General features: G+C 38.1%; 46 protein-coding genes, 3 long non-coding RNA genes and 8 other non-coding genes across 87 annotated transcripts; 29 read left to right on the top strand and 28 right to left on the bottom strand.

Annotated features, from left to right (window-relative positions):
* Window positions 1–43,460: 43,460 nt before the first annotated feature.
* LOC114248881 (uncharacterized) lies at window positions 43,461–102,686 on the bottom strand. Its single transcript, XM_028182310.2, has 9 exons — window positions 102,562–102,686; window positions 55,111–55,193; window positions 51,866–52,376; window positions 49,462–49,570; window positions 48,398–48,480; window positions 46,053–46,189; window positions 45,156–45,336; window positions 44,280–44,431; window positions 43,461–43,589 (listed from the first exon to the last, which is right to left on the bottom strand). Exons 2-9 carry the CDS (start codon window positions 55,169–55,171, stop codon window positions 43,495–43,497), a joined length of 1,329 nt encoding a protein of 442 aa, XP_028038111.2. The 5' UTR covers window positions 55,172–55,193; window positions 102,562–102,686; the 3' UTR covers window positions 43,461–43,494.
* A 27,108-nt stretch (window positions 102,687–129,794) lies between these two features.
* LOC114248890 (uncharacterized) lies at window positions 129,795–132,429 on the bottom strand. Its single transcript, XM_028182317.2, has 3 exons — window positions 132,076–132,429; window positions 131,530–131,698; window positions 129,795–131,015 (listed from the first exon to the last, which is right to left on the bottom strand). The coding sequence occupies exons 1-3, from the start codon at window positions 132,094–132,096 to the stop codon at window positions 130,840–130,842; spliced, it is 366 nt and encodes a 121-aa protein (XP_028038118.1). The 5' UTR covers window positions 132,097–132,429; the 3' UTR covers window positions 129,795–130,839.
* Window positions 132,430–302,429: 170,000 nt separating this feature from the next.
* Window positions 302,430–322,094, bottom strand: cta (Guanine nucleotide-binding protein subunit alpha cta). The gene is made up of 3 exons (XM_028182281.2): window positions 321,396–322,094; window positions 310,347–310,615; window positions 302,430–307,174 (listed from the first exon to the last, which is right to left on the bottom strand). Exons 1-3 carry the CDS (start codon window positions 321,894–321,896, stop codon window positions 306,817–306,819), a joined length of 1,128 nt encoding a protein of 375 aa, XP_028038082.2. The 5' UTR covers window positions 321,897–322,094; the 3' UTR covers window positions 302,430–306,816.
* Window positions 322,095–322,757: 663 nt separating this feature from the next.
* Tif-IA (RNA polymerase I-specific transcription initiation factor RRN3 homolog Tif-IA) lies at window positions 322,758–330,753 on the top strand. Its single transcript, XM_028182262.2, has 7 exons — window positions 322,758–323,845; window positions 324,809–324,908; window positions 326,612–326,764; window positions 327,503–327,721; window positions 328,756–329,120; window positions 329,518–329,746; window positions 330,284–330,753. Exons 1-7 carry the CDS (start codon window positions 323,437–323,439, stop codon window positions 330,492–330,494), a joined length of 1,686 nt encoding a protein of 561 aa, XP_028038063.1. The 5' UTR covers window positions 322,758–323,436; the 3' UTR covers window positions 330,495–330,753.
* A 26-nt stretch (window positions 330,754–330,779) lies between these two features.
* Window positions 330,780–335,333, bottom strand: LOC114248850 (putative RNA-binding protein 18). 2 transcript variants are annotated; one of them, XM_089730162.1, is made up of 4 exons: window positions 335,100–335,333; window positions 333,864–333,949; window positions 333,173–333,383; window positions 330,780–331,906 (listed from the first exon to the last, which is right to left on the bottom strand). In XM_089730162.1, exons 1-4 carry the CDS (start codon window positions 335,109–335,111, stop codon window positions 331,634–331,636), a joined length of 582 nt encoding a protein of 193 aa, XP_089586288.1. In that variant the 5' UTR covers window positions 335,112–335,333; the 3' UTR covers window positions 330,780–331,633. The 2 variants fall into 2 exon arrangements, with proteins under 2 accessions (XP_089586288.1, XP_089586287.1); XM_089730161.1 differs by lacking the exon at window positions 335,100–335,333 and adding an exon at window positions 334,148–334,745.
* A 767-nt stretch (window positions 335,334–336,100) lies between these two features.
* On the top strand, window positions 336,101–337,883 carry Polr2M (RNA polymerase II subunit M). Its single transcript, XM_028182263.2, has one exon. The coding sequence runs from the start codon at window positions 336,760–336,762 to the stop codon at window positions 337,693–337,695; it is 936 nt and encodes a 311-aa protein (XP_028038064.2). The 5' UTR covers window positions 336,101–336,759; the 3' UTR covers window positions 337,696–337,883.
* An 856-nt stretch (window positions 337,884–338,739) lies between these two features.
* LOC114247414 (SEC14-like protein 2) lies at window positions 338,740–371,610 on the top strand. The gene is made up of 10 exons (XM_089730160.1): window positions 338,740–338,920; window positions 357,037–357,106; window positions 359,410–359,453; window positions 361,635–361,755; window positions 362,207–362,358; window positions 362,856–362,994; window positions 365,423–365,622; window positions 365,935–366,077; window positions 367,959–368,107; window positions 369,433–371,610. The coding sequence occupies exons 1-10, from the start codon at window positions 338,858–338,860 to the stop codon at window positions 369,576–369,578; spliced, it is 1,227 nt and encodes a 408-aa protein (XP_089586286.1). The 5' UTR covers window positions 338,740–338,857; the 3' UTR covers window positions 369,579–371,610.
* On the bottom strand, window positions 350,540–356,821 carry gudu (Armadillo repeat-containing protein gudu). The gene is made up of 6 exons (XM_028180371.2): window positions 355,712–356,821; window positions 355,337–355,643; window positions 354,091–354,436; window positions 353,173–353,556; window positions 351,752–351,966; window positions 350,540–350,739 (listed from the first exon to the last, which is right to left on the bottom strand). Exons 1-6 carry the CDS (start codon window positions 356,308–356,310, stop codon window positions 350,608–350,610), a joined length of 1,983 nt encoding a protein of 660 aa, XP_028036172.1. The 5' UTR covers window positions 356,311–356,821; the 3' UTR covers window positions 350,540–350,607.
* On the bottom strand, window positions 358,002–360,162 carry LOC149502131 (uncharacterized). The gene is made up of 2 exons (XR_016323624.1): window positions 360,044–360,162; window positions 358,002–359,511 (listed from the first exon to the last, which is right to left on the bottom strand). It is a non-coding gene; the product is annotated as an uncharacterized LOC149502131 (long non-coding RNA).
* Window positions 371,611–371,613: 3 nt separating the features above from the next.
* Window positions 371,614–376,392, bottom strand: LOC114247422 (thioredoxin domain-containing protein 17). Of its 2 annotated transcripts, none has more exons than XM_028180390.2 (3): window positions 375,983–376,392; window positions 374,746–374,827; window positions 371,614–373,136 (listed from the first exon to the last, which is right to left on the bottom strand). In XM_028180390.2, the coding sequence occupies exons 1-3, from the start codon at window positions 376,125–376,127 to the stop codon at window positions 372,983–372,985; spliced, it is 381 nt and encodes a 126-aa protein (XP_028036191.2). In that variant the 5' UTR covers window positions 376,128–376,392; the 3' UTR covers window positions 371,614–372,982. The 2 variants fall into 2 exon arrangements, with proteins under 2 accessions (XP_028036191.2, XP_089586289.1); XM_089730163.1 differs by lacking the exon at window positions 375,983–376,392 and adding an exon at window positions 375,612–375,905.
* A 631-nt stretch (window positions 376,393–377,023) lies between these two features.
* On the top strand, window positions 377,024–380,003 carry LOC114247423 (uncharacterized). The gene is made up of 5 exons (XM_028180391.2): window positions 377,024–377,504; window positions 377,665–377,793; window positions 377,866–378,035; window positions 378,114–378,195; window positions 378,271–380,003. Exons 1-5 carry the CDS (start codon window positions 377,444–377,446, stop codon window positions 379,365–379,367), a joined length of 1,539 nt encoding a protein of 512 aa, XP_028036192.2. The 5' UTR covers window positions 377,024–377,443; the 3' UTR covers window positions 379,368–380,003.
* A 5,425-nt stretch (window positions 380,004–385,428) lies between these two features.
* Window positions 385,429–387,851, top strand: LOC114247416 (peroxisomal membrane protein 2). 2 transcript variants are annotated; one of them, XM_028180384.2, is made up of 4 exons: window positions 385,429–385,808; window positions 385,959–386,051; window positions 386,652–386,937; window positions 387,338–387,851. In XM_028180384.2, exons 1-4 carry the CDS (start codon window positions 385,720–385,722, stop codon window positions 387,428–387,430), a joined length of 561 nt encoding a protein of 186 aa, XP_028036185.1. In that variant the 5' UTR covers window positions 385,429–385,719; the 3' UTR covers window positions 387,431–387,851. The 2 variants fall into 2 exon arrangements, with proteins under 2 accessions (XP_028036185.1, XP_028036186.1); XM_028180385.2 differs by having other exon boundaries at window positions 385,489–385,667.
* An 802-nt stretch (window positions 387,852–388,653) lies between these two features.
* Srrm234 (Serine-arginine repetitive matrix 2/3/4) lies at window positions 388,654–416,131 on the bottom strand. 10 transcript variants are annotated; one of them, XM_028180361.2, is made up of 12 exons: window positions 415,986–416,131; window positions 415,580–415,835; window positions 412,534–412,641; window positions 402,687–402,893; window positions 402,080–402,139; window positions 401,944–401,970; window positions 398,630–398,756; window positions 396,530–396,579; window positions 394,034–396,271; window positions 393,208–393,300; window positions 392,136–392,252; window positions 388,654–389,058 (listed from the first exon to the last, which is right to left on the bottom strand). In XM_028180361.2, exons 2-12 carry the CDS (start codon window positions 415,816–415,818, stop codon window positions 388,944–388,946), a joined length of 3,381 nt encoding a protein of 1,126 aa, XP_028036162.2. In that variant the 5' UTR covers window positions 415,819–415,835; window positions 415,986–416,131; the 3' UTR covers window positions 388,654–388,943. The 10 variants fall into 10 exon arrangements, with proteins under 10 accessions (XP_028036162.2, XP_089586278.1, XP_089586279.1 ...); XM_089730152.1 differs by lacking the exon at window positions 401,944–401,970; XM_089730153.1 differs by lacking the exons at window positions 412,534–412,641; window positions 415,580–415,835; window positions 415,986–416,131 and adding exons at window positions 389,258–389,306; window positions 403,433–403,971.
* A 533-nt stretch (window positions 416,132–416,664) lies between these two features.
* Window positions 416,665–419,075, top strand: thoc6 (THO complex subunit 6). The gene is made up of 4 exons (XM_089730151.1): window positions 416,665–416,938; window positions 417,020–417,409; window positions 417,973–418,135; window positions 418,712–419,075. The coding sequence occupies exons 1-4, from the start codon at window positions 416,835–416,837 to the stop codon at window positions 419,030–419,032; spliced, it is 978 nt and encodes a 325-aa protein (XP_089586277.1). The 5' UTR covers window positions 416,665–416,834; the 3' UTR covers window positions 419,033–419,075.
* Window positions 419,076–420,475: 1,400 nt separating this feature from the next.
* On the bottom strand, window positions 420,476–437,739 carry LOC114247407 (uncharacterized). Its single transcript, XM_028180374.2, has 5 exons — window positions 437,617–437,739; window positions 425,476–425,567; window positions 424,848–425,396; window positions 422,025–422,245; window positions 420,476–421,200 (listed from the first exon to the last, which is right to left on the bottom strand). Exons 1-5 carry the CDS (start codon window positions 437,717–437,719, stop codon window positions 420,753–420,755), a joined length of 1,413 nt encoding a protein of 470 aa, XP_028036175.2. The 5' UTR covers window positions 437,720–437,739; the 3' UTR covers window positions 420,476–420,752.
* Window positions 437,740–439,672: 1,933 nt separating this feature from the next.
* Window positions 439,673–442,282, top strand: LOC114247403 (dynein axonemal intermediate chain 4). Its single transcript, XM_028180369.2, has one exon. The coding sequence runs from the start codon at window positions 439,713–439,715 to the stop codon at window positions 441,909–441,911; it is 2,199 nt and encodes a 732-aa protein (XP_028036170.2). The 5' UTR covers window positions 439,673–439,712; the 3' UTR covers window positions 441,912–442,282.
* An 831-nt stretch (window positions 442,283–443,113) lies between these two features.
* On the bottom strand, window positions 443,114–446,914 carry Rbsn-5 (Rabenosyn-5). Its single transcript, XM_028180376.2, has 6 exons — window positions 446,319–446,914; window positions 446,051–446,198; window positions 445,596–445,816; window positions 444,922–445,116; window positions 444,169–444,447; window positions 443,114–443,348 (listed from the first exon to the last, which is right to left on the bottom strand). Exons 1-6 carry the CDS (start codon window positions 446,733–446,735, stop codon window positions 443,274–443,276), a joined length of 1,335 nt encoding a protein of 444 aa, XP_028036177.2. The 5' UTR covers window positions 446,736–446,914; the 3' UTR covers window positions 443,114–443,273.
* A 1,403-nt stretch (window positions 446,915–448,317) lies between these two features.
* LOC114247402 (tetratricopeptide repeat protein 27) lies at window positions 448,318–459,114 on the bottom strand. The gene is made up of 12 exons (XM_028180368.2): window positions 458,413–459,114; window positions 457,952–458,334; window positions 456,434–456,695; window positions 455,567–455,801; window positions 454,679–454,903; window positions 454,029–454,200; window positions 452,925–453,000; window positions 452,547–452,721; window positions 450,878–451,064; window positions 450,149–450,324; window positions 449,173–449,320; window positions 448,318–448,585 (listed from the first exon to the last, which is right to left on the bottom strand). Exons 1-12 carry the CDS (start codon window positions 458,465–458,467, stop codon window positions 448,319–448,321), a joined length of 2,361 nt encoding a protein of 786 aa, XP_028036169.2. The 5' UTR covers window positions 458,468–459,114; the 3' UTR covers window position 448,318.
* A 442-nt stretch (window positions 459,115–459,556) lies between these two features.
* On the top strand, window positions 459,557–463,188 carry LOC114247404 (uncharacterized). The gene is given in 6 exon segments (XM_028180370.2): window positions 459,557–459,739; window positions 459,820–459,937; window positions 460,386–460,579; window positions 461,327–461,942; window positions 462,026–462,845; window positions 462,848–463,188. Coding segments are annotated over 6 exon segments (2,031 nt in total). The 5' UTR covers window positions 459,557–459,656; the 3' UTR covers window positions 463,048–463,188.
* Window positions 463,189–463,758: 570 nt separating this feature from the next.
* Window positions 463,759–467,247, bottom strand: LOC114247417 (uncharacterized). The gene is made up of 4 exons (XM_028180386.2): window positions 467,062–467,247; window positions 466,253–466,392; window positions 464,876–465,049; window positions 463,759–463,993 (listed from the first exon to the last, which is right to left on the bottom strand). Exons 1-4 carry the CDS (start codon window positions 467,159–467,161, stop codon window positions 463,829–463,831), a joined length of 579 nt encoding a protein of 192 aa, XP_028036187.2. The 5' UTR covers window positions 467,162–467,247; the 3' UTR covers window positions 463,759–463,828.
* A 1,070-nt stretch (window positions 467,248–468,317) lies between these two features.
* On the bottom strand, window positions 468,318–470,091 carry LOC149502130 (uncharacterized). The gene is made up of 2 exons (XM_089730150.1): window positions 469,857–470,091; window positions 468,318–469,564 (listed from the first exon to the last, which is right to left on the bottom strand). Exons 1-2 carry the CDS (start codon window positions 469,953–469,955, stop codon window positions 469,415–469,417), a joined length of 249 nt encoding a protein of 82 aa, XP_089586276.1. The 5' UTR covers window positions 469,956–470,091; the 3' UTR covers window positions 468,318–469,414.
* Window positions 470,092–470,574: 483 nt separating this feature from the next.
* On the top strand, window positions 470,575–580,920 carry Hecw (Hecw ubiquitin protein ligase). 5 transcript variants are annotated; one of them, XM_028180355.2, is made up of 16 exons: window positions 470,575–470,709; window positions 472,817–473,176; window positions 508,265–508,366; window positions 508,739–510,871; window positions 510,950–511,094; window positions 511,753–511,936; window positions 512,980–513,165; window positions 514,319–514,441; window positions 515,949–516,038; window positions 517,126–517,286; window positions 568,482–568,706; window positions 569,012–569,278; window positions 574,270–574,435; window positions 574,968–575,180; window positions 577,382–577,548; window positions 579,254–580,920. In XM_028180355.2, exons 2-16 carry the CDS (start codon window positions 472,864–472,866, stop codon window positions 579,510–579,512), a joined length of 4,734 nt encoding a protein of 1,577 aa, XP_028036156.2. In that variant the 5' UTR covers window positions 470,575–470,709; window positions 472,817–472,863; the 3' UTR covers window positions 579,513–580,920. The 5 variants fall into 5 exon arrangements, with proteins under 5 accessions (XP_028036156.2, XP_028036157.2, XP_089586267.1 ...); XM_089730141.1 differs by having other exon boundaries at window positions 470,684–470,709; window positions 472,920–473,176; XM_028180356.2 differs by lacking the exon at window positions 514,319–514,441.
* Window positions 580,921–581,097: 177 nt separating this feature from the next.
* On the bottom strand, window positions 581,098–583,096 carry VIG (plasminogen activator inhibitor 1 RNA-binding protein-like). Its single transcript, XM_028180379.2, has one exon. The coding sequence runs from the start codon at window positions 582,867–582,869 to the stop codon at window positions 581,700–581,702; it is 1,170 nt and encodes a 389-aa protein (XP_028036180.1). The 5' UTR covers window positions 582,870–583,096; the 3' UTR covers window positions 581,098–581,699.
* Window positions 583,097–585,662: 2,566 nt separating this feature from the next.
* Window positions 585,663–586,877, bottom strand: LOC114247410 (glutamine synthetase 1, mitochondrial). Its single transcript, XM_028180377.2, has one exon. The coding sequence runs from the start codon at window positions 586,875–586,877 to the stop codon at window positions 585,663–585,665; it is 1,215 nt and encodes a 404-aa protein (XP_028036178.2).
* A 1,783-nt stretch (window positions 586,878–588,660) lies between these two features.
* LOC114247411 (glutamine synthetase 1, mitochondrial) lies at window positions 588,661–589,848 on the bottom strand. The gene has a single exon (XM_089730091.1). The coding sequence runs from the start codon at window positions 589,846–589,848 to the stop codon at window positions 588,661–588,663; it is 1,188 nt and encodes a 395-aa protein (XP_089586217.1).
* A 1,407-nt stretch (window positions 589,849–591,255) lies between these two features.
* On the top strand, window positions 591,256–595,359 carry LOC114247421 (DNA-directed RNA polymerase III subunit RPC9). 5 transcript variants are annotated; one of them, XM_089730149.1, is made up of 5 exons: window positions 591,256–591,277; window positions 591,622–591,718; window positions 592,346–592,466; window positions 593,149–593,301; window positions 594,523–595,359. In XM_089730149.1, exons 2-5 carry the CDS (start codon window positions 591,711–591,713, stop codon window positions 594,550–594,552), a joined length of 312 nt encoding a protein of 103 aa, XP_089586275.1. In that variant the 5' UTR covers window positions 591,256–591,277; window positions 591,622–591,710; the 3' UTR covers window positions 594,553–595,359. The 5 variants fall into 5 exon arrangements, with proteins under 5 accessions (XP_089586275.1, XP_089586271.1, XP_089586274.1 ...); XM_089730145.1 differs by having other exon boundaries at window positions 591,258–591,497; window positions 594,939–595,359; XM_089730148.1 differs by having other exon boundaries at window positions 591,259–591,497.
* Window positions 595,360–598,953: 3,594 nt separating this feature from the next.
* Window positions 598,954–609,438, top strand: LOC114247413 (glutathione S-transferase 1). The gene is made up of 8 exons (XM_089730144.1): window positions 598,954–599,040; window positions 599,351–599,563; window positions 601,277–601,390; window positions 604,061–604,209; window positions 604,691–604,749; window positions 605,093–605,240; window positions 606,711–606,904; window positions 607,439–609,438. Exons 1-8 carry the CDS (start codon window positions 598,992–598,994, stop codon window positions 607,605–607,607), a joined length of 1,095 nt encoding a protein of 364 aa, XP_089586270.1. The 5' UTR covers window positions 598,954–598,991; the 3' UTR covers window positions 607,608–609,438.
* A 793-nt stretch (window positions 609,439–610,231) lies between these two features.
* Window positions 610,232–837,018, top strand: Drak (Death-associated protein kinase related). Of its 3 annotated transcripts, none has more exons than XM_028180372.2 (7): window positions 610,232–610,844; window positions 827,256–827,427; window positions 828,149–828,449; window positions 830,628–830,856; window positions 831,106–831,362; window positions 832,095–832,186; window positions 834,918–837,018. In XM_028180372.2, exons 1-7 carry the CDS (start codon window positions 610,699–610,701, stop codon window positions 835,080–835,082), a joined length of 1,362 nt encoding a protein of 453 aa, XP_028036173.2. In that variant the 5' UTR covers window positions 610,232–610,698; the 3' UTR covers window positions 835,083–837,018. The 3 variants fall into 3 exon arrangements, with proteins under 3 accessions (XP_028036173.2, XP_028036174.2, XP_089586269.1); XM_028180373.2 differs by having other exon boundaries at window positions 610,247–610,844; window positions 832,095–832,216; XM_089730143.1 differs by lacking the exon at window positions 610,232–610,844 and adding an exon at window positions 715,865–715,932.
* On the bottom strand, window positions 805,718–807,079 carry LOC149502129 (uncharacterized). The gene has a single exon (XM_089730135.1). The coding sequence runs from the start codon at window positions 807,077–807,079 to the stop codon at window positions 805,943–805,945; it is 1,137 nt and encodes a 378-aa protein (XP_089586261.1). The 3' UTR covers window positions 805,718–805,942.
* A 3,332-nt stretch (window positions 837,019–840,350) lies between the features above and the next one.
* Window positions 840,351–859,955, bottom strand: Hira (histone cell cycle regulator-like protein). Its single transcript, XM_028180366.2, has 20 exons — window positions 859,797–859,955; window positions 859,550–859,723; window positions 859,005–859,166; window positions 858,459–858,616; window positions 857,654–857,762; window positions 856,888–857,048; window positions 855,315–855,483; window positions 853,242–853,336; window positions 852,561–852,740; window positions 851,971–852,116; window positions 850,155–850,319; window positions 848,655–848,841; window positions 847,761–847,863; window positions 847,036–847,155; window positions 845,835–845,981; window positions 844,385–844,481; window positions 843,457–843,585; window positions 842,083–842,207; window positions 841,915–842,006; window positions 840,351–841,227 (listed from the first exon to the last, which is right to left on the bottom strand). The coding sequence occupies exons 1-20, from the start codon at window positions 859,831–859,833 to the stop codon at window positions 841,090–841,092; spliced, it is 2,694 nt and encodes an 897-aa protein (XP_028036167.2). The 5' UTR covers window positions 859,834–859,955; the 3' UTR covers window positions 840,351–841,089.
* A 974-nt stretch (window positions 859,956–860,929) lies between these two features.
* Window positions 860,930–893,081, top strand: LOC114249023 (solute carrier family 2, facilitated glucose transporter member 1). 2 transcript variants are annotated; one of them, XM_089730132.1, is made up of 11 exons: window positions 860,930–861,302; window positions 879,332–879,481; window positions 880,288–880,448; window positions 880,998–881,122; window positions 882,092–882,232; window positions 883,304–883,441; window positions 884,022–884,215; window positions 886,594–886,806; window positions 887,155–887,257; window positions 888,247–888,415; window positions 889,175–893,081. In XM_089730132.1, the coding sequence occupies exons 1-11, from the start codon at window positions 861,225–861,227 to the stop codon at window positions 889,287–889,289; spliced, it is 1,587 nt and encodes a 528-aa protein (XP_089586258.1). In that variant the 5' UTR covers window positions 860,930–861,224; the 3' UTR covers window positions 889,290–893,081. The 2 variants fall into 2 exon arrangements, with proteins under 2 accessions (XP_089586258.1, XP_089586259.1); XM_089730133.1 differs by lacking the exon at window positions 860,930–861,302 and adding an exon at window positions 864,128–864,327.
* Window positions 893,082–894,179: 1,098 nt separating this feature from the next.
* On the bottom strand, window positions 894,180–909,836 carry LOC114249000 (solute carrier family 25 member 35). The gene is made up of 5 exons (XM_028182456.2): window positions 909,698–909,836; window positions 902,071–902,360; window positions 896,305–896,555; window positions 895,347–895,565; window positions 894,180–894,533 (listed from the first exon to the last, which is right to left on the bottom strand). Exons 2-5 carry the CDS (start codon window positions 902,343–902,345, stop codon window positions 894,340–894,342), a joined length of 939 nt encoding a protein of 312 aa, XP_028038257.2. The 5' UTR covers window positions 902,346–902,360; window positions 909,698–909,836; the 3' UTR covers window positions 894,180–894,339.
* On the bottom strand, window positions 903,170–909,835 carry LOC149502128 (solute carrier family 25 member 35-like). Its single transcript, XM_028182455.2, has 5 exons — window positions 909,698–909,835; window positions 909,054–909,296; window positions 908,636–908,962; window positions 907,498–907,640; window positions 903,170–906,405 (listed from the first exon to the last, which is right to left on the bottom strand). Exons 2-5 carry the CDS (start codon window positions 909,290–909,292, stop codon window positions 906,170–906,172), a joined length of 945 nt encoding a protein of 314 aa, XP_028038256.2. The 5' UTR covers window positions 909,293–909,296; window positions 909,698–909,835; the 3' UTR covers window positions 903,170–906,169.
* A 2,315-nt stretch (window positions 909,837–912,151) lies between the features above and the next one.
* On the top strand, window positions 912,152–917,201 carry LOC114249012 (uncharacterized). Its single transcript, XM_089730123.1, has 3 exons — window positions 912,152–914,465; window positions 915,287–915,390; window positions 915,700–917,201. Exons 1-3 carry the CDS (start codon window positions 912,158–912,160, stop codon window positions 917,179–917,181), a joined length of 3,894 nt encoding a protein of 1,297 aa, XP_089586249.1. The 5' UTR covers window positions 912,152–912,157; the 3' UTR covers window positions 917,182–917,201.
* A 1,949-nt stretch (window positions 917,202–919,150) lies between these two features.
* On the top strand, window positions 919,151–923,284 carry LOC149502127 (uncharacterized). The gene is made up of 2 exons (XM_089730121.1): window positions 919,151–920,648; window positions 920,731–923,284. Exons 1-2 carry the CDS (start codon window positions 919,178–919,180, stop codon window positions 920,910–920,912), a joined length of 1,653 nt encoding a protein of 550 aa, XP_089586247.1. The 5' UTR covers window positions 919,151–919,177; the 3' UTR covers window positions 920,913–923,284.
* LOC114249003 (uncharacterized) lies at window positions 920,922–923,284 on the top strand. Its single transcript, XM_089730122.1, has one exon. It carries the CDS (start codon window positions 920,922–920,924, stop codon window positions 922,449–922,451), a length of 1,530 nt encoding a protein of 509 aa, XP_089586248.1. The 3' UTR covers window positions 922,452–923,284.
* Window positions 923,285–924,051: 767 nt separating this feature from the next.
* Window positions 924,052–933,190, bottom strand: LOC114249005 (solute carrier family 25 member 35). Of its 3 annotated transcripts, none has more exons than XM_028182466.2 (6): window positions 932,813–933,190; window positions 931,018–931,261; window positions 929,643–929,845; window positions 928,953–929,076; window positions 926,922–927,064; window positions 924,052–924,246 (listed from the first exon to the last, which is right to left on the bottom strand). In XM_028182466.2, the coding sequence occupies exons 2-6, from the start codon at window positions 931,254–931,256 to the stop codon at window positions 924,056–924,058; spliced, it is 900 nt and encodes a 299-aa protein (XP_028038267.1). In that variant the 5' UTR covers window positions 931,257–931,261; window positions 932,813–933,190; the 3' UTR covers window positions 924,052–924,055. The 3 variants fall into 3 exon arrangements, with proteins under 3 accessions (XP_028038267.1, XP_028038266.1, XP_028038265.1); XM_028182465.2 differs by lacking the exon at window positions 926,922–927,064 and adding an exon at window positions 926,409–926,551 and having other exon boundaries at window positions 931,018–931,288; window positions 932,813–933,189; XM_028182464.2 differs by lacking the exon at window positions 926,922–927,064 and adding an exon at window positions 926,409–926,551 and having other exon boundaries at window positions 932,813–933,189.
* Window positions 933,191–940,503: 7,313 nt separating this feature from the next.
* LOC149502126 (uncharacterized) lies at window positions 940,504–941,715 on the top strand. The gene has a single exon (XM_089730120.1). The coding sequence runs from the start codon at window positions 940,603–940,605 to the stop codon at window positions 941,335–941,337; it is 735 nt and encodes a 244-aa protein (XP_089586246.1). The 5' UTR covers window positions 940,504–940,602; the 3' UTR covers window positions 941,338–941,715.
* Window positions 941,716–948,456: 6,741 nt separating this feature from the next.
* Gas41 (YEATS domain-containing protein 4 Gas41) lies at window positions 948,457–952,146 on the bottom strand. The gene is made up of 4 exons (XM_028182476.2): window positions 951,922–952,146; window positions 951,478–951,759; window positions 950,966–951,155; window positions 948,457–950,351 (listed from the first exon to the last, which is right to left on the bottom strand). Exons 1-4 carry the CDS (start codon window positions 951,967–951,969, stop codon window positions 950,179–950,181), a joined length of 693 nt encoding a protein of 230 aa, XP_028038277.2. The 5' UTR covers window positions 951,970–952,146; the 3' UTR covers window positions 948,457–950,178.
* Window positions 952,147–952,882: 736 nt separating this feature from the next.
* On the bottom strand, window positions 952,883–964,671 carry LOC114249007 (uncharacterized). Its single transcript, XM_028182469.2, has 7 exons — window positions 964,431–964,671; window positions 961,678–961,808; window positions 957,441–957,657; window positions 956,330–956,447; window positions 955,377–955,444; window positions 954,046–954,276; window positions 952,883–953,739 (listed from the first exon to the last, which is right to left on the bottom strand). The coding sequence occupies exons 1-7, from the start codon at window positions 964,524–964,526 to the stop codon at window positions 953,194–953,196; spliced, it is 1,407 nt and encodes a 468-aa protein (XP_028038270.2). The 5' UTR covers window positions 964,527–964,671; the 3' UTR covers window positions 952,883–953,193.
* LOC149502125 (uncharacterized) lies at window positions 958,069–961,582 on the bottom strand. Its single transcript, XR_016323621.1, has 2 exons — window positions 961,435–961,582; window positions 958,069–960,822 (listed from the first exon to the last, which is right to left on the bottom strand). It is a non-coding gene; the product is annotated as an uncharacterized LOC149502125 (long non-coding RNA).
* Window positions 964,672–969,440: 4,769 nt separating the features above from the next.
* Window positions 969,441–975,761, top strand: LOC114249013 (uncharacterized protein F54F2.9). The gene is made up of 8 exons (XM_028182478.2): window positions 969,441–969,716; window positions 970,059–970,207; window positions 970,774–970,945; window positions 972,493–972,716; window positions 973,114–973,285; window positions 973,810–974,040; window positions 975,010–975,159; window positions 975,281–975,761. The coding sequence occupies exons 1-8, from the start codon at window positions 969,585–969,587 to the stop codon at window positions 975,449–975,451; spliced, it is 1,401 nt and encodes a 466-aa protein (XP_028038279.2). The 5' UTR covers window positions 969,441–969,584; the 3' UTR covers window positions 975,452–975,761.
* Window positions 975,706–1,077,526, bottom strand: Hml (hemolectin). The gene is given in 78 exon segments (XM_089730134.1): window positions 975,706–976,037; window positions 976,410–976,580; window positions 977,894–978,046; window positions 978,855–979,028; window positions 979,439–979,643; window positions 985,010–985,156; window positions 985,864–986,013; window positions 986,909–987,028; window positions 987,713–987,859; window positions 988,200–988,358; window positions 989,737–989,856; window positions 990,473–990,676; window positions 992,235–992,332; window positions 992,613–992,831; window positions 993,438–993,545; window positions 994,031–994,190; window positions 994,793–994,876; window positions 995,405–995,534; window positions 996,217–996,377; window positions 997,258–997,416; window positions 998,369–998,518; window positions 999,029–999,148; window positions 1,000,145–1,000,261; window positions 1,000,757–1,000,884; window positions 1,002,368–1,002,559; window positions 1,003,087–1,003,304; window positions 1,004,525–1,004,742; window positions 1,005,624–1,005,874; window positions 1,006,490–1,006,638; window positions 1,008,439–1,008,670; window positions 1,009,087–1,009,320; window positions 1,010,211–1,010,466; window positions 1,010,933–1,011,041; window positions 1,026,369–1,026,585; window positions 1,027,190–1,027,478; window positions 1,028,515–1,028,670; window positions 1,031,016–1,031,195; window positions 1,031,648–1,031,841; window positions 1,032,656–1,032,780; window positions 1,033,603–1,033,898; window positions 1,034,979–1,035,110; window positions 1,035,546–1,035,664; window positions 1,036,011–1,036,067; window positions 1,036,622–1,036,819; window positions 1,036,984–1,037,170; window positions 1,037,570–1,037,740; window positions 1,039,338–1,039,555; window positions 1,040,071–1,040,199; window positions 1,040,499–1,040,748; window positions 1,042,807–1,042,953; window positions 1,043,024–1,043,144; window positions 1,044,255–1,044,385; window positions 1,045,078–1,045,258; window positions 1,049,937–1,050,115; window positions 1,050,914–1,051,061; window positions 1,051,945–1,052,063; window positions 1,052,772–1,052,908; window positions 1,053,498–1,053,668; window positions 1,055,198–1,055,417; window positions 1,056,082–1,056,170; window positions 1,056,523–1,056,715; window positions 1,057,891–1,058,086; window positions 1,058,693–1,058,936; window positions 1,059,507–1,059,608; window positions 1,060,187–1,060,253; window positions 1,061,568–1,061,692; window positions 1,062,506–1,062,668; window positions 1,063,535–1,063,677; window positions 1,064,815–1,064,969; window positions 1,065,988–1,066,217; window positions 1,067,289–1,067,329; window positions 1,067,973–1,068,164; window positions 1,068,690–1,068,913; window positions 1,070,859–1,071,018; window positions 1,072,492–1,072,538; window positions 1,075,393–1,075,594; window positions 1,075,597–1,075,715; window positions 1,077,365–1,077,526. Coding segments are annotated over 78 exon segments (12,615 nt in total). The 5' UTR covers window positions 1,077,457–1,077,526; the 3' UTR covers window positions 975,706–975,921.
* Window positions 1,011,066–1,013,233, bottom strand: LOC114249009 (cytochrome P450 6B2). The gene is made up of 2 exons (XM_028182471.2): window positions 1,011,786–1,013,233; window positions 1,011,066–1,011,707 (listed from the first exon to the last, which is right to left on the bottom strand). The coding sequence occupies exons 1-2, from the start codon at window positions 1,013,113–1,013,115 to the stop codon at window positions 1,011,532–1,011,534; spliced, it is 1,506 nt and encodes a 501-aa protein (XP_028038272.2). The 5' UTR covers window positions 1,013,116–1,013,233; the 3' UTR covers window positions 1,011,066–1,011,531.
* LOC149502124 (uncharacterized) lies at window positions 1,040,122–1,040,936 on the top strand. The gene is made up of 2 exons (XR_016323622.1): window positions 1,040,122–1,040,218; window positions 1,040,461–1,040,936. It is a non-coding gene; the product is annotated as an uncharacterized LOC149502124 (long non-coding RNA).
* TRNAA-AGC (transfer RNA alanine (anticodon AGC)) lies at window positions 1,048,120–1,048,192 on the top strand. The gene has a single exon. It is a non-coding gene; the product is annotated as a tRNA-Ala (tRNA).
* TRNAA-AGC (transfer RNA alanine (anticodon AGC)) lies at window positions 1,048,271–1,048,343 on the top strand. The gene has a single exon. It is a non-coding gene; the product is annotated as a tRNA-Ala (tRNA).
* On the top strand, window positions 1,048,573–1,048,645 carry TRNAA-AGC (transfer RNA alanine (anticodon AGC)). Its single transcript has one exon. It is a non-coding gene; the product is annotated as a tRNA-Ala (tRNA).
* On the top strand, window positions 1,048,724–1,048,796 carry TRNAA-AGC (transfer RNA alanine (anticodon AGC)). The gene has a single exon. It is a non-coding gene; the product is annotated as a tRNA-Ala (tRNA).
* On the top strand, window positions 1,048,875–1,048,947 carry TRNAA-AGC (transfer RNA alanine (anticodon AGC)). The gene has a single exon. It is a non-coding gene; the product is annotated as a tRNA-Ala (tRNA).
* TRNAA-AGC (transfer RNA alanine (anticodon AGC)) lies at window positions 1,049,026–1,049,098 on the top strand. Its single transcript has one exon. It is a non-coding gene; the product is annotated as a tRNA-Ala (tRNA).
* TRNAA-AGC (transfer RNA alanine (anticodon AGC)) lies at window positions 1,049,177–1,049,249 on the top strand. The gene has a single exon. It is a non-coding gene; the product is annotated as a tRNA-Ala (tRNA).
* On the top strand, window positions 1,049,479–1,049,551 carry TRNAA-AGC (transfer RNA alanine (anticodon AGC)). The gene has a single exon. It is a non-coding gene; the product is annotated as a tRNA-Ala (tRNA).
* A 1,830-nt stretch (window positions 1,077,527–1,079,356) lies between the features above and the next one.
* LOC149502117 (uncharacterized) lies at window positions 1,079,357–1,086,173 on the top strand. Its single transcript, XM_089730731.1, has 3 exons — window positions 1,079,357–1,079,486; window positions 1,079,773–1,079,931; window positions 1,085,048–1,086,173. Exons 1-3 carry the CDS (start codon window positions 1,079,454–1,079,456, stop codon window positions 1,086,167–1,086,169), a joined length of 1,314 nt encoding a protein of 437 aa, XP_089586857.1. The 5' UTR covers window positions 1,079,357–1,079,453; the 3' UTR covers window positions 1,086,170–1,086,173.
* Window positions 1,086,174–1,087,192: 1,019 nt separating this feature from the next.
* On the bottom strand, window positions 1,087,193–1,094,032 carry LOC114249010 (tumor protein p63-regulated gene 1-like protein). Of its 4 annotated transcripts, none has more exons than XM_028182473.2 (6): window positions 1,093,722–1,094,032; window positions 1,093,330–1,093,543; window positions 1,092,838–1,093,014; window positions 1,092,457–1,092,585; window positions 1,091,452–1,091,585; window positions 1,087,193–1,091,368 (listed from the first exon to the last, which is right to left on the bottom strand). In XM_028182473.2, exons 1-6 carry the CDS (start codon window positions 1,093,918–1,093,920, stop codon window positions 1,091,166–1,091,168), a joined length of 1,056 nt encoding a protein of 351 aa, XP_028038274.2. In that variant the 5' UTR covers window positions 1,093,921–1,094,032; the 3' UTR covers window positions 1,087,193–1,091,165. The 4 variants fall into 4 exon arrangements, with proteins under 4 accessions (XP_028038274.2, XP_028038275.2, XP_028038273.2 ...); XM_028182474.2 differs by having other exon boundaries at window positions 1,092,469–1,092,585; XM_028182472.2 differs by having other exon boundaries at window positions 1,092,442–1,092,585; window positions 1,093,722–1,094,031.
* A 2,016-nt stretch (window positions 1,094,033–1,096,048) lies between these two features.
* Window positions 1,096,049–1,151,921, bottom strand: LOC114249006 (uncharacterized). 3 transcript variants are annotated; one of them, XM_089730129.1, is made up of 11 exons: window positions 1,151,530–1,151,921; window positions 1,106,567–1,106,632; window positions 1,106,243–1,106,381; window positions 1,103,279–1,103,409; window positions 1,102,467–1,102,576; window positions 1,101,176–1,101,321; window positions 1,100,134–1,100,341; window positions 1,099,790–1,099,828; window positions 1,099,651–1,099,704; window positions 1,098,257–1,098,373; window positions 1,096,049–1,096,866 (listed from the first exon to the last, which is right to left on the bottom strand). In XM_089730129.1, exons 2-11 carry the CDS (start codon window positions 1,106,630–1,106,632, stop codon window positions 1,096,749–1,096,751), a joined length of 1,128 nt encoding a protein of 375 aa, XP_089586255.1. In that variant the 5' UTR covers window positions 1,151,530–1,151,921; the 3' UTR covers window positions 1,096,049–1,096,748. The 3 variants fall into 3 exon arrangements, with proteins under 3 accessions (XP_089586255.1, XP_089586256.1, XP_089586257.1); XM_089730130.1 differs by lacking the exon at window positions 1,099,790–1,099,828 and having other exon boundaries at window positions 1,096,607–1,096,866; window positions 1,151,530–1,151,920; XM_089730131.1 differs by lacking the exons at window positions 1,099,651–1,099,704; window positions 1,099,790–1,099,828 and having other exon boundaries at window positions 1,096,607–1,096,866; window positions 1,151,530–1,151,920.
* On the top strand, window positions 1,135,456–1,136,990 carry LOC114252760 (uncharacterized). Its single transcript, XM_028187384.2, has one exon. It carries the CDS (start codon window positions 1,135,471–1,135,473, stop codon window positions 1,136,653–1,136,655), a length of 1,185 nt encoding a protein of 394 aa, XP_028043185.2. The 5' UTR covers window positions 1,135,456–1,135,470; the 3' UTR covers window positions 1,136,656–1,136,990.
* Window positions 1,151,922–1,153,433: the final 1,512 nt, after the last annotated feature.

The following is a 1,153,433-nucleotide window of genomic DNA, read 5'->3' as shown; positions in this document are numbered from 1 at the left end:
ATATCGAAAAGAGCGGTTCGACAAGAAGTCCCGTATGATGAGCACGAGACTATCCGGCCCGCCCATGTTGAATAGTTTGAAAATCAAACCGTTGTGCCAGACTTTGTCGAACGCTTTTGCGACGTCGAAGAAGAGAGCTCCCGTGTATAACGGTTTTGGTCGATTAAGCCCCACAAGAATGTGCTCCGTGAGGCGGTGCACCTGTTGAACGCATGAGTGATTTGTACGGAATCCGAATTGTTCATCGATGAGAATGCCCTTGGATGAGACGAAGTCTCTGAGGCGTTTGTAGAGCAGACGCTCATACAGTTTGCCTAAAGACATGAGGAGGCTAATCGGGCGGTAGCTCGTCGGATGATTTTTTGGTTTACCGGGTTTATGTATGCCGATAACGTCCGCTTCTTTCCACACCGCGGGAAAGATACAGTTCGCCATAGCGGCATTGAAAATAGATGCCAACATCACGATGAGTTGGACGGGTAGAAGTTTAATAACGCGGTTGGATATACCGTCGGAACCGGGAGCCTTGCGAGGACGTAGGTCTTTGATCAAGTCTTTAACTTCCATCGGGGTGACGGGTGGTAACGCGTCCGAGGGTGGCAAGGAGACTCTGCGTTCTACCTCACTGTCTACTAATTCTACATGAACAGGGTCCACGGATTGAGTGCTGGGCGTGCACTGGGTTTGCAATGTATCGGCCAGCAGCTCTGCTTTTTCATCATCATCGAACGCCGCGAGTCGGCCTGAGGGGCCTACGAGTGGGGGCATAGTTACTACCGTATCCGATTTGAGAGTACGAGCTAAGCGGTAGTAAGACCTTTGAGAGGGCGCGAGTCTTTCTAAGAAATCAGACCATCTGGCATCTCGGACTTCGGCGATGCGAGACTTTACGTCGCGTTGTAGGGCACGCATTCGAATTCGATTTTCCGCGGTAGGATACCTGTCGTAGGCGCGTATCGAGGCGTTCTTAGCTCTAAGGAGTTCCCTAATATCGTCGGACAATTTGAAGCGGTGAAGGAAGTCCTCCGCTACAACTTGTTTCGATGACCTATCTAATGTCGAGGTGATGTGTGACGTTAAGATGTCTATGGCTTCAGCGGTATCCTGAGGAGACGGGGTAGAGTCCGGGCTAAACGGGAGCGATGGTGGATCAGATTCAGCCAGGCTGATGCCCAGCGTGTGCCAATCCACCACAGTCCTCGTGACGGGAACGGAATCGGGAGCGCGGCCGAGCTTCATAACGACGGGACGGTGGTCTGAATCTAACTCTGAAACTACTTCGATCGAGTGTAAGCGCAGAGTTACGTTTTTTAATAACGCTATGTCGAGTATATCCGGGCGATGCGCGATATTTAGCGGGTAGTGAGTCGGAGTTAGCGGAGCGACGATATCGAAGGCGAGATCATCGACTAACGCGTCAAGCCGTCTGCCATTCGGGGTTGTAGTGTGTGAGTTCCACCTGATGTGTTTACAATTTAGGTCGCCCGCCAGAATGACAGAGCTCCCCATGCCGAGCAGCGCCTCGATATCACTGCTTAGAACGATCTTATCCGGTGGAAGATAAACGGACGCGATAACGATCGGCGCGTGTCCCGTCAGTGAGATTCGGCACACTGATGCTTCGATATTAGCGAGCGCGGGAGGATCGAGCGGAACGCAATGCAGGGCTCTTCTATAGTAAATGACGGTACCACCACCACGAGCAGAGAGCCTGTCGTTCCTGACCATGTTATAGTTTGCGATTTTAGGGTCACGGCGCGCGGGCTTAAGTAGGGTCTCCTGCACTAAAAAGATATCAATTTGATGGTCACGCAAAAAGTCAGAAACCTGATCACGTTGATTTGCGAGACCGTAAGCGTTAAAAAATCCTATCGTTACGGATAGGGGCTTTATTCTACTTATATACGCCATTGATTACCGGCGGAGTGAGGGGAGGACGTACGTATTTAATGACGCGTATACGTCGGCGTATTCTTGCACAACGGCGATAAAGTGTTGTGCAGTGGAGGCAGCGCGAATGGCGTCGCCCAAAGCGTTAACGCGCTCAAAGTTGATCGACTGAAAGAAGTCGATCGCTAAAGCGAGATTGTCGGACGCGGTCGGAGGGCAAATCGCGGGAGAGGGACGAGTCGCGGGGGCGGGACGAATTGCGGAGGAGGGAGTTGTAGCCGTGTTCGTGTACGGCAGCGGTTTCGCCCAGGCCGAGACACTGGGCACCGGCGCCGGAACGAACGCTGGCTTAGCCTGCGACACAGAGGGTGCCGAGGCTTTGATGTCTGGGCCGGAAGCTCGGAGGCGGTTTTGGCGGGCGACGCGTCGATTTATTTTAGGGGCTCGGGGGCATCCGCGGTAATTTGCGGGGTGACCCTGTGTTTGACACAGGACGCAGCTAGGCGGTTCCGTCGCGGTTTTTTGATCGCGAGTGCATAGGGCCGTGGCGTGATCGCCTAAGCACTTGACGCATCGGGGGCGCGCGTGACAGTTACGGGAAGAATGCCCGTATAATTGGCAGTTATGGCACTGGCTAGGTGTGCCTTTCTTGTGTGGGGTTTCGACTGCGATTCCGGAAAGGCTACAGACCGTTCGGATGTTGAATATTCGCTTACCCTCGGGGTAGGCTGGAGGGCGACGAGAACCATATTATATGGCTCCCTTCCGCGGCCTGTATGCATGCGGTGTACGGAGTTAACCGGTAGGCCTTGTTCGAGAAGGTCGGCCTTAACGAGCTCGGCATCCAACTCTTTAGGGATGCCACGTATAACGGCACGGAGTTCGCGCTCCTCCTGGAGCGTATACGTGTGGAAACTTATACGCTCCTTACGGAGGTAAGAAGAGAGGGCCCTATGGTCGTCGGGTGTTCGAACCTTAATTTGAATGCCGTTCGCGAGGTTACGGGCATTCGTGAAATTGATATTTTTGGCCTTAAGGGCTAGAGAAACTCGTTCCCAAGCTGCCTTCTCTTGAAGGATTACCGGGGGAGGGGTCTGGGTTTTATTTTGTGCCACCGGACGCGGCGACGGAGTGGCACGGGCTGGAGGCGCAACGGGAGTCTGAGGGCGGGGGCGCGACGCGTTCGCGGCTTTGCTAATTTTAGCGGCCGCGGGAGCTCAAGACTCCGCGGCACGCTTCTTACCCTTTTGCACCAGGGTGAATCCATCCGTCGATGAGGCGGGGGCGAGGTCGACCTCCATCTCCGAGTCAGAGTCGGAGGACGAGGAGGCGGGCGCAGGTGACCTACGAGTAGGTGTTTTGGAGGGTGCGACGGAGGCCGCGGATGATCGCGCTGCTGGAACGGTGACCACGGCGGACGACGCAGCAGTTTTACTCGCCAGTATAGGCGACGCGGGAACGGTAGGCACGACGGAGGCTGCGGTGCTCGATGCAGAAGCTTTGCACGCAGGTACAGGCGACGCAGGAGCAGCGAGCTCGGCGGAGTCCACGAGAGGGCTCGCGGTGTGATCGGCCTTGAAGGCCTGAAACTCGGAAGTGAGCTTTGGGTAGCGAAGCCGGAGAAATTCCGCAAATACAGCGTCCATGATGGCTACGTGCCCAGGGGGGGCTACCCTGGGTCTTAGAAAACACTCGCCTTGCGGCGAGGCCCCAACTTCTCGGACCTGAGCGGTTCTATTGAACACAGGTGGCGATGCGGCACGATTACTACAGGACAAAGAAAAAAACACAACAAAACGGAAATAACAAAAAGAAACAAAACAATTAAACACTTCCAGGAAGACAGTTTGTCGGCAGATGTACCACGAACACAGAAATAACAAAAGGAAACAAAACAATTAAAAACTTCCAGAAAAAAAACACTTGGTCGGCAGATGTACCACGAACACAGGCCGCGCGAACAATGGCCGGGCTAACAAAAGCCGGGCGAACAAAGGCCGGGCAATCGAGTGGTCGATGAGCACGTCCGCACGTGACGGGTGCCTCTATCGGAATGTTTCTACTTAAGTATGTATGTATTGTACTTAGAAATCTTTGGTGAAGTGATATGAGCTACTTGCGAGCTACGTATTTACTAAGAATAATCTATATATATAAAAATGAATTGCTGTTCGTTAGTCTCGCTAAAACTCGAGAACGGCTGGACCGATTTGGCTAATTTTGGTCTTGAATTATTTGTGGAGGTCCAGAGAAGGTTTAAAATGATAAATATGGAAATGTTCGGAATTAAATAAAAATAACAATTTTGTTTTTCCTTTGATGTATCCCCCGTCGGACAGATTCCTTTTGTTTATTTTAGGTTTATTTTATACCTTATCGATTGAGGCACTACGAAGTCTGCCGGGTCAGCTAGTTGGTAATAGATCCAAAATAACCGTTAATTACACTGTTAACTACATTGTTAATGTTAACCATCTGAAGTTGTTGTGGCCTAAAGGATAAGACGTCCAGTGAATTCGTATTTTGCACCGGTGTTCGAATCGTGTGAAAAGTACCATACCAACTTTTTTAATGAAATACCTAAGTACATACTTAATACAAATACAAATGTTCACGATTGACTTCCACGGTGAAGGAATAGCAAATCCGTGTAATAATAAACAAAACCGCAAAATTATAATTTGCGTGATTATTTGGTGGTAGGGCGTTTTGTGAGTCCGCACGGGTAGGAACCACCACCCTGCCTATGTCTGCCGTGAGGTAGTAATGCGTTTCGGTTTGAAAATGGAGCAGCCGTTGTACTGTAAAAACTGTGATGTTAGAACTCATATCTCAAGGTAGGTGACGGCATTTACGTTGTAGATGTGTATGGGCTCCGGTAATCGCTTAACATCAGGTGGGTCGTGAGCTCGTTCATACATCTAAGCAATAAATAAATAAAAATGGGAAGATTTTAGAAGAGCTTGAATAACGTGGCTTTATAAAATGCATCTAACCCAAATTTGAGTTATGGCAATAGTGATTACTGATCAACTCTAAGTCGACTTAAGTCGGCTGCGAGAGAAAAGCATCAAGAATCATTGAAGTGCTTTTATGATCAAAAGAATCGTCTTGATCATTCCAGATTTATCCATAGTTAGTAGAAGTAGCTATAAGTCGGGATCGCACACAAATTGACAATAGACACATTTTCATTGCTTCAATAATTACCTGTACATTGTATGTCTTTTCAACAAAGACTAATACGTTAGAATTATCGCAAGAGGCCATCACTGGGTCGTCTCAAACTGACGCAAGCTCATAAATAAAAGATAACGCCGCGAAACTAGCGAATGTTAAAGGACGTGGTTTTGACGTACAAAGAGAAACCCTCTTTGTTATTCTGTGGAGGCCTGGATACCTTTATTTTGCATTTGCTTTGTATTTTATTATCTGTCGAATACGGGGTGTTGTTACGAATTGACTCTTGATGGAATAATGTTGAATATTTTTATATTGGTGAATTTTTTTGTAACGATTCTGCCTATTTCTGCCGTGAAGTAGTAATGCGTTTCGGTTTGAAGGGTGGGGCAGCCGTTGTAACTATACAGAGACCTTAGAAATTATATCTCAAGGTGGGTGGCGCATTTACGTCATAGATATCTATGGGCTTTCGGCGTGCACTGTGCGGTACCGTGGATTTCGCGGAGTCGGCGTGGTGGGGCTCGATGGGGTTAGGCGGTAGTTGGTTTTGCGGGGTAGCTCTTGCGTGGCTAACGCCATGCAGTGCCTCGCGCGCCTTTCTCAAGGCGTAGTCTTCCGGCAGGAATTGGGAGAAGAGGAGGACCCCGGTCTTCCTCATCTCCCTGTCCTTCTCTGGAGGAGCAGGAGTCCGACATAACCCGGTCTCTTACCTCCCTCGACCGGATATCCGTAAATGGATTCCCCAGCGTTAAAAAAAAAATATCTATGGGCTCTAGTAAAACGAATTAAGAAAATACTCGAATATAAGATAAATTTGAATGCATTTTGTCGGCTAACAAATTTGCAAAAAAAAGAAACTTAAATAATCATTCGGAATCCGCTTAATTTGAACTGGTTCTTTTTAAAATTCCAAATTTGCTAACTATGGACATGCTTAAGTAATTAATTATTCATTTGAAACCAGATGATGACCGGGCTTTGCTCAGCGTTTTTTTTTATAACGCCATCTTGTTGTGTCTTTAAAGCAGTAAAAATAGTATTATTATTCGCCAATAGATGTCGGGAAGAGTCATAATGTTGATTATCGATAAAGTTGATTATTGAAAACACGAATAAAACAACATTTTCTGAAAATAAATCGTAGCTAGATTTATGAAAATCGTTGGAGCCGTTTCCGAGATTCAGATTATATATATAGGTATATATACAAGAATTGCTCGTTTAAAGGTATAATAAGATAATTATAGAACACAGAAGTTCATAATCACATTACCTACAAACATAATTATGTTAAAGTCGTTTCTTCATATACGTAATATCCAGATTCATACAAATATTAGTTTCGAGTTAGACCAAGAACTAATTAAGATTCGTAGCCGACGACATCGAGTACAAGAACAAGTATAAAAGGGGTGTTCGAAATGTTCTAACTTTGCGGTAACACTGAACTAGTTTCTGCGCCCTGATTACAAACTTTAAACGTTTAAAATACTATTTAAGTTGAATCCAATCAATTTTCTGACCCCAAATCGGGCTAAATATAATAGTAAATATTTATTTAACCTTAGTTGCTAATGAATCAAAATTATTATCTATATATTAAGTAATACGTGAAGCAAAAACTTTGTACCCCTTTTTACGAAAATTGCGCGGACGGAGGAGTATGAAATTTTACACACTTATAGAGAATATAGAGAAGGAGTGCACAATAATAATATATTTTAAAAAAAAATATGTATAATTATGTACTCTTTATTTATTGTCAAACTTTAGTTAATGCTGAATATCTGTGGTCAAATTGAAAATAAGTTAATATTGTTTATCTTTAATATTATTTGTCTATAGTGTCGTTTGGCGAAATCTGTGATTATAGAGGTATAAAATAGTCTTTGACAACTTGATAGTGTTCAAACTTATAATTTCAATTAATTATAGTCGAATTTCGACTACTGCGGGACCACTAGTACAATTAATAATCTCATTTGTGGATACTACTCGCGCGACACCTATATGAACTAGTATTTATTTTTTGAATTAAGTTTATGGTCTACTAGATATTAGGTTAAAAACATTTCGCTAGTTCGCAGCCGGAAAGGTTAGAATGGTGGTATCTAATTTATAACGCCACAGTATTTGAACCCGCGAAAGTAGCATCAATTAAATCACCTAGCGCCTTACTACCTACTAGTACTTAATGGTCATACCCGCTAGGCCGTGATCACTTCACCTTTTGATTACCATCCAACCTTTGGATTCAATAAAATTTAAAATAAGAGTATGGTTTCAAAACAACAACAAAAAGAAAATTCAATAGAACACCGAACTGTTATAAAAGTTGAAATATACATTTTTTTAACAGGATATTTAATCAGGATATTAAGTTCAAACAAAGTAATGAAATTGATGTATTTTCAACGAACCTCATACAAGTCCAAATCTTTGTGTGAATCAGAGGTTTTGAAGTAGGAAAGATTCCGTTACGTCGGTGTATAAGTAAATATAGGAGAAGCCAATAATAGCGTTTACGGAACACGTCTCTTTTGTGTAGTCTCGTGCATTTAAAGCACCTTTTTGGTAAAATACAACAGAAGTACTGGCCATTCATTTTCATATCGCACTCCCGTGTGCATCGTTTTTTACTGTGGACAGACGTAGCGTTTGTTTCCATACAATATGGCTGACTGGCGACATATGTCGAGTTCATTTATTCCCGCGAAATTTTTATAGAAGGTCTGCGTTCTGTTTTATTAAATCACATTCTTCTCCTTTTGGTCTGATGAAACTTAACTAATCTTCCATGACCACCGAGAATTCGAGTAATACAAACGTTGTAATAATAGATACTAATAGATTTACGTACTATCAGATATCAGTCATAGTGAACTGTTTGGAACCACAGCGCATTTTCAGAGATAATTTTAAATTAATAGATGACAGATATCATATTCGTCACATACTATCAGACTCTGGATTGAAGACCTCATGACGGTAATCCCAGAGTAATAACACATGCTTCAATCATTAGAACCAAACCTTCTCGATAAGCAATAGCTTAGTTGTACCACTGACAGTGACCACTAATATTCTGCTGGATCGTATGTCTATACACTATTACGTTGGCAAGAAAACAAAACAGGCAAAATAAACATAAAGTACAATTAAAACTGTTTTTAATTTTGTTTGCGTAACCTGTGCATTACTGCACTATGTTGACTCACTTTCTATGATAGCACCTTTAAATTGTTTTGTTATTATTACTAGTGGTCCCCGGTCGTCGAAATTCGACTATAATTAATTGAAATTATAAGTTTGTACATTAATATGATTCTATTGTTAAAGACTAATAAATTTCTTTAATCACGGATTTCGCCAAGACTACTTATACTTTAGACAAATATTAATAAAGACAAAACAATATTTTATCTATTCTCAATTTGACCACAGACTATAACTGACAGACTGCAATAAGAAAAGTTTGACAATAAACAGATAGTATGCATGCGTGTGTGGTCAAATACATGGTAGTGTGTGTAATGTTTTTTTTATTGATATAATGATTTTTTTATGCATTATTTAAAAAAAATAGCATTCTGCATCCCTTCTCTATATTCTCTATAAATGTGGTAAACTTCATACTCCTCGGTCCGCACAATTTTCGTAAAAAGGGGTACGAAGTTTTTGCTTCACGTATTAATATATAGATTAATTAGTTAAAAATTATTTTAAACGCAACAAAGATGGACTTGTCTTCTTTTACTTATCAACGTCCGCAGAGGTTTTATAGGTTATTAAAAAAAACTCATTTAATTATATTAAAAATAGGACTATCGTGACGTTTTGCACTGGTATTTTTTGGGTCAAGGGGAATTCATCTGCATTACGCTTAGGGCGGTAAGCGAGGCATTTCAAATTAAAATTTAAGTAATTGTATTTCTAGAGACAGACTATTGTAGCATATACCAAAGAATAGTTAAAAAAAGAAAATATAATAAAATAAAGTACATTTACTTTTGAAAAACTATTTTTTTTTTTTTTTCCCTACCTATGCTGATAGCCTTGAGAGGCTATTTCAGCTTCACCCTAACGTTAGTAGGTGAGCTCGCGGGGCTCAACCGGAGAGTTGCTAACACTGACCCTAGCAAGAGCAGTGCTTCGCAGAATCTACCACCGGATCGGAAACGCGACCCACTGAGAAGATCCGGCGAGAAACTCAGTGGGCTGTGTCTATGGGTTAGTTCGCTCGTCGAGCCCTTCGTCGCAAGCGACGGGTTCGACGAGGACGGTGACCGGTGCTTGTGGTGCCTAAAAGCACCGTTAATGGATCAGGAGGATCCGTAATGACGTGCTTTGGGCGACGTCGACGGTTTACCATTCGGTCTACTGGGTCGGGTATGTAATTTCCAGAGGCTACGATGAGAGGGTTCTCATGTCGTGCCGCCTTCTCAAAATGGCGCAGCGATGCCGACTGTAGATACTTACTAAATGAGTCGAGCTCCAGGTCATCGTGGAGATCCACGTTCCTAAGGAACCAAGGCGCTCCGACGGCTATCCTGCAGAATCGTGATTGAATAACCTGAAGGGATTTCAAGTGGGTGCGGGCTGCGTGAGCGAACACTACGCTTGCATACGTCATGACGGAAAAAAACTAGATAGAGTATTTTAAATATATACCTATTATTTCTGTTAAATGTCAGAAACAATAATGAACAATTTTTTTATTTTTATTTTTCTTGAATTTGACAACAGAGTCACAGAATGAGTGTGTCTATACTTTATTAAATGTAAATAACATAGCCTCGACGATTACTAATACATATATATTGGGTGTAAATAAAATGATTTTTTTATTTACGTGATGACATATCTAATATCTAAGATAGTTGTAGAACCTACGTGCTCACATAAAAATATTTTTATGTCAATTTCAAAAGATGACACTTTTTTTCTTGTTTCTAAAAACCAATACCGTTTTTGTTACTTGCATTAAATTTTCGAGAAACTAATAAAATCATATTATTGAGAGACACGAATTAAATACACCTAGACAGTATCTAGAAATTGTACAATAGTCGAGCTAATTGAATATTTAAATCTGACCTTAATTATCGTTACGTTATTAAAACAACTTAACCATTCTCACATTTACTGGTAGTGCGCAGTGTAAGCCTCTAGGGATAATTAGGTGTGCGTTCTATTTACATTACGCTCGCACTGCGTGATCCAGCTTGGTGGTAAATATGTATATATACCACCGTATATGTCTGTAAATCTGGTATAGGACGCCAAGTAACAAAATGGAGAGACGATATATGTAGGTATGTAGAATAGTGGGCAGTGGATGGAAACGAAACGCCCAGTCCAAAGGATAGGGTCGAGTGGCGTGCCTTAAGAGAAGCCTATATCCATAGTGGACTAAAATAGGCTGTTAATGATGATGACGCACACTATCATTCTGCATAAGATTTTTCGCTGGATGAGAAACAGCGTGGGAGTCGGACCCCTGTGCCGAGCGCTTCTCCTAAGTGCTCAGGCTCCACGCCTACCGTAGTACATGACATTGTCAAGCCAGTTTCGATCTACGAGTATAATCACGCAAAGAGTAGTAAGAAATGTATTCCTAACGACATCAATCAGTTTTGTGTGATACAGCGATAGAACAAAACCGGTTGTACCTACGTCCCGAGTCTATGAATAGAGAAATCGCCATTTCCACGTTGCAGCATTCAAGTTTTGATGTCTATGAGCTCTTAACAAGGTGAGCTTGCTCATCCCTCTACGAAAAATAAATGTAATAATAATAATAAGCCTTTCTAACTCCGCTATCCTTAGCTAACGGGAATTGGAAGAGGCTGAAGGTAGAGAGTATTTCAGATCGCATAACCGTATGGAGGAGCAAGGAGTTACACGGTAGGTTCTACCGGGCTCACACAGGGCCTGATGTAGACCAATTAGCTTCCGTGGCCTGGTTACGGTTCAGTAACCTCTTTGGGGAAACTGAAGGTTTTATCTTTGCAATTATGGACGAAGTTATCATGACGAACAACTACCGGAAATATATACTAAAGGATGGGACGGTCGATATTTGTCGGGCATGCCACCGTCCGGGAGAGTCTATTAGACATATTGTTTCTGGCTGTTCTCGGTTTGCTAACGGCGAGTACTTGCATAGACATAACCAAGTGGCTAGGATTATCCATCAACAACTTGCTCTGAAATATGGTTTTCTTGATTCTGCTGTACCTTATTACCAATACCAACCTCAACCAGTTCTTGATAATGGTCATGTTACGCTCTACTGGGACCGATCTATTATCACGGATAGGTATATTGTTGCCAATAAACCTGATATTGTGATAATAGATCGATCCGCGCGTCGAGCAGTGTTGGTTGATGTCACCATTCCTCATGACGAGAACCTCGTGAAGGCAGAAAAGGACAAATTAATAAAATATTTAGACCTGGCCCACGAGACTACCGCCATGTGGCATGTTGATTCAACCATCATTGTTCCAATAGTTGTATCGGTACACGGCTTGATAGCGAAAAGTTTCGATCAACATCTTAAGAAACTTTCGTTATCCAGCTGGGTTAAGGGCCTAATACAGAAAGCAGTTATCCTCGATACTGCACGCATTGTGAGGAGGTTTCTCACTCTAGAGTCCTAACCACTGGTGGCTTGTGTCGTAGACACCGCCATCAGCGGCAATCTATTTTTATATAGTGTTTTTTAAAAATTGTATTTTTAATATCTTTTTTAAAAAATATTATGTAATTAATAAGATTTTAAATAAATATAAATAAATAATAAGCCTTTTATTCCATGCAAATAGTAGGTTACATACATATTTTAAATATAAATTGAAAAATAAAAGTGAAATACGTGTAAAAAATAAATATACAAAAACTATTATATCTCATTATTTTGCTGGATAAATCATATAAGGAGGTATGTTATGTTTTTTTATTGCTTGGGTAAAAGAGCCTTTTAATGACGGTTTCAAAGTGTAATTTCCTGGTTCATCGAGTTCACAATCGCAACAGGTCAAAGATGAAGATTAAAAATATAAGATAATAATATACTAGAACGTAGTAGATCAGTTCATACAAATCTACGTTTTTGTGGTCTAAGCCTTCTGTTTGTTATCTTAACTGGTGCTTAAATGCAATCACGGGTGAAAGCGCGCCAATATGCTTAATCAACACAAAATGGCTGCCGAGTTACTTCCGCGAGTTTTACCCGGATCAATGAATTACCTTCATTTTTCATAGTTGAGGAAAATCGTGCATGTTTGAAGGTTAGTATAATCGTTAGGTATCAATGTAATGTCAGCCTAACTTCACATAGAACTCTGTAAATTATAATAGAAATTTGGCCTGCCTTGGAGTAGTAATCTCCCGTTAATTATATTAATTTTATTGTTTAAGTATTTCAGAATACTTTAATATTTACGTAGTCATGAGTTTCTTAGAATTTATCCGTCGATTTTCATTAAAATTGTAAATTGACATTTACGTTTGTTTGTACAGATATTTAACGGACTATACCTTGATATCAGGAAACTCGTTTATCTTGGGTTTTCATTTTTGTTTGTTTGAAATTTTCATGATATTTGGTCATCTATGAAAATACTCTGACATAATATGATTCCCGAAAAAAAATTCCGAAAATAATTTTGAGCATACCTACTTATCCTATATCTTGGTTTGGTGTTTAATAAAATAATTTCGGTAGAAATTTCCAGAAATCTTCATATTGGAATCGGAAGTCATATGAAAGATTCGTTATTAAGCCGGGCTGGGTTTGACTATTTTGAATAAATCACTCAACCACCCTGCCGGCTCACTTAGCGATCAACAATTCGTGTTCTATTTATTAATAGAATTCACTATTGCGAATAAGTGAAGTAATAGTGAATTAAGTGACAACACATCGCATGGTCTTAAAGTCATATAATAGGATCGTTTAGCGTCAACAAGATCTGAAATTATTCGCTATGCTAATTACTTATTTATCAATTCATATCGGGCTCCCTTGTAAAGTTTGCTCGTTTGTGGTCCTCCCGGATCACTTTGTAATATCTTGTTCGTGACATGCTTTCAGATTTCGCGGTAATAAGCAAAGTTATTTTAGTTATAAAATTCGCAATAATTCCCGTGTATTTTTTTACGCGCTTGGTATGTGTGGTATAGTATGTTATGTAACGGAATTTTAAATGTGATTTTCACCCGCTTTGAAGCTATAATACCACGCTAAGATCAATCGGTTTTTTTTTTCATTTTGAGAGCTTCCGCTGCGTGCCCTGCGGAAACGGTTAAATTTTCGCTAAAATAATGTCTGACAAAATCGTTCCCCTTTAAAGCTATAAAAAAAAGTCCGCGACAGCATATGTCTATATTTTAAGGTTAGCTCACTTTTTTAGGCTAACTAAATTGGTACCAAAATAGGCATTATTTGTGAAGGTGTCTTTATAAAGATGACATTAATCCTTATCCAAATAAATATGTTATTCATTACAAGTATTTAATTTAAAAGAAATTTGCCCTTTACGTAATTTGACTTCAATGAGTATCTTAGAAGATATCGCAGTTTTAAAATAACATCGCAGCGCGATAATGAACAAGCGCGTAATAATGATGTACAAGGCGCTGTTCGGCCGGTGCGCGCTGGCACAGAATAAGAAGATTAACAAGAAACACCCAAATGACTTCAAAATAGGCCCTGAAAATTATTTTTTCTCGATTACTCCAGAATCCCATCATCAGATCCTGATTCCGATGATTACAGGACAATTCGGGAAGTCTACCTTTTCAAACAAAAAAAAATATATTATCAGAATCGGGCAAAAAAATATATATTATCGGATAGATAAAAAATGGTGGTCGAACTGAGAACTTCTTGTTTTGAAGTCGGTTAAAAAGCGTGATTTTGGTACCTTAAATAGCGCCTTAAGATTCTATTATTCAAAAATATTTTCATTTTCTACGTAAATGAAGTCGCGGGTACAATTTAGTATTATCTCAAAGTAAATATTTCTCGCGGACGAAGTCGCGGGCATAATCTCGTAATTTAATAAAATTGTCTTATTATCCTGATAAGGATCTTCAGGATTAAGGCCGATACGTACAATGAAAACCCGGTAGTATATTATTTTTTTGCTTAGTTGGTTGGACGATCTCACGGCTCAGAATTGGTACCCGCCACCGGGATTCGAATACAAGTTACGAATGCACCGAACGTCTTATCCTTTAGGCCGTTTTAAAGAAAAGAAGAACATAACAAATATGATGCAAAAAGGCTCATGGACGACGAAGCAAGGTGGTTTGGTTTTAATACAATAAAGCGATTGCGTTTAATAACGGAGAGACACTTAAAGTAATCTGAATGTCATATTTAAGCCGTGTATGCGATTGCTGCCTTCCTTAGATGCACTATCTTAAGCTCCTTCTCCAGAATCGAAACCTAATTCCTAACCGTTAAGTCTTGCCACGTACCATCCGGGTTTGGAATGAACTCCCCTCCACGGTGTTTTCCGAGCGCTATGACATGTCCTTCTTCAAACGAGGCTTGCAGAGAGTACTTAATGGTAGGTAGGCAGCGGCTTGGCTCTGCCCCTGGCATTGCTGAAGTCAATGAGCGACGGTGACCACTTACCATCAGGTGGGCCGTATGCTCGTAGGCCTACAAAGGCAATAAAAAAAGGCCCCGTTAGTCACATTACCGATTACTATTAATCACAGTCCGATACACAGATTTGACTGTTTAAAGTTGACAGCGAGAGTCTCACGTAACAGTAATTGCCTTGGATGAAACGGTTAGTTTACGAATTAAATCATACTCGTAGAACCATCGCAAAAGTTGTTTTCGCAGGTGATGCATACCGGTAATGCCGATTTTTATTAACTGTGTTAAGATTTAAAAAAAAGGGTGCGTGTACTTATTTTTTTTAATTTAAATTTTAATCAATTTGAAAAAAAAAACGATTAAACAACATCCTCAAACACGCATATTGGACATCCGTTTTTTTGACATCGTATTAATTTGGTAATTCTCGGTACGGTTCGGAAAGTTCACCTGCGGCTATATTCAGACTCGCCAAGTTACGTCGGTCGTATTGTAATGAGCGATTTAGTGGGCAACTTCATTCTGTTAATTTTGTGTCACGGTGCGCGCGCATCGTAAAATTTCACTCCTATCAATTTTTCATAACGCGCCTAAAGAAGTATAACTTCAAAAGCAAACATTCCTCTTCTGGTTGTCCTTATACCGCATTATATGAGGTCAGACGTGGGGTACGTCTTCCTATCGTGAAATAAACAAGTGTATTACTTAAAGATTTTCGGAAACTCATTGAACAATGCTTCCACAGAAAATATTTTTTCCAACACTTAAAATCGTCTTCGCCCAGAATTACGTCAAAATGTTCACAAAGTATATTTTGATTAACCGAAAAACAGTCGAAATTATAATTTGGATTTTGTTTCATACATTTCGTTCGCTGAATGACAGCGTTGAGTCGCAACGGGGTAACCAAACAGTTTGCTTTTCCATCGAAATTTTCGAATACACAGTACAAACCAGGTACGGTAAGTCAAAGTTTCTACACGGTAATTGATTCTGTAATAGAAATTTAACAGACATATTTGTTCAACCGTTGTTTAAATTTGTTCCGTTGCTTAAACAAGGTTTAGGGGGAAACAAGTTTTAATATAGTTCGGAAGTCTTAGCAAAGTTTTGGGCCTCTAAATTTGTATCGAATATTCAATCGAAACACTATCTGTTTTTTTAAAGTCCTGCTAAATTTTAGCTAGACTATCATAAAAATAATAGTGATCGCTTAGTAAGTCAACTACACTTGTTAATTTTTTTTTTCTGTTCAGTAATAAAATTGACTACTACCTTTTTTCGCAAATTAAATATCGCTGTCCTATAAAACAATTAAGATATGTACTTTGTTTTTTTTTTAATAAGGGATTACTTGTTTCCCGGGGGCCTTTCCAGTTTCACCAGAGCAAGTGGGCAAGCAATGGCTCAGGCACGAGGGATTAGCTATCAGCTACCCGAGCGCCTTCAAAGGAGACCTAATAGCTCAAGAGCAGCTGCTTCGCAAATGAATCTACTACCGGATCGGGTCGCTGTGTGTGGCGGGTAGCCATAGTAGGCACGACAGGTGACGCCATCTTGACGTGTCGACGTGGTCGCGTGGTTACCTGCTAACGCGCCGTGTCCGAGTCGCTGGATTCTGACATCTGTTTATCCGGGGTGTACGTAGTCGTGGGCACCAGCTTAGGGTCGTTGGTTGTAGGGTCACCAGTGCTGGGTGGCACAATAACGAGTCCTTAATAATAATAATAATAATAATAATAATAATAAGCCCCCCGAAGTTCCAACCATACGTCCGAATCGACCATCAGATTCACGTGGGGGGCGGACACGTGATATGAAACTACTGGCACGGCTAACATGGCTCTGGCAACCCATTAAATATGGAGACGCGCTTAAAAAGTAAACGTATAGGGCCGCTACCCGGGGGTGATCGCCGGGGCGCACCTGGAGCTGACGCTGGGTGTGGCAGCATACGAACCGTCAGCGGAGAGGAGCTGAATAGGCGGGCTCCCTCCGGGTCACTCGAAAATGCTACAGCCAACCTGAATTCCGACCAACAAACTGCACCTATAGCCACCACCCATAATGTTGTTCTTCGAAACTTGTATATATGCAAGCTTATCTTGAAAATGTCGTAAGCGTGATACAGGCATCTGTCAAATGTTTTGTTTTCTGGGATGGCTACCCGCCACACTGAGAAGTTCCGGCGAGAAGCTCAGCGGGCCAGGCATGGGGTAGGTTGCACGTCGAACTAGGCAAATCGAGTTCGACTAGTACGAGTACCGGGATTACTAAGCCTGCTCCTAGCTGAAGGCGTCTAATGCAACAGTTGTTGGATCTGATGGATCAATAAGGACATGTCTAGAGCGTCGACGGTGACTGGCTCCTTCGTGTGCAGGATTCGGGGAGTAGTCAGAGGCGGTAACAATAAGGATTATGACGCATTGCCTTATCAAAGTAACGTTCCGACGCGGGCTTCATGTGCTTACGGATCGATTCGAGGCCCAGATCGTCATGTAAGTCGACGTTCCTCACGAACCACAGAGCCGTGATAGCTAACAAGCAAAAACGTGATTCTATAATCGCCCTATATATGATTGAAATATGATTCCTATAAATTGGGGGGTGTCTATGCGTGTGCGGGCTAGGTGAGCGAACACCACACTCGCGTAAGTTATTCGGGACATTTTGCAAGTAATAGGTCGGCTGATGAAGGTTATTGGGAGTGTGATATCTGTAATATTGACATTTATATCACGACACAATTTAGAGTAACAATAATTCTTTAAAAAAATTCAGAATATCATAAAAGTATATTTGTGACAATCGTATTTACTACACAATGTACATAGTAAAAAAGCTGTAACGAACCGAATACTTTGAAGCGCGTAAAAATCTAAAGGAATTTCGGAACAGGAAACTCTTTTGTAACGTCACGACTTTGTGTGTTTGTGTCGTTTTGAGTCGCTTTTTACAATTCCATTTCGATTGTGTTATTTATCTTTTAAAACATTTTTGTTTTTGTTATCCACAGGCCTTATGTTGTACCTGCTGCATGTAGTTCCACAACCAAAGGCTCCAAGATTGTTTATTCTCCTGTGTAACGCCCAGCAGAAACATATACGAAGACTACCCACGACAATATAATCATAGGGAATATTCCGTAGTACAGTGATCAGGGTTACTAACTCAAGACCGCGAAGGTCATAAATTAATACGTATTATGTAATAATCAAATGAAAATGAATAATTCTTTGTTTTTTTGTGGAGGCAAACTCATCCTTAACTCGTACAGATAGGAATCATAATTTTATATGTGAATGAGAGGAAACAGTCAGGTATTCGGGTTTTAGAGCGACTCAGCCATTTCGAGGTATGAATTCACGTTGAAGTTTCTGTATTGGCTTCGTTAACTAATGACAATTTTTGAAACGGAATCCTCTCTTCAGTAGCTGCCAGAAGTTTTTTTTATGTTTGAAAGATTAATGGGGTGGGATTTGCTAACAACTGGCCGAGCGCCTCCGAAGGAGACCTAACAACTCAAGAGCAATTGCTTCGCGAATGAATCTATTACAGGATCGGAGTCGCGACCCCCTGAGAAGATCCGGCGAGAAACTCAGCGGGCTGATGCATGGGTTAGGTTGCACGTCGACCTCTTTGTCGAGTCGACGAGTACGGTTACCGGAGTCCCTAAGCCTGTTCCTAGTGTTAGAGCAGAAGGCGTCTAATGCAAAGGTTATTGGATCTGGTGGATCCGTAAGGACGTATACACGTTACATGATTTTTTATTTGTCTTTTCACTCTTGTCATGGCGGTCGTGGTGCCGTGAGAGAAAATGGCAAAAGTCACGAACGCACCTTCGCAAAGTGCATAACAAACTCATAACATACGGCCGTCTGGTGTAGTGGTAAGTGACATGGTCACTACACAAGGGGGTCGCGGGTTCGAATCCCGCCAAGGGAAGATATTTGTATGATAAATATAAATGTCTTTTCCAGGGTTATAGAAGTATATTAAATATATGTATGTGTATAATAAAAATCTTACATTTATTTCCGTTATCTGGTACCTGTAACACAAGTTCTTTACGAACTTATCACGGGACCAGTTAACGTGGCGTGATTGTTAGTAAATATTTATATTTATATTATATTTATATGTAATTTAAAATCTGAAAGCAATTTAAATTGAATGTGCACTAAATTGAAATACAGTATATCTAAGTTTTCACGATTCTAAAATCGAGTTGAGATAACTTAGAAACTAACTGCTCAAACGATTTAGGGTTTGGAAAGCAGGAGAGCTTCGGTGAACTAATCTAACTTTTGTTTGTCGAACGCCACTCTCTCACCCTCGCAACCGCGCTCCCGTTTTATGAAGCGAATTCAATTAAAATTGCCAAGAGTGCACAGTTAAATTATTCTTCGGCTGGTATAACCAGAGTGTTCTGAAGCTGTTTCCGTAATTTATTTATTGCTTAGATGGGTGGACGAGCTCACAGCCCACCTGGTGTTAAGTGGTTACTGGAGCCCATAGACATCTGCAACGTAAATGCGCCACCCACCTTGAGATATATGTTCTAAGTCTTAGTATAACTACTGTAAACGGTTGCCAGTGAGAGACGTCCATTATTTTTAAACGATAGCATCAAAAGACTAAGTTTTTGAAATACGCAATGGAACACAAAAAATCAAATGCCTTTCGAGGTCAAAGGATTGGATGAATCGCGGGGGTTGATACCAGCTGCTTTTACGTTATGTTATCCCGATGAAACTGGTTTTAAATACGTTACTTATCGTATAGTAAAGTCACTTCTAGGAGCTATTTAATTCTTAGATTAACCTTTTTTTATTGCTTAGATGGGTGGACGAGCTCACAGCCCACCTGGTGTTAAGTGGTTACTGGAGTCCATAGACATTTACAACGTAAATGCGCCAACCACCTTGAGACATAAGATTCTAATGTCTCAGTATAGTTAAAACGGCTGCCCCGACCTTCAAACCCAAATAAGCAGGGTAGTGGTACTTACCTATGCCGACTCACAGAGATCCTACCACCAGTAAACCTACCAGTTACTTTGACAGCACAGATACAAAAATAAAACATAAAAATATTAAGATTGGTCTGTAAGGTAGACTTATGGACAATAGTTTTACGTGATAACGTCAGAAATACTTTTTCGTGCGTACAGCCGGTGTTCATCGATCCATAAGACGTTATCACGTCAAAAACTTCAGTATTAAAGATAACTGACATTGAGAATTTAATGCGAAATTAATTAGCCATCGGAAACATTTATCAGAACGTGGATGTGGAACCCACAACTAATTCCCTACAAAAACAGGCAGTAATCGACTGTTATCTTAAAAAAATACAAAACCTTCTACAATCCTGTTGACCTTCAAAATTAATTAATATCTAAAATTTATTGCCAAAACACGATTTGTAAAGTTAAGTAATTGTGTATTTTCCAAGCCTTGAACCCAACGAAAAATACTCGTTTACAAGTTAAGCTAGTTCAATTTGAATTCGATTAATTACGTGTGATTCAATCAGTCCGTCTATAAAACTCGCTTCTGCATTCCATAGCTATTGTTCTTGACGTTAAGACGAATTTGTGAGGCTTCACTTTTTGCGAACATAATTTCATTTTACATATTTATTTGTACATGTCTCTATATCGAATATACATTTTTTTTTATTGCCCTTGTAGGCAGACGAGCATACTGCCCACCTGATGGTGAGTGGTTACCGTCGCCCATGGACTTCAGCAATGCCAGGGGCAGAGCCAAGCCGCTGCCAATACATATATTATATGGTGATATAATTCAAAACGTATGATCTTAATCGAGTATAATATCGTTTATTTTAAATATGTATTATAGAATAACAATATGTTGTAGATGGGATTGGAATTGGAATATGCGTTTTAAATTTTAAACCTTCTTAAATACTACTTCGCGATACTAAACAGTTAATAAACCACCGTTATTACACAATTAAACCTTTTTTTTTTAACGCTGGGAAATCCATTTACGGATACCCGGTCGAGGGGGGTAAGAGACCGGGTTATGTCGGACTCCGGCGCCTCCAGAGAAGAACAGGGAGAAGAAGAAGACAGGGGTCCTCCTCTTCTTCCAATTCCTGCCGGGAGACTACGCCTTGAGAAAGGCGCGCGAGGCATTGCACGGCGTCTGCCACGCAAGAGCTACCCCGCAAAACCGACTACCGACTAAACCCCATCGAGCCCCACCACTCCGACTCCACGACACCCACAGTACCGCAAAGTGCGCGCCGAACATAATTAAACCTGAAGAAACACTAAATAGACAAAATAAAACAAATCACACACTTCACTCCTCGCGTTCCCGCCAAAAAGTTTTACCATAGACAACAAGCAAACCTAAATTCCAAGCTCGAAATACAACGTATACGTAAACTACTGATACTTTGTGGTTTCCTTGTTTATCATAATTTTTAGATGTCGCCTCGGTTATTTCCCTTCTGCGCGTAAAAACTTTATTAAGTCTATTCAATCTTCATAATAACTGACTGTGAACTGTGTTTATTACGCGACAGAGGCACACTCAGGCCCTGTAGGACTACAGAACACAAAACTAATAGACACTGCGAGACAACTGTATACCTCAATGAAAATTGGGATATTCGTAAAATTGAGGCCCAAATTGAAGTCTCAAGGTCGGCCTTTCCGTTGTACTGTCTATGGAGGCTTGAGGGAGGCCTATGCCCAGCAGTGGACGTCTGTGGGCTGATAGAATACAAAAAAAAATTAGAATAATCTATGGACTCTGATACTTAACACTGGGTGTACCGTGAGCTCGTCTCACTATCCAGTGAACTAAGATGTGTATGTTAAAATATGTATGTGAATGTAAAATATCTTTATATAGTTTTGAATCGAGTAAGACCTATAGGTGAGTTTATATGGTGCCTACCACACACAGCCTTAATTGTCTTTGTGGCATTTAGTGCTGGAATCTCTAAGCTTGTTTGTGACCGATAATAAACAAATAAATAGATATGGCCTAGTAATTTATGCAAAGAGTTTAAATGTTAAAAATATAAGAATATTTCTTGTAATTGTAGCAATATATTTGAGATGTATGTATTTATGTGTGTTGTCACATTGTGTCACATGTCATATTGTGTGTTGAATTTTAAAAATATGGCTGTTTTTTTTGGAGATAAAGATAAAGAGGCAGAAAATTCTGATTGCTTGTATGTCGTATTGCTGAAATGATACACAATGCTGTAGCGTTAAATCTTAATTAACTAAATCGTCTAGTTGTCGTATCCGCTTTTTTCTATGTTCAATGCGAAAGTCTCCAAAATTACGGGATGAAAAAAAAACAAAATTGCCGCACATTTTATTATCAAGGCATTATTACCGCTTTGCATACATTAACCGAGCCTCAATTCGAGGTTGAGAACTTCGAATTTAAATTTTAGACTAGAGTCGGCCTTATTTCGAGTTCACTGTTCGCAAATAACATTGTAAGAGCACAAAGTATACATTTTGTGTATTTTCCTCTTTTTCTTGTCAATATGATCGTCTCTATTTTTATTTTTGTCAAATATTTCGGAATTGAAAGTTATAAAATTTTACTCTATAGCAGGGGCTATTAGTTCAGTTGATCGTGGCAAGACAAAAAATATAAATGCATAGAACAGACTGCGCAACGTAATCACCAATTGCTGTTTTTTTTTTTTTTTTTTTTTTTTTCCTACCTATGCTGATAGCCTTGAGAGGCTATTTCAGCTTCGCCCTAACGTTAGTAGGTGAGCTCGCGGGGCTCAACCGGAGAGTTGCTAACACTGACCCTAGCAAGAGCAGTGCTTCGCAGAATCTACCACCGGATCGGAAACGCGACCCACTGAGAAGATCCGGCGAGAAACTCAGTGGGCTGTGTCTATGGGTTAGTTCGCTCGTCGAACCCTTCGTCGCCAGCGACGGGTTCGACGAGGACGGTGACCGGTGCTTGTGGTGCCTAAAAGCACCGTTAATGGATCAGGAGGATCCGTAATGACGTGCTTTGGGCGACGTCGACGGTTTACCATTCGGTCTACTGGGTCGGGTATGTAATTTCCAGCGGCTACGATGAGAGGGTTCTCATGTCGTGCCGCATTCTCAAAATGGCGCAGCGATGCCGACTGTAGATACTTACTAAGGGAGTCGAGCTCCAGGTCGTCGTGGAGATCCACATTCCTAAGGAACCAAGGCGCTCCGACGGCTATCCTGCAGAATCGTGATTGAATAACCTGAAGGGATTTCAAGTTGGTGCGGGCTGCGTGAGCGAACACTACGCTTGCATACGTCATGACGGGGCGTATACAAGTTTTGTAGAGAGTTACCTTATTTCGGAGGGACAGTTTGCTTCGACTACAAAGCATTGGATAGAGTCGTCCTAGAATAAACGCGGCGCGGTCGCGTACCGTTTTTATATGGGGACGGAATGTCATCCCTCTGTCGAGGGTGACGCCTAGATATTTGACCTTCGAGACCCACGGAATGGGCTGGCCAAAGAGAGTGATGGGACTAACGGCGGAGGTGTTTGCGCGCCTACTACGGAGTGGGATGCTCGAAGTGATGTTCGGAGGGCGACCCCTTTTGAAGAGCACCGCTGCGCTTTTCGTGGGGTTGATGTCTATTCGCCACTTCCGGAACCACTGTCCCAGGGTGGCTACTGCGATCTGGAGTCGCCGATGAAGCAGCGACATCTTCCTACACGAGTAGTAGATAGCCGTGTCGTCGGCGAAGAGCGCTAGATGGGTCTCCGGAGACCGGGGTATATCATTGATATACAAACTAAATAATAACGGGGAGAGCGCGGAGCCTTGCGGGACTCCGGCGGTCAGTTGACGGGGACGAGAACGAGTTCCCTCTACTCGATATCGAAACGAACGGTTCGACAAGAAGTCTCGTATGATGAGCACGAGTCTGTCTGGCACTCCCATGTTGTACAGTTTATAAATTAAACCGTTGTGCCAGACTTTGTCGAACGCCTTCGCGATGTCGAAGAAGAGGGCGCCGGTCGGGATTTGTTTACGCCTATTTAGTCCTATCAGAATGTGCTCCGTGAGGCGGTGCACTTGTTGTACGCACGAGTGTTTAGAGCGGAATCCGAACTGTTCGTCAATGAGAATTTTGTTCGCGGTAACAAAATCCCAGAGGCGTTTCCTAAGGAGCCGTTCGTAAATTTTTCCTATCGTCGAGAGGAGACTAATCGGACGGTAACTAGAAGTTTCGTTTGTCGGTTTGCCCGGCTTATGTATACCGATAACGTCCGCTTCTTTCCACACCGCGGGAAAGATGCAGTGCGTCATAGCGGCATTTAAAATTGTAGCCAACATTGCTATCAGTTGGACTGGCAAAAATTTTAGCGCGCGGTTGTGGATGCCGTCGGAGCCGGGTGCCTTCCTAGGTTGGAGGTTGTGGATCGCGTCTCTAACTTTGTCAGTGGTAATGGGGGGTAACGCGTCCGAGGGCGGCAGGGAAGCTCTGCGCTCGACCTCCCTGTCGACTAACTCGGTGTGTTCGGGGTCCGCGTGTTGAGTGCTGGTGGTGCACTGCTCTTGCAGTGCATCGGCCAGCAGCTCAGCCTTGTCATCGTCATCGAATGCCGGTGGTTGGCCTGAAGGGCGTATGAGGGGAGGCATAGTAGCGGTAGTTTCGGATTTGAGAGTCCTAGCTAGTCGCCAGTATGCTTGGTGGGAGGGCGCGAGTTGTTCTAGATAACTATGCCAATTATCGTTACGCGCGTCGCTTAAGCGGGAGTGGACTTCGCGTTGTAGACGACGCATCCGAATCCGGTTTGAATGCGTGGGAAGACGATCGTAGGCCCGGATTGCCGCGTTCCTAACTCTTAAGAGATTCCTAAGATCGGGGGACAGTCTGATGCGGTGGAAGCTGTCCTCCACATCGACTTCTTTAGAAGATCTAATGATCGCGGAAGATATGTGATCGGTAATGATGTTTATGGATTCGACGGTGTCCTCGGGGGATAGATTCGAATCCGGGCCGTAAGGGAGGATTGGCGGAGCGGTGTCGGCTAGGCACGTGCCCAGCTTATTCCAATCCACCATGGTCCTCGTAACAGTGACTGGGTTGTGGGGGCGACCGAGCTGCATAACGACAGGTCGGTGGTCTGAGTCGAGCTCTGACATTGCTTCGATGGAACGCAAGCGCAGAGTTACGTTCCTAAGCAATGCCAGGTCTATAGTGCTCGGACGGAGCGCGATGTTATACGGATAACATGTTGGAGTTGGGGGACCGACTATTTCAAAGGTGAGGTCGTCTATAAACGCGTCGAGACGCCTACCGTTAACGTTAGTACGATGGCAGTTCCACCTAGTGTGGTGGCAATTTAAATCGCCTGCCAGGATGACGGAGTCTCCCATGCCGAACAGTGACTCGATGTCACTGCTCAGAAGGGGCTTGTCCGGGGGGAGATAAACGGATGCGATGACGATCGGCTGGTGTCCCGTCAGCGAGATACGGCACACTGACGCCTCGATATGTGAGAGCGAGGGAGTATCGAGAGGGACAACGTGCAGGGCCCGCCTATAGTAAATGGCAGTCCCGCCTTTGGAGGCGGTGAGTCTGTCATTCCTAACCATGACGTAATTCGCGACTTTCGGGTCGCGACGCGAGGGCTTCAGACAGGTTTCCTGCACTAATAGAATATCTACAAGATTATCGCGGAGGAATTCGAAAATTTGATCGCGTTGCCGCGCGAGTCCGTTAGCATTGTAGAATGCTAACGTAAGGGAATACGGTTTTTCTCTACCTTTTTGCGCCATTGGTTACCGGTAAAGATTTTATAACGTACGCGACACGGACTCGTATACGTCCATGTGATCGAACGCGGCCGCGAGTCTCTGTTCGGGGGTTACCGACCTACGTATCGCGTCTGCGAACGATCGCAGACGGTCGAAGTTAACAGCGGTGACGAAGTCGCGCACGAGCGCGAAGTCGTTGACGGCAGAGGGTTGCGGGGGGCGGAACGCGGGCGCGGGGCGAGGTGCGAGCAGGGGCTGGGGCGCGGGGCGTGTCGCGAGCGGGGGCGGGGGTGCGGTTTCCGTTCCCGCCTTCGTATACGGCAGCGGCTTTTTCCACGCCGAGACCGTGGGAACTGCAGCCGGCACGAAGGCGGGTTTCGGCACTGAAGGTGCCGAAGTCTTTGGGCCGACGGTTCGCGGAGCTGGGTGGGTTGGGCGTTTTCGCGGAGCCCTGGGACATCCACGGTAGTTCGCGGGGTGCCCTTGCTTAAGGCATAGGACACAGCTGGGAGGTTCGGTCGCGGTTTCCCTATCTCTAACGCAGTCTAACGTAGCGTGATCGCCGAGGCATTTCACGCAGCGGGGGCGCGCGTGGCAATTACGCGCCGAGTGGCCATAGAGTTGGCACCTGTAGCACTGCCCGGGAGTGCCACGCTTGTGGGGGGCTTCGATCGAGATCCCGGATAGGCCGCAAATTGTCGTGAGACATGCGATCTTCTTTTTGGCCTCCGGGGTGGGTTCTAACGCCACGAGTATCATATTATAGGGCTGTTTGCCCCGCCCGCCGTGCATCCGGTGCACACTAACTATCGGGAGGGCCTGAGCGGTCAGATCCTCCTTAATGTAGTCTATTTCTAGCTCCTTAGGGACTCCGCGTATTACTACGCGGAGCTCGCGGTCCTCCTGAAGAGCATAGGTGTGGAAACCTATGTTCTCCTTTCGGAGGTATGCTGAGAGGGCCCTATGGTCGCCCGGCGTTGCGACCTTGATCTGAATCCCATGCGCGACGTTACGCGCATGGGTGTAGTTAATTTTATTTGCCTGAAGGGCCTGGGACACGCGATTCCACGCTGTCTTCTCTTGAAGTATCAGCGGGGGCGGGGCAGCTACTTTGGGAGCGGGCGCGGGCTTGGGACGCGGCGGTGGGGTTACGCGGCGCGCGGAGTCCGACTCCGGTGTAACTACTACTTTCGGTCGAGAGGCGGACGCGGATTTCGTCTGTTTTGTCGTGGAGTTCCGGGACTCCACGGCGCGAGTACGCTTTTTACCGCGCGTTACGGTTTGGAACCCATCCGAAGTTCCAGGCTGAGGGCTTGACGCGGATTCGAAATCCATCTCCGATTCGGTATCGGAGCCTGAACTTGAAACGATCGAGGTCGCGGCGGACGTAGCGCGTGATGACGTAACCGACGCGGGCGCGGGGGTGGGGGTAGCGCTAGGCGCTTCGTGAGTCGCATCGTCGGAACGTGCGCTCGAACTTAACGTGGCGGCGGGGGGCGCGCGGCGTGCCTCCGAGGCACGGTTGAAATACGCGGCGACGGACGCGGGGGGGGAGGGATTGCCACGGGAGGCCCTATACGCTAAGTACTCGGCCCTAATTGACGGGTACCTATCCCGGAGGAACCCGACAATGTCACTAGCACTTCCACTGACACTTTCTTCTTGCTGCATTTTCGGTCTTCTTGCCCGGGGGGGGCGGCCCCGGGACTTTTGTTGAACTCGCCGAAAGGCGAGGCCCCGGATAGGATTTGTAACCCCCCTGTGCTGCAGGACAGCAAGGAGCAGGGGGGGGGAATGCCTATGCCGTGAAAACGGCAATCGGCGGGGAAAAGGAAAGGAACCCGCTCGGGCTGTATAGTGCTACAGCAGGCAGAATCGCGAGCGGGGGTCTAGTCTTGAAAAAGACTGTTGTTTTGGGAAAGGTTAGGAAATCGCTAGCCTGTGAGTGCCACAGGAAGCCTGATCGTAGCGATTGGTTTTGCCTTGAAAAAGGCAGTTGGTAAAGGGTGGGTTCGCGGTTACAAAACTTTAGCGCACAAAAATGGACTCCGAGACGCAAATCGCAAGCGACCAACGGATCGGCACGTCCGCACTACCGAATTGTAAGCACGATGTATTCACGGTCACTACACTGTCGAGCACAACTGTGAGTTCAGAGACGCAGCTCGCAAGCGGGCCACGGATCGGAAAGCACGTCCGCGCACGACCGAGTCGTGAGCGGGAATGCCAATTGCTGCACGCATCATCTTCGTCTTGTATCATTTGTTAATGACCATTACGTCACATTATTTATCCTTTCTTCAACACAATAGTTCTCTTTTATTATATAATTTCAATTTTATTTTAATATTTTTAATAAAAGAAAGTATGCTACTTATTTCTATACTAATCTATATGCACATGGCACATGGCACGTTGCAATAGATAAAACTCAAGGAGGATTGACGTCAGACAGGTGACCGGTGGTAAATCTCGTGCCAAATCTTTTACCACAACATAATAAAAGGAAAATATCCTTAGGAATGTGGGATAAGTGCAAAAAGCAGAAGGTATCTTAAGTATCGATTATGATTGTCCTGCAAAATTGAAGGTTTGGCGTAAGGAATTAGATGCTCGGTGTACTCATATCGAGCGAAGTCACTTGACCGGTGTTCGAATCTAGCAGACACGTGCCGATTTAGTCTACAGTAAATAACACAAAACCTAAAAAAAAACTAAAAACTTTTTATTTTTATTTATTATTTATAGCATAGATAGGTGGTTGAGCTCACAGCCCACCTGTTAAGTGATTACCGGAGCCCATATCCATCTACAGCCTAAATGCCGCCACCCACATTGAGATATGAGTTCTAAGGTCTCAGTATAGTTACAACGGCTGTCCCACCCTTCAAACCGAAACGCATTACTGCTTCACGGCTGAATTAGGCAGGGTGGTGGTAGTGCGGACTCACAAGAGGTCCTACCACTAGTAATTACACAAATTATAATTTCCTTCACCGTGGAAGTCAATTGAGAACAATTGTTAAGTATGTATTTCGCCTGCGGGATTCAAATACCGTTGCATCGCTGGATACGAATGCACCGGAGATCTTATATCATTTAGGCCACGGCAACTTCAATTAACGACGAGTTAAAAATATTTATTAATTTCCACCTTTACTTTTTTATGGAGTTTCATCAAGTAAGAAATACGATAATTATATAATTAGTTGATGAACAGGGAAACTTTTTGTCTTCTTTTGTTTGTTATAACTTCATTTTGTTTGAGGTTACCTGATCGCTCTCGCGCCACGTCGCTTCCAACGGACGCCGCAAGCTCGGCGTGGGTCTAGAATTTTAAGTATCTCACAGAGAATGCGGTCAGCCTTGCATGTTGTACGTTGCGCAATTGAAATTTTCAAACGAAACTTAATTTTTTATGAAACCCGGTCACACTCCACTAGGACTATCGCTAAGAGCATAAAAATGCCGATTTCATGAAGCTACTCGTGCGCCCTCTCTCGTACATGTACTATATATTACTAAAAATGTAATAAAAAGAATAGCAATAAAGCCATTTATTGCCTTACACACAGAAAATGCTTTTGTTTTAATCAGTAAGGTAAAAATAACAAATAAATGAATGAAAATGCAAAAGGACGGTATTTCAATTGATGCTATGTTAAGTGGATGCGCTGATTTTCAGTCACCACGAGTTCCCTTTTCCACCTTTTCCTGAAATTACCAACAACAGGTTTCGTCACAATCGAATGAATGGCTAGGAGAAACATAAATACAAATATTGATTTTTTATAGAATATGTAGGTAGATAGAAAAGCAGTACCTACCTAACCATATTTTTAACACGTCTTTGTATTTTTATACACGGCATTTCGGATCCTTCCGATCCACTATCGATGCTTTTAGGTACCTCGAGCACCGGTCATCGATCTCGTTGAACCCGTCGCTTGCGACGAAGGGTTCGGCGAGCAAATTAACTCTTAGACACAGCCCACTGAGCTTCTCGCCGGATCCGTCACCTTTCCAGTGGATCGTATTATCGATCCGGTGCTAGATTCTGCGAAGCAATCCTCTTGCTAGACCTAGTGTTTTATTTTATTTTATTTTATTTATTGGGTACCAACATGTTATACATCATCACAGAACATTACAGGTATCATATACATTGATTTCACACTAAATGCTAACACAATTACAGGTACCGACGGCATGCATAAGAAAAAGCGGTTCATTATATAAAAAACAAAGAAAAACTATATATAACATTACATGAAGACCTTACATTATTACACATTTACTACCAAATATGCTATTACTTAATTGAAAAAACTCATTGAGCAAGGCTATAGACTTCTCGTTTAAAACTGTCAACAGTGCCAGCAAAAACGTCCAGAGAATACTTGTTAAATCTTTAGATCTATCTTAAAATAGGATTGTAAAATTTGGGAATTATTTTCTCTATGTTCAATTAAGCATTTGTACAATTAATACTACTTTTGCGGATTAATTTCGCCTTTACTATTACCATTAGCTATCTTATGTCTGAGGTTCCTATGACTCGCCCATCTTATGCATCTTATGCCTAAAACAGAAAAAAATCATTGGTAGTTCATATTTTCCGGATTTTCAAATCCGGTACTGTATTAACGCTTGAAGGGCTAGCCGGGGACAGTTTATGCTTCCAGCCACTGTACTATCTAACCTTTCTAGTTACAGCCTCACTTTACAACATTTCATACAAAATAGAGGGTTTAGTAATATTCAAATTAACTCCCTCGTGTTTAGGACTTGGGTTAGTTAAAGTCATGAAAGTCAAAGTAAATTTTGTCGTCGTTGTGGCCTAAAGGATAAGACGTCCGGTGCATTCGTATCTAGCGATGCAACGGTGTTCGAATCCCGCAGGCGGGTACCAAATTTTTCTAATGAAATACGTACTTATCAAAATGTTCACGATTGATTTCCACGGGAAGGAATAACATCGTGTAATAAAAATCAAGCCCGCAAAATTTTAATTTGCGCAATTACTGGTGGTAGGACCTCTGGTGAATCCGCGCGGGTAGGTACCACCACCCTGCCTATTTCTGCCGTGAAGCAGTAATGCGTTTCGATTTGAAGGGTGGGGCAGCCGTTGTAACTAAACTAAATAATGAAACCTTAGAAGTTATATCTCAAGGTCGTTGGCGCATTTACGTTGTAGATGTCTATGGGCTCCAGTAACCACTTAACACCAGGTGGGCTGTGAGCTCGTCCACCAATCTAAGCAATAAATAAAAAATAATAATAATAATATCAGAGTCCTTAATTTATTATTGATTTCATTAGATAATAAAAGCGAGTACCGTTGCTCCTTGGCGAGACATGAGATCAGTCGGTCGAGTCACGATTTCATCGGACTTTTTTTAATGTTCTACTATAAAGAATAACTTTTTTTTATTGCTGAGACGTGTGAAAGAGTTCACGGTCTACCTAATTTTTAATGGTTACGGGGGCCTATCCACATCCACCTTGACATATGAGTTCTAAGTCCCAGTTTTATATTGCAACGGTTGTTTCACTCTTCAAACCAAAACGTCACTACTGCTTTACAGCGGAGATAGGCAGACCACACCTACCACAATTTTATAATGTTTGTTGGCTTCGTTTTATTACACTATGCTTTATTCCTCCATCGTAATAATCACGCATGGGCAATCAGAATGTTTCTGAGTGACCTAAACTTTAATTAAATAACTTTGCAAAATTAATTTTAGGGTTTACGCAGATAGTATCTAAAACTATTAATACTTTTAGTTTGAGCACGCTACCCGTAAAGCGTGTTCGCATCGTCAAAGATAGCCACTGTTTGTTTGCGTGAAATCAAAATTACAGTACCAGGCAATAAATATTGCACATCGATATTTAGAAACAGACAGTCGTCTAATTTTGTTTTTGTTGTAGAGCGTTACCTGTGTGCCACGAAACACTAACGATATCTATGGACATTGAATGTCAATCAGGTAATGTGCGACAGATATAGCGCTCTACGAAGCAAAAATTAACCGTCTCTTACCCAGGGTCGAAGTCTTTTTTTTTTTTAATTGCCTGGATGTTTGGACGAGCTCACAGCCCACCTGGTGTTAAGTGGTTACTGGAACCCATAGACATCTACAACTTATATGAGATATAAGTTCTAAGGTCTCAGTATAGTTACAACGGCTGCCCCACCCTTCAAACCGAAACGCATTACTGCTTCATGGCAGAAATAGGCGGGGCGGTGGTACCTACCCGTGCGGACTCACAAGAGGTCCTACCACCAGTAAAAAGTGTGCAATATTTATATGTGAAGTGTGAAGTGCAATATTTATCGCCGGGTACTGTATGTGGAGTCGAATCCGAAGGGATTAATTCATTTTGAGTGTTTTCCAATGTTTTATATCCATAAAACCTTTTAACCTTTTAATTTAACAATTTTTCTAATGTAATTTGTGTACATGCAACGAATAAAATCATACACATTTTCTTTGACAATAAAACGTACTTACTGCGGTACAGTTCCTTCGTAAAGAGTTGGTTCCCGTAAAACTGTCCACCCACATCAAACTCGAGTGTACGAGCTCTCGAAGCTGTCACAAGCAGTTCGTTTAGCTTTCGTAATCATTAAGAGATTAATTTTTTATCTACAGAAAATGCCATACAAAAATTTAAGGTTTGTTATCAATACGTTAATAAGACACGTTTTTATCGTATTATCTCCACAACGAAGCGATAATATCTTGTGAGATAAATGAAACCCGTAAAATATAATTAGACAAAATTACTGGTAGGTAGAAGCAGTCATGCTTTTCGGGTAGGATACCTATCATACAACATAATTGAGACATCGAGCTCATGAACGAAGCTGGGTACTGTGTTCACGATGCAGTCTCTGTAGGCTCCGGTAACCAGTTAATACTGGTTTTATATGGGTGGTAGGACCTCTTGTGGTCCGCACGGGTAGGTTTTTTTTTTTTTTTATATTGCTTAGATGGGTGGACGAGCTCACAGCCCACCTGGTGTTAAGTGGTTACTGGAGCCCATAGACATCCACAACGTAAATGCGCCACCCACCTTGAGATATAAGTTCTAAGGTCTCAGGTATAGTTACAACGGCTGCCCCACCTTTCAAACCGAAACGCATTACTGCTTCACGGCAGAAATAGGCAGGGTGGTGGTACCTACCCGTGCGGACTCACAAGAGGTCCTGCCACCAGTAATTACGCAAATTATAATTTTGCGGGTTTCATTTTTATTACACGATGTTATTCCTTCACCGTGGAAATCAATCGTGAACATTTGTTGAGTACGTATTTCATTAGAAATAACTGGTACCCGCCTGAGATTCGAACACCGGTACATCGCTCAACACGAATGCACCGGACGTCTTATCCGTTAGGCCACGACGACTTCAAACCACCCTCCCAATTTCTGCCGTGAAGCAGTAATGCGTTTCGGTTTGAAGGGTGGGGCAGCCGTTGTAACTATACTTATTATATCTTAGAACTCTTAGAACCCATATCTCGAGGTGGGTGGCGGCATTTACGTTGTAGATGTCTATGGACTCCGGTAACCACTTAACACCAGGTGGGCCGTGAACTCGTCCACCCAGCTAAACAATAAAAAAAATATCTAGTATTTGTTTGCTGGATTTGAATCTTAAAAATAATTAAAAATTTGTTGCCCCAAAACTTTATAACGGTGTCCAAATTATACGGCCCTGTATGACTAGAACATAATGGAATGATAATTTGGTTAATTTTAGATATTTATTTATTATCGGCAAGAATTACTTAAGTTGCCATTAATTCTTAATTAAGGTCTTAAATGTTTCCAGACGATGCTATCAAAGCGATACAGACAATCTAAAATGGAAAGGAAATATCCCAGAGACATTACTAATTACACTAAAGTCCTTTCAATTTAGCAGGTGTAGAAGTAATTTCACAAGGTTTGATTAATTTAAAAAAATTAGGGGTGCCATTGAAACGAAATACGTTTTTGTGACGCGGCTATTACGCTTCCGGTGGTTATAAAAAATGTTAAAGTATTTTTATTTTACTAATTTTCGAATTTTCTTACTTTGTTTTCTTTCTTATCGTAAACGAGTTGTGAATGTTAATTTGTAATTTTCTTAAATGAGATACTTATGGTTATGTTTTCATGGGTTAATAAGGAATTTTTATGCGTTTAAAATTGGTATACCAGACTGATTGCTTAAGTTGAACGGCTGCGTTCTTCCAAAGTGCGATGACAGAGACCATTGGGCTTCCCACCGCTTAGATTTAGGATTAACTCCCCTCCACGGTGTTTTCTGGCAAGACTATCAACTTTCAATCGATCTCAATACGTAATTCATCATCACTCAATCCAATTGCAAGCCGTAAAATCGACTCTAAGCATAAAAAGCAACATTCGAGGGATCTCGTTGGAAATTCAGTGTTTACCTATCTGCTGGAACTCCCAAAGGTGCTTTAAAAGCTCAATTCTAGTTTGATTTACGGTTTTGAAAGTTTGTGACTAATTGTGAAAGCCAGGGCAGCTCCCAGCTGGGACAGCTTATCCTGAAGTTAAATAGCAATTCAGATTAATCATATTTTAACATTTGACTCATAAATAAATTATTTGATGCTTTCAAATTCGTTTTTTACATTACTTGTTCTAATAGCACATCTATACTAATATATAAATCTACAGTGGTTTTTACGGATGTTCCGTTATAACTACTGAACCATGCATGAGATTGAATCGAAACTTGGTATCCATGTAGAAAATACATGTACTTAATGGATAGACTAATGTTTATAAGAGTGTTGGACTCCCTACACCAGTTGCGGGGACGTTAATGATGAGAATCTTTGTAGGGGTTAGAAATAATAATTATAATGTTAATTTTAAATGCCCAGCGAAGCGGACGGGTACAGCTAGTCATTTACAATGCCATGGATTTTTGTTTTATTTCTCTCTTACTTTTAATGTTTAAACTTCCTACATAGTTTGTCTACTGTTTAAACATCAGATGAAAACATCAACTTTTTTCCCCATCGAATATATTGAATCAAGATCGAAGTTATATTCGTTAGATTTCTTGATGATAAAACGCTTCTTGATTTCTTTCATGAATTGCAATTTTTGATTTTCAAAATCAATGTGACTTAGCGACACTAAATGCGTGAAAAATTGATTGGTGGTAAATCATATTTTACTGCTGGGAGAAGGGATAAAATCCTGGTAGGTCCGATATAGTCGTGGACGGTATTACCATCTTGCCGAGGAGCGGTTATGTGAGTTTGAAGGGTTGGCCGTCATATAATAATGCAGAGCTAGTAACAGCCGTCATATAATAATGACCTCGTATTTATTCTTCACGTAAAGCATGAATAGGCGAGCAGAGCGAAATTGGTTAAACGGTGTAGGCAGCGGCTTGGCTGTGCCCCTGGCATTGCTGACGTCTATGGGCGACAGTAATTACTGGTGGTAGGACGTCTTGCGAGTCTGCACCGGTAGGTACCACCATCCTGCCTATTTCTGCCGTGGAGCAGTAATGCGTTTCGGTTTGAAGGGTGGGGCAGCGGTTGTAACTATACTTGAGACCTCAGAACTCATATTTCAAGGTAGATGGCGGCATTTACGTTGTAGATGTCTATGGGCTCCGGTAATCGCTTAACATCAGGTGGGCCGTGAGCTCGTCCACTCATCTATTTAATGAAAAAAATTAAACCGAAACTACGAACAAAAATTCTTGAACTCCGTTTCAAAGTCAATCATTACTATCATAACAGCACTTACATAATTATGTGTGGCCTATAGAATATATTCCGTAGGCGACAAATTTGAGACAGACATTTTTTGTAGATCAGCATCACAAATTACAATGTCTATGAAAAATATATAATATATAAGGAATATGATTTTAATCGCCCTAACAATTCTCACTCGCCAACAGGTGGGTGGGCGGTGGATTGGTCTAAAAGAAATTTGGTAGCACCACTGTACTTACTTCTATCACGATTCACTCTTGCATCCCACAATGCAATCGATGTATAGCGTTCGAAGATAACAAAGCAAATGTTGCGATCGATTTAACAATACTAATACTGATCATTCAATATTCATGGATTGAGATTTAATCAAAGACATGTTAATTGATGTAAATGGGACGGGCCGCCCAATATAATATAGGTAGGTAGCGAATGTCATTAGAATTGCGGTCTTCTCGAGGACTTGAACTGACTATCGAATAACGGTTAATACAGTTGTAGTTTTATGCAGGATTGTATTAAGGATTAAAATAATATCTTGGGAACCTACGTCTAATGAAATAGATATGAATTTTTCAGTTCGTTGTTCTTTGTTTTGTATTTATGTACACACAGAAAGACTGGACACAGGAATAATGGAAAAGTGAAGTAGACTTGTGGAGTACAATAACAGGGTTGTCGCCTTGCAGCTAGAGGTCAGCGTAGAAATTAACTGGGATAATTTTTGAAACTGTCGCGATGCATCCTGCTCCTTCGCTGTATTTGTATCGTCACTTGCCCAATGCCCAATACCTCCCAATACCGTTGCCGCATTAGAATGAATAAAGTAATCAGTTAAAATAAAATTCTAATGATCTTTCCAGCTCCTTTTTACCAAACCCTTTTTATTGTAACTTCAGCGCATTTTCAAAGTAGTTTTTTTGGCACGTTCTATTCGAGTCTGGAATGAAGTCCTCTCCACGGCGTTTCCTGAGCGTTATAACATTTCTTTCGTCAAACCTTCAAATGAGCTTTACGTTAAGTAACAACTCGGCTGTGCCATTAGCGTTGCTGATGTTCATAAGCGATGGTAATCACTGATGGATACGCCCCGCATTTTAGGCTTATCTGTCTACAAATAAATAAATAAATGAAGTTGGTTATTATGGGCACTTATTGTTACAAAGGAGGGCTTCTGTCATAGTACCATGTAGACGTAGGTTCATTCTACAGATGTTTCAATAGCATGGCTTCACATAATACTTTCTACCACCAGTTAATGTCAGTTGGCGATAGCGGTATGCTGCACATTTTTCGGGGAATCCCTTAGTCACCTTTAGTTCTGTTCTAGGTTAACATACAAGCAAATAATGTAAAAATGGTAATAACATCACTTTCAGTACCTATATAATTGATTTATTGTCCATAATCTCCAAATGTCTTCTGTATGCAACATCCGTTAGAATAAATTCGAAGATACATTACATATTGGATGATTATTCAATCGTATAATACAATACACTAATATATTATAATAATACACTTTATTATATCAATTCACTGTAATCTACAAACTGAAAACGGCACTTAACCAGTCATTAAAACAAATTAAAACCATTGAGACGTATTTGGGTTAGCTTCTAAATGCCGCCCTGGAAAAGGTCTAACCTCCTCATAAATATGTAAATCTAACAGAATTCATTTATTTACTTTAACTCCATTCCACAGAAACTTTTCACAGTCCATCCGACCGTGCGTGAATTTTTATTTACGTAGTGTCGATTTCTTTATTAAAAAAAAACATTTTAAAACCTACAATACATTATAAAAAGGCTCTAATACAACATTTGTTTTAAACAATTTAAGCTAAATAGGCCATTTTGGTCCAATAGTTCTAAGCAATTCTGTTCCTAACGACTTCACGAAGGCGTAAAATAATCTAATAAAAAATCGAAATTGAAAATTTTTTTAGAATTTGCGTAATTAATCATAGATGTCATCCTGTTAATTTCCTTCGTGAAACAGCTATTTGTTCCCGTAAGAAGGTTGAGACAGCTGTCATTTGATAAATTTGAGACTTCGACCTCATGTTTTGAGGTGAATGTAATGTCTATGGATCTTAGTAACCAAGTTAACACCAAGTGGACACTAAGCTCATTCAGAAGATATTGTATCCATCCATGCGAACTTGCATTTCGTCCACTTCCGATTCCTCCAAAATTTTTATAAAACAGCTTCTCTTAATAATTGTCATTTATTGTAAATTAAATAAAAATACTTAAAACGCTTTTGCTCTTTTTATTATTACCAAAGCCCACCTTCATCATCACCATCATCAACCCATAATCGTCCACTGCAAGGACTTTTTTTATTGCCTTTGTAGGCAGACGAGCATACGGCCCACCTGATGGTGAGTGGTTACCTTCGCCCATGGACTGCAGCAATGCCAGGGGTAGAGCAAAGCCGCTGCTTACCGCTTAATACTCTCCACAAGCCTCGTTTGAAGAAGGTCATGTCATAGCGCGTCATAGGACTCTCGGGATTTACACCACTGAGTCCGGTCTTCGGCTTTTCTCATACAAATCTTGCTGGCAACGCTTTACAGGTCATGGCACCATTTTGCAAGATAAGAGCTCTTCGAACCGAAATGCATGACTGCCTGTATTACTACCGAAATAGACACACGCCAATAATATAAGGGTGTATCAAAGCAGCTGAGAGTTCAATATCATTTTTCGTAGGCACAATCACGTTGCGTTGTCAAATAACTCCGAAACCGTTTAAGCCAACGGGCCATCCCGTGAGGTCATTTACTCTACTGTAAAAAAGTACGGGTATGATAAAATTTAAGTGCTTGCCTTTCCAACATGTGCGACAATCGAGGGATTTAAAACGAATGTGTCTCCAGCATAACGTTTTGTAATAAAAATGATCATAAAGCAAGTTTTTATTTAAATTTCCATGAAAATGGAGGTTCATTCGTGAAAATGGAACACCACACCGGTTTCCATTATTATTATTATTATTTTGTAATTGTATTTTTTGACTTGTTTTTTAGTTTATTGCATATATTGTTACTTATTAAAAAAAAAAAATTTTTTGAGAAAAAACAAAAAAAAAAGCCCGCTGAGTTTGTTTCGCCGGTTCTTCTCAGGACTGTGGCTTTTTTTGGAACCGGTGGTAAAGTTAACATTGTCTATACTAATATTATAAAGAGGAAAGATTTGTTTGTTTGTTTGTTTCGAATAGGCTCCGAAACTACCGGACCGATTTGAAAAATTCTTTTTCCATTAGAAGCCGACATTGTCCCTGATGAACATAGGCTACTTTTTTTAATATTTTTTTTTTTGGTTTCATGTGTGTTTTAATGTTTCCGAAGCGAAGCGAGGGCGGGTCGCTATTATTTATATTTTGACATTCAACAAGTGTGTTATACTGACATCTAAGTATTATAATGTGTTGGTGTAGTGGTCATTGTGTTTATTTCGGGTTTAAAAATAAAAAATAAAAAAAAAACTTTTTGAGGCCTCGGGAGACCAGAAGGCCGGTACGTATTTTGAACAAAGAATTAGCATTGCTATCCAGCGTGGAAATGCTGCCAGCCTTCTGGGAACTTTGCCAACCGGCGGTGAGCTAACGCAGATTTTCTATTTATAAGTAGCTTTACCTCAATCTTAAACCCGAAATAAACACAATGACCACTACATCTAAGTTGAAATAAATGATTTTCAATTTTGAATTTTGTTAGTAGAGAAGGCTAGGATTTAATGTCATGCTAAGATTGCTAAGTGAATTTGCGGTGACATGCCTAAAATATTAGAACATGAAATTATCGATATGTTCTATACAACCATAGTTGATCGATCCATCGCATGATTAGGCATCCATCAAATCAATCAATCAATTCTTGTACCTCAAGTGTCAGCCTTTAATCCATTTCTACCGTGTATAACAGATTAAGTATTTGAGTGCGTTTACAGAAAGTCTTAGGTATATGTATTATATTTCCTATTTCTGCCCTAAAACAATAACATGTCACTTTGAAGATAATTAATCATTATTTTTAAAGCAGATAAGACTGAGAAGCTAGAAAAACCCCCGATTTTACCATTTTTGGGTCCAAGTTGAAGCCGGTGAACGGAATTAAAACTCTTTTCATAGCACGATTTGATCGTGCCAACCCATAGATTCAATTTTATGACGATACACTTTTTTTCCTACCTATGCTGATAGCCTTGAGAGGCTATTTCAGCTTCTCCTTTTCGTGTAGGTGTGTTTCCGGGTGCTCCGGGCCAATGTTAGCAGCCGGGTGTGTTGCTGACATTGGCCCTGGCAAGAGCAGTGCTTTGCAGAATCTACGACCCACTGAGAAGATCCGGCGAAAAGCTCAGTGGGCTGTGTCTATGGGTAAATTCACTCGTCGAGCCCTTCGTTGTTAGCGACGGGTTCGATGAAGACGGCGACCGGTGCTTGTGGTACCCAAAAACGATACTCAGGGCACTGCCAATTCTATCAAAACCTCGAAGCCCAAACAAAACACTGAGGTAATACATCGTCAATACAGGAGCCCGAACAACGAAACCCCAATCAACTCATAAATATGGAAATCCTGTAGAATCCATCTATTATTCTAACGCAGTTCTAGTGTGAAATTTCCGAAATTTCCCCTCCGAGTTAGCGAATAGATTAATGGTCTCTCCGCCTCGCATTTAGAATAATAACAGGGTGCTTGCTATTGAACCTTATTTTAACGGTGTTGACTTCAAAGAGGAAGAAAAAACGTGTGTTTCTCGATTGGTGACACCGTCATAAGTTCTGGTATTTATTTATTTTGGCAAATTCGTGAGAACGGTACCGTTTGTGTTCGGTGTTTATTTGAACGTGTATACGTAACTCATTTTCACTAGTATGTTTTCATCGCAACACGTGTTACGCAAGCACACTTTCGATTTGTAAGTGCGATTTTTTTTTTCTAACTTCGTGATGAAATTGTAATTTTATTTGATGAATTGAAAACAAATATGAACTGTTCAGCCCGTGTTTTATTATTCATATCACTTTTTTTTGCTCTCATTCGTATCACGTGTCTAAATTTTAGAAGTAAAAATTCTTTCTACACGTGTCTACATTGCTAAGTAGAAAAAAATATTTTTACTGTCTCTCCTGCTGTCATATATAAACAACTAATTTAGAAACGTATCTCTAGCTCTTTATATTAGCTAACTTTGTAAAACAGACTACTTAAAGTTTTATTTACCCTGTGTTTGTTATTAAGAAATTTGAATAAAGTTTTCTCTATTTCAGCAATTTTCTTAACATAAAATGCACTCTGTAGTCGAATCTATAGTCGACATCGAATTCTTTCAGTTTACATATGTCCATAATTATTAAATTCAATAAATTATAATCTGTCGCACCGGAAATCGCCATTGCTCTGTTTTAAGGCCATGATAAATCTATAATAGGTCTTGTAAAAGTAATAATTGCGCATATTTTGTCAGTATTTTTTTAACGGATTTTTTGACCTGGTAACTAAGACCTTTAAGTCATATCTTATTTTAATTTATATTCTTATTTTTATGAAAAATGATAATATGGAGTGAAATGAAACGAAACGAAATGAAGATGATTAATTTGAGATCAACTGGGATGAAATGAAATGAAATGAGATGAGATTATGATGATAGGATGAAATATAATCTCAATAAAATGGTCATTTACTGAGATTTTTTCAGTGGACTTTTTGGAGGATCCCGAGAAGCTACGTCCAGCCGCTTTGTTTCATTTTCCCACATTTGTGCATTTTCATAGATATTAAACAGTTTATTAACCACCGTTATTACACATTTAAGCACATTTAAACCTAAAGAAACACGAAATGGACAAAATAAAACAAATCATACAACTTCACTCCTCGCGTTCCCGCCAAAAAGTCCTTTGTCAGTACGTACATTGTTTGCACACGGATTACTCTATTCAAATCAAGTAGTGCTATAGTAACGTCAGCTGTTCACAATCATGTTACTAAGTACCACTCGGCACAACATCCACAAACAGATAAATTAGGCGTTAATTTGAAATGACCGCTGTGTGGTGCCAAATGACTGAAGCACCGATAAATGCCAGTTATGGGCGTTATGTTGGTACGTTTGCTAAATTCCATTGTCATGGCTGCCAATACTATCGTATACTACCAATACTAGCGTATACTACAGCATTTGGAAACACCTGTCCTGGTGAAACTGGAAAGGCTTCAGGGCCAGAACGAATCATAGAAAAAAAATTGGAAATGTTTTAATGTCTCTGTGTTCTTTTCAAAAGAGACAAAAAGATGTACTATCTTACTTCAGATTTGAATCACCTCCTATTTTACCATGTCTTATTATACCAGAGTTAGAAAAGTATAGACCACGAGTGAGGTGAGCAAGACATTTTTAGATAGTGCTTAAGCATAGTTGTTTCGATTTTTTGAAGCGGACTCTCTTACAGTAAAAAATGACGCAACAAGCCTTAGACGGATTGTTCGGAATATATCTCAAGGAAAAGGAAAAGAAGTATCCGTGGGAGAGAGAAATGGAAAAAATGTGAAAGAGGCCAAAATCCATAAGAAAAAGCCCATAAGAAAGAAAAAGAAATACATTAAATACGAATACGAATTTTATATGGACACAATAAGTTAAGTTGGAATGTAATTATCATCAACTAATGCATTAAGGACAATATTTTTTTCAATTTACAGTTTAGCAAGAGTACTAATTACTGTGTACAATTAATATGACTTAATCTAAATATCTCAACTAGCTTAATTTTTTACTTTTTATGTAATGTTGTATAGTATAATATTGTAATGTAATATTCAATTTACTGTAAAATAAATTCCCTCAAAAAACTTTGATAAAAGAAATAACTCTCGCACGTGTGGAAAATATAAAAGAGGAACTTTCAAAGACATTCCAGACATCATTGTTGCACCGCATTATTTAAGTCGGTAAAGAAGTGAATAATGGGAAGGAAATCGACCCGGATTGAACTTGTTATGGTTATAAATCGACATCCATAAGTTATGGGAATGTTAAGGAGTTTTCCCATATGCTTCAGCAATACGGCCTAAGAGAATATTTTATAAGAAGGCTTGAATTTTTACCCTATCTGCAACGTATGTATCATTTTCAAATCTTTACAGTTAATAATATGTTAAAGTTGATGATAATCCTGTTCCTTTCCCTCGTGTATCAATATCTATTGTAAATTTTCTATATCTGTCTCATCGGATATTGACTGAAAGCACTATAATATAAATAATATAATTATTATGGTTGACATTTGAAACGAGTGGACCAAATTTTTGTTATATATTATATAAAAAAACAATTGTGAAGAAAATTAATAATATATATTGGATATTGGACTTCAACGTTCTTATCGAGGTGTTTTAGAAGTGAGAAAAGACCGACTACTCAAAGAAGAGTAGTGTTAGCTTAAAATAAACCAAGGTCAGACAGGCTAACGGGGATTTGCTACAAAATATTCAGTTCTTGAAAAATAATGTTATTCGCTGTTCTGTATGCTGGTATTATGCAACTCGAAGTATTTGCAAGTATCTGGTTAATATTATTAAGTAATAGGTGATTCTCGTTGATCTCTTTGGGCCCCTGAGTCACACAAAACTTTTTTTTATGGCTTACTTGGGTGGACGAGCTCACATCCCTCCCTGGTGTTAAGTGGTTACTGGAACCCATAGACATCTACAACATAAATGCGCCACCCACCTTGAAATATAAGTTCTAAGGTCTCAAGTATAGTTACAACGGCTGCCCTACCCTTCAAACCGAAACGCATTACTGCTTCACGGCAGAAATAGGCATGGTGGTGGTACCTACCCGTGCGGACTCACAAAAGGTCCTACCACCAGTAATTACGCAAATTATACTTTTGCGGGTTTGATTTTTATTACACGATGCTATTCCTTCACCTTGGAAGTCAATCGTGAACATTTGTTAAATACGTATTATATTTCATTAGAAAAATTGGTACCTGCCTGCAAGACTGGAACACCGTTGCATCGCTAGATACTAATGTATCGGACGTCTTATCCTTTAGGCCACGACGAATACTATGCTAAAGAAATGTAAGAAAAGGATTTCATTTGTATAATCGATTTCTCCAATTACGTTTTGCTTGATCAAAACTTATATCCTATTAAATACCTTTTGGAATTAATTAAACAACAGTAAAAATATGAACAAGTTTTATTTTATTAAATTACTATAATACTTCTAAAAGAACGCATAGCGTCGTAATGATTAGCTTGGATGCGGCACACGAGTTTCCACTTTGATGCAGCTCTGCTAGACTCTCACCTACAGAAGAGGAACTCATTTAATATTCTGGATTCGAAGTTTGTTATATAGTTGTAATAAATAAAAAAATAAACAGTCACTATGTATATACATACATATTATTTGACACACTGTTACGTTTTCATCGTGAGTATTCGTAAAAATTATAAAAAAATTAAGTTTTTATTTACTGAGCCGATCTCTATAAGTTCAACAAACTCAGTATATATAATTGTTTTGAAATTCTTTTGTTCACAAGCAACACGAGCAAGTTCATCTTGAAATGCTCGCTAAAGGATACCGGCGGTGAAGATGATTTCTTTTTATTGCTTAGATGTGTGGACGAGCTCACAGCCTATATGGTGTTAAGTGGTTACTAGAGCCCATAGACATCTACAACGTAAATGCGCTACCCTCCTTGAGATATAAGTTCTAGGGTCTCAGTATAGTTACAACGGCACTTTTCAAACCGAAACACTTTACTACTTCACGGCAGAAATAGGCAGGGCGGTGGTACCTACCCGTGCGAACTCACAAGAGGTCCTACCACCAGTAATTACCGTCGCCCATGGACGTCAGCAATGCCGGGGGCACAGCCAAGCCGCTGCCTATACTGTTTAACCAATTTCGCTCTGCTCGCCTATTCATTATGCGCCTTTACTTACTACCTTACTTGTTCGAACCGTATTACCTGAGTGGGTACGTAGGTACCTTTAATGACATGTAATATGACATGTGCCGGTAATGGTGCCGGTGGCGGCGCCCTGGCCACTGTACACGTGTACCGACCAGCGTCGTCAGCTCGCACGCGGGCCACACGGAGCACGGAACTGGCACCATTTGCACCGAATTCCGTGCGGACACTAGGAAAACAAACCATTTATGTAGCCACAATTAGAGCATTCACAAAGCGGAGAAGAAGAAAAAGGGCAGGTTTGTCTTCTGAGAGTATATAGAACAGCTTCACTACTGCCTAGACTCTAAAGTATATTGACAATGTGAAAACTTGTTCACGTTTTCTGCCTTTGTTCTAAGCTTAATGTTTTTTCTTCGCGTGTTAGATATCGACGCTTGAAAGGCAAACGTGACTAAGCGACAATAACTGCTTTATACATAAATGATAGGCAATAACCATATTCGATGCGCAAACAAAATATATTTCTAGGTCTATTAAAATCATTTCAATCCTACTAGATAGATTCGTTAAAATAGATTTTTTTTCAGGTATTTCAACTTTAAATTAGTCTACTGTAAAGTTCACGCATTGTCGCTTAGTCACGTTTGCCTTTCAAGCGTCGATATGTACCTATATAGGTATATGATAGTAGTTACAGTAAAAGTCAATTTTATAGACACCAGAAATCACTAACGAAGCGTTAAGATCAATAGCTAGTAGTAGTAAGTAGTACTAGTAATAATATCATTATCGTCATCAGGAAAACTACAAAATATTCAGAGCTTTGCAAAAGAATTTAATGAAAACTTAATACACGAGGTTCAACAGTGAAGTTTCATTGATGCCATTATCAGTAAGTAGATATTTAAAATCTTTTTCGTTTAGTGTTTACTTAAAACTGAAGTTCTCACCTGATACCCCCTCTGGTAGTGTCATCATTTAATAAGTCATTTTTGCGGTACCATAGCAACGAGGGGCCACCTTCCATTTTCAAGCCCTTAACCTCGCAGCGTAAAGCCACAGTACTGCCAACTTCACAGACTTGTTCCGATACGGCCGCACCAGCGCCATCGACGATCGTCACTGATACTTCTGTAGAAAATTGCAGATATGTATATCTTGGTATTAGATCAGCGTTCAAGTTGCTATCGCGCGAGGTCAATCTCCATAGCGATGGAATTATGGCTACCCTACCTAACCAACCGAAATAAGTGACTTCGCCCAGACAGAAAAAAATAATTTATTAACCCAAAAAAAATCACAAGAGCCATCGATTCGATTTGGTCTTTTGTAATCAATAAAGTATAAGCAATGGTTACTTAAAAAGAAAAAAACGGTTGTCTGTAAAGTCGGTTTACTGACGATAATTGAACATGACAACGTCAACGTGAAAATACTGATGGAATGGTTTCATTTTTCAAAAGAAAATTTTAATTTTATTTGTTTGATAGATATTTTGTATGGACAATAATAATTGACACCACATTCAATTTTCACTGAACTTCATACTTGACGAAAACATGTAATTAATGTATCATTGTATAGCAGCTGTCCACGCGGATGCATCGCTCACTCAAGTAGGAGAGAAACAAATGTCGAACGCTGCCGAACGCGGAGGCCGATTGTGCCTCTTTGTCGCTCGTTGTGCGCTCTCGCTTGCACTTCAAGCCTTGAATGGAACGCCTCAATGAGTCATATTTTTTCGTGCGTACAGCCGGCTCCATCGAATTATAAGACGTTGTCACGTCAAAAATGATTTCAACTAAGCAGCTATTTTTTAATACAATAAAATAGTTTAACGTACTTACCGGGAACCTTTAATGTTACCCTCGCGGTTCTAGGAGGGTGGGCAGACAACTGGCAGTCGTAGTGGGCTGCATCAGTGGGACGGACTTCCCTCACTTCAAGACGCCATATATCTGGTGGGATGAAGCGGGCCGAGTACCTAAGGGAAGTATTTTTGGGATGTAGCTGTTCAAAACATTGTCTTATCTAATCAAATAACGATTTTAACGTCATTGGAACACAAAAAATGGATTTACGCATCAAAAGAAAACCCGCAAATAGATTTCACATATAAAACTATTTATTTCTTTAATTATAGGCGTCTGAACTTTTTATAACGGAAAAAGTCGTTACCATCAAGAATACAGGTAAGAATAATAATGAAAACAAATATTCACATTACAAATTTAAAATTAGAAAATAATCATAGTTTCCATTTTAGATTTTATTGGATCACAATTGCACACCAATAAATGCATGCAATAAAAAATATAAAAAATCAAAATAATGATAAAAAAAAATACATTTTGTTGGACTCTGTCCCAGACCAATTTTTTCCTGTTCGTGACATGATAATAAGAAAAACAGTTATTGTTATATTATAGTACAATTGATATTGTGAAATCCGATAATTATAAGGGAATCTGTTTCATTCTACTAACTCGACGAGAACGGTGACCGGTCGGATAAAATTGTAAACAAAATGTTAAAATTGTTATTATATTTTTCATGTTAGTAACAATGTGCTAGTAACATATTCTAAATTTCTTGTATCAATTATCAACAATGTAACCTGAATTGAAATTGAAAACAATCTTTGTTGAAAGGACATGTATTTTATTTTTATTGCTTACATGGATGTACGAGCTCACAGCCCACCTGGTGTTAAGTGGTTACTGGAGCCCATAGACATCTACAACGTAAATGCGCCACCCGCCTTGAGATATAAGTTCTAAGGTCTCAAGTATAGTTAATTACGAAGTCTTAAAGAATTTGTTTCAAACATCTACTCTTTTTACTTATTAATTAATACGGAATCTGTTTATAACATAACGGTTGTGACTGATGTTTTTTGGGATACGCTTATACCGCGCGTTGTAATTTAAAATCTATGTCAGTAAACTTCAAACTCTTTAAATATTTATCTTTTAATTATTTTGGTAACCCTTGTTGGAATTGAACAAGGACACAGTCGTATTGTTTGAGAGAAGTACACCAAGATTCTTATCCTTTAGACCGGAGGCCCTATGCACAGATATCATACGATATTTTTAATATAATAAATCATAAATATTAAAAGTATAATCATGATTAGAGCCATAAATATCGTAAAACCATTACGAACGTTAAGATTAAGCTTTTAGAAGGAATAAGAGAAATGAAACGGAATGAAATGCTGATAAAGAAAATGGAATTCGAAAACTTTTGTTTTTTCAAAATTTATTAACAATTCGATCGGATTAGATTAAAATGTTGATAAAATGAGAACTCAAAATGTAGACTATTTGAAAGTCCTTTGCTACTAAAATTTCACGATAGATTTTTTAGTACAGAGTTTTTTAAAGTCCGACCAATAAAAAAATTCTAAGCTTCATGTGCGTTCAACGTTTGCCTTAAATTTCCCGTATTAGAAAATTGCTCTAAAAACGTTTTCTATCGAAACCGGTTGGGTGTCATATTATAAGCCCGCTCAGTACCGCCATCCTACATATATTATATTCCAGCGTCTTAATAAAAAATCATCGTGGTCAAAAACCTTAGGCCACAAAATAGGCAACAAATAGGCAAGTCATTGTGGCCTAAAGGATAAGGCTTCCGGTGCATTCGATGCAACAGTGTTTGAATCCCGCACACGGGTATCAATTTTTCTAATGAAATACATGCTTAACAAATGTTCACGATTGACTTCCACGGTGAAGGAATAAATAAAATCGTGTAATAAAAATCAAACCCGCAAAATTATTATTTGCGTAATTACTGGTGGTAGGATCTCTTGTGAATCCGCTCGAGTAGGTACCACCACTCTGCCTATTTCTGCCGTGAAGCAGTAATGCGTTTCGGTTTGAAGGGTGGGGCAGCCGTTGTAACTATACTGAGACCTTAAAACTTATATCTCAAGGTGGGTGGCGCATTTATGTTGTAGATGTCTATGGGCTCCAGTAACCGCTTAACACCAGGTGGGCTGTGAGCTCGTCCACCCATCTAAGCAATAAAAAAAGGGCAGAGTAGGCGGTAGATGAACTATTATGAAGTACAGGTGAATCTTCGATGTCTAAAAGTAGTTGACAACATTCACACTGAGGATGTCTACGGGCTGCGTTCAGTACTAGATTATCCTAATTTGTTAAAAATATATGACCATGTGTACCTGTCATCCGTTGTATATTGTTGGGTGCCGGTAGTGAGGAGTTCCATTGGGTCCTCGTCGCTTTTCCGGCGGACCCATGATACCTGAAAAATATCCAAATCTCTAACCATGTTACTGAGAAAACAGACGCTGTTTTCTAAATCGGATCAACAAAAGGTATAAAAGCGTCTACCCAAATTTAAATAGATAGTTATTATTGAAATCTGTTTGGGGTCTACACGGACGTTTTTAAGCCATCATGAACTTCCCGCCGATTTGGAATGTAGCATCACCACTCAAAAAATCGGCAAGAAAATGAAGGCTTGCTCTTTTCCGAATATGCGTTCATTAAATGCAAAATTTTATTAACCCAGGATTATTGTCATTAGTATAATAAGTACTCAATGGCATAATAAGGACGTCTTGAACATAAAAGGAATCAACATGATTGTACATTTGAAGCTCACCTGTTCTTTCAAATAAATAGCAACAGCCTATTTTATTCAAAAATAAATTAACACAATCATACGTCTTCTTCGCAAATAACAACGTAGACTTTAGAAACAATTATTAATATTTGATATTTCAATTGGTAATTGGTACTTGATGTACAGCAATAAAATCCACTCGAATTCGCAATATTATAATTAGAATCATGACAGTCATCATAATTAGAATCACGGCAGTCACTAAGCAAATAATTGAATTAACAAAATTTAATTTAATTGGGAGCTCGGATTGGATTTTGCGAAAGGCAACTAACTGTTAATTTTAAATTTGGCAATTACGAACATTTGTAATAAGAATTATAAATGTTCGTAATACTTACGTGTGGACCTTTTAATTATCTGAAGTAGTTTAATTTTAATAAAACACAAACTGATTGAAATTACTGTCCAAAAATTATTTCTTATTTTTTCTACCAAATATGTAAAAAGAAATTAATTTGAAGAAAGAATATTTAATTGGTTAGTAACAAGAGATAAAATAGTTCGATGTTATTTAGATTTATGATCATTAAATTTTGTAAAAGGACACAGAGTACAAAAGGTCCTATTTCATGAACAATGAAACATATTTATTACCAGTTTATCGTGTAGCGCGTCTACTTTGCAGTCGAGATGAGCTGTAGAGCCAACTAAAGCTTCAATCTCGGGTGCTGCAGCAGCATATATGCTGTTTCCATCACCAGTTCTGTGTAAAATCAGCAGTTACATACATAAATTGTTATATGCATTTTTTCTATTGAAACTTGCGATTTCTGTTGCAAGTGAATTTTTGTGTTTTTGTATTTTTATTTAACTCATGCATTATTATTTTTTTGGGTTATATATGTATTGTAGGTTTCACATTTCGGTGTCGATTGACTCCAGATGAGCCGTGGATTTGTTTGCTCATTGTTGTCTGCTAAATGTTATATGAGGTAGCGGGAGTTATGCCTTAAGTCATGGTCACACACCCCATGCTAGATTGCACCCAGATTGTTTTTATTATTTTAGTTTGCTTTCATGCTTAGATCTAACTATGAACTATAAAACCTCTCAGATAGGCTGTTAATAATACTCAATTTTATTCAGAGTACAGCTGGTCACTTCTATCAATCAATTGGATTTCTTAGCAAGTGAAGAACTACCTATCTATTAAAAAAAAATATGCTTTTATATTTGCATGGCGTCAAAAAAATGTCATTAGAAGTGAAAAGATTAAGAAAAATTTCGAAAAAGTATAATCAAACAAATCCTTTTGCATTTTAATCGTCATGAAAAGACTTAAGAGACCAAACACCCTATGTACTAGTATCAAGTGAAATGAAAATGCTAGAGTTCAAATCCCACAGGCATGTATTAATTTTTATAAGAAAAACATTTTTAACACGTGTTTACGAGCGAATTCTATGTTAAGGGATAATAGCATTGTGTAATAAAAAACAAAAATAATATAATTCTTCAAAATTTGTAAATTTCGTAATTACTGCGGGTATGGTAAAAATATTTGAGATACTTAAGCCGCACAACTAGGAAAATCCAAGTTGGGTTCTAAAATGTTGAGAGATTTCAACAAAGCTCAGTACCAGACCGTTTTTATTCTGGTTCTATTTTAGAAAAAACGGACCGACCTTGTGTGGAAAACTGCTCTCACCTGGCCGGGGGTCCTAAATAAGAGCTACATCCATTTGATTCCACACAGAAGGGGTCCATTGCATTTATCGATAATGCCGTATGCTCACGCGTAGTTTGAGGCAATAAAAAAACCTATTCTCTCTGTTTCTGCCGCAAATCATGCTTTCTGAATTGATAGGATAGTCACTGTACAAAAGTTGAGACTTCGACCTCAAGCCTTAAGGTGGCTCGCGGCATTTTCGTTGGGATACTTATGAGCTCCGATTATCATTTCACACTAGGTGAACCACAAGCTCATTGTCTTGTCTAAGCAATGAAAATAAAACCATAATTCTAAGTACTCTTTAGACTATGAAATGATGAAACTTCACTTGTAATCAAAGTGTAAGATAAGACTATTTCTGAAACTCAACGAAAAATTAATTACTAAATAGCGTGGAAAAACTCCCAGAAAGCCACAGATATGATTGGTATAATAATCATAAGCCGAAATAGGAAAATATTTACTGGAAAACGAACATTTCTGTGCGCAACAATCCGAAAAGTGGTTTAAACTTTATCGAGCTCGCCTCATTCTGTTGATGTTGAACGAGTTCTTGAAATATTCTGAATGCGGCTAAAATTTCTAACCATAAATCAATATTGTTTTAAGTATTACTTGATGTAAAGGCTAAGGAGGCTTTTCTGTTCTGAACTCTGTCTACTTGTTGAGTTGTGACTTTAAAAAAACTTTACCCTGTATTTCATGACCATGTAGATTATTCAGAAAAATATTTTGTTGATCGTGACCTTTTTGGTTTAAAACCATTGCAATAATTTTAAGTTTTGATAGGCTTGTTTAAGTGTATGCTTTATTTGTTGATGTAATATTGTGTCTAATTGCTTATCCAAATTGTGGGTATTTGCATGGCAGATGTGAAGAATATAATACAACGATAGCCTATTAGGTATTAATCACAATTTTAACAAGAACGGCTAATTCATTCCTATAAAAGTTAATAGGCAGTTAGCCCCATAAGGTAAACTATTTTATTTCCACGACATCCTTCTTGCCCAAACCCGGCAATGTTTCGTTGGTCGACCAAGCCATGTACCATAACCGCCACAGTCTTTATTCATGCGTTTCATACAATCATCCCATCAAGGGCTTACACAAAAATTTAAACTTAATAATTTAAACTTCCCCTAAAATCTGATCACTAATTGGTAAAATGATTTTAAAAAGTTAAACCTCAGTAAAATTGCTCCAAATGTATAGCAAGCCGGCGTGATATATTCTTTCGGTAAATATATGCTATGCAGGATTTGTAAACCAAGAAAAAAGGAAAACATTACATAAATAAAATTAATACAAAAAATATATACGCACTTCTCATTCCTATGGTAATGTGTATTTGAATAAGCGTCGAATATGTAATTCAATAATGGAGCGCTTGATCCAATTTCTCCAGGCTTCTTCTTTCGTTCCATAGCAACAGGTGAAGGTGACACGCGGGCCATAGTTGTAGTTTCAATACTGATAGCGCTGGTTACCTCATCAATCCGAATTATGTTCACTATCCGCCTCTTTCTATTTCTCTTGCCCATACCATCATTATTAGTTAGGTGGGTACCCTCAAAGCTGACATTGTTAGCTTTGGGCTTAAAGTCATCAATATTCAAGTCAACTTGACTCTTAACTGTCCCAAGATTGCTGTACGAGTTAAAACTGTGTATTAGATTAAGTCTAGAGTAATTTGAATTGTCGTATAGCTGGCTTTGATTGTGTGAGTCTGGTTCGGCGTGGAGCATTTGGTACAGTCTGTTTATAGTCGGCTGGGAGTCGGCCTGCTGTAAGTTATTAGCCTCGTTCAGTACAGTCGAACCATTGGCGTCGGTTCCTGAAAATTGTATGTAAATTTTAGCTTCAATAAACAATAGTTTCGATTTCATTTTCTAAGAAAATTGAATCTGGCGAAGGTTCGTTGTGGGTTGCGAATGAAATTCATTTAATGAGATAGAAATGCTTTCAATTTTATTGTTTTGTCTTATGGTTTCACTAAAGTAAATTTGTATTTGGTTCTATTAATAATTAGTACACTGGTCATATCAACTAATGTGGGAACCTAGAAAGGTACCTACCTATACGGTGAGGTTAAGGAGATTACGCTACGAATCGAGTACCACCTCATAAGCTTCTAGGGTTGTAGAGAGAATTGTAAGTCCGCATGTTGCGATCTTTTAAATAATTGTGTAAGAAAAACATTTGTGCATTTCTAGAGACAAACAAGAAAAACTGTAGAATATTTTAAGCAATTTTTTCATACCGTAAATACGAAATTTATATGGCGTCAATAGTAATGGATGGAATGCAAATGTAAATAAAGAAATCGACAAAAATAGCATCCTCTATTGATTTAGACGAAAAATATTTCGACTGAAAGTAATATTTGGAAGGGTTCGTTTAGAATACACTTCGCTTTTGATTACGCAAAAGAAGCACCCGGAAAGACTAATTAAAAATGTTTGAGTATCTTTCAAGAATTAAAATATAATAAGGGCACTTTAGAAATACAAGTCCGGAGCCCAAAGGAATTTGAAATTTAATTTTCTGGAAGCGCGTTATGAAAATATTTTGAAACGTTCGAACGTTCTCAAGGACCCTTTGGTACAAAACAATTCTGTAAATTCGCATCTAGACGAGACTAACAATCAAGATGTTATTTTAACTAAAATACTTTATTTATTGTATAACAATTAATCGACGTTACACTGAATAGCTAAGTTTTGTAATAGCAAAATGTAATTAATTTATAGACGCGAATTGTTGGTCTCCCGTATGGATGTGGATGAGTATGTATGCGTCGTCCGGACGCGTAGTGTAATGTGTTAAAGGTAAGTAAGTACCTGAGTAGGCGTCGACGGTGTTCGGTTAATAAATTAAGTACGACACCTTGCACACCAATTAAATGTTTATTCAATTATACTTAGTCCACACGAAAATACAACACAGTCTATATTATTAAAATTATGAAGGATTGAAGGTTACGAGCACAGATAGTATAGTATAGTATAGACGCGAATTGTGGGATAAGCCCACAAATTGAATACTACTACTAGAAATATTTAAAATCCTGACTTTAAATTTTCGTTTTTTTTTATTGCTTAGATGGGTGGATGAGCTCACGGCCCACATGGTGTTAAGTGGTTACCAGAGCTTATAGACATCTACAACGTAAATGCCGTTACCCGCTTTAAGATATGAGTTCTAAGGTCTCACTTTTAACAGTACAACAGTTGCCCCGCCCTTCAAACCGAAACGCATTACTGCAAAAATAGGCAGGGTGGTGGTACCCACTCGTGCGGACTCACAAGACGCCCTAACACCTTACCACTCTCACACCACTCGTTTCCTTAACAATATAATAATTATATGTATAATTAAATTATTTGGGACAAATAACCCACTATGATTTGGCTCCAACCTCGGATTCCGTGTACCGTGATACAGAACTGAACTGATATACCCATGTATAGTATAACAGTCCCAATGGAATTGATATACTATAGGGTTTTTCAACAGGGACGCTCGAACTTTGACAGCTCATAGCGACCTTGGTAAAGCGATAGCTATTAAATTTGGCATGAACACATATTTAGTCGTGACATTTCACCATGGAACGATACACACTTGAAATTGATCGACTTGATATAGTAATTCAATGGGTTGAAACTGAATGAAACGAGATATGACGAAATGTAATGAAATTACGTCCAATCAAATGACTTCAGTGAGGTTTTTGGAAGACTCTCTTTCATTTCCTATACTTGTACACTATAACAGATTGTAAGCGATTAATAGGCCAACAGTATTATACGTTTAAACCTAAAAAAAATTAAGCTATTGCATAGATTTTATCGCGGGCCTTGGGCGCAGCTTGAGAGCGCAATCGTGAAATTCCGTAACGAAAAAAACCTTCCACCCCTCACTACGCCTACTATGTAGCTCGCGTTCAACACATTCACACGTTGCGCTTGTGTAGTGTTTAAAGTAAGAAGTCTAAACACCGATTTATGTGCTATCAAAATATGTGATATAATTTCGTGGGTAACACAACGATAGCGCGATTCAGCTTTTGCATCAAGCGCCATCTATCGGCGACAAACGGAATTGTAAAATAGAAAAATATATCACATTACAATGCGTTGGGCGTGCCATTTTCTATCGCTTAGTCGAAGAATTTTATTACTACTCCTACTACTAATTCAGTGATTGGAGTGGCATTAAAAATAAACTAGCTAAGCCGTTGATTCTGGGCGAATGAGAGTTAGAACTAGCATCCAAAGGCGTGTCTCTATCCCATGTAGCGCCCTCTAGTGAGTGCGCAGTCAAAATGGAGTACTCACAATGTAGCAGATTCATTGAAAGTTAGCCCACTGAGTTTCTCGCCGGATCTTATTTTATTGTTGTTTTAATATTAAATTATTATTGTCGATTTATAATTGCATAAGTTGATAAAAAATGCTATGCAATAGCTTTACCGCAGCAGTCTCCGAGTGCCACACGTCTTTTTTTTTACATTATTTTGCTCCTCGCGCTCCCACCAAAAATTCCGCTACGACTTTAATTATTACCTCGACAGGGCAAGGCAGCGAGTGCGGCGATCAAAAGAGCCGCCGTTGCCGGCGCACACATCTCTTCTACATCCTCACAGGCACTGTAAAAGAAATCAAAAAGTTGAATTTACTCGTGGTAGGACCTCTTGTGCGTCCGCACGGGTAGGTACCACCACCACACTGCCTATTTCTGCCGTGAAGCAGTAATGCGTTTCGGTTTAAAGAGCGGGGCAGCCGTTGGAACTATACAGAGACTTTAGAACTTATATCTCAAGCTGGGTGGCGCATTTACGTTGTAGAGTCTATGGGCTCCGGTAACCACTTAACACCAGTGTGAGCTCATGCACCCATCTAAGGTATAAAGAAAAAAAAATTAAATGTGAAAACGAATATTCTTTACTTGTACAGACGGAAGTAGGATCGCTGTTTCTAGCAATTGGCCTTGCTACGCTAGTGATGACCAGCGTCATATCTCAAGATGCACATAATATTAAGTGGCTCATTAATACAATAGCGTGAATGTTTCATTCTTTAGACATGAGGGTTAGCCTACATTTCTTTGTCAAAGTTGGTAGCATTTAATTACAATTCATCTTTGACCAAATTCACGACCAAATGGACCACAAAGCTATGAAAATAAATATAAAACATGATTTCAAAGTCACAATTGCTTTAAACTTCCCCTTTACTCTTCAAATTGAATACACCGTCACTAAACGTTTAGTCCCCTGTTAGAACTATCCGATTTGAAAGACGTTGATTGACAATCATTAAAATGAACATTCCAACCGAGTTTCAATTCTAAAACTATTCCCGGGAGAAATCTAAAACGACAAGCTTACTATTGAATAGGTATCTTATTATTGTTTATTAAAATTTTGGACATTCCCACCGGAACTAGGTGATTTAAGTTCTAAATTGTAATGGAAAATATGTAATTCAATACAAATGTAATATGATTACATATTATCATTCATATTTTTTTTTTTTTTTTTTTATTGCCTTTGTAGGCAGTCGAGCATACGGCCCACCTGATGGTGAGTGGTTACCGTCGCCCATGGACTTCAGCAATGCCAAGGGCAGAGCCAAGCCGCTGCCTACCGCTTAATACTCTCCACAAGCCTCGTTTGAAGTAGGACATGTGATAGCGCTCGGGAAACACCGTGGAGGGGAGCTCATTCCATAGCCGGATGGTACGTGGCAAAAAAGATCTCTGGAAACGCACTGTGGATGACCGCAGTGGCTCCAGGTAGTATGGATGAACTCTACTCCGGTGGCGGGCGGTGCGATGGTAAAAACGAGACGTTGGTATCATCTCGAACAATTCCTCAGAGCACTCCCCATGGAACATGCGGTACAAAATACAGAGGGAACCGAAGTCCCTCCGCAGACCCAGAGGCTCCAAACGATCCGTGAATAAGATAAACGTTATTGATTTTGAGGAATACGACAAAGGGAAGATCTGCCACCAAGCGGCTGAAATTGTTCAGTAGACAGTTTGAACGTTGTTGTTTGGAAATTGTAGTTAGCGATATTTAAGCATTTATCATATATCTTGTGTTCTATCATGACTATCGCTACAATGACAGATCTATTATTCGCTGTTTTTGGACGTAAATGTATGAAAGCAATTCATTTGCAGTTCGTCCATAGTGACGGTTTTCAAATACCAATTAGTGTTTAAGTGCCATAGACGCAACCCACTGAGTTTCTCACCGGATCTTCTCAGTGGATCACGATTCCGATCAGGTGGTAGATTAGGTGAAGCACTACTCTTGCTAGGGCCAATGTTAGCAAACCCTCTCAGGTTGAGCCGCGTGAGCTCACCTACTAGCCGTAGCGTAGGAGGAATAGTCCCTTAGACTGCCAGAGAATAGATAGGGATTAAAAAATACAGTATAAGTTAAAACTTAATAACTAAAACCGCTTGCAAAATTGAGACTTTGTTTTCAACTTAACGTTTTTTTTTAAATGATCTATTTCTTTCAGGATAAAAGTTTTGAATCAAGTTAAAATTGCGTGAAGTTTTGTATTGTAATCAAAGAAGGCGATAGTCCAGTGAATTTATAGTACGTTATTCAAATGATTCGCACACTTATGAGTTCACGCTCGATTAGTTATGCTTATTTGAGCATACAGTAACGACTATTAAACTGCTAAGTGCTTGAACAATAATACAACGATCGATTAAGTGTCCTGTGCTTAATTATGCATGTGTCTCGTATTTAACCTCAATTTCTGACGAAATCAAAGTAGGAAATGTTAATTAATGCCGATTTTCTTTTTTGTTTGGATCGGATAAGGTTATCTTTGTTATTGAATCTGAAAAAATTTTTTTTTTGCTTATTGATATGGAAAACACTACATTAAAAAATTTATATGCTAATACAATGTTTCAACGCCACCCGATTTTTATACCTTTTCTTAGTCATATTGTTTCTAAACTCTTCATTGAGGTATGTAAAATGCAATTTACATATATCTTTAATTCTAAATCAACTATATTTTCGTCTTTTATTTGTTCAAACACCCAGCGAAGCTATTAGAGCCGAAGAGAAAATTTCAATGACTAAATTAAATTACGAATGAAATGAGAAAACAGAGAAAAAGTAATTAAACATTTTATTGAAACATAGCTTGTAGTGGTGGCATCTTAACTTTAGAATAACCGTAGTTCGAGAACCAGAGAACGATAGAAGTTTGTTTTATTCGAGTCAAAAACAACTTTACCGTGCATAGTTGCTGAAAAATAATTAAATCGGTGAACCTTCATTACACAGGCAATGAATTATGAAATGCTGCCTGTGTCTGCATTGCAGTTAGAATATTAATAAACATTTTTAATAGTACTCGAATGTTCCTTCAGAACACTTAAATAGATTTAACAGTTTAAGTGGAATTAAACTTGTACCTAGTTCAAATTGAACAGTGTTTTGTCAAATCAATCTTGGATCCAGTCGGGTCTGTGTCCTTAGTGCGAGTTATTTAACGTTCTCGATAGCGTAAAAGTTAACTCATATTTGTATGGAATGGGATTGTTTGCCTACGCTTGCCGCTAGGGGCGCTGTTCCAACTGCATACAAAATTGGGCTAACTTTTACGCTATCGGAAACGTTAAAAAACTTGCACTAAGCACACTGGTTTTCGGATTCTGAGCGCAAGTTGAAGCAATTGTAGAAAAAAATGTTTATCCGACTATTAATTAAAATATGACTTGACTAGACTAGAAGTTTGACAAGACTTGTGATTGTAAATATAACTATAAATTTCTTTGTGATGTTTAATGAATTTTAAATGAATTTGTTGAAGAGACCTAACTACAGCTTTTAAAAGAGTCCTTAGCATGAGCATGTGGTTTAAGTGGTTAAGCTGTATAACCTTGCTAAAGTTATTGAACTTTAGCAAGGTTATACACATGATATACACACATATATGATAGTCACAACTAGATGGAGCATAATCATATCTGATATGCAATTAATGCAATAATGCAATTGATAATTATATTACAGCTGCTAAAGATTGTAAGCCCTAGTTAAGTATAAGTATTCTTTCTATTTGGGCTGCGATGTATTGATGAATTCCGTTTTTTTTTATTGCTTAGATGGGTGGACGAGCTCACAGCCCACCTGGTGTTAAGTTGTTACTGGAGCCCATGGACATCTACAACGTAAATGCGCCACCCACCTTGAGATATCAGTTCTAAGGTCTCAGTATAGTTACAACGGCTACCCCGCCCTTCAAACCGAAACGCATTACTGCTTCACGGCAGAAATAGGCAGGGAGGTAGTACCTATCCGTGCGGACTCAAGAGGTCCTACCACCAGTAATAAGGACCGTTTTAAAAGGAACAGAAGTTCCAATTGAGAGTTCGATCTCGGTGGATAAAATATTCAGGTGACACCAGATTTCTACCCTCTAAATGCTATACTTACAGGTGGAAAATCTGTATGGTACGTTAGTAGCTCCCTACGTCTATTTCTCTCGAGTTCATGCCTTCTTTGTCAATAATACTCCTGGGCATAAAACTTTTAGGAGGGCAGGGAGGGCATCCTTATGATGCGAAATCATCCATAGTATCACAAGTACGTTCGTATTGACGGCATAAAATGGCATTTAATAGTATGTATAATGGCAAATTAAAATACATTACTATATTACGTTACGTCGGTGTTTATTTTTTTGTTTAAATTTTCATAATAAAATTTAATTTTAAACAACTTTAAAACAACTTATTATATTATATATTATGTACAATATGTAAATAGAGCGCATTTCTAATGGTTTCGTTAAAAACAAGCCGACTCTATTTCTTTGAAACTCTAAACAGAAGCAAGATGGCGTTAAAACGAAATTTTCATTCTATTCGAAAGCATTAAGATCGGTATCGTGATTCGGAAGGTAACACGAAAGCCTCAGAACTTCGAGCTTAATATCATGCTAGCATCCGAAGGTGAATTAACCGGCATTTCTATGCGATATCGACGCAAAATAAGCACTTAAATTTACTTTAATAGCTATAACAAAATAAAACGTTATTTTGTTTTCGCAAACCTTTATATATAATAGCATCGTAATTTTTAAGCGTTTGCTTGTATTTCTGTAGTAGGTTTATTTAATTATTTATTTAAAAAAATACTGCCACATCACAAACATCTAACATTGAAAAGAAACTTAAACTATTTAATTTATGGCCTGATACATGTGACAACAATGGCGTACATAGCATTGGCAATTCATCGGCTCGAAAATGGAATACAATAATAATTAAAAAAAAACAGCACTATTCGTTGAAATATTAATAAAAATGTCTAAAAATGTCATGTCATATCGAAAAGAAGAAAAAAAAGAAATGTCAATACAATGTCAATATTTAGTAGGTTATACTGGACATTGGTCATTTTCAACTGCTCGTTTTCTAAAAATACAATTTGTATAGTGATATTGAATACGTTTTGATTCGGTAAATGCAATAAATAGACTTTTAACACACCAATCCCATGCTTCTTTAATAAAAATAACGCTATACACAACGCTTGTTTATGTTTATTGCATACAGGGTGAACTTTCTCACAGCGTATCCGATGTTAAGTGGTCACCAAAATCCATGGACATGATAGGAATGCCGCAACAACTCTATTTTGGCACCTACCCGTGCGGGATTTTAATACACACTGCAAACCAGTGGCATTTGTTATGCAGACGGTAACTTGCTCATAAATTAGAAAGTGCTACCCTAATTTACTCTTCCATTTCATCGTCTCATCGCTTGGAAAATAATTGGCTTTCCATAAATTCTCTCAGCTATTTCAACTATTTACGTTTTTAAATAACAATAAGACTTTTGGTATCGTTATAATATTTTTAGTACCTTGTCCTCGCCATATTCTGCACTGGCATGGTTCATATTATTGCAATAACGTCTGCATTATTGCAGTTCCTGCTGCAAAGGCTTTTGAAAGTAAGATGGAGCTTGTACTCATTCTACTGGATCTTCAAACTTATGTCTCAAGGATAGCATCATTGCTTGAGATACTTTTCGTAACCAAATAACAAAAATATCAAAATCGAATAAATCAGTAGGTTTGAGACGCATTGCGTTCTCTGCGTTATTCCATAGTTCTCAAAGTGCTTTGTTAAGGTCATGGCATATTCGTATTGTTATCATACAGTCCCAGTCTTTAGTAAGTTCCTCAAATTGTCGCCATACAATTTACTTAGCACTCGCTAAGCCCATGATAACATCATGACTGTAAATTTCAATCGCAGTCTTAAGTCTATGCAAATTAAGAGCTAAAACTAAATCCGCTCTTAAAATCTCGTCCCGAGTCTCAATTGTGATAAAATAAGGGACGCGCTGTCCTTTAATCTCGAACGAATGACAGCTTTGCGGCAGATACAGCCGCACTTAACACAGTGACTATTTTGAACCTGCGTATCAACTTGTCCATTGTTGTTATGTTTAATGTGTTCTGTTTATGAAGTTCATAATCGGCTTACTAAAAAAAAAAACACAACATTAAGCTTGTTTACGTTCTCTTAAGAATACTCGTATTAAGAATAAAATAGTTTGTTGACAATAGTCAATTCTACCCTGTGAAAACAAAAAGAGATTTGATAAAAAAGGCTGAAGGTTTTGAAAAATATATTAAATATGAACAAAAATAATTATCTAGTATTAATTGTAAAAGCGTTCCTGGTAGGACCTATAATAGTTCATTTGGATAATTATACATACCTGTGTATTTCAATCAAAAAAATTCAAAATAAAAGGAGAATCAGGGAAATTACTAAAAAAAATCATCGAAGCACTTCAAAGAAATCAATTTACGAACTCAATCAACACTCAGCAAAATGAAATAGCCATTTTTTTATATATAAATAAAACGTTTTTATTTCTGGTTCGAAATAAATCATACGCTTAAGGTCCCTCGTCTCCGCCGTCTCATAAATGTCTGCCAATAATAGTCAGCGGCCAACAAAGTGCTTACGTTTACAAATTAACCTTTGAACGACGCGAACTGTTTGTCGAAAGAAAATATTTATTTTTATTTTCCCAGAGACTCGTCACGTTTCTTATTTTTATTATATACTAGCTGACCCGGCAGACTTCGTAGTGCCTCAATCGATAAATAAGAGACCTAAACTTTTGTATAAAATAAACTTAAAACAAACAAAAGGAATCCGTCCGACGGTGGACACATCAAGGGAAAATCAAAATTGTTATTTTTATTTAATTCCGAGCATTTTCAAGCAAATAATTCAAGACCAAAATTAGCCAAATCGGTCCAGCCGTTCTCGAGTTTTAGCGAGACTAACGAACAGCAATTCATTTTTATATATATAGATTCCGATATTGCAGAGTGAGTTCTTTTCAACAGTATGTTAGTACATACATAACAAAAATTCCACGGATTCTGACACTGATTAAAACTAAATACTGAAGCTTTGTAAAATTTTATTTCATTATTATCAAACAAAAGAAAAAAACGCGTGTCTACGTGCAAGAGGATCACTTCCGAAGTCAAGATGGAAAATAAATATTTAATATACGAAATATCAAAATTATTTTATTTCTCGTAACTCCTTTTACCCGCACGGATAGATATCACGCTGTTCTCTGTTGCGAAGTTGTAATTAGTTCCGGTTTGAACTATGGGAAAGCCGTTATGTACAATTGAAACTTAGATAGACCACACGGGTGATGACATTTACGTCTATAGCTCTAATTGACACCAGGTAGTCCGAGAGATCGTTCTCCTTTCTTGTTTAGCCAAAAAAAAAACAATATTTTCTCGTTATAAAATTAAACCCGGAATGATGACGTAACTCTTAACGTTAACTTCATTTAACAACCGCATTCAGTGAACCTGAAATGGCATTTGACAGAAGCTTGCGTTGACGTGGGAAGGGAAAATCAGTCAGCTGGTTTTTAATAATTCTATTACTGTGCTCTTTAGCTTAAAAATACATAAAATTATTTATTTCGAAAAATTACGAGAATTGTTGTCTTTGTAAGACTCTGTATTTTTTGTATACTTTTGAAATTTTCTTTAATCTTAGGTTTTTATGTTCATTATATCCTGTTTTTTTGTATTGATTGGGTGAACGAGACCACGGCCCATCTGTTTTTAAGTAGTTAGTCAACAACGCAAATGGCACCACATACCTTGAGACAATTCAAGTCTGCTCAATATTACACGATGTTTTCCTTCATTGTGGAAGCTATTCGCGAACATTTATTAAACATGTATTTCATTAGAAAAAATTATAACTGCATGTGGGATACGAACGCCGGCACAGTTGCATCGCACGATACGAGTATACCGGGCGTCTTAACCTTTAGGCCATGACTACTTCGACGATATGTTTATTTATTCATTATTTCTCCACCTTGCTGCTTGTTGATGTTTGAACGTCATGTGCAGGAAGTGCTATACACGACCCATAGATCACAAGAATTTTTTATTTCTGATAAATAACTTACACTGAAACGTTCTCCTTGTGCGTCTTATGCTAAACGTCTCCCGATAATAACAAGGAGAGGGTGACAAATTGTTTACGGTGGAGCTTATTTACTTGCTTTTATATTAACGAGAAAATGATAAAATATTTTTTTCGTGAATCGTCAAGAGCGCCTCTTTATGCGGGCATGGGAACGTGGATGTTTTGTATTTTAAATATGTTTTATTTTGAAATGTGGTTTATTGTTCTAAAATTTAGATGTGATTTTTTTTGAGTTTTTGAATAAAGATCTGAAATTAATTGTGCTACTAATTTTTTGGTAGTAAAGGTCTCCCAGACATTCGCTATGGCTGCACATTTTTTAATAGTCGTCGCCTTCGTGACGAGTGCAGTTATTGTATATGGATATTGGGATATTTTTTTCTTACTTGATTTCTTTTTTATTTGATATTCAGAGCTAATGTTAAACAGAAAATGTTTTTTTTTAATTTTCAAATAAATAAAAAAAGAACTGGGCTTCATCTAGACGCGTATTTGGCACGTAAAGAAATTGTCTTAATTACTACATATAACATGGAATTTAGGTAAAATCTGTCCAAAGTCACCCACAGCCATCTAGCCCCAAACTAAAATTTCCTATTTGAAATACAAATTATACAAAATATTCCTAGTCAAATATTGTCAGATAGGACACAAAATTCTTTTTGAGTCCTATCTAAAAAAATTACGTTATTTTGAAGTAATTTAGAAACCGTCGTTTAAAAATCTTGAAAAAAATATTTGCAGCACTTCGAATAATAAATACTCCGAACCAAACAATTTAGAAAATTTTAATGCGATGGAAAAGACATTTTATACCTCACCGAAAAAATCATCTTATAAATAATGCATCAAAGACACGCTCCTATCTGGTGGGGTCGAGCGAATTCTCTCTTTTTCCATTAATTTAGCAGAATTTTTAAACTTGTCTCATAATAAAATAAATGTCATTTTCTATGACATGATGAATTAAAAAAAAACTCTTGTATTTCACGAAAACATTTTTATTTCAACGTCCGTGACTTTGATCCAATCGTAACGGTCTGGTGGGACTACATCTATCGAAATATTTGTGATGTTTTGTCGACCTGTAAATCTATACTTAGGTATATATAAAAATGAGTTGCTGTTCGTTAGTCTCGCTAAAACTCGAGAACGGCTGGACCGATTTGGCTAATTTTGGTCTTGAATTATTTGTGGAAGTCCAGAGAAGGTTTAAAAGGGAGATAAATATGCAAATTCTCGGAATTAAATAAAAATAACAATATTGTGTTCCCTTTGATCTGTCCCCCGTCGGACGGATTCCTTTTGTTTGTTTTAAGTTTATTTTATACAAAAGTTTAGGTCTTTTATTTATCGATTGAGACATTACGAAGTCTGCCGGGTCAGCTAGTCCGATATAAAAACGATTTCAAAATATACGGAACTTAAATATATTATGTATCATAAGCTCATTTATTTCGGTATAAAAAACAATTTAAAGTCGATTAATATTTATGGCTTATTTGTATTTTATAAGGTTGTTTGCGTTGACGCCTCGTTAATTAATCTCTTCGGGTTTAAACTTTTACGTACAGCTGTTGAAGGAAGTTCTATGAGAGTTTTCGCTATACTGTAATAAAGAATAAGTTCTGATTTATTGCCATTGTATGCAGACGAGCACATAACCCAACAGATGCCAAGTAGATCCAGTGACTACTGGTAGTCATGGACATCAGCAATACATACAAAATAGCCAGGCCGTCTACGGTAAAGTACTCACCTCCAAAGGAGACGCGCTTCTGGCTATCAAGTCCAGTGCAGTTTAAATAAAAACCAAAACTTATCATGTAAGCAATAAAGATGTTTTATTTTAATTATATAGGCTAATAAGGTTTGAAAGGTGGGGTAGCCGTTGTAACTATATTTGAGACCTTAGAACTTATATCTCAAGGTGAATGGCGCATTTACGTTGTAGATGTCTATGGGCTCCAGTAACCACTTAACACCAGGTGGGCTGTGAGCTCGTCCACATGGGTGGATTATGATTGGGTGCTTGCATGGGTTCTTATATGGATAAGCAATAAAAAAAAAGATCGACGTGTGCATGGTCCACTTAACTTTAAGCTATAACGCAGCGTTATCGCAATTTTGATATGTCAGCTTTAAGTTTCAGTTTCTTCACTACATAGTATAAAACAAAGTCGCTTTCTCTGTCCCTATATCCCTACGTATGCATAAATCTTTAAAACTACCCAACGGATTTTGATGCGGTTTTTTTAATAGATAGAGTGATTGAAAATAAAGGAAAATTTATGAATTTTAAAAAATTGAAAATATATGTAATACCATCCATTAAATAGTGGAGAAATCAATAATAAATTACAGTTTCCGAAGGGAAGCGAGGGCGGGTCACTAGTTTTCTTATATACGTAATCAAGTCGTTTTTCTTATATCCCTAGGCTTGCCATAAATACTGAGACAAACGAAAAAAAAATTTCTATTGCAAATAACATTTATTACTTTTACAGTGTGTTAGTTTAATACATAAATATAAAACAATTTAAAGTATAAAAAGCTTATTCGAAGTGGTCTCCATTGGCTGCAATACAGTCCTTTAAACGTTGAGGCCAGTTATCAATAGAAGCACGCACTCTTTCCATGGGAAATTTTTTCACTGCCAATCGTACGGATTGTTTTAGGGACCCGAAATTATCATGGCGTTTAGAGCAAGCCGTACTCTCTAAAACTGACCATCAATCATAATCCAGCGGATTAAGATCGGGACTAGACGACGGCCAGTCTTCAGCTCTGATGAAGTCCGAAACGTTCGTTTCCAACCAAGACTGCGTAGACCGGCTTTATGACCTGGCGGAGTCTTGCTGGAAGGACCATTCTTTATTATTGAATATGGTGTTGTTAAGGGGCTTCAGTACCTTCTCAAGAATGGTATCTTGATACACTTGTGCCGATGTTTTGATACCTTTTTCACAAAAGTATGGCTCAGTCACTCCTTCATAGCTAATATCCCACCAAACCATCACTGAAGTCGGATAGTGCCCACGTTGCACTCTGTCGACTAATAGGAAGAGTGCGTGCTTCTATTGATAACTGGCCTCAACCTTTCAAGGACTGCATTGCAGCCAATGGAGACCACTTCGAGTAAGCTTTTTATACTTTAAATTGTTTTATATTTATGTATTAAACTAACACATTGTAAAAGTAATAAATGTTATTTACAATAGATTTTTTTTCCATTGTAACAGTATTTTTGGCCAGACTAAGTATATGTTAATAAGATCCGAGCTAAGACATTGTAGCAACATTTTAACGGGATATGATTTTTTGTCTACTCCTATTTTGTATCAGGAAGAAACGACTCGATGTTCCGGGATTGGCGTCAAGCCAAAACTCTTCTTACAATGTCACGGGAAATCATTAATAATCATCATTTCTTGTTACAAAAAAAATGTGTTCTGTTTCAAAAGGCACTTTGGTACTTACTCTAATCTATTAAACAAAATGACATAAAAAAATACCCTGTCTCTTTTTTATTTATTGCTTAGATGGTTGGACGAGCTCACAGCCCACCTGGTGTTAAGTGGCTACTGGAGCCCATACACATCTACAACGTAAATGCGCCACCCACCTTGAGATATAAGTTCTAAGGTCTCAGTATAGTTACAACGGCTGCCCTACCCTTCAAACCGAAACGCATTACTGCTTCACGGGAGAAATAGGCAGGGTGGTGGTACCCTCCCGCGCGGACTCACAAGAGGTCCTACCACCAGTAATTCTGTAAAATTTCTGCGGCGGTGGAACTATATGTTCTATTCTCAAGTGTGGAAAACTGCTATTTACATACAGTTGGGACATAGAGCACCCATGGTAATTACGTGGTCTATGATTTCGGAACCTAAAGCTTACGTACATAAAAAAAAATCCTAACCTCAAATTTCAGTTATTGTTATCAATAATGCTGTAATTGAGGCACTTGCGCCACATAAATGAGACCTTTAAGCGATGTTAGAGGCGAATATAATTTCTTATCACGTATAAATACGTTCAGGATGATATCGACATGTGTACGTGCCTCTACAGCAGACTGTAATTACTGATTCTGTATTCAAGAAGCGGTACGTATGCTCACACATTGGCGTTCATAAACGCGAAATTTCTGCTTAATCTGTTAAGGGTAGTTTAAATGTAGGCAATACGACTCCTCATTAAGTGTATTCTCGGCTATTCTCAGAATGTTATAGTCGGTATGCTTAACGTTTTAATCTAGTATTTATTCAATCAGAGCTTTTACTGTTTGTCGAGAATCGTAAGTCAGACGGATAAGTATAATCACTTTGTTTCTGTGTTTATTTGTGGGTTTTGCATTTTATCTACCTTTTTTTTATTGCTCAGATGGGTGAACGAGCTCACAGCCCACCTGGTGTTAAGTGGTTACTGGAACCCATAGACATCTACAACGTAAATGCGCCACCCACCTTGAGATATTTTTCAAAATTTACAAGGGATGATGGGTAAAGAGCTAGAAATTGAAATGTTTTTAAATATGCATAATATTAATGTATTCTATGTCACTGAGCACTGGTTTAGAAACTATGAATTATTGTTTAATTTTAATGATCACCAGCTGTCAAGTTCCTTCGGCAGAGAGAACGCTATTCGCGGTGGCTCACTGATTCTCGTTAGTAAATGTTTGAAATGTAAGGAACGAAAGGATGTAGTGGCCCTCTCTGTTGAGAGAATTATTGAAATTTCCTGTGTTGAGCTTGAGCACCTCATCGTTGTCTGCGTCTACAGACCTCCTGATGCGTTATATGATTCTTTTGAAAATATTTTGTAAAATGTATTGCTAAAGCTTTCTGTCTCTAATAAACAAATTTTTGTATGTGGTGATTTTAATATTAATCTTTTAGAAAACACAAATACCACAATTAGATTCAGAACACTGTTAAAGTCATATAACCTCCCAAACTTATTTTTAGAGCCTACTAGGACAACGACCACATCGGCAACATGTTTAGATAACATATTTACAAATGTAACACCGATTAACAAAAAAATTATTAATCTTTTGAATCTAATATGAATTCTGAAGATAAAAATACTCTTGTGATTGTTCCTATTAATAAAAAACGAATTGAGAAGTTTAGAAATAATATTAAGCAAGAACATTCAGAAATTATTAAGGGGCTTCACTACCTTCTGAAGAATGGGATCTTGATACACTTGTGCCGATGTTTTGATACCTTTTTTACAAAAGTATGGCTCAGTCACTCCTTCATAGCTAATAAATACCCCACCAAACCATCACTGAAGTCGGATAGTGCCCACGTTGCACTCTGTTGACTAATTGGGAAGCTTCCTTAGAGCTTTGAGCATAAATACGGTCATTTTGTTTGTTAAAATGTTGCTCAATCGTAAAAAAATTCTCATCCGTAAACAAACATTTTCTATGACCTACCTCCCTTTGCGTACCGCTTCAGTAGATGTTTCGATTTTACCACCCTAATCTCTTTTAAGTTATCAGTTAAGAAATGGCCAGTACGTCTCTTATAGGCTGCAAGTCCTAAGTCATCTTTTAAAATACGCGACATGGTTCTAGGTGCTATCTTCATCTCCCGAGATAAAATCTCTTGCTTTCGGACAGGGTTTCTTCGAATTCTTTCCCTTACTGCTTTGACCACCTTTTTCATACGAACACTACGTGGACGGCCAGATCTTGTTTTGTCACAAACAGAGGAGGTCTCATTGCACCTATTAATAGCCCGGTACATAAACATTTTACTAATACCAAGCGTATGGAGAGTTTTAAAAATTGCATTTGGATCCATACCTACTTTGTGTAATGCAATCACAGCGATTCGGTTCTCTTTATCACCCCACTCCATTTTAATATCGCAAAATATTGTACAATGTATTGGCGCCAAAATGAGAAAACTCAATGAGCAATCATATAAAAATGACAGATTCCAAATTCAAATGTAATATTTTGATTATTTTTAATTGTAACAGTATTTATGGCCAGACTAAGTAGTTACAACGGCTGCCCCACCCTTCAAACCAAAATGTATTACTGCTTCACGGCAGAAATAGGCAGGGTGATGGTACCCACCCGCGCGAACACACAAGAGGTCCATCAATCAAATAATATATTCCATTGTTTTCTTAAAATAGACTAAAAAATACGTATAGGCATTCTAGGTATGCTATTCAGTTAGATCTAGCACTTGAAGTTAACTACAGTAGCTTTAAATAAATAATCTATATCTGTAAAAATATAAATTAAATACAAGGTTTCATTTGTCTTTCTAAAGTAAAAGGTTTATTTTCAAGATTATATCTTAAATCTGCCCGATAAAGATAATTATGGCTAGGGCTGCCTCATATTCCAAAGATTTTATTTCATGATTTTAGATTATCGAAAACTTAATTTTTGGATAATAGATAGGATAAATTCAGAAGCTATTAGAATTAAAATAAATTAAAAAACAATATTTAAAAACGTGTTTAGTATTAAAAAGTTATTAAAAATAATCAATTTTATGGTTTTTGTATTTGAATGCTTTTTTTAATGGGTATTTGTTTATTCTACGTCCATTTTTTAGGAGTGGGAGTGGTGCGTGATGTAAGCCATCACGTTAACCTGTAAATATTACCTGCTTTTTAAGTTGTTTTTTTTTTGCTTAGGTCGGTAGACGATCTCACGGCCCACCTGGTGTTAACTGGTTAACGGAGCGCATAGACATCTACAACGTAAATTCCGCGACCCGCCTTGAGACATGAGTTCTAAGGTCTCAGTATAATTACAACGGCTGCCCCACCATTCAAACTGAAACACATTACTCATGGCAGAAATAGGCAGGGTGGTGATTCCGATAGAGGCACCCGTCACGTGCGGACGTGCTCATCGACCACTCGATTGCCCGGCCTTTGTTCGCCCGGCTTTTGTTAGCCCGGCCATTGTTCGCGCGGCCTGTGTTCGTGGTACATCTGCCGACAAACTGTCTTCCTGGAAGTGTTTAATTGTTTTTGTTTCATTTGTTATTTCCGTTTTGTTGTGTTTTTTTCGTTGTCCTGTAGTAATCGTGCCGCATCGCCACCTGTGTTCAATAGAACCGCTCAGGTCCGAGAAGTTGGGGTCTCGCCGCAAGGCGAGTGTTTTCTAAGACCCAGGGTAGCCCCACCTGGGCACGTAGCCATCATGGACGCTGTATTTGCGGAATTTCTCCGGCTTCGCTACCCAAAGCTCACTTCCGAGTTTCAGGCCTTCAAGGCCGATCACACCGCGAGCCCTCTCGTGGACTCCGCCGAGCTCGCTGCTCCTGCGTCGCCTGTACCTGCGTGCAAAGCTTCTGCATCGAGCACCGCAGCCTCCGTCGTGCCTGCCGTTCCCGCGTCGCCTATACTGGCGAGTAAAACTGCTGCGTCGTCCGCCGTGGTCACCGTTCCAGCAGCGCGATCATCCGCGGCCTCCGTCGCACCCTCCAAAACACCTACTCGTAGGTCACCTACGCCCGCCTCCTCGTCCTCCGACTCTGACTCGGAGATGGAGGTCGACCTCGCCCCCGCCTCATCGACGGATGGATTCACCCTGGTGCAAAAGGGTAAGAAGCGTGCCGCGGAGTCTCGAGCTCCCGCGGCCGCTAAAATTAGCAAAGCCGCGAACGCGTCGCGCCCCCGCCCTCAGACTCCCGTTGCGCCTCCAGCCCGTGCCACTCCGTCGCCGCGTCCGGTGGCACAAAATAAAACCCAGACCCCTCCCCCGGTAATCCTTCAAGAGAAGGCAGCTTGGGAACGAGTTTCTCTGGCCCTTAAGGCCAAAAATATCAATTTCACGAATGCCCGTAACCTCGCGAACGGCATTCAAATTAAGGTTCGAACACCCGACGACCATAGGGCCCTCTCTTCTTACCTCCGTAAGGAGCGTATAAGTTTCCACACGTATACGCTCCAGGAGGAGCGCGAACTCCGTGCCGTTATACGTGGCATCCCTAAAGAGTTGGATGCCGAGCTCGTTAAGGCCGACCTTCTCGAACAAGGCCTACCGGTTAACTCCGTACACCGCATGCATACAGGCCGCGGAAGGGAGCCATATAATATGGTTCTCGTCGCCCTCCAGCCTACCCCCGAGGGTAAGCAAATATTCAACATCCGAACGGTCTGTAGCCTTTCCGGAATCGCAGTCGAAACCCCACACAAGAAAGGCACACCTAGCCAGTGCCATAACTGCCAATTATACGGGCATTCTTCCCGTAACTGTCACGCGCGCCCCCGATGCGTCAAGTGCTTAGGCGATCACGCCACGGCCCTATGCACTCGCGATCAAAAAACCGCGATGGAACCGCCTAGCTGCGTCCTGTGTCGAACACAGGGTCACCCCGCAAATTACCGCGGATGCCCCCGAGCCCCTAAAATAAATCGACGCGTCGCCCGCCAAAACCGCCTCCGAGCTTCCGGCCCAGACATCAAAGCCTCGGCACCCTCTGTGTCGCAGGCTAAGCCAGCGTTCGTTCCGGCGCCGGTGCCCAGTGTCTCGGCCTGGGCGAAACCGCTGCCGTACACGAACACGGCTACAACTCCCTCCTCCGCAATTCGTCCCGCCCCTGCGACTCGTCCCTCTCCCGCGACTTGCCCTCCGACCGCGTCCGACAATCTCGCTTTAGCGATCGACTTCTTTCAGTCGATCAACTTTGAGCGCGTTAACGCTTTGGGCGACGCCATTCGCGCTGCCTCCACTGCACAACACTTTATCGCCGTTGTGCAAGAATACGCCGACGTATACGCGTCATTAAATACGTACGTCCTCCCCTCACTCCGCCGGTAATCAATGGCGTATATAAGTAGAATAAAGCCCCTATCCGTAACGATAGGATTTTTTAACGCTTACGGTCTCGCAAATCAACGTGATCAGGTTTCTGACTTTTTGCGTGACCATCAAATTGATATCTTTTTAGTGCAGGAGACCCTACTTAAGCCCGCGCGCCGTGACCCTAAAATCGCGAACTATAACATGGTCAGGAACGACAGGCTCTCTGCTCGTGGTGGTGGTACCGTCATTTACTATAGAAGAGCCCTGCATTGCGTTCCGCTCGATCCTCCCGCGCTCGCTAATATCGAAGCATCAGTGTGCCGAATCTCACTGACGGGACACGCGCCGATCGTTATCGCGTCCGTTTATCTTCCACCGGATAAGATCGTTCTAAGCAGTGATATCGAGGCGCTGCTCGGCATGGGGAGCTCTGTCATTCTGGCGGGCGACCTAAATTGTAAACACATCAGGTGGAACTCACACACTACAACCCCGAATGGCAGGCGGCTTGACGCGTTAGTCGATGATCTCGCCTTCGATATCGTCGCTCCGCTAACCCCGACTCACTACCCGCTAAATATCGCGCATCGCCCGGATATACTCGACATAGCGTTATTAAAAAACGTAACTCTACGCTTACACTCGATCGAAGTAGTTTCAGAGTTAGATTCAGACCACCGTCCCGTCGTTATGAAGCTCGGTCGCGCTCCCGATTCCGTTCCCGTCACGAGGACTGTGGTGGATTGGCACACGCTGGGCATCAGCCTGGCTGAATCTGATCCACCATCGCTCCCGTTTAGCCCGGACTCTACCCCGTCTCCTCAGGATACCGCTGAAGCCATAGACATCTTAACGTCACACATCACCTCGACATTAGATAGGTCATCGAAACAAGTTGTAGCGGAGGACTTCCTTCACCGCTTCAAATTGTCCGATGATATTAGGGAACTCCTTAGAGCTAAGAACGCCTCGATACGCGCCTACGACAGGTATCCTACCGCGGAAAATCGAATTCGAATGCGTGCCCTACAACGCGACGTAAAGTCTCGCATCGCCGAAGTCCGAGATGCCAGATGGTCTGATTTCTTAGAAAGACTCGCGCCCTCTCAAAGGTCTTACTACCGCTTAGCTCGTACTCTCAAATCGGATACGGTAGTAACTATGCCCCCCCTCGTAGGCCCCTCAGGCCGACTCGCGGCGTTCGATGATGATGAAAAAGCAGAGCTGCTGGCCGATACATTGCAAACCCAGTGCACGCCCAGCACTCAATCCGTGGACCCTGTTCATGTAGAATTAGTAGACAGTGAGGTAGAACGCAGAGTCTCCTTGCCACCCTCGGACGCGTTACCACCCGTCACCCCGATGGAAGTTAAAGACTTGATCAAAGACCTACGTCCTCGCAAGGCTCCCGGTTCCGACGGTATATCTAACCGCGTTATTAAACTTCTACCCGTCCAACTCATCGTGATGTTGGCATCTATTTTCAATGCCGCTATGGCGAACTGTATCTTTCCCGCGGTGTGGAAAGAAGCGGACGTTATCGGCATACATAAACCCGGTAAACCAAAAAATCATCCGACGAGCTACCGCCCGATTAGCCTCCTCATGTCTCTAGGCAAACTGTATGAGCGTCTGCTCTACAAACGCCTCAGAGACTTCGTCTCATCCAAGGGCATTCTCATCGATGAACAATTCGGATTCCGTACAAATCACTCATGCGTTCAACAGGTGCACCGCCTCACGGAGCACATTCTTGTGGGGCTTAATCGACCAAAACCGTTATACACGGGAGCTCTCTTCTTCGACGTCGCAAAAGCGTTCGACAAAGTCTGGCACAATGGTTTGATTTTCAAACTATTCAACATGGGCGTGCCGGATAGTCTCGTGCTCATCATACGGGACTTCTTGTCGAACCGCTCTTTTCGATATCGAGTCGAGGGAACCCGCTCCTCCCCACGACCTCTCACAGCTGGAGTCCCGCAAGGCTCTGTCCTCTCACCCCTCCTATTTAGCTTATTCGTTAACGATATTCCCCGGTCGCCGCCGACCCATTTAGCTTTATTCGCCGACGACACGACTGTTTACTATTCCAGTAGAAACAAGTCCCTAATCGCGAAGAAGCTTCAGAGCGCAGCCCTAGCCCTAGGACAGTGGTTCCGAAAATGGCGCATAGACATCAACCCATTGAAAAGTACTGCGGTGCTATTTCAGAGGGGAAGCTCCACACGGATTTCCTCCCGTCTTAGGAGGAGGAATCTCACACCCCCGATTACTCTCTTTAGTCAATCCATACCCTGGGCCAGGAAGGTCAAGTACCTGGGCGTTACCCTGGATGCATCGATGACATTCCGCCCGCATATAAAATCAGTCCGTGACCGTGCCGCGTTTATTCTCGGTAGACTCTACCCCATGATCTGTAAGCGGAGTAAAATGTCCCTTCGGAACAAGGTGACACTTTACAAAACTTGCATAAGGCCCGTCATGACTTACGCGAGTGTGGTGTTCGCTCACGCGGCCCGCACACACATAGACACCCTTCAATCTCTACAATCCCGCTTTTGCAGGTTAGCCGTCGGAGCTCCGTGGTTCGTGAGGAACGTTGACCTACACGACGACCTGGGCCTCGAATCTATCCAGAAATACATGAAGTCAGCGTCGGAACGGTACTTCGATAAGGCTATGCGTCATGATAATCGCCTTATCGTAGCCGCCGCTGACTACTCCCCGAATCCTGATCATGTAGGAGCCAGTCACCGTCGACGCCCTAGACACGTCCTTACGGATCCCTCAGATCCAATAACCTTTGCACTAGACGCCTTCAGCTCTAGGAGCAGGCTTAGGGACCTCGGTAACCGTACTCGTCGAACTCGACAAAGAGTTCGCCGTGCAACCTAACCCATGAATCAGCTCGCTGAGTTTCTCGCCGGATCTTCTCAGCGGGTCGCGATTCCGATCCGGTAGTAGATTCATTCGCGAAGCAGCTACTCTTGAGTTGTTAGGTCTCCTTCGGAGGCGCTCGGGTAGCTGTTAGCAAATCCCACCCCTCCTGGCTGAGCCTTTGCTCGCCCACTTGTCCTGGTGAAACTGGAAAGGCCTCCGGGCCACCAGTAATCCTTCAATCATAAAAAAAAAATAAAAATAAAAAAAAAAAAAAAAAAAGGCAGGGTGGTGGTACCTACCCGTGCGGACTGACTAGAGGTCCTACCACCAGTAATACGCAAATCATAATGTTTGCGGGTTTGATTTTTATTACACGATGTTGTCCCTTCATCGTGGAAATTAACCGTAAACATTTGTTAAGTACGTATTACTTTAGAAAAATTAGTACTTGTCAGCGGGATTCGAACACCGGTGCATCGCATTCTTATCCTTTAAGCCACGACTTTCGGCTCCAAAGTTTGGGCAGTCATTATGTTAAAACTAATTGAGACCTCAATCTTAAGATCCAAGTGCCACTCGTCCCGAGATCTGATGGAGCGTGAGCTCATTTGCCACCACTTGTCCGATTTCGATGAAACCTGGATAATTAACATTGACCTTTCCTGGAAGGTTTCGTGCTTAATAAACCTAAAGGTATGGGTGAAAGACTTATCAACGCGTATGTGTTAAATGGAAATTGAGTGTTTCGTAAATGATCATCAGGGATTCGAAATTCGATTATATCGTGTTAATACCTCAACAGTTATTTTAAGTGTGGAATTTTCTTTTGTGTCTGGTCATTTAAATTTGAAAAATAAACTACTTATTTCTGATTTATAAATAGACTATAGTTTTACTCGTGTCTTGACTCGTGTTATTGTAGAAATTTATTAAATCTATCACTCGAGTATTATCCATTTTTCTGGAAGTAAAGTACCTTGTATACTTTTCTATATCCCTGACAATGTTGCAATAATTCCTGATCGATTAATTTACGACAGCTTATCAGACAAACTTCGTATTTATAAAATTAATTTAATGTTATGCTTATGCTATGTGTTATGCTTCAACAAAGTTGCATCGCCAGGTCTTTAATTTCTTAGTCACGACTCTGATTTTCACTTCTTACTCTCACATTGAAGATCGACTCCAGGATTTTTATTCTGAATTCATTGGCTCGCAAGAATTGTATGTTGAACAACTTTGAACGCCAATTAAGATATCCACATAGCTCTTACGCTCGTGTAACTTGGAAATTTCGAGGAATAACATTAACGCAGCCGTGTAACGAGGCTACGAATTCTAACACAGCGTAATAGCAACCAGCCCTCGGGCTTGCTTAGTAAACTGCTAGATAAAATAGATACCAATTCATTAAGCAATTTAGCTATGTCAAATATATGTAACATATGCTTTATGACATAAAGAGGTTAATAGGTTATACAGGTGACATAAATGTTAATTTCAATATTGAAACATTAGAAGAACGAACATAAGAAATATAAAAACATTTTTGATTTTTTTTTTATTGCTTAGATGGGTGGACGAGCTCACAGCCCACCTGGTGTTAAGTGGCTACTGGAGCCCATGGACATCTACAACGTAAATGCGCCACCCACCTTGAGATATAAGTTCTAAGGTCTCAGTATAGTTACAACGGCTGCCCCACCCTTCAAACCGAAACGCATTACTGCTTCACGCCAGAAATAGGCGGGGCGGTGGTACCTACCCGTGCGGACTCACAAGAGGTCCTACCACCAGTAACACCACCAGTAATTGTAAAATAGCTTTAAATGTTGTTTCTCTTTATAGAACAACTCAGTTTGTGCTATAGTTTTATTAGGCTAAACTTTATTTTTATGTGAAATAAACATTATATATATTTAACTATAGTAATTCAGCATTATAAAGGGTTTTTTTTTGTGAAAGCTTAGATGGATTTTTTTGTTCTATTATACAAGCCGTATATTTGTTTGTTCATCGTAGTTTAAAACGAAGAAACAATCCAAACAAAAGCATCAAAAACTCGAGGCTCACGGAACACGGCGATATTTCTTTACCTTACCTTTTAGACCTTACCTTACTTACCTTACTTATTACCTTAAAGGCATAAAAACGCGTGCTGGTTATAAAGGAACTAGTAAAAGAGAAATTGTCAAGAAACGTTTTAGTAGTAGAACTATAAACTTTACGTTTACCGGTGTGGGAAACAGATGCACGGTATAGGAATGATGTGTTCGCTCCATTTTATTTTATCAAACGGTTTCATTGATAATAGGCATAAAAAAGGTATACCTAAATATTACTAAGAAATATAGGGCCACTGTGGTTTATTTGGTTGATTAATCTGAACATTGCAGGTATTTTTGCCTTGTGCTTTTGAGCCTTTGCTCGCCCACCTGCCCTGATGAAACTGGAAAGGCCTCCGGGCCACCAGTAATCCCTTAAACATAAAAAAAACAAATATTTTATTTCAAACTAGCGATCCGCACTCGCTTCGCTTCAGAACTTCGATCAATAGTATTGATCGAAGCTTCGAAAACATGAAATTTTATTATTGATAGCGGAGTCCCGTATGGTACCCGCGGTTATTGTCGTACCGCGGGTGACGTTGCGGGGCGAAGCTAGTCTAAAAAAAGTAGCTTAAGTTACTCCTTATATCATCAGCTACCTATCAGTGAAAGTTTCATCAAAATCGGTCCAGCCGTTCCAGAGATTAGCCGAAACAAACAGACAGACAAAAATTGTAAAAAATGCTATTTTGGTCTATGTACCGTATATATATTCATATGCATGTAGTAAAAAGCGGTTATTTCAATATTACAAACTGACACTCCAATTTTATTTATATGTATAGATGAGATAATCTTTTGTCAGTCCAATTTATCATTACATAAATTTTCGACCAGCTAGCTTGATTGAGTACCCGATTCAAACTTTGTATAGTTAGCAAGCTTACGCAAGGTTCTTGGCAGTACATCGTCATATCGTGATATGTGGAGAGAGCACACTGCTTCAGCGTAAAGCTTGTCTTTTTTAATAGATTAAACAGAAATATTTCAAATGACACAATCTATTGTCAGTCCAACTTATCATTGCATGAAATCTTCGACCAGCTAGCTCGATTGAGTACCCGATTGGAACTTTGTATAGTTAGCAGCTTAGGCAAGGTTCTTGGCAGTACGTCGTCATATCGCGATAGGTAGGATAGGAGTGCGCGCAGCCTCAGCATAAAAAATGTTTTTTTTTCTAGATTAGACTGTGTTTTATTGGCATTTACACGGCTGTTCTCTGATCTCACACTACCGCTAAACTATTTACTTGTTTGATGAATAAGACGTTAATATACTGTCTATAGAATTGTTGTATATATATCGTTATTTATACTAATATTATAAAGCTAAAGAGTTTGTTTGTTTGAACGCGCTAATCTCAGGAACTATTGGTTTGATTTGAAAAATTCTTTCAGTGTTAGATAGCTCATTTCTTGAGGAAGGCTATAGGCTATATAACATCACACTAAGATAAGAGCACCAATAAAGAATGCTTCGAAATCGGAGCTTAAACAGCTCCTTAGCATTCTATAATTCAAAAATATTTTCTTTCTACGTAAATGAAGTGGGGGGTAAAATTTAGCGTTATGCCAAAATAACTATTGAACGCGGATGGAGTCGCGGGCAAAAGCTAGTAACAAATATACGTATTATTGTAACATTTTATTTTTTTTCGACTACATTATGCAATACATGTTTTCTTGGTTTATTTTCGGACGTAACTATCGGTCTATATATTTACGGTCGGTTTTGACTAACTTGTTATTTACGCTTCCACGAGCATATGATACGTTGTACGCTTCGATAATACAAATCCAAATTACAATTCTAGGCTCGTTAATGCATGATTTAGCAAAGGAATATTAAATAGCTTACGCGAAAACATTAGGCAATCCTGGATATGTTTTTTTTTTATTGCTTAGATGGGTGGAAGAGCTCACAGTCCACCTGGTGTTAAATGGTTACTGGAGCCCATAGACATCTACGACGTAAACGCGCCACCCACCTTGAGATATAAGTTCTAAGGTCTCAGTATAGTTACAACGGTTTCTCCACCCTTCAAACCGAAACGCATTACTCCTTTACGGCAGAAATAGGCAGGGTGGTGGTACCTACCCGTGCGGACTCACAAGAGGTCCTACCACCAGTAAAAAAGTTTTATCAATTTATTTATTTATTAGGCTCACAATACATATCACGAGCTAAAGATACATAAAAAATACAAATAACAAGAAACAAAATCTGGCTTGCAACATAAGTTATGTGCGCACGACAAAACAAGACATATAGTGTTGAATTTGTACAACAACGTTCCTTACAATTACGACAAAACAACACGATAACGAAAACTAATCTAACGTATAACGTAAGGAAAAAAAATATATATTCACAATATAACACATTAATCAATTGCAGATAAGTAGCGTTCAAATCAATACTTTTGAAATAAACTTGAAGTAAATCGCTTAAGTTTCCGTAATAGCTGCGAATAATTTTATCTGTTTGATTAACAGCTTCCAAACAGTTAATCGGGCTTCGGATGATTTATTGATTCACCGATTTTGCTCTAATATAAATCGTTGTATTTAAATTATTGTACATAATTTGAATGCAATTTATATATAATTTGAAAATAAATATAATTTGCGGTAGGCAGCGGCTCGATTCTGTCCCTGGCATTGCCGAAGTCCATGGGCGACGGTAGCCATTCACCATCAGGTGGGCCGTATGCTCGTCTGCCTACAAGGGCAATAAAAAAAACCGCCTTGAGACATGTGTTCTAAGGTCTCACTTTTAGCAGTACAACGGTTGCCCCGCCCCTCAAACTACCGATTTTTATTACACAATGTAGTTCCTTAACCGTGGAAGTAAATCGTGAACATTTGTTAAGTACGTATTTCATTAGAAAAATTGGTACCCACCTGCGGGATTCCAATACCGGTGCCTCTTTACTGCTTCGCGAGTGAAATAGGAAGGGTGATGGTACCCACCAGTGTAAGCTCAGAAGATGCCTACAATCAGTTGTTACGTAAATTTAGATTTTTATTACGTCGAGTTGTCCCTTCCACGTGAAAGTAATTCCTGAGGATGTATTAAGTAAATATGTATAGTTATTCTTCTAGAATATTATATTACTTACCTCAAGAAATTTAAAAGAATTAAAATATGTACATTACATCTATAGAGTGTAATGAAGAAACATTTTCTTTATCAAAAATTTGCTGATTTCATTATTTTTAGTACTTTCTCCGAAATTATCGTTTCTTTCTCATTCAGTACGTTCAAACATGTCTAATGTTGACAGTACTAAGAATTTTACGATCGATTTATCCGAGGCATTAGAAAGAATCAACAAGAAAACGCCTTAAAGAATCGGCGAAAAGACTCAGCGGGATTGTGCGTAATGTATTTTTTATTTATTTACTTTGCCTTACTTAGACAGCTCTTTTACAACCCGCCTACTCTTAGGTGCACCTGACGTCTCTGTTACCAAGAGTTTCAATATACCCCTAGCTGACTAAAAGAACTGTGAGTATGTTTGAACAAATTTCACGTTATGTACCATTCTTTTTGAGCGAATAAAATTTGTTGCTGGAGAATATTTTTTGGATATAATTTTAAAGTGGATTTTTGCACCACCAGTATCCACCTCAGATTAATTAGATAGCTTAATTAAATTTGTTGTTCGATTTGCCAGAGACGCCATCCTTAAGGCTTTAAAATTAAGATGATTTCGGTTAAATATTCTCCACTTCAGAGCGAAGACACCAACCAACCCCACAATGTGTCGTTCGCCTACTCAGATTGTTATTTAGGGAAAGTCAACGGAAGCATTGCGACTATGCCGGCATTTAAATCATGCAGCGGATTCCAAAATTTCGAAAAATATATACTTAAACATGTTCACGGTGACCTTATCAAACAACAATCGCAAAATTTTATTGTAAATATTATTATAGAAGTCCGAAGTAATTTTTCTTCTTATCTATATATTAATACGTGAAGCAAAAACTTTGTATCCTTTTTTACGAAAATTGCGCGGACGGAGGAGTATGAAATTTTCCACACTTATAGAGAATATAGAGAAGGAAGTGCACAATGTTAATATTTTTTTTAAATAACTTAAAGTAATTAAATCAATAAAGAAAACATTACACACACTACATTCCATGTATTTGACGCACACACGCATGCATACTATTTATTCTCAAACTTTTGTTCTTGACGTCTATTGTCAAATTGAGAATAGATTAAATATTGTTTGTCTTTCTTAATACTTTTTATAGTGTAGTCTCGGCGAAATTTGTGATTATAGAAGTATAAAATACAGTCATAATAGTGTACAAACTTACAAATTACAATTCCAATTAATTATAGTCGAATTTCGACTACTGCGGGACCTCTAGTCTGTTTAATTGCGTCAATAAACTTTTTTTTATTTAAAATCTCATGTTACTTACCCAACTACAATTACCAAACCACCAATAATTATCGTAAACAAAAACAGTCGGTCGACATTTGTTACCTACTGTAATTAGTGAACAAAATTACTCAAATTATACATAATTTGAGTGCGATTATGTATATTTTAACTAATGGCTTTTCGGTGATAAATTATATAATGTGGTAAGTGACGAAAGCGTACTTCAAAACTGAGACTTGTGAATACTGCTAAATACTAAAGTACAAAAAAAAATACCAAAGAAACATCTAAATTTCCTGGTGCTTCTTACACTGCAAGAAACTTAACATTTATAATCAGTTGATGCGCGTCGTTAAAGGCAAAAGTACAGGCGTTTACAATTCAATTGCTTTTGCTTTAGATTGGATGTCCTTAAAGTATGAACTAAATAAATCTATTTCTATTCAAATGGAGGTAGTAAGTACACTGGCGTTTCAGTTTCGTGAACGGTTCTCGGAATACTCTTATCGAATCATATTTAAAGAAGAATAAGAGAAGACAACAAACAACCTGCGTTCATTCCAGACATCACGGACAAAACGTGACAATCCTAATGTTTAGAAACGCAATTTGGACCCACGTTGTTGTTCCAAGGTTGAATTTTGCCAATTGCACGTGCAAGTTAGAGCCATCGAATATGGGAATAAATTTTGCGTCTCCCTGCATGTTCTCCTTCCGGGAACGAAGATGATACTTAATGTTCCTGTTTTATAGACACAATTGTTATTGCTTGTTCATTGCGATTGAACGCTAGTTCAGCGAGTAAGGAAAACTTTACATCAAAATAATTAAGACTTTAATTGCTTATGTCAAGATAAGGAACGACATTGTTGACAAGTAGATCATCCTCAGATGCCAGAAAACGTCTAACTCCAATTAAGCTGTGACCACTTCACTCAGAGTTAATCTATAAAACTATCTGTACTATTAAAGAATCCTCAGGGTGGCGACGACAATTGAGATACTTTACATCCACACGAAGTAATATATTCTCTTTAATATACGCTACGGCGGATAGAATACGAATGCAACCGAGATATACTAACCGCCGGTATTTATACAATCATCTTGACTTATTTTAATACAAACTTAGTAGGTAATATTAAGTATTGTGTATCTTAATTATTCTGCTGATGATTTACGTATAATTATTATTTAATAATTTTTTTTATTGCTTAGATGGATGGACGAGCTCACAGCCCACCTGGTGTTAAGTGGTTACTGGAGCATAGACATCTACAACGTAGATGCGCCACCCACCTCGAGATTTAAGTTCTAAGATCTCAGTATAGTTACAACGGCTACCCCACCCTTCGAACCGAAACGCATTACTGCTTCACGGCGGAAATAGTCGGGGTGGTGGTACCTACCCGTGCGGACTCCCAAGAGGTCCTACCACCAGTGAAATAATATTGAATTATGTAACATAAATAACATTAAGTTTTATTGCGCCGGAAGCTGTCAAGCGGAAGGCGCCAATAAAATATTATAAGTATAAAGAAATATGAATGAACTTCATTATGAAATTACTAATTAAAAGACAATAATAAGTTCTATATATTTTCTAATCGTTTGGGTGTACCTTAACTATAGTTCGTAAATAATTTATTATGTGAGACCGGAAGTGTTGCTCGATAACAGTACATTACATCATATACGTCATGCAATGCCAACTTCGATTAGAATCGAAACCAGAAACTGAATAGCAATTTAGTAACAGCAGTGAATAAACGTGTTTCGAGGAATAACCCAGAACGAAGTTGTTAGCTTTAATTATACTAAAATAACTCATAACTTGCTATCGAAGTTTCGGCGGTCGGCTAATACTCCGGTTTCGTCGTTATAGATGACTTTGGCAGCTAATTACAGCGTAGGAAATGCCACTGAACATCAAAGATGAAATGTTTTGAAATTGTTTATTTGCTATTGATTGATCTGGATAGATATTTAGAATCATGAGTTACCACGGTGAAGGAATAACATCGTGTAATAAAAACCAAACCCGCAAAATTATAATTTGCGTAATCACTGGTGGTAGGACCTCTTGTGAGTCCGCGCGGTTAGGTACCACCACCCTGCCTATTTCTGCCATGAAGCAGTAATGCGCCTCGGTTTGAAGGGTAGGGCAGCCGTTGTAACTATACTTGAGACCCTAGAACTTTATCTCAGGATGGGTAGCGCATTTACGTTGTAGATGTGTATGGGCTCCAGTAACCACTTAACACCAAGTGGGCAGTGAGCTCATCCATTCATTTAAGCAATAAAAATAAAAATACTAATCACCAAACAGAAAAAAAAATTGAAAACTTCGGTCACGTACATATACGATACATATCACATATGTCATATCATATCATACATATTAGCTGCCTTTATTGATGATGATACGTAAATTTAAAGAGACGATCTGAATGAAGACAGAGAGCGTGGTGAGGAACATCTGAGAACGGCCTAAAAATACATAAATCGACTTTAAGCCTAATGAAATAATGAAATGAAAATAATAAATAAACTCAACATTAAACTGGAAAAGTAATTTTAATTACTTGATTAATTGAGAATAGTTTATCCGCAGAGCTAATGCCCAAATATGCGACAGTACAATCCAATAAGCCGTCTCACATTTAAGATGTGGCATATTTAATAAAATCGAATATCATAATATTCGAGTATCATAGAGTCGGGAAACAATCAAGATCCAAATAATAATGTATACAATGATATGGAATACTCCAGAATGAATGAGTACTTAATTGCGTTTTCTTTAATATAATAAGAAAACAACATTAAAAGCCCTAAATCTCTTTTAAAATTAATAAAAACATTAATTAATATATTGTACAAAACTGAACTCTCATTTTACTCAATGACAGACAGGTGAATAATCCCGTCTAAGAAAAATCTTTTTTTTTTTTAAACTAAAGAGTTTTTAAAGGTTTTAAATTGTGAAGGTTTTTCTTTACATGTATATACATATATATAATAATACATTATACAGAGAATAGTAATCAAAATATATTTAATAGTATAGAAATATACAACTTCCTTTTATTTTAATTGTTTCTTACTATTAACTAGTTTAAGGAATCAATTTTAACAACAAAAAGCTCGTAGTGTATATAGTTTCAAGATAAATTTTAGAGGAGTTGAGTATATAATATTGGGCCAAAAATTAAATAGTGTTTACCCACTCACTGATTTCAGTTACTATGAATTGGTGACTAATACAGAGAATAATGCAAAATGACGATGATTGATTGATGTTACACCAACGTAAGAGATTATCTTCTTCAGCTTCCGTCCTATACTTGAAACAAAGCAATATCTCGTTCCGGCGTATCCGTTTTGAGACTGTTCCGGCTTACGTTAGAGATTTGATATCTGACGGGACTCCATTGATGTTAAAATATAATTCAAACTTGACAGGACTTAAGTTTACATTGTCGTTCACAAATACATTTGGTAAAGGACCATAAATCTATAAGAAAGTGCTACTGTATTCATTTTTTATCACAAGGTACTTAACGCATTTACGGTCTCTTCCATTTTACTAATGGCGATTGGACAATCGGTCGTGAAAATGATCTAACTGTACGAACTAAAAATTAGTTTTGAATCGTCTCCACAAAATGAGACTGTACAAATTACAAACAACGAGTAAATTATCTTATTTACATACATACATAATTTACAAAAATTATAATTTGCGTAATTACTGGTGGTAGGACCTCTTGTGAGTCCGCACGGGTAGGTACCACCGCCCCGCCTATTTCTGCCGTGAAGCAGTAATGCGTTTCGGTTTGAAGGGTGGGGCAGCCGTTGTGACTATACTGAGACCTTAGAACTATATCTCAAGGTGTGTGGCGCATTTACGTTGTAGATGTCTATGGGCTCCAGTAACCACTTAACATCAGGTGGGCTGTGAGCTCGTCCACACAGCTAAGCAATAAAAAAAAAAAAAAACATACATACGTGTGGAGCTTCTAAAAACCTATGTTTTTACTTATAAATAACACGAAATCAGGTTTACACTTCAAGTAAACAGCGGCTTAGCGTAAACACTCAACGGGCCCTTGGGGCAGGGCTGTCCCATCGCTGTGTTGAAACGACTACACACATAAAGAGGACGCTATGTCGAGACGTAATAATGTTATACCTAAATTTGAAACGCGGACGGAAAAAAATGTAACATATTTTTTTTACAATTTCCGAGAATTTATTTTATGAAAGCTCGGGGAAATGATATTCCTTAATCCGATATGACACCGGAAGTTTGCAACATCTGTAACAGCCTGGCCACGGGACATTCGCCGATACGAATATTCGCGCGGTGCGAACGGCGAAGCGTCTAGCGACTAAAATAAGAGCATAGAAATGTACCTAACAAGCCACGCGCACGGGCGACCGGCGAAGCGACCGGCGAAATGTACCGAGCGAATCGCGCGATGCGGCGGGCGAGCAAAACAAATGCATGAATACGGACGGCGCGAGCCACGGAGTCGAGCGGTAGTCGCGGCGAATAGTACAGTGATTAAATGAGTTTAGTTGTTTTCGCCGCGAAAAATTAAAACCGAAATTTTTATATTTTTTATTTATTTTTTATTTTATATTTTTAAAGTCGTCGTGGCCTAACGGACGTCCGGTGCAATCGTGTTGAGCGATGCACCGGTGTTCGAATATCAGGCGGGTACCAATTTTTGTAATGAAATACGTACTCAACAAATGTTCACGATTGATTTCCACGGTGAAGGAATAACATCGTGTAATAAAAATGAAATCCTCAAAATTATAATTTGCGTAATTACTGGTGGTAGGACCTCTTGTGAGTCCACACGGGTGGGTACTACCACCCTGCCTATTTCTGCCGTGAAGTAGTAATGCGTTTCGGTTTGAAGGGTGAGGCAGCCATTATAACTATACTTGAGACCTTAGAACTTATATCTCAAGGTGGGTGGCGCATTTACGTTGTGGATGTCTATGTGCCAGTAACCACTTAACACAAGGTGGGCTGTGAGCTCGTCCACCCATCTAAGCAATAAAAAAAAAATAGCTGAAATACTAGCTAGACCAGCTATTTGGAAGTCTAGCCACCCAAAGTATTTCTCGTACTTCTTGTGGAATTCTCCATCTATAGGTACACTCCGATTCTTATTCAAATCATGTACTTCACAATCTTTTCCAAATAATAGGTCCTGAACCAAAAAACTATTAATTTGTAAGCAATATCGAGATAATTTCGATATAGACATTTCGCTGTCGGACTTCCTTACTAGTCGCGGCGGCGAACGTGAGTACCCGTGGCCTGCAAACGGTGCTGCGCGAATGGTCGCCTCGTCCACCGCTTCGCTGTTCGCACCGCCGATCCCCGTGGCCAGGCCGTAAGTGTGGTCTAGAAGCTACACCGCTTTATCTCGTTTTTGGCAAAGTGCCATGTGACTCAAGTTTAATTACACAGTGCTTAAATAACACAGACAGGACTTGTTTAATTTAAAATTAACAAGACAGCACACTGATAAATTATTTTTAACTTAGGTACCAATGGACTTTCATTAAATTACTGAATTTAAGTACTAATTTTAAACACACACCGGTATGTATAACCGATGCGTTCTGGTTCGAAGGTGAATAATACAAGTGATTGTATTCACATTAAGATGTCCCAATCACACTTGCCATTTAATGATACCCCCAGACACTTAAGAACACGTCAAAATATTTCAACTCCGTAGTGACACGAAGTAATGTTTCACTTGTAACTTCAAATTAAGTTTATACTCTGAGTCGTGTTTGCCTCAGCGTAAACAGGCTTGCGGTAATCACTCAGCAGGCCCTTGGGGCAGGTTCGTGTTATCCTGGCTTCATACGGATACACTGGGAAGACGCTATGCTATGATGACTAACGGCAAGCTATATTTCTTTCCGTATTTTTAGCATGTACTCTTCGAGCATGTAGACCGTTTACAGTTGAGTGAAAATTAAATTTATATTGTCAAAAACTGAAAAGAATGGAACGAAAAATGCGTCGATATTTTGTGATCAGCAGGCGAGCTTATGGTTTCCCTTTACGGTACTATCGGAACCCTCAAAACTCAAATTTGTTTGCCTGTTTTAGTACTAGTGGTAGAACCTCTTGGAAGTCCGCACGGGTAGGTAGGTACCACCACCCTGCCTATTTCTGCCGTGAAGCAGTAATGCGTTTCGGTTTGAAGGGTGGCGCAGCCGTTGTAACTATACTTGAGACCTAAGAACTTATATCTCAAGGTGGGTGGCGCATTTACGTTGTAGATGTCTATGGGCTCCAATAACCACTTAACACCAGGTGGGCTGTGAGCTCGTCCACCCATCTATTCAATAAAAACAAAAACCAGTAGCTCGGGGGCGTTATTTGACTTCACCCTGACTGGTGGACGAGATCAAGAAGTTCAACCTGAAAGAATTTACTAACACTGGCCCTAGTAAGAAGAGCAGTGCTTCACAGAATCTACCAACGGATCAGAATAGCGATCCACTGAGAAGATTCGACAAAAAACTCAGTGGATTATTTTAGTTCCGCTATTATACAGAAATAAGTAAGAAAATGGTACCTGGCCGGGCCAAATACACCCTAGTGTTGTAACAATTGACACGGCTACGGACGAATTAAGGAAACATGCAACAATAATTTCAACCTCCGATAAATTACAAGACAGACGGTAATCGGTGTAGAAAGCTCGTAACTGCGAGACGAAAGGTGAGGCCCAAATGACACTTGCTAAAATTTGCTCTAGGGGCGACTACTCTGTGGTCGGCCCCGACGAACCCACGCACATTCCGACCGCCGCGCAACTCCAGCCCGACGTGTTGGATGTGTGCGTTCACAAGGGGTTACGGTGCCCCTTAACTATTGAAGCACTGTACGACCTGGGTACCCCCCATCTCCCTATCCTGGTCACAGTGGGAATGGGGCTGACCCGGGTTGCGACCTCGCCCCTACGACCGAAGGTCGACTGGGAGCTCTTTAAGAGACGCCTAGTCGACCTTCCCGTAATTCAGGACCCCAACACCCCTGAGGGGGTCGACGACGCGGCAGTCCGCCTTGTCGACTCCATCAGGGGAGCGATCGACCAGGCGACGACTCTTGTGCCCAGCGGCGGGCCCAGAGGTATACTCCCGGCCCATCTGAAAGCGATTATTCGCCGGAAGAGGGGCCTGAGGAGGCTCTGGGCGACAACTCGTTGTCCCAGGATCAAGCGCGAGCTTAATGAGCTGGAAGCGGAGTTGGCGGCGAAGATTAGCTCCTATCGGGGCTATGCGTGGGAGGAACGGATCGAGGAGGCCCGTGAGGACCCCTCGTCCGTGTCCCTCCACCGACTTTGCCGCCAGCTCTCAAATCGGCCTGCCCCGACTTGTCCACTCGTGGACGAGAGGGGCAACCGATGCTTCTTGGCTCAGGCCCGCGCCGATGTCCTGGCCGTAATGCTGGAGTGGCAGTTCGCTCCAAATAACTCTGCACCCTCAGAGGCCGCATTCCACCAATCGGTGGAAGAGAGCGTAGCACGCCTACTCTCCTCCCCGGTACCACCGTTGGGAGATGGTGATTTCATCACTCCCAGTGAATTGCGCCTCTCCATCAAGCGGATGAAGAGGCGCAAGGCGCCGGGCGAGGACGGTATTCCCTCCCTCGCATTTTTCCACTTCCCCGAAACGGTCGTGTCATTCATGACACGACTGTTCAATTCCATTCTGTCCACAGGACACTTCCCGGGAATTTGGAAATTGGGCAAGGTTATTGCCCTGCCCAAACCCGGCAAGGATAGGAGAAATCCCTCCAGTTATCGTCCGATCACTCTGCTGTCGCATATGGGCAAGTTGTTCGAGCGGCTGCTGCTGAGAAGGGTGTCGCCGCACATCCTTCTCAGACCCGAGCAATTCGGGTTTCGCAGCGGTCACTCGACAACGCTGCAATTGGTCCGCGTTATGCACCACTTGGCGGATCGGTCCAACGCGCGCCAGTACACGGCCGCAGTCTTTCTCGATATCGAGAAGGCCTTCGACCGTGTCTGGCATGCGGGACTGATCCACAAGCTGTTGCAGAACACGGACCTCCAGCACGCCTATGTGCGACTGCTGGGGTCGTACCTGGAGGGAAGATCCTTCCTTGTCGCGGTCGAGGGCGCAAAGTCGTCGGTGCGCCCAGTCACGGCCGGAGTTCCCCAGGGAAGCGTCCTGGCACCAGTCCTCTACGCTCTCTACACCAACGACATTCCCACGCTTGAGGGCAACCTCCAAGCGTGGGAAGCCGACGTGAAGTTGGCGCTGTTTGCCGACGACAGCGCCTACTTCTCGTCCTCTAATTTCCCCTCTGCGGCCATTTCGAGGATGCAGAGGCTGTTGGACCTACTGCCCCAGTGGCTGGACCGATGGAGGGTCGCGGTCAACGTGGGGAAGACCGCGGCGATCCTCTTCGGTCCGGTCCGCACAAGAGTCGTCCCAGGACAGCTCAGTCTTCGTGGAGTCAATGTCGAGTTTGGGCCCAGTGTCCGATACCTGGGAGTCAGTATCGACCGGAGTTTGAGGATGACCGCCCACGCCAAGTCGGCGTTGGCGGCCGCCCGCTATGCGAGGTTTCTCCTCCGGCCGGTGTTGGCCTCCAGGTTGCCGACCAGGACTAGACTCGGCATTTACAAGACGTATGTTCGTTCCCGTATCACGTACGCAGCTGCGGCCTGGTATCACCTCATCCCGCAGATCATGCGGGTGAAGTTACAGGCCCAGCAGAATCTGGCTCTTCGCACGATAGTCGGAGCAGGGCGTTACGTCAGAAATGACGTAATCGCCCGGGATCGGGCGATTAGATGTGGAGTCGCTCGAGGAGTTCATTCGGAGGCTAGCTCGTAATATGTACGAGCGGGCTGACGGTGGACCCCACGAGCATCTCCACAATATAGCTCCCTTGCACGCCAGACCACCTGATGGTAGGGCGCTACCAAGGGAGCTACTGGAACCCCCGGCTATGGTAAGATAGTCGGCTTAACCGGAGTGATATGGGAGTGCTCATAATGAGTGCCCCCATGGGACTGAGCTGTCCACACTCTTCATTTCCCCCCACACTGTTGGGGTGCCCCCCTATGGGGACCCATTTCTATCACCCGTTAGGGTGAACCACTCCCCCTTAAGGGGAGTGATTTACGTCGGTCCCTCCCCGCGACGGTCTTCCCCTTCTGGGGAGCCCCTAGCGGGTGAGCGCCAAACCAGTGCCGCGGCTCCCCCTCTTACTTGTAGAGGTGGGGCCGCGGCATGGGGCCGGTGGCGGGCCCCAGCAGCCGGCGCCGGGGCGACTCCTCCGCGGGCATCACTCCACCCAGGAAAACAACAAGCCCATCGTATTATATTTAAGTATTTATTTATTTTGTCGATGTGAGTGTGCCGAGCACGCTGCGAACAGTCCCCTCCCATCTCGTCCTGCGTCCATATCACCCCTGCCCTATGTGGCAGGGAGCTTCGTCCCGGGCAGTGGGGATTGCCCCGAGGCCCGTTCCGTGCCCCCGAAAGGGGGTACGACGACCCTTCTTCTTCTTCTAAAATTTGCTCTTCAAAAAAGAAACGAACATTTTATTGTTTTATGACATAGCGTCGCTTAATATAACGCAATTTTCACGAATGAGTGTCATTAACTAATTACATAGCGATTATAAGTCTTTCCATCGGTATTTAATTATTGTACTCTCTGTGTCTCTAGCGACGATTATTTATTTAAAATGACGGTGGATAGTTTTCGCTATATTATTACTACGGGGTAGTGTCTATGATTGTGCGTGTGGTATAATGGGAGGGAGACCGAAAGGAGAGGTACCTAATCTGCCGCGAAGTTGTCATGCATTCCAATGTAAAGAGTAGGAAAGCTAGGCAGTGGCTTGTCTCTGTCCCTGGCATTGCTGAAGTCCATGGGCGACGGTAACCACCATCAGGTGGGCCGTGTGCTCGTCTGCCTACAAGTACAATAAAAACATTTATACATATATACTGTGTTATATGTGTGTTGCTGCAGCAGAGATGCGAATGTTGCGATGGATGTGTGGAGTAACGAGAATGGATAGAATACGGAATGAATATGTTAGAGGAAGTCTGAAAGTGGCACCTGTGACAGAGAAGCTGAGAAGTGTGCGTTTGGGATGGTATGGACATGTGATGAGACGAAATGAAAATAAGGTTAGTAAGAAAATGTTAACTATGAATGTGGAAGGATATAGAGGAAGAGGTAGACCTAAGAAGAAATGGATGGATTGCGTGAAAGACGATATGGGTAAGAGGGAAGTGAGCGAAGAAATGGTATATGATAGAAAAGTATGGAAGGAGAAAACATGTTGCGCCGACCCCAGGTAACTGGGAGAAGGGCAGGATAATGATGAGTGATATAAAATAAATATAATTATAGTATATAATAGATCTAGTTTCAAGGCTACTAACGACTTTTACGTTGTCATATTTATGGTTTGTGAAACATTTAACATCAGATGGTTTCTAATCACATATCTTTACCAGCAAAATAAGGTTAAACTCGAGATTAACGATTTTATTCACGTCATGTTTGTGGGCTTCATAAAAAATTAAACCTTAAAGTATTTTGCTGTGTATAATATTGAAGTAATTATGAATTTCAACTTTATACAAATCGATCTTTCGCCTCGTAACTTTACTCGCGAGCGTGACGACAACTTGCTAAATGAGATCATAAACAGGCACAGAATGACGTCACGAATTTGTTAATGTCACCACGCACACGAGGGGAAGACACACGGCCGCATCAGCTTGTTTTAAAACACAATTTGTATCGGCACTTCGGGTAGTTGTGTCTTTGTTTAAACGAAAATATGTTTCTGTTACAGATAGAACAATCCAGAAATATCGTAATTCAGGAAAAATCGACTCAATTGTAATGCAATTTGTAAAATCCCTCTGTATTTTGTACCGTATGTTCCATGGGGAGAGCTCTGAGGAATTGTTTGAGATGATCCCCTCATCTTCTTTTTACCATCGCAACTCCCGCCATCGGAACAGAGTTCATCCATATTATCTGGAACCGCTGCGTTCATCGACAGTGCGTTTCCAGAGGTCTTTTTTGCCACGTACAATCCGGCTATGGAATGAGCTCCCCTCCACGGTGTTTCCCGAGCGCTATGACATGTCCTTATTTAAAAGAGGCTTGTGGAGAGTATTAAGCGGTAGGCAGCGACTTGGCTTTGCCCCTGGCATTGCTGAAGTCCTTGGGCGACGGTAACCACTCACAATCAAGTGGGCCGTATGCTCGTCTGTCCACAAGGGCAATAATAAAAAAAAGAAAAAAAAAACTGCTTTCTTATAAATCATTTACTAATAATAAAAACTACTGCATATTTGTTCTTTTTTACGTGAACTTAATAGAGCTACTGTGAATTTAATAAAGTTGCCAGTTTTACTCTAAGATTATATAGCTGGAGTATAATTTAAATTGGCAACTGTATTTGATACACTATTAAATTAAGAAACGCATCGTACTCTATTGGATCTCGAAGCGAATATACGAAATATTCGTGCTCGTTTCCATGTGTCGCAATGAGAGATGTCCCCAGAAGACTGTGGCTGTGCAGACGTCATGACGAACGAGTCCTATTTATCTTTCGCGAAATGTAATTTCGGTATTATGCTAAAACCGTTATGCGGAACCACCGTCTTTTGTGTTTGAATAATTTATATGACGTTAAAGTTTACTCAAGTACAAAATGCGTGTTGACATTGTATGAAACAATTTGAATTCCATTCATAAGAAAATAACTTAAACAATCGAATTAGAACAGAATTATTGAGTCGATTCCTTAGATCGATCATCAGGTATTCTGATGATACCGTTAATTATAGTCTGTGTATATGCTTGAATGGTGAATCCCATTATCACCAGGGTCTATTATCTGCCTTTGTAGCCAAGGGCTCAAGACATTTGTGCCACTCGACACCTTCAGATAAATTACAGACGTAAACGACATTTTAAGGGAGAACAGCTTAAAGTTTCAAATCATCGTTACATCAAACCAAAACCATATTGCAACGGGGTCCAGTATTCCAGTCGTAAATCAAGGGAGTCCCTGACACATTGCCAACATATTTAGGCGTGCGTCTAAAAAATTATTTTATGGACGATACAATATACCGAACCGGTACCCAAGACCTGTAAAGTGTAACCTAATACACTAAACTGTGGCTATGGTCTCTCATACACAGGACAAAGGGATGCATATCGGTCAGGCTTAAGACGCACAGTGCGAACGTCAAGAATAACCAACATTTACAAGTCTGCAGTTTTGCAGCGCAGTGTTGCATTTTTATTTATTGCTAAGATGGGTGGACTAGTTAACGGCCCACCCAGTGTTGAGGGATTACCGGAGCCTATAGATATCTATAACGTAAATGCCGCTACCCACCTTGGGACATGAGTTCTAAGGTCTCACTTTTAACAGTACAACGGCTGCCCCGCCCTTCAAACTGAAACGCATTCACGGCAGAAATAGACAGGGTGGTGGTACCTACGCGTACGGACTCACAAGACGTTCTACCCCAGTAAAATACTCAAATAATCGATAAAGAAATTAAGTTAAATCCATGTCTACTAGGCGAAACTCATCTAAAATTACGCACCAAAGTGTTATACACATTCTCACAACGTGAACCTTAAAGGAGTCTTCGCAGCCTAAAGGTGTTACTGTCCAAGACACGCAGACAAAAAGTATTTTTTCTATGGTAACCCACGTATTCAACACGACTTTTACTCTGAATTTCGGTTTGAAGGGTGGGTCAGCCATTGTGTTGCACAAACTGAGACCTTAGAACTCATATCTCAAGGTGGGTAGCGGCATTTACGCTGTAGATGTCTATGGGGTCTGGTAAACATCAGGTGGGCCGTGAGACCGTCCAGCAACCTAAGAAAAAAAAAAAAAAAACATCATGTAATAAAAATCTGAGCCACAAAAATTATATTATTTCCGTGATTGTTGGTGGCAGAGCCCTTTACAAGTCCGCAATCCTGGTAACTAACTCATGCCTGCTGGTTTGAAGGGCGGAGCAGCCGTTCCACTATACAATTGAGTTTTCTAACTCGTGTCTCGATGTGAGTGGCCTGCAGATTGTAATATCTGAGCCCCGGTAAGCACTTAACATCAGATGGAAAACGGTCCGTCTAAGCAATAAAAAACGCATTAAGTCGCCTAATCAAATTTGTCATTCATACAGGAACATATGATAAAATTGGTATAATAGCAATACCCATCAATGTGGGCCCACCGTTACACACCCTACAACCGACCGATGTAAGTACACCTATAAAACACGCAATGCACGAATTATGTAAGAATAAATATTATATCAATTGATAGGCCTATTGGCATTCAAAAGGTCTCCAGTCTACTGACATACATACACATCTACACGAACTAACGAGATGGAGCGCACTGCACGTGCGTGACAAGGCCCCTGTATAGCTTTTTATAAATTCATATCACGAAAAACAGGCCTTTGTTGTGAGTCATCTATTTCATAGATAATACACATAAATTACTTATAGATAAGCAACTCAAGCACTTGTAGCGGTAGGCAGCGGCTTGGCTCTGCCCCTGGCATTGCTGAAGTCCATGGGCGACGGTAACCACTCACCATCAGGTGGGTCGTATGCTCGTGTGCCTACAAGGGCAATAAATAAAAAAACTCAACACAAATGTTTACGGGCGTCGGCCACTAGATGGCTTTGCTTTGCTTAGTTTTCTCATTGCTCCTGTTGATGGTAGTAATATATTACCTATCCTATATTTTATTATTAATGAAGGATTTTGAAAATTTTTAGAAACCACAAATTGATAAAATTTAATCAATTTGTCTATAACAAATAAAGACTTGTATGATTTTTTTTTATGTGTTTAGTTAAACTATAATGAAATGCTTTATCTTTAACAGCATATATGTTAGGGCATCCGCTACAAGATGTCGCTAGTTTCCATACAAAAAAAAATATTTGTCTTAAAGTATCACAGTTTCGGGCCCTGATCTGTTTACACAAATTTGCCGATGGCAGGTTATATCGTGAGTGCGAGCGTACGTACCACTGCCCTACGTAAATCGATCGCGATGCAATCTTGCGTTCTAGCTTCAGGGACCGCTTATGTCTCAAGATACCCCGTCTAATGCTATAAAATAACTACTGAAATCGAGCCATGTGCCACTTTGGATATACTGCGAAATGTTGCGGACCTAGCCATTTGTTAAAACCACTATCGCTCCACAATGATGTCACTGCAAATATCCTTCCCTGAAATCCTAATGTAATAGGTAATATGCAAAGGTGTAAATTTCGGTCGTTTCTGATGCAATAGTGCTCTCAAAACAGATTTGAAACATTAATGTATACGCTTGTACGCAATGTATGCAATTAAAGTCAATTGACGAGTGGAACGAACGACCTGAAATGAATACGGGGGGCGATCCCAGCTGTCTTCTTTGCATTGTGATTTCACGAAACCAGTACTTACAAAATAAACAATATTTGCTTAGTATATTAAATATGAACAGTTTTCTGTTCACTTAACCGTTTATTCAGGTAATTGCCATTCATCACTCATACTGTAAAAAAGGTGTAACCAAGAATCACAGAAGTGACCACAGAAAAGTCTTTGCACTGAGGCTCTAGTAAGTCCCAAGGAAATTAATTTATTTGATCCCGAGTAATTTTATCAGACGACAAGAGCTCAGGAATTTAAACTTCTCTTTCTCTCCACGCAAAGTGAGAGATAATAAAAGCTAAAATCGCGCTTAGAAAGAGATTGAGAAGAGTTGCAGTCGAAAGCTTAACTACTATGCACCACTTTCCATCTGCGAAAAGAACGGGATTAGCGTTATAAGGAGCCATTCTTTAAACGGTGCCAATTTTGTTCAATTTAGAATTGTACTTCATTCTTGTTTCGACGCCAGAAATCTTCTTTATACTATAAGCTGAAGTTTTTTTATGATTGACGTTTTACTGGTGGCCCTGAGGCCTTTCCAGTTTCACAAGGACGGATGGACGAGCAAGGGCTGAGCCAGAAAGGACGCGATTTGCTAACAGCTACCCGAGCCACCCTCCAAGGGAGACCTAACTCCTAAGGGAGACTGGCGGTAGAACCTCTTGTGAGTCCGCATGGGTAGGTACCGCTACCCTTCCATTTCTGCCGTGAAACAGTAATGCGTTTCGGTTTGAAGGGTGGGGCAGCCGTTGTAACTATACTGAGATCTTAGAACTTATATCTCAAGGTGGATTGCGCATTTACGTTGTAGATGTCTATGGGCTCCAGTATCCACTTAATACCAGGTGGGCTGTGAGCTCGTCCACCCATCTAAGCAATAAAGAAACAACTCAAAAGTATCTGCTTCGCAAGCTGAAGTTCAGCCTATGTCTATTCAAACTTAAAACCAGCCTAAATACAGTGCGCTCTGAAGTAGGGCTTTCTAAAGCGGTAAGTGTCTACATTAGCTTACTAACATAAACAAGTAGGTAAGCCGTATTTGCGTTTGCGTGACCGGAGCCACGTTATTGTGATACGGCTGTAATTTATGTATTGTTAAGTAATAAACGCTTTTTACTTCTAAACCGACATGAGAATTGTCAGTGTAGGTACAAGAATGGATGCCCATTTTTTTCAATATTATAAATTGAATAGTATAGTGTATCTCACAACAAGAACATTTTTGGATAATTACATATATGCATTTGGATATTAATTTAAAAATGTACAGTGGCTCATCAGATCGTACAGATTTCATGACGTGAGTGATTTTATGAAGCTTTTTTTTAATTATGATTGAAAAATTACTGGTGGCCCGAAGGCCTTTCCAGTTTCACAAAGACAGGTGGGCGAGCAAATGCTCAGCCAGGAGGGGTGGGATTTGCTAACAATTGCCCGAGCGCCTCCGAAGGAGACCTAACAACTCAAGAGCAATTGCTTCGCGAATGAATCTACTACCGGATCGAAATCGCGACCCGCTGAGAAGGTCCGGCGAGAAACTCAGCGGGCTGATGCATGGGTTAGGTTGCACGTCGACCTCTTTGTCGAGTTCGACAAGTACGGTTACCGGGGCCCCTAAGCCTGCTCCTAGTGTTAGAGCTGAAGGCGTCCAATGCAAAGGTTATTGGATCTGATGGATCCGTAAGGACGTGTCTAGGGCATTTTATGAAGCCTCGATCGGATGGACAACGACTGTATCTATCTTCCAAACTAGCTAGGATGGTGGTATCTCTGTAGAATTCTGATACCATCAGGTGATACCACTGTACACTGTTCTTTACACCACAATTTCAGCTACAAAACGTCAACCCCGAACTTGGGCTTCTATGTATATAGACATCGTTTGGCTCAAAACTAAAATATACCGACGACCTCAACTAGTTAGTTCGTAATGCGATCTGTCATTTAAAAATTCCCCTTCAATATCAGCAGCTCAATACAAAGCTACGCGTTAGCAGCAACTCCTCAAAATTCTTACCTAAATTAAATTCATTAATTATCGCCAAAGAAATCCGTCTGCAGCCACAATCGCCTGAGGCTTTTGTATAACGCACCCGAATTAGTTAAACGGATTAAGACGCCATAGCCACCAAAGGGTCAGTGAAATTAATTTCAGAGTTGGTCACTTTTAGCCGGTTACTTTGGAAATTTGATGTGAACATCTAGCACGTAAGATTTTCTATATCTGTAATGATAGTGCTTATATTAGTCTGTATTCAATATCATTACATCCCTAAACTTACAATCTAACATCAATCGAGCTTCGAAGTAAAGATTTTGCTGCTAAATATTAAAATGCACAATTCCACTCCTAAATATGTAATTATGAAAGTAGTAAAAACACAGTAACTATTGTCAACAACAAAAACAATGAAATGATACGTCCACGTGGATGGTGTCTTCGTTCGGCTCGTCTGATCATCAATTGTTTTAAATAGTTATAATATGGTACAGTAATGTATATAATATATATTGTCTAGACTGCGAAGATCTATTAAGTAGACTAATAAATATTATACATATACATTCTAGACTATAAGGGATATTGCTGAAATGCAATACATTACAACATTACACAAAGTCAATTATTAGTAAAATTCTACATCATTTGTTTACTCTTAATACCAGTAAAATTCGTCAGAGTTTGTTAAACATATCGTTCGCGATTTCATTACCATCTAGCTTTGATATTTGCTTGCTGACTAGTCTCAAGATAAGAACTTAATGAAAATATACTTCCTGTTGATTCCATACCTGGATAGCCACACGTGCATTACTACGAAATGTAGATCAAGAGAATTAAAGTCTCTCCGTATACCCAGGTCCCAAGCGATCTCTCACTACAATACAATTGATCTTACCTTAAGGTCGTCCAACCGTCTAATGCCGTGAGTTAATCGAGGTCTAAGCTATTTATTACTTTTCAAAATATGAATCTTGAAACGTTGTATCTATTCTACCCAAAAAAAAATATGGTTGACAATCATTCTAGTTAAAAAAAAAATTATTGTCAGAGCAGGCAGACGAGCATACGGACCACCTGATGGTAAGTGGTTACCGTCACTCACGGTCGTCAACAATGCCGGGGACAGAGCCAAGTCACTGCCTACCTTCAAATACTCTCCACAGGCCTCGTGTGAAGAAAGCTTTTTTTTTATTGCTTAGTTGGGTGGACGAGCTCACAGCCCACCTGGTGTTAAGTGGTTACTGGAGCCCATAGACATCTACAACGTAAATGCGACACCCAGCTTGAGATATAAGTTCTAAGGTCTCAAGTATAGATACAACAGCTGCCCTACCCTTCAAACCGAAACGCATTACTGCCTTACGACAGGAATAGGCAGGATGATGGTACCTACCCGCGCGGACTCACAGGAGATCCTACCACCAGTAATTAAGTTCTATTTAAAGTCTTATTCACTTGTGACACTTTCTAATTTTCGGTACCACCCGCTGCAATTGTACACGATTTTCCTTTATGCTTTTGGATTCAGGTCATTACATGTATACTTTCAGTTGATTAGTTAATGGAAAATTGTCGTTAAATTTAATGTATAGGAGTCGGTTGTTAGTAAACGAATATTTCTTTATTAATATCTGTTCGATTAAGGTGAAAGCATTTTTACGTTTGACTGATAATTTATTTAGATGTTTTTTTTTTAATTCATGATCAGAGGTTTCTACTGTTTGTGGGACGTCGTTAAAAAGAAATCGCTTCATGGAACAATATAAAATCGGTCCAGCCCGATTTCAATAATGTTGTTTTTTTTTTCTACGAAATACAACCGTTACGATCGTTAATAAAGACTTTTATCAAACAAACGTTTTATTAAGAACACAATAAATTATCACAGCTGTGTCAATGTTTATTTTTAATATACTTTAATAATAAACATAAAAGGATCCTAAATTCTCTTTGCTCCTGAAAAAAAAAAAAACGAATCGATATTACTACCTTATAAAACCAACAGAGCGTACTTAAGGGCGGAAATTCTGTTTCTCCTTGTGTTGGCGTCATCGCAGATTAAAACCACGCGATGATTGATTGAACCGAATAGAATAGAATATAGAATGGATTTTAAAATAAAAATATTCTGTTTTGTTCATTACGTGGTTCCGCTACATCATGCTTGAAGATTCATGTCGGACTGTCGTTGCGAAAACTCGAATGTAACAGTGAAATTCTTATCAAAACTTACGTCTAAATAAATCCGTCTAAATAATGTGGAAGGAATCTGCCGAGACGAAGGAGTCAGTGTAAAATTTTTAGTGTCTTAGTTTTTTTTAACTTCTAATTATGTTACTAGTTGTTGAGGTGATAAGGTTGTGTTTTGAGTGGCTTGATATTTGAAATACGTGTGTTTTGTGTAGCACTTTCTATGACACTGATTAATATATTTATAGTGATAAATAGAACTTTAAATACAAGTAGTATTAATATAATATTATACAAAGAAATCGAATACTAATATAAATTTACTAACAATAATTAATACAAAGAAAATAAACAGGAGAAGATGCCCACATCTGTCTGTTAAGTGCAATTTCCAGCGCTACTAAAATCTTAAGCGTAGTTTGAAGTCAGTTTGCTGTCAAATTTTAGTTTTAGACACTCTGTGTCTAAATACACAATGTTGGTGAGACTTTATTTTAAAATTTATTTTAGCTGCTTCAAAATAGGAAAGATACAAATTTATTTTCAATACACCATTGTAGATTTCTTCAAATACGTGTGCTACATTAAAACAATTCTGCGGATGATGATCTTACTGATAAGCAAGTGCTTTATTTACAAAGCAAAATTTTGCTCTTAAGATATTTGTTTAAAATATCCCCGATCTATTTACATTATTTATATTTTTTTTACTAGCTAGAATTGTTTATACATTAAGCACGTTACAACTTATTTTTAGGTATTTTTATATGTTCACTCATGTTTATATGTTCACTGTTTTATTACTTTTTATATTACTGGTGGTAGGACCTCTTGTGAGTCCACACGGGTACCACCACCCTGCCTATTTCTGCCGTGAAGCAGTAATGCGTTTCGGTTTCAAGTGTGGGGCAGCCGTTGTGACCATACTTGAGACCTTAGAACTTACATCTCAAGGTGGGTGGCGCATTTACGTTGTGGATGTCTATGCGGTATTTACGTTCTAACTGTCTATGGGCTCCGGTAACCACTTTACACAAAATGACCCGTGAGCTTCAACGACTTATACATCAAAAAATTACACTATGTGAGCAACAATGTATTTAATAAGAAATCTTTTTACTACGCATAATAAGGCTCTGAAATCATTTGGCTGGTGTTTTCTAGACGATTTGACAAACTTCCTTCTAACTTGGATTGTAAAGGAACTCTAGTCTTGAATAGCAGTTCGGCAAAAGATGAGGAATTTGACTAGAGTATCACCTTTGGTAGATTCGCCTAGCACCAATATAGGTATGAAATTACTAACTACGTAATTACGTACGTGACTCATTTCACCAAGGAATTAATAAATAATGTAAAAGTCTCCTGTCGTAATACACCACTATGAATATAGAAAATATCAGACTTTGCGCAATTTATTTGCGTTGGTCTGTGAACCCTGATATCTAACAAAAGGTTTAGATTTTCCGGTCTTTGCTAATGAATGTTTCGTATTCGACATCCGGGTATATTAAATCTATTTTTGTAGAGGAGAATTGTTAAGACGATTAAAGTGATGTGCCTATATGTATTTCTCACAGACATTTTAATTTGTGATGCTAATCTACAAAAATTGTCTGTCTCAAATTTATCGCCTACGAAATATATTCTATAGGCCACACATATGTAAGTGCTGTTTGTATTATAGTATTGATTATCTTGTTAAAAAATGTCTTCTTTGAGACGGGGCTCAAGAATATTTGTTCGTATTTTCGGCTTACTAATATTTTTACTTTTTTTTATTGCTTATATTGTGAGTGGACGAGCTCATGGCCCACCTGGTGTTAAGTAGTTACCGGAGCCAAATCTACAATGTAAATGCCGCCACCCGCCTTGAGATGAGTTCTAAGGTCTCAGTTTTTAAAATACAGAAGCTGCCCCACCCTTCGAACCGAAACGCATTTCTGCTTCACGGCAGAAATAGGCAGGGTGGTGATACCTACCCGCACGGACTCACAAGAGGTCCTACCACCAGTAAAGTTAAGTTTATGTTCTTATACAATAAATAAAACAATACATTATATACATTTATTCACTGCATACTCATTGTATTCATTTAGTTATAGTATAATATATTATTATAATAGAAGTGACGACTTTTTCTAAAAACTCGTGTTAGTGGGAAACCACCATAAGTTAGAAAGACATTGCGGTCTCTTGAACTCTCACTTGTCCCGGTTCGACTATTTACTCATTATTAAGTCAAAAAAGAGAAGAGATTTTATAAAATTACTTTCAAAAATGTACCTTAGATAAAAAAGATAAGTATAATCTAGAAGTTTATTTTAAAATGAAAGAATGTGACACTAACATTAATTTTCCTTCCTCTACGGACTCAAATTGGTTGACACTGGCCTTAATTTACGCGTACACATTGAAACTGTTTATGAACATTTCCACATTTGACCAAATCAACTTGTGAACTTTGACTTATTTATTAAAAATAATAAATTTTCAAAGATCGATCTTTTTCTTATAATTAAAAAACTTACCTTTAAATAAATCGCGTGAGAACACTTATGACACTTTGTTAAAAAACACCAACCTAACTTCGTAGCACGAGCTCTACGGGTGCTACGTGTCTACGTGTGGCCCGCTACGAAACCGAACAAGGACTAAACGAGGCTGGCGTATTCGCGCTGTGAACGAGTCATAATGCCAACATTAATAAAACTACAGTGCACTCTTAACTCTTTCTTAACAGATTTTGAAATGTGAACAAACTTGGGAGTTGGTGAGGTGAAAATCCTACACAAGCGTGACTTCGTACTTACTTTTTACTGGTGGTAGGACCTTTTGTGAGTCCGCGCGGGTAGGTGCCACCACCCTGCCTATTTCTGCCGTGAAGCAGTAATGCGTTTCGGTTTGAAGGGTGGGGCAGCCGTTATAACTATACTTGAGACTTTAGAACTTATATCTCAAGGTGTGTGGCGCATTTACGTCGTAGATGTCTATGGGCTCCAGTAACTACTTAACACCAGGTGAGTTGTGAGCTCGTCCACCCATCTAAGCAATAAAAAAATAAAAAAATCGTTCATAAATTCTTAGAGCTTTCCTTACTGAGCTTTGTAATTGAGTCGTTCATTCGTAGTATAATATTAAACTATTTGATGTTCAAAAAAGAAAAAAATTGAATAAAAAATTGTATACGATATTTTTAATATGCTAACAAAAAAAAATGATTTTGGTATTTTTTTATTTTTTTTATTGCTTAGATAGGTGGACGAGCCCACCTGATGTTAAGTGGTTACTGGAGCCCATAGACATCCACAGAGTAAATGCGCCACCCACCTTGAGTTAGAAGTTCTAAGGTCTCGAGTATAGTTATCGAGTATAGTTCAGTCGTTATTCATTAATCTCGAAAAGGCTTTAAATTAATAAATATTTAAATAATAAATATAATTTAAAGTGTATAGCTCCAAAATTTTGTAAGCTCTTATTTCCTTTTAAGAAAGGTGTTATTGAATCTTTCAATTAGAAATACGGCTAACGCCAAGCAACTTGTATCAGTCGAATTAATTTCGAAACTTTGTATTTGGGTGGTGTTTAGCCAAACAACCTAAACGAACTCGAAGCAAAATAGATGGAATATAGCACAACCCAAGAAAATTAAATTACAAGTTATTTTCTTAGCAGAATGTGTTGAGAGCCCCTTGAACAATTGAATGAGCGCCATAACCTATGGGAAAATATTTCCCTTGTTTTATCTCCGTGCTTACAAAGCATTTTGAACCTAATCTAAAAATGATATGACTCAATTTTTTTATTTCGTTTGGGATTACTGACCCGAATTCTGAGTGCATGTCAAATTTGACAAATCATGTGCAAGCTAAGAGGATAAACAATATAAAGGTTATCGGAAGATATTTGAAGAAAATTGCCGATAATATTATAATATTTGTTCTTGTAATCCAAATTCTATTTCCTAAAGTTCACCTTCGACATTTTTCTATTGAAATCAACCTTAATGCAGAAATTATTAAAAAAATGCTTCATATATCAAATAGTTTAAGCCTTTTCAAGCTACAAAAAGATACATAAACCTTGCACCTCCGATTAGGAACAAGCAGTGATTATGTGCTTAGCGATATTTATATAATACATCATAAAACTGATCACATATATTTAATAAACAATCTACACACAAAGACAACAGAACAAATCACTAAATAGCAGAATGTGTAACATGATTTATCATTCGTAAAAGGCGTTATCCGAAATGTATGTACTTATAACTTATCACTATCACGTTACGTGAATAAATTACTTATATCACGTACGCTTCATGTTATTACGTACGTTTGGGAATATGAAAAATTATTTAATGTCAAATCACTGTTGAGCTTGCAAATTGCTACGCGAAAACATTACGGGGCTAATAGACGTGTGCGCGTACGTATATTTGAGAGCTTTTTTTTTTAATATAAAAGTGATTGCTTAGCTTTCGGAAATCCATGATTATTTATTAGGGGCTTTTTTGTGGATAACGTTTTGATTTAAGGCATCGTTTTGACAAATATATATATTTTGTCATCTCATTGGAATTACAATTAACAATTTTTTTTGTTTAATATCATCACCTCTAGATAAAAATATTATGTTAAGTGATTACAAAAACAGAAATGTAATTTACTGGTGGTAGAACCTCTTGTGAGTCCGCGCGGGTAGGTTTACTGGTGGTAGGACCTCTTGTGAGTCCGCGCGGGTGGGTGTCACCACCCTGCCTATTTCTGCCGTGAAGCAGTAATGCGTTTCGGTTTGAAGGGTGGGGCAGCCGTTGTAACTATACGTGAGACCTTAGAACTTATATCTCAAGGTGGGTGGCGCATTTACGTCGTAGATGTCTATGGGCTTCAGTAACAACTTAACAGCAGGTGGGCTGTGAGCTCGTCCACACCCACCTAGCAATAAAAAAAAAACTTTTTCTTTTCTTTTTATTGCTTAGATACCTACCCGCGCGGACTCACAATAAGTCCTACCACCAGTAAAAAGTTATCCAACCAACTTGAATTGCGTTAATAAAGAGCTCCGAACAGCATTGGGACTGTAGGTCTGCTTAGCAAAAATCGGCTTACTAGTCTTACCTTTATCATTCCAAACACGAGCTAGTTACGTATTTCCTTTTTTTGCCACATACCTTCGAGATTTTAACGCCGATATAGACGCATTGCTCAATACGATTACGCCAGGCCTCTTATCCTTTAAGCCGCCGATGCTTCGAGCTGTAAGCCCTTCAAAAGACATCAAAACTTTAGATGTCTTTTTTTTATTACGACTAAGTTTTGACGAACTCCATACGTACTGAATTCCTAACACGTAATAATTTTTTTCCTTACCTAATCGTTAGTAGTCTATTAGGCTATTCTAATAACGCACTGACGGGTATTTTTAAGCTATTGCATAGCTTTTATCGCGAGCCTTGAGCGGATGACCGAATCATGAAATTCCGTAACGAAAAAAACTTTACACCCCTCACTCCGCCTACCATGTAGCTTGCGTTCAACACATTCACACGTTGGGCTTGTGTAGTGTTTGTGAATAAGCGCGTGACGTGACGTCACACTGCATGCGCATCATGAAAAGTCTGCTCATCTCTCTCTCGCGCGGTCTAACTTATGAGTGTGAAGGAGACAGTTAAGGTTTTGCTTTCATTAATGTTTAATATAGCGTGGTCTTGTTTTATTATTGTTTTAATATTAAATTAGCATCGTCTAATTATAATTGCATAAGTTGATAAAAAATGCTATGCAATAGCTTTACCGCGGCAGTTCCCGAGTGCCACACGTTTTTTTTTAACGTCAGCCTACAAAGGCTTGTAGGCTGACGAGCATACGGCGCACCTAATGGTAAGTGGTCACCGTCGCTTATGGACGTCAGTAATACCAGGGGCAGAGCCAAACCGCTGCCTACCATAGCCAAGCCGCTGCCTACCAGCTGCTGCCTATTTGAAGGCATACGCTCAACTTAAGAGAGCTTACTAACACTAGCCCAAGCAAGAGCAGTACTATTCTGAATCACACGTAATGAATTCCCAATACGTAATCAAAGAACGAAATTTCGAACAAGCGAACTGACCGCCAAAGGCTGCAGTGGTCACGAAACTTTTCGACTTTTCCGCATTACTTACTACGCTACCCTTTGTCCGGTTGATATATCGCCTCTAAATTTTCTCTTAACAATAAATGCTGTCGAGCCTGACTGAACTTGGCAATCTTATTCTGCGGCATCCACTAACCTTTGAGTTGTGTTTAACTAAATGTTAGTGAAATTGTAATTCGTTTTACCTCTTGTTATTCTGCTATTACTTAAACCTCTACTATTTATCTACTGGGGCCAGAATTGAAACCGGATCTCGTGGTACACTAGTTACCGACCACTAGACTAACGTAGCGCTTATGAAAAGTATATATGTAAATAAAAAGATACATAAATAGGCAATCTATGTATATACATAGAACAAAACTCTATAGCCCCTTTTATGAAAATTTCGCGGGCGAAGGACTATAAAATTTCCCACATTTATAGAAAAAGAGTATAGGAACTTTTTAAATTTTAATTATGCATAATTACACAAACATTACGCAAACTATGTGTTTATTGTTCAGTTCTGTAGTCAATTTGAGAGTAAATTAATAAAGTATGTGTTCTAATTGAGGACAGACTAATGTTGTTTATCTTTAATATTATTTGTCTACAGTTTAACCTTAGCGAAATCTGTGATTATAGAAGTATAGTATTGGACCATAATAATGCTCAAACTTATAATTTAAATTAGTTATGGTCATATTTCGACCACTGGGCGACCACTTGATATATAAACAGGCAATGACAAAACAGTTAAGTACACTCCTCTGTTTGTTTTTTTTTATTAGCTATTGACTAGCTAATATTATTGATCTAATCAATGTTATTTTCATAATTACAATACAATAGAGAACAATATAATATGTAAAATAAATCTTGAGGTATCTTGAGGCCCGTATTGTACAATCCAGATTTAATCTGCCGTGAAGATGTATAATGCTTTAATATTTTGAGGACTGTACAGTGGTCGTGCCATACTTAAAAAGTGTGTTTCAAATTGGACATTAATATCCACATTAGGTATCTAACTCTAATAGCCGCCTAACCATTTGTGAATTCGTACGATTATATTTATAAAATTTAATATAATTTCCAAGTAATTACTTCGGGTGTCCAATAAATATATAAGCTATGTACTTCCAACAGTCCTCATTATTGAAGTATGAAATGATTCGTAATCATATTTACTAAACTATTTAAGACAGAGCCTTGAGATATTTATTGAATAGACTAAAGCAGTGATTCTCAACCACTGTGCTGCGGCACTTTTGTGTGCCGCCAAATTTCAAAAGTGCGCCGCCAAATTTTGCAAATATATAATAATGTTAATATTATTATTAAATTATATCATTTAAAAAGAAAAATATTTTTAACATGAATATATATTGAAATCCACAAAAAAAAAAAAAAATTATTATTTGCTTTGCAACGCGGTTTTTCTTAGTGCCAAATTATGATGAAGCGGCGTGCATAGCAATAGGAATATGTCTCAAGTCGGCGCACACTTGCCACTTCTGCGTACAAAACGTGCTGTTTTAGTGATAGTTGGGATTCACAAGGTGTTGCATAGTAGTCACTGCACCTTTTCTTTCGTTAAAATTGGCAAATGTATGTGATTCGGTAGTAAGTAAATAATTTTTATCTTTTTTTTTTGTGTGCCGCCAAATTTTTAAATCGTTAAATATGTGCCGCAACAAAAAAAAAGGATCAGAATCACTGGACTAAAGTCTCGCCGGAGACGATGGTGTCGAAGAACTTCAGTCTTAATTGGTTTTCTGTAGTTCAAAATTTACTGTTCGCTGTGAGTAAATTTAAATACAGGATTAAAGAATTAGCATTTATTTGCTTAATTAATAGCTCGTATTGTTCTCCGCTTGGCTACTATTGTTCGTGTTTATTCGTTCGTACTTTTCGCGTTTATTTTTACATAGATTCAGTGCATAATTGATATGTAAATTGTTTAAGCTCTCGGGTTTACCATTGTCAATTCAATCTAAAATTAATTTTCTTTCAATTAAGAAAAACATTTTTTTTTTAATTGGTGAACGAGCTCTCAGCCCACCTGGTGTTAAGTGATTACTGGAGCCCATAGACATCTACAACGTAAATGCGCCACCCATCTTGAGATATAAGTTCTAAGGTCTCAGTATAATTACAACGGCTGCCCCACCCTTTAAACCATAATGCATTACTGTTTCACGGCAGAAATAGGCAGGGTGGTGGTACCTACCCATGCGGATTCACAAAGAGGTCCTACCAACCGCCGGCACACATTCTTCTTTGAAAGGGTGGTTGAAATTCGCCTTCGCGTCTTAAGGTGGCTCCGATTAACAGCAAACAAAACAAAATTAAAAATGTTTTTAACAAGCTTTTACTAATTAGCTCGGCCTGTATCTTTCTGTGTTACCTTTCAGCGTAATTTTCACTAACTTCAAGACGTTGGATTTACTTAATTTACACATGTAATGAGGACCGATGATAATTTAATACAAGTATTTTATTACTCGAGACTATTATTCTAAGTAGAGTCAATAGGATGAATAAAATTCTTTTTTTTTTTTAGAATTTTCGATTTATTCTTTAATGGTGTTTTATATAATCGAAATGCTTTTTATTTAATTATATGGTGTTTTTAATATTTAAACGGTAGACGACATAAATGCCGTCACAAACCTTAAGACATGAGTTCTAAGGTCTCAGTTTTTACAGTAAAACGACTGCCCAACACTTCAGACCAAAATGCGTTACCGCTTCACGGCAGTAATAGGCAGGGCGGTGGTTTGGGCTCACAAGACACCCTGTTACTGGTAAATGTCGACAATATTGGCATGCTCGTCGCCATTGATTGTGGGATCAATGCACGAATCCTGACTAGGAGGTAATATTCTTTCTTAATAATTAGAGTTTTATAATAGATCACGACAGACAATACAGGTTTTTTCTTTTTTATTTACAGGGTGGCCGAGCTCATCGCCTACCTGATGTTAAGTGGTTACCGGAGTCCATAAACAAGACATAGCTCGTAGTTTAACTACGATTATTGCAATATTAATGCAGAGCAGTGTCCGCTGGCCAGTTATATATCTTTATATTTGTCTCGTTGAATAATATAATTTAACTCATTAGCACTCATATTACTAAAAGACCCAATGGATCGAACTGTAATATGCTTAGTCTCTTTGTCTCGCCACGCTTGAACGCGCTGAAGAGGAAAATAAATACATTACTCACACACCGTCCCTGCGAATCGAGTTATCAGCTGTAAAACAAACAAGACGTAAGTTTTGGCTTGTTCCATGACTTCTAGAGACCTTTGACATCACGTGACATTGTCGTAAATAAGACGTTATTCCATTAAGCAAATATGTTGACGTAGTCTTTACTTGGTTACATACGAGAAGCGTGTATTTATTTATACGTCATTATTTTGGCACGCTCTAGAAGTCTAATGGCTTGATGGAGTTTAACGCGTGAATTGCTACGATCGACATAATGCGACTCTCAATGAAAAGTAATATATGAAAATTTTAGCTGTCACTCGCTCCTTCGCTTGCTTGGTTGGCATGAAAAATCTATCCCTCGGGAAAATCACGTTTTTTGTTGAATGATGCGAAATCAATTCAGTAATTAAGAATCGAAAGCGTTAACTTTCTAATGTATAAATGTAAATAATAAGTAAGTAGATAAACAAAAATGATATTTAATGAAATATCCCATCACATATTGATGATTGTATTCAAAACTGTAGTGGTAGAGTTATGGCCGAATACAAGACATTTGACAGATGCCCGTATTGCCGTACGCATTTTTTTATTGCGTCTTTCGTATTTCTGTCGTGAAACAGTAATGCCTTTCGGTTTGAAGGGTGGCGCAGCCGTTGTAACTATACTGAGACCTTAGAACCCATATCTCAAGGTGGGTGGCGGCCTTTAAGTTGTAGATGTCTATGGGCTCCGGTAACCACCTAACACCAGGTGGACCGTAAGCTTATTCACCCAGTTAAGCAATATTAAATCTTAACTAAAAGACAATCACGTTGTCTGGACTGACTTGTGCCGAGGGTCGTGAGTTCGATTCCCACATCGGGCAAACATTCGTGTGATGAACAGTTTTGTTTACTCTCTGTCCCGATATTTATTATCTATATATGTATATACTTAAACGTATATAAGAATGTGTGTCAGTCAAATTAGGGAATACTAATTCGGGATCGGATGTCCGTGCGTGATTTATTCCCAGCTAGTTATCATAGTTATATATTGTACATACGATACATATTTTGGAAATAAGAAAGGTTTTTACTGGTGGTAGGACCTCTTGTGAGTCCGCGCGGGTGGGTACCACCGCCCGGCCTATTTCTGCCGTGAAGCAGTAATGCGTTTCGGTTTGAAGGGTGGGGCAGCCGTTGTAACTATACTTGAGACCTTAGAACTTATATCTCAAGATGGGTGGCGCATTTACGTTGTGGATGTCTATGGGCCCCAGTAACCACTTAACACCAGGCGGGCTGTGGGCTCGTCCACCCATCAAAGCAATAAAATAAAAAAAAGGTTTTATGTAATAAATGATAATTCGAATTCACATTGCGTCACACATTCATGGCACGCTTACGGCCAGGAGAATTACGCGGTCATTAGTGTTACACGGATTTGAAACGTGACGAGGTTTTAATATAAAAAAAAATTCAATTTTCAATAGAACCGCTTCGCTAATCTAGAAACCTTTGTTATTACTTTATAATATATACTATTTTTATTATATTTTATAATACACATACGTTTTATACAAATATAGAAATAAACAGGTTATATAAAACACATTCAGTTATCGAAATCGTCGTGGCCTAACGGATAAGACGTCCGGTGCATTCGTGTTGAAGCGATGCACTGGTGTTCGAATCTCAGGCGGGTACCAATTTTTCTAATGAAATACGTACTTAACAAATGTTCACGATTGACTTCCACGGTGAAGGAATAACATCGTGTAATTAAAATGAAACTCACAAAATTATAATTTGCGTAATTACTAGTGGTAGGACCTCTTGTGAGTCCGCGCGGGTGGTTACCACCGCCCTGCCTGTTTCTGCCGTGAAGCAGTAATGTAGTAGGTAGTATACTTGAGACCTTAGAACTTATATCTCAAGGTGGGTGGCGCATTTACATTGTGGATGTCTATGGGCTCCAGTAACCACTTAACTCCAGGTGGGCAGTGATCTCGTCCACCCATCTAAGCAATATTTAAAAAAAAAAACCTGATACCAATCTACATTTTACTGCTGCGTTTTCATCTGTATTCTACTAAAAATAATGAGAACTCATTCTTTTTTTTGAAGGAAGGATTGTTCCCAAGCTAAGCGGTGAATCTATGATGTTTATGAGATTGATAACCTACTAAAGCCCAGAGCCAATTATTTAAATAAAAGTTTATTTTTTCATTCGCCTATTATAATATCATCTCAGTAACATACCACAATCAAGTATCACATAACATTTTATTGTCTTCATAACTGTCATCACGAATACACGGGAGTGGATGGTAAGCGTATTCTTTAAAATTTGACTTGAAATAAAATCTTTTTTCGTCATACATTCGCTCACGTAACAACATGCATTAAACAGAAAGCAAAACTTAAGTTGAAAGTACACTGAGAGCTTGTGTATTTTTCATTTTTACTTTTTGACGCTCAGGAACAAGCTAAACCTAATCTTCTGATGTTAAACGTATGTGAAGCCCATAGAGAGAGACTTTGTTTATGGAGGAGAAAAAACATGGTTCTGCCTTCACTACTTTTCAATTTCGTTCTTGATTACTGAAGGGGACGAATTAGGCTGTGTTTGTATTTTAAGTCATTGGCTGCATCTAATATATAACCTAGCCGAAGGCCCTGAAACTGCGATACTTTAAGACAAATATTTTTTCTGTATGGAAACTAGCGTCATCTTGTAGTGGCTGCCGCTAAACTTATATGTCGTTAAAGTTAAGTCATTTAATTATGGTATAACTAAACACGGAAAAAAAAACATACAAGCCTTTATTTGTTAAAGACAAATTGATTAAATTTTATCAATTTGTGGTTTCTGAAAATTTACAAAAACCGTCATTAAAGATAAAATATAAGATGCGTAGGTTGTTACTGTCATCTACAGGAGCAATGAGAAACTAGTCAAGGTGAATCCATCTAGTGGCCGCCGCCCGTAAACATTTTTGTTGAGTGCTTGAGTTGCTTATCTATAACTAATTTATGTGTATTATCTATGAAGCTAGCGACACTTGCAACAACTAAGGTAGGAATCATTGCTGCTATGCACACGTAACATCACTTTGATCGTGGTGTTGGAGTGGGTCTCAACAGATAGGATTCTTCGTATACTCGAATTAATCGAACTCAGTATGTACATTAATTTACTTTAGAAATAAATAAGCCTGGCGTTAAGGATCGCGCTATTTTTTTTTTGTCACAATTAACTTAAATTAAAAACGTCGACATTTCGGCCATCTTCGAATACGATCGGCGATGGTCCGTGCACATGAGCTAGGAAGGAAAAAGGAGATTGTTTTTTCAGGTGTTTTTAGCTGAACCAAATACCATTAACAATATCCATCAATGGACAACCCTACCATGCCGTTGCGACGTATAGAGGCAATGATCTTATAACATGAAATATCCGTCTTTTCGGTTACCGTCTATAGCAAAGTTCAACCTGCAGAAAAAGAACAATAAATTTAATTATTAAAAGATCATTACAAAATAACAACCAAATTAATTGACCAAGAATGACAATACAAAAACACCAGACACAGCCCATTGAGTTTCTCGCCGGATTTTCTCAGTAGGTCGCGTTTCCGATTCGATGGTAGATCCTGCGAAGCACTGCTCTTGCTAGGGTTAGTGTTAGTAAATTCGCCAAATAAAAGCCCCTTGAGCTAATCTACTCGCCCGGTGAATTTACTAACTAGAATAGGTACGAAAAAAGTGAGATTAAACCTTTTTTTTTTATGTTTGAAGGATTACTGGTGGCCCGGAGGCCTTTCCAGTTTCACCAGGACATTAAAAGTAGCTTTAATTATGTCTACGACTCGCGTAATCCGAAGACAATACTCGTTTGTAACAACTGATATTTGAACCCGCACAAGTTGGTACTAATGTTTTTTTCTATATCCATTGTAATTCGATCAAAACTTTGTCCTCGTTTTACAAAAATAAACGCTCTCATTGTACCATAAACTTGCTACCGGGACGTATAGCTTAATGGCGTCGACAGGCTAGACAAAATCTACCATTAAAGTACAATGTGTTCCTAGTGTTTGCACTCGGCACACAATTATTTGAAACTTAGATTTTAGGAAAGTTTTTTTTTTACTTAAAAAGCGTGGTGTTTTAAGTGAATCACGAAATGGATTTTATCACGAGATTTGACGGAAAGTTCAGCAGATTCACAGTTGGTTGGGGACATACAATTTCAATCCCATTCAACTTTACTATGAGAGAGTAAGTATTACCCGGTTATACACAGAACTGGTGGTAGGACCTCTTGTGAGTCCGCACGGGTAGGTACCACCACCCCGCCTATTTCTGTCGAGAAGCAGTAATGCCTTTCGGTTTGAAGGGTGGGATAGCCGTTGTAACTATACTGAGACCTTAGAACTTACATCTCAAGGTGGGTGGCGCATTTACGTTGTAGATGTCTATGGGCTTCAGTGACCAGTTAACATCAGGTGGACTGTGAGCTCATCCCCACATCTAAGCAATAAATAAAAATGTCCTAGATGACTGTGAAAGACTCCATATTTCAATCGAACGATAAAAATTACTGTAATACTTTCCAGCCGGAACGCATAAGCTCCTAATTGGTAGTAGAAATAGATAAGGTCTTGTATAGGCTTACTGAAGATCAAAACCAAGCGATTTATAAGCCTTAAATCGATGATTGAAATTTTCGTTAGCGGGATTCCAGTTTTTGTCGGATTTCTTACGAGTATTATACTATTAAATTCTGTCTGACTATTACGTACATAACAAACTGAAGTACGTCACTTATCTACATAGGCCATACCCACTACTTTGTGGTCTGTGAAATTCTCACCTTATTTCATCTACTCATCTCCAGAATTCGTATTTTGAATAATGAGTCTTCATTCTTATCACCCAAGCTGAATAACTATATTTACTATATGAAAGCAATGGTCTGAGAATAATCAATAGCCCAGCAAGAAATGAATATATGGGCTGATGTGTGCGAAAAACAATATCATCTAAATTGATACATATTTTCAACATTAAATAAAGCTATCATTAATTTAGTGAGTAAAGACTGTCTATGAAATTATCATTTAGTATTATATAGAAAGTAATTTTAGTATAAATGTTTTACTAAAGTATTTTTTTAAAAGTCCTTCCCTGAATTTCGTGAAACAGTTCGTTTGCAGTATCACTCCGAACAGGTAATTAATGTATTGCGCCATTTGTGCGGTATTGCTACCGCGACGGAATTCGTATTCCATAATTGCCAGTATTTTTATCGTGTCCATATTGAATCAACAAACAATTAATAACAATATTCAAATAAAAGTTCTTTTGAATTTAGAATTTATTGCCAGCCATACGTAATTTGCGTTTCAATAGGCTAGTATTGTAAAATGGCTTCATTGATACAGACCTTATAAATGTTATATGATATAAATTAATTTACTTTAGTACTCTCTTTGCGTATTGAGCAAAATTATCTTCAATCGAGGCTTGTGGAAAGTATTAAGCGGTAGGCAGCGGCTTGGCTCTGCCCCTGGCACTGCTGAAGTCCATGGGCGACGGTAACCACTCACCATCAGGTGGGCCGTATGCTCGTCTGCCTACAAGAGGCATAAAAAAAACATTTTAAATTCCTAAAGAAGGATGAGTACATATACGCAATACAAAACTATCCGTTTTATATATTCCCAAAAAAATAATGATCATTTGTATGTAAACACAATAAAAACTAGTAACAAATTTCGATTTACATAACACGAAATATAAAGAGCTTTAATAACAATCAATCATTTCTATCATTCGATCAACAATAATCCAATTACGTTAAGGAGATCGTTAACATCCATTTTCATTTATAAAAAAATACAATTAGGGCGTGATGATATTTGTGTTCATTCTTTGTCGCCGTGAACTCACAGAATATAGTCGTGAAAAATACAAGCACAGTCGCTATGGAAGAAATTAAAGCCATAAAACTCGTAACGTTTATAGAAAACTGCATCTGCGTGTACCGTAACTACGCAATGTGCACGGAACGGAACAAGAAAATCATATCGCTACGTATAATAGTCGAAATAATTATTGTTTTTTTCGTAAATATAAGCAATATATTATTACTGCACAACTATTACAACGGTTCGGGACTGCTGTATATTATTTACTTATTTTTAGTTGTATATTACATTAATTATATGTTCTGTATTTTTTACGGAGCATTGCAAGGTAAAGCATACAGACAGTTAATTTTTTGTTTCAACAAAATCAACGCTATCGCAAAGAGAGATAAGTCCTACAAAAAATCTCTGGCGCGCCTCAAAGACATGTGCATAGTAATTTCGATAGCATTGCTTATTATTTCTGCGCTTTCAGTCTTCATTGACCGAAAAAACTCATGGAATATCTACGAAGTTTCTCTGAGAGATTCCTTGCTGGTTCTGAGTAAGATACACATGGATTTTTTTTACCACTTTGAATATGTCGTTTATTTTACGCACATAAAAATATTTCATCTGACTTTGAAATACTTGAATAGTCGTGTAAGAATGGCGCAGTGTGAAATGAAGATGACAAGAAGAGACGTTCACGACGAAGGCGAAAGAAACACAAGAATGTTGTTAACAAAAGAATTGACGACGGAATGGGCCGTTCTGTATAAATGTTTAGTTTTCGGAACAAAAACAATGAAGTCACTATTCGGTTTGCAGGTAAGTTTTTTCACATTACTTTGATACTGGGTACCTGGGTTTACTGGTGGTAGGACCTCTTGTGAGTCCGCGCGGGTGGGTACCACCACCCTGCCTATTTCTGCCGTGAAGCAATAATGCGTTTCGGTTTGAAGGGTGGGGCAGCCGTTGTAACTTAATTGAGACCTTATCTTATATTTCAAGGTGGGTGGTGCATTTACGTTGTGGATGCCATGGGCTCCAGTAACCACTTAACACCAGGTGGGCTGTGAGCTCGTCCACCCATCTAAGCAATAAAAAAAAACCAGAGACTGATATACATACTCATATACTGTTTTATGTATATGTGTATCATCATTTTCCTGCCCTTCTCCCATATAAATATAAAAAATTTATAAAACTAGCAGACCCGGCCACACGTTGCTGTGGCTAAGGTTTTTGTTTCTTAACACGCGGCCGGCTATGCTAATACCAAAAATTGAAAAAGTAAGAACAATTGGATTTCACTCTATTGCGTTTACTACGAAATAAATTTCGCTTATACTTTAGCCTTAGCAACATGTGGTGCTTATACCATTAAATTGTAGCTTATGTGAAACGTTGGTACTTTTAGCACAGCGCCATATATGAGATATTAATGTCAGACAGTATTAAAATTGTCTGTAAAAACTGATTTAAGGCGCCATCTGTTTTAGATTTATGAAACATGCAATAGCAAAAATCAACATAAGAAATCATTTTATTGTTAATTAATAAATATTGCGACCATTAATCGAAATAAAAGCCATCCTATCTTTCAAGTTGGACCAAACTGCACACGGTGTGCAAATTTAATTTAAAATCGGTTAAGTAGTTTAGGAGTCCATCGCGGACAAACAACGTGACACGTGATTTGTATATATTAAGAAGATTAAATATTAAAATAATAATCAAAGATTAAAAGAATTATAAAGCTAACTCAAAAGTGTCAAAACAATTATTATATATCAAATGCAGACAATAAATCGAAAGCTACGTGGAGAATAATTAATGCAAGTAAGGCAAATTTTCCAAAATAATATATAACACGAATAAAAGTAAATGACCGTATAATAACAGACCCCATTAGCATTGCCAACGAATTTAATACCTTTCTTATTAATGCTACTAATACTGATAATGATATTGATAAAATAAACTCTCCGGTAAATTTAAATGAAACACCAGGAATTTTGAAAATAGATACAAGTAATAGTCACAGTACACCTCACTCTTTATTCATGAATCCTGTTATTCCGTACGACATCTTTTTGTTAATGAAATCCCTTAAAAACACTCATAGTTCTGGTTATGATAATATTACTACATCGGCAATTAAATCGGTAGCACTTATTATTATTATTATTTATTAATTATTAATTATATATTAAGCCCAGTACTTAGTCATATCATAAACTTATGTATAGAACATGGCGTTTTTCCAAGCAAACTAAAAAGATCTATCATTAAGCCACTCTTTAAGAAAGACGATAAAGAAAACATTGCTTGTTATAGACCGGTATCTTTACTTCCCATTTTTTCCAAAATTATAGAGAAAATTATTTACGAAGCTATTAACTCCTACTTTGAAAAACATAATTTATTTACACAAGAGCAAAAAGGTTTCAGAAGAAATAAATCAATTAATATGGCTATACATGACCTATTAAAACCTATATATTACAACTTAGATAATCGAACTCCTACTGCTACACTGTACATGGACATGACTAAAGCGTTTGATTATGTAGATCATAAAACCCTTCTAGATAAATTAAATGCTTACGGAATTAGAGGCAATGTCCATAAATTATTAAAATCATATTTAACTGACAGATATCAAAGGGTTGAAATAGACAGCATATGTCCACTGAGTAGGACAGTACAAAGCTATCACTCAAATTGGATGAAAATGAAATTCGGTGTACCTCAAGGCAGCGTACTAGGGCCGCTCCTTTTTCTAATTTATATTAATGACTTCCCTAAAGCCATAGAACATCCGATGATTCTCTTTGCCGATGATAGCACCGTCATCTTTACAGAAAAAGAATTAAATTCCTTAGAGTCCGCTATTAACACTACTCTTAAGCTAGTTATAGAATGGTTATTAAGAAACAATTTAGTAATTAACCTAAATAAAACAAAAATTGTCACATACCCACAAGAAATACAACACTCTTTGAAAATAGAATATGATGGGACACATATTGAAGAAGTGAATAGTACTAAATTTCTGGGTATTTGGATTGATAATGATATGAAATGGCAAACACACATTGATACAATATGTAAAAAATTAAACCAATATACGTATGCCTTGTATAAGTTAGCGAAAGTAGTAGACCAATCAGCTGTACTCACAGCTTACCATGCATATGTGGCGTCAACCCTTAGATATGCTTTAATATTCTGGGGAAACGCCACTAATACAGATTACGTATTTAAAGCACAAAAGAAATGTGTGCGTGCTATAGCAAACATTCATGTACCAGACTCATGTAAGCCTTTCTTTCAAAAGTTTAAAATCATGACTTTTACATCGTTATATATTTATGAGGTAGCGATTTTTGTCAAAACGAACAAACATCTGTTTGCAAAACCGCAATCTGTTAGGAATACGTCTTTAAAGATTTCTTCGCTACCTCATAGAACTGCCCTTTATGACAAGAGTTTTTTTAGTATGTCATCAAGAATATTTAATAAACTACCTATAAAAATTTTGAAGACAGTAGATTTACAAGATTTTAAGCAAAAATTGCAAGTATTTTTAATAGATAAGGCTTACTATAGTATGTCAGAATATTTAGACGATAACTTTAGATAATTAAGATGATAAAGTAGAATAATTTAAGTTTTATTTTTTATTTTTATGTAGATTATACTTACACCTAATATTTGTACGCTTTACTAGCAGGACATAGTGATACATTTATTAATATAAGCTTATTAATCTTTGTTAAACTATGACCACAAATAATAATAACAAAAAAATTAAAAAAAAAAAAAAAGGGCAAATCTGGTCAATCGTTACAGCAATATCTCCCCAATGCTGTAGTCGAGTCCATGACTTTATTACTACTGCGCCACCGACTGACTGACCACCGCCACAAGAGTCCGCGCGGGTAGGTACCACCGCCCTGCCTATTTCTGCCGTGAAGCAGTAGTGCGTTTCGGTTTGAAGGGTGGGGCAGCCGTTGTATCAATCTTAGAACTTATATCTCAAGTTGGGTGGCGCATTTACGTTGTGGATGTCCATGGGCTCCAGTAACCACTTAACACCAGCTCGTCCACCCATCTAAGCAATAAAAAAAGTCTCTCGTCGAGTTGAATATACCTTCACCCTTCAATTCCTATAAAATTGTAAATAATTTCGTTATAATTTTGTTTTGCAGATGTTAATAGCGATGGTGATGTCATTCGTGAACTTTACCTTATCACTGTACGGCATCATTCTGATATGTTCCATTGTAAGTTTCTATTCAATACTATTCAAAGCAACAAATCTACGAAGACCGTACCTTAAAAATAAACAGTTTTACTTTTTAAAGCTTACATTGATTTCGATACCTCGTCGAATGTAACAAAAATTAAATAAGAAACAATAAATTTATAAGAAAAAGTGCCTTAACAGAAAGCAATTTAGTTTATTAGTGCTCCTCATCGGGTTAGTCAAGCGAAAGTAATAAACTTATTGTATACTCAAAATTTTCAAGTCACCTTGAAGAGATAATATATACATAATGACTTCCACGGTGAAGGAATAACGTCGTGTAATAAAAATGAAACCCGCAAAGTTATAATTTGCGTAATTACTGATGGTAGGGCCTCTTGTGAGTCCCCACGATTAGGTACCATCACCCTGCCTATTTCTGCCGTAAAGCAGTAATGCGTTTCGGTTTGAAGGGTGGGACAGCCCTTGTAACTATACTTGCGACCTAAGAAGTTTAATCTCAAGGTGGGTGGCGCATTTACGTCGTAGATGTCTATGGGCTCCAGTAACCACTTAACACCAGGTGGGCTGTGAGCTCGTCCACCCATGTAAATAATTTAAAAAAGAGATGAAGCTAATAGAGGCAGTTTAAATCAGCTGTCAAATACAGCAACAAAGGTCTTCTTACACGTTTGGTGGAAAACAATTAGTGAGATTCACGTACAAACAAAGTTGCAAAAACGAAAAGTACTACACACGGTATAGTAAACAATGTGTGATTGCACTATTAAATGTTAAGCCAGCAATCCGAATTCGACCATAATTACCACTACCTCAAGATTGCATTTTCTCTTTTATTTCGTTTTATGAGTTGTACTAGCGATCCAGGTGCTTGCAACAGTAATATCGGTAGTAGTAATAAACAGTGTTTAAAACATAAGTCTTGTAAATGTATTTTCTTCCAATTTACATATAAATATAATATTAGTTTATATTTCAAATAGGCTTATATATTTAAGGCAGTATGAAAATTGAAATTTTGTTTTCGGGAACGGCCGCCTTGCTTGTTAAATAGAAAAATATCACTAGAAAAGATATTTAAAGTTTTACTAGCTGACCCGGCAGACTTCGTAGTGCTTCAATCGATAAATAATAGACCTAAACTTTTGTATAAAATAAAGTTAAAACAAACAAAAGGAATAGGTCCGACGGGGGACACATCAAAAGAAAAACAAAATTGTTATTTTTATTTATATCCGAGCATTTTCATATTTATTTACCTTTTAAACCTTCTCTGGACTTCCACAAATAATTCAAGACCAAAATTAGCCAAATCGGTTCAGCCGTTCTCGAGTTTTAGCGAGACTAACGAAGAGCAATTCGTTTTTATATATAGAGATGATTCAATCTGTGCTTAACATTATGTCCACGACTCGTGAAAATCTTTTAAAAGATTTAGTCGTTAGCGCTGTATTCAAATTTCCATCTATAATATTATATATCTAGGTTGCACGTAGCCTCAAATACTGCAAGATATTGGTGACGTCATAAAACAAGAAATTTCTTCTGTTTTTTTCTTCTTCAACCCGTGTCCACTCACTGCTGAGTATAGGTCTTTTTTTTTATTGCCCTTGTAGGCAAACGAGCATACGGCCCACCTCATGGTGAGTGGTTACCGTCACCCATGGACTTCAGCAATGCCAGGGGCAGAGCCAAGCCGCTGCCTACTGTCAAGTACTCTCCACAAGCCTAGTTTGAAGAAGGATATGTCATAATGCTTGATAACACCGTGAAGGGGAGCTCATTCCAAAGCCGGATGGTACGTGGTCTCTTCATATGCACTCCATTCTTTTCGGTCTCTTTCCTTTCGCATCCAGTCAATACCAAACAATTAACAATAAGCCGAAAAAGCAGCCTAAGTTATATCACAACTATTTTTAACTTTGACAATATTCTAGTATATTTTTAAGTTGCACTCGATTTTAACTTTAATTTTCTCATTAACAGGGTATTATTTTTAAGGAGCAAAGTCAAACGGCATCACAACACAACTTACTATTGATACTGACTTATTACACGGCGACCATGCTACTGATATTCATTGTAGCCCAAAGTGTATATAATGAGGTAGAGATATTAAAGCGAAACTTGGCGAGAATGTATAATATTCTGGCCGCGGGTAAGTGAGCCTTTTCTATTTCAGATAAACTTATGGCAAATATTTTCACAATCACTCAAGATCATTATTATCATTAAGTAAAAATAGACCTTTTGTCTATTTTTTTTACTTAATGACATTAAACGAAACTTATTAATTCAAAATAAGAAATATTAACAGCTCATCAGAATACAGTCAATAGCTACAAAATAAATTAAAAAAAACCGCTGTCAAACTGCTTAGAAAGCGGTACTTAAATGTTTAATATATTCCATGTATAGGCAGAGGATGGAGACTACAGTAATTTTTTCCAAAAGGTGTTTATTTATATCACAAAACACTTTCTACAATGTACTAGAGTCACTCCCAAAAACAATGTTCTAAAGATGTTCCGTAACGCCATAAAGGAGATTAAGATTAATTAGGAAAATACTTTTTTTGCAATACACACGGAATCACGGAAATGCGTGGTCTGCTGCCTTGAAAGATTGCGAAGGTACTGCCGTCGACTTCAAAATTCTGTCGAATTCAGTCAATTAGATACATCAAAAATAAGACCCTGTATAAAATAGTTACAAGATCAGTCCTATTGTAGCATATTACGTCAACACCGTGTTGCTTAGAAACAAATTTGTCGTTGCAGATTCGGACGAGACTCAACAAAAGCTGGTGAAGGACTTTCTGCGCATGGTCAACAAAAATAAGGTCGAAATTAAAATGCTGTCAATATTTCCTGTAGGGATGCCGATGTTAACGTTTTTTTTATCACTGAGTGCTAGTTACGTTGTAGTGATGGTGCAATTTAGTAATGTCTTTTGATTTTACAAATAAAGATTTTCGTTAGAATCAATTGAACTAGTTTTTCTGTTTTTAATGGAAAAGTCGTCCGAGAAGAGATCTATCTACCAGTTTATTTTCTTAATATTGTCTTTGAACGCACAAATCATTATTAGGCAACGCAATTTGGTGGTAGGATATCAATCTATACTTAATACTTAATATTATAAAGAGGAAAGATTTGTTTGTTTGTTTCTTTGTTTCGAATAGGCTCCGAAACTACTGGACCGATTTGAAAAATTCTTTTTCCATTAGACATTGTCCCTGATGAACATAGGCTACTTTTTTTTATATATTTTTTATTTATTATTTTTGGTTTCATGTGTGTTTTAATGTTTCCGAAGCGAAGCGAGGGCGGGTCGCTAGTATTAGATATTTTAGGAGTGAAGAATTACGGAAATTAAGCAGCGGCTTGGCTCTGCCCCTGGCATTGCTGAAGTCCATGGGCGACGGTAACCACTTACCATCAGGTGGGCCGTATGCTCGTCTGCCTATACGGGCAATAAAAAAAAAGTTAAATTTGACACAAATACTCTGCGGAAGGCAATAGCTTAACTGTTATACTCCTGAAATTCGCCATGAGCGACGATGGCTACAAAAAGTCTTTTTTTTTTTTTTATTGCTTAGATGGGTGGACGAGCTCACAGCCCACCTGGTGTTAAATGGTTACTGGAGCCCATAGACATCTACAACGTAAAAGCGCCACCCACCTTGAGATGTAAGTTCTAAAACCTCAGTAGAGTTACAACGGCTGCCCCACCCTTCAAGCCGAAACGCATTACTGCTTCACGGCAGAAATAGGCGGGGTGGTGGTACCTACCCGCGCGGACTCATAAGAGTTCCTACCACCAGTAAATATATAATATATATTTGCATATAAAAATTTTAATCGTATAATTGATCAGTTATTTCGCAGACGAATATTAGGCTTGGTTAGTGTATCGGAGATTGGGCAAAATTTTCTGTAGTAGTCTAATAGTCTAGTGTATTTTGGTTTCGTTATTTAACATATTATTATCGTCGAGTGAAGAGACTATTTGGTTTAAGCAATATTTTTATAGAAATATGCGTTTATATGGAGAGCTACATTTCTGAAATAATGGTTCTATTCAAATTTAAATATTCAAGCAGCACGCTCTCGGTCATATAAAAGAAAGTAAATCTTTACGGTTAAGATTTTTCATCCAAGTCGCAATCTACATTAGTATGGAAATGGCAATACGTGAATTTTTAACATCTTCACTTATTTTCTTTATTGAGAGCGTAGACACACTTCAAATTTAAGATATATATATGTCGTGGATAACGACTTTTAGTTGTCGTGGATAACTACTTTTAGTAATATTAAGACGGTGGTTTTGATTATTATTTTAAATGATGAAATGTTGTTTTGATAAATATCACAAAACGAAGGGTAGACTCCGTAACGCCACAGTATAAAATGGCGGTACGTGGACAGAGTCGTGGCATTCCGTGTCAGACAGTAATTCCGTCCGTCTCAGTCAGTGAGTCTCTGTCAGTCAGTCAGTCGTATATGCAACGAAACTGTCGGTTTACCCTGTCATTGTGAAAGTTGTGTGTGTTGAGTTTCAATAATTATTATTGAAAAGTTTTATTGACTAAACTGAGTTCAATCGAATACAAGCGATGACGGAACCTACCGCTCAGCCATCCCTGACGTGTGCTGACATATATATAAACGAATACACTGTGTATTTAATATTTATTTATATATTTAATATATTTTGTACACACAGCTATTAGAAAAAACACGACAATAAGGATACAGAGTACAAGGGCACTACTTATTTCATGTTGAAATATCTTCCAGTAGGCCCGCAAAAAGAAAGAAGAATTAGGAACACAAACCTAGTACATACATAAACATTACATATAATATATATATTACAAGATACAAAACAATATATATACATATAAATACATACACACTATATTATGTATTATATTATATACTATGAGATGTTTTTCGTTAACAAAGAAGAATATGTTTCAGTTCCGGTAAGTAAGCTCAGCAATCTTTTTAGGTGACGATATAATTTTATTACTTTACCGGTGAATTTTATTATGCAGTAGCTCGTCAAATATGTTATTTAGCATTTTATTAGGCAGGCGGAACGTGTGAATAGGCATTTATATTGTTTTATAACGTACCAAGAATATTCAAATGAACGCTTACGCTTTCATGCTATATAATATTATATATTTCCGCTTATTTCCTAACACGATCCACTTTTTTTTAATTTTTTTATTGCTTAGATGGGGGGACGAGCTCACAGCCCACCTGGTGTTAAGTGTTTACTGGAGCCCATAGACATCTACAACGTAAATGCGCCACCCACCTCGAGATACAAGTTCTAAGGTCTCAGTATAGTTACAACGGCTGGCCCACCCTTCGAACCGAAACGCATTACTGCTTCACGGCGGAAATAGGCGGGGTGGTGGTACCTACCCGCGCGGACTCCCGAGAGGTCCTACCACCAGTGTTTACGCAAATTATAATTTTGCGGGTTTGGTTTTTATTACACGATGTTATTCCTTCACAGTGGAAGTCAATCGTGAACATTTGTTGAGTACGTATTTCATTAGAAAAATTGGTACCCGCCTGCGGGATTCGAACATCGGTGCAAGCGACATACGAATGCACCGGACGTCTTATCCTTTAGTCCACGATGACTACAACTTTTTCCAAGTCTTTTAATCATCAATTTTGTTATGCGTTTTGTAGACACGAGTACCTATCACCATGCTGCCTATTTCTTCCTAGAAGCTGTCATATGTTTTGTTTCAATTATTCTAGCATCTGATAAAATAAAATTGAGACTTGGACATAATTTCCGAGGTAATTACGGTATTCTCCTGCCACGTCTGTGAGATTCTGTAGCCAAAACCATAGTATCTAGTGCGTCACGATGACTATCTCAATTTCTTTTTTTATTTTTTTTATTACTTATATGGGTGGACGAGCTCACAGCCCACCTGGTGTTAAGTGGTTACTGGAGCCCATAGACATCCACAACGTAAATGCGCCACCCACCTTGAGATATAAGTTCTAAGGTCTCAAGTATAGTTACAACGGCTGCCCCACCCTTCAAACCGAAACGCATTACTGCTTCACGGCAGAATTAGGCAGGGTGGTGGTACCCACCCGCGCGGACTAACAAGATATCCTACCACCAGTAATTACGCAAATTATAATTTTGCGGGTTTCATTTTTCTATATTGGAAAAGTTCTAAAAAGGTTCCTATCGGTCGAAATCACGTTGTATTCCCAGTCATACCATCTATTTCATTCTCATAGTAACTCATAGAATAACTTACGCATAATCTTAATCATATTTTATTGAAAATCAATTTATTTCGTCAATGTCATTTTGGAAATTTGCCTTTGCTCTGAATGTGATCGTTTCGAAGGAAATAAGGTCTGAAAGCTATTTCCGCTCCTATTTTTCGTAACAGACATTTAGCTCCGGATAGATCGCCGAGCGTTTGACAGTTTTTTTTGCTCTTTTTTATTTTAATTATTTAATCCTGAATCTGTCAATTTCTTACACGACAAAAACACGTAAATATTTAATTATTTTGCAAAAATATTTAATCTAATCTAATATCTAACTTTGTAGTCTAGCACGGCTTGGTATACTACAGATCAATACCTTCTTTATTTCTATATTCCATCTCGCTTTAAAGGTAAGAGAGCAGTGGTACTGCACTACGGAGATACCACCGCCCAAGCTATTTTTTCCCTGAAACAAATTACGCATTCTGAAGTGACAGCAGAGGTCACCTCATGTATTATCGAAGCGGATTGCAATTGACGTGTGACGTCATTTGAGACCAAAGCTAATGATAAACTAACCATTTATCATACTCTAATACACAACGATTACACACATGACAAAATGTGATAGTAGTACTTGGTTTATTTAGTTATTTGAAGCGATCATTAATCAGATCACTGTTATTTCGAAACGCAGTGATTTAATGATAATTTGAATTTTATTAATGACTTGTTGAGAATTTGAACTCGTTCCTAAAGGATGGCGGTTATCCATTATCTTCAACTTAATAAAAAAAAAGGATTAACAATCTGTGCTTGAACAAAGTTGCAATTAAGTTACGCTTGTCTCTTGCAATTTTGTATGTTCCATGGAGAGTGCTCTGAGAAATTGTTTCAGATGATACCGCCATCTCGTTTTTGCCATCGTACCACTCGCCAGTAGTAGAATAGAGCTCGGAGTAGAGTTCATCCATACTATTTACCTACTGCGATCATCCACAATGCGTTTCCGGATATCTTTTTTGCTACGTGCCATCCGTCTTTGCAATGACCTCTACAATGTTTCGCGACCGCTATACCATGTCCTTCTTCAAACGAATCTTTCGGACAGCACATAACAGTAGGCAGCAGTTTGACTCTGCCCCTGGCGATTCTGACGCCCATCAGCCACCAGTCAGCATCAGGTGTGCCGTCGCCAACAAACAAAAAACAAAAAATTTGACTGTTATTTATACAATACTGTTTAATTTCAAAGCCTACCTTACTCGCGGAAGCCCCCGATGTTACTAAGCCATAATTGGTATTTCTGATTCAAATTCGCGTGGGCCTCTCATAAAGTTGTTCCTCTCATAAAGAATGTTCTCGAAGCGCTTCGAACCGCCAGACCTGGAAGCGCATTGCCTGGAGGGCGGTCGTTGGGAGCATGGCCGACCTATAGGGTCCTTCTGCACATACAGCGTCAGCGCAACCACGACCACTCTGACGCGAGCGTCCGACTGAGAAGAAAAAGAGCCCGATACTTTGATCGTCTAGAGCTGGACGCGGAAGTAGCATTGGATTGGTCACATATTGAGAAAACCCGTTACCCACCTATCAAAGAGAGCACTGACCTGGAAAGTGTCTGGCAAAAGGAAGAGAGGCCGCTCCAGAACAACTTACGGGTGGTAGGAGCTCTTGTGAGTCCGCGCGGATGGATACCACCACCCTGCCTATTTCTGCCGTGAAGCAGTAATGCGTTTCGGTTTAAAAGGTGGGGTAGCCGTTGTAAATATACTTGAGACCTTATAATCACCTTATATCTCAAGGTGGGTGGCGCATTTACGTTGTGCATGTCTATGGGCTCCAGTAACCACTTAACACCAGGTGGGCTGTGAGCTCGTCCACCCAACTTGGCGTCGCTCGGTGGAACAGGAGCTAGGTGTCTTGGGCATGACGTGGGAGGAGCTAGAACAGATTGTAAATGGAAAGATTTGATTCGAGCCCTACACCCCAGCAGAGGGTAATAGGAAAGGATGATGAGAGCTGTTCAGCTTCTATTTTCCTAATACATACTCGTATATTTACAAAACCTAATATTGTGCTCGAAGGTGATTTTCGATCCAAAGTCAAGGTAATTTTGAGGCGTTAACCTCGTTGCAGGAGCGTGAAATTGAGACTTCAATCTAATGTCACAAGGGTGACATTCCAGTGTACTGAACCAAACGCGTTCTCGAATTACCGTAATGCGTAAGATAGCGATTGTTTTGTTCTTAATAATGATATCAATGGATCAAAGGCTGTTTGGCTTAAGTGACATTTTTGGGACATTACAGGAGAGCCATTTAAAGTTTCAAATTTGGAAAAAATATCATTTAAAAAAAACTTCTGCAACTATTTGAAAACATCATTTTTTTTATACTAATCTATATCTTTATCTATACTAATATTATAAAGAGGAAAGATTTGTTTGTTTGTTTCGAATAGGCTCCGAAACTACTGGACCGATTTGAAAAATTATTTTTCCATTAGAAGCCGACATTGTCCCTGATGAACATAGGCTACTTTTTTTATTTTTTTTTGATATTTTTTTTTGGTTTCATGTGTGTTTTAATGTTTCCGAAGCGAAGCGAGGGCGGGTCGCTAGTGTATATATAAAAGTGAATTGCTGTTCGTTAGTCTCGCTAAAACTCGAGAACGGCTGATCCGATTTGGCTAATTTTGGTCTTGAATTATTTGTGGAAGTCCAGAGAAGGTTTAAAAGGTAGATAAATATGAAAATGCTCGGAATTAAATAAAAATAACAATTTTGTTTTTCCTTTGGTGTGTCTGTTTTAAGTTTATTTCATACAAAAGTTTAGGTCTTTTATTTATCGATTGAGGCACTACGAAGTCTGCCGGGTCACCTAGTACCATATAAAATGGACCTTTAGTCGCGTATTGACGGGAACGTCGTTTAAACCAAATAGCCTTGCACCCCTCGATATAAAATAGTTTTTTTAATAAAATTTCCACAAACAATCAAGACAAAATGTGAATTATACGTGGAAATTAAATTAATGCGTTAGCGTACTTCAGAGGTCGATTTGGAAAATTCATATATTGAATTTCTGTGTCGTCAGCCCATCAATGTGGGCTCAGCTGCAGTTCAGTGCCCTCGTATCAATAGGTAACAGTCGGTCAGATGCATTCAACAATCCTATAAACAATATTTTTTTCTTCGCAAAGCCTTAAATAAAACGGTCTTTTTTTTTTCTTTTTTTTTATTGCTTAAATGGGTGGACGAGCTCACAGCCCACCTGGTTACGTGGTGGTTACTGGAGCCCATAGACATTTACGACGTAAATACGCCATCACCTTGAGATATAAGTTCTAAGGTCTCAGTATAGTTACAACGGCTGCCCCACCCTTCAAACCGAAACGCATTACTGCTCCAGAAATAGGCAAGGCGGTGGTACCCACTCGCGCGGACTCACAAAAGGTCCTACCACTAGTAATTACGGAAATTATAATTTTGCGGGTTTCATTTTTATTACACGGTGTTATTCATTCACCGTGGAAGTCAATCGTGAACATTTGTTGAGTACGTATTTCATTAGAAAAATTGATACCCGCCTGAGATTCGAACACCGGGCATCGCTCAACACGAATACATCGGACGTCTTATCTGTTAGGCCACGACGACTTCTAGACTTATACAAGCTGTTTTCCTTTAGTTCTGTTAATAATTATTAATCATGAGTGATGTGTCGTGTAAATGGCTTCACTATATGTGAAAATGGTTCAAAATTATGCAATGCAATACGCACGCGGTGGGACTAAAGGAATGCTTACCAAACACTATGATACCTGGTGTATGATTTCATTCAATCCTACAGTAACAGCAAAACGCGAATAAGTTTCACTAGTTTATAAATCAACAATTACATTGTAATGCATTAAAACTCATATCTCAAACTGAAATCATTTATTATCTAAATTTACATCCAATTTTTTTTATTATCAAAACATAGCATATTATGACTTATCGACTGGACATCGCCAGCTTCAAGCATAGACATAGTTAAAACCATATTAATGTGTTTTATTTATTTAAGGATAAGTTATTATAGACGGATTTTTTACTTATCAGCCTAACTAAAAAAAAAGGTCATTATTTTATTCAAGTTTTAGGTCCAGTTTGGTCATTTTATTAAAGTTTCTGGCATGTTTTCGAAGCTATTGAAGGAGCGTCATGTAATAGATAAGGACAGCTTCCCGATAGAGATGATCATAACCTCACTTAAAATATTTAACACAAACTGAAAGGTTTTTTTTTTGGAACGATTTTCCTTATGGGACGATGCGGAGGGGTACCCTAACGTCCGTAACGTAAGATTTTTATTAGTAATGCACACAGTGTACGACTTAAGTTTGTAAAAACTTACAAATTAGTAATGCACACAGTGTACGACTTAACTTTACAATAACGTATAAAAAATAACATATTTTTTTATCATTCATTGACCACGATCTCAGAGCGTTCATTTGCACGATACACTCTTATGCAAACAACCGTGAATGAAGTGGACCACAATAAGTTCGCACGTTACCGAATGACCGTGGGTTGTTACGAAACCTCCAGTTTTATTTTCTTTATACCTCGAATAGAACTTTAAATTAATATTTTTATAATAAGGAACTTCGTTCCTATCCGGTGTCCCACGGTGTCCACCACACAGCTTATTTTTAATTCCCGAAGAGTGTTTAGGAATGATCGTAGATAAAAATATGTTAGTATTTTGTGGTTGATACTCAAACCGCCGAACCACACACGAGAGATGAGTTGGAAGTATTAATTTTATTGTGTTATCCCGCTATACCTATCCCGCTCTTCATATTAAAACGCACGAGTATTTTAAGCAGAAACACACATAAGCTTGCGGGATCCAAAGCTTTGAATGACTTAGCACGAGTGATTCATTGGTTTGGTTTTAAAAAGTCTCTCGATCAACGTGTAACAAGCTACTCAATGTAGGCAATACAGCATTCTCCCTAATTTAAACTACGTGACCAAACTGAAGCATTACAATTATGTAACTAACTGACAACGTCATGAACATTGGCAACATATACGAGCCGACGGGCAGGACTGACAGCATCTTGATTTGCACTGGATTCTTGACGACCATGCGTTGTAGGTTTTTTAGCGTCCGTAACGTATCTCGGCAAGGCTCTGAAAGGTAAATAAAACTAGTCAGTAAGGAATCCTAATGGGCATTTTTCTGATTAAAAGAAAATCACTAATCTAGGCATTAAGTTTTTTACAATATACAAAATATTTGTTGATTATTGTAGTGGCACAATATAAAGACTTTTATCCAATTTCAAATTTTAACATGAACGAGGAACGAACATGAATGAGGAAAAGTTTATCAAAGTTCAATAACCGACTATGTATAATTAGATGTAAAGGGACCTTAAGTGGTCGGGGCTTGATGACGTCATGTCAGCCAGGAAAATAGAGAGGTATGCAGAGGCTTGCAAAGGCGAAGGTAGCAGTGACGGGCTCTAACGCCTCACTTCTTTCACGACGTCAGAGACAGTTCGACGTTGTTACGTTGAGGTCGGTTTTAGCTCTTAATATGATTGTAAATTTGTTTAAGAGCTATTTTTGTAGTCATTCATGTTGACTTCCTTCTTTTTGTTTAAATTAGTTTTAAAACTAATTACATGTTGATATTACTCACGAATTAAAATCCCATTGTACAATCTTGCCAACAGCACGTTTAGCAATAATATCTGATTCCATACCCTTTGGCCCGTCACGATTATGAGAACTAATCCGATATTTTGGTACAGTAAGGTAAAGATTAAATTGACAATAATGATTTCGTTCATATCCGTTGCTATTGATCCCTGAAATGATGTTTTAGTGCAGTAGATTGCCAGAGGAGCTCACGAAAACTGTAGCTACCAGATACCATAGGCACCTCAATGTTAACGCCCAAATTGTGACATGAAATTGAAGAACGAATCGTGCTAAAGGAACAACTGTAATCCATTTCAAATCAAAATACACAAACACTTCTCGGAAACTGGTTCATGAGACTCAAAATACGGTCTTCAGTAAGCAAGCAAATGTATAAAATTGGTATAACAGAGTGGGAAGCGATATTTAAAATTTGCAGACAAAAAATGATGGTTATTTCGGCTATTGTCGAGTTAAGCCGTGTTACTAGATTTAAAAATTTATTTATCTAATATTTTTTTCTTTTCTTTATGAATTTACTTACGAGGACTGACACTTTAACCATCCGAAAGGCGGTGGTTATAAAATTTATGACTGCCGATACGAATACGCATATAATCTGAAAAAAAAAGTAAAAATATATATTTTATTTCATTAATTGGTACACTAATAGTTTAACATCATATCGTATTGGACGCTGGACTAGGTGGGTAGTTTGCTGGTACACATTATGACGCCCTGTATCGTTCAGCACCTTGGCAAGCCCGATCTGTATGGCCCTCAACCGTAGACGCGTTTTTTTTTTATTACACTTGTAGGCAGACGAGTATACGGCCCATCTCATGGTGAGTGGTTACCGTCGCCCATGGACTTCAGCAATGCCAGGAGCAGAGCCAGGCCGCTGCCGACCGACCATGCTGCTGTCTACTTATGTGGAGTCCTCGATATAAAAATGCACGGAATCTATTCCGTGTAAAAATGCACTCCGCGCCAAATGTGACCACTTGTAGCCAGGCCACTGCCTCCGTTGAGTCTGACTCATCTGTTCTGACGCGGACTGTTGAGCAATAACGGTTTTAGTAGATTCAACTCGAACATACCAACGTGTAGACAGAATTCCTTTGCGTTGGGGCCGTTTTTGCGGCCTTATAACTGCCGGTAAGGCGTCCTATATGTATCTTAAGTAATGGAGAGGTTAGTGTTCGTAGGTTCAACTTCCACATACAGTCCTCATCATCATTATCCTGCTCTTCTCCCAGTCACCTGGGGTCGGCGCAAAATGCTTTCCCCTTCCATACTCTTCTATCATATACCATTTCTTCGCTCACTCCCCTGTTACCCATATCGTATTTCACGCAATCCATCCATTTCTTCTTAGGTCTACTTCTTCCTCTATATCCTTCCACATTCATAGTTAAGATTTTCTTACCAACCTCATTTTCATTTTGTCTTATCACATGTTCATACCATCCCAAACGCGCACTTCTCAGCTTCTCTGTCACAGGTGCCACTTTCAGACTCCCTCTAACATATAGTATTATAATAATTAAAAAAAGTACCTGCAAACTGAAGCACGTTTGTAGCAATTTCGAACTCAACATCAGTTGCCTGTAAATTGTGGCCCAACGCTTGACTTCATTTTTCGTGACAGCATCCGAACTGATTGGTACATCTTTAACTGTACCTTTATTATCAAGGCTAACTTTCTTAATAGCCTCCTTGACTAACAAATTTAAGTGCTTGGTAAATATAAGAAAAAGGTATTCTAGACCAAAATAAACAACACACTCTGTTTGATAACGCAATTCTAATAACGTCGAACTCACTGTCCAAATCACATCACTAGAAGTAAATTCGTAAAAGTCGTTCAAAGTAATTTTATCGACAGCTATTCCAATACAAGTAACGCAATATAGTATTAGCGTGATTGCAATTACCAATATATTCGATCTACCCAAGGATTTCAAATAGGTCTTATTGTTCGTGAAAAACTTATTGATGAGCTCAAAGGATGTGACAAGATCTTTGAACTCTTCAGAGCGGAGAATTCCCATAACAATGGAAACAAAGGTAACGACGTAAAAGCAACAAATAGTGCTGAAAACAATAAACATTGATCTATTATCTGAATGAAAATATGAATAAATTATAAAACTATTGTTGACGATTGACAAAACATATAGGACCAACTCAATTGTGATGTGAATTAATATTATCGCTCTAGCCTTTTTGTTAAAAAACAAAAAGTTTCGATAAATGCACAACAAATTTTCCAAAAATACAATGGATCTCAACAAACGGATCTTTTTCATTTCAATAATATTGTTGCCTATGATACAACCGTGAAATCACTCGGTCAACTTAGAACTACGTAGTTGAAAAAAAAAATGGGTAAAGTTTCAACATTCGTCACTCCTTTATCTGTCTAATCAATCAAGTCCAAATTCGTGTTGTAAAACTGATGTTATCAGAATGTAGACTCTGTTATTGAGCAGTTCAATATTTAATGAAAATTCTTTTTTCATCCACTTTACTATGAAGTGTCATTAAAAACTACTGTGAAGTGTCGTTAAATGAAATCATTGTTTTAGGACGGACGATTTGAAAAATATGTATGTGTATACACATTGATATGACACTGATCACTGATATGCGATGATATGACATCGATATGCGGTCCTTTTTTTTAAAAATCTTATATCGTCAATCCGAACCATTCTGGCAATTTTCCGAACGTCACCGTGAAGCTCCCTACACATTTTAACCCTACAATCATTTAAGCTCTCGGAAATGTAGATAGCTGTTCATCCTTGTTCTCATTTGCATTTTTCGCATTGCATCGTATCAGACACAAAGAGGGTCGCATGACTCATGGCGAAAAATAGGCTAGACGCCATCTGTGTGGTATCACCAAATGCCCTACCACCAACAAAGACTTTAGATTTATAAATTTAGCGAGTTTTTCATTAATTTTTATTACACAGTATTGCTTCCTTTAGAATAAGTAATTCTTTGGAATATTTGATACTTATACGATCGATACAAGTACATAAGGCGTTCTTCAAGCTGTAATGACTTCCATTCGACCAAACATAGGTGTTAGATAGATATTATTTTAAGGATTCTGCTAATAGAAAATTAGCGGCAGTACTTTGCCAGACTACTACGTTGGGTTCCTTTACGCGTTTATTTTACATAATAATTAAACAATATAAAAAAGTTATTCCAAAAACAAAAAAACCCAAATTCGAAACGTTTTATTCACTTTATTAATAAACAGAAATCCGATTTATACGACAAGCCGATTTTCTAGAATGCCCGTTACAAAAATGGCGGGGTCAAGCAATGTAGTAAGTAGTAAAGTAAAGTAAAAATGTAAATGTCTATCCCGTGCATACAGGAGGCAACAATGTCATATGAAGTTGAGACCACACAACGCAGCAAATTACTGCTATGGAGGTTTTACCTCAGTACCCCTGCTAGCTGGGTCCGATGATCGGATCCGAAAGATAGAGTGTGGTTTTTGTAATGAAAACTTCTCTAGGTGCGTTAAGCGCTTTTTGATAGGGGAAAATATTATGGTCTCGCATCACCAACATGCATAATAACAGTATCTATATATTAATACGTGAAGCAAAAACTTTGTACACCTTTGTACGAAAATTGCGCGGACGGAGGAATATGAACTTTCCCACACTTAGAGAATTTAAAGAAGGAGTGCAATCCGCTATTTTTTTTTTAAATAAGGCATATAAGATACATTAAATCGATAAAGAATACATTACACACACTACCATGTATTAGACGCGGACTTGTCGCTGCCTGGCGTCGTAGCATCGATGCTTGGCGGCGACGAGTCCTGGAAGGCTATGCTCGACTTCTGCGAGTGCATCGTCTTGCAGAAGAAGGCCGCCTAAGAGCTTTGGGCTCGACCCGCTTTATGCATGGAGAGACCCAGCCGTGGGGCGAGGTGATTAAGGCCACGCCCGTAATAGGAAGCCGGGTGATGGTAGACCGCCTTCCCTTGACCGTTCTGGGGAAAGGTGCAGCGTGGCGCCATCAAGGTGGGCCCCAGCCCGTCAATAGTGGGAGCCGGCGGTCATGTCTCCGGCGGCCGCCGGTCCGACGTCTGGGGGACAGCGGGATGAATGTAATATGCTCTGCGTAAACCCTGTCCCGCCGTCTCAAAAACTGGAAAGGCAGAGGCATCATACCATACCGTCTAATATTTTATAATAAAAATTTAAATGAAAAATGGTAATATAAAGTGAAATGAAATGAAGTTGATTAATTTGAAACATTAAAAAAATTGGCATGAAATTAAATGAAACTAGTATCTAAAAAGAGGCCTAAAAAGGTGACGTATTGTGCAACACTAACACTATATATCTTAACAAGTACAATTTAATAGATTCAGTGAAAAGTTTTATATATTAATTCTTATTTTAATTAAATTGTATTAATATTATATGATAATCTTGTACAGTCGAAATATATTTGAACAATAAATAAACCACACAAACATGTATGTAATTGTTGCTCGGAGTGTCAATAGACGTGAAAACCAGATTGATTATTTTAAACATTATGAAATTCCAAATTTTGATACTAAAATTCTAAGTTATGAGTTTTCACCTCTCTTGGCAGTCAAAATGATAGCGAAAAATTTTTGATTCCAAAAATTTTTTTTTACCTAATATAATATAATGAATATTAAAATTGCTTATCCGTTATCATCATAGATATCAAAATCATTTTTTTATGTGTAACAATAGTTATGCCATTGGATAAATTATTCGACATTCGTTTAATTAAACCTACACTACATGGTTCAACTGCAGTAAAATAATTATGTGATTAATTAACAATGTCATGAACAGCGGCAACATATAGGCACCTACAGGTAAAACTGACATGACATAGATTTTCACCGGATTTTTCACGATCATACGATGAAAATCTGACAGTGCGGAAAACGTCTCTCGGTGAGGATCTAGAACAAAAATTGGATTCAAAGTCTGTACTAGGTAAACTATCAAAATTAGTGGACGCATTTTTAAATGAGACGTAACTAAATTCCTTAAATTTTTGTAGAGACTTTTTCTTTGGGATTTTCGGTATTCATGGGCAGCGGTAACAATTAACTACAGGTGAGTCAGGTGATCCCTAGAAAACTTTGCAGGTCAGGCGTCCTTGGGGTGAGCCGTACGTCTGGTCGCAATGTTGATCGCGGAAGCCCCCACCCGGGTTCGGCCACTTGAGCGAGCGCGCATGGGAGGCGTTTAGTGGGTAGGACCCTAAATTTCTCGCTCCCAACATCTATGGACCGTCCAGTGTCGCTAACCTCGCGTGCCCCCTATGTGCGGGGACTTCGTAGGAAGTTCGGTCCCCGTAAAGGTTAATTGGTTATCTAAACGACAGCAATAAGTGGTCAAATCAAGTTTCTGCCGTGAAGCAGTAATGCGTTTCGGCTTGAAGGGTGGGGCAGCCGTTGTAACTATACTGAGACCTTAGAACTTATATCTCAAGGTGGGTGGCGCAGTTACGTTGTAGATGTCTATGGGCTCCAGTTACCACATAACATCAGGTTGGCTGTGAGCTCTTCCACCCATCTAAGCAATAAAAAATAAAAAACTTTCATATCTCCTAATTATCACCTTTATACTTCTTTATAAACATAGTCGCCCTCTCGTTAAAAAAAGCACAAACGTGAAATGTTCTTAAAATTTATATCTTTATTTAAATTATGACCCTTTAAACTTAATAAGAGTATAAACGTGTGATCTTTGGATAGATTTGAAATATATCACCATCTCTCTCACACGCTTACATGCTAGTTACGACGAAACATCATAGATCCCGTTTTTATTCGGTAAACATTGAGTTCTTGGTCTAAAATTTCTTCAAATATTGTTTATGGCACCCACAACACAGACGAAAAACCTTCAGTTGTGCCGTTTTAATATACGACACTAAAGTGTTGTGTACAGATCTGCCGTTTTCTACATTCAACCGGCTTATAATTTATTTATTTTTAATTAATTATTTTACCAGAAATAAAAAGGCTTTATTATTAATTAATTATACGAAACAATTTTCAAAAATTATCTAAAATTTTATACTTACTGTTTGAAATAATATTATTCAGTCTAGCCAAAGACCTCCTTAGCATATCTGTCTGGTTTTGCACCATTTGTCCACCTACAATTATCATAAGTAACCCAGGAAGACGGTATAGCAGGGTAAAGAAAAAATTCGCAATAATAGAATGTTCAGCACCCCTATTCGCAAGCGATCCCTAGAAGAAAAATTTCGTTACTTATACTTTATAGTCCATTACAATTATAGAAAATAATTTAAGTACTCTCTCAAAATTTTTTTACGCAATGGTATTTATTACAGCTTAAACAAAACAGAAATTTCCATAACTTACATAAATGAATACCGCAATCACTCGAAAAACTGTTATAATTTGGTTTACAATAGCCGTCACAAATATAAACGCAGTCTGGAAAGATAATTGAATAAGAAAGATTGATTGATAAGAAAATTGAAAGAAAGCAAAAAAGAAATTAAAGGCAAGTAAGTAATATCGTACCTGCATTCCAAAGCACTTCTGCAACAGTTCAGTGGTAAACCCTAGTTGTCTGTATATAAAAACCCAATATCTCACTTCTTCTAAATCAACAACATTGTTAACATCAACACCAGTATCTGTTTCATCCTTTAGCTCTGTACGACCAATGATGTACTTTGGAATCCTTTTAACAGCCATATCGCTTCGAGCAATTTTTATTATAGTATTCGTTACACGGATATTCAAATACTTTATGATTGCATGAATGAAAAGTATGAAACCAAAATAAACTACACATTCTGTTTGGTATCGACACTCTAACAATATTGTTGTTAGCATCCAAATGACACTTCGAGCGTTAATACCACTAAGCTGCCCATAGTTTGATCCATCAATAGCTGTTCGAATTACGGCCACAACAAACAGAATAATAATGGTCGCAGTGCAGAAAATGCTTGTACATTTCAAACGCTTCAAATAGCCTGTGTCATTCCCAATGTAATCATGAATTTTATTAATGGAAAATATGAAAGTTTTGTACTCTCGTGACTTCAGGATACCGTTGACCATGGTAAAGAACGTGATAACATAGAAAGAAGATTTGGAAATAATTTCAATAAAAAAAAGTGAAAAATTTTGTGAAAACCAATCTGTATACACCAAAAGAAAGCCATTATAGGCTGAAAATATATAAAAAACCAACTCCGCAACAATACGTCCAATGATAATAAAACGTGCCCTTTGATTATAAAACATGAAATTTCTATAAATGCACATGACGTTTTCGAGAAAAGCAAAAGATGTTAACAAATTTATTCTCTCCATGTTACGAAGAGTACCATTCAAAACCTGACCATCGAATTGTTGAGGTCACTCTGAACTACTTGAAATTCATTCGAGTTAATATAGTTTTTTCATGACAGATCAATGTGATCAAATGCTTTTAAGTATTGTTTTCTTTTAATTAATATAATGAAATTTATTTTAAATGTCATTTTGGTTGGTTTGCCAACATTTCTAATTCAATTACAAATCTACTTACGTTCGTTAGTGTTTATTCATTAAAGCTAATGTAGATTTGTTGTCACTACCTGTCAGTTCCATAATTTCAATATTTATTGAACATGTGAATACTTGGAATCCCTATAATTTTTTTCGATGTGTATTCTCGTACATCAGTAGCCATATTTCCAAAGTTTATTAGTTAATATTTCATTAAAGATAATTTCAAAGGCGACCGGAAAGCACTGTGGATGAAGATAGCGGTTCGAAATAATATGGTTGACCGGTAGCCGCCGATGCGATGATAAATAGAAGATAAATGATGGGATCGTCTCGAGCAATTGCTTAGAGCACTTTTCATGGAACATACAGTACAATAAACAAAAATAACCGAAGCCACACAAGGTTCCTTAGGGATTCTGTTAACATTTGATTAACTTCGATACAAGTGCCTTAGGTCAGACCTTGTCGAAGACCTTGGCTATATCAAGATTTACAGCAAAGGCCTCACCCTTACTCTTTAGGCACTGAACCCAACGGTGATGAGCATGCGGCCCACCTGATGGTAAGTGGTTATCGCCGCTCATGGACATCAGCAATTCCAGGGGCAGAGCAAAGCCGCTGCCTACTGCTTAATACGGTAAGTATTTACAATACAAGCATTTATTACAAGCCTCGTTTTAAAAGTCTTAATCCAGGCGTGAAATACCGCTTCGCTCTGTAGAGGACTCCCAGCATTTTTGACTCCAACTTGGCTTTGCTCTCCAAGTGACTCCGAAATTGGCCATCGCTCGAAATGTCGACCCCAAGTATCCCAATAATCTAAGAAGATTGCAGGAATACTCCTTGGAATTACGGCACCATGATAAGGGGACCTTCTTCGCAGTGAATGCGCAAACTTGAGTCTTCAACGAGTTGAATTGAACTTGGTTCAATTTACTCCACTCGGAGACTTATCCCAGAAAGTTCTCCACTTCAGACACAAGCTTAGATCGTCTCTCCTGCACCACCCTCCGAGAGAGACTCTGATGGCCGATATATCCCCGCATCCCCCACACTGTCATCCGCATAGCAATGCATGCCATCAATGTATATAGCATGTCATTAATGTACAGGATGAAAGGCGTGGGGCAGAGCACCGAACCTTGTGGAACGCCTGCGTTAATGGTCAAGGTATCGGAGCAGCAACCGTCTACAACGACAGTGATGCTCCGCCTACCCAAAAAGTTAGCGATCCACTTGCAAAGTCCATTAAAGATTCCGTAAGATGGTAAGTTCGATAGAAGTGCCCTATGCCAGACCCTGTCGAAGGCCTTCGCGATATCCAGGCTTATAGAAAGAGCCTCGCCCTTGCTCTCCAAGGCTTCAGCCCACCTGTGAGTAAGGTATACAAGAAGATCGCCAGCTGAGCGACCATGACCGAAACCTTACTGTCGGTCACTGATCAGCTGACGGTCCTCAAGATACTTCAGGAGTTGTGTATTTATTATACGCTCCATCATCTTGGAAAACAAAGAAGTCATCACGATAGGCCTATAGCTCGATGGGTCCGACTGGTTACCCTTCTTGGGGATAGGGTGGACATGGGCAGTCTTTCATGAAGACTGAACCTTGTTAGTACTATACGAGAGGCGATACAAACGCTTTAGCGCAACAGTACCTCAGAGGAGGGAATAAACAACTCCATCCCTTGTACATATACACAACTGTACACAACAAGTATATTATGGAAGAGTGTTTGTTTGAAGACTTTTTTTATTACTCAAACGGATGGACGAAGTGACGCCCATATAGTGCAAAGTAAATTACTGGAGTTCACACTATAAAGTGAATGCAGCAACTCACTTTGAGACATGTGGTTAAAATCACAATGAAATTTAGAAAAGTTGTTCTTAATAACATAAGAAAGTCCGCAGCGACTAGCACTAGCATTGCTAATGTCCATGAGCGATAGTAACTATAAACTCCAGTAAGTAAAACACAGTAAAACGATATACGAATCCTTAAAAAAAAAATACCCAAACCATACTCGTGGTCAACATATTCCGCCCGATTGACTTCCACGCTCCATTGGATATGAAAATTTTAATCTCATTAATTTATTACATGAATTATTTCAACAGTATAAAGTATGAATTAAACATTTGCAATAATTTAACAAGTGATTGAATTAATACTTTTTTTTTATTGCTTAGATGAGTGGACGAGCTCACAGCCCACCTGGTGTTAAGTGGTTACTGGAGCCCATAGACATCTACAATGTAAATGCGCCACGCACCTTGAGATATAAGTTCCAAGGTCTCAGTATAGTTACAACGGCTGCCCCACCCTTCAAACCGAAACGCATTACTGCTTCACAGCTGAAATAGACAGGGTAAATAGGAGGTGGTACCTACCCGTGCGGACTCGGACTCACAAGAGGTCCTACCACCAGTAATACTAAATCTTATTTGAGCAATCGATTTGCTGAAATTCTCAAAAAGCTTACGTTACTGTATTCAATGGTTTGCTTGAATGAATGATGAGATTATGATGCTCAATTATGGAAATCTATAAACATAATTGATTGGTAACTTTTAAATCTTGTATTCATTTTATTCGAGTTTAAGAGCTATAAGACATCAGAGTTGTCCATATCAATGCTCTCTTAAACCCTGCCTTATAGATTGAAGGACGTTGAGAGAAATAAAAAAAATATGGGATACCTTTTTCTTAATATATCCTTACATTTTGCCTCCCACAGTTTGAAAAACGTTATCTACAGCGTTGTAGAATCTGTCGCTACATTTAAATTAATATCAAATAGAATCGAGTAACTGCCTTCAAACCATTATAGGAAATCAAATTTGAATTTAATGCAAATCCTATCTGACTGTTGTGTAGGTAACATGTTAAATTTGGGTATTACTCGTAGAGGCTTACATTCTGCCTGTCGCTTGCCATTACTGAAGCAATATTAAATGGCTTTCACTAACGCATATATTGCGCTGGGAGGGAACGTTTGTAACCATTTGCATAAATTTGTTGGGCTACGTTTGCTTAAGTAGTACTCGAAAAGTTTCAACTATGTTGAAATCAAGTTTAGGGTTTAATCGGATGGGAAATTATGACGGTCTAAAAATAGTTTATTTTTAAACCTAATCAAAGACATGATACCTCTGTGCCATGAGTAATTTTAGTAATTCCTAGTATGACTCACTGAAGGAAAAAGTAAAATCAAATACTAAGAATTGGGATCAAATCACCCGCGGCCGCCTAACCCCAAACTAGGATTCCTATACAATAGAAACCAGAAACTTAAATTCATACTTATATACAATCAATAAGTTTATTATAGATTTTAAACTCTCAAAGAAAGAGAAAACAAAATGTTCATAGCGGTAATGTTTGACTGAAATTGTAATCAAGCCTACGACTCTTGACCTAGAAGTTAGAAGCGCTAATTACTGCCCAAAACACATTCTGAAACAAAACAATATTTTATAAAATCTTTTCGAAGAGATTCCGTTCTCTTCAACTTTGATTATTAAAATATTCGTTTGCATCGTTTTTATTCAAAGTAACGATTTCCTGAACAAATACTCTTCAATATCTATAAAAGATCAACATTACTTTGGCTATGACGTGAAAAAGGAGAACTGACGCAAGGATGAGCAGGATAAAAATTCAAAACGCACATTCTTGATACCCAAGAATTACCATAAATAATTTGCAAGCAGCGATTCCTCAGTCGCCAAATCCCTTGATATAGTACTCGAGGTTCTGAAGAAAAATCGTCATTATTCATTCAGACTGAGGATTTAGAGGATTCTCTTTGTATATGCTGTTATTATACATTACTCCCTTTACTTGAACAGAAGTAGGTACGTGTGTAGTTTGCTAAGTACCTATCTGTTTGTAGAAGCGTGCCGACTATTCTGTAGTGCTTTTAATTGATTGAGCACTTCATTGACTTGAATTCTATAAGAGTTATCTGAAAAGCTATATGACACATTCGATTTTCTGGGATTTTTAATACGCTTTTATTAGCTTCAGACGTATGTATGTTTGTAACGGAATCTTTGAACATGATTTTGACCCCCTTCAAAACGTCGGATTAACCTTTTTAAAACCTTTTTAAAATAAAATATTTTTTTCTTATACTATTTTTAATTCAAATTTATTAAAATTTATTTTCTATTTTTTAGTTGGATTTTCTATAAAAGATTATTTTGTTAGTTTTTTTAAACTATTATTTATTTTTTTATCTTTAATTCGTTATAAGTGAAAGCGTGGAAGATTTATAACTCTGACACTTTCTTAGTGCAATATGCACCTTTATTTATTGTGTGGAGTGACAAGAATGGACAAGATGAGTATATCAGAGGAAGTATGAAAGTAGCCCCGGTGATTGGGAAATTATAGAGCGTTAGCGTGGTATGGACGGAGAGAAGATGCATGTAACTAGAAGATGTATGAAAATGGTAGTGCAAGGTAGAGGGGGAAGAGGTCGACCGAAGAAGACATGGATGGAGTGTGTGAATGACGATATGAGAGAGAGAGAGAAGTAAGTGTTGAGATGACGGCTGATAGAAGAGAATGGAATAGAAAAATTCGCTGTGCCGACCCCACCTAGTGGGATAAGATGGAGAAAAAGAAGAAGAAGGTAAACTATTTACATTATTACAAAGACGCCCTATACCTCATCACATAATGTGGTCGAACACACAAATGAACAGCACTCTACGTAATTCAAAGTACTTTTGCAGTTTTAATTTCGTGTTTTTAATTGATATTATGCTATTTCTTTATTTTCAGTTTTCATGGTCACTGTGGACAGAGATTAAACAGTAAAAGTAGTTTTAATTATGTCTATAACTCAAGAAAACCGAAGAAATCACTGTGGGTACTCACACAATGGCTTAGTAAAAAAATTACAAATATGTTGGTATACAGCCAAACATGACATTTTTCTTCTCCGCTGCACTTCACAAAGTCGGATTGTTTTCAATTTTAGTTTTACGAGCGACATCCACAGTAGTCATTAATTATTATTTAAAGGGGTTACCGCGAAGTCTACACACAAATTAATGAATAGCAATAATTTTACTTTTGTTATATAGCATAACAAGAATTAGGATCGATAACTTGTGATTATAATTAATTTTAAAATAAATAAAACACATAATTTTTTCTACATTTCAGGGGGATACAAACTTGAAGTTATGCCAGTTGACGTAATAAGAAAAAAAAAGGAAACGAAGATTTTTTTGAACTTACCTACATGCCTAAGGTAAAATAAGGGTTCAACGGTTGTGTGGAAGCTTGTCATTTTTTTAAGTAACAGCACCAAATTCCATGTTTCTGCTTCCAGTTAAAAATAATGTATACAAATACAAGCGGTGTAATTTCTTTTTTTTTTTCAAAATTTTACCCTAATTCTGAAGTTCCATGCTTTCAAAGAAAAACATTTAAAAGTAAATATTAAAGTTAAATATTAGGAAAAGTCATTATAAATAATTACTTATTTAACAATATCTACTAATTCATAAAACACAACACTAAATGCACAAAAGGGTTATAAATATATAGCATAATACAATAAAGAACCTATCATAGAGTTATTTATTCATCATCGCTCACCTTTTTGACCGCAATACGATTGAGTTGAAATTATTTACCTGTTCTTAAAGGATAAGCCGGAATGGTCGGAGTTTCGTAAATCTGAGCGGTGCGGTAACTTGATAAAATATACCTAAGGATTTTGTGTTAGAGGGAGAGAAAAAAATAATACAAATTTCACGGATACCTTCCGGATTCCGGTGACGCATTTTCACTTATTTTGTCTGTTGAGAAACTGTTTATTTTTTTGTGTTTAACAGGAAATCAACTTGAGAGTAAAATAGAACATAGCGCCAATTCTAGCGTCAAATTCTAGCTGTGAACTGTTAGCGACACAACATCCGCTTCCGGCGATCGAATTAGATTCAATTCCACAACGTAACGGTGTGGACCAAGGCCTGTGACCGCAATAAATCCTTAGATAGTACAGTCCCTGTTTTGAAGTTTTATATTAAGTAGAACAAATTATTTCCCGCAAGTCTAACAACGCCTGATAACCCAAGTCGAACAATTACCACTTAGAAAGAATAAGCAGAAAGGAAAAGTTTCGTAAAATCTTAATACAAGAAAAGTACATTAGCTAAAACCTAACAACAGCTAGACTATTGGATGTTTTATTTACTGACATCGAATGTAAATACGAATAATTTCCTTCTGTATTCCCTTATTTTCCCTCCCTAAATTATTTTCTCTGACACTAAATCATGAATGAGCTAACGTCCTCGAATATTTTTCTGACAACAATATAACGACTTTCCTCAAACAAGATCATTTTAGAATATACAAAAAAAAACCGAAAAAAAATCTTTTCTCGCGTATTTTCTGCTAATTCGCTTATAAGCGAGTAAGCAGCTAAAACGTATTACGGTTTGTTTAAATAGTAGCCTACAAGTCAAGAAATAGACGTGTGACATTCAGATGATCAAAAAGTATTAAAAATTATTATAAGTGTCATGTTTTATGTTCCTGTTGCAAGAAATTTTGTACCAGAACTGTACGAGTCTTATCAGAGAATATAAGACTTGGAGTTTGTGGATATGCTCGGTTGCAGAGACAACCAGATAATTTCTCGGCCCAGCATACCACCACCAATTTACAACTCCGTCGATACCACTTTAATCTCCATCCATCTTGAGACATGAGGTCGAAGTCTCAATATTATTTAAATAAAACATAAACGACAATTTTACTAGTTATTACTGGTGATAGTCTGGTCTTGTGAGGAGAAGTTGCTCACAGGGGTAGGTACCACCACCCTGCCTATTTTTGTCCATATGATGCTTAAAGGGTCGGGTAGCGGTGGTATTGTAAAACTGAGATTTAGAACTCGTCTCAAGGTAGGTGGCGGCTCTTACGTTATTTATATCTAAGGGCTCCGGTAACCACTTAACACCAGATGGGCCGTAAGCTCGTCCATCGATCTGAGCCCAAAAAAAATGTTTTCGCTACTGATGATTTCAAATGAAAAAGCAGCCAACTTTGGAATTTCTCATTTTATATTAAAACTATATACCACCAACTATATTCCACCTGGTGAGCTATGTTTTTTTTAAAAAAGCTATGACACTTCGATTTTGTGTATCAATGTGGCTGGTACTACGTTTTAGCGTCTGTTTTAATATCCGCTTGATATCTGCTAGTTTCTAGTTAGATAGTGTTATCGAGCAACACTTCCGGCCTCACATAATAAATTATTTACGAACTTGGGAAATATAAACATTACCTACTAAGTTTGTATTAAAATAGGTCAAGATGATTGTATAAATACCGGCGGTTAGCATATCTCTGTTGCATTCGTTTTCTACCCCCCGTAACGTGTACAAAAGAGACTATACTGTTTCGTGTGAATGTAAAGTGTCTCAATTGTCGCCGCCACCCTGAGGATCCGTTTATAATAGCTAGTTTCACATATCACTACTAACAATTCGTTTAAGGCAAATTAACTTATAAAGTATACAAAAGATGCTTATGAATTAAAGCTAGATTCTGTATGCTTCTATGTACAGTTTTATTGCTTTTATGAACATAATATCCGGGTCGAGTAGTTTATTTTGTATCTCGCTTAAACATTAGAATCTCCGTACGAGCGAAATGTTGGCAACAACATGCCGGCACGAATTATGCTCGAGTAATATTCATTCATCTTTTTCGTTCTTTGCATTATCATAAAAAAGTCAAGTTATGTAAAACGCAAGACATGTAAGACTTCCTTAATTTTCAAGGAGCTCCATTCAAAGAAGGAGCTCCTGAAGTCACTTTGTATATCCAAGGAAATACTCTAGCGAAGAATATGTCTGTAAGAATACTTATTACAATCTTAGAGCTATTTCGGTTTTGAGCTTATTATTTAAATGACTTTATATCATACTAGCGGCCCGCTCCGGCTCCGCTCCGGTCTTTAACAAATATATCAACGACGTTTTTTATTTTTTTTAATAAAAGAGCACTTATGGCGGCAAACCATAATAGTTAGACATATGCTGTCGTAACACTTTTTGTAAATAATAATGGGTTCTACAAAGACGTAGTACATTATTTTATTCTATCATCAATAGTTTTTGCAGGGCACGCGATGTAAAGAATATTTTAGGTGATTTTTTTTTTCAAAAAAGATTATAGCCTATGTCACTCGGGAATAGTGTAGCTTCCAAACAGTGAAAGAATTTTTCAAATCAGTTCAGTAGTTTCGGAGCCTATTCAATACAAACAAACAAACAAATCTTACCTCTATATAATATTATTATTATTATAAGTAATAAGTATAAGTATAGATAATGTGATGCGAAGTTACGAATATTCCCGTGGTATTTTAGCAGCTAGCATAATTTCTTATTCACATTTAAATGCCTTTTGAAATTTAATATGGACTTTAGTCCCAAAGCTACGCCATCTTTGTTATAATACTTAATAAACTACAATACAAAGCTGTTTGTTCTCTTTTTTATTGTCTCATGCAGCAATGATGCAATGAATCGACATAATTTATTGACAAGAACTATTTTTAATAACAGATTAATTGTGAATTCAACGCAAGTAAAACCACGGGCTATTCCTAATATTCTATTATTAAGTTTCCCCGTAACGGTATTGTTACGCCGGTAAGAGTAACGCCATCTGTCGCCAAATAGTCGAACGAATATCGAAAGATCTAGAGCATCTAGAACGCTCGAGAAGTACAACGCCATCTATTCTCAGATAGCGGAAACACAATACTCGACTTGTGTGAAATATTCTCGATAATTCTAGGGATGTGGTATCGGCTATAAAAGCGTTGCAGAGATGGCACGCAGCTAGTAATCGGAACTACTCGAAGCGAAACAGCGAACGGATCACTTAAAGCGAAGCGGAAGAAGCGTATTAAGAATTTTAAAGTATTGGTGAAGTGTTTTAAGTGATCTAAGTGCTAATACAGTATTGATTTGTACTTTGGTGGTACTTTTTATTTATCCCGAACCCCAGCGCGTAACAGTATTGATCTACTTAAGAACATCATCTTATTTTTTTTGCTCTGAGCAGACGATCGGTTTATCTGGTGTAGTCAGATTACCGGCGCTCATAGAACATAAGAACGTACTGCTTAGACTTTGGGAACGGGTTTTCTTACACCCCGTATACTCGACATTAACTTTACAATTTACAGCCAACATAACAAAAACCCGTTTTAAAGTACTACGGAATACCTTTCTTAATTGTTTTTTTATGGTCCAGTATGATGACTAAATTTGTAAATTTCATAATCAATTTAAATGTCTTCCCCTCTTTATATTCTTGTGTCGCTATTATGAAAGTGCAGTGTACTTTTTTTTTATTGCTTAGTTGGGTGGACGAGCTCACAGCTCACCTGGTGTTAAGTGGTTACGGGAGTCCATAGACATCTACGACGTAAATGCACCACCCACCTTGAGATATAAGTTCTAAAGTCTCAAGTATACAACGGCTGCCCCACCATTCAAACCGAAACGCATTACTGCTTCACGGTAGAAATAGGCAGGGCGGTGGTACCTACCCGCGCGGACTCACAAGAGGTCCTACCACCAGTTAATACAATCAATAAATGTATTATTGCCAAATATTATATTTAATATATTGCGTAACTAGTTTTGAGAGATGTACGTTACATATACTTCGCGATAGAACAGCAGAGCGTGGCCATTATAATTTCGAAACTATCTACAGACTTTTCCAAGTCTCTATCGCTTGTCATATAAAGTATCAGGCAAATCAAATATCTAAACGGTCCAATAAAAGTGTGAACTACCCTAGATTTACGCGCGTACTGAAGGGTTTTAGCAAATTAATTAAGTCTCAAGTTATCCCCGCCCGCCGTAAAGGAAGAAGACGAATTCCTTTTCAGCCCTTTAAGGGTAACTGTGCCAGTTAAATCCACAATCGAGTTGTGAATTTTATAATTTTCATAATGAAATGACACAAGATCTAACATCGTGTTGTGTTTCTTTGAATATGCTTTGCATCAGGAAGCAAATTTCAAACGAGTACATAAAGTAACTTGAAATACTCGTATCCAATGTAAAAGTGTTTATTCTTTAAATGAAATATTTCTTTAAACTGCTAAGTTTATAAAATGCAATAAAATCCAGACCTCTTCACTAAATAAAATACACATATTTATCTTCTTAAATCTATATATATTAATACGTGAAGCAAAAACTTTGTATCCCTTTTTACGAAAATTGCGCGAACGGAGGAGTATGAAATTTTCCACACTTATAGAGAATATAGAGAAAAAGTGGACAATGCTAATATATTTTTTAAATAATACATAAAAGATACATTAAATCAATAAAGAAAACGTTACACACACTACATACCATGTATTTGACGCACACACGCATGCATACTATTTATTGTCAAACTTTTGTTCTTGACGTCTATTGTCAAATTGAGAATAGATTTACACATTAAATATTGTTTGTCTTTGTTAATATTTTTTATAGTGTAGTCTTAGCGAAATTTGTAATTATAGAAGTATAAAATACAATCATAATAGTGTACAAACTTACAATTCCAATTAATTATAGTCGAATTTCGACTACTGCGGGACCTCTAATTCATATTAAAATTAACAAATTAGACTGACTCGGTGGTGCAGTGTTTAGCGACGCAGCGCTGGCTGTTGGGCCGAGGGTTGAGAATTTGATCCCCACATTGGGCAAACATTCGTATGATGAACAGGTTTATTTGCTCTTTGTCTGGATGCTCATTATGTCAGACTCTGGTACCCATAACACCGGGAATCCTAATTTGGGGATGTATGATCGCGTGTGATCTGTTCCCAGTCATGTAAAACAAATTTATAAAGCTTACGACATGTAGGAATTAAAATAAAAACCTATTTACACACTACTGCAAATTTACCGGTTTTAATTTCTGATACATTTTAATAATCTAATTTAAATTTAATTTACCTATTCCTATTGGTGGCTGTGAAATGTCCAGTCAGGACTAAAAAAGTATTGGCTATAATGCTTCAAAATGATACAGTAAAAATCCCAATAAAAATAGATATATTATAAAATGGGGGAATGAAGACGATAGATACTACCAATAAGAAGAGGATAAAGGACAAAGGAAGAAAAACATCGAAAACTGAAAAAAGAAATAAAGAAAAAACAAACAACGTCGGAAACGGACTCCGCACTATTCGGCGGTTGCCATTAACTTACATTCCAGTCTAACACCAACACCAAACCCAAAATCTTCAGCCATACCAACTCAAGACACCATTACCTGCAAAAATAACACCCCTGCCGAACTCAATTAGGGAGAAAAGCGCGGGCAGAGACGGTTGGCCCGAGGCCCGATCCGTGCCCCCGTAACAGGGCACGACAACCCTGGCGAGAAAACAGCACAGACGAATTTAATCGACAGTACGCGACGTATAAATTCTACTCATAGTAGGGGAGCCCACGATGCTAAATGGGTATTTACTCGAGCGTCATAGAGACCTATTGGTATGCAAAGCTTAGATGATAAGAAGAAAAAAATGTTATATAATGTATACGTTTTCATTGGTGGGGGGAGCGGCTATAGATTTTCAAAAATGTAAAAAAATACTGTTGCATGGACATAATCGAGCGCGTCAGATATTGATAGCATCAATGTCCTACGTATTTTTAATAATGTATGTATGTTAATCTGATCGTTTGCATGGTGGGGGTGACGCGCTCGAGATTTTCTGATGATCGATTTTTTTTTACTAATCTGATCCTTTATCCTTAACGCGCGGCCTTATATATGGGGCTCATATTTGGTGGAGGTACTCAAACGGGTACAAAGTATATTAATCTGCCGCGCTTTAGTAAATCCCGAAATCCCCGCTTGGGCTCTCCTACTATCATTTGAAGGAACATCAAATTACGCTCATTCTACTTCGCTATTAATAACAAACTTATCTTACTTTACATTAGTCAATTGTCACGCGCTTTTGTGACATAATGTGGCATTTACATTATTATATCACATGCAAGCTAAATCTACAATATTAAAACATTTCCGGGAAATATTCCATTAAGAAAAATTCGATATTGTCAGTATGTTTGAAACTGATGAAATTTGGCCAATACCCTACTGAGTCCTTCATTCTTCTAAGAGCGTTAAGTCAACAGTGTACATTTTGGATCGTTCTTGTGAGACTCAACTAATGGTGTACACATATGTACCTGTTCCTATTTCTAGCGGTCTGAAACTTTTCAAGGTGGACAATAGTATGTGTAATATTGGCAATATTACACATACCATTGACACACACCATATTATACTGATGACGTTGGTCTACGAGTCAGCAACCTTCTAGACGTACCTACCCTTAATCTGGCTCTAGAGAACAATCCTCTCCGGGCAGATCTTATTTTGAGATATTTTGTGACCAAAACTTGAGATGTACAATTACCGTAATAAGAAAATCAAATGAAAATGGAGACATCTCCAGCGTCTTGTGAATTTACGTAAATTCAACTATAGTTAAATCATGTCGCTAATCTCTCTCATTAGGTGAGTTACATTGTGACAAAAAGTAACAAACAAACATTAGTAAGCAAAATATGTTACGCGCTATTCTTTCTTACACATCTTAGACATTCTTTCTTATTTTTCTTTGTTTCCAAGATGATTTCGGTTTTGTCGGTAGGCAGCGACTTGGCTCTGCCCCTGGCATTGCTGAAGTCCATGGGCGACGGTAACCACTTACCAGCGGGTGGGCCGTGTGCTCGTCTGCCTACAAGGGCAATAAAAAAAATAAAAAAATTAACAAAACATTGATATCTTTATTTCTTTTATGGGCAAATGGACGATGCATGTTCTAAACAATTTGTAGATAGGTTCGATTATTTTATATAGATCATATTATTCGAATCAATACCTACGCGGTATCCAATATCTAATTCGATTTGGGTTTAAACTTCACACATTAACAAATTCCATAAATTATTAACAGAGTCCATGAACTTGAATATGTTTCAAAATGGCTATCTATATAGTTTAAATGACATACGCAGTACCTGATCCAGGAGAAATCTGGTGAAATAAAAGATATACAGTTAACTGTATTAGAACGAAATCAATCTTGGGGACACACTAACTAAACTAGACCAAGTAAAATTACTTTGAGGATATACTATCCGTGGCAACAATGAATAATGGATCTACACAATTAAAAACCGTGAGTCTAGACTAGTAAGAGAAACAGGGTTTCCAAGCCAAACTGTGGGAGAACAAACTGCAAAACAATCCGAAAAGCCGCTCTAATGACAATCCATTAGAAGCAATATTTGCTGATAGACACTCCAGTAGTAATGCGTTTCGGTTTGAAGGGTGGGGCAGCCGTTGTAACTAAACAGAGACCTATGGCGTATTTACATTGTAGATGTCTATGGGCTCCAGTAACCACTTAACACCAGGTGGGCTGAGAGCTCGTTCGTCGTCGTAAAAAAAATTAGGATTTTTAGTGAGTACATTTTGAACATTTTGCTTTAATTAACTTGGCCTGTATTTATCTACTTTGTAACAAACTCTCTTAGTGTAATTTTCAACAACTTCAAAACATCCTTTTTTTTAATATTTACACAATGACATATACTAATGTCCGAAAACAATACTGGTATAACATATTTTTTCTTTGATCCTGATCATTTAAAAAAACCATTTCCATTTACTACTCAAGCGTGTTACGTTCTATATTAAACTACATAAATGGATTTATTTAGATTGTAAATGAGCAGAACAGATGACCTACCTGGTTAATTATTAGAGTCACGTTTAACTGAAAACTGTTATTGTTTCAAGGCAAGGATTCATTTTTATTAATTTAAATATAAAAAGGCAAGTCGGCTTTGTTTATTTCACCCGTTTTTCTCTTATGCCCTGATTTAAGAGAACAGTATCTAAAACGCTAAATAGTATTAAGCGAAATTTATGTCGGTCGCTGTCTATTTCTTCGCTTACTTCTTCAAAATCACGCAACAGATATATATATATGTCGTGGTAAACGACTTTTAGTAATATTAAGACGTTGTTTTGACTATTATTTTAAATAATGAAATGTTGTTTTGATAAATATCACAAAATGTAGGGTAGACTCCGTAACGCCACAGTATAAAATGGCGGTACAGAGTCGTGGCATTCCGTGTCAGACAGTCATTCAGTCCGTATCGGACGGTCTGTCCGTCTCAGTCTCTCGCAGTCAGTCTGTCGGTATGTGGAACGAAACTGTCGGTTTACCCTGTCATTGTGAAAGTTGTGTGTGTTGAGTTTCAATAATTATTATTCAAAAGCTTTTATTGACTTTTTATAAACTGAGTTTTCAACCAAATACGAGTGATGGCGGAAACTACCGCTTAGCCATCCCTGGCGCGCGCCGACATATATTTATACGATTTTTTAATAAAAGGAGCAATAAACGTGGAAATATTATAAAATATGGAAACATTTTAAATAAAATGGCTGAACCACCAAAAGTTATTTTCACACTGCATAGCTAATTGATCGCCAAATCTTAAGAGAAAGCGTAGTCTCCGCGGATGAAGTCGTGCGATGAAAGTTATTTTAATCACAATTAACATTTTGATATTCAACAAACATGGTACGATATGAATCTCTTAATAAATTAATTTTTTTGTATTTTCCTATGAAATCCTTGGAAATTTAACCTCCTTAAGATAAATTATAATTCATTAAATGCACAACTGTGACTAGATCTACTGAGTGACTGTGAAACAGAAAAAGCAAAAAATTTTAATTTCAGCATCCATAAATCAAGTCTGTCTCGATTTTTTTTTGCGTCTTGAAATCCACTGGCGTTTTAATTTCAGTCTTAATTTTAGTTGAAGACTTTTTAATACGGTCCTGGATAGATGTCTAGATTTTTAAAAGTTAAGCTTTAAGAGATTTGTTTAACGTTGATGGAATAAGAAAATAATTTTTAAGCTTCCATAAATTTTGGTTTCCAGAATAATATTCTGTTCGTTAGATAAAGGATTTCTTAGATGATCTTTATCTCTACTACACATAAATAGGTGATGACAACACCCTATTTTTTCTTAATCGGATTTTGTCTCTTTTGATCGTGTCTTAAGCTTTCTATAAAGGATAAGAGACACAACGGTATATTTAGTGTTGCCACTAAATTATTGATACCAGTGTTTAATACTAAGTGGACTTTTAGCTCATTTTACAAATGCTGATAAATAAATAAATTAGGTGTGTATTTAATGCTCTTGCTCTAAGAAGGCCATAGATCTTATCATATAATATCACTATCTTATTAAGTTATAGGTATTTACCTACGAAATTCCCGTTTGTATTTAGAAAGCTAAAGTATATTGTTTATTTCTATAGTATAAATCAAAATATGCACTCATGGTAACCATTCACCTTGGCCAGCGCAGTGGTAACTCAAAGCTTTTTTTGAAGAAATCAGGTCTTCGAGAGCCCAGAGACTTCAAAGGCATTTTGTACTGGCGTATTGTTTTTTCCTGCCAAAAATTTGTCTTATACTTTGTCTTTTTTTTTTATTGCTTAGATGGGTGGGCGAACTCACAACCCAACTGGTGTTAAGTGGTTACTGGAGCCCATAGACATCTAGAATATAAATGCACCACTCACCTTGAGATATAAGTTCTAAGGTCTCAGTATAGGTACAACGGCTACCCCACCCTTCAAACCGAAACATATTACTGCTTCACGGCAGAAATAGGCGGGGTGGTGGTACCTGCCCGTGCGGACTCACAAGTGGTCCTACCACCAGTGTCTTGTAAGCTTTATAATAAGTAGACGACGTCTGTTGGCGAAAGGTCTGTCGCAAAACTTCCAACCTAGCTTTTGTTGGTGTGGTATGAAGTAAGTAACGAGTCTGAAGCAATCATGCAATCTGAAGGACGGGTAAACCTTTACTTAAGGCAATTGAAACTTCTATCTCATATTTTAAGCAGGTGGTGGCATTTATGTTGTGCTGCTTATCGATCAGCCAACTATGCAAAAAAAATAAAATGAACATTCAATGTCGTTTTTTTTAAACCCTATTATTATTAAAAACCCTACAAAATAAAAGCGAATTTATTCGGCTCACAAGATCTGAGACCAAATTCTTTGTCTAATGCCACATAACCGGAGTAATCACAGCAATAAAAATATCTAAAAAGGCCAATGCGTCTTCCCTAATGATTCCCTCGTTTCCACGTCCTCGTAAATCTTTGCGCAGATGCTCGTTCACGCGAAATTCCAGATAATCTAACCTCTGGGTAACGCAAAAAATTGTACTACGTTCAAAACACCTTACGAAAACAAGGATTATGCTCGGAACTTTTAGGGCACCGAGTTTTTCGGCAATTCCAAATTACGTGAACTTTCATAGAACGTCTCCAAAAAGAATGTCTATTGTTGTTTTTCGTCTCGCTAAACGAAAAGCACAATTTATCGTAATCTAGTGCTGTAGAACTTTTTAAATTCTAAAATATATATTTTTTATTCTTATTATATCATCATCATTATCCTGCCCTTCTCCCAGTCACCTGGGGTCGGCGCAACATGTTTTCTCCTTCCATCCTCTTCTATAATATACAATTTCTTCACTCACTCCATTGTTACCCATATCGTCTGTCACGCAATTCATCCGTTTCTTCTTAGGTCTACCTCAAGAGCTTATACCTCAATGTAGGTGGCGCATTTACGTTGTAGATGTCTATGGGCTCCAGTAACCACTGTTACTGTGTTAACCAGGTGGGCTGTGATCTCGTCCACCCATCTAAGCAATCTAAGCAAATATTTAAAAAAATATATATCTTCCTCTATATCCTCTATCTCTTCCACATTCATAGTTAACATTCTCTTACCAACCTCATTTTCATTTCGTCTCATCACATGTCCATACCATCCCAAACGCGCACTTCTCAGCTTCTCTGTCACAGGTGCCACTTTTAGACTTCCTCTAACATATTTCTTACGTATTCTATCCATTCTCGTTACTCCACACATCCATCGCAACATTCGCATCTCTACTGCACGCAATCGCCTTCCATCATTGTTCTTATTATATATAATATATTATGTAGTTAAACGCGAATTTTGCTTAGAGATTCTAAGCATTACTAAAAGGTTATGACAAGTAATCACTTGACGCAACATAAACCACTCTCCTACTCATTTCTACAATGTGATGTTTTTCGGTTTTAAAGGGCACACATTATTTTCACGCACCACTTTCTCTCACATGGAGCGTTTTTTTTATTTTTTTATTGCTTAGTTGGGTGGACGAGCTCACTGCCCACCTGGTGTTGAGTGGATACCAAAGTCCATAGACATCTACAACGTAAATGCCGTCACCCACCTTGAGACATGAGTTTTGAATTATGTGTTAAGGAGCTATTTAAACCCCTATTTTGAAACATTCTTTATTGGTGCTCCACTTGTATTGATCTTACCGTGATGTTATATATAGTGTATAGCCTTCCTCAATAAATAGGCTATCTAACACTGAAATAATTTTTCAAATCGGACCAGTAGTTCCTGAGATTAGCGCGTTCAATCAAACAAACTCTTCAGCTTTATAATATTACGAGTGGAACAGAGCGCGACAAAATTTTTAAATATTCTCTCAGATTTCAATAAAGAATCTCAATATTCTCAATACAATCTCTCAGATATTAAGAATACATGAAAATAAAAATAATAAATATTCTAATAACAAAGAACACAAAAGCTCTTACGACCAAATGAATCCAAGCAACGATTCTTCGTTACAGTCAGCCTGTTGCTCGAACTATTCACTAAAATCTCAATTGTAAGTCTAAGTTAAATTACAACAAGTAAATACTTTAAGATAAACAAATAATACATAAATCATTGGGGAGCGGCGCCGTGCGGCGGTGTGATTGATGTCTCAAACCTTTGTGCGCGGTAGCAATTACATAGATGCAGGGGAGTATTTGGGGTGCATAATTAATTTAATATTCACGAATCGTGATGACTTTATAATCGAAACGAACGCTATGTAAGAAGACTGTGACGTAAATGAACTATGAATAAATTCTCGAAGTCATCATGACGGTAAGTAAGTAAGTAGTATCATGACGGTAAGTCATCAAGGTAAACTGAATTTTATTCATTCTGTTTTTAAAATAGTTAATTCCACAAATCTAGCGCTTTCTTCGATTTTGGCGATTGGTCGATATTGTCAATACCATTTTTACGGTTTTATCTCGCCTTTTCTTTTTTTTACCTTTTTGTCTTATTTTATGACAGACATTTGAACTTAAATATCACAATGACATTACCCTTTATATCTTACTCTAAAGATCGAAACCTTTACGCTCTTCCATTAGTAATCAATTTTAATACTTAGTACATAATTAATTTTTAGCCCTTGACACGTCCTTACGGATGCATTAGATCCAATAACCCTTGTATTAGACGCCTTCAGCTCTAACACTAAGAGCAGACTTAGGGACCTCAGTAACCGTACTCGTCAAACTCGGCAAAGAGTTCCACGTGCCACCTAACCTAAACATCAGTCCGCTGAGTTTCTCGCTGAATATTCTCAGCGGAACCGGATCCCGATCCGGTAGTAGATTCATTCGCGAAGCAGCTGCTCTTGAGTTGTTAGGTCTCCTTTAGAAGCGCTCGGGCAGCTGTTAGCAAATCCCACCCATTCTGGTTGAGCTTTTGTTCACCCACCTGTCTTGATGAAACTGGAAAGGCCTCCAGGACACCAGTAATTCCTCAATCATAAAATAAATAAATAATATTCTCATTAAATAATGTAGTAATACTGATTACAGAAACATTAGTACGTGTAATAAAATTAAAGCACCAGCATATCCACGTCCCTTGATACGAGCTCATAGGGCGTCTTACTCATTAGGCCCTTCACGCCTTGTCAAGTAAACCCATACGCCTAATTACCTCTCTGCATAGCCTCTATTGTACTGGAAACCAATTATTTCCTACACAATGTGACTGAAATTACTGATGTTAGCATTGTTAGCATTTGTTCGAGTGAACAATATTAAATTCAGGGTGTCGCCTACAACAATATCGTGGAGCGCCAAAGGAAAAACAATATTAATTAACGTAAATTCACTCACTGCTAACGAAAATTCATATTGTAACGTTTTGTATCATTAATCATTATTTGTCCAACAATCAAATTTCTGTTTAATGCTGTAAAACTAAAAAGATAACTTCTTCGTCACCACACTCTTGGCTTGGTGTTTTTAGTGAGTTAATGAGTTAAGTATTGAGTTTTATTGATAGGCATGACTCCTCTCTGGAAAAAAAATACGATTACAAAATATATGTACACATTCCTTGTCACTAAATTGTCTGGACTACGCGAAAATCTATAAACGGTTGAGACTAAATCTGGCTAGTGTGAAAGATAAAGTTTCTAAACATATCTTTCCTTGCAATTTTTTGAAATTAATTGGATTTTTCAAGTAATTATGTTTTCCTTTGCCCCGGAGTCGAGGCGCTTGTGTTTTTCTGTGAGTTCCGCCATCATTGTTCGAAATACTTCACAATAGATATCTGCTATTGTTCATGCAGCGTATCTAAAGAACCAAGATATGGAGCATTTGCTAGACGTTACACTATAGGATAATCACCGAACAGCTATCATAATATTTGTCTTTGTTAGTTACAAATTTAGCAAAAAACTGCGGTATTTGACTTTCTTTTTTTACCTTTTTTACCTGCAGAGGCCAACCCTTCAGAGATTTTTACAAACATGATTTTTACCTTCAATGTGTTCCAGATATTTCGGCGTTCAAAAAATCTCCAAACAAATCCTTGCATTTTAAACTTTTATTTACCAATACAAGACGGACTGAATGTCATATTGGAACGAATAAAAAGATTAATCCCTCCCCCTGTTACAGCCCTCGCGCTAGGGGAAGGAAATCGACAAAATAAAAAAGTTTACTACAAACACGTACGAACTGCGCGATTAGAATTCCGTAGGTCGGAATTTTGTATTGAGCTTTAATTTGTTCACGATTATTTAGATTAATCGCTTGAAAAACAATCAAAGCTGTGAGTAAGTACTATATTAATAAGACAAAAAACTACTATTATTCTTAAAATTGTTTCAATTTTGGAATCTCCCGTGGTATCAATGCGATTATATCATAATTCCTGTATGTATTTGTTCTGCTTATTAACTATTAACCTAGAGGGCTATTCCAGCTACGTCCGAACGGTTGGTTAGGTGAACTCACGGCCTCAACTTGAGAGAATTTGCTAACACTAGTTCTAGCGATCTCGCAGAAGGAGGCGGCGGGGCGAGTGAGGGAAAGCTCTCCTCACTACGCAGAAACCCGCCGCCGCCGAGCAGGGGGTCGGGACCGGGGTCGTATCCGTGACCTGGCCCCCTAAGAGCTAGGGGTCCCACCCGTTTTGTGCGGGGAGGGACCCAGACGTGGGGTGGCGTGCTCTGCACGCTCACCCGCAATAGGAAGCCGGGTGATGGTAGACCGCGTTCCCCCGACCGCTCTGGGGGAAGGTGTAACGCGGCGCCATCAAAGCGGGCTCTCGGCCCGCTGAACGAGGGAACCGGTGGTCGTGTCGCTGGCGGCCACCGGTCCGGCGTCCGTGGGACGGTGGGATGGATGTAATGTGCTCTGCGTCAACCCTGTCCCGCCGTTTCAATAGCCCCGACTGGGCTCCGGCCCGGTCCGAGGTAGGGCGCCGGTTGTGAGCGGCAGGAGTTTTTAGTGAGGTTCAACTCCCACATACCCCACCTGCCGCGCGGGTGGGGATCCGGCGATTTTCTCCTGTGGGAAAAAAAAAAAAAAAAAAACACTAGTTCTAGCAAGAGCTTCGCTGAATTTAGTACCGGATCTGAATCGCGGCCCATTGAGAAAATCTGTCAAGAAATTCAGTAAGCTGTCTTTGGGTTAGTTCACTCGTCGAGCTCTTCATCGTAATGGAGATCATCGAACTCGTCAGCTCATCGAGGACGGTGACCGGTCCTTGAGGGGCCTAAAATCACTGAGAGAGGATCCGAGGGATCCGATAAGATATGTTTCTGCGATGGCGGCTTTGCGTTGCCCCGTCACTTAGGGTCGGATAGGTAATTAGCAACGGCCACAATAAGAGGATTATCGTGTCGCGCCGCTTTATCAAAGTAGCACTCTAACACTACCTTAGGATACTTACGTATCGGTTCTAAATGTAGATCGTGAAGGTTAAAATTTCTCACGTACCACGGTGCTCCAATGGCTACACGGACCTAGAGGTAGTTTATATGCATACTAGCCGTATGAGCGAACACTACACTTGCATAGGTCATGACGGAACGTATGCAAGTTTTGTTGAGTGTCACCTTGTTACGAGGGGACAATTTACTTCGCATGCGATAAAGTCGACCGAATAGGAATGCGGTTCGATCGCGTACTGATGTAATTTGAGGACCGAATGTCATATCTCTGTCGAGTATGGGCTGGCCGAATATTTTGATGGGAATGGAGCTACCGCGCGTAAATCGTGACGTGGTACTTACTAGCAGTGGTATCGGGAGGGAATTCGTGTCCTAGACAGATATCAACTTTCGAACACAGGGCATTCGCACAAGAAACATCGTTATGCTTTTTTTTATTGCTTAGATGGGTGGACGAGCTCACAGCCCACCTGGTGTTAAGTGGTTACTGAAGACCATAGATATCTAAATGCGCCACCCACCTTGAGCTATAAGTTCTAAGGTCTCAAGTATAGTTACAACGGCTGCCCCACCCTTCAAACCGAAACGCATTACTGCTTCACGGCAGAAATAGGCAGGGTGGTGGTACTTACCCGTGCCGACTCACAAGAGGTTCTACCACCGGTAAAAATGCATTATAGATATCGATTTATCCATTTGGGTGCCCGTATTCACGTTCCCAAATCTATGGGCTTCGCTATCCTTATACACGAGATAGATCAAAAACTCGCCTCGACCTGAAAGACCAGGACGTGAAAAAAATTGAAAACCTGAAGCTTAACCCTAAAAATAGAAATGAGATGAGATATTCAAATAGTAAAGAAGTCTCTGGAACAGCATTAGGGAAATAGTTCCCAAAGGAGGCACAGGATACGACTCTCCTTACTGGAGTTACACATAGTTGAATCGCTTTTATTTGCATTCAAATAAGTGCCATATTTCTATATTTATGCGTGTTACATTCTTTGGTGCTTCAAGATTTTTTACATAAAGCTTGTATGTGAAATTTGATGCTCAAGTTAAAATGCCCTTAACTTTACAGCTGTTCATAATATTATTAAGCTACGATGATTACTTCGAAGTTGAATGTATTTAAATTGGCATGTTCTTCTTGAAAACTAGCAACAATTCTTCAAAATTTATCGATAAATGTAATTGTGTTAGAACTTAGTGTGAGTTTAATAACGTACATAATATGTGCTACTTGGTAATGGTAGCGCAAGGTAGAGGGGGTAGAGGGGAAGAGGTCGACCGAAGAAGACATGGATGGAGTGTGTGAATGACAATACGAGAGAGAGAGGAGTGAGTGTTGAGACGACGGCTGATAGAAGAGAATGAAAGAGAAAAATTAGCTGTGCCGACCCCACCTAGTGGGATAAGGTGGAGAAAAAGAAGAAGAATATGTGCTACTTGTTTTGTTTTATTAAATGACATAAAATAAACAAAGTATTGAAATAGCGGATATCCTACGGGTACAGACGATCGCTTTTTCGAGCAAAAACCTGTCTAAATAAAACAACTGCTACAGAAAATTAATTTTATGTTTATCGTAACTACACTAGAACATCCAAAAATATCAAATTGCAGTACCATCCTTTTTTGGAATAATACATCTGATTTTTTGGATCATAATTTCATTCCAGAAACAGAACATGGATTTTTATGGCCATCGTTAACAAATATACAGCTAACAATCAATATTAAAAACTGTGCAATTTAGACGCGTTCCATTTCAATATATAGGTATGTTTTTTTTATATATATATTATATACTTTAGCTACATTTTATAGATACATATTGAAGGAGAGCATGCGCTGAATTTCTTGTCAATTCTTCTCAGTAATGAAAATATGTGTATGAGCTCGTTCGACAAAACAAAGAAAAAGAAAACTTTGATTTAAAAGATGTGATTGGATTTGTAGACGTAACGTCGAGGTAAACGAGCATAAATACATATATATGCCTCTATGGTCTGCGCAACGCCTTGGCTTAAGTATGCTCTTGTTACGCCTGATGTGCTCTGAGCAGCGACGACCACTTACAATTAAGTGAGCCATATGCTCATCTGCCTACAAAGGCAATAAAGAAAGTTACATGTAGAATCCAAATCAAAACCGAAAGCCACGCCAATGCTATTTTTGGGACACGATCACATCAGCAACTGAAACACGTAGGGAACAGACTTTCTTGTCCCTTTACGCATCCATGCTAATGTATCAACTGCGACAGTTTTGGGATAGCACAAAAATATAACAGCTTTAAGTGAAATTGTTTTTTTTTTGCGGTTTTTGTGTCTTTTCAATATTTTTCACATTAACTTGAGACGAAATTCCTTGATTGGTCCTTCGTTTAACGATTTATCTGAGGATAAGTCGGTCGCTTCGTCGGTCGAATGACATTGACTACAATACAATAGCCCAGACGGTCTGATTCACAATTCATGTATTGATCAAAGAAATTTAATATTTTGTCAACTTTCTACTCTCGTATGTATGTTTTTAACACAGAATAATCACAACAGACAGCCAAGCTTTGTATTCTGTACCGTATGTTCCATGGGGAGTGCTCTGAGGAATTGTTCGAGACGATACCAACGTCTCGTTTTTACCATCGCACCGCCCGCCACCTGAGTAGAGTTCATCCATACTACCTGGAGCCACTACGTTCATCCACAGTGCGCTTCCAGAGGTCTTTTTGCCACGTACACTCCGGCTATGGAATGAGCTCCCCTCCGCGGTGTTTCCCGAGCGCTATGACATGTCCTTTTTCAAACGAGGCTTGTGGAGAGTATTAAACGGTAGGCAGCGGCTTGGCTCTTCCCCTGGCATTGCTGGCGTCCATGAGCGACGGTAACCACTCACCATCAGGTGGGCCGTATGCTAGTCTGCCTATACAGCAATAAAAAAATAGCTTCAAGTCTTTTAATATAAAGAGCCATTGAAGTAAAATAAAAACTAACTAGTTAACTTGCTTTTAGGAAATTCATTCCTTAATCCGGTTTCTCCCTAAGGACTTCTATCTTATATTCTATCGTTTAAAAAGCGAACACAGCTTTCGATCCAAATACATTCTCAACTAAGCCTCACCTAAATCTATTTGTTTTTAGTTTAATTAAATTTCTGCCCAGGGATATCGTTTCAGTGAATCCCACCATTCGGATTAATCGAGAAGGTCGTTTGGTTAATGTTGAAGTCATGTCATTGGACGAAACGGAAACGAGCTGTATTTTTAATATTAATGACCTTCCTTATTCAAGAGGTTAATATTTCAGTCGGAATAGGGGCTAAATAATTATAATTGGCGTAGCTAATTTGATTAGTGACCGGACTACTTTTGATTAAAGGTTTGAATTATTAAGTTCATGTCGCTAATAAGAAATTGTTCAGGTGGGGGCGTTTTTCTATAAAGAAAACTGTTATATGATTTTTTTGTGAAAGACATCTCTATATATAAAAATGAATTGCTGTTCGTTAGTCTCGCTAAAACTCGAGAACGGCTGAACCGATTTGGCTAATTTTGGTCTTGAATTATTTGTGGAAGTCCAGAGAAGGTTTAAAAGGTAGATAAATACGAAAATGCTCGGAATATAAATAAAAATAACAATTTTGTTTTCCCTTTGATGTGTCCCCCGTCGTACGGATTCCTTTTGTTTGTTTTAAGTTTATTTGACACAAAAGTGGGTCTTTTATTTATCGATTGAGGCACTTCGAAGTCTGCCCGGTCAGCTAGTTGATCATAATAACGTTAATGTGGTAAAAGTATGTTCTCAACAAAAACATTAGTCGATTTATTGTGAAAATACTGTTTATGTGAAAGATCTTCTTAGTGTAGACATTTATGTGCTAAGAAAAGACAAGCTTATTCAAATGGACTTAGTGGCCTTCCCCGCGAGATCCTAATTTAATTTTGAGTGATGTATGTATACTCTTTCTTCTCTGTCCTTGTTTCCAGCATCCATTATATGTTTTAGGCAAAGTCCTAACATTTCGTTAAATTTTCATTAAACACACAAGTTGCGTTGCCTGTTGACAAATTGGATAAATAAACGATTATTTTGTATTACCAAAAGTTCTCAAGAATAATATATTACATAATTCGTTGTACGAGTCGTATTTTACACGCGGAGATTCAGCATAACCAGCAGATACTGGTGGTAGGACCTCTTGTGTGTCCGCGCGGGTAGGTACCACCACCCCGCCTATTTCTGCCGAGAAGCAGTAATGCGTTTCGGTTTGAAGGGTGGGGCAGCCGTTGTAACTATACTGAGACCTTAGAACTTATATCTCGAGGTGTGTGGCACATTTACGTTGTAGATGTCTATGGGTTCCAGTAACCACTTAACACCAGGTGGGCTGTGAACTCGTCCGCACATATAGGCAATAAAAAAAAAATTAAAAAAAATTAGATAAACCAAAATGTGGTTTTGTGGGACTTGTGCTTGTGTTAGTAAAAAAGAAACATTGTACCAAATAAAATATCTTAGTAAACTAATCCAATATGTAGCAACTTGGCTATGCGCCTGACATCACCAATGTCCATAAGTGACGGTGATTTCAGGTAGGCTTACTTAGCTTACTTGGTCCTACCTTTAGGTAGGCTGCGTGCTCCCATACTTTATTGTTACATATTTTTTAGAAGTATATTTGCAGCATAACATACATTGCTTGTTTTCTTTTGTCGAATAATAAATATAATTAATCACTATTACCATCCCGGCGACGCTGACATGGCCCGGCGACGCTGACATGGTCTCTCTAAACCATCAGCTTAGGTAGGAGAAATAAAAATTACCATTGAATATCGTGTAAGCTATTACACCGAGCTTGATCCTTTGCTATAGAAAATCCTACTGCCTCTTTAAATACAATTATACGTACAGACCCTTAATCGCGCTTTAGAATAGACCATTAAATATTTTGTCACTACGTATTGAAGTCCAAAATTCTTTGAGTGCTAACGAACATCGCAATTGTGATTTTTTTTTTAATATCAGCGTCCGAAGTTCGCTACAATGAGACAGACAAAGCGGGGGTCGCATCAATCTCTCGGTATACATCGTAGCTTCGGAGTCTAAAATGTTTATACTTACTCAATATTTTTGAAGTGAAACTTCTTTAGGCGTATGAGGGTAAAATTTTTACAGAACGTCACGCAGGTATGCAACGGAAGTAACATCAAACTACTATTCAAATTAAGTACGTGTCAAATGTCAGTAGTAGTAGTTGTTGTATTTTTCCAACTGGAAAGGCAAATGTATCATACCATACAGCCTAATACACTCGCGAGCAAAAGTTTGGAATCACTTACTTGAAATTGGTTCCGCGCGATCTTGTGTACTAAATATTTTTTTGATAATCATAAAAATGAGATCATTTTAAAGGTTGAGCTCTTAACTTTAAACTGATATCAAATTCATTAAAATCAAGCCAGTATTTAAGAAGCTATCTTGGATTAAGTAAAGGAATAACGAAAAATACGTGTTTTAATTATTTGATACGTCGCGAGTTGCGGCCTATTGACCCCTAAAAAAGAACCTGTTATCACCATTTTCCAAAACCAATGTCAGTAACAAGGAACAATGCTTGAACTCAATTCGAGAAATGATACGCGAACCCCCAGATCGAGCATAAGGCCGCAAACTTCAAGGGAAAGGATTAAAGAATTAAATTAACAAATAAACAAGAAAAAATCCCTCGCTTAATCAAATACCCCATTATTTCTGTATTACTGGTGGTAGGAACTCTTGTGAGTACGGACGGGTAGGTACCACCACCCTGCCTATTTCTGTCGTGAAGCAGCAACGCGTTTCGGTTTGAAGGGCGGGGCAGCCGTTGTAACTATACTGAGACCTTAGAACTTATATCTCAAGTTGGGTGTCGCATTTACGTTGTAGATGTCTATGGGCTCCAGTAACCACTTAACACCAGGTGGGCTGTGAGCTCGTTCACACATCTAAGCAATAAAAAAAAATATATATTGTACATTTTATGATATATTGTTCCGAAGAAATTTAATCAATTTGTACATCATCTTGAAATAACGTTTGGAACATCATGGTGAGCTCTACGACAACAATGTCGCCTTGTATAAGCGACGTTGACTGATGGTGCTTACACTCAGCCAATATTAATACCGAGCCATCATTTAATTACGTTGTTGTACTATCAAATACTGACGGTAGCTTTAGATGATTAAACTTTACAGGACCATCAAGATGTATTTATTAACAATTCAAAAGGGAGAATTAGTATATTGGACCATCATAATTTCAGCCATTCACTTTAAGGTCACTGTTTCAATTGCGTGATCGTCCCACCTCTCAGCCTAGAACGCGTGACATTTCATTAAATAAACACAAAACTAGCTTCTATCCACTGAAACTCACAATACAACCTAGATGAACTAATAAGCCTTCAACATCATATAGGTATTCTTTCCATAGTAAAAAAATTATCTATATATTAATACGTGAAGCAAAAACTTTGTATCCCTTTTTACGAAAATTGCGCGGACGGAGGAGCATGAATTTTTCCACACTTATAAAGAATATAGAGAAGAAGTGCACAATGCTAATATTTTTTTTAAATAATGCATAAAAGATACATTAAATCAATAAAGAAAACATTACACACACTACATACCATATACTTTATTTGACGCACACACGCATGCATACTATTTATTGTCAAGCTTTTGTTCTTCACGTCTGTGGTCAAATTGAGAATAGATTAAATATTGTTTGTCTTTATTAATTTTTTTTTTATAGTGTAGCCTTGGCGAAGTTTGTGATTATAGAAGTATAAAATACAATCATAATAGTGTACAAACTTACAATTCCAATTAATTATAGTCGAATTTCGACTACTGCGGGACTTCTAGTTCTTATAAATTAACAAGCAATGGATTGGAATTTTTATGTTATTAGCTGCATTCACAACTTCATCTCATGTAACTGAGTTCTAATAACCGTAACGCGCTTCGGAAAATAAATGATTCCATATGCCGAGTACTGAAGTAAACAGGTTTAAAAATTTTAGACGTTAAAAACTTTGAATTAAGATTATAAACAAAGATGAAGAAGAATTGACTTCTTCAGACCACTATCATTTTTATTTTTTTTATTTTTTTATTGCTTAGATGGAAGTACGAGCTCACAGCCCACCTGGTGTTAAGTGGTTACTGGAGCCCATAGACATCTACAACGTAAATGCGCCACCCACCTCGAGATATAAGTTCTAAGATCTCAGTATAGTTACAACGGCTACCCCACTCTTCGAACCGAAACGCATTACTGCTTCACGGCGGACATGGGCGGGGTGGTGGTACCTACCCGTGTGGACTCCCAAGAGGTCCTACCACCAGTGATTACGCAAATTATAATTTTGCGGGTTTGATTTTTATTACACTATGTTATTCCTTCACCGTGGAAGTCAATCGTGAACATTTGTTGAGTACGTATTTCATTAGAAAAATTGGTACCCGCCTGCGGGATTCGAACACCGGTGCATCGTTACATACGAATGCACCGGACGTCTTATCCTTTAGGCCACAACGACTTATATTTCTATAAAATTTGATCCAAAAACTTTCTGATCGCCCACGTATTCTGTTATTTGTTTTTTTTTTCCTACCTATGCTGATTGCCTTGAGAGGCTATTTCAGCTTCGCCCTAACGTTTGTAGTTGAGCTCGTGGGGCTCAAACCGGACAGTTGCTAACACTGACCCTTGCAAGAGCAATGCTTCGCAGAATCTACCACCGGATCGGAAACGCGACCGACTGAGAAGATCCGGCGAGAAACTCAGTGGGCTGTTATTTGTGATTACTGATAGGACAATGCCAAAAGACACGCTTCCAAAATACAGCAATCTAATAACAAATCCTCTGAAATATAGGGATCAGTGTCGTGGCAGTTAAAGCTCATATTTCTGATTCACGGACCTAATTTTAATGTAACAACAAGCTTTGAGACGTAGCTTAAAGAGTAAGCGAGAGCTTTGAGGAATAGTTTGAGCTGATCCCATCATAATATTTTGACCACTAGTGATATCTTACTACCTGAAACGCATTAATATGTAGATAGTGCTTTAAAAAATATAATTTTAGCCACGTATCATTTTTTTCTGGGTTAGAATACACGGCAAGCATGCTGTGGGCTATGTATGACACAAAATTCTTTAGAGATTTTAGTCAATCAATCTATTAACGATTTGAAAGCTGTTTCAGGGGATGACATGACGGCCGCCTACCACTAAACATTAGATCGAAATCTCAGTTGCATCTGAATTGAAAAATAACAATCTCGTTCATTAGACTGGAAAGGCGATATCGGCGATACGCTGTTTATAGATTCCTGTAGACGTAGTGTGTTATTTGTGTTTTTGTCTAAAAAATTCAAGTTCATTCAGCTCAGGTCAATTCTTTCAATTGTGAATTCTCTTTCTAGCCTTAATTAATACACTGACAGCTTACGTATTGCTGATTCTGGTGATCCTGTGCTTGTCCAATATTTGTATGTATAAAATTGGTTGAATTGACTTTACTTTATACTTACTTAAGTAAAAGGTTTCAATATATTGTTACGCTGGTAGGAACAACGCCATCTATCGTCGAAAAGCAGAAACGAATATTAAAATAACTAGTAAAAACGAGAACACTCGAGAAGTGCAATGCCATCTCTTATCAAATAACGGAAATACATATCGAAACTACTCGACTTGTCAGGAATGTTCTCGATAATTCTAGGGATGTCGTATCGACGATAAAAGCGTTGCAGAGATGACACGAAGGCAGTTAGTTAGTAATCGGATCTACTCGAAGCGAAACAGCGAACGAATCACCTAAAGCGAAGCGGAAGAAGTGAACTACAAGTCATAAAGTGTTTTAAGTGTTAAATAGAATTTTAATTTGAATTTCGGTGTAAGTTTTATTTATTCCGAACCTTGGGAACTCTCTTCAGGATCTTTAAATTACCGTCAGTCAGGTCTCAAACAGTCATTGAAATGAAAACGTTGCAGAACAAAAAAACATGAACGTAAGCTTCGTAAGTATTCTTTCAGACAAATTCACGTCACGACTTTGTACGTTTCATAATTTTAAAGTATGCACGCATTTCTAGTAGAGTTGGCATGTTTTAGATTAAATTCATTAAGTTTGAAGAAGATTTATATACACGGTGTGAGAAGTTTAATATGAAATAAATATTTGTTATTTCTATTACGTTAAAGGTAAACGCTCCTGCTGTGAATGCTATTAACAAAGTCCAAAGATTTTTATAACATCAATGTTGAATGCGTGTTTGACTAACCCATGTCACGCCCTTCAAAGTGGACTATTTTTTCTATTATTTCGATGTGTGGACGGACTTACGACCCATCCGATAACTGGTTATCGAACCCAATAGACATATACAACATAAATAACGCCACTAAACTTGAAACATGAGTCCTAAGACTCGATTTTATAGTACAACGGCTGCCCTACCCTTCACACCGAAACGCATTACTACTTCACGGCAGAAAAAAGGCTGGGTGGTGGTATCTATCCGTGCGGGCTCATAATACGCCCTACCACCAGCAAACTGCCTGTATACTGTATAAAGACTGCATATATATTGCGCATGTGTAGAACATATTTGATAGTTGATCCCGTTTATAAGGTAAAATTGTGAGATAAAAGATTTGCCAATATGTGAAGCGTAATAGCGCTGATGAAATACGGTCGCCCAAAAGCTATATTAAAGGATTTGTGCATATTGCCAGGACCCCGAGGCAGGCCTCTCGTAAATCCTATAACTGTGAAGAAAGACAATGTCACTAAAGGCGAGCTTAGCTTTTTCGATTCAAATTTTGTAACTGACACTAAATATTTAGCACATATGAAAACGAACATCATTTGTTTGTTCGTTTTTTTTGAGTTTGCAATCGTTCTTAGCTATTAGAATTGCAGTATTTACACAATCTTACATTTCAATCGTCATATCAAAAAACCACGCATGTTATCACTGTCTTGTTGAAATTTAACCACTGACGGCCTTCATTATTCTGTCATAAGTTCGAAGCTGGAGTTACACATAATGGTATATCATAATTATATATACCACATATAGGTATTTACCAGAAGACCCTGGCACTTGACTCTGAATTTTCTGAGCTATTATCACTTCCTCGTGATCCTTTCGAAATACTAAAATCCTCGGTTTTAATTCTCTAGATAGGCAGAAAATTTTACCCGGTATCGAGTGGTTATTTAAGCCCAGAAACTTGAAACAGTGAATCCTCTGACTTTGTAAAAGCTGCACTTATATTCAAAAGGGGCTGACCTATCTGCCTAAAAAATAGAAATAGAATAAATAGGTAAGTGGTACTTAGATAACCACCTAATATTTATCATGACTGCTCATGTTGAAGTATGGGTCAGTACGTACTAGTATCATTTTACTTGTTTCTACCAGAAATAGGTCAGAACTCACATTTTAAGGCTGACTGTGGCATTTACTTCATAGTATCTTTGGAGTTTGGTAAATACTTGAGAGCTGCTGTGTTGTAAGCTTATTTGTTCGTCTGCGCCGATAGATTTGCATAGACAGGTGAACCAGATCACAGCACACCTGGTGTTAAGAAGTCACCGAAGCCCTTAAGCATCAATATACGAATGCCACTTTGAGACTAGACCTCTAAGCCTCAATTGAATTGGACTTGTTCGAGATAATCCCGTCATCCCCTTTTTCCCCGCATCTCTCGATATGGGAACAGAGTTCATCTATACTATCTGGAACTGCTGCTATCGAGAGTGAGTTTCCAGAAATCTTTTCAGCTACGCATCATGCGGCTCTGGAACGCACTCCCTTCCACTGTGTTTCCCGAGCGCCGCGAAGTGCTCTCCTTAAAAAAAGGGTTGAGGAGAGATCACAGCAGTAGGCAGCTGCCTGAATCTGCACCTGTCATCTGCGATATCCGTGGCGACTACGTACTATATACCTAGTCAGGTCATAAATTCTGTCACATGTTTAATGTAAAATAATTGAAACAAGTTTATTCATTATGTAACCATTCATATACCAAAATGAACTTAACAAAACATAGATTCTTATGACACTAAAGTTTATTCAAAATGACTTCCGTGATTTTGAATACAGGCCTTCAATCTGCGCGGCCAGTCGTCTATCGCAGCACGAACGAGGTCTATGTCAATATCGGCGGCTGCCTTACTCAAGGATGTCTTGAGTGACTCCAAATTGGGATGAGGCTTTGAGCACGCCTTTTCCTCCAAGTGTTGCCATATCTTGTAATCTAACGGATGCAAATCTGGACTGAGGAGGGCCAGTCTTCGTGCCGGATGAAGTCGATTTCAAGCGCCGCCAGCCAGTCTTGTGTGCTCTTCGCTCTATGAGCTGGCGCCGAATCTTGTTGGAATACCCAGTGCCTGTTATTGAACATGGTATGAGAAACAGGTTCCACAAGGTTCGTCAGGACTGTATTTTGATACACAACTGCATTCGTTTTTACACCTTTCTCACAAAAATGTACCTCTGTTAAGCCCCAATAAGAAACTCCCAACCATACCATGAGCGAGGATGGAAAATGACCTCGTTGGACACGCGGAATACGGTTGCTCGCTTCTTCACTACTGTGTGCGTACACCTTATCATTTTGTTTGTTGTAGCTCTCTTCTACGGTAAAATTTTTTTCATCCGAAAAAAGAATTTCCCGATATTTTTTTCCCTCGTACCGCTTCAACAAAGCGCGGCATCTCTTCAGTCTCAGGTCCATTAGACGAGCATTCAAACGATGTCCTGTTTTTCTTCGATATGCCCGAAGCCCTAAGTCTTCATTTAACACCCTTTTCACCGTGGTTCTGCTTAACCCCATCTGAAGGGCCAACAGTTTCTGCTTACGTTTGGGATTTCTTTGAATTCGCGCCTTCACAGCTTTTATCACTGCTGGAGTCCTAACAGACCGAGGGCGACCACTTTTTGACCTGTCATCTACACTAGAGTCTTCATTGTATCGTTTGATGGTACGATAAACGAATCTTTTGGTTATATTCAAATTTTTCAGTATGTTAAAAATTTGAATTGGCGCGTAACCGCAACGATGCAACGCAATAACTACAACACGGTCTTCTTTAAGCGTCCACTCCATATTTAAAAATGAGTGAAATTCTAAAAGTATACATTTTTATTTTCATGAACAATTCGAAATTCGAATTCAATAAACTTTTTTGTGGCCAGCATTCTAAACGGAAAGTTTTTACTGTGTGATAATACTTATGACCTGACTAGTTATATATACGATAATCTAGAGGCGTCCCACCCTCCACAACAGAGAGCATTGTTACTTAGCGGCGGAAATAGTGGCGTTAGTAAGGTTAGTGGTTAGTACCTACCAGTGCGGTCTTACAAGAGGGCTTAAAGAGACAATAGATAAGATAATCGGGGGCACTCCCGAATATGCGTTCGCTCAACATATTCATTACTAGCGACCCGCCCTCGCTTCGCTTCGGAAACTGTAATTTATTATAAATTTCTCCACTATTTAATGGATGTTATTATCTATATATTAATACGTGAAGCAAAAACTTTGTATCCCTTTTTACGTAAATTGCGCCGACGGAGGAGTATGAAATTTTCCACACTTATAGAGAATATAGAGAAGAAGTGCACAATGCTAATATTTTCTTTAAATAATGCATAAAAGATACATTAAATCAATAAAGAAAACATTACACACACTACATACCATGTATTTGACGCACACACGCATGCATACTATTTATTGTTAAACTTTTGTTCTTGACGTCTGTTGTCAAATTGAGAATAGATGAAATATTGTTTGTCTTTGTTAATATTTTTTATAGTGTAGTCTTGGAGAAATTTGTGATTATCTATACTAATATTATAAAGAGGAAAGATTTGTTTGTTTGTTTGTTTCGAATAGGCTCCGAAACTACTGGACCGATTTGAAAAAATCTTTTTCCATTAGAAGCCGACATTGTCCCTGATGAACATAGGCTACTTTTTTAATTTTTTTTTTATTTTTTATTTTTTTTGTTTCATGTGTATTTTAATGTTTCCGAAGCGAAGCGAGGGCGGGTTGCTAGTAGAAGTATAAAATAACTAGTCAGGTCATAAGTATTGTCACACAGTAAAAACTTTTCTTTTAGAATGCTGGCCACAAAAAAGTTTATTGAATTCGAATTTCGAATTGATCATGAAAATAAAAATGTATACTTTTAGAATTTTACTTATTTTTAAATATGGAGTGGACGCTTAAAGAAGACCGTGTTGAAGTTATTGCGTTGCATCGTTGCGGTTACGCGCCAATCCAAATTTTTAACATACTGAAAAATTTGAAAATAACCAAAAGATTCGTTTATCGTACCATCAAACGATACAATGAAGACTCTAGTGTAGATGACAGGTCAAGAAGTGGTCGCCCTCGGTCTGTTAGGACTCCAGCAGTGATAAAAGCTGTGAAGGCGCGAATTCAAAGAAATCCCAAACGTAAGCAGAAACTGTTGGCCCTTCAGATGGGGTTAAGCAGAACCACGGTGAAAAGGGTGTTAAATGAAGACTTAGGGCTTCGGGCATATCGAAGAAAAACAGGACATCGTTTGAATGCTCGTCTAATGGACCTGAGACTGAAGAGATGCCGCGCTTTGTTGAAGCGGTACGCGGGAAAAAAATATCGGGAAATTCTTTTTTCTGATGAAAAAATTTTTACCGTAGAAGAGAGCTACAACAAACAAAATTATAAGGTGTACGCACACAGTAGTGAAGAAGCGAGCAACCGTATTCCGCGTGTCCAACGAGGTCATTTTCCATCCTCGCTCATGGTATGGTTGGGAGTTTCTTATTGGGGCTTAACAGAGGTACATTTTTGTGAGAAAGGTGTAAAAACGAATGCAGTTGTGTATCAAAATACAGTCCTGACGAACCTTGTGGAACCTGTTTCTCATACCATGTTCAATAACAGGCACTGGGTATTCCAACAAGATTCGGCGCCAGCTCATAGAGCGAAGAGCACACAAGACTGGCTGGCGGCGCGTGAAATCGACTTCATCCGGCACGAAGACTGGCCTTCCTCCAGTCCAGATTTGAATCCGTTAGATTACAAGATATGGCAACACTTGGAGGAAAAGGCGTGCTCAAAGCCTCATCCCAATTTGGAGTCACTCAAGACATCCTTGATTAAGGCAGCCGCCGATATTGACATGGACCTCGTTCGTGCTGCGATAGACGACTGGCCGCGCAGATTGAAGGCCTGTATTCAAAATCACGGAGGTCATTTTGAATAAACTTTAGTGTCATAAGAATCTATGTTTTATTAAGTTCATTTTGGTATATGAATGGTTACATAATGAATAAACTTGTTTCAATTATTTTACATTAAACATGTGACAGAATTTATGACCTGACAAGGTACAATCATAATAGTGTACAAGCTTACAATTCCAATTAATTATAGTCGAATTTCGACTACTGCGGAATCTCTAGTACATATAAACCTTCCTCTTCAATCACTCTATTTATTAAAAAAAACCGCATCAAAATCCGTTACGTAGTTTTAAAGATTTAAGCATACATATGGAATTATGGACAGACAGATATAGGGACAGAGAAAGCGACTTTGTTTTATACTATGTAGTGATTACACACAGCTAGGCTAAGATAAGGCCCTAATTATAATGTATGTACACACATATAAAATTATTCACATCATTACACCTTGTACGAGAGCCGGCATGTCTAAATTGCACTTTTATATCTTACGACGTTACCCGAGAACTTTGGAAGAGCTTGTAAGTTTACGGGAACTTGAACAAGCTTATTAAGCCTTCCTAATGTCTGGAACGTAAAGTGGGGCGTCGTGATGAGCATATTTTTCTTCGTTCAAACACTCGACCCGTAGCATCTTTGAAACATTGTTGAAAGCAGTGTGTAAGTAGAATAATTTTTTATTATTTTTTATTGCTAGATGGTTGGACGAGCTCACAGCCCACCTGATGTTAAGTGGTTGCTGGAGCCCATAGACATCTACGACGTAAATGGGCCACCCACCTTGAGATATAAGTTCTAAGGTATCAAGTATAGTTACAACGGCTGCCCCACCCTTCAAACCGAAACGCATTACTGCTTCACGGCAGAAATAGGCAGGGCGGTGGTACCTACCCGCGCGGACTCACAAGAGGTCCTACCACCAGTAATTACGCAAATTATAATTTTGCGGATTTCATTTTTATTACACGATGTTAATACCTTCGCCGTGGAAGTCAATCGTGAACATTTGTCGAGTACGTATTTCATTAGAAAAATTGGTACCCACCTGAGATTCGAACACCGGTGCATCGCTCAACACGAATGCACCGGACGTCTTATCCCTTAGGCCGCGACGACTTCAAATTTCAACTACATTTTAATCTCGCATTTTTATTATTATTGTATTATTTACGACATTTCTGGTGGTAGGACCTCTACTGGCAATAGGACCTCTTGTGAGCCCACACAGGTACCAACACCCTGTCTATTTCTGCCGTGAAGCAGTAATGCGTTTCGGTTTGAAGGGTGGGGCAGCCGTTGTAACTATACTGACACTTTAGAGCTCATATCTCAAGGTGGGTGGTGGTATTTACATTGTAGATGTCAATGGGCTCCGGTAACCACTTAACACCAGGTGGGCTGTGAGCTCGTTCACCGATCTAAGCACCTCCTCCTTTTTTGAAGTCGGTAAAAAAGCAATTGCTATGAATGATGATATTACATAAAATTACAACGGCCATTATACAACCGCCTGAACCGAACCCGACAACTTTAGTAGAACTTATTCGCTTCCAACTTCAACAAGCTCATTACGTTATAATTATATCAATTACGCGAACTATTGTCGTTCGAAACGATCTAATGTCGCTTAGATTGGGGTCTCAGTTGTTTGCTGTCCAATTATTTTTGAATGTTAAAAGAAATTTATTAGACAAGTTACGCCGTATAACGTTCGTTTAAAATGTCTCTGAAGATTTAATTGCAATTAATTCTCCGAATGCGGCAACTTCGAATTTGCTGGATTCGTTTTTGATTGTTATAATTACTACTTGACGTTTTCGTTTTCAAATTTTTTTTTTTTTATTGCTTATATGGGTGGCCGAGCTCACAGCCCACTTGGTGTTAAGTGGTTACTGGAGCCCATAGACGTTTACAACGTAAATGCACCAGCCACCTTGAGATATAAGTTCTAAGGTCTCAGTATAGTTACAACGGCTGCCCCGGCCTTCAAACCGAAACGCATTATTGCTTCACGGCAGAAATAGGCAGGATGGTGGTACCTACCCGCGCGGACACTCAGATGTCCTACAACCAGTAAAATTAGGCGAAATAGGAACAAAAATGTGGCCTCGTACATGTCTGATAAGTTTTGAATGTCAAAATAAATCGACCGAATGATCATTGTTCTATACTCTTCGTATACACCGTGTTACTTATAATATTTTGTATTCAAGATTAACAATATTTGCTATATGTATGTGCATTACTATAGTTCTCATATTGTATTTGTTATTTAGCTGTTCTACACACACTCATCACTTTTAATTATTATTCTCATAATCCTCTCGCCGGTCTGCTGGAAGAGATTTCTTAACGAAATAAGTAGTGCCTTTGTACGTAATTTTCCTATTACTCTGTACTATATATTCTTTTTTGTGTGTACATAAATAAATAAATAAAAAATCGCTGAATTTATATCGTATTTCTATTTTTTAACGTACTAGATATCGTAGGACAATTGTGAGTTTTCTAAATTACGCACGGTCTGTTCGTGGTTCCACGAAAAACGATTTGACTACGTCATTCTTAGGCAACATTCCCAAATCTCAATATATGTATAAAAATTAATTGCTGTTCGCTAGTCTCGCTAAAACTCGAGAACGGCTGGACCGATTTGGCTAATTTTGGTCTTAAATTATTTGTGGAAGTCCAGAAAAAGATAAATATGAAAATGCTCGGAATTAAATAAAAATAACAATTTTCTTTTTCCTTTGATGTGTCCCCCGTCAGACGGATTCCTTTTGTTTGTTTTAAGTTTATTTTATACAAAAGCTTAGGTCTTTTTTTTATCGATTGAGGCACTACGAAGTCTGCCAGGTCAGCTAGTTTAAAATAAATGTTAATGTCATTTAAAACCTTAACAAATCGTTATTAAATCCATATTAGTTCCTATTTGAATTACTAAGGCGTGCTGTGAGATGGCGTTGACTTGAAAATTTATTTTAAACTCATCACACAAGTTCTTTCATCAGACGAAAGCGACCTACGCGACTTTCAATGAAAGTGTCGTTATATGAAAACACAGCGGGAGGTCGGTTCATAAATGTGCTAATCCCCATTCTATTCATCAAGGCGTAATTAAATGAAGACTTCGCATTATTAATATTAGCTGTATGTAGCATCATCCGTCATTGTCGCTCATATTGTGTTGCTCGCGATATTAGTTACATAACATAAAGCAGTGACTTTGATAATTCTGGTTACGTGTGTGCAGTTGATCAATATCACAGTAATACAATAATACAGTATATCGTGGATAAGGTTACTTACTACTTACTTATTGCAATTGTAATTTGCATACCAATATTTAAATCAAGCTTCGAAAGATTTAGATTGCTAAATGATACATTTGTCTTCATTCTGCACAATTCATTTTTACAGTGTAGCTGTTATATTTAGATATATGAAATCTTTATAGCACATGGTATTTGGCTCAGGAACGAATAATCGAAATAATCTCCGCTATGATACCGCCTGTTTAAAAAAAAACTCGTTTTCTATTGTACGGAATGGCTTGACAGTACTCTTAACATTGCTATCAGTGAGCAGCTATAACCATCACATGTGAGCCTCTCATCTGGCTTAGAAAGAGAATATTAAGTCTGTCTCAGCGCAACGCAAACATAGCCCTAATCCGGAAACTTTTCTAGTACTAATGTGGGTATTTACTGGTGGTAGGACCTCTTGTGAGTCCGCACGGGTAGGTACCACGCCCCGCCTATTTCTGCCGTGAAGCAGTAATGCGTTTCGGCTTGAAGGGTGGGGCAGTCGTTGTAACTATACTGAGACCTTAGAAGTTATATCTCAAGGTGTGTGGCGCATTTACGTTGTAGTTGTCTATGGGTTCCAGTAACCACTTAACACCAGGTGATCTGTGAGCGCGTCCACAAATGTAGGCAATAAAAAAAAATATAAAAAAAAATACTAAGAATACAGATGCAACAACAACTATTATTAAAATGGTAAGCAAACTTTGACGGGAACTTGAAACTGGCGTTCGTGAAGATTTCATTTGATAATAAGAGAGAAAATTAAATGAGACCTGGGACTAATAAAATTGAACTCCACAACTCAGACGTTGTAAGTTTGAAGATGCAGCAACTTGTCTGCATTTAATGCAAGCGTTCCGTAATGTTACCGTTAACATTCAAAGTTCTCGGTTTTATTACGAATGGAACTCCGTTCGAAACTTACGGACTAATTTCAAAATGATTTCCTTAAGGATTGCAATTCGAAATTTATTTTGCGTTAGCTGTCTTTTGTTTTAATTGTTTGTGGAACATTCTAGATTTTTTATACTTCGTTCTGATTTGATCGTGGAGACTATATTTCATTATTCCGTTTCCAAGTCTACAGAACTGAATCAAATTATTTTAAAATCTGTGTATTATTGTTATTCTTTAATTAGCTTGTGCAATTTTAAAACTGTCAGTGAAAATACTGGGCAATTTCGACTAGAAACAAATTCAATGAGCATTCACAAAAGAAAACTAGTGTTCAATATATCCTGATATTACTGGTGGTAGCTGGTAGGGTCATGTGAGCCAGACAGATAGGTACCGAACGTCATTAAGCCCATTTTTGCCGTGAATCAGAAATACGTTTCGGTTCGAAGTGCGGGGCAGCTGTTGTACTTATAGAAATTTAGGGGCTTAGAACTCCTACAAATAAACGAAACAAACAAAAATAACTTTTTTTATAGCTTTGATGGGTTGACGAGCTCACGGCCCACCTGGTGCTAAGTAACCGCAACCGCAGACCATAGACATCTACAACGTAAGTGCTGCCACCCACCTCGAGAAATGAATTGTAAGATCTCAGTTTTAACACTACAACGGCTGCCCCACCCTTCAAACCGAAACGCATTACTGCTTCACGGCATAAATAGTCGCGGTGGTGGTACCTACCCGTGCGAACCCATAAGACATTCTACCACCAGTAATTACGCAAATTATAATTTTCCGGGTATGATTTTTATTACACGCTTTTAGTTCTTCAGTGTGGCAGTCAATCGTGAATATTTGTTAAGTGCGTATTTAATTAGAAAAATTGGTACCCGCCTGCGGAATTCGAACACCGTTGCATCGCTAGATACGAATGCATCGGACGTCTTATCCTATAGACCGCAACGACTTCAAAACTATAATCAGACTTCGTGAATTCTCTAGAAAAATTAGACAAAAAAGCTTTGTTACCTCGAATGAAAAAATTAAGATCTCGTTAATTAATAATTCTCAACCCTCAACCTCGATCTTAATGAAGAAAATATCTAAATTCTAGAATTTTTCACCTCTTTTGCGTGCTTTTCTAATTATCGGGCGAAATTTTAGGCGGTTTCACTGAAATTTGTGTAGCCAATTTGGATTTTTAAATCAACAATACGAAATTTGATGAAAATTATCTACCTAACTTATGTACGTATGTATGTACATAGATCGCCTAACTATGGATATATCTATATAAATCACAGATTAAAATACCGTAACAGTTCTGGCGTTCTGGCATGGCGCCTGCAAGAGGCGTGAAATCAAAATCTAAAACAAAACGGTATAGAAAGGTAGAAAAATCAGGGTTTTTCAAATATTTCGGTCTAAAGAACTGAAACATGGTAAGTTATTTGTAATATCATGTTTACAAGTTGCGATAATGCTACTTTATCAAATATCCTATTATTAGCATACCAGGTATAAATTTCTGTGTTCGTCTCTGAAGTTCCTTGCAAAATCGTCCGTTTGCTACATATTTTACATAAAAAATTTAAGTCGCTTGATCATCAAGAAGATCATCAAAAAACAAAATTTCACCCGTAGAGACATACAACAAAACAGATTCGTATTACTTAGTAAGTTCGCACTAGTTCTGTTATTTATTTAAAATTAAATTACCTTCAAAATGCGAATAAAACCAGAACATGTCTATGTCCGTGAACACAATCGCAATATCTCGAAACATTTACTCGGGTACGACGATTTACAAGCTAGATCACAGGCTCGATATCCGGTTCTAGACCGAACAGGAAATAGGCTTATCTAAATCGTTCTTAGTTGTAACGTCTCCAGAAATGTTTCCAGACTATGAAGCAGGACCTAACGGAATCTCGATTTGAATTAAATCATACGAAGCGATTGTGTCACGTGTCCTTTGAAAATTGGAAACTAGAATATAAAAATATATTGGAACTGATTTTGCTTTAGGACGGATGCTTGTTACAGTTAAGAATAAAGCAGATATTTGTACATAAAATCCAAGGATGCCTTTCACTTGGTCTACTTGCTACTCTGGTTTAAAATCATGTCTTTATTTTCCTAAAGTCCCTAGTAAGTGTTAAGTAGATGCTTAAAGTGGTGATCGTGAGGCGTATAGAAGAACTATAACTTGCCCATTTTTACTTGCGAAGCAACTATCCGTGTTAAAACTACGGCAGGCGATACGGTAGATAGTGACTTAAGTGAGCTTAAGGGATTAGGTGTCCCGATATCAAACGATAGAACTATGCCAGGACTAGAAATCCCGTATACAAGAACTAATATTTTCTAAGGACCTGCATAATTGACATACGTTCACGAACGGCTTTCACGATGAAAGAATAACAATAGGCTGTGAATGGTACTCATGATTCTTAATCCAATCTTATAATTAATGTAGCAAGCAATTAGAATTTAGAATAAGAAAACGAACATTTCATATCTGATTATGTAGGATTAATCAGTAGGATTAATCATAATATACCTATGATGAATTTGAATAATATGCATATAAAATTTATAATACCGAAAAGTTTTTTTCATTATCCGTGGAACAACAACACACAATAACAATAACGCTACCGTTTTCGTTATGAAAAGCTGTAAAATAAACAAAAACTTCAGGTTTTTTTTCCGCTTTTCGCTTTTATAAATTTATATTTCGAAGCTGAAACAATGTATTTCAAGCATTTATTAATTTCGTTGGTAATGATTTCCAGCGAATAAAATTCTATGCTTGTGTTCATAATTCGACAGCACTGATCAGTATAAAAAATTGTAGTTTGACTATTTCTCTTGCTTTTTAAATGGTTTACTTTTACTATCAACTACAATTGAGGCAGCTCTACAATAATAGAATTAATCTCTTGCGAAGTGCGAAACTTCACACTTTATATATTCACACTTTTAACAATTGTTTGAAATTATCTCTATACCCTTTTTTGACCGTCACACCACAAGCCCCCGGGGCATTTAGCTACAGTGAACCATAGCGTTCATTAGAGTGCGTTTCGAACATTGAAATCAATTTCCTTACAAGGCATTTCATACTAAGCACCGAAAAGAGGTTCCAGCGTTACTGCAGTTTCGTGCTAGATCCATTGGCCATAAAATCTTCCAATCTTCCATTGCAAAAGATGACCATTTCTCGTTTCATCCAAAACAGACCAAAGGCCAAAATGTCCGATTTCTTAAAATGCAAAAAAAAAAAACAACTCTAAATAAAGTTTATTTGCAGCAATGTGACCTTATTCCCGGCTGCAGTCCAACACGCTGTCAATCAATGTCGAGATTGCAGCAAAATATCGGACTAAAACCAAACCGGTTTTCGCTATTTTCTACAAACATTTGTTTCAACTGGAAATTCGAAATCAATGCCTTCAGTCGACGTGCTAGATTGCTTTCATTCGTGACGGTATTATAAAAAGTCATTGTATAAAGCATGGATATTTGTTTATTGTTACTAATGGCATTAAATTGAAAATTTATTTGTGGAAAATTAATTAATGGTTTTAGAAACCTAGCAGTGATTACCGGTTTAAAATGAATTAAACCCCGTTCGGAAAGATAACGTTACGCGTTGTCCGGGTCGATGTGTAGTCGGTAGCTAACAAAACATCCAACGCATGGCCCTCGCGACTACACCGAGGACTTCCACAATCATCCGGAATCATACAGAGCAAGATCACTAAGAGACATAGCACAACAAACTTCGACTGAGGCGTTCCATGGCCCCTATACTTTATGGGGACATAGAAGTAAAGATAAATCTAACGTTTTGCTTCCTGGCAAAACAGGAGCTTATATCGTTTTTAACCACCAGTAACGCTTATGTTTTCAAAGAAGCAACTGTTGTATTATACTAGAACATATTACGTAGATAACGAAATGAAGAATATTGCAGTTGATGAAAACTACTACATGATATTTATCTTTTTTATATGTATAAATTATTATTCTTGTTATTTAACTAATAATAAAATAACGCATCCCGTAATTTCAATTTTAGAATAATAAAGGTAAATTTTAAGACATTAATACCCATGTTAATACTTATTTAAAAGTAATAATATATAAATAATAAGAGTGCATGCAACATTGGAGGAAGCTGGTACAAAAACTAGACCAAGGTGGTCACGACCCTCAGTGATGAGGAAGCGACGAAGAAGAAGAAAAGAAGAATACTTAATGCTTATGAATCATGTTTTGGAGTAATCAAAACTTACCTAATATTGATGCTACGTCGAAAACAAATTTTGAGTATTACTCCGGTTACAAGCTCTCCGTTTCGAGCCGGTATCGAGTTTGAAGGAAAAAATTATGAACCGTCCTTTATCAAATTATATCAAATTATTTTACGACTGTTGAGAAATTATTTAGCGGAATAATGTTGGGTCTTTTTGTGAGATATACTATTACTGTTTCCGGCTTTGCATTTGAATGAGTTCTGTACAATGCTTTTTTAATGGCGTACTGAGAAATTGAGAAATTGTTTATCATTCTGTGTTTTTTTCTCTTCATTGGATTGGATTGGAAAATAATTTATCGCATACCTTGAACTGTGAGATCTCAGTCTTAAAACGATTATCCGATCCTTTGAATTGTTATTGCAGGCTAACAGTACGTCTTGCTTGCAGTTACGCAAATGTAATAATTTTTCTATTGAATTATATACTGGGAGTTAGGAGACCGCTTCCAAAAATGAAAATTTTGTACCTTGTATGTAGGTGAATAGTTGTAAATTTTGGGGAGCGCGGTATCAGTGCCGCGCCCTCGCCGCGCCGCGCCGCGCCGGTTGCGTGTAAAAGAAACGCCGCGCTCAGGCGTTCGTTGATCCGAGCATCAGCTGTTTTTGATTTTGTGTTTCATTGCTGGGTGGTTTTTTATTAATGTATTTTTAATGAAACTTTTGTTTCATTTTGCTTTACTAACATGATGGAGCGTAAATAATGCTAATAAAACGTTTTAAAAATATGATTGTTAATACACTTTTATTAGCTTCAGACGTATGTATGTTAGTATGTACGTTTGTAACGGAATCCTAGAACATGATTTTGACCCCCTTCAAAACGTCGGATTAACTCGAAATTTAGTATACTTATTAAGGACCGATGACAATTCAAAATTAAAAAAAAATTGAAAAAAAATATGAAAAAATTTAAATTCAACTACAAAATGAAAAATAAATATTTTGGCTTTTATAGAAAATCCAACTAAAAAATAGAAAATAATTTTTCATAAATTTCAATTAAAAATAGTGTAAGAAAAAAAGATTTTATTATAAAAAAAGCGTTTTTTTAAACTATTATTAATTTACGATTTTTTTCCGTCCAACATCAAAAGTTAGTGCTATTGTCTGTCTTCGTTTTCGGAAGCGGTCTAACACCCAGTACTTATAACAGAATGTTATTCCTTAGTAGTGAACATAGTTCATGAATATGACTCAGGTATTTTTATTTCTCTGTAGCGGCAATGTAAAGCGAAGCCCAGATTTCTTCGCGTTAAATCTAAATCTCTGTAAGGAACACGTCAGCCGACATTGTCTTAGATTACGTGCAGACAAAAAAAACATATAATTTTAAATGTAGTTGCTAACATAATCGTTTCACAAACAAAACACCAGTTCTAACAACTGCTCGATTCATTTAGCGACTCCATTTCACTAGTGTAACAAACTAATCACTATGCAACTATACTAGAAGATCCTACGTTAAAAGACCTTACTACATCAGGACAGAAAATAATTTACAAGCTTTCGTGTAAGAACAACGATAAAGACACATAATAAACAGTTAATTCCCAACTAACAAGAAACGTGATCGCCACTAATCCTGATTCGACGTGATGTTACACGCATGACCTACTAACCGTATTTGCATTTACCGGACAACAATACCCGGATATGCCGATAAACAAACGTAACTGGCATACCCGGGTTGATAACGCTATCTATGAATATGTTATTTCCATACGTAATGCGCGTGTGTTGACTTTGATTTTTTAAAGAGATATTGTTTTTTTATTACATACTGGGCTGCACTAAAAGTATCGGGAATGGAATATTTCCACTGTTCCTGTCATATTAAAATCTTTTTAATTGAAAACTCCTTGGTTTTAAAAATCGAATACCATTTATTTATTTAAAAAAAGATTCTCGGTCTTGTCACGAGGTTTTGTCAAACTTATTTTGTCGTTGAGAAAATGGAATTGACTCGAGAAAATTCAAGAGCGATGATTTATTATGACTTTCGAAGTGGTTTAACACAAAAACAGTGTGTTGACCGGATGATTTCTGCATTTGGTGATGAAGCCCCATCCAAAACCACAATTTATCGCTGGTTTGCTGAGTTTCAACGTGGACGTGTCAAGCTCAGTGATGATCCCCGTCAAGGTCGTCCAAAAACTGCAGTCACCCAAGAAAACGTTGATGCTGTGCGTAAGCTGATTGAGGAAGATCGACATGTGACATACCGCGAAATTCAGGCAACTTTAGACATTGGCATGAGTCAAATACAAATAATCTTGCATGAACAATTAGGTGTAAAAAAGTTGTTTTCCCGATGGATACCGCATTCGCTCTGTGAAGAGCAAAAAGCGGCTCGCGTTACTTGGTGCGTCAGAACTCTCGAAAGATTCCACGCAGGATCCTCAAATGCTGTATACAACATTGTATCAGGTGACGAATCCTGGATATACGCGTACGAACCCGAAACAAAAAACCAGTCACGAGTTTGGGTGTTCGAAAATGAGTTAAAGCCAACAAAAAATGTTCGTTCACGGAGTGTTGCAAAAAAAATTGTGGACACGTTTGTCTCCAAAACCGGCCATGTTACGACTATTCATCTTGAGGGACAAAGAACGGTTAATGCAGAATGGTATGCTAGCATTTGTTTGCCACAGGTCGTTTCTGAACTCCGTAAAGAGAACTGCAACCGCCGGCCGCATCATCCTCCATCACGACGACTCACACCGCGCACAGAACAAAAGAGTTTTTAGAGCAAGAAAACATAGAATTATTAGACCATCCGCCGTACAGCCCCGACCTAAGCCCTAATGATTTCTATACTTTCCCTAAAATAAAGAATAAATTGCGTGGACAGAGATTTTCATCACCTGAAGAAGCTGTGGACGCCTACAAAACGGCCATTTTGGAGACCCCAACTTCCGAATGCAATGGTTGCTTCAATGATTGGTTCCATCGTATGGAAAAATGTGTCAAATTTCGCGGAGAATACTTCGAAAAGCAATAAATACATTTTTAAATAGTAATGTTGTGTCACTTCGTTAATTCCCGAAATTTTCAGTGTCGCCCTCGTACTAGTATCGTAGTAGTATGTATACCGTTATTAGCTCAGAAATATTTTATAAATCTTTACTTTGGCCCAAAATAGGACTTTCCCTGGATGTCATAAAATATGCCTTAGTGATTTATCACCGCATTATTACTAGTAGTAGGTCATGTGGTAGGAATATGTATAACCAGCCTATTTCCTCGGCGCCGTTATCATAGTTTCTGATTTGAAGGGTAGAATACAATTGATATAGTTTAATGTCTCAAAAATGTTTACGGACTGCGGTAGCCACGTAACAACAGCTGGACTTCGATTCAGTTATGCAAAAAAAAATGTTCATCTGGCCTGTATCTTTATTATTATTTGTACGTTACGACACCTTAAACTTATATTGAATAATGTCATGTCAGATAACCTTACACCCTGATCTTGAGTAATTACCGTCTCTTATGAACAACTGACAATACCAGAGGCAAAACTGCTGCTCAAAGTTCTTTAAATATTGTAAAGCTTCAGATTATTTGGTGCTTTATGTATTAATATTTAAAGACAGGAAGGGATACCGTCGATGTAATTGTCAATGCCAATCTGGGTGTACTCAAAGATATAGCACTAAAATACAATTTGAACACATGCTCTGTTCAAATCAGATTGTATCGAGCATCGCTGTCTCCTCGTAAATGTCGAATTACACCCGATAATTTATAGTGTAACAGCTTTAATTTGAAAAAATAATAATGTAATATTTGACAAATCAATAACAAATTGTGCGATATTTACCATATTTACAAACGGCCGTCTGGTGTAGTGGTAAGTGACATGGTCACTACACAAGGGGTTCGCGGGTTCGAATCCCGCCAAGGGAAGATATTGTATGATAAATATAAATGTTTTTTCCAGGGTTATGGATGTATATTAAATATATGTATGTGTATAATAAAATCTTATACATATATTTATTTCCGTTATCTGATACCTGTAACACAAGTTCTTTACGAACTTATCACGGGACCAGTTAATGTGGCGTGACTGTTAATAAATTATATATACATTAATTAATGATGAAAATAATTCTTAATAGCAAACAGCAGTGTCTAGTTTTTTAAAATATAATAATAATAAAATTTACGTTGAAATAAATAAATAAATATTATCACAACCGCTCTGACAAGAATGATATGATAAAGAAAAAAGTATAAATTAATAAAATTCTAAATATATTTTAATTTACAGAATATTATAGATTATAAAACCTATGCGTAGTAGCTTTAAAATTCTGCCAATTACTATCACAAAGCGAGTACCGAAATGAAACTGACATTTCAATCTTATGTCTGAAAATAGTTCAATTCATTCATTTCAATCATAAATATTGCTTCATTGCGGCTTAGACAAGCACGAAATGGCCCGTAAACTCATCTACGAATCTAACTCGATAAAATAATATAGACTACGTTAATTGATATTGTGTTTTAAAAGGAGAGAGAGAGAGAGAGAGAGAGAGAGAATACACTTGATTGCACACCAAAACACTATTTACATTTAAAAAACAGTCAAAAAGCAGATACATTTGTACAATAGGCGGTCTTATCGCTAAAAGCGAACTCTTCCAGACAGGACTTTAATTTACAGAAATTCTGGAAAATATATTTTTTATTTTTTTTTGTTTTTTATTTCTAAGATGGGTGGACGAGCTCACAGCCCACCTGGTGTTAAGTGGTTCCTAAGCCCATAGACATCTACAACGTAAATGCGCCACCCACCTTGAGATATAAGTTCTAAGGGTCTCAGCATAGTTACAACGGCTGCCCCACCCTTCAAACCGAAACGCATTACTGCTTCACGGCAGATATAGGCAGGGTGGTGTTACCTACCCGCGCGGACTCACAATAGGTCCTACCACCGGTAAAAAATAGCGGTAAAATATAGCAGGTATATTGCGGTGTACTAAAGACAATACCATAGTATAGAAAATATATACATATAATAAACAGATATATACCGTTTGCATATAATATGAAATATATAGCTAACTGATTTATATACCAATATTACACTTACATACAATACATACTAATATGTGTACTGTTTTAGACGCTTGTAAATCTAAAAACGTAACAACTACAAACAAAAAAAATTAATTCGTTTCCAAAGGACACGTTTGGCTTCTCCGTAATTCCATCACAAAATATGTCACGAAAATAAACTCGACAAACCAATTGTGTTGAATTGAACCAATAAATTATTCTTTATCGGAATTTACATGAAAAATTGACTACATTTCAGTATTCATAAATTTTTACGTTGCCCGGGTAAATTGTTCCCGGAAACGAAATTGAGTGTTTTGCCATGTGAGCTAAGGGTGAGCGGAGCGAAATGAGAAGCTAATCAAATGGAACCGATGACTTGAAGTCAGATCTGTTGGCATGGCAGTCGATTACTCAGAGATTACTTTGATATTTTTAATTTTGATAGACATTTACTAGGACCCGTTTACTAAAACCATCCATCTGATATAATAAAAGTGATTGTAACAAAATTTATTAATCTGAATAATTATTCTTGATATTTTAAGCTTGATTATTTGATTATAATTATAAGCTTGATTTGATTATTTTAAGCTCGTATGAAGCGAGCTATGTTTTCCGGATTGAACGGTGAGATATCCGTAACACAATTTAACCTCATACGTCAAGGTGACAATATTCACGCTGTGATGGATCCATTAACCACTTAGCATCAGGTGGGCGGTGAACTCGTTCACCCGTTACGGCAATAAAATTATATGTTAACAATATGATTGATCGCCGATAGCTTGTGATATATACTCTGGTGTTCGGATTCTGATTGATTTGCTCATGTCTTGATTGTTTACGCCTTTTGGTTCGGGCAGGGGGTCCAACGCCATACGAGGTTTCCGCACCTAGAGGACACACTGGATATGTGAGACTTGATAGTTTGCAGATATCGGATGCAGACCGCGAGTCCCAGGACGTTTAAGGGCCCTACCCACCAAACGACTCCTCTTTTGTTTGGCAACCGCCTCCGATAACCTTGCCATGGTTGTGTTCGACTAAGGATTATCCAAGCCCGTGCAAAAGGAAAATAGTTGGAAATGATTTCCATAAAGTAATTTGATTGCGTTTAATTTGAACTAGGCTATGCAACAACACTCTGCGCATATCACGGTTAGTTCATTGCAAAGGTTGAAGGTAGAAGGAAAGATTGAAACTTGTTAATACCCTATACAATAGTTTAAGGCTTTTTGGGTAGGACAGTAGTGTAATTTCTAAAGCTTTACCGTAACTAAAATAATTTTGCTAAAAACTTAGCATTTAGTAATTTATCCAAATTAATGCAAATATCAAATTATTCCTTTCAAATTCGTCGTTTCGCTTTGCTTGGTTTATCAAATTGGTAAATACGATTCTGGTGAGTTTGGAAGCATTTCGTAGCTTTCCACAGTTTATAGGAAGCTAGTTATCGCTTCAAATACCATTGAGCCAATAAACGAACGATCAAGCTTCAAGCTTTACGATCAGTTCGCGATCTCACGACATTCAACGAGTTTTTCTATTGTTATAAAGGTATCGTAAAATCAAAATTGTTTCTTTGATCGGGTTTGGAAATGCTTTTCGAGAGAAACTGGTTTTAATGGTCACGCAATCAGTGTTAATATACTGCGTTAAAAGGAAAAAAATATGTTAGAAATGAAAACTTATAGCCGATATCAGATGGCTTTTAAGACAATTGGTATTTGTGAAATGAAGAAATGGAGGTGAAGTTGGTAAGAGAGTGTTAACTATGAATGTGGAAGGATATAGAGGAAGAGGTAGACCTAAAAAGAAATGGATGGATTGTGTGAAAGACGATATGGGTAAGAAGAGGGGAGTGAGCGAAGAAATGGTATATGATAGAAGAGTATGGAAGGAGAAAACATGTTGCGCCGACCCCAGGTGACTGGGAGAAGGGCAGGATAATTATAATGATGATGATGATGATGATGGTATTTGTGATCTGGGCGTATGTATAGTCTCTGGACTCGTTTCTTCGTTTTTAAGGTCAATTGCACTTGATAAAGACTTTCTTCGAGATCATTAAATTGAGTATTTTATTATCTTTCCTGACAGACGAGCATACGGCCCACCTGATGAGTGATTATACTATACAGAGGTCAGTAATGCCAAGAAACATAGTCAAGTCATTGCTTACCGCAATTCGTTCCAATACATCGATATTTCGATTAATTGGAAATACAATTATTATTTACTTACATTTATTTAATGTAATCCTACTAAGCAAGACTATCTGGTTCTATGAAATAATAAAACACAAAGAGAATCTTGTTTATAGTTTCGTAAATGTAGAAAACATTTAACTTCGGACCCAATATTCCAGAGTGACCTTCACAAACTCGTCGTCCATAAACTGCGAGCGCGCTGGAAATGTGTCGCATTTTATTCCCGATCTCCGGATGAAGCCATCAGAAAGGTCAAGGGTCTAATGAAATAGCCGACCACGGCTGACCCTCGCCTGCATTCCGTATTCGCTACAACATGTCAATTTATAGCCGCTGTTCCTTTGAATTGTTCCTCACAAAGTATTAGTAGAAACATGGATGAAAAGACTTCGGGTAGCTCCAACTTTGGTATACGGTATGGTTTCTTTAACCTCACATCTTAACCGGTATCATTATTTTCTATGTAAAAAATTAAAAACCGTGTACCCTTGAAAACGAAACGCATAAATATTTTTATTGTTTGCACCTATCTATATCAACCGATTGCTGGAGTAAGTAGTTAAAGTGAAGTGTTCACAATTGCTCACAGTCATAAAAACTGCTGAAGGTATAAGAGTAACGGTAACGTTTTAATAGATGCAAGAGTGTCAGATCATAACCAAGCAATACGCTATGTCTTAAGCAGCTTTTGAAGTCCATCGACAATACGAGTACCCACCCACCAGGACTTAAAGTCGAACTTTCTGTTCCTATTAGAATAATATGTATGCACACTCATGAAAAAAACTTCCACACTTGGGTCATGGTACATTCCCACCCTAATATACTAATTTATCGGAAAGACACGTTTCTTACATACTACAAAATTTACATGGGTGACCATCATTTACTGCTAAATAAAACAAATGTATCGCCCAAATCCTGGACCCAACACCATTGTACTGGTTAAATAATAAATTCACTTAACACGATATTCCTTGTGATTGACGCTGATCAATAAACGTGATAAAATTACATTAAATTAGCTGTATTATTTTTTCTAATGAATAATCTAATGATTATACCGAATCGTTACAGTCCAATATTCTGCACCAACCACTATTCGTCTAAAATAATTACCAAATTTTTATCAGCTATTCCATTAGTAGACGCGAATAAACCAATAAATCTAAAAAGGTCGTCTGTTGGAACCGATTCAATAAGATAAGTCTTCTATAGGCCAGTCTCGATGCGAAGGAGCTTAAGTTTAATGCCTAATGAGATATGGAAACTCTCGAGGGATGAATGTTGGACCTAACTGGATTCATGGGCTGAGGAAAATTTAGGGTTGGCGCCTGGTCTGGATAGAAATTAGTCCACGTATTTAATGGAGCTAATAGCCCTTGTCTTCGGTGTTAAGTGCGTGCTTATTTCAGCGTTTTGGTAATTACGAGAGTATTAAATTTAGCAAATTAAATTTTAGAGCACATAAAAACCAAAAGTTTGGATTTTACAAAAACCGCCCTTGATTAAGCTTCGATGTGCATAGCCTTCGTTGAGCTCTTACTCATACCAATGGCCAAATTCAATCATTCAAATACTACAATAGTTTTTTTTTTAATATTCAAATTGATACGAGCATTACTTTGAATAATTTCTTAACATAAACTTATTCCTAAAACTTCTTCGGTCCATAAATTTCTTCGCTAAATTTATTCACTACTTTAGGTAGGTACAAACGTGGATAAGATCTAACCAAACTTTAATGATGATCATCAATAAGACCGCTATAGTCCATCCCATCCGTTATTAGGATTTTCATTTCCAACCATAAGGGATGAAGGAATGGGTATTATAACGGGCCCCCACGTGTCTGATACAAAACAGATGTTGTACTCAAAGTTAAGCCTTCTTGATGCATTGTTTGATTACTGAAGAACTACTAAAGAACTAATTTGAGAAAACGAATGAACATAGTGTTCACTGAGTCATTTACCATTTTATAAAACAAATCATTGACATAAAATAATTTCATATTCATATGTCATATTTGTTCTTTTTAACAATGCAGTGTTTTATAATCTGCAACGAATTACATTTGGAGAACTTTGTTATTGAAAGAAAAAAGCAATTGTTTCGGATTTAAGATACATTAACTAAATATTTTATAAAATTAGACTCGTTTGAAGATTAGAGTAGCACTTGATTCTGTCCTAAACTATAAACTACAAATATCATAGCAAATAAACGTACAGCGCAGCGGTGCAAAAAACTAATAAAATCAATATAAAATATGATAATAATTAAAATTAATTTTACGGTTTGATCTCACTTTTTATTTTTTGCTATCCTCGTCTTTTCCCGCATGATCGAGAAAAAATTTAATTGTAGTTTCCCATGGGAATAGATGTTTTTTCGGGACAAAAGCACGAGCTACTACTGCGTCAATCCGTTGCTTCGTTTCGACATGAAAAAAGGATTATCAAGCACACTTTCATATAATATTAATATTATGATATTACATTATATTAATTTATATTAATTTTAATATCAAATTTAATTAGTGTCGGTTAGAATGTTGTTTTTTTTCGACATTTCCAATACTTTGCCACGTATCATTCGGCTATGGAATGAGCCCCCTCCACGGTGTTTCCCGAGCGCTATGACATGTCCTTCTTTAAATGAGGCTTGTGGGGAGTATTGAGCGGTAGGCAGCGGCTTGACACTGCTCCTGGCATTGTTGAAGTCCATGAGCGACGGTAACCACTCACCATCAGGTGGGCTGTATGCTCGTTTGCCTACAAGGGCAATAAAAAAAAATACAGTTTTCGTGGTAACTACTGACTAAGGTTTTAATCCATTCAAATTTGAATACTGTACGAAACCACCGTCTATTTTTTATAGTTCATGTGTTCGCTACTATCGATCTTGATCGCCAAATCAGTCTCACAACAGTAGAGTCGCGGTCGAATACCCAAACCCTATTTTATGAAACCGTTTTTTTTTAGAATCATTAACCAGAAGCACAAAGCGTGCATGCTCGTATATTGGAAACGTTACGCCAGCGTTACATACCACCGTGAAATTGGGTTAACTTCAAACAAAATAAATGGGATCGACGCGTATCTGTTCGTATGCTATTTAATGCAAATTAAAGGAGCATTTGTGCCGTTAGACACGTACTATATACCGGCCGACTGTCCCACTTACGGATCGTGAAGTGGTTAGAATAACTCCGTTGCTCTGAATGTATTTTATGACCTTGAATCCAGCATTACGGTATGATTCGGATTGCTTTATTTAAAATCTTTTTTAAAACGAAATACTGATTTTCATGTTACTTTTCCAAAGAATTAAATTTTTGGACGTGATAATAACCTCTTATAAATCGATGAACACTGACTGCACGCACAAAAAAGTGTCACGTTCCGCCTGAGCCTGTGCGTGCGAGCGAGAGCGCGGAACAAGCGACAGATAAGCACGATCAGCCCAAACGTGAATTTATTGAAATAATTGTTATTTTCAATTAACTTCTTCTTTGTATTATACAATTCAAATCATAAAAGTATTAAATTTTTTATTAATGTTTCTTTAGGACGGTATCACGTAAAACTATCATGCGTACACCAACTTTACAAACAACCGTTTTTTTTCCTTCAACGGCAGATGTGCAAATGGGCCAAACTTATGCTGAGATGGTAATTAACAATAACAGGGGCAGAGGAAATCGTTCCCAATCGCTGAATACTCCCTTCAAGCCTCGTTAGAAGGAAGACATGTCATGGTACTCTACATATTGTAGTTTTAACTCATTTTTTGTAATCCACTAAATTTAGCATCGTACTCGCTACCGCTCTAAAGTGAAATTTTATCTTAAGCTAATTACTAGAGTAGAGAGCAGGGGGTCTATTATAATTACGATCTAATCAAATTAACCTAACAGTAGATTTATTAGGTTTTTTCTTTTGGCTTAAATTCTCATTTATTCGCCCATATACACCCAAATAACCTGATCGAGTTTTCAATCCACCTCATACAAAGTAGTAACCAAATCTCATAGAATCACAAGGTGAATGACGCCACCACCCTTTAGAATCCCAATTGTATTATTTAGCAGCTGTCTCACTTTTCAAAAGACTCAGAAAGATCAAGTCCGAGGGTGCTATCTACTAGAGAACTCCTCATAATCTGTTACATCATATTAACATTCCCCTAGCCTGAAGTTTCTAACAACATTTTTCGATAAATACATTCGTGTCGTTTTAATAGATACTAGATGATGACCGGTTTTTTTTTTTTTTATAACGCCATCTTGTTGTATCTTTAAAACGGCTAGTTGCCCTGAATTAAGAAAAATAGTATTATTATACGCCAATAGATGTCGGGAAGAGTTGATTATTGAAAACACGAATAAAACAACATTTTCTGAAAATAAATCGTAGCTAGATCGATGTATCGCCCCCGAAATCCCCTGTATACTAAATTTTATGAAAATCGTGGGATTCGTTACCGAGATTCAGATTATATAAATATATATTAATATACAAGAATTGCTCGTTTAAAGGTATAAGATAATCTGATAGTCGACTCTCTGAATCTGTTGCTATGTACGAACCTTTTTAATGGTTCGTTTACTAATGTCTTGTCTTATCTAACATTATCTCGCGCAACGTCTATTAATCAAATCGAGAGTGATCAAGCTTAGTTCATTGAGAAACTTAGCTTAGAGACATCATTATGTTAGGCGAACCTGTCCATCCTTGAATCTTGGATTGTTTTTTTTCATACAAATCGATTTTGGTATCACAATGAACGTGTCAAGACTATTTTAAATTTTATTCGATTTGATTTTAAAGATTTTTTGTAAAGATACTAATTGATACACAGAAATGAAGTAGAATTAAATTAAAATAAAAAATAATTAATTGCTAAGGAGACAGTATACAGATATATATCACCGTAAATTCTTGACCAAATAAGTGAATTACCTGTAAAAATTCGACAACTTGTTTCCCTTGCTACTCATTACCAATCAATCACTTAATCTATTCTTCTACTAAGTCAATCAAAATTAACTTTTATTCTACTAAAATCTTACATGAAAGCGTCTGGTAAGTCTTGTAGTAATTCAATTTCAATTACAAGAATTCAAAGACGCGAACGTTGAGTTGAACTCAATTTTTTTTTCTATATTTTCGTATTTACACTAAAAGTCCTTCAACGCATTCAGTATTTAAGCATTCCCATCTTCAGTAATAGTTTGCTCTAGCTCCTGAAACTCAAAGTTAATTTAATTAAGACGCCACAAACGAGGTCTTACGGAAAAACTTTTCAAAGAATCCAAATTAATGAGGTTCTCAAAATTCAGACGCTGTAAAATTTGAGTATGGCCTGTTTTTGGGTGCGCGGCGCGGCCTCTCGCTTCCTCAAATTCGACTTCCTTCTAGGCTAAAAGAATATGCTAAGTCGAAGTATATAATATAGTCGACTGTTTTAAAGATATTGGATGTATTGAATTGGGAATTTTTATTACAATCAGCGATATTCGCTCCGATTAATCCTCCCAAACCCAAAACATTAATTGGATTCTAATGAAACTTAGTACAGTTGGAATTCCAGGGGTATATGTTCCCGTTTTACTACCTCCTTAGCACAATAGATGACGCGTGAATGGTTTAAATCAATGCTTTTCATACAACTAGCGGTGCGTAATCAGGTTTCACTGGTATCTATTTCCTGTACAGATTTTATCAAGTAAACTTCTCGACGATTCTCAATACCAATCAATTCCACAGGACACTATGGGACGGCAGTTCAAATAATAAAAGTACATATTAAAAAGGAACAATGACCTATTAAAAACAAAAAACAAATCCAAAATAACAGATTCCAACTTTAATAACGAAAATGTAACATATGGAATTCTAGATTCCGTAATGAGGAAACCCAAAACCATTAATTACTTCCCGAAATGAGTATAATACTAACCCAAGACTCAATTAAAGGTTGCCTACAAGTTTTTTAAGAAGGCGACACAATACACGTGTTCCGAATATGGATGTCGGTGAGTACGTGCTTCGCGTATGATGCTCCGTGTAAATGTATAGTTGCTATTAAATATTTACTGCGTCTCGACTAATAATTGGTTATTGAATTAAACAAGATTTTAATGTCAGTATCACCTTAAATAAAAACGAGTCTTTATTACTTAAAATTTACAATATTCAAAAGAAACATTCTAACAAGGTAATTTAAGTACAACAATGTTGTGTGAATACAATAATAACACTTACTTTCTTATTTTTAAGATTGTCTACAGAATGACAAAGATACGTACATACTTTTTTAGATATAGGACGTTCTAACCGACATCATGCATAAAATCATGATCTCCAAAATAGGATGTTCTCTCTAAGCTATGTACATACAGAACTACTGAGTAGATAATAAAAACACATTTAAGTGTTTTGACTTTGTGTTGAATAATTCAATCACATCGAAAAATTGTTTTAATGATTTATAATTTTTTATTTTTATTTATTGAATTATATTGATATTGTAATACGTAAAATGAAATCATGAGGGCTCAATGATTTTGGTCCTACTTCAATCATAGAGCGAACGCTAATTATAATTAATTGTAAAAACAAGTCTAGTAAAGTCTATAAATCTGGCTCATGTGTAGTTTCTAGGCTTTGCTTTTACTAGCACGTACGAGGCAGTAAATAACTAAAGTTTTTGATTGAAGTTTCGTATGTGAGGTACTTGTTTTTCGATTTCTTCTACATACAATATACGTACTAAGCGATATATTTATTGCTACATATTGGAACGTGACCATTAATTAGCTTGTTTGATATATGGTACAAATATTTAAGCATTAGATTGTTTTTGTTGATGGAGTTTATTCTATAATAAAAAATGACCTTTGCTTGTCACCTAATGGTTCCTGATGTGGTTATCAGACCGTAGAGACCGTAAGCTCTATATTAGGCGACGTTAAAATTTTCTCGTAGTCACTGTATGACAATATAGACAATAAGTGGTAATCGGAGAACATACACAATGGATACCATGGCGGTAGGACCTCTTGAGAGTCCGCGCCGGCAGGTACCATCATCCTGCCTATTTCTGCCGTGAACCAGTAATGCGTTTCGGTTTGAAGGGTGGGGCAGTCGTTGTAACTATACTTGAGACCTTAGAACTTATATTTCAAGGTGGGTGTGGCGCATTTACGTTGTAGATATCTATGGGGTCCAGTAACCAGGTGGGCTGTGCGCTCGTCCACCAACCTAAACAATAAAAAAAAAACGGAGCACTACAATATGGATGACATCATCGAAGTCTCAAATTTATTTTGATGAAGGCTGCCCTATCCTCACATGAAGAGAAAGCAACGTCACTATTACGCGGAAAAATGGAATGGTGGTCCAAATTCATGCCCACAATACGCCCTACTACATAAAATTTTAAATGCCAACCCGGTTGCGGTTTCGTCGTCACAATAATGCTATACATACTAAATACTACATAAAAATAAATGCATACTAAACACTAATCAATTTTGGGCTGGCGAAGAAATAATGAAAAATCGGAGAGAACTTTTTATAATATCTTAATTCAAATTATAAATTTACATTTTTTTTTATTGCTTAGATGATTGGACGAGCTCACAGCCCACCTGGTGTTAAGTGGTTACTGGAGCCCATAGACATCTACAATGTAAATGCGCCACCCACCTTGAAAAATACTTTAATAGTCATGACATTGGCAGAGATTCGTCATTGCATTATTTTCTGAAAATCCATTATTTTCAGCATTAAGATGACAAACTTAAGGAAACACAGAAACTTTAATTTTTTTTTAAAAGCAGTATGTATAATCAGCATTTCTAGAACTGATGATAGAGTGTCTATTGGTGGTAGAGTATCGTCTGTGATCGCGCGGGTAAGTACCACCATTCTGCCTATTTCTGCTGTGAAGCAGTAATGCGTTTCGGTTTGAAGGGCAGGGCAGTCGTTATACTGCAAAACCGAGACATAACTTTTGCCTCAAGGTCGATAACAGCCTTTACGTTGTTGATTTATCTATGACTCTAAAAACAGCGGACCGTGAACTCGTCCTCCGATCTAAGCAAAAAACCCACAAATAACAAGCTTGCAATTAACTTTTTTAAATAACCAACATTCTAAAATACTGCTCCAATAAATCCTAGCTTAATGTAAAAAAAAACAAAACAAACTCATACATTCCAACTCGTAAAAATACAGTGCTATTTGGTTCTCGTAAAAATAAGCAAAACCGACGGTGTGACGTTTGACCCTTGTCAGATCGATGGATTAAAACAAAACTCGGAGATTGAAATTTGGTTATTCAAGCGAAAAGGCGACACAGTCTAACGAGATTTCCAGTAACACTTCTGAAATATAAAAAAGCTGCATGGAAAAAATGTTTGTGGATAGTTTGAAAGCTCCATTGCTCTCTTAAAATAAACTATTGCTCTCTTTCTCTGATACGACTGAGATAAATTGTAAAAACTAAACATTATAAATGACTAGGTGTTCATTGTAGATGCATTTGCGTTAAATCATTTTTTCTCATAATAGTAACCTCGAATGAACCTGACCGTGATGATTCGCTCCAGCTGCAGCAGCACCTTCATCTGTTGCAATAGCTTTGTTACTGACATGAAAAGGGACTAGCCCTGTTCGGGCCATCGACCTTAATCACCCTCGTGTAGAGGCAGTGCGTTGTCCAGGCCTTGTCGGAGAAACTTTCTTTACTTACATCGTCTCAAACTTTTTCGTCTGCGTGTTGCATGTCGCGTGACGGTCGGCCGCGGAGTAGGGATTAAGTGAAAGGCGCTCGTCAGAGCAGTCAACGCCAATATGGTGGCGCCTATAGTTCGCAGCAGCTAACCATGTAGTGTATAGACTATTACACATTTGTGCCAGTGCTCCACGCTATTTTGTTTGTTTTTGTCGGTGTTTAATGTAAATGTTGTTTGTCAGAGTATAATGTGAAAAAAAGTTTCACTTCTGTCATAATCCTTTTTTTATTGCCCTTGTTGGCAGAGGAGCAAACGGCCCACCTGATAGTGAGTAGTTGCCGTCGCCCATGGACTTCAGCAATGTCAGGGGCAAAGCCAAACCGCTGCCTACCGTTGAGTACTCTCCACAAGCCTCGTTAAATGCACCAACTATTCCAACAGCCAATGGACTGGGTAAACGAATTGAGTAGTAAAGATGCAACGAAAGTCTCGAATTAAGCCAAGATAGTATTGTACCCGACCTCAGTACTGACGCTTCACATATTAATTGTTATATAGTATACTTGTGATAGGAATTTTAGTGTCGTTTTTTCGTTTTATAATTTTTGTTTTGAATTTAGATGTTTGGGACTGAGAAAAGGATAAGATTTAGGACTCACTCTGTATTTCATTGATGCACTATTCAATTTTCTCACTGGCGAGAACTATATGTGCTGATTGATCAACAAATCACAATTTTATTGTTTTTGCACCGGCACCATGTTTTAGTTTTTTTTACACACTTCGCGCCATTTTCATACGCGCGTAGTTTTTCTTGTAGTGTCAACAGATGGCGTGGATAGGGGATTGAGGAAGGAATAAGGAAAAGGAAGCCCCAACAATTTTTATTTAAAATTTTCTGAATACAAACCAAAATGAAAGTACTGGACAATCCCGGAACCGATGAGGTGAATTCAGAAATCGAATTTGCCACTTCCTAATTGACTTTCGACGTCGTTTCAGTTCCAATAAAATTACAGATACCCCACAAATAAAACATTCTGACAGTTGCTAAAGAAACTCAACTCCGCCATTAGTAGCGGTTTGTTTGATTCGTATTTAAAATAAAACTTGATCGTAACGAATTTGGTTCCTTAAAACAATTCTCAAACTTCAAAATCAATTCTACAATAAGATTAATTGAGGATTTCGCAACCCACATGGTTCCGTTATGATGAAATTTATTTTGATCAGGTAGTTAGTGTATGACTGACTGTACCAGTTGGATTAATGGTCAGTCAGTATTTATGTCGATCATATTTGGTATTGGACCGGATCTGGGTATATTTGTTACTGTCTCGTTTGTGACAATGATGTTGAGGTTTGTATTTCAGTAAATTCTATGACTAACTAACCTTGTATTGGATAAACCATATATTGAGAGATGGCGGAACATCATGAGCATGTCAAAACTGCATTCTCCAACACTATATGACGGTCACGACCACTCACTCTGTCAAGATTGAGAAGAACCTTGTATTAGCGATGCAAGTATGAGCTATATTTTTGGGCAGTATTATAAGATAGTAAAAACAGCGTTTACATGTCACATGAACACAGATACATATTCCGGAAACAAACATCGCATGCTCATAAATTACTGAGCAGCTTTCTCTCGTTGCAAATTTTTGCTAATGAAACAGTAATAAAATATTCCTCCTGATGGACGAAAAACGTAGTACGTACCAACGGAACTCCTTTACAAAGTATAATGTCATTTCATATTTTTTCATGCATTGCAGCTTATCTGTTGTATTTTTCATAGTGACAAAGTTTGTTTTGTAACTGAAGAAAGCGATTTTAGTGCGACCCTCCTTTATTCTCGATGCTCACCAAAATATTAGAGTACCTGACAGACAACACACCAATTCTACCATGTCCTGCGAATTTGTTACCTCCTGAGTTTCACGTTTGACCTTCTCAGTGGGGCACGATTTCAATCCGGTGGTAGATTCAGCAAAACACTACTCTTGCTGGGACAGATGTTAGTAAATTCATTTAATCTGAGTCCTGTGAGCTCGACAACCAGTCATGGTGAAACCAGAATAATCTCTCGAATCTACTAATCTAGGCAGTCAAATATAGCGAATTGGTTAAAACCACAAAATTACCGAACCGACGCCAGTGTGAGATATTGTATAAATGAACACATTCACTCTCGCATGGCAGAGGATGAAGAGGCCTATCTGTGTGCTTAGTGCGAGTTTTTTAACGTTCTCGTTACCGTAAAAGTTAACTCAAAATTGTATGCAGTTGGAACAACGCCCCTAGCGGCAAACGTAAGCAAACGCTCCAACTCCATACAAATTTGTGTTAACTTTTACGCTATCGAAAACGTTAAAAAACTCGCACTAAGCACACTGCTCGTATACCATTTGCACATAGAGCACTAGAGCTTTGAGCAGATGTGTGAAACGAGAGTTTTGTTAATGTAACTGTGAAAGGTAGAGAATACGGGTATCTATGCGTTCAGATCAGTACCATGATAAATCATGTTTTAAAGGAACAGTCATTAGGTCTTTAGTGATATTACTTAACCAGGCTATGTTTTGCTATGTGACTTTGGCTGGACCAACACATAAATTTTCGTAAATAAAAAAAACTACTTTAGTGAAAGCTCTGTAAAATCGTTTCGGAGATCAGTCGAAACAAAAGAAAAAAAAAAGGATTTTTTGTCCTTTATCTTGTTGTTTATTATCTATATATGTATTTAAATATGTAAAAAAAGAGACAAACAATATTCAATATATTCTCAATTTGACCACGGACTTTAAGCAATAACAAAAGTTTGACAATAAACAAAGAGTATATGTGTGTTTGTGTGTGTGTGTGTCAAATATGTGGTAGTGTGTGTAATGTTTTTGTTTATCGATTTAATGTATTTTTAATGCATAATTTACAAAAAATATTAGCATTCTGCACTCCTTCTCTATATTCTCTTTAAGTGTGTGAAATTTCATATTCCTCCGTCGACACAAACGGGTACAAATTATTTGCTTCACGTGTTAATATCTTATACCTTTAAACGAGCAATTCTTGTATATTAATATATATATATATGTATATAATCTGAATCTCGGAAACGGCTCCAACGATTTTCATAAAATTTAGTATACAGGGGATTTCGGGGGCGATAAATCGATCTAGCTACGATTTATTTTCAGAAAATGTTGTTTTATTCGTGTTTTCAATAATCAACTCTTCCTGACATCTATTGGCGAATAATAATACTATTTTTCTTAATTGCGGGCAACTAACCGCTTTAAAGACACAGCAAGATGGCGTTGTCAAAAAAATCATAGTCAATCATAGTCATCATCTAGTATAGATAATATATGTAAGTATGCTTGACAGTCTCTGGTACCTATAACAGCAAATCCTAAATTGGGGCCGAATCATCATTCATGATCTGTTTTCAATTATGATTAATTATTACTATTAATAATACATCCATAATAAATACACAATTGAAATTCTGAAATTCTTAGTACTCGTATGTAAATATCTGAAGCAAATAGTAAGGGTGCTGACAAAGTCGAATCACAGATAAATAAAGAATATTGTGAGTGATTACTGAAATGTGAGGCACGCCTGGAAGCGACGTTCGCATTATTTATTTTGGTTAATGTGATTTATTTGTTCGCTCCAAAACTTGGTTCCATGGTCCTGGGAGACAGACGTCTGTTTTATCGAAAAAATTTTGGAATATTTTGTAATACTTTTTTATCAACGACGATAATGCTATTTGTTAATGTATTTACTTAGAGATCAAGTTTTTTTCTCTCTTAAAAAAGTAATTACTTACTTTACTTTTTCTTGTCTCATATGTGTTTATTAATATTATTTTAAATCTTTAATAGGCAAACTGACCGCCTTATGATGACCGGAGCCCATAGACATCAACAGCATAAATGCTGTCGCCAACCTTGAGACATATGATCTAAATCTCAGTTTTATAGTACAACGACTGCCCCACCCTTAAAAGCGAAACGCATTACTGCTTCGCGGCAGAAATTGGCAATGTGGTGGTATCTACCCGTAAGGGCTCACAATACAACCTACCAACAGTCATTAAGCAAAAAATGTTTTTGGGGGTTTGATTTATACTATACGATGTTATTCCTTCATCGTCAAGTTCGTTAAGTACGTATTTCATTTTTATTTTTATTTAGTATTTGCCTGTGGGATTCGAACACTGGCACAGTTGCATCATTCAAAACAAATGCACCAGGCCGTCTTGTGCTTTACGCCACGGCGACTTTATCTTACTTATGAATAGTACTAGAATCACAGCTGAGCTGCTGTTTACGGCATAAGACTTTTCCAGCCTCGTTTGAAGAACAACTTGTAATAGAGCTCATGAAAACAGCGTCGAGGAAAGTCAATTCCAGAAGCGAATGGTATTTAACAAAAGATCAGTGGACGAGGACTGTATATGAGCGCAATATTTCCAATAGGTATCGATGCACTCAATGAGCGCAAATGGTGCAACGGTAAAATGGAAGTGACAGATAATTTCTTACAGCACTTCTGACGGACACTCTGATCATAGTAATACAGAGAAAACCAAATTCCGTTAGACAAGAAAATTTCTATATTTAGGCCGTGAAACTAGAAATTCGACTAAAACAAAAGGTTACTGTTTGTATGATAAGCTATCCGAAGGCATTTGAATTTACTTAATAATATACTCCATCCCATTTTTTGGAATGCTAAATTTAGGTAGATAGATGGGTCACGCCACTTGGTATTAACTGTTTGTCAACTCCCATAGACGTCGAAATCGGGATCAAAAAGGTTCGTTTCATGAAGTATACCATCATAAAACTTTACCGACTTTAACGCCACCATTTTGAAATTTAAAACATTAATAGCTTAAATAAATAGCAGTCCTGCGGCTTTTGCTGTAGTAAATTATGCCATAGCCAAAGAATGAGGCTTTTTTTAGGTTTTGTAGAAGGTCACTTTTATTTCTAATCCGGTCCATTAAACAAGAACTCGCGTATGCCTTGTCGTGCAAATATATGAAATTGTAGAGCATTCCTGAATGATTGCTCCACGCCCTTTATAGAGAGCCAATTTCTGAACTATCTACAAAGTTCTACATCTGTCACTCCACTAAAATTGAGTGCCAATAAAACGTAACGTTTCTCGAATTCATAACACAATATACCACTAGACGTAAATCAAATTCCGAACGGCAAATACTCAACAAACCAAGAAACATGTGTAATCGGCAGTCGCAGGCAACCAATAAATAAACCTCACGGGTTTATCGGCTTATTCCGGCCGACCGATCCAGAACGAAACGGACCAAATATCATGCAGTTACTGAATGTACTAACTATGGAAACTTCTATTTGAGCCAATATATACCAATATATAAATCTACAGTGGTTTTTACGGATGTTCCGCTATAATTACTGAACCGTGCATCCGATTGACTTGAAACTATTATTTATATGAGTGTTGGACTCCCTACACCAGTTGCGGGGGTGTTAATGATGAGAATCTTTGTGAGGATAAAAATAATAATGTTAACTAGTGGTCCCGCAGTAGTCGAAAATCGACTATAATTAATTGAAATTATAACACATATATACATATATGTGTGTGTCAAATACATGGCAGTGTGTGTAATGTTTTCTTTATTGATTTAATGTATCTTTTGTGCATTATTTTAAAAAATATTTATCATTGTGCACTTCTTCCCTATATTCTTTATAAGTGTTGGAAATTTCATACTCCTCCGTCCGCGCAATTTTCGTAAAAAGGGGCACAAAGTTTTTGCTTCACGTATTAATATATAGATTTTAAATGCTCAGTGAAGCGGACGAGTACAGCTAGTCTCTTAATTATTCAATAACAAATGTAACGATAATCTAAACCATGTGTTTTTGTAAGTATTATGAAAGTACTTAAGCTTCGAAATTTTGCTAATATGATTTGGGATTTGCTGGATTGATGATTTTTTAATGTCTGAGTTAAACTCGCATTTGTGCAAACTTTTATACGTATATGTTTTGTGAAGTATTTTTCAGTGAGCATTAACGTAGGCATAAAATAGATTGTCAGATGAACTTTTAATTAACAGAGTCAATCAGTTGTAATATCCACTGCAAACGAACACAAGCATCTTTTTCTTATATCATCGATCGGTGAACGAGCTCAGAGTCCATCTGGTGTAAAACCTTGACATACGAGATCGAAATCTAGATTTTGTTCCAATTTAATAAACATTAGAGAAGCAGTAATTTATTTTCTAAGAAATTTTATCGTCTCGGCGGCTTCTGCACTAAAGACGGTTGGTACGGACGGACGGACGTTGGTATGGACGGTTGGCGAAAATCCTACTAAAAAATCTTTTAAAATTTACTTATATGCTATTTAATTATGTAAATGTATATAAATATTATGCATATTATATATAGTAATATGTATATTATATTCGAAATATACCATATTCGATGCGCAAAAAAATATATTTTTAGGTCTATTAAAATCATTTCAATCCTACAGCTAGATTCGTCAAAATAGATTTTTTTCAGGTATTTCAACTTCAAATTAATCTACTGTAAAGTTCACGCATTGTCGCTTAGTAACGTTTGCCTTTCAAGCGTCGATATGTTAGTTACCTAATATTACTATAACACTACACCTACCAACGTTCATCTCTGCATTCCCCTAAGGTAGACTGTCAGAGAATACCTATGGCATTAAGTCTGCCTTTATACTGTCAAGTATATAAAGTTATAAATAAATAAATAAATTATGGATATTTGTTTGTTTATACAAAAAAAATCCTGAAGTCTTGATAAATATGGAAACCCATTCGTATATTGCCATCCGCCTGTTTCGCCCGAGCAGTCGTGTTGTACGAACTAATTCATCAATAAGTGTACTCATATTTCTAGCGAAAATACTGTTACGCTCTTACCATTAATATTCACTTAATATTCTACGACACAATTCATAAGTATCTTTAGAGTACTGAACATTTTATCCTTTTTCCCTTATCTTACTTAGGTGGGCACAAAATGAGTATTTTCTTCACAACACCCAAGATCATTTTCCAGCCTCGTTTTAAAAGCGGTATAGGTGATAGCACTCAGAAAACTATCTCGGGGGATTTCATTAAATTCATGCGGAATATCTAATATTTTCAATAGCTTGAGGGTAAGAAAATTTCAACTTTAACAGTACCTTTGTCCAACAATTCTTCGTCCAAGTCAATAGTCCAACTTCAAGAAACAAACCAAGAAAATTAAATCATAACTCAAACAAAGCCCCTGCTCGACTAATCAATTAGGCAAAAGGAAGTTGAATGAAATCAAATTTTATTATAACATCAGTCCATTAAGTTTGAAACGAATCAACGGCCAACAAGAACCAAACGGAGAGGTATTTTGTTCTCAAACCACGTATCGAGATAAGAAAAGGCATTATTCTTAAAGAATAGACACCTTCAATCGCGTTAACCTGATTGCCCCAAGTGGAATTGTAAAAAAAAAAACTGGATCAGTCAATGTCGAACCCCGATGCAATCGACTATCGACTAACTTGAACGTATTCTGAAAGTTTCGAAATAAAGTCGAAAAGAAAAAAGGTTTTCAAAAATTTTAAAAAGGCTGTCTTCAGATCGCTTGGTAATAATTTCATTAAATTATACAGATCGTGAAGTGGCAATGGGCCGGTCACATCTGTCGAGCCAGCGACGCCAGGTGGGGGAGGAAAGTCCTCGAATGGAGGCCACGGATGGCTACAAGGAGCGTGGGGCGTCCTCTAACCAGGTGGACTGACGACTTAGTGCGCACGGCGGGAATTCGTTGGATGCGGAAGGCGGAGGACCGCATTATGTGGAAGGCATTGGGGAAGGCCTATGTCCAGCAGTGGGCAGATAAAGGCTGATGATGATGATGATGATGATACAGATCAGTATCATCTGTAGAGAAAATCCATGAAAATGCATATGCAGAAATAACACTTAATTTTTTTGTTTTTATGGTTGTAGATCATTGTAAATAATGAAATGAGTATACTAAATTTTTAACTTATACTTTTTTTTATTATTAACCTGTTCCTTGTATTAAAATTCATAATTTTGTTTGAAATCTATGTTTAGTTATGAGATTATCATCACTTAAATAGGATGGTAGTAATGTAAAATTATATTCTGGAAGTCACTTAGATTTTGCTTTACCATTTTTCTGTTAAATTTAAACTACGATATTTAAAAATTTCGAAGCGTTAGCAATCGCATACCTACTTGATTCCCGCGGTGATTGATGTCCCTAGGTGACAATCTGATTTGTTCCCGGTAATGAAACAAAAAACAAAGAAATACTGTTTCAATCTTATTAACTAGAAATTTTGTAGAAACCAAGTGTTTCAAGAACTTGCAGAATTTACGTTGTGTTACCTGTATCTCAAGAGCCGCTTAATTCGTCAACTATTCGATCTAAACTTCAATTAATTTTATCTCCTTCGTGTCAAAATTTTTATTTTATTTTACCAATCCCAAATAATTACATCACGTACGTCTGTGCTAGGACGCTCAACGAATTAATTTTCTATTGATTTACTTCAGGTATTTCGGGCATACGACACAAAGTAAATTAGGGATTACATTGAACATATAACAAATGTCTGCTTGAAATTCGTAAAATAATAAGTGATAATGTTTATTCGTAACGATACAATGAACGCCCGCGGCGTCGCAACGTTATTATTTGCGAAATATGGCCATCTGTCACACCGTATTGTAAAAATGCTTGGCGAACCGTGAAATTAACAAGTCATAGTTTAGTTTATGTAGCTCAAATTCAGCGCTTGTTTTATAAAATAACAACTGGATTTGAGCCAGCATAACATTATTTTCCAGACTGTTTAGTACTCATGCTGGTATCCAACTATGTTATTTACATTTATAGAATGAGTCTAATAAAGGAAATATAAAGACAGACGTGGAAGATCTTTTATCGGGTAAGTTATTTTGCTTTTTAAACCGCCGGTCCAAATGTTTTGTTCGGAACTTGCATTAGACTACCTTTAAAATATCGTCTGCCAAAACTTTCTGATTCTTCTGTTAATGTTTAAAAATACGTACTATAACTTATTGTGTTAAAAAAATTGGTAAAAATTTTTTTTTTTGTGTAAGTTTACTAACTATATTTTATTTTTTTGTGTAAATTTAAAAAAAAAATATGTTTATATGTATACATACAAATTTAAACATGAAGCCATAGCTCAATATAGTAAAATGGCTTTGACTACCCTCTAGTAAAATAACCTTGAATTGCCGACAGTGACCTAAAATTGCTTAACATGACCCAATAATGTCAGGAAAAACGACCCTAATAAATGAGAGCAGCGATCAACAAGAAATAAGTATTTAATGCTTACATTTGCTTTCATTGACCATCACGTCAATCTTTAAATTAATTAATATACAAAATGTAATTTCTAAAATAAGTTTAAATTTACTACCTGTTAATTTTCACAACGGTGTACCAAACGGCCGCGTTAATCAAGTCGAAATCGGTGGGCGTATTAACGAACAATGAAACCGAAACGTGTCGCCATTGTTGAATAGGACTCGGGATTCTGACTGAGTGGAACTCTTAACAACGATAATTAGAACGACAAACCGCTCGCCTGCCCATTGTCTCGAGGAAATCATTATACCCTTTCCACTCGAACGTGAACTATCATCAGCACGTAATAACTCATGTTCACCCGTTGACGGGAGGTCTCCAGGAATTGGCTGCTGTAACACGGTAAATATCTCGAGGGCTTCCTTATTAGAACATTATATTATGACGTTATCTGCTTGTACTACTTCATGTGTGTGTGCTAATGGCGTAAAAGATTCAGATGTTAATTCAAACATTCACATTCCAAACAAAACATACTTCTTCTATTCATCTGACAAAATAATTGTTGTCATATAAAATAAGATTAGTTGCGGTTTACAATTATAAGTGTCAAGATTTTTGTTCCATAGATCAAAATGGACCTCTACGCTGTAGTGTCTATTGAATCTATTCACCTTTCAACACCAGATCAGTTGCGAACGGGTTTAGATAACAAAAAAAAAATGCATTTAAAAACGAAACTAAAGTATGTGCCGCTATCAAATCCATTATGTATTTAGAACACATTTTTCCTGTAGCTAAATGAAAAAACCATGTTAACAACATCACTTCACTCTCACAATAAAAAGCTACATCGTTCACTATGTCTCGAAGTCAGAGGCGTCTTGATTTATTACCCGACAAGAAACTCGGAGACAAAATACATTAGGGAACAACACAGAGTGGCACATGACGGCCGATTTACCTCATGACAAGCTGACATCTTGGGGTCACTTAGACGACATAATGAAAGCCCCTGATTTCTCGCTTCACCGCTCCGAACAAGGTTGCCGTCAGGCCGCAAAAACAACGATAACAACACACGAGTATCAAAGGGAAATTGCCTTCGCAAAATGAGATCGGCCGGCTGAAGGAGGATAGTAATAAGCTATAGCCTATTACGTACACAGCTGCTGTTTTACAGACTAATAGTAAAACAAGGCAAACTAGTAAACAATACGTATAAAATCTTATAGGAGAAGACTACTTAAGCGATACGACGATACCAAAGTTCAAAGTACCACAATGCTAACTATGTTTGCCGCCAAGCAGCCTTGCTCATCGATGGGTTGGTTAGACAACGTATAGTAAAAATTAGACTAAGACCACGTGTCTTAAGGTAAGTAGCTACATTCACTGTATGGTATGACATAATTCTTATTCAAAATGATGAATAACTAGTGCAACAATGTCTATCGGTGACGCCGGACTTAACGGAAGGCGAGTCGTTGAGTTCGAATATCTGGCTAGAGCAACAAAAACAAACATTTCGTTCTAATAGTTGACCTAACTTACCCACCAAAGACTTGAACAATGAGAAAAAAGTCAAGTAATAAAATCAAACTAACAAAGCCCAATAATCACTCTACCTTTATATGCCGTTAAATAGCCAAAGGTTTGTATTTAGGTTTGAACGACATGATATGCATCATTCTGAAGCATTTGAGTGCATTACATACAAAAGTGCATACATCATAAGCCGACCTGACAAAAATAATATATTTCAATACATTATCCCGAAAGTAATTTTATAATACCTCACAGTGTCCAAAGAATTTATAGCAAAAAACTTCCTAGTTCATGACGACTATATTTACGCGCTCTAAGGGATGAATCTCACCGTGATTAGGTTACCGAACTTCTCAAAATACCTCTTCTACAACCCTAGCAAGAAAACAAGATTATGGAACACATCCGTTGTACTTCGTATCCCATACCCAAATTACTGCAAGGGTCAAAGAAAATTCGAATGTTGTTTAGTCCACACGAGGAAGATTATCTATATGGATCATATAATTACGGAGGAACCTTCGTTACAATTACCTCGAACGAGAGACAAGGCTCTGATGGATATTCACTGTATTAGGACACATAACATGCCCTCTAGTTTGTTCCGTAAGAGAGTTGTGAAATTGTTCGTGATTGTTCTGGTCCCTAATGAAATTCAACTTCTATAGCGTAGAAAGTTTTCCAATGTGTTCGGTATTTACCGCCTAACGCAATTGTCACCGGTCAGCTTGATACATGAGGTCTTGATTTGATTAGCATTAAGGGTTTCGTCTAGTGTGAAGACCATTTTTAATGCTTTTTTGGGGAATTTCTTTTTGAGCAACTATTAAAATAAAATAATTTGTATATTGTATATCATTTTCATCAATAGTTCAACAAACTTTTTGATTTTTTTAAATCATTATAGTTGTAGTTATATAATGTTATATTATAATAGTAGTTATGCATAAATGTACTGAAAATGCTGTATAAATTTGAACTAATAGTTTTTGAGATATCATGGCAGCAGTTTGGAAAATGCTCTTTCCGTAAACCGCATATGTGCTCTGTCTTACGATTGTAACTTTTCGACGGCTTCAAATTCGAAAATCCTTTCGCTGTGCATGTTTCAGACGTAATATATAAAAAAGCGATATTTTTTTCAAACAGACGAGACGACCCCTTTAAGCTTTCGGCTATTCGATTATTGATTATTATTGCATTTATATATTTACTACGAAATACAACTATGACTTCAAGCTCAATTAACTAGATCGCGGCATTCATCTTAGGGTGAGCGTGAGCTTCGGTTACCTCTTAACATCAGGCGGACCGTGAGCATATCTGCCCATGTAATAAGCCTTCCGCCATTCAAACTATATTCGTACCTTATCCTGCCACAGGCTTTATTGCACTACTTTGAACTTAAAGTTTATAGCTTGCCTCACTATGACAATTCGCGTAAATGCTGATTTATTTTAAAGCACCATTGGGTCGCATTGCGGAAAGAAAACGAGTCAACATTCACTGAAACTCCTATTTTTCTTGGTATCCCTTATAAAAGCCAGCGATGTTAGTAGCGGCTTATACTTTACTTTGTAAGTAAACAGTAATATTTCACAAAAACGGACTTCAACAATGGCCAGTCTGGACTGAACATTCGGCAAAGGGAAAGGCTCAACGACTTTATGAAGAGGTCATTATTTACAAGTAGCATTGTTAGTAAATCCACGGGACCTTGAAAGATTGTGAATGGACGCGATACTTAAAAAGAAAATATAAAAGATGCGATTTACTAAAGCAGAACATTTATCTTCAAATATATCAGAGTAGGTAGGTAAAATAATAGAGAATTTTCTTCGGTTTTCGCGAATTGCAAACCTAATAAAACTACTTTTACGGTTTAATTTTGCTTTTATTATATTCGTTATGTTATTTTCGATGCTCCAAATACTTTACAGTTTTCGCGGTTAAACAAATTAAATAAATAGAAGTTGAGAAATAAAGAGATTGCGACCCATTTCGTAGTAATTAATTTTCGAGTATCATAACTTGTTTTTATTTTAGGTTAATGATTAAGGCACACGTGTCTTTCGTTGACATATTTTGTATCCGTGCGGCCTTTGCATAATATTACAAAAAAAAAACTGTATTTTTGTTAACAATAAATTAGTAGTACCTACCACGCTCGCCGTCAATTATTTAAAATGCTTTAAGCCATTGCCATTGCTATTATCCTCGCCGAAACAGTCGCTTGCAACGAAGGGCTTGGCTATGAAATTAACCCATAGACACAGCCCACTGAGGTTTTCGCAAGATCTTCTTAATGGGGTGAGTTTCCGATCCCGTGGTAGATTCTGCGAAGCACTGCTCTTGCTAGGGCCAATGTTAGCAAACTCTGTTTGAGTGAGCCCCGATTGAGCTCAGCTAACTTATCAATCGTATTGAATAAAAGTCTTTTTTTATTTATTTATTGCATTAATGGATGAACGAGCTCACAGCCCAACTGGTGTTAAGTGGTTATCGGAGCCCATAGACATCTATAACGTAAACGCCACCACCCACCTTGAGATATGAGTTCTAAGGTCTCAGTATAGTTACAACGGCTGCTCCGCCCGTCAAGCCAAAACGCATTACTGCTTCACGTCTGAAATAGATAGGCCGGTGGTACCTACCCGCGCGGACTCACAAGAAGTTCTACCACCAGTAATTACGCAAATTATAATTTTTGAAGCGCTCAGCCATCTTTAAAGCGCTAAGCCATCCGAAGCGCTAAGCCATCTTTAAAGACATACTAGATAATAGATGTACTCTAAGCGCTCTTAAACCGCACCGCAGCCATCTGAATAGGCACTTATTACATAATAACGAACGCTTTAATCGTAAACACAATAGGCTCATCGCCTCTCGATTAATGATGTAACTTCGAACCGGAACTAAGCGATTTTGTGTTTCATTGTTTTTGGCGGGTACACCGAAACTATGTGGTGTAATCACTTTCAGCTTTGAAACATAATTGTTTAAGGAGGGTAGAAAAGCCGTTATATGACGTCATGACTCAAGATGGACGCCATTTTGTGATGGCCATTGTTAACTTCTGTTGATAGTAACAAAAATGAATTCATTAATTACAAAATACAACTTACAGAATAATAAAATTGAAATTGCATTGTTACCCCATTTATTGCAACGTTAATAAGACGGAAATGGCAAAACAATAAAAATAAAAAATATTAGGATCTTAATTATGTCCTAGTAGCAAATTCGCTATATCTTGTAAGCCCGTAATTGTTCTTCGTCTATTTCTACAATGAATACTACATGCATTCCAGTTTCAACAAATAAGATTTGAACCATGATCATGCTCCAACGTCAAAGCACCTCCTCACCACCAACCTCGTAGGCTCTCAACTCCAGCTCACCTACAGAAATGAAGAACTAATTTATGCAATAAGTCCATTCTTCAAATTGGCTTTAAAATTGATGGCTGCTCTAATAGAAACGCATTTGGCAACAGTAATGCCTAAGGGGCAGCGTTTTTACTTTTTGTTTATTGCGCTGATGGGTGAAGCTCACATCCTCTTGGTGCTAAGAGGGTGCCAGCTCCATAGTACTCATAACACTAATGCCGCTACACATCACGAAAACCTACGTCACTTTTATGCTACCTTAAACCTTTATATCTACTAAATAGCGACTCCTTCAGTGTGTAGGAACTTAGACTTATTAACGTTCATTTATATTATTTACCAGACCACACGGTCGCACATGCGGTGCATCAATCAGATCAAGACTATAGTGAGAGATCTCTTAAATGAGGGCAGCTGAATGGCCTTGAGTAGGGAGCGACGGTGGGACATCGTCAGGCAATCAAATCCGCCCCCTCCAATGCCACATGCCGATCACGAGCACCCTGCCAAGACTGTAACGGCCAAGAAGAGTGTAAAAGTGAAACCCATGTATCAAGGTGGGTGGCAGCATTTACGTTGTAGATGTCTATGGACTCCGGTAACCATCTAACACCAGGTAGGTTATGAGCTCGTCCATCCATCTAAGCAATAAAAAAAAGAAACTTCATTCGGTAAACGAGGTCACAAACATATAAAACGCTGTCCACCTGAAGAACGACTCTTATTTCCGTATCTGCTTTACGATTGAACATCAAACTGTGGACAAACATAAAACACGACTAAAACAAATGTAAACTACAGAACGAAATTTGATGTTTTGACCTAAATCGTTTGAATGTATCTTTAGTGTCCTTAATAAAACTGCACCTGAGTTTCTACTCAATTACGTGGAAATTGAAAAATACCCTGAAACAGTTTTGTCTTTAGTTGGTTATTAATTCTGCGCTCGGTAATTAAGCTCATCGTAGCCATATCTTGAAAGATGATCAAAGATGAAGATCAAAGATGACACTGACTTGGAACTTCAATACTATTCTGAAACTTTGTTCTTCTTTCAGAAAAAAAATAATGTTGGGTACATTTGAAGTAAGCCTTTTCATAAGATACAATCTTCTCCTTAACTTTTTCAAAGTTTCCTGCAGCCCGTCATAGACACGGGAAACCCGCATTTAAGTTTTCCCTTCATAAAACCATTTGCAATGTTGAAAATCCATTTTCTTATTATGGAGGTGGGAGAATTATCACTGAAATACACAAAGTCCTGCTACCTCCAGACCACTACCCACCTAAAATTCACGGCGACCCTTCTGTGCCATCATGTCATATCTTTGGTAGTTTTCCAATATAATCTACAAACGACTTGAAGGGGCACTGATATGTAAAATATAGGCCTTATGGAAATAACACTGCGCCCACAATTTTTGCCGACATCAACATTGCTAATATAATTATTTTCATTGCACGCGATCATACTTAGTACTCATCGACTGATTGACTGAGAAGTTGTATTGAAATTTACTGGTGGTAGGACCTCTTGTGAGTCCGCACGGGTAGGTACCACCACTCTGCCTATTTCGTGAACTGTAATGCGTTTCGGTTTGAAGGGTGGGACAGCCTATGTAACTATACTGAGACCTTAGAACTTATATCTCAAGGTGTGTGGCGCATTTACGTTGTAGATGTCTATGGGCTCCAGTAACCACTTAAAACCAGGTGGGCTGTGGGCTTGTCCACCAATCAATAAATAATAAAATTTTGTACTTAAATTTGTTGCTGAACCAATTCGAATTCAGACATTGTGCTGATATTATATTTTGTCTCGAACACCACGTAACAGGCGGATTATTTAATCACTGTCTTCGCTCACAAATCCCTCAATTATATTAATACAATACGGTGTAGTCGAATTACATTTTCATTTCAACGCTCATTGTGTAATCTGGGAATTATCTGTGGCGCTTAGTATCGTCGATCTGAAATACGATATTTCAACAGGAATTTCATGATTCCAGCTGTAAATTATCGTATATTATGATATTTTAACGGTAGGCAGCGGCTTAGCTCTGCCCCCTGGCATTACTGACGTCCATGGGCTACGTGAACCACCCACCACTAGGCGGGCCGTATGATAATCTGCCAAAAAAAGGCATAAAAAAAATGGAACTAGCTCTTATTCTAGGCGTTTTGATGCGTATGGACGTCGACAACACTTGATGGGCCGTGAGTCCATACTTTTACACAATAAATAAAGGACAATTAAATAAATTCCGAATTCCGTAAATATTTTTAATATTCACATGATTCTTCTACATATATGTATGCTTGCTTGAGCATTTCCAGTATATTATTCTCAGGCTGAGCCCCGTGAGCGCGCTTAACAACCTTACTACCTAACAGGTAAAAGTTAGGTATTAAATATAAAATTAATTTCTTTTATATCGTTGCTAAACTAATTTAAACTCTAAATACAAGTACATAGAAAAATTTAAACGCTATTTGATCTACTAGCATCTAGATAGTGAAGAGACAAAGTACTCAATCGACGTGGAGTGGCTTAGTAATTTGTCGTCTGTCGCTCGCTCATGAGAGCTCACTTATTGAACGGATCGAAATGAGATTCTGTCTATTCGACCCTCCCCTGAATTGTAATTTAATTAAGGATTTTTTTTATTACGAAGTCAAGGTAGTTTATTGTCCTTTATAATATTGTTCATCAGCTTTTTATCGAGGAAATGTTCGTAAATGAATTCGTAATTTAATTTTTTATAATTTCCTTACGGCCTTTGGTTTCGGGACATTTTAGCCAATATTATTGTTGTATCTTCTCAGTAAAATGAAAATTGCATTGTTCTAGACACAACTTACTTAGTTTTCCAATAACAGGCAATGTATGTTACGAGACTTTATTGATAGTTCGAGTATTCTGTGTGATTTCAAATCGGTTTTCCAAACAATCCAAAACACAACAAGAATCCATAAGAGTCAGTGAATATTCTTCAACTTGCTCATGAGGAAATAACAAAAATAAACGAACCGATAAACACATTTTGATAAGTATATTTTAATGAAGATAATCACTAGTTTTCATTGACAAAATATGGCCATCTATACCTAATCAAATATCTCAAAATATTCTTCGCTTTTTCTACTCTTAGAGACCAGTGAAAAACTGTATTTATACCACAAGTTTGCTGGATATCAATTATTCTTATCCTTATTATTTATTTTGCCGATTGCCATTCTTTTGTTTCGTCATTAATACCAGTTACGTAGTGTGTAAATGTTTTTTTTTTATTGAGAAAAATAAATAGTCTTTTCTCTACGAAGCACCGAAAAACCGTTACTCAAATACTAAATTACTCTAAAGAAAAACTCAACTAATTATAGAAACAAATTTCAACTGGCGTTATCCATTTTTGAACTCAGTGTGTCGATGCAACACCAGTACCTATATTATAAGCCGCATTAACGCGATTTGAACGCAACTCAAATACTTTCAGAAAAACAATAACAAAGACTTTCATTGTGGTAGGCAACGGCTTGGCTCTGCCCCTGGCATTGCTGAAGTCCATGGGCGACGGTAACCACTCACCATAAGGTGGGCCGTATGCTCGTCTCTCTACAAACAACAAAAAATTAATAAAAACAATAATAAAAAACTAGCTTTCCATGAACACAATAGTGTACAAAAATATAATCTTCGGAAGCCCGAAAAATGGTGGCCAGAAATTGCGTAACAATGTCCTGCTAGATAACAAAGGACAAAAGGAAAACTAAGTTAAGTAAGTCTGTTATATAACGTCGTGAGAGTCTAGTTTCTACTATTGACTGTATTTATATTCTGCGAAAACATTCTAGAATTCGTTTCTAGAAATATTAGAAAATGTTATTTCGATGAACTTTGACATTACATAATAGTCGAGATCACTACTAAGTATTTATAATATTAATTTTTCATAATAATAATATTAAGTATATTTGAATAGATAAAGATAAATCAATTGATCGCGATTTTCTCGTCTTTTTGTCAAGCGATTTTCTTTATTTTCTTTCTTAATAGTTGCCATTGACGAGTAAAGCCGTTACCAATAAGCAATTTTGGAACAGTTTTTTTTATCTTTTCTCATTTGTCAATAACTTAATAACTCCAGTCGGCTCAAAAAAATTAGAGTGTATGTAATGAAATTAATCTTAAATTTGCGATATCCGTGAATGTGGTCGAATTTTTGGAATATTAGACAAAATAGTAGCTATCTCAAATATTCAGTGTTAATTCGTTAAGGACCTCGGGTATTTGTCTCCCGCTCACTTCCTGCATAGCTGCTCGTGACCAATGTGCTTAGTGCGAGCTTTTTAACGTTCTCGATAGCGTATTAAAGTTAACTCAAATTTGTATGCAGTTGGAACAGCTTTGATATAAGTACATTGCCACCAATCTGTATAGACTCAAACCAAAAAGTCCCCATGGTACCAAATTCGCATCGCCTACCCCACTCAAGATTACCCCGGCTTATCAAGAGTTCACTGCCCTTCGGCGCTCGAGTCCGCCGATAGCTTAAAGTATGCCTTTCTGACTAAGACATGCTTCCTTGCTTCCCTGAGTAGGAACGGACTCCCATGCAGTTGGAACAGCGCCAACGTAGGAAAACGTTCCAATTACATAGAAATTTGCGCTATCGAGAACTTTTTAACGTTCGCACTAACCACACAGGAACCGCAGTAGCGACCACAAAAAGAGACCGAACAATGAGATCAGATAACACGAAGAAAAAGTATTTTAAATTAACACTGACACATCGACATTTCAATAACTGAAATCACGTTCTGGCACCTCAAGCCTCATGATAAATACCAGTTTAACCATGTCTACATATATCTTCTACAAAACTAACAAAAGTAGCATACATTACCAATGTTCACTCACTAACTTTTGCGTGTAAATTAACGGACGAGGCTTTCCGCGGCATCGTTATAAAATAAAGTCTCCGTTATAAATGCGGACATATTTCAAGAGCAGCAGCCAGCCGTAGTGTATTTTGGCTGGAGAGGGGCATAATAATTACATTGACAAATACGATGCGCTCGACGCCGCGGCCCCACAGTCTATATAACAAACAGTGGAACTATTAAATAACAAACATCAGATGTTTCAAATTTTATAATAAAACTAGCTGACCCGGCAAACGTTGTGTTGCCTTAAATAAGATTTCTAGGGAAATTCTACTGTAGAAATAAAAACCTCATTTAACCACATAATACCTCATTATAAACAAAAAAATATATCCAAAAAATTAAAATAAAAAATAAATGTTTGGAGTGGACAACCCTTATCACTTAGGGGTATGAAAAATAGATAGTAGCCGATTCTCAGACCTACTGAACATACTATTGATACACAAATAAAACCAACAAAACATGGCTGAAAAATGTATAGTATTGTACAGCTCTCAAATATATTAAGTGTATAATCTATGATGTACAGTGAGTAAGTAAGACAGGAGACCGGCTTCGTCCCCATCCCTACTACGTGATGTTTGCTGGATCAGTGGTGACACCTGGTGGGGATAGCTGATCGATTGATAGTTGATCAGTAGTCGACCGGCGAGCGCGGGAGATCAAATTCAATTTAAAAAAATTCATAATTAAAGGAACTTGAAGTTATAAACTCTGAATAAGAATTTATCGTACTACAATTATAATATTTGATTGCCATCATGCAACCTTATTGCGGATGGAAAAATAGGGGTTGATCGTATAAGAGTGAAAATTGAGAGTAATATGATTTTTTTATTTTAAGTCATGATAAAACTAAATAAAAAACTTGCCAAAAAAATTAAAGTTTATAATTAACAAATAAAAAATAGGGGTTGATCGTAGAGGGGTGAAAATTTCAGAGTAATATGATTTTTTTTTTCTACGTCACGACAAAATAAAAACAAAATTCTCGCAAAAAAATTTAAAGTTTTAATTAGCAAATAAAAAATAAGGGTTGATCGTAGAAGGGTGAAAATTGAGGATTGTATGTATTTTTGTATGTTGTATCATAAAAAATAGAAATAAAAATTTTGTCTAAAAAATAAATAAATAAATTTAGGGGTGGACTACCCCTAACATTTAGGGGGATGAAAAATAGATGTTGGCCGATTCTCATAGATACCGGATAAGCACAAAAAATTTCATCAAAATCGGTAAAGCCGTTTCGGAGGAGTATGGCAACGAAACTGTGACACGAGAATTTTATATATTAGATTGATAGCTGATTGGCAAATAAATGGACGGCCTAATGCTAATTTGTTATTAACTGAACATTTAGTTTGTAGAAGGGATAATCGCTGGAGCTGGATTCTTGAATGAAGACCGTGCATCGGGAAACATGATGTGGGAAGGCCAGGTGAAGCGATTGCTTGCGAAGGGTGGCCGGCAACAAATGAATGAACAGAGCTGAAAACCGGACTTAGTAATTTAAAATATATGGAGGGAATCGAAATACTTCTTTTTAGTCGCATACTACATTGCTGAAAGTCGTGTCCTTGAATGGCCTTCGTGGCTCTTTGTACAATCATCTCCCATTTCGTTCGGTTTTCGGCTTCCACCAGGGCGGATTATTGAAATGCTATTTCAACATATATTTTTATTGCTATCTATGCTAATATCTTTGAGAGGCTATTTCAGCTTCTCCTTGACATGTATGTGAGCTCACGGGGCTCAAACCGGAGTGTTGCTAACACTGGCCCTAGCAAGAGCAGTGCTTCGCAGATTCTACCACCGGATCGGAAACGCGACCCACTGAGAAGATCCGGCGAGATACTCAGTGAGCTGTGTCTATAGGTTAAAATTCACAGTAAATAATTAAAACTTAGAAAAACAAAACATTGAACGTAGTAATACAATTTAAAGTACTAGCAAGAGTGTGTGCTTGTATTTAAAAGAAAATTTCTCCAGCAGTTCCTTCAGTGTAATTGTAAAAGCAACGAATACCTTTTTCGTAAAATTGTTAACTTACTATTTGACCCTATACTACAGCAGCTCACTAAGAAACGAGTTTGTCTTTCGAGCGCGCCTGACGACAAAGAAAAAGCCTACTTAGGTTTATCAGCTTACACCTTCCACGAAAACTTCCGCGAGAACTCATCTTTGCAACCTCGATGAGCAATTAGCAGGGATATGCCCTTTAACTTTCTGATGGTCTTCACGTACAGCCAGTCTTAGAAGAAACAATATATAGTATTATACATTAACCAAAAGTATTTTAATGCTATGCAAAGAAAGCGACATCATTTTTTTTTTTTTTTTCGGGTATAGGGCCGAACCTCCTACGAGGTCTCCGCGCAAAAGGGGCGCGCGGGGTATGTGAGACTCTACGATCTGCATGGTGTTGTGAGCAGACCGCGGGCCCAAGGATTTTAGGGCCCACCCACTAAACGACTCCCCTGCACTCTTACACCCGACGTCCGATCCCCTCCGAGGTCAGAACCCGGATGAGGTAGGGGGGCTACCGCGGTCAACACTACAACCAGACGGCGCGGCTCACCCCAAGGACGCCCAGCCGACTGAGCCTTCGAGGCGAATCGAAGGCTCTGAAACGTCGGCCGTCTCGGTACGGCAGCCCGTCGGGCCGCCCGGACGGTGCCGCTGGTGTCCCGGAATACCCCGCTGGACCAGAACCAGCCTGCCGGGTCGGGACGCCATACACCGTCGCTCTATGTACTCCACGGCAGCGCGCTAGAGTGCTGGTAGCGCGCCGCGTGGCCTCACCCCCTCAGGTCGCCCCTTGACCTTCACCGGGGGGAGGCCGCTACATACAGGGGCCGGGACGTACGGGCGTATTCCCGCCTCCGGCCCCCGGCTCGACGGCGACGGATCGGTGCGGAAAGGGAAGAGCTCTCCCTCTCTTGCTCCGCCGCCTCCTTCTGCGAGATGGTGGACTCGCAGAAGTCGAGCATCGCCTTCCAGGACGCGTCGCTGCCGAGCATCATAGCCACGACGCGCGGCAGCGAGAGGTCCTCTCCTATGACCGCGACGAGGGCGGCGCGTTGCTCGTCGAATCCAGAGCAACGCGCCAATGTATGTTCCGCTGTGTCTTCCTCGTCGCGGTCCGCGCAGTGGTGGCACTGCGCCGTCGGTTCCCTTCCGGCTATCTTGAAGAGGTACCGGCCAAAACACCCATGGCCGGTCAACATCTGCGTCAGCCGGAAGGTGAGGCATCCGCGGTCGCGGCCCACCCAGTCCACGAGAACCGGGCGGACCGCCTCGACGGTACGGATGCCGGCCGACGGGTCCGCCAAGCGGCGAGACCACGCCTCCAGCACGGATCGCCGAGATTAGAGCCTCCGCGCTCGAACTACACCTTCGCCGGGGCGCCCTTCCCCCCTAGAGCGGAGGTCGCTACGCCACCTGTAATCAGCAGCGAGCGCCTCCGCCTCCAGGTCCCAGGGTGGCGCCCCGGCGAGCAAGCACGCCGCCTCGAAGGAGACGGTGCGGTACCCTCGGATGGCCCTGACCGCGATCGCGCGCTGCGGACGTCGCAGCGCGGCGACGTTCTTGCGGGTCAGGGCCTGGCACCATACCGGAGCACCGTATAGTGCCATCGACCGCACCACCCCCATGTATAGGCGGCGCGCCACCTCATCGGGACCCCCGACGTTTGGAAGGAGCCGGCTCAAAGAGCCGGCCGTCGCCATCAGCCGAGGGCCCAATTTCTTAAAGTGAGCGCGGAAGCTCCAACGACCATCCAGTTCGAGGCCGAGGTACCTGAGACCGGTCACCCCGACCCCGATGCGAACGCCTCCGATCACGAGGTGGGCATCCGCAGGTGGCGCCCGTCCCGGCCCGTGAAATAAGAGGGCCTGGGTTTTTTCGAGCGCCACCTCGAGCCCCAACCGTCGGATCCTTGCGACGACGTTTGCTACACCTGCGCAAGCCAGACGGGCAGACTCCCGGTAGTCCCTCCCCGGGGCTACGACCAGCGTGTCGTCAGCATAGCAGACGACACTTAGCCCGGGGAGGGAACCCCATAGGGCGCCCCGCAGGACCCAGTCGCAGCCGATGTTCCACAGCAGGGGGCCCAGGACAGACCCCTGCGGAACACCGCGCTCGACGGGGAAGCGGTAGACCGCCCCACCGTGTCCGACACATACGATCGACCTGTCCTCGAGATAGGAGCCGATCAACCGGCGGAGGTACGCGGGGACGCCGTGATACTCCAGCGCCCCAGGGCAGGGTGTTGAATGCGTTCCTTATGTCCAAGGACACCGCCATTACCACCCCGCCTCGGGTTACGGCCTCATCAGAGAGGGCACGCACGCGCAAAATCGCGTCGATCGTTGAGCGGCCCTCTCTGAAACCGTACTGCTCCGCCGAAAGATCGGGACCCGTCCCGGTCAGGTGCCGGACGATGCGGGCAGCCACGATCCTTTCCAACATTTTGCCCGCCTCGTCCAGCAACACGATGGGGCGATAGTCCGCGGGTGAGTCCGCGGGGCGCCCGTCCTTCCTCAACAGGACCAGTCTGCCCGTCTTCCATTTCGACGGGAACCGTCCCGACTCGAGGCACGCTTCAAAAAGCCCCCCGAGCCAGTCCCCTAGGGCCTCGAAGGCCAAGTTCCAGACCTGGCCGTGAACGCCGTCAGGGCCAGGGGCCGCGTCCTTCGCTCTCATTTTGGACACGGCCGCATGGATCTCTGCCCCCGTGATAGGAGGAGGGGGCACCTCAGCAGCGGGAACGCTTGGGCGACGCAGCAGCGTGCCGCACATTGCGTCCATCTGGGGGGGTTCAAAGCTCCCCCCGCTGCCGGCGGGAAAAGTGCGGAAACGATTTCCCGCAGCTGCCGACGCTGAAGCCGCTCGGTGACCGGGAGCGCCCACGGTTGCAGTTTCCTGCGCACCGTATTATATGGACGCCCCCAGGGATCATCGTCGAGCGACTCCAGGAGAGTCTTCATGCTCTGTCTCTTGGCCTCGACGATGGCCAGCTGCAACGCCGCCTGCTTTTGGCGACATTCAGCGTGCAGCCGGGCCGCTGTCTCCGCGAATGTAGCGTCGCGTCGACGGCGGCGGCGGTGGCGTGCGCTCCGGCGGCGCGCCCTCACGCACTCCTCGCGGAGTCTCGCGATCTCGGGCGACCACCAGAACGCACCCCCACGTGGTGCACGGGGGCCGACCCGGGGCATGACGGCATCACAAACTCTAGCCATAGTGCCCCAGAACCAATCGACCTCCGCATCCACGTCCGCAAGCCGCGCGGGTTTTGGCTCCCACGCAGCAACAGCGGCCGCCTCCATCAGCAACTCCTTATCCATCCGTTTCAAGGCCCATCTGGGGAACGAACGGGCTGCACCTTGCGGGAGCTCCTCCTCACCGCGGGCGCCCGCAGCTGACGCCGACGACAACGACGACAAGGAGGAGGCGGAGAGCTCGAATCGGACGTATCTATGATCCGAGAGCGTCTCCGCCCCCTCGAGTACGCGCCAGCCGCGGGTTCGGCATGCGACGGACGGGGACGCGAACGTCACGTCCACATGAGACTGCCCGTTCCACCGCACGCAAGTTGCGACCGAGCCTCTGTTTATGAGAAAGAGGCTGGTCGCGATCGCCCACTCCGAAAGGGCCTCGCCTCGCGCATCCGTGCGGGGGGAGCCCCAAGCCGTACATTTGGCATTGAAGTCCCCCGCGACGATGACAGGGCGGGACCCGAAGCGGTGTAAAAGCGCTTCGAGCCCGCCCAAGAACTGTTCGAATTCGGCGAGGCTCCTGTTCGGAGAAAAGTACGCCCCGATCACGACGATCCCGTCGATCCTAGCCGCGACGTACCCGGATCCCCTGGCCACCATATCCAAGGGGGGTAACGCCGCGGATTGTCTTATTAGTATGGCCACGGAGCCGTCGACGTCCCCGATCCAGCAGTCCTGGTCGGTGGGGACGAAGTACGGCTCCGCGGCGACAACAACGTCGATTGACCACTCCTCCATGGTGTGGACGAGGAGATCTTGTGCCCTGGCGGAGTGGTTCAAATTACACTGGAGGAAGCGATGGACGCAATCCATTATGGGGCTACGTCCATCACTCCCTCGTCTGTCCCGCCCTCCGGCTCGATAACTGCCGCGGCGGGAACTGACTCGCTGGCTGCCCTTATTGCAGCCTGCTCTTTCCTCTTCTTGTTTTTCTTACCGCCCCTCCTCGTTTTGGTAGAGGAGGGAGCGGACTTACACGCCGGGCCCCCGGCCCGGTGGTCGGCCTTCCGCTTGGCCGCGTCGCACAAGACGCAGTGCGGCGCCCGTCTCTATACGGGGGTGGTGCGATCAATGGCCCTATACGGGGCGCCTGTGTGGGGCCAGTCCCTGGCCGCGAGGGTGGCGAAGCTGCTGCAACGGCCGCAACGCACCATCGCGGTCAGGGTCATCCGTGGTTATCGCACCATCTCCTTTGAGGCGGCGTGTGTACAGGCTGGGACGCCGCCTTGGGTTCTGGAAACGGAGGCGCTCGCCGCTGACTATCAGTGGCGGGCTGACCTTCGTGCCCGGGGCGTGGCGCGTCCCAGCCCCAGTGTGGTCAGAGCGCGGAGGGCCCAATCTCGGCGGTCCGTGCTGGAGTCATGGTCCAGACGACTGGCTGATCCTTCGGCTGGTCGTAGGAACGTCGAGGCCACTTCGCCCGGTCCTTGTGGATTGGGTGAATCGTGATAGAGGACGCCTCACTTTCCGGCTCACGCAGGTGCTCACTAGGCATGGTTGCTTCGGTGAGTTCCTGCACCGGATCAGAGCCGAGCCGACGGCAGAGTGCCACCATTGTGATTGCGACTTGGACACGGCAGAGCATACACTCGTCGCCTGCCCCGCATGGGACGGGTGGCGCCGTGTCCTCGTCGCAAAAATAGGAAACGACTGAGTGTTGTGGCATCGATGCTCGGCGACGACGAGTCGTGGAAGGCGATGCTCGACTTCTGCGAGTGCACCATCTCGCAGAAGGAGGCGTCGGGGCGCGTGAGAGACGCACAATCCCGACGCCGTCGAGCGGGGGCCAGGGAGACGGATCTCGCCCTGGCCCTCTAAGTGTTTCGGGTCCCCCCTCACATGTCGGTCTGGGGACCGGCGAGGGGGGCCTAAGAAGACGACGTGCAAGCTGCTCTGCACGCGTTTTACGCAAGAGCATCCGGGTGATGGAAGGCCGGCTATCCTCGACCCACGCTGGTTCTGGTCCAGCGGGGTATTCCGTAGGATAGCTCACTCTAACCGGCGCCATCAAGGCGGGCTTCGGATAGCCTGCCGACCGAGAGGACTGGTGGTCGTGGCGCCGACGACCGCCGGTCCGGCGTCCCGAGGGGGAGGGTGATGGGAGAGATGTGCTCCGCACTAAACGCTTAACTTTCCCCCCTTTGCCTCTTCATGAGTTCTGTCTCATGCGAGGTTTGGACGTTGGTTGTTGAGCGACAGGAGGTTTTAGTCAGTTCGACTCTGACATGCTCCGCCCTCTATCCCCAGTGGAGGGCGGAAGTCTGGCGATTTCCTCCTGACCAAAAAAAAAAAAAACATTTTGAAGTTAACAGTGGTGGAGACGCGGATCTAAATTCGCTCGCAGTACTTTGCGGTCTTGCCATTTTCAAATTAAGAGCAGTCTACAATAAAACCCAGGGTGATAATAATGTGACGCCATGGAACGTATTCAGGTGTCAAATAAATTAATTTTATAAATCTACATTAAAATTTGTGTGTTTTAAAATTACATTTTTATGTAGTCCATTAATTTCTTTATCAAGGATGCACGGTTTGTAAAATTTAAACATGAAAATATTCAAATTCTTACTTAAATTAAGACCACACTAAACTGATATTGTAACTAAGCCAAAACGTTGCTAAGCATCTTGTTAAGAAATTTATTGTTAACCGATTGTGCCCGGTGGATTCGCATACGTCATATTTTGAGTTAAATAATCTAATTGATGTTAAAACAGGAGCTCGCCCTATATTAATAGTTCATAATTGTGCAAATGTGTATAATATCATTACATCTCAAAATCTTATCTGTGTAGTAATATAAAATCTATGCTTATCCCAAAGTATAAATAAATCTATGCTTATTCTAATTATAGCTTTAAACAAACAAAACTCAATTAAAATCTTTTGACTAGTACTCTCTTGATACTCGAATACAAATAGACATTTAGCCACGAAAAATGTAACCTCAAATTATATTTCTACTTGCATATTTGTTATATTTAATAATCATTATAAAATGAGGGTATCGGAAAATATATAATATCATTGTTAAGTCTAACCACTAGATACTTAAAAAAAAAAAGCCATATATTCTCCATTATAATATTAAAGCTTAGGATTGTTCATTTTCTAATAACTAAAATGTCAATCTGCTGCTGAAATGAATTTTTGTTTGGCACTATTCAATAAATTGCTATATTTTATACTTATTCGACGTGCAAAACATGGATATAAATTTCTTTATTTAAAGCGTCTTCTAACGCCATCTGATTCACAGGTAAAAAAATCTCCGAGAACAATATTCCGGAAGGATTTATTTCTATACAACCAGCCGATTGCGTCTGACTGCATATCTGAATACAAACAAAGTTGAACTCACGACGACACCGGCTGTTCATATTACGTGAGGGGAGCGCCTTAAAATGGTCACGTTTTGCTTGTAGCCTGACCGACTGGGGCGCACTTTAAGATTTTCGTGATTCCTCCGCCCATAAAACGACACTTCCTAATTTGTTTTTTATGTTGTGGCCCCGGTTGCGGCAGCCTCTACGTGTTACCGTCCGGCGTACGTGCCACGATACAGCCGACTACGAGGATTTAAATTATTTTTAGATGATAAATTATGGTTTTCGAATGATGACACAGAATCGATGCTATTAGTAAGGATTTGACGGAATTACGCAACTTTTACCGGTGGTAGGACCTCTTGTGAGTCCGCACGGGTAGGTACCACCATCTTGCCTATTTCTGCCGTGAAGCAGTAATGCGTTTCGGTTTAAAGGGCGGGGAAGCGGTTGTAACTATACTGAGACCTTAGAACTTATATCTTAAGGTGGGTGGCGCATTTACGTTGTAGATGTCTATGGGCTCCAGTAACCACTTAACACCAGATAGGCTGTGAGCTCGTCCAACCATCTAAGCAATAAAAAAACTCAACGAAAAAAAGACCACTATATCAGTAAGGCGACTTGGAATAGCACCTCAAGCATTCCCTGGGTGCTGCTCACCCTTATTTACTAGTGGTAGGGTTGCCCATCTTAAGAGGTAAGCTACTCCGTCCCTTTATGTGATGAAAAACAAACAGGGGCTCAAATTTTAATAGCTGGACAGCCGATATATCGGGGCTCCAGTCTCATGTCGTAAGGTATTTGGTGGCTATTGACCTTGGAATGTACATGAAATCCGATAACTAAATAATTCCAGGTAAATAAAAACACTAAAGCAATGCTCACTAATATGACATATGACACCACTATCTATCAACTATGGGTGGAAACTACTGGAAACTAAATATTCATATCTTCCTCACAATTTTAATGCGTGGTTGCCCGTATAAAGGTTACATTGGGAATTCTATGAGACACGTGTCAAGTTATTTGTTTTCAGAATTTTTGTAAGATGTTAGAGGATTATCTGGCAAAGTGATACGTTTTCTTCATACAAACTTTACCGCCCTATTGCTCCTCCCTAGGGGATGATATTGAAACATTGTATTTTTTACATTTCATTGATATACATTGATGTTTTTCATCGAATACATTAAGGAACAAGTTTGCTCTTTATCCTTTTACAACTCTCGCGCGGAATATCAACAAAATTTTAAATTTATAAGTGAATTGTCACATGTATTTTTTTGCCACGTACCATCCGGCTTTGGAATGAGATCCCTTCCACGGTGTTTCCGGCGCGCTATGAATTATCGTTCATCAAACAAGGCTTGTGGAGAGTCCTTAACGGTAGGCAGCGGCTTGGCTCTGCCCCTGGCATTCCTGAAGTCTATGGGCGACAGTAACCACTCACCATCAGGTGGGCCGTATACTCGTCTGCCTAAAAAAGCAGTATTCAGAGTATTCTTGACAATGACTCTACAGTTTTGAGTTATTTATTTCACTGTGTTCCTAATTGTCAGAACAAGGTTTGCACTAACATAAAAGAGGTATTTTTTTTATTCATATAAAAATATTGATACGTCATACGAGTGATTCTCACAACGGAGCTCAAACGGTTCTTACTAGTACAAAAATAAACTATACAATTTACATTTCTATACCAACTTTATTTTACAAAAACCCTTTATAGCTAGCTATAGTCCACAAAAAAAGAGAAAATTAAATTAGTTCAAAATAATACAAAAACTATTATACTGTGAACATTAGAAAGAACATTAATTGAACCGTTAACATTAATACTTATTGTTGGTTATATAATTTGGTTTCGGTAACAATAGTTACAACGAAAGACGGGTCCGGACACAGAGTAAATGAAACGCAGATGTACCATTGCGAAAAACTATTAACCCTCTAGTTATGAGTAAGCAATATCCGCCTAATAATAAGCTCTAATGTGTAACACTAGCAATAAAGCGTGTCTGTTTCAAATACGGGACAATCGTTACACATTAGAATTGAGATTTAAACCATAGGTAGAAAATACCAGGGCGGATGTGTGCTCAGTCAAGATTTTTTTTTATTGCCCTTGTAGGCAAACGAGCATACGGCCCACCTGATGGTGAGTGGTTACCGTCGCCCATGGACTTCAGCAATGCCAGGGGCAGAGCCAAGCCGCTGCCTACAAAATTAAAATCAATAAAATTAATTAATAAATATCCGCACCATTTGCTACCACCTAATCGATCCAATCGAACCGTGCACGCTGGTTTCATGGAAGGCATTCTCCATAATCGTCGAAGTGGCTATCCCAAATTAGCATTTCAAGCCGATATATATGATGATGTGGAACAGTATTTTAACACAAATATTATACGTATGTAGTCTGAAAACTTAAGAAAAATACGCTTAAATAGCAAACCGACCCGACCGATTTATTATCAATCGTCATCATCATCAGCCTGTATCTCTCCACTGTTGGATAGGCCTCTCCCATAGTCCGCCACAATGAACAACCTTGCGCCCTCCGCATCCAATCCTCTCCAGCATATCGCCGCAAGTCATCTGTCCACCGGGCAGGGGGACGCCCAACGCTGCGCTTACTGGTACGTGGTCTTCAGTCCAGAACGCATCTGTTCCATCGGCCATTGGTTCTGCGATACATATGTCCGGCCCATTGCCACTTCAGCTTGCTAATCTTTAGGACTATGCTTTATTATCAATACCGATATAAAATTTTTTGTATTGTCATCAGTCCTTGTTGAGTGTGCAAAATTTCAAGAATCTAATCGGGAGCCGTGAAATATGTTAAAACGATTATCGAAAATTCCATTACATATGTATAAACAAACATGCATATACATATCGAAGGCTATTTGGTTTAAGAGTTCGCTTAATACGCGACATTTATCTTTGTAATTAAACGCCCGTTTTATTTGGTATTAGTATCAACAATTCAAGGTTGTTAATTGAATTTCAATTAAGTTTACACCATACAGATAGCTGAAGAAGTTTTCTGTTACAATATTTTTTCAAATTTTAAACTTAAAATGGCTCTCCTGTAAAGTTGCAGAAAAATGTATTAAAAATAAAATTAAAAAAAAAGTCAGCACAAAAATGTCTACGGTAACAAATGCAACAACACCCAGTCCTAAAAGTATATGGCGATATCCTGCTAATGTGTTTAATTTAAGTGTTTCATCTGAACTCTTACATTCTATGTCAATTACTATCAGCAATGCACGCGCCGTTGCTTCGGGGTTCGGGAAATTAGAAGCTCACTTCCATTAGTTCCTTCGATTTAACGTTAATGTTGGTTTTCAATGACCACTGGTCAACCTTGATAATGTTTGCATTCGGGCAGTGATTGTGTGAAGTAATTGAGGCTTAAATTGAATTTAATGATGTTCGAGATAAATGGAATCTATCTAATCTTACATACGAAATAAACGGAAATAAGGATTCATTTTATTTATTTTACTAGAGTTAGATTTTAACGTATGATTCATGTAGGTATTGCTTTCATTGAGCAATCGTTTTTGTAACCATGGAAGTAATATAATAATTTTATAACTTTTTTTAGAGATTCAATTTCAAAAGTTTTTTATTTATTTATATATTTATATTCTTTATTAGAGCCATACACCTATTATTAGATTATCGGCTATCAAAGTATCGTAGTCGGCTATCAAAATAAAAAACCAATTCTGACGTAATAGCAGTTTCTGTTTGCATTTTTAAAAATACGTTACAAATGCAAGCTTTATTTAACATGTCCCATAATTTATTTTTTCAGCTTAAGACGGGCTCTCATGATTGAACGTGAAGTGCTGTGAAAATATCTACATACAATATTAAAAAACCATTTAAACTAGAAGGCAGAAATATATTAATCTGATTAATATATTTTCATAGGCAAAGATGAATCAGTCAAATCTGTATCCTCTATTTTTCAGATAATTTTATTGTATAATCATATTATTGACGACTAGCTGACCTGGCAGACTTCGCAGTGCCTCAATCGATAAATAAAAAACCTAAACTTTTGTATAAAATAAACTTAAAACAAACAAATGGAATCCGTCCGACGGGGGACACATCAAAGGAAAAACAAAATTGTTATTTTTATTTAATTCCGAGCATTTAAGCCTTCTCTGGACTTCCACAAATAATTCAAGACCAAAACTAGCCAAATCGGTCCAGCCGTTCTCGAGTTTTAGCGAGACTAACGAACAACAATTCATTTTTATATAAAATCATCCATGTAATCAGTAGATTTTTTTTTCAAAAAGTTTGAAATAAAATCTATATCATACAATAAATGAATGTCATTCTTAGAATGTCAGACTTTAGGATCGAATTTATATTATTAAGCTAACTAGTGTTGTCAAAAACCACTAATCTATCAACTGATTATTCAAATTGAAACTTCATTGTGTGACATAACGCCCTTTGCACATAGCACTGGGGTACTCGAAGCCGCTAACCTTCGTTGTAACATAAACAGTACATCATCAAACATAACCTGATTAAACTGTCACCGCACGAATCTATAGCGAACACGTTAATGAACGAAAGGGTCTGAAATGTCATTTAATTCGATTCCTTGAACAAGGGTGTAAGCCCTTTGTTGGTAAGACGCAGCGGCCTTTGTTTCAGGGGAATACGAAGGTAAAATTATTATATTATAGTGTATCATTTGATTATGTGACTAGCTTATACGAGTATTAGATGGTTTTGATGCGATAGAATCTCCTTAATAAATATATTATTATTGTACGCGGTTTTATTGTCATTGCAGGCAAACGACCAGCAACTGATGGTGAGCGATCACCGTCACTTATGAACCTCAGTAATACCAGGGGCACAACCAAGCACATAATAGTTAAACTAAATTACTTCTAATTCTAAAAATGCTGCTAATCTCAAGATGGGTGGCGCATTTACGTTGTAGATGTCTATGGGATCCAGTAACCACTTAACACCAGGTGAGCTTTGAGCTCGTCCACCCACCTAAGCAATAAAAAAAAGAAACATACTCAAAATAAATAAGTTTTATTAACAGCAAGTACGTAAGATAGATTGACGCTATTAAGTATTTGCTCGAAACAAGCAAAGCATACTGCTAAGTCACTCGATAACCGGTACATAAATCTGTATATTAATTAGTCTGCTTCGGAAATACTGAAAAGCCCTGAAACTGTCTAATATTTGAGAGACAAGTTTGTCGACCACAAACAGATAAAGTTACTACGAAATAGCTTAGATTTCTAAACTACAAGTCGAAACTATTGCATTTTTTGTTTTTTTTTTTATGGAGACTCAATTGGTTTTTTTTTTATCATAATAAATTGAATATTGCTTTTGTAACTAAATGCTTTAGTAGCTCTAGTAGCTTTAGTTAACTTTAGTAAAAATAGCTACAGACTAGACATAATGACAAATGGTGACTCCATTATTTATTTTACTTTAGTTGAACCTCTGCAGCCACCAATGGGCCATTTAAAAAAGTTTAGACAGCGTCTTTGATTATCCTTACCACAGTCCTGGCTGTCCTCGCCTGCTTTGTATCAAAAGAACCGAAATTAGGATTCAACTTTATTTATTACTGTAAACACGCGAACAAGCACTTGGTCTACGTCGTTTTATGTGTTTACCATCTTAAGATAAAAAACATATTGAGCTCCGAATCTAAATAAATTAGTAACAATAAAAACACGTGAGTTCTTTTTTCGTTTCGATTTAGAGTTCCGTGGTAGAGCTCTGGCATTAAGCCAATGCTCTTATTAGGTGAGACTAGACTATCAACATTGCTAGGACGTGACCACAAAGCGTAATCGTGAAAACGCTGTTTCCGACACGCTTAACATTTAAATAGATAAAAACGCTTTTGTTTACGTAGATCTTTGCTAATGTATTTTCTGGCACGTTTTTGCTTTTACCTTTCGAAGCACAGTAGAGATGTAAAATTGTAGACTGTAAAACATTTTTTTTAAAATAGGGTTTCTGAAACATGTAGCGTGGCAGAAATGGTGGTCGTTGACAGGAGTTCTGTGTGATAACCATATGCCCATAAAAACAAAGAGTAAAGTATACAATACAGCCGTCAGGCCAGCCTTACTGTACGGTTCCAAATGCTGGACAGTCAAGAAAGCCCATAAACAAATGGCACATGTAAACGAAATGAAGATGTTGCACTGGGCGGGTGGGGTGACCAAGATGAACAGAGCTCGGAATGAATACATACGGGGGAGCTTTAAAGTCACATCAATCACAGACAAAATGACGGAAAATCGCCTTAGATGTTATAGTCATATCATGAGACGGGACGAAGATGATGTGGTAAAGGTCGCATTGGGCTTGCCAGAACAAAAGAAAGGTAGAGGCCGCCCGCCATCGACCTGGTGGTCAAACATCGAAAGAGACCTTAAGAAAGCCCAATTGCCAAAACTGACAACCCAGGACAGATCAGCCTGGCGCCGTAGAGTGAGGAGACCCGACCCCAGATAACGGGAACAGGGACGGATACAAAAAACAAAAGGGGGTTTCTGAAACTTGGTTTGTTCGCAAGGACTTGATAAAGCTTCAAGTGTTTGTGAATAAGTGCCTGCATCAAATTTTGAAAATCTTTTGGCCTGACACGATCACTAACAAAGAGCTGTGGGGGGGGAGATGAAGCAGTAATGCGTTTCGGTTTGAAGGGTGGGGCAGCCGTTGTATGTATACTGAAACCTTAGAACTTATATCTCAAGGTGGGTGGTGGCATTTACTTTGTGGATGTCTATGGGCTCCGGTAACTACTTAGCACCACGTGGGCTTTGAGCGCATCTACCCATCTATGCAATAAAAAATAAAAAAGGGCGGGTAACTGCTAAAAATAAACAATTTGCACCATTCAGCGATATAGTTTGTAAGTTCCATAGATTTTGTGTGTTCGCGGGTTAATGGATAGTAAGTACTATGCTGAGCTTGAAATTATAAAGACAGCTTTTTTCTGAATATATGTGTACCTAATGACATTCCACGAGTATTTGGTTAACTTCAAAGGCGTATTTAAAGCTATCATTAATTTCGGTTTGAAAAATGGAACAGCCGTTATAAAATAAAATCTTAATTTAGAATTTAATGTATCGACGTGGTTGCCGGTAACCGCTTTACGCCAGAGTCGTGAGGTCGTCAAGCTATCTATTTTTTTCTATATATATAAATATGAATTTCTGTTTGTTAGTCTCGCTAAAACTCGAGAACGGCTGGACCGATTTGGCTAATTTTGGTCTTGAATTATTTGTGTGAAAGCCAGAGAAGGCTTAAAAGGTAGATAATTATGAAAATGCTCGGAAAGAAATAAAAATAACAATTATATTTTTCCTTTGATGTGTCCCCCGTCGCAGGTATTCCTTTTGTTTGTTTTAAGTTTATTTCATACAAAAATTTTGGTGTTTTATTTAGCGATTGAGGCACTACGAAGTCTGCCCGGTCAGCTAGTTCATAATAAAAACATAAAATATAGCATTTATGACCGCCATGACGGCTCCTAGGATCCATTCTCTCGGATCGGGTTCGTCAATCTGCATTAAAGCAGTAAATTGTGTTAAACCTTCGCTGTTCCGAGCCGATAGTAGCTCACCAATTGAAAATGCATCGACCGACAGCACCATAAAAGGTTCCTTTGACACAATATGAAAAAGCACCTGTGATTTACTCAGCGGTTTTTGAAAATGGTGCGCTGTCAAAATTCAAAAGGCTGTATGTAATTTTGTTACACTTTTTTATATAAAATCAAAAGTGCGTAGATACAACATTTTTACAAATTTATTTGGGTGAGAATCGTAATTCGTTTATTTATTTATTTATCATCCCTTTGAAGCCATATAGTGTGTATAGGTCTTTCATTTTTATGCGATAATGTTCGATCCCCTACCATTCTCATCTACGACTTTTCCGCCGTAATGACTAGGTCATTGGTCAACACTCCTTCCGGCACCTCTGCGACCTAATCGTGGTAACCATTACTGCATCGACTATCATTTCGCCTTGCTAAATGTCTAGCCCAACTCTATTTCAGATCCACTACTTTGTATTCTCTATTGTACTTCTCACAAATTTTCAAATTAACAATTATTACCAAGTCATGTCGTATTTAGCTTTGTCATTAATTGCCGTGTAAAATTTAAAAGATTACAATAAGAGGCCTTTAAAGATAAGGTCGTTAAAGCGAAACATTCAAAAGCGAAAATTTCGTAAAGATAAAGGCTATTTACAAAAGAAACAAACGTTAGTGATACAGAAACAGCTTAGATACTCGAATGAGATTAAGTTGAGTCAGTGTAGACAATAGGAACAGTGCAAGCCGTTTGTGTTTTCAGCTGTTGAAATCCAGTTCGCACCTTCTCTTTGTTTCCAATGTTTACACCTATTCGGGCTACGGTTCCGGGCATTCAATTGCTAAAGGTTTGCTGTGTTGCGCAAAATTTTATTAATAAAGGTGTTATTGTTTATTTTAAGACACGTTTCGATTACGATGTTATTTATTTTATTTTTAAATTTTAATGTCCGTTGATTGCTCGTCTTTGTTGCGTATCTTAGTTGCTCTAATAGAAACTTCTATGGACTTTTTAGAATAACCCGAAAGACCTAAATTGGAATAGCAATCGATTGGCAATCAATTGGCAGCTAAGCAGCTGCGACCGAAGGAGTTTTAGCAATAAACGTGATGACTGGCGATAATGTTCCACTCCTCGAAGAGTACGACCTGAAACCAATCACATAGCATCAGCCCGCTTAGTTTCCCGCTAAATCTTCTTGAATCTTACAGTCAATCGCGATACTGATCCGGTAATAGATGCATTCGCGAACCAGCTGCTCTCGAAATCCCACCCCTCTGAGTCATCTGTCCTGGTAAGATTGTCTTTTTGTCTTGTTTCAGTACCAATAGAATCCTAGCTTAGGCATCTAAGTGTAGAACTTTGATACAACTTTCAAACCTGAAGCAACACGGCAATATTCATTCTTGTGAGTTCTTTGATCTTCTGCTACATCTTATCAACCGTGATCAAGAGGGCGGTAAGCTCATCGTCCTATTCGATTTTAGCTTTACCAGTTTTAAAATAAAAATAGCAAGTATATATTGTGAGGTTCGACTCCCTCATACCCCACCTGCCGTGCGGGTGGGAATCCGGCGATTTTCTCCTGTGGAAAAAAAAAAAGGTACTGGAATTTTTATTGGCTCCACTGTCATATGTCATACGTCACTATGTGAGTAACAAAAGCGTGCGATTTTGAAAACTGTTCCCAACACACCAACAGTACTGAACAAATCTTTGGTCATTACTTATTAATGTAGACCAGTCTTAGTTCTGTTTCTAGTTAGGCCTATTTTAAATAGTTCAATAATTTTAGTATTTTTTTGTGTATTCATGTACATACCCATATTCCAAAATAGCAAACTCTTATAGACTCTCCTAGTGGTGAAACTGCATTCCGAATCTGTGTTAAGCTACGGTATTTCTCAGAGATTGATTTTATTTGATCTATGATTTCGCATATTTCCATGTCTAACAGTCTCTTCCATTAAAATATAATCTTTGAAAAATCACATCGCGGAAGAAACCCCTACAAAACGGTTACACGTGCGATGCCTAATATGTAAACAACCCCTCATTACTCTCCAATGTTAATGACCTTCTGAGAATCAAGGGGCCGAAAACTGATTAATTTGCAAAGGATTGTTTTCAACATACTATCTCTGTGTGTTTCGAGGGCTATAATAAGGATAATATGATAAAACATGTAGCGTTTTTTCTTTCAGTTAAAGCAACCAAATTTTCAAATTTTAAATATTTAATAATGCTACGATAACATATGTTTATTGCTTTCCCAGGTAAGAAAAACAGCTGACCTGATGATTGGTGGTCACCGTCGCTCTTGGACATCAGCAATGCTATGAACACAGCCAAGCTTTTTTTTTCTACCTAAGCTGATAGCCTTAAGAGGCTATATCAGCGTCGCCTTAACTAGTAGGTGAGCTCACGGGACTCACACCTGATGACGTTGCTAACACGAACCCTAGCAAGAGCCGTGCTTCGCAGAATCTACCGCCGGATCGGAAACGCAACCCACTCAGAAGATCCGACGAGAAACTCAGTGGGCTGTGTCTGAGAGTTAATTTACTCATCGAGCCCTTCGTCGCAAGCGACGGGTTCGACGAGAACGATGACCGGTGCTTGAGGTACCTAAAAGCACCGTTAGTGGATCGGGAGGATCCGAAATGACGTGTTGGGGCGACGTCGACTGCTTTCCATTCTTTCCGCAGGATCGGGAATAGCAGCCAAGCACATGTCGCTTAGTACTCCACTAATTATCATTTGACGTTTTTTTTTTTTTTTTTTTTTTTTCCACAGGAGAAAATCGCCGGATCCCCACCCGCACGGCAGGTGGGGTATGTGGGAGTCGAACCTCACTAAAAACTCCTGCCGCTCACAGCCGGCGCCCTACCCCGGACCGGGTGGGAACCCAGTCGGAGTTATTGAGACGGCGGGACAGGGTTTACGCAGAGCACATTACATCCATCCCGCCGTCCCCCAGACGCCGGACCGGCGGCCGCCAGCAACATGACCGCCGGTTCCCTCGGTCGACGGGCCAAGAGCCCGATTGATAGCGCCGCGCTACACCTTCCCCCGGAGCGGTCGGGGGAACGCGACCTACCACGCTGCCCCACGCCTAAGCTCCTCCCCGCACAAAGCGGGTGGAGCCCGAAGCTCTTAGGGGGCCGGGTTACGGACGGGACCCCGGTCCCGACCCCCCTGCTCGGCGGCGGCGGGTTTCTGCGTAGTGAGGAGAGCTTTGCCTCACTCGCCCCGCCGCCTCCTTCTGCGAGATGGTGCACTCGCAGAAGTCGAGCATAGCCTTCCAAGACTCGTCGCCGCCAAGCATCGACGCCACGACGCCAGGCAGCGACAAGTCCGGTCCTATCTTTGCGACAAGGACACGGCGCTGCACCTCCCAAGCGGGGCAGACAGCGAGCGTATGCTCCGCCGTGTCCAGGTCGTGTCCACAATGGTGGCACCTCGTCGTCGGCTCAGCTCCTATCCGGTGCAGGTACTTTCCAAAGCATCCGTGCCCAGTCAGCACCTGCACCAGACGGAAGGTGAGGCGTCCTTGGCCACGATTCACCCAGTCATAAAAGACCGGGCAAACCGCCTCGACGGTCCGTAGACCCCACGTGGGGTTGGCCAACCGCCTCGACCACGATTCGAGGACGGACCGCCGAGAATGGGCCTTCCGCGCCCGCAGCTCACTTTTGGAGGGACGCGCCACGCCCAGAGCACGAAGTTCACTGCGCCACCGATAGTCGGCAGCGAGCGACTCCGCCTCCAGCTCCCATGGCGGCGTCCCCGCCAACACACACGCCGCCTCGAATGAGACGGTGCGATATCCACGGATGACCCTGATAGCAACGGTGCGCTGCGGCCGGCGCAGGAACCGAGCCATAGTAGCCCGATTGCGCGGCTCAGCCCATACAGGCACACCGTACAGGGCCATCGATCGCACCACCCCAGCGTAGAGGCGGCGTACAACCTGATCCGGCCCCCCGATATTCGGGAGCAGTCGGTTCAAAGAACCGGCTGTCCTCATTAATCGAGGGACCAGCTCCGCAAAGTGAGCACGAAAAGCCCACCGGCCGTCCAACACGAGGCCGAGGTACCTTAACTGCACCCCGACCCCTATCCGGACGCCCCCAACCACGATGTGGGCGTCGACAGGTGGCGCTCTCCGCGGCCCGTGAAACCACAAGGCCTCGGATTTACTGAGCGCCACGTCGAGGCCCAGTCTCTTGATCCTCCCGACGACGAGGGCCACTCCCGCTGTGGCGAGACGGGCAGACTCTCTATAATCATCCCCCCGGGCCACGACCAACGTGTCGTCCGCGTAACAAATAACGCGGAGACCCGGGAGGAGGGCACCCCTCAGCACCCAGTCGTACCCGATGTTCCACAAGAGGGGTCCGAGAACCGACCCCTGCGGAACACCACGCACGACCGGAAAACGGTGAAGGGTCCCACCGTACCCGGTACATTCGACCGACCTGGCCTCCAAATAGGAGCCAACCAGCCGGCGGAGGTAGAGGGGCACCCCATGCCTCTCCAGTGCCCCCCTATCACAGACCAGGGCAGGGTGTTAAATGCGTTGGCGATGTCAAGAGACACCGCCAGTGCCACCCCACCCCGTGAGACAGCCTCGTCCGAGAGGGCCCGCACGCGAAGAATTGCATCCACGGTCGAACGGCCCTCCCGGAAGCCGAACTGCTCCGCCGACAGGTCAGGTCCAACCCCGACCAGGTGCTGAGCGATGCGGGCAGCCAGAATACGCTCCAGCAATTTTCCCGCCTCGTCCAGCAGTACGATAGGACGATACCCGGCGGCTGTATCCACCGGGCGCCCCTCCTTTTTCAACAGCACAAGTCTGCCCGTCCGCCAGAGCAACGGAAACCGTCCCGACTCCAGGCAACCATTATATAGCTCCAGGAGCCGGTCCCCTAGGGCATCGAGGGCCAAGGCCAGCACCCGACCATGGACTCCGTCCGGGCCGGGGGCCGTGTCCTTTGCAGTCATCCTGACAACGGCCACACGGAGCTCTGCCCCAGTAATATGGGGCACCTCAGCAGGGGCTTCGCCGTCGATGGCGTCCGACGGCTCACCCATAGCGGGGGGAACAAAACCCTCCCGCTCCTGCGGGAACAACGCCGAAACGATGTCCCGCAGCTGTTGAGGCTGAAGTCGCTCAGTCAAAGGGGGGGCCCACGGGCGCAGTTTACCGCGCACCAGCCTGTACGGGCTCCCCCATGGATCCGCTTCGAGCGCCTCCAAGAGTCTCTCCATGTTCTGCTCCTTGGCCCGCCTGATGGCCAGCCGCAGGGCGTCCTTCGCAGCGCGATATTCGCCGTGCAGCCGGGTCTCCTCCTCTGCGAACGCGACGGGGTCGTCGCGCCGCAGGTGACGGCGACGGCGGTGTCTAGCACACTGGCGGCTCGCCCGAATGGAGACTGCACGCAATCTCGCAATTTCAGGCGACCACCAGGGCGACTGCCGCCGTCCGCAATGCCGAGGGCCGACCCGGGGCATCGAGGCATCGCATATGCGGTGCATCGCGCCGCGGAACCATTCGGCCTCAGCCTCCACATCGAAAGGGTGTGGGCGCATGGGCGTCCACGCCGCCACCATAGAGGCCTCCACCAGGAGCTCCTTCTTCAGGAGCTTCAATGCCCACCTAGGGAATGATCGGAACGCACTCCGCGGGGGTTAACCCCGCGAGCGCCTGCGGCCGGCGTCGGCGCGGGAGCGGAAAGATCGAACCGGATATATCGGTGATCCGACAACGATTCCGCCCCCACCACCACGCCCCAGCCGAGGATGCGCTGTGCGATGGACGAGCTCGCGAACGTCAAGTCCACGATAGACTCTCCCGTCCACCGCACGCATGTCGCGACCGAGCCCCTGTTAACGATACAGAGATCGGCCGCGACCGCCCACTCCTCCAACAGCCTACCACGAGCGTCCGTGGATGGGGAACCCCAAGCGACAGACTTCGCATTGAAGTCCCCCGCCAGTATTACCGAACGGGGAGAGAGGTGACGAGCGATCACCTCTAGCCCGTCCAGAAACCGCTCGAACTCGACGGTAGGCCGATTTGGAGAGAAGTACACCCCGATCACAACGGTATTTTCTAATTGTACCGCGACGATCCCGGGGCCCCTGGTCACCATCGCCAGGGGAGGAATCATCGCGGATCTTCTTATATGTATGGCCGCCAAGCCATGAACGTCCCCAAACCAGCAGTCGTCCGCTGGGGGAACGAAGTACGGCTCGGCGACCACAGCCACGTCAATTGACCACTCCGCCATAGTCTGGAGCAGCATGTCCTGAGCTCCGGCGGAGTGGTTCAAATTTCCTTGGAGGAAGCGATAGGTGTGATCCATTAAACCTGGACCACATCCATCGCCCCCTCCCCTACTCTATTGTCCCCGCTATCGGGCTCGAACGCCTCAGCGGGGGCCAAAGTGCCAGACGGTGCTCCCCCGGCCGACCGCTTCTTTTGGCGACGCTTAGCTTGGCGGCGCCAATTTCTAATTGCATTTTTGCCGGCCGGGGGGCATGCCTTGCCCCCGGTCCGGTGGTCAGCCTTGCGTCCGGCCGCCGCACATAACGAACAATGCGGCGCAGCCAAGCACACGGCCGCCTTGTGTCCAGGCTGACCACAGCGGAAGCACAGTCCGCTGCGGTCAACCGCACTCACGCACCTGGCGAGGCAGTGCCCAGTGCTGAAGCACCTTAGGCACCGCCAGGCACGCGGTTCTAGCAGGCGCACGTGGGCTGCTATCCAGCCCACGCGCAACCTGCCCGGATCCTCCGACGGTCTCCCGGGCGGAGGAGCAGCCAGGGCAACGGCCGCCTCCACCGGGCAACGTACCCACACGGAACCAGCCCCGGTATAACCGGAGCGCAGCTCGCCTACTGTTATGTTCTGCAGGGCACAGTTGCCCTGGGCAGCGACGGCCGCCGCCACCTCCTCCCTGGTGGTGCAGTCGTCCAGGCCGGTCACTTTCAATTCGGCCATCTTGACCGGCCTATGCACCCGCACCTCCGCTTCAGGCAGGACCATACGGAGCCTTGCCGCCAGACGCTCCGCGATGCCGGGACTATCGGCAACGGGACATTCTAGCAGTTTGGCCCCATTGGCTGTCTGCCTACAGCGGAGGCCCTCCCCCGCCCCGATCTCATCCAGGTCAACTGCCGCGCGCGCCCGAGCAATGACATCTCCGTATGTCATGCCCTTGGCTTTGGCAGCCGGCAGCAGCGTTAGGACTACTGCCGCCGACCGCGGCGCGCGCGTTTGCTTCTTCGTCGTTTTTTTTTTGTTTTTGTTTTTAGCGGCTACAGGCGCCCGACCCTGATGGGGAGCAACCTGAGCCGCTGTAGCCGCTGGCGCTCTACCAACTTGTGCAGCTGCTAGTGGAGCCTTCTTGGCACCCCGCCGGGCCACCACGTTCCACCCTTCGTCCATGTTAGACGGGGGCGGAGGCAGCGGACGAGGCTGGGGTGCTTGCGATGGGCACTTCGCGTTGGTGCCCCCCCCCGCTTGGTTCTATCCCGTCCCGGGCCCAACCTAGTGGCTGGAGCCCGTACGGGGGCGGGGCGAGCGGCTGGAGTACCCGACACCGCGGCATATGCCGGTCGCCGAGCGTCAGCCGGAGCAATGAGCTGCGCCTCGAGGGCCGCCAGCCTGCCGTCCAGCCTTTCTAATACAACCTGGACGGTGCGACTGATGACCTCGTCCAGGCTGAATTTTCCAGCCAGCTCCCGTGGCCCTACGAGTGCTTGCTGCCGCTTGGTAGCGGTCATCTCCCTAGTGCGCGGCGACGGGAGACGTGGCCGCTGCTCAGCCGCGCGCGGTGGCGGCAGCACAGGCCACCCATCGCCAGTCAGCGCCGGGGAACGGCACTTCTGAGGCGCCCCGGCGATACATGACGTCGCTGCCGGTACATGGGCCGGTGGAGTTCGCAACCCAGTGGCCCGGGGCAACGCGGGCGACGGCGTCGACGCCGCTGCCTTACTCGAAGCAGAAGCCTCATCATCAGGCTGCTGTTGGGCTTGAAGTAGTGCTCGAAGCCTCAAATTCTCCGCTATCAGCTGTACCACCTGGTCATTGGCGGAAGCAACCGAAGGCAGAACCTTCGAGACCTGCGAGACTACCTCTCGCAGCTTACGGCCAGCGGCTTTGGTCTTAGTGCCGTTGGCCGCATATGACTTGACGGTCCTCATGGCCCTGTCTATGACCAAGGCAGGGTCTTGAAGGCCGCCTTCTTCCTCCTCTGTCGTTCGCCCGTCCAGTGAGGCGACAGACATCGACGCCGATGACTGCGCCGGTGACGGCGCGCCCCTCCTCCGGGCGGGTCTTCCTTTTGGGGGCGGCATCTCCTCCGCAGCAGAGGCCGCATCGGAGACTACCAGAACCTTCTCCGGCGGGGCATCTGCGCCAGAGGATGACGTTGGCTCCCCTCCCCCCTCGCGTGAGGAAACTCGCTGGGTCTTCCTTTTCCGCCTTATCTTTTTGGCGGTTGTCTCTTTCGAGCCAGCCGCCTCGCTGTCACTGACGTGCGCAGAGTGCGTCAAGTCAGCGCTGGCGTGTCTCTGTTCGACGGGTTTTCCGCTGCCCGTCACACAGCCCCCTTCGTCATGGCAAGCTTTGCCCCCCCCAGAATACGCGGGGCAGCGTGCTCCCACCGAGGTGGAAGCACGGAGGGATTCTCCACCTAAGGTGGTACCCTCCTGGGGTAAATTTTTTAAAAACTTTGCCATCATTTGTTTTTTCCTTTGATGTTTAACCAGGGGTCGGTCCCCTGGGACGGCCCTCACGACTGGACTCCCTCCAGCCACTCATCCCATCACCGGGCACGTCACAAGCTTAGGATTAGGGCATTTTTTATAGAGGTTCGCATCCTCGCGGCCCCTGCCAATCAGCGGCCCCCGTCCCCTACTCGGTAGGGATTACGGTATGCTTCTACGAAGCCACGCCGGTAAACCGGTACCCCCCTCTGGAGGGCCTTCCCCTGTAGCTGCCAAGAGGCAACCGGGGACATGGCAACCAGCGACCGGAAGGGAGTGCCCTCCGGTTCACTTCTCATCCTCTTGGGGTCTGCCATTACTGACAGACCCACACGTCTGACCATGATGTGGCCACGCCGGCGTACCGGTACCCCCCTCTGGAAGGCCTTCCCCTTTAGCAACCAGAGAGCTGCCGGGGACATGGCCTAGCATCCAAGAGGGCTCCAGAAGGGAGCCCTCGCCCCCTTCACGCACCCTTTGTCCAGCAAAGGTGGGAAAAAGGGAACACGGTATGCAGTCTACTTAGTTCGCGGCACCCCTGTGCAGACAACGCTGCTCCACGGTGTCGGGGTGCACGCTTAAGCCCCACCGCCACGACAAGGCGAGACCACGCTTAGTGGGGATCATTTGACGTAGGGACATTTTGTATTTGCATAGCTAAGACGAACCGTTGCGAAAGCTTGGAGTTTCCCTGCTAGATCGTATTAGGAATGAGGAGATTCGCAAAAGTACCAAGATCACCAACATAACCCGAAAGATTGCTAGTTTGAAAGGACAGTGGGCAGGGGTTTGCTCGAAGAACTGATGACCGCTGGAGATGAAAATTTCTCGGATGATATCGGCGATGGGCGGATTCCGGTACGAATAGCTTGTTCTTTCTCTTCGTAGCATCAAATAGTAAACTTTCAATAACATTTGGGCAATAAAAAAAACAATTTCGAAATATTCAAATCTATTGTTTTTTTTTTGCAAACCTTACCCTACATGTTACAACGTAGCAGTAACACCCTATATTTTTTTTTTATCGTAGTAACACAGAAATCAAACATATATAAGTAAAAACGTTGTTTGTGTTTGAACACATTAATGTTTATCGCTCATATCCAGAACAATAGCCGACGTTTTAATCCACGATATAAGGCCAATGAAATTAATTGTCTGCAAATGAATTATATTGTACAGAGAATGTGTGATCTAAAGTTAAATAAGCCAATTAATACAATTACGATATTACTTTATTGGCATCATTAAGTTGGCGAGCTTAGGCTCAACCTGACGCTAAGCTATCACGAATTAATGCCATTTATTTCAAACAGATCAATTTTAAACTATATATGGGAATAATATTTAGAGTTAGAATTGTGCAGTTGTGTAATACCCGGTCAGGAAAAAGGCCCTTATTACCAAAAAGGTCAAAATACACTTTGACATATTGAAAGAGAGATAGTAGTGCCTCTTAAATGTAAAAGAAACAATTTTTTTTTTATGGATTGGATGTATTTACGAGCTCACAGCCCACCTGGTGTTAAGTGGTTACTGGAGCCCATAGACATCTACAACGTAAATGCGCCACCCACCTTGAGATATAAGTTCTAAGGTCTCAGTATAGTTACAACAGCTGCACCCTTCAAACCGAAACGCATTGCTGCATCACGGCAGAAATAGGCAGGGTGGTGGTACCTCACGTGCGGACTCACAAGAGGTCCTACCACCAGTAACCTTATCGAAAGCCCGCCGCTTAAACTGATACATATCGTCAAACAGTTATTTACATAGCGATTATCTCGGTCTTTAGCCGTTAAAACACGGTAACTGCTAATCGTGAACACCTCTTTCACAGCGGTAGCTAAAAATATTGATGTCCAAAACTCAATGGCTATACGAACAGCCCCAATATTTCTGCAAACAATAAATTAAACGAAATTCTACTACCGTGGTATTTAGGTTTAATATTAATTAATATACGAAGATAAATTTTCGAGAGAACAGTTAACTTCGTGATATTGGAATAGTTTCACAGAAATTCAGCTGCCCTTAACAATAACATAATACGTACTGTCGCGTCCTACCTCATTATTAGAATTACCTACAGGCTTATTCATACATCTTTTGTGTAAATAAAATAATAGCGGACTCACAAGAGGTCCTACCACCAGTAATTACGCAAATTATAATTTTGCGGGTTTCATTTTTATTACACGATGTTATTCCTTCACCGTGGAAGTCAATCGTGAACATTTGTTGAGTACGTATTTCATTAGAAAAATTGGTACCCGCCTGAGGTTCGAACATCGGTGCATCGCTCAACACGAATGCACCGGACGTCTTATCCGTTAGGCCGCGACGACTTCCAAAATCCGATCTTCATTTAAAATAATGTTATTAAAGTTTAAAGATTATAAGTGCGACTTTAATAGTACTCAATAGATAGCGCTATGCTTGAGTTACATGGTTTATTTATTTAAGAAAATGTTATATATATTAATGTATCCATTCTCAAAGAGCTCCGAATCAAACAAAGGCTTTCGTCGATTGTGCAATTGCGAATCCTTAATATGTCTGGACATATCATTCGTAATGAAAGCTCACTGGAACGTTTAGTAGTTCAAGATAGAGTAGACGGTCAACGCTCTCGCGGCCGATCACCCGCAAGGTGGACAGACTTGATTAAGTCATCTACGAAGTGTTCCCTTACTGAACGTACCGCCACAAATAAAGAGAGATGGAGAAGTCTCTCAAAAGCCGCAACCAAGCATTAATACATACGTAGCCACGACCACTCCGCCAGGAGTGTACGACTGAGAAGAAGCAGAATATATATTACTAGCGACCCGCCCTCGCTTCGCCTCGGAAACTGTAATTTATTATTGATTTCTCCACTATTTAATGGATGTTATTATATATATAAACCTTCCTCTTCAATCTTTCTATCTATTAAAAAAAACCGCATCAAAATCCGTTGCGTAGTTTTAAAGATTTATGCATACATAGTGATATAGGGACAGAGAAAGCGACTTTGTGTGTGTTTAATATAATTCTTCTATATACTGGGGTAGGCAGCGGATTGGGCAATGCATAGGGACAAGGTCAATAAAAAAAAACTTTTTAATTTTAATTATATCCCTCGTTGGGCCTTTTGAATTTTGAAAAAAAACATTTTCAATAGACTACCCAATTAGGCAGCCTCTGGTTCAACGATCAACTTATGCGTTTAATAAACGATTACTGATCGCCATCTTTCCAGGTGAATGGCTTTCTTTGATACTTTCTTCCAAAACGGTCAAAGTAAAACAAGAAGTCGTTCGCAACGGTTTTTTTTTCTAAATGGGTCGGAACCAAAGTTTTTCCGAAGGTTCATCTTTTTTTAAACGGAAAATAAAGTTGTTTGTTACACTTGTTTCGGATATAGCACGCTTTATGCTGAACTTTGTCAACTACGTTAATAAATCATATCGCCATAATAATATAGTAGAATATAATAATTTGTATACAATTTATTAATTTTGAGTTTCAAAGTAAACCGGCTTACTAACGGTTTTTTTTCTTTAGTAATAAAATATATTAATTATTATATAATGAACTGTGTGATAATAATAATTGGATTGTGAAACAATGAAGGAGAATAACCTCGTCTAGAAGGATGTCGAAAACCGGGCAAAGCTGCCTTTCTTTGAAGAAAACTTTGCCACTTGTGGAGCAGTTTAAATAGGAAAGCGAACCCTGGTACTAGACCCGGAAAACGCTCGGAAGAAGGAGAAGAATCGTGAAAGTTGATCGATAACACGCCTTATATACCTATTTGCGTATTTATACCTAGTCAGGTCATAAGTATTGTCACACAGTAAAAACTTTTCTTTTAGAATGCTGGTCATAAAAAAGTTTATTGAATTCGAATTTCGAATTGTTCATGAAAATGAAAAAGGTATACTTCTAGAATTTTACTCATTTTTAAATATGGAGTGGACGCTTAAAGAAGACCGTGTTGCAGTTATTGCGTTGCATCGTTGCGGTTACGCGTCAATTCAAATTTTTAACATACTGAAAAATTTGAATATAACCAAAAGATTCGTTTATCGTTCCATCAAACGATACAATGAAGACTCTAGTGTAGATGACAGGTCAAGAAGTGGTCGCCCTCGGTCTGTTAGGACTCCAGCAGTGATAAAAGCTGTTAAGGCGCGAATTCAAAGAAATCCCAAACGTAAGCAGAAACTGTTGGCCCTTCGGATGGGGTTAAGCAGAACCACGGTGAAAAGGGTGTTAAATGAAGACTTAGGGCTTCGGGCATATCGAAGAAAAACAGGACATCGTTTGAATGCTCGTCTAATGGACCTGAGACTGAAGAGATGCCGCGCTTTGTTGAAGCGGTACGCCGGAAAAAAATATCGGTAAATTCTTTTTTCGGATGAAAAAAATTTTACCGTAGAAGAGAGCTACAACAAACAAAATGATAAGGTGTACGCTAACAGTAGTGAAGAAGCGAGCAACCGTATTCCGCGTGTCCAACGAGGTCATTTTCCATCCTCGCTCATGGTATGGTTGGGAGTTTCTTATTGGGGCTTAACAGAGGTACATTTTTGTGAGAAAGGTGTAAAAACGAATGCAGTTGTGTATCAAAATACAGTCCTGACGAACCTTGTGGAACCTGTTTCTCATACTATGTTCAATAACAGGCACTGGGTATTCCAACAAGATTCGGCGCCAGCTCATAGAGCGAAGAGCACACAAGACTGGCTGGCGGCGCGTGAAATCGACTTCATCCGGCACGAAGACTGACCCTCCTCCAGTCCAGCTTTGAATCCGTTAGATTACAAGATATGGCAACACTTGGAGGAAAAGGCGTGCTCAAAGCCTCATCCCAATTTGGAGTCACTCAAGACATCCTTGATTAAGGCAGCCGCCGATATTGACATGGACCGCGTTCGTGCTGCGATAGACGACTGGCCGCGCAGATTGAGGCCTGTATTCAAAATCACGGAGGTCATTTTGAATAAACTTTAGTGTCATAAGAATCTATGTTTTGTTAAGTTCATTCTGGTATATGAATGGTTACATAATAAATAAACTTGTTTCAATTATTTTACATTAAACATGTGACAGAATTTATGACCTGACTAGGTATATATCCGACTTTATTTTATGATTAGTTTTACTTACAGCACGATACTTATCAATGAATAGAAAACAAATTCGACCAAAGTTTTTATTTATTGCTTAGGTGGTTTGACGAACTCACAGCCCCCCTGGTGTTAAGTGGTTACTGGAGCCCATAGACATCTACAACGTAAATGCGCCACCCACCTTGAGATATAAGTTCTAAGGTCTCAGTATAGTTACAACGGCTGCCCCTCCCCTTCAAACCGAAACGCATTACTACTTCACGGCAGGAATAAGCAGGGTGGTGGTACCTACCCGCGCGAACTCACAAGAGGTCCTACCACTAGTCAAATCAGTCACCAGTCAGTTGTGTTATCAACAACAACACGGTACTCTATCGAGAAACGATACTCGCTCGACAGCGCTCCGCGATTCGATCTAGACAGCGAAAAAGGAATAAAATAATATGGACTGTTTGTTGTTTGAAGAAACAACGAAAAATAATCTTTGAATATATATTTTTTGCGTATTTAAATTTTACTAGCTGACCCGGCAGACTTCGTAGTGCCTCAATCGATAAATAAAAGACACATCAAGGGGACACATCAAAGGAAAAACAAAATTGCTTGTTTTTATATAATTTCAAGCTTTTTTTATATTTTCTCACCTTTTCAACCTTCCCTGGACTTCCACGAATAATTCAAGACCAAAATTAACCAAATCGGTCCAGCCGTTCTCGAGTTTTAGCGAGACTAACGAACAGCAATTTATTTTTATATATAATTTTCCTATTACTCTGTACTGTGTCTTGTTTTCTGTGTGTACATAAATAAATAAATAAATAAATAAATAAAATAAAGATTACACGATGCGATTCGTTCATCGTGAAAGTCGTTCAAGAGAAAACGTAATAAGTTCGTTCATTTCTTAAAAGAGTTGGTACATGCCTACGGGATTTGAATACAGATATGGTCACATCCCCCGAAACGGTGTACGGTACTATCGTTTAGATCACACCCACTATAACTAGCTTAGGAGCTAGTTAACAATTAACATCGGTCACTTGCACACCAAAGCATTACGTTCAACTATAACAAACTTAGGAGCTAGTTAAAAATTAACACCGGTCACTTCAAAACCATAGATAGCATTATGTTCAGAGTCGAAAACTTTATGCTGCTCAACTAGAAAATCTTGCTTGATGGAACACGATGAAGAGACGAGGGTCAACTGAAATCAATAGTAAAGTATCATGTACGGACGTTTACCCAAATCGTTCTTGATGTGAATCTTCTTTATTGAAATGACCGATAGACCTATATTCAAAGGACCTATTCTTAGGTAGAGTACATTGCAAAGAAATCATGTGTGTTGGTTTTAAAGGTGTGTTGGTTTTAGGCAATACAAATAAATCTTCGACTTTTTATTTTAAGGTAGTGATTTTGACATTTAGATGGTGGACGATGCGACAGTAAAAACGAGATGATAATATAACATATCATCACGGTGCTTACGACGCGGGATTGCTTGTGAGCTCTACGGTTGTGCAAACTGTATTTTGTTTTTAACAAAAAAATATTTTCTATTTTTTCATTACGCAAAAATCACTGAAAACATTTGTTTTGAACTTAGGTATTAACCTGGACACCAATTATCAACGTAAATGAAATGCAACGTGGCTTATTACTGAATTATAAAATTTACCCCATCCAAGCCGCGGGACACGTCTAGTTATCAAACAAAATTTTAAAATGTTTATCGAACAAATGTGCTGCCTAAAGTTTTTACATTATTCCCCAAATAATTATAAAAAAGAATATTACATACGTACACATTTTTTTAAATTAATTTTGTGTGTTTAAGAATTTATGCTGTATTAATAATATTTAAATAATTAACTAAAATCCAATGCGCATCTCCCTCGTATTCGTCTGCTCTTGGTTCTTAATATATCATATTTTTTTATACCCATTCCCCTTCCTGCTATTAAAGAAAGCTGCGTAACTTAGCTTGCCTGAACTGACCCCTTCGATCGTGTTAACTGTCAATCGAATATAAATAACAAAAGATAAATGAGACTCCTAACATTTCTTGACTGTCGCAACGCCATCTTGCAAATAAAATCGCAAGTCAACCTTAGTGCCTAGTGCAGAGACAGACTGACCTCGTTATCAACCCGTCAATACCGTTTTCCGAATGTTCCGTGTGATCAGTTCCATAAGCGTGCGGCTCTCCAGCAGCCTCACATCCGATGTCTCGTCCACTAAACGTCAGCCGGACGAGGGTCGTACCATGAGTGACAGCAACGACGCGTTCGCTCGAACCATGCAACGAAGCATGATGTTTTAGTGAAATCGACCTTTAAATTACGGGAGAATTGACGGCTAATGTTTTTGGAGATCTTTGAAATAGGAAAATAAGTAACTGCTTGGAACTTTGAATGAAATCGGTGATATAATAGTAGCGGAGGCGGCGATTAAATGAGGGTAGGCCTTTTTCTAGCTGAGTTTCGTTTATTCTTGTAGACTGAGATTGAACCGAAGGGTATCTGTGCGTTATGAAATACTAAATGTGAAATATTTACAAGGCTTTCGTGATAAGCAAACATGAAATTTAATAGACAAGTCATTAAGTCAAACTGTCATCAAACGGTTATTTTTACTGGTGGCAGGACCTCCTGTGAGTCTGCACGGGTAGGTACTACCACGGGCAGCCATTGTAACTATACTTAGACCTTAGAACTCATATTATCTCAAAGTGGGTGGCGGCATTTACGTTGTAGATGTCTATGGGCTCCGGTAACCACATAACACTAGGTGAACAGTGAGCTCGTCCACCTAACAATGCATTAAAAAAAAGAAAATCTCATAACCAAAACATCAAACACAAATATTTTCTTTAAGTCTCACAAAAAAATATTTTGTAACGTGTAGTAGCATAGTAATTTCTTTCTGAATTAAAAAATTATAGTACTGCATAGATAGTTGCAAGAGCACCGCCTTCTGAAGACTTACCATAATCGCGACTGAGGACGATTCAACTTCCGGGCGACACAGGTGCTCAACCGGAACCGGCCCCTTTAACCGCTACCGGCACCTAGTCGCCCGGAGAGAGCTGACGCCCGAGTGCCATCACTTTAATGGCTGCGACGAGGACACGGCGGAGCACACGCTTGCGTACTCGGTCGCCTCGCTTTTACGGAGCAGTGCAGTGTCGTCGACGATTGTCTCGACAACCCGTCGTTTAGGCGTTCCCGTGGTGGCACCTCAAGTCTGGTTATAGTTATGAGGTTTTTATGGAGAAGACGGAGGAGGTTTGTGTGAGTTGGTGGTATGTTGCGTGTTGTCCTCAATAAACTTCATCGGAGCGGTCAATAAAACATTACTTATAATTACATGTTTATTCGCGTCAGCGACCGCGGTGGATCCCTGCACGTTAACCACTGACTGACTAACGTATGTTGCTCATTACTATAAATGCATAGTAAGCAGCTAAGCGGGGCGGTGTATCATTCCCCTACATAGTGTTGACCACAGGATCCCCCTACTCTGTCTGTTCTGAGTCGTTTGGCAGCCGATGGCTCTCAACATCTGCAGCCCGTCAAAACTCACATAACCCACGCGCTCCCTAGGCGCGGAAACCTCATGTATGAAGTTCGGTCCCCTGCCCGGAAAAAAAGGTTATGTGAACAACGTTTAGACATCTAATCACCCATCGCGGTCAGGATCATCCGTGGTTATCGCACCATCTCTTTTGAGGCGGCGTGTGTACTGGCTGGGACGCCGCCTTGGGTCCTGGAGGCGGAGGCGCTCGCCGCTGACTATCAGTGGCGGGCTAACCTTCGTGCCCGGGGCGTGGCGCATCCCAGCCCCAGTGTGGTCAGAGCGCGGAGGGCCCAATCTCGGCGGTCCGTGCTGGAGTCATGGTCCAGGCGGCTGACCGATCCTTCGGCTGGTCGTAGGACCGTCGAGGCGATTCGCCCGATTCTTGTGGATTGGGTGAATCGTGACAGAGGACGCCTCACTTTCCGGCTCACGCAGGTGCTCACTGGGCATGGTTGCTTCGGTGAGTTCCTGCACCGGATCGGAGCCGAGCCGACGGCAGAGTGTTACCATTGTGGTTGCGACTTGGACACGGCGGAGCACACGTTCGTTGCCTGCCCCGCATGGGAGGGGTGGCGCCGTGTCCTCGTCGCAAAAATAGGAAACGACTTGTCGTTGCCGAGTGTTGTGGCATCAATGCTCGGCAACGACGAGTCGTGGAAGGCGATGCTCGACTTCTGCGAGTGCACCATCTCGCAGAAGGAGGCGGCGGGGCGCGTGAGAGACGCACAAGCCCGCCGCCGTCGAGCGGGGGCCAGGGAGGCGGATCTCGCCCTAGCCCTGGCCCTCTAAGTGTTTCGGGTCCCCCTCATATGTCGGTCTGGGGCCCGGCGAAGGGGGCCTAAGAAGACGACGTGCAAGCTGCTCTGCACGCGTTTTACGCAAGAGCATCCGGGTGATGGAAGGCCGGATATCCTCGACCCACGCTGGTTCTGACCCAGCGGGGTATTTCGTAGGATAACCTATTCAAACCGGCGCCATCTAGGCGGGCTTCGGACAGCCTGCCGACCGAGAGGGCTGGTGGTCGTGGCGCCGACGATCGCTGGCCCGGCGTCCCGAGGGGGAGGGTGATGGGAGAGATGTGCTCCGCACTAAACGCTTCCCTCTCCTCCCCTTGCCTTTTCATGAGTTCTGTCTCATGCAATGGTTGGACGTTGGTTGTTGAGCGACAGGAGGTTTTAGTCGGTTCGACTCCGACATGCCCCACCCTCCATCCCCAGTGGAGGGTGGGAGTCCGGCGATTTCCTCCTGACAAAAAAAAAAAAAAAGACATCTAATCACGCTCTCAGTTGTATACAACAGCTGTGAATGTTAAATTAAATTAATTAAATCTTCAAACTGAAACGATTTAGTTTGTCGAAACAGAAATATACAAGATGATGGTACCTACCGGTATGAGTATCTAGTAACTTACATCTAGTAATTAAAAGTTATCGATATTTAAATTCAATGACCGAGTTTTTGTTCAAAACTCCAAAACTCCCCGATGACTAAGAACAACAAATAACACATGGAAGTTATTCTTTACGCTATTGCTGCATATGTCGACAACAATTCGCTGATGTTAGATTGTATTTAGACCATTATCGTTTATCGATAAATGGATAACGGCTTGGACCTAGTGAAACTATTTTAAGGAAGTACACAATCGACAAATTCGATATCGGGACATTGTAGTTCTGTACAATACTTTACTACAATACTTTTAAAATACTTGAAGTTCTGGAATATTTTACAGTTTTAGTAAATGTTTTTTTGAATTCCGATGTCAACAACATTTACAGAAACTTTTGACTAGGTAGATAGTTATAAGTATTTGATGTAAATTATTAATATTAAAGCCAGTTTATTAAAATTGAAATAATTATTTTAAATGGTAAAATATTTATATTTAGATGATGTGTGAATGACCTCACGGCCCACTTAATCTATACTGATTAATATGAAGGCGTCAGCTGGAAGTCTCAATTGTCTTATATAACGTTTATCCCACCTTTCTAACCAGAGTGGGCGACTGTATCGCAGCAAAAATCGACAGGATAGTCATACATTCCCGTGCGGGTTTACAATATGTACTACGAAAAGTTAATGCTAGTTGGTGATCGCGTTTCACTAGTACTAGCCTATCATTATGGCCTATTATTATGGCCCATTATGATGGCCTATTATTATGGCCTATTATTATGGCCTACTATTAGGGCCTGTTATAATGGCTTAGCACTGTAGGCAGTGCTAAGCCATTATAACTTATATCTTAGGAGATAACAATGCTGCTCATTTTTCCTTCCATTAGCTGTCTTTAGGGCACCGACGGGAAGAGGTAACAAAATGGATAAACGAAGATAAATCCCTACTTAATGAATTTACTTAATGAACGTTGAGATCTATTAAAGCTTACATACAATCTGAAACGAAAAATAACAATAATTAGTGTTGAGATTCTATGCAACGAAGTCTGCGGACTCGCATTTGAATTGCAAGCAAGCTAATTAACATTTACACTAACCTAATAACAACGACACGATCCTTCGGGAATCGGAATCGAGTTCGTTAGAGACAGATGCAGTTTATATGTTAATGAAATGGAGAATTCAATTAGCAATCACTCGTTGGAATATTTCAAAGGGTTGAGAAGTCTGTCCAAATGTTTTTACGGCTAAATGCGAGTCGTTCATGAAGATTTCCCTATTTTGATACGATTTTAGTAGCTTCATACGTATTTTAGTCTGTACATGTATATCGACGCTTGAAAGGCAAACGTGACTAAGCGACAATGCGTGAATTTTACAGTGGACTAATCTAAGTTGAAATACCTGAAAACAAAATTTATTTTAACGAATCTAGCTGTAGTAGAATCTAGCTAGTAGCTGTAGGATTGAAATTATTTTAATAGACCTAGAAATATATATTTTTTGCGCATCGAATATAGTTATGGCCTATCATTTATGTACAAAGCAGTTATTGTCGCTTAGTCACGTTTGCCTTTCAAGCGTCGATATGTATAAGCAGATATGTATATATATGTAAGTATGTTCGTATGTACATATACATGTATGTATACATGTTTATCAGAAACTTTGAACATGATTTTAACCCCCTACAAAAACGTAGGATTTACTCGAAATTTGGCATAGTTATCAAGAACCGATGACAGTTCAATGTAATAAACAGACCCGTTATCTTTACTAAGATAATCAGGATTAGCGATTTTTTGTTGTTTGCTTCCAATTTTAACAGCTTTTCCACAATATTGACAAAGCGTAATTCAACCGCTGTACAAATTAATTAGATTATTATTGACATGTTGATGTTTAATTATAATAACATGTTTAATAAATATAATGATATGGAGTACTTCAGAAGAAATTAACAAGAAAAGACTTAATTTTTTGTGATTTAATAAGAAAACAATATTTAAAGCTCTTAATCTCTTTTAAAATTAATACTAAAAATTAAACAGTAAACAGTATAAATAAACTATTAAAAACTTAAGTCTCTTTTTACTGAATGGCAGACTTTACTGAATGACACTGAAGAAAAATCCTTTCTAAAAACTGAAGAGCTTTAAATAATAAAGGTTTTTCTTTACATAAATATTAGTCTAAAAAATTAAAAAACACGCCTTTATAGAAAAGCAAACTAAAAAATGGAAAATTGATAATCCCACTCAAATCTATTAATAAAATATTTAAAAATATTAAAATCACGTAGGACGTTTTTTATGATAAATTTTTCTATTTTTAGTTGGATTTTCTATAATAGCGCGTTTTTTAGTTTTCAAACTCTTACTTTTTGTTAATATTTGTACTAAGAATATTAAGTTGGCTTTCATTGGTTTTTTATTTATTTATTATATTTCATAGTTGATAATGATTAATTTCGTAGGAATATTCTTCGTGTTGCCTGATTTGCACAGTAATCTATGTGAAATATTGAATAGGTAAAAGTGAATAAGGTGGCAAAATCAATATAAGTTCAAAGCAAAGTCACAGAAAAAATAATTATCGACGATATTTTTGTATTCAATGACATTTAAATAACGAGAAAGATCAATTTAATTCACAAAACTCCATAGAAGCTTCCCTTTTATTCAGTTGGATACAATATGAGCATTAAATATGATTTGGTAGGGTTTTAGACATCTAAGAATCGCTAGGCCGTATTTCGTGAAAAAAGTAGCAAAACATTCACACAAAGTGTCATAATACGATACTTGAGGAGATAGTTAAGCCTTTTAACAACACCAAGATCCATAACCAGGAACTGTCCTCTCTGCAGTACTTAGTACTAATGTAGTGTTCGAATCCCGCTAAGAGAAGATATTTGTATGATAAATATAAAAATGTCTTTTCCAGGACTATGGATGTATATTAAATATATGTATGTGTATAATAAAAATATTACATTTATTTCCGTTATCTGGTACCTGTAACATAAGTTCTTTACGAACTTACCACGGGACCAGTTAACGTGGCGTGATTGTATTTAAAAAAAATATGTAGTACATGTACAGGGTGTAGTACCAACTGTCTTGTCCAAGTGTTGGTTTAATACTCCTCTCTTATTACAAATTACACGACTTATATGTGCTACACTACATCAAGTCATAAAGCGATACACAAAAGTGTGGCTGGAAAAAATATTTTTCTGACTAAAGCTAATGCTCTATGGTCTATTTTAAAGACGATGCTACACTCTAAACGTCCATAATAATTTAAGTCTCTAAAATATTCTATTACATCGGCAGTGAAAAAATTTCCAGCGTTTAAAAGATTTATAAAAACAATGGAGATTTGAATGATTTTCATATTTTAAACAGCATTCATGTCTAATATAACCGACACCGCAGTTAGCAATGTTTTATGTAAGAGCTAAAAAAAGAATGGTTCCCGTGTAATTATCTTGATTTATAATAAAATACAATAATAATTTTCTCTGAATCCAAGGATCAAACACGTGCTAATCAAGTTTTCCACGAAAATAATAATTCGGATTACACGTCGAAAGCTCAATCATAAATCTCATTATTTACATGCGCCGTAGAACAAAGAGAAATATTCAAAAACAAAAGATTACAAGCGTTGAGAATACATTCAGTTTGTTGCAAAGCCGTGAAATTAGGCTAATTCAAAGCCGCGTAGGGCCCTCGGAAAGCCTTTGATATCCTTCTGAGAGCAGTTTCAGATGGGATTCGTATTTAATAGTGAAATTTGGTTTTAGATATCAAAATGTTTATTCAACTTAAAGCTGTAGCTCTAAGCAAGGAAACACAACTCGGGTTGTGATTTTTTTGACAATGTCGACAATTAGAACAGCTCGCCTGACATTACGCTTCATAATTGACCCCACACAAACGGAAACGTTATTGCAGGATAGCCGCCGGAGCCCCATGGCTCATTCAGTCCATCAGTAAGTATCTACAGTCGGCATCAGTGCGCCATTTCGAGAAAGCGGCACGACACGAGAACCCTCATCGTGGCCGCCAGTAACTAACTACATTCCAGATCCTGCGGACCGAATGGTAAACAGTCAACTTTGCCCAAATCACGTCATTTCGGATCCTCCCGATCTACTAACGGTGCTTTTAGGTACCCCAAGCAGTAGCCATCGTTCTCGTCGAACCCGTCGCTTGCGACGAAGGGCTTAGCGAGTAAATTAACCCACAGACCCAGCCCCCTGAGTTTCTCACCGGATCTTTGCAGTGGGTCGCGTTTCCGATCCGGTGGTAGATTCTGCGAAGCACTGCTTTTGCTAGGGTTAGTGTTAGCAACGTCGTCAGGTTTGAGCCCCGTGAGCTTCACCTACTTGTTAAGGCTACGCTGAAATGGTCTCTCAAGAACATCAGCTTAGGTAGAAAAAAAAACAGAACTTTGTGTACGCCTCCGACATACCTGAGAAATGTTTGTAGTCTCAATTGAAACAAATCTATTCTACTCCTCAAATTGTATATCATACTATTCACGATTTTGCCTACCACCAGTATTTAATTTAGAAGCTGGGTAATAAATTAGGAAGTTTATAATGAATATTGAAATTATAATGAATTTTTTTTAACTGGTGTTAGGACCTCTTGTGAGCCGGCACGGGTAGGTACCACCGCCCTGCCTATTTCTGCCGTGAAGCAGTAATGCGTTTCAGTTTGAAGGGTGGGGCAGCCGTTGTAACTATACTGAGACCTTAGAACTTATATCTCAAGGTGGGTGGCGCATTTACGTTGTAGATGTCTATGGGCTCCAGTAACCACTTAACACCAGGTGGGCTGTGAGCTCGTCCAAACATGTAAGCAACAAAAAAAAATACAGATTAAAACACTGCTTAGCTACGATTGGATAAGTACCTCAAAGAAGCCAGGGTCCCTGATGCGTATATTGCGATAACAACAAGAAGGCAAAATATTATCAATAAATTAAATAAATAAGGAACAAATCTCACACAATTATCTCACCCCGATTTAGTTTTCTGTATACTAGGGCAACCAGAGTCTAGGTTTAAATTTGTTTATATACATACCTATAGATATTAATTACCCTTCCAGGAGACACAGAGCAAACAAAGCTATTGCCAATTATGAAAAAAAAGTAAGGAACACATCAATTGAGAATTTTTAATTCAGTATATAAATTAACAAACGAAAAACAATTAAAAACTCAACAATAAAATTACAACACAAAAGCACTGTTGTAAGTAAATTAATCAACCACAAAAAACTTGACAAACATCATTTTTCACAGAAACCACTTCCAAATCCAACAAGCCGTGTAGATCTTAAATCTAAAGTTGAAAGCGTACTCAATACCTTAATCCCGAGGCTTCGGGAGCTATCCTCATCCATCGTTCATCACCATTGCGTATATTGATGGACATTTGTTCGGTAAGGGATGATAGCGTGTAATGCTACCAGCAGCACCGGATCCCGCGAACAATGTTGTTATTACGACACCAAATATCATTTTCCACTGGTTAAAGTATCGGATGTGGGGAACATGACCCAATAAAAAAGGTATGCTCTTGTGAGAGAGTTCGATTGAGGGTGGGGTCCACTTAAACTGGCAGTTATATTTTGGCGTAAGGTTACTGGGGCAAGTTCGGCCTCGTATGGAATTAAATTGCGTTCTTTTGATACAAAATTGTGGTCATCATTCAAGGAGCCTTAGAAATAAATACAATAACTTACTGCCATTAATCGACAATGCCGAAATTTAATACTCTTTATGGATAACAAACTCATCCACAACTGAAACATTTTTGTCAAATACTTGGTTCAAATTAGAGTCAATCAGTGTTTTCCTTTTTGATCAATAAATACCTCATTATCAGAATAGGCCCAAATAAAGTACCTAAAAGAAAAGCATAATGATATGTTCAAATCGTCGTCGTTGTATGGGTAGGATATTATCGAATTTTCACGATCACCATATAAAAAATGGTTCAAGGCTAGGTGGAAGGTAAGAAATTACACTGAAAATCATTGACCCGTTGGACTGATCTGATAAAGAAAGCAACTGAGTCCACAAGGGCCTGGAACAGCCAATTCTGAAACATGGCGATATGCTTCCAAGAAGAAGGAAAGGAAAGGAATGCTAGAAGGAAAATCCTTGAAAACATTGAGGAACCTAACAAATAGCTCTGCGTGTATATTATCAACGCAACCACGACCACTTCAACAAGAATGCTTTATTAAGAAAAAGGAAAGAGCCCCACTCAGTTACAAATATTGCAAAAAGGTTATGTACCTATAAATTCTTTTTTGATTGCTTTAATATTATAATCTGTGATAATATATAAGTAAAGATTATCGCGGACTTTTTGGCGGGAACGCGAGGAGTGAAGTTGTGTGATTTGTTTTATTTTGTCTATTTAGTGTTTCTTCAGGTTTAAATGTGTAATAATGGTGGTTTATTAACTGTTTAATATCTGTGAAAGTGCACAAATGTGGGAAAATGAAACAAAGCTGCTGGACGTAACTTCTCGGGTTCCTCCAAAAAGTCCACTGAAAAAATCTCAGTAAATGACCACCATTTTACTGCGATTATATTTCATCTCATATCATTTCATTTCATTAAATTTCATCCCAGTTGATTAATGTCTCAAATTAATCATCTTCATTTCATTTCACTCCATATTATCATTTTTCATAAAATTAAGAATATAAAGTAAAATAAAACATGACTTAAAGGTCTTAGTTACCAGGTCATAAAATCTCTTAAAAAAAAAATATATATATTATCGCAAAACAAAAGTAGTTAAACAATTATAACCGCGTAAAACTGCATAAATAAATTGTTTCGCAAATTATTTGAAAAAAGTCTGGTGTGTTAAAACACAAGCGTGCTCTACATCACCACGGACGAGTGTTATACCATCGCCTCCGACTCCGAGAATTGTCGAGTGGTAAAGATGGCGGCCGTCTACAAAAACTAAAGCCGAAGGAAACTGCTGAGCAAGTTAGTGCTCGATGTCTTCCATCCCTAATTTCTCAGTTCTCCTAGTTTTCATACAATCGACTTTAAAACCAAACGACGGGGACTTAAACTAGCTTAATCAACATAACCAGCCGATGGAAACTTGGACAAGCTAATTATAAAACCGTCGACAAAACCGAAAGATGTAGCTAAATTCGGAAACTTCCTGACTAGTTACCTTATAAAATATTCCAGGCACGACCCGGCTACTTGCACCGGTTTCTAAAATTGAGAACGCTTACTAGACTTGCTTTTGTGTGAACTAAACGGATATCCGAAAAGCTCGTACAAACATTTAAAATTTCTGGAAATTTGAGTTGATTCCAGCCGTACTCGCCCGCTTCGCTGGACATTTCAAATTAACATTATTATTAGGTAATTATTTAATAATTTATTATCATTATTATTAGGTAGTCCAACACTCATATAAATATTAGCTTATCCATTAAGTACATATATTTTCTACATGGATACCAAGTTTCAAGTCAATCGGATGCATGGTTCAGTAGTTATAACGAAACATCCGTAAAAACCACTGTAGATTTATATATTAATATAGATTACAATGTTTGTTCTAGCTTTTTTTTGGAAACAGCTGCTTTTTTATTGCTTAGACGGATGAATGGGCTCACTGCTGATCTGGGGCTAAGTGACTTGAGTTCTAAATCTCAGTTCCATTATACAAGGACTGCCCCACTCTTCAAACTGGACAGCCTTACTACTTCGCGGCATATATTGGAAGGATGCTGATACCTACCAGCGCTTGTTTACTTAACGCCTTTTCACCAATAAATGCTTTCGTTAATTCAAAATCAGATGAATTCTGAACCTTGTTCAGCCAATAGCCGTTTGTTTGAAACGCTCTTCAAAAGAATCAGTGGTTGGCATTCTTATTTCAATGAACAAAATACACCATAAGCTGTTTTTTTTTATTTAAGAAAATCTCTTAACACATCTATATAGTATCTAAATCTATTAGGACACTTGATTAATTCATAAATTTTAATTCCTTGAGCTATTATTATACTCGTAATGTCAAGCCTTCTTCAGTTGTCAAATTATTGGTAGATAAAATTATTATAACACGGGTTCTGGATTTGATTCATTGTCGAAATCAGTATATTTGAGATATACCTCCAATACCATATACATGTATATACATAATCTACGTCTATAATACATCTTTTATTATAGGTATAAGGGAAATCCTAATTTCAGAAGTCGTCGTGGCCTAAAGGATAAGACGTCCAGTTTGAAGGGTGAAAAAGGGTTAAAAACTGAGACCTTAGAATTTATGACTGAAGATAGATGGTAATATTTACGTTGTAGGTGCCTGTGGGCTCCGTTAACCACTTAACACCAGGTGGGCCGTGAGCTCACGAGTTTAGTACGTAACATTGAAGCGTAAAAAAAATACGAATATTTATTGCAATGCAGTAATGAACATAACAAACACTATCTAAATACAGGTTTGCAGTCTGACCGTACACGTCGTTCCGGGAAAAAGCTTCCGCAATTATATTTGCGTTGAATTGAAAAAGCAATGGCGAACAACTTGGATGGTCTATTCCTGCATTTTGATTAGTTTATTTAAATACGATGCACAAAAGAGCTTAAATACCGTAATTTTCGTAGCACTGTCACTGTCAATACAATAGAGCGATAGAACAGTGATTAATCTAACGAATTATACTAGCAATTACCTTAAAATGGTAAGATTAAGATAGTTTTGCAGGTCAAATATTTTTGTGAATATAATAAGCCAACAATGACGTGATTGTAAATACCGCTTGATCAACCCCTATCCTGAATTATTGCCATGATGGACTTATAACTTAAGGTACATAGGAAGGAATAATAATGTTTTATACCTCAAATGCCTCAAAATCAAAGCATACATTTGACTGATGCAAATTAAAGTGTACCACCTTTATCAGTCACTCTAAGATACGAACAAATTAGAAGAAATCGGAAGCCGACGATTTGAAGGTATGGTGGTGTAAGGTATGTCTCGTAAGCTGTTGTATCGAGCAGACTATTAAAAAAGTTATAGTTCTGTAGATTTGCCGTATAAAGGTGATTGTACTCACGTCCAGGTCGGTGTTGAGTGATTACCACAGCACAAAGAATTCCGAATCGTTTTTGAATCAGATATAGAATCGCAAAGGAATAATTTGAAGTTCAATCAAGCAACGAATATGAAATCTTCTTCTTTTTCTCCACCATATCCCACTAGGTGGGGGTCGGCACAGCCAATTTTTCTCTTCCATTCTCTTCTATCAGTCGTCGTCTCAACAATCACTCCTCTCTCTCTCATATCGTCATTCACACACTCCATCCATGTCTTCTTCGGTGGACCTCTTCCTTCTCTACCTTGCACAACCATTTCCATACATCTCCTAGTCACATGCATCTTCTCTCTACACATCACATGTCCATACCACGTCAACCGTCCGCTCTTTCCGCAATCAATATGAAATACAAGAAACTAACACTACTAGTGGTCCCGCAGTAGTCGAAATTCGACTTTAATCAATTGAAATTTTGTGTTTAAACATTATTATGGTTCTATTGTCAAATACCATTATACTTATAATCACAGATTTCGCCAAAACTACACTTTACATAAATAATAATAAAGATAAACAATATTCATCTATTCTCAATTTGACCACAGACTTTAAACACTAACAAAAGGTTGACAACTGACAATAAACAAAGAGTATATATGTGTGTGTGTCAAATACATGATAGTGTGTGTAATGTTTTCTTTATTGATTTAAAGTATCTTTTATGCATTATTTAAAAAAAAATATTAGCATTGTGCACTTCTTCTCTGTATTCTCTATAAGTGTGGAAAATTTCATACTCCTCCGTTCGCGCAACTTAAAAAGGGATACAAAGTTTTTCCATCACGTATTAATATATAGATATCAACGTGTCAGTAATTTTAAAACGTGATTAAGGTTCGATTGCGATGCGCCGTAGTGTATTAACGTTAAAACGAGAATTTCACGATTCGTACGCAAAAGAAAAAAAAAAAAAAAAAAGAATAGGTAGAGGCTTCTGTTCCGATAACAGGTGTCGCGTGTCTCATTCGACGACACGTCTGAATGACAAAAAAAACGGGTCAGAGAGGTCACACTAAAATATACGAGTATTCGTGTAGTAAAAATGTTTTTTTATTTTTTTTTCTTAGATGGGTGGACGAGCTCACAGCCCACCTCATGTTAAGTGGTTACTGGAGCCCATGGACATCTACAATGTAAATGCGCAACCTTTTTTTTTTTTTTCGGGTAGAGGGCCGAACCTCCTACGAGGTCCCCGCGCAAAAGGGGCGCGCGGGGTATGTGAGACTCAACGATCTGCATGGTGTTGTGAGCAGACCGCGGGCCCAAGGATTTTAGAGCCCACCCACTAAACGACTCCCCTGCACTCTTACACCCGACGTCCGATCCCCTCCGAGGTCAGAACCCGGATGAGGTAGGGGGGCTACCGCGGTCAACACTACAACCAGACGGCGCGGCTCACCCCAAGGACGCCCAGCCGACGGAGCCTTCGAGGCGAATCGAAGGCTCTGAAACGTCGGCCGTCTCGGTACGGCAGCCCGTCGGGCCGCCCAGACGGTGCCGCTGGTGTCCCGGAATACCCCGCTGGACCAGAACCAGCCTGCCGGGTCGGGACGCGATACACCGTCGACCGGTCGCTCTAATCACTCCACGGCAGCGCGCTAGAGTGCTGGTAGCGCGCCGCGCGGCCTCACCCCCTCAGGTCGCCCCTTGACCTTCACCGGGGGGAGGCCGCCACCGCGCAACCTAACTTGAGATATCATTTCTAAAGTCTCATAAGTAGTTACTACAACAAGTATAGTTACGCCTTGTTCTTACACAAAACTTCTGAATCTGTTTTTTTCTTACACAATTGATGCATGCTTTAATATTAATAATACTCTCCTTAAGCGTAGTTTTAACAAAGACACAAAATATTCAATATCTGTGAATTGGAAATGTCAAATTATCTCAAACTGTATCGTACAAATACTTAGTTGATTTTGAACTTCACTTCAATATTATGTTTTAATGAATTTCAGTGTAATTTCAAAGTTATTGAACTAAAGTCGGGAGCTGTGTCAAACTTCTGAAGATTTCATGAAATAATTTTGATTGTATTTCATACCGACGCTCTGGATTACATAGAAATTAGTTTTGCTTAATTATGGAAATGAAATCTTCTGAAGCACCGTTTGGTTTGAGAAAATTATAAAAAAATCTGTAGGATTTAAGCTTGCGAGAGAATGAGATAATCAAAGTTACAAGTCATCGTGACGTAAAGGTTTTTAACTTTTGACTTAGACCCTCATTGAAATCACGCAGGAGTGTACTAATTGTTCTAATGAAATAAGTGCGTACCTTAATATTTATAAATGTGTGATTTTCGTTAGGCATTGCTGAAGTCCATGGGCGACGGTAACCACTCACCATCAGGTGGACCGTATGCTCGTCTCTGCCTATAAGGGCAATAAAAAATTATCACTATTTCAAACCATGAATGCGGCTATCTTGAGTTACGAATTCTAAGTATCAGCTGTAGTCTCATTAAACTGATACGATAATGATATTTACCCAAAATGTGTTAATGCTGGTAATATTTTGACATTCAACAAGTGTGTCATACTGACATCTAAGTTGAAATAAATGATTTTGAATTTGAATTTGGCTGTTACTGTTTATTTTATCAGAAATATGCACAAGCTCAACATTCAGTTCATTCTGTTACCTTGAGTTCAAAGTTTATTTATTTATTGCTTAGATGGATGGACGAGCTCACGGCTCACCTGGTGTTAAGTGGTTATCGGAGCCTATAGACATCTACAACGTAAATGCCGCCACCCACCTTGAGATATGTGTTCTGAAGTCTCAGTATAGTTACAACGGCTGCCCCGCCCTTCAAACCGAAACGCATTACTGCTTCACGACAGAAATAGGCAGGGTGGTGGTACCTACCCGTGCGGACTCACAAGACGTCCTGCGAGTTATGCCTTCACCGTGGAAGTCAATCGTGAACATTTGCTAAGTACGTATTTCTTTAGAAAAATTAGTAGTTACCTGCGGAATGCGAACACCGGTGCTTCGCTCGATACGAATGCACCGGACGTCTTATCCTTTAGGCCACGACGACTTCAAAGTCATCGATCAGGACTCTAACAACCGTATTAAAAAGCGAGTCGTTGATACACAATTCAAATACTTGTTACATCAAAGCGAGAAACAATATAAGTTCACTCAGAAGCCACTCACATCAGCACTTTTGCCGACAAATTGAAGTTCAAAGTGAGGCATCGCATACGGGAGTACGTAAGCTACACGCCTGAGGCGATTTCGTGAATTTCAATGAAATCTACGTTAATATTGCGTTTTGGAACATCGTACAGTACAAATAGGACTTTTTTTTTTTTAATAATCCCTATTAATTGTTCGTATCGGCTTGAAGCAGCATAGTATATATTATTGCGACGTAATTGAAACCTTCAGATCACAAATTTATGTAACTACTTTGGAATTTAGTGGGCACTTGATACTACACTACGCAGTGAGTGTGGTGAAAATAAAGAAAAGTACCGGAGTCGCAATTGCAAAGTAACAGTTTTCAAATTTAAATCATGTATGGGCATAAAATACTTACAAAAAGGTTTCCTTTTCATTCCTCCAAAGGATAGGTAATGAAGGCAAACCTAGCGTTACTACTACATTACAACGCTTATCGGCGGGACATTCCTTAAGACACGAATTAAAAATATCGACTGTACTGAATTATAACTATCCCACTCTAGCAGCAACACATCAATGTCAATATTCCTCGTATTTTTTAAATATTCGACATCTTTTTATCACAAACTTACGACCCATTTTACCGAATCCCAAAAATAACAGCCTGTTCCCTTTTCACGAGTAAATAAAAATAATTAATTCAAAGAGTCTCGTGCAGAAACAGTGCGAGGACCGCATCCCTGTGTTCCCTATTGATAAATAAGTTAGTTTCGTGCTTGGCTCAAACTTTGCTAGCAGTTTCGGTATTCCACGTTATAAGAGTAGACTCGAAAGTGCCACTTAATTATTTGCGAAACACGGACTTACAAAAAACATGAAGGAATATTCTGTGTTTATTTTTTTGCCCTACCTATTCGTCGGTAGCCTAAGGGGCTACCCCAGCTTCGCGCGAATGGGGAATTCTTTTATTTATTCTTTTCCTACCTACGCCGATAGCCTTGAGAGAATATTTCAGCTTCTCCTTGACGTGCAGGTGAGCTCACGGGGCTCAAGCCAGGAGTGTTGCTAACACTGGCCCTAGCAAGAGCAGTGCTTTGCGGAATCTACCACCGCATCGGAAACGCGACCCACTGAGAAGATCTGGTGAGAAACTCAGTGGGCTGTACCTATGGGTTAATTCGCTCGTCGAGCCCTTCGTTCTCGCAAGCGACGGGTTCGACGATGACGGTGACCAGTGCTTGTGGTACCTAAAAGCACCGTTAATGGATTGGGAGGATCCGTAATGACGTGCTTAGGGCGACGTCGACTGTTTACCATTCGGTCTACAGGATCGTGTATGTCGGGGAATTCCGTGAGTTCTCGTAATATGGCACCTTCGATCCATAATAGTACTATGGCACATTGTAAGTCCGCGCAGGTAAGTACCACCATCCTGTCTGTTTATGTGCCAAGCGTCATGCTTTCCGGTTTGACGGTAAGTAGGTTATTATAAAAACAATTGAAACTTCAGCCTTATGTCTTTAGAATTAGCGGCTTTTTTGTAACCACTTTTAGTCTGTGACCAATTGTGTGTGAACTTCGATTTTATGTTGCGTAAACAATCAAAAATGACGAAAGCTAGTTACGGACTATTCAGTGCTTCAAGTACAACACTCACATACTCTATACACTTGACATTAGATGGACCGTAACGTAAAAAAATATCTAAAAACACTCACTAACATGCTTTGTCTCGATCTCATCTTAAACACTTATGAACACACACGCCCGAATAAGTCTTAAATTGCATTAAGAGAAGGTGTTTACGTTTGGTAGAATGGTCCGGGACTGCCTTCACTAAATCGAATTATTACGTGCTCGAGTTCGGCCGAACAATTTGATGTACACTCTTAGCAAATTGGTTTACTCTGTACTTGGCTGTTTCGGGACAGAGGCTTGTTTATATCATTTTATTTTCGTACTAGCCGTACTCGCCCGCTTCGCTGGGTATTTAAAATGAACATTATTATTTATTGTCATTATTATTAGGGAGTCCAACACTCATATAGATATTAACCTATCCATTAAGTACTTTTTTTTTACATGGCTACCAAGTTTCAAGTCAATCGGATGCATGGTTATATTATAACGGAACATCCATAAAAACCACTGTAGATTTATAAATATTAGTATAGATTAAGAGGGAGATATACTTCTATTTTCTTTTTTGCAAATATGTACCATGGAGTTACGAAACAAGAGTCGTAATATTTTCTTAGAAGGGAAGCATGTTCTCTCGTAATGAATATGCGATTTTCGGGTTTGAATTTTATCACACAATGTTGTTACTTCACTCATTAGAAAACTCTTGTTAGCTACATTATATTATTCTATGTTATTGACTTATGAAACTCTCAAATAATAATAATTTCGTACTTAACAGATATGAAGTACAATGGTTAACAAAATGCTTCTTTGTAGAATATTGTTACGCCGGTAAGAGTAACGCCATCTATCACCGAATAGTCGAACGAATATCGAAGGACCTAGTAGCACCTAGAATGCTCGAGAAGTACAGTGCCATCTATTGTCAGATAGCAGAAACACAATACTAGAGATGTGTGGAATATTCTCGATAATTCTAGGGATGTGGTATCGACTATAAAAGCGTTGCAGAGATGACACGCAGGCAGACAGTAATCGGAACTACTCGAAGCGAAACAGCGAACGGATCATCTGAAGCGAAGCGGAAGAAGCGAATTGAGAATTTTAAAGTATTTGTGAAGTGTTTTAAGTGTCTTAGGTGCTAATAAAGTGTTAACTTTTAATTCGGTAGATTTTTTTATTTATCCCGAACCCCAGTAACAATATTTCTCAAACGTATTCCACGTATCATGACAATAAAATCGTACTCGAAGTACTTGTGCTGCCTCTTCAATAAATATTTATAGCAATACCAGATCATTAAGCAATTTTTATATGTTCCATATCTATGTTATTGACCGAAACAAATATATTTTTATTGAGTAATTATTTATCTTGCGATTAGAGCGATTTTGTGGAAAAGAATGTTTACTTGTTGAAGCATATTTATTTGTTATTTAAATAATAATACATTATTATTATTGAATTTTATTATTTTATAAAAATGCTTCTAATGTAGAGATATAATTATGTAGATGTTTTAATATGCTACTCTGAGAGATTACACAAATAACAGAATATGGTAAACTCTTTTTTGTTGATTAATTATTTATCTTGTGATTGGAGCAGTCCTGTGGAAAATAATATTTACTTGTTGAAGAATATTTATTTTATACTAAACTAATATTTATTTTAGTTTATATTTATAATTGAAGCGTATTTTTAATTTTTATTTTTATTCTTATTATATTATATTATATTATATTTTGGAAAAAACTTTGTATGTCTTTTTTATGGACTAGTTCAGCAAACGAACTCTCGGCATTCACTGGGTTATCGGAGTCCTAAGACATCACAATGTGGATACCGCCACCACCCACCTTATAACATTAGGTCGAACTCTTGTCTTATATTGTATTGGTGTAATAACTGTTACACCCTTCAAATTCGAATGCTTAAATGCTTCACAGCAAAAATAAGTGGTACGTTGATATAGGCTGGATGAGATCCCTAGATCCCTAGATCTCAAGGTGGCATTTACGCTGTAGATATCTATTGGCTCAGGTAACCGCTTAACACTAGGTGGACTCGAACACCCATCTAAGAAAAATAAAATAATATAAAAAGCTCATCACTTTATATGTATTTACACGGCATTTACATAGTGTTCACAGATAAACATGGTGTTGTCTTATCATAGCATAGCCGCGTACTTAAATAGGAAAAGATGACGGTCACAGTGGCGACGACGAAGACAGTTTTTATAAGTTTTAATCCCGGGACCCGAATAACGAACGAAACTGTAAATGATACGAATAAAACTTTTAAAATTAGGAAATACCCGCCCCTTTACTAAAAATGCCTCACAACACAGCACGTAGATAATACACATAAATTAGTTAAAGATAAGCAACTCAAGCACTCAACAAAAATGTTTACAGGCGTCGGCCACTAGATGGCTTCGCTTCGATTAGTTTCTCATTGCTCCTGTAGATGGCAGTAAAATATTACCTATCCTAAATTTTACTTTTATTAATGAAGAATTTAGTCAATTTTCTGAATTGATTTAATCTATTTGTCTAATAAAGACTTGTTTCATTTATTCATTTTTTTTATTTTCTGGTTTTAGTTATGCAATAATTAAATGCGTTAACTTTAACAACGTATATTTTTAGAGGCATCCACTACAAGATGTCGCTAGTTTCCGTACAGAAAAAATATTTGTCTTAAAGTATGACACGCCACACAACACGAGAGACGTTGAGATCACGCGCGGCGCATACATCCCGGGTAGGTTCCGACGCTGGCGACCGCAACAGAACGCCGTGGTAGGACGTGATGAGACTCCTGAATCGCGATCTTTGTAAGCTTTCTTCAGCGCGCTACGTTGCTCATAATTGAATTTCGTATTATTTATGTTGTTTTTCTTTAATATCAAAGTAATGTAACTACACTGAGACCTTAGAACTTATATCTCAAGGTGGGTGGCGTATTTTACCTTGTAGATGTCTATGGGCTCCAGTAACCACTTAACACCAGATGGGCTGTGAGCTCGTCCACCCATCTAAGCAATAAAAAAATTAAAATGAATTCCTATTATTTAGGTTGTTTTACTTTAATATCAAAGCTGTATAGTTCTTAGTGTTAGACATTTGAGAAACTTTTAATTAAGCCCTATAGCTTATGATGGTGAAACAAAAATTCACCAATTGTAGTGTATTATGTAAAGACCCACCTAAACATAATAGTTTTCTTTTAATTTGAGCCCAGGCGGACAGATGATTCGGTATGCAATAGATACAAAAAATAATTGACATAAGAAAATCGACGAAGTTCAATAACCTATTCCTGTCTCGATCTCAAAGGCTGTATCAATTCGCATTATATTCTCGGTTTTTGTTTTATGAAAGTTTATCGGTGGCCGTAAACGCGCCTCATACGGGTGGGTCACGATCGGAACGTCGTATGCAACATCTGGGGCTGTCATACGGCCCGCCCTCCATTACTTGGATTGGCATTTATCATTTGTGCAATTTTTCAAGTCAATGTTCGGTGATGTACTCTGGTGCCACGCACTTATTCGAGCTAATGTGCAAAATGGAACTGCTCTAAGTAAGACTAATAATATACTTTTTTATGTAAATAAACTCTATCGAAATGCATAGGTTAGTTTTTACAAAACTGTGGATCTCCCTCGTAAGGGAGTTAATTAAAAGTTAGGCGATGAAAAACATACCGTTCAAACTATCTATGATGAGTACTCAAAATTAGAACCATTTACATTTCGAAATGTCGGTTATCTAATAAGTGTTCTCTTAGTATTTGGAGAATTTTTCAACGTTTTTATTAACTTAGCCTATCTCTTTATCTCTGTTAATATTCATAAAATAGAATGAAAAAAGGAGAAAATAAGAAAATTAGAATTTTATTTATAATTTACTAAATATGACCAACTTCAAAGCATCCGATTACTTTGAAAAATTACACAAGTGTCATAGACCGATGGCAATCCGATGCTAATTCTATTACTCAAGATTATTCAAGAGCGTTTTTGTGATTTTTAAACTAGTATTACTTATTTTATCTGAATAAGTTGTTGTAATTAAATTATAAAATCCGAATCATAACTGTGTGACCCATCAGATTAGGATTATGTGACCCGTCTGCGAATAAATTACACCATACTGTATATTGATAAAATTCAAGACAGCAGTTAGATTAGGTAAGAAAAGGGCAGAAAAAGACACTATCTCTGTGGAAGGATAATATTATTCAATTTGTAGTAACTCTAATAACCCCATCCTGCAAGCCGGTACGCATGATTGACTCACTGTTACAGTGTGTTATTCGTTCATTGTGAAACTCGTTCGTGAAGGCGTGTTTGCTAAGAGAGATTGGCACACTCGAAATAAACACATCCTACGTTTTACTCATTAAACTACGGACGCTCAACTTTATCTTAAGCCTTCGTCAAACAGAACGCGTACTTAGCGCCGCGTACTTAACGTCGCGCTCTTTCCATGTCACACAAATTGACTAGATGAGTCCAACGCTCCTTGACGCAACGCATTCGCCAAATCATAGTGCCTTTCGATAGCAGTGTGAAATTTTAAAAGTATTAAGATGTCGAGTGATTCAGATGTGGCATTGTATAAGCATGGGTATTTTCTAACTATTTCTATCAATTTTTGGGCATTATCTAGTATTTTAATACACATTACCTCGGACGCTAAAATAAAATTTGTAAAAAATTACAACGCCTGACGTCAAAGCGTCCTAACGCAGCAACAGAGCGTTGCGTACTTATAGCGCTGGGGCCCTGTTTGACGGTATGATACCATAGTAAAGTGTATATCTATGGTAGTACAACATATCTTGGCGTCATAGCGCGCCGTTAGTTTAGCGCTCTGACGTGCGCTAATTACGCGTTCTGTTTGACGAAGCCTTTATACCGTGGCAAGCTCAGAAATTCTGCATTTCGTATTACTATAGTCATTAACTTATATTATAATAGTTGTTTCTGAAACAGTTTTAAGATTGGACATTACGCGATCTAATTTCCAAAAGGATAGAAGCAAATGAAAACATACATATAGTTTAAAGAAACACTAGAGGATAACCGAGGTTTGCTCGGTTTTTTTTTTTGTTTGATAAATTGTGTTTTTTAGAAATTATATTTATAAACGAATTACATATATATACGAATATTATATTATATGTTATTTCCTTCAATAAAAAAAAAAGTTTATGTTTAAGTTGATTATCGATAAAGTTGATTATTGAAAACACGAATAAAACAACATTTTCTGAAAATAAATCGTAGCTAGATCGATTTATCGCCCCCGAAATCTCCTGTATACTAAATTTTATGAAAAATTTTGGAGCCGTTTCCGAGATTCAGATTATAATTATATATTAATTTCTAAACAAGGATTGCTCGTTTAAATATATAAGATATATTATAATCACGATCGTCATTAGTGACGGAACCACAGATAGAAGAATAATATCAAAATAAAACTTAACTACAGGAAAATATTGTACATTATCATAATTCTAACGGACCATGCAGTAACCGTAATACAGAAGACAGAGTCGCATCTGTGTTCCGCTGACATATGAATATTATGAGCCATCTTCCGCGAGGTCGTAAACTCTGAAGGAGCCCTAAGCCATTAACGTTATACCACAAACTGTGTCATCCATATGGACTAGTAGAGATATGTGGATATGAACGTAATATTTAACCGACTTCAAATAAGTAGGATCTATGTTCGACTGTCTGTTTATTTTATGAATATGCGCCGATTTTTTGTAGACTAATTTTGAAATCGTTTTATTCTGCTTCTATCGTCAAATTTAATGGATATGTAGGTAGGCAGCGGCTTGGCTCTGCCCCTGGCATTGCTGAAGTCCATGAGCGACGGTAATCACTCACCATCAGGTGGGCCGTATGCTCGTCTGCCTACAAGGGCAATAAAAAATATGTATATACTCGTATATTTATAATTGTGACTAAGTATGCACTTTTCTTATTCTATATAATAATCTTCTATAATTATATTCTTTTTTTATGATTGAAGGGTTACTTGTGGCCCGGAGGCCTTTCCAGTTTCACAAGAACAAGTGGGCGAGCAAAGGCTCAGCCAGAAGGGGTGTGATTTGCTAAGAGCTGCCTGAGCGCCTCCGAAGGAGACCTAACAACTCAAGAGCAGCTGCTTCGCGAATGAATCTACTACCGGATCGTGACTCGCTGAGAAGATGCGGCGAGAAACTCAGCGAGCTGATGGATGAATTAAGATCTATATTTTAAATAGTAATGTTAAAAAACTTTTTTTTGTTTTATTCAATTGCGTACATAGTTACATAGTTGTACATAGTTTTTATCACCCGTCCATCATTCTCGCTCACGACTCGGTCGTGCGCGGACGTGCTTTGCGAGCTGCGTCTCTGAACTCACAGTTGTGCTCGACAGTGTAGTGACCGTGAATACATCGTGCTTACAATTCGGTAGTGCGGACGTTCCGATCCGTTGGTTGCTTGCGATCTGCGTCTCGGAGTCCATTTTTGTGCGCTAAAGTGTTGTAACCGCGAACCCACCCTTTACCAACTGTCTTTTTCAAGGCAAAACCAATCGCTACGATCAGGCTTCCTGTGGCACTATCACAGGCTAGCGATTTCCTAACCCTTCCCAAAACAACAGTCTTTTTCAAGACTAGACCCCCGCTCGCGATTCTGCCTGCTGTAGCACTATACAGCCCGAGCGGGTTCCTTTCCTTTTCCCCGCCGATTGCCGTTTTCACGGCATAGGCATTCCTCCCCCTGCTCCTTGCTGTCCTGCAGCACAGGGGGTTACAAATCCTATCCGGGGCCTCGCCTTTCGGCGAGTTCAACAAAAGTCCCGGGGCCGCCCCCCCGGGCAAGAAGACCGAAGAATGGAGCAAGAAGACGTTAGTGATATTGTCGGGTTCCTCCGGGATAGGTACCCGTCAATTAGGGCCGAGTACCTAGAGTTTAGGGCCGCCCGTGGCAATCCCTCCCCCCCAGCGTCCGTCGCCGCGTACTTTAAACGTGCCTCGGAGGCACGTGCCGCGCCCCCCGCCGCCGCGTCAAGTTCGAGCGCACGTTCCGACGTAGCGACTCACGAAGCGCCTAGCGCTACCCCCACCCCCGCACCCGCGTCGATCGCGTCATCGCTCGTCTCGTCCGTCGCGACCTCGATCGTTTCAAATAGTTCAGGCTCCGATACCGAATCGGAGATGGACTTTGAATCCGCGTCCAGCCCTCAGCCCGGAACCTCGGATGGTTTCCAAACGGTTACCCGCGGTAAGAAACGTACCCGCGTCGTGGAGTCCCGGAGCTCCTCGACAAAACAGACGAAATCCGCGTCCGCCTCTCGACCGAAGGTAGTAATCACACCGGAGTCGGACTCCGCGCGCCGCGTAACCCCACCGCCGCGTCCCAAGCCCGCGCCCGCTCCTAAAGTAGCTGCCCCGCCCCCGCTGATACTTCAAGAGAAGACAGCGTGGAATCGAGTGTCCCAGGCCCTTCAGGCAAATAAAATTAACTACACCCATGCGCGTAACGTCGCATGGGATTCAGATCAAGGTCGCAACGCCGGGCGACCATAGGGCCCTCTCAGCATACCTCCGAAAGGAGAACATAGGTTTCCACACCTATGCTCTTCAGGAGGACCGCGAGCTCCGCGTAGTAATACGCGGAGTACCGAAAGAACTAGACATAGACTATGTTAAGGAGGATCTGATCGCTCAGTCACTCCCTATAGTTAATGTGCATCGGATGCACAGTGGGCGGGGCAAGCAGCCCTATAATATGATTCTCGTCGCGTTGGAGCCAACCCCCGAGGCAAAAAAGAAAATCTCATCTCTCGACAGTTTGCGGCCTATCCGGGGTCTCCATCGAAGCCCCCCATAAACGTGGCACTCCCGGGCAGTGCTACAGGTGCCAACTCTATGGCCACTCGGCGCGTAATTGCCACGCGCGTCCCCGCTGCGTGAAGTGCCTCGGCGATCACGCTACGTTAGATTGCTCGCGAGTTAGGGAAACCGCGACCGAACCCCCAAGTTGTGTCCTATGCCTTAAGCAAGGGCACCCCGCGAACTACCGCGGATGTCCTAGGGCTCCGCGAAAACGTCCAACCCACCCAGCTCCGCGAACCATCGGCCCAAAGACTTCGGCACATTCAGTGCCGAAGCCCGCCTTCGTGCCGGCTGCAGTTCCCACGGTCTCGGCGTGGAAAAAGCCGCTGCCGTATACGAAGGCGGGAACGGAAACCGCACCCCCGCCCCCGCTCGCGACACGCCCCGCGCCCCAGCCCCTGCTCGCACCTCGCCCCGCGCCCGCGTTCCTTCCCCCGCAACCCTCTGCCGTCAACGACTTCGCGCTCGTGCGCGACTTCGTCACCGCGGTGAACTTCGACCGTCTGCGATCATTCGCAGACGCTATCCGTAGGTCGGTAACCCCCGAACAGCGGCTCGCGGCCGCCTTCGATCACATGGACGTTTACGAGTCCGTGTCGCGTACGTTATAAAATCTTTACCGGTAATCAATGGCGCAAAAAGGTAGAGAAAAACCGTATTCCCTTACGTTAGCATTCTACAATGCTAACGGACTCGCGCGGCAACGCGATCAAATTTTCGAATTCCTCCGCGACAATCTTGTAGATATCTTGTTAGTGCAGGAGACCTGCCTGAAGCCCTCGCGTCGTGACCCGAAAGTCGCGAATTACGTCATGGTTAGGAATGACAGACTCACCGCCTCCAAAGGCGGGACTGCCATTTACTATAGGCGGGCCCTGCACGTTGTCCCTCTCGATACTCCCTCGCTCTCACATATCGAGGCGTCAGTGTGCCGTATCTCGCTGACGGGACACCAGCCGATCGTCATCGCATCCGTTTATCTTCCCCCGGACAAGCCCCTTCTGAGCAGTGACATCGAGTCACTGTTCGGCATGGGAGACTCTGTCATCCTGGCAGGCGATTTCAATTGCCACCACACTAGGTGGAACTGCCATCGTACAAACGTTAACGGTAGGCGTCTCGACGCGTTTATAGACGACCTCACCTTTGAAGTAATCGGTCCCCCAACTCCAACATGTTATCCGTATAACATCGCGCTCCGTCCGAGCACTATAGACCTGGCATTGCTTAGGAACGTAACTCTGCGCTTGCGTTCCATCGAAGCACTGTCAGAGCTCGACTCAGACCACCGACCTGTCGTTATGCAGTTCGGTCGCCCTCACAACCCAGTCACTGTTACGAGGACCATGGTGGATTGGAATAAGCTGGGCACGTGCCTAGCCGAAGCCGCTCCGCCAATCCTCCCTTACGGCCCGGATTCGAATCTATCCCCCGAGGACACCGTCGAATCCATAAACATCATTACCGATCACATCTCTTCCGCGATCATTAGATCTTTAAAAGAAGTCGATGTGGAGGACTGCTTCCACCGCATCAGACTGTCCCCCGATCTTAGGAATCTCTTAAGAGTTAGGAACGCGGCAATCCGGGCCTACGATCGTCTTCCCACGCATTCAAACCGGATTCGGATGCGTCGTCTACAACGCGAAGTCCACTCCCGCTTAAGCGACGCGCGTAACGATAATTGGCATAGTTATTTAGAACAACTCGCGCCCTCCCACCAAGCATACTGGCGACTAGCTAGGACTCTCAAATCCGAAACTACCGCTATTATGCCTCCCCTCGTACGCCCTTCAGGCCAACCACCGGCATTCGATGACGATGACAAGGCTGAGCTGCTGGCCGATGCACTGCAAGAGCAGTGCACCACCAGCACTCAACACGCGGACCCCAAACACTCCGAGTTAGTCGACGGGGAGGTCGAGCGCAGAGCTTCCCTGCCGCCCTCGGACGCGTTACCCCCCATTACCCCTGACGAAGTTAGAGACGCGATCCACAACCTACAACCTAGGAAGGCACCCGGCTCCGACGGCATCCGCAACCGCGCGCTAAAACTTTTGCCAGTCCAACTGATAGCAATGTTGGCTACAATTTTAAATGCCGCTATGACGCACTGCATCTTTCCCGCGGTGTGGAAAGAAGCGGACGTTATCGGTATACATAAGCCGGGCAAACCGAGAAACGAAAGTTCTAGTTACCGTCCGATTAGTCTCCTCCCGACGATAGGAAAAATTTACGAACATCTCCTTAGGAAACGCCTCTGGGATTTTGTTACCGCGAACAAAATTCTCATAGACGAACAGTTCGGATTCCGCTCAAAACACTCGTGCGTACAACAAGTGCACCGCCTCACGGAGCACATCCTGATAGGACTAAATAGGCGTAAACAAATCCCGACCGGTGCCCTCTTCTTCGACATCGCGAAGGCGTTCGACAAAGTCTGGCACAACGGCTTAATTTATAAACTGTACAACATGGGAGTGCCAGACAGACTCGTGCTCATCATACGAGACTTCTTGTCGAACCGTTCGTTTCGATATCGAGTAGAGGGAACTCGTTCTCGTCCCCGTCAACTGACCGCCGGAGTCCCGCAAGGCTCCGCGCTCTCCCCGTTATTATTTAGTTTGTATATCAATGATATACCCCGGTCTCCGGAGACCCATCTAGCGCTCTTCGCCGATGACACGGCTATCTACTACTCGTGTAGGAAGATGTCGCTGCTTCATCGGCGACTTCAGATCGCAGTAGCCACCATGGGACAGTGGTTCCGGAAGTGGCGAATTGACATCAACCCCACGAAAAGCGCAGCGGTGCTCTTCAAAAGGGGTCGCCCTCCGAACATCACTTCGAGCATCCCACTCCGTAGTAGGCGCGCAAACACCTCCGCCGTTAGTCCCATCACTCTCTTTGGCCAGCCCATACCGTGGGTCTCGAAGGTCAAATATCTAGGCGTCACCCTCGACAGAGGGATGACATTCCGTCCCCATATAAAAACGGTACGCGACCGCGCCGCGTTTATTCTAGGACGACTCTATCCAATGCTTTGTAGCGCCTTGGTTCCTTAGGAATGTGGATCTCCACGACGACCTGGAGCTCGACTCTTTTAGTAAGTATCTACAGTCGGCATCGCTGCGCCATTTTGAGAAGGCGGCACGACATGAGAACCCTCTCATCGTAGCCGCTGGAAATTACATACCCGACCCAGTAGACCGAATGGTAAACCGTCGACGTCGCCCAAAGCACGTCATTACGGATCCTCCCGATCCATTAACGGTGCTTTTAGGCACCACAAGCACCGGTCACCGTCCTCGTCGAACCCGTCGCTTGCGACGAAGGGCTCGACGAGCGAACTAACCCATAGACACAGCCCACTGAGTTTCTCGCCGGATCTTCTCAGTGGGTCGCGTTTCCGATCCGGTGGTAGATTCTGCGAAGCACTACTCTTGCTAGGGTCAGTGTTAGCAACTCTGCGGTTGAGCCCCGCGAGCTCACCTACAAACGTTAGGGCGAAGCTGAAATAGCCTCTCAAGGCTATCAGCATAGGTAGGAAAAAAAAAAAAAAAAAAAAAAAAAAAAAAAAAAAAAAAAAAAAAAAAAAAAAAAAAAAAAAAAAAAAAAAAAAAAAAACACCCGTCTCTTTCTATGACTACAAAGCCAATCAACAAATGCTTGTTGCATCACCCTCCAATCTTTTTGCAACGACACACAAATGTTACAAGAATGTGAAAATGAGATATAACCGTCAGTAACCGACTCTTAAGAATCATGCTACAAGAACACGGTGCGAAATTGAGCATTTTCACATTTTACTCATGTTCACTTGGTTTTCGATATTCGACCATGAACCCCGACACCTCAAGGCTTAGATTCGTTTGCTATTGTATTTTATTTTGGAGTTTAATTTTTTTTGCAAAGGTGCAAATTTGTATGGACTTGTTTCCAAAAAAAAAATTGATCACACTAAGGTTCGTCACTGGCGACTTGTGTTCTGTCTTCGAACTTGGCCCCAAGACTGGGTTCATACTGTTTTCGTGCCACTGCATAAAAAAGGTTCGACAAAAAGCTGCAGTAATTACCGTCTCATAGCGTTGATTCCACACGCATGCAAGATATTGCTGCATATCGTTAACGAGCGCCTTAAATCGTACCTCTATAAAGAAATTGCTCCTGAACAGGCCGGCTTTGTGAAGGGTAAAGGTACACGAGAACAAATATTAACCGTTCGACAGATCATCGAGAAATCCCGGGAATTCAACAAGCCTACGTACTTATGCTTTGTGGATTTCTCTAAGGCGTTTGATTCTGTCAAATGGCCAAAACTTTGGGAAACTCTTTTGGCCATGGGTACCCCCAAACACTTGGTCCATCTGCTGAGGCGACTCTATGAGGAAGGAACAGCTTCAGTTAGAATAGATGACATTCTATCGCGTCACTTCCACCCTAGCGCAGGAGTTCGCCAAGGGTGTATTATATCACCGCTCCTGTTCAATATATATACGGAGCTTATAATGAGAATCGCCCTCGAGAACTGGTCGGATGGAATGACTATCGGAGGTCGGAAGATTTCAAATCTTCGTTATGCAGACGACACACTTTAGTCGCGTCAGGTGTTAGCCAGATGGAAGAGCTACTCGGTAGAGTGGAACGCGTCAGTCTTGATTTCGGACTTAAAATTAACCGCAACAAAACAAGTGTCATGATTGTCGACCGTGCTAATAATAACTCGCCAGAGGTCACAAAAATTGCGAACTGCGATGTCGTACAGTCATACATTTACTTAGGTGCACTGATATCGAACACTGGCGGGTGCGTTGATGAAATCAAGCGGCGTATGGCTGTTTCGAGGTCAGCCATGGACAGGCTGAAGAAAATATGGGGGAATCGAAATATCACTAAAGCCACTAAAATCAGACTTGTAAGAGCGCTGGTCTTCCCCATTTTTCTTTATGCTGCTGAGACCTGGACATTGAGAGAAAGTGAGAAAAAGAGGATAGATGCTCTCGAAATGTGGTGCTGGAGAAGAATGTTGCAAATATCGTGGACAGAGTTCAGAACGAATCAATAAATTCTACAGGAACTCGGCATCAAGCAGCGACTATCCTCCATCGTTCAGGGTCGCATTCTCACTTTCTTCGGGCATGTGTCGCGGCGAGGTGACGACTCAGTTGAGCGCCTTGTGGTGCAGGGCATGATAGAGGGTACAAGACCGCGCGGCAGATCACCGTTACGATGGACCGACCAAATAAAGGCAGCTCTAAACGGTCCCGTTAACGAGTGCACAAGAAGGGCCGCGGTACGCGAGGAATGGCGACGTCTGGTGAAGCGCACCACCAACCGAAGTGATGACCACGACCACTCTGCCAAGAGTGCATACGACTGAGAAGAAGAAGGTTCGTCAATAACTACTAAATAAATATATATCGTTTAAGGAATACATGAGAAAAAGGAAGTGAACTGTTTTATCTTTATCTATTTATGGATTTATATTACGATGTTTTTCTTTTCGCGTGAACTCATTAAGAAAGTGTTTACTCAGAAAAAAAATTATATGAGTCCTCCGAACCATATAATTGCTTGATGAATCGATGCGTCTATTAAAACTAGGTTTACCTGATAAGCCACTTTCACACAAACGACTGCTTATATCTAAAACCATATTCTTAATTTAACGGCGTCTCGGCTCAAAACGGTTTCGCTTATACGACCATAGGTGTAGTTAGCCGTGTTGACTTTAATTAATTAGTTTCATTAATAACGTGTAGCATGAAATTACGTGATTACGTTAACAACTACGACGGGATAACAGCTAACTAAAGCTAAATCTCTAAAATGAATTTTCGGGTTCGAAATGACCTGCTTTGTTGTTTAAAAAAATCATTATTTTAGAGCTTTTTTTTTTTCATACTAGCGGTCCCCCAGTAGTCGAAATTCGACTATACTTAATGGAAATTATAAGTTTGTACACTATTAATTATGATTATTCTATTGTCAAAGATTTACAGATTTCGCCAAGACTACACTTTAGACAGATATTAATAAAGACAAACAATATTTAATCTATTCTCAATTTGACCACAGACTATAAGCAATAAGAAAAGTTTGACAATAAACAAATAGTATGCATGCGTGTGTGTGTGTGTGTCAAATACATGGTAGTGTGTGTAATGTTTTTTATTGATTTAATGTATATGACGGCGTTAACGATATTTATGTTATATAGCACGTGCAATAGGAGTGACTCACACAAGCCAGGTGCGCCGGCCGTGTCGTTCCACTCGTAAACAACAGCTGCAACAGAAGTGACTCATAAGCCAGCTGCGCCGGCTAGTATAAAAAGGCGGAACGTGCCTTGAAATGAACATTCGTTCGACTGCGTTTGCCCGGTGCACTTACTATATCGTTGTTACGTTGTGTGATTCAGTGACTGTTGTACGTACTGGTTAAAGTTGGACAAGTGTTAAAGTGAATTGTCAAGTTAACATATTGTTGATTAAATCAGAAACCAAAGGTGACTTCGTTTTACTTGGTGTTCAACAAGATAATATCTACCCTCAAGCTTACATCAGAAGTGGGATCAGGACTCTACTCTCACTGGCGTGACGTGTTTGAACATGTTCGAAGTACAGCAAAAAAAACATGATGCAGATCAGAATACTAGTAGTGGTACGCCACAAGAGCGTGAATGCAGCATACGTAAGTCGTGTAATAACGTCTCTGTTACCTCGATGGAAGATCTGAGCCACGAAGAAATCGTCACATCTTACGTTCTGGCTCATGTTGCCCAGTTTGACTGTCGACTTCATCACATGGCATTTACTAACGGAAATACAACACGTAACAAGCTATTGCAAGAAATTAAGGCAAGTGCAAATCTCAAGTGAAACTTCGATCGCAATAATGGATCTGTCATGACGAGTGGATAGTTCCGACAATAATTATTTTAAGCGGCTGACTTCTGCTAGAGTTACATGGCACTAGTGCAGTAAACCAGGACATGAGACTGTGAATTGTCGCTGAAATTTTAGAATCTACTAGATTCAATACCAATAACATTACACGTTCGATGACTTCGGGCTCCAGCAAGCAAGCAAGCAAGCAAACAAGAAAGCAAGCAAGTTTCCGTGGGGAAGAAAAATTGACACATCTGAAGTCGTCGTGACCTGTAAGATAAGACGTCCGGTGCGTTCGTGTCTGGCGATGCGGCGGTGTTCGGGTTCCGCTGGCGGATGCAGGTTTTTCCGCTGAAGTGCGTCCTTGTGCGTGCTTGACAAATGTTCGCGGTTGGCTTCCTCAGTGTGGGAGTAACATCGTGGAAGAGAGGTGGAACCCGTAAAATTGTAGTTTGCGTGGTGGCTGGTAAGATTTGTTGCGGTAAGAAGTTTGCATGGTGGTAAAATGTCTTGTGAGTCTGCACAGGTAGCCGGAGGTGAGACTTCCGCGGTCGCGGCCCACCCAGTCCGCGAGAACCGGGCAGATCGCCTCGACGGTACGGAGGCCGGCCGACGGGTCCGCCAAACGACGAGACCACGCCTCCAGCACGGACTGCCGATATTGGAGCCCCCGCGCTCCGGCTGCACTTGCGCTAGGGCGCGCCGCCTCGTGGGAGACTGTGAGCAAAACCTGAACAACCTCCTCATCCGTGGGCGCCCGGCTCTCGCCTGCAAGTCAGCTGTTACGTGTGCGGTGATGCGAGTCATGTAGCTTCTGGGTGTTCCATGCGCTACAAGAAGAAAAACGACACTGCTCCAGGTGCTGTGGCAGGTGCAACCAGAGACGTCAACGTGTGTTCCAGAGCTTCAGTGTGTTACAGATAAGTGGTTTTGGCTTCCCCTTTATGTTCCATTCAGGGTCAGAATGTAGTCTTATAAAACAAAGTCATAGTAATTTATTCAATGGTAAGCGGTTTCATGAACAAGTCACTCTTTGATCTGAAAGTAACTTAGATCCAATCATGATGGTAAGAGCACTTAGGGGATATTCAACTCGCCCTTAATAGTGCACGTTGTCGAGTAACAGGGTTTACTCCAATAGAATAGACGTTTGCCGTTCAGGGTAGTTCACTTGAAATATCTTAAAGTTTCAACAGAGTGATAATCCCTCTAGATTAGATCTTGATTTAGCACGGTCGAAGACCGGCGAAAACATAATAAAAAAGGGCACAAACTGAAGCTTGGTTTAGTCGGGGCAAAGCTAAAGTCAACCTCTTTTCCGCTGGGGATTTTGTTTTCGTAAGTTGACCGAAAATGTAAAGGTCCCTTCAACATTACTGCAGTTTTGGGAAACGATAGGTATAAATTGAGACATGTAAATAGTTCTAATAGAGTGTACAAATTTCCCCATGAAAACTTACGTGAGGCTTACTTACCTCGAGGCCCGTCAGGCCTACTAGAAATTTCTGAAAATTATAGTGACGATGACGTGACGGCGTACACAGATGGGTTAATTAATCTTGTTCATGAAACTGATCTTAATGATGACGACTCTATCACTGACAATAGAAGCGACATTTTTGTCCGCAAATAGCGATACAGCAAACATAGTCTGTGGGTAGTGATACAATGTCTGTAAGCTCAGGCACCTCAGGTGCAGGTGTTGGAAATGTAGAAAACGATGGTCGGTCTCGCACTATTTCTGAAGAAATTCCGTATAAATGTTCTGGTTTAAGAAATGTTTTAACAAACGCTACCGTACACGCAGATTAAAAAAAAAAAAAAAAGAGAATTGTATGTGGCTAGAGAGATGTTAATCCGGACTAGCAAAAAAAAAGAGAAAAAAAAAAAAAAAAAAAGTGTGAAGTCATTGAAGGGTCTGTCCGGTCCAATGGCTTGGCTATAGGGATTTTCATCCAGATTAGCCACAACAATTAGCTGCAGGGATTGCGATTCGGTCTAGCATTATCCGGTCCAGTTCGAAAAACTGAAGGGATAACAATTCCGGTCTAAGTTAAAAGGGACATACTTACATACCTGAAGAGTTTCAAATGAACTGGCCCAGGTATGTAAGCAGTCTGAAGGTTATTTATAGCCAGTATAGGATTTTCTGAAGAATTATGCGAACCGAACCGTACTAGATTGTTAATATCATAGACCACGTTTTAAGTTGCATCCGTTAATGTCAGGATGAACGAACACGTTTGTTGTTCACAGACATACCATAAGAATGCGCGCACGAGGACGAGCGCACGTCAGTATGGCCGTGACGGCGTTAACGATATTTATGTTATATAGCACGTGCAATAGGAGTGACTCACACAAGCCAGGTGCGCCGGCCGTGTCGTTCCACTCGTAAACAACAGCTGCAACAGAAGTGACTCATAAGCCAGCTGCGCCGGCTAGTATAAAAAGGCGGAACGTGCCTTGAAATGAACATTCGTTCGACTGCGTTTGCCCGGTGCACTTACTATATCGTTGTTACGTTGTGTGATTCAGTGACTCTTGTACGTACTGGTTAAAGTTGGACAAGTGTTAAAGTGAATTGTCAAGTTAACATATTGTTGATTAAATCAGAAACCAAAGGTGACTTCGTTTTACTTGGTGTTCAACAAGATAATATCTACCCTCAAGCTTACATATATTTTACGTACAATTTTAAAAAAAATTAGCTTTTTGCACTTCTTCTTTATACTATATTCTCTATAAGTTTGAGAAATTTCATACTCCTCGGTCCACGCATTTTTTTTTTTTTTTTATGATTGAAAGATTACTGGTGGCCCGGAGGCCTTTCCAGTTTCACCAGGACAGGTGGGCGAGCAAAGGCTCAGCCAGGAGGGGTGGGATTTGCTAACAGCTACCCGAGCGCCTCCGAAGGAGACCTAACAGCTCAAGAGTAGCTGCTTCGCGAATGAATCTACTACCGGATCGGAATCGCGACCCGCTGAGAAGATCCGGCGAGAAACTCAGCGAGCTGATTCATGGGTTAGGTTGCACGGCGAACTCTTTGTCGAGTTCGACGAGTACGGTTACCGAGGTCCCTAAGCCTGCTCCTAGTGTTAGAGCTGAAGGCGTCTAATGCAAAGGTTATTGGATCTGATGGATCCGTAAGGACGTGCGCAATTTTCGTAAAAAGGGATACAAAGTTTTTGCTTCACGTATTAATATATAGATGATTGACATAGCTGTTTGAACGTCATAACTAAATAAATGAACCACGCATCGCTTTGAAATGTTTCAAAAAAATAGCACAGTCCTCTAAGATTGAATTAAACATATTAAATATCTATTGAATTAAACATCAAAATTCTAATATCACAAGATCGTGGAGTATCAAAGGCAGTCTCGTCATTTAGCCTTGTAGTTTAATTAAATAGCTCAGGGGCGGGTGCAGTGGACAATGGCGGACATCACGAGCGATCGTTGCGCATTATAGCCTCTTTATTAAACAAGAAACTGCGTGCTGCAATCCACCTATAGCCAGCGCGGGACACACGTTCGATTGAAACACATGACTTACTGTCTGACTTATTGGCCGACTTCAAACAAAAACAGGGAACTGCAAATGCGGCATTTGCTTTTCAAATATGTATAACTATAATAATGTTTTACTGGTGGTAGGACCTCTTGTGAGTCCGCACGGGTAGGTACCACCACCCCGCCTATTTCTGCGGTGAAAAACAAAATAGAAAATCGAACTAACAATTAATTTCAACATTTTTTATCCTGTTAATACTTGTTACAGTTTTAGAGCAACATTATAAAAGTTATATATACACATAACATATACACAAGAGGTCCTACCATCAGTAATTACGCAATTTATAATTTTTCAGGTTTGATTCTTATTACACGATGCTATTCTTTCAACGTGGAAGTCAATCGTGAACATAAGTTAAGTACGTATTTCATTAGAAAAATTAGTACCCGCCTGCGGGATTCGAACACCGTTGCATCGCTACATACGAATGCACCGGACGTCTTATCCTTTAGGCCACGACGACTTCAGAATATTTATGCGTGCATTTTTAGTTTTTAAACTAAATGTATTACTATTATGATTGAAGAGTTAATAATAAGACTATTTTCAAAAAATAATGTTGTTAGTACTAAGGTTATAAATAGGCAATTGCTAATAAATAAAGAGACCAACAAACCAAAAACCAAGGAGAAAATGGTATTTAATTATTTTAAGTTTGCCTACCTTCGTTTTGTAATTCTTATTAATACATATATTTATAAATAATTTCGAAAATAGGCTGAATATTATAATAATACGAAAATTTAAAAAATCAACATATTTTAAATTTAAATTTATTCATCGTTTGTAAGTGCACTGTGTTTAGTTGAAGGACGGTCAAAGGAATTCAATTTGAGTCCCTTTAAGTTCAAACATTAAGATTGTCACCCAACTGACAAACTTGGAAACATTCCTTAAGAATGAAGAAGCAGTATGTACAAAATTAAAGTTAAAATTTGTGATCTTTCAATTTAATACTTGCATTACTTACTGGGTATTCACTTAAAACTGCTTAGGTAAGGCAAAAGTTTCGAATACTATTGAAGACGACCGTTTCAGTTATTGAAATTTTGGAAAAGATAGAGAAAGCTACGATGCAATTAGGTTAGACGCACAAGAAAGAGCCTATAGATACAACATGAATGCTTTATTTTTTGTTAGTTATAAGTTTTACTAATTACAGGCACAGTGTTACCTCCTATGCGAAAACATATATATTTCTATCGTATATAAGACAGGTTTTAGAGAGTTATCAATCAGAATTTACATTAAATAATATGAAAGTGGAATAATGATTCGAAGACACCAGGATCGTATATATTCTGATATATAATAAGACTGTTAAGATCCAAGGACCTAGTTCTCAATATGGAAATTAACCATTATTAAGATTTAAATTCTTAATGTTCACTCTTATTAATGTAATGATATAAAATTAAATTTAAGTTTATCAGATAAACCTTGACCTGATGACATTTCTTTTGTAGCGCCAAAAGTATGATGAATATAGATCAAACTGAAGAGCATTTCGATATAGGGATAATGCTACCATATTTACCAATATAGAATAACTTTCCACTATCCTACGTTATGGAGGCACTGATACTTATGACAAAAAGCCTACGTCCGAATCGCGCCTTACATCATATTTCATCCATCCATTATTACCAAAGCACCCAAGTAACTCATACAACCTTTTGGTACATTAAATTATCGATAACCTAGTCTAAAAAATTCTCACGAATACAGTAGGTGTCTTTCTCATAATTCCTTCAATGTCCCAAAAGAAGCTAGGCATAGAAATATGAGATGAGGGACAAAGTGAAATGTTTATTTTTATTCTTTCCCTTATCCCACTTGACCTGGATAGCGTTGTTTTAAGATTTCCCTAAAGATTCGGGTATTGTTATTTGCTATCATACGCTGTCTTATATCGATACGGGAAAGGGATATTCTGTAAAACTCGTTACAACGTTGACGGTAAAATTTGAAGGGCCAATTCAGATATGGCCGGTAGGAACATTAACTTTTAAAAAGCAACGTTATTTATTAATTTGGTAAAAATAGTTTAATGATGAACAATCCAGTAGTCTTCAATACACTTCACTTCATCAAGATACCCTATAAATTCAGTTTATCGAACTAGAGGTTTTATAATCCTGAAAATAAAACACAAAGTCAAATAAACTGCCAGATCTCAAAATACTGTTAGAAGGGTGAAAAGCTAACCAACTTACAAAATAAAACTCGAACAATTGCTCCAAATTGTACAATTCATAACAGAATCTAGAATAACATTTCGTCTTGATGTTTAGGACGTAACTACATTATGATTTGTGTCGAGAACTCTTCACCTATACAGACGTATGCTCTCGACCTATTTATTATTTAACTTCTACATAATTATATTATAAGTCTGTAGACTTTAAGGGATTCAATTTTCGAGTTATGGTCCCCTAAGACTTCGTTGAATATTGTATATTCTATTATTAATCTTGTTTATATTATCTAATTATAAATTTAGCTCAAGCAAGAAATCTTTTGATATTTTTACAGCGAATTAATTAGGAGATATTTCTATATTTATATTTATATAGATTAGATATTTATATATTTCCTTTTGCTATTCTTGTCCATCTTAATGACAGTCGGAAAGAGATCGCTTTGAATTATGAAACTGTTCTATTGTATCCATTTTCTACTGTATTCTATCACTTTATTTCTTCGGGAAGTACCTGCGCCGGATAGGGGCTGAGCCGACGACGAGGTGTCACCATTGTGGACACGACCTGGACACGGCGGAGCATACGCTCGCTGTCTGCCCCGCTTGGGAGGTGCAGCGCCGTGTCCTGGTCGCAAAAATAGAACCTGTCTTGTCGCTTGTCGCTGCCTGGCGTCGTGGCGTCGATGCTTGGCGGCGATGAGTCCTGGAAGGCTATGCTCGACTTCTGCGAGTGCACCATCTCGCAGAAGGAGGCGGCGCCGCATCGGGGCGAGTGAGGCAAAGCTCTCCTCACTACGCAGAAACCCGCCGCCGCCGAGCAGGGGGTCGGGACCGGGGTCGTATCCGTGACCTGGCCCCCTAAGAGCTAGGGGTCCCACCCGTTTTGTGCGGGGAGAGACCCAGACGTGGGGTGGCGTGCTTTGCACGCTCACCCGCAGTAGGAAGCCGGGTGATGGTAGACCGCGTTCCCCCGACCGCTCTGGGGGAAGGTGTAACGCGGCGCCATCAAGGCGGGCTCTCGGCCCGCTGAACGAGGGAGCCGTTGGTCGTGTCGCTGGCGGCCGCCGGTCCGGCGTCCGTGGGACGGTGGGATGGATGTAATGTGCTCTGCGTCAACCCTGTCCCGCCGTCTCAATAGCCCCGACTGGGCTCCGGCCCGGTCTGAGGTAGGGTGCCGGTTGTGAGCGGCAGGAGTTTTTAGTGAGGTTCAACTCCCACATACCCCACCTGCCGCGCGGGTGAGGATCCGGCGATTTTCTCCTGTGGAAAAAAAAAATCACTTTATTTCTACGTATTTATTGTACATAAATATTATTATAAATTCGCGGATTTAACGACTTATAAATATTACTTATAAGCTATGTTAAGCGATTTCCTTGACGGAGCTTAGTCCTCTGTTCTTAATAACTGTAGCTACTGAAAGTATCATGAAGGCCAAATACGATTTCCGATCGGAATCAATCGGTTAAGATATTTGACATTCGGCCATTGTGATGACAGGTATTCATTTTATGTCCCATGGCGAGTGCTCTGAAAAACTGTTTGAAGAACTGTTTTTTTTTTCAAAGATGCGGGAAGAACCTCTCATTTAGTTATGTCTGAGTAATAAAAGAGTTGAAAATAAATTAACTGGTGGTAGGAACTCTTGTGAGTCCGCGCGGGTAGGTACCACAGCTCAGCCTATTTCTGCCGTGAAGCAATAATGCGTTTCGGTTTGAAGGGTAGGGCAGCCGTTGTAATTACACTTGAGACCTTAGAACTTATATCTCAAGGTGGGTGGCGCATTTACGTTGTATATGTCTATAGGCTCCAGTAACCACTTAACAACAGGCGGGCTGTGAGCTCGTCCACCCATCTAAGCAATAAAAAAAAACACCTATTAGATATTTTTCTAAATTTACTGCAATCGAGTTTTGTTTCTGTTTCATTTATTAATATATTTAAAAATTAAAAGTTTCGTAAATATAAACCGGAAGAGGCTCGCGCCAACTGTCTGAATCATCCATTTGGCCCGACTATTGATCGTCCTTCACTTAAAACTTCACCAAAGCTAACGTTGCTTTTGCATTAACGTGTCTAATTACTGCAAAACGTTGCATCGTAACTAATAACCGCAGGACAAGCGCGGCACTAGCGGCGCGGACACCGGTCATCAATCGCAAAACATGTGATCATTAGTATCTGCCAACCGCAGCAACGACCTCGAACTGCCACATACATTATTTACGCAGTGTACCTACGTATTACATATACTCATATAATATAAGTAAGAAGTGAGGGTTTTTTTGCCTTTGTAATCAGGAGAGCATACATGTCATCTGTGTGCTTAATGCGAGTTATTTAACGTTCTCCATAGCGTTAAAGTGAACTAAAATTTGTATGCAGTTGGAATGTTTGCCTACGTTTACCGCTAGGGGCGCTGTTCCAACTGCAAACAAACCACTTCGATAAAGCGGCACGACACGAGAACCCTCTCATCGTGGCCGCCGGTAACTACATTCCCGATCCTGCGGACAGAATGGAAAGCAGTCGAAGTCGCCCCAAAACACGTTATTTCGGATCCTCCCGATCCACTAACGGTGCTTTAAGGTACCTCAAGCACCGGTCATCGTTCTCGTCGAACCCGTCGCTTGCGACGTAGGGCTCGACGAGTAAATTAACCCTCAGACACAGCCCACTGAGTTTCTCGCCAGATCTTCTCAGTGGGTCGCGTTTCCGATCCGATGGTAGATTCTGTGAAGCACGGCTCTTGCTAGGGCTCGTGTTAGCAACGTCGTCAAGTTTGAACCCCGTGAGCTTACCTACTAGTTAAGGTTACGCTCTCTCAGCTAGGTAGGGCAAAAAAAATGCAAACAAATTTGAGCTAACTTTTACGCTATCGAGAACGTTAAAAAACTCACACTAAACATGCTGATGGTGCGTGGTCATAGTCGCTCATGGACGTCAGCAACGCCAATGGTACCACCAAAACCCTGCCTAACGTTGAGTACTCAGCGAGGCAGCATTTGCAGTCAGAAATGTCATAAAAAAATACGTTACATCGTTAAAGAGCTACATAACACAATGAACAATGATTCAATTTCAGGTAAGAAAAAGTATTATATTCATATTTTTTTATTGCTTAGACAGTTGGACGAGATCACTGCCAACCTGGTGTTAAGTGGTCACCGGATCCTATAAACATCTACAACGTAACTGTGCCACCCACCTTGAGATATAAGTTCCAAGTTCTCAGTATAGTTACAACGACTGCCCTTCAAACCGAAGCACATTACTGCTTCACGGCAGAAATAGGCAGGGTGGAGGGGAGTCGCTTAGTGGGTAGGGCCCTAAAATTCCTTGGGCCCGCAGTCTGCTCCCAACACCTTGCAGATCGTCAAGCCCCACATGCCCCGCGCTCCCCCAAGGCGCGGGGACCTCGTAGGAGGTTCGGCCCCGGCCCGAGAAAAAAAAAAGGGTGCTGGTACCTACCCGTGCGGACTCACAAGAGGTCCTACAACACATCCATCAAAAACCTTTTAAGCATAGCGAAAATGCTTTTTTTAATTTTAATTATAATGTTATTCATAGAGCTTAGAAATGTCGAATATTGTGTATGTCCATATTTAATAGCCTTAATAAAGCTACCGAACAACGGGCAATTCGGAAATCCAGTTGTCTTCATGAAGCAGTTAATGACTCAGTTAACAGAACAATAAAACGGGGCGCGGAACAAACGTTCGGATAAATCTCATTTGACCTCAATCTCGTTAAACTTATTCAGGGGGATCAATTGCATCAGAATTGGGTTTAAATTTGAATCGCGTAGCTGATTTCATTATGGATTCATTCGCAGAGACCGTTGCATGTCACGATAATTACGTTTGGAATAAAATTCATGATTCTAAAAGATTAAAAATATATGTTAAAATCTTTTTTAATTCTAACATCACAAACATCAGTGGTTGATCCTATTACGTAAACTGCGTAAAATAATGACATTCTATGCTTTATAACTATACTAGCGACCCGTCCTCGCTTCGCTTCGGAAACTGTAATATATTATTGGTTTCTCCACTATTTAATGGATGTTATTATGCATATAAACCTTCCTCTTCAATCACTCTATCTATTAAAAAAAACCGCACCAAAATCCGTTGCGTAGTTTTAAAGATTTAAGCATACATAGGGACAGAGAAAGCGACTTTGTTTTATACTATGTAGTGATACAATGAAACTGAACTGAATTACAATGAAAATGAACTAAACACAACTAAATACAATATTTAATGCTAGGGTCAGAAACACACAATGTAGAATATAGAATATTTCTCATATTTCGCCGTACATAAGAAGCTCCGGTAACGAGCTCTTTGCTGTTACCTACTAGTGTCCAGATGTCCAAAAGGAATCTGCCGTAAATATGTATAGGGCTGCTCATTAACACTTTCTATTATATACTCTTGTTTTTTCCTGCTCTTTCATGGGTTTGTCTCAAAAACATTCGTTATAGCAACGAGGATGGCGACATTATGATGATGATGATGATTCTGTTCTAGAAAGTTCAAAATTAACTTCGAATAAATTCTTTAATGTTAACGAAATAAAAAAAGATTTCAAAACCAAAATTAATAATGCCCTTTTTACTAACAAATTAATATATTTCAATTCAGAGTGAATCTAAATTTCTTTGATATATACAAAACAAGGTGTCTCTAGGGAAGAAACTCCAATTCCAGAAATATTTAGTACCATTTTTTTTTTTTTTTTTTTTATTGCCTTTGTAGGCAGACGGGCATACGGCCCACCTGATGGTGAGTGGTTACCGCCGCCCATGGACTTCAGCAATGCCAGGGGCAGAGCCAAGCCGCTGCCTACCGCATACCAGGCTCCTAAATTAGATTACTAAAATCACTAATTATCTAAATGCAATATTTGAAACAGATGATTTCTGGTTCGAACTAGAACAGCCGTCCCGCTAATAAATGGCAATTGATATTTTAACTTTCCATCTTACTGTGGACTGTACACCAGTATCAATTGTAGTAGGTAATATTAAATCTAAGCCTCGCACGCCTTTCTCAAGGCGTAGTCTCCCAGAAGTAACTGGCAGAAGAGACGAACTTCAGTCCCCCTCTTCTCCCTCTTGTCTGGACGCACCGGAGTCCGACACAGCCCGGTCTGTAAAATTAAAACCCTCTCAACCAGGTATCCGTAAACGGATTCCCCAGCGTTAAAAAAAAATACTATTAAATCTTAAAGCATATCATAAATCCGTTAAAACTTTTATGAAAATACGTAGTTCAATTATTGACCTGACAACGTCTTATAATTCGATGGAGCCGGCTGCACGCACGAAAAAACATGACTCATGCGGCGTTACCTCGCTCTGAGGCGTTCCATTTAAGGCTTGAAGTGCAAGTGAGAGCGCGCAACGAGCGACAAAGAGGCACAATCGGCCTCCGCGTTCGGCAGCGTTCGACATCTATCTCTCTCCTACTTGAGTGAGCGATGTATCCGCGTGGACAGCTGCTATACAAAAATACATTTACATGTTTTCGTCAAGTATGAAGTTCAGTGAAAAGTGAATGTGGTGTCAATTGTCCATACAAAATATGTATCAAACAAATAAAATTAAAATTTTCTTTTGAAAAATGAAACCATTCCATCAGTATCTATACTCTATACTAATATTATAAAGAGGAAAGATTTGTTTGTTTGTTTGTTTCGAATAGGCTCCGAAACTACTGGACCGATTTGAAAAATTCTTTTTCCATTAGAAGCCGACATTGTCCCTGATGAACATAGGCTACTTTTTTATATATTTTTTTTATTTATTTTTTTTGGTTTCATGGGTGTTTTAATGTTTCCGAAGCGAAGCGAGGGCGGGTCGCTAGTTTTCTTATAACGTTGTCACGTTCAACTATCGTCAGTAAACCGACTTTACAGACAACCCATTTTTTTTTCCTTTTTGTTATAGGAGTGATTATGCTATGGTGGAAAGTCATCTCGTATCTCGAGACGTCAGATCGAAATCTTAATTGGCTTGAATTAGCGGACATTTTTAACTACAAAGCCAATGCTTAAATCAAAGATATTGCGGCGGCTTAACTGTGTCTTTAGTATTGTTGATGTCTATAAACGAGGATGAACGCTTAGCACCTGCTGGAATGCTCAATTGTGTTCTAAGACAACAAATAAAAGAAAAACAATATAAAAAAATTGTTTATTACCAACAGTGAGCAATCGTAAAGCAAGAAAATTTACAATGACGCATTGGCATAAATAATGTCATAATATCAAAAAGTACTCAAGAGCCTTCGACTCTTGGTTATACAATATTTATGTGCGATATTACAATTACAATAACTTTGTAACTTCGTGCCAACCCTCTAGGGTTAGAAAGATCTCAAACGACCGTTGGGAAATTCTACTCCCTGCATACAAAGCTCACGGGAATAGGATAGGATATTGTGAAATAGATTTTAACTGTAGCTATGTACTTATACGGATAGAAATATATTATTTGTGTAATTACTAATTTCACAAATATTAAGAAGGCTCCAATATAGTTATATGTATTTATTATTTTTCTATCTACATATTTATTATACACTGGTACCGTAAAGAGATGTTCCAGCTACGCTCGGATGGGAAATAATAAGACATTACTTTGTACTTCTCTTTACATGCTATTAGTACGGTTGTGTCTATATCTTGGTAGTATATAAAAAAAACTTTGTTTTTGTATTAATTGTTATAGTATTATATTATATGTGTTTTTAAGTTTTCAAAACTAATACTAAGGTGAATGCTTACTGAATATATGTGTAAATAAATAATGAACAACCCAAATAAAATACTAAGTATTTTTAAGTAGGTTTTCTGTTCAAATTAGATACACTTTAGCTTAAGGTAACGATTTTTACTAGCCCAAATTAAATTAGGGACACAGCAGCATTTGTTTTTCTTTTCCCATATCTTTGAATAATAAACCGATATGTCACCCCTCCGCGGAATGACTAGACTAAACCATCTATTGATATTTATATATATATATATTTGATACCCTGGGAAATATTTAATTTCGATCTGTGACAAACCTATTTTAGGAAAATTTGAATAAACTAAAATGTATCGTATAATAACACGTCGTATTAAAAATATATCTCCCGGCCTCGACTATTTTTTGTTATTCGTTGGACCGGATTGGGACTAAGTCCTATTTGAATGAATAATCTTTCATGTTTGGATAGGTAAGGCGTAATTATTGCTCTAAATCAACAGATGACTTTACAGCAACCTGACATTAAATGTACCAGTGCCATATAACCCGCATGTTTGACGTAACAAATGTTTAGATACGAGGCCAAAGACTCAATTTTATTGGACAAGGATAGGTAGGAAGCGGCTTTGCCCCTGGCATTGTTGACGTCCATGGGCCACTTTTATCACTGACCATCAGTTGGGCCATATGCTCGACGGCCTACAAGGGCAATAACAAAGATAAAAAAATACATGTGTGCAATTCACATGTGGTAGAAGTGAAACCTTCCAAAATTAAAATACAATTATCCTAAACCTCTTAAGTATATGTAAAATTTTGTCATTAGTAAATAATTGTAAGGTAGCGCCCTCTGTGAATTGATATTTTAATTTCACGTTTAATCCTAAATTAAAATTCACTACAAGAGCTTTCATACACACGTTAGTATTAAAAAATCTCACAGATGGCGCTGTATTAAATAGTATGTATATTTCTGTCTCATTCTTTGCTGGCTTCATCCTACACATTTTTGTATTTGTGTCTCTTACCTGTCGTTTTTTCCGTTGCATCCGGTTTGAAATCACAAAGATTCTAAAGAAGTTTTCACTTCAAAAATAAAAAAAATACTTATATTCCATTCTAAATACCGCAACGCACGAGCACCTACTACACCAAAGACTTGGGCAAATTATTAGTACCTTCTTTATTAGTACGTACCCGTGAAAATTCACAATGCACTCTAACATGAACTTTGTTTTAATACGTTTATGTTTGAAACGTATATAATTACTGGCTGAATTAATAAAAGATCGATCCTGTTTACTTCATAACTCGTCCAATATAGAGTTTAATGTAGCTTTGCTATGGAGAAATCAAAATTGGTTTACATTCATGTTTTTAAATGACTACCTAAATAAAATAGAAATAAAAGTATTGTTATTATGGAATTTGCTAAATATTATAAACTTATTATAAGCTCCAAGAACACACAAGAATCGTTAAGAAAAGTAATAAAACCCTATCTGAATCAAAACAGCATTTTTAATCAAAACACCTAACGGATAGCTGTCGGCAATCAACAAATACCTTAGCCGAATCGCAATGCAGACCTATTCCGATCCGACATTTAATTCCGGATTTCGTGTAAGGAATGATTTATACCCACAATCACAATCACAATCAATGTGTCAACGGTGTCCGTGATGACTCGCGAACGAAATACGATGTAGCGGGAAATTAAACTGACTACAAATCAATCTACAGAATATTCTCGAATTGATTTTACGGTGTCATAAGGCTCTGTTATTATTGTACATATATTATTAACTAGCGACCCGCCCTCGCTTCGCTTCGGAAACATTAAAACACACATGAAACCAAAAAAAAATAAAAAAAAAAATAAAAAAAAAGTAGCCTATGTTCATCAGGGACAATGTCGGCTTCTAATGGAAAAAGAATTTTTCGAATCGGTCCAGTAGTTTCGGAGCCTATTCGAAACAAACAAACAAACAAATCTTTCCTCTTTATAATATTAGTATAGATATACAAGAGGTCCTACCACCAGTAAAAGTTTGACAATAAATAGTATGCATGCGTGTGTGCTTCAAATACATGATATGTAGTGTGTGTAATGTTTTCTCTATTGATTTAATGTATCTTCTATGTATTATTTAAAAAAAATATTAGCACTGTGCACTTCTTCTCTATATTCTCTATAAGTGTGGAAAATTTCATACTCCTCCGTCCTTGCAATTTTCGTACAAAGGGATACAAAGTTTTTGCTTCACGTATTAATATATAGATATCGTTATGAGAGATGCAAATTAGTTGTTTTTATAAGGGCCGTAAAAATATAAGCCGAGCAACGGGCGGCGGTTAACTAACCCGAACTAGGGCTTCAGTAGCCCAGAGAAACTAAATCACCTCTGAATTTCTGCTGTGAAAGGACGCGGCAACCCACCACTAGCAATTTTCCCAAGAAAACCTTTACGTATGTATTCCGTAAAGGTCACGATCCTCAGCACTGAGGAACACGACGCACATAGGATAAGGGCATTTTTAATTATATAATTAATTTTTTTATATCTTGACGTAATGGATATCGGAAGTTCATATACAAAAACAAAAAGTAAGTGCTATAGTTATTATATAAAATGTTTCAAACGGATTGTTTTTATAATTTCATTACTTTTTTTGTTGTTTCTTTTAATTTACTCAACGTCAACATTTACTCAAGGATTATGTTTCAAAAGACAAAAACTTAAAAGGAAAAATATCTAAAGTTACGATCCAATACTACCAGAGTTTTATTAAAAATTCTAGACAAGTAAGAAAGCAAGCTTGGAAACATCATGTTGCATGCAAATGGGGAACATACATTAAATTTATTACACCTAAAAGCCAATTTAAAAACAGTATCTTTACAAAAAGAATACCACAATGATTACGATACATTTTATACGAAAACAAATAAACAAAGTGTTTTAAAAGAAAATTCCAAAAAACCGTGTAATAGAACGTAAAACTTGAAACATAAAACGGGGTAATTTCGTGAAACTACCACAATGCACCACATTGTGGATAAAATGGCTGAAAATAGCCGAGCTGCGAAGATTGCGCCAATTCACCCGCCTAAAGGAAAACTAATTTAGCTTAACATGATGCGCTTTGGAAAATAGCATTTTTTCTTCATCTAGTGATCAAACAAGCTCAAAGCCCACTGGTGTTAATTAATAACCGCAGTGCTAACAAAATTCGCACTTAACAAATGTTCGCGATTGACTTCCACGGTGAAGGAATGACATCGTGCAATAAAAATTATAATTTACGTCATTACTGATGGTAGGACCTCTTGTGAGTCCGCACGGTTAAGTACCACCACCCCGCCTATTCCTGCCATGAAGCAGTAATGCGTTTCGGTTTGAAAAGTGTGCAGCCGTTGTAACTATACTGAGACCTTAGAACTCATATCTCAAGGTGGGTGGCGGCATTTACGTTGTAGATGTCTATGGGCTCCAGTAACCAATTAACACAAGAGCGGCCGCTCCATCCAGCTCGAGTTCGTCCGCCCATCTAAGCCTTAAAAAAAAAGTACCCATAAGTATAGTACCCATAAGCACTTTTCATTTTGATAACTTTTCTATTTCGCAAACGTTTTTACGAAAAAGTTTTTAAATGCGAATTTATTGTGATTGTGATTATCAAGAATCATCTGGACCTTTCGAGAAAGATTCAAATAGAGAAAATACATTTAACAACACGACAACTTGCTTCGAATCGTTTCCTTTTTTTGATTTCCTGGTATTCAGTGGTTATCGACATCCCAATTGGGGCCTCAATTGTTTTGTATCCTGGCTCTCACTTCAAACCTGAACGCGGGATTACTTCGCAGCAGAATTGGTAAGAATGAAATTCAGAACATAATTCACAATATACTCTAGCATTATTAAATGCTGATTTTTAATTACAGTATTCCGTAATAAACTAACGCTACACATTTTCCGATGAGTATAAAATTATTTTTCAAAACACCGCGAGAAGAGATAAAGTGTATTCTAGGCCAACCAACATCAGGCTATGATAAAACTACTATAAAAATCTGTGTACTGCAAATAATAAAATTTATTATACGGTAGGTACAGTATAATTTTATATAGTAAAATATAATAAAAGTTTAGGACAGAATAATAATAATAATAAATAAGTCAAATGCCTTCCTGAATTATTTGAGACACAATTTAAGGCCGACTTTTTATATCGTATTCGGGGATAGAATAGCAAAATCTAGGTCCCATCCGGGATACAGAAGCATCACGATCCCTTCCTGTTATTGATGCTCGTCGTAAAAAAAATAACTCGCAAAATGTCTGAGAGTCCTTCTCCTTACTGTATTTAAAGTGTTATTAGATTTTTTTCGAAACTTAACTATATTTGAATATCCTTTTCCGTGACGTCTTGATTAATGATGAGGTCGTCGTGGCCTAAATTATAAGACGTACTGTGTTGTACAGTGTACAGTACCGCGACTGCTGTTTGAATCCAGAGAGGTATAATATATTCCAAATTTGCAAGCGTAGGGCCACTAACCTTACATCCATGACATTCCACCCCCATATAAAATCTGTCCGCGACCGTGCCGCGTTTGCTTCTCGGCGGACTCTACGCCATGATATGTAAGCGGAGTAAAATGTCCCTTGGGAGCAAGGTGAGACTTTACAAAACTCGCATAAGGCACACACATAGACACCCTCCAATCCCTACAATCCCGCTTTTGCAGGCTAGCCTTCGGAGCTCCGTGGTTCGTGAGGAATGTTAACCTACACGACGACCTGGGCTTCGAATCAATCAGGAAACACATGAAATCAGCGTCGGAACAGTACTTCGATAAGGCTATTATGTATCATGATAATCGCCTTATCGTTGCCGCCGCTGACTACTCCCCGAATCCTGATCACGCAGGAGCCAGTCACCGTCGCCGCCCTAGACACGTCCTTACGGATCCATCAGATCCAATAATCCTTGCATTAGACACCTTTAGCTCTAACACTAGGAGTAGGGACCCCGGTAACCGTACTCGTCGAACTCTGCAAAGAGTTCGACGTGCAACCGTACCTAAACATCAGCCCGCTGTGTTTCTCGCCGGATCTTCTCAGCGAATCGCGATTCCGATCCGGTAGTAGATTCATTCGCGAAGCAGCTATTTTTGAGTTGTTAGGTCTCCTTTGGAGACGCTCTGATAGCCGTTTAGCAAATCCCACCCCTCCTGGCTGAGCCCCTGCTCGCCCACCTGCCCTAGTAAAACTGGAAAGGCCTCGGGGCACCAGTAATCTCTCAAATATAAAAAAAGGCCACTATCCTGCAATTGATCCAAATTCTACCCACCTCGAGAGTTTCAGGTCCGTCTATATATCGATTCGGAGACTGACAAATGAAACCCAAGAAGACAACGCCTACTATACTTCTTCTTACCAGAACAAATATCCTGGAACGAAACCATACCTATAAAATTTATGAATTTAAGTAATTACTGGTAGCAGAACTTATCGTGATGCCCGCACGGCCACCCCATCTTTACAGCGAAACAGACATGCGCTCTGGTTTGGTTGGTGAGACATCCATTATTGCCAATTAAGCCAACCACCTCAAATCTCAAGCTATGATGACTGAGATTCCAAACTACAAAACATCAGGGGCGGATTCCCATCTATATCTATGTCATCTATATAGTCCTATAAAAATATATCCGGCTAACTATGACTTAATTTAACTGAATGCTTAAATAAGTAATTTATTATTCTAGCTATAAATCTGTGCCGACTGAAGCGCTGAAAGTTTTTACCAAAAACAATATTGTTGGCCAGAAACTGAATGTTAAAGCTCAACTCAATTCAAACAAACCTCAAACCCCACGCATGAGTTACGGCTTAGACTACATTAAGTCCTTTGTTTTTGCACTCCTCTGTCTTTTCCTAATGAATATAACATTATTTAAATTAGTTCCTAAACATTTATTTTATTATTAAAATAAGAGGACTCCTTTGCACGATCTTTATTACAAGTCCTTTATTGAATATTTTATGGTAGTTTATTAATAATTCATTGGACAATATTTTTGACAATTTTGGATTTTTACACAAAATAGGTACTTAGGTAGTTTATTTAAACAAGTGCAGGTAATTAGTTTTTTCTTCTAAGTATTTTTATATTACTCTTGAAGTCGTCATGGCCTAAAGGATAAGACGCCCGGTGCATTCGTGGGTGGGTAAGTACCACCACCCTGCCTATTTCTGTAGTGAAGCAGTAATGCGTTTCGATTTGTAGGGTGGGGCAAGGTGTCTCAAGGTGGGTGGCGGCATTTACTTTGTAGAAGTCTATGGGCTCTGGTAACCACTCAACACCAGGTGGGCCGTGAGCTCATCCAGACGCCTAAGCAAAAATAAAAAAGACGGGCATTCGGCTCACTTGATGGTAAGTGGTTACCGTCACCCATGGACTTCAGCAATGCCAGGAGCAGAGCCAAACCGCGGCCTACCGTTAATCTTTAATATTGAATCAGCGCAGGACCGATCTATGTGGCGAGGCTTGGGAAGGCCTATGTCCAGCAGTGGCTGCTAGAATAGAATAGAAAAAAAAAGTTTTTTTTTAAATAAATCAATAAGTAAGTACGGAACTATTTAAAAGTTTTTTTAAGCATTTCCAGTGGCCTCCAGCAATTACTGTGAAACGAATAGAAAAAATAAAACCAGGGCACTGAAACTGCGATACTTTAACACAAATATTTTTGGATATATTGTATGGAAATTAGTGACATCTTTTAGCAGATGCCCCTAAACTTATATGTTGTTAAAATTAACGCTTTTTATTATTGTATAACTACACTAAACAGAAATAAAAAATTAATAAATCATACAAGTCTTTGTTTGTTATAAACAAATTGATTAAATTTTATAAATTTGTGTTTCCTGAAAATTTACAAAATCCTTCATTAAAAATAAAATATAGGATAGGTAATATGTTGCTGCCATCTACAGGAGCAATGAGAAACGAATCAAAGCCAAGCCATCTAGTGGCCGACCTCCGTAAGCATTTTTGTTGAGCGCTTGAGTTGCTTAAAGTAATTTATGTGTATTATTTATATAATATATAAAAATGAATTGCTGTTTGTTATTCTCGTTAAAACTCGAGAACGGCTGGACCGATTTGGGTAATTTTGGTCTTGAATTATTTGTGGAAGTCAAAAGGCAGATAAATATGAAAATGCTCGGAATTAAATAAAAATAACAATTTTGTTTTTGATTTGTCCCCTGTCGGACGGATTCCTTTTGTTTGTTTTAAGTTTATTTTATACAAAAGTTTAGGTCTTTTATTTATCGATTGAGGCACTACGAAGTCTGCCGGGTCAGCTAGTCTATGAATAAAACAAAAGAAATTATACATGCATGGTTTTTATTACACTGTACAATAAATATTGGGCTGTATACAAAATGTAGAGGAATTCCAAAAGATATTGTCAACTCTCTTGCGTACAACAACAGCATCGTAAAAAATATTAACTAACGATACAAAGAACTCGTAAAGTCGTACAACGATTCAACTTTTCGTCGAGAAACAATTCTTGATACTTTAAAGAAGATGACGAATTCTTTAAAACTATACAATAAATATAAACGCAACTTATACTGAAACACCGAAAACCTCCATCAATCATAATCTTAAACTTTTTGTTTGATAATGACTGGTTGACACAGCATTCCATTAAAACCCATTACTCCTGGTAAAATATCGAAATACATATAACTCGACTTGATGCTAAAACATAAAAAAAAAACATTTAAATCGGCTAACCAAAATAGAGAAACGCACTATTTAATTTTAGAAGTGTCTTCTATGTTTTTCTCACAGTTATTATCAGTACAGAATTTTCAAGATTTATCGATTCTTTATAAAAAACGTAGTCATGTGTCATGGTGTGTCATGTGTCACAGAATAACGTGTACAAATCCCGAATTACTAATTGAGCTGTTTCGTTTAAAGACTATAAAAAAACAAATACAAACTGCACCACTCAAGTTTTTACTTAAAAAAACTGTATATTTGAAAATCAAAAAATAGCTCAACTGCCTCTATGTGCTTTGTGAGTTTTTTAACGTTCTCGATAACGTAAAAGTTAACTCAAATTTGTATGCATTTGGAACAGCGCCCCTAGCGGCAAACGTCGGCAAAAGTCAACTTTTACGCTATCGAGAACGTTAAAAAACTCGGACTAAACACACAGATGTGAGACTTATTCAGTGAAATGAAACAAGCTAGTCATACAAGATGTCAAAGTTCGACATCGTCCGCGAACCTTATGAATACGAGATGACCCAGTCATCTACCATTTAGAATCCCACCCGCTCCCGACTCATCCCTACTATCTGGGATCACTACGCTTATCCACTCCACATCAGATCTCTCACTTGATATTTGATACATAATCACTGTTTTTTTTTAAAACCAGTTCACTTATTTCCACATCACTACAAAACTTCAGTTCAACATCAATCAATTGGCATAATGTCGAACGGTGAGCAAGAATTATAAAGCATTGGTTATCGATAAAGTATGCTAGAAATGAATAAATAGTACATCTCAATATTCCCGTGTAATATTTATTATTTGAGGATACGAATATATTTTAATTATGATTTAATCGAATAACTTATTTTCTTCAGTGAGTATTGAATGTGAATTGAACGTGAAAACACTGAAATCAAACTTAAACAACTTAAATTCGAATAAAATCAGGTTACAGCAAAATTGTACTTATTTTTTTTTAAATATGAATAATTCTAAGCAGAATTTTTTAACATTGATTTTCTACGTTTTAACATGAAAACAAGAACAAATTTACAAAAACCATAAAAATCGATATCGTTGATAAAATTAATCGATATCTATTACTCTGCCATTATTATAACACCATGATTCAGGCTTCGGACAACAAATTGAAGACATCTTCAAAAATATCAGAATAATCGCTCGACGACAACATAGAAATTGGAAACAAATATTAATCCACACTTTGGTATCAAGTTGTTAGTATGTTTTTTTTTTAATAAAAAGGAATCATTATGAGACAAATTAAATTATTTTAATCAACTGAAGATATATTCTAAACATTCGAAAAGTCAATGGCAATCACAATAATCGATTAAAACTGTTGTTGATTTTGTGGCAACACCGCCCGCACCACTCAATGGCACTAAACTAAATGCATCAATCACTGTTTTGACGGAAATTTATACACTGAATAACGAATCAGAGTTGATGATAGATGCGAACTAATAATAGTCCGGTCAAACAAACATTTGAGTTGGAATCTGAGCTATCTTTACTGAATCTTTTATAAAATTTGTAAGTACTATAAAAGAACCTCTGTAGTAATTGACCCCCTAACAATAATTAAAAGGAATTTTATAAAGGCAGTAAATTAATAAATGTAAGAGAATTTCTTAAATTTAAATATCTCATTTTCTTTTCTTACTATTGTTCGGTAAATTCAAAGAATGGCGTAGAAAAAATTTCAATTTGAATAACAATTAAAATTCAAAAATTTTTACAATTTGCTTTTGTCTGAATCCTTAGTTTATGGCCCTTTAACGATATAGAAAAAATTCTGGATTCGTATTATTTTTTTCTGGTAGTCTCGATTTCTATAATTTTCAGATAACTTACTATGTACAAAAAAAATGTATGCTAAAAACGTGTCCTGGGTTATTTAGAACCAAATACAAAAGTTTAAAATATGGGAATTCCACCCTACAACTATATTGTTATTATTGTGTGACATAGTAGTCAGGTGGTTGCTGCAAAGATGAAGTTAACTTTTTAAATTTAAGTAGCTCAGATTCCAGTACAAATGCCAGTTTCACTGAACGATTGATATACGACAAACGAACTGCAAATTATTTACACATAGCCTCGAAGTAACCACATAAAAAAATATCTCCACGTAATAAATAGATACCCATTTTCTTCTCAACTTAAAAAAAAACTCGTAAATAAAAATCTAAAATAAATATACTAAACACTTACGAAGCTTATCAGTACTAAATGAGTATAATTATTATGATCGAACGTTTTGGGTATTCGATTGTACACGAAGTAAAACATCGATAATTTGTGTATCGATTTTCGAAAAATCATGTAATGGTTTCAAGAAAACACCCGATTAGCTTCTCGATTGAGATAATATGTAACTATGATGTAATAAATCTAATTCATCAAGATCACCAAACAAGAAAAGGAATGAAAAAGTATTTTTAAACAACTGCCCTATTCGCTATACATTTTAAAGATACATATTTCGAAATTCTGGAAAATCGATAAGACATGTTTAGCGATTTTTTTTTTAAAACAACATTGCTCAACACATCCGCGCTCGCAATATTCAAACCGCTCAAAAATATACAGTTAAATAATAATAAGAACTATTCATAAAAGTCGCCTAAGAATTTGTGCCCGTTCAAAAGAAAAAAAAAAGATTAAAAAATTTGTACAAAAATATTATACGAGATAGACGCTAGTGAGATTACACGTTTGCGATTCGTGCCAAAGGACGGAATACTTCGTGAACGTAGAAAAATGTAATAAAAATCATCAAATGAAACACACAAAAAAATGTATCAAGCTTCATGTATTTTAGAGCTGACGAGGTAAATCCGCGATGATCCAACGAAATAAAACGGGAATTCGTTGCTGTTTACAGCCTAATACTTTACACAATTCGATCACAGTGTTTTAAAAAACAAAACATTATTATTCAATGTTTCATTTATATGTACATATTTTATTCCCCACGGGGATCAATAGTATCAAAAAAGTCTTCCGATACAAAGGTACAAATTAGACCTTCGTGGCACCCTATAGAGCAATCTCATTTGTGACTACGACTAAACGAATACAACATTTCAAGCCAAATGTACTAACAACACTAACATCTCCATGTCTTGGCACAGCGTTACTGTGAGCCAATAAATATTGTACAAAAGGAGACTTTATAGCAATGCACATAAGGTATATTTTTAACTAAAAAATAATTTACATATACAATGGCGATCAATATTAAAAGAATTCAGATACAGTCGTGTATAAATCACATCGAATTCACCGATATATATATTTATATAATAGGTACCGTCGCGTGCAGCGTTTTATAACAAACCTCTATCGGTGTGTGTGTGTATACGAGTATATATTAATTACATACGTAAAATTGTCCAAAACGTGTGTCCATAATAATACAGTTACAGTGTGCAAAGTCTACATTTTTGGTCATAAATATTATGATATACAATTATTCCATTATCAATAATTCTTATAACATAGTTCACCAAATCATACATTTGGTCGATAAATACTTGCCGAGCCACGTACATCCGTCACTAGTAGGCCTTCGTGGAGGCCCCGCGTTTCTAAAACATCACATTCTTTGTCTTTTGCTACAAATCCAACTATTATGCTTTTAATTTTCTTACACCAAAATTGAAATATTATCGATAAAACACTATCGATATAACCCGATATCGATATTTGCGTTATTGTACTTTCGACATCTCACTAAACAATCATTTAATTGTTTTAGAGAGACTAAACGCACCAATCTAACGTACACTTTTTGTGAATCGATAATCTTGAATATTCATTAATCGATATCGAATCACAGAAAAATCGATATGACAATAAACTTCGACGAAGACGTTCCGTTCACAAGCCCGATAGCCAGCGGTCCGAGTGCCACAATCCAACGCTACAACAGATAGTGCGAAACGCGATCACTGCAACATCAGAGATTCGAGATTACGATTTAGGATCGTGTCTTTGACAGAATTGAATACGACCTCGATGTTGTGGGTGTCGATGGCGGTCGTGAAGTGGTGGTACAGCGTTGTTTTCGGTTCGCGCCGAACGTTCGCGAACATGTTGAGCAGGTACATTTGGACGTCGTGCAGGTTGTGCGGGTCGCCCGCGAACTGAGGATAGTACCAGCGGATGTCGGTCTCCTTGCTGGCGACCTTGCGCGCCAACAGATCGGACTTGTTCAAGAAAAGTATTATCGATATCCCCTTGAAGTTAACGTTGTTCACGATCGTGTCGAAGATGTTTAAGGCCTCCTCGAGCCGATTCGTTTTCCTGAAACGATCAAACAAAATCTTACTTAATGGTCGTCAGGTCTGAGCCCAGTGAGCTCACCTACTAGTTAAGGTTACGCTGAAATAGCCTCTCAAGGCTATCAGCTTAGGTAGGAAAAAAATAATTACTTAATGATTACTGTGATTAAAAAGTGAGTACGTAAATACAGCTATTCGGGCGGACCGAGTTAAAGGAATAAACTAATTAACATGATGCCTCCGCCATTGGAGTACGCCATTGGAGAGAAGCGCGATTGACAGCGAAATGCATCTACTACGCGTTCACTCTCCCTAGTCGTTTATAGACTGTTACGCCGGTAAGAGTAACGCCATCTATCGCCGAACAGTCGAACGAATATCGAAGTATCTAGTAGCATCTAGAACGCTCGAGAAGTACAACGCCATCTATTGTCAGATAGCGGAAAAACACAATACTATACTTTTGTGGAATATTCTCGACGATTCTAGGAATTTCGTTTCGACTATAAAAGCGTTGCAGGGATGGCACGCAGTCAGTTAGTAATCGGAACTACTCGAAGCGAAACAGCGAACGGATCACCTGAAGCGAAGCGGAAGAAGCGAATTAAGAATTTTAAAGTGTTTGTGAAGTGTTCTAAGTGCTAATACAGCGTTAACTTGTAATTCGGTAGAATATTTATTTATCCCGAACCCCGGCGCCGTACAGACCGTAACTCCACGTCGCGCTCTTCGATCGTCGAAGAGTTAGTAGTTAGAGTTAGGGGTTTTTCCCCCTACCTATTCATTGTTAGCCAAGGGGCTATTCCAGCTACCCTCATACGAGGAAGCTAGTGTTAAACGGTCCCCAGTAACGCGAACCACATTTATATATATTTATATTTTTTTTATTTATTGATGCGCAAATCAAATTACAATCGTTACAGTAGATATTAGCTAAATCGTACAAGTAGTACCTAGATCTAATCTGGATTGCAATCTAAATAGTATGTGCACTCAACAAAACCATATTAATGTGCATAGCTTTGGCTATTGAAAACACAATTGAAATTACAAATATTGATAGCTAGCCATTGTTAAATAGGATATCCTTCACACATTTGACAAATCCCCTGAGTCTAGGTTCACAGATATTAAAGTTATCGTGACATTTAGTCAAATCATTATACTGCCTGACCACTCTTACCATAGGGTTATAGTATGATATATGATATATTGTAAACATTACATTTAAACGTTGTTTCTATTAAGTGATAATTTACAATAAACTATTATGTACTTCTGTATTCAATAATTACATTTTACGCAGCTAAAAAATACGAGTAGTAAGCGCTTGCCCGTTTGTACCCGGAGATGTATACATTAATGATAGATTAGCTAATCGACTGAGTTATCGCTGGACGAATTCATATTAATTTTATTACACTAGATAATGATGATGAAGTAAGTATAGTAAGTACCTTATATTAGGTGATTACGGAAGTCGATAGAAATTGAAAAAAGACTTGAATGAATTTTGTACGAGAGGATATGCGTGATAAGAATGCGAGTGCAGAGATGATGTATGATAGATTTGAATGGAGAAAGAGGAGATGCTGCACCGACCATACATAGAGGGATACGGGCAAGAAGAAGGAAGCCCGGAGGGACGAAGAAAGAAAGAGAGAGTGGGATACAAAAAGGGAGAGTGAATGCTTCATTGTACAAAAAATTAAAATATGCGAAACATTAAATACAAAAAAGTACAATTGGCGGTCTTATCGCTAAGACGATCTCTTCTAAACAACCATCAGGTGGCCAAGAATCATTAGGAAACAAATTAAACTTTAATTAAAAGTATGTTTCACATGTGATTACTTTTAGGTAAAGGTACATTTGGTACGTTATGATGAAGCACGCCGCGAGCTATGGCCGTTAATATATCTACATTGATAGGTAAGTCCTTGCTTGCCCGCTACAAGTGAACTCATAAAATCATTTTAAATAGACAACATTCAACTGAACCCCAATATTACCGAATAACCAAACAATTTCACCATCGAACTTTACGATTAATGATAGTCGATACATTCATTCGTCAAACCGCTAACCGAATCACGGACACATCAATGAATCAAGACTTATAATTAGCGAACGTTAACGCCATAAATATATTAACGACATCATAAAAAAAAACGTTTTTGAGGGAGCTCATAAAATTGTGATATCGGTGTATTTTTTTAGTGGCGCTTGCTTCCCGGCTTTGCCATTTCCCGTACACAGTCTTAACCGCTTTTTAACCTCCTCTGTTGTTTGGGATGAATGAACGATCTTACGGTGCACCTGTGTGCTTAGTGCGAGTTTTTTAACGGTCTCGATAGCGTAAAGGTTAACGCAATTTTGTATGCAGTTGGAACGTCTGCCTACCTTTGCCGTTAGGGGCGCTGTTTCGACTGCATACAAATTTGAATTAACTTCTACGCGATCGAGAACGTTAAAAAACTGGCACTAAGCACACTGGTCTTAAATCGTTATTGAACCCTATCAACGTAATAGACTTAAACGCCGCAACCCACATTGGTAGAAGAGTTCCAAGTCCTAATTTCGTTTTATGTTACAACTTGTGCGGAGTAACGAGTGAGTGAGTCTAAAAGGCAAGTCGTATCACGATCATTTATTGTGTATGTGTCCAAATGCCGTGCCAGACTCCGATGGACTGAGTTGACGTTGTCATGAGCCGGCACAAGCTAAAATATATCTCCAATGCAAAACGTTTCGGATAGGTACCCCCGCCCTGACTATTTCTGCCGTGAAGCAGTAATGCGTTTCTGTTTGAAGGGTGGGGTAGCCGTTGTAACTATACTGAGACCTTACAACTTATATCTCAAGGTACCCACCCACTCTACTCTCTCTCATATCGTCATTCACACACTCTGTCTTCTTCGGTCGACCTCTTCCCCCTCTACCTTGCACTACCATTTCCATACATCTAGTCACATGCATCTACTCTCTACGCATCACATGTCCATACCGTCCGTCGCTAACCGTCCGCTCTTTAATTTGTAACTATACTTCAGACCTTAGAACTTATACGAGTATCTCAAGGTGGGTGGCGCATTTACGCGGTAGATGTCTATGGGCTCCAGTAACCACTTAACACCAGGTGGGCTGTGAGCTCGTCCACCCATCTAGGCAATAAAAATAAAAATGTTACTCACCTGTCTTCAGATAAGACCTGATCGAATTCGGACGACGAGACAAGGAACAGTATCGACGTAACCGAATCGAAACACTGAGTCCACTTCTGCCTCTGGGTCCGCTGGCCCCCCACGTCGACGAACACGAAAGGAACGTTGTTTATGATTATCGTGCACTCCGTTATGCCTTTCGTTGCCTTCCGACAGTGCAAGATGTCCTGGTGGGACGGCACGTAGTCCGGCCGAGCGATCCTCTCCAGTTCATCGAAGAAGTAACTCACCGAATCACTCTGGAATCCGAGAAGATTTTCATTAATTACTAACGAGACAAAACACGAGATATAACACGCCCTTTACATACATTATTTCACACCTTTTAGAATGACAGAGACACATTTAGATTTTTTGATTTCGTCTCTAATTCAAAAATGGACCTAGAACGACAGTTTTCAGCGACACTTATTTTTTTTTATTGCTTAAATGGGTGGACGAGCCCACCTGGTGTTAAGTGGTTACTGGAGCCCATAGACATCTACAACGTAAATGCGCCACACACCTTGAGATACAAGTTCTAAGGTCTCAGTAAAGTTACAACGGCTGCCCCACCCTTCAAACCGAAACGCATTACTGCTTCACGGCAGAATTAGGCAGGGTGGTGTACCTATCCGCGCGGACTCACAAGAGGTCCTACCACCAGTAATTATCTTAGTAATCAAATGACCAGAAGTAACTTATAAAGGGACAAAGCTATCAATCGGTCTCTTTCACTCAGTCCCCTTCCTCTACGTTGTTTTCGGTTTGAGAACTTTAATCGATGTTTTCAAAAAAACACATTTTTTGAGTTGGGTCTTTATCATTGTAAAGGTGCGAATTTTGATCAGTCCGGTAACTGTAGCAAGTACTTTCGAGTACACAGAGTCGCCGTGCTTTTGGAAAAATAACCAAATTAAAATTATACAGACGTAGAACGTAGCTCCCATATGTGAACTCCCCTTACAAACGTTACATTATCGCATTTTAATACGCTTTTATTAGCTTCAGACGTATGTCTGTTTGTAACGGAATGTATATGTATGTTTATAACGGAATCTTTGAACATGATTTTGACCCCCTTCAAAACGTCGGATTAACTCGAAATTTGGTATACTTATTAAGGACCGATGACAATTCAATATGAAAAACAAAAATTAGAAAAAAATATTGAAAAAATTAAATTCAACTAAAAAATGGCAAATAAATAATAGTTAAAAAAACTAACAAAATACGCTTTTATAGAAAATCCAACTAAAAATTAGAAAATAAAATTTAATAATTTTTAAAAAAAATAGTGTAACAAAAAATGATTTTATTGTAAAAAAAGCGTGGGGTGCTTTTCAGGATTTTATCGAAATAACCCTTCTACTCATATCTGTTCATAAAATATTTATAACTACCGATACCATGCACCCCACGTTTTTTTACAATAAAATCACTTTTTCTTACACGATTTTTAATTCAAATTTATTAAAATTTATTTTCTATTCTTAAGTTGGATTTTCTATACGAGCGTATTTTGTTAGTTGTTTTTAAACTATATTTTTTTATACTGCACAATAACGATGTAAAAAATCCAAATGTGTGAACTATTTCCCTCCGTATAAATTGATCGTAGAGCGCGTTTACTTACACGCATATCTTGGTTCACGAAACAAAATTTATCAATCGCTCCTCCGTAAAGTAAAATAGCTTTTATAAACATTGTTCACGCTAAAACAAACGTCCTTATTCGACGTCGAGAACAGCGAAACGAATTATTAAGTTGATCTATAAATAGAACGTTATTATTGATCAGACTCCAGATTGTTCAGACACCAGCCGATACTCTAGACCAGCCTTTCCCAAAGTGGGCGATAACGCCCCCTTGTGGGCGCTGCAGGCTTAAAAGGGGGCGTTGTGTAGAGGCTTGGGAGGCGATTTGCAATTTCATTTAGGAGGACTCCTAGACTCGATTGAGCTCTCGCTATAGTGGTTTTTAAGTAGGTGAAAAAATGGGGGCGCTAAAAAATGATTTATTCTCAAAGTGGGCAGCAGACAAAATAAGTTTGGGTGCCCCTGCTCTAGACGAAGACGACGAAAAAAACAAAAATATCGTATAGACTCTGTACTATAGAGAAAACGGGTCCTTTCGCGTGGCACAAAAGACGATAGAGAGGCCGGTAATCGTATTATTCCTAGATAAGGTCCGTCAATAATGAGGTCAATCCAATTGGTCCGGTTTCTGACCTAATAATGCGATCTGAGAATTGGCTTCCTGAACGAGCGACGACATTTGAGAACGTAACATAAAAGCAAGTTAGTAAAAGCATACATTTACCGTCATTGTATAACAGAGTATTATATTTCATATTCTGTCTTGTACGTAAAATGTGGGTCGTTACGGTTTTGTAATCGGTTTTCGTACAGCTCCGTATCACGCATAGCACGTACATAGCAACGAGATTATATATATATGTGGTCTCTTTGGCGAAATGCGACTCCTTTACTTTAAAACGAGGTCTAGGGAGTGGCGGTCACGGCAGTGCATTGGTAATTCAACAGAACATTAATGGACAACTTTAAATTATTTAATTTTAATGAGACCATAAACTGCACAATAACTTTTTTTTTATTGCTTAGATGTGTGGACGAGCTCACAGCCCACCTGGTGTGAAGTGGTTACTGAAGCCCATAGACATCATACAACGTAAATACGCCACCCACCTTGAAATATAAGTTCTAAGGTCTCAATATAGTTACAACGGCTGCCCCACCCTTCAAACCGAAACGCTTTACTGCTTCACGGCAGAAATAGGCAGGATGGTGGTACCTAGCCGTGCGAACTCACAAGAGGTCCTACCACCAGTAATTACGCAAATTATAATTTTGCGGGTTTGATTTTTATTACACGATGTTATTGCTTCACCGTGGAAGTCAATCGTGAACATTTGTTAAGTACGTATTTCATTAGAAAAATTGGTACCCGCCTGCGGGGTTCGAACACCGTTGCATCGCTACATAAGTACAAATGCACCGGACGTCTTATCCTTTAGGCCACGATGACTAACTGTACGTACATATTATTATCATTTCATTTACAAATTTTAAACCTTATTCGTTAGAGGTCAAAGTTGATTATATACACAAATATACATACGCTAAATCAGTTAACAGGTGAATCACCATGCAATTACAAATTCGATCTTTAAATAAATAAACACAATGGACATTGGAGACACTTTTGAATTCGTCTTAGTACATATGCGAAAACATTTCGGCGCATTGTCCTGCATTATATGTATGGTATCTATGACTATGTATTTATAAATTTGCATCAAGAAATAATTTATCCAATATATTATGTAAATCTTTTTTTTTATTGCCTGAGCAGGCAGGGGAGTATACGGCCCACCCGATGGTAAATGGTTACAGTCACTCGTTGACGTCAGCAATGCCAGGGGCAGAGCCAAGCCGCTGCCTACCGCTTAATCTCCAGAAGCCTCGTTTGAAGAAAGATATATTGTCATAGCACTCAGGAAACACCGCGGAGGGGAGCTCATTCCAAAGCCTATGCGTTTGGTTTGAAGCTTAAAACCGTCCGCCCTCGCTTCGCTTCGGAACCGGTAATTTATGATTGATTTCTCCACTATTTAATGGATGTTATTATACATGTAAACCTTCCTCTTCAATCACTCTATCTATTAAAAAAAACCGCATCAAAATCCGTTGCGTAGTTTTAAAGATTTAAGCATACATAGGGACAAACAGATATAGGGACAGAGAAAGCGACTTTGTTTTATACTATGTAGTGATTTAGCGCCTCTGATCATTACAGACAAAGAATACAGATTCACTAATTTAATTTTATAAATTCAATTACAATATTTACGTATATCTAAAATGTGATGCAATTATTCTCGTAATTATAGATAGCAGTGATTGATCACAACAAGATAGAGCTTCTATTCAGTGAAACTTATGAAACACCACGTCACGTCAACACGTGAATGACGCAATACAATAATGCGAGCGAACACGTAAACTACATACTAGTAGTTATTCTGTGAGTTATGCAAATTGCGATCACTCGAGGCCAAATGAAAAAAAAAAAAACACAACGTTCTTAGTCTCATTTTAAAAGATAGCCAAGGGCGCAGTGTCGGATTAAGAAAGAGCAGAAACCAAAACAAAACCAGACGTGTTATTAGGCCCGAGCGGAACTAGGTATTTAGCCGTATTAAAATTTTTACTCCGCGATAAGACGGCTCAGGTCAATTCGGCGGTTTCTCAATGAATGAGTCGGCTTTTTACGGTCAAACGCGGAACAAAGGCTCGTTGCATTCGCGAGGCATGCATACGGTTTTCCCGACGGTAAAATGTCGTTTTAGTTTAATAGTTTTTGACCTAAAACGCAATTATCAATACAACATAAGAAAAAAATTGATCTAAAATAATTTTACATGTATATGAATATACAATCCACGCAGAATCGTTATTACATGGAAAAATATTAACTATGTTTTTTTGTATTACGCAGAATTTTCTCTTACAGATACCTGCCTCGGTGTACTGTTTATTTATTATATCTAGCTGGCGGCGAGGTAATGGATTAGAGGAAATACGAAGTTTGAACGCCTAAGTATAGACTATAGAAAACCTAGATGTTTCATTGAAAAACATTGAATGCAGGTAAGTGCCGGTTTAAAAAAAAAAAAACGTCATTAACGAAATGAGAACGGTTTACTTAGAGTGTATTTATTACCAGCGAGGCTATTGCGTATGAATCGATACCGGTAATTAAACCCTTTGCACTACAAAGGTTTTACTATTTCACACTCAGCGTGAAGATAATGAGATCGACAGGGAGCATCGTTCAAAATCATTCACGAGCCGTGCGTAAAACATGATAAACAAAACTATATCTGTTCTTTTAATGAAATCAATTTATCGCGTACGATTGTGTGAAGCGCTTTTGTGTTGGCAAATCACATACTTAAGGTATTGCGTCGATCAATGATTCACGGCGGAACACAGGTGTTTATAAAAACAAAAAAATTAAATTAAAAAAAAGATATGACGTGCATACGCTTCACAGTTCGTCAGTCGGCTGTCAGCATTCACGATCGCGGTTTTAGTGTCCATATACATTACATAGTAATAATGACGAATTACACAAAACGAAAAATAATAGGCAAGCCATTTTGCGGTAGGCAGCGGCTTCGCTCCACTCACCATCAGGTGGTCAGTACGCTCGTCTGCCTACAAGGGCAATAAAAAAAAATATATAGCCGGAAATATAGAAAAGTCAACGTCGGTCTACCCAAACACGAGACATTGACGTGTCTGCAACAATGATCATTAAAACGTCCCACTGACAATCTACGGACCATTTACTAATTAAACCTCAAGATGGAAATCGCGGAATTTACCGGCGGTGTACGTTCTCGCAATCTTCGACAGGCTCCTGGGTGGATTATGGTACTTGCAGGAATGTGGACCGACAGCACTTGTGTTAATATGCAGCGTGACATGACGTCGCCGATAGGGAAAGCCCGACATGGCAAACGTTGAGTATTACGCATGCAAATACATTGTTTGTCAATAGCAAATATACGGCATGTCTACAGACCCTGGCCGTGTAAACGATTTTTATCTTTATTTTCATTGATCTAACGACTAAAATCACTACAGTTTCTCGTCTGATTTGTGACAAAGGTGGCCGAAGCGTTTTATTTTCCTGTCATTGTTAAGAGAGAATTAACTCGCACACTTTTGTAAAAAAAAAAATACCTCGTCTAAATTACTAAAACTATACTTAAGTATGTATCTGATCAATTAGCAATATATTCGATTATTTCCTGATTTTGCAAAAAAAAAAAGCAACAAAGATTTTTATAGTTATTAAACATGACTAAACTACATTTGCAGACACTAAAGGTATGTAGGACATTTTTAAGATTCATTAATTCACAATAAGCAATATAACTCGATAATATTGAATTGAAGTAATAATCTTTATTATCTCTTTGCTATCGTGATTTCAATGGAAGTTTATAATCAACGTAATATCGGTTTTCAATAGTCCCATGTACTTTGGTGGCATCAACCAGTTTGTTTGTGACTCATGACGCAACAAATATGTGACTAATCGTAGAAGATACGGAATGCAATTACAATACTGAGGAGTTTTATTTATTCATCGTGCGTTCGCGCCACTGCGATAAATTAAATTCACTTTGCCGTTGAATTTAATTGTTTTTATTACATTAGTTCCGGTTTAAATGTAAACGTGAACTAGATGAAGGTTACGATCTACAGAAAAGAATTTTTTTAAGAAATATACCTCAACGATTCTTTCAAGCGTCTTTGGTTGCTGTTTTTTTTTTTAATTATAATTTAATTAAGTTATTAGGTTATTCAATAGTGGTAAAGTCAGTAGTCCATTTATATAGATTATTAAATGACCAATAACATACGTAATCAAAAATCTAAATATTTGCCAGATACGTTGCTCTTGCTAGTACTAATTTTATTTTATCGTAAATGGACTTTCAATGATTGGCTAGTTGTGTGTTCAGTAACTAGGGAACCGGTTTTTTTTTATGAGAAAACAATTGCTATATCGGCTTGTATAAATAAAGGTTTAGTTAAAATCCAGAGTTCTTTGAATGATAGCTTGAGTCACGTGCGACCTTAACGCGTGTTTCCGATATTTTCGACGCACCATCCAACTCCGGAATTTCTTCGTGTTTCCGCAACGCTACGATTTATATCCCTATTATTCGAACAATGTTTGAAAAGAATCCTTATAGATAGATGCTTTCTATTCTCGGCTGTGGCTTTGTCTGTCTAATGGTATGTTCATGCGCGCATGCGCATAAATTCACGTGAACTCAATCTGTCTTCGATTACAAAAATCGAGAATTCCTTTAATAATGGTTCACACGTGTGGTTCGTATTTACGCTGGGAAGTTTATGTAATATTCTCTAATGTGCGAATATTGGAAGATGAACGATCCGTACGGCTTCCGGCAGTGTGCGTGGGGTCTAATACGAAAATATATTTTTCATTATGTAGTTTACAGAGCGGGTCGGAGCCTTGCAGGACCGGATGCTATGAAAGATGTACAATATGCGCCCAAAATAAGTCTCGTTTTTGTATAAAATCCTACCTACCCTTCAACCAAGCACAGTCGTGACTCGCCGTGCTTCTCAATCAAGAAAACGCAGATTCGAAATTGAACACGTACCACGATATTTTCAATTTATTTGAAGACATGAAGTCAATTTCATAATTTCGGAGCGAGGGTTTGCCATCATCCAACATCAACAATGTGAACATTTAAACAACATAGTTTCCTGTTAGCACTGTTTTACTGGTGGTGGTGGTAGGGCGTCTAAGACCCCGCACCGGTAAGTACCACGCTTATTTGTCGCGAATAAATAATGCGTTCAATTTTCAAGGATGGGGCAGCCGTTATAGTATTGAGAGTTAGAACTCATTTCTCAGGGTGCCGTCGCATAAGTTGTTAATGTCTATCCACCCATCTAAGCAATAAATAAATAAAATCCTATATGAGACAGGATTGTGGTGGCCAGCTAATTAATTACCAGCAAAGTGTGCCCGTGGTAGATATTTCCGGGAATCCGATTTGATTTCTTAATTAGACCTCGCAACCGCATTACATGAACGAGACCCGAATTAACTTCCGCTAATGTAAATTACATCATATGTCATGCTTATTATGTCGTATTCTCTTCTTTAGCCCACTGAGTTTCACGCCGGATCTTCTCAGTGGGTCGCGTTTCCGATCCGGTGGTAGATTCTGCGAAGCGGGTTCGTGTTAGCAACGTCATCAGCTTTGAGCCCCGTGAGCTAACCTACTAGCCCGGTGAGCTTAGGTAGGAAAAAAAAGTATGTATGCTCTTCGATTTTCGCGAATCGTGAACGTAATTAGAACTAGGTTTTTACAGTTTGATCTCAGTTCACTATAATACTTTACACCTTTCATACAGAAGACTATAGTGATAACCACCGCAAAATGTTTCATATCTTTTTTTTTTTTTTTTTTTTTCTTTGCACACTAACACACACCGTCAGAAGTAACAGCATCTTAAATTCTAGAATATTGTTCATCTAGGAGTTTCATCTTCCTGATGTGACGATCCCAGGCCTATCAATACGTTCTGGGTATCAGTGGAAATTGTGTAAATTAATATGTTGAAATCCATGTACTCAGTAAAGAAAACAAGTCAATTTCATATATGATAAACATTCACCATTCACCATTCAAATAAAAAATATCTGTAGCTTTGACAAAGTTGGTTCATAACTGTATAATAATATCCTCTTCTTCATCATCATCATCATCATCAACAGCCCACAGTCGTCCACTGCTGGACATAGGCCTCTCCCGATCTACACCACTGAGCCCGGTCTGCGGCTCTCCTCATCCACTTCTTGCCGGCCACCGTGCGGAGGTCATCGCACCATCTAGCCAGGGGGCGTCCCACGTTACGTCTCCTCTTCTTACTAAATATCAATTCAAAGTTAACAAAAAGATATTATAATTTAACCATCTTAACATTTACAAAAAAATATATTTCAGGTTTATTTACATTATGGAGAAAATTATAGAGAAGTATTTATTGAAGCAGCTAAAAAATAAAATGAATTACCACAACAAATGCATCAAACAATTAAATTTGAAAACAAAATATTGTACGTAATCTATTCTGTATTAATGTGACTTTTAATTTAGATAAGCCATTAACTACAACAATGGTGGTTATAACATTAATAGGTGAGGTTGATATGAAAAACCCTTAGTTTGGCAGAAATGTTTTAAATTATAATTTAGATTTAATAATAATTAGTAGTATGCTAATCTAGAAAAAAATGTAGTTTATGGTCACAATAGCCCTACTATTTGCTGTGATAAGGTATACATTTTCAATAAATACAAGTCAATTCTTATTATTGTTCATTTTTAGTGTGTTTAAATATACCAGGTCTCAAAAGAAGGTGAAGATTCAAAATGACTCTTAAGTTTAATAAGCTCCATCTGGTGTTAAGTGGTTACTAGAGTCCATAGATATCAACAACATAAATGCCGACACCCACCTCGGGACATGAGTTCTATGTCTTCGTTTTACAGTAGAACAGCTGTCCCAACTGTCAAATCGAAATACATTATTGCTTCACAACATTAAAATAGGCAAGGTGGTGGTTTCTAACTGTGTGGGCTCACAACATGCCCTACCAGATAAAAGTAAGTTCGTGAAAGACATGCTTGTAAAGTCATCAGCATAAGCCAACAAGTTTTCTTGCAGCAGAATATGTACCAATTTATTATGGTGTCAAAGTAACGAAGATGAAAACATTTTCAACTCATATTTGGCTTTAGGCCAATTGGATAATTTTTTAACTTCAACATTAACAAGATCTAGGAAGAGATTAATATTAGCATATTCACATTAAATATAAAACCTTTTCAAACAGCAACTCTTACTGTTATTGGTACAATAATTGGTCTATTGATAAACCCAGAATACTTTTACACAAACCAGTTTTCTTAATGATGAAGATAATATTTATCAAAGACCTTGTTTTTAAATGAAAAAGGAGCTGACTAACAATAAGAAAACAATGGCATTTTTATCAAGTTAATGTAATAAAGGTCAATAAACTTTATTGAATGTGAAATATGCTAAGCAAATGTTTTACTGTAACAATTGACATAAGTAGGTTTGAATTCCAAACAAAATGGCTTTATAAAGGTTTTAGATTTTTAGTTGTGCCTTTCTCGTATTGGAGACAGGTTCATTTATATTTACTATCTCTCTTAAAATCTTTTGATCACACTTTTTTTCACATGCTTAAATTACCTTTTTCTATCTATGTAACGAAATCTTCCAATACAATTTTTGTCAACTGTAAGGTAAAAAAAAACAAGCATTGATAACAATAAAATGCTATTTCTGACCGGAAACACAAGTTTTTTTGTACCTATGCTGATACCCTTCAGAGGGTATTTCAGCTTTACATGCCTAACATTACCTAACATGCAGGCGAGCTGTCTGGGCTCAAATCGGAAGTGTTGCTAACACTGGCCCTAACTAAAGCAGTGCTTTGCAGAATCTACCACCGGATCTGAAACGTGACCCACTGAGAAGATCCTGGGAGAAACACAGTGGGCTGTCTTTATGGGTTAATTTACTCGTTGAGTCCTTTGTCGACGGGTTTGGTGAGGACAGTGACTGGTGCTTGAGGTACCTAAGAGCACCGTTAATGGATCAGGAGTATAACAGTTTATGACACAAGGATGAAAATATTACAATTGAGTAGACTATTATCAAAGCCGGCAATCTGACTTTTGGACAATGATTGGTAAATCAGAAAAACGAATTATTGACTTTGTATTCCATTGGCAGTCACAAAACTCTTCGGAACGACATCTTAGATAAATAACAGGTTAACTATTAACCTTTATTTAATGCAGGTTTTGAACGGTATTCTTTGAAGGAGACGATTATATTCAAATCTATCTGTATTGACATATCAATAAAAATATTTTGTCCAAATGCACAGATTGCCACCTTTGATAATAGACGACTCAATTAAAGCATATTTCCTTTGTTTATAAACTATATTGTCTATAACATTTATGAACCCTTGTGCATACATACAATACATACATCAACATCATACATCTAGACACCTAGACATCATACAACTAGATATTTACCAGAGTAGACATCACAATGTGATAGCCACCACTAACCTTGAAGACAAGTAACATTTCTATTTATGGCTGTACTATAAAATAGTTTATTCCAATTAAGCATTGCCTTTCTTGTTATATTTAGCTATAATTAAAACTTTTAATAATAAATATCTGGCAAAAGGAATTTATTTGAAAGCCAGAGTGTCACATAAAAACCAATTGTAATAAATAAGTTTATATTATAATGCAAACCCACCAAATTTTGCATTATAATATATACTTAGGTAGGAATACATTGCAATTGCTTTGTTTATTGTATATAACTTACCAATTGAAATTCTCTTCGCCTGTCATATGCCCTTTTTATGGCTCTGTCTAACCACAATGAGTGTATGTGCGGCGCGTAGTGCATGAAGAGTCGGCTGTCGAGCGACGCCGTGCTGTTGAAGTGCAGTGCTTGCTGGCCGATATCCAAATTCCGCGGATTCTCCCATGGTATCGCGAGTTTGTCTCTTGCGTCCACTAACACCTGTATGCCTTTGACAATGTTCTGATATATCACATGCTGGTACTCCCGCACGAGTTCCGGTTCGAATTTCACTTTGTGTATGATTCTCATCTGTTTGAGGAATGTTGACTTTCCGCTTTCACCCGCGCCGAGTAACAACAGCTTCACCTGCCGCCGCAAAGTTTGCTTGTCTTTCTCGAGTATTCTGTCGATCTCTTTACTCCTATATCGTTGCTCTATCTCCTCCGGCGATAGCTTCAGACGCAGCCAACAAGTCAGAGCCTCTGTACAGCAGGTACATGACCACAAATCGTTGGCCATTTTGCATGATTATCAAGACAATTAAAAAAGGAAACAAATCAAATCACACTTTATTTGTACAGTTCATTATTTTAAAGTTTTCCAACACAACACACACACTGATAATGATAATACAAAATGAAGATTAAATCCGGAATTCCGAAATACACACGCATTCCACCCCTCCCAATTTCATTGAGAAATGAAAAGTCACAGATAAACGACAAACGTCAAAAATTCAAGTAGGTAGGTACCGTACATGCAGTCTAACATCAAATCACATTCGTAATCTGTAATGCAGACACAACATTCATCTCTACTGTATTCTCTTGTATTCTTATTTATATATGTTGTATCTCTATTGAATTCAATAAGTATTGACAGACAAAATAAAGCGGAGTTTATATGAATAATCTAATATTTATAATACTATCAAAAAAATTCGATTGTTCGTACGTTCAATAGATATGTAACTTTTTAACTCAGTGTTTCTACTTAGGGGAAAATAATAGACAAAGTTTAATTAATCTAAAATAGGAGTCGATTGGCCAGATCGGAGTAATTTTTTACCATGTGTATTATCTACGGAGTTTTTATACGAGTTTCATTCCTAAATTGGGAAAATAAAACTTTTCATTGCAATAATACAATCTTTTTAAAAACATTAAATCGATTAATCAGCTCAAGCTCAAACTGATGACATGAATAAGTTAGTTCTGACTTATTGAAGTCAGAACTAACTTATTTATAACATTAAAACTACACACAGAAAATAAGTGCTGTCGATAGTTTAATGACAAAACGCAAAAGCGCTCTCATCGAAATAGACAATAAATCTAAAAATAAAAAGTTTTAATAGAGACCAATACCTCACTAATATGTGCAGTATTTAGACACTAACATGGTGGCAGCGCTTAATACGATTTTATTAGGCGTCTAATTCTTCAAGACACAAAATTAATTATGCTTTCTTTCGAAAAAGACTTGGTTCGAGTCTTTCAAAAGAAAGTAACTAACGTATAGTCATTTTATTCTTTGCCTTTGAAGATAGAAAAATCAAACCAAAATGACAAATTTCGGCGTGTCAAATAGAAAGTCAAAAAGTTCCGCGCACGTTGCGCACGTGTTCATAAAACGAACTGAGGTGAAGAATTAGGTTTAGGTGGTTTAATTTGAACGTACGTGTACATTTTCCGTTAATTCATCATAAATATTAATCAATAAAACATCAGCAACATTGTACACAATGTAAAACTTAGAGTTACCGTTAAGCTATGTCGAGAGAAGGTTATAGCCCAGAAAAGAAAGAAAGTGACAACAAGGCTGTTTTAGAGCGATTACAGTCTTATTTGAAAGACAAGAAAAACACTGACGTTTCCGACACGAGCGCCGGGTACAGCAAACCAAGTACGAGCTACGATCCGAACACAAATACTGTCCCGAACATAGAAGATAGTAGTAATATTTTACGCGAAGTACTGAACTACAAAAAAGCAGAATTGCTTCGGCAACCAGACGTAACAGAGTTTTTAAAGGCAATCACGAAAGACTTGAAGAAGTAATGGCGGTAGCGGCTAGGAAAAGCGTCGCGTCCTTGATGCAAAAAACTCTGGATCGCCAAGCGGCTTTAGCTCGTACTAGATTGAAGTTCTCCGAAAAACAAATAGAACAGATACTTCTTAATTATGCTAAAACAGGAAACATTGGCCCTTACTCGGAGTTGGTCAGAGTTTTGAGAGATTACCCATTAAATGATGAGAATTTTCGCATTATTCTCGAAGATTGTCTCTCTTGCGTTCTTATTATGGGACAGGATTTCAAGCAGTTTGTAGAAGCAGTGTGCAATGTTGAGTGGGCTAGTAGGTGTGAAAAGTTAGTCAACCTTTTCAGCACCTTCATCATTAGCCTAGTAACTGCACATATTTACCATTGTCCGCAAGTGATGAGCTGTCTGGTTAAGGTTTTTAAAGGTAAGTTAGCAACACACAGTGGTAGTTCTAGTATACCTGGACAATGATAGCCACTTACGATTCATTGGTTTGTAGGAATTACGAAGATGTCATCAATTATGCTATTACATTATATTATTCTATAATTGTAATATTAAATATAAAATTGTTAAAAGACAAAGAAAACATAAAAATATAAAAATACATATAAAAACATATATATGAACAATGAACATATAAAAATATATATTTATATGAACGAATAATGAGTAAATACTAATAAAAACATTGTGAAATATTGTGAAAGAATTTAACACATAAAAGTCAATACAAGTACTCTTTCAGAAATCAAGTAACATTTAAGATTTGAGATTTTCTTTTATTTCATATTCTTACTAATATAACTACTGAAATATTGTATTGTATAAAACTGAATTATAGTATTACCATGCTATTAGTCCGTTACTTTTATTATAATGCTTAGATAGGTGGATGAGCTCACAGCCCACCTGGTGTTGAGTGTTCACTGAAGCTCATAGACATACAGAATGTGAATGCTACCACCCACCCTGAAACCTGAGTTCTAAGATTTAGTTTTTACAGTACATTGACTACCCCACCCTTCAATCAAAATACATTACTGCTTTACGACAGGAATAGGCAGGCAAGTGGTGGTACCTACCCACGCATGCTTACAAGTTTCCCTACTGATAGTAATTAAAAATTAAAACTTTTACGGGTTTGATTTTTATTACACAACTTCACTGTGGAAGTCATTCGTGAACATTTGTTAAGTAAGTAGTATTCCTTCAGAAAAATTGTTACCAGCCTGCAGGATTCGAAACCAGCAGTCACAAGTTGAAGTATTCCAAGATGGTATTTAAAAAAAAAATGCCTTTTTAGGCAGACTTACTTATTTAATCTAATAATAATTTTCATAACATTAGTTAGAGATATATTTGATGATGACTATGATATTTTTAGCTAATGAAGAAAACTGGGATGACACTCCACCAACAGAGAAATTGAATAGCTGGTCTAACATTCATACAATAATAGCACAAATTATCGCAATAATGCCGATGTAAGTATTTTACGTAACTTTCTTTAAGGTTATGCTTCATATTACATGTTTGTGGATGTTTAAATCTATCTAACAATTTAAGTAATGTCAGGACTATTTTCTAATGAAGCACCCTATATATATGTGTCACGATACATCAAAAATTATAAAATATTTACAAAAATCTTCAACAATTTGAATTAGAGTTGTTTGGGAATTTAATTATTTAAGTATGTGTATTGATTTAGCCAGTATTTACTCTTAAGTGAGTGGATATAGGCTAATATATCAAAATGCTTCATGAAGCATATTGATGATATATTTGACAACCTACAAAGGTTGGATGAGACATTTAATTGGTCAGATCTCATTATACTGAAACAGTTCCCTTTTTGGGAACTGTCTTCTGCAGCTAACTAAAAATGATTGAATACCACAAGATCATCACATAGATGTTTAAAAAGTTTATGGGACCCACCATACTACTTACAAAACATTTAGCTGATGAGATCATATTTGAGCCTTCTGTTAAACACTCAAAAATATGTAAATAAAGCTTACCAAGCTACTGTTTGCTAATAGAATAATGTAAAGAATCCGTTAGTTACATTCAAATCCAATACTTAATAATAAATGGGTCAAGGAGAGACTGAATTTGTTTCTCTTAAAATAACCAGGTGCACAGAGTTCTATTTGGCTTTATAAATGACTCTGGAAACTATGTTGTGTGATTTTGCACTTACATCAATCAATACCATTGATTGAGTATTTACCAAAACTTTTCTAGAGAATCAGTGAAGAGCACTTTTGGGAAAGAGTTCTTTGGAAATGAAATTTCTAAACATATTCTATTTCAGTAACACTGAAATTCGGGCAATTATTACTGAGTGGGAGCATGAAATGCGGCTACCTAAATACAAAAGCTGAACAGCGGTGATGGATGCTATTATGATCACTGAGCAGCTCAGTCTGTATTGCATTGGTGCAGAATGCAAATGGTCACATGTAAGTGGACCAAAAATAGCACATACCAAAGTTGTAAACTGGTATGAAATCAAAGAAATGAATGGTGACCTTCTGAATAGAACCAGAAGGTCTATTCATTTCATAAAAAAATTATTGGATGTCGCCACATTTTTAAGAAGATACAGAAGGACAATATGAAATGTTGGTATTCCCTAATATATAATAAAGGCTACATAATCTAATGTAAGAAGTATATCCTTACTAAAAATGTTGAAAAATATACAAAAAAGCATTGTTTGGAATGATGGTGTTACTGGGATTCTCACTATTAAAATTTTAACAGATACATTGCATTTGACTATGCAATATAATGCATGAAACCATATCGACGCTTGAAAGGCAAACGTGACTAAGGACAATAACTGCTTTGTACATAAATGATAGGCAATAATAATATTCGATGCGCAAAAAAAATATGTTTCTAGGTCTATTAAAATCATTTCAATCCTACAGCTAGATTCGTTAAAAAATTTTTTTTTTTTTCAGGTATTTCAACTTTAAATTAGTCTACTGTAAAGTTCACTCATTGTCGCTTAGTCACATTTGCCTTTCAAGGGTCGATATATTAGTGTGGCATCAAGAGAATAAAAATGTAGGCTATGTAAATCTATGTAATGTATCTATGTAAATATTACCTGAATTGAGAAAAATTCAGGTAATGTTTACATTAATAATATTTTAACAAATAATTGTTTTAGGACAAATGAACTTTTAATGGAGACTGTAATAGATCAATTTCCATATCACAAAGCTGGTTGTAGTTCAAATAGATCTTTCATATATAACCTTATATGGATTAGCAAATACCTACCTTCACTTACAGAGGAAATTATGATGATTATTATTAATAGGTGAGTAAACAAAACCTTGTACATACATATTGAGACATGTCATGCAGTCAGTCTAAATAACTAAGCTTTATGAATAAGGTGTATGTAAGAGGCAGCCATTTTTTAAATTCAATCTGAAAACAAACTGTAAACTGATTATTTTAAGTTATAAATTTTTGTTAAAATCAATTACGTACTAGAAATAAAAATAGTCCTTAAACTTGTTTGGCCAGGACATAATTTATTACAGCTCTCATTTTAGATTTAATCTTTAAAAGGTTAAAGATGAAAAATCAAAGTATTTTGAACAGCTACTTTAATGTTAGACGGGACCTTATGAATTTGTGATCCACAATCCTACAAACAGATTTTTGCCCAGCATTGAATAAGGCAGACCAGTGTTCTTAGTGTGAGTTTTTTACTGCTAGGAGCATTGTTATAACTGCATACAAATTTGAGCTAGCTTATGCTATTGAGAGCGTAAAAACTCCAACGAAGCACACTGTTTTGTTTAAGTTATCTTTATATGTACTTATTTAATAATATATTGTAAACAGATACATTAGAAAAAGAGGAAGCTCCAAGTTTCTTACTGATTCCCTTGTGATGCAGCTGTTTTCCAACTTAGCCATAATGTCATGACGATTTAAAAACACCTATGAAGGCCTACTTGAAATAAAAACCTTTATTGTGGTTTAATTTTATTTGACATGCCACTTAGTAAAGCTCACATATTTACCTTATTTTTTTAAAATTCAGAATGATAGTAATGGACGGCAATATAGTGGAAAGTGACAATAAAATGAAACAGAATGACACACTATTTGACATGGATGTGGAACAACATGATGACATCTCTGAAACCCTAGACTATAGCATGCTAGAAGTATTGCACTGGTTACAGGAAGAAAGAGACCCTATTTTGAACCACATGTGCACAGCTTTTGAAAAAATAATACTACCCACTTACGGAATCAGGTAAGAAAATATAATAAACATTCTTACTCATTTTGTGTTTTTAAAATTCAAAAGTATAAATGAAAAACATGTAAACTCTCACATGCATACAATGATGAGGCTAGATCAGAAAAATAACATGCTTCTTATAATGTGATGAGGAAGTCCATATACTGAAGCTAATTTTATTGGTATTAGGTAGTGTGTATAGCATGATGTGTTCGTGCGATAAATGTCTTATCTAGGAAGAATTTTGGAGGTTTATTTTATTTTTATCATAATAAGTAATGATATGATATAAAATATAATATAACTTCCATAAAGCGGTCCTGTTGTGATGTATCTACATTGTTCTAGCAGCTTCAATTAATAGAATAAAATGAGGTATATTCACAAACACAGGATCTCATCAAATTTATGATCTTTTGTGTTCACAAAAATTTGTAATTTTATAAATTTTAATGTCATAAAAAATGTTTATCTCAATAAACTGATACTAGTGATTATTCCTTGACCTATATCTTTGTGAATATAAATCTTATACCTACTTTAAATTCACTCAAACTACTTACTCTATTATAATCACTGACATGGTATGATTTATACTAATTATAATTTTTAAAATATAAAAGATTAAGGCAATTAGCTAAACAATTCCAAATAATTCATTAAGCCAAATACCAAACTATATTTAAATAAGCTTGTCAATAGATTATACTGGAGAAAACAAAAAAAAGCGAGAATTGGTTGAAAAAAGAGGAGAGTATTTAACTGTCATATTTTTATTTATTTATATAGATTTTAAAAAATTGTTGAAATGCTAGTATTAATTGTGGTTCTTTTTTTTTAACCTGTCTCAAGGATAGTCAAGGAAGTCAATGCACTGACAAGGAACATTTACACTTAAGTGAAATATGTAATGAAATTCACTATTTAAAAAAATAGATAGCATAGATACAGCAATCAACTATTTTAATTTGACACTTTTTTTAAACATAATATACATAACATTTAGTTTGAAAATATGCTAATCACATATTGTATTTATTTTTCAGGCATGTTCAATTTTTACTGCTGTATACAATATCAATAAACCAACATTGCGCTGATCGAGTTCTCAACAATCTGTGGACGGTAGCGGCAGGGCTTCAAGGTCTAGGTCCCGGTGCATTGGCAACAAGACGAACAGCTGCCAGTCATCTTGCAGGTCTGCTGGCTCGTTGTGTTCGAGTTCCTAACTCAAGATTAGTACAATTCTTGAAGACAATGACAGATTGGTGTCATTCCTACATCTCTGCAGCTCAAGAGTCCACCACTGTTACTGATAACATTAAAGCTCATGGAGCCTTCCATGCTATATGTCATGCTGTGTTTTACCTAATTGCATTCAAACACCAGCATCTGTTTATGAGTAAAGAAAGTGAGTATAATTTAGCATTCTATATATTAAAAAGATTTATTTGGAATGTTTATTTATTGTTGAGTATTTTCGTTGTTGACCTTTAAAAAGCTTTTACTAAAGACAGTCTTGTATTTGATGGTTCATTATGTCATAACATTTACAGCTCATGAAATAGGGTTTTAATTTTCTGTTTATGGTTAAAAGGCTATTTTCAAGCTTAGTTCTAAGAAATCTACGCAGAATAAAATCATATTTGTGAAGTATAACTGACACATTTACAAAAAGGTTATCTTTAAAAAAAATTTTTATTTTGGTCACTTCTTTCAGTAATCGAAAAAGTATAACTAATTTATTAACAATTACAGATTTGTATAATTTATCTCTATTTAATATGACATTTATTTTAATATTTCAGGCTTAAACTTTGTGGAGTCTCTTAATCTTCCTCGGCTAGTGGCTTGCACACTGAATCCTCTCCGCACCTGCCCACCACAAGTGACACGAGCATTTTCATCGGTAACTCGATCTCACCAAATTGTGTATTGTCAAGCTATTATTGAGAACAATGCGCGACACACGTTACAGTCTGCAGATATTTTGCAGTATGATGAATGGTTTCCATACGACCCTTATCAATTACCTAGGTAAATATACCCTCTTCTTATAACTCAAATGTATGGAAATTTGTCAAATAACATACGACAGGTGGAGTGCCAGTAGTTTCTCAAAATGTAAAAGCAGCTTAGCCTGCTTCCACTAGCGTTACAAATTTTTAGTTAACGTATATCCGAGATTAATTGCATTTTGCTATAATGTACATATTAAAACACATAACTCAATTTAACTGAAACTATCAGAAAACTAATATAATGTAATAAAATAAAACATACGCGAGAGAAACCTGTAAAAGTAGTAAATGTGACTCACGAAAATCTACCATTATAATCAAATCGCTTTTATTACGTATTGTTATTAATTATTGATAATAAGGTAAAGTTCTGTGAGCAACTTCTTGATTGTCTGTGCAAACTAATATGTCGCGAGTCCTTATTTACGCTGTCAAGGTATAATGTTAATATAATATTATAAAATATATAGGCTAAACTGTTTCTAATTATGCACCTCCTAACAATTATACTATAAACTACTGGCAGAAAACAATAATTCTTTGAATGTTTCAGAAGCGGTAAAATAATATGGCCGCTGTGCATCGATTACAAAGACTGGTTAAAAGAAGGCGATGACGAAACTCAATACTCAAACATGAAAAAGAAAATGGAGGCAGACGATGATGACTTTTTAATGTCTGTTAGTCCATGTTCTAAACTAGCAAGCTCACTGTCCAATGGAGTATTACCTGGATTTAGAACAAGTGAAAGCATACCATACTAAAATTTCTTTATTTATTTTTAAGGAGAAAAGTAAAAATTTACTCTATAAAACTTTAGAAATAAATGAAACTGTCTAATTTACTTTGAATAACTTATTGTGATAAACAATGAAGTTTTAGATGCTGCTATCCTGCATCTATTTATGCTTAAAACATGTTATTAGTCAATGTGCATACTTTACATTCGTTGATTACTCTGCCTTTTTATTCTATTTAATTGCGTATTGACTGTAAAAAATATAATAAAGTATATTTATGGAATAAGGATTTTCATTTTGAAACAACACTTGTTCATCAATGTAATTTTATTGAGATCATACTACATTCACATCACATAAGCTGCAGGTTCATTGTTTGTGAAATAATATACTGAATTTAACTTAATTCCTATAAATTATGACAAAAAATATTACAGTTGAGTCTGTTTTTTGAGAAATATATAATAACAAAATTAAAATCGTTAGTTTGTAAAGGATTACAACTGCTGATTAATAAATAATATGGTATTTTTTGATATTCTAATTTTAGGGGTTAGTAAATGAAGTGGCTGTTTTAACGTAGTATCTGCCTTGAATGAAAATATTTTGTATCTTTACAAAAAAAAAAAATCTTTATAAAAAAAAAATGCATATATCAAAAATTCTAAACCGAAATCAAGTTAGCTTACAACCAAACAGAATAACTTACTAAATATTCAGACCATAAACAGCTACAGTAATGATTACTACATATAATTTACATGAAAAAAAAAAACATTTCATTAACTAACTGAAATTTTGTGAAACATTATTTTTAGATATCATTATGTAAAAACAACTTTACTATTCAGCATACTAATAAAAAAGGTAGAATTTTCAACATATTTTTTTCTATTAAAATTGCAAGATGTACTCAATCTCAAACATCACAACGTAAATATCACCCACCGCCCTTGTCATTAGATCAGATCAGGGTAGTTTAAAGCAGATTTTCAAGATTATAATTACATAGTTACAAATCAAGCTAATAATAATAAGAGAATTATTAAAAATAACAGTTTTTAACCTGAAAATGTGTTACTTTAACAAAAATCTTAATGAAATCCTTAAAATATGAAATACTGATAAATTAAACAAGTAGTTTTATTACTATTCCTAATGGATTATCTCTTCTTATGATATGGGTGTCGTCTTCGAAATGAGCTGACCGTTTTATTTGGAGGTTGCAGGGCTTTATTCTGATATTGTGTTATTATTGGAGTCTCATTAGCGGCTAATTTATTGATCACAAAGTCATCACCGGGGTTCATATTCTCCATCATCTTCAGTTTAGCCTCTATGGATTGGATGGCTGTCTTTTTGCTGAGTTTAAACTCTGGTTTTGCACCAGCCAATGCCGGTATACCTAGTTCTGGTTTTGGTTTATCTTGATCATCCTGTCAATATTTTTTTAACTTAATTATTTTCTAAATCCTCATGTCAGAAGCTGTAAGTGCTGATAGTAAATTGTGTGAATGTTTATTCTTTGAGGGCGAGATACAGGTTTAAAGGAACCATTATTAAAGCGAAAACGGCAATTTGTTGCTAATTTGTATCACACTGTGTCTGCAGTCTATTAGTAGCAACACCATCCTACCCATTTTTTCAGCAAAGTAGTTCAGAATTCGGATTTGACTAGTTTAACAGATATTTTATAATTTATTAAAGATTTTGTCTTGAACCATTTATTATACTTGTTTGCCAAGCATTTTATTACTTTGTTATTAGTTTATTTATTTATTAGGCACACAATACACATTACAAGCTAAAAAGAAAAGATACACAATAAATAACAAGTAAAAAAATTGGCTTGTAACAAAAGGCATGCGCGCACAACTAATCAGGACAAATGTGCTAAGTAAACATTGTTCATTACAACTATAGGACAAGACAGCATGATAACAAAAATCAATAATTTTTTTGTAAAGTAACTATTGATTTCATCTTTCATCTCATTAAAAGAGTCATCAAAATAATCTAAATATTAAGCGATTTGAAAATCAAATTTACCAAATTTTGACTAGGTAGTACTTTTAAATACCCATTTCTAAGTATGTCAAATTTCGCGATGCCTCTGTCCATTCCCGATCCTGCGGACAGAATGGAAAGCAGTCGACGTCGCCCAAAACACGTCATCTCGGATCCTCCCGATCCACTAACGGTGCTTTTAGGTACTTCAAGCACCGGTCACCGTTCTCGTCGAACTCGTCGCTTGCGACGAAGGGATCGACGAGTAAATTAACTCTCAGACACAGCCCACTGAGTTTCTCGCCGGATCTTCTCAGTGGGTCGCGTTTCCGATCCGGTGGTAGATTCTGCGAAGCACGGCTCTTGCTAGGGTCCGTGTGAGCATCGTCACCAGGTTTGAGCCCCGTGAGCTCACCTACTAGCCACGCTTACGCTGAGATAGCCTCTCAAGGCTATCAGCTTGAGTAGAAAAAAAAAAAAAGCCTCTGGCGCATTACAAATTCGTTTATAGATCCACCCATCATTGTTGCAAATACAAAATTTGTTATCTGCAATTTTTCAGGATTGAATCGAGTAGTTCACCAACCAGGTTAGGGCATAAAATAACTACAAAGTATATGCACTACACATAAAACTAAAACAACTTTACAGCATTAATATAATATGTAAAATTGTTATAGTTCATTGATACTTACAGCAGTGTGTTTAGCAAATTTGACACATATCCTTTTGCAGCCTAGTAACTGTCCATTCAATGAGTTCATTGCCTTAACAGCATCTTGTTTCAATTTGTATGTAACAAACGCAAACCCTCTTGGCTGCCCGGCTGCAGGTCCACTACGATGGAACAGCATGTCGAACTTCTCAATATTCCCATAGACGCGGACCAGTTTCAGTAATTGATACCGGTAATGAAAAAAAAATGATGTTTTATTATATTGGCTTTTATTGGTACGATAATGAAATGGAATAGAATGAGTATATCAGAGGAAGTGTGAAAGTAGCCCCAGTAAGCAACAAATTAAAGAGCGGACGGTTAGCGTGGTATGGATATGTGATGCGTAGAGAGAAGATGCATGTGACTAGGAGATGTATGGAAATGGTAGTGCAAGGTAGAGGGAGGGAGAAGAGGCCGACCGAAGAAGACATGGATGTGTGTGAATAACGATATGAAAGAGAGAGGAGTGAGTGTTGAGATGACAACTGATAGAGGAGAATGGAAGAGAAAAATTAGCTGTGCCGTCCCCACCTAGTGGGATAAGGTGGAGAAAAAGAAGAAAATAAAACAATGTAACCCTTTTATTATTTTATGTTATGAAATTATAGAGACATTTATTCTCTTTTTTATTGCTATCTTTAAAAATTACTTTAATATTTTAAACATACTCATTGACTCTCAGGTCTAGATTCCCGATCCATAATCTTCTGTCACAGACTTCGTTCTGGTGGACTGGGTCCAAATGTAATGGAACCTGAAAATAAAATACATAGGGTATTGTACAGCATATTTAAATTTGGTCAAACATTATTGTAATGTTTTAATAGGGGGTTTTAAGTCACCATGATAAATAATCTTTTTTTATGAGTTTGTTATTAGAGTAGCATCAGAGTTGTGTGAATTCAAGCTTTTATTTACTTTTTATTTTATTTTAATGGGTAAACACACTCACTTCACACTTTGTCTCTGCTTCTGTGTTGGGAGCATTAACATTGCCTTCTGAGACATTCATTCTCATTCAGGTATCTGTGCCTTATTTAGCAAGACAGTGGTTTAGCTGGCTTTGCTGATATCTATGAGTGTCTTTGACCATTCAACATCAGGTCTCCAGTATGTTTACAGATAAAACAACAAAGTTGGCGAAGCAGCTAGTGACCATGTATTCAATGAAATGACTATAAAGGATTTTAATACAAATTTTTCTCAGTTCATAGATGTTCAAGAATGATTTCCACAATGAATGATTAACAAGTTTTCTGATACTGAACTGATAGCTCATAAGTAAAGAGATGAATGAGCTCACAGCCAACCTGGTATTAAGTGGTGACCAGAGCTCATAGATACAACATGACACCCTTCAAACTGAAAAGCATTACTTCTTGATAAAAAAATCTACTGCTACACTACTAATTCAAGTATATTTTTTAAATATGTATTTTAAAGTTCTGCTACTGGCATTTTCACATGTTGGCCATTGAAAAAATTGTTTACTATGATTCTTTGTTGATACAGCTTAGGGATTCGACTGTCCCTTTCAAAATGCGAAACATGAAAATGTTAGATATTCTACCCATCAAACTGGATTTCCCGACTTAATTGAAAGAGTCACCATAGTACAACCAACCAGTGTATGCTCCCAGCATCCTGTACCTCAAAAAAGGATAAAGTAAGAAAAAATGTGCTATTTATGTTCATTTGGTCATTGTTTTCATTTCAATGATAATTCAATTTTCAATCATCAATCAGATTTCAATCATCTATATAGGTATAATTAATTTGAGTCAAATTATTATCATTGAAATGATCTTTGATACTTTTAGTTTGTAATACTTGGGGTACTTGTTAGATGAAAATCACGTGATAAATGAAAATTTAAGCAAAGTATGATTATTTATTCAGAATACCGTTCCTTCCATGTCTCTTGAGTGTTGAATCTGTTCCTTTAAATTACTTTACTCTTAGATCTCTTGGTGTTCAAGAATTCTTGGATCACATAACTTATACACTAATTATTCCTACATAATATTTTAACTAAGCATTGGACTTGCGCATTGTTTATAATTTGTATAATTTTACTCGTGTACATAATATTTTTCTAGATAATTATTAACTAAATTCTATGACTTAATTAACCACAGATCAGTAAAACGTTTTTTTATTAAAGGGATTTAATGACCTGGTAACTAAGACCTTTAGGTCATATCTTATTTTAATTTATATTCTTATTTTTATGAAAAATGATATTATGGAGTGAAATGAAATGAAATGAAGATGATTAATTTGGGACATTAATCAACTGGGATAAAATTAAATGAAATGATATGAGATGAGATATAATCTATGATATATAATATTGGTGGTCATTTACTGAGATTTTTTCAATGAACTTTTTGGAGGATCCCGAGAAGTTACGTCCAGCGGCTTTGTTTCATTTTCCCACATCTGTGCACTTTCACAGATATTAAACAGTTAATAAACCACCGTTATCTTATACCTTCAAACGAGCAATTCTTGAATATATATATATATATAAACTGAAGCTCGGAAACGGCTCCAACGATATTCATAAAGATATTTTAAATGCGGAAGGTCATTTTGGAGATCAAACTCAATAAATGCAAATTTCAAAGCAGCAAAGAAGTATTCCGTGTATAAGCTCTATTTCCTTTCATTGTCATAGAGGACGAAGTCGAGGCACAACCTAATGAGTTTCTCGCCGGATCTTATCAGTGGGTCGCGATTCCGAGATCCGGTAGTCGATTCTGTGAAGCACTGTTTTTGCTAGGGTCATTGATAGCAAACTCTCTTAGTTTAATACCCGTAAGCTCACCTACCCGCCATAGCGTAATTGGAATAGCTCCTTAGCGAATAGGTAGGGCCCGCAGAGTCTATCGAGAAACTTGTTGTTCAGGGTAGGGTAAATCGTAAGAGATCTCGTGGACAAATCTCCATGCGCTGGACTGATCAGGTGAAAGACTTTACTAAAACCCCACTTAACGAGTGCGTGCGCCAAGCCTCAGTTTGCAAATTATGGAAAACATCTGTCAAGGCTTTAATAAACAAGAATTTCACATGACCACGACTGCTCTGCCAAGAGCAACCGACTATGATGATAATGAGGGCAAAAAGGATTTAATTTAAGTTCATGGCTTTTCGAACTCTTACACAAATTTCACGAAATATACTTTCTCTCCATTTTACCAACGATATATCTATTTAATTTTGTTGCATTCTACTATACTTCATTTCACTTCACTTCTTGTTTAAATCACAATATGAGTTCGAATTCACAATTTAAGGTTGAATAGGCTGTTTCCTTTGTCCTAGTTGACAAAATAACAAAGAAGGGCAAAAGTGACAAACAAACAGCTGATGTTTTCTATTTCCAGAAAAAAATTACCAAATCCAGTATTTTTACCTATATAAATCTTTTAGATTCCATGTGAATGTAGTTTGTTGCAAATGTAAGTACAAAAAAAGAATTAGTCAATGTTACAGTAATAACAGGAATTAAGATCGTTAAAAAATGTGAATGCGTTAAAACTAGTTGAAAATATATAAATAATGAACAAGATAAATAAAAGGATACCTGGTATCTTGCCGCCGCCGCCAAAAACAGAAATCGATGGAAAAATCACCGATCTATCGTTAAAAACTATTCCAGAGTTGCTCGAACTACGAGATAGACAAATTAAGTTATTAAACAATAAAAGTTTTATATCTAAACTAAGTGATAAAGGTGCTAAAATACAGATTTTGTACGATAAAATCTTATCTGAATTAAAAGCGAAGCAAGAGGAAGAAGATGCGTGTCGGATGTTCGAAAATATGAAACTGAATGGAATTGACAAACAATCCGTACAAGAATTAGAATGGACAGGTACAATTAAACAATCCACAGATTTAGATTCAGATGACGACAGTGACCCTGAAGATGTCCTAAAAATCTTGACTCAGAACTCATTCCATGAGAAAAAAATTAAGATTTTAGAACCTGAAAAACTTTCGATAACCCCTGAAGATCTAATCAAGATAGATGAGATCCCCCACATAAGATATATAGTTAACAAAACAGAACATAACACCAAAGCCAAAGTAACGAGACAGTTTAAGCCACATAAGACCACAAACACAGATGTCCACAACCCAGAAAAGGAAATACAAAGAGGAAAGAACAAATGTAAAAAATGGGAGGTGACTGCTGCCACACCTCCTCCTACAATACATGGTCCAGCAAAAATATTATCAATAGAAGACTCATTAAAACTCCAACAAGAACATAACTTACGTCTTAAAGAGGTGAATGCATTACATGCAGCTGAAAGGCTGGCTTCAATGGCTGGAGTCAAAATGAGTCAGTTGCCATTGGATTTATCCAGGTTTGGTTCATACCGAGACACCAATAGTGATGATTATGAGTCTGATGCTGAGGGCAGTGACAAAGAAGTTCATGATGAGGAGCCTGAGAAAGGAGGTGTCATTTTTACCATAATGAAATAATATACATACTAAGTTCTAGAACCAAGTTCTCTCATGAGAGCTTAGTTAGACTTAGACTTTCATGGCTCATGCCAGTCCTCATTTTTAAGGGATCAAAATAGCATGAAAACGACTGGGTTGTAATTTAACTGTGTACTTACTGATTTAATGTATAATAATAACAATAATAATAAATGTCTGTCTATTTATGTATACTTGATTATTATCCCTTACAATTCATTACTCTGAATCCGATATAAGCTTAAAGCGTAAAGTAATTAATTGATAAAGCTTATCAGATTGTTGTAAATGCAAGTTGCTCCCTAACTTATACACTTATGGTATTAGATATACACTCCACCAGAGCTTGATATACCCAATATGAGGAAAAAATGTGTATAAAGACAACAATCACGATATATATAAAATAAACTTTAAGACTTGTATTGTTAAATTTCAAAAAGGAGCCCTTAAATTACATTTAATTGAACATGTAAAAGGGTAGATGATAAGTACATCAAGTTACTTATTTATTTATTTCATTAACTACATGCTCATTTCTGTCTATAAATTATGTTAATGAATTAATTCCTTCATTCGTTCACTTCATACACGATTTAGGGCACAGCTTAGAGTGAAGAGATCTCTCCGTGTTGACTTCTATTAAGTACGTAATATGCATTTTAATTAACAATGCTTAGCCGTGCGACTAGCGGTTGCTCGGTTATTTTGTGTATAATCTATGGTTATTTTTATAAACTTCAGATATGTACGCTTTACATAAAACGTAGAGTTCACATTAATTCATAGCAAGATACACTATACAGTATACTGTATACCTAACTTTATATTGATACCTACTATTACCTACATATTTCGTGTGGGTCGCCATTACAAAATATAATTATAACTATGCATAACTATATAATATAATTATTATACAAGTACGCTACCATTCGATCAAAGGCCACCCACTTACTTGCCAGTACGACACTTGCCTACCGCAGTGTATTATCTATGACTTGCTGTACGAGTGTACAAGGGTTCTACGTACGCGTAATTGACAGCCACAGATTAGCACTAAACACAAATATACAACAGCGGCTGAGCTCGCGGCAAACGCACGTTGCGCGTGTTACGTTAATTGGAAACATCACAAAATAAAAATAAACAGTTAGTGAATATGGCTCCTATGTCGAACGCGGTCGTAGGAATTGATGACGATCAACGGTTTGCTCTAATGAAGGTACGACTACACTTAATTCTAAATTAATTATTTCATTTTTATTTTATGTTTGTCGATTTTGAATTAGACAAAAATTTCTTACGAAGCACTAACTAGTGAACGTTCCGGAAAAAAAAAGAGGTATTGTCATGATTTATTTTTCATTCTTTTGGACAGGCTAGTTCACCGCTCACCTGATGTTAAGCGGTTGCAAAAGTCCATCGCCACCTCAACGTTAGACCTAAGACTTAAGTCTACATTTCATTGAAAAACGGCAAAATCGCTGTTTGCTTGTACTAACAGAAGCTCCATTCCGTACAGGCCACAGTCACAACCTCACATTTTACGGCGTTCTAAAGTTGACACTCTTAAATCTGCGGCACAAATAATTAGGAAATTAAGGTATACATACAAATGATTGCGCCCGCGGCTTCGTTCGCAGTTAGCATCGCGTGAGCGGAGACCCGTGCTAAGCAGTGGGGTGATAAGTAAGTTAAATTTTTTCCTAGAGCTCAAATTATTTCAATATCGAATTTCATGAAAATCTGTTCAGTTTTTTCGTTATGATAACGCAACAGACAGACAGCTACTTCCGTCTGAATAATAATAAGGAACTTCTACATCATCTAACAGCATAAAATTAAATTCCAAAAGAAAGTTCATAAAAACAATTCGTTAAATACAAAAATATTTAAATGACAATAACTTTTTGCAAAATCCAATTTCAATAGAACTATGAATTTTGCTCCAATTTAATCTTTGTTTAGCTATAAAACTTAATGATAATTCGTTCAGTATTTAAACAGACAGACAAAAAATATATACCTAGCTCTTTAATATACAGACACACTGGATTCTATTGTTTTATTAAAAGTACTAGCCTGACCCGGCAGACTTCGTAGTGCCTTAATCGATAAATAAAAGACCTAAACTTTTGTATAAAATAAACTTAAAACAAACAAAAGGAATGCGTCCGACGGGGGACATGTCAAAGGAAAAACAAAATTGTTATTTTTATTTAATTCCGAGCATTTTCATATTTATCTAACCTTTTAAACATTCTCTGGACTTCCACAAATAATTCAAGACCAAAATTAGCCAAATCGGTCCAGCCGTTCTCGAGTTTTAGCGAGACTAACGAACAGCAATTCATTTTTATATATTATATAGATAGAATTATGTTGATTATAATTCTAATAGCGCGGTGATGATGGAGAATTATTAAGAACATAACGAAACCGGGAACTCACATCCGTATTAGAACCTTATTACACAGGTGCCACTGCTCATATTCCCTTTATCACTTTTATAACAATGAAATAGGTACGTAATTTAAAGTTAATTAGCCTTACGATGCTTCGTATCGTACATTAGTGTACCTAAATACTGCAATAAAATACGTGACCGATTGAATTGACCGAATACAATTTTAGTATTAAAGAGGACCATAAAGATAATATATTAAGTCCTGCGTCCCTAAATATAAATACTAGTTTTGTTTTTATTAAATATTTATAGATTATAATTTATAATTAATCGTGATTTTCATTTTATCTCACATTAAAATAACGATTAGCGATAAAACAAGATAAATGAAACTAAACAAAGCGACTTGATATAAGTACTGATTGGTAAGTCGTATTGCGGGCTCGCACTGGTTGATGTCGCCATCCTACCTATTATCGCCGCCCAGCAATCGGATGTTCCAGTTTGACGGGTTAGACATACTTACGTATTGTTCTAATGACCTCGAGGGGTCATACTAGATTCACCGAGCGAGTAGGTGAGCTCACGGGGCTCTAACCAGAGGACGTTGCTAACACTAGCCCTAGCAAGAGCAGTGTTGCGCAGAATCTACCACCGCATCGAAATCGCGACCCACTGAGAAGATCCTTCGAGAAACTCAGTGGGCTGTGTCTATGGGCTAGTTCGCTCGTCGTAATCGACGAGTTCGATGGGGCCAGGTGACCGGTTCTTGAGGGGCCTAAAAGAGCCGAGAGTGAATCCGGGGGATCCGACAAGACATGTTTTGGGTGACGCCGCGACGGCGGCTTTGCATTGCCCCGTCGCAATCGGATAAGCGAAAACGTACTAGGGTATTGCTGTTATTAACATTTCTAGCTCTAAGTTTAGGCTTCTAAAGGCAAAGCTTGCTGCCACGCATATATTGTGATGAAGAGAGTAATTATGCTTCTGGGACTAAAGTTATACATATTAATTTCTTCGGATTTTGAGAGTCGTAGTTTTAATTAAAGCTATTTATAGTTTTTAATTTATCTCGAATTTTTATTGTCATTATATCGAAGGGTGAATGGTTTATGCTACATTTTTACTACTTTATAGGAAAGCCATTTAAAGATTAAAATTTGGAAAATATCACAACAATAAAACTTCTTCAGCTATTTCAGGAGAGTAAAATTTTATCTCAATTAAAAGCATCGTACTGTCGATGCTAATACCAAATAAAATGCAACTTTCATTACAAAGATAAATGTCGCGTACCTATTAAGCGAAACGTAGCTTAAACCAAATAACATATCACTCCTCGATATAATTTCCAAACGAAAAATCGTCAAAATCGGTTCATCTAGAAAAAAGTTCTGAGGTAACGCACACACGAATTTTTAAGTACCTCATTTTTTTAAATCTATTAATAAACCGAATTAAATCCTCAGCGTTTTATTCGATGACGCGATTAGAGCTGTTTCGTTGCGTAGAACAAGTTCGCGACATAATACCTGGTGTACACACAAGGTTAAAGAATCAACTGCATTGCTTAACGGCTGTCCCACCCAGCAAACCGGAGTGAGTGACTGTTTCGCGGTTCAAATTGGTACGAAGGTCACAACCCGGCGGGCCTTTTTTATGATTGATAGATTACTGGTGGCCCGGAGGCCTTTCCAGTTTTACCAAGACAGGTGGGCGAGCAAAGGCTCAGCCAGGAGGGGTGGGATTTGCTTACAACTGCCCGAGCGCCTCCGAAGGAAACCTAACAACTCAAGAGCAATTGCTTCGCGAATGAATCTACTACCGGATCGGAATCGCGACCCACTGAGAAGATCCGGCGAGAAACTCAGCGGGCTGATGCATGGGTTAGGTTTCACGTCGACCTCGTTGTCGAGTTCGACGAGTACGGTTACCGGGGTTCCTCAGCCTGCTCCTAGTGTTAGAGCTGAAAGTATCTAATGTAAGAGTTATTGGATCTGATGAATCCGTAAGGACGTGCCTTACAATATGCTCTAGCATCTTTAAATCTTTATTGCCGGTTCCAGTACGCTGGTTCAATACTCAAAGAACTTCGTTGCTCATTTTCCATTGTAAAAGACGACAACACTTATTCGTCTTTACCTTTTCCCACCAGAAGAAATGCCACTCACTTAAAAGTCATTACGTCACGACGAATGCAAAATTAGCTAATACAAGTAGAAAAAATCTTATGAATGTTTTATTGCCTTAATAGTATAACAGCAATTTCAAATGAATATTAAATGAGTGAATTTGATGATATTATGAATAAATTTAATTAAAAATATAATTAACTTGATTTCTGAATGTGAGTGAAAGTATCCGCGGATTATACTACATATAGCTACACGTACACATGTTAAATAAACGCAGCAAATAATATTTTAAGACCCGTATAATTTTTTTATGTATAACATCACATTCCTCTTGCGCTCTTGTGCCGCAATGTTTTAGATTGCGACCTAATTTGTTATTTTACAATTACTCTAACAACTAGATTAAAAAAAAAAACAATTGTTATTCTTGCCATTTTAAATATCTGATAAAAATATTTTGATTACAATTCAAGAATTAATTAACTGTATTGCAAGCAACAAGACCAAGTTTATAAAATTTAAAATGAGATACGTTTTTAACAGATTGACAGTATCTCTTCGAATTTATAATTTTAAGTTTATTTTTGCTAGATTTGTGCGGTACAGTCAATTAAATATATATCCCCGAATTATTACTTTACAACTTCGAAGTGTGGTCTCATGTTTTTCGTCTAAGTCTTATGAATAAAAACAAAATATCGCAGTTTAATCCAATTAGTGTCCAAAAAAAATTGTAATGCAAGTGTGAATAAGCAATGTATTTATAGGTTTTTTTTTTCTTCTTTAATTTAGGCCAAGAAAACTGAAACAATTGCTTGACGTCCGCAAGTGATGTAACCTGTCTATACATTCAATATGCTAATGGGCACTGTGTGTAGCATGATTAGTCCAAAGCAGTATGTATGCCACGCATTAATAGTTGACGTTTTAGCAAAAATATAGGAGTGTTTGATAATAATGAAAATTCGAAGAAAAAAGCGATTACATCTACAATTTCATACTTCACCTATACTAACTAGCATAGGAAATTAGTAGAAGAGTTTATAATCGTATAGCAAACAAACAGGTTTCGAAATAAAAGAGTACCTAATGGGTTATGTTCACTGACATAACTGTATAAGCAACATACTGAAATTGTTTATCAAGATTTTTTTCCAACAATTAAATTTATAATACATTTTTTTTAAACTTATGTTGTCGTAGATAACTCGTTTATGCCCAATTTATTTTGTTATTAACAATCTTAATTCCGTAAACAGTTAGTATGACCACGAATGCCAAATGTACCTACCCTTCTCCCGAACATGGGAGAATGGATTCGATTTGCCTCATGCGAATACAACAACAAAAAAAACCGAAAGAAAAAGTTTACGAAAAACAAGCGTATTACTGTTGCTGGTATTTTTCGGTTTACGATGAAATCATAAATAATAACTGCGCGGGTAATACAAAAAATTTGATGAACTTAAATAATGACTGTATAACGTGAACGGACAAAAAGTTTGTATGGATGAATTGAATTGATTATTTTGTTGTAGTAGAATCGAATTCACCGCCTCGATGTTGAAGGGTTAGCGATGCTCAAAGATATATCAAGACGTGAACCTACCGAGATACATTAGGCCGAATTCTCAGTTGTATTGCAACAACTATCATATCCGGAACCTACAAGTGCGGGCTTACAATACGCCCTTCCGTTTTTTTGCATCTGCAATTATGCAAATTAAAATTTTTAAGTCGGTAAGGCGTCTTCTGTGCCCACACGGCTATGTACCACCACCTTGGTCATTTATGCCGTGAAGCAATAATGCGTTTCGTTTTGAAGGGTCAGGCAACCATATACTATGAAACCTGATAGTGGGTGCCGGCATTTACGTTGTTGATGTCTGTGGGCTCCAGTAACCACAACACCAGATGGGCCCAGAGCTCGCCCACCCTTCTAAACAATAATGAAACAAAAGGTTTGGTATTTACACAATGGTACAAGTCGTTGATGACCATGTTATATTCATGTCATAGGCACGTATAGTAAGCGGCACGTAAGTTGGCAAGGTTTTGGTGTAGTGGGGGTAATGTCGCGCATAGTGCACATTGCAACAAAAAAATGGTCACTTTTATTGCCCGCATATAATTTAATTTAATTTTATTAATTTTTTTATTTGCCGTAATTTATTTTTAAGCCTGTGTGTTTAGAAGAAAGTTAAAGAAAAGAGAGGAATTCGTGAAGTGTATTAGGTGTTATAAATAAAATACAATTAAAAGTTAAGAAGTTTATTTAAAAAATATACTTCATATTAAAAATCGACATAACGAAGAATCGCTGTCGTCACTGGCGTAAATAGTAAAACGCTCAGTGACTGAATCGACTATATGGTCATTGGTATTTGGTCCTGGCATTGCAAACAAACTTAAAACAATAAAACTTGTAACAAAAACTAAATTAAAAAAAATAATAACAACTTGTAACAAAAACTCAATATAAACAAAGGGTTCCTACAACTATAGTAGGCGCATGTGTAACCGGGAGCGAACGGAACGTTGACGCGGTGCGGGAGGGGAGGGTCGACTGACTCACCAATCGCGCGCTCGGAACGGCGCTACGTCTTTCCCCGCGTCCCGCTTGACAACCAAAGAGACCTAAAAAACGACTTCTGCGCATCTAGCGACTCTTGCCAAGTTACGTGCCGGGGACTATACCTATTAGCTTAGAAACATCGGATCCCGCAATAGGCGTATCATTTCATACGATAATGTACACTAGAAATATACATGAAACCACGGATGAATCAAAGCTTAGTTGTTGGAACAGTAATTTGCTTACAAAACTTGTCGTAAGATTGTATGTATTTAGAGCAACCAACGCAGCGACCTAATGTTATTAGATGCATTGAGATTGACCATTTTGTTACATAAACGTTTTCTATTTTTAGCCAACTATATTAATTATACGACTTTCGCACTTTTGTAAGAATATAATCGGTATCTTTGGATGAATGAATATTTTATATTTGGAAACATTAAATAATCACAATGTAAAAATTAATAAGTTTTGGTAGTTAAACGAATTGAATATTAAAATTGTTATTTTCTCAGTATAAGCATTATAGGTTTAATCAAAAATAGAAATTCACATAGAATTTCCATTATAATGTACATAATCCATTATTTCTATTACGATTTAATGTCACGTTTTTTATTATCATTAAATTATTTCCGACGTTTTCGAATAATTTTATAGTTTTCATGGTCACCTTAACCGTACTGTCTACGACTCGCAAAGAGCAAGGACAATACAATTTAATCCACTGTCGGTCAGTATGTATCTATGTTAATATTAGTATGGGTATATTATAGTTATGTAGTCGGGAAAAGCTAAAGTAATAGTCTTGTTCTACTGAATTCCAGAGAACGTCTGCCAGGCAGCCGGGTGTACATTAAAAGCGAAATCAAACTACGAAAATATAAACAAAATCTGTTTACCGACCTTTTCGTAACAAATTCGTAACAAATTGCAAGTTCAAAAAGACTGTTCCGTAATCTAGAGCAAGTACATTAAAATAAAGCAGTAGGTAGAAGGTAAAGCAGTAGAAAAGTAACTGAAGCAGAAAAGAAAAAAGGGTGATATTAGTTTGATAGCTAAATGTACATAATAATATTAGGTTCTTTTAATAACTTAATATTTTTGTAAAAAAACCTGCGATTTCAAAAGAACGCAGTTGTCCAACGCTCACTTGTCTCACGACCTCGTGTCGGTTAACTGGTAACTGGTATGTTAATGTTAACACATTGACTGCCTGATTTCTGTTGATTTCTCTTATCGATCTTTATATTAAGGAACACCTAGTTGACCCTGGGAAAGACGAATACGAAGATACTGAAAATTACCGAATCTATTTCTAAGATACTGCTAAAAGGCATTACACTCGGCGGGGCGAGTGAGGGAAAGCTCTCCTCACTACGCAGAAACCCGCCGCCGCCGAGCAGGGGGTCGGGACCGGGGTCGTATCCGTGACCTGGCCCCCTAAGAGCTAAGGGTCCCACCCGTTTTGTGCGGGGAGAGACCCAGACGTGGGGTGGCGTGCTTTGCACGCCCACCCGCAATAGGAAGCCGGGTGATGGTAGACCGCGTTCCCCCGACCGCTCTGGGGGAAGGTGTAACGCGGCGCCATCAAAGCGGGCTCTCGGCCCGCTGAACGAGGGAACCGGTGGTCGTGTCGCTGGCGGCCACCGGTCCGGCGTCCGTGGGACGGTGGGATGGATGTAATGTGCTCTGCGTCAACCCTGTCCCGCCGTTTCAATAGCCCCGACTGGGCTCCGGCCCGGTCCGAGGTAGGGCGCCGGTTGTGAGCGGCAGGAGTTTTTAGGGAGGTTCAACTCCCACATACCCCACCTGCCGCGCGGGTGGGGATCCGGCGATTTTCTCTTGTGGAAAAAAAAAAAAAAAAAAGGCATTACACTAAGAAACAGTAACATAAATCGACATTATTACTTTAGTGCGTCGCGTGGGGCAGCCTTAATCTACGTGGCTGTCAACGTGTTAACGTGTCATGATTCACCAGCGCCCCTACTTATCATCGTCCCCAAACACCTGACATCTTCGATCAATAATACTATTATTGATCGAAGCCTGGCATGTAAGGGTATCTTCATGGGATTATGAAATGTCAATAGATACCTATAAAAAATATTTATGTATTTTTCGCTTAGAACGTTTAAAATGGAAAATCTACGAAAATCTCAATAACATGGCTGCAAAGCGGAAACAATTTACCGACAGCAAACATAAAAGTCACATCAATGCTTAAAATGTACTTTTGGTGTGATTACAGAATAATTTGTCGACACTGGAATGTCAGTGAGCAAAGTTCACATCGTATCAACTTTATTTAAATTTTTTAGAATAAGTTTGTTTTTTCTTTTTTCTTTGTGGATTTAACGGTGACCTATATCTGTGGATACTATATTGATTTTGATGCCACCTTGAGATTTGAGTTTGGAGTTTAATTGAATTGTGGAAAAAGCCCCTCTAAACTTGAAATAAAACACATTACTGCCTGGCAGATATTATCAAGACGGTGTTACCAAACCAGGGTCGCGCCGTCCCCATATGCGGAGGGTGAGGTGCACACAGGAGCCAAGACAATAAGGGCGCCGCCACCGAAATTATTAATGTTACACTTGCACAACAAAATATTCTTTGTAGTGGAATTTCGTTATGTAAAGAGTTACAATAGGTGTAACATATGTCTTGTAAATAACAAAGCAGTACAAGTTTTCCCAAAATTTACGTCAAAGCAATAAGTCAAAATTAACAAATAATAAAAAAAATACATTGAAACATGAAGATTCGTAAAAATAGAGGGCGCTTCATGGGTTTCGCACACTGGCGTTGCCGGGGGTCTGCGCGAGTCTACCAAACGGCAACGGGTCAAAACATACACCACCGGACAGATATGCACTCAAATTTCTAAGATTACGTGAATGTCCATCATTAAAATTTATGAGCGAAAATTAAAAACAGCCACATTTTGGCAATGCTTACTTTCGCTTCTTGTGTTTTTAGTCTCTCGTTTGCGAAACTACATCCAAGGTCAGGGAACCGCAACGAACACGTTACTATCTTTGATGACTACGATATTGTGCTACTTAGGTCTCAATTTGTGTGCAGAAACTAAAGAATTCGCGTCCACAGAGCGTATCCGGTTAGACTGCGTCTTTCAAAAAAAAGAAATGCCTTGACTTACGCGGCTTAATAAGACGAAAGTTTGTTTAAATGCTGTAGGTACGTAATTAAAAAAAACCTTACAGCTTAAAATGCGATTTGCTTTAAAGGCTTCTTAGTCAAACATGATTTTTACTGGTGGTAGGACCTCTTGTGAATCCGCGTGGGTAGGTACCACCACCCTGCCTATTTCTGCCGTGAAGCAGTAATGCGTTTCGGTTTGAAGGGTGGGGCAGCCGTTGTAACTATACTTGAGGCCTTAGAACTTATATCTCAAGGTGGGTGGCGCATTTACGTTGTAGATGTTTATGGACTCCAGTAACCACTTAACACCAGGTGGGCTGTGAGCTCGTACACCCATCTGAGCAATACGAAAAAAAAAGAGAACACATTAAACATACATTACTGTCGACACTCGACTAATCTAAGACCATTGCGAGTGCTGGTTTTCGGAGAATCATGTCGGTCAAGGGCATCCACGGTCATGACTATTAGAATGTTGATGTTACCAACAAAGTAGGTAATAATAAAATATTGCTAAAGTTACGAAAATTCATTCTGACGATAATGGCCATGACGTATAAACATGAATGGTGAATCCACTAATATAAATGGAGGTGACAGTGACAGTAAGTATATCAGGGCTTAGGAATTTGAATCTACTTAGGTTCTTCTATCATTCTTTTTTTAGTTAGTACCACCATCGTGCTTCTGGCTGCCGCGGAGTAGTAATGCGGTCCGGTTTGAATGGTGGAGCAGCAACTACACTACATAATTAAGACTTAGATCTTATATCACAAGGCGCTATTGCGGTTGTGATGTCTATGGGCATATCAGGGCCATAGCTCGTTTAACCATCTAAGCAAAAAAAAGTTGTACCATAACTTATATTCAATGAGAAGAATAGATATTTGAAAAAAATACGACTGGTTCCCAGCCCGGCAGTATTCAAAATAATATTAACAGTGTTTTTGCCTTGACCTTCAGTGCATAATCAGCACATTATAAGCTACTTTATTTACGGTCTAGTAATAAGCTACTGTAAGTACGCTTTAGCCAGTGAGTGGGTCGTGTGATCATCTGGCTGTTAACGCAATAAAAGTATACATATTAAAATAATATACTCGTGACCAAGTCTCCTATGCGTTGTCTATGGGAAAACTCCCCTCGACGTAGACAGAGTTGTTTCTCGAGCCGCTGCTTTCATAGTAAACTTTCTCTGCTCTTCTTAGTAATGTTGGTAGATCGTGTTTTGAGTCTGGACCCCCACTCCCTTATTCCGGAGCGAAACAATCCTACGTGACTAAAATCTTTAAAAACATTAAATACTAGCTGACCCGGCAGACTTCGTAGTGCCTCAATCGATAAATAAAAGACCTAAACTTTTATATAGAATAAACTTAAAACAAACAAAAGGAATCCGTCCGACGGGGGACACGTCAAAGGGAAAACAAAATTGTTATTTTTATTTAATTCCGAGAATTTTCATATTTTTGTACCTTTTAAACCTTCTCTGGACTTCCACAAATAATTCAAGACCAAAATTAGCCAAATCGGTCAAGCCGTTTTCATGTTATGTCGTGACAACGGAAAACGGGTTTCATTTTTATATATATAGATATAATAGTGGGTTTTTGAAACGATAACAAAAACCGAATCATTAATTATTTATGCGGCGCCCGTGACTGCGTTTGTTGAGTTCGTTGTGTTTCTTAAATACAAAACTAGAATTTTAACAGCCAACGAAACCATTACGTCCGTTCACATTCAAAAGTTATTTTACAATTATATTTTATTGCGAAATATCAGTGTAGGTACCATTGCTGTTACGAAAAGGTCGTCAATTAATTCTTTCAATTATACTACAGATATTGCAACTGTATAATATTGCTGTAATGTAACATAAAAAGTATATAACTCTCAACAGTTGCCTAAAATGTGGGCCCGCAATTTATGTTAAGTAAAATAAAAAAATCGATTCTTCGAACGTCGGGGTTAATGAAAGGCAGTCGACAAATACGTGGGACTTTTTGAAGTGAAAACTGTTTGAGACCGTTGTGTGAATTTCGCACATTTTTAATGGCACTAGATATACGAATCAGCTCACCGCGGTTAGTGTGTGAAAATGATGTTGTACATATATAGTTACAGATTTATTCGTAAATGTATACTGATAACTATTTTTGATAGTAAATATAGATCTGATAATACACTCAATATTGTAGTAAACGTTACCGGTAAACTTACCGGTTATTAAATACGTATCAACGTCACGAGCCCTTATGAGTTTCATCGACACACTCATTCATTATTTCTATAATATTGCCTTATTCAACATCCAAGGGTCCAAAGTTAAATCTGCGTTAGTTTTTGGGCGTAAACTACTCGGCAACAGCTAACACTAGCTCTTAGTTCTTATACAGTTTATATAAGCATTACGAAGACAGAGAATCTAAAAACCGGTACTATGCATCTACATAGGCCAGTCGTCAAACCATGATTCCGCTACATGCAATTATTTTACTATTCGTCTGTTTATTCGCTAACTTCTTTAACTGATATAAATACATATTAACATAAAAACAGGTCAATATATATACTTTATTGCTAACAAAAAAACATGGGCAAGCTACATATTTTAAAATCTACTGTTTCAACTTGATTTTTTCTGTTGCAAGTGCAAGTTTTCGTATATTGCAGAGACATCCAGCAGAGGCCTCTTGCAGTATAGGATCCTTCGATCCTATTGTCTCCAACAAGAATTGTACAACTCCCGCCTAGAAATAAAACATTCAGGTTAATTTTCAATTGATATCACAGATTTGATTTACGAGTGGCAGTTAATTTATCGATTAAATGGTACCTAGTCAATTCATCAGAATCGACATTCTGATGGATTTGTTTAATTTTAAGTAGTCCTGGAGTGCGGCCTTTGATCCGCCATTAATAATATTTCACTGTCCGCCGTATACCTGAAATAGCCTCTTTAGGCTTCCAGCGAAAAGGTAGAGGAAAAATCCACAGACGGTATAATGCACTCATCAAAGATAAAAGATATGACGGCGTGAATGCAACCTTGAGACAAGAGGTCAAATTCTCCATTAGATCAGAAAAACACTATCCTACCCTGCGGACGGGGACACATAATTGCTTTGCGGCAGAAAAAAGCAAGACAGAGGTAATGATCACGACACGGACTGTCACAAGAAAGTAATGGAGAGATCAAGGCATTTAGTAGTGACATGTGGACCGATGCCCGGGAAGGAATAATTAAGCTATTGATAAATTTTAAGCTATAAGACTTATCATTATTATGTCGTAATTGTATAAGATTCTCGGGGCAATTTAAAATTTTAGCCGTTAAAGCAAACTACATATTTTCTAATTTAAAAATATATCAAAAAGGTTAATTTTAAAACGATTACAAAACAAAACTCTTAAAAAAAAACGTCCGTCATGGAATGTCAGACATTTTTATTCGACCTTCATATTCATGTTTTGCATTCACACAAAGTTGTTTTTATATTCAACGTCAAGTAAACCGACATGAAATGTTTTTTTTTCTACGCTTTAAAGAAATTTGGCCGAGGGCGTCTAAAATTTGCCCTAAAGGCACGCAAGCCTAGCACGTGAAGCACAACACTTCTGGCTTCTTACCGTCAAGCACAAAACGGTACTAGTTACGCAAAACCAATTTACGATTCTAACGACGGATACCGTAATGTCGACGGTGAAAGCGGATAACTTCATATTGTGAAAGTGCTAATTTTCAACTCAGATCAGACTTACTGCGTGCATTGTAACGCAATTGATGGAGTAGAATGACAGGTGATATAGAGCGAGGGCTGTGGCTCGGTGGACGTTCGGATCTCTTGACGTCATGTAATTGACGAGAGGTGTGATGGCTCCACGTTTGCCAAACTCCTGCCTGTTCTGGGCCCAGTCGCAGCAATACGCAATGGCCACGCCCAAGTTCGCACGGAGATGATCGTCTGTTGTACTCACTGAAAAATCAGCAATGATGTTTATTACTTCACAATTTCATAAGTTTAATATTATTAGGTATCGATAACGAAAAGCTCAATAAACATCAACAAAGTAATCATACTCCTTTATCATATACCATTTCTTCGTTCACTCCCCTCTTACACATATCGTCATTCACGCAATCCATCTATTTGTTCTTAGGTCTACCTCTTCCTCTAAAACCTAGCCTTCCTCTAAAGCCTACATTCATAGTTAAAATTCTCTTAACAACCTCATTGTCATTTCGTCTGATCACATGCCCATACCATCCCAAACGCGCACTTCTCAACTTCTCTGTCACAGGTACCACTTTCAGACTTCCTCTAACATCAAAGTCCAAAATCATTTTCATGTAAAAGTAGGAAATATAAAAATTAAAACGTGATAAGTTTTGTCTAGTATACCCAAAAACAAAATATAATAGAGTTAAATGAATATTTTCGTTAAATGACAAAAAAGGCTATTGTGACGTCGCAACTTTGTAAATTTAATCGGTTCTAAAGAGTCAAACTACGTTCACACCATAGTTAGCAGGCTAAACGGATTATGATTAGTATGTAGGATAATAGTATGTATGCTGATACTACAATGACTCATCCCAACGAATCGACACATGAAAGCGGTGTCACTTTTAATACCGACCACACCTCAGCCCCGCTACCAGCCAGTCGGCTGTTCAAATAAATACGCGTGCTTATTTACCAATTTGGGCAAGTTAGTTAGTTAGCTTAGCTATTAACTATTTTGCTATTTTGGAATTGGAACATTTGCTATTGCTCAATAAACACGTTTTATTATAAGATCACATCAAATCAGCTACAACGTAAATTTTTGTCTTTACCCTATCACTTAGTCTCATATGTTCAAAGTCGATGTAGCATAGACAAAACAATGTGTGTGATGTCTATAGCCTTAACACCAGGTGGGCCGTGAGCTCATTCAACAATCTCAGAAATAAATACTTAAAACAAAAACGAGCATATCATAGCATAGTATGCATCTAAGTAAGCCGGCTGTGTAGTGTGAACGCACTAAAGACATCTCAGTTGCGTCACTCAAAAGTGCATTAGACTGCAACGGTACGTCATAGGAAGAACTTGGCGAACAGAGAAAAATTAGAGAAACAAAAAACCCCAAATTGAAGGAAGTTTACAAGAAAGTGGGCGTATTAATTAGTTCCATACCAAGCTTTGAAAGTTTCGCCACCACACCATGATCAGATATCACTGCTAGATTCTCGTGGTCTCTAGCTATTGTAGCAATGGCGGCACATATGGCTGACAACACATTGTTGTCATCCGAATCCAGTAGATCGACGGTTAGGTCTAGTGCGCCTACAAACGACCGCACCATTTCTCCAGAATCAGCAGCGTTCTGTACGCACGGACTCAGCGCTAACGCTGCATTCGTTTGAACTTTCTTAGAGTCGTTCTTCAACAGGGACCAAATTAGCCTGACTCCATCCAACTCGTCGATCTCGGCCATACAATTTTGCTCCTTAGCACATTCCATTAAAACTAAAGGAACGTTTTCCAATAGTGGCTTGTACGTATTGTTGAGATGATGAACTGTAATTTCAGTTGTTTTAATATGACTCAGCCTTCATTTGACAAATTTTCTTTGATTAATAACTTATTGAAAACCAGACAGACAAAATTAAATATTAACTTGAAGATTTATTGTAATGAGAATGGTTTCGACAAGTGTTTTAAAAAAAATTAAAACTACACAATTTCAAGTCGAAAATTTAGGACCATTAAATTATTTTCTTACATTTTGGTATTGGTATTATTAAAAGTAAGGTATAACATGAGCCGGTACCATTGTCATGTTTAAGTCTGCTGCAAAGCAGAATACGTTCCGTTTTGATCGGCGGGGTAGCTGTAATGCAATACCATTGAAACTACGATCTTATGTTTCAAGGTGTATGGTGGCATTTGCCTTGGGGTGTCTGAGCCTCGGTAACTACTTAATGAGAATTAGGCCGTGAGTTTGTTGTGTTGTCGAGCCAAGTATCCCAAAAAAATATGATTACAAGCTCCAAAATCAATAAAGTAGTATTTTTATTTTATTGCTTTAGTTAATTAAAATTATCATCGTACTTAATAATGGTATACCGCCAGCACTTCTAATTTTATCCCTATTCTGAGGAAATTTCGCGCATTCCGCTAAAGCTCCAGCCACATTAGTCAATACTCCATCATTCTCGTCGTCCAATAATCGAACAAGGATCGGTACCGCGCCCAAATGATCTAGTTTTTTCACGCTCGCGTCACTATTAGCGCATTTCCACAGTGCACCAGTTACTGCTGCCAATAATGGCTTGTTGGGTCGGTTGGTGGAGTCCTGTGCAGCTTCTACCAAGAGCTCCAAGCCTCCGGCTTCGCGGATCATGTCTCGTGTTATCGCATCACTGGCACATTTATAAATCGCTAAACTACAGTATGTCTGAAAAATATGTTAAATGATGTACTGTTTGCTAACTGTAGTGTCCGTCAACAAAAAGACAAGCTTATTGCCAAGATGCAAGCAAAGTTGACCACAAGAGGCTTCATACTACTTTCTATGAAACGTTTTCGAAACGTGGACATAATTGGAATGGATGGAATTTAGCATTGATTCTTGTATTTTATTTTAACTTAAAGTTTTTTGTAAGGTGCTTTTGGTACCCAAGTAGGTTTCCCAAAATAATTTAGCAATTTCTTCAAAATATGTGAAAATAAGCTCAGCACTAAAAACCTAATATCGTGTTTTTAATCTATTTATTTTCAACGTTTCCAATACTGTACAGTTTTCGTTGTCACGAACAACTAAAGGTTTTATTCGTCGACATTTGAACAATCTTGTAACTATCGTTTATCTTTCTAAAACAAAAATCCTAACGTTACTACTTTTTGTTTCACGCAGGACAAACTAACAGAGACTTTGGTTTTGAAAGTAATCCGCGATACGGCTTAAGTTACCTAATAAATGGTTACACATGTTGTTCATAGACATATAAGCTAAATTACAATACGCAATAAATTATTATAATTTTTTTACCAGAATAATCTCTCAAATAGTTTTACTGATTAATGTACTTACGTTGTTTTAATCTACAAAATTACTTATGAATTAAATGCAGCGTGGTTAGGCCTCCCACGTGGTGTACCGACAACTGTATAACAGGCCTATGTCAGACAGAGCCGCAGACCGGGCTCAGTGGTGTAGATTGGGAGAGGCCTATGTCCAGCAGTGGACGACTGTGGGCTGTTGATGATGATGATGATGATGATGATGTCAGACAGTGGACGTCTGTTTGCTGATGATGACGATGATGATAGAAAGCCTTAATTTTTTTAACCAAACCTTTAAATCTTTATCCTCATTTGCCAAGTGTTTGATCAAGTCGTTGACCATTCTTTCCGTCTGTATGGCCAGTTGAAAAGAGGTTTCATTGGCACACATTTGTAATAAGCCAACTGTTGGAACCGCGACATCAAGGTGTATGGTTTTTAGCATTTTTGCTATAAGAGGTATCATCCCGTATTTTCTCATTGCCTCGCGGTTACGTTGAGATGCTGACATTGACCATAAAGCTTTAGCTCCGGCTCTGGCAATATCGAGGTATTGTAGTTCATCTTGGTTCAACTCTTCACGTGATGTAATAATACATCTAAGATAAAAGTAAAACATTTTACTGAGATACTTTTTAAACTTTGAAAACTTGAAAAAGAGTCTCACCGTTCCTTAATATCGAGAAGATCGATAAGCTTCGGTATTCCACCGAATTTCCGACAGAACTTTCTGCTTTTGCGTATACGACCTAAATTAGCTATTGTTTCAGCTGCCAGTATTTGTACATCCCTTGCAGGATCCGACAGTAATCCAACTAATAATGGAATCGCACCTAGATCGGTCACTTTCTTCCTTATCTCTATATTAGGGGTTATATCTTTTAAAACAGCCAAGCCACCTAATATACAACACAAATCTCTTGTCTCCAGCAAGTTCACAAGAAGCTCTAAGCCTCCAATTTCTTGAATAGCTCGTTGATTAACTTCCACAGTCAAGTCGTGGTCTTTCAGACAAGATAGCGCCACCGTTGTTGCCGTTTGATTACCGGCTTTCATATATTTCACCAGTTTCTGTATATGCCAGTACTCCGGCGGTATTTCTGACGACTTGATAAGGTCCGCCCAGTTGTCTTCGCTAGGAGATGTTGATGAAGCCGAAGACGCCGAAGTGTCAGATCCTTCGGTAACCATTACTATTCTAGGAAGCCCCACGGTATCTTGACCTCCATCAGCACTAAACGTTGATATATTATCCCCTTCAGCCATGATTTTAGATTATTTCGTTATTAAAAACTACGAGTAAATGGATTTGATAGGTATTGAACTAATTTTGTCAATACGGTTGCCAAGAGACGTATTGATAAAATTGGTTCTGTATTTTCCATACTTCAGTGGTATTTTCATAATAATAATGACATTTTAACGAATATAATAAGATTCCCTCTCATCTTTTGGTAATTATTCTTGTCCACCTGATGGTTGTCTGGAAGAGATCGCTCTTAGCGATAAGACCACCAATTGTACTTTTTTGTGTTTAATGTATCGCACTGTTTATTTGTTTTTTGGTGTACAATAAAGAATACTCTCTCTCTCTCTCTAAATTAAAATCTAAATTTTAGTGTAAAATTATAAAGTAATAAAATGCAAATCAAAAACGATTGAAGTCGAAGGCACTAAATTTAAAAGAAGGAACAGAAAAGTCTCTTCCTATGGCACGTTGCGATGAATATATGGAGATATAACCCAAGGGGTATTGACTACACCTGTAGTCGGTAGACCGGTCGCTTAGGTAAGCGACCGGTCTTAAATTCACGCCAAATCCCTACGCAGTATGATTAGAGGTCATACATCACCGATCCCACACAATATGGGATAAGGACAAGAAAAAGACTGTTGTCAAAAAATCGATAGTGACTTTGTCGCATAGTTATTACGTTATACCTATACTTAAATATTATGTTAAGGTTACAATTTTTCTTTTCTTTGTTACAGTTTCGTAGGAGCGTCAAAGACGTGTTGAGACCCGAACACAATGACCATTTTTTATTAAGATGGTTAAGAGGTATGACAGCTATTCTTAAATAACCCAATTTTCTATATATAAATCATCCGATGCTTCTAAAACTGCGAAGCTATTACTTCGGTTGTAACTTTGATTATATTATAATAAACGAGAAGGTCACAGGTTCCCAAAGCTGTAAGAGATCCGCAGCGATATTGCGAAACTATAACTCAATAGCTAATGGCTGTTGAGAATCTTAAGCGTTTATTGGCATTGATTTTATAAGCACATCTATTATACCGTGTAATCTATGATTGTTGTATTTTAAAAAGACGAACAGGCCAAACATAATAATATGTAGTCAATTTACTCGAAGGTAAATAATGAAATTATTAGCGATGAGATTGTGGAAACTTTATATTAAATTAGCTTTTAGCCGCCGTTTCATTCATTTTAATATAGAAAATAAAGTATTTCTCCGGAATAGTACTTTTTTTTCTGAATAAAAGGTATACTCATCTTTATGCATGACAACATATATAGGTATAAATTGTATGTTAATTTAAGAGGACAAAAAATAAGATTATTTGAAGGCTGTTATCAAATACGATGAGTAATTTAATTATAAAGCGCATTAAGATATTTTACAGAATCATACTTAAATAAAACATTTAGATAAATATGAAATATTAACTTCAAAATGGATTGTGTATATGAGCTCCTAATAACTTTTAATGAATAGCTCGGATAACTAACTAGTTCATTAAGAAACTGATAAGTGTATATTCTTGGTTGTCATCATAAAACTTTTGATATGTACTATTGTTTGGAAGTGGTCGTGGCCCAAAGAATTAGACGCCCGATGCATTCGTACCAAGCGATGCGATAGTGCTATGAATTCCGCATGCAGGTACCTACCAAATTTTCTAAAGAAATACGTACATAGATTATACACTTAATATATAATACGTATTTAACTCATGTTTACGAACGACTTCCAAGCTGAAGGATTAACATCTATACTAATATATAATACTAGAGTGGTTTTTACGGATGTTCCGTTATAACTATGGAACCATGCATCCGATTGACTTGAAACTTGGTATCCATGTAGAAAATACATGTACATAATGGATAGGATAATATTTATATGAGTGTTGGACTCCCTACACCAGTTCCGGGGGCGTTGATGATGAGAATCTTTGTGGGGGTGAGAAATAGATATGTGTCGTTCGCGAACGAACGAATCAAACGACCCGGGTCTCAAAATCCGCGCGAACGATAGGGTCACTTCAAAAAATATGAGTCGTTCACTAGATCGACTCGTTTAACAAAACCTACGAATCAGAAGAAGAGAACTATACGACAGTCATTCGGGTCATTTCGGGTTGCCGGGTCTCGACCCGCGCCCGTCTCGGTTAGTCGTTCGTTGTCGCATAATGACGCATAACGCATTTGAATTGTTTTGATCTCACGTAAACAATCGAACTATAACAGTTCCTTTAAACTGTTATTCAATACTAAACTTTAAATTAATATTAATTACGTCATAAATTGATGCGATAAACGGTAATCCAAACGTTCGACTGAACGGGTCGTACGAACCGGATCATTTTGTCAACAGGTCAGTATTGATCTGAATCTCTAAAATTGAACGAACGACACATATCTAGTGAGAAATAATAATGTTAATTTTAAATGCCAAGCGAAGCGGACGGGTATAACTAGTCGTATAATAAAACCAAATCCGTAAAATTATATTTTGCCTAATTACTATAATTACCGGTGGTAAGACATCTTATAAGCACGCACGGGTGGATACCACTGATCTTACCTATTTCTGTAGTAATGAGTTCAGGCTTAAAGCGTGGGGCAGCCGTTATGGGCCGCGAGCTCGTTAACTCTAAGCAATAAAAAAAGTTGCATCGTGTGCATTTTAATGGTACATCTACTATGACCCATGTCGTTCCTTTGCACCGCCTGTTTTCTTGGGAAACTCTAGTTCTATCTAAATGTTAACAAACGATGCCTGAAATAGCATTTAAAGTGGAAACGAGTTCTGGCAAATTATTTTTAAATTATAATTAATTACTTTATAGTAACAAAAAAAATTCAGCGCTAGTAAAATTAGACGTCCAAGGTAAGGCAGAACAACAAATTTTTTTTTTGAAAGCACCTCTGAATAAAACCTGTCGGCGTGTCAAAAAAAATTGCACCGAAAACCAGATTGACGTCGTAGTCCCGTTGGGATTCGTCCATCCAACCAAAAAATATTTAAGTGAAAGTCACAGCGGAAGGAAACTGTTTAGTTATTTATAACGGATGAAAAAAAAAATCATTAACATATTCATTTTCTATTCCAGCTCGACAATGGGACCCAGAAGCCGCAGAGAAGATGTTAAGAGATGTTAGTAAAAAAAATTGTACCTCACCCTCTCAGATTATACTAACCAAAAAAAGTTAACCTTTTTTTTTTTTTTTTTTTTTTTTTTTTCGGGTAGAGGGCCGAACCTCCTACGAGGTCCCCGCGCAAAAGGGGCGCGCGGGGTATGTGAGACTCAACGATCTGCATGGTGTTGTGAGCAGACCGCGGGCCCAAGGATTTTAGAGCCTAACCCACTAAACGACTCCTCTGCACTCTTACACCCGACGTCCGATCCCCTCCGAGGTCAGAACCCGGATGAGGTAGGGGGGCTACCGCGGTCAACACTACAACCAGACGGCGCGGCTCACCCCAAGGACGCCCAGCCGACGGAGCCTTCGAGGCGAATCGAAGGCTCTGAAACGTCGGCCGTCTCGGTACGGCAGCCCGTCGGGCCGCCCAGACGGTGCCGCTGGTGTCCCGGAATACCCCGCTGGACCAGAACCAGCCTGCCGGGTCGGGACGCGATACACCGTCGACCGGTCGCTCTATTCACTCCACGGCAGCGCGCTAGAGTGCTGGTAGCGCGCCGCGCGGCCTCACCCCCTCAGGTCGCCCCTAAAAAAAAAGTTAACCTACCTTTTTGGACAATTTAGTTTATTAAGTGTATTATCTATGGTAATCTAAACGTAAATTAAAAAGTGTATTATCTATGATATATCCGTCGAGTAAATAAAGAGATGCCTAGAGTTTTTTAACTTGACTCCATAATCAGTTTCATTTAAAGCCGAAATAAATGGACGAGTTATAGCTAGTGACATAGTATAACTGATTCATAGATTAATAAAAGCATATATGTATCTACATACTTACAGTATTAAAACATTTATAATAGATTTTATTTAACATCTTTGATATGTCAAAATTACAAGGTTATTATGGGTGTAAATAAAAAGGAAAGTGTGATTTCAGTGTATGTAATTTACATGAAATACAAATGAGTAAACCGTAGCTTAGAAGGAAAGTATGCAGAGGAATTTTACTTCATGAGAAATAAGTCATAATAATTATTTTACAACTTTTAATTATGAACACAAGAATTTACCTAGTTGAACATTTTTAAAAACAGACATAGATTGTACTCACAATGTTTCCTTTCCGAGAGCTGGAGCAAAAGTGTCGGTGTGACGCAGGTCACTCCCTTTTTATATCATTTGTTCAACACCATAACATTTAGAGTTACCCACAATATTTTTACAAAATAATTATTAAGGTAATCGATGCAGTTTTACTTTGTTAAATTGATTTGATTTTATTACGATTGATTTTAAAATATTAGCACTAAAATAATCTATCAGCGAAAGTAATTCATGTCTAGAATTGACCAATCACAATAAATGTGACTACCACCATTTTAACAAAAATGGAAGTAGTTAAAGGAATTCGGCCTCGTAGTAAAACAACGCCTAATTATTAACGACATTGACATTGCGACATCAACAAATCGTCATTAAATAATTTAAACAATAATTTTATAATGAATAAACTTAAAATCAAGTTTCTAAAAATCGCTGCGGCGACAGATACAATGATAATCATGCACAAAAAGTATAATTAAGACGCGTCTCACAGCGTTGGAGGTGAAAAGCACTTTTTTTTTTACCTACTTAACTATTATTATTTATGTAGATTTTAATTTTCTATAATCTATCTGTCCCTTCCGTTGATTACGAACTTTTTTTTCAACAACACTCGAAAAATGTTTCTCTTTATTTGATACAAGCGGTCCGCTCCGGTTCCGCTCGGGTCTAACAAAAATTTCAATAATATTTGCCTTTTTTTTTTAAAAAGCACCTATTGCGGCATAACTACATATAATAGTTAGACAAATGCTGTCGCAACCCTTTTTGTAAATAATAATGTGTTCTATAAAGTGGTAGTACATTATTTTATTCTATCATCAATAGTTTTCGCAGCGCACGCGATGTAAAGAATATTTTATGTAATTTTTTACACCTTGGATTACATTATTGGAGTTTTAGTAAGGATCCCTAATTTTTTCAAAAAAGATTATAGCCTATGTCACCAGGGAATAGTGTAGCTTCCAAACAGTGAATGAATTTTTCAAATCGGTTCAGTAGTTTCGGAGCCTAGTCAATACAAACAAACAAACAAATATTTCCTCTTTATAATATTAGTATAGATGAAATAGGAATTATGTTTTAGTCCTTGAAATGGCGAGAGAAATGGGAAGTAGACACAACTCTGCCGAGTTGGCAGGCACCCGAAGTTCTAGAAAAACACTTTCCCAGCGGCAGCACGGGCTTCGACAAGGAAGGCTCACCAGGTAAAAAAAAACCTTTTATCGCAAACGGGTATTTTTAATACGCTTTTATTAGCTTCAGACGTATGTATGTTTGTAACGGAATCTTTGAACATGATTTTGACCCCTTCAAAACGTCGGATTAACTCGAAATTTGGTATACTTATTAAGGAATGATGACAATTCAATATTTAAAAAAATTAAAAAAGTTAAAATTCAACTATAAAAGGAAAAATAAATAATAGTTTAAAAAAACTAACAAAATACGCTTTCATAGAAAATCCAACTAAAAAATAGAAACTAAATTTAAATTTTTTTACAATAAAATAATTTTTTCTTATACTATTTTCAATACAAATTTATTAAAATTTATTTTAAAACTATTTTATAAACTATTATTTATTTAAGTAGGGAGGATTGCTTGTTTCTCATTGTACTCAGACTATCGTCTTCCAACGCAATACTTTCATTCCAGTGATAATTGTTCCATTCGTTGGTCTGGATGTATGGGGTCTACTGCACTCCTTCACCAGGACTGAAGTCATTCGAATGATTTTGAAACATTTGGAGAACTACCTCGCTATAGCAAGAAAACAAGCGCTCACTCACGGACCAGACGCTTTGAAGGTAGACACAGAGTAGAACATTCAATCTATATCTATATATATAAAAATGAATTGCTGTTCGTTAGTCTCGCTAAAACTCGAGAACGACTGGACCGATTTGGCTAATTTTGGTCTTGAATTATTTGTGGAAGTCCAGAGAAGGTTTAAAGGGTAGATAAATATGGAAATGCTCCGAATTAAATAAAAATAACAATTTTGTTTTTCCTTTGATGTGTCCCCCGTCGGACGGATTCCTTTTGTTTGTTTTAATTTTATTTTATACAAAAGCTTAGGTCTTTTATTTATCGATTGAGGCACTACGAAGTCTGCCGGGTCAGCTAGTAACCGATGTAATTACGCTTAACTTATTACCAGTTAAATCCAGTTTAGATTCGTATCAATAGTAAAATAATTTTCATTTTCACTATACTCTTCATAATTTATTATCAAATGTATGGCGTTGATACCGATTTTTCCGTTTGATCGTTCGGTTGCTGACTTATTTGATTTTATAACCAGGTAACAGTGATCTTTGACTTGGAGGGTTTCAACATAAGACAGTACGCGTGGAAACCAGCCGCGGAAATGGTATTCACCCTTCTAAAACTTTACGAAGCCAATTACCCTGAGATATTGAAGAGTTGCTTCATTGTTAATGGTAAATGACAAAATATAAATACATATACAGGGTGTTAGGAGACCGCTTTCGAAAACGTGGACAAACGATAGTAGGTACTAATGACATCTTTGACGCCATTAGTACTATCGTCTGTCTTCGTTATGATGGGACGGAAAAAAAAATCCTGATTAAAAAATTATCATATTTATAAAACATTTTATTAGCATTATTTACGCTCCATCATGTTAGTACAGCTAAATGAAACGATAGTTTCATAAAAAATACATTACTTTAAAAAAAAAACCACAGTTAGTGGATCGGGAGGATCCGAAATGACCTGTTTGGGGCGACGTCGACTGCTTTCCATTCTTTCCGCAGGATCGGGAATGTAGTTACCGGCGGCCACGATGAGAGGGTTCTCGTGTCGTGCCGCTTTATCGAAGTGGGAAACAACGCCCGGGCACGGCATTTCTTATAAATGCATACCGCGCTCCCCAAAATTTGCAACTTTGTAGATACAAAATTTTCGTTTTTGGAAGCGGTCTCATAACACCCCGTATATAGGTATATCGATGGATGAAAGCCTATTTAAGTTTAAGCAACATTTTTCCAGCTTTACAGGAGAGTCATTTAAAGTTTAAAAATTGAAAAAAATATGATGACAAAAAACCTTCTTCAGCTATTTGAATGGGGTAAATTTAATTAAAGATCAATTAAAAACATCGCATTCAATTCAAATTCAAATTCAAAATCATTTATTAACTTAAATGTCAGCATAACACACTTGTTGAATGTCAAAATATAAATAAAAATGTTAACTCTACCACCGGTTCCAAAAAAAGCCACAGTCCTGAGAAGAACCGGCGAAACAAACTCAGCGGCATTGTTGATACTAACACCAAATAAAACGGATCTTTAATTACAAAGATAAATGTCGCGTATACGCGTAAACGTAATGACGCTTAAACTAAAAAGCCTTTCATCAATCGATATATAAAGGCTGAGCAAATTTAAGGTTAGGAAGTAAATTGGCTGTTAAACGAGACTTTTTGGCGGGAACGCGAGGAGTGAAGTTGTGTGATTTGTTTTATTTTGTCTATTTAGTGTTTCTTCGGGTTTCAATGTGTAATAATGGTGGTTTATTAACCGTTTAATATCTGTGAAAGTGCACAAATGTGGGAAAATGAAATAAAGCCGCTGGACGTAACTTCTTGGGATCCTCCAAAAAGTCCACTGAAAAAATCTTAGTAAATGACCACCATTTTACTGAGATTAGATTTCATCTCAAATCATCTCATTTAATTTCATCCCAGTTGATTAATGTCTCAAATTAATCATTTTCATTTCATTTCACTCCATAATATTAATTTTTAATAAAATTAAGAATATACATTAAAATAAGACATGACTTAAAGGTCTCAGTTACCAGGTCATAAAATCTCTTTTAAAAAAAGCTGTTAAACGATGAAACGTCAAGAATTGAGCTGTCATTCTTTAACATTTTTATAGTTATAATTTAGGAAATTTTAACCATGGAACGTTACACTTTTGAACGTTACGTTACTGAACGAAAACAACGCATTTTTTTTATAAAAATCATGTTTAGTGATGAAGCTCATTTTCAATTAGGCGGTTATGTAAACAAACAAAGTTGTCGCATACGAGTCTCACAAAATCCACAAACACTCTTCGAAAAATCATTACATCCAAAGAAAGTGACCGTATGGTGCGGTTTGTGGTAAGGCGGAATCATCAACCCGTATTTTTTCGAAAATGAGCAACGAAACGCCGTCACCGTGAATTCTCTGCGCTACCAAACCATGACAACCGATTTTTTGTGGCCATAATTGGCTAATGTTGACATCAGTGACCCTTGGTTCCAACAAGACGGCGCCATAAGCCACACAGTCGGCCAAACAAATCAGTTATTGCGTGAGAAATTTCCCGGTCGCGTAATTTCTCGATTTGGCGATGTCAGTTGGCCACCTCGCTCATGTGATTTTTCGCCGCTGGATTATTTTCTCTGGGACCATAAAAGAGTGGGCTTACGTGAACAAACCACAAAAAACTGGCGCTCTGAAAGATGAAATTCGGCGCTCCATTGACGAGATAAGCGAAGTTTTGTTGCAAAATGTGGCTCAAAATTTTGGTGGCAAAAAAGAACGTACGTGTGCCGAGATGCTAGATGTGGACATTTGCCAGAAATCATATTCCATCATTAATTCCCATAATTTTAGTTTACATTGGTATCAATAAAACTGAATTTGTCAAAAAAAGTGTGTTTTTATGTCAATTTACTTCCTAACCTTAAATTTGCCTTAATATTTCCAAAGTTTTGAATACTTTACAGCACAGATTATACACTTAATATGCTTTACAGTTTTCATGGTCCCAAACGAATAAGGTGTTATAATATGTTGTTTGTAAGGTGGCGTTACTCTTACCCGTGTAACATTATCATTTGCAGCGCCCAAAGTCTTCTCTCTAGCATTCTCCGTGATCAAAAAATTTATGCACGAATACACCATATCGAAGATCAAGATATTCGGTACGGATACAAAGAAATGGCAGGCGCAAGTATTGAACCTGATCGATAAGGACCAGCTGCCGGTTCACTACGGCGGGACTATGGTCGATGAAAATGGCGACCCGAGGTGTAGTTTAATTGTGAGTTTTCATTCGTTTCTTTATTAGATCTATTCTATATTCCTATAGTTTCTATATTACTGGTGATAGGACGTCTTACGAGTCCGCGCGGGTAGGTACCACCACCCTGCCTATTTCTGCCGTGAAGCAGTAATGCAATCCGATTTGAAGGGCCTAATACAGCCTTGATACCAAAACAATTAACAAGCTAACATCGTCTATGCAGTTATAAAAAGAACTAATTTTTTTGGTTATTACCCAATATTTCCGATACGAAAATCATACATATTCCTTGTAGGGTTTGTTGTTAATGTAATGTTTCATATGTTACAGGTGAAGCCAGGTGGGAAAGTACCTAAATGTTACTACTCGAAGAATACCAGCGAAAAACAGAAGGATTACAACAAAGTCACCATAAAGACCGGAGAGAAGCACGTCCTTGATTTGCTGTGTGCGGACAACGACAGCGTTTTGAAGTAATCCATTCATTTTCATAGTATACATTCGTCATAATAAAACATTTTCAACATTTAATTTTGTTGCGGGTAGCTATAGTAGAACACGAGATATTTATTTACAGATGCTTGAATCTCGCCAACGACATTTTGAAGATAAGTTTGAACACATACGTGTTCCGAATAATAACATTTTGACTACCGTCACATACTGAACAATGTCACCCAATCGGTTGAAGATCTTCCCTTTATCGATTTCTCCAAGCATTAAGTTATTCGATTATGTCTTTATCGCCCATCGTCCACCTGGCGAAGATGCCAAACGCACATCCCAAAATATTACTCTAAGGTATTGTTACGCGCTGGGGTTCGGGATAATTAAAAAGTCTACCGGATTACAAGTTAACACTGTATTCAACACTTAAAACACTCAACAAACACTTTAAAACTCTCAATTCGCTTCAGGTGATCCGTTCGCTGTTTCGCTTCGAGTAGTTCCGATTACTGGCTGACTGCGTGCCATCTCTACAATGCTTTTATAGTTGATACCTCATCCCTAGAATTATTGAGAATTTTCCACACATCTCTAGTAGTAGTTCCCGCTATCTGACAATAGATGGCGTTGTACTTCTCGAGCGTTCTAGGTCTTTCGATAATCGTTCGACTATTCGGCGACAGATGGCGTTACTCTTACCGGTGTAACAGTATCATGCGACCCGTATTGTGAGGTGTTAATAAACAAGTCAATAAACAAATCACGGCAAGGAGAAGCAGAACAGTAATACTTTACCCCTATGTCCACTTCTTCTACACTTAGTGTCGTGCGCAGTTATGCAATTAATTGTTAATTAGCATACTACAATTAGTTAATTAGAAAACTCGTTTACTAATCAACTCATAATGCTTGTTGACAGTCGTTTTACGATTGTTCTGGTCACGTGTTTTAAGTCAACTCGATTTAAAAAATACAATTAGTATGTAAATGAATCATAATTAACTAGTCAGAACTATGTGGTTTTTGCCACAGCTCCTGCTTAGTACATGTTCTTTTACTAAACTTTGAAGACATTTCAAATCGCAAGGGCAAATACACGTTCGCGTAAAACTGAGAGTTAAGCTGCAATTGTGCATTCAGACATTACAGCGTACATTGGGAGAGGCCTGTGTCGAGCAGTGGACTCCTGTGGCCGATGATGATGACGTGCGTTCGGTTTGGAAGGATATTATTTTCCCTAGCTGCTATTTCATTGCTATTGAGTCTTTGACCTTGTCTCAAAAGGCTAAGGCTAAATAGCAGGCAGGCCGTGAAATAGTCTGGTTATTGCAATATAAATACTCTTGTACTTATTACTTGGGGAGCTAGACGAACATACAGCCCGACCGTAGGCGACTTACTCAATAATATCAGCAATGCCGAACCCCTGCCTACGACTACGGAGTCCCTTCAAATCTCGCTTGCAGAATGATGTGGCATAGCTCTTTGAAAACATTGTTGAGGAAAATTCATTTAGGGGGTGTTCGCAGTGGTTCCATATAGTGGAAATGAAATATGTTTTAATGACGACGGTTGGAAAAGGGAGGCGACGGAACCATCATATTTATTTGAGAAATCTATACGATCTACAGTGGTTTTTACGGATGTTTCGCTATAACTACTGAACCATGCATCCGATTGACTTGAAACTTGGTATCCATGTAGAAAATACATGTACTTAATGGATAGGCTAAATATTTATATCAGTGTTGGACTCCCTACACCAGTTACGGGGGCTTTAATGATGAGAATTTTTGTGGGGGTGAGAAATAATAATGTTCATTTTGAATGCCCAGCGAAGCAGACGGGTACAGCTAGTCATTTATAAAAATAAGACAAGTGTCATTCAATGACGTATACGTTTATAGATGGGAAATCGGAGTGGAACATCACGAAATAAAATTTCAAATAAAACGAAGGGACGAGGAAGGCAACGAGGAAGTGGTCCACGGGCCGAGGAAGATCGCCGAGGGTCCGATGGACGTCGGCGTGCTCTCCGTCACCGGACCGGCCACGTGTAAGTCATGGCTCATAGCGCGTTCTCGTGCGGTACGATCGTATTCGCTTAGTGGGCGCTAATACAAGCTGTGAATTGATCGTCTTTTTTTTTTCCTACCTAAGCTGAGAGCCTCGGAGGCTCGGAGGCTTAACTAGTAGGTGAGCTCTCACGGGGCTCAAACCTGACGACTTGTCGAGTGATTGTCAAGTGGCGACAATAATAGGTGATGGCCTAAAACCACAAGCGATAGCGATTTTGTCGAATTATAAGGCGGTGGCGGATAAGTGAGTCGCCACATTATCATAACGAACAGGTCGAGGAATGAACTTGGTGCTGTTTCTTCATGCAATTGTTTGTCGTGACTTAACGAAGTTCGCATTGTTATTGTATTAAGCTAATTGTATTAAGATATTTAAAAGAATCGTTTAATTCATAAGGGCGATATTTTCGCAATTTTGCAATAAAACTTTAATTTTGTGTAACTGAATGTGTGACATATCGGAAACCACTGCGTGGCGGGGCTTCCCACGAGTTGGACCGGCGATCTGCTAAGGGTCACGGGAATCCGCTGGATGCTCATTGTGACGAACTTGGGGGAGGCCTATGTCCAGTTATACGTATGTGTGACCCCTCCTGGCTGAGCCTTTGCTCGCCCACCTGTCCTGATGAAGCTGGAAAGGTCTCCGGGTCACCAGTAATGATTTAATGATTAAAAAAAACGCATTTGTGACGATTGCGTATTTAAATTTTGATTTACATATACAATTTTAAATCCCTGTTTGTTTGTTATCTGCTATGAAAATTAAATCACTCAATAAATAGTGTGAAACTCATTTGCGGCATGAAATCAAATTCTCAATTGGATAGTCTGCGCTGTGTCCTCGTTAATTATTAAAATTATTTAGAATAAATGACTCGATTGCGGGTGAAACAGGACGGTGGTCGGCACGTATCCGTTTAGACTTAAATTTTAGACATCGCCAATAAAATAAAGTGTATATTTGAAACGACAATAAACATATTTTTGTATAGCAATATACACTGGTGGTAGGACTTCTTGGGAGTCCGCACGGGTAGGTACCACCACCCCGCCTATTTCCGCCGTGAAGCAGTAATGCGTTTCGGTTCGAAGGGTGGGGTAGCCGTTGTAACTATACTGAGACCTTAGAGCTTATATCTCAAGGTGGGTGGCGCATTTACGTTGCAGATGTCTATGGGCTCCAGTAACCACTTAACACCAGGTGGGCTGTGAGCTCGTCCACCCACCTAAGCAATAAAAAAAAAAAAAAAGCAAAGTTGAAAACTAGAGCTATTATTTGTTAATTATATTTTATTCGTTACAGATTCAGTGATATTCGATAACAAAAACGCGTTCCTGAAGAACAAGAAGATATTCTATGACATTTTGATAACGGTGCCGACCAGGGACCTCAACATTAACGACGAGCCCGACGACCACAACGAACCTGTCGCTGCTGCGTATGAATAAACAGTATTCTTAGAGAGATAACTAATAAGTTATAGTAGAGCGGATGAGCTAAACTAGGTCATTTATCGCAAACAATCCAAAAAAAAAAATTATCTAGCAAAGATTTACTTAAATTCACGTCCAACAAATAACAGTTCTCTTTGATTAAAGGATATCAGGCACTTGTAAACTTGACAATTTTGACGGCAACCTGACAGTTTTGTAGGTTTGCTAAGAAAGTATGTAATGGCCGCACAAACTGAGAAATAGCGTTCGTGTTGTGTCAATAGAAAATCTAGATTTTAAAATCAAAACGACTTTCACCAACGATAACTGTCATTCTGAATTAACATTCTTCACGCCTCAGCGATGCGTTGCTTCATACAAAATATGGACCGTGGTGTATATTTGAATATATGATTATTACTAGCGAACCTCGAACACGCGCTTACTGCCTCTAATTATAATCTATGGTGTAACGGTATCCCGAAAACGTTAAAATGTCACGTTCGAAAAGTTTTCTTTACATTAATATTTTTGCACGTGTACGCAATGTAAATGAAACAAATAAACATCTGTTGGTCGAAGTTCGCTAACTGCCTTTACGTTACATTGCGGGTTGCCGAAATTATTAATTCATTAAAAATAAGTTAGCGCTTAATTAAGCTTGCTTTTGTTTCAGTATTAACTTTACAATTTATATCATTGCACCATGCGGTACATGCAGGCATGGGTCTTATTAGAGCATATTAGAGTTTCGGTTAGGGCGATAATGTCACATTACACAATTTTAATAAGATCTTGGCTAAAGTTCCGCCAGTATTGTCGTATTTAAAACACTAGATAATAAAAATACAAAATTTAGATGCAACTATTTATTTCCCTATAACAAATTTAAGCGCTTGAAAAAAACGTGTATACATTCTTTGTTGATAAATATCAATATTTTTTGCTGGCCGTTTATGTCAAACTTAATCCAAAAAGGTATAAAGGTTTTCTCTTTTATTCTCATGCTAATAATGAGCATTTTTTAAGTTTCAAGTCTAGCTCTTTTAGTCAGGAAGCTAGTTTAAAATCATTTACCTGAACAGGGCAACCGTTCATAGGTAGATATATAAAATATATTAAAATCTGATAATGTAACCTACACAGCATTGATAAATTTAATTATTGTTAGATTAAAATTAAGTAATTTTGCGTGTTTGTATATTATGTAAAAACTGTGATGAAATAGTTACTTTTAAATAGTACAACATCAGTATAGTCGGATTTTTAATTAGACGAAGCCAGCTGACAGTAGCTAATGTCACTTTGTGAAATAATGTTGCTATATTTAAAGTAATAGTGATGCGTTCAGTTCTCGTTCAATCACATAAATGAACAATGAGTGTGAAGAGTTACTCATTAATTTCAAACTATAAAAGAATATTATTTATATTTTACAATAAAATTGTATTAAAGTGATCCAATATAATAATATGTTACTAGTAGTATGTAACTACAATCAGTTTTTTTTATTTTCATTACCTATGTACCTATAATTGTTATATTTTATACATCTATAGTTTCAACTATATGATGCATTGGAAATAGGACAGTCTTACAAGCTTCCTCGCAATGTTTTTCTTAATGTTTAAAACACTCGGTATTCAGTACAGGTAGATACCATAGGAACATAATGTTTCGTCGAAAACTCGTTGGTATGTACAAAGCACGGCTAAAATTCGAACCCCGTGCCCGATATCGGCAGTTCGGCACACTAACTATTCACTAGACAATCGAGGCAATTTCATTAATTCAGGAGTTTTTTCAATCGTTCACTTTGTCACAACACTATTTTTATTTCATCAAAAACTGACAACACAGTAAACGTCAGTTTACTTCGTCTAATAAAAAATCCGACTATAGTTAATAAACGGATTATGGGATTATATTTTTTATCTTAATGTTTATAGTGGGTGATTAAGGACTGATGATAAGTATTGATGATATTAATTTATGTTTTTTTTTATTATTATTTTGTATTAAAGGAATAATGGAAGAATCAATAAAATACTTTTTTATTTACTTAAAACCTTTATTTGTTCACTTGTTTTGCAAAAATGCGTCATATGCACGGTCTTTACTGGGTGTGGGCTTCATGTTGTGATGTATTTATATGCCTCAACTACGGTAATAATTGCTCAGCAGATCAAAAATACATCAGTATCTAGTTCAATAGATAAAATTTTATATTCCTATATTTATAACTAAGAATAAATGTGTTGCCAGAACTGGTAAACTTATGATCACCCCGATATTATATCGATGGTACCTATGTTAATACCACTGATTCTATTTCCAACATGACCAATTCGTTCAATGTTTATAATATACCACCCTTTTACAATGAATTGAATAATATGCTATTCTTTGTTTCTTGCACTGACATTTAGTATAGGAACGCATTTCTACCTAAATACTTTCTAGTATAAGAAGTTATAAATAAATAAATAAATAAAAATAGACAAAGACATGTAAGTACCTGTGCGGGCTTATAATACTCGTTTCACCAGTAATTAATTACAAGTATGAGTTTACACAGAATTTCCATTTGAAGTATTCCAGATGGTCTGTGTCACAATTACGGCACAATCGTATTTATAGTAAAAACGAAAACTATAAGTATAACTTGTAGTCAATAATAATTTGCGCAGGAGTTGCCGCCCCTTTCCTCCGCCTGAAGAACAATAGATGAAAGCGTGGCCATCTTGTGTCTTTACCACTTCGACAAATAAGATGCGCCGGCGACATGTTGCAGGGGGCGTGGTTTAAGTCTTTGCACACGGCACTCGGATCACCTGATGTGACGTAAAATCGTATGATTTCGGTTCTGCGTTGAGATGTGCGAGTTGACTTGCTCACTCACCACACATTAAATTATTAAAAGTCACCTCTGCCCAGTGTTTTATTTATTTATTTTGTCACCAAGAAGACATTATAACATGTAGAACATGCAATAAAAATGTCAATTTATGTTGATATAACATTTAATTAAAAGACCACCTTACTGATGCGTTATATTCAGTACATTGTTTAATGAAAGATTTCAAATTTTTTTTTAGAACATCAATTGCAATTTTATGACAGGAGCATGGCAACATTTCTTTCGTAGCGAAGTTACTTCTAGTCTCTACTTTAGTGGGATAGGCATTTATTTAACTCCCTGTATTTTCTGTATCAATTGATATTGATTTACCCTTATGTCCAGATAGCTATGATCTAAAATTTAATTAATTAATAATTGTCCAATATCCTTTATTATTTATTGATGGTTATTATAAGAATTAAAATATTTTATGGTTGATAATATAATCTACTCATACGTTATAGTTGGTAATCTTAGTATTAGAATCTGCCTTAAAAGAATTGGTGATTTTTCTTATTTAATCGTCTTCTTCGAACAACATCTGCAGAAGTTCCCGATTGCTGCACTGGCTTCCCTCAAGCCTCTGTACTCCCTTCCATTTTATTAAAGTCGGTATGACCATCAACTTAGAGCGACTGTCCGTTCTGAACGGGCACTCTTTGTCCTTCCAACTGTGGACCAAATTTAATATTTGTTAAACAAATTGTATCGAAGGACAATGCCCATTTTCTTAGGGCGTTTGGGCCCCTAAAAAAGTTGTCGGGTCATGATGGTTTTAACTTAATTTGATAGACAAATAAATATCGTTTCATATTCAGAAAACGATTTTTATATTCTCAACCAGGCATAAGAGAAAGCTGTTTTTATCTGCCGCTAAAATTAAGTTGTTAATTGTTTTCTTCGAAATCAATTATCGCTCACATAATTATTTACAGTATTAAATAAGTAAATTGTGGTTAATGTTGCTAGAAATAAGCCCTTACGTAGATTTTATTTTATTATATCCTTATATTAATAATAAAATGAAATGAAAACCCGGAAGCCGGCAACGATATTGTTGTTGTTGTTTTTAAATTCGTCAATAAGCAAGCAAAGAGCGTAGCCTATACAGCCTAGTCTGTCGTAGTTATATATATTTTTTTTTTCAATAAAAAGCTGGTGTCTCCCTTTTTATTGCTTTTTGGGAGTTTTGACGTCAACTCGATGAATAGCACATTGAGTGAGCGTGAATTTCCGCAGACCTTTGATCTTGAAAACAAAAACAGTCACTGCTATGTTAGCCACAGTTTTATTCCAATGCCTCAATAATCGTGAACAACGATTATTGACGTTTAATACACAAAACAACACTCAATTTATATATTATACATTACAATAAACTATTAAAAAAACATTAAAATAAAACTTCAAGTGACGCTTCACTCGGGTTGCTGCCAAAACTCTCTGATCATATTATTATATAATAAGAATAGAGTAATGGTAGGCCATTGAGATTTTTACTAATGGAATCAACAATATCTAAAAATATTAAATAATTCATGGTTTTAAGTAATAATTATTATTACAATATATAAATATTGAATTGAACAAAAATAAACTAAAAAGTCTGAATTATAACCATTAGCTACTTTTTTTTATTTGTTGTTCAAGTCACAGACAACTCTTTCGTTTGGCAGCTTAAAGGTTTACTATAAGGCTTTATGGGCTAAGCCCTTTGCCTATTGGCGAATTTAAAAACTATGGCACTCAGTTTTGGGATGTTATCAAATAAGTAATTTATTTTTATGTAAAACAATACCAGATTGAAAGAAATGTTGATACATAAACTAAACAACGTGAAAAAATAAGGCATAGTTTTACAAATAGTTTAGACATGAACTTGGCCCACTTTTGGGCATTGTCCTTTAATGATCAAAATATTGATTACATAGTTTTTGTGTTAGGTACATCTTTTCTTAGAAAACTTGGTACCTACCTGCCGTTAATCAAATACGGCATAGTCACATCTCTCAATCAGAGTACAGCAGGTGTTCTTTATCCTGTGATATGTTCAATGTCTACACCTTTTTGTTTTTTCAATATTATTTTATTTCTTTGTTAAGTACGTATTTCTTTGCAGCAGTATTTATGGCGAGACAAACTAGTACAGGGTCGCAAATTCAAGTCTGTTTGTGTTAAAACTTAGTGATGTAGCAGGAAATGCACTATTAAAACTCGAATAAACTATTATATATTCTACTATATTATTCTATGGCTACTTTTGTTAATTTCAATACTTACTATTCTCTATCTCCAACATCGACATAGACAAAAATGATACTTTTGTCGAGCTCACTAAGGTAATGCCTGACGACTGGTTCAGCTGAAATATTAATTTAAAAATTACATAATGCTTCAAATTTTTTTAACTTAGTTTTCCTTAATCAGACAAATTATGTAATAAAGGTGTACCTTGTTTTAAATTGGGAAATATACCCAAACCTAGCCTTGTCAATTACTATTTAAATTTGTTATTTTTAGGCTGTAATAGTAGTATACCACCTTATATTCCTACCTAAGTTTCCCCTAGACATTTTAATAACTTTGGAGTGTTGGTAGACCTACTTAGGTTGGTCCGCTCAGTTTTCTTATTTTGTCACAAAGCATTCTGCTTTAGGTTTCATATTGAACTCTTTGATGAGTGTGATTATCATGGTCTCTATGTTTCCAGAGTTAGAGCTGCAGGTATCCAATGTGTTAGTGCACCTGGTGAATCCTTAAGGACACCTCTAGGGTATTAATTGGTGACTGGCCCCTAAGTAAAATAGATTTGGGGAGTCATTCACAGCAACCACAATAAGGTAGTTTTCATGACCCATTCAAGGTACCAAAGTATCTTCAAAGTACCTTTCCTACTCAGAGTTCAAGTATCACAATGATTGAGTAAATGCTGGTACCCAAGCATTGTTTATAGTATCTGTGTGGATCATATATAACCATGACATTAGGCAATAGTAGTGCTTTTATTATAAAGTACTCATTTGTTACAGGTGTTAATATAACACATAATTAATTAAAAAGATTCACAGTGTAGAATTAGATAGATAGAATAACTGATTGAAGTTTTTTATCACTTTTAATAACAAATTGATTTTGAATGTACTAACCAATTTGGCAATAAATACACCAACTTCTACCATTCTCTTTCTTTTTTCCAGTAAAGAATAAATACACATTTGGTCCCTTTTGTGGCAGTTCAGAGACAAACTTATTGAATTCGTCATAATTACTTAAATTAATTATTTTAACAGCTTTTCTAGACATTTCTATTGACATTGATAGAAAGAGACTGAGGTTTTATTTTCGCATAAAAACTTAAAAAATACTATTCAGAAGTCTAGATTTTTTTATGAACACAGCACTGTGTATATTTAAGGTTATAAATACATAGTTATTATGATGGTTTGCTTACATTTACGTAGTCATTTTATTTCTAGTTTTTCTAATGTGTCTGGCTTTTTAAATAGAATGAACTTACCTTCCACGCAGTCGGGGCACCAGCTATTGCCATCAGGTAGCTTTGAACCGCTAAAGTAAAAAAATACAGGGGGACCACGAGAATCAATTGCACGAGTATATTTCGAAAATTCTTCAAAACCTTTTAGATCCACGTTAATAACCATTTTGGGAAGTGCAGTCCTTGATTAGTTTAATAAATTTTTATATATTTTTTAAATACATACAAGTGACCGACAGTTAAGTTATGTATTGAACAGTTTATGAAAATTCTGTACAGAGCATTAGGTAAAATTATCATTAAATACATATAATGATAATCATAGATTATGGTGGTCGTCTACGTAAACGAAATTATCAAAGGATATCAGTTTATCAAAATCATCCACTCACTTTATTTTCTTACACTTCAAAACTTTATATTCTTAATTTTTTTAGGAATTTTATGACCTAGTAGCTAAGACCTTTAGGTCATGTCTTATTTTCATTTATATTCTTATTTTTTACGAAAAATGATATTTATGGAGTGAAATGAAATGAAGATGATTAATTTGAGACATTAATCAACTGAGATGAAACTAAATGAAATGAGATGAGATGATATGGTATGAAATATAATCTCAATAAAATGGTGGTATTTACAGAGACTTTTTCAGTGGACTTTTTGTAGGATCTCGAGAAGTTAGGTACGTCCAGCAGTTTTGTTTTATTTTCCCACATTTGTACACATTCATTGATACTAAACAGATGACAAACCTTATACAAACCTTATTACATACTAGCGACCCGCCCTCGCTTCGCTTCGGAAACATTAAAACACACATGAAACCAAAAAAAAAAATTAAAAAAAGTAGCCTATGTTCATCAGGGACAATGTCGGCTTCTAATGGAAAAAGAATTTTTCAAATCGGTAAAGTAGTTTCGGAGCCTATTCGAAACAAACAAACAAACAAATCTTTCCTCTTTATAATATTAGTATAGAATAGTATAGATAAACTTGAAGAAACACCAAATAGACAAATCAAAACAAATTACCCAACTTCACTCCTCGCGTTCCCGCCGTATCTACGTCGCGGCGTCGTACCTACTCGTGCGGACTAACAAGACTTCCAGTAATTACACAAGTTATAATTTTGCGGGTTTGATTTTTATTACAGGATGTTATTCCTTCACCACGGTGGTACTTGCCTTCGGGATTCGAGCGCCGTTGCTCGCTACATACGAATACACTGGACGTCTTAATCCAATTCTCTTTTGTATAAAGAAATGTATTCCAACTAAACATTTCTAAAGATTTGGCCAAAAAACCAGAACCCAGGACAGTATAAAGTTGAAAAACATCTATGACATTTTCTTCAGTTGACAAAACAATAGTTTGAATTTTGAATGTTATGACCGAATTTGCACTGTGAATTATTGATATTAAGACGACACATAAGTACACACCTGCTATATTTATTTCATAATTTATGAATTTATCACAATGGAGACCACCACATCAATTAAACCAAAGACTTTAGCCGAATTATTGCCAGGACTTAGTGGTGAGTTCAAAACATCATTCCATATTATATTATTCAGATCATACTAAGACAAAACTGACTGTTTAAAATAATAATTGAATATATAATATGTGTTTTTATCTTAGTACGAACATATTTACACTACCAATAGAAAATTAATCCAAATTTCCATTTATTTAAGGTATAATAACGAAGGATGCAATGCAGACCTTAACCGCTAGAAAGAAACCCCGCTCTATGGCACAAACAAGTACTGCTGAGAAGGTTATGAAACCGCTCACTATTGCTGAAATGAGAACGGAAATACTAGGCAAGTACCATAAAAACACGAAATATATATTAATGTAACAATAATGAATGATTTCTTAGTATTTTGTTTTAGCATTGAAGGTGAGGTCTCCAAAAAGGCCTGTTCAGGCTATGACTTCAGCAAAGAAACGGAACTGGAACTCATCAGTAAAAGTTGATAAGAAGAAAATAAGTCATACAGCCAATGGTCAGATGAAACATGATTCTGTACGAAAAGTACTTAATTTTCAACCAAAACCAAAAGTATGAAAAAAGATTAATATTGTTCAATGTTACTCAATAATCCACAAGCTAAACATAGATAATTTAATTTGTTTATAGGCAGTATCAAATCCAACACCAGTGGAAACCCCAAAGTTCCCCAAACCAGAATTTAAACAGAAAAAATCTACTCTTTTACAAGGTTAGTGTTACTACTTTTTTCACACAGTTGTTCTTAGCTTTCCCTGTTACAGTTATGTATTTTTTCCAATTGCAGCAAATGACAATTTAAGAATAAGCGGTATTTGTAAAATACCAGAAACACCCCTAATCTCCACAGAACCAATAAGACAAATGAAGAGTATTGCTAACAAAGAGAACATACTAAACCCTCAAAGATTAACAAATATTAACAAGAAGCTAAACAATCCCACAATAGTTAATCACAAATTTGTTGTACCTGAAGCGATGGACACTCCAAAGTCCAACGAGTCTTGGAAATCCAGTTGTGATGCAAGTTTCCTAATGAAAGAGAAAGAAATACATGATGTTGAGGAAATAACGAAGGCTTTTTGTCAAGAACAGATATTGGAAAACATTGCTGAAGTATCACCTCCTGTTTCGACCCCTTTCAAAGAATACAGAAATGTCAAAGAATACTTCAATAATTCAAATGAACAGGCGGAAAATTCAGCTTCCTTCAATGATACTATCATGTGTTTTGAGAAGCCATGTCTTAAAAATGAGAATAATGAAAGAGAGGAGAGTGTGATAGTGTCATTATGCAACATGCTCAACAAGGCTACAGCCATCGAACCAGAAAATACCAGTACAGAACTTCAACGTCTGTTGGAAGTAAAGAAACAGACTGAACTAAATATACGAATGATCGAAAATGGTATTCAAACTCTGGATAATATAAAAAAGTCACATTTAAAATCTTTGGAATATATTACGAAATTGTTAAAAGAAAAACAGAATGGTCATACTATAACTGATTCTCACTGTAATAACACTTTAACAGAATTAACAAAAAAAACAGCCAAATTGACTATAGAACAAAGTCCTGGAAACAGTGTGATAGTAAAGTCGGGATCCACTAAATCACCTATATATAAGATACCTAAAAAAAACCAGTGTTTGAGGAAAAAGGTGTTCTACAAATCAATGCCCAATGTCTCAAATTCATTTGCTTTAACACCAGATAAAAAATTAAAGGACAAAGCATTAAGTGTCTATATGGAAATGAAAGAGCACATGAATTTTTTGAACACACCTGTTACAAAAAAAAATAACCCTGAAGTCCTAGACACCCCTATGGTTACTTCACATAACTTACAGAGACAATTAGACAAATTATACACTGAAAATTGATAGGAATATTTAAAAAAATAAATTAATAGTTAAATTATGAAAGAAATGATATAGAATCAGAACTAATGTATTTAAGCGCAGTTTATGGTAATTTATGTAGAAAATAATGAGTTCAGTCTACAAATTTAGCTTTCTTAGTAATAATGTTGAGGATAATATAAAAATATTGCTACAGGTTGGCATATATAGGGTTGTATATGAATACTTATAGTATAGCTAATTTAGCATTAATCTGTGGTAGTTGTGTCAGGGCCATACATTAGAAATAAATTACTCGCTTTTTACTAATTGTAATTGGTATAGACAATGCAATAAGTTACTACTAACGGCAGTTTAAACACCAATCAATAAGGAAAAAAACACTTTGTTTGACACAAATGATTCCAAGACAGGAAGAGGGTAGAAATATTACGATAGGTTTTTCTAACAATACCTTTTGCCAAGTGGCTAGCGACATTATAGGAACTTATCATTAAGTAAATTACGACAATAATAATAATAATACAGTAATAAAAATGAACATGTAAAAGTTTTCAATCAATTCCCCAAAACAATTCGCAATAAAGCATTGTACGTGTATGGATTGGTCATTAAAATTCAGGTTCATTTAAAGATGAGCACTACTTCGCTTATTCTGGCCAATTACTATCTCTAATAAAGACCTCTGGACAAAATGTGACCAAAGTCCCATCGCGCAAGACATTGCCGATCGGAAATGGCGTTGGATAAGACATACTCTACGACGCAGCGGAGTCAACGCAGTATCAATCGCGTTTGACTGGCAACCACGTGCGAGGACAAGACCTAGTCGTCCTCTACACAAACCGTGGAGAGCGAAATTTCGTCTGCCGGTATGACCTGTAGTGATTTCAAGGAGCAAGCGCAAAACAGGATAAAGTGGAGACAACTTGTAAGGGTCCTATGTACCAACCAAACAAACCAATCTACCTAACCAAACCTATGTACCTTTTTTTTCGGGCCGGGTCAAACCTCCTACGAGATCCTCGCGCCTAGGGGCGCGCGTTTGTGGGACTTGACGATCTGCTGATGCTGGAAGCAGACCGCGGGAACAAGGATGTTTTAGGGCCCTACCGCACTAAACGGCTCCCCTGCACTCTTACACCCGACGTCCGATTTCCGCGCGGGGTCAGAACCCGGTCAGAGTAAGAGGTTTCCCGCGGTGAACACTACAACCAGGCTCGCGGCGCCACCCTAAGGACGCCCGACTGACGGGTCGTCGAGGCGATAGTCGACGACCAACGACGTCGCCATCTCATCCCCACCAATTCAACAGACAACATTCATATCGACCATAATATGGATCCTTCACATACGACTAAACTGACACCTTAGAACTTACATCTCAAGGTGGGTGGCGCATTTACGTTGTAGGTGTCTATGGGTTCCAGTAACCACTTAACACCAGTTGGGCTGTGAGGTCGTCCACCCATCAAAAAAGGCAATAAAAATAAAAAATACGAGAGGAGGAATTTGGTCGTTGGAAAATCGTGCTATCTCCGAGAGTGTCCATGCGGCGTTCCTTAATCTCACTGATTTTAGCGGTGTGATTGTAGAAATTCTTGCACCTTGCCTCATTAAACACAAGGCAATGTCTTATTAGACACAATCATGGCCTGCAGAAAAGCAGGGGAACTATATTCTCTGGCGGGGTTGTCGGCTTCTGCCGAAGAAAAGAATCCGGGCCCTGGCAAAATGTGGGCATGAGGGTTATCTTACACTTGTGGAGAGGGGGCTTATTTCACACCAGAAAATGCTAATAAGCTCTATTACAGGCTAGTTAGATTGATGTTGAGAGTGATGGGAGAACCAATGCCACCTCCTAGTGTCAAAACTTATTCAAACTATCTTGAATATGTACAAGGACTGCCCTGTGTTGTCTCTCGGCATATGCCTCATCGAGTGGTTTATATAGAGGAAGAGTCTGTAAGTTACATACAAGCCATATCCAGCACCCAGTCCAGGTATTGTGCTTTTCTCATCTTCTTCAGATTCACAGTCGACTACCTTGGGAGCAAACACCTCAGTGTACACCATACAGATGGCACGTCCCTACCGGCTACACAGTTGGAATGCTTTAATGCAACTATGCACCCTGCAGAGTTGGTGTATAGGTGAGCATCTGAAGATTTCAAGACTTGTCACATTGGGTGATTATCTTTAATGCTATTCAGCATATCATCAACAAAACTGCTTTTCCCCACAGAGAGAGCAGATGTCTCCACCAAGATTTGGGAAAGAGGTTCCCTAGCCTATGCCACAGATCTATGCCCCAACAATGTGAATCTGGAAAGTTTCCTTGCTAATATATCGCGTTCGGGAGAAAAATTGATAGAGGGAGTCTTGATGGAGTTGGCTCCGGACCTACTTTGTATTTGTACGCTTACATGCCATCGTTGGAAGTCAGAACCAGGCTCCTTGGATGGAGTCATCTGTGACGTCTTCCTCACGCCCTGCAACTTCAACAACATGCCCTCTGATCATAGCAGTCACTGACTGGCCTGCTCATGCGTTATACCACTTTTGCCTATCGACCAACACCCGGAGGGATCACAATTGATGCTCTTTGCAAAGAATCCACGTAATCTGGTGAACAAGACTTTCGACTAGTGAAGAAACCTATATATCTAATCTAACCTATCTAAGAACACATCAAAGATTGTTTGAACGTACCTATTATTCCAGAGTTGTCGGTTTGTTCGAAAATTCTTATGGGCAATCGAGAAGTTTTGGGCCATTTCGACCTAATAAGGTGTAGTTTATCGTAACGAATTCTCAAAAAAGAATGGCAGTTTAACGATAATTTTGCATTATTCTGATATGAATATTTCATCAGTGATTGTATGTATGGACTAATGACAAATTAGAGCCTCTGTACATATAGATATCAATTAAATTAAATTATTATTATAGGCACGTAAAATATTTAAAGAGAAAATATATCATACTTTTGTTAATAATCTAATGGTTTCTAAAACATTTTAAGAAAATTAATAAATATATTCTAATTTATTTGATGTTTTTTGTGACCTAAGAATAATTTATGCAACAAATCATTTCCTTTTTAATACGCTTTTATTAGCTTCAGACGTTAGTAAGTAGTATGTAACAATGTTAGTATGTAACGGAATCTTTGAACATGATTTTGAAATTTGGTATACTTATCAAAGACCGATGACAATTCAATATTTAAAAAAAAAACTGAAAAAAATTAAATTCAACTAAAAAATTAAAAATAAATAGTTGTTTAAAAAAACTAACAAAATACGCTTTTATAGAAAATCCAACTAGTAAATCGAAAATAAATTTTAATAAATTTGAATTAAAAATAGTGTAAGAAAAAATGTTTTTATTGTAAAAAAAGCGTGGGGTGCATGGTATCAGTAGTTATAAATATTTTATGAACAGATATGAGTAGAAGGGTTATTTTGATAATATCCTGAAAAGTACCACAAAATTTATTTTCAATTTTTTAGTTGGATTTTCTATAAAAGCGTATTTTGTTAGTTTTTTTAAACTACTATTTTTTTGTCTTTGTCCGATAATGGTCCTCGATTATTGAATTTGTGCAGGGTAGGCACAAATTTATAATTAACTATAATAATTTCATCATTTAAACCCACCAGAAATTTCATTCAAACTTACAGGTTTGATGTATCACTATTATAGTTGAGGTTAGTAGGCAGCGGCTTGGCTCTGCTCCTGGCATTGCTGAAGTCCATGGGCGACGGTAACCACTTACCATCAGGTGGGCCGTACGCTCGTCTGCCTACAAAGGAAAAAAAAAAAGGTAAGGCCCGTCGGGCGACAATTAGTTTAATATAAATTAAGCTAAAATAAATTATAAATTAAATACATATACTTACTTAGTGGGAGTCTTTTAATATTCTCGATAGGTAGCGTAAAAATTAAGTCAAATTTGTATGTATGCAGTTCATAGCCCTATATAGTAGGGACCATAGACCTATATCTATACTTCAGTGATGCAGTTGGAACAGGGCAGCACCTAGCGGCAAAAGTTCAAACTCCATACAAATTTGAGTTAACTTTTACGCTGTCGAGAACGTTAAAAACTCGCACTGATTCACAAAAGAATTGGTAAATGTCTGTTGAAGTTGAACCCTTGCCTATTTCTGCCGTGAAGCAAGAATGCGTTTCGGTTTGTGGGGCAGCCGTTGTACTGAGATCTTAGAACTCATATCTCAAGATGGGTGGTGGCATTTACTCTGTAGATGTCTATGGGCACCGGTAACCACTTAACACCAGGTGGGCCGTCAGCTCGTCCACCCATCCAAGCAATAACAAAAAAAATAACTGCATTATTACGACTACGAACTACTTCAGACTACGAACATGTATGAAGCTTTCATTTTAAAATACAAAGCACATTAGTATTACAGTATATTGTATCGACACGAGATGTACCGTAAAATGGGGCGATTAGGGATTGAGAGGCGAATGGGGAAAAAAACAGGAAGATCTTTCGACGCTCAATATTAGTATTAAATTCGTTGCAAAATCTTCCATTTTTTGTGGTTTAATAGTAGAATGTTGAAAGTTCACAAAAAAACTCTGAATATGCATGATAATAGCTGCCAACTTATAAAAAATCGCGCTTCAAATTAACTTCCTGTGGTGGTAATTATTTTATTGCTAGAAACTTTGCTCTCTTTTATTTATTTGATAATAATAAAAGACGACTGTGATTTATAAACGTTATTTAGTGTTTGAACCATCATATATATTAAAGATATAATTTGCGTAATTACTGGTGGTAGGACCTCTTGTGAGTCCGCGCGGGTAGGTACCACCGCCCTGCCTATTTCTGCCGTGAAGCAGTAATGCGTTTTCGTTTGAAGGGTATAGGGCAACCGTTCTAACTATACTGAGACATTAGAACTAATATCTCTAGGTGGGTGGCGCATTTACGTTGTAGATGTCTATGGGCTCCAGTAACCACTTAACACCAGGTGGGCTGTGAGCTCGTCCACCTAAGCAATAAAAAAATAAAAAACTTAAGTCACAATTATGACTGATTGCTTCTTCGCTCATAATTCAAAAATTCGCAATTGAAATGGCCCTCTCAAGGCAGCCAGTGACATTAAATCTAATGGCTCACTCTGGTTTAGAAGGGTGGATGAGCTCATGACCCACTTGGTATTAACTGGTTATTGGAGCCCATAGACATCAACAACGTAAATACCACCACCCATCTTGCGACGCAAATCCCAAGTCTCAGCTTTAACCTGTAATAGTTGTCCCGCTCTTCAAACCAAAACGCATTATGGCTTCTTGTCAGAAATAAACAGGGCGTCTACCCGCGCGGGCTCACAAGACACCCTATCACGCAAATAATTTCGCGGGTTTGATTTTTATTGCACAATGACCTTCCTTCACCGTGGAAGGCATTGATGAACTTTACCTAAGCACGTATTTCATTAGAAACATTTGTACTATTTTGTACCTTTCGGCTAACACCGGTATTACTCGATATGAATCAGCTTCAACAAACTTGACTTGCGCTTTTTTCGCAAAATAATTTGGCTGTAAAGTTTTATTTCCTTTGCTTTTCATACAGACGAAAAAAAACAATTTTTTTTAAGAGTTTTTATGACCTGGTAACTAAGACCTTTAAGTCATGTCTTATTTTAATTTCTATTCTTCTTTTTATGAAAAATGATAATATGGAGTGAAATGAAATGATATTAAATGAAATGACGATGATTAATTTGAGGCCTTAATTAACTGGGATGAAATTAAATGAGATGAGATGAAATGATATGGGATGAAATATACCTAATCTCAGTAAAATGGTGGTCATTTACTGAGATTTTTTCAGTGGACTTTTTGGAGGATCCCGAGAAGTTACGTCCAGCGGCTTTGTTTTGTTTTCCCACATTTGTGCACTTTCACAGATATTAAACAGTTAATAAACCACCTTTATTACACATTTAAACCTGAAGAAACACTAAATAGACAAAATAAAACAAATCACACAACTTCACTCATCGCGTTCCGGCCAAAAAGTCAAAAAAAACGATTTTAAATAATATTCATAGATTATACAGTAGGTACATATTACTACATATACAAACACCTATATAATATTTGAGATAATATACTTAGGTACATAATTACATACTTAGCTATCAGAAAAAAATAAAAAATAAGATACTACGTATATACATACATACACACTGATATGTACGATAATTTTATTGTACATTACGTACGTTCCGACAGACTACTTAAGTTTTTGTCAGTGCCTACTTATTTCTTTGGGTAAATGTAATTTTAATTGTTTTTTTTTATTGAAAATTAATAATTAATAACAATGTCTCTGTCAAAACCGATAATGAATCTAGTAGCTTCATATCTACAGAATTTATATTTACATCCGATTAAAACGAAAGCTATTACAAGGTAAGTTTGAATTTTTTTATCTCTATTCATAAATCAGAGTTCAAAGTTGGTTCCAAAGTTCAGTGATCCCTATCGATATCGTAAGAATATAGTTTCATAAATTTATGCATAATATTAGTAAATTGTTGATTTATGGAATTTTGTTTTAAGTTGCGTAGTGGGTACAGCTGGCAGTCTAGCATCACAGATCGTGGCTGGAGAATCAATCAGACTTGATCCTATTCTCGCATTTGGTTTTTACGGGTAAGTTAAATATTACTTTAGTTACTTTTTTTATTTACATTTTTAATGGAACAACAGAAACAGTTTTTAACCTTTTAACTTTTAATTGTATCAATCTATGCATTTCAAATTTAGTGCATGGTCTGATCATTCTTTTAATATCGATTGATAAGTGAATTGATAAAAAATATAAATCAAAATTATGGAAAAATAGTGAAGAACTCTATATATAATATAACTATTTAAACACATGCATAGATATTAAAACACTTGCAACATTAAGGAAATGGTGGCTAGAAAGTGCTAATTTAAATTGAAGTAACTTTTACGTTAATATTTGCTTGATCTCTCAATATTTATATCATCCCACTGACTAGAGAAGTGCTATCCCAAAGTAATGCTACATGAGCAAGCAAGCAACTTGCATAGTTCATTTAACATGAGAACTTTTTAATTTAGTAATATTTTAATTTATAGTAATTTAAAGTTATACTTTACATTTGAATCCAATCAATCCAATACAATTGAATGCAATCTGGCAGTACAGTTTATAAAATTGTTTCCTAAAATCACAACAGACAATAAATAAAATGCATTTCTAAAATGAAACCAAATTTTCAGATTATTATTTGGTGGTACAGTTCCTCACTATTTCTATGAAACAGTTGAAAGGCTGTTTCCTGAAGAATCTGCATCATTTCCACTTGCAAAAAAGTTATTATTGGAACGTTTGATCTTTGCACCATTAATGCAAGCATTTTCTCTATATTCTTTGGCTCGATTTGAAGGAAAAACTCATAGAGCTGCTCTGAAGCAACTTTTTGCATTGTACTTACCAGTCTTAGAAGCCAATTGGAAATGGCTTACATTGTTCCAAGTCATAAATTTAGCATTTATACCTCCAATGGTGAGTAATTGATTTAACTTATAGGTTACTTATGGTTCATATTAAATACAGAATAGATAAAATTAATCTCCATCAGTAACATAGTATAGCACGAAGGGTGCGGCAGCTGTTCTGTATTGCAATTAAGATTTACCTCATGTCTCAAGGTGGTGGTGGTGGGTGATGTGATGTCAATGAGCTCTGAAAGCCACATAAAAACAGGAAGACCATTAACTTCTTCACCCACGTTTTTTTATTTTTTTATTTTTTTTATTGCCCTTTTAGGCAGACGAGCATACGGCCCACCTGATGGTGAGTGGTTACCGTCGCTCATGGACTTCAGCAATGCCAGGGGCAGAGCCAAGCCGCTGCCTACCACGTAAAATAATATTATGAAAATTCAGTGTATTTATTTTTTCAGTTGAGAGTTCTGTTCATGAACATTGTTGGGTTTGGCTGGGCAATGTTCTTAGCAAGCAAAAGACGCAAGCAGAGTCAGAGGAAAGGAGATTGAACTTTAATATCAACTTTGTTTTTCATGGTGGTGGATGATGTTTTAAACCTTACTGTGATTATAATAAGTCAAAAGACATTTTTATATCAGGACCAACTAATTGTATGTAGTATTTAGCCAATTTCGCTTTATTGAATGAAATATGTATTTCTAAGTGAATTGTGTAATATGTTGTTGAATGTAAAAATAAGTAACTTGTATTCATCAAGAACTGGATGTTTATAACGAAACAAGGTTGTTTAGAACAAATTGTTTGAATAATTTATTTTCACAACAGAATTTCTTCATTTTCAGGTTTGTGGTATTTTACAATCAGCCTGTATTTTTTTAAAAGCCTACTTCAATAACATGACTTTGTCAATTCATGCTCTGTGCATTTAATTATGTAAATTATATTATAAAATAAACATTTTAATAATTATATTATGAGTATTATTGAATGCATATGTATTGCTCATTTTGTTTCTATTGCCTAAATACCTTATAACTAATAATAAATTATTGTTCTTATAATGTAACCGACTAGATCTTACTGACTAAACAATTTTAAATTAGGTATGTATAGCTGTCAATAAATATATTGCACTAAAACAGACTAGATTAGAGTATATTTTTGGTAAATACTTAAAAATAAAAATGTATAATATTACCAACAAAGATCACAACAAATTAAAAAGCATGAATTTGAGAGATCATAAAATAGGGAATGTTATTAAGTATTTGACTAAAATTATTTCCAACAAAATAATAATATAATATCAAGATGGTGCTTAAAAACTCTTAAATTAATTATATATTTGAAGCTCACGCTTTTCTCAACCAGGTGATCCCTAAGTTTCTTCAAATTATTTCCAATTTATCATCTTCGACTTTATATAAAGTAAATAGGGATGCGGACTTCATCTTGTCATATCAATCAAAGAGTTGTTATTTGGTAATCAATATGTAGGTAGGTAGCTACAAAGACATTTAAAATCCGTACAGAAATGAGTAAGTCAATATTTCAAATCTTTTGGAACGGGTAGTTGTCAAATATCAAAATGATGCAGATTCATTATTAACCGATATTAGTGCTATTGTCTGAGTTAAAGGTATATTTACACTATGAACCCTCTCTTCCTAGTATTAATTCATGAAGTATTAATTGCTACATTGCTACTAATTTCGATGCAATTTTCACACAGTTATTTACTGTTAGGTACTTTTAAAAAAAGTATTAGATAGCATTGTAATATTTTCAGTAAACGTAGATAGCAGTTAAAATGCGTCTTTGCATTTGTGACTAGATATTTTTACCAAAATTTCATAAACATATTATTATACTTTTTATATTCACCTCTCATACTTGCCCTTACTGTGTTTCAACTTTTGGTGTAACAATATAAATTAATTAATTTAAATTTAAAATAACCATTTGGGAATGTTTCGTATTTTCAGACTAGCATTCTCTAAAATACCTATAGGGCCGCTTGTCTATTTTTATTGAAAGTTTTCTTTTTAAAACGTATCGTAATTATTCTGGCACCGGGGATTGAGACCAACTCCTCTGCGAAGACCTGCTGCTGTGGCTGGTGGTGGAAGGCGTCGAAGGCGTCGGCCTCCGGTACGGGATTGGACGTTTTCTAGCGCTGTTAGTGGTTAGTAAAGTTAGTATGTAATTAAACATGAAATGTTAACAGTGAATGTAACATATCTAATATGATACTAAAGGCAAGTTAAGCTAAATGAAGGTCTAATTAAAAGTATTTTCAGTTGCATTCAAATGTAAAGTTAAGTGATTACGTCAAATGAAATGGTGTTTGATAAGTTAAAATTAATAAGACTTACCTTCGCAAAACTAATCTTTATTCACATATCTACAGGGGCATCAGCTTTTCTACCATGCAGCGGAAAACAAATTAAAAATGAAAAACAAAATAAAATTTACAATCTTTAATAATGTGAAAACAAACACGCCAGTAGTGTCCTCTACATAAGACGTTTTCCATTCGGCGTTTTCTCTATTTATGTATCACCTTCTCCTGTATTTATATTTGTTGGACGAGTAAGTTAGGTCTACAACGGGTGCGCTACGGAGGAAAAAAATAAATCAATATTTAATCATCAATATCGCGCTCGCAACGACACGTGCTCCTTTTAATAATCCCAAATAAACTACCCGCGTAATGAAAACGTTAAATCTTATACTACGTGAATTTGAGCACGCTAATCTAGACAACAACAAAACCAATATGGATTTTTTTTATTAATTTTGTTTAAATAATTATTAGCGAGTCTGTGTATGGATCCATTCAGAGTTAATGTTAAAAAAATCAATATGTACGAAATAACAGACACACGCTGTATATTTTGAATTAAATACTATATATCGTTTTCATTCTCGTGTTAATTTTTGTTTCGTCCGCTTAAAATACTTAGTAGCACACCCTTGTTAGTAAAAATCCACACATCGTTATGAAAAACAAACCTCAGCTAGAGAGTGAGATTCCTCTACGGTTAATTAATTCAGGCATAGAACCATTTTGTGACAGAAACAATATTTTTCAAACTATAATATTATATTACACGAAAATAGACCTTATGTTGAGAACAATACATGTAAATCTTAAATACTAGATACACTTCACACTAGCACAGTTCACTTCACTAATCGGAGCTACTACTCGTGTCTTCTGAGCTCGTGCTATACTTTCGTGATTTTTTTCTATAAAGAAAGAAAATAAAAAGAAAAAAATATATATTTATGTAAAGAAACAAAAAAAAAAACATGATAATAAATTATAGTGATAAGAGTGCCATATAAAGATCACGGGATTAATCGATAAATAAATCGATTTTCAAAAAATGGTCACACCAGTTTAGATTCTATTTACATTTTAATGATCAATATATGGCATGATGCTGCAAAATAAATTACAAGGCACACGTATTAAAAACACAAGCGACACACGAAAAATATGAAAAAAAAAAGTTAATCATTTAGCACACGGTGCGAGATTGGAGTAACATTCGCTTGCATGACATCAATCAATCAATCAGTTTAATTTACTACAACACTTTTGTAAGCGAACCAGGTGAATGTGTATGAGCAAACAAATGTCACCAATTAAATACGCAAACAAGCTCTTCAACAAACATTTAGTAATGTGCAAGGAGGAAACCCAATTCCTCGTTACGCAAATACAATGTTACTCCGAGAGCTTGGTTTATGCAACGCTTTTCACACTTATCGAATAGGCAAATTTCCCAAATTCTACAGAAATTTAGTTAACGGCCTAGCTAGAGGTGGAAGTTTCCACGAGCTTCCAAGTTCTAAATAATAATCTTTATATTTTATAGTAATTAATTTATATCAACGTTAGATTGATACTCAATGTTCCGAATATAGAGTATGTACCACACTATTATGCTAATGAATTTGTAAACTATAAAATGTAGACTATTTCTGAAGACTCTTCTATTTTTATAAATTAACAATTTATAATCTGAAGTTATAAAAGATTTTTTATATCCACGTAATAAGTTATTTTGAAATAGTTGTCATTTAACAAATTTAGTGGAAAATTGCTTTCACTTTTCTACATATATATGTATGTATGTATATATTCTGATTTCTAGTACATTACTATCGCTTTTTTTTTTTGTAGCTCCTTAAATTTATTAGTCTCCGATACTGTTAATACACTTTGCTTGTCTCTTAACTTGCGAAGCTCAAAAGTATCGAACAATGATTAATTTTAAAATCGAAAGATTATTAATATACCAAACTGTTCTCAATAGAGCGCGTATTAGAAGGTTAAATCGGTTTATAATGAATGTCTTTGTTTTTTTAACAGTCGGCGGCTACATTCGAAGACCATAAAAAAGTTATATAATATAAGATTTGTTCTAATAATTAATAAAAAAATTGAAATGTATCTGTGAAAGGTTATCTTAGACCTCTATAAGTCACGGGCGGAGAATCTATACTTCTATACTAATATTATAAAGAGGAAAGATTTGTTTGTTTGTTTATATTCAATAGGCTCCGAAACTACTGAACCGATTTGAAAAATTCTTTCACTGTTTGGAAGCTACACTATTTCCGAGTGACATGGGCTATAATCTTTTTTGAAAAAAATTTGGGATCCTTAGTAAAACTCCAATAATGTAACCCAAGGTGTAAAAAAATTATCTAAAATATTCTTTACACCGCGTGTCCTGCGAAAACTATGGATGATATAATAAAATAATGTACTACGACTTTGTAGAACACATCATTATTTACAAAAATTGTCGCGACAGTATATGTCTAACTATTATAGTTATGCCGCAATAAGTGTTCTTTTATTTAAAAAAATAAAACAACGTCAAATATCGTTGAAATTATTGTTAAAGACCCGAGCGGAGCCGGGGTGGGTCGCTTGTCTATATATATAAAAATGAATTGCTGTTTGTTAGTCTCGCTAAAATTCGAAATGAAAAATGCTCGGAATGAAATAAAAATAACAATTTTGTTTTTCCTTTGATGTGTCCCTCCGTCGGACGGATTCCTTTTGTTTGTTTTAAGTTTATTTTATACTTTTAGGTCTTTTATATATCGATTGGGACACTACGAAGTCTGCCGGGTCAGCTAGTTACTGTACAATAAAGACATTCAGTATAAAGCGATTGCAGGGAGTGGCACAGTGTGAAGAGCGTCGCGTTGTATCTCGGGCCCGTGTACCTGGTGATGCGGCGCCGGTCGAGGAACGAGGGCGAGCCGGCGCGGCGCGGGATCGACAGCGACCGCGAGCGGGACGCGCTCCATCGACGGTAATCCGCGTACACGCCCGTCAGCGTCCTGACGCGCCGCGCAATACGTACGCAAACAAAACGACGTCAACGTCATGCGTTCCGGCCTCGAGGCCTTGATACACGAATGAGAATTCGAAAGAAAAAAAAACATACAGTGTGCTCAGTGCTAGAGTTTTTAACGTTCTCGATCGCGTAAAAGTTAACTCAAATTTTGTATGCTTTTTTCTATGATTGAGGATTACCGTAGGTAGGCCTTTCCAGTTTCACCAAGACAGGAGGGCAAGCAAAGGCTCAGCCAGAAATGGTGGGATTTGCTAACAGCTACCCGAGCGCCTCCGAAGGAAACCTAACAACTCAAGAGCAGCTGCTTCACGAATGAATCTACTATAGGATCGGAATCGCGACCCGCTGAGAAGATTCGGCGAGGAAATCAGCGAGCTTATGCATCGGTTAGATGTATGGACTTGGAACAGCCTCACGATGTGAAGCACAGATAATCTCAAGCACTAAGCACACAGATAATCTCAACTTTCACGCGTCTCGGTATCTGCCGGCGCTGGGCCGTGCGACCGACCAATTACCAAAGCTAGATTTCAATTACCAAAACATTTGTCAACATAAAAATTGGTTGGATTCAAACATATTATTATGTGGGTATTCAGAGTTTACTGTCTCTATACAATCAAAATGTGTGGGTAGTCAGAAATTACTATCTCTATACAATGACAAATGCTATTACAGGTACATAATTTCTACATAAAATAGTAGTGTATAGAAATAAGTGTTTTTGAACGATTTATGGAGACGAAACTAACGATCTACTTTTATGTAGGTACCTAATTGTCTTTTTCTATTATTTTCACGATTCGAATGTCATTTTATTATCATTCAGATCGAGAGCTGACAAATATTTTTTTGGTAATAAAAAAATAGATGGTTTTTTTTTCTTCCAAGAGTTGTATCCGTCACGGCGCGTTCCGGCGAAGGTGTACTAGACTCACCTGGACGAGCGCGTGGACCTGGAGGAACTACGCGACGACCTGGACGAGGACCTGCTGCTGCTGTACGAGCTCGAACCGCTCGAGCGAGAACGTCTGGAATGAATTGTTGCACTCGTTTTACATAATGTTTAATAAAAAAATATCAGGAATATGTTCATATTAACTGGTAACATTAAAATAATCGTTATTATATTATATTAAACACATTTTTGGCATAGGTATATTAAGTGGTTATCGAAGCCTATATTCCGGTCATCGTTCGAGTAAATTAACCCTCAGACACAGCCCACTGAGTTTCTCGCAGGATCTTCTCAGTGGGTCGCGTTTCCGATCCGGTGGTAGATTCTGCGAAGCACGGCTCTTGCTAGGGTTCGTGTTAGCAACGTCGTCTAGTTTGAGCCCCCTGAGCTCACCTACTAATTAAGGCTATGCTGATATAGCCTCTCAAGGCTCTCAGCTTAGGTAGGGGAAAAAAAGAAGCCTATAGACATTACTACGTAAACGTCGCCACTCGTTTTGAGTCATGAGATTTTAGGCTCAATTGGCTGACTCTCCCTTCAAACGGGATTGCGTGACTGTTTCGCTGTAGAAATGAGCACGACAGTGGTATCTACTCGTGCGGGCTCAGAAAACTATGTAAATTACAATTTGTGCCGGTATAATTGTTTTTATACGATGTTATTCTACATTTACTTATGAATCATATTTTCTAATGATTGTGGAATTAATAATAAATGTGAAGGAATGAAACGTGTTGCGTCGACCCCAAGTGACAGGGAGAAGGGAAGGAGAATGATGATGAAGTTCTAATGATTTATGAACTCACCCTGAAGACGAGTATGACCGGGAGCGGGAACGCGACGAGCGCGAGCGGGAGCGGGAGCGCGAGCGAGAGCGGGTGGAGCGCGACCAACTCCGCTTACTCTTGTTGAGATCGGGCGAGCTTTCGTGTTTCTTGACGGCCGGTGAACTCTCACTCTTCTTCAGAGCCGATGGTCCTTCAATTTTCTTTACGCGCGGAGAGCTCTCGACTTTTCTTACGGTCGACGAAATTTCATGTTTCTTTCTAGGCGGTGAGCTTTCAGCTTTTCGTGGACTTTTTGGAGAAACGTTTCCGCTAGTTGGACTCTTGTTTGATCTCGATGTCGGCGATTTTTCTTTCTTGTCTCGAGCATTTCTTTCAGCAGTGTTTTTGGATTTGTCTTTCACTTCTCTCTCCTTTTCAGCTTTATCTCTCATTTCCTTATCTTTTTCGGATTTCTTTTTCATTTCCCTTTCTTTTTCATTTCTATCTCTCGTTTCTTTCTCCCTTTTGCTTTGGTCTCTGTCTCGTTCGATCTGATCCCTGATTTCTCGTTCTTTTTCAATGTTATCCCTGATCTCACCTTCTCTCTCGTCTCTGTTCCTCCTGCCCTCGTGCGGCGCTGAGTCTGAGCGCGAGGTTTGTGACGTGGAAGGTCCGTTTAAGTCCTCGTTCTTCCTTCGCATTATCGTCTCGCGCGTCATCTGCGCTAATTTCGCTTTCAGCCTGTTGAGGTCCATGCATTCGATTTCCTCTTGCCGCGACCTCTCGTCCAAAGTTAGGAAATGTTCTACGGTATCGTCCAGTTCGTCGCTCGACGAATCTCTCATGCAAGACACCTTCGGCTTGTAATTTTGAACTTTTTTCGTTTTCCCTGGATGTAGATCTGAAGGTGATTTAATATATTTCCGTTTATCCTTCTCTGGTAACTTTTCTATAATGTCGCGATATCGTTCTGGGCTGCGACGCGCGGGCGAGTAGCTAAGACTGGATGAACTCTTGCTTCTCTGTCGGGATCGAGAGCTGTCGTCGCGAGACGTCCTGGTCTCGTTCCTGCTTCGGTCTCGCCTACTTTCGTTTTTCGAAGGGGAAAGATCACGTTTCTCAATAGATTTTCTGTTATTTTTCTTGGGGGTGTCACTCTTTCGCCTGTCCCTTCCATAGTTTTTGCGGAGAGGAGATTCAGATCTGTTGGCGGACCTTCGATGCCGCGACCTTCGTTCTGCTGAGGGAGATTTTTGTCTCGATCGACTCTTTGGTCTCTCTGGTGATTTCAGATATTTGTATCTGTCTGTTTTCGCAGGAGGTGACTGTGTTCTCTTATCCGGAGACGGGGAGTCCTGTTTCCTTTCGTTTCTTGCGGGTGACATGGTACGTTCTTTATAATAGCGTTCGTAGCCTTTTGTTTTTCTATCAGAATTACGTTTAGCAGAACGATCGGATTCAGATCCGGACGATACAGATCGTCTGCTCGGTTTAGATTTTTTGTACGTCTTCTCCGCTTCTTTACGTTTTTCTTTTTGTTTAGCAGACTTCGGCGACTTGTCCCTGGTCTCAGGGGACGTCTCCCGGCGTTCTCTGGACGGGCTCTTGTTTTTCTTACGTCTAGGCTGGTCGCGAACTTCCTTTTCCCTGCGTTTCTGTTGATTGTCGTCGGTCCGGTCTTCGCTTTTGTTTCTTTGTCTCGCGTCTTCTTTGTTTCTCTTTGAATGAGGCTCTTCGCGTCTCGGCTTCTGGTAGTCTGGCGAGTTAGTTCTTCTGGTCTCGCGTTTGTGTTCTCTTAGTGGAGTGTCTCTGCGAGTCTTGTTGCTGTCCCTGTCTGTTCGCTCGGTGCTCCTGTGGTCGGGGCTGGTGCGTCGCCTCTTGTCGGGCGGTGGCGACGCGCTACTGTCCCTAAGCGACTTGTTAGTTTTCGCGTCCCTATTTCTGTGCGGCGCTTGTTCCGCGTCGGAGCCCGAAGTGTGTCTACGATCTCGTTCGCGGCGCGATCGTTTCTCGTCCCTCGGTTTAGTTGATTTCTCTCTGGACCTCTCCCTGGACGGTTGCCGCTTTCTGTTGTCCACTTTAGTGATGTAGGAGCGCTGTTTGGGCTCGTGCGTGGAGTCTCTGGAGGGGCTGCGTTGGACACGCCTGAAGTTCCTGCCGTCCCGGGCGTCGTCCCTCCTGTGTTGGTCGTCGCCTCGTCGGTCCTCAGTCGAACGTTCCCGCCGCGCCTCGATCGATCGATCGCGATTTTTATCCTTTGACTTCTTCACTGGCGAGCTGAAATTAATAATGCTTATATTTAAATTCTACTATTGAATCAAAACAAACACTATTTGTTCAGGTGCGATTCGAATTAAATTTGACCTTCGAAAATATTACTTGAGTTAATTTTCAGGTAATAATAGTTTTTATCGAATTGATGCCACTAAAGTGACTGTCAAGTTAATTAAAATTACGTATTTTGTTCGATGAAAACAAAAGGGATTATTAGTTACAAATTTATGTAAAAATGAAAAAAATAAAAAAAAATCTCACACATCACGGGAGGTCGGTTGAGTGCTGGTGCGACGTTTGCTGGTTTTTTTCTGTCAAACATAATATTATACATTAAAAAAAACATGGAAAGATAACGAACAACTTATAAACACCGGTGCCAGTACAAATATTACTAATGTGACGTTTGCAAAAAAAAAAAAAACAAACAATAAACAAATTAACGATAATCTCATAATTACAAATTAATTTATTAATTAATTTCAAACATTTCTCATATGTTTGAATCAAAAAAAAGTATATATTTTACATAACATGCACATTACGATGGAATAAAAAAATAAAAACTAGCTTAAAAAAATCAAGAAGCTTCATAAGCTAATAAGTACATTTATAGTTCTTCCTTATAATTATATAAATTTATATTTCATTAGAATGTTAATTAAATGCACCCATAACATTCTCTTTTCGAAACTATACAATATCATTTACATTCATTTATATGGCACCAGTGAATTTAAAAAATTGACAATATCGACATCGCAGTTCCATTGATTCTTTATTTAAAAAAAAAAAACAAATATACATAACGCACATTATTAAAAAAAAAAAAATGAATAGAACACGCTGTGAACGTACCTGTGCAGTAACGTGGCTGTATCGAGTACCGTTTAAAGTCGGTCATCCTTTAATTAGTTTTGGACAAACGAGAGAGACAGAGGGAGAATGTTATGGATTAGTTTACATTGAACAACAAATCAACATTTTTATAAATAAATTTTAATTTTTTCTTTGTTCTCGCGTGCGATCTGTAGCAGTAAAATATATGATTTTGCAAAATGTTCTATTTTTAAATTGACGTCGCGTCGATTATTTTTTTTTTTTTTTATCACAGACTATTCAACTGGAACAGGTCGCAACGGATCGCTTTAACACAGCCACGTAAGACAACCATATTAGATATGTATTAGATAAAACGCATGCACAGAGCGCGGGAGGCGCCCCGCCCGCCCATGGTCCAACTGAACTCGGCAACCTAACATAGTGTATTACAGAGTGTTTACTGCATTTGATATACTTACAGTATATATTATTTCTTCAGATAAAGATGGCTATCCTATGAAATGATGCACAGTTAAACAGATAATTTTTACTGTCCATTCGGTTGGTTGTTTATGTATTTACAGAAGAGAAACAAAAAGAAGAAAAACAAAAACGAGTGTAGAATAATACACATATGTACTTATAATGATTTAATGAGAAACGACATATACCGTATATGATATCAAAAAGTGATCGCCAAATACCCTTGTATTAAAGAGAAAAAGAAAAAAGAACTAAGATTGTGGATTTCAGCTATAAAATTAAAGCACGGAAGACAGCTAATACTGTGATAAGTGTGCTTAGTGCGAGTTTTTTAACGTTCTCGATAGCGTAAAAGTTAGCCAGCCCAATTTTGTATGCAGTTGGAACAGCGTCCCTAGCGGCAAACGTAGGCAAACGATCCCATTCCATACAAATATGAGCTAACTTTTACGCTATCGAGAACGTTAAAAAACTCGCACTGAGCACACAAGAGACAAATGGAAGTAACTAATACTAAATGCAGCCAAAATTCTATTTTTAATGAAGTCATATAACCTGTGTGATCGGAACGGCGGTTCGGTACAGAGGGAAGGCTCGCTGAGAACTGTGCCAACAGTCGGCCGCGAGTCAAAACATATTATTGGGATTCTTTCGAAAGCTCAAGGGTGCGTTGCGGTGCGGCGCTAGCGGAGCCCCGGGCGCCGGACGCGTGCTAGGGGTCGTGTCGCGGGAGGCGATAACATTTGTACCGAAATCAAAAACTGAACCCCAAGCCCCCGAAATAAAACAATTATTAACGTGAAACATTTGATATCCATAGATTATGTTTGAAGTTGAAACTAAAAAAAAAAACATATTTTTTCTACAATCTGTATAGTTTTGTTACGATTATGCACATATTTATGAGATTGTCTAGTCAGTAATAACAAACATAATCTATGTCATGTACAAACTGCACCGGTTCTATGTGATATAATAATATTGTTTTAAGGGTATCGCAACATACAAGAATGAAATCTTCTGTTCGAATTCAATGAAAAAAAAAAACAAAATTACCTTTTTCTTTTTCTTCTGCTTCTCGTCGTCCGACGTGGCGGAGTCGGAGTCCGCGCCCTCGGAGCTGCTCGAACTGTCGCTGTCAGAAGATTTCGAACGCTTTTTCTTCTTTTTGCTTGATTCGTGCCTGTGTTCGTTTGAAGTATTTATAGTACAGGCATAACCAACCTTCCTATAACACGGTATTTTACAACACGGTTCCACTCTAATACGTAAAGAAAGATTCCCCAAAACCTTCTTATAACACGGTACTGCTACAATACGATAACGAGATATTCGTTTAAAATTATTTAGAAAATTACATTGCGCTATATGAACCCACAATATATGGGAATAGTCGGTTTTACTATTTTGAAGCTATTGCATAGCTTTTATCGCGGGCTTTGAACGCGGCAACCGAATCAAAAAATTCCATAACGAAAATAAAACCTAACACCCCCACTCCGCCTACCACGTAGCTCGCGTTCAACACATTCACACGTTGCGCTTGTGTAGTGTTTGTGAATAAGAGCGCGGCGTGACGTCGCACTGCATGCGCATCATGAAAAGTCTGCACATCTCTCTCTCGCGCGGTCTAGCTTATGAGTGTGAAGGGGACAGTTAATGTTTTGCTTTTGTTAATGTTTACTGGTCTATTTTATTATTGTTTCTTTTTGTTTTAAATTAAATTATTATTGTCTCATTATAATTGCATAAGTTGATAAAAAAATGCTTTGCAATAGCTTTACCGCGGCAGTCCCCGAGTGCCACACGTGTTTTTTTTATGTTTATAAAGATAAAGGTAAAAAATAATATAAAGGCATAGTTGAGATGTTTCATTCAGAAAGATTACTCTCCTTTTTGTATTGGCTTCTAGTCTCATACGTGTATAACACGGTTTCGCACAACCCGGGACTTAGTAGAAACGTATCTACCGTGCTATAGGCTATAAAGCGTCTTTAAGTGTTCGCTAATCGTTGTTGCGAATTTTCTGTATCAGAAGGAAAGCTCTCGGGTTTATCTATTGTTAAGTAGCTACCTTAAAACCTACAAGTCAATGTGTGGTATCCACCTTGGATGCACCACAAGTCTGACGGTACTGTCTAAAGACCTGTCAGCTGACCAAACTCATCCAATTATATTTATTTAAAGTCGAATATTCAATAACATTTTTGAATGGACTTAAGATATTTGACATTTGGAGTCTGGATGTATTTGTTCTTTGAATGTTGTATACGAGGGCTGCACTAAAAGTATCGGGAATGGAATATTTCCACTGTTCCTGTCATATTAAAATCTTTTTAATTGAAAACTCCTTGGTTTTAAAAATCAAATACCATTTATTTATTTAAAAAAAGATTCTCGGTCTTGTCACGAGGTTTTGTCAAACTTGTTTAGTCGTTGAGAAAATGGAATTGACTCGAGAAAATTCAAGAGCGATGATTTATTATGACTTTCGAAGTGGTTTAACACAAAAACAGTGTGTTGACCGGATGATTTCTGCATTTGGTGATGAAGCCCCATCCAAAACCACAATTTATCACTGGTTTGCTGAGTTTCAACGTGGACGTGTCAAGCTCAGTGATGATCCCCGTCAAGGTCGTCCAAAAACTGCAGTCACCCAAGAAAACGTTGATGCTGTGCGTAAGCTGATTGAGGAAGATCGACATGTGACATACCGTGAAATTCAGGCAACTTTAGACATTGGCATGAGTCAAATACAAATAATCTTGCATGAACAATTAGGTGTAAAAAAGTTGTTTTCCCGATGGATACCGCATTCGCTCTGTGAAGAGCAAAAAGCGGCTCGCGTTACTTGGTGCGTCAGAAAGATTCCACGCAGGATCCTCAAATGCTGTATACAACATTGTATCAGGTGACGAATCCTGGATATACGCGTACGAACCCGAAACAAAAAACCAGTCACGAGTTTGGGTGTTCGAAAATGAGTTAAAGCCAACAAAATTGTTCGTTCACGGAGTGTTGCAAAAAAAATGGTGGCCACGTTTGTCTCCAAAACCGGCCATGTTACGATTATTCCTCTTGAGGGACAAAGAACGGTTAATGCAGAATGGTATGCTAGCATTTGTTTGCCACAGGTCGTTTCTGAACTCCGTAAAGAGAACTGCAACCGCCGCATCATCCTCCATCACGACAATGCGAGTTCTCACACCGCGCACAGAACAAAAGAGTTTTTAGAGCAAGAAAACATAGAATTATTATTAGACCATCCGCCGTACAGCCCCGACCTAAGCCCTAATGATTTCTATACTTTCCCTAAAATAAAGAATAAATTGCGTGGACAGAGATTTTCATCACCTGAAGAAGCTGTGGACGCCTACAAAACGGCCATTTTGGAGACCCCAACTTCCGAATGGAATGGTTGCTTCAATGATTGGTTCCATCGTATGGAAAAATGTGTCAAATTTCGCGGAGAATACTTCGGAAAGCAATAAATACATTTTTAAATAGTAATGTTGTGTCACTTCGTTAATTCCCGAAATTTTCAGTGCCGCCTAGGTATTTGTGGCAAGTTAAAAATCTTAGTTTGAACGCATTTCTTGTGGAACATACTAGAATTTTAAGGTAGTAAACAAGTTTAAATTTACTGTAACTCTCTCATTATCGCCAAAGGAATCCATTGGAACTATGTAGTTTCCGTGGCTTATGGACATAGACAATGCCAGTGGCACAACCAATCCCCTGTCTGCTGCAGTGTCACAATGAAAATTACATTTAAGTTGAACTACGTTAGAAGCAAATTTTATAGTTTTTTTAGGAATGAAGGTATGTTAGTGGCCCTGCTTTCCATTTTCACCAGGAAAATTTTATGGTGAAAAGTTATTTACATATTTATAATCGATCTAATTATTTAAATTATATTCCACATATTTTATCTACTGACAAATTTTGTTTAATGAATTAACTTCAATTATTAATTAACTAGCGACCCGCTCTCGCTTCGCTTCGGAAACATTAAAACGCACATGAAACCAAAAAAATAAAATTAATTTTTTTTTTAAAAAAAGTAGCCTATGTTCATCAGGGACAATGTCGGCTTCTAATGGAAAAATATTTTTTCAAATCGGTCCAGTAGTTTCGGAGCCTATTCGAAACAAACAAACAAACAAATCTTTCCTCTTTATAATATTAGTATAGATATAGTATTACTCTAAATTGTTTAATTATAATCGTTCAAAATTAACTACGTTACCTACGAAAGACGGCGCACAATATTTTCTGTTCGCTGAAATTTCATAAATACCGTTCTATGATATTATTATTTAAAAAAAAAAACAATCGCACAAACTCAACATCTGTTAACGTTTACTTGCCTTTTAGACAACCGCAGTGTCACCTGTCTAAATTAAAACATAATTAATATCGATTGGCTAAACGTGCGATAAACAAAACTTAAAATATATAATATGTACATACATATATGTATATGTATTGGTGTATTTTACTCACTTTTCTTTCTTGTTCTTTTTCGACTTTTTCTTCTTCATTTTCTTTGGTTCGGGCGATGCGCTGTAATCAAAGTCGATCTTTACTCATTAGCAGATTGAAGAGGATCTTGGCTGTCTTCTAGCCTGTCCTCTCGCAGTTACCTCATTCTAAAGGACCTCAAACCGACCACTTTTCTCAGGTCGGCCAGGTATCTATGTGGAACGTATTTGGTTTAAGAGATTTCGCAATTTTTTTTTATTGATAACTAATAACATAATTGTATTCGACTGTTTTTAATTTTGGTATAAGCCATTTATATATTAATAATCGCTTACTCGCGACGTGTTTTTTTTTAATGACTAAAGGATTATTGGTGGCCCGGAGGCCTTTCCAGTTTCCCCAGGACAGGTGGGCGAGCAAAGGCTCAGCCAGGAGGCTTCGCGAATGAATCTACTACAGGATCGGAATCGCGACCCTCGGAGAAAAAACGGCGAGAAACTCAGCGGGCACGCAGGTGATGCATGGGTTAGGTTATACGTCGAACTCTTTGTCGAGTTCGATGAGTACGGTTACCAGAGTCCCTAAGCTAGGCGACGTGGTATTCCTATCAACCTGGTATAAAACTGACCTTCGTTTCTTCTTTTTCTTGGCGGCATGGTCTTCCCTCTCGTGGCTCGGCGTGCGCACGAGCGGGTACTTCTCGGCCTGTTCCTTCGCCCTTCGCTCCGGGTCCAGGCTCGAGCCCTCGACGAACCGCGGCGATATCCCGAAGGCGTCCCGTAATCTTGCATTCTTCTCCTGCTGAGCCTCCGCAACGGCGTGCGTCTCGCGGACACTACACATTTTATATACACATAATGGCTCGTATCGATAAATTTAAACCAACAAGTACACTAAAAACACTACAACATTATCTTTACATTTTTTATTTTACAAGTATTTCGAGAGTAATATATCAAGTAACTACGTACGAAGCTAATGTGAATATAATTAGGATATATATCAGTGAACATTTAAATACGCACTAGACAAGACCTCAATGAAACAGTGCTAATATCAAGATTACCTGCCAAGTAATATAATATTTACCTGAATAGCACCTAAGTGCGCTAGAAACGGGGAAATACAATAATTTAGCATTCTCTTTCTCATTTATCGTTTAGCGACGTTTACACAAAGCTAAAAGCTTTCTCAATATCGATATGTAAGTTAGTTATCGGCAGTATATCGCTCAATGTGCGCGTTTCGTATAATTGCAATTAATAAAACGTGTATTTTTTAATTGAACATTGATTACAATGCGCCAAGCAAACACCGACCCACATGCCCAGCTGGCTCGAGTCAACAGTGATCTATAAGTAATATTATGCACACCTTATTACGGATCGCATGGATTTCCTCTCGTCATCGTTGGAGAGACAGACCTGAAAATTGTCGTTAAAATTTCGTCTCGATGTCGAACAGTTACAACGACAGCAGCAAGAACTCCTTATCCCTTCTATGATAGTTCTCAAAGCCGGTTCTAAGCTGTCCGCTAGGTGGGACGGGCCCTGGTGGGGCGGCGGAATGGGAATAGCCGGCACCAATTCCTGATTTGGATCGTGAGACGAAGCCCGCGGCCGGCGATGCGGACCCGCCAGAACCGCTTGGAACGTCCCTCGCCAGAGACGTTCGAAAACAACCCTATTGTTTAGCTCGCGACGCGAACCCCTGCCTCTATGCATCTTAACCTAAACCTAAACTAATGGAAGACTTGGTTACTTATAATTAATGCTAATCTAGATCATGGCGGTGCGACCGCTGGAAGACTTAGTGTGGTGCATGGAGCGTGGGGCTACATGTTAATGCGGCCGACGGCGGCGGGCCGACGACGCTACTGAGTCGGCCGCAGGAAGCCGACGCGCGCACCCTGCGCAAACAACGGAACTCCGCCTCGCACAAAGGGCTCTCCACTTACACCTCCCTCATGCCTTTTGTGCGAAAATTATTTAATTCCGCCAACGTTTCATTTTCATTTATCTCGGCGCGGTATAGTATCGCTCAAAAGGATGTCTTTAAGAGGATATTTGTTGAAATTATGTTGAATGATGAATTTTCGATAGGCAGCGGCTTGGCTCTGCTCCTCCTGGCATTGCTGACGTCCATGGGCGACGGTAACCACTCACTATTAGGTGGGCTGTATGCTCGTCTGCCTACAAGGGCAATGAAAAAAAACAAAAAAAAAACTTCAATTGATTTTGTTTTATTCAACACTAGCGACCCGCCCTCGCTTCGCTTCGGAAACATTAAAACACACATGAAACAAAAAAAAAAAATTAAAAAAAATTTAAAAAAAGTTGCCTATGTTCATCAGGGACAATGTCGGCTTCTAATGGAAAAAGAATTTTTCAAATCGGTCCAGTAGTTTCGGAGACTATTCGAAACAAACAAATCTTTCCTCTTTATAATATTAGTATAGATCAATACCAATTCTAATTTGCGACGCAGTACAGGCCACATAGTAATTTAATTTGAACAAGATCATAAAATGATTATACCCTCACCATCGAGAAAGTAAAAAAAAAACAAATCGAATCGTGTATAATCGTACCTGTATCCAATACCTTTAGTGACTGGGTCAAGTTACATTAGAGAGGGATTATAGAAATCGTTTTATCCTTTTTACTAAGTATTTTTAATGCAATTGTTTTTTTTGTCGTCAAACAATAAAATCTATTTAATTAGTTAAATAAATAGACAGTCGTCCGTGACCACTAAAATAAATTAATAATCGAAACGTTGTAAATAATAATATTTCTCCAATGCCCCAATGCCCCAAAAGTAAATGCCTTTGAAGAATTTATTGGCTCATTTGAAGTAGGCCTATGAAAGTTAATACTACGCTGGCAGAGATGAATCAATACCATCGATGCATATTTTGATTGATACATAATGTATAAATAAAAAGTATTTATAAAAATTACTTTAACTTTCTTTATACTAAACGGCAACTTCATAGGTAGATACTTAATTTATTGGTAACAAAAAACGCGAGATTACCCCATAAAAGTAGTCTTAATTAAGGTTTTGGACTGAACATTCGACATAGATAAACTTTACTTTTCAATGTGTTCCTTTATATTTTAATCATCAAAGTGAGCGAGGTAACGGGGTATATCTAGTAGGCAATAAAAATAGTCATCGCTATAAAAATTTATAGTTTCGACGTACCTACTACTAATTTTGTAATTACTTATTTATTGCGCGACTGCATTCACTGATAAGAAAGAGCGAAATTTACTTTAAAAGTTTCTAAAGTAAATTCAATTTTATTTTTAAATTATTACTATTTGTAGAAATTTTATAATCAGTCATTAATCACCACTAATAAAAATCTATATATTAATACGTGAAGCAAAAGCCCTTTTTACGAAAATTGCGCAAGGAGTATGAAATTTCCCACACTTATAGAGAATATAAAGAAGGAGTGCAGAATGTTAATTTTTTTTTTAATTATGCGTTAAAAAATGATTAAATCAATAAAAAACACAACACACACACTGCCATGTATTTGACACACACACACACACGCATGCATACTATTTGTTTATTGTCAATCTTTTCTTATTACTTATAGTCTGTGGTCAAATTGAGAATAGATTAAATATTGTTCGTCTTTATTAATATTTGTCTAAAGTGTAGTCATGGCGAAATCTGTGATTATAGAAATATAATAAAATAGTATTTGACGATAGAACCATAATAATGTTCAAACTTATAACCGGGCGATCACTAGTTCTTATAGCTAGCCGAAACAAACAAACGTTACAAAACAAGTAAAAAATTAAATAAAAAATAGACGAAAGTAAGTTAAATTATTTCGTTCGGTAACAGATATTGAGAAGTACCGACAGTACTGTCATCAGTTTATGAACTACTAGAGGTCTCGCAATAGTCGAAATTCGACTATAATTAATTGGAATTCTATAATAAGTTTGTACACTATTATGATTGTATTTTATACTTCTATAATCACAAATTTCGCCAAGGCTACACCATAAAAAAATATTAATAAAGAAAAAAATTATTTTTATTCTCAATTTGACCACAGACGTCAAGAACAAAAGTTTGACGATAAATAGTATGCATGCGTGTGTGCGTCAAATACATGGTATGTAGTGTGTGTAATGTTTTCTTTATTGATTTAATGTATCTTTTATGCATTGTTTAAAAAAATTATCATTGTGCACTTCTTCTCTAAATTCTCTATAAGTGTGGAAAATTTCATACTCCTCCGTCCGCGCAATTCACAAGGGGATACAAAGTTTTTGCTTCACGTATTAATTTATGAACTATATTCAGATTTTTCAATGTTTTTCTAAAGTGGGTGTACGTAGCTAATAACGTCAACGCTTGATCTCTATCGTTCAGCTCGAGCGCGTGTTGATCCTGGCTCGTGCAGTGAGTCGCGTGCCAAATTTACACGTTTCGCTATCATTAGCGGAAGATGCGTTAGTGTCAGTCACATTTAATATACACTCGTCTTATGAACACCAAAATCACTAGACTAGTTCGAGATTGGGCCCGTATTGATAACAACTCGAGACCTTAATAGCCGTCCGGGCGAGGCGATCTAGGTAATAATCAGATATACAATCCGAGTCTTATTACCGCAAAAGATCAAGAAGGATTATACGATGGAGTTTAAAGGGTTGTTTTACCTTTTAGTCTTTCTCTTTCTTATTCCGCATTATGAGGGATCGAGGCAGCACGTATCTTATTATGCTGTATAGGGTTTTGGCATAAGTTTTACGACCAGACGTCTGCCTGACGTCAAACCTCTTTGGCTTATATCTCCATATAACAATTGCAATGTGTAAGTGACTTTTCTTTCTTCTTTTGTTATTTATTTTACTTTATCCGTTTTTAGTTCTATGATTTTCATTTCATTTTATAAACAATTACACTTTAATTTATTTATGTAATAAAATTTCTTATTAAAATGGTTATTTTTAATCGCGTGAAAAAATCAAACATACGCATAGGCTCAACCGTCCGGGAATGTTGCCCAAACAAAAATAGATAGAGTAATTGATGTAGTAATCAGGGGTCTCCCTTTAATATAATAATAACCTATAATGCTTTTTAATTATGTCCACAAACACCAAGAGTTAGAGTCTAAAATTAAAAAAAAAATTGGTACATTAGTCGAAACTCAAAAAATAAAACGTCACGGAGAATGCCTGCCGTAGATCATTTGCTTAATAAGTTCTGGCACGAAATCGCGTTCCGACCTACCTAGTTAATTAGAATATACATAGCGTCCGTCCACTCCCTCGCATTAATTATTCGGAAGCGTAGTCAAAGTTTAATAATGGCGTCAAAATATTATGCTTTTAATAGGTCACTAATGAATATCGGACACATTTGAATACGGCTACTGCGAAATCATGAAATAATTGTTTAAACGTCGACGCATAAATCACGAATAAGCAAATAAAACGATTTTTTTTCCATCGTCTTTTTTTGTTGAATACCAAAATAATTAAGATTTTACACGAATTTGTTTGCGGAAAAAAGTAGGGCGGTTAAAAAGTACCGCGAGAAACGCTAATTGTTGACTAATATCGCGTACATATTTTAAACGAAAAAGTGCATCTTTACTGTCGCAGTGATGACTTCCGTACTAAAACAACGTTACATGCTTATAAACTAAACAATGTTTTTTTTCCTACCTAAGCTGATAGCCTTGAGAGGCTATTTCAGCGTAACCTTAACTAGTAAGTGAGCTGACGGGGCTTAAACCGGAGCGATGCTAACACTGACCCTAGCAAGAGCAGCGCTTCGCAGAATCTACCACTGGATCGGAAACACGACCCACTGAGAAGATCCGGCGAGAAACTCAGTGGACCTAAACAATTTACTTGTTTTCACATTCAAATAAACTACAAGCCCAGGTAGTTGAATAGCCCGGGAAATGCATTTTTACTTGACATATTATTACATTAAATTTATGGCACACATTTTACTAGTAGTGGTGTACACGCACAGGCATACAAACAATACGGCCTATTTTCCTTTGTGCGTTCGGTTCCATGGGTTTATCAGCACTTTCATTGCAGAAGTAATTCGAATTTCGACCTCATATCTCATGGTGGATAGCGTCATTGACTTAGTTTATGGCTCGCTTACCGAAAACTATACAGACCTTGAGCCTCAACGAAAGTAGGAAAATATAATATAATAAATTATAATAAATACTAAATATTTAATATTAGTTTTTTTTCGCGACGAAATTATAATAAATATTTAATATTAGTTTTTTTTCGCGACGAAATTATAATAAATATTTAATATTAGTTTTTTTTCGCATTAGTAAGTATTAAGATTACCATAATACTTTTACGGATTCAATTAAACCGAAATTCATAAATACATCGCGGCAGAAATAGGAAATATAAATATACACAAGTACCGACCTCGTCATTGTTACCGTAACTATTATGAACGAGGGTGTTTGGAGACAACATATCAAAGTCCTGCCCTTCCCTCAAAGGGGTGGGAGTGGGGAGGTGTATACGTCATCAAGCGATCGATATGCATGGGGGCGCTTAATCCAGTTACGCGTTTAGCAAATGGTTTAAAGGGTAGGCCCTATAATTTTTTTCCACTGACCTAGTCGCCTATACTTTATTGGGCCACGCCAATATTTCAATTTCGGGATTTTAGTATCCAGCTTTGCGAGGTCTATTCTTTTTAATTCTTTAAGAAAGAAGACAGAGAGCCAAGGCAGTAGATAGATTCAGTAGTGATATAATAAACAATAGTGGTAGGTACATATTAGACTAACACTCTAGCTGGTTTTGTTCTTCAATTGGTTCTATCAATTTTCATTGTGTATGGAACGAAGATTTCAGATTTATTTGTATTTTAGCGACAGTATTACTTTTTTTTTATTGCTTAGATGGGTGCACGAGCTCACAGCCCACCCGGTGTTAAGTGGTTACTGGAGCCCATAGACATCTACAACGTAAATGCGCCACCCACCTTGAGATATAAGTTCTAAGGTCTCAAGTATAGTTACAACGGCTGCCCTACCCTTCAAACCGAAACGCATTACTGCTTCACGGCAGAAATGGGTAGGGTGGTGGTACCTACCCGCCCGGACTCACAAGAGGTCCTACCACCAGTTCAAAGTTACACCAGTTCAGTTACTATCCGCTAATCCAAATAAGGAACGAACAAACCACTTTGCTAGGGCCCGTGTCAGCAAACTCTCTCAGGTCGAGCACAGTGAGCTCACCTCTTAATTATAGCGTAGCTGAAATAGCCCCTTAGACTACCAGCAAATGGGTAGGGAAAAAAGCATCGATATTAATTTACTATTTAAGTAAAATAATTCATAATACCGCTATAACCGGACTTATATTCCTATACAACGATTCGTACGACAAGCGTATTACTTGAGCTAACAATAAATTTTCTTGACATTTCGCGAGAGCGATGCGTGGCACACTGTAAATAATTTTATTGGTATTTCGTAACAGAAGCCACGTAGAAATATAAATCCTAATCGCATTTTAACGTAACTTTATATTTCCAATAGTTTATTTTCAAGGCACATTTCCGATAGAAGTGTTATTAAATGAAATCCTGTAATAATTTCGATAGCGCGAAAAAAAAATTTTTTTTTTGTACGCTTCAAAGCGTAACAAACATAACTAAACAGCATTTTGATGTAATTAACACCATCACCAATTTGTTTGTTCATTAAATTCTAATAACAGTTAAATAGTCCGTCCTGAACTACGCGCATTAACTCTCGCCATTGAATCTAATCCTGCCGGGCAGCTCGTGGTATGTGAGGGAAGTAAATCTTCACGATGACCACAATTTAGAAACTACACGTAAGTATCTGAAAACAGCGTCAGCATTCTTCGAAACAGCGGCGCGTCATGATTTCCCTCTTATCGCGGCCACCTATAACTACATTTCCGACCCAGGCGATAGGACAACGCAAAGGCAGGGATAGTTTTTTTTTTAGGTGTGTGGGCGGACTCACGGCCCACCTGGTGTTAAGTGGTTACAGGAGCCCATAGACATCACAACGTAAATGCTGCCACCCACCTTGAGACATGAGTTGTAAGGTCTCATTTTTAACAGTACAACGCCTCCCCCACCCTTTAAGCCGAAACGCATTACTGATTCACGGCAGAAATAGGCAGGGGGGTGGTACCTACCCGAGCGACAAGACGTCCTACCACCAGTATATTACGCATACTATAATTTTGCGAGTTCGATTTTTATTACACGATGTTAATCCTTCACCGTGGAAGTCAATCGTGAACATTTGTTAAGTACGTATTGCATTGGAAAAATTGGTACCCATCGGCGGGATTCGAAAACCGATGCATCGCTACATATGAATGCATACCCGTTTGGAAGTAACTGGTATACCCCATAAGCTATTAATGGTAAGTTGGAAAAAAAATATAAGAAAAATAGTTACTTTCAATATTTGAATACTAGCGACCCGCCCTCGCTTCGCTTCGGAAACATTAAAACACACATGAAACCAAAAAAATAAAATAATATTTTTTTTTAAAAAAGTAGCCTATATTCATCAGGGACAATGTCGGCTTCTAATGGAAAAAGAATTTTTCAAATCGGTCCAGTAGTTTCGGAGCCTATTCGAAACAAACAAACAAACAAATCTTTCCTCTTTATAATATTAGTATAGATGGTTCGGTTTATATCGTTTTGATGAATCGAAATATTATTAAAAATTAATGGGACTTATTTCAAGGTAAGTTTGTAAGAAAAATAATTACTTTCATATCAGTTGAATGCTTGATTGATTTCTCATTCCGATGATAAGTTATAAATGTTTATGCGTAACGAATATCAAACCGATGGTTTCAGGGCTGTTGCCGGTCAATAAAATTTTCTAATCTATCGTTATAAAACTATTTTTGTAACTAAAGTAGTTGTTCATTTATGGTAAAATATGTTTTATTTTTAAACTAGACTTCAAAAAGGGAGGTAGCTTTTTTCACCATTACTCAAACGATTTTTGAGTCTTATCTTTTTCTATGTACTTTTCATAGCTTTAATTTTTATTTTTTCCTAGAGGCCGGAGCCCCAAACGTTGGTCCGACCAGATCTCCGAGCAAACCAGCGGACCACTTAGCGCTGCACTACACCAGGCAACTGACCGGAACCGATGGAGGCTGACAGTCGACAAGCTAAAACGGAGTCACGATCCTCAGCAATGAGGGAGCGATGGAGAAGAAGAAGAAGAAGGATCGTGAAAAGTCATGTGTTGGAATGATTAACAAGTCTACACTTATTATTTTCTCTAAATGGGCATAAAGCTATTCTTAGACATTTACAGTTATTCTTTTATTTTTTATTTTACGGCTCTGTTTACTTTTCCTTTGAGCCAGTCTGCATTGACAAAGGAAATCTTCCATTTAAAGATTAAGTAATAACATAGATATGTACTGTTTATAGTTTCAATCGTGGAATATTTAAAATCCTATGGCTGTAACTTGTAACTATACTGAGACCTTACTACTTATATCCCAAGGTGGGTGGCAGCATTTACCTTATAGATGTCTATGGGCTCCGGTAGTCACTTAACACCAGATGGGCTGTGAGCTCTTCCATCCATGTAGGTATGCAATAAAAATAAAATAAAAAAGCACCAGAGATGTCCTCAGTGGGAGACAGCGACTTGGCTATGCCGTCGGCATTGCTGATTTTCGTGAGCAACTTTGTCCCTAAACAACTACTCACTATCCGGCAGGCCGTGTGCTCGCTGCCTAAAGTGGCAACAAAACCTAAAACGCTAATGATATTTAAAAAATAATGCTTGCATAGACAAATTGTAAAAAATTATATTTGGCCTGTCGGTCTACGGAGCTCGGTGAACTTTTCTCGTTTCTCTGGGCAGGGATCTGTGCAACTTTCTCACAACTGAATCTGCTTGTATACACAATTGAATCGAAAAGAATTATCCTTTGGTAATTAAATTTAATTCCACGTATATGGTTAAATTAATGTTATCAAGATATTTGATGGCTATGGGGACATCATCATTTTCAGTAATTCTAATGCTCCATAAATATGCCAGAGTATGACAACGACCAACGCGCATTCTAGCAGTAGTTATACTAGGGGCGAAAGGGAAAAGGGTATTTCAAGTAACCTGACAAGTGAAAATCCTGGTTTATTTCGGTAAATCAAAAAACCTAACAAAACTTGCACCATCCAGTCTAAACTAGATACTGCCAGTTGAGGCGTATGTGGGTCGGGATTGGCTTTCCGGCCAATTTCTAAAACTTCAAGGCGTGCACTTCGGTCATTAACATTCATATTCTATAATATTAACTTTATAATCGATGTGACAATACATCAATGAAAACTCTTGAAAAATCTTATGTTACCGATGTAAATAAAAAGGACATCATGTCGCAAATAAATTTTATACTCACGCTACCCTTCCGAATTCGTCCCTTGGAACATCTTTCTCACCGCTGCTGGTCTCGGAGATTTTCGCTCTGAACGCAGCAATCCGCGCCGCTATCTCATCCTTGGGGAACCTGCGCAACCACACCATAGAAACGCTCATTATTTATGTTATCGAATAGTAATGTTCTTTTAAAAAAATCGATAGGACGCATTCTCAAAGCGTTCGTGTAATTTATACACTGATGTATCGTTGGGACGAGACCGCGCTTCATGAATACGAAAACGTAATGAATTCTTATAATAAATCGCCTTGTGTCGCCTACGTAAACGTACCAGTGCATGATACGCCACACAGCTATAAAACCGAAGAAATACTTGTATGAAAACAATAAAACCGATAAGGCGCACCACCGGCGGCCGACTGAGCCTTACTCCTGGACTTCATGAATAATATAAGTTGACGGGGTCATGCGAGGGGTGGCTGTCGCCCGCTATCGAATTATTGATCAGACTCCGGCGCAGGGGCCATTGTCCTGCTGTCACGAGGGTGCAAAACTATCAACACAATAGATACGGTCCCGACGGGGTACGCAATCTCCTATTCGCAATATTATAAGTAAGGGTTATTTTAATTCTGAAAATCGATAACACATGTTCCACCCAAAAACATGTGATTTAATATTTACCAATCGCTACAGGTTGGGCTGTTATGAAATCGTTTTTTTTTAGGTCGAATAACGGCAAATTTCGTTATAGCGTAAATAAAGTAATGTTAATAGAAAATAATTTAGACAACATGATTTATACACGCAACAAACTATCTGAAAAAAAATTGTTACGCGAATCCAGATGTCACAAAATTCGAGACCAGACAAATTAGGATGTCTTAGAGGTCCAGTTTATCCAAAATTAATTTTGCTCTTTCCGGCCAAGTGGCCTTGTGTCAGGCACATATTGTACTTAGATTTCACTTTCACTATTTCTATGTAGTGTCTTTCTGACAAACCTCCTTAGAATTGACAATCTTATAATTGACATAGCTGAATAGGCATTAGTACAAGGGTTGAAGGTTTAACAACGCCTACTAAAATGACTCATGTATTACGAAATGAAACCTGTGATTTTTTTTTTTAAATAACGGAGGAAATCGAATATCAAAAATTATCGATATTGTACACTTTCAGAGAAAAATATATTGAAATAAATAAAAATATTCAGTGTGCCAGTGAAACAAGGATATCAAATTTAGGCCTAGCTTTAAGAGTAAACATGGACTGGCTGCATTGGACATATTCAATTGGACAATTTTGTTGATCCGATCGTAGATTGTCCCCTTCATTTTCTAATTGTTGGATGGTGTGGATAAGAGATAGCAATAAAAAATTAAAACAGTCAAAATTTTATCAAAGCAAAGAGAGTTCCGTATCATTTCATTAATCATCTTTACAATATTTCCTTCCCTGTGATGACCTTGTAGATGACAATAGTCAAGTTATGGTGTAGTTTGTTTAAGGTGTCTGATAATTATTTCAAATAATTTTATGAGTAAAAAATTGATTTATACTGGCTGTTTACTCACAGATGGGGTAACTAACTGCCCTACAGAGATTCTTTCAGGCGAAACTCTGTCCACCTCTGAGTCAATTAAGTATGAGGACATGCATTAGGATTGCAAATTATCTGGAAAAGCCCATTTAAAGCCAAGAGGTAAGTTGAAGTTCAGATTTAGAAAGCTGTACTTACTGGCTTCTGGACAGAAAATCAAAACTCTCCATAGAAAATTAGATTCTGGTCTACAAAACAATCCAAAGCCTCTCTGAAATGATATTCAACTTTGAAACTGTGCTTGTTATTTTATCTTTTACATTTTTCAAAGGGTTTGATAGACTATATTAGATGATTTTAGACCTGATCTTTTATGTACCTATAGTAGGCAACATAAAAATCATCAAAACCAACTAGCACACAACCTTGTGTAAGCCAGGCACACATGGCTCTTTAAGTATTCAAAAACATGTAATATTCCAGCTGGATCAAAGAATTTGACTCTAAATATTGATGATTATTGGTAGAGACTATCAATCGGCAAGTGACTCTTAATTCCTGTCTATAGCATCACTTTATCTGGTTACATTAATTGCAGATTCATAAGAGCAAAAAAAATAAGACTCCCTGGACACATCAGTGCCTTATTGGCTGACTCAAGGGCACAATGCATATGCCCCTGACTGCATGGCCAAGGATCATGGGTTTGATCAATTGAGGCAAAAGTTTGCATAATTAATAAGTTTTGTTTCATGTTTAAGTGTTATTTATATTTAGTTCAATACACTTTGTATAATAGTCTTTAGTAGCCACAGCGCTGGAAATTTTAGTTTAATGCTAAATGGCAATATGTGATTTGTTATTGATTATAATTTTTTATGCAAAATGTTTAAATAATTAGCAATTAAGGCAGTATTTAAAATACTATACTCATTCCATACCTTTTCTATCCATATTCGTTGATTACTAACATTATTTGTATAGCAGAACACATCATTCTTTATGGCAAATTAAATGTTAGAATCAAACTTTAAAACTACAGTATTTTTGCCTAAGTTAGATGGCTATGAGTAGAAGATTGTGAAGTAATAGTATAAGTTCAATGAACAACAATAACATCATCCAAATATTGCCAATTGATAACAAAACAAAAACTCACAGCACATAAAATTTCCTATGATTACCTACTGCTATCATCAGTTATTATAGCTCATTAGAAATATTATTAGCTGTCTATCATGTTGTGTAGTTGTTAAAGTAATCACTGTTTCCTTGAAATATGAAGAAAAAACCTAATAATATCAATATTAAATTACCAAACAAAATTAAATTAAAAAAATATATATATAATAATTGGAAACCCTGAAAAAGGTAGCAAGAATTACAATATAACGTTGATTTATAAAGTCCAACGTGTGCCAACCTCATATCATAAAAATATAAGAGAACATCCCCGGAACAAATCTCAGTGTATACCATGAATCCGATTTCTGTGTATTTGTTGTATTTATGCTAAATACTCACCCTTGTTCTTCCAGGCTATCTTCCAACTCTGCACACTTGACTTCAATCTTCCTTTTCCTCTCATGATCGAGTATTTCTCTATTTGGTTGTTTGTTTGACGCCGAATCCAACTTGGCGATCTCATCTTCAGTCCGGTAGTTGACGGAGTCTTTTGTTTTTCTTACCGTGGCCCAATTTCTCTGTACGTAGCCATTTGTACCGGAGCCCCGTGGCGTCGTCAACCCGATCCCATTATACATTATTTCGTATTATATACCTAAAACCAATCGTAACACTTACGGTGTGCAAATTGAAGGTTCTGAATTAGGCCATGAGATTAGAAACTCCCAGAAAAGTTAGTAAAATAATCTATAAATAACAATTTCTCTTTCAAAAAATGTATCAACGTCTATGATCAATAACTCACAATATTATTAGATTAAATGTTTATGTTAAAAAAGAATTGAACACGACCATCTTGCTTGGTTTTGATTTTTTTAGATTGAATTATTCATAGACAACGAAATGGCTACGAATTTAGATGTTTCACTTTATCTGTAGTTTTTAACTGACAAAGACAAAGTCAAGCAAATCTAGGTAACTTTTCTATTTTCAGATTGCTAAACAATAAGATAAAAAGCATAATTTTCGAATAAAAATAATACACCTAGTATGATTTCACGCGTTTTCGGCAAACAAAAAAAAAATTCAAAGAAACTTAGGCAAATTTCAATAAAACCGCAATATTTTTGTTTTAGTTAAGAGTACATATAGTGTTAAAAGAGTTTTAGAAAGAGTAAAGTGAAGTAACTATTTGATTTTATCAAAATGCTTCTAACGTATAATAATAATGAGTTAATAAATTAATACGCGATTTATTAAGTTGATTTGTGGATATATAGCTTCGTTTATATAGCTTCTTTTGTTAAAAAAATCACCTTAGGTCTTACTAAATTTCTGTTCTTATACTGGGTGAATTTGCCTTAATTTTATTTCAATTCGTTATAAAGGGTTATAGAGCTAAATCATTTTGGTTTTTCATAACTGATGCATGGACACTGTTCCCTTTGCTTGAAGAGTGTATGCCGCAAAAAAAAACCGCTGCATTTGAGATAGAGGTTAGATTAAATATTAAGTGTATAATCTATGGTTAGAATTAAGTAGCTAAACTTAAACTGTGTTGTTTATGTTTTTTTCCAATTAAAATATTGCATGGCGCCTAGAACAACTAACGAAGCAGTCTAGTTTCTGAGCAAACTCATTCAAAACTTTTACCATGTTGAATAAAATGTTGTATAACACTGTTTTATCTCAGACTTTATCGCCGTGTGGTAAATATTTAGTGGCCGGCAATATTTATGGAGATCTTGCTGTATTTGAGTATGTTATTTGTATTAAATTTATAGAAGTATATTTTAATATTTGGAGAGGTTTATAATTCATTCTAAATTTTTCTTACAGCCTAGATCGTATTTTAAATCCAGTACTAGAATTATTATCTGTTGAATACAACAAACCAAAACATATACATTCTATAGATCCAAAAAAACAGATTTGTAGTCTAGTTTCAACGGAAAAATTCCTTATAATTGGTACCGTTAATGAAATATGCGGATGGGACTGGAAGGCTGTTGTTTCTCTTAAATTATCAAAACCTGTATGGAGCATAAAGATTCCTTCCCAAACTTCTTTGGACTACAACGATGTGAACTGCATGTGGCTATCTCAAGACAGTGAGAAGCTGTATGCTGGTTGTGGAGACAATAATGTGTATGTGTTTAATTTGGAAGATGGGAGCCTTATTTCAACTTATAAGGGACATAATAATTTTATTCATTCTATTCATGGAAAGTAAGTTGTTTGATTACTTGCCTTATTTCAGCTGCTAATATATTTGCCCCGACAGTGATATACATATATTAAATTTTTTTTTTTCCTACCTATGCTGATAGCCTTAGGGGCTATTTCAGCATAACCCTAATGTTTGTAGGTGAGCTCACGGGGCTCAAACCTGATGACGTTGCTAACACGAACCCTAGCAAGAGCCGTGCTTCGCAGAATCTACCACCGGATCGGAAACGCGACCCACTGAGAAGATCCGGCGAGAAACTCAGTGGGCTGTGTCTGAGAGTTAATTTACTCGTCGAGCCCTTCGTCGCAAGCGACGGGTTCGTCGAGAACGGTGACCGGTGCTTGAAGTACCTAAAAGCACCGTTAGTGGATCGGGAGGATCCGAGATGACGTGTTTTGGGCGACGTCGACTGCTTTCCATTCTGTCTGCAAGATTGGGAATGTAGTTACCGGCGGCCACGATGAGAGGGTTTTCATGTCGTGCCGCTTTATCGAAGTGGTATACATATATGTTTATGGCTAATATTAAGGTAATAAGAAAGTTATTTAAAAAAAAATTTCAGAAACCAACAGATTATTTCAGCAGGCGAAGATGGTTTGGTTATGCTTTGGGATACTAGAAGTGGAAAATCACACAATAAATTGGAACCGCACACTAATAATAAGGTCAGCAGACCTGATATTGGCAAGTGGATTGGCTCAGCAGCTCTTGGAGATGACTGGATTGTAAGTTCATTCATCAATCTAATTATTCATACATATTATTATTATCATTAAAATGCCAGAGGTGAAAATAAAAACGAAAATGAAAATCAGTGAAAAAAATTTATTTTGGTTAATAGGGAAATTACATCATAATATTGTGACTGATATTTTCCTGTGGGTGTTGTAAAAGGCGCTTTATTTTATTTAAAACCCTCTTAAGCTAGCAATAGCATTCCCAAGGAAAGTTGTGTCAAAGTCGTTGTGGCCTAAAGGATAAGACGTCTGGTGCATTCATATCTAGCAATGCAACAATGTTAGTGCAATTCTGCAGGCGGGCACCAATTTTTCTAATGAAATACATACTTAACCAATGTTCACGATTGACGCACGGGTAGGTACCACCGCCCAGCCTATTTCTGCCGTGAAGCAGTAATGCGTTTCGGTTTGAAGGGTGGGGCAGCTGTTGTAACTATACTGAGACCTTAGAACTTATACCTCAAGGTGGGTGGGTCATTTACATTGTAGATGTCTATGGGCTCCGGTAACCACTTAACAATAGGATAATAAGTAATAATGGAATACATGAATTTTTCACAGGTATGCGGTGGTGGACCTCGATTGTCTCTGTGGCACCTTCGTTCATTAGATGCAGTTACAGTCTTTGACATTCCAGACAATGGGATTCATGTGTCATTCTTTCATGATGACTGTGTGTTTGCCGGTGGCACTTCTAAACATTTTTACCAAATGAGCTACTCAGGTGAGGTCAGAGTAGAACTACCAGTGTCTGCCACGACCATATACAGTGCGGTACTAAGAACTGAATACAGCACCCTGTTAAGTTTAGCTGGTTCCAGTCCAGAAATAGATTTGTGCACGTCTCTTAATTACAAAGATCAAGTTTTACATTTTCGATAGTTATAAGCATATTTAGGTGAAAAATTAAATGAAATTAAATCGAGACCTAAGTTTTATTATATACAGTATTTACTAATATTATGATAAGTTCAGTAAAATTTACTCTAGGATATTTAAATAACTTAATTTTTCATTTTCTCAGTCACCTGTACATATTTTGAGCTTTTAATGGACAATGTAAAATATGCATGTATGCAACATTAAAACATCAATAAAGTTTTTTGGATAATAATATTTAACCAATTGCTCCCAGTAGTCGGTACTTGTGTAAATTTTGGTTACTTGCTCCGGTGATGCCTCAAATTGAAACAGCTCATAAGTTCAATCGCCTATTTACGTCTAATTGGTATCACTAGTTCGATTCCTTCATTGGACAAGCATTGTGTGATGAACAGGTTTGTTTGCTCTTAGTCTGGGTGTTTTTTAAGGTATATTTAAACATACATTTTCAAACATTTTGAAGTTGTCGTGGCCTAACGCGTAAGACGTCCGATGTATTCGTGTTGAGCGATGCACCGGTGTTCGAATCTCAGGCGGGTATCAATTTTTCTAATGAAATACATACTCAACAAATGTTCACGATTGACTTCCACGGTGAAGGAATAACATCGTGTAATAAAAATGGAACCCGCAACATTATAATTTGCGTAATTACTGGTGGTAGGACCTCTTGTGAGTCCGCGCGGGTGGGTACCACCGCCCTGCCTATTTCTGCCGTGAAGCAGTAAAGCGTTTCGGTTTGAAGGGTGGGGCAGCCGTTGTTACTATACTTGAGACCTTAGAACTTCTATCTCGAGGTGGTTGGCGCATTTACGTTGTAGATGTCTATGGGCTCCAGTAACCACTTAACATCAGGTGGGTTGTAAGCTCGTCCACCCATCTAAGCAATAAAAAAAAACATAGTATTGTTGTGACTGTATAAACGGTTCGTTGCAGTTCGTTGCGTACATGATTGTAATGCAATTGTGATTCTGATCCGGTGGTAGATTCTGCGAAGCACTGCTCTTGCTAGTGCCAGTTTTAGCAAACCCCATGAACCTCACCTACCAGACACAACGAAGCTGGAATAGCCTTTTAGGCTACCAACAAATACGTAGCGCAGAAAATGTAATTCAGACTTCGGCCTCATAATATTTGTGCGCTCCAATAATCGCTGGAGATAAATCGTTCGTGAACTTTTTTGAACGAAAAAAAAAGAACATTGGTTTCAAAGTTTTTGTTGCATACTTTCAATTTGAAATCGCTGTATGTCGCATAAATCCTTCAGAAGTTTAGTGGTTGCACGAACTGAAGGTCGTATCGTATTCCTTTGGTTTCCACTTGTGGACATAGTTAAAACTAGTCTTACGATTTACTCCAGTCCACTGACTACATTCGTCCATGGCCATGAAAACGTCATGTATTCGAAATTTAAGAAATAGTATAATGAAAAATAAAAAAACGCGAGGTTAACAGTAGCTTTAATTATAAACTAAATGAAGATGCTATAGATACTGATCACGATCTAAACTTTGAGAATTTTCTGTATTAGATCGACAGATGAGCTAACAAATCGCCCATCGACATGGCGCCGAAGCGATGGAAATATCTTCTAGGATCATGCGCCCGAAGTGATGGAAATATCTTCTAGGATCATGTCCTGTGTGTTTGCGTGGTACAACACCTCGGGAAGCTTGGAGTTTGCTAGACATTTCTACCGTAAGCTAGACGAGCTAGCTCTTCAAATGTACCCATGATCCGCTATAACCGCTGGTATGAATCCAAGACTTCCATCTTTCTTCTTAACGTAAAACCAATCGACATTTGTACTGGCACGCGCGCTGTTCTCGAGCACTACAACTTCACCTTTCTGCACGGTCACCGTTCTTTCCAAAACGTTTCCTTTATAATTACTATTGACGACCATTAGAGTTTGTCTTTTAACGTGCGAATCTTTGTGTTCATACTTTGTATTAAGCGAGCAAACAGATTTCGTTTTCAAATATAAATCGTCGAAATCTTTTTCCGGACAATAATTAGGTTGGATTCTGTCGTTGTTTCTGTATCTGCATTCGGAACGCGTCCTTCTGCGCTGTTGCGTTTTTTCGCCGTCCGTGGCGTTCCCGCGTGGCCGCGGGTACACGTCGGTACTGCTCTCCCAACACGGTGACTTCCTTTGAGCTGATGCTCTGAAAGATACGAATGGTGGATTGGGTATAAAATGCATAGTGTAAGAGAACGAAATATGCTTGGCTCAAATTGCAGCTTCAAATGTGACAGCGGATTAATAACATCTGTCTATCTATTTATCTATCAGCCCACGGACGTCCACTGCTGGATATAGGCGTCCCCTAAGCCTCGCCACAAAGATCGGTCCTGCGCTGCTTGCATCTGGTGGATCCCCGGGAACGTCAACAGGTCATCGGTCCATTTTGTGGGAGGCCTACCCATGATAAGTCTTACGGTACGCGGTCGCTACTCAACAACTTTTCTTTCCCAACGGACATCCTTTTCTTTCCCAATGGCAATTTATAACAACAATAAAGTAATATACTGTGCTAACGGCAACTCGACCTGATTGAAACCCATTGCAACCCAGCAAAAGATAACCAAAGAGCGTCAGAAGGAAGATCCAATTATATACGATCTACGTTTTCGTGATCACCACATCAGAAATGGAAGCTTATGATCACATTAAATAGATAATACTCTAATACTAGAATTAGAGGTTTTTCAGCCGTAGACATAATTAAAACTTTTTTACGGTTCAATCTATTATTGAAAAGTTTTTTAATATCTTTCGATTATTTCCAACGTTTCGAATGTTTTACAGCTGTCGGTCGTCGATGAATCCGTAAAATAAGTTTTAACGACACACTAAAACTCATATAATTTCAAAATTTGAACACCATAGCACGTCATAGCAGTGTTAAGACTTGACCTAAAGGTCTTAGTTACCAGGTAATAAATACATTAGCTGTGTTTACCTGTTATATATATTAGCAGTGTTTACCTGTTTGGCAATATTCCCAAGGGCAAACAAGCCTTATACAACACATATCCTTCGTCTCCGTGCGGGGTCTGGGCGTATAACCACTTGTCGTTCTTGAACACTGCGTTCACGACTGTGCCCAGCGGTAAGGTCAGCTCTTGTTGAGCTTCGTTTTGGGTCTGGTACAATATGCTGGGATAGGTTATTACCACCGGTATGTTACCGGGTCGATCGATTGAAGCCTGAAAGAGGTCACATTAAATACTGAGTAAATTCGTCGAGCATTGAAGTCGCAGCATTGCAGAAGAAGAGCACAAACTTATTTATTTGTTTACTAGCGACCCGCCCTCGCTTCGCTTCGGAAACAATAAACTTTATTATTGATAGGCGATGGGTAACCTGCGGTTATTGTCGTATCGCGGGTGACATCGCGGGGCGAAGCACATTAGAAACCTCAAAAATAACAGTATTTCTCGACTATTTAATGGGTGTTCTTATACATATAAACCTTCCTCTTCAATCACTCTATCTATTAAAAAAAACCGCATCAAAATCCATTGCGTAGTTTTAAAGATTTAAGCATACATAGGCATATAGGGACAGAGAAAGCGACTTTATTTTATACTATGTAGTGATCAATACCGTCTTTACCATCAGGGCACACGGGGCCCGCACCCAGGGGCCCCTAAGGACCGACAATTTCTCTCATACATTTATTCTCAAAACATTTTTGTCGGGCACATTACACTTTTTTCACAAATCAGTAATCTTATCAGAAGGTACCTATTTATAAGGCATATAGGTACTACGCCATTATATCGATGACTGCGCCTATTCCTACTGTACTTATTAATAATATTTCCGAACGCATCCTACCTAATTTACTAAGTACACCATCTACTAAGTAACCAAAAACCCAGGAGCATTCTAATAACATCAATGACATATTATTATTATATCATACTGTATTTGATTACCTATAATAAAGGGTCATACTCAGTAAAAAAATGTTATTATAATTTGCTTTTTTTACTTTCCAAAAAGGCCTCAAATTCTTGTGTGCCCAAGGGCCCCAGCCTAATTTAAGACGTCCCTGGTAGTGATTTATGTTTACGTTGAAGTCGTCATGGACTAAAAGATAAAACGCCCGGTGCATTCGTATTGAGCGAGGCGAGTGTGTCGGTGTTCAAATCCCGCAGACAAGTAAGTACTAAGTTTTAACGCTTTACGTCTTGACTCAAAGGGTGCAATTAATACTGCAATGAAATGTTCGTTTTTCGGTGTGTTTGTTTGTCTTTCTTTAACGTTGAAACGGAGCAACGAATTGACATAGTTTTTATTTTTATTTTTAGATTTTGGTTAGGATAGTGAAATAGCCTTTTATTAAAAGAATATATACCTATCTCATTTCTAGAGACAGTTCTTTTATTATCTTTAAAAAAAATACATGATACTTTTCTTTGACCATGCAGGCGAAGTCGCGGGTAACAGCTAGTATCTAGAATCCATATATCAAATGCTACAATGAATTTATGTAAATGTCATAGAAATTTCATTGTAGCAATTATAAGTAGTAAACGTATTGTTTATTTTGTGTAAGAACATAATGTTTTCTTTGTTTTATCGCTTAGGTGTGATTACCGGAACCTATAGATATCATAAAGCCAATGCCGTCACCCCCTTGAAATCATCATCAATCAAAAAGAAAGTGTTTGTATTAAAACGTAGTGCTTTGATCAAAGCTTAACGCTGTAATTTGCAATTTGAAGCAACTATTCGATACGAAGGTTCGATGTATGGTACATAATTCACTAAAGCCCTTCAATATAATTAGCTTGAAAAGAAGCGTTTTTGCTGTTCGAAATTTATATACGAGAAAACGTTTTAAACAAAACCCGATTCCGAAAACTAAATTATGAGTAATTTACGCTCATCCAATTTCACGCCAATTTTTCGATCCATATTGTACACTGCGGGCGTTGTGCTTGTGTGTGATGTATGTGAAGGAGGAGAGGGCGAACTATTAATTATGAACAGTTATTATGTTATGTTGTGTGGTAAGAATATAATGATATTATGTATTGTGGTGATGGTTAGGCGTATTGTTAGTACGCACGTATAAATAAATTGACTTCCACGGTGAAGGAATAACATCGTGTATTAAAAATCAAACCCGCAAAATTATAATTTGCGTAATTGCTGGTGGAAGGACCTCTTGTGAGTCCGCACGGGTAGGTACCACCGCCCTGCCTATTTCTGCCGTGAAGCAGTAATGCGTTTCGGTTTGAAGGGTGGGGCAGCCGTTGTAACTATACTGAGACCTTAGAACTTATATCTCAAGGTGGGTGGTGCATTTACGTTGTAGATGTCTATGGGCTCCTGTATCCACTTAACACCAAGTAGACTGTGAGCTCGTCCAACCATCTAGCCATAAATAAATAATCTATCGTCATGCCTATTTTTGCCGCGATGTAGATACGTGTACAGTTCGAAGAGTGAGCAGCCGTTATATTATGTACATTACAATCGAGATATCGACCTCATATCTCAAAGTGAGTTTCTCGTTGTAATATCTGTAGGTAGATGAGTTTGTTGGCCCATCTAGAGCACCAATATTATACATATTGTTATTAATGTGATTTTATTGAAATTTGAAACTTTTCTAATTTATTTTAAGCAGCGAATTGTGTAGACAGGCTCAATGCGTCTTTCAGGCCGTTTCGCGTTCTGAAATAGCTCGTATGGGCTACCACCTGCGACATCGGACATGTCACTGTTTTATTATATTATCGTTAATTAATTAATTTATTTATTTATTAAAACGTATTTCTAAAGTCAACTCACCTCTGTTAAAAATCCGTCTACATCTTTAATATCGTATCCGAATTTAGAGTTTTGTTTTGTCTTCTTTCTTCTGTGCCTGTGTCTATTTCTCCTCATGTATTGAAGGTCAACACTAGAATCATCAGAATAAGAATCCGATTCCTTGGTAAACTCATCACAAGCACTTTGAAATCTCAGATTATGATAATACTCGTTACGTCCTATGATCCTATTCGCGTCTCTATTCGAATTACACTTTTTATAATTTTCGTTTTCATTTAATCTTCGACTGTAATGTTGGGGTCTATCAATGTCACTGTATTTTTTAGGTCGTACATTTTCGGAGTTTATCCGCTTTTCGCAGGTCAATTTCTTGTTTTCCAAATTCTCTTTCAGCACCCAAGTTAATGAAATTTTCGACTTATGTCGATGAGCTAGCGGCGTGGATTGCCAAACGCCCATCTCTTTGATTTCAGCGTACTCGACCTCTGATTGATTCTGGTCTTTGGCTTCTAAGGTGATTTTGCAATTCGCAAGCAAGTCGAGGACCTCCAGCGTGGCACCATCAATCTATAGCACAAGAAACGATGAAACGTTATAGCTTAAAAAACTTCTTTGTAGTTCAAACAGAGTGATGTTCTGCTATTACCGACTCCGTCGAACCTTGTTGCGCGTGTACGGGACTGTCGTTCTCGTTACATCGGGAGCCATACGGCGGCGGTAATTCCTTAAATGCGATCTCTGTAACAACGATAACACCCGATTTATACAACAATTGGTCGTAACTGAACGGATGGGATTAATAACGAGGCTTACTCCACGGTCAGCTGAGCGGATTATTGGGCGTAATGAATTGCGTTCGGAACAATGGAAGTGGGCGGTGGAACAATGGCCTCCCGATGAGATGCGCGCTTCCGAGCTACTCGCGGACTCTGTATGAAATTCAATGCAGCCTGTCGATCGACCACTGTCCGCGAGCGCTCATCCAGTACTGACCCTCGCACTGATACGTTATCGAAGCTATCGTTGGCACCGGGTACCCCTGTACAATGTCCCTATCACCTCTCTAAAATAACACACAGTGGGCGGTTAGCTTTCACAAGAGAGACTTGATTTTCGCAACATATAAAACTAAAACATTCTTTAACAGTTTATTTAATAATAATAAAATGTTTTTTTCGCAATATAATTTATTGATATTAAGAAGAAGGTATGAAATACCCACTTTGTGTAGTTTTTTTAGTGTAGTCGTTTTCTTAATTTCGATTCATAGACTAGGTATGTAGGTATTTTCTAGATCAATAGTTTCAAACAAATTTGATCTTTAAGTGAATATATATTAGAACTAAGAACAATTTAAAACGTTCATTTTGAAAAATAGAAATTTTAAATATTCGACTTTATTTATTTGAAAATTTACATAAGATATCAGTATTTTAATGATAATAATTTTTTATACATTTTAGCAGGATCAGGTGATATTTTAGCAAAGAGGTTTAGCCAAATTAGCCAGTATTTTAGTATTTAGGTAAATAATAAACAAAAGATACATTTTAGGTTGCATTACTTATAATTTAAAATATTAAGTTTGTAGTACACGCACCAATAAATATTTTTGGTTTAAAAGCAATATAACCTAACGACGTCCAAATGTATACTGACAGCTTGAGATTCACAATTAAAATTTTTATGCTAGATCACGGAACATTATCGTATCTGGCGAGTATGCCTTCACACAGCCGTGGTCTAAAAAGAATTAGGTGAAATTTATTTTACTAAAATTCCCAGAAAACTGTAGCAGACCGTAGATTGTAGTTGCGAAGCAACTAATGGCTAGGTGCTAACCACTAAGAGTGTGCTGCACATAAAAACTGCTATTGTTTGAACAATTCTCACGTTTTTGTTCCACTATTTGCTTCGTAAACTACCTGTACTTATATTTTATATTATAGTTCAACAATATAATTAAAACTTAATAATATTAATTAAAATAGAACGCAAGCTTTGAACATAATTTAAATAGATGGTAATTGCATTTCTCGAGTTTGGTTAGGTATCTATTTTATTAGGAACGAAAACAAAAAAACTTGCACCCATCAATTAATTAATATTCCAACGACAAATAAATTACTTCCCACAGATATGCGGATGTGAAATCAATAAAAGTAGGATTAAACTAAACGAAGAACCAGATTGTCAAGAGAAGATGGAAATTTATTATTGATACCTACTGAGATAATGCACACTTTTTTTCTCTAATTTCTATAATAGTCAATAACGTTGTCTAGATTAGATACTCACAAAAACTATTAATATTCTTTAGTAAAAAATAAAACTTTCGTAATAATTAATTCAACTATAAAATGCGCTCATTCCGTTTTCGTCTGAATTGGAAAGTTGAGTTTGTCACGTGATAAGTGATTATGAATTTATTGTTTGTGTAATGTGCTGCTAATTGTTAATTATATTTAGGTCAATACGCTCAGAGAATGATCGAGTGCCGTAACTATTATACATGTGCTTTTAAGCTGTAGGTACGCTTACAAAATACGAATAGTCTTGTGTCTAGCTCTGAAATGTAAATGACGTCATGTAAGTGGAAATCTCCTGTAAGGTTGTCCTGTCTGTGTTCTCGAGGAATTTAATTTTAATTTTTGTTCTCATTTACGCGGGATCGGGATGAGTTAATTTTGAAGTCGTCATGACCTAAAGGATAAGACGTCCAGTGCATTCGTATCTAGCGATATAATACAACGGTGTTCGAATCCCGCAGGCGGGTACCAATTTTTCTAATGAAATACGTACTTAACAAATGTTCACGATTAGCTTCCACGGTGAAGGAATAACATCGTATAATAAAAATCAAGTCCGCAAAAATATAATTTGCGTAATTACTGGTGGTAGGACCTCTTGTGAGTCCGCACGGGTAGGTACCACCACCCTGCCTATTTCTGCCGTGAAACAGTAATGCGTTTCGGTTTGAAGGGCAGGGCAGCCGTTGTAACTATACTGAGACCTTAGAACTCATATCTCAAGGTGGGTGGCGCATTTACGTTGTAAATGTCTATGGGCTACAATAACCACTTATACCAAGTGGGCTGTGAGCCCGTCCACCCATCTAAGCAATCATCCGTTTCTGTCTCTATCATCATCATCATCAACAGCCCACAGTCGTCCACTGCTGGACATAGGCCTCTCCCAATTAACACCACTGAGCCCGGTCTGCGGCTCTCCTCATCCACTTATTGCCGGCCACCGTTCGGAGGTCATCGCACCACCTAGCCAGTCTGTAGTAACTGTCTCTATCATGAAATAGCTATTGTTTTATCAAGCTCAAGTTTGACTGCCACTTTCTATACAAACGTGTTACACGTGTGTGTAAATTGGGTAGCAAAGGAATTATGTTTGCGTGCATCCCTTTGCTGATACTTATTATATAAAAATACCACCGTGGTATGAATATACGCAATTATATATCTATCTTAGTTCATAAATATTAAAATACTTTCACAGATATTATTATCGGTAAACTGTGAATGCGGACAAAGCTAATAAAAATGCGAACAACCTTTTTGTTGAACATTGTGATTATATATTTTTTTTTTATTAATCAGTACTTATCAAAATATTTATGCAATACCTACACAAGACATTATGTCGAGTCATAATTTCGGTTTTATGGTTGCGGACCACCCACGCTTCATACTTTTTATTGCCGCTTAGAATTCGGATACGTAAATAAGTATTTATTGTCATCATTAATTGGCGAAAAAAGAGTAATTTTTACTATGTAGGTAGGTACGTCGGGATATCGATTCGAGTCTTATTAAAAAACAAAATGGTTCACATAATTTTAGTAAAATAATTGGATTTAAGTGATAAAGCTAGCTTTTTATTATTAGCTAATACACTTATACTTGGTATTTGATAGTACTGTACATGAATTAGATCTGCAGTAAATTCCAATTCTAGTCGGGGCGAATAAACCTCGATGGAGTAACTAAACCTATCGTATGTTAGGAAACTACGCTTTACTGTCATCAAAATGAAAAAGCACAGAGGTCATCTCCGTGTCTTTAAAGTTTAGACGTCATATCATACTGCATAATACTGTTTTTGTTAAAACATTCACTGCGACTCTTAAATATTAAGTTTTATTTTTATTGCTTAGATGGATGCACGAGCTCACAGCCCACCTGATGTTGAGTGGTTACTGGAGCCCATAGACATCTACAACGTAAATGCCGCCATCCACCTTGAAATATGAGTTCTAAGGTCTCAGTTACAACGGCTGCCTCACCCTTCAAACCGTAACGCATTACTGCTTCACGGCAGAAATAAGCAGGGTGGTGGTACCTACCCGTGCGGATTCACAAGCGTCCTACCACCAGTAATTACGCAAATTATAATTTGTGGGTTTGATTATTACACGATGATATTCGTTCACCGTGGAAGTCAATCGTGAACATTTGATAAGTACGCATTTCATTAGAAAAATTGGTGCTGCGGGATTCGAACACCGGTGCATCGCTAGATACAAATGCATCAGACGTCTTACCCCTTAGGCTACGACGACTTAACTGCACTGTGCAATATGAGAAGTAACCATAAGGTAGTTGCGAATTAGGTCTGCAGTAAATTCCGATGGTGGACGGGGCGAATAAACCCCGATGGAGTAGCTAAACCTATCGTATGTTACAAAACTACGCTTTACTGTCATCAAAATGAAGTAACAGTAAACAGGTCATATCCGTGTCTTTGAAGTTTAGACGTCAAATCATACTGCATAATACTGCTTTTATTAAAACATAGCGGCCCGCTCCAGCTCCGCACGGGTTAACAAAAATTTCAATGATATTTGAAGCTGTTTTATTTCTTAAATAAAAGAACTCTTATTCCGGCATAATTATAATAGTTAGACTTATACTGTCGCGACACTTTTTGTAAATAATAATGTGTTCTACAAAGTCGTAGTACATTATTTTATTCTATCATCAATAGTTTTCGCAGGGCACGCGACGTAAAGAATATTTTAGGTATTTTTTTTACACCTTGGGTTACATTATTAGAGTTTTAGTAAGAATCCCTAATATTTTTCAAAAAAGATTATAGCCTATGTTACTCGGGAATAGTGTAGCTTTCAAACAGTGAAAGAATTTTTTAAATCGGTTCAGTAGTTTCGGAGCCTATTCAATACAAACAAACAAACAAATATTTCCTCTTTATAATATTATACTAGGGACCCGCCCTCGCTTCGCTTCGGAAACATTAAAACACACACGAAACCAAAAAAAAAAAATAAAAAAAAAATAAATAAAAGTAGCCTATGTTCATCAGGGACAATGTCGGCTTCTAATGGAAAAATAATTTTTCAAATCGGTCCAGTAGTTTCGGAGCCTATTCGAAACAAACAAACAAACAAACAAATCTTTCCTCTTTATAATATTAGTATAGATTATTATAGTATAGATTGACTGCGACTATTAAATATTAATTGTATTATTATTCTATGACTGCGACATCATATTATTATCTCATAGTTTCATGAACGTATATTTACTTCCATTGTCCCGAGTCGTAGATGCCATACGTTATTTTAATAATACAGGCGAAATTAAACCGTAAAAGTAATTTTAGTTATCTTCGTGAATTTAGTTGTCAATTTTAATGCATCAATCTACCTGGTTTTAAGTTATTATAAGAGCGTGTGTGCTTAGTGCGAGTTTTTTAACGTTCTCGATATAGTAATGCCGGCCACTCACATGCGCGCAAATATTCATACATTGTACGAATGTTTGCGCGTATGTGAAGGGCCGTCAGACATTCATTCGCAAACTTAGAAGCTGTGCAAATGGGTTCTCATACTCAATTTGCGAACCCGTTTGCGTTGCGATACGTCCGTTACCTTCGCAATCGTCGGCGCAACTGGGCATTACTGGGCAAGCGAATGTGTGGGAGACTACGCGAAGGTTCGAGGTTCGCGCGCTTTGATGTCTGTTAAAAAACCGACACAGCTTGGAAAACCACGACTGCAGCGAAAACTTTGCATAATCATTCGCAGATGTCGTCCTACACTTGCGGGTTTGCGTATTCGTGCGCATGTGAGTGACCGGTGTAAAAGTTAGCTCATATTTGTACGGAATGGGATCGTTTGATGTACCAACTGCATACATAATTGGGTTAACTTTTACGATATCGAGAACGTTAAGAAACTCGCACTGAGCACACTGTACATAATGTCCACACTTAACTTTGAGGCATGAGACTTCAGAAGCTAAAAGAGATTAGGGAATTCAGGTGTTTGCTTTACTTGAATTTAAAGTTGGAAGCTTCGATACTATACGATACCAGTTATAAAACCCGTAAATAAATGGTTTTTTTTTATTGCTTAGATGAGTGGACGAGCTCACAGCCCACCTGATGTTAATTGGTTAAGGAGCCCATATACATCTGCAACGTAAATGCGCCACCCACCTTGAGATATAAGTTCTAAGGTCTCAAGTATAGTAACAACGGCTGCCCCACCCTTCAAACCGAAACGCATTACTGCTTCACGACAGAAATAGGCAGGGTGGTGGTACCTACCCGTGCGGTCTCACAACAGGTCCTACCACCAGTAATTACGCAAATTATAATTTTGCGTGTTTGATTTTTTATTACACGATGTTATTCCTTCACCGTGGAAGTCAATCGTGAACAATTGTTGAGTACGTATTTCATTAGAAAAATTGATTCGAAAATCGGTGCATCGCCTCAACACGTATGCACCAGACGTCTTATCCATTAGGCCACGACGACGACGGGTACTTTAACATATAGCATATTTAATTTACATTTTTTTTATTTCCCTCAGTAACTACGTCATACAACTTTCACAGTATCGTTAAATACCTTTATGAGCATTTATGTTTTTACACCACGCACTGTAAAGCAAAGTTTACACAGTTAAAAAGATCTTACGTATTCCGCATTCTTTATCAATCGAACAGTCACATTCTGTCATTTCTTAAAGATGCGTGAAGAAGACAATGCTTTAAGTGGAGCTCACGAGCAGATCGCTATGGCGGGAATGTGCCCCAACTCTCCCACAATGGAGAAAAGGCGCGTATCCGACACGACTTTAGTGTTTTTTTTTTTTATTGGCAACGACTACCGAAAACGTGTGCGCACGCATCCGCCGTGATAAAGAGTGGCACGCAATCCATTGTTACCGTATTATGTGGATGGTTTCAATATAAGTACGTTAATCTAAATTTATTAGTTAAGATTATGAACTTAAGGTTTTTGAATTTTGATTATTAATTATGTAATTTTACTGGGGGCAGGACCTCTTGTGAGTCCGCACGGGTAGGTACCACCACCCCGCCTATTTTCTGCCGTAAAGCAGTAATGCGTTTCGGTTTGAAGGGTGGGGCAGTTGTTGTAACTAATTATACTGAGACCTTAGAACTTATATTTCAAGGTGGGTGGCGCATTTACGTTGTACATGTCTATGGGCTCCAGTAACCACTTAACACCAGGTGGATTGTGAGCTCGTCCAACCACCTAGGCAATAAAAAATAAAAAAGATGAGCCAATGTCAAGAGGGCCCATTTGTACTCACAATTCTACTTTGAGAACATCTATCTCACTCTCCAAAACGCAGCACTACCTATTTGGCGGTGTATATAAGATATGTAGATGTCGTTTTTTGATTTTTAAAAAAAAGCAGTCATATATATAAATCATGGATTTTGATATTTATAGGCAAACATACAATAAATGCCTTTACGAATTTATTATAGTTATAGAGAAACATTTAATTTTATGTGTATCTCGTTAAATGTAGGCGTTCCTACAAAAATACGTGGATCAATATTATAATGAGTTATGCGCCTTATCGAATATTATCTATCTATTAATAACATGTTTAGTTTGATGGCTAGCTTTTATAATTTTATGAAGTTTTTTTTTGGACTTATAAAATATTATATATCGAAGATTTATTCTGTGATTTTAGTATTTAGATTGTACATATTATGCACAAACCCATCAAGTTATTAATAATACTCGTACGGAAACTGAAAAAAAAATCGGTACAGAAATGTCGTTTTGGTAAAATCTCAATCTAAAAAAAAGTTTTTTTTTTATAATTTTATTACGCACAATAGAACATTAGTAATAATAACCCTGGGTTTTTAAATAATAAAAAGTCGCTTAAATAGATAACCGATTGAAATAGATGTAATAAAATTATTGTATAGTCATCGGTTCTTCATACGTGTGCAAATTTTCAAGATAATCGAAAATCTTGAAGTTAATAAAAATATACGTTATAGATTCCCTTACATCGATAATTATATACCTAAGTAGTCTATACACATGTCCAGCTAATAAAAGCGTGCTAAAATCACGTGCTGCGCGAATGTCACAGTTTCGTTAAAACCACCATCCGCCCCTCCAGACATGACATTGAAGTCTCAATTATATTAGTATTTTAACGGCTATTCTGTCTTCACACATCACATCACACGGAAAATATACCTACATGATATTCATGCAGTAACAGTAAATCATACCCGATCCTGTGGACCGAATGGTAAACAGTCCACGTCGCCCTAAACACGTCATTACGGATCCTCCCGATCCATTAACGATGCTTTTAGGTACCTCAAGCACCGGTCACCGTCCTCACCAAATCCGTCGCTTGCGACGAAGGGCTTGATGAGTAAATTAACCACTGAGTTTCTCGCCGGATCTTCTCAGTGGGTCGCGTTTCCGATCCAGTGGTAGATTCTGCGAAGCACTGGTCTTGCTAGGGCCAGTGTTAGGTTCCGGTTTGAGCCCCACGAGCTCACCTACACGTCAAGGAGAAGAGGTCAGCCTTTCAAGGCTATTTCAGCTCAACTTAGATAGGAAAAAAAAGTAAAGAATGGTAAAATCAATAGATAATCATAAACAGTGTAACATAAGTAATAATTGTGTATGTTGTATAACAAATTGTGGGGAGATGCAGTGAAGTTAAGTTTGGGTTGTATGCGCCAAGAATAATTGTACCGTGAGAACTGATTACATGTAAAAACGGGCGTGTACTGGAAGCAAAAAAATGAATTGGAAAATTAATTCGTTTCTGCATTTTCCTAATTAATTTAAATTGGTATACAACGCTCTTAATGTTGTGATATCTTTACATTGCAGAGTAATTTATTAAATGAACCCTACGTGTTGCGTGAAAATTTTCATCGTTTTCTGTGCCTCCAGCGTAGCCCAATAAATGAAAGAAAATATTGAAATGTTTATCGCGGCTACATATTATAAATACATACAACATTATAAATACTACGATTTGCGACGTGGTCTTACAGAAATTTTACTTGTAGTGGTGATCAATACAATTAGGATAAGTTAAATTTATTAAAGGGGATCTCTTTGGATTACCTTACTCTTTCAGAACTGGTTTTGGCGTATTGTGTCTGAGGAAAATTCTATATTCATTGATATGTAGCAATGTTGCTATTGTGGCCGCCAATGTTGACGGAGGGGCATTTTGAAGATTGAGAAATCTTAATTATTACCTATACTTAAACTGGGGAAATGATAAGTTGATGATGTCTGTTGTAAGGAGGATGGAGGTAATTTTGAGGATAGACGAAGAGGTGTTGGATTCTGAAACATTTCATTAGTTATTATGTTCAGACCGAAGAAGAAGCTAAGTCGCTTTTTCTAAACATGATTAAGGCATCACGGAACACTGCACCATGCTCACCTACAATTTGACAATATTATTCCATATATCTGAATAGATTTATATTTTTATATATATGTATATAACTTTGATTTTTCGGAAGTGTGTTTCACGTTTTCATTCGGTTCGTATTCTGCAGACGCTCCATTCCGAGTCACGATGCTTCGTGCACGCACCGATCGACCGAAATGCGAAATTGTTCCGCGCGTCAGTAGAACGAACGGCCGTCGGAGCACACAACACACATAAGGCATACTCCTATGACTGTGCGAAGCACAATTTTTGCATTCTTCATAGGACTCGATATCAAAGTAGTCATTATAGGCAGTTTGCGATACAAATTCTAGGTTCATAGACTCAATTCTTTAAAAAAAAAAAATTTTTTATTGTTTTATGGGTGGACGAGCTCACAGCCCACCTGGTATTAAGTGGTTACTGGAGCCCATAGACATCTACGACGTATGATTTTTATTACACGATGTTATTCCTTCACCGTGGAAGTCAATCGTGAACATTTTTGAGTACATATTTCATTACAAAAATTGGTACCCGCCTGGGATTCGAACACCGGTGCATCGCTCAACACGAATGCACCGGACGTCTTATCCCTTAGGCCACGACGACTTTAAACAAATAATGTGTTCAAGTACATATAGATTTTATTGTCATCGATAATAAAAGAGAGAATTCGTGAAGTATCAGTCCCAGGTAAATTGATACTGTGGCTTACAACCTTCGAATGTGTGATGCCGTAAAAGACGAGTGAAATATTCAAGTATGGGCATCAGAGGTTCTCTGACTATTTTATCAGCGTACTGCGGTCGCCAACCCAATTTTGCTGGTGGCGGGGCGTATTGTAAGTCCACACGAATAAGAACCTCCATCAGGCGAGTTTCTGCCGTTATGCAATCACACATTTCTGTTTAAAAAATAGAACAGACCCTCTGAGTTTCTCGCCGTCACCTCTCAGTAGGTCGCGATTCCGATCTGGTGGTAGATTAAGCGAAACACTGCACTGCACTAGGATAGATGTTAGCAAGGCCCCCCAAATTTAACCCTGATAGCTCACCTACCCAACCGCGTGTAGTTGGAATAGCCCTTTAAACTACTAACGTCTATATAGGCAATAAAATGTACTGTAAAACTTAGCCTTCAAACTCATGTCTCAAGGTGAGTGGCGACATTTACTTTGTTGATATCTGTGGGGTCCAGTAATGTGCTGCGAAGACTTGCGTAGGTTGGCCAGCAATAGAGGAACCACTAGAGGAAGCACTAGAGGAACCGAAGACCGCGCTTAGTGGTGTAAATTGGAAGAGACCTGTGTTCAACAGTGAACGACTGTGGGCTGTTATGATTGTGATAAAAAACGAATTAATCTGTATAAGTGTTATCCTCCCTAATAACATACCGGTATGCTTTATATGCTGAACTCGGCATCAAGCAGTGACTATCCTCCATCGTTCAGGGTCGCATTCTTACTTTCTTCGGGCATGTGTCACGACGGGCTGACGACTTAGTTGAGCGCCTTGTGGTGCATGGCATGAGATAGAGGGTGCAAGACCGCGCAGCAGATCACGGTTACGATGGACCGACCAAATAAAGGCAGCTTTAAGTGGTCCCGTTAACGGGTGCACAAGGGCCGTAGTACGCGAGGAATGGCGACGTCTGGTGAAGCGCACCACCACCCGAAATGATGATCACGACTACTCTGCTAAGAGTGCATACGACTGAGAAGATGTTTTATATTATTTCAGTGTAAGGTCTTCGCCCCTAAAATCGATTAATATGCAAACATAATCATAGACATTTCGATCCGCAATCACAAACAAAAAGGCTTTTTATTTTACACCTACAATGAAACTATGATTAATAGCTATTTCAATGTGTTGAAGCGCTTAATCACTGCGCGAACCCGAGGTCAAAGAGGTATCATTTTCAATTCGACGTACAGATGTTATCACGTGCGATCATCTCTCGCCGAATGCTCCGTGGAATTCTGACGCTGCCATTAAAAAAAATTGATTTAAATTTCTCAAAACAAAAATTTTTATGTATCGTTATTTAAGGTCAAGAGAGGACGTGATCACGGCGATGCGGATAAAAGTTATTTATTTGCGTGGGGCGCTGCAATTAGTGGGGCGGAGCGCGTCTGAACTCACGACCTCTCGACCCACGATTCGCGCCGCCCTTGGACACTCCGCCTGTCGCCTTCGACTTAACTGCTACGAAAGAATTTGGAAATTCTTTTCTCCTCGCAATCTCTCAATATAAATCACATTGAAATATCGAACGATCAATAAAGTTAAGACACGATGCAATTAGGGCTCTTAAATGTTTTCACGAACAGAGCATCCATGACGACAAAACAGATGCATGCATTTCATAGTTTGGTATTGTATATAAAATACAATTGCCTTTCTAGTAGGTTCTCTACAACCTGTTCTGTAGGATGCATTGGATTTTACTTTTTTTCTTCTAAATAAGATGCTATTAACGATACACGATGCGCGTGCGCATCCACAACGAAATGTTGAGATGTGGGCGTTACTGTACTCCGTGCTCAGTGGTTCTTTTTTGATCATCACGAAGCTATGGGATCTGATGATATTTTAAAAAAAAAACAAGTAAAATGTGTGGAATTCTGGAAAACTAGATACACAGTCAGGTCAGAGCGGCTAGACGGCACAGAACTAAGGCGTTGCGGCTTCTGCGAGTTCACCTCCTCGCAGATTATGGCGACGGAACGTAAGAGATAGTCTAAAAATTCAAAATTTTAATACAGGTGCGCCTATAAAATAGAGGGAAGTGTGCAAAGAAATGGTATATGACAGAGACGTTTGGAAGGGGAAAACATGTTGCACCGACCCCAGGTGACTGGGAGAAGGGCAGGAGAATGATGATGTGCGCCTTAAAAAATTTGTCGTTCAAATCAAATTACGATAGCTTCAGAATTGAATTAATATAATTTAAATACAATTAACGTGTGCCTGATAAAAATAAGATTCGCAAATAAATACTATAACCGATATATTAGAAAGCGTGACACAAAGCGGAAAGGGCACTTACTATCTTTTAGTTTCTTGAAAATACTCTTCATAATGTATTCCCAGGCAGGTGTACTGTGGCACGCGCGCGTTACTAATGCTCCACAGAGGTGAGCCGGCGTCATGGTTGGCTGACCAGAGTCACAAGGTGGATAACGCCGTGAGTAGTATACCTTACCTTACTGAACGTCACTGTGATGATTCAACAAAGAATCGAACTTAGCCGACCGAAAAAGTATTGGTTCGGTTATGAGTTTGGCAAAATAATTCGATACCGTTTATAAATGACTATTTTGTTGATTTGCCGCTGTATCCTACAACAACATCGAAGACATTTTCACAGAAGTTCGATTAGCATACGGTGTACAATCTAGTATTAATCTGCTCGAATGTCTATTTTCAACATAATGACAACGTTTTGCTGTGGTCTAACTAAGGTGTTGGAAGATTCGTTTGTAAACATTACCTAATAGAAATATCAGCCGAAGCCACAAGAGAGAACCTTTAACCTGCAAATTGGACCGATATCTTATCCATATTAAGGTTAGTGTATGTATAGGAAGCATGCTCGGCAAAGCGTATCGTAGTAACGCGTGCGATATGCGCTACAGACTCCACAACGACTTGTTTTAGAAATCTTCTGTCTTTGAAATTTTCATTTATGTTCTTTTACTGTTGTCAGAATTTGAAAATATACCCTATTATTCGATTAGGTATTGATTGTTTGATCTCAAAGCCTCGAAAACATTTTTTGTGGCGAATGGAAAAACTCGTACGGAATCCCAAAGCCACGGTACGGTGGCAGCAAAACGATCAAAGTGATAGTGCACACCAGAACTTACAAATCTATTGTAATAAATGTGAATACAAATAAAAGTAATCCCCATTGCGCCCAAGTAATGGATCTGTGTTTTTACATTTTTTTTGTTAGTTTCAAAGACGGACAAGTATACGGCCGACCTCTTTAAATCTCGTTTGGAGAGGCATAAATAAATAGCTTACAAAAATGTTGCAAACAAAGATAATGATCCCTTATTTCGAGACACTTTCTGTTCCAGCTTCGTCCAGCAGGCCTTGCAGACCTTATTCTGTAAAGTTAGTTTTAATAAAATGACATTCAGATTCGCAACCTTACGCTTTCTCTTATGTTACGTGTGTCGCAAAGGCGTCCGACACAAGAACCCTCAGGGTCCAGATACGAAAATGATTTTCACAAAGATCCTGACGAACCGGGAATCGAGTCGGGGTTCGTAATTTAGATAGCAGGCAGCATGACTAACTAATCCACCGCGATTAGTGTTAGTTTAAATGGAATTGACCTATAAAAAGTGCCCCGCTGTTTTGCATGATAATGTACACACGAATATTCATATTGATTAAAATACAACCGACATTAAATGATCCAGGACTTTTTTTTTAAGTTTTAAACGTGTGACCGAGCCCACAAATCACCTGGTGTAGTATGGAATGGGATCCGCTGGATGCAGGCAGAGTAGGACCGATTTTTTTCGGCGAGGCTTGGGGGACGCCTATATCCAGCAGTAGAAGTGCGTGGGCTGATGAATGTGTTTACCGGAGACAAAGACGACATGAGGTCGAATTTTTTTTATTGCCCTTGTAGGCCGACGAGCATACTGCCCACCTGATGATGAGTGGTTACCGTCGATACATGAATTGTATTGTTTTACGTGTCCCATCCATATAATTGGAATGCTTGACTATTTTGCGGCCGTGAACGCCGACGGGCGATCGTAGTACGCTGGTATAATACTTTGAGAATGCCTCTGGTGATAAATCCCGTAATCACTTCCGTGGGAAGAAATGAGGTGGAGCTATTTTAAGCTGGCACCACACACTTATGTACTTTATTTTGTTTTTAGATCTTGATGCTCTAGACAAATTAGTATAAACAACTTAAAAGTCTTAGGATTATGGACTATTTGTGTGAATCGATTCAAATAAATAGGTATAGTAGCTAAATTGTAAAATGTCAATGTCAACCGTCATAATGTAATTGGATTAGTGTTTATTAAATCTGCCTTGAAATACGTAACTGTATTTTTCTAAAAAAAAAAAAAATCATCAGGATACGTATTGTACTTTGTGTAAATAAAAACAATGTCGTCCAATATAATGCTACCGGAATCCCCGGATCCCATTACACGATCAGAAACTGTAGCCTCAAAGATCAGTTTCAATGAACAGTCTTCATCTAGAACAAGCAAAGTTGCGTTTTCGTTTATGGAGAAAAGAGCAATGTATCGTGTTGTGGTTGACGGTGCCGATGTCACACCCGAAGACATTCTCGAACCTGATTATATAATGATGGTAGATACTTTTTCGCACGCTGCCTTTGAAAACAAACCCCGTTTTAAAAGTGAAACCGGGCTTAAAGCTACGTCTAAATCACGATCCGTTACGGAGGGTGCGATGACTGTTTTTGCAACGACAATCTCTCTTGACGACATTCATATCGATCACACGCTCAACACGAGCGAGGGTTTTATACCTGACGACGAAGTTCTCGAACAAGCGCCTTCAGCATTTTATCTCCCGAAAAGTAAACCAGTCATGTCTTATCCCCCTGAAATTTTCATTGTGCTTAAAGAGACAGAAACTTGCTATTTGTTCGAATTACCTAGTTTTGCTTTTGAGAAAGGTACTCCTGAAGCAGATAAGGTAGAAGAGGATAATGAGTTTTATCAATATATTACTGTTGGAAAAGGGAGAAACAGAAAAATGATTGTGGAGGAAACACAAACCGAAGAGTATATTGCACAGACACGACACACGCTCGCGTTGAGACCCCAAAGGAAAAATGCTATAGCATTCGCATCTTTATGGGACATGCACGATACTTACGCTAAACTTGCAAACGTGAAAAAAGTGGAAGAACCTGATGAAATGGTGCTCTATCAATCAGCAGCACCCAATTTACTCAGAAAGAAGAAACTAAATGTTTTTGACGCTTCCTTGAAAAAAGGAAAATGTTTTGAAGATCTAGCGTCGACACCAGAATTCCTAGATGCGGTTTTATTGGCTGAACGTGTATTATCGACACTAGAATATTCTGAAGCTCAGAAGAAATACCGTGGCTTGATTCGTATAGATCCACTCTCGTTAGATTTAGTGTATATTTACACAATGAAACCTTTATGGACTTTTGAATGTGAAGATACCATAAACCGCCCCATAACTGGAATCTCATTTAATCCGAAGAATGAGAATATATTAGCGGTCGCTCACGGGAAATTCCGGTATGCTGAATGCTATAACGGCTTGGTTTGTGTTTGGTGTACAAAAAATCCATTAAAACCGGAAAGAGTTTACCAATTCGAAGATCCATTAACGTCATTGGCATTTGCCGAAAAAAACCCTAACTGGCTAGCTTGCGGTTTTGCTAACGGTGACGTATTGATTTTGGACATCACTTCATACACCACAAAAAGCATAGCGAAAAGTAAACGCGACACAAATCCCTGTTTTGAACCAATCTGGGTGACAAGTTGGCGATCAATTGATAAGGATAATGAATTCGTTATGACTTCATGTCAAGACGGAAGGATCAACAAATTTACTAACACTAAGACCCACGATTTTATATGTTCACCCATGATGAGAATATCAACCGTCGAAGGTAAGATGAAAGGGCTGGAAGCAACGAAAGCATGTTTGAAAGTAGACGTTCCTATAACGTGCTACCCAGCAGCGTTATGCATAAAATGGCACCCGAACGTTGAGCACGTGTATCTAGTTGGTACTGATGAAGGATGTATTCACAAATGCTCCACTCATTATCTGAATCAACACATCGAGGTCTTCAAAGCACACGCAGGCCCTGTTTACGGCATGGAGTACTCCCCTTTTATGAGTTCGTTGTTGGTGTCTTGCGGCGCAGACGGCGCTATAAGATTGTGGATAGAAGGCATGGATGACGTCATTATGACGTTAACATGTCCCGCTGCAGTATACGGTATCGCATTCTGTCCAATCAACTCCACCGTGATTTTATCAGTAAGCGGTAATATACTTTCCATTTGGGATCTACGAAGGAAAACTCATATGCCGTGTGCGGAATACTCTTTTCCTAATAACGTTGTTCTGACGTACATTAAATTTGCCGCTTCGGGAGATAATGTCTTCGTTGGTGAGACGTCTGGACGCATTCACACATTCCATTTGGAAGACACTCCGATACCACCGTTTTACCAAAGAAAGATGTTAGACGAGGCGATCAAAAAAGCACTGTGCACGAGACCACAGCTCTTGAAGCAACTCGAAAAATTGGAAAAATTTAGAGAGAAATATGCGAAATAATTAACGAAATCAATTTGAATAAAATTTGTACATGTGATATTTATAAGTAGCAATCATGAAGCTATTAAAATTATTTTATTACTAGCTGTAACCGTCCGCTGCGCTGGGCATTTAAAATTAACATTATTATTTCTCACCCCCACAAAGACTCTTATAATTAATGCCCCCGCAACTGGTGTAGGTAGTCCAACACTCATATAAATATTAGCCTATCCATTAAGTACATGTATTTTCTACATGGATACCAAGTTTCAATTCAATCGGATGCTTGGTTCAGTAGTTATAACGGAAAATCCGTAAAAACCAGTGTAGATTTATATATTAGTATAGGTGTTTGTTAAATCTAAAGCTCATTCTTGTTTATACCACAATGAAATAAGAGAATATACCTATCTATCAAAATCACCAACTTAGCTTACACTGCTTGACATCACTTTAATATATTAGTTACTGCGCTGACGTCATCGGTTTTGCCACAACCTTATACACACCGTCTGTAACCAACGTTCACAAGTTCATGTTCAATTCTATGGTTGTAATTATACCCAAATCACATTTTCATTTTTTGCGTTTGTAAATCTGTTCACGAATGAGTGCCGATTTTAATGAATCTATTGGTTTTTAAATAGATAAATATACTTCATGTGTAGTATCAAATATGGAAATTTGGTATACATATTTCAAATCTGGCAACAATGGCTAGGCCATATTTTTCACAACCAAGTCGAACTGTGAGTAAATACAATTATGGCACGTTCGCATCAAATAACAATTATGCTGTTTTGTTTCCAATTTATTTCGTCTAGTTTCTTCAATACAGTATAAAGTAATCATTAAAGAAAGTAGATAGCGCTTATATAAGACCTAGGATCTTCTTATCGTTATCTTCTTATGAATAGCCAAATTAAAAAAACAGCCAAACATGCTCTTATAGATTTTTTTTTTTTTTGCGTTGATGGGTGGACGACCTCACAGCCCACCTGGTGTTAAGTGGTAACTGTTCAAAATTAACAAATAATAAAAAAAATTAAAACATGAAAATTCTTAAAAATAGGAGACGCTTCGTGGGTTGCGCACATAGACGCTGCCGGGGATCGGCGCGGCCCTAACTACAGGTATAATTGACAATGTACAGATAATATAATGTATCGCAGGTAAAAGGTCAATCCTATTCTATTCTAGAACAAATAAAACACAAGTCCTGTTTTAGAATCATAAATATTTTATGCACAGTATAATATTTATAAATAGTGATCGAAGCCTAGAATTAAATAATAATGTTTTAAGGGCTAAATAAGTTATCATTAAACGCTATACAATATAAACGTAACAATATACTAGATATAGTTATATCTGGAATGACTAGGATCTGCTCGAGAGCTTCTGTAATTTGTATTCCTTCTTCAATTCCTTTAGGTTTGCTTCTAAAATCGCCACCTGTTAATAATTTACAATTACTTACTCCCTTTCGACAGAATCTATAAGTGTAATGTGACCAGGAAAAGTTAAAATAAACAAAATCAAATTAGAAGGAAGAAAAATAAGATTCTAATATTATATATATACCTATATTATCTTTTTTAATGACAACTAATGTGTGCGGAACCCTCATAAAATACTGATATTATTAAAAGATGTACGTAATTTGTCCTGATTTGACGCTCTTTTATTAGCTTTACTTTTTTTCCTACTTATGCTGAGGTTGAGGGTTCGGCGAGGTCTGTGATTGGAAGCTTGTATATATACGTCCGTGTAGCGGAATTTTTCATTGTGAATTTCACAAACTTCTAGACATCCGATTAAATTGAAAATTTTGCACGATGTATCATCATCGATCCTTGACATAATAATCTCATTACTTTAGCCTAATTTTCAGATCCGAATAAACAGGATAAAACAAAATAATAATTTGAATGTCTAGTTTGGTTTGGCGATACATTTTAAATAGTTTTCTGGGTCAATAGGTCATATAATATGACCGTGTGGTGTCGGCCTCTAAAAAGAATAACACCTCCCCTTCTCCTCCCGTAGATGTCGTATGAGGCGACTAAGGGATTATCCAGAGAATGGGCAGCAGCGTTCTCCGAGTATCATAACAGCATACTGCGATCGCCAACCCGCATGCCAAGCGTGGTGATTATGGCAACCACCCCCAACATTCCCGACGCAAATAAAAACCCAGCACCCGGCAGCTCCGCTATTCCTAGTTACGTAGGTATATAAAAATAAATAGATTATAGTTATTTACAAGACCCACCTCTTCAAATCTCAGTTCCTGTCTCGCCTCTTTAATATACCCCCTGATGATATTCATCTGCTCTAGCAGCGGGTTGTCGTCATCGTCATCGTGCTGGGCGGCGGCGGGGGTCAGGGCGGGGGGCGGGGCGGCGCCGGGTGCACCCTCCCGCCGCTGCCGCTCGCGCTCCATGCGTTCCCGTTCCATTTGTATTTGTTTCTCGGCACGTTCGTAGCGCTGGCGACGCACCTCCTCGATCTGAGCTTCGGTCGGGAGCTTCCTTAAGGACAGTAAGTCTTCCTGAAATCAGAACGTTATTTGAAAATGACTGAATGTCAAGGCAATAAATGTAGAAATCTATTTTTTTTTTTTCGCTTTGTTATCTACAATCAGTATCCAGTACTTTTATTAGATGTGTTGAAATGTTTTTCGTAGTCAGTAAGAACATGATTCCAGCGAGCCATCTACTCTAAATTTCAGAAATCCAAATTTGACAAGATTTCAGTCAAAAATTAAGGAAGAAAATAATTATTTTATGGTTTTAATTCGTGTTAGGTACATGGGAAGATTAAGAATATTACCAGGCTTTTGTTCTAAACATTTTTTATTACAGCCAAGCTGATGGTTATAGAAGTAAGCAATACAAAGTCGCTGTCTAAATCATGATTCCGACATGACTACATTAGAAATCTCTAAAAACTGGTTGAGGGTGTATTATTTATAATATTTATTTAAAGTTTCACTTTAAATAAATATTTAAGCATTTTTATTTACCTTAATATAATGTCCTGCAGCTTGCCTTATAGCATTCTGTAGCCTGGCTTGCCTTGTGCCAGGCTCTGCCGGGAAGCTGACTATCTGCTTACTCAGCAAGTCTATGCCTTCAGCCAACTTCCCTATACGACCTCGCATTGCATTCACATCAGACATATTGTAGGTTGTTTCACCATCAAAGAGACTTTGACACATCTGTAATTCAGAATGTAATGTATGTAGAAACTGTTCTTAAGCTGTTGTTTTATTATTTTATTTAGTGAATTATGAACCTAAGCACATGCAATGATCTCCGAATGTTGGCCGGAAGAGGTGGATGAGGAGAGCCAAACACCGGACTCAGTGGTATGGATAGGGAGATGTCCGACAGTGGATGACAATAGTCGCTGATGATGAATGGATGAATGAATGAACCTAAGCAAACTAGACGGGTAACATGTCAGTTCATTGTGTATCTATTTTAAGTCATCCGCACTTAGTAATACCCAAACTAATACATTACACAAGTAAAAACAATAATATTTGAATATAACAGTACCGTTTGAAAATAATCAATTTTTTACAAAATTGGTAAGAAGAAATTTAATGTACTTAATATGTAGTTACTGTTTTTTCTTTTTTTTATATTTTCTATTGACACTACAGGACAAGTACTCACAAATTCTTATAAATACCTTTTCATACATAGCAACAGCTGGTTTGGCTTGCTCCATAAGACTCCTCATCTCTTCATAGGCCGTTACGAGTTCAGTCTTTGTGTTTCTTGTTTCTTGCACTTGTTTCCGCAGTTTGATCAAATTGTAACAATGTTCACAGAGACGTAATCCATTCTTCTCTGTTAGCTTTAGTTCCGGATTTGATACTGGTTTTGGAGCTGATGGATTTATAATAGTTTCTGAAATGTAAAATCATACACTCATTACAGGCAAGATAATCGGAGTTGTAATTCTACACTGCAATAATACAAGATACTAAACTAAAATATATATTATTTTGTTTTCCCTGTTCAATCAAGAGTTAGGTGCCTTTTTAGAATAATTGTAGAGTTGCATAAGGTCATTGCTTTTGATTAATTACTATATTAATAATATAATTAAAGAATATTTAAAGTAATTTATGTGAAACTTACTAGCTACTTCAATATCTAGAAAAACAGAGCAGTCATGACATAGTATGGAGCCACATAGTCGACAATGGTGTTGTCTGCGTGTCAAGTGAAAGGGTTTCGCACAGTTGGGACACAGATTAACTGATGAACCATCTAACCATGGCACAGCCTGGAAAAATACATATACAATAAAATGAGAAATTATTTTAACATTCCAACGGCATTTATATTGTTTTAGTTAGTTAAATGTTACCAGGTTCACTATTAAACATAATTATTTAATACATACATCTTGCTCATGAATTTTTCTTTGATGAGGGTCACTTGGCATGTTACAAATGAGTTTATCCAACCGAATCAACAGCTTATTAGTCTCTGTAGCGTATCTTTCAAGCCTGGAAAACCTCACACCCTTAAAGTAATCGGTTGAACTACGTGATACTCCGATCACCTGCTCTTCATCATAATAATCTTGGTAATTAAACTTCAAAGCACGCGCGAATGTCTCTTTCAAATCAGCATTGTCATTATTCAGTATTATTGTCTTTGCTTTACCAAAAATGTCTTTTAATGATTTCAAAACATCTTGATCTTCTTGATGAAGACTTTCGAAATGATTCGTTAGTTGTGAGGCGGATTTGAGATCTGCTTTACATATGGGACACAAGAAGCCCTCAAGAATTTCATCGTCGTTGGCCGCTGCCATTATTAATATCACTTCTCACTAATTTAGCATTATAAATTAACTGCAATTATTAATCATCACCAAGGTGGACACTATATAGACATTATTCACACATTAATTGTGATCACTGTCAAGAGGAAGTAAGTGTCAAACGTCAGCTGAGCCATACATGTGCGTTTCAATAATTCAACACCACACTGTGTTTTTTTTATAGGCTTTATTAAATACACTCCAACAAATAAAAAAATGTCAGTGATCAGAAAAAATCGTAGAGGGGAGTCACTCGGAAGCCATGTTCGTCGCTTCTAGCTCTAACGCTAATAGTTTACCCTAGAGTTGAAATTCGGTGTTGAGGTTGCGAAACAGCTGCTCTCGAGCTATTAGGTTTCCTTCGGGGGCTATCGGTCAGTTATTAGTATATCCCACCGTTCCTGGCTGCCCGTGTACGCCCATCCGTCCTGAAGCCTTCGGGATACAAGCAATCCGTCCATTTACCCACCTCCAAAAATTAAGTAGTTCCACAAAGGAACTCTGGTTAGGTGCGGGCTATGAGGAAAAATGATGACGAAGAGTTTATTAGAACATTCCTCAGTGACCATGCGGTATAAAACACAAGGGCCTGACCTGAGCGGCCCTTCCTGTACGGAGTCAAGGGACCAGAGAATCAGGAATCCGGTCACCGTCCTAGTCGAAACCGTGGAAGGGCTCGACGAGTGAATTAACGTCATAGACAGAGCCCACTGAGTTTCTCGCCGGATCACGTTTCCGATCCGATGGTAAATTCCGCGAAGCGCTGCTCTTGCTAGGACCAGTGTTAGCAACACTCCCGGTTTGAGCCCCGTGAGCTCATCTACACGTCAAGGAGAAGCTGAAATAGCCTCTCAGGGCTATCAGCATAGTTAGGACAAAAAAAAAGAATCAGAGAAGGCAGCAGTACTCACTCAATGCCGACTCTATACTCTGTAGAGCACAAGACACTAAAGACGTAAAGTACCGTTTCGCTCTCTTGAGAACTTTGACAAATTTTAGAGTTAGTTTTTAATGTAAGCACTTTAGATGTATTAATGTTCTATTCACGTCTATATAAAAATACTGTAAATCCGTCGAATTTGAACTGATTAGATTAACGAATCAATCACTGCAGCTTTACTTTATCTTTGCCGCTGCCTCTATAAACATGTTTAATTTTTTGTATTTTTTTTTTGGAATTTGGAAAATTTGGCCTGGGCAACGATGAATGAACAAGTGGTAGAGTTAACATTGTTATTCATATTTTGACATTCAACAAGTGTGTTATACTGACATCTAAGTTGAAATAAATTATTTTGAATTTTGAATTGAATTTGAGTTAATTGGGTGTGAACACTTGTACGTCTAGGGATTCACAGGGTGTGTTAGAACCAGGTGTTAGTATGCGATCAAAAAAATGTACTTTATGTAATTAAAATTGAATTAGACGCGTGTTTCAGTCAAGGGAACGGTCGGTGGGGGTATGTCCGTCAGCTAGCTTAGCGTTACGTTACGTATTTACGTTCAATAAATGAACATTTGTTTATGTTAAGTTTGTCGCTTATTGCGTATTCGGGAAAAAAAAAAACTACAGTTCACATAACAGATTTTATATATTCAGTGACAGCGTTGAAGGTTTCTCTCAGCTCCGCAAGCGTGTCTTGTGTTTCTGGCCAGTTATGTTTCTCGGCAGCCCTGAGCACCGCTTGCCCCGTCAGCCGAGCCGACGACAGTTGCTGGTCGGCTTGGGGCCGGTCCTTGTCTTCGCATTCCTGTCTCGCCTTTAGACTCGTTTCGAGGACAGATAACGCTAGGTCGATAACCTTTTTACAAGCCTCTGGGTCGTTGGGCCAGTTGCCGTTCTAGTCAACAATCATTAAAAAGAAATATTACTATTACAAAATTGCAACAGAACTGTATATCTCTCTGTATATATAACTATATATAAACATTGAAATTTTGTTTATGTATATTCGCTAAGGTCTTAAACTCGAAATAGTAATTTAAATATGGGTTCGATAATGGCGTAAAAACAACATGACTAAATGTGATAAAATTTTATTATCAAAATTAAAAATGTTATCTTTAAAAACTGGTGTCTACATACAAACTAGACACGCCAGCGGTTTCATCCGCTATAAATTATCTAATGTAGAAGAATTAAATACGCTACATTTTCTAGAGATAAAGAGTTTAATTTATTTTACTCTGATTTGTAAACTACCATAGTAACGACTGTCATTACGGTCGTCGTCTTCATGGTCTAAAGGATAAGACGCCCGGTTATTTGGATCGAACGACGCAACTGTGCCGGTGTTCAATTCCGGCAGCCAGGTATATTTTTTTATAATTGAACAGGCATTTCAATTGTTTTCGCGACTGACTATCTCAATAAAAGAATATGACGTCGTATAATAATTTAAAATTTGTTTTTTTTTATTATTATTACCTGTGTGTACGCCCGGTACGCTTTCATGAGTCTCTGTGCTTTCAACAAAAACGTGGGACTAATATCGGAATACAGTATCCATATGTCAGGTTTATTGTGATGCACAGCAGTTATCCTCCCGAATAACTCGAGTACTCTTTTCCTTAACCTAAAAAAATAGCGTATTGTATGAACTAAAATCAATATTCTTCTAGGGCTTTTATTCGGTAATCATTAATGAAAACGAGATTAACAAAAACCATTTTTGTAGATTAATTTAAAAAAATTAAAACTGCGACACTATGGTAGAATTATTTGGTTCGTGCAGTTTGGGTCATAAAAAATCGGAGCGGTGAAGCGAGTATTTTGCTCTCTCTTCCACTCACGAGCCCTATGGACGGGCATAGTGATGCGCATTATTGTTGTCGATAGTGTATTTAATTTTGTCATTTTGTGGGTTAGTGATAAAAATCAAAGAAAAAATCACTAACACCACATATCGCCGCAGCAAGTTACCGAGAACGGCAGAAATTAAGACTTTGTAACTTTTCAGGAACTATTCTTATTTCAGTGAAAAATTTTAACACATTGTTGATAACAACACGTGCAAATATTATTTTGAATAAATTCTGCCGTTTTGATACAAAACAAAGGCGTAGTCACTGTGTCACTAAAGAAATTCAGAGAACGAATGCATAAAAGCACATTTCTCTTCGACATAATGTACTATAATTTGTAGGTGAGTACAAATGACTCATAACATAACAATGTCTCACCACCCTTCGTATACCACCCCGCCGCCGTGTACCTGCCTTCGATGACTCATTTGTTTTTAATGATAATGGCGTTGCGCCCGCCCAACATGCTCACCGCCCTAGCCGGGCTATGATTTATGACTCAAACTGCACGGACAAAATAATTCTACTATAGGCTAATTTATTATAATAGAGAGACTTGTCATGTCATTTTCCACGAATTAGGTAGAATTTAATCTCACCTGGCAGCACCATTTCCGTCGGCGTCTTTGGTATCATTTAAAATGGCCCGAACCAACAATGTCAGTACTTCTACATCTTCAAATTTATTCTGTAAATCCAAAAGTCTGTGACAGCCGCGAATCACGTCCTCAAAGTGTAGGGTGTCCATACTAACAATAATTACATTATCCCACAGCTGAAAAATGTCAACGAAATTCTTTAATAAATAAAAATAAATTATTCAAAAATATCTATAAATAGATACCTTAAATATACAAAACCAATAAGCTAAACTAATAACTAAATTAATAATAAATAAAATCTCGATCAACAATTCGTTTACATAGCTTCATTTGAGCTCGAACAGTAATGCCCCGTCAAATGATTTATTTTAGTGCTTCGCCACAGAACTGTCTTTTTTTTATTGTCCTTGTAGGCAGACGAGCATACGGCCCACCTGATGGTGAGTGGTTACCGTCGCCCATGGACTTCAGCAATGTCAGGGGCAGAGCCAAGCTACCTGTCATACTTACTATACTACCAATATTTTATTTTAGTATTATGTTTAATTAATACTAAAAAAAAGAAATTATTCTTCTTCTTCTTTATTCTTTATTGTACACACAGTTAATATTACAATAATTGCGTAAGATATAAAAAATGGCGAGCTTAACTCAACAATTGAGTTTTCTACCAGCTAACCGTTCTTAACTTAAATTATGTTAGAAGCTCGTAAATAAATGTTCTACCTTCCAGTTGTCGTAATTGAATCTGAGAGCTTCCATGAGGGCTCTGTAAGCTCGATACTTGTCTCCCTGTTTCACGTAGACTTTGGCGAGGTTGTTCCAAGCCTCGAACGAGTTAGGGTTGAGGTAGGTGTATCGACGGTACGCCCTCGCCGACAGCTCCCAGTTCTCTGTCGTTAGCGCTGCGTAACTAGAGATTCAACGTAAATGTGTGTTGTGAGTTCTTATCTTGATTGATACTTCTGCAGTAGTCATTAAAAAAAACTTACGTTACGTTTAGGGTTGACACCCGTACTTTATAATAAAGTTTTGTACGTTATTTCAGGTAATTGTCCTCTATACTTTATGTGAACAATAAAGTACTCGAAAATACTTTAATTTGGTATGATTTGGTTTCTTTGGGATTTTGAAAAGTTTTGTCATATGTATTTTTTCGTTAAGCGAACTATGTACATGGATTGCTCAATCGATGTCGCCACATCACCGCACTCGTTTTTTAACAAATATTTCTGAACGCAACTTAACCTCAAATGTCAAAAATGTCACTGTCATTAATTGTCACAATTTCTTGTTTAATTTGTTCAATTCTAATAAAAATATGTATTTAAACATAATAATAATAAAAAATAATTGTACTTTATTTTAAGACTATGTACTTTTTTCCCTACCTATAATAACTAGAGGTCGGAGTAGGTAGATTGATTTAAGGTCGTTTACGTCAAACATAGAAGATAACATGGATATGCCTCCAAAATACCGGAACTTCATATTTACTGTGATATTTGTTAGGGAATTTTGAAATTAGCACGAATCTGTGTTTAAGGTGAAAAACGTATTAATAATATTAATCTACGCTACCAGTGCTAAAGGTGAAAGAAATCAGTATTTTATTTTTTACAAAAACACCTTGGAATAGTTACACCGTATTTTGTCCCTTTCTGTTGAATTAGAAATGACGCTTGTAAGTATGAGACAAAACTTAGACTGGGCTTTTTGTTACTTTATCGCATAAACATAGACATCGTATTCGGCGAGGATTAAAAATTTTTTTTTCAATTTAAAAAATAATCATTATGGATTAAATGGCATGTCCATATAATAATATCTTGACGCAAGTATATCAAATCAATCTACCCCTTCCGACCACTGATAAAAACCAATGTACTTTATCTGCAAAAAAGGTGGCAACCCTGGTAACGTTTTTGTCATAATTACGTTCTTTTTTTTCTTATCAAATAATCAATGTGTGGTGACAATACCGCCCGTGGCTCGGCGCCGGCGCCGTCCCGAATGATTCTCGTGCCAAATGTCAAACCACTGTATTCTAAATGATGCTACAAATCAATTAATGATGTACATATTGTGCTCATGAGTAATCATAGCTTATTAGCTTGATCACATTGTTGGTGGCACGCGGACGATATCAATGAACCCAAACGAAATTTAATATATTGTCCACTTAATTTAAGCTTATAATAAAAATGAATTATATTCAATTAAACAATATTTAGTATTATCTTATCATCTTCTTCTCAGTGGTAGAGATATGACTCTCTTATAGTCTCTGTAGAGACTGTCTCTTATCATACGCTTATAATTAGAATATAATACGATGTTCAAGTTCGTTTAAAATTATTATTCTTTAGATTATATTAATATTGTTTTTCCATACCCCAATCTCAACCAAACGCTTTCTTGTATGGAATTAATTTCGACCGACTTTTCGTAATGCGGTATGCATTCTTCATACTTCTTGTGATCGAACAGAAAATTTCCCCAGTGGCGCTGTGCTCGGCTACTTTTATGATCAGAAAATTCCCAGGCTTTTTCGTAACATTTAATGTCGTCTGAAAAATACAGTGATCATGAAAATTGTTGAATCCTAATTATTGCTGGCTTGATGGACAGGAATGTCGTTGTTCCATGGCGATTCAAACTGTGACCTCAGCTTAGAGTATTCACTTGTCTATGGGCTGTCAACTCCTTTGCCAGTCAAGGAAAATAATAATTCCTTAATATCTTTCTCCGTATGGCCGAATGTAGATATTACCTGTAGCATCGCCCAGCAAACAGTACAGCTTGACCGTGGGATTTGCGTCAATCTGTTGTTGTATAACTTCTGCTGCCTGTAAAAAATCATTTTGTTTTTTATCACACACTATCTGACCCGGCAGACTTCGAGGTGCCTCAATCGATAAATAAAAGACCTAAATATTTTAAATATTTGTATAAAATAAACTTAAAACAAACAAAAGGAATCCGTCTGACGGTGGACACATCAAAGGAAAAACAAAATTGTTATTTTTATTTAATTCCAAGCATTTTCATATTTGTCTAAATTTTAAACCTTCTCTGGTACTTCCACAAATAACTCAAGATCAAAATTAGCCAAATCGGTCCAGCCGTTCTCGAGTTTTAGCGAGACTAACGAACAGCAATTCATTTTTATATATAGAGAAGAAGAAGATTATGACAAGACTGAAGCGACGTATCGATTAACAAATCGATTACAAAGATAGCGACGTGCACGAGACAGACCAAACTGGAGGACGGCGCATACGGTATTGCGAAACTCAGTTTACCTTCATTTGTACACCAAGAATGAGGATGATGTGTTTAGAGTAGTTTTTTGTTACTATCGGGTCAAATAAATCATACATTTGCCCCAAACTAGGATTCCATACATGGACATGCTTAAATGTGTACACACAAAAATATTGGATGGAAAATATCCAAAGTAAGGAAATCTACTTAAAACACGAGCGTTTGCCCGAAGTGGGAATTGAACTCACGACCGTCAGCCGACTATCAGGGGCCATCGCGTTAACGAGTCAGAAAAGTCAATTAAACTACGAACATGGTTTAAGAAGACTGATTGTTTGTAATAAATTTTCTAATTTCATACCAACACAAAAATAGATTAAGAGGAATGAGTGTAGAATGTAGGGGTGCCAAGCACGAGGGTAAATTTACAGCAAAGTCAGTAAAATACTAATAAAAAACCAAATTGAGACATCAATGATCGAATCTGTGTTTGCAAGTTGACCTGGCCAAAAGGCTAAAACACCCGGTGTATCAGGCAAACAAATAATTTAAATCCACTAACGTAATATCATTAAGGATTTATAAGTTACTCTTATTTCTTGTTAAATACCTTATGCCTCAGTTGGAGTATAGTGTAACAAACTATAACATCTTCCCAAAGTTGTAGTTTCTGATACTCCTCGAGTGCTGCCTTCACGAGCCCCAGGCTCTGGTACAGGTCGGCCAGCTGCTGGCGCCACGTCCATGACGCGGGGAGACCGCTCGCCCAGAGATATGATAATCTGAAGTAAAATAATATGTATTGTATATATGGCAAAAGATTACAGGATAAACCGTCCGGTGCAATCATATGAAGCTTTTTTTATTGCTTAGATGGGTGGACAAGCTCACATCCCACCTGGTGTTAAGTGATTACTGGAACCATAAATATCTACAACGTAAATGCCGTCATCCACCTTGAGATATGAGTTTTAAGGTCTCAGTATAGTTACAACGGCTGCCCCACCCTTCAAACCGAAACGCATTATTACTTCACGGCAGAAATAAGCAGGGTGGTGGTACCTACCCGTGCGGACTCACAAGCGGTCCTACCACCAGTTGGCTATGCTCACGTTTGTATCATTTTTTTTAAGTGAAATACGTATAATACATGTTCACGTATATCTCCCATAATGAAGGGAGGAAAAATCGTGTTCGTGAAAACCCTTCCGATTAGTTATAGTAGCCGATTCATACAACGCATACAAAAGTTCATTTTACCTTGTGGTACCCAAAACGTTTGTCTTTTCATTAACGATTGTTTCGCATTGTAGCATGGCTCGTTCTACTGTGCGTTTGTGATTAGCTTCTATTTTACATCTGATGAGCAATGCTGCCACCCGCGTCGACCAGGGACCTCGCCTTTGAGACAGTACAGCCTCTATATACGGTTGCAATTCTTCTTTCATTAAATCGTCTTTAGGTTGGGATTTTTGTATGTACTGCCTGAAAAGTTGTACATAAGTATGTAACTTACCTTCAACATAATGAAACAACAAGGGAAAGATCTTCCGTCGATGGTCCGAATGTTGTTCTTCGAAACTTTTATAGTTACAAGCTTTTTTGCAAAATATTTTCAATTTGTAAATAATGTCAAAACACTGGAAAGTATTGTGTTAAATACTTGTCATCCTATTAGACATACTGTACATTCTTATTTTGATTCTTTGTCGACTTGATATGGTGCATTTCTAACTCATGACGTCTTTGTAATCTCTGAAGAATTATGTATCTAACTAATGTTTTCAAATGTACGCTATTTTTCTAAGCTAAGGATTGACTTATGTCACTTGATTAGGATTGACAATAATGCTGCTTGTCTCAAAACAAAGAAAGGAATTATCAATAGTACAACAGCATTAATAGCAGCAGTACATAAATCATAATCAATGCAACAACATTGTACAGTAAAATAGGACACAGACATTTTTTGCATCAACATTTACACTACCCAGCGTCCTAATTCTGTTATGAGGTAGTCTTGGGTGCTGTTTCTGTTCATCGAATTTAAAAATCTACTATTTCAACATTTAATATTATAGTCTTTATAATTCCTGTATTATCTTATATGTGTATGGATATAAATAAATATGTATGCAAATTACTAACACAGTCAGCAAACACAATGTTTGCTCCAAACTAGGTAACTGAGTTTGTGTGATCTTCTCCAAGTATTGAATCTTATCAAGTCTGACATCATCTTGGAGTTCAATATCAGTTGGCAAGTCTGCAGTACCATGACTCTCTTCAGCCGAGGGACGTTCAACAGTAGAATCCAGATCACTAGTTAATGCCAATTGAGGTAATGCATTCTGTTGATATTTTGTTCTTTTGCCGAGTATCCCTAAAATAGATATGAACAATCAGATTAATTGACAGTGTGGTAATCAATGCACATTGCGTAGATAGGCTAATATAGGCCATCACAAAAAGGAAGGTCTGTAGTTATTATTAGATAGTTATTGATCAGGGGATAAGTATGCTCTATGCAGCTGAATGACATGTTATGTTGTCCATCCTTGATTGTTGTGTGTTACCTGTATTGTTACATATCATTTACCTCTATTATTGGGTGACCGGTAGTTAGGCTTTTATTCCCACAACGGGTATTATTTATTTTACAATTAATGCTTGTGGTATTAAAAACATCTGTTATAATTAGAGGTATTCTAATACTATTGAAACTTAATTCTTATCTAACATCAATCAGGCCAGACAGCCAGAGTAGATCTCTACTAATTGTTAAGACAAATGAAGTGACCATGGCCAAAAAAATAAGATGCTTGGTGTACTTGCACTGTGCAATGGGACTACATTACTGTTTTAGTCCTGCAGGCAAGTATTAATTTCTCTAATGAAATAATACATGTTCAATGATGACTTCCATATTAAAGAATAATAATGTGTAAAAAAATAATTAAAAATAATTAGTTATGCAATTATATTGAAATACAAAAAAAATATGTATATGTATACCCGTCAATTCTAGCTTCAACCCAGCAATCTCTCTTGCTTTAAGTAAATACTCCTCTACTTTTTGAATCCTTCCATAGATGAGGTATGCTTGTGCTATTTCTAAACATAATAATAACTTAATTCGAGGTTTATCTTGCAATTGTTGCATTTTATTTGAAAGCTTAGCTATTATGAGTTCAAGTTCAGCAAACAGTGTAGCACTTGTATCTTCTAATGCTCTTTGGTGGGCTACTTTACTTCGGAAGTTCCACCATAGATTTAACTGTGGATATTTAATTAAAATTAATTGTGTTTAAGTTTCATATTATCAGGTCTGTTGTATAAGAAATTTTAATAGCATAAATTTGCTGCTATATATATAATATAGCATATATATCATATATATGTAACTGCGTTTAACATGTTGAACATCATGCGGCCCACCAGTGGGCCTAGCATACTGTACCATTCGGGCCAAACCAAAATCAGAGAATCAGTTTTATCAACTAGAGATTTTCTTTCGAAAATTTATAAAATCCACAGAAGATAAAAATTAGCAACTTTTACCGTCTAGTTTATAAGATACTTCGAAAAGTTATAAATCGTGATAAAACCTACAACTTTTGATTGGATTTGAAAATGAAGGCATTTCGCTAAATGAATACGCGGCTCACTTCCATATGCATTTCGTTTGATAGCTGAAATCTGTGGCTTGTGTGAGTGTTTTTGTTGAAAGCCTCACATGGCTCACAGGCGACACTCATTGCCTGAACATCTCAGCAAGAAAAGGCTCACTGGTAAGCACCACGGCCTGAATGAAAATACTCAATTTTTTATGTGGCATTCAACTTGCTAAGTGATAGTTTTACTGATATAATACTATACTTTTTAAATACTATGTGTATTATTTTTGGTGTTTGTTATCATTATAACGTATGAAAATGACAGTAAAACATTCTTCTTCTTCTTTTAGATAATTTGGCTCCAACGCCTTTCGCATTGATTTTGCCAATGTCAAAGTATTTACAAAAATGACAGGTGCTTAGAGAGGGAAAAAATTACTAAATCTAAATACAAATAAGTTTGGTCGGTTTTTCCATACGCGAATCTGTGGTTTTAAGAACAGCACAAACAAATATATGTTAGACTAACCACTTTAGAAATAAATATTATTAGCAGATAAAAATTTACACAGAATATTTACATGTTTAGAATAGACTAAAGTTAATAAACAATTAATATTAATAGGTCGGGGAATGTCATTGGGAAGGATATCATAAAGAGGGGATACGATATTGGGGCAGTCGAAGAAAATGTGATCCAGGGTACCCTCATCTAATCCACACTCACAAAGAGAATGGTCACGGACTCTAATTTTGGCAAGAAAAACAGGGGAGCAAACATGGCCAAGTCTAAGACGGATTATAGCTGTGACAATTTTTTTAGGAAGATGGCAGTGGGAGGAAAACCAAGGCCAGTAAAACATTAGTTAAAAATTCAATAATATATTAGGTGTTATATCGGCAAAGGTATACTTACATAAGTTGGCTCAATACCTGATAGAGTACTAAATATTTGATCTGAAAAATACAATAACTCTGCATGCCTGATATTTGTTTGCAACGGTTCTGAATCTCTTTGCATTTTTTCATTAATATTAATATCACTTGGCCATTTATTCTTAAAAAATTCATTTATATCAAATTTTTCGGGATGCGGATTCCAATTGTAGTCACAATATCTTAGTAGAGAAATTATAGCCATTTCCAGCATATTACTTGAATAATTTTCATAATCACTTTGTGTTTTTAGAAGAGTTATTAGTTCATCTGTTTCTAACCTTCTGGTAAATAACTCTTTACATAGGTTTACATCTTCTATACACCATTCATTACACCATAGCTTCTTGATTTTATCATCAACTGCAACATGTATATAAATGTTTATAATTCAAATATAAAAATAAATAAATTAAATGTTACTAACAAACATTTTCTTACTGATTGTATCAGGATTATCATCAAAGTTGCACAGATATAATAATTCATGTAACATTTTTAGGAAGTGAATTGAATAAAAGAATATCTTTAAATTATCTAAAGAACTGATCACGAAGTTACAAGTTAAAAATTACTCTATCTCGAGTTTTTTTGTTTACAAGGATGTTTCATAAATCTTCAAATTCGTGTTTTATAACCTCAAATTACAAGCATAGATAATATTCATTTACAATTCTTAAATGTTTTTTGCGATTTGTTCGCGACCACCTCGACTTTTAGCCAACTTGTTTTACAGACGTAATCATTCATTTCCTCAATAAATAATGGTATTATTCCTGTAATTGGCTTTGTAGGTGAATCTGAGAGGTTATTTTATAACTATATGTTCAGATATTTCATAAAATTTCTTCACACTTCTGGAATTTCAAAAATACTAAAAGTTTTATAATATGATTATATAATAATTCACAAGAAATCACTATTCAGGTATTTGTCAAAAACACCATTCCATTGTCTTCTGTTAATCATATAATTTGATAAAAATTCGCTTAATATATAGTCTTAAGCGAAAAGCACAAGCTGGCTGGGTTACATATTTTGGCCAACGAAAGCTAATATACGTTAAAAAATATCGCCCTCGTGCTGATCTAAGGCGAGTGATAAATAAAAGGTGCTCACACCCAGGATGTGAACCGAAATGTCAAAGATTCAGCTTTTCTTTCAAGTTATGGTCTAAGTGGAATGAGGACGTCACATAGGTTTATACAGCCACTGTGCCAGTTTGTGTGCTTGAAAATTGCGTGGTACATGCTTGATAAATAAATTCCTGTTTTAATCAACAACATGATATTCACTACTGCAAATCAGTGAAATAATATTAAAAAAACAAAAATGTATATAATGAAACCGCACGCATGTGTAAGCATAAATTTGTAGTCTATGAAGCTGTTTTTTTAATTACACTAAAACCTGTAAATTACTACTATAAAATAGAGCAATGCTGAAAATAATTTTAAAGTTAAAACAATCAACATAGGCTAAAAAGATGATACCTAATGGCCATCGAAATCTTTGAAACTAAAAGTGAATTTAATCCTTGACCTAAAGGTCTTAGTTACCAGGTCATAAAATCCCTTAAAAAAAGCAAATTAAATCAAAAAGAAAATGGCTGACAATGTCATTTTAGGTTAGGATAAGCAACATGATTTTTTAGTTAATGAAACAAGTGTCGTATTTAATAAAATATGCATGAAATGGAATCAATACTAATCTTTATAACATCTGCTATGTGCATAACCTTAATATTTAAATTGATATATAATTTGCGGTAAGAATAAGACAGCAATTTATAAAGCTTTCCCGCCGATATCTTTACATTATTCTAAAATTAATATTTTACATTTACAGGTTGTTATTGTCGTGGCGTGTTAATTGCTGGTTCTGCAACTCAAATTTCTGGGTAAAATTTATAGAACGCAACAGCTGGACTTGTCCAAAGTGTGAACAATATAACGGCTTCACTGAGGTATGGTTAATTTACCTACTCAGTTATAGTAAGAGTAAAAAGTTTTTGATATATCGAAACAAAATATATCGCTATTGAAACCGTTATTTTCTTTTAAAAATTCAATGTGACTTAAATCTTAAACCTGTAAAGTATATTTATGAAATTTGGCTATTTTCCAAATAATATTTTTAGTTCTAAAATATCGTCTTTAAAAAGATACATACAATATAAATCGGATGCTTTATTTAGGATAGGTATAGTGTAAAAAGGCGATAACTGTTCATAGGCCCTATTGAGTCTTGGCCTCTAAAACTACCACTGATCTTAATATAATTATAGTAATTTTTTTTAGATTAAATTGTAAATGTAGTTTTCATGATATCACTCTTCACTGTTACCAAGCCAATATAATTGACTTAGCATTTGTGAAAGGTGACCTCACGAGCTATTAAATATTAAATTTCAGGATGGGGATTACAATAAGCCTATAGTCAATAATGTTGAAGAAACTCCAAAAACGCCAAAGGTATTTCAAAGGACACTACCTAACAATGGCTTGTGCAAAATGTGTAACATAAACCAACAATTAAAGGTGACACAACTTGCCAATTTTGTACCAATGAATGAGAAGAAATATGATGAAGAAATTGAGAATTACAGGTTAGGAACACAGCGACAGTCACATTTAATTTATTTGCGTAATTACTGGTGGTAGGACCTCTTGTGAGTCCGCATGGGTGGGTACCACCACCCTGCCTATTTCTGCCGTGAAGCAGTAATGCGTTTCAGTTTGAAGGGTGAGGCAGCCGTTGTAACTAAACTTGAGACCTTAGAACTTATATCTCAAGGTGGGCGGCGCATTTACGTTGTGGATGTCTATGGGCTCCAGTAACCACTTAACATCAGGTGGGTTGTGAGCTAGTCCACCCATCTAGGCAATAAATAAAAAAAACACTGAATCCATTTTCTTCCATTAATGATTTTGACTAATTAATTTTTATTTGAATAAAAATTACCTAATTATAAAATAAAACATTGCGCTGAATAACTATTGTCCTCTCAAGTGTTATTTGTGTTATACAATAATCACTAAAAGAAATATTAGATTAAGACAACTAACTAAATGCAAATAAATTGACTTACAGAATCTAGGTTGTTAATCTCCACTTTATCTCTTGGCCCATGACCATTATGATAGAATATAGACACACCTGCTAAGCTACCTTCATATTGTATTGTGATGAATTCATTAAAATCAAACATTTTTTCTATATTAGAAAATATTGATCATATTTTGTTTAAGTATGGGTTGGTGTGTAGTTTGTTCTTCTCACAACCTTGGATATGCTTCCACTCTGTTTGAATAATTGAATAATGTTTACATTGATATGATATCTTTTTTTGCAGGTTACAGTTAGAAAAAGCATATAAATTATGCAGTCCATGTAAAAGAGTAGTACAAATGAAATTAAATAAAGAAAAAGAGACTCTCTTAGGTTCCAAATTATTGGAACAGAGAACTCCCGAGAAGAAACAAAATAAAATAAATGAAAATCAACTTTTTAAAAATTTCATAAACAAATCTTCGACATTTATTGCAACAATACTTTTTATATTAGTTTGTACAGAATTCTACAAAATTATTAGTGAAATAGATAATTTATCCAGTACTATTAAAAATATTAGATTGATAATGACTGGCCTTCTAGAAAGATTATTTACAATTATGAAAATGAAAACAATTCAGACATTCCCCTTCTTAGAAAATTATGAAATTACAACATCTATGTATAGTTATATGTCATTGCCAAATGTATTTAAGTACAAAGATATTGACTTTTGGAATATCATGACACAGAAGACACTGGGAGGGTTAGTATGTTCCATACAAATTGTTGGAAATATGTGGAATGTCAATACTATGAAATATACGATTATACTTGATGGACTCTGGTTAGTTTTCGTATTTATGTCGACAGCAGACCATGTACTTCTTGACCCACTGTACATATGTGGTGTTAAGGTGAGTGGCTTAAATTGATAATTGAAAATAATTACTTGGCATTATTTTCTATTCAATGCTTATTGTCTGTCTTTTTTTTTCAGATGGCAAGTATTTTGATGATTTTGCTAGTTTATAAACAAATGCAAAGTAAAAAAATCAATAGGATAACCAAAGTGAACTTCTCACCAAAACAAGTGAATAACAGAGTTACATCAGAAAATGCATCCATGGATGAAGAAGATTCTTTTAACTTGGACACAGATGATGATGTATCACTTAGTAAATTTGGAATACCACATTTTACAGATTCATCAACTGAAACTGGTAGTCCTCTAAACACGTCTTTGATTAACGGCAGGTCCTTTACACCTAGAAGTGAAAGTTTGTGGACGAAACCAAACTTAAATTCTACTTTTTGTGTAAATTCTGTAACAAGTAAAAGTCCAACCTCTATTCCAGAAACTGTATTTGCCAAACCAATATTTAAAAAGTATCAAAAACTAGCAAAAGACGATTCCGACTCGGAGTTAGATGAAAGTATAAGTTCCTTGTGTATAGGTAGTCCTAGTAAATCAAAGAAAAAGACAAACTCTATATTTTCTCTACGTAAATTTGCTGCTACTCCAAGTTTTGTCGCTCCAAGGCCCGTGACAGGCGCGAGACCACTCATATCGCCCAGCAAGTTAGGTCATGGCACCTCTTGGGTAGCCGGTGGTTACTGGGGTGCCGAAGGTGAACGTATTACTGACTTGAACGGCAGTCGATCGTCGAGCCAAAGTTCTGGCTTCGAATCTCAGACGTCTAGCATGAATCAACGCAACTTGTTTTCGCAGCCGCCATCGTGCGAGGAGTCTGTCTGTAGTGAACCAATGGAACTCGATCGTTTCCCAAATATGAGTTTTTTTAGTAAGACGCAACCTCAATTTTTCCCAGAATGAATTCGCCCATTTTTCCTCAAATGCAGTACAATAGTCACGTTCAAATACCACAAACTAGATTCGTTCCACCGACGAATTCACAGAATAGTTTTAATCGGCCCCAGAGCCACGTTCATGTCTTCAAAACCCCCGGCGGGTCGGGGCTCATCAAGCTACCTCAAGTTGATAAGTTCACAACTCGCTAATTGCGGCTGTGTCTTGTTAGCCAATTTTTTTTTGTCTTCAGTTTATTGACTTTTCATTTCTATGTATTTTTTATTTTAACATGTTATTTTTATTCTTCGATACATTTTGTAAAGTTTCATAAACTGCCATTATGTTAAGTGATTTTTTTGTTATGTTGTAAGAATCGTTAGTTGTAAGCCATTAGTTGTAATGTTTGAGACTAAACTTAGTTTTAAGACTTGCTGATCTCGTGTTGGTGCCAGATATTGGCTGTATGAAAACATTAAGAATTATTATATTGTTACAATTTTTTTATATATGGACGTCACTGTCTGCTTCTCGAACAAAATGTGATATTGTAAAGACTAGTAAACACTTGCATAAATACGAAATGGTTCTTGATGTTATCATGATTTAGTTTTTGTCATCTTAAAACGAAAACTTTTTGTGAAACTCCTGAAATAAAATAATGGGAAAATGTAATGTATATGTTATTCACCGGCCTGGTTTTTTTCTCGATAATATTGTTAAGAGATTGTTGCCGAATTAAAAATTGGTATAAATTAATAACAAAAACGATACAGTTAAACATAAATGTGAATACTAGTTTCAGTAAGTTAACATTAAACCCATAATGTAATTCAAAAGTGTCCCTGTTCTCACTTTTCTGTTGAACCTGTTTTTATTTGAGTTCCACTGCGTGAAACGTAACCTAAACGGGTAAAAAATACCTCGAAGGAATATTTTTAATTTCACGTGAGAAATAACTTTTTCGCAAACGTTCCCAATACGTAATGTATATCATACTAACGAATTTCGATCTTTTCTCTCATTTCTCTGTAAGTATTGATGTCGATGTGGAGGAACGTACGTGTCTTCATATAGAGTTGAAATATAATCTGAAACATCTGTACAAGCCCACTCGTACTGCTTAAACTTCATTAATCCCCATTCGGTCTTATAATCCTAATAAATCAATATTACAGAATTATTACATTATCCAAATTTAACATAAACTAAAGAATATAAATTATAAATTGGCAGCGCAAAGGATAAGGATAAAATCTAAAGAGTACTAATTTCCGAACCGATGATAACATTTGAATGTTAAATCATATATCAATTTTCAAATAAGCTTCCTTCTGCTGCGGAGAATTAATGACAAGTTCGTCGGCAATTAATTAGCTTCAGCAATTCATGAAAAGTCGTCGTGGCCTAAAGGATAAGTCGTCCGGTGCATTCGTGTCGAGTGATGCAATAGTGTTCGAATCCCGCAGGCGGGTACAAATTTTTCTGATGAAATACGTACTTAACAAATGTTCACCATTGACTTCCACGGTGAAGGAATAACATCGTGTAATGAAAATGAAACCCACAAAATTATAATTTGCGTAATTACTGGTGGTAGGACCTCTTGTGAGTCCGCACGGGTAGGTACCACCACCCTGCCTATTTCTGCTGTGAAGCTGTAATGCGTTTCGGTTTGAAGGGTGGGGCAGCCGTTGCAAATATACTGAGATCTTAGAACTTATACCTCAAGGTGGGTGGCGCATTTACGTTGTAGATGTCTATGGGCTCCAGTAACCACTTAACACCAGGTAGGCTGTGAGCTCGTCCACCCATCTAAGCCGTAAAAAAAAAGCTTCACAAGGCAGCCTTACTCATTATCCCTATTCTTATAAACCAATCCCAGGGAGAGAACGACAGCTGGAATTATGATTTCTAAGATATCGTTGTATTCCAGACATTGCTGAAGCTCAAACGAAGAAAATCCGATCGAAATCCTTCTTTCACTATGCACTTTCTTTAATATTATCTTGAATCTGAATTAATAAAGAGAATACTGACAAAACACTTCATTAAATCCGGTTGCGGATAAAACTGGTGTGCGCTTCTTTTGTAGTAGCGCTGTTCGGGACCACAGAGCGGCTTAGGAAGATGATTGTAGACGAGATCGTTGGTTGTAACGAAGTTAACACAGGAATCGTGACTGTCGTGACGGATTATTGAATTTACATGACCCTGAAACCGTCAATTTTAAAGTACATACAAAAATGTTCTAAGTCATTATCTCATCCCTACTAATATATAAATGTGAATGTAAGTTTGTTTGTTACGCTTTCACGCGAAAACTACTCAACCGATCAACATGAAACTTTGGACATATTCTTGGAGGTATTAGAAGTAACATAGGATACTTTTTATTAAGAAAAAAAAAAAAATATTTTTTACGAAAAATTAAAAAATTGTTGTCAAAAAATCTCAAAATCTAGCTTCTTCAACGCCATCTACTGGTTCAGTAATGAAGTTCCAATCCTGAGTGCTGTAAACATGCTGTAAATGAAGTCGCGGGTAAAATTTAGCGTTATGCCAAAGTAACTATTCCACGCGGACAAAGTCGCGGGCAAAAGCTAGTATTTGTATATTTCCGCGTTTAAGGAAATGAATTAGTTTACTGTTTGTTTTTCATTATGAGTCCTTTCTAACTTGTAGGCGTTGCACATCCGGCTGCTACGACAAAATTGTAGCCTTAGCAGTAAGAATATCCCCGGAATTTAATGTTTTATCTAACGGTTCATCGGCTGATGTTAACTCGAATAAACTTAGTAGGTGGTTTTCAATAATCGTTTCTATTTGAGTACCTACAGTGTAAAATATTGTGAAACCGATCGATAAAATTTCACAGTACTTTCGTACAATGGAGTGTTTCATATATGCAAGTGAGTAAGCGAGCTCTTGGGACTATGTATTTCTCGGTGGACATCAGTCTCGTGCTTCCTTTGGACACCGAGCTTTGGACTCTTGGTGAGCACATACACAGAGCGTGGATTCTGAGAAGTGAGATCGAAGTTTCAATTGTATTCCAAATATAGATTATTTCAAATGTTAAAACAGAAACGAATTCAAGGAAGACATAAGTATTTTTGGCACGCCTCTACCATGCGGGCCTGCAATTACTTTTATCACAGGATAGTATTACGTAAGTAGTCAAAATTATTCGTTTTTTTTTGCTAGAAGTTTTATTCCTTTGTTGTAGAAGTTGAACAATAATTTATTTATCAAAAGTTTTCAGCCAAATTTTTTAAAATTAATCGTATCAATGGTGGATACGTGTTCATCGGGCGTTAAACCTTTAGACGAATCAACCACCGTCAAAGGTATCCAAAAGTATCCAAAAGATCACGAAAGTTTCTATTTTATTACATATTTCATTATTTGCCTTACCTGTAAACCGTAAAGTTTGTTTTGCCTGAAATCAGGCTGTCGGGACTCTGGCTTCATTTTATCATAGTCTATCTGGTGTTTCGGTGGAAAATATAAGGTACCTCCTTTGGGACACTCTATTCTATCTTCAACCCAGTTTCCTAATAAAATTCAAACATTATTTTGACTGGTGGTAGGGCGTTTTGGGAGCCAGTCGGCTTAGAGTTTTTTAACGTTCTCGATAGCGTAAAAGTTAACTCAAAATTATGTGTAATTGGAACGTTTACGTACATTTGCCGCTAGGGGCGCTGTTTCAACTGCATACTTTGAGTTAACTTTTAGGCTATCGAGAACGTTAAAAAGCTCACACTAAGCACACTGCACGGTTAGGTACAAAAATCTTATTTCTGGCCAAGCCATAGTGCGTTTGGCTTGACAGGAAGCAGCCGCAGTGAGAGCAGTAACAGAGAGGTGTACAATAGAACTGAGACTCGGCTCATGTCTCAAGGTGGGTGGCGGCATTTACTTTGTTGATATGTATGGGCTCCCGTAATATTTAACACCAGGGAGGTCGTAAGCTCGTCCCGCCCCAACCCACCTACGCAATAACCATTTTTTTTTTTTTTGGTAGAAATTCACTATTAATCTAAGAATAGGTAAATTGAGATGACCGAATAGGGAAAATTATTTTATGAAGTGCATCAACCGAATAAGAACAATAATATATTTATTGAAATAATATTAAAGATGGAAGATTTACTTGGAATCTCTTAGTAGAAGTTAGAATAATACAAACAACGTCCACTGTGGCTTTTTAAAAACAACTTTACCTAAAAGCACACGAGTCGTATACACTGGTCCAGGTTTCAGTGCTGCTGCGATGGCTTCGGTGCGAGTCGGTGATTTCGCTCGGGTATTTATCGTTGTCATTTTTAATTATTGAGCCTTAATTTTTTTGATTAAAAATTTTTTATATCCTAAAAATTGTTTATCATAAGTAAGTAAGTTACCGTAGCGATTGTATTAACGTTGGTCAAATGACAGGTTTATTTATGAAGTGTCCTGTCTATGTATGCCAATACGACAAACTAAATACTTTACTCTTTGCGACAAACCTATAATGATAAACTACTTCGTATTCATCGATGCACTTAGCTTAGACGTTTTATTTACTTGTACCGCAGAGACCAGCGTCGTTGGTCGACGACGTCCTCGGGGTGACGCTGCAAGTCTGGTTGTAGTGTTGACCACGGGAGCCCCCTACTCTGACCAGGTTCTGACTCCGGACGGAGATCGGACGTCGGGTGTGGGAGTACAAGGTCGTTTGGTGCAGTAGTACCCTAAAAATATTCTTGGGAACGCGGTTTGCTCCCAACATCTGCAGACCGTGAAGTCCCACTGTGGGACCCCGTGTTCCCCTCAGGCACGGATCCATACAGAATACAAAGACGTTTGTTTACTTACTTATTTTTTATAGCACATTTGATCTACTCAAGCTAGCTGGCGAAGATTTTTTATTAAAACAATTATCGAAGTCTAGATATGAAGGCATCACAATGTGAATTCGATAAGTCATCGTGGCTTTAAAGGCGGTGTTCGAATCTCAGGCGGGTACCAATTTTTCTACTGAAATACGTACTTAACAAATGTTCACGATTGACTTCGATTAGATAGGTGGACGAGGTCACACCTGGTGTGAAGTGGTTACTGGAGCCCATAGACATCTACAACGTTAATGCTTCACTCACCTTGAGATATAAGTTCTAAGGTCTCAGTATAGTTACAGCGGCTGCCCCACCCTTCAAACCGAAACGCATTACTGCTTCACGGGAGAAATAGGCAGGTTGGTAGTACCTACACGCGCAGACTCACAAGAGATCCTACCACCAGTATGAGCTAGTCGTTCCGATAGTAATCCATTTGAGCTTGCTGTTTTTTTTAAATATTGTTCCCATTCAGTGACGATTAACATTATTGGGTTTTTAGAGAACTTACAAATTGTATGATGAATAACGATAAAGATTTTGAATTTAGTTTATACCATTTTAAAGTTAGAAAAAAATTATTCAATAATAGTCATTTAACATTTAGTGTGTGAATATTTTTTACTAGTAGGAAAACATTAATTTATTATGCCCATGCTTCATGTACACTTAAACAACTTAAACAAGACATGGTTGATCAACAGGAAGGTGGTGCCTTAAGCATGCTATCACAGCGCCATGCCGACCTATCTAGAGTGTTCGATCTGGTTGCATGTGATTTACTATGGAAAAAATTAGAAAGTGAAAAACTATTTAAAAAAATAATTTATCTTTAAATTTTGGTGCAGTGGCCAGACAAACTTTCTACTTGCACTTGAAAGATAAGTATATTATTCTTATTGAAACTACTCCGGCGCCACTTTGCGTACTTTTATGGTAGCTTAACAGAAATACTCGTCTGTGCGAAGCTGGAGAAGCCCGTTAGACTACCTTTTTTTCTTTCTTAGCTATTCTGGTAGCCTAGGGGGCTATGCCAGTGCAGCCGGACGAGTAGTTGAGTTCACGGAGCCCTAACCTGAGTACGTTGCTAATCACTAGTCCTAGCAAGAGCGTTGCTTCGCAGAATCTACCAACGGATCGGAAACTCGACCCACTAAGAGCATCCAGCAATAAACTCAGTGAGCCGCGCCTGTGGGTTAATTAACTCGCCGAGCGCTCCGCCGCAAGCGACGGGTTCGACAAGAACGATGACCGGTGCTCGAGGTACCTAAAAGCTCCGATAGTGGATCGGGATGATCCGAAACGACGTGTTTGAGGCAATGGCGACTATTTACCATTCGGTCCGCAGGATCGGGTACTTCTGTGAAGTATCATCAAGGACTGTAGTAATTTGCATTACAATTGAATGTATGTTTTAGGAATACACAGAACACAAATATATACACAGTTTTACTTTTACACTTATTTTCATTTACCTGAATTTAAGATAAAGAATATGGATTCAGCTTATCACTATACATTCTCTTAACACTATTACAATAATTATTTTTTAAATATTTTTAAGAATTCAGTCTTAGCTTGAAGACTTGTCTTTTGACCATAGAAAAACCAAAAAGTCCTTTTTTGGCTTCGTGAAGATTTGCAATAAATTAGATTTGACAATGAAAATTTATAATTTATAAATTTAAATTTCAATTACTCATTCAGTTTCCATTGCTGTATTTGTATTCGGCTTCGGTAACGAGTGGAGTACTGCTGAAAGTTGACTCTCTAAAGGACCGGCATGTTGTATTAAATTTTTCAAATTGTTCTCAATCTGCAGAATGTCTTGATTTATTAATTCCAATTTCTGGAAATACAATAGGTTATTATTATTCAAGTTTTCAATAAGTATTTGTTCCTCAAACTATTTTTTTATGATCTTCTGAAATAAGGTTGAGATAAAAATCAAAGTTGTTCACAAGTTTTTAATTGAATTTAAACAGTATGGTAATTTGTAAAAACCAGGATTAATAATTATGTTTTTTTTTTTAATTGCACTAATTATTTACTACTGATATTTTTAACGTAGCAATTTTATTAAAATTGCCTTTACAGTAAATTTTTTAGTAAAATAATAGTTAAAATATTTTAGACTGTACCTCTAAAACAGATGTGTACAAGTGTTTGAAACTTTTATCACTGTATCGGACGAATCCGCTCACATTTGATTCGGAATCTGATGGTGCCACTGATGTCATGATAAAAAATGATAGTCAGAAAATGAAAAAAACTAAAACTTGTAGCCTTTTTACATAATTAATGTTTTTGAAAATAATTTTAACTGTCGGCTGGCCACCATAGACTTTTAAATTTTCATTTGATTTGCTGAATTGATAGACAAAGGTTTGTGCGCCCGTAAGCTCTTTAAATTGTAAGGCAGAAGCTATCTAATGAAAAAACAGTAAAATAATGTTAAATAGACTTAACTCTTAGTAAATGTTTGTGAATTTACTAACACTTCGTTAGATTGTTTCGTAGAAAGTGAAAAACGATGGTTATATATTTTATCCATTTTCCAGAGTTTAACACATTGTCAATAGCTTCCAAACGGATTTATAAATATACAAATATGTCATTCATTTGCCTTGGCGTTTTTAACTAAATACGTCTACGTTATAAATAAAAAGAAAACATAAACTCGGCAGTGACAAATTGTCAATTATAAAGAAAAGCGGTTGGTTCTGAGCATGTTCTGAGTGATAGTTTTGTCTTTTTGGTAATGGTAACATGAAACTACCGCCTTCGTATCTATTGTAGGTAATAGGTATTATCTATGTTGTCAGTTGTAAACAGTAATGTCAATGTCGCATGCTGCGGTAAGATTTGTAGGTACTTGAATTTGAATTAAATTGGAATCTCGCCAATTTCTTTTCCGTAATTTTATCCATAATAAAATGATAGTGTTTGGTGGCAAATTCGTGTGAGAAGACAGTTAAATTATATGTGCGAAGTGTATGTGGTGTCCTTTGTTATTCTTTTTAATTCAATCGATCCTATTTTCACCCATCGCGCTTTATATAAATTTCTTTATCAACATTTTATTCATTAAATAACTACTTTTTGTTTAATTTAATAAAGATATCTTGCTAACATCATAGTGTATATAAATTTCAACTCACATATTCATAAAATTTTGTTGTTTTTTCGATCCTAGCTAATTTCCTGCTATTGAAAAATAATAATGAAATATTAGTTATTGGTGTCTAATCTTTTCTGAATATAATTTTGAGAAATATACGGCTTCATTCTCTTAATCACTTGAAACTTGTGCCTATGAATATTTTTATTAATCAATTTAAATGACTTACCAACTCCACAGTCTAACTGATGCTAAATGTCAATGGATTATATAGATGCCTCAACGTCAATGGTGCTACTTATTTAGACAACAGATTGCAGTCTCAGTTGATTTTTTTATATGTTCATCTAACTCATAGATGATTAAAAAACTCCCAGTCGACCAGTTAAGTTGTAGTCACAGCTCATAAACATCACAATGTAAATATCTCCTCCCTTGAAACATGAGATCTGAGTCTCACACTCACAACCGATCTACCCTTCAAACCAGAATACATAACAGTTTTGGAGCATAATGGCAAGATTGTGGAACCTATTTGTGTAGACTCAGAACGTGCTGTGCTCCCAGTAATTGACATAGAATCAATTGCAGGGTAATATCCGGCTTGAATGGTATGGCAATGTATGAGTGTTAGAACAAGATAGGAAGGTCAGTGCTTTCAAGCTTTACAGGCTCACATGTGTAGAACATGTGAGCCTGGAACATTTGGTTAAAAAAGGTCAGGCCTATTATGAACTGATGATCAGAAAGTAATAGGAGTAGCTTAAGGAGACTAGTGTTGCAATTTATTATTTTCTTAATCAGCCAGACACATAAATAATCATATGATCATCTGGCTTAAAATACATCTGAAAATTTAACTATAATGTTTACACTATTATGTATAATAAGTTTCAACAACATCACTACTGCAGCTAATAATTTTAGTGTTGGTCAAACTAACTAAAACTATGTCATTGTAGACATCACTCAACTGAAACAAACAAAACAAGAATTTAATTTTTTTTACTAGAATTGAACAATTTAGAGATTTATAGTAATCATGGATTGTGCTTTGTTGAATATAATCATAACAGAAAATAAATATATTTAGGAGGAGAAGGATCCTTGTTAGTACTGAAGCATAAACTGGAAAACTCTGTTTTATTGTAGACAGCCTTCTGAGTTGAATGTAAGGTAATCAATCACCTTTAAATTACTGGCAATTAATAAAATATACATTTTAATTTTGCAATGGCCATTAAATAATTTAGTCAGATTATTATAACTGTTGTAGCTGTTACTGAACACATTTTCGTTCATTTTCGTAGTTGCAATCTGACACTGAATGCAAGTTGAGGATACTGTTATATGTATTCTGTCTTCAAGTAACAGAATTAGCTCTTCTAGACTTTACAGTCAAAAATTATGCCTACAGAATTATTTTCGCCTATTATGAAAAAAATATTCACAATTCTTGTTTCTGTTGTTTGGTCTATTGAATCATGAAGAGTATTTTGTCATACTTGATAATGATAATGAATGAAAAGCTATATAAATAAAAATATGATGATGAAAATTTGTAATTTTTTGTGGATAATGACAGAATTACTTGTGTTATCAAATTGTTGCTATGATTTTTTCAGTAGGAGTATCTAGAGCAGTCAAGTGTATTGCTATTTTCATTAAAAGAAATCATATAACAAAAGTGAAGATGACATATAAGATTTCCAGCCGCTACTGAATAGGTTGATTTAGACGACTTCGACTAACGACGGCGCCGGCCGGGCTGGCGTCGCGACGCCGACACACCCCCACCGCCACTGACTTTGCGCTTCCCACTTGAAAACATTAGTTCCAGTTCCTCTTCGTTGATAACATTTACTTACAGAAGCATAATCGCAATTTTATTTTTTAATTAACACAAACAGTTAACCCTTCCAAGTTAATTTCTATCAAAAATATAATTTCATGCCTACTCGAAATATTTTGTACATTCAGAATTCATTGATACAACAATGCACAGTTAATTTCGTCTTAAGAAAGTCATGTCCGACGAGCATGACTTAGTATGTGGTGCTAGTGCTGAACTAAACGATGATAGGGAACAAGATGCAGTTGTATTCGATAATCTGAAGACTACTAATGACTTTGAACAATCAAGTGCCAATAATACGTCTGTAGAAACGACCAGTGCCATAAGCGAGGAGAATAAAGATGCACATGAGAAGAGCAGTGTACATGAGACGAAAGATAAAGCAACTATCAGCTGGTCTCTTGAAGGAACTGAGTTCAAGGTGTCGTGGAATTTACCGGAGGGGGCTGCCACGTCTAAAGATTTCATCGCACTATGCTGGGCAGGTACGTTTTCATAAGGGCACTAAAGTTTACATGCTAATTAGATTTTAGTTGTTTTTTCATTAATATAATGGTATAAATTTCATGAATTGTTTTAAGAGTTTTTACGAAGGTTAATTTCTTGATCATGAAGATTCCTGATGGTGCTACAGCATTCGCCTGCTTAAATCAAACTGAAAATGACATGTGATTTAGAATTGTCTGAAGGAGCTCTTACTAGCTAGGTAGTTCTAGATTAAAGTCTGGGAAAAAACACACAGAACCAAAGATTATTCAACTATGACTATTGACACTTTTACGGTTTCATTTCGTGTGCTAGGATGTTTCGTGATAATCATAAACGTCTGACTGTACTGTAACTGTAAATACTTATTAAAATAAAAGCAATATTATGATCATAATATAAATTATGATATTTATAAGGGTATCTTTATAAATATATATTTATAATGATGTTGAATTACAAAGGATATAGGTCTGGATTATCAGTGTAGATAGATAGTATAGATTTATCAAGACAGCTTTTTTCATTATTACATCTATTTATAATATTTATAAAAAACTTGTTCGTATTACTTGGCTCTTTGTTCAACATTTCCGTATTTAATAAGTCTCTCTATGTGGCTGTTACTGTTGCTGGTGTCAAACATTTAGCTAGCAGTCGCAATCTCCGGTATGTCTTGCATTCACTGACGACCAGAAGATTGTTGCTGTGTTGTTTCGTGAAATTTAGCCCACTGAGTTTCTCGCCGGTTCTTCTCAGTGGGTCGCGATCCGGTGGTAGACTCTGCGAATCACGGCTCTTTGTAGGGTTCATGTTAGCAACCTCGTCAGGTTTGAGCCTCGTGAGCTCACCTACTAGTTAAGGTTACGCTGATATGGTCTCTCTAGACCATCAGCTTAGGATTTATGTTGACTTTGAGTGTAAAGAAACTTACTTACGTCTCGTTTGATATTATTTAGCGTCGCCCATGGATGCTAAGCTCGCAGAAATAGGCAGGGTGGTGGTACCTACCTGCGCGGACTCACAAGAGGTCCTACCACCAGTAATTACGCAAATTATAATTTTGCGGGTTTGATTTTTATTACACGATGCTACTCCTTTACCGTGGAAGTCAATCGTAAACACATGTTGAGTACGTATTTATTCATTAAAAAAAATTGGTACCCGCCTGGGATTCGAACACCGGTGCATCGCTCAACACGAATGCACCGGACGTCTTATCCTTTAGGCCACGACGACAACAATACAGTCGACATTGCAGTCCGTCGAGTAACTTGCAAAAGCACTGAAATCATCATAATTTTAAGGTTATTAAGTTGATAGGTTAAGCTAAAGATTAATTTTGGTCAGGAATCTGATAAATATTTACATATCTCCTTCACACGACTGAAGCCGATGAATTTCGATGAATACAGCGCATCTTAAAGCGCATTCAAAGCGCTAAGGTGACATTTTATGTAATTTATTTCATATTTAACGCGGGTAGAATCGCACACACCCATACAGTCTGAATCTTTTAGCGACACAGTCAAATGCATATTACGATTACATAATGCGACAACTTAACACACGTGCTGTGCAATATCGTTACATAAGCCTTTGCCGGTGCATTCGTGGCCTTTCACTAATGCCGACTATCGTCGTTTCTTGCCTAGTCTGGTCATTATTGCTGTAAATCCGCTTGCAGTGCAACGGGATCCGCTAACTTGAACCGTTTCACGCGTAGCGGGACTGTTGATGACACTGCCTCCATTAACGTGTCTCACCGAAACTGAAAATAAAAATCTATTTTAATTCTGACATTGGACAGCAATCAAAGAGTTCTCTCGAATTAGTTCTGTCCCAATTGGATTTTGTTGTTCACCATAAATTAATCCAAGGCGAAGATTTTTTAAGATCTATGTACGGATACTGAGTGAAATCGATTCGAAATTCATGACGTGTTTTCGGATGTTTCAATAAATGGTAAGTTGTGTTCTGTGAAAATCGCCACATGGCTTCGTTTCGTAAGACATAGGTCATCACGATTATGAGTGTATCATGTATCACTCACTACATAGTACAAAACAAAGTCGCTTTCTCTGTCCCTAGGTATGCTTAAATCTTTAAAACTACGCAACGGATTCTGATGCGGTTTTTTTTAATAGATAGAGTGATTGAAGAGGAAGGTTTATATGTATAATAGCATCCATTAAATAGTGGAGAAATCAATAATAAATAACAGTTTCCGAAGAGAAGCGAGGGCGGGTCGCTAGTGTATGTATGTATATGTACATAGTCGGTGATGTCTTCAATGACTACTAGGGCCCCGCACCCCGCCACTCGGCTTTTCTGAATGAAGCCCCCGATCAAACGGCGCGTGCCGCGGTCGCGTTTCTTGTTCAGTCGCGGCGCGGAGTCAAGTGTCGACGCGCGTGCGCAGGATTCTTGTCTATCTTTGACGTTTCCAAATTTGACATCGTACTTAAATCAGTGTTGTTTTCTAGGCTGTTAAAAACAAATTGTGTTAATTTTTAAGTATTTGTGTTACCCTGGATACATATACAGGGACGTTTAGGTGAAATTTGGCGATCAAATTAGAGGAAATCCCTCTCTGTGAAAGCAGCACATTGGTAGACACCTCTGACGTATACGGTGAGCAATTATAAATGGTTTCTTTTCACCATTATAATATCGCAAAGGCTGTGCCATTAAAGTTTCACGTAGGTAACTTGGTCACATGTTAACTAACAGAACTTTTGTAGGCTATGCAGTAGGTGGGAACCCACGTAATGTGAATTAAGTAGGTGTACTAAAAGTCTTCTTTTATAATATTAAAATATATAAAATTAATTATTCATAAAATTTTGCCGGTTATATAATATATCACATTTATGTTATTATTTTTTAATAATCAGATTAACAAAATGTAGGGGGATGTAGGTGCAGCAGGGCTTGTAGATAGCACTATGGAAATAATACTAATATTCATTGGATTAACGGCTATCGTATTCCTCAAATCCAGCATCAATGCTGCACCAGACGATTTTGTGAAACTAATCGTAGAAGCTCAAACTTAACCCACATTTAATCGATAATCGTCACAGAAACGACTGATGTCATGTGATGATCTCTCGATATTGACTTCCACCGTGTTCTTTTAATATAAATAAGAAAATAATGTCTCATTTAACAAAATTTCATTAGCACTTTGAAAGAGATGGCGCCACATCAATTCCATTCCATCCATTACTTTTAATAAGGCGTTAAATGGACTACTCTACCTGGATTCGTTTCTTTTAATTTTTTGCGGTACTCTACGGACATTCGTGTCGTGTCAGAATTGATGACCCCCTATTGTTTGCCTTGTGATACCGATCGGTGCAACGTCGATACAAAATTGAATTCCTTTGACTCGTGTGTAGTAGACGTTTGACGAACTGAATGAATCGAATAATGTCGTATAAAATCAATATTGGAATTCTGTAAAAAATATTTACAAATTTTTCTCCCGTTCTCATTCTTCTCATCTATTATTAACTACATATCTATATCACTGATATTCTATGTACCTGACATTGGCAGACTCTTTCGTCAAAGAAGAGACTCGAGCAATAAAAAAATATTGGAAATAATATTTTGTGTGAAAGCTAAAAATTAAGTACAACGTGTCACGTTCATACACATACCGGTCACCGTCCCCGTCGAACCCGTTGCTTGCGACGAAGGGCTCGACGAACGAATTAACCCATAGACACCGCCCACTGAGTTTCTCGCCGGATCATCTCAGCGGGTCGCGTTTCCGATTCGGTTGTAGATTCTGCGAAGCACTGCCCTTGCTAGGGCCAGTGTTAGCAACACTCCGGTTTGAGCCCCGTGAGCTCATCTACATGTTAGGGCGAAGCTGAAATAGCCTCTCAAGGCTATCAGCATAGGTAGAAAAAAAAAACATACACACACGTCACAGCGGTATGTTTTTATTTATTGCCCAATGTCCACCTGTTTATAAGATACGTAACGAACCTGTAGTAAGTAATATATTAAAATGCCGTACACATGTCTTGAAAATCTCTTACAGTCTTAATAAATATATGCAGTAATTTAATATCTTAGTGGATATAATCCGATTGTGGGCTTAATGGAATTTTCATTCATAAAATCAATGACCGGCGTCGGATGGTGACACGCCTCTTTGGGACCACTAATTTCATTTAAACATCGACGTTATCCATTTTGTCGTTGGCTACTGGTGGTACAACATATTGTAAGTCCGCACGGGTAGGTACCACCACCCTGCCTATTTCGTCCGTGAAGCTGTAGATAATGCATTTCGGTTTGAAGGGCGGGGCAGCCGTTGTAGTAAAACTTAGATTTAGTACTCTTGTCTCACTGTGGGTGTTGGCATTTACGTTTGTTGATGTCCATGAGCTCCAGTGACCACTTAATACCAGGCGGACCGTGAGCTCATCCATCCATCAATAAAAAAGGCTAATAATTAAAATTGGCATTATTAAAATTCTGTTTTGACGTGAAGCTTATTATAATATAAACCAGTATATTCGTAATGGGAGTGTTGAATAGTATAAGAATGGTTCTGGTTTTTCTGGTGGTTCTGAATGGTTAAGCTGTGCTTTTCTTGTAAAATGTTAAAATCTAAATACAAATGTTATTTTGACTACTAATTACTGATTTAATTGAGGAAGTCAATCAACAAGAATGCGGGGTTATCTCATAAAATTATCAAGTACTTTGCCTTTGAACGGAAATTGCAGTGTGGGCCAGCGCTGGTCAGTTGTGAAATGTACACAGAAATCACTGTATTTATTATTACGAGTATATGTTTTAGATGTCTAACAAGAATATGTTGTGACAAATATTTCGTTAAAGAAGTCTTCATTCGTCAACAATTCTTAAATCTGTAGTTATTGTATAAATTGTATAAAATAGCGCTAAAGCTTCAACGACTTAATCTTTTTCCTTTTTCATATACTAAGTACAAATATTGGTTTTGTCTTTGTTTTTTGGGGTAAACTGTCATTGTATTAAGTATATTTTCATAATCCACGTGAAAACAACGCCTCCACTCCACGTCAATGCTGTTTATATTAATTAATTTTCTTACTCAGTTCTAGCTCTTATTCAAATGAGCTTTTTAGTAAACTTTATTAAAGTTAGTTATTTTTTAAACGAAAAAACTAAACTAACAATAGTTTTCAAGCGCAATGGCTTCTTGAAACTATTTTGTAATCACACGTTAATTCGGTACAAAAATTACATCCTGTTGAGTTTTCCCACAATTGTTTTTGATATTTATACATATATGTACGAAAGAATTGTATGTTTTCATTGTTTAGCTTTAATTTAATTGTGACGATAAAAAAAATTAAAATTTATACTGTAACTGTATTTAACGCTCATAGATGCGACTTGTTAATAACAAAATCTGCGTTGTTTAGGGTAATTACGGTCAAGATGATGTTTTTAAATGATATGAAGAAAAAAAACTCAGTTTTCATTGTGTGCTATTCAGTTTTATGCGCAGAGTTTCGTTATGTCTTGAGTTGTTATCTCACGAACATTGTGGCAATGAAAGAAACTGTGGGAAAGTTTCTCATGAGTATGCAGAGATCCGAAGCTATTGCTCCATTGTTTTCAAAAGGCTTTCTTGCGTTATTGTTTATTCATTATTCTTCACGATTGCATTAGATTTCTATTTATGAGACAGAATTTAATGAAATTCCCGACTATGTACATGCATACACGGTATTGTTAAAGCAAATTACTCCTCGACACCTCGTAAAGACATTAACTTCACGCTCTTCGATAATCGAGTATTGTTGGCGAGTGAAAAACACAGAGAGGAAACAATAAATTATGTTCGAAGTTTATACGATCGACCGGCAATGGGCTGCGCGTTCACAAGCCTAACAGTGCATGAATTTCCTTCACAAATTTGTTGAGATATTAATTTAAGTCGTAAATTGACTATAAAATATTATTAATTGTTTTCGTTCTAACATAACTCACACGTTGCTTATATTTAGAAAATACGGTTAGAAAGCTTTGGGTTCATATAATATGTTAGCTCGTAAGTTAATAATAAATAAATGTATGTTTTAAATCACCCCTGGTCGCTGCAGGCCTAAAGGGGGGCGGTAAGAGACCCATAAAAAAGAGGGGCATTGTGTAGAGAGTTGGGAGGCAATTTGTAATTTCATCTAGGAGGACTTAGATACTGACTGTGCTTTCGCTATAGTGGTTTTTAAGTAGGTGAAAAAATGGGGGCGCTAAAAATTAATTTATTCTCAAAGTGGGTAGTAGACAAAATAAGTTTGGGAGTCCCTGTTTTAAATGAATTAACAGACAGTACGTAAGCTGAAAGAAAAAAAAATCTGCTATTGAGCCACAAACAAAAGAGCGGAAGTCCTAAGAATCGGAACAAAGAATCGGTTGACTTTTAAGCGTTTATTAATATTTGTCCCTTCCGGAACTACCCCTGTCGTGGGGTGGAAGTCGCTCAAGCGTAAAACGGAAGTAGCATACGTCCGTTATACCTTGGTTCCGTAATTGGCAGCACGGGCTGCATTTCCGGTTTCATTTAAAATCTAATAATAGAAATTTGGAATAGGGAATCGAATAACAAAACACATTTACTAGTATGGAACGCATAGAAATAAAATTATTTATCGCTTGAAGACGTTTGTAATATTTATTTATTTATTTATTTATAACTTCTTATACTAGAAAGTATAAAGGCGGACTTAATGCTATAGGCATTCTCTAACAGTCTACCTTAGGGGAGTGCAGAGATGAAGCTTGGTAGGTGTAGTGTGAAGGGGATATTACTTAAACATATATTATGTGTATATATAACATACATAATACATAGTACTTAAATAAATACATATACATAAATATATAGATATACATAAATATATACATATAAAAACATATATAAACAAATATTATCAATTAGATGACTCTGCTAACTCTCTGAGAAACAGTTCTCGAATAACTTTGTAGTAACTCATAATGTATGTATGAGGCCTATAAATGTTCGTTTTAGCGGTACATTATTTGAAGTTTGTTTTGTTGTATCTGAACTCAGTCATCGGTTTTTGTGATTTAAAAACTTTCATATTTTTTATTGAATTATTAAACCATTGATGCAAACCAATACTGATTGAAACAATACGGAAAAAATTAAAATACTAAATAAAATTGTATATAATAATATGTATATGAATACACATAACTTGAGAGAGTGTTCCAGGCAAATTGTGCTTATAAAATGAAAATAAGAATTTTATTACATACAAGTAGCTCATGGCCTACCTCGTGTTAAACTGTTACCGGAGTTCACAACGCGAATGCTGTTACCCATCTTGAATCTATGGTGTCTAAGTCTTGATTGTAAAGTATGAAGATTATTCGCGCCCTTCAAACCAAAACGCATCCATGCTTCGGCGCAGACATAGGCAAGCATATTCATATGTTACTTACTGGTGGTAGGACGTCTTGTGAGTCTGCACGGGTAGGTACCACCACCCTACCTTTTCTGCCGTGAAACAGTAATGCGTTTCGGTTTGAAGTGCGTGGTAACTGTTGTACTGTAAAAACTGAGGCCTTAGAACATGAGTTCTCAAGGTGAGTGTGGGCATTCACGTTGTAGATGTCTTTTGGCTTCGGTAACCACTTAACATCAGGTAAGCCGTGTTCTCGTCCACCCATCTAAGCAAATCTAAGCAAAAAAAATGTGGTAGTGCCTACCCGTTTGGCTTCATAAGACGCCCTAGCAGAGTAGTAAAAGTTTTAATCTTCATTGTGTTTTTGAACCCTTTCTCTGTTTTCCCAGCCCTTCACGTTCTGTCCTAGAAGAAAACAACCTAACAATTCAATGTAATGTTTTCAGTTACTACTAATAAAGTGAATTGAGATTTTGCGCGTTTGTTTATTTTGGTTCCCATAAAGAGATTAGTAAAAGGGTAGCGAGGTGCTAATGCATGTAGTATATACGCACATCCGGTCCGACTTTGTCCGTTAATTGGTGTGCGTAAAAGGGATATCGTGTAGCTTGTCTTGAGCCCTTAACCCAGCTTCCTGTATCGCGACATTAGGGATAGTGCGAGAGCTGGTGATATTTATGTAGGATTTCACATGTGAGACGATGCGTTCTTAAGATAAATTTGTATTGAATTAATAGGAATTCAGTACCAATATTTGGGGTAATATACACGTTTATAATGTTTACTCCAAATTAGAGGGGTTGGAAGTTGAAAATGTAAGTTTTTTTTTCTCCAAGCATTTATTGGATTCGTAATAGCGCACTATTGCATATAGCATAAGCAAGCTATTATATCGACATTGATTTGGTGAACGTTAATAATAAATCTAATATTAAAGATTGTGTTCAAATTAATCGAATTTCTTGTAGTTAATACATAATATACTTAGATACAGGTCAAGCTAATGAAATCGTGCTAGTAAATATAACACTATACAGTAAGTTCCTGACAAGGCTTTCCATATCTTTCACCGTTTCTTACGTGACCAACATGTTATTAGTAGTTCACTAGCTTCTTAAATATTTTTTTTATTTTCCTATCCAAGCTGAGAGCCTTGAGAGGCTATTTCAGCGTAACCTTAACTAGTAGGTGAGCTCACGGGGCTCAAACCTCATGACGTTGCTAACACGAACCCTAGCAAGAGCCGTGCTTCGCCGAATCTACCACCGGATCGAAAACGCGACCCACTGAGAAGATCCGGCGAGAAACTCAGTGGGCTGTGTCTATGGGTTAATTCGCTCGTCGAGCCCTTCGTCGCAAGCGACGGGTTCGACGAGGACGGTGACCGGTGTGTGTATGAACGTGACACGTAGTACTTAATTATTAGCTGTCACACAAAATATTATTTCCAATTATTTTTTATGGCTTGAGTCTCTTCGTTGACGAAAGATTCTGCCAAAACTCAGTGGGCTGTGTCTGAGGGTTATAAAATCATTCTTTGGAAGGCAAACAAGCAAGTCTGTTCTGTTCGTCGTTTTGATTTTCCTTATTTTTCTGCGATCCTTTAAAAGTCTTGCTGAAGATATCTGCATGCATTACAAAGGTACCGACTTGGGAACTGAACAATCGCGTAGCAGTTCCTAGAATTGTTCAATGAGCGCGTCGGGTGCAGCGAATGGAAACAACGCACTCATCGACGGAAACAATACGTGTTAACTTGCACAATTAGTACCCTGTACACCGGATGTGAACAGATTACCGATTCGACTGTGAGAAAATCACTAAATGCATTTAATATCTGCAACCCTCGTGCCATAATTAAGCTGAAATAGCCTCTCAAGGCTATCAGCATAGGTAGGAAAAAAAACAGTGCCATAATCATAAATGGAAAAGGCATAAATGGTGTTTTATTATTTATACTAGCTTTTGCTCGTGACTTCATCCGCGTGGAATAGTTACTTTGGGATAACGCTAATTTTACCTGCGACTTAATTTATGTAGAAGGTGAAAATATTTTTGAATAATAGAATGTTAAAAAGTTTTTTAAGGTACCAAAATCACGCTTTTTAACCGACTTTAAAAGAGGAGGTTATCGAGTAGTCCAACATTTTTTATCTATGTATGTTCACCGATTTCTCGAGAATGCTTGTACCGATTTTGATAATTACTTTTTTTTTTTTCGGAAGGTTAGACTTCTTAAATGGTCCTGTAATTATCAGGATCAGGATCTGATGTTGAGTCCCGGAGAAATCCAGAAAAATCTACAATTTTCAAAGCCTATCTTAGTGATTTCGGCCATTCTTGTTATTTTTCTTATTGTGTGCCGTCGCGTACCTGCCGGTCGGCGCCTTGTACATCATTATTACACGCTTGATCATTATTTTGCTGCGACGTTAAGATGTTATGTTAAGCCTTCCTCAATAAACGGGCTATCTAATACTGAAATAATTTTTCAAATCGGACCAGTAGTTCCTGAGATTAGCGCGTTTAAACAAACAAACTCTTCAGCTTTATAATATTAGTATAGATAAAAAATAGAATTGGGAAGCTATTACATTCTGTTACTGGTGGTAGGACCTCTTGTGAGTCCGCGGGGGTAGGTACCGCCACCCTGCCTATTTCTACCGTGAAGCAGTAATGTGTTTCGGTCTGAATGGTAGGGCAGCCGTTGTAACTATACTGAGATCTTAGAACTTATATCTCAAGGTGGGTGGCGCATTTACGTTGAAGATGTCTATGGGCTCCAGTAACCACTTAACACCAGGTAGACTGTGAGCTCGTCCAACCATATAAGCAATAAAAAATAAAAAAAATGACAATTAGAATACGTTAGTAATTTGCTAATTGTTATCGTAGAGGTCGTTTTAGTATCTTCGTCCAAACGAGTTTATATATTGCGCTTGTATAAACAAAGAAGACTACTGTCACGAGACAATAATATCGAGCTTTGATCTCCTTATTACACTTCCTACATCTTGTCCTATTTTCATAGCATATAACAATAGTTCCAGCGTGTCTCACGTCATCTCGGATCCTCCCGATCCACTAACGGTGCTTTTAGGTACTTCAAGCACCGGTCACCGTTCTCGTCGAACCCGTCGCTTGCGACGAAGGGCTCGACGAGTAAATTAACTCTCAGACACAGCCCACTGAGTTTCTCGCCGGATCTTCCCAGTGGGCCGCGTTTCCGATCCGGTGGTAGATTCTGCGAAGCACGGCTCTTGCTAGGGTTCGTGTTAGCAACGTCATCAGGTTTGAGCTCCGTGAGCTCACCTACTAAAGTTAGGGTTACGCTAAAATAGCCCCTAGGGCTATCAGCTTAGGTAGGAAAAAAAAAAAAAACCAGCGTGTGGATACCTTCGAGATAGATGACGTTTAGATTCACGAGCCAATGAAAGCTGGGCCTGATTGGCCACGTCGACCGAATTTTTCATGTCAATCTTAACAACCATAATTTTACTATTTAATGCAGATGTCTTTGTAAAGTTTTACCGTTTCAAAATGAGTATTTGTTTGAATATTACCAGGGAATCGATTTTTATTATTATTATTCTTACGGCATTCATAAAGTGTAATGAGAGAATGAAGATTAAAAGCTCAATAAAACACATATTATCATTCCAGCCGATCGCAATAATTCAACTCTGGCGAGATCTGAATGTCTTCTCTTTTTTTTATTTTCGACGATTCTCGTTGTCCAATGAACGGAAGTCATTATACGCTTTCCGCTGTGGCAGTACTGTGGCCCTGTAAAAATAAATTCATTAAATCAGCAATTATGGGCTCCCGTCTGGCTTTGTCCTGGGAAATAAAACTAAAATATATATATGTACTATCAATTTTAAACGTTGACTATCTTGTAATCTGTCTAAATATTATAATATTATTTATTTTCCTTAGCTTAACCGTTCTTCCTCGATCGGTGTATTGTATTTATCGAATACGGTTGTCGTCTAGAACTTAAAGCTCTCTTTGTACACTCGGGAGCATGCGACAAAATCAAATATTGACTTGATAAACATTCGCAGAGTTCAAAATGCATTCTTCACTCCCTACTGCTACTACGTGCATCATAGGTGGTGGTGTGGCGGCGTGCTCAGATAATGGCTGCCCGTAAAAGCCGAGATAACATGCACTGTTTGCACAAAACAGATCTTGTTTGCTCGTATTAAGCCCCAAGGATCGGTTCTATGGATCACGTGCATTCGTATGTATGCGTCGTCACGTTTTATTTGCATAGTTTAAATAGTAAAAAGCCTGGGACGTCGAAGGTCTGTCGTGTATCAGTAATACTAGAGTTATTTATAACAATAAATACGTTTTAGGATTCCGTACAACCGATGTAAAAGCGGAAACTTTATAGCTGTAACAAAAAAAACAATTTGGTACTTACTGGTGGTAGGACCTCTCGTGAGTCCGCGCGGGTGGGTACCACCGCCCTGTCTATTTCTGCCGTGAAGCAGTAATGCGTTTCGGTTTGAAGGGTGGGGCAGCCGTTGTAACTATACTGAGACCTTAGAACTTATATCTCAAGGTGGGTGGCGCATTTACGTTGTGGATGTCTATGGGCTCCAGTAACCACTTAACACCAGGTGGGCTGTGAGCTCGTCCACCCGTCTAAACAATAAAAAAAAAAACTTTATCATAGTTTACAAGAGACCAACCAACACGAAAATCGTGAGTTGAATGCTTGGGAAACTTCTTCACAGATCTTTTGGTTTTCGATCTTGACGTTGTTTTTGTACAGATTCGAATCGGCATAATAAATATTATGTCTGTTTTGTTTTTTATTTTCGTATTCATTTAAAAAAATATTCCGTCGAGTATCCGTAAACAAGCCAAGGCAAGTCAAGGTCGCGCTCGTTTACCTTACACACCTTCTTACGCTTACCTTCCTGACCTTCTAGCGCTGTTACTACCGCCACAAACAACTCATCAAAACACTAAAAGAAAATATCATCGGACAGAGTATAACCACACTCTATTTACTTTTCCGTTTGTTACACAATTTGCCGGTCAGATGTGAGTGGATGGGTGTTAATTACTTACGTAGACAAATCGATACCTAACCGTCTTTGTCTACATACCCAACCAAATAGCTGCCGGAACTATGTCGAATATTTAGTTACGCCTTCACTGTTTAAGATGAATACAGTCCAACGCATACAAACTACAGTTCTCGCGTCCATTGTGTGACAAGTTTATTGATGTTACGCATAAGCAGTGATTTGGTCGCAAGTTGCAAATCGTTAGCGGAAACGAACATCAGTAATGAGCTTCGGATGTCGCTCACCTATTGTGCAGAGCTAATAGATATCGACTTCCTTAATTCAACGGTAGCTACATCAGTCTATAATGAGGTATTGTTCACGTTCCTACATCTTATTCTATTTTTCGCCTCATTGGTATAGTTACTATTGGTATTGATTACTACACTCGATTAGGATTAGATTCTGGGTTCAATTACTTAATTGTACTTTGTTATATATTTGGTATATTGGTACTATATTTGGTATTATATTTGGTATTAATATATTTGGTATTGGTACTATATATTTGGTCGGGAACTGGGTTCTTGTCCCGAATGTCCTGTGTTTTTGGTGGATTCTGCACCTGTAACATAAATTTATACTAATTTGGTATCGTCAAATGTGGAACGTCAATTTGTTAAAGGACAAACCCGAAATCCATACAAACTTGGGCCTGGCGTTACAGTGCTAGAATTTGGGCATAAGTTACAATACCTAAGAAGGTTTCATGAGCCCAATTTTCAGGTCTCCCAGCAATGGCCAACTTGGTAAAATCAGACAATGTTTACATTTTAGGTTATGTTTATTGTTCGAGATATTTTAATAAAAACGATATTTTTGAGGCTGTTTCCTACTAAAGATGAGTAATTTTTTACGAAACCTGTTGCAGCAACAGGTTGCTTTAAAATAAAAATGGAACCTGTTACGAGAAATCGCGCGTTAGGTTGTTTACGAAAACGAATGAAAGCCAAAAATTAAAAACAACGTAATGCGAAACGCGCTGCGCACGAAATGATTTTTTTAAGGGATTTTATGTCCTGGTAACTAAGACCTTTAGGTCAGTCTTATTTTAATTTTAATGAAAACTTTTTTATATGAAAAACTATATTTATATGATAACTTTTTTATATAAAATATAAATCATTACGTGCTCCCATATTATCTCATCACATTTCATTTCATGCCTTTTTTATTTTTATTTTTTATTGCTTATATACCCATCGACGAGCTCACAGCCCACCTGATGTTAAGTGGTTACTGGAGCTCATAGACATCTACGACGTAAATGCGCCACCCACCTTGAGATATAAGTTCTAAGGTCTCAGTATAGTTACAACGGCTGCCCCGCCCTTCAAACTGAAACGCATTACTGCTTTACGGCAAAATCCAAAATATCTTCAGTTGGCAACATTAAAGATAACATAACACGATTTGATACATTTGTGTTTTTCTATGGCATAGTCACATTAATATAAAAATGCAAAACTACCCTTTCATGCTATATTTAATGTTGTCAGTTGTAGATATTTTGAATTGCCGCCATTGTAAGTAGTTGTGTCACGATTCGATGGCCATACTCTATTTACATTGATTAAAATACCTATAAAAACAGTCATTTATCCTAAAGCAAAAGAGTATTAATTATTTTTTACACTTGATTTCCACTAAATCGATCCTATTTTATGGATGTTCTAATTCTAATCCGCAAGTTTGTGGAGCTAGTTACGTATATTGAAATAAGTGTTGCAGATGTTTACAAAGATTGTTTAAAACAAAAAATTGAATTCAACTTATTTTCTACACTTGGCCATTGTCAATGAAGCTAAGATTTTAATAGGTTAATCAAGCAAAATAGACGAATTTTTTGGTACATATCCCATTCGTGTAACGCTTAGGCCCAAAATGGGGTTTCTCCTTTTATTGTCATTGCTTAGATGGCAACCAAGGTATTACTGAATATGTTTGGTAAGATACCTAATATGTCCGATCATACGTGTTTCAATCGACGGATTCAGGTCAATGTTCCTACACGAATCCGCAACGGCAATTTAACCGACATAAATGATAATGACTGGCATTTATTATATTGTATCAACACGAATGGATTCGTTTTTGATTCAGAAAGTTCAAGTGTGGTTGGGCTCTATTATAGCGGATCCTTTTAAAACAATTCAATCTGGAGACTTTGATGTCGAAATGGTAATGACGTACCTATACGATGTATTATAACCCTTAATAATCTTACAACACGTTCCATTAATAATGACGGTAAGCTGTTTCCAATCACTTCATATGAGGCGACAACTACAAAGTGAAAAAAATCTTCCACCGGTAAGGTTTTTTTTTCTATTGTTGTTCGAAATTTGCATATTATTTATTTTACGAGATTTAAAATTGCCATAGCAAATAACGTTTTTCTCATATTCCTGCATTCGTCGATAGTGTTATGAGTAAACCTGGTGCTACAATATAGGAATAGTTATTCTGCGTTAGGTTTTTTAATTGTCTGTCACAATAAAATATATTTTTAAACTATATTTTTAAATTGAATACCTATTTTACACTTCCACCCATCTAAGCAATAAAAAAAAACACTTGACGTTGTAAATATTAAATAACAAAAACGTTACGATTTACCAGGTGTTTATAAGCGGTGCTGCAATATGGAGTGGCGGTAATCCCTTGTCAATATGCGTCGACACGCAGCCAAGTGGGTTAGCATGTCAATACAGGAGTCTCCAAGGGCGATACGTAAGCCAGCAGCTTCGCGAAACTAAATAAGAAATTAAAATGAAAAACGACCCTGATACAAACTTAATGTGCAGTATTTGAAATGAGTCTGCGATGAATAAAGTCGTCCGTGATATAGATAGACTCGTTTACTTCCTGGTCAGTGTGGACTGAGAGCGTCACGTATCCAGAAGGCCCAATGAAAGAATCGTGAATGTGTTTGCATGCACGTATGTGTACCTTCTGTGTGTAATGATGTAATGAGAATCGTTATGTGTTTGTAACACGTTTTTAGACATTTTGTCATGATTTAATTTTAGTGTTTCAAAACGACAACTAAAATCGTTAAGTGCTATCATTTTTGTGAATATTTTTTGGAACGAAGTTCCTTACGGGACGATGCGGAGGGACCCTAACCGGGAAGAAACGTCCGTAACGTAAGATTTTTATTAGTAATGCACGCAGTGTACGACTTAACTTTGCAATAACGTACAAATTAGTAATGCACACAGTGTACGACTTAACTTTTTAATAACTTACAAAAAATAACATTTTTTTTATCATTCATTGACCACGATTTCAGAGCGTTCGTTTGCGCAATACACTAATTCTTATGCAAACAACCGTGAATGAAGTGTACCACAATAAGTTCGCACGTTACCGAATGACCGTGGGTTGTTGCGAAACCTCCAGATTTATTTTCTTTATACCTCGAATAGAACTTAAAATTAATATTTTTATAATAAGGAACTTCGTTCCTATCCGGTGTCCCACGACACCGCACATCTTTTTTTCTTACATGCGTTAGATGTTATGCGTAGAGGTTACATTGCTAGTCGAGGAATAAAGGACCGGCCCGCCAAGGTCAGCGAGTTCGTTAGGGCCATTCATGGATGCCTGCGCACAACCTGCCCACTCTCCCGCGGCGACAGGATATTTTCCCTCGTAATGTGCTATGCAGTTCAATTGATCGGTTTATTTCTTTTTAAATCGAACCAGGAGCAAAAAGGTTGCTCGAGCTATCCTATCCGTACTTCGCCGGATGCACTAACGAGTGTAAAATTTTTAAACTTGGCTCTGTGTAGCGATCGTTTGTTTTTGTTGGTCGTGCTTCCGCTCGCCACGTCTATTTGTAAATGAACTTTGCGAAAATTTTAATTAATAGTTATTTGTTAGCTCTCAAGGTAGCTTCTGAATTTGTTGGATATTGAATATAAAGATTTGTAGAACATATTGTTGGGATTGAAGTCCTAAAAAAATCTCGAATAAAAAGTGGGATTAATTAAAAATAGTCATTCCTGGTTCATACCTGGCATTCATACTTTATAAAATTAGCTTCAAAAATAATCAATAGTGTCAAAACACAATGTAAGTTAGACTTATAACTTAATTAATTTTTTTTTAATCTATACTAATATATAAATCTACAGTGGTTTTTACGGATGTTCCGTAACAACTACTGAACCATGCCTCCGATTGACTTGAAACTTGGTATCCATGTAGAAAATACATGTACTTAATGGATAGGCTAATATTTATTTGAGTATTGGACTCCCTAATAATAATGACAATAAATAATAATGTCAATTTTAAATTCCCAGCTAAGCGGGCGAGTACAGCTAGTATAAATAATAAATTTAACAAGATTTCGAAGTTGAAGTTTTAATTTAATTTTGGCTTCGAATTTTTATGGTAAAGCGTAAACAGTAAAAGGATCGACATCGGAACGAAAACGAAATGAATTGGTCTGCATGGTCGGTAGGTAATGAAGCAACAGCGTATTTCGGCTTGCATTGTGGGGCAATTCGTCATGATTTGCGTATGTAAATCAATGGAGTTTGGTTGTGCGGGCGTAACGGTATTTTCGTCGGAACACGGCAGGAAAGCGGATGCTATAAACACACTTTCAGCGGTGTATCCATCCATCCAGACATACCTACAGCACTGCTGGGTTTTTAGGTGATGGTCGTGTTTTAAAACTTATTCGATAAAAATCATAGTTTAAAAAAAACTAAAAAATACGTTTTAATAGAAAATAAATTTTGATAAATTTGAATTAAAAATAGTGTAAGAAACAGTGATTTTATTGTAGAAAAAAGCGTGGGGTGCATGGTATCAGATTTTCTATAAAAGCGTTTTTTTTTTAGTTGAATTTCAATTTTTTAAATTTTTTTTCTCCAAGTTCCAGTTCAGTTCCAGTTTAAAGTCCAGCCAATTTCGAATTAATCCGACGTTTTGAAGGGGGTTAAAATCATGTTCAAAGATTCCGTTAAATACTAACATACATACCTCTGAAGCTAATAAAAGCGTATTAAAATGGAAATTTTATTGGAGCTACAAGATTTTCTGCAATATTATACAAGTGTACACACCCACATTCTACACGTCCATAGAATATAATAGGCTATGAACAGATAAAAGCCATGATAGAAAGAGCGGATTATTAAACATTAAAATAGTTTCTAAACGGCTGATTGCTGCATTTATTTTGCAGTCTGTTACTCTATCTAACCATCTCTGATTAACATAACGTTCGCTTTCCATCGCAGACTTGGTGTCGCTGTAGCTATCTCTAGACCATTCGTTGCGCAAGTTCGCCGTCAATATGTTTTATTTAATAAATTTATACGCCATCCAAGACACTCTAACTAGAGAACATACAGTTTGTCAAAGGACTTTTTCTACACCTCCACTCCGACCCACGCCCGGCCTCAGATTTATTCACCCCTACGCTATTTTTCAAAACTATCTCTCCGAAATTGCTTAACTTACCTACATAATGACACTGTCGAGAATCTGATATATTTACGTCTCCGAATTGTATGTACAAAGTATGGGTGGCACACCCACGGCTAGTTTTGTCAATCAGCCAGGATCTACTGAATGGGATCAATATGTCTGGTGGGCGACCGGTCGACGAACTGCGCGGGCGAAACCACTGTTGGTACTCCACGTCGACTTAACGACGTCCAGACCACGCGGTCTCTACTCTCAAATGCAGCCGGACCAAGTCGTTGTGTAACACATCGGTAATACTGGATAGTAATTAATTTATGTAACGTTTATATGCCTATAATAAAAAAAAGCATATTTCAACGTTTATCGTACACAAATGTACAGTACTCTAATTGGTTTGGTCGTAGTGAAGTAAACTGATGTAAGGTTTTACTCATACGTATTTCTTCAAGGGTTTCGCATCGATTGTGTTAGTGAAGTTATATATGTTAATATTGCGTTTAGCTGGGACCGGATCTGCAAGGATGGACCGTGTCACCTTGAATGCCGGATGCCGACGTTCTGACGGTAGAGGTATCGACCGGCAATCGTTTGAACGTCTCGCCGTATATTACAGTCGTCTGTCTGTTTGTCTCAGCGACTGCGAGAGTCGTTTTTATTTTACGACCATCGACGTCCGCCGCGCAAGTCCTCGACCAAGGTCGACGCGTATCTTAAATTAATTTAATAGTCCATTGAACGGACATACGAGTGTTTTTGGTGCCAATTCTGGCCGTTGGTCGTTTGTTTGTTTGTAGGAATGTAACGTGTGTCTTTCTTTTAAATTCTGGGATTAATGTGTAATATTTGATGAGAGATGTAGGAATACTTCGCCTCATTCATAAGGTCCGCAGCGGAAATGGATTGAACGTGGGCGACGCCTACGGAGCGCACGAGTGACCGCTCTTGACTCACATGAAGTGACAAAATTAAAGATGCTATCTATTTCTGGGAGTTATCTTAATTTTGTCTATTGTTTTTTATTTGGACTGTCGATAGCTTATGTTACGAATGCATTATGAGTAAAAACAATTGATTCAACCTGCAGTCTTTTTATTGTGAATTGGATCGACTTGGATTCGGATTGACATAGGGCAAAGTCGTGAATTAAACTTGAAAGGGTTATTAACTTCTCAATTGTTTTCATAATTTCGTTTCATCTACAACGTTGTTGACCTATCGTCGGAAGGGTCACCGTCACTATAGAACATAGCGGATAAACTTAATTCATAGTCATCAAATTTTTCGTTCAAAAACTGAAATTGATAAACTATTTCAATCATCATCTTAACTTAAGTTTTTTACTTAACAAAGTTTCACTAACAACACGTAGATTTATATTATTTTTACAAATTTTGAAGTAGATACACACATTAATAGCTAGCTATCTATCTCTTTTACTCCTCACATTCTATAAAAATGACATTGATTTCGCAAAGAAGATTCGCTGCTTGTTCGATGTTTAGAAACTTTTTATTGGATATTTAAAATTTTCATCGTCTTTGTTTTATTAGTCATAGTTTTTCCTCCTCATTTTTCTTCCTCATTTTTTTTTGTAAATCAAAATGGAATACGCAACGGCTTTATTTAATAATTTAAAATAATAGAAACTTATAATGATTTCATTCATTCATTCACAAATATCTCAGGGGTAATTGCACTTTGTTGAAATAAATGAAAAACAAAACAATGATCATTTATTTTAAATACATCGTTAATGTTATTAACAAAGCAAAAAAGAAACAAAATTACATTAGTGAAAGTAATGTTATCCCATAAATTTTTTATCTGTTTGAAATCGAATACATATTTTTTCCTTATTTTGTGGAAGTTTTATTTCCATATATTGCTTTGGTTCACTGAATGAATGAAGCATGCATATGATTGTGGTCTTACATTGAATGTCCACGTGAGCCACCGCAATATTTCATTATAATGTATCAATGGAGCTTATGAAAACATATACATAAATAGTAAGTACCAAGTCCATATTTAACATTGTATTTCCTTATCACTTATTGTATTACTGGTGATCTTGTAAAAAAAGCTATGTAATTTTTTTCATATTTTCAAATGACAAAATCTGTTAGATTTACGCCGGACGGGTATGCGTTAAATAAAAAATAAAATAATAAAAACGATCTTTTCGCTATCGTCATAGGATTTAAAATGATTTGCGTTTCGCTTTCACTGGTTCTCTTTGATGTAGGAATATCGACAAAGACGGACGTCCGGTGCCGGTCAGGATTTATTTCACGGGAATACTTCGCCTTTGGGTTTTAAAGATACAGTGTATATCATATTATATTAATGAAATGTTTTTGTTTTCTATATTAATAATAAACTTTTGGTAATCGAATATGTTTTAAAAATTATCGACTACCGATTAATCTTACTGAATCTTTTTTTTAAATTTAGATTAGCCGCTTTGATTCAGTCGTATATATTATTTACACTGAGTTTTAACAATCATTCATCGCATTCAAGTTTATGTAACCGGTCTCCGATGCACAGAAGGGCCTCTAAAATCCTTCCGGTGCTTTTGATATCGTGGATAAGCGGCGTGCGTATATTTCAAAAGACTTGTTTCTCCGTCCGAGCTTGAGTAAACATCATAATTTTAAGTCCGGGTGTGTGATTTCAGTCTTTTGTGTTTTCACGGTGTAGACAGCGAGGGTCCGAGGTAATCGTCTTACATTTACATTGTATAACCGGAAATAAATTTAAATCTTAGTGATTTTATTGTTTGCTTTGACTTTTCTATTTGAGAAATGTCGAGGCGTTGGATATGGCACATCCCACGTTCGGAATAATATCGGTACCGTTAGTGTTGTTTGGTATTTGGCGAACGACTCGAATCGTTTTGCATACAATGCCCATGTTGGTAAATGGTAGGCGCTTGCGCAACCGCGCGGTCATCGGGCCGGATGTGACGACTACGATTTGGTTGTTTTTATGCTCCTGATAAAGATTAGCCCTCTATATTTTGACTAAATAGGCACATACTAAGGTGATTATACTACTATCATTAGTCTTATTGTCAATAAAAATGTTTAACGAACAGAAAATTTCTAATCTAGTGACGTCAGCCGTGTTTTATGTATAGAAGAGATCTAATTAAGCTATGGACACAGAATACAGAAAAAACAGTTTTTTCTGTATTCTGAGGCTATGGACATGTTGCCTCTTGTTATGGCGATGTGTGTCAAATATAAGCTTGACAATAAAAACAATGCACCTATCAACTTTGATTTTTCTTTTAAGTGACTTGTGCATTTTTCTTCTCGCTTATAGGCATGACCAGATGACCTGATCTTCCATTAGATCATATTAGACAATGCGTCAATTAACTGTGATTGTTTTATTCGGCGAGTTCATCTAAGGCTTATAGCTAATATTTATCTAATGACGTTAATACACTATTTTATATCGGCACGCAGGTAGATATTATTTATAATCCGTATATTTACACTTTAAGTTCATAAGCTGTTCTGGTGAATATTTTTAATACAATTTGTTAATCATCACAAACATAATATACATTTTCTTCGAACGTGCGTCATGTTTTCCTTCATGAAATTCCGAATATACTCGACAGGTAAATATTTTCCTTAGTTTTCATCCCAATTAAGCAGCCTTGGCCGGTCGGTAGCAAGGTCAGAACGACACAGGGGTACTATTGAAGTACAGGCACGTTGCACCAAAGGCTACTGATCGACATCCGGTCACAGGAACAATGTTAATCGCTACCTCACTCGGACACACGATTGTACAACCGTCCTTGGAAGTTGACTGAGTCATTTTTATTCTCTGTACTCGCTGCGGTCAGTGTATTTTTTAGTTTTTTAGTGTGGGTTTGAAGTCGTCGTGGGCTAAAGGATAAGACGTGCATTTGTATCTAGGAATAACATCGTGTAATAAAAATGAAACCCGCAAAATTATAATTTGTGTAATTACTGGTAGTAGGACCTCTTGTGGTACCACCACCCTACCTATTTCTGTTGTGAAGCAGTAATGCGTTTCGGTTTGAAGGGTGGGGCAGCCGTTGTAACTATAGTGAGACCTTAGAACTTATATCTCAAGGTGGGTGACGAATTGACGTTGTAGATGTCTATGGGCTCCGGTAACCATTTTATTCCAGGTGGGCTGTGAGCGTCCAACCATCTACCGATATGACTAGCAAAAGCTTGCCCGACCCCTGAAATCTTAGATAGATAGCAATAATAGTATAAGCTTATATTGAAAATAAGATATTTGAGTCGGTAATACATATTAGTTAAGGCAAGGGACATACCATGGAAACTGAGCACTCCTGTTATGGTAAGATACGTGAGTATAGAGTGTCTTGTAACATGATTCCATCTGAATGCCAAACGGGCAGTCGCACAGAACGGCTTAATGTGACAGCTTGATTACTTTAATATGTGCTTTCAATTGAATTAAATTGAGGATTGAACCGAAATTACTCTGATAACTGAAAAGTTTAAGTTGAACGACAACAGACTAGATGGAATCCGAAACGACGGCAGGTGGTACTGTTGAGACCGTGGTACGAATGAAAGATGATGATGAATCGTGGTACGATTATACAAGAATCACTGTCAAAGAAATATAACATAAATTATCATTTTTTAATACAATTTAAAGAGCTATCTTGATGCTGACGGTTTCGTTCGAAGATTCGGCCTTATAGTACATTGTAATGAAAAACGCATTCTATGAAACAGATTCGGATAAATTTTACGTAATCCACAAATCAATTTAAAATATTTACTGGTTAAAATTTTAAAATTTAATTTATTATAGAGACTATATAGTGGCATTGGGCCAGCAATTGGATTGTTTATGCAATTGCATAGAAAAGGAGTGTAATATTTTCAGGCTTAATGTTTCTGTGTGTGTGTGTGTTTCTTTATTTTACAATAACTCCTAAATTTCTGAATAGATATGGATGAATGGGCTACATCGACCCGAATAACTCGAATTACATTATTTTAAACTCTTCGTTTTTGGCAGACCGGTTGTGTTCTTTATTTAGGTATTAATTTTTAAACTGGGTTTTATTTGTAGATTGTTTTTTCACTGTGAATTTGGATCATTTTGATCGTCAACTTTTTGTCAACAACTTTTTGAATACTTTTTGAATTCAGTTTTGTTTCCCTTCTAACTAAAGTATTTTTGTCCTGGTTCTTATTATTTACGTAATGTAATTGGTAATAAAGATACCAAACTAATTCATTCTGAATCAGCACCTCGCACTTAACTTAGCAAAGCTTGTTTCAATAAGGACATATCACAGTGCACAGGAGAGGGCGAGTTTGTTTTTGTTTGTTTATTATTGTTATGTTTATTATTATTATTACGGATACTAATTTCGGCAGCGCGGAAGTTTACCTCACACCCTGTACATATTATATAGATATAAGTACATACAGCAGTCGATCAATATCAGTCCTGTTTCGCTGACAATGGCGATAATGTATATCCGCAAAACTCGCGTGGGAACACACTCGGTATCGATTCCATTGGCACATTTCCTGTTCCTCCTATTCTAGATCTCAATTTGAATGCCGTTCTATCACAATAACCATAGACCATATTTCTGCGTGGCTGTTGTTACTGTTGGCAGATATTTAAGTTACGATTAGGTTGTGTACCGTCTATGATCCAACCTGCCCTTTTCTGCCGCGATATACAGTCATGTGCTTCCGTTTAAAAGGCGGATTAACCCTTATACATATAACTGAGACTTAGATACCCTATTTCAAGATAGGTGATGGCATTCATATAGTGTTGTCTATGAGCAACGATATCAACTTAACATTGGCAATGAAGCTCGATCTGGTTAACAAAAATAAGTGAATATAAACTTGAAACTTAGAATAGAAGATATTCAATCAAGATTATCGCGCTAACGATATTTTCAATATCAGTTTGCATAAAAATTGCATAATAAAATTAGGATCCTGCCCTCGTTAAGTCTGTGTTCTCGGCTATCCGTCGTGGTGAAGCTGGAAGGACCTTCGGACTACAGTCATCTTTCGAAAAAAACAAGCTTTCGGACCGTCGATCTACCAAGCAATGCAAACCAAATACTGTTTCAGTGGAAGATCTTTTTTTTATTTTCCTCAACGCTATTTTAAAGGAGGTATTACGGTTTTGGTGGCCTTTAATTTTTTTTTAATACTCTAGACTTGTGTTTGCATTTCATCACACATCATCATCATATAGTACCTTTTTTTTATTTTTTTTATTGCCTAGATGTGTGGACGAGCTCACAGCCCACCTGGTGTTAAGTGGTTACTGGAACCCATAGACATCTACAACGTAAATGCGCCACACACCTTGAGATAGAAGTTCTAAGGTCTCAGTATAGTTATAACGGCTGCCCCATCCTTCAAACCGAAACGCATTACTGCTTCACGGCAGAAATAGGCGGGGCGGTGGTACCTACCCGTGCGGACTCACAAGAGGTCCTACCACCAGTAATTACGCAAATTATAATTTTGCGGGTTTGATTTTTATTACACGATGTTATTCCTTCACCGTGGAAGTCAATCGTGAACAATTATGAAGTACGTATTTCATTAGAAAAATTGGTACCCGTCTGCGGGATTCGAACACCGTTGCATCGCTACGAATGCACCGGACGACCTTATTATTATCCCTTAGACCACGACGACTTCAAAACCTACGGTTGGGTCTGTTGTGTTAGAATTAGAATAAATGAAATGTATGTGATTGAAATAATATTCATCATATTACATTTTTTTTTGTTAATCATCTGGTTCCCGCCACCACAGCGAAATAAAATGTTTACCAACTTTTCAGTTGAATCATGAACTTTAATAACAAAAGCATCCACCCTAAATCGGTTCATTAGCTTTTGCGTGATGCTCGAACGAACAAAAGCACTTTGTGATTGATATCTATATAACAATAAAAAAGAAGTCTGAACTTTTAAATTTTCTTCAGTCGATAACTGAAAATCCCACAGTTCTTGTCCATGTTTTAGATAAAAACTATTTTAGCACGAAGGAAATTCATTTTGGTAGTTCAATTATAAATTTGTATATCTAGGAAGTTTAATAATTTTGTTCAGATTTAATTCGTCGTGATTCATCATTTTTGATTGTGCAAATATATAATTGAATCGTTCAAGTAATCTGTAATTATTTTAATGATACATAGTTGAATCGTGCAATTTTCACACGACGCATTGTTTGAAATGAAAGGAATTATTGCAAAGATAAATTTGTTCCCTACGTAAACAAGGTATGAAACAACGGTACGTACGTGGGAATGTAATGCTCTGCTTTTGCAATGCACCCCGTTATGAGCTATTCATAAGGTAACCAATGCTTTGTCGTAACTAAGACGCTTTTATTTCTGACAATTATCTCAATAAGAGAACGAAAAGTACTTTAGTATTTACCTATTTAATTGAAGCAACTCGACGTATTTCTGAAAGCGTCTAATTAAAATACTTTAGTATGTATTAATATTCAATTTCTTAACAGTTCTTTGTTTAGTTTTGGCTTTGTCAAACAAAAAGCTAAAACATAAAGTTAAAATTTATTTTATATTTATATCATTAACCAAATAGCATTTTGGAGAACTGAATAACTAGTTTTACATAATGCCGTTTAGTTTGTACGTGGTCAATGCATTATAATGTCTATGATGTTAACGATTGTTGCATTATCGCGTAAGCAAGTAATAAGCAGATAGTAAGCGGAACTGGAGATCAATGTGAGTAATAAACCTTTGACATTCAGTGCCGTATTCACGGTCGTAGCTTGCAGTCCGAGAATTTATTGTGTTAACTGTCATTATAATTTATTCTCAAAACTAAACGTTAATTTTATTATACATGGTAATGCTTTTCGCGAACATACGATACTCGCACAGGAAGTGCGTGTAAGTATTCGGTTCATTGACAGGCCGGTCGGCGGAGGCACTTTCGACATGGCCAAAACGTAACAATAAGCTATTTGCTAACTGTCAATGAATATGCTAATGACGATACGAATATTTATAACGCACATTTCGTTATGAGGTCATCAATAAAAAAAGGAATTTGTTACTACATATATATGCTCAGATTCCGTGACGTGCGTATCTGTTTTAGAAGATTTTATTAACGTCTTGCGAAAATGTGAAACGTATTTTATTCCTGTTATTATTTTCCCATGGTTTATATGTTGGGTCAAAGTGGTCGACCACCCGATTAGGCTATTTGTATTCACTTTGCAAAGTTAGAGGTCGTTCGTCCCGGTTCTTGTCCGATGTTACTTATTCTTTAGCGTGTCCTATTTGAATCCAGATTCCGTTTGCGTTAGCTCTTGAAAGTATCGCGCTGAATAAATATCACTCGGCTCGGGATTATCCGCATACATCTGGTAGTGCATGTATTATAAATTCTCGCATATTTTCGCGTAGCCTTGCCTCGGTAAGGAAGAAAATGTAAGTTCCTGTTGTAATTGAAATTTACGACGGTGATCTAGTATCAGGAACCGGCGAAGTTAACGAGCCCCGCCGATAACCGGATTTCGACGATGTTGGCAAACAAGATTCTAAAATGTTTGCCTCTGCACGAATATGTTTTGATTTTCGCTTTCTAAATAATGTTCTATGTATGTATTCACTGCTTTATCCGTTGTTATTATGAAATAATATTTAAAACCCATTAGGTATTCGTTGCAAGCTATAGAGTTGTAACCATTTGCTAAATTTTGGCGGTATGTGATTGTTTTAATAAACAGCTGTTCTAACTACACATGACCATCCAATTTCTTAAGAAAGGCGTACGAAAAATGTTTTATAAATTAGGTAGAAGAAAGACCTGAATATTCAATTAAATAAGTTGAAGTTCGAATTGTATATCGATAGCATTTTAAATACCAATTTTAAGGATACAGCTAATTATAAACAGATTTTTGGATTTCTAACATCATGTTCAAGTTCTAGCTTGTGATAAGATTAAGATATAAAGCTTATAAACAGGACTGCTGGTAACTATTCAACCAATGAATCATTTAACTCTTGAATAGTGATCGTTTTCTCAATTCAAAACACATAAAACTCTTGCAATATACATGAAAATTTGAAATTAGCACCGAATTTAATTGGTGGTAGGACCTCTTGTGAGTCGGCGCGGGTAGGTACCACCGCCCTGCCTGTTTCTGCCGTGAAGCAGTAATGCGTTTCGGTTTGAAGGGTGGGGCAGCCGTTGTAACTATACTTGAGACCTTAGAGCTTATATCTGAAGGTGGGTGATGCATTTACGTTGTAGATGTCTATGGGCTCCAGTAACCATTTAACACCAGGTGGGCTGTGAGCTCGTCCACCCATCTAAGCAATAAAAAAAAATTGTATTTTCGATCACAATTTTTAACTTTATCGAATTACTATATTCCATAATGTGCTCATTTGAAATACGACGCCTCTAAATGATTTCTAGTTTACATGGCTTCATTACGTTCGTTGTTAGGTAGTAAAGCACAGTGGGAGTTTATTGACTTGCACTTTGCGCGCTCGATCGACATTAAGCTAGTTGACAGATGTAGGTGTCCGCATATATTGGCACTTGCCTAATTCACTAAACAGAGATAAGTGTTGTACCCACATTACCGCCTAAAGTAATTTCCATTTTCATTCCATTATACGTAAACCTACGTCGTAATCAGCATTCCATTGTTGCGTCGCTGATTTTTTTTAACCGACGTTTCTTTCAACGTAGGCCTATTATGAATCACGGAGCTGCGACAAGAAATAGCTGTCAATTATAATAGTCTCGATTGTCAACAGTCGAAGATCTGAAACGTGAGATACCTTTAGTCATGCGGTCGTTCGAGTTCATTGCCTTCACTAATTCTGTTTGATATTGCGAGACGTCTCAGTATAATTTATGATTATGACGTGTGGTTTTGTGAAAGGTGCATTCTGCGGCGCAATGTGTGAACGATGGTTCGGCGTAGTCAAATGGCGCATATACGGCTGCGTCCGCGCCGAGGTCGCGTTCAATGGGCGTGCGGATACTCGATGAATGAATCCCCCTCCACTTCTCCGTCACGCGATCAATGGACCGCACGTGGTGATCGATACTATTTTTATTTATCCACAATAAAAGTAAATTCATTAGATGCTTCATTTATTTATACATTCCTAGTATTGAATTCATTTATGTTTCCGTTTTCTCATTCGAATTAGGTATGTATTTTTTTAGCAGTAATACTTTCTAACTGCTAAAGTAATTTTGGATTATTTGACTGTTTCAAACAAGTTAAACATGATAATAATTTTCAATTTTTTTTGGAACAACTTTAAAATCTCTTGAAACCCATTTTTGTTACAAATTGGAAACTAACTTGTCACCACACGGTAAGTATGTAGTAACCAACTGGTTACCATATGGTAACAAAAATCAGTCTTATCACTCTTATCCGTGAGTCAGGTCGGACACTTCTAATTGACACACGAAATTCCCATTACTGTTATTTAACTGTCTGGTTTGATTGAGTGCCTACCAGTCGATTGCTATTGAAGTCATGCGTTGTCGTGAATGACATGCTAATTTTGTGGTGGCGACGCTAGGTCTTAGAAAACAGCACAGGAAATTTCGAATTTTTATTTACTACATCTAGTAGTATAATTTGCTAAAATTCTTGTGCCTTTCAAAGTTTGAGTCAAGTGAGGTTATCTGAATCTTTTGAGTTTACTTGAACGTTTGGCCTCTAAAGGTGATCATTATTGAGTGTATCTATATCCGTTCCTTATAGAGACCGGTAAAGGTGACCATTCTAGGCGAAGTACATACCTTCTAGTGCAATACATCAGCCATACTAAGTGGCGCTTACAAGGTGACAACCATATCAAAGGCACAGATTATGTCGTACCTTATTCGGAGATTGTGAGGTAACGACAGATTGTTTATGTGACAGTGTGGACGTGACTCTCATTCATGTATCGCATATCCAGTTTAGGTACTGAATGGTTTTGACATAACTAATTGTGTCTCTTCAATGTGCAATAATTTAAGGTTTTGACATCGTAGGTCGTAATGGTCGATAAATATTGTAAATGATTCACAAGTTATATTCAAACGCATTGTAGCTCATGTGGGGCCCTTATGCCAGTTTACAAGCATTCCACTACTACGGACCACACTAATGAGTCACGCCGCATTTACATACAGTGGAAAAACAACGAAGGACAAGGGGCCGCGGCTCTCGTTACTAAGAAATCTTGCGATCAATTAAAGGAAACATATGAAGCACATGCATAATTAGCGTTCGATCTGATTTAATCGATGAGCAAAGCTGTTTACCTTATTTCATCACGAACCAAGAGGATGTTGATCAATAATCTAAACGTCGGCAACAATGTAGCACTAACGTATTGTTACTTTGAATACAGAACAATCATTCCGCTGTTGCAACCTCTAGATTGGCCAATAGACTCTGTCTATTCGACAGTAGATTCACTTCCTCGTTCCCTTACGTCGTAAAACACATTCATCATCACTATTGACATCCGAAGCGATAAGTGTCAACTGTAGCTCGTTACTCGTTATCTATAGGTGCTAATGGATGTTGTCAACCGTCCTATCCGCGCCTATTCGTGCTCACCCTTGAATTTTAAGTGGTAGCTGCTCGTATATTTAACCAGTCCCTAATGGAACTTTCGATGAATGGGAAAGGAATTTTAAAACGCGCCGGCCAATTTTTATGAAGTCGACGTATTAACCTGTGAATGTCTTACGATTTTTATTGCCGAGGACGCGAAGGGTAAAGTGAAAATAAATCACGAATCTCTCTGGTTTCCGTCCGTCGACGCATTGTTGTTAGTTATTGATTCGTTGAAAGCTAATCGTGTGAAAGTGAGAAACGGGGCTCAGACATCTCAACATCGACTTTAAAGAGTCGACAAACTGTCAAATTGTTACATAGCTAATGGGGGTCTGTCATCAGTGCAACCCCTTAAAACATTAGTTTCCCTTCCTGTTACCAAATGCTATGCTGTGTCCAAATGACGGATATAGTTAAGTGCCTGTGTTATATCAATGTCAGCAGTTTTTATTTTTTTGTTTTATTTCTCAAGGAAATGTTTCAAAACTGAAGCTTTCGTAAACATTGTAATATTCAAATCATATTATCTGCGCTCAGCGAACAGATTGTTTACTTTCGGAACGTATGCGAGGTGTTGGTGTGAAACCGCAGAAGCACAGTGCGTGAATCGGGACGTGTACTTAATATAATGAAACGTACTCTGTAAAAATTGATTTAAAACAGTCGGGCGTGGGTGTGAAGAGACAGATGGTTGGGATAGGGTTCGAGAAATGACCGTAGTTTAGTTTAACTACTGGTTTCCGCTAGCGAACATTACGACGCGACGTTCCCCGAGTGACATGCTAACTGTTTTTTGTTTCGACATCTATAAAACAATTCACCTTTTATCCGTTTGTTTAACAAAATTATTGTTAATTTATACAATAGGTATTTTGAATAATAACTTTCATTGAGCACCAACGGATGTACATCAAGTTCATCCATACAATATCTAGGATTTTTTTATTGTGCCGAGAATAGATTGACTAACACGTGTTTCCGTGATATTTCGATGGCTAACACTTTCCAAGTAGCGTGGAGTGGTTCCCGAAAAAATGAGCGGAAGTAAATGACTAGGTATTCGTAAATTCTTTACTTTTGTCGTCAGCTCATTCGAATAAATTATTAATTATTGTAAGTGGCTTTTAACTCTACAGATTAATGGCAGAATATGGGATTATTTTTATCTTATTCTGTGAATCCTGATGCACATGTTATGCAATTGACTATGGTCCACCATTGGGTGGCTATTTGTCTACCTATGAATTCTCAATCTAATGTTAAAGGTACCTACCTATAATTCAAGTATTTTAATTTCGCAGAGTACTCTCCGTGGTACATGTCGCAAAGATATTTAAGTCTCTTAAATTTAGATTATAGAATCGCGTATTCTGTATCGATGCACAGTGGACATGAAAAGTTATAATGGGTGACTTTAACATACATTATATAACACCGGTTTAAAAAAATATATAAAATTTTAAAGTTAATTTGGACAAGATTAGGACATGCGTTGTTTCAGTTAGACAATACTTGGAGCTTAACGACAACAATTGCTACATTTATTTTAAATCTTACCTCATTACCAGTAGCCCGCAGGGGTTATTTTGGTTTCCAGTCAGCTGACGAGACTCAGCCTGACAGACTGCTAACATCTACCGAAACAAGAACAGTGCTTCGTCGAACCTACTACCGGATCGGACTCGCGAACCACTGAGAAGATCCGGCGTGAAACTCAGTGGGGTGTGTCTGTGGGGAATTTTACCAATGGTCATTCATCCCAACTGTATAACTATCCGGTGCGACAACATGCCCTTTGCCGGCTTTTTTAATTAAATTTGACTCAATTTAATGATGTACACTGTCCTTGCATTAGGTATTTAAAAATTGAGTACAGACAGTGGTGGATTTACACTAGGAGCAGTCGGGTAAAGTGCCAAGGTCGGCAAATTTTTGAAAGTAAAAATATTTTTTTAGTCTTATCAAGGTTGCTCAATATAATTAATTAATTCTAATAATTAATAAATTTCTTTTTAATTGCTAATTCAAGAAATTCAATTCATCCATTATTTGTGAATTATAACGTTGGCACTTTTGGTAAAAATTAATAATCAAAATGATTTAATAAATTTATTTCCTTGGAGATTTAAAATAATAATCGATTTTTCTATTTTCAGTAATTAAAGAAATTTAATTAGTTTTTTTTTATGTAATACTAGCTGACCCGGCAGACTTCGTAGTGCCTCAATCGATAAATAAAAGACCTAAACTTTTATATAGAATAAACTTAAAACAAACAAAAGGAATCCGTCCGACGGGGGACACGTCAAAGGGAAAACAAAATTGTTATTTTTATTTAATTCCGAGAATTTTCATATTTTTATACCTTTTAAACCTTCTCTGGACTTCCACAAATAATTCAAGACCAAAATTAGCCAAATCGGTCAAGTCGTTTTCATGTTATGTCGTGACAAAGGAAAACGGGTTTCATTTTTATATATATAGATAGATAATTGTATGGAGTCACCCTTAGTCAAAATTTATAATTGTTAGAAAAAAAAAACCGAATATTTATTTATGTTTTTGGAATATATGACATAATTATGATAAAGTTTCCGCAATAAATTAGTTATTTTAATTTTGACAAATAAATATTATACACTAAGTTTAGGTAAAATTCCAGTATAGAGGCGGATTTTTTTCCGGTGCCCAGGAGCGGCATTAAGTTTAAATCCGGCCCTGAGTACAGATTTTAATTTCTCATTTATCATGTAACATGGTATCCCTGGATACAACCGATATTGTCGGTGTTCTATCGCAAATCCCGCGGAAGCAGAACAGTTGATCTCGACAGTAGCGCGACAGTTGTATCTCCTCCCATATCCTGCGGACGGAAGCGTGCGGATGTTGCGTCATCGGCCGGAAATAGCGCCCTCTGTGTCAACGTGCGTGTCATACGTCATCGTAACGCACCGTCATGAACTAATTCACAAGCGCTAATCATGACTATCGAAATTTTTGTGTTGTTTAAGTTAAGTTTTACTTATTTTCAACAATAGTTAAATGAATAATAATGGGTGTAAGAGAATTGATCCTGAAGACGAACTCGTGTTGCTAGTTGATTCATTAAGTACCTAATGGATAATACTGGTGGTAGAACCTCTTGTGAGTCCGCACGGGTAGGTACCACCACCCCGCCTATTTCTGCCGTGAAACAGTAATGCGTTTCAGTTTGAAGGGCGGGGCAACCGTTGTAACTATACTGAGGCCTTAGAACTGATATCTCAAGATGGGTGGCGCATTTACGTTGTAGATGTCTATGGGCTCCAGTAACCACTTAACACCAGGTGGGCTGTGCTCATCCACCCATCTAACTAATAAAAATAATAAAAATAAAAATAAACATTCCAGTGATGGGCAGTAAAAAAACCGATATTGACTAATATTTATCATATAATTAATGAATGATCTCTGATTAGCTGATAAAATGTAGGTATATTTATGTTTTTTTTTGCCCTTACAGGCCATTTGATGTTGAGCGAATACCGGAGCTAACATAATGCAGTCACCCAGTTTGTAACATGATTTCGAAGCCTCAATTATATTGTATAACGGTCACCCTTCATCGTGGAAGTCAATCGTGAACAATTGTTGAGCACGTATTTCATTAGAAAAATTGGTACCCGCCTGGGATTCGAACACCGGTGCATCGCTCAACACGAATGCACCGGTCGTCTTATCCTTTAGGCCACGACGACGACAACTAGTAGATACTTAATTAGAGGCCTTTCTTGTATTATCTGCCGCGAGTTATATATTCCGGAAGGATCTTCCTTCGGATCGGACTTCGATCTAATGCATCGTTCACGTTGTGATGTCTGTTTGCTTGAGTAAGCAATTAATTCCAGGTGGGCCGTGATATATTTATACAATGTAAGTGAAATCTGCGATTGATTTACGCCTAGGCCCGTGAGGTCCGGACCGAGGGCGGCATGATTTGAGGGGCGGAAAATACATTAGAAATGCCAAAATTTCAGAGACGAAAAAAGGTATTGATAGTCTCTTTTAAAAATGAATTTAAATTATTTATCTATATCTATACTTCTATACTAATATTATAAAGAGGAAAGATTTGTTTGTTTGTTTGTTTCGAATAGGCTCCGAAACTACTGGACCGATTTGAAAAATTCTTTTTCCATTAGAAGCCGACATTGTCCCTGATGAACATAGGCTACTTTTTTTTATTTATTTTTTTGGTTTCATGTGTGTTTTAATGTTTCCGAAGCGAAGCGAGGGCGGGTCGCTAGTTATAAAATAAATATAAAGTAGTTTTAGATTTAAAATAAAAAAATATTGGTTTAAAATTAATAAAATTTAAAGACGGCTCGATAAACAGGGCTTAGGGCGGCAGCACGCCTAAATCCATCATTGAGTAAAATACCGTCATCATGACACAAGCGACAAACAACTAATTCAAAACCAAGTTCAATTGTCACTTCGTCTTACTTGATCGTAAAATTTTGACCACTTCCACGAGTCGTAAACATTTGCAATCATTCGCATCGTATTGTAAATTGAATACGCTCGAAGTAATGTATTTAACCCTTCTCGTTCCGAATTTAACGTGTTCTTAAATACGGTGTTCGCGTGTGGCATCGCCAATCTGATTTCGATATTGAATACAACGCTTCCGTTTAGTTGGAACACGAACTACATTCAAAATGTGGTGGTAATGGACGTGCGGTCGAACCAATCTGCTGCGTCGCCTTTACGTTCTCATGTTTTCTCAATTAACAGAAAATTCGGTGGGTCCGATCATTTCGCATGAGATGCGAGGATGACTCCCGCATCCGGTGATTACGTCCGTCGCGGCGAACGCATAATTTGTGATGCGCTTCGAAATATAAACGAGCTGCGTTCATATTTCGTTAGTCCGAGAGAAAAAAAAAACCGGACTTACAATGCAATTTCGGTGTTTGTTTTGTTTTCCTGTCGGTTCCTTGCACCTGCCTAACTTTTGTATTTCATGCGGGTTATGTATTCGAGTCGTCCACGCATTAGTTTAAAAAAAATCCTAGTCTTTTTTGTTTGGCGTTGCCTTTTTTGATCTCCACTTTTTGTGCGAATTACGAATCAATTTAAATAATAATGTACATAAAGACCAGTAACGATGTGTTTTAAACACGAATAAATAAATCGAATCGCGTACGAGCCTCTAGTTCCGAGAAATGCATATCTCGATTAAGAAGACTCACAAAGAAACAATAATTATCATTCGAAATGATTCCTACGATAAGTTAGTCACGTGTTTGTTTTCATTTCCGTTGCGATTGTAACATGTAAGAGATCTTGTTTCAGTTACAAGAAACGTGCGCGTTGTACATTAATTGCACGCGATAATTAAATAATGATCGTCCGCAATGAATGCAATTAGGTGATGTGAGCGTTTGTTGTTGCAGAGACGTCGGAGCCGGTCAGCGTGGTCGGGCGCGTGCCGGCCAGCGGATGTGCCAGCGGCGACATAATGTGGCTTCTTAATGAGCCCAATCAGCCTTATGAAGGTAACTGTCCATCTCAAAGTAATATTGAATAGTTTCGACAACTGAGTTCTAGCATATATTTTGTTTTTACCAAACTAATCCACAATAACTCAAGTATTCCCTAAAATTCTCAATATTGTTTTGTTTGTTTGAATATAAGTTCTCATTGCTAGATAAATATCTAAAACAAATAAAGGCGAGGTTAAATTTTAAATGTATATTAATTATTTAATGCCTCGCGAAAACACTGGACCATATTACGCGTTCTAATTTAGATTCAGAAATACAGTAATTAATTATATTTGAGAGTTGAAATGTAATAATATTTATTTGTTTATTGATTGTTAAATTATTATTGTTCGGCTATTAATATAAAGCGTTTTCATGTTTCAGATTGCGAACAACTGTTATGCTTCCGGTACTACAATGGTGAGGGCGAAGAATGCACGGCGGAGTCATCAACACTGCCGCCGCGTTTTAAAGTTGACCTCAAGAATCTCCCGAATCGACTCAAAGAGGGCATGTCCAGAAAACGAAGCGGCGACCAAGTCTCGCCCTTCTCCTATAACAATGAGAGCTTTGAGATGAACTCAGAAAGTCCTCGAGTGGAGTTCGTGGCAGGCACGAGCCACGATATCGGACACCTCAGCGAGAACGTCGATAAATGCTCAATTAGTCCTTTAGAAAATAACGGGAACAATCTCGTACAAACAAAATGTGATCCTAGTAAAACCCTAGCTAATAGTTTAAGTAAAGAATCTCAAAATATGAGTAGTGAATCTCAGAGTGCTATAGACTGTAGTAAACCAACGACGTCGGGTGTTAAAAAGAAGTGTCCGCCCCCTGTTGATACGGGGGGCGGTCAGTCCGTCAATGGAATGAAAAAGAATAAATCGAATTGTGGCTTCGAATCGCCAACCTCGCCCGGCACCGAGTACTATAAAATTTGGTCACCAAAGAACCCCTGTAAAATTATGAAGTTTGTCTATGATGCAGAAAGTGCGAACGTGCCAAGCGATGCGGAAAAGTCACCGGTTCCACCTTTACCACCGAGACAATCGCATAAACCGTTGGAGAGAATGCATGCATTATCACCTCCCCAAGTGCCTAGACATAGGAAACCCAAACGGCTGACGAAACCAGAAGATGCCTTCACATTTGAGTTGATCGATACGGACGAGCAGTTTTTTACAGACAACAATATTGCTAATTCTGCGACCATGCAGGCCGATATTAATGACTTTAAGCCTGGAGAATTTTATTCAGCTAATCAGACAGCTATGTCCTCGACGACCAGTTTCTGGCGTGGAGGACAAAACGTCGCACCCCTCGCGACCCCTGAAACAGACGGCAGCTTGTGTGAGTCTACTGTTTCCTCTATGAAATTAGCCAAGATGAATGAAGAAAAGAAACTCAAGCAGACGAAAGAAATACCCGAAGAGTCACCCGGAGTTAGTATGAATAAAGTTTTATTTATAAAAGATATAGGGCCTGACAATTATATAACGACGACTTTTGTTAGAAAAGATAAAGTCTCGCCACCCACCGATGTCGTCGACGGTGTTAGCGGAGTGTTCAGTCATACAGCATCCGGAGAAAAATTGCAAAATAGTTTTCTAAATGAAATAACCAACCATACTGAATTCGAAGACGATAACAGAAATCAAATAGAAGAAAAGGAAATAGTTACAAAACGACATAAGCCGTTGACGAGGCAAAACTCTGGTAGGGCGAACACCCCAACTATGATGACCGCTTTCCTAAACTCGTCCCACATCGATGTTCCTAACAAAGAGACTGATAACAGCAGTTCGAATGCAGCGAGTTCTTGTAACTCTTCACATTCTAATTCACCCGTAGATGACGTAAACAAATCGTTCCCAAGTGTCGGAACATTGTTGATGAATCGAAAATACTCAGGCGACAGTTGTACCCCAAAGCATTCTAGCTTACCTCGACACTTACTAAAGAGTCTGGGAGGGGAGGGAACCCCCAAACATTCCCCTCACAAAACTGCGGTCTCAAAAAGCAACGCTGAAAGTCCTGTGCGTCCTCACCCAAGGGTTCTAACTAGAGTGGCTGCGTTGGCTGCTTCTGCTGTACCGCAATGTCCACCTACTCCAACACATCACGCCAGAAGACCCAGGCCCTTACCGCCCTCGGACTTACACCCGCCTCCGGTACAAAACAACGAGAGCAGACTACATGACAATTTTGAAATGGTCGAATTTACAAATGAATTACGAACTTCGGAGATTCGATCGCCTAATCTTGAATTCGTGAATAGTAATCACTTCACGATAGTTCATGCTGGGCCACCTGAAGACGTAGTGCTTAGGCGACCACGGCTAGAAGACAATGATGACAATGACAACGCTGTTGCCTCGCCCACTCCCCTGAGACACATGGCAGGAATTAGACTCCCTTCGATTCCCGAAAGAGCTTCACGGCAAATGGCACTAACGGGAGATTTTCCTGCTAACATGATTGGTGGTATCATTGAATGTGAAGAGCCTTTACCTCCAGGTATACCAGTTTAATTTTCAGAGCCTTGTATAAAATTTGATTCGTCCATATTCTAATCGATTTAACATCTATTTTAAGGCTGGGAAGCCCGCATGGATAGCCATGGAAGAGTATTCTACATTGACCACGTAAACAGGACTACCACGTGGCAAAGACCCGGGGTCAATGGCACGACTCCTAGGTCACCTGCACCTGAAGTACAAAGAAGACAACTAGACCGAAGGTATTCTATATTTGAATACATTGAATTGTTTGAGTCATCAATTAATTATATTAAAAATCCACATACTTTACATTCTGTTCCATAACATTGTCGTTTGTCATTGACGTAATTGAAATCTGGTTGGTCTGTTACTGATGGTAGGACCTCTTATGAGTCCAAACGGGTAGGTATCACCACCTAATTCTGCCGTGAAGCTGAATACTGAGACATTAAAACTCTTATATCAAGGTGGGTGGCGGCATTTACGTTGTAGGTGTCTGCTAACCACTTTACACCAGGTAGGCCGTGACCTCGTCCACTCATATAAGCAATAAAAAACATATTAAATACTTTGGCGTTAGTAATTTTTTTTAGTACGAGTACAATTGACATAATCTAAACTTAAATTGTAGTAGGTATTTTAATTCTCGCGTCGCTATAGATGTTCTTCTAAAAGGTAATGTCCATCTATTAATTTAGTTAACACTAGCTGTGCCCGCGACTCCGTCCGCGTGTAATAGCGACTTTGGGCAGCGGTTTTAGGACATATATTTTGGTTTATAAACACCGTCATTTGGGTATTTAGAAAAATCTAATTTAAAGTAATGCTTCTCTATACACGACATTCGGGGATCAAAGCATACAGGTTGCTAGGATTGCTAACATGTAACATTGGCAGGTATCAGTCGATACGGCGCACGATGACCCGCACTCAGCTGTCGGAGGAGGAGCTGTCTCCTCCCCCCGCACTGCCCGCCCTCCCCGCGGCCCCGGGCACCTCCCGCGCCGAGCCGCACGCGCCTCATCCCGCCGCGGACTTCCTGGCCCGACCCGACTTCTACTCCATACTGCATATGAACCAGGTATGTGACGCAAACACGTCATTTCGGATCCTCCCGATCCACTAACCGTGCTTTTAGGTACCTCAAGCACCGGTCATCGTTCCCGTCGAACCCGTCGCTTGCGACGAAGGGCTCGACGAGTAAATTAACCCTCGGACAAAGGGCTCGACGAGTAAATTAACCCTCAGACACAGCCCACTGAGTTTCTCGCCGGATCTTCTCAGTGGGTCGCGTTTCCGATCCGGTGGTAGATTCTGCGAAGCACGGCTCTTGCTAGGGTTCGTGTTAGCAACGTCATCAGGTATGAGCCCCGTGAGCTCACCTACTATTTAAGGCGACGCTAATATAGTTTCTCAAGGCTATCAGCTTAGGTAGGAAAAAAAAGTATGTGACGTGTATAATCCCCATTACTACAACACAATCAGATTGGGGGAATAGAGACTAGAGTTAGAATAGCGACAAATCTGGGATGTCACAATGCTTTTGTTGAGTTAACTTTGATAGTTAGATTTAACTTTGTTGAACTGAAAATGACTTTTATTTAGTGTTTAAGAATATTAAATAATTTAATTCAGTCATCAAAGTTTTGTGACAATTTAAGAAATTAAATAGTTAATTACCTAAAGTTAGGTACCTACCTACCTAACAACTAAATAGTGCCAGCCCTATCGAAAAATTCTATTGTCCCCAGACGTAACCTGATTCACCCCAAATCCAAGGTGAATTGGATCAAGCTAGTTTTTTCAGTTTTTGTGTTTATTTTGTAATTAACTATATATAATAACGCATTGTAAATAAAAATTTAAGCCTGGGGAACAATTTAAATCTCGATTTTATTGGTATTAAGAAAAGGGTTCCGATTCCCCCCAATCTACGGTACTAAATGCCACTATTAAGCCTGTTTTATATATTATGTAAAATAGTAATTTACTTATAGTCTTTAAACTTTTTACTCCTTAAATAATTATACGAGAACGAATTTTTAAAAACAATCGAAATTAATACGGCATAAATTATTATGTACCCTCATCTTTTGTTAATAAGGTTTTTTTTTTCAATTATAGGAAGCATCGGTCCTCTACAACTGTAACTCAACTCTGAAGCACATGATCTCGAAGATTCGCCGGGACACGTCTTCGTTTGAACGCTACCAACACAACAGGGACCTCGTGGCTCTGGTCAATATGTTCAGCGAGACCGACCGGGACCTGCCCCTGGGATGGGACACGAAACTCGACAGGAATGGCAAGGTGACTTTTGCTTTTTTCATTCCAATCAATAGACCTGTATTTATCGTGAGAAAGAGAAAAAAATATTTGTAACACTTCTTGCGGGAAAGGGACAGAACATTTCCTCGAAATACTCTCCAAACTATACTGGTAGTAGGACCTCTTGTGAGTCCGCGCGGGTAGGTACCACCACCCTGCCTATTTCAGCCGTGAAGCAGTAATGCGTTGCGGTTTGAAGGGTGGGGCAGCCGTTGTAACTATACTTGAGACCTTAGAACTTATATCTCAAGGTGGGTGGGGGTCATTTACGTCGTAGATGTCTATGGGCTCCAGTAACCACTTAACACCAGGTGGGCTATGAGCTCGTCTACCCATCTAAGCAATAAAAAAAAATCTGTTTATATCCTAGAACAAGTTCCGAATTCATTTGTTTTATCGCATTAAATTTAAATATAGTATATGAAGTATTTGTTCGTTAAAATAAACGCGACTTCAGTCAACCAAGTCATTGTTAAATGTATTTCACCATCGAATTAGTCTTTGAGTTTGAGTGAATTTTTTACTTCTTATCGTGGTACGTGGACTTGGATGCATTGGTAACATGAAAACGCGAGACAAAAAAATATGTTTTCTACTTTAAATTGACTTTTTGGCGGGAACGCGAGGAGTGAGGTTGTGTCAATTATTTTATTTTGTCTATTTGGTGTTTCTTCAGGTTTAAATGTGTAATAACGGCGGTTTATAAACTGTTTAGTATCTGTGAAAGTGTACAAATGTGGGAAAATAAAACGAACCCGCTGGACATAACTTCTCGAGAACCTCCAAAAAGTCCACTGAAAAAGTCTCCGTAAATAAACACCGTTTTACTGAGATTATATTTCATCCCATATCATCTCATTTCATATCATTTCATTTCACTTCATTTTTCAAACATTAGAAAGTGATAGTGCAGTTTTCATTGAAATTAAAACAAGACTTGACTTAAAGGTCTTAGTTACAAGGTCATAAAATCCCTTAAAAAAACTACTTTAAATTCGCATTAAAATTGTTGTAATTGTTTTTTTTGGGTTCAAAATCGCGTGCAATTCGATTATAATGCTGTGAGGTCTCTGAACGTACTCCTTGTAAGTATTGAGGCGAAGTCTGATTGTGCAAATGTGTTACTGGGACGCAGCGCTTCTTCGTGGACCACGTGATGCGGCGCACGACGTTCATGGACCCTCGTCTGCCGCGCCCGCCCCCCGCCGGCCCCTTCTCCCCCCTGCTCCGCCAGCGCAGGGCGAACCTACACGAGCAGGTGTCGTCTTGTGCCTCTGGAATATACCTCTTTACTTTATGTACATACTGGTTTTGTAGACGAGAATAAATGGGGTTCAGTGTTAGTTGTGATGTTACTTAGACAATTCCTTTGAGATTTCGATTACGTAATCTTGGAACTGCTCAATAAATAAATAGTTCGGTATACAGTTTGTTGAGTCTCTTAAGGATTGATAAGACACGTGTTCAGTTAAGTGACTAAAGTATATTAGGATCACAACCTAACGTGCTATCGACAGCCCGACAATCCCAAGTCTTATAGCATCACTGCAATATAATTATTGCTAACACATACATATTAATAGTTACTATGGAGACATTTGTGGTCCCTACAAGTACATTAAGCGGCGATAAGTTTTTTAACCTTCACACTAGAAAGAGATTTTTCGGCTATTCCGTATGCTTAGTGCGACTTTTTTAACGTTCGATAGCTTAAAAGTTAATTCAATGTTGGATGCAGTTGGAACAGCGCCCCTAGCGGCAAACGTAGGCAAACGATCGCATTCCATACAAATATGAGCTAACTTTTACGCTATCGAGAACGTTAAAAAACTCGCACTAAGCAAGCACACTGAGCTATGTCACTACAGAGCTCAGTCACTACAACTGAGCTCTGTCACTACATAGCTCAGTGTGTCTCTGACTTATAATACTACTACTACATACTACATACTACTAATACAACAAGTGTAATGTTTTGTCACTATTACAGAGATGCTTCACAAAGTATAGAACTTATTCGCTAACGAGCTGAATAATTATTACGTTATTAACATTTTTTAAATAACTTTTAATTGAAAAAAAATTTAAGATTAAAAGGAATACATTCGAATACTGAACCCCCTTCTCTTCGTTCGTATTTTTGACACCGTTCCAATAGTTTCCTAGTAGTTTTTTGTGTGTACTTTGAAATTAGATGGCGTTGTTTTGTAGTTTTTTTTTTCTTTCTATATCGCATGGTTTGTTTCGCTGACGTTTAGTTGGTTTCATAGCTTTGTTTTTTTGTTTGTTTTTGTATGTATATTTTTAGTTGCGTAGATGTAAGTCCTTTTTCAAACTGACTGTTTTGTTGAAATTCGTTTTTGATCTTTCATTTTATATAGATTTAAAGAAAAAATATCTATAGCTGAATTTTTTTTTTTTGCTAACCCTTCTACTAGCTTTAAAATATGATATATTAATGGGCATTGATTAAAAAAAGTAAGGTAAGATTTTAATTTAAGAAACTAACTTAAATATTCAATGTAGGTAGTTTTTTTTTATGAAATTAAATCGATATTGTTCCTTCATCGTGGAAGTAATTTGTGAACATGTGTAATTATATTTCGAACATTCAAACATCGGCATAGTCGCATCGCTTGATACGAATGCACCGGTCGTTTTATTCTATAGGCCACGACGACTTGACGGCTCCATCTTCAATTGACAGTCCTGCTATTGAATGGATAAATTTCTATGAATATGTTCTAAAGTTATTTTATTTCCAGGCGCCGACACCCCCTCCCAGACCTCCAGTATCGGCGGCAGACGCGCAACTACATTCCCAGCCTGAAATACCAATAGCTTACAACGATAAGGTAATTATTTAAATACATTATTGTTGATTATGATATTTTATTAATATGATGTACTGGTATTAATTACTCTGCCCCTGCAAACAATCAATTTAGAAGTGTTGAATAGAAACCCTTTCAAGATTTCGATGAGGGTACTTTGTAATAACGCAATATGAAGCACGGTGTTGTAATTGAAACTGGATGAAATACTAAAAACTACTATAAAAAGAGACATATACTTTTACATGACATAGCCCGCGAGAGAATGACACGCATGTCATGTACATTCGTAGTTAGTATGGAGGGTAGAGGTAAGGAGAACCGTCTCATATGGGAGAAGCTTGAAAAAGTGTCCCACTTTCAGTACTAAATAACAGTTCAAAAATCCTCCAGAAAGGCGCTAGCATAGGCACAGGGTATGATATGAATTGAGCAGTTGTTAACTGATTGAAGTATGCTGAGTTAGGAAATTTAATATATTTAATGACTAGAGTAGTTAGTGACAGTGTAATATACAAGACCTCACATGTTTACGTAGTCCAAACTAATTTCGTCAATATAACCTAAAATTATTGCTGTGGTAAAACGTGAGACATCGATTGAATTTTCTTATCAGCTTTAAATAACATACTTTTTGTGATTTTGAAGTGCTTACAGTTTTTTCGTCCTTTTTTATTTCTCTGTCTTATTTTAATAACTTTCAGAGCCTTTTTTTAAATTTACCCGGTTGCTACCGTAGCGCCACCCTTATTTAGCAGATTTTAACGGACACTTTTCACACACAGAGACGGTTCTCCATACCTCTACCCTCCGTGGTAGTTAGAACAGAGCAAAAGACGTTTACTGGTGGTAGGACCTGTTGTGAGTCCGCGCGGGTAGATACCACCACCCTGCCTATTTCTGCCGTGAAGCAGTAATGCATTTCGGTTTGAAGGGTGGGGCAGCCGTTGTAACTATACTGAGACCTTAGAACTTATATCTCAAGGTGGATGTCGCATTTACGTTGTAGATATCTATGGGCTCCAGTGACCACTTAACATCAGGTGAGCTCGTCCACCCATCTAAGCAATAAAAAAAAAGCGCGCTCCTAACGCCCTCTCTGGTCCAGGTGGTGGCGTTCCTGCGGCAGCCGAACATCATGTCCATCCTGCGTGAGCGCTGCGGCGGCTGCGGTGCGGCGTTGCGGGACAAGGTCAACGCCGTGCGGCTGGACGGCGGCGCCGCGCTGGCCCGCTACCAGCACGACGTGCAGCTCACCTGCATGCTCAGGTCAGTGCCCACACCTCGCCCTAAGATTCTAACTACAGATTTATAAAATCAGATACGTTTTGGGAGATGTAATAGGGTAATGTCGTATAGTGACAGTAACGGTAGGCAGCGGCTTGGCTCTGTCCCTGGCATTGCCGTAGTCCATGGGCGACGGTAACCACATACCATCAGATGGGCCGTATCCTCGTTTACCTACAAGGGAAATAAAAAAATAGTGACCGACTACGTTTTATATTTTCAGGCCGTTCCGCACTGTGCGCTTAGTGCGAGTTTTTGAACATTCTCGATAACGTATAAGTTACCTCAAAGTGTATGCAGTTGGAACAGCGCCCCTAGCGGCAAACGCAGGCAAACGTTCCAACTCCATACAAATTTGCGGTAATTTTACGCTATCGAGAACGTTAAAAAACTCGCACACTGATGTTTAAAATAAGTTTTTAAGACTGTATTTACTATGATGACAGAAACGCAGCTATGTCTATAAAAAAATATTTATAGAAAATTAAATTATTTTACTAATATGTATAATACAAAGGTGAATTTATCTCAAGCTTATGACGACGAAAGCTTCCCCCCCATAAAATGTCACTTTCTCAAGATGAAATATATACAAATCGATTCAACGAATTATGTTATATTGAGTAAAAAGTATCCGAATATTATTTGATAATTTCATATTTATTATATTAATGTGATATTAGAAACAATTTCAGACTACAGTCGAAACAAAACCTGAATATATTTGATCTTTGAAAAGGCTGCAGAAAAGAATCCATCTATGTTACCTATATCGAATTATAGGGGAAATTTTATTGCAATACAGATCTGCACACCTCATTGTACGACCTAATTATTGATCTCAAAAAAAAACGACCTATGGCCGACCATCCAAAAGCACGGGCAAATTTATTCCTGCCATCTACAGTGTTTGACCCTGGGATTAATTAATGGTCATTGTCAATAACAGCTGTTCTTAAAGTAAATCGTAATCAATAAAGAAAGCAAATTAGTTTTCAATACTATCACTTAAAACGTAGGTCTCACGGATCGTTTGGAACCTCTGGGTCTGCGGAGGGACTTCGGTTCCCTCTGTATTTTGTACCGTATGTTCCATGGGGAGTGCTCTGAGGAATTGTTCGAGATGATACCGGCATCTCGTTTTTACCATCGCACCTCCCGCCACCGGAGTAGAGTTCATCCATACTACCTGGAGCCACTGCGGTCATCTACAGTGCGTTTCCAGAGGTCTTTTTTGCCACGTACCATCCGGCTATGGAATGAGCTCCCCTCCACGGTGTTTCCCGAGCGCTATGACATGTCCTTCTTCAAACGAGGCTTGTGGAGAGTATTAAGCGGTAGGCAACGGCTTGGCTCTGCCCCTGGCATTGCTGAATTCCATGGGCGACGGTAACCACTCACCATCAGGTGGGCCGTATGCTCGTCTGCCTACAAGGGCAATAAAAAAAAAAAAAAAAAGGTGGACAACCCTTAAACTTCTTTAGAATAAAACACTTTGACTTTAATACCAGAGTGTGTCTTTTTTTTTGCTTAGATGGGTGGACGAGTTCACAGCCCACCTGATGTTAAGTGGTTACTGGAGTCCATAGACATCTATAACGTTAATGCGCCACTTACCTTGAGATATAAGTTCTAAGGTCTCAGTATAGTTTCAACAGCTCCCCCACTCTTTAAACCGAAACGCATTACTAATTCACGGCAGAAATAGGCGGGGTGGTGGTACCTACCCGTGCGGACTCACAAGAGGTCCTACCACCAGTAATTACGCAAATTATAATTTTTCGGGTTATTATTTTTATTACAAGTTGTTATTCCTTCACCGCGGAAGTCAATCAAAAAAATATATTCTTAACTAACCTAACAACATTTCCATGTTATTTAACATTTTAAGTGTCTAAAAACTACTTAATGATACTTTAGTAATAGTAGCAGCGCTGCATATTCTTCTAGTACATGCTTTATGCTGTGGATTCAGTTAGCTTGTTATATTTTTAACCAACTACTGCGTTTCATAAAGGGCAATTAGTAGTGCAAATTTAATATCACATAGACAGTACCAATCAAACCGCAACTTAGTTTGAAATGAATTACAACGCCATCTATTGACTGTATTTTTATATTAGTTATAAATTTAAAGGAGAGATGGCGATACTTTAATCGCAGAAATCAAATTTCATAAAATTAAGTGAACATTAAGAAGAATACCGATTATTTTGTGTTGTATTTTCAGTATTGTAATATACTTAGGCTAGTAAATAAGAAGAATTTTCTGGTAATTGCTTCTTTTCGACAAATCATCTAATTTATAAGATGTTTCGATTGAAAATGTGTAATAAATTATTTATAAAAGATTAAATACAAAACATACCAATTGCATTTAAAAAAAAATATTGTAAAAATGTCAATTAAACAACTTTTTTTGTTTAAATACGATTGTTAAATACAAACTAATTGAAATGAATAAGATGATGGTGTACTTCAAATTTGTTAAAATATAAAATAATTTAAGAACAATCGCCATCGTTGGTAAAATTAATTAGACTGTTAGACTTTTTTTTGTTAAGAACTAAAGTTGTAATATTTACTACAACTAGTTTAACTACTTTAAAAAAAGACGAAAAAAGAAAATTAAAATGTTTTTTTTTTTAATGCTGCTTATCCTGGTCAGATATTAGATTTAAGTAATAAAGCTATTAACATTATCGTCGTTTTGATATGCATGCAAATTTTGAGACCTTTGAAATTAGTAGAATACTTCCGTTATATAAATAGACAAATGCGGTAAAACTAAAGCAGTACAACTAAAAAAATAAGTTTATAAATCAAGTACTTACCGTGATGGATAAATTTCTTTTACTCTTTTAAAAAGTGTAACAGTAGCTTTAATAATGTCTACGACCCGCGAACATCGAAGAATATTTCCTTACCTAAAGTCATTAGCGTTTGGCGTACAAACATCACTAGATATTATTATAATAAACTTCGAAATTCTGTTCAACTGGCAACTCAGTAAATACAATAATGAGGTTATCACATAATTAATGATTAACTGAATTGTTGACACTAATCCAAATACGGAGTGTGTTAAAAACGACCATTATATTTTAAAAAAAAAGCATTGTTCGTACAATCGTTGTCATGTGTTTATGAAAATTTGACTCTTAATTTGCTGTTGTTAATATACTAGAATTAACAATACCGTATGCCCTAGATTCATACTTTAAATGGTTTGAAACAGCTTTATAGATTAAACTGGATCATACATTGTTACTATTTGTACAGTAAACTGCTTTATTTTCGTTCATAAATTTGCGGAAGCTAATGAGGAAATTGTATCTATTGTTATGCTATTGAAAAGTTAAATTGCCTATCTGCGACCATTAGGAAAGGACTAAAAATGGCTGGTTTAACTGAGCATCATACACAATTTGTCTATGACGTACCAACACAGTAATTTTTAGTTTTTAGAAACAAGATTCTTGATTATACATACTACTATTTAACACCTCCTGTTGATCATTGCTTTTATAACATCGCCTTACTATCGGGAATCCATTGAATGTGAAAATCTTCTAAAAACTTTTTAAACCGCTGTAATGTAAGTAGCCGTGAAAGTTTAATATAAAATGTAGAATGCTTCTGTTTATCATAGGATTGATGTTGCTGGAACTCATTAGTTATGCTTCGACATATTATTCTTGTATTCTTGGCAGAGCGGTCATGATCATAATTTCGGGTGGTGATGCATTTCACTAGACGTCGCCATTCTTCGCGTACCGCTGTCTTTCTTGTGCACTCGATGACGGGACCGTGTAGAACTGCCTTTATTTGGTCGGTCCATCGTAGCGGTGATCTGCCGCGCGGTCGTATACCCCCTGTCCTGCCGACATACACGACATATTATTAGGTATACTAAAAAGTTAATTTTATAGGAACGTAAAATGTGAATTGTCGGTTATTTTTCTTTTCCTGCCTATGCTGATAGCCTTCAGAGGCTATTTTCGCTTCGCTCTAACGTGTAGGTGAGCTCACGGGGCTCAAACCGGGAATGATGCTAACAGTGGCCCTAGCAAGAGCAGCGCTTCGCAGAATCTACCACCGAATCGGAAACGCGACCCACTGAGAAGATCCGGCGAGAAGCTCAGTGGGCTGTGTCTATGGGTTAATTTATTCGTCGAGCCCTTCGTCGCAAGCGACGGATTGAGCGAGGACGTTGACCGGTAATTGTCGTAATGTTCAAGAGTCACTATTAACGCTACGAACGGCAATTAATTATTAAAAAAAAAACCTTATAAACTGTACTAAAACATTTTCTACTTCCGTATCTAATGGTGGTTTTTTTTTATTATTTCCTCGTAGACCATAATCCGACTTTAAGATTTTTTGATTTATCGCACCAGGTCATGCGTGGCGCACGTACACGCACGGCGAATGTCCGTTTTTGTTCTTAAATTAATTTTTTTAAACAATTTGAACGTTTTTTTTTAATTAATAGTTCGCAAGCCCTGAACCAGATCTCGTGTAGGAAATTAAGGCTGCCTTTTAATAATACGATCAGGCTTTACGCAATTTTAATTGTTTTTGCTATTGAGTTAAGGTGTAATTTTGTAGAGTTTGTGTATAATGCTATAATTCAACGCTTGTTTGATTGGGCTTATGGTAGATTCCTATAATGAATGCTCTTTCAAAAGCGTTAACACTGTTACTCGAAGAATGAGTTTCATCAAGAAAATGTATTTTTCATTTTTTTTTTATTAAGCTTCGTGTATTTAGCGGATTACCTAAGGCAATTTCTATCACTGAAAAAAGTGCCGTAGAATAAATAATGGCCGGTGCATTAAAACATAAATTAAATACATACGGTGTTTCACGGTGTTTCTCGAGCGCTATGACATGTCAGGTAGTAGGCAGCGGCTTGGCTCTGGTCCTGGCATTTCTCCCGTCCATGAGCGACGGTAAACACTTACCATCGGGTGTGCCGTATGCTCGTCTGTCTACAAAGGCAAAAAGAAACATATGCACATATACCTACATAATATATAAAAGTGTACATCTATATCGTTTATAATAGAATATTTGAATCAAACTAATAATTAAAATAAAGTTCATTATTAAAATAAATAAGTCTGAAGTTGTGATGTTTGCAATCCAGGGGAGCGTTTACTGTGGACAGTAAAACCAAAATAATTCATAAAGTCGTTTGCGAATAGATGTGTGTGAACTTGGATGTTTCCACTATCTAGTGAGCTGAATCAGTTCGCAAGTGAATTACGTCAGGAGTCCTTCGGGAATCTATGGAAATGATAGTCGAGAAAAAATGGCTTTGTGTGAGTCCTTAACAAACTGACCGTAACATCATGAATTTGAGATATAGCAATTGCATTGAATAGCATTGACATTTTTTTTAAATAACTGCCTGTATGCATTGTATAATATACTATTAATGAATGCATCTCATTTATTCGTAACTAAAACGAAAACTAAAATCGATTTTTGAAACATTAGTAGCAGCTATGTTGTCAAATTAGACACAGCGCTGCACTAATTTTGCTAAACTTTTTTTTACAAAAAAATAAGGATAATGTGAAGACTAGAGATAAAAAAGTTTCAAGATTGCTTTGTCGATCGCGATAATTATAATGTGAACATTGTTAGTGGTTTGATAAAATAAGGCACAAATTCGAAGGTGGTAAACTAATTTTTACAGATGAGTATAAGCCGTACATAGTCTTTCTCCGTTTATCCCAAATTTTACTGGTGATCGATCTCAACCGCACTATTAACATTGTCAAAACGAACGTCCAAACATGAGCAAAACATTACAAGATAACACAAGATAACCAACTACACCTAATTGGGTATGTTGGGCTATCTACGAAAAAAAAAAACGGCTGTAAAAATAACGTTCCCTGTGCCGATCCGCTAATAAACTACAAATTCGAATGAAATAGAAAATATTATTCATTTACTAAACTAACCAGAAAACCTAGTACTTTTCGTAAGTTCATACTTAGTGATACCGTGTAGTGACTAAACATTGACCCCGCGCGAATCTTGTAACCAATGTGCTTAGTGCGAGTTTTGTAACGTTCTCAATATGAAGTAACTTTTACGCTATCGAAAACGTTAAACGACTCGCACTAGGCACCCTGATTGTATTCCTTTATTCTTTATTGTTCACACAGTTAATATTACAGTCATTGCGATAAGATATAAAAATGGCGAGCTTAACTCAACAATTGAGTTTTCTACCAGCTAACCGTTCTTAACGAAGGAAAGCTTTAAATGAGTGGGTAGATTGCATCTAATCAATTAACAATTTACAATCTAAACAATAACAATAATAAAAAAAAAAAAACACTAATACATAAAATATCAGACTACATATTATATACATACACACATAAATAACTGTCATCCAAAATAATTAGCAAAAATCAATATATTTAGTGCCAACACAACAGTCACACAAATCACAAAAGTTGGTATCACAGAAGCTACCTAGTATATTATTTTTTAGTTTTCAGAAGTTTTTTCGGACCTAAACTTGTTATATCATTTGCCAAAACAGGTAGAAGGCACATCAGATTGACAACTGTAATTAGAATTTATGATTAGTTCCCGATCACAAAGTAGTTGCGTGAAATACGAGTATATACTGTACCTTTAACGTACATGATCTAAGTAGTATATGCATGTGTAAATACACGGATTTAATTTGCATGTACTTTACGCTATCTTTAATTTGATATTCATTCGGGTTCTTTGTGCGGAATAATCTCGATCCTATCCGAAGGAATGTTCCTTTGTACATATTATTATGAATTTGTTTACCGTTTGCTGTAATACTTTTGTTTAAGTAAATGTAATAGCTTCGAAATAAATTACACGTTTCTTTGTTGAATACAAGAATATTACACATAATTGAATTAAAATAAACGTTATGTTGAACAGAAAAACAGTTGAATTCTTCATCAAATACGAATTTACTCGACTAATAAAATAATACAATTCTTACTCGTCTATTTAGTGAACGCAATGGATACAAATTGTTATTGGCAATTAGATCAGTAAGCGTAAAAAATAGACTTAAATGGATAGTTTTGAACGAGGATATGCGATAGAAGAATGTCAGTGTAGAGATTTTATTTTAAACGGTTATCAGAACCCATAGACATCAACAACATAAATATCGCCATGCACCTTGAGACACGAGTTCTAAGTCTCAGCTTTATAGTACGGCTGCCTCATCCTTCAAACCGAAATGTATTACTGCTTCACGGTAGGAATAGCCAGGGCGGCGCGGCGGTGCCTTCTCGTGCGGGCCTACAAGATTTCCTACCTTCGGTAAATTCGCATAAGATAGGCCTGAATGGATTAAGAGGACATTCTCCGCCGACCGAGGGAGTGCTCTGAGGAATTGTTCGAGATGATGCTGTCATCTCGTTTTTACCATCGCACCGCCCGCCACCGGAGTAGAATTCATCCATACTACCTGGAGCCACTGCGGTTATCCACAGTGCATTTCCAGAGGTCTTTTTTGCCACGTACCATCCGGCTATGGAATGAGCTCCCCTCCACGGTGTTTCCCGAGCGCTATGACATGTCCTTCTTCAAACGAGGCTTGTGGAGAGTATTAAGCGGTAGGCAGCGGCTTAGCTCTGCCCCTGGCATTGCTGAAGTCCATGGGCGACGGTAACCACTCACCATCAGGTGGGCCGTGTGCTCGTCTGCCTACAACGGCAATAAAAAAATATCCCCATAGTATCCCCCAATAGTGAGATAAGAGCGAGAAGAAAAGATCTGTAAGCGGAATAAAAAACTTCAATGCTTAATTCCCTGTTAGAATGTAAAGAATGTCATTTGTGTGATGGACGTGTTTTGAGCTGCCACCGGCAAGTACTACTGCCCTGCTATTTCTGCGCTTAAACGATCTCTCTCATAAACACCAGTTATAAATCAAAGTATCAAAGCTCTTCGATTTCCGTGGAGTTTTCCGCGTTCGTAATTCTGTGCCAAATAATCAAAATAAACTGAAGTTACATTCAGACGTGACTATTTTAAGCTCTCTATTTATTTATTCGAGCTCACGGCTGTGACAGCAAGGAACTCTTCAAACTGTTAACTCGACTATAGTTTGACTGAAATTTCATTTGAATTTGAACCTTATTGAATTTAATTTATCTGCTTGACTATCACTGGTTACTTATTGCTGGTGGTAGGACATCTTGTGAGTCCGCGCAGATAGGTACCCCAGCCTTACCTATTTCTGCCGTCAATCAGTAATGCGTTTTAATTTAAAGGGTCGGGCAGCCGTTGGACTGTAAAAATGTAGACCTTAGAACTCATGTCTCGAGGTAGGTGGCGACATTTACGTTGTAGATGTCTGTGACCCGGTAACCATTTAACACCAGATAAGCCGTGAGCTTGTCCACACATCTATGTAATGAAAAAAAAAAACAAAGATTATAAATTCTGAACTATTTATATAGCTAGCTTCTGATCATCCTCAAGCTACAATGTCTTTCGTCTTGATTCCGTCCAAAACTCGTCCGTAATTAATTTCTATAAGATACTTTTATGACCGTCGATCTAGATAATAATCTTATCTTACACCTTTAAACGAGCAATTATTTATTTATTATTATTATGATTCTTGTATATAATATATATATATATATATAAACTTTATATATATATATATATATATATAAATCCCGTAACTCTTTTGGCAACCTTTCATTTTCCAACCTTCTGACAACCACCACTTCTAATAGACTTAGAGCAAAATGAATCATGTATATTAACGTATTAACGAATATGAAACTGACTGTGCAACTCGAAATTCACCTTGTTGCAATATCCTAGAAAATAGTAATATACTAATATCAATATTCTTCGCAGTACTTTTGACCACCAAACTACATTGGTGTACTTACTCCATCCGCGTATATTTAAATATATTACTAATCAATTCACTACAGATAAGTCTACCGTTTTTTTGGAAATAAATTGGAACTCTGTATATTGTTCCGTATACTTAATTCATTCCTACAAACGTCGGACTTCCTCCCATTAGCGTGTACTTCTGACATGTTCACTTACTGACAAAATATACTACCATTCACAGATCTTATAATTGTCGAAACCCATGTGCAGTCAATTATGAAAATAATATACTTAAGGCCATAATTGTTCAGTAGGAGAAACAGATAAACTACTTTGAAAAAATCTACATTAAGGTTTACCCTAAAATATTGTAAGTGGTAACTTTGCAGACATCTTAAATTTGTTCTATTAAGTTCCTTTTTTTTTATTGCCCTTGTAGCCAGACGAGCATACGTCCCATCTGATGGTGAGTGGTTACCGTCGCCCATGGACTTCAGCAATGCCAGGGGCAGAGCCAGGCCGCTGGCTACCGTTGAGTACTCTCCACAAGCCTCGTTTGAAGAAGGACATGTCATAGCGCTCGGGAAACACCGTGAAGGGGAGCACATTCCAAAGCCGGATGGTACGTGGCAAAAAAAAGATCTCTGAAAACGCACTGTGGATAAACGCAGTGGCTCCAAGTAGTTATGGATGTACTCTACTCCGGTGGCAGGCGGTGCGATAGTAAAAACGAGATGACGGAATCATCTCAAAAAATTCCTCAGAGCACTCCCCATGGAACATACGGTACAAAATTTTGAGAGAAGCGAAGCCCCTCCGCAGATCCGGAGGTTCCAAACGATCCGTGAGAACGGGATTATCGACAATCCGAACGGCCCTCTTCTGTATGGAGTCAATTGGAAGAAGCTGGTATTTGGGAGCCCCAGCCCAGAGGTGGGAACAGTACTCCACGCGAGGCCGGACTTGTGCTTTATAAAGCAAAAGTATTTGTCCAGGCGTGAAGTATCGCTTCGCTCTGTTGAGGACTCCCAGCATTTTGGACGCCATCTTGGCTTTGCCCTCCAAATGACTCCGAAGCTGGACATCGCACGAAATGTCGACTCCAAGTATTCCGATACTCGTGAAAGGTTTCAGGGATACTTCTTGGAATTGTGACACCACGACAAAGGGGTCCTTCTTCGCAGTGAACGCGCAAACTTGTCTTTAACGGGTTGAATTGAACTAAGTTCGATTCACTCCACTCGGAGATTCGCCCCGGAGAGCTCTCCACTTCAGACACAAGCTTAGATCGTCTCTCTTGCACAACGCTCTGTGAAAGACTAATGGCCGATATATCGCGCATCCCCCGTGCCGTCATCTGCATAGCAATGCATGCCATCAATAGATGTCATTGATATACAGGATGAAAAGCGTGGGGAAGGGCACCGAACCTTGTGGAACACCAGCGTTAATGGTCATGGTATCGGAGCAGCCACCGTCTAGAACGACCGTGATGCTCCGCCCATCCAAAAAGCTAGCGATCCACTTTTAGAGTCCCTTGGGGATACCGTAAGATGGTAGCTTCGACAGAAGTGCCCTATGCCAGACCCTGTCGAAGGCCTTCGTGATAAGAAGCTCACAGAAAGAGCTTCGCCCTTGCTCTCCAAGACTTTAGCCCACCTGTAAGTAAGGTATACAAGAAGGTCGCCGGCTGAGCGACCGTGACGGAAACCGTATTGTCGGTCATTTCAGGACTTGTGTATAAGCCTTAGCTCGATGGGTCCGACTGGTCACTCTTCTTGGGGATAGGATGGACGTGGGTGGTTTTCCATGAAGACGGGACCCTGTTAGTTAGTACTATACGAGAGACGATACAAATGCGTTAGCGTAGGTGTCAACTCAGGGGCGTAGGTTTTCAAAACCATTGCAGGGATGCAATCTGGCCCTCTCGACTTATGGACGTCCAGAGCCTGCAGCTCCCGCCTGACTGCACACTGTCTAAAGCAGATCTCAGGTAGAGAGCTATCACACCAGGGGATGTTGGGTGGTGTGGCGCCCCGGTCATCCATAGTGGAGTTCGTCGTCGTCGAATGTAGTCGTCGTGGCCTAATGGATAAGACGTCTGGTGCATACGTGTTGAGGCGATGCACCGATGTTCGAATCTCAGGCGGGTACCAATTTCTCTAATGAAATACGTACTCAACAATTGTTCACGATTGACTTCCACGGTGAAGGAATAACATCGTGTAATAAAAATCAAACCCGCAAAATTATAATTTGCGTAATTATTGGTGGTAGGACCTCTCGTGAGTCCGCACGGGTAGGTACCACCACCCTGCCTATTTCTGCCGTGAAGCAGTAATGCGTTTCGGTTTGAAGGATGGGGCAGCCGTTGTAACTATACTTGAGACCTTACAACTTATATCAAGGTGGGTGGCGCATTTACGTTGTAGATGTCTATGGGCTCCAGTAACAACATCAGGTGGGCTGTGAGCTCGTCCACTCATCTAAGCAATAAATAAATAAATAAATAAATAAATAAAAAAAATTCGAGGCGAAGAATTTGACCAGAACGTCAGCCTTCTCTTTTGCACTATGGGCCAGACTGTCATCGACTTTACGTAGTGGTGGGAGACAAGACCTGCAGAAGTCGCCTTCTGCAGCCTTAGCCAGCGATCAGAAAGCACGGCTCCCAGAGGGATAGCCTTTCAGTCGCTTACCAATTCTGGCAACGTTCTCCGAATTCGCCTTGGCAATAGTCCTCATATAGGACCTAGAGGTGGCGTTAAATTTCCGCCTCTCCTCCGAAATGTCGGGGTCCTGGCATCTCCTAGCATCATTCCATGCCGCGTATGCGGACCGCTTGAGGTGTGCAGCATCCCTGCTAGGTTTATTTACCAGGGTTTGCTGCGACCCCCAACAGGCACCTCAGAAGAAGGAATGAATAATTCCATCCCCTGAAGCACCACGTTTTCAAGCCGGTCTGCACAGACGTCAGGATCATCGGAGGAAAAGCAGAAGCGCCCCCCTGGGTAGGATGCGTAAAATTCACGCATTCCGTCCCAATCTGCTAACCTGTACCGCCAAACTCTTCGAAACCCGGTCATCATTTGACGACTAGGGCGAGAGAGTGGTATCGCAGTACGGATATGGCAGTGATCAGACGATCCAAGTGGAGCGTCGACCACCACACTGTATCCAGCTGGGTGAGATGTCAGCAGAAGGTCCAACAAAGAAGGCTCGTGCCTCTCAACGTCTGGGACACGGGTGGGCTGTGTCACCAGCTGAGTGAGGCCGTAGAACAAAGCGAAATCGTAGGCTGCCCGACTCGGGAGGTCAGTGGTTCTGGACCCCAACCACTCTTGGTGATGAGCGTTAAAGTCACCAAGGACCACCACCTCCGCAGATGGGCACTGCTCAAGCAGCAAGACGTAACCTTTTTTTATTTTATTTTTGTGTGTTTGTGGTATTTAATACGCTTTTATTAGCTTCAGACGTATGTATGTTTGGAACGGAATCTTTGAACATGATTGTCAAAACGCCGGATTAACTCAAAATTTGGTATACTTATTAAGGACCGATGACAATTCAATATTAAAACAAAATTGAAAACATTGAAATTCAACTAAAAAATAATAGTTTAAAAAAACTAACAAAATACGCTTTTATAGAAATCCAACTAAAAAATAGAAAATAAATTTTAATAAATTTGAAAAATAGTGTAAGAAAAAATGATTTTATTGTAAAAAAAAGCGTGCAGTGTTTCATATGCGGGAGGAAATGTTCCACTTTTCTCCCTCGGTGCACAATGTACTAATTTGTGAATGTACTTGAATTAAAATTAGAATTCAATGTGAAATTCGCTCTTTTTTCAAGATTATTTTCGTCACAAATTTCTGTTGCCACCTGTACCTGCAGATTTAGTTATGTTTAAGACCTTGAGTTTAAATAATTTATTTGTTACACTGCCATATTAGAAAATCATATCCAAATACCTATTTTATTAATATTTATTATTAATATTATATTAATATATTAATTATTTATTATAATTTAGTATAATCATCAAATCTTGGTTCAGAAGTGTTGAAAAATCTGAAATTAATGTTTCGAACATTAATGAGAAAACGAAAGAGACTTGTTATGACTATTCGATTCTTGATTTTCGCTATAGTTATTTAAATATGATTTTTGTTATCTTAAGAATCAAAATCCGAAATAAGGTGTCACCGGTGACACCTAGTAATCTGCAAAGTTTCAGTGTCACAGGAATTTGAGGGTGATTTATTTTTTCTACACAAGAAATCTTAGCGCATAAACAGCGACTAGAATATTATAATGCCGGCTGTTATAATATTATCCGTTTCTTGTTTGCTTTTTATCCATTTTGATTATAAACAAAAGAGAATTAACCACTAATCAATCTGTAGAAGTAAACCTAGATGAACCTAGCTTGATAATTACAGTCACATTCATCAGGTCTATAATGATCATATATGGTATAATTGCAAATATGACACCAAAAAATCTTTTTTAGTAAAAAAAATATCAATATCAATGTACCGACCGTAATACCGAAATAATTACTAGTACTACTATTAATAAGTGGGTTACACCCACGACACGCACGTTATAATAAGTACATAGTTTTGTATAATTTGAATCCGAAGTGAATAGTCGGCAACGTCACGTTGTTCACAAGCGAAATTTCGAGCTGGCTGGCGACGCCAAATCATCGGTATGGTAAAAGCCAATATACAGCGCTACGTATACACACCCTCTGGCGGCACCGCTCGACACTGCGATATGCTTTTCCAAACGTTTCTGAGGCAATTTGGTGACCATCTCAAAAATTGATATAGTAACCATAACTCCATCTACAGTTGATTGGTGTAAAAAATATTGAGAAACAAAGTGGCGACCGCATATTGGTCGCCAAATGTCGGTGGTCGCCATTTTAAATGTACTTTTGTGTTCATTGGATGCCAAAAGTGTTGCAGGATATATATATATATATATATATATATAATCTGAAACTCGGAAACGGCTCCAACGATTTTCATAAAATTTAGTATACAGGGGATTTCGGAGGCGATAAATCGATCTAGCTACGATTTATTTTCAGGAAATGTTGTTTTATTCGTATTTTCAATTATCAACTCTTCCCGACATCTATTGGCGAATAATAATACTATTTTTCTTAATTGAGGGCAACTAACCGCTTTAAAGACACAACAAGATGGCGTTTTATCAAAAAAAAAAACCGGTCATCAACTAGTTTTATTTATACAGTGAAGCGATCATGCGTCGTATGTACTTCGCATGTGTCCCGAAACTTTTATGGTTCCGACATGTTTTTGATTCTAAAGGATTTTCTATCGACGTCGAATGAGCGACGAGCACTCGTTAGAAGAGACGCCCAGACGTATTGAGGTTCGCGTGTGAAAACACACTTATAATTCGCAATTAGATTACCTCGGCGCACTTCTGGCATGATTCACCTTAATCTGTGTACAATCGCATGCACTTACAACTGTAGGTATAGTAAATTAACTCCTTGTATAGAATAATTTGCATAAAAAAATGGTCTGGGATGATTTAAAAAACCCGCTGTCGTGTATAGTAAGATATATTTTATAAATAAATATGAAAATTTGAATAAGGTTCGTTACTTGTTGGCAAATATTGTGCTGTGCATATGTCGAGCTAGCGTAGTATTTAGTATGGTAAATCAATACCAAGATGCATCTATGGAAAGGAATGTCTAAACTGAATCTCAATTATGAGAACATTTACTTCTGAGATATTTCCAGTTTGAAATAGTCATAATATTGATCACAGATGCATAGTTCTAAAAAATTTGTTCAAGAAGATAACGAATTAATTTATTATTGATCAGCTTTCGAAGTAAAATGTTTGAATTTAAAATTATAATATAAGTAACATTAATTTATTCCTATCGTCAATATAACTAAAAATATATAAAAAAAAAAACACTAAAAATAAATCCTAAAACTGGGGAAAAATATTTTTTTCCTTGACTAAGCAACGAATAAATCGGAACTAAATATACACATTTCGTTTAGTCATTTGCGTTAATAGATTTTGTAACAAATGTTAGTTTAATTTGTCGGTCGAATGGGTAATCAGTCGGATCTAGCGTTGTTGTGATGGACTCTGTTTCGAAATGTTCTAATAATACAAATGTAATGATAGATACTTGTTTTTTTTTTACGTTTGACGTAAACTACATTTTGTGTCAACATCGTTGTCGGATCGGATTTACTTACGCACTGTTTCCAAGGGAAATTTCGCCACTGCTTGCTCCAAAGATTTTTAAGAGACTCACTCTGTCGCCGTGTCGTTAGAGCTGGCCGTGTCTCTAAAACTGACCATAATTCGAAGTCAAAACCGAAAGTATTTTTAAAATAATATAAGTGTTCCAATTCAAAATAATTAAAATGTTGAAAAAAGTTTTTATGTAACAGTATTTATGGCCAGACTAGTTATATTCTCCATAGAGTTTCGAAATAAAGGCTTATTTTTTTCATTTGACTAAAACTAAGACGCGTTTACTTGTTTGCTTGCCTTTTATGTCCGTGACAACTTTAAACGGTTAGATCAATTCTGAGTTTCCTTGGAAGATAGACAATGTTTTAAATAATATTCTAGGTTTATTTTTATCAGAAATTTGTAGAAAGGTAACAAGGGACAAATATCATTCAATAAGTTACAGTATTCATTTAAAATTGTGACCGGACTTTCATCGATGACAAAAAGAAGCAGAAAATAATTTGGGCTACTTTTTTTCGCATGTTTCATTAAACTTAAGAAGTACTTAATTGCGGAGTACATACACCACAAAAAAGTTCCATAGATTACCAATTAGATACCATAGATTAGACAGTCTAGTGTCTAAAAGCAGATCAAAACTGTGATCCACGGCGCTATTCAATGGAAAAACGTATAGTTTTAGAAAGAAGGTATCCCAATTATATCCTAGAAGTATTTCTAAAACGTATTCAATCCAGATACCATTATAATTTACTTTAAAAGGCGTTGAAAAGACCGTGCCTCAGTGATGCAAAATTCATCGCAAATTGGTATACTATGTCCACTATTTATTATGTAGGCATCGCCGACCATTTGTCGTGCCATTTTAACATGAAAAAAAAGAAACAACATTATCATCGTCGACCACATTATACAAACGGAGATAGCATGTTTCATTTTTTACAAGTCGACACGCGAACGCCGGATACATGCAAACAATGACAACACCAGGTACTAGGTAAAGATGGAATAATTATCGTTAACAGATATCTAGAATAATAATTATCTGTCGCCTTGACATCTTAATGACTGTTATTAGATAATATTATTAATCCGGAAGGTAGTTTTATCGCCTAGAGTGTTAAATGTTTCCACAAACATAGGTATATCTATTTGGAACTTGCCTTTTTACCTACCTATTTGAAATATTTTCGATTGTCCCAGGCTTCGTATAAGTTTATCATGGTATAAGTTTATAAGTGTATCTTCTGTCTGTTACTATTACTATTCAAGTTAATCTATAAAATTTAATACAGATACCTAAATGAATAATTTAATATGAAATGCATTACCAACTTATTTCTTTAGCGTACATGAACAAAGTCACGGGCACAGCTAGTAACTGAACAAATTTATTCGCTTTAGAAATCGCTAAGATGAACTATCTTTTTTATCAGTCAGGAAGTCTAGATGAAGAAATTCAGAATTAATTGAAATAAGACATCACAATAATTAACCTCATCTACTATTTTTTTTATTTAAGGAGAGAAAGGCTATTTAACTTAAGTGACATATCGCTTAATACGCGACATTAATATCTTTGTAATTAAAGGTGCGTTTTATTTGGTATTAGCATCAACAGTTTGCTGATTTTAATTGATCTTCAATAAAGTTTACTCCATTCAAATAGCTGAATTTTTTTTTCTGTTTTGATTTTTTTTCCATATGTTGAACTTTAAATGGTACTCCCGTAAAGTTGCCTAAACCTTTCACCCGTCGATATATTGTTTGAAATGCATCACACACAAGCGAACGAATGAAAACTTCACATATCCTAATCACAGCTTAACATTATACGGATAAAAAGATAATAGCACCGAAATTAATTCGATTTTGAGGGCCGAACTCCCAACATGCATGAGTATTAGACAATAATACATTTCGTCCGTAATTCGTATGAAAGTTCGTGCCTCACCATTGATAGCTGACCTTCCCACACAAACACTACTGATAATGAGCAGGTGCGTGGAACTTTGTAATTGCCTGAACAACGACGATGTCTGTGAAATATTACTTTTGTGATAGACGAAAAAAAAAACACGTGTAATTGATAGTGTATTTTGTCGGAATGTATATTTAAATTGAATTTCGTAGTGAAATTTGGTTGTAGTGCTTTTTTAAAAACCTCACGCAGCTTACATAAGTATATGTAACGAATGATAATGATCCAATTTTTGGTATTGCGCATCAAAATATTTCGATTTTGATTCGTAATAGGAGCCTGTCTTGTTTATTTCAATCAGATATATTATTTTTTGGTACAATAATTAATTTAGTTAGTAATAAGTAAAGCATGAAAGAGGAGTGCATGCGGCAGAGATGCAATGTTAGACGGATGTGTGGAGTGACAGAATGGACAAGATAAAGAATGTGTATATCAGAGGAAGTGCGAAAGTAGCCCGGTTACAGTTAGCGGACGGTTAGCGTGGTATGGACATGTGATGCGTAGAGAGAGATGGATAGGAGATGTATGAAATGGTAGTGCGAGGTAGAGGATGAAGAAGTTGACCGAAGAAGACATGGATAGAGTGTGTGAATGACCGCTGATAGAAAGAATGGAAGAGAAAAATTAGCTGTGCCGACCCCACCTAGCGAGATAAGGTGAGAAAAAGAAGACAATAATTATTTCTGTTTGTAAATTGCATAGAAAGGTATATGTTTGGTACGCTGTGGTCTAATTTATTAATTTGCCAAACCTGCAAAATGATGAAATTCATTGTTTTTTAAATAAATCGTTCTTAAGTTTTTGAGAAATTTATAAGTTTCGCAATGTCAACGTGTACTTAGAAATAAAAGTAGTTTCAACAAACTAAATAAAAATGCATATAATTATTTATTATAAATACAAGCGACTCTTGTGAGATTTCAGCGTGGCAAGGCATGAAAATCTATTCTTAAATCGATATAGTTTAGTACCCGATATAGTTTAATATTACTTCAATTCAAAATGTACGCCATGTTAATAAAATAATGGTGAAAATGTTCATAATCAAAACAGTTACGACAAAAAACTTGAAGACATTCGGGGACCTTATTTCCTTATCGACACAAACACACTAATTACAGATAAAAGTTCTTTAGGTCGATAGAAACATTAGCTGAACCAAGACAATCGGTAACTACCGCTAAATAGTTTCACCGTGATATATTGGGTAGTAGCTGTATTTTCCAAAGCAATTTTTGGAATTTGTTCTATAGCATTTCTAGAAATTACGATGTTATAAGGTGGGTATTAGTCCAAACTAACAAGCCTTCGTTCGAAGGCAGAATTTATTGTCTTTTTGTTTAGAAGACATAAACCAATTTGAGAAACCGTTTTAAATGTATTTTAAATATAAACAACGCATCAAAAGATAAGTACTAAAAGATTTCGAATCATGACTGCTTTCATGCTTTGAGCTGAAATTGGTAAGTGTTCTGAGGTTATCAAGAAAATGATATTTGTAACGTACAAAGAGTAGGTATATAGAAATACAGGCTAAAATTTGAATAGAGCCGTAAAGCGTCAGTTGAGGACGAACTATAGTAATTGTAAATAGACATGCTTTAACGAAAACCGACTTCAAATAGAAAAAAAAAAAATATTCCAAAACAAATTAACATACACTAAAAACAATAATCATTAATCATCGAAATCGGTTGTCGTGATATTGAGTTACTATTCATCTATTTGTCGCGCACGTACTTAATGCAAATTTAAGACCTACATAGTTTTCTCATGGATACCATTATCAGAACTGAAAATGGGACCACACGAGAAGCGTCAGCTTTTTAATAAAAAAATAATCATCAAAATCGATTCACCCAGTCAAAAGCTATGAGGTAAAAATCATGAAAAAAAACATACAGTCGAATTGAGAACCTCCTCCTTTTTTGAAGTCGGTTAACAATAAACAGTGCAACCCGAATGTATTTAATAGAGAAAAAAAAACAAAGATTTATAATATTATTTAACTCATATATTTATGTATTTTTGTTGACCTCTATAAAACCAATATTGTCTCACTCTCAAATACGTTCGCTTGTTTGACAATTCCGAAACACGTCTCCCGTATTAGGCGCGCAAACATTAATCTATTACAGCAGAAACGACTACCGAGGCAACGGAGTCCATTGCACACACAACGAAATGTTATTAACAATAAGTTTGTGTTTGTCTATCTTTGTCTACAAACATTGTGTGTGTACGTTGGGTGTCCTTGTACGGTTTGCACAGTACGAAATCGAAAATTTTAGTATGCAAGGTCCGTTGCGACCAATATCGTTGCTTAAATAGCCATCCGTATATATATACATATGTATATGCTTTATGTATGTGCGCCGATAAGAATGGAACGGGTATATTTGTTTGCTACATTATCGTTGATATTTTTGTTTAATTTCTTTGACAAGAAGCCCTCGAGATATTTGTACTTAAAATACTTGAGATATAGCGTCAGTACGTTAAAAGTTCTTTTGAAACCACCAGAAGGAAGCTTATTGTTACATAATCTCGAACTGTAGTGGATCAGAATATTGTGTGTGTTTCAATTCATTTATTTGATTTATAAAGCTTAATCGATTTACTGGCGGTAGGACCTCTTGTGAATCCGCACGGGTAGGTATCACCACCCTGCCTATTTCTGCCGTGAAGCAGTAATGCGTTTCGGTTTGAAAGGTGGGGCAGCCGTTGTAGTTATACTGAGACTGGGCTAACACCAGGTGGGCTGTGAGCTCAACCACACATCTACACAATAAAATTGAAAAATAATAATGAATTTAGACGTTATTTTAAAATGAAATAAGTACCACCCAGAAGAACGATCATCGCGATTTCTTGTTTAATTCAATGTGCAATAAAAATCAAACTCGCATGATTGTTAACATTCTATAATTATATATTATGTGCTAAAGCTCTGACGTATCAACATCTTGCTTATATTTCTGTTGTCATGTCTTCGGACAGACACCAATACAATTGAAACTACGAACTAATGTCTCAAAATATAGGGCCGTCCTCACCTTGTACAGTTCACGAACTAAGGTAGCCATTTTTTTTCCTGATAATGGTCTAGAGAGACCATATCAGCGTCACCGGGCTAGAAAACGGTAACCACTGACTTTCTTATTTATAACATATCTTCCATCTAGAGGAATACGTTAATATGTATTTCAAATGTAATTTTAAAACACTATGCAAGGTAGTTCTCTCTGTATAAAATAATTAAAAAAGAATAGAGAAACAGAAAGCATCTGCAATGCAGATTTTTTGTTAAAACATCATTAATTAACATGTAAAATTTTGCATTCATTAAAATTATTCGCTAGTGAAATGTTTCGCGAAACTTTAAATTTTCACTCGCAATCAGTATATACCATTTAAAAGGTTTTTTTTGTTTTATTATCAAACTGCAAGAAGAGCTAACGGAACTGATGCCAACAGGTAACCCAGGCAGTTCTTAGTATTCAAAATTGGCTAGCAAATTGACAAATGGCGGCTGAACGCACCCACTTTACGTGATACGTCATTTGGGGCTAACGATTTACTCGTAAGCATTTAAACAACAAATTATCACAAGCAACGTTTTACGATTTTACCAAACTACAATTAACCCTAATTTGCTGTGATTGGTGTTTTACTTGTGTGAAGTGAGGAACGTATAAAATAATATATTATATAATTTCTCAATATTATTAAGTAAATTAACTACTTATATTGTTCTATATAACTGATTTTGATACATTGAAATTTTATCATTGTCATCTTCTAAGTATGATATTTGTATGCTGCATAATATTTTAAAAAGTGGTCGTAGATCTTCGTAAAGTGCTTATAGACAACTCAACAACCAACGTCCAAACCTCGCATGAGACAGAACTCATGAAAAGGCAAAGGGGGGAAAGTGAAACGCTTAGTGCGGAGCACATCTCTCCCATCACCCTCCCCCTCGGGACGCCGGGCCGGCGGTCGTCGGCGCCACGACCACCAGCCCTCTCGGTCGACAGACTGTCCGAAGCCCGTCTAGATGGCGCCGGTTCTCATAGACACATAATAGTTTTTTTTATACGGTAGATAGCAGATTTTGGTTTGACAACGACGATATACCAATGCTTTTTCGGATTTTATTAGTAAAATTGATGATGAACTTTCAGTCGTATCCCGTCCTGAGTTCTTTTAAAGGCCTTGTAGAGAACTTCCTTGATATTGACAAATCTTTGAACCCTTGGACTCCGAAGTGAGAGACGCCAATTGGTAAAACTAATAGCAGGTTGATATACCTACAGTCATTTTAGCGTGAATTTCATGCCTTAGACGTGCCAACTCAATGTGCGCCAAGTTAATGAGTTATTTGATGAAGCTTTATGTTGAGAACTGGTGTTTTACTACCGGAGCGTAGCTAGAGCTCCGACTAAACATCCTCATTTTGCATTCGAGTTTGGAACCAGTAAAGGCACATGTACGTGTATATTTATATAATTTCTATAATCTTCTAATCTATATAGTCTTGAAAGTTTTCGCACGCTTTCACTAAATATAAGAATTTTGCCATATAATGTATATCATCATATTTTCAAGTCGTCGTGGCCTAAAATATAGACGTCCGGTGCATCGTGTTGAGCGATGCATCGGTGTTCGAATCCCACGCGGATACCAATTTTTGTAATGAAGTACGTTCTCAACCAATGTTCACGATTGACTTCCACAGTGATGAATACAATCGCGTAATAAAAATCAAAACCCGCATAATTATAATTTGCGTAATTACTGACGGTAGGACCTCTTGTCAGTCCGCGCGGGTAGGTACCACCAACCTGCCTATTTCTGCCGTGACGCAGTAAATCGTTTCGGTTTGCAGGGTGGGGCAGCCGTTGTAACTATACTTGAGACCTTAGATCTTATATCGCAAGGTGAATGGCGCATTTACGTTGTAGATGTCTATGGGCTCCAGTAACCACTTAACACCAGGTGGGCTGTGAGCTCGTCCGCTCATCTAAACAATAAAAAAAAAACAACTTCTGAAAAACAAAAAGTGAGTAGCGGTATTATCAAGGTAGATTATACCTTGTCAAACGGCTTATAACTGAAAACTAACTCGATAAATTTATGTTTATACTTTGATGTGACATTATTGAAATTTATTTTCAATGAAACATGACTGACTTTATTCGTTTTCCGAGAAGAGCTTTGAGTTGAAGATCTTTTAGAATAGTATTGAAAAGATCAAATAATCACATTTAACTTTTATTTATTTATTGCTTATATGGGTGGACGAGCTCACAGCCCACCTGGTGTTAAGTGGTTACTGGAGCCCATAGACATCTACAATGTAAACGCGCCACCCACCTTGAGATAAAAGTTCTAAGGTCTCAGTATAATTACAACGGCTACCCCACCCTTCAAACCGAAACGCATTACTGCTTCACGGCAGAAATAGGCGGGGTGGTGGTACCTACCTATGCGGACTCACAAGAGGTCCTACCACCAGTGATAACTCTGAGCATATATAATAATTTATTTGTATTCATTTAAAAATAGTGTCAACTTTCATATCAACGTAACATAGTAAATAAAAACAATTGATTATACAAAACACGAGTGACCCAAAACATAAGTGTACGTCTAATAACAATAGGCTCTATAAACAAATCAAAGTTTCAACTTAGAAGTGGAGTAATTTTTCTTTGAAGCGTCGTTGTTTGTTGCGAGTTGATTGATGGGTTGTTTATTAATAAGAAGTGCTTTGTATTGTACGTTTTTCAAATCAATTTTATTTTATTATTAGATGATTTCTTTGAATTGATTCTGTACAATTTTGGCTCAGGATTCTAATCTCATCCAATGTCTAGTATTATCTTGCTCTGCTTCGTTTTTCACTAAACTTTTCATTAATGAGAACCAACCTGGTCGTTGGTTTTGTAAATTTGAAGATTCTCTTTTATGTATTTCAGATTTTACCTTATTTCCATAATTAATAAAATAAATGATTATATTATTTATTAGATCGATTTCAAAATTCCGCCATCGACAAAATAGTTTGTTTTACTAAAATAAGTCACAATAAAATTGGTTTACGACCCGTACACGTTGTAACGTTGCATGGTTTTACTTTAGCTATGGTAATGAAACTGCGCACTATAAGCTTTATGGCCATACTTTGGATACGCGAACCAACGTAAACATCTTGCCGGATTATTGCTCCACTTCTTTGAATATCGATTTTATAACTTTACATTAGTACACGAAGAGCAGTTTAAACCCAATTGTCACATGCTTAGGAAAAATGACGTCTTTGTGTTGTGATAGGTCAGATCATCTCACGACCTACTTGATGTCAAGAGAACACTGGAGCCCATGGACAGTAAATGCCTCTGTCCACATCGAAACATTAAGACATCAGCTCCATTACAATATCCCACTATTCTAAAAGTTTTCGTGGCAAAAATAAACAGAACAGTCATACGAATAGCCATTGATCCTTTATCATCAATTGAAAGCCTGTCGTATAAGGTTTTCTATTCATTATCATCGTCTTCATAATCGTCATCATCATCATTATCATTATATTCATCATCATCATCATCGTCATGATCATTAACAGCCTATTTTAGTCCATTGTTGGACATAGGCAAGACTAAGGCACGCGACCTGTTTCGGGGCATCGCTTCACCATCATCCTATTAATGTTCGAGTATCGATAGCTTTTCCTTTTTCGTTTTATTGATAAAATCAAATGAAGTGTAGGTCAGTCACTTAGATACTTACGCAAGAAATTAATCAATTGGCAACTATAGGGGCCAGAATAACGGCATGCGGGCATTTGCATACAATCAACTACGAGATTAATTCCATCAGTAACCCAATTGGGGATACTCGACAAATTTATTTCGTGTAATTTAAATAATGTCAAGCCCTATCAATTGTTAATGCAATTTAGTACTTTAAGTACTACCGTATACCTCGCTTTTTTCTTTTTCGTTATTAAATGTCCAAAGCACAGATCATAGAAACACTGTGTTTCTATGATCTGTGGTCCAAAGTGTCTGTCAATGACGTAGAAGTCTCTAGTTGTTTCAAACTGTTAAGGTAAATGAATTAATAAATGAAATGAATTAATAAGTAAATGAATTGACATGTCCTTCTTCAAACGAGGCTTGTGGAGAGTATTAAACGGTAGGCAGCGGCTTGGCTCTGCCCCTGGAATTGCTGACGTCCATGAGCGACGGTAATCACTCTCCATCAGGTGGGCCGTATGCTCGTCTGCCCATACGGCAATAAAACAAAAAAATACAAGATGAAAAATTAGTTCAGAAAAAACCAGTGTTTTACATCGTTACAATCGTATCATGGGACAAGTAAAGATCACTACAAAATCAATTAACATAATGTACAATTAGCATCACGTCGTGACATCTACAAAAATAATCACCGTATAAATTGTTTTTCCAACACACACACACACAAAATGACATTAATTTACGTCAAAATCGTCTTCGTTTCGCTAATAAGAATTTATCGTACAAAACACGTCGCCTGTCGCCAACTAATTCAGTCATCAGTCAGACTATGAAGCCCAGCGACGTTTACGATCAGCTCTGTCAAGCGGATGGTTTATATCAAGAAGCTGTCAAAGAGAAGCGATGACTTAAATAAGTTTAGTTAAATTAAGTATGGCTTTATTTATAAGTATTCTTACTGGTGGCAAGGAAGTCTACCCTGCCTGCCTATTTCTGCCGTGAAGCAGTATAGGGCGGGACAGCCGTCTTACTGTTAAAAATGAGACCTCACAACTCATGTCTTAAGGTGAGTGACGGCATTTACGTTGTAGATATCTATGGGCTCCGGTAACCACCTTAACATCAGGGGAGCCGTGAGCTCATCCGCCCACCTAAGCAATAACAAAATATAAAAAAAATGTCTCGATTTTATAAATTTTCTTATTTATGTCAATCTTGACACGTACTTTTCTAGTTTCCGCGTGTATTCGTGAAATGAAGCGAAATGATTTCTTTATTGCGGTAGATGGGTACATTGGCAGAGTTATCGACTCAGATGTGTTAAGTGGTTCTCGGATCCTATAAAAATCAGATATGTTAATGCCACCAACCTAATACCGTATTGAATAGCGACTGTTACACCATACACATGCATCTGTGGGAGGTTTTACGACAAAGGGAAGATCTTCCACCGAGTGGATGTCATTGCGCGGTAGGCCGACGGTCCCAATGTTGTTGTCCGGAACTTGTATAAATGCAATATCATGAAAATGTCATAAGCGAGATTCAGGCATCTGTCAAATATCTTGTGTTGAATGATGGCTACCCGCCATATATGTTTCACGGCAGAAACAGGCAGGACGATGTAACTACCCGGGTGGACTCACAATACGTACTTACTACCATTAAATAATCACATAATCCTATACTGTTTTTTTTTATGGCTTAGATGGTTGGACGAGCTCACAGCCCTGGTGTTAAGTGGTTACTGGAGCCCATGGACATGGCCTTGAGATATAAGTTCTAAGATCTCAGTATAGTTACAACGGCTGCCCCACCCTTCAAACCGAAACGCATTACTGCTTCACGGCAGAAATAGGCAGGGCGGTGGTACCTACCCGCGCGGACTCACAAGAGGTTCTACCACCAGTAAAACTGTTTTCATTTGTACTAGAAGATCTTATTCCTTTATCGTGGAGGTAGGTCGTGACACGTGTTTATTCCCATACAAAAGTTGTAATTGCCTGCGGAACTTAAATGCGGTATACACGCATTGATTGATATGAATACATCGCACATCATATAATTTAGGCCAAAGATGCTCAAAAATATAAAGATTTATGTCAACGGTAATTACTAACTAAATATTAACCGCAATTTTTGATCGCGTTATATTTATTTGATTGTTAGCGGCAGAATACTTGGGTACGTTTATCGGAATAACATCAATTATAATACGTGAAGCAAAAACTTTGTATCCCTTTTTACGAAAATTGCGCGGACGGAGGATTATGAAATTTTTCACACTTATAGAGAATATAGCGAAGAAGTGCACAATGCTAATATTTTTTTAAAAGAATGCATAAAAGATACATTAAATCAATAAAGAAAACATTACACACACTACATATCATGTATTTGACGCACACACGCATGCATACTAATTTATTGTCAAACTTTTGTTCTTGACGTCTGTTGTCAAATTGAGAATAGATTAAATATTGTTTGTCTTTGTTAATATTTGTTATAGTGTAGTCTTGGCGAAATTTGTGATTATAGAAGTATAAAATACAATCATAATAGTGTGCAAACTTACAATTCCAATTAATTATAGTCGAATTTCGACTACTGCGGGACCTCTAGTAACATCAATTACAATAAAAAAATGAGTGCAACATATTATTCATATTATCAAACATATTATAATTTAACAATGAAATATTTCAAAGTATCTAGTATCTGTATACGTTAGCCGGACGAGTGCAACATCAGCTGGACGTATATACATCTTATCTATTGTAAATTCTTGAGAAATGTTACGGGACGTTACTCAGAAGTCTCGGAGCGTTTCTCATAAACGGCCTTGTGCTTTGTTACCAATCTCATCCATTATTGAACGGCTGCATCAAACAATGATCAATAATAAACAATTATTATCATTAGTAGCACGCGCTTCTGTTTTGTGAAACTGCGTAATTTTTATCGTTTCATTATAAGATCTGTACATAATGAAAGTATTTGAACATTTAGAAGAATTGATAAGAAAGGCGAGAAAGCCGGGCAAATGTCTGTCGTCGGTAAAGCGATGGGTGATGGTGATGAACGAACTAATTAAAGAAATAATGTTGACGATAAAATAAATGAAACCAAAAAATACCATTCAAATACAATTCGACTTGTATCAATCAAGTGTTCTTTGTTTTTTTTCCTTCTGATTTCTGCTATCTTCAATTCTATCAGAATTTATATAGAACTACTTGCACATCATCGTTCTCGTCAAACCCGTCGTTTGCGACGAAGGACTCGACGAGTAAATTAACTCACAGACAGCCCACTGAGTTTCCCGCCGAATCTTCTCAGTGGGTCGCGTTTCCGATCCGGTGGTAGATTCTATGAAGCACTGCTCTTGCTAGGGTTAGTGTTAGCAACGTCATCAGGTTTAAGCCCTGTGAGCTCACCTAGTTGTTAGGTTATGCTGACCGACAGATAAATAGATAGGAAAAAAAATTACACTTATTCTTTTACCCTTAAAACAACGTGTAATATACAATATCGACCATTATAGAGCGCTGACTATTTTCATTTAATTTAAAATCATTCGGACCAGACAATCAAACCAAACCCTTTCTTATGTGCGAAGTCTCCAAATAAAGAAATAGCAGACAATGATCAAGCTCCGAACCATCTTATGCCTAGAAGAAAAGTTCTAAGTGATTTATTATATAAATAAAATAATGTCATCTGTAGTTGGTATGCGGACTATATTGTAATGATGTTTTAAATAAATAGGCTTGCGGCGATAGCTATCACACAATACAAGATATTTGATAGATGCCTGAATCTCTTTTACAACATTTTCAAGATGAGTTTGCACACGGAACAACAACGGGCGGACTAACTAGATCTACCCCGAAATTTCATCCGCTCAATGAAAAAGACCTTCTCTTTGTCATTAAACCTCCCATTAAACTAGGGAACTAAAATTTTTGCAGATAGGCAAATTTGGATACAAATAATTTGTCCCCGATATTTCGGTACCTACGTTATATCAAACTACGCAAATATATTAGATCTCATAAAAGCTTGCGATAGCGCATCGCACGCCGTTGGGCGGACGAAAGTTATTTTCGCGCGCTCCCATCACGCAAGCGTCGAGTATTTTCAGAACGAGATCCTGCCATCTTGAACAAAACAAACAAACATTGTTATCCCTCATCTGCATTTTGATATCTTCAGGGAGGTTCGCCAAATGTTATTCAATTAAAATAAACTTTGCTTGTGATTTCAGAGAAAACAAAAAACGTTAATAAATTTTCTTTGATGGAATATTTACATTTGGTTACCCAGAAATCAGAAGTGATTTGAATAATACGAAACAAAATAAAGGTGTTGCCGATCATTATTAATTTTCTCCTTAAAATATCAATTTATTGAATTTGTTCTTCATGCTTGAGGTAATTAATTCTCTTAACAAATATATCTACTACCTAATTATATCAGGTGGGCCGTATGCCCGTCTGCCTAAAAAGGCAATAAAAAAAAAAAAAAAATATATATATTCTAAAATTCTGGTGGAATAACAAATGTGGCCGGCAAATTTATGCAATGGATGAACAAATATTCCACTCTTACATATTTGATTCTGATTGCATTGAAACTTTATTATTTTTCAGTGTAATAAAAATAACTAGTTTACAAATTCAGAACTTAATAAAATAGTGAATAAAAACTTTAGTGATTAAAAACTGAACGTTTTTCGTAAATATACTTAATATTCTTATTAATTGCGTAAAAAAAGTTATCGTAAACCCTATTATAAAAACAAGATGACGGAATTTATTAAATGATAAATAGATTTGTTTTTTATTCTTTATTCTTCACGAGTTTCATATTGAATTGAAACCTTTCGAAATAGCGTACTTCTGTAAACTATTTCAGTAGTCATACTTCAGCTATTATACAGCTCAACATAAAAATCCTTGTTTTACCACCATTTCATAGCGAGTACCTACCGTGTTTCTATGTGGTCATTATAACAATGAAACGAAGTAATGTAAACCTTGACATGTTTTCCATACATTTTAATCTTTTGTTTGCGCATATAGCCGACACAAAGGGATTTACAGAAGCAGTAATCTAAAATTCTTTAAGCCTAATTAGTATCAAAGCAAACAATAGACACCATGGTGCTTGATAACATCAACTGATGACTGTCCTAATGGCTGCACATACTTCAGTTGATAAAACTAACTTTACAATACGTGGCTCTTTAAACTATCATATAGGTAAATAGGTACAAGTAAATATGCCTATCTAAATAGTGACATGACCGATCTGCATGTAGAAAAGAAAGGTTTTAACGTTATGTATCCACTATCAAGTGGGGTGTACATGTTTTTGTTTTTATCGTGGACAAACTATGCTTTTCACGTTAGGCCTTCAAAGATTAGTTTATCATGGTCACTTAAAAGAAATCTTGAAGCGAGTATGTTTGTTCAGGGCACAATGAGGGTTGGTTCATATTCCGTTGGAGCGAAGGCGAGCAGGTGTGTTCTCCTTACAATGACAACATGTGCGATAATTGTAGAGGAATTTTGAATTATTTTGCCAAAGCCGGTACCTTTTTTCAAAGTTTTTATGAACATTCTACTTGATTTTATACATTGTGTGCAAAAAAAAAACCTTATAATCCTGGGATAGACGTGATCGATTATTGTGGAATCTTATTTTTCGTTTTGGAACTTTACAATTCTGTATTTAGAGTGATTTTATTCTATGAGCATTAAGTTTATCTACTACTTAGATTTTCGGTAGGCAGCGGCTTGGCTCTGCCCCTGGCATTGCTGAAGTCCATGGGCGACGGTAACCACTCACCATCTGGTGGGCCGTATGCTCGTCTGTCTACAAGGGCAATAAAAAAAACGTACTCCTTAATTAACAACATTTAGTATATTTTCAGTGGACATTTTTAATGACAATCATTATGATATATGAATTCGTTTTTTCAAACTGTTTACGCCCATTTGGGTCTCTCCCAAAAAACAAAATATAAAATTTTACGACATTTAACAGCATTACTTGAATTAAATTTTCGTTTAGTGAAGAAATACATCGAAAAAGTTGTTTAGAGAAATCGTAACAAAATTGACTTTTAAGCGGCTATATCCTGTCATTATCTTCATCTGTATTGTTGTCCTAAATCCTTTGCTCTCATGTCATGTTCGATCACGCATCTGCTTTAATTTCACGCATTGATCAAAAAAAGTTTTTATACGCAGCAGTTTCACATTTACTATTGGTAAGTGTTTAAGGCTATAGTAATATTTTTTATATGTAACGGTACTCCAGCAACGGGCTTGGTTTGGCGCAGGTAGATGCGCCCGTTCCGACCCGACGACCGTTCGTTCCATAAATTCAAATCTCAAACAATTCACTTTGAACTATTTTGAAGCTTAAATTTTTTATTCTTGCCGTATTTTGTCGTGATTATTTGATCATTAGCTTTTGTCAATGTCATTGATGTGGAGTAGATGTGTGATAACGATTACATCGCTACGTTTACGTCATAAAACCAATACTGGCTGTCAACAATGAAGAATCGGAACGAATCCTACAAAAGACCTTTCTATATGGCCCTAATTGCAGTATAATTATTATATGACAAACAAAAACTAACGTTACATTTAGCGCGTCAATAGCTTTATTGTTCTCAGTACGAAACAATTTGAAAGTAAGAGTATTTATTGTTCTTGTTCGCTTTTAGCCTCTTTTTTTTTCCTAAAAGAAACTAAAAGGGAATAATGGAGACAACAGGACTAATTTCTGAGACGCGTACATCAAGGTTTGTAATGATTTCGATATTCTTTACTATAACGGGACCGTCGGTCAGTCTATTGTTAAAATTAACTGCCAAAACACCAGCATTTAAAACTACGTCTAAAGTATAATATCGTATAAGCATTCATAAACAATTGCTCGATTTCTGGGTATGGTTCTATTTTGTCCTTATGGTAAACCATTATTGTATAACCATATTTTGTCCTAATTGTAAACCCAATTGGGCTGCCACCACCTTTTTTTAACCTTTGCTGATAGCCTGAAGAGGCTATGTCAGCGTTACCCTAGCGTATAGGTGAGCCCACGGGCTCAACCTGAGAGAATTTGCTAACACTAGCCCTAGCAAGAGCAGCGCTTCGCAGAATCTACCACCGGATCGGAATCGCGACCCACTGAGAAGATCCGGCGTGAAACTCAGTGGTCTGTGTCTATGGGTTAGTTCGTTCGTTGCGCTCTTCGTCGTAATCGACGAGTTCGACGAGGACGGTGACCGGTGCTTGAGGGTCCCAAAAGCACCGAAAGTGGATCGGGAGGATCCGTAATGACGCGCTTAGGGCGACGTCGACTGTGTACCATTCGGTCCACAGGATCGGGTATGGGTCTCGATGCTATGCTATAACTCAATGATAATGCACTAACTCAACACAAAACCTTTGCAATTTTCTCGTGTATTCTATGATTTTTGTTTTAAACTACGAATAATTATGATTTTGGTGTGCAAAATAACTTCATATATACATATATGTAATATATGTATTGATATTATCACCAACTTAGTTTGAACTTATATTATTGAGTATGGAACTTCCCCGTTTTATTACACAGCTTGAAATACTATGAAATGTTTATGATTACGTTCAATTGAACTTAACTATATAGTTCTAGTTACTAGAGCATCAAGTTTAGTTTGAACGGAACGAGTCGCGTGACGTAGCCGATGTGATTCATTGTCCGTTGAACTGAACGATACAAGGTCGCCCTTATTGATATTTACTTGAACGTAATATTATTAACTTGTTATATCGGTAACATTACGATATCGAATAATGTTTGAATCATTTTCTTCATCACATCCCTAGTGGCGAGTAGTAGGAATGAATCGAAATAAGGTTACGGTTTTCTTAGAATAAAATTAAAAATTTTAGACAATTTCTCTTGGATTCGTAGATTCATAGTTTTAGTGGTTATGGAAGACGAGTTTTCATTATTATTTTAAATAATTTTTTTTCTATCTTGAAATAAAGCTTATTTTGTTTTTCATTAACTCTTATCCTAATTGTGTCTTAAAACTTAAGAAGTAAAACTTAATAATACTTACAGCTTTTCGCCCAATAATTTAAATCCGCAAGTTCAAGTTCCACTTCAAGTTTTAGACTAATTTACTTTATGAAATTTTCTGTTTTGTTATTGTCATTCGAAAATAACTAAATATTTTACAGATCATAACGATATAGCTTGTCAATGGCTACTGAATAAAACAAAAAAGAAAATTTGTTGACAATCAAACGAGTAAATTATACTGAACAGTTTTGCTTTAGCGCATTTAAATAATACATAATGGGTAATATAAAAAGAAGCTTTTGATAGTGACATTTCTTTGCACACAGTTTGACTTGATATTTCATTTCCATGATAATCATAACATATTACTTATTATATTACTCTTATTCAAGTTTAAACCATAAAATTCGTTAATTAATTCATTAAGATTATCAAGCTCGGTATTATTTATTTATATGTTGTGAGTATTTGTTAGGCTTGCGTAACGAGTTAATCATTAACGCTTACTCATCTGTATCGGTCTGACGTCTGTCAAAGTCGCTTCATTACATTTTATGTGAACAATTTTAATTATATACGTAGGTATATTTTCTTTAATTTTTTTTTTCTTCGTGTTTGTCCGCCAATGTGCATGAAGCGTAATAAACAATCCGGTTATTAGATTTAAAAAGTTTAATTTACATAATATACGTCATTGACACCACAATATAACAACTATCAACAACAATGATGATTTACTATGGACAAAAAATAAATTGGCGTAAACGTGCCACGATGCCTCTTGTCATGTAAATTTAAACTCTCAAAATGTAGAAAACCAACGCCAATTGAAATTCAAAACGACTTCTGATTTTTTTGTATAGTGAAACAAAGAAAAAATACTATATAATTTCGGTATCCTTAAATGAGAAACTAAGACAAATAAGAATTGAAAAAACAAATGATGTCTTTGAATGATATTTGAAAAATAAATAATATTTGCATCGCTATTAGAATTATTCCTAACCTAACCTAAACATCAGCCCGTTCAATTTCTCGCTGGATTTTCTCAGCGGGTCGCGATTCCGATTTGGTAGTAGATTCATTCGTGAAGCAGCTACTCTTGAATTGTTAGGTTTCCTCAGGAGGCGCTCGGGTAGCTGTTAGCAAATCCCACCCCTCCTGGCTGAGCCCTTGCTCGCCCACCTGCCCTGGTAAAACTGGAAAGGCCTCCGGGCCACCAGTAATCTCTCAAACATAAAAAAAAGGATTATTCCTATATTTACATAATATTTTATCTCTTTCGATCTTGAGCGAAAATGAAAAAGACCAAATATAATTTTGTTTGATGTTATGGTTTCCGAAGTTGTACAAAGTTAGATATTAAACTTTAGTTTATTTTGTTACATATACTTTAATCTTTTATTTATGCTTACCTTTAATATGTTTTATATATTAGTAAGCTGAAGTGGCAGCATTAGCAGGAAAACCGATATCCGTTTGGATAAATGTGTTCTTGAGTGGAGACTTGAGGAGAAACCGCGAATTAGCAGACGTAAAGTTCCAAAGACCTAAAGTTCGGTGGAGTGACGATCCATGCAGGTTGGTTGGCAAAAACTGGATGAGAGAAGTCCGGAATCATGCTCAGTGGCCTGCAGTAAGAGATGACTATGTCCAGCAGTGGACTGCTGATGATATGATGTGATTATATAAGCTGCTCCCGATCTAACACTTTCCCTCACGATTTATAATCAGCAGGTTACGTCATCGCTCTTACACATTCATACGTCATAAAGGTCTGTTATTTTTCTGATCGTTATCGAGAACGTTTTCATATACATTCGTGCCAGAGATAAAAAACAAATAAAATTTCTAAGGAAGAAAACTGCCAACAAAATTGTAAGTTGTCTTTTAAGAAAGTAGGCAGCGGCTTGGCTCTGCTCCTGGCATTGCTGAAGTCCATGGGCGACGGTAACCACTTACCATCAGGTGGGCCGTACACTCGTATGCCTACAAAGGCAAAAAAAAAACCGCCGCAGCTTGACCGTTGTTAGTAACATTCGATTTTCTTCCCTAGTTATTGTAGATTTTATGCACTGGTAACTCCAAAATTTTCCTCAGTAATCTTGGAGCTTAATTTCATTTATTTTTTTCTTAATCACCTCTTCTGAAATCTAGATCTGAAAATTGGAAAGGAATAAAAAAGCTCCTCCAAACAATTGTACTTACGGTACACTCAATAAATATTAAAACATTTTAAATATAACCGCTTCGTGAGATACGGATGCCCCGTACATTGAATGAAGACACTCCGCGAGATTTAGGTCGAGATTACAAAATTGTACACGTGTTTAGTGAACGACCTATAAATACATATACATACGATACATAAATATGCGTTCGAGTAATAACGTTATTGCGTGATTTATGAAATAAGGAAACGTATAATTTCTTATATAGGCTTGTAAATTAATTGAGAATTCCAGGAGATATTATTTGAATGAATTTGGATATCCAAACTGATGCTTGGATGAAATCTGCGACACTAAATTTTGTGAATTGTTTTGAGTACATTTCACAATTATTTATGTTGAAAAGTAAATAAGTGTACTGGAAGCTTAAGTAATTGGTAGAACTTATATTTGTTTACTGGCTATTAACGAGTGCTTGTGTATTTTTTAGACAAAAAAATATATTTTCACATTTACAACAAGGAATGTCAATACGTGAACAACAGAGAAAATGTACCACGTAAGTGATTTAATCACGAAGGTCGACCCTGGGCGAAGAGCAATTGTATTTTTGGATATTTAATTTGCATAAAATACAATTATTAAACACCGTAAATCGATCATTATGAATTCGATATCAAAATAATTGATACTAAAAGAAAAACTATGGAGTCGATTGTTTCCAATTTTTTTTTAATTAATCGTGCAATTAATAGAAAATAATCAAACTATGAAACAGTTTTCAATTTATGGATTATAATCCATTATCATTATTTGATTGAACTTGTTTGATTTCTTGTTGAAATTTAAAGAAGAGTAGAAATAACAAATAAAAAACATCAAATATTTAATTACTTTGAACATGCTTAATCGAACTCTCTATTAATATAATTACAGCCAGATCTTCGTGATTCATCTAGTATAAATCATTTGAACTGAATTATGTATTAACTAAAAGATCTAGTGAATATGTTTGAGCTGAATCAGGTATGAGTCAGTGTATTTTGATTGCATCACAAAAGATGCAACATGCATCCTCTGGAAGGATGTACACCACGTTCATATAGTATAGTTCGTCTGCAACACCTGTGCAAAATACGAGTCAATGACACTGACAGTCGACAAGGGTCCCGCAATGGGTATTCGTTCACGCGATACTCGCCTCGAGGTGAATCTGACACGACATGGTATTTGCATATCTGTGTGTTCATGTAATTGTCGCGTGTCCAGTATCCGCGGCGTTTCCACGGGCGCTCATTACTCGCAGATTTCCCGACATACGGAAAATTTATCGTCACCGCGTGTGTAAGTACATAGTGCAAATGAATCGTCGAGCTTACAAAGTTCCAACACCCCCGTAGCGGCTCACAAGTCGTAGCGTCCGTCCCCTGTAGATCACAGTCGCTTAGTTGAGTCAGTCGGTTCAGTGTTGTCAAAGCCACGGCATCGAACGCACGCATCCGCCTGCTTTTCAACTGTATGAAATGTACGTCGAACGTTCGTGACGGTGCACACGATTTAATATTCAATTTGAACAATCAAAATAACAGATTGTATTGTAATGAGTTTAGGGCTCGTTTACATCATCCGATTGTGGCTCGTCGGGACCCCGAATCCTTGGACATCTTAAAAGCAAAAGTTTTGACGGATTATGGAGTTTCTCAAAGTGCTGTTAACATTGCGTGCTTAGTGACTTTATTTAGTGATGAAAGCTTTCCTTGCGGACTTATAAAACCGGCAAGATTAATCACTACGAGGAATTAGAAGGGCGCGCGGCGTCGCTCCGCGGGGCGCGCCGCCGCCAGTTCATCAAGGGCTGGAAAAAGACCATGGGGGTTATCTCCAAGACATTCGGTGTCGTCTTCAGTCTGTAAGTATAGCGCCTATACCTTTCTATAAAGGTAATTCAAAACAAACGCACCTTCAATAACCTTGGAACAGCCTCTTAAACCCTTTCCTCCATATAGTTCTGTCTAAAGGTTGTTGACATAAAAACAAAATATTAATAATTTAAAACTATTGTCTGTTTGTCTCTAATGCCTTCTGTTTACGATGCGCTTGCGCAAGTACTCCTCCTATCCGATGGCCCGTCACTTTGTACGTAACATTGTCACACAATCAAACCTCTCATATCACACAACAGAAAATAAACTTTTACTCTCCGCTTCCGATGCTCTCATGCGTTCAATGCGGACTCTACATTATGCAAAAGCCACATCACCGCGACGCACATTAATTATTTCAGCTCTTTGTTAATTGTACCGTACTATTCTCACAGTTTCATATTTGAGGCAGCCAAAACTTTCCCCGTTTAATATATCAGTTAATGGATCCTACCGCTGCTTCGTACGTTTTGTGCGTTCTTCTTCATTCGAATTAACTCCATTCCTCGTTATGGTCGTCAATTATTACAAGTGAAGTTTCAATGTTAAATGTAGGTACCTCTTTTGTGACGCTAATTAGGTCTTTTATTGTTTGAAACACGTTGCGACGCGTAATCGTTTCAAACGTCCTCCTTGAAAGTTTCATGCGATCAAAATTGTTTGTAGTAGGACCGGAGCTGTCTCGAATATTCGTTATTTGTCCATTCACAATGAATTGGCGTTGGTGCGCTACGAAAGACATTATGTTGCTCCGTGAGATCTGAGCTAAGAGCATCGGTCACGGAACGGACCGATCCTGGCATGACCCAAAATTATAATTTGAGCAATCAAATACTCATAATGTTTATGTACCTGAATCACGAAACATGTTCCGCGCACGTCGATTTATCAAAATTTTCTCATTTAAATTGATACTTTCAAGATTTTATTATTTCATTCAAGCAAGTTTTTACGCGAATGATGCCTAGTCTAGTTGAAATTAATATCAGTTTTTCACATACTAACAATGAGCCATTGTCTAAGACATTTTTCGTTTAAAATCAAATAAGTATGTACATGTATTCTAATTATCTTATTAAATGGTCGCTTGCGATTCAGGACTCGATTTCAAGACTACGTTTCTCATAATAAAAACTCATGATCATTATCTAAACTTCTGTACAAAGGGAGAGGAAATAATCGTCTATTTCGTAATCAAGGCATTGTACGACTCGGTGGTGCTTTTAGGTACCACAAGCACCGGTCACCGTCCTCGTCGAACCCATCGCTTGCAACGAAGGGCTCGACGAGCGAATTAACCCACAGACACCGCCCACTGAGTTTCTCGCCGGACCTTCTCAGTGGGTCGCGTTTCCGATCCGGTGGTAGGTTCTGCGAAGCACTGCTCTTGCTAGGGTTAATTTTAGCAACACTTCGGCTTGAGCCCCGTGAGCTCACCTACATGTTAGGGCGAAGCTGAAATAGCCTCTCAAGACTATAGGCAAGACAAGAGCATAGACAAGAGCATAGGTAAGGGGAAAAAAAGCACGACTCGGATAACTGTCCAACTGTGTTTCAAATTAAGACACTGAAGCTCCGAAATCTTAACCTCATTGATCTAATGAATATATAATATAGGCGGTTGTAAAACAAACAAAAAGACAGCTTCAATAGCAAATTGATCTAATAATTAGTTTCATCTTTTTTTTTCTAATGATGCTGCAAACATATTAGAGCGAAGTTATAAAAATATTGTAACGTCATTGGTCCTTGATGCGTTCGCAAATTTTCAAGTTAATCGATGTAAATGATTAACCAACATGACATACCAAACTAATAAAAGCGTATTAAAATTGATCTTTTTAAGTCGAACAAAATTATTAAACTCTATAATTAACTAAATACACTTGAACTTTTATTTAGAGCTAGTGTGCTAGAACCCGGAATATTTCTGTAAAGCGATCTAAGTACAGAAGTGAAAACTCCAACATCACTTTTATAAATACATCTATAACTTTAGCTTGATGATACAATGTTCTTTGTTTGTTAATGAAATAATGATATTTTAATCTTACCAACGTATACCTCTAGGTTTTACTGTGGGTGGCTTATTTGACTACAGTCAGCTAAACCTTATCTAAAAGTCACATGGATTACTCCACGTTGTTAGCTCCTTCGCAGTAAATAAATTGCGGTATATAATTCTCTTTAAAGACATTCGTTTAATCAGATTGAGTGTTCTTGGAAAATTTTATTTCATAAAAAGAGACGCCTGTGTGGCAACTATGAACGTTGTTTTTTTAACATTTCGTCTATTTTCGTTTTCACCATAGTCGTAATAAAACGTGGACAATAAAACTTTCTAACTTTTCGATATAAATCTTATTCTTAGTTATCGTTAATTGAAAACACAATAAATACATATATTATTATTATAACGTTTATCGGAACTGAATTTAAATAAGGCGTGATCGTCGATAACTTAAATAGGTGCCTTTTTAGTTCTAATTATAAAAGGAAGGCAATAAAAGATGAAGTCGAAAACAATTTTATTTTAACTGCAATAGTGTCATATATTTAGCGTTGAAATAGCGTAAAACCGCAGCCGTATTATCAATTTGTTGAGCCCGTCTTCTCGAATGGAAACCACGATGAAGGAGCTGCAAAATTAAAAAAAAATACGCTATTAGTGTCATCAACTATGTCTTGTTAGCTGTTAGCACTGCATTTATGATTAAGTGAGTTTGTGACTTGGTTCGACCTACAAAGCTCTTGGACAAATAACACAAACAGGCTAAATTAAAGCACGTAATCAATCGAACTCCTATGGAACTTCTGCTAAAGTCTTAAGAAAAGTCTCTTCTTCCTTCGAAGCCGTAGAAAATTTCGATCAAGTTCTGATCAAACAATTAGATATGCAAGCATATTGAATGCTATACCCACTTATGTTGGATGCATATGTAATATGTACATTTGTGCGAATTTCAAAACCTTCCTACTTGTACTATTGTTAATAACGGGCACCCTTCAAATTTTAACACATAACCGGAACATCAGAAGCCGGCCCGGTCACCGTCCTCATCGAACCCATCGCTCGCGACGAAGGGCTCGACGAGTGACTTAACCCATAGACACAGCCCACTAAGTTTCTCGCCGGATCTTCTCAGTGGTTCGCGTTTCCGATCCCGTAGTAGATTCCGCGAAGCACTACTCTTGCCTAGGCCAGTGTTAGCAACTCGCCCGGTTTGAGCCCCGTGAGCTCACCTACACGTCAAGGAGAAGCTGAAATAGCCTCTAAAAGCATAGGTAGAAAAAAAAAGCCGGTACGTCTGTACCTCTCTTCCTGCAAGCCCATAATACACCAGCTTACTACAATGGTCAATATTTTCACAATAGCAAACATTGTCGGGTAATGTTCAAATAGTCGTTTAAGTTCAATAGTCTAAGACGGTGGCCATCAAAGTCCACTTACCTTATTGTGCTTACCGCTTCTTTGAAAAGGGTGAGTTTTAAATCGAAGCCATGGAAGAGAATAAAGTGAACAAAATAATTTTGATACTGCTCTTTTTTTTTCCTACATAAGCTGATAGCCTTGAGAGGCTATTTCAGTGTAACCTTAGCTAGTAGGTGAACTCACGGGGCTCAAACCGGAGTGATACTAACACTGACCCCAGCAAGAACAGTGCTTCGCAGAATCTACCACCGGACATTGTCCTATTTAGCCTTATTCGTATGACAATTCTTCGTCGCTTTCTTCATTACTACGTAGGTCGGTTGAGACTGGCACCCCAGTTATGGTGGTTATTAGGTCACACCAACGACTAGGTGATCGACCGCGTGGTCTCTTTCTCTCCACTTTGTCTAAGTTGTCCGGCTATCGTTATAAATAACGTACATTACATTGAAAAGCGTGCTTTCCTTTTTTCGTAGCTAATTCCAATGTACGTTCCAACTCAAATACTAAATTAAACCATATTTAATCCGGTTCCACCCTATAACAACGTGTCGTTTATTTAATAGTTATTGGTTTTTAAATACAACACGAATTAACTTTACGGTTAATAAATCGTTCGATTTTACGCTTAAGTACAAATTTTCGTGCTCCTATATCGTTAGTCGCGGCGTTCCAATCAAATTGTCGTAAATAGTATAATCTTTTCGGTCGTAATCTTCTCGATATGGGAACTATCTTCGGAACGGTCCCGACAAACTGTAACGTACAATGGACGCTTGCTGCGCGAATCGAGACTCTAAATTAAGTGCATTAATCACCATACGAAGCGCGATACGGTTTTTGTGATGCAGATCATGAAATTCGAACGGGCTAGTATCGGTCCTAGCGTTTGAGCAAACACCGTGGTACGGATTATACATACTTGGATTATACCGTGCACGGAGAATTGTTTTGTCGTTTTTTTTTTGTTGTCTAATACAAAAACTAATAATTCTTACGAGTATTTTTTAAGTTTTTGAGTACAAATTCAATTTTGTAAATATCCAAAAAAATATCATAAATGTCTTAAACTTTTTATATTTTATTGCTTAGATTTGTGGACGAGCTCACAGCCCACCTGGTGTTAAGTGGTTACTGGAGCCCATAAACATCTACAACGTAAAATGCGCCACACACCTTGAGATATAGTTCTAAGGTTTCAGTATAGTCACAACGGCTGCCCCACCCTTCAAACCGAAACGCATTAATGCTTGACGGCAGAAATAGGCGGGGGGTGGTACCTACCCGCGCAGACTCACCCAGTTTGGTTTGTTAATTTAAAAAATTAAAAATTAAAAAATTCTGACCTTGAAGTTGAATTTGATTTTCACCAAAATGAATTTAATATTTACAAAATTGAATTTGTTGTTTATAAAATTAAATTTGCACCAATATTGTATTAAGAATGAGACTAAATAATAATAATAATAAAAAACGTTTCGTTTTATTTATCAACTTAATTGTGTCATTGCGGTTTTAATTTATACGTTTGGACCGTTGTAATGTTTCCGTGAAACAATGTGGACACAATTATTGTTGCTTTGACTGAATTTTTCTTTTTGTCTGTATTAAGTTTCAACAATAGACCGGGGCAGTGGGAGCGCTCGGCTGGAATGGCATTGTACAATGACAAGTATAACTGGTGCGTCCACGCGTCCAAGGACTGACAGTACACTAGACATGCTAAAAACAATGTATTAGACTTAATTTAATCTATCTTTATCTATATCTATAAAAATGAATTGCTGTTCGTTAGTCTCGCTAAAACTCGAGAACGGCTGGACCGATTTGGCTAATTTTGGTCTTGAATTATTTGTGGAAGTCCAGAGAAGGTTTCAAAGATAGATAAATATGAAAATGTTCGGAATTAAATAAAAATAACAATTTTGTTTTTCCTTTGATGTGTCCCCCGTCGGACGGATTCCTTTTGTTTGTTTTAAGTTTATTTTATACAAATTTAGGTCTTTTATTTATCGATTGAGGCACTACGAAGTCTGCCGGGTCAGCTAGTACGCAATAAAAACTTGAATAATTTAAATTTTCTAACACCCTTTTATCGGCTTTACCTGTAGGTTCCTACAGATAAAGCCTATCTGTCTATTTTTAAATACCGAATCTAACTAATTTTAGGAGCGTATTAAATTGCGTATTTTATGGGTCCCCACTTGGCTTAGTTTTACTGTTGGACTCTGCAATAGCAATGCAATCATGCAATGCAGTTTTTTTTTTTTTGACTGTAGTCTTATGAATATACCGCTCATCTCATACTGAGCGGTTACCGTCATTAATAAATATCAAGCAATTCCATTTAATTATATTATAATACAAACCAAAAAAAAAGTTTTAATAACGAATGCTCTAATATAGATACTACACAAACAATCATTAAATAATCGTACACCTGTATATATGTAGTATACTTTCACTACAAACTACAAGAAGTCGTATCGGGAACGACAAAAGAAATAAACAAAGGCAGGATCGCTAGCCAGTTGGTGAGCAGGAGTTGTTCGACAATCGGTCATTGTCCTTATATTTCCTGTCATTAACTGTTACTCATTTATAGGATTGTACTGTTTGACTTTTATTATATCGAAAGTCAATAGTGAATTTTCAAATATTCTATATTTGTGTTTCGATACGATTTGCAATATACATTTCTTTTGAAGATTTTCCGAGCTCGAAGCTTTGTGTTTAGTTTGGTATGGCGACAATAGGAAATGCGTGTAAATAATGTTGACGGCATTTCAAAGCAAATAACAAAGGTTTTGAGGACTAATGCTAGTGTGAGTGTTTCTGTTTGATTCAATACGTCATTCTAATTTGAAGAGCTGATTTGAAGACAAAATAAAGTCCTTTCTTTTTAGCGCTTATTTTAACATAATAGACAGTAACAAGATGTATGTATGTATGTAAACTGTATACATTGTGAAGATACTTTTATATATTTGTGGCAATTTTTTTTGTTTTTTTTTCACGGTGATTGGGTTTTTTTTTAATAACTAATTTAGAGGCTCGCTCGCTAAGTACATTAATATGGGTTTGCTGAGTGCATATTATATCATTTAGATTGCAATCCAGATCAGATTTAGTTACTATGTAATAATGCACTGTAATGATTGTGATTTGTTTTGTTTTTTTTTGTTGCTAAGTTGGGTGGACGAGCTCACAGCCCACCTGGTGTTAAGTGGTTACTGGAGCCCATAGACATCCACAACGTAAATGTGCCACCCACCTTGGGATATAAGTTTTAAGGTCTCAATATAGTTACAACGGCTGCCCCACCCTTCGAACCGAAACGCATTACTGCTTCACAGCAGAAATAGGAAGGGTAGTGGTACCTACTCGTGCGGACTCACAAGAGGTCCTACCACCAGTATCATCCATCACCAGTATCCATTTGTGCATCAATAAATAAATAAAAATTACCCAATTTTAGTAAATGTTACTAAATCGAATTCGAACCGTCTACGTTTGTACAGTAAACAAAAGAAAAATCGTTAAACCCGCCCCCAGGAAGACAACTGTCGTTTCGACATCGGGACACAAAATTGCAAGTACTAGAGGTCCCGCAGTACTCGAAATTCGACTATAATTAATTGGAATTGTAAGTTTGTACACTATTATGATTGTATTTTATACTTCTATAATCACAAATTTCGCCAAGGCTACACTATAAATTTTTTTTAATAAAGACAAACAATATTTAATCTATTCTCAATTTGACAACAGACGTCAAGAATAAAGGTTGACAGTAAATAGTATGCATGCGTGTGTGCGTCAAATACATGGTGTGTAGTGTGTGTAATGTTTTCTTTATTGATTTAATGTATCTTTTATGCATTATTTTAAAAAAATATTAACAATGTGCACTTCTTCTCTACATTCTCTATAAGTGTGGAAAATTTCATACTCCTCCGTCCACGCAATTTTCGTAAAAAGGGATACAATGTTTTTGCTTCACGTATTAATATATAGATAATTAAGTTGGCCGCATAACAATCGACGGGTCAGGGTTTAACAATTGCACGTTCCCCATTATTGTCCCCCCAACGGCGCCAATGCGTACACTTCCGGCCCGAGTGACACATCGTATAAAATGCACATTAATTAATGGGACATTAACGTTTCGGCTCGAAACGTTCCCTTCTTACGATTTTATTACGCTTTTAGTGGTCGTTGCGGAAGAGTTTATGCCTTTCAAATTAAACATACCCCCTCTGTCCTCGTATCCAGTAAAAACAAGTCCGTTTTGTGATCCGAGTTGTGGTGTGTCAAACGAAGACGCTCACCTATACTTAATATTATAAAGCTGAAGAGTTTGTTTGTTTGTTTAACGCGCTAATCTCAGGAACTGCTGGTCCGATTTGGAAAATTCTTTCAGTGTTAGATAGCCCATTTATTAGGTTTTCTTTTTTTTGTTTATTGCTTAGATGTGTGGACGAGCTCACAGCCCACAGCCAGGTAGTAGATTCATTCGCGAAGCAGCTGGTCTTGAGTTGTTAGGTCTTCTTCGGAGGCGCTTGGACAGTTGTTAGCAAATCCCATCCTGGCTGGCTGGCTGAGCTTCGCTCGCCTACTCGTCCTGGTGAAACTGGAAAGGCCTCCGGGCAACCAGTAATTCTTCAATCATAAAAAAGCCCATTTATTGAGAAAGGATATAGGCTATATAACATCACGGTAAGACCAATACAAGTGGAGCACCAATAAAGAATGTTTCAAAATATTTTCACTTTCTACGTAAATGAAGTGAGGGTAAAATTTAGCGTTATGCCAAGGTAACTATTCCACGCGGACGGAGTCGCAGGCAAAAGCTAAGATCTAAGATATAAAAGAGGTACATCTTTCTCGAATTTTTCGTTTTTAGAATTGTAGTAATTAATATAGAAAAAATACGGGTAGGTACCACCGCCCTGCCCATTTCTGCCGGCCGTTGTGTCGTAGAGCTGAGACTTGGAACTCATGTCTCAAGGTGGGTGGCGGCATCTACGTTATTGATGTCAATGGGCTCTGGTAACCGCTTAACACGAGGTAGCCATGAGATACATATACGCTTCAAATAAATGTTGCTGGATGAAGCAATATCCTGAGAAACGATAACTGAAGTACATTTTAATCATTATTAAGCAATTCATTCAAACATTTTACACACGCTACGCGATATAATTAATTTGTAAGTACATAATATGTATGTTTATATTCTAACGGAAGTCCTTCGTAATATCCTAATTGGCGTGACGCGGCCGCGGGGTCTTTTGCATCCATTCACTAATGCTATTATGCATATTTTCAATGGTACGATAATTTTTCAGACCTTGTAGAAGTTAGTTTATCTTTACAAAAAAAAAAACGGTCTGAAAAGTTTTACAAAGAAAAATGAACGCTAAAACAATCCGTGAATGTTATTACGCACACAACATTTTTACTTGCGCATTTCGGTATGTCGGTAATTTAATTTATTGTATAACTTAATAGTTACAATTATTTATTATTTATTATTATTAATACTTTATTTCAGTTTTTTTTTTTAAAACCATAACATTTTGTTAGTAATAATTACTTATAATCTATGTTAGTAACTCAAAAAATTACTATCATTATATACATTTTATACCATTACATTTTTTTTTTCTTCACCTTCCAAGCGCCTACTGCAAAGGCTATTGATCAGCAGTCCCTCGATCTTGCTCGATATGATTCTCAAAAGACTGTTGCCACTGTCACGAACTCGACGCAATAACGATGCACTTCTATTCCGCATTATTGCAAAGAAGTCATCGGTGTGAGATGTCGCAAACATTGTGGAATTTAATATTTACTGTATCGAGACTCGAATATATTTAGTAATACTCAGGTACTTCTAACGTGTAATCAATTAAATTTGTAGTTCTTTTTAAAGTTCGAACCTTAAACGTCTTATTTAGTGCAGATTTCTTTTTATCATGCGAAAAAAAAAACATTATAACATAACACATTAATACGACCTCTGGTAATTCAATTTATGAAGTTCCCAGAAAATTTTTCGATGCAAAAAAAGGGTTCGCTATGATTTATTAATGGTATAAAAATTAAATGAAGGTCGGGTGAGGTTTTACAGACTCCAATGTTTTCAAATGTTTTTAGAGACATGGTAAACTAGAGTATTATTATTCTAGATTATTCCGTTTCTGTCATGATCGTTTTGTTAGTCAAAAGTATCGAATGTATTCGATAACACGTTGCAATAGCTGAGTTATTTCACGATCTACTTTATTTTTAATTTAATATTAGATGAAGAGTGAAAGACGATATGTGTAAGAAGGGAGTGAGCGAAGAAATGATATATGATAGAGGAGTGTAGAAGGAGAAATCATGTTGCGCCGACCCCCGGTGACTGGGAGAAAGGCAGGAAGGAGAATGACGATGACAATGTGCCTTTATAAGAAACTCTTAACTTAATCTTTTTGTGTTTTTTTCGTGAGCAAAACATAAGTATGGGTTTGAAAGTTGATACCTATAGATTGCATCATGCTGCAAGAGAGCCAGAGATGGAGAATAAATCCTCATTTTTTTTTACATCCAATTGTAACCAATGAAAACCACGCTCCCAATTGATATGTTTTCTCTAATTAAAAAAGTCTCAAAGCATAAGTTAACCGATAAAATTATTTTCAAAAAACAAAACTCATTAGCCGTTCACACTCAAGGAACCTTCGTGTTAGTCATATTACAATAAATATTAAATTGTTCATTGTTATCATTAAGAACATTGATCATAGGAAGTAATTTAGCACGGACATTGGGCACGTATCTGCTTCTAATTCCACTGACTGAGGTCGGACCAATGTCGGCTGTTTCATAATTTACAAATACATAATTTGATACTTTTTAAAGTGTTATCTATTGTCGCGGGACAATCATCTACGTGTCAATATTAAACATTGCTCTCAAACGTAATTTGATACTTTTTCAATGGTTCCTCGAAGAAAGCAAATTCAAGATTTAAAACTTTTATTTTTTAAGGATTGAGTAACAAATGGTACAGTTACTTAATGTTATTTCAATGTTGACGGATTGTCGATCTTAAAATTCTATCATTCGTACATTCTCTATCATTTTTAGCCATAAGGTAATATTATAATATATGCTATAATACATAATATTATCTGATATACGCATTGGAAATCTTAGTGACTTTTTTTAAGTCCGAAACCGTAGAAACTATTTTTTAATAAAATTTTAGACAAATTCAAAGCACAAAGTATTAGGTGCATAATAGATTTCGTATGATAACAGCTTACCTGCTTTCGTTACCTTGAGCAAAAGCAATTCCACTGCGCTTTTGTGTTGTGCCCCGCAGCGATAGATGAGAACCCGTCATTATGTTAAGGGAGCCCTAATTACAGGTGGCTCCAGTGTCTAATATATCAGAATTTCAACGTTTCAAACTATGCGTGTTTGTATAAATGCCGTTGTCGTTTTTAAAATCCTTTGCATACATTGCACTGGTTTTTTTTTTTTTTTTTTTATTGCCCTTGTAGGCAGACGAGCATACGGCCCACCTGATGGTGAGTGGTTACCGTCGCCCATGGACTTCAGCAATGCCAGGGGCAGAGCCAAGTCGCTGCCTACCGCTTAATACTCTCCACAAGCCTCGTTTGAAGAAGGACATGTCATAGCGCTCGGGGAACACCGTGGAGGGGAGCTCGTTCCATAGCCGGATGATACGTGGCAAAAAAGACCTCTGGAAACTCACTGTGGATGACCGCAGTGGCTCCAGGTAGTATGGATGAACTCTACTCCGGTGGCGGGCGGTGTGATGGTAAAACGAGATGCCGGTATCATCTCGAACAATTCCTCAGAGCACTCACTTATTTAGAATGTTTGCTATTAAAAATGCATCTTTATTTTTGTTGGTAATGTTCTTTGAGAAAAAATATGCTGCTTGCTTCGCGTAAGTTCTTGAGGCAGGTGCGCAATGAAACCGTATTCGTAGCGCCGGTGAAAGTGTTCAGAACATAAACAACGCGACTTGAAATTATCTTTATACATCAAAACAGTTATTTGGGTAATAGAAAACGAAAACAAGTTGAACCATCATAATAAGCCCCCCGGTTGTGATGTCGGAACATGGTCGCTGTTAATTAAATGACTACTGCAGATACGCATCTCGTGCTGCGTCATTCCCTGTTACACCCTCCCGATCCATTAACGGTGCTTTTAGGTACCACAAGCACCGGTCACCGTCCTCGTCGAACCCGTCGCTTGCGACGAAGGGCTCGACGAGCGAATTAACCCATAGACACAGCCCACTGAGTTTCTCGCCGGATTTTCTCAGTGGGTTTCCGATCCGGTGGTAGATTCTTCGAAGCACTGCTCTTGCTAGGGTCAGTGTTAGCATCACTCCGGTTCGAGCCCCGTGAGCTCACCTACTAGTTAAGGTTACGCTGAAATAGCCTCTCAAAGCTATCAGCTTAGGTAGGATAAAAAAGTTACACCTTGGCGCGGAATCAAGACGTCAACCGGCCGTACGAGCGGCGTTATCTTAGCCAGCATCGCAGATCGGCTTGTGGGAGAGTCGTGGCCGGCGGGCGGGGCGCACCTCGCGCACCTGTCCGCCGGCCCGGGCGAGGTACGTGACGCGATCGAGCAGCGCGTGCTCTCCGCCTCGAGGGGAATGCCTCCGATACTCATTAACTTTCGGGGACTGGTGGCCCTTCAATGATATATGTGTAGGATGTGCCGGATGCTTACATAATGACTCCGAGCACGACGACCATTGCACGCAACGTTCTGTTCTTATAACGTTCTTCGACGTTTTCGAGTCGAGGGATGTCTCTGATGCTAAATCGCGCCGCGTTGCGTGTTCGTACCTAATTTTCTCACGGTTGATAATAAAACTACTTGTATCTTTAACACGTATGTATACTGACGATATTATTTGAGATTGTATCATAATGTTTGTTTTGCAGTGTGTTTATAGGTCGTTCTCATCGTTGCGTATCAACCTTGCGTTTTGGAAGTCAAAAATGCGAATAGATCAAAATTCTTCCTCAATTACCGTCGACAGACTCGACCGTCTTGATATACGGCGAAGGCAATCAAGGCCGGTAATGAATACCGCCAATATTGGGCACGTGGGCCATAGCGACCGTTGTAATAGTTAAACCATCAATAAATACCTCTAAAAAAGGGAACGTTTATTATGAACGAGGTGTACGTGATTTTCGAAGTCTAATAACGTTTCGAAGAAACCATTGTTCTGATCGCGATAATGAACTGTGCCGAAAAAAAAATTAGTTATGACTACCTGCGTCTTGTTTTAGTTTCGGTGACCATGTGACGTAGTAACACGGTATTATGATTACAGAAGAACGAATTTTTTTTTGGAAGGTCCCTGCTTGCGCACGCGGCGACTCCTCACGTGGAATACACCGAGCCCAAATGAAATTAGAATATTAATTATTAATACCGAATCTCGATCAAGAGCGGAGGGCGTTGCGGTCCGCACATGCCGCTCTCCTAAATCGATTACGGGTGTTCTCGCTTATAGCTTGGACATTTTGTCTCTGTCTAATGTGGGCCAGGCTCGCTTTTGTCTTTTTGGGTATAATCTATCAGGGTTCATTGCTCCTCGCAGTCGTTTTTGACTGTACTTACTTCGGACTGTAGAAGTCTTATTGTACCGGATGAACGAGGGGGAAATTCATTGAAGAAATTAGACATCATGACGTAAAAGTGAAATCTGATTGCATTGTTTTTGATCTTACTCGAATACACGTGATTCTAATGAGTGCTTAATCATTTTCACACGCCGCGACCACAAGATTTTAATAGCTTTATTAGTTCACACTCTAATAAATTTGAAGGAGTTACACTTTCACAAGTTGGTGGCATTGGCAGTTCTTCGTTGTAATCTCTGTTCACAATTGTGAAAACGTTTTTTTTTCTTATTTTTATTGCTTAGATGTGTGTACGAGCTCACAGCCTACCTGGTGTTAAGTGATTACCCGAGTCTATAGACATCTACAACGTAAATGCCGACACCCACCTTCTAAGGTTTCAGTACAGTACAACGGCTGTCCCAACCTTCAAACCGAAACGCATTACAGCTTCATTTTATGATGCATGGTAGGCAAGGATTTTACCATTAAATTTGAAATTTCGTATTAGGCAGAACAGCGCATAGAACTGGTGAAGCCTGACTCAAGTTTTGCTGACAATTCCGCGGTCTCTCGCCTGTTATTAAATAGTTACCCAAGCTCAGAGACATTCACAGCATGAATTTAGCCACAAACATTAACCGAAGTCGCAGAAGTCGTCGTGGCCTAAAGGATAAGACGTCTGGTGCATTCGTATCTAGCGATGCAACGGTGTTCGAATCCGGCAGGCGGGTACCAATTTTTCTAATGAAATACGTACTTGACAAATGTTCAGATTGACTTCCATGGTCAAGTAATAATAACATCGTGTAATAAAAATCAAACCTGCAAAATTATAATTTGCGTAATTACTGGTGGTAGGACCTCTTGCGAGTCCGCACGGGTAGGTACCACCACCCCGCCTATTTCTGCCGTGAAGCAATAATGCGTGTCGGTTTGAAGGGTGAGGCAGCCGTTGTAACTATACCCAGATGGGTGGCGCATTTACGTTGTAGATATCTATGGGCTCCAGTAACCACTTAAAACCAGGTGGACTATGAGCTCATCCACACATCTAAGCAATAAATAAAAATAAAAAAAAGTTGCTGCGGTGGTCATTATTGAATTGAACCCATCACCATGATTCACATCATCATTGTCAACGATAAGAAAAAAATTAAAACATTTAATCCTGTATATAAAGGGATACTTTAAACTACCACGAAACAAAGGTAATGTTTTACATCTATCAGTCTGATAACGCGGCATGTTCCACACTATCCGTCATGTCCGGCTGCATTAAACTTCAAACATTACTTATCTTTGAGTGTGTAAATAATAAATTACAAAGTTACTTCGGAATCGACCCACATAACGTAATGCGCAAGTCCATTTTAATTTACTAGATTATATCCTATATTATGTAGGTATTACAGTGGTTTATTTCTTTCGTGTTGTGTTTTCGGACCGTTGGCTATGTTATTACAAATGTAATTCACTATGATCAACGGGTGTTGCCTTATTTATTCGATACAATGTTATGATAGGTATATATATCAAAGGGATGTTTTATTCAAAATGTATTTATGATAGTGGAATGTTTTAGTTAGAATAAAACTCTCAAGCGTGTGGGTTTGATGCTCTCATTAAATTATGTTCGAAAGTCCTCAGAAATATGATTACATACTGTAAATATTCTGCATTATTTTTGCCATCGAAAGCAAAGGGGTAAGAAGCTATCGTCACTCACGGACTTAATGGGGCGTAAAGAAGTCAATCTATCGCGTATTTATGTTAACGTTATGTTAGTTAGTTCTATAGTAGTTGTTCTATAAAGATTATAAATTGCAAATACAGCACGTTAATAAGATCGGATGGCATTTGAGAAACTTATTTTTAGTGTTTCACACGGTTATTATTTCAGAATCTTAATAATAGCATATTTGTAAACCACAACTTAATGTTATTTTCTTCCGCAGCCTGTTCGAGCAGGAGATCATGAGTTACGTGCCGGCTAACGGGTGCGGGGCAGGAGCGGCAGCGGGCGCGGTAGCGACAGCGGGCTCTTCGCCAGCCGCCTCGCCAGCAGCCACGCGGAGCACCCGGGCTGCCGCACCGCAGCGACGGGACTTCGAGGCCAAACTCAGAGCGTTCTACAGGAAACTAGAGAGCAAAGGATACGGCCAAGGACCCGGGAAATTAAAGTAAGTCATCGAGAAAATTTTGAAAACTTTTTAAATTATTCCTTAAGCAGCCTTAACATTGTTGTATAAATTTTACAATAACTTACTAAATATCAAACGTTTCGTGGCATACCAAAATGAAGTATGTAAAAAATATATAAAGTTTTTTATTTATTTATTTTTTATTGCCTTGGTAGGCAGACGAGCATACGGCCCACCTGATGGTAAGTGGTCACCGTCGCTCATGGACGTCAGCAATGCCAAGGGCAAAGCCAAGCCGCTTCCTACCAAAAAGTATATTTACTTATCAACAATATCTTGTACAGATTGCACATTCGAAGAGAACATCTTCTCGAAGACGCCTTCCGAAGGATAATGTCGTGTGGAAAGAAAGAACTTCAGAAGGGAAAGCTCTGTGTGATATGGGACGGCGAGGAAGGCCTGGATTACGGCGGACCAAGTCGGGAATTCTTCTTCCTACTGTCCCGAGAACTGTTCAATCCTTATTATGGACTGTTCGAGTACTCAGCCAACGATACCTACACGGTTCACGTCTCGCCCATGTCCGCCTTCGTGGACAATCATCATGAATGGTAAGTCATCATTCATAATTAAGTCAATTATATTCTTTTATAAAATATTATTATAATAAATATGCTATAATATAATTAATAGATTATATAAAATAATTATATATTTTATGTATTATATAATGATTCTACGCATTATGCGTAAACAGAAAATTGACTCGACGTCAGATAAAATCGACTATTTTGGTATTGTCAATTTTGTCTCAATAATATTAAGATTAAATATTCAACAGCATAGTTTAAAACTCCAAAGTGCGGGGTATCTTGAATACTATCAAAACAAACATACTAGTGAATAAGAAGTTATCGTAATGATGTTAGTATTATTCGAAACTTTCCTGTCTTACTCGGTAATATTTTCCTATGTGATTTCATATAAGTATGAATACGAGACTGACTTTATTTAATATTTCTTTGATACTCTTATTTCCTTTTTAAGTATGACCCTATGGTCATACTTATCATATTATCTATATAATACACATAAATAGTATGACAATAATTGTCATATGTAGGTACATAAAATGCAATTAATGCTTTTTTGCCATTGGTTTCGCTCCTCGCGTTCCCGCCAAAACGTCCTAATTACTAAGACTCAACCGCTTATCCCTCGCACCACAGGTAGCATAGATAGATGTGAACAATAATAAATTAAGATGGCGTCACGTAATATTTATGTTATCCTCCTTAACTCAATAAAAGTAAATCATAAGAACGTGTTCGTACATGCAAAACATTCGCAAATATTTTAATATTTCGTACGTTGTGACTTTTGGTGGGAATAAACGAGAACTGTAAAATTTCCTGCTGCGTTAAGCCATCATAGAAATAGTATAATGCACTTCAGATTTGTGGAAATTAATATAAGCCTTGCGTTTCCTTTATTTGTCAATAGATGTCGCTACGACAGTCTTAATACGCATAGAAGTATTTTCAATTCCAACTCGACCCGATCGAAATGAGTGGGAAAACTTCGTTCTTTTTTTGTATAAATATGTAACCTCTATACGATTATTCTTAAAAGAGGTTAATATGATATTATAAATATCATATTAACATTCATCTTTAGATGACATAAATAGAATTTTGAATATTGAAACATTAGAACATTAAAAATATAAAAAGCATTTTTGAAATATTAAAATATAAAAAAGATTTAAAAATAGTGGTGAAGCAATAGCTTTAAATGATGTTTCTCTTTATAAGAGCAACTCAGTTTGTGCTATAGTTTTACGAAACTAAACTGTATTTTGATATAAATAAATAAATACATTATAAAACAACATTTATACATGAAATATACGCAGTACCATCTTGGCCGCCTCCAGCTATAATTATTCTAGCAATTGTCATTACCCTTACGGTTTTCTGACGATTTAGTGACGCTTGGAATGGATCGCTTAAAATTTTAAATATTAATATAATCCTCATACGTTTTACAATATCTTCTATAGTCTTTAAACTAATTAAATACGAAAAATTTGTTTCGAAACAAAATACATACATTCTTTTGAATCAATCAAACAATAAAATTAAATTGACTTAGTAATTATTAGTATTAGTCTGAAAACGAATCGCATGACCGATGTGATTACTGAATACATACATTGTTCATCAATTAAAAAAAACTAAAATAGCACGATGCCATTTCAATCATGTTTCAATACATGGACCTTGAAATATCGATTCTGAATCTAACATAATCTATTTTAAATTACAATGTAGATATCACTTTTGTTTTAACAAGTTAAAGTAATAAGTAGGTACTAGATACCATTAGCATAAACGTCACAATATTAGTGCGAAGTGGAGCGTATTTGATTACGCACAGGTATATGCCACCGTTATGCCTATTTCGGCTCCGATGCAAAACCTGATGGGTTTCAGTAAGGTAGGATAGTTGACACCCATTTAGTGTAAAAAAATATCAAAGGCTCGACATTGCCAAGCGGTACCACGCGTAAGGCGTTAGTCATGGAAATTAATTCTCATTTTTATAGTTTTCATCGTTGTCAACAGATGTCGCTAGTAGTACAATTTTTTTTACTTTTTATGCTTATGAATTCGTCGAAAATACCTACTGGCACGCCGTTAATCACATCATCACACTTAGTTAATTGAATTTAAACCACATAATATGTGATCCGTTTTGAAATCAAAGTCGTATTGAAAACAAGCCTCGATTGACTATCAATATTTACATTTAAAAAAAAGACCGTGCAGTCTTTGTTTAGTCAGAACTTTAACTGGTGATAAGGCGGGCTTTCTGTCCGCGGCCCGCGTGAAGCTTGGCACCACAGTTCTAGCCTAATGTAGTTACGAAGCTATTATGCAATTCTTTAACACAACCCACCGAGTTTTTCGCCGAATCGTTTGGATGGATCGCGATTCCGACCCGGTAGTAAATTCTGCGAAGCATTGCTCTTGCTAGGGATAGTGTTAGCTAATTCTCTCAGGTTGAGCCTGTGAGCTTACCTACCTGGCCACAAGAAGCCGGAATAGTCCCTTAGGTTACCTACCAGCCATAGATAATACATTTTATTATTTGAACTACAGCGAATAGGTAGGAAAAAAACGATTCTATCTGAAGGGCGGGTAATCATCTCAATGAAACTGAGATTTTAAATGTGCGACTTAGCATCAGATGCCGACCGGCAGAAAAAGAAAAAAAAAAAAATTCTTAATGCAACCTGCGACATCCCAAAGTATTGCACGAACAACAAGACCGTTCTTATCGCCAAATAAATTGTCTTCTTAACAAAGCATTGAGCCATTTCATGTTGGAAAGACGTAGTTATGCGTATTATACTTGAATACGACGACTATTTATAAATAACTTCACAGTTCCGCTACGGGCGCGTCGTGCCACAGAATGCACGTCTCGCGTTACAACGAAACTCTAATATAAGTTTACGGGCGGCGCTCAGACGTGTGTGAACGGTTTTTTGTGGCTGGATACCCTTCTTATATCGAAACTAAGGTGTCGTCTTACAGTTATTAAACTGTGACCGACTGATCGTCTCGTATTAGAACAATGATTAAGAACCAACCTCGGCAATCGAGTACGCCGTAACCGACTAGATTTCATTTGATATTTCTTTTATGGAGGGTGGAAGTATGGAGGGTAGAGGTAACGAGAACCGTCTCATATGGGAGAAACTTGAAAAAGTGTCCCACTTTCAGCACTAAATACCAGTTCAAAAATCGCTAGGCGATGGCGCTAGCATAGGCACAGGGTATGATATGAAGTCGTCGTGGCCTAAAAGATAAGACGTCCGGTGCATTCGTGTTGAAGCGATGCACCGGTGTTCGAATCCCGCAGGCGGGTACCAATTTTTCTAATGAAATACATACTCAATAAATGTTCACGATTGACTTCCACGATGAAGGAATAACATCGTATAATAAAAGGGAAACCCGCAAAATTATAATTTGCGTAATTACTGGTGGTAGGACCTGTTGTGAGTCCGCGCGGGTAGGTACCACCGCCCTGCCTAATTTTGCCATGAGACAGTAATTACCGCCACCCTTATCGGACACTTTTTTACACACAGAGATGGTTCTCCTTACCTCTACCCGTAAGAAAGGACCTTCCAGTGTATTAAATAGTGTTCGCTGAAGGGCCCAATTAAGGTGGCGCCAAAGTATCAAGTGGAAAGAATTAAAAGTCAGCGCCATAAACTATTAGAGTAGGATATTAAATTATAATAAGAAGGAAAGAAACACATACTACGTAAACACTAATAAAAATAAATAGTTAAGATTTTAGATCTAGTATATTTTTTAATTACACAACTCACGAAAAATATTAAATATTTCACTCTGTTTAAAATTTCTGTATTCGTATCATATCCATTTCCTACACTAGCACTATTTCGGTCAGTCTTCGAGCAATAAATTGCTGTTTATAGATGGACACTTTTTCAACTTGTCCCTTAGACAAGAATGTCTTCCTTCTACTTCTTTTACTCTCTACCCTCCATACTTCGTTTGCATATCATAAAATTGTTCGGTGTAGTTTAATGACAGCTATCTCGATACTAATCTGTTCAACTTAATATGTTTCAAGTAGGTTAGACTTTTTGGCGGGAACGCGAGGAGTGAAGTTGTGTGATTTGTTTTATTTTGTCTATTTAGTGTTTCTTCAGGTTTAAATGTGTAATAACAGTGGTTTATTAACTGTTTAATATCTGTGAAAGTGCACAAATGTGGGAAAATGAAACAAAGCCGCTGGACGTCACTTCTCAGGATCCTCCTAAAAGTCCAATGAAAAAGTCTCAGTAAATGACCACCATTTTACTGAGATTATATTATTATTTCATCCCATATCATCTCATCTCATTTCATTTGATTTCATCCCAGTTGATTAATATCTCAAATTAATCATCTTCATTTCATTTCATCATTTTTCATAAAAATAAGAATATAAATTAAAATAAGACATGACTTAAAGGTCTTAGTCACCAGGTCATAAAATCCCTTAAAAAAAATCAAGTAGGTTAGACCCCAAAGTAATGAACATTTTCCAAATATGATATGACCTAAAGGTCTCTGTCACCAGGTCATAAAAAAAATCAAGTAGGCAGGTAATCGAAGGCTTCAAATTATACATTAAGCCCGGGTAGACATTTCACAATCTACTAGGTATGTTAGCGCAATCACACAGTTCGGTTTGAGATGATCATTGTTGGAATAAAATTGATTCATCACTCAAGATATCGCATATACGGTTATATATATATTTTTTAATAGTTATTAGTGAGACGAGAGAGATATTTGCTTTTACTGATGGGAGTTTAAATGTTATCATTTTATTTCTATAGCCTTGCAGAACTATATAAGAATAATATAATAAGATGTTGAGTTGAATTTTCTAACGTTTATCCTGAAAAATTATAAAATTATATAATGTGCGATATGCATTTGCAATAAAACCTGTGAATTATAGTTTAGTTTACTTTGGAATGAAAGATCAAAATCGGTGATGTTTTCAGGTTTCGTTTTTCGGGTCGGGTGTTGGGCCTGGCGCTGGTGCACGGGTATCTCCTGGAGGCGTGGTTCACTCGCGCCCTCTACCGCGCGCTGCTGAGGCTGCCCCCCGCGCTCGAAGATGTGGACGCGCTGGACGCCCAGTTCGCGGCGTCCCTGCGGTGGCTGCAGGTACTATGAGATAAATTGATGGTAGGACCTATTGCGAGTCCGCGCGGGTAGGTACCACCACCCGCCTATTTCTGCCGTGAAGCAGTAATGCGTTTCGGTTTGAAGGGTGGGGTAGCCGTTGTAACTATACTGAGACCTTAGAACTTATGTTTCAAGGTGGGTGGCGCATTTACATTGTAGATGTCTATGGGCTCCAGTAACCACTTACCGCCAGGTGGGCTGTGACCTAAGCAATAAAAAAAATTTATAAATAATAAACATTCGGTTGAGCTAAGATGTTTTATTTTCTAATCAAACGATGACAAACCATAGCTAAAAGCCTCGTTAGTGGCGCCATCTTTGAATGACATTACAAGATAAACAACGAGATAACAAATCGGTGCAATTATATTTAATTAAAAAAAAAAGTCTTATCAAACTATTAAGCATGCTTTACACATTAAAAGCAATTAATTGCTTTAATCTCATTTTAATCTTTTCGGTTATGTACTAGCTAGCATATAAAATAATTGTTATTACAATGTAATTTCAGTCGGCCCGTTGCGTGTCGTCGCTGGAGTTAACGTTTGCCGTGTCGGAGCGGTTGGCGGACGGGAGGGTGTTGGAGAGGGAATTGAAACCGGGAGGACGCGACGTCGCCGTCACCGAGAGGAACAAGAAGGAATATCTAGAACGAGTCGTCCGGTGGAGGGTGGAGAGGGGAGTCGCGGAGCAGACCGAGTGGCTCGTGCGAGGGTTCCACGAGGTAGCTAGCTCCCCCTTTTTTCCCCTACCTATGCTGATAGCCTTGAGAGGCTATTTCAGCTTCTCCTTGACGTGGAGGTCAGCTCACGGGGCTCAAACCGGAGTGTTGCTAAAACTGGCCCTAGCAAGAGCAGTGCTTCGCGGAATCTACCACTCAGAAGATCCGGCGAGAAACTCAGTGGGCAAAGCTCCCTTAAACACACAGACGTTTCTGAACGTCAGAGACAACAGGTTGGACTTTAACGTTCGCCGTATCTGTAATCGAAACTAAAGGATAGATAGCATAGAGTAATCGTAATCCGACCTCTTGGCTCCGATGTCGAAGACTATATAGGAGGAGTATTGATCTGGTTTCACGGGCACAGCGACGACAACGTAATACCAACTTAGTATATAAGCTAAAATTTCACGCACGCAACAATCTAAATGCACCTTACAAACTTAGTTCTTTCACAAGGCCACGGTTGAGGTAGATACGATTTTACAACATCAAATTTACATAATGATACTAAACGATAATATAATATATATATAGTGCCGTAAATGTTATCTGTAGCTTCAGAAGTGCGTTACAAATATTCGAAAAAGTGCGATGACACGTTATTATACACATTTGATGAACTTGTAAAAATGGGTTGTTCGAAATGTTACAATATAAATATGTATCAGTAATAAAAAAGCCATCTATAAACTAGTTTACGAATGTTAATTAAATTACAACTATGATACAATCATTAGTTTCGTATAATATTAATGATTAAAGTTTTAGGAATAAAATTGAATAATTCCAATATTTTCTGACATCGATCACAACGCATGACGTCATTTGTGGCTAATCATTGTTTTTGTGTATAGTAAGCTCGGCACTTTTTCTGATCTCGAATGAAGTCGCACGTGGTGAGACGCTTTACGTCAACTTTGAACGGAGATTTCTAAAAATAGGGACCGTCAATCTGGTTGTCTATTGTAGACCCAATGACTCCTATGCGATAGCAATTCTACAATTTATGATAGGATATATTATGTCGTCGACCAGTTAAGTGGGACCCACGCGGATGGGTTTTGACTGCTTCGAAGTAATAATGTCTTTGTCCAGACAAGTCAAGCATGAACTGGAAAGGTAGTTCATCTTTCTAAGACAAATATTCTTAATCTTCTCGAAGCAGTTTGGTTATGCAAATTTCCCGATGTCTTTTGCCAAAGCTGTTTGCTTTTGTTTAAGCTACGACTTCCCAATCATTCCTCCCTATCTTTTATATTCAACTGATAACTCCTACAAATATTGTATGTTATTGTATATTAGAATTATACACAACGTTACCGCGCAGTTTGAAGGGAACACCGGTAATCGCTTATTCAGATAGTCCCTGAGCTCGTCTGCAAATGTAAGGTGATAAAATTTGAATGTAGCAGCAATGTTAGAAACTTTGTAAATAAAATGTTAGTTGTTTGTTACAAAATTATTGCACAAAGTTCGTGACATCACCGCCATTATTGTGTTGAGAGAGAGATAGAGAGATACGAGATTTACACAATACATCTTATTCGTCTTTTATAATTGTATGTACTGGGAAAAATTATATGTCATCACACAAATAATATCGCTTCTGTTTTCATTTAAAAAAAAGTACTTTTAATGGTACTAACGTAAAAATATTACGCCGAGCAACGGGCGGCGGTCAACTAACCTGAACTAGGGCTTCAGTAGCTCAGAGGAACTAAATCCCCTCTGAAATTCTGCTGTGGAAGGACGCGGGAACCCACCACTAGCAATTTTCCCAAGAAAACCTTACGTATGTATTCCGTAAAGGTCACGATCCTCAGCACTGAGGAACACGACGCACTGAGCAGGAGGCTAGCATTTAGTACTTGCGCATGTGCATTTTTTTTCTTACCTAAGCTGATAGCCTTGAGAGGCCTCAGCGTCGCCTTAACTAGTAGGTGAGCTCACGGGGCTCAAACCTGATGACGTTGCTAACACGAACCCTAGCAAGAGCCGTGCTTCGCAGAATCTACCACCGGATCTGAAACGCGACCCACTAAGAAGATCCGGCCAGAAACTCAGTGGGTTGTGTCTGTGGGTTGTCATGTGCATCGTTTCGAAATTCAAATTTATATGAATTTTAGAGCCTATAAGGAATCCTTAGTTAGGGCTATATCCTCAACTTTCGTCGCTCGTATTGAACGCAGTGTTCCGCGCAGGTGGTGGACCCTCGGCTCGTGGCCGCGTTCGACGCCCGCGAGCTCGAGCTGGTGATAGCCGGCGCACCCGAGCTGGACGTCGCCGACTGGAGGAACCACACGGACTACCGCGGCGGCTACCACGACGCGCACCCAGTCATACTCTGGTTCTGGCAGGCCATCGACAGGTACGCGCTGTCTCAGTGTGCTCAGTGCGAGTTTTTTAACGTTCTCGATAACGTAAAAGTTAACCCAATTTTGTATACAGTTGGAACAGCGCCCCTAGCGGCAAACGTACGCAAACGATCCCATTCCATACAAATATGAGCTAACTTTCTCGCTATCGAGAACGTTAAAAAACTCGCACTAAGCACACTGATCAGCCTCATTATGACTTTTCTTGGTATAACAGTCGAAGTCAAACGCACGTGCAGCCCAGACGCGGATTATCCGTTAGGCAAACTAGGCACGTGTCTAGGGGCGTGTAGTTACAACGGGCGCGCGAGCTCAGAATTTTTAAATAAATAAAGAAAATAACATTTCATTCATTAAGAACTAAATGCTGATCTATAATCTAAATCTATAATAGATTATATTGCACAAGCATCGATATACTCGTATTATGCAATATTGCGGGTTTGTTTGTATTTCATTCGCCTATTAGCGTAAGTACAAAGGTCCTGGTCTACTAAAGTCTAGGGTTTGATGATACAACGTCATCGTAATTGTAAAAACAACTAGCTAAAATTTATAGTATTATATAAAGGCGCCGATAAATTGATTGCCTAGGGCGCTCTGGACCTTTAATCCGCCACTGATACAGCCTTCTCGTGGGTAAGTGGATACCGCCGGTCGCGGCACAGAAACCGACTTCCCGTAAGCAAAGCGCTTCCCGTAAGATCTTAGAAGAGTTATGGTCATATAATGCTACACACCGGACTGATTGAAATGACATTAAAAATGATGCCTTAAGGCGCGCCAAAGATAAGGTCTATTGCAATATCAGTGACAAATACGTTAAGTGAATTAAAATAAATTACAAATATTATTTATATATTTGTGATTTGTCAATTTCCAAGCAGCGATAAGTCGTTGGTTACGATGTGGTAATTTGATAGTGATTTCAAAATTGAAATTCAAATTACAACATAAATGTTGAGTGAAGTATACATATTAAAAATGAATACAATATCATTATACATTTTTTTATTCATTTATTTGATCCTAACGGTAATCTGATCCATGGTCAATGAATTTCTCTCTCTCTGAAATTTTTTCAAAGGAAAACATTTTTTCAACTCAAATGTTCTAAAAATAGTGCAAAGTCGAACAGGATGCGGCGAGGCATCCCGTTTTCATTCTTCTAAAATTAACGCTGCGACAAAAATGTAAAATAATAATTACATTCTCGTAACTTCAATACATTGAAACGTCGGTTTCTAAAAGAAGCTTAACCCTGAGATAATATATCAGCGAAACAAACTCAGTGTGCTTGTCAAAATTTGTATTTATATCCTCTTTTTTTAATATGAGGATATAGTATTAAATGTATTGGACAAAAAAACAAATGTAACGATATAAAATGTATGTAATGATAGTTACGTGTTAGATTTTTTAAGTTACTAACATAGATTATAAGTAATTCTTATTAACAAAACTGGCGACCCGCCCTCGCTTCGCTTCGGAAACTGTAATTCATTATTGATTTCTCCACTATTTAATGGATATTATACATATAAACCTTCCTCTAAAAAAAACCGCATCAAAATCCGTTTTTTAAGCATACATAGGGACAGAGAAAGCGACTTTGTTTTATACTATATAGTGATGTTATGGTTTTAAAAAACTGAAATAAAAGTATAAATAAATAAAAAAATACGATATTTCCTTCAGGTTCACAAACGAGCAGCGGCTGAGGCTCGTGCAGTTCGTGACGGGCACGTCGTCCATCCCGTACGAAGGGTTCGCGGCGCTGCGCGGCTCGACGGGACCGCGACGCTTCTGCGTGGAGCGCTGGGGACGCGTCGAGTCCCTGCCGCGAGCGCACACCTGCTTCAACCGCCTCGACCTGCCGCCCTACCCCACCCCGCAGCTGCTCTACGAGAAACTCCTGCTCGCCGTCGAGGAGACCAACACCTTCGGCATCGAGTAGTCCCCTGACGGACATGATCTGCAGACTCTTAGCAGAAGTCAAAAATTAAATTTCGGATCCTACAGATGTAAATGTAGTGGCTTTTAAAAAACTACAATCACACAACAGAAATAAGTCTACAGGTTAAAATATTTGGGAACTAAGGCTAACTAGATCCACTTTTGTGTGAATTAATTTTCCAGCCATCGGAAGATCAGATAGTGTTGACGATTTTCGAAGAGTTCGTCATCCCCGGCACAATGGCTGTGTATAATCGTTACTGGATCCCTTGTCGAAGTGTAAATAATTAGTCAATTTGTAGTGTAGCCGACAGACAAAGATAGATTTAAGATCAAATTTAATATTATTTAGACATGCCTAGACATTTATCGGTGTAAATTGCTGGCCACTTGTCTTACGGTTTGTACTTTATGCTTTTAATGTAATGTATATTGTGGCTGTGAAATGGGACTCATATCCTGTATTTAGAATATTACGCTTGTTGTCACTAATTTATTAAACCACTGATAATTAATATTATTTAACCAAGAATAAAGAGTAAAAAAGTATTAAAATTTGCTCACGTGTGGAATTAATATAATCCTGATCACCGTATACAACCGACAAAAAACATTTTAACCTTTTCCCACTACAGCAGTAAACAGAAATGTTGACAATGACAAAGTTATGTTATTTAGAACAGCAAGAATCTCATACATTTATTTAGAACTAAAAAAGTTGTCATAGCTATCTTTCTAAATCTGAGATAACTGGATGAAGTCAGAAAACAACAACAGACGCATAATGATTTATGTTGTCACAATTGCAATACAGGTGGTATGATGATAGAAAGCACTGCACTTTTCCACAGGCCATCTTTATTAAAGATGATTAAAGACTTTAATAATACTAATCACAAAGTCATTTTAAAACTTATTTTAATGACTTGCTGTTGTATATAAAATGACTTGCACTATATATCTAGGAAATATGCCCATCATGTAATTTTAAGATTATTTATTTTTTTCTATTCAGAGGGCAGACATGCGAGTCCAGAATGTTATTCACTATCATTCACATATATAGCACTCTCAAGAATGACAGAGCTGCAACTTACCATTATAATAAAATTTTAATGTTCCTCTATTTATGTTATCTTTATATTCCACAAGAATTGGTTAGTAATGGTTGTCATGTCATAGTAGTTTTTGTTCATAGAACAATCTACCAAATTAATTTTCATTTGTAAATAAATTATTTATTGCTCTTATTTTTCCCTAAAACTTGAATGTAATGTATCATGTTGGTTCTGTTTAAGATCTATGTTAAAATGTTATTAATATCCCATGTATTTGTTTCATTATCAGTAACTTGTATTTTTATGTGTGAAAGTGATAAAATGTGTCAACAGTAAAATATATCTATCTTACTATTTGTTTTATTGTGACCTATTTCTGTACCCAGCCTGTGGTTTTAAATGAACATAAATTTCAGTTTACCACGAAAGAAAATATTCATTCACAAGATTATAGTATAAAAATTTAAAATGTAGGGGGGAGGCATTTGGATAAGAGGACAGCTCAAGAATTTAAAAATAACCAAGAAATGTATCACACATACAAAATGTTTATTTACTCAAGAAGTTCGTGTAACAACAAATATTAACCTTGTTCTTTTTGACCTTATCTTTAAAATATAACTATTTACAGTTCCCAGTCTGCATTTGTCAACACAAACTCATGATATAAAATGCAAGGGTTATTTCTTCACAAAATACTATACTAACTTGTGACGGAGTAGATTCAAACTCATCCATAGCTTGTCGTCAGTCTGAAGGTTGAAATCTTATTATCACCGATTACTCAACCAGTAAAATGAAAAGCTGGTGTGATTACAATATAATAAAAGCTATTGTTATAAATCCACAATAATAAGTATGTAGCAGTAGTATGTGTATCAAAAAATAAAACTTAAGACGAATCCTCCCCCTTTACTCCTTTCCACGGAAACATGTCAATCCCCAGGCAGCGTTGCAAGTTATAATCAACTCACAAAATTTAGAGCCAATACCTACGTAGACTGATTTCAATGTAATACAATACACACTCTTGTAAATATATTGTATATTTACTTCAAAAATAACAGTACATACATTATAATTTGTAACTCTAGCTTCGAAAGGGAGAAGAATCTAGACTCACTGCGAGTCTAGCTGAGAGAGGGGAAATCCTTGCTGTCGTCGACCTTCGGCGGCGTCACGTGGTGACGCTGCACCGGGCGCTCCTCCACGACCGGCGGCTCCTCGCGCGGCACTCCTCGTCCGCGACCCCGGCCCCGTCCGCGGCCTCGCCCGCCCACACCGCCGCGCCTCGCACCGTCACTAAATGTGAACTCAATGCCCAACAAACGCTTCTGGCGACCCACGCGCTGTGGATAGTCGGCCAGATCATATTCCTCGTCAGTTTCCTCATCATCACCACGGTCACCTTCCTTCTTGCGTTCCAACAGAACCAGGTTTTTCCACTGGCTCAAGTCTTCACCCTCACCTGCCTTCCTCAAATTGTACTGCGGAGCGGTGCGTTGCGCGTTGCGTAAAGCCTTGTATTCATCGAGTGTCAACTCACGCGGTTCTTCCTCAGCGGGCACTGCACGTTCAGTTTCAGGCACTTGTCCATCGCCAGCGCCGGCCTCAGGAGCCTTCTCTTCAGTAGTTTCACCCTCAGAACCGGTTTTGTTCAACTCGTCGAGATCGTCCTTGATCGTGCCCCAGTTGTGGGGACCTGCGCCCTCCCTCTTGTCGACTGATTTCACACCGGTTTTGTCAGAGCCGGATCTTCGGTCGAACTCACGTTTGCCTCTATTGTCAAAAGAACGCGGCCCGCGCGGTCCCTCACGAGGCTCACGCGGTGGTCTTGGTGGACCGCGACGCTCTGCACCGTCCTGATTGTTGTCGTTGAAATTGCGGCGCTCGTTGAAGTTAGGCCGACGATCGCCGAACTCGCGTCTCGGTGGCCGCGGAGCTCCTTCCTTGTTTTCTGCGGTACCGTTCTGCGGCCGGTCTTCACGACGACGCGGAGGCGGACGCTCAACATTACGATCGACCGGGCGTGCAGGTCCCTTACCCTTCTGTTGTTCTCCACTTTTGATGTCTTGAGACTTCACATTTTGAGTTTCCTTAATGCCCTTCCGGGTGGGAACGGTTACGCCTTTAGCGGGCTTGGGTTCAGGCTTGCCTTTGTTCTCTTTTTCGGCTTCTTTGGTCTTCTTTTTGAGCTCCTTCGCCTGCTCTCGCGCTTTTAACGCATCAAGAGGATCGGTCTCATCGTCCAAGAAAAGAGCGTATCTGTTCACTACTCCCACACCGTAGGAATTCTCCATTGTGATCCTCTTGATGATTTAATCACACAATATTTAGATGTTATTGGATTACTTTCCGCGCACTAGTAAGGCGACATTTTGTCTTATTTTATTGATTTCATTTAATATGGCGGACCGATTCGAACAACTACTACGCCATATGACGAAAAGGAATAGAGTAAAGAAGCAAAATGGTGGAAAAACTTTTTAATTGTCTATGGTCTACACTGGCACAAATGACATTCTACTATAGTCGAACGATCAAGGATTTGTTTCAAATAGTATACCTATAGTTCATTTCTATTTTAAACTACCTAATAATCATTGTTCCAGTTTAAACTGTTATTAATTGATACCCATGCAGCCATGCACGTTCTGAATTAAAGATTCAGATTCTCGGCTTGTTCCTCGATTAGTTTTTGTGAGAACTAAAAATTTAAAAATAAATAATGGGCAAAAACTTTTCAATACACCTTTGTTTGTATGTCTCATTTGTACAATTGTCTCATCCATATTAACAAGATAACTGGAGGCACAATCAATCTAATAGGCATATGGGAATCCACGTAGAGTCCCTTCTTTATTTCGCCGTAAAGTCGTGTTTTATGTAATTAACACCACAGTTGAAACAATATAAATTTTATTGTTGTAGCGGCATAAACAATTCTAAGTTATTATATTACATTAGTTATTAAACACATTATAAATTATATTTTCGTTTTAAATTGGTGGTAAAAAAGGTCCCGTCTCACAGACTATATTCTTTTTCCCATCTCTCGTGCGTTCCGGCTTACGCATCATAAAAATGTGCGCCACAGGCATTTGCAAACAATGGATAAATCATCACAAATTGTTTTCCCGATAAATTGATAATGTTTGAAGCTATTATTAATAATCATGTACTTGCCTTGGTAGCCTTGAAAGCGTAACTTTGCTAATTTCATTTATAGGTAGATATAAATAACTACAGTATATCTGAATCAGAAGAAAATTATTGAAGCAGAAACTGCTGAAGTTTTAGAAATAGTCCACATTTACTAATATTAACTGAACACGAAATCGTTATTACAGGGATAAGCAAAGAATAGGCAAAGAGCAGAGATTTGGTTTTAATGACGCTTCTTTGAATCATAGTGTGTAAAATAAAACGGCAAACGTTAACTGCACACCTGCGGTTACTCTAGGTTTTCCTGCGCTCGGGAGTGGGAGAGCTCTTCTTCCCTCTCGGCACTGTGCCGCCGCCGCTGAACCGGGGGTCGGAGGAGGGCGTTTGTCTAGCTCCGGCCCCTGTGAGGAGGCAGTCTCCTCCCGGTAATGGTCACGGGGCGACCTAAGGGGGTTAAGGCTGCGCCGCACGCTACCGTCACTCTAGCGCGCTGGCACCAGGAGGACGGGAAGACGCGTCGACTGCGGCTGCGGACTGCGATGCGGTCCGCATTTTCGTCGTCGCTGTCGTCATATATGAACATACTGTGGAAGAGCAACCCGGTCAGCGGTGTATCGCGTTCCGACCTGGCAGGCTGGTTCTGGCCCAGCGGGGTATCCCGGAACACCAGCGGCATCGATCGGGCAGCCTGGTAGGGCCGCCGTACCTCGGAGACCGACGTCGTTGGTCGTCGATTATCGCCTCGACGACCCGTTGGTCGGGCGTCCTCGGGGTGGCACCGCGTGTCTGGTTGTAGTGCATTCCCGATCCTGCGGACAGAATGAAAAGCAGTCGACGTCGCCCAAAACACGTCATCTCGGATCCTCCCGATCCACTAACGGTGCTTCTAGGTACTTCAAGCACCGGTCACCGTTCTCGTCGAACCCGTCGCTTGCGACGAAGGGCTCGACGAGTAAATTAACTCTCAGACACAGCCCACTGAGTTTCTCGCCGGATCTTCTCAGTGGGTCGCGATTCCGATCCGGTGGTAGATTCTACGAAGCACGATTCTTGCTAGGGTTCGTGTTAGCATCGTCGTCAGGTTTGAGCCCCGTGAGCTCACCTACTAGTTACGGTTACGCTGGAATAGCCGCTCCAGGCTACCAGCTTAGGTAGGAAAAAAAAAAGAAAAAAAAGGTTGTAGTGTTGACCGCGGGAACCCCCCTACTCTGACCGGGTTTTGATCCCGGACGGAGATCGGACGTCGGGTGTAAGAGTGCAGGGGAGCCGTTTAGTGGGTGGGCCCTAAAATTCCTTGGGCCCGCGGTCTGCTCCCAACATCTTGCAGATCGTCAAGTCCCACATAGCTCGCGCGCCCCCTAGGCGCGGGGACCTCGTAGGAGGTTCGTCAATCGGGCCGAAAAAAAAAATGTTTTTCCTGCGTTACATTTTTTTTTTATTCAAGGGTTACTGGTGGCCCGGAGGTTTTTCCAGTTTCACCAAGACGGGCCTGCGTCAAATACCCAGCAGGAAAAAGAAAGATAGTTTACAACCGTCGCGTACGTCATCAAAGCAACGATGATCACCTTAATGACAAATATTTGACTTACAAATATATAATAAAACCAAAGTAATGCTAAATTTGGTGCAATTTTAATGATAACGACATAGACAAAACATCCAATTTATGTAACTATTAATATTAGAACTGTGTGTGTTTTTGTAAATACGTAGTTTTTTCGAAGAAACTTGTTTTATTTATAAAATTAAACAATATAAATATATGTTAACATTTTTTTTATAAAAGGCTGAACTATTAACTTTTATGTTAACATTATTATTATTATTGTAATTAACAAATTTGACGTCAAGTCGTGATAAAGTTAATGAGAATTTACTTTGAATTTCTAAATTGTGTTCTTATTCATCTCAGATGTTAAAAGAGTAATTTATTTAGTTGGTGGGCATACAGGTTTTCCAGCCTTTTTCGTTCCAGCTGGGCCTAAGCACGTCTCCAGGAGTAGCCCACAAACCAAATACGGATCACAATCACCAGCAGGCCTTCTATCCTCTATAAAACCTTTCCCCTTTTCTTTTGTATTTCTTTGCAACCGAATTGATGCTTTTCTGTCAGCAAATCCCCACGAGAACTTATCGAACGATGCCGTTTCAAATTTACCTGTTAAACGTTGTCTGTTGGTAGCTTCATCGTTACCATACTGTTTGATGTGTTTCATATGGTTAGTCTCCAATTTCTTTAAAGATTCTTCAATAATCTTGAATCCACCATCAGAACGCATACCTTTAGTGCTCATATTGTGGTGCAAACCAACGCCAGGATGTAACTGCCCCATAGGCTTAGGATGATATGTTATATCAACACCGTGATCTTCCGCAACTCTGGCCATGATATAGCGCGACATCCACAAATCATCGGGAGCTTTTATACCTATTGAAGTACCAATTTGCCACTCCCAGCAACCGAACATGACTTCTGCATTGGTTCCTTCAAAATCTAGTCCAGCATACAAACAGGCTTTCGTGTGAGCTTCAACTATGTCTCTTCCAGCAACGTACTTTGCTCCTACGCCACAATATGAATACTGATATTTTACAGCAGGGAAACCGCCCCCCTTGGGCCAACCCAGACCCCACCCGTCTACATCAAGCATAGTATACTCTTGTTCTAAGCCGAACCATGGTTCGTGTGCTGCATGATAAACACACAAATCATTACAAAATTTTCTATGATTTGTTGCAGCTGGTGTTCCATCGCCATAGTACACATCACATAAAACCAATACGTGAGGGTCGCATCGAAATGGATCTCTGTAAACTGCCACAGGCTTTAAGGTCGTGTCTGAATTATTCGCCTTAGCTTGTCCGGTTGAACTGCCATCAAATGTCCATAAGGGAGCCTGTTCTGGGGAATAAGGAGCACAGTTCATAACTCTGTCTTTCGAACGCATGTTGATTCCAGAGCCATCAATCCAAACGTATGTGGCCAAAACCTTATTACAGGGTAAAGGTAACCGCATGTATCGGTCTAATACCTTTTTTCCTAAAACATGATTTATAGAATGTTTAAGTAAATTTCTACGGCATATTTTTACTGTTGTTATTATTTTCCGACTCAGCAACACATTTCTTAGTAAATTTTCCATTGAAACATACAAAATGAGTTTTTAAAAAATAAACAAATGCTTTATCTAAAGATACACTGACATATCGGGAAAGACGTTTTCTTTGTCAATTCTTTTAAATAGATATTCTTTTAAATTATCAAGAATAATATACCATAGAAATAGAACCTTATATTAATTACTCTTTTTGCGGCGTTTAAATGTTGCTTGCATTTATTTAAATGTCGCTTGCATTTGGCAAATAAACCTAGGTCATAGGTCTCTAGACTAACATAAATTTTCCATGTTCATAGCTTTTTTAATATCAATATCCACAGAATTCTGCTTATTCTAAGTACCTACTCATAAGTAGCTACTGCTAGTATATTTTGATTTTTGTGTCGAGTTGCATTTTAGGTACCTACCGACATCGCAGCTGGCAGCGTTTGTTACCACGGTTTTTTTTTTGTCCTACCTATGCTGATAGCCTTGAGAGGCTATTGCAGCTTCACCCTAACGTTTGTAGGTGAGCTCACGGGGCTCAAACCGGAGAGTTGCTAACATTGACCCTAGCAAGAGCAGTGCTTCGCAGAATCTACCACCGGATCGGAATCGCGACCCACTGAGAAGATCCGGCGAGAAACTCAGTGGGCTACGTCTATGGGTTAATTCGCTCGACGGACTCGACGAGGACGGTGACCGGTGCTTGTGGTGCCTAAAAGCACCGTTAATGGATCAGGAGGATCCGTAATGACGTGCTTTGGGCGACGTCGACGGTTTACCATTCGGTCTACAGGGTCAGGTATGTAGTTTCCAGCGGCCACGACAAGAGGGTTCTCATGTCGTGCCGCCTTCTCAAAGTGGCGCAGCGATGCCGACTGTAGATTTACCACGGTAAGGCCACATAATATGTGGTAATTTGGTAAACTGTAAAAGCTGGTTAAAAATGAAAACCTCTAAGAATTCACTCCAAATCTTTTATTATAACAGCTGTAAATACCACAGTTTATACACATTGTACTGCAACTCCATAATTTTTGCCTTTACATATACATCAATATGCAAGCCAATATTTCAACAAAATTTTGATAATATTTCAAGGTTGAAAGTTGAAATATGAAAAATCTCATTGGATTTATTTTCCTTTTAGTGTATGACGTTATGCGTAAACGAATTCAGCACAGAATTCCGCTAATTCCAGTTAATGAGCTTGTCCGAAATAGGTATGAAGTCTATTCAGTGACAATTTACTGGTACCACCACCCCGCCTATTTCTGCCGTGAAGCAGTAATGCGTTTCGGTTTGAAGGGTGGGGCAGCCGTTGTAACTATACTGGTTCTATACTGAGACCTTAGAACGGATATTTCAAGGAGGGTGGCGCATTTACCTTGTAGATGTTTATGGGCTCCAGTAACCCCTTAACACCAGATAGGCTATGAGCTCGTCCATCCAACTAAGCAATAAAAAAAAACATGAGAGTTGGCTGAGTATTAAACTGTATATTTTGTTGTGGCAAACAAAACAAAAATAGTGTGTCGTTTAATTCCTACGACAGATTTTCACGTAGATATGACCAATAAATCTAAATTTAGTAGTTCACAGTAAATCGTAGGTACCTAAATCATTACACTTAGATTTTCTTAGTACATATCTAATGTAACTAAAATAAATCTCATTTTTATTAGGTTTCATTTTATATGTATATATTTTAAATTTTTACATTTTTTCTAAAAATAATTTTTTTATTAATCAAATTATATCTAATAGACAATCAAACACGAAATATTCAGTGCTCTTTTTAGTTGTTTCTTCCAATAAATGAAGTTCAAATACATGTTTTAGCAATTAAGCCACAAACCATGTACGGATCACAGTTGCCTGCAGGTCTTCGATCTTCAAAGTATCCTTTGCCTTCTGATATAACTTTTTTCTGAATTCGTATCGACGCACTTCTATCAGATATGCCTACACGACACGAATCATATGATGATGTTTCAAATTTTCCTACCAACCTCTTCTTGTTATCTTCACCATCTTTTAAATCATAGCTTTTAATGATATTTTCATGTTGATCGCATAAAATTTTGCAAATCCTTTTTATTTCTGTGACACCTTGATCGGCACGCATTTTCTTTGTACTAAAATTATGATGACATCCTATGCCAGCGTGTCCATCTCCCATTGGCTTAGGATGAAAGCTAATTATAACGTCGAAATGCTCTGCTATTCGATTTAGAAGATACCGACCTATCCAAATATCGTCAGCTGCCTTTATTCCTAATGTAGGTCCTACTTGAAATTCCCACGATCCATTCATTACTTCTGCATTGGATCCATCGTAATCCATGCCAGAATAGATACAAGCTCTGGCATGACACTCAGCAATTTCTCTCCCGGCTACATGTTCACCTACACCACAGTAAGAATTCTTAGAATCTTGGTCTGGATACCCTCGTGGCTTGGGCCATCCCAAAGGCCAATGATCACGATCGAACATTGTGTATTCTTGTTCTATACCAAACCATGGTTCTTGGTCACAAATTTTACTCAAGGTTATAGCTGATGATACTCTGTGGTTTGTGGGGGTCGGTAAACCTTCACTAGAATATGTTTCACACAAAACTATTATATGCGGACTCTTACGAAAAGGATCTCTGTACACTGCAACGGGAAGTAGTGTAATATCTGAATCCTTCAGATCTGACTGTCCAGTTGAACTCCCGTCATACGACCATTTCGGCACCATTTCTAAATCACAAGGCTCCTTATCCAATATTCGGTCTTTAGACCGTAAATTTATCCCACTAGCATCAATCCATACATAGGTGGCAAAAATTTTATTTTTCGGAAACGGTAAATTTAAAAAGTAATTGTAGTACGCATCATGCGATCCTGGATGCCCAAAGATACTGCTAGTACTTAAATAATAAACATGTTTCATATTTTTATACACTAAATTCTTTGATAGGAAAATACTTCTAAAAACTTTAGCACATGTTTTAAAGCAGTACATTGTTTAAAATTTTTGAATTAACTTTTAACTAAAAACGGATTTTAAATTACCTTATAGATTTAAAAACTCGATGGACGCGGAAGTCTTTTAAAATTATTTATATATTTGTAAGAACCTATTTTCAAACGATTTCTCTGGCTGGATTTGTCTCTGTAGGCTGGTACTGGTAATATCCGAATGCATACCGTATTTTCCATCTTATCTATATCTGGCGGTGTCTTTAACGCTCTTAGCATTTTGTAAGCCCGTTGATCGTTATGAGTTAGTGGGGAATCCAGAAAGACGATAATAGGCCTTTTTATACCAAATCGAGCTGGCGCTGAGAGGCTTCGTCGTCGTGACGGTGACGACCGTTGGATTGTCATCCTATTTGCTAACGTGATAAATAGAAAACAATTCAACTCTAAGAGTTTCTTCCGCGCCTGCCTTGATAAATTTCTGTCACATTCGAGTCTAGAACTCGGTTTGTTGAACGACAGGTTGTTTTAGTCGGTTCGGCTCTAAGGTGTATATTGCGCCCAAGACGTAGGTTAGAGTCCGATAATTTTCTCCAAAAAGACTCCTTAACCTAACCCTAGCTGACACTACATTATAATTCCGCTTGAGAAGCAGTTTCGCGTCAAGAACAAGGTTTTGGCCTAAATTTACAAAAGCTTAAGCGATATGAGCTGAGGTCTCTTTGTCTAGTTGTTTCAGCTAGGTATTGGGATACTTGGGGTCAATATTTCGAGCAATGTCCAATTTTGGAGTAATTTCGGAAAGCCAGGTTTGCGTCAAAAATGTTGGGAGTCTCAACAGAGCGAAGCGGTACTTCACGCCTGGGCAAATACTTGTTTTATACAAACACAGGTCCGGCCTCGCGCGGACTACTGCTCCCACCTCTGCGTCGGGGCTCCCAAATACCAGCTACTTCCATTTGACTCCATACAGAAGAGAGCTGTCCGGATTGTCGATAATCTCATTCTCACGGATCGTTTGGAACCTCTGGGTCTGCGGAGGGACTTCGGTTACCTCTGTATTCTGTACCGTATGTTCCATAGGGAGTGCTCTGAAGAAATGTTCAAGATGATAACATCATCTCGTTTTTACCATCGTACCGATCGCCACCGGAGTAGAGTTCATCCATACTATTTGTGCGTTTCCAGGGGTCTTTTTTGCCATGTACCATCCGGCTATGGAATGAGCTCCCCTCCACGGTATTTCCCGACCGCTATGAAATATCCTTCTTCAAACCAGCCTTGTGAAGAGTAAACGTTAGGCAGCAGCTTGCCTCTGTTCCTGGTATTGCTGAAGTCCATGGGTGTCAGTAATCACTCACCATCAAGTGGGACGTATGCTCGTCTCCCTACAAGGGCAATAAAAAAAGTATGTTTGACATAATGTCTACGGCTTAATGCTAGCTGTCAAAACATGTGTGTGGAGTTCATTTGTAAGTGTATGTATTGATAAAGACTGAAGAGTTTATTTATACCGAATTTGAAAAAACCCTAATTTCTAACAACAATGGCTCAAAATACTATTTTTACCCAGTACAGTAATAATTAATAACATATTATTAAAATCGAAGGCGTAAGACTTAAATAAGCAATATAAACAATATCTAAAAAGTACAAATCTAACCATAGTAAACAAGTGTAAAGTAATTTAAGGTAAAATAGCATGTATAAATATAATATACGCTAATTTTCGCCAGGAGAGTACAACGAAAGAGTGTATCTAATCTTTAGCAATATTAGTCTTATTATGTTAAATGTGGAATATTTTCTATATTAGGGCCTTCATGGATATATTTCAAAAACAAGCCAAAAGCCAGTGATACATTAGAGAAGTCAAACACCAAGTGATATGTGTTGAATTTGAACATGGAAACGTAAGACATTTTAGATACTTTTTTCTTTAGTAAAACTTTAAAGTTGGTATTTTGTTTGGCAGACTTTTTAAAATTCTTCTTATAATCTCAGACACAAGAATACCATGTTTTGTTTTATATGGTTATTTAACACTGAATAAAATAGCTAAAATAGAAGTGGAAACTTCTTTCTTCATAATCTGATCAGTATTGGCTATCACTGAAACTGATTTAATTAAGCATTATATAAAACGAGACAATATTGTTTAGATTTTCATTTAAGGCTAAAGTGGCTTATAGAACTAAGAATACCATGTGGATTACTAAGAATACCATGTGGGTTACTGAAATAGACACTTTGTACAAGTCTCGGGTCTTTGGGTGGGTACCACCACCCTGCCTATTTCTACCGTGAAGCAGTAATGCATTTAAGTTTGAAGGGTGGGGCAGCCGTTGTAACTATACTTGAGCCCTTAGAACTTATAACTCAAGGTGGGTGGCGCATTTACGTTGTGGATGTCTATGGGCTCCAGTAACCACTCAACACCAGGCTGTGAGCTCGTCCAGCCATCTAAGCAATAAAAAAAAAAAAAAGGGTCTCGAACTTTTTAATAGTATGTTATTAACATACTTCATGTTATATTACAGTATAAAAGCCAATTCCGCATTTCTGTGTAATTATGAAGTTATGCAAATTCTCCAAAAGTTAAAAGATAACACACATAAAAAGCATAAGAGAGAAGCTTCACTTGCCACCGTTACATATGAGGTGAGGTTATCCAATAATTATTATATTCTTGCTTATATATCAAGCTAATTCAATGTAAAAAACGGTAGGCAGCGGCTTGGCTCTGCCCCTGGCATTGCTGAAGTCCATGGGCGACGGTAACCACTCACCATCAGGTGGGCCGTATGCTCCTCTACCTGCAAGGGCAATAAAAAAACAATAAAAAAAATGTCATTCTAGCCTAAGGGATATAGTGCCCCTGATGTACTATTATTAAAATTTAACGATGCAACTATGCAAATCAAACCCTACGGGCAAGTTGCAATTTATCTAAAGAAATTCATACTCAAGTCACTTTCACATTTGTAAATTCCAGGATGAAGGAATAGCATTGTGTAATAAAAAACATACCTAAAAATAAAATGTTATAATTTGTATTTACATTAAGTAAATTGTACTTTTTTTTAACCCATAGATAAGTAAATTGTACTTACAATATGTTTGTACTTACATAGGATTGATTTCTTTAGATATATCATGAGAGAGCTTTAAAGATTCCCTGTATTTTGCATTGGTCAAGTGGTAATAAACGTTAAATTTTATTCGCAGTCTAAAACCATGATGTTGCATGCTGTGTGCTCTACACTCATACAATGGAATATTAATTGCACATTTACAATCATATTCGTCAAACATTTTGATAATTTTTTCTTTCTTTTTCCAGACTGTACATTACTTACAAGACACAGAATGCAAAAATCAGAGTGCCCAAAAAATTCAGAAGTTCCTAGAAGCTATGAAGAAATACAAGCTCACTAAAGTTGAGAAATTAATGATGGTAAACACTCCGCCCAGGACTGAATTGGAAATACAATTGGTATGTACATTGTTTGTTTTCTTCTTCTATCTACATTTTGAAAGACATTACTGTTTCACAGACAACATGGAACTTTGGGAGCTTCTAATGATGAACATACTTATAAAAGTTTTTTTTTTTAATTCTATTAATAATGTGAAAAATCAGGGACAGGCTCACAATTCACTTGTTGTTAAAGAGTTACTTGAGCACGGAAACTTATAATAAAGTGAATAAAGTGCTACTAAGAGTGCTGAAAGGAATTAGGATGAATTTGTGGGTGCTATTACTATGGGGCATCACATACTTTGTGAGTGTCCCCTATCTTTAAATTATATAGCAGGAATAATGTGAACAGTGTTTGGATGAGGAGTAGAGGACCAGAGAATGACATAAAATATTCCAATGGTTGAAACGCCATTGCAATTCATTTCCATGCCCTTAATTGAAGATAAAATAAGATCTACTATTGATAGTAGAATTGTGAAGTAGTAATAATATGAGAAAACGGCACATTACATATTGTATGATACTAAATGTCCTCAAACTGATAGATGGTTTCTACTACAGTGCCAATTGTCATTGCTCGATATTGCCACAATTTGACAATAGATCACTCTTTCAGCTACAATCTAGTTTTTAGTACAGTAGCAACTTTATCAGTAACTCCTGTAGGACACAACAAACATCTTTTACTTTACAATGAGTGAGAACATTTTAAGTGCTGTGCATACGCTTATTTGTTTCATGACCAAAGACTTCCATAAAATTCCACATTGGAATCCTCAAGTGTTCCGAGACTGTCTCCCTTTAATTTCTTGTGAGGACTTTAAATCGATTTGAACTACCCATTAGACCACATTGCAGAATGCTTCACACGAACGCTACAATGGTAGTAGTCACCTGTGGATATCAAATGCAACCGTCTATCTTGTTAAATGCTGTTATCACACATTAAGAGTAACTGAAGATGCTGAAATAGCAAAAGAACCCCAAAAATTACATTAATATAATATGAGGACTGAATTAAACTAATAAAATTATTCCAAATTGAATGATATTGGAACAGTGGAATGCTACTGGTATTTGTCTTGAAGGGTGGGGCAGCCGTTGTAACTGTTACGCGCTGGGGTTCGGGATAAATAAAATTCCAGCAAAGTACAAGTTAAAACTGTATTCAACACTTAAAACACTCAACAAACACTTGAAAACTCTCAATTCGCTTCTTCCGCTTCGCTTCAGGTGATCCGTTCGCTGTTTCGCTTCGAGTAGTTCCGATTACTGACTGACTGCGTGCCATTTCTACAACGCTTTTATAGCCGATACCACATCTCTAGAATTATCGAGAATATTCCACACATCTCTAGTATTGTTTCCGCTATCTGACAATAGATGGCATTGTATTTCTCGAGCGTTTTAGATGCTACTATGTTCTTCGATATTCGTTTGACTATTCGCGATAGATGACGTTACTCTTACCGGCGTAACATAACTATACTGAGACCTTAGAACTTTTCTCAAGGTGGGTGGCGCATTTACGTTGTAGATGTCTATGGGCTCCAATAACCACTTAACACCAGGTGGGCTATGAGCTCGTCCACCCAGCTGAGCAATAAAAAAAAGGTCTCAAGTTAAGTCAAGTTTTTTGCTCTTCACAGATTGTACAAGAGAGTGAGGAGAGATTATCTGAAGAGGACGTACAAGACATAATTAGTATAGTTAGCCAACATCTACTTGCAAATGATAGTTCTAATACATAATGCAATCTGTAAAGTCGTTCTTGACGTCGATTGAGGAATAAACCTACGTGAAATGATGTTCCTTTAAATAATGATAAGTATTGCATAAGGATTGCGTATTTCGTCAGAACCCGTAATCTAAAGCATAAGCAACTGGCAGGGGTTTTCTGGAGACCAATAAATACATTGCGCGCACCATGTATCGCAAAAAATATTTTCTATAAAAAAATGATAAGTGATTTTTTAATTTTATAGTTCGGAATAAATACCATCTGCCTCTATTTTCGTGATCAATTCGATATATAAAATTAACTGCAAAATTAAATTGTTTTAAGTAAAATTATGTTTTTATTGTTACACATTAATAACAAAATAAACACAAAAATTGTCATCGCCAAAAGAATTAAATGCCCGGTGTATAAAATGGTACTGGTAATGATGCGGCTTTTTTTATTGCCCTTGTAGGCAGACGAGCATACGGCCCACCTGATGGTGAATGTTTACCGTCGCCCATGGACTTCAGCAATGCCAGGGGCAGAGCCAAGCCGCTGCCTACCGCTTAATACTCTCCACAAGCCTCGTTTGAAGAAGGACATGTCATAGCGCTCGGGAAACACCGTGGAGGGGAGCTCATTCCATAGCCGGATGGTACGTGGCAAAAAAGACCTCTGGAAACGCACTCTGGATGACCGCAGTGGCTCCAGGTAGTATGGATGAACTATACTCCGGTGGCGGGCGGTGCGATGATAAAAACGAGATGCCGGTATCATCTCGAACAATTCCTCAGAGCTCAGACCTCAGGCTATGGTCTGTTCAAATTTCGTGGACAGTTTTAAAACTCCTGTTCATAGCCTACAAAAAAAAAAGTAATTCGTTTTTTGACCCGAACATAATCTACGATCTTAGTTCCCATAGTGGTCCAGGTAGCAAAATCAGTGCTTCGCAGAATCGACCACTGGATCCGAAACGCGACCCACTGAGCAGATTCAGCGAGAAATTCAGTGGGCTGGCTCTGTGGGTTAATTTACTCACCGAACCCTTCGTCGCAAGCGACGGGTTCAACGAGAATGTTGACCGGTACTTGAGGTATCTAAAAGCACCATTAGTGGATTGGGATGATCCGAAATGAGATGTTTTGGGCGACGTCGACAGTTTACGTGTCGTCCCGTTTTTCGAAATGACCACCCTGCCTATTTCTGCTGTGAAGCAGTAATGCGTTTCAGTTTGAAGGCGGTGGCATTTACGTCATAGACATCTATAGGTACCTTTTTTTTTCCTACCTAAGCTGAGAGCCTTGAGAGGCTATTTCAGCGTAACCCTAACGTTTGTAGGTGAGCTCACGAGGCTCAAACCTGACGACGATGCTAACACGAACCCTAGCAAGAGCCGTGCTTCGCAGAATCTACCACCGGATCGGAAACGCGACCCACTGAGAAGATCCGGCGAGAAACTCAGTGGACTGTGTCTGGGAGTTAATTTCGACGGGTTCGACGAGAACGGTGACCGGTGCTTGAAGTACCTAGAAGCACCGTTAGTGGATCGGGAGGATCCGAGATGACGTGTTTTGGGCGACGTCGACTGCTTTCCATTCTGTCCGCAGGATCGGGAATGTAGTTACCGGGGGCCACGATGAGAGAGTTCTCGTGTCGTGCCGCTTTATCGGTACCAGTGACCACTTAAAATGAGGTGAGCCGTGAGTTCATCCACCCATCCAAGCAATAAAAAAAAAAGAAACTGGGGGTTAATTGCATTCACACTTATTCACTTGTAAACAGGAGAATGTACACTCGAGTTACACTGTGGTCAAATAGTTACGATTTTTTTACGAAGCTTGCACTTGCATTTTACTAAGATTATATTATATCATCTCACTTCATTAAATTAATTATCTTCATTTCATTTTACTCCATATTATCATTTTTCATAAAAATAAGAATATAGATTAAAATAAGACGACCTAAAAGTTATAGTTACCAGGTTATAAAATCCCTTTAAAAAAAATTTTTATAAAATATAGTCACCGCATTAAGTGTATAATCTATGGTCACCGCCACGAAAGAAAGGTGAATGAAGTTAGCCCCTCAAAAAAATTTATTTTTCCTATTTTATACTTATTCTCTATTAATTCGTTTGTTCATCATTTGTTCATGATTGTTCACTGTTAATAATTGTTTGTTCTGCATTTATTTATTTAAAAAAAATATTTAAAAATATACCTACAAGTTAGCCCCTCTAATGCAATTTTTAATACTTTTTCATCCTTAATGACTCGTAAATATTCATTTTCGATTGTTCTTATATAAAACATGTTTGTTCTCTTTCGAAATTACTCGTTTTTTGTTTAATTTACTATTTTTATTAGTTGAATAAATGTATGCAAAATATGTGTACTGCGCATGCGTCAATTATAATGCCTAAACTTTCTACACGGTTTTAATCGTGAAAAAAAAACAAATATAAATCCTGAAGGAGCAATTAATTGGTATACAGTTTAATTAAAAAAATTAAAAAATAAATAAATGAAGTAATGTGCATTGGCGTTAAGTTAGACCAAATACATTTTTTCCATCCTCTTACCTATCGTATTAAAATGTTATTTTCCTAATGTTAGGAATATAATTTCGACTGTGTAAAAAAGTTATTATAATGTATACCTATATTATCTCTTGAAAGATAAATAATGAACATATTTACTTATTTGTTTATATTACCTATGTGAACTCCCTATCTTTTTTATACCTTCATAACAATAAGTAGGAGGATGGAAAAAATATATTTGGTCTAACTTAACGCCAATGCACATTACTTCATTTATTTCTTTTTAAATTTTTTTAATTAAACTGTATACCAATTAATTGCTCCTTCAGGATTTATATTTGTTTTTTTTTCACGATTAAAACCGTGTAGAAAGTTTAGGCATTATAGTTAACGCATGCGCAGTACACATATTTTGCATACATTTATTCAACTAATAAAAATAGTAAATTAAACAAAAAACGAGTAATTTCGAAAGAGAACAAACATGTTTTATATAAGAACAATCGAAAATGAATATTTACGAGTCATTAAGGATCAAAAAGTATTAAAAATTGCATTAGAGGGGCTAACTTGTAGGTATATTTTTAAATATTTTTTTTAAATAAATAAATGCAGAACAAACAATTATTACCAGTGAACAATCATGAACAAATGATGAACAAACGAATTAATAGAAAATAAGTATAAAATAGGAAAAATAAATTTTTTTGAGGGGCTAACTTCATTCACCTACGAAAGAAGTCCCGCGGCTAAACTAAGAACTAAAACTTCGCTAGAAGTAATAGTGTTCTGTGAACTAAAATCAGCAGATCCGTCATGTTGGTTGCTGTGAGGTGTTCTTGAGAATGGTTACCTACTTTATGAAGTTTTTTATTCTATTTCACTTAGTTAACTGATTTTCGGACTTTTGGCGGGAACGCGAGGAGTGAAGTTGTGTGATTTGATTTATTTTGTCTATTTAGTGTTTCTTCAGGTGTAAATGTGTAATAACGGTGGTTTATTAACTGTTTAATATCTGTGAAAGTGCACAAATGTGGGAAAATGAAACAAAGCCGCTGAACGTAACTTCTCGGGATCCTCCAAAAAGTCCACTGAAAAAATCTTAGTAAATGACCACCATTATACTGAGATTATATTTCATCCCATATCATCTCAATTCATTTCATTTAATTTCATCCCAGTTGATTAGTGTCTCAAATTAATAATCTTCATTTCATTTCACTCCATAATATCATTTTTCATAAAAATATGAATAATATAAAATAAAATAAGAGATGACTGAAAGGTCTCAGTTACCAGGTCATAATATCTTAAAAATAATAATAAGAAAAGCATACATACGATTTCATAATCTATAATTTAGTAGAAATACTTGTAACCACTGAGCAAGTAATCTTGTAACTTTCGTTTAATTAAACAAATTTGGTACTCACCATGCCTCGAAGATGTAAAATGAAATGCTATTTTGGATGCAATGATAGTGGTTAGTTTGCATTATTTCCCGCCTTACTAGATACAATCTTAAACGTTACATATAGCATGATATAGTTTAATTACATTGGTATCTACTAACAAATTTCCTTATCATTTTATACCAATATTAAAAATATTAAAATCGACTCCGACCGTATATTTTATGATCGGTCTCTGTCCAGCCTCCCCTATGGTTGCCAACCTCCCTGCTTTGTAAAATCTTGAAAAGAAAATATTTTAAAATATTGTTTAAGTTAATATCGTTTGAATTAATAAATAATTCCCAGGCAGCCTAAACTTTAATGTGCATTTTCTTTTAGGTCCATTTCACACATTTCCTAATCCTGAAAGCGTGATAGTAGAACACATAGAGAGATTCAATGATTGGAAAGCAGTGCTAGACTTAGACATTCAAAAAATTGGTGACCGAAAAATTTATAATAATGTACGCTTATGTGGAAACCACTTCCAGGATTGTTTCAAATTACCTAGTGGTCGGCTTACCCAGAATTCGAGACCAACATTGTTTTGTAGTAAGTTATGGTATATTTTACACATCTCTGTGTTGGTTAAATGTTTAAATCAATAATTATCTTTTTTCTATTAAGTCCAAATATTACAAACTATAAGTACAGTGAAAAACCATTTTTATTTCTTTATTCTTCTTGTCCATTTGATGGTTTTCTTGAATAGGTTATTTGGTAAGTAACTCTAGTTTGTGAGATTAATGACAAAAAAAAGTAAGAAGATGGATTCATAGTTTTTTGTATTAAAATCGCAAATTCTATTTAATTAATTATTGTGGTGACCAATCCAGTTTGTGACTTAGCTGTAAAGTTTAACCTAATATGCAAAACAGTGCAGTTCAATATTATATATTGAAAATGGTCTCACTATTTGCAATTTAAAGTTACATGTATCCTCTCCCCAGTGCGCATCAAAATTTATTATGGCACCACCAGTCCAAAGTCCGCTCAGCGGACTTTCCACGTAATGCGCATATGTGCATGTCAATTAATTTTGTCTATGATGTGTTGAGTCCGCTGAGCGGACTTTGCGCTGGCTAGGTTTTTTCGGTCTAGCTTTAGAAAAACGTGATTTTCTCAAAATTTAATTGGAATTATTCAAAATTCCAACTAGATTTATAATTCCAATAAGATTTCTTTATGTAATTTGTTAGACTACACTTGACCTTGAATTATATTGCAACTGTTCTATGAGAAATATAATCGGTTACCTAAATCTTATCTTTTGTTTTCCATTTATTAAAAAATAAAGACCTTGCTGGATGTAAAATTATATATTTTTTGTACAAGACTAAGTGTTTGATAAAATAAAAACCAAATGGCTTAAGTTCCAATACATTTTTTTTATACTGCACATGTTGTGAAACACTGTTTGAAATTGCCACCAACTAAATCAACGATCTTGAAAAATTTTTGTACCACAGACCAAACAAATTTTATGTAATAAGGCGAACCTATTCATGCTTAGTCGATTTTGAAAGTACTTTAGAACGAGAACTCTAGTAAAATAATGTAATAGCCCTTAATATAGGAAGTCCGCTGAGCGGACGCGGCACTGTTGCCGCCACTGGCCGCGTCTTTGAAGTCCTTTGAGCGGACGGGTCACTGTTGATAGATAAATGTGATTTGACATTTCACGTATCTGTGGAGTCCGCTCAGAGGACTCCGCACTGGGGAGAGGGTATATAACAAGTTGTCAACATGTATATACCAACATTGAAGTCGTCGTGGCCTAAAGGATAAGACGTCCGGTGCACTCGTATGAAGCGATGCACCGGTGTTCGAATCCCGCAGGCGGGTACCAATTTTTCTAATGAAATACGTACTCAACAAATGTTCTCGATTGACTTCCACGGTGAAGGAATAACATCGTGTAATAAAAATCAAACCCGCAAAATTATAAATTGCGTAATCACTGGTGGTAGGACCTCTTGAGAGTCCGCACGGGTAGGTACCACCACCCCGCCTATTTCCGCCGTGAAGCAGTAATGCGTTTCGGTTCGAAGGGTGGGGTAGCCGTTGTAACTATACTGAGACCTTAGAACTTATATCTCGAGGTGGATGGCGCATTTACGTTGTAGATGTCTATGGGCTCCAGTGACCACTTAACATCAGGTGGGCTGTGAGCTCGTCCATCCATCTAAGCAATAAAAAACGTCAGTTTATTTGAAAATATAAGTAGACCTGAACAGGCCTAATATTAAAATATGAATGTTTCAGACAAACAATATCCGAATGATAAAATAGATGAAAGCTTAGATACATCTGAAACGAGGGATAATGTAGATTCATCGGATATAAAAAATGGTAACGATAAAGTTGAACATGTTCCAAGTAAGTTAAAATTTATTATATATACAGTGGTGGTTGTATAATTAGAAACACCACAATCGTTTTTATTTTCAAATTAAACAATAAATAGGTCAACAAAATGGTCAAAAATTTATCCTTTATTAAAAAAAATATATATAAATCCCACTACACAAGTGCAGTTTCAATTTTACATTCCAGACAAACATTAAAATGAGTCTTAAGGTATGAACAATAATGGTCAACTAATTAGAAACAACAATAAAAAAGTATTAAAGACAATATTTTTTTAAGTATTCGTAATTAGTATTGTTATTTACGAAATAGCTACTATCCACAACCTACATCATCATCATCATTCTTTCCTATTACCCTCTGCTGGGGTGTAGGGCTCGAATCAAATTTTCCCATTTATATCGGTCTTGGGCAGTCTGTTCTAGCTCCTCCCACGTCAAGCTCAAGACCCCTAGCTCCTGCTCCATCGAGCGACGCCAAGTTGTTCTGGGGCGGCCTCTCTTCCTTTTGCCAGACACTTTCCAGGTCAGTGCTCTCTTTGATAGGTGGATATCGGGCTTTCTCAAAGTGTGACCAATCCAATGCCACTTCCGCGTAAGGATCTCCTTCCCCATTGGTGTCTGCTTAGTGATCCTCCACAGCTCTTTGTTAGTGATCTTCTCAGGCCAAAAGATTTTCAAAATCTGACGTAGGCACCTATTCACAAACACTTGAAATTTCTTGATCAAGTCCTATATCAACCTACATAATAGTTGTAATTAATATTTATTAACATATCTCTTATTTTCAATAACAGCACTGGAATGATTCAATAAATTGTGTGGCACAAGTGGCATTGGTTCAATAAATTTCATACATTTTTCTAGGGGGATTGAATTCCATGCTTCAACAAATGCTTCATATAGTTCGGTTTGACTGGTGTTAGGTTTGTTTGAGACTTTCTTTTTAACAAAATACCCAAGATTTTCTATTGGGCTCAAACCGGACTATTTTCTGGCCAGTCTTAAAACGGATATACGCTGCTTATATGCTTTATAATTAAAAGTATTATTTACAGGGCGTCTAACATAGCACTTTTCATCGGAATTCACCTTATATATTTTTGTATTATCTGAAAATAACACTTTTTTCCATTCTTGTACCAATTAACCTTGTTCCAATTAACATTTTTTAGCGAATAATAATCGCTTCTCTTGGTGTTGTTTGGTAAGAAGTGGTACCTTGGGAGAGGTTCTTCCAAACAATTTAGCTTCCACTAATCTTCGGCGTATCAGTCTTGACGAGATGTTTCGCAGGTCGTCAATCTGGTTGGAGCCTTTAAATGGGTCTTTTTTAGCAACATGAACGATTAGCGTATCTTCTCTGGGACATGTTTTTCTTGGCCGAGCCTTACTCAGAACATTTTTAACAGTTCCATGTGTTTTATGATCAATTGCATTAAAAACTTTCTAACAGAACAATATAATGCTTAGCTATTCATCTGTACGCCCACTTATGGTCTATATGTAAATTAACAATTATTTGCCGAGTTGTCGCGTAACAACATATAATTTTGCCGATTTTGAACAAAATCAAATTCAGATTAAATTTTGAATTGCCGCCAAAATAATAGAAAAAGCCGAGAAAGAAATGTTATTCTCCAATTTCGAAAAAGAATGTGCTATGCATGCCTTTTTAAAATGTTTCTAATTAGACGTCCAAGCGGTCAGTAACATAAAATAAACTCCCACATGGGTAAGACTCATTTTGTAATTAAAAGTAAGATATGTTTTATATTTTATGCATTTAATGAGTTTTTTATTTGAGTGGCTATATCATTAATTATTGGATGTGTATATTTTTTACGAACATTTGTACGTTAAAGTTATATTTCTTTATTCATAAGAAGTGTTTCTAATTATATGACCACCACTGCAATATTTTTTTTTTGTTGCCCTTGTAGTCATACGGCCCTGATGGTGAGTGGTTACCGTCGCCCATGGACTTCAACAATGCCAGGGGCAGAGCCAAGCCGCTGCCTACCGGCAAAATATACCGTTTTTTTTGTTCAAGAGAGATCTTGTTTCTGATCATTAATTGAGTAAATGGATAAAGAGGTCACAGCCCACCCAGTGTGAAGTGGTTACTGGAGTCCTTAGACATCAAGGCCACCACCCACCCTAAGACAAACGTCTAACTCTCAAATGTATAGTCTGTCTCATTCTTCAAAGCCACGTGCATTCCTATATATGGCAGAAAGGGTGGTTGTACATGTGCTCACAAGATGCTCTACAGCCAGTAATTATGCAAATTATAATTAACAATTTGTTCATTTTCAATCAAATCAAAGTAGCTTCTCAAAAATGCTTTACCCACTAATACAATAATATATCTTTTCCTAAATTAAATTAAAAATCAAGTCTATTGTTGAAAAATACTAGGGTTACGATTGAGAACCATGTGAGTAGGTTTTGTGTCAAATGGGTGAGATGACCACTGTTAGTGAATAAAGAATATACTTCCGTAAATGTGGTACCAGCTACTCATACTTAGTGAGATTGGTGCAAGTGATTTTTTTTTAAATCTCTCAATGTAGATCATCGTTATTTTTTATTAATCTTTTATTAACATAATATAGGTACTTCACATTTGCTCAAAACAGTTGGTTGAGACAGGTTTTTAATATAAATTCTTTTTTAGAAGAACTACCGCCTCGCATTCTTTATAAAATAGACGCTGGACCTCCGTCATGTGCTGTCAAAATTGTAGCAGACATTATTGGCTTAGAATTCGCAGAGAAGGAATGCGATTTTTTCAAACTTGAACATAAGTCTCCTGATTTTCTTGAGGTACGGATTGTACTTTGTCGAAACAGTAAACAGCTGATTTGTATATCATATGTATCCAGCATAATTATGGAATGTTGCTGGTACTATTCCAGAAACATTTTGTGCAGTCCCAATATCAAATGTATAAAGTTTCAAACCAATGAGTTTAAAATTATTAAAGTTCTTCACTTTCTTAAATGAGATCAAATACAGTTTCAAGTGAAAGGTGCCAGTTTGGCTATTTCCTTAGTATTGCTGATGTTCATGATTCACCTTGAACAAAAAAAAGGAACATAATTCAATTACTTTTATTATGATGAGTAAACTCCTTATTATTGATCCAAACGTTTCTTAACTGAAATACCAATATAATTAAAAATTGCAATGATAATATATCTCTGAACTTTATTAGCCAATTTTTTACTTATTTACATTTTACATTTCTTTAATGTAGTACCAACCTACGTTATTGTGTAATATAATCTTCAAATGTTATTTTCAGTTAAACCCGCTCGGTACCCTGCCCACGATAACGGATGGTAAATTCGTCCTTTCAGATAGGTAAGGGTCAATGTGTTTTACGTATTAAACTGGTGGTAGGACCTCTTGTGAGTCCGCACGGGTAGGTACCACCACCCTGCCTATTTCTGCCGTGAAGCAGTAATGCGGTTCGGTTTGGAGGGTGGGTCAGCCGTTGTAACTATACTGAGACCTTAGAACTTATATCTCAAGGTACGTGGCGGCATATACGTTGTAGATGTCTATGGGCTCCAGTAACCACTTAACACCAGGTGGGCTCGTCCAGTCATCTAAGCAATAAATAAAAATTTGGCCATAATGTCAGGGATTCACTGGGCCTTTATAAAAACATTTCAAACGAAATACTTTTGTTTCTTGATGGCAGTAACGCAATAATAAAGTACTTGTTAAGTAAGTACGGAAAAGAATTAGAAGAGTCCCTGTATCCGAGCGATATCGAGAGTCGAGCGCTAGTCGACCAGGCGCTGTTCTTCAACGCGGGAGTCTTCTTCATCAGGCTGAAAGCTATTGCCGTAAGTATACCGTGTATATTTGGCAGCGGCTTGGCTCTGCCCCTGGCATTGCTGAAGTCCATGGGCGACGGTAACCACTCACCATCAAATGGGCCGTATGCTCGTCTATCTACAAGGGCAATAAAAAAATATCGACCATAAATAAATCACTCTCACAAACGAAGACTGTTAAGTTGTAGAGCAATTGCGGATACGACGAAACAACAGCAAAAAAAGCGACCAAAATTATATTTAAACGCCTCTCATTGACATCACAACGTCGGACCAATTGAGTCTGCCAGCGCAAAAGTGGCCTAAGATTACTATAGTTTTTTTGGAGCAATGAGGTTTTCATGAATTTGAATTTGACTAGGCAAAATAATGTTTGCAAGTGTGCAAAAATAATGTTTACAAAGCCATCCGTTATCTATGGATGAAACTATGCATAAGCCGGTTTGGCATCAAAATTTATTGAAGTTATACTTCTTTAGGCGCGTTATGAAAAATTTATGAGAGTGAAATTTTACGATGCGCGCGCACCGTGACACAAAATTAACAGAGTGAAGTTGCCCACTAAATCGCTCATTACAATATGACCGACGTAACTTGGCGAGTCTGAATATAGCCGCAGGTGAACTTTCCGAACCGTACCGAGAATTACCGAATTTATACGATGTCAAGAAAAAGGATGTCCAATATGCGTGTTTGAGGATGTTGTTTAATCGATTTTTTTTCAAACTGATTAAATTTTAAATAAAAAAATGAAATAAATTTAATAAAAATAAAGTATAACTTCTTACGCGCGTACATAAGTACACGTACCCTTTTTATATTTTAAATAAATTGCAATATATATATCGACGCTTGAAAGGCAAACGTGACTAAGCGACAATAACTGCTTTGTACATAAATGATAGGCAAATAACCATATTCGATGCGCAAAAAAAAAATATTTCTAGGTTTATTAAAATCATGTCAATCCTACAGCTAGATTCGTTAAAATATAATTTTTTTCAGGTATTTCAACTTTAAATTAGTCTACTGTAAAGTTCACGCATTGTCGCTTAGTCACGTTTGCCTTTCAAGTCAAGCGTCGATATAAATAAGCATGATTATGAAAAATTGTGGGTTAGGCCACTTTTGCGCTGACGGCCTCAATTATATTGTAATAGCGGCTGTGTCACCGAAGCTCATGACTGCTTCGCGATAAATTATTCTGAATGGTGGCACATGTTTTACCCCTAAAGGCTTGAATTCAGATAAAAAGCATTGATTTGTTTATATAATTAGTTTTTATTATATTTACAACGATTCGGTGAGCGGAACTTGCTTCAGCTGATCGGTTGTTACTGATGCGATTAAAACATTTCACAATTGTGAATGGTCTTATTTAAAATTGAACTTTAACTCTGTACATATAACGTTTTAATTAAGTTAACTATATATTTATTGTTCAAATTTATATATAACTGAGCGTGCTCTGTGTCATAGTTACCTACGGTATTCGGAAGCCTGCAGGAGCCCACGGCGAAGCATCTAGAAGACATCGAGTCAGCGTACGAAGTAATCGAAGCGTACCTGCGGAAGCACCACTACATCGCGACCGACCACCTCACCATAGCCGACATCGCCGTTAGCTGCACCGCTTTCGCTCTAAGAGGAGTTTTGGAAATTGATGAAAACAAGTAGGTTGATATAGTATTTTTAAGGTCAGAGACTCCTATGCTATTGCCTTCTATGCCACGCCTCTTATAATAGTGTGTCATTGACGGCATTGGTACGGGTGACACGGTATGTTCAGTCTGCACGGAAAGTACCAGCACCCTCCGCCAGTCCTGGTGTAACTGGAAAGACTTCCGGGCCACCAGTAATCCTTCAATACTAAAAAAAAACCAGCATCCATTTGCTAAGCATTGCTGTGTTACAGTAAGGCTAGGAATGCTGCAGTACAAAACTATAAAGGCTAACCTCATGTCTCTAGGCAGGCAAAAGCGGTTATTTTATAACATCTGTGGGCTTCGGTAATCAACTAACACACACACACACACCTCTAATCGCTAATCTAATTAAGTAATAATACCTTTTATACTTCTGTGCCTGGAGTTTATTCATTAATCGATGGTGAGCTAAAATAAACAAAACGCACAGATGCAACAGTGTTAAAATTTATTTTAAAATAAATGTGTTTCACCACTTTTGTAAGCAATTTTGTTTTACAGGTTCCCAGGTATGATAAGATGGCTTCAAATTCTGAGCGAAGTTCCGAAAATCAAGAAACACGGTGTTTCTGGTGGTGATTTACTCGCAGATATATTAAGAAAACAGTGGAAAAAGAACAAGAATGTAGAAAAAATATATGATATTGATATATCCTATGGTATATCCTAGTTGCTGCTGAATGCTCCATGCAACATGGTACTACAAGAAGACTGTCCGTTCCCTGTGGTTTATGTATGATCTCATATAAATATGCCACAGTTAATGATTCCAATCTAGGACTGTGTCGCGTTGTCATGGCTGCTAGAAGACTAGTATGAGACAAACAGTGTACAAGAAAGTACATGGAGACCCTAAATGCCAGACGTATTTAACAAAGATACTACTGACACTGATCTGGTACTAAATGTGATCTGTCAGACCATAGTTGAGTCGTTAACCACATTGTGTGACAATGAGATCAATGGAAATATTATGGAGATTGTTACTTTGTCTCGATTACTTCCTCGTGTGTAGGTGGCAGCAGAATCCTCTGGGGATTTTTTTTACTCTGCTCATTCCCTGGTAGCCTGAGGGGCCATTCCAGCTGCGTTTTGACTTGTAGGTGAGCTCATGGGCTTCAACCTGACTAAATGTGCTACCACTGGCCCTAGAAAGAGCAGTGCTTCGCAGAATCTGTTACCGGATCGGAATGGTGACCAAGTGTGAAGATCCAGCGAGAAACTCTGTGGATTTCGGGACAATCAATGCAGAGGGGAGTCTAGGTGTCTGAAAACTGCCGCGGAGATACGAATTACTACACTGGTTTTTAAGTCTTCAGGCCTAATGGGTGGACATCCGGTGTACTCACATCGAGCGATGTGGCGTTTAAGTCCCACAAGCCGGTACTCCAAGGAAATACGTACCTAACACGCGAATATTTAAAGAATACTTTGTAATAAACATCAGATGGCAAAATTTGCGATATTACTGTTTGGTTGTAGCTTAGGGCGTATTGTAATCCCATAAAGAAAAATACCACCATTGTTCCACATATTATTGTATATTATAGTTGAAGTCGTTGTGGCCTAAAGGATAAGACGTCCGGTGCATTCGTGTGGAGCGATGCACCGGTGTTCGAATCTCAGGCGGGTACCAATTTTTCTAATGAAATACGTACTCAACAATTGTTCACGATTGACTTCCACGGTGAAGGAATAACATCGTGTAATAAAAATCAAACCCGCAAAATTATAATTTGCATAATTACTGGTGGTAGGACCTCTTGTGAGTCCGCGAGGGTAGGTACCACCACCCTGCCTATTTCTGCCGTGAAGCAGTAATGCGTTTCGATTCGAAGGGTGGGGCAGCCGTTGTAACTATACTGAGACTTTAGAACTTATATCTCAAGGTAGGTGGCGCATTTACGTTATGTACGTCTATAGGCTCCAGTAACTACTTAACACCAGGTGGACTGTGAGCTCGTCCACCCATCTAAGCAATAAAAAAAATCTGATTTAATGTGTTTATTAGAATATGATATTTTAAATGAAAAAAAAAAGGTATTATTTATTGCCCACACGGTTGTAGAACAGAAGTTTTTGTTAAATAACTACCACCGCGATTGTCTCGTACAAAATCACCCCGAAACGTTCAGTCAGTATAGCCAACATTAAGATTCATAATCTAGGTGTTTTCGGATAATTAAATCGATCATCATACCACCAATTTATGGCGCGAAATTGTTCTACATTCCGGTTTGAAGAGCAGGACGCCCCTGGTATACTTTTATGTATTGCATTGTTATACAACAACACATTCTGACAATGACTCTGTAACATGAGACTGACAAAATTAATTAGTATAAAAAATCGGAGTCGGATCGGAATATTTAATCAATATCTCGAGAAAAGGCATGGCGTCCCATTAACTAAATTTAAATTGTATACTCTAAAACTGATTGAAGTGTTCTTATTAATTTATAAATAAATATATTGGAATTAAAATTTTGTTCGAACCTTAACTTTGTGCTTTGATTGTTATTAATATTCCCAATACCAATCCCAAACCTAACCTATATGTAATCAAATCAATTCCTTATTTTGTTAACGTTATTCTTATTATAATGAACAAGAAAAGCTTAAATCACTATAGTAAACTCTTTAGTAACGGTTTCTAGTTTTTATTTCGACTAGCCATAAAACCTTTTTTCTTATTAAAATTTGTTTAGACTATTCTTCATTTGGGTTGCTGTAAACAGCACTAGCGCCATCGCTCAAGTGCTTAAATGTTAGTTCTTGTTATTTAACACAGATGGCAGCATTTAGCAACATTAGATATTTACTAGAGTGCGATTGCTACAAAAATCTCTTTGTAACTAAACTTAAGTAAATTAGTATAATTTGTGTATAACCAACATTTAATTTGGGATTATGTTTCACGCTTAATACTGAAAGTTGTTGTTTAAGTAGCTATCATGACCTCAATTATTCAAATTAATAAAATTGTGTAAAACTACCATGTGGTCTCTCATAAACTGACTACAAAGTTATCTACCGACGTTTAATACGAAATATTTGAAAGACAATACAATGACCAATATCTTTGAAGTATCATAGAATTAAAATTAATGTGAGGAGCCATATTAGTATCACCAATAGTATCAAAATCATCAATACTAAATCACGCAATGTAGTACCTACTTATGTTGTACAATTTTTTTAGCAAAGTGACATCTATATTTGAGTTACGAGACTTCTAAGTTGAGCCTCGTTGACCTTGCTATGCAACTTTCGAACTTAGATCGTTCAAACGACATTCGCTGGAAACATAATTTGAATGGCACGGTATCGGACGAGGGGCTGTGACTCGCCAAGATCGCCAGAAACGTGTACGGCGAAGTGCGATCGACTCGTCGATGCGCTGCTGTTCCGCCGCTCTTGTCAATTTTAAGTTTTTCGAAGCGCGTGTGTAAATAAACAAATTTCTTTTCATTGAAATGTATGATGAAGTGATACAAATGTTTATTTAATAATCGTGTCTGCACAAAGTGGAACTTTTTAAATGTATCCGTAACCGCTTCTCGCAATGATAAGGGAGAGCACTCAGTTACCTTTTGAGAAACCGGAGGCATTAAAATGTTTCATGTGGTCTAATTGATGCCACTTTTTAATTTGTTTAAGTGTTTACGTTGAATTTAAGGACTACTGTGTTATAGTTCAGTGACGCTTTTAAAAGTTCAACCGTCATTTCGACACGATCGTTAGTCGTCTACACGTTGAAAATGAGTGTGTTGAGTGGTTTAAGTAAGGCGGACATCAAGACGGCGAGCGATGGCCTGCTGGAGCTGCCCGAGGAGAGGCTCCGCAGCATCATGCGGTCTGAACCGATAACCGCAGTCTACCACGTTGAGCAGACACCCTTTGCAAGGTCAGTGATCTAAAATCTTGTCATTGTCATATGTTATCTGTCAAAAGTAGAATGACCTTTAAACTTTCTTGACCTAATTTATATTTTAATATGGCGGAGAAGTGTTTCTACATACGTTGAAAAAAAATACCCACACGAGTTTTTACGATATGAATATATGTTACATTAATCTAGCTATCTACAAAATGACGCAGCCAGTTATAAAGTATACCTACGTCTGCACAATTTTCATGGTCAAGAGATAACAATTCTATAGGATTGTAGTGTTTTACTAAAACTCTTATTATTTTACCAAATTGTGAGGAGCATAGATTAGTTTGTTTTAAATAATGTTAAAATGTGTTACAATATAGCATTGTTATATTTTTATCTGTTGATAAAAGAAGTGAAGTGGTAAAGTGCCTGATAAACCGTGTTACTCTGATAAGATTATAGTTTGTGCCAAAGAAAAGGTGTTTTGTAGAAAAATACTGTTCAAACAATGGAATTGTTTGGAAAACAGTAAACATTTACAAAATATTCAACCTTGATAACAATATTCATATTGAGCAAGACTACTATAAATACTAAATAATGAAAATCGATTAAGGGCCGTGAAGTCTAGTAATGCCTTTCTTTTTAAATAATAATGTTCAATAAACTCACCACCTGTTGCACAACTACCCACTGCAATGTAAACTTGACTGCATTCTATTACTCCTAACTATCATATATTTATTTAATTGCTTAATATAATAATTACAACAATGATTCATAAATAATACTTAAAATTGTGCTGTTAATGTTAATTTTTAACATAATTAATTATCTAACTAAATCTGTAGTTACTAAACTCTTTTCAGACCAAGATTTTGCACATTGTAATAATAAATGATATTAATACTACTATCCTTTTAATTCTGATTAATTATATGTGTAATGTTAAAACCACTAAAATATTATTGTATGATGAGCATATACAAACTAATAGTTTATTGAAAATATTCAACTTAAATTGCTGTCTATTCCAAAAAAAATATTTGTTAAAACTTCAAAATATCAAGATTTGGACAAGAATGAAAAAGTTATTGAAATCTATGATAATTAAATAGACATAGAATTAGATATCTAATACAAAGTTGAATTCCAACAAAATGCCGAGCATTTAATATTATGTGCATTTAGATGTATAATTCACTACAAAATTATGCATATAATGAGATTGCATATTTATTGTCCACAAGTTTGTAACATTTATATTGTCAAGTTCCATTAATTTATATCATGTTACATACCATCATAGCTACAAGGAAATGTAAGCATTAAAGTTAATTGAATATTATTAATGTATGCATAAAATATTTAATTGTCGTTTGGTATAAGACAAAGGATTAGAGAAGTTTGATAATATAATCAGTTAAAGTCAATAATGTCTTTTAAACTCAAATCATTTTGTTGTTTTGTGGTTTTCCACTCAAGGTCACAAGTGTAAACAGGTTTGTAGTCAATCTGACTACTTTGAGTAATAAATTCATGAAAGTTCCATTGAGTATCCCTATTTCTTACAAGTAGGTAAAAAATTATAATTGCTATACATTGTTTTTGTGTTTAGCTTGTTTCCAAATGACAATATTAATGTATTAAATTTTTGGAAAATCTGTTATTTTGGATGTGTATGAATTACTAGACACTGATACACACATAAAATTAGTTGTATGAATTTGCACTGTTAACAGTTGAGTTATATAAGACTAGCGACCCGCCCTCGCTTCGCTTCGGAAACATAAAAACACACATGAAACCAAAAAAAAAAAAAAATTAAGAAAAGTAGCCTATGTTCATCAGGGACAATGTCGGCTTCTAATGGAAAAAGAATTTTTCAAATCGGTCCAGTAGTTTCGGAGCCTATTCGAAACAAACAAACAAACAAATCTTTCCTCTTTATAATATTATTATATTATATAAGATCTGCTTCTACACTAAATAGTACTGGGTTTTAGATTGGTTTTGATTAGTGAGGTAATAATTTACGATGCATTAATGTTTGTTGTAGTTACATTGCTAGTAAAACAACTATGATTTTTGAGTGACTTTAGATTCAATTATTCCAATAAGAGTCTTTTTGTAAGAAATCTTTTGTAGGACAGCTTTGAATCGCAAAAAGTAATAGAGGAAAAAGGTGGAGAAAGCGAAGCAATCTACTGTCTAATTTCCTATCGATTTTAATGTCATAAAACTATATTTGTAAGAAAACTAAAAATGTTTGTAAGGACTGTTTTAATAACCATAAAATTAAATTTGTGTAAGTCAGTATTGCACCATCACAAATGATCCAAACTCATCAGGTATGCTAATGATTTATTGATTTGGAAAAATTGTAAGTAACTTCCCTTGTATTTGTTACTCAATATGTAGGCAAATGATTTAGGTAGTTTGCTAAATTATAATTACTATTAGTGACTATCACTTCTCTAATTATTTACCAGTGTAAGCATCCATCCATGCATTAGCATTAATTGTATTTTCCCTATGCAAACAGCTGATGCTTGCATGCTATTATAGCAGTATGGCGCAACTTATACATAATATGATAAATTTGTGCAATTCTCAGTTTGATAACGTGTTTTGTTATCAGTAAGTACTTAATAAAAAAAAAGAGATTTTATTAGTACATACAATCATTGATGCAGTGATATTAGTGTTCTTCGTTGCTCACTTTGGAACCTTTATATGCCTACCTGATTAACATATTAAAAAAAAAACGTTGGCTGTTGCGATTTGTAACGCATGCCACTGAACGAACGATACGATAAAGCAAAATTGTTTTTGAAACTTGTTCAAAGTAAAAGGCCTCGACGTTTAGAACCGGATATGCAATTTCATTGTAACGTTTTATGCGAATGATCGTTTAACGTTAGATAATTTCGTAGATTACGGACGACGATTTATTTTTCGGGTATTACAAGACTCTGGTATCTTGAATAGCCTCGGGAGGTTCGTTCACGAGATTAAGTGAAATTTAAGATTTGATCGGGTAATGGTTAGCGTCGAGTTAATGAATAGAATCTGTAAACGGTCAGCGTTTATTGGCAATTTCACCGTACGGCGACGTGCCCCGGGCGGCTCGTTTCCCGGGAGTCCGGCGCGACTCGCGCGGATAGCAGTTTTTGCTCGTCCGGCTTCGCCAGCTCTGCCGAGATGTAATCGTGGACTTTCTACAGCTGAGCGGTCGCTTGTTGAGGTGGTTTCACTTTCATGCGGCGCCGGAATGCGGCCAGACCTCCGATCGGCGCCCCTCGTGTTACTGAAATTTCTTCCAGGAGCCATCCACCCTATTCATGTAACGTATTTTCGAAATTAAATCACGTAGCTTTATTCGCCCCGTGGACAATAAACAATGAGGACATGTCGTTTGTTTATGGAATCATCTTACTTTCCACAATTCCAGCGTTCGTGATCCAGAGACGCTTAAAGGAGTACGTGGCGGGTCGACTAGTAACTAATGTCTTATTTGTGTCATTAGTGCGAAATGCCAGTGGCTTGGCACGGGCGCCGCTGGCCCCGGCGTTCCCTCGCGGCCGATGCACCGCTGGGCCGCACCGACTAAATTCGGGACCATTGCATCACGCATCACTTTCGGTTTCGTTTGTCACGCGGCTATTTTAGATAGAGTGTCGATTATATAGAACGCCGGCTAAGAAGAGGCGAACCGCTACCGGCTCGGTTCGATGACTAATCGCCGAGGAACTTGGGAAACTACTTTATTTTTTTAAATATAACGTACCCTTTTATATCTCACTCTCACTAGCTTTTGCCCGCGACTCCGTCCGCGTGAAATAGTTACTTCGGCATAACGCTAAATTTTACCCGCAACTTCATTTACGTAGAAAATGAAAATATTTTTGGATTATAAAATGTTAAGGAGCTATTTAAATCCCTATTTTGAAACATTCTTTATTGGTGCTCCACCTGTATAGGTCTTAGAGCGATGTTATATAGCCTATAGTCTTCCTCAATAATTAATAAAAGAAATAATTTTTCAAATCGGACCAGTACCTAGTTAATGAGATTAGCACGTTCCAACAAACAAACTCTTCAGCTTTATAATATTAGTATAGATTCAGGTTATATAATAATATGTCAACTACGAGAGAACAGTATATATGAATCGAGACGTATGTTGCAGCTATCTCGAGTTTGCGGAACGAAACCTAATCCTTATGTAGCAAGCAGCAGGACGCAAGCGAGGCCAGAGCGACCGGCGGCTGCTCAAGCTACACTGTAACGTAAAATTCTTGTTAAATGTGGTCAATTGATTTTAGAGGAACTACGGAAAATATTTTTAAAATACATAATAACCCTTCACGCTATTGTCATCCGATAAACATGTAGAGTACGTTAAGAGTTGGACTCGGAAAATTACGTTGTGATATTTATGGTCCATTAACCACTGACCAAGCTTGTCGCGAAGTCCTTTGCCTATCTACAACAATGAAAAAGAAATACAAAAGTTTCGCGGGTATTTGTTTTGGTCTTATCTATATATTTTTTTTGTTTCAAGCCATTTATTGACTTGGAGAGTGCTCGTATACAAATAGAGCAATGCAAATGAGTCGCAAAACAACGAGGCCAGCTCCGAAATATTACCATTATGCATCTGGATTACATAATTGGCCTCAACGACATAAATTATTCGCAAGGCCATAATTCTTAATGCAAATATTCACCTGCACCACGACCGGGCTAGGTTTTCGGGTTGTGCAAGGCCCGCGACACCTCCACGCACGTGGGCGAATCGTCGCCCCGTTCGAGAACAATCGAGCTTCGAATTCAATTCGACCGTTGGAATGCTGAGCTTTTAATATCGTTACAAAACCTGACGAAACAATGTCAACATTGCTACCGTACTGCATTCGGACTGTGGATAGACGTAACATGTCATTGTGTGGACACGTTGTGGATGCTGTATTGACTTATGCCATCGTCAGACCATCGGGCGTTCTTGTGGGCGTTTATATTTTTCCAACATTGAGGTTAGATCGCTCGTGTAAAATGTCATCATCAGGTAGTGTAGCGAAAGTCTAGTCGACCTTCGGCCTAGAGTCGGATCTAGGTGGCGCAACACTGAATATGTAACATGGCGCATCCGATACGTTCAACTTATTAATTGGTTAATTTAAAAAAAAAAACCATAAATTGTAAGAAACGTTCAGTTCCAATATCGCGAAATGCGCCGCAAATTGCTTTGAAGCGGTTATTTATTAAACTGCGCAGTTCGCACGACAAACACGCACGTAGCATCTTTGGGATTGATCGCATGCTTGTGTAGATAATGCTCAGATAGGATCTCTTCACCGGCGCAGTCCCGTCTGCCATGACAATATTTCAGTACCAACAATCTCTCAGTGCTCATAGATCGCATCTCTTATCGCGCGAGACCCGCTAAGCTAATTTTATAGTCCGTTTAAAAGGAATGTTGGCGACCGTGAATTTTCGTATCGTATTAAAAGCAAATTATCATAATGAAATGGGAATAAATATTCACTAGAAAATGTAAGGTTGCTTGCGACGTTGCACAAACACGACCCAGTGAGCTCAATAAGCTCTCCTAACTCCTGAATCACACACGTGAATCATAAGCTAGCGATATTTCAAATGATGTAACTCGTTGTGGGCTCTCCCGAGTTTGGAAATTCGGCCGGCATTACAACGTAACTATGACGTTTGCATTTTAAATAACAAATCCTCAGCTTTTATGACCCAACAATATTGGACTTGACAAATACATGTCGTTTCGCTCATCTGTAAAAGCTACAAAATATACAAGATTATTTGATAAAATATATGCAATTTCTCTTGTCGTGACTTGAATATTTGCAGGGCTTATCGTACATAGGTACTTACTTGTCATGTGTACTTTCAGTCTCAATACAATTCGTTCAGACGAAGGCATCGGTTAACTAATATTGACCCGGCTCGGTTATGATGTTTGCACGGTTGATGGATGTGGTCTGCTCTGTGATTCTGTTTACGTTTCCCTTCCACAACCTCGGTCGGAGTTCAGTGACTCGTCTAGTACGCATCACGATCTTTAATTGTACATTTCCGTGGCATTTCCATCCGGGGGCGGCGCAACGATGGAGGGTGTCACCTTTCTCATCGCTCGCATCCTCTTCACAGTTATAAAATTAAACGTCCCATCGAAGACTGCCTTGCGCACTGTCAAAACAGATTACGTTCAAACGTCTTTGTTTACGAATTTCGAACTAATACACGTGTCAGCATTGATGGATCCTACGAGCGTTCGGCATCGGTCGTAAACGGCTGTGTTATTCAGCATTCCAGTTGGATTTACAGCGCGTCGACTGGCGCTGCGTAAATATAATTAGAGAGGCTATTTATCAGCTCGGCGGAAGGGCGCTCTGTATCGCTACAGTAAATCTAGCGGGCCTTCTGACGTCTCAATCCGGTGAAGAAATGGAATGTCAAAGCGATGCCTCTTGCGCCGCGATCCTAGCGAGATCAAGTTCCTATTCGTCACAATCAGACTGTATTAAATTTGTATTACGTTGACTTTAGGATTACATGAATCGGTGTTCATCGGTGCCTAACGATACGTAATCGTCGGCTAATACTTTGCGGAATGCTGGGCTTGTTTTAGGACATGTTATGACGCACAAGACTATTCAATGCTTACGTTGATTACGTACACTAAGTTACAATATAAAAGGGAGCTGTATTTCTTCTAAAGAGAGACTGTCAGGCAGTGCTGCTAGCCTACATAGATTTGGTAAAATCGGCCTGCGCCTGTCCATGTTTGCCAAGTGACCAAGCGTTATTCCCTGATTAGGGCCGTTTAATGCAACAGATAATTTGACTTAAGTTTCTAGTTTAACGTCGAAATTTTTTTTGTGATTTGAAATATAATTTAACTGAGGGATAGCAAAGGAGGTTTCCGAGACGTGTGTTTTTTTTATATGCTGCTAGCGTCGAGAGGTCTGAAGCGAGCACGGTGGTCAGGGCCCTCAACATGAACATTAGCATAAACCGTGATAGGCTAGTGCAGCCGCTCGGCTCTACAGAGACGTTTACGTCACGATCCTTCAAGAGATACAAGAAAACTTGACAATACTTTTACTGGAGGTAGGACCTCTTGTGATTCTGCACGGGTAGGTATCATCACCCTGCCTATCTCTGCCGTGAAGCAGTAATGCGTTTCGGTTTGAAGGGCGGGGCAGCCCTTGTAACTATACTGAGACCTTAGAACTTATATATCAAGCTGGGTGGCGCATTTACGTTGTAAATGTCTATGGGCTCCGGTAACCACTTAACACCAGGTGGGCTGTGAGTTCCTCCACCCATCTAAGCAGTAAAAAAAAAAATACACCATACGTTTATCGAAGAATGAAAATTATATATACAACGTTAGTCGGAAAGTACGTAATTATATAATCAAAACACGTCTATTTTTTCTGAGGTTAAATCATTTATTCCTTATTAAGTCTTATGACTGTATAGACTTAGATACAAAAGTACATTCAGTATGTAATCCTTTGTCCACCTGCGAATACACCATGAATGTTTAATGAAACTCCACAACCGTGACCTTTTAGTTTGAGCTAGCCTTACATGCATTGTTCTTGCTCGCGAGATGACCGATCTTGTATATAATTCCGACTTATCGCTTTTGTTCGGTTTCAATGAGCTTAGTAAGAAAAAGAAAAAAATGTTTTTAATAAATATTTTTTGTCTCAAATTCAGTTCAAATAATATTAAGAAGACAGATTTACAAAAAAAAATTGCCATGTTTTGGAGCAACGGTGATGTCATCGACGGACCATCCGAACGAATATTCATACGACTGATGAGTCATATACCTGTCTTAGATCCGAAGGTATAATTTGAGTTTTTTTGGTTTTTTTAATTCGATTCACATTTTTCTAATGACTAAGGCGAAGTGAATTTTTCATTTTGCATTTCTTCTTCGATCGACACGAGACAGCCCGTTGCCACACGTGGACCCGCGCTGGGAACATCGCGGAGTGATTCATTAGGAAGCGGGTTCAACGTTCTAAGTGACGAAGTGGAACCTCGTGAAATGTTAGCGCTCCTAAAAAGATCATTAGTATGGAGTGACGTCCGTCCGTCGGTCGTCACCGCTAACAGTTTTTTTTGTCACGGAAGACAACCTGTCTCGTCCTAGTCGGCCCCTGATTAACGAGTGTAACCTGATCTAGTACCTTTTCAAAGCCGCATAGAGCACGAACCGCTAAAATATGCTACAAATCTACAATGAATAAACCCCAATTTGCTCGATAAGTAAGCCAAAAACTTGCAATCCTATGAGGCCATATAAGAATTTAGTCCTTTTGAAATATATATTTTCCCCTAACTATTTGTTGGTAGCCTATGAGGCTATTCCAGCTATGCCTCGACGGGTAGGTGAGCTCACGGGCTCAACCACGAGCACTGATTCGCAGAATCTACCACCGTGTCGAAATCGCAACCCACTGAGAAGATCCGGCAAAAAATTCAGTGGGCTACCTTTTTAATCAAGCATAGTTAAAAGCGTAATAAAATAGTATATAAATTGCTTTGTTAGTGATGCAATCGAACTGTATGAGAATGAATGTCCGGAAATCAAATTGAATTATGAAGTTCGCTTCGACGACCAATTGCCGCGCTAACGCCGCCGAAACGGCTCGGTGATCGTCAGTGATTCGAGAAATCAACATCGCACTTGCCACTGTGAATTACTGTCGGTGAAAAGCTCCGGTCGAAGATGTCCGAGTGATGTACGAAATCAAATAATTCGTACTAGAGGTCCCGCAGTAGTCGAAATTCGACTATAATTAATTGGAATTGTAAGTTTGTACACTATTATGATTGTATTTTATATTTCTATAATCACAAATTTCGCCAAGACTACAACTATAAAAAATATTAACAAAGACAAACAATATTTAATCTCAATTTGACAACAGACGTCAAGAATAAAAGTTTGACAATAGATAGTATGCATGCGTGTGTGCGTCAAATACATGGTATGTAGTGTGTATAATGTTTTATTTATTGATTTAATGTATCTTTTATGCATTATTTAAAAATAAAAATTAGCATTGTGCACTTCTTCTCTATATTCTCTGTAAGTGTGGAAAATTTCATACTCCTCCGTCCGCGCAATTTTCGTAAAAAGGGATACAAAGTTTTTGCTTCACGTATTTATAGATAGCGAAGTGCGCTAATACCGACACGCTAAATAATTAGCCTCGTCAATGTTTCTCACACAATAATCGGATCTCTCTCTCCGTTTGATAGAGCACGGAATATTGTCGTCTTGCTTCCGCGTCAGTTTGTTCGATTTTGGGCGAGGACAAAGCGTCACTTTCTACGGAGAGCACGCGCTGTGGCAAATGAAGTGTGTCGCTTGCGAGACAGCTGCGCGATAGACTTTGCCCTAATGTGCACCGGAAACCATCAATTTAAATAGTGCGTCGGATTGCCGCCGCGAAGCTTCTGCCCGTAGGATGCAACCGTTATACGGAGGAAACCGTGATTTACGACCTCCATTGTTTTGTGTCCGAGATCACTTACTTGACATCCTTACTCAATCGAATAACGTCTGGTTATTACACAAATAATAATATTATTTCAATAAGGATTTCAAGTATTATTTGGATTGACCGAAACCGGTACAAATTCGCGTCAGCATAATAAAGTTTGTGAAATTTGAATGGCTGCACTAACCAGATGTTCGTTTAGATATATGGGACGCGGAAACCATCTGTCGAAGCGTTCCCCTGAACATTGTATAGTGTACGCTAATAGAATCCAGCCCTTAAAATATGTATTTTCCATAGAGTACTCAAACGATGACGGGATTCGTATTATTTTTTTGGTCATTGTGTTAGTTATGTAACGTTAATATTAAAACAGAATTACTTTTGTTAAACTTTTTATTGGTGGTAGGATCTCTTGTGAGTCCGGACGGGTCCACCACCGTCCCTATTTCTGCCGTGAAGCAGTAATGTGTTTCGATTCTAAGGACGGGGCAGCTGCTGTACTGTAAAAACTGAGACTTAGAACTCATGTCTCAATGTGGGTGGCGTCATTTACGTTGTAAATGTCTATGGGCTCCGGTTACCACTTAACACCAGGTGGGTCGTGAGCTCGTCCACCTATCGAAGCAATAAATAAATAAAACTGAAATCTTCACAGAAAGTTTCAAACTGAATTAGATAAAAGTGGTACTTAAGGAAATAGGGCCGTCGTGACCAACCGAATACTTCAAATTGGCGTTTGAAATGCTTTAGGTACTGCTACGAATATGACTGAAACTTTATGACGGTCGTCTGGCAGTTTGTCGACCACTTTCTCGATTCGAAACGAGCGGACCGCCAGCGCCATTACCGAAGTTATTGTTTATGAAAAGCGGGTCACAAGAAAGCGATACAGAGGAACGCGAGTCGCCGCCGGTCACTCGCCAATATCCACCGGCGAAGAGGTCACGGCCGTTAAACGAAAACAAACCGCCGTCGACGAGAATTACGCGAACTCCAACGGATTCGAATACGGCTACCGTTACTGTAACAGCGGATTCATTGTTCGTAACGATAATGGTACCGATTTCTCTTTTAAATTCATTTTTCTCTAATCTTTTACTGTGGGTCGAACCTCTGGTGAGTCCGCGCGGATATGTACCACACTACCCCGCCTATTTCTGCCGTGAAGCAGTAATGCGTTTCGGTTTGAAGGATGGGGCAGCCATTGTAACTATACTGAGACCTTACAACTTATATCTCAAGGTGAATGGCGCATTTACGTCGTAGATTTCTATGGGCTCCGGTAACCACGTAACACCGGTTGGGCTGTGAGCTCGTCCACCCTAATCTAAGCAATTAAAAAAAAAAACGCTAATTGGCTCTGTGTTTATTGCGATGGACATTTTTATCGTCCGTACACTTTCGAGAGGTTCGTCGTTTTGAATATTCATTTGTGCAAGTGTGTAGGTACGTGGGTACGTATGTTCGGAGCAGCTGCGTGGCGAATCGGGAATGCGCGCGCGCATCATGCGCGTTGCCGAGCGGGGCGACGCGCGCGGCGACGTCTCACACACGCCCGGTAGACAATGCCTTCGACTGTGATCACTCTTTGTTTAAGTGTTCTCTCGTCTCAAGGTCGACCAGAGCGGCAACAATACCTTTTAACTTTATAACAAAAAAAAATATGGTTTTATTGCTCTTTCCCGTGACACGAGCGAAACGCAACATCATGCCGGTGTGCGCGGAGTATTCTTTGTTAATCTGTGGTGAAGGTCAACGCGGATAACGTATACATAAATCTCGACAGCAGAGCCATAAAGTCGGATTTGCTTATCGGAACTACCCAAAAGTCGCTTTTAAACAGATTCCATGTTTTTTTATGTCTTTTTTTAAATAATTAAAGAAATCTTATCTACCTACATATCAGTAGATAATCGGATAATTTGAAATTTTTCCTATGATACGGCCTCTAACGTCACATGTTTTACTGGCGGTCGGTAGGACGTCTTTTGAGTCCGCATGAGGAGGTACCACCACTCTGCCTATTTCTGCCGTGAAGCAGTAATGCGTTTCAGTTTGTAGGGCGATGCAGCCGTTGTACTATTAAAAGTGAGACCTTACAACTCATGTTTCAAGGTGGGTGGCGGCATTTAGGTTGTAGATGTCTATGGGCTCCGGTAACCACTTAACATAAGGTCGGCTGTGAGCTCGTACGCCCATCTAAGCAATGAAAAAAAGTACAAAGCTTACAGTCTGTAGAGACAGATAAGCGATCCACCAAAACTACGCAAATGCGTAACTCCAATTCGGCAGTGTTTTGTTTATGTTCGACCGCAAAAAGTTGCTCCAATTATCAATCCAAATGAATAATGATAAATGTTTTAATTGCTGACCGGCACGTCAGGTGAGCGTGGGAGGCACCCACGCAAATTGAATACAACAAATCAAAAGACGTGTCCAAACACCTTAATATTAGTTTTTTTTTTCTCAAAAGTCCAATTATGATTGTACTAATAAATTATTTTTAATTCTGCTTTAATAACACATTAACTAAGGAATAATGCGAAATTTTAATGAAAAAAATAAAACCGTCTCAAACAAAACAAAATTAGTAGTATCATCTATGTGTGTAGTACAAATCTATTACATATATTAATATTATTAAGGATAGGATAAGGATAACTTAAAAACCGCTGATCAGATCTTGATTTAAGATTTAAATGAGACACAATCACCTAGATTAAAAAACATACACAAAAAGTCGAGTTATGAACCTCCTTTTATTTGAAGTCTCTTAATAATAACATAGACCGTAACAAATCACTAATAAATAGATAATAAATCAAAATATTTCATATCAAGCTAAAAGGATAAGGAAGACAGTTGTATACTCGTAAGTTTTGGATCTTATAGTGCTGGGAACAGAGCCAAGGTGAACGAAGGCGTTTCTTACCGTTTTTATGCACTATGCGGAATATTAATCAAAACTCTTGATTGTTTATGGCCAACGCATAATGATAATAATAAATGGCAACATTTTGAATTTGAACGTCATTAATTTTAGAAATGGATTGCAAATCGAACAAAGTTTTTGAAACTTAACCTTAGTATCTGTGTGTACTTCTTTCAACTAATTATAAATGCAGATCGATTTATCGATAATGCTGCACTTTGATGTATTTGCCTTTTGCAGGTTTTGTTTAATTTTAATTAATTTAAGACAAAAACGAAACTCGCTCCGAAAATAATCAAAGTTTTAAAAGGTAAAATAAGAAGAAAAAAAAATATATATTTGCGATTGCGTTCTACGTATATTCTTATAATTATTAATAACAACGCACTAATTGTTATTGTTACATAATTACCACAATATTGTAAGTGCGATATTGTGTTTTTACATGCAACGTGGAGAAGCACTGGCTTCAATGGATAGTCTAAGCACTGATTAATCTAGAAAAGTGACATGTTTGTCATTGTTTTAGAATTCAAATTTCAACTCTACGGTAATCGAATTTAGTATCTGAACCAGCATATGTCTCATTAGAGTTGACTATCAATTAGAAAGTGTCGTCGAATTTTTGCTCAGGAAATTTTCTGGAGAATTTGAGTGAATGGCCCACCAAAACAGAGCTCGTCCTTGTTCTTTTTTTCCATTACCTATTCACTAGTAGCCTAAAGGACTATTCCAGTTACGCCCGGACGGGTAGGTGAGTTCACGGGCTCAACCTGAGAGAATTTGCTAACACTAGCCTTAGCAAGAGCAGTGCTTCGCAGAATCTACGACCGGATCTCAGTGTGAAGATCCGGCGAGAAACTCAGTGGGCTCTCTTGTTATGATGAATGCTGAAGACCGTTGCCGTCTGGCCCTGGAATGAACTCCCCTCTACGGCTCTTGTTCCAGCTCTGATGCCACGTCTTTTTCACTCACCTTCCAGTGGGTAGTACACTCGTCTCCTTCGAAATAAAAAATTTATAATAACGCCGGCGACGTTTTCAATTGCCTCAATCCGATGCCGCTTTTGATCATTATCCATGCAAAACCCGTAAAGAACATAATTAGGTATTTATACGCATCGAATGTTTTTCATGGCTAATCTGTACTGACAACTTGAAACTCGACGCTAAGTCCTGTAACTAGTTTGAAGCATTTGTTTTTTTTTTTTGTATCTTGAATTTTAATCGCAATCAATACGATTTGCGGCTGTTGTCGTATTCGATAAAGTACTACCATATTCAGTTAGCAGGCCGGGATTTGCTCCGCTCGGGGATTTGCATAAACTGACAAGTGTAATCGTAAACTTAATCGGACGCTCAACCGATTTTTTTGCACACTATTTTTTTTTGGCACTACTATAGTTTGCTATTTGAAAAATTTAAAGGTTAGTAATTGTTGACGGAGTTCTTCTGACATGCTTTAGTACTACTACGAATCAGTTTTGTTTATTGGTTTGGATGGGTGACGAGCTCACGGGCTACCTGGTGTGAAGTGGTTACTGGAACCCATAGACATCAACAACGCAAATATGGTCATCCATCTTAAAACATGAGTTGTACGTCTCAGTTTTATAGTATAATGGCTGCCCATTTTTCAAAGTTAAACGCATCACGGCTTTACGGCAGAATTAGGCAGGATGGTGGTACTTACCCGTGAGGGCTCACAAGGCGACCTAATATCAGTAAAACATTGGTACAACTGTGAATAGCAAAAACATAGACCTCATGTCTCAAGGCGGGTGGTCTTCACGCTGTGATGTCTATTAATTTATTTATTTATCGTATGGCATTCGTTTACACTGCGTGGTCATAATTTAAATCTACAGTTTGTGAAATAATCGATAGCTTCTTTTGTTACATTTTTGAGATCTTCGTATGGGCTGCGTAAGCTCGTACTCCCGTCTATATAATAAAAAAAAAAACCACCAAAATTCAAGGCAAAATAAATAAACATGCAACCTAAATAGGCGAATTCACTAAAAAACAAGTCCACGCATATCCTTCGTAGTGCTTGTTTCGAAGTTGTTAATTATTTTAAATCAGAACAACACATTCTAAAAGGTAAATAAATGATTATTATCGAAACGCTTCCGTACACAGGGGTACGATTAGACGAAGCAACACGTGCTCTCGTCACGAGTATTTGGTGAGAATCCAAACGGAGCGCATTGTGGGTGGTAAAAATGGAAGTTTTATTTTTTCTCCTCTTTGCCTTAAACTTATTTGTGTAAATAAGACCTCCTGCGTGGTTGTGCTGAGCTTATTATAATGGCTGGCTAAATCGTTTCGCGTCTAATTTAAGATTGTTTCGTACTGTGGTCAAATTGGAATGTCGGTTCAATGTTCCTGTCAAATTTAATAGAGGCTCGTCAACAATGAGATTTTAAATTTAAATAGTCAACACCGCCATGACGGTACGACAGCTACCGATGCGCACTCAATTTTTGTATTAAAAATATTCAAATTTAATTTCACAACAAAATGTAATGCTGTGTAATCAATGCTCACAAGACTTATTTTCCGATTATATTTAGTGTCGATGGTTAAATCATATATTCAAATTCAGATTTGTTCTCCTTAGCTTAATATAGTTTTTTTTTGCTAATTTATTATGGAATAAAGAACGTCAGTGCTACGACTGTCTTTTGGTAACAGACTGTATTGGTTTCGAGGGTTCGGAAATAAAATTATTGAAATGAAAAAGAACAGTAAAAGTATTCAATTCTAAGTACTGCAATAATCTCCCGGAATGTCATGTCGACTGGTCTGCCTGTAAGTTTACTTGAAATTTGATCAGACTGACGCAGGAGCGAATACACACATACCGGATTTCGATTCACAACAAGTAATTTACGATGCATATTGAAATTGAACTTATTTAAAACGAAGAAAGAAAAAAAAACGTGTCATTAAGCTAATTATAATTTAAACATTAATTTCGTTGTACTCAAAAAGCACGGAAGTTTCAATTAATAAATTAATTAATTTCATTGCGTCGTATACATTTAAAGTGTTGAAATATTGTTTTCGAACGCGGAATAAGTGTGCAAGACCGACCTTCGAAAATTCCTTTGCTACATAAATTTACGTCGATAAGGTTATTTTTTGTCATTCAAGTTTATTAATTTACAGTATATTAATACGTGAAGCAAAAACTTTGTATCCCTTTTTACGAAAATTGCGCGGACGGAGGAGTATGAAATTTTCCACACTTATAGAGAATATAGAGAAGAAGTGCACAATGCTAATATATTTTTTTAAATAATGCATAAAAGATACATTAAATCAATAAAGAAAACATTACACACACCACCATGTATTTGACACATACACGCAAGCATACTATTTATTTATTGTCAAATTTTTGTTCTTGACGTCTGTGATCATATTGAGAATAGATTAAATATTGTTTGTCTTTATTAATACTTTTCTAAAGTGTAGTCTTGGCGTTGAAAATACAATAATAATAGTGTATAAACTTACAATTTCAATTAATTATAGTCGAATTTCGACTACTGCCTCTAGTTTACAGTAAAAGTGCGTTATAATCAATGAAACTTATTGAAATAAATATCTTTTAGCAGAACAGAAGAATTAAGTGTGTCTGTATATGAAATAAAAGTATTAATAAAAGAGCGTTATTAATAATTATTATTTTCTGTCAGTTTGTTCATTCATGTACATATCTCCGAAACTACATACTCTCTACCTACTAATTTTAATATAATTTTAGAGTATCTATAATTTCTTTTAATCTATAATTATAGATAAACCCATTCTCACGTATCGGGGGACATCGGTTCCCTGTGTATTTTGTGCCTTATGTTCCATGGGGAGTGCTCTGAGTAATTGTTTGAGATGATCTCACCATTTACTTTTTACCATTGCACCGCCCGCCACCTAAGTTGAGTTCATCCATACTACTTAGCACCACTGCGGTCATCCACAGTGCGCTTCCAGAGATCTATTTTGCCACGTACCATCTGACTTTGGAATGAGCTCCCTTCTACGGTGTTTTCCGGGGGCTATGATATTATGTTCTTTTTCATACGAGGCTTATGGAAAGTGCTTAACGGTAGTCAGCAGGTTGGCTCTGCCCCTGGCATTGCTGACGTCCGTGGGCGACATTAACCAATCACCATTAGGTGGGCCGTACGCTACAAGGGCAATAAAAAGAAAAGCTTTTATAACAATACGAGTGAGACTTCAACCCATATATCTCAAGGTAGGTGACAGGGATTCCTTTATAACTTGCTGTAGAGTAAATTTACAAAAACAAAACATATTAAAAACACGACTAAAACATATTCACCTATCCCCACAACAAGATAATGATTTAATATTATTAATAATTTTTTATTAGACAAATGCACAATTAAGAAATTCCTGGCATCTGTAGAATATAAAACATTTGTGTTTAGTTTATTTTTGTACAGAAATTTCGTATCTATCTACATAACAATATTATATATGTGTACCCACCGTATTAAGCCGCACTGATAAGATACGGATTGGTAATACGATTAAGGTATATTGGCTTTTGGCCGCGTAAATTCAATAAAGTGGAATGATACGTAGGCGCCATTTTGGACGCCAGATGCTAATTTGACGTAAACAGACGCGTCACTGGTTTTTATGCTTTAGTGTTTTTATGGATACAAAACAAGTCGCTTTTGCTACGATACATATGTGGATCATATTCAATACCTGGCAGTGGACTCACTTGAATTTTAAAATACATTTTTTTTATAGAGTGAAGAATACACGGATCGCTTCCTGTTTACGGTTTTATATTTTATCCATTCTAAAATATTACTAAACGTTTTCTAGTGCCTATGTTTTGAATGTAATTGACAGTGATTTACGTAATCGTACCGTGCCGGATTTGTATCTGTTTTTGGGCTGATTCACCTTTGTTGTGCAATGAAAACGATTTCTTAGCAACGCAATCATTGTTTTGAGGTTTTTTTTTGAGGATAGTCTTTGGGTATAGCGTGTAGAAATATGGAATATAAATGTCGACGACGGTCTAATTATATCATCGGATGTCATAAGAAAGTGTCGTTTGATCACGAAAGATGAAACACAGTGCTACTGCGTGTCTTGTGTGTTTAATTACTTTGTTTACAAAAAAAGCGAATGACTTTAAGGGTCAACCCATCCCTGGGTAAATTAAATTATGTAGGGAAGGATGTTAAGATAGGTTGATATTCGGGTAACAGCTTAACAATATTTAACTTTTTTGGAAGATACCTTCGACCATTATTATAATATTCATTTCGTACCTCACGTTGTAAAGGAACGTAAATTTGAAGGGTGGGGCAGCCGTTGTAACTATACTGAGACCTTAGAACTATATCTCAAGGTGTGTGGCGCATTTACGTTGTAGATGTCTATGGGCTCCAGTAACCACTTAACACCAGATGGGCTGTGAGCTCGTTCACACATCTAAGCAATAAAAATGTGGCGATTAATTTTATTGGTAACAATAATAAAGTATCGATGTCCAGATAAATAAAATACTTTTTCAGTACATGATTTATGACGTTATCGAATGTACATATGCTTGGGGTATTTTTTTCATATACAGCAATTGGAAAGTGATAAGTGATAATAATATAATTAATTCAAGATAGGTGGACCACACTGCTGTGAAATGTTGTTAAGATACGTAATTCCTTTGTCCTTTTTCGATTATTTTTTTAAAAAATGCTTACATGTTAAGAGCCAATAGACATTAACAACGTAAATGCCTTAATGCACCCACTTTGAGACATGAGTTCTAAGGTCTCAGTTTTACAGTACAACGGCTTCCCCACCCTTGAAATCTACCCGTGTGAACTCACAAGGCATCGTACCACCAGACTCGACATTTTGTTTTGATATTCGAACAACTTGTTGGAACAGTTAATTACAGTTTATTACACGAATATCTTTTTAAAAGAATAGCCTTTAAAACCATTTTTATTTTATTTTATTTTATTTCGAACGCTACGGAAGCTTTATCTGTGGATTTCGAAAATATCTGTGAAAGTGCACAAAAATGTGGGAAAATGAAAGAAAGGCGCTGGACGTAGCCTCTCGGGATCCTCCAAAAAGCCCACTGAAAAGTCTCCGTAGTAAATAACCACCATTTTACTGAGATTATATTTCACCCTAAATCATCTCATCTCATTTAATTTCATGTTCATATCTCAAATGAATCATCTTCATTTCAATTCACTCCATATTATCATTTTTCATAAAAATAAGAATATAAATTAAAACAAGACTTGACCTAAAGGTCTTAGTTACCAGGTCACGAAATCCCTTAAATTTTTTTATTACGTTGACAGTAAGTTGTTAACTTGCTTTGTCGTATTCAATGAATCATATTGAAACAAAGCTTCGAGGCCCGTCTTTAAAAACACCTTTGAATCGCTCGTTGACACGTCCGCGGTCTGGGCGGCTGTGGGGTTATCTGCATGATCAAAAAACTGCTAAATGTACGACCGCCTTAATTTGATAGTTGCGAACATTCGTACAGTTACTCGACACACATCCGCCGTTGCTGTTATAACGTTTGACGTCTCGCGGTGCCGATCTCGACCTCTCGACCTTCATTCAAAGTGCTGGTCTTCTGTCCGATTTAATGAGAACTTGCATGTCCTCAGTGGTGCTGTAGCGGTGCGGGTCTGCCGATGGTGGACCGTCGTGAGGGGTGCCCCGTTAGCCCAAAGGTCATCGGCAGGTGCCGATTTCCACTTGACGAGCCCGGATTTCCCGTTTAGGTTTTGTATTGTGAATAGTGGTTAACGCGAACGTTGATTTTTATTTGGAATTTTTATTATCGAGAAAATACAATCGATCTCTATATAATCGTAAATAAAATCGATCTCTATCGTCTCTATTTAATCGATTTAATATTAAAGTTATGTTTTCTTAGATAAGTTATATTCAACTTTCAACAGATAAATTCGTTTGTTTCGTGTTTATATTGTAAGCGCTTTACGAGGCTATGTAGCTTAGACTAATGAAATCGTGTAAAATGTTGATAACGTCCGAATGTACGTAATTACATATACAGGTATTATGTTGAAACTGATTAAGTAACCTCCGTAACCATTATATGTAATTGTTAATGCAATTATGATTCTTAAAAACTAAGCTGTAGTGTCGGTCAACCCATCCCTATGCGTCCTCAGACGGAGAAATGAAAAAAAAAAAACAAAACGAGCATTAGCTTTGGTATTTTGCGTTCTATATTCGCACTGTTCATTTTAAAAACTATTTTTTCTAAACTTGAATATATTATTCTAACGATTCTACAGTATCCAATCCAATCTGAGAATCGATTCGGAGAACGATCTTATTAATATAGTATTCTTTCATTCATGACCTAGTTAGTTGAGGCTCGTGAATCTAATAGCTTCGATATTTTAGTAGTAACAGCTATTTGTTTCCGAAACAGGAGAAAAATATTTGCTTGGATCCGCTGACTGTTAAAAAACACGACAGCACAATATGTAGGTAGTTATAGGTAAATCTAAAAATACAATAAACCGATCATGGACTTTATAATTATAGATTGACACTTATTTTTTTTTATTTTTTTCTCGTACAATTTAAAGCGTAGGTGTCGTAAATTCTCTCGGTCGCGAGCCGTATAAAGTGTAGTAATTGTTTTAAATTTTAATTTTAAAATTATACGTTCCGTCGCGGAAGAATTTTGCGTTGAAACGAACGTTTATGAATATACTGCAACATTGTGTAAATGTTTTTTTTTTTTTTTTTTCGTTTGAGATTCGAAAGACAAATTGAGTTTTAATGATATGAGCATAATATTAGCGTTTTTTCTTCTTTTAAACCGTGTCGATTTCGTAACGTTTTTCGTACGTTTAATAAATTAAGCAAATTAAGCTTTACAACACGTTTATGTGAAAAAACTATTATAATATTATGGTAACGAAATTTAAGTTTTTATATAAAATTTTAGTGCTGGCACGTTAGAATTAAAAATTACGTAACACCGATTACCAATATTAAAAAAAAACTTTAAAATACAAAATCATACGTTTACTTAATAACATAATTAAGCGCTTAGTTACATAATAGAGTTTTAGATTATTATGATAGGTTAGGAATAGCTACGAAAAAATAGCAGTTAAATATTTTTATTGCTTTTTTCGTTTATTTTTTTATTTATTTTTTGTTATGCCCGTGTAGGCAGAGGAGCATACGGACCACCTGACGGTGAGTGGTTATCGTCGCCCATGGACTACAACAATGCCTGGGACATAGCCAGGCCACTGTCTACCATTTTCGTTTAAACATAGTTTCATTTATATATTTGTTTACCATACCAGTTTTGAAGACTATGATACAATTCGAGGTTCTGCTGTAGATCTTTTCGCCATTAAGGCTGCGAAATACTATTTGTAATGATTTTATTTTCATTATAAACGTTCTATATCAGAACAAGTCCGTAAAACCTAATGTTTTTGTATTATGTCGTTTTTATCTTTAAGTATATGTTGCTGCTCACAACATTCAATTTAATGTTGGCTGTACAGATATTAAACAAATTCAAATGCTAATCATTGTTACAATGTTACGGAGTCGACTTGTGATCAAGTACGAGATACCAGTCGTCAATAGGGTTCCGTATATATTCCGTGACAGTTCAAGTATTGTTTGGTAAAGGGTCTGATCAAAAGTGCTATGAAAATCAAAGACGAATAAAATGTGATATTTTTATCGTTTTCTGGAACCTACCAGCAGCTATTGCAGCTCATATACAACGTAGCTTGATTGAATCTTGAGATATGAAGTGGAAGTTACGTTTTTATTGGTACTAGTGATCGCCGGTAGTCGAAATTCGACTATAATTAATTGACATTATAAGTTTAAACATTATTATGGTTTTCTTGTCAAACACTATTATAATTCTATAATATAATCACAGATTTCGCCAAGAAATTTTCGAAAGAAGATTTTCGTATAGACAAATAATATTAAAGACAAACAATATGTAATAATGTATTCTCGATTTGACCACAGACAATAAACGCAGAGTATATGTGTGTATATTATGTGTTATCTCAAATACATGGTAGTATGTGTAAGGTTTTCTTTATTGATTTAATGAATTTTTTATGCATAATTTAAAAAAACATTAACATTCTGTATTCCTTCTCTATATTCTCTATAAGTGTTGGAAATTTCATACTCCTCTGTCCACGCAATTTTACGTAAAAAGGGGTACAAAATTTCTGCTTCACGTATTAATATATAGATAACGTCACCAATTAATTACACCAACATAAATGCTGCCACCCACCTTGAGATAGAGTTCTAAGGTTTCAGTATAGTTATAGTCAAGTGAGCAGGTAGCATGGTAGTACTTAAATGTGATTTCTAACGACACGCCTCACCATTTATAATGGAGCAAAGAATTATCAGCGGAGTCTTTATGTTAATTCCGAAGACGTGCGGAATTCTAAAGTACACGACGCACCCCGATCCATTTGATACGTACCGCCAGGGTATAATTAAATTACGAATTACAGTCTCGATAAATGACAATTTTTAATATGTCCAGCGTACTGTGGTCTCTGGGATAAAGGAATATACAGCACAATTAATAGACAATATTTATTGGAGTGTTTTTTTTCAAAACTTCTCCGAGTAAGCAATGGAACTCGGGAACAGATATTGTTATGGTAATAATTTGTTTGTGTTGACTGGGTTTGTGTTGTTTGCCTATTTATTTATAAGCGGTTAGTAAGAAAGAAAGAAGTAAATATCTTAGTAGTGATATATATAACTGAGGTTTTTAATAGCTTAGTTAAAAGTAATGTTTAAGACTAGGTTTTCTCAAATTACCCTAGCAGTCTATTGGACTGGTCCGCGAGAAGCTGAAATATCCCCTTAGGCTACCAGCGAATATATTGGGAAAATATGCATTAAAATATTGCAAATAATACGCTACAGAATTCCAACAGAAGCTTTTTGATAAAACCTGTTATGCAGTGCTTAACAAAAATAAGTCCATCAAATGAATATTGTAAATATGACTGCCGAAGATGTATCTATCTATACCGCAGCTGAATTAGGAGCGTGAACGCGTCAAGTTTATTTAATGTCCAAAATTGAAGTCGCACAACAAGCAACGCGGACCCAAGTTGACAGTTCCCACACGACGGTGCGCTGGAAATAAAACGGTTCTAGGTGTCGTGAAGCCGGGGCATCAAACAACTACAACTCACTCACGGGCATATTATTAAAGTTGAACCTTTGGGCTATTTGTATTGCACTAGATAGGTAGATGATCAAACAGCTCACCTGGCGTCAGTAATGCGTCATGGACAGAGCAAGGCTGCAAAATCCTACTGCAAAAAATCAAAATAATTAAAAAAATAACAATGTCATCCAAGTAAACGAAATTGCATACTTTGCGTGTTGTCCTTTTCAGTGAGTTTTGTTTGTGTTTTTCAACATTGAAATCTATTTTCATTATTTTAAATTATTATTCATTTAATTGACTATATCATTATTATTGCATACATTTTTTTTGCTCTTGTCGGAAGGCACACCTGATTGATGATCAGTGGTTCTCGACGCTCATGAACCTCAGTAATGCCATTATAGTATTATCTTCCAAAATAAATTAATAAAATGACCTATTATGGAATATTAACGTTTAAAATTCCAAATACCCAGTCGTAATTTATGTAATTAAAATCATGAGCTTATTGCCAACGCAAATGACGCTATAAAGAATAGTCTCTAAAGCCTCCAATTACTTTATTACGCGGCACACTTTGAACACATTTGAACGCGTCAACATAAACTTGACATAATATTAGTACCGTTTCGGTCACGTTGAGTCAATCTCTGAAGAGAATTACAGTTAATTCTCATGATAATAATTAAGACTGCCTGTTTGGTTAGTTAATGATGTAGCGAAAGACTCGTCAAAGGGGAGTCTGAGAATTATTGTACTGTAATGGTGCGAATAGTAATGGCCTTTTTTTAAAACAGTAATGGATAGGTACCACAATCTTGACTAACCCGCAAAGCCATTGAGGCGTAATGCTTGAGACATTTGCAAGTGTACAGTAACAATAAAATTACAACTAATTTATTTGTAATTTTGTGTATTTCATATACATAACGCTGGTAGACTTGTAGAAGCTTCAAACGTAACCATAACCCGTACTAACACGACAATGTATAGAAATCAATTTTTGCATGTACAATTTTGTCCTTTCCATTTAACCGAAACCGTTCGTCCGATCGTGACTTATGATTGAAGGATTACTGGTGGCCCGGAGGCCTTTCCAGTTTCACCAGGACAGGTGGGCGAGGAAAGGCTCAGCCAGGAGGGGTGGGATTTTCTAACAGCTGCCCGAGCGCCTGCGAAGGAGACCTAACAACTCAAGAGCAGCTGCTTCGCGAATGAATCTACTACCGGAGATCATTCGCGACCCTCTGAGAAGATTCGGCTGCAATTTGCCATAGTTACAGTTCTCACTCCAGGAGAGGGTTCTGTCATAGTCCCATAAACATACGACAGGTGGCTTTCCGGTAGTTTCAAGATATCGATCTTATTAATGCACTTAGGGAAAGCCATAGCGAGGTGACATCATTTCACTGGTTAACAATGTAAACAACACGAATGGTAGGTACCTGAAAATACGAACACATCACGCTTTGCTTTACGTACCTTATGGAAATCCGAAAAAAAAAGATGGTAAAGAATTTTAAACAACATTTTACTGGTGGTAGGATCTCTTGTGAGTCCGCACGGGTAGGTACCACCACCCTGCCTATTTCTGCCGTGAAGCAGTAATGCGTTTCGGTTTGAAGGGTAGGGCAGCCGTTGTAACTATACTTGAGACCTTAGAACTTATATCTCAAGGTGGGTGGCGCATTTGCGTTTTAGACGTCTATGGGCTCCAGTAACCGCTTAACACCTGGTGGGCTGTGAGCTCGTCCAGCCATCTAAGCAATAAATAAAAAATAGTTTAGCTAAGTTATAGAGTTATTTTCTTGAAGCAATAATCGCAACGGTGCCTCATTTTTCGGAGCCATTTATAAACTAATTGATACATCAGAATGTGATTAACGACGTGGAGCCACCACATGCGACCGAATTTGTCGATTATACCGTTAATTCTCGTTGTCTCTCTCGGCAGTCCGGCAATAATCGTTACGCGATTTATACGCGACACAATCGGGCCTTACGGTAAACTTGATAACCGATATACGATATTGGTTATGTGGAATCAAAGCGCACGTTGCGAACACCATTCCTAGAGTGCGTTCTCTCCCATATCTATACATGTAAATAAAATTGGAGTGTCTGTTTGTAATATTGAAATAACCGCTTTTTACTACATGCATTATGAATATATAGGTATATACGGTACATACACTAAAATAACATTTTTTACAATTTTTGTCTGTCTGTCTGTTTGTTCCGGCTAATCTATGGAACGGCTGGACCGATTTTGACGGGACTTTCACAGACAGGTAGCTGCTGATATAAGGAGTAACTTAGACTACTTTTTTTAGACTAGCTTCGCCCCGCGGCGTCACCCGCGGTACGACAATAACCGCGGGTAGCATCGTGGGACTCAACTATCAATAATAAAATTTAATGTTTCCGAAGCGAAGCGAGGGTGGGTCGCTAGTCTGAAATAGATTCGCCATTAAGCCGAAGTCGCTTTGAAGGCCGGTTCTGTTTATGAGGTCTTGAATAAGCGGTCAACGTATATTTTTATGTACCATGTATGATTCTGTTCGGTGTAATTGAACGTAGCGTAATTGAAATAAAAAAGCAGAAACAAATGCATGTTGGTGTCATCTATATATATTATTAATACGCGAAGAAAAAACTTTTGTATCCCTTTTTACGAAAATTGCGCGGACGGAGGAGTATGAAATTTCCCACACTAATAGAGAATATAGAGAAGAAGTGCACACTGCTAAAATTTTTGTAAAATAATGTATAAAAGATACATTAAATCAATAAAGAAAACATTACACACACTACATACCATGTATTTGACGCACACGCGCATGCATACTATTTATTGTCAAACTATTGTTCTTGACGTCTGTGGTCAAATTGAGTATAGATTAAATATGATTTGTCTTTATTAATATTTTTCTATAGTGTAGTCTTAGCGAAATTTGTTATTATAGAAGTATAATAGTTTTTTGAAAATAGAATCATAATAGTGTACGAACTTATAATTTCGAATAATTATGGTCGAATTTCGACGAGCGACCAGTATATAGTTTTTTTAAACGCGCGGCGATTGCGGTCCGCGAGCCCCTCGTATTTTCAGATATATTTTGTCGGTATACAATAATAAAGAATGAACCTAGTGTGACGTCATGCCCAGCTCCGGAGAGCAGTGTTACATTGTCAATAATTGTAAAGTGTGAAGAGGAATTCTATTTTAACTTGGACACCCAAGCCACTACTACTACTACTAACTTGGACACCCAAGCCACTGCTACTACTAAAAAGGCTATATAGCTTTTGCACCTCCTCTCAAACTGTAATGCATGACTGCTTAGCGAAAACCTGTCTTGCGATAGTAACATCAATCCGATTAACACATCGCCCCAACACCAGTAATAAAAAAATCATTTGTCTGTAAAGTCGGTTTACTGACGATAGTTGAACGTGACAACGTCATAAGAAAATGACTGATGGAATGGTTTCATTTTTCAAAAGAAAATTTAAATTTATTTGTTTGATAGATATTTTGTATGGACAATTGACACCACATTCACTTTTCACTGAACTTCTTACTTGACGAAAACATTTAAATGTATTATTGTATAGCAGCTGTCCACGCGGATGCATCGCTCACTCAAGTAGGAGAGAGACAGATGTCGAACGCTGCCGCGCATGCCGAACGCGGAGTCCGATTGTGCCTCTTTGTCGCTCGTTGCGCGCTCTCGCTTGCACTTCAAGCCTTTAATGGAACGCCTCATGAGTCATGTTTTTTCATGCGTGCAGCCGGCTCCATCGAATTATAAGACGTTGTCACGTCAAAAAATCGTATTTGATTTTATTCATCAAGATTGTACGCCGCAGTGCTGTCGTTACGGAACTTCCCCGTTGTGGCATTCAACCTGTTATCTACCCTATCAGGAACAGTATATCCATTAAAGGAATTGTTATTGCACACTTTTATTACTTTCATTGCCCGCGCGCCCTCCAAATGTATTCAAGTCGAACGTAAACACGCATCCGGATCATAAACTGTTGTCATTATATTAAACGGTCCTGTTTGTGCTGATGCATCAACACCAAATAATTAAAGACCTCTTGGTTAAAAAGCTTTTTGAGTATCATACGGAATTTTTTTTTTTAATTTTTATTGCTTAGGTCGGTGGCCGAGCTCACAGCCCACCTGGTGTTTAAGTGGTTACTGGAGTCCATAGACATCTACAACATAAAGGCGCCACCCACCTTGAGATATAAGTTCTAAGGTCTCAGTATAGTTACAACGGCTGCCTCACCCTTCAAACCGAAACGCGTTACTGCTTCACTGCAGAAATAGGCGGGGTGGTGGTATCTCCCTATGCGGACTCACAAGAGGTCCTACCACCAGTAATAACGCAAATTAAAATGTTACGGGTTTGATCCTTATTACGTATTTCATTAGAAAAATTGGTACCCGCCTGCGGGATTCGAACATCGTTGCGTCGCTCGATACGAATGCACCGGACGTCTTATCCTTTAGACCACGACGACTTCAAAATTATAATAGATATTACATATTTTCGTGATAACATGTTGTCTTTGTAATGTTACTCATGTATTTCGTACGTTTAGATAAAAGCATCTCGATATATTTATGTCTTGTTTATACGAGGCTCGCTCGATTTACTGTTTCCGTAATATCGGTTAAATTCGTACTGCCACATCCGTAAGTTAAAACGTTTTGAGTTAACGAACGCCAGGATGAGTAAAACTATCTGACCCGGCAGACTTTGTAGTGCCTCAATCGATAAATAAAAGACCTAAACTTTTGTATAAAATAAACATAAAATAAACAAAAGGAATCCGTCCGACGGGGGACATATCAAAGGGAAAACAAAATTGTTATTCTTATTTAATTCCCAGCATTTTCATATTTATCTACCTTTAAACCTTCTCTGGACTTCGACAAATAATTCAAGACCAAAATTAGCCAAATCGGTCCAGCCGTTCTCGAGTTTTAGCGAGACTAACGAACAGCAATTAATTTTTTTATATATATATATATATATAGATATCACAGTTTCATTGTTTGCTTTCGTCTCGGTCGAGGCGAAAATATCATAAAACTTCACTTGAAACTTGATTAGCATTATAATAATAAAAGGCTTGATATACGAATCAGGAAACCGTTTATGGTATTCTCGAAACAAAGACTAACATATTAATGCGGTTGTCGTAAAGATGTCGTCTGTCGTATGAATCACTCGATGTCGCACAGGTATATCGGATTACGGCTCGCTACCCGAACAGAGAGAAGCGATCGTTTTGGCACATCGTAATGAGCAACGCCCGTTTTAAAGGGCAAAAATTAATGTTGACACTTACTCGTTAAACCGACGCCGCATTGCGACCTCACGACGCCCAAGGAAAACCAAGGCTGGTCAAATTCCTTTTACGACGAGACTTGCACGATAACAGTAAAGTCCAGTTCCGTATTCGATAATGTAACCTCGGACTTGCACGTAATGACATAATAGTCGTTGTAGGTTTTTCTTGGGAAGTTCGTATAGAGGAATTCGGTAACGTGGTAGGTAGGTTTAATTCGTTTGGTCAAACGGTATGCACATTTCCTGAAACATTCAAGTGCTTTGATCATACTTGATGACATTAATAATACGTACAGTGCTGTATTTACGTAGTGTTGGAAGTTAATAACCAGCCAATGGCTTCTTCGATTGTATTGTAAAAAATATATATCTAATATTAAAAAAAAAGACATGCCCGCTGAGTTTCTTGCCAGTTCTTCTCGGGACCTAGTTTTGTGAATTGGCGGTAGATCTTTTTGACGTTCAACTAGTATGTACTTTCATTTATGTTGAATAAAAAAAATTGATTTGATTTGATTTCATTGAATTGATTTTTTAGCGACACGAAATCACTTGACATGAAAATTGCAAAAACAAAGTACCTATCTAAATCACTTGGCAGTTCTGAGTGGGAGGGATCTTGTATTTTATCAAACAGTCTTTATTTGTCACAAAAAGATTAGATGTCTGATAAGACTGAACGGTTCTGATCATGTAAACAGGCTGGGTATGAAATCCTGTTGCGTACCCATCCATAGGATTGAGTAAACATGGCACGCGCGATCAGCGGCGCCGGCGCATGTGGAGTGCGCTTCGATGACCTAATTTCGAGTGGAGACTAAGTCGAAACCAGTGGAAGTGCATGTGGATATGTGCGGTTCACCCGTCGCGACACGCCGGCGTCGTCTTGTACACACACACAGCACCGTGTTATTACTGTTTGTTTATGATTCACTTTATGATTTATTGCTTTTTAAGCGATCGCTTTGACGTCCGACATGTCGATTAGATTCGTTGGTACAAGTCTCCGGATATATTCTGTGTGCTTAGTGCGTGTTTTTAACGTTCTCGATAGCGTAAAAGTTAACTATAATTGCTACGGAGTTGAAATAGCGCCCCTAGCGGAAAACGTAGGTTCGAACTCCATACAAAATTGAGTTAACTTGTACGCTATCGAGAACGTTAAAAAACTCGCACTAAGCACACTGGACTTTAAAACGTGCTACTTGTCCTGAACTGCTTACCCACAGATACAGCCCACTGAGTTTCTCGCCGAATCTTCTCAGTGGGTCGCGTTTCCGATCCGGTGGTAGATTCTGCGAAGCACTGCTCTTGCTGGGGTCATTGTTAGCATCACTCCGCTTTGAGCCCCGTGAGCTCACCTATTAGCTAAGGTTACGCTGAAATAGCCTCTCAAGGCTATCAGATTAGGTAGGAAAAACAAAGAGAACTGCTTCTATCCATAGTAAGTTATGAAGTAAATTCGCGACTCAACACGCTATCACTGAATGTTAGTTGTTTGAAAGGAATTGTTGATAGCAATGCAGAAACTTTGACACCGATACCCACTGCACTTAAGTCATGGTGATTAATACGTTCTAGAATGGGCCCCTTGACAGGCGGACGACGGTCGGCGCAAGGGCGTCGCGGTCACGTCACAGCGACTAGCCGGTCACGTTCCCGCTCCTGTGCACGATTCAATCAATTATACAGCAACGAATTGGACTAATCGCATAGATAGCGCCAAGGCTATCGTATCGATACACTAATTGAAATACTCTAAATCGTTTGACTGTACAAAGAGCTGCATTACAGTCTCGCAGCCTATAATTAAACCTCTCGCCCTATAAAACGCGATATGTAGCTAACAGCGGCCAAACGATACTGTGACCGTATCGATAAATTGTATCGATAACGAATCTTTTTATTAGTCTCGAATGTCGAATTGCATTAATTTAAATGTCGGTCTGCCCTTCAAATCGAAGTGTTTACGATCGAATTCGGCATCGCCAATTGTTCGACCCGGGCACAAACGGCTGGCCGTGAATTAAAACGCATATCTTTTTCGCATTTCAGTCTAGTTCGTGTGTTCTCTTATTCATGAGCCTACATAAATAGATTTTAGAGCGAAATGACCGGCTTTATTCATACTAGATGAACTTTTTTTTTTGATAACGCCATCTTGTTGTGTCTTTAAAGCGGTTAGTTGCCCTCAATTAAGAAAAATAGTATTATTATTCGCCAATAGATGTCGGGAAGAGTTGATTATTGAAAACACGAATAAAACAACATTTTCTGAAAATAAATCGTAGCTAGATCGATTTATCGCCCCCGAAATCCCCTGTATACTAAATTTTATGAAAATCGTTGGAGCCGTTTCCGAGATTCAGATTATATACATATATATTATAATATACAAGAATTGCTCGTTTAAAGGTATAAAATTTCTTAGCCGAAACGAAAATACTCTGTATTATTAAATTTATTAATAAGGTACAGAATACGTGTGCTCGTTATCTATTCGTGTTATGTCATAACGATTGCGATCGATGCACTCACGTTGCGAAACATTCCGATGTCGATTATTTTCTATGGCTGCCTGTTTAGATGAGCTTACTGCTTTTTTTTTTTTAAACAATTCCGTAATATAGGTATGGTCTGTTTTTTTTATTATTTATTTTTCCATCGTGCTCAATCAATCAAGCAAACTTGATTCAAACGCAACGCCTGTCAACGATCATGATGAATACTCCTGCACACGATTCAATTCAAAGTAACATTAGAAACGTTACGAAATCCAGCGTATCGTTCGAATACAAAACAGCCATGAACTTAGAGGTAGCCGATCGAGCGCGCACAATGAGCGGTATTAAATCATTATTAATCGATTACCGTGACAGAATACAATCGATTCGTCTGTAACGCACCTATCGGAGTCCTTGAACGGTATTAACCTTAATTGTGCAAGATCGATACAGCGCCGAGTCGAATTAGAATCGGTGTGCCCTAGTTAGCCCTCCCGCCCCGATCTAACTACTAGTCAATAAATATTACGAAACCTTTTGGCCCTACGTTGACGATGATAAATTACAATCGTTCGCTTCGTAGTGATTGGCGTTCAATGACAATTTTATTAATGATACCGATTAATCGTAAATCGATACATTATCGATACATCCTTTTGTGTTCGTAACGGAAATATAATGTATTCATAGCGTATGTAGTGATTTGTCAGTTTATTCAAATGGATACAGTATTGTGTGTTTCTTTGTTGATCACGTTGACGCGCCCTACATTCCGCGGTGGCCGGGTCTAGACTAGACATTCGAATTATTAACGCAAACACTACAGAATGCCTACCGTTCTTGTTATAAGACTAGAAAGTTGTTTCGTTTATGTGAAAATTTCATTACTTTATTTGTATAGAAATCGCAAAAGTCCAAATAAAATGCTTTGGTTTGTTCAAAGAACCTAGTTGCATTGGTTATCGCAATGACATTTCGATCACGCCACGATTAAACCCCTGAATACCGTCTTTAGATTAAGAAGCTTTAGTACCAAAATTTATTTATATTTTCTAACTCCTGAATATTGCTTTTTGTGTCGGTTCAAAACTCAAACACAAACGCAAATATTAAAAAAATTGATCAAACACAATCTTTTTTACTTCAAATTCAAGCAGGTCGAAAGAACCAAGCACATTTAAAAAAAATTGCCTAGAAGGGTGAACTAGCTCACGGATCATCTGGCGGTATTCGAAGCCCATAGACATCCCGACTCGGATGCTTTGAAACTCGAAGTCTCTGTGTCTAATTACTCATAGTACATTTTTTTTTTTTTTTTTTTTTTTTTTTTTTTATTGCTTAGATGGGTGGACGAGCTCACAGCCCACCTGATGTTAAGTGGTTACTGGAGCCCATAGACATCCACAACGTAAATGCGCCACCCACCTTGAGATACAAGTTCTAAGGTCTCAAGTATAGTAACGACGGCTGCCCCACCCTTCAAACCGAAACGCATTACTGCTTCACGGCAGAAATAGGCAGGGTGGTGGTACCCACCCGCGCGGACTCACAAGAGGTCCTACCACCAGTAATTACGCAAATTATAATTTTGCGGGTTTCATTTTTATTACACGATGTTATTCCTTCACCGTGGAAGTCAATCGTGAACATTTGTTGAGTACGTATTTCATTTGAAAAATTGGTACCCGCCTGCGGGATTCGAACACCGGTGCATCGCTCAACACGAATGCACCGGACGTCTTATCCGTTAGGCCACGACGACTACATTTTTCCTACCATAGACACAGCCCACTGAGTTTCTCGCCGGATCTCCTCAGTGGGTCGCGTTTCCGATCCGGTGGTAGATTCTGTGTAGCACTGCTAGGGGTAGTGTTAGCAAATTCTCTCTGGTTGAACCCGTTAGTTCACCTACCAGTTCAGACGTAACTGGAATAGCCCCTTCGGCTACTAGCAAAAAGATAGGGAAAAAAAAAACATTTTTTCGCAAGTTTGATTTTTATTACACGGCGTGTTATTCGTTTATCGCGAAAGTCATTCGTGAACAGCGTTAAGTATATAGCGTAGTACGCGTATTTCAATAGAAAAAATGGTACGGGATTTTAACGTCGGCAGTCGCATCGGGAATGCACCGGGCTTCTTATCCTTTAGGGCACGAAGACATCATGAATAATACCCGTCCGGGCGTAGCTGGAATAGTCCCCTAGGCCACCATCGATTAGGTAGGGAATGAAAAGAAAATGAATATGTCGTGGCTCTTTGTGTGGCGAGCCCAAGTCTGTTTCTGTCGTCTGCTCGGATTCGGAAGGTAGGATAACTATTTGTTGGATTTTTTTGTAGCCTAGATGACGGGTGAACTGTCTCACGGATAACGGTTTCAGCCGTATTGCCTTTAAGAACCTTTATGACTGTCATGTCATGACTGACATGAGATCTAATACTCATTTTTATTTCTTAGATGGTTGGACGATCTCACAGCCCACCTGGTGTTAAGTGGTTACTGGAGCCCATATACATCTACAACGTAAATGCGCCACCCACCTTGAGATATAAGTTCTAAGGTCTCAAGTATATGATAAGTATGACGAACGTCCCAATCTTCAAGTAGGAAGGTGTTACTGAATTTGCGGTAGATATAGGCAAGAGTAGTCGTGCTTACTTGTGCGAAAGCCGCTGTGTTTTCTATGGGAACTCCGTTTCGCCACAGATGCTACGTCTAAAGACTATAAAACCACTTATAAATGCCATTTAAAATGTTCTCAATAAAATTTTATTATCTGTGTAATGTTAATGTTGTATCTGTATATAATTCTTTTTAAATCGTTTTTACATCAACAATGTCATGTATGTTAAACAGTTGCAAGTTCAATGGTAAAAGGAGTGTGACGCAGCGATCGAATCCTTTATTATGTATTCTCGTCACGCTAGTATCAAGTATCGATTCACATCGCGCGCTGACGGACCGTTTGGGTATTTTCCTTGCAGAATACTTTATTGCCGACGTCAAGCCGGGAATACGTAAGTCAATGACGGTCAGGCATCAACATCGGATAGAACATCCGAATACGCGCATTTGAAACCCTTTTGTGAATTACGTCGGTTCATATTAACCCTTTTAGCAGGAACAGTCGATAGACAGAGTCGGAATGCTGACTATTTTCACAGTTTGATTATAGGTATCGACCTGTACGGACGTGTCCAAAAGTAAGTAAATACATAAACTGTACTTAATTAAGCAAAAGAATCAAAGAAAACAATAAGATTTATTAACAGTTTTTTTTTTGTTTTATTTAATTTACTCACCTAATGAAGTAATCCTTTCAAGAACTAAAATGTTGTAGTGTTTGTGAGTAAACAGTATTCATTTCTAATTTTATAACATGAAGTTGGTGAACAATATGAATTCCCAGACAATGAATCCTTGAAAAAGATCGAAACATTTTATTACCTAGAGTTATGTACAGTTAAGACTGTAAAGTAACGGGAAAATGGATTTTGAAACGTCGGAAAGGATATAATGACAATAATAATAATACAATATAATATCGGTACCTTTTCAATAGTTCGGCTCTTTTCAAACCCGACAATGCTCTCGTTGAATTGCCAAACCAACAGCGCATTCGGCACATAACCTACATAATAATTAATTGCAAAGAGAACCAGGATACTTTGCATACCCCCGTTCCTGGTTCCCTAAAAACATACCGACCTTGATTGAGCTCAACGTAATTTGAAATATAAATAATAGTCATGACCATAATACGGAAGATATAACCTTAAAAATTAAGTATAAGACACGCGAAAACCAAAGTGAGCTAAAGTTAGATAGGTAGATAGATAGACGTCATTTAAATAAACCCTAATCGTATATCAGTGCTTTATCTCCTACATCCTCCTCCTCCTCCTCCTCCTTCAGTCGATCGCTCATTGCTGAGCATTGTGATGCGCCCGCCTGTGACCTTTTTTAGTAATTTGTAGCCACTTTTGTCGGTCAGTGGCACAGTGAACAGCTGATGGTGACAGGAAAGGTAGATGGCAAACGTCCCAGAGGACGCAGTCCCACGAGATGGTCGGACCAAGTACGATCTTCTCTGAGCATCAATTTCCATAACGCCCTTCATGAAGCAAAGGATCGCGGCAGATGGAGGGAAGTCGTATGGGAGAAACTGATGCAGCGGGGGAGTCTCGACCCTCAGTAATGAGGAAAACGACGCGAGGAGGAGGAGGCACAGTGAAGTGCTTGGCTCAGTGTCATGTCCAGACACTCGGATACTTGGTCACACCATCTTCACTACATGCGCCCTCTTAAATACATAGTACCAATAGTACCAAAGCCTCTGGCTAAGGCGTGGTCTTTAAACTAATTTTGTGTTCTATTTATGATACATTCAGTAAGATTTAAATTATATTTATGATACATCCTCCTACTTCTTGCATCGTGTTCCTCAATGCCGAAGATCGTGACCTTTTTTTTTTAATTGCCCTTGTAGGCAGACGAGCATACGGCCCACCTGATGGTGAGTGGTTACCGTCGCCCATGGACTTCAGCAATGCCAGGGGCGATCTCCTCATGACCAAAAAAAAAGCATATCATAATTAGTATAGAGACAATGAGGTTTGAATATAATTTTACACTGCTTCGTAAGCAATAACAATACGGGCAAAAATAATGTTTACAATCTGTTATCTTTGGGTAAAACTGGGGATAGGCCGGTTTTCCATCCAAATTTATTATGTTTGAAATAAATTGCAATATATAAAGCACGAATATGAAAAATTGTGGGTTAGGCCAGTTTTGCGCTGACGTCGTCAATTTTCCTAATGAAATACGTACCCAATCCATGTTCACGAATTATCGCCACGATGAAGTAGTAATAACATCATAAAAAACGGGTCATCATGTGTATGTATCATCATCCCTCTTACTTCTGCCGCGAACCAGTACATATTACATTCCAGTTTGGAGGACGCGACCGTTGTTATATTATACAATAGAGATACAGACCTCATGTCTCAAGGTGGGTTAACGGCATCGACGTTGTGGCTTCTATGGGCTTCGGTAACCACTTAACGCAAAGTGGAGTGTGAGCTGGTCCCCCGAATATGGAATAAAAATAATAATTATTCTTATTACTTTGTTTCAGGTAAGGAAAAAACACCAATATACCGAATATTCCAAAGCTACACATCAAACCGTGGATTTAATTTGTAACAGTAACAGGTAAGTTTTATAATAGTAACATATTTAACATATTTTATAATAAAGTAGTTTCAAAAGTAGTTTCAAATAAAGTAAATTTCAATAATAAACGGCCGTCTGGTGTAGTGGTAAGTGACATGGTCACTACACAAGGGGGTCGCGGGTTCGAATCCCGCCAAGGGAAGATATTTGTATGATAAATATAAATGTCTTTTCCACGGTTATGGATGTATATTAAATATATGTATGTGTATAATAAAAATCTTACATTTATATCCGTTATCTGGTACCTGTAACACAAGTTCTTTACGAACTTATCACGGGACCAGTTAACATTGCGTGATTGTTAAAAAAAAAAAAAAAACATTGTTCTAAAACACTACATTATTCATTAATTCTCGGATCACAGCCGTGCATTATTATTATATTTTTTCTCACCATAAAGATGCTCATATTTCATCATAATAATATCGTAAAGTTTACGTTTTTTTTTCGAAATAACGTAAACACAGGAAACTCAACCTTGTAACAAACAGACCTTGTTAAAAACAACCTTAGCATTGTAACAGTTTATTTAATTCGCATACACGACAATATTTGGTGAGCGATGATGTGTTACACATGAAAATTAAATTTGTTTACATAAATGTTTATCGATTTTTCGGCGCTCGAAGCGGTGTATAACTAAACTAGCGACCCGCCCTCGCTTCGCTTCGGAAACATTAAAACACACATGAAACAAAAAAAAAAAAAAATAATAATAATAAAAAAAGTAGACTATGTTCATCAGGGACAATGTCGGCTTCTAATGGAAAAATAATTTTTCAAATCGGTCCAGTAGTTTCGGAGCCTATTCGAAACAAACAAACAAACAAACAAATCTTTCCTCTTTATAATATTATTACTAGCGACCCGCCCTCGCTTCGCTTCGGAAACATTAAAACACACATGAAACCAAAAAATAAAAAAAAAATAAAAAAAAGTAGCCTATGTTCATCAGGGACAATGTCGGCTTCTAATGGAAAAAGAATTTTTCAAATCGGTCCAGTAGTTTCGGAGCCTATTCGAAACAAACAAACAAACAAATCTTTCCTCTTTATAATATTAATATTATTATATTATAATATTATTATAATATTATAATTATAATATATAATATTAAATAAAAATGTCTGAAACGTATTTTTTTATTGTAGTTACAGAGTCTCTGTTTATTATGTAGCTTCACTCTAACATCACAACATGCTCTAAGCCTTAGTAACTAAGGCAATAACTATTACGGTAGTAATATAGTGGTAGGCAGTAACTATACCGAGGGGCTGGTGGTCGTGGCGCCGAAGACCGCCAGTCCGGCGTCCCGAGGGGGAGGGTGATAGGAGAGATGTGCTCCGCACTAAACACTTCACTTTTCCCCCTTTGCCTTTTCATGAGTTCTGTCTCATGTGAGGTTTGGACGTTGGGTGTGGAGCGACAGGAGGTTTTAGTCGGTTCGACTCCGACATGCTCCCGCCCGCCGTCCCCAGTGGAGGGCGGAACACCGGCGATTTCCTGCTGAGCAAAAAAAAAAAAAGGCAGTAACTATTATGAACGGTATGCGAAAATATCACGGGCCGTGACAGATTTTTCGAAAAAATTACACAAGCAGTGATTGGTACTATAATTAGGTATTGCTCATTAAACCACAATTATAATTTAAATAATATCCTGTTTTATATTGGTGTCAGTATAAACAATAATAAATTGTACAAGTTGAACATGTATATCGAATAAGTTACAATAAATAAACATTCGGCACGACAATATAATAATTAACTCTGTACTTTGTTAATTAAATTAGTATAATAAACATGAAGCGCATACACGTCAAATTAATTTTGTATCTAATGAGGATAGATGCGTTGTTTATTTTGATAATACGTGTTCTATATATTCTCTTATCGAAATTTATAATTAATAAAATTTACGAGGAGTCAAAATTGATTGTAAGGTCGTTCTCGCTGTGATGTAGAACTGTATGTTTATTATAAGTTTTTTCTTGCGTTGGTGAGAGAGATTTTTTTTTCTCTACCTATGCTGATAGCCTTGAGAGGCTATTTCAGCTTCACCCTAACGTTTGTAGGTGAGCTAACGGGGCTCAACCGGAGAGTTTCTAACACTGACCCTAGCAAGAGCAGTGCTTCGCAGAATCTACCACCAGATCGAAAACACGACCCACTGAGAAGATCCGGCGAGAAACTCAGTGGGCTGTGTGTATAGGTTAGTTCGCTCGTCGAGCCCTTCGTCGCAAGCGACGGATTCGACGAGGACGGTGACCGGTGCTTGTGGTGCCTAAAAGCACCGTTAATGGATCAGGATGATCCCTAATGACGTGCTTTGGGCGACGTTGGCGGTTTACCATTCGGTCTACTGGATCGGGTATGTAGTTTCCAGCGGCTACGATGAGAGGGTTCTCTTGTCATGCCGCCTTCTCAAAATGGCGCAGTGAGAGAGATAGGGGCCGGCACGCACAACGGCCGATAATGTGCGTTTGGGCTAAGACTTTGTTCCAGCAACACCAAAACGAGTGAGCGAGCACGAACTTAGGGTTATAGCACACATCAACTCTGAAGGGGATCATAACCAATTTACAATTTTAAATACTATAATAAAGTGGCCCCCAATCGATAAAGAAACGACTTCCCTTCAAGCGGGAACTTTAGATAGCCCACGACGAAAATAGTCACAAATCTCAAATATAAACGTTGATGTAAAACAATACAGCACTTAGTTCTCATAAAAGATTCATCTGTGGGCGCGCCCGTTGCGTGCCCGCGCCGGCGCCGGCACACCTGCCCACTTGCAATTAGATTTATGTGTACGGGAGCTGCACTAACACTCTCGGGTCGTCTCGAAAGCCATCGAAACACGTGTTCGAAGAGAAAATCATCTGTATCGATCTATATAGAGAGGGAACGCAGGGCATTGTCGGTCAGGGCGAATATCTTGGCCCCGTAGGTTTGCGAAATGTACTGCACAGGTGAAAATACCATTATTTAAGGCCTACTGTCGGTCTTTTTACACCTTAGTAGCATCGTTTAATAAAAAAGAAGACGTGATGTGAGCCCGCACGTCATGATCTGACTTTTATTCATGACATTGACAATGCCTGGGACACAGCGTGTTCATTTTCTACTTCTATAGAAGAGCTCAACTTATGTTCAACTCTCACTCGACTTCTCGACAGACTCGAAGTCACTTTGAATCGCAGCCCGCCTAACCACCATTGGACCGGTTCAAAATGAAAATTCTATTTCACGCTAAGTTTCCAATCATGGTATATCACGGCCTTAAAATTTATTCCGACCCGTAGATTGGTTGGAACTTTCGACATATATTTACATTACGTTGATGTTTTATAATGATGCGGGTCGAAATGTCGATTCTTACGAAAGACGAACGATTTCTTTTGCCGAAAGTCGTGATCTTGAACCTGCCGCGCTTTGCTACGTCACGAGTAGGGTTGCCATAATAAAGGCTGTTCTCCCAATTTATTTAATTTTATACTTCATTACGCGCCATTTCATTCGGCCTTGGGCTATTTGCATCGTGGACTTAGTACGTCGCTTAGTACGTACGCCTATGTCGTCAAACCAACAAGTTGTTGTTTTATCATTTCATCGTTTAACAACAGTATAATCTGAATTGCTAAATTGGAAAGGAACAAAACTCTATTCAACATTTCTTAAAATCTGTCTAGTGAACATGATATGTCCCGTTATTTAAATAATCAAGGAACCACTTTTTTTTAAGTACAACATTCGTTTCGTCTCTGACAACCCTGTTTCCGAGAAATCACCTGTCAATTCATCATTCCAACTGCTTTCGTTCTCAACCGGAAACGCATAAAAGATACGAGAAGAAAGGTGAATGTCAAGTTTGTTTTCGGCCACGTTTCGCTAATGGATCGCGAATCTCGTTTATCGATGTCGATAATGCAAGGCTGGTTTTCCTTAAAACGAATTTGCGCAAATAGGAACTAATAAAAGAGTTTAACTGGTCGGAATACATTAACGATTTCTTTTAAAAAAAAAAGAAATCTTTCGGAAATCCTTATTCCTCTAATAGCACTAATAAAACTTATGGTTTAAAACACACTTAAATAGCCAACGTAACTGACAATTGATTTTGTCTTTTTATGGTATTGAAGCTGGTCAGTATATTAGAACGACTTTATGAAACTTATTATTAAAGATTAAACACTGCATATTTAAGATTCCGTTACACACAAAGTAACCCATAAACACAACGTACTGATTTTCTCGTCGGATCTTCTACAGTGGGTCGCGATTTTGGTCCGGTGGTCAATTCTGCGAAGCACTACTCTTGTTAAGGCTAGTGTTATATTCCTTCAGGTCGAACCCGTAAGCTCACCTACCCGTCCGCGCGTAGCTGTAACAGCCCCATAGACCAGCGTATAGGTAGAGAAAATAATCATCACAAGAAAAATAAACAAAAAAATTATTATAAATATTCTTATCTCGAATAAACGTCCGTACACATAGTACAGGAGAAAGTCCTGACTTCGAGCCTTTGAATAAATTGCTTATAGTTTAGCTAAAAGGTTTTGCTAGCAACATAATATACAGAATGAGAAAACACATACTGTATGACCGGTTGTGCTCTTATCTCTTGCCCTCTGGGGTTGGGCAAATATTGCCCGACACTTCGCCCATAGGATCTTTTGTGTACCTACCAGTAACTAACTCAGTTTAATACATTAATTTAACCCACAGACACAGCCCACTGAGTTTCTCGCCGGATCTTCTCTGTGGGTCGCGTTTCCGATCCGGTGGTAGATTCTGTGAAGCACTGCTCTTGCTAGGGCCAGTGTTAGCAACACTCCGGTTTGAGCCCCGTGAGCTCACCTACACATTAGGGTGAAACTGATATAGCCTCTCAACGCTATCAGCATAGGTAGGGGAAAAATACATTAATGACGTACTTATATGCTCTGAATACGTGGATAAAGTCACACTTGAGTTTTATGTTTTATTTTTGTTCTATGTTGTTATACATGTGATGCGTAGAGAGAAGATGCATGTGACTAGGGGATGTATGGAAATAGTAGTTAGTGCAAGGTAGAGGGGGAAGAGGTTGACCGAAGAAGACATGGATGGAGTGTATGAATGACGATATGAGAGAAAGAGGAGTGAGTGTTGAGAAGACGGTTGATTGAGCAGAATGGAAAAGAAAAAATCCCTGTACCGACCCCACCTAGTGGATGGATACAAAGGTGGAGGCAAAGAAGAAGTTCAGATACACTTTTCCCTACCTTCAGTAGGTTATGTTTGTTCCTCGTGACTACGCTTGCATTTCCTTTCGTACATATAATATTAATTGTGCCTTTGTGTTGTAATATTTCTGTGTATAATAAAAATGAATAAGTAACATAAACATTGAATGTGTTCGGTGATATATTACCGAACACCTTTGTCAGCATAATTCGCGTGACGCGTTAACTTCATTTCCACAAATCGTCAGTGCACGATCAATAACCGCGTCACCCGGGTGCATTCATAACATTAACATTTAATTTAAATTCTCTATATTTTAACAATAAACATTTTTAAGTAACATTATCTTTAACTAACAAACTCACACCGCACCCTACAGAATGTATGTTTTATTCGCAATGCGTTAATGTAAATTAAACATTGTTGATTTTTTTCGCCAGTCACACATACTATACATAATTTGTACAAGGCTTTACGTTTTTTTCTTGTTTGTTTGTTCGTTTAATAACTGTGGTAGGTCACGCGATTTTTAACAATGCAAGAATTTATATTTAATCGTTGTTCGCAATCGATGGTAGTGGAGTTAAAAAGCGAAAAAATAAGTCCAAATTGCGTGTATGTATCATAGAATATTTAGTTATTAGCGTATAATATCTAAACGAGTAGAAGCAAACTGAAGCCTGAACGGGTCCATGTTTAAAAAAAGAGGCAATGTATTTATTAAAGGCACGTTAGGCTTTCCATTGCTGGTTCATATTATTTTGTGATAAAAGATAGACACAGCTTACTAAGATTATATATCAGCCAAAAAATCAAGTAAAAATACTTATTTAATAACACGGTTTCTAATTAAAGTCGAATCAAGTGTAAAACATAAAATAAATATAGAAATTATTAAATGTTACACGAACCTCAAGATAAGTACCAATTAGTTGAAGCGTCTCGAACTACCACTTTCACTGAGTCTTGTGTCGTTATGCTGTCGGATGTTAATAGTTTTTTAAGTTTTTATAATTAATAATAGCCCGGTTATTGGCAGTGGCAGTTACTCCCGCAAGGTGATACGGATTTTTAACAGTATCTAATACGAAAAGATACTATACGTTTTTTTTTCTACCTAAACTGTTTTTTTTATTACTTAGAATATGGGTGGACGAGCTCACAGCCCATCTGGTGTTAAGTGGTTACTGGAGCCCATAGACATTTACAAGTAAATGCTATTACGCTGGCATAGCTTCTCAAGGCTACCTTTATTGGTGGTAGGATTTCTTGTGAGTCCGCGCGGGTAGGTAAAACCACCCTGCCTATTTCTGCCGTAAAGCAGTAATGCGTTTCGGTTTGAAGGGCGGGGCAGCCGTTGTAACTATACTGAGACCTTAGAACTGATATCTCAACGTGGGCGGCGCATTTACGTCGTAGATGTCTATGGGCTCCAGTAACCACTTAACACCAAGTGGGCTGTAAGCTCGTCCACCCATATAAGCAATAAAAAAAACTTAATTTTATACATGTTAATGTTAAGCTTGAATGCTTTGAGTGTATTGCTGTTGGTGTGTCTAAATAAATAAATCACACATAAGACATTAAACCAACAGTAAGTTATAAAACAAAGCATCAAAACATTAAACCTGATTCATCATTATCCTGCCCTTCTCCCAGTCACCTAGGGTCGGCGCAACATGTTTTCTCTTTCCATACTCTTCTATCATATACCATTTCTTCGCTCACTCCCCTCCTACCCATATCGTCTTTCACACAATCCATCCATTTCTTTTTAGGTCTACCTCTTCCTCTAAATCCTTCCACATTCATAGTTAACACTCTCTTAACAACCTCATTTTCATTTCGTCTCATCACATGTCCATACCATCCCAAACGTGCACTCCTCAGCTTCTCTGTCACAGGTGCCACTTTCAGAACATTAAACCTGATTGTTTGGGTTATATAATAATAAGTCACAAATAGTTTTGAACGTACAAACAAACACCGCGGGGTGGTTCATTTGATTGCTTTTGTACGAAATTACTCCTAAGTTCGTTTGCGCAGGAAACGTTTACCAGCGCAGGAAACTGAGAGTCGGAATTACCGAGATTTACGCTTTCTGCTGCCAGCAGGAAATACACCGCGGCATGAGTTCGCTTCTATTTACTTTGTCGCCCCGTGAAGACGGAGGAAATTAGAAGTTACGCGCTTACTAAATTGTGGAGGTGCTAATAAGATTTTCAATATGGTTTTGTGGTCTGTGCTTTGTTCGCAGAAACTGTATGCATACAAATTGAACCGTAAATTGATTTTTAAGTCGAACATTTGCTTTTATAATTTTTATTAAAAAAAAAACATATAACTCTTGCGATAATTATAGTATAGTTTTCGCTAGATTTAACGATAATTTAGTTTATTTCATGCTTCTAAACATGTACATGCATTTTGAAGTTTCTATGTATCGCGCTTTTTCTCATCGTTTTTTGCAAGGAATGGGCATGATAAAGGTACGCAACTATTGCGAACCGGTCGTGTTTGATGTCTAACCCGTTTTCCAATATTTAACATCGATGTCTTGTCTATACAAAACAGCCGCATTATACATGTTACGCAACCATCCGATCTAATCCATGGGAAAGAAAGACACTCTGGTCATACGCCGTGGAAAAGTGTAACTAATCTGTTTCGAACGTAAGTCGTGGAAAGTTGGTCGAGACGCAGCCTTCGACCCACTACGGTCGGCGATTCGGTAATGAATGTGAAAACAGAAAGTCAATTTGAAAATCAATTTTTTTGTTGTTGAGAATATAGGCTTTTTTGTATTTGTTTTTTTTTCCTACCTAATCGTTGGTAGACGAATCTATTCCAACTAGGCGCCGCTACCGGTAGGTAAACTGACGGGCTCAATCTGAGAGAATTGCTAACGCTGGACCTAGCAAGAGCTGTGCTTCTAGCGTATCAGAATCGCGACTCACTGAGAAAATTCAACGAGAAACTCGTGTCTATGGATATTTTTGATATCAAGCTAATTTTTGTCGCCAGTGTTGTGTGTTGTTGTGTACACAATGTTTGCCGCACGTTATGACATTTCTTTCTTCGCACGAGGTTTTGAAAAGAGCCTCAAGTCCCGCCCGGGCGTAGCGGGAGTAATCCCTTAGGCTACCATAAGGAAAAAAGGCCCTAAGCGGTGGGCAATAGCTCGACTATGCGCCACATACGCGACAAAAAAATCTGTAAACTTGGTACAGCACACGAATTTGTAACTTTTCTGATTAATACACACACAGACTATTATATTGTTCGGGTTCGGTAAAAACTTCTTCTATGGTAAAAAAGAAAAAAAAAAGTCTTTACTATCCTAAATCGCGTAGGCTTCTTTAGCTTAGAAGCAAGTCTCGAGCGAAAACGAAAGTGGTATCCGTGAAACACGGTGACGCAACAAGTACCGATATTAATATAGCACTGCTAAAATAACAGGTGTATTTAACTGATAATTGTTGTGATTTCCATCGGCACTCCGGCGCCGAGAGCTGATTAAAGCCAATCGCGGCCCACACGTAATTGTGCACGAGGGAAGTGGAACACGGTATTTCCAGAGATCCAATAAACTCATAACGAGACACGAGGCGTAATGTTTGTGTGTGTGTTACGTTAAAAAGTAAATTAACGTTTTTGGGAATAAATAGTAGTTTTATTCGGTCATTCTAGAATTGTAGATTTTATATTTTATGTTTTTAATGTTTCGAATACTTTTTTCTTTTCCGCAGGCATAAAAAAAACGAAATTAAACCGTAAAAGTATGTAGTTTTAATTACGTTTTTGTATCTTGGTGAAATACTAAGTTTTTTATGTCCGTGTTTAAAAAAATAGCAACCCTTCGATCAAAAAGAATATAAATAGAACGATGTTTAGATATTATACAAGGTATCCATTTAGGCGATTACGACTGAAGACTTTCAAATACAACTAACTGATTATCTGTTTTTATTAATGTTCATTCGATTTGTTTATGCCATTATTAGAACGAGCATACGAACCATTTAGTGGAAGGTAAAAAATGTCGCTCATTCATCAGAAGTTCATAGCACACCCAAACCGCTCATTGAAATTAATAATAATATCCATGTCCACGATCGAGATAAATAATAATTCGGTTTGTGGAAGTGTCGTTCTATTTTATTTTTAGTCCGACAATAATAATTTGTTGAAAGTAATGAAAATTATAAAAGGCGCCAAAGTGGTCGGTTTTTTTTAAGAGATTTTATGACATGGTAAATAAGACCTTTCGGTCCAGTCTTATTTCAATGAAAAATTTTTAATTATGAAATGAAATGAAGTTGATTAACATGAAACATGGCATGGAATGAAATGAAATGAGATGATATGGGTTGAAATATAATTTCAGTAAAATGGTGGTCATTTACTGAGACTTTCTAAGTGGACTTTTTGGAGGAAACCGCCGTTATTACACATTTAAACCTGAAGAAACACTAAATAGACAAAATAAAACAAATGACACAACTTCACTCCTCGCGTTCCCGCCAAAAAGTCCAAAGTGGCTGATGAGTGATGGAATTCACAGATAATATAAGAAATGTTCTTAAACGTCAAACGTCATTATGCGTTTCGTTACCCGCTATGTAGATCTTGAAAATCTATGCATCATATAAATATATCGAGTAATATTTCTTTATAGTTAATAGAAGTTCCATTTTGGAATAGGTATAGTGTTAATTTCGTTGATACCCGCGAGCAGAATTCAGAGATTGCGGCAAGCCTATAATATTTACAAGTAGACTAGCTTTGCCCATGACATGTTATGCATACATTTGCATAGGAACAGACCCGGGCGCCATTCACCGACGATAAAATATTCAATTTTGTTATGATGGATTGATTTGTTTAAATCACCTTGTAAATTATATTAGGAGATATTGTTGTAAATTTGTGTATTCTGTAATACGTTCTAAATTATTGTTTCTATTTATAATGGCGCTTATAGTTGTATGGCCTAATGCGAGAACACAATATACTTTCAGTGCTTAAGTTAGGAATTATATGGAAGATTCTATGAAGCAGGAAAATATAATAAATACTGCTATTTCAGGCTTATGACGTTAGTTAGGTGACCGGTGTCACATCTGACTTCATTGGACGTATTTTATTTTATTGCTTAGTTGGGTGGACGAACTCACAGCCCACCTGGTGTTAAGTGGTTACTGGAGCCCATAGACATCTACAACGTAAATGCGCCACCCACCTTGAGATATAAGTTCTAAGGTCTGTGTATAGATATATAGTATAGGTATAGTCTGAACAATTGACTTAACGATTGTCATGAACCAATTCTTGTTGCATTTTTTTTAAACTCTATCTATAGTCACATGATTGGTAATTGGCGGTAGTTCTTTTGACGTTTAACAAGTATGTACTTTCATTTATGTTGAATAAATTTTTTTTTGATTTTGATTTGATTTGATTTGAATTGTCGTTTGATATATATATTTGATATTTATATTTTATTTGATTTTATGATTTACGATATTGATCTATCTAGTTGATTTTAGTTATTAAGCGAACACACAAATATTATAAATTGAATGAATTTAATGAATTGATTGAATTTAATATATATTTGATATTTATATTTTATTTGATTTTATGATTTACGATATTGATCTATCTAGTTGATTTTAGTTACTAAGCGAACACACAAATATTATAAATTGAATGAATTTAATGAATTGATTGAATTTAAGTCGTCGTGGCCTAAAGGATAAGACGTCCGGTGCATTCGTTGTTGCGATGCACCGGTGTTCGAATCCCGCAGGCGGGTACCAATTTTTCGAATGAAATACGTACTTAACAAATGTTCACGACTGACTTCCACGGTGAAGGAATAACATCGTGCAATAAAAATCAAACCCGCAAAATTATAATTTGCGTAATCACTGGTGGTAGGACCTATAGTGAGTCCGCACGGGTAGGTACCACCGCCCTGCCTATTTCTGCCGTGAAGCAGTAATGCGTTTCGGTTTGAAGGGTGGGGCAGCCGTTGTAACTACTGAGACCTTAGAACTTATATCTCAAGGTGGGTGGCGCATTTACGTTGTAGATGTCTATGGGCTCCAGTAACCACTTAACACCAGGGGGGCTGTGAGCTCGTCCACCCATCTAAGCAATAAAAAAAAATAAAAAAAAATACTATTGGAGTTCAGGTAAGATATAATTACATACTAGTGTTTAGCCTTGTAGGTCGTTAAATGATTTTGTTGGTTAATATTTTACATAAAGGATTTTTTGCGCAAACTAAATTATATTTCTTACTTCAATATCCGGCAGTTTTTGGAGTCTAGTAAAAAGTATATGAGGCTGGTCGAATCGGCATGGACTGATTCGTCCAAGTCATAAGTTCTTATTTCTTTGCCAGTTTAAACTAATGAATAATGCAGGATCTAAAGTTCATCTATAGCAGCGGTCGGGGAACTTTTTTAATTATTACTCCAAAATATTTTTGTGTCAATTGATATTACCCCATGGCGAAGAACAAAAAAAAAACGAAATCGCTTCTTTTTAACATCTTTCATATTATAGCCCCCCCGATATTTTGAAAAGAAAACAATAACTAAAAATTTAATTTAATCATCATTTATTCAATTTATCAATGTAATACCTAGTAATAAATACATAACGGTAATATTAGTAATATATGTAATATACAGTTGAGGAAAAAAAATCGCCCCCACAGAAAATATAAGTAAATGATAATTTCTTGTTATTTTATAATTCATATGATATTTTTCTTGTATTATTAGACTAAAAAACTTCGTTTCGTTTCATTGAGTTTGAAATCACAACGATTCTAAAGAAGTTTCACTTCAATATATACTTTTTACTCACAAAAGTTTCATGTTTACCCCTCAAAATTTCATTTTACCCCATTTGGGGTAATTTACCCCGGTTCCCCGACCGCTGATCTATAGTATAGCTACGTTAGTGTTTCAGTGAACAAAAAACCATTTTAAGATTTAAGTCATGGCTAAATACTACGATATGTCGCTACGTGCTTACGAAAGTGACGTGAAGTGTTAACGCCACGTCATATAATCGAGTTTATTAGACGCAGATAGATACGCGAGTGGTGTATGACCCTAATTACTGTTGCACAGATAAGAGAACGGACAATACCCGACTTGATGAGCCGATGACTTAATTATGTTTTACTACGGATTGAAGTATCGAATTAAAAAAAAAGACTAAAAAAAAACTCTGGTTAGATTGAGAACTTTTTGTTTGTTGTTTACAAGTTTTTTTTTTTTGTGATATATTTAAAAATTCATCACTATAAAACTGAGACTTAGAAGTCGTGTCTAAAGGTGGGTGACGGCATGTGCGTTGTTGATGTCTATAGGCTCCGTTTACGACTTAACACCGGGTGTCCATTTAGCTTGTTCACTCCAAAAAAATAAGTTTCCGGATATAAAGCTAAGATATTTAATTTTTGCTTAGTACATAAATAAATGATATTTGTTTCTAGATGTCTTCCGAAGTGAAATGACGTACTAAAATTTACTAAGCCTCCTTAATATATCACATAACATGTGTCTGTATTTATGCAATCGATACTAAACTCCTATAAGCTTATAACAATTTATTGTTTAAGTAGGTCCTTACTTTGATGTCGACGTGGATATTATGCGCAATAATTATTGCCCTCAGCTTATCTTAAGACAAGGTATAACTTAAACTCCAACCACAATCTCTTCCTCATTACAAATCTAGTTTTAAACCCTTAATTGCATCATGCACACATAACGTTCGTGTAACACGACGTGAAAATGCACTTTCATTGATTTACGATATTGTTTACCGTCCGTTGAATCCTAATGGCCCGCTCCTGCGATCGCGGCATTTCAATCGCGGCAATGCTTGTTGTACAACAGAGAAGACACGTGCGAAGCGGCGACGACACCGAATCTGTCAGCCGACGTAATCTTTTTTTTTTATTGCTTAGATGACATTTAGTTGAAGGTCACCAAGCGTCTGCTGACTACGTACCAGTAAAAGATCCGGAGTTTCTTTGGGCACATAATGCGATCCCCAGTGCACAGCCTGGAGAAACTCATCAATCTCGGGTAAATGGAGGGGAAGCGCGCTAGAGGAAGAGCGCCAGCTAGATTGGTGGACCAACTCAACGAGGTGACTGGAGGCCAGATACAGGGAGCGGTACATATGGCGCAGAACCGGACCGAGTGGAGAAGATTGACATACAATCACGATCCTCAGCATTGAGGGAACGACCAGAAAGGAAAAGATGACATCTACATCTAAGACATATACGACGTAAATGCGCCACCCACCTTGAGATATAAGTTCTAAGGTCTCAAGTATAGTTACAACGGCTGCCCCACCCTTCAAACCGAAACGCATTACTGCTTCACGGAATCTGTGCTGCTCATCCGACAATTCGTCAATTTACAGCGGCGTCGCATTGGACGCGGTCAGCCGACAAATTGCCGACAGAAGTCGTTTCGGCGACGCGTCATTACCCGTTAACTGCATTTCTTCTAATATATTCGAGTGCACGCCAGCCGAGGAGAGCTATTGCCATTAAATCAAAGAGGACGGGTTTGTCGCGCCGCCGACATGTGAATTTGTTGTGTGTTCGCATCGCGCCTCCGGTACGCGGAAGTCACCTGGTCGTGGCTCGTGGAATGGTCGCGAGTCACGAAATTTACGTTCTGCCTATTAAAGACGTGTCTATATTTAACGGTATCAAGTTAAAGGGCTTTGCCGAATTAACTCACGTGACATGTTTATTAGGGAGCCGTTGCGAAATTTGTTTGCCGATGTTTGGCGATGATCGATATCCCTGGAAGTGAACACGAGTGGCGAACGGTTCCAGGTACCGTGTGATCGGTTTCGGTACAACAGCCAGTCGCGTTCGGACTGTCGCGCGCGGTTCTGAAGACGCTATAACGATCGAGCACGTAATTCGATAGTCGAAGCGTGTACAACCACGTTCCTAGGAACTCGCTTAATTATTTGTAACTGGAAACGAGGCGGACTAATCCGCAAATCTTTCGATATATGAAGCCTTTGTATGCAGTTCGATGGAATTCGATATTACGGCTCATGTTGTTGGATTCGTAGTCGACTAACAGAGACAAGGGAGAATTTTTTCCGTACAATAATATTTGAAAGATACATCTGAAGATTGGACGTACCACAATCCCGTTTATTTATGTCACGCGGTAATTCGTCCTGTATTGAAACGTACGATAGTCGATAAATAATACTGTTAAGATGTCGACTTCATATCTGAAGGTGGGTATCGCTATTCTCAATGTCAAGTGAAAGTCCGGTAGTCACTTAACAGCCGATTTGCCATGGATTCACTTAACTAGAGTAATAAGGGTTGACAAAAAATATGTAAGTATATTTAAAAAAAAAACCGGTCAGGTTGCAGGGATATATTCTTAAAACACTTAAGTAAATGTTTTTCATTTTTCGTTAACTAACCTTAAAGAACGTAAGATTGCTTTAACTTTTAACTTGTTTGTACACTAACACTTATCGAAGATAAATGGTAATTTGTAATTGAAAGCGACAATCGACAATCGGTCATTGAGCCGGCACAAGCCAGAGCCCAGGGTCGGAGCACGAGCCGAGCTGGTCAACAATGGGACGTCGGGCGCCAGCCTCCGAGATCACTTCTACGTGCAACGATAACAGGAGCTTTACAGAGACGTTACGTACAGCCTCTGGGAAAACATTTTAATGTCTTAAAGCGCGTCTGTCTGGAATCTATAGAATTTTTGACAATTACATTCGAAACAGTCGTTGACATTAGTACGCTACATAGAAAATATCCAACAGTTGACGGTAGAATCCATATATTAATACGTGAAGCAAAAACTTTGTACCCCTTTTTACGAAAATTGCGCGGTCGGAGGAGTATGAAATTTCCCACACTTATAGAGAATATAGAGAAGCAGTGCAGAATGTTAATATTCGTTTAAATTATCCAAAAAAAATATATTAAATCAATAAAATAAAAATTACACACACTAACCATGTATTTGACACGCATGCATACTATTTGTTTATTGTCAAACTTTTCATATAGTGTGTCGTCAAATTGAGAATAGATTAATTATGGTTTTTCTTTATTAATATTTGTCTAAAGTGTAGTAGTCTTGGCGGAATCTGTGATTATAGAAGTACATATATAGATTATAGAAGTACGTACGTACATAGTGTTTTACAATAAAATCATAACAGTGTACAAACTTATAATTTCAATTAATTATAGTCGAATTTTGACTACCGGGGCTACCACTAGTTATTTTTAATATTTTAAAATATATTTTGTTGCATTATAACACTTGAATGTCGCCATCCATCTTGAGATGTGAGGTCGGAATCCCAATTGGAACGTCTGTCTCAGGATTGTGGTGGTACATACAAACGAATTTATGCTTAGAACAGTTTGTCTCAAGAAACATTACTACATATTTGTTATTAAATATGATAACAGTATCTGTTCCTATATTTAATTTTATTTTTATGTCACTGTGCGTTCTCACGAGCGTCCCTCTACTTCTAAGGTATGGTTCCACTCGGTCGCCCTTCCACGGTATCTGACTCCCCTAATGCTTCCAATGACCCCCGCATGTCCCGCACGGATACGATGCCCTTGATGCCCTCGCCAGGTGCAAGGTTAACGACTGCCTCGTTCAGAGGTCAATTGTTTACAATTTTAATGATACATTGTTTTCCTTTGCTTAATCAAAGTGAACTATTACTGTCTACTACTATATAGAACGGCCGTCTGGTGAAGTGGTAAGTGACATGGTCACTACACAAGGGGGTCGCGGGTTCGAATCCCGCCAAGGGAAGATATTTGTATGATAAATATAAAATGTATTTTTCCAGGGTTATGGATGTTTATTAAACATATGTATGTGTATAATAAAAATCTTACATTTATTTCCGTTATCTGGTACCTGTAACACAAGTTCTTTACGAACTTAGCACAGGACCAGTTAATGTGGCGTGATTGTTAGTAAATATTTATTTATTATTAATTTATAGAAACACAACATTAGGCGGTAATAAAAAAGAAAGTTCAGTACGTAATTTTTCGTTGCAAAAAAATACTAGACCAGTTTCTAGACCAATAGTGGTCCGTTGACCGCAGGTCGTGGAGTGCCGCGAAATACATTAACTATGTCGTAATAAAATCCTTGTGTACAAAGTATCTCGGAACGTCTTCCGCGAATATTCAAAGTTATTAAATGTCAAACTGTCCCAATGTAATCTCGGTAAATGTCAATATATTATTCATTCAACAATCACAAATAAAAGATTTTCTATATTATGGATAAATCCTTTGTCTTTCTCGTCGTTTCATTACATTGTATCTCTTTTATCGTCATAGTATTTAACTTACACTTTACCTGTCAATGTTTAATTGTTGTGTTAATTCAATGTGGTGCATATAAAAATTTAGTTATATATTGCCGAAAATTCAATATGATTTTATATATCTGTAGTTTTCTCCTTCGGTAAAATTGGACTTTTATAACTGTTTAGCTTTGCATGTTTCAAGGTGAGGATGACCTTGACTTTGTTGTTGGGCTCCGATAGCCCAATGAGCCCCAGATAAACTGTGGCCTCACCTGACCAACTACGTTTTGTATTTAGGTCAAAATGGTCGGTCACCAGTGTGCTTAGTGCGATTTTTCTAACGTTCTCGATAGCGTAGAAGTTAAATAAAATTTGTATGGTTTTTTTTTATTGCTTAGATGTGTGGACGAGCTTATTACTGAAGCCCATAGACATTTACAACGTAAACGTGCCACCCACCTTGAGATATAAGTTCTAAGGTCTCAGTATAGTTACAACGGCTGCCCCACTCTTCAAACCGAAACGCATTACTGCTTCCCGGCAGAAATAGGCTGGGTGGTGGTACCAACCCGTGGGGACTCCCAAGAGGTCCTACCACCAGTATTGGAAGGTTTGTCTACGTTTGCCGCTAGGGGCGCTGTTCCAACTGCATACAAATTTGAGTTAACTTTTACGTCATCGAGAACGTTTAAAAACTCGCACTAAGCCCACAGCTCCTCGATTATCAAATAAACTGTTTATAGTGCAGGGGTTGTAAGCAGTAACGCTCGCCGGATCTTCTCAGTGGGTCGCGTTTCCGATCCGGTGGTAGATTCTGCGAAGCACGGCTCTTGCTAGGGTTCGTGTTAGCAACGTCGTCAGGTTTGAGCCCCGTGAGCTCACCTACTAGTTAAGGCGACGCTGATATAGCCTCTCAAGGCTCTCAGCTTAGGTAGGAAAAAAAGAGAACACTAACGCATGGCGTCAAACATGTGTCGCCTTTACAGTCCAGCGTACATACAGCTCGTCCCGTCTGTTCAGACCGAGCATTAATTAGTTGCATTGAATATTCAAGAGTCGGACGAGAGCCGGAAAACTGACTTCCGCCGGCTCCCGACCCTCCCCGGTCGGTTTCTTACCAACGGGAGTTTATAATAAGAATCGTATTGTGCTACATAGCTCTTAGCTATATGAAGAATATTCTATGTTTTATGTTTATGCCACTGTAAACTGCCCAAATGCCAACGAATAACATCATAGTCGTCCGCTACCACGTAAAGTATTCGATATGTCGGAAATAAAATGAAAGGAATATAAGAAACGCGAAATGAAATCGTAAAGTTAGTTTTGGTTATGTCGTAATTTTAGAAATTTGGGAAATAGACAAGGAAAAAATATGATGCTATTATTATTGGAATAACAATAAAATATTGTCAACAATAACAATATTACGTAGTATACGACGTCAGTGTATATTAATAAAGTTTTATTCTAGGTTGGTTAGCGAATTGTTGTTACTAGTATAGTTCTAAGTATTTACGTGTGAAGACCGATCCATCATGTCACACTAAGTGTTGTTGTACCGTAGGAAATGGTTTTCATTTATTGATATTAACTTGATTCGGATTGACACCCTTCATATAGTATTCGAATGGTTTTGTTCCTTTTTTTGTTTTCTTGTCACGACCCGCGCTCGTACGATACATCACTTTAATAAGCGTTTGCGAATTAATCTTACGAGGTGTCAGCGCCGAAGGTCGACCGTTTAAGGCGCTGGTTAATTAAAGCTAGCTCATTCCGACGACAGCTCCGACGGCTTCCTCGTTATGAAGATTTGATTTACGCATCGCCGGCATCCTTGGCCGGTGAAGTGTTAAACTCCGACCTTCTGCTAAAGGAGGCGGTGCGCCGGTGAATCACGATTATATGCGTTGTTCTGTTTATGAGTTATAGATCGGGCCATATGAGGCGGTCGCGGGCGGCGCTTTGTTTGGGCAATCAGTCAACGACCGGCCCGGCTGCTTCCCGACGCATTCCGACGGTCTTCGTCACGGGCAGATTCATGCGAGCGATATGCAAAGCGGCCGTTAGGAGCGCGCTCTACGCTCGCCCGACTCGAACTCGACTCGAGCGATTTTTTAGCAAAGATACCGCACGTCCAACTCTCGGAAAAACGTTCCCCTCAGTAACAACGTCCAATTGAGATGTTTCGGTAAAAATATTTCGCAATTAAAGATTTCAACGGAAAATTGATAATGTTCTCACGAAAGAGCTCGCGGTGCGCTAATTGGTGCGCAACCCGCATTCTAAAGGAACGAACGTGTGTGTGTGTGTGTGTGTGTGTGTGTGACGACTCGTTTGCTGCCTCACACTCACGGACGATACGCACTTCCACTGGCTAATATATACATAGTCGAAATTCGACTATAATTAATTGAAATTATAAGTTTATACACTATTATGATTCTATTGTCAAAGACTATTTATCACACTTCTATAATCACAGATTTCGCCAAGACTACACTTTAGACAAATATTAATAAAGACAAATAATATATAATCTATTCTCAATTTGACCATAGACTATATAATTAATAAGAAAAGTTTGACAATAAACAAATAGTATGCATGCGTGTGTGCGTCAAATACATTTTTTTTTATTGCTTAGATGGGTGGACGAGCTCACAGCCCACCTGGTCTTAAGTGGTTACTGGAGCCCATAGACATCCACAACGTAAATGCGCCGCCACCCACCTTGAGATACAAGTTCTAAGGTCTCAGTATAGTTACAACGGCTACCCGACCCTTCAAACCGAAACGCATTACTGCTTCACGGTAGAAATAGGCAGGGCGGTGATACCTACCCGCGCGGACTCACAAGAGGTCCTACCACCAGTAATTACGCAAATTATAATTTTGCGGGTTTCATTTTTATTACACGATGTTATTCCTTCACCGTGGGAGTCAATCGTGAACATTTGTTGAGTACGTATTTCATTAGAAAAATTGGTACCCGCCTGAGATTCGAACATCGGTGCATCGCTCAACACGAATGCATCGGACGTCTTATCCGTTAGGCCACGACGACTTCAAACATGGTAGGGTGTGTAATGTTTTTTTTATTCATTTAATGTATTATTTATGCATTATTAAAAAAAAAATTAACATTCTGCACTCCTCTATATTCTCTATAAGTGTAGCAAAATGTCATACTCCTTCGTCCGCGCAATTTTCGTAAAAAGGGATACAAAGTTTTTGCTTCACGTATTAATATATAGATAGATTAAAAACGTCCTACGTACATATGGCAAAACGACGGTCATTTTTTCTGTTTACAAATTAAGGTAATTACCGTAATGCTCCTGTCACAACCTTTTGAGTTCAACGTACGCATTACGCTGCTTGACGTGGCCGCATGATGCATTCGAATTTTCGATCTTAACGCGTTGAAACTCGGTCGCCGTTCAAATAAATATATTTATTACTAGCGACCCGCCCTCGCTTCGCTTCGGAAACATTAAAACACACATGAAACCAAAAAAAAAATTTCAAAAAAAAATTAAAAAAAGTAGCCTATGTTCATCAGGGACAATGTCGGCTTCTAATGGAAAAAGAATTTTTCAAATCGGTCCAGTAGTTTCGGAGCCTATTCGAAACAAACAAACAAACAAATCTGTCCTCTTTATAATATTAGTATATATATAGACAAGCGGCACGCTCCGGCTCCGCTCGGGTCTTTAACAAAAATTTCAACGATATATTTTGACGTTGTTTTATTTTTTTAAATAAAAGAACACTTATTGCGGCATAACTATAATAGTTATACATATGCTGTCGCGACACTTTTCATCAATAGTTTTCGCAGGGCACGCGATGTAAAGAATATTTTAGGTAATTTTTTTACACCTTGGGTTACATTATTGGACTTTTAGTAAGGAGTTTTTAGTATCCCTAATTTTTTTCAAAAAAAAATATAGCCTATATCACACGGGAATAGTGTAGCTTCCAAACAGTTAAAGAATTTATCAAATCGGTTCAGTAGTTTCGGAGCCTATTCAATACAAACAAACAAACAAATCTTTCCTCTTTATAATATGAGTATAGATAAAACATTTTATTCGTATGATTAATGCTTATAGTGCGCGCCCTTCGTCGCGTATTTCCGGATTCAAGTCAAACGGATTAAAATCTCAGCGGGGTGATTTAATCTCGCCGAGTGCTGTCGCGAATCACGGGTAGGCGAGACTTGATTAATTGTAAATAATTAATGTTTTTTCACACCGAACATGTAGTATAAAGATTTAATTAAAGTTTCATTAAATCGAGGCGTGAAAGGTATGTTTGGTATAAGCGACACTTATGCAACTTTACCGGAAAGCCATTTAAAGTTTTGAATTTGGAATAACATAATTACATAAAAAAAAACTTCTTCGACTAGGTATTTGAATGGAATAAACTTAATTAAAGTTCAATTCAAAATATCAAACTGTTTAACAAATAAAATACATAGTTAATTACAAAGATTAAATTTTTCTAATGAAATACGTACTTAACAAATCTTCACGATTGACTTCCAGGGTGAAGGAATAACATCGTGTAATAAAAATCAAACCCGTAAAATTATAATTTGCGTAATTACTAGTGGTACTAGGACCTCTTGTGAGTCCGCACGGGTAGGTACCACCACCCTGCTGTCTATTTCTATCGTGAAGCAGTGATGCGTTTCGGTTAGATGGGTTGGGTAGCCGTTGTAACTATACTGAGAACTTAGAACTTATATCTCAAGGTGGGTGGCGCATTTACGTTGTAGATGTCTATGGGCTCCAGTAACTACTTAACACTAGGTGGGCTGTGAGCTCGTCCACCCATCTAAGCAAAAAAAATGTATGTCGCTTAAACTAAATAGCCTCTAGTCTCTCTATATACTACTATAAAGCGGATATGTAATAAGACTGAATCAAATTCTTTGCATTCCTAAAAACTCTTAGAATTTAAAGACGTTGTCGGTTTGCAGCTTCTCTAGATTATTATCCCGTATTTACATCATCCTTATGGCGGCGTTTTTAAATTACGAGCATTAGATCCGAGACAATCTAAACGTATCCCCGCGCTCATATCGGCGCGAGAGACGTATTTATGACTGGTTGTTCAAAAGTTGTTTGGAGTTCCCATGGAGGCTCGAAATTTTACAAACACGTAATCTCGTATATCACAACCGGTGCTATCTGCCGGCTAGTCGGTTTATTGTCAAACATAATTTGTTATTGTTTAAAGTCTGTGGTCATATTGAGAATAGATTAATATTGTTTGTCTTTAATGTGGTCTTGACGAAATCTGTGATTATAGAAGTATAATAATGTTCAAACTTATAATTTCGATTAATTATAGTCGAATTTCGACTACCGCGGGACTACTAGTACATTAAAAATTGACTATAAACTGTTATCATTGACACACTTCTTAAGAGAACAGAAAACATTTAGAAGTGTATCGATTTGAACTCAATAATCGAGAAAGCTCACGAGTCCATAGCAAGGTAAATGTTTAATTAAATATTGCTAATACACTACCAATAAGAAGATTTCACGCAATTAAGTCGTATCGACTTACCGCTCAGTAATGCTCTGTAATGGAATTGCGAAATGTTTCCGCAGGGTAATGGATATGGCGCACGATTTAGCGACTACGCCGTTCATATCCTTTGACGACTACCAAATTTTCTAAGTAAACTATGAAGGAATAACAGAACGTATAAATAGTCCAAACTCGTCTTCAGAAGATGTCAAGATGTAAAGAGACACACATTTTCAGACCATTGATTAAACTTTATCTATACTAATATTATAAAGAGGAAAGATTTGTTTGTTTGTTTGTTTCGAATAGGCTCCGAAACTACTGGACCGATTTGAAAAATTCTTTTTCCATTAGAAGCCGACATTGTCCCTGATGAACATAGGCTACTTTTTTTTAATTTTTTATTTTTTTTTTTTTTTGGTTTCATGTGTGTTTTAATGTTTCCGAAGCGAAGCGAGGGCGGGTCGCTAGTAGAGTAATAAAAACATTAAGTACCAAATTAAGAAATGTAATGAACGCGCGTTTTTCAGAAATTACAGTAGAATGTCATCATATTTTTTATCGCTTTTGGCAAATCTGATGGTGAGTGGTCACCGTTGGTCCTGGACGTTAATAATGTCAGAAGCCAACATCCTTTTTTTCCCCTACCTATGCTGATAGCCTTGAGAGGCTATTTCAGCTTCACCCTAACATGTAGGTGAGCTCGCGGGGCTTAAACCGGAAGTGTTGCAAACACTGGCCTTGGCGAGAGCAGTGCTTCGTAGAATCTACCACCGGATCGGAAACGCGACCAACTGAGAAGATCCGGCGAGAAACTCAGTGGGCTGTGTCTATAGGCTAATTCACTCGTCGAGCCCTTCGTCGCAAGCGACGGGTTCGACCTGGATGGTGACCGATGCTTGTGGTACCTAAAAGCACCTTTTATGGATCGGGAGGATCCCTAATGACGTGCTTAGGGCGACGTCGGCTGCTTACCATTCGGTCTACAGGATCGGGTATGGGAGAAAATAGCCAAGTCGCCGCCTATCTATTGGGGGCAATGCTAAACAGTCTAGCGCGGGTAGTCACAGAAAACACACGAGTTTTTCGTTCACATTTGTTAAAATTGATTTAAAATATTAACAAAAGTCTTTTTTGAGAAATTGACCATTTATTGTGATAAGTACTAGTGTCTGCCTGCTGGGAAGTGTTATTCTCCTGTTTTAAATATTTACTGATTTCAAGATGAATGTACTGCAAAGTAGTTTGTCAGACTTGTCGGAGCACTTTTACAAGAAGATGGCTGATTTTGAGGCAAAGCTTCATCCACAGTCAGTATCATCTCCCTCAACATCTTCTCCGGACCTGGCTGCTGAGTTTGCAGTGTTTCGAGCATTTATCACTGAGGCTGTGTCGGGTCTACAAAAACAGATTGAGGTTCTGTCTCACAAACTTGATCACATGGAGATGCATGGCCGCAGGAAGATGTTGCTTTTCCACGGGGTGGTTGAACAGAAACAAGAAAATACATTTGAAATTGTGGCCGACATATTGAAAAAACATTTTTCATTAAATACTGTGTCAGTTCACGATATTAAATGGTGTAACAGAATGAGACAGCCTTCTGCCAGGGAAAGGGCACGACCGATCTTGGTGAAGTTCCATGATTTTAGTTTCCGCAATAAGATCTGGTTTAGTAAGTCTCAATTGAAAAGGACTGGGATAACGGTTTCTGAATTTCTTACGAAACAACGGCACGATGTTTTCATGGCAGCACGGGATAAGTTTGGAGTAACGAACTCGTGGACTAAAGAAGGCACAGTGTATGTTCTCGGCTCAGATGGCAAAAGACATCGGGTGTACTGCCGTAGACAACTGATTGAAATTGATAAACACACCGTGGAGACTGTTCCTGTACAAACTGCCGTAAAACCAAACACGGCGTCTGTTGCACCAAAGCTTAAGCGTGCGGCCGCCCGTAAATGAAGATTCAATTTTATTCTGCATTTTTTATTTTATTTCTGCTACTATTACTTTCATCTTCAGGTCAAATTCATATTTGTTTTTCTGGTAGTTTAAGGTTTGTACATGAGTATTTCTGCTGAATAAGGCGGATTAAGCGAATAGTTCCAATCTGCTTAGTTGTTGTGTTCATACTTAGTTCATACATTTACTTTGTACTCTGCATAATTTAACATATTACCTACTTTTTTATGTAAATGTAATAAATTTTACGCTCAATGACATCACAACAACAAACACTTTTACCACAGATAATACTTTGAGAAGCACAGATTATATTCTAATATAGATAACTTCGCGTGTTGTGTCATAGAGTAAGTATTTCGATATATTTTTTTTTTTTTTGCGTATCATGTGTGACTCCAACAATAATCTTGTGTTGACGAAATCTTTCTTCTGAATCTGAATCTTTTTCCCATTTTTTATTTTTTTTATTTTTTATTTTTACGGCCTGAACTGTGTATAATTTGTCTTTAGTAGTTTTATTTTGTTTTTATTTGAATTATTGTTTTTCTTTTCTTTTCTTTAACTTCACGAATAATGTAAATATTTTTATTTTCAGTTTTATTTTTATTTATAGTTGTAACACTCAACCAGCGGGTGGACTGAATGTTTGTAGTTGAATTGTAACTACATAACCTGTAAGTACATTGGTTTATTAATATTTATTGTTTTGCTTCTTTACGCAACGACGCATATTAATAATTTTGTTTAGGATATTACCTGATCTCATTTTATATTTATTATAATTTAATTTTTGATGTCGGAAACGGAAAGCGATATAGCTGAAATATTTTTCTCAGCAAGTAGTAATGATGTAAGTTTTACCAGTGTTCCTTCTTTGGCTGAGACACTAGTGTCGCAGTTTTCTGATGGTTCCCGGAACTTTAATGTTGTTCACATTAATGCCCAGAGCGTACCAGCACATTTTCCTGATATGCTGGCAAGTTTTAGCTGTGAGAACATCCACGCCATTCTTATTTCCGAATCATGGCTTAAGCCTTGTCTCCCTTCATGTTCGTATGCTTTACCTGGCTTCCGTCTTATTCGCAACGATCGCATAAGTGGTGGTGGCGGTGGTGTAGCCATATATCTCCGTACACATATTGAGTATACAATAATTAGTCTGTCTGCACAGCCTCCTCCACCTAATGCCGGTGAGCATCTTTTTCTGGAAGTGGAGCTAAACCACCGTAAAGCTCTCTTGGGTGTCTACTACTCACCTTCGTCACATTTAGATTTTTTCTCATCCTTTGAAGGCATCCTCGAAACTTTAGTTCCTTCTTACAACCATTGCATAATAATGGGTGATTTTAACACATGTCTTCTTAAAAGTAATAGTCGTTCTTCTTCTTTTCTATCTGTTATCGAATCTTGTAATTTGTCTATTCTCCCTTTAAATGCTACACATACTTTCCCCAACTGTACCCCGTCACTTCTTGACCTAATTTTGATTAGCTCTCGAGATCACGTCGCTAAACACGGACAGTGCTCAGCCGATGCGTTTTCTTACCACGATTTACTTTTCCTTTCTTATAAGATTCGCCCCCCCAAGGCCAAATCTAGAATCCTCTTGCAACGCAATTTTGGTGGTATAGACCTGGATAACCTTCGTGAAGATGCTAGTGGTATTGACTGGGACCCCTTATTTGCATGTGACGACTGTGACGAAAAGGTTAAGCTCCTTACAACACTTTTAACAGAGCTATACGATAAACATGCACCGATCCGTCCGGTAAGGCTTAAGCATTTACCCTCGCCTTGGCTTACGGAGGAACTCAAAATATTATTATCTAAAAAAGCAGCATCCAAGGCAAGGTTCAAGAGAATACCTACAGTTGAGAATCGTAATAATTACATGCGGATTCGAAATCGCTGCAACAGGATGTGTAGGGATGCTCAACGCCAACATATTCATACTTCTGTAGAAAATGGAGATCCGGTGAAGGTCTGGAAATTTCTTAGAACTTTGGGGATTGGAAAGACACGTCATGTGATACCCCCTTCTGACGTGAATTTAAATGCATTAAATTTACATTTTTCAACTTCGTCCAATTTTGATGTGACAGTTAAATCGAATACAATGAACTCTCTTTCAAATCTCCCGACCCCGGATTTTTCACCGTTTATTTTCAATCACTTAACGGCTTGTGGTGTTAAGAAGAGCATCTTATCTATTACTTCTAATGCAGTCGGTGCTGACAATTTGAGCCGAAATATGATCCTACCAATCCTTGATGAAATCCTTCCTGTAATTACGCATATCATGAATTACTCTTTGAGTAATGGTACCTTTCCCTTTGCCTGGAAGGACGCGCAAATTACACCTCTGCCTAAAAAGCCTAATCCCAAATCATTTTCAGAGTATCGTCCTATATCCATCTTATCTTTCCTATCCAAGGTTTTAGAACGGCTTATTCATGCACAGCTGAGTGAATTCCTTTATGAAAATAATCTCTTAAATCCCTTCCAATCTGGTTTCCGTCCTGGTCACAGTACTACGACTGCATTGGTAAATATCACGGATGATATTAGGCTCGGCATGGAGAGGGGAATGTTGACGGTGCTTGCATTGCTTGACTTTAGTAATGCTTTCAACACCGTTGATATTGACATTCTCCTTGCTACACTTGGCTCTCTTAACACATCTCCATCCGTAGTTGATTGGTTTCGTAGTTACCTGTCTGGTCGCCGGCAGCGTGTTCGCATCGAAGATAATTTTTCTTCGTGGTGTGACACATGCGTGGGTGTTCCGCAGGGTGGCGTTTTATCTCCATTGCTCTTCGCGATATATATTAATTCTGTCTCCAACCATCTCATTTCCTCCTACCACTTGTATGCAGACGATCTCCAGCTTTATACGCAAGCCCCGGTGGAAGAATTGCCTCTTGCTTGCACCAAAGTAAATAATGACTTACTTAGTATAACAAATTGGAGTAAATCTTATGGGCTGCAAGTAAATCCGACAAAAACTCAGGTCATTATTGTCGGTGCACCTAGAAGGCTTGCGACAGTTGATTGGACGCGAATTCCCCCAATTTAAATCGATGGAGTTCAAATACCAGTAAGTGATAAGGTGAGAAACTTGGGTATCTTTATAGATAGGCATATGTCATGGGATGCACAAATTAAAGAAACTTGTCGAAAGATGTATGCGGCTGCAGGATCCTTAAGACGTCTGCGAAATTTTCTCCCTACTGCCACCAAGACTGCGCTTGCACAATCTCTTCTTCTCCCCATCCTTGATTATGCTGATGTTAGCTATCTCGATCTCACCGAAGCACAATTAAATAAACTAGAGCGTCTTCAAAATTTCTGTTTAAGATTTATATTTGGCTTACGAAAATATGATCACGTCTCAGAATTTCGCGCTAAGCTCAAGTGGCTGCCAATTCGCCTTCGTCGGAATGCTCATATTCTTTCTTTGCTCTATACTGTTCTATTTAATCCTTCTTCTCCTTCTTATCTCAAAAGACGCTTTGAGTTTATCCGTGATACACATACCATATCCCTGAGATCAACGGACAACATGCAACTAATGATGCCAGTGCATTCGACAAGGTTCTATGATCATTCCTTTACTGTTCAAGCTATTCGTTTGTGGAATGCTCTCCCGGTACGTATACGACATGCTGAAACATTAAATTCGTTCAAACGCCTCATTAAGGAACATTTTTTAAATATTAGTCAACCGATTTAATATGTGATAAGGTAGATTTCTGAAATTGATATCTACTTAAATTGTATATGTTTCAAAGGTATTTTAAGTATCTTTTATATGTAAATTGCTTATCCTTATTTATGTGTAAAGAAGCAAAATTTAAATTTAATTTTTATTTAATTTTTATTTATTTTTTATTTTTAATAATTATTATTATATTATAATACTTTGTATTAATTGTATGCATATTTACGGAGATATGTATGTGTATATGTATGTGTACATACGTATTACACATACATATGTATTTCACTGGAATGGTACACCGCGCGTAGTTCGTTTCCAAATGATTCTTGTCCACCTGATGGTTGTCTGGAAGAGATCGCTCTTAGCGATAAGACCGCCAATTGTACTTTTTTTGTTTTTTTTTAATGTATCGCACTATTTATTTGTTTTTTGGTGTACAATAAAGAATACTCTCTCTCTCTCTCTCTCTCTAAACTTTAGTATTATACTAACATACTTACTGGGCGCTTTACGATTAGGTCACGGACGCTTCAAAACAAAGTGCGTATCACATAATATTCGTCGACGTCCAAGTTCAGTTAACAATGCCGTGGTGATGAGTGACCCTGGCCGCGGAGATTCAGTCACTTTGGGCGCTCGGGGCGACCGCGGTCCTCAACTCGTATTGATATTACAATGGTTCTTAATACAAAAATTGGCAGTGACCTAGTTCGGATGCCGATCTGCGCACGAAGTGCCTATGGTACCGAATTGATGCGTCTACTGTTTCGAGACGAGTTCTCGTAACGCTTCACACACCACTTGCCAATTAGAACGTCTCCAAGCTGTTGAATAATCATGTGACAACATGCATGCTCTCATTTCTTCGGTCGAATCGGTTTAGCAATCCCGTTATAATGGAGCCTCGCGTAATCGAATTTGTGCCCGTGGAGTGTTTTTGTTTTTTTACGATTTCGTACAATGCGTTCGTTGCGCAACGCAATCGGTGCTATATTCGGGTCCGGGTCATTGTTTGTAACGGCACTAACCCGGCTCAAGTCATTCGTCGTCTGATGAATTCCATTACGGCAGGTGTCGACCATCTTTTTTGGTCACCGCATTAACGCTACTCATTTGACCGGAACTTGCCAAAAATACGAATAACTAGCAATCAATAAAAAACCGAAAAAAAAAACTAAAAGCTTTCGAATGTCTAAAAAAAAATATCAGTTTTGTTTCATCATATAAACATGCAAATTTTGGCGCCGTGTGCACCTTTGTAACAATCACCTTGGCACAGTATTTGTCGCTTCGGACACTGGTAATTTCCTAATTAGTTTTTTTTTGTTGTTGGTCTTTTTACTTCACCAGTTCCGATGGTTTATTGTACGTTAAAGTTTTATCGTCAATTGTGGGTAATCTCGATTGCGAGAGACTGCGGTGATTAATGGACATAACCGGTGCGATAAAAGCGGGCAGTTTATATTCTGGTCGCACTTACTTCGTCCGTCGTTTGGCCAGGCTCTTCCTAGAAAGCGAAGTGCCCTACATGATTGCCGGGAACCTCGACGCCGCCTAACGACGTTACCACGTCATGTGCTAACTGTTGATTTTCACTTTTAACTGCTTGGCAACGAAATGGAAAATTGTAATGTTGCATGAAGTGTTTACATAATTAATGCGGACCTATCATGTTTCCTATGTCTGAGGTGTGCATGTGTGCATCGGCGCATTCAATTCTGAATGGGGTTAAACAAAGACTACTTGATGATAGAGGCAGCGTAGATTATCACTATCGTCGACCGTATTGCAAAACTTTACTTCCTTCATTTCACAGGGATCTTAAGCGAATAGAAAATACGGTTTTAACGAAATATAAACATAACTTGTGAAGTTTTTAACGTTAATTGTCACTATTACAACAATAAACAACTAAAAACCAAATTCTCGCACCAACAATGACGACATACCATTAAAACATAACCACATAGTGAATAATAAATTACGTTAAACTTGTGTCAGTTTTGTTGAGGGCGTAATAAGATCTCAACTATAAATATTCATTTTGTAATTAATTTTCTAACACGCTTTTATTAGCTTAATATGTACATATGTATGTTGGTTTGTATGTAGCAGAATCTTTTAACGCCATTGTAATTAACTTCAAGACGTCTGTTTAACTTGAAAATTTGCACACGCATCAATGACCGATGATAATACAAAAATTTTATAGCCTCGCTCTAATATCCTGACCAGTATCAACTGGATTAAAAATAAAGAGAAAATTAATTGTCACTTCGATTTATATTGCCCTTGTAGGCAGACGAGCATACGTCCCACCTGATGGTGAGTGGTCATCGTCACCCATGGACTTCAGCAATGTCAGGGGCAGAGCCAAGCCGCTGCCTACCGTTGAGTATACTCTCCACAAGCCTCGTTTGAAGATGGACAAGTCATAGCGCTCGGGAAACATCGTTCAAACAACATTATTTCATCGTGTTTTCTTAAGTTTTTAAACTACATTTGGTATTAAAAATTGCCACTGCTGCCACTGCTTTTGAATTCTCTGGATTGAATAACTTTGAGTGTAGTACGGCGCCCGGTCTGGTATATAGGTAAGTCTTTATCTGGAGTGCAATAAATCGATGAAGGCAATCTCGATCACGCTGCCCTGCATCTCTAGATTAACGACTTTACAATTTTTAATTAACGACTTCAGTTCGGAATTATTGGTCGAAAACAGGACACAGTTCCGTGGTAGGCTCGATTCCGCCGTTAGGCCGAAACACGATCTCGAAGCTCGAATCTGAGTTCGAGTAAATTATACGTTTCATCCGAAGAGTTAATTGCACGTTTACCGGCATCAAAACTTTCCTGGTTCGATAGGGCTCAGAACAAATGAATAGCCGGTACGACCGACGCGTAACTTTGGTGGGAAAGCGTTGAACTATTAACCGGATGAATATGTTATTTACTTTCGACTAAAAATATTATACATATCGTCTTCTCGCATTAAAACTGGTATAATCTCAAAACTTACTAATTTTACAGGAGGAGAGTGTTTGAAAGGTATAACATGTGATATTTTTAATATTAATCATCTTTGCAACATTTTTTTATTTTTTACTAGTTACATTATCTGTCTTTTAAAGTAAGATAAAATTATGTATTAGTTTGGTTAATAGTAGTCAAAATATAGGTAAACTAAAAAAATAACTAAAACTAAACAACGCTCTTTTGACAGTATATATATATGAGAAAAATACTGGTGATACCAAATTATTCCGCATATTAACTCAGTTTCGAATATTTTTGGGAATTGTACACTTTTAATGCGAAAAGTACTGTGCGGTACTGATTATTGTTTTTCAATTGTATACAATACAGCTTTCTAGCTTTTAAGGACTAGTTGAATACGTGGATCTTCACCATCTAAGGCACTCTAGTCGTGATGTGTTCTACCTATACCCCCTACATTATGCAAGCGGGCTTTTGTTGCGTTATTTTCACACGGCTCCACGCCGCGATCCGTATCGTTTTAGTTTGGTTACGTCTCTTTCACCTCTTTAGGTTTACGAAACTATCATCGCTATATTGTCACTATTGTTCGTACTTGCCGCGGTCCGATGATGCGGTATATCGCTTTGTTTTCTTGGTGACTTGTCGTTTTCTGCTCGTTCTAAGCCAATTGGGACTGTACAATTTCTGTTTGCCGAATAAAGCAGATCTCACGGCCCATCGACTTAAGCGGTGAACGTAGCAAGTAGGTAGCGTGTCACTTCGGTATGGGAAATGATTCTGAAATCTCAATTGCAAAGGATTAAGGGTTATTTTTGCGTCCTCGAGAAAAGCCTTGGTAATAGCATCACTAATCCTACAAATCAAACTACCTGTAATATTTGTTTCAGCTTTAGCGAGTCATAGACATAATAAAAACGATGTACTTACAACGGCTCAATCTCGCATTTTTATTGTCATTTTATTAAGTTCCGTCATATTATTTCTGATGTTTTGACCAGTGGTATATGTCGTCAATTGTACCCATCATCATAATCTATTACCTGACGTTTTGTAGACGTAACGACTTTGTTTTTCAACGATATTTCACCAAATACAATGCATAATGATACACTTTGAGACAAGTTTATTTTCTCTCGATTATTTTATATATATGGATTTAAACGACCCGCATCGCCGAGACAGGTTCAATGTTTTCATAATGGCCGCTGTATCTATCTATGATTTGACCCCGGCGGTGAACCTGCCTGCATGACTTAAAGATAGGTAAGACATGACACCTTAATATTCTGTGTTCGTACATTGTGCTTTTGTACAACTGTTATTGTGATTGGAAGCGTTATCGCTTGCCCTTTGTCGATTTTGCTTTAAACAAGTTCTATGAATACATTTTTTTTAGGAATTTTATGATCTGGTAACTAAGACCTTTAAGTCATGTCTTATTATAATTTATATTCTTATTTAATGAAAAATGATAATAAGGAGTGAAATGAAATGAAATGAGATGAGAATATATGCTATGAAATACAATCTCAGTAAAATGGTGGTCATTTACTGAAATTTTTTCAGTGGACTTTTTGGAGAATCCCGAGAAGTTATGTCCAGCGACTTTGTTTCATTTTCTCATATTTGTGCACTTTCACAGATGTTAAATAGTTAATAAACCACCGTTATTACACATTTAAACCTGAAGAAACACTAAATAGACAAAATAAAACAAATCATACAATTTCACTCCTAGCGTTCCCGCCAAAAAGTCCTATGAATACACGTACATGAGACTAGTGTTATAAATATGTTTTTTTTTTTTTTTTTTTTTATTGCTTAGCTGTGTGGACGAGCTCACAGCCCACCTGATGTTAAGTGGTTACTGGAGCCCATAGACATTTACAACGTAAATGCGCCACACACCTTGAGATATAGTTCTAAGGTCTCAGTATAGTCACAACGGCTGCCCCACCCTTCAAACCGAAACGCATTACTGCTTCACGGCAGAAATAGGCGGGGCGGTGGTACCTACCCGTGCGGACTCACAAGAGGTCCTACCACCAGTAAAAAATCGATACGATATCAGTACGAAATCGATAGGACATATCGATGTACCTGTCATATTTGTATCGATAATACGTATTGTTGTTACGGATGACATTTGATCTTAAACGCATGACAAGCTCTCGAGAATACCATTCATTGTTGAGCGATGAGCGAATCTCAAACGCCTTTCGCGGGCTCCGTCACGACAAGAGATGGTATCTCGAGATGTGAAGAGCTTCGTTAACAGACTATTGAGTGTTCTCACGTGCCTATGCTATTTTACATCCAATCTAAAGCAATAAAGTCGGCACCATTGCTAAAACCATTACGATTCAGCGGGAAAAATTCCGTTTCGACCAGTTTTTAATGCGAATATGTGAATCATAATTGTTTTATCTTCTTTTTTTTCATTTGGATACGTCTGTGACATATGACTTCTTCAGTTTTGACGCGAAACTATTAAAGTGCTCATTTATATTAATTATGAAACTGCTTTGCATCGACATTTACATATCAAGCAACGTTCCTTAATTTAGTAATTCGTGATGTTATTTTATAGCTGATACGTCAATAATTGGTTCACGCGTCTTAATATCGATATTTAGCTATTGATTTAATAAGACCGCGGTATGTATTTTTCAATTAGCCCCTACATCACCACTTATCTAATCACGAGAACGTGACAAGTATTTAGAAACAAACGATCCGAGTTGCAACACAAACTACACGACTTCGATATTTCGAATCGATTCTATAGTGCAGATTAAAAAGGCCAAATGGGACCTTGATCCGATTATACCGTTTCGCGTTCGCTTCTTGCACAAGTTAGAGTAACATTACGTTCGCTACCGATTCGACTCATTCCTAATTCAGATATTTAAAAACACACGTGTCATATACAGTAATGTTAGTTTTTTTTTTTTAAGTTCTCCAACGCGTTAGGCATTGATTCTGCCAATGTCACAGATTACACAAAAATGACAGGTGACAAATGACAAGAACAGATTGGTTGTAATGTTAGTTGCGTCTCCGTTTGTTACGTAAACATTGTCCGTCGCATGTCCGTCTCGGTGTCGGCTCGTCTAGTCGTTCTCGACGTTACAGCTATGCCTATGTCATTATTTACTTCGATGTTTGCTTTATGAGGTTAGCCAAGCTCTCGTTTCGGATTAGTTTACGGCGCGTTCAAATTAATAGTATCTTAATATTTATCGCCTCGATACGATCTGACCTCGTGTGTCGCAAGCGTTTGATTCTTTGTTTACTTTGTCCGCAGGTAAGGCTCGCCTAGTTTTCTGGGAGGCGTTGAGCGACGAAGCTGGGTCGTGCGTGCCGGTCTCCAGCTATGAGTGTCAGTGAAACGACGCTCCTAGTTACGTATTCAAGGGGGCTGGCATCAGTATGCGCCCGCACACCTCACGGACACGGGTTAACGAATGAATCACTCCCGGTTTCTACGTAGTCAAGCCCACGTGACGTCACGAGCTCGATGTCGCACGCGCGCCAACCACGAAATTACATTATGATAATTAGTATACATTTCCGCTTGCATAAATAAAAGAATCTCGGTAAACTGTGGAGTCGTAGATAATAATCGTTATGGGTAGTTACGTTTTGATGATTATCGCTCGGCTTTAACGATTAAGTTTAGTTTTACGTCGTAAAAAGTCTAATTCTATCTTCGGTATTCGAATTGCAACACTGAAAAAAATAATAATTTTCTATTTTATTGGAGAATAACGTCGTAAAATTATTTAATGTTTCTTTTCTAAAACAACTTCAACGGGCCTAAATTGCGTATCGCACAACAAAGTCTGACAACTCCGTCTCTTCCTATTTTGATAGGATATTTATTATCAATAAATCTTGTCTAAGTCAGCTTGAGATTTGCTGACGTTCCCTCGTGTATATATTTAGTCGCATATGCGGCTTCTAATGCGCCGTTCTTCAATTCCTATCAAACGTTGTTTAACATGAATTATTGTCTTCCATTGTCGATGCGTTCAATGTTTATACGGACTGACATATAGCAATAAATAGCGGGCAAGAAAGTCGTTGTTTAGTTGGCATCCGTCAAGTGCGTGTGCCGCGCTGCGTCGCGAAATTGTATTTCAACGAGACGAAACTGCGTACCTAACCCCGCACGAAAGCGGTTTACGACCAATCTCTCGAATCACTACTGATGCTTTGCTGACCGCACAACTCCATTCCGACAGGAACAATGCGCAGTCTAAAACTCGTTTACGCGATTCCCATTTCACGATAGTCGTTGTTGTACCCGGACACACCGGAATGTAATATTGTCCACCGGGGTCAAGCACCGTGCCCCGGCGGGTAACGCACGCGGCCTGATGGCAGTTCAGATACGCACAGCATCGGAATTATTTCCATCATTATGCAAGTCCAAGCGCTCGGGTTTTATCAGCCTTGGGCATCGAGCGCGAATAGACAAACGACGTCTTAGAAAATGTTGTAAACGTAAAGATAGGGAACCCGAGCCGCCTCAGGGTGAGACCCTAACTAGGTCACAGCGTTTACGACTTATCCCTGAAGTCGCCAAGTCGAAAGGAGTCGCGGTGATTGCGCCGCGGGCTCTTTCGACCCGAGCCGTGGTCTTTTCAAATAATTATCAAGTTACACGTCCGCGGTAGTCGCCGTCGCTCGAACCAGACACTCGTAAGTCGATACCGGTCTCCGGAGCACTCTCTCCTCTCACCGCACGGACGACAGACCGGAACGTTTCCCGGGTACAGCCCGGCGGTTTCTATTGTGTTCACGTGGCGCTGCTGTTGTCACCGTTAGATCGCATTGTAATGTCAAAGGGCACTAGCACGGTTACGGTGCCCCGTTTGACAATAGAAGCGAGAGTTGCCTCCCGAACTGCAGCCCGCGTAGATCGTTATCTTGCCCTCGGACCTATGCAAGTCCGACTTCCCGCTTACGAGAACTCTCACTGCTGTACGTAATCACCCAGTTTGCGATTCATAATGTAACGACAAGAGACAGTCGTTAATTCATTATCCAGTCAAGCGTGACTTTAATCATCCGATCCTTGGTTTACGTAATGTTTTACGTAAAAATAGGGATGTTGATTTTAATGAAATCAATCGGAGAGTTATCGATAATCGAAAACCGGTAAGAATATTATGAATTCGTCCAGAAGTAGATATCGTGACTGAGGACGTTTGCTAACAAAAGAAAATGTATATTACATTCATAATGTTATTGCTAATAGTTTATGTCAGTGCAATTGAGATGGCACGATATTCCCATTATCCTACTCGTCGTTGTGCTTTTAAAATATTAATTTTACGTAATTTATGTAATGTGGTACATATATTATATATCATCGTAGGTACATAATATTTTCATTTGACAGATTCATATTTCTGCCGTGAAGTATTTCTGCCGTGAAGCAGTAATGCGTTTCGGTTTGAAGGGTGGGGCAGCCGTTGTAACTATACGTGAGACCTTAGAACTTATATCTCAAGGTGGGTGGCGCATTTACGTTGTGGATGTCTATGGGCTCCAGTTACCACTTAACACCAGGTGGGCTGTGAGCTCGTCCATCCATCTAAGCAATAAAAAAAAATCATCTTTTATTTGGTGTTTTTTTTGTTCCTATCTAAAACTGAATGAATTTTGTTCCTTCGTTTCGTGTTCGCCAATTATACGTTGTATACAAACTCTCGTGGGTCCCCACCATATACGGTTCGCAATAAACCCAGAAAATAACGAGCCACGTACGTTCGTGGGTGAAAAACCTCGATTATGTCAGTTTTCGCATGGATAATAGTCGTAGTCACGTTTTGAGGTCGCCTTGTTTGCATCGTTTTAGCCAAGGCCTCTATTCATTTCTCATTAATTTATTCCGTGGATACGTTGAAATTCAAGGTCAGTTTGCAGATTTCGTCTAACCACTATTCATATAAAATACCGTTAATTCTGCCTGATAAATTAGATTCGGTAAATTTATTATTGATTAATGAATTTGTTAAATCAATCTCTTTGTTAATAATTCAATGACGTACTTAATTGATAATTTGACGTAATTTTAATGAGCAAATAATATTAATTGTTATGCGAAGTGTAACCATGACCCAGTTCGTGTCGTTTTCTTGGAAATTTGTCATTTGTTTTTGAAAAAGGTCACGTAAAATACCGTGCAGAATCTCAAAGCCGTTATACGGTTTCACTGTCTTACCGTTGTACCATACCAGGGGGCAGATCTGTAGTGCGTATTTGCTATTATAAATAAATAATACATTAATTCGTCGCAGCAGTGAGCTTGCTAAGGCTAGTGTTAACAACATCCTCAGGTTAGAGCACTGTGAGCCCCCTAGGTAGCTTAGGTAGGAAAAAAAAACCACAAAAAATATGATGATGAAATTCACTTTATTTCCAATAATAATTTCGATAGTGTTTAATTATGTATAAAATGTAAAATTAATTCGTACAAACGAGAACTTTACAAAATATGAAAAATAAACAAAGAGATTTACGCTCGTAATGAAATTGTTGGGATAGAATATTATAATAGTTGTGTTGTAAGTATGTAATTTATTAAATTTTTATCAACTTTAAGGGGAAGGTTTATCAAATAAAAGTGACAATGCAGATTTATTAATTTGCATTGACCACTAATAATTACATAACACTTGTCCGCTGACTGTTTACCTTTAGACCAACAGTCTTTAATACGTCTTGACTATAGATTCGGTACTTATTCTTTTCACCTAAACACAATGAGAGCTCGCGGAACAGTGATCGGTTGCAGGTCGGTTATTTGCATGAGTTTTGAACCTTTCAAAGGGGGCATTGTCTACAGCGCTTTGAATGGATAATAAGTGAGCCTTCAGTTTCGTAAGTGGAACACGGATTTTATTTTTAAGTTTACGTGCATCCGTTTCGTTGCGAAACAATAATATAAAAAAGAGATATTTTGAATCCTTTTTGTTGAGCGGACTTAAGCGGTCAGGTTGAATGAAATTTTGGGGAATATTACTAATTAAAGGTATATTATTCTTTCGCTTGGTTCGTATCCCAATTTCTTTGGAGATGTTCTAATTCTGCGGCACACTGTACTTAGCTTAGTTGTATATTTTGTTTTATTGTATATTTATGGGCTTTTGTCCGGTTATCATTCTCGTCGAACCCGACGAAGGGCTCGACAAGTAAATAACCCTCAGACACAGCCCACTGAGTTTCTCGCCGGATCTTCTAAGTGGGTCGCGTTTCCGATCCGGTGGTAGATTCTGCGAAGCACGGCTCTTACTAGGGTACATGTTAGTAACGTCGTTAGTCAGGTTTGAGCCCCGTGAGCTCACCTACTAGTTAAGGTTACGCTGAAATAGCCTCTCAAGGCTCTCAGCTTAGATAGGAAAAAAAAGAGGGCTTTTGTTTATCTTGTTCGATATTGATTACTCTTTATGTCACATGTTCATCGTGTAGCTCATCAAACATGTTTTTAAACAGAAAAAAATACGTTTTTAGTACAATTTAATGTGGTCTGTGTACTGTATATATTTTATAGATCGTGCTATAGCTTGTTACTTGCTTATAAAACATCTGTAATTGTAGTAGTAGTTGATGTTAGGGTGTGTTTTTAGTGTTTAACGCGCACGGACGATTTTCTTATCCTACCTATGCTGATAGCCTTGAGAGGCTATATCAGCGTGACCCTAGCGTGTAGGTGAGCTCTCGGGGCTCAAACCGGAGGTGTTGCTAACACTGGCCATAGCAAGAGCAGTGCTTCGCAGAATATACCACCGGATCGGAAAAGCGACTGAGATAGATCCGTCGAGAAACTCAGTGGGCTTCACCGTCGATGTCACCGCTCCATTATGTTCGCTGCGAATCTATCTCATGTTCCAGTCATAAAACCTTAATGACTATTGAATCATCACGACTCAGACTTCTGCTTCGGCTACTGTTAAATATGGGGGGAGGTAACCTCCTTCCCCTGCCCCTATAACTGTCTAAATGAAAGACTAAAAGATTATATCTTGGTCATCAAAAAGTTATAGCGCAGCTCTATCGAGCGCTTGTGTATACGCGTGTGAATGTATGAATAGAAGGATCAAAACGTATTGTGCTTTTCATTGAAACACAACATGCACGATCATGTTCCGGCTCAAAAGGACCTGTCAATGACCTCATAATACGTAATAACCATTAATTATTGTATTACAACAATAGCGTTCGATCGGATCCTTTGATGTTTCGGTCCTATAAAGTTTTTGTGCAACACAAGAATAATAACGTGAACACATTAATATATTGTATTTCGTTTGACATACGAGAAATTTGAAATATTAAAAAAAGGTATCAAATGAAATTTAAATATTATACGTTGGTGAGCACATATCATTAAAACGATCGTAGAAACGATTTGAATACGTTTTTCGATTCTTATTAGTTGGGGTAAGGTTCTTGAGAAAGAAAATGCGGAAAATCTAATCGGTATATTTCAAAATTTCGCCATTCTGAAAACGAATACAATCGAGTTTAATGACGTTTGGTCAAACGACCAGTTAGCTAGTTTGGTATAAAATACCTTTTTTTTGTTGCTTTGATTAGGGGACGTGTTCACGGCTCACCTAGTGTTGAGTGGTTACCGGAGCCCCCAGACAGTTACAACGTAAATACCGCCACCCGACTTGAGACATGAGTTTTAAGGTTTCACAGGTTTGTACAGTACAACGGCTGCCCCGCCCTTCATAACAAAAAACACATTAATTCTTCACGATAAAAATAGGCAGGGTTGTGGTAGCCCTGCCGGCTAACGAGACGTCCTACCACCAGTAAAACCTTAAATTATCATTCGTTTTCTTCGTTAATACTACTTTCACAGTTCAATGTTACGTTTGATACCCTCATTATATTTTCCTGAACATTTATTCATATATTAGTTATTGTTGTAGTCCTAGGGTACCCCGCTGATACATAGAGCCCTCACGAGTTGTCTCCACTTTACCCTGTCTTGCGCTTGCTCCTTGACATCACTCCAGTTCACGTTGGCAGTCCTCATCTCACTCTCCACGGTGCGTCACCAAGTGTGTACAGGGCGACCAGGTCTTCTCCTGTCAAGCGGTTGCCACTCAAATGCGATTGATGCTGCGTTGACTCCGCTGCGCCGTAGAGTGTGTCCTATCCAACGCCATTTCCGATGAGCAATGTCTTGCGCGATGGGATTTTGGTCACATTTAATCCAAAGGTCTTTATTAGAGATAGTGACTGGCCAGAATATGCGAAGTATCGACCTCAAAAAAATATTTACAAATAAATTACAAAATATATTAGTTTAGAAACAAGTATTTATATTAAATTATCTGTAGATTGTCGATTGTGAAAGTACACTAAAAGTAAATTCAATAAATTGTACTTACTATTATTGTAATCGAACGAAAGCGTTCGATAATTGTGTATTCAATTTAGTTGCTCGTACAAAGATTAAAGAGATCCGTAATGACTTGTCCACCTTTGTTATGAGAATCATCTTCTTTAATACACCCACGGACATTTGAGTCTGTTTCAAATGGTATCGAGTTGCGACGTAAAACATTAAAATAAAAATGATAATGGCTCGGAATATGTACTGTATGTGATATTCTAATAGCCTCCTACTATTTTTACATAGATTAAAACTACTTTGGTGTTTGTATCAAACTGAAAGATAGCTATAGATAAGGAAGCTACGGGTTTTATTTCATGGGATTATAGAAAAAAAGTTTAATACGTTATATACGGTATGATAGGACGTCTTATGAGTCCGCACGGATAGGTACCACCACTTCGCCTATTTCTGCCGTGAAGCAGTAATGCGTTTCGGTTTGAAGGGTGGGGCAGCCGTTGTAACTATACTGAGATCTTAGAACTTATATCTCAAGGTGGCTGGCGCATTTACTTTGTAGATGTCTATGGGCTCCAGTAACCACTTAACACCAGGTGGGCTGTGAGCTCGTCCACGCATCTAAGCAATAAATAAAAAATTTAAAACAAGGAAATGGTTCTTCGTATGAGGTTCTTCTTTTCTGAATTCCTGATGTTGACTCAGCAACCATGCGAGGAGAATGTTGGCTGTGCCCTTGCCAATATATAGAGTACATTGCACATCAATTAAAATTACAACCATTGGTTAGTTCAAAAACGCGCTGTATGTAATTCGCTAAATTCAATATAACGTTAAAAAACATAACGAAATCTCTTCATACCAGTTTTTATTTAAGTACTTAATAGGATTACTGGTGGTAGGACCTCTTGTGAGTCCGCACGGGTGGGTACCACCACCCTGCCTATTTCTGCCGTGAAGCAGTAATGCGTTTCGGTTTGAAGGGTGGGGCAGCCGTTGTAACTATACGTGAGACCTTAGAACTTATATCTCAAGGTGGGTGGCGCATTTGCGTTGTGGATGTCTATGGGCTCCAGTAGCCGCTTCACACCAGGTGGGCTGTGAGCTCTTCCACCCAACTAAGCAATAAAAAAAAAAAAGATTAAGGACAACAAAAATAAATTATAGAACATCCAACTTTCACGACTGAGTTATCATGTCTTTTACGATACGTTGCGAGGCAAGATGATGTCATCAGAAATTAATTTAATTACAATTTCAATGACATAATAAATAATATTAAAGTGATATATATATGTAGTTAATAATAATATGTAGTGATCTATGTGTTTAAAGAATGTTAAGTAGCATGCTATGTGTTTGTTGAAATAGCTTGTTTGTTTCTAGTAATCATAATTGAATTTTTTATTTATTTATTTGTTCAATTGTTTGTGGAAAAACAAGAACTTTTTTTTTAAAGTCTTTTTGTTGTCATTTTTAATTGATGTTTCTTATGCAAACGATATGGGGAATGAGACTATAGTTTGATTGTCGCATATAGATATTGCCAATGACACAGTCTATTTATTCCATGGCTGTGGATATACATATATGTATACATATATATGGAATCTGTCCAAATATAATAGATTTGTTCTGTTTATACTAAATTAAATAAACTATAAACCATATATATAAAAATGAATTGCTGTTCGTTAGTCTCGCTAAAACTCGAGAACGGCTGGACCGATTTGGCTAATTTTGGTCTTGAATTATTTGTGGAAGTCCAGAGATGGTTTAGAAGGTAGATCAATTTGAAAATCTTTCTTTTGTTTATCGATTGAGGCACTACGAAGTCTGCCGGGTCAGCTAGTATTAAATAAACAGTAAATGCACGTGTACATAAAAATATATAATATACTAGCGACCCGCCCTCGCTTCGCTTCGGAAACTGCAATTTATTATTGATTTCTCCACTATTTAATGAATGTTATTATACATATAAACCTTCCTTTTCAATCACTCTATCTAATAAATAAAACCGCATCAAAATCCGATTGACATCAACCCCACGAAAAGCGCAGCGGTGTGCTCTTCAAAAGGGGTCGTCCTCCGAACATCACTTCGAGCATCCCACTCCGTAGTAGGCGCGCAAACACCTCCGCCGTTAGTCCCATCACTCTCTTTGGCCAGCCCATACCGTGGGTCTCGAAGGTCAAATACCTAGGCGTCACCCTCGACAGAGGGATGACATTCCGTCCCCATATAAAAACGGTACGCGACCGCGCCGCGTTTATACTAGGACGACTCTATCCAATGCTTTGTAGTCGAAGCAAACTGTCCCTCCGTAATAAGGTAACTCTCTACAAAACTTGTATACGCCCCGTCATGACGTATGCAAGCGTAGTGTTCAATCACGATTCTGCAGGATAGCCGTCGGAGCGCCATGGTCCCTTAGGAATGTGGTGTGTGTAGGAAAAAAAAAAAAAAATCAAAATCCGTTGCGTAGTTTTAAAGATTTAAGCATACATAAGGATATAGGGACAGAGAAATCGACTTTGTTTTATAGTATATAATGAAACCAATATTTCTGGCCACTTGTGATTATTGAGGATCGTCAGATACACCGACTCCATAATTAATATTTACTGCGCATATACCGACATTGTAGCGCGTGCACTAGTCAATTTATCTATAATGGATCAGCTTCTAATTGCCTTAATGAAAAGCATCCTGGGTGCGACGCGACGTCGCGCGCTGCGACACAATAAGCGTTTAAGAATTCAACACATATCGTATTCTCGCATTGAAACTGTATAATCTCAAAACTTACTTTTTTTTATTACTTAGATGGGTGGACGAGCTCACAGCCCACCTGGTGTTAAGTGGTTACTGGAGCCCATGGACATCTACAACGTAAATGCGCCACCCACCTTGAGATATAAGCTATAAGATCTCAGTATAGTTACAACGGCTGCCCCACCCTTCAAACCGAAACGCATTACTGCTTTACGGCAGAAATAGGCAGGGCGGTGGTACCTATCCGCGCGGACTCAGAAGAGGTCCTATCACCAGTAATTACACAAGTTATAATTTTTGCGGGTTTGATTTTTATTACACGATGTTATTCCTTAATCGTGGAAGTCAATCGTGAACATTTGTTGAGTACGTATTTCATTAGAAAAATTGGTACCCGCCTGCGGGATTCGAACACCGGTACATGGCTCAACCCGAATGCACCGGACGTCTTATCCTTTAGGCTACGACGACTTTGTATTGAATATTATTTCTGAACAATATTGTCAGTTCATTTAAAGTAACAACCACACTCAAACCTCCACGACCGGTGCCCGAAAGTGACAAACACTACAGCTGAAGTCTTCTTCGTCATTTCACTCTTGACAGTGCAGTCGTGGACATAATGCAGTGTTGTAGGCAGAATCGGAGTATGTAGCGGGTCACTTATTGCCGATTTTACAATATGATCCGTCCATAGAATTAGGGAACTCGCGCGAACTCTAGCCCCCTTCACCCTCCTCTCTGGTAGTAAGTTGGTGATGGAGCCGTCTTCCCGGAAAAACGTGTCCAAAAAAAACAGTTTTAAAAATTTAAGCATTAATCTTGCAGTCCTTCAATTCTACCTCCAAATCTTTCGAATTTATTGTCAGATTGTATCATAGACAAAAAAATAATTCTCCATATTTGATCTCGTACTTATTACATATCATTATTGGACAATCTTCAATTACAATTTTTGTCTTAATTTAAGTTTGTCGTGACCTTGAATAAAATTAAAATTTTATGTTTACACTAATATTATATGGTCACGATCAAGCCTATAAAAAATACTATTAGGTAAATTATTCAACGTGACCTAAACTGCTACATTTACTATTTACTTTTATTCTTAATATCTGTTACAAAATCTATCTTCTATCTATATATATAAAAATGAATTGCTGTTCGTTAGTCTCGCTAAAACTCGAGAACGGCCGGACCGATTAGACTAATTTTGGTCTTGAATTACTTGTGGAAGTCTAGAGAAGGTTTAAAAAGGTTTAAATATGAAAATGCTCGGAATTAAATAAAAATAACAATTTTGTTTTTCCTTTGATGTGTCCCCCGTCGGACGGATTCCTTTTGTTTGTTTTAAGTTTATTTTATACAGAAGTTTAAGTCTTTTATTTATCGATTGGGGCACTACAAAGTTTGCCGGGTCAGCTAGTATACAATAAGAAACTGTTGAATTGTGCTCTAGTTAATACTTCAAAAGTCTACTAGTCTTTTCAGTCTACTTACAGTCTTTTGTCGAGGTTTTCGTGACGTCTATTTTCATGAGCTTCTGCATACCACCATTCTCTATCTTAATACTCATCACTTTCTGTATATAATTCTAAATTTTTTAATTCGGTTTTGGTTCTATGAGGATACCATAATTCCAAACTGGCAATACCTCATCGTACAAAAAAACCTAACAGTGTATTCCAAGTGAGGAGTGTTAAGTCTATGACTTTTCTTCACTGTAGATTTCCAATTAAACCTAATGTGTAGAGATGTTATAGAATAAAAAAAAAAAGTCATGCTGTCGTCTTTGACTTAGTCCGATATTATCCACATTTACTGCAAACGTATTCAGTTAGGTACTGTTATTGCTACACATCGCAAGTGTTACAAACCGCAACGGGAAATGGTAAAATGATTTTGTAACCTATTATAGCGACTGCTTGCACAAAAGGCGTGTTAATTTTCATCATCAATTTTAAAGTAAAGGTTTGAATTAAATTATTATTATCATCATTATCCCGCCCTTCTCCCAGTCACCTGGGGTCGGCGCAACATGTTTTCTCCTTCCATACTCTTCTATCATATACCATTTCTTCGCTCACTCCCCTCTTACCCATATCGTCTTTCACAGAATCTATCCATTTCTTCTTAGGTCTACCTCTTCCTCTATATCCTTCCACATTCATAGTTAACACTCTCTTACCAAACTCATTTATATTTCGTCTCATCACATGTCCATACCATCCCAAACGCGCAATTAAATTATTATATAGATAGATAATAATATAAATTCGTGCTTTGAATTGAATCTAAATTGTAAGCGACTTAAACAATAGTGCATTGTATTTATTAACAATTTACTCGAAATATTCTGTATTTAATACTGGAAACTTATACAACATCCGAAATGGTACTAGCTCGCAACCAAACAGTACAATAGAATATTTCGCGAGCCATTAGAATACAATAACAAGGCCATAGTACTATATAGTTTCTATAACACAACCGAATCTAATCTCCCGTTAAAATAAGCGAGTCGCTGTCGTAACTAAGCTCTTTTACATTTGCCGGGCTGTGCATCCCATTAAGCTAGATTGACGTATGAATCACTGCAGGTCGATCGCGCTGCTATACGCACGAAGCTTGTGCTCATTGTAATTAGGTGTATCGATGTCAATAAGTCGATTGTCAAGAGCATCGATGCGACATGTTTCTACGTAGACTAGATGTCCCGCAGTAGTCGAAATTCGACTATAATTAATTGGAATTGTAAGTTTGTACACTATTATGATTGTATTTTATACTTCTATAATCACAAATTTCGCCAAGACTACACTATAACAAATATTAACAAAGACAAACAATATTTAATGTATTCTCAATTTGACAACAGACGTCAAGAACAAAAGTTTGACAATAAATATTATGCATGCGTGTGTGCGTCAAATACATGGTATGTAGTGTGTGTAATGTTTTCTTTATTGATTTAATGTATCTTTTATGCATTATTTTAAAAAAATATTAGCATTGTGCACTTCTTCTCTATAAGTGTGGAAAATTTCATACTCCTCCGTCCGCGCAATTTTCGTAAAAAGGGATACAAAGTTTTTGCTTCACGTATTAATATACGTAGATAATATTGACTCCTATTAAGGCAGGCACGCACGATAATACGTACGGCGTATTCATTTAGTGTGTAACTCTCATTCTAAAACGATAGGAACCGTGAGCCGGATTTCGCGATAATATAATGAGCGCCTGCCTTTACAGGATCGTTTTTGCTTTATAAGTACGGTCGGTGTATAAATATTTAATGAGGTGCGCTAACAAGTGAATGTCAATCAATCAGCATGTAACAACAGTAGGAGTACGGGAATAATGAGAAGAACATTAAGTACCTTGCCTTTGCGGTCATAGCCTTTTGTCATCTGTCAATCTCCAATACTTAATATCTGTTCCTTGTTGCAAAAAAAATATTGATATAGATTATCTATAGATCTGCTGTTCTACTGCATTATAAGAATACAAAATTGGGGCCTTGAACACATCTCAAAAATGAAGCTTCCAGGGCGGCGTTACTTTCCAAATGGAACCTATGTACATAGTATCGTTTGCCTAAAAGAAGGAAATTAAAAAAAAACTTGCGCCAAATACATAGTTTAGTCTGATTATACAAGCGCATAGATTTTTTGATATCCCGATGTTCTCCCGCGGCACGCGTTCCAATCGATTGGATTTTATCGAAATTACTTGCATTGAAAGGACATGAATATTCAGATAGCAAGTCTGGGCACGGATTGGTCCACGTTGCAACAGTTTTGCGCCGCTAATGTAAATAAGGATCACGTATCGGCCCCATTGACATGGTTTTGCGCCGGCTTCGGTTCGCTTTGACCGTGTCAAGAGCATATCTCGATCGTACCGTATTTACCTAATTTTAATTTGTTTATTACTTGGATGTACCACCACCACGTCACAGACTATGCTCTTATTATTAAGTAGTTAGCGGAACACGAAGATAATGCGTATACCCTTAAGTTATTAGGTTGACTAAATTGGATTTGACATCGTCTGTCTCTTACCCTAAAAGCCAAATCGCATGACCGCTTGGCAGCAGCAATAGGCAGGATGGTGGTACTTACCCGTGCCTATTCACAAACAACACGTATCACTAGTGATTTCGATAACTTACAAATTAAAGTTTCGATTTTTATATGCGATGCTGTTTTTTCAGTGTACAAGTCATTCGTACACATTTTTCAGTAGTTACTTATTACTTTAGAGAAGTCTTTTTTCCGGATTTCGATAGCTTGATACGAACATCATCTGATTTACTGGCACCAAGCGATGCGTCTTATCCTTGTTAGAATTGTATAATTCCTAAACGCATCTTTATGTTAATACCAACTGACAGCTGTCACTCGTCTAATATGTGTCAACGTCGTTCGTGTGCTCGTCCCCTTTTCTTCTTGCGTCGTCAATGAGTACGGACACAAAAAAATGTATCGCCGATAGAATAAAAACTATCCATGAAAATCTGCGTCTTTATTATAAGAAACCCAGACGATCACTCCAACAATCCTATAGAACTAAACGAACTCCTTTACGAAAAAATAAAAACGAATGTTCGGAACCGTAAAGAGAAAGTTGTTATGATCATTTTGTTATATGTAACATAGTACCTAAAATGTTTATGTATTTGAACTTCAAATAATTACAAAAAAAAAAAATTGATTTCCTCCAATTTAATCTTTCGACGTAAAGATTAATGTGTAAAAATAGCATCGTACATTTTTATAGTTTTCATTCATTATAAGTCTTTTAATTCGCTATACAATCTGAAACGAATGAATTCATGTTATACATTATAGAGCTTTGTTTTTCGAAACGTATTGAATTCATTTCCATCTTTTAACATTTAAAAATAATAATATTGCGTTGAGTTCATCAGACCTTTGACTGTGTAAAGAAGAAGAATAATAAATAGTTTTATATATATTTTATATATTTACTGACATTCCTAGGAATGTTTGTATGATTAAAAAGATGTTTTAGTGTCTCTGGGTATTTATATTTACGATAAATAAATATTAATAAACCTAAAACTTTAAACGATATGTCGTCTTCTCGCATTAAAACTGTATAATCTCAAAACTTACCAGTTTTACAAGCGAGTGTTTTAAAGAATTAACCTGTGATATTTTTAATATCAATAATCTTTGCAACATTAATTTTTGTATTTTTAACCAGATACATTATCTGTCTTTTAAAATAAGATAAAATTATGTATTAATTTTGTTAACAGTAGTCAAAACATAGGTAAACTAAAAAAATACTAAAATTAAACTACGCTCTTTTGACAGTATTTATGAGAAAAATACTGGTGATACCAAATGATTCCGCCAATAACTAAATTTCGAATATTTTTGGAAATTGTGCACTTTTAATGCGAAAAGACGATATACAATAAATCAATGTTATAATACAAATTGCATAAGTGATTTATCAATTTGGTGATACCAATAATTAATATGAACTTCAATCCAAGACACCCCGAAGCAATCCTTACAATGGCGACGATTTCGAAAGCTGAATCCGATCGAGTGGCTAGCCGATGTTATCCTTAACATTAGACTGAGAAATGGAACAAGTTATTGCTAGTGACAACTATGAAATATAATTTATTAGCGTTTATGAGCTACGAGGACTTGATGAATCGTCAATGATCCGTATCTAAATGTGATTTGTTTAGCAACAAGCCGGGTAATGCTTTATAGGAAGTTAGGTTCATTAATGTCTATTGATATTGAAATTGTATTAGTCGTTTAAGTCGATTTATGACGTAGCTTCTAAAGTAATAAGGTTTGCTTTCGTTTGGTTGTCGTAAGCAGTAGCTACGTTATTAAGTATTAAGTATACGTGTGGAATTATATTGGGGTATCAATTAGTATGTATTAAGTATACATGTAGTACGTATGGAGCAGGATCGGGCTGTGAAACGCGTGTACACGGGTGTACCGGAGGGACGCCGCCCCGTAGGGAGGCCCAAGTACCGCTGGTCTGACGCTGTGGAAGGAAATTTACGGGAGCTCCAAGTGTCGGACTGGCAAGGTGTTGCGCAGCGCCGGGATGAATGGCAAAGTTTATTGTCGGAGGCCAAGACCCACTTCGGGGTCATAGCGCTAGCTCAGTAGTAGTAGTAGTATCAATTGGTCGATAACCGGTGAACAGTTTGTTCAAAAATATGTAATTTTTTGCCACAAGCCCAACTCTATTACTAGTAGTTAAGAGAAGAGGGTCTAGGTGCTGGGAATCAAGATGTTAAACAGCCGAAGCATGATGAAGTAGTAATTGTATCTCGAGGAGAACAGACATGCGCATTTGAAGAGAAAAAAAATGGAAATAAGAGATTATTTTGTTACACACATTATCTTTGATTCTGAAATGAATTTCGATGGTTAATCTACTCCTCAAATGGACGCAACTTTTTATTTATTTATTGCTTAGTTGGGTAGACGAGCTCACAGCCCACCTGGTGTTAAGTGGTTACTGGAGCCCATAGACATCCACAACGTAAATGCGCCACCCACCTTGAGATATAAGTTCTAAGATCTCAATACAGTTACAACGGCTGCCCCACCCTTCAAACCGAAACGCATTACTGCTTAACGACAGAAATAGGCAGGGCGGTGGTACCCACCCGCGCGGACTCACAAGAGGTCCTAACACCAGTAATTACGCAAATTATAATTTTGCGGGTTTCATTTGAATTCTATAAAATCATAACATTGGATCTTTTAAATTCTGATACATCATGACGCAATTAAAATGTCGGGCCGGGCTGTGTCCTTGCTCACGTCCATTAATTAGTGCTGGTAACTACTCGCCATCCCTACAGACACAGCCCCCTGAGTTTCTCGCCGGATCTTCTCAGTGGGTCGCGTTTTCCATCCGGTGGTAGATTCTGCGAAGCACTGCTCTAGCTAGGGTCAGTGCTAGCAACACTCCGGTTTGAGCCCCGTGATCTCACCTACACATGTTGGGGTGAAGCTGAAATAGCCTCTCAAGGCTATCAGCATAGGTAGGAAAAAAATATCTCTCCATCGAGTGGGCTGTATGCTCGTCTACCTCTCATCCTTGATTCGGTTTCCTCAATGCTGAGGGTCATGACCACTTGCTCGCAACAAAAGTTTGTTGTGGGCCACTCTATGTCATTTGTTCCTATCTCCCGCCGAGTGTAGAGCATCGTGCAGATCTGGTCAGTCTAACGCTCGGCTGCTGCTAACATGGCCATAAAAAAAGCTTTTATTACTGTCGTCGTCTTAATTATGTCCACGACTAGACTAATAAATAAACTAAAGCAATAAACTAGATCATGACGTACTAATTATTTAGTTTGGTCACGCTCTGTTCCTTATAGAGTTGTATCGATATTGAGATTGTCGACATCTCTTTATTTATATCCTCGTGTGTCCTTGGCCAACCTTGGAAGTTGTTACTTTGGTTTTTTTCAACGGATATGCGACGGGCTCAGCCACTGTCCATCCGTCATTTTGAGAGCAATTGATTAGCTTTGCACCGGACAACGTGGCACAATCAATAAATGTCAATTCTTATTTAAATTACCGGCTAAATACAAATTAGTCGTAGTGAAAATACGAAAGATTTATGATAAAATGCTAATTTTAAATTTAAACATGTGAAAAATTATGTGAAATATTGACGATTAGTTACGTGGTCACTAAAAGAGCAGACAAAACGAATTAACCTTTAAAAGTTTTAACTGTTCTTTACAGCTAATATGGATAGCTCGACGAAATGTGCGTGTCGTGATGTCTAATGTTATCCTAGATTACTTTCGTTAATTTGCATATGTCGACTGTCGCAGTTGATATAGACATCTACTTTATCATACTTTTACCGGTTTTTTGAGAATCGTAAATATAATTAAAATCTATTTTACGGTTTATTGTCTGACGGTCAGTCGTTAGTGACCACGAAAACTGTAAATTATTCGAGATCACGGAAATAATGTAATGACAGTAAAAAATACGAGATGAAACTGTAAAAGTTTTTTTATTTTTTTATTGCTTAGGTGGGTGGACGAGCTCACGGCCCACCTGGTTTTAAGCGGTTACCGGAGCCCATAGACATCTACAACGTAAATGCCGCCGCCTACGTTGAGATATAAGATCTAAAGTCTCAGTATAGTTACTCAAACCGAAACGCATTACTGCTTCACGGCAGAAAATAGGCGGTGGTACCTACCCGCGCGGACTCACAAGAGGTCCTACCACCAGTAAAAAGTAACTTTAATTATGTGTATATCGTTAATATAACCATTGAGTTTTTTTCTTTTTTCGAAGTAAAATAATTATTAGGACTAATGACTGAAATTGGTCGATGAAAAGTTAATTTGATTTTTATAATCGATTCTATTAATTTTTGTTACGTTGTGTTGTGAAATGCCTACCCGCTAATTAATCGTTCGTCTTATATTTAGTTTAAACGAATTATAATTGAGTTAAATAAAGTAATGAAATTTTGTAACTCATAAAACTCTGATTGACAAAAAAATATAGATATATTTTCTAAAATCGATAAACTACCTCGCGGCCCTCCCGATTTTATGTACTTACCGGAGCTCATATACGGCATGTCGCTGACAACCTTCAGACACGAGGTAGACACTAAATCGTTTCACCCTTCAAATCAGAAGACGTGTTTGCATCTCTGCAAAAATGATCAGAATACTGGAGCCCCCGTATGCGGGCTGTCAACAATCTAATCGGCTGTTTAAAATCTATATAATTATTAATACGTGAAGCAAAAACTTTGTACCCCTTTTTACGAAAATTGCGCGGACAGAGAAGTATGAAATTTCCCACACTTATAGAGAATATAGAGAAGGAGTGCAGAATTTAATATTTTTTTTTAAATTATCCATAAAAAACACATTACACATACTACCATCTATTTGACACACGCACGCATATATACATGTATACTCTGTTTATTATCCTTTCGCGATCCATTAACGGTGCTTTTAGGCACCACAAGCACCGGCCACCGTCCTCGTCGAACCCGTCGCTTGCGACGAAGGGCTCGACGAGCGAATTAACCCATAGACACAGCCCACTGAGCTTCTCACCGGATCTTCTCAGTGGGTCGCGTTTCCGACCTGGTGGTAGATTCTGCCTGCTCTTGCTAGGGTCAGTGTTAGCAACACTCCGGTTTGAGCCCCGTGATCTCACCTACACATGTTAGGGTGAAGCTGAAATAGCCTCTCAAGGCTATCAGCATAGGTAGGAAAAATTATTGTCCAACTTTTGTTATTATTTAAAGTCTGTGGTTAAATTGAGAATAAATTAATATTGTTTGTCTTTAATATTATTTGCCTATAGTGTAGTCTTGGCGAAATCTGTGAATAAAGAAGTATAAATGTTTGACAATAGAACTATAATAATGTTCAAACTCATAATTTAAATTAATTATAGACGAATTTCGACTACTGCGGGACCACTAGTATGTTTAAAAATACAATTTTTGGGATGTCATCGTCATGTTAAGGTAAAATTATTGGCGCGTTAAATAAAAAACTATTCAAAGGCAACGAACTTCAAATGATAAAATAAAAGAAACACTGAATAGATTTAAAAACAATTAATGTCGTAAATTTGATCATAAACAAAAGTATAATAATATATTTAATTCTTAAAAATATAAAAACCGAAAATAATAATATAAAGTTTTTAACAAAGAAGAAAATCGACTCAACAAAATAAAATGTGAATATCATTAATGCAATCGAAGTCAATTCACTATGCATTATTAATGATAACTCGAAGACTATTTTTGGTCTTGTAGAAATTTAAATTGGACCGAGGACGAGTTAAGCACCAGATTTCGAATAAATAAAAAAAGAATCTACAAAATTGGATAACCTAGAAAAAAGTTCTGGGGTAACACCGTAACACACACAATCAACAAAAAAAAAATATATGCAGACGAATTGAGATATACCTTCTTTAAAAATAGTTATAAACGCGCCTGTATATATAATTTTGCGATAAAACTCCTTTGTAGATTTTTTGGATGATTAAAGGTTACAGTCGTCCAGCTTGTGTATACGTACATAAGTACATACAATACTTAAGTATCTTAGAGAAGCGTCAGAACGCTATTTTGAAAAAGCAGCGCGGCACGAAAACCCTCTTATCGTGGCCGCCGCTAACTACATATCCGACCCAGGCGAAACGGGGCAAAGCAAAGCGGCCGTCGCCCAAAATAGGTCTTGTCGGATCCCCGGGTTCAATCTCGGTGCTTTTAGGCTCTCCTAGCAACGGTCACCGTCCTCGTCGAACTCGTCGGCTGCGACGAAGAGCTCACACAGTATATTTTTATTTATTTTTTTATTGCTTAGTTGTGTGGACGAGCTCACAGCCCACCTGGTGTTAAGTGGTTACTGGAACCCATAGACATCTACAACGTAAATGCGCCACCCACCCTGAGATATAAGTTCTAAGGTCTCCAGTATAGTTACAACGGCTGCCCCACCCTTCAAACCGAAACGCATTACTGCTTCACGGCAGAATTAGGTAGGGTGGTGGTACCTACCCGCACGGACTCACAAGAGGTCCTACCACCAGTGACAAGTATATAAATTCGTCTGTATTTTTCTTAATGTGTTCTAAGAATTTTTTCTAGGTTAACCGATTTTGATAATACTCGTTTGAAAGCTGGTGGGTTTCATGTCTCATTTAAATTTTTATCAAGATCTGAACACTAGTTTTGAGATATCTTTTAATAAAGCATCTACAACTAACTTCGACTAAATAGATTAATGATATTCTGATCTTGTTTTATTTCTGGTATTTTTTTATATTTATTATTGAATTATATAACTCATGGCTTATAATCTGTGGTGTAATAGTGGAGACGAGGAATGCGAGCACAGAGTATCGCACGAGACTCGTTATTGACAATGTTTGTACAGTTGCAGCCACTCATTGTGTCGTCATTATCGATAACAAAATTCCACAGACAGGAACAATGGCCACACCGCACTCGACTCCTTGTTGTTGAGTGTGTTACGATTGTTTCTACAGGTAATTACTTCAGAAAGGAGCGTTTTTAACACTTCTGTTAACTATACCAGATGAGCTCAGAACAAAAAAAACATCCCAAGACGATTAATGAATACTCGCTAAGTTTTCTCTGACTCATTCTTTACATTAGCATATTTCTCCACATGACAAAGAAGTAACACTTTTGACAAGTTCACATTCGTGAGACAAAATGGCGTCTTTGGATGTCTCTATTTTTATTTCTATTGTCGTTTTAGAGCGGTGCATTGCGATGTTGAATACCGGTCGCCTTTCAGAAGTGCAAAGTGAGCACGACAGATCGACAAAAGCGCTTTGTTACGTTAATAAATTCGAAGTCCGTACGTTCCCACGATTAGTGTGAATCGATATTAGATCGTTATATCGATATTAGATCGATAGTTTCGAAGAATTCTTACTTATATAATACGTGAAGCAAAAACTTTGTATCCCTTTTTACGAAAATTGCGCGGACGGAGGAGTATGAAATTTTCCACGCTTATAGAGAATATAGAGAAGAAGTGCACAATGCTCATATTTTTTTTTAAATAATGCATAAAATATACATTAAATCAATAAAGAAAATATTACACACACTACCATGTATTTGACACAACACATATATACTATATAAATATACTATACTATACTATATACTATATAAAGAGTATATATAAATATACTCTTTGTTTGTTGTCAATTGTCAAACTTTTGTTAGTGTTTAAAGTCTGTGGTCAAATTGAGAATAGATGAATATTGTTTGTATTTATTATTATTTATGTATAGTGTAGTTTTGGCCAAATCTGTGATTATATTATATAAGTATAACAGTTATTGACAATAGAACCATAATAATGTTTAAACATAAAATTTCAATTGATTAAAGTCGAATTTCGACTACTGCGGGACCACTAGTTCTTACTTATTCCGTGCTCTTGTTAAGTATTACGTCAATGTAATAAACGTGAAAAAAAAATCTTGATCCTCAAGCCTCTCAAGTAAAGGAGGGTACGCTGTCAACAATCACGATCACCTACTGATTCGCGAAAAGGCGATAAGAGAAGCAATTTGGCCCGACCTAAATACGAGAACGATAAAACGAGCGATACGGAGTTCATTGCGACGCCAGTTAAATCTGTACGATGCCGTAATTGTAACACAATATAATATTAATTTGGAGCACGCCAACGCCGGTAAGAGCGAGGCGAGTGGGCGACCCGGGATCAGGGTTATCCGATAGTTTCGACATCTTTTGGATGCTTCATCGAATTCCGATACGATCACATGCAAATTAAACGTTAACGTATATGTATGTATACGGGAGGGACTGCTTTCGAAGCTGTTCAATTGAGATCGTGTATCGAGTAGTTTATTACCGCCATTCGAGGCTCGATCGCCCTATTCGAATCGAAACACGAGTCGATAGTTTCCGCACCGTATTAATCGGGCTTAACGTCTTGTTAACACACACCACGCAGTATTCCTACTGCACTAAATCGAGATCTAACAAGGGTTTCGCGTTCGCGAGCCCGTTTGCGCGAATTGATTTTGTTAGAATCGGTTCGACGAGCTGTGTGCTTAGTGCGAGTTTTTTAACGTTCTCGATAGCGTAAAAGTTAAGCCAATTTTGTATGCAGTTGGAGCAGCGCCCTTAACGGCAAACTTAGGGAAACGATCCCATTCCATAAAAACATGAGCTAACTTTTACGCTATCGAGAACGTTAATAAACTCGCACTAAGCACTCTGGTTGGTCTTGTATCGACGCGTCTAGAGCCGGAGTGAGGATTCGCGACGCGGGCGCCCGACCGTCGTCGGCGTCGCGCGACCGTTGCGCAAACGACCGAAACAATGCATAAGGGCATCGGAATGCATAAAGCGGATATTGCACTCCATTACCGGCGTCACGTTTCGTTTCACGCGGCGACTACGATCTCGTTTCGCGCATGTCGGTGCGGCCCCGTGCATCTCGAGGAGGAGGATTAAGTCGTCAGCGCCGCGACTCAGCACGATAAGGACGCGAGTACTCGTATTGTTGCACGCGGCAACTGTTTGCTTTTGATTTAGAACGTCGCTCGTTGTACAAAGAGGTTCGTGTCGCAATATTTGTTTGGTTGAACAGAGAGCGTCGCTTTATCGTTCAGTCTCATTGATAAGATGATTGTGAAAAGAAATTGCGACACATTCCCCGGATCGGCGGCAGCGGCTAATTGAAACTTGCGCGGAGTCATTGCGGGAGTCGCGCTAAGAAAGCTTAATTACATTGTGCCAAACGAATAGCGTACACGATCTTAACACGTTGACTGCCCCGTAGTTCACCGGTGCCCTACGCGGCGCACCGAAGTAATTATATCGATTTCTCTCTTCGATCTTCTCACTAAGGCGCCGGAGTATCCAGTAGACTCTGGGAAAGACGAATCCGAAAATAATGAGTGAATCTATTCCTAAGATAATAATTTGTAAATTCCTAATAAATTCCTAATAATTTGTGGTCGTCGTGGCCTAACGGATAAGACGTCCGGTGCATTCGTGTTGAAGCGATGCACCGGTGTTCGAATCCCGCAGGCGGGTACCAATTTTTCTAATGAAATACGTACTCAACAAATGTTCACGATTGACTTCCACGGTGAAGGAATAACATCGTGTAATAAAAATGAAACCCGCAAAATTATAATTTGCGTAATTACTGGTGGTAGGACCTCTTGTGAGTCCGCACGGGTAGGTACCACCGCCCCGCCTATTTCTGCCGTGAAGCAGTAATGCGTTTCGGTTTGAAGGGTGGGGCAGCCGTTGTGACTATACTGAGACCTTAGAACTATATCTCAAGGTGTGTGGCGCATTTGCGTTGTAGATGTCTATGGGCTCCAGTAACCACTTAACATCAGGTGGGCTGTGAGCTCGTCCAAACAGCTAAGCAATAAAAAAAAAAAAAAAAATAAGAGCCTTAAAATACTGAAACATACATTACCCAACAAAAGAAGGCAAAACTAGGCAATCCAGGCGCTTAATTACTTCAGTGCGCCACGTAGGGCACCGGTGACCTACATGGCAGTCAACGTTTTAATGTTGGACAAGGAAATATTAACCCCGTGGAACTATTTCCGCCACGCTGACACGGTGGTACTATTATCACGTGTTGTAATAGCTTTGTTACCTTTACTTGAATGAGATGCATTTGTTAATCGAATTGAATTTGATTAAGTAAGACCGACAATATTGCCCGCCGCCACCGTAGCAGAATTTGTTCTATAAAATTTTATGGGTTCCAAAAAAATTTTCAAAAGCAAATTTTGTAGTTTTTGTGTTTTGTTGTGTTTTACTAATTTTGGACGAAGACTATTTTTCGTTTAGTAGTCAAAAAACACGGAATTTAAATACTTATTTTATTGCTGAAGGCTATTACGGAAACTCTAAATGGAATTCTTTAGAGGGCTACGTTTATCCGACTTCGAAGAACCAAGTTTCGTGGAAAAGGGAATAATGGAATATTTTTAATAATGTATTTCCTAACTCTATGGTCGCACGATTTAATTGGCATCTGAATTCAACTGATATTGTCGTCATTAAGTAGTTGATATGTGGTAAAAAATGGTTTTTAAAACATGATTGAAGTTGTAGTTCGTCTGATGAACTTCCTGAGAATCCTTTGCCTAGATTTCAATATTAGTAAACATTGTAGATGTTTTATAAAAATTCTCTAATTATCACAGAGCTAAGGTCGAACCGTGGCTGGTGTATATAGAAGTTCACCACTGGAACGCGGGTCTGGAGTTCCTAGGTGCTATTTCCGGGAAGTGACACCTCCGTCTGACCTTTCATTATTAACGCTAATTCTTAAATTTGACATTGGCCTTAGGTGCCGCTTCCAGAAAATGTTTTATTTGTTAATTTCTCCAACGATAACATTGACTTTATAAAAAGTTGACGTGTTTAAAATCCTTGACCCTTTTGCCTTGTTACGAGAAAAAAATTCTAGGAAAAGTGTTGTGGAGACTGTATTTATTTAAAATTAGAATACATTTTGATCGGGCAACCCTATCTAGTGGGATCAGGGTTAGGAGAAGAATATTATCCACCTTTTTTAAAATTAATTCTTGCTTTAGATACGCAGATGAGATTTACAACTCGTCCGGTGTTAAGGGTTTACCAGAGCTCATCGATACAAGGAATGCTGACACATATCTCTAGACATTACGTAAATGTCTTAATTATATACTAATACTAGAACTAATACCAAAAGCTACTGAAATCTCTGGCTTTACTGAAGTTAGTAAACCCGTATTAGATGTCTGCATTAAGGCTGAGAGAGATCTCGTGATGTCATATCACTCGATACGAGTACAGTTCAGACATTTAACGCCCACGGATGTCAATCACGGACGGCGGAAAATTAGCAGACAAAGTAGCCAGCAAATGGGCACTCGACATAACCGTAGGCGATACAAACTCACAATTAATATTGCAACTACTTAAAAAACGGACATGTCAAGGACACTAAGCATGATAAAACGTTGAACAAAGGAACAAAATTATTCAATAATTATAAATGTCAAAGTCAATAATGACATTGCGCGCGTGCAACAAAACGTCAAAATGGCCGTTGCCGAGAATGTTAGAGTCGAGACGCATGCAATAATACGACACAGACTGTTGTAATTTTTTTCTTAATATTAGTTAATTTATTTAATATAGCTTGAACATTCTGGCAGCTTTTGTTGAGAAACCTCAAACAGCTTTTACCGTAAAAAAAAGAAGTTTGATTTGCTAATGAAGTCAATCATGTAAAATTGACTAGCTTGACAACGCCAATGAATAAAAATATCTTATTAATTAAAGTACCTTAAGGGAAGCTTAGACAGTTCTATATAATCAACAAAAGCATAGTTTATTATGAAATCAAAATCAAGAACACTTTTTCGGTTCAATCCGCGTCTATATAATAATATAAAATGACACATATTTCGCGTCAATCAAAATAAACGTTCTAATGAAATCAACTGTCTTTTTGTCTCTACTAATTAACTAAGTTATATTAAATATAAACTTAAATAACACAAACTTATATACAGGATCAGACTAAATTGTACGTAAAATATATAAATATATATACTACCATATATGAGTCGTCTATTATCAAAGGTGGCAATCTATGCATTTGGACAAAAAAAAATTATTGATATGTCAATACAGATTGATTTGAATATAATCGTCTCCTTCAAAGAATACGGTTTAAAACCTGCATTAAATAAAGGTTAATAGTTAACCTGTTATTTATCTAAGATGTCGTTCCGAAGAGTTTTGTGACTGCCAATGGAATACAAAGTCAATAATTCGTTTTTCTGATTTACCAATCATTGTCCAAAAGTCAGATTGCCGGCTTTGATAATAGTCGACTCATATAACACGTGTGGTTCATGTGTGGTCCGCCTCTATCGCTATCTGGATAGCGATCGAATGCAATTAACCGGACACGATATCGTTATTACTGACATTAAAGTTCGATATCGCTCCGGGTTCTATGCTAATTTATGAACTGTCATTTCGCTAGCCCGTACGACCTTCCGTTCACCAGACGTCATCGTCTATACGAGTAGTACTTGACGAGTATCATGTAACGACTTCATATTTATTTTATTATATCGCACCTTTAAAATTGAAGTTACTTAATCCAAAATTCTGGTTTATCGGTAAACATAAAAGATGTCATTGAAGAATTGTAATTTTTCAGTATGTCCGCAGTAGACTGCCGCAGGTTGATGATGATGATGATGAATTTTTCAGTTTTGTTTTTAATACTTTAAGCCTTAAAGCGCATACCTTAAAATTTAATGTATGCGCTTGATTTAAAAGAGACGGAAAGTGTACTTTGATCTATGCTAAGGCTGGCTGGTACTTTGCACAGAGAGTGAGTCTGGCTCTCCAACGAGGTAACGTAGCCAGTATCTTGGGAACTGTGCCTCCTTCAAGCGCATTGGAATAAAATAAAATAAAATCTTATTTTATAAACTGATAGAATGCATGTTTTTATGACGTTCAAAATATGAAACTCATTGTCGTAAAAATTTTTGTTAAGCCACGTCAATTCTTAATGTACGAATTTTATTACTCTGATTTGGATTTTTTTTTAATTTAAATTACAATCATGACTTTTATCTCTCGAGATTCCTATGTAACGAACCGTTATGACGGTTGATAAATTTCAGTAAACACCATTCATTCAATCTTCTCTAAAATTTGGTAAAAAGATAAGAACGTCACTTTGTCTACTTTTAAGTATATACCACGTTGTTTGATTTTAAAAATTGATCATGATAAAAATGGCGAATATCCTTCAAATGTCAAATACAAACATGTGATCGATTTAAAACAAGAAGTTTTAATTTAATATTTCAACTTAATTTTCTCATAAACATACTTCTATTTATTATTAACCGTCTGTTGATTATGTTCTTAATTTCCTTTGCCATTTTGCTAAATGTGAAATGGCAAGCGGTGATTAAATGCTTGTCACACAAAAAAAAAACAAAAAAGGTTAATTCCAAAATTAAGGTCTCTTAGTCTTTTTGTTGATCATTAAAATTGATATTTTGTAATAAACTGTTAGGAATTAGGTAATCTGTCTGCACGAAAGATAACGTCAAAGAGACCCCGATGTGTACTCGAGATTATCTAAAAAATTTAAGAGAAACGCTTTGATTGATAACTTAATTATAAAGTTAATTATGTTTGTAGAATTTCTCTCGAAACTTGAGATTTTGTTATTGTGTGTCGTTAGCGCTGCGTGTTCGTGATATAACGATATAACTGTTAATTTTGTTAAAGTAATCTGTCAAACAGTTTTGATATGTTAATATTTTTATTAAGTTTTAAAACCCAAATTGTTTGCTTTAATACCGTTTTAAAATAATCAGTACAATCATTGACGCTCTTTGGATAGAAGGAATAGTTTTCAGTTTCTTTTAATAATAATATAAAATAATAAGTAATTGTTAATTTCATAGTGATAAAATTGTTATTATTCAGTTTTATTATTGATTAAACACACGTGATACTACTTGAATCTAAAGCTAGACAATCAAATCTATCAAAAATGTAGGAGATTAATGTCTTTGAACTCTTCCTTTTTTGTATTAATACTAGGATAGCGCTATCTGAGAAATATGCGAAGGCGAGCGTAATGGTCGACTAAATACATAATTTGATGATGTTTTTGGAAGCACGCACTCAAAATAAAATATTTATGCTGTTATATAAATTTTTTTGGTATAGAGAAGTTTCTTAATGAAAGTTTTACTATATTATTCGGGTTTTATTGGTTTTAGGTTGTACCTTGAAAATAAGTGTATTGTTTTAGACGCCATTTTTTTGGTTTTTTCTTTTAATTACGGTCTGGTTTAAATTGAATTGGAGAACTTACCTTATAATTAACAACGAATGTACAAAAATTCGTAATCGCCGTGGACGAAATAATATATTAATTAATATTGTATTCATATTCCATCCAATTAAGAATAATACTAATTAATAAAAGAGACCCATTACATTAAACCCACTTATTTTATCGATCTGCGATTGGACTGTGTAATTGAATCCGTTGGAAATTTTTAAACGTTTACGAGATATTTCGTTTTGATCATCGACTTATTGCGACGTCTATGGTTTTATTGTATGTTCTACTTTCATTTTTAATGTCCTGTAATTGGAGTATTTATTAATAGGGCTGCTGGAATATATTTTTGGTGATTCATTGTTTTTTTTTATTTGTGTTATTGATTATTGCCATTGTCAGGCAGGTTACCACTGCCTGGCAGACAGCAGTGGGTAGTACCCGGCCTGCCTGATAGTAAATCGTTACTGTCACACATGGATATAAGCAATGCTGAGGAGCCTATTGTGTATTATATAAATACTCAGTTAAATCGTAGTGTGTGTGGTGTTTGTACGTTTAAAAGAGAAACTATAATTTCGATCTATTTAGCCGCATCTTTACCAGAGCACCAGATACAGAAGTACTGAGAGTCTGCAGGTAGAACTTATTGTTAACATATTTTTATGTTAGTGTGAGTTTGGAGACCAAATTCCCAACGTTGAGGAAACTTGAGATTTCTAAAATTGCTGAGAGTATTAACGCGCTCATTGGCCAACGTCTGTAATGTCTGCACAGACGGACGGATACCCACTTTCCCTATTATACTTTTTTTCTGAAACGTAACTGTTTTCTCCGGCTTTGTCACTATTTCAGTGAAAAATATTAACTTGATTTAGATTTTATTTTAAACTAGCTTTTGCCCGCGGCTCCGTCCGCGTGAAATAGTTACTTTGGCATAACACTGAATTTTACCCCCACTTCATTTACGTAGAAAGTGAAAATATTTTTGAATTATAGAATGTTAAAGAGCTATTTAAATCCCTATTTTGAAACATTCTTTATTGGTGCTCCACTTGTATTGGTCTTACCGTGATATTATATAGCCTATAGCCTTCCTCAATAAATGAGCTATCTAACACTGAAAAAAAATTTCAAATCGGACCAGTAGTTCCTGAGATTAGCGCGTTCAAATAAAAAAATCTTCTGCTTTATATTATTATTTTAAATTTTTCATTTGAAACTAGGTTATCGGATAATAACATTGATGAACTAAGTTTTCACTCTGTTTTTATTTGTACTAATTGAGTGGTCAAACTCACGGCTCAACCGGTGTCAAAGGAGTCCATAGACAACATAACATGGATGTCGTCACCTACGTGGAGAAGTCTCACTTGTTTGTATGTATGTAATGACAATCCTATCCTTTAAACAGAAATCCATGATTGCTTCGCTGTAGTAATAAATCGATTGGTTGTTTACTGCCGAAGCAGAGGAATCTGAAGATCTATTATTGAATTACTCCATATACACAAACTTTTCTGTAGTCTGTATTCTGAATTGTTTCCGTAAAAAAATATTAATAGAGAAAAACGAATCCTTTTATACATAGTCGGTTGACAAAAATATTTTTGTTAAGTTTCGCCTACAATGAAATCTGTCTTCTGTGCTATTTTGAAATACGTAAGAGTCGTTGAAGTTATTTTCGAGAAATCTTTAAACTCATTAACGTTTCAATAATTAAATTAACGAATACGATATAATTAGGACGTGAGTGTTTAAATTTAATGCGTAAATTAGATTACCATAGATTGAATATAATAGACGCAGCTGCAACGCGCCGCCATTGTGTCGCTTCCATAGATATTGTATAGGAATTAGGCGCGTGCTCTACGGCCGGCCGCTTCCGGTATACTTGACCCTATTCGCGATTATTATATCTACGTTTAATTTCGATTGAGACAATATAAAATGGCGGTATATTTTTTTTGAATTTTACTTAGTTTATAGAAAACTAGCGACTCGCCCTCGCTTCGCTTCGGAAACATTAAAACACACATGAAACCAAAAAAATAAAATAAAAAAAATAATAAAAAAAGTAGCCTATGTTCATCAGGGACAATGTCGGCTTCTAATGGAAAAAGAATTTTTCAAATCGGTCCAGTAGTTTCGGAGCCTATTCGAAACAAACAAACAAACAAATCTTTCCTCTTTATAATATTAGTATAGATTAGTATAGATAACTAAACTTTATTAATATTGATTGACTTGATAAGGAATTAATAAATTGAAGATTTGAAGGTAATCCGTTAGCAATATAACTGATGTAATGTACCTAAAAGAGCTCATTTAAAAAAGTATACGTTGGCCTTTTTGGAAGACAGAAATGCGAAACAGTGAATTTATTAAGAAATTATTTATTAGTCTTTACTTCCTATAGCATAAGATGTGTGGTTTATTCGTATCAAGCAATGCGACTATGACGATCTTCGAATCTTCGACACAGATACAATTTTGTCTATGAAATAGGTAATAGTAGTAGGAAGCGGCTTGGCTGGCCCATAGCATTATTAATGTTCACGACCGGCGGGAAAGAAAAAAAAACTTTACGATTGTTTACGAATCACTTCCACTATGACGGACGTCGTGTAATAAACTGATGAAACTCCGAAAATATGAAGTTTGCATAGTTACTGGATGTACTGCTAGTCCGAACAGGTAGGTACCCGCTAGGTAGGTATGCAAGTCTCGCTTTGAAGTTTGGTAAAACATCACACGAGATTTCTATTGCATTGTCTAGGGGTCCGATCGTAACAGCAGCCGATTCGTGAGCTCTTTGACGAATCTGAACAAAAATAATAATTAGAAATTCATTCATTCTTTTTCTTCTCAATCGCGTCACTCTTGACAGAGTGGTCGTGATCGTCTTGTAGTGCTGGACGGGGCAGACTTGACGCCATTATGTCCCATCATCTCTCCCTGCTCGAGGCCATTCTACTGCATTAATTTAGGGGACCTGTTACTTACATAATTTGATCGGTCCACCGCATTGGTGACCTCCATTGAAACCTCCTAGGAAATCATAAATATAGAATTTGGGATTTCGGCACATAAAATAAAATTATTCCACTGTTGTTGACCGCGCTTTACTTCTTTTTTAAAATCTTCTTTATTCTGCTTACTCAACCGTCTCCGCCATCTTTCTTTTCTCTGTCATTCTGTCTGTCGTTCTCTTTTCTCTTTCTTTCCGTTTTCTCTCACTCACATCCTAAAGCTCCGTTCCACGGTCTTTTCAAACGTTCCATTCTTACCAATCCTACATAAATAACAGAAAAAATTTTTTGCTTCGTATTTGTTGTTCGCGTAACTGGTATTTCTTAATTATAAACTGTTGTGTAGAACGATTTCGAAACAACAAACAGCCTGGTCTACCTACCTACTGTAACAACACGTTTATGCGTATAGAAAAGCCGTTTCTCATGGGAAACGATTCGAAGGTCGTATTTCCTAAACGCTAATCGCAAACGGTAACAGTCGTTGCTAACTAACAGGTGCTTGATTTATTGTTGTTGTCGTTTTAACGGGGTATCAGACGAGTCGGTTCAACGGTTTGCGCAATTCGCGTTATACCGAAAAAAGAACGCTAAACAAGAATGCAATTCGATATAACGAACGCATACGTAACACAACGTAAACATATTTATTTAAAATCAAACAAATAAATAATAATAAAAAACTGTGAAGAAATCACGAACGGTCATCCGGACCCAAATTAGGATTCCATGCGCTATGGGTACCAGAGACTGACACAGTTGTTTGTATACGTTTTGAATATATGCATATATAGATAATAAACACCCAGACGAAGAACAAACAAATCTGTTAATCTCAAGAATGTGGGAATCGCACCCATGAATCTCGGCGCGACAGTCAGGAACTTTAACTACTTCACCATCGAGTCGGTCTAAACCAGACTTTCCCAAAGTGGGACTCTAGTCTAGTCTGAGCTCTCGCTATAGTGGTCTTTAAGTAGGTGAAAAAAATAATTTATTCTCAAAGTAGGCAGTAGACAAAATAAGTTTGGGAACCTCTGGTCTAAACGAAACACTGCCTTTCGCTATACTGTTATCCTGTGACTAAAATACACCCATAATTTGATAAGACTCACGCGCCAGCTATCATAAGTTCTTTGATACATTGACAATGACCTTTACTGAACTACAAATAATAATTCTACATCGTCAAAATATTATTTTCGATTGCACTCGATGGGTGGTAGAGCTAACGGCCTATTTGATGTTCATTGATTACTAGTAACCCTGGAGACATTAGGTCAAAGTTTGTATTTACCGTATTGTATTTTAAATGTATTTATTATAAGTTATTTAATTTCCACTTCCAAAATATCGTTGTTGATATCATAAAACACGTTAAATGATAAGGTTGTTTGAATGAATTACCTACACCAAATAAATGCTTTAGGATTTGTAGAAATCAATTCCTTTCCTCGTTTGCCAAAGTCCCGGTATCGGCGGTCGATCTGTCAGCTGTCAGCTGTCACCGTTTACACGGAGATTACGGACGTCGGCGCCGGTACGGTTCCGGGTCAGACAAAACAGACGGTCCCGGATAGTGATGCTTAATTTAACCAACACAAAGGATAAATTTGTTATTGATCAAATTGGAACAATAGGATTTTAAATTTATTTATAGATTAATTCGTTATATAATGCAATTAATGAAGAGTTTTGGTACACATATCGTTGCAAATTTTTTTTAAGTTTCGTTGGTTTAACTAGTAATTTTTTGTTGATTTCTCGAAAAGAAACGCTTTTGGATAAGTAAAAAAAAAAAATTAACGCCGCCGGGTTGCGTGAGAAAGCTCTTAACTTGGACCACACTCAACTTATCCGGGTTCGATACGTGTAAAATTCAAAGCCGTCCGTGTAACAGCTCACATACTGACCATAAACAAAGTAAAACTCGCCAGTATAGTGCAGTCGATGTTAAGGACTAGCTGTACACGAAGCTTGCATTAGCGATAAATCTGCCTTACCCTCGTCTGCGCTCTGATGTATCATTGTACTGGACGTCGAGGGCTGTGGATGCGTAAATTCGGGATCAGGTGATTTTTATAAAATTTGAAGAAAGACTTTTGTTTGGGCTATCTGTGTCCTTCGCGGGAGTTTTTTAGCTTTCAATCGCGTAAAAGTTCAAATTTGTATGGAGTTGGAACAGCGCCCCTAGCGGCAAACGAAGGGAAACTTTAAAAAAGTCGCACTAAGTACACTGATGTGAAAGTGTCTGAAATATTGCCAAATGAATTCCCAAGCCATTGTTAGCCGTGAAACGTTGGGCCAAAGTCATACAAAGTTAATAAATAAAAAAAATATGCTATATATTTTATAACGAATGATTGCTTGATCTTATTTCTGAAATAAGATTTTCCGAACATAGTTAAGGCTTTGAAAAGTCTGAAGTATGAATCTTGCTGCGTGTTTCTCTGTCTTCCCATCTCTATCTGCATTACCGTATGTTTCCTAAAGAATCTTGAGTATACGAAATTGTAAGAAATTCTTATGGATCTTTTACTATCGCTCTATTCAAAATTTAAACCGGAGTTTAAACTTTAAACAAAACTGTATACAAATAATTTTTAGTCTCAAGCTCGTTATCCGATAGCCCCGAAATGTGAGAAACGGTAATTAATGCCTTTCCTACAATTACCGAAGCCATTGAAAAGAAATTTGAATCAACAAAACGAACATCAAAAGAAATATGCCATTAAAAACTAGCACGATTTCAAAATATGTATTATCAATTTTGCTACAGCCCTATGCCATCAGACGCGTGTGGTCGACTCGTGAGGGCACTGCACTAAAAACTAATGCAGTTTTGTATGATTTTAATATTTTTCGCCTTAAACGGATTTTTATAGTACTCTGAATCATTTACATGAATTTCAAAACGGACATTGGACGGATATTGTTGTGGTTTTAATGTAATTTTAGTGGACAGGTAAATTGTAGCCTGTGATTCATTTAATCGAAAAGAGAGGCACGCAAGCATACATAAATGAACAAACTGGAGTTTAATTCTTTTAGTGTATTCTGTTTAGTGTATAAAAAATATCGGTTGTCTGTAAAGTCGGTTTACTGACGACAGTTGAACGTGACAACGTCATAAGAAAATACTGATGGAATGGTTTCATTTTTCAAAAGAAAATTTTAATTTTATTTGTTTGATAGATATTTTGTATGGATATAGAGAAGGAGGTAAATGGAAATCACTATTGAATTGATCAAGTTACATTTATTTGTACGCATAAATACAATTCATCGCTCACTCAAGTAGGAGAGAGACAGATGTCGAGCGCTGCCGAACGCGGAGGCCGATTGTGCCTCTTTGTCGCTCGTTGCGCGCTCTCGCTTGCACTTCAAGCCTTATATGGAACGCCTCAGAGCGAGGTAACGCCGCATGAGTCATGTTTTTTCGTGCGTGCAGCCGGCTCCATCGAATTATAAGACGTTGTCACGTCAAAAAAAAACAATTTATTTAGCAGCATTTTATTCCTAAATGGCTCTTATACAAAAGCCTTCGGTCACGTACAATATGGTAGTAATAATTCCTTAGCATACCTCTAGCCCCTGGCAGGCATAAAATTTTCACTCAACCACTGTTACGCTCGCAACGCCGCGCCGTTGCGAAACTTTGATATTTACCATATAAATGGTAAGGTTGCGCCGATCCTTTGTTCCAATTGCAACGGGAGAGAGGCTTGTGAGTATGGCCCCTAAACGAACTTGTATAAAGCTTGTGGCGTTATTTTGTACCGCTGCTATACGACAATGAAACATAAAAAAATAATGGTTTAAAGAAAAAATGTGCACTAAAAAATTTTTACCAAAACGATTTTGAGTGTGCTATCAGTCTGGATTGCGACATTGAAGTGGCAGTGGGCAGGACACATTGCTCGCAGAACGGATGGCCGTTGGGGCCAGAAAGTTCTTGAGCGGCGACCGCGTACTGGAAGACGTAGCGTGGGTAGGTCTCCCACAAGATGGGCCGACGATCTATTAAGGTTCGCGGGGATCCGCTGAATGCAGGCAGCGCAGGACCGGTCTTTGTGGCGAGGCTTGGGGGAGGCCTATGTCCAGCAGTGGACGTCCATGAGCTGATAAGAAGATCAGTCTGTTTCTATTATCCGTATATATGCCTAAGTACTTGTAAGTATTAGTAGATGTCCTTATCGAGTAATATTAGATCCGTTATAAAAAAAAAAAACATTGTATAAAAAAACATATAGTGGGTTTTGAGCCCACCCACAGTAAGTAGAAGCCCTAATTTTGCCGCAAAATACTAATTCCTTCTGGTTTGAAGCCATCTTAGTTTGGGTGGGGGACATTTCCGTTGCGATGTTTATAATGTTGTCAGCTCGCCAAAGGGCAATAAAAAACGCCCAAAAATTTATGTAAAGGTACTTTGACAAAATTGTTTAATCTTAAACTATTCATAGTAACAAACAGACACTAATTGTCGTAACATAAAACTTTTTTTTTTAAACATTAAACACTCTCTTGTTTAATGGCCGTAACCAGATCTCACGAACTAACAATGAATGTATTTTGTTCTAGGTAAGAGAGGAATAAGCTCCGAGGGCTTTCCGCTAAAGTCGTGTGATCCACGCCTTTGTGACGAAATGCTTCTTTGTGCACGGTGGTGGCTTTGCGATAGCTTTTCTACGGCTTTAAGGTCTGTATCTACATAGTTTATGGTGATGACTACACATTGTATTTGTTGTTTTAGATTAAGCAGTATCCTCACGGTAACTCAACACGATTGAGTGTGAATATCTTTTATATATATTGTATTATAGTCGACGGAATTGCTATATTTAAAAATTTCTTTAAAGTTGTATGCCTTACTAGTGTTTATGTAATTTAGTTAATTTAGTTTATGTAATAAAGTTAGTTTAATTTAGTTAATTAATTTTGTGACCTTACAACTTATATCTCAAGGTGGGTGGTGCGTGGTGCATTTACGTTGTAGATGTCTATGGGCTCCAGTAACCACTTAACACCAGGTGGGCTGTGAGCTCGTCTACCCATATAAGCAAGAAAAAAAAAAAAAACTAGTGATAATTGGCATTGGTAGTGGCCAAGCTAAACTTTGTATCTAAATTTCATTAATTTCAAGACTGAATTAGAATGAGTATACTTTGTAATAATTTGTAGGTACTACAAAAAACTATACGAGTACTTCATAAAAACAAAATAAGAATCTAATAATTAGAGTAATCATTATTATTAGAGAATGTACACAATAATTGACAAACAGAACTATTTAAACTTGTGTAAGTTTAGAAAAAGAATACGATTGGCACGTTTTTCTTATTTGTTATTTTTGTTGACAAATTCGTTTCAAGTTCGAAGAAGTTCGATTGTATTCAATCTGGATTGAATACGTTGTTAATATATATATTAATACGTGAAGCAAAAACTTTGTATCCCTTTTTACGAAAATTGCGCGGACGGAGGAGTATGAAATTTTCCACACTTATAGAGAATATAGAGAAGAAGTGCACAATGCTAATTTTTTTTTTAAATAATGCATAAAAGATACATTAAATCAATAAAGAAAATATTACACACACAACATACCATGTATTTGACGCACACACGCATGCATACTATTCATTGTCAAACTTTTGTTCTTGACGTCTGTAGTCAAAATGAGAATAGATTAAATATTGTTTGTCTTTATTAATGTTTTTTTATAGAGTAGCCTTGGCGAAATTTGTGATTATAGAAGTATAAAATATAATCATAATAGTGTACAAACTTACAAGTCCAATTAATTATAGTCGAATTTCGACTACTGCGGGACCTCTAGTATTGTTTTATTCTTCAATGGGATGGAGCGCTGCGGTGAAGAAAGCACCGTAAAAGGGTCACCAGAGGATTCGTTTCTTTGGATTGATATACATATTTAAAAAAGTCGTTGTGGCCTAAAGGATAAGACGTCCGGTGTATTCGTGTTGAGCGATGCACAGGTGTGTTCGAATCCCAGGCGGGTACCAATTTTTGTAATGAAATACGTACTCAACAATTATAATTTGCGTAATTACTGGTGGTAGAACCTCTTGTGAGTTCGCGCGGGTAGGTACCACCATCATGCCTACTTCTGCCGTGAAGCAGTAATGCGTTTCGGTTTGAAGGGTGAGACAGCCGTTGTAACTATACTTGAGACCTTAGAACTTAGGTGGGTGGCGCATTTACGTTGTAGATGTCTATGGGCTCCAGTAACCACTTAACACCAGGTGGGCGGTGAGCTCGTCCACCCATCTAAGCACAAAAAAAAACATATTTTGATAGTCACAGCGAAGCGTTACCACACTGCCATTAGTAAATTAAAACATCGGAACAATAAAATTAAAGATAATGCTTCTTCTCTTTAACCCAGTTAGTTATTCATGACCAAACACTGTAAAGTTTAGTATTCGAATTAATAAACCCGAATAAAAAATCGTACCAGTCGCAATCAAAGCTTTATGCTTATACGTTTTCATAATGTAATTATTAATTTTTATGCGTCTAGACTGTGAGTCGTCCCTTACAATAAGTACAGCGGTGCCAACTTTACAATAAGTACAGCGGTGCCAATAGCGTAATAAAAAGTGTAATAATCAATGTTTGTACGAAGGCAGGTACTTGTTTTAAGCTCGGTGAGCTTTTATTTTCATTCCGAGGTGCAGGCCTCGACGCGACCATTAAGGATGGCGATCAGCATCACTAATACTTTGATGACAGTTAAAACGTAATTAAAATTTAATTGTACAAAAATTTAATCTTATTAATGTTGCATTTAATTCCTTATTGTAGTCTACAATATTTTTTTTCACGTCATTTAGTAACTGTGCTCGAGTTCTCATAAATATGAACGCATCTAACTAAAAAAACAGAAGCATTATATAATAAAATGAATATTTTATTGGCGGTTTTTTGTTACGTGCGAACGTGTTACAGTTTTAAAGTTTAAGGTTAAGATAATTTTATTGGCACTAATATCGTGCGATAGCAAGCAAGCATCACATAAACATCAAACTCTATCTAATTGTCATACTCAATCTAGTGACAGTTTAGTAAAATGTCAACTGACATAATATTTTTGTCATTTACATTTAACCCAATAAGTTACTGTAGCAACATTTGGCATAGACAGCACCGATTCAATACTTCACTAATCAAATATTACTTTAGAGAAATTTATGTCAACTATTTTAAATTTCGTCAATATCTAAAAATGTAAAAATGTATAAAAAATAAACGAATTATCGTTACATACGTACAAGGCAATATATGCGGCACATGTATTACGAGAATGTTTTATGTACGATATTGTATTTAATTAATATAAATATGAATGAAGTATAGACATGATTTCAGTAGTATAAGAGAAGCCTTTATTTATACCTACTGCCAATTGTATATACAATGACTATTGCACTTAAAGAGTTAAACTCCAATCGCGCACTGAAGCTGATGACACACTTTTTTATGGGATCTTGAATAAGCGGTCAACGTATATTTTTATGTACTACTAGCTGACCCGGCAGACTTCGTAGTGCCTCAATCGATAAATAAAAGACCTAAACTTTTGTATAAAATAAACTTAAAACAAACAAAAGGAATCTGTCCGACGGGGGGCACATCGAAGGGAAAACAAAAATTTTATTTTTATTTAATTCCGACCATTTTCATATTTATCTACTTTTTAAACCTTCTCTGGACTTCCAAAAATAATTCAAGACCAAAATTAGCCAAATCGGTCCAGCCGTTCTCGAGTTTTAGCGAGACTAACGAACAGCAATTCATTTTTATATAATACTGGCTGACCCGGCGGTAAATATTAAGTTAATTGTTTAATAAAGGTGACGTAAACAAACGGAAGCTTTTGAGTTGGGAAAGCATTTTAATTAAACGTCTCTTCGGGCCAGCCCTGATCTCCCAGAGCTCATCTCGGAACGGTAACAACTGGTTGCGTGCGGGTTATGCAACGTCGGGCGACGTCCTTGCGACACGTCGGCGGGAGGGGGGCACGAAGGCCGCACGAGGGCCGTCGACCTCAAACTAGCTATCGGCAATACCCTTTATATTGTTGTTTGTTAAAGACAACAACTTAATGCGATTGAGAATTTCATTTAACCCCGGAGATAAATAAGGTGATGAAAGTTATGTATGTTTCTTTGGGTTGTCGCTGAGAATCTGGAAAATTTGCATGTTTTTTTATTTATTTATAATACTGGTTGTCAAAGTCACTAAAGTATAGTCCGGTAAAGCTGTGTTACCATTTGTCTACACTAACATAGTACTCACTTAAGATTTACTTAATATATCAGGAAGACGAAAACCATGTAATTCTTTTTGGAAACCTTTGCCTTTAGTTAGTTAGTAGTTAGATACTTATTGTGCAGCCTTCTTCTGTATAGTTATCCGCGTATGTACGACCACTTAAATACTGTTTCATCGTACCTAAACTAATACTGTTCCTTCATATCTTCTAGGCTAATTATTGTATTTTGTGAAATGGAATCTCAGACTGATGGTCATTTTGTGAGCCCGCAGGGATAGATTTTACAACTCTGCCTATTTTTAGCACGCAGTAATGCGTACGGGGGTGAAGGGTGGGCCGTCTTTGTACTATAAAATTGAGATAAATATATACTCTCCCCGAGTTTTGACCCCGGGCGGAGATTGGACCTAAGGTAAGAGAGTGCAAGGGGAGTCGTTTGGGTGAGTAGGGCTAAAACATTCTCAGGCTTGCGGTCTGCTCCCAACGTCTGAAGACGACATATCCCGTGCAAACCCCTCCTAGATGCATACACCTCGCACGAGGTTCAGCCCCCTGCCCGAAAAAAAGGGTAGCAGTATTCACATCGTGATATCTATGAACTCTGGTAACCGTTTAACATAATGTCATCGTTCATCATCCGTCTGTGTCAAAGAAAGTTCCTTTTTCGAAGGTGGTCCAAGGCTTAGATGATGACCGGCTGAGTGGATGGGTAGTGCGGACCGACTCTCGCGCCACCACTAGACCGCTAGTGATGACGCCATTTTGAGAATTCCTTCCAAACCAACCCAAAATAATAAAATCTCTGTTTGTTTAAAATTGTCAAGGTCCACGATTTCTTTCTAAGTCTGGTGTTGGTTTGGTTGTCGAAAAATAATCAATTAAGGACAAATTAAAAACGTTTTGACTGCTAACAACTGCAAGACGACAGGATAATGTTAGATTTTTGTATGCGAAAATAATAAATAAATAATAATAATAATAATAAGAGTCAAGAAGAAGAGTTTCATATTATTGAATATATAATAGAGGGTAGCTTGCACCATAATCTTATGTCGACGAATAAGACCTTATTCGTTCCTGGCCACGATATACGGAAAGCATTCGAAAATAATAATATCGACGCTTGAAAGGCAAACGTGACTAAACGACAATGCGTGGACTTTACAGTAGACTAATTTAAAGTTGAAATACCTGAATTCAAAATTTATTTTAACGAATCTAGCTGTAGTAGAATCTAGCTAGTAGTTGTAGGATTGAAATTGTTTTAATAGACCTAGAAAAAATTTTTTTTTTGCGCATCGAATATGGTTATTGCCTGTCATTAGTGTACAAAGCAGTTATTGTCACTTCGTCATGTTTGCCTTTCAAGCGTCGATATTAAAGCAAAAAACTCGGGATTAAACTGTAAAAGCAATTTCAATTACGTCTGCAATCCGGGAAAACCGAAGACTATACAAGAACAGCGATGATATAAAATTCATGTCTATATATATATACTGATGACCTGTTTATGGCTGATTGACTGCACATGACATTGACAAACGTATAGTTAGTGTTGCCAACGTTTTTTTAGTATTCGTTGTAATGAAGAAACACTTCATTAACCAGTTTAATCCGCCGATGTCGGTCGGGCTGTGACCAAATCTTTTTGATCTGTCTAAGTGATGTATGCGTAGCCGCAATTTTAAATGTTTTAGTGGATTTTATCCACGAATGTTTTGATTTGTTTTATTTCTGTAGACGGGTTCGAACAGGAAAGCATGTCTGATGAACGATAGAAGGAAGAAGAATATTCGCAACTATCCGTGCGTATTCACAGTATGCTCTATCATCATTGAGCAGCATTCTATAACAATTTGAAATACTTCATATCACGTAACAAATGTATGTGTGTGTGTGTGTGTGTTTTTTTATGTGCGTTGTATTACCAAACACAGAGGTTCAAGAGTGACTAAATAACGATTTCATGTTGTTGACGTTGTCGACTTAATGGCTCATATACACCGGTTGAGTATCCACTATTACGTAATTTATGTTTAGAAAATTAATGATACCAAAAGCTAGTTCATTAATCAGTGACCAGACCTTCAGGGTATATTGGTAAATGAACCTACGATGCAAGTTACTCCGAGTCAGACGACGGGGTAACAAACCACCGCCGTCGTCCGAGATAGGTTATTTCGGTTCCTCCCGATCCACTCTTAATACCTTTAGGCATTCCAAGCACCGGTCACCGTTCTCGTTCAATGCGGCAAAGAATTCGGCGTATAATTTAACCCATAGAAACAATCTATTGATGTCCCGTCAGATCTTCTCAGTGGGTCGCTCCTGCTAGGACAGATGACAGTAAATTCTTTTAGGCTGAGCCTCAAGAGCTAGTCAACCTATTAAAGTGAAGCCCTATAGCCCCTGGAGGTTATTGGCAGATAGATAGGTAGGCAGAAAAAAAGATCCTACATGTTCTTAAAGAGCGCAGTACATCCTGAGGCCTATTCAATTGCATCGGAATAATCGCCATCCTCCTCTTCAAATCAGAAAGTATTATTGCTGCGAGCTAAAAATAGACGGAATCGTTGTTGCTACAAATATATAAATCGGACGGTGCATTGTATTATGTACACTGAATATAAGTATTGGCGATAAATGCGCCATTTATTGACTTTCTAAATATTTGTTTGCATATATACAATTACATCGGGACCTTCTGTGTACCGATCAATTGCTTCCGCTCAGTGGAAGATCTTCCTTTTGTCTTCCCCTCAAAAAACTTTACTAAATCTAGTTGTAGGAAGCTTCAAGTACTGTACCGATCGCGAAATAAAACAATAAACCTAGTGTCAAGTGCGGAACAACTAATGACGTGTGAATAACCCTTAATTCGGCCGTGTTACGTAAAGACCGTAAAAATTGTCATCCGTTCCACAAAAGCTAAGATTATCCACACGTTATCGACTCCTAAAAGTTACACAGTAGCTTCGTGGATGCGCAATTTTGAGATAGTCAAAAGAACACGGAAGCGGCATTATCAATGTTGAGAGAATAATATAATAAATACAATATGAACATTATCTGTGATTGTTTTGACATAATAGACAGCAAACGTTTCACCGTCATTGACAGCGTCTGTCAACATATTTTTATACTTTTTTGGTGCTGTAGATCGGCAGACGTGCTTATGGCCCACCTGGTCTCCACCAAATGTCAATTTAGAATGTACAAAGACTGGCCTAGTCTTCAGACTGGAACTCATACGTAGCCGTCTGTATTTAAGGTAGGAGCTAAGGCATTAGGAATGAGGTAGTTGGGTAGGAAAACTACGAAGGATTCTGTAACTAGGAATGGATTAAAGCTGTAACGTGCTCCAGGATAATAATTCGTTAATTTTATCCAACAATCAGTCGACCACAGTTTTCACCGGTATTAATAATGAATTCTAGTAATAAAAAGTGTGCAGCAGAGATTAAGCCTCCCATCGAGTAACCAAAGCCACTGAAAACAATTGATGACACTAAAATAAGCTTTAAAACAAGAATATCAATGGAAGTGTGTTTAAAGAAATATGTAAACACTACCTTAAATAACGTAAATGAAAAATGAATACAACTGAGGTAACAATAAAAAAGTACTCTCGTATGTCGTATCACTCTTGTCAGAACAGTCGTAGCCGCCATCCAGTATCATTGGTGTGGGCAGATGTTATGCGCCTCAAAAGTACTACTAATTACAAAAAAGAGCTACAATCTACAAACATATTAAAGTGTTTGAAAGTTATCAATTCAGTGGTCGCTTACTCGAATCTTCTGAGAAATAACTGAACAAATTATAATTATATTGTTTATCATTTAACTGCAGTATAGTCTGTGCTCAAAGAGCAATTCAAATTCTGTTTTTATTGTAAATCCTACTTCACTTTCAATTTTTTTGTAAAATTAGTTTAAGGCTGATATGGCCGTGTTGCCAATGCTTTCAATAAATTAAAAAAAAAGCAATTCAAATTCCCGTCTTTGACGTTGACAGCGTCAATAGTGACAACACATTAATTGGAATGTTAAAAAGAACTCAGCCGTTCGTAAAGAGATAACTTAAAAATTAATAATTAATATAGCGTTTCGTGATTCGTTTCGGTATCGCGCAAATTATGCACAGATTCACGAACGACAATGACCCGGTTCGGTTTCTTCCTTGTGTTTTGTTGATCGGCCGTTTTTCCTTGTTGAGTCACCGCCATGTTGAATAATAGATAATTGTTTGTAGTTATTTGTAGTGTTGTCAGGTTATTGTATGTATACGTTATATGTATATATATAAAAAAAATGTTTTTTATTTGTTTCGTAAGCATTGTTATTACTATTTTGATGTTTATTATATTATAGTTTTCGATGTAATTTTGAATTGTGATTTCAGAGGAATACGGTGACATGATGATGTTCATACATTAGGTAATATATTTTAAATTTCTGAATACTCGACTTTTGCTATGTGCTTCCTATAGAAGGTATAAAGTTAGATGTTGCTATAATATATGATCTAAATATACCGAGAAACCTTTAAAACATAAATCAGAAATCTGTCTCTAGCATCAACATTAAATAATATGCTTTTGTCCATTTCATTCATTCGATTCAAGTCGCTTTCCTTTGACGAACACGAAATTAATGCTAATTTAATTTCTTGAATGTTTCGCTGGTCTTCAAGTCACGCATCCTAAGCAGTTCGGTCTCGATTCTTGCAAAATAAAATTTATACCTGCCTCGTGTCAGAATGAAGGGTCGGTTCCTTTGCTTCGCTTCCCAGAAAAAAATAATTAAAATTCGTATTCCGAACCGAACGAATTCTTATTATTGTTCCCAATGTGTATGTATGTATATATGTATGCACATATTTTACGAGCATCTGAAATGTTCTTTATTTAAAAAAATTTAGATTATTATTTCGAAATAAAGAATAATTATATAAGAAAAAGGAAGTGAAATCGTGTATAACAAATTACAATAAAAGTTCATAGATATATATTCAAAATTGGTGATAAATAAAAAAAGTCTTGAACGATGTTTTTTTTTAATTAGGGCGCGGATCCTGTTCTTATGGACAAATCTTAAATTTAAGATATCGCGCGGAATTAAATTTAGTTGAGTTATATGAAATTGTTTATTGGGATTAAACGCAATAAAGACCCAAGTTAATGATGAAACTTTACCGACGTACCAATCGACTTTTTGGCGGAATCGGAAAAGTGACATAACATCCAACCGATATTGCTTATTTCTTCCACACTCGACTACTTTCACAGATTATAAACGGATTTTTTTATGTATACAGTAAAAAAGTCCGCATTCAAACGATCATCAGAGTGTTGCCCGTTCATAAAAAGTTTTCTAAATTATTTTGCTTGTCGATAGACTGTCGGATAGAAATGAAATCTGTTGATACCTACCTACATACATCAATGGTTGAGCTGTAATCGTTCCGACGCGTCCTTCGGCCCTACGGCCGCACGAAACCGGCGGCCTTCGCTCGGGACGGGCTAAAAATAACCGTGCGCCCTTAGAGCACCGTCGAACAGGATTTATAGGATGCTGGTACGTTTACCATATTTAAAAATTAGAAAGAAACAAAAAACAAAGACTTCCTTCTTTTGCTAACTGATTGTAGTAAAGGCAAGAATGGACACTTTGAGTGCGGATTGAAGTGCATGTAGAGGAATCTTACGAGTAAAGAATCAAAACCAAAATCTAATTTGTTTGTGTTCAGAGTTTTTCAGGACACTAAAAATTGAACTTTCGTGAAAGTGAAAGAAAACGAATATGTCGTATAAAATATTTTATCCATAAACTTACGTCTGAAGATGGTTCAAGATGATATTTGAATTCTTTCATCAATCATTCATCAAAGGGTAAAAAATCTTTTAAAAAATTTACGAAATAAATGTATTTCATTTGAGAAGGAACCATTCAAAATTAACCATAAGAACTTTAGACTCCTGTTTTGAAAATCGAAGCGACTTATTTATTGAAGTCTGTCGAACGAATACGATTCGAGTTTACTTTAAAAATGAATATTTTAATATTTTTATTCTCTACCAATTCGCCTAAGAGGCTATTCCAGCTATGCCTGCATGGGAGGTGCATTCGCGGGCTCAACCTGAGAGAATTTGCTAACACTAGCCCCCGCAAGATCAGTGCTTCGGACAGTCTACCACTGGATCGGAATCGCGATCCACTAAGAAGATCCCGGGAGAATCTCAGTGCGCTAATATTTTAAAAATAATACACATTTCCACTATAATCTTTTTAAGAATATCCGATAAATAAGAAAATGATGTTGTTCGCAGCCGCGTCTCCGGTCCAGAATCCAGACGGTTCTATAAGAATTTTCATCTAATGCGATCAAAGAGCGACCGGTTGTAAATCGTGACTCGGGATGCTGTCGGTCGGATTGCGCGGTTTTGCGTTTAATGTAGGAATTTCCTACTTACGATTATTTAATATTCGATTTGATGCACACGTTACAGAAAGCCCTAGGCTTGGGATCGGGAATTCTATGACTCGTTATTTAACTTTTTTTATATTTTTATTTAGCTCCTGTGAGTTCTGGATCTCAGGGAAACCACATTGTCCTTTAGACACGAGCTCGAAGTTATAAATCAGTGGAGACTCTTCAGATTCATTAGATATCATAGCGTAGAATCAAAAGCAAAAATTTTTTCTCTTCCATTCTCTTCTATCAGCCGTCATCTCAACACTCACTCCTCTCTCTCTCTCTCTCATATCGTCATTCACATACTCCATCCATGTCTTCTTCGGTCGACCTTCCCCCTCTACCGTGCACTACCATTTCCAGACATCTCCTAGTCACATGCATCTTCTCTCTACGCATCACATGCCATACCACGCTAACCGTCCGCTCTATGATTTGTAGATTTCCCTTATTAAATTAATATTGTTATTCTACTCATAAGTAGGGTGACGAGGAACAAAAGACATAATCACATCACGGACTGTACAGCAGAACTTGTATTGAAATTTAAAACAAAAAGAACGAACACTGACCGAATGCTGATTGAGTTCTAAAGAAGACGTCCACATACTATTTACAAATGTAAATTCCACGTGTCATATTTATGAGAATGTCCCAAACAAAAACTTAATGATGGTCGCATTACATTATTCACAATAATCCATACAATTCAAAGGAAAACATGCTTTATATGTACGCATGTTAAAGGTTATTTTGTTTGTTTGTCGTGTGACATGTGCAATCGTTCTTATAAATTATTCGTATGCACGTCCCATAATAATGATCTAGTTTTGTGTTTTTAAATGGTCACTCGTTACACGTTGACTCGATTGAGTGCGTTATTCACACTCAAAGTTAAATGTAGCGGAACCGGGCCGCATGTGAATACTTCAAACTAAATAGGACGTTTGTTGGTTTTGTTAATTAAGTTTTAAAGGAATTTGTGATGGCTGCGTACTGGATTTATCGCTTAGATGGGTGGACGAGCTCACAGCCCACCTGGTGTTAAGTGGTTACTGTAGCCCACAGACATCTACGACGCAAATGCGCCAACCACCCTGAGATATAAGTTCTAAGGTCTCAAGTATAGTTATAACGGCTTACAACCCTTCAAACCGATACGCATTACTGCTTCACGGCAGAAATAGGGGGGTGGTACCTACCCGTGTGGACTGACAGTAGGTCCTACCACCAGTAATTACGCAAATTATAATTTTGCGGGTTTGATTTTTATAACACGATGTTATTCCTTCACCGTGGAAGTCAATCATATATTGAGTACGTATTTCATTAGAAAAATTGGTACCCGCCTGCGGTATTCGAATACCGGTACATTGCTCAACACGAATGCACCACACGTCTTATCCTTTAGGCCACGACGACTTCAATTGTTTGTTTGGATTTGTTTATTAATGATATTAGTATCTATTGAGTTTCTATTTGACAAATTGCTTGTCACAGTCGGCAACCCGCGGCTAGGGAGCGCAGTATGCGGCTCTTTGACTCCTTAGATACGAGGCTCTTCCGCGAAATGTTTAGTTCAGGCATGGAATATTACATATTATCTTGCCTCGTAAGAGACGAGTGAACATTTTTTAAACACAAGCCTATAAAAATGTATGGTAATAAAATGGCTCTTAGAATAAATTTTAATTGTGTATCTATCTATACTAGAGATCCCGCAGTAGTCGAAATTCGACTATAATTATTGAGATTATAAGTTTGAACATTATTAAGGTTCTATTGTAACTATGTATTCTATTCTAGACTACACTATAGACAAATAATAATAAAGATAAACAATATTAATCTATTCTCAAGTTGAGCACAGGCTTTAACCAATAACAAAAGTTTGACAATAAACAAAGAGTATCTAAATATGCGTGTGTTAAATACATGATAGTGTGTGCAATGTTTTTTTTATTGATTTAATGCATAATATAAAATAAACATTACCATTCTGCACTCCTTCTCTATATTGTCTTAGATAAGTGTGGGAAATTTCATAGTCCTCCGTCCGCGCAATTTTCGTAAAAAGCGGTACAAAGTTTTTGCTTCACGTGTTATTAATATATAGATTTGGCTCTTTTGGTTCGCAAAATTGGTGACAACTGTTCTAGACCATCAGAATGTGTACACACACAAATCGCCGATACCCGTCGGATACCAGTTTTATTTTGAATGTCAAAATACAGTTACGTAAATCCGTCGTTAACGCGCGTGTATGCCGGTAGTGAAGTGTGTCAGAAGGTCGACCGTGATTAATTCTTATCGAAAAACTTGTGGCATTAATGAGAACATCAACGAATTTTTTATTTATCTTAAAAACTGTTATTCTATAGCAATTTTGACTTCAATCTCGGTTTATCTCTGAACTATTTTAATACATACAATGTAAATGCGTTACAATGAACATGTATTTATATATAATAACTAGCGGCCCGCTCCGGCTCCGCTCGGGTCTTTAACAAAAATTTCAACGACGTTGTTTTATTCTTTAAAATAAAAGAACACTTATTGCGGCATAACTATAATAGTTAGATATATGCTGTCGTGACACTTTTTGTAAATAATAATGTGTTCTACAAAATCGTAGTACATTATTTTATTCTATCATCAATAGTTTTCGCAGGGCACGCGATGTAATGAATATTTTAGGTAATTTTTTTACGCCTTTTACTAAGGATCCCTAATTTTTTTTAAAAAAATTTATAGCCTATGTCACTCGGGAATAGTGTAGCTTCCAAGCAGTGAAAGAATTTTTCGAATTGGTTCAGTAATTTCGGAGCCTATTCAACAAACAAATCTTTCCTCTTTATAATATTATATAGTGTAGAAGTATAGATTGACGCGTGTCCCACACGAACGAATCTCGGCTTGAAAATCAAAGGGAGTGTAGCGTTTCCCCAGTGTCATTACTTCCGGCAATACGTATTCATTGATTCGCAAAATAAATATTTTAACAAACATTACTTTTACAAGCGGGGGTAGGTTTGCTAATGCATTTTGTACACGTGTCATTTTCTCCCCTTTCGATTTAAATGTCTCATGCTAATATAAAATGTTTTGTTTGATAAGAGCTGAAAAATATTAGATTATTAAGTTTTTTACTTGTAGTAAAGCGTCTTTTGAGACGGCACATTTAGGTACCAGCAAATTGCCTATTCGTGCCGTGAAGCAGTAATGCGTTAAGGTTTGCAGCTGTTGTACAGTAAAATTGAGGCTTAGAAATTATGTTTCAAGCTGGATGGAGGAATTTACGTTTTGGATATCTATGGACTTCGGTAAGCACTTCACTCCAGATGGGCCATGAGCTCGAGCATGTAATTAAACAATATATAAAAGTTGTAACTACCTAAATCGGTGATTATTAAGTTCGTAGTGTATGGTTTGAAAAAATATAGTAACTTAAAATGAGGTTGTTTTTTAAATTCATTCGCTCTTCTATAAGATTTACTTGATTAATAATTTACCAAAACAAAACTCAGAAACTAACAAAAATATCTTATACTTTACTTATTTGGCAGATTTACAAAAGATACTAATACTTACATGCATTCGACAAATATCCACTTTGATTATTACTCTGTCCAAGTTTTGGCACAGGCCACAATGTTAGCTCATAACGAACGACATTAAATATATAAATAATGTTTATTACACGACTCGGAGAGCGGAAAGCGTCTGTGTCATTTCACGTACACAAAAGTATGTAACTTGAGCCTATTACAATCAGACGCGAGACAAATAACTTTTTGTTTTCAAAATTTTCACGAAAGCGTTTGGATGCGTTCCAAATGTTTTAATATTATTTCCCCGATCCGTAACAAGATATCCGAAGTCTGATGCGATTCGCAGGATTCGGATATGTACTTTGTAATTAGGGTGCCGTCGTCGTGGCGCCCAACGTGGGACGGTTTGTTTAAACATCCATAAACCGATCGCTGCCTCGCTCCCGCGAAAACGGAATTGTTTGCGGGAACTTCAAACACGCGACCCTCGTTATTTATTAAACAGTAAACACACATTGTTTCAGATCTCGGTTTATTTAGGATGAGAAACTCGAGTTTCGGCTCGGGGTCAATGCGTTTCGAACCATTGTTTCGAACCGCAAATGGATGAAGTAACGGCTATCCAAAGACACCCGTAATTCTAATTTTTGATGCGTAACGGTTATGTCGTTTCACGATAACGAAGCCGGGTAAAATGTCCGTAATGTGGAAATAAGTCTTTGCACACGTCGGATATTTGTTGTTCCGCCCACGCGCGCTTAAAACACAATATAATTATAATAATTAATCAGACATTTATGTTGACACGTCTCTCGTGTAGAACCTAGATGTAGTAACAGCGCGCATAAATCACGTTACGCAGTCTTTAACGCGTTGACACAGGCTTTTATTTCTTTGATTGAATTGCACACCGTCCCGTAATTACAATACAAAGTGATCAGAGTTTAATTTGACGTGGGCGAGAACGAATAACATTAGCTTCTGTCGGAAGCCTCTGAGAGGGTACTTCAACAATACCTACACGTTTTATTAATTAAGCGAAACGAGTAACAATTATTGAGTTTAGCAGAACGATTCCATTAAGTGCGCAGATTATAGATTATTATCGGCTTAATTCGATGTCATTAAGGGTTTTTTCTCGTTGTAAAAGAGTCGGCGGGCATCGTTGCGGCGTAGGCGACGAGAATACCACACGTAACAGATTCCTAACTGTACCGCCGCACAGATCACCACGACGACATAGATGTTAATAGTAAAATAGACAATAAAAATTCAATTCGGCCGTTTCCAGAAACGTGTTTTATATACATATACGTATGTATGTAGATACGGTGTTGCGTAAAAATGTGTTTGATAAAGCCGCGATCGTCGAGACTATCTAGTGCATTCGAACCCAAAAATGAGGGACTAATATCTATAGTTTGGAATTTCATTCATGATAACTCGTCTGTGCGTGACTCTGTTCGTAAACTCACGACATTTGACTAAAGTTCATATTCCGAGTCCAATTATTTAACTATTTGCTACTTTTGAATCCTCAAACAAAACTTAAATATCTAACTAGATATTGCTGCGGACATGCGAAGCAGGAGTGGCATTCCTCAAACTTGAATGTTTTATTTATTTTTATATTGCTTAGGTGGATGGGCGAGCTCACAGTCCACCTTTCTGTTAAGTGGTCACTGGAGCCCATAGATATTTACAACGTAAATGTGCCACCCACCTTCAGATATAAGTTCTAAGGTCTCAGTATAGTTACAATGGCTGCCCCACCCTTCAAACCGAAACGCATTGCTGCTTCACGGCAGAAATTGTTGTGGTACTTACCCGTGCGGACTCACAAGAGGTCCTACCACCAGTAAAAAGAATGTCCACAAAATCGCATTGTCTATAGTCATCGTCATGAGCTATTTAGATCTCCGGATAGCGATAGGTTCAACCGACAACGGCCGGCTCCCGCCCACATCAGCCGCGACATCCAAGTACACGGGCTTATTGAAATTTAATCTCAAAGTCACGTACGTAATTTTTCACCAAAACCACCATTAGTCTTGTCGATTCATGAGTTTTTTGCCTCGCCGTCTGTGTTTGTACAATGAACACGCTGTCATCTTGAGAGATCAGATCGTGGAACTCAATCATAGACGTGCTTTGTACTGTTGTCGTCCACTTCTGATGCGTGTTCCTTGTCTTTTTGTTATTGTTTTTATGTTACCGTACGTGTACTAATTAATCATCGTTCAATGTCTTGTTAAATTTAGCATTTAAAAAATGTAATCATAATAAATCGCCAGATTAATATGGTAGTATTTTCTTCGGTTCTCAGGAGTCTTAGACCGATGGAACTTTCTGTGTATTGAAATTTTATTGATATTGCTTCTCAAATTCCGAGGTGTTTCTCAGTTTCACTTAACAAGATATGTACTTAAATAAGCCAATGTTATAAAAATATTACATAACCGTTTTACATTGTATTATATTGTACATTGTATTGTAAAATAAAAGTTAGTTTATCAAGCAACAGAAAAGTAGAGGCAGTTGATATGGCATGAGAGAGAGCGCTTTGCTCACTCCGCAGCAATCCGGCGTCTTTGAACCGAGGATCTGGATAAGAATCTCGTCGGAATCCTTCATGTTTCGGGTGCTTCCTGTATGCCAGCTTGGCGACCAGTGTGAAAAGATCTAATAAGGTAACACACTCTGTGCTCAACACACGGTGTGGAAAGATTAACTGTGTGGAGAAATGGTCGCTTGCGCCGAATTTTGTTGTGACACATGACCCAGCACGGAACCTCGCTAGTATGAGCTGAGCCATCTAGCTAGACTCGAGGTAGCCCGTCGACTGACAGAATCGGTGGTTGTTGTGACTGGCAGTGAGAAATTATCTCCTCTGAAAAGCTTAACATTGCCCTTCCCTTGTTTTGGTTGAGTTTTGTTACATCCGAGTCTGAATCGGTTCAGCTAAAACATGCACCGCCATAATAAAGCAGCGTAAACGTTAAAGGCTTCTATAGTATGTGACATTTAGATTGTCGATAATTAATAGTTTGATTAACTAAAATATTTGAAAGGTATCGATTCCAATCGATTTGAAAACAATCGAAATCCATCATTTAAGATACCTACCTATCCTGTAGCGCCCGTGCCTATTAATTATCACGCTGATCTACCATCGCACATAAATCTTCATGAATGGCAGCAGCGGGATCAAGGAAGGCATTAATAAAACGAGACTTGTGTTTTTTGTCGACGTATGGCGTTTAACCGCGTCTGTGATGACAGCCGGGTTTTATTGTCACCGGGGCGCCTCCGCACCGGATAAATGTCAGTTTTTTGGTCTCATAAATAACATTGAAGTGTGCCAGATAGATGAGTCTGCGAAGAGATTCGTGATTCAATTGTGATTTAGGGGATAAGTAATCGTTTCGTATTCTTAGTAAAGTAAATATAGCTAGAGTTATCGGCATGGGTAAGATAATACCACAAGATTTTTTTTAAATGACATACGAGTCTAATTACATATGTGATGTAGACTTGGGTCCATGGGAGCATGGAGAGCAACGTTGTTGGAGTATTATAACAGCATATTGCGATCTTCAGCCCCGCGTTTACTGGTGCTAGGACTTATTGTTAGCAATTATGCATTAGGGTTCGAAAGGTGGGACGGCTATAAGCTATGCAATTGAGACTCCGCCCCTTGTCTCATGGCGGTTAGCGGCTTTCGTTTTGCTACGTGCTTCCACTAAATTCCAAATTGATCGTAGATTCGTTTGCCTGTAAGCCAGATAAAAATAGCTTATCTCTCAACGGAATCATTTGTAATAACACAGGGATTTCCCATTTGTTTTTTTTTTCTTCTGACAAACCACAAGGGAGCGTTAATATGTCGACGGGAACCGTCACAGTGTAGGGGGTGATTAACGAGCAGGGCGTAGTAGTGCATGCGAGGGTTGGTCTTAACTACAATGTTGCAATGTTTTTGCAGCTTTTACGCGATTGCCGTCGAAAGATTTGTCTGGAAAGGGCTTTTTGAAAAATTTTGGGGAACAAGTATTGTTTGAGGCTGTGAATCTACACAAAGAGACATGAAAGGGTTGAGTTTTGTGGAGAATATTCTGAGCAAGCAATTTTGTTTTTTATAAGATTACTTATTTTATATATGAAATTTACTCTTGGATATAGGAGCTCATAGACAATAGTCAAATTTGCTGCCCTCTTTGAAGCATGAAGTCGATTTCTGTACAATAAATACGGCATTTCAGCCGAAATGCACGACTGCTTCCTAGAAGAAGACTTTAGGTTGGTGGTAAATACCCTCATGAACACAACTCACTGAGTTACTCGGATCTACTGAGTAAGTCGCGATTCTGATCTGAACTGTATTTAAGGACTTATGTATAAGGAAGGACATGAGATAATTTTTGGAAGCCTTGTGGAGATACTACGAAGGAAAGTAAAGGCTAGACCAAATCATATGGTAAAAAAATATGTAAACGAACGAAATGTTTTCAAATAATGTGAAAGGACATTGCAAAACGGACATTATCAGGACTAATGAAGGTGCAGTGATAAAACTGAGCGGGATCATCTCAGTTATATTTAGAACATTGTCCATAGAACGCGTGGTACAAAGAATAACACATATTTTATCTCGAATATATTATTAATGTGACAGTAAACGATGTCATTAGTCGCGTGCATAGACATCATCTGGTCTGATAAAACGCGACCACACACGACATCCTATTCTTTGTTGATAACATTACTTATCCGACGGTTCCATTGAAGCCTCTGCTACATAATAATAATCGTAATGTAACTTAGATCAGGCATATTAATTCTGCCGGTAATGTTTTTAAGATATTCCTCATGTTGATTTAACTCCTATTTCAAAGAACATGCAATTAACGAACTCAACTTGAACAATACTACGGAAATTCAAATGGCTATAAATGAGCTAACCGAATAAAAAAAAACAATCATAAATTACTTGCGCGCTTTAAAACAATGGAAACATTAACATTGCTGCCGTATTGTGGACTAATAGAAACAGGTATGTACAAGTTCGTGGTGCGTCTATGATATAGTTTGGAAACATTATAGAAGGAATGACAAGAATGCGATCGAGTGTATAAGAAAGTATTAGGACGCACCTGATCTGAAGTATTAATTTCAGCTGTATATTATTATAAGATCAGAATCAAAACTTGTCTGAATATGTATGAGGGTGTAATCTTTAGAGTGCTATAGCGCTTTTTCAACGGACTGTCGTTTCCACATAAGTTGAAACTTTTCAATGAACTGGCCAATGCCATAACGCCGGAACGCCAACTTAAAACTATGCTTAAGAAGATTATTATACGATGGACAGTGATGCGATCGGACTTCTGAAATTACCAAATCGACACGAACAAGAAATAACATTTCAAATCATAATTGACTAAAACTGAGTTACAATGTTACTCCTTGCACTTATTGGAATATCAACGAACGTCAAAGCCGCCGATAAAAGTATCTTAAGTAGAGAAGAGTATTAATTAATTTTCAGATTACCATCAACGCATGTCACTTAGACCAAAACCAAACGAACAAGGTTGTTTAGGTCTGAGGTAAGCCTAATCAAAAGTACAATACAATAAATATAATGTGTCTTGGTTAACACGATAAATGATTGTATTATAATTTATATTTAAAAAATTAAAAACTAGAACCTACAGGCGAACCAAAATGCGCCCTTTCCTATAACTTGAATGGTTACGATCTTTGTTTAAAAAATGTATGTAGAAGTTTTAGTAATTGTCTTGGACAACTTTAAACGAGAATCGGCGTTATTTCTACGAGGGCGTGAACCAAGTCCGTATCATATTAAATATCCAAAGTTATTTCACTCTATGCTCCTCGGGCTTGCTTAATAAAGTTTTTGTCCGGCACTGGAATGTTTGAATGGACCGTTTAAAAGCAATTAGTTTCTCATTATCTTACGTTTAGGGCTTTGATAATTATGTTTTTTTTTTCTTCTTTTCTTTTCTTTTTCATGTTGTTTCATGTTCAACGGCGCTTGGATGCTCGTCTCTTGCTATTAACTCTTGTAAACAATGTTCATTGAGATTTATAGTGATTTTTCTGTTGGTCTGTGTTTATGTTTGTTGCTTAATGGGCCTTACGAATAGGCATTTTTAAGCGTGCAATGAACCTTATCTTGTTACTCATCAAAATTATACTATATTACTATGACTCTTGCCACTGCTCGGTCTTCATAATTATCAACAGGAGGGCCACCTTCTTACCCTTAATTTGGCTTAACAGCGTTTTCACGTAAAATCCTCGTTCAAACTGCTATAGAGACAAACGTCACATTTGTAAGATATTTCCTGAGTCCCGCGACAGGTTAAAATCATTTCTCATATGACGAATACAGTGTTAATAGCACGGACTGACTCACACGAGAGACCCTCACGTTCTCCGCCTACTACCATACACGGAGGTACGTATATCACAACAAATTTTTATCCCATATATGAAACGATAGAATCGTTAGGTCCTCGTCAGAATATCGATCGGTTTCTTCAATAATCGACTGCGTAGGAGCATTAGCGAAACGTGACATAACTGACAGAATGAAATGGACTCCAAAGATGATGCAGGGATTTTACATTGATTTAATTAAATTTTGCGCGATTATCGATTATCAAAGTACTCAACGTGCGGTTTCATACCAGACTGTTGGGATGTGCATCTCTGTCAGCCTTACTCGTTAACATTGCTAGCAGCAAATATGATTCACAGATCGACTAAAGAGTTGATATCGTTTCTCTTATGCGAGAGTACTATCAAAAATGAACCAAAACTAAATCGATGATATAAACAATATCATTGTTAATTCTAAAATGTTCAGTTCCAAACTTATCCCCGACGGAACATCCGTACCAATTTGTAAGTTGCACCACACGATCGCTCGCAGTGCGCTGTGGCATTTCCTCAAAATGCTATTGTTTCTCAACTACCGTTGACATTTATGGGCCAGAGTCAGTTACTCTGATTTTATTAAAGAACGCCTTACTTACAAGACAATCGAACTTTCGCAATATCCGTTTCGGAAAGAAAACTACGAAATCACTAAACGATTGTGTTCTACGAACGAATGGTAATGTAATTTTCGCCTTTGAAACAGACTATTAACTCTGGATCTAGATATCAATCTTGAAATTTACAAACATAATACAAAATTATATTGCAAAAAAAATAATACTTCAACAAAATGAAATGAGAATATCATCAATGTTGTCTAAGTCAATTCAATGTGCATTCATTTAAGATAATTTAAAAAGCCTACTGGTCAGATCTTGATAAAATATAAATGCCACTACACGAGTATAGGCGGTTTTGAAATAAAAAAAGAATCATAAAAATCAAATTTACCTAATCGAAAAATACGATCGAATTGAGATCCGTCTCCTTTTTTGAAGTCTCTTAATAAATAATACATAAACGCATCTTCATCTGAAGGAGAAAAGAGTATCTTCAATACAGATCGGCCTAGTTTCATAGGTTTTTTTACTATTGGCAGTGAACAGTCGCGCTTGGGGCTAAGCGCTTACCGCAGAGACCTAGAGCATCGCAACATGACAGCTTCTGCTCTTATGAATGTATGTGACAATAATTTTGGTGCCACGTTAGGCTGGCCGCATGCTTCAAACTCGACAAATACTCTGTTTGATACTCCACAAATTTTTGCTTGACATTTTAGAAAATACAAATCTGAAAATCTTACAATTATCATGTTATCTGCTCGTAACAGTTCCACGAGAACATTAATTATAGCTTTGCTTTAGGATCATCGCTTTGCTATATTAAACGAATGAATCGTGATTTTAAAACAGAAGCAGAAATATTTCTGAGCTTTTTTAGTTAAACTTGTGTAGTACATTAAGTTGTTGATACAGTGAAGGGCTCTGGGTCCTTTGTGATGTCTCCAGCGACATGGAGATGTGGTGGGCTGTCACATTCCTTTAGGATGGATCGCTCATTCTGAGCTGTCCGTATCAGATTTGTTCTTGAAGTCTCTATAGATGATTTTTGTATTTATTTTGCGTTCTGCACGCTCAGTTCTGCGGACGATGTCTTCAATGTGTTTAAGTAGAGTAGTTTTTAATATAACATTTCAGAATCCCAAATGAATTTATATAATGTTAGTACTTACTTTTGATATCAGCTGAAATTATAATGAAACAGTGCAGCTCTTTATAAATGTATATGGTTTTCATACCGTGTAGTAGTCACACAAATTTACTTTTTATTCGTCACAATTTACTATGATACTTTAACGCTTTTTTATTCGTGGTAGGACCTCTTGTGAGTCCGCACGGCTAGGTTCCACCACCTTGCCTATTTCTGCCGTGAAGCAGTAATGCGTTTCGGCTTGAAGGGTGGGGCAACCGTTCTACTGCAAAACTGAGACTTAAAACTTATGTCTCAAGGTAGATAGTGGCATTTACGTTTTTGATGTCTGTTGATTAACCATCAATATTACTCGGTATTATTTTTATGTGTAGCATACAGTTTTTTGTGTAAATAATGAGATGTATTTCTTCAGACGATCTTTAATAAGGTGTTTTAATGTTGGTAGTGACGTAGAAATAGAAGGTTGCCAACTTACACGGATGGCTATGTTCAATTCACATTAACCTGTACGCAAAGTTGTTTGACACTGTTTAGGATCTAATGAAATACTGAATAAATTTCCGGTACACGTTTTTAGTATTTATTAATTATTAATATTGTTCTGTTGACTACCTATTCTACAAAATCCGTTTGACAGATTGCACAAGAGCACGCGGCGCCGCCCGACGTGAGGCCGACCTATTTCGATTACATCGCCACTCGGCCTGGAACAATTGTTAGCCCGTTACCGATCACGAAACATTTCGCAAACGCGAAAAATATATATTGAGAATGCCACGACTTGTCATTTCGTAGTCACGACTCGCTCGACAAAATGTCATCCGAATATGTGAGGAAATAGGAATAGGGCACCGCACGATTGTTTACAACTGTGTTTCGTTTGGTTAATGTACAATATTTTCGATTGTACTATATGACGGATATTGCTGGTTCCATGGTGTTTTGAAAATGATGACGAAATTTTTTCATCATTGTCATTGCCTTTCATAGTGTCAGTAATTAAGACTCACTTTTCCAATGAATTCCGTTTATTGTATTTCGAGTGTACAACGATAAAAACAGAGAGCTCCGCCTCAGTCAGCTGCTCGAGTCGGAATGTTTTTGTATGACAATAGCTTATAGTAGAAAATGGGGGTAGCTTATTAATGAATTCTTTTGAATACCGTCTTAAACAGTTGTGGAAGTACTTAACAATAAGAAAACAGTTAAAGTTAACTATTTTTAGTTACATTTTGTTACCTATGTGGGATTCGATTTATTGGAATTGTGAAGAGAAGAAAATTTTCGGATTTCGGAATAATCTAAATTTAAATAATCAGCTGTAAATTATTTTTATTTAATAAATAAATTAACTGCTCATCTAGTGACTATTACAGCGCTAGATAGATATTATTAATATTACTGAAAACATTTCATGTTACTTTCTCACTTGTAAAATTTTACATTTTAATTTCTTTCCAACCATTATGTCCTCATTAATTAAAAAAATATATAACTCAAATTTTTTAGATCCAGGGTGAACGAAAATTTAAAAAAAAACAGTTTTGAAGTTATAGCTTTGCGCAGATGAAGTTCGACAACTTGACCGATCTAATTTTCTGCTGATCACCAAAATGACAATTTTATTCTATTTTACACGCACGTAAACATTTGCAATGAAACCTTACATTTTTGTATGGCTCTCCGAGACACTGGCCACTAATTAAACGTGTAAAAATAACTACGAACAACGCATCAGGATGTGTACTGAATTCCGCGTTCGTCTCCGTGCGTGTCGCACACTTACCTTCTACCCCACTTGCGTGAAGTCTACGTTTTAAGCTCAACGAGTATTCGTTCGGTATTTAGAATCTAGTCAAAGCTAATTACATCGGTTTCTCTAAAGCAAAACGCCTACTTCGGATCCGTTTATACCAATAATAAGCAGAAGACAGCTCTGCATTCTATTCGTTTTATTGGCGCGTTAATCTCATTTTCTAATGTTTGTATACGTGTTAGATATTCAGGCCGTTACGGACGAATCAATTGTATTACGTTTAAAGGTTTAAAAAACACTATTTTTTTATTGCTTTAGATGGGTGTATGATCTCACAGCCCACCTGGTGTTAAGTGGTTACTGGAGCCCAATGACATATACAACGTAAATGCTGCTTACCACCTCGATATATGAGTTCTAAAGTCTCAGTATTATTACAACGGCTGCCCCACCCTTCAACCGAGCGCATTACTGCTTCACGGCAGAAATAGGCGGGGTGGTGGTACCTACCCGTGCGGACTCAGAAGAGGTCCTACCACCAGTAAAGTAAACGTCACTTCGGTATTTTATTAGCGTACCGTAGACACATTCAAAAGTACTTTTAAAGTTTAACTTTGCTTTCTTTACTGTCGTTACATTATTTCCGACATTTCCAATACTGTGGAGTTTTCTTGGTCACTAACGACTGAGATGATATTCGTCGACATTTGAATATTGTGGCAAAAGCCGTGTATTATTTATCTGTAAATTTTAGATCTAAATTAATTTTAAAAAAAACGTGAGATTAAATTGTAAAAATAGTTACTGCTGAGTTTTCATTTTGACTCAGTGTAGGTGTGCTGACGAGAGCTTGCATCCAAGCCCTAAACACGTTATTACGGATCCTCCCGATCCATTAACGGTGCTTTTAGGTACCTCAAGCAACGGTCACCCGAACCCGTCGTTTGCGACGAAAGGCTCGGCGAGTTATTTAACCCACAGACACAGCCCACTGAGTTTCTCTCCGGATCTTCTCAGCGGGTCGCGCTTCCAATCCGGTGGTAGATTCTGCGAAGCACTGCTCTTGCTAGGGCCAGTGTTAGCACCACTCTGGTTTGAGCCCCGAGAGCTCACCTACACGCTAGGGTAACGCTGATATAGCCTCTCAAGGCTATCGGCATAGGTAGGAAAATATAAAAATAGTAATAATAATTATTGCATCCAACTATGTGTTAAGTGGTCACTGGAGCCGAGATCGGAACAGAAATACCGCCACCCACTTTGAGATACGACGTGGAAGACTTAACGACATTGTTATAATTCCTTCATAAAATTATTTCATTAATTACATTGCTGTTCTTAAGAAATGATTATGTTCGTTTGCAATGTAAAAAAGTAATTACATAGCTGTTTTTTTGTCTCAGGTATGTCATCGTGTGCTGTGCGTAGGATATGTAAGTCCAAGTTACTGGTAGAACGAAGAGACTTCCCGATCATCGGTCACGTCGAACCCGTCGCCTGCGACGAAGGGCTCGACGAGTAAATTAACTAAGAGACATAGCCCACTGAGTTTTCGCCGGATCTTCTCAGTGGATCGCGTTTCCGATCCGGTGGTAGATTCTGCGAAGCACGGCTATTGCTAGGGTTCGTGTTAGCGACGTCGTCAGGTTTGAGCCCCGTGACCTCACCCACTAGTTAAGGTTACGCTGAAATAGCCTCTCAAGGCTATCAGCTTAGGTAGGAAAAAAAAAGAGACTATCATTGTTTCTAGAACGTAAACGTAGTGGTCAGTGACAGCCCAGAATCGGTTTTTAAATGGCTTTTATTAGTTTTATGTTTCTTTATGTTTGTTTGTATATAACAGAATTTTTGAACATCATTTTTACCTACTTTATCATGTCTGATTAATTTGAATATTTGTATACGCATCAACTTCGTTCTAATAAAATGGGTGGATGGGTGCACCTGGTGTTAACAGTGGTTACTGGAGCCGACAGACATCTACAACGTAAATGCCGCCGCCCACCTTGAGATATGAGCTAAGGTCTCAGTATAGTTACAACAGCTGCCCGATTCTTCAAACCGAAACGCATTACTGCTTTACGGCTGAAATAGGCAGGGTGATGGTACTTACGCGCGCGGACTCACAAGAGGTCGTAGCACCAGTAATTACGCAAATTATAATTTACAATCTTGACTTGAGTATCAAAAGGATAAAAAAAAAGAAATTAAATATTAGTTCGGTTTACTATTCCAGCGTTTTCTTTTTGTATATTTTTTAAATTAAATATATTATTGAAATGTAATGTTTCTTTACATTGGACACGAAGTCCGCGTTGGTGTTAACGAAGCGGCCGGTTTCGAGCAAAAGGTCGCCATTAAAATGATCGACTGCATTTATATGTATTAAAACTTTTAATGAAATTAACTTTTAATTCGTGAACTTACGTTTTCACGATCTCGTTTATTTCTTCCTCGTGCTTTAAGGCAACTGATTGATTTATGTTGTTTAACTTGTTTTGTTAACAATGAAGTTGTCCAAGTCCAAGATGCAGTCCATATTTGTATGTGATTAAGATAATTCGATCTTGAATGACATGAGTTTTAATTCCATTCTTTTCAATTTAGTGCTGTGGGACTAATTATCAAAATTCGACTATTATAACTCAAAATTTAGATTAATTTTATATTGTTTTTTGTTATATTCGCTTCTTCCGCTTCGCTTCAGGTGGGTTTTTATTTATATTATTTTTATTGCTTAGACGGGTGGATGAGCTCACAGCCCATCTGGTGTTAAGTGGTTATAGGAGCCCATAGACATCTACAACGTAAATGCCGCCACCAACCTTGACATATGAGTTCTAAGGTCTCACTTTTAACTACGGCTGCCCCGCCCTTCAAACTGAAACGCATTATTACTGCTTCACGGCAGAAATAGGCAGGGCGGTGGTACCTACCCGTGCGGACTCACAAGACGTCCTACCACCAGTAAAGAGTTCCTCATCGTGATCGCTAACGTATCCTCGAGTCGATCGGAAACTCGAGGGAATTTCAAGATAAGGTAGTAAAATACGCGCATATTTACATACATACATATGCACATTGTACCACGCATTTTTATGGAAGATGTTTTTTTAAGTACTAGCGGTCCCGCAGTAGTCGAAATTCGACTATAATTAACTGATATTGTAAGTTTGTACACTATTATGATTGTATTTTCAAAGACTATTATACTTCTATAATCACAAATTTTGCCAAGACTACGCTATAGAAAAATATTAATAAAGTCAAACAATATTTAATCTATTCTCAATTTGACCACAGACTTCAAGAACAAAACTTTGACAATAAATAAATAGTATGCATGCGTGTGTGCGTCAAATACATGGTAGTGTGTGTAAAGTTTTTTTTATTGTTTAACGTATTTTTAGGCATAATTTAAAAAAATATTAACATTCTGCACTCCTTCTCTATATTCTTTATAAGTGTGGGAAATTTCATACTCCTCCGTCCGCGCAATTTTCGTAAAAAGGGATACAAAGTTTTTCCTTCACGTATTAATATTATATAGATTGTCCCAAACGAACCCAATTTATATATGCAGATGTATATTTAAATAGTGTCTGCTGTACGCTATAAGCTCATAGCTCGTTCAATTACCGTAATGTTCATTCAATGATTTATCGTCGATTATTATTTAAATGCGATAATTTCGTTAACGCTTCCCGTTTCGCTAATGTCAGCCAAGACGAAACCTCGAACGCTGTAAATTGTTCGATGTTTTAACTTTTTTTTTATTGCTTAGATGGGTGGGCGAGCTCACAGCCCACCTGGTGTTAAGTGGTTACTGGAGCCCATAGACATTTACAACGTAAATGCCGCCACTTACCTTGAGATATGAGTTCTAAGGTCTCAATAATAGTTACAGTAGTCCCAGTGATTGACAAATTAAAGGACGGACGGTTACCGTGGTATGGACATGTGACTAGGAGATGTATGGAAAAAGTACTACAAGGTAGAGGAGGAAGAGGTCGACCAAAGAAGACATGGATGGAGTATGACGATATGAGAGAGAGAGGAGTGAGTGTTGAGATGACGGCTGATAGAAGAGAATGGAAGAGAAAAAATCGCTGTTCCGTGGGATAAGGTGGAGACACAGAAGAAGAATCTGCAATAAATCTTGAATATCGACAGCGAAATGCTTACGCGCAGTTAATGATTCAAAGAAATGATGTTAATTATGGTTATTTCTCGCGAACAGAACGACCTTGCACTCTACCTTGGTCCAGTGGCGGATTGGGAGTGATCGCGTGATGCGACTCAACAGTCTTACCGCTAATGCTACTATGGAAAATATACACTCGGTGAAATCGAATAAAACGTTTAAAAAAATTAAATAAAGAACGCTTATTTACAACAGTAAAATAACTAGATTTCTAAATCTATACTAATATAAAAATCTACAGTGGTTTTTACGGATGTTCCGTTATAACTACTGAACCATGCATCCGATTGACTTGAAACTTGGTATCCATGTAGAAAATACATGTACTTAATGGATAGGCTAATATTTATATGAGTTTTGGACTTCCTAATAATAATGACAATAAATAATAATGTTAGTTTTAAATGCCCAATGAAGCAGGCGAGTACGGCTTGTTGATTATAAATTTATAAAAACGGTGTTAATTAAAGTGACGATTAGGATCGTATAAGATTCCATAACTGTGTTATATTCGGCCAACAAGTTTATTGTTATAGTAAGTCCACTGATTTCGTCTCGTTTGTGATTTAAATCGTCTTTTCGCATTAAAAGTGTACAATTTCCAAAAATATTCGAAATTGAGTTAATATGAGGAATTATTTGGTATCACCAGTATTTTTCTCATAAATAGTGGCAAAAGAGCGTAGTTTAGTTTTAGTTTAGCTATGTTTTGACTGCTATTAACAAAATTAATACATAACTTTTATCTTACTTCAAAAGACAGATAATGTAACTGGTAAAAAATAAAAAAAAAATTTGCAAAGATGATAAATATTAAAAATATCACATGTTAATAAACCTTTAAACACTCTCTTGTAAAATTATTAAGTTTTGAGATTATACAAATTTTAATGCGAGAAGACGAAATATGTCTCACCCCAACGACGATACCCAAGTACGCTCGCGTTCGAAGCTCATCGAGCAATTACCGGGGCTCCTTAATAGCCGCTAATGACATCGGAACGGCTTCCTGGTTCGGACGTGACCGAGACATTCGGGCGGTCGAGGTGAGGTGAGCACAGACAGCGTAAAAAAATGGGCATGAAACATTGCCTCATAAACGATTTTAGAGTTGCCAACTCAATCTAAACCACTCGTAGAGATAATTACGTTTTTACCTAATTATTGTGAACTTCGTCTGTTTATATCTGTTTTACTGGTGGTAGGTCCTCTTGTGAGTCCTCCCGGGTAGGTACCACCACCGGTTTGAAGGGTGGGGCAGCCGTGGTAACTATATCTGAGACCTTAGAACTTAGATCTCAAGGTGGGTGGCGCATTAGCGTTGTAGATATCTATGGGCTCCAGTAACCATTTAACACCAGGTGGGCTGTGAGCTCGTCCACCCATCTAAGCAATAAATAAAAAAAAACTAAAAAAGTGTGTGTGTCCGCTCCGACGCACGACTGGAGTTTACTGGATATAAAAAATTAAACGAAACAATACGAGAAATAGTTCTATATTACGACAACACGATACACAACAGATTATTAACAAATTAACGAGACACAAAACAAACGACTAACAAATATATGAAAATACAATAATGAGAGAAACGCGCGATCAGTACGAGGCTTTGTGGCGGACTGCCGGCGCAGCAGCCCGGCGTCACCTGCGATAACGCGGCCGCGCGTTGGCTCCTGATTGGCGCGCGCACGCATCACGCAATCAGGAGCCAATCAGGCGCATAACGCATTTCGTGTGACATGCTAGTACGATTTTGATTGGCGCGCGCACGCATCACGCAATCAGGAGCCAATCAGGCGCATAACGCATTTCGTGTGACATGCTAGTACGATTTTGATTGGCGCGCGCACGCATCACGCAATCAGGAGCCAATCAGGCGCATAACGCATTTCGTGTGACATGCTAGTACGATTTTGGTCCCCATAATTTTCATACCCCGGGCCTATATATGTAAATCGATTCTAAAGGAGTAAACTCCAAAAACTTAAATCGCGTTCTTATGATTCGTGCTTCAGATTTATAGGCACTAATGTAATTTGGATGACGGTGATTTCCTCGAAATTCGAATATGTACCGCTGTTGATTGCCTACATATATTTTAATTGCCATAACAATTAATGTGTGATGACGTGTCCAGTAAAACGATGATAGAATATACATATAGAGATAGAGTATACGTCAATATAATGTCTATGTTCTTTAGTCGAAGGCAAAGGGATTGATTCACAGACGAGCACAACACAAGACGTGTTTTGTTGTCTTGTAACTAATTTATATTTTAAACTAGTTGACCCGGCAGACTTCGTAATGCCTCAATCGATAAATAAAAGACACATCAAGGTGACACATCAAAGGAAAAACAAAATTGTTTGTTTTTATATAATACCGAGCATTTTCATATTTATCTACCTTTTAAACCTTCTCTGGACTTCCACAAATAATTCAAGACCAAAATTAGCCAAATCGGTCCAGCCGTTCTCGAGTTTTAGTTAGACTAACGAACAGCAATTCATTTTTATATACATATATACGAGTAGATATAGATATAAGACTAATTTTATACCTCGACTTTTTCTGTCAAAACGCAAAAACAAAGTCACGATTATCGTGATCGCACTTAAAGTGAACACTGTACGTTCTTGTTAATTTCAACGTTGTCCTAATGAGCGCAAAAAGAATTATGTAACAAGAAAATTCACTCAAAACAACACGACCACACAATTCCCTCACAATTCACTCAAAACGAGCTCCACACGACCTTGGATTGGTTGTAATTATGAGTTCGTGTGTCTAAAACCCTTAACGATCCGGTCTTGGTTAACATTTCCCACGGTTTCGACTCGTCATAATACAGTGAGTGGGCTTTTATAATCGGATGTGGATTTAAAGAGTGTACGAGCAATAACACATGTCCATTAATGGTATCGCAAAAAAAAATATGTTTCGATTATCCTTTATATTGAGTTGTTCACAAGTAGGCGATGGTTATTGGGAAGGATCATCGATATATTACCAATGGTATATATCGATGGGAAGGATAGACAGATTTTTACTGGTGGTAGGACCTCTTGTGAGTCCGCGCGGGTAGGTACCACCACCCTGCCTATTTCTGCCGTGAAGCAGTAATGCGTTTCGGTTTGAAGGGTGGGGCAGCCGTTGTAACTATACTGAGATCTTAGAACTTAGATCTCAAGGTGGGTGGCGCATTTACGTTGTAGATATCTATGGGCTCCAGTAACCACTTAACACCAGGTGGGCGGTGAGCTCGCCCACCCATCTAAGCAATGAAAAAAAAAAGGAGGATGACAAATAGGATATGGGAAGGTAGCTCGTTTCGTTTTTGTCGCCATCCGCCTTGATCCTTGCCAGAACCACCTTACCAGAAACTTTGAAGAAGTTCAATTGAGTCAACATTCTGCAGTTATAGTTATAGTATACATATACATATCGAGGGGTGAAAGACGATTTGGTTTAAGCTACATTCCACATAACACGCGACATTTATCATTGTAATTAAATGTGCGTTTTATTTGGTATTAGCATCAACAATTCGACATTTTTAATTGAACTTCAATTAAGTTTACCCCATTCGAATAGCTGAAGAAGTGTTTTTTGTTATATTTTTTCCAAATTTTAAACTTAAATGGCTTTTCTGTAATGTTGCAAAAATGTTGCAAACAAGTTGTAATTTACGAACACACTGCGTGCTAAGTGTTCACTGGTGATTTCTGTTTCTATTTTCAAAACAAAGCTATATAGTCTATTACCTATGTAAATACATAGATTGATGACGTCATTTTCCATAAAAAATGTGTCTGTTGCATTAATTATTTCCTTCCTTAGTTGTGCATTACTGATAGAGTGGTCGCTGTTGGTAAGTGAAATTTAGAACTGATAACCCAAGCCTCTACAGAAATCTAATTTTGTTTTTGCTCCGCTAATAATAAGTTCCGTCACCTTCGCCAAGCGTGAATATAGTCAATACGAAAACGTCCAAGCCTTTTAAAATCCTTGCAAGGAACTAACTAGCTTCCTTAATTAACAGTCCGTATTAATTTAGCTGAGCGCATACATACATACTAGCCCTTGAATGAAATACGGCATTGTAGATCGGCCAGCGCTGACTTATCGTTCCGTACCTACCGCAGTAAAGCATGCATTGTTTTTGCTCCCGTTGATCGAGATAACGGCGGCCGGATCGGCACGGGGGCTCGCGATAAATTTAATTAAACAACCTGTGTCTGCCATCGTGAGATTATGTTATCTGCCGCGAAATACGCGTTTCGCTTCGTACTTTATAAGCGAATTATAAATATTATAGGTGGTTCGTTTGTTTTCTATTTTGCGTCTTGCATTAAATAGTTTTTATTTTCAAACGCCGAATCTTTTTTTTTATGGATTCCGCGCAAGGGAAACGTTATTTTTAGGCTTAAAAAATGAAATCAAAAAGGCAGCTGTTACTATACGAATGTCTGTATGCACCAAATTTGCAACGTTATTTTTGTAATGCGTATTCCCGAACAATACTGGTTCGTTAAGAGCTCTTTTACAAACGCACCGTCATTTATTTAAATAAATTTCGCGTCGACGTTCCCCCATGTCCGTACGTTGCGTGAATGAGGCCTCCTCTGACATGCTATTCATGTTGCCATGTTTTAAATAGAAATGTAATCACAAAAAAATATGTAGGGCTGTTTTTTTTTTTTTTTTTAAGTTGAACTAAATAACTGGAATTCCGGTATGATTATGTCCGTCGCCGTTTTATTCTTTGAATTTGTCGTCATGCAATTTTATAGTTGGACTTATCAAATACTTGGAATGTGCAACAGACGGCTACTGTTATTGTGTGTATCATAGTTTAAACTTATTGTACTGTATATTAATTTTACAAATAAACCATTCATTGAATGCACGTCTTTATAGTGAAAAAGTCGACATTTTGCCCTTTGTTTTCAGAAGTCACATTATTATAGTTTATTTAGATTTGTTCATAAATTAGACTGATAACTTAAGGATCAAAAAATATATATTGAAAGATCACTTCAGCATGAATTATGAACTACCTGAGAATTATATCGCAACAGTTTTTTTGAAATAAGTTACTAGGAATTTCTAATCAACAAATTGGTTAAGTAAGGAAAGTTTATGTATATTACGCAAAATAATTCATCAATTACAATTGCATAATCGTTATTATATCGAAACAACGGACGACAACGCAACGGGGTCTCGGGTGAAACAAATCGATTCACCACGCAGTAGTCGAGTGTTATCGACACGCTTCACTGTACGGCGGCGCGGCGTCTCAGTTTGTGCCTAGTTTGGGATTTTAGAACGCAAAAAAAAAGTCAGCCATATTGTTTCTAAGAATGACAGCTAATTTCATTTTTGGCGCGTCAATTCAGAAGTTTTTACGCTTTTTTTCTTCACTGACGATAGTTATGTAAACAGAAAACAAGGAAAGAAATTAATTTTAAAAAGCGCGATGAAATATTTATTTCCTCGTTTTTAACGTAAAAAAAATCTCTTTAGGTCGCTCTCTTAATAATAACTATTCTATTAGATATAGGCAGACGTCCTCATGATCCTCCTGGTTTTAGATGTTCACCGGAGACTGTTGATTTATCTTTGATTACACCAGTGTTTGCCGTTAATTATTTGCTATACCAGTCACCGTCCTCGTCGAACCCGTCGCTTGCGACGAAGGGCTCGACGAGCGAATTAACCCACAGACACAGCCCACTGAGTTTCTCGCCGGATCTTCTCAGTGGGTCGCGTTTCCGATCCGGTGGTAGATTCTGCGAAGCACTGCTCTTGCTAGGGTCAGTGTTAGCAACTCTCCGGTTTGAGCCCCGCGAGCTCACCTACAAACGTTAGGACGAAGCTGAAATAGCCTATCAAGGTTATCAGCATAGGTAGAAAAAAATATTGCTCTATTATGTTGTGTACAGAATCGAATGACTCGTAATCGATTCAAAATAATTATGTTTTTTATTTGTAACATGTAAATAAAAATGAACAAGCTCTAAAAACGTGTGCATTCTGACCTCGTGCTGTAGTTTATCACCCGAGGGCCCTATTAACTACGCCGGCATGACATTAGTCAAAGTGTCAGATAGCGTTTGGTTTCCGAAATGACCTCCTGACCTATGTATGCTCAGTCGATCTAGACTGGTCACGATGGACCTTGGCTTCGTATTTCGGTTCTCAACTAGTCGCTGTCTTGCGAAATAAATCGATACGTCTCATTTTAAATGTGTATTCTAAGGTTACGTCGATGAATTGATAGTTTTTTGAAGTCGTCGTGGCCTAAAGGATAAGACGTCCGGTGCATTCGTATCTTGCGATTCACTGGTGTTCGAACCCCGCAAGCAGGTACAATTTTTTCTAACGAAATAAGTACTTAACAAATGTTCACGATTGACTTCCACGGTGAAGGAGTAAAGTCGCGTAATAAAAAACAAACCCGCAAAATTATTATTTGCGTAATTACTGGTGGTGGTAGGACGTCTTGTGAGTCCGCACGGGTAGGTACCACCACCCTGCCTATTTCTGCCGTGAAGCAGTAATGCGTTTCGGTTTGAAGGGTGGGGTAGCCGTTGTAATTATACTGAGACCTTAGGACTCATATCTCAAGGTGGGTGGCGGCATTTACGTTGTAGATTACGTTGTCTATGGGCTCCGATAACCACTTATCACATCAGATATCACATCAGATTGGCCGTGAGCTCGTCCTAAGCAATAATAATTAAAAGATATTTAAAAAAATCGTTCGTTTCTTTGTATACAGTTTACGTTATTACGAATTTTGGTTGATTAAATAATTGTTTGATTCAATTAGCGCAGTTAACCGCTTCCAGTTCTAACTTTGATAGGCGTTCACGCAATAATCAGCGGACCTTTACGCAAAGCTCACCGTTCTATGTAGGTATATATCATATCAGATACCTATCGATATCCTAATTGGTTTTCTCGGTCGACGTTAATCGATTATTCCAAAACATATCTCATATGCAGCACTATTTAGTGCCTTTCGGTATCTCTACTCTAATCGTGACCGGCGCACCGCAGCGGACTGGCCTCGAAATGCCGCGCCCCTAAAGATTCACGAGATATAAATCGATACGACGTTATTTACGCGCTCTTGTTGAGCAAATTGTCTTGTCGGAATGAATGTCTATTACGGGAAGAACGCTTTCAGTGCCCCCGTTGATAATCATCGCGGTCATCGAATTATCCGAGCAGAGATTCAGTCATATTTAATTTTAACTTATTCAATAATATTTTAAATCAAAACAAATGTAACTTTTAGATAAATTGTAGTACATATTGATTCCGTAAAAACCATGAAGATATTATTATAGTATTTTAGGCGATTTTCTACCGTACGCAACGTAATGGGGTCAAACGAGATGTCAAATTAGTTTTCGATTGAGATTTTTCATGTAATATTTATATTAATAAAACAAGCTATTCACAACTTTGGTGCATTTGTGTACTGGTGTTATCGCTTTTATTCTGTTTGAACACAATTGAACGTATTTCAATCTACTCGTAATTCAATTATGGATTATAGTTTCATTCAATTCTAGCTAATTGAGATTCGTGAACAAAACCATTGTATAAGAAATATTTGCGAACAGACGTCCTAAAAATGATATCGCCTGTCATAGTAGTCTTAAATATTGCGCACGGAGATAAATGAATTCCGTTTAGAATCTCGTAGGAAGCCGGCCTTACAAATTAATATTTTATTCAAACGTAAAGACGCAGTAAAGAGCCTTATGATATGCAATATTATGATCGTTTTAATGCATTGAAATCGTTCTGGTATTTTAATTAAATTGATTAACCTCTAGGGACATTACCACACATGTGTACGTTTGGTTATTTTAAATTATTTATATAGTTAACTCTACCGCTAAATGGCCATATATGGACATTAAAAAATAAATTGAAAATTCACAATTTGTGTAAAAAAAAATTATACTTATTCAATTGTTTTCAATTTTAAATGAACAAATTGCAAAAAAAGAACAAGCTAACTTCATGTTTTTGTACTTTAAAAAATTTGCGAACGATGTTAATTTAGATTCATAAGCATTACTGAAAAACGTATTGTCTGGGTCGATTTTCATATTTAATGGCTTGTGTGATAAGACCTATTCGCTGATCGCCTAAGGGCCATTCCAGCTACGCAAGGACGGGTAGGTGAGCCTATCGGCTCAACCTGAGAAAATTTGCAAACCCTAGCAAGAGCAGTGTTCGCAGGATCTACTACCGGTTCAGAATCGCGACCCACTGAGAAGATCCGGCGAAAAACTGTGTGGGTGAGGAGGTAGCATCCCAGTTGTCATGAGTAGGTCGGTCCATCTGACCTACAATAATCACTAAAATCTTATTTTCCTTGAGATCTCGAATTTGAGACCTAAAATTTTTGGACCGTCCTTTTAAATTAAAATATGGCGTATTATTCTGAAAATACTCCCGTAAACGTCAATTAGAATTTGAAATTATCTATATATTAATACGTGAAGCAAAAACTTTGTATCCCTTTTTACGAAAATTGCGCGGACGGAGGAGTATGAAATTTTCCACACTTATAGAGAATATAGAGAAGGAGTGCACAATGCTAATATTTTTTTTAAATAATGCGTAAAAGATACATTAAATCAATAAAGAAAACATTACACACACTACATACCATGTATTTGACGCACACACGCATGCATACTATTTATTGTCAAACTTTTGTTCTTGGCGTCTGTTGTCAAATTGAGAATAGATTAAATATTGTTTGTCTTTGTTAATATTTTTATAGTGTAGTTTTGGCGAAATTTTTGATTATAGAAGTATAAAACACAATCATAATAGTGTAAAAACTTACAATTCCAATTAATTATATTCGAATTTCGACTACTGCGGGACCTCTAGTTAATTTGAAAACCTGATGTCACACACGGACAATCCGACCTATGTCTTGGGTGACGCACATTACCGATGTTCTAATATTATGTATAATGCCTGGGTACATCTTCGAGGCGAGTAACAAACAGAATAACAAAAAAAAAAAAACTTGGTCATAACAAAAACGCATATGCAACGAAACAACGTGCAGTCTGTCAGTAATTAAAATCCATTTAAAGCGTACGATATGATCACAATATGTTAATGCGACGCGCCACCCAACACGTGACCGAGGTGATTCATTTCACATATTCGCTCCTTATTTGTGTTTATTTATTTTGCGAGATTTTGAAACGCACAGTTCGAAACCCAAATAATTGTAATACAAAAACACGATAAAGAAATAATAATAATATAAATAATACCTCTTCCTGCCAAAATTGTGGTCACCCGTTTTTTTTTATATGTTAAACAAGTTTTCCACCTCACTTGCTTTAGAAATGATAGGTTATTCGTGCCTCATTCATTCACCAACCAAGAATCATTTACATATTACGGGCACCGGAAACAAATCAATTTGATTTAAGTGTTCATAATGATTTTGGCGTCGACGCTTGCTGCGTGAATTTCCGCGCTGTAAATTACTTAATATTAATAGTAATAATAATATGATGATGTACTATATAGATAGATTTTTAGGCGAAAATACGATGTGGCCTTAAAACTAACAATTAATTTCTCCTTTTAGTTAATCTCTCATTTTGACATTACATGTTTTACCGACTTTTTAAATACTTTACAGTTATATATAATAGTTACCAACAAACATATATGTAATCATATTACTGATGTATACCAATCAATTAAAATAATGATATCGAAAAAACCAGACTGATGGTGTACGTCTTAAGATGAGTACTTATTAAATCTTGTACTATTTATGATTTTCAAAATAAAGTACCGAATTGTAAGATACTTAAGGTCGTTGTAAGTTGTAACTAGAACATTCTCATGATGCCATAGTTTGGCTAATCTGTACACCGCTTTATCATTATTCAGTTTCATCGGAAAATCAAATATCGAACGCAACCTGAATAATTAGAAAATTACGAATTTACCAGTTAAACTCGTAAAAATCGATATTCGATGCGGTACATCAAAATCGAGGAATGGCCCGTTGACCGGGTCACGCATGCTGGTTATCGTTAACAGTTTGTAAATCGTCTGTGTACGTTTAGAAATCGGTCAGGGAATGAAAAAAAAAATAACGCGATTTTCATTACGGCAATAATCGTCGACCTTGTTGTTTGATGATCGCCAAACCTTTAGCGAATACCATTAGTAACGCTCTGGGGATCATCGTGCTCGTAAATAACCGTACGCAGCTGGTTTCGGTCGGAATAACTAAACTTGTTTATAACAAAATTCATGTTCGCGCTCTTTTCGTATTTATGGTTCCGTGTTTTTTTTTATTTGCTAAACTTGAGTTACGCCATCTTTGTTTGAGACATGAATTCGAAATTATATCGTTCAAACTAGTAACTAACGTACACACACACACACAAATTCATCTGACATTGCTTCTTTTGACATATTGGTTTTTGATTTAAATTTAGATTTTTAGTTCGTGAGAAAAATTAGTTATTTCCTTAGTAAAGTAGTTAGTTAAAATAGTGAAAGTGTAATGGTGTTATTAAATTAATTATGACTTGAAATCAAAGTCGCCATCAAGTTTATCACTTTGTTTACGTTTACAATTCGCAATTTAACCTTTGATTACTATAATTTTAACCGTACAAGGGCGGACGTGGGTAACCCGCTAAATTTGCGAAGGTCTTCCGCGTCATTAGGCCTGGTCTTGCCCTAGCCTAGCGTAATTCACGATCGAATGCCAACATGGGCGTATAATCGTTTTCCCGATTCGATCCATACGATCCATATCTCAGGATTGGAGCTACCGAAGATTCGATGTGAAATATCATTTTGCGCGATGAGATTTCCCTTCGGTATTATTGGTTAAGGCATACCGAATATGAAACCCGCAAATTTATAATTTGCGTAATTACTGGTGGTAGGACCTCTTGTGAGTCCGCGCGGATGGGTACCACCACCCTGCCTATTTCTGCCGTAAAGCAGTAATGCGTTTCGGTTTGAAGGATGGGGCAGCCGTTGTAACTATACTTGAGACCTTAGAACTTATATCTCAAGGTGGGTGGCGCATTTACGTTCTGGATGTCTATGGGCTCCAGTAACCACTTAACACCAGGTGGGCTGTGAGCTCGTCCACCCATCTAAGCAATAAAAAACAAGTATTTCGGTACATTCGCGAATATATTATTTTTCCACGAAAAAAAAACAAGGAAGCCATTGTAGCAGTTTTGCACTGCATTGCGGCGTTCATCGAATCTCCATGTGTTAATCATACCAGCTGACTCTAGTATGAATGCTCTCTTCGGTAAATTTCCGGTCTTCAAAGTTTAAAAAAAGTGTTTGTAGCGGTGGCGGCCAGTATCTATTTTTAAGAGGTCACATATTCGCTACCATCGGTGGGAGAGGCCAGTAATACGAATGATCTACTAGACAATCTCTCGTTACTGTTTCGCATGGAAACATCGTCTGATTGCAGTGAACCGTCTGACATTGTCGTTCCGGGGCAACGAACCTTGAACTTAAACAGTGAGCCAGCGTGAAATAACCCGACATTCCCGCAAAAACGGCTCTCGGTTATAACTTAAGAAAATTTGAATGAAAAAATTGGCCTCGCTCGATGCAATGCGAATCGATTTAAATTTGTCGCAAAGTAACTACGCTAACTCTAAGAATACGAAGCTTCCTAGAAGAAATCGTAGCAGAGATATGATAATTACGATACACAAAAAAATATGCAACGATATATTTTTAATTTTATAATAAAAAAGGCAACGGAATACAAACTCAAACATTCTATGTATATAGTTTTTTTTTTATTAACTAATGTGGGCGTCGTTGTTTAATGATTGAATAAATATTCCAGAAATATATAATTAACAATGCTAATGTCACGAGTTATTTTGTAGGCACAAATACAGTTAGTTAGCTTTAGAAGAATTTGAATTGTTTCCGGCCTTCGGGGCCGTGCACCGACCGCAACCATCAACAATGACGGGTTCTACCCTTGTTTCTGACATCTTAGGGTGTAGGGTTGTTCATAAAGTTAAATAAATAAAGTTTTCGATTAATACTTTGACTTTTTCATTTAAATGAAATTAAATGATTCTAAAATAGTGATAACCTAACATCTTACGGGCTTGTAAAGATTTCAATTTTGGGGTTATCGTATAAAAAAGAAGCCAATATCTCTATTAATTTTCTAAGAAAAGAAGAATATTCGCTCTATTTCGAACGTGTGATCTGTATCTTGTAAAATGCCACACAAGTGAGTATTTATTCGTTAGCTTCCTCTTCGCACAGTAATTCTTTAAGTTAGTTTTTGTGTAACATTTTTAATTAACGTGACTACTAGTACAGTCCGTGATCACGAAAATTATAAAAATATGGTATGGGATATTAAATCATAATAAAGGCAGTTTTCATTACATCTACGATACGCGACAATCGAAGCAAAATACTACCTATAGCATTGTCGATAACGGCCATTTTTTAATAAATTGAATTATTGATTGTTGATTATTGACCATACCGCCCGTCACAACTTAAACGTCCCAGCTTACCACGAAACGCTATGTCAAAATGTCAATTAATCTAATTCTTCTTTTCTCCACCTTATCCCGCTAGGTGGGGTCGGCACATCTAATTTTTCTCTTCCATTCTTTATATCAGCCGTCATTCACACACTCCATCCATGTCTTCTTCGGTCGACCTCTTCACCCTCTACCTTGCACTACCATTTCCATACATCTCCTAGTCCCATCATAGTCCCGTGCATCTCCTCTACGCATCACATGTCCATACCCCACTTACCGTTCGCTCTTTCATTTGTTGATTCCCGGGGCTACTTTCGCACTTCTTCTGATATACTCATTCTTTATCTTGTCCATTCTTGTCACTCCACACATCCATCTCAACATTCGCATCTCTGCCACATGCATGCTACTTACTCTAATTGTCATTATATTTTTCCAACAGAAAAGACGAAGGTATCAATTACACCATACATCCGAATATTTTAAACATTCTCTTGTATGGAAAATGATATGATATGCGAACAAGGATATGGATGAAGTGAAGTTTTAAAGATTTATTTAAAAGTGTAATCAATTAGGTTGAAATTAAATGAAACGAGATGAGATGGGACGATATAAATGCTTTGTAAAGGGGGGGCTATTTAAAGACAGTGGCCTTTTTTGAAAGAACCCGAGAAGCCATATGAGCGATTTTTTTTCATTTTGCCACATTTGTTGAGTTTCGCAGATGCTAAACCGTTAGTAAATCACCATTATTACACAAGTAGACCTGAAGAAACACTAAATTAACAAAATGAGAACAATTCACACAACTTCGCTTCTAGCTTTCCCGCCAAAATCTTGCAACAACAAGCTTATATTTTGAGGTTATCTGTGCTATTTTACACGCGTCCCTAGGAGTGGACCAACGGTACCAGACCACACGTGTGGCACTCGTATAAGGGCTTTGTGTTTCTACGGTCACCTGTTTACAAAATATCGATATAGTACCGATCGTTGGTGGTCCGGCCCGTTATAGAGATGCTTATCTATAGATTTTCGTATCGATACGGGAACCGATATATATTTAACATTCGTGTTTCGTCATTTTATTCGAATGATTTCGGCTGTATCGGAATTTGAATAAAGTTTGTTTTGTTCGATATTTCTAAATTAAAATTATTCTTTTAAGACTTTTAAGAGGCGATATCGATTCGAGGAATATCGAAATTTTGAAGTGAAGCAACTGCTTACCCTGAACTATACTTATATTATTATATCCTCAATAAGTTACAAGTTAGTCGGTAAAAAGTTTTTGAAAGTATCTAGATTTGTCAAACGAATACAAATTTTAGATAATGGGCCACGAATTGAATTAATCTAACAATGTGGCCTTCGAAACAAAACGCACAATAACTCGATACTCGGGTCCAAAGTCCACAGACAGTCTCCACAGCAAACCGGTCGATAAATTTAGAACACAAACACGGTCCTTGAATTATCGTTTCGTTAATAATATTATGTTTTTATTGTTACAGGTAAAACATTATTGAATCGCTACAGCACCTGCGTTTTGCTTGAAGTGTTACCAGGTAATAAAATGCAATGTTGCCTGGAAATGTTTGAGATTTTTTATATCGTTTGCTAAGATTTAGAGCATCATAATTTTATTACATATATCTAAAATCAATGTAACCGACAATTTTTACAATACAACATAATATTTAAAGTTAATTGTGTTATATCTATAATTTATCTAAGTACACAACCCTATTACCAGGTACACGAGATTGCCCAAAAAAATTAAAAGATCGACATCAGCTTCTGATTATTTTGTGACAGATTTTTAGTTTGGCAAAAGCTTCTATTGTTTAAATGTTTGAACATTGTAAATGCCACCACCCACCTTGATACATAAGGTTTAAATCGCAATTCAACAGTATCAACCTTCAAACCCGGAACGCATTACAGCTTCGCGACGGTGGTACTTACCCGGATGGGCTTACAAGACGTTCCACTATCAGCTTAAACCAGCTTAAGATTAGCGCTCGTGCACTTCATTATATATTATTGTTATAAAATATGACGATGTCATTTAATGGGTTGCGGGTTGCATTTCTATGTGCTCGCCAAAGGGGTTTCTGTTTGATACCAGTTTGCTTAGTGCAAGTTTGCCTACGTTCGCCGCTATAGGCGCTGTTCCAAATGCATACAAATTTGAGTTAACTTTTACGCTATCGAGAACGTTAAAAAACTCGCACTAAACACACAGGATAATAATAATAATAATAATCCGGCCGATTGTTGCCCACCTCGCCGGAGTGTGTCCTGCCGTCTTCCCAGGCGTGGCAGTGTTTAATACACTATAATAATAATAATAATAAAGCCTGTTTATTTCCAATCCGTAATGATAATATATTATATGCGATTTAATATCTAATTATACTAGGGTAGAATTTCTTTAATTTTCTTTTATTCGCTAACGTTGCTTTCTTCTGTATCAATGATCGGAACCCCTTCTCGGGTAAAGGCCTCCTTTACCCGAGAAGGGTAGGTAGGTAAAGGAAACACACAGGATAATAATATCATAGATAAATATTGAATAAAAACCCTCTTAACCCTGTTCTTTCGAGTCGTCGTCATCTCACACAAACGGGCGTTTCGTAGTGCCTCACGGAAACCATTCTTCGCAGCATCAAAAGTACAGTTACCGTGGATGGGATGCTGAACAATGACTCATGTCCTTGACCTGTACCAAAAACACCTGCCTCACATCGTCTAACCATAAACAATGGCGCTAATACGTGAACAATACACGCTAATTCGTGCCCAACACCTTGTTGGTTCGCGGGCCTTTTGTTCCACGGAGCCCGCGGCGAGATGTGACACTCGAAAGGTGACCTCAATGGTTAGAGGTTGAAAAATAAGGTCTTAACGAAGTATAATCTAAGGTTAATGAATTTGATTTTCACGGCTTTGTATTTGATTCGAGTGCATTGATTTGGTTAACTGAAGTTGAACCATTACACAATGTACCTATTTTTAAACATTATTTTGAAATGAAAGGAGTATAAATGAAAAGGACGATAAAAAGAGTTTAATAGAATTGGTCAGGAACGACGTACTGTAGTCCTACTGTCGCTCGCGATCGATAATAAAAAGAATGGTCTTTTAATGTGAGAAAAGTTTCAATACTAGGGTTTGATAAGGAAAGGAATAAGGTATATTGAAAATATTGTCGTTGCCAACTTTAATCAAAGGTACACGGGCCAGTCAAAACACGCAATTAATCTTTTTAATTATTTGTAATATTTAATATGAATATACTTTTTGCTAACCACGAAATTTACGGCATGTTTATTTGATCATCTTGTAGACTATATCATAAGTGTGAAATTCCAACGACCACTTTCATTTTTGAAATTAAAATTACTTACCCTTGAGCAATATTAATAAGCAATGAATGACGTCAAAATTTCCAAGATACCTTTCGTGCATGTAATAAATAATTTTAAGATATCGGGCCCATCGTATATCATCCTCTGATCTTTTGGATGATAATTGGTAATGAATACGGTGAAAGTCCTCTTACCAGACCGGCAGTCTGCTGGCGACACCGACCCACTTCAACAATCGGACGATTTTTGCGCCTTCGTTAAAGAGATACGCTTCGTAATTGGATGCCGCTTGTAAAGAATAATGGGTGGGTGGGTTACGGTATTAAGATGCATGAATTCTTGACGCATTAGCCAAGGAGATTGTTATGTCTGCGGTTTTAGGGTACCGTTGGTCATGTCATGAGAGGATTACTTTCGAATTTGTTGAATTATCCAATCTGACCAAAACGAGTCAGTATTTTCAGTCTTTAGTCTATTATTAATATTATTATTATTATTGGCATGGTATGGACATGTGATGCGTAGAGAGAAAATGCATGTGACTAAGAGATATATGAAAATGGTAGTGCAAGGTAGTGGGGGAGGAGGTCGACCGAAGAAGACATGGGTAGAGTGTGTGAATGACGATATGTGAGAGAGAGAGAGGAGTGAGTGTTGAGATGACGGCTGATAGAAGAGAATGGAAGAGAAAAATTTGCTGTGCCGACCCCACCTAGTGGGAAAAGGTGGAGAAAAAGAAGTCTATTATTATCATAATATGTCTAACTTCAAAGTAAATAATCTGTAATATTGCGTTTCATTTTACATAATATTGTTTTGAGTAGAAAAAAACATATCTAGCTTGAGTTTAGTGTTTCAAAACTTATCTTTTTAAGCGAATAATTGGCTAGCACGCGGTAATAAATAGGCTGTTATTTGCATAAATCTACTTTATAATCTCTTGAATCTAAAGTACGTCACTGATGTATAGCGTTCATAAAGAAACCGTTACATAACAAAACGGTAATGTGTTTGGGAAATTGTATTTTTAATGTACGTCCATTAGTATTAAAAATGTTAAGCAATTATGGGATTTCTCACGATGTCTGTTGTTATAAATTTGTTTTTTTTTTATTGTTCTATGATTAGATTTATTTACATAATTAGAATCGTTTTTTATTCAGGTCGATACACGATTAAGGCTAAGTTAGTCGATCTAAATTCCTATGTGGATTGTAGATGTCGTTGTTAAAGAAATAGTTCTAAGAGATTCTAAGAGATTTTATGACCTGGTAACTAAGACATTTAGGTCATATCTTATTATAATTTATATTCTTATTTTTATGAAAAATGATAATATGGAGTGAAATGAAATTAAATGAAGATGATTAATTTGAGACCTTAATCAACTGGGATGAAATTAAATGAGATGAGATGATATGATGGGATGAAATATAATCTCAATGAAATGGTGGTCATTTACTGAGATTTTTTCAGTGGACTTTTTGGAGGAACCCGAGAAGTTACGTTCAGCAGCTTTGTTTCATTTTCCCACATATTTGCACTTTCACAGATATTAAACAGTTAATAAACCACCATTATTACACATTTTAATCTGAAGAAACACTAAATAGACAAAATAAAACAAATCACACAACTTCACATCTCGCGTTCCCGCCAAAAAGTCTTTAAGAAATAGTCTGTCGCGATGATATAGGTAATTAAAAACGGTTTTTTGAGTTTATCGTGAACATTTTACATTGTTCATCTGATGTTTCAAATATGTACTTTGAAGTTAGTCTTCATGGTTACGGAAACTAAATATACTTTTAGAATATATGTATACGATACAAATGAATTTCGCGAAATTATCAAGTTTTGAAATCCATCAATTTCTTGGCCATAAATTATTCTAAATAATAATTTTAAAAACTTTACATTATGTATTTTTCGTTGGATCAAAAATCATTTGTTTCAATCTAACGAATAAACGATTATCACTTAAAATACGTAATTTAAGAAAATTAACATAGATTATGTAATGTTTCTTTTATCGATTTGCCATTTTCGAAAGCTTTCATAGCGTTGCGAAAATTCGCAGAAATTGTCTATGGTAGGTTTCTCTTAAAATGTTAACAGATTTGTTTTGCGATTGCATAAGATCAAGTCACTTTGCCTACCGTATTCTTTTTGATTAATCGTATGTATTAATTTTAAACTCTAATAGATGTTGCACAATGCACTAATCTGTAAACAAAACGACCTTATTTGCCGGACACCTATTAATATTGAGTCAAATAAAAATTTAAATTTTTATTATATGTATCTATACTAATATATAAAATTTATATTATAAATCTACAGTGTTTTTTACGGATGTTCCGTTATAACTGCTGAACCATGCATCCGATTGAATTGAAACTTGGTATCCATGTAGAAAATACATGTACTTAATGGATAAGCTAATATTTATATGAGTGTTGGATTCCCTAATAATAATGACAATAAATAATAATGTTAATTTTAAATGCCCAGCGAAGCGGGCTAGTACGGCTTGATTCCCTAATAATAATGGCAATAAATAATAATGTAAATTTTAAATGCCCAGCCAAGCAGGTGAGTACGGCTTGTGTACTTATGTTATTATAGGTACCGAAATTTAGTACATTTTATAATACTGTTCAATTGATAAATGTGCGTTCATTAGTTTCATTGCCATTGAGTTCTAAACAGGTCTTGTAATAAGTAAATAAGACCTGGAATTAATTAATGTGCTTAGTTCGCAGGTTTTCAGTCTTGGAACGTTTCCCTAATAAAGTATACTCGGAATACGCCCTGTTTATTGTTTATTATTAAATACGTAACAGTTTAACTAGATAATTAAGCAAAGCATCACAATTTTTCTTTTTAAATTTTCGCAATTGCTACTAAAATGCAGCATTGTGAGTTTGCACCGATTAACGCCACTCTCTTGTCGGTATAACCGTCTTTTAAAGGTTACAGAGATTTCAACTCCACGTTTCACAGCGGGCCTCGTCACTCACATCCAGGAATGTGATGACGTCAAATAAAAATCACCAACGTTTATCCGGTGGTAGATTCTGCGAAGCACTGCACTTACTAGGGCTAGTGTTAGCAAATTCTCTCAGGTTGAGCCTGTTAGCTCACCTACCTGTCAAGGCGTAGCTGGAATAACCTCTTAGGTTACCAGCTAATACGTTGGAGAAAATTTCATTGAGTTTGAAACTCGACAATTTATTAACAAAATAATATTATTATGCAGTTTTTATTATTCACCCTCGCGAAGTGGAGAGCGCAGACATTGCAATTTAAAATAACCCGTCACCATATATTATTTGCATGTCATTTTTGACATGTGCTGTGTAAAAGTCATACAGATCTAGAATTACCGCAATGTTTGTGTAAATTTATAGGACTTATATTGAGACTGGCGAGAACAATGTTACCTGGTGTATTTTTAATGAATTACGTAGTGTCAACGTCAATCAACGTCAGTGTCAAAGTAACCTAAAAAGTTTTTTTTTTTAATTTACTCAAATGGGAAGCCTCGACGGTATTAATAGTTTACTAAAGTAATTGAGCGTTAGTTTTAGAAGGAATCATTATGTATTCATAAGTGAACTATGAAGTATTTCAAAGGTCAGAAATTGGGCAAATTATCTCATCGGAATGAAGTTTCGGTGCAAAGAACGCTTTCAGTGTCCCCGATCTTCGTGGCCTTCGGATTCACCGAAATGGATGAATAATATTTAATATTACGGTATTCGATAATATTTGAAATGAAAAGCAAATGTAATTTTTTGATAAATTGGAATTTATATCGTTCCGAAAAACCATTAAGATATTAAAATTGTTTTTTTCTCCTACCTACGCCGAAAGTTCGGTTTTCGTCCCGCTGTATAGGGAAGAAAGTCTAACTTTTTCTCCCTGGCTACTGACAAGTGCGCATGCACGTTAGTGTCTACGTCTGCTCTCACGCTCCTAAAATTCTCCGCCATTTTTGTGCTCGGGTAATTTGCAATATTGTGTTTAGTGTAAAAGTGAAACCAAAAAAAGGCAATAAAATTTAATAGTGAAGTATTAAACAAAGATGAGTTCATCAGACAGTTCTTATTCAATTAGTAGTAGTTTATTTAAAAATAAAAAAAACAGTTAAATTGTTTTTTCATGAGTGGGGAGGGCTCCGCCCCCCTTAACCCCGCCGGGGCTCCGCCCCTGGACTCCACCGGGGTTTCGCTCCTAGACCCCGGTTCGGTACTCCACGGGTGCTAAGTTTTTTACAATGTCGAACTTTCGCCTGTAAGGAGAAAAAATAGTATGTGCACCGCGGGGAAAAGTAGGACATCTCATCCCGCGTGTTTGCAATTTTACACGCGGGAGGAAATGTCCGACTTTTCTCTCTTGGTGCACAATGTACTATTTTTTTACCGATTTTATACCATACTTAACGTAATAGAGTCAAAAGAGATGTTAATTTGCTTTCGAATAGCTTTAGAAGGAATTACTATTTATTTACAAGTGAAAACTGTGAAGCATTACAGACGCCGGAAATTCTAAGATGAGCAGAACGAACGCGAAACAAACCGTAAAAGTGTTTTTTTATTTATGTTTGTGACACGCAAAAAAATGAAACAAATGTTTATAATTTATTTACTGCTTTTTATATTAATAGAAGAGTCCCAGGCAGTTTTCAGCCGCGTAATAATGAAAAAAAATGCATTTTTTCCGGGATAGAGTTTTTTTTTGCTCGAGTCACTCCATAGACTATCAGTCGGTTTTTAGATACGGTATTACGTAAAATCACGACCCACTGTCGCACTGTCGTATTTATTTACAGCTGATACATACAACGTTCCCTCGGTTCCATGTCGTTTGCCGAGTTATAAGTATCCTATGTGATAATCCCGGCTTATAAGTTATCTGTCTCTAAAGTTGCATAAAAATACTTTCAGCCATTTTAATAATTGAGTAACAAACATCGGAACATACAGACCTTTACATATTTAGTTATAATTATAATATTATGTTGTGAGATATAAATAAAGTACAATAATAGAAAATCGTGAGTAAAATGTTATTTAAAGTTAAACAGTTCACAATTTTAGTTGACGTTCGAAAATTAAATTATTGTATGTTCGTTTTTACTGGTGTTAATCGGACAAGAGTATAGACTGGTACACTTCTTTTGTTATTTGAATGAAAATAAAAATATGCAAACATTGCTAAGACTTGTCATAATATGTCGTTGCTTGAAAATAAAATCAAGTAAGAAAAAAGGATTAAGGGTCATCGAACTAATTTTTAAAATACGAATCAAATTATTGTCGAACATGGCGCTTTGTAATACGATCGTTTCTCCTTCACTGGAACCGTTCAAATATCGATTTCGTATTTCTGTATCGAAATCAAAAGGTCTCATTTCAAATACGATTGTAGGCGAAACTAAACTTTAGGTCGAAGGCGATACGATTAAATATCGACTGTTGAGATCTTTTTAAAAAGACAAACGCAAGTTTATAATTTTTAAAATTTATTATTGCTGAAAGCTAAATTATTGTATATTTATCTACCCATTTCACAGTTCAAGAATAAATGTTTTTAATGCGATATGCACCTTTATCTACTACGTAATAAGTTTTGAATTTCATTTCTGAGTACGCGTCACGTCTCGAATAATTCATTTCTCCGTGACTGATATCGTTTTAAGTTCAAAATGACAGTTTATTACGAAAGAACGATTAACAGAACCGTTATAGGATTACGACATTTTAAAATATAAAGAATGACTCGTGATTCGAAGGGTATTTAGCATGGATTCACGATATTGCATAACATTTTAGGTCCGGAATGAAATGGCACCATTTTTATTAAGGCAAAGGGATTATTGCGCTTGTCAGATGTTATTAAGAGTGTTCAATATATAATAAGTCATGTACGCACAATGTAAGAAGAGATTTTAGGTTTAAAAAAATCAGTAAAATAATTCAATAATAGCTGTATTACTCTGTATGTATTAAAGAACTGTGCATCACAAAATAAATAAATAAAATATTAATTTTCATAATTAATTAATTCAAATCAGAGGCAAAGTAAACTACTCGTTATGTTTTACTTGTGTGTGTTTTTATTTATTTTTGAAGTTTTTCTGTTTAAATTTTTAAAATGCAATTTTAAATTGATTCACAGATTAAACAATTAGGTTTGCTTTTGTTGATATATGTCCATAGTGTTCCTTTTAAATCGAGATTGTTCTAGACTCGTAACTTTACAAACATCAGATCCTTTGTCTCGACTTCTGAAAAGCGTGAATAAGTGCACCGGTATCCACTTGTTCATACGTTCTAAGTCTGTGTTGATCTAGCGTCTGTATGATTCAGGATATCCAGTCATGGTCTAAAGTAAAATAGACTAAACATCTTTGCCGAGCTAATTTTCGTTGTGAGCTTGTCACAAATCATCTTTAATAATATAGATAGATGAAGTCGCATGCCACGAATCCCCCTACATATGTGACGAAATTGGTATACTTAGAAGATACTTTATTTAATACGGTCGTATAGCGTCGTATTCTCTTCCAAGCATTGAGAGTGTATGAAGATATATCAGGCTCCTATTAATTATAACCAAATTTAAAAATATACTACATGACCCAGCAAACATTGTTTTACCATATAATTTATTTCTAGGAAAGATAAATAATCTAAATACCGACTGCAGTGCCATCTGCCGGCCTGATCTGTGAATCTAAACCATCCAGGGCGCCACCCAAACGCATACAAAAAAATCGTTCAAATCGGTCCAGCCGTATAGGAGGAGTTCAGTGACAAACACACGCACGGAATAAATATATATAAAGATTCTCTTAAGTAGCATTTATCATATCGGGGTTCGATATTCCCTGAGTCTCTGTCGTTGTTGCATTCTCTCCAAATTTGTCATCTTTTCGTGCAAACTTTCATTACTGGTAACCCTGCCTCGCAGTGTTCCCGAGCGATCTTTGTAACGTCGGCTTTACTTACCTACCTTGTCGGACGTCCTAGATTGTCACAAGAAATACTAACTTGGAATTGAGTTATACAAGTAATAAACATTGAGTAAAACGTGTTCTCGTTAATTGCGGTAATGCGTATTTTTAATTACTTTCCTTATGAAAGAATCGTAATCAAGACGGATGTGTTAATTGAGAGCTCATTAGCTTTGCAGGGGAAATGCGAGCGCGAATAGTAAGTACTACATTTTTACCATTTGTTTAAATGAGTATTTTTTGCAGCTTATCAAAATGCTTATAATTAATTATCCTACATATGTAAGGCTACATTTGTAAAATACGATTTAAAAGACAAATAAAATTCCTTTTAGTGAGTGATAGGTTTTATTTTGAAACACGTTTTTATGAGCTGTTTATGTTTGGTTTGTTTGTAATGGAATATTTAAACGTCATTTTCACCGACTTTGGATTGCTATTTAAGCGGTTTTTTTAACTTGATTTTGCTTTTCTTCTCTTAAAATTGTCATCGTCCATTTTTCTGAACCCAATGAAATGTACAGATTTTACGATTAGCCTTCAAGAGTGTCATGATGTATATAAAAACGCGCGTACAACAAAAATACAGATATTTTTAAATGTCACTTGCACGTTCAAGTATGCTTCATAATAAACAAAGGACAATATTTTTAATTCTATAATAAATTTGTCGTTTATCTTCTGATATCCATTTCTACCTTCTGGTAAACAGTAACTTATATGATAAACACTACATTGATGAAGTCTTTGCAGTTAATTCGTTGTCATCCAAGGCCCTGCAGACACGGGTTAGCTTTGTTTATTCGTTAAGCCAACCTCATACAATCTCGTTCAGTTCACAAGTATACCTTTCTTGACGTTTACAAATTTTATTACGGGATGTGCAAAAATCTTTGTTTCCGAACGCGGACGTCATTGTGTTAATTGGTCCATACAGACGAACAAAAACTTGACCGACTTTTTAAATCGCCGTCGAAGCAAAGGGTAACTATATTACTTTGACTGTTGGCAACGAATTATTTATTACTTATCTCTGTTATAGTAGATATTAGACTTATAAATGACGCCGCTATAATATATTCTTTTCTATTTCTAGTATGTATTTTATTGTAACCACACACACATACAATACAATACAAAAACCGGTAAACTAAAGTCTAAAATGAGTTGCCATTATTAAGAAACTCTAAAATCAAACAATATAAATCCAAAAAATAAAACGTGACTTCATCGCACAAAAGATTATTCAACTTTGTATTTGTTGAACAATTTCCTCACTCACAGCTGAATTCGATTTAAATTCCATTTTATTTTAGAATCGCGAGTTTCATTGTCACGAAATAGATTTCAGTGTCAGTGCGTTGTGTGTACGTTATCTCCACCCTGAGACTATTACAAGCGGGAACATAATAAAAAGGTTCCCACCTACGTGGTCCTTACAAAAAAGAGGGGTTGGACGGATGGGTGCGCACGCGCATATATCAATCTAGACGTCTGGTACGAATGTAGAATACAAGCGATATTCTAGACAAATTTGTATTTGTTTCTAAATGTGATTTAATAATGAAGACGGATAATACGTTTTTCTGAGAAATTGTGTATTTTATATTTAAAAGGTCACAGTAATAATTGGTAGTGAAAAAGTAATAATAATTGGGATAGAACATCGTTTGCCGATATGCAGATGTACAGTTTACGGCAGGGATGAGAAACACGCGGCCCGCCAAGCATTTCTAAAATTGAATTTATTTCATCGACTTTCTCCCGTCAATTCGTTTTTCTGTTCTTTTCTTGTTTGTTTTTATCTTGCATTAAAAATTGTATATGTAATGTTTACTTTTTTTTAAAGTTTGATATTTTTTTATTTAATATAAATCATTAATAAGAGTTAATCTATGCGCGGCCCACCAAAAAAAATTTAAATTTAACATGACCCATTGATCAAAAAGGTTACTCGACCCTGGTTTAGGGTCAACTGTAGAATGGCATCAATTAAGACATAAATTCCTGTGAAAATTTAATCCAATTAAACTTAAACTAGATGGCGTTAGTAGTTATATTAACTATAAATGTAGTAGGTAACTGCATACAGCATAAATGCAATTGTCTAGTAGTTATTGCAGTTCACCGATAATCATTTCATTCTACTGCTAAAATTGGATATCTTCCTCGTTACCTAAATGGCGTTAATTAATTATACGATAATTACGATTTTTTTATTTTATTTCTTTTTTACTATCTATGGTGTTTTGCAGCTCACTCTACAACTATTTATAATTAAAATAAAATTTATAGCAAATAACTATCTAATTTCATTTACATAAACAGTTTTAAGTGTTCAAAAACATGTATGCATATCGTATTTCGTGACAAAAGAACTTTTTGTACACTTTTTTTTCACATAAAATATTACAGAAACAAGTTCTCCGAGAGTCAAGGAAGAGGCCACTCTAGTATATTTCATTGATCACATTACTAATTAAACTTTTTATTACGCTTGACTTTTTGTGATCAGCTAGTGGTTTAGTTTCTCTTATTTATTTATAAAATTTTGGCCGATATATTTTTTTAAAGTTTAATAAAGTATATGTCTCTTAAAACCGTAAGAACATATTTTGTGATAACTTGATTTCGGTACCCGCTTCCGCCCACGCTGTCGCTTGTGCCTCGTTCTTCACGTCCCACATCGTATCTCAATCCTGTGATACGACATTTAAAGCTACATTTGTCATTCGACGACGTATGTACCAACTTGTATGATAATAATATTATTTTTGTTAGCGATGAGTGAAATGGAGAAACTTTGTTGCGTGATGCCAACAATAAATAAATAACTAGGGTTTTTAATTTATTCAGTGCGAATCTGTTCGGTTGCGATAAGAAGTCGTCTAGAGTAAGCTATCTTTAGTTATTGAAATGTTACGCTTTGTCTTAGCTAATTACCTAGGAGTTAGTTATACGCGCGATGAAAGAATATGAATTTAATTATTAAATAGTAATAAATTAATAATTTAATTATTTTTTTGCGTGCCCAACGGTGCGTTTACCGGTACCCGATAAACGTGTAGTAATAATGGCTAATTAACCGTTTAGTATGGGAAAATTGAACCCAGTCCCTGGACGTAGTTTCTCGAGGTCTTCTAAAAAAGTTCACTGAAGTCTCAGTAAGCTACCACCATGTTACTGAGCTTTTATTTCATCTAATCTCATCTCCTTTCATTTAATTTCATCCGAATTGATTACAGTCTTACACGTAGATCAACTTCATTTCGCTTCGTGTTCATGTAAAAGAATATGTTTTTATAATTGAATGTCTTTATAAACTCGACACTGGCAACAATGGCAATGCGAGAAGCCAATTGCCATATTTAAAAAAAGAAAAAGAATGGAACTTTTAGAAGTTAAATTATATTTTATTGCTTCAAGAAATACTTTTCACTGAAAAAACATTCGATATAATCTAAACAGCTTTATTAATTACTCTTAAGTTAAAACGCGTCAGTTAGACTAGGTTAAACAAGCATTATCTGGAGCGGTAGCCATTTTGGTGTCATGACATGAATCCGTTGCTAAAATGTATCTTTATAGGATGTAATCTCAGATAATTTTATCCGCTGTGATCGGCGTGAGAATTTAAATATTTGTAAATTTAGATATTTAGGTCTAAATACTGACCGTGTTCCGATGTTTACGACGTGTTCTTGACGAGATAAAACTTATGCTTGTTGGTCGCTACATATCGTTCCAGATTCGTAACAGCGAATCGTAAATTTATTATTAGTAGAATATTTCGAAGTTGCTTTAAAGCTATGACATGATTCAATTACGGATCATAAATTGACTGGCTAATGTAATTTATTATGTGATTTAATTCCTTCATATTATGTTGTCTCAGTAAAATGGTAAAACCGAGATTTATTTAGACTTTTGAGTCAAATGTCACTTGTTTCTGCGTGATACGTATTCTCATATCTGTCAAATCATAACTATCCTCAATGTATTTATTTATTCAATCCGATTCCTGCGATTGTGATCAAACTTTGTACAGAAGTTTACTTCAGATAACGTTTCTGTCATAGTACCTACCACCAATGGGTTCGCTATCAAAAGAGCTAAATTAGCATTCACATAATGATTCATACAGTTTTAGTTTTACATTAGACTAATTAAAGAGGAGGATTGTTAGATTCATAAGTACCTACTGCGAGCTGTAAGGGAATCATTTAGAAAGCTCGAGGCGAGCTCGGAGTCAACCAGGTTGGATGCCGACAACTATAAGAGTCTCCATAGACTATAGCAACTAAGAGCAACTGTGATCCACCGGTCGGGATTATTTGACCCGCCGAGATCCGGAAAGAAACTCTGCGAGCTAAGTGCACGAACACTGAGACTTGTGCTCACGTCCTTACGGATCCATCAGATCCAATAACCTTTGCATTAGACGCCTTCAGCTCTAATACTAGGAGCAGACTTAGGGACCCCGGTAACCGTACTCGTCGAACTCGGCAAAGAGGTCGACGTGCAACCTAACCCATGCATCAGCCCGCTGAGATTCTCGCCGACGTGATTCTGATCCGGGAGTAGATTCATTCGCGAAGCAATTGCTCTTGAGTTGTTAGGTCTCCTTCGGAGGCGCTCGGGCAGCTGTTAGCAAATCCCACCCCTTTTGGCTTAGTCTTTGCTCGCCCACCTGTCCTGGTGAAACTGGAAAGGCCTTCGGGCCATCACTAATCGTTCAATCATAAAGAAAAAAACTTGTGCTTAGACTATTAGTTCTAGAGCTATTTGGAACTGAACAATGGACCCACTAACACGTGTCCAGGGCGCCGTTGATCGCAGGCTGTTGTGTGAGAATCGTTCTGTATCAGCGTACATATGGTAGGCAGTGGTTCGAATGTGGTCCCAACAGTTGTCCCCTGGCATTGCTGATGTCCATTGGCGACGGTAATCACTCACCACTAGGTGGGCTGTACGTTCAACTACCGACAATGGCGATATACAAAATTAGGGCATAAATAGCAATTCTATATTAGTTCTGTCGTGAAATGTCGAATTTAAAAAAAATAACTCACTATTTTATAAGCATATTCTCCCTCACATTACAATATTTTATCATAAATTAAAACGGCTGGCTCCGGCATTGATCAAAAATATGTAACGCTTTTAAAACTTTTCACAACACAATGCTTTAAGCAAACAAAATCAATCGACTCGGATCTTGTAAACTCGACGTGAGTTCGATTTATGGTTTTCCTTTAATTCGGTATCATTTTAACGACGCCATATTTTTTTCGCTGTGACTGAGCGCATAATGGTTTTCGGTTTATTTTTTGGTCAATTCATTTTGTGGTATTGGCGGTCTTCGTTAGGGTTTTGACCTAAATAAATAATTTATTGTGTTATTAAGTGGTATGTTGTAAACGAGATGTGGTATGGAATGCCTTGTGCAACGAAAGAAAGGCAGCATTAAAATATGTTGTATAATCTGTGTATTTCGGGACGATTTTAAAATTGTTTAATCTATAATGTTGAAGTTTTGCGGTTTTTTGACATTTATAAAAAAAATATTTAAATTTGTAATGGCAATTAATAATATTAAGTCAAGCGGGATTCCTTCCATAAAAGTATCAAATATTGTGTATTGTAATGGAATGTCTAGTATGTATATAAGGTTTACCGTTCCACCGGATGCCGAACGGAAATAAACTTAAGCAGTGAATGAGCAGGGTTGCCATGCGTATTGATAATTATATTAATAGTTGAATATAGGTATTTTTAGTTGAGGTACATGACAAGTCATTTATTTTATTAAAGTTTTTTTAATAAAATGTTTTTTTCTAATAACATACCAATATTTTACTCTCGAACTTAGCTATTTCATTGGTTTTTTGGTGTAGTTTGACTATTATAATAAAGAGTAAATTAAAAAAAGAACACGTATTGATAATTAATAGTATGAATATATGTATTTTTAGTTGAGATACATGACAAGTCATTTATTTTATTAAAGTTTTTTTTATTTATTTTTTATCTAATAACATACCAATGCGTTACTCTCGAACTTAGCTATTTCATTGGTTTTTTGGTGTAGTTTGACTATTATAATAAAGAGTAAATTAAAAAAAGAACACGTATTGATAATTAATAGTATGAATATATGTATTTTTATTTGAGATACATGACAAGTCATTTATTTTATTAAAGTTTTTTTTATTTATTTTTTATCTAATAACATACCAATGCGTTACTCTCGAACTTAGCTATTTCATTGGTTTTTCTATGTAGCTTGACTATTATAATAAAGAGTAAATTAAAAATAGAACTTATATACATTTTGACGCACACGCTATTGACACAAAATCGGTTTATGGTTTTTTTTTTCTCTCTTTCTGATGCTACGTGACTCAGCCCTGGCCCTATCTAACAGTGAAACGAAGCAGCTGTCCTTTTGTTTGGTTTCAACTTGACAGCTTAATCCTTACTTGTTCCGACGCTACGCTAAGATAAGCTTTTTGAAACTATTTACAGGGTAATGATGAAATTTAAACACGAGCTAAACAGCCGGTTGCATCGTCCATGAAGGTTTCATTTTAAAATAACGGCTCGTGATTTTTTCGAGATGTTTAGGTTACTCTGTAGTTCATAATTTGCTTAATTAATGGCGCCAAATTCCCAAGGAGTGTGCATTCAACCTTGTGGAGGGTATCGGGATTCTCACGGTCGACTTTTGGAGCGATGTTCAGGATTGAAATGAAGCGATGAGTGCAAATTAATTAAAATCTGTTATGCATGTGATGGATCTCATTAGGTCTACGTTACCTTTAAAGGTATTATATATCAGGATGTTGTTTTAGCTTAGCATGCATGCCCGTATGCTAATGTAGGCTAATTAACGCATTTGTTGTGTCAATTGGATTAGTCGGAATAGTTACAATGGATTTTCCTGCGTGTTTTTTTCCTGTTTGTAAAATGAAAATAGAACATTGTTAGTACGGTCCGCTGCTATTTACAAGAAAAAAATGCGAAGGGTAATAGCCCTTCTGGTAATTCACTGATATAAATAAAATAATTTTAAAACTTATCCATAACCTTTAATCAATTTTTATCTTCGGCTACACAGATACAAGGTTACATGCCTTCTTTTTTGCGTAATTTCGCTACGACGAATCAGTTCAAGAATCCATTTGTCATTTGTATGGTATGTATTCTAAATGTAGGTACCTACCGAAATAAAATGCTTTATTCAAATTTAGCATCCAAATCGTTGTAATACATTATGCATGCAACAATATCATATCGGGTCACGCGATCGTTTTAGTAATACGCGAATTAAATTGCACGAATTGATGTAGACACGTGAGGTTTCCTTTGGACTCTCGATGGCACATCCCATAGACACAACGCACTGAGTTTATCGTCGGATGTCTTCTCAGTGGGTCGCGATTCCGATCTGGTGGTAGATTCTGTGAAGCATTGCTCTTGTTAGGGCTAGTGTTAGCAATTCTCTCAGTGGCGTGAGCTCTTCTACCCGTCAGCGCGTAGGTGGAATATCCCCTTAGGCTACCATTTTTTATTTTATTGCTTAGGTGGGTGGACGAGCTTACAGCCCACCTGGTGTTAAGTGGTTACTGAAGCCCATAGACATCTGCGACGTCAATGCGCCAGCCACCTTGAGATATCAGTTCTAAGGTCTCAGTATAGTTACAACGGCTGCCCCGCCCTTCAAACCGAAACGCAATTACTGCTTCACGGCAGAATAGGCAGGGTGGTGGTACCTACCCGCGCGGACTCACAAGAGGTCGTCCTACCACCAATAAAAACCAGCGAATAGATACGGAAAAAAAGGTTACACATCCGAAGTAATCGTAGCATCGCGTGTACCGCCTGCGGAACGACAATGAACTTTTGTATGTGGTGACGTAATCATGCTGAAATCTTTGCGATTTTTGTACGCGTCACGCCGTGTCATGAAGGTTAGATCGATCAATGAGAGATGACTTCCGACACTTATTTGAGAAACGATCTATATAAAATTTTCAATGATATTTATCGAATTGAGGAAGCCATGAACACGAATTAACACGTGAAATGTAAAGAAATTTATTACCTATCATCGGTAAAGAGTAAAAGCACGTAAAGATATAACTATGCTTGAGATCTTAGAACTTATGTCTCAGGGTGGGTGGCGCATTTACGTCGTAGATGTCTATGGGCTCCAGTAACAACTTAACACCAGGTGGGCTGTGAGCTCATCCACCAATCTAAGCAATAAATAAAATAATAATATCGAGGTGTGAAAGACTATTTAGTTCAAGCGACATTTCGCTTAATACGCGACATTTATCTTGGTAATTAAAGGTACGTTTTATTTGGTATTAGCATCGGCAACAGTTCGATGTTTTAATTGAACTAAAATTAAGTTTACTCCATTCAAATACATAGTTGAAAAAGTTTTTTTGTTATGATATTTTTTTCAAATTGTCAATTTTAAATGGCTCTCCTGTAAATTTGCAAAAATGTCGGTTAAATCAAACATCATTTCACCCCTCGATATAATTTCTTAATGTTTCCTCATGCGATCAACGCATCCGATTTACAATAAAATTCACCATCGTTCAGGCTCAAAATGCGAAAAACGTTGGGCATCTGTTTCCTTTCGTCTCGTCCAAAAAAACGCAACACGTGTGTCCGGAACAATATTAAAAAAAAAAAACATACGGTACCGTTTTCGGCGTGTTTCACGCTCAATGAATATCAAATGCGTGTGCGGCGTATGAAATTTGATCGCGTTTTTTTTTTGCTGGCTGAAAAATAAAAATTACTGTTCCCGCCGCAGAGTTCGTCGACCCCGGGTTCACGATCGTCACGGGCACTTTAACTTAAAAATACGGCCAAATGCGATCCCGGCGTGCCTTGTTGAAGATTGAAGATTTCGATTTATCGTTATGAAGTAATTAAATAATTCATTCAATAAATGTATATCATTGTATATTTATGTTTCATAGGTATTTTAAGTATGCTTTATATGTAAATTGTTTATTCTTATTTATGTGTAAAATAATTTCGTTACATTGTGTATTTGCATGTATATATGTAAGGAATTTGTGTATGTATATGTATGCGTGTGAATGTGTATATATATTTAATTAAATGGTACAACGCGTGTAATTAGTTTCCAAACGATTCTTTTCCACCAGATATTTGTCTGGAAATAAGACCGATAAGACCGCGAATTATACTTTTGTTTTTTGTATTTAATGTTTCGCATTGTTTCTTTTGTTGGTGTAGAATAAAGAATACTCTCTCTCTCTCTCTCTTTCTCTCTCTCTCTCTTTCTCTCTCTCTCTCTACTTTTCACGAACAGGCAATTAATTCGTACTCTGTATGTGTTTTTGTTACAGCATGGTTTTACGCAATGTAAATTTTCTAATAAGAAACACAAAACAACTATTTTGCTTGGAAATTTTCATTGATCATTATTTTACACATTTTATTTTTATTTGTTTGTAGAAAAACATATATACGTCTCACGTAATTTTGAGTAATTTTTCATAGACAACTTTTATAGTTATTTTTTCATAGACAACGCCCCTATAGTCAAACTGTTACTTGCTATTTTATTTAAAAAAAAAAAATTACGATTTCGTAGAACCAGGCACAGGATGTTAATAAAAAGAAGCAAAAAAAAAGTAAACTTCATTCTTGACCCACTGACTTGAATTTTTTTGACGACGATAAATTGTTTTCGGAAACGTCCGTCTGTTTTTTCAACCCTTCACTTTAATTAACGAAAAGAAACGATCAACTCACAAATTGGTACGGAGTAGAACACGAGCAAACAGTTGAGGATAAGAATATTGCTTTTAATGTATATCGAAATTCATTTATTTTTTTGAGTTGTTCCCTTATTTTCGGCCCCAGATTTAGGATCAATTAGCACTACATGTAACCAAATGGTAATTTGATTTCGTATTGGCAGGTCAAAAACTAATCCCAGAGGCCTCATAAGTTAAAACAAATGTTTGACATATTGTGGACCGGGTTGGAAAAATCCTTTGGAATCGATGACTTTAAATTCAAAACTAGACTCCTGCAATATTAGACCTGGTTAAAAACAATGATCTTAACGTATTTAAAACATGAATACTTAAATATCGAAAATAGATACGTTTGAAATATCCGCTGTAATTAGTGGAATGTATAAAGTATCAAACACGGCAACTGGGAATCGCATACAGCTCTGGCAAATCAAAGTTATGAGAATAATGTTTATCTTGCTCAAGAAGGTCGCTTGGCTCGGACACGAGTTAAAAAAATACATAATACAAAATGTTACAGATGAATAAGACGGGGGAAAAAAATTGGGAATAACGTAATTCCAAATGTCGTGCCTCCAAATATCAAAGAGAAAATAACTTGGACTCGTTTGATAATAGCAAAGTATTGTAAACCTAACTCAAACAATTAAAAAGCTAAGAAATATGTTTTCTAGCGCGGTATTTGTTTGTTCTGGAAATACTAAAAAACAAAAACAAATCTGTAACAGTTGTAATACGCTCAAGATGCCCAGTCTCAATTACTGGAAATAAACTAAGTAATAAATTCAGTAATAAAATGGCTTATATGAAGGGTTTTTTTATATCTCTCGTAATACCAATCGCCACGATCTAATGGCGACGCACATCAAGTCGAAATCACGATAGCCCCTAAGTACGAATCTCATGTAATATTAATAAAGTGATTCCTTGTAAGTTTTTTTGTATTTCACTAAAAAATAAAGTCGTGAGTACCTACATTGATTTCATGGTCTCTACAATACGATATGATGTTTACGATGAAACCATATTTTAATATCAAATAGATAATTGGAATTCACTGTATGATGATAGATTCTCTTTCTGAATAAAAAAAAAACTTTACAGAAATATAGAGTACGATATTATTTTATAAACAGTATAGAAGTTAAATTAAAACGCCATTTAGAAGAAATAAGGACCTCTGAGAGAATCTGTATGCGAATGTTTTTTTTTATTGCCTTTGTAGGCTAAAGAGCATACGGCCCATCTAATGAAGTCGTCGTGGCCTAAAGGATAAGACGTCCGGTGCATTCGTATCGAGCGATGCACCGGTGTTCGAATCCCGCTGGCGGGTACCAATTTCTCTAATGAAATATGTACTCAGCAAATGTTCACGATTGACTTCCACGGTGAAGGAATACATCGTGCAATAAAAATCAAACCCGCAAAATTATAATTTGCGTAATTACTGGTGGTAGGACTTCTTGTGAGTCCGCACGGGTAGGTACCACCGCCCCGCCTATTTCTGCCGTGAAGCAGTAATGCGTTTCGGTTTGAAGGGTGGGGCAGCCGTTGTGACTATACTGAGACCTTAGAACTATATCTCAAGGTGTGTGGCGCATTTACGTTGTAGATGTCTATGGGCTCCAGTAACCACTTAACACCAGGTGGGCTAGGAGCTCGTCCACACATCTAAGCAATAAAAAATAAAAAAAAATCTATTGGTGAGTTTTTACCGTAACCCATGGACGTCAGCAATGACAGCAGGGGCAGAACCAAGCCGCTGTCTGCCGTTAATATGAGAATTGAGAAATGCATGATGCGGAAATACTTAATTTGAGTATTTAATGTAATAGGATAGAATAAACACGACTTTTTGGACTAATTTAAAGAAAAATTCATAACCTTTGATATAGAACTAGATAGAGGAATACGTGTAACTAACTACATATGTAAAACAAAAGCTGATAAATGTTAAATAAATTATTGATATCGTATAAATAATAATTTATAAGGATAAAATATGTTGTAAAACAGGGCTTAGATCAACAATACTTGATTACGTTGACATAAAGATGTCAATCATGACATGTCACAGTTACATTTCAATTTGTGACCGGTGACGTGCTATCTTTCATTTTGTACAATTCTTTGTTATTACTCATGACTGTTAGTATGTATGTAGTAATGGCAAATTCCTCGGTTTTTGTTTATTGAATTAAAGTAATGAGTTTCCATTGTATATGTATGCCTATAATGTTTTTATGTTTTTTTTTTTATTATATTACGAGTATATGAGTGGGTGAAATCACAACGTATCTGCTAACGATTAAGTGCTAACCGATAGACTATAGACCTAATGAACGTGAATATCTCAACCGGCATTGAGACATTGGGTCGAAGTCACAAAAGATTTTTTGTAACGACGCGACGTCATCCCTATAGCATCTATTGCTGCCGCCAATTCTATATCGGTGTCATTCACTCTTGAGGCGGTTAAGACTTAGAGGTCGAAAGCTTACATGGAAAGTTCGTCACTTTTGAAAGAAGAAGCATGAAATCGCTGCGCCCGCGGCTTCGCCCATAACAAAATGCAATTTTATATTAAAACATAAAAAGCATAAGACAATTTACGAAGTTAGTTAGCCTATAATTTTTGGGGGAAACTTGCATATACACATACGTTCTCTTTTATAAATATAGACTTCATATCAGTTCGACGTATGATTCAAAAGATAAAAATCATTGATTGCCACCTGTCAGGTAGTAACGTAACTATTTCCGTAAAGTATATCATATCAATCGGGCTAACGGTTCTCGTGTTTTTGGCAAAAATACATATATTATCTTTCATATATTTAGGAATATACAATATAAATAATACAATAAGTGTAATTTACTATAAACACAATACAACACACACACCCCTTGTCTAGCCGGGGTTGTTCGGTTGTCTCACAATAAATTAGTTCAACGACCTTGAAGTTGACTATCGTAAAAACGCCCACTTCGCTTTATGCAAATTAAAGCGTTGAAATATATTACTTTACCCATATTTTAAGTCTTGCTACAACGTTTACGTAAAATCAAAAGTTTATTACAAAAAAAAAAGAATGGACATAATAAAATCGATAAACAAAAACGATATTTAAAAAAATGAATATTTAAAAAAATCTAATATTAAAAAAAATCTAATATTTCAAAAAAAGACATGCCCGCTGAGTTTCTTGCCAATTCTTCTCAGGACGGACGCTAATTCTTGTGAATTGGCGGTAGTTCTTATGAGGTTCAACAAGTATGTACTTTCATTTATGTTGAATAAAACTTTTTTGATTTGATTTGATTTGATATCGAGAACATCGTAACGCGACTGTTCCATAAACATAAAATCGATCGCATTACGAAAATCTACGTTCACTACTTATTCGAATATCGATTTAACAGAAATTAAGGAATACTTAAGCGAAGTATACGAAAAAAAAAAAAACTGTAATCTAGTTTAGTACAAAAAGCGAGTTAAGGTCAATCGCGTCGTTTCGATTTTTTTGCGATTTCATAACAACAATCTTTCGGACATGATTTGAAACGAATTTCTTATTTTTGCCTAACGTCAATCTGTGGCTATATCAATATGGAGTAATCAATGATTGCATTGATCAATTTATTCTGACAAATCATAGTTCGCTGAACTGTAGCTAGAATTTGAAAAATCCTAATCGATTTTCTTGCTGGTTTAATATATTTTTTGTTCATCCGAACTTTACGTAATACATTTGTTTTAAGCAAGGCGTTAAGCTATTTTATTCTTTGTCAAACTTGATTTATATAGAGTGTTTGATGATTACATGAATTAAATTATGGGAGTAGTGTGACTAGATATTAATCTAAAGCTACCTACATTTATACGTGTAGTAGTGGAACCTTATTTGTCAAATTAAACCTCCCACTGATTTCGATTCAGACTTGTCAATCCTATGTCCAATACACGCGAAGAGCATTGACATTCAACTGGCAGTCGGGTGTTAAAGAAAAAACCACGTCATTAATGCATCAAAAGCATCGTGTGCCGAACCCATCTAGTGTGGCTAACGGGGATCAAGAATAATGTATTTGATTCGGAAATGGTGGTAGGACCTCTTGTGAGTCCGCACGGGTAGGTACCACCGCCCTGCCTGTTTCAGCCGTGAAGCAGTAATGCGTTTCAGTTTGAAGGGTGGGGCAGCCGTTGTAACTATACTGAGACCTTAGAACTAATATCTGAAGGTGGGTGGCGGCATTTACGTTATAGATGGCCATGGGCTCCGGTAACCACATAACACCAAGTGGGCTGTGCCCTCGTCCACACACCTATGCAATAAAAAAAAAATTCTACTTAATGCTACAATTCAACTCGAATGGAAAGTGAAAATTTTACCAATCTTTGTTATTACCTATCACGTTAACAAAAAGAGTTATTCTTGTGAAAATGTGGGTATTTGCATATTTTCTTTTCTTTTGAATTGCCAAATCTTAGTAAACGACCACCATTTTACTGAGATTATATTTCATCCCATATCATCTCATTTCATTTCATTTCATCCCAGTTGATTAATGTCTAAAAAAGAATCGTCTTCATTTCATTTCACTCCATAATATCATTTTTCATAAAAATATGAATATAAATTAAAATAAGGTATGACTTAAAGGTCTCAGTTACCAGGTCATAAAATCCTTTAAAAAAAATTTGAATTGCCTACTCATATTCTAAGTGAGAATATTCTTGTGTAAACGAACTGGTTTATAGTTTGAACGTATATATAGCGTCTCTTAATCAGACTGGCGCAACTGGCAATATCAATCGTTTAAGCGCTACAGACACGTTAAGTGTTGTCTGTCAATCTGCCAAGTCACCGTCGCCAGAATCAATGGTAGAGGTGGAAGGATAACTTGCACGAGAAATATCAGAGACTCCTTGCTTCATACGCGTCGGCAGAAACGTTTAAGAATATGTAAAACTTAATGTAAGTTTTGTGGCGCTTTTTATTGTGAGTGCGGGTAGGATGATGCGTCAATCGCAGGGACACGCGCTGACACTAATATGTTTCCAACGTTTGGATATCATTCAATAACAATTGAATACTATGATTATTTTTATTTATAGAAAAATATCGAGTTCAAAAATTAAAGTACACGAACCGAACTAAGCAAATTTTACAGTAAACTAAGCACGAATGCCCGTGGATAATATTATACTAAAATTCCTCGACTAGATTTTCTCTAGATCAGTGATCTCGTTGACAAGGTCGGCGATCACAATGGTCTCCCGTTGACGCAACCTGACCGCACAGGATGTGACCAAAGCCGCAGTCACGCGTGACCGCACATCGACGGCTGCCGATGACCTTTCAAGCCTTCACCTTGACACCGCTCCGATTCAACACGAGCACCTAAATATAGAATGCTGAATGCTAAATTTAGAATATCCAGACTTGAAGCTAGGTTTAAAATCTGAACTATACGTGTATGCTTTTCATAAACCAACTCTTATATTAATAGGGTATAGGAACTTTTTAAAGATAAAGATAGTGGGGCATATTTATGAGCTGACATGCTTGGCTACGTCCCTAGTGTTGTTGACATTCGTCGCCCTAAACACGTCATTACGGATCCTCCCGATCCATTAACGGTGCTTTTAGGTACCACCCTAAGGTCCACCCTACCTACCAGGTCGAACCCGTCGCTTGCGACGAAGGGCTCGACGAGTGAATTAACCCATAGACACAGCCCACTGAGTTTCTCGCCGGATCTTCTCAGTGGGTCGCGTTTCCGATTCGGTGGTAGATTCTGCGAAGCACTGCTCTTGCTAAGGCCAGTGCTAGCAACACACCCGGTTTGAGCCCCGTGAGCTTACCTACACGTCAAGGAGAAGCTGATATAGCCTCTCAAGACTATCAGCATAAGTAAGCAAAAAAAATACATTAGTCCTGCGCAATTCTTTTAAGTTGCACTTAAAAATAAGTGCACTAATGAATAAATTACACATAAAATTAATGGATTAACCCTTTGCTGTCCTAAGACTTTTTATAAAAATGTTGTATTAGGTCTAGTTATGGACCTGCCAAAGCAGATGTCCAATACGCGTAGACTCTGGACCTCAAATAGTATAATTTCGCAGACTTCATTAACACTTTAATAAAGAACAAACAAATTAAAAACTATACTAGCACAAGTGAACGGGTTTAGAAATAGAAACAAACAGTCGTTCTTAAGTAATTGTCTGCGAGGCGTGAGAATCGCTTCCTAACGGACAACGCACACGGCAAATTGACCCAGGACCGGTTACCGACCCGGCTACAAGCGCTCTCGGACCATAAGCAACGCGCATGCAACTGTGCCTTCATTGTTATACGTGGGACATTCTCTTCGGAGATTGCCGACTGGTGGTAACGTCTGTTGGAAATGTGCTAGTTTTTTGCAAACACGGCCACGAGGTAGGTAAAGCGATTCGCGGCCCTTCTCGTAAAAGCAATTGGGAACGCTGCACACGGACTCAACAAAGTGGAACGTCTACGCTCAACGCATGAATTTGAAGTTTGTATTTCCTTGGAAAAGACTCCTAACTATTATATTGATTCGAAATGAATAATAGAACAGTGGTGCGTTCAGTTCTGAAATTATCTACATGTCCCAGGTACAATTGATAAAATGATTCTTCTGAATTAAGCTGGGATATATTACGTGCTCATACATGTTTGTATATTTGCTCTTAGAATTTATGTTGAATTTTGTAATTAATAGTATCGCGCTTCTTCAACCTGAATACAGCTTAAATCGATATGGATTTTGTTTTTATTGCCCTTGTAGGCAGACGACATACGGCCCACTTGATGGTGAGTGGTTACCGTCGCCCATGGGCTTCAGCAATGCCAGGGGCAGAGCCAAGCCGCTGCCTACCGGCTCAATTTTATCTTTCTTCTGATGTGTTATTCCTAATCTGTGTTTCTATGAAAGCAAACGAACGCCATTATTCTTTTATCACTTCACAGTCGTCTGCGGTCGTACCAAGCACCAATGTATGATATATTTGAGCGACAGTAAATCGTTGAGTAATATTTTTTATTGCATCATAAAAAGGCAGTCTCCACTACGTAGGTCCCAATTAATTTTAATAAATAGTTCGCGATGCGCTATGGCGAGTGGTTTGTTGAGCTTTTATCGACAACATCTCGTCTCGTTCTCTGGTCATTAGCTGTTTCACGACTATGTCAGTTTTTATTGTCTCGTCATTTCAGCTTATAGCTTCCGATGGAGTTCGATCCAGCACGACCGGCCATAAATTAGTTGTTCCTTAATATTGGTGTCTTTCCGTGGGGTCGGTTTTGTGAGCCGCTGCGGATTCTAGACAGTGAAGTACAGTGTAGTGAATAGCGGATAAATATTGCATTTATTTTTCAGTTGTATTTACAGAACTGAGGGTATTCCAAAAAAAATATATGGTGAATTGCTTCAAATTGTTTAAGGTTCCATCTAGTACCCACAGCCACTTATACAAGAGCACCAATGTACGGACCAATGTACCTACCAAAGATCAATTGCGAATCAAATATTTTATTTCAAAAAACAGCTTATTTTATTTTTTATTGCTTAGATGGGTGGACGAACTCACAGCCCACATGGTGTTAATTGGTTACTGGAGCCCATTAATACCTACGACGTAAATGCGCCACCCACTTTGAGATATAAGTTCTAAGGTCTCAAGTATAGTTACAGCGGCTGCCCCACCCTTCAAACCGAAACGCATTACTGCTTCACGGCAGATATAGGCAGGGTGGTGGTACCTGCCCGCGCGGACTCACAAGAGGTCCTACCACCAGCTTTACGCCAGATTTGAAAAATAATCTTGTTATTTAGTAAAATTCGTCACAAGCACTCTCAGATAATAAATAACTCTTAGATAAAAGCCACAACTCATCCTCTTTATTGTTACTGGTATAAACAGTTACGAAGTTAAGTGTCAATAACATGTACATCTATATATTAATACGTGAAGCAAAAACTTTGTATCCCTTTTTACGAAAATTGTGCGGACGGAGGAGTATGAAATTTTCTACACTTATAGAGAATATAGAGAAGAAGTGCACAATGCTAATTTTTTTTTTAAATAATGCATAAAAGATACATTAAATCAATAAAGCAAAACTTACATACACTACATACCATGTATTTGACGCACACACGCATGCATACTATTTATTGTCAAACTTTTATTTTTGACGTCTGTGGTCAAATTGAGATTAAATGTTGTTTGTCTTTGTTAATATGTTTTATAGTGTAGTCTTGGCGAAATTTGTGATTATAGAAGTATAAAATACAATAATAATAGTGTACAAACTTACAATTCCAATTAATTATAGTCGAATTTCGACTACTGCTGGACCTCTAGTTCTAATAATTTTGTCTAATGTTGCATTAGAGACTAACATATTTCATTGTTAAAACGGATACGATTAAATTAAATGTCAAAATTAAGAAGATTATAGAAAATTTATGTCTGAAATAAAATTGAGTATCAACTTTTGTTGTTACAGAGAGCAAGTTGTGTGTATTTGATAAAATAATACTAATTTTTTTTTTCGGGTAGAGGGCCGAACCTCCTACGAAGTCCCCGCGCAAAAGGGGCGCGCGGTGTATGTGAGACTCAACGGTCTGCATGGTGTTGTGAGCAGACCGCGGGCCCAAGGATTTTAGGGCCCACCCACTAAACGACTCCCCTGCACTCTTACACCCGACATCCGAGGTTAGAACCCGGATGAGGTAGGGGGGGTTACCGCGCTCAACACTACAACCAGACGGCGCGGCTCACCTCAATGACTATCCTACCTGGATATTTTATTTCTTTATTAATTTCCGGTACGCTAACAGGATCACAATTGGTCCAATTAAAGACAATATCAAACAAAAAGCCTCATTAATTTTAATTGAAGAAATGTTTTTAAGCGTTTTCATTTTATTTCGAAAACTGAAGTAAATGGCTCATCTGATGGGACGTAGTCAACGTGACTCATTGACATCAACAATGTCAGGGGAACAGCAACTCCCTATCTCTGAAGACTCGTTTCGGATGGTCGTTTGGATGCTATAGCGCTCAGGGAACACCTTAGAAGGAATTTCTGGAAAGATACTGTGGATTATCGCAACAGTTCCAAGAAGTAAGAAGTTCCGATGACGGGTCGGTATAATGAAACGGAGATGGCAGGATCGTGACAAGCGATCTTCGCTTCTACGATGCTTTGTATACGATATAAACTGATTTTTACTGGTGGTAGGACCCCTTGTGAGTCCGCACGGGTAGGTACCACCACCCTACCTATTTCTGCCGTGAAGCAGTAATGCGTTTTGGTTTGAAGGATGGGACAGCCGTTGTAGCTATATTGAGACATTAGAACTCATATCTCAATGTGGGTGGCGGCATTTACGTTATAGATGCGGGCTGAAAGTTCGTCCACTCATCTACGCAATAAAAAAATAAAAAAAAGTTTTACCTTTCTATGCGCCAACAAAATGCCAACTCGATTGATTGCCTAACAAACAGTGTCTCCCGCCATGCTCATTCCAGCCCGAAAACAATTGATCCAACGTTGCCAACAAATAATAAAGCAAGTGTTTTGTAAACAACAACAAAAAACGACGTCTTCTTGACCTCGAGTGCGTAATGACGCCGTAACAATGCCTAATTACAGGTTGTAATTCATGTGCAATATAAATTACTGTGCGGGGATAATTGCGATGTGCGCACCCCGCTTTTGTTGTGAGTCTGCAACGATCGTGTGTTAGTTTCCGTGTTCTATATTCTCACGTACTCCAAGACGGTCTGGTTTTGTGAAAATCGGTTACTTCGTTTTGAAATCAATGTGTGCTTCACGCACTTTAGAGATTCTATAAAATATAATTGGTGGACGACCTCACAGCCCACCTGGTGTTATGTGGTTACTGGAGTCCATAGACATCTACAACGTAAATGCGCCACCCACCTTGAGATATAAGTTCTAAGGTCTCAAGTATAGTTACAACGGCTGCCCCACCCTTCAAGCCGAAACGCGTTACTGCTTCACGGCAGAAAATAGGCGGGGTGGTGGTACCTACCCGCCCGGACTCACAAGAGGCCGATAATTACGCAATGATTTTACGTTGATTTGCGTTGGTTTGATTTTTATTGCACGACATTATTTCTTCACCATGGAAGTCAATCGTGAACATATTAACGTTTGTGTTTTACGTTTAGTTTATGTTTTTGTTAGTTTATCTTTAGAAAATTTACAACTGAATTCATACTTGAATTATGTTCATGCTTTTATATTTATTTTCATTTTATTAATGAGTTTGAACAGGCAGTCTGTTCAGCAGTTAAAGCCGCCATGCGATTGACAATCTTATAGAGCTCCCAATCGTGAACCTTCTTCACGTAACTAATATGATTGGAAACTTATTATCAGCTTTCAAGTAGTTGTAAACAGGCAGAACTTACACTGTGGCCATAAATTACTCGAATTAAACATAATATTTCCCATTTTAATATTTTGCATTTAAACCATGGTCAGATTAAATATAATTAAATTATCTAAGCTTTGTATCCACGGTCAAACTTACATTCATTTCGAGTGGGCAGAATGAATGGCCGCCTGGTGAATGGGAAGTCTTTAAAATAGCCAGACCGCGACGTTGGATCGTGAATGGGCGACTCATTCATTCAAATATTATGTCGATTGTTTTTTTTTTCTTAATACTCGGGCCCCTCTTGCAATAGAGGGATTCCAAAACTTTCCTTTTCCTTAATTTTTGCCCTACGTGTAAACGATGTATTGTATCGTCAGTCCTTTCATATTTCTAAATAAATAAATTAAATTTAAATAAATTAATTCAGTTTTACTAGTGGTAGGACCTCTTGTGAATCCTACGGGTGGGTACCACCACCCCGCCTATTTCTGACGTGAAGCAGTAATGCGTTTCGGTTTGAAGGGTGGGGCAGCCGTTGTAACTATACTTGAGACCTTAGAACTTATATCTTAAGGTGGGTGGCGCATTTACGTTGTAGATGTCTATGGGCTCCAGTAACCACTTAAGACCAGGTGGCCTGTGAGCTAGTCCACCCATCTAAGAAAAAGAAGAAAAAAAATACATATAATTTCATTGAAGATACAGCTTCGTTTTGTTTCCCGGGATGGTAGTACAGACGTTGGGATGTATGGAAACGTTCTAATGTGTTCACAACAAATTTCTTGCCCGGTTACTCGTGGACTCGCACGACAATAAGTATCTCTATAGATAAATACGACAAAATCTGCATTGACGTAATAATATGAACATACTTTAACACTTGTAATTTTCATAACATAGTGAGAAACGCATTATTTTACTGTATTAACACTGCAACATTTACAAAGCAGTAACAATGTTCAGTACGAACCTATACTTATTCTTTATAAATAACTATAAATTAATATTAATTTGACGTTAGCAATTCATATCGCAATTCATAATGACTTCTCCCTCCTTATACGGTGTCATCGCTATCAATACACTTAATTGGTCCCTTCTCGTGAATGTCGCGGTCGAATTAACATATTATTCACTGATTTAAATGCATAATATTATGTTACAGAGGAAAAACAACAGTTTAACTGTTTTATTGTGATACTAATTAGCATTGTTTTGAGCCAGCACGCCTATCGTTATCTTAGTTATATTATAAATGCGAAATATATAGAGGAATCTTAAGCTAGTTAGTCCTTTATGAGAAATAGTCACTCGGGTTTCATTCGTACCGTAAAATAGTTTCACGAGTTGAGGCTCAAAGTCACGGAATAGATAGTAATTTCGACTGTGACTACAATTATCCAGAACATTCCCTGTAAAGTTAGAACATTCGAGAACGTTCGAAGCCTTGGTCTTGTAGAGAACATTTTCGGGGCTTTTAGAACACTCTCGATTCTACTGGAGCACTAAAAGGAATGCTCTAAGTCTAGAACATTCAAGAAATGTTTTCAGAACATTCGAGATTCATTTGTTTTGATATCCGTCGTTGCTATCGTTGGCGTTACTCAGACAGATGGCGTTACTCGTATCACCATGACAATAATAATAAATTAGACGAATCGTGGTTAAGGGTAAAGGGATGATAAAGGGATGATAAAAGTAATCTGACACCAAGCCGTTAGGGGAGGGGAGAGGATTAATGACAATTGTTAATTAAATTGAAACAATCACCCAATAGCTATTTTTATTCGATAATGATTCGCAATTCCAATATATAAATTCCACAATTCTAACGTTTTGAACCTCTATCACAACTGATGATGTCATATGTGGGGAGCCGTTGTATTATAGTTTATGTTCTACGGTTCAATTATAATATGCGCATCAGTAGCCACGCATCAGCAACGTCAAATAGATTGCCCTTTTCGAAATCCCGACCTGGCATGCATTAGCTCATCGCTGGCCTCAAATGACGTCACACGACTAGCATACAGCCGCATTTTCTAAAACGTCGTAAGAATTGTCCGGTTCCCTATTGATCTGGACGAATCCCTATATTGATGTCGACTAATCTGTTCAAGCTGCAGTAAATGAAACCACATTGATTTTATCTGACAATAGTTAAGGACAAGTAAAAAATTTAGTAATCTGGTATTATGACCCGAGGTGGCATCCTATTACTTCCTGGAGTCTTCTTCTTCTTTTGAGTCGGTCTCTTCTTTGCTGAATGCTTTTCCACGTCTTCCTGTCCTCGGCGGTCTTTATAGCCTCGGTTATTGGCAGTGACATTGGTGAGCGTCTTTATCAGATCACACCAGCGGGTAGGTGAGTGTCCTCGTGATCTTCTCCCGTCAATCTGACCAACTATCATCAGATTCTGTCTATCAGAAGCTATCGTAGCCGCTACGAGCGATGTGACCGAAGTACGTGAGAATACGTTGGAAGCAGATAGCGGACAGCCTTGTGGCAATTCCTTCGTGGAGTAGATGGGATATTTACCTCGTATGACCTTCAGCTCATATACAATATACAAATAGATTACTTCGATTCCCGGAAATCGGCCGGGAATACAAGTTATTCAATACATTTATAATCTTGAAATAATAATTATATCTCGCATTTTTATGTTAATTACGAACGTGTGTATAAACACTACCCTCATATTACAATCGTGTTACAGTTTATTCAAGTCAATTAACTTATACGTTAATAAATTTTTTAACAATACTTGCATTTTATTGATTAGTTTAATAAGAATAATGAAAAGAAAAAAAAACACCAGCCAACTAACTAATAAAAAACGTTAACTATGATGCATGGCCCTCAATCAGTGCACGATGAAGGCTAATTGACTCAAACGAGTTGAGGGATTGCGCAACGCTAACAAACACTGCGGTCAGAGAATCATTGTTCTTAAATATAGCTAGCTCTCTTGTATGTACACACTATTCATAGATCCAAATTTCTAAAATCTCCCTACCCTACTAGGTGATCCAATTCGAATCATAAAATTTTGAGATATCGTAAGGGAAATAAAATATATCTTATCTATTTCTCTCTGGAGTTATAGGGAAAATAATGGCTTATAATGTTATAGGCGTTCATATTATATTTTCATAATATAAGGCATACAAGTTACTTTAAGCAGTCGTGGTGGCCTAAATGATGAGACGGCCTGTGTAATCGTGTAATGAGACTATATCAGTGATCAAATCGCGCTCGCATTAACCAAATTATCTAATGATCTAACTACTTTATTATGTTGACAAATGATGTTGAAAGAGTAACATTGTGACATGAGTAACAAATAAAATCCGCAAAAATTATAATGTCATTTTTTAATAATTTTTCTTTATTGCTTTGCTGGGTCGACGAGCTCACGGCCCACCTGTTACCCACGGTGTTAAATGGTTACCGGAGCCCATAAATATCTATAACGTAATTGCCGCTACCCACCTTAAGACATGAGTTGTAAGGCCTCAGTTTTAACAGTACAACGGCTGTCTCACCCTTCAAACCGAAGCGCATTATTACTTCACGGCAGAAATAGGAAGAGTGGTGGTACCCACCCGTGCGGACTCACAAGAGTTCCTATCACCAGTAATTACGCAAATTATAATTTTGCGGGTTTCATTTTTATTACATGATATTATTCCTTCACCGTAGAAGTCAATCGTGAATATTTGTTAAGTACGTATTTCATTTGAAGAATTTGTACCCGCCTGCAGGATTCGAACACCGGCGCATCGCTACATACGAATGCACCGGGCATCTTATCCTTTAGGCTACGACGAATTTGCGTAATTACCGATGGCAGGGCTCCATGTGGGCCCGCTCCGATTGGTTACACCGTTCTGGCCATTTCAGTGACGAAGCAGTATACGATACAAAGAGACCTAGACATATTCGGTATATGTCAAGGTGGATGGCCGCGGTACTTACGCTGTGATGTCCATGGACTCCGGTGATCACTTACCACCAGGTGGCTCGTGAGATTTTTCATCTGTTCCATAATTAAAAAAAAAAAAAAAACTTTGATTCTGAGGACTTGTTAACTCGCCTACTGAACATTTTATGCCAAATGCCAATATATATTTTATCTCAAGCGTTTGGATATTTATGGAATTAATTAGAAGATTATCTACTTATTACCTTTCCTATAATTAAAATGTAGAATTTACAAACAGCCACTTTATCTTCGTCTTAACCATTAATATCCAATTGCATCTCAATATGCCTTTCATTGGCAATTTAAAAAAAAATTTATGACAGTTTAATTTGCACCGCGACTGTCATTTCTTTTATCTCGGTCCTCTGGTTTGCGTGTGACAAGTACCAATTTTATCAAAACCCTGCTGAAGTGTGACACAATCTAATCTAAACGAGTGGTGTAGTGAATGCAAGTAATTTCTAACTTTTTATTATGGTAATAGGTCCCTTTTACAATGTATGCAATGGTTTTAAAATTATTTTATTATGTATTATATGTAGTATACTAGAAGAATGTTTTTCGTTGTTTTGGATTTGCTGTCCAATCGTCAGTTATTGTGATTACCAAACATAAGAAACGGTTGAATTTGTTTTTTTATTTTATTTAACTATATGTGTATGTTGGGGTTTAAATGAAAAATACATAATTTACTGCAACATCAAATGGTATATCATAATTTTCAAAGCTTCTTCTTCTTCTTTTTCTCCACCTTATCTCACTAGGTGGGGTCGGCACAGCTAATTTTTCTCTTTCATTCTCTTCGATCAGCCGTCGTCTCAACACTCACTCCTCTCTCTCTCTCTCTCATATCGTCATTCACACACTCCATCCATGTCCTCTTCGGTCGACCTCTTTCCCTTCTACCTTGCACTACCATTTCCATACATCTCCTAGTCACATGCAATCTTCAAAGCTTATAAAGGAATATTGAGACTAATTTGTAGTACATATAAGAATGAGACTCAATGCATTCCCATAAATATCTGTTAAAATCCAGCGACTTGGTCTAGACTTTACCACCGAGATCGATACTAAAGTTGTGTCTACAACAACATAGATTATTCCTTGCATTTTAGCTTACCACAGAGAATACAAAAACAATCGAGGAAAGAAAATAGCAAAATATATGTCATGGATGTATTATGGGTGCCAAAGGTTTTCGAAGATAATTTTTCACTCGCAATTTATAATGAAACCAATTTGAGAAGTGTCTGAATGATTACAGGATCACTCTTGAAGGCCGAAGCTAAAACTGTTCCTAGTAAAATTACACGTATGGTCACACAGAAAGTAGTATAAAACCAAAAGTCCAATTCATGTACACGATTGGGAAATAAAAGTATAAAATAAATATTGTACAAGTTATTAGTTTTGATTATTTAGAAAGGCAACGGTGTTTTTAATACCTTTAATCTAAGTGGGATATTTCGAGTGACCACACAGAGTAAGTACATCACGAAGTTAGTAAAATATCATCACATTTATATTTAAATTGTTTGAAGAAGACTACGTATACAGCGGCCGATCTGCTCTTATCCTAAGATAACATAACCAATCATCGTTCCAGACTAAATGGTACGGGCATTTATGTAAATTGCGTGGACACAATCTAGGGAATTGATTTCTTTAAAATGAAACCGGTCTTTCGTTCAAAGTGAACAGATTCAGATAATTCTAACAATTACTATATATATATATATATATTATAATTATAAGTTACACAATGACTATTGGTACATAATATTGATTTCTGTAAATGGTTAAATGAATAAAAAATTATAAACATTTTAAAAATATTTTAGTTATTCGATTGCTTTATCCCGTTCTTTTTCGGCTATAATTGAGTATCTAAATAGTTATTGCCCCTTTTGGACACAAAACGGATACCTACATATGCCTACAGATATGTACCATAGCTATGCTAGTAATCTGAACCAATAACTTAAGTATTAATTATTTCTATTACCGGTACATTGTATAAGAGATAATTATAGTAGTAATTATGTTTAGACATTACTATAGACTGAACTCTCATCTTGCATCGTGAGGCTATAAATAAACTATCAATTAAATAAAATCCTCTTAAACGTATCGACCCCAATATTTTCAATAAATTGGCTACTGCAATTTATTCAATTTGATACTTTCAAGGATTTTAATATCGATTCATCGTCGACCTTTTAAACCTACATTTATTTATGTAGGCGTTTTCGAAATTAAATTCTTTGAGGTGTGTATTATCGTACGCTTTTAAAACACCTTTAATAATTGTATTCGTCTATTAATCAATCGTGATGGATCAATATAAAAGCAAGTACGGCCTACAGTGATGACACTCAAAGTAATTTGCTTTCAGTGTAGGTATTATGTCTTGCAATATCTGTTATTCGTGGTAGCCTTCGTGTAAATTGTATTTGAAAATTATGAGCTTTATTTCATTGCTTGGTGTTTGGTTTGAAATGAAAAAAAATAAGTATAAATAACACCGGCTTAGGTACAGAAGAATTTGTTTTCTTTTGCCAGAATATTAAGGTTTTTTTTCATCCGTACGAATACGACCATTATGACACTACAAAATATCACATAAAATTATTTTCAAACATTTCCTGTGACCCCGAAACTCTCGATTCTCGGTAATCAAACAAAAATATACTTTCACTGGCTTATTCATTAGAACTGTTCATTTCTTTGAATCCTTATCTAAGTTTAATGTCTTTGAATATTTATTGGATGATGTAAGTAAAAGTAATGATAGTTTCCATTGCAACCATTTATGTCGTGCTATTAGTATTTATGTCTTGCATTCAAAGTTAATATCAAAATGGTTGAGACTTCAGTCTTGTGTCAATTTGGGCGTTAGAATTTACGTTCTGGTTTCAATAAACTTCGCTAATAGCTTCGTAGCTAATTTACGTCATAAATTATCTATATTTTGTTCCTTCGCTTTGAATTAGCGAAACGTATTATATATTTTGACGTATTTTATTAATGTACAAATCTGGATAAAGCAATCGCCGTCCACATTAGGAGGTGCGGTGGGCGGCACGGAGTTCTGACCGGTGCTTCCTACGCGCTGCGATGTCGCCTCCGAATGTTGCGACACGGCACTCTGTATCGAACCTAACTGTTTTTACGGCTCTTCTAATGGACTTTTTATCGATCGTAGGGCCGTAAGTGTTAAGACCATCATCTTTAGCGATATAAGGCGAGTTTTTGTATGGTAAGATCGTTCGGATAGTTATTATTGTGCTGTCAAGTTGTCTGTTCGTTTTAGTAAGAATATTGTTAGCGTTATCCAAATACGTAGCGATTGTTTTTTTATGTGTATTGATGGATTTTTTAAAGTAATGCGCATTAGGGACGCGACTTATTTGAAGTTTTCCACTAAAAAACAAGACTGATTCTTTCATTGACAATAAATCGGTCTCGAAAAAGATATCCCGAACACTTTGATAGAAACCGGTGGGATACTAACGCTGGCGGACTCAAAACATTCTAGCAATATACATGTTAGGATATTCTCTGGAATGCTTCGACAAAACAATAGATTAAAGCAAGCAATATATGAGGGAGATCAGAGTAGTACATCTTTTTTTTTAATTGCACATCACGCTTAAGCTACCCATCTGAAGTTAGAGAGAGATATATATATATATATATAAAGAGAGATTAGTTACTGGAGTCCATATAGAACAATGTCAACGTGAATGTTGCCACCCACTCCGAATCACGAGATCGAAATCTCAATTGTAAGAGTATTGTATCGTATTTGTTAAGTTTTGTTTTGACGTTTGGCGTTCCAGATTAAAAATTGAATAAATATTTAAGCTACGCTATGCATTATGCGTTATGCACGTGCCAGCTTTAAAGAGGGCACCAATGAAGAAAAAAGTTTCATTTCCCTTATAAACATGTTTTTGGCTTGAAGGATCAAGACCAACTGGTGGTAGGACGTCTTGTGATCCGCGATCCCGATTGTGTCCGCACGGGTAGGTACTACCCCGCCCATTTCTGCTGGGAAGCACTAATGCGTTTCGGTTTGAAAGGTGAGGTAGCCGTTGTAACTATACTGAGACCTTAGATCTTATATCTCAAGGTAGGTGGCGGATTTACGTTGTAGACGTGTATGGGCTCCAGTAACCACTTGCACCAGGTGGGCTGTGAGTTCGTTCACCAATCTAAGCAATAAAAAAAATTGAGTTCATCTTGCCATCTGCGCATGCGTAAAATTTTCGTACTACGCTTAATAATATGTCTCGTTTTCGGTAGTATTATTGATCGAAGATTTTCGTAGTCACTGTGTATTTTAGTTGTGTTTAAGATCAGTGTCGTGTGCAAAGAAATCCATATCAAGTAAAATAAAAATATGAATAAATTATGTGATCTGGTTTAGTTCGAGACTACAAATAAATAAAGCTATCATAATTTGTAGATTTTTTGCAACTCGAGCTAATGAAACATTCGCTTCCCACACCCGCTTTGATTTATCATTATTCTTTACCATTTTTATATCGTTTTTTTTGTTGTTGTTGTTGTTAAATCGATTGTTACTACTATGCCTTATTGGACGGCGCTCCGGGCTTGCATAATTTTAGAGATAAGTTCTGCAGTTATAATTTCTGTACTTTTTGCTCATGATATGTTTATTTGTTTCAGGTAATATTTCGGGATCTTTTTTGATACGACTTAAAGGAAGCTAGCTGACTATTTGGAGGAACTGAGGAGAGTAGTGCTTGCGTAAGAATCGTTTCCCGGTAAACTGATTCAGTATTTATTTTCGTATTCAATTAAATCGATAAGTCAAGGGTCGTATTAATACTGACATTAAATTCAGAAAATTGTAGGTAATTGTTTCGGTCTGAAGGGTAGGGCAGCCGTTGTAACTATACTGAAATCTTAGAACTTATATCTCAAGGTGGGTGGCGCATTTACGTCGTAGATGTCTATGGGCTCCAGTAACCACTTAACACCAGGACGAATACTATTTAAATTAAATATCTCGAAAACATTCTAGCTAGCTGTACTCGTCTTTATATGAGTTCGCCTTATACGTATGTGTCTCTGGACAGGGACTGATTTATTCAATTTATTTTATACCTTACACGTGTGCAAAAACGATTTTCAGGTTGAAATGTTCGCCTTAGTACATTTAAATCCGTAAGGAATGTACGTAAGTTCGTTATTTACGGCCGTCTGGTGTAGTGGTAAGTGACATGGTCACTACATAAGGGGGTCGCGGGTTCGAATCCCGCCAAGGGAAGATATTTGTATGATAAATATAAATGTCTTTTCCAGGGTTATGGATGTATATTAAATATATGTATGTGTTTAATAAAAATCTTACATTTATTTCCGTTATCTGGTACCTGTAACACAAGTTCTTTACGAACTTATCACGGGACCAGTTAACGTGGCGTGGTTGTTAGTAAATATTTATTTATTTATTTATAGGCGTTTTCTAAGGATAGCATATGACTTCCAACCACTATCTGTGTGTTGTGTTCGATTATCATTCCATAGACTACTGTTGCATTTAATCCTTGCTGCCCGCATAATCTACATATAAAAAATTAATTAATTACTTACCTACTATGTTTATAGTACATGTTGAGAAACCCATGCAATTTGACCCATATTCATGGATCCCTTTGTGAAACGCGTGTAACTCGGATCTCGTGTCTGCAGCATACGCTTAACTGTAAATGGACAATAGAACGAAGCACGTAATGCGTTCCGCCCACTATGCATCGGCACTGATGAAACGTTCTACGTGCTCAGGAATAATGCTTTGATGCAAACTGTTGGACCAGTGTGCTTAGTGCGAGTTTTTTAACGTTCTCGATAGCGTAAAAGTTAGCTCATATTTGTGTATGGAATGGGATCGTTTGCGTACGTTTGCCGCTAGGAGCGCTGTTCCAACTGCATACAAAATTTTCTTAACTTTTACGTTATCGAGAACGTTAAGAAACTCGCACTAAGCACACTGTTCACAAAGATCCGTTTTTGTTAGTTTTTGTTTTAAGTATTCAATCCGCCCTTTCTTTCTTTGATCCTGATTGATTGATCTGCATATTTTTTTGGTAATGGCCTCCTAGTGTAATGTAAATGTTTGATTTGATTGACTACAATCTTATGTTTGCAGTTTATAAATTGCTGAGTTTACGCTTGATATTGAAGGAATGTTATTGTATTTGCAAGGAATTATTTCATGTTAGCAACATTGATAACATAACATATTACATATATTATTATATAGATCCGACAGATAAATCTTTGGACGATGTCTATAATTTACCAGTTAAATAAATGTTCTTATGCTGGGTTAAATTAACAAGAGTAAATGTATTTAGAGTATAGCAATAGAGTATCATACAGTAGATACATGTTGTAACAAAAATTTTGCGTCTTGTTTTGCTTTTAGATGATGATAAGATTTTCAATTTTAAGTAACAAAAATAAAGTTACAAAAAAAACCCGCGGGTATGTTTCATGTACTAGTATTGTTATATCATCCACAACCTACCCCAATATGGGTCATTGCCAGAGAATCACTGGATTTTACGATAATCGCCTCCGTAAACTACCATTGGCAAAATTTCAAAACGTATACAGTCTGTAGTATGTCTGCGATGAAAATAAATCGTTAAGTTTTTACCGAGCGTATATGAGTTTTAAATTCGAACTCAAAATGTGCGGTTTTGAATCATGGTATTGATGCAGATAGGTTGATGCGACCCAAAATAATCTAATATCGTTAAGGTACATTAAATGTTAAAGTGGTGTTTTAAAATTAATCCTCGTAAAATTCAACGATCAATAAAAAAGTAGTGCTCAATTTCATTTATCATATTATTATATTAGTAACGAACCAGTCGGCTATTTGTATAAATTATAAATGATCGAAAAAAAATGTGAGTTTCCTCAACGAGACAGACGTCTGAATTTAATATTAGACGAACGGAAATAGCGTCGTCGGCTAGGACAACTCGTTTATTTTGCTATCGTCCTTCGCATGAATGAGATGCCGGCGCGTCGGTCAACGGGCGGGCTCGCGTTCAGCGGCGGACATTCAATAATATCTAATGGATTTATGGCTCATTAAGACGATACGTTCTCGCCGGCATTCCTACGTGCTGCGGCCGCGTTGAGCCGCAGTTTGGTAAACACGGCGGCGGTTCAACGACCCTTACCAGAATAGACGCGGTTTTTTGGACGGTAATTAGATAGCCATTGACCGGGCAAAATAACTACACCCAATCTGATTTTAATTTATTAATAGCAGCCTGTATATGAATGAAATCATAGTGAACGCTCAAGAACGATGATGATAAAGAAGAGGTTGTTGTTCTTTTTTATTGAGCCACTTAAATATGTAATGCACATAATAGTGTTTTAGATTTGAATAGGATTTTTATACTTATTAAGATACACTTTCGTTTACTATTGAATTTTAAAAATTGATTTGAGTATAGGCTATCATCAAATTCAAATCACTGTGCACGAGCCCTATTATAGAAAGTGAAAGCGTCCGTCGCGTTGACAAATCCCTTTGGTCGCGGCGCGTGGATGTAACATGACCGCCAGGAATGCGCCCCTGGCTACAAAGCCACTCGGAACTATTCCGGATCATGAACTCGAGTCTGGATAATCGATTACCTAGATGACATACTAACTTGTACATCGTTTTGTGTCGTGCTGGCAAATATATTTAAATATTTATTTATTTAACATTTGAATTACTTTAACAACTTGAATTAATCCCTTAGTTTTTTGATTACTATACGATATGATTTTCGGCTACAAAAATAATACCCCGGCTACGATAGAATAAGGATTCCACGCAAATAGAAATCTTGGTGATTTCATTTCTAGCATTTATTGATTCGCTGAAAATGAAAGTGGCCCGTTATAATTTGTCCTTTTACATTGCTTTGTAATATGACATAATACATTATATATAAGTTTTATTGCTAAAATATGTTTCGAATTAACTAAAATGAGTCTACTACTCATTTCTTGGAAACTGGCCACATATTACTACCCATACACTTATGTTACAGCTCTAGCGAATTGTCTCGTTGTCATGTATTTATTTGATTAATAATTTGAATGTTTGTTGGTGGTCATTATTTTTTGTGTTAATTTTGTTAATTTTGAAAGTGCAATAAAGAATCGGCGCTAATCACTGTCTATATTAAAGCAGTAAAGTCATTGACCAACCGTAAACTGAGGAGCGTTTCGCTAACCACTTCCGTATCTTTATCTACGTTCACTACACTCACTAGTGTCAGTTAAGCTATGATCTTAAATTTGAATTATTTATTTAAACTTGAATATCATTAAAACATATTTGTTGAATGTCAAAACATGTTATTTTCTACCATTTATTTATCTATGTAGATGCACAATAATAGTCATGTGACCCAAGCGGTATTATGTGCTCCGCATTCAAGAGACTGGCTTGAGACGGTCGGTTAGCACCATTTTACATGGATAAGTTGTATTTTTCTTAGGTCACGTGGTAGTCAGCCTTGATAAATCAATAAAAAAGCTGTAGCTTGTTAATTAACTTAAAACTTTTATATGCAGTAATATCGATGCTCTCTTTAATAAAGTCATGAAATTTTACTTATTTTAATTTTTTTTTTAAAACGTACAAAAATAATATATTTGATAATATAACTATAATTTCAACTGTAAGCTGATATACAAATGGCCTTCAGTGCATAATCAGAAAATAAAAAAAATGGCAATCGCCACTGAAATTATTTTGCTTAGTAAAAATTTGTGTTGTAAACATCCATAATATTGTTATTTAAAATTGCCGAACGCCCACGCTTTAATTGCCCGTTGACAAAACATTAATTGCACGTCGTCTATCAACCATGACAAATAACAAATGCCACGACAACCGGCCATAAAAGGGTATAATTTGCATGTAATCTGACGGAAGTATTGATTTGTCATCTGGTACCTTACAATTAATGGTTAGGCTGCTATTATGGGAAAGTTGGCGTTGACACAAAGCCAATGATAGGATCAGTAGCTATGGTTGTGGAGTTCCATGTTAAAGCGTATGTACATATATAGCATTGATGCAATTATCAAAATTCGACCATAATCACTGACACCTCAAGTATTTTGATTTCGTTTTCTGTATTACATTTTTTCTTTTGTTTCTTATAAAAGAAAATAGTAAAACTTTTTGCCTTTTCGTGAATAAACAATTTGATTTCCATAAAAAAGACAGTTCGTCAACAGAAACTAAACTACAAAAACTAAAAAAAATCGGTTGACCAACAGAGGAGAAAATGCTATCAAACAGTTTTGTCATCTCCTATTTAAATATAGATGAGTTTTTTATTTTTATTTTTGTCCATACAGCTATTCAATTCAAGATATCAAATAAACGTTGGATCACGTTTTCATTTGCCAATCACCTATATTTTTAAACAATACAGACACATAAAGAGCTAGCTGCCTTTTTAATTCGTTAATCCGTAATATGAATGATCGTTTCATCCATTGTTTTATTTTCATCCTTGCTCTTTGCCGTAATCTAGTCGCGTAATATACTTACCGCATGAATTTACTATGAAATGTATTTTGCTATATAAAATTTTTTGCACTTTGACTATTATCATAATACCAATAGGGATAATTTCGGATTCGCAAAAGAAATCTTTTTATTTATTTATTTATTGCTTAGATGGGCGGACGAGCTCACAGCCCACCTGGTTTAAAGTGGTTACTGGAGCCCATGGACATCTACAACGTAAATGCGCCACCCACCTTGAGATATAAGTTCTAAGATCTCAGTATAGTTACAACGGCTGCCCCACCCTTCAAACCGAAACGCAATACTGCTTCACGGCAGAAATAGGCAGGGTGGTGGTACCTACCCGCGCGGACTTACAAGACGTCCTACCACCAGTAAAATCGTCTAGAATTCGGTTGCACACGTACAATAGAGGTGACCTTGCGGTCTTTACAGCTTTGATCATGAGCTACCGTACCATGACTGCAGATGCTGATTTCATTCATCATTTATCGTGAACGATTATATCCAGGTATTTCTGTTGTGAATGTCAATGTATATGTTACCGGAAATGTATGAAATCAAGGAATTGTATACAAATCCTAGGAAATGTGTACAATTCCGATACCATTTAGGAAATGTATAAAGTAAATGCTTTCTGTAATAAAACACGTTGTTAATAATATTTTTTTATTATAACACTATTGAGACAATCGGGTAACAGTCATACCGTAAAATAACAATAATATATTCATATTATCTTACTAATTAAAACTTCTAAAATCAACTATCTATTAACTTTTAACGTATCACAAAATCAACTTATATTTATTCTTATAAAATCAAATTTTCATTTGGCAAGTAATCAGTCTGATAATTAAGTAATTATAAATGTCAAAGTATAAAAGTAAATCTTTATATTATAATACTTTGTCAGTCCATATAGCTATTTATTTTTGCAGGGTAAGCTCGAATGGCATTTGGAAGTACATAATACTTTATTTTTAAAACACAGACATCTTGATGTAGCACAGTTTTTCTTGCAAAGGCACTTCTTAAATCCCTGGCCGGTTCCAGTGGATTGCAAGTTGGCAACTGACCGTAGTGCAAGACTCGTCCCGCTGTCCCCGCGTACCCACCAATATCTTAAATGTTTTACATTTCCGATTGCTATTTAGGAAATGTATAGATTTAGGAAATGTGTAATGTGTAAGTATAATATAATTTATTTCACACATTTCCGTGCGATTTTAGGAATTACATACATTTCCTAGGAATTGTATACAATGACGGATTACATACATTTCCGGTAACATATACATAATGTCAATGTATACGTAATTGGCCAAGATGCTGGAATTATTAAATCATGTATCTAATATAGTATGCAGTTAAAATCTAACGAATTTTGATAATGATTTGTTATTTTTTCTGTCAGTTTCTGTTTGGATATTTGTATGTATCGATTGATCGGGCGTTCAATAGTACTACTATATTGATTCTTCGAAAGGAAAGTAATGACCCTGTTCTTGCCCTTGAGTTTATCAGATAACAATGCGATACGACGAGGACGGGAAAGAAAGCGAAGCTCCCCATAAACAGCCATGGAAAGAACCTCGGGGTCAGTTAAGAAACACGCCGCTTCCTCGAAAGGTTTCCGAGAGAAAGTTTCTCAACGAGATCGTCTTTGAACCAGTTTCGATGGTCGATCCGAACCATACTTTGTTTGATAAAGAAAGCAAACAAACTATTTTATTTTCTCTCTAGTCAGTCCAATTTTCTTAACCTATTCAGATTCTATTATGTGTTTCTAGAACGTTACTGAAATCAACAATACTAATAGGTTTAACTTCTTGGCTTGATTTAACAAGGTATGTTCGCAATTCGACAACTTTTTTTTTATTTACATGTAATGTGTTTTGTAATGAAATAAAGAACCAAGTTGTTGCTCTGCAAAGAGATTTTTTATTATTATTATTTTATTAACTTATTTCTACACTTACAATTATTATAATTATTTTCGAACCTGCAAAGAGAAACAACATTGAAAGATATTGCTTCACCCTTTTTTAAATCTGCAAGTTTTTTTAATCTATTAAGAAAGCACGTTATATTTTTGAATGTCCGAAGCCAGAGAGCAAATCCAATTATGGAATGAACATAGCTTCCACCACAGATAATATTATTATGATAGTGGTGGAAGCTAATGCGCGGGAAATTTAAATGTAATTAATGAAGGGCCAAGAGAGCTTCATTTACATCTCCCCCTCTAGGTTTTCAAAATTCTACAGGTACTGGTATAAGTTTGGTAATATGAAATAAGTTTGATTCTAATTTTTTGTAGCCTGTGTTTATCTTATAGATTGAGTTTGATATTTTCTCTAAAATTTTATAAGGTCCAATTTTTAATTCTTCTAATTTTTTTCTATTTAGTCGGTTACCATTTTCCACATATACAGAATCTCCTACTTTTAATTGGATATATAGTTTTTTTTTGTCGAATTGTTGTTTATTATAATTGTGTGATTTTATAGTTCTTTCGACAGCAATTTTCTATCTTGTAATAAATCATTTTGTGTTTTATGTTCTTTCAATTCATCTGGCAAGATATTAATAACTTTTCCTTCCATTAAATATGTTGGTGAAAATCCTGTCACAGTGTGTTCAGTTTCATTATATTTTTGAGTACATTCATGAGCGATAGTTGTCCATGCTATTTTACCATTTTTTTCATTAATTCTACATCTTATTTTGTTAACTAATGTTTGATTTAAGCGTTCATTAATTCCATTTGAAAAAGGTGCATTTACAGCAGTGAATATAATAGGTATGTTCTCTTTTTCCAAAAAAGTTTTGAATTCTTTCGAATTTATTCCTGGGTATTGATCGGATAGGATCATTCCAATTTTATTTTCAGGAACAACTTTCTTTATAAGCTTTATAAAATCATCTGCATTTTGAGTTTTTGACGTCAATATGTAGGCATACCTGGTGAAGTGGTCTACCAGAAGATGTAGATATGTTTTTGTAGAGCGAGAGCCACCAAATCCACCAATGGTATCTACCGAGACAATTTCAAAAGGGTAAGTTGCTGGACCTAAATGAGACATCAATCCATATTTAAATTTAGTTCTAGATTTATTTTTTATGCATATTTCACAGGTATCACAGATTTTTTTAATATTACGTGTTAAATTCGTTGCTGCATAGAATGGTTTGATTATATTTTCGGTTTGTCTTATTCCTATATGGCAGTATGTATAATGAATATTTTTTATTAGTTTTTTACTAAATTCCTCAGTGAGTATAATTTTTCTTTGTTTCTTATTATTTTAAAGTAAATGTTGTCTTTTAATATTAGTTTATTTTTATATAGTTTTATTTCTTCGTTTTTTTCTTGATCGTTTTGTATGTCTTTAATTTAATAAAATTTACAATTTTTAAAACTTCTTCCTGATTGACATGTGATTCCAATACAGGGTTTCTACTTAAACTGTCTGCTTCTGAGTTATACTTTCCCGGTGAATATATCACTTCAAAATTAAATTGTGATAAGTAATATGTTAGGTCCCCTAGTTCTTCATCTGTTCTCGCCTTAATATTTAGTTTTTCTAGAGGCTTATGGTCTGAAAATACTTTAAATTTTTTCCCTATGAGCCAATGCTGCCAATACTTTATTGCTTCTTTTATGGCTAAGCATTCCAGATAAATGGCTTTTTTTCGTTTTTGACTATCATTTAATTTCCTTGAAAAATATGCACATGGCTTTTCTACTCCATTCACTTGGGGTTGTTTCAAAATAGCCCCTACACCCTGAATACTGGCATCTGTATAAATATGTATAGGTAAATCGGGATCAAATATTTCCAAAATAGGTTTTAAGCAAAGCATTCTTTTTATTTTATCAAAAGATTCTTGACATTTTTCTGTCCAAATGAATTTTTGATCTTTTCTTAACAAATTGTGTAAAGGATCCAATATGATTGATATATTTGGTATATATTTCCCATAGAAATTTATTTTACCTAAAAATTGTCGAATATTCTTCTTTGTTTTTGGAACAGGGAATTTTTTTATAGCTATAACATTATCTTTTAGTGGAGTAACTGTATTATTTTTAATTATATGGCCTAAGTATTTCACGGAGTCCTGTGCAAAAACGCATTTAGAGAATTTTAATCTAAAGCCTTCTTTTGATATTGCTTCCAATAATAGAGATAAATGTTGTATGTGTTCAGTGAATGTCTGGGAAAATACTAAAATGTCATCAATGAAATTTACTGTAAAATTTGACAATTTGTGTTTCCTAATAATGCTCGTAAGTATTCTTTGAAAAATTGCCGGTGAGGTTTTTAAGCCAAATGGCAAACAAGTCCATTGGAAATGATTTTCTTGAGTAACAAATGCTGTTTTCTTCCTATCTTCTACTTTCAAAGGTATAGACCAGAATGCGGAATTTATGTCTAGTGTGGAGAAAAATTTACAATTTCTTGTTTTTAACATTAAATCTTCCATCAGTGGAAATGGTTGCGACTGAGGAACCACTATTTTATTTAAATCACGAAAATCTATGCATAGTCTAGATTTCTACCTTCCTCTTTTTTATAGGCTAATGTTACAGGGGCTGCAAAAGGACTATACGATTCTTCAATTAAATTTCTTTGTAATAATTTTGAAACTTGTTGTTCTATTTCTTTTTTATCTTCAAAATTACACCTATATGGTCTTTTGCTACAATATGTATCTACTAGTAAATCTATATGTGCTTCATAGCCTTTTACTGAACCTACATCATACCTATCTTTTGCAAATAGTGATTTATATTTGCTTATTAATTCATCTATTTTTGATTGTTGCTGAGCGTCTAAGTGATTTACTGAAATTTTGAAGTTTGTAACCTCTATGTGCTCATTGAAGTTTATTTTACACTTATCAGTCATATTAAAAATATTTTTCACTGTTAAGTCTCTATCATTACCTTCATCAATTAAATATTGTTTGTTTTCAATTTTGTTACCTGTGAAGCCAGGAATATTTTCATTATTTTGTTTTTTTTCTCTTTTGTTTAGATTTTGTGTGATTTTCAAGTTTTCATTTTGAATAAGTTGAAAAGATTTTATACAATCTAATCCAATCAGAAAATCATAATCAAAGTTTTGATCATCAATTACAAACACATTCATATTTTTTTCTATTTCAAAAATCTTTATCTTTAATGTTACTATTCCTGTTGACTTTTTTACACCATTAATCGTTTTTAAATTTGCTTGATTATTGATATTATTGTTTTTTTTTTTAAGGATAATAGTCTTGAATTAATTAAACTTACATTTGATCCTGAATCATAAACACCTAATATTTCTAAGGAATCATTTATTATAAGCTTAACTTTGATTAATGGTGGAATAATTAGTTTTTTGGATCTATTTCATTTAAACTTATTTCTAATTCAGAATTATTAACATTCCTAATTGACTCTTTTTTAGAGCAATCATTATCTCTATTTTTGAACCAACATACAGATTCTGAATGATACCTAATTCCCTTCTTTTCTTTTTCACAGATTTTGCATGGTCGGGCTCTGAAATTTTTTTCTTTTATTTTATAATCCGAATCTATTCCCTTTTTCTCCACAGTCCTTTTATTCATTAAGTGTTCCAAGCCCCGAATAATACTAAATAAATCTTCAGTCTCTCTTAACTTATTTCTATCAATTTCATCCGCTATAAAATTAGGCAGCCCTGTTACAATTAAATCAATTAAGGTAGGTCTATCTATTAATTTGTTAACCTCTAATAAAAGCCTCTCTTTCTTGAGAGCATATTCCAATAATGAGCCCTGCCTATATTTGAACAAAATAGCATACCTTATTGGTGTCCAGCCTTTGTTCACATATGTTTCACAAAAGCTTTTTTTCCAAATACCCCATTCTGAATTAATTGTATATTTTATAAGCATAGAATTATACCAATCTTGACAAGAATCATCCAGAAATAGCCTAAGCACTTGAATCTTTTGAATATCTACATCTATACCTATACGAGTACATTCAGCTTCAAAGATGATCATCCACTGTGTTACACTTGAGGTTTTTTTTGTGAATTTTTCTATTACAAACATTTCAGATATTTGTTTTAAATTAAACTGTTTAGATTCCTTCTTCAATTCAGCAAAGTTTTCCAGGATTCTTGTAAGAGTTTCCGTCGAAGTTTCATTAGTAAAAATCTGTTGTTGTGTTTTTGATGTAATCTCCTCCAGTAAATATCCTTGGAACTGCATATTTCCGTCTTGGTCCATGTAAGTGTCACGTAATTCTGCTGTTGCTGAAATCCATACTTGCCTTTTTTCGTGTCTTCTTTGCAACGTAGCTTTTACTTTTTGAAAAGTTTGGGTTTTTATTACCGCATCGTGTAGTTTCACCGGTTGTAATTTTTCCGGCATTAAGAACACATTTTTTTCGGTATCTGTTATTGAGGTTATACAAATAACATTTGTTTTTGGATCTTCACCTGGTTTCACAATAAATTCAAACTTCAACTTATCCATTGTTTCTAAAAGCTTTAATCAATGTTGTTTTGTAATGTGTTTTGTAATGAAACAAAGAACCAAGTTGTTGCTCTGCAAAGAGATTTTTTATTATTATTATTTTATTAACTTATTTCTACACTTACAATTATTATAATTATTTTCGAACCTGCAAAGAGAAACAACATTGAAAGATATTGCTTCACCCTTTTTTAAATCTGCAAGTTTTTTTAATCTATTAAGAAAGCACGTTATATTTTTGAATGTCCGAAGCCAGAGAGCAAATCCAATTATGGAATGAACATAGCTTCCACCACAGATAATATTATTATGATAGTGGTGGAAGCTAATGCGCGGGAAATTTAAATGTAATTAATGAAGGGCCAAGAGAGCTTCATTTACATACATACAAACTGACTGACGGTCAAGACATTAATAGATATATATTTTAAACTCAGCTTAACCAAGTCTAGTATCCTTAAGAGACGTTTGACATCCATCAACTGTTTTGATTGATTGAAGCACAATAATCTTGTTTCTTCGAGCTTGCTGATACGTGATTAGTATTGGAGTGCTCTTGAATACGTTTAAATGGAGATGAACATTCTGTTTGTTTGTTTGTTTGTTTTGAAATTCAAAATCTCACGATTGTTCTTTTTTTACTGCTTTAATGGGTGGACGAGCTCACTCGGGGCCAATCTTGTGTTAAGCGGCTACCGAAGTCCATAGACATCCACCGTGTAAATGCCGCCACCTAGCCTTAGGCTGCGCCACTCTTCAAGCCGAAATGCATGACTGCTTCTAGGCCGAAATAGGCCTCCTACCTGTCCGCGTGAAGTTGAAATAGCCCCTTAGGCTACTTAACGATTAGGTAGGGAAAAAAAATAGTCGGGGTGGCAACGACAAAAATCAACCAACCATTTCAAAAATGCTATGTATTTTTTTTATCAAGACAATGCGTCTAGTTTTCATTCCCTAAAAAATCTAAGAACTTTTTCGCGATTTATAAACTCCGAAGTATATAAAAGCAGTCAATAAAGGCGGCGCGTCCGTATATCAAAGAGGCGCGTCGTGTGGGCGTCTCTGTTGCTAACAATTAACGTTTGCACTGCAAATTGCTTCCGCAGTTGATGCACTTTGTCTTGGTGTCTCATTATGTGCTCTATGGGTATATTTTGTCTCGTATGCAATGTTATTTTAAAGTTCACTTAATTCAATCATGTACGTAATAGCTCTGGGCAAATCTCCAATAATGTTTCTCACACTTTTTTCTTTTTTTCACAAAAATACTGAATCGTCACAGTTTTTTTGCTTTAAATTAGGAAGTTATATATTTTCAATCAAATTATACAATTATGTGATAATTATTATTTCCTGGATGTTAAATCATTCTAGAATTAAATAAGTGAATATAAAATCGTATATCTGATTCACATTTATTCTTTCGGTCAGATCTACATTGCGCCAGCGGCTAGTATTTTTAAATTGTCTATAGTAATTTATAGTTTTGAATATAAATCATCACGTGCCTATTGAAGATGGTTAACTGAGTATTTCTCCGGCTATTCACACAATATAGGTGTGAAATTTTAGATTGATATTGATCTAGCAATCATAGTTACCTTTTGTTTTTCTCTCCAGCTTATACCAGTTGGTCTATAAGCTATATGAAATGGTCATAATATAATGTATTATTATATATGCTTATATTATAATGGTCAGTAGAGTGTAGTGAGAGTTAAGGTTTAAATTTTTTTTTTTTTTTTTTTTTTTTTTTTTTTTTTTTTTTTTTTTTTTTTTTTTTAGTTTATTCTATACAGTAAGCTGTCGTAAGACATTCAACCGTAGTTTTGATAAAAATAATTTCGGCGGTGCATGCACAATGTCCATTAACATGTCCATATCAATTAATCTACAGTAGATCTAGTAGATCTTGAGGCACTCTTCTTCTGAGTCTTCTTGTAGTCATTAGGTTGTCCATTAAATGCTTAGCAAGGTTATTCGGATGGGCTTCCAATCTTACACAATATGCTTTAGCTCGATGGATTACTTCATGTTTGACTTTTCTTATGGCAAGATCATAATGGATTCTTTCATTTGTAACATACCATGGTGCGTTCACTATCATCCTGAGCGTTTTTGATTGAAATCTTTGAAGGATTTCAATATTTGAGTTTGACGCAGTACCCCACAATTGGATGCCATATGACCAAATGGGTTTAATAACAGATTTGTATAGTAAAAGCTTGTTTTCGACTGACAGTTGAGACTTTCTATTAAGAAGCCAATACAATTTACGTATTTGCTGACCCACCGCAAGACGCTTGGTGAATATATGTTTTCTCCAAGTCAGTCTCCTATCCAGGTACATCCCTAAGTACTTTGCATTTTCAGATTGCGGGATCTCTATATTATTCAAGGTGACTGCAGGACAAGTTTGCCTTCGAGTGGTGAAAGTAACTTGTACAGACTTAGATTCATTCGCTTTGATGCGCCATTTTTTTTAGCCAAGTGTTGATATTATTAAGGCTGTTCTGTAGTTTATAAGAAGCTTCGTTTGGATCATCGTCCATGGTCATTATTGCGGTGTCATCAGCAAAAGTTCCCATTATCGTACCATCAGTTTCGGGCAAATCAGCTGTATACAATAGATATAAAGTGGGGCCAATGACACTGCCTTGGGGAACACCGGCATTAATTGAATGGAGAGGCGATATTTCATCGCCGTGTTTAACAAAATAATATCGGCTACTCAAATAAGACTCAATGAAAAAATAGAAGTTGGAAGGGATCTTCTTTTTAATTTTGAGTAAAAGTCCTTCATGCCAAACTCGATCGAAAGCCTGAGATATATCTAGGAAGGCAGCCGTGCAGTATTTTTTTCCCTCAAAAGCTCCATTAATATATTCAACAAGTCTGTGAATTTGTTCGATTGTACTATGTTTCCGTCTAAAGCCAAACTGATGATCTGGGATTAGTTTTTTCGTTTCAATAATAGGATTCAATCTTGTGAGAAACAGAATCTCCATGACCTTGGACGGTACAGGGAGCAAACTGATAGGACGATAAGATTTCACGTCCTCGCCACTTTTTCCAGGTTTAGGTATCATCTTAATTTGAGCTACCTTCCATAAGTGAGGCACAAACTTAAGTCTGAAAATAGCATTGTATAATTGGGTCAAGAAAGTAATTCCCTCTTGAGGTAACTCTTTTAAAATAGTTGCTGTTATTAGATCATATCCTGGTGATTTATTAGGGTCAAGATTCTTTATGACAGATCTTGTTTCGGATTTACTAATTTTTTTGAAAGGAACCTCAATAACATGCTCATTCAATTCCGATTCATTGGGAGGCATAGCCGAATTATCCATCGCATTTGGTGTAAATACATTATCCAGGTGTTCAGCAAAGGCCTTAGCTTTGTCTAGATCGCTAGTGGCCCAAGTTCCATCAGATTTCCGTAGAGGAGGTTGGTGGTTTATAGGACGTTTAAGGTATTTGGTAGCCTTCCATAGCGAATAGTCTGTTTTCGATGTGGCATCCAGCTCTTGCATATATGTATTTGTTTTTTCGTTTCTCTCACGAGCCAAATGTATTTTCAATTTTGTAATACTGTAATTAAATATTTTTTTGTCATCAGGATGCCTCGTAGTTTGCCATCGTTTTCTTAATCGCCTTTTTTCTGATAACAACGTTTTGATTGAAAGAGAACATTGCGATGGTTTTACAATTGGTGGGGCGGGTGTCGCCTGCCAAGCAGAATGTTGTACAACAAAGTTAAAATGTTCAACACCATCCGCAATGTCATCCTCTGTTTTTAGAGGTAGATTGATGTCCAAAGAGCCAGATACCAATACACGAAAGTAATCCCAATCGGTCCTGCAAGAATGCAGTCTACATGCTTTCATTTTCCTGGCTATATTTCGACTGAGCGTTATTATGACTGGGGAGTGATCAGATGAGAGATCAAAACTGGATGTACACTCTATACATGCATTATTGATGCCTTTTGTGATACAAAAATCTAACAAGTCTGGTACCTTCCTTTTGTCACTCGGCCAATATGTTGGCTCGCCAGTTGAACAAACATTTAATCTTAGTCGTTCAATGCAAGAAAGTAACTGTCTTCCCTTCGTTGTCACAGTTCGAGACCCCCAGCTTGTATGCTTAGCATTATAATCTCCACCAGCCATAAATCTATGTCCTAAGGAATTAAAAATCTTTTCATAATCTTCATTCTTAATGTTATGTTTTGGAGGGCTGTAAAGTGCCGATATGGTGATGGGTCCCACCCAGTCTTGAACAACGATGTTTGTTGCTTGTATTATATCAGTACAGTAATGAGATCCTTCATAGTGCTTGATGTTACTTCTGATTATAATTGCACTTCCTCCGTGGGCGGAGCCATCTGGGTGCATAGTGTGATACACATTATAATTTGGTATATTGAAGTAACTCATCTTGGTGAAGTGTGTTTCTGAGATCAGAAATATGTCTATTTTGTTTACTTCAATGTATTTTTTAACCTCTAAGGTGTGTTGTGACAGGCCATTGGCGTTCCATAAAACTATTTTGATGGAATCGAACTTGGTATAAGTTTTGTTGTTAGAGATATAATTAGATTAGTCATTGTTGTTAGTTGTGTCATTATCTGTTTCATCATATCCATTAACTCCCGTATGTCATTACTATTATTGTAGGTTTCATTATATTTATTATTTCCATTTGTATTATGATTGATTGTATTATGATTATAATTATTATTATTATTATTATTAGATGTAGGCATATTTTCTGATAAGTGAGCTGTTATTGGGTAGCCAGCTAACACTTCACTATATGTAGGGTTTCGCTGGCTGAGTTGAGGATTAGATTGTTGTTTAGACATTTTGTATGCAATCTGTGTCTTTTTCTTTTCATATTGTGATGGAAACCTGATTTTCTCTAACTCCCTATAGATGCTACATCCCTTGTAATTTGCAGGATGATTTCCACCACAAAGAACGCATTTAACATCATCAGATCTAGTTTTCCGACTACATTTGGCTGATAGGTGGTCTCCTGCACATTTTATGCATTTCGGACTCCTTCTACAATAGGTTTTAGTGTGACCATATTGTTGGCAATTTCCACACTGTGGTATTTCTCGTTTAGGTCTTGGAGGCTCAAATATTACTCTGCAGTGAAGGAGGGATTTTATGTCGTAGATAGATTTGTTATTTTCTTTTTGTTTGAGTTCCACCGTAAACATAGGTAAAGGTTCCTTAGTGATCCTGCGTTTAACATTCCAGATATTTGTACATTCATGCTCAAGGAGCGACAGAGCTTCTTTTATGTCCTCTGGATCAGTAGATGGATGCATATTTTTTAGCATCACTTTAAAGTTTCTGTCTTCCTTTGGTTTGTATGTATAAAATTCAGTTTTTTTGTTCTCAAGTTCTTTGACTATTTTTATGTAAGTATCAGGAGCTTTTGGTTGAATTTTAACACGTTCGTTTGGTAACACTTTAAGTTCATAACTATCATCTCCAACATTGTTTAAAAGTGTTATAAGAGGCTTTATATTGCTCACTCTGTCTACAAATATTGGGGGTGGTTTAGGTAACTTCACCACAGTATCGGTTTTATCCGTGGGTTCGCCGGGGCTATCAACCTCAAGATTAGCAAATCTGTTTGATGTAGAAAATGGATTTGAGAGCCAATATGTATCAAGTTTTTTTTGCTTTAAAACTCCATGATTGTCCGGACTAGACCGTAGTCTTTTGCTTCTAAGTACGTCGTTCCAGTCTTCTGTCTGTTTATTAGTTGGCGTAGGTTGTGGTTTATTATTAAACATTCCTTTATGGAATATTTTTTGTGATAAAATTTTCGTTTTGTTCCTATCTTCATGGGATTGCAAAATTTTGCCCCCCCCAGAATCCGTGGGGCAGCCTGAGTTTCGCACTGGGCTCTGTTCAGAGAGGGATTCCCCAGCCTTGATACAAGAGCTGGAACCCTCCTGGGGTAGTTTGTTCTTAAATCTTGCTTCCATATTTAATTTTATTTATGCCTACAATCGGGCAGACGACCTAGCCTTTGGTGAGCCAACACCTATGTACAAGGCAGCACTTGGTTTGTTATTCGGAGTACCGTCTCCTAGACCAACAGCCAACCAAAGCTTTCGAGGATGGTCTCCCCGGGTCAGAGCTTTGATTAGAGTGGCGGCTCCTACTCGCCACTGACGTCCAAATGTCATTGGCTTTTGCACCGCTTTATAGAGACTTCCCCACCACGAGAAATCCCGGTGCCCCTCGAAATGGACCGCTCAATTGTCCGCGACTGCACATGGCAGCTAGCATCCATATCTGGAAGCCGTTTCGCTATCCGCAACCTGCGACGCGCGTGGTGGCACAGAGCATGTGCCATCTGGGAATGGTGCCCAGACCACGTAAGTTAAGGTTTCTATGTGAGTTTTTTACTGCTTAATTAGTAATGTAAATGGTAATTATTCTTAACAGAAAACACGGCAGATTTGTTAGGCGGGATGGTAGTGTCAATCCGGGCAAGCTAAATCAAAGTCAATAGAGCAAATAGTGCTCGAGTACTGAGTTTTAAATGCTAATGTCCTAACGTCGTATATAATTATAAAACATGTCTAATGATTAATTTATGGAAAAATAAATCATTTAAACTATATATATACATTTTATTGAGCTAATCTAAAGGTTTCTCACTAATGTTTAATGTTTTTTTGTGTTGTCATCCGATTCTGGTTCAATATCAAGTCATGGGGAATTTAAACTATTTACAAAATTCCATTCGAAGAGACATAGTCCAAATATGTTTGCCATTTAAAAAAAAAACTGGAATGAAATCATTGCAGGCACATGTTCTGTTGCAAGCTGCAATCTGCAGCTGTCCTTAATTCTGTTAAAGCGCCCTATATAATGAAATCCGGGACAGGTGTAAGCATAATACGACGCACAAAATGATTTTACTTTTAAATATTTTTGTAGTCATAGGAATCGGTACGATGATGGATACGCATTACCATTTGAATTTTTGTCATTTCTATTAATAAATTTAAATATGATATGATTACTATGATCTGTGACTACTATGACTATGATATGATAACGATGAGTATCGTTTTTATATCTTTTCCGTGAAAACGGTTAATTGTTTTATTACTTCACTATTTTATTACTTAAGATTCATCTTTATTTATCAAAGAATCAACTAAAATTAGACAAACTAATTTCTTAAGTCAATTTAATAATATAGAGACGAAATCATATATGTGCAGTAAATCTTGTGAATACGTGAATGCCTGTTTTTTTATAAGTGCTGAATAAAATAGCCATCTTACTTTCCACAGCCGATGCATATTTTTTTTCCATTTGAAGAGATATACCTATTAAATAATCATTAAAAATATACGTAAATTTAACATTAAAAATATCGAAAGAAATGTCGTTTTAAAAACACGACAAAATAAAGTTTATTTAAAATTTGTCGTTACCGCATGATAGGGTTGTTGGCACTCTAAGTTAGTCTGTTGACCCCTCGCTCAGTAATTTCGCGACAAAACTCACAGCAATAAAGCTTTGTATAAACCGCACGTCAGTGTGTATGAAGGGAGACCCAACGTTGTTGTAAACTTTAACGATTTCCTTTCGTCGATAGGCGGTTGTTTAGACGCGGTTTTGTTGCAATGTCAAGTACACTTCGTTGTGCTCTGGTCGGAAGCCGGTTCAGGGACAAAACAAGGCTACGTTTTAGGCTGGACAAATTTAAAACCTTCAACTTTGCAACTACTAATTTAAAAATCGTCCACTAAACTCGAACGATACGTTGATTTAAAGAATTAATAGCGTACACGGTCGTCGCTTTTTTTTTTTTCAATTTCCATCACGTATAAGGCTCGCCGGTTCCACCGCGGGTCCAGTTGGGTATCCTAAGAGCGTGATCGAGACCAAATCGAGTCGGTGACCGTCCTTACCGAAGACTGGTCGCGGCTGCGATTAGATCGTGCCTTTTCTGTACGGAATCTTGACGCCGGCGCTGCAAGGGCACCTGCCTCGCCTTATTTATAAATAAACATGCCTCCCGCGCAATTCTAAAATTTGTAATGCGTTCGTATCGAATGAATCACGTTCGTATCGACCACAGATCATAGAAACACTTGTTTCTATGATCTGTGGTATCGACGTTCCGGGCGTTCGAATACACACAAGAGAGCGGTTGTGAAACGTGCGAGATGATGGATAGCGAGATATCGTAACGTCGAACCCGATATACTGATAATGATCGGGTGGCGGTCGCGCTGACGGGGGACCGATAACCGATCGGTTGCGCAACTCATGAATAATCGCTGGGCTGGCACGACGGACGCACTCGATTCATTGCCAAGGACGTCGTTTCGCTTTTAGCCTGGTCATCGGTCCGTTGCGCAACTTGTCGGGTTGCGTCTCCAACCCGTTGCGCAACGCTTCGTAACGCAACTCCGGACTGCGCTAATGACGTTGCTCAAACGCAACGCGCCCACCGGATTGCTTTATTATGCAGAAAGCGACTCGGAACTAAATCGACACGACACGCCACTAACTCACCTCACTTATTTCCAACATTAAATAATCGGAGACATTTACATACTACCCGCATCAATACAATAAAAAAAATACATCTGTCAACGCCCTGTGATTAATAACTCTGAGACCTTAAACAAAGAAACCGTGAATAATACAATCTCGAAAATAATAAAGGGTAAGAATAAAAAAACATATCGGTTTTATTGCCGCAGTGGCCCGGGGCCGCATATTCATAATGTTGAATGCACCCCATAAATATTTGCTCCGATGCAACTTTATCAAATGAACTGGCCGCTATAAATTGCGCAATTTAGATGAGACGCATACCCTCAACCGTGATTATGACAGTACGATAATATATGTATGTATGTATGCAAGCAACAGAAATGCAGGATGTTGCGTCAATTACTGTGTTCTTAACGTTTTTTTATTATAATTTTTTCTTGTTGCCACACGATCTCGCCTTCGACAAATTGATTGTGGTCGTAAGTCTATTTAATATTATGCAAGGTATTATTGCAATTGAATTAAATATTTCGTTTTACGTACGAATGTTTTTATGCATACCTACCTTACTATTTAACGTTAAGGTACTGGTTTAAAAAAGTTTTACGACCTCTTTAACTAATCTTACGGTTTAATTTAGAGCTTTTTTTTTTAAATTGACTATGTATTATTTCTGAGGGTTCGAAATTTTTTTTTTTTTTCGTACTTTCGACTAAGCGTCTTACGCATAAACTGGGGAAAACAAAGTATAATATTGTAGTTTGAACATTTATTTATAAACTAATCGAGAAACATGCGTAAATAAAAGCTAATTAACGATCTACATTATTAGAAAAAAATAAACAGTTAGGTACATGACCTATTTGAAATTTAAACGAATTTTCATATTTCCGAGTCCGTGAATATATTTTAATCTTATACAGAAATAATCTGTTTAAGATTAAATATAAATATGTTAAAATATGAAATATCTTAAACAGATAATTTCTGTTTAATGGTTAATTTATGGGGATGCGATATGCGAGTCCGATCGTTTTGGGCTATGACATTATCAACTGCCCGTTTGTATTTAATTAATATCTTCAGTTGGTTTCTTTAGATTATTGTCTGCCGAATTCTCTTCTATACTAATATTATCTATATCTATACTAATATTATAAAGAGGAAAGATTTGTTTGTTTGTTTGTTTCGAATACGCTCCGAAACTACTGGACCGATTTGAAAAATTCTTTTTCCATTAGAAGCCGACATTGTCCCTGATGAACATAGGCTACTTTTTTTTATTATTTTTTTATTTTTTTTATTTCATGTGTGTTTTAATGTTTCCGAAGCGAAGCGAGGGCGGGTCGCTAGTCTTCAATATTGGTGGTGTGTATACTGATAGTGGATGAACACCACGGACTGTTAGCGTTGTTGGTTTGCTTATGCCTGCCTCGAAAAGTTCATGGGTATAAAGGATAGGAATGGAATGTAGCAATGAAACCCTCGATACCGTGTTTCAAAATGGACGTCGACATTATAAACGTCGCCTATGAACCAAGTGGATCGTTTGGCTAACACATTAAAAAATAATGTCTCGTAAATAAGTTGGCAAGGAGGAAAAATAATCTGTTGAAAAAAAAAATTGTGTCTGCGGAGGGACTTCGGTTCTCTCTGTATTCTGTACCGTGTGTTCCATGGGGAGTGCTCTGAGGAATTGTTCGAGATGATACCAACGTCTCGTTTTTACCATCGCACCGCTCGCCACCGGAGTAGAGTTCATCCATACTACCTGGAGCCACTACATTCATCGACAGTGCGTGTCCACAGATCTTTTTTGCTACGTACCATCCGGCTATGGAATGAGCCACCCTCCACGGTGTTTCCCGAGCGCTATGACATGTCCTTCTTCAAACGAGGCTTGTGGAGAGTATTAAACGGTAGGCAGCGGCTTGGCTCTGCCCCTGGCATTGCTGACGTCCATGAGCGACGGTAACCACTCACCATCAGGTGGGCTGTATGCTCGTCTATGCCTATACGGCAATACAAAAAAAAAAGCCCCAACATTTCGCTGTGGCAACACAACCGGCCTTCAATACTCGAGTGTTGCCATTAATTTGAGGCGAACGAATGTGGGAACCCTCAACATCCGGAATCCAGTTTTCGTGGGTAGTTTTTATAGAACGCATCTGCCCATGCCGGCGCAGACAGGTGCGTGTGTTTCGCCGAAAATTGGCTTCAACGTTTTAAACGTTAACTTTAAATCTCGTCGACGTTGTCTTTGGTCAAATTCAAGTTTCGGTTCGTTTAGTTTTATCTGTTCAAATGTGGAATATGATAATTATAATATGAATCGTAGACAATACACATAAAATAGTTATAGATAAGCAACTCAAGCACTCAACAAAAATGCTTACGGGCGTCGGCCACTAGATGGCTTCGCTTCGATTAGTTTATTATTGCTCCTGTATATGGCAGTAACAAATTAACTATCCTATATTTTAATTTTAATAAAGGATTTTTAATAAATTTCAAAAACCACAAATTGTTAAAATTTTATCAATTTGTTTATAACAAATAATGACTTGTATGATTTTTATTATTTTTTATTTTCTGTGTTTAGTTATACAATAATTAAATGCCTTAGCTTTAACAACATATAAGTTTAGGGGCATCCGCTAAAAGATGTCAATAGTTTCCATACCAAAAAAATATTTGTCTTAAAGTATCGCAGTTTCAGGGCCCTTATATGAATTGACAAGCAGATCAAGTGATATATAATTCGAAGCTTGAAAGGCAAACGTGACTAAGCGACAATGCGTGAACTTTACAGTAGACTAATTTAAAGTTGAAATACCTGAAAACAAAATTTAATTTAACGAATCTAGCTGTAGTAGAATCTAGCCAGTAACTGTAGGATTGAAATGGTTTTAATAGACCTAGAAAAATATATTTTTTGCGCATCGAATATGGTTATTGCCTATCATTTATGTACAAAGCAGTTATTGTCGCTTAGTCACGTTTGCCTTTCAAGCTTCGATATGTTCACGATATATTTTTTTAAACTATCTACCACTAAAGTGAAGTCGGTTTTAATAAATTTTGTAACGGAACGAAGAACATAATGTAACATATAAAATTCTCACGTAACTAAATACAATGTCTCTTCATTCCAAAGTGTTACTGTAACTAAACTGCAGTTTCGTGGAAGCGTTTCAAATGATTATTGTAATTTATGTCGACACATACATATATGTATGACTTGTGTACAATAAAATTGCGAAAGAAATGTCTCGCTTTGATGCTTACAAAATTGGGTAGGTACGCTAAGGTACGGTATAGTAGCAGGTAAGTAAATAATAAATGTATTTCACAAAGATACTAACTTCGACCGGGATCGAATTTGGACCTCGAAATAGATGCAGTCACTCGCTACACTCCACCGCTTCCTAGTTCTACGTGGCGATCAATTTAATAATCTCAAACTCCTAAAAAAATTCTTATATATTTGTAATGTGTTTTGTAATGAAACAAAGAACCAAGTTGTTGCTCTGCAAAGAGATTTTTTATTATTATTATTTTATTAACTTATTTCTACACTTACAATTATTATAATTATTTTCGAACCTGCAAAGAGAAACAACATTGAAAGATATTGCTTCACCCTTTTTTAAATCTGCAAGTTTTTTTAATCTATTAAGAAAGCACGTTATATTTTTGAATGTCCGAAGCCAGAGAGCAAATCCAATTATGGAATGAACATAGCTTCCACCACAGATAATATTATTATGATAGTGGTGGAAGCTAATGCGCGGGAAATTTAAATGTAATTAATGAAGGGCCAAGAGAGCTTCATTTACATCTCCCCCTCTAGGTTTTCAAAATTCTACAGGTACTGGTATAAGTTTGGTAATATGAAATAAGTTTGATTCTAATTTTTTGTAGCCTGTGTTTATCTTATAGATTGAGTTTGATATTTTCTCTAAAATTTTATAAGGTCCAATTTTTAATTCTTCTAATTTTTTTCTATTTAGTCGGTTACCATTTTCCACATATACAGAATCTCCTACTTTTAATTGGATATATAGTTTTTTTTTGTCGAATTGTTGTTTATTATAATTGTGTGATTTTATAGTTCTTTCGACAGCAATTTTTCTATCTTGTAATAAATCATTTTGTGTTTTATGTTCTTTCAATTCATCTGGCAAGATATTAATAACTTTTCCTTCCATTAAATATGTTGGTGAAAATCCTGTCACAGTGTGTTCAGTTTCATTATATTTTTGAGTACATTCATGAGCGATAGTTGTCCATGCTATTTTACCATTTTTTTCATTAATTCTACATCTTATTTTGTTAACTAATGTTTGATTTAAGCGTTCATTAATTCCATTTGAAAAAGGTGCATTTACAGCAGTGAATATAATAGGTATGTTCTCTTTTTCCAAAAAAGTTTTGAATTCTTTCGAATTTATTCCTGGGTATTGATCGGATAGGATCATTCCAATTTTATTTTCAGGAACAACTTTCTTTATAAGCTTTATAAAATCATCTGCATTTTGAGTTTTTGACGTCAATATGTAGGCATACCTGGTGAAGTGGTCTACCAGAAGATGTAGATATGTTTTTGTAGAGCGAGAGCCACCAAATCCACCAATGGTATCTACCGAGACAATTTCAAAAGGGTAAGTTGCTGGACCTAAATGAGACATCAATCCATATTTAAATTTAGTTCTAGATTTATTTTTTATGCATATTTCACAGGTATCACAGATTTTTTTAATATTACGTGTTAAATTCGTTGCTGCATAGAATGGTTTGATTATATTTTCGGTTTGTCTTATTCCTATATGGCAGTATGTATAATGAATATTTTTTATTAGTTTTTTACTAAATTCCTCAGTGAGTATAATTTTTTCTTTGTTTCTTATTATTTTAAAGTAAATGTTGTCTTTTAATATTAGTTTATTTTTATATAGTTTTATTTCTTCGTTTTTTTCTTGATCGTTTTGTATGTCTTTTAATTTAATAAAATTTACAATTTTTAAAACTTCTTCCTGATTGACATGTGATTCCAATACAGGGTTTCTACTTAAACTGTCTGCTTCTGAGTTATACTTTCCCGGTGAATATATCACTTCAAAATTAAATTGTGATAAGTAATATGTTAGGTCCCCTAGTTCTTCATCTGTTCTCGCCTTAATATTTAGTTTTTCTAGAGGCTTATGGTCTGAAAATACTTTAAATTTTTTCCCTATGAGCCAATGCTGCCAATACTTTATTGCTTCTTTTATGGCTAAGCATTCCAGATAAATGGCTTTTTTTCGTTTTTGACTATCATTTAATTTCCTTGAAAAATATGCACATGGCTTTTCTACTCCATTCACTTGGGGTTGTTTCAAAATAGCCCCTACACCCTGAATACTGGCATCTGTATAAATATGTATAGGTAAATCGGGATCAAATATTTCCAAAATAGGTTTTAAGCAAAGCATTCTTTTTATTTTATCAAAAGATTCTTGACATTTTTCTGTCCAAATGAATTTTTGATCTTTTCTTAACAAATTGTGTAAAGGATCCAATATGATTGATATATTTGGTATATATTTCCCATAGAAATTTATTTTACCTAAAAATTGTCGAATATTCTTCTTTGTTTTTGGAACAGGGAATTTTTTTATAGCTATAACATTATCTTTTAGTGGAGTAACTGTATTATTTTTAATTATATGGCCTAAGTATTTCACGGAGTCCTGTGCAAAAACGCATTTAGAGAATTTTAATCTAAAGCCTTCTTTTGATATTGCTTCCAATAATAGAGATAAATGTTGTATGTGTTCAGTGAATGTCTGGGAAAATACTAAAATGTCATCAATGAAATTTACTGTAAAATTTGACAATTTGTGTTTCCTAATAATGCTCGTAAGTATTCTTTGAAAAATTGCCGGTGAGGTTTTTAAGCCAAATGGCAAACAAGTCCATTGGAAATGATTTTCTTGAGTAACAAATGCTGTTTTCTTCCTATCTTCTACTTTCAAAGGTATAGACCAGAATGCGGAATTTATGTCTAGTGTGGAGAAAAATTTACAATTTCTTGTTTTTAACATTAAATCTTCCATCAGTGGAAATGGTTGCGACTGAGGAACCACTATTTTATTTAAATCACGAAAATCTATGCATAGTCTAGATTTTCTACCTTCCTCTTTTTTATAGGCTAATGTTACAGGGGCTGCAAAAGGACTATACGATTCTTCAATTAAATTTCTTTGTAATAATTTTGAAACTTGTTGTTCTATTTCTTTTTTATCTTCAAAATTACACCTATATGGTCTTTTGCTACAATATGTATCTACTAGTAAATCTATATGTGCTTCATAGCCTTTTACTGAACCTACATCATACCTATCTTTTGCAAATAGTGATTTATATTTGCTTATTAATTCATCTATTTTTGATTGTTGCTGAGCGTCTAAGTGATTTACTGAAATTTTGAAGTTTGTAACCTCTATGTGCTCATTGAAGTTTATTTTACACTTATCAGTCATATTAAAAATATTTTTCACTGTTAAGTCTCTATCATTACCTTCATCAATTAAATATTGTTTGTTTTCAATTTTGTTACCTGTGAAGCCAGGAATATTTTCATTATTTTGTTTTTTTTCTCTTTTGTTTAGATTTTGTGTGATTTTCAAGTTTTCATTTTGAATAAGTTGAAAAGATTTTATACAATCTAATCCAATCAGAAAATCATAATCAAAGTTTTGATCATCAATTACAAACACATTCATATTTTTTTCTATTTCAAAAATCTTTATCTTTAATGTTACTATTCCTGTTGACTTTTTTACACCATTAATCGTTTTTAAATTTGCTTGATTATTGATATTATTGTTTTTTTTTTTTAAGGATAATAGTCTTGAATTAATTAAACTTACATTTGATCCTGAATCATAAACACCTAATATTTCTAAGGAATCATTTATTATAAGCTTAACTTTGATTAATGGTGGAATAATTAGTTTTTTGGATCTATTTCATTTAAACTTATTTCTAATTCAGAATTATTAACATTCCTAATTGACTCTTTTTTAGAGCAATCATTATCTCTATTTTTGAACCAACATACAGATTCTGAATGATACCTAATTCCCTTCTTTTCTTTTTCACAGATTTTGCATGGTCGGGCTCTGAAATTTTTTTCTTTTATTTTATAATCCGAATCTATTCCCTTTTTCTCCACAGTCCTTTTATTCATTAAGTGTTCCAAGCCCCGAATAATACTAAATAAATCTTCAGTCTCTCTTAACTTATTTCTATCAATTTCATCCGCTATAAAATTAGGCAGCCCTGTTACAATTAAATCAATTAAGGTAGGTCTATCTATTAATTTGTTAACCTCTAATAAAAGCCTCTCTTTCTTGAGAGCATATTCCAATAATGAGCCCTGCCTATATTTGAACAAAATAGCATACCTTATTGGTGTCCAGCCTTTGTTCACATATGTTTCACAAAAGCTTTTTTTCCAAATACCCCATTCTGAATAAAAAAATATAACGTGCTTTCTTAATAGATTAAAAAAACTTGCAGATTTAAAAAAGGGTGAAGCAATATCTTTCAATGTTGTTTTGTAATGTGTTTTGTAATGAAACAAAGAACCAAGTTGTTGCTCTGCAAAGAGATTTTTTATTATTATTATTTTATTAACTTATTTCTACACTTACAATTATTATAATTATTTTCGAACCTGCAAAGAGAAACAACATTGAAAGATATTGCTTCACCCTTTTTTAAATCTGCAAGTTTTTTTAATCTATTAAGAAAGCACGTTATATTTTTGAATGTCCGAAGCCAGAGAGCAAATCCAATTATGGAATGAACATAGCTTCCACCACAGATAATATTATTATGATAGTGGTGGAAGCTAATGCGCGGGAAATTTAAATGTAATTAATGAAGGGCCAAGAGAGCTTCATTTACATATTTATTAAGCAGTTTTTCTTCTTCTACCTATTCTAGTAACCTCGAGGGGTTATTCTAGATTCACCGAATTAGTAGGTAAGCTCACGGGGCTCAAACCTGACGTCGTTGCTAACACTAACCCTAGCAAGAGCAGTGCTTCGCAGAATCGGAAACCACCGGATCGGAAATGCGACCCATTGAAAATATCCGGCGAAAAACTCAGTGGGCTGTCTGTGTCTGTGGCGCCGAGCCCTTTGTCGCAAGCGACGGGTTCGGCGGGAACGACGACCGGTGCTTGAGGTACCTAAAAGCAGTCGTAAAACCGTCGGTGGATCGGGAGAATCCGAAATGACGTGTGATAAGCAGTAATGAAATACAGTACAACAATATTCACAATTAATTAAAATCCGCCATCAGAAGGCTCGGACTTAATTTTTCCGTTAATTAAATTACAAACTCGCATTACGCATAACCACATGCAAAACAATGGTAATTGGGCCAATGTCGACACTCGTGTACGGCGCAAATTGAATGCCTCTATCGCACTACGAATGATCTTAAATGTTTTTTTCACGACGACGACATGTGAGAAAGTCTTAGATTTAAGTCATAGTTTGATACTGATTTCAGCATAGAACATATCACGACTCTTTAAAAGTTGACGTAAAAAGATTTTTATGCGAACTATTTACATTGTCAAGATACTTTACGTAATCAAAAATAAGATGCAACTTTCTGTCTGTTTAAATTTAACTAATCGTATAACTTTAAAAAAAATTATAAAATTAAAATGTCAAATTTAAAAAACAACTATTATGTATTTAGAATTAGTAACTTTCAATTGAATTATTAATTAAAATAAATTAAAATGTATGTTTGCTGATTTTGCGTGTTTTTTTTTTAACTTTGATGGGTGGACGTGCTCACAGCCCACGTGGTGTTAAGTGGTCACTGGAGCCCATAGACATCTACAACGTAAATGCGCCACCCACCTTGAGATATAAGTACTCAGGTCTCAGTATAGTTACAACGGTTGCCCCTGTAGGTGTTCCTACACCTAGGAACATCTACAGCCCCCACCCTTCAAAACGAAACGCATTAGTGCTTCACGGCAGAAATAAAAAGGCAGGGTGGTGGTACCTACCCGTGCGGACTCACAAGAAGTCCTACTACCAGTAAACTCACAAAAGGTCCTACCACCAGTAATACGGCAAAGGTAACGCGGGGGTAACTTCAAATAGGTGTACTTCATGGGTTTAGCTATAGTCACACCGCACATGCCCGAGTTTCCCTGGCACATAATCGATATAATTTATACGTGCCCTACTTCCTTTATCTAGGGCAAGTCGCATCGATTGTGGTAAAACCATTTTGTATGTTCTGTTAATTAAATCATTTATACATGCTTTCCGCTTTGTAGGAAGTTCAATTGAGTGTTCGAACTCCTATCTTTTTTTATTGCCCTTTTAGGCAGACGAGCATACGGTTTACCTGATGGTGAGTGGTTACCGTCGCCCATGGACTTTAGCAATGCCAGGGGCAGAGCCAAGCCGCTGCCTACCCAAGCTGCCTCCTCAAAGAAGCGATTAAAAAAGCAGTTGCGTAATTCTAAAAACCTTTAAAACGTTAGGTTAGGTTGATCGACGAGAATGCTTTAAAGTTTAAATGACAGTAACGGGAATCCTATTTCTAGAAAGATCTAAGAACTGAATTCCGAGAAGTAGCCGTCCACACCATCCCTAGGATCCCGGTCGTATTAAATTATTCAAGCGACGCTTTCATGTAAATAAGCCATTGTTCCATTTTAGTTTATTACTTTAGTTTCAGGGTTGCCGTATTGTAAGAAAGTAATTTTCTATATTTTTCAGAGTATTATTAATATCTGAATCGATCATCTATTTTGATTTTTCTATAAGTATTATGTTTTTCAATCGGTCAATATTAACAGAAAATATGGCAGCTAAAATATTAGAACAATTAATTGCATTTCTTGTAAATTTAAAATATAGTAATCACGCTCCGCTATGACTAATCGAAAATATATGTCGAATAGAGATCTGTTCTGTTTGATCTCATCTGTTATTATAATAATTAAAAATTAGTTAAAACTTTTATTACGCCTTGCTCATTTTTTAACCGTCTTCGCCATCTTCCTTTTCTCTTCTCTGTCATTCTGTCTGTTAATATCTTTTCCCTTTCTTTCCATTTTTTCTCACTCACATCTTATCGTCCTGTTTCACACTCTTTTCATACGTTCCATTATTACCAATCCTACATATAAATATAATGAAACTTATATATTAGAAGAACTTATAAGGAGACTCGAGTTACATCGGTCTTTTATAGATGTTTACTATACTAGAAACCTTTCGTGTAGACTAAAAACCAACAAAAACCTGTAAATAGTTTCATCTCAATGATATAAACGTGAAAACAAAATTACGTTTTATCCGGTAGGCAGCGGCTTCGCTCTGCCCCTGGCATTGATGAAGTCCATGGGCGACGGTAACCACTCACCATCAATCAGGTGGGCCGTATGCTCGTCTGCCTACAAGGGCAATAAAAAAATAAAATAAAAAAATGATACATGTTGTTTTTTTTAAATTTCAAAAGCGATAACCCTAAATACATAAATCTATTTGAATGCGTATCGTTGACAATGTAACAGAACCTTTATTGGCCGACAGACCAGACGTCGCTGTCGATCTAGAACGTCGAATCGCGAACATAACAACAGGATGTTTACAATTATACATTAAAACGCACACACACTTAACAATGTCTTCACAGTTGACCAACAGAATAAAATTAATTTTGCCAACTTAAAGCGGTCTGAGATGCAAATCGCATCCTTTTTCTATCAGCGGATTAAGTAATGCCATTATAATCACATAAGCCCACTCGGTTTCTTACGGGATCTTCGCAGTGGGTCGCGATTCCGGTGGTGGATTCAGCGAAGCACTGCTCTTCCTAGGGTTAATGTTAGCACAGTTTTTAGGCTGAGCCCGTGAGTTCGCTTACACGTCTAGGCGAAGCTAACACAAACCCTTGTGCTTACTAGCGTAGGTAGCCAAAAAATATATAATCACATTAATTACGAAAGATGTATGGTGCATATTTTTGTTTTTATTTCTGTATTGTACTGTCAAGATTCTCTCAACACGTGCGTACCGTAAGCAGTTTCATTTATAAATTAAGATACTTTACTAATACATTTATTAATGAAAAGTAGATGCTGCTTAATTGCCGTTTTCGCGCCGTATTTTTCGTAATGTAATTACATAAATATAAGTTAGATTATATTAGATTACATAGAGTAATTACCCTAATCTTAGATATCGCTATAGATACCGACAAAAAGGCGGCTACTAAAATATTTTATTACACTCGATCTGTCACAGAATCGGGGTTGCCAATCGCCCGTATTTCCTGGAGTACGTCCGTTTGACTTTCACGAATATTATTGGAAAATGAAATACATATTACTTCCGCGAGAAACCTGAGGGTTATTTTTAGTGATTATTGATAGTGATAGTATTTTTGTGTGGGTAAATATGTTTATTGAAGTCGAAAGAACAGTAAACGAATTAGAAATCCTTTTGTCGCATATATCGACTAATAATGTGTTCTCAGAAAAATAATGAGTAAAACAAAACTCTATATACAAATTATTTCGTTTCCAGGGGTAAATTTGCGTCGGTACGCAAGATCCGTCACCTGGTCTCCGGGCAAGAGTACGCGGCCAAATTCATCAGGAAGCGACGGCGAGCGGCGGATACAACGCGGGAGATACTCCACGAGGTCGCCGTCCTGGCGCTGTGCGCTGACTGCACCAGAGTCGTCAGCTTGCATGAGGTGCGTGCAGTCGTAGTAGGACCTCTTGTGAGTCCGCACGGATAGGTACCACAACCCTGCCTATTTCTGCGGCATTTACGTTGTAGATGTCTATGGGCTCCGGTAACCACTTAACACCAGGTGGGCCGAGACCTCGTCCCCCACCTAAGCAATAAAAAAATCGTAATTGCGAAATCTACTGGAGAACTGGCAACAGCGTTCCCGGTCATCGTTCTCGTCGAACCCGTCGATTGCGACGAAGGGCTCGACGAGTAAATTAACCCACAGACACAGCCCACTGAGTTTCTCGCCGGATCTTCTCAGTGGGTCGCGTTTCCGATCCGGTGGTAGATTCTGCGAAGCACGGCTCTTGCTAGGGTTCGTGCTAGCAACATCGTCAGGTTTGAGCCCCATGAGCTCACCTACTAGCCCGATGATGTTGTAATCCCACATACTTTAAGTACTACCATCCTGCATATTTCTACTGCAAAGCCTTCTTTCCGGTTTGGAGGGTGAGACAGCCGCTATGCCATAAAATTTAGACTCTATCCCCATGTGTCAAGGTGGTGTTCACGCTGTTATGAATATGGGCCACGGTTTTAATGTCCATGAGCTGGTTCAACGTACACACACAAAAAAATCAATTAAAAATAATGAAATAATTTGTTCGTTTAAAATCTCTTCGAAATATTGTTTCCTGATCTGTAAAGATTAAAGCAACTTTGAAAATTTTATTTCTCAGGTTTACGAAACGCGTTCAGAAGTGGCTATCGTATTGGAACTATGCGCTGGGGGCGAACTCCAGCGCTTGCTCGACGACGAGGAGAGGCTATCGGAGGGCGCCGCGAGGAGGGCCCTCCGGCACGTACTGGAAGGTCTACAACATTTGCATGAGCGTAGAGTCGCACACTTAGACCTGAAACCACAGAATTTGCTGCTAACGGCGGGTGGAGAAGAGCTCCTCATATGCGACTTTGGAATCAGTAGAGCCATCCAGCCAGGCGCACACGTCAGAGAAATTTTGGGCACAAGGGATTATGTTGGTGAGCTTATGTCTTAGAGATTATATTATCTATAAAATCCAAATTAAAACAAAATGTTTATTTTTGCAATATTCAACGAAACAAAATCGTGGAAAATAAATTACGTCTACAAATATTTATAAATATATTATTATATTTTCTTATTTTTTAAATAAAAATTTCAGGTTTTTTTTTTCGAAATTTTTATTCGAAATTTATTTTATGCATAATATTATATAATTTATTACACATTGGTTTTATCACTGAATTTTGTAAACATAAAAATTCAAATGATTTTAATTTTTCTTTAATACGAAATCATAACGGTCGATTTGCCAAATCGGTAAACAGATTCACTAAAAGCTTAGTAATTAATAGAGGATACAATCAAGTATAAATATCAATATGAGCTAGGTCCATTTCAATTATATATTAATTAACAGATATGCATATCAAATTGATTGACGCTATAATGGAGTTTAATTGAAACATTTATTAGAAGAAGTAAATGCCGAGATTCATCGTAACTCGATTATTAAAGTAGTTTTTATTTTAGTATTAAAAAAGATCCATAGACTATAGTAAACGTGCCCTCGAGCAAACATGGCGTCGATGGTTATGTAAATACGATTGCAATATTATAAATAATGAAGTAGTTTCGTAACAGTGTATCTCTAGTTATGCAATGGAATTTATTTTATCAAGGAAATAGGTTTATATTATTTTTAAACTGACTAGGATAACGAACCTATTTTCCTCATACAATTACATAACAATAATATAATTTTATTATTTAAGATATTATTTGCGTAAATAGATAAAATTAAATTTCGTTTTTTGGTTTATAAAAATGTGTTAAATAAATGTAAATTTTTTATTATAACATTCAGTTACATTAGGGTCACATAATTTTACCGAAAAACAGTAAAGATAAATGTTTACGTGTAACCATACATACATCATACAGTTATTATGTTATTTTTCACTGGTGGTAGGACCTCTTGGGAGTCCGCACGGGTAGGTACCACCACCCCGCCTATTTCCGCCGTGAAGCAGTAATGCGTTTCGGTTCGAAGGGTGGGGTAGCCGTTGTAACTATACTGAGACCTTAGAACTTATATCTCAAGGTGGTTGGCGCATTTACGTTGTAGATGTCTATGGGTTCCAGTAACCACTTAACACCAGGTGGGCTGTGAGTTCGTCCACCCACCTAAACAATAAAAATATATATATATATTAGTAAGCTAAATAGCTTAATAATCTTAATAGCAGAGGGGCAGCTAGCTCGTTCAGTTGTCAAGTTTTTTTTACAGCAACTCAGTCGATGGTGATTGTTCATAGTCGCTCATATACGTCAGCAATGCCAAGGATATAGCTACTACTGCTACTGTGGCCCGCCGCGATATCTGTGCTACAAATAAATACAAATAAATACAAATAAATAAAACACATACGTGTAGCTTTAACACAATTAAAAAAAAATTAATAATGTTGCGTTGTGGTAAATGAGCCTGGACGATATTTATTGTTTTGAGATATTTAATTTATCCTTCATTTAACAAATTTAAAGACTTCATTTAAGACAAAAAGTACGCGTGCAACTTGGTGCACGTGAATGAAGTGAAACTTCTTTTTCGATGTGTAGTATTGTGGTTTTCTTCATTTGTCATCCTTAAATCAGATTGCTCTTGTAATAGGGAATGCTGTGTATAAGAGATGCGATATCTGCAACATTTATATTATATATATATTTTAAATTATAGATAGAGAAATAAATATGTATAAATATTTTTTTAAGTACTTCATTAAAATATTGGACTTTACTCGTTGCTAACTCGTAACGCTCGCGTTGGCCTCTAACAGGTATACTACGCGCATGCGTTCGAGTGCCACGCACTCACTCTCGCTCTGTCTCTTTCTATTCCATGGTAGCGTTAAACGTTTAACGCAACCTTGTTGGAAGTCGCATTAGAAGTTTCACTTCAAATATAAAAAAATTATGCGTTGCTCATTGATGCGTTGCTGTTGGCGGCTGGATTTGAAAGAGGTTAGTTAGGTGTCATGGCGGATCGTCGCTCGCTGACTTTGACGTTCAGAAATTTAACAATTATGTTTGCTAATATTTCGTAAGCAGTTTCGAATAGTTCTATATAATGTTACGTCAGGAATTTATTTGTTGATTGTATTTTTTTTTTCCAGCCCCAGAGATCCTCTCCTACGAGCCGTTGTCCTTAGCTGCCGACATCTGGTCGGTCGGCGTGTTGGCGTACGTGCTGTTGAGCGGGTACTCTCCGTTCGCCGGCGACACGAAGCAGGAAACGTATTTGAACATCGCCCAGTGTCAGCTCTCCTTTCCGAAAGAGCTTTTCAGAGGCGTATCGCAAACCGCCATTGGCTTTATCAAGGAAACTCTTGTTGTTGATCCAAAGTAAGTAATAATAAAATTTGTATTGCTTTCACCACCCCGAATGATGTAAAACATGACTGTGTCGATGTTAGTGTGTAAAACAGTTTTATGACTGTTATCTTCCGATAATCTGTTAACTGTTATCTGTCGGGTTGATTCGATCGCGAACACTATTGCAATAGTGAGAACCCGCTGAGAAGATCCGGCGAGAAACTGAGTGGGCTGTGTCTGTGGGTTAAAATCACTTTCATATGATTTTTGGTATTTCAGAGGCCGTCTCACAGTGGATGAGTGCCTGGAGCACCCCTGGTTGAAAGACGAGTCGGACATGCCGCCCGCCATCGTGGGGCTGGGCTTCGACTCGGCGCCCGTCAGCACCGACGACGCAGAGGACGACGACCCCGAGCCGGAGCCCGCCGCGCACCCCGCCCCGCCCGCGCACCCCGCCCTCAACGGGCACGCCGCCCTCAACGGGCACAACGGTGTCAACGGCTGCACGAACAACGGGACGCATGAAGATGATAAAGGTTTTTTGAAATTTATATTTTTTTTTTGTAGGCACACGTATCTCTACTCATTCTATCTATTCTTAGATCAATCTTGCTAAATTTTAAATATTAAGACAATTTCTTAGGCTTAATGTGAACTTACACGGGTAGACACCGCTGTCTCGTCTATTTCTACCGCGAAGCAGTCATACGTTCGGACTTGAAGGATTTGACATCTGACAGACCGACTAAGAAATAGAACTCTTATTATGTTAAGGTACTTTCGGTAACAAAACACGAAGTTGAATATTTGTAATTTTATATCAATCATACTAGTGGTCCCCCGGTAGCTGAAATACGACTATAATTAATTGAAATTATAAGTTTTAACATTATTATGATTCTTCTTCTTCTTCTATACTTCTTTAATCACAAATTTCGCTAAGACTACACTTTAGACAAATATTATTAAAGCCAAACAATATTTAATCTATTCTCAGTTTAACCATAGACTATAAGCAATAAGAAAAGTTTGACAATAAACAAATAGTATGCATGCGTGTTTGTGTTAAATACATGATAATGTGTGTAATGTTTTTTTATTGATATAATGTATTTTTAAAGCATAATTAAAAAAAAAATTACCATTCTGCACTTCTTCACTATATTCTCTATAAGTGTGGGAAATTGTATACTCCTCCGTCCGCGCAATTTTCGTAAAAAGGGGTACAAACTTTTTGCTTAATATATAGATTATATATTATGTTTCAGTGTCAGAGTGCGAAGAGCGAGACAAGCCGCTGAAGCACGGGCACGCGCGGGACGTCTCGCCCCCCTTCCCCGACGCGCCCTCCACGCCCAAGGTGAGACGGGGCTGTTAGGGATCTTCATAGGTAACACGGACGCCTTTATACAGCATGCACGCAGCATGCACACAGCACGCAGACAGAACGAAGGCAGCATGCACGCCGCATGCCGACAAACAAAACAGTGCTTTTCTAATCACACATATATTTTATTGGTCATGATTGTTTTTGTTGCTTCATTTTATATGCTAGAGCTTTGATTTTATTTTATTTTTCTCGAATTCTTTCATCAATTAGATTTTTTTATTGATTAGATTGGTGGACGAGCTCACAGCCCACCTGGTGTGAAGTGGTTACCGGAGCCCATAGACATCTACAACGTAAATGCGCCACCCACCTTGAGATGTAAGTTCTAAGGTCTCAAGTACAGTTACAACGGCTGCCTCATCCTTCAAACCGAAACGCATTACTGCTTCACGGCAGAAATAGGAAGAGAAGTGGTACCTACCCGTGCGGACTCACAAGAAAGAGGTCCTACCAGTAATGACGTGCAGGCTCGAAAGAAAGCGTATAGGGCGGGTGCCAGCTACCTTCGCTTTCCATTGTGCCTCAACGAAATCTAAACTTTGTTAAAAACATCAAGTATATTTAACTTAATAAAAAACGAAAGAAATGCCGCATCGCGGTAGTCATTTAGGTTGGTGAGTCGATCGCCGGATTCTCTCAGTGTGCTTAGTGCGTGTTTATTAACGTTCTCGATAGCGTAAAAGTTAGCGCATATTTGTGTTTGGAATGGGATCGTCTGCGTACGTTTGCCGTTAGGGGCGCTGTTCCAACTGCATACAAAATTGGCTTAACTTTTACTCTATCGATTAAGAAACTCGCACTGAGCACATAGATCGTGATTTAGAACCGGTTGTAGATGCATTCTCGAAAAGCTGCCTTTGAGTTGTTATGTGCTCGGGTAGTTTTATCAAACCCAACCCCTCCTGACTTACCCCGTGCTAGACAAAGCTGCCTTTGAGTTGTTATGTGCTCGGGCAGTTTTATCAAACCCAACCCCTCCTGACTTACCCCGTGCTAGACAATCCCTCTCTATCCTATAAGAAAAGGATAGTAATTTCGAGATCGCGTTTTTTACACCCTATACATATAACTAAGTATTATTGATGACGTTGTCCAGTATCGTATGCAAGACAGCTTTTGTATTTTAATTTTTTACTATTTCGTTTCAAGAGTAGTTTATTATTTGCTTTATATTTAAATATTGATTTGACTTTAACAATTTGTTTTTTAGATCTGTCTCCTTTATAACTTTAGATTTGTTGTATTGTCTTGATTGAGTTTTTTCTTTATCTTCTCTTTATTGAAAATTGAATACAATTTAATTTGTGAAATCTAATGAGTTCCAGCTTTACATTAGGTGAGCCTTGAGCTCATTCAATTATAAGGGCGGTAATAAATAAAATGTTGTTCATTCATATTCAGAATAACTTATTAGGAAAGTGAGTTTGTTTGTTTGTCATACTTCCATATCGTCATAACCACTCGATCTATTCAGAATTTAAGTATCTGAAAAATTGTATTTTTTTATAATGTTATACAGTGTCATTTTGCATTTGTAAAATTAGATCGTTTATCCAAGGGTAATGTTTTTCTTTAGGCCGTTCTTATATTGTACCACATATTCACATCATCACATCACATATTAAAATAGCTGTTTGGGCACTGAGTTTTTGTTTTAAACACAATTTAACATTACTATTAATTCTTGCGTCTACTTTAATGAAATTTTAATTCGTTTCACTTGGAGGTGGACGTGGAAGTAATCGGAATTCCAATAACAATTTAAAAGGAAAAATAAGGAAAGGAAAAATGAATAACGGAAAATAAATAACAATTTAGGGCAAGAGACCCATTTTCCAAAACCTCAAACCCCATAGCCAAAATTCCTTTAAAAAGTATTCATAATTTTTTTTAAATTCTTTTTTAATCATCCTATTTTAATTCACTTTATTTAGTAACGTAACGTAATCACTTTATAATCTCTTCAAATAAATTTATAGATGTATTATGATTTAAACTCTAAAGCACTTTAAAACACAAATAAACTTACAACTTTAGTGCAATTTTGTTGTATAGTACAACTTCAGGGCATGTTTGGACTTGAACAAGATTACGTTTTAGATCTTGTTATTTTGTTACGAACTTGTGTACGCTTATCGGTTTGCTGAGTTTTTTAAAGCACAACTATAACGATGCTTCCTACTTAAATATTAGTAATTCTTCTTTCTTCTTTTTCTTTTTTTTTACCTACCTGTGCTGATAGCCTTGAGAGGCTATTTCAGCTTCTCCTTGATGTGTAAGTGAGCTAGCGGGGCTCAAACCGGAGTGTTGCTAACACTGGCCCTCGCAAGAGCAGTGCTACGCATAATTTACCACCGGATCAGACTCGACACACTGAGAAGATCCGACGTGAAACTCAGTGGGCTGTGTCTATGGGTTAATTCACTCGTCGAGCCCTTCGTCGCAAGTGACGGATTCGGCCGGGACGGTGACCGGAAATTCTTCGATAGTTTCTAATAAGAAGTTGTGTTAATTCATAGGGGTACATTTTTAATTCTGATCGACTTTCAAAATCAGTTTACGTGTATGTCGAACCCTACGACAATCCACTTTGGGAATCCTCGCTTTAACGAATAAATAATATTTTTATTACCTACATTATTAATTATTGTTATTCACAGTCTGAGCGTCATCGATATTAACGAAAGCGTCTCGGTTTTAGGTGTCGCGCAAGTCGCACCCGCATCCTCCGTCGGTGCTGGCGCTCTGCAAGAAGTTTCAGCCGGACTACGAGAAGCCGGCCAAGCTGTCCCTCTCGCCGGCGGGGGTGGACTGCGAGCCCTCCGCCTGCCGCCGCCTCCGCCCCGCGCGCGCCGTGCTCTGCTAGCCCGAGCGCGACCCGCGGGCCGGCGCGTGCGCTGACGTCACGCGCGCCGTCACTGCGGTCGTCACGTCGTTGTGTTGCGGACGTTCGTCATGACGTCACAGAGCCGCGGCTCCGCTCACGCAGACATAGCGACGAAGAGACTTTCGGGGGACGCTTCTGCGCGCGCGTTGCGCTGATGACGTCACGCGTGCAGTGCCGTGTTGTGCCTTAATTAATGTACGTACTGTTCCGTTGCTCCTGAGCTCGTCCCGCGCGCGGCGTGACCTCGTCGCTCATGTAAAGCTATTACATAGTGCTAGTTTATCATAATGTGTTCGTAAGTCTCGATTTGTGATAAGGAAGTCATTACTAATGTCACGTAAAAGTTCATTACATGTTGATGCGTTTTATACTAATAAGGATGTTTGTTGCCTTTATTACGTCAAACGTGTCATACCCAATTCAGGTTTGTAACATTCGGTTCTTAACTGGATAGTGAGATGCGGAAACGCGGGGAGTAATCGAGGTAATGGTGAATTTTTCCCTCTCCCCCTTACACTCTGTAATGAGGGCTTAATATTGTACATATTCTATTTGTATATTATCCGACAGGCGCCAACCTAATGAGGTCGTGCGCCTTCGTTCTCGGTACAAATCGCATAATGGCGCCACGTCGCTTGTAAATGTCTTTTTAGTGATTCGTAGACGAACGCGACCACATACATACATATATACGGATATCCCTTTGCAATCGTTTTGACGCATCGCGATATGATTAAAGTACGTTGACAGCTGACAGCTTATACGTCTAAATTCAATAGTATATTTTTGTAGGAGCTTTACTGTTTATGGCCTAACGATGTACAAACGACGTGTTTGCAGTATAAATGTTTATAAATAAATACTTTAATCGCAATGTCATCAAATGCTTTGGGCTATCGTGGTGTGTAGTTGCGTACGTCTAATTATAAGTTCTATCTTATATTATAAAGCCGAGTCGCTTGCGGGGTGGGCGCGCCGACGTCACGAATTGTAAATAATTATATATATGTGATGCTATCGTGTTTATTTATTACGTGATCAGTTCGCGCCAACGGACCCTTCTCCCGTGCGAGGCGACAAACAAAACGTATCGATATACATTTGCCTATATTTAATAATGGATCACAAATGTAATGTTATTTAGTTTATTTTTTATGATTGTATCGATAGTTGTTGTTTCGGTGAAAGGTGTTGTCGTTGTCGGAGAAGCGTCCGGGCGCGCCGGTCGGGTCGAGCACGCCGCGACCGACGCCGCGTCACTTACCTAGTTAATGCAATTTGTTAATGCTACGATCACGTCGCGTGATTAATATTTTTAGTACGTAAGCGTTCTGATTAGCGTGATGCGGTCGCGAGGCTGATAGTCCTCGCTTCGAGTGTCTGGGACCAAAATTATTGTTGTCTTGTAGTCGCGATACAGCGCGGAGCCATTAGTGCCTGTCGATAATTTGTCGATAGAGTTAGAGATGGACTCTTGTGTTATATCGATAAATATAGTGCTATAAGTCGAGATTGTTGTGAGATGTTTCATTGAAAAAATTGGAAATTTTATCACTAGGAGTGACAGTTTTTTGGGATTGTTATTTAGATAGAAAAATAAAAATGATTATTGTAGAACTCTCTTGCGATGGATTTTTTTGAGCTCAAATCTTTCTATCTGATTATTGTTATTTTTTAAATATATTTTTCATCGATGGCACACGTCGATGTTAATGCTAATCGGCTACACTGTGAATATTTCTTGTATCTTGTAATTATTTTATTATTTTAATTTCTTGCAACGTGATCTTTGTTCTTTTATCATGTTTTTTTTAACGTATCACGTTTCATCTAAATCGAAGATTATCTTGTGAGAGCTGTTGTGATCCATTACTACCCATTTGTAAAAAATAAATTATTGTGATATAAAAAAAAATGGATGTTTTTTATTTGTCTTGCTACACGTTAGGTTCCTCTTTAATTATATTTAATGCCCTAACGAAGTGGTTTACGGATCGCCTGGTGTTAGGTGATCGTCGGAGTTCAAGCCGTCGCCCGCTTCGAGATGACAGCTGTCCTTCAGGCAAGACGATTTCGCGGCAGAAATAAGCAGTGGAGGGGTATTTCCCTTTAATTGAAGATACTGTACATCGATCAAAAAGATAACGCCGCTCATATTGAAATATATACAGGTGGTAGGATGTCTTGTGAGTCCGCACAGGTAGGCACTACCAGCCCGCCTATTTCTGCCGTGAAGCAGTAATGCGTTTCGGTTTGAAAGGCGGGGCAGCCATTGTACTGTAAAAACTGGGACCTTAGAACTTATATCTCAAGATGGGTGGCGCATTTACATTGTAGGTGTCTGTAATCTCCGGTAACCACTTAACGCCAGGTGGGCCGCGAGCTCGTCCGCTAACCTTAGCAATAAAATATAAAAAAGATATGAGGTCGAGGTGAGGATATGACTCTCAATATTACTGTAAAACTGTCCTACCCTTTAAACCGGAAAGACTGATCGCTTTGCGGATCTGGCTCATGATGGGTGCGCGAATCTGTACCATATCTCTAGTAACTCTACTTATATCGATGGTTAGATTCCCCGCTGGCTGCGCGACCCGCGAACTCCATTCGTGTTGGAGTTTGAATATGTGTGTAATGGCAGGCAACACTTTTCACATGTGAAGTGACAGTTTTCACAGACAGACAATATCGGAACGTTTATTTAAATGTTATACTAAACGAAATTGTCTTCTGTTATGACAACTTCTCATCTAGACACGCGGACAGTGAAACACTCTAGGGTTATATAAACATAAAATATTGTAAAATATGTAATAGTGTAGTATTTGTAATATATATTAACAATGAAGTCAATGTTTTAATATAGCCCCTCACCTCGAAAGCCGTTCTCTGAAATAGAACCGTCTAACAAATCGCAACCTTTTTTTTCGGGCAGAGGGCCGAACCTCCTACGAGGTTCCCGCGCCTAGGGGACGCGCGGGGTATGTCGTCGTCGTCAATCTGCAAGGTGTTGGGAGCAGACCGCGGGCCGGGTTAATATGCCCGATCGACGGATCGTCGAGGCGATAGTCGACGACCAATGGCCCTACCAGACCGCCCTGGCGATGCCGCTGGTGGTCCGAGATACCCCGCTGGGCCAGAACCACGATGGAACGCGATACACCACCTACCGGGTTGCTCTTCCACAGTATGTTTGGCGACGACTGCGACGGCGACAATGCGGACACGACGGTCCTATTTTTACGAGGTCACGGCGCTACTCCGCGAAAGCGTGGCAGTGCGCGAGCGTGTGCTCCGCCGTGTCCCCGTTGCAGCCACTGCAATGGTGGCACTTCGGCGTCGGCTCCCTCCGGGCGACGAGGTGCAGGTAGCGACCGAAACAGCCGTGTCCCGTGAGCACCTGCGTCGCTCGGAAGGTGAGACGTCCTCGGTCGCGATTCACCCAGTTCGAGAGGACCGGGCGGATCGCCTCGATGGTCCGTCGCCCGTAGGAACAAATCGCAACTGAATCAACCCCAGCGACTAATCAAAACGAGCTCTTAAGTTACAAAGAATAAAACACAAAATTCAAATTTTTTTTTAATTTATTTCATATTCATTATATACAGTCTTTAATACGTGCAAAAGAAATGTACACTTATTTATGAAATACAACAGTTGGCACACTTACGTTACGACACAGAGCGGTCACGAACCAATACACTTTAGTGTTATTCATTTTTACGATCACAATAATTTCTAACTGTTAGAAATATATAGTTTATCCGATGCTAGAATATTCCACTCACGAACAGCACCTAATTAATTATCTTCGGTTTTCGTGAGTCGAAGACATATTATTATGTACATACACAATTATAACTATTATTACGGTTTAATTCGGTTTTACTATTGTTTAAAAAGAAATGCTAATGTTATAATAGACATATTGTTTATAGGAAATTACGACGGTAACGAAATAATTGTGAACGGATCACGCCAATCCATAAATAGATATATATCCAGTGAGATAGAAGAATGCCCTCGATCAGGGGAAGAACACTACATGACGATCACGACCAGTCCATCAAGAGTGACACGATTGAGAAGAAGAATATATATATATTTAAACGGCAAGTCGTCCGTCACCGCGGAAACTAAAGTATTCGAAAGATCAGAAAGAATACAATGACAACGTAAACCTCAATATTAAACCGATAAAATTTATTTATATTTATTTAATTGTTCTAGAGTTCTACAGAGTATTGAAGACAAGATAAACTTAGTGTGTTTTAATCAGCAAATAAATTATTAAAATAGATTTCTTCATAGAAGTCAATCAAGAAATGAATACAGTGCAAAGTTAAAATTACCAACAATATGTACTGCTCAGCATGTGCGACAAGGAAAAGTAATGAAAAATAATTGTGATATAAATAAAATAAATATTTTTTACTTTGAGAGTTGATATGCCTGCAATGTAATATAAAGAGATCGTTGACCCCGAGCCTCATCTCATTTTTAATTGTGTTCCATTGACGGCTAAGTAAAACAAAAAAATATTGACATTTTTAGGAACAATTCTAATACACCTTGAATGTACCTTATTATTCAAGTTGGCGTTACTGTTTTAATTTATGGTCTTGTTAATTTTTTTTTGTCTCAATTCGGATAAAGAACATAAAATCACAAAAAATTTACAAAGCAGTACAAAAAAATATATTGTTTTCCAGCATGTAATGTACTGTAATTATTTTGTCTGGTACAATTTTTTATACAAAGAAAAATGTTCTTTTTATAGCTACTTAAATGAAAAATCTATATTGTTCTTAAATATTGATAGTTTTTGTATGATCCCTTACAATTTGAACTTTGGCATTCGCAAAAAAATGCCGTCATCCAAAGTGTATGAAATGTAAGACTTAAAAGTAAAAAAAACAAACATTGAGAGATCCTAATAATACCGAAACGGAGTAATTCGTAACGAGCTTACATTAATTTATAAAGTACAAAGAGTACGCACATGTCTATAGTAAAATTATTTTGTCCGGCAGTTTGGGTCATAAAACATAGCTCGGCTAGGACGGTGAACATGTTGCGCGGACGCAACGCCATTATCGATAAAAACAAATGGGTCATCGAAGGCAGGTACACGGCGGCGGGGTGGTATACGAAGGGTGGTGAGACATTGTTATGTTATGAGTCATTTGTAGTACCTACCTGCAAATTATAGTACAAATGTCGAAGAGAAATGTGTTGTTATGCATTCGCTCTCTGAATTTCTTTAGTGACACAATGGCTACTTCTTTGTTTTGTACCAAAACGGCAGAATTCATTCAAAATAATATTTGCACGTGTTTTTATCAACAGTGTGTTGATAACATTTCACTAAAATGAAAATAGATCCCGAAGAGTAACAAAGTGTTAATTTCTGGCGTTCTCGTTAACTCGCTGCGGCGACATGTGGTGTAAGTGTTCGATTTTTACATTCATTTTTATCACTAGCCCACAAAATAACAAAACTAAATACACTATCGATAACGCTTATCAAAACAATAATGCGCATCACTATGCCCGTCCATAAGGCTCGTGAGTGGAAGAGAGAGCGAAATATTCGCTTCACCGCTCCGATTATTTATGACTCAAACTATTAGTAATTCTACTATAGTCTTATACCTTTAAACGAGCAATTCTTGTATATATATAATCTGAATCTCGGAAACGGCTCCAACGATTTTCATAAAATTTAGTATACAGGGTATTTTTCGGGGGCAATAAATCGATCTAGCTACGATTTATTCTCAGAAAATGTTGTTTTATTCGTGTTTTCAATAATCAACTATTTCCGACATTTATTGGCCAATAATAATACAATTTTTCTTAATTGAGGGCAACTAACCGCTTTAAAGACACAACAAGATGGCGGTCATCATCTAGTGATATCTATTTGTCCAGTCGCGACGTTCCTACCCGCACTGTGGGCGGCGGCGGCGGCGGCGGCGCGGGGTCAGTGACCGTTGGGGAGCGCGGCGGGGGCCCGCACGGCGCCGAGCTGCTCCGCGTACTCCGAGTACAGGCGCTGCCAGCGGAGCTGCTGCACCAGCTGCGACAGCATCTCCTCCAGCATGTCGTGCTTGTTTATACCCTGGAAGTTGCATCTTCAAAATAATACAGCCTTTTTGTTTCATCGTAAATTAAACAGAGTAGCATGTCTCAAATTTTCTGTAAATGGATAATGGAAAAAGTTAAAATCTGTTTATCTTTATCATGAGCTATTGATCCGTAATATTGAAATCACGAATATTCTACTTAATGCCTCTATTGTTAAAATATATTGTTACACCGGTAAGAATAACGCCAGCTATTGCCGAATAGCAGAAACGAATATCGAATGTAGTACACTTAGTAAAATCGAGAGGTATAACGCCATCTATTGTCAGATACACATCGAAGCTACTCGACTTGTCCAGAATGTACTTGATAAATCTAGGGATGTCGTATCGACTATAAAAGCGTTGCAGATATGACACGAAGGCAGTTAATAATCGGAACTACTCGAAGCGAAACAGCGAACAGATCACCGAAGCGAAGCAGAAGAAGTTAATTAAGCATGTTAAAGTGTACATTAAGTGTTTTTAAATTATAAATACAGTTTTAATTTATACTTGGGTAGAATTTTTATTTATTCCGAACCCCCGCGCGTAACAATATGTTTAAATACCACTCTGTCTATTTCTGCCGTGAAGCAGTAATGCGTCATCTCTATTGACAACAACGGTTGTGCCACACACGACACGGGTGGAGCGGTGGAGCGGGGGGGGGGGTCACTCACCAGCACGGTCGCCTGCCAGCAGCTGGGCGCGGAGGTGCAGTGGCTCGGTCCCAGCATGTCGTCTAGTATCGTTCTCAGCTGCTCCTCCGAGCCTGACACAAGGAAACACAGACATCAGTTTGTGCGGGGAGCGGGAGGGCGCCGTCCCCGCGGAGTCGGCGCGCGTACCGTGGTGCACGAGGTGGGCGAACAGCGCGGTGAGCCAGTGCCTGTAGTCCTTGGACAGCCGCAGGTGCAGACACGACGCCACCTGCGCCTCCAGCCAGCTGCGGGCCGCCTCCGCGCTGTACGCGCTGACACAAAAACACTCAATCTTATAATCGAATACTTTTTAATACGCTTTTATTAGATTCAGACGTATGTATGTTTGTAACGAAATCTTTGAACATGATTTTGATCCTCTTTAAAACGTCGGGTTAACTCGATATTTGGTATAAGGACCGACAAATGACAAATCAATATTAAAACAAAATTGAAATTGAAATAAATAAATATTTTTTTTTTTTAAATCTAACAAAATACGCCTTTATAGAAAATTCAACTAAAAGATAAAAAATAATTTTGAATTAAAAATAGTGTAAGAAAAAGTGATTTCATTGTAAAAAAAAGCGTATGGTGCATGGTATCAGTAGTTATAAGTATTTTATAATCAGTTATATGAGTGGAACGGTTATTTTGATAATATCCTGAAAAGCACCCCACGCTTTTTTACAATAAAATCATTTTTTCTTACACTATTTTAAATTCAAATTTATTAAAATTTATTTTCTATCTTTTAGTCGAATTTTCTATAAAAGCTTATTTTGTTAGTTTTTTTAAACTATTATTTATTTTTTCTTAACTTGCAGTTCTGTGTGCTCAGTGCGAATTTTTCAACTACTCTATCGTCAATATGTATGGAATTGGATCAGCACCCCTTGCGGCCAACATACCTAGTTATTTGGCGAGTGCGAAATACTTGTTCACTTTACGGTTGGTTTAATCGAATGAATGACTTTACCTCGAATGATGTGTGTGAAATTAGTAGATTTCGACCAAGCACTGGACTTAAGACCAAGTTAAAGAAAGGTGCACATAATTTTTGGCCGCGAAAAGTATAGTGCAGTGCAATCGCAACCCACCGGAGTAGAGCCGGCGAGTAACTCAGTCAGTTTAGCGCATTTGCACTCGGTATTATTCACTTGTATACGTCGGAACGTACACTCGAATTATGCAGTGTCATACAGTGTCACCTTATAAACTGTTATTCGTAATGTCAACAGTCAATGTACGTCAATGTATGACGACGCTTGCAGCTGAAAGTAAGTATTGTACTTTTTGACAAAGCATGTTGCTGATAATAACATGTACTTTTAGGTTATTAAAATAATATTTTGTGTACCTATTAATAAAAGTTTAAAGTATATATTTTATGAACTATTCAATTCCCTGCGTGCAGCAACAGTCATGCAATACGATAAATAAATGTACGGAATTTGTCGGAGTTTAGTTTTGCACACCCTGTATTTGATAGGTATAGGGCGTGTGGCGTAGCGTGCGTACCTGCGCGAGGGGGCGGGGCGCGCGGTGCGGGGCCGCGGGTACAGCAGGGGGGCGGCGCGGGGGGGCCGGGTGGCGGCCACGCCCGCGCTGGCTCGCCACACCGGGTCGCACGTGTTCGTCCACACCACCCTGTACACGTGACGTCACACTGTACTATATTAATATCTATCTATAGTAATATATAAATCTACAGTGGTTTTTACGGATGTTCCGTTATAACTACTGAATCATGTATCCGATTGACTTGAAACTTGGTATCTATGTAGAAAAAACATGTACTTAATGGATAGGCTAATATTTATATGAGTGTTGGACTCCCTAGACCAGTTGCTGGGGCATTAATGATGAGAATCTTTGTGGGGGATGTTAATTTTAAATGCTCAGCGAAGCGGACGGGTACAGCTAGTCTTTATGTAAAAGTAATAATACTACTGTACGTGTGTATGTCCTTGAACTCCTCCTAAGCGGCTGAACTGATTTGAATGATTTTTTTGCATGAGTTTGGGTGGCGCCCTGGATGCTTTAGATTCACAAATCAGCCCGACAGATGGCGCTGCAGTCGGTATCTAGGTTATTTATCTATACTGCAACTAAACAGCTGGATCAACTTTAATGAATTTTTATGTATGCATTCATTCATTTCATTAATTTTGTGTATGCAGGACAACGTCTGTCGGGTCCTCTAGTTGTTCCTTATATAGTAATACTCTACGAGATTATTTAGTTGAACAAATTAATAATATCCACAAATTTTTGTTTTCTCATTACATTCCTAAATTATTTAACAGATTTAAGTACCTATATCAATCAATTTTCAAAATATAGTTTTTGTCCAAATTTTATATTAGATATAGATTTTATTGCTGTCTTATGTGTGTTCTATTTTTTATTTTATTTGTAATCTAAATGAATTTTACAATTAACTCACCAGGCGCACAGTTTCTGACTGTATATGTAAGTCTTCCCGTTGCTTAATGAGATCAAAGGGTTGCCGTCCTCCAGTAGAGAACAATTCGTTACCGTAGCTGAAATTTTTTTGATATTATTTTGTAGGAATTTAAAATATATTTAGGTACAACTATTATCCACGTCAGTTATGCATAGCCACGGAAACCGTGAGGTGTTGGAGTGAACGGAAATAATGTAATGACAACGAGAATTAAACTTTTACCAGAATTAAATGCGAGATTAAACCGTAAAAGTGGTTTGAGTTATACATGCGTATATTAGATTAAGTTTAAAACTACCCACAGTGCCAGCAAAAATAGGTCCAATTATGTCCACAGCTTGCGAATGACCAAAGAAAACACTAAGTATTGATTGTGGTATCCTAAGCAGTATATCGTCGTTGTCAATCCAAAATCTGCTATGTGCACTTTTTGAGATTTTTACTTTTTTACCTTTTCGTATAGTTCACAGCCCTATCTACCGTATAAAGAAAAACTGTTATGTGTCTATAGCTTTAATAATATTTTTTTATGGGTAGACGAGCTCACAGCCCTCCTGGTGTTAAGTGGTTACTGGAGCCCATAGACATCTACAATGTAAATGCGCCACCCACCTTGAGAGATATAAGTTCTAAGATCTCAAGTATAGTTACAACGGCTGCCCCAATCTTCAAACCGAAACGCATTACTGCTTCACGGCAGAAATTCACCTTCATATAAAATTTTATACGAAAATGTTTTTACTCGTTAATTCAAAATAGTTTTTGCAGTTAGCAGATTTTGGTTTAACAGCGACGGTATCACTACATAGTATAAAACAAAGTCGCTTTTTCTGTCCCTATATTACTATGTATGCTTAAATCTTTAAAACTACGCAACGGATTTTGCTGCGGTTTTTGAAGGGAAAACTTTTTTAGAATCGTTGTGATTTCAAACCGGATGCAACGGAAAAAACGACAGGTAAGAGACATAAATACAAAAATGTGTAGGATGAAGCCAGCAAAGAATGAGACAGAAATATACATACTATTTAATACAGCGCCATCTGTGAGATTTTTTAATACTAACGTGTGTATGAAAGCTCTTGTAGTGAATTTTAATTTAGGATTATACGTGAAATTAAAATATCAATTCACAGAGGGCGCTACCTTACAATTATTTACTAATGACAAAATTTTACATATACTTAAGACGTTTAGGATAATTGTATTTTAATTTTGGAAGGTTTCACTTCTACCACGTGTGAATTGCACACATTTTGTATTTTTTTTAATAGATTGAAGATAGAGTGATTGAAGAGGAAGGTTTATATGTATAATAACATTCATTAAATAGTGGAGAAATCAATAATAAATTAGTTTCCGAAGCGAAGCGAGGACGGGTCGCTAGTGAAATATATAAATAAACAGTATGTTGGTGTTTGTAAGTCACCTCCAGGAGTCAGCAAGGATCTGAAGCAGAGCGGTCGCACGAGGCAGGCGGCGGCGGCCAGGTCCCAGATGGCCAGCTCCGCCGTCACCGTCACCGCCGCCAGCGTGTCCCCACACAGCGTGAGGCGCGCCGCCGCCGCCGGCAGCGCTGTCGGCGGACACGGACCAAGGTTACGTCATCGCCAGCGCACAACTACGTGGACTTTTTGGCAGGAACGCGAGGAGTGAAGTTGTGTGGTTTTGTTTTATTTTGTCTAATTAGTGTTTCTTCAGGTTTAAATGTGTAATAACAGTGGTTTATTATCTGTTTGATATCTGTGAAAGTGCACAAATGTGGGAAAATGAAATAAAGTTGCTGAACGTAACTTCTCGGGATTTTCTAAAAAGTCCATTGAAATAGTTTCAGTAAATGACCACCATTTTACTGAGATTATACTTCATCCCATATCATCTCATCACATTTAATTTCATTTTATAATTTTTCATAAAAATATGAATATAAATTAAAATAAGACATGACTTAAAGGTCTTAGTTACCAGGTCATGAACTCCCTTAAAAAAAAACACAACTACGTAAACGTGTCTTGTTGAAATGGACTGTTGTGAAATGGAAATGTTTAATTTTGTAAAAGAACAACAATTGCACTGTAAAATAAACACATATACAGGCTGCCTGGTTGAACACTTTACATATTGATATAGTGCTCAGAAATTGATTATCGTTCGAAGTAGCAAAAAAAAATTGGTGCTTAATATTTGCCTAATTTATCTTTAATCATTTACTCAAAACAATAGGCGTGGCACTCGCGTCGCGCGCGCTTATTAACAGAATTTGTTTGTTTACACCGGTCGACGATCGCGGCATCGTTTGAGCGCGGCGCGCTGATTAGACGCAGCCCGCTCTCACCCGCCGAGCGGCGCCTCAGCACTGCGGTGTCCACAAATTTCGAGTTTTAGCAAATTAATTTAACTAATGTTTTCTCTGTTGTATTTTTTAAATTTTATTTTTAAACATTTGATATGACCATAAATTCATGTCCTTGATTATGTAAAGTGTTCAACCGGTCAGCTTGTATTTCACACAGCATTAGAAATTAGTTGTAGAACAGCGCGAGAGAGAGTGCGGCTTTAGATCATCTCGCCATCTCTGTCGTCACCTATATACGATACCGTGTCTGGAACGCAGCTGTCGTTGCACTCACCCAATGGCGGCAGGGCCCGCGCGGCGTGCGTCCGCGAGACGCGCCACGCGTGCAGCGTGCCGTCCGCGCACGACACGCACGCCCAGCGAGCGTCGCACGCGATGCAGCACACCGGGGAGCCTGCGCACCAACAGACGCTGTCGGTTACAGCCACACTACCGACCGAGGGGGACACTAAGGGGGCCGGGGGACACTGAGGGGGACGCGGTAAACGGACCCTAATTTCAACTGGGCCTAATGTGTTAATGGTTAAGACGATTTTACAAATAAACTATAACGTTATGACCTACATCTCAAAGAACACTGCCGACCGAGGGGGACATTGGGGGGCCGGGGGACGCGGTTAACGGAAACCACTTTCAACTGGGCCTAATGCGTTGACGGTTGCGACGGACAGGCGATTTTGCAAACAAGTTGTATCGTTATGCCCTACATCAGTATTTCTTATCTCAAAATAGATAAAACCAGTCGATTACAAGAAAATTAAAAACATGTATCAAGTAATTAATATATTTTGTTAGTTTTAAATTATTGTTACCAGTACACATCTTTCTGCGGATAGTAATTTAATTACGCTCATGATAAATATTCTTCTTACAGAGACAAAAACAAATGACTCAGTTTTTTGTCTATGTAATAAATGATTACGGACAGTTACAGTACGGACTGTTATTTCTCCGGATCTCGATTCGTATGATGCGTGTACGAGTGATATTGATATTCACCTAGATAAGTTTCCCAAACGGGATCATTCGAGGCGGAGTTGTTGGGTATGAGTTGCAGCCGGGACAGGGTGCCGAAATGCGTGTTGCAGGCTTTGTTCACCACCTGAAAATAGATAATTAATATTGATTCCGGTAGTTTCAATTTTCATTTATAATGCATTATGAAGTCGTCGTGGCCTAACGGATAAGACGTCCGGTGCATTCGTGTTGAAGCGATGCACCGGTATTGGAATCCCGCAGGCGGGTATCAATTTTTCTAATGAAATACGTACTCAACAAATGTTCACGATTGACTTCCACGGTGAAGGAATAACATCGTGTAATAAAAATGAAATCCACAAAATTACTGGTGGTAGGACCTCTTTTAAGTCCGCGCGGGTGGTTACCACCACCCTGCCTATTTCTGGCGTGAAGCAGTAATGTGTTTCGGTTTGAAGGGCGGGGCAGCCGTTGTAACTATACATGAGACTTTAGAACTTGTATCTCAAGGTGGGTGGCGCATTTACGTTGTGGATGTCTATGGGCTCCAGTAACCACTTAACACCAGGTGGGCTGTGAGCTCGTCCACCCATCTAAGCAATAAAGATATGGTTTAATAAAGAATAATCATAACAAATTATAAAAAAATCACTTGTCTGTATTCACTCAGGGGGGGGGGGGGGGGGGGCTGAATCGGTCGCTTAAGGGCACAATAGAGTTTTTCGATAGAGCTAGCCCTATTTAATTGTTAATGATTAAGTTTAATATATTTAAGCACAAAATACAAGTAATTTTCAGTTCGACAAGGTTAAATCTAACAACTCAACAAAAGTATTGTGACATCCCAGATTTGTCCCTATTCTACCTCTAGTCTCTATTCCCTCCCGATAGATTTACCGTATTCAAAAGAATAACCTGCAGCCTCAGTGGCCCAGCGGCTCTGACGACGGGGCCGGCCACGCCGAGCGCGGGCGCGGGCAGCAGCGGCGCGGCGGCGGGCGCGGGCGCGGGGGAGGGGCACGGCCGCTTGTGCAGCAGCTCGTCGGTGCGGGGCCCGGGCAGCGACGACGCTGTGCGCTTGCGCAGCCGACTGTCTAGGCCGCTGAAACAAGATTATAACTTTCTGAAACTTGCACATTTGGCCGCTTTGTGTAGAGCAGCGTTCGGGGAACCGGGGTAAATTACCCCAAGTGGGGTAAAATGAAATTTTGGGGGGTAAAAATGAAACTTTTGTGAGTAAGAGTCGTTGTGGTTTCAAACTCGATGAAACGAAATGAAACGAAACGAAAAAATGAGTCCATAAAGACACAAACACATAAATGTATAGGATTCACCCGGCGAGAGAATGAGATTTTTTTCCTCAACTATGTATCACTAGGTATTACATTGATAAATTCAATAAATGATGTTTAAATTAAATTTTTAGTTATTGTTTTTTTTTCAAAATTATTATGGGGGCTTTAATATGAAAGATGCTAAAAAGAAGCGATTTTGTTTTTTTTTTGTTCTTCGCCAACTTCTTCTTACACAAAACTTCTTCAACTTAGACAAAAATGTTTTGGGGTGATAATTAAAAAAGTTCCCCGACCGCTGGTGTAGATGTCTCATAGTAAACTAAATCAAAAAAAATTTTTTTTTCTCCTACCTAATCGGATTGGTCTAGCTAGAGAGACCATATCAGCGTAACCTTAACTAGTAGGTGAGCTGACGGGACTCAAACCTGACGACGTTGCTAACACGAACCCTAGCAAGAGCCGTGCATCGCAGAATCTACCACCGGATCGGAAACGCGACCCACAGAGAAGATCCGGCGAGAAACTCAGTGGGCTGTATCTGTGGGTTAATTTACTCGCCGAGCCCTTTGTCGCAAGTGACGGGTTCGACGAGAACGATGACCGGAACCTTTCTAAAAAAGTCTACTATTGCCCTAAAATAAAATAAATTAGTGTTCTCATTCGACCGATAAAAACAAAGGTGTTTCGAAAGTTTCGAAAACGATATTGCTTTAAACCAGGTTCAAAGGGAGCTTAATGATAGTCAGCTTGACTACGCCTTTAATATCCAGTTTGCCTATCCTATATGCCTAATTGTTTTAATGTTCTAGTTTGCCTTTAATATAATGTCTATGAACAACAGAATTCATGTAAATTCAAACGCACTGAAAACTCACCACACGTCTTCGATCATTAAAAACAAGCTTTCTTCAATCTTTAGACTGTTTATTTATTTAATAAAAAATTTATTGCCCTTGTGTGGCAGACGAGCTTACGGCCCATCTGATGGTGAGTGGTTACCGTCGCCCATGGACTTCAGCAATGCCAGGGGCAGAGCCAAGCCGCTGCTTACCAATGAGTTGTATGTTCTCACTCGAGGCTACTGCGAGACCTCACTAGTATGGATATAAAAGTGACCAACTTATCTGAGGTCCTAGAGTTGTTCTGTAGCGCGGACATGGAGTGATTGCTGACGTTCGGGTGTATCACGATATCGTCCCGGACTTCCACCCGGATCCTGGACTTGCTCTGCGAGGATGTGCTGAAACAGTTCTCCGAGCCGCCGGGCTGAGAGCCGAGGGATTCACTGCGGATTTAAAGGAATTCATTGGACGTCAAATTATCGCATCAAATACGGAGTGCAGAAGACGTGTACATTGAGTAGTTTGTAATGGAAAATACGATAGAGTAGAGACACAAGAGAGAAAGAGAGAGGTATATATATTTGATCGTCTCTTAGTCTCTCTATTCTTGTTTCTGTTTGTCATTGTGACGAAATGTTCCATTCATTTTACAAAATTGAAGGTAGCTCAATGTTTCATGCTATAGTTTAAAGTACGTCGGCGGTTACTACACTCACTTGCCTACCGTCTGGAGTTATAATTATGAATCTATAATATATTGATACGTGAAGCAAAAACTTTGTGCTCCTTTTTACGAAAATTGCGCAAACGGAGGAGTATGAAATTTCTCACACTTCTAGAGAATATAGAGGAGTGCAGAACGTTAATATTTTTTTAAATTACGCTTAAAAATTACATTAAATCAACAACAAAAAAACATTACACACACTACCACATCTTTAACACACAACACATGCATACTATTTGTATATTGTCAAACTTTTCTTATTGCTTATAGTCTGTGGTCAAATTGAGAATAGATTAAATATGGGACTTTTTGGCGGGAACGCGAGGAGTGAAGTTGTGTGATTTGTTTTATTTTGTCTATTTAGTGTTTCTTCGGGTTTAAATGTGTAATAATGGTGGTTTATTAACCGTTTAATATCTGTGAAAGTGCACAAATGTGGGAAAATTAAACAAAGCCGCTGGACGTAACTTCTTGGGATCCTCCAAAAAGTCCACTGAAAAATCTTAGTACATGACCACCATTTTACTGAGATTAGATTTCATCTCATATCATCTCATTTAATTTCATCCTAGTTGATTAATGTCTCAAATTAATCATCTTCATTTCATTTCACTCCATAATATCATTTTTCATAAAATTAAGAATATAGATTAAAATAAGACATGACTTAAAGGTCTCAGTTACCAGGTCATAAAATCTCTTAAAAAAAAAAAAAGATTAAATATGACTTTTTAGCGGGAACGCGAGGAGTGAAGTTGTGTGATTTGTTTTATTTTGTCTATGTAGTGTTTCTTCGGGTTTAAATGTGTAATAATGGTGGTTTATTAACTATTATTAAATTATTTATTAACTACTATTATTAAATGTGGGAAAATGAAACAAAGCCGCTGGACGTAACTTCTCAGGATCCTCCAAAAAGTCCACTGAAAAAATCTTAGTAAATGACCACCATTTTACTGAGATTATATTTCATCCCATATCATCGCAATTAATTTCATTTAATTTCATCCCAGTTGATTAGTGTCTCAAATTAACCATCTTCATTTCATTTCACTCCGTAATATAATTTTTCATAAAAATATGAATAATACAAATTAAATTAAGACATGACTTAAAGGTCTCAGTTACCAGGTCATAAAATCTCATAAAAAAAAATAGATTAAATATTGTTTGGCTATAGTAAATATTTGTCTTAAGCGTATCTGTGACACCGAAGTATAATAGTCTTTGACAATAGAACCATAATAATGTTCAAACTTATAATTCCAATTAATTACAGTCGAATTTCGATACTGAGGGTCCACTAGTTTAATTAATTTCCCATTAGAAACACATGTTCTTCATCCTTTAAGCGGACGTATACGTACTTGGCGTCGAGCTGCGAGTGCGGTATGAAGACGGGCGTGATGCGTCTCTTCCCGTCGGACGTGCGCGTCTCGATCTGTCGGTCCAGGGGCCGCAGCGGGCGCGGCGGGCCGGGGGACGCGGGCGACGACCTCGCCAGTGGCGCGCTCTGCCGGCACACGCTCGAGTTATACACAAACGCGTCGTAACAACTACGTACGCGTTCTTTTGACGTTAACTCTAAAATTAATAGTTAATTTAACCTGGTGGTAGGACCTCTTGTGAGTCCGTACGGGTAGGTACCACCACCCTGCCTATTTCTGCCGTGAAGCAGTAATGCGTTTCGGCTTGAAGGTTGGGGCAGCCGTTGTAACTATACTTGAGACCTTAGAACTTATATGTCAAGGTGGGTGGCGCATTTACGTTGTAGATGTCTATGGGCTCCAGTAACCACTTAACTCCAGGTGGGCTGTGAGCTCGTCCACACATCTAAGCAATAAAAAAATACATATTAAATTGGCTCCTGAAACTAAGCAGACCGGTGATTAATATAACAGATATCATAGAAACAAGGTCATACCGTAGACCTCTATATATTTAATTAAATACTTGCTTGTGATTTCTCGCTCTTCGGCGTGGAATCTTCCTTAGCAGCTGCCGCAGCTTCCTTCTTGGCTTCCTGCTTCTCTCTGGCGAGCAGGATCTCCGGGCACTCTACCAGTAAGTTCGACGAGAGATCGCCGCCGGACTCGTTCGCCAAAACTTTACCATAGATCTTCTCGTAGAATGCGTTCTGTAAGCGCCGACGAAACTAGATTGTTACCGCAACGCTGCTGTGTCGCGCTTTACTGAGATTTTGCATATTTTTATTGTTCTGTCATCGCAGCCTATTCTTTTAATTGAAACTAGTTAATGACCGAGCTTTGCTCGGTATTATCTTTTTATTATAAATTGTGTTTTTTAGATATTATACTTCAAAACGAATAACATTTTGATAAAATGATGAAATATGAATAATATTTTTCGATCTTACCGGCAGAATAATAAAAAAATATGAACTGGTAAAGTTGATTATTGAAAACGCGAATAAAACAACATTTTATGAAAATAAATCGTAGCTAGATCGATTTATCGCCCCCAAAATCCCCTGTATACTAAATTTTATGAAAATCGTTGGAGCGCCGTTTCCGAGATTCAGATTATATATATACATATATATTTATATACAAGAATTGCTCGTTTAAAGATATCAGGTATACCGAAATATATGAAATATAATGTAAGTTGCAAATACCTTCTCCTCCAGAGTGAGTGGTGTACCGATTTCTTTGTTCGTAAACTGTAGGCAAGCGACCGTTCCATCCGAACTACAAGCTAAAAGGCTGAGTCCTGAAAGAATAAACATTTAAAAGTAGTAAATATTATTATGAATTATATTACTATCTGATTCTGCAATTAGAGCGGTAGAGACATATTCCCTTGCTGCGACTGCATCGTTTAGTTCAACTTCCCCATACCGACTCTACGGTATCAACATGATTCTTTCATGGCCGCGAGAGCAAGCCTGAACTTGCCGGGTGAATTTTCCTACAAACCAGAACCCATGATGACTTAGCGGTATAAATAATCAGAACAGCAGTCATTGTTCTGAAGATTTAAATTAGGGCCCAAAATATAAGGTATGCAGTAGGTAAGTACATATGCTTCAAGTGATGCTAGTTGTTGTGGGGACAGAACCATACATAGCCCGTTTTGTTTCGTATTGAGATGGCGAATCAGAGCACAGTATAGAGAAGCAAAGCGCTATATTTGTTAGTCCCCTTTCAGCAATATGTTCTGGTTTGAAGGGAGGGGCGGCTGCGGTACTGTACAACTGCGACTTATTTATTTAAAAAAGTACTGCCCTATCACAAACATTTAACATTGAAAATAATTTAAACTATTTAATTTATGGCTTGATGCCTGTGAGAATAATGGCATAAAACATAACATTGGCAATTCATCGGCTCGAAGATGGAATACAATAATAAAAAAAAAGAATACCTAATGAAAACATATTTTGAAATTAAAACTTAACAAGTAATACAGTATTAATTGTTGCAGTATTAATATGAATTAGAGGTCCCGCAGTAGTCGAAATTCGACTATAATTAATTGGAATTGTAAGTTTGTACACTATTATGATTGTATTTTATACTTCTATAATCACAAATTTCGCCAAGACTACACTTTAAAAAATATTAACAAAGACAAACAATATTTAATCTATTCTCAATTTGACAACAGACGTCAAGAACAAAAGTTTGACAATAAATAGTATGCATGCGTGTGTGCGTTAAATACATGGTATGTAGTGTGTGTAATGTTTTCTTTATTGATTCAATGTATCTTTTATGCATTATTTTAAGAAAATATTAGCATTGTGCACTTCTTCTCTATATTCTCTATAAGTGTGTAAGATTTCATACTCCTCCGTCCGCGCAATTTTCGTAAAAAGGGATACAAAGTTTTTGCTTCACGTATTAATATATAGATGTCTAATAAATGTCATGTCATAACAAAAAGAAAAGTAAAAATGTCAATATAATATCAAGTAACAACAAGTCAGTTATAAAACAACAAATTATTAACGATTAAAGTTAAGGTGCGTTTTTTATTTTATTTTTTTATTTTGTCTTTAAATACTGGAAACTTATCGTAGAACACTTGGAACTTGGACTTAAAGTTCCTGTCTTAAGGTAGCATTTACGATGTCGACGTCTATGGGTTCCGGAGCCCACCCAACATCAGAAGGACCAGCTCGTCCACGCATTTAAGCAATAAAAATAAATCATAGTTTAAAAAGACTAACAAAGTACGCTTTTATAGAAAATTCAACTAAAAAATTTAAAATAAATTTTAATAAATTTGAATTGAAAATAGTCTAAGAAAAAATGATTTTATTGTAAAAAAAAGCGTGGGATGCTTTTCAGGATATTATCAAAATAACCCTTCTACTCATATCTGTTCATAAAATATTTATAACTACTGATACCATGCACTCCACGCTTTTTTAACAATAAAATCATTTTTTCTTACACTATTTTTAATTCAAATTTATTAAAATTTATTTTCTATTTTTTTAATTGGACTTTCTATTAGGGCGTATTTTGTTAGTTTTTTTAAACTATTATTTATTTTTAATTTTTAGTTGAATTTTTTTTTGTTTCTTTTTTTACTATTTATTTGTCATCAGTCCTTAATAAGTATACAAAATTTCGAGTTAATCCGATATTTTGAAGGGGGTCAAAATCATGCTCAAAGATTCCGTTACAAACATACATACGTCTGAAGCTAATAAAGGCGTATTAAAAAAAAAAGAACTCACCATCGGAGCTCCAAGATATATCCAGGACGCTGTCACTGAACAGGTCGTGTATGACGACCAGCGGCCTCTTCAGCGACGTCTGCCAGATGCTGAGCGCGCGGTCTCGGGACCCGACGGCGGCACAACAGCACTTCTTGCCTTCCCTCACGAAGATGTTGCTGTTAAAGCGCTGTTAAAGAACCAACAATTACAGGGAATTTCCTTTAAGGAACCAAGGTATGTGACCGACCAAGTCGTCGGAGTTCAAGCCTCTGCCCCTGGCATTGCTGAAGTCCATGGGCGACGGTAACCACTCACCATCAGATGGGCCGTGCGCTCGTCTGCCTACAGGAGCCATAAAAAAAAAACACGTCCTTCAGGCAAGACGACTTCGCGGCAGAAATAAACAGTGGAGGGGTATTTCCCTTTAATTGAAGATAGTGATTGACGATTGTGACGATACTGTACATCGATCACAAAGATAACGCCGCTCATATTGAGATATATACTGATGGTAAGACCTCTTGTGAGCCCGCATGGGTAGGTACCACCACCTCGCCTATTTCTGCCGTGAAGCAGTCATGCGTGCTTCGTGCCGTGCTTCGCAGAATCTACCGCTGGATAGGAAACGAAACCCGCTGAGAAGATCGGGCGAGAAACTCAGTGGGCTGTGTCTGAGGGTTAATTTACTCGCCGAACCCTTGGGCGACATCGACTGTTTACAATTTGGTCCGCAGGATCGGCTATGTGGTTACCTAATTCTATTGAAATAATAAGTACCTATCTTTTATTTTAGATGCAGTTCAATATTAATGTATGTTAAAACAGGTAGTGGCTTCATTAAGCAGTTGATAAAAAAAAACATGTTGTTTGAGTGTCTATTGAGTTAGGTTAGTGTATTAGTGAGGTTACTTGTTCTCCTTTTAATAAAAGGATTGCTAAGTGCGGGTTGTATAGACAGACACGCACTGAACTGATTTGTTACCCAACTCATGTGCTGAAGTTCATAATTAAATAATAACACGTAATACTAAGTTTATTGATAATCATCTAGTTTTTTATTTATTTAACTTTTGTTTATGGAGACTCTGTGTTTGTAATAACATGCAGACTTTCTATTATAATCACCATAAGTATTTACTTCAAATTAATTAGCTACTTCATAATCAGTGATACTAGAGCACCTTGTATCTAATTTATGTCCTCTGATTGTCAGACTGTACCAGGTTGGCTGTGAGGTATTTTATCTACCCAGAGCAACAAAATAACCCATAACAGTTTTGTCAATACCCCTAGTCATTTAGAAGGAATTCATTTAGAAAGGAATTTTTCACTGGTGGTAGGACCTCTTGGGAGTCCACACGGGTAGGTACCACCACCCCGCCTATTTCCGCCGTGAAGCAGTAATGCGTTTCGGTTTGAAGGGTGGGGCAGCCGTTGTAACTATACTGAGACCTTAGAACTTATATCTCGAGGTGGTTGGCGCATTTACGTTGTAGATGTCTATGGGTTCCAGTAACCACTTAACATCAGGTGGGCTGTGAGCTCGTCCATTCATCCAAGCAATAAATAAAAAAAAAAGGAATCAACTCACAGCACAAGTTACAGCTTTTCTGTGACCCACGAAATCTTTATCACATCTCCAGCCATCTCGCTCCACGACTCTCGCAGTGGGACCACCACGATTCATCGCGTGGGCTGACAAGACGTACTGGCCGTCCGGAGACCAGGAAAGACGAAGAACGTGGGTTGTGCCTGTAAGTATTAAATGACTGCAATTACTTATTTGTATTATTTAAAGACTGTAATAACAAATAAAAATGTCTCATGTTCTTGTGTGTATGTCTGTAGTATAATATTGTGAAATTGCATTTTTTTGGTGGTTTTACTTGTTGTTAGCAACAACTTTTTTTAATGACTGAAGGATTACTGGAGCCCTTGTCAGTTTCACCAGGACAGGTGGAAAAACAAAGGCTCAGCCAGGAGGGGTGGGATTTGCTAACAGCTGCCAGCTGACAGCAGCTGCTTCGCGAATGAATCAGCTACCGGATCGGAATCGCGACCCGCTGAGAAGATTCGGCGAAACTCAGCGAGTTCGACAACTACGGTTACCGGGGTCTCTAAGCCTGCTCCTAGTGTTAGAGCTGAAAGCGTCTAATACAAAGGTTATTGGATCTGATGGATCCGTAAGGATGAGGCAACAACTTACATTAAAGTAAAAACCCTGTTTTAATTGCAAAGGATGTCAGGTTTTAAATTTCTGTAGGGACTATGTGGATTTTGATATTTAAGCTTTAACCATTAGAAGTACCAAGCTTTTACAGTGAAGAATTATTTAAGTTAAGTTTTGATGAACATACCCCCACATTCATAAAATGGTTTTGTGATGAGTGCCTCCTGTGCCCAATCAGTAGTCTTCCATAGCCTCAGGGTTTTGTCATCAGATTGCGATGCCAAATATTTGCCAACCTAAATTCACTTTACATGTAAATATTTCTAGGATTAATTAAGTCCGTATATCAGTCTTGTGTCCCAGCTTTTTGAACAAAGTCTATTATGTTTTATGAACAAAACTTAAACATTAATATAGTTCTGATTTCAAATATTTCTGTTTATTTTTATAATTCCTATTTCTATTTTAGTTGTTAGCTGGGTTGTCATGAAACTAATTTACTCCAGATTGAATGAAATAAGTTTTAATCATTTGTATAACATGAATGACCTTTTTAAATAAACTTGAATTTCATTCTTAGATTATTATTTTTTTATTTATCGCTTAGATGGGTGGACGAGCTCACAGCCCACCTGGTGTTGAGTGGTTACTGGAGACCATAGACATGTACAACGTAAATGCGCCACCCACCTTGAGATAAGTACTAAGGTCTCAGTATAGTTACAACAGCTGCCCCACCTTTCAAACCGAAATTCATTACTGCTTCACGGCTGAAATAGGCAGGGTGGTGGTACCTACCCGCGCGGACTCACAAGAGGTCCTACCACCAGTAAAAGATTAGATTCCATTTATTAATGAAACAATAATTATTCTGGGATTTAGATGTGATTAACCATAAAAATCACAATTTGAATGCCATCACCCACCATAAGGCACAATGCTAAAGCCTGAATTATATTATATTCAGAGAATCATTCTTAAATTTCACTTACAGGATCCCATGTAACACCCTTAACTAAGCCAGTGTGACCATTTAATACTGACACCATTTCTGGAAATTTCTCAGCATTCCATATAATGATTGTATTATCCACGCTGCAGCTAGCCAGCCATTTGTCTAACGGCGACCATGCTAGGTCTAAGACATCACCTGAAGTAAATAATTTATGAGCAGCGAGGGTATATTGACTGGTTTGATAAGATACTGTAAACTAATGATTCCTTAAAATTGATTGTTGAACAGGCTTCAGCTTATAATTTAATATATACGCAAAATAAAATAAACAGCAACACAAAATGAAGGTATTAAATTAACATCAAAGAAAATCTCGTGCTGATAAAATAAATTTCTCCATGATTAGTAAGAAAACATGTACAACAATCCTATAAATCAAATCTATTTCATACTTGAATCCATAAAGAGGGATTTCTGTAAAATTCATAATTATGAGATGTATATAAATATTTGACAACATGATGTTGAAAACAGCAATAAAATTCCAAGACTATACTTTAAGATATATTTGTTTTGTACAAACCTGCATGTCCTCTTAAAGTAGACAAACACCTCCAGGTTTCAGCTTTGTGCTTTCCAGGTGCTCCAGGGGCCATACTAATACCCCACACCATAATCAATTTGTCATCTCCTCCAGAAGCCAGGTATTTACCCCCATTACTCCAACGGACACTATTTACACATGCTGTAATTAATATAAGATTAGAAAATTAACGATTATGATGAACAAAAAAAAATTTTTTTTAACTGCGCCTTTTATAGTAGGCCAGTATTCAATATCTATTGAAATATTTTGTCAATAATGTAGACTAAAAATTCAATTGTGTCAATACATAGGACATATATTTTTTATATATATTTTTCATACAAGGGGTCAGCGAAAGTTGTCGCATTAAAAAGTGACTGACCGGTATAAGCTGCCGATCTTAGCAGTATAATTATAGTATTTAGTGAAACCAGCTATCAGACCAATGTAGACATCGACCATTTGTTAATAACGACGGCAGAGAATGACAAAACCGTGTATATTAGAATAAAATACATTTTTATACACGTTTCGGTGCATACCTAGGTGGTTGTCCATTTGGCAAATTATTTTTGGAACATTTGGGTCTAATTCTACGGATTCATATAGCACCGGGTTCAAGTTCCACACAACTACTCTGCCCGAGTATCCACCTTGTCCCCCGGTCGCAAAATATTTTCCAGTCGGATGTATATCCACAGAAAATATCGGTTTGTCTGTAAAATAATTTAAATAGCTTAATATTTTTGCGGAGATTTTGAATGATTTTACCATCTTTGATGTACAGACCATCGTGATTGACCCAACTGGGTTTTAATAGCTTCATTTAGCTAAGACTTTACAAATATTTTAGTGTAAAATTATTGATAAAGTTTTATGAATTGAACTTTATTTATTTTGCTTGCCTTGCAATATCATAGATTTTTTTGTTACAATTTTTCCTTATTAGGAAAAGCAAGGGAGTCTCAGTCCATACTGCCTTATATATATATCATAGATAATAAACATATGCAGTGCAGTATAATGGTAGATTAGGGATGGCTTATCGAGGTTTTGAGTTCGCGTAACTAGGAAATCGTTTTCATTTTTTCGATGTAAGGAATGTATGTTTCGCTTTTATTGAAGTGAAACTTCTAATGCAAATTATGTTAGTATAGCTAACTGAAACGATAGTTTCATAAAAAAAAAACATTACTTTACTTTTAAAAAAACCAGCAATGAAACAGTAAATCAAAAACAGCTGATGCACACTTGGATCAACGCAGACTCGTGCGATCGCAAACAAATACTTATTTACAACATTTGTTTAAATAACTAACTTATCTACTTTGCCACTGTGTTAGTCTTCACCTAGAATATCTGTCGCTCACATGAAAGTCTAAATGAAACTGCTTCAAAAACTAAAATTACTAACAAATCAATCCCGTCAAAGCTGTTGGAAGGTCGTGATGCTGTCCACGTATAATTGTCTATGATGCACTGCATTTGAATTTGAATTGTGTTCCTTTTACTTTTGATGTACGGTGTCATTATGTATTATATTTTCTCATATACCAGTAAGCACAATGTTTCAAGTATTTTTAATTAATTGCTATAGCCGCTAGTCCACCCTATCAAAAACAAACCGCTCTTTTTGCGGTGAGCCGCGGCCGCCTTTGCGGGCACTTTGATCATTTTCACAGATCGATAAAGCGTTAGACATTCCCAACTTTTATTTTAGCTTAGTTATCCCTATTTATCACATAAAAAGGGAAAAAAGGGAAAAATAATTAGTTATTTAATACAACAATAGAATCAATTGTACCTTCACGTAACGTGGCATGGTCTACAAAAAATCATTGAGATATTTTAAATTCGAAATGATCGATTTGAATATTCCCGTCTTACTAGCGCTGTGCTCATGTCATTAATGACAGATGTGTATGACAGTTTTCTAGTAAAAGTAATGTTGCAGAGAAGAAAAATACGTAGAATTGATCATTTTGGATATGGTATCTCGCTTTATTTCAAACTGAAAGACAAAGATAGAAATCTTAGTTTCATTTCTAGCGTGAAATTTTGGGAAATTTTGAATAGTTGTACGAAATTAAAGATAGGCACGGTGTAAAATTTCGATTTATATTGACTTGTAAACAACGGTATGCACGGGACCGACATTCTAATCCGAGCCAGATTTCTGACCCTCGTTAGTCACCTGTGTGCATCTATAACTTTGCTATGGGGGACAGAGCAGCTGGTTCTACCCTGCTTACCGAAAATCGGCGACGAGAATCTTTTCAATATGTACCACAACCGGTAAGTGAAGAGAAACATTCTCATAATTATTCATAAAATATTCAATATATTTAATATTTTTCATTTTAAATATAAACTTATGATATGTTACACTTTACAGCTTTTTATATTATTGAAAGATGTAACCTAAAAAAACAAATAATAATAAAGCGTTTTTTTTTATGTATTAATGAGTGGTATAGTCCACTTGATAATTGGTTACTGAAGCCCATGTAAATGCCACCATTCACACAGTATTGTAATTACCATAGCCTACCCTATTGTATCATCATATTGTATCTGGCCTAAGCGGCCAGAATATATGACTTACAACAAGAAATAGACAGATTGTTACTACTAACTGTGAAGGCTTACATTACAATGCCCAGTACCTAGTAAAAATGGTCACTATAGTAAACAAATAAGCAAAAGAGCAAATAAAAAATATAAAATTTAAAATATGAGATATAAAAAGAATTATTCTAGTATTGTGCTCGGTGCTATATACATTGAATTACATTAAAAAAAAAAGCAATTGCCCTTTCAAAATTCCTACAATTATAATACCAAAACTTGGTTATTTTTACAAACTTCATAAAAACAACAACTGAGTTTGCCAATTGTTATTTACTAGCCAAGATCCTACATTGAATTAGGACTCTGGGCACATTGAACTGTTTTTTAAAATACATAACTTGTTTAGCTTAGTCATACTTTGTAGTGACTATCTCTGGTTATATGAAAAACATTGAGTTCTTGAAACCACACATGTGTTATCTATTTTAAATTGACAGTATTTATTATTTATTTATTTTTTATTTATTTATTTATTACACTTCATGTAAAATTTACATTGGCGGACTTAATGCCTAAGGCATTCTCTACCAGTCAACCAAAGGTAGTGCATAGTGAATATGTGCAATAGAAAAAGTATCTTGAAGTGTCATCATCTGTACATAGAAGACAGACATAAACTAATATAACATAAATTGATTTAACAATATGCACACAGAAGAGAATAAATCATTATTTAATAAGTAGCTATAGAAATTTTAATAAAATTAAAATAATTCATTTAATGACTGTGCTGATTTAGACTTGTTCGCCTTTTAATAAATAGCTAAGTGCAGTTTGTATAAAACAGGCACACAGTAAACTGATTTGTTATCCAACTTATGTTCATAATAAAATGATAAAACATATTTACCATGTTTTTCCATCATAATTACCGTTTATATCCAGCAGTCTCCAAGGCGTGGAAGCCTCATGTATGAGGTTTGGCCCCTTGTCCAAAAAAAAGCCCTTGTACTGTAAAACTGCGACTTAGAACTCATGTCTCGAGGTGAGTGGCGGCCTTTACGTTACTTTTCCTGCCTATGCTGATAGCCTTGAGAGGCTATTTCTGCGTTGCCCTAGCGTGTAGGTGAGCTCTCGGAGCTCAAACCGGAGGTGTTGCTAACACTGACCCTAGCAAGAGCAGTGCTTCGCAGAATCTGCCGCCGGATCGAAAACGCGACCTACTGAGAAGATCCGGTGAGAAACTCAGTGGGCTCTGTCTATGGGTTAATTTACTTGCCGAACTCTTCGTCACAAGCGACGGATTCGGTTTGGACGGTGACCGGTGCTTGAGGTACCTAAAAGCACCGTTAATGGATCCTCCCGGTCCACGGCGTAATGACGCCTTTAGGGCTGCCATCTACGGGCTCCGGTAACCAACAAATACCAGAGGGGCCGTGAGCTAGTCCATTCATCTACAGTAATTCTGAAACTAAAAAGAACACTAATTTTGGCAATAAAACATCGCATTTGGTTTTTGTTTTTTTTGCATTCAGTACGACATTGTTTGTAGCAAATAAATCGCGTGTAGCTCTTAATGCAGTATTTTACGTCGTCATAATTAAATAATGATCTCTCTGTCTGAATAATAAGAGAAGTATAATTGGAAAACAGTACATAATATTACGAATATTTTTAACTATTCCTTATCTTCCATTTATGCCCCCACTTTATAATTAATAAATTAAAAATCAAACGAATAAACATAAAAAAATTATACGGGTAATAAATACTCTACTTAGTATTGATTTATTTTATTTATAGTTGCAAATTTTAAATTACCCAGTGATTATGACGTCCGGAATTATATTTTAGTACAGCTTAGCGTAAAGATTTTTCAGTAAGTCCACTTGTATAATTTGGCATATTATATTCTGGACAGCTTTTGGTTAATTTGTCGAGGTTTTTTTTGTCCTTCATACCGCAAAACCTAAAAACAAAAGTCCGCAACCGGTACAGCCTAATCATGACCTACGGAACCGAGATGTGGAGAATAGGCTAGCCTGAAAGGTTAAAGTCGCTGAGCGAATTCGGTGTCTCTCTAAGCTTTAAAGTCTAAGGGATCGTATCCGGAACGAGTTATCGCCAAATAACCAAAGTTACCAACATAGCTCAACATACCAATCTCAAGTGGCAAAGAGCCGGTCATCTCTGTCGAAGAAGCAAAAACCGTTGGGGTAGATGAGTTCGAAACGGTAGATATATAAAAATTGCCAGAAAGTAAAAAGACTTAATAAATTATTTTCATGAGTTTGTATTTTACTTTATTTTATTTTGGTCCGTTAACCGAAAAGGTGCTTTATAAATTCTTACTTTGTTTAAAAATGTTCTTAACAAAGTAAGCTGTTTTAGAATATAAAAAAAAAAAAAAACTCTACTCAAATTATCATATAAACCATTTTTGGATATTAATAATTTTTTTTTAAACTATAAAGCAAGTAAATAGCAAATTAAAAGGCTAATAGTGTGTTTCAATTTTAAAGCTTATATTTTTCGCGCTATTCATACCTCTGTATACGTAGTGTAATATCGGTTAGTAATTTAAGCTATATACGTTCTTGTTCAAGGCAGCAAAACGACACAGTCTGTTTGTTAGTTTAGTCATTCGGTCCGTCATTCATGTAGGTAACGGTTATGTGATAACGTTTTCCCGTGTTTGTTGTTTAAATTTCACGATATAAACATGGCGCTGGTCTCGGCAGAGAAAAAGGTTAGTAAAATAAATTTGTGAGCGTTAATTTTTGGCGGGAATTTAATAAATCTAGTAAGATACATAACGTCATTCGCGTATAGTTTTGCTGTGAATTTTGTGCGTATGATACGATCAGTGTTTCTTTAAACCATGACCTACGACGGTTTTTATTCGTCTATTTCTTATGGAGTATTTATGTAAATTGTTATAAGTATTAATAGCGAAATATAGATGGGTTTGATTTAAATCCAATCATGGTACCATCAATCGCATTATATTTTTTGAGAAAAAACAATAACGTCATAATCCTATCATAAATTTACTCTTTACTCTTTTAGTTAACTTTAATTGGGATTTTGGCGCGCTAAAAATAAAATTGACACAAAAATAATTCGTAGTTCTTAAAATGTATCCAAATCTGCTTAAATAATTTTAACATAAATTTTCGTAATGTTCAAAATATTGCTAAATACTTAAATTTTGCATTTTTATATAAACGCTGCAAAAAATAACCTCTTTATGTGACCACGCTGAGATGTTAAAGCGTAGGTATATTATTATTTATGCACACAATTCAACTTACTGTTATAGTATTTTTTTACATTGTAATGCATCGTAATGATATAGGTAATGACAGGAAGTTTTAAAAATAGAATCTTAACAATTATTAACTGGTAACGTGTAGTCTGAGGTTATTGACCTCGGCAACCGGTTTTTGGAGCAGCCGGATATGCATTGCCTCTCCTTAATTTTTGATAAGACAACTGAAAATCGCACTATTGAAAATAAAAATTAATGTTTCACAGCATCAATAATCACAGACCATTACTACTAATAGTGTACGTCATTTTGATAAATATTTTTGAAATGTGAAACTTTGCGAGTATACGGCTCATGTGTAACTACACCTTTTTTAATAGTTTTCCAATTTTTACGGTCTGTTTATGCGAGATGGAACATACATAATCATTTTGATTTGACATTGTTATGTACCTATGTACATAAATACGTCTTTGTAAGGTTTACTAATAAATAAAATTGACTTTTCACACTATACTCACAAATAAAAATTTTATTTTTAATTTAATTGAACGTTACAGCATCGCCCCGGTAAAACCTGGTTGCTATGCATAGTACATTACAGTCATTGTGTTTATATAATTTTTCCACCCAAGCCTTCTCTAATATCCTACTTTATACGTGTTCCTTGATAAGTGACTGACTTCTAATATAAACGTCAAAATGAGTTTAAGGAGTAAATATAAAAAATATGAAAAACGACGGTAAATTTAATCAGAGGCAAGTAATCGTGCTTCTTTGTTTGAAGTTTGAGGGCTTCCATATGTTTGTGAAGGGTCCTTAGCCCTTATATTAAACTAGCGACCCGTCCTCGCTTCGCTTCGGAATTTAAACAATAAATTTTATTATTGATAGCTGAGTCCCGCGATGTTATCCGCGGTTATTGTCATACCGCGGGTGACGCCGCGGGGTGGAGCTAGTGTAAAAAGTTACTCCTTATATCATCAGCTACCTATCAGTGAAAGTCTCGACAAAATCAGTCCAACCGTTCCAGAGATTAGCCGGAACAAACAGACAGACAGACAAACATTGTAAAAAATGTTATTTTGGTGTATGTACCGTATATATATTCATATGCATGTAGTAAAAAGCGGTTATTTCAATATTACAAACACACTCAAATTTTATTTATGTGTATAGATGAAATACTGGACGGTTGCGACATTAAGGAATCAACTACCAATATATTTCTAGTTAGTAAGCTGCTGCTCGTTAGTACGCAGCTGCTTTGGTCTCTGCGTTTCCGAATTAGCCGGTGAAGACAAGCAATTAAGTCATGGTTAATAAAATATTTAATATATCTACAGTCAAACCTGGATAAGCGAGAGTTCAAGGGAGCACAATCTCATTCTCGCTTATAGAGGTTTCTCACTAACCCGAGTTTCTCGCTGATGCACCCTCTGAATTTCATTTCGCGATTTTCTAGATTCAAACGCATTCACTATTTTAAGTTTCACTTAAATGACTTAATGACAGTACTTTAATTTTCAGTTTTGACATGATGCAGACCAGAACTTTCCTTCGTAATTGATTATCGATAAACTGAGTAAGTCCGACAAACAGGACGGTACACAGACAGACACACGTGTCCATTCGAAAATAATGCGATAAAATAACAACGTTATTTAGATCCACGAAATAGAATAGGTTCAATATTGACGAGAAAACAATATAAAAACAATGGTAGGAAGTTCCACGAAAGTTAAGAATGAGTCATAAAATAGCAGATGTTAAATTAGTAATTTGTTTTGTCATTTGTTCCTCCTAAATAATATAAATAAATAAAGCTCGACTGTCGCTTATAGAGGTATAGATAAGTAGCAGTCTCACTTACGGAGGTCCATGAGGGAAAAACGACTCTCTCTTACAGAGGTTTCTGTTTCTCGCTAATAGAGGTTTTGGGAGCTTAAAATGACGGGTCCTGGCTATTACTCTCACTTATAGAGTTTTCTCACTTATCCAGTTCTCACTTACCCAGGTTTGACTGTATATACTAGCGACCCGCCCTCGCTTCGCTTCGGAAAAGAGGCTATTTCAATATTACAAACAGACACTCCAATTTTATTTATATGTATAGATATGTAAGTATATATGTGTTATAACCTCACTTATAACGGAACTATCATTTGTGAGATGTCCAACATGAACTTGCGTCTCTTTTAATTATTAGATTAGTAAATGGGTATGTGAGCTGTAGATTCACTTGGTGTTATGTGTTAACCACTTTACCACCTGAATGTCAATACCCACCTTGTAACATCAGATCGAAGTCTTAATTGCATTGAAATAACGGCATTTCTATCATACTAATTTAAAAAAAAAATTACATTCTTTATGGCTGAGATAAGCACTAAGTACGAATTCTGTACGAACAAACCATTCTGACTCAAAAGACACACTGCTAATAGTGGTAAATTAGTTTTCAATGTGCATTGTTGAGATACGAAAATATAATTATCAAACAAAAAAGTATGGCGTCAATTTATCTTTACATAATAAATAGATTGAAAGAAAAAAAAATCAAAACAAGAACATTAAATGTTTATTGAATTTATAAATGACATTAACTGAGAATCGCGTCATTATCCAATGATAAGCGGTGTCCATGAATTACATCTTATTAATATACATACATATAGTACATACATACATACACATATATACATACATATATATACATATATATAGTTGCCAAAATATGATAGATTAATAGTGGTAGTAGGACCTCTTGTGAGTTCGCACGGGTAGGTACCACCACCCTGCCTATTTTTGCCGTGAAGCAGTAATGCCTTTCGGTTTGAAGGGAAGCCGTTGTAACTATACTGTGAGACCTTAGAACTTATATCTCAAGGTGAGTGGCGGCAGTTAAGTTGTAGATGTCTATGGGCTCCAAATAACCACTTAACACCAGGTGGGCTGTGAGCTCGTCCACAAATCTAAGCAATAAAAAAAAACACAAATATATAATACATACCAATACTATACCAAGCTATCCAAAATGTGTTATAAATTCAACGAACATGAATCGATTACAAGTTAATATAAAAGTGCAATGCACTCGGCATGTAACCTAATCTATTAAACTCAAACACATTGTAAACACGTTGTACATATTGAATATTCAATAGAGTGACCAAATAAACTTTTGAAGCAATATGTTAATGAAATTAGTAATGTGAAGCCCACTGAGTTTCTCGCCGGAACTTCTGGGTCGCGTTTCCGATGCAGTGGTAGATTCTGCGAAGCACTGCTCTAGTTAGGGCCAGTGTTAGCAACATCCGGTTCTAGCCCCGTGAGCTCACTTAAATGTTAAGGAGAAGCTGAAATAATAGGTAGGAAAAAAAAGGAATGTGCACGGATGATTGAGGTTAATTTCTTACAAAAGACAATTAGAAAAATAAGGACCCAGGTGTTTTTATTGTTATTCAAGGTGCAATGATGATAGTAATCTTTTTTCGGGGATGATGTTAAGTGGTTACTGGAGCCCATAGAGATCTACAACGTGAATGCGCCATCCACCTTGAGATATAAGTTCTAAGGTTTTAGTATGGTTACAACGGCTGCCCTACCCTTCAAACCGAAACCCTTTACAGCTTCACGGCAGAAATAGGCAGGGTGGTGGTACCTACCTGTGCGGATTCACAAGAGGTCGTACCACCTGTAAAATCCGAGCTTGAAGAGGGAAATTTTATGTGGGGGTCAAGATATGATCATTTTATAATATATTCTTTTGCCCGCGGTCTGCTTCCAACATCTGCAGATCATCAAGTCCAACATGCTCCGCGTGACACTTAGGCGCGGATACTTTGTATGAAGTTCGACCCCTGCCCGAAAAAAAGGTCACTTCATAATGACGATCAAAATGATGTAAACGTCAAAGTTAATTCTCAATGATATACCTACTTCTACCTGTATGAATTGAGTAAATCTGTCCAAGCCACTTAAGTCGTTTCTGTGTTACAAACAATGACAGATGATATAAAAATCACGTTCTGCTTGGTTCCTTTTCGTTTTTGTTATCAATATAAGTGTCATTTGCTTTTAAAAAATTGATTGATGAATAAAGTAGATTGAGTTTCTAGATTTCCGATAACGTTTTGAAGTATGTATTTTGTTCTGATTGTGCATAATAATATGCACGCGCATGCTGAATCGTCGGAAATATTGGTTAGTTGTGACGTCATGACATAATTCACGTGACCAAGAACAAAGGGGTCGTATAAAACGTTTAATAAACATATTGCACGTGACTTGTGTGTCCGGTTATAGGCAAATAATGTTATTATATTGTATATTGCTTTTTGTAGGCGAAAATAAGGCCATAGTAAACAAGAGAAAATAAAGTGTTATTGGTAAACACTTGAGTTTAATTTCGAGTGAGTTTGTGCGATATCGTATACCTTAGGACTCTGCACTTTTTACTCCGGACCGGCACGAGTAATCGCCACGAGACGGGCATCCGGCGTCTTATAAGATTGTCAAGATATCTTATACGCAATGATGCTGACTGTAGATACTTGCTTAGTCAAGCTCCAGGTCATCATGGAGATCTATGTTCCTTAGAAACCATGGTGCTCCGACGGCTATCCTGCAAAAACAGGATTGAATGACTTGAAAGGGTTTCAAGTTGGTGCGGGCCGCGTGAGCGAACAGTACACTTGCAGCGGTTGATATTCTTCGCTCTGTTCGGCTCAGTTTTCGACTTCCCGAAATGTATTTAGTATTGCTTCATTACAAATGTTGAATAATTCTTCAAACATGTTTATTATGCTGATTCCAGTGTATCTGAAAATTAAAAAAAAATTTTTTTTAATGTTTCAAAACTTTTGCTCTCGTCTCGTATTTGTGAATAAGGATGCACCCAATACTTCTTTCGTTGTTTTTTTCTTACTTAAGCTGTGTAAATGTAATGAATGGCTGCATTTTTTCTTTTACGGCCATTTTTGAAATGGATCGTTATGAATAGTAAGGGTAACTCGCAAGGCTTAAATCGAGATGTGGACGCCTTATCTTACGTCTTCCGACGGGTGCTGAAGGAGCGCGGCTGGTTTGAGAATTCCCTACACCGGTTTGGAGCTGAGGCGACGGTAAATTATTGAGACTAGACTACACTAGACTTGCGTATTTTTGTCAGGCGATTGTAAAACACAAGCTTTGTGCTGACGGTACGGTTGCATCACGTAGTCGCGAACAAAAAAACCTAATCCATCCTGGAATTGAATAATAAGTCTATACTAATTCTGTGTAAAAAATTCTAAGCGACACTAATAAATAAAACTGTTTGGTGTCTTGTGCATGATGACATAATATATTTGTTTGGAACCCTAATGAAAATGCCTAAAACTATCTGAATTAATGTTTTAATTTGAACATTGCTTAAAATTAAATGTCGTTCTCCGATAAGAACCAATAAGCGTGAATAATTTATGATGTTTGTTTATCTTATGACTTTGATTTTTTAAACTTAAATAAATACGAATAGAACTTGGTAGGTACTCTTTTAGTCCAGGTGACAACCCTGCATTTTGTACGTGACCACACGTGAATGCTAGTTAATATCAATGATGTAACAAGCTATTGTCAGGTATTCGTGACCCAGTGGGTTAGGTCAACACATTTGTGGTCCAATTAATCGGCATAGATAACCAGAAAGGTTAAAAAGAATAGACCCCATACTAATTAGCGCTTAACAAATATTGTATTGTGTTTCAAATAATGAAACATAGAAAATTCATGATTTAGTTTGACAAAATCGAAAGTTTTTACTTTACAAACTACTGACCATGAGACTGGTCAAAAGACCGAGTTTTTTTTTATTGCTTAGATGTATGGACGAGCTTACAGCCCACCTGGTGTTAAGTGGTTACTGGAGCCCATAGACATCTACAACGTAAATGCGCCACCCACCTTGAGATATAAGTTCTAAGGTCTCAAGTACCTAGTCAGGTCATAAATTCTGTCACATGTTTAATGTAAAATAATTGAAACAAGTTTATTCATTATGTAACCATTCATATACCAAAATGAACTTAACAAAACATAGATTCTTATGACACTAAAGTTTATTCAAAATGACCTCCGTGATTTTGAATACAGGCCTTCAATCTGCGCGGCCAGTCGTCTATCGCAGCTCGAACGAGGTCCATGTCAATATCGGCGGCTGCCTTAATCAAGGATGTCTTGAGTGACTCCAAATTGGGATGAGGCTTTGAGCACGCCTTTTCCTCCAAGTGTTGCCATATCTTGTAATCTAACGGATTCAAATCTGGACTGGAGGAGGGCCAGTCTTCGTGCCGGATGAAGTCGATTTCACGCGCCGCCAGCCAGTCTTGTGTGCTCTTCGCTCTATGAGCTGGCGCCGAATCTTGTTGGAATACCCAGTGCCTGTTATTGAACATGGTATGAGAAACAGGTACCACAAGGTTCGTCAGGACTGTATTTTGATACAAAACTGCATTCGTTTTTACACCTTTCTCACAAAAATGTACCTCTGTTAAGCCCCAATAAGAAACTCCCAACCATACCATGAGCGAGGATGGAAAATGACCTCGTTGGACACGCGGAATACGGTTGTTCGCTTCTTCACTACTGTGTGCATACACCTTATCATTTTGTTTGTTGTAGCTCTCTTCTACGTTAAAAATTTTTTCATCCGAAAAAAGAATTTCCCGATATTTTTTTCCCGTGTACCGCTTCAACGAAGCGCGGCATCTCTTCAGTCTCAGGTCCATTAGACGAGCATTCAAACGATGTCCTGTTTTTCTTCGATATGCCCGAAGCCCTAAGTCTTCATTTAACACCCTTTTCACCGTGGTTCTGCTTAACCCCATCTGAAGGGCCAACAGTTTCTGCTTACGTTTGGGATTTCTTTGAATTCGCGCCTTCACAGCTTTTATCACTGCTGGAGTCCTAACAGACCGAGGGCGACCACTTCTTGACCTGTCATCTACACTAGAGTCTTCATTGTATCGTTTGATGGTACGATAAACGAATCTTTTGGTTATATTCAAATTTTCAGTATGTTAAAAATTTGAATTGGCGCGTAACCGCAACGATGCAACGCAATAACTGCAACACGGTCTTCTTTAAGCGTCCACTCCATATTTAAAAATGAGTAAAATTTTAAAAGTATACATTTTTATTTTCATGAATTCGAATTCAATAAACTTTTTTGTGGCCAGCATTCTAAAAGAAAAGTTTTTATTGTGTGACAATACTTATGACCTGACTAGTTATAGTTACAACGGCTGCACTACCCTTCAAACCGAAACGCATTATTGCTTCACGGTAGAAATAGGCAGGGCGGTGGTACCTACCCGCGCGGACTCACAAGAAGTCCTACCACCAGTAATTACGCAAATTATAATTTTGCGGGTTTGATTTTATTACGCGATGTTATTCCTTCACCGTGGAAGTCAATGGCGAACATTTGTTGAGTACGTATTTCATTAGAAAAATGGGTACCCGCCTGCGGGATTTGAACACCGGTGCATCTCTACATACGAATGCACCGGACGTCTTATCCTTTAGGCCACGACGACTTTGAATGGTGAATTTTTAAGAACTATTTCAAACGAAAGCTATAGATGAATATTAAAGCCCATAACAGTTTTTTTTTATACGGCGGATAGGGCTGTGAACTATAGGAAAAAATTGCACGTAGCAGATTTTGGTTTGACAACGACGATATACTGCTTAGGATACCACAATCACCGTGGAAGTCAATCGTGAACATTTGTTGAATTTTATACGTACGTATTTCATTAGAAAAATTGGTACCCGCCTGCGGAATTCGAACACCGGTGCATCGCTGCAACACGAATGCACCGATTCATTCAGATTCATCAGGATATTCTTAAAATCAGTTACGTTTTATTTGAACATAATGACGGGTGAATATTTTTATTTATAGAAGCGTATGGCATACATCCAATTGGGGCAATATACGTCACTGATTGATCTGTTTTTTTTTCTTGGCCACTATATGATACTATATACATAAAAAATATCACAGCTTATCTAAGCCCCCAATTGAATCACGCAATATCGGTCATTAAATTTAATTGTCCGTGTAATCGCGTCCTTTCGTTTTATTGTTTTGATAACATAACGGGTGGAAGGTTATCGCAACTTTATCGATTCTATGTACGCAAATTGTAAGATTTGTTTTTGACGAAATCAAAAGTAATAAAATAACGAAGTAACAAAAACAGTTTTTAATTAAAGCGCCAGATACGGGTCTCGGAGTAGAGTTCATGTCATGTCAAGGGCAATAAAAAACAGTAGGCACTGGTGGTAGGGCCTCTTGTGAGTCCGCGCGGGTGGGTACCACCACCGTGCCTATTTCTGCCGTGAAGCAGTAATGCGTTTCGGTTTGAAGGGTGGGGCAGCCGTTGTAACTATACGTGAGACCTTAGAACTTATATCTCAAGGTGGGTGGCGCATTTACGTTGTGGTTGTCTATGGGCTCCAGTAACCACTTAACACCAGGTGGGCTGTGAGCTCGTCCACCCATCTAAGCAATAAAAAAAAGGCAGCGGCTTGGCTCTGCCCCTGGCATTTCTGAAGTCCATGGGCGACGGTAACCACTCACCATCAGGTGGGTCGTATGCTCGTCTGCCTAAAAGGGCAATAAAAAAATTATCCTGAAACCGTTGCGGCTCCTAGCAGTGGCTTTCCAGACATTTACGTGTGCGAGTTTTTTGTTGTTGTGTTTCCTACCTATTCTAGTAACCTCGAGGGGTTATTCTAGATTCACCGAGCTAGTAGGTGAGCTCACGGGGTTCAAAGCTGACGTTGTTGCTACCTATTTCTGCCGTGAAGCAGTAATGCGTTTCGGTCTGAAGGGTAGGGCAGCCGTTGTAACTATACTGAGATCTTAGAACTTATATCTCAAGGTGGGTAGCGCATTTACGTTGTAGATGTCTATGGGCTCCAGTAACCACTTAACACCAGGGGGACTGTGAGTTCGTCCACCCATCAAAGCAAAAAAAAAAACACGAAAACTAGCAAGAGCCGTGCTTCACGGAATCTACCACCGGATCGGAAACGCGACCCACTGAGAAGATCCGGCGAGAAACTCAGTGGGCTGTGTCTGTGGATTAATTCGCTCGTATTGTACGATCAGGCTATGGAATGAACTCTGCCCGATGGTGATTCCGAAGTGGTATGAAAACTAGTACTCTGTGACTGTACCCTCTTAGGATTAGCTAAGCTAAGGACTAGATCACTGTGAGCGACAGGAACCACTTTTCCGTAGATGAGCCCGGATACGACTACGTACAAAGTTAATTAAATAAATAAAAAATTAAAATTTTTAGGTTATTGTTAACTGACTCAGAATTGTAATTAATATAAAAATTACAACTGTTTTTATATTTGTTATCATAAATATACCGCCGATTTATTTCGTGAGGCATTAATGCGTTTCGGTATGAAGAGTGGAGTAGCTGTTGTACTATAAAAACTGAGACTTAGATCTCATGTCTCAAGGAGGGTGGTGGCATTTACGTCTATGGGCTCTGGTAACAAATCGAACACCGGGTAACCGGGTCAGTTCGTCTACCCATCTAATAAATAAATGAATAGGTTATTTAATTTTCTCTTTCTTACTGTATATAAATCATTTACATATTTAAAATAATATATATTGAATACACATGTCTGTTTACTTGCGATAGTGTAGTAAAAATAAAAATTTACTTCACTTTAAAAAAGATTCTTAATAAAGTTTAAATTATTCTTCTTAATAAAAATTCTTTAAATTATCGCCATGTATTAACTTCATCACAGCTACGCACTTCTTGAATCTGTCACTTCATCAACGAGGGTTAACTGGAAGAGAATGCCTGCATGGCGTTAAGTTCGCCTTTGTACACTATTTTGTGCAATAAAGAATTTTCATTCATTCATTCAAAGTTACTTTTTATGGAAGCATATTCGTAAATCGTTTTCTAACAATATGAAAACAAAGTATAATGTTAGCTCCGGTTCGAACCATAAATATTATTTTTAATAATTTTCACCTTGTTTGTTCTTGAAGGTTTTTCGTTATCTTAAAATAGTATTAAACTATGCCCAAGTAGTTCATTTTATAATCAATTGTCTGTGGCAGACGTCTTATTAGAGCTCATAGAAACCGCTATGTAAATATCCTTGCATCACTTGACATTAAGTTCAAGTCTACTGTTTTGCCCATAGTAGTCGACAGTATGGGTGATAGCCACCCATACTGTTTAGATATGGGTTTCTATAACGTCTTGTTACCAGTATTTAAGATGGGAATTTGGGTGAAGGATAATTATTAGTGAAGATATCTCAACTACGGACGCATGACAGCAAAAATAATAGCAGTAGCTTGAGATCGGCATCCCATACCCATATCTTCATATTAACATTCTTGGTTCGTTGACCTAATTCGAAGAAATGAACTATTAAGACACGTAACTGGTGTGGTGTTTTGGTGTAACAGCTTTGTGTAACAATAATGCATGTTCGCAGGTTCAAAATTGGGCTCGCATCATCTGTAACACTCATTATACTTGAGCTAGCGAACTTCATGTATGGAATAACAATGTCAACCCCGTTCGTTTGTCTAATATGTATCCTTTTTGTCATTAACATTACAACGGCCGCTTCTAAACGCTTTTTTGGTGGTCTACTGGCTGGTACGAGTAGGGTCGTTACTCAGCCCCGAAAATTTTGTGAGTTTGGTGTTTGTTTCAATGTCCATTGCAAAAGCTTTGAACCGCCTTCAAATTTTGTTTTCGAACAGTGCCTTAAAAACACCACTTTTGCATCTACACTATAAACATAATATACAAGTCAACACGTTCAAAACAAGTCCTAAAAAGTGCTATAACTGAGAAATTTGTAAGGCCTGTATAAATCAAAGGTGTGTGAAAAAGTGATGAACGCACTATTAACTATCTGAGTTATTAGCTCTTTCGCTTCAAATGCTTCTCACCATTTATAATGAAATCATTTCATGTGCAATTTTAGTTAAAAATAATGACATTTTCAAGAATAGCATCATTGTCACTAAATCTGCGAACATGTCATTGTGCACTTGTAATCCGTTTTAATTGAAGCAATGTCTTGATGGTTCATTGGTGGTAAGAAGTTTTTGAACATCACTATCTTTTCTCCCTCTCAGTGATTCGAAAGTGGACTCTTGACCCTAGTCATGTGATTAATAAATATGCTGTAATTTGGGAATAATAGTAACATTGTGTTTTGACCATTGCATTATCAGTTGAGGCAACTTCAAACATAAGTGAAACAGAAAAATATTTCTCGGTTCACTCTTTTTTTTAAATAGGAGAATAGAAAAGTGGCCAAATAAAAATTGAGAAACTTTTCAATTTGAAGCCGGTTAATAGTTTCAATGAAAATACCAAAATCAGTTGCCATTAGAACGCTTAGGAGCTCTAGAGACGTATTTTGTTGAATACACAGTGTACCGTGTCGATATCAATATGATTCCTTGAATCAGTAATTCAGCTGCAGCAACGCACGCCGGAGGATCCCTGGCTCTGACGTATTTCGTCTTCACCGGATGGCTTTGCAACGCGTACTGGCCGATTTACGTCGTGTGCACGGTTTTTCCGTGCGCCGTCGACGGAGCGAACGCGCTACTAACGGTTTGCCAGAAGAAGTTTTAGAAACGATATTAGGAACACCGTGTTTTTCTATATAAAACTAATCTAGTCTTTCAATTTTTACAAAATAATTATAGTTTAAACGAAATGTATCAAATAAACTTTTCGCAAATTGTACTGATTGTGTAATACGTAGATGCATGAAATATATTATCTAAAAAAAAAAACATTTTGATAAACTTCCATCCCATATTTTGGCTAATATATAATATAATTTGGCCATATTATGCATCTACTGTATGCGCGCGAGTTCATGTCTATCGGGGCCAGAGGCGACGCGCGGGGACAGCTCGCCCCGCCTTCGCCCGCCTGCCCGCATTTGTCTGACGTCGAGTGTTGTCCGTTTCAGAGTGACGGTTGTGACGCGCGCTTATCGATATCGAAAATATACGCTAACGCTAGTATGTTATTTAACCATGGCTACTCCGCTTCCAACAAGTTCAGATAGAAAAAAAACCTATTGAAAAAAGATATATACTGATTCCAACTTTGATCTGTCGGTTGTCTTTTCATTCGATAGTGATTGAATTGGAATTTAAAAATATTTTTCTCTATTAAAAATAAACAAGTAATTACTTATCACATTTATTTTATTTCATAAATTGCAAAATTACTTTAAGTAACATTAAACCAAATTGACAGCTGTTGACTAAATCGGTAGTTATTATCGACATTACCATAATTAATTAGGTTACAGCACTACCGCATTCCTCAGGATGGACATGAACTCGCGCGTCCACAGTAGTCACTAGTGAAAATTTTAAAGGTCGCCATTTCTGTTTTATGATATTCCATTTAAAGTAATGATTTAAGATTTTTCGTAATTTCAGTATAAAGTACTTTACATTCTTTACACTCAAAGTAACTGATTCTGAATTTGACACATTCAAAAATGTATTTTTGATAATAAAATTACTAGTCATGTAAGTCATACAATATTCATATGTAAGGCATTGAAAAAATACCATGATCTCAATTATTTTGTATAACTTAATATTTAGGGTGTTAATTGCATAGTTAGTTACACGATATTCGATATCTGTACGTATTTAGATTTATGTAAACAGCGAGTTTAGTACAATAAACTTTGCGTTATATATAAAAGGATTTTATTTTTAAATAGCTTTTAGTTTTCATATTATATTAAATACGTTGAATGTCATGTAGGTCACCGGTGCTCTACGTGGCGCACTGAAATAATTATGTCCATTTCTCTCAAATTTCTTACCAAGGCGCCGGAATATATAATAGACTCTGGTAAAGGCGAATTCGAAGATGCTAAGGATGAATCTATTTCTAAGAGACCTAAAACACCAAAACTGGTGGTAGGGCGTCTTGTGAGTCCGCACGGGTAGGTACCACCACCCTGTCTATTTCTGCCGTGAAGCAGTAATGCATTTCGGTTTGAAAGAATGGGGCAGCCGTTGTAATTATACTGAGACCCTAAAATTCATATCTCAAGATGGGTGGCGGCATTTACGTTGTTGATGTCTATGGGCTCCAGTAACCACTTAACACCAGGTGGGCTGTGAGCTCGTCCACCCATCTAAGCGATAAAAAAACACATTAAAAACAGAAGAAGGCAAAGTCAACAAAGCCTATAGACATCTACAATGTAAATGTCTCCTTGAGATATGAGTTCTAAAGTCTCAGTTCTTAAAATACTACGACTGCCCCACCCCTAAAACCGAAACGTGTTACTGCTTCACGGCAGAAATAGGCAGGGTGGTGTTACCTACCCGTGCGGACTCACAAGACATCCTACCACCAGTGCGCCGCCTAGGGCACCAGTGACCTACATGGCAGTCGAAGTGTTAATGCCCTTTAGGATTAACCCTTTTATGGTAAGGTTAATGTAATGTAACAGTATTTAGTCCAATATGTGTGAACTCTGGTCCTCAAAGGGTTAATGCTGTCTATGAAAAACGGTGACCACTCATCAAACGGGTTTCACGCATAAAGGAATTTCGTGGTGGGATCAATGATAAATTCAATATTTCAGCTATAATAGGTACCTAATTCAAATATAGCTATCGATATTTGTTCAGTAAACGATATACATAAGTTGCACATATTAGCAGATAGTCAGATCCTTCTTTTTTTTTTTTCCTACCTAATCTGGTAGCCTTGAGAGGCTATTCCAGCGTAACCTTAACTAGTAGGTGAGCTCACGGGGCTCAAACCTGACGACGTTGCTAACACGAACCCTAGCAAGAGCCGTGCTTCGCAGAATCTATCACCGGATCGGAAACGCGACCCACTGAGAAGATCCGGCGAGAAACTCAGTGGGCTGTGTCTGAGAGTTAATTTGCTCGTCGAGCCCTTCGTCGCAAGCGACGGGTTCGACGAGAACGGTAACCAGTGCTTGAAGTACCTAGAAGCACCGTTAGTGGATCGGGAGAATCCGATCCTTCTTGGTCGTAAATGGTGACTATAGTTCATGGACATCTGCAATCCAAGCATTAAACTACCGTTCAGAGCGCTTCAAAACTCAATAGGACAGTATTAGAGTAATATGAATATCGTAATTAGTGATTTTATTTTGCTTTTCCTTTACTGTCAGAGTGTAATTAGAGTTGTTTTAACTTAAATATCGATGGTAAAAACTGGAGTGTGTTTTAAGTAACACGGCATTTGTTTTTGGAGGAGAAATTTATTTTCAATTAAAATGATAAATCTCTAGAAGTCTACTAACTCTCAAGTTGCTCTCTACCGAGAGACCTTGCGACCTAAAATTATATTATAGACCCCATTAACTAATTAGGTCGACCTGCATTTTTCAGGTATTCAATGAGAACCAGCATTGGACTAAGACGAACGAGTACACAGCCACCGGGTGGTCGTTTTATATGATATTGGCCGGAGTCATCACCACCATCGGATCATCCGTCCCTGTAGGATATAATATAGGTGTCGTTAATACACCGGCTGAGGTAATTTTCGACGGAATTATACAAGCAATCGGGTTAAGTTACAAGTTTTTATTTACCTATCCAACTACTACCGTAGAATCGATAATTACTGAATTGCGATGGACTGTGTGTAATGTGTTTAAAAACAAAAAAATTTGCTGCCTTTGAAACCAATTGCCAGTTAATTGAAAAGCGAACAATATATTTATTTATTATTTGAAGACGAACATGTCGTAGCCCTGGCAGATAGAAGTGGAACGTGGAACGGATAAGTAGGTACATGCTGTTACGCGCTGGGGTTCGGGATAAATAAAATTTCACCAAAGTACAACTTAAAAATTGTATTCAACACTTAGAACACATAAACACTTCACAAACGCTTTAAGATACTCTTTAAAAGTGCAAACTACAAACACTTTAAAACTCTCAATTCGCTTGTTCCGCTTCGCTTCAGGTGATCCGTTAGCTGTTTCGCTTCGAGTAGTTCCGATAAGTGACTGACTGCGTGCTATCTCTACAACGCTTTTATAGCCGATACTTCATCCCTAGAATTATCGAGAATATTCTACACATCTCTAGTAATAGTTTCCGCTATCTGTCAATAGATGGTGTTCTACTTCTAGAGCGTTCTGGGCGCTACTAGATCCTTCGTTATTCGTTCGACTATTCAGAGATTGATGGCGTTACTCTACCGGCGTAACAATACCAAGAATTTGTGATGTTATCGCAAATAGCAATTCGCGCTAAACAACCAATTCAAAAATTCATAGAGAAAATAAATGTAATATTTAGGTGAAATTGAGGAAAAAATAGCTCTTTGATTCTAGGTGATAAAACAATTCTGTAATGAAAGTTTCATCAGCCGTTACGATGTAGTGCTGGACGAGCAATGGATGAATGTTCTTTGGTCTTCGGTGGTGTCTATCTTCATCGTCGGCGGGTGTACCGGTTCTATACTTGGCTCGTACTTAGCTGATAGCCTCGGAAGGTAAGTTTGCTTGGGAGAAGACATCTCTTAATAATCATGAAGGGGTTAAAAGTCGCGGCGAGCGTCTCGCTAGTTTTAGTCAAGAGATCAAACGTGAAATTCTAAGCTTAAACAATCTTTAACAACGACTTGTACTTACACTCAGATCATATGTTTTTTTTATTGCTTAGATGGGTGGACGAGCTCACAGCCCACCTGGTGTTAAGTGGTTACTGAAGCCCATAGATATCTACAACGTAAATGCGCTACCCACGTTGAGATATCAGTTCTAAGGTCTCAGTGTAGTTACATACACAGTATACAGTAAGTATAGTTTCATATACAATTTCTTAACAAAAGCTAAACTCAAGGAACAAGTTAAACATTGCAACTAACACTCAGAGCATATGTTTCATATACAATTTCTTAACAAAAGCTAAACTCAAGGAATAAGTCAAACATTGCAATAGAACAGATTTAAAGATTACAGTTAGTCAAACGGTTTTATTTATTTCATTATTTCGTTGTCAATTGATACATTTTTGCTTATCTTTCTTCTTTTTTTTCCAGAAAAATGGCAACGATCGCTACTGGCGCGTTATGGATTGCGGGAGCTTTGCTCTTCTTGCTATGCCGGACGGCAAATTCAGTGGAGATGCTTATAATCGGGAGACTTTTAGTCGGTCTAGCCGGAGGTACGTGTTCAATATTTTTTTTTAGGCAACAATTAACCAAACGACGTGAACTAATGTCAAGTGAATTTGGTTACTCCAATATTTTTTTATTTTTTTTTATTGCCTTTGTAGGCAGACGAGCATACCTGATGGTGAGTGGTTACCGTCGCCCATGGACTTCAGCAATATCAAGGGCAGAGCCAAGCCGCTGCCTACCGCTTACAGCACTTATCGTATCGAAGTTTAAATTTGAGCTTTATGCTCTCGTTTAAGTCATGTAATCTCTCTGGAAGCCAGTACTTACATTAATATTCGAAACGATCTTTCTCGAAAATCGTTATTCTCGAAATGTCGATTTCGTTCATCTTTTTCCTACTAGATGGCGGTAAACGTACAGTGATGTGACTAATTCATTATTTAAACTAAATAAAAGGAGTGAAAGTTTTTTTAAAGGATATTTTTTTTATTTTTAATCCGATTTTTTTGTATTATTACATTAAAAGTAGTCTTAAGTAGTCACATTAATTTAAAGTAGTCTTCCTGATTGCTTCCTTAGACGGCCATTAATTACTTGAGATGTTCTAGGGTGGGAGGAGATTGAAATTTTCTCTTTTTTTCCTAACTTTTGGCTGGTAACCAATGCTACGCCCGGATCGGAATCGCGACCCACTGAGAAGATTCGCCGAGAAACTCAGTGGGCTAAAAATCTCAAAAATGCCTCACGTAATTAATGGACGCCCCCTTAACAGTTGACTAGAAGATTTCTTGTTTATAGTTTTATTGATTAAACGGTTAAGTGGTTACCGAAACATCGTGAAGCCGCCACTCACCTTGAGACATGAGGTCTACGTCTCAATTGTATATCCTCTGTCTCACCCTTGAAGTCGAAACGTAACACTGCTTTTTGGCAGAAATAGAGTGGAAGTACCTACCCGTGCGGGCTTCGAGTTTATCCTATAATTCCAAATTATGAATTGTTTCATTACCCAGGTCTGACTACCAGCATAGTTCCCATGTACCTGACGGAGCTGGCGCCGCCCAGACTAACTGGAGCCATGGGTGTCGCGTGTCCCATGGGGGTCAACGTGGGTGTTCTTGTTGGGCAAGTTATGGGATTGAACTTTTTGTTGGGTAAGTTTCAAACAATTAGCTGGTAACTTAACGAGATTCTCTTCAGGGTATTTTCGCAGTCTTATGTCATTTCCGAAATTATCTTTTTGCCTTGAGGATAAATACATTATTATAAAGTCACTCCAGCTCCCATGGCTTCATGAGCCAATTTGAGACTCACGCAGCTGTCGTCTCGTGGGAGGACGATCTAAAACAGCGATTTTTCACTATGGGAACACTTCACTGGATGCGGCCAGCTTCAAATTTCTAAGATGGACAACTCAGGTCATACCTATATTGTCGGTTTTACTTGCCGTCATGATGTTGATGATGATGATGTCTTCATCGGAGCAGAGTTCATCCTTACTTTTTTTTAAGCATAGATGGGTGGTCGAGCTCACAGCCCACCTGGTGTTAAGTGGTTACTGGAGCCCATAGACATCAACAACGTAAATGCGCTCCCACCTTGAGATATAAGTTCTAAGGTCTCAGTATAGTTACAACGGCTGCCCCACCCTTCAAACCGAAACGCATTACTGCTTCACGGCAGAAATAGGCAGGGTGGTGGTACTTACCCGTGCGGACTCACAAGATGTCCTACCACCAGTAATTATGCAAATTATAATTTTGCGGGTTTGATTTTTATTACACGATGTTATTTTTTCACCGTGGAAGTCAATCGTGAATATTTGATATGTACGTAATTTATTAGAAAAATTGATACTCGCCAGCGGGATTCGAACACCGTTGCATACGCTACATACGAATGCACCGGACGTCTTATCCTTTAGGCCACGACGACTTCAAATTGTAAAGTATTGTTGATTAAAATTCAAAGAGAGGTTATGTTACAGCAAAACACGTTAAATGATAGCTGTTTCAAGTTGATGAGGAGAGCCGCAGACCGGGCTCAGTGCTGTGGATTGGGAGAGGCCTATGTCCAGCAGTGGACGACTGTGGGCTGTTGATGATGATGATGATGATGTTTCAAGTTAATACTGTCGGGAACAACTTAATATCGTCCTACCTACAAAATCTCTCGTATAAACGCTACGAATTAATTCCCCCTTAAAGTTCCACATTCGTCCACAGGGGGCCCGGACAACTGGCCGTATCTGCTAGGGGCTTACGCGATTCTAGTCATTGTGTGTTTACCCATACTGTTCATATTGCCGGAGAGCCCGAAGTACTTGTACGTTATGAAACGCGACGAAGGAAAAGCTTTGGAAGGTACCGTGTATTTCTGAATGAATCGTGTAAATTTTTATATCATTTATATTATGATATATTTAGGATTGAGAAGCAAAAGCCTTTAAAAAAATAACAGTTTAAACACAAAAAAATTTGTGATTCTCAAACAATCTCTAATTCAACCGAACTGAAATAAATCACCAAATAACCAGAATACAGAAATAAACACTTAGGTATTCTCCTGACTTTAAGCCCAAGTTTACAGAGACTTGAAAACAATGACTCACTTTAATCATGTCCACGACTACCTTCCCTCACGAATTAATTTTCGTTTTTTTCCCTACCTATGATGATAGTCTTGAGAGGCTATTTCAGTGTGGGTGAGCTCACGGGGCTCAAACCGGAGTGTTGCTAACACTGGCCACAGCAAGGGCAGTGCTTCGCAGAATCTAGCACCGGATCGGAAATGCGATCCACTGAGAAGATCCGGCGAGGAACTCAGTGGGCTGTATCTGTGGGTAAATTTACTCGTCGAGCCCTTCGTCACAAGCGACGGGTTCGACGATAACGATGACCGGGGAAACCATACAGATGCTTGGTAATTCACCTTTCTTAACAGAGTTGAGTCGTCTCCGCGGTGTTTCAATGAGCCTGCTGGCGTCGGAGCTGGAGACCCTTCGCGAGGAAGCGGCCACGGCGTCCGTCGTCCAGCGCTACTCGATGCTGCAGGTGGCGCGGGAGCCTGCCCTGCGCCTGCCGCTGCTCCTGGTGGTGGCGCTACAAGCGGGGCAGCAGACCAGCGGGATCAACGCGGTTAGTACTTCTTCCTTGTTTTTTCAATATGGATATGGAGTGAAATGAAATGAAAATGATTAATTTGGGACATCAATCAACTGGGATGAAATTAAATGAAATGGGATGAAATATATAATCTGATTAAAATAGTGGTCATTTACTGAGTTTTTTTCAGTGGACTTTTTGGAGGATCACGAGAAGTTACGTCCAGCGGCTTTGTTTCATTTTCCCACATTTGTGCACTTTCACAGATATTAAACAGTTAATAAGCCTCCGATACTATATATTTAAACCTGAAGAAATACTAAATAGACAAATTGAAGCAAATCACACACCTTCACTCCTCGCGCTCCTGCCAAAAAATCCGCCAAATTTTTTTTTTTTTTTTAAGAGATTTTATGACCTGGTAACTAAGACCTTTAAGTCATGTCTTATTTTACTTTATTTTCTTAATTCTATGAAAAATGATAATATGGAGTGAAATGAAATGAAGATGATTAATTTGAGACATTAATCAACTGGGATGAAATTTAATGAAATGAGATGATATGGGATGAAATATAATCGCAGTAAAATGGTGGTCATTTACTGAGATTTTTTCAGTGGACTTTTTGGAGGAACCCGAGAAGTTACGTCCAGCAGCTTTGTTTCATTTTCCCACATTTGTGTACTTTCACAGATATTAAACAGTTAATAAACCACCATTATTACACATTTAAACCTGAAGAAACACTAAATAGACAAAATAAAACAAATCACACAACTTCACTCCTCGCGTTCCCGCCAAAAAATCCGCCAAATTTTTTTTTTTTTTTTAAGAGATTTTGTGACCTCGTAACTAAGACCTTTAAGTCATGTCTTATTTTACTTTATTTTCTTAATTGTATGAAAAATGATAATATGGAGTGAAATGAAATGAAGATGATTAATTTGAGACATTAATCAACTGGGATGAAATTTAATGAAATGAGATGATATGGGATGAAATATAATCGCAGTAAAATGGTGGTCATTTACTGAGATTTTTTCAGTGGACTTTTTGGAGGATCACGAGAAGTTACGTCCAGCGGCTTTGTTTCATTTTCCCACATTTGTGCACTTTCACAGATATTAAACAGTTAATAAACCTCCGATACTATATATTTAAACCTGAAGAAATACTAAATAGACAAATTGAAGCAAATCACACACCTTCACTCCTCGCGCTCCTGCCAAAAAATCCGCCAAATTTTTATCACAGATACTATATAGATTACAGATTCTCCATAGATTACACGCTGAAGTACAAACATATACTGACATTTAAGATCGTGGATTATACACAGGAGTAATTACCATACGTTAAAAAGCGAGTTTTCTTCTTTTTTCTTGGTTTATAAAAACTCACATCAATAACTGCTGGCAGCTCACGTCTACGGACATTTACAGTCATTGTTAATACTGAAATACCGAAAAGAAGGGTTTGTTGCGTAATTTTGTTAGCTCATGAAATTTTACGTAATAAAAAAAAAACATGCTGGAGAAATGGCGATGCAAGTTGGAGAGTGTTGGCCTAAAAATCAGCAGATCGAAAACCGAACATCTGTTCTGTGATTTTGGCGGTCTCTCCAATTTTACAACCATTTCCCTCGACGGAACACCTTTGCCAGTATGTCAAGACTTCCGATACCTAGGGTCTGTTATCCAAAGCGACGGTGAACTGGATCGTACTGTGAGGCACAGAATTGACGCAGGATGGATGAAATGGCGGCAGGTCACGGGCACCATATGTGACTCACACATTCCTCTTCCCCTAAAAGGGAAGATATATAAGACCTTAATAAGGCCTGCCGTCTTGTATGGATCAGCTTGTTGGACAACAAAAGTGGCGGATGAAAGGCGATTGCATGCAGCAGAGATGCGAATGTTGCGATGGATGTGTGGAGTAACGAGAATGGATAGAATACGGAATGAATATGTTAGAGGAAGTCTGAAAGTGGCACCTGTGACAGAGAAGCTGAGGAGTGCGCGTTTGGGATGCTATGGACATGTGATGAGACGAAATGAAAATGAGGTTGGTAAGAGAGTGTTAACTATGAATTTGGAAGGATATAGAGGAAGAGGTAGACCTAAGAAGAAATGGATGGATTGTGTGAAAGACGATATGGGTAAGAGGGGAGTGAGCGAAGAAATGGTATATGATAGAAGAGTATGGAAGGAGAAAGCATGTAGCGCCGACCCCAGGTGACTGAGAGAAGGGTAAGAAATGATGATGATGATGAAAAAAAAAACGTCACTTGACTTCAAAAAAATCTAAATGGCGCTCAGACCAGTCGTCCCCTAAGTCATTTTTCTTTCGCGCTCATATAAACGATTTATAACAAATCCATCGAATGATTTCTCGATAAAATTTTCAGGTGTTCTACTACTCGCAAATGATGTTCGAGCAGGCCGGTCTGACGGCGTACCAGGCTCAGCTGGCGACGATAGCGGCGGGACTCGTGAACGTGTGCACGGCCGCGCTCATGGTGCGCCTCCTGCCGCGCGCCGGCCGCCGCCCCCTCGTGCTGCGCTCCGTGCTCGTCGCCGCCCTCCTCCTGGCCGCCCTGGCCGCCGCTCTCAACTACATGGTCGGTCAATGGAGCGGTCGTACGACAAACTGATCGTTGGATCGACTAATAATAGAACAAACTGATCATTGGATCAACTATTAATAAGACAAACTGATCATTGGATCAACTATTAATAGGACAAACTGATCATTGGATCAACCTATTAATAGGACAAACTGATCGTTGGGTAAACTATTAATGGGACAAACTGATCATTGAATAAACAATTAATAGGACAAATAAAAAATCGACAGTTTCTAGATTTACAACTCCGCTTTAAAATGTGAACTCTTTTGAAGATTTCACGAGTCAATAAAGAAAACCAACGAGCCTCTATATATTATATTCCGTTAAATTATATTTCAGGACGCGGCGCCCTGGATGCCGTACGTGTGCATAGTGGCCGTGTTGTCTTACGTCATCGCATACGGGTTCGGTCTTGGACCTATAGCGTATTTTATTGCGTCCGGTGAGTTCATACTTAACATATTTCGACCTACAAATGTTTTAAGGTCTAGTTATACGTATAGATGTTGCAAAATAGTAATATAGAATATAAAAATGGGTGAAATCCATAACGTGAATTAATGAGTTTTTGTTTTGCTAACGGTACGTGCTGTCACGCCTACATTGACGCGTATACAGATTGGTCACTCACACAACTAAAGCGCACCGCGCAGTCGTACTTAGCAAACAAATATACCAAATTTAAAATTCAGTTAACATTCAGACCGCGCGCAGCACTGTTCTGCCAATAGGGAATTCGGAAGTCACTCAGTGAAATAATGTATGTAAATTAAGTTCTTTTAAATAAAAAGTAGGGAAGTGTGCAAAGTGCTTTTTTTTTATATCCGTCTGGGTCGGCTTCGTTAACAGCTCGACGCGGTAAGTCACTCGTCTAATGCAATAGAACGTTTTGAGACGCGTTTTCCTCCCCATCCACTAACGGTGCTTTTAGGTACCCGAAGTACCGGTCATCGTTCTCGTCGAACCCGTCGCTTGCGACGAAGGGCTCGACGAGTAAATTAACCCACAGACACAGCCCACTGAGTTTCTCGCCGGATCTTCTCAGTGGGTCGCGTTTCCGATCCGGTGGTAGATTCTGCAAAGCACGGCTCTTGCTAGGGTTCGTGTTAGCAACGTCGTCGGGTTTGAGCCCCACGAGCTCATCTACTAGTTCGGTGAATCTAGAATAACCTACCTATTTCTCCCGTGAAGCAGTAATGCGTTTCGGTTTGAAGGGTGGGGCAGCCGCTGTAACTAAACTGAGACCTTAGAACTTATATCTCAAGGTGGGTGGCGCATTTACGCTGTAGATGTCTATAGGCTCCAGTAACCACTTAACACCAGGTGTGCTGTGAGTTCGTCCACCCATCTAAGCAATAAAAAAAACCCTCGAGGTTACTAGAATAGCTAGGAAAAGAAAAAGAAGTTGGCAATTTCTACAATTCGTTTCAGAAATGTTCGAGGTGGCTCCGCGCCCCGCCGCCATGGCGTGGGGCTCGTTGGCGAACTGGGGGGGGAACTTTCTCATCGGAATGTCCTTCCAAACGATGCGGGACACCATCGGCGCCTACTCCTTCTTGGTGTTCTCCGCCGTTACCGCAGCCCTGTACGTTTTTGTGAGGTCAGTTATTTTGAACTTTTGATAATTAACTTTAGCGCACGATCATCAGGTTTAGATTAGGATAGTTGAGCTTAATATTCAATCGAGTTGGTTTTTTATTCATATCTAAATTCGTCTACTATATAATTCTTACGCACATCACTCCACCTCTCTAGGAGATCTGTAAGTGCGAGCGAGACAGACAGATCAATATGATTTATGACGAGAAGCCTCAGTTCATAATGCGTCGACTTTAATAGTCACGGCATGCCCTTTCGTTATCTCTGTCTCGCTCACACCTCATACGTCTTTTTCTGTCTCGCTAACGTCTCCTCACTCTGCACATCCATCATATACAACCCTGTATGTGATGGATGGTTTTTTGTATTCCACTATTTGGCCAGTCGTTCACAACTATTTAGCGTTACGTAATTACTGGAGCCCATAGATATCACATCGTGAAAGCCGCCAGTTTCTTTGAGACGTGAGGTTGATCTAGAATTCTCGATTGTATTGTAGAATCTGTTCGAATTCATAGATCCTCATCCAGAAGTCAGGAGCGCTAATAGCTGCACCACGGGTTAATCAACATCGGTTAAATGGTCGGGTTAATGTAACCAAAATCCTTTAAAACGATTACTTTTTACATTACGTTATTTGTGACTATTTAAATTGCCTATATGGACCGAAGAGGTTATCATTATCATTAAAATAGAATAGAATAGAAAAAGAAAAAAAAAAAAAAATTATCATTAAAATATCAACTTGTATGTTTTGCAGACTGTACTTCCCCGAGACACGAGGAAAGACTCCGGCTCAAGTATCACTACTATGCAGCCAAGGGTTCCGCTCCAGACCCCTCAGTACTTCACAATCGCGTGATGCTGACGTATGACGTCATCGCGTACAGACTGTTTATTCTAGTATATTATTCGCGTATTTCAGTGTCTCTATACATTTTATAAACTAAGACTGGCTTGGTTTCTATTCTATTCTTATATTAATAATATTAGAATCCGACTTCATTAGTCTCTCTGTTAATTTTTTTAAAGATTTATTAATTCTTACCCATTATAGTTAGTAGAAGTTGAACTTCGTAATGTAGAAAATTGTTTTGTTATTAAATGTAATTGTAGTAAGACTCCATAAATCGCGAGAAGCGTGTTAGCCAAATTATAAATGGATGTATATTTTTTATTAATTATAAATTCTCCACTGATAGTCGTACGAAAGAATAATTCTAGAACTAAATTTATTTTATAATTAAAGATAAATCGATGTGTGCATAATGCTCAATAACATAATAGAGTTAAGCAAAATTCTACCAAAATGAACGCTTCCATTATTTTAAACGTTATAGTTTATTATATAAGTATTGTAACGTAATCAATACTACTATGGTTATACGGTTTAATCTTTCGTTTTGAATTGTCATCATGCGACTGATAATGAAGGTGTAATTACTTTCTACCGTCACTTTTTCCGAGCATACGGCCCACCTGATGGTAAGTGGTCATCGTCGCTCATGGACATCAGCAATGCCAGGGGCAGAGCCGAGCCGCTGCCTACCGCTAAGTACTCTCCGCAAGCCTCGTTTGAAGAAGGACATGTCATAGCGCTCGGAAGGACATGTCATAGCGCTGTTATTAAAGGTCCGTTATATTTGGTTTTAGTATGAACAATTCGATGTTTTCAATTGAACATTAATTTAATTTTACCCCATTTAAATAGTTGAAGAAGTTTTTTTGCTAAACATTTTTTTTTTCAAATTTTAAACTAAATGTTTTCTTCTGTAAAGTTGCAAATATATCGCTTAAACCAAATAATCTTTTATCCCTCGATATTTATTCACGTTTTATTTCGTACCAAACGAACTAATAGCAGATTATTAAGTTCTGACAGTTTCACTTAGTGAAGGTGAAAACTCAATACGAAAAAATTTTTAAAAAAAAGGGGAAATAGTCACGCATGGTCCTCTGGCCCCAATTTAGTACTCCCTGTGTTACCAGTACTAGAGATTGACAAACATATGTATATACGTTTGAATATGTTGAATGTTTATATAGATAATAAACACCCAGACGAAAAGCAAACAAACCTGTGTGCTTAGTGCGAGTTTTTTAACGTTCTCGATAGCGTAAAAGTTAACTCGAGTTTGTATGGAGTTCAAACGTTTCCTTACGTTTGCCGCTAGAGGCGCTGTTCCAACAAATTTCAGTTAACTTTTACGCTATAGAGAACTTTAAAAAAAATAACATGTGTGCAATTCACACGAGAAGTGAAACCTTCAAAAATTTAAATACAATTATCCTAAATGTCTAAGTATATTGTTAGTAAATAATTGTAAATCACCTTTTATAGTATGAGGTAGCGCCCTCTGTGAATTGATATTTTAACTTCACGTATATCCTAAATTAAAATTCACTACAAGAGGTTTCATACACACGTTAGTATTAAAAACATCTCACAGTTGGCGCTGTATTAAAAATAAAATACTTTATACGTATGTTTTAAAGTATGTAGGAACTGAGCATTCTGTCTCACTTTTTCTCTCGATCTTTCTCACTTGCTTGCTCCCTACTCTCACTCCATGCTAGTTTCTTCATGCTACGTTCGCCCTGTCTTACTCTCTCTCAATCGATCTCGTTCGCTCTCTCTCTTTTTCGATACTTCCGTTGCATACCTGCGTGACGTTACATCTGTAAAAAGTTTACCTTCAAGCGCCTAAAGAAGTTTCACTTCAAAAATGGGGAAAAAGTCACGTATGGTCATCTGGCTCCAATTTAGTACCTACTTCCTGTGTTACCGATACTAGAGTCTGAGAAACATATTTATATACGTTTAAATATATACATATATAGATAATACACACGCAGACGAAAAGCAAACAAACCTGTGTGCTTAGTGCGAGTTTTTTAACGTTCTCGATAGCGTAAAAGTTAACTCGAGTTTGTATGGAGTTCAAACGTTTCCTTACGTTTGCCGCTAGAGGCACTGTTTCAACAAATTTCAGTTAACTTTTACGCTATAGAGACCTTTAAAAAACTCGCACTAAGCACACCGTTCATCACACTCAAGTCCGTCAAATACCAATAAGAATGACAATAGAAAACGCGAAATTAAACCGTAATAGTAGTTTTAATTACGTCAAAGACTCGCCTTAACCGAAGACAATACTAAGTATTGTGACTTTACATAAATATAATCTTTATCTACCAATTTTTACTTAATTGTAGTTTATATTAAACGATTTCAAAGTACAAATGTTCTTAAATATACATTATATAAATTTACTGTAAGCTTCGGTGTAATGTTTTAGGTTACATAGCACAAAATATATATATATAGATAGCTTATATCAACTTTCACTCTGCGATATAAAATGTTTACTATTCAATTTTAATATTAATGTGTAAGTAAAACGAATCAAATTCGTGTTCGCAGTAATCCGAATTGAACCTTAACTATGAAGATATAAAGTATAGTTTGAAATTAATTATATACAGGGTGTGTTAAAAGCGTTTTCGAAAACGAATACAGGAGGTATTTTTTTATTGAGCATCAGCATTAAAATACTTCCAACTTCCGTTTGGGGAAGGTATACATTATTAGCACGAATGTTCGAACTTATACACCAAATGACGTGCTAACATTAGATAAAAGTCTGTCGCAAATTTAAAATCTCAGAATTTTGCTTAAATTTATTTAAAGAAAGATCTTTATATAAAGAAAACCAATCCCGAACACCAAATAGAAATAAACCACAATACAACGAATATTTTTATCAATATTTTTTTTATTGCCCCTGTAGGCAGACGTGCATCCGCCCCACCTGATGGCGAGTGGCTACCGTCGCCCATGGACTTCAGCAATGCCAGGGGCAGAACCAAGCCGCTGCCTACAAAATCGATAGATTATATAGTATATATAGTATAGTATATAGTAGTATTTAGTAGAATAGGTTATATTATAGTATGTTCAAGTTTCGCGTCAAATGCAACTCTACGCACCGCACTACTAGTAAAATATAGATCGTGAGTTTTTTATTTTATTTTATCATATCAGAAATCACCTAGCGGTATTCGTTTTCGAGAACTTTCTCAATCCATTCCGAGACACTACATATATTTAAACTATGAACGATACCAAACTGTAATGAAATCACGGCAGAAATAGGGTGGCGGTTTCTACCCGTGCGGACTCGCAAGAGGTCCTACCATCAATAATTACAAAGATTATAATTTTGCGGGTTTGAGTTTTATTACACGATTTTTATTTGTAAATATTTCGATTAAAATGGCTGAGCTATGGGCTTTTGTTATCTTTAAAAAAAAACAGTTTTTGTGCGCTTACGTAGCCATGACTGCGTGGTCACGCAAATAGGTACTCTTTGCTTGGTACAAATACACAAGTTTAATATTTTGTATGTTTTTTTTTCTTTTTTATCGTCGGAAGGTCAGCGTGAGTGTCATATAATTTTTAACGCACAATCCGTTTCAAAGTTCTTTTTTGAAATTTAATTGTAGAACGTAAAATTATATTGAAGAACAATCCGTCGCACCAAATTAGTTTTAGAAAGATTGCATTTAAAAAAAAGACACTATATTTACTTTAATTTTCCAATGTAATATTACGATACGTCCGTTTGTTAATCGACGACTTTATAATAAAGTTTTTAAGTATATAACTCTTCTATTGTTTTATTTTATTTATTGCTGATGTAGGGGAATTATACCCCGCCCCGCTTAGCTTAGTATGCATTTATTGTGCATATAGTAATGAGCAGCATACGTTAGTCAGTCAGTGGTCAACGTGCAGCGATCCACCGCGGTCGCTGATGCCAATAAACATGTAATTACAAGTAATGTTTTATTGACCGCTCCGATGAGGTTTATGGAGGACAACACGCAACAAACAACCAACGCACACGCCTCCTCATCCTTCATCTCCCAATAAACCTCACACTGGTGACCCCGACGTGATTAGTAACGACGCTTAGTAAGCTAAGCGGGGCGGGGTATCATTCCCCTACACTGATAAGGCGATAAAGAGTGTTTGCGAGTCCGATTCCGTCAACGGAAAGTAGACCCTGTTGTTATCAGACATTCGGTTTTATTTATGTTGCTTGTACAAAAGCAGTTTACGACTGGTGGGGTGCTGCAGAACTAACCTGTTTAGTTTTTTTTTTTGTGAATGGGGGATTACTAATGACCCGGGTGCCTTTCCAGTTTCACCAGGACAGGTGGGCGAGCAAGCAGCTTGGTTCTGCCCCTGGCATTGCTGAAGTCCATGGGCGACGGTAACCACTCACCATCAGGTGGGCCGTATGCTCGTCTGCCTATAAGGGCAATAAAAAAAGGCTCAGCCAAGAACCTGCTTAGTTGATGAGTGTTGCCACGTTCATCAACGTTGTTATGTGACGTAGGAGGGAGAATTTGCCCAAAATGTTAGTTATGGTTATACTTCATAAATATTCAATATGTAATTAGATTGGATATTATTATTGTGTTTTGGTGTGCAATAAAGTGTATTCTCTCTCTCTCTCTCTCTGTCTCTCCCTATATATATATATATATATATGTATATATATTATGCATTAATATATAAGGTTCGTAGTTTATTGTTTTTGCTTTAGCGATTGAATTCGTTTTGTTATTCCTTAGGGCAATTTTGTGCAGTCTGTTGGTTTTTGTGATTAAAAAAAAAGCTATATTGCAAATTTTTTTTCAATACCAAATAAATTTCACAGAACCGATACGTTTACTGTTCACAAGCAATAAAATAATTGTTTAATACATAATTATTTTTAATAATTCATATAAATCGTTTCAACATTAATTATTAACACTACATAATAGTATATATTTAATACATAGTCTGTATTACTATTTAATAGTGATACCCGTCAAAAAAACATTAGTATTGCCATAACAATAAATAGGTTACTACTTCCTTAAGTAGTCTTCTAATATCTTAAGCTGGTCCCAGCAGACCAACAGCAGGACGGTGTGCGGCCCGAGCCTCATGTAGTTGGCCCCGACTCCCTTGTACAGCGAAGAAGCGCCTTCGGACCTCACCATCTTGACGAAGCAGTCGATCATCCCACGGTACAGCAGCCCGCGGTTATGGGCGTCCACAGCTGTGGTACAGTTACATACGTTGTGAGAGTCTTGTTTTATTTATTGCATTAATTGGCGAACTCGCTCACGGCTCGCTTAATATTAAGTGGTTACTGGAAACCATTGATATTAGGTCGAGGTTACGCTGCTTCTCAGCAGTAGTAGACCAGATGGCAGTACCTACCTATGCGGGCTCACAAAACCCCCTACCGTCAGTAATTACGCAAAATATACGTTTTGTAGGTTTTTTTTATTAGAAAATTTTATTCCCTCATCATGACAGTTATTGCTGAGTGAATGTTAATTACGTATATCATTAAAGCTTTGGTATCTGAATACGGGATTCGAGCATCGAATTTGAAATTTAGATTTTTAATATTCATTAATTTATTGTGATAGTCAACTCTCCATAGACATGGCTCACTGAGTTTCTCGTCGGATCTTCTCAATGGGTCACGATTCCGATTTGGTGGTAGATTCAGCGAAGCACTGCGCTTGCTAGGGCTAGTTATAGCAATTCTCTCAGGTTGAGCCCGTGAGCACACATATTGGTCCGCGTGAAGTTGGAATAGCCCCACTACCAACTATTAAGTAGGGAGAAAAAAAAGTCCTCTTCGAAATCGTCGATTACGACGAAGAGTTCGACAAGCGAATTAACTCATAGACACAGCCCACTGAGTTTCTCGCCGGATGAGGTTGAGCCCGTGAGCTCACCTACCCGTCGGGCCGTAGCTGGAATAGCCCCTTAGGCTACCAGCGAATAGGAGGAAAAAGGAGGGGAAAGGGGGGGAAAGGGTCGGTTCACCTAAGAAAAAGTTCTGAGGCCAACTTGCCTTGATTAGACAATCTAGTAGCGACAACGTCGAAAGGGTTCAAGCACAGCGTCATCACGAGGCCGCCGAGGTTTGCGCCGGCGAAGGACAGCGCCAGCGGTGACGTCACAAACACGTCGTGTGCCCGAAGCCATTCTTTCGCATAGGTGAAGCTGACCATTTGCGAGCTGCTGCCCACAGCGCCTCGCGGTATTTGAGGGTAGACTCCTCTGAACAAACCTGTCAAGAAGTTGTAAATCGTTCCGGGTTATAATTAGGACATGATTAGCTTTGACCAATATCACTTGCCGTTTCTGCGTCTACCTACTGGAATTTCTTTGTACCCACCTTATCCCACTAGGTGGGTCGCCAGAGCGAGTCTTTCTTTTCCATTCTGCTCAATCAGCCGTCTTCTCAATACTCACTCCTCTCTCTCTCTCTCATATCGTCATTCACACACTCCATCCATGTCTCCTTCGGTCGACCTCTTACCCCTTTACCTTGCATTACCATTTCCATACACCTCCTATTTAATATTAATAATAAACATCGTAATATTTTTGATATGATCATTTATATCGTATGTCAATTATTTTATATACAAAAACTTTCTTCCTTCGAACCGGAAAGCATGATCTTAACTTTTTTCATTTATTTTTTGCGTTGTTGTGTGGACGAGCTCACGGACCACCTGGTGTTAAGTGATTACCGGAGCCCATAGACATCTACAACGTAAATACCACCAACACCATCTGCCTATTTCTACCGTGAGGCAGTAATGCGTTTCGGTTTGAAGGGTAGGGCAGTCGTTGTACTGTAAAAACTAAGACCTTAGAACTCATGTGTCAGTAGTCACTTAAAACCAGGTGGGCCGTGAGCACGTTCACTAATTTAAACAATAAATCTGTCTTCATTAAAGAAATGTTTTTGACGTCACCTTCCTATTGTCAACCTCCTATTATTTGTTTCGTGTTCTTACCTTTAATACCTTCTCGTCTATAAATGTCAGCTAAAGCCCCCGCGGTGCCAGCATGCTGGTGCTGGTGGCCAACAGCTATAGCCCTGGCAGCTTGAGCTTGGAGCCTCGTCTTCACCAAGAAGAACGGGGTGCCAGCTATAGATCCAAGGGCTCCACCTATTCCCGCAGCCGTTGCACCTTTGATGATTGAAGTGCGCCCCGACTTGTCCGTGGTTAGCCCACGTCGTTCGCTGATACGGTAAACGCCCAACCTAACAAACCAATACGCGGTATAGATCAGTGTTTCCCAATTTTTTTTGTTATGCCCCACCGTAACTAAAATTGTTTGGCCCCCATACATCATTTTTAACATAAAAATTGATTTGTTCACTTAAGGAACATAAATGATAGGTTTTAGGACGAAATCACTACGAAATTTTTATCAGAACACACATATTACGGTAAGTAATATTTAAAAAAAATTAACTAAAAACTGAAATTCAAATTTAAAATAATTTGAATACAGATTGTCTATATTAATCTAGTGCGATTGCCCCCCTTAATTATCAAATTGCCCCCTTGTGGGGCGTGGGCTCCACGTTGGAAAACACCGGTATAGATGTTGCATAAATAGCGTGTTATTGATGTGCCTTTGGAAAACATACAGCATTGTATTATGAAGAAGCAGTGTGTACTTAGCTTAGATTCCTTGTCTATGTCCAACCATAGACCGTCAATTTAGTTCCATCTTTAGCCGCTAGGTGCTGCCAGCAAGTATAAAGGGAGCGCAGCCATCTTTGATCTACATAGCGTTGTGTACTTTCGTACTGTGAAGTCGCAAGTCCACAAATATTTATTCGACTTCTTATTAATTGCAAAAAATATTTATTTTGTGTTTCTATGAGTGTTATTTTGCAATCATTACGAGTATTATTTACCAATCCTATCATCGGACGCCATGAATCACGCGTCATCTGTTGGAGGTGATGTTGAGTCAAGCTCCATAATTTCCGAGAGGGAAGATGTCCAGGCGAGACGCGATGGAGACGCCTCGCGTTCGAACAGCTCGTCAAGCGAAAAAGAACAAAAGGAGTCTCTGCGTAAGAAACGACGGGATTCAAAGGTAACGGTCGATCTTCGAATCGGCTCGTTATCCCACCAGGTCAGTGACGTTGTAAATCTAATAATGCATCAACTGTGTGTAACAATTGAATGTAACGAAAAATGTTGTAAACAAATTGATCTCGTCAATACGGAAATTTTGACAAAAACACAACAGATTTAAACTAATAATCTTTGTAACATAATTACTGAAAACTTTGACAAATCGTCTCCGTCGTACAAGTTACCCGTAAAAAGCGTTTTAAATTGTATACGGAAAAAAGGGCCGTATGTATAGAAATAACACGTCAAAGTTTAATTTCCGTGGTCTCTAACAAAGTATCCTGTTGCCAACGCACCACTCATTGAGGAATTTTTGTTTGATAATAGTAAATTGAAATCTATTCAGTCCCTCGGAGGGCTACAATCCTATTTGTCACGATCTCGTACAAAAGGTAAGCCAAACATTATAAACAATCATAGTCTGTAACATCTGGCACAATCCAGAGGGGGGCAATTGAAGACACCGACGGGAGGCACTGAGTGCCACCAAAATTGTAATAATTTGTAAACCATGTATGGTTACCAAATACCGTAAAAAAAAAAAAAACAAAAAAAAAAAAAACAAAAAAAAAAAACTACCTTTTTTCTGCGGAAGAAAAGCGACGGATCAATGCGTCCAATTTTGGATCTTCGAGAGTTGAACAAGGTCGTAAAGATAAAACACCTGTTTTCGGACACCTAGGTACCAAACTTTCTCCACCCAGGGGACTGGATGATAGAATTGAACATTTCTCAGGAATATTTTTCTAGTATCAGTCGCAAAATTTCGTCGATACTTCTTGAGGATCAGTACCAAGGTACCAGTATCAGTACCTCCAGGAAGGAATCGGTACCTTCTTATGAGTTAGTATGAAATGACATGCCTACCCTTCGGTCTGGCTTCAGAGCCACATCTTTTTGCTTCTATAACATGCGGGTCGCAGAGACCTTGCGTGCAAAGGGAACTCGAGTGCTAGTGTCTACTAGACGACTTCCTTTTTGGTCGACCAAGACAAATCCAAGTTGAAACTTCAGGCTGCAGAAGCTGTGAAGCTTTTGGATTAACCTTTTTTGCTTCCATAACATGCTGGGTCGCAGAGACCTTGCGTGCAAAAGGAACTCGAGTGCTAGTCTACCTAGACGACTTCCTTTTGGTCGACCAAAACAAATCCAAGTTGAAACTTCAGGCTGCAGAAGCTGTGAAGGTTTTGGATTATCTGGGCTGGCATGTCAATTTCCATTATATAGGGTGCTCGGTCGCTCGGTCGCTCGGTCGCGGAGATATTGCGTGCAAAGTCGAGTGCTAGCTTACCTACACGACTTAATCTTGTTTCACCAAGACAAATAAACGTTTTTGTTCCCATAGCATGCTCGGTCGCGGAGACCTTGCGTACATAGGGAAGTCAAATGTTAACGTACCTACGCGACTTTCTCTTGGTCCTTGAAGACAAATACACCTTTTTGCTTCCACAGCATGCTCGGTCGCGGAGGCATTGCGTGCAAAATCGAAGTGCTAGCTTACTTACACGACATGATCTTGTTTCACCAAGACAAATAAACGTTTTTGCTCCCATAGCATGCTCGGTCGCGAAGACCTTACGTACATAGGGAAGTCAAATGTTAACCTACCTACGCGACTTTTTCTTGGTCCATGAAGACAAATACACCTTTTTTGCTTGCATAGCATGCTCGGTCGCGGAAACATTGCGTGCAAAGGGATGTTGAGTGTTATCCCACCTACGCAAATCCCACCAGGTCCATCAAAAGAAGTCCAAGTTGAGTCTTCAGGCCACATAAGCTGTAAAGCTCTTGGATTATTTGGGCTGCCAAGTCAGCCTTACAAAAAATCAATTAGTACACTGGTTCAAGAGATGACATGTCTAGGGATTCGATGGAAAATTGCGAGAAACGAAGTGGCCACTCAACAACATCCTAGCTCAAACTCTGACGGAATTACATCAATCTATGCTAACTTGCAAATTTTCTTGCGAAGTTTCAAGAAAAGGGGTAAAAAACAGGCCATCCTGCATGTGTTAACAATTAAATGCAGTGCTGACGCGAAGCCACATGTTAGACATTGCCGATACACAAAACCAACCATTTCCTGGCAACGGAAGCTTCGGACATGTGTAGGGTTTACAAATGCAGTGCTGACGCGGAGCCACATGTCAAACATTGCCGAGACCCAAAACCAACCATTTCCTGGCAACGGAAGCTTCGGACATGGGTAGGGGTTACAATTAGACAAAATATTAACGTCCTGTCTATGGTCAGCTCAACAACAGAAACGGCTCACCCACAAAAGAGCTATTTGCAATGGTAGTGACAATCAAAATGAATCTGAAAGTATTTCACTAACGTTGACCTTTCGATTTTTAAACCTAAGCGATAAGTTCAAGATAACTGTCAGCTTATCTCTCGGGGAGATACAACATCATAGCCGACAGGCTATCACGAGGAAATCAACCTGCGAAATGGCACTTTTTACCACAAGTGACCACAAAAGTTTGTCGAAAGTGGGGTCATCCGGATATAAACCCATTCGCCGACCAAGATTGGATACCTTCAGCAGACCGTAGAGGATGCAACTAGCATGGAGAATTCCTCCTCTCAACCTTCTCCCCAAAGTACTGACTCACTTCAACAGTGTCTAGGGAACCTACCTGGTAGTGTTCCCAGACTGAGCGAAAGCATTTGGGTTTCCAAGCCCTCAGATCCCGAACGCTAGATAACTCGCACGAAATCCAAAACCTGCCTCCTCCACAGGTTAAACATTAACCCTGAAAGCTTAGAAGGGGGGGGGGGGGGGAGGTTGTACAAATAATGACTGGTCTAAACAGGAGAAGATTTGTTGAAAATTAGCTGGTGTCAATCCACTTTGTCAGCATACTTACCAGCAACTAGAAGATGGTGCATATGGTGCTACAGTTTTAAAATTGATCCTAAGTCTGCAGATGTTGCCAAATTCTTTCTTCTTTTCCAAAAAGAAAATTTTGCCTATAAAACAATCCTTCTGCATCATAAAGCAGCGCTGTCAACTTTCTGTGTGCGAAATACATGTAGGACAGCAAACATTCTCAAGCTCTCTAATAAAAATTGCTATTTTAAAAAAGCCATCGGAATAGCTAAACAAAATTCAACTACTTATTACAATTTTACTAAGTGTAGTCCCATTCACATGAGATCCGAGAATAGTTCTAAACTGGTTTTCTTCAAACCCAGCCACCACATCACGCCTCAATGTAGCTTGAAGGACACCAACAACCATGTTGCTGGCTACGGGACGCAGAGTTAATGACCTTACTTTGCTCAACATTTCTAAAGACAGTTTCTTTGATAACAGAGAAAAACATCTTTCTGATACCAGTCTTTGGGTCTAAAATTGAAATCCATTTTCGTCAATAATCTGCATAAGTGCTTTCTAAACATGAAACTAAAGACATGCCCGGTAAGATTCGTAAGGACTTTTTTCTAACTATGTGTGTTGTCACAAAAGCGGCATCCCGTACTGTAATTGGAAACTGGTCTTCGTTCAACCTTACGAGGTAATGGCATCAACGCATCTCTAAGAAGTGGTAGATCAGCAGTAGCCTCTGAGATGGATTGATAATGAACCAATGGACGAAATACTTTCTAGAGGCAATTGCAAATCATCCAAACGTTTACAATAATTATTGCCGAATAATAGAGCTTCGTAAAGATCCTCACGATTCTTTTTTTCAACACATTTACTTCTACATGATGTATATACATCATTTATACAATTTATACATTTTCTTGTATATACAAGATAAAATGTTTATTACAAACTTATAAATATTTTTTAATTATTGAATTAACGTGGAACTTAACAACTGTTTTTTCGATTTAACAATTATATAAATTATGAACATTATCATTGCGCTTCATAATTTTATTATGGCTTTACCTATTTCATCATAGCGTTGTGCTTAATAATTTCACCAGCAGATAACAAACACGTCTTCATAATACAATGCTGTATGTTTTCCAAAGGCACATCAATATTACGGTTTTACATAACAATAAAACCGATATTATGTGCCGAGAAGGAAAACATACAGCATTGCAGGAAGTTCTTCCTGGTGAAGACTATGAAGATCAAAGATGGCTGCGCTCCCTTTATACTTGCTGGCAGCACCTAGCGGCTAAAGATGGAACTAAATTGACGGTCTATGGTTGGACATAGACAAGGAATCTAAGCTAAGTACACACTGCTTCTTCATAATACAATGCTGTATGTTTTCCTTCTCGGCACATAATATCGGTTTTATTGTTATGTAAAACCGTAATATTATAAAGCAAACATGATTTTAAGGTATGGTTATACATATCGAGGTGTGAAAGGCTATTTGGTTTAAGCTAGACTTCGTTTACTACGCGACATTTATTTTTGTAATTAAAGGTCCGTTTTATTTGGTATTGGTATCAACAATTCGATACTTTTAATTGAACTTCAATTATGTTTACCACATTCAAATAGCTGAAGAAGTTTTTTTTTATTATGTTTTTACCAAATTTTCAACGTTAAATGACTTTCCTGTAAATTTGCAACAATATGGTTTTAACCAAAGAGCCTTCACCCGTCGACGTATACATAATTTATTACATCCTTAAATTTCTCACCGAAATGTGTTCAAAAAGAACTGGAACCCAAGCATAGCCGGTAATCCACTTTGTAGAGCAGCCATACCCTCAGTTCTAGCTATCACAAACAGCCCGTGAGGTACGTTTTTATAAAACACAGCATGGTGGCCTCTAGCTTTCATTTCTCCTTGTAGTTGAAGTCTAGTCTTTACCACCTCTATAGGGTTTGTGAACATTGTTGCGAACATAGCAGAAACTCCACCCATCAAAAGATCTGTGACATCACGGCCGACGCCATCTTGTCTGGCAGCCATTTTGCGAAATTGTTCCTGGAAATGCAACCGTTAAATTGTGTGACGCGTGTATACTCGTTGATATTACTATAGTAGCATTGAGCAAATTGTGGCAGTGTATTCAGGTTTGATGATAAGCATCTTTCTTCTAAGATCTTTCTTTTGCTAAGAAGGGCATTTGCAGACAGCCCATTAGACGTTTAATAGTGACCTGAGCCCACTGCTACCTAAACTGAGACATAAGATTAGCACTGTTAATAGCTAGTCCAACTAGTAGATATCCGCAGAAACTTAGTTTGTTGCTGTTCAATAGACAAGGGAATAATATTAGTGGTAAACTCGTTTGGTTTTGTTTTCGGTCCGTCTCACCTAGTTCAGTTAAAAGTTGGCATTTCCCAGATTGTTTCTGAAAGAGCGTCATCGAAAGTAGTAGGTAATAACAAGCGCGATTTTTTTTAATTCAGCAATATTCACAGCGTAGCCATTTTTTGACTAGTATCTTATAAAAACAATTCATATAAATCTGACGTCACAAGCATAGGAATTTAATTTTTTTATCCCTTTATATGGTTTTATGTATAATAGTTTTTGTCGTTGACCTCTAAACTATATTAAAGTTATTAAAACAATGATTCAATGAAATCTTATTCCAAAAATAGTCTCAATGACCATTTGAAAACAATTAAAATTTTTGAAATTAGTTATTTAATGATTTGATGATATTGGTAACACAAATCTCTCGGAAGCATTTATACTTTTTTTCATGAATAGGAAGAATCGTAGCGCCAACCACAGTAGACGATCCTTAAAATTTATTTCATAAAGTTTTAAAATAAACAACAGAATATGATTCAACAAATTTATTTAACATATAAAATTACAACACAACAATATAGTTATATTGAAAATTTTATTCAATTAGCTCGGCTATTAACAGCTTAAACACTATTCAACAACATAAAAATATTAACAAATATTTTTGTAAATAGTTTTGCAGACGACCAAAGATTTTCGTGTTTGGTATAAAAGTTAACAATTCTAATAATAAATAGCTCACATCGGAAATTAACAAAGAATCAACTCAACAAGAAATCAACAAAAATTGCCGCACTTTTACTAGAGCGAGAGTGAATACAACTTTGTTACATTACACGTGACTTTTCAAGGTTACAGTGAAAGGTTCTGATACATCAACCGACATTAGGTAAATGTGACGTTTAACGTCAAATGACAGTTTCGAGTATTTCGGCGGGAAATTCGGAAAACATTTGAAAGCATCTGTTTTTTTGTTTAAATTACAATCTGCTATTTACAAATGTACTATCTATTAATAAAATATGGATCTTTAATTTAAAATAATTAAAAAGTATTGCGTTTTAAAATTTTAAACTTTATAGGTAACAGCTTTGATGTTTAGGAACGTTGTATTTGGATGCCTTAGGCGTATATTATGTACTAAATAAAACAGATAAAAAAGTTGACTAATAATCAAATAATCTCATCTTGAAAATGTATTCTGTATTAAGTTGAAGTCTGTATTGTAAAAAATACTTATCTGAATTGCGTAAGGTTGATTACCTTCTGTAGATAATTGTCGGAATCTTAGATAATAAAACTATGGTTTACGTGAATAAGTCTATTATTGACATATGTTTTATGTAGTACGATTATTAATTATGACCAACATCTGGGTATTAAATTATTATCAACATATCATATCCTTGTATCATGTATCACGTCCTTATAATCTTTAATAAATATTTCTCATCATTTTTAATGGTTCTATGTATTTTTTTCTAATATTCATAAAATACTTTGATGGTAAATCTCTACATCATTTACAGTTTTCATATTGTAACAAGTAAAAAATAATGGTAATTTGGGTTCAGCTATTAATAATTATCGATTTGTACTTTCAGTTAAATGCTAAATATTCATTTTAATATATTATGAGATTGTAATTTACGAGACTACAGACTAATTAGATTCTATTAAAAAAATTATAGGAATCATAATAATACTTTTTTCATACACTGATTTGCGTAACTAACGGCAGGCTATTCTATCACAGGTACTAATGCAATACTAATCTAATATACTTGGTAATTATATCTACCTATATTATACTTATAGATCTGAACTATATAATCTGATTACATCTTCAATAAGATCTATGAATGAATATTTTTCAAGCGCTTTTGTTATTGTGATGAATTTTGATTTCGTCCATTATTATTATTATTAATAACAATATTAATAAGGAAGCCTTATTAAATAAAATTAAAATTGCGTATCCTTTCACATAGAAAGATCTGTGAGAACTGAGTATGCGATAAAAATTTGGCGATGTACAATATTGGCGCAACCACTTCGAGCTACTTATTGAACTAAGAATTTATGAATCTTAAAATTCATTAAAGAATGCTAGGTTATTCAATACACTGATATATATAGAATTAAAATAAAATTACAATCACATAAAAGCTTTAGTGTTGTTTGATCATAATTAGAGATATATCTCTACATAATGAAGCGTTGATACTTCAAAAAAAAACATACTGTATGATACAGTAGCGGCTAGTATTAGCATGTGCTCTGCAGTCACAGAGATTCAGCTTTTAAAAGCAATCAAGTCAATTCTAAGACCAGTATCGCTAAAATGATCGTTTTTATTTTTAAAACTGTTAACGACATTGTTCGTGATTATTTTTTTTCAGCAGTTACGACTACGTGTATCTTTGATATATTTTATTAAAGGAATCTTATTTTAAAGGTCGCATGGATATCAATAAAACCGTTAAAGTCACTTATATACGCATGTACAACTTAAAATATTCGTTGCGAGCCTCAAATATTCCAACTATAAATTAAAGGCCCACTAATATCTTGATAAAGAAATCACGTGGATTACACTGGTTATTTGATGAAGCATAATGATTCTAACTGCAAGCCTTTCATGTTATCTGATTTAAAATAATCATTTTTAAGTAATGTAACAAGCTTTTAAATTTCTTTGAGATTCTGTAAAATGAATTACATTTTATAATACCTGGGTGTTCAAAGTATTATACTTATATACTATATATATATACTTTTTATATACGCGCGATATAATTTTTAAGTCGATTGCCGTTGCATTTGGGCACGCTGATTTTGGAATCAAATATTGTTAGAGGTGTTAAATGACACAGATTACTTCCTGCTTTTATAACCACACTTTATAACTGTCAAGTTTTGAATTATTCTTCAAGTAGAGTATTTAACTTTGAACTACCTATTGAAGCTATTTTATTATATGTGAAGACCGAAACATATGTTTATCTTTGCACTACTTAACATATTTTAGGTTTTCATAGTTTTTATGGTGAGGCTATCGAGTCCTATGTCCAGCATTGGATCTATGTGGGCTGAAAGATAGATAGATATCGATAGATCTAATAACTACAATATTCTGATTAAATACATGTAGCATGTGGTATTTTATATCAGTTTATATTTGACACGGCGCCGTATCAAAGTAATCTTTGGTAAACTGTAATATTATGTGAACTATGAACGTCGATTGACGCATAAAGGATTGTAGACGTTTAAAATACATAAATAATACAATATATAACAATGCTAAGTACTAAATCAGATTTTTTGTTTCAAGTCTAAAATTTGAGCGGCAAAAAGGTTTGTTGTAAACTACTTGAGACTCTTGAGAGTATAACTTGTAAGAGTTTAAACCTACTACCGAAAGGACAGCCCAAGAATTATTAAGTTTAAGTTGTATTGCTGAAAGATATTAAACAATGCTATAAAACATCACAAGCAAGTGAAAGACGATTTTCTAATTTGACACATCAACTTTTCAATCGTAAATTTTCGTTTTTTATAATATTAGATTCGTTCGTTATTTTCTTTTGTAGATCTTTGAGGATGTCCCAGAATACTAGCAGTAGCACTGTGTGCGGGGCTTGCCGTAAGTACGAAGGGCCCATACCTTTATAGAAGGCCGGGATCCCTTCAGTTTTGGTTATCTTCTGAGCGCAGTCTATTATACCTTTGTAGAGGACGCCGTTGCCGCTAGCGTCCACGTCTAGAAACAAATTGTGTTTATGCACTTTATATTCAATTCAGGACAGATTCTTAGAGGATATGTTTTGATTACATTGTTGTGTATTAATACAAGACGAGAGATTGATCCCGATCAATTAACTGTGCTTTTAGGTACCACAAACATCGGTCGCCGTCCTCGTTGAACCCATCGCTTGCGACGAAGGGCTCGACGAGCGAATTAACCCATAGACACAGTCCACTGAGTTTCTCGCCGGATCTTCTCAGTGGGTCGCGTTTCCGATCCGGTGGTAGATTCTGCGAAGCACTGCTCTTGCTAGGTCCAGTGTTAGCAACACTTTGGTTTGAGCCCCGTGAGCTCACCTACACGTTAGGGCGAAGCTGATATAGCCTCTCAAGGCTATCAGAATCGGTAGGGAAAAAAAAGAGATTGAATTATTGTCTCATTGGTCTCTGTATTTAGTATTTACTCTCTGTCGTGTCGCAGTTTTTCAAATTCGAGGTTAAAGTCTTTAGTGTTAAAGATTTTTAAGTTGTTTATGTTTCGTTCACTATTATTTTACATGTTCTTATTATGATTTTGTAGTTTTATTGAATTCTCGATATATTTCATGGTTAAATAATAATGTTTGAAATAATGTCGGTACGTTTGGGAAACATATTATTTGGTTTACATAGTTATGGTTTTATGGTACTGTATGTTTGCGGCAGCAACAGCAAAGGCATCCTTTTTTTCCTACCTAAGCTGATAGTCTTGAGAGATGAGATGAGAGAGAGCTTGAGAGGATAGCCTTGATGTCAGCGTAACCTAACAAGAAGGTGAGCTCACGGGACTTAAACCTGACGACGTTGCTAACACTAACTCTAGCAAGAGCAGTGCTTCGCAGGATGTACCACCGTTTGGAAACACCAAACGCGACCCACTGAGAAGATCCGGCGAGAAACTCAGTGGGCTGTGTCTGTTGGTTAATTTACTCGTCGAGCCCTTCGTCGCAAGCGGAGGGTTCGACGAGGAGGCGTACTAGTTTTGGGACTGTTCATATATTTTCATTAAAAAAAAACACTTGAAATAAGCTCATATGACTGTGGATTAACAGAGAAAATAAGCTCTTACTTTGATTATACAGTCTGGTCATTATAACATCCATTGGTGTTAACCATACAGTCTTCACGAGGGCACCGATGTTGCTTGCAACAAATGCAGAGAGGTATTTTGATTGTTGGAACATGTTGTTATTGTCCATCCATTCTTTGCATCTAAAACAATTTGTTAATGTTTTATTTATACAAGGCGTAATGGAGAGTAGAAAATGGAATGAAGCAATATCTTAATTTAAGCAGAAAATCATAATAATATATCTCATAAAAATGAATGAGAATCTGATGATCGATGATCAGATATGACATTAATACACAAATTGAAATAGATAAAAACAACAAATGTATTGATGCGATTTTTACAGAATTTAAAAGCTTCCAATCTCGAGAATGTTTTGTTGTTATTCTAAGGAATTTTTGTGTAACCCTTAGTTATGGTAGACATCCCACCTGTCAGCTGATTTTAAATTGCATGCAGAGCAAATAATATTAGTCAAATTAAGAATGTTAAATATATATTGCCATTGATGATCTATCACCAACATGACCAAGTAATCTGTCATGTTAGGAAACTGTTCCATTATGCTTTTTAATGAATGGATTTAATCTAGATTAAAATCACAAATTTTTCGTTTATTTGTCATCAGCATTGACAGCAAAGATAAATCTAATATAACAAAATAAAATCCTTATTAACTTATGATCTATTAATTAAATTACTAAAACTAAATTAAACAACAACAGCAGTGAAGAAGTTTTTTATATTTAACATTAATGAAACTAAAATCGGTAATAGGAAAGATGATGGAATTGTCTGTTCGTAAACAATCAATTAATGACATTACTATATCAAGGGGTAAAAGGCCATTTGTTTTAAGCAATATTTCACTTAATATGCAACATATATCTTTGTAATTAAAGGTGTATTTATTTGGTATTAGCATCAATAGTTTGTTTTTAATTCAACTTCAATTTAGTTTACTTAATTCAAATAGGTGAAGATTTTTTTGTTTAATTTTTTCCAAATTTTAAGCTTGAAATTGCTCTCCCAAAAAGTTGCAAGATTGTCGCTTAAACCAAATAGCTTTTCTCTCTTCAATATAATAAGGAAGAACCAAACATGAATTGAACAGACAAACAAAATCTTGCCTTACACAGCATATGAAGATATCTGGGCAGCCGATCCTATTGAGTTTCTCATCATCATTCCATGGGCTCCTCTCCATAAACCAGATAGGCCATTCTTCTTGTATATCTTACTTAGAGCAAAGAACATCCCATTATGAGCATGTTGTGTGCCAACAGCAATTTTATCCGAAGAATATGACATCAATTGAGTCTTCACAAGCTGTAATGGACTGCCAAAGAAGGCTCCAGACATACCACTTATGCATCCAAAAAGTAAACTGTTTAGGAATTTCGTATTGTTTTGCTCATCTCTTAGAAGGCCATGGTTATCTGCTTGTTGGTATATTCCTAGCCTAAAATTGAATGAAGTCACAAAATACTACAGTATAATATGGTTTTTTTTTAAATAAAAAAATTAATTAATAGCTAGTATTCTTTTCTTACCTTACTCCGTTAACAACCAACTGAAACCATAGAGCTGGCACCAAACCTTTCTGCAGTGCTGTTATTCCATCATGTTTCACTATTGTATACATTGCATGTGGAATGTTTTTGTAATAGACTGCATGCTGACCTCTGGCTCTAAGCTCGCCTTGGAGCTGCATTCGAGTCTTCACAACATCAAATGGGTTGCTGAAGAAACCAGCACCCACTCCCGCTACACCGCCCACAAGGAAGTCCATTGTACTAGGAAATATTCACTTAGCTCTTTATGTAATATGCGAAACGTGTTAAAATTGATAAAATCAAATATTACACAAGCATTTTGTTAAATTTAAAAAAATCACAACCAATCACACTTGAATCATCAAAAAGGAAACGGAGAAGGAGAGAAAAATATCTCTTAAAGTTTTTACTTCATTATAATTTTTAAAGATTGTCATTTAAAAAAAAACACTGGCAATTATTTAGCCTAATTACAGAAATATTTTAGAATTATGAATTTGCATTTTTTTACCATAAAATAAACGTGAATGTTACAGTTATATTAATGACACAGAAATTATGATATTGCGGAACAAAAACTCTTATCAAAGTGTACAAAATATCACACAAACACCTTTTAAATTCTGTAAAACAAAACTTACCTATTTAAGAAACTATCATAAAAGATAAGGAGTGTTCATCTTTATTAATTTCATTAGAAGTTCATGAGCACACATCGTGTGACTTTTTATACTAAAGAATCATGTGGAAAAACTATTTGAAATATGAATAAAGGCACTTTTATCTATTTCATAACATTTTGTGAACTGCGTCATTTGGACGTCAAAGTAGGCCTGTCGAGATCTATATTCATTTTAGTTCGATATGTGTATCGATTTTAAGGTATATATAATACTTGATAAGATCGATGCGTTGAAAAGTTACACAAACTTTTTGTAGGTACGTTTTTTTTTCTAACCAATAAACTGAATATTGTCTTTTTGGCAGGTTCGGGAGTAACATCTTTGTGTGAATTGTTTAATTTTCTTAATTTAATGTTTTTTCTTAGCTTCTATAAAATGCAAAATGCGGGATAATGGCGGAATGGCGCCGGACGTGGCATCTAGGGCTTTTCCAAAAAGTCCACTGAAGTCTCAGTAGCAGCAACAACACTTTACTGATCCTTTATTTCATTCCATCCCAATTGATTACAATTTCAAATAAGTTAACTTCAACTTTCGCTGCATATTATTTTTCATATTGCAGAACACAACTGTATGTATTTTACGATTTTTTTGAAGAAATTTATAAACTCGACAACAATTATATTGCAGCCAATTGCAATGCTCAGAAAGTTGAAGAAGAAACGAAAACTTATCAGTATCCTAGGTTTGATTTATAATTAACTAGATTATTTATCGTTGTTCTTGATATGAGATATTAATTATATAATTGTTTAATGTATGTTGTATTCAATATCAATAACTTCTTTAAAATGGCATCGATTCATTAAAATTTAATTGAAAACATAAATACCGAAATCGATATTTGCATAAAAGTTTGATGCGATTCAGTTCGATACTTGGGACTTTTGACATCCCTTGAGCCAGTAAATTGACAAAATCCACAGATAAATAATACAATTGAGAATCAGCTGTGAGGTTATCAGTGGGGCCAGAAGTAGTAGTAGTAGTAGTAGTAGCTTTCTATAAAAGCTTATCGTTCAATTGGTGGTGTTTCATACCCGATTCTGTAGACCGAACGGTAAACAGTCGACGTCGCCCTAAACACGTCATTACGGATCTTCCCGATCCATTAACGGTGCTTTTAGGTACCTCAAGCACCGGTCACCGTCCTCATCGAACCCGTCGTTTGTGACGAACGGCTCGACGAGTGAATTAACCCGTAGACACAGCCCACTGAGTTCCTCACCGGATCTTCTCAGTGGGTCGCGTTTCCGATCCGGTGGTAGATTCAGCGAAGCACTGCTCTTGCTAGGGCCAATGTTAGCAACGCTCCCGGTTTGAGCCCCGTGAGCTCACCCACACGTCAAGGAGAAGCTGAAATAGCCTCTCAAGGCTATCAGCATAGGTAGGAAAAAAAAAGTGGTGTTTATATATGGATATGTTTAAAATACATATGTATTTATTTATTTCTTTGCTTATCCCCGCCTGAAATAACTACTAATATCACTTGTTTTTCGCTTTTCATGTTTAGTGTTTTTTTTTGTTTTGTTTAATTTAATTTTGTTTTACATTCTCTTTACGATACGATTTAATTACTCTGTACTTGAACACACATTTCTAACAGGTATAGCGATACTACGCGTACGCAATATTTCTAGATTTCTTTTTTTTTACTCGTTGGTAGGCTAAGGGGCTATTTTAACTACGAGCGGAGCTAGATGTCGTGAAGGCTTTTGAGATCTTGGCGCAAAGATTTAATTCATAAAGCTCGATAGATGCTATCTAAACTATATGATCTTACAGAATCATATCTTAGTAACAGAGTAAGACATACGAATACGTATACTTTCGTTAGTATTCGTAACTGGATAAAGTTAAGGCTGGAGTTCTCCAAAGGAATGTCTAAGCCTAGTCCTATAACATGTTATTGTAAGTTTGTGATCGAAATAAAATAAAAACATAACTACATTTCTAGATGATACTGCTATCATGACTATAACGACGCCACAGAAAAAAAACGAGCAGCCCTCAGTGGATTAAGAAAGTCATTGGACAAAGAAGTGAAAAATGGGTAATATAATTAATACTACCCAGTGTCTATAGACAATCAACTGATGCCTTAACATCATGTTGCGATGTTTTCCTTGTACCATTTATTCGAACCAGACTGTTCAAGGTATACGATAAGTATAACGAAATAAATTATAGAATCATCTAACCAATAACTCATCACATTTTCAATATTAGCAACCTTTTTAATATTTTGATTAAAATCTTTTACATTATTGATATATTTTCATACTTTCATAGTTCACCTGTCATTGTGATAAACATGTTATTTTAACAAAAAAAGGAAAACAAATATAATAAAAATCGCTAAATTTTAAAGTTGTAATGTAAAAAAGTGTATGCAGCCCATTTTAATGTATTTAAAAAATGGCCGTTAGCAATGCCATGTTTTTATTCGAGGTTGTCGTCGAAAGTGTAAAGAGTTTGGTTCAAAGCCGACATCTGGTTATTAGGAGTGATTTTGCAGATATATTTTCTCTCGAACTCAAAGATCCGAAACAAATGCATATAACAATGCCAGAACCACCGCCTTTACCGCCCGAACCACCAGGGAAAAAGGGAAAGAAAAAAGCTGCTCCTAAAAAAGGAAAGAAAGGTAAAGGTAAAGGTAAAGGTAAAGTGGAAGAACCTCCTCCAGAACCAGCCATACAGTCGGGCCAATCAGTACTCTTCTCGAGTACCGCAGAATTTCTTTTACAAAATATGAAGAAATTTCCCATGGAAGTTTCTCTTTGGAGTAAAGAAGAAAATTTGGCTTTCATTGGTGCTACTTTCATTCCCTGGGATCCTATGTTCTTGTCTTATTTGGAAAAAATCTACAATTGCCAAGAGCCACCGCCCGTAACCTTAAAAGAAGAATATAATGTGTTTGAGGAAGGTACAGCAAAACTTATGGCAAAATTAGGCATCCAAATAAAGCTTTCGTATTTGTCTGATAGAGTAACAGTGGCTTTTCGGACTTTGACAGAAGATCCAGCTGTGAAAAAGTATCTGTATACCGGTATAAATTCTAAAACTACGTCTTACATGTGTACCATGAAGACTACAGATGAAATTTTCGAAGAAAATAGTAACAAAATAGACAATAATTACGTCGTTGACAAGCCAAAAACCGACCCTAAAATAGTTTATGCAGATTACAAAAACGCTCCGGGAGCTAACTTGAGTTTCTTTAAGGAAGGTGACTACTGTTGCATGGGGAAAGCCGATAAGCCTCCGGATTCATTATATAAAGCACCAGAAAAATGTCCAGATGTTAATTTCATTATTGATTACGTGCGAAACATAATCGTATCTTGTAATGATAATATGAGAATGCTAACTCCTCGTCCCACCATAAGACCTAGGATTCGAGCTACTGATATTGATAGGCTATGTTATTGTAAAGAGACTGCATGGCCGGAAGGCAAACTAGCCGAGCAATTCAGAAACGAAGTACAGAGTGGACCATGCCCTATCTGTACAAAAGGTGATACAAGCAAAATTGGAGGAACAGGACGCGTCAGTTTTGACGTCGCTAATATACGTGGTCCTTGTGGCAGGCCTGATTGTCGAATCGCTCGAGATATCAGAGCATATATTGAAAATTTAGTTGAAGAAGACAACAGAGAATTCAATATCAATGAAATAGTTGGTCCCTGTGGCAGCAAAACGTGTACACTTGCAGCAAAAATACAAGAGTTTTTGCGTCACGAAGGGCCTTTCACTCGAGGAACTACTCTAGAAGGTCTTTCTACTCAGTGTGCATGTGTAAAACAAATGCAGGAAGCTTTGACTAAAAAGAAATCATGCGATTCTCTCTGCGAAAAAGCGTGCGATGAAAGCGATAGCGAAGCTAGTCAATGTGATGGGCAAGAATGTCCATTCAAGAAACCAAGTGAACGAGTTTTTCAAGTTTATTACTGTACCGTCGAACACGGACAAGATAACAAAACAAGTGCAACGAATTCACCAGCATCTTCATCTTCAAATTTTAAGTATTGTTCGAGTAGCTGCCCGAGCGTCAAAGCTTCGCAGAAAACTCTATGCTCAAAAAGTGCTTGCTCTTCCGCCGCTATGACGAAGGATACAGACGACTCCAAATGTGAGACACCCTCGTGTCGTACGAAACAAGCTAATTTGACCCCAAGTCCAGCTGACAGCGATGTTGTACTAGACCTTGCTAACATATACAATTCATGTGGTGTGAAGACTTGCGATGTTGCTGAGAAAGTCAAAGACCTTATTGTTGACTTAAGCCAACAGAAGAAAAGCAAAGTTGACATTGATGATCCTTGTTACTGCGATTGTGTTTGCGATTTTAAATTTTCGAACAAAACCACGTATTGTGCTGTTTGCGGTGGCTATGAGAGCTTAGGTACTGATATGAAAGATCAGCCTGAATTTGCTAAGCCTCACCCTTGCCCTGTGTACCATAAGTTATATGACAAAAAATACATTAAGGTTAATAGCCCATGGCCTCAAGAAGATGAAAAGAAGAAGCAGAATGACACACTTAGTCTTAAAAGCATGAAAACTACAGCTTCCAAGACTGGAGCTTCATCGGATAAAAAGTTGGCCAGTTCGCGTTCAGCGAAAAGTTTTACAGACAAAAAGGAAGAAGAGACTAAAACAAAAAAACCTAAACAAGAGAAGAAGAAAATCGGAAAGTTCACGGCAAATGTAGAAGAAGAACGTTAGTTTTTTTTGAAATAATAATTGTTAAATAATATTTGCCGCTATTTATACATATAAGCCATCAATTAGTAAATTTGTATGTACGAGTATATTAGCAGCAGTGTTGAAGTAGGCAAAGAATATAGTGTTATGGTAATTTTGTACTTTATTGGATAAACTTGGATGTTCCTTTGAAGATCCTTTGGAAGATGAACATGGTATAATGACCTGGCACTATCCTATTTGTGCTACAAAGTAGTCAGCGTTTCAGGTATAGCGGGGCTGCCATAACATGGGTACCAAGCATCGTCTTCGTAGCCTAAAGGATAAGACGTCCGGTGCAATCATACCTAGCGATGCAACGGTGTTCAAATCCCGTAGGCGGGTACCAATTTTTCTAATGAAATATGTGCTTCACAAATGTTCACGATTGACTTCCACGGTGAAGGAATAACATCGTGTAAAAAAATCGTACCCGCAAATTATAATTTGCGTATTTATTGGTGGTAAGATCTTGCACGGGTAGGTACCACCACCTTGCGTATTTCTGCCGTGAAGCAGTAATGTGTTTCGGTTTTAAGGGCTGGGCAGCCGTTATAACTATACTGGGACCTTAGAATGTATATCTCAAGGTGAGTGGCGCATATGCGTTGTAGATGTCTATGGGTTCCAGTAATCACTTAACACCGGGTGGGCTGTGAGCTCGTACACCCATTTCAGCAATAAAAAAAAAGAATGGAGACTTCGACTCAATGTCTCGGGTTGAGTGACGGTATTCATGTTTTGATGCCTAAGGGCTCTTTCATAAATCAATAAAAATAATAAAGTTATTGTTTTTAGAACCAGTTGTAGTTGAAAAGAAACAGGAAATCAGGTATCCATATCCTCCTGTTCCAAAGAACATGGGATGGAATTGGACGGCAGAAGACATACCAGGAATGAAGGTGAGATTTCATTAGTTTTTTTAAGGTGTACAAGAGTCGCAGCTCAGTGTTATTTACTTAATGATATTTTATAAAGCTTAAAATATAATGGTTAAATATTTTGTGGAATAAATTTTAATATTTTCAATATTCTGTGGTTTGTATAGTCACGCATTAAGTGATAGATAGATAAGTAATCTTAAATTAAATTACTTGCGAAATTTTGAGATTTTTTAAATATTATATTAGTCAAATATTTGGAAGGTTGTAAAGAATAAACAAAACATTGAACCTTTTATAGTTTTAATTATACAAATAAATGACTTACAGCCAAGGCCTAAATGGAAACCAGGAGCAGCTAATAAAATATTGGTAAGGAGATACAGAGCTTTGAGGGAAGGTGTCGATGTTTTAGCCAAGAAAAAGAGAGCCCAGCAGCAAAGAAAGAAAAAGATAGAGCTTAAACCGACAATTGTGGTTACGAAAAAAGACGGAGAGTACACAGTACAGATGGAAGTTCTAAAACAGTATTCAAAAGAACGTTTAGTTCACCAATTTCCTTACGAAGAAAAACAACCTCTAGTTTACACTATTGGTAAAACGGAAGAAGAAAAAGTTAAAATACAAAAACGTCGTGAGAGGAAAGAACGTAGAGAAACGAGAAGAAAGAGTAGATTGTTACAGTCCACATTCAGAGATAAATGTCAAGAAATTTGTTTGAAAGCGTACAACCAAGCCATAGGTTTGCTTCCACCGCCAAACCCCAATGATCCAGATTGTCCTTGCAGCACTCAACCTCTCGAAAACCTAACTCCTCCGATTGACTCGTGCTCCTGCTCTGACGAAGCTAGTGTTTCCAGTAGCGATACCGATGGTGACGAATGGACTATCGAATTCAGTCCGCCGGCAGCAAAGTGGGATGCAAAAGCTAAACACCCTCCGCTCTTGAATGACAACGAGACCCAATACACTTATTTGGATTACAAAGTTAAATTAGTAGATAAACATGGTAGTCCTGTACCAAGGTTCTTTAAAGGCCCGGATGGGAAACAAGAATGCAGTGATCTAGGTGGTTTCTGGGGCCCGGATCATTTCTGGATGGAAATAAACAAAGATGGATACATAGGTCCAGATAATCGTTGGGTACCAATGAACTTTACCGGACCCGATGGTATGTTTTACTCTGCCGAAGAGGGTTTTTTCACGGACAGCAATGGTCGTAATTTGAAGATTGGTGTGGATGGCTACATCGATAAAGATGGAAAATGGGCGTGGTACTCCAAGTCGAGAGGAGCTAGGAGTGGTAAATCAAAATCAACTTTAACATCATCGACTATTGGTAATAAAAAAATTATCAAAGAGGTTAAACCTGACTTGGTACAGAAAAGTAAGCTCGATGAAAAGGGTAAAAGCCCACAAATAACTCCAGAGATCGGTGCTAAAAGTAAAAAAGCGCTCCCTGCAAAAGTTAATTTCAATAACGAAAATAAAACACGGAAAAGTGTTTCTAATTCGGTACCGAAATCGAAGAACCCAATTGTTATGAACGTTGCTGTTAAATATACTAGGAGTAAGTCGCCGGCTAAGTTCCAAGGAATGTCGTATATGGATCCCAAAAAACTAGCTAAATATCGCGAAATAATGCAAGGACTCGAAATATATGATGATCTGAGAGAGTTGAAACCTCCGATGAAAGCTAACAGAGCCTCAAATACACCCAGAAAGAAAATTTCCCCCTTCACTATGCATGACTCGTCGCTCAGTAAGAAATATTCAAATTGTACACGTGAATCATCATTAACAAAATGTTAAATTAGATGTAAACTATTTTATCATTTCGTTTTATTCTTGTTTCTCAAGAAAAAGATATGAGCCTTCATGAGTTTTAGTCTAACAATCAAAGCCGTTGATAAGCATCTTAAATGCAAGATACTAATCATCTGTTTAGCGTGTTTAATTTCAAGTCCAGCTTGTAAAGTAGCGTGAAAAATATTTTCATCTTAATTGTTTGCATATTAAGGCTGTTTAATTTGGTATGCATGACTGCTTCGCAGACTCATCTGCCTATTTCTAATTTGAAGAGCTCAGAATTAAATTCTGTCATCACCATCAGCCTAAATAATCGGAGACAAATGACGTCGTCGTTGAAGTCGTCGTGGCCTAAAGGATAAAGACGTTCGGTGCATTCGTGCTGAGCGATGCACCGGTGTTCGAATCCCAGGCGGGTACCAATTTTTCTAACGAAATACATACTCAACAAATGTTCACGATTGACTTCCACGGTGAAGGAATAACAACGTGTAATAAAAATCAAATACGAGAAATTATAATTTGCGTAATTACTGGTGGTAGAACCTCTTGTGAGTCCGCGCGGGTAGGTACCACCACCCTGCCTATTTCTGCCCTGGAACAGAACAGTAATGCGTTTTGGTTTGAAGGGCGGGGCAGCCATTGTAACTATACTAAGACCTTAGAACTGATATCTTAAGGTGGATTTACGTCGTAGATGTCTATGGGCTCCAGTAACCACTTAACACCATGTGGACTGTGAGCTCGTATAACCATCTAAGCAATAAAATAATGATAATAATAATACACTTCATATAAACGAGCTCAGGATCAGGGGCGCTGTGCTATTGTGCCATTGAGTCAGTCAATAAGGCTATAGACTACCACTGCTGCTTGTAGGACTACCCCGAGGTTTGTCACAATGACTGGAACTAATGTGATGAACTAGCTCAGGCACCACCCGCAGCCAGTGGATTCCTGCGACCTTTTACAGGTTTTCGATCCACGTTGTGGGTGACCTGCTCATGCTGCACCTTATGATGCGCGGGCATTACCCGAGACCCCTTTTTGACCCCTGCAGACATTTGTTCTGCGAGCAAAGTGTCCCGCTGCTGTCACTTCAACCTCGTGATCCTGCGGGCTATGGCAGTTACCATGATATTCGTAGGAATCCGATCATTCCAGATTCGATCGCAAAGGGAAACTCCTAGCAAAGTCCATTGCTCCTTGGGTGACTCTTCTCACTGTATGTCATTACTGGCAATCCATTTCCGATCCTGCGGACAGAATGGAAAGCAGTCGACGTCGCCCAAAACACGTCATCTCGGATCCTCCCGATCCACTAACGGTGCTTTTAGGTACTTCAAGCACCGGTCACCGTTCTCGTCGAACCCGTCGCTTGCGATGAAGGGCTCGACGAGTAAATTAACTCTCAGACACAGCCCACTGAGTTTCTCGCCGGATCTTCTCAGTGGGTCGCGTTTCCGATCCGGTGGTAGATTCTGCGAAGCACGGCTCTTGCTAGGGTTCGTGTTAGCATCGTCGTCAGGTTTGAGCCCCGTGAGCTCACCTACTAGCCACGGCTACGCTGAAATAGCCTCTCAAGGCTATCAGCTTAGGTAGGAAAAAAAAAAAAACTGGCAATATTCATTGCAGTATTTGGGATGAGAAAATTCTGCCTAATTTTCTAACCGCTACCGATCCGAGTTAAATTCGACGATTTGCCACTTTCTCAAATTTAGGCTAACTCAGCTGAACAGTTTGTCCTAAGTATTCATTAGTTACTTAAACAGATATTGACCTTCATTATAAAATTGAAAACCTTTAAAAACAGTTGTCAAAAAATGTCAAGTAGAAACAAAGTAAAAAAACAGTTTGTCACATAAATTTCGGCAGCGAAATAAATTGCAAGTATTTTACTTTATAATTCGGTTAGAATTACTCTAGGGAAAAATCATGTGGTAAAGATTTACCAAAAAGCAATTTAGAAAGAATCCTGTATTAGAAAGTGTTTTTGAAAATGACTTTTTCGGATTCGATGTTCTTATTTGAGATCACTGCAAATAGCTTTAAGAGAGTCAGCTCTGACAAAGAATTCCTTCTTAAAGTCAAATTTGCAGATGTATTCACAATTGATTTATCTAGTATTCATGGCAGTAACAAGGGCAGGAGAAAGAAAATTAGAAAATCAAAGGTTTGCCACGAATCAGATGAATCACTTCCAATAGACGAACATAAGGAATTGTACCAATCCATTTTATTTCCTATGAACATTAGATTGCTAATGAAAACTATAAAGTTAAATCCTATTTGTATCTTAATATACAAAAAGGAAAATTCTACACAGTTATTTGGTGAAACAAAAATACCGTGGGATCCAATGACATATGATTATTTATCGAAACTTTTGCATGGGGATAATCCAGAATCTGTTCTGTTTTCCGCCGATTGCTATGGTCCGTCTAATCATTCGGCAGAATGTATAGTGATTTTTAAAGTAAATATACGATTAGCGCTTGTAAATAATACGTGCAATATTTTAAACGCTTCAATTGGAAGCAAAACATCGTTTATCAAAAAGCCATTAATTAACGATTTTAAGAATGATAAAATCAATACCGCTTTCAATAGTAAACATTTGAATTACGCACATAAAAGTGGTAGAAGGTCACTGATAAATAAATCCAAAGATAATTTTAATGAAGTTAAAAATCTGGATCGATCTAGCAGTAATATTTTGAATAAAAGTTCAAACTTTGAAAGAAATGATGAACCTATAGAAAGTGTTTGCACAGAAAATAATTCTAATGAATCTGAATTAGTGAACGAAAGACAAATAGATCTACTAAATTACATATTGGGAGAAGATAATGGTCCAAAGAAAAACCAAGTTTACTCTGTCAATTATTTTACCGTTGACAGCAATCGGCCTAGTTTGCCGGAAGAAAAAATTGGCTTGCTAAATATTACAAAATGCGATAATCCCCAATGTGAAAAAACGAATTCTGAAAAAAATAATTGTAAACCAGACCAAGGGATTCGCCTTGATTTATCTGATCTACAAAAAGGTTGCTGCAATATTATTGAAACAGTTGACGAAATTAGTGGAAAAATTAACGCTAATTTGACTGATAAAGGTCCATGTTTTTGCTCTTGTGAGTGCACGTTTGGGTTTACAAGGAAAACAACGTATTGTACCACATGTGGAGGTTACGAAAATACTGGCGAGGACCTTCATAAGGGACAGGAGATTTTCCCCTGTCCCATATTCCATAAGCTTGTTGATAAAAATAAGCTTAAAACGTTAAGTACATCTGGCAGTGAAAGTAAAAAGAAGGACGACAGTCAAAGAAGTGGTAAAGGTTCAAAATCGGCAGCATCAGACAAAAGGTCAGCTGCTCCAGATAAGAGTGTAGAATCCGAAAGAGATACTAAAAAAGGGAAAAAGAAAAATAAAGATGACAGATTTAAATTCAACTACGGATATCAAGGTATACGTACGTACTTTGTTTTTTTTTTCCATCAAAGTTTGCGCTAACATCAATTGTGCATAAATACTTTTTTATGTTACAGCCCCTCAGATAGGCCACAGTCAATGTGCTTTACCCTGTACTGGCACTTTAGGAGTAGTACCTAAAAATATGGGATGGTTGTGGACAGCTGATAATGTGCCAGGCTTGAAGGTATCTTATAATTTCTTTTTGCTAAATAGTGATACATCTTTGTTTTTTTTTTATTTTGTTTTTTTTTCATAGTTTCGCCCGATGTGGAAGCCAGGAGCCACAAATAAACATGTAGTGAGGTTACTTAGAATAGCACGAAATCCAGATGACGTCTTAACTAAAAAGAAGAAAAAAGACACTGGGAAGAAGAAAAGGCCTTTAAAGAGACCTTTGCTAGTGGTACAAAAGAAAGATGGTGAATACACTGTGACTATGGAAACAATGAAAACATATGCGAAACCGAGAGCTGTTAATCAAGTTCCGTATGAAGAGAAACCTCTAGTCACATACACCATAGGGAGAACGGATGAGGAGAATAAGCAGCGACAGAAAAGAAAAGAACGAGAACAAAGACGCCTTGAAAGAGCCCAGCGACAATTTGTGCAAAGCGCTTTCAAAGACGTTTGCCGTGAAATATGTTTGAAAACTTATCAACAAGCCCTTGGTATTTTACCCGATGCCGAAAGTCCTGACTGTCCATGCTTTCCAGCGATTACGGACGAAGTCAAAGCCAACATCGATGCATCGTGTTCATGTTCGGCGGATAGTTCAACAATGGCCTCAGAAACGGATTCTGATGAATGGCTTATTGAATTCACACCACCTGTTGCATATTATGATTCGGGTTACAAAAAAAAGAAAGTTTTAAAAGTTGACAACACCACCCAATACACATACCTGGATTACAGAGTAAAGCTTTTGGACAGATATGGTAATCCTGTTCCTAGGTTCTTCAAGGGGCCCGATGGAAAGCAACAATGTAGCGACCTGGGCGGATTTTGGAGTCCTGATCACAAGTGGTTGGATATAAACATCGATGGTTACGTTGCTCCGGACGGACGATGGGCACCGAACAATTTCATCGGTCCACATAATGAACAAGTTGATTGTGAAACTGGAAAATTCCAAATGGTGAACGGAAAATGGTTGGTCGTAGGGATTGATGGCTTTATTGATCCCCAAGGAAAATGGAGATTTTATAAAAAATCTCGAAACATAACGTCGCTAAAGAAGAGCAGAAAGGGCGATAAAAGTGGTATTAAACCCACATACAAGCCTTCTGAAGCAAGCTGGAGTTGTTTTGGTGACGCATCACCGAAGGAGTTATCAAAAATGGGTATTTTAGGCCACGGACAAGACAAAAAGCTTTTGCTGTCGACATTAAAAGACATGCTAGCCCATGGAGACGATGTCAAAATCCCTCAACCATTTGTTATTCCAAAAAGTCCTCTGTCAAGCAAGAGGAAAGACAACAACGAGCAAAGAGTGGCAAATAACGTTTACACTTCCCTTTTAGAAAAGGCTAAATGTAAACATCCTGTACCCTCCGATAAAGGTGTTGTAGCCATGGATGAGTTTGGAAATAAAACATATTTCCGTTTAAAAGACTTCAAGAATACTAGACCGGAACAGAGGCTAGACACTTTAAAAGTTCAAGGCATTAGTTTGAGTTCTTTTCACGTACCGTGTTTTCATTCGTTTATAAACTCTGAGTTGATGAAACAACAACAAATAGAGAAGCTTCTCGCATTGTCAGCGAACAGCAAGTGTGCTAATACTCAAGCAGGCTGAGTGTGTTACTGTGTTTAACTTATTGTTTGATTTGATGCATAATTTATTGTTGTATGTAATATGTATTAAGTTAATCTGTTAACGGTTTTAGGTTACATTTTGTTATGTTATATAAGATGAAAATTATTTATGTTTTCTGTTCTTGTTTCGTGTTAACCTCTTTTAATTGAAGTTTTTCAGTATTTTTCATTTTGAAGATTCGTAAAGTAAGCGTTTTTTTTCTTTTTTTTTTAATACTTATTTTATATTTTATGTTATTTAATGAATACTTATGATATTATCAGGTGAAAAATGGGTGGAAGCCTGGTGCCATTTCTAAGCGTCTCCTACGTATTTTTAAGGCAGGGAAATTGCGGAACGCGACTTCGATAAAGTCGAAACCAGCTGAAAAACCTAAGAAGGATGCAAAAGACAAACCTACAGTTTTAATTACTAAGTTAGACGGGCGATATTGCCTTGAAATGCAAGTGCGAGATGGAATCTCCCATAAGGAATATCAACCGTTGAAATACAGTATCACCGGTAGCAGTCATGATGCTAAGATTAAAATAAATTCAGAGAAAAGACAGAGATATTCGAACAAAACAGCATTAGATGGCGTATCGTTAGATTCTCAACGATCGGAATTGGATATATGTCGAAGGAGCAACCGTCTAGATGATCAATCTGAGAATAATTTAAGTTTTGAGGAAGACTTGAGTTCTGAATGTTCTTCGATTTTTTATTGGGAGTTACAATATTCACCGCCAAATACCCGACGTAGGTAGATGATGTTCTGTGGTATTTTAATATTCATTTTTAAGGTTATTCATTTAGTAAACATTTAAAAGGTCTTTGTGTTTACGTTATTCCTACACGATAATATCCCTGTATACGTTAAAGACCGTAACTGTGTTTATGTATTATTTGGTTCCACTGGGGTTAAGTATAAAAGGTAAGTAGGTAGTTTAATAATCTTAGCATTACATTTAAACGTTACATTTTAAATCTTTAGATATGTAGTTCAAATTCTGCGCCTTCGTCTGTATTGTTTGTTGTTATTGCGCTGGGCTGGGCGGAATAATGGCCTCTCGGTGCACCTTGAGCGGTTACCGAAACTCCTAGATATCACAATGTGAATGTGGGAATTCAGTTCAGTTACAACGCTTCAAACTCCTCCCACCACTAAGAGTGGAACAACTGGAACGCATCTGGACCAGGATTAATAGTTGCTAGCTCATGATATACGCTAGTATCGACTGTTCACGATTTTGACTTATTAACATGAGTAATATGCTCTACGGAGATCTAAAGATGACGCTAAACTAAAGATCAATTTCAAACGGCAATTTAGAAACTTTTTTTTTTTTTTTTATTGCCTTTGTAGGTAGACGGGCATACGGCCCACCTGATGGTGAGTGGTTACCGTCGCCCATGGACTTCAGCAATGCCAGGGGCAGAGCCAAGCCGCTGCCTACCGCTTAATACTCTATAAATAAATTTGCAATTGAATTTGGAAATAAGTGGAATTCATACATCGATCAAAACAGTTGCTGAAGAATGAGGGTTAAATACTATAATACTCGTTTTTATATGAGGGTAGAGAAATAAAACGAACGAAAATGTTAAAGCTTCTTGTGTATCAGCATATTGTTCAAAATGTCCCATATAACCAGTGACAGGGTCGTGTGCGGTGCTATCCTGAGGTACAGCGGTCCCAAGCCCTTGTAGAGCCCATGGAAGCCTTCTGTCTTGTATATTTTTGTAATGCAGTCCAGGATGCCTGTGTATAGGACTGCGCCGTGGGAACCCGAACCTGAAAGACATATTTCATTAAAATCGACGCTGGCAATAGAAATACCATAGTTTTATAATCGCGACAAAAAACCTTTTGAAAGCTGTAGGTACTTAATTTGTGGATTGTAAATATAATTTTTCATTAATTAACAGGAAGGTTTAGGCTAATACCTTAATTTATTATCGTGCTCGTCGCTTGAGCTCTTTTAAGATGACACAGATCCGACATTGGAAGTGCCAATAACTTGGGAGTTACTCTGAATCCGTCGGTACGGAGCCTAGATTTGTTTTAACGACTTACGATTGACACATGAAGTCAGTCTCGAATTATACTACTTTACTACTACTACTTTTACTACTTTTCACTACCTTTGTACTACTTTTCAAACCGGGATATAAGACTGATTAGCGGCAGAAAGAGGCAGATAAGGAGGGTGTTGGTTACCCATGCAATCTAACTAGCTATACAACCAGTAAATGCCTTTTACAACACTATCAGGGTGACATGAAAGTTGAAAGCCCAGATCTATAGGACATAAAACGTGGGCTATGAATTATTGATAAAAAATACATTTTTTACTTTACAAATAAGTGGTTTCTAAATTAACAAAAATTAGCTGATTTTGGTGTTTATAAAAAGGATATTAGAGAAATGTGGATAAATTTGTAGAGACCAGAGGACTCGCAGGATAATACTCTGAGGTACTATTTAATGCAGGCTACATCTATTTCGGTTTCTCTACAAATAGAGATTATTAGTATGATACTGATACTGATAGGGGAATATTAGTTTGATCTATCAGTTGTTCTTAGTCTTTTCTTACCATTTTCCTACCTTGTTCTCCCCTAATTCTTCATGAGGGCTTTCGCTATAGTTGATACATACTCAACTAGTCCCATTGCTATTTATACTTGTTTTAAGGTTAGCGCTTAACACAAGACGACCGTAACCTCTCCACTCCAATAAAAACAACAAAAATAAGTATATTTTTAACTTTAAAAGCTTTTGAAAGATAAGTTTTCATGCAGAATGTTTTCAAACAGATATAAAGTATAAATACATAGTAAAAGAAGAAACTGGTGAATAAAAATCGATTCCGAAAAATTCGAGAATTGACACTTTAAGCACTTTCAAAGATAAATATTTCCCGAGTTAAGTTTCTCACTATCCATGCATGTATTATTAAAATTACAAATGTGATTCTTTGAAATCTTTCATGAACATCTTTCGTGGAAATCATTCATGTCTTAATTATTTAACCGATCATGATACCCACAGGGATACAGAAAATGATATATTATATAAAAGGACATACATACATTTATCCAGAAAAGAAGTACCATTCCCGAGGCATTTTTTTTACATTCATCCGAAAATATGTATAATGTTCCAATCATGAAAAAATCGACTGATCTGCGTTTATTAACGTTTCAGTACCTCATGGAAAGCAAAAATATTTTAGTATATACCCACCATAAATATTAAATTATGTGTGAATTAGAAAAGAGACCTTCCCGTCACCACTCTCACGTTAAATCCATTTAATTTGTTTTGAAAACTATGAATAAAAGGCGAAAGAAGTGTTTAGTGGTGCGATATGACTTTTTTCGGCCGGATAGACCAGCACCATGCTACCTAATTCTGCCGCGAAATGCTTTATTATTGACGAGTTGATAATTTTCATTGAAGAACAAAATTATAATGCAAACGAAAATTAATAAAAAAATGTCGACCTAAAGTACAAGATGCAGACTTTTCGCCAAGAACCGTCATCTCATTGAAGACGCTATGAAATGTGTACTTGTTGCGCGTAGCTTTGTATTCTGGCTATATTTACGAGTATAGTTACTATATTAATTTGTAACAATGTACTTATATGTTACTTGTTTTTTTATAAGGTAGTCTGAAGGAAATCGCCATTAGCAGGTAGGCATTGATTGCTCCATTTTAATGATCACAATTTATTGCAAGTATTGTATTTGTAATTTGTTTTAATAGATTTTATTTCACGTACTCTAGGAAGAAATAATTTAATTTTCTGCAAGATTAAAAAACAAGAGTCCCGTAGCTGAAATGCTCAGCTTAAGCGGGTGATAGCGAAAACCCTCCCAATTAAAACTTTTCAACGTTTACCAATCGGAAGTGGAAATTTGTGGAGTACATTTACGAAAACCCATTACCCTGGTTGTAAAGCCTCGTGTTGACGACATCTAGTGGTGTTTCGAAAACCACACACAACACACTGCTAAACAAACTGGCCACGAACGCTAACATCGTCGGCGAATTCTCCCAGTAACCGCGCGAACGAAGTTCTTCTTTTACTCTGTAATTATTTCGTGATTTTTACATGATGATTTTATGCAAATATTTGACTGGATCGAATTGGAATGGATCGATTTGGCATTTAAGAACTGAAAGCGATTGTTTCCGTCGGTAAACAGAAGTTAAGGCAAACTTATCTTGGATTCTAAATCAACAAATGTATAATATTTATAGATCAAGGGTTGCATTTGGATTAATTATGGAAGAGTATTGTTTTTTTTTATATAAAGTTAGTAGGTAGAGCAAAATAATTTTGTTTTTAAGTACAAAAATAAAAAAAGTTTCGCGCAAAAAATCGTTTTCAATTTGTGTTACTTAAATTATGAAAGCATCCCATTGTTGATGTAATTACTAGAACTATGCCATTTTACCCTGGTTGTATAGTCGGACGGTGGTGACGTCGAAAGGGCAAATGACCAAGGATACCACCACACCACTGAGGGCACTGGAGAGGAACGCCAACCCGAATGGTGACTTCTGGCAGATTCCATATGAAACCAGTGTTTCTTTTGTGCTGAAATTTTGATTTAATGCCAAACAATTTTGTTAATAAAAGCGGGTGTTAAACAATACCCGTGGTTCAAGGGTATACCGTCACCATAGCAACCCCCACTTGAAATCTCATTACTGTTTATAAAGCCATAGGCGCATAACCAAATTTAATTCACCAAACCTAATGCTAATTGATGAGCAGTGAAAGCATTATTGTCTCATGACTATAACAGGGATATTTACATTTGGGTATCTAAATTCATTCATCACTTAGTAAATTTAGGAATGAGTTAGGGTTTTTTACACGACAAAATGTTTACTAATTATTTGAAGCTGACTTGGAGCAGTCTTATTATTTTTCTTAAATGTCTATTATTCTCTCCATTCATTTTTAGTCCCATCTTTGGCGCCATAAGTTATAAGTCCCATTGCATACTCAAACATCGAATTTGCTGCGCTGACTCACATAAGGTCGGACATCATCCCGCAAATAAAGCAAATATTTATCAGGATATTATGGGGAATCCTTTCGCAATATACAGTGGAAACGGTTTAGTCAATTCATTATCAATTAATTATTGTATGGTAATTTTTGTTTAGAATAAATTATTTAAATTAAGTAGATACTAATTTCTTGAAACCGCAATGTTGTTTAAGTAGATGGCTGTCATCGCACATTAGTTTTTTTTTATTGTTACATTGCTTTCAAAACTGAAAGCGTTTGGTGAAAACTAAATAGTTATTCGTAATTTTATATTGCGATCAAAAAACTTATTGTCTCTTTAAACTATTAGGAAAGGTCTATACGGTGCGCGACAAAATTAAAAAAGAAGAAACAAACACAGATATAACGAAGGGGAAAAGGGGTGAGTGAGACCCCTTTGCGTTTTTAATTTCTTGCCGATGCTCTTTTTTATTGCCCTTGTAGGCAGACGAGCATACGGCCCACCTGATGGTGAGTGGTTACCGTCGCCCATGGACCTCAGCAATGCCAGGGGCAGAGCCAAGCCGCTGCCTACCGTTAATGCTCATCATATCAGTAATAAAGCATTGCCTGCTTTAGTTACCACCTCTTCCACGCCCACGCCTATTTCAAGGCTTGTTCTCTTTAGCAATGTTCGCAATTCCAAAACGAATTAATGGTTTATGAGTCGAACTTATTACACTTATTCACATGTTATGTAGAGTCGTGAGCGAGTCAGCAAAAAAAGACCGGCCGAACCTTACGTGACCCAAGCTTATATGGCAGGAGAGAATATATCGCACCTTTAGAATCGAAGTGACTTAACTAACAATTTTAAGAAAATTAGTTTCGTACTTCAAAGCGCTCATAAACATATATTCTATCTATATATATAAAAATGAATTGCTGTTCGTTAGTCTCGCTAAAACTCGAGAACGGCTGGACCGATTTGGCTAACTTTGGTCTTGAATTATTGACGGAAGTCCAGAGAAGGTTTAAAAGGTAAATAAAAATGAAAATTCTCGGAATTAAATAAAAATAACAATTTTGTTTTTCCTTTGATGTGTCCCCCGTCGGACGGATTCCTTTCGTTTGTTTTAAGTTTATTTTATACAAAAGCTTAGGTCTTTTATTTATCGATTAAGGCACTACGAAGTCTGCCGGGTCAGCTAGTTAGTTTATAAAATTAAAAAGTCTATTTTAGTCTATAAAAGGATAAAGTACGGTTTTTTTTCTCTTTCAAATAAAGCGCATATCTTAAAGTACGTATTAAAATCGAAAAACTAAAAAAATTACAATCCTTGTATTACATTTTTGGACTTTAACAAAAAATAAGAATTTTGAGAAATTAAGAGACTTCAATTCTAAAGGTGGGATATATTAGCGATATACGTGTATATATTAAAGGCACGCTTTCGTAACCACATTAAATCAGATCAGGACTTACGTTGAGAAAGTCGTCAATTGAGCCGCGCTGCCGATCGCGAGTCTGGTGCATGTGGCTGAGACTCCAGCGAAGAACCCTCGCATACCCTCGTTTCTGTATATCGTGGCTATGCCGTCGAACATTCCTATAGTTTTTACCAAAGGCTGTCTTTTTTTAAATGTATATTAATTCTTATTAGGCATGCTTGCAAGGTGGAAAAGAACAAGGAATATGCTTCCTTAAACTATAGGTCGACATGATAAATGCTTTCGACAATGTCTGATGTTTTTATGCTTTTTAGTCCGTACAACACAGACATTATTAGCTTTTAGATTGGTCCTCTTGTCTAAAACATCTTTCTACATGCATTCTCTCCTCTCCTAGATGTTCCTACATCTTTTCCCGCCTCGATTAGTTTTTATTTTTTAAATTGTAATTACGACCAGAGTTGGTATTTTTAGGAAACCCACAAAAAGGGAGCTCTCAATGAGAATGAGAGATGACCTGAGATTTTCTCGCTAAGAAATATCGCAAGACAACGATTTCGTTGATCCTGATTACAAGGAAACGCGATCCTTATTAAGGACAGAACGACAAAGGAGAATCATCTTAATAATTACAACAGTTTAGTCTAGAATTCAACATACGGAACTATATATATGAGGCAACATATTTAAATTTGTCTCTACAAACTCCAGCCACTTTACAGACCTTTATAACTGTGTTGTCTGCCCACTGCGATGCTAGGGTGAGCCACGGCTTGTATCCTGGTCTTCAGAACGAAGGTTGGATTAGCAGCCACCCCACTCAGCACGCCGCTCGCGCTCGACCAGAATATCGCTCTGTTGACACTTATTTCGCCGTCTTTTGTCTTAGTCCAGCCCTGCACCTCGGCAACGTGGTACATACCTAGTCTGTATCGGGAAATAATTTAAAAATTAGATGGAGTAGACAGGGGTACTTTCTCAGTGTTGCAGTTAGAAGAGTGAGACATTTCCAAAACTTATTTCCATTGCTTAAGCACTTTTAAAAAGTCGTCGTGGCCTAAAGGATAAGACGTCCGGTGCATTCGTGTTGAGCGATGCACCGGTGTTCGAATCCCGCAGGCGAGTACCAATTTTTGTAATGAAATATGCATTTAACAAATGTTCATGATTGACTTCCACGGTGAAGGATTAGCATCGTGTAATAAAAATCAAACCCGCAAAATTATAATTTGTGTAATTAATGGTGGTAGGACCTCTTGTGAGTCCGCGTACATCATGATAGAGGTTAACGTATTAAGTTTTAAGGTTACTGTCATCGATATATTACCACGTAATATATCGATGGTTACTGTCCAAACATTCCGTTTTAATTATCGTCAAGGCCAAGGGCCGTATATCGATTAGGATATAAAATATTTAAAAAAAAGCATTAGTATTCATTGGTTGTTTCTCATTTCATATTACATAACATATCAGAAGTGTAAATTTGTTTAAGTATTATTATTCTTTGTTGGTCAGCAGTAAGGCGATTGTTTGTTAAATTTGGTACCCGTCTCAGATATCGAGAGAATGTGACATGCGTAATATTAAAAGATTCAGAGTAAATTTTCCAAGTACAAAATGAAAAAAAAAAAAAAAAAAGTACAAAATGAATAAATTTTTTCATTGCCGTCATGGTTGTACCTGAATATAATTTATCTATTCAATGAAACTTTTTTTTAGTGTTCGTTCGTGAAAATTTTTTTTTGAAACTTTCGACTCGCCATCGGTGACTAAGCGAAACTAGGGAACTTTTTTTATTGCTTGGATCGTTGGACGATCTCACAGCCCACCTGGTGATAAGTGGTTACTGGAGCCCATAGACATCTACGACGTAAATGCGCCACTCACTTTGAGATATCAGTTCTAAGGTCTCAGTATAGTTACAACGGCTGCCCTGCCTTTCAAACCGAAACGCATTAAGTACTGCTTCACGGCAGAAATAGGCAGGGTGTGGTGGTACCTACCCGCGCGGACTCACAAGAGGTCCTACCACCAGTAATTACGCCATTAATTAGCTTTGGACTAGATTTTGAAAAAAAAATACAAAGTTCAATAACCTTACGGAGTTCATGGTGAAACCGAGCAGCATTGCTGGGGCCAGGCCCTTCTGCAACGCCAGAGCACCGTCGGCCCTAGCGATCACGTATAACGCATGGAAGATCCCCCTATATCTGGTGGACTGTTCGGTCTTCGCTTTCAATTCGCCCTGTAGCTGCAGACGAGTTTTCACTACGTCCATTGGATTTGTTATTATTGTGGCTCCGACTCCAGCCAAACCTCCGATAATGAAGTCCATGGTTTCTGAACAATAAAGCAGTACTCCGGAATCTATCATATAAAGGCGTATCTAAACTAACAAAAAAAAAACAGTTGTATCACATGTAAACCTTATCTTTTTTTCTATTTTTTTATTGCCCGAGCAGGCAGACGATCATACGGCCCACCTGATGGTAAGTGGTTACCGTCGCTCATGGACGTCAGCAATGCCAGGGGCAGAGCCAAGCCGCGGCCTACCGCAATCTGTTATTATTATAAGATGAAAATTCAGGGAATCCTTTGCCTTGTTAGAAAAAAATATGGAGTGACTATTAAGTACACTAATAAGTCTATGTTCAATGGATACAATAAAAAAATATATCTAAACTTTTTTGGACTACGCCAATAGCTGTCATGTCTTAATAAGACGCCTGACGTGCTTGTATCGAGTGATCGATTGTGTTAGTGTTTATAAAAACGCGGGGTTGCTGACCCCTTGAGGCACATGTGTGCTTAGTGCGAGTTTTTTAACGTTCACGATAGCGTAAAAGTTAATTTAATTTGTATGCACTTGGAACAGCGCCCCTAGCGGCCAGCGTAGGTACACGTTTTACAAGTCCTTACAAATTTGAGTAAACTTTTACGCTGTCGAGAACGTTAAAAAAAATCGCACTAAGCTCACTGACTCCTACATAATAAGTTACCGTTGAGAAATTTTAAATAACAACTTGTGGAAAGGGATTTTTTTCTTACTGCCAATGTTCGCCCAGCGTTGTTCGAAATTAGGCCTTAATCTACTACAATAATAATAACTAATAAAGAATGTTTGCTCGATGTGGGAATTGATCCCTAACGACTAATGCACTACCCTAACTACCTACTAATGGTACCGTGTCAGTCAATTCTACAACTATTATAGTCTACATTTCTACAATAATACCTTAATTCGAAATTAATATTTATTGATATATAAAGTTACTCTTTTCTTTTGTTACTTTTTTTTGTACTGATAAGGAGAAAATTACTAGCTGTTTGAAAAGTGTTTCATGATAACCTTAAAAAAACGTAAACAGGTACTAAATAAAAAATAAAATAAAAACGATTAACAACAGAGAAGAAATTGTATGTTTAGCCAGCGTGGTTAAGGAAAAATGTCAGTGTAGTCTTCCGTGGCAACGAGTTTTTGTTTCAGGATAAAAGGAAATTATTTCACTTTCCTGACTGACTCATACTCATGACGAGCAATTTAAACAAAATCATCTTAATCCGTTACTTCGCTTCGGCGTGAAAGAAGGAAAAACACACGTTCATATTTTGGATTTTATAGATTACCGAGCCATGAATCATTAAATCTATCACGCGGTACACTATTATCGTGCTAATAAATTACTTTACCACGCCTAGGTACGGAACGTGCAAAAAAAATGAAACAGAAAATGATAAAATTGTTCAGTCTTTAGTATTATCGGCCTTGAAATGATAATTTTTAAATTCAATTCAATTAATATGTCATAACGAGTGCGTACTTAATGACCTAAGTACGAACTAAATTATCCATTTAAAAGTCTAATAAAAATTAAGAGATAAATTACTTACATAATATAAATAAATAAATTACACTAAGGCAGTATTCGTAATGAGTTAACAGCGAGAATGTGACTCGCAAAACATTCTATTACTTTTAAATACACGCCCGATAAAGAGAATTAAAGCTATGTCACCTTTACACATAAGATAAAGTAAACACAAGTTAAATCATTTCACGACACGACCGAGACATTGAGAACAGATAACCGACTAGACGTCGCATGATTATCGTTAACAATTTTCTTTTACGCACTAGCCAGTTGTGACGTAGCGTAGTGTGAATGATCGAATTATTTGGCAAAAATAATTTCGCGGAAGTTATTGAGCGGATTACGTAATCGTGCCACGCCGCGAGCGGCCTTGTGACGACTGATTCACGATTGTGTTTGTATGGCCAATCTCATTTTACCGTATAAAACAGCTGTATTGTTTAAGCTTAACGTATTGGATTGTAAATTACAGTACTTGTAGCGGCATCTATTGACGAATGGATAAAAGTGGACGAAAAACTAATTTGCGTTAATGGAAATTTCAGGTTATCGCAAATACACAGTCAAAGTACTGCAGGGCCCTCAAACTGCGATACTTTAAGACATATATTTTTTTGTAAGAAAACTAGCGACATCTTGTAGCTAATGCCCCTAAAGTTATATGTTAAACACAGAAAATAAAAAAATTAAATATAGGATAGGTAATATTTGTTACTGCCATCTACAGGAGCAATGAGAAACTAATCGAAGCGAAGCCATCTAGTGGCCGACGCCCGTAAACATTTTTGTTGAGTGATTGAGTTGCTTGTCTATAACTATTTTAATGGTATTATCTATGGTTTCCGGAATCTCAATTGTACCATAAAGATAGTCTGCATAAAGAGTAATAACTAAGTCTGTATGTACAAAGTCGTTTACAATGAACTGGTTACTTGCTTTGCTGTACATGTGACAGAATAACGATAGATTATAAACCAATAGACATCGGTCCAGTTAATCCAACAGCCGTAGCTATTATTTTAAACGAGTAGCGTCGCCCCATAGCAAGCCATCGGGTATATCACAGTTGGCTCACCGGGTTTCTATGTACTTAATCAAATCAAATCAAATCAAATCAAATCAAAAAAGTTTTATTCAACATAAATGAAAGTACATACTTGTTGAACGTCAAAAGAACTACCGCCAATTCACAAGAATTAGCCTCCGTCCTGAGAAGAATTGGCAAGAAACTCAGCGGGCATGTCTTTTTTTTTTTTAAATATTCATTTTTACAATAAGTAATTATAACATAACAATTTTACAATATTGAAATGCCCGGAGCGAGCAACTCATTCCTACTTTGTGCAATCTTCTAGAACTAGATAATCATTGACTTTATAGTAAGCTTTATTGCACAGATGTTCTTTAATAGTTTTCTTAAACCTATGTATATGTAGGTTCTGAACATCTTGTGGGATTTTGTTGTACAGGCGCACAGACAAACACCCGAATGAATTTCGTAAAACTTACTTACTTAGTGCGCGTTTTTTAATTTCTCGATCGCGGAAAAGTTAACTCAAATTTGTATGGAGTTGGAACGGCGCCCCTACGTTTGCGGCTAGGGTTGTTGTTCAGTGTGCTTAGTGCGAGTTTTTTAACGTTCTCGATAGCGTAAAAGTTAACCCAATTTTGTATGCAGTTGGAACAGCGCCCCTAGCGGCGAACTTAGGCAAACGATCCCATTCCATACAAATATGAGCTAACTTTTACGCTATCGAGAACGTTAAAAAACTCGCACTAAGCACGCGCAGCAGCGCTGTTTCAGGAGCCCATAGGTATCACAGCCTGTAGTATGCTGCCACTAGCCCTAAGGTAGGCCTTAGGCGTGGAAATCGCGTATGAGGTTCGGCCCCCTACCTGAAAGGGTGGCCTACCCGTGCGGTCTTACAATATGTTCTTTTATTTATTTTTTTTAATTTAAAGAATTTGAATTTTTATTTTGATTTTTGATAAAAGTTGATGAGATTGTGTGAACTTTATCTATTCCGTGGTGTGAACAAACCTAAAGATTACAAAAACCATCTTTTATCCATTTCGTTTAATATTAATATTTTTCTTTGAAACGCGTCATCCGCGCCGATGTTTGCCAGAGTAAATAATAACAATTAAAAAAAATATACAAATTCGTTGTTAATTTTTTTAAGCTGACACTTATACAAAATTAAGGCTTACTTTAACCTGAAAGGTATGTATTAATTATAGTAGTTTTATACATAGGTACTAAATTAATGAATTCAGTAATTAATTTATTTTATTTATTCATTAATTAATTAGGTGATTAGTGACAAGGACAAGCAAAGTTGTTTCATTCAGCGTATGGCAAGGTCACGGTCAATCGATGAATTTGAGTTAGTTAATGACGGAGCTCGAGGTGGCCACTGTAGATATGCTTCAGATTCATTAAGTCGTATATCCAATTGATTATAAAATTGTGTAATTTAAGCTTTAAAAACACGCTGTATAACAGCGAACTGGTTGAAAATAAATTGGCTCACAATCTGGGTCTGCGGAGGGACTTCGGTTCCCTCTGTATTTTGTACCGTATGTTCCATGGGAAGTGCTCTGAGGAATTGTTTGAGATGATACCATCATCAGCACTGTTTTTACCATCGCACTGCCTACCACTGAAGTAGAGTTCATCCATACTACCTGGAGCCACTGCGTTCATCCACAGTGCGTTTCCAGAGATCTTTTTTGCCACGTACTATCCGGCTTTGGAATGAGCTCCCCTCCACGGTGTTTCCCGAGCGCTATGACATATCCTTCTTCAAATGGGTGTACTTAACAGTAGGCGGCGGCTTGGCTCTGTCCCTGGCATCGACGGTAACCACTCACCATCAGATGGGCCGTATGCTCTTCTGCCTACAAGGGCAATAAAAAAAAAAAAAGTGTAGGTGCTGTGCGGTAGCTGTCATGAAAAGAAGATTTTGTAAGAGATAGACAAAAACTATTTTCAAGATGCACATGTTACATACAAGTCCAAACTACAATATCCGGGGGGACCGTCGGTCTACCGAGATGACCCAGTCGGTAACAAATTTAAACGTACTTATATGCATAAAGTTCAAGCATTCGCTTCTTAAGCACACTGAAATCTTTCATCAAAAGCAGTGGCCATGCGTTATGATCATCACCTCATTCACCGTTCTGGTCCAAGACAAGCCCTCGTGGATTCATACGATACGTTATCATTGGACCATCTGCAACTCTAACACTAGAAGCAGGTCCCTGGAATCCTTATAACCGTACTCGTCAAACTCTTCGGAGAGTGAAACCTAAACCGTATATAAGCCCGCTTGCCAGATCTTCTCAGCCGTTTGCGATTCCGATCCAATATGATCGACAAATTAATTAAGAACGAATAATAACATGACTAGTTTACTTAATTGACGGTCAAGTCATAGTAGTGGAAAGGCACCTTGAGAAGAAGGAGAACGATTTAATATTGTAGAGCTGATTGCCCGACTACAGAAAAAGAACAATTCTTCCACCGTTAAGAGCTGTGATGTCGATTAAATTAAGATTCCGGCAGGCGAGCCATTCTGAAGTTGAATCGGACATGCGAACTCTCGACGGGCGAAATCTTTATTGACTGATGAAGGAGGAAGGGAACGGAAGATCAAGAGAAGGACTCAAATGGCTAAAGCTTGGATGAGCAAGCTGACACATATTTGGCAGGGCAGAAAAGTCTTCAGTTTTAATAAGATGACACCAGACCTAACGTTGGCTTTCTCGATTTTTCTCTATAGTGCAGAGTCGTGGACGATTCCAGCAACTTCGCGTAATAAACGAGATCGTAGATCAGAGCAAACGGTATGCCTGCCTTATGTTTAGATAAAATAATTTTGTTTCCATGTTTTAGGAAATTTTTACTGTCTATCTAATAAATTTTATGTCAACTTAAGTCCCGTTAGTGATTAACGATCAAACCTTATTTTTTATTTATTAATTAAAAACTTTAATTTTTTTTGCAAGAATTTTGTTTTTATTTTGTCATGACTTAGAATAAAAAATTTCATATTACTCTGATTTTTTCACCCCTCTACGATCAACCCCTATTTTTTATTTGCTTATTACTAACATTTTAGAAACGGGAACTTGAAATAAAAAAAAAATTATATATTTTACCTTCGTTGTGTTTAACTCGATCAGGCTACGCCGATATTAGTAACAGACAAACTGAATGATAGAAAATACTGGTGGTGTAAATTTCCTTACGCCCCTAACCTCTGATGCCAGTGCAGGATTAGCAACTTAACTTATGAGTAGCAAAACGTGCGGGTTAATTAAATTAACTTAAATCCTAAAAACTAGCATCACAAACAGTTCAATATACCGTGCTCTGCTTTGATTAATGTTACATGAAAGTTGACTTCTTTTCAGAACATTACTCTTAGTAGGACCTCTTGTGAGTCCGCACGGGTACGTACCACCGCCCTGCCTATTTCTGCCGTGAAGCAGTAATACGTTTCGGCTAGAAGGGTGGGCAAGCCGTTGTAATACTGAGAACTTTGAAATTATATCTCAAGGTGTGTGGCGCATTTACGTTGTAGATGTTTATGGGCTCCGATAACCACTTAACACCATGTGGGCTGTGAGTTCGTCCACCCATCGTATAAAATAATAATAAAAATACAGTGATTTCACTGGTATATCTCCGGTTCGCACTTCTACAGAGTATAAACTAACCATGTATACATATATCCACTGTGGATTAGCTCCTTTACTTGTGACGCGACGTTGATCCGTTAACAAAATATATTAGTTTTTTATTTTTTTTTATTGCCCTTGTAGGTAGACGAGCATACGGCCCACCTGATGGTGAGTGGTTACCGTCGCCCATGGACTTCAGCAATGCCAGGGGCAGAGCCAAGCCGCTGCCTACCGTTAATGTAGTGTAATTAATTATATTTGGCATGCATGCGAGCTCCTATAGATAGGTACTATAATGGTGTCTATTTCTAATGAAGCAGACGCGTCTTAGGGCAAAGAGCAAAGTGTATAGCAAGTTAAATCTAACATCTCAATTTGGGCGGCGACATTCACATCCCATTAAATCATGTTTGGTATTATAACAGATGGGATACTTGGAGACTTATCTTTACTAGAGGTCCCGTAGTAGTCGAAATTCGACTATAATTAATTGGAATTGTAACTTTGTACACTATTGTGATTGTATTTTATACTTCTATAATCACAAATTTCGCCAAGACTACACTATAAAAAATATTAACAAAGACAAATAATATTTAATCTATTCTCAATTTGACAACAGACGTCAAGAACAAAAGCTTGACAATAAATAGTATGCATGCGTGTGTGCGTCAAATACATGGTATGTAGTGTGTGTAATGTTTTCTTTATTGATTTAATGTATCTTTTATGCATTATTTAAAAAAAATATTAGCGTTGTGCACTTCTTCTCTATATTCTCTATAAGTGTGGAAAATTTCATACTCCTCCGTCCGCGCAATTTTCGTAAAAAGGGATACAAAGTTTTTGCTTCACGTATTAATATATAGATAAAAGTAATTTTCCCATATAAATCATGAACATTGTTGAAAGAGTTGTTTTATTTATATCCTAAACATGGATGGTGCGTGAAGAGAACTAGGGTCGTTTATTTGAATTTTCCACAGGGTCTAAGTTGGCTCAATTCGGCACTGCCCCGTTCCGCACTCATTATTCCTACTCAACATGTTTTTGTCTATTAGTCAAATGTAAATTGCGTGATTTTGCTATTCGTAACACTATCTGACCTCATGCATACACAAGAATTTTGTTACTTACCACATTGTTCTATGCTTTTTTTTATTGCTTAGATGGTTGGACGATCTCACAGTCCACCTGGTGTTAAGTGGTTACTGGAGCCCATAGACATCTACAACGTAAATGCGCCACCCACCTGGAGATATAAGTTCTAAGGGTCTCAGTATAGTTACAACGGCTGCCCCACCCTTCAAACCGAAATGCATTACTGCTTCACGGCAGAAATAGGCAGGGTGGTGGTACCTATCCGCGCGGACTCACAAGAGGTCCTACCACCAGTAATTAAGCAAATTATAATTTTGCGGGTTTGATTTTTATTACACGATGTTATTCCTTCACCGTGGAAGTCAATCGTGAACATTTGTTGAGTACGTATTTCATTAGAAAAATTGGTACACCGGTGGAACACCGGTGCATCGCTCAACACGGGACTCCGGTAACCATACTCGTCGAGCCCGACAAAGAGCTCGATGTGCAACCCGAACCCACGCATCAGCCCGGTGACTTTATCGCCGGATCTTCTCAGCGGGTCGCGATTCCGATCCGGTAGTAGATTCATTCGCGAAGCAGCTGCTCTTGAGTTGTTAGGTCTCCTTTGGAGGCGCTCGGGCAGCTGTAAGCAAATTCCACCGCTCCTGGCTAAGCCTTTGCTCGCTAACCTGACCTGGTGAAACTGGAGAGGCCTTCGGGTCACCAGTAATACTTCAATCCTAAAAAAAAAAACAATTCGGTCCATCGAAATTTGTAAGAAGCCGGACTACATAGCCGGCCTTTCACATCTTTTCGAAACAAACGTGGAGAGGCTCCAAATAAAAATAAAGTGTGGTCTTTTAAGATTGGTTGGTGACCCGAGCTGTTAATACGGCTGGATGGCAGAGAAGCAGTAGCTGTAGCTCGCATAGTGGTGAAGGTTTTATTTTATTTAAATGATGAGCTGAATTTGATGAATTGAGATGAATTTAAATGAGTTTCCCGTCCGTCTGATAGCAAATTTCAACGTCAGTCGTAAGCGTCAGCAATGCCAGGAGTACAGCTCCAGCGATTGCAACAGAAAACCCGTCGATATAGCTGGTCGATATTTAAGAATTGTTATTGAACCATTAGGCAGCCAACGACCGATAGCTGATGACAAATAGAATCCAAGGTCAGAATATCGATCCATTTCTAATGATGACTGCCCACATATTGTCGTCTACAAATTACGACGGGTACATGGAAGGTTTCAAGGGCGATGAGTGAGTTATTGTAATGGATGGACGTAACAGTACCTATTTCGAAGCTGGCAATTAATGATAAGCTCAGTATAATCAATTACGTGTCGTAAAGTTATGAAAACTGATAACATATTTTTTTATTGCTTAGACTGGTGGACGAGCTCACAGCCCCCCTGGTGTTAAGTGGTTACTGGAGCCCATAGATATCAACAACGTAAATGCCGCCATCTACCTTGAGATATGAGTTTTAAGATCTCAATATAGTTACAACGCCGCCCCACCCTTCAAACCGAAACGCATTACTGCTTCACGGCCGAAATAGGCAGGGTGGTACCTACCCGTGCGGACTCACAGGTCCTACTAATGTAATGTAAAAGCGAGCCTAACACTTTCGGAAATGCTTCAAATTATATTTTGAAAATTGTTTTTTTTTGTACCTACAGAATTTTAGCTGATTGTTTAGTTTCCTTTTTATGAATTTATTTTATTACCGTGGTTAAAATAAAAACGTATCCTACAGAGATGTTATGTCCAAAGAGAATGGAGCTGTCACAAATGACAGTTGGAAATTTGAGCATGTTGAATTTTTAAATTATATCTCAAGTATTATCTGATTACAAAGGGCGCAGTGTTGGAATCTAATGCATTAAATCGGTGCGTGACGTGTGCGACCATCGGTCAAGCGAGGGTCGCGATAGTGTTCGATAGGCGCGCAGGGAGGGGCACCACGCCGCCCAAGGCCAGCGCCGGCTGTCGGCGGGCGGGCTCGCGCGGCACCGCACGCCCCATGCTGCCCGCGACACTAGCTCCCCTCGACGCGAGCAAAACGCGCGCTATCACATCTATATACGCACCGCGAAAATACAAATCGCGTAATAGAACAGCACAGACCAGAATGTTGGAGAACGACATACAGATCAAGCCCAGCCTCTCTCCTTTCCATCCCTTGCCGGCTATAGGACAGAAGCTGGAGAGATCAAAAACCAAAATTATTGTTTTCGATCTTAACGAAAATAACGCTTTAGAGCGTTCGATAAAATGCAATATTTTGAAACCGTTGACCCCTCTGAGGATTGAGGGATTTAAGAGAAAGAATTCATTAGGGCAGATCGACAAGAAACCACAACAGTTGATCCGCGAGAACACGTACGATGTTCTTGAACCGTTATACATTAATTCGACAGCCGAGAAGGACACGAGTAATACAAACGGTCAGAAATCGGATGATAACATAAACGACAATGTTTCAATAAACGAAGCAAAAGATTCTCCAAAAACAAGATTCAAGAAAGCAGTGACTAAAGTTGCGAAAATGTCCTCGACGCCCGAGACGGGAAAGCTGTTGTCTCTCAGAGAAAAACAAACTTTCACAATTCCTCCCACCACTAAAGAAGGTCAATGTAAGCTGGAAGTGCTGCCCCAAAGTCCTGCCCAGAAGTTGAACAAGCTGTCGGAAATCTTTCAGGACTTGGAAATGAAAGGACGTCGAGATAAAATGAAAAAGGAGAACAGTTGGTTTTAAGTCAATTTTAGATGTAAGATTGTAATTCAAATGTTGGGTGTGACAGAGTTTATTTAGAGTTTAAGAAATGTTAATTAATATTTTGGTGATCATTGGTCAATGACCCCTGGATTCTGCACTACAGTTGTTCGTGATCACAATCAGAATATTTGTTAAATATTTTGGTACTTAGGATTTGGGTATAAGTAGTTCTTGTCTGACGTGGTTCTGGTACACATAACACAGGAGAAAATCCTAGCTTGGGACTTTGAATGTGGGGCGTTTATTTGTTGGTATTGTGTGTTAATTTTTTTTCTGTTAAATGGTGAATATATTGGCTATGTTGCTCAAGTTTAATTATTGTCTGTTGTAAAGTTAATAAAAGTGTGTCTAAATTAATGTCCCTTTTTCTTGAATTAATACATTGGTTTTTATCAATCACGTCATGGGCGTCTGAACATCGCTTATTAGTAATGTACCCTAGCAATTTTTTTTTTTATTACCCTGACCAAAAATACAGTAAGATCCACATTCAACAACGATAAGTGTAAAGTAGTACCTTTTATGTTTGGCACGTAGATGGATGACCGAGTTCAGGGTCTAGGTAGTTTAAGGTGGTCATTGGAGCTCATAAATAACACAATAAGAATCTGCCACAATAGCTCAGACATAACCTTGAGACATGAGATCGAAATTTCAATTGTATGGTATAAAGACTGTCATACCCTGCAAACCGTAACCTATGACTGCTTTGCGTTCGAATGGTGATTGGTACCTAGCCATGCAAATATGCGATTGCATTGCGCTAGTATAATACTCAGAGAACGCTGCTGCCCATTCTCCGGTGAATCCTTTAGTCGTCTAAGGCTCCTCGCGCACATAAGCAGCCCGGAACTCTTGGCTGCGGCAGCCAATACAGCGCGCCTGTTGCACGGCAGCCAGAGCGAGTGCTGGCGAATGTGGGTGCTGTCAGTCCCCGCGCACTTGCTGTAGCAGCCAATGCATATTCGTTTTGCCAAATGTTAGTTATATGACACAGCATGCTTGTACAATCTCTTGTATTTAAAAAAACCGGTCTGGGTATGTATGAACATCTATAAAATAGTTGTAGAATAAGCCTTTTGAATGCCGTTCTAGAAAAAGAGGATCAATCCAGTGTATTTTCTTTGCTTTGAGTTTTCTACGAGATAAAGTCCAAATCGCTCGACGAAAGGGACATAAATGGGCGTCGACTGGCTGCTATAACTGGCTGCCTAGTGCGCGAGGAGTGTAAATCACCACGTCCTATGTCATAAAAACGATACGGTATAGATGTGGTGGTCTGTTCTAGCCGAATGTGACCTTTCGAACGACTCCTTAACAGTGACCTTTGAAAATTAACAATAAATGCGACCACTTCGATGTGCAAACCATTACTGCGAATGAATAATAAAGTAAGGTCATGAGAACATACCTGTGTTTGTTGGCCTTGAAAGGCCATCTCAACAAGTGGCCGTGTTCTGTGTCACCCACTATAAATTGTGATTGTTCTTTGAAAAAGTATTACACACGAAATGACTAAGTACTCACTTTCATGCATTTTTCAGCTCACTGAGTTTCTCGCCGGATCTTGTCAGTGGGTTGCGTTTCCGGTCCGGTGGTAGATTCTGCGAAGCACTGCTCTTGCTAGGACCAATGTTAGCAACACTCCCAGTTAGAGCCCCGTGAGCTCACCTACACGTCAAGGAGAAGCTAAAATAGCCTCTCAAGAGTATAGGTAGGGAAAAAAATGCATTTTTCAGTCCTAATATTTCTTTATTGGTGTAGTCAGAGCGAACATAGTTCATAAATGCTAAAGATTCATTAATTATGCACCTTTTACCACCTTTAGGTAAAATGAAGATGACATCTTAAAAAGTACGATAAGTTTTTTTTTCGTACGAGCTTTTTACTAAAACATTTATACTCTAGATCAGTATGCATTTAAACCTTTATATCAAACTTTTTCATCAGTATTTTACCTTGTTCCTTTTTATTAAAGTTTTACTCTGATTATCATATTTTTTTCATACTATTTGGTCCCTCCAGCGGGATAATTCTGGTCACTGAGAAAATATGGTAAGGAGCCGGTTGTGACTGGTTTGTTGTTATTATATATTTTTTATGTGCTGCAAATAAATTATGAAGGAAATTCGTTATTATAATGCAATTGATACTTTAGCCTCAAACTTTAAGTAGTGCACGATTTCTCTTGAATGTCTGATGGAAAATAATTTGCAGCACGTGTTGCACAAGTATTGGTCAGATCTACTTATTAAAAAATGACTACTTATCCAAGTTTTGTTTTATATTTTTCTCAAACGCAAAACATCATGATCGCTTAATTATTTAAATAGCAGTATTTGTATATTCATATACATACATTCATATTTAACTTTTTCCTGTTATAGCGTTTAATTCATTCACACTAGCAAACTCTATAGTTGTTGTGTAAACTGTTAGTTTGCTAGTGTGAACTTGCGTAATATTAATTTGAATCGAATAACAAAAAAACGATGTAGAAAAATTACGAAACGAGCGATACAATTCATTATAAACATATCACATTTGTGTATCGTTCATTGCTTTCATTGAAAAAGTATGAAAATAGACTCCACATTCCCGATAATCTTTCAATTGGAGCATTTCTATTACTTTCATTTCTATAGTTGTTATTCAGGGCATCGGTGTCAATAGTTTATAAAACATGTTCTTTTTAACTTAATATTACTTAATACTTTGATATTTTTTTTGGTCATTCAGCAAGACGAGCTCCCATCTTATGGTAAGTCGCTATCGTGAATACCGCAATATCTTGTAAGATATGAGGTCAGCCTTGTGACACTACTCGATTTAGGGGCAGCAAGTTGACTGTAAATTTTGAAAATAAATTTAATCAACATGAGTATTGAATTTTTTCATAAAATATGCTATGCTTTTAGATCTAATTCTCGATGAAAGTTTCAAGCACAATGTAATCATTGCCACCGACCTCTTGACATCAGTTTGAAGTCTCAATTTTATTGTTTAATCGTGACCAAGATTTATTACATAATATGTCAGATACTCTTGTCATTCTATTTCTGTTTATGTACACAAATTAATTGGGAGTTTATAGTACATATGATCACTTTAAAAAAATCATAGTCCTAGTTTTTTTTTTACCTAATCGCTGGTAGCCCAAGGCCCAAGCAGCCATTCCAGCTACTCACGGACTGGTAGATGAGCTCACGGACTGAAACTGTGTACTTACTGTGAGTTTTTTAACCTTCTCGATAGCGTAAAATGTAACCCAATTTTGTACACAGTTTACATGTCTCACATAAACACATATGTAACTAATACTCAAAAACCATCAATATACTTCAAATATTGTTCATTTTAGAGTAATTTTGCACATTGTTAAAAAACAAAGCTGCATAGCACAACATCCCCTTTAAGTTCCCGCCAACAACTCCTGTATTTTTACTTTTCTTGGTTTGTTACAACGGTTAATAAAGTTTGCATTAATTAGGTATTTTTTTACAGACGTTGGCAGGATTTGGCAGGTTTTCAACTAAAGTAAGGCAGGATCTATAGTTTAGAGATGGCCACACTGACTCTGAAAGAGTTTGCTAACGCAGTCTGCTGACTGCTTCGAAGAATCCACCATTGGATTAGAATCGCGATCCACTGAGAAGATCTCGCGAGAAGCTCAGTGGGTCGTATCTGTGGGGAATTTTAGCATCGACACGGTCGCATCACTCGATACGAATACACCGGGCGTCTTACTTATTAGGTAAGCCGCTGCGATCATTAATAAGCGCTTATTTGCTAAACTAAGCTAGCATTAGCGTCAGTGTTTGCGAAATTCAACAGAGTTATAGTTAAAATCCTACCTACTTATATTATTCCGAAGCCTGCAAACATTAAATTAGGTTATGTAAAGACAATTTGACTAGTCATTCGCGTGACTAAAACGATTCCGCGTAAACTGTACGTGTGATATCTTTTTTAATTATTATAAAAATGAAGCTCTTTGGAATTGGAAGCCGATATCTCAATTTCGGTAAAATTAAAATTCTTTGTCGCCCGTTCTTCTCAGTGGGTCACGATTCCAATCCGGTCCTAGACTCTGCGAAGCACTGCTTTTGCTAGTGCTAACGTTAGAAAATTCTGTCATCTTGAGACCGTGATCTCACCTACCTGTCCGGGCGTAGCTGCAATAGCCCCTTAAGCTACCAGCGAATAGGTAGAAGAAAAATTTTGAAAATACAAAATCATTATAATAGAATCGGTTCACCTATGAAAAAGTTCTGAGGTTAATAAAAAAATTTATTCGAATTGAAAACCTCCTCCATTCTTATGTCGGTTCCAAAATATATCTAAATTTGCCCTGATCACAGAAATTTTATTAATAAGATAATATTTAGATAATTTTTTTACGACTGGTCACAGATTAAAGGAGCACGTACTTTTTACATTACTTTTCACTAACATCGTACAACTAAAGGTGAGGAAATGGTTAAAATTTGAGCGTTAAAATGTTCATGTAAGGTTAAAATCAATTCTATAGGTATTGTGTCACGCACCCGCATAATAGTGTTTTTTATACAGTAACTGACACACTTCATTTACAGTCCAAGGACTATCCAAATAATATGTATCGAGCTATTGACATTTTGGTGCAACGGAAATTTAACTGACACAGTTCAGTTTTAAGAATTAGGTACGGTTTCTTGGTTCATGTTTACATTAAACTATTTCAGTGATACCGTACGGATGTGAATATGTTGAATTCATTTTAATTAACCGTACATTGGTGGGTAGGTATGTCTCTAATCATTGTTATCCGGTTTAAATCAAACTGTTGGTCGTATTTTAAGCCGACGCGGGTAGTTGCCATCATCCTTCGCTTTTTTGTCACGAAGTCGTTATGCGTTCTTATGACGTCATGGCGCAAATTGCAAATGGCAAACCGTTCAAAATGTGTAAGTTGGCGAAATTACTTATAGCTTGTTGTACCATCCGCAACGCTGTGAAAATCAGCTATTCCAAGCCACGGGCGTTATCGAACGAAGCTCACAGCGTCTTAGGAAATGTTGAAACCGAATTGACGTGAAAGTTAATATAGGTTGTAGCGGGTAGCTATCATAGTCCCACATACCCCGCGTGCCCCGTAGGCGCAGACACCTCACAGGAGGTTATTTGATCACAAGGTATTTGACAGATGCCTGAATCTCGCTAGTGACTTTTTTAGCTTGCTATAGTGTTCCGAACAACAACATTAGGACCGTCGGTCTACCGAGCAGTTTCACTTGCTCGGTGGAAGATGTTCCCTTTGTCTTTACACCCCAAATGGTTAACATGTTAGTCTGATGGCGGCTGCTGGCTCTTTTAATCGGTTACTACCGAGAGCTTGGAGTGTCAGTGCGTTCTTCGCTTTATACCAAGATGACCGTTTGTTCCATGGGACTCTTTGAAGCACACGTGTGTATCTTGCTATCACAAACTGCGCTCTTCTGGAAATCGCAGCGTGTAATTTCTGTCAAGATTGTACGGAAACACTAAACTGTTTTGTTGCGCGTGTTCTGCTTGGTTCGCTACCCCGGAATGTTGAAGCGACTGAGTGACGAAATGAATGCTGATGCATTAGCCTCCTCATCCGACGTGTGCGACTTAGAGCCTCCGCTATACGGACACTGATATTTCTCAACCTCGATGGATATTATTTGAATAGTGGCGGTAGATCGGCAACTTCGTCAACTGGACTATAATAAGGACTGTCGAGCCGTAAGCCTCATAAAGTTAGTCAGTAAATTTTTGACTACCTTATGTAGTCTGCATCCCTTTCATTTGCATAGTGGGTGAACGTGGGTGAACTGGTGGTAGGACCTCTTGTGAGTCTGCACGGGTAGGTACCACCATCCCACCTATTTTCTGCCGTGAAGCAGTAATGCGTTTCGGTTTGAAGGATGGGGCAGTCGTTGTAATTATACTGAGACCTTAGAACTCATATCTCAAGGTGGATGGCGGCATTTACGGTGTAGAAGTCAATGGGCTCAAAAACAAAAACGTGCTCACGCCTCTTCTTGGAGTTAAGTGGACAAAGTGAATCTACCATTAGAGACATACGAGTTCAAAGTCTTAATTTCCTCAAATGACTGCTTCGTGGTACACAGACAGGATATACCACCTACGTCCAACGGGTTTGCAATATGTAAGATACATATTTTTTTCTACCTAAGCTAATAATAGCCTTGAGAGGCTATATCAGCGTAACCGGGCGAGTAGGTGAGCTCACACGGCTCAAACCTGACGTTTTTGCCAACACGAACCCTAGCAAGAGCCGTGCTTCGCAGAATCTACCACCGGATCGGAAACGTGACTCACTGAGAAGATACGGCGAGAAACTCAGTGGACTGTCTCTGTGAGTTAATTTGCTCGCCGAGCCTTTCGTCGCGAGCGATGGGTTCGACTAGAACGATGACCGGATTGTAAGCTCATTATTGAAACATGTCTCGATCGAGATTATTAATGCTTTGTGGTATCACCGGTCTTCGTTTCTAGGAGCCGTACCGATGAACTCTCTGTGACTACGTAAGCTGTAGAGTATAAACTGTGTGCTTAGTGAGAGTTTTTTAACGTTTTCGATAGCGTAAAAGTTACCGGCTTACTGGTTTACCGGTAATTTTTTACTGGTGGTAGGACCTTTTGTGAGTCCGCACGGGTAGGTACCACCACCCTGCCTATTTCTGCCGTGAAGCAGTAATGCGTTTCGGTTTGAAGGGTGGGGCAGCCGTTGTAACTATACTGAGACCTTAGAACTTATATCTCAAGGTGTGTGGCGCATTTACGTTGTAGATGTCTATGGGCTCCAGTAACCATTCTTAACACCAGGTGGGCTGTGAGCTCGTCCACACATCTAGGCAATAAATAAATAAATAAAACCTGAAATTTGTATGCAGCTGGTACAGTGCCCCTAGCGGCAAACATAGGCAAACGATCCAACTCCCTACAAATTTGACTTAACTTTTACGTTATCGAGAACGTTAAAAAACTCGCACTACGCACACTGTATGAACTGTAAAGCTGTAAAGTGTTCGAAACGATATAAATACAGTGAAAGACACGGGATCAACTCGTAAAAGTATTTTTATTAATACTAATTTTTTTCATTACACTACATAGGTGAATTATTGATTGATAGTATATTAAAAACATTTTTTTTATTTATAAACGTTTATAAGTTTGTAAATAATAAATATACAATAGCACATTGATTGTAATCAGCGGTTTTACTTTACAATTTGCATACGGGGTGGTCTTCGTGTAGACGAAAAAACAATCGTTTGCAAAGCTAAGGATAAAATAAATACACCTACCGTCGTTCATGTTTGGCAAATTTTAGGCCAATTAACTATCGGAGACTTTTCGTTTAGTCCGTCTAAATGTATTCTCCTATTTCTAGCCTAGATAACAGTTATTACTATTTTAGTAGAAATATTCACATAGCATACGATCGACTACTGACATACCAGAATTTTTTTTAATCAATCTTACTACGAAAATATATTTTTTAATCAATCTTACTACGAAAATAATCCTGGCAAATTGTGTCCTGTGCCCTGTCCTGTTGATATTGGCCACTGATATACATTTAACATATATTAACAGATATGTTTTTAGATATTAAACATCCGCACACAAAATAAATAAAAATGTTCATTTTATTTTTATTGCCCTTGTAGGCAGACGAGCATACGGCCCACCTGATGGTGAGTGGTTACCGTCGCCCATGGACTTCAGCAATGCCAGGGGCAGAGCCAAGCCGCTGCATAATAGTATTTAATATCATAATATCTAAGATATTAAATACTATTATGTATATAATAAAGAAGTCCTATTTAGGAGGAACTAGGGGAAGAGAAAATGACGATTTTAAAACTCTTTGAAAATGGATTTTCAGTCTGAGCAGTTTTCTTCAATTTTAACAGAAAAATTCTCATTAAACTACTTAAATTTACTATAATAGTTTTCACTCAAACTACATTGACTTTTCGTTCAGTCTTTATATTTGGGAATAGTCTTCTGAATTTTCATTTATATAAATTTCTTTATCGCTTATTAAGCAGTATTCACAGTGTATAGATATTGTGATGTGAAATCATCTTGATGCCTCCAATGAACACTACTCTAACTCAAAATTTTGAAATTTAAGTTTTCCACGCAAATCACTTCACTATGTTAAAAGTATTACAATTAATCATTATTGATAAGGTTCAAAGCAAGAGTAAATCAGCTGGTTACACAAAAAACCATAAATATATCTGCAATAATAAAGATTTTACCAACTTTTTTCGTTTAAACGCTCCTCCTGTAAATCTACGAATTTGGAGTTAGCGTAGTGTTCATTGGAGGCATTGATCTGTGAATCTTAATTGTATACTTGTAGTACAATAATTGTTCCACTCTTCAAACCTGAACACGTAATTAGTTCTACATATTAGATGGATTGTATAAACAATTACCAAATACAAGGCAAATGGCTACAATATATGAACTGCCATCCAAATAAAAACACGAAATACCATAATCGAAATGACAGCCTTTTTTCCTTTTTTCGGTTTTAGCATAGACTGATTACACTTGGAAGCTAATTCAGTAATAAGTAATAGTTCAGTAATAAGTTCAGTAATAAATAAATTCAGAGAGTACATTCATTAGGTTAGGGTTGTGAATCACTGATCCACTTTTTTCATATGGAAGACACTTACACTAAATATTCAATAATATGCTTACTTATTTTACTAGCTTTACAATTATTTTTTTTGTAAAATGGTCTTTGTCATTTGTCGTTTAAAATTACATCATTATATTGTTCCCTGAACTATTCTGTAGTTTAGCAATTTCTTCCTTGAACTTAGCTATGGTTTCCTTTGCAAGACTAAGTTTCTCTTTCAGCTCTGATATCTCTGTCCTCACTTTTGTTTGAGCTTCTATTATTCTTTCTAAAGTCTTCTCTTTCTTCTCTTCAACTGGAATGTGATAAACATCATCATGAAAAACTTTATCACACATTTTTTTATTGTTTAGTTGGGTGGACGAGCTCACAGCCCACCTGGTGATAAGTGGTTACTGGAGCCCATAGACATCTACAACGTAAATGCGCCACCCACCTTGAGATATGAGTCCTAAGGTCTCAGTATAGTTACAACGGCTGCCCCGCCCTTCAAACCGAAACGCATTACTGCTTCAGGGCAGAAATAGGCAGGGTGATGGTACCTACCCGTGTGGACTCACAAGAGGTCCTACCAGCAGTATAAAATCACATCAAGTGCATTGCAAGTGCATTGCAGGTGCAAGTTGAATGTAGAAATTCTTTTTTGTTATGGAAGCATCCTGGAGAGTCTATGAGATTATGGGCGGCAGAAGTAGGGTAATATCATTCTGACCTTTTCACCTGTACACTTTAACATGAAAGGTTACAAAATAGATATGAAGAGATAAGAATCATTAATAAAGAAACTTAAATTTAAAGATTTAGTGTTCGGAATCAAATTTATGTTTTTTAGTACTGGTACTATATATAAAGTTATAATTATTATTCTTTATTATTTGCTTAAAAATATGTATAGCAATTTAAACTTACAGTCCGTGTCATGTTTCCAATGTCCATTCGTAATGGGTCTGACATTCTTCAACAGATGCTGCATTAGTTGAGTCGGTTCTTGGAATACTATCTCCTCATAAGATTCACTGACGAGAGCATGTCCAAATGTTGGGGGAGTACCTTCAGTGACTGGCGATTGGAATAATTTCAGTATGTGGTATAGAGTAAGCTGTAATCAAGTTTTATCTATTTTAGAATTACTACAGGTATGAAATGTTTTATCATTAAAATTGTGTATTTCGGGTTTGAATCAAATATGACAACTTTTTTTAAATTGCCCTTGTAGGTGTTCGGCCTACCTGATGGTGAGTGGTTATCATCATCCTTGGAGGTCAGAAATGCTAGAAGCAGGTCCAACATGCTGCCTACCGTAAATTACTTATTTGCAGTAGGCAGCAGGTTACATTTACTCTAAAAAGGTTTAACCCTTTTTAATTTTGATGATAAGAAATATGATATTTCCTCATTACTAAAAATTCAAGACTACTTACTGGTCTTTCATTGGGATCATGAAAGTATAACTTTATAACGATCTCGAACTCTCCCCAACCAGTCTCCATGAGCTCGTAAGGGGGCTTGGTCACGATCCTATTGGGGTTCGCGTAGCTTTCGTGAAGTTTAAAGTGAACTTTTTTTATGTAAGTCGACATATCCTCGTTTGCGTAAGGTTTTACATAAACAGTCCATTGATGTGTATGACCATCCTCTTCGCGTTTCTTGCCGAAGTAACGGGCTATATTACCGTAAACTATAGGCTTTACTATTGTTAGACCCTGCCGAAAATATGTTTAATTCTTAAGTGACGGAACTTGTTACCACGCTTAGATTGGACTAACAGACAAATTTATTGGTTTATAACATTGTAAGATGTGACTTGGGAGTTCAAAAATATATTTGTTGGTAAAACAATCTTCAAATTCGCGATACGAACGTACCTTCACACGGCCGCCAGAATCTGGCCCGAAATCTGTCGTAAGGCTCATATCAATATCCACTTTGGACGACAGCTTGAATGGTTTTTATTGACTGTTTGTGTAATATATCGCAATTCTCCTTACGGAGTGAAATTTAACCTTACTGTCGGCGAATGAATGTAAACAGTGTAAGTATTAAAGTAACCATAAATAAACCAATTTGAATATTTCACTAATTTGACACTGACATTTGATAGTTCAGTGACAGTTAAGATTGGCAACGATGTCCTATACATAGATTATACACTTAATATTGTCCTATATATGTAATATTGTTTTATGTACCTATGTGATATAATTTCCAAGGACAAGTTTGATACGGTGAAGATGCCATTGTAAGACAATTTAAACTCTTATTCATCAACAAATTGTCAGTTCTGGTGTATTTTGAAAATATAGATTAATACACACAAAAATTATGCCAGATTTTTTTCGGAAACCACTGTAGTCGATTCATTGATAATGTATTTCTTTAAATGAACAGATTACCTCATGACTGAGATCAAAATTACAGTTGGTATGGCCATCCCACCGTTCAAATCGAGAAGCTATACGCAGGTATAGGAAAAAAAGGTGCTTACCCGTGTGGGCTCATATCCTTACCACCAGTAAAGCAAATTTATAATTTTTACGGACATCACTTTATTACACCACGATATACCTTCACCGGTGATTGACACGCTGGCCTTTTTTATTTATTTAATATATTACTCTTCATGTAAAATATACATCGGCGGACTTAATGCCCAAGGCATTCTTTACCAGTCAACCAAGGATAGTGCAGAGTAAACAATGGTAGGTGCAATGAAATTATTATTAAATTTAGTCTTAGATGTTCATATAATTGGTTTATAGGATAAAGTGGTTTTAAAGGTAAATAAAGATAGTTTGAAATCACGAACAAAATAAAATTAATAACACATATTTTTAGAATTTTATTATAAGAAAGCAAGTGAACAATGGTCCAACAAGCTCTTTTCTTACACGCCATAAGTATAATTGAATTACATTAATTTGACTAACTAATATCTTCAGCTCTACAAAATGAGCACACGAACAATCACAACATTCAGAATTGAGATATTTCTGCCGCTCGGGACATTTCAAAGGCAAGATTCAGCTAATTAGGCCACAGAGAATTGTATCACTGAAATTTGTATCAAAATCATCTATCTTTTAATATTCAGACTGAGAACTCTGTAATTGTTGTCATAATAACTTTTGTTTTGTTTGTTAAAACTTGTGATCGCCTTGCGTTTCTAATTCTTTCAGTAATGGGTCCTTCTCTTCTTCGAGTCTCGATGACTTCGAGCTGTGCCTTGAGGCAGACACTCTTTGAGTAAACGTCAGTAGATTGGGCACGATGGAACTGCAGGGCGTTGCGGGCGCTGATCGTGACGACAGCCTCACACCAGGCGATATTCTTGAAGTCCTAACCGGGTACGCTGCCGTCAACGGCATGTATAAGCTCGATTTTCTTGTTTTAAGCGCTTTCTTGGCGGCTTCCAGGCGTCGAGATCTTCTCTCTTCGGGTGGTCTTTGAAGCGTTGATTCTCTGGAGACTTGAGTAGGACTGGTGGGCTGCGGTGGTGACTCGCATTCGGGTGACGGACACCGGAACAGGTGCCTCAGCTCTAGAGGTTCGCGGTCAGCAGCAGATTCACTATGATCCGAAGGCGATCTGAGAGCTGGAGGGGAAGCGCCCAGTCTTGGTTTACAGCTACCGTCACAATATAGTTCACAATCTAACAGTTCCATTTCGAAGTCATAGGAATGACCCTGGTGAAATAAAAAAGAAAACATATTTTAATATACGAAAGACATCATAATGAATTATTTTTACGTTTGTGTTAATTTGAGGCATGATATGGTAGTAATTCACAGGTATAAAACGGTGTATAACTTATTAAAAGTTAGCGTGATGATAGTATATGTATATGTATATAACCTTTAAAATTATTTAGAATAACATATTTTATCTAACCAGTCGTTTTTTAATTACAAACTTGACAGCTTAAAGCAGGCCTTATCAGTAATATGATGATAGGCCTAATTATGTGAATGGCGAATGATTTAAAATCTTACTAAGGATTGCACAGGTGATGTGATGAGGTTCTCTCGGAAGCCGATGGTTGGTTCATGAGGTCGTGAGGTGGTGGATTCAGGTACGGGGCGAGGTCGGGCTAGCACGGTGCGCGGCTCCCTCGGCTCCGTCAGGGAGGACAGCGAACGTAGCAGCGAGCGCCCGCAGCCGACGGCGCCGCACTCCTCGTAATTGCTCGCGCACGAGTACGGAGGCGGGATGACTGAATTCGCCTGTCCCAACACAATTACAATATAATTACAGTACACAGTACGATTACAGTATACAGTACAATTATAATACACAGTACAAATACAGTACACAGTACAAATACAATACACAGTACAATTACGGGAATCACAGACGGATCAACTGTAGAACAGATCAGCAAGCAATGTAGGTACGCCTAATGAAATATGAATTGCTTTAGAACTGATTTCTGTATTTATTTACCAATAGAAGACTTTCAGACGAGCTCAAGGACGACACGATGAAGAAATATTACTGAAACCTATAGAGACTTTATCATTAATGCCATCTTCTACCTTGAGGAGGAGACATAAGGTTGAAGTGCTAAGGGATGCTGCTAGCTAAGCGGATAGCCATGGGCTGTGAGGGTTTTCACTGAACACAAGAGTTAAAAGTGAGGTGATTCTTTTCTATTCTTCAGCCTGTGTCCAGCCAACACTGAGTGTAGGTCTCTTGCACCACATTCTTTTCGGTCTCTTGCCTTTCGCATTCAGTCTTTACCAACTATTTTGACCAGGACCTCGCTTTGGACCTCATTGGCAAGATTTTGATATTAAGTAATATTTCATTAGGCAGCTACGTTTGTCGTCTGCAGCGATGGTCCTTTAGATTTTGTCGATGTTCGTGGACGTCATTACGTTTTTACTACGCACGAGTGTATTATAGTCTTATTAATGAGAAATAGAAGCTCAATACCTCAGTAATATAATAAATACAATGTCAATTAATTTTTAATACGCTTTTATTAGCTTCAGACGTATGTATGTGTTTGTAACGGAATCTTTGAACATGATTTCGACCCCCTTCAGAACGTCGGATTAACTCGAAATTTGCTATACTTAATAAGGACCGATGACATATCAATATTTAAAAAAAAATTGAAAAAATTGAATTTCACCTAAAAAATGAAAAATGAATAAGTTTAAAAAAAATACGCTTTCATATAAAATCCAACTATAAAATAGAAAATAAATTTTAATAAATTTGAATTAAAAATAGTGCAAGAAAAAAATATTTTATTGTTTTTTTTTAAACGTTAAGTTTTTTTAAACTATTATTTATTTTTAAAGTAAAATTGAGTCACCTCATTTGTTGCGTTGCATAAGAAACTGGAATTGAGAGATTCTGCAGTACTCGCCGCCGACAAAGAGCCTGTTAATATTAAAACGAACTATATAGAATTATGTCTGAAAATTTATTATATTTCGTTTATACGCACAAAAAATAAAAATAAATCTAAACTAACAGTGGTAAGGTTAAGTTTCGTCAATTTTAATGCACCCTCGTGTTTTTTAACTTCATCTTTGATTAGGTCTAACATTTTGCGAGACGCGTTTTATGTTTGCGAGTTCAGAGAACGACTGTTGTCGGATGCTGAGGTACCTAAGTAATTGTATAATTAAATTAGTGCCTTTGCATGTGCAATCGTTTAAGCCAATTAGTGCGTGAAAGGATAGAGAAATATTCGTCGGCTATTACGATTATTAATAGATCTTTTTTCATAATGCCCAAAATACGTGTATCAGATATGTGTCAGAAATAAAGAGAAAGTCTCATTTTCATATTCCTTGGTCATTTATTCCAACAAATCCTCAGTCATATTTTGGATCTTATCGTTAACAATTTGAAACACAACTTTGTTGTTACACTATAAAAAGATATTGGCTTGATATTTAATTATATTTGTTTGTATGTATGTTTTTTAACGTCATTTTCGCAGACTTCAAGATGTCCGATTGACTTGAAAATTCGTAGACGCATCAAGGATCGATGATAGAAAAATGTTTTTTATCTTTGTTCTAATACAGTGACGTGACGTCATCAGCTTAAAAAAATTGTTAGTTCTTTTTTTTGTTTTTTTTATCTACTAGTATATTATTTAAGCTCATATTATTTTCAAAGTTCATTGCACAAGAGATAAAAAGCTAACTCAATTGATGCTCGAAACCAATTTGATGACGCTTTTATTCTTCGCAACCTTCAAGAACCAATAGACACTGCCTACACTGAATATCTAATTAGATTAATTATAATCACCTGGAGCACGGATCACGTAATTCCTGAAATAGTGCACCATGAGATAGTTCCCTCCTGATTTAGCATCACTGTCTCCGTAAGTAATGACTAGCGGATAGAGGTCCGGTTTAGAAGTGACCTGCAAAGATTAGGTACGTAGGTATAATAGAGGCTGTATAGAGATCGTTTCCCAAGCCTTAACTCAGCATAAAAAAACTGTGCTAAAGCAAAGGAAAAACTGTAGGCAAGTATTCAATTTCAAAAGTAGCTAATATTTGTTAGGTTTTTTTGTGGTATAAATTGGTTAACCAGCTCTCTGTAGACTTGGTGGTGCGTGGATACTGGAGCCCATGAGTATTTTACATGCTGACAACCACCTTGATATCGGAGGTTGCAGTTATATTTGTATAACAACTATCCTAACCCTAATCCAAATTAAATTTAAACGGTCCGTTTATTTGATGTTTTCCGGTCAGAAGGATCGTGTTCTTGAATTGTAACCAAGAATTTGTGTCTTAAGCTGGGTATCAGTATTCGTAATGTGATATCTATGCGGATACCGGAAAGCGGTGAACACCATAGCGGTCGTGAGGCTCTTCAATTGTTTGACAAATCAGTCCGCATATTAGGAGAGCATCGTTTTTTATTTATTTATTGCATAGATGGGTCGATGAGCTCATAGCCCACCTAGTGTTAAGTGGTTACCCGAGCCCATAGACATCTACAACGTAAATGCCGCTACTCACATTTAGATATAAGTTCTAAGGTCTCCGTATAGTTAGAACGGCTGCCCCACCCTTCAAACCGAAACGTGCTTCACGGCAGAAATAGGCAGGGCGGTGGTACCCATCCGTGCGGACTCACAAGAGGTCCTAACATCAGTTATTACGCAAATTATAATTTTGCGGGTTTGATTTTTATTACAGGATGTTATTCCTTTACCGTGGAAGTCAATCGTGAACATTCGTTATATACGTATTTCATTAGAAAAATTGGTACCCGCCTGCGGGATTCGAACACCGTTGCATCGCTAAATACGAATGCACGGGACGTCATATCCTTTAGGTCACAACAACTCTAAATTCAAATTACTATTTCAATTAATTCAATTAATTCCAAATAGTCCAATTACTTCAGAATAGGGTGGCGGTGGCTGATGGAAAGAGCCGCATCGGCTGTAGCGCGGCGGGGGGTACACCGAGCCGGCGGAGTCACGTTCCGAGGCCGGCCTCCTGACGCAGCACGCAAACGAACACATGTAAAATCCTGATTGTGACCGCTTGTAGAACAAACACCAGACACAGCACACTAAGATGCTCCCGAGTGTGCCAAGAACGAAAAGCACCGGCCTGAAAATAATCGAAAATAATCTTTATTGGTGGTAGGACGTCTTGTGAGTTCGCACGGGTAGGTACCACCACCCTGCCGTGAAGCAGTGATGCGTTTCGGTTTGAAGGGTGGGGCAGTCGTTGTACTGTAAAAACTGAGACCTTAGAATTAATATCTCAAGGTAGGTGGCGGCATTTACGTTCTATATGTTTATGGGTTCCGGTGACTACTTAGTATCAGGTGAGCCGTGAGCCCGTCCACCTACCCAAGTTAAAAAAAGGGTGCGTGTACTTATGTACGCGGGTAAGAAGTTATACTTTATTTTTATTTTTTTATTTAAATTTTAATCAATTTGAAAAAAAAATTATTATGCAACATCCTCAAACACGCATATTGGACATCCCTTTTCTTGACGTCGTATACATTCGGTAATTTTCGGTACGGTTCGGAAAGTTCACCTGCGGCTATATTCAGACTCGCCAAGTTACGTCGGTCGTATTGTAATGAGCGATTTAGTGGGCAACTTCATTCTGTTAATTTTGTGTCACGGTGCGCGCGCATCGTAAAATTTCACTCTCATCAAAATAAAATAAAAATGTCTCAGTGACTATGAGCTGTAGTTAGCTCTAGTGGTGAAATCGTTTGCCTATTATTGTGCTAATAAAAAAAGTAAACTATTGTAACCATAGAGTTAGTATTATACTATGGTATTCAAAATTCAAAATTCAAAATCATTTATTTCAACTTAGATGTCAGTATGACACACTTGTTGAATGTCAAAATACAAATAACAATGTTAACTCTACCACCGGTTCCAAAAAAAGCCACAGTCCTGAGAAGAACCGGCGAAACAAACTCATCGGGCTTTTTTTTTTTTTTTTAGTTTTTTCTCAAATATTTTCTTTTTTTTTTAAATAAATAGAAATATTCACAATAAAAGAAAAAACAAGTCTAAAAAAATAATAATAATAATGAAAAATGAAAAGGCCAGGAGCGAGCGCCTCATTCCCACGTAGTGCCATCTAGTAAATAATCCTTAACTTTATAATATGCCTTGTTGCACAAACGTTCCTTAACAGTTTTCTTAAATCTATGAACAGGTAGTAGTTGAACGTTTAGTGGGATCTTGTTGAAAAGCTGTACACCCAGCCCCCTAAAAGAGTTGCTTATTTTCTTAATTCGAGCCGCCGGCAACGCAAGCCTATGTTTGTTCCTAGTGTTCACATTGTGCAAATCGCAGACTCTGGGGAATTCTTCAATGTTTTTACGCACGTACAATAAATTTTCAAAAATGTATTGGGACGCTAAAGTTAGAATTTTGATTTCCTTAAACTTGTCCCTCAAGGATTCCCTCGGGTGCATATTATAAATAGCACGAATAGCCCTCTTCTGCAGGATGAAAATCGTTTCGACATCGGCAGCATTGCCCCATAGCAAAATTCCATAGGACATAACACTATGAAAATAACTAAAATAAACCAGGCGTGCCGTATCTTCATTAATATACATTCGTATTTTTTTTACCGCAAACGCTGCAGAACTAAGCCTACTCGCTAACTTGCATATGTGAGGACCCCACTGCAGCTTAGGATCAACTGTTATACCAAGAAAAACTGTCGAATCCACAAGCTCCAGTGTCTCTCCACTTACAGTAATATTAGTGTCAACTTGTCTAACATTAGGTGTGGTAAATTTAATACATTTTGTTTTTTTGTAATTTAATAACAGATTATTAACACTAAACCAATGTACCACGCGCGAGATAGCATCATTCACATCGTCATAATCTTCCAAATGTCGTTTAATTTTAAACAATAATGATGTATCATCAGCGAATAATACGACCTCGTGACGGGTTTCAATAAACTTAGGTAAATCATTGATATATACAAGAAATAGGAAGGGACCCAATATGGAACCCTGAGGAACACCCATATTAAGTAATACACCGGAAGATCTCGTTCCTTTAACGTCTACCTTTTGGATTCTTCCGGATAAATAAGATTTAATAAGTTCTAATGAAACGCCCCTAATACCATAATGGTGTAATTTCCTCAACAATGTATTATGCTCAACACAATCAAAAGCTTTAGAAAAGTCGCAGAAAACCCCAAGGGCATTATGCGACTCTTCCCAAGCCTGAAAAATATTTTTAATGAGATCTACACCTGCATCAATAGTTGACCGACCTCTAGTGAATCCATATTGTTTGTTATGAAGCAGGTTATTGGAATTGAAGTGGTTCAAAAGTTGTTCCAGAATAATTTTTTCAAAAATTTTACTCAATGTAGGTAGTACTGAAATGGGCCTAAAGTTAGAGGGGTCAAAAGTACTACCAGATTTAAATAACGGTATTATTTTACTATATTTCATTAGATCAGGAAACACACCACCATCAATACAGTCATTAAATATTGTAGCAAGGTAAGGTGCAATTATATCAATAATGGATTTTATAACATTAATTGAAATTCCCCATAAATCACCAGTTTTCTTAATATTAATGAGCTTGAAATTATCAATTATGTCCTTTATATCAATATTTGTGAACTTAAAGTTAACACTGCATTTATCAACATGATTTTGCAATAATGATTCGGCGACGGTAGGAGATGAAATTAAAGATTTTGTGGTAGAAGCTGGGATATCAGCAAAGTAGTGCTCAAAGGCACTGGCCACTTCTTGATGAGAAGTTATTATTCGATTATTGATTTTTAAAGTTAATTCAGCATTGCTGTTTCTGACATTCCCAGTCTCCCTATTAATGATATTCCAAGTCATTTTAATTTTGTCAGGTGCATTTTTTATAAGATTGCCTAAGTGCAATGACTTGGCCAATGTACAGACTTTTTTAAACAGCTTGGAATATTTAGAGACATACTCATGAAATGACTTATTATGATTATATGATTTTTCATGATAGAGATCGTATAATCTCTGCCTACTTTTGTGAATTCCAACAGTCGCCCATTCATTGAATGATCTTTTATTATGTAAGATCAGAGTTTTAGGAGTAAAGATGGCACTAAATTCAGAATTAATAACATTAAATAAATCCATGTAATGAACATTAGGATCTTCACTATAACAAACATTCGGAATTTTTGCCAAAACTTTACCTCTAAGCTTCTCCAAACGTCTAATATTAATAGGAACAAACGGTAGCTTTCTTGTACTATTAACATCTGAAACAGATTTAATTTTAAAAGATAAGAATTGTCCACTGTGGTCTGAACTTAAATGATTAATAATGCATTTATGTAAAGGTTTTACATTTGTGAAAATATTATCTATACAGGTTGCCGATGTGCTAGTTATTCTTGTGGGCTCTGAAAATAGATTGCTAAGGTTATATGATTTTAACAATGTTCTGAGTCTAATAGTGGCATTTGTATTTTCTAATAAATTTATATTAAAATCACCACAAATAAAAACATGTTTATTAGAAACAGAAAGCTTTAATAAAACACGTACCATTATATTTTCAAAAAAATCATATAACCAATTCGGGGGCCTGTACACACTTACAACAATGAATCGCTCAAGCTCTACACATGCCATTTCAATAATCCGTTCCACAGAGAGGCTCACAATGTCTCTACGTTCCTTACATTTATAATCTTTATTAACAATGATCAGTGAGCCACCTCGTATAGCATTCTCTCTGCAGAAGGAACTTACAACCTGGTGATTTTTAAAATTACAATTTAATTCATATTTTTTAAGCCAATGTTCAGTAACACATAGAACATTGACTTTATTATAATCTAGGAACAAATCAATTTCAAGTTCTTTACCCATCAAACCTTGTAAGTTCTGATGCACCAGGTTGATCACAGTTGTTTTCAAAGAAATATTATTTGTTGATGGGCTGTGTCCAAATAAATCATATTTACTGCAAGAGGTAAACTCTGTTGTCTTAGTAATTAATTTAAAGTACTTGGAACGGATTCCAAATTAATAGATGATAAAAGAAGCAGTAGGTTGATTAGCCAAATTCATGGCTAGATAAATGTATAATATTATATTGTAAACCTTACCATTGAGCATACCAGGGATACACATAGTCTTTGATCTGTTCGTCATCTCGGCGAGCGGGCGGTACGTTGACTGTCGTGCAGCATCCAGGCAAGCAGCCTGATCCCTCAGGACAAATCGGCTCGCTCACACACTGCAACAATCTTGCAAATGTAAACGGCATTACAGCTTATCATTAATTAGAATAATATACCTACAAAGGCTGAGCCCCATGAGCTTGCTCTACTGAGGCTACCGGGGATTAGGTAGGTAAAAAAAAGTGTGAGGAAATGAATGGTAGGACCTCTAGTGAGTCTGCACGAATAGGTACCACTACCCTGCCTAGTTCTGCCGTGAAGCAGTAATGCGTTTCGGTTTGAAGGGTAGGGCAGCCGTTGTAACTATACTGAGACCTTAGAACTTATGTCTCAAGGTGTGTGGCGCATTTGCGTTGTAGATGTCTAAAGGCTCCGGTAACCACTTAACACCAGGTGGACTGTGAGCTCGTCCACTCATATAAGCAATAAAAAATAAAACAACAAAGTCACGCTCTCACGTAACTTATCTTTTTAATTGTGTTCCTCACAATAAAACAGTATATGCGCTTGCCGCTAAATTGTTTCTCGTGTTTGTATGCCATTTGTGAAAGAATTTCAAAATATAAATGCGTTTGCCTTCGTTCCCGGAAACTTATGCCTACGTAAAAAAAAATTGATAAATGTTGTTTAAAAATAGCAGACTTTTGAAAGGAGCTTCATTGAAATTCTAAGCACGTAGACAGATACGTCCCCAGGGCGCAACATATCTTTTTCAAACGGACTTTTCAAGCGATTTCTAAAGAAGATCGTTTAGGCATTCATGGCCTACGTCGCAAAACTTTGCTAAGAGATGGGTTTTGAAAACAGCGAAATCTAAAATGGTGTGGTTCATAAAATTTCACGGGTAGGTGAAAATTTTCTGCCTATTTCAGACGCGTTGCGGAAACATTCATGCGTTCCACTTTCACGGATGACGTATTCTTCTTCATTATTGTACTACTAGACACGCTCTGCGGCTTCACTAGCAATACACTTTTTTTTGTAATTCAGAAATGAAACCTATTGCGTTTTCCCGGTATAATGAATTCCTTGTCATTATCTGGTGGATAAACTACGAGAAAAGTTATAAGTCACGACAAATCAGGAAACAGCGTAGCGGTCTGGTAGTTTTTGTTGACTAAAAGTAGGTATTCTACGTACTTATCCAGGCCAAATTTCAAAACTACCAAACCATCCAAACACATAAACTTTTACATTTGCATTCGTAAATAGATATATAGTTTATAAGTAGGCTAAGTATATTGATTGAAACTTCAACCTTATGACATAAAGCTGCTTTCAGACTACGCTATACTAGTGTCATATAGTATAGCAGCGTATATTTAACCAATAATTTAAAGTACCTACAGTGTGAACGTGTCCATAATAATGTATGGTGTGCGATATTGTTGTGCTATGAGCTATATACTATTATATTATAGCGTAGTCTGAAAGCGGCTTAAAGTGTGTGGCGACTCATTCCGGTATCCATTTAAATCTAAACCGTAGCTCCGTGCATAGCAAAAAAGACAGGATTCCTCAAACCCACTGAGTATCTCGTCGGATCTTCTCAGTGGGTCGCGATTCCGATCCGGTGGTAGATCCAGCGAAGCCCTACTCTTGCTGAGGCTAATGTTAGCAAATCCTGTCAGGTTTAGTTCCGCGAGCTCACCTACCAGTCCACGCGTAATGGGAATAGCCCCGTAGTCTTCCAACAATCGGGTATTGTATATGCAATATACAACAACACCTCATATTGTTTTGCTAATTTACGTTCGTATGAAAATCGATTTTTACGATTTTGAATTAAAAAATCACATTATATATTAGGGTAAACGGAACTGTTTTTTATTTTGTACTAGCTGTCTCGGCAGACTTCGTAGTGCCTAAACGTAAACTTTTGTATAAAATAAACTTAAAACAAATAAAAGGAATCCGTCCGACGGGGGACACATCAAAGAAAAAACAAAATTGTTATTTTTATATAATTCCGAGCATTTTCATAATTATCAATCTTTTAAACCTTCTCTGGACTTCGACAAATAATTCAAGACCAAAATTAGCCAAATTGGTCCAGCCGTTCTCGAGTTTTAGCGAGACTACCGAAGAGCAATTCATTTACATATATATATTTTTTTAGATCTAAGCTTAGATCACCTTTAGATCTAAGTGAATTCAATCTATCTATATATAAATAAATTAAAATATAAAATATGAACCAGTTTCTGCAAATTAAAATAGAGGAATACAACCACCACGTGTTTATTCAGAGCACGGCGCATGAATCCCGCCGATCGATCGCACTGTCAAATGTAGGAAACGCGATGCCACAAGTACCTCTCAACCTCGTGACCGGATTTGCGACAGATTTAGCAAACATCTCATTATAAATTAATATAAAATCGGCTTAGTGTCTGCGACTTTTAACAATTTATAAACCAATTGCACTGCTTATTTTGTACGGGTACTCGTGTTTGTTTAGAATATTTACTTAACTGGTTTTTTTATTTAATAATACTTAAAATATAGGACATCTCATGGTTTAAACTGAAAGTCGAATTAACGGAATAAAATTAAACACGATACATATTACATTGAAATATTTTAGTAACTACTTTTAAAGATTCAAACGTTTTTCTTTTTAACTAAGTACATATAGGTTTCATAGTTTCAAACTAGGTGGATAAATTCACACTTACGGGCGTTGATTGATTGACAATTAAAAGTCCGAGCATACACAAAGCGAAAAAGGCGAAAATCATGATTGACGTGAGCAGCGCGGTCCGGTTGTACATCGGATTCAGTTCACATCATTTGTCGGATAACGCGACAGTGCACGGTGCACCGATCCGCCGTGAGATTTCCGAGTTATTCGTGACACTCGGCATTTTGCAGCGCCATCTGTTTCCCGCAGGAGAGCGAGCAACGGACTGAATATTGTTGGCGCCCACCAAGGGGCGGTTACCCCCTGCATTCCCCTCGCCTAGAAGTTACTTCAGTAACGATATATCGAATATTGCATCGTGAAGAAAATGACATAATGTTTTGTTTAGCTTAATTCAACCAGTTTTGGCGATTGATTAGGTAAGAAAAATTAAAAGTGCTCTAATTTTTTTATGATAGAACTAATATTTCGAATTATATTAAGGCAAATTTCAAAGAGATTATGGGTTTTCGCTGGTTATGTTACGTATGTACTACGAGAAACACACAAAGGATGTTTTTGGGATGATCACCAATTTTAGTTCCGCTCCTTGGTGCAGAACTCTCATCCCAACTACAGGGAGGGAACCGTTTTGTTCACCTTTTTTTTCCCCTACCTAAGCTGATAGCCTTGAGAGGCTATATCAGCGTCGCCTTAACTAGTAGGTGAGCTCACGGGGCTCAAACCTGATGACGTTGCTAACACGAACCCTAGCAAGAGCCGTGCTTCGCAGAATCTACCACCGGATCGGAAACGCGACCCACTGAGAAGATCCGGCAAGAAACTCAGTGGGCTGTGTCTATGGGTTAATTTACGAACGAGAACGATGACCGGTTTGTTCACCGTGGTTCATATTAGGAATGCAGTGCATTTAAAAACATTATCTTTCTCAACTCTCACTCGGCTTTAGAATTCATTTCCCTCGTCGGTTGTTTTTAAGTGCTATTATAAACCATTAAAGAGTAAGATTAAGAAAGAGAGCCAAACGACGTCTTACCACCAGTAATTACGCAAATTACAATTTTGCGGGTTTGATTTTTATCACACGGTTTTATTCCTTCACTGTGGAAGTCGATCGTGAACATTTGTTCAGGACGTTTTACATTTGAAAATTGGTACCCGCCTGGGATTCGAACACCGGTGCATCGCTCAACAGGAATGCACCAGACGTCTTGTCCTTTAGGCCACAATATGTATTTTCTATGCAAAAGTTTTTTTCTATGCAAACGCCGCTCAGCATGCCGAAAGTCATCATTAATATGCATCATATAATATGCACCCATGCCATCGATGCATCTCTGCAAGCGCATTGGAAACTTTTTGATGCCCTTCTTGAATAAGTCTGGTGTACTAGAGTCAACAAACTCTTCAAAGCCACTTTGTACTCCCTTTCGGGTATTGAATATTTCCCTGCCAATAAGTTTTGGAAGATTTGGAGAAGTAGGAGTCTGAACATGTTACGCAAGTTACATGAAATAGTGCATTTGCGAAATCAGCATAGAAATGATACTCTTTCATTGATACATGTATTGTCTTAAATGGGATCGCTTAATTTCGAATTTCGACTTTACGTGCGTTTGAATAGCTACGCGAGCCCACACACATCACAATCAAACATAAAATTATAAAGGTTTGTTGTCCTAAGACAAAAGATTCAAGTGTCGATAATGCCTTAACACGTGACCGCCTCACTCCAAAATACGTTTAAATTTATAAATTTACATTCGAAAAATTCCAATTAATAAAATCCACATGCATGCTGTGGCTGGTAAAATGCAAAGCATTGCAATCTCTAGTTCAAAGTGAAATATAATTAAAGTAACTAATAGTAAGAGCCCTTTTTAATAAGAAGATTGGACTATCCAATTTTTTTTTATTGCAAACATTGCTCTTTATTGTCATCTGCAATTTCTGTTTCTTCATAATGGTGACGTAAACGTTGGCAGTAAATTTGTATTTTCCTATTTGGTTCGTGACTTACTTTCATTGGTTTCGCATTCCGAACACGACTGGGGGCATAAGTCTGTAAGGGGGGAAGTCGTCGTGGCCTAAAGGATAAGACGTCCGGTGCATTCGTTGTTGCGATGCACCGGTGTTCGAATCTCGCAGGCGGGTACCAATTTTTCGAATGAAATACGTACTTAACAAATGTTCACGATTGACTTCCACGGTGAAGGAATAACATCGTGTAATAAAAATCAAACCCGCAAAATTATAATTTGCGTAATCACTGGTGGTAGGACCTATTGTGAGTCCGCACGGGTAGGTACCACCGCCCTGCCTATTTCTGCCGTGAAGCAGTAATGCGTTTCGGTTTGAAGGGTGGGGTAGCCGTTGTAACTATACTGAGACCTTAGAACTTATATCTCAAGGTGGGTGGCGCATTTACGTTGTAGATGTCTATGGGCTCCAGTAACCACTTAACACCAGGTGGGCTGTGAGCTCGTCCACCAATCTAAGCAATAAAAAAAAAAAAAAAAAAAAAAAAAAATATTAAAAAGAGTAGTAAAAGTAGAAATGAAGGGCAAACAGCGTGAAAACGTTTTGTGATTTAAGTGTTATATTAATCTGTCATTGGAATTGTTGCGATAAAAAAAAAACGATAGCTTTCTTAGGGGGCGTCCATTAATTACGTGAGGCATTTTTGAGAATTTTTCGACCCCCACGGTGAGATTTCGTAAGATTTTCTTCAACTCCTTCCCCCTCCATTAATCACAAATCTAAAATTAAAGGTTATAATGAAAATTCTCGTAGATGTCACATTCGAGTTTCAAACAAATTAAAAAAAAGCGTTGTAACATCCATTTTAACAAACTTCAAGGGAAAGTTCACTATTCGATGATGGATTTACATTAAATTTCATTTTAAACTCGTTGCTGTTATGTTTTTTCCCTCCTGTAACCTATATAATACACGGAGAGGATACAAGATTGAAAAGTTATTTCTCACGGCCCACCCGATGTTAAGTGGTTACCGGAGCCCATAGACATCTACAACAATACATACATCAACGCAAATGCGGCCACCCATCTTGAGATACGAGTTCTAAGGTCTCAGTATAGTTACAACGGCTGCCCCACCCTTTAAACCGAAACACATTACTGCTTTACGACAGAAATAGGCGGGGTGGTGGTACCTACCCGTGCGGATTTACAAGAGGTCCTACCACCAGTAATTACGCAAATTATGATTTTGCATTTTTATTAGACGATGTTATTCCTTCACCGTGGAAGTCAATCGTGAGCATTAAATTTGCCACGACGACTACTTTCGTAGATGATCACTTTAAATTAGGATGGATAATTTTATATTTTGTTACTATTGCACCGCCCGCCAGCTTACTAGAGTTTACCCATACTACTTAGAAGGACTTCGTTCATCCATAGTGCGTTTCCACAGATCTTTTCTGTCACGTGCCAACCTGCTTTCGGATAAATTTCTTTCCGCGACGTTGCCTCAGTGCTATGCCATGTCGTTCTTCAAGCGATGCATGCGCAAAATGTACAGCAGTACAGCCTTGGTTTGGACTTTTGATTGCTGACATCCATTATAACGGCAACAACTTAATGTCCGCCTGACATGCGTACCTTCTTCTGCCCACAACGGCAAAAAAATCTAAGTTTTTTATATAATAATAATTTAAGATGTATTTTTCACACTCGGCTGCTCCGGAATTATTAAGGATTATTCTGTCATTTGTTAACCGATGTGCACCTTATTCAACATTAAATAAAAGTATGCGTTAAAGTTGGAGCAGTCTTCTACGTCACTGCTAAATATAGGTAGTGTTGTATCTTAATCTATGAACTTCACACGAATACAGCGATATATTATGTACAGTCCCCAGACTACAGAAGCGACGTCATGTACATAATTAATAAGTTTAACATAAAAGTGAATTTGGAAGCTGGCCAGCTAAAATAAAAGTCCTTTATAGCTTCTGAGTTCATGTGAAATGGTCGCAACTCATGCGATAACTTTCTTTCATTCCTTCAAAGAGTTCATATTACATCTGATCTTAAGTGGTTTTCGGCCCGTGAAAATTACAAAGTCAAAGCCGTCTTGAGATATGAAGTCGGAATTTCAATTGTAGTTTTATTGCACTACGGGTGTCTCATTCTACAAGCCGCACATTTGATTGTTTGTATATTTACGTAAACACCTCCTCTTTCTTCTTTAGACTAGTAAGAATAGTAAAATGTTAAACATTGGTACTAACTAATGTTTAAGGCAATTTACTCCAGCATGATGTTTAAACTATACAGTATAAACATCATGTTGAAATTGTTTTAAAAAGTAACTAAAAAAATCGATTTCTTGAAATTTTTCGATTTATTATTTTAATATTATTATTATTAGTAGACAGAAACTTTCTCTAGGGAATCACCTTATACTCCTACCTATCATAATATATGCAATCATATATGCAACGGCGGATCCAGGGGGGAGGTCATGGGGGTCATGACCCCCCCCCCCTGAGCTAGTTCCAGGACTTGAACTAACTTGGACTAATTGAAGAACATCATGATTTATTTATTATCTATTGTTATCAAAATTAAATTATAAGTTCTTAGCTTGCCCATGACTATGTGACCCCCTCCTGGCGCCAAAGCTGGATCCGCCCTTGCATATATGATGATAGCATGTGTATGTGTGTGTATGTACGCATAATGGATAAATATATAATTCTAAGTTGTTCACTAACTGGTATATATTTACGAGTGATCTACAATAATAACGCTTAAACATGTCTGCACAACAGATTTGAATAAACCAATACACTTCCTTTCATGATTATTCAACAATTTTTTTACTTGCGATCAAAGTGGAGATATAATTTGTTAATTTTATATGACATATTTGATTCCAAATAATTACAAGACTAGCCTTTTTAAACTTCTTCTTCTTACTTCACTAAGCATCGATTTGAAACGCTACATACGTAATCGACACGCACGAGTAAATATCGCGGGCGCCTCTCTATTACTCATTTATGTCGTACAGCTGGCAAGTTGTCATTTGTCAACACATAGATTGTCAATTTCATATTTTGTATTGTGAGAGCCAGGCCTCGTCTACAAATTTTATTTCTACGTGTTCGTATCATGTTGTTTTTAAATTAAAAAATATTATTTACTTCAATTAAGAAATGCGTTGGATATTTTTGTTGTTGTTAACGTTTGTTTTGAGCGTCGCTGCGTGGGACGATGATGATTTAGAAGTATTTGACGTGGTGGAAGAAGTTAACCAGAACTTTTATGAACTGATGGGAGTTAGTCAGGTAAGAAGTAGACTGACCGGTGACTATGTGATTGATAGTTGTATATTTAAAAAAATCCAGCCTATCTTGGTAAATTAGGTAACAGTAATTGGTCAAATTTCAATTAGTTTTTTTGGTTATGAATGTGAATAAGTTTTATTAATTAGAGTTCTTATCAGTCCGATAATCATTAAATATATAATTTAGAGTATGCATATGTAATGAGAGCGACCATTTAAAATTCAAAAGTTTATTTTTCTTGCTTAAGGTAATGTTAATGGAATACCTACACTATTATTTGTAACTGAAACTAAACTTTACACATATCAATTGATTGAAATTATATTGAAATTTTGATTGAAGGATGCGACGCCAGCACAAATAAAATCAGCGTTCAAAAAACTGACACTGAAACTGCATCCGGACAAAAATGATTCTCCAGATGCTGATGTACAGTTTAGAAACTTGGTTTCTGTGCATAATGTACTTAAAGACCCTGGAAAGAGAGAAAAGTAAGTATGTTAAATTGATTGATGACACATACAACTTGATGGACCTTATTAAAATTTAATAGTGACATTGGTAAAGCTTACGGAATTTGAATATCTTGACTATTTGACTTACCACTCCCTTTGGTGTTTTCTTTTTTCTTTGCAAAACAGAGTACGTTAAAGTTGTACTGCCTTGCTTTTCGGGTGGTTAATATCCCTAATTACTATATGATGGATTCCACATTGAATTCTTACATATATTTAGCATTTAGGATTTGAGCGTAAATGTTCTCATTTGTATGTAAGTATAGGTAATAAAATACTGTTATTTTTTTTAAAAATATACCCTAAAAAAGTTTGTCATGCAAAATTTTGAACCTATGGATCTCCCTAACCATTGTCATGTGCATCCTGTTATATTTGACATCTTTAATAAATATTACGAACAAGCGTATTACATTCTTGAAATCTCCTTATAAATATTAGTAACAATAAATTGTTTTTTCTAACATATAAATCTTCGCAACATTTCCATAAAAAAGGTATATATTAAAACATTAAGTGTAAATGGATTTTTCGTTATTCAGGTACAATGAAGTCCTCAAAAATGGTTTACCTAACTGGCGTTCAGCAGTATACTACTATCGACATCTACGCAAGATGGGCTTGGCAGAGGCCTCCATAATATTGTTCATAATAATTTCATTAGGACAGTATGCTGTTAGTTGGGCTGCATACGTCGAGAAGAGGTACACGGCAGTAAGTTTATTTTTAGATGCTTGGCTTGAATATGTAATGCTAAATTTCATAGAACAGAACGTGAATGAGTAATGCTTACTGGTGGTAGGACCTCTTGTGACTCCGCACGGGTAGGTACCACCACCCCGCCTATTTCTGCCGTGAAGCAGTAATGCGTTTCGGTTTGAAGGGGCAGCCGTTGTAACTATACTTGAGACCTTAGAAGTTATTTCTCATGGTGGGTGTCGCATTTACGTTGTAGATGTCTAGGGGCTCCAGTAACCACTTAACTTAGTTGATGGACGACCTCACAGCCCACCTGGTGTTAAGTGATTACTGGAGCCCATAGACATCTACAACGTAAATGCGCCACCCACCTCGAGATACAAGTTCTAAGGTATCTTTTTAAGTGATTTTATGACCCGGTAATTAAGACCTTTAAGTCATGTCTTATTTTAATTTATATTCTTATTTCTATGAAAAATGTTAATATGGAGTGAAATGAAATGAAAATGATTAATTTGAGACGTTAATCAACTGGGATGAAATTAAATGAAATGAGATGATATGGAATGAAATATAATCTTAGTAAAATGGTGGTCATTTACTAAGATTTTTTCAGTGGACTTTTTGGAGGATCCCGAGAAGTTGCGTCCAGCGTCTTTGTTTCATTTTCCCACATTTGTGCACTTTCACAGATATTAAACAGTTAATAAACCACCGTTATTACACATTTAAACCTGAAGAAACACTAAATAGACAAAATAAAACAAATCACACAACTTCACTCCTCGCGTTCCCGCCAAAAAGTCCTTCTAAGGTCTCAAGTATAGTTACAACGGCTACCCCACCCTTCGGACCGAAACGCATTGCTGCTTCACGGCGAAAATAGGCGGGGTGGTGGTACCTACCCGTGCGGACTCCCAAGAGGTCCTACCACCAGTGAAAAAGTTTCACAGTAGTACCGCAGCCGCTATCCTGCTCATTTGTGCTGCGAAAGAATCACATTTTCCAGCCCAAAGGGGTTCACACACACATAGGTATTTGTTACATAGATAAATTGTAGAGATTAAAATCATGATGTGCTTTTGATTGTATTCATAATTTATTATTTTTTATTCTCAATAACTATAGATGTTATTTTTATGTTAAAAGCAGTTTTAATATGTTTTTTAATCAAGTAGGCCTATACAGGCATTTTCAAATCTTCATAACTTCACCACCCTATATATTATGTATATAATGTATAACGACGCTTGAAAGGCAAACGTGACTAAGCGACAGTGCGTGAACTTTACAGTAGACTAATTTAAAGTTGAAATTAATTTAAAATATATCTGAGAAATACCTGAAAAAAAATATATTTTAACGAATCTAGCTGTAGGATTGATATGATTTTAATAGACCTAGAAATAAATTTTTTTTGCGCATCGAATATGATTATTGCCTATCATTTATGTACAAAGCAGTTATTGTCGCTTAGTCACGTTTGCCTTTCAAGCGTCGATATATATTCAATGTCCTGGATAAATATAATTTTTATCAGAACCTTTTAACTTATTTTACAGGAGCAAATTTTAAACAGCAGAGGCAGGAAGTCAAAAAAAACTGGCTTTGACGTTGGTCTCTCTGAGATATTAGACCAATTACCCAAACCTAGTGTGAAGGACACCTTGCCGTTCCAAATACCGCGACTGGCGTGGTGGACGGTGACCGCTATACCGCGGAGCTACGTAGAAATTAAAAAGCAGCTGAAAGAGAAAGAAGAAGAAGCTAAGCGACAAAAGAAAAGGTGAATTAAATTATTTTATCTTTACGAAATTATTTAAATAATTTTCAAAGACGCTTGATATTCATGGATACTGCAAGAGGTGTAGTGATGTCTATTTTGGAATATGATGTATATTTTGTTTTTTTCTCTTGGAATAGGTCATCCTCTTTCAATATTCATTATCATTCTTTCCTATTACCTTCTGCTGGGGTGTAGGGCCCGAATCAAATCCATTCATTTACGTCGGCCTTGGGCTGTCTGTTCACCACCTCCCACGCCATGCCCAAGACACTTAGCTCCTGTTCCACCGAGCGACGCCAAGTGGCTCTGGGACGTCCTCTCTTCCTTTTGCCAGACACTTTCCAGGTCAGTGCTCTCTTTCAATATGAATAATTCGAAATTGTGATGTAATCTTCAGGGAGGAGGAAGAGAAGCAGAGGTTAGAGCGAGAGGCTGCCGCTGCAGCGGAGAGGGAGAGCGCGGGCGCGGCGGGGACGCGGCGCCGGCGCGGGTTCGTGCCGCCGGAGCTCGAGCACGACGCGAGGCCGCGCCCCCCGCACGACCCCGCCGCGACCCTCGAGGACAAACCGGTAACCGCATTGTTAGGATCGAGGACTCGACGGCCGGAGCCGAACTGTCATACATCAACAATAGTTTCCGGTGTTTGCGTACACACACAAAAGCACCGACTTAATTGCATATAACTTTAGTAGCAAGCATCTTAGTGATCATAAAGTGCCGTTATGCTACTATTATTTTTATCATTTGTCAGAATAAAATAACATGGTATATATAATGTTATTACAATAGATAACTCTCAGGACTAAGGCCCAGTTAATGAGGCCATTGCCAATGCTCAAGGACATCAAGTGTGGTGAAGGCACAGTCAAGTTACTGTACTGCAATATTGTTACATTTCCATGGCATTTGTAGTAGCAGTTTCGTTTCCTACCTTGTAAGTAATGGTAGTAGTAGGAGGACACGGGAATATTGTTTACCTCGATGCAGAGTGGACCGTGGCAGACACGTGATGTCTTTGGGTTTGATTGTTTTAAATTAATTGCAGGGGTTAAAATCGTGAAGAGTTTATTATAGCTGTTCGGGTTTTGTGCAGAGTCCCCCGATGATATCCGGCGGGCTGTGGACGGACGAGGACCTAGCGGAGCTGGCGCGGCTGATGTCCCGCGTGCCGGGCGGCGCCCCGCAGCGCTGGGAGCGCATCGCCGCCGCGCTGCGCCGCGCCGTGCCCGAGGTGGCGCACATGGCCGCCAAGCTCAAGGAGCGCCCGCACCGCCCGCCCGGACACGAGCCCCCGCAGCCGGAATACGTGGAGCCGCCCAAAAAGGTTATATCAGCGGTCGGGGAACCGGGGTGTTACCCCGAATGGGCTAAAATGAAATTTTGGGGGGTAAAAATGAAACTTTTGTGTGTAAAAAGTATATATTGAAGTGAAACTTCTTCAGAATCGTTGTGATTTCAAACTCGATGAAACGAAACGAAAAAATAAGTCCATAGAGACACAAACACATAAATGTATAGGATTCAGCCGGCGAGAGAATAAGATAGAACACATTATTTGGAAACACAAAGTTCACGTGATTGACCCAGGTATTTTATTGGGGGCTATAATATGAAAGATGCTAAGAAGAAGCGATTTCGTTTTTTTTTTGTTCTTCACCATGGGGCAATACCAACATACACAAAAATATTTTGGGGTAATAATTAAAAAAGTTCCCCGCCCCTGGGTTATATAGATCGTGGCAACTTATTCGCCACTACTTGGGCAACCGCCTTACAATTCGACAAAATCGCTGTCGCTTGTGATTTTAGGCCACCACCCAATATTGTTGATCAAAACACGTTGGAAACTGCAGGCAGTATATTCATACTCAGTGTGTTACACATCCTTCGTGTCAGTGACTACCCAATACAGTTAGTTAAGCAGCACTGCTACTACTGCTCCTACAAGATCTACTAACTAACTTAAGCCAGACGATACCGTCTCATAGGAATCTATATTTGTTAGAAGAAATGTAAATATGACGCCAGTTTGCTCAAGTCGTTACCTTCACTTCCCTGTCGCTTAAACTTTCCACTAAATTCCTATACCGCGGTTAACGAGAGAAATAAAATCTCCCACCGATCCGGAGTCACTGCTCCGTAGACCTTGTATAGGTCAGGTTTTTGTCAAATAGCTTCTATGTTGCAATAGCTGCTATCATATTGGCGGGTAAAATAATATTACTAAAGTCAACGTAAAAACCTCGTATTATTAATAGGTTTTACGTGATTAGTACAAACAATGTTTCCGCAGGTCAAAACGCGGAAAGAAGAGACGGGTAGCGGCGGCGCCTGGTCCCAGAGCCAGCAGAAGGCTCTAGAGACAGCCCTCGCCAAGTACCCGAAGGGTGGCGCCGGCGACCGGTGGCAGAAGATCTCCAATTCTGTTCCCGGGAAGACAAAGGTGAACGAAAGGAAACCTTCCATTTTACTGGAAATGACAAGTTATTTATATTAATAACTAGCAACTTCGTAGTGCCTCAACTAATTAAGACCTAAAATTTTTATTTTGTGTTTGTTTTTAGGAGGAATGCATGCAACGATGTAAATATTTATCAGACATGTTGAGGAAACAGAAACAGAAGGAAGAAGAAGAAAAGCAAAAAGAAGAAGATGTTGATGAAGGGCAGAGTCAGGAGAATGGTGACGTCACACAAAACGGCTTTGAAGAAACGAACGATGACAACTCTTCCTAAAACAGATTACGAAATATAAAATTGCTCGGTTGATAATTAAATGAGTTTTTTTTTCTAAATGATAAGAGCCAAAGTGTTGTACTTAAAAGTATGAGCTAAATACAAATTGGATTCCGAAATAGGTTTTATAAAATTTCATTACCTATCAATAGGTCTTTATTTCCTCTTCATTTAAATTGTATTCTGCAAATCTACATTTCTCAAAGACAACGTCACAAACATGTTACGTTGACTGGTTGTTGAATAAAACAAAATTTTTTTTATGAATAATTTTTTTTATTTATAAAAATATAACACTGACCAAATAAAACTTTGTTTCATTTGATGAAAAAATATTTTGAGCACTTTTATATAATTAAATGCATCAACATTTTAATGTTGCCAGGTGATTTTTTTTTAAAACTACTTCAATTTTATATTTTTGTTAATTACTTAAACGTTAAACATTAATTATCAAAGTCGTGATGTAATTAGAGTCGTGGTTTCTCCTCGCTTCCCCCGAAGCGCTGGAATATATCCGGGATCACGTACTCCCTGTCCCGCTCCGGCTGTACTGGGTTCTTGGTACCAGTGTAGGATGCGTGACCTGAGGAATAAATAGTACAATAATTTAGAACATTGTAAGTTAAAAATGTTACCGATAGATTCTTGTACTGGGATAATTGGTAAATTGATGACAACGTATTATAGAATGGGAAGTTACTGTAGGATCTTTGTAATCTCAAGATTATAGTTTTCATGCAGAATTTGAAAAAGACGTGTAGCACTCTTGCTGTCAAATTATAAATATAAAAACAATCACAAAATTCCCTTTTGATTTTTCAGGATTCAGTAGGGGATTACCGGAACGCATAGATAGACACATCATTTAACATGAATTTCGTTTTTCTACCATTGCATTGGAATAAAATGTTTCATTTCCGTATATTATTGATAATATATGACTAAATGTAATTACCAGGTTTAGGGTGCTTAGTGAGTCCGGGTCCGCAGGCGGCACAGTGGCAGCGCGCCGGCGTGGCGACCCGGTGCGGTCGGACCGTCCCGTCTTCGCACGTGAGTCGCACGGACACGCCGCTGTACTTCGCGGCCTGACAACACTCGCACGCAGACTCGTGCGTACCGGTCTCTGTTGCCAGATACAACTTACCATTTAATACTGGCAACATTTATCATGCATTCTTATAACTTAATGGGACTTTTTGGCGGGAACGCAAGGAGTGAAGCTGTGTGATTTGTTTTATTTTGTTTATTTAGTGTTTCTTCAGGTTTAAATGTGTAATAGTGGTGGTTTATTAACTGTTTAATATCTGCAAAAGTGCACAAATGTGATAAAATGAAACAAAGCCGCTGGACGTAACTTCTCGGGATCTTCCAAAAAGTTCACTGAAAAAATCTCAGTAAATGACCACCATTTTACTGAGATTGTATTTCATCCCATATCATCTCATCTCATTTCATTTCATTTCGTCCCAGTTGATTAATGCCTTTTTTTTTTTTTTTTTTTTTATTGCTTTGCTGTGTGGACGAGCTCACAGCCCACCTGATGTTAAGTGGTTACTGGAGCCCATAGACATCTACAACGTAAATGCGCCACACACCTTGAGATATAGTTCTAAGGTCTCATATAGTCACAACGGCTGCCCCACCCTTCAAACCGAAACGCATTACTGCTTCACGGCAGAAATAGGCGGGGCGGTGGTACCTACCCGTGCGGACTCACAAGAGGTCCTACCACCAGTAATTACGCAAATTATAATTTTGCGGGTTTCATTTTTATTACACGATGTTATTCCTTCACCGTGGAAGTCAATCGTGAACATTTTCATCTTCCTCAAAATTAATCATCTTCATTTCGTTTGATTTCATTTCATTTCACTCCATATTATCAAAAAAATAAAAATATAAATTAAAATAAGACAAGACCTAAAAGTCTTAGTTGTCATGTCATAAAATCCCTTTAAAAATAACTTATTATGTTATTTGATAAGAAAAATGTATGTTCGAGAATGAAATTAAACAATAATGTAGATATAATATAATATAATATAACATTGCGAGGAAAGACGGCGATAACCTGGAAAAACTTATGATCACAGGGAAAGTTGAAGGCAACAGATCTAGAGGCCGCAGCCATACTCGTTGGTCCGATCAGATCCGCACCGCTTTGGACAGTACAGTGTACAGCGCGCTGCATGACGCCGTGAACAGGGGAGAGTGGAAAAAAATCCTAAGATTGAAGCTCATGGGTGATGGTGGTCACGACCCTCAGACATGAGGAACACGACTCGAGGAGGAGGAGATATAATATTGCACAAAAATTCAAGACTGTCGAACCAGATACACTTTTATAGGCTATAAAATAAAAAATGAAAAACTGAAAAAGGGTAATGAGTAAAGTTAACATAAGGAATGAATGAAGAGCAATAAATTTTGGCTCACGGTTGTTATAGATAGTTCCGGAGTCGCAGGAGCCGTGGCACTCCGTGAAGCCGGTGATGGGGAACTTGTTGACGCACAGGCCGTGGGCTCCCATCGGGATGCGGATCAGACCTACAGTCTCTGAACTCGGGATGCTCTTAGGGACGCATTTACCTGTTACGAACGAAAATTATTTGATTATTAATATACGCTTTTATTAGCTTCAGACGTATGTATGTTAGTATGTTACGGAATCTTTGAACATGATTTTGACCCGCTTCAAAACGTCGGATTAATTGGAAATTTAGTATAATTATTAAGGACCGATGACAATTCAACATTAAAAAAATATGAAAAAAATTAAACTAACAAAATATGCTTTTATAGAAAATCCAACTAGGAAATAGAAAATAAATTTTAATAAATTTGAATTAAAAATAGAGTAAGAAAAAATGATTTTATTGTAAAAAAAGCGTAGACTGTTTTTCAGGATATTATCAAAATAACCTTTCTACTCATATCTGTTCATAAAATGTTTCTAACTACCGACACCAAGCACCCCATTGCACTACTACATCCACTACCATTAGTAAGGACGAAGGTTGTTTCTTGCTCGTTTTTTTTATTGCCCCTTGTAGGCAGATGCGATCCTCATTGCACAGCCTGGAGAAACTCACAATTCTCGGACAGATGGAGGGGAAGCGCGCTAGAGGAAGAGCGCCAGCTAGATGGGTTGACCAACTCAAGGAGGTGACTGGAGGCCAGATACAGGGAGCGGTACATATGGCGCAGAACCGGACCGAGTGGAGAAGATTGACATACAGTCATGACCCTCAGCATTGAGGGAACGACCAGAAAGAAGTAGGCAGATGAGCATACGGCCCAGCTGATGGTGAGTGGTTACCGTCGCCCATGGACTTCAGCAATAGCCGCTGCCTACTACAAAGGGTTAATGGTGAAATGATAGCTTAGGTATACTCACTGAGGGCTTGCGGTTTCTCGTTGCAGATCTGACAGCAGGTGGTATTGACAATGTCGGCCGGGTCGCAGGCCGACACGTCGGGGCAGTGCTCGGTGGCTGACGTCACGAACACCTCCTCCCCGCTTCGGTCGCAGCTGAATGTGGTGCAGTTGTCGGCTGAGGACCACGTGGAGCCTGTCGCGAGGAACGTCGCGTTGCAGTTGTGGGAGAATTGCACCGTATATCCTACACTACCTTTCCGCCCCAGCTTTTCCCCCGCCCTCTCTATACTTGTTTTGTGGTCGTCTTGGTCGTCGTGGACGTCGTCTAAGGTTTCAAGTATAGTTACAACGGCTGCCCCACCCTTCAAACCGAAACGCATTACTGCTTCAGGCAGAAATAAGCAGGGTGGTGGTACCCGCGCGGACTCACAAGAGGTCCTACCACCAGTAATTACGCAAATTATAATTTTGCGGGTTTGATTTGAACATGAATGCACCGGCCGTCTTATCCTTTAGGCCACGATGACTTCAAAAGGCGTGTTGAGCATTGTTTTTTGAATCATGAATCGCGGCAACTCCTCGGTTCTGGTCGCGTATACGCACCGGGTTCCTTGAGCTGGTCGTCGACGAGGCAGGCGGACTGCACGCAGCGCCCGCAGCACCGGTCCGCGGCGGGCGGCGAGTACGTCCAGCCGCGCCGGCACTGTCGCTCGCAGTGCTCCACCGTGCGGCCCACGGACAGCTGCCCGTCCTCCCGCCTGCACGTCCGGTTGGTGCACGGGTCCGGTGTGGTCCACACTTGACCCTCCTGAACGAGGGCGTGACGCCATTAGAAACATGGTTAACGAAACGATTTAATTATGATTTAAAAAATCCGAGATTATATATCTTCAGTCCAAAACTCAAAAACATTAATAAAATAATACCTCATTAAAAAAGTACCGACCATCCGAAGATATTTGGGAACTAGGAAATATGAAACGTTCTTTTTACTAATAATACTTGGCATAGTCCATGTATCTGTCAATTCTCCTCTGTCTAGTTATTAGTATCAAAACATCAAAGTATCGAGTATTGAAAATATTGGCCCAGAGAAACGCCAGTTGAGAAGTTTAACTTATGTCGCTTATATCGAACCAGACTGTAACTTTATGTTGAAATCATACATATAAATAAAATTGGAGTGTCTGTTTGTAATATTGAAATAACCGCTTTTTACTACATGTATATGAATATATGTACGGTACATACACCAAAATAACATTTTTTACAATTTTTGTCTGTCTGTCTGTTTGTTCCGGCTAATCTCTGGAACGGCTGGACCGATTATGACGAAACTTTCACTGATAGGTAGCTGATAATATAGAAATTTTACCTTCCAATAAAATTTGTATTATGTTTCCTAAGACGTCCGAAGTCCATTATGAGAGTACATCGTATGATTTCCACTGCAGGTCGCTAAATTTGACTACTTCCGTTTCCTAAGTCCCATCTACAGCGCCCTCTATAACGTCTGGAACCGAACCAACAAGCAAAGACAAGCCGCCATATTTGTCATTGTTCGGCTCATAATGATGGATGTAGCCCCAGGAAGACATTATCTGGACTTCGGACGTCTTAGGAAACATAATACAAATTTTATTGGAAGGTAAAATTTCTATATTATGTGTTCCGTTTGACGTCCGAAGTCCATTATGAGAGACTGTTTGTTATCTCCTGGTGGCTTGTATTTGAAATAAAATAAGATTTATTTAAAAAGCAACAATGTGACTTATTGTGTTTAATTAAGCAAAGCTTAAATTAAGCACGTAATTTAAATTAATTGAAGGTAACCGTATAATATTACCCACTGAATTCAAATCGACCTAATAAGATTTAGGACGAAAATACTGAGAAAGATTTCTCAGAATTTATATCAGTGTTTGATGCATTAATAATAAGTTTTTGATAGAACTTTCTAAAAGTATGTCAGTTATCTTTAGCTGAAATATCATTAATTTGGTAATTTCCTACCCAGTTTAAAGTTTTCACCACCGCTCTACAGCTTCCAACTGAGGCCTGAATACCTGAGTCTCCTAAAAGACTTTTTACCCAACTACTAATCCTCGCTGCAGTAGCTGGCTTAGTGGAGCCTTTAGTTGCTAAGAATAGATTAAATATTCCCACTGGTTTGCTGTGTCATATTCACTAGATTGCGTAGCCAGTATACTGCATCGATGATCAATTGGTCAGGAGCAGCCACGAATGTCCAACTGGACTGTTGGTGTGAAGATCAATTAGTTTTCGACCCAAATATCAGTAATTTAGAAGGTGCAGGCTTTGTCAAGGAAATAGATTTCAGTATGTTTCACTGTCGGGCTCGAAGCTATTTTTATATCCGATAGAGTTTCACAAACGGACGCTATATAACAGACTTATAAACTAGAATGGTCCGGTAGGAGAGACCATGAGATAAATACAGATAACAGAGAAATCTAGCTACATTTTCTAATTCGGGTACACGAGAATTAATACATTTTCTTGACAAAACCTTACCCCTTATTCCAAATAGGGGCGTATGTTCTTATCGTAGACTCTCTCCTGCCGATGTCCATGTCCCTGTCAGCGTGTCCCACCCAAAATGAACCAAGCTTCCAGGTGTAGATTGCTGACAGCCTGGCGGTAGCATTGTCAGTGTCCACCAGACTGATGTTCAGATCTCTGAGCTTCTTGAGTCGCTTGAGGGCAGGTGATTTCAGGTCTGGCCTCCACAGGGGCTTCTTGCACTTGGGTACCACTAGTATGTACCGACCTGAGGTTGAGTTGAGGTGGTCCAGCACTCTGGATATCAGACTGAGCGGCGGAAACGGCCATGCTAGTCAGTAATGCCAAGATCTGCTGAACGCGTTGTAGAGGCAGGCGTTCGAGTTTTGCTTTGATGGGTGGACGAGCTCACAGCTCACCTGGTATTAAGTGGTCACTGGAGCCCATAGACGTCAAGAACGTAAATGCGCCACCCACCTTGAGATATAAGATCTAAGGTCTCAAGTATAGTTACAACGGCTGCCCCACCCTTCAAACCGAGACGCACCACTGCTTCAGGGCAAAATACCTACTCGCGCGGACTCACAAGAGGTAAACAGTTTTTTTTTTTTTTTTTTTTTTTATCCATGAGCGGTCCGAGACGCGAACAAGTTCCCCACAGGCTGAATAGCCTAGTAGTTGCTTTTTCTGTGAGATACCACTCCAAGCCGCCGCGATTGCGTAAGAGGTGATCGGCTTCAGTATTGTACAGTCCCGGTAGGTGGTGAGGGAGAAGTACAACTTTGAGGTGGTCTATTAAGTTAAGCAATTTTCCAGTCAGATCTAGCAATTATCGTGACCGGGTTCCTCCCTCGTTCTTTATGTAGGAAAATTCTGTTCTGTTGTTTACAAGGGCTCCCCACTGAATGTCCGACGCGTCGGTGATGACGTGGTTCGTGGCCATTCTCTGTGGATGAATTGGTGTGCTCTGACTGACTTTCTCTAACCACCAATCCAGCTCTGTACGTACCTCGTCCGAATACTGCTTTGGTAAATGAGGATACCTCCTGAGCTTGTTGCTGTGGTACTGCAAGGACTCGGCAAAGCAACTTTCCCCGGTGGGTGATGAAAGTCGCAAAGTTGAGATATCCTAAGAGGCTTTGCGCCTGCTTTAGGTTCCAACCGCCGGCAGTAAGTCGCACGAGCAAATTCTTGGGCAGGGACTTTGTCTTGGATTTGGTGTCCCATACGATTCCCAGAAAGTCTATCAAGCTCGTCAGTGTCATAACCGGTTGCTTAGATCGGTGGACGAGTTTACAGCTTACCTGGTGTTATGTGGTTACTGGAGGCCATAGACATCTACAGCGTAAATGCCGCCACCCACCTTGAGATATGAGTTCTAAGGTCTCAGTATAGTTACTTGAGATTTCAACAAGCATACGGCCCACCTGAAGGTGAATAGTTACAGTCGCCGATGGACTTCAGCAACGCCAGGGGCAGAGCCAAGCCGCTGCCTACTGCTTAATACTCTCCACAAGCCTCGTTTGAAGAAGGACATGTCATAGCGCTCGGGAAACCACTAGTCGCAGACCCTTCTGGCGAAGTATTTCGGCTATTTAGTTTGTCACTGAAGCAAAAATCCGCGGTGGTGCAGCTAAGCCGAATGGCAGACATATCATCTGAAGTAGACGACCCTGATAACTGATCCCGAGAAACGTCATTGATAGATGATAATAGGCCTGGCTCATATCCAATTTGACATTCCAATCTGTTATAAAACTTAGGAACTCGATGGTGGAAAAGGTGAAAAAGACTGTTTCATGTACTTGTTCAATGCCTTGAGGTTGAAAATTGTTCGATTTTTTATTGGTCTTGGGAAGTATGAAAAGAAGAAATCTGAAAGATGGTGTCGGGGGTGCGGGTTCTAAAGCTCTATTGAATTAAATTTTGGATTTTGATTGACATAAAGTTATTATTAATTTCAATATTACGTTTGGTGGATCGAGTCCAGGTGTTTCGATATAGTCTTAGACATCCGCCTGAAAATGCTGTTGAGTAATTTATTTTTATTTCCTGATTTTCGTTCCACTTTGTACTTGTTCCCCCCTCCCCGTTTTTCTTGCTGAGGAATTATTTGGATAGCATCGCTCAGAATATCTGTTTTCGGCCTCTTTAGATGTATTGGAATGTGGCCTACCTCGACATGGCTTTGCATTGGCAGTACAAGCCGAGGGTTCCGGCGATGCGGGCCGGATGCGAGTAGCAGACGGTGCCGCTTTTGTAATTTATCAATACCACCAATTTTCTGTATATATGCCAATAATAAGTTGGGGTTAAACATAATCACAAGAAGAAGATATTTTCTCTATATCTTCCCTGATGTATCTATCCTTTAATTTCTTTATGAGGTATCTACGACGCTATCGTATAACCTCGGCTCGCTTAACGAAAATTATTTGAAGGATATCGTTAGAAACTTTTATAGGCGAAATCGTTACCGAATAGCGGTTTAAACTTTTCGTAAAAGGCGGAAGTATTAAGCTGAACATTCTCTGAATTTGACCCGTCGGCAAGGTTTTGTATGGCAGCATAACGCATTCGTTCTGTGCCAAAAGAGCATTAGATAACGCAGGAAAACATTTTTTTTTTTTTTTTGAACCTCCGAATACTACACCGCGTTTCAAGTCGGCTAGTCAAATCTTTGCATATCTGGTTCTTTTATAGAAATGCTCAAATTTCAAAACCTACCCGCTTCTGGTAACGGACGGTCTGGTGGCAGACGTAAAAACTATTCGTCGTTGTCTAATTTCGATTGGAAGTTGAAACCAGATAAGACATTATTATTATAAGATGTTGGTATTTGTAAGTATAAAGGCGGGACCACTGGTGCACGACCAGCAATAGCATGATTCGAAGTTAAAATAATATTCACATGACTCACCCATTATTGCGACAGTAAGTCAAACCTTTTATTCAGATCTCGCGACCAGTCACTTTTTCGAAGTTTTCTTGCTGGTCCCTAGTCTTTATTTTCCGACGAACCCGAAGAAATATCCGAAGAAATCGAAGAACTATCCTCACTTAAATTTTACTTTGAAAGGCGCGATAACCTCGTCACTCATTGTAGAGCCTTGGAGGTTTCACGAAACGGAAGATAATCATAACACTTGTTTGAAAGAAACTTTCTACTTCAAATCTCGAAAGTTGCTTATAACATTTTAAATTACTAACTTCTTAAAATATTAACGACCGCACGTGGGAAAAAACGACGCAACAATGACAAATATGGCGGCTTGTCTTTGCTTGTTGGTTCGGTTCCAGACGTTATAGAGGGCGCTGTAGATGGGACTTAGGAAACGGAAGTAGTCAAATTTAGCGACCTGCAGTGGAAATCATACGATGTACTCTCATAATGGACTTCGGACGTCAAACGGAACACATAATATAAGGAGTAACTTAGGTTACTTTTTTTTAGACTAGCTTCGCCCCGGGGCGTCACTCGCGGTACGACAATAACCGCGGGTAACATCGCGAGACTCAGCTATTAATAATAAAATTTAATGTTTCCGAAGCGAAGCGAGGGCGGGTCGCTAGTTATTACATGACATATTACTGACAAGGAAAGCTTAGATAACTAAACGTGATGTTGTTTAAGCCCTTGATCGTACGTACCTGGTATATTTTGTCGCCGTCTCGACACGCGACCGGCTCGACCTTGGGACAGCACTTGCCCGGGATCTTCTCCTCTTTGAGCACGAACTGTTTCTTCACAGCCTCCGACACTTCAGGACAAGTCTCGTTTGAGCTTTGCACTTGTAGCTGCGGATACACGAGGCGTACGTTCCCATAAGATTCCACCATCAGAAGAAGAATCGTTCAAAGTATTTTCAGTAAAATTGGACGTGATTAAAAAGCCTAATCTATTTCCTAAATTATATGTAAAGTGGTACTCAACATTGGAAGGGAAAAAAAAGTAATCTGAACTCTATGTGTGGAATATAAGGTAGTTTTCTTCTGAGATTGACTTTAATATGATATGGTACCTGTAATGTTCTGTGCTGATGTATAACATGTTGGTACCCAATAAATAAAATAAAATAAAAAACAAATAAAACAAATTATAGGCAATCGATGTTCATATATGAATTAAACTATATTTTTTACTTTCTTATGTTGCGAGTCCGCAATGTAAAGCGTACACAGTTCGAGAGCAACAGCCGCACGAGTAACAAGTACGGCTTGCAAAACAAAACAAAAACCTCTCTCGATTAATTCTTTTTGTTTATTTATTTGAAATGATTTGAATTTAATTAATTCGATTTAAATGAATAACTTCACCCATTCAATGCAGATAGCTTGAGACAGTATGGCGAAGTCTAAATAGTTAGATTTCGTCATACTTACATAGGCCTTGGGATTCGATAGAAGAGTTTCTACAGAAATATTCGGACTATTGACATTAGGTCACACTGAATCTAGAAGACACCGAAGTGGACGCGTGGTTTGGGCCCGTAGACCATACTCACGGTCCCGTGCAGGTCGGCGCAGGTGTAGTTGGTGCAGAAGTCGGCAGACGTCCAGCTCTCCCCGACGGGCCTCTCCCGCCCTTCCACGACGCAGGCGACGGGCTTGCAGCGGCCGCAGCACTCCGCCGGCGCCGGGAAGTACTTCCAGCCCTGGGGCGGACGTTAGGTGTTCATAAGATGGGATGAGATGAGATGTTTTTACGTTTGATGATGCTGGCCCCACTAGTGGACTACTTGGTACTCTATTGTAACTATTTAACCGTCGCTACGTTTTTTTCTAGATTAAATAATATACTATCTTCTAAACTAATAAAAACCACTAGAACTATTTCTACCTGCATTATTCGATCTTCTGTGGCACTAGAATCAACTGATGTTCTGTTATATTTTTGAATGGGTTCAGTACATATTTGTTAGAACATTGCACATTCCGATCCTGTGGGCCGAATGGTAAACAGTCGACGTCGCCCTAAACACGTTATTTCGGATTCTCCCGCTCCACTAACGGTGCATTTAGGTACCTCAAGCACCGGTCACCGTTCTCGTCGAACCCGTTGGTTTTCGTAGATTTTCGACGAGGTTCGACGAGAAAATTAATCAACAGACACAGCCCATTGAGTTTGTCACCGGATCTTCTCAGTGGGTCGCGTTTCCGATCCGGTGGTAGATTCTGTGAAGCACTGCTCTTGCTAGGACTTGTGTTAGCAACGTCGTCAGGGTAGAGCCCCGCGAGCTCATCTACTAATCCTGCGAATCTGGTATAACCCCTCGAGTTTACTAGGATAGGTCAAAAAAGGAACATTGCGTATTAGACTCCGAACTCCAGCAAGTTGCGTCACTTGATATAAGTACACCGGCCATCTTACTCATCAGTTGAGGGACGTTTACTAAACGCATGTTTAGAGGCCGTGGGGATTATTTCTATCACGAGGCAGTAATGCGTTCCGGTTTGGAGGTAGAGGCCGCCATCGTATCTCCAGGTCTGTGGGTTCTGACAAAAGCGACTATTACACACGGCGGCTGGGTTCAGTGAGAGAATACTCACTGGTTGGCAGTCGGTCTCGCAGCGCTGCTCGGAGGCCACGGAGCGCAGGCCGCCGCCCCCGTCCCGCACGCATCGGTAGCTCTCACACAAGTTCTCGGTCGACGTCCAGTTCTCGCCGACCTGGTCGTGGATGCAGGGAAGTGAATTAAAATACACGAAAATAATTCGCGATTGACTGTTGACCTCTGGCTGTGCTTCTGGTATTGGAAATATCCATGTAAGAATGTTAAGCCCTGTGAATAAGCGAGTCTAAATCCTGGTTTGAAAATATTATAAATGTTAGGTTGTATGCAGATGAGCATACGGCCCACCTGATGGTGAGTCGTCGCTCATGGACGTCAGCAATGCTAGGGGCAGAACCAAGACGCTGCCTACTATTAAGTACTCTCCACAAGCCTCTTTTGAAGAAGGACATGTCATAGCGTTCGGGAAACACCGTGGAGGAGAGCTCATTCCAAAACCGGATGGTACGTGGCAGAAAATACCTCTGGAAACGCACTGTGGATGACCGCAGTGGCTCCAGGTAGTATGGATGAACTCTGCTCCAGTGGCGGGGGGTGCGATGGTAAAAACGAGATGATAGTATCATCTCAACCAATCCCTCAGAGCACTACTTGAAGTAATTACTGTTACCTCATCCGATTTCAATTTCTGAAGGTCGTTTTGAGTTTTCTCAAAAGTCTTTTTTTTATTGCCCTTGTAGGCGACGAGCATACGGCCCATCTGATGGTGAGTGGTTACCGTCGCCCATGGACTTCAGCAATGCCATGGGCAGAGCCAAGCCGCTGCCTACTCATAAGCTACCTGGTATATCTGATCTCCCACTCGACACGCCTCACGTTCGATCTTGGGGCAGCACTTCCCTGGGACCTTCTGCTCCTTCAGCACGAACTGCTTCCGTTCAGCATCCGATATCTCCGGGCAAGTCTCATTCGAGCTTTGGACTTGGAGCTGTGTGGAAGCAGAGTTAAAATTGAATGAACTTTTTTTAAATTCTTTTTTGGGCTTGTCTTTGAAACTAGAAGTTCTTATTTACACAAAATAACTAAAAATATTTTTTTAAATATATTTTTAGCCAGTGTTCGCCTAAATTTTATTGTTGCCCTTGGAATTTTTGCCATCAGGCAACCTCTCGCTTGGGGGTCCCTTGCCGCAGACGAGTCTACGAGCTCGTGGCACACCTAGCCACAAGCGGTTACGGAGGGACATAAAGGTAACAGTGTGACAGCCGTCGCCGGGCGGGGGCAGAGGTGGTCGCTGGAATAAATTATTTTCGTTAATATATACGCACGGTGCCATTGAGGTTCACGCAGGTGAAGTTCGTGCAGAAGTCCGAGGACGTCCACTTCTCGCCTATTGGCTTCTCCTCTCCATCCACCACGCAGGCCACGGGCTCGCACTTCCCACAGCACTGACCGCTATCGGCTTCAGCCGGGACGTATTTCCAACCCTGGGCACATGAGGTGCATGTTCACAAAAGCATATTACTACACTAGAGCACAACGAACACAAATGATAAAACAAAATTATCGCTCGCATATCTTTATATGTATATAAGTATAATGTACGTGTGTATGTCACTGAATTCCCCCTAAACGGCTGGACCGATTTGAATATTTTTTTTGTATGCGTTTAGATGGCGCTCTGGATGGTTTAGATTCCCAAATCAGTCCGGCAGATGGCGCTGCAGCCGGTATCTGGTTTTTTATCTATACTGCAACTAAACGGCTGGATCCAATTGAATGAATTTTTGTGTATGAATTCATTCGTTCATTTTATGTATGCAGGACAACGTTTACCGGGTCCGCTAGTACCATATAATGTGTGTCTTTCGATGAAAAGTCAACAAAATATTATATTTGTCTCCCTTTTATTAAAGTAAGTTTATTTTTAAGTAAGTTTTATTAAAGTATTCCAACCCCCATCTTTTAAACCTACACCCTTAGTATATCGGTTAACCTATGTTCAGTGTGCTTTAGCGACGAGACATTCTGAACACATCAGAAGTTACGCTCAAGCGCGACAACTGTTGGACTGCAAGAGTCAGTCTCATTAAACAAGCAGGACATTAACTAGACACGCTTAGGTACCATCACCCGGCCTGTTCCTACCGTGAAGCAGTAATGCATTTCGGTTTGAAGGGCGGAGCAGCCGTTGTACTGAACTTGAGACCTTAGAATTCGTGTCTCAAGGTGGGTGGCGGTATTTACGTAGTAGATGTCTATGGGCTCAAAAAAAGACACTGAATAACTAGTTCGGCATTGAATTTCTCTAACCGGCGCCATCTAGGCGGGCTTCAGATAACCTGTCGACCGAAAGGGCTGGTGACCGTGGTGCTGACGACCGCCGGTCCGGCTTCCCGAGGAGGGGGATGATGGAAAAGATGTGCTCCGAACTTAACACTTCACTTTCTCCCCTTTGCTTTTTCATGAGTTCTGTCTCATGCGAGGTTCGGGCGTGGTTTTTTGAGCGACAGGAGGTTTTAGTCAGGTCGACTCCGATATGCACCGCTCTCGAAGTCGGACGATTTTCTTCTTAACCAAATTTTGTTTTTTCTGTTTTTATTGCTTAAATGAGTGGACGAGCTCAAAGCCCACCTGGTGTTAAGTGGTTACTGGAGCCCATAGACAACGTAAATGCGCCACCCACCTTGAGATATAAGTTGTAAGGTCTCAAGTATAGATACAATGGCTGCCGCACCCCTCAAACCGAAACGCATTACTGCTTCATGGCAGAAATAGGCGGGGTGGCGGTACCTACCTGTGCGGACTCACAAGAGGTCCTGCCACTAGTAAAATAATGCATTGAGCTTGTTGTCAGACACTCACGGGCTGGCAGTGCCGGTCGCAGCGCTGCACGGCCGCGAGCCGCTGCAGCTTGCCGTCGCCGTCCGCCGCGCACTCGTACGTCTCGCACACGTCCGTGGGGGACTTCCACTTCTCGCCGACCTGCAAGACAACACAGAGGGCGTCGTTAGCTGAGTTAACGTAGCATTGAGTCTTGCTGATGCAATGATATGTCCTTCTTCAAACGAGAGTATTAAACGGTAGGCAGCGGATGGGCTCTGCCCCTCACATTGCTGACGGCCATGAGCAACGGTAACCATTCACCATCTGATGGGCCATACACTCATCTGCCTACACGGGCTATAAAAAAATCGTAATGATAGAATGAATAGACTCGAGGAGCTTTTAATTGGTGTTAGTCGTATCGCCATTGGGGAGACGTTTTTTTTTTCTTACCTAAGCTGATGGTATAGAGATACCATATCGGCGTAACCTTAACTAAGTGAGCTCACGGGCAGGGGCTCAAATCTGACGATGTTGCTAACACGAACTCTAGCAAGAGCCGTGCTTCGCAGAATCTACTACCGGATCGAAAGCGCGACCCACTGAGAAGATCCGGTAAGAAACTTAGTGGGCTGTGTCTGTGGGTTAATTTACTCGTTGAAGGATGACCGGTGCTTGGGGTACATAAAAGCACCGTTAATGGATCGGCAGGATCCGAAATGACGTGACGAATTCTCAATGAATTTCCATCGTTATTACAAAGTAGATAGGGTACCTTGTAGACATTATCCTGGTGTCTGCACGCGACCTGCACGGGCTCCGGGCAGCACGCGAAGGGCACGGGGCGCGGCTCCAGCACGAACAGCTCCGAGCTGACCACCGCCGGGCACGCCGACACCGCGCACGTCGCCGCCGGACCCGCGCCGGACAGCGCGCACTCGCACGACCGGCACGGACCGTCCAGCCAGACGGCCTCCAACTGAACCGACAACGATACTTCAGATCACAGACTTATCAATGAATAGCCTTTTATTCAGAACCATATTACGCTTGTATGATGAAATATTGAAAAACTTAAATTTAATATGAACCTTAATCTAGTCTCTTCATTGAATTTCACTTATTTTCTGTAGATCTGTTTGTTAATCGACAAAGGCCTTCTCCAACCTTTTCCAATCATGAATTTCTCAAGCCACTCTGTTCCATATGACACTTGCTACTTATTTTATGTCGTCATCCCATCTTTTTTGCGGTCTACCTCATTTCCTTTCACCTTTTTTATGATACCATCGCGTCACAAATCTGCTCCATTTGTCTTTTCCTCTTACCATTTTTTTTTATTGCTTACATGGATGTACGAGCTCACAGCCCTCCTGCTGTTAAGTGGTTACTGGAGCCCATAGACATCCACAACGTATATGCGCCACCCGCCTTAAGATATAAGTTCTAAGTTCTCAAGTATAGTTACAAACGGCTGCCCCACCCTTCAAACTGAAACGCATTACTGTTTCACGGCAGAAATAGGCGGGGTGGTGGTACCCGCGGACTCACAAGAGGTCCTACCATCAGTAATATGGCCTGCCCAACGCCATTTAAGCCTTCTAATTTTGCACGCTATGTCTACAACCTTTATTTTGTTTCTTATTACACGGTTACTCAGTCGATCTGACTTTTTCACATTTCTCATACTCCTCTCCATTGTGCGTGGGCATGATGCAAGTTTACTAGTCGTGTATTCTGATAAGACCAATTGTTGGCTCACAGATTTATACATAGCAATAATAATACCGAAGGCGTATATGTAAGTTTTCCGCCAGAGGATTCATAGGATTGAAAGAAGCAAAGCGGATTGGAAAATCTAAATCAGGCTATTAGTAACCTTAAGTTCTAAATTATAAGATCTAAATTAGCAGCAGTTCTGCTTATTTCACTAGTTTATAAACTGTATAGTTACGAACATAGTTCTTTTTGCGTTGCTAATATCCTGGATCGACGTGATGCTATGGAAGTTCTTTTTGGGAATTTGTGGATTATGTTTTTGGCACTGACTGAGAGATATTATCACGCGGACAATGTGGATTTACATAAAAAGAAAACTATAGCGAAGAAAGCATTGCCGCACCGTTTTCCAGCAGTACTTGAGTATCTAACCAGGTATTGCATGGGTTAAAATGTGTTCACGAGTATTGAGGAGTCCACAATATACACCTAGTGTTAAATAGTTAAGCTTACCAGAGCTCATAAATATCAACGCCTTGAAACATGAGTTGTAAGTCTCAGTTTTGCAGTACAATGGCTACCCCACCCTTCAAAACGAAATGCATTACTGTTTTACGGCAGAAATAGGCAGGGCAGTGGTACCTACCGTGTGACGTTACAATACGTCCTACCACCAAAACGCTTTTAACTTTAAACATAGATAAAATAATGAGAAATCTAAAATAATAACGCTCCATGAAACTACAACGAAAACCCTGCGAAATTATCACAAGTAAGTGATAAACAAAAAGTTCTAAATAGATAAATAACATTCATACATCTTTTAGCACAGTTTGTGGTTTTTCTCGTGGCTTTTCTCCGCCCTTAGCAGCCGCCTCCCATTCTAGAGTGACGATGCACTTGTCTTTAGGTAGTTCTGGAAACAAAGAGATCTCTGTTACGTCCACTCTGACGTTCAACTATCGAGTCAAGTTATAATTAATAGATTAAACTAGAGATTTGAAAGAGAATTTGAGATTTGTTTCGAAAAATATTGCCTCTATGGGTGTTATAGTCAGTTACATGAACTCCCTAAATATTGGTAGAGCGTACCTCCAGAGTAAGAATCCTGTTCATAGACTCCGATAAGTATTATATATCTACACATGAGCATAGCTACACATGAAAAGTACGTGTGAAAATATAGTAATACTCACCACACTTGTATTCCGGACAGCACTTGCCGGTGATATTGACAGTGGCGAGGGTTTGGAACTGGGGACAGTGCGGTGGCTTGGGACACGTTTCGGGGCGACACACGAGCGACACGCGCGGACAGCATCCAGAGTTGTCGATCTCGCGATGGATACCAGCTTCGACTATCTCCACCTCACTCTCCGGAGGAATCACTTCGCATTCACTGGACGGCTTGCATTCTGAGATGTAAGAACGCGGCTTTAGTTTCACGGTAGTGGATTTAGTTTCACGGCTTTAGCTTAACGGTAGGCAGCGGCTTGGCTCTGCCCCTGGCATTGCTGAAGTCCATGGGCAACGGTAACCACTCACCATCAGGTAGGCCGTGTGCTCGTCTGCCTACAAGGGCAATAAAAAAAAACGAAGGCGCTTTTTTTAGTGATATCGAGTCGTGAGGAGTCAAATGATGTTACGCACTGTCCTTAGTCGTCATCTTTGTCCACGTTCCATAAGACGGAAATGTTTTAATGAAATATGATATATCATGATTCGCAAAAACACTGGTATGTTTAGAAAAACAAGCGTCTGTAGGAAGCAGCCCATCTGGAGTTAAGTGGTTACTGAAGCCCATAGACATCTAGAATCTAAATGCGCCACCCACCTTGAGATATAAGTTCTAAGGTCTCAAGTATAGTTACAACGGCTGCCCCGCCCGTCAAACCGAAACGCATTACTGCTTCACGGCAGAAATAGGCAGGGTGGTGGTACCTACCCGTGCGGACTCACAAGAGGTCCTATCAGCAGTAAAAGATTCCCTGTATAATATTAGACAATTCGAATAAGCTCACCGCAGAAGTATTCCTTGCAGCCGCTAGGGTTTGTCTTCTGTTTCAGCACTTGACCGTAATCGCAAACAATCTTCTTGGTTTCTTTACACTGTGCTTCGGGTTTCGCGACTGTAAAATGACACCCATTTGATTTAGTTTCGTGACCGTACCGAGTGACGAGTACGGTCCTTTTTTATTGTGGACGAGCTCACAGTCCACCTGGGGTTAAGTGGTTTCCAGAACCCATTTTACCCCAGTTACAACGGCTGTCCCGACCTTCGATTTATAAAAGTAAGACCATTTATTTTACATCTGCATCAGATCACGGCTCGCCGTGTGTTAAGCGATATCACTGCGAACGTCGAACCCGTCGCTTGCGACGAAGGGCTCGACGAGTAAATTAACCCTCAGACAGTGGATCGCGTTTCCAATCCGGTGGTAGATTCTGCGAAGCACTGCTCTTGCTAGGGTCAGTGTTGCAACACTCCCGGTTTGAGCCCCGCGAGCTCACCTTCTAGTTCGGTGAATCTCGAATAGCTCTTCGAGGTTACTAGAATAGGCAAGAGAAAAAAAAGATAGTATAGCATAGTGTGCAGTAGACAGGTCCCACATACCGCAGTCGTATTCCGGGCAGCATTGTCCGGGCGGCGGCGGCGCGGTGCGCAGGTCCTCTCCGTGCGCGCACACGGGCGGCGCGCAGCTGGTGGCGCGGCAGCCGACCAGCGCCGTGCCGTCCGGGCTGCGGGCGCACGCGCACAACGTGCACGCGTCCTCCTGCACGCCCACACACACACACACACACACACTTACGACAAACATATAGGATGGACAGATGAGCCTCCACACAACTTGAGGCAAGAGGTCGTACCCCTTGACTGTATTTACTGTTCTATCATTCTATCTAATAATTTTAATTCAGCAATGGTCGGTTCTTCTGTGAAATGTTTAGGCCCGGAATATTACTTATTATCTTGCCATGTCAGAGTAAACGTTTGTATAGTAAGTAAAAAACAAACAACAAACCTTGTAAACGTTTGTTGTGAAATACCACAAAATATTGAATAAGTTTTAGTCATTTAAATTTGGCTGTTTTGGATGACAAGGTTGCCGACACTGGTAGAGTCAAAAACCTAACTATTTTGCTATTGCGAACAGCTTTTGGGAAACGAAGAAGTTCTCAATTCGAGGCTCGTTTTGCAACTTAAAACCTAAGTCGGTTGACGGTCTGCGCTGTTGATGTCATTATTGAAGGTTTTAAAAAAATAGGCGCGCATATTTAGCGCTATCACTCGTTGCGAGTGCACAACTGAAATCCCAGATTCCTTCGTTTCCTAAAACCTCAGCATCAATTTTAAAGAAGCCGTCGCGTATCTGACCTGCCACTCGTCGCCCGCGTAGTGTCCGTCGACGCCGCACGGGAAGCACTTGCCGGGCTCTATGCACGTGCTGTTCACGCGCACCTGCCGACACACAAGGTTCGTTCAGTATGCTTAGTGCGAGTTTTTTAACGTTCTCGTTAGCGTAAAAGTTAACCCAATTCTGTATGCAGTTGGAACAGCGCCCCTAACGGCAAAAGTAGGCAAACGATCCCATTCCATACAAATATGAGCTAACTTTAACGCTATCGAGTCCGGTCACCGTCCTTCTCGAACCCGTCGCTTGCGACGAAGGGCTCGACGAGCGAATTAACCTATAGACACAGCCCACTGAGTTTTCGCCGGATCTTTACAGTGGGTCGCGTTTCCGATCCGGTGGTAGATTCTGCAAAGCACTGCTCTTGCTAGGGTCAGTGTTAGCAACACTCCGGTTTGAGCCCCGTGAGCTCACCTACACACGTTAGGGTGAAGCTGAAATAGCCTCTCAAGGTTATCAGCATAGGCAGGGAAAAAAGCTATCGAGAACGTTAGCAAAATCGCCCTAAGCACACTGATCACAGTTCGTCGATTCGTTATTGTAATGTTAAAGGAACGTTCACAAAGTCGACCGACCTTTCCTTCGGGACAGAAACATCCTTCGACGGGTTTGTTGGTGCACTTCTCGGGGCTGGTCTGCAACTGCTCGTAGTTGTCGCACGTCCTCTCGCAGTCCACGCACGCTCGGTACACGAACGGTTCCTCACTGCCGATTTTAATTTGAGGGTAGAATTAAAAAAAAAAGTTTTATATCTGCGAATTCTGGTCACGTTTCTAGTTCTTAACTAAATATTTTAAATAGATCTACATTCAGCGAAATCAGTCTAGCGCCATCCACACTATAAACAGGATTATATTATTCCAGAAACATCCAATATGAATATATAACCCGACAAGAGTAGGTACACATAGGAACACCATACTTCCTATTTCTGCTTTAAAGCAATCATAATTCCCTGTTTGTAGGGGCTTAGCAGCTTGAGAGTTTGGCCCCATATCTCAAAGTTAGGGACGTCATTTCCGTTAGTAATGTCTAGGGGATCTGATAATCATTTGTCCTTCGGTGGGGCATGACCTTGGACATATTGCTCGTAAAGAGGGTCACAATCTAGAACAGCTGATGGTGACAGGAAAGGTAGATGGCAAACGTCCCAGAGGACGCAGTCCCACGACATAGTCGGACCAAATACGATCTTCTCTAAGCATCAACTTCCACAATGCCCTTCATGAAGCTAAGGATCGCAGCAGATGGAGGGAAATCGTATGGGAGAAACTGATGCAGCGGGGGAGTCACGACCCTCAGTAATGAGGAAAACGACGAGAGGAGGAGGAGGGGCGTGACCTCGCCTGGGACGATACGGCTCTCACACTCAGACGGGTATACTGACCAAGGATAGGGGCAGAGTTCCCGCCGCCAGTCCGGCAGACACAGGCCGAGCTCGGCACAAGCGGCCGCGTATCGCTGCAGCGCGTCGCACGGGCCGCGCCCGCCGCACTCGTCCGCCTCGCACGACTCCACGTACGGCTGCGGCTCCACCAGCGCGTGGCACTGTTCACATACAGATCGCTGTTGCTAAAACTCTTACAAACAAATCCAAGCGCGCAAAAGCCCTATTTGAGAACGTAGTAGTTCCAAAATTCTTACAACATACAATTTTAATACGAACACATACACTACATAAATATTTGAATGCTATATGAAATACTACATTGAGCAAGGGTGGCAAACACGTGGGATGAGATGACCAACTTTTTTCCCGCGGTGCACATACTATTTTTCTCTTACCAGGCCGAAAGTTCGACATTGTAAAAAAGTTAGCACCCGTGGAGTACCGAGCCGGGGTCCAGGGGCGAAGCCCTGGCGGGGGGTTGGCACTCATAAAAAAACAATTTAACTGTTTTTAAATTTTTAAATAAACTACTACTAATTGCATAATTACCGGAGCACAACAATGGCGGAGAATTTTAGGTGCGTGAGAACAGACGTAGACACTAACGCGCATGCGCACTTTTCAGTACCCAGGGAGAAAAAGTTAGACTTTCCTCCCTGTACAGCGGGACGAAAACCGAATTTTCGGCGTCGGTAGGAGAAAAAAGATAACGTCATTGATTTAAGAAGCTGTTTCCCTAAAAAAATCCGTAAAGTGCATTTGAGTTTCGAATTTTCTATAAACATAACAATATGATATAAGAAGGTACTAGTACACTGTTGTTGTTAATTTAAAATATTTAAGTACATCGTCTCTTTATGTAGTCTGGTAAAGATTTGGGGCAAGAAACGTCTGCACCGATGCGGTGTATTTTATTCCTACATTATAAATAGGAACTGCGTGAAAAGAAATACCGATGATAGATTCTACCTGCTTTTTTTTCGATACGGTTGACGAATGTGTAGCAATGGGTTTAGACGAGGAGGCAAAGGGACTCACGGCTCCGAATCTGTCGGCGTTGTAAAGGTGGTAGCAGGTGTTGTTGTCGGGCGGGGGCGGCGTGCAGGGGGCGGGCGGGGGCGGCGCGTCGCACTGCTCGTCGCTCGGCACCTCCAGCTCCGTCAGCTTCTCGGGAGACGCTTGCCAACTCTTGCCGTACTGGAACCACACATCAGAACACAAGTTTTCATTGGTGCGCTTCCCAAGCAGAGATGTATAGTGGTATACACATTGTTAGCTTACACGATTAGGTTTTTTTATTGCCCTTGTAGGCAGACGAGCATACGGCCCACCTGATGATGAGTGGATACCATCGCCCATGGACATCAGCAATGTCAGGGGCAGAGCCAAGCTATTGCCTACCGTTAAGTACTATTCACAAGCCTCGTTTGAACAAGGACATGTAATGGCGCTCGGGAAACACCGTGTAAGGGAACTCATTCCAAAGCCGGATTGTACGTGGCAGAAAAGGTCTCTGGAAACGGACTGTGGACACTGTGGCTGCAGGCAGTATGGATGAACTCTACTGCGGTATGGTCAATTAAACGAAGCGCAGCTCTTTGTATGGTACATGTTAGCAAACTCTTTCAGGCTGAGCCCCGTGAGCTCGCCAACAAATCAAGGTGAAGTCAAAATAGCCCCTCCAGGCTAGCAGCAGAGCCAACCTCCTGCTTACCCTTAAAGGGTTACCTCCATCTCACCTGTTCCTGCCTATAACTTGAAAAATGAAACTACGGGTATTATAGCATAATTCGGACTTCGACCTCAAGCCTCAAGGTAGGAGACTGGATTTATTTTGCGGTGGTTTTTTTCCCTACCTAAGCTGATAGCCTTGAGAGGCTATTTCAGCGTAACCTTAGCTAGTAGGTGAGATCACGGGGCTCAAACCTGACGACGTTACTAACACGAACCCTAGCAAGAGCCGTGCTTCGCAGAATCTACCACCGGATCGGAAACGCGACCCGCTGAGAAGATCCGGCGAGAAACTCAGTGGGCTGTGTCTGTGGGTTAATTTACTCGTCGAGACCTTCGTCGCAAGCGGCGGGTTCGACGAGAACGGTTGATTGCCGATGTACATTAAAATAGCTGGATGAGCTGAATGAGTACAGACCAAGTCGAAGTCATCGGTGACCGTCCCGTTGCTGGTGACGAGGAAATCCTGGTAGCCGGCGCACACTCCACACAGACCCTCGGTTCGGTTCCCGTACAGGAAGGTCGGCACGCGGACGGCGAATTCCAGGTTCAGTTGCGACACTGTCAGCTAATTGAAACATTCCATATATCATTATATTAATTAATACGGGAAGCAAGCATTTTGTATCCCTTTTTAAGAAAATCACGCGGACGGAGAAATGTTAAATTTCCCACACTTATAGAGATTAGAGAAAGAGTGCAGAATTCTAATTTTTTTTATTAGGCATAAGGTCCTACCACCAGCAAAAAATATTTAAGTATAGAAAATGTGTGGTTCGTTCGGGTAAAAGATATTTTAATTTTTATTTTATACAATCTGGATCGCGCTAACGACATTTATAAGATCAGTTTGCATGTGTCCAATTCCGGCCAAATAACATCCACTCGCCGAAAGATTTTTTTCTCCATTCATATTTAAGAACATCTATCTTTTCATTCAAATAGAATCGCAATATTTTCTGCGATAACGTTACATAATGTAGTTTGTTTTTATCAATGATCTTTTATGCGGTAACATTACAAATGTCCAATATCCTCCCTCGACGCGGGGCATATGTGAAGCACCCTGTAAACATACCTCCACGTGTATATCCGGCAGGGTGACGGAGACATCCTGTCCGTTGAGCAAGCTGATTGTGCCCCAGTTCTCCTTAACCGGATACTTGAACACCGCGGTCTTCCCTATCACTGTTCGAAGCTGTCGAAATTTAAAAGCCAAAAAAATTAACATTATTTGTTTACGCTATCTGCAAAGGATACATCAGTTAAACTACTTTTGAACGGAATTGAGAGCGCATCGATGATAGTCCCGTTTCTTTCTCTCATAGATCAATGCCTATTATGCTTTTTTTTCTGCCTATAGCCTTATATTATATATGCTGATAGCCTTGAGAGGCTATTTCAGCATCACCATAACATGTAGGTGAGCTCGCGGGGCTCAAACCGGGAGTGTTGCTAACACTGGCCCCTTCGCAGAGTCTACCACCGGATCGGAAACGCGACCCACTGAGAAGATCTGGCGAGAAACTCAGTGGGCTGTGTCTATGGGTTATTTCACTCGTTGAGCCCTTCATCGCAAGCGACGGGTTCGACGAGGACGGACCGGTGCTTGTGGTACCTAAAAGCACCGTTAGTGGATCGTGAGGATCCGTAATGACGTGCTTAGGGTGACGTCGACTGTTTACCATTCGGTCTATAGGATTGGGTTATGCATTACCATACCTATCGCACCTTATATTAAAAAAAAAAAAGATTATTATAAAGTTGACTTTTGAATCGTGCGCATCAATATTGTGCGATCGTGAAAAATAGTGATATATTAAGTCTCAAGCTAATTAATTGAAATTGAACTACTGAAAGTGTTCATAAAAGTGTAATAAAAAGAAGAAAAGAGTGATGCTGGAAATATACCTACAATAAAACAGACCTAAGGTGAGTTCCCACCAACTAACCAATTTGCCCAAAATCCTATCGATTGCGTTCTAAATGTAAGACAAAAACAAAACTACAGAATCAACCCCAATAATTATAAATTGTTAAATCATTTGCATGAATCTATGTCATCACAATACCGCATAATAGAATGAGACATCATAACAAACACAATATGAAATGGAATTTATGGTAGAATGCTTAGACAACAACCAATACAAACAAAATGTTTTTTTTTTCTTTTCTAAAATACAATAATTACCTTTTTGGTTGTGGGATCCTTGCTAATATGGATAACATTCTTCTCGTATATGAGATGCACAATCTTAGTGCACACAATATTAGCGTTATCATCGCACGGGCCGTTCGTAGCGTACACCTGGAATAGAACATATATCTGATGCTACAGACTTGCACATAGACATGTGACTACGGCTGGACGCGCGTGAGCAATCTGTGAAGTCTTAGACATACAATCATCATTGGACCATTCGAAAGCAGATGTTTTTGTTAAACGATGCCTTTAAAAGAATCAGTATAGGGATTAAAAAATAAATAAAATCTATTCTAATATATAAATCTACAGTGGTTTTTACGGATGTTCCGTCATAACTACTGAACCATGCATCCGATTGACTTGAAACTTGGTATCCATGTAGAAAATACATGTACTTAATGGATAGGCTAATATTTATATGAGTGTTGGACTGGTGTAGGGACCAGTTGCGAGGGCGTTTATTATGAGAATCTTTGTGGGGGTGAGAAATAAAAATGTTAATTTTAAATGCCCAGCGAAGCGGACAGGTACAGCTAGTCTTATTATGTAAATTTATAATTTATTAGTGAAAAACGTAATTCATTTTGAACAGTTTACCTGATATTTATGTTCTCCAGTTTGGTTTCTGTCTCTGGAGGCGAGGTAGGTACAGTTGCCCAAGAAGGGAAGGTCGTCGCCCTCGAAGGTAGTGTACTTAGCTGGTGTACCGACTCCTGTACACGTGCCTGGACAGAAAATAATAAACTTCTAGAACTTGAGATCTTCAAAATCAGGATACACGTTTCAGCAAAAGCTTTTGGAGCTTAATCTTTCCATTAATTTCTACATTGATATCCTAATCAAAATAAATTCATTATAAAAAAATCATAATAAAATAGGTGCAATATTATGCTGACCACATCCAGAATAGGAGAAATTTGCTAATTCTAGGATGTATGATCCAATCAATTGTATTGAACTAGTGGTCGCGCGGTAGTCAAAATTCGACCATAATGAATTTAAATTATAAGTTTGAACATGATTATGGTTCTATTGTCAAAGGCAATAAATAGCCTTTGACAATAGAACCTAGTCATTTCTTTGTTTTGTGTCGGAACCTGTTTTCGAAAATGGATAAAAACGAAGTGCAAGCCGCTATTAAATATCTCTGCTTAAAAAAATTAACGACGCAAGATATTCATTGCGATTTGGAAGCAACATTAGGAGAGTCTGCTCTGCCGTATTCCACTGTCGCAAGGTGGGCTTCTCAATTTCGAGTAGGGAGAACGAGCACGGGAGACGGACGTCCATCGTCGTCACTCACCCAAGAAAACGTTGCGAAAGTCGAGAAAATTGTATTGAGCGATCGAAGAGTTACCATCCGATACTTAATACAAGAAACGGGCATTTCATATGGAAGTATTCAATTCATATTAAAACAATCTTTGAATATGAGAAAAGTTTCCGCAAGATGGATGCCGAGAACGTTAACCGACAGTCAGAAACAAAATCGACTTGACATTTTGTTGGCATTCGACATGTTGGACAAGTTTCAAGAAGATTCTGAAAACTCTTTGTTTCGTTTCGTAACAATGGACGAAACATGGGTCCATCATTTTGATCCCGAGACAAACCAGCAATCTTCGCAATGGAAACGGCCATCATCACAGACCCCGAAGAAGTTTCGTGTCGTGGCATCGGCTGGCAAGGTTATGGCCTCAATATTTTGGGACTCAAAAGGGACATTGTTGATTGATTGCCTGGAGCGTGAGCCACTATTACAGGCCAATATTATGCAGATTTAATTTCCAAGTTGAGGAATGCCCTCACAGAGAAAAGGAGAGGGAAACTTCGAAGGGGTGTGCTGTTTCATCCCGACAATGCAGCCGCGCACAGGTCGGCAGTTGCGATGGCTGCCATTCAGCAAGCTGGCTTCGAATTGGTTGACCACCCCCCTTGTTCACCAGATCTGGCGCCTAGCGATTTTTATATGTTCCCAAAGTTGAAAGAATACTTAAGGGAAAACAGGTACGAAGGCGATAACGAGGTGATGGATGCCGTGGAGAGCTTTTTGCAGGACCAAGACAAAAATTTTTTTTGAAAGGGATTGAAGTCTTGGAAAGTTGTTGGACTCGGTGTGTAGAGAGACTATGTAGAAAATAAATTATTAAGTTATCAATAGTCATTATATTCAGAAAGAGAAGAGAATATATAAAGAGAAGAACTCACAATCCAAGCAGTCCGCCGGCAGCACGCACTGATCTCCCTTCCGGAGCTTCCCGTCGGGGCAGTAGCAGCCCGGCGAGCACTGTCCCTCCTGCGCGGGGCAGGCGCGCGCGGCGTTCGGGTAGGGCGCGCACGTCTCCTCGCATCGCTTGCGGTAGCAGTCGTAGTGCACTAGCGGCGGGGGACAGTCCGCCGCTGTAACAAATCCACGTTTCATATAGATAATTTTTGTTACTACTTATTAAACTATCTTGTGAAGTTGTCGTGGCCTAAAGGATAAGACTCGAAGTGAATTAAGAATTTCAAACTGTTCTGTGAGTGTTCTAAGTGTTAATACAATTTTAATTTATACTTCGGTAGAATTTTTACTTATTCCGAACACCAGCGCGTAACAGTATGATTGATATTTTTTCTAAATTTTAAACTTTGAAGAGCTCTCTTGTAAAGTTGCAAAAATGTCGCTTAAGCCATATAGCGTTTCGCCCCTCGATATGAAAGAGTTCCCCACAGACACAGCCCACTGAGTTTCTCATCGGATCTTCTCAGTGGATCGCGTTTCCGACCCGGTGGTAGATTCTGCGAAGCACGGCTCTAGCTAGGGCCAGTGTTAGCAACACTCCGGTTTGAGCCCCGCGAGCTCATCTACACGTTAGGGTGAAGCCGAAATAGCCTCTCAAGACTAATGAAAGAGTAGGAGAGTGGAAAATAAACGAAACACTCACGACAGTCCATCATGAGCCTCCAGGAGGCGAGGTCGACGCCAGCGTCTGCCGCGAGGCACTCGGCCGCCATCTGCTGCAGCACGAGGCAGCGGCACTGCTCCTCGGTGCGCTTGGTGCCGTTGACGACGAGGTCGGTGCACTCGCAGATCTTCTCCAAGCAAATGTGCCGCCACTTGTCCAAGTTCAGGACTTTGCCGCATTGCGAGAACGGCTCTTCCCTGATGAGGATAATATTTCTTAGTACTAGCGACCGAAGTGGACGAAACTATTTCACTTAGTAGGACATATTATGAGTCCGCACGGGTAGGTACCACCACCCTGCCTATTTCTGCCGTGAAGCAGTAATGCGTTTCGGTTTGAAGGGTGGGGTAGCCGTTGTAACTATACTGAGACCTAAGAACTTATATCTCAAGGTGGGTGGCGCATTTACGTTGTAGATGTCCATGGGCTCCAGTAACCACTTAACACCAGTTGAGCTGTGAGCTCGTCCACTCAACTAAGCAATAAAAAAAAAATTAGGCCAGTGTCGTTTATTCCCTCACAGATACTAAATAATTTTTCCAAATTAAATCACTAGCAGAGCGTCTTAACTCAAGACGTTTCCTCCTCGCCCGTCAATTGATACATTAATAAATGTAACACAGGGGATTCGCTTTGCAAATTAGTCGTACTTGATTTTCAGTACTTATTTATGTAAACAATAATGATTCTCATTAAATTTGACAGTTGACTGTTCATTTCAAATTGAAATCTCTTTCAGCAGTGCACGGAGACGAAGCAGACCAGAAGGTTTCGAGATGATTTTTTTTTAATATATCAAAACAAAATGTTCGTTGTACGGTACTTATTCAACTGTTTCTCTTTTCAATTCAACGGTTTGAAATAAATCACTTCGCTTTTCTCACACCCTGTATGCAAATATGTTAAGGCGCAGCTTAACCACCAAAAAGTAAAGAATAGGGTTTGTATGTGGCGGGTAGTCATCATACAACGCAAGATATTTGACATACGCCTGAATCTCGCTTACGACATTTTCAAGATAAGCATATATACAAGTTCCGAACAACAACATTCGGACCGTCGGTCTACCGAGCAATATCACTCGCTCGGTGGAAGATCTTTCCTTCGTCGTTAAGCATTCCACATTGTAATCACTTAAATGCACGCGACAAAAGTGAGGAGTGAGGACCGGTCACCGTCCTCGTCGATCCCGTCGCTTGCGACGAAGAGCTCGACGAGTGAATTAACCCTCAGACACAGCCCACTGAGTTTCTCGCCGGATCTTCTCAGTGGGTCGCGTTTACGATCCGGTGGTAGATTCTGCGAAGCACTGCCCTTGCTAGGGCCAGTGTTAGCAACACTCCGAAAGCTGAAATAGCCTCCCAAGGCTATCGGCATAGGTAGGGGGAAAAAGAGGAGTGGGTAAATGAAGCCTTACGTAATAACGTTACAGAGGTCCCAAGCTCTCCGCTGTTTGTGCGCGGAGGCGACTCGCGGGGCGCAGGCGTCGGCGGGGACGCCGGGCTTGGCCCAACTGCGACCGAACTCGTCTATCGAAGTCGCGACCCGACCGTCCGGGAGACGCCGCTCGTTGGCCAACGAGCCATCATAGGCTCCGCACAGACCGTCCACTCCGCCCATGTGCTTCTTCAATACCTTTATAACAATATTGACATCGACGTAATACTACTTTCCTTTACTTACTTTTCGTATACAGTAGATTGGGGGGAATAGAAACTAGAGTTAGAATAGGGACAAATCTGGGATGTCACAATACTTTTATTCAGTTGTTAGATTTAACTTTGTTGAACTGAAAATGACTGTTATTTAGCGTTTAAGAATATTAAATAGTTCAATTTAGTCATCAAAGTTTTGTAACTCATTAAAGATATTAAAAAGTTAATTACCTAAAGTTAGGTACCTACCTAACAACTAAATAGTGCCAGCCCTATCGAAAAACTCTATTCTCCCCATAAGTAGCCTGATTCACCCCAAAGCCAAGGTGAATTGGGTCAAACTATTTTTTTTCAGTTTTTGTGTACATTCTGTAATGAACTATGTATAACAAGGGACCGTATATAAAAATGTAAGCCTCCGGAACCATTAGAATCTCAATTTCATTGGTATTACTCTAAGAAAAAACATTGAAAATTTGTGTTGGATTTGGAAGGGGTACCGATTTCCCTCAATCTACGGTACGTTATTGTTATTGATTACAAAATATGTGTCATCAGAAAGAAAACAAAGAAGAAACTATCAATTACTCGTGGTAGGGCGTCTTGGGACCCCGCACGGGTAGGTACCACCGCTCTGCCTATTTTTATTGTAAAACCGTAATGCGTTTCGATTTGAAGGGTGGAGCAGTCGTTGTGCTGTAAAGGCTGAGACGTCTCAAGGGGGGCATTTATGTCGTTGATGTCTATGGCTCCGGTGATCACTTATCACCACGTCAGTACTCACAATAGCACCCTAGGGGATTAGAAACTATTTCAAGGTGAGAATCGAGTTATTCGTGTGTATGTATGATAAATACTTACCCCAATCTTAACATCTCCTTCTTTATTATAGAGCACAGTGAAATTGTACTTTCTCGACGTGATAGAGATTCCGTTCCCGAGGCGGTCCACATCGAAACTGTTCTTCTGGAAGCAAATCTTCTTTGTCTGTTCGATTGTGTACTCGTAGTTGTTGTACGTGACCATCATGTTAGGTTTCACTTGAATCAATTGATCGTCTTGCATTACGATCAATTCGTTAGTGCAACCGTCCAGGCGGCAGTTCTTTCGGACTGCGGAAAATTAAAATTCATACTTTATCGCTACCGTTCAATCCGTTGTGAACCTTACGAAGACAAAAAAGGGCTGTTTTTATTCTAGCAGTTTTAGTTAATGGTTGGTAAGAGAGTGTTAAATATGAATGTGGAAGGATATAGAGGAAGAGTGAGACGTAAGAAGAGATGAATGAATTGTGTGAGAGACGATATGTGTAAGAGGGAAGTGAGCGAAGTAATGGTATATGGTAGAGAAGTATGGAAGAAGAAAATATATTGCGCCGACCCCAAGTAACTGGGAGAAGGGCAGGAGAATGATGATGATGATGAGTTTTAGTTAATGGCATCGTTGAATACTTTAGCTTTACTTAACAGACTGTGTGAAATGCTTTTTTTTTATGTTTTTTTCCACAGGAGAAAATCGCCAGATCCCCACCCGTGCGGCACGTGGGTTATGCGGGAGTTGAATCTCACTAAAAACTTCTGCCGCTCACAACCGGCGCCCTACCTCGGACCGGGACGGAGCCCAGTCAGGGCTATTGAGACAGCGGGACAGGGTTGACGCAGAGACTATTATATCCATCCCGCCGTCCTACAGACGCCGGACCGCCGGCCGCCGGGTGTAATGCTTACCGATAATAAGCCAGGCGTCGAACTTGTTGTCCCTGGCCAGCATGTGGAAGCAGACGTCGTACTTATACTCCATGCCGTCGAACGTGTTGAAAGTCCTTCCGGTCATGTTGCAGAAAACTGGACGCTCCGGTGGTGGCACGCATTCGTACCTGTGGGAATTATCGGTTTTTATACATTTATTGCATAGATAGGTGGACGAGCTCACAGCCCACCTGGTGTTAAGTGGTTACCGGAGCCCATAGACATCTTTAAGGTAAATGCCGCCATCCAATTTGAGATTAGAGTTCTAAGGTCTCAGTATAGTTACAACGGCTGCCCCACCCTTCGAACCGAAACACATTACTGCTTCACGGCAGAAATAGGTAGGGTAGTGGTACCTACCCGTGCGGAATCACAGGAGGACCTACCACCAGTAATTGTTTCATAGCAATGATATGTTGCTATATACCATATTGCTATATTGCTATATATCACTGTCAAGAAACGCAACGATCTCAAGTAGACTGAAGATTGCAAGTAGGGCGAAGCAGATAAATCTGTCTACACTCTTTCTGTTTCATTTTGGGTGCTACCATTAAATATCTATGTTGCGTTGTGGTAAATGAGCGTGGACTGTATTTATTGTTTTTGAGATATTTATTTCTCCTTAAATGACAAATTAAAGATTGAATACATAAAGAAATATAAAATCGCTGCGTCGCTCTTGACGGCTGTATTTGAAAGAGAAAAAGTGTCATGGCTGACGTCGCTCGCTGACACTTCTTTTATAATGGCGTTCAGAAATGGAACACTCGGTGATTCGCCTCAACAATATGTACTTATGATACCGATAGTTTCTTTCCGTATACTGTCTAATTGTACTTTTCGTGGCTCTTGTAAAACGTCTAAACACAAAGAAATTAATTACAAAGAAAATCGTACATAGCAAGAACCCGATAAACCCGCGTTTGTAGAGGCAATTTGTTGATCCAAGATTTTGTGTCTGAAGTTTATATCACCATAGTGGCCACTACACCGCCATTATTGAATGTCAAACTGGAAGCCGCGCTATTGAACCCTTTCATTAGGAGACGGTTGACAAGTCCACTTTATGTGTGGAGCTGTGTACTTTAGGGAGCAGTACAATAGACCCCTAAAGTAAACGGTATCAGTGAACATCAAAGGAATGAAATTAAATAAGATGAATACTAAAGAAACACATCTGTGCTCGACGCCATTAGTGTAGCTAAAATAACACACGCTATTCCTCATTTTCATGTTTATCTATTAAATAGACGACAATAAAACTATTTTGCATTTAAAATAAATTGTTATTGTAAATAACCAGTTTTAAACAACCCGTTTCAATAACCGGTTCGTAATTAATGAGGCTAATAATTGAGTGAACAAAAAACCTGTTTAGAATATTAAAGCCGTTGATTTGCCCATTATTTTACATTTATTATTATTTAACTACAAATACTGTAATTTTTTTTTTGGCCGTGAGTAACCAAACGAAACCACAGAAACATTGTCAGTTACTAATGTTCTCGAAAATTTTGAATTTTTAGAATATTATTACTCCACCCTACTTTATTACTACTTTACCTAAGCCGGGATTTCTTGTTAATTTATAATTATTTTAATACACGTACTTACGTTTCTAACATAATTTAAGTTAGCATACTAACAAAAGTCATATTTGTTGTTTAATGTAAGATTGTAAAACCAGAAATAAAAAGGTATATTGTTATTATTATTACGTACAAAGTTTTTATTCGTGATTTTTTATGAATTTCGGTAAATACTGAAAACCACGGACCTAAGCCAAATGGAGTTCATTTTCAGTTTTAATTTCGTCTGATGTTTCGGCCTGGAAAAACTTCCAAACAATTCGGCAAGTATTTAAAACTGTGACTTTTTGCATGGTAAAAAATATATTTTTAATTCTTATTATTATTACTACTCACTGCGGGCATTTGTTATATCCGGTCGGCACTTTATCGAGTTTGAGGGTATATCCGGCGGGACACGTGACCACGGAGCACGCAACCGGCGGCGGCACCACGCCGGGCTTGAAGGCCGGCAGTTTGGGTATACACTTGAACTGGGCGCATTCCTCCTTCGAAGTGGGCTGTTTGTTCGTAAGGGCCGGCTTGTCCAGGGTGAAGGCTTGGTTCGAACGTGGAATCGACGGGTAGCCTTTGAGGGACCATTAAGTTAATTTAAAAAAAAACGTAAAATTAATTAACAATTCTGAAGGTCGAAGGATCGGTTGGAACGGTCGGTTCGTTCCTTGTCGTCTATTTTGTGTCTGTCTGTGTTTAAGGAAGGCAGGCAGCGGCTTGGCTCTGCCCCTGGCGTTGCTGAAGTCCATGGGCGACGGTAACCACTCACCATCCGGTGGGTCGTACGCTCGTCTGCCTACAAGGGCAATAAAAAAAAAGGAAGTCAAAAAATGTACTGGCTGGTCACGTACGGCCTCGTTCCATTTCTTTTCGGATTTTTGTCAAGTCTATGTCTTAGTCTGTGTCTATGTCTAGTCGTTGTAGGTCCTATCAAAGAGGTTGCAAGCCACGACAAATTCGATGAAATAATAATTCAAATGGAATGCTCACCATATCCACCTTTTGAGAAGCCGCCTTTAGAGAATCCTCCTTTTGAATAACCAGTCTTGGCATAACCAGAGTACCCTCCTGTGGAACGTCCTCTGTAGTACCTCTGGTACGAGTACCTGGGCCTAGGTGGAGGCAGGTCTGATGAGAAAGCGCGGGAGTAGCTCGATGATGAACCGGTAGTGTAACTGATGATGTAACCAGGAGGACATTCCACTTTTGGACATTCGACGACCGCTAAAAGAGAAGATAAGGCTTAAAAAATAATTTTATTTTACATCTTCTCATTAGTTGTCTCCGCAATAAGTATCTAATGTTGAAGTCGTCGTGGCCTAATAGATAAGACGTCCGGTACATTCGTGTTGAGCGATGCACCTGTGTTCGAATCCCAGGCGGGTACCAATTTTTCTAATGAATTACGTACAAATGTTCACGATTGACTTCCACGGTGAAGGAATAACATCCTGTAATAAAAGTGAAACTCGCAAAATTATAATTTGTGTAATTACTGGTGGTAGGACCTCTTGTGAGTCCGTGCGGGTAGGTACCACCGCCCTGCTTATTTCTGACGTGAAGCAGTAATGCGTTTCGGTTTGAAGGGTAGGGCAGCCATTGTAACTATACTGAGATCTTAGAACTTATATCTCAGGGTAGGTGGCGCATTTACGTTGTAGATGTCTATGGGCTCCAGTGAACACTTAACACCAGGTGGACTGTGAGATCGTCCACCCAACTAAGCAATAAAAAAAAAAGGTATAGTTAAATGTTTTTGGTGGATAAATTTTCCTTTACCGATTATCGTTTGTATAGAAAATGTATTCATAAAGACTGGAACGTATTTAGCTTGTTATTCAATTGTTTGTTTTGAAGTTTTTAATTAAATAAATAACTACTTGGACCTGGTCGATGTATTCTCGGACGATCAATGTAGTGTGACTTGTGTGCTTGTTTCTTAAGGGGCAGACCTGAAATTCCGTAATTTTCTAGCCACCATCAAAGCTTAAGTAAAAATAGCAAACGTTGAAATCGACTTCTGGCCGCAAACTTTGTATTATTACAACAATAAAATCTAGAAGCCCTCCATTTTATTGTTAGTTAAGTACCGTTAATTAATTTCAAGAACTCACGCTTGGGGGTCGTGGTCGTGGGAGGTGCAGTGGCAGCCTGCGTGGGCGCTACGGTAGTGACGACGGTCGGCTCCGTGGTCGTCGTCCGAGCGGTCGAGGTCGTGCAGTCCCGCTCGTCGTCCGGACAGTCCTGGACGCCGTCACACCACGACTCCAGAGCCAGACACAGCTTGCTCGTCTTGCATATCTTGGTTCCGTTTGTGCAGGGCTCGCAGGTGCAGTCGCAAGTCGTCGGTGAAAGTTTCGGTACTAGGGACTGTATTCGGAGAACACAATTTTGATAAATAGCATGATAGAAACATACGACTGCTTTAATGTGAATAAAATAAGCGGTGTTTTATAATCATATGCCTAGATTTTAATAGATATATTTGTATGGTCTCATGTTCAAATGCGTGATGACACATTTAAACCTTAATAATACTGTAGATTCACTTGTTTGAGACAAGTGTACATTACATCGAGTGTCTTTGCTACTTATCCCAATTAGCAAAACATCAATATATTGTAATCTTCAGCTTATACAAAATCATGTTGGGAGTATTTCGCATTGAAGATCTTTAATGGAATCGATCCGATGCTCTTCGAATCTTGTAAGTTTATAAGACTTTTTGAAATTAGCGTACATGCGAGTCAAGTTTTTGTCAAATTTCTTGTATTCGGCGATAGATATCATCACATCAATAGTTTCAGTTTTGTTATAATGTCGTATATGTACTTACTTCGTCGTCACACTGGCATTCTTTGAATGGTTTACATTCGGTGGTCCCTCCTAGTTTGCAGACACATTCGTCACAGTTCGCGCCCCTGAACGTAGATCCTACAGGATACCTGATAAAGAAATCCGGTGCATTTTATTTTGGCCTTTGGCATCTTAGTTGGCCTAACTTACCAAAAGAACAGGTATTTATAGTTTAGTATTAAAACGAAATCCCTGAAACAAATACTCAAAGGAGACTTTAGCCTATCATTAAAGAAAGTAGGACATGAAACGGCTTATTACCATATGTTTAGCCATATACATACACAGAATTGACAAATGAAATAGAACAATAAATAGGATACGCTCAACGAGAAATAAAGAGGAAAATGTTGCTTAATCAGAAAAATATAAAAAATGAAACACGATAAAAACAAAAGGAAGTTCAAAATTGGCGACTCTTACAACAACAATTATACAAATCGATGGTACGTATTATAAATATTGGATTTAAAGACGCATAAAAAAATAAAACACATTTCAATAAATTTACAAGACGTTTCAAGAATATTTGATTTGCTTAATAGATATACATTTGCATAATACATTTACTAAGTGTTTTTATTTATTTGTTCTCGGTTTAAAGTAAAGTGGTATTCCACCTTCAATAATTTGAACGAGAAACGCAGAACGTTTGATCTTGTAGTGTTGGCTCGTGTTTGGCGTTGATTCAACAACGAAGTGATGTAACAAGGAAGCTAACCCAGCCATTGATTGCAAACTGGCCAGACGTGCACCTGTCGAATTAAAATAAGATAAGTTTTCCAATTAAAAAAAAACCCCAGGGAAATTAAGAACATTTGATATTTTCTTACCGGGACATGTTCTAGGACCACTTCCGAATGGCATATACACGAATTTCGGAATATTTTGTTCAGCCTCGGGAGAGAACCTTTGAGGACGAAATTCACTTGGGCAATCGAAGTATTTAGGGTCGTGATTTAATGCTTTGATTGGAATCAAAATCTTCACGCCGGGATCAATGGTTATATTTGTACCAGGGATTTTATATTCCTTTATGCATCTTCGCCTAATAAAACCAGCTGGTGGCTGGATTCTTAGTGATTCTTTCAAGGTCATATCCAGTAGAGACATTTCGCACACTGCCTCATAGCATAGTTTGTTATCGTACTTCTTCAAAGCAGAATCTATCTCCTTCCGCACTTCATCTTGCAGATTCTGATTATAAGCGAGTTGGTGTAACACTACACTAGTTGCAACAGCTGATGTTTCAAAACCAGCAACGAGAAAAAGAAAGACCTGTGCAGCAACGAACCAAGGATCCGATTCAAGGTCAGCCTCAGTTGTTAGCTTTTCATTACCATTCAAATATACCATTTGTAGCAAATGATCCACAAAGTCATTCCGTTCGCTCGGCTTAAAATTTCTCTCCGCCAGTACCTTCTTAGTGATGTTTAAAATAAATGAATTGAATTCACTGTTAACTTCAAAAGTGCCGGGTATTATTTTTAAAATGGAACATATTTCATCGAGATTAATCATGAAAGTCTGTAGACTGGTCTTATCAAAAAACGATCTAGCAACTTCCACAAAGTGCATGTTACTTTCAGAGATCGTATCGACGTCCACACCGAAACCACAAGACGCTATAAACTCCATTGTGTATCCAGTCATCAGTTCGTATGTTTTGATCTCGTCACTTACATGTCGCATCGTCGTCTTCTTCACGAGTTTATCGGTACATTTAACAATTAATGGAAACACGGCTTTCAGTTTGACGGAAGTGAAAGCTCCTGAGAAAATGTTCCTCATGCGACGCCAGTTATCGCCACTCACAAAAAATAAATTATTCAAAAGAGATTCTTTCTTCGGATTCAAGTTCAATCCTCTTTCGCTGAAACTATTGAAGTCAATATTAAGCATGTGCTTTATGATCTCAGGGTCTCTGATGATAAGCTGCGGTATATTCCCGATGTAATATCCGACGATTTTCTCGTTCTCGTATGCTTTGTACATCTGGAGGCCCAGGTCTGTATTATCCCTCTGCAGCAAAATATTGGGCAAATGGTTTCCGAAGAACGGAATAGGGCGTTCATGTTTCACTCCTCTTTTAGCCCAATAATTATGATTCCTCGTAGTGTATAAATATAAAATGATTATGACAATAATAAGCAACAGCATCATTAAAACAAAAGTATTTTTGCGAACTATTCAAGGTGTACGGCCTTATGTTGTGTCCATCAAAATAACACTGTGGAACTATAACGCTTATTTATATGAATAGAATGTATAGTTAGATTAAACCAGAACTAGACTAATTTACAATTTAATTTATTATTATTATAATTTAATTTAATTTATTATAATATTATTAATATATAATAGTTTGGTTAGGGTTCTGTAGCTAAATTGGAATCAATTCCCTTGTTAGTACTTATTTTTCGAACCTTTGTTATTCGTAATCCATATCCGTGGGTCACAAATGTTTTAATCGATTTCAATTTGCATTATACAGGTATATTGGAACCGTTCCCTAAGCCGAAATGGAAATAGGCTTAAAGTAATGGGAAAACAATATTAATTTCTAAATAGCTTGACAAAAACATAACAAACAGTTTTGTTCTAGTTTCTCTACTATTTGTCAATCGATTTAATATAATAATGGATATTTATGAGCCTTAGTGTTGTTTTATTACAATGACGAACAACTTTTTCTAACTTCTACTTGAAAAAATGGTAATAACAAAAAGAGCAAAATTTAATACACTATACAAAAATTTAACAAAAATACAACCGATTTCCTTAAAATAAAATGAGAATATTATAATAGCAATGTAGTCGAATGAAAATAGAGGGTAGTCGGACAGCGGCACGGTCGACATCGGATCCATATCTAAATCCTAAATAATAATATAAAAGTGAACAAAAAATAATAAAAACTGTCAGGTTTTTTAACAGTGATTTACCGGGACATAATTCAGTTCGTAGTCAAAGCAGCAAAAATCAGGAAAACTTGAGTGATAAAAATACCTTCAGCTCCGCCCGCGAAATATTTTTTAATATTGACAGTTACATGGTCGCGACTACATGATATGTGTTAAACAAATTGTGAAATGTGTAACTAGCTTGTGCAAAATCTAAAAAAACAAAACAAAACTCAGTGCTACAGGATACCTACAAACTTCGTAATCTAAAATCCTTTGTACTTTGTTGATGCACAAAACAGCTGATTTGTATAGACGGTGAATAATAAAAAAGTAATAAATTATAATTGAACCGTAACTCAATTAACTCCACTGACGCCATCTAGTACAAATATGCAATAACTCAAGATCAGGCCACAAATAAAACACATTCGTCTTGTTGTCATCGACTTGAAGAAAGCTATATCGCCACCTAGCGGAAATCGTAAATTACATTTAAGACTAATCGATACGACCGTGCATAATCTATTCACACCAAGACGCCAAAACTTAAGGCCGTCAACTAGTTTCGAAAATATCAACGAGATAGGGCTACAGACACAAAAACAAAGAACATGGAAGAAATAAAAAAAATATTGGATTTTTTTTTCCTACCTAAGCTGATAGCCTTAGGGGCTATTTCAGCGTAACCCTAACGTTTGTAGGTGAGCTCACGGGGCTCAAACCTGATGACGTTGCTAACACGAACCCTAGCAAGAGCCGTGCTTCGCAGAATCTACCACCGGATCGGAAACGCGACCCACTGAGAAGATCCGGCGAGAAACTCAGTGGGCTGTGTCTGAGAGTTAATTTACTCGTCGAGCCCTTCGTCGCAAGCGACGGGTTCGACGAGAACGGTGACCGGTGCTTGAAGTACCTAAAAGCACCGTTAGTGGATCGGGAGGAAAATATTGGAGAATATACAGCAAGGAATTAGACAGTCAAAAAAAGAAATGTTAGAAATAAAAGAGGAAATAAAAACAACTATTATTAGCAGTCTAAACGAAAAATTCGCGAATCTTGAACCGAAACAAGATATCTTCGAAACAAAAATCCAAAAACAAAACACAGCGATAAAAAACTTTGAGAAATACATTCGACGCAAAAATCTAATATTGTTCGGCGTTGAGGAACAAGAGAAATCATATCATGAGTTGGAGAAAAAAATAATAAATACACATTTTAACTTCCAATATAATAATTATAGTATAGAAGAGGTGAGAAGACTAGGAAAAAAGAAGGATAAAATTAGACCAATAAAAATAACTTTCAGCACAATGGGATTAAAAATAAATATCCTGAAAATAAAAAACTACTGGAAAACACGACATATTACTTGAAAGAGGACTACCCATTAGATATCCTAAATAAGCGTAAAGAGCTCCTTGATCAACTGAGAAAAGAGAAACAATTAGGAAATAAGGCCTATCTCAGTTATGACAAACTGATCATATTAAAGGATAAAGAACAACACCATCCTCGTAGTCACAATAATAAAAGAAACTTATCTGAATCACCAGAGTTATATGCAAACAACCAAATAGTAAAATAAGATCAAAAACAAACGTACAAAAAGAACAAGACATCAAACATGAAGGATTTTATCATACAAAAACCAAAGTTCAACTATATTCCCACTGAAACCTCTCACGATCAGCCTGAAAACAAACAAAAAAATGGAACACAAATTAACAACAACAAAGAATAACAATTAAAAAAAGCCCACCACGGCCGGTCACCGCGGGAGAGATCGACCAAAACCCTCCAGAAAACCCTACCAGGAGAAAACGATTTATTCCAAGTGGCAACATGTAATGTGAGAACCTTATCAACAAATCACCGATTAATAGAACTGATTGACTCTTTGAAACATATGACGTAGTCGGCCTCTTTGAGATCTGACGTGTCGGAACATCGGTCAGGGAGTACGACGATTTCATATTTTGTTATAAGGGAGAAACACGAGGATTATATGGTGTTAGCTTTATTGTAATGAAATATCTCAAAAGAAACATAGTCAGTTTTAATGGAATATCAGAGCGAGTAGCTCTTCTAAAACTAAACATAAATGGATATCAACTAAATATACTACAAGTCTATGCACCCACAGAGGCTTCGAATGAAGACGAGGTGGAACGGTTCTATGATACTATCAATGAAACTTTAAGAAAGATAGGTAAGAACATAATAGTTATGGGCGACTTTAACTCTAAAATTGGGAATCCTAGACCAGAAGAGAGCCTGATAATGAAAAATCATGGATATGGGGTGAGAAATAATAGAGGTGAGCGCCTGATTGATTTTGCATACGAAAATAAACTGAGCATTACGAACACCTTCTTCAAAAAACCAAAAAATCTAAGATGGACCTGGAGATCTCCAGATGGAAATACGAAGAATGAAATCGATTACATATTAACAAATCTGGATAAAAATGTTCTAAATGTGCAAGTCTTAAATGTGAACTTTCCCACCGACCATAGACTTGTAAGGGCAACTTTTATACTCCAAAAAATTACGAAAAGCCGTGCAAAATACACAAACTGTTTAGGAAAAACATTGAAAACCGAGATGGAAATATCATCATACAAACTATGTTTAGAAAAGCAATAAGAGCAACTGCAAAATAAAGAGGATGCTACTATACAAGAAAACTACGATAATATAATTCGAGGCATAGAAAAAAGTCTACGTAGCGCACAAAACACCCAACAACACACTACTAAACCTAGTGTAATATCAGCCTATACTAGGAAACTCATGGATCGGAGACAGCAACTACATGTAACCAAACCAAAAACAAGAGCATTGAAAAATGAACTAAAAGCTTTATATAAACTCATAAGTAAGAATATAAGGAGAGACTACATGCTCCATCGATCACAAACATTTGAAAAACATATAAGTACTACTGGGAGCATTAAAAAGGCGTACAAGGAGCTAATTACCTACAAGCCTTGGATTAAACAATTAAAAGAGTCAGATAAACTATCACATAATAGGACTGATATTATGAAAACCGCAACCAATTTCTACAAAAAACTGTATGATTGTCAAGTCCAAAACTTTACAAATATATTTGTCAGCACCAGTATACAATCACCAGCGGAAGACGTCTCACAGATAAAAAGATAGTTATAGAAGGAATAAAAAAACTTAAAGCTGAAAAATGTCCAGGGCCCGATGGAATCCCGAGGGACCTGGGCGGGCCCCCCGGCGCGCACTCTGCGTGGCCGGGGGCTCCGTCTGTGGGGGAGTTTTGCTGGACTTCCACCGGGCGCGTCCGTAGGTGGCGGATAACGGGATCCTCTGGGAACAGTCCCACTCCCAGGGGTATCGTCCGATCTTTTTCGTTGCAAGGATTCTTAGGTGTTAGGGAGGTAGGTTAGGTGTAGGTGTAGGGTAGCCTAGTTAGGCTTTGCAACGAAAGAGATCGGATGACGCGGACCAAAACCAGCAGGGGGAGTTGCGGGCTCTCCACGCCCTTCACTCGCTGAAGGGTGTTCCTCCTGGAGACGCTCGGGCTCCCTCTCTTTTCCCCCTTCTTCCCTTTTTTTTTGTTTTTCTTCGGGTCACGTCCGACCCGTTTCGGACGTAACCCATGGGTGATGGTGGGCCACTTTTGGCCTGCCTTTCGATGGAGAAGTGAGCCGGCGTTGCTTACGCATCTTCCGGCCGCTGGTCGCCATGTCCCCGGCTTCGGCTACAGGGGCACGCCCTCCAGAGGGGGGTACCGGTATACCGGCGTGGCTTCGTCGTTGTTGCTCTTTTGAGCGTCGGGCGGTGGTCTGTCGTGTTGCTCGTTGCACTCGGCGGGCCGCCGGCCAACCCGTAATCCTCACCGCGTGGGGGACGGGGGCCGCTGCCGCGAGGCACGGGGCCGCGAGGACGTAAACCTCTTTAAAAAATGCCCCAATCCTAAGCTCTGGTGCCCGGCGATGGGATGAATGGCTGGAGGGAGTCCAGTCCCAAGGGTACCAACCAGACCCCAGGGGACCGACCCCTGGTTAATAAAAAAGGAAAAATGAAACAATGACATCTGTGAGAAAAGTAATACCCCAGGAGGGTACCTCCCGCTCCGCGGGGGGAGAATCCCTCCGTGCGGTCGAGCGATCGGCCGCACGCTGCCCCACCGTTTCTGGGGGGGGCACACACTGTCACGCAGAAGGGGGCGACAGCACGGGTCGCGTAAGGGACAGGGTCCCCACCGTGCGCCTCGAGCGCTGCGAGAGCCTTATCTCGCTCTACTCGGCGCGGAGCTCCGCGAGGGGCGACGCGTCCAGTGGGCGGGAGACACCGGCGCTGTTCACCGACACGCGACAGCGGACTCGGCGGAAGCGGAAGTCGGCCCGACAGCCGGCATCCTCTGCTCCGTCTGACTCGTCCGAGGGTGAGCCTGCCAGCGCCAAATATATGGCGTTGGCGGAAGGGCCGGCGACTGCTGCGGCGTCGCCCGCCACCGGCTTCGAAAAAAGTTCCTCTTGCGGACTGGACGCTGCCTCCTCGGCGCAGTCCAGGGCCGCCTGCCGTGAGGCCCGGGAAAAATTTGAGATTGGAGTGGTTCAGCGCCTAGAGCGCTCCCTAACGGAGGTGGGTCCCTCTGACCCCCTCCGAGCTTTCGAGGTGGTCGGAAAATTAGTTTCCGCAGTCGTGGCAACATCCGGCGGTGGACTCAAGGGTGACTGCGTGCGGGCCTTAAAATCCGGAGCGGCCACCCTAGAAGAACGTCTGAGGGAAGTGGTAGACCGCACCACAACGACGGAGACGGCGGGCTTGCGGCAGGAAGTGGCCCTGCAGCACGCCCGCCTCGAGCAACTCTCGAACGAGAATGGCAAACTTCGGGCGGAGAATGGGCAGCTGCGAGTGGACATGGCCGAGTTGAGGACCATGGTTGCCGACCTCATCGAGCGGCAACGCAGCTCGGCCCTGCCCCTCCTCCGCCCGAAGCGGAAGGCCTCAGTGAGGTGGACGAGTTGAGGCGGCAGCTCCTCATACAGGAGGCGCGCAGCTCCAAAGTGGAGCGCGCGAGACCGCCCCTCGCTCACGAGGCTAACGGAAGTACGCCTGTGCCGGCACCCCGCAGGAGTGTGCAGCCCGCTGTAAAAGCATACAGCGGGAAGAAGAAGGCTACACCCGCGCGAGCTCCCGCTGCGGCTGCACCTAAACCCGCGGCTGTAGGGGCGCCGGCACCCACGGCCCCTGCATCAAAACCGGTGTCCGCTCCTGCCCCGTCCAAGCCTGCGAAGGCGGGGCCTGGCAGGAGCCGAAACAAAAAGAAGGGGCGGACCAACGCCGCCAAACCGGCACCGACCCCCCAGCCCCGCCCACTGCCCCCAGCCCCGGCCAACATGGACGAGGCCTGGACGACGGTGGTGCGGCGCGGGCCCAAAAAGGTTGCGGCGCCTGTCGTGCCGCGCCCCAAGCCCGCCCCTACGGCCGCCGCTCCCCGTCAAGAGGGTCGAGCGGAGCCTAGGGGCCGAACTGGACGAAGGAGGCCGCGCGCCCCGCGGTCGGCTGCAGTAGTCGTGGAGCTGCTGCCGGCCGCCAAAGAACGGGGCATCACGTACCACGACGTGATGACTCAGGCGCGCGGCGGCGTAAATGTGGACGCCCTCGGCGTGGAGGGTGGCCTTAAGGTTCGGCAGACGGCCAACGGGGCCCGCCTGGTAGAATGCCCCGGCGCGAATTCCAGCGCCGCGGCAGAAAAACTGGCGGTCCGTCTGCGGGAAATCTTGCCGGACCCCGAGGTGGTGCGCATCGCGCGGCCCGTAAAGATGGCGGAGGTGAAGATTACGGGCCTCGACGAGTGCGCCACGAAAGAGGAGGTCGCCGCGGCCATCGCGTCGCAGGGCAACTGCGCCCTCGCCGACGTCAAAGTCGGGGAGCTCCGGGCGACGTACTCCGGAACCCGGACGACGTGGGCGCGTTGCCCGGTAGCAACGGCGAACCTCCTGGCCACCCCTCCACAGGGTCGGCCTTCGGACAGCCCAGGATGGCTGCGCGTGGGCTGGGTAGTGGCCCACGTGCAACTGCAGGAGAGCAGGCCGTGGCGTTGTCTTCGGTGCTTCGGCACCGGCCACGGCCTCGCCAAGTGCCCCTCGACAGTGGACCGCAGCGACCTGTGCTTCCGCTGCGGCCAACCGGGGCACAAGGCAGCCTCCTGCACCGCAGCCGCGCCGCACTGTGTCTTGTGCGACGCGGCTAAAAGGAAGGCCGACCACCGGGCCGGGGGCCCGGCGTGCAAGTCCGCCCCCTCCTCTACAAAAACGAGGAGGGGCGGAAAGAAAAAGAAGCCGGCTGCAAAAAGGGCAGCCGGTGAGTCAGTTCCCGCCGCGGCACCAGAAGAGCCGCAGGGCGGGACAGACGAGGGAGCGATGGACGTAGCCCCGTAATGGGTTGCGTCCATCGCTTCCTCCAATGTAATTTGAACCACTCCGCCAGGGCACAGGATCTCCTCGTCCACACCATGGCGGAGTGGTCAATCGATGTTGCTATCGCCGCGGAGCCGTATTTCGTCCCCACTGACCAGGACTGCTGGATCGGGGACGTCGACGGCTCCGTGGCCATTATATTACGACAGTCCGCGGCGTTACCCCCCTTGGATATGGTGGCCAGGGGACCCGGGTACGTTGCGGCTAGGATCGACGGGACCGTCGTGATCGGGGCGTACTTTTCTCCGAACAGGAGCCTCGCCGAATTCGAACGGTTTCTGGGCGGGCTCGAGGCGCTTTTACACCGCCTCGGGTCCCGCCCTGTCATCGTCGCGGGGGACTTCAATGCCAAGTGCACGGCTTGGGGTTCCCCCCGCACGGATGCGCGAGGCGAGGCCCTTTCGGAGTGGGCGATCGCGACCAGCCTCTTTCTCATAAACAGAGGTTCGGTTGCGACTTGCGTGCGGTGGAACGGGCAGTCTCATGTGGACGTGACGTTCGCGTCCCCGTCCGTCGCATGCCGAACCCGCGGCTGGCGCGTACTCGAGGGGGCGGAGACGCTCTCGGACCACAGATACGTCCGATTCGAGCTCTCCGCCTCCTCCTTGTCGTCGTCGTCAGCCGCGGGCGCCCGCGGCGAGGAGGAGCTCCCGCAAGGTGCGCCCCGTTCGTTCCCCAGGTGGGCCTTGAAACGGATGAACAAGGAGTTGCTGATGGAGGCGGCCGCTGTTGCTGCGTGGGCGCCAAAACCCGCGCGGCTCGCGGACTTGGATGCGGAGGTCGACTGGTTCCGGGGCACCATGGCAAACATTTGTGATGCCGCCATGCCCCGGGTCGGCCCCCGAGCACCACGTGGGGGTGCGTTCTGGTGGTCGCCCGAGATCGCGAGACTCCGTGAGGAGTGCGTGAGGGCGCGCCGCCGGAGCACACGCCACCGCCGCCGCCGTCGTCGCGACGCTGCGTTCGCGGAGACGGCGGCCCAGCTGCACGCTGACTGTCGTCAAAAGCAGACGGCGCTGCAGCTGGCCATCGGCGAGGCCAAGAAGCAGAGCATGAAGACTCTCCTGGAGTCGCTCGACGAAGATCCCTGGGGGCGCCCATACAAGATGGTTCGCAGGAAACTGCAGCCGTGGGCGCTCCCGGTGACCGAGCGGCTCCAGCCTCGGCAGCTGCGGGAGATAGTTTCCGCGCTTTTCCCGCCGGCAGCGGGGGGGGACTTTGAGCCCCCCCAGATGGACGCCACGTGGGGCACACCTCCACGTCGCCCCAGCGTTCCCGCTGCCGAGGAGCCCCCTCCCCCTATCACGGGGGCGGAGATCCATGCGGCCGTGTCCAAAATGAGAGCGAAGGACACGGCCCCCGGCCCTGACGGCGTTCACGGCCGGGTCTGGAGCTTGGCCTTCGAGGCCCTAGGGGACCGGCTCGGGGGGCTTTTCGAAGCGTGCCTCGAGTCGGGACGGTTCCCGTCGAAATGGAAGACGGGCAGACTGGTCCTTCTGCGGAAGGACGGGCGCCCCGCGGACTCACCCGCGGGCTATCGCCCCATCGTGTTGCTGGACGAAGCGGGCAAGATGCTCGAGAGAATCGTCGCCGCCCGCATCGTCCGGCACCTGACCGAGACGGGTCCCGATCTTTCGGCGGAGCAATACGGCTTCAGAGAGGGCCGCTCGACTATCGACGCAATTCTGCGCGTGCGGGCCCTCTCCGACGAAGCCGTATCCCGGGGCGGGGTGGCGATGGCGCTATCCTTAGATGTAAGGAACGCCTTCAACACCCTGCCCTGGTCGGTGATCGCGGGGGCGCTGGAGTATCACGGCGTCCCCGCATACCTCCGCCGACTGATCGGCTCCTACCTCGAGGGCAGGTCGATCCAGTGCATCGGACACGGTGGGACGATGTACCGCTTCCCCGTCGAGCGCGGTGTTCCGCAGGGGTCTGTCCTGGGCCCCCTGCTGTGGAACATCGGCTACGACTGGGTCCTGCGGGGCGTCATTCGGGGTCCCCTCCCCGGGCTGAGCGTAATATGTTACGCCGACGACACGTTGGTCGTGGCTCCGGGGAGGGACTACCGGGAGTCTGCCCGTCTGGCGTGCGCAGGCGTGGCACACGTCGTCACTAGGATCCGACGGTTGGGGCTCGAGGTGGCGCTCGATAAAACCCAGGCCCTGCTTTTTCACGGGCCGGGACGAGCGCCGCCTGTGGGTGCCCACCTCGTGATCGGAGGCGTCCGCGTCGGGGTTGGGGTGACCGGTCTTCGGTACCTCGGCCTCGAACTGGATAGTCGGTGGAACTTCCGCGCTCACTTTGAGAAGTTGGGCCCTCGACTGATGGCGACGGCCGGCTCTCTGAGCCGGCTGCTTCCAAACGTCGGGGGTCCCGATCAGGTGGCGCGCCGCCTCTACATGGGGGTGGTGCGGTCGATGGCACTATACGGGGCTCCCGTATGGTGCCGCGCCCTGACCCGCAAGAACGTCGCGGCTCTGCGACGTCCGCAGCGTGCGATCGCGGTCAGGGCGATCCGAGGATACCGCACCGTCTCCTTCGAGGCGGCGTGCTTGCTCGCCGGGGCGCCACCCTGGGACCTGGAGGCGGAGGCGCTCGCTGCCGATTACAGGTGGCGTAGCGACCTCCGCTCTAGGGGGGAAGGGCGCCCCGGCGAAGGTGTAGTTCGAGCGCGGAGGCTCCACTCTCGGCGGTCCGTGCTGGAGGCGTGGTCTCGCCGCTTGGCGGACCCGTCGGCCGGCCTCCGAACCGTCGAGGCGGTCCGCCCGGTTCTCGCGGACTGGGTGGGCCGCGACCGCGGATGCCTCACCTTCCGGCTAACGCAGATGCTTACCGGCCATGGTTGTTTCGGCCGGTACTTGCACAAGATAGCCGGAAGGGAACCGACGGCGCAGTGCCACCACTGCGCGGACCGCGACGAGGAAGACACAGCGGAACACACGCTGGCGCGTTGCTCTGGATTCGACGAGCAGCGCGCCGCCCTCGTCGCGGTCATAGGAGAGGACCTCTCGCTGCCGCGCGTCGTGGCTACGATGCTCGGCAGCGACGCGTCCTGGAAGGCGATGCTCGACTTCTGCGAGTCCACCATCTCGCAGAAGGAGGCGGCGGAGCGAGAGAGGGAGAGCTCTTCCCTTTCCGCACCGATCCGTCGCCGTCGAGCCGGGGGCCGGAGGCGGGAATACGCCCGTACGTCCCGGCCCCTGTAGGTGGCGGCCTCCCCCCGGTGAAGGTCAAGGGGCGACCTGAGGGGGTGAGGCCGCGCGGCGCGCTACCAGCACTCTAGCGCGCTGCCGTGGAGTGAATAGAGCGACCGGTCGACGGTGTATCGCGTCCCGACCCGGCAGGCTGGTTCTGGTCCAGCGGGGTATTCCGGGACACCAGCGGCACCGTCTGGGCGGCCCGACGGGCTGCCGTACCGAGACGGCCGACGTTTCAGAGCCTTCGATTCGCCTCGAAGGCTCCGTCGGCTGGGCGTCCTTGGGGTGAGCCGCGCTGTCTGGTTGTAGTGTTGACCGCGGTAGCCCCCCTACCTCATCCGGGTTCTGACCTCGGAGGGGATCGGACGTCGGGTGTAAGAGTGCAGGGGAGTCGTTTAGTGGGTGGGCTCTAAAATCCTTGGGCCCGCGGTCTGCTCACAACACCATGCAGATCGTTGAGTCTCACATACCCCGCGCGCCCCTTTTGCGCGGGGACCTCGTAGGAGGTTCGGCCCTCTACCCGAAAAAAAAAAAAAAAAAAAAAAAAAGGGCCCGATGGAATCACTAACGAGGCAATAAAAATAGGTTCTAAATATCTGGCACATCCTCTGACACAGCTCTTTAACTCTATATTAGATTCAGGCACCACACCTTTTCAATGGTCAGAGTCGAACATGATTCTACTCTACAAAAAGGGCGATCCCACTGATATAGGCAATTATCGTCCTATCAGTCTGTTACCCGCAATCTACAAACTTTTTTCATCAATGATCGAAAAGAGGATTAGTAAGAGAATAGAGGAACACCAACCAATAGAGCAAGCTGGTTTCAGACGTGGATATTCTACAATAGACCATATCCACGCAATCGAACAAATTGTCGAAAAATATAATGAATATCAGAAACCACTCTATGTTGTGTTTATCGATTATCGGAAAGCCTTCGACACAATCCGACACTCTTCTATATGGACCGCCCTAATCTCACAACGCGTTGAACACAAATATATAGAAATAATAAAGTATTTGTACAACAACTGCACAAGTAGAGTCAAACTTGAGACGACAGGACCACCGATACCCATAAGGCGAGGTGTGAGGCAAGGCGACCCACTATCTCCGAAAATTTTCATAGCGGTACTGGAGATGGTCTTCAGCAAACTAAATTGGGAAAGAAAAGGGCTGAATATTAACGGCAATTTCATCAACCGTCTAAGATTTGCGGACGATATTATTCTATTATCTGAAAGTGCTAAAGAGATGGAATCAATGATACACTCGCTAAAAACTATGAGCTATGAAGTGGGTTTGGAAATGAATTTAGATAAAACAAAAATTATGTCGAACAGTATAAAACATCCCATATATCTCGACGAAAAACCATTAGAATAAGTAGATAGCTACATATACTTAGGCAAACAAATTTCCTTTGGAAAACAAAACAATGAATTAGAAGTTGAACGAAGGATTTCAGGCGCATGGAAAAAATTCTGGAGTCTAAAAGACATACTAAAGTGAACGATGCCTATTAACTTAAAAAAGAAACTAATGGCTATTACCTACGGCTGCCAAACGTGGAAATACACGCTACGCGTAAAGAACAACATCAGGTCTTGTCAACGAAGTATGGAGAGAAGCATTACGAATGTGAGAAAAATACAAAAAATCCCACATAATGTCATACGGGAAAAGACTAAAGTTATAGATGCACTAGATTTCTCACAAAAGTTAAAGTGGCGCTGGGCAGGCCATGTAGCCAGGATGAGCGATGACCGCTGGACCTGTAGACTCACGCTATGGCGGGGGCCTGCAGGTATTAGAAGGAAAGGAAGACCGGTAACTCGTTGGGACAACGATATAATAAAAATCGCTGGTAAAAACTGGAAGACAATTGCCAAAAATAAAGACAAATGGAAAAGTCTGGAGGAGGCCTTCACCCTCACATAAGAGGGGTTCTTGCATGCCTGCATGCTAAATTAATATAACCTTTTTTATATCTTTTATGTTGATACGACTAATATTATACACAATATATTAAGAATTCTATCATAATTAGTATCTATTATTATTAATGTATTATCAACAATTTTTATAATTTTTGTAATATCACTTTTTTAAAATGCAAGAAACAAAAGGCTTTTTTTTATTTATTTATTAATGTAGTCGAAGTAAATAAATAGGCATAATTAAAGATAATATCTTAAAAATTCGTGGACAGACCTTGAAAATGTTTTAATTGAACTATTGAAAAGTTTTCTATACCGGCCTTCAAAAAAATAAATCTTGTTTACTCGTCGTGACCTAAAGGATAAGACGTCCGGTGCATTCGTATCTAGCAATGCACCGGTGTTCGAATCTCAGGCGGGTACCAATTTTTCTAATGAAATACGTACTCAGCAAATGTTCACGATTGACTTCCACGTTGAAGGAATAACCTCGTGTAATAAAAATCAAACTCGCAAGATTATAATTTGCGTAATTACCGGTGGTAGGGACCTCTTGTGAGTCCGCGCTGGTAGGTACCGCCACCCTGTCTATTTCTGCCGTGAAGCAGTGATGCGTTTCGGTTTGAAGAGCGGGGCAGCCGTTGTAACTATACTTGAGACCTTAGAACTTATATCTCAAGGTGGGTGGCGCATTTACGTTGTAGATGTCTATGGGCTCCAGTAACCGCTTAACACCAGGTGGGCTGTGAGCTCGTCCACCCATCTAAGCAATAAAAATAAATAAAAATAATCGTAAACATCGGTTCGCCTAGAAAAAAAGTTCTACACACATACACATAAAAATACAGTGAAAGCGAATATCGACTGCAGTTTCTGCTATAAATAAAATTCAACTCACGTCATAAATGATTCGACACAAGGACACTCGGCCCTCGGCACACAGTTCTCCCCGTCAAAGTATTCCGGGTATGAGCACGTGCACTCCTTCGCCTCCACTCCGGGACAGATGTGACAATTCGGCATTTCACCCTCCTGTGACATCCCGTATTCTTTTCTAACGACTTGGGGTTCTTCCCTTCCTTCTTCCTCTTCTGGCAGCGATCGTAGGATTTCAGCTGTACGTTCAAGTATTACGAATGAAATTAGGTTAGTCTCTTATTAAGATCCGTGGAAGTACGCAGGACCCCACCGTGTGTATTCTTCAAAGAACGCCTCATTTAGTATACAGACTATAGATAGGAGAAAGATATGAAAGGAGGCCACGACCCTCAGCATTGAGAATTATCGACGTAGGGAGAAGAATTATTAAGATATAACAAAAACTTTCGGGGGCCCGGTGTAGGCCGGCTTTTCATGTAGAAGAGTATTAAAAATGTTTGATTAAAATGCAAGAAAACAAATTGAAAGTTTTGTGAATTTATCAATGTTAATATCCTTATGTTTTTGTGACTTCAGACATCGCATTATATAGTGTGAGTTCGTCGGCCTATTTATAAAACTCTCTTCTTCTTTTTCTTCACCTTATCCCACTAGGTGGGGTCGGCACAGCTATTTTTTCTCTTCCATTCTCTTCTATCAGCGGTCATCTCAACAATCACTCCTCTCTCACTCTCATATCGTCATTCACACATTCCATCCATGTCTTCTTCAGTCGACCTCTTCCCCCTATACCTATTTATAAAACTGAATTATTAAATTAATCTATAAAATAAAACTCACGATATGGCTCAAAGCATCCAATGGGTTCGATTCTCAATTCGATGTTTTTGTTCCATTTCTGCGGGAGTACCTTCAAGTATCTCGCACGTATGGGCGGGCGGAACTCATTCGTCACCGATACGATTCCATCGAAATTTGCCGGGAATATTTTCTCTTTGCCGTCTTTGTCGATGACTGGGTTGAAAGTTTCGAAGTCTGAGGTGTAAAGGACTTTGTAGGAGGTGACCCATCCGTCGTTTCCGCCTTTGGTGAGGATACCGGTGATGTTACGGGGCCCTGTGAAGTCGAACTGGCGAAAGGAAATGTGATTAGTGCCTGTAACTTTAAAATACAGACTCAAAAAAAAATAACCAAAAATATTTTATTTGGTAATAGTCATTCGAATTTACATGGTGTGTGTGTGTGATTTAGATTGAATAGCAAAGAATTTGTCGGATTGCTTAAAATATTTAGGGGCCTCAATAGAAAAGGATTGTTTTTCATAACTGGTTAGGCCAATATTTATCTCCAACTTGAATCTATCTCACAGATGAATAAACATTTTTTTGATAAATAATGCCAAACCCGATTATTATTTTAGCAGAAAACTGATGTTGGCAACTTAATTGTATAATGTATCGATATTTGCAATTTTAACCATATTTACTGGACCTAAGCTATAACTGTGCAATGGGCAATGGAAACAATATAAAATCTCAAATATAAAATTGCCTTTCAAAAATATTGACTGCGGACAGCAAGCCAATGTAGTGGTAAATTAATCGACCAAAAAATTTCAATTATGCTAATTTTTTTCCAGTGTCAAATATAGATATATCACCTTTACTAAAACAAACATTTCCTTGCACAAAGTTTTCCATTTTTACAACTGGCAATATAATAAAGGATGCGTAAGCTTAGACTTTTTGCCGGGAACGCGAGGAGTGAAGTTATGTGATTTGTTTTATTTTGTCTATTTAGTGTTTCTGAAGAAACCTGAAGGTTTAAATGTGTAATAACGGTGGTTTATTAACTGTTTCATATCTGTGAAAGTGCACAAATGTGGGAAAGTGAAACAAAGCTGCTGGACGTAACTTTTCGGGTTCCTCCAAAAAATCCACTGAAAAAATCTCAGTAAATGACCACCATTTTACTGAGATTATATTTCATCCCAGTTAATTAATGTCTCAAATTAATCATCTTCATTTCATTTCATTTCACTCCATATTAATATTTTTCATAAGAATATGAATATAATATGTAAATTAAAATAAGACATGACTTAAAGGTTAGTTACCAGATCATAATATCCCTTAAAAAAATATAAAAAAAATGCGTAAGCTCACCATGACCCATCCCGGCGTGTTGTACAGCGGCTTCCAGCCTCGGTTTCCGTTGATGGAAAGGTAGTCCTTCTCCTCGCTATTGGAGCTGACCTGAATGTTCTCTAGCGGCAACTCACCGATCAACCCAAGCGGCTCCGTACATTGTAGTGGTGATTCCTGTGCAATATACATTCCTGTGTCACGTAGTAATGGCCAAAACGAACGATATTTAATCAACAATTAGCTGACCCGGCAGACTTCGTAGTGCCTCTATCGATAAATAAAAGATCTAAACTTTTGTATAAAACAAACATAAAATAAACAAAGGAATCCGTCCGACGGGGGACACATCAAAGGAAAAACAAAATAGTTATTTTTATTTAATTCCAAGCATTTTCATATTTATCTACCTTTTAAACCTTCTCTGGACTTCCACAAATAATTCAAGACCAAAATTAGCCAAACCGGTCCAGCCGTTCTCGAGTTTTAGCGAGACAAACGAACAACAATTCATTTTTATATATATAGATAGATAAATGGAAGAACGGAGGGCAGACAAGCCGCTGCGTGCCTTTAAGAGTTATTTACAAACTTACTTTGAAGAGCATCAAAGAGTCTGCTGAGCGCTTAGTAGTGCTCTTTGTGAGCAACTATACAGCGCCTCCTCTTGAAAGGAAATCTTAACTACACCAAATCACGGCTATCTGACTTATAAACCCAAAACGCATGATTAATTTGCGCAAAATAAGGCAGAATTATTATTCTACCTACTTCCTACTACCTAATCTATAGGCAGGTACTATTGTACCTACCCCTGCGTGCTTATAATACGCCCTGCCATCAGTAAATTCGCCAAATTTATTAAAATAAAAGTTCACGTTATGTACTTATCAATAGACGGATCACAAGATGGCCTCGTAAAGACAAAAAAAAAATGCTTAAGTGAACTAAATAACAATTATATTTCATTTCACAGGCGAATGACGTATATAAACGTGTTATTAATCGTTTCAAGCTTTTGCGGCTGTTTACATCGTAAACAGAATATATTTATTAAATAACCATGTTATTTGTTTGGAGTTTCTCCAGCACTCCGTAGCTTCTTCGCAAAATTCTAGTTTTCTAATTAAAATCTAATAATGAAATTTACTAGTTTAAATAATATCTCGTTCAATATTGGTTTAGTAGTAGTCGTAACAGTCACACTTGAGCACATGTTTTGGTTAAACTAGGTTACCTATATCATATGATTTATTTATTTATTAAGTCGCACCAACAAAGTGATCATCAATACAAAACATTGACAAATTGACAAAAGTTCATGGCAGATGTCACCTCAATTATAGGTGCAATCGACAGTGCATTAACATCAAAAATAAAAAAAATATACAGCTAAGATTTGAATACATTTCATTCATTGCTTAAGATTAATTTAATTGGGAGATGATCCGCGACAGATTTTTCCTGAAAGTAGTGAGACAATCAGAAAAAACATCTATTTCACTTAAAATAAGTTCAGCGCAATCGGACAACTCCGAAGGAACATTGACGGAGACCGCGCTACCGTGGACATTATTGTAGTCCCAAAGGATTCTGTTTAAGGGAGAGTAAGCACCTAAATTCGAACGAGCGGGCTTTCTTATAAACGGTTTATATTTCTTCGTTCTTGGTAGGTACTTACGTGCTGATATTTTTATCTGGGTTAATAGGTTAGGTGTGTCGGTTATTCCATGAATTAATTTGTACAGAAATATACCCCCATTAGTTTTCTCCGGTTTAGAAGAGAGTCTAAATTAAAGTGGCAAAGTCTATCTTCATAGCTGGGTAACTTCCTAACCAGATTGTAGTTGTAAGACAAGTACCATAGAAACCGTTTTATTATTATATTATATTTATTATTATTATAAAAAAAAGAACACAATATTTCTAAAAACTGTTTTCTTAAAAATTTCTTAAAAATTCCAAAAAATTTGGTTAAACTGTAATATTTTTATGCACGTGTTTATTTCACAACAAGAACCTTCGTTCGACTTCGTTGACCGTGGTAGCAGCGGGCTAAATTATTCTCACGGAATTTACATTTCACGTCTAATTATAATTGTCACAATATAAATAAATTAGACTTATTGTTTTAAAGAAAAAGTTTTTTTTTTCTAATTTAAAGTAATAAACAATTTAAGAGTTTTATTAAAATTGGCTTTTAACAAGTATTACGCGTACCTACGCGAGATCTTTAAACTTGAAACGAAGAGACATGCAGTCTGTGTACTGAGAAACATAAGATATCAACAGATATGTTTTCTAATATTAGACTAGGTAGGTAGGTTATGAAATTCTTAAAATTTCGTCACATAAAATCTTCTTTCTCGGTGGCCACAGATACTACAAACTAAAGTTACATATTTTAGAATGGCGAAAGTAAAAAATATAAGGTTTTGTTTTTATTTTTATGAAGAAAAAAAAACTTGTTTCTGTGTGAGATGCATAGATTATACACTTGTGAGATGGTTAGGTACACTCACAGAGGTGGGAGTAGGCTCCGAAGTTTCTGTGGTGAGGGGCTCCGCGCATCCGATGATCTCCAGCCTGAGGGAGATCTCATCGTGCCACGTCAGGGGTCTGATGCGGACCACCTTGGCCTCGATGGGAGGACTTATCATCTGCTTTACTGGATGAGTGTTGTCAATCGGGCCACGGAATGTCTAGAATCACAAAATAAATCACCTTTTGAAACATCCAAAATTACCTTTGATTCAGAAGTGACAAAAACAATTATTTGAAAGCTCAGACGCTGTTAATAACAAGGTAAATCTACTCAAAGATCTTTTCTTTTTCTTTTTATTGCATATGTGGGTGGACTAGCTCACAGCCCATCTAGTGCTACTACCTGTGAGTTACCTGAGTGGTTACCGGAGCTCATAGACATCTACAACTTAAATGCCGCCATCGACCTTGAGATATGAGTTCTAAGGTCTCAGTATAGTTCAAAGTAAGTCTTAATACATATTATGATAATCATGGGCGAATAGAAATGCACATCTATAGAATACCAAACACATTAACTGAAAGTCAACAAATTGAAGTATCTTTCCCTAAGTGCCAGCGGACTTCGAAGGTCACTGGGATCTGAACCTGTGATAGTAGTCTGCGTTACCTTAGGTTTGCCATCAGGTCCGTCAACAGTCGAGAAGGTGTTGCCGTCATCTCCGTACATGATCTCGTAGCTGGTGACGTACTGGTCGAAGATGGGACTGCCCTGCAAGACGACTCCATAGATCGGCTCCCGACGAGGAAGCTCCACTTGTATGTACTGCTTGTCGTTGTTCACTTTAGGATTCCAACTGCCGGCTGTCAAAAGATTTATTGAAAAATAATAATAATTAATTGTTTGTACAGGGTATAACGAATGAATGGGTGATCTTAACCGACCTCGAATGGGCCACGCAAAGCCGACACGATTTTTATTTATTTATTGCTTAGATGTGTGGACGAGCTCACTGTCCACCTGGTGCTAAATGATTACTGCAGCCCATGGACATCTACAATGTAAGCGCACTACACACCTTGAGATATAGTACTAAGGTCTCAATATAGTTACAACGACTGCCCCGCCCTTCAAACCGGAACGCATTACTGCTTCACAGCTGAAATAGGCGGGGTGGTGGCACCTACCCGTGCGGACTCACAAGACGTCCTACCACCAGTAAAAACTGCAGTTAAAGATACGAGTTAGGTGCGCTTTATTTGGTAGAAAGTGATGTGACCAAAGTTCAAGACGCACACACTCGGAACTTAACTGAAGACGCATCTACGTTGAAAGAGTTCATACAAAAGCTTTTCACACTTTCACCTCCGAAAATAGAATGATTTCAACTTTAACTACTAATTAAATTTATTAACGACTAGCTATACCCGTCCGCTTCGCTGGGCATTCAAAATTAACATTACTATTTCTCACCCCCACAAAGGTTCTCATCATTAATGCCCCCGTAACTGGTGTAGGGAGTCCAACACTCATATAAATATTAGCCTATCCATTGAGTACATGTATTTTCTACATGGATACCAAATTTCAAGTCGATCGGTTGCATGGTTCAGTAGTTATAACGGAACATCCGTAAAAACCACTGTGCATTTATATATTAGTATAGACAAAGCTTACCTCCAGAATTCGTTGGTCCTCGATTTAGTCTAGCGTTGTGCGGAGCGAAGATCTCACTGAACTCTGAACTGGCGGTGAACGCTGTGTCGGGAAGAGGCTCGTCTCCCATTACCAAGTCTATGTAGCTACGGACAATAGGAAACGTTAATGATGTCTTTCAATTGCTTTTTTTTTTATTTATTGCTTAGATGGGTGGACGAGCTGACAGCCCACCTGGTGTTAAGTGGTTACTGGAGCCCATGGACATCTACAACGTAAATGCGCCACCCACCTTGAGATATAAGTTCTAAGATCTCAGTATAGTTACAATGGCTGCCCCACCCTTCAAACCGAAACGCATTACTGCTTCACGGCAGAAATAGGCAGGGCGGTGGTACCTACCCGCGCGGACTCACAAGAGGTCCTACCACCAATTGCTTTTAATTGTTCATTTGTTCACTGGTGGCAGGTGGTGAGTCCGTTCGGGTAGGTACCACCACCTTGCGTATTGCTGCCGTGAAGCAATAGTGCGTTTCGGTTTGAAGGGTAGGGCAGCCGTTGTAACTATACTTGAGACCTTAGAACTGATATCTCAAAGTGGGTCGCGGCATTTACGTTATGGATGTCTATGGGCTGTGAGCTCGATCACCCATCTATGCAATAACAAAATAAAAACATTTAGTACATAGCGCACCAAGCACTTGGCGTTAGTATAGTCTATGGCATTGTGTATTTAGCATTTGGTGTATCATAAGCAGTCAGTGTCGTTGCGTGTAGTGAGTGAAGTCAGCGAAGTCTATTGTACATAATAATACGCTGTGCGTATATATTGACACCCTGTCAGCGAAGTATCGACACTGTCAATAGCTGGATATGTGCATTAAAAAATATTAGTAGACAACTAAAAAAATACAAGCAACTTGAAATATTACATGTCCTATTTTATTATTAAAAAATAATATAATTACTTATCCGGCGAACATTCTGGGGGCGGAGACACGGTTGATTTGATTATAAGCGGCACCGTGGTCTCGGTGGTCGTCTCAGTCGGTGCAGGAGTGGTGGTGGTCGTGGTGGTGGTTGTGGTGGTGGTTGTAGTGGTGGTCGTGCTGGTGGTCGTGGTGCTGACCGGCCGCACGATGTACGGCAGGTGGGTGGACCCTTGGTGAGGGATGTTCAACGAGACACAGTCCTTAGAGTCGCAGTACAGGTTGTTGTCCAAACACTGACACTTGATGCAGCCGGACTCCGTCACTCCTCCTGGCTGCGATTGAATAATACAAAGCATTATCATCTGTACCATCCTTTAATATTGATTCATTATTTTATAAATTAGCGTAGTAGAACAATTTTGTGTCAAGTCACGGCTAGCGTGGTCTTTAACCCCACAGCGTGTATGGTACCGGCCATATTGAAACTTGAGTCTCGATTTCACTGAATCGAAGTTTATCTATCCACCAACCCGGTATTTATGATGGCTAATGTAATAACTTTTATAAACGTATCGAGTAGCTCGTCCAATGTGGGCGTCAGAGGAGGTTTAGTTAAGATATACGGTGAGGACGAAGATCTGTGAGTTAATTAATGATTTAAAAACTTTCCAGTGCTCATTCTTGTATTAGTATAATTTATAGTTTTCAAAGATACGACCCATCTCATCAATACTATCAAGAGCATAATCTAAAGCATTGACTTAGTAGGTAAGAAATAAAATAGGGTTATTTTTTTGGCTTCTTGATGGTGTTTTCTTTTACATTTTTGTCGTGTAGCTTTACAGAGTAATGTCGCAGCTGACAGCTAGACATGGAGATGTAGAAACGCAGCGATCGGGGCAGTGGCGTAGCAAGGAGGGGCAAGTGGGGGCATCATGCCCCGGGCACTACTCATAAAGGGTCATCAAATGGTCCGCATAACAAAATACTTGCTGGATAAATTTTATTTTTATTATAATTGATTTCTGGAAAATATATCTTAATGTAATTTAGTGTAATATAATGTAATAAATGCTGCCAGCCTTCTGGGGACGTGGCCAACTGGCGGTGAGCTAACACAGATTTCCTATTTATAAGTATCCTTAAAATCGTTTTTTGTTATGTTTTTAGGTTTTATATTTAATTGGATGTCGCATCCAACAAATTGGGAGTTGATTAAACTGAAGTAAAACACATTCGTCATTCGATATCAAACAGTAGAAGTCCCAAGTCAACTGAAAGTGTAATATTGTAAATGTTAATTCGTAAATAAAAAGGGAAGGGGGGGGGGGGGGGTTAGGACGCTAAAAAGGTATAGCGCCCCATTACGAGATCGTTACGCCATTGGGTCTTGGGCTGGGAGCGCGACTCACCTTGACGATTTGCCCGTCGTTGTAGCACGTGCAGTCCTTGACGGGGACGCAGGTTCGCTCGTCTCGCCAGCGCGAGGAGCCCTCGCACCCATTGCTGGCCACGGACTCATTCACACATCCGTCCACGCACGTCTGTGTATGTTCAATGTTCTTCATAACTTTATAATCTAAGGTTATTTATAAAAGCCTTCATGCTGAATGCTTGACTTGATTTTCTATCTAACCCTAAGGTATACGTATCACTGAGGAATTTGGTTTTAATGAGGATAAAATGTTGATGCCAATCGATCTATTAGGCATCATTATATTATAAATTTCCGTTTTATTTTAGACATAATGTTACCATTAGGGTCCGTATTCATTATAAACATGTAAAGTGTACATGGTCTTAGCGAAATTTGTGAAGAAGTGTAATATTATAGTCTCAATACAATAGAATCATAATAGTGTACCAACTTTTAATTTCAATTACTTATAGTCGACTTTCGACTACCGGGGGATCACTAGTACAGATACAGATAAAACGATTAAAATAAACATAAACCAGATTAAGAAAGTCCTGCCCACCTCGCTTATGCATCTGCCCTTCGCAATGAGAGTCTTCTTGAAGTGGTCACAGAGGCGGTCACACTTGTAGGCGCAGGCCTGGTAGACCTCCCCGGGGGGGCACCGGGATGTGGTTGTCGCTAATGTGGTGCTCACTGAGGATATTGTAGATCATTACATATTTACCAAATTGAATTTAGTTTGTGCGTATTTTTTGGAAAGATCCCACCAGATTCCGAAAAGCACGCCGTGCTCTTTTATTTCAAAATCTAAATGCATTTTCTACGTAGCTTCGATTTGAGTTCTGAAATCTAATCAAGTCAATCTAATGACCGCGATTTAATCGTATTTAAAATAATAGTAAAAGCTTTATTATAGCAAAAACCCGAATATAAATTCCAATGGGCTGTGCAATGTGCGACAATGTATTCCTGGTCTGAAATATGTCCAATTACTTTTATAATACGTGGTATTTGTGATACGTGCCTGGTTCTGAAGAAGCTTCGCTGGTGACAGTCACTGGGGGACTGGTGTCCTGGGGTTCTGTGGATAAAAAAAATTCGATGGCTCAATATTTCATGTGGTAAAATGTCGTATTTAGTCGATTATCTATGCACCATGACTATCCACAGTACTAGATCGATCAGAGTAATTTTCTAAACATCTTGATTTTGAATATAGTGAGAATTTGAGATTAAATCTCGTTCGGCGGCTACTAAGTTAACACTGCTACTGAAGATTAAGAGAAAGTATGGTTTCCAGCGAAGGGTCTAAAATTATCATGAAAGTCAATAAAAAAAACAGATACCTTGCCAGCAGGCGGCTAATTGTGTATACCCGTGAATAAATGTTCATGTAACTGTGGTACCAACTAAGGTCCAATGAAGATGAATGTGCATTTATTGCGTAGGTGGATGATTGAGCTGACGTTCTGCCTTATGGTCTATGAGGTTAGCGCAATCTATGGGCGTCACTATGTAACACCGCCACCTCCCTTGTGACATATCTCTGCTCAGATGATTAATACTTCACCGATTCTCTGAAGGACTTTGGAGGAGAGCGTAATGCCCGTTAGGGTTTCGTCTAATGCGACTAACTTTGGGTGGTGAAGGCGCAGTCCGGCCGGACAGCGGCCACAGCGGCGGGCCAGTCGCAGACCATGGACTGAGGGTTGTACCACGTGCCGGGCCCACAGTTCTTCAGCACGGGCCCGGCGGGGCCACACTCGTAGAACTTGCTGCAGTCCGTTGGGTGCGGCTCGCTGGGACGAACCGACTCCACGCACACTTGCGGCTCTACAACCGTTCAATCGCTCTTACCGATTTCAAATAATAATAAAAAAAAAAACTTAGAATAACTGCGCAAATTCACCCCGAGAACCCTGAATGAAAATTTTGTTTGCTTTTACATTCTAACATAAACAGTATTATTTATTTGATGACAACATAAGTAAACCGACCTTCACATTCGCAGTAGACCTTGATCTCGAAGTCGGGACAGGTTTTCTCTGGCTCCTCACACACGAGTCCGTTCTCCAAGCTGCACTCTACGTTCAGTCCGGTCTCTTTCGGAGTCTTGTGATCATTGACGGTGCGGCACTCAATCTTCTTCATCATTTCGGGTTTGCACATTGGCTTACCGATTTGCTGCAAAAATTTCCATACTTTCTATTTGAAATCAGGATTCAGAGAAGTGATTGAGGTTTTTAAGTCCTGACCCAGTCTAAAAACATTACGGTCAAGAACAGATACGTGACAACTTATACATTAATAAAGATATCGAATACAAATACAAAATCGTTCATTACGGAAATTAAATTGCAATATATACTACAAACAATATAAACTACACAGCTCAGACTAGATGAGATAGACAGATACTACGAGGATCTATTTGGGACGACCAACTTAAATTAATAATTAACGGCTTATGATAGATTGCATAACATACAAGTAGCTCTTTGAAAAGAGGTGTTAAGTGGAGAATTAAAATTACAAATCTATGGTAGACGATGTTAAAAAAGCTGACGGCTTATACAAAGTTACCAGCTCATTAGGTTTGGGTAGCGGCTCGCTCTCGACGGACTGTCCGTCGGGGCCGATCTCGGCGGGTCCCCGGTTGATCCAGGGCGTCCAGCCAGTCACACACTTCAGCGGCTCGTCGTGAGGCCTCTCTGTAGCCGGCTCGGTCGACGATGAGGTCGCTTGGATTCGAGGCTGTTGGAGTTTTACTATCTGTCATTTTCTTGGCATACAAGACATCCAATCTGAAGAATAGCTTCGTATTCCTACAATTTTTTTATTGCTTAGATGGGTGGACGAGCTCACAGCCCATCTGGTGTTAAGTGGTTACTGGAGCCCATAGACATTTACAAAGTAAATACGCCAACCACCTTGAGATGTAAGTTCTAAGGTCTCAGTATAGTTACAACAGCTGCCCCACCCCTTCAAACCGAAACGCATTACTTCACGGCAGAAATAGGCGGGGCGGTGGTATCTACCCGTGCGGACTTACAAGATGTCCTACCACCAATAAGCCACAAGTAACGTACCAGTTCCAGTAACGTAGGGCTTCGTTTGAGTCTGCAAGGTACCACCAGTCTGCTTATTTATACATTGAAGGTTGGATAACTGTTGTACTGTTAAAACTGATATTCATGTCTCAAAATGGGTAGTGACATTGTTGGTTGACGTTGTTGATGTCAATGGGCTCCGGTGACTCGAAGCTCGTTCCATTTTAGTGACAAAAATAACACACACACACACACAAATAATACAGTGTTAATTACCTACGCAAAATTAATGAAAAACTATTTGCATAATAGTTCATGTGATTTGACTATATCTTATTTTATTTAGTTGGAAAATAGTTCCATCCAGATTACTTTATACATATTAAGACAACTTAAAAACCAAAATTTTATCGCACAAATATTGAAATATCGTGATCCAACCACTCAGGCGACTGAGATGGACATTTTTATAGTTCCAATGAATTTGAACCTGAAGGTAAAAATATAAATATAATCTCTTACTAAAAATAATTCAATTTGTTTATTCTTGGCAAATTCATCAAATAATTAGGGAGAGTTGTGTTTATCAGAATCAAAAGATTGGGACTATCAATTGTTCTATGAGTCTATGAGTTCTATGAGTATTCATAAAGGAATACACCACCCATTTGGTTTCGGCTCAAAAATATCTAGATTGAAGCGGCGAAATTATGACATAACTCAGTATGAAAACTTCTTGATTAAAAATAACCATTAATAGATATTTGGTGATATATAGCGGTGACCTCAAAAACATAAAACTACAAATCCACACCTAAATAAACATAAAGTTATTACTAAATTCACATATATAAAACACACACACACACACATACAAAGGTCATTGTATGATTTTGATTATCAAAGAACTATGATTCCATTTGTTTGCCAGAATGAACAAATAGTTATTTATCTTTATTATAATACTAGCTGTACCTGTCCGCTTCGCTAGGTATTTAAAATTAACATTATTATTTCTCAACCCCACGAAGATTCTCATCATTAAGGCCCCCGCTACTGGTGTAGGGAGTCCAACACCCATATAAATATTAGCCTACCCATTAAGTACATGTTTTTTCTACATGGATACCAGTTTTCAAGTCAATCGGATGCATGGTTCAGTAGTTATAACGGAACATCCGTAAAAACCACTGTAGATTTATATATTAGTATAGGTTATATCTCGAGCTTTCCTACATTAGATTTTAACCAGTTCTCACTACTGTACTCTACCCTTTGTTGGTTAGAAATCCCAAACTCACCGCTTCAGTAGAGCAAGGCTGTCCCGTGCACACTTTGTGTTTCTTGGAGCATCGGCAAGTGTGGCAGGCGTCCTCCTCGATGATCTCTCCTTCGAGCACCTCCCTGCCGCCGTCGAGGGTCATGCAGACCGGCTTGCACTTGGCGCGGGGCACGCATTCCGTGGTGGAGTCATTCTTGTAGACCGAGCCTTCCGGGCAAGACTTTTTGGGCTTGCAACCTAAAATTTTTTTATATGGTTTTAGAAAACAAAAATAAACGATTTTTTTATTGCCCTTGTAGGCAGACGAGCATACGGCCCACCTGATGGTGAGTGGTTACCGTCGCCCATGGACTTCAGCAATGTCAGGGGCAGAGCCAAGCCGCTGCCTACGGAGACACTAAAACGGAAATGACAACAATGTTTAGGATATTTTAGATCCATTTTTTCCGCTGTAAGTCAAAGATTATTTTTAGATTTTGAATTAGGAGTTCCCGATATTTTAAAGCTTGCAATTTTATGAAGCATGGGGAAATTGTGGTGAGAACAGTGCCCATTGAGAGTGTTAGCAACACTCCGGTTTGAGGCCCGTGAGCTCACCTACATGTTAGGGCGAAGCTGATATAGCCTCTCAAGGCTATAGGCATAGGTAGGAATAAAAAAAAAGGTGAGAACCCATTATATAATAATGTTGATAATGTAGATAACCGCAAAAGTCTAGAATAATTTTTGATATAACATAAAGGAGGTTATACCTTCCACGCACGTGTCCTGCTCGCAGCGAGCCTTCGTCTCGGCGTAGTACAGTATGTTGTCACACGTCTCGACGGGACACGCCGACACGCACGAGTCGTAATTCGAGCACTCTTCGTCGCATTGCATTGCTGTTAACATAATCATTTGGTTAATTATAAAATTTTCTGCAGACATTTTAGACATTTATCCAAACCTAGTAAATTTTGTTTTAATAAGCTTATAAATTATTGAACTCAATGATAAAATGTGCAAAAGAAAACCCACGAGATGGAGATAAGAAGAACCAAACACACTAGGCTCTACTATATGATCATTAAAACAGATCTATGTCAAAAAATGTGAGCTAATGCATATATGTATTATATTATAGTTACGATATCACATTTTAGGAGAAGCAAATGAAGATGATGAGGAGATGAAGACTCACGGCACAAGTCGTTAGTTCTCCAGTTGAAGGTGACGCCGCGGTGCGCACATGCGTGTGCGTAGGCGGCGAGCGCGGCGCACGCACACTCGCAGTCGGCGCCCGCGTCGCACGCGCACGCGTCGCGCTCGCACCGCGCCACGTACGCGCCCGCGCCCACCTCCCCCGCGCACAGGCTGAACGGGTACCGCTTCAGCGCGCCGCACACGCTCTGCGCCCACTCCTTGCGCTCCGGACGTTGCTTGCAATGGTCCTAAAACAATGAATGAATTGTTCATGCATCGAACGCGTGGACAACAGCGGTGGGAGACGCAGGGGAACGCATCATCTGATCGCGGCTCGCCGACAGACTCGATCAACAACGGACGTTTTGACCGCTCATAAGAATGTTATGTTAATTTCCAAATTTATAAAGTATTAATTATTATAAAGAGAGTTGTATTATTGGAGTTTTATTAACAGAATGAATGAATGAAAATTCTTGATTGCACAAAAATATTATACAAAGGCGAACTAAACGCCATGCAGGCATGGTAACAATCAAGAGATTTTTTTATGAAACCCGAAAAACATTTACGCTTTTCCTTTTTTATTTAGTCCTAAACAGTAATGACAGCGCATTCCTCGATTAGCATCTTGCAGTGATAGTTTTTCATTTATGTGCCCAGATTTGATGTCACGTATTAATAAGATGTAGTATATAATACTAGGCTGCACTAAAAGTATCGGGAATGGAATATTTCCACTGTTCCTGTCATATTAAAATCTTTTTAATTGAAAACTCCTTGGTTTTAAAAATCGAATACCATTTATTTATTTAAAAAAAGATTCTCGGTCTTGTCACGAGGTTTTGTCAAACTTGTTTAGTCGTTGAGAAAATGGAATTGACTCGAGAAAATTCAAGAGCGATGATCTATTATGACTTTCGAAGTGGTTTAACACAAAAACAGTGTGTTGACCGGATGATTTCTGCCTTTGGTGATGAAGCCCCATCCAAAACCACAATTTATCGCTGATTTGCTGAGTTTCAACGTGGACGTGTCAAGCTCAGTGATGATCTCAGTCAAGGTCGTCCAAAAACTGCAGTCACCCAAGAAAACGTTGATGCTGTGCGTAAGCTGATTGAGGAAGATCGACATGTGACATACCGCGAAATTCAGGCAACTTTAGACATTGGCATGAGTCAAATACAAATAATCTTGCATGAACAATTAGGTGTAAAAAAGTTGTTTTCCCGATGGATACCGCATTCGCTCTGTGAAGAGCAAAAAGCGGCTCGCGTTACTTGGTGCGTCAGAACTCTCGAAAGATTCCACGCAGGATCCTCAAATGCTGTATACAACATTGTATCAGGTGACGAATCCTGGATATACGCGTACGAACCCGAAACAAAAAACCAGTCACGAGTTTGGGTGTTCGAAAATGAGTTAAAGCCAACAAAAATTGTTCGTTCACGGAGTGTTGCAAAAAAATGGTGGCCACGTTTGTCTCCAAAACCGGCCATGTTACGACTATTCCTCTTGGGGGACAAAGAACGGTTAATGCAGAATGGTATGCTAGCATTTGTTTGCCACAGGTCGTTTCTGACCTCCGTAAAGAGAACTGCAAACGCCGCATCATCCTCCATCACGACAATACGAGTTCTCACACCGCGCACAGAACAAAAGAGTTTTTAGAGCAAGAAAACATAGAATTATTAGACCATCCGCCGTACAGCCCCGACCTAAGCCCTAATGATTTCTATACTTTCCCTAAAATAAAGAATAAATTGCGTTCCCTAAAATAAAGAATAAATTCACTTCGTTAATTCCCGAAATTTTCAGTGCCGCCCTCGTACTATATGTATATGTGACAATTTCAAAATCTTCTATCTGCAGAGTTGTTATTCTTATGGAATTTACTATAAAATTTTAGATACTTTTCATCTCATTAAGTAAAAGTAAAGAAATATAAATCAACCGAAACTGGAAACAATCTTAGGATTGCATTCAGTTTTTTGCGTTTTCCAGCCGGTGTTGCGTTTTCCAGTCGATGTTGAGTTTTCCATTCGCCAAGAGCAACAAATTAAATTCTTAATGTAAAAGAAATATAAAATCGATGCGTTACTCTTGGCGGCTGGATTTAAAGGAGAAATAGCGTCATGGCAGACGACGCTTGCTGACACTTTGACTTTCAGAAATTGAACAAGTTCCTTGTTTTGGAATAAATAAGATCAATGGGTTTTACACAAAAAAGAAACAGACAATATCGGAAAGCTGCGTAATTAAAAGCTTAAAATATATTAATTAGTTGCAGACTTCAAGAGACTCACAATAACAGGTTGAGGCTTAGGGCAGGTCGGCTTCAGTTTCCACGAGTCAGCGAATATTAGAGCAGAGGACTCCGACATGCCGCCTCCCGACGGAGTCTGGAAGTCATCTCGCATGTCTCCGTTGTAGTTACCACACAAACCTTTCACCTGGAAAAAAAAACAATATTAATCACACGCGATGTTATGCAAAGGAAAAGCTTTATTAAGCACTACTTACTCGTCCCTGCCACATAGTGTCGATCTTGACGTAAACCCGTAACCCTCGATCCCACTGCAGGCTCATTCCTAGAGACGGTACATCCAGGAACACGTACGCACCGGCCTTACGCATCTTTATCCTGTAGAAGAACATTTAATATTAGTCTTCGCGCAACTATAACAATAGGACCATGATCATTAACACCTCTTTTGTTTCACTATAGTATTTATTTCCCTTTTTGTATTGTGATTCGTATTTTTAAAAAAAAACAATACCTTAATTAACTACAGCATTTGCCTGTTTATATATTAATTTGCTTGTCTATGGATCTTTTGCTGTGCTGCTAGAATAAGTGCGTTATGGGGTTGGTTGAATAAGCTATAAGAAACACTCTTGATTAAAAATGACTTCTACTTTTGAGAACATGCACAATCATTTAATAACACGCTACATGAAATTTCCGCATTGGTGGATCAATATGACAATAACATAATGAGAATGGTAATAATGAGGAACTCATAATAAATAAGTAAAAATAACAGAGAGGCAGGAGAGAAAAGTATATAAAAAGAACACACTGTATATACCCCTTATAACGCAAGCATTCACCACATTAGTGCTAAACGATTAGGATACTTTATTAATAAAGGCAGACTAGTCTATGGGCAGGAGTAGTGAATATAACTCCGTCTATACACTATATAGTGAATATAGCTCCGTCTACTACTAAGGGCTCTTTTCCATTGCATAACAAATGAACTTTCCCAATGTTCCAAACTGTGATTATATGTTTTTTTAGTGCCCTTGTAGGCAGACGAGCATATGGCTCACCTGATGGTAGTGGTTACCGACGCCCATGGACTTCAGCAATGCCAGGGGCAGAGCCAAGCCGCTGCCTAAGAATACTTAAGGGAAAATGGACACATCTTCTAAAAAAATCTTCTCGGCTTTTAACACAAGATATGCCTATGCAGCCCAGGCTACCTCGAGCCATACAACTGCTTGTTTTAATAGAAGCATCCGTATCTTTCATCATTTTCTGGCTTACCAAAGTGGGTGGTCGTTAAGGATCTGCCCTTTCATAAAGGTTCAATTCGAATTACAATGCGCGATATGCTGACTCTCTCGGGTAGGCTTTCACGCAAGTTGAAGAAATTTGGAAAATGTTAATATCTGAGACCTGAGTGGACTGAAAAATCCAAATACACCATATCTATTTCCATACAGTTTTCCAATTAATGAATTTTACCGTTTGAGCTTAGAGATATCAGGAATGGGCGCGTTTTTGGTTAGGGACACGATCTCCTCGTTTCCAGCTCCTCCGACCTTCAAAGTGACAGATTTGGAACAGGTCGCTCCTGTTGTGCCGCACGGGACGTTCTGCAATTAAAGTTTTGGGGTCAAATTTATAATGGTTTCGTCGTATATACTGCATGAAGTACCAGGTCTAATTAGGACTCACGGCTTAGCAGCCAGCTTTTGTTTTTAAAAACGTTAGAGCAAACTATTTTCCTGTTGCATATTGATTTTTTTCTAAAAATGAGTAGATAAGCGCACGGACCACTTTTTTTACACAGTTACGGGAGTCCGTGGACACCGTTTCGTAAGTGCTACAGCCTGCCTTCATATTTGAGGTGAAAGTCTCAATTTTGCAAACCGATAGTCCCACCCTTTAAATTAAACAGGTCGGATAATGCTATCTAGTTTCTTACAACTAGATAGCATTATCCGACCTGTTATCCGACCTCTTACGGTCAAAATAGATCACACTAGAACCAGAACATTCCAATAATCTAACCCTAACTCATTTGATACGTAGATACTGGCGGTAGGAAGTCTTGTGAGTCCGCACAGGTAGGTACCACCACCCAGTCAATTTCTGCCGTGAAGCAGTAGGTAATGCGTTTCGGTTTGAAGAATGGGGCAGCCGTTGTAACTATACTGAGACCTTAGAACTCATATCTCAAGGTGGGTTTTACGTTGTAGATGTCTATGAGCTCCGCTAACCACTAACACCGGGTGGGCCGTGAGCTTGTCCACCCAACTAAGCAACAAATAAGCTGCAGACATACCTGTATCTCGACATCGAAGCCATCGGTTCCGTCCATAGCACCTTTCGCGAGTAGATAAGTGCATACTCCTTCGAAGTCGTACTGTGTTCCGTCGAACGTGTTGACGTGGGAGTCGCCCCAAGCGCCGCACACGCCCGCACACTTGCGCTGCGTGCACGACCAGTTGCCGTTTTTGCATTCGCTGTAAACGATTTAATTTTAAGGAACTAATCACCGGGTATTAATCAGAGGAAAAGGTGGTTTACTGGTGGTAGGACCTCTTGTGAGCCCGCACGGATAGGTACCACCACCCTGCCTATTTCTGCCGTGAAGCAGTAATGCGTTTCGGTTTGAAGGGTGGGGCAGCCGTTGTTACTATACGGAGACCTTAGAACTTATATCTCAAGGTGGGTGGTGCATTTACGTTGTAGATGTCTATGGGCTCCGGTAACCACTTAACATCAGGTGAGCTGTGAGCTCGTCCACCCATCTAAGCAATAAATAAAAAAAAACTTACATTCACTACAAACACTAATCTCATTGTATTTTAATACGCTTTTATTAGCTTCAGACGTATGTATGTTTGTAACGGAATCTTTAAACATGATTTTCACCCCCTTCAAAACGTCGGATTAACTCGAAATTTGGTATACTTATTATGGACCAATGACAATTCGATATTTAAAAAATATATTGAAAAAATTTCAATTCAACTAAAAAATGAAATATAAACAAACAATAGCTTAAAGAACTAGCAAAATACGCTTTTATAGAAAATATTTTGTTGGTTTTTTTTAACTATTATTTTCTAACTGAATGTTCGACAAAGAGATACAGTACTCCTCAGGGTCACAATGGCTAATCAGGTTTCCGTCTGTGAAAATAATCAACTTACGACATAGTTTCAATGTCGAATTGACAAACTGTTAAAATCGTCATAGAAAATATAACTCGAATAAGTTGGTAGAATATTAAAACAAAAGGATTACACATAATACAAATGCGTTTGCTTATAATTAAGCTTTTAAAAACCACATACATTTTATATGTTTTAAATTAAAATTTTGCTTATTAATACATAATGTAATGACAGAATTGTATGCACGTAATTTTAGCTGCATGATTATTAAAAGAGTACATCATTGCGTTCTGCAATTAGCATCACTTTTAGTTGAATTGTTATAATTACTAGAGGTCCCGCTGTATTCGAAATTCGACTATAATTAATTGGAATTGTAAGTTTGTACACTATTATGATTATATTTTATACTTCTATAATCACAAATTTCACCAAAACTACACTATAAAAATGTTAACAAAGACAAACAATATTTAATCTATTCTCAATTTGACAACAGACGTCAAGAACAAAAGTTTGACAATAAATAGTATGCATGCGTGTGTGCGTCAAATACATGGTATGTAGTGTGTGTAATGTTTTCTTTATTGATTTAATGCATCTTTTATGTATTATTTAAAAAAAATATTAGCATAGTGCACTTCTTCTCTATATTCTCTATAAGTGTGGAAAATTTCATACTCCTCCGTCCGCGCAATTTTCGTAAAAAGGGAAACAAAGTTTTTGCTTCACGTATAAATATATAGATGATTTAAGTACTGCTCTGAATGTGTACCGCATCAAACATTGTTCGATTCACATCTGTTATTTATGTATCGAAGTGTAGCTTGTTGACATTGGCGACTTGTTCAAAGAACTCTAGCTACGAAGCACGCAATACAAATTGCGTGCTCTACATAAAGTGAAAGGTAAAGTTACTGTACGCAACATACATGTTATAGTATCATAGTCATTTAGAATGCAAATACTGGTGTTACTAGATATAAAACGTCAACGGGGGCGTAGCTCAGATGGTAGAGCGCTCGCTTAGCATGTGAGAGGTACCGGGATCGATACCCGGCGCCTCCAAAGATCGTTTTTTTTCTAGACGTCGGTTATAAGTCTGTGGTAGAGCTGCAGTAAAAACTTTCAAGTTTAAAACACATCGGGGGCGTAGCTCAGATGGTAGAGCGCTCGCTTAGCATGTGAGAGGTACCGGGATCGATACCCGGCGCCTCCAAAGATCTGTTTTTTTCTAGACGTTTGTTATAAGTCTGTGGTAGAGCTGCAGTGAAAACTTTCAAGTTTAAAACACAACGGGGGCGTAGCTCAGATGGTAGAGCGCTCGCTTAGCATGTGAGAGGTACCGGGATCGATACCCGGCGCCTCCAAAGATCTGTTTTTTTCTAGACGTTTGTTATAAGTCTGTGGTAGAGCTGCAGTGAAAACTTTCAAGTTTAAAACACAACGGGGGCGTAGCTCAGATGGTAGAGCGCTCGCTTAGCATGTGAGAGGTACCGGGATCGATACCCGGCGCCTCCAAAGATCTGTTTTTTCTAGACGTTTGTTATAAGTCTGTGGTAGAGCTGCAGTAAAAACTTTCAAGTTTAAAAGACATCGGGGGCGTAGCTCAGATGGTAGAGCGCTCGCTTAGCATGTGAGAGGTACCGGGATCGATACCCGGCGCCTCCAAAGATCTGTTTTTTTCTAGACGTCGGTTATAAGTCTGTGGTAGAGCTGCAGTAAAAACTTTGAAGTTTAAAACACATCGGGGGCGTAGCTCAGATGGTAGAGCGCTCGCTTAGCATGTGAGAGGTACCGGGATCGATACCCGGCGCCTCCAAAGATCTGTTTTTTTCTAGACGTCGGTTATAAGTCCGTGGTAGAGCTGCAGTGAAAACTTTCAAGTTTAAAAGACATCGGGGGCGTAGCTCAGATGGTAGAGCGCTCGCTTAGCATGTGAGAGGTACCGGGATCGATACCCGGCGCCTCCAAAGATCTGTTTTTTTCTAGACGTTTGTTATAAGACTGTGGTAGAGCTGCAGTAAAAACTTTCAAGTTTAAAACACAACGGGGGCGTAGCTCAGATGGTAGAGCGCTCGCTTAGCATGTGAGAGGTACCGGGATCGATACCCGGCGCCTCCAAAGATCGTTTTTTTTTTCTAGACGTTGGTTATAAGTCTGTGGTAGAGCTGCAGTAAAAACTTTCAAGTTTAAAACACATCGGGGGCGTAGCTCAGATGGTAGAGCGCTCGCTTAGCATGTGAGAGGTACCGGGATCGATACCCGGCGCCTCCAAAGATCTGTTTTTTTCTAGACGTCGGTTATAAGTCTGTGGTAGAGCTGCAGTGAAAACTTTCAAGTTTAAAAGACATCGGGGGCGTAGCTCAGATGGTAGAGCGCTCGCTTAGCATGTGAGAGGTACCGGGATCGATACCCGGCGCCTCCAAAGATCTGTTTTTTTCTAGACGCTTGTTATAAGACTGTGGTAGAGCTGCAGTAAAAACTTTCAAGTTTAAAACACATTGGGGGCGTAGCTCAGATGGTAGAGCGCTCGCTTAGCATGTGAGAGGTACCGGGATCGATACCCGCCGCCTCCAAAGATCTGTTTTTTTCTAGACGTTTGTTATAAGACTGTGTTAGAGCTGCAGTAAAAACTTTCAAGTTTAAAACACAACGGGGGCGTAGCTCAGATGGTAGAGCGCTCGCTTAGCATGTGAGAGGTACCGGGATCGATACCCGGCGCCTCCAAAGATCGTTTTTTTTCTAGACGTTGGTTATAAGTCTGTGGTAGAGCTGCAGTAAAAACTTTCAAGTTTAAAACACATCGGGGGCGTAGCTCAGATGGTAGAGCGCTCGCTTAGCATGTGAGAGGTACCGGGATCGATACCCGGCGCCTCCAAAGATCTGTTTTTTTCTAGACGTCGGTTATAAGTCTGTGGTAGAGCTGCAGTGAAAACTTTCAAGTTTAAAAGACATCGGGGGCGTAGCTCAGATGGTAGAGCGCTCGCTTAGCATGTGAGAGGTACCGGGATCGATACCCGGCGCCTCCAAAGATCTGTTTTTTTCTAGACGCTTGTTATAAGACTGTGGTAGAGCTGCAGTAAAAACTTTCAAGTTTAAAACACATCGGGGGCGTAGCTCAGATGGTAGAGCGCTCGCTTAGCATGTGAGAGGTACCGGGATCGATACCCGGCGCCTCCAAAGATCTGTTTTTTTCTAGACGTCGGTTATAAGTCTGTGGTAGAGCTGCAGTGAAAACTTTCAAGTTTAAAAGACATCGGGGGCGTAGCTCAGATGGTAGAGCGCTCGCTTAGCATGTGAGAGGTACCGGGATCGATACCCGGCGCCTCCAAAGATCTGTTTTTTTCTAGACGCTTGTTATAAGACTGTGGTAGAGCTGCAGTAAAAACTTTCAAGTTTAAAACACATTGGGGGCGTAGCTCAGATGGTAGAGCGCTCGCTTAGCATGTGAGAGGTACCGGGATCGATACCCGCCGCCTCCAAAGATCTGTTTTTTTCTAGACGTTTGTTATAAGACTGTGTTAGAGCTGCAGTAAAAACTTTCAAGTTTAAAACACATTGGGGGCGTAGCTCAGATGGTAGAGCGCTCGCTTAGCATGTGAGAGGTACCGGGATCGATACCCGGCGCCTCCAAAGATCTGTTTTTTTTTTAGACTTTTGGTATAAGTCTGTGGTAGAGCTGCAGTAAAAACTTTAAAGTTGGAAAGACAAGGGGGCGTAGCTCAGATGGTAAAGTGCTCACTTAGCATGCGAGAAGTACCGGGATCGATACCCGACGCCTCCGAAAACATTAAACTTTTGGTATTAGGACTTTTTTGGTTACCTTGGGTTGGCAAAGAAATTGAAGAATCAATGGGAGACCTAAATTATAAAATAAATCATATAAATTAAAAATAGGCAGATGAGCATACCTCTCACCTGATAGCGAGTGATTACAGTAGTCAGCAATATCATGGGCAGAGCCAAGCTGCTGCCTACCACCATGCTACATTGTGCTATGTAGAGTCCGTGCACTAACCATTTGTTGCACTCCTCCTGCATGAGGTGTCCGTCGGGGTAGCTCCGGCCGGCGTGGTGGCACGGGCACTGGGTGGCGGGCACGCAGCGCTTGGACGCGGTGTCCAGCACCTGGCCCTTCTTGCACTGACATCCGGGGCGACACTCCGCGGTCTGCGTGCTCGGGGGTAGGTGCATATTCTGTCCCAAACCATTATTACGTCATTATTGTGACTTTTTGGCGGGAACACGAGGAGTGAAGTTCTGTGATTTCTTTTATTTTGTCTATTTAGTGTTTATTGTTCTTTTTAATTGCTCTGATGGGTGGACGAGCTCACAGCTCACCTGGCGTTAAGTGGTTACTGAAGCCCATAGACATCTACAACGTAAATACGCCACCCAACTTGAGATATAAAGTTCTAAGGTCTCAATTATAGTTACAACCGTTGCCCCACCCTTCAAACCGAAACGCATTACTGCTTTACGGCGGTAATAAGCAGGGTGGTGGACCTACCCGCGTGGACTCACAAGATGTCCTACCACCAGAGACCAGGTCAAAAAATCCCTTAAAAAAAATTCATTTTTGTTGATCTTGTCATTGTTAAATAAAATGTATTTTTATTGTCTTAGAATGCAGGCAAGCGTACGATCCATATGACGTGAGGGTTCAATGATGCTCATGCATCAGCAATGACGCTGTCTATACTCAAGGTTATTTCAATGAAAAATGCGTGGTATAAATTGCACAGAAGTATTAGCTATCCTACGGCTGAATAATATTTGTACTTAACATGGCAATTCCTTTGGTAATACCTAATATATAACAACTATTTAATGGCTCACTGAATTTCTAAGCAGCTATCAACTTGCCTCACCAAAAGTAAGAACGTGATCGACAATGACTAATTAAATATCCTAGACCCTATTAACTATGGCTACACCCTTTGTCAATATTATTTCAGGCAATTAATTTTACGAATTAATTTTGAATTACAATACCTTGCATGTTAGTGGTTCCGATGTCTCGCAAGTGGTGAATTCCATGTTCTGGGCTGTGCAATTGCTTCTCAAGTCTTCAGCTGGAGGATAGTTCTGGATCTCCTCAGGAGTGGCAGGCTTGCAGTCCCAACGAGCACCGACACAAGTACTGTGAAAAAAAAAAGAGCCGAAACGGCTAAACAAAAAAATCGAAAAGAAATGAAACAGAGGAGTCGAAGGACATCATGGCGTGTCTTGGGAAGGTTCCATTAGAACGGTGAAATGTCGCCTGCTTTTTTTATTGTCTATGAATCTGATGGTGACTGGTCACCGACACTCGTAACCATCATCAAGCCAGGGTCACAGCTAAGCCAGTGTTTGCTGTAAATATAGTATTATAGCAGCAAATTTCGCAATTAATGTAAACGTGTAATAATACAATTATGTAGTATTTATACATACGAATGTGAAATGTCTTTGTTTTTGTTCGTCTTATTTTGTAAAATAATGTTCTTTTGTGACTATTACTTACAGGAATCATGTTTGAGCAGTTGACTTGTGTTGTGCTTATAGAAAACAAAATTTTAAGTAAGGAAATTAGTACAAATAATGCCTATGTTGAAGTAGTTAAGAGAACATAACATAATGTCCCTTTCCAGCAACCCGCGTGTTTTTAAGGCCCCTAAAAATCCTTATTATGGAACGTTTGTTCTGTACAGGATTATCTATATATATATCAATGAATTGCTGTTCGTTAGTCTCGCTAAAACTCGAGAACGGCTGGACCGATTTGGCTAATTTTGGTCTTGAATTATTTGTGGAAGTCCAGAGAAGGTTTAAAAGGTAGATAAATATGAAAATGTACGGAATTTAATAAAAATAACAATTTTTTTTTTCCTTTGATGTGTCCTCCGTCGGGCGGATTCCTTTTATTTGTTTTAAGTTTATTTTATACAAAAGTTTAGGTCTTTTGTTTATCGATAGAGGCACTACGAAGTCTGCCGGGTCAGATAGTTTTTTAATAAATTAACTAGCCAATTTTTTGTACATACCACAACTCTCTCTCCCGTCTCCCAGGTCTGATTTCCTTATACCCAGCGTTGAACTGCAAGCCCTTATGGATGCAGGGACACTTCGCGACGGGAACACAAACTCCGTTGTCATCTAGGAGCTGTGGAAGTTTCAGTTAGCTTCTTACAAGTTTACTTGAGTTAGATAATGTTGTAGAATCATCATTAAAATCGATTACTTCTACTAGAATTGTAGTTGAATCCTGACATCTGTCGCCAGAAATGTATTCTGAATGGTGCGTTCAAAGACCAAGAGAGCGCATATGGAATGTCATACAAGCATCTAAGTATCTCACTAAAACTCCCTCTAATCTTGTCTAATTTACTGCACACGAACCAAACCTTCAACAAAGCGTAGATAGACGTATAGATAGATGTAACAAGATTGTGGTTCTTACTGCTAATCTGATCGGGGCAATCTTCCACATCAACCATCATCATCATCAGCCCACAGTCGTCCACTGCTGGAAATAGGCAGAGGCTTAAAGCCTTGGGAAAGCCCAATCCACACCAATGAGCCCGGTTTCATCTCCCATCATCAATCACTAATGAATTCCCATTTTCTCTACTTAATTGGTTAGTACTGGTATTGTACAAGTGTAAGTCCTCCTCCTCGCTTCGTTTCCTCACTGCCGAGGGTCGTGACCATTATATGTCGACAGGATTTTGCTCCTTGTAATGTCCCGCCAGCGCCTCCGATCATTGGCCGCATGAAGGGCGTCGTGGAATGGGACCTCTAGTGTGGTGCGGATTTGGGCAAGGGACAAGTGTAAGTATATCGGTGTAATTGTCATCTGTATGCGCGTCACCTGTGAGGGCGGGCAGGCGCAGCCCTCCACACAGACAGGCTTGCACTGCCCGGAGGCCGCCAAGGCTGTGTCCGAGCACTTGCGGAGACAGCTGTCAGCACACACCGTGTACTGCTGGCCACCGGTACACGACAGCTCTGCCAAACAATGATTTAATTGTTGTCAATACAAAAGGACGGTTAGATTTGAAATCTATAGATGAATTATGAACACAAGGGAGGTGACTCAAAAAAAATATATTAGTTTAAAAAAACTAACAAAGTACGGTTTTATAGAAAATCCAACTAAAAAATAGAAAATAAATTTTAATAAATTCGAATTAAAAACAGTGTAAGAAAAAATTATTTTATTGTAAAAAACCGTGTTGTTAGTTTTTTTAAACTTATGTATTTATTTCTAATTTTATAGTTGAATTAAAATTTCTATAATTTTTTTTTTTCAATTTATTAGTTTAATATTGAATTGTCATCGATCCTTAATAAGTATACCAAATTTCGAGTTAATCCCACGTTTTGGAGGGGGTCAAAATCATGTTCAAAGATTCCGTTACATACATACGTCTGCAGCTAATAAAAGCGTATTAATAAAAAAAGTAATAAAAAGGTTGGGATGAAAAGGAAAATTATATAATACTTCTAAGGGCGACTGAAACTAAAGTCATATGAAATGTATTTGTATATGCATTTATGAAGGTAATATATACAGTGGTCGTGAGTCGTAACGCACCGCACTCCTTAACGTTGTACCGCCACTGCAGGATGATCCCGTTCTTGGCGCACACCATGGCGTAGTCCCCGAGCACGGGGCACAGGCACCGGGTCACGTCCCCCGCGCATGCGCACATGTCGTACAGGCACGCTTGGTAGTACGGCTCCACGTCCACGTACCAGTGACACTCTGGACATAACAGCGATTCGGTATCTTTAAGGCAAACGCTTGAAGGGCAACAGTAAGAGGTCCTAACTTCTAAACATAACCGGGATACCCAAGTGCTTCAAGGGCAACAATAAGTGGTCCTAACTTCTGGAGATAACCGGGGTTCGGTCTCTTTAACCCATGCACTTGAAGGGCAATAACAAGTGGTCCTAACTTCTGGAGATAACCGGAGTTCGGTCTCTTTAACCTAAGCGCTTCAAGGGCAACATTAAGAGGTTCTAACTTCTGGAGATAGCCGGGGTTCGGTCTCTTTAACAAAAGCGCTTCAAGGGAAACAATAAGTAAGTGGTCCTAACTTTTGGAGATAACTGGGCTCTGTCTCTTTAGCCCAAGCGCTTGAAGGGCAATAATAAGTGGTCCTAACTTCTGGACATAACCGGGTTCAGTCTCTTTAACCCAAGCGCATGAAGGGCAACAATAAGTGGTCCTAACTTCTGGACATAACCGGGTTCGGTCTCTTAAACCCAAGCGCTTGAAGGGCAAGAATAAGTGGTCCTAACTTCTGAACATAACCGAGGTTCGGTCTCTTTATCCCAAGCGCTTGAAGGGCAACAATAAGTGGCCCTAACTTCTGGACATAATCGAGATTCGGTATCTTTAACCCAAGCGTTTGAAGAGCAATAATCAGTGGTTCTAGCATCTGGACATAACCGGGGTTCGGTCTCTTTATCGCAAGCGCTTCAAGCGCAACAATAAGTGGTCCTAACTAAAATTACGTTTGCGTGTTTATTGCATTACATTTTCTTATTGATTAGTTGGGTGGACGAGCTGACGGTCCATCTGGTGTTAAGTGGTTACGGTAGCCCATAGACATCTACAATGTAAATGCCGCCACCCACCTCAAGACATGAGTTCTTAGGTCTCAGTTTTTACAGCAACGACGGCTACCCCCATCCTTCATTAATTATGACAACTAAAATGCATTAATACTTCACGGCAGAAGTAGGCAAGCTGGTGTTGCCTACCCGGTCTAATACTTTTTTCCTGGTAAATGCTTCGATTATTTTTAGGAATCATCTATTCAAAGTATATCTAAATTGATACTTGTAGAACATTCTTGTTAAAAGGTAAAAATGAAGCTTGTGACTTGCATGTTGCATCAATACAACAAACCACTGACTTTAGACATGTGTCAAGCGTTGCATTATGGACATAACATTTGGACTCTCAGTATCAAGTTTTCTAGAGAAGAAGTTCAAAATATTATCAGTAAGCTTTACTGGTGGTAGGACCTCTTGAGAGTCCGCGCGGGTAGGTACCACCACCCTGCCTATTTCTGCCGTGTAACAGTAATGCATTTCGGTTTGAAGAGTGGGGCAGCCGTTGTAACTATACTTGAGATCTTAGAACTTATATCTCAAGGTGGGTGGCGCATTTACGTCGTAGATGTGTATGGGCTCCAGTTACCACTTAACACCAGGTGGGCTGTGAGTTCATCCATCCATCTAAGAAATAAATAAAAATAATAATTATGAATGAACACAGCGTACCTTCAAACAGATTACTCATGAGCTTGCTGCAGTACTTCTCGGCTGCAGCTTTGTTCTCGACGTTGGCCACGCAGGGGTGCTCCGGTTCTTTGTTATCGATATCCGCACAGAACTCCCTGGTCTTCCATTTATTGGCGAACGCGAGCGCTGATTGTTCCACGTCGCTCTCGGGCGTTAAGAAGTCATCTTTCTGGTTCAAATTGAAAGTTCCGCAGAGGCCCTGAGCAAAACAAATTATAGATTGTTTTAATATAGATTAATTTTTGAATGAAAAAAACATGCTCACCTCCTGGTCTACGAATACAAAATGCTTTGAACTTCTACCGAAGAGAAAAATCTATTTCCTCTCAGTCTTTAATGCGGAAGTTATGCTTTTATCCTATTAGGACAGATCGAAGAGCCCTGAACTACAAATTCAAAAAGTACTAGTAGGTGAGCTCACGGGGCTCAAACCGGAGTGTTGCTAACACTGACCCTAGCAAGAGCAGTGCTTCACAGAATCTACCACCGGATCGAAAACGCGACCCACTGAGAAGATCCGGCGACAAACTCAGTGGGCTGTGAATTATTTAGCCTAATTCGACCTCAACAGCACCGTGAATCCAAAATATGCACAAAATTTCGCGTGTTAACATGAAGTAGGCTTTAACATTGTAAGTGACTTTTATGTTTAGTGACAGTACGCATGTATCATTAAAAGGGATGAAAATGGTAGTTTTTCCACAACGATATTATACCTTATTAATTTTCCCAGAAACATTTACTACTCTAATGAAAATAGACTCTTTAAAACTGTGTTCATGATTCAAAGAGTCTATTGAACCTGACCTTCCAGAAAAGGAAATATTAAAATTCAGTAAATGTCATTCTTATGATAATTCTACCTTCGTTTTATCCTTGAATTCTGGTGGCACATCTATGAAGACTCTTGTGTTGCCATCCCACCAGAGATCCACTTTGTTGGGAAGTTGCACTGGAGCAAAAAAAAATCAGAATCTTTATTATTTATTCTCATGTACAGCAAAACATTGAACGATTTGGGGTCTTTGAATGATATTATATTGAATTAGTATTTTTTTTTATTGCATAGATGAGTGGACGAGCTCACAGCCCACCTGGTGTTAAGTGGTTACCAGAGCCCATAGATATCGACAACGTAAATGCCGCCACCCACCTTGAGATATGAGCTCTAAGGTCTCAGTATAGTTACAACGGCTGCCCCACCCTTCAAACCGAAACGCATTACGGCTTCACGGCAGAAAGAGTCAGGGTGGTGGTTCCATCAGAAGATCCAGGTCTTGAATGTTGACAAATATTAGACTCACCGATGAGGAAAAGAGATGAAGCCGCTCTGATTCTGACATTCCCGATCATAACGGGCAGTGTGGCGACTTCCTTCCCATTCACAAGTATAAACCCTCCTTGCTTCAGATGGACCTTAATCTCTCCGTAGTTCAAATTGACGGCCTTGGTGCAAGAAGGTGAACCTGCACCTTTGTATGGTGTTAGATTCATTTCCTGATGGGCAAGTAGTAATGTGCGAATGATTAACAGGGTAATTGTTTCGGACAATAACAAAAATAAATCTAACATGCAAGGCGTTTAGAATATTTATTAACACTACTAATGAATTTCACTTGTAAATTAAAAATGTATTTTTTTATAGTTTAGTGGGGCGGAGGATTTCACGACTCACTTGAAGTTAAGTGGTCATCGTGGCCCATAGACATCAACAACGTAAATGCCACTACCCTCCTTCAGACATGAGTTTTAAGTCTCACTTTTTTACAGTACAACGGCCGCTTTTACAGAACTAAACCTATTACTGCTTCACGACAGAAATAGAAAGGAAGGTAGTATCTAACCGCATGGGCCCACAAGATACCCTATCACCAGTAAACTTTTTTGTTACTTAAAAGTTAGTTGAAGTGAATTAAAATCCTATGAACATTGAATAAAAAACGTGCATCCCTTCCAATGTGTAATAGTTGTTTGGTTTGTGTTCATATGTATTCACTGGTGATAAGACCTCTTGTGAGTCCGCACGGGTAGGTACCACCGCCCCGCCTATTTCTGCCGTGAAGCCGTAATGCGTTTCGGTTTGAAGGGTGGGGCAGCCGTTGTAACTATACTGAGACCTTTGAACTCATATCTCAAGGTGGGTGGCGGCATTTACGTTGTAGACGTCGATGGACTCCACGGTAACCACTTAACACCAGGTGGGTTGTGAGCTCGTCCACCCATCTAGGCAATAAAAAAAACTGGCTACCTCAGAGGTGAAGATTGTTGAGATTGATTGAGGCGGGCTGGCCCATAAGTTAAGAGTCGCACAGCGGGCGATAGAGAGAGCTATGCTCGGTATTTCTCTAAGGGACAAAATCCGGAACGAAGAAATGCGACGGAGAACCAAAGTCGACGACATAGCTCTCAAAGTTAGCAGGCTAAAGTGGCAATGGGCCGGTTACATCTGCCGAGCCAGCGACGCCAGGCGGGGGAGGGAATTCCTCGAATGGAGGCCACGGATGGGTACCAGAAGCGTGGGGTGTCCTCCAACCAGGTGGACCGATGACTTGGTGCGCACGGCGGGAAGTCGTTGGATGCGGAAGGCGGAGGACCGCATTCTGTGGAAGGCATTGGGGAAGGCCTATGTCCAGCAGTGAGCAGATAAAGGCTGATGATGATGATGATGCTACCTCAGAGATGGCTCCGGAGCAGGCCACGTTCTCCACGTCGACAGTAAGGTTGCCCGCCTGCAGCATGGTGTAGGAGCAGCGGCCCATGAAGTCGTACCGCAGCCCGTCGAACGTAGTGTAGTGCGGGTCTCCCACCGCCCCGCACCGCGCCCCGCACGCCGCCTCCGAGCACACCCACGCGCCGCGCGAGCACGTGCTGCCCACACACCACACGCTCAGACAACTACTTCTTTTTTTTTTCCTACCTAATCTGAGAGCCTTGAGAGGCTATTTCAGCGTAACCTTAACTAGTAGGTGAGCTCACGGGGCTCAAACCTAACGACGTTGCTAGCACCAACCCTAGCAAGAGCCGTGCTTCGCAAAATCTACAACCGGATCGGAAACGCGACCCACTGAGAAGATCCGGCGAGAAACTCAGTGGGCTGTGTCTGAGGGTTAATTTACTCGTAGAGCCCTTCGTCGCAAGCGACGGGTTCGACGAGAACGATGACCGGTGCTTGAGGTACCTAAAAGCACCGTTAGTGGATCGGGAGGATCCGAAATGACGTGTTTGGGGCGACGTCAGCTGCTTTCCATTCTGTCCGCAGGATCGGGAATGTAGTTACTGGCGGCCACGATGAGAGGGTTCTCGTATCGTGCCGCTTTATTGAAGTGCTATACTTACTACACGTTGCTAACTTTGTATTGTGAAATGGTTGAAATTTGAAAAGATAATTAATTGGCAAAAAGACGCACATTGCTTGATAGGGATGCAGATGCGCGCAATCCTTTAGACCACGAGTTTAAAATCACAATAACTCACCACGTATTACATTCTTTGGGCAGAACGCTTCCTGGTTTGAAGCTCTTGTTCCTGAGTCTGCAGGGACAATCGGCTGGCTGGACACATCGTCCCGCCTCCAGTAGGAGACCCTCGGGACAGAAGCAGCCCTCGACGCAGGTGACGTTGTCCGCGCTGCTGACGGCTGGCACGTTCGGGAAGGCACAGCTTGCTTGCACATCTGGGCCGCACGCCTTGTATATCTTGCCTTCCGGGCATTTCATTGCTGAAGAAGAAATGAGTTTCAATAATGATTGACGAATTGAACCCAAAGCAAGCATAAGATAAGTCATGGCATAACAAGCATAATTAAAATCGTCTTTTCGCATTAAAAGTATACCAAATTCCAATAATATTCGAAATTGAGTTAATATGCGGAATCATTTGGTATCACCAGTATTTTTCTAATGAATACTGTCAAAAGAGCGTAGTTTTGTTTAATTATTTTTTTTGCTTACCTATGTTTGACTACTATTAATTAACCAAATTAATATATAATTTTATCTTACTTTAAAAGACAGATAATGTAACAGGTAAAAAATAAAAAATAAACGTTGCAAAGATGATTAAAATTAAAAAGATCACATGTTAAACCTTTAAAACACTCTCCTGTAAAATTATTTAGTAAGTTTTGAGATTATACAGTTTTAATGCGAGAAGACGAAATGGCAAAAGGACGCATAAGACGAATGGCAAAAAATACGTCAAATCAATTGATAATTTGCTAAGTATATACATATATTTAACTGATAATCACAATAATATTATGGTACATGAAAATAGAAGCAACACTCACGACAGGTGTCAGGATCGCGCCAGTTCTTCATCTCCTCCACACCGTGACGGAGACACTCCTTGGCATACACCGCGACTGTACTGCAGGCACATTCCTCTGGACCTGTACCAGACATATTTATAGAGTAAGTTGACCAAATATTGTAATTACTACATATCTACTTTAACTTTAAGTGATTTGAATAGTATGTTAGAGCTAATATCCGAAGACCTTAGTCCTTACCCCTTCATCATTTATTGTTGTAGCATTTTCACCTTATTTTTCTATACCCTTATTCCACCCACCCCATTCCTTAAATTATTCTTAATTATTATCTCCTAGATTAAGCTTTTATTTTTAAGTTCATAAATACCGTAGGGCTAGCTGCGTTTCTATGCGATGATAACGACACTCAGACCCTGTAGCTTTTTCGAGCTTTTATTTCAGTCAATTATGGTGACCTATTCTAAGTGTCACCATCAAAGGTTTTTTTTTTAAATGTTTAACTACTATACCACTTTAAGTTAACTTAAATAGCCGTCTAAATATATGGTCATTCTCTAAAATTTTACGATACACGTTAAATAAGTATGATTACTTCATGATCATCCACCCAAAGAGTGGCCCACTGCTGAACTGTAGGCCTTTTCGAATTGACACCATTATTATTATATAATTATATCAACAATATTATTACTTACTTAGAGATTTTGTACAAGCACAGTAATCCCATTGGCAAGCTTCCAGCAATAACGACACATCCATTACCTGTAATTTAAAACATACAAATTAATTTTATGAGGAGGAATCAAATGTATCTATCATCAGATCAATAATAGAACACGCATTTAAGATATAAAAATGTAAAGGAACAAATTTATCAAAATAACAGTTGAACTAATTATACAAAATACTAGAAACTCTATGAAGTGTTACTAAGAAACAATAAGTTTTAATACTCTACTTTAAAAGTCTATGTTATTCACTTGTAAACTCGCCCTCTATACGAATGACATCCCCACCCTGAAGGGCCACCTTCGTGCGTGAGAGCACGCTTTCATAGCTCGATAATCGATCGTAGTTAAAGATTCTCGTCGGCTATGAGGTCGGAACCTATGAGTCTATGAGAACCTATGAGCGTTTCGCTAGCCTCTCCTACAACCCACAGCTTAGGAGGCAGTATCTCTCCTAGAGGCACTTCAGGGGACCGCACCGTTCCCTATCTGGGAAGGGCAATCAAACCCTCTTCAGGGGAGGCGTGCCCTTAGGGTTCCAGATCGGAACGAGGGGATACTTGCCCCCCTGCAGTCTTCTCCGCCCGCTTCCTTGTTCTGTGCGCACCAAGTAGAGATGAGAGCTCCAGCGCGGTTTTTTACAATAATGATGAGGTCATTCTTCGTATATTTGGAGGCTTCAGTATATTTTGTTAGTATGTTATATGTATAAGTTGTTATAAAATAGTTAAAATTTAAGTTATAAGATAGGTAGTTAATAAGTAAGTAGTTAAGTATTTACGGTTGTACTTTAAAAATATTTTTCCACTGTACATTACGTAAGTTCGCGATTAATCACATACACGTGCAGGCATGCATTCATGCATCCTTTGACATTTGTGTTATATCATTAAAAAATATCGATTTCATTGAATTTAAGTTCGTACCCTTGCTTCATTCTAAGTAACGCAGTAAACATGCATTGTATTGCTTTGCTTCTTTGTTTTATTATATTGTTGATTGTTATTGTCATATTATCGTCTTTATTACTCGCTAATAGCATATAGCTAATAGCCTAATAATAGATTATTATCGAATTAGTTAGATAGTTAGTAAGAAGAAAAAAATACATGAAAGAGAGAAATAGCAAGAAGATGAAGATGTGCGGGGAAGTCCGACCAATCGGAAGCCGTGCCCCCTTAAGGGCACGCGACGACTCCACGGATTGTAAATTTTAAAGACCCGCATGATGAATTTCGAATTAAATTAATGATGCCTTAGTTCTTCAGATTTCTACTATTAATGATGTTTAATACTTGAATACAATACAATACAAGGGTAAATAAATTTTTAGAGGACTATATAATACCTTTGAGCATTTCCTAAATTTATCTTTACTGAAGATTCTTGTACAGAATTGCATTGCTTTCTTCAAGTCCTCATCTCCTTTCGATTCACAAGCGCTTGACTCTGTAGGATTACCCTCGCATGTATCTGGAAGAAGAAAAAGAAGCATCTGATGTTATTGTTTTTTTTTCAAGCGACCATTCTTGTGAGATAAACCTTAATTTTAATTCTATTCTTTTTTTTCTCCACCTTATCCCACTAGGTGGGGTCGGCACAGCTAATTTTTCTATTCCATTCTCTTCTATCAGCCGTCATCTCAACATTCACTTCTCTCTCTCTCTCTCATATCGTCATTCACACACTCCATCCATGTCTTTTTTGGTCGACCTCTTCCCCCTCTACCTTGCAAAGCTCTTACAAGGACTGCTGGCACATTTCAAGTAATATAGAACTAAATCATTAATAATAGGTAATCCTTTGACAGACCGAACAAGAAATCTTTGTGATAATTTTAACTGAGTCGGTGGCGCAATAATAATTGTACCTTTAACTGCGGGGCGAGAGCTGTCGATATGATTCCCACTTTGGGAAAATGTTCGTATGTTGAACAGTTTGTTCTTTGTCTGGGAGGTAAGCATCTCTATATGTATTTGCCAATGTAAGTATCTGAATATTTCATGTGGGCACTATTTAAAAATTCCAATTTCTGTTAGTTCAGCTTTTGAAATACAACATTTTAATGTGCATAATAATTTTTTGGGAGACCAAAAGTTCCAAAAATCGCTTCGATTGTCCTTTTGAATGTACCAAAAAAAACAAAAAGTAGGATAATGCGAAATTGATGATTTGAAGTCAGGTCTTCGTAACGATGTCGTACTGTTTGCTTTCATAAGCGCTTTTTTGCTACAGCATAACAAAATATCACAATGTATGTATAAAAATGGATAGATAAAGACTAACCTCCAATCTTGTTGAGTTTCCACGAAGAAGCGAATTCAGATTTCGTTTTGGCCAACGTGTTTGCTTTGGTTGTAAAGTCGTTCTCTGGGTTACCATCAAGCTTCCCACATAGACCTTCGGTGTTGTTCCACAGTAATACAGAGGCTTCTACCAATATTAAATTCTGAAACATATTTTAAAGTTCGAACATCTTCGTATTGTAGACCATTTGTTTTTCTAAGATGCTGTTAAGCACCTACCTACTAGAGCTATAGTAGATGCAGGCCCAATTTGCCAAGTGTCATTGGCGTTGGCAAAATTTTTACCTTTCAAACTAGGCCCGATATTTAACAGGATAGTGATAGCCAACAGTACTTAACCTAATTGTCGTATCACTAGTACAATCCAAAAGACTGCACATCCTTTAGTAATTTTCTAATACTTTAAAGAATTATATGTAGCTAGCGACCATCTTTCAGTTGATTTGATGATTACAATTAAGGCAGACAGTCAAATGTGGATATATTTAAACAGCTCTAACGAAAACAATCGTAGTGTAGAAGAATCTTTTAATCCTATCTCCAGATCTGAAAATGAATAATCTGTAGCCAATTGTAATTAAATCCGATTCTCTGTAGAAACCTATAAGCACTCTATCAACTTGTTTGATGCCTTTCACGTTTGATTATATCTGAGATCCCGCAACCTTCCCAATTAGACCAATAAAAGTCATTGTTCTATTCAAACAGACATTTCAACGGTATCTTCATAAGGAAACTAGCTGTACCCGTTCGCATCGCTGGCCATGTAAAATTAACATTATTAGTTCTCACTCCCACAAATATTCTTATCATTAACGCCCCCGCAACTTATGTAGGGATGTCCAACGCTCATATAAATATTAGCCTATCCATTAAGTAAATGTATTTTCTACATGGATACCAAGTTTCAAGTCAATCGGATGCATGGTTCAGTAGTTATAACGAAACATCCGCAAAAACCACTGTAGATGTATATATTAGTATAGATAGTTGCGGTCAAACTACTCACGTTGGTGTCCCATTTGAGAGTGACCCCAGCATTGTCCAAGTTGACTTGCACGTAGTCGCTGGGCATGGCCACCCTGAGGCCGGGCAGGGAGGCCGGCATCGGGATCAACCGACGACTGTTGCGGAATGACACCGACCCGTCCTCTGTGCATAATAAGATTGTCGTTAAGACCAAACTGTTAACTGACCTCTGAGGAACTGTTTGACGGGTCATCGCTATTTTACTACCAGCCTCCTGGAGCCAGGAGCCACCTTTTTTTTGGTTCCCTCAGAAAGTTCCACTACTCACCTAATGGCGAGTGGCCATCTTCGCTCACGGTCACAACGTCAAGTGCAGAACCAGACAGCCTAAGATTAGCTTTAGTCCGAATCTGTTTTAGTCCAGTGGACTAACTGGACACGAGACTGAGCTACGCACTTCACTGTACCACTGACCGACATAAGTGGATAAAAATTACAAAAAAAGATCACAGGTGGCATCACGATGCAAAGCAATGAGCGATCGACTGAAGGAGGAGGAGCAGCCAGTGTGCAAATCTCGTTTCCAGAAAATACTATTACCACGTACCAAACAGATTCGGATTAAAGCTAATCTTAGGCGGTCAATTGGTTCTGCACTTGACGTTGTGACCGTGAGCGAAAATGGCCACTCGCCATTAGGTGAGTAGTGAAACCTTCTGAGGGAACCACAAAACTGTATTTGCTATTAACAAATAACCTCGACTGACTTCAAGCCGAATTTGATAAAAATTATTAGCGTGAGACTTTATAAAATTCACGCTGACATCTACGCTGACCATTTGAGTATTTTCCTAAGAATTCATCCTCGCCGTAAGCATCCTTAGCGAGGATCGGACCATGAACACTGAAATGCAAAGTTCGAAACGGGTATTTGAATGTGTGAACAAAACTGTTATGACAATTTCATTGGAACTTGAAAACGGAAGAGGTGTGTGTGGCGCTCAAAGTAGACCTAGACAATTTTTTTTTATTGCTTAGATGGGTGGACGAGCTCACAGCCCACCTGGTGTTAAGTGGTTACTGGAGTCCATAGACATCCACAACGTAAATGCGCCACCCACCTTGAGATATAAGTTCTAGGGTCTCAAGTAATAGTTACAACGGCTGCCCCACCCTTCAAACCGAAACGCATTACTGCTTCACGGCAGAAATAGGCAAGACGGTGATACCCAGGCACTCGGACTTACAACAGGTCCTACCACCAAATACGCTTATTTCTCGCGAATGTTCGCCGAATCAATCAAACAGCTATCAACTCACCGTCAACAGACAAGAAAAATGGTTTGTCCTCTAGGTAAATGGTGATTTCACTTGGACAGTACGGGTAACGTTTGCACTCTCCTTGTCTGACCGCCACCGTGTATTTATGTTCTTTGGCATCTCGGATCAGAACGTGTTGGCATGGTGATTGCACGCTAATACAATGTGGAACACAAAAAAAAAGTAATTAATTTTCGTAGAATCGGTAAAGGTTTGTTGTAACTGATCGTTCCTTTTCATCAATATATTTATTGTTTTTTGAGATGTAGAATATGTTTAAAGTGGAATTTCCTTTTTGGTGGCCCCCTACAGAAATATTGATAGCCTTACAGTTCCACTACGAAGATCTATCATCTTCCACTGAGCAGCTGTCGTTGTTGAATACACCCATATCCTAAAGATGCTCTTTTTAACTTGTATACAAAAGCTTACGTAAGATTTTTTGAAATTGTTTAAATAAATATAAAATATATTGAACAATAACAACTATTACGTCCTTAAAATTCGAGATTGCACAGCGCCTGAAATAGGTAGAACGGTGGTAACTGCCTGTGCGGGCTTATAATATCCTCTACCATCAAAGAAATACTTTTCGTTTCAAGTATTATATTTATTCGGGACACGCTTAGTTTCACCATCATTTGTGGTACATAAAGTAAACTCATATAACTATATTCTAAAATGCACAGGCGACGAATAAGTAAGTATATGTGTATTTAAACATATCGCATATACGTTGCGATAACGTCACTTATGCAAATTATATAATTTTTCAGGAGAAACGTTGGAAAATTCAACATCTTATTATATAATTCTTATATAGTTCTGCTAGGCTATAGAAATAAAATGATAATATTTAAACTACAACTTTAAACTCCATCTCGTCTTACTAATAACTATTAAAAAATGTATTTTCTCATACTTAGTGTTAACAAAAATTGCATAAGTGACTTTATAGCACCGTATATGCGATATATGAGTATATGGTTTCTACAGCAGTGGAAATCTAAGTTCGGATCCCGATGACAGTACGAGATCTATCCCCGATTATTCATACTATCCTTTTAAAAGAACTTGCACTTAATCCATTTGAATATATTGAACGGGGCTATCTCACACATGTGTGGTCTCTATAACACCACACATCTCGTTGATAAACTCCAAATAATTTACCTGTAAATTTTCCCATCAAAGGTCTTATAATGCACACCAGCCCAACTCAAGCAAGTGCCTCCTTTGGGCGTGAAATCCTGTATGACCACCAAAGGGTTTTCCTTGATGCCATAGGAGCCGTGGGGTCCACCAGTGTGGCCATAGCCGTGAGCCTCGCTCGAGTGAGACGGCGTATCACCTCGTTCCCTTGAGTGAGACTCACTCGAACCTTGCGAGTACGAATAGTACGACTGAAATAAATATTTTAGAGACATATTATATTTTGTTTCGAAATTGTAAAATAAGTTGTATTTTTTTACTGTCTGAAAGTTGGAATGAGCTTATAGCGCACTAGTTGCATAGCTTTTATCGCGGGCTTTGAGCGCGGCGACCGAATCAAGAAATTCCGTAACGAAAATAAAACCTAACACCCCCTCTCCGCCTACCATGTAGCTCGCGTTCAACACATTCACACGTTGCGCTTATGTAGTGATTGTGAATAAGCGCGCGGCGTGACATCGCACTGCGGGCGCATCATGAAAAGTCTGTCCATCTCTCTCTCACGCGGTCTAACTTATGAGTGTGAAGGGGACAGTTAATGTTTTGCTTTTGTTAATGTTTATAAATATAGCGTGGTCTTATTTCATTATTGTTTTAATATTAAATTATTATGTTCTAATTATAATTGCATAAGTTGATAAAAAATGCTATGCAATAGCTTTACCGCGGCAGTCCCCGAGTGCCATACGTGTTTTTTTTTCTATCTATTCTAGTTACCTCGAGGGGTTATTCTATATTCAGCGAATTAGTAGGTGAGCTCACGGGGCTCAAACCTGACGTCGTTGCTAACACTAGCCCTAGCAAGAGCAGTGCTTCGCAGAATCTATCACCGGATCGGAAATGCGACCCAGTGAAAAAATCCGGCGTGAAACTCGTTATTAGCACTATTGACTTTTTTTAATACGACTGCCCCACCTTTCATTCGCGACAGAGATAGGCGGGAAGGGGGCAGCGTTCTGGACACTCAGTGTTCCTACCACAAGAAACCATAGGTAAATTTTGCGAGTTTCCTTTTATTGGCCGACGTTGTTGCTTCTTTGTGGAATTTGATTAAAATAATTGCCATTTGAAGTAGAATCCAGAAGTAAGCGCAGCGCTTGATATAAATATACTAGCCGTGCTATCAATTATGGACACTGCAATTTGATGTTTAAAGATATCAAACTGAATACTACAGTTTTTCTTGAAATCAATAATTTTATGAGGTCAAATTAGAAATTTGGGGTCTAAATTAGAATCGACTGTATTCAGTAATTACTCACCGAATTGTTGTGATGATTCGGACTTATGACCACGACGTCCTCTGTAAACCGAATATTCATGATAAGCAATGTAGTTAGAAAAGTTGGTATTAATAATAATGTTAGCCTTAACAAGCAATGTTGTCACTATAAAAAAATAGTATGACATCGTTTTGAGAAAATACAGGTAAATTTTCTGTCTTGCCTGAAAAAAATCCATGATAGGGTAACCAGGTCACATGGCCCACCTAGTCCTAACAGACTATTTGAGCCCATGGACAAATCAGTGTGAATGACGCAAAACCAACTTTGAACTGTGATAATTTGATTGTATAATGGTAATGACACGCCACAAACTCGAATTACTCGCTTCTATCTAGGCGACAGAATTCACATGCAATGTCCATAAAATGACGGACATTTTACTGGTGGTAGAACCGCACGGGTAGATACCACCACCCCGCCTATTTCTGCCGTGAAGCAGTAATGCGTTTCGGTTTGAAGGGTGGAGCAGCCGTTGTAACTATACTGAGACCTTAGAACTTATATCTCAAGGTGGGTGGCGCATTTACGTTGTAGATGTCTATGGGCTCCCGTAACCACTTAACACCAGATGGGCTGTGAGCTCGTCCACCCATCTAAGAAATAAAAAAAAAGACACCTAATCCGACGGTCGACGATGACGTATTTAAGGAGCATACGTACGGAATTCACACTGTGGTATCGGTTGCGGGAGGAACACTCCGCTGTCGTAGTGACAAGTGTAGACGGGAGCCGGTGTCGCACTGAACTTGGAGCCCCTGGGACATTTGAGCTTGCAGCTGAACTTTTCTCCGTCTCCGAAGCACTTGTAACCACCGTTGAAAGCCAGCTTCCTTATGTCGCAAACACTGGTTGCTGATGGAACGAATAATTTTTGACTCATCAGTAATTCCATCAAATTGACATGTAATTTATAATAATCGACAATTTAAACGAAAGATTCCATAAAAATAAATAATAGTTTAAAAAAACTAACAATATCCGAAATATATAAAATAGAAAATAAATTTTAATAAATTTGAATTAAAAATAAAATAAGAAAAAAATATATTGTAAAAAAGCGTGGAGTGCTTTTCCGGATATTATCAAAATAACCCTTCTACTCATATTTTTTCATAAAGTATTTATAACTACTGATACCATGCACCCCACGCTTTTATTTATTTATTTTTTAATATTGAATTATCGTTGTGTCTTAATAAGTATACCAAATTTCGAGTTAATCCAACGTTTTGAAGGGGATCACAATCATGTTCAAAGATTCCGTTACAAACATACAATACGTCTGAAACTAATAAAAGCGTATTAGTTAATAATACTAGTTGTGGCATATAAAAATGCAATAGCAAATAGGGTTGCATAAACAAATTTGATACTCACAATATTGACACTGCGGTCCCCTGTATTCGGCTGAGCATTGGCACATATTGAGAGACAAACAGATCCCGCCGTTCACACAGGGGGGCTCGCACTGGGGCTCGCAGTCCGGGATCGTAGTGAAGTCGGCCCGGGTCGGCTGCCACTCGCCCTCAGTGCACTGCATGTTGGCCACGGTTGTGCCGTCGATGAACTTGTAACCTTCCATGCAGGTGATCGTGCACAGTCTAAACAAATGGAAATAAATTCGAACTATTTCCGAAAATGAAGACAGATTAATTCCTAATACCAAAGCGAACGTGTTTACTAGTGTTCGTTACATCGCACGTAATGTAACACAATTAAAAAATAACTGACACGCGGGGACGAGGACTTGTTTTTTTTTATTTTGAGAGCATACTGGTGGTCCGGAGGCGTTTCCAGTTTCACCAGGACGGGTGGGCGAGCAAAGGCTCAGCCAGGAGGGGTGGGATTTGCTAATAGCTGCCCGAGCGCCTCCGAAGGAGACCTAGCAACTCACGAGCAGCTGCTTCGCGAATGAGTCTACAAGCGGATCGGAATCGCGACCCGCTGAGAAGATCCGGCGAGAAACTCAGCGGGCTGATGCATGGCTTAGGTTGCACGTACAAGTACGGTTACCGAGGTCCTTACTCCTTGTGTTAGAGCTAAAAGTGTCTAATGCAAGGGTTATTGGATCTGATGGATCCGTAAGGACGTTTTAGTGGTAGAACCTCTTGGGAGTCTGCACGGGTAGGTACCACCACCCCACCTATTTTTCCGCCGTGAAGCAGTAATGCGTTTTGGTTCGAAGGGTGGGGTAGCCGTTGTAACTATACTGAGACCTTAGAACTTATATCTCGAGATGGGTGGCGCATTTACGTTGTAGATGTCTATATGCTCCAGTAACCGCTTAACACCAGGTGGGCTGTGAGCTCGCCCATTCATCTAAGCAATAAAAATAAATAAAAAAACTGTCTGTGACTGGCTTCTGCATGATCAGAATTCGGGAGTAGTCAGCGGCGGCAACGATAAGGCGATTATCATGACGCATAGCCTTATCGAAGTACCGTTCTGACGCTGACTTCACGTGTTTCCCGTGTAGGTTGTTAACGTTCCTCACGAACCACAGAGCTCCGACGGCTATCCTGCAAAAGCGGGATGGTGTATGTGTGCGCAGGCCACGTGAGCGAACACCACAATCGCGTTAGTCATGATGGGTCGAGGACTTGGTGGAACGCGAGGCGCATCTTATATTTGCGTCCGTGTACATTGCGGTTTCAGTGACATTCAGCTCAGACATTTCGAACATTTCGGATACACATAGGTCAGAGGTTCGAACAGGCGTACAGCCCCAGCTATGTCTATGAATCGTAAATATTTTATAGCCCTAATCTATTTCTATCTAGGCTTGGGTGAAAGCCCACAGTCACAGCTGAAAACGTGGTACAATTTGACCATTCGATGCATTCTTATATAGGTTCGACGAGAACGGTGACCGGTGCTTGAGGTACCTAAAAGCACCGTTAGTGAATCGGGAGGATCCGAAATGACGTGTTTGGAGCGACGTCGACTGCTTTCCATTCTTTCCGCAGGATCGGAAATGTAGTTACCGGCAGCCACGATGAGAGGGTTCTCGTGTCGTGCCGCTTTATCGAAGTGGAATTATCATTAAAAATGTATTATTGATATTAAGTATTTTATACATGTCTCATTATTATTTAATTATATTTCTTTTAGTTTTTTTTTAAAGTACCTAATACCTAATACGAAGAACTATAAAAAGTAATTTGAAAAAAATAATAGAAGCCATGTCTAATAAATAGACAATAAAGACTTATCGAGGGGTGAAAGGCTAGTTATTTGATTTAAGCGGCTTTTTGGCAACTTTACAGGAGAGCCATTTAAAGTTTAAAATTTGGAAAAAAGAAACAAGAACAACAAACAAAGAAACTTCTTCAGTTATTTGAATGGAGTAAAAAATTTTAATTGAAGTTCAATTAAAAACATCGAACTGTTGATCCTAATGCCAAATAAAACGCACCTTTAATTACAAAAATAAATGTCGCGTATTAAACGCAATGTCGGTTAAACCAAACAGCTTTTCACCCTCGATATTTAACTAAAGTCTAAATCAATGATCACCTAGAAATGGTATATTAAATAATTACTTACTCGCTCGAACATTTCCTACGAGCATTCATTGGCAGAGGCGGGTATGATAGACAAGGTTTCTTCTCGAACTCACAGTACTTCCCTTGATAGTTAGCTGGACAAAGGCACGTGTTTGTGTCAACGCATATGCCTGTGTTCCTGCATTCTGGGTCGCATTTCGCTGTCAAAATGTAACTTAGTTATTGTTTTTACGTTTAATAAAATGTTGAACGTAAATTTATGATGAATATCAGTTCGTATAAAGTTGGCTCAATTTTTTGAGAGACCGTGTTATCCTCGTAACGCTGTATCTGATAGCTTGAAGATGGGTGATTGCGACTGATTACTTATCCCTATTGTTCCCTACTTCTGAATTTCACCGTCAAACGTATGTTTATTCATGAAGTATCAGTATAAAATAAATTCAATTAGGAAGTGTTAAATGAATTTTGGACGTAATTTTCGTCGATTTCACGACATCTGATTGACTTGAAAATTTGTGCACACATCAATAATAAACAACAGAATAACACAGATGAAATCGGTTAATTTATTTAAATATGTTTTTTCTAGTTTTTTACTATAATCAATTTACTAATATTATATTGTATGTTTTCAATCTTCTACAGTATAGCGGCTGTGATTTAAAAAAAAATATTAATAATTTTTTTGTATCTAAAATAGCCCCAACGGACACGAAGCTTAGATTTGCGTATCCGGCTTGAACCGATAACATCCCACGCCTCGTGATAATCGTAATTATGTAAATAACTGTATTCTATTTAAATCTTAATTATAAAGTTCATTACATAGATGAAGAAAAAAGGGGATGTTTTTAAAATTTCTATGTATGTATGTATGTATGTAAATGAGATGAAATTTCGAAAAATTCATCTACCTAGAAGGGCAATAAAAAAAATTATTAGCGCGAATGTTATCCAATTGAACCCCGCGCTACAACAAGTTTGTGTCACGGTCTATATGAGGTATACGTGTTGGTGAACTCACGAATTTTTCAATTCCTGAAGTTAAACAGTAGGTTTACCTAAAAGACAAATACCCGTCTTAGTTTTTGTTACATTAGAATAATGACTCTGTCGCGATTCGGGCAGCTTAAATGCTTCGCGATAGAAATAGGTTAGATAGTCATAGTAACACAAAAAGAGACAATAATAGAAGTTTGGTAATTTGGACCATATTTTTATGTAAAATTACGTCTAAGTTACTAAAAGGTGTTTTTTTATTATTCTTTATTAGAGTGAAAGGAAATAATTTAATTTGGAATGAAATAAATTTAAACCTTATAATGAACATCATTAAATTCATCAAATTGGCATGGATGATATTGTGAGGTATTCAAGAAAAATAATATATGTAGTTAACAACTAAAAAACACTCTTAAATAGCGAAGCGAATTAAAAATTAATTTTATCTTATTTTTATCCTTTTCATACTGGTCAATAAGTTATAAAATTATTGTATTGTCATCGATTGTTGATGTGTGTGCAAAATTACAATTTTTTCAGAAGTGTTGAAGCCGATAAAAATTACGTTCAAAGATTCCGTTATGTTCAAACAAACATACAAACAAACATGCCTACAACGATAAAATAAAAGCTTACACAAAAAAAAAAACAAAATCAATTACACTTACGTTGCAAACCTTGCATTGCATTATCGACGAATTGTTGGTAATTAGGCCTGCAAAGAAAAATATTCACAATCACATTTCGCTATATATTTTTTTATCATCCACACTGATATTATACTGATTATAAGCGATAGGTACAAGAGGAGAAGTTTAAGCAGGAAATCGGACCCTAGACTGGGAAAACGTTAAGAAGAAGAAGAAATAGCAGCATCTGCTTGTTTCTGCCGCGATTTTATTCTATCAAATTACAAATGAAAATTTGTAAATTTTTTCTAGACTAGTTCTAAAATTTTTAATTTTGTGCATTTTTAGATATTTATTTACCATGTACTTAGGCATCTAAATTACCATCATCCGAATTGAAAATTAAAATAACTACTATACGTAATGTATTTTATAAAGGTCGTAGATTGAATATTTTGACCTTAGATTTCAGTAACCACGTTTTTATTATTTCTATTGGCTTTGGTACCAGACGAGCATGACAAGCCACTCAAGCCACTCCTGCTGTTGAGGACTCCCGTAAAACTTCTACTAAACATATAATAGGTGTCGGGAATAACATCACTAGTTTTTTTTCTTCTTTATGTTTAAAATATGTATACAACCTACTATTTTCAAGGAATAAAAGGCTTATTATTATTATAGGTGTCGGGAAACAACACGGAGGGGAGTTTTTTTTTTTTTTTATTGCCCTTGTAGCCAGACGAGCATACGGCCCACCTGATGGTGAGTGGTTACCGTCGCCCATGGACTTCAGCAATGCCAGGGGCAGAGCCAAGCCGCTGCCTACTGCTTAATACTCTCCATAAGCCTCGTTTGAAGAAGGACATGTCATAGCGCTCGGGAAACACCGAGGAGGGGAGCTCATTCCATAGCCGGATGGTGCGTGGCAAAAAAGATCTCTGGAAGTGCACTGTGGATGACCGCAGTGGCTCCAGGTAGTATGGATGAACTCTACTCCGGTGGCGGGCAGTGCGGTGGTAAAAACGAGATGCCGGTATCATCTCGAATAATTCCTCAGAGCACTCCCCATGGAACATACGGTACAAAATACAGAGGGAACCGAAGTCCCTCCGCCGACCCAGAGGTTCCAAACGATCCGAGAGAATGGGATTATCGACAATCCGAACGGCCCTCTTCTGTAGGGAGTCAAATGGAAGAAGCTGGTATTTGGGAGCCCCGGCCCAGAGATGGGAGCACTCCACGCGAGGCCGGACTTGTGCTTTATAAAGCAAAAGCCTTTGTCCAGGCGTGAAGTACCGCTCCGCTCTGTTGAGGACTCCCAGCATTTTGGACGCCAACTTGGCTTTGCCTTCCAAATGACTCCGAAACTGGACGTCGCTCGAAATGTCGACCCCAAGTATCCCGATACTCTTAGAAGGTTGCAGGGATACTCCTTGGAATTGCGGCGCCATGACAAAGGGATCCTTCTTGGCAGTGAACGCGCAAACTTGTGTCTTTAACGGGTTGAATTAAACCAAGTTCAATTCACCCCATTTGGAGACTCGCCCCAGTGAGTTCTCCACTTCAGACACAAGTTTTGATCGTCTCTCTTGCACCACGCTCCGAGAGAGACTCTGATGGCCGATATATCGCGCATCCCCCGTGCTGTCATCCGCATAACAATGCATGCCATCAATAGACAGTATGTCATTGATATACAGGATGAAAAGCGTGGGGGAGAGCACCGAACCTTGTGGAACGCCAGCGTTAATGGTCATGGTATCAGAACAGTCACCGTCTACAACGACCGTGATGCTCCGCCCATCCAAAAAGCTAGCGATCCACTTGCAGAGACCGTCGGGGATTCCGTAAGATGGTAGCTTCGACAGAAGTGCCCTATGCCAGACCCTGTCGAAGGCCTTCGCGATATCAAGGCTCACAAACGCGTTCGCGCAGGCGTCAGCTCAGAGGCGCACCTTTTCAGAACCACTGCAGGGATGCCGTCTGGCCCACTGGACTTATGGACGTCTAGGAGTCGGAGCTCCCGCCTGACTGCACGCTGTGTGAAGCAGATCTCCGGCAGGGAGCTATCACACCGGGGGATGTTCGGTGGTGTGACACCCCCGTCGTCCACAGTCGAGTTCGAGGCGAAGAGTTTGACCAGAAGGTCAGCCTTCTCTTTCGCACTATGGCCCAGACTGTCATCGGACTTGCGTAGTGGTGGGAGACTAGCCCTGCAAAAGTTTCCTTCTGCAGCTTTGGCGAGCGACCAAAAAGCACGGCTCCCAGAGGGATAGCTCTTCAGTCGCTCGCCAATTCTAGCAACGTGCTCCGATTTCGCCTTCCGAGTTGATTCCAGAAGTAAGTACATGGTAAATAAATATATCTAAAAATGCACAAAATTAAAAAGTCTAGAACAAATTTACAAATTTTAATTTGTAATTGACAGAACCAGTCGCATGCCGTCTAGTAAGCGCTCATCTGAAACCATAGACATCATGAAGTGAATACCAATGTCGTACTCTAAAAGACTTATTATTCTATTCTATCAACCCACAGACGTCCACTGCTGGTCATAGGCCTCTCCCAAGCTTCGCCACAAAGATCGGTCCTGCGCTGCTTGCATCCAACGGATGCGACCTACAAGGATCGCCTTATTACCTAAACGCTGGTGGTAGGGTTCTGTGTAGAAGCCCGCCCGGGTTGGTACCACCGTCCTGTCTTTTTCTGCCGCAAAACAGTAATACTGTGTTCCGGTCTGAAGGACAGGATAGCCGGTGTAACATACATAAGGCTGCCCATCCAGGCCAGGATAGGCAGCGCATCTGAGTCACTGACGTAGTTTGGATGTCTATGGGCGACGGTTATCATTTCCCATCAGATGAGCCGTAAGCTCGTCTGCCTATCGAAAGCAATAAAAAAAATAAAAATAAAACGTAATTTTATAAAAATGCTTACGCTTCTCCGGAATGAGAATGCCAAGACCTGGTTTCGGAATACTGAGATGGGGTGACCCAGGAAAACCCATGGCCACCACTACTATGTCCATAACCGATATTGGATCCTCCATATCCGCCGTGGGGTCCTCCGTAGCCGGCGTTAAGTCCACCGTAACCAGTCCCTCCATAACCAGTTTTGGTTCCTCCGTACCCAGTTTTGTACCACCGTATACTGTCTTCGTGCCGCCGTAGTGAGTTTTCACGCCTGGGTAGCCAGTTTTCGCGAAGTTCTGGTTTTTCAGATAAGCCGGTACATATGGAGGGGCCTGAACGTCTGATTGTCTAAAACGAGATTTTTGTCTTAAAATAAAGAAATATTGAAGAGCAATATTAGTTAAAACTAATTTTTCATTCATTTATTGTTTACGTAAGTCACAAGTAGTTCGTAATTATAACTATGACTGCGACGCGCGAATACCAAATAAGAATATACCAAAGGTAATAAATAAATTTTATTTAATATATTTTACTAATGCCGTTTCTACCAAATACCACCCCTGTGCAATACCTAATTACCTTAGCGCCATCTAATAAGCGCGAGGTAAAAATGGAATTGGTATAAATGTATCAGATTTATTGAAAGTGATCACTGCTTGCATATTGTACAAAATTAGGCGCGGTAACTCCATTCCCGCCATCAAAATCTTTGGCCCGCCCATACTATGGTATTCAAAGGCCACGTATCTCGGCGTCTACCTCAACAGAGGGATGACATTCGGTCCCACATCGAGTCAGTACGCGACCGACACGCTGCCTACTCGATCGGTTCTACCCCATGATCTACAAGTGAACTAAAATGTCCCTTAGTAACAAGGTGACACTCTACAAAACTTGCATACGTCCCGTCATTACTTTCTCCAGGTCAATCCCATTTCTACGGGAAAACTGTTGGACAAACGTGGTTCGTCAATATCGTCAATGTCGACCTTCACGACGATCTAAATTTAGAACAGATACGGAAGTATCTAAAGGTAGCATCAGAACGCTACTTCGAAAAAGGCGGCGCGGTACGATAACCTTCTTGCCCTGGTCGCTGCTAATTATATATCTAACACAGGCGACGGAGCAATGCAAGACAGCTGTCGCCCGAAATATGTCCAGTCGGATTTCCGGGATTCACTTTCTATGCTTTTAGGCTCTTTAAGCACCGATTACCGTCGTTGTCGCAGAGTTCGACGAGCGAAGTATACCATAGGCACGGCCCACTGAGTTTCTCACCGGATCTTCTCAGTGGGTCACGATTCCGATCCGGTAGACTCTGCAAAAGTCTGCTCTTGCTAAGGCTAGTGTTAGTAAATTATTTCAGGTCGAGCTCGTGAGCTCACCTCCCCGTCCGCGCGAAGCTGGAATAGCCCCTTAGTACCAGCGAATAGGTAAGGAAAAAAGGTAAGACAGTGTTAAGTGCAATAGAAAGTTTAATCTTTCGGGGACACGGTTGAATTCGCGTAACTTTTAGAACTTTCTTTCAGTTTATTTTTTAATTACAATTGGTACTGTTTTCTTGATCAGACATAATAGTACTGATATAACATTTTGTGAAGCCAAAACGAATATAGCTTACTGAAAACATAGAGTACATATTATGTATTTATTTCCATACATTTTTATTGTGTAAATGGAGCGAGATCTCTTATGTGATTTCCAGAGTCTATGGACATTACAGCGCAAATGCCATCACCTTGAAATGAAATTGAAGTATCGTTTGTATCATATTAAGACAGATCCGCCCTTCAAACCCAACGCGTGATTACTTCGCAGCAAAATGGTGTTACCTAACCGTGCGGGTTTACAATACGCTGAATTAAAAATTTAGAAAGCTAGGAAACCGTGTTTAGGGACCCTTTGAAATTACAATGTTTAAGTTAATATTTTTTTTAAAAAGAATTTGTAACATGAAGACATACAGCCAAATATTAAACTAAAATACTCACCCATATGTGTCACTAGAAGCCGGAATTCCATACCCAGCTTCGCAGTTAAATGTGCAGTAAATTAAAATAAAAGAGAAAAAGATTCGACGCATCTTAAAATCAATTATTATTAGCCATTGAGAAAAAAAAACACAAGTTACTCCCCTGGTGGCAGAGGCAAACTAATTCATGGATCATCACGACGCTTTATATTATCATCACCATTCATAAATCAGGAAGTTCGTAACGTCATCCGACTGATAACTGTTTTTTCAGGACAAAGCCGGCTTTCAATGGAGGCAAAATGATACTAAAAATTAACATAATATTTGACGCGTACGAAATAAATCTAAATTATTTTTACGAGGGTCAAATGTGCGGGAAAACTTTCGAAAGCACGCTATACTCAAAGAAACTGCTACAGACGATTTGAATCAACTAAAAATCAGTTTCAGAAGTTAACTTTAATTGGATATAATTCTTGCTTGAAGACGCAAATCAACATTAAGTACCGGTAAAATGGGGCGATTAGGGACTAATTCCAACTTTATGACCAATTTTAAGGTAGTTGTTGATGTATATAATGCTATATCAGGATCAAAATGATTGAGTCTTGGGGCATCTTTGTTGTCCAATTTAAAACTATGCAACTAGCATTCCAGTTTAAGCAAAAAAAGCAAAAATAGGTGTAATCCCTATTTACCCGGAAATTGCGGTTAATTGGGACGAAATGAGAAATTTGCTAGGGTTGAGAAATTTGCTACTTGGTTTTAATTTATTTATTTATATAGTTGCACCAACAAAGTGATCATCAATAAAAGACATTGAAAAACTGACAGTCTGAACAAATATTAAAACTTTTAATATGTACATATTACTTAGACATTTTTGTCCATTGAGATTTGATTGTTCTTATTACATGTCTGTGCAAAATCGACTTACTTATATTAAATTGCTTAGCTATTTCAACTAAAGACTTATTCTCAATTAGGCAATTGCCCAATTCCTGTTTTTAATATTAAGGATAATATCTCTTATAAGGCTTTGCACTCTTTGATACGTACACGCGAGGCATATCTAAAAATAGGAAACAATACGTAACTAATAATATAAATATTTACCAAACAATAAAATAACACATTGATAATTTTGAATAAAAGTTCTAGACAAAAACATCATGAATAAACCAGATTTTTACCAACAAATTTAAAAAATATTGTTATAACTACATAGACAACCCTAGAAACCTGTACCTATTTATACTTAGGTCGTTTCCATTTCACGTATTCTCATCCCAATTGACCCCTTTTTCGTTGTTATTTGTACCTAAGACGTCCCCAATATCCCCAAAAACAACAGATTTTTACATGTATTTTTATTTTATCAAATACATTAAAACCAATAACAACTGAGACTTACCTTTAATATACATGATGGTTCAAACACTAAATAGCGTTTATAAATCACAGTCGTCTTCTATTATTATCAAATAAATAAAGGAGAGCAAAGTTTCTAACGCTAAAATAATGACCACCACAGAAAGTTAATTTGAAACGCGATTTTTTATAAGTTAGCAGCTAATAACATGCATATTCAGAGTTGTTTTGTAAACTTTCAACATTCTACTATTAAACTACAAAAAATGGAAGATTTTGCAACGAATATAAAACTAATATTGAGTGTCGAAAGATTTTCCCGGTTTTTTCCCGATTCGCCTCTCAATCCCTAATCGCCCCATTTTACGGTATTTAACGTTGTCGGTCTCCATTTGTTACTTTCTTATTTTCAACTAATTACATGAAAAAATTAAGAACTTGATCTTTATTAAATTTAATTATAATGTTTAATTTACAATATTTAATAATTTGAACTAAATTAATTTTAATTCACCAGGTTATAAACCTTAAAAATATTTCCCTTTGCATAAATGCTTTTTGGCGCGAAATTTTTCATTTACCAGAACCTAAATACATACATACCTGGCAGTGAATTTTGCATACTGTACCTATAATTTTTTTATTTCGTAACCAATTTTGCGTACTAGCTTAACTCCAAAAAATATAAAAACAAATTATAATTTAGTAACACAATAGTTACATAAAACTGAACCATGCCGAGAAAATCTAAAAAGAAAAATATGCAGGTATCTAAATAATTATTTGTTTTGTAATGTTTTTTTTGTTTATTTTATCTATTTTTGTTTCATGACAAGTAAAAGTATATTTTTCATTTAGGTTACATAACCTTTTTACTAATCTATAACGTGTCCCTCTGAATTCACTAGCTTATCATATCACTCCTTAAAAAGTATAACCTAAGGAACTAGAAAACATTTATTACTTTTCGTTATTTACATTCCTCAAATCTACAACGTCGCATATTATGTTATTAATTTAAAATATGTACGTACTTGCGAAAAAAAACTTCAGCTGAAGCAGGTGACAACCAGACTTATGCAGGTCAGTTTAATTCTTGACGATTACATATACAAACATGGTACGATAATAACGGAGATGGATGCCGAGGAATACATAAAAGAGGTTGCATCTTACAAAACGATTTGCAAGCAACATGCCCAGTCTTTGCAGGTGAGTTACTTAACTCTAAATCTATACACGGTGCCTTGAATATCTGGTTTCGATCGCTTGGGCGATTCTAAGTCATATGTTTGTATTTATTTTTTTAATATTTTTTTAATACTAGATAGTTTCCCGCCTGAATCTTCACCTGCGTGGACCATCCGCTAGACCAACTCCGTGCTCGGTAGTGGGATGAAAGATTGCCTATATGCTTTCTTAATGGTTATCAAAGGTTTTCCATATTAAAATTCCTTAGATCGGTTGTAAATTTAAAAAATCTTTAGATGACGGATAATTTTTTTTTAACATTCGGTTAGAGTTTAAGAAACACTGGACGATGACCGGCTTTGCTCGGTTTTTTTTTTGATAACGCCATCTTGTTGTGTCTTTAAAGCGGTTAGTTGTCATCAATTAAGAAAATAGTATTATTATTCGCCAATAGATGTCGGGAAGAGTTGATTATTGAAAACACGAATAAAACAACAATTTCTGAAAATAAATCATAGCTAGATCGATTTATCGCCCCCAAAATCCCCTGTATACCAAATTTTATGAAAATCGTTGGAGCCGTTTCCGAGGTTCAGATTAAATACATATATTATTATATTAATATACAAGAATTGCTCGTTTAAAGGTATAAGGTTTAAGAAATATTCCACTTCAAATTAATCTGTTATAATTGTATAAAAATCCTTTAAATAGGTCCGGTGTGTATGTGTGAACAAATAAACAGATAACACCATATAATAGAACAATAGTGAATATAATATTCACTCCATTATTACCAGTGGGTGTCGTAAAAAGCGATTAGGAAATTCACCGCAGAATTGATAGCAGCTCTCTTTAAGTTTTTATTTTTTTATTGCTTAGATGGATGGACGAGCTCACAGCCCACCTGGTGTTAAGTGGTTACCGGAGCCCATAGACATCTACAACGTAAATGCGCCCCCACCTTGAGATATAAGTTCTAAGATCTCAGTATAGTTACAACGGCTGCCCTACCCTTCAAACCATACTTCATCAAGTATTGGTGGTTATAACTAGTGGTAGGGCGTAATGTAAGTTCTTGCTAGTAGATACTACCATTGCTATTTCTTTGGCTTGACTATCCTGATATATTTCTGGCGCGAAGCAGTTATGTGTTCCGGATTATTACAATTGAAACTTCAGCCTCTTCCTCATGATATTTCGTCACGTTGAAGAATACAAAAGCTTCATACATCGATAGCTCCTCATCCTCCAATAGAACAATGAAGGCCTGACAACGCCAAAAGTGTTTTTCTATCGTAGCTTCTATCATATTATACAGTGGCATTTTTTTATAAAAAAACCTATAATGATATTTTAATCTTGTAATAGGTACTATCGCCACAAAACTAGGTATATGCATCAAACAAAAGAAACACTATAAAAATTTTTGCACACTAACACATTCTTTCTCATCACGTCGTGTGTGCATTATCATCATATTCCTGAAATTATTTTTTCTGTCATGTCCATAATTAGAGATAAGTGAGTACACATAAATTTGCTGCTGATACACTGAAGCGTCATTATGAAACAACATTCGAGTATTCCGGGTAAAATGTGTTAGCAAGCGCGCAATTATCTCCTTTGGTTTTTGCGAATCGCGTATCATAGTCATAATTGAAAATACATTTACGGTTGTTTAGTCTTGCTTTTTTTTTTTTTTTTTTTCTTCGATTGATGGACGAGCTCACAGCCCACCTGGTGTTAAGTGGTTACTGGAGCCCATAGACATCTACAACGTAAATGCGCCACCCACCTCGAGATATAAGTTCTAAGGTCTCAAGTATAGTTACAACGGCTACCCCACCCTTCGAACCGAAACGCATTACTGCTTCACGGCGGAAATAGGCGGGGTGGTGGTACCTACCCGTGCGGGCTCACAAGAGATCCTACCACCAGTGAGTTATCATCATTATATGTATTACTTTCAACGTTTTGAATATTTTTAAGTTTTCGTGGACACAGGATTTCGTGAAACGATGCCACACGCGACATTGGATCGATATTTTAAATGTATTTGTTGATTGCAATAACAGTTGTCCAACTCCACGTACCGTTTATGCTCCGCGGTTGAATGTCAGGATAGTGGTACTTTCTCGTTTCCCACAGACACAACCCACTGAGTTTCGCCGGATCTTCCAAGTGGGTCGCGATTCTGATACGGTGGTAAATTCAGAGATCTGATCTCGCTATAGCCACTGCTAGCAAACTCGGGTTGTGCCCTTGAGCTCATCAACTAGTCTGTGGCAGCTGTAATAACTCCTTAAACTACCAGCGATGAGATAGGATAAAAAATCCTCCGAGGGCTGATAATACGCCCTACGAACTCAGTTACTCAGTTAGGAATAGCGTCCTGGCGTGAGGTTTTACAGCTCTTTACACTGTTTAATGTATTTTTTATTCTTTTTTTATTTTTTATTGCCTAGATAGGTGGACGAGCTCACAGCCCACCTGGTGTTAAGTGGTTACTGGAGCCCATAGACATCTATAACGTAAATGCGCCACCCACCTTGAAATATAAGTTCTAAGGTCTCAAGTATAGTTACAACGACTGCCGCACCCTTCAAAACGAAACGCATTACTGCTTCACGGCAGAAATAGGCAGGGTGGTGGTACCTACCCGCGCGGACTCGCAAGAGGTCCTAACACCAATATTATTTTACCAAAATGTAAGATGTTATGGTGTTGTGAAGTTGTGTTGAGGGTTCCAATAACCACTAACACCATCCTGCCTACTTCTGCCGTTTGAAGGTCGGAGCAGCTGTTGTACTGTAAAAACGAGCTCTAGAACAACTCATGTCTCAAAGTGGGTGGCGACATTTAAGTTATAGATGTCTATAGGCTCAGGTAACCACCTAACATCAGGTGGCTCATGAGCTCGTCCTCGCACCTACACAAAAAAGGTAGGTCGTATGTTGATATGGCTACAATATAAGCTAAAAAACAATCTCGCACAAAAACCATGCACTAAGAAATGTGTTTAAGAAAAAACAGTTTTTAAACTATTATTTATTTTTAATTTTTTTAGTTGATTTTCAAAATTTTGTTTTCTTAAATCAAATTCTTTTTAATTCAAATTTATTAAAATTTATTTTCTATTTATTAGTTGGATTTTGTATAAAAGCGTATTTTTTTTTGTTTTTTTTTAAACTATTATTTATTTTTAATTTTTTAATTGAATTTCAATTTTACTTTTTAAATATTGTATTGTCATCGGTCCTTAATAAGTATAACAAATTTTGAGTTAATTCGACGTTTTGAAGGGGGTCAAAATCATGTTCAAAGATTCCGTTACAAACATACATATATACGTCTGAAAATAATAAAAGCGTATTAAAAAGACAATCGTTTATTTAAATACAGTTCGATTAGTATACCAACGTCACGGAATATCACCGGAATAAGTCGCAACGCAATCAAGTCTATTCTACATCATTATTGACGACACAACAACGACTCCGGGATGCGGATGCAGTCCCCGACCGGATAGGATACAGATAAAGCGGGAAATATTCTTGGAACTGAATGGAAACGATTTTCCTTTTAGATTGCAGCGTCCCATTGGCCTATTTGCCAAAGTCGTTAGTGTTTAGACCTTGCACTGTAATTCTGTACTTGAAATTATATCGCCGGGTATTTATATCAAGGCTATTTAGTTTAAGCGACAATTTTGAAACTTTACTTTCAATTTGAAGTTTAAAGTTTGGAAAACAATACCACGACAAAAAAACTTCTTCAGCTATTTGAAAGGGGTAAAGATAACTGAAGTTCAGTTAAAAGCATCGAATTGTCGATACTTGTCTATACTTATACTTATATATATATATAATATTATAAAGAGGAAAGATTTGTTTGTTTGTTTGTTTCGAATAGGCTCCGAAACTACTGGACCGATTTGAAAAATTCTTTTTCCATTAGAAGCCGACATTATCCCTGATGAACATAGGCTACTTTTTTAATTTTTTTTTAATTTTTTTTTTGGTTTCATGTGTGTTTTAGTGTTTCCGAAGCGAAGCGAGGGCGGGTCGCTAGTACCAAATAAAACGGGCCTTAAATTACAAAGAAAAATGTCACGTGCTATGCGAAATATCGCTTAATCCAAATAACCTTTCACCCCTCGATGCATTAATGTTATTGATAGAATCGTTCGTTTTTACTATCACCCACCATCGTAGCAGAGTTCATCACTATTACTTAGAAATTTGTATTAAGCAATGTAACTAGGTACATTTATCGATAGTGTGTTTCCAGTGATCATTATTCTTAAGGCTGTTTGAACAGTTCTTAATAGAGGCCTAAACTTTGTTTATCCCTGATATTACAATCAGGTAGGCCACAGGATCATCGTGGTCAAGTCGGGTAACGGGTCCAGTTGGAAAGTTTGCATACGTTTGCCGCTAGGGGCGTTGTTCCAACTGCATACAAATTGAAGTTAACTTTTACGTTATCGAGAACGTTAGAAACTCGCACCAACATACTGATGGGTTGTGAGCTCGTTTACCTATTCAGTACAAAAAAATGCAATGAGGAATATCTGGATATTTTTGAAAGTATCTCTCCCTCGTCCCTCACATCGGTCGACGCACTATTTTCAGTACAGTCCACCGCAAAGAAACAATTTGTACACTTTACATGCGGAAAGGTTTTTTTATTTATTACTTAAACATATGGACGAGCTCACGGCCCGCCCGGTATTAATGGGTTGTACCGCAGTCCATAAATAGCGTGATGGCCGCCACCCACCTTCAGAATGAGTTGTAAATCTCTTCTAGTATTTATGTTTATTTAACCAATTTAAAAAAAAAAACCTTGGCTTTAGGCTGTGACGTAACTAAATGTCTGGCGTGGCGGTGTCCCGTAGTGACGTGTCGTAAGTGTTCGAGACCAACCACGATGGTAATCGAATGCAAACTAGCCAACTGAGAAACGTTAACTTCATCATTTATCAATATCGAATAAATATATCATCTATTTGCATATATTAAGTAGTCTTCAATTTATTGAAATAAGATTACGATTGATGAGAATTGTGGGATTTTTTTGGCCAATATTTTTCGTCTTTTCAAATAAACCGCAATATTTAACATCTCTTCAGGTAATAGAAAAGATCACAAGATGTATGAAAGCGATAATACTCGAGCGACAAGAAAACAAAACAAATGAAAAAAAAACTACTACAATAAATTTTGCAGATAACAGTAGTATTGAAAAAGAAAACTGTAGGTTACAGAATAGAGATATATCCCCAGCTCGTTCTTTACTTGATGAAGATGCAACTCGGCTATCACAGGACATATTGTCAAATACTGATGGCTACTGGAGTGATTGCGATAAAATAGATACCGCAAGTCAACCCTTAAATACAAATTTGGGTAAAAGCTCAAGTAAATGTTCTAAACACGACCAAGAGAATCTTGATTTAGAAAAAGCTATTTCTATTATATCATTACATGATGACGAAGAAGCATTGGACACTAACTGCGAATATTCTCAAAGCGTACTTAAGAATTTTGATATTGATCCGCACAACAATAATTCTTCTGTTAATATTGCACCCGTTGTGAGCAATATAGACACCAAGCATTTACAACTTAACTTAAACAATGAAAGAACTGAAACTATTTCTAAAATAACAAAAACAATTGAAAAAAATATAAGTATTACATTCGAACGCGCGAACCCTCCAATAATACATGTTAAAGAGTACGAACAGACAAATACTGAATCACAAAATACATTAAATACAATTGCTGTTAATAAAAACTGCTCTAGTTCTACAAAGCCTCTTAATAGTACTGAAGAGAAGGAAAATTTTCGTAAACGTAAATATAAAGCGCCTACCAAATTAAAAGTAGACACGACGGCTTCTGTCGCTGAAATAAAAAACAAGAGAATTAGAAAAAAAGATCAACAACAATCTCTTTTGATAAATAAAACGAAGGATGCACCTAAAAAGCGAAATAAACGAAATATTGATAAAAAAGCAGAAAAAAAGAAAAACGTTTCTGAACATAAATCTAGCAATGTTAAAACTGTTCAGACAGACGCTGCTACTTCTAAAGATCCTATGGATTCGGAACTGTCGTGGCTAAAACACATTAAATACACGAGAATTGTGAATAACAACGAATATGAAAAAACCGATTTAGATGAATGTTTTTGGGACAATCTAACTTTGCCTAATAACTGGAGTGACCAGAATAATTTTTGTGATTAATTTTTATACATTGTATCAGGAAATTTTTTAGTAGTGTTATTTATCTTTAATTCCAATTAAAGTTGCTTGTTTTTTTTTCTATTTAATTTTACTTATGTCCTCCAATATATGTATTAGATTATAGTAAAATGTAGGCAACATCAATCTTAACTAAATCTATGAAAGAGCTTAATTTCAAGAATTTATAAAGTGTTTTTTTTTTTATTACATTTAGTAGAGGAACTCACAGCCCACCTAGTGCCAACTACCACCCACAAACATCACGTAAAGGCAGTTTAATTACCATGAAACATGAAATTAAAAACTTTTGGGAGCTAATTTTTGGAGGGAAGGGTAAGGTAAATTTTTTTAAAGGTAACACAGGAATGTTCTTCCACCGAGCGGTTGAAATTTCTCGGTAGGCCAACAGTCTGAATATTTTTTAAGTAATTTTATCTTCAAAATGTCATGAGCGGGCATCTGTCAGATATCTGGTTTTCTATGATGGCTACTGTCAGTCTCAATTGTATTATATAACGGCTTTCCCAGCCTAAAAATCAGAAAGCATGCCTTTTTCGTTGCAGAAATAAGCTCAGACTTAACAAGGGCGGATCCAGCTTTGGCGCCAGGAGGTGGTCACATAGTCGTGGGCAAGTTAAGAACTTATAATTTAATTTTTATAACAATAGATAATAAATAAATCATGATGTTCTTCAATTAGTCCAAGTTAGTTCAAGTCCTGGAACTAGCTCAGGGGGAGGTCATGACCCCCATGACCTCCCCCCTGGATCCGCCGTTGAGACTTAATCGTGCAGATGACAGCTTATTTCATCATTCTTGAAAAATAATATTTCACAATACAACTGTTAGACGGGAACAGGCAAGGGAGTAGACAGCGGCTTGGCTCTGCCCCTGGCATTGCTGAAGTCCATGGGCGACGGTAACCACTCACCATCAGGTGGGCCGTATGCTCGTCTGCCTACAAGGGCAATAAAAAAAAGGGCAATTCTTAATAAAATCTCCCTTGGGTAAATAAAATTCAACTTGCAATTAAAAACTTTTATAATAGTTATAATAAGTAGAGATAATTTTGAGAATGTACTCTCAATGACAACATATTTTTCATTATTCTTAGTAATGCAGGTACTTTCGTTTGTTATGTTAATAATTACACATTGATACAATTTGGAATCAATACACTTTAAAATAAAAACATAATATGACCATCATTACATCAAAATTAATCACATTCTATTATATTTAGTCACCATTTGAGAATATGTGTAACTTTTTTATTGTAGAAAAAATATCCTTTTTGAATTTTCATTATCGAGAACAATCTGATTTTCAAACTTTTGAATGCACAATTAACGAACAAGAAGTAGAGAAGAAATTTATAAAATTTTAGGCCGTTATATTAATCATTATTTTCAATAGTAAATAAATATTCACTGACTTTATCTTATTGTACTCATATACATAATTGTATATCAAACTATATAAATATTGTTTTGTAATACAATATCTGCTAATTTACTACATCATTCATAGTAACTATAATATTATAGGTCAATGATACATAGATTTATCAAATAATAAAAACTATATATAATATATTCTCTAATTCTTATAGTTAAGTTCTGTAGACAGACTCCAAACTTCATCAATGTTATGTAGTGTATTATTATTAAGTGCACTAAAATTGCACAGCAATAGCATAGAATAATTTATTTCAAATTGGGCTTATATTAAAATGGAAAAGAAAAAGGTTTTTTACTTGTCCTACCTATCAAAGAGAATTCTATCCCTTATACATAAATGATTACGTTATGAAATAGCATGTTTATGTTATTATATTCCACGCATTTCTAACACTGCTGCCTAGGCCAAGGGAACTCGTAGTCACTGGTCATACGGTTTAACCGTGGAACATGTACCAACATCTCTAAATAATTACACGCAGTGTATTGTTAATGAAAGACTTTTAGTATGAAGAATAGGGTTGCCAGAAGTCCCGTATTTCCCGAGACATCCCGTATTATAGGCTTAGTTTAAAATCTCCGTGCGGGACTGACTCTGTCTCGCATTCAAACCGTACGATTACAATATTATTGATTTTTATAAATATGTTAAAACTGACTTACTCCTCGGAGAAAAAAAAAAAATTAAGAATGTCACTATATAATTTTGTTTTTTATTTGTCCCGGGCAAACAACTAAATTCCCGTATTTTTTGTGCCTATTTAAGCATTTGCCCCTTATAGGCTAAAAAATCTGGCAACCCTAATGAAGAAATGCACTGGTGTAAGAAACAAAACCCGCAACTTTTCGCAAAATTAAAATTTATCCACTAATAATACGTAATAATAACTTCGTTGAGTATTCAGCACCGTCCGGGTTACGGTCTCTCAAATAAAAAGCAATTTAACACAGATACAACAGTAAATACCTCAGTATAGCTAAAGTTAACATTTTAAATTGTTATTTAATATGTATGTATTTATAAACGAATTCTTTAAAACCTGAGTCTTCAAACTGTTGTCCGAAAAATATCAAATAAAGTAAACTAACTATACTTGAGATCTTAGAACTTATACCTCAAGGTGGGTGGCGCATTTACGTTGTGAATGTCTATGGGCTCCAGTAATCGCTTAACACCAGGCGGGCTGTGAGATCGTCCACCCATCTAACAAAAAAAAAAAAAAACAACATAACACAGAATATATTTTCGACTTATCAATTGCACAACACAACATCCGCTTGCCCTTTTGGTTGTTTAATAAATGCACTTCTGTTATTTTAGATTAGCTAATTATGAACAGCTTTTTGTATTTACATAGTAACAATTTGTCGTTGATTACTTTGAAATGCTAATTTTAGGGACTTATCAGTTCCTTTCAAAAGTAAATAAAAAATGTGTTTCACTGCTATAGTTGAAATAGGGAGGATCGATCGGTACCTACCTATGTTAACAATTAAGCCATCTACACAAATATGCATTTCTCATTTTAATATCATTTTATTCCATAATTTGAACTCAATCTAAACAGCATTTTCTAGGCATTCATCTCTAGAAAATTCAAAATCAAAAGATACTAAGAATACTAAGAAAATCCTAGCTTGGAACACCTCAAAATGCAAATGTAAGCATTTTATTGCAACTCTCAGTACCTTTACATCCTATACTGAGTTCAATAGTGTTTCAGTCATATTGCACTTAAATATCCGAAAACCTTGAGCATCTGATACTGATTGGCAAAAGAGACAGAACAAGAATGAGAACACATGAGTTGCCTCTCAGCAGAGCTCCATTTTGGGTGAGTGACTATACAGATGGAGAAAAACTGTCAACCAATTAGATCAAGAGTCACATCACATCAGTCATCCAGATACAAGAGAAAGATTGAGGAGGTATAAAAACTGATAACAATGCAATTGGAAATTGGCCATCAAAGTTTTGTTTGCTTACATGTGGTGTGTTTGATATTTTTGACTCTCCAAGAGAAGCAGTCTGATTTATAGATGCCTACTCGATCTTAATAAAAACATTTAAAGACTAGTGTGTGTTGCGCCCCACAATATGGTAGTTTTCCAATTACAGCACAAGAGCGCATTATGCGGCATAATGCTCAACGTTGAATGTTCCAACTACAGCAACGCTTCGCACAATCGAGCACTCTGAAAAGTACTGCTCTCTCGTGATACTCGCATTCGATACCGACTGTGACAGAAAAATGACAAGTGTTTTTTCTTTAAGTTGGCATTGATCGAAATTTTGTTTATATTATCGTTAGTAATATTATTTAATGTTGAAAAAAATTGTAAGGCTTTCGTTTCGTCGTAGTTTCTTAGAAATAATCAATGTTAATTAAAACTGTGCTAACTTAGCGCACTCTGCTGGTGCATGTGAAAACTAATTCACGTTCCAATTAAGCTTCAGCATAATTCGGCATTGTGCGTCACTGAGTCGCATTATGCTCTGTAATTGGAAAACTACCTCTGCCTCTTATCGCTCATACCTGTACTTCAAAAACCATAAAATTTTATTTACATTTGATTCTCTTTTTCTACAAAAAGGTGTTTGTGTGTGTGTTTTTTTATAACATACAATCTTTGTTTACCTAGAGAATAAGCAAGGTAACAAAAGCACGAAATTACATGTAGGTAAACAAAAACTAATATGAAAATGTGCATGACAAAATACATGCTATTTTCATTCTTCACAATCAACACAATCAAGACATTAAGCTCATTGCACACATTGAAACAAAAGTAATATCATCCTTTTTAATAATATTTGTTATACATTAGAAATATATTTTGAAAAATTGAAATCATTGCTATCCTACATCATATTGGATCTAATGGTCACATTATAGCTATGTTGAACTAGTTGACACACTCAGAGGATACCATGCGAGGACTAACACACACATTTACATAAAAAACGCCTTCCGCGTACTTAGCAAAGCTATTTTCATTCTATCAAATAATTCTGAATAGAATAAGAATAGCAGAAGAAAGCTTTCACTGATAACGCTTAAGTACATTGAATACTAAAAAATGCGGAGATTCATTAATTATTTTCGCTAAAAATATGACTCTTATTTCTTTCATATTCAATACAGATGATTCGTAAATTACCAACGTTATCTTTTAATACTATCATATCACTTCAATATCTAGAACCTCTAACATTCTTAACCATTTTTAACAATCTTATAATTTCCTCCAATTTTTTAAAATATAAAATACTAACAATTACCACGTAAGTATTGTTAAGCAAATCTGTATTGCACAAAGCTAAATTTTTCTTTATGTAATATGTATGTACTCTATCTAAATTTTTTTATTATTTTTATGATCATTATTTAAATAACAATTACAATTGAATTTGACAACACTGACGTAAGCTACGACTAAATGTCACAAAAATCACATCATAATATTCGACAAACTTTTAATCAACGATTAGAATCGATTATCACATTCTTACCCGGGGCCATCTTTTGTATGGTTTAGAAACTAAACTTTCCCCTGACCTTGAAGAATCCCATACTGGTTTTATTATGGAGCATAGATGTTAGTCCAACATAGCTTTGTATGACAATGGGTGAGTGATGTATGCAACAGGAAGAAGAAGGCATTATTTCAATAGCTCTTTGTAGCTTCTGGGCAAAAGTTTCCATGTCGTACGTGGCGCGCTCTTCTACTCCACCATCTGAATAATTAACAATTAAAAAATTACCAAATGTGCAAAAATGCCTAAAAATCAATTCTTGAAAAAAATCAAGTAAATATTACCTTTATGCCAATAAATAGGATGTGAGGCAAATGTCAGAAATGGTACATCCTGACTAAACGGATTCCAAACAGTCTTCAGAGGCAGTGGCTCACCTTTGTTCCACATCAAACGGACTCCACGCAGGTTACGTTCCCTGTGACATTACAGACAGAAATTACTAAGTAATTTACTAGTATTTTTGAAGAAAAGCTTTCTATTATTACAAAAAAAAATCATAAAAAGCAAATCCAATCTTGTCAGGTTTTTTTTTAAATATTTAAATAATAAATATGTAAGGTCATTATTTTATTTAGCTTTTAAAATTTAAACAAAGACATTAATTATTATTAAAGGTTTCATGCATCAGCCAAATATAACATTTTTGAAATGCAATAATAATGAAATAGCAAACTATACAAATTAGAAACAAGGTATTCTTAATGAGCACATATGCACTTCCAATAGCTTACATCAGAAGCATATACTATGCTTATAGGCCATAGGTGCCTTATCTTGTGTTAAACAAATGCTGATAAAACTTGAACAAATAAGCCACAGTACATCCTCCATTGCATTAAAGTTATTATTGTAATATCAATTTTCTCTATAGGCATATAAAGCAAATAACAAGCAAATAAATACTATTCGTAGCTATAAAAAAATATGAGTAAATTGAGAAAAAAAATATGTGTTCCTTTACACTGTGACAGTAAATATAATAAAGATTGATGGATTTAATAGCAATAATGATACATCTGATCCTTGGTAAAATAGTAAAGATAGTTTTTAATTTTTAAACAGTTTAAGCATGGATAGACTTTACATGGATATGTAATCCTACATCCTTAGCTATAAATGGAATTTCTGGTTGAAAGTTCTAAATCAGTATAGGATTCTCAAGTATTGCTACTATATAAAACAAAGCTATAACTCAACAAATAGATGAATAAAAAGCTGACAACCACAGCATGACAACATCATCATGCGCTACTACAGCAACCAAATAGTACCTAGGTTCAAAATACTTGGTATCGAACAGTCTACTATCCCTGATGCCTTCTGGAACTTCCTCAGTGCTAGGCCGACGGCAGAGGCGATCAATCACACAATCTTTGACGACCGTCGAAACCCCTGTCGCCAACCCATTTATACGGCTACAGAGGAATTATAATAATATATCATTTGTGTGTGTTTGTAGCTGTTCTTCATAAAAAAATATTTCAGGACACACTCCTGGGACATTGATAATAGTCTGCTTAATCATACATACTAGACTGCAGATTATTTTACACATAAATCTTATAAAGATTTCATGATTATAAATACTGAATGAACCCGAAACAGTTAGAAACCATGAAAATTTACAAGAAAACTTGATTCTACATAATTCAATAAGAAATACTCACGGTACCAATGAAGATGGAGGATAAACCAGTTCACCGATCACAATAGTATCTAAGTCATCAAGATAAGTCTTTTTAAAATCCAACTGTTTCATAGCAATAAAGTCATATTTGATAGTCATAACTAGTCGTGAAGTAAGCAATACGATTCTCTCCTTTTCGTTGTCCCATAATGTTATTCTGAAATTTAAATTTAAACTTTAACTTACTTTAAATTAGTAATTTTTTTTTCATGCGTTGTGGATGCTGCTTACCGTCATAGAACAGTTTTTTTTTATTGACATTGCTGTAGATAGTGAAATCACATAAAACTTATTGCAAGCAAATAGTGCTGGTGCTTTATTAAGTAAACCTCTAGTAAATTAAACAAAATTATCAATTTTGCATATTTTAATTTTTATTGCAGCAAGGATAACATATCATATGAACCCAATAAAAACTACATCATCAATGTATAGAAAGCTCAAGACCATGAAATACTTAATATGAACTTACTCTGTCAAAAGCCAGGACCCTAGGTATTCTCCATCCTCCGGAAACAGCAAAATGGTAATACATTCCTGTATGGCTGCTTCTACAACACCTTTTCTGAATGTGAAGAAGTCTTTTATATTCTCCTTATTGAATGGCACATCATACCGAGGGTATACCGTCTGAGACTCTGTTGGAGATAATACTGAGGCATTCTGCTGTTCCTCTGTTCTAGCATCTATAGCAGGTGAAAATTAAGTTTTAGATTTTATATTTATGTTTTTGTTATAGCCGCAGTTTACAAAGCAATATCACTGTCTATTATATAAAAAAAGTAATGATTAAATTTCATTACAGATTTTATTTTTGATAAGCAAATTTATTATGGTAGGGTTCTTTTAAATGTTTATCTTTACCTGCAAAAGAATTAGTAGATGATGTCAAAGAATCTGCACCGGAGAGAACAGAAGGATGCACATTACCCTGGGACTGTTTTCTTGTAGAATCTGTCGTGACACTGGGCTGATTTTCAACAACACCTACCGCAGAATTGTCGGTTGAAAGTTGAAGCGTACCGCCCCGAAACTCGAGATCATCTTCCAAAATATCGCTCATTGTACCCAAATATATACACTAAAGCACTTCGGGCTATTTTTGTTTTCTTAAATTCGCTTTATTTATCGACCGCTGATAAGAACCGTCAAAAAGACGGATGACATAATATTGAAATTACTGTCAATGCAAGTATATTAAGTGTATAATCTATGGTCAATGCGGTCAAACCTTCAATCCAGCTTGTCAAAAATAACTGTCATGAAATGTAAAGAAAATTTTGTGCAAAACAAAAAATCCATGTTTAATGTTTTTGTTGCATAAAAGATATTGAAGTTAACTGTTTCGTTGGAATCTATGTACGCATGAAGTACATATTCTTATAGTTTCGCGAAGGTTCAGTCTTATTATTTTCAAATATTAAGTGACATTTAAGAATACATGTCAATTCAAACGAAAACAATATTACATACTTACTTTATGAATGCCGTTGAAGCAACTTTTGTAATCATTCTCAATGTAGTTTTTTTTCAGGAAAGCGGGATTACTGGTGTATTTTTCAGATTCCCCAGCACAGGTGGGCGAACACGGGCATAGCCGGGGGTTGGGATTTGCTAACAACTGCCCGAACATCTCCAAAGGAGACTTAACACATGAAGAGAGGCTGTTTGGCGAATGCATCTACTATCGAGCTGAAATCGCGATCCGCTGAGAAGTTCCGGCGAGAAACTCAGCGAGTTGATAAAATATATGTTATGGGTTCCAGTTCGGGTACATTACCATGATCACTATATCTTCTGCTCTGATAATGTAGTGTAATTGAAAGGATTTGTCAAACAAAACAATGAGAACGAATGATGTGCGGTGGCAATCAAGCAATCAGTAAACAATCAAGATCAAGTGGTATATGAGTCCGTTTATCTCATTAAAAAACAAATATGTAAAAACTGAGGTCATTCACAAAACATTGGCTAATTCTTTTAATTTTTCATGTTTAAAACAAATTTTAAATCATTGGATCTATAAAATTGTGCAATAAATTAAATACAATTGATTCATTTAAAATTTAAATTTAAAAGAAAAATGATAATAGCATTTCTCTACTGGAATTTTGGAGCGACCGGAGTGACTGTACCGGAAGGTTTTTGTGAGTACCCACTCCCACATTTCAGGCTGAACACCCCGTACCCATACGATCGATATATCGATGTGATTACTCGATAAAAGTCGAAGTCGAAGAAAATGAGTAAATTCATAGTAATTACCTTTGTTATTTATACAACTCCAATGCTTTGATTAGTGTGAGTAAAAGCGAACAAGATTGAATTTGCTTTAATTTTTATGCAGTGTCTTTGTAATTTCGACCGCGCCCCCGAACACAATGTGGAAACGGTTGCGGATAGATCTCCCAGTAAAAAAAATAAACACTAAAGAAAAACGCCGAAAAAAGTTTTTTCTGTTGCATTTATTTTACAAAAATACATTTTCGAACCGAATATGAATCAATCATATAGATCAATAAAGAATTGAGTAAACTGGTTCTTTATTGTGCGTAATTAAGGCATCTTGTGTTGGCGAACGGAATAACATTAAAGTTTTTTTTTAGATTTTATGGCATTGTCATTATTAAATACAAATAAATCAGAATGTTCAAGTTTTCAAATTAAACCTAAACCTTAAAATAAATGGTAACATGACTGTACATTAAAAAAATATCAATTTTAAGTTCTGTCCAGTGACAAATTCTGTTGCAAAATCAGTTTTGCTTGAACAAAGTTAAATTTGATATTTGTCACAACATATTGATATTACATACATACGAATTTACCCTTTCAATTTACATAAAATATCCATTTACATAAAGCTACAAATTACATATGATTATATAATACAACTTGATGAGATATATTTACTACCAAAACTCTTTTTCTTACAAAAAATTGCTCAATAGAAGCAATATCAAAAGAAAATCATTATATACATATAACATTTTTGTTCGCTACTTATATAATAAAATGGATCGATCTGTGTGTAAAGACACCACTCCCAGAGCCAAAATGGATGTTAGGTACTTACTACGACAAACAAAAAAAACATTAGTTATGCAAGACATAAAGTTATTGTTTAAATTTTACATTTTGACATTTACCAGCATTCAATAATTTCGAATTTAAGAATATTTGTTTTCAAAACATTTTTTTTTCTTTACGGCCATCGGAATAATAGCGCGAGCTGCCTCCATAATGTATTGTTTTTTTTTATTTGTTCCATTATGTTTGAATTTTAATGCATACTTATTAATTCATTAAATGATCGAGTGAATATGTCACACTGCTGCAGAATTCTATTAATTTCGTTTTTTTTACTTGAATAAAATAAAATATACGTGACTAAAAGAAAGAAAAAAAAAGATTCTTTTATAAACTATCGACTTGTTGACTTCAAATTTTCGGTCTCGACCGATGCAGACATCCGATGACGTCATTAGATCTTTGTATCCAAATAAAGATGTACTCAAAAAATTAAATTTAGCTTTAAAATTTATTTTCTTGCTTCACGTGAATTTTATTTATTTTTATTAAACAAATCAAAACATAATTAGAACTCCCTAGTGTTTTATTGAATCAAATCACTATTTGATGGAGGGCTTCTGTTAAGCCCTTACCATTGATGTGACAACGAGAACTTCCTCGGCATATGTGGCCGAACTCTCAATAATGTATCTGTAGCAGCGGCTGACTGCTCCTGTGTGGTGTAACAACATCCTGGCGCCAGCTGTGACAGTGCTCAGAGTACGGGATATGAGGGTAGCAGAAAACTTGAAAGACGTCAAAGAACAATTTTTTTTATATTTTTTTATTTTATCAAAGTCCCTGGTCGCTGTGGTCGGTTTAGTAGCAGCGGCACTTGTCCGTCGGACACTTCGGCGGGTAAACAATACACAGGTCCATGCAGTACACGTCGGCGCCTTCGCGCCCTTCGTACTCGCCTACGGCCTCGCAAACTTGACTGGAAATTTAAATCGAATTAAGCTTTAAACTTAAAAAATAATAATAGTAATGGTTAAATACATTAAGACGCGAATAATGAACGATGAATATTTGTTAAATGACTCTCAATATTACAGCTGTGATGTATTGTCACTTCGATGCGAAAGAGATGGCGGTAGTATCGACCCATAGATAATATAGGTACTTAATATTTAATATCGACTGCAATCTTCTACGACTGAATACCATCTCAGTCGTTTTTTTTTATAAATGTTCGATAAATCAGTAGGTACCTGCGTAGATTAAGTTATACGGTAGTATTAGTCTTGGTGGCTAAAGGATAAAACCTGTGGTCATGTCCCGCAAGCAGGTACCAAAATTTCTAATGAAATACTTGCTCATAATTGAGGCCTATAAAATCAAAGGCAGCTAAATCCAATTCTGTCAAATGTTGAGGTAAACTACAAAAATCGGCCCTAAACACGTCATTACGGATCCTCCTGATCCATCGAAGTACTGCTCTTGCTAGGGCCAGTGTTAGCAACACTCCCGGTTTGTGAAACTGAAATAACTCTGTTCGGGTAGCTACGATATTCTTTATTTTAAAGCAGGTTTATAAAGAATGAGAATATTACTAATAATCTGAATTTTAAATGATAAAACTTCGTTTATATTTGAGTACAGAGTAAAAATTAAATTTTTGAACTGAATTTGCTAGAGATTTACCTGTATTTGTTATAACATGAAAATACTAAAGCGTGTCCAACTAACTAAACAAGATGGCACCATAGTTAATCCATTTTACTACACTATGGCGTTTAGCTGCCTTTGATTTTATAGGCCTCAATTGACATGTACGATGAGGAAGCGTTGAGTAATAAAAAACAAACATAAAGAAAGTTTGTTTAATTACAAATTGGTCGTATGCCGCATTGTAAGCCCAAGTGGCTGTTTGCCACTATTTTGCTCATTTATGGTACGAAGTCAGCTCTCATGTGACTGGCGGCATACACATTATGTCGTGACCCTGGTAACCCCTTCACACCAGACGGGCCCTGAGCTTCATGGGACTATGCATAAAAATGGATTGTGTGGTTTTATGAAACCACGGTAAAAGTGAAACTTTTTTTCACATTATAGACATTTAACTCTGACAAACAACATCTACATTGAACACTGACAAAAACAAAAACAAAATAGCGTGGAGCACTGGCACAAATGAGCAATAGTCTATACACTACACGGTCAGTTGCTGCGAACTATAGGCGCCGCCATATTGGCCTTGGCTGCTCTGACGAGCGCCTTTCACTTTATCCCTACTCCGCGGCCGACCGTCACGCGACATGCAACACACAAACCAAAAAGGTTGAGACGATGTAATAAAAGTTTCACTAAAATAAAGTACTTACGGGCAAGAGCAGAGAGCTTCGGGGCAGTTGGGAGGGTACCGGAGACAGTTGGTCTGGCACCAGCTCAGCATACCGGGCAGGTTGCGGAACCCGTAAGACGGAACGCAAACTTGGTCTCTGAAGTGTTCAGGTTTTTTAAATTATTAATTGCTCATTAATTTTATGTGTGGTCTTACGTTAATTCCTTTGACACGAGTTCATATTAAAATCGCGCTGAATTTTGACAATTTTTCGTCGTAAGTTGTAGGTAAATATGTATATATATTTTTTTTTTTGTTCGAAAATCTGCCAGTATGTTTTGCTATAACACAAATCAAATACTATTGTCATTACAATGAAAATATATAAAGAGTTAACTTCTAATCAAGTTACATTTTATTTATTTAATTGTGGTTCGAAATTATTATTCCAAATTGTTGAAATTTTAACTTTTTTTTTTGTTTGTAATTATGTTCCTGAACACAAGTTACATCACAGATGTCTATCCAAAATGTTAAATATTTAACAAAGGTGTCATCAAAATTAAAATAATTTTAATTGTTAATATTGTTTCTTGTACTAAGCCTGAGCGCATATTGTACGCCCATAACTGTCCGGCAAGTTCTTCTCTATCTACAAGCGGCTATAGACAAAGTTGTGCTGCAAGTTCTGGGCAGTAACCGGGGTCTAGTATGAGATGGTAAGGTCTGCACGGGCACACAATATGCGTTCTGGCAAAACGTTATATTTTTTATGTAGGTATTAGAAGAGAAATATTAATCACATACATGTACAACAACATGTGTTAGATACAAATAAACAAATCTGATGTTTTTATTGACACCCGAACTAGTGCTTCAAACGTTATAACACAATTCAAATCTAAGAAGTTACTCGCAAATTATAAATCCCGTACCTATTGTTATAAAATGAAAATTAGTTCCTTTTCAAGCTTAAATTTATGATATCTGAAATGATACACACAATGTTATATAGCCCGTCAGTGCGACGTAAAATTACCTAAAAACTTTTAGTAACAATAAAGCTATTAATGAATATGAAATTTCACTTTAGATTAATACTTTTGGGTTTGGGATCTTTAAAAAAATAATGTAACGGAGATATTAGTTGACTATTGTAGCAAGCAAAGGAAATGAAGTCTGCATCCTACCTAATATCGTACATTGATCTATGAAATTGACCGTTACAAAGATGCGCCAAATCGCAAATTTTCGTAGGCATTTCTCAAAGATAAACTGTGGAAAGTACCTAAGTAAATTTTCAGCACCGGATTTCGTAATGCGTTTTATTTATCAATTTGTTAGTCACAAAACACAGAAACGAGCAACGAACACAAAAATTATTAACAACGGAAACCCCTTCTGTTTTCTGAACCCTCTGTTTAAGGACTGTACCTAATGATTGGCGGAATTAATTCCTCTCTGTCGTCAAACTCAGTTAGGTCGTTGCTGCAAAACAAAGTGTACACAATTTGTTTAACGGGTTTATTTATTGGATTAATGCATTTTTTTAATATTATTGTATTTTCATTACCTAACGACGTATTTGGCTGATTGAGAATATTTCCCAGCTCTGCGGAAAGTGCATGTGAAAAAACATAAAACGACATAGAATAAGATAATTATAAAAAAAATGTTACATAGTGAAGAAAGATCACGTTAAAAACGCAACACAAAATTGTATGATACAGAGAATAATTACTACATTAAAACTATACATATATATTACACAACAAGTTCCACGTCTTTCGTCTTCTTTTTTTAAAGTCGGTTTAAATTAGTGTTTAAAAATTCATGGATCCGTAGAAGGAACAGCGCCATAGCAAGAGACCCTAATTAATTTACCTTAATAGTTTGAGCACGTAAGAGTGTCCTTACCTTACAACAAGCGGGTAAATGGACTTGGGCATGTTGAGGTCCCGGTAGTAGAGCAGGAAGGGGTAGTCCCTGCGCAGGTCGCCGGCGAAGGCGGGGGGCAGGCCGCCCGTGCTGGTGATGACGCTGACGTCAGCACAGTTGCGGAACGTCTCCGACCTGCCGCAGCCGACCGCCTCCGTGCCGTTGGGGCAGATCCCCCACATGTTGCCTTAAACATACCACACGCTGTAGAACTTGTAGTGGAATGATGAGCTCACGTGGCTGACGGGCCTTCTCAACCCACTGAGTTTCTCGCAGGATCTTCTAAGTGGCTCGCGTTTCCGATCCGGTGGTAAATTCCGCGAAGCACTGCTCTGGCTAGGGCCAGTGTTAGCAACACTCCAGTTTGAGCCACGTGAGCTCAACTACACGTCAAAGAGAAGCTGAAATAGCCTCTCAATGCTATCAGCATAGGTATGAAAAAAAATGCGCCTTCTCTATCTAGTAATGTAATCTGATCAAGACTTCCTTGATTAAAATGAATAGATGCTGCGCCGGCTGAAGTTAGCTTATGATGCATGTGTAATGAGGTTGCAATGTATCGTGTGAAGACAGTCAGTCGCATATAACTCGTCAACCTATACAGTCGAATTATTTATTGTATAAAAACCTCGTCAATCAGTGTTCACCAAGTGTACCGTATCTAATAATAAATAAATAGCGCACTCGTATATCTCAATTCCTCTTTGTCTGAACTTACTCTGACATACCAAGTAATAATTACCATAAAATACAATACGCTTAAGATGCCACAACTTCTAAGTACCGGGTCCAAGATCTCGTGGTAAGTCCAAGAATAGCTGGTTGGATGTGGTAAAGGGGGTTAAGGAGGAGAATAACCTCACCCAGAATGATGCCGAAAACCGGCAAATAGAAGAAGTTTAAGTAAGAAAACGGACCCTGGCACTGAACCGACAAAACGCTAGGAAGAAAAAGAAGAAGATCAAGGCTTCCTTGGTCCCTACTTCTAAAAGCGGCAAACTGAATTAGACCAGCATCTCACCAGTATAGTAAGTCCACTGCAGAACACATTGCGTGCAGGTCACATAAGGCGGCAGTCGCACTCTGTACCTGAACACCTCTTTCTTCGCCGTGTCCAAAGGTATCAGGAACCTGTCTTCTCTGGTTTCCGAAACGTAAAGGGGATATCTGGAAAGCAATTGATTAATTGCCGCTAAAGCTTATAAGAAGTAGCGAGTTTCACTAGAGCACAAATCTTAAATAAAGATTATTGAAAGAGTCGAAAGTTGCATGTGTGGCCTTTTGACAAGCATCACCTGTCAATGTCAGCAGAATTGACTCATCTATATCGACAGAAGAAAACGGAATTGTCGTGACTTGAACAACCCAACCTGACACCAGTGTGCGTAGCGCGAGTTTTTTAACGTTCTCGATAGCGTAAAAGTTAACTCAAATGCTCCCAACATCTGCAGATCGTCAAGACCTACATACCCTGAACGCTCTCCGGCGCAGGGACCTCGGAGGAGGTTCGGCCTCTGGCCCAAAAAAAAAAGTAGTTGGAACAGCGCCCCTAGCGGCAAACGTAGGCAAACGTTTCAACTCCATACAAATTTGAGTTAACTTTTACGCTATCGAGAACGTTAAAAAACTCGGACTAAGCTCACCGAACCATATGTACATATCTAGTATAATATGGTATAAAATTATTTAGCCCAAAATGCAAGTTACGACATTTCCGCTTTCTCCCGTCGATATTTTAAAACAATTTTTACAGCTACGCGAGGTTATCCCTCAATAAGCCTCATCTCTACGAAACGCGAAAACTGTCAAAATATAGTAAGTATAGTTCTCTTTATCTATTTCTAAATGTGGCTGATAATTGAGTAAGAAGGATGTAGTTTAAAATTTGTAAGCATATTGCGACGTTGCTCGGTGGACTACTTGTAATCTATATGATCGATAAAAGCTTACGATAATATTTTATAATAATACTAGCTAACCCGGCAGACCTCGTAGTGCCTCAATCGATAAGTAAAAGACTTAAGCTTTTGTATAAAATAAACTTAAAACAAACAAAAGGAATCCGTCCGACGGGGGACTCATCAAAGGAAAAACAAAATTGTTATTTTTATTTAATTAAGAGCATTTTCATAATATATTTATTTACCTTTTAAACCTTCCCTGGACTTCCATAAGTAATTTAAGACCAAAAATTAGCCAAATCGGTCCAGCCGTTCTCGAGTTTTAGCGAGACTAACGAACAGCAATACATTTTTATATATATACATAAGATATAATATAATATGTCTCTGTGTGCGTGTGTAGTTTCATACCTGTCGAAGCACTCCTGAGTCGCTTCTTGTTTCGGGTTGTTGTTTGGACACAGCTTCATCACGAACGTTCCCAAGTGATTCGCTGTCAACTCGACTTCAACCTCGATTTCCTGTAAAATTATTTATTGTTCGAAACGAGAGCCCGTGGCCCGGCTTATATCAAGCGATCACAAGTGGGGAAATTTTTATTAAGACCTTTACAGCGCTGTCAATCTTTTTGCTTAGATTGGTGGACGAGCTCACGACCCACCTGATGTTAAGTAGTTACCGGAGCCCATAGACATTTACAACGTAAATACCGCCACCCACCTTGAGATATGAGTTCTTAGGTCTCAATTTTTACAATACAACGGGTGCCCTACCCTTCCAACCAAAACGCATAACTGCTTCATGGCAGAAATAGGCAGGGTGATGGGTGGGGTGCGTGGTATCAGTAGCTATAAATATTTTATGAACAGAGAAGGGCTATTTTGATAATATCCTGAAAAGCACACCACGCTTTTTTTACAATAAAATCATTTTTTCGTTGGATTTTCTATAAAAGCGTATTTTTTCAGTTTTTTTTTAAACTATTATTTATTTTTCATTTTTTAGTTGAATTTCAATTTTATTCAAATTTTTTTTAAATTGAATCGTCATCGGTTCTTAATAAGTATACCAAATTTCGAGTTAATCCGTCGTTTTGAAGTGGTTCAAAATCATGTTCATAGATTCCGTTACATACTAACATACATACGTCTGAAGCTAATAAAAGCGTATTAAAAAAAAGGTTTCAATTTCATCTGATATACGTCAAGTGAGGGATCTCTTACCTGGCCAACGCTATAATGCCTGGTCACGATTCCCTTTCCGTACATTCCTCCAGCTTCGTGGGGACGGGGCTCGGTGAGATGAGCCGCGTCACCGCAAACTCCACACTTTCCCTCATTTTGCTCCCATTGCACTGCAAAAGACACCTTTTGAAATCTCGGCAATTGTATGTAGTTCTGATGGCAATAACATAATTCATCGCCATGCACTAAACTTATCTAATATAACCAACATTAATTTATAATAATACGTTTTTTTTTTTCAATTTTCATTTCCCGATCACCGTTTTTTGCTACCCATATTTTTTTTTGTTTGGCAGATTACGGCAAATAATCAGATAACTAATTGCATATCGCACATTTGGTGCTTTAAAGTAATTTATACAATTTTTGTTAACACTGAACTGAGTATGAGAAAATACATTTTTTAATAGTTATTAGTGAGACGAGAGAAATGTTTGCTTTTACTGATGAAGCTTGTAGTACATTTTATTTCTATAGCCTAGCAGAACTATATAAGAGCTATATAATAAGAGGTTGAATTTTTTGAAAAATTACATAATTTTCATAGGTGACGTTACCGCACCGTATGTATATATGTGCGATATGTTTTGTCTAAGCGTCAGTTACAATATGTTCTCTGCTTAAATTATGGCGATATTTCATTATAATTTGCTTGTAATCTTTTTTTAAAATATTTGCATTACAAACAATTGATATGTATCATCGAACACTGAGTTGTATCTGGTGTAGCTAGTCTTAGTATTTGAATAGTTATGTCGCAAAATAATAGCTCAATCTCTATTTGGATTAAAGTAAAGAGAGAGAGAGAGAGAGAGAGAAATAGAAGAAGAGACACTACGAGAATCTTGGAGACATTTACGTTTAAGTCACTGTTTACTAATTCAATATATTATTATGTTTCAATGAATGTATGTTTTGCACCTAGCTGTATAAAAGCTTACTTGCCTACTGAATTAAGTGTATGCCTTTTGACTATGTTTGTTTTGCTAGAATACCAAGAATTTGGCCCATCGATATTGGTTCATGAATATTGTTTATTTAGTTATGGTGTTCAGTGGTGTAGATTGGGAGAGGCCTATGTCCAGCAGTGGACGACTGTGGGCTGTTGATGATGATGATGATGTTCATTAATAAGCACTTTAACTAATGAACCTAGGATTTAAAATTTTATATTATTTCAAGCCTTAAGAGCTGCTATGTTCTTAATTTGTTCCCTTAAAACGCTTAGGAAAGCATACATAGAATGGGTAAATACTGTAGCCACCACATGTTTTTTTTCCTACTTATTTTAGTAACCTCGATGGGCTATTCTAGATTCGCCGAGCTTGTAGGTGAGCTCACGGGGCTCAAACCTGACGACATTGCTAACACGAACCCTAGCAAGAACCGTACTTCGCAGAATCTACCACCGGATCGGATACGCGACCCACTAAGAAGATCCGGCGAGAAACTCAATGGGCTGTGTCTGTGAGTTAATTTACTCGTCGAGCCCTTCCTCGCAAGCGACGGGTTCGACCATAACGATGACATGGCGACGTAGTCATGAGTCAGCTAACGACAGTCAGTCTTAACCAATCAGAGGGAATCAAAGCGTTTGACCAATTACTTTTGAGTTTTAACAAACAATTGGAGCAGAGACCATTTCGTGGATTTTTTTTATAGTTTTCCAAATAATCGCTTACGCTTGCTTACAAGAAAAAAAAATTTTTTAATGTGATACTAATCGTCTAACAGACTTATCCCATATGAATAAAAACCCGGAGGCTTGCTTATTGGTGATATAAAAGGATTGAGTGTTATTTTTTGGATTATTTTTATAGTTCCACATTAGTCCAACATAACTCGAGCCGGAATTATTGACTTGGTTAATGAATAACAATGGCCCGCGGTTCGACGACTCTTCAAGTACACAGATGAGACCATTACCCTCCGATATCAGTACAAAAAAACTGTTCAAGTGCCTTGTATCAGACATACATTTTTTGGTTTTATACATAGATAATTATTTTAAAGGCATACATGACGCACTTACGATTATATCTTGGACGTTTGGTTTGGGTTTTTTTCTAATATTGTTATCTAAAACAACATCATTGCTGATCGAAAATTATCATATATAGTTTTTAATTGGATCACACAAATACTTTTTACTTTTTTTATTAGTTTAGTATTAGAAAAGTAGACAAGCTCACGACCTACCAAGCTTTAAACGAATACCAGAGCCCGTGGACACAATCTTGTAACATGAGATGTGAAGTTCCATAGTATTTTAAAACTCCTATCCTATCTTTCTGGCGGACAGATACGAATGCTTTAAAATCAAATTAATTGAAAAGAAGAGGTCGAAATGCGACTATAATCAGTGACAATTAGAGATTGCTTCTATACATTACATTGCTTGCTTCGTTTTCTTTTTTTGTTTGTTATATGGACAAATATTGTCTTACAAATGTTTTTTGAGACCAGTAAAGCTGGTCAATATTTAACACAAAAGAAATATTAGTTGGCGAACACAGGATAAACGATTGACGAAATATACCTTTACCCATTTACAAATGGACTAGACGTAGTCTGTGATTTCACCTGTGGTAAGTTTTGTAATCCAAATATAATTATTGATTCATATATATTAAACATATGTGTTTAGTAAATTTCGCACCGGTCATCGTTCTCGTCGAACCCGTCGCTTGCGACGAAGAGCTCGGCGAGTAAATTAACCCACAGACACAGCCCACTGAGTTTCTCGCCGAATCTTCTCGGTGGGTCGCGCTTCCGATCCGGTGGTAGATTCTGCGAAGCACTGCTCGGACTAGTGCTAGCAACGTCAACAGGTTATAGCCTCGTGAGCTTAGCTACTAGCTCGCGTGAATCTAGCATGATTCCTCGAAGTCACTAGAATATGTAGAAAAACGAAAGTGCTTTCCTGAAAATGCTTAAACATACCAGCGTAACCTCCACAGAAAAGCTCGTTGTCGTTGTAGTTGACGGGGTTGGGGAAGCCGAACCTCCACATCGAGTTTCTGGCGGGCGGGTCCATCAGTCGTCCGTGACCTTCGGCTCCGCGACGCGCGCTCTCCAACATCTGGAATGATTCGTATCTGCTTGTAAACACTTATCTATACTAATATATAAATCTAGATGTTCTGTTATAACTAATTAATGGCGTTAATGATGAGAATCTTTGTGGGGGTAAGAAATAATTATGTTAATTTTAAATGCCCAGCGAAGCGGACGGGTACAACTATATTATATATTACTCAAACTTACTTGCAACAAAAATATCCAATAGGTCAGCAATGAGGTCCGACTAGACCGGTACCATCGCATCTCCATCTGAAAAAAAAAGCGTTAAAAAATAAATTAAAAAATTATAATATCGCATTCAAATTTTATACTCTGCAGTTCAGGTTTCAAAGTGTCAAATTACTAAGGACCCTAACACAGAAAATATTCAAAGTGTTAAAAACAACCAAAAAAAACTTGTTAATTTGACACATAAATATATTTATTTTACGAGTTTTAACAAAAATATCACTGTAGTTTAAATACGCGAATAAAGTTTATAGTAATATTTAGAATAATCGAATATTATGGATACTATGAGATGTTGTCAAAAAAAATATTGAAACTCTCCGAGGCATATCCAATAAAAAAACATATTAGGCATACTACAATTGTTTTCTCTGATACGTTTGACACACCTCACGCACATAATGCCCTTTGAAATGCTTTACACCATGGGAGGCTCACAAAAATATTGAAGACTGAGTTACAACTTCTTCTAACAATACGAGAAACGGAATTTACTGATTCTTTATGAAATAATAATAGAGATTACCGAATATCGAGCAACAATGTGAATACCGCAATTTCTGGGCTAATTATGGCCGCTTAAGACTGAAATACAAATATAAAAGATTGGAAGAATCGATTTAATTGGAATAAACGGCTATCCTAACCTTCAGGCTGGAGGGACTCACATCATGCTCTAACAATCGCTTTGGATTCAGTTAAGTACAAAAGAGACTGTACTGAGTGGAAAATTATCGCGTGAGGAGACTGGCATCTATCATCATAAAGTGAATTATACGATTATTTGTTTTGCTTAGATGAGTGGACGAGCTCACAGCCCACCTGGTGTTGAGTGGTCCCTGGAGCCCATAGACATCTACAACGTAAATGCGCCATCCACCTTAAGATATAAATTCTAAGGTCTCAGTATAGTTACAACGGCTACCCCACCCTTCAAAACGAAACGCCTTACTTACTTCTTCACGGCAGAAATAGGCGGGATGGTGGTACCTACCCGTGCGGACTCACAAGAGGTCCTACGACCAGTAATTACCAGTGCTTTTAGGCTCTACAAGAATCGATCACCGTCCCCTTCGAACTTATCGATTATATCGAAGAGTTCAACCAGCGAACTAACCCATAGACACAACCCACTGAGTTTCTCATCGGATTTTCTCAGTGAGTCACGATTCCGATAAGGATCCGAGAAGGCTGCGACGCACTACTCTTGCTAGGGTTAGTGTAAGCAAATTTTCATAGACTAAGCCCGTGAATTCACCTAATAAAAAATTAAAAATAAAATACTACATTTTTTTTTACCGTTATTTAAAATTTATATTTTATAGAGCCACACCTTTCTTTGATCTATTGATTTTTCGTTCAATAAATATTCAGTTTACATTAAAAACAAAATATGACACTTTAAAATAATAAATTATAATTTAAACGATTTCCATAAAGGATAATGTCCGGTGACAAAAGGAATTTTCATGGATTCATCAGATGATTTTACCGTAACGTATGGATTAATTTTAATAATTTTCACATAAAAATTCGATACGACCGTTCATCTTGTAAAATAGTGATTTTTATTTTAAAAACTTTTATTTATTATTTTATACCACCGTGTGTTTTTGGTTCAAAAACATAATGATCGTGAAAGCCTAGTTAGTGCTGGTGTAATTCCATTGATAGTGGAAAATCTGTTGCGTTTGAAAATATGCTGATTGCTAACGTAATACAGTTAGTATTTGCGTTCACTACTTCACTCTAAAGCATACCTGTTATCCTATTGCTTACAGCTCATCGACTGGTCTAAGCTAATAAACAGTGAATCAAATAAAATATATTGGAAATTGTCACGAAACGTGCCTTCGATGCTTAAATGCTTTTTACTGTGAACTATTTGCATATAATGGATGGCTGTTCTATATTGAGTATTTCAATAACTTTGATGTTTATAAAACTCAAATAAAACCTAAACCTGTCGTGAATACAGCACACATTGATTTGTGTTGAGCCAACGTTTAGATAATTTTTAAACAGGTTCAATTTGAAAGAAGAAGCGATTAATTTTCAAATTAATTTTACATTTTTTTTTACAAAATAAATGAAACTGATATGAACAAGCGACATTACATAATTAAAAAAATAGTTTTTTTTGTACATAATAATAATAAGAAGGAAACCATTTACTGTGCTACGGTTTAAAGATACCCTTTCGGAGAACTTCCCTACAATAATAATAAACTCGTATAATAAACTCACAATGTTGAATCTCCGTTACAAAATCCTACAAAATGAAGTTTATAAGTATAATTGATACGTGAAGCAAAAACTTTGTATCCCTTTTTACGAAAATTGCGCGGACGGAGGAGTATGACATTTTCCACACTTATAGAGAATATAGAGAAGAAGTGCACAATGCTAATATTTTTTTTAAATAATGCATAAAAGATACATTTAATCAATAAAGAAAACATTACACATACTACATAATATGTATTAGACGCACACACGCATGCATACTATTTATTCAAACTTTTGTTCTTGACGTCTGTTGTCAAATTGAGAATAGATTAAATATTGTTTGTCTTTGTTAATATTTTTATAGTGTAGTTTTGGCGAAATTTGTGATTATCGAAGTATAAAATACAAGCATTACAAACTTACAATTCCAATTAATTATAGTCGAATTTCGACTACTGCGGGACCACTAGTAAGTATAAAAGAAACACACATTGTAGACGCTGTATCTTTTAGCTTGTACCACAAATCTAAGCAAGGGACATTGACAGTTTGACAGCACCGTATTGTTTGTAGGCGTTTAGGTCAAGACACTCGCGACCTTGACAGACGACTAGATCCTCATTCGGATACCGATCACATACATCGAATGCCATACGGATCTATAGTATGGTTTATTGATTGACAGAAAATTTAAATATGCTTATTTTTGTGACCAATCCAGTTACATAATCTCTGGATCTATTGTAACCGAGCAATACAATAGTGGAAGCTATAAAGGTCACTACATCCAGGTTACATTATCTCTGGACCTGGCGAAAGGGAAACGGGGAGGTGCTTTACATTCCAGCGAGGTCCAGAGATATTGTAACAGCTATACAATAGTGGTAGCTATAAAGGTCACTACAACCCGGTTACATTATCTCTGGACCTGGCGAAAGGGAAACGGGGAGGGGCTTTACATTCCAGCGAGGTCCAGAGATATTGTAACCGAGCAATACAATAGTGGAAGCTATAAAGGTCACTACAACCCGGTTACATTATCTCTGGACCTGGCGAAAGGGAAACGGGTAGGGGCTTTACATTCCAGCGAGGTCCAGAGATATTGTAACCGAGCAATACAATAGTGGAAGCTATAAAGGTCACTACAACCCGGTTACATTATCTCTGGACCTGGCGAAAGGGAAACGGGTAGGGGCTTTACATTCCAGCGAGGTCCAGAGATATTGTAACCGAGCAATACAATAGTGGAAGCTATAAAGGTCACTACATCCAGGTTACATTATCTCTGGACCTGGCGAAAGGGAAACGGAGGGGGGTGCTTCACATTCCAGCGAGGTCCAGATATTGTAACCGAGCTGTATTCTTATCTACTGCATAGCTCTAGAAGCTTTTAAGATAGCAATGGTTAGCCAGAAGTTAAATGTTAATCACACGTCACGCGATCACGATGTCGAACTTTCGAATGTGTCGGAGTAATTGCCCGAGTATTTCAAACGGGGCTTGTGGAGAGTACTTAACGGTAGTTAGCGGCTTATCTCTGCCCCTGGCATTGCTGACGTCCATGGGCGACGGTAACCACTCACCCTTGGGTGGGCGGAATGCTCGTCTGCCTAGAACCGTAATTAAAGAAATACCAATCGTTCATATCCTAGTTCAATATCCTTCTCTGAAATTGATGAAGAAAGATATATTCCTCATATCGTCTTCTCGAATTAAAACTGTATAATCTCAAAACTTACTAAATTTTACAGAAGAGTGTTTTAAAGGTTTAACATATGATATTTTTAATATTAATCATCTTTGCAACATTTATTTTTTAGTTTTTACCAGTTACATTATCTGTCTTTTAAAGTAAGATAAAATTATGTATTAATTTTGTTAATAGTAATCAAAATATAGGTAAACAAAAAAAAAACTAAATCTAAACTACACTCTTATGACAGTATTTATGAGAAAAATACTGGTGATACCAAATGATACCGCATATTAACTCAATTTCGAATATTTTTGGAAATTGTACATTTTGAATGCGAAAAGACAATATGTAATAATAATTTCATCATTCTATTTCCTAAGCCATCAAAACATATTCTTTCCGAAAGAAAATATAATTAATTTTTAACAGCATGTACGTTCTTAATTAAAGAATGCAATAATTGAAACAAAAATTCACATCATATAAAGAAAAACTTTCATGTATTATTTTTTTGTCACTTAATTGCTTAATTGTCATTAAAGCGATAACGAGACGATCCGAAAACGATTAACATACCCGACACACGCTTGCACGAAAAATATATCAACAAAAACCGTATTTCACACGAGAGAACTCATTTTAATGCCGTAAATGGATAAGTTTAACGAGTATTAAAAAATTTCGTTGTATTGAACTTATCGTATTGTATCGTGAAGAGAATTTAATTGAACAATATTTTATGACTTCATTTTTCAACATTTATAAGAACATGTTTTGTATTTAGACGCGATGCGCGCGACGCGAGCGAGTGGTCAACCTTTAAGCTTCATGTAAATAGCCGTCTCGATAATAAATCGCTAAAAAGGCATTCCCTACATAATTCACGTCACACATATTTTAACAAGGTATTTCTTTCTCGCAGCTGGAACGTGGACAATATAAACAAAAAATATATTATGAAGAAAAACATTTTATTATTCACACAGTTTGATTTTTTATTGATTTGACAAGTGAACGAACTCAGAGCCCACCCGAGTCCGTAGACATCACTAAGTTAATACCACCAACCACCACAAAACATGCGGTCGAAGACTCGATTGTACTTTTTTTTGGCCTTTGCAGGCAGACAATCATAGGACACACCGCCGTGCCTACCATTGAGTACTCTCCGCAAGCCTCGTTTGAAGAAGGACACGTCATACCGCTCAGGAAACACCGTGGAGGGGAGCTCATTCCAAAGCCAGATGGTACGTGGCAGAAAAGATATTTGGAAACGCAATGTCGATGAACGCAGCAATCCCAGACAATATGGATGAACTCTGCTGTATGGTAGTATAACTTACGTACGTAAGTATAATTTAATACTAGTATAACTGTCCCACCCATAAAACGGGACGCATTACTTCTTCGCTACAGAAATAGATAGAGTAGTGGTACGTACCCGTGCGAACACACATTACACCGTAACACCAGTAAATAAAGTGTACATTTTTGAAGTCTCAATTCGGCACGGATTGTGAGTGTCTTTCAATCAAAAAGTACATCTCGTTATTAGAGGTTTCAAACTCGGATATTCACGACGACAATTAGATTCTTGACTCATTCAATCTATATATATAAAAATGAAACCCGTTTTCCGTTGTCACGACATAACATGAAAACGGCTTGACCGATTTGGCTAATTTTGGTCTTGAATTATTTGTGGAAGTCCAGAGAAGGTTTAAAAGGTATAAAAATATGAAAATTCTCGGAATTAAATAAAAATAACAATTTTGTTTTCCCTTTGACGTGTCCCCCGTCGGACGGATTCCTTTTGTTTGTTTTAAGTTTATTCTATATAAAAGTTTAGGTCTTTATTTATCGATTGAGGCACTACGAAGTCTGCCGGGTCAGCTAGTTTTTTATAAAAAGAAAACTACTAATAATGCTAGTAATGCTAAATCACTACATAGTATAAAACAAAGTCGCTATCTCTGTCCTTATATCCCTATGTATGCTTAAATCTTTAAAACTACGCAACACATTTTGATGCGGTTTTTTTTAATAGATAGAGTGATTGAAGAAGAAGGTTTTTATGTATAATAACATCCATTAAATAGTGGAGAAACCAATAATAAATTACAGTTCCCGAAGCGAAGCGAGGGCGGGTCGCTAGTTAATTATATACTGCAATACATTTAGCGCACACAAAAACAAACTTGGCACGTCGTCGTCACCTTTCAACGTCCTTCTCAGAAGCACACGACTCATCGCGTCCGAGTCATTACAGGAGGAAAATAAACGTGATCCATTACATGTCATCACAATTGCAAGTCACAGCTTCGATTCACCGAAACGTCCTTTAAGGAAGTATCGTAACATTTAAAAAAAAAAATAAAAAAAAAATACGGCGAGCCCGATATAATGTTCTGTTTGTATCATTGCAAATGCTTTAACCAAATTACTTGTGAATATGTTTATCTAAGTAGCCTCTTTAGGTTTTTGCGTAAGATTTGTATATGGACGGCAGAAATTACTCCTGACTCCTTCCTTATCATCGCCTCACCGCTGAAACAACAAATTAAGATGGCGCCATAATACCAAGTGGAATGATTTAAAAAACAGCGCTATGAACTACCACACTTCATTCTGTTTAAGACTGACACTTCCTACACTAGCGCTATTTCGGTGAGTTCCAACATCGATAATTTTTCAATATGTCCCCTATACAAGATGGTGCTCCTGACCTCAGCCCTCCGGAGGACGTAATGTCAGTTTTGTGCATAGATAACTTAATATTGAAGGTTTTCTGAACAGAGAATATCAATGACAATCAGCGAATTTAACTGAAAATTCCATAATTGTATGATTAAAAACCGAACTTTAATATAAATAGATATCGTATGTTTATTAACTCTTCAAAGAACAGAAAGAAGCCTTAGAGACTTTGATTCAAGAATCCTTTGCAAAAAACATCAGCGTCACCTTAAATAAGATGCCTTTTTAGTAGAAATAAAGGAATTTTATAATATAAAATACAAATCGTACTGCATTGAACTCACATTGTGTTATCGGGATTTTGTTTTCAATCCAACAAAGGTTACGTTGTAGAGAAACAAATTACTTAATCTCTGATTGACGGACGGAGATTGCTATTAAGCTTATTTCATTTTGAAACGGCTTAAGAAATTTACTCTTACCATATAAAGTACATTTAAAATATACTGTAATTTAATTCGAAGCACGGTTTTTTTTTTTTAAATCCTATTCTGATAGCCTTGAAAGGCTACTTCAACTTCACCCTAACGTGTAGGTGAGCTCACGGGGCTCAAAACGTAAGTGGTGCTACCACTGGCCCTAGCAAGAGCAGTGCTTCGCAGAACCTACGACCGGATCGAAAACGCGACCCACTGAGAATATCCGGCGAGAAACTCAGTGGGCTGTGTCTATAGCCTACGTATCCCACATCGGCATTACAATATGGTGAACACCGCCCTGGAAAACGAGGTCATTAGTCTCAATTACATTATTTAACGCTCTATCATTCAACCCGGATCGCTTGATTCTCTCGTGGCAGAAATAGGGAAGACCACAGCAAACTACGCAAATTATATTTTTTGTGGAAATTATTATTCCATGTTAAGTACGCGTTTCATATGGAGAATTTACGTGCCTGCGAGATTTAAACATCTGCTCGCATCGCTTAACACGAATACACCAAGCATCTTATCATCTATTCCACGACTACTTTTTTTTTATTGCCGTATAGGCAGACGAGCATACGGCCCACCTGATGGTGAGTGGTTATTGTCGCTCATGGACGTCAGCAATGCCAGGGGCAGAGCCAAGCCGCTGCCTACCGTTTAATACTCTCCACAAGCCTCGTTTGAAGAAAGACATGTCATAGCGCTCGGGAAACACCGTGGAGGAGAGCTCATTCCAGAGCCGGATGGTACGTGGCAATAAAGATCACTGGAATCGCACTGTGGATGAACGCAGTGGCTCCAGGTAATATGGATGAACTCTACTCCCGTGGTGGGGGGTGCGATGGTAAAAAAGAGACGATGGTATCATCTCGAACAATTCCTCAGAGCAACTCGAACTTCAAACTTCGACTTGTTTATAATTTTGATATTTCTAAAGACAGTCTTAACCTTTAATGTTAAAAGAGCAACTTTAATTAAGGCACGGAATATGATTGCGTCTAGTGATGTTAAAAAATCTGCTATTCTTCTTTAACCATAAGCTCGACTGATCCTTAATCTACTGGATCGTAATCCGAGTTGAATCAGATAAAATTTAGGGCTGCTACTAAAAAATTCAAATACAATCAGAAATAAGATGATTATCAAATCTAGAAAATTGTTATGCCAGTTAATAAACATTACGTAGATAGTACAGTGCAATGTCCAGTCTTATGCTAATACATTATAGTGTTGTACCAGTAATTGGTAATTTGTACGCATTATACGTCGCATGGCTTCACAATGAGCATTTCAACACGTGTTACGTAAGTTCTGGCAACGATATCTCTTGATTTAATATTGTGATCGATTTTTTGAGTGCAGTTTAAGAATTTTTGGAAACAATTCTATCGTGTTCGAATTATCGATAAAGACCCGTCTTTATGTTTAAGATTAAGGGTTTTTTGATTATGAAATTTAATTTTCTGTTTCGTTTACTAATTACCAAAGAGAAAGTATAACCGAAATAAAGCAATGTGAGTTGTCTTATTTTAAAAATATCAAATTATTATTACTAAAAGAGTGCTCACTAGCGAACTCACACTGGTGAATGGCTAATCCGATATTCTTTTCCTCGAGGCGAACATTTACTCTAGTTTAAAGGGTATATTTAAAGGGTACTAAGCTCGCATATATACAAGTTCCGAACAACAACATTAGGACCGTCGATCTACCGAGCAAATATCACCCGCTCGGTGGAAGATCTTTCCTTTCGTCGTAAATTCCCAAAGGTATATATATATAAGGGTATATATAACAATAAGTATTAGAATGAAATTCATACTTCGATTGTGCGCGGAATTATGTATTGGCGAATTCCGATAGTCGTTTAGAAGAAATCAGACCCCTTTTTTTTGTCTACCTATGCTGATAGCCTTCAGAGGCTATTTCAGCTTCTTGACGTTCAGGTGAACTCACGGGGCCCAAACCGGGAGTGTTACTAACACTAGCCCTAGAAAGAGCAGTGCTTCGCAGAACCTACCACTGGATCGGAAACGCGACCCACTGAGAAGATCCGTCGAGAAACTCGGTGGGCTGTGTCTATTTACTTGTCGAGCCCTTTGTCGCAAGCGATGGGTTCGGCAAGGACGGTGACGGTACCTAAAAGCACCGTTAATGGATCGGGAGGATCCGTAATTAATTGATCAGACCCCGAAAACTTTTGCTCGTTCTAAGCTATGATCATGTAGATTTTGTGGACAGGAAAATATTCGACAGAACTAAATGGCGCTGACGACATTTACAAAATTTACATTACACTAGCGGTAAGCAGTGACTTGAACGTGTCCCTGGCACAGCTCCATCAGTTACGGTGACCAGGCACGTTCCGTATAAACTCAATAAAAACAAATAAAAGTCCCGAATAACATAACGGACCGCCGACCTACCGAACAATAACAGGGCTCAGTTATAGTATTCTACTTTCGTGGTTGCCATTCCAAGCTGGTGAGGCGATTTAAGCACACGTCAGTTAATAGCGTAAGATACTGCAAGCGAGTTTTTGTGCCAACAACTTTAGTAGCGCCCATTCTACTAATCAGAGGATAAACGCGATTAGTAATGACTTAAGGCCGTGACGGGTTTTTGTACGAACGGGACGGGATGGGAAGTTTTGAGAACATCGTTTCATACTAAATGTATATTTAAGAGTATATTTCGGGTAGGGACATCCCGCCCCGCAATTGCCATGTCCCGTCCGAGGTAATATCTCGTTCAGTATACAGCGACCTTTAAATAGTAATGTTAATAATATGGAACAGTAATGCGTTAACGCGTGCACTTGGTGCGTTGAGAATAGTAGTGATTTTTCATGAATACACTTCTCTTTAAGGCTTTTTTAATTTTTTATTGCATAGATAGGTGGACGACCTCACAGCCCACCTGGCGTTAAGTGGTCACCGGAGCCCATAGACATTTACAACGTAAATGCTGATACCCACCTTGAGATATGAGTTCTAAGGTCTCAGTATAGTTACAACGGCTGCCCCACTCTTCAAACCGAAACGCATTACTGTTTCACGGCAGAAATAGCTAGGTCGGTAGTACTTACCCGTGCAGACTCACAAGAGGTCCTACCACCAGTTAAAACCTAATGAAACGTAAATGAAAATCGCAACTATGTCAACGTGGCAGTTGTTGTCGTCAAAGCGAAATTGTCATTTTGCACCTACGACTGCGTAACTAAAGGCTGAACTCACTATGACCAAGATGCCGAAGCGAATGTTAAAGCTATAGATATATGTATTAGAATTCACATGTTCATTATTACTTCATCAGCAAGTAGCAACAAAAAAATACAGCCCTCTAATAACAACATTCCTGCATTATTTTGTCCAAAATTTACGACGCCCACCGCTCTCTGGTGGAAATGTCAAGCTGGACCAGTTAGAATTGGCCGTTGACCATGACATTATAGCATCACCAGCGTAAAGTGCTCCGGCTCCTAACATGATGTAGTGAAAGTACATCCGTGATTTTGAAGGTTTGAAAAAAGGGCTTCATTTAAATATTTGTTTAATTCGGTTTGGTTTGCGTTTGATAATATTTAGTGGTAAACTAGGTAAAAAAAATCGTTTCTTTTTTCAAATTATCAGTTGATTTCAAACATAACAATACCTAATTCATCAGTTTCTAAAGAAATTGCTACTATATGACCATATGACATTATGATTACTTTCAAATCACTGATTCATGTACAACTGTTAAATTAATACTCATTTGTCAAATCGTTTGCGGACAAGATGTAAACTGACGCACTGACAAATCATGACGATCTTAATCAACCTGTAAGATCGATCTGGTTATCAATGCGGGCTTAATGAAACTAATCCCTAATCCTATATTTATGATCGCGCATGTGTTGAATAACGTGGATACCGAGACTCATATCCCATAGAATCCCATTTTTATGCAAATAATCATTCACTTAGTCAGAATTAAATGTTTGTTGTGTTTTAACACTACAGCAGAGGCGCTGCGCAATGCATCGCGTCAAATCAAACTATAGATCACGTGTCTGATCATTTCTAATTCACGTCGCGTCTACACTATGAAATTAGTTGCATGACACTAATTTCACCAAAAAATCGCACAGGGCACGAAACTGCTTTGCATGCATGAAATTAATGCATGCATTACGAAAGTATTAAATTACACGTGAAACTGTTGGTAAAACTAATGTCACGAAATGAATTTCATGCCACTAATTTCGTAATGTAAATTCGCCTTTACTTTACATTGCAACCACTGCATTAGTCATGCGATCGAAGCATAATCTGTAAAGTAATCGAAAGGTCCGAAATAATATAAATAACAAGAATAATACAAATCTCTCTCTCTCTCTTTCTAATAAGTTAAACGAGTGACCTAAAGGAAAATTAAACAGATACATCCAATTTAGAGTGTAGGTTTCTACATAAACGAGCAGGATAGATCAGACGTTCAGAGAGTCAACGAAACTTCATGTAACTTATATTTCCTTCATCCATATTACAGTTTTTAGAATCGAATATCACGAACACCGATATTTATTTACGATATTACCATAAACTTTTAAGAAAAGGTCGATATGAAATAATGCATACTTATTTTTTATTGGTCACATTAAGATGCACTCACTGTTTTTATGTTTTTATTTTTCGGTTTCAACACTATTATTACACACCCGATTAAATTACATATCAATATATTTTCAAGATGGGTAAGCAGAGGGGTTTTGTATACTTCAAACAATTTAATACTCGTTTTTTACCGTTACTGGTTTTGTTACTGGCAACAAATCGCGGGTTTTTCAGGAGATAAATTTGATTTATGCACGCTATTTTACTGTTGTTAATAAATTCATTTAATTATCTATATAATTCAATCGTTTATACGTAACTATCTATGTATGTATGCATATCTTTCAATTAATTTTCTTTGTGTTTGTTCATCATGAGGTTTGGTCAGTAATAGTGAAAATACAATTAGTACAACACCACCACCATAATGATCTGAAGGTGAACCAAAGCGTTGTTTAATGGAATTTCTAAAACAGAAAATGATTAGATTATTCACACACAAAGCCTGTTTATTTAATATATGCAATACATACATTTCTAAATGCCAGAATCTTGACTTATTTTTTGTGTTGCCATGACTGGAAATAAACCAAGCAATGAGTTTTTTTTTTTTTACGAAAGAAATATTTTCTATGCGAGGGTGAAGACCACTAAGTGGTTCGCCTAAGAACAAGCAATAGCGTTTATTTACTGTTGATTAAATGCAATGTCGGTTCCCGAAAACCAGCATCCTGCCTATTCGTGGCACGAAGCAACCATAAGTTACCTACAGCATAAAGAGCCATCACGCTATACAATGAGTTTTCCGTGTATTAAGGTGACCGCATTCAGTCATGGACTCCGATAACTTACCACTAGGCGGATCGTGAGGTCCCACCCACACACCACATATATGGGAAAGGTCACCCATATAAATAAATGAAATGTGGTCAACAATTTTTTTATGACAATCAATCAAAAACGACTCTGCTCTGGGTTCATTAAATTGACACATTTCCGACAAGACGTTGACAATCGGAAAATCACTCGTAACGAATACACGTTCACAATAAAACCAGTTGATATTTATTTTAAAAAAAAGAGTGATATATAGAGCTTGTCAAAACTATGGAGTTGTCAAAATTGAATGTCGAATGGAACGAATTTGTGTCAGCTGTTTTTAACTTTAACTTGTCAGCTCTTTTTAAATAGCTCCACATTAAAATGGTATTTTAAGAATAGAATCATTTATGGCATAAGGACAATGAACGGAAAGTACACGAGACCTATAATACAAAATAGAGATATATTCATTTAGCATTCAAAAATTTCCTTACCTTTTTTTTTCCTATGGTCTGTGTCTATGGGTTAATTTACTCGTATAGCCCTTCGTCGCAAGCGACGGGCTCGGTGAGGACGGTGACCGGTGCTTAAAGTACCCAAAAGCACCGTTAATGGATCGGGAGGATCCATAATGACGTGGACTTAGCATGTTTTTTTATTTATTCTACCTGATTGGTGTCTGTACTCTAATATTAAATAATAAATAATGGTTGAGTGTTGTGCAAACATATCCAGAATCGAAACGCCTTCCCGTAAAGCTTTCTATGTAGTATGTCCAACCATCAGTAATTTAACATTAGATTTCCAATGAAAATCTTGTTTCTTTTAACAAAAATTTATATGTTATACTAGCTGACCCGGCAGACTTCGTAATACATCAATCGATAAATAAAAGACCCAAACATTTGTATAAAATAAACTTAAAACAAACAAAAGGAATCCGTCCGACGGGGGACACATCGAAGGAAAAACAAAATTGTTATTTTTATTTAATACAGAGCTTTTTCATATTTATCTACTTTTTAAACCTTCTCTGTACTTCCACAAACAATTGAAGACCAAGATTAGCCAAATCGGTCCAGCCGTTCCCGAGTTTTAGCGAGACTAACGAACAGCAATTCATTTTTATATATATAGATGACCTCAACCAAACCGATAGGTTATAAAAGAATATCGGCAGTCGCGATATTAAGATCTATAAACATTTTTGATTAACAACAAAACTGTTACAAATCGTCAGTCGTTCGAAACAAAACGTCTTAAGTAAGAATTTGGAGTAGACGAAAAACAACCGTGTACGATCCGAATAAAATGACGGTCTTCCGAAACAAAAATCCTTATGGTTGTATAGAATATCGTGTGTGTAGAAAACTGACCTTTTCGATCTTTATGTAATACATTAATATGATAAAATAGCTTTATTACTTATTATATAACAATGGCTGAGTGCCTAGAGTTACAATGTTAATAAAACTTCACATTTAGTTACCTACTTTTTTTAAATTAAACTCTTATGGAAGATAAATCCGGATGATCATGCGTAGCTATATAAATATGTGTATAATGTTGTCGCTTAAAAATTGCATGTGACTAGGAGATGTATGGAAATGGTAGTGCAAGGTATAGGGTGAAGAGGTCGACCGAAGAAGATATGGAGTGTGTGAATGACGATATGAGAGAGAGAAGAGTGAGTTTTTAAATGACGGCTGATAAAAGACTAGAAGAGTATAGAAGAGAAAAATTTGCTATGTCGACCCCACGTAATGGGATAAGGTAAAAAAAAGAACAAGAGTTGTCGCTTAAAAAATTTCTATACTCTAAAAACTGTTTCACTAAATCATTCGAAATGTTTATATCGAAGCTCATCTCACATGACAATGACCTCACTATACATATTAAACTGAATTAATAATAATTTGGGCTTATAATATCCATATATATATACATTTAAACGTATGAGTTTATGTATATGAGTATCTACTTCCAGTGAATGATTTCTTATTTATTACATTAAAAATGCGAAAGTGTTTGTTTGTTTGTTTGTTCGTAAAGTTTTCACGTCTTAACTCGATCATCACGAAATTTTGTGTAGTTGTTGTTGTAAAAAAAAATTTCTACACTAATGTGAATGAAGTAGCGATAACAAGCTAGTTAACACAATTAAGTCGATACATATCGGGGCTGTCTATTTGACTCTTACAGTAGGTACGAGTTCTCTCTCTCTCTCTCTCTCTCTTCGATCGGTCCCTCACTGCTATGGGTCGTGACTCCGTCCGATTCCGTCAACCAGCTGTCTCCATCGATCCCGTTTTGTAGCTTGGTGGCTTGCGTCACTGACAGGTAAGAGTTAAGGTAAGTGTTTCTCGTGGGTTACATCCAAAAAATGCACGTCAATCGTCAAGCTTGTAAATTATAATTAAATCTTTGGGAATAACGACGAAGGGCAGATCTTCCACCGAGCGGATGATATTGCTCGGTAGACCGACGGTATCTTGAAAATGTTGTAAGCGAGATTCAGACATCTGTCAAATATTTTGTGTTGTTTACTAGCTGCCGCCACAAAACTACTTTTACGATTTAATCTCGTGTTTTTTTTTATTATCACTATTTTAAATCCGACGCTTAGAATACTCTAAATCTTTCTGAGAACAATGAATAATTATTTTCAGGACTCTTGAAACCCGAAGGAAATACCAAAAAATTAACCACCAGAGAAAGCTGGTAAATGAATTAAAAATAAAAACAGAAGCGTTGGACGTACAGACGCTGCGTCGACATTCCATGAGCATTGTTCCACCTGGTATCGTGATCAATGAGGACGATAAAAGATTTATTGACGCTACTGGAATACGAATTAACTGTTCTGTAAGCGAACTTACGTGTTCACTGACAAGAGACAATAGTAGTATTTTAATATAGAAGAGTCGCTCGACTGTGTGGCATTGCCGATTTCCCGGACCGTGAGTGAATACTGCCGTCGTGTGGGTTGTAAAGTTGTGTTCTAATACAATAACATTATTTTAGAAAAATGTTTTAGTTTTTCAAATAATTGCGTGTGCATAATCATCATTACCTTTATTGTTTAGCGATAACATGCAATTGCCTAAAACTCCTTAATAACTTGGAAAATGGATCTGTGTTCTTCAAATCTAAGATAAATGATCAGTGGTACACGAACGTGGACGTGGGCTATCAAACATTTCGGCTTAAAAAGGGAGAGGCCTATACCTAGCAATGGCTACAAAATTGCTGAAGATAGAGAGATACGGATAATGAATTATTTTTATTTACAATATTTATTTTTACAAAATCGGTGCCAGTCGATACGCGTATCCTTGGACGGACAAAACGAATCCAGACCGCATTCGACCAACAATTGAGAGTTGTCAATCAGTCATGCTATATGTTAATACAACACCTTCAAGCGAGGACAGTGGCTTCGTGACTCGCGCCGGACAATGATTCACATTTCACAAGTTCGATTGAGGCTCGGGAAAGGTATATACGTTGACAACGTCGAAGCGACCGACGCCGGCTTATTCTTCCTCCTTAAAGCTTAATCATTTAAGTTTCTTAGATTTCGACTTTCGTTTGATTTTGAGAGACTTCAAAAAAAGATTCGATTTTACTGTATTTGTTTTATGTGTAGAACTTTTTCTTGTTTTTTTTTTTAATATGATATCTGGTGTTTCTCATGTGGCCACTTTTTCACTTCAAGATCTGACTATTAGTATCATTGATAATTATGCATGTTTAACTGACTACGACTAAATTGATGATCTTCTCATTTTATTTTGTTGAAGTCCGTTTTTTTTCTTTTTCTTTTTTTACCGCATAACCTGTGCTAGCTAACTTGCATGCGTCTGTTAAACTTGCACGGGGCTACACCCGCTATTAGCTCTGTATATTTCGGCCGGGAAGTAATTAACTATGTTGTATCTATAGACCCCGGTAGCGTTTCACACAGGTCTGTCTTTCTGAAGAGTCAAAATTAAAGGCGACTAAAATACCAATCATTCAATTCCAAATAAAAACGTATAATAACAACACAATTCAATTAATTAAACCGGCGCATGCATACGACAAGTGGCGGGTGAGCCGCAATCAAAAACTCTTGCAAAAGTATTCCAGCAAAAAATGTGATCATTAACATTCTATGAACATTTAATGTGTATTAACATTACATATTTCACCGGTTGACATCAACACTAAAAACAAAACAAACATTATAATGTAAATCTTGAATACTTAATTTTTAAACGATTTAAAAAAATAAAATAAAATAGAACTTATAAATACAAAGATTTTTTTAAAACTTATTTTCGGATCTGATTTTGCATAATCGCATTCTTAGTTTATTTCGATTTTTTTGTCCAAATACGAATTGTATGATGTTAACCATGAGTGATACCATCGCATATTTTTGGCGCAAAAAATCAGGCATATTTTTTAAATGCTGATAAGACATAAAGATGGCGCTATTGAACTCTGTTATGTAAGCTGCGAATTGCAATCTTTGCCTGGTCATTTGCGTCATTAAAAAAAACCTAAGGTAATGTGTCAAAACCTATTTAGTTGAAAGCGTGTAAAAAAAAGGTTTTTTTTACATGATTTACGTTAGAAATATAATTAATCATTTTTCTACAGGAAATCTTGCAAAAGTTTTAATAATAAAAATAAATATCTGTGATATATTAATTTATAGGCAGACATTACCATTCAAATTCGCGAATAGATCAAACCATGAAGCTGTTTGTAAACTGTATCATTTGCATAACCAGTGTATTTTACCGTTGGTCTTAGATCGCGATCCTATTATATATTTTTATATGTGAAATTAAATTTATTTGATAATCCACAAACAATTCAGACTCATGTTTCGAAATGTTTATGGCAATTATTTACGAAAAACTCCTTGACATCAAGAATTGTTTTATTTATTTTATTTCTGTGTATATTAATGTTATGTTCTGTATCCTCTTAATATTGAAAAATATATGTTACAACTATATGTTATAAGTGCTAGGGTATAGTATCTATGTATATTTACATACATGTTCACTTTATTTATCAATGCATTCAATTCTCCACGTTGCGTGTGATTGACTAGTAGAAAATGCCTTAGGCGTTACAAAGCGGATGCTAAAAATTAAAGGGCATGCAAACAGTGCCATCTAATCTACATCATCATCATCATCATCATCATCAGCCTTTATCTGCCCACTGCTGGACGTAGGCCTTCCCCAATGCCTTCCACATAATGCGGTCCTCCGCCTTCCGCATCCAACGACTTCCCGCCGTGCGCACTAAGTCGTCAGTCCACCTGGTTGGAGGACGCCCCACGCTCCTTGTCCCCATCCGTGGCCTCCATTCGAGGACTTTCCTCCCCCACCTGACGTCGCTGGCTCGACAGATGTGACCGGCCCATTGCCACTTCAGCCTGCTAGCTTTGAGAGCTATGTCGTCAAATCTACATTAAATCTATCTAATCTACATGCTTAATATATTTTACATAAAAAAAAACCTCATCTGGTCTACTACTAAAACTAATATGAAATTGAACATCAATTTTAATCTGTACAATTCACGAAATTCAGACCTTGAATTCTGTAGTACCTCTGGACTATTCAGATAAACCTCAGTTTTGACCTAATGTCGCATTATTCAAAGTGCAGTGTCTATTAGCTTCAATAGCCGCTTCATATCAGGTATACCGTAAAACTATTTGACATTGAACCTTATTCAAACAGCGCTGCCAACACAAATGCTACCACCACGAAACCATCACTACTACTCATTACGCAGTGAAATTCGTTAAAAATACCCAAATAAATGCAAGAAAATTTTAATTACAAAAATAATAAACAACAATTCTATTCGTTTCTATTACGATCGCGTAAAGGTCAGACTCGTTTAACAATAAATTTCAAATGAACCAATATGACATGTCAATAAATCATTGACATTTTTACTGAACGGTTTTATATTATCGACACATTATTCCATTTGCCAGAATTTGAATGTGGCAACTGTATTCTCATTTGTAAACTCGTGGATCGCATTAATGTTAAAATAAACGAAAATCATAATACTTTTTATCGACTTTTAATGCTGTAAGTCCTCGGACAAAACTCAAGATGGCCGCAATGAAGAAATAATGTCCTGTCATCAAATCAAACCAGCATTCCTAAATAATTTTACCTCAATACCGGTTGTAAGACGTGTTATTATTAGCTTTTTATTACTTAGACGGGTGAACGAGCACACGGTCCACCCGATGTTAAGTGGGGTTACCGGAGCCTATAAACATCAAGAACCTAAATGCCGCTACCCTGAGACATGAATGGTATGTCCCAGTTCTATAGTACAATGGCTGCCCTACCCTTCAAACTGGAACGCATTGGTGTTTGTCAACAGAAATAGACACAGTGCTGGTATACACTCGACCCGGCTCACAAGATGCCCTACCACCAGCTCTGGTACTGCCGTTTTTCACCGGGTCTATCTCAAGCAATCATGAGTTTCATTGAAATGAAGACGTTCTTTTTAGCTTGGCGACCAACTAAGTTGTAACATGACAATGTATCAGCTCTACGGATCTTTGACAAGGAACCGAATCAAAAAAGCACTCTACAATGAGACAAGAGATCTTCGCTTATCTACTGAAAAAAATGTTATGATTAAATGACAAAGCCGTTTTTTCCTTATGAAGTTTTATCGGTCTTGCAGCCCACAGAGATCCACAGCTGGAAATAGGCCTCCACCAAGGGTCGCCACAACAATCGGTCCTACACTGCATACATCCCCGCGAATCTCAATAGGTCGTTGTTCCACCTCGTGCGAAGCTTACCCACGCTACGTCTTTATTTCTAACTTAATTTTACACAAAATCAAAACATATTCTAAAACCTTGTCGCATATAATTGACATTGCCCTTGGCAATGGCGCGGTCAAGCAAATGTCCCCAAATGAACTGCACTTAATTAATACGAACTCAAGGACCGGTTTCCGTTCACGATTCGAATCCAGTTTCGCGAATAACTTTGTTATTATAGGAAGTGCATGAAGATCTACATTCTTTTGCGAATCGTATCTTGGTTAATTAAAAACAGCGCTTATATCGTTACTGAGATATTATCTCTAAGTATGTAAGTTGCCGCGTTCAAATCCCGCGGGCAGGTACCGACTTTTGTTAAGTAAAATATGCACTTATTGACTTCCACGATAATAGACATAACATTTACTGGTGGTAGGACCACCAGTCCGGTTGTGAGGTTGTGAGTCCGCGCGGGTAGGTACCACCGCCCTGCTTATTTCTGCCGTGAAGCAGTAATGCGTTTCGGTTTGAAGGGTGGGGCAGCCGTAGTAACTATACTGAGATCTTAGAACTTATATCTAAGGATGGGTGGCGCATTTACGTTGTAGATGTCCATGGGCTCCAGTAACCACTTAACACCAGGTGGGCTGTGAGCTCGTCCACACATCTAAGCAATAAAAAAAAAAACATACGCTCAAAGAAAATTAGAATCTGCATAATTAGATTGAAGTCGTCGTGGCCTAAAGGATAAGACACTCGGTGCATATCTAGCGATGAAACGGTGTTCGAGTCCCGCAGGCGGAGTCATAAATCTCAAGTGGCAAGGTGGATATCAGTATTTACGTTATGATTTCTGTGGGTTACGGTAATCACTTAACACCAAGTAAACCATGAACTCGATCACCCATATAAACTATAAAAAATAAAATATATGATCGATAAAAAACTATAAAGCACTTTTTTTTTGTTAAAGACCATGTACTAAAAAGAGGTCTAGTGGATCGAAGTGTAGACAACAAGGAATTCTGTGCTTAACAACTTTCATGATCTTGTGGAGTAAGCACATATTGGTGATTTCCGCTAGTACAACACTCTTTTCATTATCAATTGCATGTACATTTTAATAATTTATAGTTGTTGTTTTGTAGCACGAAGACTGGATCTGTTTGTGTGCGGATACAATCACAAAAAAAAAGCTCGACACAAAATGTCAATGTCGATTTGAAAACGTTCCATATACATATTATGTGCTTTTATTCATATGTGTGTGTGCGAAAATTACGGAACCATAAATTTTCGAATTAAAAGAAGGAACCCCAATTCTAATCGTCTATTTAACTATTTAGACACAAACTCTCTAAACTAATCAACGTACTCACTCAACTCACTCAAGGTCGTGGATTCGATTCCCAACCGAGCAAACATTCGTGTGATGAACAGGTTTATTGGCTCTTTGACAGGGTGTGAATTATCTATATATGTATATATTTCAATGTTTATAAGTATATATGTTAGTTTCTGATCCCCATAACAGAGGGAATTATAATTTGGAGCGGAATGAACGTGTGTGATTTGTTCTCGGTTATTATTGTAATTCATGACATGCCATACAAATTAGTTTATTTATTTATTACTTAGTTGGGTGGACGAGCTCACAGCCCACCTGGTGTGGTGGTATCTACCCATGCGGACCTACAAGAGGTCTTACCACAAGTAATTACGCAAATTATAATTTTGCGGGTTTGATTACAATCTAATGTATCTTCATATTATGCGAGCTTTCTATTTTCTTAGATCGGTGTATGATTTCGCGGCGTATCTGTTTTAAAGTGCAGTACTACCAATCACCTGTGGCTGAAGTCGAAGTCTCACTTCTACTGTGGCGTCACGGTATGACTGCTTCGCGGTAAACATAAACAGGATAGCGATACCTACCCGTACGGACTTATAATACGCCCCGCCATAAATTATAACTTTGTAATGAGTTTCTATGACGTAAGATTCAACGCCCTGGGTTTACAAGGTGTGCCGCCCTATAAATTAAAGAAACATCAAAAAGTTTTAATCAAAATATTAAATCTTGGCGTGTTTTGTTGTAAGCTGAGAATGATGATAATTAATGGAAATGGGTACTGAAGAGGTTAAATAAAGAAATAAACAAAACTGAACGTGTGGTAGTGTGCCTTGCGCCGCCCCTATTGGCGCGTAGCTGGTATAACCTCTTAGGCTACCTGCGAATAGGCAGGAAAAAACATATATGCCGCCCCTCGTACCCAACCGCCCCGAGCCGAGACTATTTGGCCCATATGATAAAATACGCCCCTGATGATTTTATAATAATAATAATAACCCTAAACAGTATTTCATTTCAACATGTCCTCTCGGATTCATCTTAAATATCTGCGTAAATTCCCTCCATTGAAATCCAAAACAAGATGCAGCAAATGCCGACTCAAAAAATTTAATAGTCCTCAAATGAACCGTTCCAGAGTTAATTGAATTTTAAACGCGAAACGGACAATAATGGATACATTTTAAACCCACTTTTATACTAAAAGTCTTAGAATTATTGTGTTTAAGGAAAACAACTAATAAGGTTGAAAATTTAGTGAGAGAAAGAACTATGTACATACATATTGTTTAATGTATTAGTAGTAATTACTCTGTGACAGAACTCTAACAAAACTTACAAAGAGGCCCTCGCTTATTTGTGGACTATGTATTATCTGTAGATTATGCACATATTATTAGCGACGAAAAGCAAAAAATCTAAAAATTAAATGCCTAAATCATAAGTTATTCAAAATTATCTAGATAGATAGATAGAATCTAGATAGAATCCTTTGCAAAATTTCCTAATCACAATTCTAGTAAATACGAATAAAGAACGAATACAAAATTTTATGTGCTTATTATACTTCGTTCGAAAATCGATTTTAGAATTAAAACTACAGTGACATTTACACGTAATCCTCAATCAAATACACATTTATAGGTCAGTAAAGTTCAGTAATGCCAAATTATAGTCTATATATTACTTGAGACATACTTTAAAAGGTATTTATTATCATTCCTAATGGAAAAAAAAACAATCGATTAACTAATCCTAATGCGTGCAAAATCGATTACGCGATAGGCATCTAACATAATTGACATTCTGAGAGTCAAAACTGAGTTTAGAGGGCGCGTGGGAGAACTCCAATCCGAGATTACGATCGCATATTACCATTAATTTTAATTTAAAATGCATTACTGTCACAAATATTTAATATGCATTTATTTTTTAAGTTTTTATAAATGCATATTTAAAACAAATAAAGAATGCTTATACACGGAATCTTCATAAAGGCGATTGTTTTTGACTTAACTCAACTAATGGCGCAAATCGGCTTTCGTACCATTTGTCTGTCAACACTAAAACAATTATTACTGTTTATGAATGTGTTATATACCCTAACTCTATGTAATATTCGGATATGCAATAGGAATTTTACCACATATATACATTGGCGTACGTGACTGTCGTGAACGCTGAGACAGCATTTCAACACCCTAGAAACCGTGCATTGACGTAAATGGCACATTGACGCACATGAGTGCGGGGACGCCGATTCAGCACCTTTACCTCATGGAGCCTCGAAGCCAGCCACGGGGCCCGCACTTCTGAACTCACATCGTCGGAAGACAGACCAGTAGCAATAATTAAGTTTAAGTTTCATTGTAATCTTTTTTAATTTTAATAAACTTTAGATTCAGTTTCGGTTTTTTTTAAGACCTTAGGCTGCGACCTCCGTAATTGGCGCAGTCGGTAGGATCTTGAGAAGCAGTGCGCGCGCGATTTAAGGACCTCTAATATCGAAACCCAGCGATCACGCATTGACGCTGCTCGCGCTATTAAGTGCTTTGTCTCGAGATTCGAACTTTGGTAGGCTCGCGGCCGAAGGCGATCACTTGAACTTCAGTGGACCGAAGATAATGAAAAATCTGTAAGTACATTCGAATTATTGTACCCTTGTGTTGCTTCCTTGTACGAACCCGTCAAAATTTTCCACCCTCACAAACGTCACCGATCTGTCTCTTCAAGGCAGATCAATCGCAATAGGGAGCTAGATTTAGGTAGAAATATCGACCTTCTTGAATTAGAATTAGACTTAGGTATAGATAGGTTATTTAGTGGTAGTATATTAGACATAATGGACCCTGACACCATTTATAAGGCGTTGCGCCCAGTGCCGGAATTCGACGGGAATCCGAATGTTCTCACGAGGTTCATTCGAATTTGTGATCAAATTGTCATTCAATATCTAAGAGCTGAGCCAGGCGCGGATTTAACTAACTTATGTTTATTAAATGGAATTTTAAATAAAATTACCGGTAATGCAGCAAGAACAATTAATTCAAACGGGATACCCGAAAGCTGGCAGGGCATTCGTAATGCTTTAATCAACAATTTTTCAGACCAGAGAGACGAAACCGCTCTTTACAATGACCTTTCGCTACTAGGACAAGGAAACAGCACACCCATTGAGTTTTTTGACAAATGCCAGAACCTCTTCAGTACCATAATGACTTACGTCACGTTGCATGAAACGATTAGCACCACTATTGAGGCTAAGCGGGAATTATACAAAAAATTAACGTTGCAATCTTTTGTGAGAGGGCTTAGAGAACCTCTGGGGTCACGTATTCGATGTATGAGACCCAATACAATTGAAAAGGCACTGGAATTTGTCCAAGAGGAGTTAAACATAATTTATTTGCAACAACGTAATGAAAACGCTGACAAACGCCATTCATATACGCCGCAACAGCAGACCCATGGACCACCAAAAGTTCCCGGGTTCACCTCCTTCACGCCACCTAAACCATTTAACATTATGCCACAACCGCAATCGTATAGACCGACGATGATGCAACCGCAAGCCGGTTACCAGCCGCCTAACAACTTTTACCAGCCGCGGATGCCCAGTCGCACACAGCAAATGTTCCGCGCACCTCCACCTGACTACAACCCCCAAGCGGCATTTAGATTTCCTTCGCGTAACAACCCCCAAAACCCTGGACCGAAACCAATGAGCGGAGTTAGTCATTTTGTTACTAAAACGCTTCCGCCTACGATGTCGGGACATGACTGGCGTAAATTCGGGAATCCACCACCGTCAAATTATTTCAAAACGCGTGAAATAAATTACAATATTATGACGGACAATGACGACATGTATTACAACTCTGACCCGTACACTGAAACGAACGATTACTACTATGACTTTAACACATATTACGATCAAAGCCCGATCGAATACGAATATAATAACGCGTACGCTGATGACCTTGGGCAACATCAGTACTCGGGAAATGCCTTGGAGGGTCCTCAACCCTCAACCAGTCGACAAAACCAAAATGAATCGGATTTTCACAAAGGTCGAACCGACCCCGAACCAAAATAGAACTTAATTTACAATGTAAAAGAGAATTACGTTACATACAGATGTCCGAACCACCACTTAAATTTCTAGTGGATACTGGCGCAAATCAGTCGTTTATCAGCCCTGAAGCCGTGCAGAAGTATTTTTCACACGTACCTCTCAACCGAGACCCTTTCGAGGTTACAAACTCGCGTATCACGAGCACCCACGACTTCTCAATAACATTACCGAACTTTATAGATATCAATGAACAAAAAGATGTTAAATTGTTCATCTACAAATTCCATAATCATTTCGACGGACTGTTAGGACTTGACCTCTTAGACGGAGCTCAAATCGATCTGAAACGCAATTTACTCATTACCGATCATACTTGTATACCGTTGTTATGTTATATGTGTAGAAGGGCCAACTATCAGGAACTTATCCCTGCTAATACAACTAGGGTGATTAACGTGCCCATAGACAGCCCTGATGGTGAAGTGCACATAAATGAGCAAGTGATATGTAACTGCATTGTACACGAATGTATCACTACCGTTACCGATCATACGGGTATCATAGAGATGGAAAACCCCACTGACTCCGACATTACCGTCACTTTTGACCAACGGCTAAAAGTAGACATCTTCAATATCGAATGCGGAAACCACGAGCAGGACCCCAACCGGGTTAGGGAAGTATTATCCCGGCTTCGTACTAATCATCTGAATGTCGAAGAAAAGATTAATTTAGAGACTCTATGTGGACAATATGCTGACGTTTTTTATATTGAGGGTGAAGCCTTGACCTTCACTAATAAAATTAAACACCAGATTAAGACTACAGACGAACAACCAGTCTATACGAAAAGCTACCGCTACCCTTTTGTGCACCGTCAGGAAGTTAGAAATCAAATCACTAAAATGTTGGACCAAGGCATAATCAGACCTTCTGACTCGGCCTGGAGCTCTCCCATATGGGTGGTCCCAAAGAAATCAGATGCATCTGGCATACAAAAGTGGAGGCTAGTTGTAGATTTTCGTAAACTAAACGACAAGACTATTGACGATAAGTATCCAATACCTAACATCACAGATGTCCTTGATAAGCTTGGTAGGTGTCAGTATTTTACTACTCTGGACCTTGCGTCTGGATTTTACCAAGTGGAAATGAGCCCTGGTGATATACCTAAAACCGCTTTCAACGTCGAGCATGGACATTTCGAATTTTTGCGCATGCCGATGGGTTTGAAGAATTCTCCGTCCACCTTTCAACGAGTAATGGACAATGTCCTCCGGGGTCTACAAAACGAGATTTGTCTTGTATATCTCGATGATATTATCGTATTTAGCACCTCCCTACAGGAGCACATGACAAATCTGGAGAAGGTGTTCACCAGACTACGAGAATCTAACTTTAAAATTCAGATGGACAAGTCTGAATTTCTTAAGTTGGAAACCGCGTACTTGGGACACATCATAAGCAAAGACGGTATAAAACCAAATCCCGACAAGATAGAGGCTATAAAAAAATATCCCATGCCAAAGACACCTAAAGAAATAAAACAGTTTCTGGGCCTGTTAGGGTACTACAGGAAATTCGTCCCTGATTTCGCCAGAGTAACTAAACCTATGACAAAATGTTTAAAAAAGACTAACAAAATAACTTTTGACCACGAATACATTAGCTGCTTTGAAAAATGTAAGACTCTACTCACAAACGACCCCATACTGCAATACCCAGACTTTAACAAAGAATTCATCCTAACAACAGACGCTTCTAACTTAGCAATCGGAGCCGTCCTCAGTCAAGGACCCGTTGGGTCAGACAAACCTGTATGTTACGCTTCCCGGACCCTTAACGACAGCGAAATTAACTATAGTACCATTGAAAAGGAACTCCTGGCAATAGTATGGGCTACGAAATATTTTCGGCCCTATCTTTTCGGTCGTAAATTTAAAATACTAACCGACCATAAGCCCCTTCAATGGATTATGAATATTAAAGAACCGAATTCGAGACTAACGAGATGGAGACTTAAATTAAGCGAATATGACTATACGGTAGTTTACAAAAAGGGTAAAAGTAACACTAACGCTGACGCACTATCCCGTATCGAAATTAATAACGAAGAGACCGATTCCATGATAGTAAACCTCACAGAACGACCGCCATCCGACGCTGGTTCATCAACGATTACAGCTCACACCAGCAACGAGAATCCTATTCTCGAAGTCCCAATCACTTATGATCCCTTAAATAAATTTCATCGACAAATATGTTTTACTATCGTAGGAGATATTAAGAGACGGACAACCGCGACTAAACCCTTTGACACACACACTCGTACTTTCATTCAGGTATCTGAATCAAATCTCGAGCAAGATGTAGTTAACGCGATAAAAGAATATGTGAATCCTAAAGTTAAAACCGCAATTAAAATCACGCCCCCTCTGGGTATGTATTCTATTATCCCTATCATCCAAGAAAACTTTAAAGGTTCCTCCATGAATTTAGTCCTGGCAACTACCGAATTGGAAGATGTCAAGGAATACTTAAGACAACAGGAGATCATAAAATGCTATCATGAGGGCAAAACGAATCACAGGGGAATAAATGAATGTTACTTAGCCCTTTCACGCAAATACTATTGGCCTAAAATGAAAGATGAGATTTCCAAATACATAAATGAGTGCACAGTGTGCGGTCAAACTAAATACGATAGACATCCGATTAAACCTAAATTTAATATCGTTCCCCCAGCCTCAAAACCATTCGAAATAGTTCACATGGACTTATTCACCGCTCATAACGAAAAATACTTAACTTTCATAGACGTCTTTTCTAAGTACGGACAAGCTTATCATTTACGCGATGGTACAGCTATTAGTATATTACAAGGGCTACTAAAATACAGTACCCACCATGGACTACCCTTAACCCTAGTGACAGACAACGGTACGGAATTCACTAACCAGATGTTTGCTGAATTCACGAGGTTACATAAAATCAACCATCATAAAACCTTAGCTAACGCCCCCAACGACAATGGAATGATTGAAAGATTTCATTCGACTTTACTAGAACACCTACGAATTTTACGACTTAATCAGAAAGACGAACCTATAGTAAACCTAATGGGCTACGCTATTCTAGCTTATAATAGTTCCGTACACAGCTTCACAAAGTGCAGACCCCACGATATAATTCGAGGACACTTTGACCCTCGAGACCCCTTTGATATCGACATGACTGAACACTTAATGCAACAATATATTTTAACACACCGACAGCAAATGAAAGACGTATATGACAAAATAAACGAATCTTCACTCGAAAATCGCACAAAAATAATGAATAGCATAAATAAAGATAGGGAACCCGAGGTTGAATATCAACCCAACCAACAAGTATTTGTAACGAACCCCTCAGCCAATAGGAATAAATTAGCCACTCGATACACGCAAGACACAGTCTTAGCTGATCTCCCAATCCACATCTATACCTCTAAAAAGAAAGGCCCCATTGCAAAATCGCGACTCAAACGTGTACCTAAAACAGCCAAATTGTTACAGGATAATCCTGATGACCTTTCACGTGACACTGGCGCACGAGATAAGGCTGGAAAGCCTTGATGATGGACCCGGTGTTCTCCCTTTCAAACTCGGCAATGCCAGACTTATTACGCACTACCATTCCTTCATACAATACATTGAATTGAATGACATAAACGACAGACTCGACTCTGTGGACTCACAGCTTAAGTCCTTTGAAACGAAGCTCACTAACGATACATACTTATTATACGAGTTGCAAATAAATTATCTCCTAGGTAAAATTGATAAAATTCGGAAACAACTTAGTACCTTAGAACCAAGTAACCTAAGAAATAAAAGAGGCCTTGTAGACGGTTTGGGATCCCTGGTTAAAAGCATAACGGGTAATTTGGATCACACTGACGCTGAAAAATACAATAAAGCTATCGAAATTCTAGAACGCAACGAAAATAAGTTAACATCTGCAATTAATGATAATGTTAGTTTCAATAAGGAGTGGATGAGCCAGCATACAACTTTGCTTACTAAAATAACAGAAAATCAAATTATGATTAATAACAGCTTCCAGTTAATATTGGAAAGTAATGCTCATGCCGACAGTAATCTTTTAAAATACGCGAAATTCGCTCAACTACTAGCTATTATTAGCGAGAACGCCGAGGACTTATTTGTAGAGTTAAGTAGAATAGAGAATGTTCTAGCTTTTATTCGTGCATCAAGCACTCATCATAGCATGTTAGGTATAGAAAACTTAAGGATTATGATTAATAAGCTTATATTAGTATACGGTCAGGAACAGGTGCTACAGGCAGAATTAAGGGAGTACTACGACGTGATAAAATCAGGATACTATTATGCAGGAAATAAAATAATCATTATATTCAAATTTCCTATTATCTCTCCTAGCAAATTTGAATTTTATAAGCTTTCACTTGTCCCAAATAGAAACTTAAAGACATATGTCCCACCTTACCCATTCCTAGCAACCAATGGTGTAACTTTCATGTACGTAGAATCAGAATGTCCGAAATTCAACCAAGAACATATATGCGAAGAAAAGATAAAACACATATCTAGAGGAGACCCAGATTGCGTCGAGAGCATCGTCAGCCACCAAACCCTGGATAATTCATGCCGACCTACCAAAGTAACTTTCGACAAGGAAGCGGTGGAACAGCTAGATGATCAGCACTATACACTCATATTTCCCAAAACCACGAAGACAGAGCTTCAGTGTGAACGACAGCAGTTCATCAACCTCCATGGGAGTTACCTCGCCACCATACCACATAAATGCCTTTTGCGCACTGCAGAATTCACTATAATCAATATCAACGACCGAGTGAAAGGACAGCCACTACTGATAACTGAGATACCTCACAACTATGACGCCATCGATACTAAAGAAATTCAACACATAAAACTCAACTCCATCAATTTAAAAAGTCTACAGTCTATACAAGACAAAATTATAATGCAGCAGCCAATCCAAATGGACCACACGGATACAGCAATATACCATACAACCATTCCCTTGTACGGAGCTCTGGCCGTAGCAATCGTTATTATTTCTTCATTCATCCTGAAACGATACAAATTGAAACCGAAACCAATAAAGAAGATTCCTCCATCTCAAGTAATGACAGCTCGAAGCCATGAATCTGAAGATCTTGAAAAATTAGAACATCAAGATCCAAGGACAGCAACATTTGACCTCAAGGTGCTCAAATAGTCGCTGAGCTGAGGGGGGAGGTGTTATATACCCTAACTCTATGTAATATTCGGATATGCAATAGGAATTTTACCACATATATACATTGGCGTACGTGACTGTCGTGAACGCTGAGACAGCATTTCAACACCCTAGAAACCGTGCATTGACGTAAATGGCACATTGACGCACATGAGTGCGGGGACGCCGATTCAGCACCTTTACCTCATGGAGCCTCGAAGCCAGCCACGGGGCCCGCACTTCTGAACTCACATCGTCGGAAGACAGACCAGTAGCAATAATTAAGTTTAAGTTTCATTGTAATCTTTTTTAATTTTAATAAACTTTAGATTCAGTTTCGGTTTTTTTTAAGACCTTAGGCTGCGACCTCCGTAATTAATGCGATCTAATATATATTATTAAATAATAAAACTATTCTTATTTTTGCAAGTATATTTAAAAAATAAATGACCTGTTGTGCATTCATTTACATTTTACGTCAACAAGGAAGGCATGTCTACTCGAATCGAACGACTCAGTTAAAATTTTATTTGTCGTTACCTGACCGGTTAGCAACAGTTGGTATCATAACTGCTCCAGTTTACTTACACAGATCGTTGGACGCATAGACATGTCTTTTCGATACTTTACATTTTGAGATACTGTGAACAGTAGATAAGAGAGGGTAGTGGGGCGCCAGAACTTTCAGTCTAGTTTAGACATTCAGATTGTAAGGGCAATGAACTCCGGTAAGTACTTAACACAAGCTGATCTAACCAAAAAGTGCAATAAAAAGGTGTTTATAAAAAATCTAACCAAAAAAACTCCAAACAATAAAGTACCTACCAAAATTTTAATATATTCTACCTATTCCTTCCACAAATTAAACTCTTGGCTGTTATAAGCCCCGGTAACCGTCTAAAAGTGGAAATATGATTTAGTTAACGATTAAAAAAAAGACTCCCAAACGACTTGTTAAAAAGGTCTGTCGATATACTACAATTCACTGAACTTAATCAAATTATTCTAGTTAAATATTCGAACCTATAATCAAATGAGTTCGTGATAACGGTTATATTAGACGTGACGGCAGTTTCATTGGCCGGCAACATTAGAGAAATGTGGCCGCCATTGTTTAACGTTTTTTATTGTCATTTGATGTAACCATTGTAAGCGGTGACCTTAATGCATAATCATCAATGCAACTAATGATATACTTGAGAAGTCAAAAGTAATCTCCAGCAGTAACGGTAACAAAAATTGGTTTTCCACCTTTTATAATGTTTTTTAGCCAGATCTGTGACATTTGCGTAAAAGCTTTGGGGTATCTACATACTTTTTTTTTTCGGATAGGGGGCCGAATGTCCCACGAGATGCCCAAACCTAGGGGGCACGTGGGATATATAGAGGAATTGACAGTCTACATAGCATGGACACCAACATTCTATTAACTCCCTTTTTTTTATTGCTTAGCTGGGTGGACGATCTCACAGCCCACCAGGTATTGAGTGGTTACTGGAGCCCATAGACATCTACAACGTCAAATGCGTCACCCACCTTGATATATAAGTTTTAAGGTCTCAAATATAGTTACAACGGCTGCCCCACCCTTCAAACCGAAACGCATTACTGCTTCACGGCAGAAATAGGCAGGGTGGTGGTACCTACCCGCGCGGACTCACAAGAGGTCCTGCCACCAGTAAATTAGGAACAGTCGGACGCGAAAATAATTGTTGTATCAGAAATTACATTTTGAACAGGCCTATCTGTTGCGTGTCTGCTCTGTACGCTCGTAAGTTATCAATTGGACGGGCGAGCCCCCAGCGATTAAATTGAATGCCAAGGACAAAGCACTGACTCCCGGTGTAACTAGGAATTAAATATCACAAAATGTTGTCGATGCGGTGTACAAATAATAGGCGTTTAGTCTCAATTCAAAAGCGATAAACGTCTTATAGTGTTTTTCGAAAGAAAAAAAAGCATAACGAAATTACCGGTTAATTCATAGAACACTGACATTTAGTGCGTGTAATTAAACACAAAAGAATGATACAACACAAAAATATGCCATATTTCATGTGGCGGTAGCCATAATACAACACATTTGACAGATGCCTGAATCTTGCTTACGACATTTTCAAAATAAGCTTGCATATATACAAGCTCTGAACAACAACATTCGGACCGTCGCATCGGTCTACCGAGCAATATCATCCGTTCGGATCTTTCTTTAGTCGTTATACCAACATTTCATTTGTCATAAATGTTAGATAACAATATATATTAATATCAAAAACTCCAATACACATTTGAACTAAGCAGTGCTCTACAGTGACCTTTGGATAAGACAATCTGACGATCCTTGTAATTCATAGTACTACGAATCCACTACTACCGCCAAAATGATTCAAACCACTAGTAAAAGAAAAGAACATTCACGCTGCTTGTAAGCTACACCTTATTCAGATGTTGCTTCGTCATAATTTTGTTTCTCGAAAACGTTAATCGCCTCCGCTTGTATACGACACCACGCCATTTTAATCTTCGACTCGAATCTGTATCTATATCATTATTTACAACATGAACTCGACGAGTAAACGTCGGTATCGGTTTGAACTACGGAACAAAAAACTGCTACCTGTATAACAGTTTAGTGTTACAATAATATGTACATGTATAACAATTGTTTTATTAACGCAGTAAACAAAAAATATGGTTTGTTATACATATATGTTATGTAATAAAGGGATGTTTTCAAAAGAATATCATAGAAATGACGACCTTGTTCAGGGTTTAACTGAGATGAATATTATTACAGCTTCCGCCTCGTTTTTTGGCAGTGATTGATGACTTCCATATAGTTTTGGCAATATTGAACTGCTTTTTTTAATATTGAAGTTTTACTGGTGGCCTGGTGGCCTTCCAGTTTCACCAGGATAGGTGGGTGAGCAAAGGCTCAGCCAAGAAGGGTGGGGTTAGCCAACAGCTGCCAGAGCGCCTCCGAAGGAGACCTAACAACTCGAGAGCAGCTGCTTCGCGGATGAATCTACTACCGGATCCGAATCGCGACCCGCTGAGAAGATCCGGCGAGAAACTCAGCGGGCTCATGCATGGGTTAGGTTGCACGTCGAACTCTTTGTCGACTTCGACGAGTACGGTCACCAGGATCCCTAAGTTGGCTCCTAGTGTTAGTATTGAACTGCATTCAGACGACAGACGATAACAAATATCTTCGAACAAAAACAGTTGTCTGGTACTATCAACAAAACTGAGAAGAAACAAGCCACACAATGCCACAAAAATCCTCCTTTCGAATGAACCGTAGCGAACCCGTTAATTATGATCCAACAAAGGTAATCTCGATCGTATCTCGATCGTATTTTTGTTAATCGCATTTTATTCTCCGGTAATAAATTATGTTTTTCAAAAATATATTGTATTTCTAATGATACAAGCTAAGCGCGGCTTAGTTTATCTTTAAGTTATATTAATTCTGTTCGAACAGGAATTTGAGATTTTAATTAGTTATGAAGTTAATGAACCGATCGGTGCGATACGAAGATTGGAATTATTAAGCAAAAAAAAATACAGTACGAATTAATTTTGACTTCTCGGCTATTAATTAGGTTCGTATGTTGTCGTGTGAAAAGACTATTCGGAAAACGCGTTATTCGCTTTAACTCACTCGAAAGAAAGATTTTCGAGGTACGATAATTAGTACTAATGCAATTGATTAATACATTTTCTATTTGAGTTTAGCTATAAAGAGAATCGGCCAAGCACATAACCCATAAGTAGTGTAGACAAGTTCACTTGGACTACGGTCCATTACCGGTGTTCGAATCCCGCAGGTGGTTACCAATTTTTCTAATGAAATACGTATTCAACAAATGTTCACGATTGACCTCCACGGTGAAGGAATAACATCGTGTAATAAAATCAAACCCGCAAAATCATAATTTGCGTAATTACTGGTGGTAGGACCTCTTGTGAGTCCGCACGGGTAGGTACCACCACCGTTTATGTCGTGAAGTAGTAATGCGTTTCGGTTTGAAGGGCGGGGCAGCCGTTGTAACTAACTATACTTGAGACCTTAGAACTCATATCTCAAGGTGGGTGGCGCATTTACGTTGTAGATGTCTATGGGCTCCAGTAACCATTTAGCAGCAGGTGGGCTGTGAGCTCGTCCACCTTCCTGAGCAATACATAAATAAAATAGTTCATTGTAGTCCATAAACATATGTTTAATTAGTTAGCTAGCTTAAGTAGTTTTAACCTATCTTAGTTAATATGTAAGTACATATCTCTTGTGTTTTATTATGTTATTACTATTTACTATAATACTATTTAATTTATTGTGTAATCGTATACATTAAGCCGTTGGATTGTCGAATAAAATTAAAATGTTACCCTTATCTAAAGTCCTATTAAAGGAAGGACTACCAACGTATTAATCACGGAACATATCTCACATCCCTTTTGTGCTTGTTTTCGACGAAAAAACAATCAATAAACAATATAAATAAATGCTATCGGCGTATACACGTTTTATGTGTATCGCGAAAGTGCATTTTGCTCGAAGATAATGACAATTTATTTAACAAACCGAAATGATCAAGTTACAGACGCGATTTATGTGTCCCAATATGTTGCAGTCATGTTTGAAGTTTAGACTTTGTGTAAATGAAATCTTAAGCAAAACAAAATACTTCTCACCGTATGATAAAGAGTCAGAATTGAAAGATGTATGGTCCCTTAGAACGAATTTCACAATTTTACTTAAATTTCATGAATTAACTGAAATTGCTGACTGATAGTTAATTTTACTCTGATCCGATCGTTGCAAAACCACAAGATCACCTGCTAAGCTAATAATCTGAATTCATAATCTGAAGACTACCTGAAAATTTCATCGAAATTGGTCCAGTCGTTAACACTTATTGGTGCCGCATGAGCCATTTCAATAATTGGGTCCATTTCATAAATATTACGATAGTCATAGCATAGTATGACTAGAATACATTAGATGGTATCAGAAAACCAAAATACAAAATTTCTTAATTTTTTCCTAATCTTCTACATTCATTAATATTGCTACAGGATTACATAGGTACGCTCTAGAGGGACCCTGTAAGTGATAATTCATCCAATAGTATTAAAAATATTTAAGTAACAGCGCAAAAACACCCTTTATCACCTATTAATTTTTAATTCAAATCCTTGATGTTTGTTTGTGTTTTAATAATTATAACCTAAGACGGCAGACGAGCTTACGATCCAATAGCAAGCCAGTCACCGTCGTCACCAACAGACGTCGGTAATGCCATGCACACAGCCAAGCATGCGTGACGCTGTAGACTCTTTTCAACGGACTTAAAAAAGAACGAAGGATATATCTAATTAGACTGGTTCTTTTATGGGTGTTACCTCAAAACTTTTTTGTAGGTGAACCGATTTTGATGATACTTGGTTTATTTGAAAGCTGCTACTTTCCATGGTTTCAATAGGACCTCCCATTAAAATTTGACTAAGGTCTGACTATTCGTTGTTGAGTCGTCTTTAGAATTTCATATTTAATTCTACTTCGACTACATTGATTAAATTCTCATTTCAAGAGATTCACACGCCACTTAAATGCCGGTATAGCCAATTTTAAATTACGACTGACAGCACTCACAATCACGATGTCAGATGTCAGAATAATGAAATCCCATTTAAAAAGACACCACGCAATTATTTCGTTACGTTTATTAATTCTGGGTAAAACAGAACGTTTTTTGAATTTCTTTTATAGCCTTACGCGACTTGGGATTTTGCTGACGTCCTATTATATTTTTCCTTATAGGCAAAGTTTACGCTGTATTCAACGAATAACAAGTTAATATTTCTTACTAATTATTACACCAATATTTCGGTAGTTTTTAAATATTCGTCAACGTAAAACTAAAAAATAAACTTTTATCATAATAATAAAATTTTGTCCTATGTGAGTGGCTTTGGCTTTTTTTTCCTTCCTTATTCGCTGGCAACTTAAGGGATATTCCAGATACACTTGGACGGTGACCTTTGGTATTCTTCATCACAGAAAAACTGCATAATGTTCAATTTACTAAAAGAAATACCTTACAGGCGAACTAAAAACCCTAAAAACAAAAATTTCGAAATAATCCCTATTCTCAATTCAAACTCTTTACAATGTCAAAAATAAGTTTCAATAATGCTACATGTTTTTATTATAAAGTTAAGTATTATTCTGTTTTCCGCGATTGAATCCTTGGATTACTTTATAATTTAATTAATGAAAACAGCTTGTCTTTTATTATCAATCTTACACATGGTAGAAATTCGGTATTGTCTGATGAACGATGATGCACAAAACAAACAGACAGTACGTTAACCTCTCCGTGACATTTTGAAATATTCATAAGCCGTTTCATGCATATTTATGAAACCAACTCTTTCAAATGGATTGTCAACATATTATTATTATTATTATCCTTTGCATTTTTTTATGTCTTAAATAACTTTTCTAAGATTTAATGTTGTTTTTGTGGATTTTATATCAAAATTTGGAAATTTTGTATATAGAAAGTAAATTTCGAGGTTTATTATTCTATGCCTATTTTATGATTAAATATTTATCATTACATCTGACGCTTCGATCATAACGCCGTGAAAGAATATAAATTTATACTTATATAGTAGTACAATTTGGAGTTTGGGACATAGTGAGGGAATTATTTGTATGGTACTTACAATATACATTATTCTTTAAAGATATTCATATGTTTAAAAAATTATTATCAACAGTATTCGTCTCAGTAATGTTCTTTTCAAGGAAAAAATAATTACCATTCTATATCGGCTAGAATTTTGTAAAAACTGAAAGCACAAGAGTTTCAAGATTTTATGAGAATTACCCAAGTATGAAATTAGTCTATAAGCCATTTAAATTATTTTTCGCTTAGATTCATGTACCAAAAAAAAAACTTCTGTAAAAAAGTTTCAAGGCCGGGAATAACGTTTTTTAAACGATTTACAAAATTATGTGAGAGGTTTTCGCTAACGTATATATATATATATATATATATATATATATCTATCCCTTTTTTCGTTATCTATTAATTTAGAAGCTTCAAAAGCACTTACCTACCTAAAGAGTAGTCTTAAGCCTGTCGTTCCAAAATAAATAAATTAACAAAAGTAAACTTTACATGTCTTTAAAACTACTATTTAATGTTGAGAATGCAAATGGCGTGTTTTTAAAAAGACGAAAATAAATGAGTTTCGTGTTTTAATGCGAAGCCTCCTTAGTCCTCAGTAGGTATTCTCGATATGGTATTGTTGTCGTTTCGTGAACTGACTTAAAAGTTTTAAGCAATACAGTCTATAATCGAGCTATTCCCGAAATCGAAACTATGTTCCTGACAAGAAAATGTTTTCAATTTTCGGGAAATCTCACTCCACTCTAGCTTAAAGATAAAATAAACCTTTAAATATCAGATCCAATAACCCTTACATTAGACACCTTTAGCTCTAACACTAGGAGGGACCCCGGTAGCCGTACTCGTCGAACTCGAAGAGTTCGACTTGCAACCTACCCTAAACATCAGCCCGCTGAGTTTCTCGCCGTATCTTCTCAGCGGGTCGCGATTCCGATCTGGTAGTAGATTCATTCACGAAACCGCTACTCTTGAGTTGTTAAGTCTTTTTTGGAGGCGCTCGGGTAGCTGTTAGCAAATCCCACCCTTCCTGGCTGAGCCTTTGCTCGCCCACCTGCCCTGGTAAAACTGGAAAGGCCTCCGGGCCACCAGTAATGTCTCAAACATAAAAAAAAACTTTAAATATACTAAGTATCGAATATGTACCTTACTTATAATTTCGACATTCAAAGGGCAATTTTATTTTTGTTAAAAATCACACCAGTAGCACAATATTAATCTAATTTTAGCAATTTTTGCTGGTCGCTTTGGCGGGAACGCAATGTTTTTTTTCTGCTTAATTCTCTGATAGCCTAATAGCTATTGACTATAACTATAGCTAGTGAGCTGAAGGGCTCGACCTTGAGAGGACTTACTAACCCTAGCAAAAATAAGGCATCGCAGTATCTACCACCTGTAGCATCTGTGATAGTGCACACGTCTGGGAAAATGAGCCGTAGTCCCTGGACGTGTCTTCTGGGGTTCAAACAAATAGCTTTCTGATTGTTAATGAATTCATACCATTTTATTGAGACATGATTTCATGACATTTCCTCCCTTAGCACTTCATTTAATTTATTTTAAGTTTTATCCCAATCGATTAGAGTTTCTGTTCAATCAGCTTCTTTTATTCCGCTCCACTGCATTTATTATAAATTCAATTAACAATTGAATATTTTATAAACTCGATCCAAGAAACCGATTGTCATAATTAAAAAAGGAAGAAGAAGACGAATTAAATTTATGGATATTTTTTGTCTTTTTCTTTGGATCTCAACTTTCGACCTTTTGACTATAATTTATAGATGAATTATTTAAAGTATCCTAAAATAGTCTCATATATCTCTATGCTATTTAAAATTTACAGTTCAACATAATTACTACTCTGGTAAGTGAAAAATATCGTTATCTGACCTTATTATGCCAATCAAACAAAGTTTTGTCTAAAAATGTTGTGTAAGCTTTTACGCATTGTTGAAACAGAGCTTCTAAGCAAATATTGACTAATGCTAATGCGAGCAGGTGAGCTCTCGGGGCTCTAAAGGGGCGTTGCTAACACTGGCCCTAGCAAGAGCAGTGCTTCGCAGAATCTACCACCGGATCGAAAACGCGACCCACTGAGGAGATCCAGCGAGATACTCAGTGGGCTGGTTCTATGTCGGTGACGGGTTGTAACCTTAGATACTTGATATCACTAGAGTTGCGAGTTTCATTACTCAATGACGCTAGCAAAAAAAAACTTTTATTACCTACCCTAAGTTAATATTGCGCTTCACAATAACTGTTTCCGCAACCAAACATTTATAAAACATAATATCTTTAAGAATGAATAACGACTTCTTTATAAGAATTGTCATCTCATTCTTCGATTAACGTATAAATGGGTTTAATAATGACAGAGCCGTTGTCCACGGTGCAATTATCTAAAGGCAGGATCATTCGTCAACTTAATGCAACATGGGTGGTGTTGCATTACTCATTTAATTGATGAGCGACCGACGAATTTACGACCCACCTGGCGGTAAGTTGTTACCGGTACATATACCTGAACGTTGAAGTCTATTATGCATTACATTTGGCCGAGTATTTGACCGAGCTACTGATTCGTGGCTGAAGGCATACCTACGGAATCACTGCAAAACCTACGAACATTTTTTTCGGGCATGAGCCAAAACTCGTATATGAGGTTTCTGCACCTAGGACGGGCGCATGTTTTGTGAGTCTTGACAGTCCACAGATTACACAGGATCCCTGTGCGGCAGTAAGGTAAGTCCGTCCACATCGAAAATACATCAAAACTTCGTCCTTAAAATGTCGTCTGACCATGACACCGGCAAGCACTTAACACTACATAGACCGTAAGATACACGATAAAATAATACTTTTCACTTTTCACTTTTCATAGAATTCATTTAAAAATTAAAAAAAAAAACATTCAGGGGATACTCTATGTACTTTTTTTTTAATCCACTAAAATACAGTTCCTTTTACCTGCGCCCGTCGTTTTAACTTTTTACTTAATAATCAATTTACGATACCGGAGATAGCGCCGAACCACATAATGAGGAGCCCTTAGTTCAACACGATGACAGTAATCAATGGAGGAAGCCATTATTGAAAATTTATGGTAACCGACGCCATATTGGTACGCTAAAACACAGCGTGCAAAGAAATTATTAATAAACATGCAATTTATTTTAATACTGACGTCCGTGAATTATGTTCATTGAATAAACAACTTATTAAAGGTTCGTGTAACATTTAAATTATGTGTTATATATTTTAATGAACAACATAAAAAGTACCTTTTTTCCCTACCTATTCGTTAGTAGACTGACAGGCTGACAGACATGAAGGATAAAACGTCCGGTGCATTCGTGTTGAGCGTTGCACCGGTGTTCGAATCTCAGGCGGGTACCAATTTTTCTAATGAAATACATACTCAACATGTGTTCACGATTGACTTCCATGGTGAAGGAATAACGTTGTGTAATAAGAATCATACCCGCAAAATTATTATTTGCGTAATTACTGGTGGAAGGACCTCTCGTGAGTCTGCGCAGGTAGGTACCACCACCCTGCCTATTTCTGGCGTGAAGCAGTAATGCGTTTCGGTTTGAAGGGTGGGGCAGCCGTTGTAACTATACTTGAGACCTTAGAACTTATATCTCAAGGTGGCTGGCGCATTTACGTTGTAGATGTCTATGGGCCCCAGTAACCAGTTAGCACCAGGTGGGCTGAGAGCTCATCCACCCATCTAAGCAACAAAAAAGGCTATTCCAACTACGCCCGGACGAGTAGGTGAGCTCACGAATTCAACTTGAGAGAATTTCCTAATACTAGCCCTAGCAAGAACAGTGCTTCACAGAATCTACCACTGGATCGAAATCGAGACCCACTAAGAAGATCCGGCGAGAAACCAGGAGAGCTAAAAAAAATTTTTTTCAATCCCTTTTCATCTGACGCTTTTACGAGACTTACATATAACCGTTATATAATTCAAAAATGATAACAAAAAAGCAGCGGTTGGTAATGCGAAGTTACAACATGCCACCATTGAAAATAAATAATTAAAATTATATTTTTAACGCAACGTCATAAATCAAAATGAAACATTTACATATTTTTTCTGTTATTATTACACGCAAATTATTAAGATATTATTTAATTCTCGGAATGAAACTTTTCGCGCAGCGATGTGATTTTTTTTATCTACAACTAGCAACACTTGTTCTACCTACATATTAAATACCTACATATTTTTACTTTTCGACACACACCTTTTTCAAAACTACCATTTGTGCGCCAAACTCGAACAATGCCTTAAACGAGAAAAAGCAAAACGAATTGACTATTTACCAATACAATACCTACTCATTTATTTAGCATTTGAAAATCTTGCACTAAGCCGAATTCTTGTACTTTCAAAACATTGTCTAAGAAAAACCCAAAGTGTTCAGCGTTTTAAATATTCAAACGACCGTTAAATCAGAGACGCCACACGAAATCAATGTAATTTTATAATGAAAATAATAACATAGAACGAAATGTCGTCGAACAGGCTATGAGCATGATTTTTTGCCATCCACAAAGCTTGCTCCATTTAACATATCTGTGACCTTTACTATAATAGCACAGGAGAAAAAACTTCGCCACTCAATATGATAATTTATTATATTGAATAATTGTATAAACTGTCCAGATATTTTAAACAGGATTGTCAGGAAGTGTTTAGCTTTAGAAAAACTAAAACACTCGCAATTTAAATACGATGGTAATTGAAATTTCTGAACCCTCATTAAAATTAATTACTCAATCATTTTTTTTTCTTTTGAGACTATTGATTTTTATGCATAATGTATTTTTAACATTAGTACATACATAAAAGATATAATTGGAATGTTACCTTCTCACCCATTCGCTAAGCTAAGGTTATGGGTCCGTTTCCAAGAAGGGTTGACGGAAAACCGACAGTTCGACGGAAAACTGAATTCAATGAGTTAACAGAAAGGTAATTGTGTCGGACTCGACTTTTCTACGAGAACAATCTCCAAAGATTAGTACTCTCATGAAAATGTTTAAAATGAGACCTATTATTACTATGTGCATTCTTAAAATATTTTTTTTGCGCTTCATAACTAAAAGTTTTCTTAATAAATCATGTAGTCGGCTAATTTTGGTATCCTGCGGTGACTCTTATTCATAAAGTTTTAATTTCCATCGGTCAACGTGTGAGACATTACTGACGAAAAAATCTACAACATAAAATAGACAAAGAACATAATAACTGCCAAGAGGTTTCTCAAAACACTTATGAATATGAATTCCTAGGATGAATTTTTATTTCGCCCCAAAACGTACAGTTCTAGTACTGATTAAACACAGAACTTAGGCAAGGACTGACGCGGCCGATCACCAACCCGCTGGGCTGATTTATTAAAGAAAGGAACCTGGTCCACCATGGTCCGGTGTACTCGAAACGCCTCTAAACACCAGACCTGGAACCTCATCGTCAGGAGGGCAGCCCTCAAAAGCATTGTGGACCCAGCGAATGCTTCTGCATCACTAGCGCAACCACGACCACTCTGACAAGAGCGCCCAACTAAGAAGTATGCCCTACTCTGGGATATCTCACTAGTATCTACATACGTACGTCAACAAAGACAATATCAAATTACTACAAATTAACAAACCCGTTGATGTTCAACAGGGAAAATGATTCTACTAAAATACATGCATCGTATCATATTCAACTTGATTATATTACGATAATCAAAACAGAGTTGTTATCGGTGAAACCGAATGAAACTATTTGCTATAATTTAAACTTTTATTATGCTGTTTCTGAGTATCGAGAGGGCGTTGAATAAATTTAAAATATTTATATGGATAATAATTTTGAATATAACATAGTTGTAGTCACTACAATGTAGCATATTATATAAAATGTTGTATGTTCTTAAGGAACAGAGTATCTTAAAAAAGTTTATATCTAAATGAAAACTGCTTTATTAACATTTATTTTAGATTTTTTTCATTCATTGCTAGATACGCATTTATATGTAATTCTATGGATTTTTTTGTTTCTTACGAGCTGGTGATAGCGCTCGGAAAACATCGTGGAGCTCATTCCGAAGCCGGATGGTACGTGGCAAAAAGATCTCTGGAAACGCAATGTGGATGAACGCAGTGACTCCAGGTAGTATGAATGAACTCAATTCCGGTGGTGGGCGATGCGATGGTAAAAATGAGATCATGGGATCATCTCAAACAATTCCTCAGAGCACTCCCCATGGCGCACACGGTACAAGAGAGGACCGAAGTCCCTCCGGCAGACCCTGAGGTTCTAAGCGATCCGTGAGAATGGGATTATCGACAATCCGAGCGGCACTCTTCTGTATGGAGTCAAATGAAAGTAGCTGGTAACCCAGAGGTGGGAGCAATACTCCACGCGAGGCCCGACTTGCTCTTTATAAAGCAAAAGTCTTGGTTCAGGCGTGAAGTACCGCTTCGCTCTGTTGAGGACTCCCAGCATTTTGGACGCCAAATTGGCTTTACCCTTCAAATGACTCTGAAATCTGACATCGCTTGAAACGTCGATCCCAAGTATCCCAATACACTTATATAGTAACGTAGTCTTTATGACAGTTCTTCTCCAATCCTGCGGACCAAATGGTAAACAGTCGACATCGTCCAAAACACGCCACAGATCCTCCCGATCCACTAACGGTGCTTTTAGGTACCCCAAGCATCGGGCATCGTTCTCGTCGAACCCGTTGCTTGCCACGAAGGGCTCGGCGAGTAAATTAACCCACAGACACAGCCCATCGCGTTTCCGATCCGGTGGTAGATTCTGCGAAGCACGGCTCTTGGTAGGGTTCGTGTTAGCAACAACGTCAAATGTGAGCCCCGCTAGCTCCCTACTGGTTCGGTGAATCTAGAATAACTCCTCGAAGTTGCTAGAATAGGTAGGAAAAAAAAGACAGTTCTTTCGTTGATCAAGACGTACAGAAGCCAGGCATGTGCCCTGGCAGCAAAAAAATAATAAAAACGCGGAAAATCATTTTTGGTCATTAAAATGTCAGCCGCTGTTTTTTAAACGCTTTTATTGGCTTGGTATGTATGTATCTTTATTTGTATGTAACGGGATCTTTAATGTAATATTCACCCACTTCAAGACCTCTATACTTGAAAGTTTGCACATGCACCTGGGACCGATGACAGTAAGATACAATTCCAATTATTTTATAACTTCGCTCTAATATCCTGAACAGTATACTGTATGGACGGAAGAAAAACAAAATTAATTGATGTTCGGTTTGTCGTTTTTTTTTAAATTTTTTTTAAGCAACACATATTATTTCCATATTAACAACTACACTCACACATTTGTCATCGGATTTGTATAATATTATGATTTTTTTTATATTATCTCTTACGATAGATACACTTAATAGGTTCTTGACTTTTGTAGGAACGGTAAAACATTATTTATGTTCTTTTAAAATTGAGTAGTCATCGTTTTTTTTCTGTTTTCGTACAATAAAATGCATAGTAATGAATTCTAATTGCCGAATTAATACTGAAAAAATACTGACCAAGAGTATGTCGGGCGGACAGAGATAGAAGGGTTCTGTTGTCCAGTAAAATAGGTATTCACTTAATAAAAATATATAGTGTCATCAAAACTACAGCATATAATTAAAAAACTTTATCCGTTATTCTGGTATTTTTTCGAGTCTTTAATAATAATAAAAAATCTACATAATTAATTGCCCGTTTCTCCTGCCTTCAATGTCACATTTGAATCCTCGATTGAATCCTCATATCGGGGCGGTCGGTCGTGTTTACCTATCTTAAGTCAATGTCGTCTGACTGTGAGTAGAGCCTTTAATTTTTTAAATATAAACAACTTTAAGTAGATTATACAGGTGTGTACGATCGTACCTTTTCAAATGGAATAGGCATGATACTTATCTCTTTACTATTTAAATAAATAATTGAGATGAGGTCGTAAACATTAATAGCTTTTATATGGAAGTAAATCGGTTTCAAATCTCGTTTCTCGTGATTCATCTAACATAAAATCTAAAAGTTTCTCTAATATTCTCTGTTTAACTGTAATAATAATGTTAAGTTTAAGAATGTATTTGTTAATAAATGTATCGCAAAATATTTTTAAATGTTCACTTACTCTGGATCGACGATATTTTCGCCTCTTGACCAATAAAAATCCAATGAACCAAAATTCCTCTGCCTGGTGATGGCACTAAAAAAAACCGGACAAAACGCACCTGTGCTAGACACAACTACAAAATTTAAATGGAATATAACCGGCACAAAGCTATGAGAAAACACAAATGCGAAAATGAAATAAAAATCAAAAAACGATCAACTGTTCTAAATTCAAACGGCGCGCGAAACTACAGAAATATGTCAGTGGCGCGACGCGGCGGACGGCCTAGGCACTAAGCGTGCTCCGAATCACAATGGTGTACCCGTACTTATGTATCGAAATTGAATGTTTTTGTATTTCAAAAAACTTTTTGGGAGCGGTTGTACCGCAGCGGAGGCGAGGATTTGAATGGCTTCGCGGGGCTCGCGCTGTGGCACCGAGAATGGCCACCACTGCGACAGGACATCGACTTTATTTTGCTTTGTCCATATCACGGTAACCGTTGTTCGGATAGATGTATGGATAACACAAAAACACATACATACCTACGTGTTAGAACTCGTCTGTTAATTAATTCTTTAGTAAACAATGTTCTCGTTCTTCCATAATAGCCGCCGTTTGAAATGTCGAGAGATGTGATTTTTGGTCGACTCAATACTTTTTTAATTTCAATATTTCTTACATCTATTTTTTCATAAATGTTATCGGTGCCCAAATATATAAAATATAAGTTGTACATATGGCTAGCAATCGAAACTGTCAATACTGTTAGAGATATATTTTCTGTCCTCTCTTCCCCATTAGTCAAGATAAAGATTAAAAGATATCATAATACTACGGAACGCAGAATAGAGAATGAGTATTCACAGGCCAAACACAGCCGAAGGTCGATCAAAATATATAATTAGTATCAAAGTAAGACAATTCTTTACCCGCCCTGCAGAAAACCCAATTATGGACTGCGCATTACTTATGGAATCCAACTTGATTGAAAAAGGAAACGCAAAAGGAATTCCAGAAAAAGTTTAAGTCTCATAAATAGGAAAAGCCTCTCTGCAACCTTCGCTTAAAGGCTTATTTTGTTATACCAACGTTCAATATATTTGCGTTAAACTCAAATCGACTTTTACAAAAAAACCGAAAGATAAAAAAAAGATAAAAAGTATAAATCAAAATTGACAACCTGTCTTCGCGACTATAACCTCAAAAGGAAATAAAGATAAATAGCCAGGCCTTAAAATATCCCAAACCTGTTTTTCACTTAACTTGCTAATTACATTTTCTCGGTAGAACAAATATTAAAAAATAACTTTAAATTCGTCATCTAAAATTCATGAAGTAGCTATGGAGACAGAGAGCATTGATCTGTTTGCATTGCAGACTGCGGTTTGGCGCCTTGAAACCATTTTATTATGCCCATCTTATTTGTAGATTTTGTATAAAAACATTCTAATAATATAGCTCTTCCAATTCTACATATTTAATTAGCATGTTAGAAAATGGTAGATTTTATTAAAACTACATGGAGCTCTTTTTTTTGCTCGTCAAATAATTTGTACCGGTTTCCTAAATTTATAAGTCTAGGGATAGATTATACTAGTTCGTAATTCTTATTTTGATCTCAATGAATATGATATTATGAATAAAATAAAAATCTCTTGGATTTTCTAAAGTGAAATGCATATAGTGGTTGTGGTTTTTAGTTGCATAGCCTACGAATTTCGAAGTCGAAAAATAAAACTTTAAATTTTTTACATTTCACATCATGACACCTTTTGATACCAGAGCCGTTTGCCGACCGCCATTGCTGTTAGTCTCGTGTTCGCAAAATAAATGCCCACGAAACGTATATGTATATATGCTTAGAAAAAAAAACTAATGACATGAATTTTAAATTCCTATTCCTGCTATTTTATCTAATA

This window comes from Bombyx mandarina, chromosome 10 (genome assembly GCF_030267445.1).
Source record: "Bombyx mandarina strain Sakado chromosome 10, ASM3026744v2".
Taxonomy (NCBI): Eukaryota; Metazoa; Arthropoda; class Insecta; order Lepidoptera; family Bombycidae; genus Bombyx; species Bombyx mandarina.
The sequence above is the reverse complement of the archived record's forward strand: the minus strand, read 5'-3'. Positions and strand labels throughout refer to the sequence as shown.

Coding starts and splice junctions, on each gene's coding strand:
- LOC114248850 (XM_089730161.1), bottom strand. CDS start 334,213: ATGAGAATGAATGTCTCAGAAGGCAATGTTAATGCTCCCAACACAGAA. Junction 333,950..334,147: donor AAGCAGAGACAAAGTGTGAA/GTGAGTGTGTTT, acceptor TTTTATTTTCAG/GTTCCATTACATTTGGACCC. Junction 333,384..333,863: donor CTAGACCTGAGAGTCAATGA/GTATGTTTAAAA, acceptor TTTTCATTACCG/GTATCAATTACTGAAACTGG.
- LOC114247414 (XM_089730160.1), top strand. CDS start 338,858: ATGGCTCCTATGTCGAACGCGGTCGTAGGAATTGATGACGATCAACGG. Junction 365,623..365,934: donor ACCCGAGGTGTAGTTTAATT/GTGAGTTTTCAT, acceptor CATATGTTACAG/GTGAAGCCAGGTGGGAAAGT. Junction 368,108..369,432: donor CGTCACCGGACCGGCCACGT/GTAAGTCATGGC, acceptor TATTCGTTACAG/ATTCAGTGATATTCGATAAC.
- LOC114247402 (XM_028180368.2), bottom strand. CDS start 458,467: ATGTTACATGAATTATTATATCTGTGCAACTTTGATGATAATCCTGAT. Junction 449,321..450,148: donor GACGGAAATGGTGCTGCCAG/GTGAGATTAAAT, acceptor CTATTTTTTTAG/GTTAAGGAAAAGAGTACTCG. Junction 448,586..449,172: donor CGTACCGGGCGTACACACAG/GTAATAATAATA, acceptor ATTGTTGACTAG/AACGGCAACTGGCCCAACGA.
- LOC114247417 (XM_028180386.2), bottom strand. CDS start 467,161: ATGACAACGATAAATACCCGAGCGAAATCACCGACTCGCACCGAAGCC. Junction 465,050..466,252: donor ACAAACTTTACGGTTTACAG/GTAAGGCAAATA, acceptor TGACGGTTTCAG/GGTCATGTAAATTCAATAAT. Junction 463,994..464,875: donor CGGATTTAATGAAGTGTTTT/GTCAGTATTCTC, acceptor TTGATTTATTAG/GATTATAAGACCGAATGGGG.
- gudu (XM_028180371.2), bottom strand. CDS start 356,310: ATGGCTGAAGGGGATAATATATCAACGTTTAGTGCTGATGGAGGTCAA. Junction 353,557..354,090: donor TGGCGGTATACCATTATTAA/GTACGATGATAA, acceptor CTGAAATTACAG/TTCATCATCTCAACAATACG. Junction 350,740..351,751: donor ATTGCGTTACAATGCACGCA/GTAAGTCTGATC, acceptor TTTTATTTCTAG/GCGGGAGTTGTACAATTCTT.
- LOC114248881 (XM_028182310.2), bottom strand. CDS start 55,171: ATGTGTGCGCCGGCAACGGCGGCTCTTTTGATCGCCGCACTCGCTGCC. Junction 52,377..55,110: donor CGCTGCCTTGCCCTGTCGAG/GTAATAATTAAA, acceptor TACAATTTTCAG/GAACCGACGCCAATGGTTCG. Junction 43,590..44,279: donor CATATTACATGTCATTAAAG/GTACCTACGTAC, acceptor CCTCTTCTGTAG/GTGAGAGTCTAGCAGAGCTG.
- LOC114247416 (XM_028180384.2), top strand. CDS start 385,720: ATGTCTCTGTCAAAACCGATAATGAATCTAGTAGCTTCATATCTACAG. Junction 386,052..386,651: donor CTCGCATTTGGTTTTTACGG/GTAAGTTAAATA, acceptor CCAAATTTTCAG/ATTATTATTTGGTGGTACAG. Junction 386,938..387,337: donor TAGCATTTATACCTCCAATG/GTGAGTAATTGA, acceptor TTATTTTTTCAG/TTGAGAGTTCTGTTCATGAA.
- LOC149502117 (XM_089730731.1), top strand. CDS start 1,079,454: ATGCCGAGAAAATCTAAAAAGAAAAATATGCAG. Junction 1,079,487..1,079,772: donor CTAAAAAGAAAAATATGCAG/GTATCTAAATAA, acceptor AAAAAACTTCAG/CTGAAGCAGGTGACAACCAG. Junction 1,079,932..1,085,047: donor AACATGCCCAGTCTTTGCAG/GTGAGTTACTTA, acceptor ACATCTCTTCAG/GTAATAGAAAAGATCACAAG.
- VIG (XM_028180379.2), bottom strand. CDS start 582,869: ATGGAGAATTCCTACGGTGTGGGAGTAGTGAACAGATACGCTCTTTTC.
- LOC149502128 (XM_028182455.2), bottom strand. CDS start 909,292: ATGGACTTCCTTGTGGGCGGTGTAGCGGGAGTGGGTGCTGGTTTCTTC. Junction 908,963..909,053: donor TTGGTTGTTAACGGAGTAAG/GTAAGAAAAGAA, acceptor ATTCAATTTTAG/GCTAGGAATATACCAACAAG. Junction 906,406..907,497: donor GACCAGACTGTATAATCAAA/GTAAGAGCTTAT, acceptor ATTTGTTTCTAG/ACGTGGACGCTAGCGGCAAC.
- LOC114247407 (XM_028180374.2), bottom strand. CDS start 437,719: ATGACGCCGGCTCACCTCTGTGGAGCATTAGTAACGCGCGCGTGCCAC. Junction 425,397..425,475: donor AACAAGGTTCGACGGAGTCG/GTAATAGCAGAA, acceptor CTTGTGCTATAG/ATTGATGGTGCCACGCTGGA. Junction 421,201..422,024: donor TTGGGAATATTGCCAAACAG/GTAAACACTGCT, acceptor CGTATCTTTCAG/AGCATCAGCTCAAAGGAAGT.
- LOC114247423 (XM_028180391.2), top strand. CDS start 377,444: ATGGAGACCACCACATCAATTAAACCAAAGACTTTAGCCGAATTATTG. Junction 378,036..378,113: donor ATTTTCAACCAAAACCAAAA/GTATGAAAAAAG, acceptor ATTTGTTTATAG/GCAGTATCAAATCCAACACC. Junction 378,196..378,270: donor AAAATCTACTCTTTTACAAG/GTTAGTGTTACT, acceptor TTCCAATTGCAG/CAAATGACAATTTAAGAATA.
- Rbsn-5 (XM_028180376.2), bottom strand. CDS start 446,735: ATGGCAGCGGCCAACGACGATGAAATTCTTGAGGGCTTCTTGTGTCCC. Junction 446,199..446,318: donor GAAAAATTCATGAGCAAGAT/GTATGTATTAAA, acceptor GTATTTTTCCAG/GCTGTGCCATGGTTAGATGG. Junction 443,349..444,168: donor AGGAACTGAGATTTGAAGAG/GTGGGTCTTGTA, acceptor AATTATTAACAG/GTGGCGATTTTAGAAGCAAA.
- Hecw (XM_028180355.2), top strand. CDS start 472,864: ATGTCCGACGAGCATGACTTAGTATGTGGTGCTAGTGCTGAACTAAAC. Junction 510,872..510,949: donor TGAAGAGCCTTTACCTCCAG/GTATACCAGTTT, acceptor ATCTATTTTAAG/GCTGGGAAGCCCGCATGGAT. Junction 574,436..574,967: donor CGTCCCTGCGGTGGCTGCAG/GTACTATGAGAT, acceptor ATGTAATTTCAG/TCGGCCCGTTGCGTGTCGTC.
- LOC149502130 (XM_089730150.1), bottom strand. CDS start 469,955: ATGACATCAGTGGCACCATCAGATTCCGAATCAAATGTGAGCGGATTC. Junction 469,565..469,856: donor TGTACACATCTGTTTTAGAG/GTACAGTCTAAA, acceptor TTGTATTTCCAG/AAATTGGAATTAATAAATCA.
- LOC149502126 (XM_089730120.1), top strand. CDS start 940,603: ATGCTGCCCGCGACACTAGCTCCCCTCGACGCGAGCAAAACGCGCGCT.
- LOC114249003 (XM_089730122.1), top strand. CDS start 920,922: ATGTGGAAGCCAGGAGCCACAAATAAACATGTAGTGAGGTTACTTAGA.
- LOC114247410 (XM_028180377.2), bottom strand. CDS start 586,877: ATGGAAAATTTACTAAGAAATGTGTTGCTGAGTCGGAAAATAATAACA.
- LOC114247421 (XM_089730145.1), top strand. Junction 592,467..593,148: donor TTGCCACCGTTACATATGAG/GTGAGGTTATCC, acceptor TTCTTTTTCCAG/ACTGTACATTACTTACAAGA. Junction 593,302..594,938: donor CTGAATTGGAAATACAATTG/GTATGTACATTG, acceptor TGCTCTTCACAG/ATTGTACAAGAGAGTGAGGA.
- Hira (XM_028180366.2), bottom strand. CDS start 859,833: ATGAAGCTATTAAAACCCAGTTGGGTCAATCACGATG. Junction 852,741..853,241: donor CACTCACTCTGGAGGAGAAG/GTATTTGCAACT, acceptor CGGCGCTTACAG/AACGCATTCTACGAGAAGAT. Junction 842,007..842,082: donor CGCCCACCTCGTGCACCACG/GTACGCGCGCCG, acceptor TCCTTGTGTCAG/GCTCGGAGGAGCAGCTGAGA.
- LOC114247422 (XM_089730163.1), bottom strand. CDS start 375,780: ATGTCAATAGAAATGTCTAGAAAAGCTGTTAAAATAATTAATTTAAGT. Junction 374,828..375,611: donor GTGTATTTATTGCCAAATTG/GTTAGTACATTC, acceptor TTAATATTTCAG/CTGAACCAGTCGTCAGGCAT. Junction 373,137..374,745: donor GATGTTGGAGATAGAGAATA/GTAAGTATTGAA, acceptor TTTGGTCCACAG/TTGGAAGGACAAAGAGTGCC.
- LOC114248890 (XM_028182317.2), bottom strand. CDS start 132,096: ATGGTTAAAGTGTCAGTCCTC. Junction 131,699..132,075: donor TGGTTAAAGTGTCAGTCCTC/GTAAGTAAATTC, acceptor ACATCATTTCAG/GGATCAATAGCAACGGATAT. Junction 131,016..131,529: donor GTACAATGGGATTTTAATTC/GTGAGTAATATC, acceptor TTTACCTTTCAG/AGCCTTGCCGAGATACGTTA.
- Srrm234 (XM_028180360.2), bottom strand. CDS start 403,782: ATGCATAGAGGCAGGGGTTCGCGTCGCGAGCTAAACAATAGGGTTGTT. Junction 392,253..393,207: donor AGGTCCACGCGCTCGTCCAG/GTGAGTCTAGTA, acceptor GCGGCGCGTCAG/GACGCTGACGGGCGTGTACG. Junction 389,059..392,135: donor GACCGGCGCCGCATCACCAG/GTACACGGGCCC, acceptor AACCACTAACAG/CGCTAGAAAACGTCCAATCC.
- Tif-IA (XM_028182262.2), top strand. CDS start 323,437: ATGGCGGTAGCGGCTAGGAAAAGCGTCGCGTCCTTGATGCAAAAAACT. Junction 327,722..328,755: donor CTACCCACTTACGGAATCAG/GTAAGAAAATAT, acceptor TTTATTTTTCAG/GCATGTTCAATTTTTACTGC. Junction 329,747..330,283: donor GACCCTTATCAATTACCTAG/GTAAATATACCC, acceptor TGAATGTTTCAG/AAGCGGTAAAATAATATGGC.
- Polr2M (XM_028182263.2), top strand. CDS start 336,760: ATGAACAAGATAAATAAAAGGATACCTGGTATCTTGCCGCCGCCGCCA.
- LOC149502129 (XM_089730135.1), bottom strand. CDS start 807,079: ATGGATAAGTTGAAGTTTGAATTTATTGTGAAACCAGGTGAAGATCCA.
- LOC114249006 (XM_089730129.1), bottom strand. CDS start 1,106,632: ATGGAGATGCGATGGTACCGGTCTAGTCGGACCTCATTGCTGACCTAT. Junction 1,100,342..1,101,175: donor GCAGTGGACTTACTATACTG/GTGAGATGCTGG, acceptor GGTATGTTTAAG/GCAACATGTGGGGGATCTGC. Junction 1,099,829..1,100,133: donor ATTTACCCGCTTGTTGTAAG/GTAAGGACACTC, acceptor CACTTTCCGCAG/AGCTGGGAAATATTCTCAAT.
- LOC114252760 (XM_028187384.2), top strand. CDS start 1,135,471: ATGATTAATAACAGCTTCCAGTTAATATTGGAAAGTAATGCTCATGCC.
- LOC114249007 (XM_028182469.2), bottom strand. CDS start 964,526: ATGTACAACCGGACCGCGCTGCTCACGTCAATCATGATTTTCGCCTTT. Junction 955,445..956,329: donor TTACGTGATCCGTGCTCCAG/GTGATTATAATT, acceptor TAATATTAACAG/GCTCTTTGTCGGCGGCGAGT. Junction 954,277..955,376: donor TATGCAACGCAACAAATGAG/GTGACTCAATTT, acceptor GTGTTGGGACAG/GCGAATTCAGTCATCCCGCC.
- LOC114249023 (XM_089730132.1), top strand. CDS start 861,225: ATGGGGGACAGAGCAGCTGGTTCTACCCTGCTTACCGAAAATCGGCGA. Junction 880,449..880,997: donor TTAGCTGATAGCCTCGGAAG/GTAAGTTTGCTT, acceptor TTTTTTTTCCAG/AAAAATGGCAACGATCGCTA. Junction 881,123..882,091: donor TTTAGTCGGTCTAGCCGGAG/GTACGTGTTCAA, acceptor TTCATTACCCAG/GTCTGACTACCAGCATAGTT.
- LOC114249012 (XM_089730123.1), top strand. CDS start 912,158: ATGGCCGTTAGCAATGCCATGTTTTTATTCGAGGTTGTCGTCGAAAGT. Junction 914,466..915,286: donor GGCAAATGTAGAAGAAGAAC/GTTAGTTTTTTT, acceptor TATTGTTTTTAG/AACCAGTTGTAGTTGAAAAG. Junction 915,391..915,699: donor AAGACATACCAGGAATGAAG/GTGAGATTTCAT, acceptor AATGACTTACAG/CCAAGGCCTAAATGGAAACC.
- Drak (XM_028180372.2), top strand. CDS start 610,699: ATGAGTGTGTTGAGTGGTTTAAGTAAGGCGGACATCAAGACGGCGAGC. Junction 610,845..827,255: donor GAGCAGACACCCTTTGCAAG/GTCAGTGATCTA, acceptor TTTCGTTTCCAG/GGGTAAATTTGCGTCGGTAC. Junction 828,450..830,627: donor GGGCACAAGGGATTATGTTG/GTGAGCTTATGT, acceptor TTTTTTTTCCAG/CCCCAGAGATCCTCTCCTAC.
- LOC114249005 (XM_028182466.2), bottom strand. CDS start 931,256: ATGGACTTCATTATCGGAGGTTTGGCTGGAGTCGGAGCCACAATAATA. Junction 929,077..929,642: donor CAGACAACACAGTTATAAAG/GTCTGTAAAGTG, acceptor TAAAAACTATAG/GAATGTTCGACGGCATAGCC. Junction 927,065..928,952: donor CAATTGACGACTTTCTCAAC/GTAAGTCCTGAT, acceptor TCAAAATTTCAG/CACAAAAGAAACACTGGTTT.
- LOC114249013 (XM_028182478.2), top strand. CDS start 969,585: ATGCGTTGGATATTTTTGTTGTTGTTAACGTTTGTTTTGAGCGTCGCT. Junction 969,717..970,058: donor AACTGATGGGAGTTAGTCAG/GTAAGAAGTAGA, acceptor TTTTGATTGAAG/GATGCGACGCCAGCACAAAT. Junction 972,717..973,113: donor GCTAAGCGACAAAAGAAAAG/GTGAATTAAATT, acceptor TGTAATCTTCAG/GGAGGAGGAAGAGAAGCAGA.
- LOC149502127 (XM_089730121.1), top strand. CDS start 919,178: ATGACTTTTTCGGATTCGATGTTCTTATTTGAGATCACTGCAAATAGC. Junction 920,649..920,730: donor ATTCAACTACGGATATCAAG/GTATACGTACGT, acceptor TTTATGTTACAG/CCCCTCAGATAGGCCACAGT.
- LOC114247413 (XM_089730144.1), top strand. CDS start 598,992: ATGCCTCGAAGATGTAAAATGAAATGCTATTTTGGATGCAATGATAGT. Junction 599,564..601,276: donor GAGACCAACATTGTTTTGTA/GTAAGTTATGGT, acceptor TGAATGTTTCAG/ACAAACAATATCCGAATGAT. Junction 604,210..604,690: donor AGTCTCCTGATTTTCTTGAG/GTACGGATTGTA, acceptor TGTTATTTTCAG/TTAAACCCGCTCGGTACCCT.
- LOC114249000 (XM_028182456.2), bottom strand. CDS start 902,345: ATGGCTGCCAGACAAGATGGCGTCGGCCGTGATGTCACAGATCTTTTG. Junction 896,556..902,070: donor TTCTTTTTGAACACATTTCG/GTGAGAAATTTA, acceptor TTGGTTTGTTAG/GTTGGGCGTTTACCGTATCA. Junction 894,534..895,346: donor TACTAGATTGTCTAATCAAG/GCAAGTTGGCCT, acceptor ACTGTACCACAG/CTGTGGACGCCCATAACCGC.
- cta (XM_028182281.2), bottom strand. CDS start 321,896: ATGGCCAACGATTTGTGGTCATGTACCTGCTGTACAGAGGCTCTGACT. Junction 310,616..321,395: donor GGCGAAGAGAATTTCAATTG/GTAAGTTATATA, acceptor CTCGGATTCCAG/AGTGATTCGGTGAGTTACTT. Junction 307,175..310,346: donor CAGGTCTTATCTGAAGACAG/GTGAGTAACATT, acceptor TGATCGTTTCAG/GAAAACGAATCGGCTCGAGG.
- Gas41 (XM_028182476.2), bottom strand. CDS start 951,969: ATGAGCCTTACGACAGATTTCGGGCCAGATTCTGGCGGCCGTGTGAAG. Junction 951,760..951,921: donor ATTCTGGCGGCCGTGTGAAG/GTACGTTCGTAT, acceptor TATTTTCGGCAG/GGTCTAACAATAGTAAAGCC. Junction 951,156..951,477: donor ATGATCCCAATGAAAGACCA/GTAAGTAGTCTT, acceptor ACTTGATTACAG/CTTACTCTATACCACATACT.
- LOC114247403 (XM_028180369.2), top strand. CDS start 439,713: ATGTCGTCCAATATAATGCTACCGGAATCCCCGGATCCCATTACACGA.
- LOC114249009 (XM_028182471.2), bottom strand. CDS start 1,013,115: ATGATGCTGTTGCTTATTATTGTCATAATCATTTTATATTTATACACT. Junction 1,011,708..1,011,785: donor TGGTCCTAGAACATGTCCCG/GTAAGAAAATAT, acceptor TTAATTCGACAG/GTGCACGTCTGGCCAGTTTG.
- LOC114249010 (XM_028182472.2), bottom strand. CDS start 1,093,920: ATGAGCGATATTTTGGAAGATGATCTCGAGTTTCGGGGCGGTACGCTT. Junction 1,093,544..1,093,721: donor ATCTACTAATTCTTTTGCAG/GTAAAGATAAAC, acceptor CACCTGCTATAG/ATGCTAGAACAGAGGAACAG. Junction 1,093,015..1,093,329: donor GGGTCCTGGCTTTTGACAGA/GTAAGTTCATAT, acceptor TTTAAATTTCAG/AATAACATTATGGGACAACG.
- thoc6 (XM_089730151.1), top strand. CDS start 416,835: ATGTTGAATAAAATGTTGTATAACACTGTTTTATCTCAGACTTTATCG. Junction 417,410..417,972: donor ATTCATTCTATTCATGGAAA/GTAAGTTGTTTG, acceptor AAAAAATTTCAG/AAACCAACAGATTATTTCAG. Junction 418,136..418,711: donor CTCTTGGAGATGACTGGATT/GTAAGTTCATTC, acceptor AATTTTTCACAG/GTATGCGGTGGTGGACCTCG.
- LOC114247411 (XM_089730091.1), bottom strand. CDS start 589,848: ATGTACTGCTTTAAAACATGTGCTAAAGTTTTTAGAAGTATTTTCCTA.